The 992,566-nt window shown below is 54.5% G+C and overlaps 374 protein-coding genes and 5 non-coding genes across 379 annotated transcripts in view; 188 read left to right on the top strand and 191 right to left on the bottom strand.

The window, feature by feature from the left end:
• BKA78DRAFT_338137 (BCS1 N terminal-domain-containing protein) overlaps nucleotides 1–269 on the top strand; it is a gene marked incomplete at its 5' end in the record, with an annotated part of 1,982 nt that extends 1,713 nt beyond the window's left edge. The window contains one exon of the mRNA XM_066890260.1: nucleotides 1–269. This exon is cut by the window's left edge and continues 187 nt beyond it. Within this exon, the coding sequence (XP_066741217.1) occupies nucleotides 1–60 (60 nt within the window). The 3' untranslated portion in view covers nucleotides 61–269.
• Nucleotides 270–2,829, bottom strand: BKA78DRAFT_321914 (uncharacterized protein). The gene is made up of 8 exons (XM_066889076.1): nucleotides 2,322–2,829; nucleotides 2,163–2,268; nucleotides 2,006–2,109; nucleotides 1,772–1,952; nucleotides 1,529–1,751; nucleotides 1,335–1,477; nucleotides 1,075–1,288; nucleotides 270–1,017 (listed from the first exon to the last, which is right to left on the bottom strand). Exons 1-8 carry the CDS (start codon nucleotides 2,705–2,707, stop codon nucleotides 605–607), a joined length of 1,770 nt encoding a protein of 589 aa, XP_066741216.1. The 5' UTR covers nucleotides 2,708–2,829; the 3' UTR covers nucleotides 270–604.
• A 147-nt stretch (nucleotides 2,830–2,976) lies between these two features.
• BKA78DRAFT_321911 (uncharacterized protein) lies at nucleotides 2,977–5,315 on the bottom strand. Its single transcript, XM_066889075.1, has 3 exons — nucleotides 4,903–5,315; nucleotides 3,416–4,844; nucleotides 2,977–3,362 (listed from the first exon to the last, which is right to left on the bottom strand). Exons 1-3 carry the CDS (start codon nucleotides 5,112–5,114, stop codon nucleotides 3,330–3,332), a joined length of 1,674 nt encoding a protein of 557 aa, XP_066741215.1. The 5' UTR covers nucleotides 5,115–5,315; the 3' UTR covers nucleotides 2,977–3,329.
• BKA78DRAFT_321908 (nucleophile aminohydrolase) lies at nucleotides 5,316–6,521 on the top strand. Its single transcript, XM_066889074.1, has 3 exons — nucleotides 5,316–5,493; nucleotides 5,552–5,999; nucleotides 6,051–6,521. The coding sequence occupies exons 1-3, from the start codon at nucleotides 5,463–5,465 to the stop codon at nucleotides 6,376–6,378; spliced, it is 807 nt and encodes a 268-aa protein (XP_066741214.1). The 5' UTR covers nucleotides 5,316–5,462; the 3' UTR covers nucleotides 6,379–6,521.
• BKA78DRAFT_321905 (uncharacterized protein) lies at nucleotides 6,522–7,265 on the bottom strand. Its single transcript, XM_066889073.1, has 3 exons — nucleotides 7,089–7,265; nucleotides 6,755–7,036; nucleotides 6,522–6,701 (listed from the first exon to the last, which is right to left on the bottom strand). Exons 1-3 carry the CDS (start codon nucleotides 7,091–7,093, stop codon nucleotides 6,623–6,625), a joined length of 366 nt encoding a protein of 121 aa, XP_066741213.1. The 5' UTR covers nucleotides 7,094–7,265; the 3' UTR covers nucleotides 6,522–6,622.
• A 1-nt stretch (nucleotide 7,266) lies between these two features.
• BKA78DRAFT_321902 (Endonuclease/exonuclease/phosphatase) lies at nucleotides 7,267–11,986 on the top strand. The gene is made up of 5 exons (XM_066889072.1): nucleotides 7,267–7,785; nucleotides 7,839–10,437; nucleotides 10,487–10,743; nucleotides 10,800–11,467; nucleotides 11,524–11,986. Exons 1-5 carry the CDS (start codon nucleotides 7,741–7,743, stop codon nucleotides 11,588–11,590), a joined length of 3,636 nt encoding a protein of 1,211 aa, XP_066741212.1. The 5' UTR covers nucleotides 7,267–7,740; the 3' UTR covers nucleotides 11,591–11,986.
• BKA78DRAFT_186925 (Mss4-like protein) lies at nucleotides 11,977–13,024 on the top strand. Its single transcript, XM_066883513.1, has 3 exons — nucleotides 11,977–12,332; nucleotides 12,390–12,661; nucleotides 12,717–13,024. Exons 1-3 carry the CDS (start codon nucleotides 12,125–12,127, stop codon nucleotides 12,858–12,860), a joined length of 624 nt encoding a protein of 207 aa, XP_066741211.1. The 5' UTR covers nucleotides 11,977–12,124; the 3' UTR covers nucleotides 12,861–13,024.
• A 122-nt stretch (nucleotides 13,025–13,146) lies between these two features.
• BKA78DRAFT_298296 (uncharacterized protein) lies at nucleotides 13,147–17,607 on the top strand (the record flags this gene model as incomplete). Its single annotated transcript, XM_066886889.1, has 5 exons — nucleotides 13,147–13,965; nucleotides 14,146–15,448; nucleotides 15,508–16,661; nucleotides 16,710–16,747; nucleotides 16,812–17,607. The coding sequence occupies 5 exons, from the start codon at nucleotides 13,147–13,149 to the stop codon at nucleotides 17,605–17,607; spliced, it is 4,110 nt and encodes a 1,369-aa protein (XP_066741210.1).
• Nucleotides 17,608–18,196: 589 nt separating this feature from the next.
• Nucleotides 18,197–19,249, bottom strand: BKA78DRAFT_186813 (glutathione S-transferase). Its single transcript, XM_066883512.1, has 2 exons — nucleotides 18,949–19,249; nucleotides 18,197–18,841 (listed from the first exon to the last, which is right to left on the bottom strand). Exons 1-2 carry the CDS (start codon nucleotides 19,089–19,091, stop codon nucleotides 18,295–18,297), a joined length of 690 nt encoding a protein of 229 aa, XP_066741209.1. The 5' UTR covers nucleotides 19,092–19,249; the 3' UTR covers nucleotides 18,197–18,294.
• Nucleotides 19,250–19,446: 197 nt separating this feature from the next.
• BKA78DRAFT_238001 (uncharacterized protein) lies at nucleotides 19,447–20,127 on the bottom strand (the record flags this gene model as incomplete). The annotated part of the gene is made up of 2 exons (XM_066883881.1): nucleotides 19,447–19,889; nucleotides 19,980–20,127. Coding segments are annotated over 2 exons (591 nt in total), but the record flags the coding sequence as incomplete, so codon positions are not given.
• Nucleotides 20,128–20,157: 30 nt separating this feature from the next.
• Nucleotides 20,158–22,621, bottom strand: BKA78DRAFT_286788 (methylenetetrahydrofolate reductase-like protein). Its single transcript, XM_066885722.1, has 4 exons — nucleotides 22,484–22,621; nucleotides 21,227–22,433; nucleotides 20,864–21,174; nucleotides 20,158–20,812 (listed from the first exon to the last, which is right to left on the bottom strand). The coding sequence occupies exons 1-4, from the start codon at nucleotides 22,568–22,570 to the stop codon at nucleotides 20,432–20,434; spliced, it is 1,986 nt and encodes a 661-aa protein (XP_066741207.1). The 5' UTR covers nucleotides 22,571–22,621; the 3' UTR covers nucleotides 20,158–20,431.
• Nucleotides 22,622–22,744: 123 nt separating this feature from the next.
• Nucleotides 22,745–24,083, bottom strand: BKA78DRAFT_321893 (PQ loop repeat-domain-containing protein). The gene is made up of 2 exons (XM_066889071.1): nucleotides 23,712–24,083; nucleotides 22,745–23,659 (listed from the first exon to the last, which is right to left on the bottom strand). Exons 1-2 carry the CDS (start codon nucleotides 23,934–23,936, stop codon nucleotides 22,838–22,840), a joined length of 1,047 nt encoding a protein of 348 aa, XP_066741206.1. The 5' UTR covers nucleotides 23,937–24,083; the 3' UTR covers nucleotides 22,745–22,837.
• Nucleotides 24,084–24,391: 308 nt separating this feature from the next.
• BKA78DRAFT_255166 (uncharacterized protein) lies at nucleotides 24,392–27,267 on the bottom strand (the record flags this gene model as incomplete). Its single annotated transcript, XM_066884972.1, has 3 exons — nucleotides 24,392–24,493; nucleotides 24,547–25,397; nucleotides 25,752–27,267. The coding sequence occupies 3 exons, from the start codon at nucleotides 27,265–27,267 to the stop codon at nucleotides 24,392–24,394; spliced, it is 2,469 nt and encodes an 822-aa protein (XP_066741205.1).
• A 561-nt stretch (nucleotides 27,268–27,828) lies between these two features.
• On the top strand, nucleotides 27,829–28,575 carry BKA78DRAFT_186775 (uncharacterized protein). The gene has a single exon (XM_066883511.1). The coding sequence runs from the start codon at nucleotides 27,927–27,929 to the stop codon at nucleotides 28,449–28,451; it is 525 nt and encodes a 174-aa protein (XP_066741204.1). The 5' UTR covers nucleotides 27,829–27,926; the 3' UTR covers nucleotides 28,452–28,575.
• Nucleotides 28,549–30,076, top strand: BKA78DRAFT_298291 (uncharacterized protein; the record flags this gene model as incomplete). Its single annotated transcript, XM_066886888.1, has 4 exons — nucleotides 28,549–28,755; nucleotides 28,805–29,294; nucleotides 29,347–29,936; nucleotides 29,993–30,076. 4 exons carry the CDS (start codon nucleotides 28,549–28,551, stop codon nucleotides 30,074–30,076), a joined length of 1,371 nt encoding a protein of 456 aa, XP_066741203.1.
• A 596-nt stretch (nucleotides 30,077–30,672) lies between these two features.
• On the top strand, nucleotides 30,673–32,463 carry BKA78DRAFT_321884 (Gtr1/RagA G protein conserved region-domain-containing protein). Its single transcript, XM_066889070.1, has 3 exons — nucleotides 30,673–31,016; nucleotides 31,071–31,625; nucleotides 31,672–32,463. Exons 1-3 carry the CDS (start codon nucleotides 30,817–30,819, stop codon nucleotides 31,991–31,993), a joined length of 1,077 nt encoding a protein of 358 aa, XP_066741202.1. The 5' UTR covers nucleotides 30,673–30,816; the 3' UTR covers nucleotides 31,994–32,463.
• Nucleotides 32,464–34,798: 2,335 nt separating this feature from the next.
• On the top strand, nucleotides 34,799–35,872 carry BKA78DRAFT_186753 (uncharacterized protein). Its single transcript, XM_066883510.1, has 3 exons — nucleotides 34,799–35,073; nucleotides 35,132–35,297; nucleotides 35,348–35,872. The coding sequence occupies exons 1-3, from the start codon at nucleotides 34,990–34,992 to the stop codon at nucleotides 35,707–35,709; spliced, it is 612 nt and encodes a 203-aa protein (XP_066741201.1). The 5' UTR covers nucleotides 34,799–34,989; the 3' UTR covers nucleotides 35,710–35,872.
• Nucleotides 35,873–36,460: 588 nt separating this feature from the next.
• On the bottom strand, nucleotides 36,461–38,556 carry BKA78DRAFT_321875 (glycosyl hydrolase). The gene is made up of 4 exons (XM_066889069.1): nucleotides 38,098–38,556; nucleotides 37,580–38,030; nucleotides 37,314–37,490; nucleotides 36,461–37,262 (listed from the first exon to the last, which is right to left on the bottom strand). The coding sequence occupies exons 1-4, from the start codon at nucleotides 38,500–38,502 to the stop codon at nucleotides 36,718–36,720; spliced, it is 1,578 nt and encodes a 525-aa protein (XP_066741200.1). The 5' UTR covers nucleotides 38,503–38,556; the 3' UTR covers nucleotides 36,461–36,717.
• Nucleotides 38,557–38,608: 52 nt separating this feature from the next.
• On the top strand, nucleotides 38,609–41,090 carry BKA78DRAFT_321872 (phospholipase D). Its single transcript, XM_066889068.1, has 6 exons — nucleotides 38,609–39,115; nucleotides 39,170–39,535; nucleotides 39,586–39,964; nucleotides 40,017–40,144; nucleotides 40,201–40,555; nucleotides 40,613–41,090. The coding sequence occupies exons 1-6, from the start codon at nucleotides 38,729–38,731 to the stop codon at nucleotides 40,921–40,923; spliced, it is 1,926 nt and encodes a 641-aa protein (XP_066741199.1). The 5' UTR covers nucleotides 38,609–38,728; the 3' UTR covers nucleotides 40,924–41,090.
• Nucleotides 41,091–71,450: 30,360 nt separating this feature from the next.
• Nucleotides 71,451–74,056, bottom strand: BKA78DRAFT_321870 (major facilitator superfamily domain-containing protein). Its single transcript, XM_066889067.1, has 5 exons — nucleotides 73,708–74,056; nucleotides 73,379–73,473; nucleotides 72,894–73,217; nucleotides 72,691–72,843; nucleotides 71,451–72,641 (listed from the first exon to the last, which is right to left on the bottom strand). The coding sequence occupies exons 1-5, from the start codon at nucleotides 73,901–73,903 to the stop codon at nucleotides 71,688–71,690; spliced, it is 1,722 nt and encodes a 573-aa protein (XP_066741198.1). The 5' UTR covers nucleotides 73,904–74,056; the 3' UTR covers nucleotides 71,451–71,687.
• A 133-nt stretch (nucleotides 74,057–74,189) lies between these two features.
• On the top strand, nucleotides 74,190–77,504 carry BKA78DRAFT_186659 (uncharacterized protein). The gene is made up of 4 exons (XM_066883509.1): nucleotides 74,190–74,375; nucleotides 74,427–74,567; nucleotides 74,616–76,568; nucleotides 76,627–77,504. Exons 1-4 carry the CDS (start codon nucleotides 74,339–74,341, stop codon nucleotides 77,004–77,006), a joined length of 2,511 nt encoding a protein of 836 aa, XP_066741197.1. The 5' UTR covers nucleotides 74,190–74,338; the 3' UTR covers nucleotides 77,007–77,504.
• A 445-nt stretch (nucleotides 77,505–77,949) lies between these two features.
• On the top strand, nucleotides 77,950–78,381 carry BKA78DRAFT_355452 (polyketide cyclase SnoaL-like domain-containing protein; the record flags this gene model as incomplete). Its single annotated transcript, XM_066891905.1, has 1 exon — nucleotides 77,950–78,381. The coding sequence occupies one exon, from the start codon at nucleotides 77,950–77,952 to the stop codon at nucleotides 78,379–78,381; it is 432 nt and encodes a 143-aa protein (XP_066741196.1).
• A 582-nt stretch (nucleotides 78,382–78,963) lies between these two features.
• BKA78DRAFT_255917 (amidase signature enzyme) lies at nucleotides 78,964–80,928 on the top strand (the record flags this gene model as incomplete). The annotated part of the gene is made up of 3 exons (XM_066885038.1): nucleotides 78,964–79,106; nucleotides 79,174–79,754; nucleotides 79,808–80,928. The coding sequence occupies 3 exons, from the start codon at nucleotides 78,964–78,966 to the stop codon at nucleotides 80,926–80,928; spliced, it is 1,845 nt and encodes a 614-aa protein (XP_066741195.1).
• A 1,681-nt stretch (nucleotides 80,929–82,609) lies between these two features.
• BKA78DRAFT_298283 (uncharacterized protein) lies at nucleotides 82,610–83,191 on the top strand (the record flags this gene model as incomplete). The annotated part of the gene is made up of 1 exon (XM_066886887.1): nucleotides 82,610–83,191. The coding sequence occupies one exon, from the start codon at nucleotides 82,610–82,612 to the stop codon at nucleotides 83,189–83,191; it is 582 nt and encodes a 193-aa protein (XP_066741194.1).
• A 6,146-nt stretch (nucleotides 83,192–89,337) lies between these two features.
• BKA78DRAFT_186591 (uncharacterized protein) lies at nucleotides 89,338–91,427 on the bottom strand. The gene has a single exon (XM_066883508.1). The coding sequence runs from the start codon at nucleotides 91,281–91,283 to the stop codon at nucleotides 89,484–89,486; it is 1,800 nt and encodes a 599-aa protein (XP_066741193.1). The 5' UTR covers nucleotides 91,284–91,427; the 3' UTR covers nucleotides 89,338–89,483.
• Nucleotides 91,428–93,753: 2,326 nt separating this feature from the next.
• On the top strand, nucleotides 93,754–94,874 carry BKA78DRAFT_186574 (uncharacterized protein). Its single transcript, XM_066883507.1, has one exon. The coding sequence runs from the start codon at nucleotides 93,935–93,937 to the stop codon at nucleotides 94,571–94,573; it is 639 nt and encodes a 212-aa protein (XP_066741192.1). The 5' UTR covers nucleotides 93,754–93,934; the 3' UTR covers nucleotides 94,574–94,874.
• Nucleotides 94,875–98,561: 3,687 nt separating this feature from the next.
• Nucleotides 98,562–99,960, bottom strand: BKA78DRAFT_186548 (uncharacterized protein). The gene is made up of 3 exons (XM_066883506.1): nucleotides 99,763–99,960; nucleotides 98,980–99,699; nucleotides 98,562–98,765 (listed from the first exon to the last, which is right to left on the bottom strand). Exons 1-2 carry the CDS (start codon nucleotides 99,826–99,828, stop codon nucleotides 98,992–98,994), a joined length of 774 nt encoding a protein of 257 aa, XP_066741191.1. The 5' UTR covers nucleotides 99,829–99,960; the 3' UTR covers nucleotides 98,562–98,765; nucleotides 98,980–98,991.
• A 217-nt stretch (nucleotides 99,961–100,177) lies between these two features.
• BKA78DRAFT_332964 (NADH-ubiquinone oxidoreductase) lies at nucleotides 100,178–101,007 on the top strand (the record flags this gene model as incomplete). The annotated part of the gene is made up of 4 exons (XM_066890032.1): nucleotides 100,178–100,199; nucleotides 100,266–100,519; nucleotides 100,613–100,780; nucleotides 100,879–101,007. 4 exons carry the CDS (start codon nucleotides 100,178–100,180, stop codon nucleotides 101,005–101,007), a joined length of 573 nt encoding a protein of 190 aa, XP_066741190.1.
• Nucleotides 101,008–101,491: 484 nt separating this feature from the next.
• On the bottom strand, nucleotides 101,492–102,072 carry BKA78DRAFT_255897 (uncharacterized protein; the record flags this gene model as incomplete). Its single annotated transcript, XM_066885037.1, has 2 exons — nucleotides 101,492–101,650; nucleotides 101,797–102,072. 2 exons carry the CDS (start codon nucleotides 102,070–102,072, stop codon nucleotides 101,492–101,494), a joined length of 435 nt encoding a protein of 144 aa, XP_066741189.1.
• A 767-nt stretch (nucleotides 102,073–102,839) lies between these two features.
• Nucleotides 102,840–104,030, bottom strand: BKA78DRAFT_186521 (uncharacterized protein). The gene is made up of 2 exons (XM_066883505.1): nucleotides 103,409–104,030; nucleotides 102,840–103,355 (listed from the first exon to the last, which is right to left on the bottom strand). The coding sequence occupies exons 1-2, from the start codon at nucleotides 103,874–103,876 to the stop codon at nucleotides 102,960–102,962; spliced, it is 864 nt and encodes a 287-aa protein (XP_066741188.1). The 5' UTR covers nucleotides 103,877–104,030; the 3' UTR covers nucleotides 102,840–102,959.
• Nucleotides 104,031–106,504: 2,474 nt separating this feature from the next.
• Nucleotides 106,505–107,781, bottom strand: BKA78DRAFT_256009 (kinase-like domain-containing protein; the record flags this gene model as incomplete). The annotated part of the gene is made up of 2 exons (XM_066885046.1): nucleotides 106,505–107,542; nucleotides 107,590–107,781. The coding sequence occupies 2 exons, from the start codon at nucleotides 107,779–107,781 to the stop codon at nucleotides 106,505–106,507; spliced, it is 1,230 nt and encodes a 409-aa protein (XP_066741187.1).
• A 4,263-nt stretch (nucleotides 107,782–112,044) lies between these two features.
• Nucleotides 112,045–113,123, top strand: BKA78DRAFT_255639 (GTP cyclohydrolase I; the record flags this gene model as incomplete). The annotated part of the gene is made up of 3 exons (XM_066885016.1): nucleotides 112,045–112,405; nucleotides 112,463–112,767; nucleotides 112,818–113,123. The coding sequence occupies 3 exons, from the start codon at nucleotides 112,045–112,047 to the stop codon at nucleotides 113,121–113,123; spliced, it is 972 nt and encodes a 323-aa protein (XP_066741186.1).
• A 646-nt stretch (nucleotides 113,124–113,769) lies between these two features.
• BKA78DRAFT_355441 (uncharacterized protein) lies at nucleotides 113,770–116,329 on the top strand (the record flags this gene model as incomplete). Its single annotated transcript, XM_066891904.1, has 3 exons — nucleotides 113,770–113,908; nucleotides 113,960–114,040; nucleotides 114,090–116,329. The coding sequence occupies 3 exons, from the start codon at nucleotides 113,770–113,772 to the stop codon at nucleotides 116,327–116,329; spliced, it is 2,460 nt and encodes an 819-aa protein (XP_066741185.1).
• Nucleotides 116,330–117,062: 733 nt separating this feature from the next.
• Nucleotides 117,063–118,790, bottom strand: BKA78DRAFT_186440 (WD40-repeat-containing domain protein). The gene is made up of 5 exons (XM_066883504.1): nucleotides 118,737–118,790; nucleotides 118,513–118,627; nucleotides 118,408–118,461; nucleotides 117,415–118,353; nucleotides 117,063–117,358 (listed from the first exon to the last, which is right to left on the bottom strand). The coding sequence occupies exons 1-5, from the start codon at nucleotides 118,753–118,755 to the stop codon at nucleotides 117,184–117,186; spliced, it is 1,302 nt and encodes a 433-aa protein (XP_066741184.1). The 5' UTR covers nucleotides 118,756–118,790; the 3' UTR covers nucleotides 117,063–117,183.
• Nucleotides 118,791–118,953: 163 nt separating this feature from the next.
• BKA78DRAFT_286746 (XRN 5'-3' exonuclease N-terminus-domain-containing protein) lies at nucleotides 118,954–123,952 on the top strand. The gene is made up of 3 exons (XM_066885721.1): nucleotides 118,954–119,262; nucleotides 119,313–120,915; nucleotides 120,964–123,952. Exons 1-3 carry the CDS (start codon nucleotides 119,164–119,166, stop codon nucleotides 123,576–123,578), a joined length of 4,317 nt encoding a protein of 1,438 aa, XP_066741183.1. The 5' UTR covers nucleotides 118,954–119,163; the 3' UTR covers nucleotides 123,579–123,952.
• A 33-nt stretch (nucleotides 123,953–123,985) lies between these two features.
• Nucleotides 123,986–128,826, top strand: BKA78DRAFT_271405 (uncharacterized protein). The gene is made up of 3 exons (XM_066885520.1): nucleotides 123,986–124,192; nucleotides 124,246–127,626; nucleotides 127,684–128,826. Exons 1-3 carry the CDS (start codon nucleotides 124,118–124,120, stop codon nucleotides 128,389–128,391), a joined length of 4,164 nt encoding a protein of 1,387 aa, XP_066741182.1. The 5' UTR covers nucleotides 123,986–124,117; the 3' UTR covers nucleotides 128,392–128,826.
• A 123-nt stretch (nucleotides 128,827–128,949) lies between these two features.
• BKA78DRAFT_321832 (alkaline phosphatase) lies at nucleotides 128,950–131,558 on the top strand. Its single transcript, XM_066889066.1, has 4 exons — nucleotides 128,950–129,109; nucleotides 129,174–129,185; nucleotides 129,280–130,886; nucleotides 130,973–131,558. Exons 1-4 carry the CDS (start codon nucleotides 129,032–129,034, stop codon nucleotides 131,163–131,165), a joined length of 1,890 nt encoding a protein of 629 aa, XP_066741181.1. The 5' UTR covers nucleotides 128,950–129,031; the 3' UTR covers nucleotides 131,166–131,558.
• Nucleotides 131,559–132,499: 941 nt separating this feature from the next.
• BKA78DRAFT_255303 (histone acetyltransferase) lies at nucleotides 132,500–134,023 on the bottom strand (the record flags this gene model as incomplete). The annotated part of the gene is made up of 3 exons (XM_066884984.1): nucleotides 132,500–133,364; nucleotides 133,417–133,625; nucleotides 133,676–134,023. The coding sequence occupies 3 exons, from the start codon at nucleotides 134,021–134,023 to the stop codon at nucleotides 132,500–132,502; spliced, it is 1,422 nt and encodes a 473-aa protein (XP_066741180.1).
• Nucleotides 134,024–134,532: 509 nt separating this feature from the next.
• Nucleotides 134,533–135,780, bottom strand: BKA78DRAFT_355436 (Intradiol ring-cleavage dioxygenase; the record flags this gene model as incomplete). Its single annotated transcript, XM_066891903.1, has 3 exons — nucleotides 134,533–135,005; nucleotides 135,057–135,186; nucleotides 135,241–135,780. The coding sequence occupies 3 exons, from the start codon at nucleotides 135,778–135,780 to the stop codon at nucleotides 134,533–134,535; spliced, it is 1,143 nt and encodes a 380-aa protein (XP_066741179.1).
• Nucleotides 135,781–140,041: 4,261 nt separating this feature from the next.
• On the top strand, nucleotides 140,042–141,622 carry BKA78DRAFT_255549 (aspartic peptidase domain-containing protein; the record flags this gene model as incomplete). Its single annotated transcript, XM_066885003.1, has 2 exons — nucleotides 140,042–140,687; nucleotides 140,736–141,622. 2 exons carry the CDS (start codon nucleotides 140,042–140,044, stop codon nucleotides 141,620–141,622), a joined length of 1,533 nt encoding a protein of 510 aa, XP_066741178.1.
• Nucleotides 141,623–143,305: 1,683 nt separating this feature from the next.
• On the bottom strand, nucleotides 143,306–144,175 carry BKA78DRAFT_321812 (uncharacterized protein). Its single transcript, XM_066889065.1, has 2 exons — nucleotides 144,122–144,175; nucleotides 143,306–144,066 (listed from the first exon to the last, which is right to left on the bottom strand). The coding sequence occupies exon 2, from the start codon at nucleotides 144,003–144,005 to the stop codon at nucleotides 143,778–143,780; it is 228 nt and encodes a 75-aa protein (XP_066741177.1). The 5' UTR covers nucleotides 144,006–144,066; nucleotides 144,122–144,175; the 3' UTR covers nucleotides 143,306–143,777.
• A 53-nt stretch (nucleotides 144,176–144,228) lies between these two features.
• BKA78DRAFT_186243 (uncharacterized protein) lies at nucleotides 144,229–145,167 on the bottom strand. The gene is made up of 2 exons (XM_066883503.1): nucleotides 144,592–145,167; nucleotides 144,229–144,534 (listed from the first exon to the last, which is right to left on the bottom strand). Exons 1-2 carry the CDS (start codon nucleotides 144,928–144,930, stop codon nucleotides 144,397–144,399), a joined length of 477 nt encoding a protein of 158 aa, XP_066741176.1. The 5' UTR covers nucleotides 144,931–145,167; the 3' UTR covers nucleotides 144,229–144,396.
• Nucleotides 145,168–145,434: 267 nt separating this feature from the next.
• On the top strand, nucleotides 145,435–151,061 carry BKA78DRAFT_355434 (WD repeat-containing protein 26; the record flags this gene model as incomplete). Its single annotated transcript, XM_066891902.1, has 7 exons — nucleotides 145,435–147,194; nucleotides 147,245–147,256; nucleotides 148,802–149,701; nucleotides 149,754–149,851; nucleotides 149,900–150,303; nucleotides 150,353–150,863; nucleotides 150,913–151,061. The coding sequence occupies 7 exons, from the start codon at nucleotides 145,435–145,437 to the stop codon at nucleotides 151,059–151,061; spliced, it is 3,834 nt and encodes a 1,277-aa protein (XP_066741175.1).
• Nucleotides 151,062–151,828: 767 nt separating this feature from the next.
• BKA78DRAFT_321806 (uncharacterized protein) lies at nucleotides 151,829–152,348 on the bottom strand. The gene has a single exon (XM_066889064.1). It carries the CDS (start codon nucleotides 152,183–152,185, stop codon nucleotides 151,889–151,891), a length of 297 nt encoding a protein of 98 aa, XP_066741174.1. The 5' UTR covers nucleotides 152,186–152,348; the 3' UTR covers nucleotides 151,829–151,888.
• Nucleotides 152,349–153,010: 662 nt separating this feature from the next.
• BKA78DRAFT_321804 (uncharacterized protein) lies at nucleotides 153,011–154,396 on the top strand. The gene is made up of 2 exons (XM_066889063.1): nucleotides 153,011–153,151; nucleotides 153,208–154,396. Exons 1-2 carry the CDS (start codon nucleotides 153,131–153,133, stop codon nucleotides 153,922–153,924), a joined length of 738 nt encoding a protein of 245 aa, XP_066741173.1. The 5' UTR covers nucleotides 153,011–153,130; the 3' UTR covers nucleotides 153,925–154,396.
• A 186-nt stretch (nucleotides 154,397–154,582) lies between these two features.
• BKA78DRAFT_321803 (uncharacterized protein) lies at nucleotides 154,583–156,020 on the top strand. The gene is made up of 4 exons (XM_066889062.1): nucleotides 154,583–154,644; nucleotides 154,709–154,776; nucleotides 154,845–154,944; nucleotides 154,996–156,020. The coding sequence occupies exons 3-4, from the start codon at nucleotides 154,909–154,911 to the stop codon at nucleotides 155,737–155,739; spliced, it is 780 nt and encodes a 259-aa protein (XP_066741172.1). The 5' UTR covers nucleotides 154,583–154,644; nucleotides 154,709–154,776; nucleotides 154,845–154,908; the 3' UTR covers nucleotides 155,740–156,020.
• On the bottom strand, nucleotides 156,019–157,684 carry BKA78DRAFT_346024 (uncharacterized protein; the record flags this gene model as incomplete). Its single annotated transcript, XM_066890513.1, has 7 exons — nucleotides 156,019–156,320; nucleotides 156,386–156,545; nucleotides 156,608–156,668; nucleotides 156,911–157,064; nucleotides 157,117–157,248; nucleotides 157,301–157,396; nucleotides 157,514–157,684. 6 exons carry the CDS (start codon nucleotides 157,682–157,684, stop codon nucleotides 156,500–156,502), a joined length of 660 nt encoding a protein of 219 aa, XP_066741171.1. The 3' UTR covers nucleotides 156,019–156,320; nucleotides 156,386–156,499.
• A 141-nt stretch (nucleotides 157,685–157,825) lies between these two features.
• BKA78DRAFT_321798 (uncharacterized protein) lies at nucleotides 157,826–159,896 on the bottom strand. Its single transcript, XM_066889061.1, has 2 exons — nucleotides 159,123–159,896; nucleotides 157,826–159,054 (listed from the first exon to the last, which is right to left on the bottom strand). The coding sequence occupies exons 1-2, from the start codon at nucleotides 159,754–159,756 to the stop codon at nucleotides 158,234–158,236; spliced, it is 1,455 nt and encodes a 484-aa protein (XP_066741170.1). The 5' UTR covers nucleotides 159,757–159,896; the 3' UTR covers nucleotides 157,826–158,233.
• A 548-nt stretch (nucleotides 159,897–160,444) lies between these two features.
• On the bottom strand, nucleotides 160,445–161,228 carry BKA78DRAFT_186145 (uncharacterized protein). The gene has a single exon (XM_066883502.1). The coding sequence runs from the start codon at nucleotides 161,116–161,118 to the stop codon at nucleotides 160,609–160,611; it is 510 nt and encodes a 169-aa protein (XP_066741169.1). The 5' UTR covers nucleotides 161,119–161,228; the 3' UTR covers nucleotides 160,445–160,608.
• Nucleotides 161,229–161,311: 83 nt separating this feature from the next.
• Nucleotides 161,312–161,929, top strand: BKA78DRAFT_321796 (uncharacterized protein). The gene has a single exon (XM_066889060.1). The coding sequence runs from the start codon at nucleotides 161,444–161,446 to the stop codon at nucleotides 161,798–161,800; it is 357 nt and encodes a 118-aa protein (XP_066741168.1). The 5' UTR covers nucleotides 161,312–161,443; the 3' UTR covers nucleotides 161,801–161,929.
• A 1,379-nt stretch (nucleotides 161,930–163,308) lies between these two features.
• BKA78DRAFT_321794 (uncharacterized protein) lies at nucleotides 163,309–164,386 on the bottom strand. Its single transcript, XM_066889059.1, has one exon. It carries the CDS (start codon nucleotides 164,189–164,191, stop codon nucleotides 163,736–163,738), a length of 456 nt encoding a protein of 151 aa, XP_066741167.1. The 5' UTR covers nucleotides 164,192–164,386; the 3' UTR covers nucleotides 163,309–163,735.
• Nucleotides 164,387–164,772: 386 nt separating this feature from the next.
• Nucleotides 164,773–166,309, bottom strand: BKA78DRAFT_186078 (uncharacterized protein). The gene is made up of 2 exons (XM_066883501.1): nucleotides 165,948–166,309; nucleotides 164,773–165,898 (listed from the first exon to the last, which is right to left on the bottom strand). Exons 1-2 carry the CDS (start codon nucleotides 166,058–166,060, stop codon nucleotides 164,998–165,000), a joined length of 1,014 nt encoding a protein of 337 aa, XP_066741166.1. The 5' UTR covers nucleotides 166,061–166,309; the 3' UTR covers nucleotides 164,773–164,997.
• A 1,796-nt stretch (nucleotides 166,310–168,105) lies between these two features.
• BKA78DRAFT_332953 (Scytalone dehydratase) lies at nucleotides 168,106–168,743 on the bottom strand (the record flags this gene model as incomplete). Its single annotated transcript, XM_066890031.1, has 3 exons — nucleotides 168,106–168,513; nucleotides 168,566–168,663; nucleotides 168,716–168,743. 3 exons carry the CDS (start codon nucleotides 168,741–168,743, stop codon nucleotides 168,106–168,108), a joined length of 534 nt encoding a protein of 177 aa, XP_066741165.1.
• A 1,343-nt stretch (nucleotides 168,744–170,086) lies between these two features.
• Nucleotides 170,087–171,145, top strand: BKA78DRAFT_355427 (Maf-like protein-domain-containing protein; the record flags this gene model as incomplete). Its single annotated transcript, XM_066891901.1, has 3 exons — nucleotides 170,087–170,317; nucleotides 170,383–170,764; nucleotides 170,910–171,145. 3 exons carry the CDS (start codon nucleotides 170,087–170,089, stop codon nucleotides 171,143–171,145), a joined length of 849 nt encoding a protein of 282 aa, XP_066741164.1.
• Nucleotides 171,146–172,477: 1,332 nt separating this feature from the next.
• On the bottom strand, nucleotides 172,478–173,610 carry BKA78DRAFT_298258 (uncharacterized protein; the record flags this gene model as incomplete). Its single annotated transcript, XM_066886886.1, has 2 exons — nucleotides 172,478–172,782; nucleotides 172,851–173,610. 2 exons carry the CDS (start codon nucleotides 173,608–173,610, stop codon nucleotides 172,478–172,480), a joined length of 1,065 nt encoding a protein of 354 aa, XP_066741163.1.
• Nucleotides 173,611–175,955: 2,345 nt separating this feature from the next.
• Nucleotides 175,956–177,972, bottom strand: BKA78DRAFT_321782 (uncharacterized protein). The gene has a single exon (XM_066889058.1). It carries the CDS (start codon nucleotides 177,615–177,617, stop codon nucleotides 176,256–176,258), a length of 1,362 nt encoding a protein of 453 aa, XP_066741162.1. The 5' UTR covers nucleotides 177,618–177,972; the 3' UTR covers nucleotides 175,956–176,255.
• A 331-nt stretch (nucleotides 177,973–178,303) lies between these two features.
• BKA78DRAFT_255241 (uncharacterized protein) lies at nucleotides 178,304–179,170 on the bottom strand (the record flags this gene model as incomplete). The annotated part of the gene is made up of 2 exons (XM_066884979.1): nucleotides 178,304–178,412; nucleotides 178,464–179,170. The coding sequence occupies 2 exons, from the start codon at nucleotides 179,168–179,170 to the stop codon at nucleotides 178,304–178,306; spliced, it is 816 nt and encodes a 271-aa protein (XP_066741161.1).
• An 861-nt stretch (nucleotides 179,171–180,031) lies between these two features.
• BKA78DRAFT_355423 (uncharacterized protein) lies at nucleotides 180,032–180,597 on the top strand (the record flags this gene model as incomplete). The annotated part of the gene is made up of 4 exons (XM_066891900.1): nucleotides 180,032–180,062; nucleotides 180,112–180,199; nucleotides 180,305–180,403; nucleotides 180,456–180,597. The coding sequence occupies 4 exons, from the start codon at nucleotides 180,032–180,034 to the stop codon at nucleotides 180,595–180,597; spliced, it is 360 nt and encodes a 119-aa protein (XP_066741160.1).
• A 1,174-nt stretch (nucleotides 180,598–181,771) lies between these two features.
• On the bottom strand, nucleotides 181,772–181,872 carry BKA78DRAFT_t148. Its single transcript has one exon. It is a non-coding gene; the product is annotated as a tRNA-Phe (tRNA).
• Nucleotides 181,873–182,900: 1,028 nt separating this feature from the next.
• BKA78DRAFT_t147 lies at nucleotides 182,901–182,972 on the bottom strand. The gene has a single exon. It is a non-coding gene; the product is annotated as a tRNA-Arg (tRNA).
• Nucleotides 182,973–184,159: 1,187 nt separating this feature from the next.
• Nucleotides 184,160–185,248, top strand: BKA78DRAFT_298254 (chaperonin 10-like protein; the record flags this gene model as incomplete). Its single annotated transcript, XM_066886885.1, has 2 exons — nucleotides 184,160–184,192; nucleotides 184,241–185,248. The coding sequence occupies 2 exons, from the start codon at nucleotides 184,160–184,162 to the stop codon at nucleotides 185,246–185,248; spliced, it is 1,041 nt and encodes a 346-aa protein (XP_066741159.1).
• Nucleotides 185,249–185,825: 577 nt separating this feature from the next.
• On the bottom strand, nucleotides 185,826–186,349 carry BKA78DRAFT_321769 (uncharacterized protein). The gene has a single exon (XM_066889057.1). It carries the CDS (start codon nucleotides 186,249–186,251, stop codon nucleotides 186,033–186,035), a length of 219 nt encoding a protein of 72 aa, XP_066741158.1. The 5' UTR covers nucleotides 186,252–186,349; the 3' UTR covers nucleotides 185,826–186,032.
• A 1,213-nt stretch (nucleotides 186,350–187,562) lies between these two features.
• On the bottom strand, nucleotides 187,563–190,014 carry BKA78DRAFT_298253 (TEA/ATTS domain family-domain-containing protein; the record flags this gene model as incomplete). The annotated part of the gene is made up of 3 exons (XM_066886884.1): nucleotides 187,563–189,319; nucleotides 189,367–189,543; nucleotides 189,591–190,014. The coding sequence occupies 3 exons, from the start codon at nucleotides 190,012–190,014 to the stop codon at nucleotides 187,563–187,565; spliced, it is 2,358 nt and encodes a 785-aa protein (XP_066741157.1).
• Nucleotides 190,015–190,928: 914 nt separating this feature from the next.
• BKA78DRAFT_255547 (multiple RNA-binding domain-containing protein 1) lies at nucleotides 190,929–193,674 on the bottom strand (the record flags this gene model as incomplete). Its single annotated transcript, XM_066885002.1, has 3 exons — nucleotides 190,929–192,428; nucleotides 192,614–193,393; nucleotides 193,447–193,674. 3 exons carry the CDS (start codon nucleotides 193,672–193,674, stop codon nucleotides 190,929–190,931), a joined length of 2,508 nt encoding a protein of 835 aa, XP_066741156.1.
• Nucleotides 193,675–194,003: 329 nt separating this feature from the next.
• Nucleotides 194,004–194,601, top strand: BKA78DRAFT_355419 (dynein light chain type 1-domain-containing protein; the record flags this gene model as incomplete). Its single annotated transcript, XM_066891899.1, has 7 exons — nucleotides 194,004–194,046; nucleotides 194,100–194,122; nucleotides 194,175–194,208; nucleotides 194,259–194,293; nucleotides 194,343–194,369; nucleotides 194,419–194,488; nucleotides 194,537–194,601. The coding sequence occupies 7 exons, from the start codon at nucleotides 194,004–194,006 to the stop codon at nucleotides 194,599–194,601; spliced, it is 297 nt and encodes a 98-aa protein (XP_066741155.1).
• Nucleotides 194,602–195,195: 594 nt separating this feature from the next.
• BKA78DRAFT_255877 (uncharacterized protein) lies at nucleotides 195,196–197,226 on the top strand (the record flags this gene model as incomplete). The annotated part of the gene is made up of 4 exons (XM_066885034.1): nucleotides 195,196–195,308; nucleotides 195,415–195,442; nucleotides 195,491–195,772; nucleotides 195,826–197,226. The coding sequence occupies 4 exons, from the start codon at nucleotides 195,196–195,198 to the stop codon at nucleotides 197,224–197,226; spliced, it is 1,824 nt and encodes a 607-aa protein (XP_066741154.1).
• Nucleotides 197,227–197,458: 232 nt separating this feature from the next.
• Nucleotides 197,459–198,089, top strand: BKA78DRAFT_321755 (uncharacterized protein). The gene has a single exon (XM_066889056.1). The coding sequence runs from the start codon at nucleotides 197,732–197,734 to the stop codon at nucleotides 197,912–197,914; it is 183 nt and encodes a 60-aa protein (XP_066741153.1). The 5' UTR covers nucleotides 197,459–197,731; the 3' UTR covers nucleotides 197,915–198,089.
• Nucleotides 198,084–201,918, top strand: BKA78DRAFT_321745 (heterokaryon incompatibility protein Het-C-domain-containing protein; the record flags this gene model as incomplete). Its single annotated transcript, XM_066889055.1, has 8 exons — nucleotides 198,084–198,100; nucleotides 198,153–198,262; nucleotides 198,312–198,355; nucleotides 198,405–198,671; nucleotides 198,852–198,986; nucleotides 199,033–200,494; nucleotides 200,762–201,406; nucleotides 201,553–201,918. Coding segments are annotated over exons 2-8 (2,657 nt in total), but the record flags the coding sequence as incomplete, so codon positions are not given.
• Nucleotides 201,919–201,936: 18 nt separating this feature from the next.
• On the bottom strand, nucleotides 201,937–202,672 carry BKA78DRAFT_185646 (uncharacterized protein). Its single transcript, XM_066883499.1, has one exon. The coding sequence runs from the start codon at nucleotides 202,464–202,466 to the stop codon at nucleotides 201,969–201,971; it is 498 nt and encodes a 165-aa protein (XP_066741151.1). The 5' UTR covers nucleotides 202,467–202,672; the 3' UTR covers nucleotides 201,937–201,968.
• On the bottom strand, nucleotides 202,673–207,533 carry BKA78DRAFT_185659 (uncharacterized protein). The gene is made up of 6 exons (XM_066883500.1): nucleotides 205,241–207,533; nucleotides 205,008–205,193; nucleotides 204,492–204,960; nucleotides 203,864–204,445; nucleotides 203,459–203,818; nucleotides 202,673–203,404 (listed from the first exon to the last, which is right to left on the bottom strand). The coding sequence occupies exons 1-6, from the start codon at nucleotides 207,223–207,225 to the stop codon at nucleotides 202,880–202,882; spliced, it is 4,107 nt and encodes a 1,368-aa protein (XP_066741150.1). The 5' UTR covers nucleotides 207,226–207,533; the 3' UTR covers nucleotides 202,673–202,879.
• Nucleotides 207,534–208,101: 568 nt separating this feature from the next.
• On the top strand, nucleotides 208,102–208,332 carry BKA78DRAFT_237803 (uncharacterized protein; the record flags this gene model as incomplete). Its single annotated transcript, XM_066883875.1, has 1 exon — nucleotides 208,102–208,332. A coding segment is annotated over one exon (231 nt), but the record flags the coding sequence as incomplete, so codon positions are not given.
• A 13-nt stretch (nucleotides 208,333–208,345) lies between these two features.
• On the top strand, nucleotides 208,346–209,887 carry BKA78DRAFT_185631 (uncharacterized protein). The gene is made up of 2 exons (XM_066883498.1): nucleotides 208,346–209,813; nucleotides 209,872–209,887. The coding sequence occupies exon 1, from the start codon at nucleotides 208,473–208,475 to the stop codon at nucleotides 209,679–209,681; it is 1,209 nt and encodes a 402-aa protein (XP_066741148.1). The 5' UTR covers nucleotides 208,346–208,472; the 3' UTR covers nucleotides 209,682–209,813; nucleotides 209,872–209,887.
• An 858-nt stretch (nucleotides 209,888–210,745) lies between these two features.
• BKA78DRAFT_321735 (uncharacterized protein) lies at nucleotides 210,746–213,149 on the bottom strand. The gene is made up of 4 exons (XM_066889054.1): nucleotides 213,035–213,149; nucleotides 212,930–212,975; nucleotides 212,828–212,876; nucleotides 210,746–212,768 (listed from the first exon to the last, which is right to left on the bottom strand). Exons 1-4 carry the CDS (start codon nucleotides 213,042–213,044, stop codon nucleotides 211,116–211,118), a joined length of 1,758 nt encoding a protein of 585 aa, XP_066741147.1. The 5' UTR covers nucleotides 213,045–213,149; the 3' UTR covers nucleotides 210,746–211,115.
• Nucleotides 213,150–214,252: 1,103 nt separating this feature from the next.
• BKA78DRAFT_185545 (uncharacterized protein) lies at nucleotides 214,253–214,986 on the bottom strand. The gene has a single exon (XM_066883497.1). The coding sequence runs from the start codon at nucleotides 214,852–214,854 to the stop codon at nucleotides 214,486–214,488; it is 369 nt and encodes a 122-aa protein (XP_066741146.1). The 5' UTR covers nucleotides 214,855–214,986; the 3' UTR covers nucleotides 214,253–214,485.
• Nucleotides 214,987–220,497: 5,511 nt separating this feature from the next.
• On the top strand, nucleotides 220,498–223,012 carry BKA78DRAFT_355412 (uncharacterized protein; the record flags this gene model as incomplete). The annotated part of the gene is made up of 3 exons (XM_066891898.1): nucleotides 220,498–220,695; nucleotides 220,761–220,987; nucleotides 221,050–223,012. The coding sequence occupies 3 exons, from the start codon at nucleotides 220,498–220,500 to the stop codon at nucleotides 223,010–223,012; spliced, it is 2,388 nt and encodes a 795-aa protein (XP_066741145.1).
• Nucleotides 223,013–225,209: 2,197 nt separating this feature from the next.
• Nucleotides 225,210–226,341, bottom strand: BKA78DRAFT_185477 (ubiquitin-conjugating enzyme/RWD-like protein). Its single transcript, XM_066883496.1, has 3 exons — nucleotides 225,979–226,341; nucleotides 225,590–225,919; nucleotides 225,210–225,515 (listed from the first exon to the last, which is right to left on the bottom strand). The coding sequence occupies exons 1-3, from the start codon at nucleotides 226,080–226,082 to the stop codon at nucleotides 225,401–225,403; spliced, it is 549 nt and encodes a 182-aa protein (XP_066741144.1). The 5' UTR covers nucleotides 226,083–226,341; the 3' UTR covers nucleotides 225,210–225,400.
• Nucleotides 226,342–228,666: 2,325 nt separating this feature from the next.
• BKA78DRAFT_332942 (uncharacterized protein) lies at nucleotides 228,667–230,645 on the top strand (the record flags this gene model as incomplete). The annotated part of the gene is made up of 4 exons (XM_066890030.1): nucleotides 228,667–228,844; nucleotides 228,894–228,955; nucleotides 228,978–230,339; nucleotides 230,361–230,645. The coding sequence occupies 4 exons, from the start codon at nucleotides 228,667–228,669 to the stop codon at nucleotides 230,643–230,645; spliced, it is 1,887 nt and encodes a 628-aa protein (XP_066741143.1).
• Nucleotides 230,646–230,959: 314 nt separating this feature from the next.
• On the top strand, nucleotides 230,960–232,353 carry BKA78DRAFT_185454 (uncharacterized protein). The gene is made up of 2 exons (XM_066883495.1): nucleotides 230,960–231,967; nucleotides 232,040–232,353. Exons 1-2 carry the CDS (start codon nucleotides 231,274–231,276, stop codon nucleotides 232,168–232,170), a joined length of 825 nt encoding a protein of 274 aa, XP_066741142.1. The 5' UTR covers nucleotides 230,960–231,273; the 3' UTR covers nucleotides 232,171–232,353.
• On the top strand, nucleotides 232,257–233,133 carry BKA78DRAFT_185447 (uncharacterized protein). Its single transcript, XM_066883494.1, has one exon. The coding sequence runs from the start codon at nucleotides 232,536–232,538 to the stop codon at nucleotides 233,088–233,090; it is 555 nt and encodes a 184-aa protein (XP_066741141.1). The 5' UTR covers nucleotides 232,257–232,535; the 3' UTR covers nucleotides 233,091–233,133.
• Nucleotides 233,134–234,447: 1,314 nt separating this feature from the next.
• Nucleotides 234,448–234,915, top strand: BKA78DRAFT_298242 (uncharacterized protein; the record flags this gene model as incomplete). Its single annotated transcript, XM_066886883.1, has 1 exon — nucleotides 234,448–234,915. The coding sequence occupies one exon, from the start codon at nucleotides 234,448–234,450 to the stop codon at nucleotides 234,913–234,915; it is 468 nt and encodes a 155-aa protein (XP_066741140.1).
• A 352-nt stretch (nucleotides 234,916–235,267) lies between these two features.
• BKA78DRAFT_298241 (uncharacterized protein) lies at nucleotides 235,268–235,597 on the bottom strand (the record flags this gene model as incomplete). The annotated part of the gene is made up of 1 exon (XM_066886882.1): nucleotides 235,268–235,597. One exon carries the CDS (start codon nucleotides 235,595–235,597, stop codon nucleotides 235,268–235,270), a length of 330 nt encoding a protein of 109 aa, XP_066741139.1.
• A 2,355-nt stretch (nucleotides 235,598–237,952) lies between these two features.
• Nucleotides 237,953–239,297, top strand: BKA78DRAFT_374505 (uncharacterized protein; the record flags this gene model as incomplete). The annotated part of the gene is made up of 3 exons (XM_066892796.1): nucleotides 237,953–237,990; nucleotides 238,060–238,393; nucleotides 238,449–239,297. The coding sequence occupies 3 exons, from the start codon at nucleotides 237,953–237,955 to the stop codon at nucleotides 239,295–239,297; spliced, it is 1,221 nt and encodes a 406-aa protein (XP_066741138.1).
• A 1,514-nt stretch (nucleotides 239,298–240,811) lies between these two features.
• On the bottom strand, nucleotides 240,812–241,639 carry BKA78DRAFT_321711 (uncharacterized protein). Its single transcript, XM_066889053.1, has one exon. It carries the CDS (start codon nucleotides 241,489–241,491, stop codon nucleotides 240,835–240,837), a length of 657 nt encoding a protein of 218 aa, XP_066741137.1. The 5' UTR covers nucleotides 241,492–241,639; the 3' UTR covers nucleotides 240,812–240,834.
• On the bottom strand, nucleotides 241,582–242,892 carry BKA78DRAFT_355408 (uncharacterized protein; the record flags this gene model as incomplete). Its single annotated transcript, XM_066891897.1, has 1 exon — nucleotides 241,582–242,892. The coding sequence occupies one exon, from the start codon at nucleotides 242,890–242,892 to the stop codon at nucleotides 241,582–241,584; it is 1,311 nt and encodes a 436-aa protein (XP_066741136.1).
• Nucleotides 242,893–244,581: 1,689 nt separating this feature from the next.
• BKA78DRAFT_185418 (Vps54-like protein-domain-containing protein) lies at nucleotides 244,582–248,026 on the bottom strand. The gene is made up of 2 exons (XM_066883493.1): nucleotides 247,645–248,026; nucleotides 244,582–247,594 (listed from the first exon to the last, which is right to left on the bottom strand). Exons 1-2 carry the CDS (start codon nucleotides 247,886–247,888, stop codon nucleotides 244,734–244,736), a joined length of 3,105 nt encoding a protein of 1,034 aa, XP_066741135.1. The 5' UTR covers nucleotides 247,889–248,026; the 3' UTR covers nucleotides 244,582–244,733.
• Nucleotides 248,027–248,395: 369 nt separating this feature from the next.
• BKA78DRAFT_332940 (uncharacterized protein) lies at nucleotides 248,396–250,138 on the bottom strand (the record flags this gene model as incomplete). Its single annotated transcript, XM_066890029.1, has 2 exons — nucleotides 248,396–249,758; nucleotides 249,816–250,138. The coding sequence occupies 2 exons, from the start codon at nucleotides 250,136–250,138 to the stop codon at nucleotides 248,396–248,398; spliced, it is 1,686 nt and encodes a 561-aa protein (XP_066741134.1).
• Nucleotides 250,139–251,422: 1,284 nt separating this feature from the next.
• BKA78DRAFT_185386 (ribonuclease H-like domain-containing protein) lies at nucleotides 251,423–253,771 on the top strand. Its single transcript, XM_066883492.1, has 4 exons — nucleotides 251,423–251,868; nucleotides 251,928–251,985; nucleotides 252,042–252,748; nucleotides 252,808–253,771. The coding sequence occupies exons 1-4, from the start codon at nucleotides 251,713–251,715 to the stop codon at nucleotides 253,726–253,728; spliced, it is 1,842 nt and encodes a 613-aa protein (XP_066741133.1). The 5' UTR covers nucleotides 251,423–251,712; the 3' UTR covers nucleotides 253,729–253,771.
• Nucleotides 253,772–254,674: 903 nt separating this feature from the next.
• BKA78DRAFT_185372 (uncharacterized protein) lies at nucleotides 254,675–255,613 on the bottom strand. The gene has a single exon (XM_066883491.1). It carries the CDS (start codon nucleotides 255,449–255,451, stop codon nucleotides 254,711–254,713), a length of 741 nt encoding a protein of 246 aa, XP_066741132.1. The 5' UTR covers nucleotides 255,452–255,613; the 3' UTR covers nucleotides 254,675–254,710.
• Nucleotides 255,614–257,340: 1,727 nt separating this feature from the next.
• Nucleotides 257,341–258,896, top strand: BKA78DRAFT_321703 (uncharacterized protein). The gene is made up of 3 exons (XM_066889052.1): nucleotides 257,341–258,031; nucleotides 258,133–258,365; nucleotides 258,485–258,896. Exons 1-3 carry the CDS (start codon nucleotides 257,446–257,448, stop codon nucleotides 258,641–258,643), a joined length of 978 nt encoding a protein of 325 aa, XP_066741131.1. The 5' UTR covers nucleotides 257,341–257,445; the 3' UTR covers nucleotides 258,644–258,896.
• Nucleotides 258,897–263,989: 5,093 nt separating this feature from the next.
• Nucleotides 263,990–265,146, bottom strand: BKA78DRAFT_256070 (chaperonin 10-like protein; the record flags this gene model as incomplete). The annotated part of the gene is made up of 2 exons (XM_066885049.1): nucleotides 263,990–264,926; nucleotides 264,974–265,146. 2 exons carry the CDS (start codon nucleotides 265,144–265,146, stop codon nucleotides 263,990–263,992), a joined length of 1,110 nt encoding a protein of 369 aa, XP_066741130.1.
• A 701-nt stretch (nucleotides 265,147–265,847) lies between these two features.
• BKA78DRAFT_298232 (uncharacterized protein) lies at nucleotides 265,848–268,150 on the bottom strand (the record flags this gene model as incomplete). Its single annotated transcript, XM_066886881.1, has 3 exons — nucleotides 265,848–267,676; nucleotides 267,730–267,816; nucleotides 267,868–268,150. The coding sequence occupies 3 exons, from the start codon at nucleotides 268,148–268,150 to the stop codon at nucleotides 265,848–265,850; spliced, it is 2,199 nt and encodes a 732-aa protein (XP_066741129.1).
• A 319-nt stretch (nucleotides 268,151–268,469) lies between these two features.
• On the top strand, nucleotides 268,470–268,869 carry BKA78DRAFT_355401 (uncharacterized protein; the record flags this gene model as incomplete). Its single annotated transcript, XM_066891896.1, has 4 exons — nucleotides 268,470–268,584; nucleotides 268,640–268,669; nucleotides 268,720–268,774; nucleotides 268,824–268,869. The coding sequence occupies 4 exons, from the start codon at nucleotides 268,470–268,472 to the stop codon at nucleotides 268,867–268,869; spliced, it is 246 nt and encodes an 81-aa protein (XP_066741128.1).
• Nucleotides 268,766–270,196, top strand: BKA78DRAFT_185318 (DNA repair exonuclease rad1). Its single transcript, XM_066883489.1, has 3 exons — nucleotides 268,766–268,774; nucleotides 268,824–269,165; nucleotides 269,215–270,196. The coding sequence occupies exons 2-3, from the start codon at nucleotides 269,003–269,005 to the stop codon at nucleotides 270,087–270,089; spliced, it is 1,038 nt and encodes a 345-aa protein (XP_066741127.1). The 5' UTR covers nucleotides 268,766–268,774; nucleotides 268,824–269,002; the 3' UTR covers nucleotides 270,090–270,196.
• A 342-nt stretch (nucleotides 270,197–270,538) lies between these two features.
• Nucleotides 270,539–273,788, top strand: BKA78DRAFT_321694 (uncharacterized protein). Its single transcript, XM_066889051.1, has 3 exons — nucleotides 270,539–271,170; nucleotides 271,421–273,158; nucleotides 273,231–273,788. The coding sequence occupies exons 1-3, from the start codon at nucleotides 271,030–271,032 to the stop codon at nucleotides 273,326–273,328; spliced, it is 1,977 nt and encodes a 658-aa protein (XP_066741126.1). The 5' UTR covers nucleotides 270,539–271,029; the 3' UTR covers nucleotides 273,329–273,788.
• Nucleotides 273,789–275,077: 1,289 nt separating this feature from the next.
• BKA78DRAFT_321692 (chaperonin 10-like protein) lies at nucleotides 275,078–276,601 on the top strand. Its single transcript, XM_066889050.1, has 4 exons — nucleotides 275,078–275,384; nucleotides 275,454–275,560; nucleotides 275,613–276,171; nucleotides 276,241–276,601. The coding sequence occupies exons 1-4, from the start codon at nucleotides 275,109–275,111 to the stop codon at nucleotides 276,517–276,519; spliced, it is 1,221 nt and encodes a 406-aa protein (XP_066741125.1). The 5' UTR covers nucleotides 275,078–275,108; the 3' UTR covers nucleotides 276,520–276,601.
• A 1,544-nt stretch (nucleotides 276,602–278,145) lies between these two features.
• Nucleotides 278,146–281,007, top strand: BKA78DRAFT_255598 (the record flags this gene model as incomplete). The annotated part of the gene is made up of 5 exons (XM_066885010.1): nucleotides 278,146–278,367; nucleotides 278,638–279,048; nucleotides 279,100–279,351; nucleotides 279,511–280,061; nucleotides 280,317–281,007. 5 exons carry the CDS (start codon nucleotides 278,146–278,148, stop codon nucleotides 281,005–281,007), a joined length of 2,127 nt encoding a protein of 708 aa, XP_066741124.1.
• A 1,261-nt stretch (nucleotides 281,008–282,268) lies between these two features.
• On the bottom strand, nucleotides 282,269–283,683 carry BKA78DRAFT_332933 (S-adenosyl-L-methionine-dependent methyltransferase; the record flags this gene model as incomplete). The annotated part of the gene is made up of 6 exons (XM_066890028.1): nucleotides 282,269–282,761; nucleotides 282,815–282,939; nucleotides 282,997–283,076; nucleotides 283,146–283,178; nucleotides 283,233–283,478; nucleotides 283,629–283,683. The coding sequence occupies 6 exons, from the start codon at nucleotides 283,681–283,683 to the stop codon at nucleotides 282,269–282,271; spliced, it is 1,032 nt and encodes a 343-aa protein (XP_066741123.1).
• A 363-nt stretch (nucleotides 283,684–284,046) lies between these two features.
• BKA78DRAFT_255182 (S-adenosyl-L-methionine-dependent methyltransferase) lies at nucleotides 284,047–285,929 on the top strand (the record flags this gene model as incomplete). Its single annotated transcript, XM_066884974.1, has 4 exons — nucleotides 284,047–284,301; nucleotides 284,375–284,887; nucleotides 284,936–285,285; nucleotides 285,335–285,929. 4 exons carry the CDS (start codon nucleotides 284,047–284,049, stop codon nucleotides 285,927–285,929), a joined length of 1,713 nt encoding a protein of 570 aa, XP_066741122.1.
• A 1,385-nt stretch (nucleotides 285,930–287,314) lies between these two features.
• BKA78DRAFT_321677 (glycosyl hydrolase) lies at nucleotides 287,315–289,469 on the top strand. Its single transcript, XM_066889049.1, has 4 exons — nucleotides 287,315–287,561; nucleotides 287,611–287,681; nucleotides 287,804–289,118; nucleotides 289,145–289,469. The coding sequence occupies exons 1-4, from the start codon at nucleotides 287,391–287,393 to the stop codon at nucleotides 289,262–289,264; spliced, it is 1,677 nt and encodes a 558-aa protein (XP_066741121.1). The 5' UTR covers nucleotides 287,315–287,390; the 3' UTR covers nucleotides 289,265–289,469.
• A 498-nt stretch (nucleotides 289,470–289,967) lies between these two features.
• Nucleotides 289,968–291,406, bottom strand: BKA78DRAFT_345985 (uncharacterized protein; the record flags this gene model as incomplete). The annotated part of the gene is made up of 4 exons (XM_066890512.1): nucleotides 290,822–291,406; nucleotides 290,408–290,550; nucleotides 290,231–290,322; nucleotides 289,968–290,126 (listed from the first exon to the last, which is right to left on the bottom strand). The coding sequence occupies exons 1-4, from the start codon at nucleotides 291,121–291,123 to the stop codon at nucleotides 289,968–289,970; spliced, it is 696 nt and encodes a 231-aa protein (XP_066741120.1). The 5' UTR covers nucleotides 291,124–291,406.
• Nucleotides 291,407–292,245: 839 nt separating this feature from the next.
• On the bottom strand, nucleotides 292,246–293,044 carry BKA78DRAFT_185080 (uncharacterized protein). The gene is made up of 2 exons (XM_066883488.1): nucleotides 292,544–293,044; nucleotides 292,246–292,430 (listed from the first exon to the last, which is right to left on the bottom strand). Coding segments are annotated over exons 1-2 (369 nt in total). The 5' UTR covers nucleotides 292,911–293,044; the 3' UTR covers nucleotides 292,246–292,428.
• Nucleotides 293,045–293,252: 208 nt separating this feature from the next.
• Nucleotides 293,253–294,588, top strand: BKA78DRAFT_355391 (uncharacterized protein; the record flags this gene model as incomplete). The annotated part of the gene is made up of 2 exons (XM_066891895.1): nucleotides 293,253–293,367; nucleotides 293,423–294,588. The coding sequence occupies 2 exons, from the start codon at nucleotides 293,253–293,255 to the stop codon at nucleotides 294,586–294,588; spliced, it is 1,281 nt and encodes a 426-aa protein (XP_066741118.1).
• Nucleotides 294,589–296,184: 1,596 nt separating this feature from the next.
• Nucleotides 296,185–301,705, top strand: BKA78DRAFT_185075 (uncharacterized protein). The gene is made up of 2 exons (XM_066883487.1): nucleotides 296,185–297,681; nucleotides 297,731–301,705. The coding sequence occupies exons 1-2, from the start codon at nucleotides 296,362–296,364 to the stop codon at nucleotides 301,430–301,432; spliced, it is 5,022 nt and encodes a 1,673-aa protein (XP_066741117.1). The 5' UTR covers nucleotides 296,185–296,361; the 3' UTR covers nucleotides 301,433–301,705.
• On the bottom strand, nucleotides 301,706–304,730 carry BKA78DRAFT_374481 (methyltransferase domain-containing protein). The gene is made up of 3 exons (XM_066892795.1): nucleotides 304,064–304,730; nucleotides 303,803–304,000; nucleotides 301,706–303,727 (listed from the first exon to the last, which is right to left on the bottom strand). The coding sequence occupies exons 1-3, from the start codon at nucleotides 304,367–304,369 to the stop codon at nucleotides 301,979–301,981; spliced, it is 2,253 nt and encodes a 750-aa protein (XP_066741116.1). The 5' UTR covers nucleotides 304,370–304,730; the 3' UTR covers nucleotides 301,706–301,978.
• Nucleotides 304,731–305,475: 745 nt separating this feature from the next.
• BKA78DRAFT_185029 (uncharacterized protein) lies at nucleotides 305,476–307,272 on the bottom strand. The gene is made up of 7 exons (XM_066883486.1): nucleotides 307,110–307,272; nucleotides 306,891–307,056; nucleotides 306,783–306,835; nucleotides 306,671–306,730; nucleotides 306,411–306,618; nucleotides 306,229–306,360; nucleotides 305,476–306,183 (listed from the first exon to the last, which is right to left on the bottom strand). Exons 1-7 carry the CDS (start codon nucleotides 307,134–307,136, stop codon nucleotides 305,564–305,566), a joined length of 1,266 nt encoding a protein of 421 aa, XP_066741115.1. The 5' UTR covers nucleotides 307,137–307,272; the 3' UTR covers nucleotides 305,476–305,563.
• Nucleotides 307,273–308,517: 1,245 nt separating this feature from the next.
• Nucleotides 308,518–310,442, top strand: BKA78DRAFT_298218 (carboxylesterase; the record flags this gene model as incomplete). The annotated part of the gene is made up of 3 exons (XM_066886880.1): nucleotides 308,518–308,892; nucleotides 308,959–309,187; nucleotides 309,241–310,442. 3 exons carry the CDS (start codon nucleotides 308,518–308,520, stop codon nucleotides 310,440–310,442), a joined length of 1,806 nt encoding a protein of 601 aa, XP_066741114.1.
• A 1,417-nt stretch (nucleotides 310,443–311,859) lies between these two features.
• BKA78DRAFT_321651 (uncharacterized protein) lies at nucleotides 311,860–313,630 on the bottom strand. The gene is made up of 4 exons (XM_066889048.1): nucleotides 313,503–313,630; nucleotides 312,954–313,452; nucleotides 312,388–312,901; nucleotides 311,860–312,335 (listed from the first exon to the last, which is right to left on the bottom strand). The coding sequence occupies exons 1-4, from the start codon at nucleotides 313,607–313,609 to the stop codon at nucleotides 312,109–312,111; spliced, it is 1,347 nt and encodes a 448-aa protein (XP_066741113.1). The 5' UTR covers nucleotides 313,610–313,630; the 3' UTR covers nucleotides 311,860–312,108.
• Nucleotides 313,631–314,234: 604 nt separating this feature from the next.
• BKA78DRAFT_321649 (Catenin-beta-like protein) lies at nucleotides 314,235–316,166 on the top strand. Its single transcript, XM_066889047.1, has one exon. It carries the CDS (start codon nucleotides 314,239–314,241, stop codon nucleotides 316,009–316,011), a length of 1,773 nt encoding a protein of 590 aa, XP_066741112.1. The 5' UTR covers nucleotides 314,235–314,238; the 3' UTR covers nucleotides 316,012–316,166.
• Nucleotides 316,167–316,329: 163 nt separating this feature from the next.
• Nucleotides 316,330–318,267, top strand: BKA78DRAFT_355384 (uncharacterized protein; the record flags this gene model as incomplete). The annotated part of the gene is made up of 1 exon (XM_066891894.1): nucleotides 316,330–318,267. The coding sequence occupies one exon, from the start codon at nucleotides 316,330–316,332 to the stop codon at nucleotides 318,265–318,267; it is 1,938 nt and encodes a 645-aa protein (XP_066741111.1).
• A 2,250-nt stretch (nucleotides 318,268–320,517) lies between these two features.
• On the bottom strand, nucleotides 320,518–322,417 carry BKA78DRAFT_355383 (uncharacterized protein; the record flags this gene model as incomplete). The annotated part of the gene is made up of 2 exons (XM_066891893.1): nucleotides 320,518–321,797; nucleotides 321,847–322,417. 2 exons carry the CDS (start codon nucleotides 322,415–322,417, stop codon nucleotides 320,518–320,520), a joined length of 1,851 nt encoding a protein of 616 aa, XP_066741110.1.
• A 788-nt stretch (nucleotides 322,418–323,205) lies between these two features.
• On the bottom strand, nucleotides 323,206–324,820 carry BKA78DRAFT_184944 (putative U5 snRNP complex subunit). Its single transcript, XM_066883483.1, has 6 exons — nucleotides 324,593–324,820; nucleotides 324,482–324,527; nucleotides 324,342–324,422; nucleotides 324,034–324,293; nucleotides 323,488–323,983; nucleotides 323,206–323,434 (listed from the first exon to the last, which is right to left on the bottom strand). The coding sequence occupies exons 1-6, from the start codon at nucleotides 324,728–324,730 to the stop codon at nucleotides 323,382–323,384; spliced, it is 1,074 nt and encodes a 357-aa protein (XP_066741109.1). The 5' UTR covers nucleotides 324,731–324,820; the 3' UTR covers nucleotides 323,206–323,381.
• A 58-nt stretch (nucleotides 324,821–324,878) lies between these two features.
• BKA78DRAFT_338079 (BET3 family protein) lies at nucleotides 324,879–326,280 on the top strand. Its single transcript, XM_066890259.1, has 5 exons — nucleotides 324,879–325,064; nucleotides 325,114–325,122; nucleotides 325,178–325,397; nucleotides 325,615–325,806; nucleotides 325,856–326,280. The coding sequence occupies exons 1-5, from the start codon at nucleotides 325,030–325,032 to the stop codon at nucleotides 325,973–325,975; spliced, it is 576 nt and encodes a 191-aa protein (XP_066741108.1). The 5' UTR covers nucleotides 324,879–325,029; the 3' UTR covers nucleotides 325,976–326,280.
• On the top strand, nucleotides 325,987–326,739 carry BKA78DRAFT_184811 (uncharacterized protein). Its single transcript, XM_066883481.1, has one exon. The coding sequence runs from the start codon at nucleotides 326,131–326,133 to the stop codon at nucleotides 326,539–326,541; it is 411 nt and encodes a 136-aa protein (XP_066741107.1). The 5' UTR covers nucleotides 325,987–326,130; the 3' UTR covers nucleotides 326,542–326,739.
• A 198-nt stretch (nucleotides 326,740–326,937) lies between these two features.
• BKA78DRAFT_298211 (uncharacterized protein) lies at nucleotides 326,938–329,478 on the top strand (the record flags this gene model as incomplete). The annotated part of the gene is made up of 4 exons (XM_066886879.1): nucleotides 326,938–327,602; nucleotides 327,652–328,978; nucleotides 329,026–329,289; nucleotides 329,335–329,478. 4 exons carry the CDS (start codon nucleotides 326,938–326,940, stop codon nucleotides 329,476–329,478), a joined length of 2,400 nt encoding a protein of 799 aa, XP_066741106.1.
• Nucleotides 329,479–331,102: 1,624 nt separating this feature from the next.
• BKA78DRAFT_184807 (uncharacterized protein) lies at nucleotides 331,103–331,634 on the top strand. The gene has a single exon (XM_066883480.1). The coding sequence runs from the start codon at nucleotides 331,230–331,232 to the stop codon at nucleotides 331,533–331,535; it is 306 nt and encodes a 101-aa protein (XP_066741105.1). The 5' UTR covers nucleotides 331,103–331,229; the 3' UTR covers nucleotides 331,536–331,634.
• Nucleotides 331,506–334,186, bottom strand: BKA78DRAFT_321630 (major facilitator superfamily domain-containing protein). Its single transcript, XM_066889046.1, has 5 exons — nucleotides 333,449–334,186; nucleotides 333,044–333,389; nucleotides 332,645–332,991; nucleotides 332,284–332,566; nucleotides 331,506–332,174 (listed from the first exon to the last, which is right to left on the bottom strand). Exons 1-5 carry the CDS (start codon nucleotides 333,761–333,763, stop codon nucleotides 331,954–331,956), a joined length of 1,512 nt encoding a protein of 503 aa, XP_066741104.1. The 5' UTR covers nucleotides 333,764–334,186; the 3' UTR covers nucleotides 331,506–331,953.
• Nucleotides 334,187–335,208: 1,022 nt separating this feature from the next.
• Nucleotides 335,209–337,337, top strand: BKA78DRAFT_184794 (cyclophilin-like domain-containing protein). The gene is made up of 2 exons (XM_066883479.1): nucleotides 335,209–335,589; nucleotides 335,659–337,337. The coding sequence occupies exons 1-2, from the start codon at nucleotides 335,510–335,512 to the stop codon at nucleotides 337,040–337,042; spliced, it is 1,464 nt and encodes a 487-aa protein (XP_066741103.1). The 5' UTR covers nucleotides 335,209–335,509; the 3' UTR covers nucleotides 337,043–337,337.
• Nucleotides 337,338–337,631: 294 nt separating this feature from the next.
• On the bottom strand, nucleotides 337,632–339,017 carry BKA78DRAFT_298207 (uncharacterized protein; the record flags this gene model as incomplete). Its single annotated transcript, XM_066886878.1, has 1 exon — nucleotides 337,632–339,017. One exon carries the CDS (start codon nucleotides 339,015–339,017, stop codon nucleotides 337,632–337,634), a length of 1,386 nt encoding a protein of 461 aa, XP_066741102.1.
• A 341-nt stretch (nucleotides 339,018–339,358) lies between these two features.
• BKA78DRAFT_255968 (tryptophan synthase beta subunit-like PLP-dependent enzyme) lies at nucleotides 339,359–340,550 on the bottom strand (the record flags this gene model as incomplete). Its single annotated transcript, XM_066885041.1, has 2 exons — nucleotides 339,359–340,356; nucleotides 340,412–340,550. 2 exons carry the CDS (start codon nucleotides 340,548–340,550, stop codon nucleotides 339,359–339,361), a joined length of 1,137 nt encoding a protein of 378 aa, XP_066741101.1.
• Nucleotides 340,551–340,722: 172 nt separating this feature from the next.
• On the top strand, nucleotides 340,723–344,471 carry BKA78DRAFT_338074 (nuclear condensing complex subunit; the record flags this gene model as incomplete). Its single annotated transcript, XM_066890258.1, has 4 exons — nucleotides 340,723–341,198; nucleotides 341,249–342,927; nucleotides 342,977–343,661; nucleotides 343,720–344,471. The coding sequence occupies exons 1-4, from the start codon at nucleotides 340,787–340,789 to the stop codon at nucleotides 344,469–344,471; spliced, it is 3,528 nt and encodes a 1,175-aa protein (XP_066741100.1). The 5' UTR covers nucleotides 340,723–340,786.
• A 624-nt stretch (nucleotides 344,472–345,095) lies between these two features.
• BKA78DRAFT_321621 (uncharacterized protein) lies at nucleotides 345,096–347,206 on the top strand. Its single transcript, XM_066889045.1, has 4 exons — nucleotides 345,096–345,750; nucleotides 345,805–345,844; nucleotides 345,895–346,052; nucleotides 346,104–347,206. The coding sequence occupies exons 1-4, from the start codon at nucleotides 345,157–345,159 to the stop codon at nucleotides 346,962–346,964; spliced, it is 1,653 nt and encodes a 550-aa protein (XP_066741099.1). The 5' UTR covers nucleotides 345,096–345,156; the 3' UTR covers nucleotides 346,965–347,206.
• Nucleotides 347,207–348,698: 1,492 nt separating this feature from the next.
• BKA78DRAFT_256100 (uncharacterized protein) lies at nucleotides 348,699–350,178 on the bottom strand (the record flags this gene model as incomplete). Its single annotated transcript, XM_066885051.1, has 2 exons — nucleotides 348,699–349,673; nucleotides 349,729–350,178. The coding sequence occupies 2 exons, from the start codon at nucleotides 350,176–350,178 to the stop codon at nucleotides 348,699–348,701; spliced, it is 1,425 nt and encodes a 474-aa protein (XP_066741098.1).
• Nucleotides 350,179–350,545: 367 nt separating this feature from the next.
• BKA78DRAFT_321616 (quinone oxidoreductase) lies at nucleotides 350,546–351,961 on the top strand. The gene is made up of 3 exons (XM_066889044.1): nucleotides 350,546–350,570; nucleotides 350,665–350,815; nucleotides 350,871–351,961. The coding sequence occupies exons 2-3, from the start codon at nucleotides 350,783–350,785 to the stop codon at nucleotides 351,858–351,860; spliced, it is 1,023 nt and encodes a 340-aa protein (XP_066741097.1). The 5' UTR covers nucleotides 350,546–350,570; nucleotides 350,665–350,782; the 3' UTR covers nucleotides 351,861–351,961.
• A 147-nt stretch (nucleotides 351,962–352,108) lies between these two features.
• Nucleotides 352,109–356,659, top strand: BKA78DRAFT_286613 (DNA-directed RNA polymerase II subunit RPB2). The gene is made up of 3 exons (XM_066885720.1): nucleotides 352,109–354,676; nucleotides 354,723–355,951; nucleotides 356,006–356,659. The coding sequence occupies exons 1-3, from the start codon at nucleotides 352,316–352,318 to the stop codon at nucleotides 356,169–356,171; spliced, it is 3,756 nt and encodes a 1,251-aa protein (XP_066741096.1). The 5' UTR covers nucleotides 352,109–352,315; the 3' UTR covers nucleotides 356,172–356,659.
• Nucleotides 356,660–357,735: 1,076 nt separating this feature from the next.
• On the bottom strand, nucleotides 357,736–360,013 carry BKA78DRAFT_256166 (catalase-like domain-containing protein; the record flags this gene model as incomplete). Its single annotated transcript, XM_066885057.1, has 3 exons — nucleotides 357,736–359,376; nucleotides 359,430–359,783; nucleotides 359,834–360,013. 3 exons carry the CDS (start codon nucleotides 360,011–360,013, stop codon nucleotides 357,736–357,738), a joined length of 2,175 nt encoding a protein of 724 aa, XP_066741095.1.
• Nucleotides 360,014–361,314: 1,301 nt separating this feature from the next.
• Nucleotides 361,315–362,403, top strand: BKA78DRAFT_184742 (uncharacterized protein). Its single transcript, XM_066883478.1, has one exon. The coding sequence runs from the start codon at nucleotides 361,540–361,542 to the stop codon at nucleotides 362,164–362,166; it is 627 nt and encodes a 208-aa protein (XP_066741094.1). The 5' UTR covers nucleotides 361,315–361,539; the 3' UTR covers nucleotides 362,167–362,403.
• On the top strand, nucleotides 362,268–363,063 carry BKA78DRAFT_184733 (uncharacterized protein). The gene has a single exon (XM_066883477.1). It carries the CDS (start codon nucleotides 362,369–362,371, stop codon nucleotides 362,933–362,935), a length of 567 nt encoding a protein of 188 aa, XP_066741093.1. The 5' UTR covers nucleotides 362,268–362,368; the 3' UTR covers nucleotides 362,936–363,063.
• A 729-nt stretch (nucleotides 363,064–363,792) lies between these two features.
• BKA78DRAFT_321610 (uncharacterized protein) lies at nucleotides 363,793–364,196 on the bottom strand. The gene has a single exon (XM_066889043.1). It carries the CDS (start codon nucleotides 364,087–364,089, stop codon nucleotides 363,859–363,861), a length of 231 nt encoding a protein of 76 aa, XP_066741092.1. The 5' UTR covers nucleotides 364,090–364,196; the 3' UTR covers nucleotides 363,793–363,858.
• A 4,648-nt stretch (nucleotides 364,197–368,844) lies between these two features.
• Nucleotides 368,845–370,085, top strand: BKA78DRAFT_332930 (uncharacterized protein; the record flags this gene model as incomplete). The annotated part of the gene is made up of 2 exons (XM_066890027.1): nucleotides 368,845–368,925; nucleotides 368,973–370,085. The coding sequence occupies 2 exons, from the start codon at nucleotides 368,845–368,847 to the stop codon at nucleotides 370,083–370,085; spliced, it is 1,194 nt and encodes a 397-aa protein (XP_066741091.1).
• A 1,807-nt stretch (nucleotides 370,086–371,892) lies between these two features.
• Nucleotides 371,893–372,300, top strand: BKA78DRAFT_298197 (uncharacterized protein; the record flags this gene model as incomplete). Its single annotated transcript, XM_066886877.1, has 3 exons — nucleotides 371,893–371,994; nucleotides 372,036–372,244; nucleotides 372,288–372,300. 3 exons carry the CDS (start codon nucleotides 371,893–371,895, stop codon nucleotides 372,298–372,300), a joined length of 324 nt encoding a protein of 107 aa, XP_066741090.1.
• A 967-nt stretch (nucleotides 372,301–373,267) lies between these two features.
• On the top strand, nucleotides 373,268–374,760 carry BKA78DRAFT_382040 (uncharacterized protein). Its single transcript, XM_066893026.1, has 4 exons — nucleotides 373,268–373,314; nucleotides 373,371–373,603; nucleotides 373,659–373,736; nucleotides 373,827–374,760. The coding sequence occupies exons 2-4, from the start codon at nucleotides 373,533–373,535 to the stop codon at nucleotides 374,497–374,499; spliced, it is 822 nt and encodes a 273-aa protein (XP_066741089.1). The 5' UTR covers nucleotides 373,268–373,314; nucleotides 373,371–373,532; the 3' UTR covers nucleotides 374,500–374,760.
• A 791-nt stretch (nucleotides 374,761–375,551) lies between these two features.
• On the top strand, nucleotides 375,552–377,018 carry BKA78DRAFT_298195 (uncharacterized protein; the record flags this gene model as incomplete). Its single annotated transcript, XM_066886876.1, has 1 exon — nucleotides 375,552–377,018. The coding sequence occupies one exon, from the start codon at nucleotides 375,552–375,554 to the stop codon at nucleotides 377,016–377,018; it is 1,467 nt and encodes a 488-aa protein (XP_066741088.1).
• Nucleotides 377,019–377,510: 492 nt separating this feature from the next.
• On the bottom strand, nucleotides 377,511–378,761 carry BKA78DRAFT_184635 (FRG1-like family-domain-containing protein). Its single transcript, XM_066883476.1, has 2 exons — nucleotides 378,275–378,761; nucleotides 377,511–378,147 (listed from the first exon to the last, which is right to left on the bottom strand). Exons 1-2 carry the CDS (start codon nucleotides 378,664–378,666, stop codon nucleotides 377,664–377,666), a joined length of 876 nt encoding a protein of 291 aa, XP_066741087.1. The 5' UTR covers nucleotides 378,667–378,761; the 3' UTR covers nucleotides 377,511–377,663.
• A 996-nt stretch (nucleotides 378,762–379,757) lies between these two features.
• BKA78DRAFT_184625 (uncharacterized protein) lies at nucleotides 379,758–380,962 on the top strand. The gene is made up of 3 exons (XM_066883475.1): nucleotides 379,758–380,071; nucleotides 380,128–380,464; nucleotides 380,515–380,962. The coding sequence occupies exons 1-3, from the start codon at nucleotides 379,899–379,901 to the stop codon at nucleotides 380,830–380,832; spliced, it is 828 nt and encodes a 275-aa protein (XP_066741086.1). The 5' UTR covers nucleotides 379,758–379,898; the 3' UTR covers nucleotides 380,833–380,962.
• Nucleotides 380,963–382,525: 1,563 nt separating this feature from the next.
• BKA78DRAFT_382036 (uncharacterized protein) lies at nucleotides 382,526–384,138 on the bottom strand (the record flags this gene model as incomplete). Its single annotated transcript, XM_066893025.1, has 3 exons — nucleotides 382,526–383,219; nucleotides 383,828–383,833; nucleotides 383,906–384,138. The coding sequence occupies 3 exons, from the start codon at nucleotides 384,136–384,138 to the stop codon at nucleotides 382,862–382,864; spliced, it is 597 nt and encodes a 198-aa protein (XP_066741085.1). The 3' UTR covers nucleotides 382,526–382,861.
• A 9,437-nt stretch (nucleotides 384,139–393,575) lies between these two features.
• On the top strand, nucleotides 393,576–395,296 carry BKA78DRAFT_298190 (uncharacterized protein; the record flags this gene model as incomplete). Its single annotated transcript, XM_066886875.1, has 3 exons — nucleotides 393,576–393,773; nucleotides 393,850–393,963; nucleotides 394,013–395,296. The coding sequence occupies 3 exons, from the start codon at nucleotides 393,576–393,578 to the stop codon at nucleotides 395,294–395,296; spliced, it is 1,596 nt and encodes a 531-aa protein (XP_066741084.1).
• A 188-nt stretch (nucleotides 395,297–395,484) lies between these two features.
• Nucleotides 395,485–396,281, top strand: BKA78DRAFT_184603 (uncharacterized protein). The gene has a single exon (XM_066883474.1). It carries the CDS (start codon nucleotides 395,672–395,674, stop codon nucleotides 396,200–396,202), a length of 531 nt encoding a protein of 176 aa, XP_066741083.1. The 5' UTR covers nucleotides 395,485–395,671; the 3' UTR covers nucleotides 396,203–396,281.
• Nucleotides 396,282–398,186: 1,905 nt separating this feature from the next.
• BKA78DRAFT_298189 (uncharacterized protein) lies at nucleotides 398,187–399,194 on the top strand (the record flags this gene model as incomplete). Its single annotated transcript, XM_066886873.1, has 1 exon — nucleotides 398,187–399,194. One exon carries the CDS (start codon nucleotides 398,187–398,189, stop codon nucleotides 399,192–399,194), a length of 1,008 nt encoding a protein of 335 aa, XP_066741082.1.
• Nucleotides 399,195–399,525: 331 nt separating this feature from the next.
• On the bottom strand, nucleotides 399,526–400,702 carry BKA78DRAFT_255974 (membrane associated DnaJ chaperone-like protein; the record flags this gene model as incomplete). The annotated part of the gene is made up of 3 exons (XM_066885042.1): nucleotides 399,526–400,020; nucleotides 400,069–400,602; nucleotides 400,646–400,702. The coding sequence occupies 3 exons, from the start codon at nucleotides 400,700–400,702 to the stop codon at nucleotides 399,526–399,528; spliced, it is 1,086 nt and encodes a 361-aa protein (XP_066741081.1).
• Nucleotides 400,703–401,132: 430 nt separating this feature from the next.
• On the top strand, nucleotides 401,133–401,651 carry BKA78DRAFT_243173 (uncharacterized protein; the record flags this gene model as incomplete). The annotated part of the gene is made up of 1 exon (XM_066883947.1): nucleotides 401,133–401,651. A coding segment is annotated over one exon (519 nt), but the record flags the coding sequence as incomplete, so codon positions are not given.
• Nucleotides 401,652–401,947: 296 nt separating this feature from the next.
• On the bottom strand, nucleotides 401,948–404,262 carry BKA78DRAFT_184571 (putative Ferric/cupric reductase transmembrane component 1). The gene is made up of 3 exons (XM_066883473.1): nucleotides 403,728–404,262; nucleotides 403,087–403,679; nucleotides 401,948–403,040 (listed from the first exon to the last, which is right to left on the bottom strand). Exons 1-3 carry the CDS (start codon nucleotides 404,159–404,161, stop codon nucleotides 402,085–402,087), a joined length of 1,983 nt encoding a protein of 660 aa, XP_066741079.1. The 5' UTR covers nucleotides 404,162–404,262; the 3' UTR covers nucleotides 401,948–402,084.
• Nucleotides 404,263–404,838: 576 nt separating this feature from the next.
• On the top strand, nucleotides 404,839–407,963 carry BKA78DRAFT_321589 (uncharacterized protein). Its single transcript, XM_066889042.1, has 3 exons — nucleotides 404,839–405,104; nucleotides 405,151–407,657; nucleotides 407,710–407,963. The coding sequence occupies exons 1-3, from the start codon at nucleotides 404,863–404,865 to the stop codon at nucleotides 407,787–407,789; spliced, it is 2,829 nt and encodes a 942-aa protein (XP_066741078.1). The 5' UTR covers nucleotides 404,839–404,862; the 3' UTR covers nucleotides 407,790–407,963.
• Nucleotides 407,964–408,856: 893 nt separating this feature from the next.
• On the bottom strand, nucleotides 408,857–412,351 carry BKA78DRAFT_286593 (glycosyl hydrolases family 31-domain-containing protein). The gene is made up of 3 exons (XM_066885719.1): nucleotides 412,201–412,351; nucleotides 411,385–412,147; nucleotides 408,857–411,340 (listed from the first exon to the last, which is right to left on the bottom strand). The coding sequence occupies exons 1-3, from the start codon at nucleotides 412,283–412,285 to the stop codon at nucleotides 409,240–409,242; spliced, it is 2,949 nt and encodes a 982-aa protein (XP_066741077.1). The 5' UTR covers nucleotides 412,286–412,351; the 3' UTR covers nucleotides 408,857–409,239.
• A 122-nt stretch (nucleotides 412,352–412,473) lies between these two features.
• Nucleotides 412,474–413,430, top strand: BKA78DRAFT_321585 (nucleoside diphosphate kinase). The gene is made up of 4 exons (XM_066889041.1): nucleotides 412,474–412,608; nucleotides 412,678–412,708; nucleotides 412,860–413,007; nucleotides 413,071–413,430. Exons 1-4 carry the CDS (start codon nucleotides 412,589–412,591, stop codon nucleotides 413,334–413,336), a joined length of 465 nt encoding a protein of 154 aa, XP_066741076.1. The 5' UTR covers nucleotides 412,474–412,588; the 3' UTR covers nucleotides 413,337–413,430.
• Nucleotides 413,431–413,682: 252 nt separating this feature from the next.
• On the bottom strand, nucleotides 413,683–415,038 carry BKA78DRAFT_345948 (P-loop containing nucleoside triphosphate hydrolase protein; the record flags this gene model as incomplete). The annotated part of the gene is made up of 1 exon (XM_066890511.1): nucleotides 413,683–415,038. One exon carries the CDS (start codon nucleotides 415,036–415,038, stop codon nucleotides 413,683–413,685), a length of 1,356 nt encoding a protein of 451 aa, XP_066741075.1.
• Nucleotides 415,016–415,561, top strand: BKA78DRAFT_355352 (uncharacterized protein; the record flags this gene model as incomplete). The annotated part of the gene is made up of 5 exons (XM_066891892.1): nucleotides 415,016–415,059; nucleotides 415,113–415,206; nucleotides 415,253–415,259; nucleotides 415,348–415,468; nucleotides 415,534–415,561. The coding sequence occupies 5 exons, from the start codon at nucleotides 415,016–415,018 to the stop codon at nucleotides 415,559–415,561; spliced, it is 294 nt and encodes a 97-aa protein (XP_066741074.1).
• A 2,724-nt stretch (nucleotides 415,562–418,285) lies between these two features.
• On the bottom strand, nucleotides 418,286–420,149 carry BKA78DRAFT_184516 (uncharacterized protein). Its single transcript, XM_066883471.1, has one exon. It carries the CDS (start codon nucleotides 419,970–419,972, stop codon nucleotides 418,581–418,583), a length of 1,392 nt encoding a protein of 463 aa, XP_066741073.1. The 5' UTR covers nucleotides 419,973–420,149; the 3' UTR covers nucleotides 418,286–418,580.
• A 183-nt stretch (nucleotides 420,150–420,332) lies between these two features.
• On the bottom strand, nucleotides 420,333–422,435 carry BKA78DRAFT_321577 (uncharacterized protein). The gene is made up of 5 exons (XM_066889040.1): nucleotides 422,043–422,435; nucleotides 421,895–421,977; nucleotides 421,106–421,825; nucleotides 421,040–421,048; nucleotides 420,333–420,841 (listed from the first exon to the last, which is right to left on the bottom strand). Exons 1-5 carry the CDS (start codon nucleotides 422,083–422,085, stop codon nucleotides 420,599–420,601), a joined length of 1,098 nt encoding a protein of 365 aa, XP_066741072.1. The 5' UTR covers nucleotides 422,086–422,435; the 3' UTR covers nucleotides 420,333–420,598.
• Nucleotides 422,436–423,144: 709 nt separating this feature from the next.
• BKA78DRAFT_184406 (uncharacterized protein) lies at nucleotides 423,145–424,400 on the bottom strand. The gene is made up of 3 exons (XM_066883469.1): nucleotides 424,190–424,400; nucleotides 423,563–424,009; nucleotides 423,145–423,491 (listed from the first exon to the last, which is right to left on the bottom strand). The coding sequence occupies exons 1-3, from the start codon at nucleotides 424,284–424,286 to the stop codon at nucleotides 423,367–423,369; spliced, it is 669 nt and encodes a 222-aa protein (XP_066741071.1). The 5' UTR covers nucleotides 424,287–424,400; the 3' UTR covers nucleotides 423,145–423,366.
• A 175-nt stretch (nucleotides 424,401–424,575) lies between these two features.
• On the bottom strand, nucleotides 424,576–425,595 carry BKA78DRAFT_255650 (Spo11/DNA topoisomerase VI subunit A; the record flags this gene model as incomplete). Its single annotated transcript, XM_066885017.1, has 4 exons — nucleotides 424,576–425,061; nucleotides 425,124–425,192; nucleotides 425,242–425,409; nucleotides 425,458–425,595. The coding sequence occupies 4 exons, from the start codon at nucleotides 425,593–425,595 to the stop codon at nucleotides 424,576–424,578; spliced, it is 861 nt and encodes a 286-aa protein (XP_066741070.1).
• On the bottom strand, nucleotides 425,589–426,327 carry BKA78DRAFT_184535 (uncharacterized protein). The gene has a single exon (XM_066883472.1). It carries the CDS (start codon nucleotides 426,272–426,274, stop codon nucleotides 425,729–425,731), a length of 546 nt encoding a protein of 181 aa, XP_066741069.1. The 5' UTR covers nucleotides 426,275–426,327; the 3' UTR covers nucleotides 425,589–425,728.
• Nucleotides 426,328–426,555: 228 nt separating this feature from the next.
• On the top strand, nucleotides 426,556–428,538 carry BKA78DRAFT_332904 (chromatin assembly factor 1 subunit A-domain-containing protein; the record flags this gene model as incomplete). Its single annotated transcript, XM_066890026.1, has 4 exons — nucleotides 426,556–427,059; nucleotides 427,111–428,038; nucleotides 428,086–428,383; nucleotides 428,430–428,538. The coding sequence occupies 4 exons, from the start codon at nucleotides 426,556–426,558 to the stop codon at nucleotides 428,536–428,538; spliced, it is 1,839 nt and encodes a 612-aa protein (XP_066741068.1).
• A 759-nt stretch (nucleotides 428,539–429,297) lies between these two features.
• Nucleotides 429,298–431,034, top strand: BKA78DRAFT_298177 (uncharacterized protein; the record flags this gene model as incomplete). The annotated part of the gene is made up of 2 exons (XM_066886872.1): nucleotides 429,298–429,458; nucleotides 429,510–431,034. 2 exons carry the CDS (start codon nucleotides 429,298–429,300, stop codon nucleotides 431,032–431,034), a joined length of 1,686 nt encoding a protein of 561 aa, XP_066741067.1.
• Nucleotides 431,035–431,939: 905 nt separating this feature from the next.
• Nucleotides 431,940–433,351, top strand: BKA78DRAFT_345942 (uncharacterized protein; the record flags this gene model as incomplete). The annotated part of the gene is made up of 2 exons (XM_066890510.1): nucleotides 431,940–432,286; nucleotides 432,310–433,351. The coding sequence occupies 2 exons, from the start codon at nucleotides 431,940–431,942 to the stop codon at nucleotides 433,349–433,351; spliced, it is 1,389 nt and encodes a 462-aa protein (XP_066741066.1).
• A 699-nt stretch (nucleotides 433,352–434,050) lies between these two features.
• BKA78DRAFT_355346 (uncharacterized protein) lies at nucleotides 434,051–434,824 on the top strand (the record flags this gene model as incomplete). The annotated part of the gene is made up of 2 exons (XM_066891891.1): nucleotides 434,051–434,074; nucleotides 434,132–434,824. 2 exons carry the CDS (start codon nucleotides 434,051–434,053, stop codon nucleotides 434,822–434,824), a joined length of 717 nt encoding a protein of 238 aa, XP_066741065.1.
• Nucleotides 434,825–434,959: 135 nt separating this feature from the next.
• BKA78DRAFT_355345 (uncharacterized protein) lies at nucleotides 434,960–436,621 on the bottom strand (the record flags this gene model as incomplete). Its single annotated transcript, XM_066891890.1, has 4 exons — nucleotides 434,960–435,511; nucleotides 435,561–435,646; nucleotides 436,086–436,548; nucleotides 436,598–436,621. The coding sequence occupies 4 exons, from the start codon at nucleotides 436,619–436,621 to the stop codon at nucleotides 434,960–434,962; spliced, it is 1,125 nt and encodes a 374-aa protein (XP_066741064.1).
• A 1,368-nt stretch (nucleotides 436,622–437,989) lies between these two features.
• On the bottom strand, nucleotides 437,990–439,134 carry BKA78DRAFT_298173 (uncharacterized protein; the record flags this gene model as incomplete). The annotated part of the gene is made up of 3 exons (XM_066886871.1): nucleotides 437,990–438,655; nucleotides 438,711–438,930; nucleotides 438,986–439,134. The coding sequence occupies 3 exons, from the start codon at nucleotides 439,132–439,134 to the stop codon at nucleotides 437,990–437,992; spliced, it is 1,035 nt and encodes a 344-aa protein (XP_066741063.1).
• A 432-nt stretch (nucleotides 439,135–439,566) lies between these two features.
• BKA78DRAFT_184330 (uncharacterized protein) lies at nucleotides 439,567–440,370 on the bottom strand. Its single transcript, XM_066883468.1, has 2 exons — nucleotides 440,343–440,370; nucleotides 439,567–440,291 (listed from the first exon to the last, which is right to left on the bottom strand). The coding sequence occupies exon 2, from the start codon at nucleotides 440,127–440,129 to the stop codon at nucleotides 439,671–439,673; it is 459 nt and encodes a 152-aa protein (XP_066741062.1). The 5' UTR covers nucleotides 440,130–440,291; nucleotides 440,343–440,370; the 3' UTR covers nucleotides 439,567–439,670.
• A 798-nt stretch (nucleotides 440,371–441,168) lies between these two features.
• BKA78DRAFT_256017 (cytosolic Fe-S cluster assembly factor CFD1) lies at nucleotides 441,169–442,197 on the bottom strand (the record flags this gene model as incomplete). The annotated part of the gene is made up of 2 exons (XM_066885047.1): nucleotides 441,169–441,876; nucleotides 441,955–442,197. The coding sequence occupies 2 exons, from the start codon at nucleotides 442,195–442,197 to the stop codon at nucleotides 441,169–441,171; spliced, it is 951 nt and encodes a 316-aa protein (XP_066741061.1).
• A 367-nt stretch (nucleotides 442,198–442,564) lies between these two features.
• On the bottom strand, nucleotides 442,565–445,529 carry BKA78DRAFT_355341 (hint-domain-containing protein; the record flags this gene model as incomplete). Its single annotated transcript, XM_066891889.1, has 4 exons — nucleotides 442,565–443,451; nucleotides 443,499–444,092; nucleotides 444,138–444,519; nucleotides 444,564–445,529. The coding sequence occupies 4 exons, from the start codon at nucleotides 445,527–445,529 to the stop codon at nucleotides 442,565–442,567; spliced, it is 2,829 nt and encodes a 942-aa protein (XP_066741060.1).
• Nucleotides 445,530–445,732: 203 nt separating this feature from the next.
• On the top strand, nucleotides 445,733–446,686 carry BKA78DRAFT_184300 (uncharacterized protein). Its single transcript, XM_066883467.1, has one exon. It carries the CDS (start codon nucleotides 445,937–445,939, stop codon nucleotides 446,480–446,482), a length of 546 nt encoding a protein of 181 aa, XP_066741059.1. The 5' UTR covers nucleotides 445,733–445,936; the 3' UTR covers nucleotides 446,483–446,686.
• BKA78DRAFT_184299 (uncharacterized protein) lies at nucleotides 446,687–447,755 on the bottom strand. Its single transcript, XM_066883466.1, has one exon. It carries the CDS (start codon nucleotides 447,533–447,535, stop codon nucleotides 446,891–446,893), a length of 645 nt encoding a protein of 214 aa, XP_066741058.1. The 5' UTR covers nucleotides 447,536–447,755; the 3' UTR covers nucleotides 446,687–446,890.
• Nucleotides 447,756–447,975: 220 nt separating this feature from the next.
• BKA78DRAFT_355340 (uncharacterized protein) lies at nucleotides 447,976–449,206 on the bottom strand (the record flags this gene model as incomplete). Its single annotated transcript, XM_066891888.1, has 3 exons — nucleotides 447,976–448,711; nucleotides 448,761–448,969; nucleotides 449,027–449,206. The coding sequence occupies 3 exons, from the start codon at nucleotides 449,204–449,206 to the stop codon at nucleotides 447,976–447,978; spliced, it is 1,125 nt and encodes a 374-aa protein (XP_066741057.1).
• A 378-nt stretch (nucleotides 449,207–449,584) lies between these two features.
• BKA78DRAFT_321564 (uncharacterized protein) lies at nucleotides 449,585–452,843 on the top strand. The gene has a single exon (XM_066889039.1). The coding sequence runs from the start codon at nucleotides 449,663–449,665 to the stop codon at nucleotides 452,345–452,347; it is 2,685 nt and encodes an 894-aa protein (XP_066741056.1). The 5' UTR covers nucleotides 449,585–449,662; the 3' UTR covers nucleotides 452,348–452,843.
• A 599-nt stretch (nucleotides 452,844–453,442) lies between these two features.
• On the top strand, nucleotides 453,443–455,617 carry BKA78DRAFT_374395 (permease for cytosine/purines, uracil, thiamine, allantoin-domain-containing protein; the record flags this gene model as incomplete). Its single annotated transcript, XM_066892793.1, has 6 exons — nucleotides 453,443–453,674; nucleotides 453,731–453,820; nucleotides 453,885–453,935; nucleotides 454,002–454,223; nucleotides 454,285–455,386; nucleotides 455,552–455,617. Exons 1-6 carry the CDS (start codon nucleotides 453,589–453,591, stop codon nucleotides 455,615–455,617), a joined length of 1,617 nt encoding a protein of 538 aa, XP_066741055.1. The 5' UTR covers nucleotides 453,443–453,588.
• Nucleotides 455,618–456,521: 904 nt separating this feature from the next.
• On the bottom strand, nucleotides 456,522–457,436 carry BKA78DRAFT_355337 (nuclear pore complex component-domain-containing protein; the record flags this gene model as incomplete). Its single annotated transcript, XM_066891887.1, has 2 exons — nucleotides 456,522–457,170; nucleotides 457,219–457,436. The coding sequence occupies 2 exons, from the start codon at nucleotides 457,434–457,436 to the stop codon at nucleotides 456,522–456,524; spliced, it is 867 nt and encodes a 288-aa protein (XP_066741054.1).
• A 475-nt stretch (nucleotides 457,437–457,911) lies between these two features.
• Nucleotides 457,912–458,745, top strand: BKA78DRAFT_256190 (dephospho-CoA kinase; the record flags this gene model as incomplete). The annotated part of the gene is made up of 1 exon (XM_066885062.1): nucleotides 457,912–458,745. One exon carries the CDS (start codon nucleotides 457,912–457,914, stop codon nucleotides 458,743–458,745), a length of 834 nt encoding a protein of 277 aa, XP_066741053.1.
• A 181-nt stretch (nucleotides 458,746–458,926) lies between these two features.
• BKA78DRAFT_184266 (uncharacterized protein) lies at nucleotides 458,927–460,340 on the top strand. Its single transcript, XM_066883465.1, has 2 exons — nucleotides 458,927–459,611; nucleotides 459,661–460,340. The coding sequence occupies exons 1-2, from the start codon at nucleotides 459,060–459,062 to the stop codon at nucleotides 460,276–460,278; spliced, it is 1,170 nt and encodes a 389-aa protein (XP_066741052.1). The 5' UTR covers nucleotides 458,927–459,059; the 3' UTR covers nucleotides 460,279–460,340.
• A 343-nt stretch (nucleotides 460,341–460,683) lies between these two features.
• On the bottom strand, nucleotides 460,684–461,575 carry BKA78DRAFT_298163 (uncharacterized protein; the record flags this gene model as incomplete). The annotated part of the gene is made up of 3 exons (XM_066886870.1): nucleotides 460,684–460,776; nucleotides 460,805–461,083; nucleotides 461,174–461,575. 3 exons carry the CDS (start codon nucleotides 461,573–461,575, stop codon nucleotides 460,684–460,686), a joined length of 774 nt encoding a protein of 257 aa, XP_066741051.1.
• A 979-nt stretch (nucleotides 461,576–462,554) lies between these two features.
• Nucleotides 462,555–463,259, bottom strand: BKA78DRAFT_298162 (uncharacterized protein; the record flags this gene model as incomplete). Its single annotated transcript, XM_066886869.1, has 1 exon — nucleotides 462,555–463,259. One exon carries the CDS (start codon nucleotides 463,257–463,259, stop codon nucleotides 462,555–462,557), a length of 705 nt encoding a protein of 234 aa, XP_066741050.1.
• A 424-nt stretch (nucleotides 463,260–463,683) lies between these two features.
• BKA78DRAFT_298161 (uncharacterized protein) lies at nucleotides 463,684–464,502 on the top strand (the record flags this gene model as incomplete). Its single annotated transcript, XM_066886868.1, has 3 exons — nucleotides 463,684–463,719; nucleotides 463,797–464,075; nucleotides 464,164–464,502. 3 exons carry the CDS (start codon nucleotides 463,684–463,686, stop codon nucleotides 464,500–464,502), a joined length of 654 nt encoding a protein of 217 aa, XP_066741049.1.
• Nucleotides 464,503–466,199: 1,697 nt separating this feature from the next.
• Nucleotides 466,200–466,654, bottom strand: BKA78DRAFT_298160 (uncharacterized protein; the record flags this gene model as incomplete). The annotated part of the gene is made up of 3 exons (XM_066886867.1): nucleotides 466,200–466,433; nucleotides 466,489–466,554; nucleotides 466,607–466,654. 3 exons carry the CDS (start codon nucleotides 466,652–466,654, stop codon nucleotides 466,200–466,202), a joined length of 348 nt encoding a protein of 115 aa, XP_066741048.1.
• A 1,322-nt stretch (nucleotides 466,655–467,976) lies between these two features.
• Nucleotides 467,977–469,179, bottom strand: BKA78DRAFT_243254 (FAD dependent oxidoreductase-domain-containing protein; the record flags this gene model as incomplete). The annotated part of the gene is made up of 2 exons (XM_066883949.1): nucleotides 467,977–468,127; nucleotides 468,191–469,179. Coding segments are annotated over 2 exons (1,140 nt in total), but the record flags the coding sequence as incomplete, so codon positions are not given.
• Nucleotides 469,180–469,185: 6 nt separating this feature from the next.
• On the bottom strand, nucleotides 469,186–470,712 carry BKA78DRAFT_255785 (FAD dependent oxidoreductase; the record flags this gene model as incomplete). Its single annotated transcript, XM_066885029.1, has 2 exons — nucleotides 469,186–470,342; nucleotides 470,577–470,712. Coding segments are annotated over 2 exons (1,293 nt in total), but the record flags the coding sequence as incomplete, so codon positions are not given.
• Nucleotides 470,713–471,615: 903 nt separating this feature from the next.
• BKA78DRAFT_255418 (putative pantothenate transporter) lies at nucleotides 471,616–473,159 on the top strand (the record flags this gene model as incomplete). Its single annotated transcript, XM_066884995.1, has 5 exons — nucleotides 471,616–471,885; nucleotides 471,934–471,993; nucleotides 472,043–472,096; nucleotides 472,150–472,445; nucleotides 472,502–473,159. The coding sequence occupies 5 exons, from the start codon at nucleotides 471,616–471,618 to the stop codon at nucleotides 473,157–473,159; spliced, it is 1,338 nt and encodes a 445-aa protein (XP_066741045.1).
• Nucleotides 473,160–473,766: 607 nt separating this feature from the next.
• BKA78DRAFT_332897 (pantothenate transporter) lies at nucleotides 473,767–478,438 on the bottom strand (the record flags this gene model as incomplete). The annotated part of the gene is made up of 16 exons (XM_066890025.1): nucleotides 473,767–473,884; nucleotides 473,969–474,169; nucleotides 474,231–474,560; nucleotides 474,619–474,743; nucleotides 474,829–474,895; nucleotides 474,944–475,103; nucleotides 475,155–475,182; nucleotides 475,233–475,310; nucleotides 475,361–475,499; nucleotides 475,553–475,583; nucleotides 475,709–475,887; nucleotides 476,010–476,058; nucleotides 476,776–476,795; nucleotides 476,901–477,847; nucleotides 477,904–478,255; nucleotides 478,305–478,438. 16 exons carry the CDS (start codon nucleotides 478,436–478,438, stop codon nucleotides 473,767–473,769), a joined length of 2,958 nt encoding a protein of 985 aa, XP_066741044.1.
• Nucleotides 478,439–479,213: 775 nt separating this feature from the next.
• On the top strand, nucleotides 479,214–480,620 carry BKA78DRAFT_374374 (alpha-ketoglutarate-dependent taurine dioxygenase). Its single transcript, XM_066892792.1, has 3 exons — nucleotides 479,214–479,711; nucleotides 479,770–480,311; nucleotides 480,366–480,620. The coding sequence occupies exons 1-3, from the start codon at nucleotides 479,262–479,264 to the stop codon at nucleotides 480,511–480,513; spliced, it is 1,140 nt and encodes a 379-aa protein (XP_066741043.1). The 5' UTR covers nucleotides 479,214–479,261; the 3' UTR covers nucleotides 480,514–480,620.
• Nucleotides 480,621–480,850: 230 nt separating this feature from the next.
• Nucleotides 480,851–481,960, bottom strand: BKA78DRAFT_237904 (uncharacterized protein; the record flags this gene model as incomplete). The annotated part of the gene is made up of 1 exon (XM_066883877.1): nucleotides 480,851–481,960. A coding segment is annotated over one exon (1,110 nt), but the record flags the coding sequence as incomplete, so codon positions are not given.
• A 1,403-nt stretch (nucleotides 481,961–483,363) lies between these two features.
• Nucleotides 483,364–483,841, top strand: BKA78DRAFT_355326 (uncharacterized protein; the record flags this gene model as incomplete). Its single annotated transcript, XM_066891886.1, has 2 exons — nucleotides 483,364–483,461; nucleotides 483,511–483,841. The coding sequence occupies 2 exons, from the start codon at nucleotides 483,364–483,366 to the stop codon at nucleotides 483,839–483,841; spliced, it is 429 nt and encodes a 142-aa protein (XP_066741041.1).
• Nucleotides 483,627–484,201, bottom strand: BKA78DRAFT_321553 (uncharacterized protein). Its single transcript, XM_066889038.1, has one exon. It carries the CDS (start codon nucleotides 484,174–484,176, stop codon nucleotides 483,868–483,870), a length of 309 nt encoding a protein of 102 aa, XP_066741040.1. The 5' UTR covers nucleotides 484,177–484,201; the 3' UTR covers nucleotides 483,627–483,867.
• A 1,728-nt stretch (nucleotides 484,202–485,929) lies between these two features.
• Nucleotides 485,930–486,913, bottom strand: BKA78DRAFT_184209 (uncharacterized protein). Its single transcript, XM_066883464.1, has one exon. The coding sequence runs from the start codon at nucleotides 486,614–486,616 to the stop codon at nucleotides 486,101–486,103; it is 516 nt and encodes a 171-aa protein (XP_066741039.1). The 5' UTR covers nucleotides 486,617–486,913; the 3' UTR covers nucleotides 485,930–486,100.
• A 767-nt stretch (nucleotides 486,914–487,680) lies between these two features.
• BKA78DRAFT_355325 (asparaginase-domain-containing protein) lies at nucleotides 487,681–489,744 on the top strand (the record flags this gene model as incomplete). Its single annotated transcript, XM_066891885.1, has 4 exons — nucleotides 487,681–487,741; nucleotides 487,806–487,849; nucleotides 487,932–489,140; nucleotides 489,472–489,744. The coding sequence occupies 4 exons, from the start codon at nucleotides 487,681–487,683 to the stop codon at nucleotides 489,742–489,744; spliced, it is 1,587 nt and encodes a 528-aa protein (XP_066741038.1).
• Nucleotides 489,745–490,365: 621 nt separating this feature from the next.
• Nucleotides 490,366–492,455, top strand: BKA78DRAFT_321541 (NmrA-like family-domain-containing protein). Its single transcript, XM_066889037.1, has 2 exons — nucleotides 490,366–491,427; nucleotides 491,568–492,455. The coding sequence occupies exons 1-2, from the start codon at nucleotides 490,790–490,792 to the stop codon at nucleotides 491,995–491,997; spliced, it is 1,068 nt and encodes a 355-aa protein (XP_066741037.1). The 5' UTR covers nucleotides 490,366–490,789; the 3' UTR covers nucleotides 491,998–492,455.
• A 373-nt stretch (nucleotides 492,456–492,828) lies between these two features.
• Nucleotides 492,829–493,412, top strand: BKA78DRAFT_256143 (mitochondrial 54S ribosomal protein bL19m; the record flags this gene model as incomplete). The annotated part of the gene is made up of 2 exons (XM_066885053.1): nucleotides 492,829–493,202; nucleotides 493,289–493,412. Coding segments are annotated over 2 exons (498 nt in total), but the record flags the coding sequence as incomplete, so codon positions are not given.
• Nucleotides 493,413–494,300: 888 nt separating this feature from the next.
• On the top strand, nucleotides 494,301–495,519 carry BKA78DRAFT_256149 (uncharacterized protein; the record flags this gene model as incomplete). Its single annotated transcript, XM_066885055.1, has 4 exons — nucleotides 494,301–494,391; nucleotides 494,456–495,042; nucleotides 495,109–495,250; nucleotides 495,344–495,519. 4 exons carry the CDS (start codon nucleotides 494,301–494,303, stop codon nucleotides 495,517–495,519), a joined length of 996 nt encoding a protein of 331 aa, XP_066741035.1.
• Nucleotides 495,520–501,633: 6,114 nt separating this feature from the next.
• BKA78DRAFT_271216 (ERG20 farnesyl diphosphate synthase) lies at nucleotides 501,634–503,121 on the bottom strand. Its single transcript, XM_066885519.1, has 2 exons — nucleotides 502,908–503,121; nucleotides 501,634–502,847 (listed from the first exon to the last, which is right to left on the bottom strand). Exons 1-2 carry the CDS (start codon nucleotides 503,019–503,021, stop codon nucleotides 501,924–501,926), a joined length of 1,038 nt encoding a protein of 345 aa, XP_066741034.1. The 5' UTR covers nucleotides 503,022–503,121; the 3' UTR covers nucleotides 501,634–501,923.
• Nucleotides 503,122–503,330: 209 nt separating this feature from the next.
• Nucleotides 503,331–505,594, top strand: BKA78DRAFT_355320 (anaphase promoting complex subunit 8; the record flags this gene model as incomplete). Its single annotated transcript, XM_066891884.1, has 2 exons — nucleotides 503,331–503,431; nucleotides 503,491–505,594. The coding sequence occupies 2 exons, from the start codon at nucleotides 503,331–503,333 to the stop codon at nucleotides 505,592–505,594; spliced, it is 2,205 nt and encodes a 734-aa protein (XP_066741033.1).
• Nucleotides 505,595–506,047: 453 nt separating this feature from the next.
• BKA78DRAFT_255316 (putative monooxygenase) lies at nucleotides 506,048–507,550 on the bottom strand (the record flags this gene model as incomplete). The annotated part of the gene is made up of 1 exon (XM_066884986.1): nucleotides 506,048–507,550. The coding sequence occupies one exon, from the start codon at nucleotides 507,548–507,550 to the stop codon at nucleotides 506,048–506,050; it is 1,503 nt and encodes a 500-aa protein (XP_066741032.1).
• An 896-nt stretch (nucleotides 507,551–508,446) lies between these two features.
• BKA78DRAFT_255838 (alpha/beta hydrolase fold-domain-containing protein) lies at nucleotides 508,447–509,691 on the bottom strand (the record flags this gene model as incomplete). Its single annotated transcript, XM_066885033.1, has 3 exons — nucleotides 508,447–508,902; nucleotides 508,969–509,301; nucleotides 509,362–509,691. 3 exons carry the CDS (start codon nucleotides 509,689–509,691, stop codon nucleotides 508,447–508,449), a joined length of 1,119 nt encoding a protein of 372 aa, XP_066741031.1.
• A 3,489-nt stretch (nucleotides 509,692–513,180) lies between these two features.
• Nucleotides 513,181–515,783, top strand: BKA78DRAFT_321528 (uncharacterized protein; the record flags this gene model as incomplete). Its single annotated transcript, XM_066889036.1, has 1 exon — nucleotides 513,181–515,783. The coding sequence occupies one exon, from the start codon at nucleotides 513,184–513,186 to the stop codon at nucleotides 515,338–515,340; it is 2,157 nt and encodes a 718-aa protein (XP_066741030.1). The 3' UTR covers nucleotides 515,341–515,783.
• A 1,029-nt stretch (nucleotides 515,784–516,812) lies between these two features.
• Nucleotides 516,813–518,676, top strand: BKA78DRAFT_184023 (uncharacterized protein). Its single transcript, XM_066883463.1, has one exon. The coding sequence runs from the start codon at nucleotides 516,913–516,915 to the stop codon at nucleotides 518,425–518,427; it is 1,515 nt and encodes a 504-aa protein (XP_066741029.1). The 5' UTR covers nucleotides 516,813–516,912; the 3' UTR covers nucleotides 518,428–518,676.
• Nucleotides 518,677–519,909, top strand: BKA78DRAFT_184022 (uncharacterized protein). Its single transcript, XM_066883462.1, has one exon. It carries the CDS (start codon nucleotides 518,927–518,929, stop codon nucleotides 519,701–519,703), a length of 777 nt encoding a protein of 258 aa, XP_066741028.1. The 5' UTR covers nucleotides 518,677–518,926; the 3' UTR covers nucleotides 519,704–519,909.
• Nucleotides 519,910–521,219: 1,310 nt separating this feature from the next.
• BKA78DRAFT_256101 (uncharacterized protein) lies at nucleotides 521,220–522,846 on the bottom strand (the record flags this gene model as incomplete). The annotated part of the gene is made up of 3 exons (XM_066885052.1): nucleotides 521,220–521,788; nucleotides 521,868–522,567; nucleotides 522,694–522,846. The coding sequence occupies 3 exons, from the start codon at nucleotides 522,844–522,846 to the stop codon at nucleotides 521,220–521,222; spliced, it is 1,422 nt and encodes a 473-aa protein (XP_066741027.1).
• A 1,664-nt stretch (nucleotides 522,847–524,510) lies between these two features.
• BKA78DRAFT_255731 (uncharacterized protein) lies at nucleotides 524,511–525,729 on the bottom strand (the record flags this gene model as incomplete). Its single annotated transcript, XM_066885024.1, has 2 exons — nucleotides 524,511–525,050; nucleotides 525,100–525,729. 2 exons carry the CDS (start codon nucleotides 525,727–525,729, stop codon nucleotides 524,511–524,513), a joined length of 1,170 nt encoding a protein of 389 aa, XP_066741026.1.
• A 261-nt stretch (nucleotides 525,730–525,990) lies between these two features.
• On the top strand, nucleotides 525,991–526,442 carry BKA78DRAFT_255266 (uncharacterized protein; the record flags this gene model as incomplete). The annotated part of the gene is made up of 2 exons (XM_066884981.1): nucleotides 525,991–526,188; nucleotides 526,239–526,442. The coding sequence occupies 2 exons, from the start codon at nucleotides 525,991–525,993 to the stop codon at nucleotides 526,440–526,442; spliced, it is 402 nt and encodes a 133-aa protein (XP_066741025.1).
• Nucleotides 526,443–526,617: 175 nt separating this feature from the next.
• BKA78DRAFT_355313 (4-coumarate-CoA ligase) lies at nucleotides 526,618–528,504 on the bottom strand (the record flags this gene model as incomplete). Its single annotated transcript, XM_066891883.1, has 3 exons — nucleotides 526,618–526,861; nucleotides 526,979–528,020; nucleotides 528,192–528,504. 3 exons carry the CDS (start codon nucleotides 528,502–528,504, stop codon nucleotides 526,618–526,620), a joined length of 1,599 nt encoding a protein of 532 aa, XP_066741024.1.
• Nucleotides 528,505–529,381: 877 nt separating this feature from the next.
• Nucleotides 529,382–533,335, top strand: BKA78DRAFT_183985 (uncharacterized protein). Its single transcript, XM_066883461.1, has one exon. The coding sequence runs from the start codon at nucleotides 529,539–529,541 to the stop codon at nucleotides 533,154–533,156; it is 3,618 nt and encodes a 1,205-aa protein (XP_066741023.1). The 5' UTR covers nucleotides 529,382–529,538; the 3' UTR covers nucleotides 533,157–533,335.
• Nucleotides 533,336–533,796: 461 nt separating this feature from the next.
• Nucleotides 533,797–537,722, bottom strand: BKA78DRAFT_374352 (uncharacterized protein; the record flags this gene model as incomplete). The annotated part of the gene is made up of 6 exons (XM_066892791.1): nucleotides 536,830–537,722; nucleotides 536,477–536,775; nucleotides 535,782–536,430; nucleotides 534,233–535,739; nucleotides 534,000–534,060; nucleotides 533,797–533,947 (listed from the first exon to the last, which is right to left on the bottom strand). The coding sequence occupies exons 1-6, from the start codon at nucleotides 537,439–537,441 to the stop codon at nucleotides 533,797–533,799; spliced, it is 3,279 nt and encodes a 1,092-aa protein (XP_066741022.1). The 5' UTR covers nucleotides 537,442–537,722.
• On the bottom strand, nucleotides 537,701–538,836 carry BKA78DRAFT_183978 (t-SNARE). Its single transcript, XM_066883460.1, has 3 exons — nucleotides 538,763–538,836; nucleotides 538,088–538,716; nucleotides 537,701–538,037 (listed from the first exon to the last, which is right to left on the bottom strand). Exons 1-3 carry the CDS (start codon nucleotides 538,807–538,809, stop codon nucleotides 537,961–537,963), a joined length of 753 nt encoding a protein of 250 aa, XP_066741021.1. The 5' UTR covers nucleotides 538,810–538,836; the 3' UTR covers nucleotides 537,701–537,960.
• Nucleotides 538,837–539,148: 312 nt separating this feature from the next.
• On the top strand, nucleotides 539,149–541,846 carry BKA78DRAFT_321499 (Alpha/Beta hydrolase protein). The gene is made up of 7 exons (XM_066889035.1): nucleotides 539,149–539,544; nucleotides 539,676–539,771; nucleotides 539,829–539,839; nucleotides 539,891–539,937; nucleotides 540,059–540,588; nucleotides 540,647–540,763; nucleotides 540,814–541,846. The coding sequence occupies exons 1-7, from the start codon at nucleotides 539,281–539,283 to the stop codon at nucleotides 541,390–541,392; spliced, it is 1,644 nt and encodes a 547-aa protein (XP_066741020.1). The 5' UTR covers nucleotides 539,149–539,280; the 3' UTR covers nucleotides 541,393–541,846.
• A 35-nt stretch (nucleotides 541,847–541,881) lies between these two features.
• BKA78DRAFT_321497 (uncharacterized protein) lies at nucleotides 541,882–542,446 on the bottom strand. The gene is made up of 2 exons (XM_066889034.1): nucleotides 542,150–542,446; nucleotides 541,882–542,094 (listed from the first exon to the last, which is right to left on the bottom strand). The coding sequence occupies exons 1-2, from the start codon at nucleotides 542,340–542,342 to the stop codon at nucleotides 541,991–541,993; spliced, it is 297 nt and encodes a 98-aa protein (XP_066741019.1). The 5' UTR covers nucleotides 542,343–542,446; the 3' UTR covers nucleotides 541,882–541,990.
• Nucleotides 542,447–542,851: 405 nt separating this feature from the next.
• BKA78DRAFT_321495 (uncharacterized protein) lies at nucleotides 542,852–543,687 on the bottom strand. The gene has a single exon (XM_066889033.1). It carries the CDS (start codon nucleotides 543,458–543,460, stop codon nucleotides 542,966–542,968), a length of 495 nt encoding a protein of 164 aa, XP_066741018.1. The 5' UTR covers nucleotides 543,461–543,687; the 3' UTR covers nucleotides 542,852–542,965.
• Nucleotides 543,688–543,967: 280 nt separating this feature from the next.
• On the top strand, nucleotides 543,968–545,410 carry BKA78DRAFT_255269 (putative 20S-pre-rRNA D-site endonuclease nob1; the record flags this gene model as incomplete). Its single annotated transcript, XM_066884982.1, has 2 exons — nucleotides 543,968–544,370; nucleotides 544,578–545,410. The coding sequence occupies 2 exons, from the start codon at nucleotides 543,968–543,970 to the stop codon at nucleotides 545,408–545,410; spliced, it is 1,236 nt and encodes a 411-aa protein (XP_066741017.1).
• Nucleotides 545,411–546,045: 635 nt separating this feature from the next.
• Nucleotides 546,046–546,600, bottom strand: BKA78DRAFT_321492 (H/ACA ribonucleoprotein complex subunit 3). Its single transcript, XM_066889032.1, has 3 exons — nucleotides 546,488–546,600; nucleotides 546,301–546,426; nucleotides 546,046–546,180 (listed from the first exon to the last, which is right to left on the bottom strand). The coding sequence occupies exons 2-3, from the start codon at nucleotides 546,423–546,425 to the stop codon at nucleotides 546,123–546,125; spliced, it is 183 nt and encodes a 60-aa protein (XP_066741016.1). The 5' UTR covers nucleotide 546,426; nucleotides 546,488–546,600; the 3' UTR covers nucleotides 546,046–546,122.
• Nucleotides 546,601–546,910: 310 nt separating this feature from the next.
• Nucleotides 546,911–547,295, top strand: BKA78DRAFT_255674 (uncharacterized protein; the record flags this gene model as incomplete). Its single annotated transcript, XM_066885019.1, has 2 exons — nucleotides 546,911–547,013; nucleotides 547,102–547,295. 2 exons carry the CDS (start codon nucleotides 546,911–546,913, stop codon nucleotides 547,293–547,295), a joined length of 297 nt encoding a protein of 98 aa, XP_066741015.1.
• Nucleotides 547,296–547,441: 146 nt separating this feature from the next.
• Nucleotides 547,442–550,197, bottom strand: BKA78DRAFT_321489 (uncharacterized protein). Its single transcript, XM_066889031.1, has one exon. The coding sequence runs from the start codon at nucleotides 550,038–550,040 to the stop codon at nucleotides 547,509–547,511; it is 2,532 nt and encodes an 843-aa protein (XP_066741014.1). The 5' UTR covers nucleotides 550,041–550,197; the 3' UTR covers nucleotides 547,442–547,508.
• Nucleotides 550,198–550,354: 157 nt separating this feature from the next.
• BKA78DRAFT_321486 (histone acetylation protein-domain-containing protein) lies at nucleotides 550,355–552,401 on the bottom strand. Its single transcript, XM_066889030.1, has one exon. It carries the CDS (start codon nucleotides 552,340–552,342, stop codon nucleotides 550,696–550,698), a length of 1,647 nt encoding a protein of 548 aa, XP_066741013.1. The 5' UTR covers nucleotides 552,343–552,401; the 3' UTR covers nucleotides 550,355–550,695.
• A 105-nt stretch (nucleotides 552,402–552,506) lies between these two features.
• On the top strand, nucleotides 552,507–553,795 carry BKA78DRAFT_321485 (mitochondrial 54S ribosomal protein mL57). The gene is made up of 3 exons (XM_066889029.1): nucleotides 552,507–552,944; nucleotides 553,009–553,241; nucleotides 553,304–553,795. The coding sequence occupies exons 1-3, from the start codon at nucleotides 552,530–552,532 to the stop codon at nucleotides 553,445–553,447; spliced, it is 792 nt and encodes a 263-aa protein (XP_066741012.1). The 5' UTR covers nucleotides 552,507–552,529; the 3' UTR covers nucleotides 553,448–553,795.
• Nucleotides 553,796–556,077: 2,282 nt separating this feature from the next.
• BKA78DRAFT_321481 (uncharacterized protein) lies at nucleotides 556,078–556,445 on the bottom strand. Its single transcript, XM_066889028.1, has one exon. The coding sequence runs from the start codon at nucleotides 556,438–556,440 to the stop codon at nucleotides 556,150–556,152; it is 291 nt and encodes a 96-aa protein (XP_066741011.1). The 5' UTR covers nucleotides 556,441–556,445; the 3' UTR covers nucleotides 556,078–556,149.
• Nucleotides 556,446–557,437: 992 nt separating this feature from the next.
• Nucleotides 557,438–558,692, top strand: BKA78DRAFT_321478 (uncharacterized protein; the record flags this gene model as incomplete). The annotated part of the gene is made up of 1 exon (XM_066889027.1): nucleotides 557,438–558,692. A coding segment is annotated over exon 1 (452 nt), but the record flags the coding sequence as incomplete, so codon positions are not given.
• A 340-nt stretch (nucleotides 558,693–559,032) lies between these two features.
• BKA78DRAFT_355302 (uncharacterized protein) lies at nucleotides 559,033–561,636 on the top strand (the record flags this gene model as incomplete). Its single annotated transcript, XM_066891882.1, has 3 exons — nucleotides 559,033–559,293; nucleotides 559,348–559,649; nucleotides 559,698–561,636. The coding sequence occupies 3 exons, from the start codon at nucleotides 559,033–559,035 to the stop codon at nucleotides 561,634–561,636; spliced, it is 2,502 nt and encodes an 833-aa protein (XP_066741009.1).
• Nucleotides 561,637–563,221: 1,585 nt separating this feature from the next.
• On the bottom strand, nucleotides 563,222–564,206 carry BKA78DRAFT_332877 (uncharacterized protein; the record flags this gene model as incomplete). The annotated part of the gene is made up of 2 exons (XM_066890024.1): nucleotides 563,222–563,287; nucleotides 563,442–564,206. 2 exons carry the CDS (start codon nucleotides 564,204–564,206, stop codon nucleotides 563,222–563,224), a joined length of 831 nt encoding a protein of 276 aa, XP_066741008.1.
• A 1,393-nt stretch (nucleotides 564,207–565,599) lies between these two features.
• Nucleotides 565,600–567,627, top strand: BKA78DRAFT_236524 (uncharacterized protein; the record flags this gene model as incomplete). Its single annotated transcript, XM_066883859.1, has 1 exon — nucleotides 565,600–567,627. A coding segment is annotated over one exon (2,028 nt), but the record flags the coding sequence as incomplete, so codon positions are not given.
• Nucleotides 567,628–568,444: 817 nt separating this feature from the next.
• BKA78DRAFT_321470 (uncharacterized protein) lies at nucleotides 568,445–569,429 on the top strand. Its single transcript, XM_066889026.1, has one exon. It carries the CDS (start codon nucleotides 568,774–568,776, stop codon nucleotides 569,362–569,364), a length of 591 nt encoding a protein of 196 aa, XP_066741006.1. The 5' UTR covers nucleotides 568,445–568,773; the 3' UTR covers nucleotides 569,365–569,429.
• Nucleotides 569,430–569,593: 164 nt separating this feature from the next.
• Nucleotides 569,594–570,982, bottom strand: BKA78DRAFT_255610 (uncharacterized protein; the record flags this gene model as incomplete). The annotated part of the gene is made up of 3 exons (XM_066885011.1): nucleotides 569,594–570,311; nucleotides 570,420–570,525; nucleotides 570,679–570,982. The coding sequence occupies 3 exons, from the start codon at nucleotides 570,980–570,982 to the stop codon at nucleotides 569,594–569,596; spliced, it is 1,128 nt and encodes a 375-aa protein (XP_066741005.1).
• A 978-nt stretch (nucleotides 570,983–571,960) lies between these two features.
• Nucleotides 571,961–572,413, top strand: BKA78DRAFT_255677 (uncharacterized protein; the record flags this gene model as incomplete). Its single annotated transcript, XM_066885020.1, has 1 exon — nucleotides 571,961–572,413. A coding segment is annotated over one exon (453 nt), but the record flags the coding sequence as incomplete, so codon positions are not given.
• A 2,086-nt stretch (nucleotides 572,414–574,499) lies between these two features.
• BKA78DRAFT_255231 (uncharacterized protein) lies at nucleotides 574,500–575,481 on the bottom strand (the record flags this gene model as incomplete). The annotated part of the gene is made up of 3 exons (XM_066884978.1): nucleotides 574,500–575,124; nucleotides 575,209–575,328; nucleotides 575,438–575,481. 3 exons carry the CDS (start codon nucleotides 575,479–575,481, stop codon nucleotides 574,500–574,502), a joined length of 789 nt encoding a protein of 262 aa, XP_066741003.1.
• A 610-nt stretch (nucleotides 575,482–576,091) lies between these two features.
• BKA78DRAFT_241839 (uncharacterized protein) lies at nucleotides 576,092–576,592 on the top strand (the record flags this gene model as incomplete). The annotated part of the gene is made up of 1 exon (XM_066883923.1): nucleotides 576,092–576,592. A coding segment is annotated over one exon (501 nt), but the record flags the coding sequence as incomplete, so codon positions are not given.
• A 1,020-nt stretch (nucleotides 576,593–577,612) lies between these two features.
• On the bottom strand, nucleotides 577,613–582,090 carry BKA78DRAFT_183771 (uncharacterized protein). Its single transcript, XM_066883459.1, has 8 exons — nucleotides 581,826–582,090; nucleotides 581,675–581,751; nucleotides 581,542–581,628; nucleotides 581,418–581,487; nucleotides 580,253–581,364; nucleotides 579,279–580,204; nucleotides 579,153–579,225; nucleotides 577,613–579,102 (listed from the first exon to the last, which is right to left on the bottom strand). Exons 1-8 carry the CDS (start codon nucleotides 581,898–581,900, stop codon nucleotides 577,818–577,820), a joined length of 3,705 nt encoding a protein of 1,234 aa, XP_066741001.1. The 5' UTR covers nucleotides 581,901–582,090; the 3' UTR covers nucleotides 577,613–577,817.
• Nucleotides 582,091–582,517: 427 nt separating this feature from the next.
• Nucleotides 582,518–583,721, bottom strand: BKA78DRAFT_355294 (translation initiation factor eIF 4e-like domain-containing protein; the record flags this gene model as incomplete). Its single annotated transcript, XM_066891881.1, has 3 exons — nucleotides 582,518–582,701; nucleotides 582,751–583,602; nucleotides 583,681–583,721. The coding sequence occupies 3 exons, from the start codon at nucleotides 583,719–583,721 to the stop codon at nucleotides 582,518–582,520; spliced, it is 1,077 nt and encodes a 358-aa protein (XP_066741000.1).
• Nucleotides 583,722–585,072: 1,351 nt separating this feature from the next.
• Nucleotides 585,073–586,237, top strand: BKA78DRAFT_183748 (uncharacterized protein). The gene is made up of 3 exons (XM_066883457.1): nucleotides 585,073–585,289; nucleotides 585,372–586,038; nucleotides 586,088–586,237. The coding sequence occupies exons 1-3, from the start codon at nucleotides 585,214–585,216 to the stop codon at nucleotides 586,170–586,172; spliced, it is 828 nt and encodes a 275-aa protein (XP_066740999.1). The 5' UTR covers nucleotides 585,073–585,213; the 3' UTR covers nucleotides 586,173–586,237.
• Nucleotides 586,238–587,210: 973 nt separating this feature from the next.
• On the top strand, nucleotides 587,211–587,953 carry BKA78DRAFT_183750 (uncharacterized protein). Its single transcript, XM_066883458.1, has one exon. The coding sequence runs from the start codon at nucleotides 587,447–587,449 to the stop codon at nucleotides 587,897–587,899; it is 453 nt and encodes a 150-aa protein (XP_066740998.1). The 5' UTR covers nucleotides 587,211–587,446; the 3' UTR covers nucleotides 587,900–587,953.
• A 4,470-nt stretch (nucleotides 587,954–592,423) lies between these two features.
• BKA78DRAFT_183719 (uncharacterized protein) lies at nucleotides 592,424–595,682 on the bottom strand. Its single transcript, XM_066883456.1, has 7 exons — nucleotides 595,528–595,682; nucleotides 595,429–595,452; nucleotides 595,251–595,381; nucleotides 594,285–595,206; nucleotides 593,798–594,235; nucleotides 593,450–593,736; nucleotides 592,424–593,289 (listed from the first exon to the last, which is right to left on the bottom strand). Exons 1-7 carry the CDS (start codon nucleotides 595,570–595,572, stop codon nucleotides 592,455–592,457), a joined length of 2,682 nt encoding a protein of 893 aa, XP_066740997.1. The 5' UTR covers nucleotides 595,573–595,682; the 3' UTR covers nucleotides 592,424–592,454.
• A 2,148-nt stretch (nucleotides 595,683–597,830) lies between these two features.
• BKA78DRAFT_321447 (glutamyl-tRNA synthetase) lies at nucleotides 597,831–599,963 on the bottom strand. Its single transcript, XM_066889025.1, has 3 exons — nucleotides 599,531–599,963; nucleotides 598,503–599,481; nucleotides 597,831–598,457 (listed from the first exon to the last, which is right to left on the bottom strand). The coding sequence occupies exons 1-3, from the start codon at nucleotides 599,923–599,925 to the stop codon at nucleotides 597,918–597,920; spliced, it is 1,914 nt and encodes a 637-aa protein (XP_066740996.1). The 5' UTR covers nucleotides 599,926–599,963; the 3' UTR covers nucleotides 597,831–597,917.
• A 1,171-nt stretch (nucleotides 599,964–601,134) lies between these two features.
• On the bottom strand, nucleotides 601,135–602,243 carry BKA78DRAFT_374306 (uncharacterized protein). The gene has a single exon (XM_066892790.1). It carries the CDS (start codon nucleotides 602,066–602,068, stop codon nucleotides 601,151–601,153), a length of 918 nt encoding a protein of 305 aa, XP_066740995.1. The 5' UTR covers nucleotides 602,069–602,243; the 3' UTR covers nucleotides 601,135–601,150.
• Nucleotides 602,244–602,720: 477 nt separating this feature from the next.
• On the bottom strand, nucleotides 602,721–603,625 carry BKA78DRAFT_183676 (uncharacterized protein). The gene has a single exon (XM_066883455.1). It carries the CDS (start codon nucleotides 603,443–603,445, stop codon nucleotides 602,750–602,752), a length of 696 nt encoding a protein of 231 aa, XP_066740994.1. The 5' UTR covers nucleotides 603,446–603,625; the 3' UTR covers nucleotides 602,721–602,749.
• Nucleotides 603,626–605,373: 1,748 nt separating this feature from the next.
• BKA78DRAFT_298114 (uncharacterized protein) lies at nucleotides 605,374–606,871 on the top strand (the record flags this gene model as incomplete). Its single annotated transcript, XM_066886866.1, has 3 exons — nucleotides 605,374–605,378; nucleotides 605,427–606,072; nucleotides 606,119–606,871. The coding sequence occupies 3 exons, from the start codon at nucleotides 605,374–605,376 to the stop codon at nucleotides 606,869–606,871; spliced, it is 1,404 nt and encodes a 467-aa protein (XP_066740993.1).
• A 796-nt stretch (nucleotides 606,872–607,667) lies between these two features.
• Nucleotides 607,668–609,727, top strand: BKA78DRAFT_183665 (uncharacterized protein). The gene is made up of 3 exons (XM_066883454.1): nucleotides 607,668–607,772; nucleotides 607,826–608,862; nucleotides 608,951–609,727. Exons 1-3 carry the CDS (start codon nucleotides 607,765–607,767, stop codon nucleotides 609,532–609,534), a joined length of 1,629 nt encoding a protein of 542 aa, XP_066740992.1. The 5' UTR covers nucleotides 607,668–607,764; the 3' UTR covers nucleotides 609,535–609,727.
• Nucleotides 609,728–612,112: 2,385 nt separating this feature from the next.
• BKA78DRAFT_183653 (uncharacterized protein) lies at nucleotides 612,113–613,125 on the top strand. The gene has a single exon (XM_066883453.1). The coding sequence runs from the start codon at nucleotides 612,383–612,385 to the stop codon at nucleotides 613,004–613,006; it is 624 nt and encodes a 207-aa protein (XP_066740991.1). The 5' UTR covers nucleotides 612,113–612,382; the 3' UTR covers nucleotides 613,007–613,125.
• Nucleotides 613,126–614,753: 1,628 nt separating this feature from the next.
• Nucleotides 614,754–615,767, top strand: BKA78DRAFT_298112 (uncharacterized protein; the record flags this gene model as incomplete). The annotated part of the gene is made up of 1 exon (XM_066886865.1): nucleotides 614,754–615,767. The coding sequence occupies one exon, from the start codon at nucleotides 614,754–614,756 to the stop codon at nucleotides 615,765–615,767; it is 1,014 nt and encodes a 337-aa protein (XP_066740990.1).
• A 2,998-nt stretch (nucleotides 615,768–618,765) lies between these two features.
• BKA78DRAFT_321434 (uncharacterized protein) lies at nucleotides 618,766–619,437 on the top strand. The gene has a single exon (XM_066889024.1). The coding sequence runs from the start codon at nucleotides 618,834–618,836 to the stop codon at nucleotides 619,314–619,316; it is 483 nt and encodes a 160-aa protein (XP_066740989.1). The 5' UTR covers nucleotides 618,766–618,833; the 3' UTR covers nucleotides 619,317–619,437.
• Nucleotides 619,438–620,846: 1,409 nt separating this feature from the next.
• On the top strand, nucleotides 620,847–621,534 carry BKA78DRAFT_183626 (uncharacterized protein). Its single transcript, XM_066883452.1, has one exon. The coding sequence runs from the start codon at nucleotides 620,941–620,943 to the stop codon at nucleotides 621,451–621,453; it is 513 nt and encodes a 170-aa protein (XP_066740988.1). The 5' UTR covers nucleotides 620,847–620,940; the 3' UTR covers nucleotides 621,454–621,534.
• A 7,219-nt stretch (nucleotides 621,535–628,753) lies between these two features.
• Nucleotides 628,754–631,132, top strand: BKA78DRAFT_255574 (terpenoid cyclases/protein prenyltransferase alpha-alpha toroid; the record flags this gene model as incomplete). The annotated part of the gene is made up of 4 exons (XM_066885007.1): nucleotides 628,754–628,978; nucleotides 629,033–629,496; nucleotides 629,542–630,987; nucleotides 631,042–631,132. The coding sequence occupies 4 exons, from the start codon at nucleotides 628,754–628,756 to the stop codon at nucleotides 631,130–631,132; spliced, it is 2,226 nt and encodes a 741-aa protein (XP_066740987.1).
• Nucleotides 631,133–631,517: 385 nt separating this feature from the next.
• BKA78DRAFT_374286 (uncharacterized protein) lies at nucleotides 631,518–636,481 on the top strand (the record flags this gene model as incomplete). Its single annotated transcript, XM_066892789.1, has 5 exons — nucleotides 631,518–631,910; nucleotides 631,973–632,143; nucleotides 632,260–633,147; nucleotides 633,225–633,588; nucleotides 633,639–636,481. The coding sequence occupies exons 1-5, from the start codon at nucleotides 631,881–631,883 to the stop codon at nucleotides 636,479–636,481; spliced, it is 4,296 nt and encodes a 1,431-aa protein (XP_066740986.1). The 5' UTR covers nucleotides 631,518–631,880.
• A 792-nt stretch (nucleotides 636,482–637,273) lies between these two features.
• On the top strand, nucleotides 637,274–638,233 carry BKA78DRAFT_298107 (uncharacterized protein; the record flags this gene model as incomplete). Its single annotated transcript, XM_066886864.1, has 1 exon — nucleotides 637,274–638,233. One exon carries the CDS (start codon nucleotides 637,274–637,276, stop codon nucleotides 638,231–638,233), a length of 960 nt encoding a protein of 319 aa, XP_066740985.1.
• Nucleotides 638,234–640,099: 1,866 nt separating this feature from the next.
• On the bottom strand, nucleotides 640,100–640,987 carry BKA78DRAFT_321425 (uncharacterized protein). Its single transcript, XM_066889023.1, has one exon. The coding sequence runs from the start codon at nucleotides 640,737–640,739 to the stop codon at nucleotides 640,512–640,514; it is 228 nt and encodes a 75-aa protein (XP_066740984.1). The 5' UTR covers nucleotides 640,740–640,987; the 3' UTR covers nucleotides 640,100–640,511.
• Nucleotides 640,988–644,475: 3,488 nt separating this feature from the next.
• BKA78DRAFT_321422 (reductase with broad range of substrate specificity) lies at nucleotides 644,476–645,947 on the top strand. The gene is made up of 4 exons (XM_066889022.1): nucleotides 644,476–644,707; nucleotides 644,778–644,988; nucleotides 645,057–645,239; nucleotides 645,292–645,947. The coding sequence occupies exons 1-4, from the start codon at nucleotides 644,669–644,671 to the stop codon at nucleotides 645,738–645,740; spliced, it is 882 nt and encodes a 293-aa protein (XP_066740983.1). The 5' UTR covers nucleotides 644,476–644,668; the 3' UTR covers nucleotides 645,741–645,947.
• A 255-nt stretch (nucleotides 645,948–646,202) lies between these two features.
• Nucleotides 646,203–646,889, bottom strand: BKA78DRAFT_321421 (uncharacterized protein). Its single transcript, XM_066889021.1, has one exon. It carries the CDS (start codon nucleotides 646,868–646,870, stop codon nucleotides 646,364–646,366), a length of 507 nt encoding a protein of 168 aa, XP_066740982.1. The 5' UTR covers nucleotides 646,871–646,889; the 3' UTR covers nucleotides 646,203–646,363.
• A 1,493-nt stretch (nucleotides 646,890–648,382) lies between these two features.
• BKA78DRAFT_298104 (regulator of volume decrease after cellular swelling-domain-containing protein) lies at nucleotides 648,383–649,344 on the bottom strand (the record flags this gene model as incomplete). The annotated part of the gene is made up of 2 exons (XM_066886863.1): nucleotides 648,383–648,998; nucleotides 649,061–649,344. 2 exons carry the CDS (start codon nucleotides 649,342–649,344, stop codon nucleotides 648,383–648,385), a joined length of 900 nt encoding a protein of 299 aa, XP_066740981.1.
• A 340-nt stretch (nucleotides 649,345–649,684) lies between these two features.
• On the top strand, nucleotides 649,685–651,139 carry BKA78DRAFT_255164 (NUDIX hydrolase domain-like protein; the record flags this gene model as incomplete). Its single annotated transcript, XM_066884971.1, has 4 exons — nucleotides 649,685–649,802; nucleotides 649,881–650,321; nucleotides 650,385–650,802; nucleotides 650,857–651,139. 4 exons carry the CDS (start codon nucleotides 649,685–649,687, stop codon nucleotides 651,137–651,139), a joined length of 1,260 nt encoding a protein of 419 aa, XP_066740980.1.
• A 2,325-nt stretch (nucleotides 651,140–653,464) lies between these two features.
• On the bottom strand, nucleotides 653,465–654,926 carry BKA78DRAFT_183498 (Alpha/Beta hydrolase protein). The gene is made up of 2 exons (XM_066883450.1): nucleotides 654,592–654,926; nucleotides 653,465–654,437 (listed from the first exon to the last, which is right to left on the bottom strand). The coding sequence occupies exons 1-2, from the start codon at nucleotides 654,659–654,661 to the stop codon at nucleotides 653,725–653,727; spliced, it is 783 nt and encodes a 260-aa protein (XP_066740979.1). The 5' UTR covers nucleotides 654,662–654,926; the 3' UTR covers nucleotides 653,465–653,724.
• Nucleotides 654,927–655,685: 759 nt separating this feature from the next.
• BKA78DRAFT_355277 (uncharacterized protein) lies at nucleotides 655,686–656,201 on the top strand (the record flags this gene model as incomplete). The annotated part of the gene is made up of 3 exons (XM_066891880.1): nucleotides 655,686–655,701; nucleotides 655,785–656,010; nucleotides 656,063–656,201. The coding sequence occupies 3 exons, from the start codon at nucleotides 655,686–655,688 to the stop codon at nucleotides 656,199–656,201; spliced, it is 381 nt and encodes a 126-aa protein (XP_066740978.1).
• A 3,445-nt stretch (nucleotides 656,202–659,646) lies between these two features.
• BKA78DRAFT_183524 (uncharacterized protein) lies at nucleotides 659,647–661,166 on the bottom strand. The gene has a single exon (XM_066883451.1). The coding sequence runs from the start codon at nucleotides 660,725–660,727 to the stop codon at nucleotides 659,909–659,911; it is 819 nt and encodes a 272-aa protein (XP_066740977.1). The 5' UTR covers nucleotides 660,728–661,166; the 3' UTR covers nucleotides 659,647–659,908.
• Nucleotides 661,167–661,694: 528 nt separating this feature from the next.
• On the top strand, nucleotides 661,695–673,480 carry BKA78DRAFT_345881 (uncharacterized protein; the record flags this gene model as incomplete). The annotated part of the gene is made up of 3 exons (XM_066890509.1): nucleotides 661,695–661,749; nucleotides 661,825–661,982; nucleotides 662,039–673,480. The coding sequence occupies 3 exons, from the start codon at nucleotides 661,695–661,697 to the stop codon at nucleotides 673,349–673,351; spliced, it is 11,526 nt and encodes a 3,841-aa protein (XP_066740976.1). The 3' UTR covers nucleotides 673,352–673,480.
• Nucleotides 673,481–675,341: 1,861 nt separating this feature from the next.
• On the bottom strand, nucleotides 675,342–676,379 carry BKA78DRAFT_321396 (outer membrane protein Tom13). Its single transcript, XM_066889020.1, has 2 exons — nucleotides 675,962–676,379; nucleotides 675,342–675,897 (listed from the first exon to the last, which is right to left on the bottom strand). Exons 1-2 carry the CDS (start codon nucleotides 676,247–676,249, stop codon nucleotides 675,775–675,777), a joined length of 411 nt encoding a protein of 136 aa, XP_066740975.1. The 5' UTR covers nucleotides 676,250–676,379; the 3' UTR covers nucleotides 675,342–675,774.
• Nucleotides 676,380–676,602: 223 nt separating this feature from the next.
• BKA78DRAFT_355273 (uncharacterized protein) lies at nucleotides 676,603–677,961 on the top strand (the record flags this gene model as incomplete). Its single annotated transcript, XM_066891879.1, has 3 exons — nucleotides 676,603–676,680; nucleotides 676,730–677,148; nucleotides 677,196–677,961. 3 exons carry the CDS (start codon nucleotides 676,603–676,605, stop codon nucleotides 677,959–677,961), a joined length of 1,263 nt encoding a protein of 420 aa, XP_066740974.1.
• Nucleotides 677,962–678,128: 167 nt separating this feature from the next.
• BKA78DRAFT_374269 (uncharacterized protein) lies at nucleotides 678,129–679,593 on the top strand. The gene is made up of 2 exons (XM_066892788.1): nucleotides 678,129–678,484; nucleotides 678,560–679,593. Exons 1-2 carry the CDS (start codon nucleotides 678,350–678,352, stop codon nucleotides 679,550–679,552), a joined length of 1,128 nt encoding a protein of 375 aa, XP_066740973.1. The 5' UTR covers nucleotides 678,129–678,349; the 3' UTR covers nucleotides 679,553–679,593.
• Nucleotides 679,594–680,133: 540 nt separating this feature from the next.
• On the bottom strand, nucleotides 680,134–681,764 carry BKA78DRAFT_183392 (60Kd inner membrane protein-domain-containing protein). The gene is made up of 3 exons (XM_066883449.1): nucleotides 681,668–681,764; nucleotides 680,833–681,612; nucleotides 680,134–680,780 (listed from the first exon to the last, which is right to left on the bottom strand). Exons 1-3 carry the CDS (start codon nucleotides 681,743–681,745, stop codon nucleotides 680,247–680,249), a joined length of 1,392 nt encoding a protein of 463 aa, XP_066740972.1. The 5' UTR covers nucleotides 681,746–681,764; the 3' UTR covers nucleotides 680,134–680,246.
• A 569-nt stretch (nucleotides 681,765–682,333) lies between these two features.
• Nucleotides 682,334–687,723, bottom strand: BKA78DRAFT_298095 (PLU-1-like protein-domain-containing protein; the record flags this gene model as incomplete). The annotated part of the gene is made up of 4 exons (XM_066886862.1): nucleotides 682,334–683,414; nucleotides 683,461–687,061; nucleotides 687,116–687,164; nucleotides 687,268–687,723. 4 exons carry the CDS (start codon nucleotides 687,721–687,723, stop codon nucleotides 682,334–682,336), a joined length of 5,187 nt encoding a protein of 1,728 aa, XP_066740971.1.
• Nucleotides 687,724–688,158: 435 nt separating this feature from the next.
• On the top strand, nucleotides 688,159–689,896 carry BKA78DRAFT_271123 (uncharacterized protein). The gene is made up of 2 exons (XM_066885518.1): nucleotides 688,159–688,657; nucleotides 688,866–689,896. Exons 1-2 carry the CDS (start codon nucleotides 688,431–688,433, stop codon nucleotides 689,848–689,850), a joined length of 1,212 nt encoding a protein of 403 aa, XP_066740970.1. The 5' UTR covers nucleotides 688,159–688,430; the 3' UTR covers nucleotides 689,851–689,896.
• A 274-nt stretch (nucleotides 689,897–690,170) lies between these two features.
• On the bottom strand, nucleotides 690,171–690,694 carry BKA78DRAFT_243534 (thymidylate kinase-domain-containing protein; the record flags this gene model as incomplete). Its single annotated transcript, XM_066883959.1, has 2 exons — nucleotides 690,171–690,387; nucleotides 690,462–690,694. Coding segments are annotated over 2 exons (450 nt in total), but the record flags the coding sequence as incomplete, so codon positions are not given.
• A 1,495-nt stretch (nucleotides 690,695–692,189) lies between these two features.
• Nucleotides 692,190–692,768, top strand: BKA78DRAFT_298092 (uncharacterized protein; the record flags this gene model as incomplete). The annotated part of the gene is made up of 1 exon (XM_066886861.1): nucleotides 692,190–692,768. The coding sequence occupies one exon, from the start codon at nucleotides 692,190–692,192 to the stop codon at nucleotides 692,766–692,768; it is 579 nt and encodes a 192-aa protein (XP_066740968.1).
• A 783-nt stretch (nucleotides 692,769–693,551) lies between these two features.
• BKA78DRAFT_381957 (uncharacterized protein) lies at nucleotides 693,552–695,135 on the top strand (the record flags this gene model as incomplete). The annotated part of the gene is made up of 2 exons (XM_066893024.1): nucleotides 693,552–693,810; nucleotides 693,866–695,135. The coding sequence occupies 2 exons, from the start codon at nucleotides 693,552–693,554 to the stop codon at nucleotides 694,879–694,881; spliced, it is 1,275 nt and encodes a 424-aa protein (XP_066740967.1). The 3' UTR covers nucleotides 694,882–695,135.
• A 3,795-nt stretch (nucleotides 695,136–698,930) lies between these two features.
• BKA78DRAFT_332853 (CybS-domain-containing protein) lies at nucleotides 698,931–699,618 on the bottom strand (the record flags this gene model as incomplete). The annotated part of the gene is made up of 3 exons (XM_066890023.1): nucleotides 698,931–699,102; nucleotides 699,152–699,271; nucleotides 699,320–699,618. 3 exons carry the CDS (start codon nucleotides 699,616–699,618, stop codon nucleotides 698,931–698,933), a joined length of 591 nt encoding a protein of 196 aa, XP_066740966.1.
• A 245-nt stretch (nucleotides 699,619–699,863) lies between these two features.
• On the top strand, nucleotides 699,864–701,504 carry BKA78DRAFT_355266 (Metalloenzyme, LuxS/M16 peptidase-like protein; the record flags this gene model as incomplete). Its single annotated transcript, XM_066891878.1, has 5 exons — nucleotides 699,864–700,016; nucleotides 700,071–700,196; nucleotides 700,248–700,325; nucleotides 700,373–701,064; nucleotides 701,114–701,504. 5 exons carry the CDS (start codon nucleotides 699,864–699,866, stop codon nucleotides 701,502–701,504), a joined length of 1,440 nt encoding a protein of 479 aa, XP_066740965.1.
• A 977-nt stretch (nucleotides 701,505–702,481) lies between these two features.
• On the bottom strand, nucleotides 702,482–703,000 carry BKA78DRAFT_355265 (putative mitochondrial ATPase inhibitor; the record flags this gene model as incomplete). The annotated part of the gene is made up of 4 exons (XM_066891877.1): nucleotides 702,482–702,521; nucleotides 702,593–702,658; nucleotides 702,721–702,786; nucleotides 702,873–703,000. 4 exons carry the CDS (start codon nucleotides 702,998–703,000, stop codon nucleotides 702,482–702,484), a joined length of 300 nt encoding a protein of 99 aa, XP_066740964.1.
• A 302-nt stretch (nucleotides 703,001–703,302) lies between these two features.
• BKA78DRAFT_298088 (uncharacterized protein) lies at nucleotides 703,303–703,824 on the bottom strand (the record flags this gene model as incomplete). Its single annotated transcript, XM_066886860.1, has 1 exon — nucleotides 703,303–703,824. One exon carries the CDS (start codon nucleotides 703,822–703,824, stop codon nucleotides 703,303–703,305), a length of 522 nt encoding a protein of 173 aa, XP_066740963.1.
• Nucleotides 703,825–704,616: 792 nt separating this feature from the next.
• Nucleotides 704,617–705,613, top strand: BKA78DRAFT_255804 (putative 14-3-3 family protein ArtA; the record flags this gene model as incomplete). Its single annotated transcript, XM_066885030.1, has 5 exons — nucleotides 704,617–704,677; nucleotides 704,730–705,036; nucleotides 705,093–705,334; nucleotides 705,383–705,453; nucleotides 705,503–705,613. 5 exons carry the CDS (start codon nucleotides 704,617–704,619, stop codon nucleotides 705,611–705,613), a joined length of 792 nt encoding a protein of 263 aa, XP_066740962.1.
• A 2,058-nt stretch (nucleotides 705,614–707,671) lies between these two features.
• On the top strand, nucleotides 707,672–708,522 carry BKA78DRAFT_321360 (uncharacterized protein). The gene has a single exon (XM_066889019.1). It carries the CDS (start codon nucleotides 707,943–707,945, stop codon nucleotides 708,414–708,416), a length of 474 nt encoding a protein of 157 aa, XP_066740961.1. The 5' UTR covers nucleotides 707,672–707,942; the 3' UTR covers nucleotides 708,417–708,522.
• Nucleotides 708,523–709,208: 686 nt separating this feature from the next.
• Nucleotides 709,209–713,378, bottom strand: BKA78DRAFT_332850 (phosphoribosylformylglycinamidine synthase; the record flags this gene model as incomplete). The annotated part of the gene is made up of 1 exon (XM_066890022.1): nucleotides 709,209–713,378. The coding sequence occupies one exon, from the start codon at nucleotides 713,376–713,378 to the stop codon at nucleotides 709,209–709,211; it is 4,170 nt and encodes a 1,389-aa protein (XP_066740960.1).
• Nucleotides 713,379–714,002: 624 nt separating this feature from the next.
• Nucleotides 714,003–715,333, bottom strand: BKA78DRAFT_321353 (cytochrome c oxidase subunit VA-domain-containing protein). Its single transcript, XM_066889018.1, has 4 exons — nucleotides 715,025–715,333; nucleotides 714,805–714,850; nucleotides 714,572–714,689; nucleotides 714,003–714,466 (listed from the first exon to the last, which is right to left on the bottom strand). Exons 1-4 carry the CDS (start codon nucleotides 715,186–715,188, stop codon nucleotides 714,348–714,350), a joined length of 447 nt encoding a protein of 148 aa, XP_066740959.1. The 5' UTR covers nucleotides 715,189–715,333; the 3' UTR covers nucleotides 714,003–714,347.
• Nucleotides 715,334–715,803: 470 nt separating this feature from the next.
• Nucleotides 715,804–717,267, bottom strand: BKA78DRAFT_183079 (elongation of fatty acids protein 3). Its single transcript, XM_066883448.1, has 4 exons — nucleotides 716,714–717,267; nucleotides 716,585–716,654; nucleotides 716,323–716,535; nucleotides 715,804–716,272 (listed from the first exon to the last, which is right to left on the bottom strand). The coding sequence occupies exons 1-4, from the start codon at nucleotides 717,122–717,124 to the stop codon at nucleotides 715,917–715,919; spliced, it is 1,050 nt and encodes a 349-aa protein (XP_066740958.1). The 5' UTR covers nucleotides 717,125–717,267; the 3' UTR covers nucleotides 715,804–715,916.
• A 2,053-nt stretch (nucleotides 717,268–719,320) lies between these two features.
• On the bottom strand, nucleotides 719,321–721,732 carry BKA78DRAFT_255698 (phosphatase 2A regulatory B subunit-domain-containing protein; the record flags this gene model as incomplete). Its single annotated transcript, XM_066885022.1, has 7 exons — nucleotides 719,321–719,675; nucleotides 719,726–719,853; nucleotides 719,906–720,076; nucleotides 720,128–720,481; nucleotides 720,529–721,137; nucleotides 721,232–721,627; nucleotides 721,709–721,732. 7 exons carry the CDS (start codon nucleotides 721,730–721,732, stop codon nucleotides 719,321–719,323), a joined length of 2,037 nt encoding a protein of 678 aa, XP_066740957.1.
• A 642-nt stretch (nucleotides 721,733–722,374) lies between these two features.
• On the top strand, nucleotides 722,375–724,269 carry BKA78DRAFT_298082 (RNA polymerase III transcription factor IIIC subunit-domain-containing protein; the record flags this gene model as incomplete). The annotated part of the gene is made up of 2 exons (XM_066886859.1): nucleotides 722,375–722,581; nucleotides 722,632–724,269. The coding sequence occupies 2 exons, from the start codon at nucleotides 722,375–722,377 to the stop codon at nucleotides 724,267–724,269; spliced, it is 1,845 nt and encodes a 614-aa protein (XP_066740956.1).
• Nucleotides 724,270–725,030: 761 nt separating this feature from the next.
• On the bottom strand, nucleotides 725,031–726,862 carry BKA78DRAFT_321343 (tRNA-guanine(15) transglycosylase-like protein). The gene is made up of 2 exons (XM_066889017.1): nucleotides 726,586–726,862; nucleotides 725,031–726,514 (listed from the first exon to the last, which is right to left on the bottom strand). The coding sequence occupies exons 1-2, from the start codon at nucleotides 726,785–726,787 to the stop codon at nucleotides 725,142–725,144; spliced, it is 1,575 nt and encodes a 524-aa protein (XP_066740955.1). The 5' UTR covers nucleotides 726,788–726,862; the 3' UTR covers nucleotides 725,031–725,141.
• A 403-nt stretch (nucleotides 726,863–727,265) lies between these two features.
• On the bottom strand, nucleotides 727,266–727,612 carry BKA78DRAFT_355257 (uncharacterized protein; the record flags this gene model as incomplete). The annotated part of the gene is made up of 2 exons (XM_066891876.1): nucleotides 727,266–727,448; nucleotides 727,496–727,612. The coding sequence occupies 2 exons, from the start codon at nucleotides 727,610–727,612 to the stop codon at nucleotides 727,266–727,268; spliced, it is 300 nt and encodes a 99-aa protein (XP_066740954.1).
• Nucleotides 727,613–727,831: 219 nt separating this feature from the next.
• On the bottom strand, nucleotides 727,832–728,670 carry BKA78DRAFT_355256 (uncharacterized protein; the record flags this gene model as incomplete). Its single annotated transcript, XM_066891875.1, has 2 exons — nucleotides 727,832–728,307; nucleotides 728,628–728,670. The coding sequence occupies 2 exons, from the start codon at nucleotides 728,668–728,670 to the stop codon at nucleotides 727,832–727,834; spliced, it is 519 nt and encodes a 172-aa protein (XP_066740953.1).
• A 535-nt stretch (nucleotides 728,671–729,205) lies between these two features.
• Nucleotides 729,206–729,547, bottom strand: BKA78DRAFT_374238 (uncharacterized protein; the record flags this gene model as incomplete). Its single annotated transcript, XM_066892787.1, has 1 exon — nucleotides 729,206–729,547. The coding sequence occupies one exon, from the start codon at nucleotides 729,545–729,547 to the stop codon at nucleotides 729,206–729,208; it is 342 nt and encodes a 113-aa protein (XP_066740952.1).
• Nucleotides 729,548–730,120: 573 nt separating this feature from the next.
• On the bottom strand, nucleotides 730,121–731,674 carry BKA78DRAFT_355255 (kinase-like domain-containing protein; the record flags this gene model as incomplete). The annotated part of the gene is made up of 1 exon (XM_066891874.1): nucleotides 730,121–731,674. One exon carries the CDS (start codon nucleotides 731,672–731,674, stop codon nucleotides 730,121–730,123), a length of 1,554 nt encoding a protein of 517 aa, XP_066740951.1.
• Nucleotides 731,675–733,839: 2,165 nt separating this feature from the next.
• BKA78DRAFT_271092 (uncharacterized protein) lies at nucleotides 733,840–735,136 on the bottom strand (the record flags this gene model as incomplete). The annotated part of the gene is made up of 1 exon (XM_066885517.1): nucleotides 733,840–735,136. A coding segment is annotated over exon 1 (1,161 nt), but the record flags the coding sequence as incomplete, so codon positions are not given.
• A 1,152-nt stretch (nucleotides 735,137–736,288) lies between these two features.
• Nucleotides 736,289–736,687, bottom strand: BKA78DRAFT_298077 (uncharacterized protein; the record flags this gene model as incomplete). The annotated part of the gene is made up of 2 exons (XM_066886858.1): nucleotides 736,289–736,454; nucleotides 736,512–736,687. 2 exons carry the CDS (start codon nucleotides 736,685–736,687, stop codon nucleotides 736,289–736,291), a joined length of 342 nt encoding a protein of 113 aa, XP_066740949.1.
• Nucleotides 736,688–737,603: 916 nt separating this feature from the next.
• On the top strand, nucleotides 737,604–738,263 carry BKA78DRAFT_238620 (uracil-DNA glycosylase-like protein; the record flags this gene model as incomplete). Its single annotated transcript, XM_066883889.1, has 1 exon — nucleotides 737,604–738,263. A coding segment is annotated over one exon (660 nt), but the record flags the coding sequence as incomplete, so codon positions are not given.
• Nucleotides 738,264–738,720: 457 nt separating this feature from the next.
• On the bottom strand, nucleotides 738,721–739,374 carry BKA78DRAFT_298075 (uncharacterized protein; the record flags this gene model as incomplete). The annotated part of the gene is made up of 1 exon (XM_066886857.1): nucleotides 738,721–739,374. The coding sequence occupies one exon, from the start codon at nucleotides 739,372–739,374 to the stop codon at nucleotides 738,721–738,723; it is 654 nt and encodes a 217-aa protein (XP_066740947.1).
• Nucleotides 739,375–741,751: 2,377 nt separating this feature from the next.
• On the top strand, nucleotides 741,752–742,309 carry BKA78DRAFT_298074 (uncharacterized protein; the record flags this gene model as incomplete). The annotated part of the gene is made up of 1 exon (XM_066886856.1): nucleotides 741,752–742,309. One exon carries the CDS (start codon nucleotides 741,752–741,754, stop codon nucleotides 742,307–742,309), a length of 558 nt encoding a protein of 185 aa, XP_066740946.1.
• A 934-nt stretch (nucleotides 742,310–743,243) lies between these two features.
• Nucleotides 743,244–744,061, bottom strand: BKA78DRAFT_182671 (uncharacterized protein). The gene has a single exon (XM_066883443.1). It carries the CDS (start codon nucleotides 743,959–743,961, stop codon nucleotides 743,353–743,355), a length of 609 nt encoding a protein of 202 aa, XP_066740945.1. The 5' UTR covers nucleotides 743,962–744,061; the 3' UTR covers nucleotides 743,244–743,352.
• BKA78DRAFT_182779 (uncharacterized protein) lies at nucleotides 743,599–745,080 on the top strand. The gene has a single exon (XM_066883446.1). It carries the CDS (start codon nucleotides 744,016–744,018, stop codon nucleotides 744,769–744,771), a length of 756 nt encoding a protein of 251 aa, XP_066740944.1. The 5' UTR covers nucleotides 743,599–744,015; the 3' UTR covers nucleotides 744,772–745,080.
• A 240-nt stretch (nucleotides 745,081–745,320) lies between these two features.
• BKA78DRAFT_355250 (uncharacterized protein) lies at nucleotides 745,321–746,806 on the bottom strand (the record flags this gene model as incomplete). Its single annotated transcript, XM_066891873.1, has 2 exons — nucleotides 745,321–745,379; nucleotides 745,432–746,806. 2 exons carry the CDS (start codon nucleotides 746,804–746,806, stop codon nucleotides 745,321–745,323), a joined length of 1,434 nt encoding a protein of 477 aa, XP_066740943.1.
• Nucleotides 746,807–750,932: 4,126 nt separating this feature from the next.
• On the bottom strand, nucleotides 750,933–752,390 carry BKA78DRAFT_345856 (uncharacterized protein; the record flags this gene model as incomplete). The annotated part of the gene is made up of 5 exons (XM_066890508.1): nucleotides 752,106–752,390; nucleotides 751,791–751,949; nucleotides 751,562–751,735; nucleotides 751,265–751,493; nucleotides 750,933–751,205 (listed from the first exon to the last, which is right to left on the bottom strand). Exons 1-5 carry the CDS (start codon nucleotides 752,372–752,374, stop codon nucleotides 750,933–750,935), a joined length of 1,104 nt encoding a protein of 367 aa, XP_066740942.1. The 5' UTR covers nucleotides 752,375–752,390.
• Nucleotides 752,391–758,224: 5,834 nt separating this feature from the next.
• Nucleotides 758,225–759,290, bottom strand: BKA78DRAFT_321315 (uncharacterized protein). Its single transcript, XM_066889016.1, has 2 exons — nucleotides 758,375–759,290; nucleotides 758,225–758,318 (listed from the first exon to the last, which is right to left on the bottom strand). The coding sequence occupies exon 1, from the start codon at nucleotides 759,018–759,020 to the stop codon at nucleotides 758,424–758,426; it is 597 nt and encodes a 198-aa protein (XP_066740941.1). The 5' UTR covers nucleotides 759,021–759,290; the 3' UTR covers nucleotides 758,225–758,318; nucleotides 758,375–758,423.
• Nucleotides 759,291–759,498: 208 nt separating this feature from the next.
• BKA78DRAFT_355248 (uncharacterized protein) lies at nucleotides 759,499–760,453 on the top strand (the record flags this gene model as incomplete). Its single annotated transcript, XM_066891872.1, has 2 exons — nucleotides 759,499–759,883; nucleotides 760,080–760,453. 2 exons carry the CDS (start codon nucleotides 759,499–759,501, stop codon nucleotides 760,451–760,453), a joined length of 759 nt encoding a protein of 252 aa, XP_066740940.1.
• Nucleotides 760,454–760,480: 27 nt separating this feature from the next.
• BKA78DRAFT_182581 (uncharacterized protein) lies at nucleotides 760,481–761,328 on the top strand. The gene has a single exon (XM_066883441.1). It carries the CDS (start codon nucleotides 760,684–760,686, stop codon nucleotides 761,155–761,157), a length of 474 nt encoding a protein of 157 aa, XP_066740939.1. The 5' UTR covers nucleotides 760,481–760,683; the 3' UTR covers nucleotides 761,158–761,328.
• A 2,241-nt stretch (nucleotides 761,329–763,569) lies between these two features.
• BKA78DRAFT_321311 (uncharacterized protein) lies at nucleotides 763,570–764,073 on the top strand (the record flags this gene model as incomplete). Its single annotated transcript, XM_066889015.1, has 2 exons — nucleotides 763,570–763,917; nucleotides 763,987–764,073. A coding segment is annotated over one exon (251 nt), but the record flags the coding sequence as incomplete, so codon positions are not given.
• A 202-nt stretch (nucleotides 764,074–764,275) lies between these two features.
• BKA78DRAFT_182600 (conidial pigment biosynthesis oxidase Abr1/brown 1) lies at nucleotides 764,276–766,551 on the bottom strand. Its single transcript, XM_066883442.1, has 6 exons — nucleotides 765,969–766,551; nucleotides 765,729–765,922; nucleotides 765,640–765,681; nucleotides 765,284–765,593; nucleotides 764,863–765,233; nucleotides 764,276–764,804 (listed from the first exon to the last, which is right to left on the bottom strand). The coding sequence occupies exons 1-6, from the start codon at nucleotides 766,448–766,450 to the stop codon at nucleotides 764,515–764,517; spliced, it is 1,689 nt and encodes a 562-aa protein (XP_066740937.1). The 5' UTR covers nucleotides 766,451–766,551; the 3' UTR covers nucleotides 764,276–764,514.
• A 218-nt stretch (nucleotides 766,552–766,769) lies between these two features.
• BKA78DRAFT_321306 (uncharacterized protein) lies at nucleotides 766,770–767,244 on the bottom strand. Its single transcript, XM_066889014.1, has one exon. It carries the CDS (start codon nucleotides 767,175–767,177, stop codon nucleotides 766,956–766,958), a length of 222 nt encoding a protein of 73 aa, XP_066740936.1. The 5' UTR covers nucleotides 767,178–767,244; the 3' UTR covers nucleotides 766,770–766,955.
• A 1,208-nt stretch (nucleotides 767,245–768,452) lies between these two features.
• On the bottom strand, nucleotides 768,453–769,442 carry BKA78DRAFT_298068 (uncharacterized protein; the record flags this gene model as incomplete). Its single annotated transcript, XM_066886855.1, has 1 exon — nucleotides 768,453–769,442. The coding sequence occupies one exon, from the start codon at nucleotides 769,440–769,442 to the stop codon at nucleotides 768,453–768,455; it is 990 nt and encodes a 329-aa protein (XP_066740935.1).
• Nucleotides 769,443–771,965: 2,523 nt separating this feature from the next.
• On the bottom strand, nucleotides 771,966–776,759 carry BKA78DRAFT_374227 (ABC-2 type transporter-domain-containing protein). Its single transcript, XM_066892786.1, has 4 exons — nucleotides 776,288–776,759; nucleotides 773,975–776,241; nucleotides 772,150–773,848; nucleotides 771,966–772,007 (listed from the first exon to the last, which is right to left on the bottom strand). The coding sequence occupies exons 1-4, from the start codon at nucleotides 776,738–776,740 to the stop codon at nucleotides 771,978–771,980; spliced, it is 4,449 nt and encodes a 1,482-aa protein (XP_066740934.1). The 5' UTR covers nucleotides 776,741–776,759; the 3' UTR covers nucleotides 771,966–771,977.
• A 306-nt stretch (nucleotides 776,760–777,065) lies between these two features.
• BKA78DRAFT_182496 (uncharacterized protein) lies at nucleotides 777,066–777,873 on the bottom strand. Its single transcript, XM_066883440.1, has one exon. The coding sequence runs from the start codon at nucleotides 777,725–777,727 to the stop codon at nucleotides 777,140–777,142; it is 588 nt and encodes a 195-aa protein (XP_066740933.1). The 5' UTR covers nucleotides 777,728–777,873; the 3' UTR covers nucleotides 777,066–777,139.
• An 864-nt stretch (nucleotides 777,874–778,737) lies between these two features.
• BKA78DRAFT_255387 (transcription factor Opi1-domain-containing protein) lies at nucleotides 778,738–780,459 on the top strand (the record flags this gene model as incomplete). The annotated part of the gene is made up of 2 exons (XM_066884992.1): nucleotides 778,738–779,179; nucleotides 779,228–780,459. 2 exons carry the CDS (start codon nucleotides 778,738–778,740, stop codon nucleotides 780,457–780,459), a joined length of 1,674 nt encoding a protein of 557 aa, XP_066740932.1.
• A 660-nt stretch (nucleotides 780,460–781,119) lies between these two features.
• On the top strand, nucleotides 781,120–783,193 carry BKA78DRAFT_321297 (seryl-tRNA synthetase). The gene is made up of 5 exons (XM_066889012.1): nucleotides 781,120–781,321; nucleotides 781,376–781,549; nucleotides 781,610–781,843; nucleotides 781,888–782,531; nucleotides 782,595–783,193. The coding sequence occupies exons 1-5, from the start codon at nucleotides 781,189–781,191 to the stop codon at nucleotides 782,853–782,855; spliced, it is 1,446 nt and encodes a 481-aa protein (XP_066740931.1). The 5' UTR covers nucleotides 781,120–781,188; the 3' UTR covers nucleotides 782,856–783,193.
• Nucleotides 783,194–791,711: 8,518 nt separating this feature from the next.
• Nucleotides 791,712–793,230, bottom strand: BKA78DRAFT_182430 (Glyoxalase/Bleomycin resistance protein/Dihydroxybiphenyl dioxygenase). Its single transcript, XM_066883439.1, has 3 exons — nucleotides 792,357–793,230; nucleotides 791,951–792,308; nucleotides 791,712–791,889 (listed from the first exon to the last, which is right to left on the bottom strand). Exons 1-3 carry the CDS (start codon nucleotides 792,924–792,926, stop codon nucleotides 791,858–791,860), a joined length of 960 nt encoding a protein of 319 aa, XP_066740930.1. The 5' UTR covers nucleotides 792,927–793,230; the 3' UTR covers nucleotides 791,712–791,857.
• A 305-nt stretch (nucleotides 793,231–793,535) lies between these two features.
• On the bottom strand, nucleotides 793,536–794,020 carry BKA78DRAFT_355242 (uncharacterized protein; the record flags this gene model as incomplete). The annotated part of the gene is made up of 2 exons (XM_066891871.1): nucleotides 793,536–793,596; nucleotides 793,701–794,020. 2 exons carry the CDS (start codon nucleotides 794,018–794,020, stop codon nucleotides 793,536–793,538), a joined length of 381 nt encoding a protein of 126 aa, XP_066740929.1.
• A 239-nt stretch (nucleotides 794,021–794,259) lies between these two features.
• BKA78DRAFT_298062 (uncharacterized protein) lies at nucleotides 794,260–795,099 on the top strand (the record flags this gene model as incomplete). The annotated part of the gene is made up of 2 exons (XM_066886854.1): nucleotides 794,260–794,402; nucleotides 794,457–795,099. 2 exons carry the CDS (start codon nucleotides 794,260–794,262, stop codon nucleotides 795,097–795,099), a joined length of 786 nt encoding a protein of 261 aa, XP_066740928.1.
• A 1,125-nt stretch (nucleotides 795,100–796,224) lies between these two features.
• BKA78DRAFT_182409 (uncharacterized protein) lies at nucleotides 796,225–796,948 on the top strand. Its single transcript, XM_066883438.1, has one exon. The coding sequence runs from the start codon at nucleotides 796,317–796,319 to the stop codon at nucleotides 796,791–796,793; it is 477 nt and encodes a 158-aa protein (XP_066740927.1). The 5' UTR covers nucleotides 796,225–796,316; the 3' UTR covers nucleotides 796,794–796,948.
• A 533-nt stretch (nucleotides 796,949–797,481) lies between these two features.
• Nucleotides 797,482–798,657, bottom strand: BKA78DRAFT_321289 (uncharacterized protein). The gene has a single exon (XM_066889011.1). The coding sequence runs from the start codon at nucleotides 798,444–798,446 to the stop codon at nucleotides 797,610–797,612; it is 837 nt and encodes a 278-aa protein (XP_066740926.1). The 5' UTR covers nucleotides 798,447–798,657; the 3' UTR covers nucleotides 797,482–797,609.
• Nucleotides 798,658–799,083: 426 nt separating this feature from the next.
• On the top strand, nucleotides 799,084–800,412 carry BKA78DRAFT_255891 (acyl-CoA dehydrogenase/oxidase; the record flags this gene model as incomplete). The annotated part of the gene is made up of 1 exon (XM_066885036.1): nucleotides 799,084–800,412. The coding sequence occupies one exon, from the start codon at nucleotides 799,084–799,086 to the stop codon at nucleotides 800,410–800,412; it is 1,329 nt and encodes a 442-aa protein (XP_066740925.1).
• Nucleotides 800,413–801,006: 594 nt separating this feature from the next.
• Nucleotides 801,007–802,751, top strand: BKA78DRAFT_255689 (putative vacuolar aspartyl aminopeptidase Lap4; the record flags this gene model as incomplete). Its single annotated transcript, XM_066885021.1, has 2 exons — nucleotides 801,007–801,664; nucleotides 801,778–802,751. 2 exons carry the CDS (start codon nucleotides 801,007–801,009, stop codon nucleotides 802,749–802,751), a joined length of 1,632 nt encoding a protein of 543 aa, XP_066740924.1.
• A 118-nt stretch (nucleotides 802,752–802,869) lies between these two features.
• BKA78DRAFT_182354 (uncharacterized protein) lies at nucleotides 802,870–804,473 on the top strand. Its single transcript, XM_066883437.1, has 3 exons — nucleotides 802,870–803,071; nucleotides 803,138–803,904; nucleotides 803,990–804,473. Exons 1-3 carry the CDS (start codon nucleotides 802,987–802,989, stop codon nucleotides 804,299–804,301), a joined length of 1,164 nt encoding a protein of 387 aa, XP_066740923.1. The 5' UTR covers nucleotides 802,870–802,986; the 3' UTR covers nucleotides 804,302–804,473.
• Nucleotides 804,474–804,871: 398 nt separating this feature from the next.
• Nucleotides 804,872–807,320, bottom strand: BKA78DRAFT_355236 (pectate lyase superfamily protein-domain-containing protein; the record flags this gene model as incomplete). The annotated part of the gene is made up of 3 exons (XM_066891870.1): nucleotides 804,872–805,675; nucleotides 805,776–806,554; nucleotides 806,603–807,320. The coding sequence occupies 3 exons, from the start codon at nucleotides 807,318–807,320 to the stop codon at nucleotides 804,872–804,874; spliced, it is 2,301 nt and encodes a 766-aa protein (XP_066740922.1).
• A 2,218-nt stretch (nucleotides 807,321–809,538) lies between these two features.
• On the bottom strand, nucleotides 809,539–811,455 carry BKA78DRAFT_355235 (ribonuclease H-like domain-containing protein; the record flags this gene model as incomplete). Its single annotated transcript, XM_066891869.1, has 1 exon — nucleotides 809,539–811,455. The coding sequence occupies one exon, from the start codon at nucleotides 811,453–811,455 to the stop codon at nucleotides 809,539–809,541; it is 1,917 nt and encodes a 638-aa protein (XP_066740921.1).
• Nucleotides 811,456–811,891: 436 nt separating this feature from the next.
• On the top strand, nucleotides 811,892–813,544 carry BKA78DRAFT_355234 (uncharacterized protein; the record flags this gene model as incomplete). The annotated part of the gene is made up of 1 exon (XM_066891868.1): nucleotides 811,892–813,544. The coding sequence occupies one exon, from the start codon at nucleotides 811,892–811,894 to the stop codon at nucleotides 813,542–813,544; it is 1,653 nt and encodes a 550-aa protein (XP_066740920.1).
• A 624-nt stretch (nucleotides 813,545–814,168) lies between these two features.
• On the bottom strand, nucleotides 814,169–815,665 carry BKA78DRAFT_298053 (S-adenosyl-L-methionine-dependent methyltransferase; the record flags this gene model as incomplete). Its single annotated transcript, XM_066886853.1, has 2 exons — nucleotides 814,169–815,312; nucleotides 815,364–815,665. The coding sequence occupies 2 exons, from the start codon at nucleotides 815,663–815,665 to the stop codon at nucleotides 814,169–814,171; spliced, it is 1,446 nt and encodes a 481-aa protein (XP_066740919.1).
• A 111-nt stretch (nucleotides 815,666–815,776) lies between these two features.
• On the top strand, nucleotides 815,777–818,698 carry BKA78DRAFT_321280 (cysteinyl-tRNA synthetase). Its single transcript, XM_066889010.1, has one exon. It carries the CDS (start codon nucleotides 815,835–815,837, stop codon nucleotides 818,361–818,363), a length of 2,529 nt encoding a protein of 842 aa, XP_066740918.1. The 5' UTR covers nucleotides 815,777–815,834; the 3' UTR covers nucleotides 818,364–818,698.
• A 26-nt stretch (nucleotides 818,699–818,724) lies between these two features.
• Nucleotides 818,725–820,966, bottom strand: BKA78DRAFT_321279 (Spc98 family-domain-containing protein). Its single transcript, XM_066889009.1, has one exon. The coding sequence runs from the start codon at nucleotides 820,858–820,860 to the stop codon at nucleotides 818,752–818,754; it is 2,109 nt and encodes a 702-aa protein (XP_066740917.1). The 5' UTR covers nucleotides 820,861–820,966; the 3' UTR covers nucleotides 818,725–818,751.
• A 224-nt stretch (nucleotides 820,967–821,190) lies between these two features.
• On the bottom strand, nucleotides 821,191–821,574 carry BKA78DRAFT_345837 (uncharacterized protein; the record flags this gene model as incomplete). The annotated part of the gene is made up of 2 exons (XM_066890507.1): nucleotides 821,487–821,574; nucleotides 821,191–821,436 (listed from the first exon to the last, which is right to left on the bottom strand). Coding segments are annotated over exons 1-2 (318 nt in total), but the record flags the coding sequence as incomplete, so codon positions are not given.
• A 178-nt stretch (nucleotides 821,575–821,752) lies between these two features.
• Nucleotides 821,753–823,144, top strand: BKA78DRAFT_332833 (glycolipid 2-alpha-mannosyltransferase-domain-containing protein; the record flags this gene model as incomplete). Its single annotated transcript, XM_066890021.1, has 4 exons — nucleotides 821,753–821,909; nucleotides 821,955–822,218; nucleotides 822,274–822,898; nucleotides 822,988–823,144. The coding sequence occupies 4 exons, from the start codon at nucleotides 821,753–821,755 to the stop codon at nucleotides 823,142–823,144; spliced, it is 1,203 nt and encodes a 400-aa protein (XP_066740915.1).
• A 1,468-nt stretch (nucleotides 823,145–824,612) lies between these two features.
• BKA78DRAFT_332832 (pectin lyase fold/virulence factor) lies at nucleotides 824,613–826,154 on the bottom strand (the record flags this gene model as incomplete). Its single annotated transcript, XM_066890020.1, has 3 exons — nucleotides 824,613–824,965; nucleotides 825,022–825,433; nucleotides 825,480–826,154. The coding sequence occupies 3 exons, from the start codon at nucleotides 826,152–826,154 to the stop codon at nucleotides 824,613–824,615; spliced, it is 1,440 nt and encodes a 479-aa protein (XP_066740914.1).
• A 2,876-nt stretch (nucleotides 826,155–829,030) lies between these two features.
• On the bottom strand, nucleotides 829,031–834,553 carry BKA78DRAFT_182245 (uncharacterized protein). The gene has a single exon (XM_066883435.1). It carries the CDS (start codon nucleotides 834,305–834,307, stop codon nucleotides 829,052–829,054), a length of 5,256 nt encoding a protein of 1,751 aa, XP_066740913.1. The 5' UTR covers nucleotides 834,308–834,553; the 3' UTR covers nucleotides 829,031–829,051.
• A 246-nt stretch (nucleotides 834,554–834,799) lies between these two features.
• On the bottom strand, nucleotides 834,800–836,287 carry BKA78DRAFT_255585 (serine protein kinase; the record flags this gene model as incomplete). Its single annotated transcript, XM_066885009.1, has 4 exons — nucleotides 834,800–835,144; nucleotides 835,226–835,572; nucleotides 835,628–835,887; nucleotides 836,001–836,287. The coding sequence occupies 4 exons, from the start codon at nucleotides 836,285–836,287 to the stop codon at nucleotides 834,800–834,802; spliced, it is 1,239 nt and encodes a 412-aa protein (XP_066740912.1).
• A 311-nt stretch (nucleotides 836,288–836,598) lies between these two features.
• Nucleotides 836,599–838,546, bottom strand: BKA78DRAFT_321260 (uncharacterized protein). Its single transcript, XM_066889008.1, has 6 exons — nucleotides 838,291–838,546; nucleotides 838,149–838,227; nucleotides 837,957–838,105; nucleotides 837,603–837,910; nucleotides 837,263–837,553; nucleotides 836,599–837,214 (listed from the first exon to the last, which is right to left on the bottom strand). The coding sequence occupies exons 1-6, from the start codon at nucleotides 838,310–838,312 to the stop codon at nucleotides 836,861–836,863; spliced, it is 1,203 nt and encodes a 400-aa protein (XP_066740911.1). The 5' UTR covers nucleotides 838,313–838,546; the 3' UTR covers nucleotides 836,599–836,860.
• Nucleotides 838,547–839,164: 618 nt separating this feature from the next.
• BKA78DRAFT_182140 (nucleoside phosphorylase domain-containing protein) lies at nucleotides 839,165–841,396 on the top strand. Its single transcript, XM_066883433.1, has 4 exons — nucleotides 839,165–840,295; nucleotides 840,346–840,992; nucleotides 841,063–841,180; nucleotides 841,234–841,396. The coding sequence occupies exons 1-3, from the start codon at nucleotides 839,278–839,280 to the stop codon at nucleotides 841,108–841,110; spliced, it is 1,713 nt and encodes a 570-aa protein (XP_066740910.1). The 5' UTR covers nucleotides 839,165–839,277; the 3' UTR covers nucleotides 841,111–841,180; nucleotides 841,234–841,396.
• Nucleotides 841,397–841,870: 474 nt separating this feature from the next.
• Nucleotides 841,871–843,902, bottom strand: BKA78DRAFT_182127 (P-loop containing nucleoside triphosphate hydrolase protein). Its single transcript, XM_066883432.1, has 6 exons — nucleotides 843,381–843,902; nucleotides 843,182–843,322; nucleotides 842,873–843,131; nucleotides 842,779–842,821; nucleotides 842,249–842,709; nucleotides 841,871–842,187 (listed from the first exon to the last, which is right to left on the bottom strand). The coding sequence occupies exons 1-6, from the start codon at nucleotides 843,813–843,815 to the stop codon at nucleotides 841,958–841,960; spliced, it is 1,569 nt and encodes a 522-aa protein (XP_066740909.1). The 5' UTR covers nucleotides 843,816–843,902; the 3' UTR covers nucleotides 841,871–841,957.
• A 326-nt stretch (nucleotides 843,903–844,228) lies between these two features.
• Nucleotides 844,229–844,886, bottom strand: BKA78DRAFT_182171 (uncharacterized protein). Its single transcript, XM_066883434.1, has 3 exons — nucleotides 844,589–844,886; nucleotides 844,377–844,536; nucleotides 844,229–844,323 (listed from the first exon to the last, which is right to left on the bottom strand). Exons 1-3 carry the CDS (start codon nucleotides 844,758–844,760, stop codon nucleotides 844,311–844,313), a joined length of 345 nt encoding a protein of 114 aa, XP_066740908.1. The 5' UTR covers nucleotides 844,761–844,886; the 3' UTR covers nucleotides 844,229–844,310.
• Nucleotides 844,887–845,368: 482 nt separating this feature from the next.
• Nucleotides 845,369–846,155, top strand: BKA78DRAFT_182058 (uncharacterized protein). The gene is made up of 3 exons (XM_066883431.1): nucleotides 845,369–845,534; nucleotides 845,611–845,972; nucleotides 846,038–846,155. Exons 1-2 carry the CDS (start codon nucleotides 845,461–845,463, stop codon nucleotides 845,879–845,881), a joined length of 345 nt encoding a protein of 114 aa, XP_066740907.1. The 5' UTR covers nucleotides 845,369–845,460; the 3' UTR covers nucleotides 845,882–845,972; nucleotides 846,038–846,155.
• Nucleotides 845,913–846,370, bottom strand: BKA78DRAFT_321243 (uncharacterized protein). The gene is made up of 2 exons (XM_066889007.1): nucleotides 846,038–846,370; nucleotides 845,913–845,972 (listed from the first exon to the last, which is right to left on the bottom strand). Exon 1 carries the CDS (start codon nucleotides 846,364–846,366, stop codon nucleotides 846,076–846,078), a length of 291 nt encoding a protein of 96 aa, XP_066740906.1. The 5' UTR covers nucleotides 846,367–846,370; the 3' UTR covers nucleotides 845,913–845,972; nucleotides 846,038–846,075.
• Nucleotides 846,371–851,707: 5,337 nt separating this feature from the next.
• Nucleotides 851,708–852,739, top strand: BKA78DRAFT_255479 (heterokaryon incompatibility protein-domain-containing protein; the record flags this gene model as incomplete). The annotated part of the gene is made up of 1 exon (XM_066884999.1): nucleotides 851,708–852,739. A coding segment is annotated over one exon (1,032 nt), but the record flags the coding sequence as incomplete, so codon positions are not given.
• Nucleotides 852,740–853,918: 1,179 nt separating this feature from the next.
• BKA78DRAFT_182032 (ubiquitin-conjugating enzyme/RWD-like protein) lies at nucleotides 853,919–854,889 on the bottom strand. Its single transcript, XM_066883430.1, has 2 exons — nucleotides 854,481–854,889; nucleotides 853,919–854,356 (listed from the first exon to the last, which is right to left on the bottom strand). The coding sequence occupies exons 1-2, from the start codon at nucleotides 854,725–854,727 to the stop codon at nucleotides 854,100–854,102; spliced, it is 504 nt and encodes a 167-aa protein (XP_066740904.1). The 5' UTR covers nucleotides 854,728–854,889; the 3' UTR covers nucleotides 853,919–854,099.
• Nucleotides 854,890–854,997: 108 nt separating this feature from the next.
• Nucleotides 854,998–856,311, bottom strand: BKA78DRAFT_321221 (mitochondrial 54S ribosomal protein bL27m). Its single transcript, XM_066889006.1, has 2 exons — nucleotides 855,960–856,311; nucleotides 854,998–855,815 (listed from the first exon to the last, which is right to left on the bottom strand). Exons 1-2 carry the CDS (start codon nucleotides 856,189–856,191, stop codon nucleotides 855,220–855,222), a joined length of 828 nt encoding a protein of 275 aa, XP_066740903.1. The 5' UTR covers nucleotides 856,192–856,311; the 3' UTR covers nucleotides 854,998–855,219.
• A 1,606-nt stretch (nucleotides 856,312–857,917) lies between these two features.
• Nucleotides 857,918–859,923, bottom strand: BKA78DRAFT_255400 (uncharacterized protein; the record flags this gene model as incomplete). Its single annotated transcript, XM_066884993.1, has 2 exons — nucleotides 857,918–859,318; nucleotides 859,672–859,923. 2 exons carry the CDS (start codon nucleotides 859,921–859,923, stop codon nucleotides 857,918–857,920), a joined length of 1,653 nt encoding a protein of 550 aa, XP_066740902.1.
• Nucleotides 859,924–860,788: 865 nt separating this feature from the next.
• On the top strand, nucleotides 860,789–862,580 carry BKA78DRAFT_374168 (uncharacterized protein; the record flags this gene model as incomplete). Its single annotated transcript, XM_066892784.1, has 2 exons — nucleotides 860,789–860,822; nucleotides 861,187–862,580. 2 exons carry the CDS (start codon nucleotides 860,789–860,791, stop codon nucleotides 862,578–862,580), a joined length of 1,428 nt encoding a protein of 475 aa, XP_066740901.1.
• Nucleotides 862,581–866,714: 4,134 nt separating this feature from the next.
• On the top strand, nucleotides 866,715–868,411 carry BKA78DRAFT_286378 (uncharacterized protein; the record flags this gene model as incomplete). Its single annotated transcript, XM_066885718.1, has 5 exons — nucleotides 866,715–867,006; nucleotides 867,072–867,163; nucleotides 867,225–867,598; nucleotides 867,676–867,743; nucleotides 867,795–868,411. 5 exons carry the CDS (start codon nucleotides 866,715–866,717, stop codon nucleotides 868,208–868,210), a joined length of 1,242 nt encoding a protein of 413 aa, XP_066740900.1. The 3' UTR covers nucleotides 868,211–868,411.
• A 24-nt stretch (nucleotides 868,412–868,435) lies between these two features.
• BKA78DRAFT_355218 (uncharacterized protein) lies at nucleotides 868,436–872,134 on the bottom strand (the record flags this gene model as incomplete). The annotated part of the gene is made up of 15 exons (XM_066891867.1): nucleotides 868,436–868,559; nucleotides 868,607–868,986; nucleotides 869,036–869,304; nucleotides 869,357–869,480; nucleotides 869,529–870,029; nucleotides 870,079–870,316; nucleotides 870,370–870,595; nucleotides 870,660–870,797; nucleotides 870,846–870,874; nucleotides 870,932–871,259; nucleotides 871,323–871,520; nucleotides 871,568–871,736; nucleotides 871,787–871,947; nucleotides 872,009–872,038; nucleotides 872,095–872,134. The coding sequence occupies 15 exons, from the start codon at nucleotides 872,132–872,134 to the stop codon at nucleotides 868,436–868,438; spliced, it is 2,955 nt and encodes a 984-aa protein (XP_066740899.1).
• Nucleotides 872,135–872,858: 724 nt separating this feature from the next.
• On the top strand, nucleotides 872,859–874,592 carry BKA78DRAFT_256185 (permease for cytosine/purines, uracil, thiamine, allantoin-domain-containing protein; the record flags this gene model as incomplete). Its single annotated transcript, XM_066885060.1, has 6 exons — nucleotides 872,859–872,973; nucleotides 873,024–873,239; nucleotides 873,296–873,862; nucleotides 873,912–874,185; nucleotides 874,236–874,433; nucleotides 874,487–874,592. 6 exons carry the CDS (start codon nucleotides 872,859–872,861, stop codon nucleotides 874,590–874,592), a joined length of 1,476 nt encoding a protein of 491 aa, XP_066740898.1.
• A 512-nt stretch (nucleotides 874,593–875,104) lies between these two features.
• BKA78DRAFT_355216 (uncharacterized protein) lies at nucleotides 875,105–876,470 on the bottom strand (the record flags this gene model as incomplete). The annotated part of the gene is made up of 2 exons (XM_066891866.1): nucleotides 875,105–875,355; nucleotides 876,251–876,470. 2 exons carry the CDS (start codon nucleotides 876,468–876,470, stop codon nucleotides 875,105–875,107), a joined length of 471 nt encoding a protein of 156 aa, XP_066740897.1.
• BKA78DRAFT_t146 lies at nucleotides 875,582–875,655 on the bottom strand. The gene has a single exon. It is a non-coding gene; the product is annotated as a tRNA-Arg (tRNA).
• Nucleotides 876,471–876,764: 294 nt separating the features above from the next.
• BKA78DRAFT_321210 (mitochondrial inner membrane translocase subunit Tim17/Tim22/Tim23/peroxisomal protein PMP24) lies at nucleotides 876,765–878,181 on the top strand. Its single transcript, XM_066889005.1, has 2 exons — nucleotides 876,765–877,355; nucleotides 877,435–878,181. Exons 1-2 carry the CDS (start codon nucleotides 877,260–877,262, stop codon nucleotides 877,786–877,788), a joined length of 450 nt encoding a protein of 149 aa, XP_066740896.1. The 5' UTR covers nucleotides 876,765–877,259; the 3' UTR covers nucleotides 877,789–878,181.
• A 167-nt stretch (nucleotides 878,182–878,348) lies between these two features.
• Nucleotides 878,349–878,447, top strand: BKA78DRAFT_t153. Its single transcript has one exon. It is a non-coding gene; the product is annotated as a tRNA-Leu (tRNA).
• A 611-nt stretch (nucleotides 878,448–879,058) lies between these two features.
• BKA78DRAFT_255498 (putative AP-1 adaptor complex subunit MU) lies at nucleotides 879,059–880,651 on the bottom strand (the record flags this gene model as incomplete). Its single annotated transcript, XM_066885000.1, has 6 exons — nucleotides 879,059–879,139; nucleotides 879,187–879,558; nucleotides 879,605–880,094; nucleotides 880,141–880,370; nucleotides 880,429–880,557; nucleotides 880,613–880,651. The coding sequence occupies 6 exons, from the start codon at nucleotides 880,649–880,651 to the stop codon at nucleotides 879,059–879,061; spliced, it is 1,341 nt and encodes a 446-aa protein (XP_066740895.1).
• A 133-nt stretch (nucleotides 880,652–880,784) lies between these two features.
• BKA78DRAFT_321205 (2Fe-2S ferredoxin-type domain-containing protein) lies at nucleotides 880,785–881,889 on the bottom strand. The gene is made up of 3 exons (XM_066889004.1): nucleotides 881,558–881,889; nucleotides 881,387–881,493; nucleotides 880,785–881,333 (listed from the first exon to the last, which is right to left on the bottom strand). Exons 1-3 carry the CDS (start codon nucleotides 881,818–881,820, stop codon nucleotides 881,089–881,091), a joined length of 615 nt encoding a protein of 204 aa, XP_066740894.1. The 5' UTR covers nucleotides 881,821–881,889; the 3' UTR covers nucleotides 880,785–881,088.
• Nucleotides 881,890–882,065: 176 nt separating this feature from the next.
• BKA78DRAFT_255441 (mitochondrial carrier domain-containing protein) lies at nucleotides 882,066–883,749 on the top strand (the record flags this gene model as incomplete). The annotated part of the gene is made up of 3 exons (XM_066884997.1): nucleotides 882,066–882,503; nucleotides 882,563–883,041; nucleotides 883,092–883,749. The coding sequence occupies 3 exons, from the start codon at nucleotides 882,066–882,068 to the stop codon at nucleotides 883,747–883,749; spliced, it is 1,575 nt and encodes a 524-aa protein (XP_066740893.1).
• Nucleotides 883,750–883,897: 148 nt separating this feature from the next.
• On the top strand, nucleotides 883,898–885,025 carry BKA78DRAFT_181919 (uncharacterized protein). The gene is made up of 2 exons (XM_066883428.1): nucleotides 883,898–884,220; nucleotides 884,271–885,025. The coding sequence occupies exons 1-2, from the start codon at nucleotides 884,046–884,048 to the stop codon at nucleotides 884,669–884,671; spliced, it is 576 nt and encodes a 191-aa protein (XP_066740892.1). The 5' UTR covers nucleotides 883,898–884,045; the 3' UTR covers nucleotides 884,672–885,025.
• A 3,332-nt stretch (nucleotides 885,026–888,357) lies between these two features.
• BKA78DRAFT_t154 lies at nucleotides 888,358–888,494 on the top strand. The gene has a single exon. It is a non-coding gene; the product is annotated as a tRNA-Glu (tRNA).
• Nucleotides 888,495–888,871: 377 nt separating this feature from the next.
• BKA78DRAFT_181909 (uncharacterized protein) lies at nucleotides 888,872–890,055 on the top strand. The gene has a single exon (XM_066883427.1). It carries the CDS (start codon nucleotides 889,099–889,101, stop codon nucleotides 889,834–889,836), a length of 738 nt encoding a protein of 245 aa, XP_066740891.1. The 5' UTR covers nucleotides 888,872–889,098; the 3' UTR covers nucleotides 889,837–890,055.
• BKA78DRAFT_181898 (voltage-dependent anion channel-domain-containing protein) lies at nucleotides 889,946–891,573 on the top strand. The gene is made up of 2 exons (XM_066883426.1): nucleotides 889,946–890,333; nucleotides 890,381–891,573. The coding sequence occupies exons 1-2, from the start codon at nucleotides 890,055–890,057 to the stop codon at nucleotides 891,506–891,508; spliced, it is 1,407 nt and encodes a 468-aa protein (XP_066740890.1). The 5' UTR covers nucleotides 889,946–890,054; the 3' UTR covers nucleotides 891,509–891,573.
• Nucleotides 891,574–893,722: 2,149 nt separating this feature from the next.
• Nucleotides 893,723–894,749, top strand: BKA78DRAFT_181868 (uncharacterized protein). The gene has a single exon (XM_066883425.1). It carries the CDS (start codon nucleotides 893,895–893,897, stop codon nucleotides 894,528–894,530), a length of 636 nt encoding a protein of 211 aa, XP_066740889.1. The 5' UTR covers nucleotides 893,723–893,894; the 3' UTR covers nucleotides 894,531–894,749.
• An 881-nt stretch (nucleotides 894,750–895,630) lies between these two features.
• On the top strand, nucleotides 895,631–896,565 carry BKA78DRAFT_332821 (aquaporin-1; the record flags this gene model as incomplete). Its single annotated transcript, XM_066890019.1, has 4 exons — nucleotides 895,631–895,667; nucleotides 895,718–895,932; nucleotides 895,987–896,377; nucleotides 896,435–896,565. The coding sequence occupies 4 exons, from the start codon at nucleotides 895,631–895,633 to the stop codon at nucleotides 896,563–896,565; spliced, it is 774 nt and encodes a 257-aa protein (XP_066740888.1).
• A 770-nt stretch (nucleotides 896,566–897,335) lies between these two features.
• BKA78DRAFT_321193 (uncharacterized protein) lies at nucleotides 897,336–897,774 on the top strand (the record flags this gene model as incomplete). Its single annotated transcript, XM_066889003.1, has 1 exon — nucleotides 897,336–897,774. A coding segment is annotated over exon 1 (320 nt), but the record flags the coding sequence as incomplete, so codon positions are not given.
• Nucleotides 897,775–898,354: 580 nt separating this feature from the next.
• BKA78DRAFT_181862 (uncharacterized protein) lies at nucleotides 898,355–899,185 on the top strand. Its single transcript, XM_066883424.1, has one exon. The coding sequence runs from the start codon at nucleotides 898,544–898,546 to the stop codon at nucleotides 898,991–898,993; it is 450 nt and encodes a 149-aa protein (XP_066740886.1). The 5' UTR covers nucleotides 898,355–898,543; the 3' UTR covers nucleotides 898,994–899,185.
• A 2,430-nt stretch (nucleotides 899,186–901,615) lies between these two features.
• On the top strand, nucleotides 901,616–902,545 carry BKA78DRAFT_181839 (uncharacterized protein). The gene has a single exon (XM_066883423.1). It carries the CDS (start codon nucleotides 901,773–901,775, stop codon nucleotides 902,367–902,369), a length of 597 nt encoding a protein of 198 aa, XP_066740885.1. The 5' UTR covers nucleotides 901,616–901,772; the 3' UTR covers nucleotides 902,370–902,545.
• A 437-nt stretch (nucleotides 902,546–902,982) lies between these two features.
• BKA78DRAFT_321185 (uncharacterized protein) lies at nucleotides 902,983–903,815 on the top strand. Its single transcript, XM_066889002.1, has one exon. It carries the CDS (start codon nucleotides 903,270–903,272, stop codon nucleotides 903,720–903,722), a length of 453 nt encoding a protein of 150 aa, XP_066740884.1. The 5' UTR covers nucleotides 902,983–903,269; the 3' UTR covers nucleotides 903,723–903,815.
• A 473-nt stretch (nucleotides 903,816–904,288) lies between these two features.
• Nucleotides 904,289–906,246, bottom strand: BKA78DRAFT_181835 (uncharacterized protein). The gene is made up of 2 exons (XM_066883422.1): nucleotides 906,087–906,246; nucleotides 904,289–906,037 (listed from the first exon to the last, which is right to left on the bottom strand). The coding sequence occupies exon 2, from the start codon at nucleotides 905,944–905,946 to the stop codon at nucleotides 904,546–904,548; it is 1,401 nt and encodes a 466-aa protein (XP_066740883.1). The 5' UTR covers nucleotides 905,947–906,037; nucleotides 906,087–906,246; the 3' UTR covers nucleotides 904,289–904,545.
• A 2,199-nt stretch (nucleotides 906,247–908,445) lies between these two features.
• On the top strand, nucleotides 908,446–910,292 carry BKA78DRAFT_321181 (uncharacterized protein). The gene is made up of 2 exons (XM_066889001.1): nucleotides 908,446–910,078; nucleotides 910,130–910,292. Exons 1-2 carry the CDS (start codon nucleotides 908,640–908,642, stop codon nucleotides 910,224–910,226), a joined length of 1,536 nt encoding a protein of 511 aa, XP_066740882.1. The 5' UTR covers nucleotides 908,446–908,639; the 3' UTR covers nucleotides 910,227–910,292.
• A 783-nt stretch (nucleotides 910,293–911,075) lies between these two features.
• On the top strand, nucleotides 911,076–913,512 carry BKA78DRAFT_286357 (major facilitator superfamily transporter). The gene is made up of 2 exons (XM_066885717.1): nucleotides 911,076–912,895; nucleotides 912,949–913,512. Exons 1-2 carry the CDS (start codon nucleotides 911,303–911,305, stop codon nucleotides 913,243–913,245), a joined length of 1,890 nt encoding a protein of 629 aa, XP_066740881.1. The 5' UTR covers nucleotides 911,076–911,302; the 3' UTR covers nucleotides 913,246–913,512.
• Nucleotides 913,513–914,832: 1,320 nt separating this feature from the next.
• BKA78DRAFT_321178 (uncharacterized protein) lies at nucleotides 914,833–915,216 on the bottom strand. The gene has a single exon (XM_066889000.1). It carries the CDS (start codon nucleotides 915,204–915,206, stop codon nucleotides 915,039–915,041), a length of 168 nt encoding a protein of 55 aa, XP_066740880.1. The 5' UTR covers nucleotides 915,207–915,216; the 3' UTR covers nucleotides 914,833–915,038.
• A 96-nt stretch (nucleotides 915,217–915,312) lies between these two features.
• BKA78DRAFT_286353 (CoA-transferase family III domain-containing protein) lies at nucleotides 915,313–916,954 on the top strand (the record flags this gene model as incomplete). The annotated part of the gene is made up of 3 exons (XM_066885716.1): nucleotides 915,313–915,635; nucleotides 915,695–916,373; nucleotides 916,474–916,954. Exons 1-3 carry the CDS (start codon nucleotides 915,569–915,571, stop codon nucleotides 916,952–916,954), a joined length of 1,227 nt encoding a protein of 408 aa, XP_066740879.1. The 5' UTR covers nucleotides 915,313–915,568.
• A 1,346-nt stretch (nucleotides 916,955–918,300) lies between these two features.
• Nucleotides 918,301–920,100, bottom strand: BKA78DRAFT_181785 (uncharacterized protein). The gene is made up of 2 exons (XM_066883421.1): nucleotides 918,995–920,100; nucleotides 918,301–918,708 (listed from the first exon to the last, which is right to left on the bottom strand). Exons 1-2 carry the CDS (start codon nucleotides 919,989–919,991, stop codon nucleotides 918,446–918,448), a joined length of 1,260 nt encoding a protein of 419 aa, XP_066740878.1. The 5' UTR covers nucleotides 919,992–920,100; the 3' UTR covers nucleotides 918,301–918,445.
• Nucleotides 920,101–920,286: 186 nt separating this feature from the next.
• BKA78DRAFT_355204 (transcription initiation factor TFIID complex 60 kDa subunit) lies at nucleotides 920,287–921,680 on the bottom strand (the record flags this gene model as incomplete). Its single annotated transcript, XM_066891865.1, has 2 exons — nucleotides 920,287–921,263; nucleotides 921,311–921,680. The coding sequence occupies 2 exons, from the start codon at nucleotides 921,678–921,680 to the stop codon at nucleotides 920,287–920,289; spliced, it is 1,347 nt and encodes a 448-aa protein (XP_066740877.1).
• Nucleotides 921,681–923,291: 1,611 nt separating this feature from the next.
• On the top strand, nucleotides 923,292–924,281 carry BKA78DRAFT_255975 (endo-arabinase; the record flags this gene model as incomplete). Its single annotated transcript, XM_066885043.1, has 1 exon — nucleotides 923,292–924,281. One exon carries the CDS (start codon nucleotides 923,292–923,294, stop codon nucleotides 924,279–924,281), a length of 990 nt encoding a protein of 329 aa, XP_066740876.1.
• Nucleotides 924,282–926,885: 2,604 nt separating this feature from the next.
• BKA78DRAFT_345812 (major facilitator superfamily domain-containing protein) lies at nucleotides 926,886–929,277 on the top strand. Its single transcript, XM_066890506.1, has 5 exons — nucleotides 926,886–927,398; nucleotides 927,446–927,547; nucleotides 927,603–928,111; nucleotides 928,160–928,512; nucleotides 928,571–929,277. Exons 1-5 carry the CDS (start codon nucleotides 927,097–927,099, stop codon nucleotides 928,859–928,861), a joined length of 1,557 nt encoding a protein of 518 aa, XP_066740875.1. The 5' UTR covers nucleotides 926,886–927,096; the 3' UTR covers nucleotides 928,862–929,277.
• BKA78DRAFT_355201 (putative amidohydrolase amhX) lies at nucleotides 929,148–930,389 on the bottom strand (the record flags this gene model as incomplete). The annotated part of the gene is made up of 1 exon (XM_066891864.1): nucleotides 929,148–930,389. The coding sequence occupies one exon, from the start codon at nucleotides 930,387–930,389 to the stop codon at nucleotides 929,148–929,150; it is 1,242 nt and encodes a 413-aa protein (XP_066740874.1).
• Nucleotides 930,390–930,973: 584 nt separating this feature from the next.
• BKA78DRAFT_355200 (uncharacterized protein) lies at nucleotides 930,974–931,629 on the bottom strand (the record flags this gene model as incomplete). Its single annotated transcript, XM_066891863.1, has 2 exons — nucleotides 930,974–931,447; nucleotides 931,501–931,629. 2 exons carry the CDS (start codon nucleotides 931,627–931,629, stop codon nucleotides 930,974–930,976), a joined length of 603 nt encoding a protein of 200 aa, XP_066740873.1.
• A 429-nt stretch (nucleotides 931,630–932,058) lies between these two features.
• On the bottom strand, nucleotides 932,059–932,706 carry BKA78DRAFT_298018 (uncharacterized protein; the record flags this gene model as incomplete). The annotated part of the gene is made up of 2 exons (XM_066886852.1): nucleotides 932,059–932,529; nucleotides 932,578–932,706. The coding sequence occupies 2 exons, from the start codon at nucleotides 932,704–932,706 to the stop codon at nucleotides 932,059–932,061; spliced, it is 600 nt and encodes a 199-aa protein (XP_066740872.1).
• Nucleotides 932,707–933,071: 365 nt separating this feature from the next.
• Nucleotides 933,072–933,806, bottom strand: BKA78DRAFT_355198 (uncharacterized protein; the record flags this gene model as incomplete). Its single annotated transcript, XM_066891862.1, has 2 exons — nucleotides 933,072–933,599; nucleotides 933,648–933,806. 2 exons carry the CDS (start codon nucleotides 933,804–933,806, stop codon nucleotides 933,072–933,074), a joined length of 687 nt encoding a protein of 228 aa, XP_066740871.1.
• A 357-nt stretch (nucleotides 933,807–934,163) lies between these two features.
• BKA78DRAFT_298016 (uncharacterized protein) lies at nucleotides 934,164–934,526 on the top strand (the record flags this gene model as incomplete). Its single annotated transcript, XM_066886851.1, has 1 exon — nucleotides 934,164–934,526. The coding sequence occupies one exon, from the start codon at nucleotides 934,164–934,166 to the stop codon at nucleotides 934,524–934,526; it is 363 nt and encodes a 120-aa protein (XP_066740870.1).
• Nucleotides 934,527–934,876: 350 nt separating this feature from the next.
• BKA78DRAFT_298015 (uncharacterized protein) lies at nucleotides 934,877–936,142 on the top strand (the record flags this gene model as incomplete). Its single annotated transcript, XM_066886850.1, has 2 exons — nucleotides 934,877–935,273; nucleotides 935,325–936,142. 2 exons carry the CDS (start codon nucleotides 934,877–934,879, stop codon nucleotides 936,140–936,142), a joined length of 1,215 nt encoding a protein of 404 aa, XP_066740869.1.
• A 382-nt stretch (nucleotides 936,143–936,524) lies between these two features.
• Nucleotides 936,525–937,256, bottom strand: BKA78DRAFT_298014 (uncharacterized protein; the record flags this gene model as incomplete). The annotated part of the gene is made up of 2 exons (XM_066886849.1): nucleotides 936,525–937,049; nucleotides 937,098–937,256. The coding sequence occupies 2 exons, from the start codon at nucleotides 937,254–937,256 to the stop codon at nucleotides 936,525–936,527; spliced, it is 684 nt and encodes a 227-aa protein (XP_066740868.1).
• Nucleotides 937,257–937,667: 411 nt separating this feature from the next.
• On the bottom strand, nucleotides 937,668–938,361 carry BKA78DRAFT_355195 (uncharacterized protein; the record flags this gene model as incomplete). The annotated part of the gene is made up of 2 exons (XM_066891861.1): nucleotides 937,668–938,159; nucleotides 938,212–938,361. The coding sequence occupies 2 exons, from the start codon at nucleotides 938,359–938,361 to the stop codon at nucleotides 937,668–937,670; spliced, it is 642 nt and encodes a 213-aa protein (XP_066740867.1).
• A 501-nt stretch (nucleotides 938,362–938,862) lies between these two features.
• BKA78DRAFT_298012 (uncharacterized protein) lies at nucleotides 938,863–940,198 on the top strand (the record flags this gene model as incomplete). Its single annotated transcript, XM_066886848.1, has 2 exons — nucleotides 938,863–939,346; nucleotides 939,396–940,198. The coding sequence occupies 2 exons, from the start codon at nucleotides 938,863–938,865 to the stop codon at nucleotides 940,196–940,198; spliced, it is 1,287 nt and encodes a 428-aa protein (XP_066740866.1).
• A 732-nt stretch (nucleotides 940,199–940,930) lies between these two features.
• On the bottom strand, nucleotides 940,931–941,745 carry BKA78DRAFT_181736 (uncharacterized protein). Its single transcript, XM_066883420.1, has 2 exons — nucleotides 941,422–941,745; nucleotides 940,931–941,352 (listed from the first exon to the last, which is right to left on the bottom strand). Exons 1-2 carry the CDS (start codon nucleotides 941,682–941,684, stop codon nucleotides 941,097–941,099), a joined length of 519 nt encoding a protein of 172 aa, XP_066740865.1. The 5' UTR covers nucleotides 941,685–941,745; the 3' UTR covers nucleotides 940,931–941,096.
• A 700-nt stretch (nucleotides 941,746–942,445) lies between these two features.
• BKA78DRAFT_355192 (uncharacterized protein) lies at nucleotides 942,446–943,144 on the top strand (the record flags this gene model as incomplete). Its single annotated transcript, XM_066891860.1, has 2 exons — nucleotides 942,446–942,598; nucleotides 942,650–943,144. The coding sequence occupies 2 exons, from the start codon at nucleotides 942,446–942,448 to the stop codon at nucleotides 943,142–943,144; spliced, it is 648 nt and encodes a 215-aa protein (XP_066740864.1).
• A 522-nt stretch (nucleotides 943,145–943,666) lies between these two features.
• On the bottom strand, nucleotides 943,667–944,603 carry BKA78DRAFT_355191 (kinase-like domain-containing protein; the record flags this gene model as incomplete). Its single annotated transcript, XM_066891859.1, has 4 exons — nucleotides 943,667–943,693; nucleotides 943,756–944,102; nucleotides 944,152–944,462; nucleotides 944,515–944,603. The coding sequence occupies 4 exons, from the start codon at nucleotides 944,601–944,603 to the stop codon at nucleotides 943,667–943,669; spliced, it is 774 nt and encodes a 257-aa protein (XP_066740863.1).
• Nucleotides 944,604–945,349: 746 nt separating this feature from the next.
• BKA78DRAFT_355190 (kinase-like domain-containing protein) lies at nucleotides 945,350–946,896 on the bottom strand (the record flags this gene model as incomplete). Its single annotated transcript, XM_066891858.1, has 4 exons — nucleotides 945,350–945,796; nucleotides 945,871–946,232; nucleotides 946,300–946,640; nucleotides 946,724–946,896. The coding sequence occupies 4 exons, from the start codon at nucleotides 946,894–946,896 to the stop codon at nucleotides 945,350–945,352; spliced, it is 1,323 nt and encodes a 440-aa protein (XP_066740862.1).
• A 915-nt stretch (nucleotides 946,897–947,811) lies between these two features.
• On the bottom strand, nucleotides 947,812–949,485 carry BKA78DRAFT_286336 (kinase-like domain-containing protein). The gene is made up of 5 exons (XM_066885715.1): nucleotides 949,466–949,485; nucleotides 949,236–949,411; nucleotides 948,872–949,179; nucleotides 948,479–948,822; nucleotides 947,812–948,426 (listed from the first exon to the last, which is right to left on the bottom strand). Exons 2-5 carry the CDS (start codon nucleotides 949,361–949,363, stop codon nucleotides 948,082–948,084), a joined length of 1,125 nt encoding a protein of 374 aa, XP_066740861.1. The 5' UTR covers nucleotides 949,364–949,411; nucleotides 949,466–949,485; the 3' UTR covers nucleotides 947,812–948,081.
• Nucleotides 949,486–951,604: 2,119 nt separating this feature from the next.
• On the top strand, nucleotides 951,605–952,729 carry BKA78DRAFT_321168 (nucleoside phosphorylase domain-containing protein). Its single transcript, XM_066888999.1, has one exon. It carries the CDS (start codon nucleotides 951,664–951,666, stop codon nucleotides 952,678–952,680), a length of 1,017 nt encoding a protein of 338 aa, XP_066740860.1. The 5' UTR covers nucleotides 951,605–951,663; the 3' UTR covers nucleotides 952,681–952,729.
• Nucleotides 952,478–955,637, top strand: BKA78DRAFT_181719 (ankyrin repeat-containing domain protein). Its single transcript, XM_066883419.1, has one exon. It carries the CDS (start codon nucleotides 952,706–952,708, stop codon nucleotides 955,421–955,423), a length of 2,718 nt encoding a protein of 905 aa, XP_066740859.1. The 5' UTR covers nucleotides 952,478–952,705; the 3' UTR covers nucleotides 955,424–955,637.
• Nucleotides 955,638–958,525: 2,888 nt separating this feature from the next.
• On the bottom strand, nucleotides 958,526–960,346 carry BKA78DRAFT_181692 (uncharacterized protein). The gene has a single exon (XM_066883418.1). It carries the CDS (start codon nucleotides 960,255–960,257, stop codon nucleotides 958,650–958,652), a length of 1,608 nt encoding a protein of 535 aa, XP_066740858.1. The 5' UTR covers nucleotides 960,258–960,346; the 3' UTR covers nucleotides 958,526–958,649.
• A 570-nt stretch (nucleotides 960,347–960,916) lies between these two features.
• BKA78DRAFT_374092 (kinase-like domain-containing protein) lies at nucleotides 960,917–963,832 on the top strand. The gene is made up of 5 exons (XM_066892782.1): nucleotides 960,917–961,339; nucleotides 961,387–961,454; nucleotides 961,508–961,675; nucleotides 961,720–962,318; nucleotides 962,362–963,832. The coding sequence occupies exons 1-5, from the start codon at nucleotides 961,303–961,305 to the stop codon at nucleotides 963,674–963,676; spliced, it is 2,187 nt and encodes a 728-aa protein (XP_066740857.1). The 5' UTR covers nucleotides 960,917–961,302; the 3' UTR covers nucleotides 963,677–963,832.
• On the top strand, nucleotides 963,833–964,475 carry BKA78DRAFT_181677 (uncharacterized protein). The gene has a single exon (XM_066883417.1). The coding sequence runs from the start codon at nucleotides 963,988–963,990 to the stop codon at nucleotides 964,432–964,434; it is 447 nt and encodes a 148-aa protein (XP_066740856.1). The 5' UTR covers nucleotides 963,833–963,987; the 3' UTR covers nucleotides 964,435–964,475.
• Nucleotides 964,476–965,640: 1,165 nt separating this feature from the next.
• On the bottom strand, nucleotides 965,641–966,292 carry BKA78DRAFT_355185 (uncharacterized protein; the record flags this gene model as incomplete). Its single annotated transcript, XM_066891857.1, has 2 exons — nucleotides 965,641–965,784; nucleotides 965,960–966,292. 2 exons carry the CDS (start codon nucleotides 966,290–966,292, stop codon nucleotides 965,641–965,643), a joined length of 477 nt encoding a protein of 158 aa, XP_066740855.1.
• A 1,646-nt stretch (nucleotides 966,293–967,938) lies between these two features.
• BKA78DRAFT_255880 (uncharacterized protein) lies at nucleotides 967,939–970,094 on the bottom strand (the record flags this gene model as incomplete). Its single annotated transcript, XM_066885035.1, has 3 exons — nucleotides 967,939–969,493; nucleotides 969,543–969,678; nucleotides 969,734–970,094. The coding sequence occupies 3 exons, from the start codon at nucleotides 970,092–970,094 to the stop codon at nucleotides 967,939–967,941; spliced, it is 2,052 nt and encodes a 683-aa protein (XP_066740854.1).
• Nucleotides 970,095–970,500: 406 nt separating this feature from the next.
• BKA78DRAFT_255782 (serine/threonine-protein phosphatase 2B catalytic subunit A1) lies at nucleotides 970,501–972,397 on the bottom strand (the record flags this gene model as incomplete). Its single annotated transcript, XM_066885028.1, has 5 exons — nucleotides 970,501–970,979; nucleotides 971,027–971,465; nucleotides 971,512–971,769; nucleotides 971,817–972,148; nucleotides 972,247–972,397. 5 exons carry the CDS (start codon nucleotides 972,395–972,397, stop codon nucleotides 970,501–970,503), a joined length of 1,659 nt encoding a protein of 552 aa, XP_066740853.1.
• Nucleotides 972,398–973,190: 793 nt separating this feature from the next.
• On the bottom strand, nucleotides 973,191–974,791 carry BKA78DRAFT_355182 (uncharacterized protein; the record flags this gene model as incomplete). Its single annotated transcript, XM_066891856.1, has 3 exons — nucleotides 973,191–973,979; nucleotides 974,027–974,642; nucleotides 974,700–974,791. The coding sequence occupies 3 exons, from the start codon at nucleotides 974,789–974,791 to the stop codon at nucleotides 973,191–973,193; spliced, it is 1,497 nt and encodes a 498-aa protein (XP_066740852.1).
• Nucleotides 974,792–975,515: 724 nt separating this feature from the next.
• On the top strand, nucleotides 975,516–976,528 carry BKA78DRAFT_355181 (uracil-DNA glycosylase-like protein; the record flags this gene model as incomplete). The annotated part of the gene is made up of 3 exons (XM_066891855.1): nucleotides 975,516–975,549; nucleotides 975,603–975,927; nucleotides 975,997–976,528. 3 exons carry the CDS (start codon nucleotides 975,516–975,518, stop codon nucleotides 976,526–976,528), a joined length of 891 nt encoding a protein of 296 aa, XP_066740851.1.
• Nucleotides 976,529–976,612: 84 nt separating this feature from the next.
• BKA78DRAFT_243029 (Rrp15p-domain-containing protein) lies at nucleotides 976,613–977,485 on the bottom strand (the record flags this gene model as incomplete). The annotated part of the gene is made up of 1 exon (XM_066883943.1): nucleotides 976,613–977,485. A coding segment is annotated over one exon (873 nt), but the record flags the coding sequence as incomplete, so codon positions are not given.
• Nucleotides 977,486–977,732: 247 nt separating this feature from the next.
• On the top strand, nucleotides 977,733–979,457 carry BKA78DRAFT_332808 (signal recognition particle 54 kda protein-like protein; the record flags this gene model as incomplete). The annotated part of the gene is made up of 3 exons (XM_066890018.1): nucleotides 977,733–977,810; nucleotides 977,860–978,012; nucleotides 978,069–979,457. 3 exons carry the CDS (start codon nucleotides 977,733–977,735, stop codon nucleotides 979,455–979,457), a joined length of 1,620 nt encoding a protein of 539 aa, XP_066740849.1.
• Nucleotides 979,458–980,588: 1,131 nt separating this feature from the next.
• On the bottom strand, nucleotides 980,589–985,087 carry BKA78DRAFT_286311 (ankyrin repeat-containing domain protein). Its single transcript, XM_066885714.1, has 3 exons — nucleotides 984,366–985,087; nucleotides 983,741–984,224; nucleotides 980,589–983,686 (listed from the first exon to the last, which is right to left on the bottom strand). Exons 1-3 carry the CDS (start codon nucleotides 984,744–984,746, stop codon nucleotides 980,646–980,648), a joined length of 3,906 nt encoding a protein of 1,301 aa, XP_066740848.1. The 5' UTR covers nucleotides 984,747–985,087; the 3' UTR covers nucleotides 980,589–980,645.
• A 298-nt stretch (nucleotides 985,088–985,385) lies between these two features.
• BKA78DRAFT_181558 (Scramblase-domain-containing protein) lies at nucleotides 985,386–987,604 on the bottom strand. The gene is made up of 2 exons (XM_066883416.1): nucleotides 987,432–987,604; nucleotides 985,386–987,380 (listed from the first exon to the last, which is right to left on the bottom strand). The coding sequence occupies exon 2, from the start codon at nucleotides 987,323–987,325 to the stop codon at nucleotides 985,841–985,843; it is 1,485 nt and encodes a 494-aa protein (XP_066740847.1). The 5' UTR covers nucleotides 987,326–987,380; nucleotides 987,432–987,604; the 3' UTR covers nucleotides 985,386–985,840.
• A 501-nt stretch (nucleotides 987,605–988,105) lies between these two features.
• Nucleotides 988,106–989,470, top strand: BKA78DRAFT_256173 (uncharacterized protein; the record flags this gene model as incomplete). The annotated part of the gene is made up of 1 exon (XM_066885059.1): nucleotides 988,106–989,470. The coding sequence occupies one exon, from the start codon at nucleotides 988,106–988,108 to the stop codon at nucleotides 989,468–989,470; it is 1,365 nt and encodes a 454-aa protein (XP_066740846.1).
• A 1,120-nt stretch (nucleotides 989,471–990,590) lies between these two features.
• Nucleotides 990,591–991,767, top strand: BKA78DRAFT_181530 (uncharacterized protein). The gene has a single exon (XM_066883415.1). The coding sequence runs from the start codon at nucleotides 990,826–990,828 to the stop codon at nucleotides 991,738–991,740; it is 915 nt and encodes a 304-aa protein (XP_066740845.1). The 5' UTR covers nucleotides 990,591–990,825; the 3' UTR covers nucleotides 991,741–991,767.
• A 74-nt stretch (nucleotides 991,768–991,841) lies between these two features.
• BKA78DRAFT_231986 (uncharacterized protein) lies at nucleotides 991,842–992,003 on the top strand (the record flags this gene model as incomplete). Its single annotated transcript, XM_066883788.1, has 1 exon — nucleotides 991,842–992,003. A coding segment is annotated over one exon (162 nt), but the record flags the coding sequence as incomplete, so codon positions are not given.
• Nucleotides 992,004–992,566: the final 563 nt, after the last annotated feature.

Below are 992,566 nucleotides of genomic sequence, written 5' to 3'. Positions count from 1 at the left end.
TGGTGCGCGGCGCTGCTGGAGGCCAAGGAGAAGAAGACCAAGCTGCTCAAGGTGCAGTAGGCACGGCAATAGAGTCTGGAGGAAGGCGATGTCAAGATATTGAAATGGTAGGTTGGCTAGATGCATGATAGATTGAGGGCACGGTAGATTTCAGCGTAGATGTTGCATTTTGCATGTCGGTAGCGCAATGGCATGAAGTCTGATGGCAAGACAGACACGTCAAGATTGAGTCTAATTCATAGTTTCTAATCTACCAAATTTCTCGGCCAGATTTGTACCCGTGGCGCCAGACGGAACGAGGTTGAAGCGCTCAAAGTCCCCAGAGAAAAGTCGGAGGGTCTTTCGCCTTTCGTGACCAGAATTGATGCCACCGTCCGTTCACATGTTTCAGAGACTTCTTTCCTTTGAGGAACTTCCACCCACAGTCGTTCTGCAACGACTTTCGGGACCGCGCTTCGTTTCACACAGACTCAGGTAAAATCTTGTGCTCTCAAGACAGATGTCCGAATCACTTCATGACACTTCTGTCAAGCTTTCCGAGCAGCTCAGAACTTGGTCTCTTGGAATTCGGGTGAAGAGTTAACGAAACCCAACCCGACTCGCCTCAAGGGGAAGCGGTTCTCGAGCTCTCGCCACCAAGGCTATCGCGCGCCTCCTCTTCGTGCAAAATGGTACTCTCGGGCTGCTTCTTCGCCGCCGCCGCCACCACCACCTCGTCGGCCGGATCCGCTCTGTCGTGGTCCTTGAGCCAGCGGGCCCTCGACGTGCGGGGAAAGAGATCCTTGAGGCAGCCGGCCACCAGGTTGCCCTCGAATAGCAGGTGCATGCTCTCGAGCGGCACGTTCTTGGTCTCGGGCACCAGGAAGATGGCGTACAGCATCATCAGGATGCAGCACGTGCCAAACAGCAGGTAGGTGCCGTAGGTGATGTTTTCGAGCATGATGGGCGTGAGCTTGGCGATGACGAAGTTGAAGAGCCATTGGGTCATGAGTGATGCCGCCATGACAAAAGAGCGTACTTTGGAAAGGAGGCGTTAGAAAGGGTTTTCAAGTCAAGACATACAATTCAACTTACCATGATTCGGTGAGGATTCAGAGCACAGGACGAATGCGATCGGTCCCCAGCCAAAGCTGTAAAATACGACGAAAAGGTAGACGCAGATGATGGCGAATACGTTGTTGCCCGTCAAAGAAGCAGTCTCCCCGTCTTTCAGGGGATGCACTGCTTGGTTGCAGCCAATGTAGTACATGGCAAAGGCTTGTCCGAGTGAGCCAACGATGAGTGACCACTGAAATTCATGTTAGCTCTCGTAGAGAGGTTTCGGGAGGGACCACCTTTCGACCAGCCTGCTCAACTCCAACGGCCAATCCAAGCCCGGTGAAAAACACCTTGACAGCTCCATAGATGCCCGTCGCAAAAAGCGTCGCATCTGAGCTTCCGAGGCCGATGTTCTTGAAAATCTGCGGGCTGTAGTAATCTTTTTCAGAATGTCAGAACAGGTCCATTGTTGTGGGAATGTAAGACGCACTGATCGAGTTGGTGCCAGTCCATTGCTGCCAAAACATGAGCATGATGGCCAAGCTGGTACGATACAGCGTCTGCCTGCTCTCGCACACAGCGGCCTTTGCCTGTTCCCACAACGACAGCTTCTCGCGGCCGCGAAAGTCGGCCACAATCTGGTCGTACTCGAACTCGACGTCGGGGTCGTTTATGTCCTTGGCGCGTACAAAGGCAAGTGCTTTCTTGGCTTCCTCGAGGCGGTCTTTTCAACCAGCCAGCGAGGAGACTCGTTTTGGAAAAACATGCCGACAAGCAAGAAAACGCCAGGGAGCATCTGCAGTGCGAATGGTATCCGCCATGTCAAGGCGTCGGTGGGATCCTTTCTGTCCTTGGAGATGCCGTAGTTGACGAAGTAGGCGATCATTATTCCAGTGACGTTGAATAGCTGCATGCTGAGCTCCAATTAGCGTTCCCCTTCTGGATATGTCAACGGTGAGGCGCTTACGTTCCGACACATCTACCCCTGATTTCCTTGTTGGCATTTTCGCCAATATAGGTCGGGACGACGGCAGAAATGAGTCCAACCCCGAAGCCGCCGATGAACCTGCCCTAACATTAAGGTGAGTAAGAAGGAATTTGGTACAAATTTCCACACCACTCACAACGTAAAGTTGCGACAGGCTGGTAGTTCCAAGAGCACAACATGTTTGAATGACTGATCCAATCAAGAAGATGATATCAGCCAAGATGAGTGACCACTTGCGCCCACTGGTATCTGGTTAGCGCAATGACAGCAATGGTGCCCACAAGGGGAAACTTACACTTTGTCGCTCAGCCAAAAGGACGCAGCGGCGCCAAAGAAGCAACCGCCTTGCAACACAGAGACAATATTCCCCGAAAGATTGTCATAATCCTTGCTGTCCGGATCGAGAGCAAACGAGTGCTGGAAAGCCTCCATGGTAAGCACGCCGCCGATCAGCCCGGTATCCCAGCCAAAGAGCATGCCGCCAAAAGAGGCGATGGCCGTTAGTGTGTATGTGCGACGATATTTCTTAATGTCATGCCATGCCGCAGAAAGTCGGCCACGGCCCGCAGTCTCTTTGCCCATGATGAGAGTGTATCCGGATCGTCCAGCGGTTGTAGAAGTTGGCCGTTGACGACGCAGTCCACGTCGGGCGGCGGCGAAGGGGTAAAATATCAACGACATGGTGAGCGACCATTTCCCCCACGGCCACCTATCGGCGATAGAGAAACAGGAAATGTGACCACAGGTCTAGTGCCGGTGGCTCGAGCCGGGGTCGAGGATTACGTCGGCTGGAGGAGTCCGGGGTGCGGGGGCCAAGCCCGCACGATTGGTGGGGAAAAGGGCAGGCCATCTCCCCACAGACTCGCCGACGTCTGGGGATAGAAATTCAAGCGCGTTCGCACAGAAAGGGCGATAATTGCGGGTCCATGCATCACGCCGTGAGAAACAAGCGCCATGTATCAACATCTGATTATTGGCTCATTCCTGGAATCTAACTTTCGAGATTTGATATATACATGTGAGATTTTCAGAAATTGAAAGATTTAGTAGTCGACATTCTATCTCTTAATATGAGCCAATCTAAAGCTCCAAGAGCCCTCCAAAGAAAAATGTCTATAGGTGAAGATGGACGGCGTTCTCTGCTCACCGGAGATGATGCCATATGGGGCCACCCACAGTGCCACATCTGTTGTAGATCCACCCAGCAGAGATCAGGTGGCAGCTGTCCAAAATCCAGAAGATGCCGACTTTCAAAAGCCGACGCAGGTCAATCCTCCAACGTATGCGCGTACGTGCGCATCGTTCAAATGTATTTGTAAGGGTTCATGATACCCTTCTGTTGAAGTCCTTAGCCGAGTCACCAGCAGTAGCACTCAAGAGCAGACTTACGGGGTCAAAAAGATTCTTAATCTGCTTCATCAGCTTGATCATGGTTTCGCTGCGGCTGTATCCAATGTAGGGTTTCTTCGTAACGCCGAGACCGTGCTCGGCGCTGATGCTGCCGTTCCTCTTTGCAACCCACTCGTAAACAAAAGGCTCGAGCTCCTTCTCGACGCGCTTGTCGAAAATGCGCGTCGGAACATTCAAATGGAGGTTGCCGTCTCCCATGTGTCCGTAGCCAACGACGTCCACGACCGGATACTCGTCCGTGTCGCCGACCAGACCCGCCTTGGTCAGGCGCTCCCGAGTGTCGTCAACAAGCTGATACAGCTCGTCGAGCGGGATGGAGAGGTCGTACTTGTATACACCTCCCCAATGGCCAAGGCATTCCGTGATGCCTTCGCGACATGACCAGAGGTTCGCTACTTGAGTTTGGTCCTGGGCCAAAACGCCATCGGAAACGATTTCCTCACCCATCACATGCTCCAGGAAGCTCGAAAGCTTTTCGCTGTCGTGGTCGGTGTTTGAGCCCTTGGTTTCAATCAAGCAGTAAAAGGGGTATTCTCCCTCCAGAGGCAACTTCTTGTCAACGGCCTTTTGCATGATTTTCTGCGAGCGGCCATCCATGAGCTCAAATGCAGACAGAATCTCCGATAATTGACTCCTGGCCTCACGGAATGCGAGTTGACACTTCTCGTAGCTATCCAATCCGAAGTAGGCAACATTGACAGCCGGCGACTGCTGCGGGCACATAATTGACACCGCCGTAATGACGCCCAAAGTTCCCTCGCCACCAATGAGGAGCTGCTTCAAGTCGTAGCCGGTGTTGTTCTTGCGCAGCTTGGAGAGATCGTCAAACACAGTGCCGTCGGGAAGGACAGCCTCCAATCCCAGGACAGTGCCATGCAAGCTACCATATCGGAGGAGCCGAAGACCGCCTGCGTTGGTGGCCACATTTCCGCCAATGTGACAAGATCCTTTAGCACCAAGGTCCAACGGAAACACATAGCCCTTCTCTTGCAGAAAGTTGTCCGCGACCTCCAGAATGACTCCAGCATCGGCGACGAGGATACCAGACGTCTCGTCAAATGATCTTATCTGGTTCATCCTGGACATGTTCAACACGATTTCGTCAAAGACGGGCACAGAGCCGCCGACCAAACCCGTGTTACCGCCCTGAGGCACAACTGCCAGCGAGTTGTCGTTGCAATATTTGAGAATCTTGCTAACTTCCTCGGTCGATCCAGGCTTGAGCACCAGCTTCGTGTGGCCCCGGAATTTGCGCATCCAGTCGCTGTTGAATGGTTCGATATCCTCGGCGACATCGGCTGTAACTCCGTCGATGACCGCGGACTCGGAGCCCAACAAGTTTTTGAAGTACTTGACATGGTCGGGGGTGATTTCGGAAAAGTTGGGGTTGCGCTTCAACTGAGGATACCTGCGGCTTGTTAGTACATGCACTCGGGCAATTTGACTTTGTCTTCGGAGCGCAATACGATTCGGTTGTGAACTTGACAGTCTTGGAAGCGGCCGTCTTTCCCTTGACTCCGCCCTGTGCGTCCGGTTGGTGAGGTTCGCTCGTGGCAGAGGTGGTGCCAGTCCAGCGAACTTGAGTGGCGGGGCGGAGTCGAGCCACTCGGTGAATGGGGGCTTGTGATCTTGTCGCTCTGCGAAGCGTGGCACCCGCTATTCTTGCGCTGCTGGCCATGTTGTTCAAGACAAAAACTGCCACCCAAAAGCAAGACGATAGCAATAGAGACAATGAATGAAATGAACAAATAATAGGGGCCAACAGCCGAAAGACAACGCGGGGTGCGGAGCGGTCGCGAGAGAAGCAGCCGACGCGATTGCGACAGAAAAGATGTCATGGAGCTTTGACCGCCTTGGGTGTGTGTCCCACGGTAGGCAGCGCCAGACAACGCGGCTGGAGCTCTCCACCAACATCTCTCTACACCCGCTCAACCTCCAGACACTCCCACCCCACAACGCCTATCGCCCCGGAACTGCTGGAGCATCATCTTGACATCCGTCTGACCAACTTCAACCATCACCCACAATGGCATCCGGCTACGACAGAGCGTTGTCCGGTAAGCTTCTACTGACCAACACCAGCTCCAAGCCCTAGCTAACAGCTTCCTCCACCAGTCTTCAGTCCCGATGGACACGTCTTCCAGGTCGAATATGCCCTGGAAGCCGTCAAGCGCGGTACATGTGCTGTGGCCGTCAAGGGCAAGGATGTCGTCGTTCTCGGATGCGAGAAGCGCTCTGCCATGAAGCTCCAGGACACCCGCATCACGCCCTCCAAGATTTGCCTTGTGGATAACCACGTCGCTCTCGCCTTTGCTGGTCTCAACGCCGATGCGCGCATCCTCGTCGACAAGGCCCGGTTAGAAGCACAGTCGCACCGTCTCACCGTCGAGGATCCTGTTTCGATAGAATACATCACCAAGTACGTTGCCGGAGTTCAGCAACGGTACACCCAGAGCGGTGGTGTCAGGCCTTTTGGCATCAGTACCCTCATTGTTGGCTTCGACCCTAATGACAAGACACCCCGTCTGTACCAGACCGAGCCCTCGGGCATCTACTCTGCATGGTAGGCCAAATCATACAACATGATGCAAACAACCCGCTTACACGCCAATAGGAAGGCGAATGCGATCGGAAGGTCGAGCAAGACGGTCAGGGAGTTCCTCGAGCGCAATCACAAGGCGGAGATGGACCGGGAGGAGACAATCAAACTCACCGTCAAGTCGTTGCTTGAGGTTGTTCAGACGGGTGCCAAGAACATTGAGATCGCCATCATGGCTCCTGGAAAGGCACTGGAAATGTTGCCAGTGGAGGACATTGAGAAGTATGTGGAGAGTATCAACACGGAGAAGCAGGAGGAGGCCGCCACGAGGAGAGGAGGCAGAACCCCTGGCACCGGCACGGCAGCCATCCTGACGCGTGCTCCTGGTGAAGGAAGCTCTTGATCTGGCGGCTCTTGAGTGGGTTGATGGCTCAGGAACGGCGCATTGCGATGGGAGTCTGGGAGACTGAGGGCAAAGAGTTGCTCAAAATGCACGATACTAGGATGCTCATAGAAACAAACACCAAGGCCTTTTGAACAAGACTCATGGCTTGATAATGATTCGCTGTTGCCAACGTCTTCCTGAGCCTCCAGTATATCTCCAAATTATAAACGCCGGTCCATGCCATGTATTCGTGCCTCCGAGTCTACCCCAGGCGGTCCGAAACGTTGATGTCCCATATGGACCTGATGTCGTCTCTCCTGACACGCTCGTCCTTGAGCATTCTAGGGCAAATTTGTTAGCAGCAGCCAACTTTCGCGACCAGACGCGTCCTTACCTGCTATCCTTCCTCACATCCTCACCCTCAACCTCAAGCCTGGGTTCGGGCACCTTGGCCTCGATGACAAAGTGGTTGTCGCAGTGGGGACAGTATTCGTCGCTGTCCTCAAACTCCTCGGCGTTCTTGCGGAAGCACTTCTTGCACTTTTTGCAGGCAAAGACCATTTCGGTAGTCTTGAGGAGGTCGTGGTCCTGGGTTTCGGCATGGCACTCGGCGCAGTCAAACCACTTGCGGCAGCAGGCGCTGCGGATGGCGACCTGGGCGTTGAGGATGTGCTTGCTGGGAGAGGAGTGAGCGAGTAGCAACAAGCAGAAACGGCTGGCCGGCATACCACATGGCGAGGGAGGTTTCGCACGACTGAGACAGTGGTGGTGGGAGTGGGTGGTGAGCAACGCGGGCGACTGAGTCGTCGTCAGGGTCCCAGCGAGATGGATGACATAGGAAAAGCAGCAGCAGCGCAGCGTTCCGCAGCCCGACGCCGCTCACCACCGCCGCCTTCGCCGTCCATCCTTCTACAACTCCAACACCTTTCCTTCAACCCACCTCCACCTCCGTCCCCCGATCGAATTTCTGCATGGCCCGCCACGCCTGCTCAGCAAATCCAGTCTCTGCTCGCCGCCCCCGTCCTCCGCACCGCCTCTCGCCCCGTTTCTCCACAAGCTCGCAGGGGGCCTGTCCACTGTACCCCTCCATTCCCGGTTGAAACTCCAGCCTGCGCCGCACGCTCATGGCCGCTTGCTCTTCGTCTGCATAGCATCAGGTCCTCTTCGACGTTCGCCGCACTCTCCGCTTACTCCTCGCGCCAACATAACTTCCTGCGCTGGGGATGCTGTGGGACCCGGTTCCTTTAAGCTTAATACCAGGCCTTGGCCAAGAGATTGCCTTATAATCGGTGCTTCGCCGCGAGCTGCGAGCAAGTGGCATGAATTCGTAGCTTAAAAATTGCCAGGGTAGAAGCGCTTTGATCTGTTGTATCCGCGATCATGGATAGGGACTCAGGGACGGAGAGCACTGATGGCTCCTCTATCGTACGTCCATCTCCCACTTCTCCAAGTAGCTCCGGTTAACAACGACACTACAGAAGCCCGTTTCGTCATTGCGAAGCCACTTTGAAAAAATGCTGAATGACAAATCCGCACCAGACAACAATTCTGATCCCAAACCCCCACGGATGTCGCGTCCGAGCTTGGGCAACATTTTCGAAAAGGCAGACGAGCCCCGATCCCGCAATGATGGACGAATTTCCTTGGATCTACCTCGCCCCAATGCCAACAGTCTCAGGAGCACTTCACCAAAAGGAATCTACGCGCCGCAGCGCACGCCAGAGACGAGGGCCGTAGATACAAGAAGCAGCAGCCAACGACCTATTTCCATGTACCAGCTCTCGCCACAAAGCTCCCCGCCAAGATCGCCGACAAGAACACCTCCCCTTGTCACAGTCAATTCTCCTGGATCACCCACTCGACTTGTCGACTCGCAAGTTTCGTCACCGACTTTTCGGGTCTCTCCGCAACCAACCTCCGCTTCCGCATCACAGTCCGGGTCACCCCCTGGCAATGGGCTTAGGAATTTCCCTGTGCAAAGCAGAGCTACAACACCAGCAATCGAAGCTCGACAAGTGCCATTTCTGCAAGCATCGAGCAGGCCAGCACCTTCTCCGGACCCCATAAAACCTCCCTCAGTAGTCCCTGACCGCGATCTTGGGGGCCGGAGTCCATCTGTCGCTTCTAGTTCTGGAATACCTCCACCTATAAATCGCGCGGGAAAACCTAAACTACCCACCAAACCTGCATCTTTTTCTTCGAGCGGCGTTGCGAGAGCCTCCTTAGTGCCAGAAGGCGGAAATGTCTCAGCAGAAGAACGCATATCACCCTTCAGCACACCCCCAAGCAGCGACGATAGTGGACTCAGATCTCCCTCTCCTCCGACCTCGCATCCCCAGGTTGCCCACGCTATCTCCACAAGCGCTCCTGGACCAAAGCGAGATACTTTTCTGCATCAACCTCCATCTGTGCGTCAACGCGCAGAATACAGCCTCAAGGCCACTTCCAGCGACTTTGGCTCTTTATCTAATCGCAGCGATGCACATATCTCAGCTGGCGAAGGAAGTGACTCCCAGAGCGAACGCCCGGGTCTGCCACCTCGGCGAGGTGGAGATATTCGGAGATCCAAGCCTCCTCCGCCAGAACCGCCTCCTGCTAGAAGATCCATGGATACCTCAAGGACATCTTCCGCGTTTGACAACCACAGATCTTCGTCTGTGAATGCACCACCAAGACGTACCCTGACCGTGGGATCCGCATCTTCATCACCTGCGCCCAATGGTCAACATGCCGTGGTCCAAAAGCAGCAAATACCCATGACTGGCTCAAAGCAAATCCAGTCGCAGAGGTTTAGCGCGTTGTATTCTAACGATTCGGACGAGGCTGATGGAGCCGCTGAAAAGCCAGCTCTGACCTTGACAGAGTATCCCGACCCTTCGCAAGCCAATCGAAGGCCGCCTGTTTTTAGGCAACGGCCTAGGGAAATCGAGATTGGATATGACACGAAGCTGTTTGCTGTTTGCGGAGAGATTGTGTGCACGGCAGGTTTCCTTACCCGTGCATGGAATCTTGTGACGGGCGAGCTGCTCTTGAACACCAGCTTGGGCGAAAACTCCAAGATGACTGCTGTCTGCTTTAGACCCTCGACCGATGTTGACAAGGAGGGCAGCATGGTCTGGTTAGGGAATGAAAAGGGCGAGTTGTTCGAGCTCGATATTCCGACGGGAGCCGTCGTTGCTGAGAAGAGGAATGCCCACTCAAGCAAAATCATCAAAATTTACCGGTATGCTGCGGAGATGTGGACCCTGGACGAAGACGGAAAGGTCGCGATCTGGCCACCTGACGAGTCTGGATCCCCTACCCTGCAACAAACCCCCAGTAGTTACCGAGTTTCAAAGAACCAAACATGCTCGATAGTGGCGGGGAACAAGCTGTGGGTGGCAACAGGCAAAGACATCCGCGTTTTCGAGCGCAACCCGGACTATGCGGGCTTTTCTCAGGTTCTCTCGCAGCCACTGAACAACTCCAACGCCGGAGAAGTCACATCTGCCGCAATGATACCCGGCCAGCCGGATCGAGTTTACTTTGGACACAACGACGGCAAGGTCACAGTCTATTCCCGGAAGGATTACAGCTGTTTTGGAACCATCAATGTGAGCGTCTACAAGATCAGCTGTCTTGCCGGAGCGGGTGATCACCTCTGGGCTGGCTACAACACCGGTATGATCTATGTCTACGACACAACGACGACTCCCTGGAAGGTGAAAAAAGACTGGCATGCTCACCAGAACACAATATTTGGCATCATAACCGACCGAACTAGCTTGTGGAAGATGGACCGTCTGCAGGTTGTCTCTCTGGGTACCGACAGCGTCGTCAGGCTGTGGGACGGCTTGATGAAAGACGACTGGATTGAGTCTGACATGCAAGAACATGATGTCGATTTTTGCGAATTCCGAGAAATCAAAGCGACTGTAATGACTTGGAATGCGGGAGCATCGAAACCAACAAGCTTGAAAATCAACCAGCAGGACGGCAACTTTTTCCGTCAGTTGTTGACGCCTGAAGACCCATCCGACATTTATGTGTTTGGGTTTCAGGAGTTGGTCGACTTGGAGGATAAGAAGGTTACTGCCAGTAAGTACTCGCGTTTAGGATTTCGGGACGCATTCTCACATGGCTCCAGAAAGCTTCTTCAAAAGCGCGAAAAAGAAAGACGCGTCTGAGCAAGAGCACATGAGTCGTCAATATCGTGCGTGGCGAGATCATCTTACTCGATGCATCGATGACTATCTGCCCGGCGAGCAGTACACTCTCCTACACACAGCCAATCTCGTGGGTCTCTTCACGTGTATCTACGTCAAGGAATCAGAACGACTCCGCATCCGGGACATCAATGCTGCCGAGATAAAGCTTGGAATGCATGGCCTGCACGGTAACAAGGTGAGCAGAGGAATCAAGGTTCAGTTGCGAAGCCTTTTTGACTAAGCAAACTTCAGGGTGCACTTATTGTCCGATTCTTGCTCGACGACAGCTCGTTGTGTTTCATCAACTGCCATCTCGCTGCTGGCCAGACCCAGACGGCCCATCGCAACAACGATGCTGCGGCAATCATTCAGACGCCCTCGCTTCCGCCGCAGATGGACCCAGAAGAGCGGGCATACAACTTCATGCCTGGAGGCGACGGGTCGATGATTCTTGACCATGAAATCTGCATCTTGAATGGGGATCTGAACTACCGCATAGACACAATGACGCGCGACGCCGTGATCAAATGCATTAATGAAGGTAACTTGACGCGACTTCTCGAGCGCGATCAGCTCCTCCTTTCGAAGAGAAGACACCCGGGCTTTCGGCTGCGGCCTTTCAACGAGTATCCGATTGAGTTCGCGCCAACATACAAGTACGACGTTGGCACGGACTCTTACGACACGAGTGAGAAGAAGCGGTCGCCAGCATGGTGTGATCGTTTGCTGTACCGTGGAGTAGGTCGCATCAAGCAGACCGAGTACCGAAGACATGAAGTTCGCGTGTCGGACCATCGACCAGTCAGCGGTAGATTCAAGATTCGGATCAAGACCGTCGTTGAACGGCGACGCCTGAAAGTGCGGGAAGAGAGCGAGCTGAGGTTTGACGCGACAAAACAGCGAATAGCCACAGACATCAAGTGAGTGAAAACGGATGAGTTTGCAGTGGTTGAATCCTAAGCTGACAGCACTACAGACTCGACTATCTGGTCAACGTGTTTGGGTTATCTAATAAGGATGCCTTGAAGCTCCTGAAACTATAGGTGGTTCCACGAAGGTGTGCTATTGATGCTATCGCCGGGATTGGCGTAGAGGGAAGGGCCTGGTTGGCGTTCTGCGTTCGTTCTGTGGCCTCGGGCATGTAGTGGGTCTCTACATGCAGGCACGCGGGAGTTTGGCGGGGAAAGCGTTCAGTACAGGCGTCAGGCGTGGTGTCGTTGTGGATAGACGCGTGACCAGGCGTCGCGTGCTGGGATGGATGGATCGAATCAGATCTGGATCTCCCCTGTCCCGTCGTTCTACGATGGGGAATGACGTCAAGGCAGTGCAACCAGGGCGAATTCCCATGTCCGTCAATTGCATTTGCCATGGAATCAAGGGTTCAATCTATGGGAATTTTACCCTTAAGCTCTTTTCGTCTTCCGTCTTCTGTGTCGCATCCTTCAAAAGCCCCCCTTCGCCACTAGCTGTCTGCCAATATTCCGTCTCTCTGAACCACAGCTTCATTGCGTCTGACCAGCTGCCGCCCTCCACGCATCCGCGCACTCACGAATTGCAGGCCCTTTTTTGCTACAACCATGCACAAGACTCAATCCCGAGGCGACGAGACCACTGGCTTGAGCGAGTGGAAGAAGCGAGCGCCATACAAAATCCACGACCCGAGCGAGCACTTTGAGGCCAAGTACGAGGCAAGCTGCCACTGCGGTCGCGTAAAGTACCAGCTCAATCGCGTCGAGCCTCTCGACTCAAAGCTATGCCACTGCACTACTTGTCAGACCCAGCACGGCAAGTAATTTCATGCCCGATACAAGAGAGCTTGCTGACTTGGGTGCCTCCTTGAAGCCGCGCCGTTTCAATGGGCTGCCATATTCCACAAAGAAGACATCAACTTCGTCAATGGACATCACGATCTCGAGTGGTATGATCCAACGGACAAGTCAATCGAGCACAAGCTTCCGTGCAAAGTTCGCTGCTCATATTGCCATTCGCCGATTATGGACGAGGGTCGCAATATGATCCTTCTCTTTCCGAGCCTGATACATTTCAAGACCAAGGCGGATAGACTCAACTTCAAGCCCAGGTGCCATATGTTTTATGGCCAACGGGTAATGGATGTAAGTTGTAGAGGCATTGAGCTCGAATTCTATTTGGCAGAGCTGATGTGAACAGATACCGGATGGGTTGCCCAAGTGGGATGGTCTCAATGACACGAGCAATTTAATTGAAGATAGCCCGCCAGATTTAGTTCGAGAGGTTGAGCGGAAACGTGACAAGGAACGTGCAGAGAGGTTCGAAAAGGGTGGGAACAAATGATGGGGAGGAATGGCAGGATTCTGAGGTTATGTAGAACGGAGGGGAGAAGGGCAGTGAGTGCAGAGACAGTGGCAGAGTGTGTAAATGTAGCCGAACTTGAGTGCAAGGATCCGGCGGGGAAGCAACAGCCCAGTGACGCGCTCCTGCCCGCAACACGTCCAGAACAAACCACGCGTCCGCCCCAAACTTCGCCGTGACCTGACCTCTCACCTCTCCATCTCTTCGCCCGAGGCATTAGCATGGCGACTTACTCTTTTCCTACCTCTTCCAACTTTGTATCCGTGTAATGGCACGATCGGCTAACCGCAAACCCCGCAAGCGAGCTCGCGTCCCCTCCTCCTCCCCTTACACTCCGACGTCAACAAAGTCACCAAAGCGACCTAAACGGCGAGGGAGACCACCAAAGCAGAAGTCTGCTCCTGTGACCGACGACTTCTTCCCCGCGAAGTCCATCCTCGCCGAAGATCCACAATCAAAGAAGTACTTGGTCGAATGGGAAGGCTTGGATCCCAAAACCCGCAAGCCCTTTGATCCAACCTGGGAACCTTACGATTTCTGCACAGAGGAGTTGGTCATTGAATGGAAGCAGAAGCAATACCAGGACCACCGCCTACATTCCGACAGAGACAGCGACGAAGAGGAACCTCAATCTGAAAGGGCGTCTCCTCCTAGGACTCCTACGGGCTCTCGAGAACCAACTCCCTCCGTGAGACACGATCTCAGTAGCCGAAGTTCAAGCTCATCCTTACTCGAGCCACCAAACATCACATCCTGCGGCAGCCCCATCGTTGTCCCTTCTCCGTTGACAGCGGCCCAATTGGCTGAATACGACTATTACCCGTCCCAAGAGCTCGAGCTTCTCCATACGGCAGTCTCCTCACAATTGAACGATTCAGAAAAAAGCATCGGGTTTCAGAGCCAGGTGGAGGACGCCAGACCTAGTTCTTGTGGTACTCAAATACCTCCTGATAACTGGGCATCGCCGCCCAAAGCTCGCCGCTTTAGCGACACTGCCATCGTCGCTGACTCTCAGTCTGTGGGTGTACCGTCTGACCACATACCGTCTACTCAACCCAGCCTTGGCGACTCAGGCACTGCCGTAAAGGTAAGCATCCGAGTGATCTTTAAATACTTTCGATCTCTATGGCAATAGAATTGCTGCTTGATTCCCGTCCTTCCATGTCCTACGTGTTGCTCCTTCCCGTGGGTGATGTACAATAACTCCCTACCAGCACTTCAACTCTGTCAAAATAATTCTGTGATACTCTGGCTGACTGCCTGGCAGACAGCAACAGCAAGTTCCCAGCTTGACTGTCCTTTCGCCGGAGCTGAATCCGCACACTCTGTCGCGCATTGCTTGTTGAATTCGTCCGCGGTAATTCCTGAAACTCAACCGTTGGCTACCGCAACCCAACAATCCAACCACAGCGAATCGGCTGAAGAGAAAGCAGCGCCATCACCTGGTCCTATAATAGTGCAGCAATACACACAAGAATCAGCAGAGCAAGCCTCAAATACTGAGGAACAAGAGGCGGCGCCGGGAGTCTCAGTCGTTAACAACTTTTCTGGAGAAAAGCCCCAAGAGCAACAAAGCGAACCCAGGAGCCCTCAAGCAGTCAAGTTCCTTCTATTCTTGGAGGAATTTGCCAAACGCGTGGACTGGGAGGCTGTTCCCCCGCCGGCTGCTGTTGAGCACATCCAAACCGACAATCCCAACAGGAAATCTTGCGAACAAGCTGTCCGAGCCTCACCACCAAAGCTCGACGGCTCTGCTACACAATCACAATCTCAACTGAGCCTTCAGTCTCAGCACACGACCAAGTTTCGGATTCCTGAAGTCTCTCAGCGGGACCTTGAAGAAGATCTGACGCAAGAATCCAATTGCGTTGTAGAGCAGAGTCAGGACAAGGACGACCAGTCTGAGCAGGTTGACTTTCAACCTGAACAGTCTCCTTTCCTTTGGCTTACTGCCAAGTCGCACATTTCGCGTGAAGCTGTGTCGCCTCGCGCGAGTTCCCCCTGCGGTGTGGTCTCGCAGAAACCCGAGGCAACTCCGAGGGCTAATCACTCGGCAACTGACGACACCCAGTCGTCTGAACTCCAGACACGCTTCGCTGCATTTGAACCCGAAGTCGATTTGAACGAACCACACCCATCATCGTTTTCTTTTGGCGCCGAACAATCGCCTGGCTCTCAATTAACATCCCTGGGCCTTCGACGCTCCAATCACGCACGTCGCTCAATCTCAAGAGATCCTACCGATCCCCCGCACCACCCAGGCGCTTCAACCTCTAGATCAAGAAGCCCTCAAGTCAAGAACTTACGATCAGAGACTGCGCAAGACTACATTTTGAGATATTCAAAGCATCTGCGGGAGTTTAATGACCAGCGCGGCATTGCAAAAGCCAACACGGACGAAAAGGACCCAACTTCAGAGAAGCATTTGAGGCAGACGCGAAGCTTGACCGGCTCACCGGCTTTGAAAGCACATCCCTTGTCGAATCTCCTGGCTTTGAGCGAAGCCGACCATCGGCTTGGAGCGAATTCAACAGCAGACAAGATCGAGATCACGAGCCACCAAAAAGCCGGTCAAAGACCGCTCCTGCAATCATGAGCAACTCCCCATCACTTGCCTCTGCACAACAAGAGCAGGACATTGCAGATGCACACGACATTGACAGGACTCAGTCTGAAACCGTTCGTCAACATGATTCAAACGGAGATGCGGACATGCTGGATGCTGAAGGTGAAGAGCAGAACAGAGACGACAGCCGCTCAACTGATGATCTGGAGCCGTTCATGGCGATTCCCTACACGGCTGAAAGAGAATATCTTGTGGGACTCTCTATGGAAGGCGTCCAAGGTAATCAGTATAGAAGCACGATGAACTACCTGAAGGAAACCATCGTCGCGTTTACCGAATTCGACAGTCAGGAAGCGCAAGCCATGGAAAAAGAAGCCGAGGACCTTCTCACGGGCATACGCAACATCCTCACACATGTCGACCTCCACTTCCAGTCTGCCGACGCCCTGACTCAACACGAGGATGCAGAGGCTGAGGCAGCAGAATGGTCCAAAAACGCAGCTGCCAAATTTCGATTTCTAGGGCATCTATTCGAGCGTCTTCGCTGGGAGGAAAAGCACATCGTTCTTGTCGCCAAAGCTGGGGAGACCCAAAGACTCGTCGAGACTTTCGTAAAAGGCAGCAACTTCCAGTACTCTGCTGACCACGGCGGCGAGAACGTTGCGCGCTTCAACCCCCAACCTGACTGGCCGCATGGCAAGTTGTTCATCTCGATCCTCAACCCTCAATCCACGCACGTTGGGAGCAAATCCGCCGATCTCATGGTTTCGCTTGACCCCTACTTCGAACTCAGTCCCGAGAGATCTATTTGGCCATTGAGAGAAGAATTGGAGCATGAGAGCGGTGACCTATTGCCCCTCATCACGCCCATCATCACGAATTCCCTGGAGCATATTGAACGCTGCATCTCGCCATCGAACCAGGGAATACATCGCACGCAGATTCTTGTGAGGTTCATGACAGAACTCAGGAATCGAGCCGGTCGTGTGGATGAGGGCTCGATGGTCGATCGCGCAGCAGAGGCAGTCGCAAACGCTTTGACCTCATCGGAAACATCAGACGATATGGAGAAGGGGGGTAAATTTGAAGGCGTGCCAACGCTTGGCTCGGTTGCGGATCTCGTGACTTCCATGGGAGGCTCGATATCACCCATCTCCATCTCGTCGGCGGCTCACCAGACTACGTCAGAGACCCCGGGTCCTTCGAAGCGCCAATTGGTAAGTTTTCTGAGAGTATCGTCTTAGCATCTGCTAACAATGCGTTAGGAGGACGTGGACGAGGAGCCTGCAAAGCGCTTGAAAACGTGGGTTCTTCCGAGAGGATCATATGCAAGCAATGAGACGCGAGTATGCTGACAATAGCTGCAGAGCCGAATTGAAGTCCGAATCCAAGTCAAAGTCTCAGATCCTCCGCGAGAGTCTCGCGTACACCCAACACCGACTCGAGGAACACGTAAAAGCACTGGAAGCCTGCCAGGCAACGAATGAAGAACAGAAAGATATTATTCTGGGCCTCCGCCAGGAGCTTCAGGACAACAAGGCCGAGGTTGCGAAGGCGTCGGAACGCATAGAAAGACAGACCGACATTATTTCCAAGCTCAAGGACGAGAAAGTTACCCTCGAGGAATCGCTGGCCGAAGCTCGCACTGCCCTCGAGACATCCGCCATCCCTGAGATTTCCCAGCAGGAGCGCATGCGCCAGGAGCGCGATGAGGCGCTGAAGAGCCTCGAAAATTCCAAGAAAGCGCAAGAAAGTCAAGATCGCGTGATGGACTTCATCCGCGAGCAGTACCAGGAGGCCTCGAGCTCAGCGGTTGAATCGTCGGCTGAGAAGGACACTCTTACGCAGCAAGTGCGCGAGCTACGGCGCCAGGTCGCCAGCGAGATGGAGCGCGCCAGAAAGCTCAGCTTGAGCTCAGCAAGCAACGCGTGGAAGGACGAGGTCGAAAAGCTGCAGGCGCAGCTAAGGGACCGCGACGACATGATCAGGCGCCAGAGCGAAGAAATCAAGAACATGCGTCCTAGGCAGGGCGTAGGTACCCGTGCTGGCAGCGTGCCGAGGAGCCCGCGCATCATGGGTGGTGGTCCAGGCAGTCGGGGCGGCAGTCCTGCGCCGAGTGGGCTTGGTGGTAGGGTCGAGAGGTTGAGGAATCTGAATGCGTGAGGAGACAGGGGACGAACTGCGGGACGTGGCATGGAGGAGGAGCTTTCAATTACCGTGTCCTGGAGGACCAACTGGTCCGTGGATGGGACAAAGTTCAGCAGCATTTGAGATGGCCTAGAACACTGGCTTTCCGGGTACTACTGAAAGGCGGTTGGGAGATGATAGATGTCGATGGCTTGGCTTGCTATAGAGGGAAGGGACGAAGCTTTCTGGTGCTACTTGCTAGGCACAAAATAATCATCGGCTGCACACATCAATGACGAATGCTGTCTCCGCGGGATCGCAACATACCCCAGCTCGGCATAGAGCAGCGAAAGTAGCTGAGCGTAGCTATCGCGCGAAGGACAAACAATTAGGGAACAGGCTGCCATTGCGGCGCTAAATGCCATCGTGTGGATCGATCTCCTGAAGTCTTGGTCCATGCCGAATCCGACATTTGGGAAAGCCCAAGGAAATTCTTGACATGCTCTGGGGTGCTAAAGGAGGAAAGCGCGCGCGTTCATCCTTTTTCACGCAAGGAACTGGGGGCTTTGGAGCAGCGTAACAAACGAGCAATCTAATGAATTGCTCACGCATCCACGCACTTCACGGCAGAAATATTTGAAATTACGCGATGACCACGCTGAACCGTCGATTGAATCGACCCGCGACCTAGGTATGAAGTCATTACCCCCACTGCATGCGTCTCTATTCCATTCTCAGCGGTTCCGGCGCTTCTTCCATAAGGGTTGGGACAACACCACGATCCTCGCCACTCTCCGCCTTTTCAATCGTCACCTTGTACGCCGGCCTCTCAGCAACGCGCTTCAAAAACGCCAAAATGCCGTCATATCCCTTGAGCGAGAAGGGGCCAAACAAACGCATCGTCGTAACGTCAAACGCACACATGATGTCGGCAGCGGTGAACTCCTCACCCGCCAACCACGTGCTCTCGCGCAGCCGGTCATCGAGCATCTTGAGGGCGTTGTCGACGCGCACCTGGAGCGCCTGGACGATGGGGTTCTCGGACGCCGCGACGCCTGCGAAGCGCATGAACATGGGCGTTTGGATCGTGGGCTGCAGCGTGCCGATGCCCCAGTGGAACCAGAAGATGTAGTCGGTGTAGTTGGGCGCGCTGGGCGGCACCGAGAGCCTTCCGGAGCCGTGGCGCGTAATGAGGTATTCCATGATGGCGGCGGATTCGGCCATGCAGAGCGCGCCGTCTTGGATGACCGGGGCGGTCGAACAGGGGTGACTGGAGTAGTTGGATCTTAGTTTTTGTTCTTCTTTCCTGCTTTTGTGTTGCTCTATCTCCCTTCCCTATAGTTGGGGTTGGGTCACGGTGGGCAGTAGTTGACGAACAGAGCTTTCAATTCTGGTGGTGCGAGCAGCGTATGTCTGTCGCGCTGGTAGATCTTGAGCTCATAGGGGATGCCGAGCTCTTCAGCGAGCCAGACTACGCGCTCCGATTGCGAGCGTTGAAGGTGGTGGATGGTGATGGTCATTTCGAAAATTGTTAATATTGGGTTGGAGTGGTTCGGAGTTACCGGGGAGGCTACATTGCGGGCAGCGTTGCAGTATATGTACTTGGGCCAAGGATATCAGATTAATTCTATCGTCCGGTTGAGGTCAGATTATTGGAAGGGCGAGACACACCACCAGCGTCATCGACCGTCGGGTACTTGGGTTGCCGAGTCCGCTGTGGGGTTGCCACGGCTGCTTATGTAAATGTGGGCCATCGAACGACTGTAGAAGATGCCGGTGTCAAGTGCCTGGAACAAAGAACGGTCGAGCCCTTTGGACGGTCTAGTTCCTGGACTTGGGAGATGAAGAAGGAATGGGGGAGGTCTTTGTAGGAGTCCTCTTGAAGACGTTGGCAAAGGGCGCCAGGAAGACACGGGCGAACCACGGAGTAGCCCACATGCTCACCAGTAGGCGAAGTGGAAGAAGGGCCTTGGTGATGGCCCAAGCCGTTCCAACCTCGACGAGCAGCTTCATGGCTCCTCCGCGCAGCACCAAGTCCTGCTCTCCGCCCTTGCTCTTGATTTCTTCCTCTGCCTCCGCTTCCGCCTCTTCCTCTATCCAGCCCTTCTTCCGGAAGTAGCGCCCGAAGCGTTCGACGCCCTGCTGCACCCAGGCGCCTTCGGCAAGAGAAGATGGTAGCCAGTTGCCATAGTGGAAAATCGCTGCAAGACCGACAAGAGGTACCACGGCTGTAATCTCGTGCAGAATGAGAAACGCTGTCACGTGGGTAATTGGAGCTGAGCGGAGCGGGAGAAGATAGGTCTGCAGTCCCCGAGGTACTAGCAGAATTCTCAGATCATGTAGTGCGTGTGCAAAATGCATTCTAAACGCAATTCCGGGATCGATTGGGGCGGCAGGTGATGACTTACAGCGGGACATGATGGAATCCAGACGCGACTGCTTCCGGGCTGCGGCCGAAGCTGGAGACTCTGGCGACTTATTGGAAATTCTGCATCGATGGGGCATGGCATTGTGCCGTGGCCGCCAATTCCGCAGCGGAGACAACTTTGATTTGAGCATCTTCGTGGTTGATGTTGGAGAGTTGAGAGCTTCGAAAGATGATGCTTATGTTTGGACTCAAGCGAGGAGGGGGCGGTCTTGGCAGATGACCGGCTGCAAATGAAGCGCTAACCCCCTTTGCCCCCTGGATACCCTAATTTACAGTAGAATTCACATGCCATTTCCCAGCCCTATGATATCAAGATCACTTCCGGGCAATCTTTTTCGAAAATTTGAGCACCGGCTTCTTCCGCCCAAAAATATGACCATCGTTGAACCATCGCATCGACCGACTCCTTGTCTTTTACACTGCAGCTTGCCTTCATTCCTCCAGCAGCAAGTTCCAAAGCGCTTCAGGATCAATGTAATCGTGGTGGATTACATTGACAAGCCAGTAGTCGTCAAGAATGTGCTTCAACAGCTGCGCCGTAGCCGAACGTGGAGGGTAGATGTGTCGCCACTCCCTCCAGATACCAAAGGCTTCTTCGAGCCATGCCTTGAAGGAGACGGCCTCTATTATCGTAGGCGTCACAATTTCCTTGCCAGCAAATGATCCCCATGTCACTGGATTGACAGACTCCGCATCCGACGCCTCAAAGTCGCCCGCATAGTTGCCTGCAAAGTAGGATACATCCGAGTGTTGGTCCAGCTTTGCTTGCAGCTTCTTCCAGTCAGAGTTTGGCAGGAAGAATTCGACGAAAGGCTGTGCAAAGTCAGTATGATGTCTTTGAGTTACGCACAAAATGCATCATACCTTTTGGAAGACGTATCCATTCTTCGGTCCCCAACCGTACACGGAATCTGTACTTTTAACACCGTTCACAGCCGGCTGACTGGCCACGGACCACCATCCTTTGCTGATAAGCTTCAGGAGCTGTCCACGGATGGTTTTGGTCTCCTCGTTGAGATCTTCTTCGCTCCACGGGATGGCCTCCAATTCGCCTGTGATGTGACGCCGAAAAATCTCAGAGATGTCGTTTGACGAGACAGGATACTTCCACAGCTTGATGGCTTGCGGGATTGATACGTGCAGAGATACACCGTAACCGTCAATCTCACCGTAAGCTATTTCACCGTTAGCGAGGAAACTGATGGAGAAGGTTGTATCAGGACGTACCTGGCGACCTGGCGTCTCCCCATCTACCGTTGGGAAAATCATCCCACGTAGCCTCACGGCCCAGCGAGCCCTCTCCTTCGGAAATCGCAAGAGTGTTGGCTCTTGTCATGACCTTGTCTTGAGGAATACCGGCTTCATCTTCCAGTGCCTCGTAGCTCTTGTTGCTCGAAATTGACGCCCTTTCGACCACCACCCGGTTGTGAGGGGTTGAATTGGCCGAAGACAGCTTCCTCCTGTGCACCTGCTGTACTTGCAGGGAGTCCGGTGGCGACCCGCCATTCGGCGCAATGTCGTCGAGTGTAATGGCCTCTTCGACATCCTTGTCCGGTGTGGATGGAGGAATCAATTGACATCTTTCCACGACATGGGCCACCGCTTTTTCCAGGTTCAGTGTGTAAAAGTGGAATCCTCTGCGACCGGTCGAATCGCGCCTCCGAATGGCTTCAATGATTTCGCTGATGATGTCGACACCGACGCTCTTGACGGCTTCATCATCGCCTTTGACCTTGTCCAGACGCGCGAGCATGTCGGGAGGAAGACTTGCGTGGGACAATTTGGTAGTGCGCCGCAAGATCTGATAGCTCTGTATTGGCATGAGACCGGGGATTATGGGGATTGTCTTGAAGACGCCCGAGGAGTGGTTGCGCAGCATCTCTTCAAAGTGCTCGTACGCATGAACATCGAAGAAGAGTTGTGTCATGATAAAGTCGGCGCCAGCTTTTGTCTTCTCCACAAGGTATGGAAGGTCAAAATTCGGGTCTTGATGCTCTGGATGCGACTGGTCCGAGTGACCCTCTGGGTACGCCGCGACGCCAATGCAAAAGTAGTCCCCGTACTGCTTGCGAATGTATCTGACTAGGTCGATAGCCCAGACGAATTCCTTGTTGGAGTCATTGTCCGCTTCGACCTTTTCTGCCTGCCCACCCTCACGGTATTCTTCGCTCCTCGGAGGGTCGCCACGCAGGGCGAGGATGTTGCGAATTCCCAGAGCCTTGGCTTGTTCGAGCGCCTCGTCTATCAATTTGCGGCTCATGTTGGTGCAGGTAAGGTGCAGGCATGTTGTAAGGTTCAATTGGCGTTGGCATATTTCAGCGAGCTCGAGAGACTTGGAAGCGGTGCTACCGCCAGCGCCCCAGGTGACTGTCACGAAGAGCGGGCGCAGCGCAGTCGCCATGCGCTCAAGACGGTTTTGGAGATTGGCGAAGCCCTTGTAGATGTGTTAGCAGAGCAGCCACACGGAGCCACTAGGCAGCGAACCATTTGGGTCTTCGGTGGGAAGAACTCGAGCGAAAAGTAGTCGGCATCTTTGGACAAGGCGTTGATCTTATCCGTAATCTTGTCCATGGCGAGAATGTCCCAGTGCGATGCTGGTGTTGGAGTCGGACATTGTCGCGGTGCCTCTCTTTCTCGGGCGGCGTGGGGCACTCGACGCGGGTGCTTTCTTGTCACAACGCCCGGTCCAACCCCTGCACTCGGCATTGCTTTGAGCACTTCACTGCCGAACAACATGCAAAGAAATGACTGATTTACTTTTTTGAATATGCGATTTGACCTCGAAGCTCCCCATCGTCTACGCTTTTATGTTGCTTGCCGACCCAATCCCCAAAATTTTTAAGACAGCGTGGCGCTTCCCCGGTTTGCGTCCTTTTGCCTGTACATGAAATATTGAACAAAGACGCCAGCGTCCAGCAAAAGAGTGCCGAAGCTTCCAATCAACCAGCTCAGATTTACAAGAAAATACCTGCCGTAAATGCTTCCTGCTTCACCTGGCTGGCATCGACCATTGTTTCCCTGGCAGTGCGGCTCGTATGCCAAAATCGAAATGACGTAGGTCAGATTTCCAAGGCAGGCAAATATGAAGAAGAGCATGCTAATGCCGTCTGTGCTCTGTCGCTTGTAATTGAGGTACAATTGCGGCAGACGGGATCCGAGATACAAAATGCAGCAAATGTAACCACCGATCTGACCCGCAATGTTAAAGTGCAGCGTGTCTGAGTCGTTGGCAGCGGTACCGCTTGATGGCGGCGTGTAGGTCAAGTACCAGCCCAGGAATCCAGCGAGGCAGACCAGTACGACGGCCGCAAGATTGAAAAGAGCAGACTTTGCTGTAGAAGACGAACCCGCTGTGTTGTTTGTCGGTGGCGGAGGGTCTACGAGAGGCGTGGCTGGGGACAAGTGTGTCCCGTCGTGCAGCAGCCGCTCGGTAAACGAATGGAACGAGGAGCGTCGACCGGCTTCAGCATGCTCGATTCGGTGCGACTGAGCATGTCTCTCGTCCGAGCGAGGAAGAAGATTCGATGTCTCGGTAGGCTCTCTAGGCGGCTCGTCGTCCTCTTGTTCTTTGACATTGTCGCTCAAAGTAAAACCTTTGTAGTAGAAGCATTGCGCGAGCAGGACGATGTCGGCAAGTGTGTAGTATACGGCCAGTATAATCTGGACTCTGTCAGTCCGCAATTCTTCTTGCGCCCGAACGAGTAGGAATTACCATGGTTGGTAGCACATGTTGCAGCACAGCTCCGATGATGTTGAAAATGTCTCCAGCTAACCAAACGACAATGAAGGTAACAGAAAGACCCTCGGCGGAGCTACGCTTGAAGTTTTCAATGATTTGAGGCGAAAATACGACTACCCAGCAGGCGATGGATATGGAACCCATAATGCCGCTGACAGCAGCGACATCGAGAGTGATGGCTTGCGACGGCGGAAACATGGTCGCGGTGGAGATGGAGGACTGTGGAGCGAGCCGTAGAGCCGGAGGATTAGGGCGCTTTAAACAAATGAAAATGCGATTGCGCCCTTGTTGGGGGAACGACGGTTCGATTGGAGGTGGTCGGAGTCATCTTGAGGGCTCTCAGTTGTAAAGCGCTTTCTTCTAGCACAGACTGCTGGGTTGCCGTACCGGGATGGTTGCCGCTCCATGCCTTACGTAAGGCTACATGCATGCTTTGAACCGATACCGGCCCTAAACCCTAACGATGATCCTCCACATTTGTGTTGGTCAGGGGTTCGGCCAGCCCACAGAGCCTCACGGAACACAGGAACCCAAGACTTTGTGTCACCAAAACTTGTACCTCCACATCTGAAGTCTGTGTAATCAATGCTCTAATATGTACTGTTGAATTACTAGTTACCATGAAGACAATGGCAACAAGGTCTTTCTTGGTTCTACAGGTTGTTATCCTTTTTGAACTTGTCCCATGCCTCGTTCAGCGTTGCAAACACCGACGCGCTGATCATCTTTTGCTCGGTCGTGGCGGTCTGCGGGATCTGTGACCATCTTCTGTTAGCAAGAGCTCGAGATCTCTTCTCATAAAACTGACCTTATCTGGATGGACCTTTGCAATAGCCTTCATGTACACAATCTTGACCTTGTTGGGCATGATCAAGTCTTGCATACCGACCTTTTTCCATCCAGCATCAGCCCACAGGACGCTGTCGAGCGAGCCAAGCAAAGCCCGCAGATTGTCTGCTTTGCCTCCTTTCCACGCGACAAGTTTGGCGTCCACCTGATCGGATAGGGCAAACTTCTCGTCGTCCTCTTTTTCGGCCGCTTGGTTTGCTTCGCGTAGCTTTTTGACCGCCTGTGCCGAAGCTGCCGTGAAGACTGCAGGCTTTGGGGCTCTCGCCGGAGGCTTTCTTGCCACGGTTGATGGTTTTGGTGTGTTTGTGGTCCCACCATCTTGCCCATTGCCCTTCCTGGCAGCTTTCTCGCAGCGATTGCGCCCCTGAATGCTAACAGCCCCTCCGACGCCCGCTTCGACTGCCTGTTTCCAAGAGCCGGCAGCTTCATTCCACTTTTCCATGTGCTCCAATCCCTCAGCCTTCCTCATCAGGGCCTTTCCAAAGAAATCTTTCATGTCTTTCTCGGCCTCAGCTCCACCCATGACAATCTTTTCGCTCTCTCCGCGTGAGGGTCCAATTATTTCAAGAGCAGCATCTGCATCGGCGACTGCCCCTTTCGGATCGCCAACTTTGATGTTTGTCAAAGCGCGATTGCAGAGTGCAACAACTCTAATGGGATGATTAGGGGGCAACGGTGCAAGGGCGTCGGAATAGGCTACGTGTGCAGCCGCATAGTCGCCACGCTTGAACGCTTCTGTTCCTTTCTGCCTGTGCGATGCAGACGTAGAGAGTGCGCTTGGAGAAACAGTCGGCACTTGACGCGGTGGTACTTTGGGACGCACAGGTGTTGGCGCCCTGACGGAGGATGAAGAGGGCGTAGGTGAGATTTTGGGTGAGAACGGGTTTTTTGAAGGGGCTTGACTGTTCGAAATAGCAGCAGGGTTGACTGGCGAGGGCGAAGGTGCCGTTTTGAAAAGATCTTCCTGGGGACTTGGGGCGGGCTGCTGCTTTTTCCGACGCGCCGGACTCACATACGCCTGTGCCGATTGTTGCTCGACAGATTCCCTTGTTAGTTTAGCAGGTCTTGACGCGTGCTGGGGGTTAGAAGGAGTCGAGGACCGAGTGGAACCGGCGGACCGAGTCTGAGGAGCTGGAGATGCCCGTCCGAATTCAGTGCTTGGACTCGAACGTGTCGGTTGCTTTTGTGGTCTGGCCCGGTCAGATTCGAGCATCATTGCCTCGTCGGTCGCGCTGTGCTGGGCGCGAGATGGCTCAGGTTCCCTGTGGGCTGGGCCATTCGAAGAAGTGGCCGCATCTCTCATCCATTTGGGTTGGGTTGGGTCCGTGGGTTGATCAAAGTCGGCGAGAGCCTTCTGAACCTTCTTCTGGCTTTGTTTCCAGAAGCTGTTGGCCGACTTGAGGAAGGTGGTGCCAAATTCCTGCGCATAATGTGCCACATCCTTCTCCTCGGTGGGCGTACGGCCGTCTTGTCGCCGTTGGGAGCTTGACCGGCTCCCCTGACTGCGCATCCAAGCTGGCACAGCTTCACCAGCATTTTCATCTCGGTTGCTTCGCTTAGGTTCGCGCGTACGCCTCTCTCCTTCTGTAGCGAACGGGCTCTCGCGGCCCCTTTCTCGTTGCCGAGACTGCGATTTTTGTTTGGAGTCCTCATGAGCTTGGTTCAACAGGAAGCCGACGGCTGCCTGGATGTCAGTGCCACCTTCTGTGCGAGCTAACGCATCTGCAGATTTATCCGCAGGAAATCCCATGTCCACCAATTCTGCCACAGCCCTGTCTCGGGGATTTGTTTCGGATGCGGGTGACTTTTCTCTTGACTTCGCACTGTCTTGCCGCCTGGCGGGTTCGACGGGCTCTCTACGAACTTCAGAGACGGGCTTGCCCAGGTCTCCTAGGATGTCATCGTCTTGTTCCGCAAAGGTCGGCTGCGGTGACATCTGAGGCTTGGGCCTTGATGCCAGTTGGCCAAGTCCGAACGGATCATCGTCATCTTCGGCCCTAGCATCAGACCCATTTCCAGCAAATGTAAAGCTATGCTCCGCCGCATTGTTGGAATTGCCGTTCGAAGGACTGTTGTGAATCGGACGCGAGCGCGAGCCCGGGGGCGCGTTGGGGACTGGATAGTGGCTCGAAGCATCTACAGGCGCTGCCGAGTTGAATGCAGCCAAAATGTCGTCCTCATCTTGTGATTGAGGGGTCGATGCTTGTTGTACTGCAGCGCTGTTGCTTGCTGTGGCACCAGAGAAATATGCGGCGCTTGCACTTTGTAATCCAGGCGAAGGGTTTGGTGTCGACCTTCCACTGCCTAGGCTATCCCAGAAGGCTGCATCTTGTGGCCCTGGGCGGCTATCGAGGTGTTTCCATTGCTTTTCCTTTTCTGCTTGTAGCTGTCTCTGGCGCTCCTGTAACGAGAGGGTGTCGGTCTTGGCCTGCTTGGGGCCTAGGAGGGACGAGAAGCTATCGTTGGCAGGGGCGGAGGTCTTCGGAGGAGCCTTGGGGCCGCGCAAAGCGTTGGCAGACACGGGCGTAATGGAGCGTGCAGAGAGAGGGCTGGAACGAGCCGAAGATGATGGTGGGTTCGTCAGGTTTATGGCAGGATAGGAAGGAGCGGCATTCGTTGGGGCGGTTGACTGCTGTTTCGGAGCGTGTGAATTCCAGTCCAGGCTCATGAGATCGTCCATGGCTGGATTGGCGGCTGCGGCGGGGCGAAGCGCAGGAGGCGGAGGAGCAGAGTGGTTGGGAGGGTGCAGATGGGGATGTTGGATGTTGAAGAGTGGTCATGATGGTAGGGCTGGCGCAGGCCTGGCATGGAAGGAGGAGTGTCGAATAGGAACGCAGCACACAACACAGACCAGATGTACAGGAACTATGGAAGGTGAGGCAAGGCAAGGTGGCAGCGGGAGCACCACTGCACGAAATAAAGGTGCCTTGCATGTTGGCATGCGTATATGTAAATATTATTGTCCCGTCAACTTGGCTGCCCGTCGGTGTTGGTTGTTTGCTTGGACGTAAATCCATCCCTCGGCACGTGATGTCGAGAGTCGGGCAAGAGTCATCAGGAATCGCTCCAGACTCGGGGCAACACGCAATGATGTGTCTTTTCAATATTTCGTGTCGGCTGGGCGCAACCGGAGCCGTACTCTGACGATTCGCGGGCCGCGTGCGGAAGGAGCCACGGCCATCGACCGAGGGCAGACGCTGTGGTGGCCCGGGATGAGCGCGGAATCGGCAAACCACCGTCCAGCGTCATTTTGGCGCGTGGGGTTGAAATTTGAAGGATGCGCGCGCCTCGCCAGACACAACACCATAGTAGATCTGGGAACATGAAGTAATATAGAGAATGGCAATATACACGTCTCCAATTCTCGCCGTCGGCCTCGTCATCATCTCCTTCTCACCTCGCCGTCGCCCATCTCGATTCTCTATCAACGCCGCCCTCGCCGTCGCCCTCGCTCCATTCTATTCGCGTCGCGCCTCTCCAGCTCCCCGCCAGCTCTCAGCAGCGTCCCTCTTCGCCTACGGCCACGGCCACGGCCTCGGCCTCCAACCAATTACTCGCCTCCGCTGCTATTGCTCGCCTGGCTTGTGCCTCTCAGCTACCAGGACCTTACCCTTACCGAACTTCCCTATACGGCCCCATTCCCACTTCGGCCTCGTCTGCCTTTCCCACCTCCCCTTGCGCTGCACATATCTCGTCCTGCTTGCGGAGCCGCCCGAATGCTCTGCTGATTCGCCCAAAGCCCGCCCTTCCTTCGTTCCACCACCTCCCTGTGCCCCCTCATCGCGGCTTCACCTCGATCAAGCCGCCCTCACTTCTCCGTCCCTGCTGCCGTCAGCCTCTTACTCAAGCCATGGGCCTATTTAGCCGCAGAAAGGACAAGACTGACAAAGACACTTCTTCAACAACCTCCAACGGTTCCCTCAAACCTGTCAAACCCTTCAGAAACTCCAACGGCTCTGCAATGGCCAAGCCCCAGATCCCCGACATCCCGCTGCCAAAGGCTCCCGACCCAGCCCTCGACCCCGCCGGCTATCTGCGCAGCATCTACGCCGTCAGAGACCGCACCAGATTGGTTCTCGACAAGGCAAAGGCAAACCAGCTCAACCACTTCAATGTCGACATGTCAAAGCTGTCAGAAACCGCCGCCTACGTCGTCTCCATCATCAAGGTGCGTCTCTTGCCCGTGCTTGAATGCCCTTGCTGACCTCCCCCTGCAGCGCGACTACGCTCCCGACTATGCGTCAATCCCTCCCCATGGCCGCTGGCAGCACTTTGAGGTTGGAGGCCGCCCCCGCATTGATCAGCTCATGGCTACATGGCCCTCCACCGTCGACACTCAAGAACGCGCTCGTCGCCTCATTGACCTGTTCCTCGTGTCCGTGCTGCTAGATGCTGGCGCTGGCACAAAATGGCAGTACAAGAGCAAAGAATCTGGCAAGATCTACAGAAGAAGCGAAGGCCTTGCAGTAGCCAGCTTGGAAATGTTCAAGGCCGGTCTGTTTAGCAGCGATCCTTCCGAGCCCTGCAGGGTCGACAGTGCTGGGCTGAAGAAGCTCGAGGTCAAGACCATGGCTCGCGGCTTGCAGGTTTCCGAAGAGAACCCCATCGACGGGCTCGAGGGACGCACCAACTTGCTGATTCGGCTGGGAGATGCGCTGCTTAACCAAGAGATCTTCGGCACCACCGCTCGTCCTGGAAACATGTTGGGTGCGTTTGTCCGCGTCCTTGGCATTTGGCAAACAGCTGATCACCTTTGCAGACTATCTCCTTTCTCATCCTTCCACCCAGGCGTCCTCCGTGCCGATTGTTCCAGTGCCAGTCTTTTGGAAAGTCCTCATGGACGGTCTCGGCCCAATTTGGCCTGCTACGCGGACACAGATTGACGGCGTGTCAATTGGCGACGCATGGCCTTGCTCTGCAATGCCATCGCACCCTACCCAACCGTGGGAGAACATAGTCCCGTTCCACAAATTGACGCAATGGCTCACTTACTCGCTCATGGTTCCGATGAACAAACTGCTCAAAGTCCACTTTGCCGGAGAGCATCTCATGACCGGCCTTCCCGAGTACCGCAACGGTGGCTTGTTCATCGACACTGGACTCCTCACGCTGAAGCCCGAGGACGCGAAACGGGGCTTGGCGCAATACCAAAAGAACGCACAAGTCAAGGGTCAGCCAAACGTCGAAGTTGTTCCCATGTTCGCCGCAGATGACGACGTGATTGTCGAGTGGCGAGCAGTGACCGTCGGCCTTCTCGACGAGCTTCTCAAGGAGGTGAACACCATGTTGGGATTGACGGATAGCGACAAATTGAGCCTGGCCCAGATGCTCGAAGCGGGAAGCTGGAAGGTATGCTGGCGCATCGTTCTGTTCAACCTGAATATCGCAAGCTAATATGTGTCCAGGGTGGTCGAGAGCTTGCTGAAGTGTCGAGGCCCAACACCAAAGAGCCGCCAATCATGATTATGTCCGACGGGACCGTATTTTGAATGATACCCATCCACTTTTTTCGTATCTTCGCATTCTCCATCTTCCTCTTCATCCTCCTTCTCCTTTCTGCCTTTACTCAGCGTAAAGGTTTGCGTCTCAACATGGTCACGAAAGCAGAATGCTTGGTGGGCCTCAAAACCTTGTCTCCTACATTCATTTTCCAAAACTTTGAACCGCTCTTTTTTTTTGAAAGGATTGCGGACTTTGCGCCCAATCAATATTCTTTTACCTGCATACGGGAATCGGTGGAATCATGGGGTTATTTTTGGCGAGGGAGGCTCTTGCACTAGAGTTCGTTTTTCTGGTCGGTCAAGACGAGAACTTGGGGTGCATAGGTGGTCATGGACTTGTCACGGAAGACATTGGTCGCAAGCGAGAGACAGGCAATCGCGCGTGGTCGGCGTGGTGTGGGATGTACTGTACATACCTTAGTAGACGCACAGCATCGATAAGGCGAGACAAAGTTGATAACTAGTGCCTGGTTGCTGGAAGATGCAAGTGTTTGTACCTGGTTGACCGGAGCATGGGTTTACACGCTCGGGTCGCCAAGCCAAACGTGCCTGCCATTTTAGCGTCATCCACCCGCTGCGCTGCTCCCGGTCGTCGCGACGTGTCTGTGCTCCAACTTACCACCGCCGTCCCTCTCCTGCGCTCTCGTGTCGTCCTACACAACTCCACCTTTCCCTCGTGCGCTTCCTCTTTCTCAACCGTCACTTGTACTGCAATCAATCGCTCCACCATGAACATTGGCAAGAAGCAGAAGCAGCGCAAGGTGCTGCTCATGGGCAAAAGCGGTGCCGGCAAGTCCTCAATGCGGTCCATCGTCTTCAGCAACTACGTCGCCAAAGATGTACGGCGACTCGGCGCGACCATTGATGTCGAACACAGCAACATCAAATTCATGGGTAATCTCATGCTCAACCTCTGGGATTGTGGAGGGTAAGCCATTACCATCACATCACCGCCGCTACACCCGTGCTGACTTTGGCTCAGTCAAGATGGATTCGTCGAGAATTACCTCACCCACCAGCGCCATCACATATTCTCGTCGGTAGCCGTACTTATATTCGTGTTCGACATCGAGTCCCGCGACTTTGCATCCGATGTTCTCTCGTATCAAAACATAATAGCCGCCCTCGCCGAATCGTCCCCAAACGCCAAGATATTCTGCCTGATCCACAAAATGGACCTTGTGCAAGCGCGTCTGAGATTGTCGCTCTTCGAAGAGCGCGCAGACTACATAAAGCAAGCAAGTGCCGAGTTCGGATTTGGCGACTCTGTTGAATTCTTCGCGACGAGCATTTGGGATCAAAGTCTGTACAAGGCCTGGACACAAATCATCTATTACCTGATTCCGAATGCTGGCCAAATTGAGACGATGCTTAGGCAGCTCGCCGATGTCATCGACGCAAGAGAACTAATATTATATGAGAGAACGACATGTTTGATGGTCACGCACGTCACCCGAGGCACTGAGATCCACAATCCCTTCACGGATCGCTTCGAGAGAATTTCGAGCATTCTCAAGACTCATAAACAATCAATGGCGTAAGTTTCCCTGTCCAATTCAAAAACCATTGCTTGACGAGTCCAGCAAACATACTTCTCTGCCACCGTCTCACGCCAACTTCGCCGAAATGCAAATCAAGACTGGCCGCTTCATGTTCTTCATCATCCGGCTTACGGAAAATACCAACCTGGCGGCATCAATTCCCGCTTCGGAACAAGTGTTCAACGCAGCCAGGGTCAACATCAGCCTTGCGAGGAGTCGCTTCGCGGAATTAGACGTCATTACCGGCAAACATCGCAGCATGCAGCAGCAATTCACTGCAAGTTACGATGAAAGAAATGACACTGATAGGTCAGAAGTTAGCTCTTCTGTCGGAAATGGTACGGCCTTGTTGGGCGGCATGTGAAAGCATGCTGATCCAAGACATGATTATGATATCCGTTGATATCCAGGTACGCATGCAAACATAGTTTCTTTTCCAATTCTTCCTCTGGCTCCTCCTTTTCGAGATTCCGACTTTTCGTGCGGTGACCCCCAGGTTTGAAAGCTTGGGCTTGTGCGGCGCGTCCCGCCTTTTGGCTGCACATAACTGGATCCAGAGAACATCTTTCTGCCTCAGACCAGCATCTCTTGTTGGAATCACAAGGTCATCAAACCATAATTCTATCGCATTTTCGGGGCTGGCGAAGTCCACCCACATTCTCCACGCGCCGCAACATTTTGACCAAATCTCCATTTTCCTTTGACTTATCCGTCGACCTGATTATGGGGGCGTCTCTTTGGGGTATGCGCGTCTCAAACCAAAATCGTTCCATGTCACTTCAGATCGCAAACAGTCTATATCAAAAATTGACGTCATGTTTGCATAGAAGAGCTCGTGCAAACAACTCTCTTTTGCAAGGTTATGCTTATAGCGGATTGCTCGGCTGGAGACCTTCGGCGCGAGACTTTCTCTGGCTGCCAAGGCTTCCCATACCGACTCTGGAGATCTCTCCTCATGCCTCAGCCTCTGGTTTCAAGATTCATGGGCAGCGAGTATCGACGCGATGGTTCCTTACTGCCCCACGATGGACGTCTTGTCAAATGCCCAACACAGTATCACAAGGGCGCCGGCCATTTTTAGAAACTGGTCGGAGTTGACGTTCAGCGCTGCCGGTGGAAGAGCTCACCCGCTCGCATGTGGGAATTCCTGTGGCACCTTCGCTAATCGAAAATCCTCCGAAGATCATCAGACGCAGGGTCTCCATCACGAATGCATCCTTGCCGTGCCGGACACTCTATATTCACGCCCGGCCAGTGACCTGGCGGTGCTCCGAGTCAGGCTGCCCCAAAGGAGACAGCGAACCGCGACGATTCAGGCGAGGCACTGAATCATCCACACGTTTCGGCTATACCACCTGTGAGGTAGGACATGCGAGCCATGTACGGACCTACGCGGTAACGAGGACCGCTCTTTTCGCTGCAGCCTGCTCACTGTGACGTCAAAATCAAGTTCTTCGCGAACAACGGGAGCTGAAGTGTCGTTGCCCCATTCAGCGGTGTAGAAAATACGATTACGACTGTGTCCCTCGAGTCTTTCATGGATCGTCAACGACAAAGATCCACGGTACGGTTGACCAGCGCACAATGCCCTTCGTGGACACATTTCCGTCACTCTCACAACTACCTCGCCTGTAAACCAATACCCATTGGCGCACTCTTCTGAAGAAGTGTTCACATTAAGCAAGCATTGGACACGACGGATGTTTATTCCTAAGCTTCTTTAGCAACAACCTTAACCAACAACTGAAGCACACTAAAGCTGTGGCATCGCCTGTCAACTTGTAGTGGGCCAAGTGACGCGCTTGTTTGTTTCAGGTCCAAGAAACTGACTCTCCGTACTGTACAAGGCTCTTTCTCTGACCGAATTCAATGACTATCGGCGTTGAGGGGTTAGTCACGACGTTACATGCGGAGACTTACATGGACGCGTCTCCTGCAGGCGATTGCTACGCTCGGTTGGGTACCGGTGACATTCGTACCTCCAACGTGGAGTAGGAATGAAGTCACAGATCTACCGGTCACCTCATGCTCGGGCCGTCATCGAAAAAACTAAAGCCTAACGTGATGTTGCGGGTGGGAAGCGCCTTGGCTGCAAGTGGCAGATTTCGTGAACCCTATTTGAGGTGCCTCACGATCAAAACGCGCTTTTGGCCGACGTGGTTGGAGGAGAGCGTGGAAGAGGACGCGCAACACCTGTACAGCTGTCCATTAAAGAAATTACCCAATAAGACGCGCTGTGTGTTGGTCTTCTTCTCGTTTTTCCAACATTGGCCAACGATAAGTCTCCTGCTAGTGGTAAGTTCCATGCTCGTTAATTCCAAGGACGCAGCAATACCGGGTGAAGTTATCTGGTAGGCTGCCCTTCCCTCCAGTCTCCTTTGCGATGGAACCCTGAAGCCCTTAGTCATTGCAGTGTGCGGGGAAACCAATGAGGAGTGCCTCCAGGGGGGGTCCACCTCAAGCAACGGGCTGAAGCTTGGTAGCTGGTCAAGGATCTGGCAAGAAAGCGAAGCCCCTCCTTGTCTCCAGTTCCCAAGCTTTCGGAAAATTCAAGACTGCAGCAGGGCCAACTGCTCTGAAAAGCAATGGGAGCCAGTGAAAAAGAAGCCTTGAGACGCGTAACGGCGCCAGATAAAACAAATTCGTTTCTCGTACATGGCGCGAGGAAAGTCGAAAGCGAAATTTACAACGAACAAAAAAAAATCGGAGATCCGGCAGAACAAGTGCCATATCGAGATGATCAGGCCAACGGCATGAAGCCAGGAGGTCGAAGCCCCTTGGACGGGTAGACGTGGGAGAGCCGCGGCTCTGGGGAGGATCTTGGTCGCGAGAGGCAGCGTGTACCCATCACGGGCGGGGGATGCGAGGAGCTCGAGGAGTGTTGTAGATTGACGGAGGGACAACCGGTGACTCCAAATGGGTCGGCTGGGGTGTGGCTTCACATGCCCACAATATGGACAACTGCGTCGATCCTCCATCCACTTGCACGCCTCCGCGTCTCCACGACGGTCCGCTACGACCTTACCCCTGACGCTTCCCCAGACGGCTCCCGCCCCTATGCCCGATCCGACAAGTACCGTTTGCTTCCCCTCCCCAATCCGCGTGCCTCGGCCACTGTAACCTCCTTCCCGTCCACCAAACCAGCATCAACCCACTCCAACTTGCGCCCTCAGGCTGCTTAATTTGGCTTCTTCGCCAAGTGACGGACAGAGCTGCTCAGATCACTCTGCCGTGACTGCGCCCGTCTGTGGCTGCCGTATAAAGATGAAGGCGCCTCCCCTTCTCCCCAACGCGCCGCTCGTTATCACTCAATCGCTACAACAGTAACACTCCGCCGCCGGTCGCCGTTGGGTTGTCATCATGAAGTTCTCCGTCGTCTCCGTCTTCGCCCTTGGATCCGTTGTTGCTGCGCAGGACCTTAGTGGCCTGCTGGCCAGCTGTGCTGTAGGTTTAGTGCCACTTGATTGGTCGAGAATGGTACTTCTAACGCTTTGCTGTTTAGTCCAACCAATTTCAGGAACTTGGTCTGAAGGGCGTCGACGGCGACCCCTGTAAGAGCGATGCGGGCAAGCCCTCCTACTACAAGTGTTCCTGCACTACTGGCAGGGACTTCGTTGTCCCCTACCTTTGCAAGAACCCCGGGTCTTGCACTCCAAACGACATCCCTAGTATGGTTTCCATGTTTTCTACTAGAGGGTCAGCGCTAATCGAGGATTAGAATTGACGGATACTCTCGTCAACTTTTGCAAGTCTGTTGGTGTCACCGTATCGGCACCAGACGATCCTTGTGGCTTAAAGGGTGCTGGAATTGGTGGCGGTGGCGGCGGGGCCCCTGCGCCAGCTCCTGCCCCTGCCCCGAAGGAGTCTGCTCCTCAACCCGCCCCCGTCGCGACCACCCCCTTGCAAACCACTCCGGCGGGCACCGCTCCCCCCGGCGGCACGGTTGTTGGTGGCACCCCCGTTACCCCTGTCACCCCATCCACTGGTACTCCGACTTCCTTCACTGGTGCTGCTGCGCAGTACGGTTTTGCTCCCGGCCTCGCTGGACTCGCTGGTGTTGCTGGTCTCCTCGCCATCTAAGCGACTTGCCATGGTCGTCATGGAGTTCGAGCTTGTTGTGTATATGTGCTTTTGGTAAAGACAGCGCCTCCACGTCCCGGTAACCTGTGGAGAGGAAGAATGTAAACACGAGCTTTGTTCGTTAGCATTGCGGAAGCATGTTACCCGAAATCTAATATGAGATGTAATCAACTTTGAATGTTTGACTCCGAAAAGGTACGCTTGTGTGGTGCCTGTTTCCCTTCCGTGTTGCTCATACCTGTCCTAAAATGCGGTGCGTTTACTACCACAGTAGGCGTTGAAAGAAATTCATATTAGGCCCAGCTTCAAGTCGTCACACACTTAGATGCAAGCACTTTGACGCCCCTTGTGACTACCCATCAGTAGAGGAAATTCTCTTTGTGTTTAGAGTACCAAGCTCTTGAACATTTCACGTCTCGACATGTTCTGACGTGGTGACAGAGATTCTTCGATTAGCAATTTCTTTTGTCACCCACCGCGGCTGCAAGGGGCGGATTATGTTGAAAGACTGGGCTGGTTGGAATGCGTAACAGCTATCACGACCTTTCGCCGCGGTTGAACATTTTCTGTCATGGAAACCAAGGCGATCTGACGCACGCAAGCACAACAGGGCAGGTGAGGAAAGAAATTCAACCCAGACCCAGCTTCAAGTCGTCGCACCACCTTCAGGCGCAAGCACTTGAATGCTTCCTGTGACTTCTCATCAAGAGAAAAAATTCTCTCTATGTTGAACGCATTCAGCGTTTGAGAACTCCACGTCTCTACCTGTTTTAACTTGGCGACAGAGATTCCCGGGTTGGCAATTTCTTTCGTCACCCACTCCGGGGAAACCGAGGTTACCACTCTGCAACTTGTGATTCCCACAAGGAACATTTAGCTCATGAGTGTTTCTGGGCGGAAACTATTCGAGAATTCTCCAAGTCCACATGCCTATAGCGTGCTTGTGATTGATGTACGTCAATGCTCAGCCACACTTGTGAGCATTTGACCGACGACCGTCGCCAGCGGTCAATAAATCCTCGCGTAGTCGAAGTCGGCTGGTTGAAGGCAGGGTTTATTCCTGCCAAATGCGTAGAGTCCGAATAGCATTCCTGTGAAAGCAGCTCCAACACTTGGATCGCTAGTCATGGTCCTCTTGTCTTGCCGTCCGACCCAGCGAACACCGACTTCACCGGTTCCCCGAAATCCGAGCCTGTACGCTTCGTCCATGCTTTCAATCAGTAGAACAACATCGTCGACTTCTTCTGCCAGCTGAACTTCAATCAGGTCACCAAGAGTTGGCTGGTAGTGTATTACTCGATCTCCGGTCGAATCGGAGATGCGAACACCGATGCTTGAGTAGTTGAAGTTGTTCCAGTAAACAACTGCGCCGGCTTCAACATCTTTCGAAGCAGGGCGAAATGAAAGTTTGGTTTCCCACGTCATTATTTCATGCTGTTGCTTGCGCAGGAAGACCGTTGGACAAGCAGGCGAAGAGAGCGTGTATGGCCCTCCATGCAATCTTAACTGGCCCGGACGTTCAGTGAGAGAGTAGTCTTCTGTAACTGGAGTATCTAATGGAGAAATGTCAAAGGTGCAGACGTTGAATTTGCAATCAGGCTTACTTTTCCTGTACCATCCAAGCTGAAGATGGGTTCCGCAAAAGTCATCATGCCACTGCTTTGGATGCTGGTGGACAGAAACACCAGGTGCTTCGTATTGCAGCATGATTTTTCTTTCTCCTCTTATTACGGGCCAGTCATCATCAGTCCATGTCATGGGAACAAGAAATGTTTCGCGCCCTGAGCAATTATCAATTCGGCACAGAAGCATTACCTGGGGAGCAAATGTGACGGCAAACACGACGAGGACAGCAACAAAACCAGCTTACCAAACACGGATGCCTGACCATTCCTCGGCCTAACTGCTAAGAGAACAGCCCACCAATTGCCATTCTCGTCTTCAACAAGGTCGGCATGGCCTGCGTTTTGAACTTGGTCGCCCGGGCCGTTGCTCCACAGCGGGTTACATGGACCAAGCTCCCAGGGTCCGAATGGTCCAACAGCGCTACGGCTGACGTACTCACTGTGGCCACCCTCGGTACCACCCTCAGCTGTTAAGAGGTAGTAAAAGTTGGCACGTTTGATGATGTGGGAGCCTTCGGCAACACCGCTACCCTGGAGGGACTCGCGTATGAGGCGCAGCTCCGAGGTGGATCTGCCGGTGGTCAAGTAGATAGAGCAACAATGGACAGCGAAATCTTTGAGCCGCATATCCGGAGTCCGCTCAGCTTTGCGATGCGTCGAAGACAAGTAGGCAGTGCCATCGTCGTCCCAAAAAAGCTGCGTGGGAAGGGTGCAGCGGGTCAGCGCAAACGCGACGTTTCTCAGTAGCGCCTTCTTCACCTACATCTTGGTCGAAGCCAGCAACGTCGAAGTAGATTGGATCGGACCAGGAGCTCGAGTTCCAAATGTCTGTAGTTTTGACGTAGAAGCCCCTTGGCCACACGCGGTCATCTGCTTGAGGGCGATAACGATCGAAGCAAGCCGTAGTCACGTAAAATACGCCGTCGTGCCACCGGATGGTCGGGGCCCATACGCCGCCTCCAACCTCTGGAGTGCGAATGTCCAACTGGCTTTTGCGCGTGAGAGCATGCCCGATCAATCGCCAACTTGTCAAATCGGTGCTGTGGTAAATTGGAACACCCGGGAAAAACTCAAACGACGACGTGACGACAAAGAAATCGGACCCGACGCGAACAACCGAAGGATCCGGATGGAAACCGCGGAGGATGGGGTTCTCATAGATGGCCATGGACGGTGCTGGTGCAGGAGACGGATCCGTTGGTGTTTTCTGGGTTGATGAAGGTGACGGCGAGGATGGCGGGACCGTGCTGTGCGCAATCGAGTAAGCCTTCATCATCCTTGGTTGCGTACCTCCTCTGCCATGTGCCGTACAGCCGCGCCACACAAACCACACGGCTCAGTAAAGTCAAAAGCGACCATGGCGCCGCTTGCCATTCCAAAGTGTAGTCCTGAAAATGACGACTCCAGGTCTTGCTCGCCTTCGAGAACTATGCTGCGGCACTGAAACGGTAAGTTCACTGCTTGCCGCCGACTCTTCTGGCTCCCTATCACCAAGCGAGGCTTCAACCAACTTTTACGGCGGCCATGGTCTCAGTGTGCACGAATGCAAGCCACCGAGAGAGCGTCATCCAGCTTCGCCTGAGGATCTCGAGCTGGCTCTTCAATGCGCCAACTTTGGGCCAACAAGGCCGTCCGACTTGTTCCTGAACATTTGGCACGATTCTCTACATGCTCTGGATCATGATTCTTTGGCTGGGCTTGTCAGTCCTCCTTTGATGGGTAGCTCTGGAGTAATCCCCTTGACTATCATTGGCCCGCTCCCCGACATCTGTCGTCATATGGTAAGGATTGAAGCAAACTCGCGCAACAATTGCCCAACACTTACGCGCCATTAGTCCAATCTGATTGCAAGGGCAGAGAAAGAAGTCATACTCGCGACAAATTACTGGAAAGAGTCCAGTGCCTCCCGGCTGATTACTGACTCGATCAAAGAGCTTTCAGTTAGAGCGGGACGACGAGGACAAAGAGCTGTGGTCAAAATCATCTACGACAGAGGTAGTCCAAAACAAGTCTTCAACAACCACCTGCATGTTGCCCCCGATGCCTGGACTGCTCCGGGCATCGGTCTGCCTGCGGCCGACGAGATTCCGAACGTCGACATGGAAGTTGTCAACTTCCACCGCCCGGTCCTTGGTACATTTCACGCCAAATTCATGGTAGTGGACCGAAAGTTCGCCGTTGTTTGTAGCAACAACATCCAAGTAAGACGGTGTCCACTTGTTCCAACGGCCTCCACTGAGTGATGATGTAGGACAATGACAATCTGGAGATGATGACGCATTTGGAAGGTCCAATTGTGGACTCGCTCTATGATGCCGCTCTTCTCACGTGGCATGACAGGCTAGATCCTCCTTTGCCCTTGATATCAGTGGGGACTGCCCAAGTCGATTTACAGTCAACATTTGACCAGGCTTCTTTCCGCGAGCTTGTGCCTCAGTCTGGCTGCTTTAGCAGTCAGGCCGTTGCGGATTTTATCAGGGACAAGGACATAGATGAGCAAAACCTACCTGAGCACAATCCCGGAGATCCACACTACGACTCCGACATTGCCGGAGAAGTCATTCGTGTGCAGTCTTCTTTGACACCCAAAAATGGCCATAGGATTATGGATGCGGTCACGAATCACCTGAGTAAAGTTCCTTCTCTGTGGTCTTCTGACTTGATGGCTGATACTTGCGCCAGACGCATCTACTGGTCAGACTCTTCGTGGTGATGCGCCAGATTGCCAGCCTGTGGATAATTTCACGCCTTACATTCCCCATGCTGTCCACGAACCCTTCCCTATAGCTCTGGTTAATCGAAAGCCATGGGTTGGTCCCTTGCCCCTTTGAGCATGTCTGACAACAGCTGACGCCAAACTTTGCAGGGAGCGATAAACCACTCATGTGTGAACTCTCCGCAGAACGAGGCTTGGTTGTCCGCCATTCGAAACGCCGAGTCGAATGTATTCATCCAGTCGCCGGACATCAACGCTGAGCCGCTGATACCGGAACTTCTGGGCGCTGCCAGGCGAGGAGTCGCCGTCACTCTCTACGCCTGCCTAGGGTATAACGACCTTGGAGAACTTTTGCCCTATCAAGGTGGCACCAATGAAATGGTGGCGCATCGTATGTATTCTGAGCTTAGTCCGGAGCAGCGCAAGAACCTCCAAGTTCATTGGTATGTGGGCAAGGATCAGACAAAGCCCCTGAACAACAAATTCAAACAACGAAGCTGCCACAGTAAGTTTACCAAAGTCCCACTCTGTACTAGAAAGGCTTGCTGATTAGTTGCCGTAGTCAAGCTCATGATCGTGGACGAGCATGTCGGTATCCAAGGCAGCGGAAATCAAGATACCCAGTCGTGGTATCACTCTCAGGAAATCAACATCATGTTCGACTCGCAGAGCACGTGTCGAGAATGGCGGGAAGCCATTGAAAGGAACCAAAACACCCGTTTGTATGGTGCGGTATCGCAGGAAGACGGTATATGGAGAGATGGAAATGGTCACGAGGCTGAAGGCTGTATGGGTGTCAATCCTGGCCATATGGCCTGGATGAAAGGTGTCGTAGGGGCGGTCAATCGCGTGAGAGGAGTTGGAGGATTCTAAAAATTTCCCACTAGAATCGAAATTTCATAGCCACTGAATGCCCGACTAACTCCTTCTTCTCTAAGAATTAAGTTCTACTATTGTCTTAGTATAGGCTGCTAGTGCTTATATCTAGTACTAATAGTTGTATATAGTTCTACTTATAGACCTATATAGTTATCTACCTCTATAAAAGCTTTAAATTCCTTTTAAACCTATTTAGTATATTTATTTATTTATTTATTTAGTTTAATGTCCCTCTTTAAGTCAACGACTATAAGAGACAGGGATAGGTATCCTAGTAGTCTATAGCTATATATAGGATAGTGCCTAATAGGTTTAAACTATAGTAGGCTGTTATATTAATTTATAGCAATCCCTTTTTGTGTTTGTTTTCAATGATTATGGTTGGACATTTTAGGCCAAGCCCTTACAGGAAAATTACCAAATTGGTAATATAAGTAGAAATAAGTAAATACTAAGTGAGTATGTATTCTAAAGTAAAATAGTAGTATTTTATAGATAGGGGAGTAAAATATAGGAAAATTATAGGAAACCTTAACTTTATAGCTAAAGCTATAAAATTTATAGGTTAATCTATATACTCTCCTATCTCCTTAACCCTTCTACTGGGTATCTTATTAGTTATTATACCACTATTTAGTAGCTATTTTTATTTTTTTAATAAAGGCTAGTATAGCCTTTATATTTTCCTGATTTTTAAAAAGGTTTTTAATACTTAATAAGGGGATATCCCTTTTAAGTACTTTTCTTTCTTCCCTATAGTCCTTATATAATAGTAGGAGGTATATAGGTGTTTCTTTAGGATATCTACACCTATATATACTATTATTTAACTTTTTAGTATATAATAGGTAGGTTTTAAAGTAACTATATCCTATTTTAAGCTAATAGAACGCCAAGGCTGTAGTTCTTTCTATATCTCTAGGAATTAATAGTTTATAGCTAGGTTTAGTATTAAAAATACTATAATAGGAGGAGGAGCTATTATTAGACTTAGCCTTAGCCTTATCTATAATATCCTGCCACTCCTTATTAATAGTATCTTTAATATCCATACCTATAAGTACTAGGGCTATTAGATAATTCCCTAGATCTTTCTTTATAGCTTCCTTAGCCAAGGAATTAGCTAATTCATTACTATATATACCTATATAGCTTAGGACCCATTCTAATACTATAGAGGCACCTTTAGAGGCTATTTTTCTAGCAGCTTCTATAGCTCTTATTTACCATAATTATCTAGGTTTATTAGAAGGATTAACTATCCTATATATAGCTAAGTAGTCATCAGAATATACATAGTATTTATAGTTATTTTCTATATTTTTACTAGCATATTCAAATACCTTAGTAATCCCTTCTAGTTCTCCATTATATACTAGGTTAGATTTCCCTATATTTAGGGATTCTAACCTACTATTTAAAAGATTACTAGGTAGGACTACTAAGCCTATACCTATATCTTTACCTATAGTTACACTAGAGGCATTAGTATAGATTTAAGTAGTCTTCTAGCTTTTTCTCTAGCTATTAAGGTTTAGGTACTCTATCAGAGCCTCTTCCTTACTAAGAGAGCTAATTCTATAAGAGAATAGAATATCCCTAGCCTAGGGTAGAAAATAATTATATTTAATAGGTTCAAGACATTATCCTATCTCTATATTTATACTTTTACTTATAAACTTAATCTAGGTAGGTTTCCTTAGCTTATTCTCTGTAGAATTAATTCTACTTAATTCTCTTGGAATAGGGTGGGTAGGTAGGAGTTTTAAGGCTCTAAAAGTATACTTTTAAATAGTAGCTAATAGGTGTGCCTTAATAGGTAGGATTCTAGCTTCTATTTCTATAGCTCTTATAGGACTAGTCTTAAAAACCCCTAGAATCTTTTATAAAGCTAGATTCTATATATATTATAGTGGTTTAATAAGACTATCTATATTTTTAGCCTTATACTATAATTAGCAGCTATAATCCATTATACTTATAATACAAGTTATGTATAATTACCTTATAGCATGTGGATTAAGGCCTAAATTAATAGTAGTAAGTCTATTGAGCCTAAATAAGGTTAATCTAGCCTTTAATGCTAATATATTAATATATTATTTATAATTTAGCTTATTATTAAAGTAGATCCCTAGCTAGTGGATAGTTTCCTTAGGCTTTATAGTACTATTATCTAGAAGCTTAATAGAACTATTTTTAGCCTTATTCTAGCTAGTAAAGTGCATTAATTTAGTCTTAGAAAGGTTGAATTCTATACCCTTTATAGTACCAAGCTTATATAACTACTTAGTTTCTCTTTCTAGTATTTTAAGGTTTTTCCTTATACTAGTAGATGATATAGTAAGACTAATATTATCTATATATGAAAGAAACTTAACTGCCTAAGATGGGAATAATTCTAAGATATATATTAGAAAAAGTATAGGTAATATAGGACTTCCCTATAGGATCCCTGTCTCTATATCCCTAAATTCTTCTAATTATCTATTAAATAATAGTCTTAATAGCCTATTATTTAAGAAACTAGAGACCCAGCTAATAAGAGATAGTGGTAATCCCTTTTTCTTTAATAATAGTAAGAGTTTATTTTTAATAATGTGGTCAAAAGCTCCTTTAATATCTAAAAATAGTGTAGAGGTAATCCTATTAGATAGTTTATTCTCTTCCACTATATTAGATAATAATAGGGTAGCATCTATAGCTAACTTTTTTAATCTACCCCCTATTTAACTAGGGTCTAGTAGATAAGTAGTTTTAGCTAGATAGCTTAATCTCTTTACTATAATCCTTTTATTTATTTTTCCAAGGTAGTTTAGTAAGGAAATTACCCTATAAGACCTAGGACTAGTATAGTCTAGCTTATTAGGTTTTCTTAAAACTATACCTATAGCTTATCTCCATACTTTAGGGTGATAGCCACTATTAAATAGTAAACTATATACCTTATAAAAGGTACTAGGGTAAGCCTTATAGGTAGCTATAATAATATCTTAATTTATAGCATCTGGCCTAGGTGTCTTCCCTTTTATTTATATAGAACAAGCTATTTCTAGCTCCTTATAGTCTAACTTAGGCTACTTCGAGCTATTATTAGAGGTATAATCCTCCTATATAATAGGTGGAGTAGTAGGGGGCTTTGGAAATAGCATATCCCTAAAAGTATAGCATTTTTTATTAAAGGAATTAGCTAATTCCCCTGATATAGACTTAATACAGGGTATAAAGTCTACCTTACTATCCTTAGTATAGTCTATAGCCCTAAATATAGATTTTAAGTCTATATTTAAAAGGAACTACTACTAATATTCTTTTTTAGCCTTTTTAATAGCTAGAAAATACTTATTTTTAGTAGTTAAGTAGGCTCTTATACTAGTAGTATCTAAGTATAATATAAGACTTGGGCTTTCTTTCTCTTATATTCTAACCTTAAATTAGTTAGGGAATCGTCCCACTAAGGCTTAGATATAAGCTTATTAGGTATCTTAGGTATACTATTATTTACAGAGGTAGTAATTAAATTACTAAGTTCCTCAGCTAATATATCAAGGTCTCTTATTAAAAGAGGGTCTTAATTTAGTATATCTAGGGTCCTAGTCCTTTATTCTAGGCTTAGTAGGTTATTAGAGTTTAGTATAGGACTATTCTCTACTAGTTCTACTAGATTAGAGTTAAATTTAACCCAATCTGCCTTTTTAAGGTTATATCTTTATATATAGGTAGGATTATCTGCTAATAAAGGATCAGAATTATAGATAGTAAAGAAAATACTATAGTAGTCAGATCCTATATCCCTAAGAGTCTACTAATTATGTATTTTTTCTAGGATATTCCTAGTAGTAAAGGTTAGGTCTATTATAGATTCCCTAACTAGGTTAGGCCTATAAAAGGTCCCTTTACCTATAGTATTTACTAGGGATAATCTATTAGCTTCTAACTATTCTACTAGCCTTACTAAATTAGGTGATTTAGGGTTGTAAGGGTCCCACTAAGGATAGTAGGAATTAAAGTCCCTAAGAATAATAGTAGGGGTGTCTATATTAATATTATATAGACACCTTTATATTATTTCTTGATTATTATCTTGACCTTTTTAGTTATATATATTATAGACTTGTAGTGGATAGTTTAAGCCTATTATATTAATAACTATTAGGTTGGGATCTTTAATAATATCCTCCCTAGGGTTAATTTCTAAGGGTAGGGATTGTCTCTTATAAATTATAACCCTAGGGTAAACTAGGGGGTTACTATAAACTAGGAGAATTAAACTATATGATGGATGATTAATAGACCTTAAGTTTAGGTAATTTTAGGGTATTTCTTTACTATTAGTAATTAAATAAGGCTCTTATATAAATATAAGGTTAATATTTAACCTAATAGCTATTTCTAAGGCGCTTTTAGTAGCTAAGTAGCTCTTATTAACATTTATTTATAGTACCCTTAATTCCTTAATACTTATTAGGTGCTATTCTTTATTGCTAAGAATTTTAGACACCTTTTATAGCTTAATTAGTAGTTTTTACTATAATTAGTATATTTAGGCTCTATATAGCTATAGGTCTAACCTTTTAGGTAGCTACTAGTTCTATAGTAGTATTAGGGAGTAGGGTAGGACCCTATATATACCCTATAAGTAGCTTATCTCTTATACCTATTTTCTAGGTATCTGAATTGCTAGCAGTTCTTACACCTATAAGTTTTAGGTATAAGGATAAGCTTTTTAGTATATAGGCCTAACCCTACTATATTAAGCTAGGTGGATAAGGCCTTTTTATAGTTAGCCTTATTGGAAAATAAGACTACTATTAATCTATAGGCCTAAGTAGCTCTTTTCTCTTAGGATGTAAGCTAAAAGGGTCTCCTAATAGTAGTTAGACTATTGTAGGTCTTGATTTCTTTATAGATTAGTAGTAGACCTTCCTCTATATTAAATTTAGTAATAGGAAGGATGTGGATTACTACTTTATATCAGGATTTATCCTTTAAAGCTTTTTGGATTGGGAGGATATTTTCCTATATAGCTTGGTTAGCTAATAGGAAATTAGTATTGAATTAATTAGTAGTAGTTAATGTAATTAACTTCTTTATATAGGACTTAGCTACTAAGGAGATAACTAGTTATTTATACCCCTTAGTAGAGAAAGTAGAGTTGAATTTATCCCTTATTTCCCTAGGATTAGGGATTCTAAAAGTAGTTACCTAGAGTATTAGTACTAGTCTCCTATTAGGTGATTTTTTGTAGGCTAAAAGGTCTTAGTTTAATAGACCTATAATTTTTAGTGCCTTTACTATATTTGCTATATTTTTTAATTTCTTGGCTACTAGGGTAAATTCCTTTAGTTTTTCTAGGTTTACTAACTTAGCTATACTGACCCAAGTGGGTGGTGTAGTTAGATTAGTTATAGGAATTTTTCCTAAATTATTTTAAATTTTTGAAATTTTTATAGGTTGCTTTTTAGGGTTGAATCCCTTTGTCTTTAAAACCTCTTTTTAGTAGTTTAGGTTATTTTAATTTTTAACCTTATTCCTAAGGGTTTAAACCATTTTTTTAATATCTAGGGTACTCCTAGATAGTATAGAGCTAATTATTTAGCTATTCCCTATTTCTAGGAATTCCCTAAATAGTCCTATAAAGTCTAGGACTTTAGTTTAGTCTCTTTATATAGGTGCTAGGTCTACTACCTTAATAAGTAGGGATCTAGCCTAAAATAAGGTGTCTTAGTAGGTTATACTATTAGGCTTAACCCTACTTAATTAGCTGCCTTATTAGTCCTTATTTAGTTATTTTTACCCCCTAGTAGTTAAGGGGGTAAATTTAAAATCTTTTAATATAGGGATAACCCTAGGGGGTGGTTCTTATAGTAGGGGGGTAATAGTAATAATATCTACTACCTTATCCATTTCTTATTTAATTCCCGGGTTAGGGGGTGCCCCTAGGGGGGGGCTAGGGGGGGTTTTCTATACTCTTTCTTTAAAAAAAATTAACTAAGAGAGAAATATGACTAATATAAAATTACCAGCTTTTATTTTATATAAACTAAGCTATAAATAAACTCTACTATTACTTAGTATAAGCTAGTTACTTAGAGGACTAGTAAAGTAGGTGGTTTTTATATTAGTTTTTTCTTTTAGGGGGTTTTTTAGGGGGAAGATAGTAGAATAAAATTATTCTAAGAATACTACTAGAATTATCTTACTAAGATGGTTTAGATAGTGGTCTTATTATCCCAATCTAGTCTAGTTCTAGCTAGTTTGGAAAAAGTTATATAACTTAATATTGAACTAAGGTGCAGCTCTAGTGTGGCTCTTTGAGGCTGAAGCCATGTAGAAGCCTTATAGAAGCCTAGGGATTTTTAATTTTAATCCCCTACCCTTAATCCAAGGTTAATATTGCTAATATAAGTATTGGGTTATAGGCTTTTAGGTGCACGCTTTTGAATAGTATAGATTTTATCTTAATTAGTTAAGTATTTATTAAGATAAAGGGGGTATAAAGTTTAACCCCTAGTTTCCTAATCTTCTACCCCTTATAGTATAGTAGCGCGTGCTTTTCTAAAGTAGAAAATTAGTATCCCAGGTATATTAAGTACGCTCTTTCAAATGGAGCCAGTCTTGGCGGAAAATTCGGGGGTCGATTCTATTGGTTGTAGCATAAGCTAGGGGTAAGTAGATTAATATAGTATATAACTTTACTAATACTAATAACCCTAATATAATTAGCTATATTTATATAAAGGTTAACTACATTATAGCTGAAGATTTTAAAGTTATAGAGAAGAGGTGTACTAAGCCTACTATAGACCTAAAGATAAAGGTACTAGCTAAATATTATAACCTCTTAGAGGTCTTTTTAAAAGAAGCTTTAGATATACTACTACTATCCTACCTAGGGTTAGACTTTAAGATTAAGATTAGTAAAGGTACTAATATAGCTAGTATTAGGGTAAGCTAACTATTATACTATTTAGAGCTTACTACCTAAGAGGTTAAGCACTACCTAAAGGAGTAGAAGGATAAAGACTTTATTAAAGAGTCCTTCTCTATACTATCCTTACTATACCTATTAGTACATAAGCCTAGAGGTGGAATCTAGTTCTATATTAACTACTACAAGCTTAATATAATTACTAAGAAAGACTACTACTCTATCCTACTTATTAATAAGACTATAGCCCTTATATAAGGATCTAAATAGCTTACTAAGACAGATATCTAGCAAGTATTTAATCATATTCTAGTAGATAAGTAAACCTATAATTTACTAACCTTTTCTATACTATATAGCAACTACTAATATAAGGTTATACTATTTAGTATCACAAATAGCCCTATATATTAGTAATATCTAATTAACTAGTATCTCTTTAAATTCCTTAATAAATTCTATATAGCTTATCTAGATAATATACTAATATTTAGTAAGACGCTTAAAGAACATTATAAGTATATATAGAAGGTACTAAAATACCTCTATAAGTAGGGTCTCTAAGTTAATGTGGACAAATATAATTTCTATATATAAGAGATAAGGTTTCTTAGTATTATTATCATAACTAATAGCTTATATATAGACCCTATAAAGACTAAAGCTATTATAAACTAGTAGACTCCTAAATTAGTATAAGATATAAGGAGCTTCTTAGGATTTATTAATTTCTACTAATATTTTATTAAAGGCTTTATACATAAGGCTAAGCTACTTATACACCTTACTAGAAAGGATATAGTATTTAAGTAGGGACCTAAGTAGTAGTAAGCCTTTAATAGCTTAAAAGAGATAGTTACTACTACACCTATCCTATAGTATTTTAATCTAGTATTAGAAATAAGTATAGAGACTAATACTTTAGATATTAATATTAGTAGAGTACTCTTACAAAAGTACCTAGATAGTAAGGTTCACCCTATAGCTTACTTCTTATAGAATATAACACCAGCTAAATCAAACTATATTATCTATAATAAGGAGCTATTAATAATTATAAAGATACTTAAGATATAGGAGCCTAAGCTTAAGTTATATAAGTAGGAGCCTTTTATAGTACTTACTAATTACTAAACTCTATAATAGTTTATAACTATAAAATGCCTACAATAATATTAGATACAGTAGAATAAAGAGCTAGCTAGGTATTACTTTAAGATTATATACCACCCTAGTAACGTAAATAGCAAGGTAGATACTCTAACCCAATATATATAGGATTATATAACTATAGACAATAATTATAACAAGTACCTCTATTAAATAATACTTACCCCTAACTATTTAGATAAATTATATAAGTAATAGTAACTAGAGTTAGTTGTAGCTACTATATAATTAAAAGTAAAAGGCTTAAGCCTAGGGTCTACCTAAATAGCAACTACTACTACTAATAAGGAAGAGTAAGTACTAGAAGTAGCTAAAGCTCTAGCACCCCTAGAAGATAACCTAATTAATAAGGCTCCTACTACTAAGTTTAACAGTAATAATAAAGAGGTAGATAATAATAGTAGGGACCTAGTAATAGTACTAGATAAGGTCCTTATAGCTGATTAAGCTAATTCTAAGAAGTTAATAGCTCTATATAAGGCTATAAAAGACCCTAAGTACCTATATAAGATACAAGACTAGCTTATTTATATTATAGGCAAAATCTATATACTTAACTATACTAACCTTAGAGCTTACCTCCTCCGCTATATATATAGATAACTAATATTAGGCCATCTAGGCCTATAGTATATAAAGAAGGTTATTAGCAAGTGCTACTACTTCCTAAAGATAGGGGAGATAATTACTTAATAATATTATAATTATAACTTATATTAGAAGAGCTATATTATACAAGGAATAAATAGCTATATAGAACCCCTCCCTATTAGCAAATATATATAGCAAGATCTAACCTTAGACTTTATTACTAGGCTAGAGAGGACCTAGAATAGTAATGTTAAAGGGCAGGGTGTGCAGGCACTAGACTAACTAATAAGGCTAAAGGGGGTAGCAGTTGAAGCAGCTAACAAGGTATGTAGCAAAGGCAATTGTAGGTAGTAAGAATAATTTAATAAGAAGAAGCATGTCCTCCTAGGGGTAGCTACCTAGGGGGTCTATATACTACTTACCTGTAAAAGTAGGGGTAGGCTTAGTAAGGCTATTAGAGTAGATCTACTAATACCCTTACCTTTAATAGTAGTAGATAGACTTGGGCCGCTATACTTACTAATATATTGCCTAGGATCTAACTTACTATCCCTTAGTAAGCAACAGGTGTTGGTGCAACCTCTTAGTAAGCTAAGTATATAAAAAAGAAGAAAAAGAAAGAAGGAGAATAGAGAAGAATAAAAGTAATTAGCTAGTAGAACTCCCTTAAATACCCTTATCTATTATAAAGGACCTAGCTCTATCATCTATATAAGTAAAAACTATCTAAAGAAAGACTCTAGGGAATACTAACTAACTAGTAAGGGTCCTTACTAGTTAAACCTACTTAGCTTATAGTAGCAAGTCTTCCAGCTCTATAGTAGCTAATATAGTAGTAGGGATAGGGGAGAGGTTAGACTCCTTATCTTTAATATCTTTAGGGATAATATTAGTATTAGGTAATAGGGCACATTAGACCTTAGGTATATAACCTACTATTTCTATAACCTTCCTAAGCATGTAATCCTTATAGTCCTTAATATAGGCCTTAAAAGTATTAGTTAACTCTAAGATCTTATCTAACTTATAGATAATAGTATAGTATTCCTAAGAGAGCAGGCCTTACAATACCTTTTAGAATAGGTTAATAGTAGTTAGTAGTTTATAGAGTAGGTAAGGGCCCCTTATATCCGCGCAAGTTATCCTAGTAGTATCTACTAGTAGAGCTTTATACCTACTTATAGTAAAGGTAAGTTCCTTAACTAAAATTATAGGGAGGATTATATTATACTTATTAACCTTTATATAGATAGTTTAGATAACTAGGGAGCTTAAGATATTATTACTATCCTTCCTTACCTCTGGCCTACTATAATAAAAAGGGTAGTCTAGTACTATACTAATAGGAACTCCTATCTAGACTATCTTTAACTTTATTAGGTTTAGCTTACTTAGTATATAGAAGATATTAGGACAGTCCTTATCTAGGTTATAATTAGGTACCTAGTTGCCAATAATCTTATTAGTGCGCTCTAAGTCTACAAAGTAGTTAAACATCTTAAATTCATTAATCTTTTTACTATATTTATTGATATAAGTCTTAACAGTGCGGGTTATAGGCTTCTTAGCACTAAGGATAGTTAACTTAGGATTAAGGCCTTAGTAGCTAATAGGAGTAAGGAATTAAGTATAGATTTAGTTATATTAGCCTTTAATAGCTTTCTTTACTACTCTAATAGTATAGAACATGCCCTCTTCTCTATTCTATAAGGGAGTAGGGAACTATACTAACTAGTACTCTCTAAGTTATATAAAGGCTACTAGCTAAAGGTAGGGGTAAAGAGCTATAGCTTACTAGAGGGTGCTATAGATAATGCTTATATATTTACTACCCTAGGGGTGTGAGTAGTTGGCTCTATAGAGATTATTAATCTATAAGAAGGTTATGTTAGTAAGTGTATTAACCTAATCTTCTATATTACTATAGAGTATAACTCTAGACCCCTTTACCTAAAGGTTCTATAGGTCCTTAACTTACTTACTTATACTTACTATTAATTAATGCTAGTACTAGAATAGATCCTTAATTATATTTTACTAGTAACTAAGAGAGTAATACTTAATTCCTAGGGCTATATATAGGAACCATCCTAGGTTCTCTCTCTAAAGCCTTTTCTAGTTAGTTATAGTGCCCTTTATAAGATATAATCTTATCTATAAGGTATCTACTTTAAGTTCTAAGGTAGGCACTCCTATTTAGTAACTAAGAAGATAGCCTATCTAGTAGATATAGAGTATATAGGATATATTTAAGTTATATTCTATAAGGTAGGAGACTATACTTAGAATAGCTATCTATCTCTTAGGTATAATTATTCTCTTAAGCTTAGTAAAGATAGATTTAATTATATCTTAAGGTCCCTTACCTAGGTTATTATAGGTATAGGTAAACTTTAGGGGCTCTAGGCTAGATAGGTACTATCTAGTATATATCTCTAGGGTATAGTATTAGAGCTTATAGTAAAGCTTATTAGTAGTTACTACTATAACTAAAGCCTATAAATTATTAATATAAGGAATATTATATCCTTAGGCTGGACCTACTTCTTTAGCTAGTAGGGTACAGGGTATTAGTAGGAATAACTCTTTAGTATCTAGTTTAATCTCCTTATACTTAGTTTCTATAACTATAGAACTAGTAGTAAGCTGTGTATATTAAGGGGTCTTGGGTATTAAAGGACTAGTAGTAGGAGGAGGGGACTTCTAGATGTAAGTAATAATAACTATAGATAGTAAGGCCCTATTAGGGGTGCTTATAAGCTTATACTATAGTTCTAAAGAGATAACTAAGTTAAACCTCTAATCTAGTCTAGTTGTCTTAGGTCTGTATATAGGGGTAGTAGGGCTACCTTTAATACTCTTAACTATACTAGCTATAGCTCCTATAGCTAATAACTCTATAGTAGTAGTAGCTATAGTAGCCTAGGTCTAGTAATATTAAGGTCTCTACTTAGGGGTCCTAATAACCTCTACTACTCTTTCTAACACTCTATTATCTACTACTTACAGGCCTAGCTCTTTTACTCTTTCTATATTTTTGATAGGTTGTAGCCTTATATTATATAGGGTAACCTATTCTTTATTCTATCTATCCTTAAGTTCTTACCTAGCTATATGTAAGTTATACTAGCTAACTTATAAACCTTTAGGTAAGTTATTAGATGTCTACTTACTAGTATACTATATCTATAAGTAGTTAAGGACTTAATTATAAAGAGTAGCTAGGATAGTTACCTCCTAGTAACTATTATTAGGGAACTATTAGAGGGCCTTAGCTATATTAGTAGTAGTAGCTATATACTTAGGCTATATATCTAGACCCTAGTAATAGTTGATATTCCTTTTAGCATTAGTAACGCGTGTGCCTATATTAATATAATATCTCTTTAACTATTCCTAGGTAGCAGTATTACAAGTAACACCTTTAGTAGACAGGGTACTTAATAGGTCTTTATTAGTAGTAGTAATATAAGCTAGGATTAATACCTAATTACCTAGAGTAGTATTATAATCCTCTATTACCTTAACTATTATATCTAGAGCCTTCTTCTTTTCCGCGCCTATCTAAGTAGTAATAAGCTCTAGAAAACTATTATAGTTAACTTTACTAGTAACAATAGAGTAAGCTATATAAGGAATATTAAGTTTAATATAGGATAGGTGCTTGTTGTGGGTTGTAAGGTTTATAGGCTATATAATAGGAAGAGGTTAAAAGAGGCTATAATACTTTAAGATTTCCTAGACTTTAGAAGTAAGTTCCTTAGAGGACTTATAGAGAGATGCTTTAGGAGGTATAGTATTTATTATTAGTAAATTAAGTAGTAGTGAATTTAATAGAAAGTGTAAGGAAAGAAGTTAAAACTATAATCTAGGTGTAGTAGGTTATTAATAGTTAACTAGTAAGGGTCCTTACTAGTAGGGTATAGTAGTTAGACTTTAAATAAGACTAAGACTAGAGGAGTATAGAAGGTAGGGAAAGAGGGGAAAGGTCTAAAGATTAGTAATTATATATAAGAGAGTAGGTTGCTTTAGGTTATAATCTAGTTTATTAGTATTAAACCTTCTAGTTATATAGGGTAACTTAATATATAGGTAGGTTAGTTGTAGACTATTATATTATAGTAGTAGGGTAAGCTAAATTAAGCTAAGTAGGAAGATAATAGTTACGCTTATAGGCTATAGAAGGGTAAGGATAAATAGAGGATCTTCTAAAGGTAGGTTAGTAAAGGTGAGGTAAAAGTAAAAGAGTAAGAGGGTAGGAAAAATAGGCCTAGCTAGCTAGTAGTTAATAATAGGCTAATCTAGTATATCTAGTAAGTATAAAGAGCCTTAGCTTAGGTAATTAAAGGTATAGAAGGAGATAGTAGTAAAAAGAAAGGTAAGTAGGGTAGGTAAAGAGGTGGTATTAAGGTATAGTTTGCCAAGAGTAGGGTGGTAGTAAAGGAGTAGAGGTTATATAAGGGTGGAAAGATCTTAAGTAGTTGTAGCCTACTAATAACTTAGGCCGCGCGAATACTTAAAATAGGCTTAAATAGAGGTAGGTAACTGCCTTACTAATAGTAGGTACCTTAGGATTTAGTAAATAGCTATCTAGTATATAGCTACTCTACTCTTAGTATTACTACTATAGGTGAATGTGCTCTTTACCTAGGCTTATAATCTAACTTATTTAATGGCTTAGATATAGCTTAGGAGCTATAAGGGTGTAGTTAAGCTCTTATAGGTAATAGTAGTAGGACTAGGAGCCTTTCTAATTACTTATATACTAGTAGTAGCTAATTGTCCTACTTAGGGTATTTAGGCTTATTAACTAGTTGTAGGTTAAGGTTCTCTTTATCTTCTAAGCCTTCTACTAGTTTATTATTATTGTTATATAGTGATAGCTCTTCCTAAGGGTGCAGAATAATAGCTAGCTATCTCTATAAGAAGAACTTCTTTAGTCTCCTCCTAGGGTAGGTTCCTTATAGTTAGGTACTATCTTTACTAGCTTCTACTAGCTTATAGGTCCTAAAGGTAGATAATACTTCTACTACTTAGTAGGGGCCTTGCTATTAGAACTAGAGCTTTTTATTATATATAGTATCTAGGGCTAAGTTCTTAAGTAGTACTAAGTTATCTATATAAATCTTATTATTATTAGTGTGTATTTAGTGCTTATTATTAAAGTTTTCCTAGTCCTTAAGCCTTAGGCGTTATATATATAGTTGCACCTTAGTAATCTACTTATCCCACTACTTAAATTGCTGTGCTTAAAGGGTAAGTAGGTCTGCTATGCTCTTAACCTTATCCTATAGTAGCACTTGCTAGGTTAGAATCTTTAGTTCTACTAGTAAAATTATATATCTACTATAGACAAGCTCTACTAGAGTATAGCCTATAGTGTGCTATACTATTATATAGTTTACCTAGGTAATAGTAAGCAAGTGGAATGTCTATTTATAGCTAGAGCCTAAGGTTAGCTTGGAGATAGTATCTATAATAGGGTAGTATCCTCTCTCTATAAAGCTATTAGCTATAGGATAGTAGGTGCTAGTAATGTGCTGCTTAATACTATAGAGTATCTATAGTAATTCTATTATATCCTTATTCTTAGGGCCTCTATCCTAGGTGATTTTAATAGGGATTCTATGCCTATAAAGGATGTCTTTGTAGATAAACTAAGCTATTTCTTTTAAATTAGTAGTATTTATAGCCTAGACCTTAACCTATCTAGTAGCTTTTTCCCTAGTAACTATACACTTAGTTTTATTTCTATTAGTAGCTATATATATAGTATCAGCCACCTATTCTATTATAAGGAAAGCTGTATATAAGACTTTAAAAGCTTTATTAACTATCTTACTAGATTGCTACTAGCATTCTAGGTATATTTTGTACTAGTTTTTAATAAAATCCTATTAGTTATCCTAAAAGTAGAGCTAGGAGACTTAAGTAAACTATACCTCCTACTCTTAGTAGCTATAGTTATTATATAGTTCTTTTAGGATATTAGTCTTTTATCTATTATTATCTACTACCTAGTAAAATGGGAGGTTCTTTATAGATCACCAAAATAGTATTTTACTAAAGACTAGGTATTTAAGGGTACACTTCTTAAAGTTCTTAAAATCTAGTTTAGAAAGATTAGAGCATTGTAGAGTAGTAAGCTACTTAGCAATCTAGATATATTCTAGAGTATAGTAAGACTTATTAAGTAGGGAACTAGAAGTATTATTAGTGGCTAACTAGTAAGGGTCCTTACTAGTAGGATCTATAGGCTCAGTTTATATAGGGTAGATATATATATAGTTAATTTCTAGTTTCCTATTAACCTATTTATCTAGGCTATATTACTTACTCTTATCTAGGCCCTCTTCTCCTTCTAGGTGCCTAGATAGCACGTCTATAATTAGGTTCTTTTTACTAGGGATATAGTAAACTATAAAGTCCATTAGCTTAATCCAGGCTATCTAGTAAGTAATAAGCGCATTAGGCAGATTATTCAGGGTAGTATTAAGTTATTAGACTAGTATACTATAGTCTATCTCTATAGTAAATTGTGCTCTATACAGCTAAGCTTAGAATTTCTTAAGGATATAGACTAGGGCTCTATATTTATATTTTCTAGAGTTATACTTTCTTTTAGTTATACTCTATATACTACTTTTATATTAGGCTGGATAGCACCTTCCTTCTTTATCTAACTATAGCAGATAGCCTCTATAGCTAGTAAGGGATATATTAACTATAAGAATAATTTTACCTACTTCTTCTAAGTAGTCTAAAGAGACTAGTATAGGAGCTTAGATTAGGGCTTACTTAAGGGTATCTATAGCCTATTACTATAGTTCTTCCTATAAAAATAGCACTAACTACTTTAGGATATAAAACAAAGGTATAGTAATTAATAAGAAGTCTTTTACCTATATATAATAGTATATACATATGCCTAGGAAGCTTAAGATATACCTTTTATTTTTATATAGTAGCTAGTCTAAGATAATACTAACCTTAGACACTCTTAGGGATCAGCTATTTATACTAATAATATAGCTAATAATAGTTGCTTCTAGGAACACGAACCAATAATTCTTAGCTAAGACTATATAACTAGTAAGTTCTAGCTCTAGTAGCATAGAATTAATATTGTAGATATATTCTAGTATAAAGTAATAGATGCCTAGCATTACCTCTTCCTTATTATATTACATCTTAGGCCTATAGATACCAATATTATCTAAGTAGAGGTTAGTAATCTTATTTAGTAGTAGGTATAGAATCTATTCTACTATCCTTTAAAACTAGCTAACCAAGTTGGTGGCTCCCTATAGTAAGGTAGTCTATTATATAAGTCTAAATAGTATCTAGAACATTATATAGTTATAACTATTTAGGTGCAGCCCAATTTAGTTATATCTAGATAGGAAGTTAAAAATAGAAACTATAATATAACTACCAAATCACTCTATATACTTATTAGTAGAGGGAGGGGAATATGCATCTTACTTTATTACTACATTAAGTTTATAGGTGTTATTAAGTAATCTAAACTTATATAGTTTGCTAGGTTTTATAATTAGAAAGGCTAAGTTATAGTAGGCAGTATAGCTATACTCTAGTATTCCTTTATTAAGTTATTCCTTAATAAGGGACTCTATAACCTTTATTATAGCCCAAGGGAGTTACATACTTCTTACTTACTAGGTATTATATAGTATAGTATAAATCTCTTATATAGAAATAACTCCTAGGTTAGTATATCCTATTTTCTTAAATACCTAGGCTAACACAGCTTCCTAATTAATTGAGACTAAGATTAGAAGCTCCTTCTTAGCTTTAGTAACTTCTAGGCCTATTTATAGGGAGTCTTATCACTTATTTATAAGGTAGGAACCCTTAGGGATTATTATAAATTATAGAACTAAACCTAACCTTACTATTACTAGATCTTATTTAAGTATTTCCTAGGCTTTTACCTAGGCTTTTTCTCTCTACTAGGGGTCCTACTCTAGGATGCTCTCCTCTACCCTACAGCTATCTACTAGTTAGACTTTATCTACCTTCTTTTTATATATACCATTTACCTAATATATTTAAGGTTCTATTAGTAAGGTATTACTAGTAGGGCTACCTAAGGCTACTATAGGTAAAAGGTATTATATACCATTCCCCTATCTATCTTTATTAGTTAGGAATAGAAGGGAATAGGGTACTATTAGTAGCCTTATACCCTCTAGCTATTCCTTTTAGTTATTTTAAACATTACTTACATTATATATATAGATTATAGAGTAAAAGTCCAATTCACTATTTATTATTTTTATAGTTTCTATATAAAACAAATTAAATAGGTATAAAGGCCTAAATAAATTAAAGTCCTAAAATACCTATAAAAGAGTAATAGGCAGAATCTCCTTCCTAAGTAATAGGAGTAGAGATACTAAGAAGTAAATACTAGAAAAGTACACTAGGCTCTATACTAGACTTTTAAAAAGTAGTTATTCTTAAAGCACTAGTTATCCTCTAATAAACTATCTTTAGGGTAGGTGATATGAAAATTAATAATATTTATATTATTAGGAGTAGTAATAGATCCTCTAACCTTGCTATTAGGATAGTATTAGATAGTAAAGGATATATGTACTAGTTATAGGTTGCCTAGGATTATTAGTTATATTATATTATTAATAATATAGAAGTTACCTAGGAAAATATAACCCTTAATAGAGACCTCTAAATTAGTAATCTATTCTTAGAAAGAGTTACTCTTAGTTCTATTAGTAGTAATTATATAATTGGTTTTTATATATATAGAGATATTAAAAGTTATAAGGCCTGCAACCTGTATAATATTATAATAGATAAGATTAATCTTAGCTCCTGTGTCTATTAGGGCGCGGATATTATATATTTTACCTAGGGAGATAGATAGAAAAGATAAGTCTTATTAGATAAGGATTTTACCCTTATAGTACTCCTAGTAGATGATATCCTAGGAGCTGTATAATTAGGATATGTTAGTAGTATAGCTAACTTAGAAACCTTTTTATTCCTTAAGTAGGATAAACTAGGGTTACTTAATAGTTAGTTTGTAATCCTTAGCTTCTAAGAGTTAACTTCCTAATTAGCTATTAAAGAAAGTATTAAGTAATAGCTTAAGGGATTTCTAGGTCTAAAGTAATAGGTGATATTTATTAAGGAATTTATCTAGCTTATCTAGGTCTATCTTATTAATTATAATATCTACTATAGTAGGACCCTACTAATAAGGAGCTCTATTTATTATTCTAGGTTCTTCCTAGAGCTTTATTACCTAAGGATCTTTATCTTTACCTAGGCTAATTTCTTTAGGTTTCTATAGATAAGGTATATTATCTATCTTAACATCTCTAAGATTCTCTACTCTAGCCTAATAACTAATATTTAGGTTAGGTATAAAGGTAGGATGCTCTATCTAGTATTAGTTAGGTAGTTACTTAGTAGTTAACTAGTAAGGGTCCTTACTAGTAGGTAGTATTAAGACTACTTTCTCTCTAGTTAGTATATAATATTCCTTATTTTCTTTAAATTCTACTAATAGGTCCTACTACTTTCTAGCTCTTAATACTTAACTATTAGCTACCTTATCTAGGTAGAAGGTTATTATAGATAGGTAAGTAGGGGCTTAACTAGTATACACCTTATAAGTATTAACTTACTAGGGTGATAGGCTAATAGTCTTATAGCTATTAAGAGTGTAGAGGTCTCTATTAAAGTAGACTATATTAGTATAGTTATTAATATAAGAGAGGTTCCTAACCTAGGGTTAGACTTAGATATTAGTAGTGCTAGATTAGACTCTATTAGGTCTTCCTAATTCTATATTCTATCTGCTAATATCTATCCTAGCCTTTCTTAATATATTTTAGATAGTTATATAATGATACTTATTGCGCCTAGTCCTTAAGGGTTAGGTGTTAGGAGGTCCTTCTTTGCCTAGGTTAAAATAGTAACTATTGTAGTAGATAAAGCCTTGGTTAATATAGTACTAGATTTTAGGATAGTTGTTAATATTGTAGGGTTTACTATAGCTAAAGTATCCTAATAGAGGATTTAGATTATTATACTAGTAGGACTGCTAACTATTTAGGCTAAACTAAGGATTAGGGCTGTACTACTATAGGCTAGGGCTATATTACTATAGACTAGGACTATATTACTATAGGCTAGGGCTAAAGGGTTATTATTACTAGGGTAGATACTATAGTTCTAGTCCTAGAGGAGGACCTTGCCTAGGGAATACTATATGTGCTTAATAGTGCTAAGGTCCTTGCTAGGGTATGTACTAAGGGTTGTTAGTAGTAAAATATATAGGAGTAGAGCTATTAGTAGTTATAGTATTAACTATAAGGCTAATATAATGTAATAATTATAATGTGTTATACTTAATATAGGTAAATACTAGGTTCTAAAGTAAAAAGCTCTAGACTTAGGCTAGGTTGGATAGGCCTATTTTTATAATCTTCTTATAAAGGTGCTCTATTTCTTGGTTAGTAGTTTAGGTTGATACCTATGTTAGTAGGGGAGTACTATTAGTATTATAAACTACCCTTTCTAGTAAGAGCTTGTTAGCTAGATTGATAGGATAGAAGTGGTACTACTAGTTATTCTTAGGGTCTATCTAGAATAATCTTGCTACTTATTATTTTAGGAATAAGGCTCTCTTAAATCTTGGCTACTAAAGATTTAGATACCTTCTACCTATTATTAAAGTGTTCCTTTATCTTCTTATACCTCTTAGTTTTATTAAGATGCGCCTGGATGGGTCCCTACTTCTATATTTTCTTAGTTTTCATGTCTAATTTATAGGCTTTAATAATATTAAGGTATTATCTATCTAGGATACCTCTTATAAAGATTTTATACTAAGTTGCTTTAGTAATTAAATTGCACTTGCACCTAATGTGTAATTCTTTCTTAAAGGCTTATATATACTACTAGAAGGTCTTACTATTATTACGCTTATTTTTGCCTTCTTTAGTAAGAGTATTTAGCTATTCTTAGGAGCTGTGCTCTCTTTTAGGGTTATTTTCTAAGTAAGTCTTAAGAAACTAGGTTTTTAAGGCTTCCTAATTGCTAGTAGCTAGTTTAGGTTGGTTAGGTAATTTAGTAAAGTAGGTATTGCCTATAAAATAGAGCTGTAGTTCCTTATACTTATGTAGGTTAGATAAGCTATAATTAGTTATAAGGTACTTTAAGTCTTATATCTAGTTATAGGTATAATACTGCTGGAATATTAGGTGTTAAGGTGTACTATACTTTAGTAAGAGTGTGGATATTACTTACCTAAGGCCTTCTATAAATATTATACTTTATTGGTTAAACTAGGTGTTGCTCTGCTAGCTCTTTTGTATATAAGCTTAACTATTATATTAAATATAGTCTGTATATTCTATATATTACCTTAAGTAGCTTATTAAGTATAATACCCTATAGGGGTGCTAGTTATATTATTATCCGATAAAGAGTCTAATATCCTAATAGTATTACTACTAGTTAGCTGTCCTATCCCTTTATAGTAGTTTTCTTTATTTCTATTTTCTAGTGATTCTATGTTATTGTCTAGTAGAAGAGAGTCTAGGGAGAAGGTAGTATAATTAAGAGAAAGGTCAATATCTAGGAGATTACTACCTAGGTTGCTGTAGTTAGTCTTGTTAAGATAGTCTAGGCTGGTTTTAATTAAGGGATAAGGTTGTTGGTGCTAGGGAGCTAATTTTTAAGCTACTTGTAGGTATAGTAGGCTGCGCTAGTTAAGGGAAGGTAAAATCTAACTATTAATGTAGCTGTAGGGGCTAAACTGTTCTTTTAGCTGCTAGGAAGGTAGTATGTAAGAAGGATTTTCTTTTAATAATAATAGGGGGAAAGTTTAAATAAAAAGAGATATATAATTAGGTAAAGTAGTAGGTTTTAGTAATAAATTATTAAATGTGTAGGTTGTTATTAGGAGTGGGTGGTGCTTAGTAAGTTAACTAGTAAGGGTCCTTACTAGTTAGGGTGAGATATATAAAAATAACTTAGGGGGACTAATAATAATACTAATCTATAAGATAAAGGGAAGTATATGTTCTTGTTACTCTAAGAAACACCTCTACCTTACTTATTAAAAGTAGAGCCTTCCCTTCTTAATCCTGTGACTAAGGCCTTTTAGTTATTAAAGTATAGGTTACAAAGCATATTCTTAAAATTGCTTGTCCTCTCTAGTAAGGGAGAGGAGGGGGTTCTTATTTTATTTAAGTATAGTCCTTACTTAATTGTTAGTTAAGAGTTCTTAAGGTCTTAGCCTTGTTGTCCTTTGGTAATAAAATAAAAGTAGATAGGTATTATAATAATATTCTATTTATACTATATTACTCTATAGGCGCTTATCTAAGCTAGTACTATTTATTCTATCCTTTCTAAGGTATATTCCTTTTGTATTAGGCTGGGCTGCTGCCTTAGTAGTATTTATTATTTCTAAATTAGGTAGTTATTAGTTAGGGACCTACTTACTATATAGGTTCCTAAAAGTTATCCTTTTTTACTACTAGTTCTCCTACTTACTTATAGGATTATATGTTCCTTCTTTATGCTTAGCCTTTAGTCCTAGTCCTTACTCTTTTCACTACTTACTAAGGGTCTGTCGGTTGTAAAGTTATAAAGTGTTTATAAGCCTAGTTTATTTTAGTATATAGGCTATATAGTGTTAAGAGCAACCCTTATTAGTCTATAATTATATATTCCTTTTAAGCAACTATTATAACTATTCTTTTTTATAATTAGCTATAGCTCTTAACTACGCTACTAGAGTTAGGAATCTTTTTATTATCTATTTTATAGTAATCTATTACCACTCCTTTTTCTAATCCTATTAAATTAGTGAAACACTAAGTCCTTTCTCTTACTATCTTTATTCAACTGGAGGCTTTATAGGTTTAGCCTTAATATAGATATACTAGGAAGGCTCCCCTAATATACTATCTCCCTAGCATAGTTACTAAAATATATTGAAGGGCAGGGTATATAGGTACTAGACTAACTAATAAGGCTAAAGAGGGTAGTAGTCAAAGCAGCTAACAAGGCATATAGTAAAGGTAATTGTAGGTGGTAAGAATAATTTAATAAGAAGAAGCATGTCCTTCTAGGGGTAGCTACCTAGGGGGTCTATATACTGCTCACCTGCAAAAGTAGGGGCAGGCTTAGTAAGGCTATTAGAGCAGATCTACTAATACCCTCACCTTTGATAGCAGCAGACGGACTCGGGCCGCTGCGCTTGCCGACAGTAATAATACTATTCTAGTTATATATAATTAATTTAGTAAAGCTAAGCACTTTATTAAGTGCGCAGCTTATAATAGTAGGATAAGTGATTTAAATACTACTAAGCTACTCTTAAAACAAGTGTTCTCTCTACATAGCCTTCTATACTTAATAGTATCAGACTAAGGACCCTAATTTATCTCTAAGGTATAGACTAAAGTAATATAATATCTAAAGATTAAGCTTAAGCTTACTATACTATATCACCCTCAATTAGATAGACAAACTAAATAAGTGAATTAAGAACTTAAGAACTATCTCTACTACTTTATAAACTATAAGCAAGATAATTAGGAAGACTAGCTACTAATTATAGAGATAGCTATAAACGCGCTTTATAACAACTCTACTAGTAACTTACTATTCTTTATCTATAATATATTTAAGCTATGTATAAGTTTTAACTATACACCCACACCTAAAAAGCCTTATTTATATATAAAGCGCGTAGCAGCAGACCATATTAAAATAATTAAAGAGATATAGAAGTATATATATAACATCCTAACCCTTACTAAGTAATATTAGGTGTTCCAAGTAAATAAACACTAATAAGACCTAGGTATCAAGGTGAATAATATGGTTTATATAGATATAAAGTATATAGATATAGGCAGGCTATATAAACTTAGCTACTAATAGATAGGCCTATATCACGTAGTAACTACATAAGGTAATTAGGTTACACTAGATCTACTATGAGGTTTATACTATATTAATAAGTTTAATATTAAGCACCTTATGCTCACTAGTAATAATCTACTACTAGGCTAATACAAACCACCACCACTACCTATATTGGACAATAAGCACCGAGAGGAGTTCTTTATTAAAGAGGTGCTTAATATATATATTAACTATAGTGTACTCTAGTTCTATATTAAATAGGAGGGATATCTCAATAACCTAATATAGTAGGATATAGACTTTAGTGAATTTAATAGCACTAAGTTATAGATTAAGAGATGGTATAAGGAGAGTAAGTGCAAATATTACTTACTAACTAGATAGACCTAATTTAATAATAGCTAGTCCTTAGGATAAGGACTTAGAGGGGAGGGGGGTAGTGTAATAATCCTTAGTATAGGTAGATAGTTAGTTATAATTAATGTCGCGGGCGTAGGCTACATCAGGATTCTACTAGTAGTTAGCTATACTACTAACTAGTAGTGATGTATGTAACCTTGCTCAGCCGTGTACGCGCCCAAGTTACTGCTACACCCTTGACCCTCTTATAATACCACCTTTAGCACATCTAGCTTAGTAACAATCATTACTACCTCTTTCGGCCCCATCTACTAAGTTCATGATATAGGCTTAGTAGTCCTATATAGTAATCTACTAAATAGTAGGTTAGAATCCCTAAATATAGGGAAATCTAACCTAGTATATAATAGAGAACTAGAAGAGATTACTAAGATATTTAAATATACTAGTAAAAATATAGAAAATAACTATAAATACTATATATATTCCAATAACTAGTTAGCTATATATAGGATAGTTAATCCTTCTAATAAACCTAGCTAATTATAGTAAATTAGGGCTATAGAAGCTGCTAAAATATTAGCCTCTAAAGGTACCTCTATAATATTAGAATAGGTCCTAAGCCATATAGGTATATATAGTGATAAATTAGCTAATTCCTTAGCTAAGGAAGCTATAAAGTAAGATCTAGGGAATTATTTAAAAGCCCTAGTACTTATAGGTATAGATATTAAGAATACTATTAATAAGGAGTAGTAAGATATTATAGATAAGGCTAAGGCTAAGTCTAATAATAGCTCCTCCTCCTATTATAGTATTTTTAATACTAAACCTAGCTATAAACTATTAATTCCTAGAGATATAGAAAGAACTACAGCCTTGGCGTTCTATTAGCTTAAAATAGGATATAGTTACTTTAAAACCTACCTATTATATACTAAAAAGTCAAATACTAGTACGTATAGGTATGGATATTTAAAAGAAACACCTATATACCTCTTACTATTATGTAAGGACTATATAGAAGAAAGAAAATTACTTAAAAGAGATATCCCCTTATTAAGTATAAAAAAGAGCTTTAAAAATCAGGAAAATATAAAGGCTATACTAGCCTTTATTAAAAATACAAAAATAGCTACTAAATAGTAGTATATAGACTAAGAAGACACCTAGTAGAAGGGTTAAGGAGATAGGAAAGTATATAGGTTAAGCTATAAACTTTATAGCTCTAGCTATAAGATTAAGGCTTCCTATAATTTTCCTATATTTGGCTCCCCTATCTACAAACCACTACCGTTTTGCTTTAAAATACACACTCGCTTAGTATTTGCTTATTCCTACTTATATTACTAGTTTGGTAATTTTCCTATACGAGCTTGGCCTAAAATATCTAACTATAATCATTGAAAACAAACTCAAAAGGGAATGCTATAAAATATTTATTTATTTATTTATTTATTTAGTTTAACGTCCCTCTTTAAGTCAACGACTATAAGAGACGGGGATAGCTATCCCATTAGTCTAGAGCTATGTATAGGATAGTGCCTAGTAGGTTTGAACCATAGTAGGCTGTTATACTAATTTATAGCAATCCCTTTTTGTGTTTGTTTTCAATGATTGTGGTTGGACATTTCAGGCCAAGCCCTTACAGGAAAATTGCCAAATTGGTAATATAGGTAGAAACAAGCAAATACTAAGCGAATGTGTATTTTAAAGCAAAACGGTGGTGGTTTGTAGATAGGGGAGCTAAATATAGGAAAATTATAGGAAACCTTAACTTTGTAGCAAAAGCTATAAATTAGGGTAACCTATATATTTTCCTATCTCCTTAACCCTTCTACTAGGTGTCTTGTCGGTCGGTATACCACTATTTAGTGGCTATTTTTATATTTTTGATAAAGGCTAGTGTAGCCTTTATATTTTCCTAATTTTTAAAAAGGTTTTTAATACTTAATAAGGGGATATCCCTTTTAAGTAATTTTCTTTCTTCCCTATAGTCCTTATATTATAGTAAGAGGTGTATAGGTGTTTCTTTTAGATATCTACACCTATATATACTAGTATTTAACTTTTTAGTATATAATAGGTAGGCCTTAAAGTATCTATATCCTATTTTTAGCTAATAGAAAGCTAAGGCTATAGGTCTTTCTATATCTCTAGGAATTAAAAGCTTATAGCTAGGTTTAGTTTTAAAAATACTATAATAAGATAAGGTCTATTAGTAGACTTAGCCTTAGCCTTATCTATAATATCCTGCCACTTCTTATTAATAGTATCCTTAATATCCATACCTATAAGTGCTAGAGCTTTTAGATAATTCCCTAGATCTTTCTTTGTAGCTTCCTTAGCCAAGGAATCAGCTAATTTGTTACTATATATACCTATATGGCTTAGGACCCATTCTAATATTATAGAGGCACCTTTAGAAGCTACTATTTTAGCAGCTTCTATAGCCCTTATTTGCTATAATTATCCAGGTTTATTAGAAGGATTAACTATCCTATATATAGCTGACTGGTTATCAGAATATATATAGTATTTATAGTCATTTTCTATATTTTTACTAGTATATTTAAATACCTTAGTAATCCCTTCTAGTTCTCTATTATATACTAGGTTAGATTTCCCTATATTTAGGGATTCTAACCTACTATTTAAAAGATTACTAGGTAGGACTACTAAGCCTACACCTATACCTTTACCTATAGTTAAATTAGAGGTATTAGTATAGATATAAGTAGTCTTCTAGCTTTTTCTCTGGCTGTTAAGGTTAAGGTGCTCTAATAGAGCCTCTTCCTTATTAAGAGAGCTAATTCTATAAGAGAATAGGATATCCCTAGCCTAGGGTGGAAAGTAATAGTATTTTATAGATTCAAGATATTGTCCTGTCTCTATATTTATACTTTTACTTATAAACTCAATCTGGGTAGGTCTCCTTAGCTTATTCTCTATAGAATTAATTCTACTTAATTCTCTTGGAATAGGGTGGGTAGGTGGGAGTTTTAAGGCTCTAAAAGTATACTTTTAAATAGTAGCTAATAGGCGTGCCTTAGTAGGTAGGATTCCGGCTTCTATTTCTATAGCTCTTATAGGACTAGTCTTAAAAACCCCTAGAGTCTTCTATAAAGCTAGATTCTGTATATATTGTAGTGGTTTTATAAGACTATCTATATTTTTAGCCTTATACCATAAAATAGTATAATAGCCTACTATAGTTTAAACCTATTACGCACTATCCTATATATATAGCTCTAGACTATTAGGATACCTATCCCTGTCTCTTATAGTTATTAACTTAAAGAGGGACGTTAAACTAAATAAATAAATAAATAAATAAATAAATAAATAATAAATAAGCATATGTATATATATATTATTACTAAGTAAAACTATTGCAAGACAAGGTTTTATCTCTTTCTAATATATTACCTATTACTACTTAACTTAATCCCCTGTGGCTCACTTATCTTATACTTATTAAGTATAAAAAAGGCAGCTAAATAACTAACTCCCTGTTTTAAATAACTAACTCTCTCTTTTAAATAACTAACTCCCTCCTACCTACTTGGGCCTAGCTACACGCTGCCGCGCAGTTGCTCTAACCTGTAGATATTTAAAGTTGCAAACCCTGCACTCTAATTAGTTCACTTGCCTAGCACCTAGCACCTTGCTATTATCTCTTACTTACCTCTATTACCTCTACTATCTCTACTACCTCTACTACCTCTACTACCACCACCTTATAACCTTACCACTATGGTATCTAAATCTGCTAGCGACGCGCTTACTAATGCGCTTACAAATCTACCTACTAGCATATCTACTAATCTACTCACAATGCCCGCTAAGATGCTAACTAACACACCTATCAATATACCTACTAATATACCTTCTAACTGCACCACTGTATAATCCTACGATCTATACTACTAAGAAGAAAGCAATTGCTATAAAGACATATATAATAAGGGAGATAGTAAGTGCAGCTATAACTACTAACTACTTGTTCTAGCTTACTAAAGATAAGGCCTCTTCTAACCTTATTATCCTATTAGCCTTACTACTAGAGGGCATGTATAGAATATATTAATAAGCTAAGGATACCTTGTAGGCCTAGGCTCTTACCTATTACTATACCTACTACACCCTACGTGCCACTCTCTCTAGCTATAAGAAGAGTAGTAGCTACTAGTTTACTAAGAGTATTAAGTAATACTATAACCTCTACTATAAGTACTAATCCTATACTATAAAGTATAATAGTACTATAAAGGGATGTGGCTGCCTATACTGTATTATAATCTATAACCGTGCGCACATAAAGGATAAGGATCTAGCTAGCTGGTAGGAGGTTAAGATTAAGGTTACTAGGTATATAAGAACTAAGAAGAAGGATAACACCATTATAGAGTCTTTATATTAATTAGTTATAGTATATTATAGCTTCCTTAATGCAAGCGCATACCCTGCCTACTATAAGTATTCTACTAAGGTTATCTTAAAGATCTATAGCCTTATTAACTAGGGCCTCTCACCTAAGAGGATTTAGGCACTAATTTATAATAATCCTATAATAAAGACTACCTATATTACCTAGTTAGATATCTGCTATAAGAAGTAGAAGTATAGGCTTAAATACTTAGCTAGTAGAACTCCTATATAGGCTCTACTTAATAAGCTTAAGAAAGAGATAAACTAAGAGGGAGAGAAGTAATAGTAGGTTATATATTCTCTTAACTTACATAGCAACCTTTATATCCTCTTCTTTATATATCTTACCTGTATTAATATAGCACAGCACTAGCTCGATATAATCCTCCTTAATGTAATATATAAGATAAACAAATTTAATATACTACTACTTTATATTATTAGTGTTGCACCTATAGGTAATAGCTATACTATTATCTTATACTTTCTCCTATATAAGGATAGCCCTACCTATCTATAGGCTATCTAGTATCTTAAGCGCCTCCTTGGTAATAAAGTTTCCTAGTATATTAATATCTTTGTTACTAATAAGGAACATACCCTAAAGAACTCTCTTAATAAGGTCTTCCCTATAATACTATAGATCCTTTATACTTAGCATATCTAAATAAATATCCTTATATAGGCCTATAAGACTTAGCTTATTAAGGCCTACTAGACTAAGGAAGAGAATAATAAGAATAAGGATTAGTAAGATAAGTTTATAGCTTAGTTTAATAAGGTTATATACGCCAAGACCCCTACTAACTTTAACACCCTTTTTAAGAGCCTTTATAATAACTATACTTACTAAGATTAAGAGGGCCTTATTTCCTACCTCTAATATAAATAGGGCTCTTATAAGGAAGAGTAGTATACTATCTAGACTACCTAATACTATTACTTTAGTAATAATATAACCTCCTAGCTTAAGGGTATATATTATAAACTTAAGGGATATATTATAGTCTCTACTAGTAACCTCTTAAAGGTAAAGGATAACATTACAGCTCTCCTCTATAATAAACACTATAGTATTACCTAAACTATCGCTAATTAGTTCACGCGCTAGCTGTACTCTATAATTAATAAGCCCCTTTTTGCTAAGGATATCTAGTAGAAGGTATCTAACTATACCTTAAAGCTTCTACTTAATTAAACTTGCCTCCTCTATAAGTAGTAGGTGTAGAATCCTAACCCTAATTATATTAACAACTTTAATTACTCTAGATAGTTTACCTAGGTCTTTAGTATACCCTATTAGCATAAGATTTACTAGAGGCATAATGCTAACCTATAGTAGTAAATTAAGATGGTAGATATTAACCTATATTAGTTTCTATATAAAGATATAGAGTGCGCTAAACCTACCCCTAAAGTAGTAGATATAATAGGTAATCTTCTACCTCTACCTTCTAATAACCCTATTTAAAGGTCTCCTACTACTAACTATACCTATATCTAAGTACTAGAGGTTGTTACTTATAGCAAGGGTTGTCCTAAGAAGGGTGCTAAGGCTAAGAAAAGTAGTACTTAGTGCAACCTCTTCTAGCACAAAGTACTTGTAGAGGATTAAGAGGTAGTAAAGTAAAGCACTAAGAAGAAGAGCAAGGCGAAGGTAAAGGTAAAGGCTAAGCTAAAGTAGTATAAGGCTACTAAGCCTACTTTAAGTAGTAAAACCGCAGTCCTTAATAAGAAGATTAATAAGCTAACTAAGCTAGTAACTTAATAGTAGACGTAGCAGTCCTTGTATAAGCGTACTTAGTAGTAGAGCACGATTACTATTAGTAGCTAAGAGAGTAGTAGCAAGAGTAGTAGTAAGGAGAGCAATAGTAAGAGTAGTAGTAATACTACTATAGCTAATAGCAATAATAATAATTCTACTAGTAAAGATAATAAGCTCTAAGGAAGTAATGCTAACTATATTATTACTACTTAACCTAAAGAGATTAAAGCTGCTAAAGATGCTATCTTCTATTTACTATACTCCTTGTAGCGCCCTTGCCTCTACTAGTATAAGAAGTATAACAACCCTAGCTGTAACCTCTATACTAAGGATAACCTAATATACACCTCCTAGTAGTAGCCTAAGGGTAAGAGTATAGGTAAGGGTAAGGGTAAGGTAAAGGAGTAGGAGTAAGGAGGCTTAGCATTTATAGAGTAAGTTAAATAATTAAATTAAGAGTACTACTAGTACTAATAAGGTTAATACTATAGAATCCGTGCTTAACACGCTAATTAGAGTGTAGAGTTTATAACTTTAAATGTCTATAGGCGAGCGCATAATAGGCGCAAGGTATGAAAGTAAGTATAGCTAAGCCTAGATAGGCAGGGGGAGTTAGTTATTTAAAAGAGAGAGTTAGTTATTTGAAATAGGGAGTTAGTTATTTAGTAGCTATAAAAAATATCTTTAAAAATTAGGAAAATATAAAGGCTATACTAGCTTTTATTAAAAATATAAAAATAGCTACTAAATAGTAGTATACTAACTAATAAGATACCTAGTAGAAGGGTTAAGGAGATAGGGAAGTATATAGGTTAACCTATAAATTTTATAGCTTCTACTATAAAGTTAAGATTTTTTATAACTTTCCTATATTTAGCTCCCCTATTTATAAAATACTACTATTTTACTTTAAGATATATACTTACTTAGTGTTTACTTATTTCTACTTAGATTACTAATTTAGTTATTTTCCTGTAAGTGCTTAGCCTAAAATGTCTAACTATAATTATTAAAAACAAATATAAAAAGGGAACACTATAAACTAGTAGTATAGTCTACTATAGTTTAAACCTATTAGGTACTATCCTATATATAGCTCTAGACTACTAGGATTCCTATCTCTATCTCTTATAGTTATTAACTTAAGAGGGATATTAAACTAAATAAATAAATAAATAGATAAATTAAATACTAAAAAAGAGACATTTAGCTAAATAAATAGATTATAAATAAATATTATAAGATTAGAAGGCTTAAGTTATTATTATTATTATATATAAAATACCTATAGCTATAGCTATAAGCTATATAGCTATATTTTAGTAATAGTAGTAGCAATATTATAGAGCTTTACTTATTACTAGAATAATATCTTATTACCCTACTATAGATTACTAATTTTAATTATTATTTAAAGAAGAGGAGATATAGCTTATAGTAAAACTAGAATTTCAAAGTGTTATCTATTAATTATTAGAAATAACCCGAAATGCTAACCTTTGTCTCTCTAACAATGCTCTAGCCCAATATATGCAACCCTGCCCTAACACAATAATACTCTAAGCAACTCTAAGCAACTCCAACCTCTGCCCTCTCCGCCTCACTCACCTCCTCCCTCCTTTGCTCTTCGCTCTCATTTTCAGGCTCCTCCGACCCTTTCCATCCCGTGCCCGCCTGCGCAAATACAACGACCACGCCTACCGTCACAGCAACCAAAAACAAGCCCTTCAGCGCGCCTTCGTACGAGGACACGGCAACCTCCCTCTCCACACCCTGCAGCATACCGACCAACGCCGGGCTGCCGACCAGGCGGCGCATCAGCTCTTTGACGCGTTCCCCCTTTGGATCGATGCCGTGCGCCTGGAACCCGGCGTACAGGAAGCGCGAGAGGAAGCGGGCAAAGATACCGCCACCGGCCGCAGCGCCGAACGACCCGGCGAAGCCACGGAACGTGGCGAGCAGCGATGTGACGATGAAGTGCGTGGCGGGTGGCGTAAGGTGCAGGGCATGTACGAGGGTGTAGTTGACAACGGCACCCGTGACGGCGCCGTTGATGAAGGTCAGCGCAACGAAGCCGGCGGCGGGGAATGCCGCCGTGCTACTCAGCGCCATAGACAGCAGGCTGATGGGGAAGAGCGCGGTAAAGAGAAGTGAGGGCAGGTAGAAGGATCCCGCGCGCCGGATGTGCAAGGCTCCTGCGGCAAGGCCGCCGATTGCGAACCCCAGGTTTGTGGGAATGAGGATAGAGCCGGCGGCGGCTGGAGCCCAGAGGCGCACGGCTATGGCGTAGACAGGCGTGTAGAAGAGGACGGACCATCGCGCTGCCATAAAGGTAACGCAAGCGAGGCACGACAGGAGAAGGCCTCGTGAAGAGAGCAGCGAAACAGGGATGATTGGGTCGTAGGCGACGCGGAGTTCGACAAAGGTGAACAGGGGAAGTAGAATCAGCAGAGAGACGAGTATGGGAATGGCTTGAATGCTGCTGCCGGAAAGGCCAAGCAGAAGCACAACGATCGTGAGAGTCTGGAGTAATTAGGTTGCTGAAGGGCGAAAAGGGGACATGCTAACTCACAAGCGACAAAGCTCCAAGGTAGTCAATCTGCATGATCTTGGTACGTAGACTCCGCGTGTCATCTTTGGAGGATCCAAGGTGCGAAGGAATGCTCAAGAAGATTGATATTCCGGCTAGGATCAAAAGCGGCGTCTGTGGCCAGAAAACGGCTCTCTTTGCAGGTTGTCAATTTGAATTCAATTTCGGAATCGCGCGTCACTTACCCAGCCAAACCGTGGCTCAATTACTCCGCCAAGGACTGCTCCCAGAGATACACCACAAGTGATCATGGTGTTTGTGAGGCCTAAAAGCAATCCACGATGTTTATGTCCACCAACCTGCAAAATGATGATGATGGCGACACTGGTGATGCCCGCTCCCGCAGAGCCTGCCACCACTCGTCCGACGAGGAACCATTCCAAAGATCTTGAAAATGCAGCGATGAAGGATCCAAGCGCGAATGTAAGTGCCGAGATGAATATGCAGGCACGGGGAGAAAATACTTGACTCAGCCGGCCCATGAGAGGGGTGATGCTAGACATGGGGATCTGGCGGGTGTGAGTGAAGGTATAAAGACTGGCAACTCCTCATGTTGATTATGAAGTACAGAGTAAAGAATTTAGGACTTCGAGTATCTCAAATTGGCCGAATCCGGAAGACCAAGAATGACGGCATCGATGGATCATGAGGAACGACATCAAAGACATACCAAGAAAGCCGAGGTGAACCAGGTGGCCTCCTCAAAAGCATCGAATTCTGCAGCAATGGACGATTGAGTGGTGGTGAGAAGGGAAAAGTTGCAGGCTATGTCGTCATCAGTAGCTGGTTCTCGCACGAAAATCCCCAGACAAGCCAGTGGAGGGGAAAGTGTAACAGGGATGCAGAATTGCAGAACCGCGTTGATGGGAAAGACGCTCTGGACTTCGTGAAACCATGCCCCAAATACTGGGGTTGTTCAACAAGACGACATGCACTTTGTCTGGCTGCAGTCTGCCGGTGGGTCGTACCAGCACACCACCAAATATCAATTGTACCGACCTTGAAGGAATATAATCATGCCAAGTGAAGCAACTATGGCCGCTCCTCGAAGGACAGAGATGGTCGGCTCAGCTCCATCTTCCACATCCCGAGCTGAATTGGACGATTTGGATGAGTTTGAGGAACGTGACGACGATGAAGACCGATTGCGTAGCAAGGGCGATGTTTCGGTAGATGTGCGATCTTGAACAGTCATGTTGAGAGGTGAAAAGCGCGGCGAAAGTCAACAAGAGATGGAGAAGAGGAGTGAGCCATGTATGCAGCAGCCTCGGAGGAGTCGAGATCAAAGTGGGAGAGCGCCATGTCTTTGATATGGGGACAGATACGTCGGAGTTGATTACAAAGGCCGAGCTCGTTGAGTCGGGTGTGGACGAGGGGAGTTAAGTGCCTGAGGCAGAGAAGCAGCAGCGACAGGGATTGCGTCGTCGGGTGCGGTGCGGGCGCGGCCTGTGCATGTTGCTTGGTGGCATCTTGTCAACCAGGCTGGCTGAACTTCGACCTGGTTGACTTCTCCCCGCCACCCAGGTTGCTTCATGATACCCATTTTCCTTTTGCGTCATGTCGTGATTTGTTGCTCTCTTGCTTCCACCTTCCTTCGGGATCATTGAAACCTTGCGTTGCCTCGCGCGCAATGACATTCCGCTCTTGGCGGCGTTGGCCGCTGATATGTGAGCTCCTCCGTGCAAACAAACGAGTCGAGAACTGACGCCTGGCTGCAGTAATCGCTCTCCTCGTCGCAACCGTTACCATCGCGCAGGATCATACCCCCGAAGAACATGCACATGGCCATGGCCCACAACGACAAGAAGTGCTGGCGGATGGCAGCTGGACCAAGGTGTCGCACGACACCCCAGTGAAGGGTGAGCAACACAGCTTGGATGCCTCTGACAGCCTTAACAAGAGACTAGGGACGCACGAGGTCGAGCAAGCTACGACGCTCCTTCGCAAGATTCGACCATCAGGCAGTCGCCTAGCCACAATTGCAAAGCCTAACGGCGTCCTCGGTTCGACAGCGTACTATGCAAAGGAACTCTTCTTCCTCCTTTTCATGAATGGACCCCCCAAACAAGAACTTCTTTCGTCAAATACCCAACCGAAGAAATTGAGTCAACCATTGGCCGATGCCACGAGACTGCTGGCTTCCGCCGCGGAAGAGGGAAATCCAGATGCCTTGTTTCTCTTGGCCGAAATGAACTTTTACGGCAACTACACGCACCCTCGAAACTACCCAGAGGCATTCAAGAGATACCATGAGCTTGCAAACTTGAACGGCAACGCCACTGCTCAGCACATGCTTGGATTCATGTACGCGACAGGAATCGGGGGCGTCGTGGAAAAGGACCAGGCCAAAGCAATGCTATACCACACGTTTGCAGCAGAGGGTGGGAACTTGAGATCCCAGATGACAATTGCCTACCACTATCACACCGGAATCGCCACCCCGCGGGAGTGCGAGTCTGCCGTGCGCTGGTACAGGAAGGTTGCAGACCGGGCTGTGGAGTACATGCGCTCAGGGCCACCTGGCGGGCATGTGATGATTAAGGAGGGCTACAGGATCGCAGACGACGTGGGTGGTGTGTACGGAGAAGGTGCTAGTGTGAGCAGCTCTGGCCCAAATGCAAAAGTTGGCGGGGCTACCTCTGATGCTCACGCGGCTTTCGACGACGTGTTGGAATACCTGGATCTGATGTCGAGAAAAGGCGACCTCAGGGCGACTTTCAATCTTGGCAAGCTTCACTACGACGGTGGCAGGGAACTTAAGCGGGACCTCAAAGCGGCAAAAGCATACTTCCTCGAAGTAGCCCGAGTTGTTTGGAACAAGGAGGGCAAGGTAAACAAAGACCTTCCTGCTGGCGCAGAAAGACTGGCATCCAAAGCGGCAGGATACCTCGGACGGATGTTCCTCAGAGGAGAAGGCATTGAGCAAAGTTTCTCCATCGCCAAGATCTGGTTCAACCGTGGACTCACCCATGGAGACGCTCTTTGCCAGTACTCACTTGGTCTCATGTACCTACAAGGACTCGGTGTCAAGCAAGATCCCCTCAAGGCTGCAGACCTCCTCGCTGCTGCTGCGGATCAAGACCTTTCCGGTGCCCAGGTCCGCCTCGGAGCTCTCTTCCTGGACCAAGGAGACGTGGGAACGGCCAGCAAGTATTTCGACCTGGCGGCGCGCAACGGCCACTTTGAAGCATTCTACTACTTGGCTGAGCTGGCTCACCAGGGCATTGGCAGGGACCATTCGTGCAGCCTCGCTGTTGCGTATTACAAGATTGTCGCTGAAAAAGCCGAAGTCATTGTTTCTCCTGTTAGAGAGGCCAACGACGCTTATGAAGCTGGCGATGTTGAAACGGCCCTCGTCAACTTCATGATGGCAGCAGAGCAAGGCTTCGAGACTGGTCAGGCAAACGTGGCGTATCTCTTGGACCAGGCACGACCGCGGCCAGTGTGGAACTTGCTACTCCCCAAAAGTCACGTTCCCCTCCTCGGAGACTCGTCGCTAGCTCTTATCTTTTGGACGCGGTCAGCCAAGCAGAGCAACATAGACTCAATGGTCAAGATGGGTGACTACTATCTTGATGGACTCGGAACCTCGCCCGACCAGGACAAAGCAGCAGCCTGCTATCAAGCAGCCGCTGAAACAATGCAGAGCGCCCAGGCACTTTGGAATCTGGGATGGATGCACGAGAACGGGATCGGGTTGGATCAGGACTACCATCTAGCTAAGCGCTTTTACGACCAGGCACTGGAGACTAACAGGGAGGCGTACCTCCCCGTGACTTTGGCTCTTTTCAAACTCCGGGCAAGGAGCTGGTGGAATACCATCACGCATGGCCGCATCAACAGCATCCAGGATGAAGAAGGTAGGTGGAATTCTCTGGCCTTGCGCATTGGAACATTTCTGACGCTCTTGCACAACAGAACCTCGCAAACCCCGCTCTCTCGCGGAGTGGCTTACTGCGTTCCTGGAGGCAGATGCGGCTGCATACTACGAACATTTCGAGCCAGATGACTTGGACGGCGACAGAGGCTATGATGACTACTACGACGAGCTGGACGAAAGCATTCTGGAGACGCTTCTAATTCTTGGGTTGGCCGGAGCGTTGGCGGGACTCGTCTGGTGGCGCAACCAGGCGGCGGAGAGAGCAAGAAGAAATAGAGAACAGCAGCAAAATCAGCAGCAGCAGCAGCAACAAGGAATTCAAGGCGTTGGGGAAGGCGGAGCACCGGAAGGGGGATTGTTTCCGCCGCCGGATGATCCGAACTTTAACGCGTGGGTTGTAGGAGGAGTCGGGCATTGACCAGGGGTTGCAAGTGTATAGACGAATACCTTTTCTTTTTTTATACATACAGAGATTGGTTGGAGAATCATGTAGCGGGTGCGCTAGAACTGTGGTGTACATTGGTCAAGAGCCGTCAATGGTTGTGGCCGTTGTTGACGTCGCTTGGCACTTTGGCATTCCCCGAAGCTTGTCATGTTGTGGTTCTGAGCTTCTTTCAGCGCCGTGTTTTTTAGCCGGCTCAGCTGGGGTGGCGAATTGATGCCAAATTGGGGCTGCAAATCCAAATAGTATCGCGAAGAGCAGGGCGCTGTTTGCACGGATGGCATGGCACTAGGAGGGCACGTTTGATGTCTGGACCGCATGACTGGGTTGGCTGGTGGTGAACGGCGAGTTTGGGTCTGCTCAGTCGGACAGTTCCTATTCAAAAATCCCCGAGCACAGAAAGGAGTTGCGGGCGATGTAGGATTCTCATTGTTCCTGTCTTGATTTCATGGTAGCCAAGTTTGGGCGGGTTGTGTTTATCACCAAGACATGGCCAAGTGGTTGTTGCAATGGCAGTGACGAACAGGGACCATGAACAGGTACCGTCATGTACTTTGTTGCCTTGGCAAAAGAACAGCAGCTAGCTGCGTTCAGTACAGCATCAGCAAGGCAAACGCAATGCGTCCTATAGTGTTTGGTAGTGCGAGCCACGTCTGGGTGTAAGCCCGAAACGAACTAGCAAGCAATACAATTCGGTCGAGGACAACAGGCTGCGGCACCACTGCTCGAAAAAATGTCGGCCAAGCAATCGAAGCAGCTAAGCCGGGCAGTCCTCTGAGAGGGCAGACAAGAGGTCACGACCTGAAGGAAGCCCGGGCAGTCTCCACCTGACATGGAGGTGCTCAAATAGCAGCCAACCACCCGCTCCTTCTCTCCGACCATCCTGTCACTCACGCATCCTCTCCTCCCCTTCGGTCAAATGGACTCTGACCAGCTCGAACAACACTACCGGCGCTACATCAGCCAGCTCAATGCCAAAAAGACGGACGACAGAGACCTTGACGAATTCGTACACAATGAGGTGACGCACAACGGCCGACGCATGTCACGCTCCGAATACGGCGCCATGATTGCCTCGAGCATCACGGCCGCGCCAGACCTCTTCTTCGACGTTCATCTGCTCGTGGCCAACGACGATCAAGTTGCGGCGCGCATCAACTTCAACTGCACGCCCGTGGCCGAGCTCCATGGCAAGAAGCCCACGGGAGAAAAGGTCGCCTTTTCCGAGCACGTCTTTTACCAGTTTGAGGACGGCAAGATCCGCGAGGTGTGGGCGCTGTTTGATGAGCCTGCTCCTCTGGCGGCAGCACCAGAATCAGCACCAGCGGCGACGGCAGCGGCAGCATCGTAGCTGAGTGCTGATTGGCGGGGGGAAGGGGTGTGGTGTCTGAAGATTGGAATGCAGCTGCAGCTCAGAGCGGAAGGGTCCGCGTGTTAAGGTTGGCGGCACCGGGTGCGGAGGAAGCGGTTAGCGGAGGGGTTTGGCGCATCACGACGACACATTACTCAGGCATAGCATGCTTGCGCAAAAATCATCAGAACCCTGGGCGTGGACCGAGGTCCATCTCCTTTGAGGCAGGCGGCGAGGCGTCCGCAAGGCATGGGCACGTTTTCAATCCAACTCATTGTCATCTCACGCTAGCCCTGTCGCTGTCATGTGAGTGACCGATGGCTTGCAAGTTGGAGCTGGACCTTCCGTGGAGGTTCCGCCTCCCCCCGAATCGTTGGTGATATCTCATCCGCAGTCCGCCGCTTTCCGCTCAGTGTTGGAGACAGCTCAGGTTTGACGGTCCCGCTGCTGAAACCAAAAGGCTCTCGTTGGTCGAACTCTTGTCCTCTTACCCCGGCCGTGCTCCACTTCTTTAGGTCGCGCTCCACCCGCTGCTCCTTTCTTTTCGACGTCATTGCCGTTGGATACAACACCACCGCTGCCATGGCCGAAGAGAATGCTCCTTTTACCGCGCCCACCGCATACAACTACCCCGAACCAAAAGCGACAAACTTGCAATATGAGCAACCGGATGAGCCAAAGAATCCCGTGGTCCGCGGCCTGCCGCTGTACTACGGAGCCTCAGTGTGAGCCGCGCGGCTGTCAACGGTGAAGACTGCATCATTCGAACCTTGACTGATAGTAGCTTGACAGGATCTCGTCGCTTGGCATTGTGCAAGAATTCCTCTGGAAGAATACAGGCTTTGGACGATTGCGTGACAGCTCGACGCTTGATGAGGTTGAGCCGCGCTATAATCCCACCGTCATCCCCGTCCCGACGACCAACGCATCCAACTCTCAACCCGCAACGCCAGCGGATGCTCCGCGGGTCCCTGCCGCTGACGCTGACGGCCGCTTCTACACCGTCTACGATTACCACGAGGCTTACAAGACTGGCAAGGTCACCCCCAGCAGTGTCGCTGAGGTCCTGTTGCCTCTGATACGGCGAGATGTCGAGAAGCGGTCGGAACACTCCACCGCGTGGCTCGAGGTGCGACCAGATCTTATACGGGCGGCGGCGGCTGCGTCGACGCAGCGCTACAAAGAAGGGAAGCCGCTGGGCTTGCTGGATGGCGTGCCCGTGACTGTCAAGGATGAGGTTGATCTGGCTGGACACCGGAAGAGCATTGGCACTACCCGGGACTATACTAACAAGGAGGATGCTACGTCTTATTGCGTGACGCAATGGGAAGAGGAGGGCGCAGTGATTCTCGGGAAGACGAGCATGCACGAATGTACGGCTGCCCCTCGAGATACAGAGCAGCAACATGCTAACTTGAGCTTGTAGTGGGCTTGGACACAACAAATAACAACCCCAACCATGGCACCCCCTTGAATCCCTACAACTCCCACTACTACACAGGAGGCTCTTCAGGGGGTTCAGGCTATGCCGTGGGCGCTGGTCTAGTGCCCGTGGCGCTGGGAGCAGACGGAGGAGGCTCCATTCGCATCCCATCGCAATACTGCGGCGTTTTCGGCATCAAGACGAGTCACGGGAGGGTATCGCTGCGACCGACGAGCAGTCTAGCTAAGAGCACCGGCGTCATTGGGCCCATGGCCGCCAACATGGCGGACCTCGAAATCGGCTACCGGACGCTCGCGCAACCCGACCGCCTCAACCCAACCTCCGCACGCTTCCCCCCGCCGCCTACCTCGATCAACCTGCGTGCCTCTCGGCCCAAGTTGCTCGGCATCTGCAAGCCGTGGTTCGACCGGGCCGACGCGCCCGTCAAGGAACGCTGCAAGGCCGCCATAGACCATTTGGTGCAGACGCAGGGCTACACCGTTCTTGACATCTCGCTGCCTCTACTGGCCGCGGGGCAATCTGCCCACGCGCTGACCATTCTCGCGGAAATTGGGTCCGGCACAGCCTCGCTCACAGGATTGACGGCACCCAACAAGATCCTGCTATCCGTTGGCGCGCACGCCTCGGGAATTGACTTTCTGGCCGCGCAAAAGCTGCGCAACTTGTTGATGCAGCATTTGGCGCACCTCTACAACAAGCACCCAGGCCTGCTTATCGTGACACCGACGACGCCCAACGCCGGCTGGCACATAAGCGGCGGAGCCGCGGACCTCGCCTACGGCGTCTCGGATGGCAACCGCTCCATCCGCAGCATGGAGTACGTGTGGCTGGCCAACTTTGCCGGCTGTCCGGCCATCCAGGCGCCGGTGGGCTATGCGGAGCCTGTCGAGGGCGGAGGCCCTGTCCCCGTCGGTCTTATGGCCATGGGCGAGTGGGGCGATGAGGAGGGCTGCATTGCCCTGGGCTATGATGTCGAAGCTTGGTTGAATGGTGGCTTGAAGGGAGGCCGTCGTAGGCCAGACAAGTGGGTCGATGTGCTCGGCTTGGCTGCTGAGAAAATGGCGAGTGGTGAAGGCGAAGGTGAGTCTGTGGGCAAGTTGTAAGTGGGCTTGTTTTGTTTGGGTTCGGAGTCGTTTTGGATCACGTTGGACTTGAATTTAGATTGGATATGTGGCCCCTGGTTTTTGGGACAATCAGGAGCCTTCTGACCTGCTTTGGTCCCCGTCCACGTAGGATTTCTGACTTTTGGATATTTACCATTTTGGATACTTTAGTATATTTTGATGCGGGCAAACGGCATTCCAAGATACACATAAGTTAAGTGTCTTCCCTCTCAATTTTTCAGTCCAGGCAATGTGATAAGAGGATTCAGTCAATTACGCTACTGAAAAGGCTTGTGATTGCATCCAATTGTATTGCTTGGCATTGGACATATCGAATGATTGGTTGCGGAACTTGTCAACCTGACTGGAGTACGTGATGTGTCCAGTCTGCTGCTTGAACCCAGAGCTCCTTCACGTGTCTTAATCGCTGTCGGGGGCTGCTGCGGATTAAAGCTGCTTTAAAAGCCACCTTTGTCAAAGCAAGCTTGAATTTTCGCGTTCTTTCATTTCACATGGATTATCTCACAGGGGGCCACTTACGTGAAGTCGAAGGTTGACAACTTGCTTTGGCTACATCAACAAGACCCGTCCATGATCAGGTTCCTGCTCGAGCAACACATTCTAAATGAGGAATACAGATACAGCCCAGTCTTGAGAACAGCCACCCAATTTCGTGTCGGTAGCCTAATCTTGAATGTCGAAAAGCTCACAGTTTCGTTGAATTGAACGAGCCCAGGTTGCTCGCACTAGATCCTCAACTTCTCTTGGGTCTTGGTGACCGCGCAATCGCCGACATCAACTTCAATTTCAAATTCAACAAGCGAATTGCGAGTTGGCTTGGCATCACTTGCCATCCAGACACGCTTCCATCGGACTTTCCTGGCGAGCGCATTTACGACGAACATTATTCGCTGGATTAGATAAGAAGCTTGATTGCTGGTCTAGGTAAAGAACGATTACTTCGCCTTGGCCGAGCCAAGCCTTTTGACGTTTTCTGGGAGCACTCGTTGAACGGGCGGACAGAAGGAAGGGTGACTGATTTGCTCGGTCTCATCGAATTGACGATGAATCTTCGGTATTTGGCCATGGAACTCTTCCTATACAAGCGCCACAACGAGAATCTGGACAATTCTTCCTTTTTCGGTGAGTCTGATGGAATTTCCATGATACGTCGAACTGGGCTGTGCCGCTGACGGTAGCACGTTGGAAAATGCAGCTTGACCTTCTACTGCGGCGAGATGTCGTATCAGTATGATCCAGAGAACCATTGAGGGCCTTCTGGTTTCAATGCTGGGTCGGTTCTCGTTCCAAATTTTCGCTAAGGCAATGAGAGGGACCTCTTTTGGAGACGTTCCACCGGATTTGCGTTTCCTCCTCTTGAGACAAATTGGCGAGTTCGTTAAGGAACCAAGAATCCCGCGGAGATTCACTGGATGTCTGTGGACATCAATGGAATTTTTTGATAGCTCCTCGGACTGCAGTGAGTGTACATGGCATCTTTCAGCTTCTGGGTGTTGCTATGAACAACTTGGAATTTTTGTCCTGGGGAGATGGGAGCAAGTTTGCAATAAATACCAGGCGAGTAGCATTTGTGGCTCGACAGCTTCGTCTACCTCAACTTGGCCTGTGCCTCTTTGTCGCGAGGTTCTCAGGAGTCATTCAGTCAGCTTCTTCAACCGCCATGGACAATCCCCGCCAAAAGCGTCGCCGCATTGAACAGCATGTATTCACAGTCAAGTTGAATTCTGCAGCAGCCATTGACCAGAAACGCAACCCCGAGTCGGCGGCGGCAAGCGAGCTTGGAGCCAACTTCGTGGAGCCCAAGGCAGACCCCCTGCTCTGGGTTCTTCAACAGGACCCCTTTGTCATTTTGGATCTCCTCTTCTTCGAGCTTCTACCAAGTCTGCAAGACAACAAATTTCTGGCTGCAGTCACGTTTGCTCGGACTGGTGTTGCGAAAGTGATGACCCTCAAGGACAACTTGGATCTCGACTTTAAAGCAGCGGTGTTGCTTTCGATAGACCCAAGGACTCTCCTCGGTCTCTGCGTCAGAAATCTCCTTCCCCTCGACCTGCACTTCGACAACAACACGAAGATTGCTGACTGGCTCGGCCTCACTTGCCCGCCAGCAGTTCTGCCTCCTTGTTTCACAGGAAAGTTGGCATACGACGAGCATCTGCCCCTTGAATGGTGGAAGCATTACTCTCAACTAAGGCACCTTTCAAGTATCAACAGATCTCAGGCGTCGATGGTCAAACGTTGAAGGATCATCGGAAAGGCAAGTTACGCTCGTTCGCACTGCGTAAAGCTGCTGACTTACACTCGACTACAGCGAATTTGAGAGCAGCAAAATCGAGGATTTCGAATCGAAGGTGGCGTTTCGAGAAAATTACACTGTCAAAGCAAGAACACGGTCAATTCGGCGTCCGGAAGCAGAATAACTAGGGAGGAAAGGAGGAGGAAGTGCACAGTCGATTCAATTTGGAGAAAGATGATAGGTGTAGGTAGCAACACGTATTCAACCATTGCGTGGGAAAACACAAATAATGTCCTCCATAGCCGTCGCCCTGACCCGACTGTGACTTGCGATAGCAACACCCCCTTTCATGCCAACCCCTGAAACCGACACCCCCTTCCTGATCACCAACCCCTGAAATCAGCACTACTCTAAGGTCTCATGTCTCCAAGTACCCTTAAAGTCCTCCTGCACACCCCACGTTAAAATCAGCGCCGCCGTTCCACAAGCCTCCGCTCCCTGTCTTGTGTGATATGCCATGGCACAATATGGTGGATGGCAGCAGAGCAGGGCATGACAAAGCTCCGACGACTGATTATTTTCCGACGCCCGCCGCGCCGCGCCGCCGTCGCGGACGCCGATGCTGACCGGAGCAAGTGTCATCATCTGCCGTGCGGATGGCGGCAGCGAGCCGGCGCTACAGGAAGCCGGTGTGATGATAGGGTGAGAGAGTCGTCTAGTAGACTACAGCGGGTGTGATAGTCCATGGAATACTTGCCAGGCGACTGATCTTAGTATTGGGAGAGTTGCATGGCGTGTTGGCAGTCAACAGAGAAAGTCTCATCGATGTTTGATTTTTCCTGGACGCATACCCAACACTTGCAGTCAGCGACACCGAAGAAGACAATGGTAGATACACAGAAAGACAGTCACAGACCCAAAAGAGCGGCGAGTGTGAGACTAAAACACGAGTGTCAAGTCCACGTGCCAAACATCTGTAGCACCGCAGAGAAACAGAGGCAAAGCCCGACAAAGAGAGAGACATGCAGCTGTCATGATGCCGGGTTTGTACATAATGTTGCGAATGACAATGACCATGCTGGTGCCCTCTGGATGGGCCAACCTCACATCTCCAGATCGTGTCTTCGATGTCCATCGACGTCGCTCACCGACAACCTCGACTGCACCCCGCGTCTGTCCGTTCACCTGTCACTCACGTCATCCCGTTGCCGACATACGCTGCATCTCGCTTCGCCCCCATCTCCTACGCCGACTTACACCGAGAGACCGGACGGACGACGGACGGCATCCTCCTCGCCCCGCGCGTGGGAGGTCGGCTCACGTCATGTCGCACAGAAAGGGGACGCACAAGTGCAACAACGACGCGGCGAGCTCTCAGAGCCGAAGCCGAACCAAGACACGCTCGCATGCCGTGCCCCACCACCAACACCGGAGAGCGATGACAACGACGACGACGGACGCCGGCCGAGCCCCGCGGGCAGTCTGGGCTGTGGGTTGGTGGGTGACAGGGGGAGGCAGAGAGGGAAAGGGGTTGCACATGTTGGACGCAACACGCGCATGGAGGCGGTCCCATCGATTTCCGGAGATCCGGAGAGCAGCGTGGGCTAGACGGCCGTCTGGATTTGGTGATGTGTGGGTGTGCAGCGGCTTACCCCAACTTCCTACACCGCCTCCGTTGACGACGACTGTGACGACGGGGAAAAACCTTTTTGGGCCAATGGACACGATGCTATTGCCGCCCTTTCCCCTCTACCCTCTGTGGGGGCTCCAACAGATGGTCAAGGGGGCATCAGACTGATACAGGAACACTCTCAGCGGCATCAAAACGGCATGAGCCGCCGATGGCTTGACCACTCCATCCATCTCATCTAGCCGCGCGGTCTTCGCACAGGATCAAGGCATTGACAAACAAACCGATTGGATCGCCAGAGAAGGTTTGAAACGTGATGGAGACCATGCATCAATAGGACGACCCAATGCCAAGCGTAAGCAAGAAAGCGTGGCAGACAGCGAGAGAACAGGTGGGGAGGTGCTGGTGTTGGTGGTGGGCGTGAGAAAGTGAGGTAAGCACAGAAGCGACTTCCCGACCGACCAACCAGCCAATCACTCCCGCTAGCCAAACAATTTCATGAACAGCTGGCGTGAAAGGGGAGACGACGCTGGTTGGATGTAGATATCGCAGACTGAGACGGAAAGGCGCCGCGAGACTGACGAGAAAAAAGACGTGTACTATGAAAACGCAGCGCGAGAGACATGCTTCAACACACCTCTCCAGCATACAGCACAGTCACCGGCGAGGACAGCGTACCTACCTCATTTCGCGTGCCAAACCATCGGGCCTATCGCCTCTCCTCCCAGCCCCACCCCCTGACTTCTCAAACAGTGCCTGGCCCCAACCAAAGCAACCGCACCAACCAAGCCAATAGGTTGCGAACCAGGCATCGTGCACTCGCAGCTACCCCTGGCTACACCTGTCGCTAGCTGTCGGCGACGTTGGCATTTGTCAGTCAGGTACCAAAGCACCCGAGTACCTAGGCAGCAACGCAAACAAGCCCCTTGCGCAGGCCATATTCAAGCAGCCCCCCGCATCGTGGTAGAGGAACCACGTGGGAGAGTTGCGGGACGACGGACCAGGAACGGATGGGATCGCGCGAGGCGACCCGAGCGGAGCACGTTTGGCTTGGGCGGGTGTTGGTTGCGATAGCTTGTCGCGAGGGGGGAGGGGGATAAGGAGGTGGGGATGGAGGGGACTGGTCAGTTAAATGGTTGCGCCGGCGCAGGCAGGGGGCAAGGTTGGGTGTGTGTGTTTTGATGTAGGCAGACTAGAGCATCCGTGAAGGGGGGAAGAGAGTGTCCACAGGGAGTGAAAATGCTTCCGATCACTGCTTTCCGCAAGTCTCCCATCTTTTCAACATGTTCATGCGTACAGCAACCAGCAAAGGAGAAAGCAGTCTCCTAGGACAAGTAAGCGGAGTACCAAGTTCGTGCCATTGGCCTGGGCGAGATTGTCGTCCCAGCTCAGCCCCGCAACCCAGCTCTTCCAGGTTTTGCCATTCTGCCCCCTGGTAGCACCTCCGACTCCAGTATGTGCCGGACAGAGCGGCCACCGCCCAGCCAGGCATGCATTCGTGCCGTCGAGACGATTGTTCAGGCTGAGCTACAACGCTGGACCAGGCCGGGCTGTGCTCTCTCTGGCTGGGCGGTGCTGCCGGCAGAAAGCCATCCAATGCGATCCCTGCGACTGCCGTTGGCTCACCCATTCGCTGCTGCCTCGAAGCTCGGCAGGGCTTTGGCGTTGGAGCACGCAACCAACACACGAAACAGGGCAGTCCGACAGGGATATATCTCTTTCCGCTTGTGGCTGAAACACTGCGCGTGTGTGGCCACCTGCCCACCCTCGTGCTCAAGCCTGGCGTTGCACTTCTGCCTGAGGCCAACAGAAACTTTGTCTTGGGAACATGGAGTCTCCGGGCAGCACAGACAGCACAGCACAGGTCAAGACTGTGCAAGACAACCTTGCCAAGACGACTCAAGCTCAAGCAGCGTGGTCAAGACGAGGCGGAGACGCAGCAAGCAAGCAACCAGCAGCGTGGCTGCCTGTCGCCTTGCAGACGCGACTACCGGCGCGGAAACAGTCGGCATGCCGGGGCGCTGGGTTGCTCCTTGGTCTGCCTTGTCCCTTCCGCGTACCGCTCTCTGCAGAGTGACCTTAGAGATCGCAAAGAGCCTGGGTTCGGGACCAGAGATCGCGATGGAGGGAATAGCTTGAGCTTGGTGGTGAAGAAAAGAGAGTGGTGCGGAATGCGTGCGCCTTGTTCTGTGCTGCAGATGATAACCATGATGGTAGAGGTTGATGCTTGAATGCGTTGCCATGCACTGCAGCTCAGACGGGTTGGAGAGAGCGGAGACGATGATGATGGAGGTCGAGTGACGTGCGGAGGTGGGAGAGAACGGGAGAAGAGGAGTAAACATTGATGCCGTGATAGAGACGGAATGGAGGAGTGGAGTCGAACGAACTTGACATTCCGCCTTCTCACATGCCACGCCCATTTCCTATCCCATTGCAAGAGATTGGAGTAGGTACTTCAAAGGTACCTCTCCTCATGACCTCGCATCGCAGCTCGTGAACGCCCAGCCCAGATCCCCGGCCAAGTCCTACTCCGCTCGCTCGCCTCCATCCACACCTCAAAATTTTTCAACGGGCTGCGGAACTCTACAAGTCCCGAGAGCAACTGCGTCCCGATATCCAGGAAACAGCTGCGTGGCGAGGTCGTGGTGGTGGTCAGACAGAAGACGGCATTCGTCGCGACCACCGACCAATAACCTCAAAGATGCGACATGCGACAGGCAATGCGCTTTGCGCTGGGTCCGTCATTGGTTGAATACCTATGTAGGTATCGCGTCTTCAGTCCGTCTGGCTCACTCCACCCAAGTGAATGAACCCTCCCACTCCCGTTTTGCCCTTCATGCCCTTTTTGCGTCAGACTGGGTTTCCTACACCCATCCATATTTTCTTACTCTTCCTCTGTTTCGCATTGCTTTTCCTCGTTGCGACTGTTGGACACAAGCAAATTTCTCCGGCAACCGGTATTTACTAACCTGCAGCATCTTTGACGCAATTGTTTGCTTTTTGACGGCGCCGCCGCTACTGCGCGTGCATCCTCTGTCTGAGATGTGTATGCGCTGCGGGCAAAGAAACGCATGTATCTGCCTTGCCACCCGCCAGCCACGCGCTGCGTCACTGCGTGCCCGGCCGGTAGACCGGTGCGTGTGTTCCTGTACCACAACACCAGAAACACGCACAGTCAGAGTGAGAAGGAGTCATCACCGTTATCATCGAGGCCAAGCAACAGCGGAGGCAAGCAAAAGCAACAGGTCCACAGAAAATAAAAGTCCGATGCGGCTGCTGCAGCAACAGCTGCTGCGTGCAACAGTCGATCACGCAGTCAGTCACTTCTTACATGAAGGTTGTACAACTTCGACCCGGCAGACGGCATCGCAAAAGTCCGTCCGCAAGTCCTGTGTAGCCATCCGTCGGCCAGGTCGGCCGACGTGCCTCGTACCCGGGCTGAGCAAATGATTTGGTTGACGACGATACGGCATCACGACGGTGATGATGCTGACGGACGAACAGCGCCGTCTGGTGAGCAACCTGCGCATCCAGGTCTCGAGTGACGTCGGCAGTTTAGAGGGGCGGCAGGGCGGTCCGGCTCAGACCCCGAACCGGGATGGGTCTTGTAGCGTGTGTAGCCTTGCGGGGTCGGGGTCAGTCAGGTCGCAGCCGGCGGTGCGCCCACGTCGTCATCCATCGCGATGAGCGTTGCGATGCGAAACGCATTGTGCGTGGTCCCCGCAGGCGATGAGTATCGGACGGGTGGGGTGGAGTGGGGTGTGAAGCGCAAGGTGTGGAGGGAAGGGAGGGATGGGTTGGGATGGGTGGTGAACGAGAGGAGATCGTACGGTGCCGTCATCGTCGATATCGTGTTTGGGAAGCTGTTCCTTGTTCGCTGTCCGTTCTCACATGCCAACGGGTTTAGCTGGTTCTGGTAGAGGATATCCGCGACACATTTGCGTGAACTCGCCGTCCTAGCAGTTAAACTGTCCAATTGTTGTTGCTGTTCGTTTCGCGCGCGCAACGAATGCTAGCTATACGTAAACTTTGCGGTTGTTGTAAGCTCAGCCCAGTAGTGGGCGTCGAAGGAAACTCTGCTTCCTCGAGTACTGCTCTCCATCACCCAGGTTATGCCTGTCGTGAGGTGCAGCCGTGTAGAGTAAGAAATGAGAAAAGGAGGAGAGAAAAAGAAAAAAGATCCGCTCAAGATCCACCCGATGCAACTTGGGGGAAGAGAAAGTCGAAAGAGAGTACACACTATGTTTTACGGGCAAGCCCCCGGCTTGAACCGCCGTCGCTTCCAATAGATGTCGTCAATACTGTTGGTCACCAAGTAAACGCCAAAAATCAACCAAAAGAGACAAAGGAAAATTTTGAACAAACGCCAAGTTAACCGCAAAAAGTAGCCGCCAGGGGTCTAACGATTGAATGTCGGAGAGTCAACGACAGACGGAGCATCTAGGAGCAAATGGAAGAAAATGAGGCACCAACGTGCCCAGAAAATGGCGGAGGGTATCGAAGATCTGTGAGGAACCGAGTGGATGAGGAGAATAATAGTACAGAGTGAAGGGGCCAATGGGGTCGCAACGTCGTAGCGGTCGTGGCAGAGCTTGGGTCGGCGGAAATACGAGGTCGTGTGACTGAACCAGTCATGTCGTCAAGCAGCGTCAAGCGTGCTTTTCAGGGCTAGTAAAATCCCAAGGTGCTTTTCCTCTTCTTCAGCTTGCGCGAAATGCCGGTCGACTCAGGCTCATCCGGGAAAGGAGGCAACTCGAAAGGGGGCTCTCTCTCGTCCGCGCCTCTAGGGATCAGTTTCGGCTTCCCGGCGTTGCTCGACTTTCGGCGTTGCGCAGCCATTTCAGAGGCGCTCTCAAGAGGCGAGGGCCCGCTCATCCGCGAACTGCTACGACGACCAAATACCGAGCTTGCTGGAGTGGAAACAGAGTAAGCACTGGGCGTGACGGGAGTTGGCGGCATTGAGGGGCCTAGGGGCGAGGGAGAGTACAAGCTGTGTTTGATTTCGGCAGGCTCCGTCATGGGAGAGATGGGAGACAGAATGGCAGAATCCTGGTCAGGGGCCGGCTGAGACTTGGATTTGCTCTTGGACCGTTCGCGCTTGCTGGCAGGCGTGACGGCCATCTTGGCGAGGGTGAGAGTTCGGCTGATGCTGCGGAGGCGCCTGTGTGTAGGCTTGCCGTCGTTACTCTTCGGGGAGACGTCCTTCTTCTCAAAGGGGTCGGTGTCGAGAAACGTGGGCGTCTTGACAGACTTGGTCGAGGCGAGGGACGTCGTCGACGGAGCAACAAAGGTGGGCAGATGAACGGAGCCTGAGCGTTGGCGGATGTGGAGGACAGAGCCGCGCTTGGATCGGGGCGGTTGGGAGTAGGAAGACCGGGCAGATGATGGGCGGCGGAAGAAGCTGGAGAGAGTGGGGGGCCTTTCGAGAGCTGGTGATGCTGGATCCTGTTCCCTAGTAGAAGTACGGCTGAGCGTGGAAGGGGTGGGTGTCATCCTGGCGCGGTTTTCAACTTCACCTCGAACGAATGGAACTTCGCCCTCGGTGGACCTCCGACCCTTGGATGGGCTTGGAGTGGTGCGACTCCTAAGGTCCATGATGGAAGCCCGTTGCATACGGCGCTGGTTCTCCTTGGTTTTAATGTCCCAGCCGGGATTCGACTCGGGAAGCATGGGGTTTGTTATGTCAGTAGTAGACCTCATGAGCCTTGGGCGGTCGACCACTTGGCCAAAGGACGAGGTCATGGCCATGCTAAAGTGCCTCGCAGTCTTGGTCGTTCGGAGCGAACCGGTAGAAGGGATAGGCTTAAGAACATCTCCATCTTGTGCGAGTGGCGACTTGGGGAGAGGGGGACGTTGAGACATGGGCATAGCGGTCCTGCGTCTCTCTGCCTTGACATCCTGCATATTTTGTCTCCAGGAAAAGTTTGGTCTGTCGGCGCTGGCGGGAGGAGTGTGACCAGCGTTGACCATGGACATTCTCGACATGCGCGGGACGGGGGACTTGAGGATAGGGACCGCATTGGCGACCGAGGGGCAGTTGGCGGTTTGCTCGCGGACAGCGGCAGTCTCTGAAAGGTTTACAACCTTGGCCCGGCCGGCGGAGACGTAGGATACTGCGGTGGCGACTTTGCAGGGACTTGGGATGCCATTTCCAGCTTGGAGGCGTGGGGACACCACCTCGGCTTCCATGATTTCGACATCGTCCTCATCCAGCTCAAACGACTCTGTAGAATCTCGATCCGTGGGGGAGAGGTCTTCCTCGGAGGAGAGATATCTTTCTTGCAGCAGGGCGTCCGAAGCCTGCAAGGCGGAGTTTTGGTGAGTTGAAGAGGGTGCAATCCGGATCCGTTCAGCATCGTCGAGATCAGGCGTGCTGGCAGGGCTGCCTGAATTCCTGCTCTGGCCGTAGGTTTTGTCGAGGGACCATTGCGGGTGCTGGGCGGTTGCGAAGTGTTGGACGTCGACCATTTTGGCGGCGCGAGACGAATGCTACGTCTGCTGCAGAAAGGGAGCGGAGTGTTTATGAGGACGAGTCGAGGGGAAGGGTAATTGGGAGAAGTCAAGAGAAGTAGGTAGCTGGTGGGAGTGCAGACCCAATACCGCGTTTGCGCTGCTTGCCTGAAGCAAGGTGTAGGGATGGGGATAGGGATCCTGGAGTAGAAGAAAAAGGGAAGCCCCAGGCAGGACGAGCAGGGCAGGACCAGGAGGCGGATGGCGCAGGGATTAGGTGGTTCGAGGGACCCTTTGTCGGTTTTATTAGGATGAACCGACGGTTGTCAGTGCGCGGGCATGGAAGGTTTCAGATACAGGCTGATGATGGGAGAGAAAGAACATGAAGACATAACGGCAGCAGCAGCAGCAGCAGCAGCAGCGGCGGCGGCCAGGCAGATAATAATATTGGTTAGCAGTGGAAAGGCGGAGAGACGGGCCCGTAAGTAGGGTGATGTGGGTGCAGCGGTGGTGGAGTGGAGGCTTGTGGCCGTCAGCTGGTGGTTGCAGCCAACTAGTAGCCCGAGCCTGCCCTGCCTGCCTGTGCTGCCCTGCCCTGCCCTGCTGCACACTGCACTGCCCAGGGGCATTTTTGACGCCGAGTCAGCAAACGTCGGGCCACACACCTGGGGTTGACGGCCTTGGGGCCAGGAATGACTTTCCTAAGGTCCTCGGTCACACTGCAAGCGGTTCGGTGTCGCACACGCGTGGGTTGTGAAGAGAACCATGTGAGGGATACTCAGTACTTGCTGGGTACCTTGACCATCTTGACCAATTCGGAAGTGGCGCCCTCGGCAGGGTTGCTCCGTGTTTCGCCTGTTCGCCTGGCCTCGCCAACAGAACCTCTATACACGGTTGGTTATCAGCATAGAGAGACCTGCACGAGCTGGTGCGATGCGACAGATTTCTTCCTGTTGAGACTCCTCTCTCACGGGCAGCGAACCGCATCCGAAGCTTGTCTGCCCAACGGCGCTTGTCGATCGAGGCAGCATCCAAGGCGGCACGCTATCGGCTGGCTCTCTGACTCTCAGGGTCTGCTTTCTGACCCGAGTCAGTCAGACGCACATCATCGACTTGTAAAAAACAACCACGGCGGGGCCACCGAGGTTGCGATCATCACCAGTAGGGATCCTAGGAAACCCGGCAGGGGGGCCAGGGGGCGTGTGCTCCCCGACTGGCTGTCGTCACTTGCAGCACTCACCAAAGCTCCACTTTCGCCCGCCCCCTCAGATATCCTCTCTGTGCTGTGCTGTCGCTCCTCATCTACTTCCATCTATCCTAATCCACCTCTATCTACACTAATCGCCGTATTTTTTGGTCCGCCGAGCTTCCGATGCTCGTGTCTGCTCCTCGGTTGTCGTCAGCTCTACGGGAAATCGTACATCAGGGACGCCATCAATGCGTCCGTCTTCGCACCGTCTGCTCGTGCCTCGGGACCTCTAGATGGCCAGTGATGGCGCACTTTAGCCGCCTCCATGCGGGAGACGCCTCGCTTGCATTGCGTTTGTTGCATGCTCCATCAACGTCGATGCTTCATTTGCTCCCTCGATCACCAAGCGCCCTTCTACGCACTTCTTTGCCATATCAGTTGTAGTTGACCTCCAGGCCCCCCGGAAAATCCACTCGTTCCTGCACCTGCATGACGACGCCCACGCTACCACTACTACATCACCTGACAGTAGTCCTACCTGTCAACCTACCTCGCCTATTCGCAGACCCACTCGCTCTCTGTACCTTTTCTGCATCAAAATTTCACCTCTGTTTCAATCCCTCCAACCGGTGGCTATGCGCGACTACGCGCGTTCTGTACAGAAAGAATGTCGTTTGACCGTCAAACAGCCACGTCCCCATGGGTACTTTGGCTACGGAATATTTTTTGCCGTTGGCGGCACTGCAATGTCGCATGCGGACATTGCTTTTGCTCGTTCTCATGCAGGGAACGAGCCGAATCACCCCAGGAACGGACCCAACCACGATAAACCTCCAGCCTTGGCACCACCACTCCATCAACATCATCGCCAGCTGCCCATCAAAGGGCATCCAAACATCTCCAATTCTACGTCTTGTGCGCCATCCATCGTCTTTGCCGCCGTCTGTCGCCATCGGGCCACGCCGCTGTTAGTGTGCGCCATTGACCAGACTATACCGTTGACGCCTAAACCCTCAACCGCCACTTGCAACGCCCTCGTTCCTCCGTAGCTGCCCCTTATTTTTAGCTGCCATCACCTGGCTCACCATAGCTGCCCGCTGTCCAGAATCCCAGCCTCACGAATTTGCCAGACTGCCCAAGCCCGCTAACCACCACCAGTCCGCAAACGGTCGGGGAACCCACGGTTGTCACTACCTTCTCAAACAGCAGTTTCCTCTTGTAAGCAGTACAGAAAGCTAAATTCATTCTTAGGCGGTGCTGTCTGAATCTATTTCCGTCGCACCTTTCCAACCGCCATCACGACCTCGACTCTTGACTTCTCGCGACACGCCTGCGAATGCTGTCGTTGACTCCGTTGGGCGCCGGAATTGGCATCGGCTAGCGTACCTGACTTCTGCGTCGTCCCGCCTTGCAGCAAAGTGTCCGAGTTGGACAGCGACCTGACAGGTGGTTGACCGCTCCTGCGACCTTCCTTCGCCTAATGCATCGTGGCGCAATAGCGGCGTTGACGACATTGCGACTTTTGGCCTCTGCAGCAAACGGCGGCCAGCCATTGCAATTCCATCCTCTGGACGACGACCACTGCCAAATCTCCACCATCCTCCGCCGCTGTCAAAAATCATCACCACCACCTGGTCGACTCTCTTCATCAATGGCGCTCCGCAACTCTCTGTCGTCCTCTTCCTTCAGGCCCAAGGCTGGCTGCTTCCTCCCGCCGGCGCTGTCTCCGCGCGTCCAAAGTCCCTATCACAGCTTCGACGCTCCTTTCCCGCCGCGCGCGGGCGTTGGGCGCCCCGCCTCCCTCTCCACTGCTGATCTCGCAACTCTTGCCCGCGTCCTCCTTCGCGTCCCGAGCTTTTCAGAGATCGGAACGATTATCATTACCCAGGGTAATGATGACGAAAGCGCAGCTCCCGCAGCCATCGCCGACTCTCCGATTCTGGTCCGCCTTAATGTTGTTGCTTGCCACCATGAACCCCTCAGACCCTTCCCATCCGTGTGCATCTTTTCCGAGTACGCGGCCTCGGTCAAAAGACGATCAGCGGCACTGCCGTCTCGTGACTCTCTCGAGTCTCTCACCGCCCCTTTGTCGAGTCGTTTGGCTACCGTATACGGATAGAGGTTATCATTTCGCCTCCATCCCACCTCCAGCATCCACATATCGAGCGCAGGAAGCCCGCTTCACGCCACCCCATCCTCCTCCTACAGCCCTCTACCACTCCGCACCAAGCCTCCGCTATCTTTCCTTTTCCCACCCCCACCTCCACAAGCACCCTCCGGACCCCCTTGCCGTCTTGGCGACCTCTTGGCTTGCGTCGGCGTCCTCACTTCTTTGCGCTGCTGGGCTCTGATATGCTTTGCGCCTCTTCCTGTTGACAGGTGTAGCGCGGTGTTGCTTACATAGGCAGTGGTTCCTCCACACTTTTGAGTTGCCGCCGCCGCCGCCGCCTCGTCTCTACCCGGTTTGGCTCCGCCTTGACGTACGGCATAAGTCAATCTCTGATGTGGCAGCAGGCAGGTGAGCGAGATGGAGAGTGTTTCACCGCGAAACTCACGCGTGTTTGACGTGCGTGGTTCTCAACCATGGGAAAGTAGGCATGATGGTGATCTTCTAGAAAGGCATAGTGGAAGAGGCAGTCGCATTAAGTAGGTGGTTGGAGAGATAAGCTACTAAAAAGGTGTGGTTGGTCACAATTCTGCAGAGGTGATGTCAGTGGTGAATGCGTCGAGTGACTATCCCCTCGCAACCACGGTTGCTACTGTGCTGTCTCATCTTTTTGTTTCCACAGATAAGGGGTAGGCGGCACACAAATGATAGTCGACAAGAATTGAACACAAGAAGAGAGCAAAGCAGCCGGTGTGCCTGTGCACAAGAGCCGGCGTAGTCATGACGTTCTACAACTTCTTCGTCCATGTCTCATAAATCAAGTCGAACTTGTTCACCAAGTCAATCACATGCTTCAGTTCGAGTGTGAAGACCAGTGTGTCTGCTTCTAGTTTCCATGATAGCGCCCCATGATTCTGAATCCTCAAAGTCTAAGCTCTTGCCTTCATTGCCTTGCCCCTTGTCTCAATTGCTTAACCCCTGCAGACCGAAAGACCGCTAACCCCCCTCAACTTCTACCCCCATCTCGTCTGGCTCCTTCCCTTGCATCAATTTTTATCGCCTGCTGAGACGACCTAGGAAAGCAATCAATCAATCAATCCCTTCCTAATTCGTGGTTATTCTCGCCGGCAAGAGAGCAATCGAGGAAGAGAGCAAGCACTTCCTCACCCTTCATTCAATTTTCGGATTGGGGCAGCGCTCATCTACGCACAGCTTGACAATTTAAATGCATAGAACAATGGGGTATGAAGGGCAGCCAAGCCCGCCCTTTCTCTCCTTGTAGATGGGCATGAAGATAATGTTTTGGTTCCCACAAAGTAGATCCGCGTCGTGAGTAGCTGGCTAGGATCTGCTATAGCTGCGAAAGACCAGGATCTGCGGTGGTCGACCAAGCAGGTAAATACTCTCTAAATGCCTGTGTGGTGCAAAATACGAGCTCCGAACGAGGTGCAAGATAGGGACAGCAGTTGGGCAAATCGTGGCAAGCAAGCAAGCAAACAGGGAGGCAACAGGCAACAGCGGGACGAAAGAGCCAACCCGAGCAAAGCAGATGTGCAGTTTTCTCGGGCCGGGAGTAGGGTGGAGGGATGTGTGAGGGGTGCAAAGAAAAGAAGAAAAAGGGGAAATTGATGGAATTTCCTCGAACGGGAAGGGAGCACAGGAGCTGGTAGGGATGTAGCTACAACATGTCGTCATTTCTCCGCTGGCTCAACATGCTTCATGGTTTTTTGAAGGGCGCACGGGCGTGGCTGGCGGGAAGACATGGTGGTAGGGAAGGGGGCGGAAGCGATGGAGGGAAGATGGCGAGGATAGATGATGGATGTCGATCTTTTGTGACTCTCGTATTATAATGCTTGTGCGGTTGTGGTTGCGAGAGGATGGGATGCTTGAGGGAGAAGAAGGTCGTTCAGTGATTTGATTTCGTTGGTCTTGCGGTGTTATCCATGTTGAGTCTAGGTGTTAGAGCACCCGGGAGCATTCAAGCAACTCTACTGTTGAAAGGTGATGCTCATGACAGATGGATGCACATGCGACCCGACAATTCCTTGACCGTAAGCCATACCTCTGGTCGTCCAGCCTCACAGGGCTGAAGAATATGTGTAGAACCACGATAGTGCGTTTGTATGCAGGATCCTGTTCGCCAAGCCGTTGAAATGCGCTTGAGGAACATTCGCCTATCGCTCATGACCAAGTTGGAACAACTCATCTGCTGACCCCGCCCTTTTACCGCGCACATCTCATCGATCAGCTAAAGCCTCAGAGGTTGAGATACAGCGCGCCAGAGCGCGTCGTTCCCTCCCGAATCCCAGCACACAAGACGAAAAGCAGACGGCTATCCAGGGGCAGCGGCAGCGGTCAAGGATACTCCCCGTCCACACGGAGACAGGGAAACAGAAAAGAAATCCGCGGCAGTCGGCACGGCATGATGGCATCTGGAACAAGATGGAAGCCATTTCTTCCACAATCCATCGCCCGGATCGTGTCGTTGAACTGATCACTCCACAGCGGTGGATCCAGGCCGAGGGACTGGACGTGCATTTGATCCAGATCTCGCGATAATCTGCCCTACTCGTGCTGTGCATGTCATGTTGTAGATACGCGAAATGAGCGCGGCGCTTGAAAAAGAAGCACTGATGCTGCAGGCCCGCTGTTAAAGTGAGCGCAGCAAGCCGGGTCTGTCCTGTCAACGAGTGGGCCGAGAGAAAGCAATAGAGTAGGAAGTAAGGTGTCTGTGGCTTGTTAAGGGGTGAGGGCGCGAGGCCCCGCACTCGTATCTGCATCTGCTTGAGTGTTGGTCCTGGACAGCAATCTTGTTATACAGAGGACGTGGTTTAGGCACTGGCATGTCGGTAGGTGGGGAGGAGTCACCATGGCTTGCAGGCTTGCTTGCGTGCTCGGGTTCGCCGTTGCTACCAACGGTTGGTCCGATCCATCCAGTCGACCCTCGTCGTCTCGTCATTTGCTGTTTCGAGAGGACTTTGAGAGCTTCTCCTCACAGCTTCCCTCCATCTCTAGCATCTCGAAACAACAAACACTGCCAGTCGTAGTCGTACTCGTTCGCATCACGCCAACAGACCGCGCGTCTCCATCTACATGGCCCCTATCTCGACACAACCAAAACAAGAGGCTCCGCCCGCAGAACCCTTCATTTCGCAAACTCCCGGCTCAAAGCAGGGGAGGTGCTGTTCAAAAAGTAACAGGGATTAAAGGACAGCCAGGAACAGCCCAGGCGGATAGAACAGGGCTCCGGGCTTGGCTCTTCACCGCCCGGATGACAAGGGGCCCTCCCCATGACCGCGCGACAAGAGCGAGCGGTTTGGTTTGGCAGGACGGACGGAGATGAGTTTGTGAGCAATGACCGACGGCCGGCTGGCTCCACGCGGCTGCACAGGCCAAAGTCTGTTTGGACTGCATGCTTCACGCAGACAAACAGGCAGAGACTCTGGTTGTTGGCCTGCAGCGGGTGGCGCTGGGACTGGCAGATAGGGTTTGGTGGGGTTACTTGGCTTGAAGATGGATTGCTTGAACGAGATGTTGCCGCTGCAGCGGATGCACGGGAGATTGCTGTCGACGCGTACGGGTGCCTCGCGATTGGGAATGCTTGGTGTTGAACGAGGCAATTTGGTGATGCGAAATGACAGCGGGTAGAATTTGTGGTGAGAGGTGACGGGTCAGGCGATGAAAGACGTGCTGGCATTTTCTGTTCAATGCTTGGCCCAGACTTTGATACGGCCTCTCATTGGTCATTGATAGTGATAGCTTTGGGCACGCACGAGAATTGTTGAGTAGTATTTTGCCCCTTTTGCCTTCCCGGGTATCCGAGTACCATCTGACCAAAAAGAGAAAGAACCAAGCTCATTTTCGCCACTATGCCCTTGAGGATGTACGACGTGGAGTGTGAAAAAGGCAGGGTACTTTGCTGTCTCCCAGGGAGTAGTCCGACTCCAAGGATGAAAACGCTGGCGTGGGTCTTGTCGAAGAGAAAGGAGAGGAAGCAGTTCTTGAACAAGGAACTTGCATGACAAGAAGAAAAACCGGCAGTCGGCACTGACGATCCATGAATCGAGTAAGAAAGCTACCTGGCTGGCGGTAAACCGCAGATATTTTGCTGTTGGAGACTCCGTATCGTTCTTCCGCGGATAGCTTTCCGAGCGTTTAGTGGCCATTTGATCTTTAATGTCTATAACGATCGCTTCTGTAGTCCCTGAATTCCTATCAAGGTTAATGTCTACTCAGACATGTGGTAGAGGTTGATGAGACCACAACAGACCGAGTGTTACTGGCCTCACCAACGAATGCTGGATGGTTTTGCTGATGCCCAAGAGGTACGTGATGCCGAGAAGACTGTGGACCTAGGCTGCAATTCCCATGGGTTACATATTCCACAGGGAGGTGTGATAAAGTTAAGTTTGACCTACTCAGGTCTCTCGTCATTCACTACCTCTGCCCCTTCGCCTCGAGCTCGGGCATTCAGACCTGATGTGCCCCTTCTTTCCGCAGCCATAGCACTCAACATCTTTGCTGGGACTCTGGTTGCTTGCGCCTCCCGAGATGCTTTTCAACTTGTTCAAGTTGACCTCCTTCTTCTTACGGCTAGCAGCCAGCTGCGCCATTTTGGCTGCCTCTGCGTCCCTTTTGTCCTTGCGCTTTGCACGCGCAGCTTCTTTGCGCTGCTCACGAATCATGGCGGCGGTTGGGTCCTCATCCTCCTCGGCCTCTGAGCTGTCTGAGCCGCTGTCGCTATCGCCATCTTTGTCCTGTGCCGGCGGAGGCGGCTTTTTCCCAAAGCTCATCCGTCCGGGCTGAGGCGCATCCTCCTCAGAGTCGTCATAGTCGTCATTGTCTAGATCAGCATAGCCAGCGCTGACAACTCTCAACGCGCTCTTTTGCCGCGACTCCTTTTCAGGCTCCATGAACGAAAGGACCCATCTTGTCTCGCCGGCCTCGGCAGCCTGGCGCTCCATCGCGGCAGCGCGCTTGGCTTCTTCAGCAGCGAGAGCTGCTTGAACGGCATCATAATCGGTGGGCGTGGCAGGGGAAGACGCGGCAGAGGTGCGCTGGCGCTTCGCAGGCGGACCAGAGGGCGTGGACGGTGACTTTGGTGTGGTATGTTGGGAGGCAGCTGCGCGTTGCATAAACTGTAATTCATCGCCAAAAATCAACATGGACGCGTAAAATCTTGAAATGGAGCCTTTGATTACTTTCATGGACAGGAGCCGGTTTGACGGCCCCGAAACCTTGGAAGAGCGGCCATTGGGAGTCGTCATGGCGATTGCTGGACTGAGGGAGAGGGTGATGTCAGTGTCAGGTGGAAAGGTCTGGCGTGAGAAAGGCCTTGACGCGTTTGGAGCAGCTCCACTAAAAATGAGGAGGTTGTGGAGTTGGGCGGTGGCGGCAGCTCGAGCCGGTTTGGAGGGGATTGAACGTGACCGCCAATCGATGCAAACATGGCAGGAAGGGGCGGCCATTACTTTACGCACTGACGGGCACGGCCTCTCTCCTCCACATCTCAGACTACATCAGCTCATCATCTCGCGGGGAAGACGGCACCGCTGTTAAAGCTCCCATCAACCACAGAAGCTCACCACTCAACTCTCATCAATTTCAAATTCCGTCATGCTCAGACAAGCGCCTCTTCGTCTCAGGGCTTCCATCGCCCCTGCCTCGCGCACCTTCGTCCGCGCCGTCTCCAACTCCTCTCAAGTGCCCCCGACCGGCACCGTCCCCGCAAATGACCCGAACCCCAAGGATGCCGCCCAGAACGTGTCCTCGACCAATGCTACTCCAACTTCGGCAATGGGAGCCACGGGCGAGGCGCTTATAGAGAGCGTCGAGCAGGCTGAGGAGCTCCGTACTCAGCAAGCTCCCAACAGGAAGGCCATCTGGAGCAGGAGTCAGCAGCCGAGGGAGCGCGCCATGGCCGGACCGAGATTCGAACAGACCATCATGGCAGACCAGGTACGTCGAATTGGCTGTCTATGACTTCCTCACGAAGAATGAATCTCGACACGAGGAGCTAGAGTGCCGAATAGGAGCTAATTGTGTACGCAGCCACGCCCCCACGCTGCCATTGACCTCATCCACAAGCAACCTGTCCGCTGGGTAAACAGCCGCATGGTTTCCTGCGATGGCGGTGGTGGTCCTCTTGGACACCCCAGGATCTTCATCAACGTGGACAAGCCCAAGATCTGCTGGTGCACCTACTGCGGTCTGCCTTTTGTAAGTGTCCCTGGCCGCTCAATTGGAGCCGGAAAAGCAATTCCGAGGCTACAATGCCAGCTCTGCTGGGGAAGTTGAGGCTAACAATCGGGATCTAGGCCCATGAGCACCACAGGAAGCACATCGAGTCCCTGCCGTCCACCTCGTACCCCTTGGAGTCCACTGGCCAGCCTGGAGAGGTCGAGCCCAGCCAGAGCATCACAAACAAGCCGTTAGAGCAACGGTAAGCCCGATTACTCACTCAGAGATGGGGCCATGATCCAGGCTTTCAGTTTTCGTTCGTGTTTTGTGCTCATTTTTCTTCCCCGTCGCAGAATTAAAGAAGCGTTGCTCCAATCCTCTAAGCGAAGAATCAGGTCGCGAATTGGGTCGCAAATGGCGATGATGATGGGAGCGATCTGAGGTCAACGTCATGAACTACTGAGTTTTGCCTGGCGTTCAAGGAGCATGGTCATTGAAGCGGTACTTTTTGCTTTTTCCTTTACGAACCACTAGACGCCTGAAAGAAGCGTTGGCTTTATCATTGGTACTTCTGGTTACCCCAGATCTACGCCTAGTCTGCCCCGGCTCGCTGCCGTTGGAGCAGGTCTGTGTCTAGCATAGATGTCTCATCTGAATAGAAGCTGAATCAGCCCTCCTATAAATTCTCTCGGAGTCTATCCACGACATTTGCTGGCCCAATACTGGAACTGCTTGATCCCTCGAATCAAATTATTGTTTCTCGCCTTGAATGGTAGCCACGACTTTCCTGGTGTGCTTGTATGCGCGGAACTCGAGATACCAAATGCCCTGCCATGTGCCGGTAGCCAGCCTACCGTCCTTGATGGGGATCGTAACGCTAGCGCCGACAAGCGCCGACTTGATGTGAGCCTGAGACGCCAAGTTAGCAAAGTCAACGGTCTACCAAAAATCCTTTTCGTCATCCATAGATCCTGAAAGCCTCTGGTCGTCCAAATCTCCAGCAAACCCGCCTCCGCCTATCCAGTTGCAAACCCACAAAACGAGTGTCCACATACCGGCATATCATCCACACCCTCGGCGCTGTGCCTGTACAAATTGCCCTTGTGGTCCTCGGGAGCAACGCGGTCCAGGGCGTCGGTCATGTCGTCGCGGACATCCTCGTCCCAATTCTCGTTCAGGCTAAGGGCGCAGCTCGTGTGCTGAACGAAGAGGTTGAGCAGGCCGACCTTGTAGTTGCGGATCTCGGGGACGTTTTGCAGGACGTGGTCGGTGACGAGGTAGGAGCCCTTGGACTTGGAGGGGAGCGAGAAGGTCTTTTGCGTCCACGACATGGTGGGTGGTGCGGGAGGAGGTGTCGAGCTGCTGGCCGGAGGAGCAGATAAAAGTTGTGCGGCGGGGAAGCAGTGCGCGGCGGGGCAGCAGTCGCAGGTGGGGAGCGACGGCGTCAATGGTTTGCTGGGGAAGAGGGGCGCGAATGGCAGCGAGAGGATGCTGATGAAGAGATTTGGGAAGAAGGAGAGAATGAAGACGAGCAGGAAAATTACAGACGTCGATGCTGTCGCCGTGGGTAGCGGCATGGTGTTCCTTCGGCGCCGACGTCATTGGGTGCCAGCGGGCGGCCAAGACAAAACCAATGGAACTCGGAAGAGGCGCTTGGACCCGCGCTGCTTATTTATACAGAGCCTGTCGACGTTCGACGACACAGCATCGACTTGCACGGGTTTGGTTTGAGCATGATCATCCATTCATTGATGTGTAACTGTTTGAACCCATCCCAGCCGCTGATTTTGAACGCAAGATTGTGTCGTCCCGAGAAAAACCAAAACAAGCTGATTCGCTTGAATCCACTCAAAGACCAAAGAGCACGAAGGGAAAATCGGAGTGGCCATGATCCAATCAATGGAGCCAGAAGAATGAAAAGAGTTGAAAATTATGAGATCCAATCGTCAGGGGAATCGCAAGCAGTGTCGCTGAAGTGAAGTGATCTGGCGGCTGGGAATTTTTGAAGTAGGTCAAAGGCTGGGCGGCGACGCGCTGGGCCTTTGACCTGAGAGGCACACAATCACACCCTGATTGAAATGCTGAATATGCGAGGAAGTGGGTGTCGCTTTGAGGAGCCCGATCTGAAGAGCTTGGGGACGAATCCTCGAAAGTGAGACCGACCTTCACTCCGTCAACATTCGCATCGCCGGGAGGCATCGAAACACGTACCTTGACGTCAGTCGTCACCGCGCGTACGGACAAAGTAGAGGTTGCCGTATCGCTGGTCGAGGCGCCACTCGCCCGGGCGAAGGTTGTCTTCGATGAACTGGTAGGGGCGGACGTATCGAGTGCCGTCAAGGTCCCGCACCCAGAACGACTGATCCGGACGAGGGTTGCGCGGCGCAATCTCGTGGCGACCGTTGGCTCCGTCACGCTCGGCGAGTATCTTGTTGTCCTCGCGGACTTCGGCCTCGGTCCTGCCGTACCAGATGTGCTGACGGTTGGCGGGATTGTTGTAGATGACGCAATCATTTGGGTAGTAGTTGTAGCCGTAGGGCATGTCGAATGGTGGTGAGAAGAACGGCTGCGGGGCGAAGTCGGGGCGTCGGGGCGCGTACATGGGGACCATGTGCTGTTGACGGAATTCAGCCAACCGTCTCAACCTCTCAAGTTCGACAAGGTAACCGTCAACAGCGGGGACCCTGTCAATGGCACTGGCGCTGCGAGGGCGGTATTGATACTGATGAAGCCTGCGGTTCTCAAATGGCTGAGGGTTGGGGCCAGGCCGAGCATTGGGGATGTCGTGGCGTTGTTGACGCGCTCCAGCTCTCTGCCAGGCGTCGTAGTTGCTCTCACCCAGACGTTGCATGATGTTTGTTGCAGGGGTGGTGGAGGGTGGTGAAGATGGAGGGAACGTAGAGAGAGAGGGTGGTTTTGGTTGTAAGTGGGCGGGCTCAAGATGGGAAGAGGAAGAAGTGGCGGTGGGAAAAGGATCAAGGCTGACACTTGATCACGAGATTGGCCACTCACCGCAGACAGACTGGACCACCAGTGCACTCTCTTGCGCTTCACCCGTTTCTTCTTCGGTGAAGGTTTCGGCGGAGGCTTTTGCGGCACCTCTTCGAGCTCGTATTCAGTAAAAGGCCAGCACATGGTTGCGCGATGACGAGACCAAGATGTTTCAGTTAGGATCAAAGTGAAGGTTGCAGACTCTGTAGAGAAGGAGGTGAGTGCTGGGAGTCATTCGGCTCAAACTCCTTCACCGTCTTCGCGGCCACAGCAGCTTGACTCTGCACGTGTTCGCAAGAGCTGTGGCCGGGGAGCCATCCAACGGACCACACATTTTGCTGCGTACTACCAAGTGATATCAGATTGTTTGTTCTCTTCTTTGCACAACCAACACGCTCAAGCGTCGGTTGGCTGCGGATGAAGGCAGCGGAAGCATTTGATCCTATGGCACAGATCAAGGGATTTGGTGAGCGCTTGTCCGTCCAAAAGTCCAAGAGTGACAAGTGGGAAGCCCAGATCTGGTCCACCTCTCTGAGCTGACGGGAAGTCTTCAAGCGCATCGTGCTCTGACAAGTTGCTTTTAATGTTGAAGTCAAGGCGGTCAGGGAGACCTGTCTAACGATAAATTACCTGTTTGAGAGACCTCTCAATAGGATTGCTGCGTTCGAAGTTGCGCTGCCCCACATGCCATTACGAAATGTTACCTATCTGGGAAGCGCCTCAATAGGATTGCCACGTTCGAAGTTGCGAAGAGTATCCAATCAAATCTGGAGGCACGAAGTTGCCTGGTCATGTTCGAAGTTGCGAAGTGTAGGCCGATTGATGGGAAGGCGCCATCCACAAACGTCGCAAACACCGCAAACACTGCAACACTTACACGTTCAGAGAGGGCACGCCTGTGGGACAATTATTGGCCCATCCACATGTTTTCTAGTTGTGACTCAGTCATCATAACAAGCTAGACGACATTTTGCTCTTTCATGGAGGGTCTTGGAATGGAATTGATACGCTTGAATATCCCGACTGACGCCAGATGAAGTGCAAAGCAATTGGCAGAAGTCTCAATATCTCCCAGCACGTTTGAAACCAAGCCGCATGTCCAAGGCTCCTGAACCGAACCACTGATATTTGGGCGTAGTAGAAAGAGCCGTCGTAGCGATCTATGTTGGTAAATTGCGGTCAGTCTACCTCTGCATGCGGATATTCCCTTCCTTTTCTTGAATCCTGTGTCTAAGTGCATTGTGAGGTGCTAACTGTTGCTGTCGTTGGGAGCAGAGTAAGCAACCGCCTAATCGTCCAGAACGCAAAACTTACTTGTTCAGAAAGAATCACGATAATGACCGAGGGAAGAACAATTCACCATCATTCCAGTGTGCAGGGGAGCTTGCTTATCCACTCCAGTGAGCAGTATCTGTTGTAAGGATAAAAAGGATGAATGCCAGGAAAGTACGGTGCAAGCTGACCGTGGTCCAAACTGGGTTAGCATTTCTGCATTTTCACTTTCTCGCAATCGATGTCAATAAGATGAGACTCACCTTGGAGACGTCTGTTGATTTATTCATGATAGACATCATTCGCAGAAGTATACAGTCTGCTTCATCCAGTCAAGCGAGCAATCCTCCTCATAGGCCAACTTTCCAGGGAAGCCAGGGGGAAGGCTTCTGGGCGGACAGGTAAGACTGAGCTAGTCGGCGACTCTCTTGTTGCGACTGAAATGGAATTGGTGCTGAATCAGGTTGCGAACGCAGAGACCGAGGAGAAGCTTGGGATTGATTGAAAATATGAGTGACTCGTCTGTAGTGAATGCAGTTCCAGAGCTCTTGTGTGTTTGGGAATCCGTCGCATAGTAGAAGAGCTTGTCGTCCTTCAGAGGTGGGAGGAGAAGACCGCGCTCCAGTAAAGCATTGATGACGTACGGGTCCTGTTGAAGGGCCCAAAGCACCTTGTCTGCCTTGGGTTGCACGTAATTGGCTCCCAGATGTTCCGCCATCGTCCAACTGCTCTCAAAATTGAGACAAGAGACGCGATCATCGACATTTCAAAAGCGGTACTTATACCGCAGGTGCGAAAGATCAAACTCAATTGGCTTCTTATCTAGATGCCTGACTCACCAAATGGAAACTCAATCTACATCACGAAAGCCCAAGCATGGTCATTGGCCAATGCAGTCGGTATGGAAACATAGCATTGGTTGCCAACGCAAGATGACATCTTGAGATTTTCGCTGAAATTGAGATAGCAATCTTCTTGCCTGTTGACGTAGTAGGCTGGTTGCTGTCGAAGTCACAAAATGTCCGACGAATCGTAGATCATGAGGCCATTTGTTCTGAAAGCTTCGAACAAACATGTATCAAGGGGTCGCAATCCTTTTCTGACCTTCTGGGTGCGTTGCTTCGAGCAGGGAGGGACTCTAGTACTGAAGATGTCGAATGTTGAGGAGTGGAGGTGGAAAGAGGGATTGGTAGCCACCCAGCGTCGTGCCATGTCTTAGGTGGAAACGTTGTCGTCCGCAAAGTGTCAGCAACCATCTTGACAAACACCGAGCCCAAAGACAAGTTTACTTGAACAGAGATCAATTCCAACTCAAGCCTAGAGAAGCTCGATAGTTCGCCAAGTGGTATATACATGCATCCCTGTGCCCACTCTTGCTCGACGTCTAGGCTCGGACCACGAGACCTCCCTCGTGCCCCAAAAAAACATACACTCGTTGGGGGTTTCAAAAAATTATCAACTGGCTCAGCTCCTTTTTTTTCTTCAAGAGTTGTTCGAGCATCAATGCTCCATGGGCTCCCCCGAGTCCAGTCCGCCAACGCTGCCGCTCGCCTTGGTCTCGAGGTCGCCCGTGCTGGCCTCCTGCTTCGCCCTTTTGGGTTCGCGGTCGCTGCCAATCGCGTCCGCTGCCTCTGCCCTGCGTTTTTCACCTTCCTTGCGCTGGGCATCTTCGCGCTCACGCCGCCGAGATTCTCTGTCTTGCCTCTCGCGTTCCTTGCGGAGCGCCTTGCTTTCGAACTCGTGCCAATCACCTTGCAAAGACTCCAATTCTGAGCGCCGAGCAGGCGGTGATTCGGTCGTAAAGTAAGGATGCTCGAGAACATCCGTTGCAGTAGGACGGGCGTCGGGGTTGAATTGGAACATGGCGGCGAGGAGGTCGAAGGCGGCAGGAGTCACGCGGTCCTTGTACTTTTCCTCGAATGTACTTGGCTTTCGCTCTGTTGGCCGCAGCAGCTCGAACCATTGCATGTCGACGATGCCAGGCCAATCAGCTCTCGTGGGTGTGCCGAGGACATTGTAGATCTTGTCCAGCTGGTTGATTTCGCCGCCATCACCGGGGAAAATAGCGTGCTTGGTGAAAATTTCCACAAGCACACAAGCAGCTGACCAAATGTCGACAGCCGGCCCATACTGCGTCTCGCCCAGCAGGAGCTCAGGCGGACGGTACCAAATGGTAATGACGCGATTGGTGTAGTCAAGCTTCTTGCGCTTCGCGTAAAATCGAGCGAGACCAAAGTCTGCCAGCTTCAGCTGACCAGTGTTGCTGACGAGGATGTTGGCAGCCTTGATGTCTCGGTGTAGAACACCGCGCTTGTGAAGGTAATCGAGACCTTCAAAGAGCTGTCTTGCTAGGTCCTTCTTGTGATAGGTCTCCAGCTTGAAGTGCGGGTGGTTGAGAAGCCCCGTTAGGTCGTGCGAAAGGTACTCAAACACCATGAAGCAATCATTCCGCTCGACCATGACCTCTTGCAGTTTCACGATATTGTCGTGGTTGAGTGACTGCAATAATTTGATCTCACGGATTGCCGTAACGGGGAACTGAAAATGTCAGCTATGAAAAGCATGGTTGATTGTAGGCAACTTACCCCATCTCTTTCGCCCTCCATTCGGATTTTCTTGAGTGCAACCTGATCGTTGGTGTACACATGAATGGCCTTGAAGACCTTTCCATAAGTCCCAGACCCGACCACTGATTCATTCCCGGGTTTCCGGTAGTAGACAGAATCCGATGCTTGGAGCTCTGGCTTCAATACTGGCTTTGGCTTGAGCCGCTTCATAATCCTCTTTTCAAGACGCGGAGCTGCAGGTTTTGGCTCCGGTCTCCGCGCCCTGGCCTCTGGATGCCTATACTCGGTGACCTTGAAATCCGTGGGACGGAAAGCAGAAGAGCCAGAATCTGACCTACGGTCGTCCCAGTCTGCACGTCGATCCCTATCATCTCTCCTGTAACCAGGTCTTCTGTCATCCATGCCTCTGTAGTCTGGCCTACGATCCTCCCGTTCCGAAAATCGATAGTCCGACCTTCGATCGTCGTATCTGTAATTCGACCGACGGTCGTCTGCGCGGTAGTCGGATCTGCGGTCGTATGGATCGTAGCGACGGTCGTTGCGAGGGTCGCCACGCGGATCACCACGCGGGTCGCCCCGTGGATCAAACCTGGGTTTAGAGTTCGAGGAGGATACCGGGATCGTTTTGCCCTTTGTCGAAGCGACTTCAAGCACTGATGGCTCACGGGCTTTCGACGACAAGTCTGGCTTCGAGTTGGATCCAGCTTGGGGTCCAGCTTTTGACTTGAGTGCAAAACTAATCTTTGCACCGCCCTGGCCGTGCCCACTCTCGCTGCTCGGTTTGGTCGGGGGAGGCATGGCCTTTTCTTCCTTGGCGCTTTGATCTTCGACCCGCAAGTCCTTCGACGGCCGAAACGGATTGTCCTCTTCATCTACTGATGATGCTGCTTGATCAGACGGCTGATTCTGGGACGATGCACCAGTGGTCATGTTCATCGCAGAGGGAGCGATCAAGCTTCGGTGCTTGTCTATCGGCGCGCGACCGCCCCTGCTGCCGGTGGCCGGTGTCCACGACAAGTTGCTGTAATGGCCACGGCCACGGTTGGCAGGCGGGGCCGAATAAGTCGAATTCGAAGGTGGATAGCGGCGCTCTGTCGAGTTGTAGTTATTGCCTCGATAAGAACCATGATTACCACGGTATGAAGGAGGTGGCTGTTGATAGCCAGGTTGTTGCGTGCCGTACGAAGGTTGGTGGTAGTACGAATTTTGCGACGGAGGGTATCCCCCAGGATACGGCGATTGGTTGGGGGAATATGCAGGCGGAGGAGATCTGTGATGCATCAACAAAATACCCCAGTCAATCAGCTTTGCAGATACTCACCCTTGGTTTCCGTAATAAGGTTGCTGACCACTCCAACCCCCTCTGCCGCCGTGGTATGGGGACTGTGATTGAGGCGAGAGATGTGACGGTGTGGCGTAGGGTGGAGTATTGGAGTAGCTTCGAGTATCCACTGGAGGGCGGGTAGGCCTCCCCTGGTTGGGGTATGGGTCCCGCATCTTGTCTTCTCCTATAGATCTTGCAGTGTCAGACTCGTAGCCACTCCGAGGCTGCGGTGTGCTGCGTCGAGAAACAGGCCTACTTGACCGCTGCCGATCAAACTCGCGGGAGGGACGAGGCTCGGCGCTGTGTTTGTGGCGGGCTGAAACCGGAGGGGAGCGAGCACCTCTACGCCGCGGTGACTGACGAGAGGCGTGTATCCTCTTTTCTGGCCTATGCGGAGAGCGTCGTCTTCTTGCAGGCGATAGAGATCGCTTAGATGGTGGGGTCGGTGAACGGATGGGGCGTCGAGATGGCCGAATGTCGGTATCTTTGTGCCTGCCCAAAAATGATGCAGAACCCTCCTTGTGATCTTTGGATCTGCCTTCCACTGACGGGGTCCGTCGCCGATGTGTGTGCCTCCGAGGAGAAGAGCGCCGGGGACGGTCGTCTCTTCGTGATGGCTCGGTTCTGTTGGGGCTAGTAGCCCGTTTATGATGTCTTGGAGGGGACGGTGCGCGTCTGGCGTGAGGTTCGTCCGAGCGTGAACTTGGTCGTGCCGATGCGGCAAAATGGGCTTCGGGCGATGGACGACGCGTTGCGGTGCGCTCGCTGCGTACAGAGCGTGGAGAGAAGGTCTTGTCTCCGTGCCTTTCCGCGGGACGGGAACGCGAGGGCGGTCCCTCAAGGCTGGGGCTACGGTGGCGCCTCGAGCGTTTGTGATGGTCTTTGGAGGATGGAGGCGTCAGGCTACGTCGTCGTTTTGCAGACGGGGGGAATTCGTGTCGGTGTCTGTGTTCGCGTGTAGGCCTTTCTCCGCCGGGCGCTCTGGTCCTCGACGGCCGGTAGAGGTCGTCCTTTGGATCTCTTGGCGTAGGGGACCGCCTGTCTCGACTTCTGCGACGCGACCTGCTCCTGCTTCTCTCGCGCGAGCGTGCGCTTGAGTGGTGGGACGGACGATGGCGGTGGTGGTGTTCAGAGAATGAGGATTGGCGACTCGAAGCGTTCCTCTCGTGGCCTCTTCCGCGGCGTGCTGCAGCTGGCGAATGTCCCCGCTCTCTCGACGGGCTACCTTCACCCTTGACCCTACCTCTGTTCCGTGGTGCTAGTTCCTCGGGACGCCACTGATCTACCAACGGCGTTGACCCAGCCATAGATGGTGGTCAAGAAGACATGGAGCTTTTGGTTTGGAGCAGAGTGCAAGGTCGGGCACGCTTCGCGAGACGCGGGAGTGGGAAGACGGCGCACCGACGCGGCGTCTTGGCCCGGCGACCGTGTAGAAAAAGAGGCAAAGAGCGAAAAGAACAGCAGATGCGCGCCAACTCAAAAGTCGGATCGAGCCAAGGGCTGCGCGGTAGAAGGTGGTGGTGAAGCGCACGAAATGGGTGAGGCTCTCTGCTTCTGACCCGTCCAGTCTCCCGAAGCCGGCTAAGCGTAGCCGTCGCGGTGATCTAAGCGGCCTGACGCCGGCGGAGAGACCCAACGTCAATATTGAGGACTGTCAGTATTCCTGTGCGAGGCGTCGTCGCAGCCGTCGAGTCGAGACACAATCGATGCCGTCAATCGTGCACTGTTGCTGCGTTTTGCCGCCCTCCGCCGCCCACACCCTCACGTGCCATGCCCTTTGCTAAACCGCCACCTTGACACCCAAGCTATCTACGAAATGACGCTGCATCAATCCAAGTCAACCGACTCGCGATCTTGTCCAAAGGGCATGTGGTGAGATATGTCGGGTGAGAGGTTCCTCAAGCAATTAAGACCGGAGAGGCCACTCTTTGCTGCTGCTGCTGTCCGTATCAATCGATGTCCACGGCGGGGCTCGGCATGACGGTTATGGCATTTGGTGTTGTTCTTTCATCCGCTCGAAGCATCCCCCGAATACCGTGCCATAGAAACTTGGCATCTGGGTCTGATGGGCCTGCAACAAAATAGACAATCTTTTTCTCCACGCTGCTTGTTGCAGACTGGCCAGCCGGATTGGCCGACCAACCTTGCAGCCAGCAGCCTCCAGATGCCATCACAGGCGCTCCAGCTTCATTCCAGACTCGAGGTCGATGGCGGCAGCAAACGCTGCTAATTCGATTCGTTTTGCGATGTGCCGAGACAACATCAAGGTCAAGTTGAAGCCTCCTTGGCTGACGTCCCAACCAACATTCCAACATGCGACATCACCAAGCATCCCAAGATGAGGAAGCTCACGGTGACGGTTAGTAGAGCGGAAACTAAAGACCGAGAAAACAGCTCCTATCCAAGCATTCTGCCTCCCATGTCCTGCCGTATCCTGCCCTTAGTTACCGGCTGGGAGGCTATGCCGGCGCTCCCGGCCAAGCAGCCAGACGAGATCAAAAGCACCTTACGCCGAATGTAGCCATGTCGGCCTGGGGAAAGCGGTCGTAGAACGGGTTGAAATCAGCTTGGCCGGTCGATCGACGTTATGGCGGTGCGGTGAATCCAGTGCGCCCGATGAGTTGTCGCGGAGGGGCTTGGTCGCAAACGCTGAAGAGTTGAAAGATACAGCGGTAGCAGGATGATCCTGCTCGGGCGAGCGGGTGCATGGTCGCGAGCGGAGGGGAAAGTGGCCTTGTCTGGCGATGGAGATGGCTGGAGGGGGATCTGAGCTGAGGATGAGGTAGGCCGCCGGCGGTGCAGGTGTCGAAGAGGAGCCGCGGCCAAGGCTCTCTGGAACTCGTCCCGCGGGCAGCACTTGCGGCCGGGATTGTTCTCGGCGCGGCCCTAACCACTAACGTCATTTTGGGCTTCGGTCAAACAGAAAATCTCCCGTCCCCGACGACATGTGTCATAGCATCCGACCTCGAGCTGTCTCTTCTTCTGCTCCGCGCTGCTCGAGGCCTTTTCTCCAAAATACTCCGACCCCGGCTCACCTCTCGCAAACCATGGCCCAGTAGTTCTCGCACCATCGCATCCATTTTCCGCACAATACCACGCACAATCCACGACGAATCCGGCCGGACGAAGCCCCAAAGAAATTTGCAGAAATGGAACCAGAGCATCCCCAGCCGCTCTCCGCAGTCCCTCCGCATGTCACCAACGGCCTAACACACACCGAAGCCCGGGACCGCAAAGAGCGCGAGAATCTCTACAACTCAATCCAATCTCTTAGCAGCGCCAGACAACCCATCGACCTGTCGCAACCAAACGGCGTTTACTCGAAGCCCACACTACACAACAAGGTGGATTTCGCACACGGCAAGGCCGCGGCCGTCAACGGCCTCGACGAGGAACATGCTCGTGACCCTCGCGACACTGCTGGTCCTCTCACGCCATTGGCCACTAGCAGACCGCAAAGCCCCTTCACCCAACACCCGACCATCGACTTTGACGGATTGAGCTGGCCCAGTGAGGAATCCCGCCTTGTGGTATAATGAAAGTCAGACTGACGTAGGGCCTCATCAGGTCTGGGAACGAGGGAGCGCAAAGAAGCGACCGAGGAGCAAAAGCAAGAGCGCCTAGACAAGCTCTCTGGCGCAGTCAAGACCATTCTCGAATGCTTGGGCGAAGATCCGAATCGCGAGGGTCTTTTGGAGACCCCTGAACGATACGCCAAAGCCATGTTGTTCTTCACCAAGGGCTACGAAGAGAATCTTTTTGATATTGTCAATAGGGCTGTGTTCCATGAGGACCACGACGAACTCGTCATTGTCAAGGATATCGAAGTGTTTTCTCTTTGCGAGCACCATTTGGTTCCCTTCACCGGCAAGGTAAAATGAGCAGCAATGGGACACAATTCGTGGACTGACATTTTATGTAGATGCACATTGGATACATACCGAACCGCCGAGTTCTGGGCCTTTCCAAGCTTGCTCGCATTGCCGAGATGTTTGCGCGGAGGCTGCAAGTTCAGGAACGCCTGACAAAGCAAGTTGCACTTGCACTTTCGGAAGTCCTCCAACCCCAGGGTGTTGCTGTCGTCATGGAATCGAGCCACCTCTGCATGGTGATGCGCGGCGTTGAAAAAACCACTTCTACAACAACGACTAGCTGCATGCTCGGCGCTATGCGTTCCAGAGCCAAGACTCGCGAAGAATTTCTTAACCTCGTCTTCGGAAGACGCTAACGTGCACCCCAAAAAAACACATTGCATGGCCTGGATATTCTCACTGGTACTGGCGTTTCTACTCGGCTTGGACTTTGGCGTTTCGGGGAGGCTTCGGTGCTCATCCACCACTTTGGCGGGCGGCGGCATGGCTTCGATGCGTGATACACCTCTCGCGCTTGTATTATTGACGACTGCATAAGCAGGTATTGCTATGCCTTTCAACAGGCACATGGTCTCCAGTAGATGGAGACTCATTCAGGCTCGCAGCCTCTATACCCAATCCATCAAAATCTCTTTTGGTCGCACGTCATTTCAAAGCATGGAATTGGGTCCAAGTCATCCTTTGTTGATCTTTTTGCCATGGATTGTGACATGTCCGTTGTGTTATTTCAAGTTGCAATTTACGACACTTACACAAAAAAAGTAAAGACCTACCAAGCAAGCAAGCATTTCAAGGCCGGTTTTCACTTTCCTTCACTTTGGCAGCGCTATACTGCTTCGGACCTACCGTGGTCACGCTAGTCCTAATCACGTAATATTGTGTTGGCGAAGGGTTTTGTTGTTGCTCACTTTTCGCACCTGCGCTAACACCTTACCGAAAACATCCTCTGTTGTCCCTTTGAATCGATTCACCTTTTGGCTTCACATCGAGACATTCGCCATCATGTTCAGAAAGGGCTGGTCGGATCGTGGTGGCCAGCCTGCTGGCAGTCAGCAGCCCAGCCATGCTTCCGAAGACCAGGAGATGAGGGATGAGCCTGCGCCTCCTGATGACAACAATGAATGGGTTATCAACGATCAGAGTAAGACGCTTCTCCAAGAATACTCGGTGATAGAGACTCAAATTTTCTCAGGTCAAGCCCCGAGCGGCCCTCATGTCAACAACAGCGACTATGCAGCCAATCGCATGACCCATTGGCCCACCTTCAACGGAGGTAAGCAATTTATCAACGATTACCGGGCGATAGAGACTCATACCTGCAGGTACTGATGTTCCTGAGGGCTATCATATCAACACCAGCGGACAGACCGCTGGTTATTTCCCTGTTACGCCCTCCTACAGTTTGCCGGCATCCCAAGCTCCCTACGGCTCCCATGTCAACAACAGCAACAACAATAACGACAACAACGGACACTCTGCTGGTTACTATCCCGCTCAGCCTTCTCACACAATGTCCCAGTCTCTTTACGGCTCCCACGTCGACCACAGCGCTCACTCGACCAGCTACCACTCGGCGCAACGATTCCCTTACAGCCTGTCAAGCTGTGTTCCCAACACCAATAACAACCAAAATCATTCGGTCAGCCACTACCCGGCTCAGGGCTCCCATAACCTTTCAGGCTACCACGCTCCAAACGTCTTTAATGCCATCAACAGCGGCCATACGACAACTCATTATCCATCTCAACCCTCGTACGGCTTCCACGGAAACCAAGCTTCGTATGGCTCCTTTGTCAACAACAGCGCTTATTCGACGAGCCACCATCCGGCCGAAACCTCCTACAAGCCGTCTGGATTCAACTCCTCTGATAGCCTCTATGTCAACCACGGCGAGGATTCGACCAGCCGCTTGCCATCCCAAGGATCCTACAGCCTGGCAGAGCGTCGCAGCCAAGACCCTCTCTCAGTCATTGTTGCGACGTCAGCGAAGCCTGACAAGTATGCCCTCACACAGAAGGGAGATAACTACCAGCCGGAAAGCATCGGATACTCTGGCAACGGCAAAGGCAGAGCGACAAATGGCGAAAAATCCTATGGGCCAGAGACGGTTGCCCACACCGGAAAAGGCAAGGGTAGGGCCACAAACGTTGAAGATCACCCTCCAACGCCGCCCCCCAAAGACCCCATCGGTCCAGGTGCATACTCGGGCAAAGGCAAAGGCAGAGCTATCGATGTAGAGGATGATCCTCCGACGCTTACTCCCAAGAATACCACAATGGAGGCTGCTGAGGACATGGAGATGGACGACGAGTTCTTTCAGACTACAACCACGTCGCCAACGAAGTGCCTCATCTCTCCTATGCGCAAGCTTATGGACGTCGCGGCTCAACTAGATGCTGGAACAAGTTGTGGCTCCCCTACAAAACCCGCGTTCAAGAGAGATATCAAGGGCAAGGGTCGGCGCGTGTTCAATCTTCTCGAGTCGATCTTCACCCAAAACGACATTACACTGAACGTTACCAGACATATGGAAGTTCGCGACTTTCTGACCCTGTATTGCATTAGCAAGAAGTTTTACTGGCTCGTCAACTCACACATGACCACGTACATGATGTCCATGGCGCGCGTCCACGCTCCGCTCTCCATGCGGGTCTTCCCGTACACATATCGCCGCAGTCTTTGCATTCTGGACCCGGTCCTGCGTGACCACCCGACAAACCCGTCGCAGCGCGGCCGCGTGGTGCCGAGTCTCAAGTGGCTTCAGATGCTGGCATTCCGTGAAGCCGTCTCGCATGACATCCTCCTAGCCATGGCGCTCGAAGGCCATCGCTTCCCGAACCCGATTCAAGAAATTTTGCTCAAGATATGGATGATGCTCGACCTCCCGCGCACCGCTCTCCGACTCAGCGTCATCCGCAACAACAAGATCTGGCACAGTCGCGACCTCTTCATCGCGCTCATGTTCTTCATGAAGCTCGACATGCGCCTCTCGGATCCCATCGTCGGCGAGGGCGAGTGCCTGCTCTCCAAGCTGTTTCTGGCGCAGCGCAGCCTCGAGCCGCTGTGGGAAGCACTGCGCGGCTGGCGCCTGACGAACGAGACTGAGCTGCTCGCCATGATAGTCGAGTGGGACTACGCGCCGCTCGACTTCGAAAATGACGAGAGGGAGCCCATCTTCGGCGTGCCGGCCGGCAAGGTCGGCAGCCTCTGCTGTGAGGACTGGACTCCCGGCCGCCCGGTGCTGCTGCGTCCGGACGAGGTCATCCTCGGAGAGTGCATCCGTCGCCAGCTCGACCTGAACCGTTGCTTCGTCGACTTTATGCTTTGGGGATATGTCAGCTGGCGCAGTGGCTACGAAATCCCGCTGCCGGACAATGAGGAGCTGAAGCGTCGTTATAAGGACAAGCTGGGCTACGACGACTGCCTCGTTGGATATAGAAAGGCGCTTGCCGCGGCTGAGAAGGCCAACAAGCTGCGTCAGGAGCAGAAGCGCAAGGAGGCCGAGGAGAAGGCGCAGCAGGAGGCTGCTGCTGCTGGTGGCTCGGGCGCTCCCCAACAGTAGCCGGGTCTCAGCGCACGCGATCACAAGCGTTTGATAAATCATGCCTGGAAGATTCTTTGAAGGTTAGTAGGCTTGGTATGGATGGATTGGCCGTTGGTGACTTGTGCCCACAACGGAACATGGAATCGGGGAACCAACATCTTATGCATCGAATCGACACTGGCATACGAAAACGAGGCGAGAATCAGGAAGGTCATTCGTAGGGAGAATCCAATGGGATCGTCACGAAATTTGGGGAAGCTTAAGGTAGTTGGTCATGGATTACAGGCAGTCAACTCCAAACGAATAAGAGAACGGGCCCTGTATCCGGCTACGTAGTATTGCCTAGCCCTCTGCCTTGCTCTGACGCTATTCGAAGATCATGCAGGGGAAGGTCAGAGCACTGATCATGCCTGTAACTAGAAGATGAAGTATTCAGAGTGCAGAAGCGGGCCATCTCCTGGAAGCTCCTCACAGCTTTTGTCACTAAGTCACAATGTGCTACGTGGATAGGATTCAAAGAGATTTGGGGACTGAGGCTCATAAAAAGACAGCGGGAACATGTGACACGTCGGAATGGCGTCTTGAGAGACTTGAGAGAAGAAATTTTGAATCGAATTCCTAATTTCTCCATCAATCGTGGAAGCCAAAGACATGGAACTGTGTAGCTGTTCCTTCGCAGTGGCTTGTGAGTTCACCTCTTCCAAGCTACCTCCTTCCTCTGCTGTTTAAGCAGGCAAATGACCTTCGATTATCTGTTCCCACGGCAAGTACCTCCGTTCTCTCATGCCTGTCCAATGCTTCCTGCCATAACGCCGTACTCTACCAACCTCCTCGACATGCCCAGATCTCGGACCGGGGGTTAGATGCGGCGTTTACTCCGAAATGTCCCTGTTTGTGACCTTCTTCTGCGGCGCCTGTACAATGGTTCTCGCCGGCCTGAAGATTTGCAGTTGGTTGTCCTCGGCCGTGGCGAGCATGAACCACGGCTCGTTCTTGTTCCAGCTGAAGTCGGTGACGCTGTTGGTGAAGCCACCGTGGATGAAGATGCTGTTTGCGCACCATGGTTAGCAAGACATTAAAACACTTGATCGATTGATACGTACAGCTCTGGTGGTCCATCTTCAGCCTCCTCAGGAGTCTGTTCTTCGCCAATCTTGCTAATGTCCCAGAAGTTGATGCGCTTGTCCACGCTGGCGCTGGCAAGAATCGCGTGGTCCGTCGGGTGCCACTCGACGTTGATCAGTGTCTGAGTGTGGTTTTCGAGGCTGTGTAGCTTCGTGTCCAAGAACCGCAGATCCCACAGACCCACCGTGTGATCGGAAGAGCCTGTTGCAACGATGGATTCCCACGAGGGATGGAATGCCAGGCAGTTGACAGCGTCGGCATGTGCATCCTTGCGATAGAGAGCGACCTTGTTGGTCTCCTGACGCGTGTCGAGAATCTGAAGAGTGAGATCATCTGAGACGGAGCCCAACAAGAAAGGGTTGATCGGGTTGTGCTGAACGTCGTTGACGACGGCGGTATGGTGCTCAAACGTTCTGGCTGGACGAATCGTCGGGTCGTTCTTGTTGAACTCGCCCTTCGTGTCCCACAGCCTGACTGTGCAGTCCTCTGAGCCAGTGGCCAACCATCCTTCGTCTTGTGGATTCCAACTCAGGCCAAAGCCCTCTGCGTCGTGGCCAACGAGCTCAATGTCCGGCTTTGAGACGCCGTTGTAATCAGGCTCACTGCTGTGCTTAGTCCTGTCGAACACCAGGACTCTGCCGTCGGTGCACCATGTCGCAATAAGGTTGGGGTTTTGCGGCATGTATCGGGCCTTGTTGATCTCGCTGGGGTGGTTGATGCGCTGGACGGCCGTGAATTGGAAAGGTGTCTTGGCCGCGCCATGGCCACCAATTTCTCCTTTGGAGGCATCGTAGTCGGACGGGTCGGGGACTTGCGGGGTGGGTATCTCAATGGAAGCGATGGTGAGGTAGTTTTGGGCCTTGGAGGACGTGTGGGTGCCATAAATCAGACGGTGTTTGGAGAGGTTTGAGCCGACTCTGCCATTGGCGTCAGTTCAGTGCATTGATTGAATATTCTCTTCTCAAACTCACTCTTGCTTGTCGGGAAGCCATTGTGCGGTCAGAGCAGGCCAGTCTAAGGCCTGGCTGTCTTAAAATCAGCTTTCGGTGTCCAGCGTAGGGTGTTGCGCGACTCACGCAAAGAGTACGTCGTAAAGGAACGGAGAGTTCTTCTTCCACATCTTGTATTCCTCATTTGCCACCTTGGCATCAATGAGCTCCTCATCTTCGCGGATGTTGTGCTCTTCGGAATCTGTTCAATGAGACGTATTAGTACAATCCCAAGTCTTCAAGACTTGAGAAAAGCCGTTTTTTGGTGGACCAGGGGTTTGGAGCCAATGCGAGCTCCAGAAACAACGTACCCATCATGCGGTCGGCCATGGTCGCTGGTGGCAGTGATGTGTGGGGTTGAGACGAACACAGTGCTGAGGAGACGCGCTCGCATTAGATTACGCGTGAAGCTCATAGTATGCGCCGGTTGAACTCCGGGATCGGCAACGTGCCGCACGGGCCTCACCGCCCGAGCTAGCGCGCGGCGGCGATGATGTTACCAGCGACTTTGGGGTCGCCTCCGCCTTTCTCTCTTCGAAGACTCCGCGTCGAGACCAAGACACCCCGTCTACACGTTTGTGTAGCCGTATATTCTTGCTTTCGCTTTATTCGCTCAAGCGCTTCTACTCGGGCTATCATTTGTCCCGCCGCACTATTGTTTTCCTCCCCGCCGCCCACCTGAGTCAACACCTGGACTCCTACCACTGCTTTTGTTGAAAACCTCAGCACATTGGCATCATGGGTGTCCCCAAGTTTTTCCGATGGCTTTCTGAGAGGTATCCGACCATCTCTCAGCTCATTGCCGAGAATCGGATACCAGAGTTCGATGCTCTTTACGTATGTCCTCGCTGGTCGCGCTGCTACCCAGAGCTAACCGACATCTGTAGCTCGACATGAACGGTATCATCCACAATTGCACGCACAATGACTCGGATTCGCCCACACACCGCATGTCCGAGGACAAGATGTTCATCGCCATATTCAACTACATCGAGCATCTCTTTGGGAAAATTAAACCCAAGAAGCTTTTTTTCATGGCCATTGACGGTGTCGCACCGCGCGCCAAGATGAACCAACAGCGTGCCCGCCGCTTCAGAACCGCTCTGGATGCAGAGACGGCGCGAGAGAAAGCCATCAAGGAGGGAGTCGAGATGCCCAAGGAGCCTCCTTTCGACAGCAACTGCATTACACCTGGAACAGAGTTCATGGCTAGGCTGACGAGACACTTGAAGTACTTTGTCAACAAGAAGGTCTCGGAAGATGTGGACTGGCAAGGTGTTGAGATTGTGCTTTCCGGCCACGAGGTCCCTGGTGAAGGAGAGCACAAAATCATGGAATACATTCGTCAGGCCAAGGCGCAGCCTGGATACGACCCGAACGTCAGGCACTGCCTTTACGGCCTCGATGCCGATCTGATAATGTTGGGTCTGCTGAGTCACGACCCTCACTTTTGCCTTCTTCGCGAGGAAGTTACGTTTGGCCGCCAAAACCAGAAGAAGTCCAAGGAGCTGGAACACCAAAACTTTTTCTTGTTGCATCTCTGCCTTGTTCGCGAGTACCTGGAGTTGGAGTTTCAAGAACTAGAGGAGCCTGGTGCCCTGGATTTTCCTTTCGACATGGAGCGCGTCATCGACGACTTCATCCTCATGGCGTTTTTCGTTGGAAACGATTTCCTTCCCAACCTTCCACATCTACACATCAACGAGGGAGCTCTGGCGCTGATGTTCAATGTCTACAAGACGGTTTTACCAAAAGCGAAGGGATACATCAACGAAGGTGGCGTCATAAATCTTGAGCGTTTGGCGCTTTTGTTGGACGAGCTGTCTCACGTGGAATACCGCTTTTTCGAATCGGAGAATCAGGACGCTGCTTGGTTCAAGGGCAAGCAAATGGGGCGTGAAGACGTCATGGAGCGGACTAAGAGGCGCGGCCAGATCGTCATGACACCCAACCAAAAAGAGCTTTACAAAAAGATCAAGCAATACGTCAACAATCGTCCTCCCAGTGGCTCGGCTGAGCCGCTTGATCTCCCCACCACTCTGCCAGCCAGCGATCGAAAGCTCGTTGAGGAATTGGCAGATAGTCTTCGCCTGCCGTGGAAGACGGTGGAAGATGATCAGGGCGAGCGTCATCTTCAGCTGAATTTTCCACCAAAGCCCGAAGGTGACGACGATGAGGACGAAGAGGAAGATGAAGAGGCGCAGACGGCCATTTTCCGCGTATTCAAACGCTACGACAACGCCAAGATCGAGGAGATGTCTCCTGGCGACGTCCAGGCCGCAATGGAGAAAAAGTACGAAGAAAAGTACCAATCCTGGAAGGACAACTATTACAAGTCAAAACTCGGCTGGGGTATCGACAACCAGGAAGAAATGAGAAAGCTGGCAGAGAACTATGTGCAGGGACTGCAATGGGTCCTGTACTATTACTACCGAGGCGTGGCGTCTTGGCCATGGTACTATAGCTATCATTACGCCCCGATGATTTCTGGTAAGGCCCAGCTTCCCTCAAGATATGAACTTTGCTAACGCCGTGTAGACGTCAAGAAGGGTCTCACAGCAGACTTGAACTTCAAGCTCGGCCAACCATTCCGGCCTTACCAGCAGCTGATGGGTGTCCTTCCCGACAGAAGCAAAACGATTGTTCCAATCGCTTACCACGATCTGATGACCAACAAGGATTCTCCCATTATTGATTTCTATCCTCGAGACTTTGAGCTGGACATGAACGGCAAGAAGATGGAGTGGGAGGCGGTGGTCAAGATTCCATTCATCGAGGAAAAGCGCTTGTTGACTGCCATGGCAACAAAAGAGAACCAGCTGACGGACGACGAGCGGCAACGCAACGAATTCGGCGTCTCGTTGAAATTCACGTATAAGCCGGAGTTGGACTTCGCATACCCCTCATCACTCCCCGGCATTTTCCCAGACTTGGCACACTGTCACTGCGTGGAAAACATTTTCGAGTTGCCTACCATGGAAGGACTGGACTATCATGTTGGCCTTGTCGATGGTGTCAAGATCGGCACTGATGCTCTGGCTGGATTTCCCAGTCTCAAAGTTCTGCCATTCCACGGCGCGTTGGCTTTCCACGGCGTCAACGTTTTCCAACAGGAGAGCAGGAACGAAAGCATGGTTGTCACCCTGTTGGGAACCGAAGAGCGCAACAAGGCCTCTGATGCACAGACAAAGCTTGGAAAAGCCGTTCATGTCGGTTATCCTTTCCTCCAGGAGGCCAAGGTGGTCAAGGTGTCAGATGAGCTCTTCGACTATGTAGAGTCGGAGACTGGCCAAGTCATTTCCATTCCCCATGGCCCGAAAGAAATTTCGGACTGGAAGAAGAAGGCGGACCGCGTTGAGGGCACGTACAGCAAGAAATTGGGAATCGATATCGGCGATGTGGAGTCGATGCTGCATGTTGAAATGCTGAAGGGTCTCAGAAAGGCACATGACGGCGCGACCGTGAAGGAATACGGCGTCATCTCTGGCCTCGAGACGGACTACGCATCGCAGATTATTGTTGACCAAGTAGTCAGCGTCGACCAACGCTTCCTGGAGAAGGCTGCGTTGCCCATCGATCAGGAGTTCCCTATTGGCTCAAGGGCCTTTTTCCTTGGCGACTTTGCTTACGGACGGCCTTTGGAGGTGTTGGCTCATCATGAGGACAAGGCCGAGTGCTGGGTTTTGACAATCAAAGGCAAAGAGAAAGACTTTGGCAAGGAGATTGTCAGGAGAGTCGAGTCGCAGCAAGCCTACCAACCGTCATACGCCGTTGCTAGGCAGCTGAGGATGAATCCCCTGGCTCTTAGCAAGGTGACTTCGGCTCTCTCAGTCAACTCGAGTGGCCTTCGCCTGAACCTGGGCTTGAATCTGAAATTCGAGGCTAAGAAGATGAAGGTCTTGGGATACTCGCGCAAAGGCGAGACTGGCTGGGAGTACAGCCCCAAGGCCGTGAATCTCATCTGCGAATACATGGTCAAGTTCCCCGAATTCTTCGCTGTGATCCAGGCGAATCCCAAGGGCGACATCTACGAAGACACTGACTTCTACCCCCCGGAAATCGCGAAGGAAAAGATGAAGGAGATTGGCGCCTGGTTGAAGACGATCGAGTCGAAGAAATTCCAAAAGGTGCCGCTGGAAGCGGAGCAGCTCGACTCGGACGCGGTCAAGGAGATTGAGGCTGCTGCCGACGAGAACCTTGCCAACTCACCCCCTCCAGAGGGCAAGAAGATTAAGGGTGTTCCTCGCCAGGCACTCCTGAAGCCGACGGACGCAGAGCAGGTGATTGGCTCTCAAAGGTTTTGCCTAGGCGACCGTGTCGTTTATGTGCTGGATTCTGGCAGAGTTCCCATCGGCCAGCGCGGAACAGTCATTGGCATGACGCGCACCGCCAGGACAACTCTGTTGGACGTCGTTTTCGACACTACGTTCATGAGCGGCACCTCGCTTGGAGAGCGCTGCACGCCTTTCCGTGGCTCTACTGTTCCGAGCACTGCGGTCCTCAACCTGAGTGATCGACAATGCGTGGCTATGTCGACTGCCGCCAGTGCAAAGCGTCCAAAGGCCACTGCTCAGCCCTTCTATGCGCAAAGTCATGCGTACGGCGCACCTGTTGCTGCCGGGGGACAAGGTCAATATATACCCGCGCCTGCGCCGCCGACACTGACGGGATCGTTCACCGGTGCTGTGCGCGGCAACGGTCGGGGAGGCGCGCGTGGTCGCGGTCGCGGTGGGTTTGCCTCACCTATTAATGGGAACGGCGTGCAGGCTCCCCAGCAACAGGGACAGTCGCTCCCGATCCGCCACTCCGCCCCGCCGGCAAGCGAATCCAAGGCCGTCAACGGTACACCATATGCGCCTCGCGGTCGTGGTGGAGCAAACGGAACGTTTGCACCGCGCGGAAACGGCTTCGTGCCGCGCGGAGGCCGCGGAGGCGGTGCAACGCCGGCGAACCGCAGCGGATACACGATCGTTGACAATGTAGACGAGGGCCTGGTTCAGAACACGACCCAGTTCAGGCCACAGAGCTACAATTATGCAGCTCCGCCTGCGAGCCTGGATGCACCTGCAGGTCGAGGCCGGGGTCGGGGAAGAGGCAGTTTCAGGGGAAGGGGTGGAGCGGCCAGGGGACGCGGCCAGCAGACGACGTCGTAGATGTGCTTGTGGTCAACCGGGTGCGTGGAATGGTGAAGGGGAGATAGTGCAGTGATTGAAGAATTGAAGAATCAGAGGAGTGGACGTGACGTGCGTAAACAGTAACGGAACCGTGTGTGTGATTTTGGGGGCGGCAGCAAGGGCAAAGGTGTTTTGGATCTCGTTGTGGCCTGTCGCAGGAGTGGTGCAACGATGGGACGGCAGAGAGAGTTTAGATGGCGGAGGATCTGTCGTCTTGCGGTCGAGCCCCTTGCGCCAGCCTTACGGCGGTGATCCTGGTCTCGTCGCCTAGGAAAGGCAGGCGCCACCCAAACAGGCAACACGTAAACACAGCCGCTGAACTGGCTGCCGAGTACAACATCTTACATCCCGCATCACCCTCGCCCGATTCCCCATTCGCTCCCACCCTGCGCTGCTGCATCGCGTAGGTCAGCAATCGCGAATGGACCTGCGTGTCTTTTTTCCCTGACTTCGACGACTGGCCGTCCAGCTTCACGACCGCTCAGAGCCGCGACCTGCGGTTCTGCTGCTCGCCCGCCATGCCGCCAGCTGCGCCTGCGCTGCCAACAAAGTTCCCATGCTGGTGCAAGGCCGTTTACTCGTGGGGAGGAGAGGTAACGTTTGCCTGCATTATTTTTTGCCGGCGTGGCTGACTCCCGCGCCCCAGACCAAACGCGACCTTGGATTTATCGAAGGCGACTTGATTGAGTGCCTCAATGCTGGAGATGGCGCCTGGTGGATGGGCCGACTGAAACGCAACAAGCACGCCGTAGGCTTGTTTCCTTCCAATTTTGTCGAGCTCCTGGACGAAAGCCTATGGCCCGGAAACAGTCGCAACACCACGCCTCTGGCAATGAGCCGCAATGGCAGCAATAACATGGCTCCCCCAAAGCAGGTCCCCCAAAAACAAAAGAGCATGTTTCGAAAACCATTCACAGCATACTACAATGCAGGAAGTCCAAACCCAGCCGCTGCAGCAAGAGAAAGATTGGAGAAGAGCGGATCGGGATCGTTGAGTTCCGATCGTACAGATAGCTTGAAGAAGCACCGCCCATACTCGAGCATGAAGCATGCAACTCCGCCTGGAACCAGCCCAAATCCTTCTCCTCGAGGTTCCAACGACACGCTGAGTAGAATTCGCGGAGTCTCACCTGCGCCAGAGCGCACAGGCTCAAGCCTAAGACCGTCTCGAGCCACGTCCCCTTTACCACCCCGAACGGATTCTTCGCAGTATCGTGCAGTCTCTCCAGCTCCTCCAAGATCTCGTGCAGTATCTCCGGCTCCACCACAAAACTATCGCGCCGTGTCGCCTGCTCCACAGATGTATCGTGCTGTCTCTCCAGCCCCGCCATCTGCCTACCGCGCTGTGTCGCCCGCTCCACCCCGAAACCTGAGGGCGATTTCTCCTGCTCCACCTAGCACCTATCGTGCAGTATCTCCTGCGCCACCCAGTACTTACCGCGCAGTGTCTCCTGGTCCACAGCAATACAGACCCACATCTCGCGCTGTATCACCTGCACCAAACCAATACTACCCTCCCTCTCGAGCGCTGTCGCCAGCACCCCCTCAACAACAGTATCGAGCATACTCTCCGATTCCGGATCTCCAGCATGACTCCTACAGGCCAGTCTCCCGTGGCCGTTCTCCGGCGCCGTTTGAGACGCAAATTGGGGAAGAGTCTCCGCCACCTCCGCCACCTCCCCCGCATCGAAGCAGGTTTAACGCCAGCAGAGGTTCCTCGCCAGAGGCAACAAACCATGAGCCAGACAGAAGTGGATTCAGGACTCCGGAGCCGCAGAAAGACCCGCGAGCACGCGCAGGAACCAACTTGACACCTTCTCCGTTAACGAATGCCATGAATGACGTTACATCGTTGTTGAAAGACATGGGTGTGTCAAGAGATGAGAGCCCGTCACCTACCAAGGAAAAAGTCCCGCGTGAGAAGTGGTCGGACTGGAATCAATTTGGAGAAGCGCTTACGCCCAAAAATAAGCGCCGACCCGTCACTTCCATGGGTTTCGATGCTGAAGATGAAGATCATGCTCAAGGGCGCTCTGAGGGTTTCTTGGCCAGGTCAAATTCGTTTGCTCCTAAACCAGAGAGTCCGCCCCAGGTTGGAAACTACCTTCAAAGGATGGAGGAGCACTTGCAGAACATGCAGTCATTGAGCCCACGACCGCAAGACGAACTTTTCTTGCCTTCGACCAATGAAGCTCCTCCAGCACCTCCACCCAAAATTGCATCAGAGCGACCGAAAACCTCTCACGGAGCAGAACGCTCGAGCTCTTTCTTTGATCGACCACGGAGCTCTATGGGAGGCCTCAGACTAGAGTCGAAGCCAAGTCTCAAGCATCGCAAATCTGCATATGAAATCGCGCGTCAGGGTCTTGGGCGTACATTTACGAACAAAACGACGGTCACGAATGCATCCTCTAATGCCACAAACAGCACAGACACATCAAACAGCACGAGCCACACATTGTGGAGTGGAACTTCCATGGGTGGGGTCAGCATGACGAGCGCAGGCAGCTTTGCCAGGCGAAAATGGGGCATTGGGGGCAGTGTCCGGGAAAAAGATCGTGAGAGGTCAAAGAGCGTAATAGACGTGTCACGCGGAAGATTGGACAGCGGCATGGGATTGTCGGACAACAGGCCGGAAACACCATTCACTGGTGTCAGCTACCATTCGAGCCATGCCACGCAGCAACCCATCGAAAACAACTCTGGAGAATCAGGCCTCCTCGGCGGCTTGTCATCACCGAAACCTAAAAAGAGCAACTTTTTTAAGAGAATGGTTGAATCTGCAAAGACGGGAGCTGCCAGCGCTCGGCACACAATCTCAAGCAGCCCCAGCAGACCGGTTTCCCGAGCCAGCGTCATGCCGAATGGGGTAACAGCCATCGCAGGCGGTACTGCTGCTCCAAGTCCAACGAGAGACATGGGACTGGGGTCCTCGGACTGGGTACAGGTTCGAAGAGACGTCAACCGATCAAACTCCTTGAGCAAGAATGAGCGCATCGAAAGAGCTGAGCGATGCCAAATGAACGATATCCCTGTGATCAACCCGATTGAGGTTCTAGAGGACAACATGGAGGGCGACGAGAATCTGGATGGCCTTGCTGTCGAATCGCCCACGGATTTCACCCAGTGCAATCTTGCCAACGTCGACAAGAGTACACGCTTCATCCAAAGCCTTCCTCACGTTACGACTCCGGCAAGCTTGGCTCAAGGATTCGTCTGCCGTCCCTATAGAAGCGAAGTGCAGAGGCTTAGGGCTATTTTCACCTGGGTATCTGAGCGTATCGCTTGGGAGGAGGAGTTTGAGGGCAACGTCAATACGCGGCGTGTCATTCAAACCCTGCGCGGTACAACCCATGAAGTTGCTACTCTGGTAGCCGAAATGTGCACAGCGGCTGGAATCCATGCAGAGGTTGTGCGGGGGTACCTGAAGGCGCCTGGAGAGATTCTTGATTTTGACCTGGTCGCGCATCCAAACCATTGGTGGAATGCTGTGATTGTTGATGGCGAATGGCGTATCATGGACTGCTCGTTGGCCAGCCCCAAGAATCCCAAACGAGGCGCGTACAGTAGTGCTCCAAGCACGCAGGCAGAAAGTGGCTTCTTTCTCGCCAGACCCAGTCAAATCTGCTACACTCACGTTCCTCTGCTGCCCGAACAGCAGCACATTGTCCCAGCGCTCGAACACGAGGTCCTCATGGCACTTCCGTGCGCCGTTCCGTCTTACTTCTCCAACCAAGTGGAAATTGTGGACTTTGACACTAGTCTGCTAAACCTGGAGAAGTTGGAAATGGCACACATTCACTTTTTCGTTCCGGAGGATATGGAGGCTTTGGCTGAGGTGGAGGCAAGAGTTCTGGTGAGAGACGGCGATGGTGACTTGTTTGAGAGTGGGGACACTTGCACCAAGAAGGCTCTCTGCCAACCCGAGTGGATCGGCGGCAGGAAGAGGTTTACTGTGAAGGCGCTTTTGCCGGGAGACGAAGGCCAGGCAACGCTGAAGGTGTACGTGGGCAAGAGAGGTTTGCGGGTAAGTGAATCTGCATCGCATGCTACCTGAACAATAATTCTAACACTGTTCAATCAGCACTCCATAAAGTCAAACCCACACCCCCTTGCCTTTGCGCTGCCTATAAGCCACACGGGTGAGAATCCTCCTTACGAGTTCCTAACTCTTCACCCGACTCCGCATGCTCAACGACACGACTTGTATGTGGCTCAGCCACAGTGCGCTCGTCTTGCCATCAACAACACATTCGTCTTCACCGTGCGCCAGCATCCTGCTTCCACGACCTCCTCTTACCATTCGGCCCCGGCCTACGGTCATCATGCATCTCAATCTGCTGGATCCAACCTCACGCCAATGGGTCGCATTAGCCCCCTGCCCTTTACACGCCCCACATCTGCGCTCTCGATGGTTTCGGCAACTGCCAGCAATGCTGGCTCCGTCTTTAGCGCCTCGTCTTCCAACTCGGATCCCAGAACGCAAACGTACTCGTCCAATGGCGCGTCTGCTGGTGTTGGCTCTTCTTCCTCTTCATCGTCCAAGCCTGCCAAATTGGCCGTGCAGTCTCCTTCGGGCAAAATTCTTCGACTGGTGCGCAAGAGCGAGCACATGCTGTCGGCTTCTACGGGGGCGGGTGTGGGCGGTGCACGTGAGGGAGAGAGAGAGGGTGGAGATGGGAGCGTGTGGGAGACGGTCATCAAGGTTGGCGAAAGAGGCACGTGGAGAGGTCTGGTCCTAGCGGACCGCAGCGCGAGGTGGTGCGTTTTTGCGGAGTGGGAATGCTTTTGATGTAGGGACGAGGGTGGGGTTGGAAAGGAGAAGAATGTTGGAGCGCGCATTGGTTCCGGCCTTGCAATCATCATGGGCGTTTGTCGTTGGGCTCAAAGCAAAGAAGCACGGCATGCATGGTATCTGGCGCTGTACCTTTATTTGTCCTCATTTTCTTTGGTTTTTCGAGTTTAGTTTTTGCAAGCCATGGTAAAAGCAGGCGACGGCGAGGATGATGGACGCGTGGATTGAATGTTAATATGAGGCATCTGGCTGGATGCAGCCGACACAAAGGGAGACGTATGAAGAATTTCATTGATGTTGTTGGCCATGGATAGATAAAAAGCATGATAAGTTTTCGGCTCGTCATTGATTGCGGAATTCGGCATGGAAACATCCGTAGTGTATCGGCAGGCAGGAGCAGACGTTTGTGTTGAGTTTCAGGAGTCGACCGCGGCGGGAGCCAATTAAGCTTGCCAGGAAACCATGACCGACTGACTCGCGTCCCGCAGCCACTGCGTCACCGTCACAAAGGAAGCACCCACCACCCGACCCAACGACAAGGTTCCTTGAGCTTACAGTAGCTTTCTCCAGCAGCTTACCGTCTGAACAATCTTCAAACTATTTTCGCTCCCTCGACATGCTCTGAGCAGCAGGCAACATGGCCTCCGTCTCGGATTACATCGCCGCCACTTCATCCTTCTTCATTCGCCTTCTGGTTTACGTCTTTTTGCGATGGGTGCGTATGGACGCGCCCAATGGACACATGCGGATTCTCGCTGACGGATGCCGTACTCGAACAGATACCCTCGAGCGTTGGTCTCCCCTCCATGCTGTCCACCCACCTACCTAGCAGCCCTACATCGTCGCCAGGTTTCATTCGGTCCTAGCTAACACCCGCTCCCGCAGGCCGTACCGCGCGCCGTCTTTGCCCTCATCATTGTTTACGTGCCGGCCTATTTGAACAGCTTCTTCTCGACGTCGCCGTACCAGCTCGTCTCGGATGAAATCGATAGAATCGCCAAGGAGACGGTGACGCTGGGCGACGACGACGACGAGAGCCCGACCGAGTCTGTCGGCAACGGAAAGAAGGACAGGGAACGATTCGACCCCGACGAGTTTGTCCTGGTCCGAAGAAGACCTCCGCAGATTATGAAGACGCTCTTGACGGGTCTACCCAGTCCCTCGTCGGCGCTATGGAGTTGGATTACGTTTGGCATCAACTTGGCCCTGGTTGGCATGATGGTGGATCTGGCGTTCCGCGCGCCCGTCGCCTATCCTTCTCACAACCTCTCCTTCGCCAGAGTCGGCTACGTCAGTGATAACAGCGCAAAGATTCTCATGAGGGAGCCGGATGGCCACAAGTTCCCTGTCTTCCTCTCGTACCGCTTCGCCGACGCGCCTTACACGTTGGACTCAGGACACTATCCGCAGGACACCGCATGGAAGCATGTTGCCAAGATTGTTTGGTTGACTGAGGAGACGGACTTTACAACATCGATTGAGCTCAAGCAGCTGAAGCCGGATACGCGATACCAGTATGCGCTCTCGAGCAACCACACGGGCTACTTTGTCACGGCCCCTCCGACTGGAAAGATATCTGCGCGGCCGGATAAGCAACAAAAGTACACATTCCTGCATTCGAGCTGTATCAAGGCGCGCGTGCCTTACAGCCCTTTTGACCACCCTCTTCACATCCCGGGCTTTAAGCACTTGGCCAAATTGATCGGCGAGCTTAAAGCGCACTTTATGCTCTTCCTGGGCGACTTTATCTACATTGACGTGCCACTGCGCCACGGCAACAACACTGAAGCCTACCGCAGCGAGTACAGGCGCGTTTATGCAAGTCCCGAATGGCCCTCCGTATCCACGGAGCTTCCCTGGCTACACGTCCTAGACGACCACGAGATTGAGAACGACTGGGACAGGAACGAGACGGGCGTCTTCCGTGCCGCCTACGACCCATGGATAGACTACCAAGTCTCGGTCAACCCGCCGATCGTCGGCGTAAACGCGACCAACACCTACTTCTCCTTCGTCCAAGGCCCCGCCGAGTTCTTCCTCCTCGACACGCGCCGCTACCGCGAGCCGAACCACGGCAAAGACCCTTGGGACGAAACCAAATCGATGCTCGGGGCCGCACAGCTTCGATCACTCCTCGCCTTCCTGCGCGCCCCGCCCGTTCGTCCCGGCGTGCGCTGGAAATTCGTCGTCAGCAGCATCCCCTTTACGAAGAATTGGCGCGTCGGGCCTAGTGCCGCCGATACCTGGGGCGGCTACCTGGCGGAGCGGCGGCGCATCCTCGAGACTATGTGGGACGTAGGAGCAGCGGGAGGTGTCGGGATCGTTGTGCTGTCGGGAGACCGACACGAGTTTGCGGCCACTGCGTTCCCGCCGCCGGAGGGGGGCAAGTGGCCCTCCAGCGCCGTTGTCCACGAGTTTAGCACGAGTCCGTTGAGCATGTTTTGGTTGCCCTTTCCGACGTACTCGGGCGACGAGGAGGATGTCGTTGTCAAGTGCGTAAAGCTCCATCCCTTCCACCCCTTCAACCCCTTAGCTTCATCTGATCACTCCATGGCTAACCCATCCGCTTCGAAAACAGATACATTCCCGAAGGCAACTCCAAAATCGGCGTCGTCGAAATCACGTCGCCCAAGACGAGCGACCAGAGCATGCTCACGTACCGCCTCTTCATCGACGGCCAGGAGGCGTGGAGGCACACGCTGACGACGCCGCGGCGGGGCTCCTTGGGCAAGAATAATGCCGCTGCGGCCTGCGCTGCTGACAACCATTAGTGGTGGTGTATCAATCATGTGGTAATGACGGCAACGGCGGAGGTACTTTGAACGCTTTTCGGGACTGGTGTGGTTTTTTCTTTTCTTGTTTTGATATTTTTGTTTCCATGCACACACACGCAATGAGCACGGGGTTTGGGTTTGGAGACGGACAGGAGGCTGGCTGGGTATGGGTTATGGTGAACGGGGTTTAGACATGGATCGGACTGGGAGGATACTGCCTTTTTCGGAGAACAACACAACTAATGACCTCGCCACAGTGGGCGACAAAAGAAATTGATAATCTGAGAATCTCTGTCGCCCAGTCCGTAAACATAGAGACGTGGAGTCTTCAAGCGCTTAATGCATCCAACATGGAGATAATTTTCCTCTTAATGGATAACCATAAGGAGCATTCAAGCACTTCATGTCTCGAAGTGTGCGACGACTTGAGTGAAGCTGAGCCTGTTAACTTGAGCCCAGCTTTAAGTTGCCGCACCTTCAGACGCAAGCGCTTGAAGGCTCCCTGTAACTACCCATTAATAGAGAAAATTCTCTCCATGTTTAGAGTATAAAGCGTTTGAACACTCCCTGTCTATACGTGTTCTGACATGGTGATGGAGATTCTTGGATTAGCAATCTCTTTCGTCAACCAACATGGTCACTTATATAAGCACCACCTTAAAGGCGTGCACTTGATTTGGCCCCCCTCACACCCATCTTTTTGCCATTCCCTTGGTAAGGATCTTTTACATAGCTAGCACACTAGGGGTGGTAGTGTAGATAGGTCTTGAGGGGAGGGGTCGGAAATTAGCCATTCCCCACAACTAATGACCTCGCCATCACTCATGGCACAAGAACTTTTCGAGTCTGAATAAAGAAGCATTCGTAAAGCTTACATTCATTGAAGTGTCTGCGTCAACGTACGGATGCAGCATGAGATGCATGGCAGCGTGCCTCCCTCATCCAGAACCCAGCAGATTCAAAATGGCAGATAGCCTCTCCTCTCCTGATTGTACAAACCGTAGAAACGCCTACCCCTGCCGTACCTTGCCTTTCCCAGCCGTGCCATGCCATGTCCGTGATCCTTTTCCAACCCATGTAGAAGAATCCTGACCCAAGACGAGAGGGGAAAAAAGCATCCGAGCGCCGTCTATCCAGCCCATTGGATATCCTGGTTGCAAGGAAAGAGGTATAAAGGGAGAAAGCGTCATGAAAGCACCAAAACACCGGTTTGTGTAGTCCAAAAAGCACAGGAATGGTGCGTCAACCGGGACACGAAAAACAAAAAAGATTTACGCAGCGGAGGCGGAGGCCGAAGTGGAAGCACGGGAGGTGGCGCGCCGTCGTCCATACTACTTGACGTGGGCGTACTCTCCCTCCAGGTGGCTCCACTCGGGAATGTCGCGGATGCGACTCCACATGAACTTCTCGAGTTTGTTGGCCGCCTTTGCATACGGCGTGTTTTCGTTGTTGTATCGCCGGCAATTGTTGAAAATGAGCATGGCGTCCTTGATGAAGTCCTCGGGGGTCGGGTACATGTCCTTTTCGTGCTTTTGCTCCATCGTCTCGAGGTCCATGGGCTCCTTGATCACGTCGTAGTAGTCCGCGACCTCGTCCTTGTTGACTGGCTGCAGGAAGGGCCACGCGTTGGTGTTGTTTTGCATGTCGTTGAGGAGATGGAGGAGTTGGTTGTAGTTGGGCCCGTGGCGCGGTGCGCGTGAGAGTTCGTCCATGTCGGATGACCAGCCTGATGCCTTGATTGCGGGTATTGAAAGTGGATCAATCTTTGTGATGGGGCCCTTAGCCCATTGTGCCGGAGGCGGATGCACGTCGTAGCTGCGACTGACGGCTCTGATCTTGGCGTTTACGGCTTCCTTTTGCTTCAGAAGCATGCGTCCCACCTCAAGGTATCGTATCTTTGGCACCATGCTACATTGCATGATTGTTCCACCCTCGTAGTCCTTGATGTAACCCATCCATTGCGGCTTGGGGAGTGTAATCTCTTTTGTGAAGCCCTGCTTCTTGAAGTATCCAATAGCATAATTGTCGGCGTACGTGAGAAAGTGCATAATTTGCTCCTTGGTTGTAGCCTTGACGTAATCCTTCAAATGCGACATCAAGTGTGCGCCGTATCCCTTGACTTGTTGGTCGGACGAAATGGCGCAAAAGACGATTTCGGCGAAGTGGCGATTGATGAAGGGGCGGTAGGTGATTCCACTGAAGCTGCAGTTAGCGGGTCGATCGTCTAGCTGGCTCCCACGATACATACCCAACGACTTCGAGCGGCTTTTTGACAATGGCCATGGACAGATGGGTCCTGTCGTACACCAACCGCGCAATGTAGTCCTTGGGCATCTTGGGCAGTTGTTTTTGAAATATGCATTTCAATCCAGTCAGGATGATTGTGCTCTCTCGCTCATTGTCATTATTCACGACGCGGAATTCGATTTCGCCATTGCGCTCCTCGAGGACGGCGGGCTAGAAGACGCGTAAGCATACGCGACGGGTTTTATATAGACGCGACAGACCTTCTCCGGGAAGGGGACCGTCCGTGGCGCGCGAGGCGGGTCTTGAGCGTCGGCGGCAGCGTCGGCAGAGGTGGAGGCTTCGCCTGGAGGAGAGTTGGATGGCTTGACACGTTTCGGGCTGCCCAAACCCGGATTCTCATCAGCTTTCCGTTTCGCTATTCTGATATCAGTAAATGGATACCGCTCAACGTCTTGACACTTGAAGCACGTGAAGGAGCTCTCGTCGATGCCCAGGCCAGCAACGCAAGACTTGTGCGAGTACCATCCGCAGACGATGCACTTGACACGGCCATCCTCTCGATGCTCATCGCCGCAGAAGCAGTCGATGGGGCGGCCGGACTCTCGCATGGAGCGACCATCGTGGGGCTTGGAGGCAGCAAGGGCGAGGAGCTCGCGGCGCGACATGATGATAGATATGCTCGGCTAGAGTAAGAGGTGGAGCAGACACACCTTCGTCCTTTGAGGCCATGATGTCGGAGAAGAAGGAGGAGAACAAGAGACAGGAGAAGAAACGTGTCGGGGTCGAGTCGGTGAGGGGACGTTGCGACTGGGTGCGGTGGGTTTCCTCGCGGAAAGAGGCGCGGACGGCGGACCTTGGAGACTGACGATGCACGCGGCGAGCTGCCCACGGCCTGTTGAGATGTCCGTGCGCCCGCCGCCAAGCCCGAAGCGGAGGCGGTAGGGTTCTCCGAAGCTTCCCGCCGCGGCCTTCACATCACTCCACAACTTTCTGATCTCACAAACACAAGCACAGACAGTGGCAATTGCAAAAGATCAATTCATCAAAGTGCTTATTCCAAGGCCCTCAAACGCCGTCTAATCTATCCAAATCTCCAACTCTACCACCTCATCTCCATCTAGGCAGAGGGAGTACCAGAAGCACCCGCCGGAGGAGTACCAGAGGCACCCGAAGGCATGGAGCCACCGCTGCCGCCAGCAACGCTCTTGCCGCTGTCATGACCACCAGTGGCATCGTAGTAAGCAGCGTTGGTGGCATTGACATTGCGGTTGGCAGTGCTGTCAACACCAATCGAGATCCAGGCCATGAGACCGGCCGTAATGTCCTCGCTGTCGAGGTAGACAAACTCCGGGAACGGGTCGTAGTTGTTCTCGGCCTGGTAGGGAGCCCACATGTCCTCGTCGTTGGTTGTAACCTCGACCGTGTTGGTGTTGTACGGGTACGTGTCCTCGACAGCAGAACGCAGCGTCTCGTCGAAGAAGAGCTGGCCAATGTGGGCGACCGTGCCGAGGGTCGAGGTGCCGTTGGCAAGCAGCTTGGCGCCGACGTGGGCAACGACGTGCTCGTGGGTGGCGCGGCCCTCGTAGTGACCTAAAAGACATCAGCAGAGTCCAGAAGTAGTCAGGAGTACGCATTGCTTACCAGGGAAGATGGTTTCGAAAACGGCGAGACCATCGCTGTTGGTCTCCTGGACACCACGCAAGAAGGTTGAGTTCAGACCGCCTTGGCCCGAGGAAGTGTCAATACCGGAGTAGATACCAGTGGAGTTGCACTAAAAACACAAATCAGTCCATGCTGACAAGCTCGCAGATGGATCAAGACTTACCGCCCAAATGTCAATGAAGAGATCGGGAAGAGGCTCGCAGGTGTTGGTGTCGATGAACTGCATCTCGAGGTGCATGGGGACACCAGGCTCGCCCTCGGTCACGTCGGAGCGGACGTACTCGCCAGTGACATAGTAGGGGCCAATGGTGTTCTCAGGGGTGAGGATGCAGCTGGTGTTGGCACCGAACAGGGAGTTGGCCTCAACGTCGGTGCTGACCACGCCCGTCATGTTGTGGTTGACCTTCTCCATGGCCTCAAGATCGGCGACAGTGCGGCGGTTCTTGATCTTCTTGTCGGCAATTCCACGCTCCTTGCGCAGACGCTGGAGAGTGGCAGCACGGCGCTCAATGGCCTTTTGCTGGGTCCTCTTCATCTTCTGCGAACCAGCGCACTTCTCGAGGGAGCGAGTCTGCTTGTTGGCAAGGTCATTGCGGTAGTCGACCTCGCGCTTGACCATGGAGTGGTCGTGGTGAGGCTCAGGGTGGGCGGCGGCCAGAGTCGAGAGAGCCGCAATGGCGGCAACAGCAGAAAGACGGACCATTTTGGAAGAAAGAAGAGGAGTTTGGGGTTATCAAGGCGAATTCAAGGCTGGAATGAAGTGCTGTCTACGAGAAGAGCTTGGATTGTCGCCTTGACCTTATATACAGTGAGCAACGTGCTCCTTTTGCAACAGTCGCACAGCTCCTCCGCCTCAATTCTACAGGACCACGCCGCCATCAGGTCCAAGCATTTCGGCATATCCAGCGCTGTTCAATCAATGGGAAGCTGATTACGCAGTCCTGCGGACTCACAGACATCCGGCATCATTCAAGTGGCCGCCATGGCGGTTGTGGGGGTGTGATGGGACCCACCAGCAGAGCAAGACGCGGCCGTCTGATTTGCTCCATGAGTTCCACGGACGGCCATCTGAAGGGGCCCTAACAGGCTAACATCGCAGTGTTGGACCTCTTGCTGTGCCCATGTTTCAATGCTTCGCAGGCCACGCGTCCGCCAAGCCCGACTAGTTGGTTGCGGCTCCGCTTCTTGGCAGGAACCATCACCCACCCACATCACTTGGGTGCCCTTTTTGCTTCAGGGGTGCGCCAATATGGCCAATCGCAGCGTCGTTTCTCTGGCTGACGCGTGTAGCTGCCGTGGCCCGAGCATTCTGATTCGCAAATCCGCCTCCTTCCCGAAATCTCGAGGAAGCAACGACACCGCCCATCTGCCGACCACAGACGCGGCTTGCTTAATCGTCCATATGCCGGCATTGCGTCTGTGAAACCTGTCAACAGGATTCTGGACTCTCTCGGTGCACCATTTCTCGTCCGTGCCTGAACCTGGGGGGCGTTACACGTTCAGACCCGCTGCAGTACGCCCGGACCTTTTCATCCTTATAGAGAACAACCAAGTCGTGTAGCTATGCTGCTTCTGTGCTAGAATAATCCCGGCCATTACTCGTCACTTCTATATATTGTTCTAGGCGCTCCAGACGGTACTCGGCGTGGCGGTGAATATATGAAGTGGCGCCCCTTTTGCCGGTTCTCTGCTGTCAAATCATGCGTCCTCAATTCATAATCAGTTCAAGTTTTGGTGGGGAGGGCGCTTGCCTATTACCTCTGCCAAAATACATCCTGCAGCACCTCGGCTATCTACACACTCAACTTACGCGTCGTCCATAGTACGTGTACAGCCACTGCAGCACTCCGCCGCTGTGGTGGTCACCTACACATCATGGGGTCATCTCTTTTCGTTTTTTCAGAAAACTGAAGCAGGAAGGAGATGACGAGGGAGAGATGCACCCGAACGGGCCCGACTGCAAGAGGAAGAAAGTCGTCGCAAGCCCATCGCAGCGGCCACGGGCACTCTGCCCTCACTCGAGCATTTTTTCTGTTGCCACGGCCTTCGCAACAAGCCACTTTTGAATCCTCCACTCTTCAGCGGCTTCCATGAGTCCAAGTTTCCTGCTTTGTGACTGCCCTGTTCCTGAATTTTTCTTTTTCCTCAGTCCTCCCACGCTCGCAACGCCTTTGACGTGATGTGCTGCCCTCGAGCGCGAGGTTCCCCTGCTCTGGGGACGACCTTGGCGCCAAGATCAGCGACGGGTGACAGGGTTCCGGAAACCTAATCTCGCAGCGGGCGTCGAGCTTCGCTGAAAGCTTCATCGTGTGGCTGGAATTTGGTTGCCAAACAGACAGAACTCTCTGTGTGTATCTGAGAGAGTATTCTGTGCCTTGGTTTGATCGAAACTGTCGCCTGCGAAGACGAACTCGCCGTCGGAGCAGATAAAACTTGCCCGCCCCAAATGTGAATGATGCTCGCCCCGGCACCCATCCAAATTTTTGCAAAGGCCGCGCGCTCAGTTCAGACAAGATCGACCATGGGTGAAATTCGCCGATCTGCCAATTGATCGGACGGGGAGGTTGCATTCGGGCTATATTCGCCATTGGCATTCAGCATTCCGACATCTCGCCCGAGGCCGGCAGCAAAAGATGAGAAAATGACGGGCAGCGTGCTTTTCTGGCGTGGCACTGCAGACGTGATGTCCTGACAGCGGGCGCCGAGTCCCAGCCTGAGGACGCCTACCTACCTAGGTACCCTACACGCCCACCCTGCCCGCCTGGTGACGCGTCGTCGTGTGCGTGTGCGCGCGGTGGTGCTTTTCTCCTTGCCTGCGCTGGTGAAATATATAGACATTGCACCGAGGGACTCGGCTCATCTTCGAGTCGGTCGGGCTTCTCTTGCCGCTTTTGCGAGATTGCGTGGTTGGTTGTTGAAGAGGGCAAGGGTTTGCGAAATGTGCAAAGTTGAAAGACGTTTTCGTTCTCTGAAAGTTGCTGAGAGGTTGCTGTGTTCTCAGCACGATTTCTGAGAGAGAGCAGGCAAGGTTGACATGTCTGTTTTAAGTGTCTGTCGTGCGTGGGCTGACGACCATGGGTAGTTGCATGTAGTACTGTAAGTAGTCTACGCCGTAGGACTGCCTCGCGGCAAGTGTTCAATCAATCAGTCAATCAAATGCTGCTTAATTGACATGGTCACTCGTCTCTCTCCAACGAACGCCCAGATACGCCGTCGTCGTCCCATCGCCCACATGCAGCCTCGGTACCCATTTGGGTTGGCCGACCCCCTTGCCTACGAACACCAAGACGACTCCAAGATCTGCCGTCGACATCGGAGTAGCATACACTGCGCGCAAAAGGAAGGCGACAAGCAACACCAAAGTCTTCAATGTCTTGGTCTTCACGATACCAACCATTTGTGGGCGTTGGAGGCGGAGATGCACCTGCTCGCCAGAATTGGCACGTCCTACTATTGCTCCATGCAGGTAGACCGTTTCATGCGCCGCAGCGCTGCACCACCGGGCTACCGAGTTTTGCCTGGGAGCACCTTGGCAGCTGCCATCTGTGGATGATGCATGTGGCTGAGGGGCAATAGCCTCGGATTCGGCAGGCACATGGGGCCCATGGAGACGGGACCGCAGCGCAACAGACAGCCAGCGGGACACGGCACGGCGGGCCTGTCTGCCTCAGGTGTGGCCAAAAAACAAACATACGCGTCGAGTGGCTGATGACATTGGAAAGCGGCTCGTTGGGCGTCGTTTTGGAAGAGGGACTGAGAGGCATTTTTCGACCATGTCGTTTTTGGTCGTGGTTGATGACGTTTGTCGTGTCCGGAAAAGAGCTTGGTTGCTTCAGGCGAGTCTAAAGTAGAAAAGAGGCTGTGCAAAAACGGCGGGAGTGCCATGGACGAGCTGAGTAGACGTGAGAGGTTTTCGCGTCGCTGGGCGCGCGGGTGGTTTCCGTGGCAGCACACTCATGGCGAGAGGAACTTGGTGGAGGCTTCGCCGTGCGGGCGGTGCGGTGTTTGTCGCATCGTGGTGGTGGGTGGTGGGTGGTGGCCGTGTTTTGACGGTTGGGTTGGGCTGCTCCTATCGGGCTGAATGCCGTAGCCGAGATGGCGTCTTCGACTTCTCCACGGAATCTTCTTGAAGCTGTGAGCATCGATCCGTCCAACACCACAATATCCAAGGTGCTGGACAGGTGCAAAGGTATTTTGCAAAGTCCAGCTGCAACGGCCAGGACATCTGGGGAACAGCTTGGCGTAGAGCGGGGCGGGCCGCACAAGAAGGGAGCCAAGCATTCCAGCGGCGAAGCTTGGTCTGTCAAGCCAAACTTTGTTTTGGACGTCTGGAATTCAGCGTTCCGGGTTGGCCGTCGAGTCAATGTTCTGGCCAGCGCCAGCCAACGGCGTTGCGACGGCGCAGCATCTGGCGGGATTGACCAGCATGTACTAGCTTTCCGCAGCTAGCATTCCTTTGCCAGACCCCTGAAACCGCCCGAACGAGCCACGACATGTTCATGGCCACCACAGATCGGAGGAGTTTGCCGTCGTCAATTACCACTTCATTCCTCTACATTCCACAGGACTTCTCGCCGTTTGCAACAGAGATCGACCAATCTGCATCGAGGGGCTTGTCACACGTCGACTCTACCCCGCTCAGCACCAGGAAAGGAACAATAGAGACAACCATGTCTACCCGTTGCACTCGAGAAAGGGTTGTCCCAGCGGAGAAACACAAGACTATCAACATAAGCTAGGCCAAGCTTCGAAGGGTAAGAATCAAGCTTCGGCTTGATCGCTGACATCACCCGGCACCCCTGCAGTCCTGCCTGTGCTCACTTGCTCAGCCTCGACCTCTGCTGCGCTTGACAATTGGCCCCAAGACACTAGTTGACCAAGCCATCATAAACACTTCCTCGCCCCTCCTGCAGCTTCTCTTCTTCTCTCTCACCTTCGCTCCTCTCTCCCCTCATCCCTCTGCTATGCCTTCTCTCGCCACCTTGCTTGCTGTGTCGGCGGGCGTTGCCACTGTCGCCAGCGCTGCCGACGCGCCACAGCCCAGAGTCGTTGGATTTCCCTTCACCAAGACCAAGAGACACATATCTGAGCGCACCTCGCGACTCGCACGGCGCAACACCGTCCAGACTCAGCTCGAAAACTGGTGGTATGGCTACCAAATCAACGTCACCGTCGGCACGCCAGGCCAGTCAGTTGGCCTCCAGATCGACACGGGCAGTTCCGACACGTGGTTCCCCTACTCTGGCGTGAAGGATTGCCTGAAAGGTGGTTGTACCTGGGGAAGCTTTGACCCGGACAAGTCTTCGACGTTCCAGGACCTCGCCCAGGGCCAATTTGAAATTTCCTACGTAGATGGCACTGAGATCAAGGGCGACTACATTGCCGACACGCTGGACATTGGTGGCTCCAACATCAAGAACATGACCATGGCCTTGGCCACTTCGCTGGCTAATACGGACGTCAATGGCGGAATCATGGGCATTGGATATGCAACAGACGAGAGTATAGCAAACAGCAACCCCAACTCGCAGTATCCCAATGTGCCTGTGCAATTACTGCAGCAGGGATACATTTCCAGCCTTGCATACAGCTTGTGGTTAAACGATCTGGGTGAGAAGAGTTGCTGCATATGATTTGGACCAATGCTGACAAGTCCAGATTCCAATTTCGGATCGATTCTCTTCGGAGGCGTCGATACTGCAAAATACCATGGGGACCTGATCGCCGTCCCCATTGTGCCTGAAGCCAAGTCCGGCATCTACGACACCTTTACCGTTGCACTCTCGTCAATCACCGTGACCAACAAAACGGGCAAAAGCGTCTACAACAAGCCAAATCTTGCTGTACCCGTCATTCTCGACAGCGGCAGCACGCTCACCTACCTGCCCAACGACCTGGCCATGGAAATCCTCCAGGGCGTCGGCGCGGCCGAAGACCGCGAGCAGGATTGGGTGCTGCCGTGCACTCTGGGCGACAGCGGCGCGCACATCAACTTCAGCTTCGGCGGTTCAGGGGGGCCCACTATCGCGGTGCCCTTTGAAGACCTGTTCCTCCCCGTCTACAACAGCAACGGCGAGCAAGCCGAGTTCAAGAACGGTCAAAAGGCTTGCCAATTTGGCATCTATCCCGCAGGCAACGACCCTGTCATCTTTGGCGACGTCTTCCTGCGCTCTGCGTACGTCGTCTACGACTTGCACAACAACTACGTCGCTCTCGCCAACACAAACTTCAACGCAACCGACTCCAACGTCAAGGAGATTTCGAACACGACCATCCCTGGCGTCACGGCGACCGCCTCGGGCGTCTCTGTTACCCAGACCGCGACCAATGCTCATCGCCAGGGCTCCAGCGCTGCCGCTTCGGCAACGGTGAGCTTCGTCCCCGGCTCTGCAACGTTTGATCTCGGCCAGTCGACCTCCACAGCCAAGGGCGCTGCTCCGGCATCGGCTCAGCTGCCCCCGCGCATCTCGCTCCAGCTCGTCATGAGCGGTATTGCCGTCGTGGTCGCTGGCATGTTTGGCGGCAGCTTGATGATCTTGTGCTAGTCTGACAAGGCTGGCATGTCGTGTGAATAGGCCCATCCTACCAACCCCTTTTACCCCTTTGCTCTTGTAAATTTCTTCTTCTCTTCTTTGGTTACGATTCCATGCATCATGACGGATACGGCGCAGGCAGGCGGGACAGGCGGGCTGCATGCATCAGCTGGCTTAGACGGGCATCTGTTGATCTTCCTTTTCTTCTTCCTTTTGGCGCGCATGCATGGTGGGTGAATGGAGGCTTCAATTCTATCCCCACCTGTGAAGGGCACCTCGGTCCAATCAATCTATCAATCATCCAACGAACCATTCTTCCTTTGTTCTTGGTCTCGGATAGGCTCACATTGAAGACACAGGAAGAAAGCAGTAGCGCACAATGTTTTCATGGACGTCACCCAGCGTCCATCCCTTCCTCGTCAGTCGCCAGTCGCCCGCCGTCCAAATAAGCTTCCCCACAGCATGTCTGCAAACGGCAATTCGAACGACCGACGCACGCACTCGACGGATGGACGGACGGGACGGCACGAGATTGTCTGTCTTACGCACACGGACTCGACTCGACGCCGTCTGGTGACGCGGCGGACCAGGTGCGTGCGTGGTCAAGTGGTTGACTGAGCGAGAGCGGGCGCGAGTACGAGCGAGAAGCAGCGGGACAGGGTGCGTGGGCATGTATTTGGGTGGAAGGGCAGGCAGGCGGAGAGTGCCGTGAGGGAATCCAGCCCGCCAGGACGAGAGAGGTACCTAGATGAGCAAGTTTCCGGTTTGACTGCCCTCCTCGAATGACTTGCTCTGCCCAAGCGGAGCGGAGCCACTCTCTCTTGCACTCCATTCTCACAAATGGGAGCAGCCACCGGCGGAGTCCGCCCTCTCTCTCTCGCCGTGGTTGGCGGAGAGGAGGAAGAGGAGAGCGGGATTGGGGCCTTCGCCTCGGCCGTAAGGCGCTCATCCGAGCTGCAAACTCGTATGTCCGAGGTGTTGAGCACGCACGGGCGTGGAGCGGAGAGAATTGGCAAATTGGCGGGCGGAGATGTCCGTTGGGTGAAATTGAAGGTGCGATTGGGTGGAACGGATGTTAATGGGTGGGGAGGAAGGCTGCGTGGTTGGCGGAAGGAGCGATGTAGGAGGGAGGGGCGGAGTGGAGTGGAGCGGAGAGCGACTCCGCCAGTCCCAGAAACCAAAGAGGAGACATGAGACGATGCAAGACTTGAAGAAGCTTTGACGGAGCGGAATCGTATGTCAGCTGCCCGAATGGTCTCGCGGACGCCCGATTCGGAAGTCTCGTCGGCTATCTGGTTTGTAGTCAAAGTCTCAAAAACACCACGCTTCTTCGGTATCCAAGTACGACCGACCAGGTAGCGCAGCTGTTTGCTCAAGGGCGAGGATCGCGGATTACATTTGGTCTTTGTCCCTTGCGGCAGCGGCTGCCTGTTTATCGTAGTGCTTGCGCGTCATTGGACAAACCGTAGAGGTAGAAGTAGAAGCTCAAACTTGGGCTCGAAATAGGCAGATCTTCCATCTATCCTCCAAAGGCGCAGATTCCACACACACTCAGTACAATGGACCCAATTGGGGCATGACCGTGTCGTAGTTGGCTGAAATCCAGCCATTTGGTCTTTAGAGACATGGAGTTGATGTTTATATTTTCCAAATTCCGCCCTAATAGCAAGGACCGATGAGGGAGGCGACAGTGGATCGAATGGCAGCGTTGGTAGGCTACGAGGGTGTTCTCTAGAAGGCATCTGCTTCCTATACTCCGTAATGCGCCGAGATCCTGAGTTCGACTCCTGCCGGGGCCTTTTTGCCGTTTTCTTTTCTCTTTTTCTTTCTTCGCCTGAGCCTTTTCACTTCATATCGACCTTTCTTCTTTCCGTTTCATTTGTTTCTTGGACTTGTTTCCTCGGTTGCGGTGTGTGGCCTGTGATGAGCGAGCTGTGTCGTCCTTGACTTGGGAAAGAAGCTGCTGAATCCTCGTTCCTGGGTTCTGTTCAGAGGTAGGCGGGAGCGCACGCCTGAGGAGTTGTCAGCCGCCGCGCGTGCCATTGGAACAGAACAAGATCGGGCATTCTTTTCCTGTCTTTTGCTCTTGACCACCCCGCCGACATGAGATCGGTTTTGTCTTTTTCAAATCTTCCTCTTTGCGTTGGGACACCGGGCTTATTAACAGTCAGGGAACATGATATTGACAAGAATAGCTTCCGCATCGCGCAACATCATCATTCCCTGAAGGTGGTCGTTTTGGCAAATGGTGAGCAGTCCCTTTGTGCAACCAACGACCACCCGACCAAAACAAAAGCGAAGTGTTGATGGCGATAACTTCTGGTTCGCATTCCACCAGAGCAATCCATTGATTGGCTGTTTTCAAAGCGCAGGGAAGCACGCATATCCAGAGCATCGCTTGGAGAGGGTGTGTCAGGCTTTCTCATAGTGTTTCAGGGGTTCAGAATTGCAGTAACCTGAGTATCTTGTCAACAGCCCACGGCGTTACAAGGTGAAAAAGTAGACGAGTACCTTACTTGTCACACGTGGAAGGAGGCCGGTTCCTGGTATGGAATACGCTGCTCTTGAGCTTGTTTACGACGGATTGAGGGTTGGTAGCAGAAGTCATAGCACATCCCTTGGCGACTGCTCCCGGTCCATTTGGCGCCGGATATTTACGTGAGGAGCTTGAATGCTCCCTGGCTGCACGTCTTTTGACATAGATATTTTCCTGGGTCAATTTCTAGTGTGTGTCGCAACTTTTGCCACCAGGACTTGAAGCAAGAGCACGACGATACGAAATGACTTCAGCTGATCTTGCTGCTCGTCAAGATCGCTTCTTTTTCAAAGTTTCCGCAGTCAGGCTGTGAACAAGACTCTGTGTGAGCGAAACCACAGCGATGAAGACGTAGTTTTCTCGTGTCACAAAATGTTTGCTCGATGTCCTTCAACTGGTGAGCATTGATCGAAATGCGACAGCAAAGAGTAGAGGGACAACTTACTGAAAGATCCTCTGCTCTTTCAAGAACACGTGTCTGAGCTCTCTGCCCCAGGGGTTGATGTATTCGTATACGAACTCGAACTCGAATTCGAGCATGGAAACAAGCCTTCCAGCCTCGAAGAGTTTCCGGACGCCCTACCCGCACCTCTCTAACGTCGTTTGACATCGCACACTGGGTCCCTTTCCAATCTTCCGCTCTGCTATCGCGACGAACGCAATGAAGTGCGAAGAGGTTGTGAGGTTCCCACCGGAACGAGCAAAATACGACGAGACGCCACGCTACGCCAAGCCGCACCGACCCCTCCGTTCCTCCTCCGCGCCCAGCGCTCATAGTATCCATCCACCAAACAAACACCGTACTGTTAAATAGCGGCTTAAGTGCCTAATCCAGACAACATGGTACTTGCTCTGTGTGGACGGACGGAACGGACGCCAGCGACCTCGCGCCCGCCCGTCTGCCCTACCGGTAGACGGAAAGCGGGAGGCGAGCGGGGAAGAAGGATGCAGTTAAGCAGGCCCAGCTTGGCTTGGCTGCTCTACGCACCTGCCTATTGGGCGAAAAAGGTTGGAAATAGACCGGGGTTGAATAGTGCCTATTTCTGAGCGATGTTCCCTGTCCGTTGGCCGTATATATTGTGTTTGCGTCGTTTGGGGAGCGGGAGACGGGGAAGTGCGAGAGAAATTTGGGTGACGTGATGAGCGCATCTCTCTGACTCTCTGACTTTTGTACCTGTGGAAATAGAAGGGAGAAGTAGACCAAGGCAGTGGTATTTCAAGCACTGTTGAGGGTCTTCACGCTGCTAATTCAGTCTGCATGCGCTCGAGGAGTAGCCATACGTTCAACATGTCGCCGCCGTCCTCTTCGTCAGCAGTCGTGCTGCTTCTCATTTCCTCTTACCTTTCACTCGCACTCGCACAACAATCATCCGACACTTTGACCTTCGGAGCCACACCCCCCGGCTACACATTCACGACATACAACTACAAGAACGTTAGTTCGCCGCGTCCTTCGAACCCGTCTGAGTACTCCAACGAAGCACTCGCCGTCCTCTGGGACCGAGTGGGCCCCATCACGGAAGGCCCTGTCACATCAGTGCAAGAAGCTGCTCCAGGCGCGGACACCGAGACCTTCCCGCAGCCAGGAGTTCTCCACGGCTATGTCCCGGGATATGTGCGCAGCGTCGAGACGGCCAAGTTGCCTAAGAATTTTGTCTGGGGCGTCGCGTCGTCAGCCTACCAGATTGAGGGAGCAGCCGACGCCGAGGGCAAGGGCCCGTCTGTTTGGGACCTGCTGTCGCACAAGGGGGGCGTCGTGGCGGATAACACAACTGGAGATGTCGTTTCCAGTCACTACTGGCTGTATAAGCAGGATATTGCGCGCTTGAAGGCGTTGGGCATTCCGGCTTTTACGCCATCGTTCAGCTGGCCGCGGTTCTTCCCATTCGGTCGTGGTCCAGTCAACGAAGAGGCAGTCCGGCACTATGACGACGTGGTGAGAGAAATGGTGCGCGCGGGCATATCGCTGCATGTCGCGCTGTTCCACTGGGACATGCCACTCTCGTTGTTCCTCGAATACGGTGCCTGGGTCGACCGACGAGTCATTGACGACTTCTTCAACTATGCGAAGTTTGTCATTAGCAGATACGATCGCTACGTCGACACTTGGTATACATTCAATGAGCCGCAGTACTGCAACTGGCAGTTCTCCGTGTACCCGCGAGGAGACCTTTTGCCTGTTTTCAATGGGTATGGCGAAGGCACCAACACGAGGTTCATTTGCAGCCACTTGACGATTCTCGCCCACGCAAAGGTCGCCAAGTGGTACAAAGAAGAGTTCAAGGGCCGCGGTCGGATAACGTTCAAGAATAGCGGGAACTATGGCGAGGCAAACAGCACCTCCGAGGGTGACCGCATCGCAGTACAGCGTAGCCAGGACTTTACGCTGGGCGTCTTTGGCGGACCCTGGACAGATGGTGACTATCCGCAGAGCGTCAAGGACTCCTTGGGAGACCTGTTGCCGACTCTGACGCAGGAAGAGAAGGACATGATCAAGGGGTCTTGCGACTTTTTTGCTATCGACGGATACAGCTCGTACACAGCGTATGAGCTTCCCGGTGGCTTCGAGGCTTGCCAGTCGAACCGAAGTGATCCTAATTGGCCAGAATGCCATGGGCAAACGTCTGTCGGGCCTGACGGTTTCATCCTGGGACCACCCGGAGATCAACACGTATCGTGGCTGCTCAGCACACCAGTTGGCCTCCGAAGATACTTGAACCAGATTACGAAGGAGCTTTTCCCCTCGGTCAAGGAGATTGTTGTGACAGAGTTCGGGTTCGCAGAGCCGTTTGAAAACGATTGGCCCCGTAGGTCACCGGTGCTGTGGGACCTCCGCCGTGCGGACTATTTTCAAAGTTATTTGGACAACATTTTAGCGGCAATTGTCGAGGACGGAGTGAACGTAACAGGAGCTTGGGGATGGGCAGCTGTAGACAACTATGAGTGGTTCGAAGGAACGTCTACGCGGTTCGGATTGCAGTATGTCAATTATACGGACCTGACGAGGACTCCCAAGGCCAGCATGTTCCAGTTCCTGGGATGGTTCAAGTGAGTCTAGCCGATGAAAAACCGGAGTACTTACTGACAAAATGTGACAGGGAGCATCTGTCGTAAGTGTCAAATTAGCAAGAATAGCAAACGACGGTCGATAGGGGTGGTTGATGTTTTCCCCCCTTTTCAAGATGGACTCGGCCAAATCTGTCCCGATTTTGCTTGTTTCTGCGCAATGAATGGAAGTTACCTCCATCGAGAGCTTCAACGTTAACACATACTTGCAACTTTGAGATCTCCATGTCGTTGGCTGTTGTGGAAATGCGAAGTCATGTCGCGGCACAGTAGTGGTCTGTGCTGACATAAGCGGACGCCGAGTCACTTAGTCAGCATCCCGACTTCGCTTTCCGCACTCTTCCTTCTCTTTTCCTCATTCTCTTTTTATGATGATGCGTATGGAACCTGAAGATTTGCGAAAGGCAAGCGAAGAGAAAAGGCAAATACGGGGGTGGGCATTTGGGAAGGGAAATCCAAAGACGCGGGAGAAAATTAACCACCCCAAAGGTTGAGGGCACGTGTGACGACACAATAATACATCTGGTATGCTGAGAAGCCTCGGTGGTGTATCCGGTCTTCGGGGAATAGTGGTGGTCCCTCGGTCAATGGTTCAGCGACGGAGCAATAGTTCAAAGCCGGAGAACAGTCCAACGCGATACCGTCAAGACCGATACAGCGTGTACAGGCTGAAAGTGACAGCGGCAGCCCGACTAAATGGGAGTGGTCCAGCTAAGCAGCTGTGAGATGACATGGCCAGCTGATAAGTGATGAGAGATGCAGCAGTCAGTCCAGGCAATGGACGCAAGGAGTCAGGCACCGGGATCACGGGCTCGGCCGTAGGAAGGCAAGTCGGCGATGGTGATGAGAGACGGAAGAGAAGCGCGTTAGGTGCAGCCGCTAAAGGCGATGGTTGATGGGTTGAAGCGGGCGAAGGTTGCCATGTTCTGCAGTCCTGCGGTCGTGTCTTATCGCCAGGCCCCACCAAACATCAGTATGCGGCAGGCGCCCAGCTTCCTTTCGGCTTCGGCGTCATATGACGAGCAGTGTGTTGACCTGATGAAGAAGTGACTTAAATGTTCTCCAACATCAGCCGTGGTGAGAGTCGACCGCTGAGTGAAGTTGCACCCGACAGAGCAGTGAAGCCTGTCCTGCACCTTTGACTTACGGTTCCGGGTTTAGCCAAGACCTCCCGCACGACCTGCCCCAAGCTGCCGACCTCACCTCTTCGACTTCAAACCACTTCCACTGCATCTCACCAGTCCCGATCCTGCTGGCGGCAAACCATTCTTTACCAACCCCAGCTACTCTCCATTCCTCCCCGTCTACCGCTCCGCTTCCTTCCAGCTTGCCCGCCCGTCAAACGTCATCCGAATCGGAAGCGCTCCTCCGTACCCAGCTCTCCAACCCTACTTCCGCACATCTCCATCGCCGCCACCGACGCCTAGTCTTGCGGATTCCCGTCCAGAGCAACTACACAAGCTTGCTGCAGCTTCCCGGCTCCATCTCTAGCTCCTTTGCTCCTCCAACGCCGCCCGGCAGCCCGCTCCACGACCGACTCCGTGTGGGAGGCGTTCAGTATCACTGCAACGCCTCGCACGACCTCAAAGGCCCTTCGACCTGGCCGACGAAACTCCCCCTCACAACCCAAACCTGCACGCCCCCGACTCCCAAGCCGAATCACGTCCGGAACCTTTCTCGCACGCGGCACTCCTAGCACCACACTCTCTCGGAGGGGCTCCAACCACCCTCGCGAGTCCGACGCCTCTCAGCACCCAATCTTCGCCGGCTTCGTCGACCATCAAGCGCACACGAAGCCAGTCTCCAGGCTCGCTTGGGCTGTCATACGTCACCAAGATAACATCGGGCGAGGCCTCCCGCGGGCCGAAGCGTAGGCGCAAGAACGAAGACACCATGCGCCTAGATTCGGAATCCAGAAGGTCTCCGTCTCCTTCCCAAGCATTCTCGAATGGTTCAAACGGAGTGTCGCCTAGGCGTGGAGTCGGAAAGGCAGCTAATGGCGCGTCCTCTTTGCACACGAACGGAAATGCGTCCGCGCTATCCGCGACCTTCTTTGGCCATGATCGGGAGGAGGTGACGAGGATTCTGATACAGGGTTTGACGGATCTTGGCTACACTGGTGCTGCAGACTCTTTGAGTCAAGAGAGTGGATTTCAACTAGAGGGTCCCACTGTGGCAGCGTTCCGGAACGCCGTTCTACAAGGCGATTGGGCAGAAGCTGAAGCGTTGTTATTCGGCACAGACGACGGAGGCGGGTACGGTCAAACCAGAGGAAAGAGACCAGAAAAGTCGGAAAAATGGTCCAGTGCGGAAGTGCAAGGTCTCACCTTGGCCGAGGGCGCAAACAAGGACGAGATGAGGTTTTGGATGCGGCAGCAAAAATACTTGGAGCTGCTCGAAGCACGCGACCTGAATTCTGCGCTCATGGTTCTCCGTCAAGAGCTGACACCACTTCATCAAGATCGAAACAGGCTCCATGCCCTTTCCAGGTACGTTTGGTTTACTGTTAATTCAGCATCAGGATGAGCTGACACCTCATAGTCTCATAATGTGCCAATCCGCAGAGGATCTCAAGGTGCAAGCGCAGTGGGATGGCGCAGCTGGTGAATCACGAAGTCGTCTTCTCTCAGAATTATCAAGTAAGACGAAATGACTTTCAATACCAATGCTCCTCTAATTATCAATAGGGTCGATCTCGCCCAACGTCATGATACCAGAGCGCCGCCTCGCGGTCCTGCTAGACCAAGTCAAGGACCATTGGGTAGCCAACTGCCTCTATCACAACACTTCTGCCTCTCCATCGCTGTACCTTGACCATATGTGCGAACGCGAAGACTTTCCCCTTGCCGCTGTGTTGGAGCTTCGTCATCACGTAGACGAGGTTTGGTTCCTGCGCTTTTCCAACGACGGTTCGATGCTTGCGACGACCGGCAGAGACCAGCGGGTTGTTGTGTACGATACCAGTGACTATCACGAGAAGTTTATCCTCAAAGGTCATGAAGCCGGGGTTTGCTACATTGCATGGAGTCCGGACGACAAGAGGCTCATAAGCTGCTCCAAAGACAACTCGGCTAAGATGTGGGATACTTCGGTAAGTCTTGGTCTCACAGTCAATGTTGGGCGTAGCTCACAAGAACTAGTCTGGCGCCCTTGTCCATAGCCTGGACTCGGGATTCGACTATCCCGTGACTGCAGCAGCTTGGGCACCAAACGGCGAAACATTCGTCACTGGATCTCAAGACAGCAATGCAGCTCTGTGCCTCTGGACCAAGGATTGCGAAAGGCTGCACATCTGGAAGGAAGACAGCGTCGAACGTGACAGAGTGGTCGCACTTCGCGTCAACGACGTTGGTATAACTCCTGACGCCTCGCGTCTCGTTGCTCTTCTCGAAAACCACATCGTCGTGTACGACTTTGTCACACGCGAAAAGCTTCGCGAGTACGACATGCTCGAAAATAAGCCAACGTCTTTGAGCATCAGTGCCTGTGGCAAGTTCATGCTGGTGTCGATGAATCAAAACAAGATTTGCCTTATGGACATCGACACGGGCGAGGTTCGTCACAGATATGACGGCCAAAAGCAAGTCCAGTACATAATCAGGTCTGCGTTTGGAGGAGCCAACGAAAATTTCGTCGTCAGTGGCAGCGAAGGTCGGTATTCTCAACTGGTTATTTCGGTCTCCTGCTTACCTGAAACTAGATTCTAGAGTCTACATCTGGCGATCAAACGGCCATCTTGTGGAGGCTTTAGAAGCCCACCGTCCTGGCTGCGTAAACTGCGTTGAATGGCATCCCCGTGATCCCACGGTCTTCGCTTCCGCCGGAGACGATCGGACTGTTCGGATGTAAGTCCCGTACCCCATGTCGTGCCCGTTCCCCTTTTGAGGCAGGACCGCTGTGACAGCTTACTTAGTCATGTGCCAGATGGACGCGCGCGAATTCATCACGATCCAGTCGATCAGCCTACCAGCGGTAGCGAGAATGCCGCAAAGTAGTACTTCATCTCCGCCAACGCCCGGTCTTCAAGGCTTGCCGTGAGCATGCATCCCTACCACAAACATTTCCAAGAAGCGCACGAGTCTGATGTCGAAACGCTGCTCACCGAACAAGCGTTGGACGGGGCACAGACCCTCGAAGACTTCACGACCACCATTCTACCCTCCACAGATCCGCCTTGGAATTGGCCTTGGCCCCAAGGGCCCCTGGAGTAGAAGATCTTGGTGCACCTGAAAATACGTGGATTGTTCCGAACAGAAGACATTTTTCGTCAACCCCCCTCGAGGTTATCCACTGGACATGGCAACACATACCACGTCTTAGGATTCCAATTATTCTGGGCTCGTGATCCCAGACTCGGTACAGCTCAAGCAGCGTCTTCCCTTCAAATGAGATTCCTCGATGCTCGACACCGGAGAGGATGTCCAAGGAGACCTCATGCATGCGACTATCAGTCACAGTCAAAGCTAGGCAAGCAAGACGTACACCAGTCAATTCAGCCGAAACATCTAAGCACATGGAACGGAGTATGGCTAAGATTTTATCTTCTTTCATTTCAAATAAGGCTTCTATACTCCTTAGAGTGGTGTGAAGCGGACATGGGAGGTCTTGTTGGGGCCTTTTTTTTTTTTTTTCGCTCTCCCTCGTTTCTTGCCCTTATCCATGTTCTTGTTGGAGGATTATCCGTGTTGGGAGCTCTTGTGAGATAAGGAGCAACAGGCGTTTTGAACATCTTTCTTTTCGGCCTTCTTTTCTGCCGTCACATCAACACTTTCTTTCGTTCTTGCTAACATACTCGCGCACAATAACCCCTTCCACCCACATCCTGCACTTTTTACACTGCACTGTACGGGAGACACGACGGCGTGCTTATCGAATGGAGGAATGGATGGAGCGACTCGCATGGTTTGCGGAATCGGATGGGCGGTTTTCTCTGGACAAGACGGCAATTCAACGTTGCAAGTGGGAGGGAGCATGGTGGGCGAGCTGCCGAGCAGGGTGATGAGAGTCTGGTGTTGGCGGATCGAAGAGGCATACCGGCCAGCTCTTGCTGATCTCGAAGGTGGAGAGATGGCTGGGTACTGTGCCGCATGGGATTGAGTAGGTAGGTAGGATGGAATCAATCAACCATTTACAACAAGTGTCGGCACAGCGAGAATCTTTATCGCCAAATAAGAGCACGCAGAGACGTGGAGGGTTCAAGCGCTTGACGCCTTGGACATGGGCAGAAATTAGTTGTTCCGCGTCTTGATGGCGGGTAACCACATAAGCAGCAGTCTGGCTTGAAGTTGTCATTGACACTTCGCCTGACGTTCTTGGTCTTGGGACCCTGATGCAGTATGTTCAATAAGCCAAGATGAGGACGAGTGATAGCTGACTTTTACCTAGATAGGATGCTCGCGGAGTCTGATGTTGAATCTGAGAGCGGGCCTTGTCTGGGCAGCTACCAGCATTTACTACGCACACAGAGGCTTCAATGGCCCGTGGCCACGATGGCGCCCACCGCATGTAAGTGATGATGATTGAGCATCATATGGAGACTAGATACCCGTGACCTGTGAGTCATTGGTTGCATGCTGCTTTAACGTCCATGTGCTCTGCTCTCGTTGTGGGCCGTCGCCGTGGTGCCAGAGTCCATCTGTTGTTTTGGTTTTGCGCTCCCTTTCCACAACACCCCAATCGGACCACTGCTCGATCATCAACCACATTTGTCCACCTGCGCATGCAATCAATCCTGGCTTACCTGTTTATGTTGTTTGTCTCTATCAATTTCACTGTATTTCTGTCATTGACCGTTAGATTGTCCAGCCGAATCACCCGCTTGTGTGTAGCATCGAGCCCGCGCCCTACTGTCCGCTGAATCTGCAGTCACCTGGGAAACTCCATCACCTAGGAAACTCTGGAGAAGCAATCGGGCAGAGATGGAGGGACAGGTATCTCGGGTAAGCAATCATTCAATCCTGTTCACCATGTCCTGTGGCTGAAAATCCGTTTGCAGTCCGGAATACCCTACATCGTCGAGCTTAACTCCACCGTCCTCTGGCGCATGCTTTCGGCAATGCAAGGCACAATCTTTGAGGTCAGGATCGATCTGGTTTGGAGCGCAATCGAAGCGCACAACAGCTCTGTCTCCGGCTCTCCGATGCTCAGCAACACCGTCGGTTACCAACTTCTGCAGGAGTCCTGGCAGTTCATGCGCAGGTACAGCGACAATGTAAGACAAGGAGGCCCCCTTGTACAGAGAGCCCAGCCGTACTTTGGGCCGTTGGGCGTGGGCTGTATTGATCCTGCTCTGTATCCGCTCGACCCGGAGGCGCTGAATGCGGAGGCGTTTCCCTTGTATTTTCCGCCTGTCAACAACAACAAAGATCAAGATGGCAGGGCCGAGGGCGAAAACTACGCCAATCCTACTTCTCATGGTACCGAACACACGCTGGATCCTACGTCTGCCGCCGACCGCAGCAATGAGAGATCCAAGGTGGCTCACGGCCGGAACAAACTCGACGCTTTTGTGCAGAGGCTCCCAGAGACGCCGCGTTCCTCGCCCGACCGCAATGGTGCCAACATGGGACAAGACTCGGCCAGCAAGAAGAGGAGAAGGAGTGAGTCTTCCGAAAGTGCAGCTGAGAGTACTCTTTCGAGCGGAAACACCATGATCCAGCGCTCGAACGATGGCACCGAGGAGTCGCCAAACACCAAGAGGTTGAGGTGTTGAGATACTTGCACATTTTGCTCGGAACGAAACGACAGTCTGCTCAAGATCGGAGAAGCATCACCTTGCTGGTTTGCCATTGCTCGCATCCCCACCAGTAGAGGAGGGCCCAGTAACCTGCCGACATATCCTGGAATACACGGCCTGGAAGAAAAGCAGTTTTGGAAAGGACACAACATGGACGTCGGAAGGAAGATCGCTCAATCACTCATGATCAAGAAGAAGTTAATGGGAATGGAGGTGGATAATGGTTGTGGGAGGTATGTACAGTACAAGTCTAATGCATAGGAAGGGAGATTTCATTATTGTCTACTTTGAATTTCGCAATGCAATGCTGCCTGCATATCCGATACAAGGACGGTTGCCTGAGGCTTCAAACGGTACACCCCGCCAATGTTAAGTTCAAAATGTACCCTCGTTTAGTTCTAGCTCAAAGTTTCCTCGAGCGACCAGCTCCGGATCTGCTTTCATCGCCCCGCGTTACCCGCAACACTTCAATCGCACTTTCGACATTTGTTCCTCATACTACTCGGTAGCGCCGAAGAGGTTGGTAAAACGAGCTCTCCATCGTGACTATTCGCTTCTTGTGGTCGCAGGGAGTCCTCCAGCCCGTTCGCGGTTGATGTACTCAACTTAATCCGTTGTTCCCCCACCGACGCAAAACAACTGGAGAAGAGAGGAAAATCAACAGTCCATCGTTTCCATTTAATTTCGGTTTTCGCAGTAAGTCCTCAAGGCTCTATTTATGCATTACCGTTGTCAAACCTGACCTACCGTTCTTTCTTAGACGCAGGAGCGTCTGTAGAAGGGGAAAGGATAGCAGCCGATTGTGGACATACATCTTTCGTTGTACCAGTAAGTTCCCCAACCTAGGTATGCGTATCGCAGTTCTCGATCCTAATGCACCATGTTCTCTTGTACAGAGAGAGAGGCGGCTTTAGAAGAGGAAAGATCAGCAACCAAGCAAACGCGTCACGGACAGACTGCATGGCGTCTTCGCATCAAGAAACATCGGAAGAGACTGTAGGTCAACCTTGGAATTTCCCGTCCTTCAACAATGTGACGTGAGTACAGGCGCACTTCTTGGAGGCCGAAGTGGTCCTCAATCGAATCGTCCTCCGTGCTATGAAAAATGCATGTAAACGCTGGGATCTCCTAACCGCATATGGAGGCCTTTGGGACGTGGACTACGATGTGCTCTACAAAATGACGAGCGACTCTAAAAGATACCAAAGAATCCAGAAGTTGTGGCAGGAATTGCGTTGGAAGGAACTCTTGCTTGGGCCGCTGATTTGGAAGACGAACCCTTCCAATCTGAAGAATCCTTATGCATATGGGATCGACAAAGAGGCTCTCGAGGGCCCTAGGATGTGTGAATACCGCGAGAGTATCGTCATCGATGTCGATGAGATCCCCGGACCGCTTCCACGGCCCGAAGTCGAAGGCAAGGCAACGGAACAAGACCCGAAGAGAGAGAGAGACTCAGTCACTCCTTGTGTGGCGGAAGGGTCAAACAACAAAAGATCACGACTGACTCCGTCGGTCACGGCGTCAGCTTGCGGCAGCCAGACATCCCAGGCAGCCGACGGCAATCAACCAACCGCTGCAGCAGCCCACCAGGTCACGGTCACATACGACGCCCACATCAACATCGGCGACAGGACGACCTCGGTGACGTTGCCGAAAGACAATATCGTGGAGACGGTCGATCACATTGAAGACTACGTGGCTTGGAAGAATTCCGAGGAGGGACAGAAGCTAGACGTCAGCTTCGAGGTTTTTGACAGCCTCAAGGGGTACTTCTTAGCGAGGACATGATGGGGTCAGGCGTCTTTCCCTAGGTCGAACTTGTTGGCGTTTGGATTTTTCCAACTGGATCTTGGCGTAGACCACTCCTTTGGCAAAGAGATTGGAACAGGGTGAACTATTCTATCTTCTGTATGGAGTATGGTCTTTAATATTGCTCAATGCTAACAAAGTCGGCGGCTCTGGAATATCGAGGCCCCAGGGCAGGTGTGTCGCTCGTAGCAGGCAGCTGTCTCCCCCATCTCAAGTCCACCTCAGGACTTGGACATCTTCGATTTCGGAATCAGCCTGGAACTTGAATGCCTCCTGTCAATGCTATTCCCACGACGTTGAAGTTTCCGTGTCCCAACAGCAGCCTCACGTGGTGCCATGGCTCTTGCTACAACCCTCGACAGGGACATCTGTCTTTCGACGCGGGAGTTCACTTTTCAGAGTGGCGACCTGGACCTCAGAGGCAGCCAGCTGAGCCTTGAGGGAGACATTCTCCGCTTCTTCCTCGTTGAGGAGTTGTTGGAGTTGTTCCTTTATGGAGTTATCATCTTTGCTTGCCTCCGCTGCCGCCGCTGCCTTGAGTGCCTTGCGAATATCAGGACCTGTGCCAATTGTATCAGCGCTATCATTCCTAGCCAGTGTGAGAGGGTGGAGCAAGAGAATGTACCAGGTCTCTTCGGCTTCTTCACGCGGTTATTCCCGCCTCCAACATCACCCCTCACCTCACCCTCGCCCGCCTCAGCCGCCTCAGCCGCCTTTTGGGCGCGCCTGGCTTCTCGTTCTAGGAACTTTTGGTGCGCACGTTGAGCAGGTGGGAGTCTACGCTTCTGTGTGGTGACAGTCTGGTCAGGAATCACTTGTTTGGTGAGTGGAGCCTGGAAAGACTGACGGGCATTTTGGAATTTTGTAGGGAGTCAATGATTTGGGGTTCTGTGCGTGCGTGAATAAGTCTGAGATTGTGGAGAGGAAGTCGAAGTCAGGGACTCAGGAACTCAGGGACTCAGGGACTCAGGGACGCATGGTGAAGGCAATCTGTTTTCGGCTGAGTCAGAGTATCCTGCTCAACAGGCAGGAGCCTTCCCAAAACAGAAGCTGGGTGTAGCCGACGTCAACAGAGGGTGCACCACCTGGCACTCCTCTTTCTTGATGCCGACCATCTCAGCCTGCTCCTATTCTTTCATAACCACCTCACACTCCTTGTCCTCTTTCACGGCTGGGGATTCATTCAGGAGGCTACCACCCATGTTGAAATTCTCCATCTTCGCCTCGAGCCGAGCGACAGCCGTCTCGGCGTTCTTCTGCTTCTTCTTCTGCTTAATGCGGGCCAACTCGGCTATGGCGTCCGCCTTTGAAATGTCAATAACATTCTCGCCGTATGAAACAGCAATCTTTGCTCACCTCCTTGTCCAGAGCGGCGGCAACCCTGGACGCGCGTCTACGTGCCCTCTTCTCGACACTACGTGCCCTCTTCTCGACACTCTTCTGCTTCTTCCTCTGCTTGATGGCAGCCAGCTCGGCCAAGGCGTGTGCCTTTGAAATGTCAATGATATTTCCGCCATGTGATGCAACAGGTTTTACTCACCTTCTTGTCCATTTGAGCGGCAGCGGGGCTGGCGGGGCCGGCGGGGCCAGCGATGAAAGCAGGAGTGTTCTTTGAGCTGGAGCCCGCAGCAGGAGGCTATCGAGTTTGTTAGCCACCAAGAACATTGAAGGAGGATGGGATCGCTGACAGAGTGGTGGTGGCGATGAACACCACCTTTGACGATACTTGTTGGCGCAGATGGAGACATCGTACTACGGTTTCAGTAGATCGGTAGGCGAAAGGCGAAAGTTGAAGACGGAGGACCTGCACGATGATGGCGGCGGAGGTGCTGTGGGGAGTGATTGGAGATGACGTGGCTATGTCGGTGGTGAAGAAGAAAGGATCGAGTGAGTTAAGAGTGTGTCCGTGTCCGGGTGGTGTCATTCACAGCAGGATACTTCACAAACTTCAATCCGGCGTTGTGAGCTCAAGAGGCTTAGAGGCTCCCTGTCCGCGCTGTTTCCCCAACATTGAAGTCTCCGCGTCTCTACAGCCGCCCCTTATGTGTGCCATGGCTTTCAATATCAACTTTTGACAGGAATATTGTTATCTATCCACGATCTATTCTTCGCGATACGTTGCATCATCTAACTCTAGCGTCCTTCAAGTTACTTAAGAAGGCCACGAAGCACACAACTGCAAAAGCCGTGAGTGCTTGCAAGCTTGCCGTCTCTTCTCCTCAATGGAGCCTGGAAGCTCCCCGTTGAGGTCTCCAGCGATCCTCTCTTGGTTCTCGGCAGCTCCAAATTCGCACGCTGTTGGATCGTACGAAACCTCCCTATGCCCCAAATCTCAACACTGCGTCCAAACTTTGCAACAAACGTCGACGGCTCCGAGCCACCTACCTTGAATCCTCCCCCATCACCACATCCTCAGCGCTGCTGCTCCCAACGCGCGCTTCCACGGCACTATGATCCTCGTTCCGGTCCAGCGTCACGCTGGCCCTAGCGCAGGATTAGCACTCGCATCCGGCGTTCCGCTCGCACTGCCCTTGGCCCTCAATTCGCCCACCACACCATCTGCCATCTTCTTGCGCTCATCGCGTATCTTGAGCAGCACCTTGACAACCCTCTTGGCGATCTCCTTGCGCGCATTTGTCTTGCCGTAGACGTGGTGAACCTGGCCGACGGGCTCGTTGGGGCCCGCGACGATGGGGTCTTTTGGGAAGTAGGCCGCGCCGTTCCAAAAGGCGGGCATATGCTCGTCTGCCGTCATGCGGTAGATGGGCTGGGAGAGACCAAGGCTGACGCTTAGGCGGTTGAGTTGCTCGCCTGGCGATAGGTCGCTTGGAGGCAGCGGCGAGTTGGGGGCGGTGGGAGAGCTCGACGAGCTTGATGAGTGTGGCGAGGTGCCAGCGGCGGCACCTGTTGTTGTCGATGCTGTTGGTGGCGATGAGGGCCGCACACCAGTTGCCGATGATGAAGAGACTGCGGACTTGTTCTTCGCGTTGGAGCTGGTCACGGAGACGCTGGGACTGCCGTTTACGGGAACTGTCGGGTTGGTTTCCGCGGCTGCTGCTCTCGCCCTCTTTTTGCTCGGATGCCCCTTCTCTGGCATGTCGCCTCGAGCTCGCAGCCACCGCACAGCTTCTTGGGCGGCGTAACGCTTAGCCGCCTTCTTGCTGTTGAAGAGTATGTCGCGGCCGCCAAAGGGCTGCTCTGGGCGAGCGGCCAGAGAGCACTCGACGGAGTAGTTGGAGCCATAAATAAATTCCTGGAAAGACGGCGCAGGTATGTCTACAGCACAGCAGTGCTCTTGTCCAGTGTCAGAAATGTGGAGGAAACCAAGTTTATTATAGCGACAAGATGTGGCATCGACATACCAGCCAGCAATCCAACCCAATTCTCATCTTCCGGTCTCCACTGCTCGCCCTGCACCTGTCCTGCTGAGCCCGTCTGAGCCGACTCCTGACCCGTAGAGTCCTCGCGCTTCCTCTTTGCAATGTCCTTGTTCCTCTCCTCAATTGCCTGTTCGAGCACACTACGAGCACTCTCACTAGCAGCAGCTTTGGCTGCCTTTTTGTTGGAGAAGGGGCCAGGGTCGCTGACCTCAAACCGCCTCTCCTCGCCATCAAACATGCGCACCGTGAACGTCAGCTTGACGCTCCAACCCGGGCGCCCTTCACGCATCTTGGGTGTTTCGGCATACTCAAAGATGGGCTGTACGGCGGCCTTGAGGCATATGTTGTTGAACTGCGAGACTGAGTCCGACGACCACGCGCGGCCCGCTTCGATGGCCGGCGGCGGCTGCTGCGAGTCGGCGGTTGCGTACGACGATGGTGTCGAAGCGCGCGTGCGCGTCAGCGACGTGTAGGGCTGCGGCTGTGCCGGAGGCGACGTCAATGGCATTGTGTTGAGCTGGTCTTCAAAGTCGTCAATGCGTTGCGTGTTGTTGTCGTCGAGCAGGGCGAGCCCAGGTATCGACGATGGTTGCGAAGAGGGCGCCGGCGACGCCATGGCGGCGGATGGACGATTGCGGCCAGTTTTCACTCGTGGATTCCAGGAGCTTCGGGGGGCGGAGGCGAAGGCGATTGAGGTGAAGTCGATAGGTAATAGTGGTTTAGGTTGATGGAAGTTGTTGGCTTTGGAGTTGGTTGGGGACTAGCTGACGCGTTGCATCGATGCGTGAAGTGCGAGATCGACAGGAACGAGCTCACGTGGTTTGTCAAACCATTTTCATCACCAGGTTTCAAAGACATCGACCGAGACTTCATCCAAAAGGCATCATCCAGCGACGCATCCAAGGCCGCCTCAACATCGGAGCGCTATTTTCCATAGCCAGCGGCGACCGAAGTCCTACCCATTGGCACGCAGCTGAACGGCCGCATCTTAACGCAGCGAGCCAAAACCAACGACAACGAATGCGAAAGCAATTGAGTTCTCTCACCGCAAGGCTTCCCATCTGCACGATGATGCCATCAAGGAGCCAAACAAAAAAAATGTCCCGAGGACCGTTAAGGCCTTGGTACTGCCAAAGCTAGCGTGTAGCTGTGCCTCGTCACGGTCGAACGACGGATGCCGGCGCTGCGTCAACACCACGCCGCTGGCTCCCCCACAGCAATGGCACAGTCAAAAAGAAACTTGCAGTGATGGAAAGTATCGTTACTTTCCATGGCAAGACCGAGATCTTTTGCATGAGGTACGCACTGCCTACGTACGTAGCACCTGTCGAGGTTGATTTCAAGCTCGACTACATGCAAGGAACTTGCGGGTTCTAATCGAGCCAAAGACCCAGGTGGGTCGCATGTATCGGATGTGCCCCCATGCCCTAGATGGAAGAGTAGAGAGGTGTTGCAAGTATATGCTCTTTCATGTTTCTGCATCTCCATAAGAACAATTCCTTTTCCTTTCACAACGCGCGAGTCCGCCGCCTGCTTTCCACTTCGCTCTCTCTACCGATCGACAGCACCGCACCAAGTTCCCTTGTATCAATCCCACAGCCAGTCGTCTCGTGTAAGAGTCGACGCCAACTCGTCTTTTCGGATACGCCAGAGCTCCATTGCCAAGCCGCACAAACCCTACACCCTGCCAAGTCAGCCCATCGTTATCCACCAGGGCGAAGTCGAAAAATTCGAAAATCCCCATCTCCCAAGATAGCGGTCGGCTCATCTTACCCCAAGTAAGCAGCAACGGCCTCCCCACATCCCTCCTAACTCCAGAGGCCGGCCTCCGGCCGACTCTGACTCTGACTCTCCCGTCTCGCGCGCGCGGCGACAGGGGGGTGATCGCAATCGCACACAGGCAGACATGCAGCAGGGAGTGCGGACGCGAGTGCCGTCCCCCGCGGGGCAGCCTACCTGGTCGATTTGCGGGGATCATGACAGGGCTCGCAGCGAGGGTTTGGTCATGTGATGCGGGGGACAGGGGGTCCCTGAGGGCTGGATGAGCGAGCTAGGGATGGAAGGCATGTAGAGGAAGTGCGAGATTGGGGATGGCGGAGGAGTGGATGGGGGGAGAGTATCAATTCTAGCAGGATGGGTATTGGTGTGCTGCATTCGAACTGTCTAATACGAGCGTCTGATTGATGATCTCTTTAGGATGATCAGGTTGGCGAACAACCCATCTTCCCGCATATCCATTAGGTATCCACTGCTTCCACCGCCTCCTAGTGACTCCCCTACTCAGTATCAACACAAGATGGACAATGAGCTCATTCAAACCCCAAGTCAAAGCAAGACGAGCCACGTCTACCCATCTCAACGCTCGCATAGCAGGCAACCATGCCACTCCCATTCACTCGTACGGTCATTCAGTCCACCTCCCATCACCCAGTCACCCCGCCACCATCAACGAAGACACAAGAGACCTCAAAGAATGGATCAACCCACACCAACCACCCGTCGCACAATCGCATCGGCATCGTCTGATCGACGTACGAGCGGCCTTCCCGCCCCCACGCGCCCAGCATTCACTGATCTACTGCGCGATGCCGTGCGATGCAACCAAAGAATGCGGGCAGGGCAGGCACGCCGGCATGCATGTTTGGCCGGTTCCTGGGTAGGTGGTAGCGAGCTTGCGGTCAGTTGGCCTTGGTGGATGATCTACATATTTCATCCAGCGTTAGGGTTGGTGGGTGGGCAGCGCGCCCATAGTCTTCTTCCCAGACAACATGAGTGTGGGCGCCGGCGAGTTGTGGGAGTGGAAATCTGTTTCGAAGGATATTTTTGAAAGAGGTAGGTGGGCGATATTATTTATTACGACTATGCGTGTGGCGCTTGCGCGCTTCTTGGTCTTTCTATGTATGGCATACGTACAATACAAATTAGGGGAAGGGGTGATATGTAGGAGAATGTTCAACATTGGAGATGTAAGGCAGCTGTACAGGGGATATGCAGTGAAGGTGTGAAAGAGAAGGGGGCCGGAACAGTGAACCGGTGCATTAAAAGTGCGGTGAGAAGGAAATGACAAAAGGTGAGTCGCGCATGGGGGAAGTCTGATGTCTACAGGTCTATTGTGAAGGAGAACGAGCGACCACAACGAAAAGAGCCTCCGGCGTGACGTCTCCGTGATCTTCCCCCTCTCCTCTATCAATCTTTCTCTTCCCCATTCGACTCTGCGACTCGGGTTCCGGCAGCTCTCCCAAGAGAGCGGAAACAATGTTAGTGTCGGGAGAGTGTGTCGGGACGGGGCATCCGTCCTTTTCGCATCCGGACGCCAGAGACGCAAATGAAGCAAGCTAGCGGAGGAGCTGCTACTCTTTGCGCCCCATGTGAACCAAACGAGGAGGTCGCCGATTTGTCAAACTGGACAGGAGAGAGAACGAGGGTTGAGGGGGAGAAGAGAGGGGAAGTGAAAGGGGAATGCGGTGCGAAGTGTGACGTCTGTGATGGAAGATTTGTAATGCGATGCGATGCTGAAGGGATGTTTGAAATTCGATGCCAATGCTGATGATGCTGATGCTGATGATGGTCCTGTCCTGATGCCCAAGGGAAATTGAATGCCGTAAGGAAATGCCGTGATTAATCGGTGTCCAACTTTTGCTGTCTTCCATGCTGATAGAAGCGAGCGATGCGAAGTTGTAATGTCATGCAGTTCGGTCCAAGGTAAAAGGCAGCGCAGCAACGACGACTCCTTGAAAGCATGCAGCAGATTGAACCATGGTCAATTCAATCTGTCATCAACGACGGACGCGACATGGCCAACAGTGGTAAAAGAGCGAGCGCATGAGGTGGTAAAGGAAGCCAAGCCAACAGGGTTGTCGGCTTGAAGCACCAGACGTCTTGTCCCAAATTGCGAGAGAAAGAGGTGCGTCCATGCGTCCCGTGGCAGCGGCGGCGGCGGTAAGGTAGCAGTGGAGAGCTTGAAAGTTGATCCAGGGAAGGGAAGGGAGGGAAGGAACCGCGCTTGCCAGCTCGCCTTCCCGTCCGTAGCGCTGCAGACAACCCCAGACTAGCGCGGCGGCCGATCTTGTAGAAGTGTTGAGGATTGTCGACCCAACTCCTTGTAACAAACGGTGACCCCCGGGCTATAGCGAATGTAGGTCCTTGGTTTTTCGCTCGCTCGCTCGCTCGCTCTCGGTCTGCACCTTTCCTTCCCGCCGTTGGGTTTCTTCAAGCCCTGTTCTGCCCTGGCTACTCCTCCTTTCGCCTCACCCCGTACGTCGCCACTCCACACCAAACACACGCCTCGTCTTGACTCACAACCACGCTTCGGCTTGTCCGCAACCCGCCACATCTGCCGCTAGGCTTGCTTTGGCTGACTGCTCCCAGTCAGCCTCCGTTCGTCGCCCAACAGCTGTGTGTCGCGTATGTTTTTGTCATGCAACAATAACAAATCGATGCGCAGCAGCAGCAGCAGCAGCCTGGGACCGGCTGGCTGGCATGCTGGCTAGACTTTGCCGAACGGAACAGACACGGGAAAGGCCCCTCTCCCCTCATCCTCATCCACCCATCCAACAACCCCAGTCCCAACCCGCTTAATACAGCCGGTTGCACAATCATAGATCGCCGGCTCCTCCTGCGACTGCCCTGGTGCCCTGGCCAATCACGCCCGGATTACCCATGGACGACGGCAGGGCAATCGAGTCGGAGCCGGATCTCTGAACCGAGTCCCTCTTTTCGTGAACCTTGACCTTGTCCGCCCCGTTGGTTTCGTGATGGCTTCCCTCGCTCTTGAGGTCGCTCGAAGAAGACACTCGGACGGCGGCGCCGTTGCCATTGGCCGTCAGGCCTGACGCGTGGCCGTTGCCAAGGGACATGCGGTGCAAACCCTCGGCGAGATCGTGATGCGACAGGCTAGCGATTGTGACTGGTGATTGCGGGGTCGACAAGGACGTAGTCAATGCCGTCGATGGAGGAAAAGGCATCGTGTAATAACGCGCCAGAGGATTCGTTGACGGCGGCGGGAACGGCGGCGGCGGCGGAGGCGGCATTGCTGCCGCAGCCATGTACATGCTGTCCAAGGTAAACGCATTAGTCTCGAGGCCCTGGTGGTACGTACAACGCGCGGGAGTTTGAGCGAGCTCGGCGGGCGGAAGGGACGTGGGATCAACCAGGCGCGCGGACGGAATCAATCGACGACGGCACCGAGCACAGTACAAGCACCCAAGACGCAACGGCACAGGCAATGAGCAGCAAACAAGGCAAGCCGCATGCGAGAGCAAACACTGGTATAAAGCGCGCAATAATACACAAATGAATGCAAACCATAAGGAGAACCAATCATTGCCGGGGAAACCATGAAACTAGCAGAGTTGCAATTTAGAGGAAAAGCAGCATGCTCTAAAAAGCATCCATCCCGAACGAGAGCAATAGCTCGTCTGCAAAGGGGAATCGAAAAACTAGCTACACCCGAGAAAACCTCCATGTCGTGTGGAGAAAAGAGAAGAGTGTCGTTCCCACGAGGGCCGCAAGAAGATTAAGAGAGCAGCAGAAGAACCCCTGGCTTAGCCGTGTTGTACAGGATTTTCTCTAGACCGCAGTCGTAAGAAGGGAAAGAGCAACTTTTTGGTATTGGGGGAAAAGGCAGGAAAACCCGGGAAATTGACTGAGACCGAACTTGATGATGATGAGAGTCGTGACGTGGCATGCATAAGTGAGAAAACCATGGACCAAGCCAACCGAGTTAAGAGCCTTGAAAGACCTTTGAATGCACGACGTACGCGAACTCCCGCTGAACCCTCAAGAAATTGTAAGGAATTTAGCTTACTGTACAACAGTCAGCAAGCCTGGATCGGAAAATGGTCAAAGGATGGTGGTTTTATTGCTGCCATACCTTCATGGGAGCAAACCCGCCGTATGGATTGGGGGGCATGGCCATGTTGGGGTAGACCGGGGGAGGAGGGGCAGGGCGGTAAGGTGTACCTGCGGGACCCGAGTTGTTCTGACTACGGCCCCAGCTGAGACGCACACGCGAGTTGCCAATGGGGTAACCCTGCATCTGGTTGATGGCCATCTCTGCGGCATGGCGCTGCACGAACTGGACGAAGCCGCAGCCCTTGCCAGGAGGAATCTTGACGTAAGTGATTTCACCAAAGCCCTGGAAGAAGGAGCGGAGCTCGTCCTCGGTGACGTAGCCCGAAAGGCCTCCGACGAAAACGGTCGTGTTGTTGGGGTCCGTGAACTGGTTCATGGGCTGGGGAGCGCCGTAGTAGCCGAGAGGAGGTGCGCCCATTCCGTACATGCCAACCGGGCCAGGACCGTGCATACCGCCCATGGGGCCACCGGGACCACCAGGACCGCCGCCGCTCTTGTTCTTAGGAGTAGCGGTCGAAATGCGCATGGGGCGGTTGCCGCAGTAGACTCCCTGCATCTCGTTGAGCGCGCGCTGCTGCTCACTCTCGTCCGAGAAGCGAACGAAACCGTAGCCACGGGACATGCCGCTGATGGGGTCTGTCATGATCTTGGCCGACTTGCAAGAAGGGTACTTGTTCTGGAAGAGCGATACCAGGACATATTCGTTGACTTCGGGGCCGAGATCGCCGACGAAGATGGAGTACTCGGGGCCACGGTCATCACGGCGGTCAGCGAGACCTCCGCCGGAGGCCCAGTTGAGCTTGAAGGGACGGTTCGTGTTGGGAATCATCTGGCCGTTGAGCGAGAGGGCCTTGGCGGCGGCCTCGGGGGTCTGGAAGTCGACAAAGCAGTAGCCGGCGTTGTTGCTGCCATTGTCAGTTTGAATGTGAAGTAGGAAGCAGATCATGATCTTACCCAGAGAACTTGTCGCGAATCATCTTGACGTTGACTTGCTCGCCCATGCCGAACCAGACACTGCGGATGAAGTTCTCGTCGATCCAAGGCTCGAGTTCACCCATCCTGCACATGAATTAGCCATGGTTGCTTCGATCCAAGTCGCGCGCCATCTTTGGGTGAAGCGAAAGCTTCAGACCGACGCGCCCATGTGCGCACACGTACCATAGGGTTGTCTTTGCCTCGCCGCCAGGGCCTGGCTGAGCAGCGTTGGGCGCGCCAACAGGCATGTTTCCACCTTGGAACTGACCGGCCGCGCTCTCGATGGGCTGGCCCATCTGCGGTTGTGGTTGTCCTCCAGCGACGCCCTGCGCGTTGGAGTCGTCGGCGCCGGGCTGGCCTTGAAACGAGTTGTCGTAAGGGAAGCTCATTGTGGCCGCGCGAGGTGCTGCGGTAGGTATATTCGGAAGCGTGTGAAAAAAGTCGAAGAGGCTTTGGTTAACGTCCTAGCGTTGACGAAGGTAAAGCTAACCGGGCGAGTGATAAGTCAGCACAGACGCTCTGATCGCACAGCGGGGAGGCATGTGAGAAAAGCAAGAGGCACGAGCTCAAAGCCCGGATCAGGCGTGCAGATGATTGACGCTTGGGTCAGGACTCACCTTGAGAAGAATGACTGCAGATGGCAAGATGTATCGCCGAGATTGCTGGAAGCGGACCTGGATTGCGCGCGTAGGCAAAGCCGCAGGGACCAGAGGCGAGGAGCCCGAGGGAATTGAAGGCGACTTGACTTGGAGAGACCACGCGAGTGAAAATTCAGAGGTAGGAGAGCCTAGCAATGCTGAATGAGGGGCGTTTGCTCGAGGCGGCGGAAGCAGCAGAAGAGAGGTCACTCGCGAATCTGCCAAGAAGAAAAAGCGTCAGTCAGCAAGCGGCAGAGGTGGTGGCAGAAAGGCAAGAGTGCCGAATCACATGGGCGCGGGGTCCGTGGCACGAGGTCGATGCCGGAGGGTGCTTGAGCGACAGCAGGCGCGAGGTCGAAGTGAAGGGTGCGAGAGAGAAGTGAATGGTAATGTAGCGGGCGGGTTGTGAGGTAGGTAGGTGCGGAGGAGCGGGTGCGGCAGAAGTAGCGCGGCGGCGGCGGCGACAGGGCAGCGACACACGACCCACAACGACGACTTGAGCGGAAACGCGCGCGCGCAGAGAGGCAGCGCAACGACGCGGTGCTCGACGGGCGATGGCTCGACGACGCGCCGGTGGATGCGAAAGTGGCCGGGGGGCGAGGATTGCGTCGACGGGCGACCGGGGCAGCGAGGATCGCGGTTTGGACGGGGTCGCGGTGGACGGCGAGGTGGAGATGGGTGCTTGTAAAAAAAAAATTGAACTTACCAAGCTAATGACGACGGGCTGGAAGCAGAGCGGCAATGCAGAGAGACTGGCGCCAGACTGGAGAGACGAAAGACCCAACACGCGTGACGCAAAGGGAAGACGAGCGGAATAAATAAGCGTGGGAGCTGGTGGTGAGGGATTAGTGTGTAGGTAGGTTGAGGGCGAGGAGCGAAGGGAAGGAAAGTGAGGAAAGGGCAGACGCAGTCCCGTGATTCTGCTGGCGAGCGGTCCCATGTTTTGGCCAGAGTCTATCGAGCCCACGACCACGACCCGGGCCCGCGTCCGCCTTCAGTCTCTGTCCTCTCCGCATCCGCTGCACGACATGATGTTCAAGATGCCATAGGGCTGTTTCAGCATGATGAAGACGATCGTCTTGACCGCTTGCAGCCCCAGTCCAGTCGCCAGCACGCCCGCGAGCTCCACATGACATTCCGGCGGCGCGGGTCGCTGCAAACGACTTAGTTGACGACCTCTGCATCTACATCTAGCGCACCAGGTTTACTACCTTACGCTACCATCTACCTCGCTCGTCCATCCCTAGATCCCGACCGCCACCCCTCGCCAGTCAACAACCTCGAGCAAAATCAACTCGGAAGCCGTCTGTGCTCCTTCTCCACGACAATCACATTGCTTGTTTTGTTCAGGGGCCACTCATTGGTTACTGCTTCACGCTTCGTCCATTGGTCGCTACTGTATCGTGCAATTGGACCGCTCCAGTCGAGCCCAGGGGACAGGTCATCAACCCCACCAACCCTCCCGAGTAATAATCAGCAAACGCCCTAGGCCCATCTCTTTACTGCTTTGGGGGAACCCCTTCGGCTGCCTGGGAGTCGCCAAAAGAGTCGCGGCCAGACTCAAACACCTTGTCAAAGTCGTACTCGCCCCACCTAATGTCGGGGTTGAGGCCAGCAAACTTCCACACGCCATTGACCTTTTTGTACCAGTGCGTGTTGGTGCTGTGGGCATGTCCCTTGACGGCAACCTTGGTACGCGTCTCGTCCGTGTAGCGCTGGTGGGGCACGCGCAGCTGGTGCACCCCAATGACCTCGTCGTCCGAAATCTTCTGCCACTTGGTACCGCCGATGAAGTGTTGAGTCTTGAGCAGCGGGTTTCCAAGGACATCAGGCGACGAAATCATGCCAATAAACTCCTCGGCCGGCATGGCCTCCCAGAGCTTGTCCAGGAACGAGCGGTAATCGATCTGCAATGAACCATTGGCAACGGCTTCCCCATCATGACAGCAGCATACTGACCCTCAAAGTTGGCGCGATGCACTTGCGGAGCCTAGCCCAGTCCTTGGTGTCGTAGCTGTCGGCCCACTCGACGAGGCAGTCGCAGAGGCCGAGGTAGTCTGTCCCCCATTAGCATGGCCCCCAACTTGTCCATCATGTTGGACCACGAACCCTCGAAGGTGATGTTGCCGCTGGCCATTTTGGAATGAGTATGATGTCTGGCTAAGGGCAGAATGGGGTGATATGCACGTTCTGAGCAAACCAAACGTCAATGGCCCTTGGCCCTTGATATATACCTCTGTAAACTACATGTCGGTGGTCCGGATCCCCATGCTAGGACACGTCCGGCGGACTCTGCGGGGGGACCCGAAAGCCCCGGACGTGATGCTAACCGATTTGACCATGAATCTAGAAAAAACACAGTTGTTTGCGGCAGCTGGAGACGAGCTGGAGGCGTCTGAAAAATGCACAAGTTTCGGTCGACAGAGTTCGGGTCGTCGATGGATAGCGCGCCATGGAGAGTTGACGGGCAGCATCGTTCATTCCTAGCGCCCTGATACACGGGTAGCGATTCTGGTGGTTCTCCCAGTCAATGGCGGGCGGGAGCGCGGGGATTGGCAAGCTCGACGCCCGGCCGTGGAGCTCAGGCAAGCAGAGGCCGTTGAGGAATCGGGATTGTGCTCCTGGCGCTGGTCATGGACCCGGTCCTGCGATGTGGTGATGGCATGGCTGACGGGCGCACGGGATTGCCGCCGGCCCGAAGCTTCGGCCTTCAGGTGGTCTGCCCGGGCCCGCCTCCACCGGCGGCTGTATGCCCGTACAGTTGGTTGTCACTGTGCTGTGTACAGAGAAGATGGGAGTTGTCGGGCCATCGAAAAGAAGTTTATTGTTCTCAATCACTGCATGAGCAGCTCAAATCTCTCGAGTCTCAGTCAAGCCTACAGTACTTCGTCATACAGCACCTGAACTGGTAATATTACTGTTCCAATGGTGGTAAGCAAAGACGCCCGTCACCGCATGCCGTGGCCAAGACTGGTTCCCCGGTGCTATATGACCAGGGCTCATGCAGCTGAAGGAATTGTACAAATAGCTGGAGCTGCCATGTTGCTCTGGGATTCCCCGTCAGATGGTGGGTGAGGTGGTCAATGACTCGTGCGGCGCCTGAGCTTCAAGGAAAGCCGTTTTTGGACAAACAAAAATCGACGACTTCTCAAAGAGGAAGCTCGCTCAAAGCAGACACGAAGAAAGGGCTCGAACGGGCCACTTCAACAATGGGATGGACTCCAGTGGATAGGAGGAGTGACGCAAGCTGGAGCGGCTTGGCGCCACCGCGACTTTGACCCATCTGCGACACGTCCAACGCAACAACTGGATTCCATATCCACACCTCCAACGCCTTCACTGGCGTCTCAGTCTCACCCTCTGCTCTCTCCCCCAGGAACCAACCAGAAAGAAACCGCCGACGCCCCTGTTTCGCCCATCCTCCTCCCTTGACGCCGCCACGACTGTCTCTTCCCTTTTCCAAACTTTGACCTGCCGACCATGTCAGACGCCAAATACCAGCCCGCACCGACGGCCGAACCGCCGCGCGACCCCCCGCCCACATACGAGTCTGCCGTCGACAAGTCCAATGCAGGCCCTGTGACAAACCCTCGCCGTCAAACAATGTCGCGCGTTCCGTTGCCGCTGGACCTGGCCGCCTTGAACGATCTAAGGGGGAAGCGGGTCATTCTGGCGTCGCAGAGCCCCAGGCGGCGACAGTTGCTCGCGCAGGTGTGTCGGGATTCAAAATGCCAAAGGAGAGAGCGTCAGGTCTAACGCGGGGCGTCCACATCTAGATTGGCCTGCACAATGTCGAGATAATACCGTCGACGTTTGCCGAAGACCTGCCCAAGACCATGGCGCCGTTCGAATACGTGCTCGAGACGGCGACGCAAAAGGCCATGAACGTGTACAAGACGGAAATTGACAACGAGGAAAAGGGCGAGCCGGCCCTCATCATTGCCGCCGACACCATCATCGTCGACCACTTTGGCGCCATTCTCGAAAAGCCGCGCAGCGAGCGCGAGCACATTGAGATGCTCAAGGGCCTGCGCGACAATAACGAGCACCACGTCTTTACTGCCGTGGCATGCATGTCGCCCCTCGAGAGCGCGCGCGACCCCGGGTACGCCATGAAGACGCATGTCGAGGACACGGTCGTCCGGTTCGATAAGAGCGGTACGTTTGTTCAGAAACGAGCGAGGCCTCGTCGAGGACCTCCTCCGCGCTCCTTCCCTTCCTTCCATTTCCCTTCCCCCTTTATGCCAATCGTTGCGAAATTGCCTTGCCATGCAGCTGCTGACCCTGGCTTCCCCCTCGACAGTAACCGACGAGCTCATCCTCGCGTACGTGCGCACCCGCGAGGGCGCAGACAAGGCCGGCGGCTACGGAATCCAGGGCATCGGGTCCATCCTGGTTGAGCGCATAGAGGGCACCTTTGACAACGTGGTCGGTCTGCCGCTGCGCGCCACGCTCAAGCTGATTGAGGAGGTGACGAAGGATGAGGACGAGATGGATATGGACGCTGCCGCAGCCATGGAGGGCGACTTGGATGACTAGGGCAGCAAACGGTAAGGAAACGACGGGATGCGTGAGTTTGACGACTGTTGGGACAAAGTTCTGTGTTGGAGGACAGGGGGTCATCCGCAACACTTGGTCCTGCTTGCACATTGGGCGCGAGAGTATGCATTCTCACTGAGTCTGTCGCAGTCAGTCGGTCGGCCACAGCAAGCAGGCAGTCGACGCGCGCGAGCTTTTTCATATACCCACCTACGCCTTCCTTGTACACATTTGATTGCTCGGCTCGACTCGTTCACTGGCTCGCGGCAGACGTAGACCACTGCTACCCACATGGCACACAGTTGCTATACTTGCTGTACGTATGTATGTACCTGCAAACATGCATGGACCGTGCATGATGATAAAGGGAAACGCAAATTGACATAGATCATACCCATTGCTGTCTTTTTCCCTTTAGTCTCACTATTCCGCCGCGTCCTTTGTTTTCGTCTTTTTGTGGTGAATTTGTTCTGTTCCATTTTCCGTCCATAACATCCGTCTATTCGTCTATCCATCTACCCTCAATTGTCCTTGTATTTCTGTCCCATCGTACCCCTTCATTAGCTCCAAAGTCCCGGCCCTTCATCCCCTCATCCCTTTCTCCATCGGTTTACCACTCATACCCCCATCTGCCAGCTCTGAACACCAAAGCAGCCTGGTCAGTCTGTCTCTTCCAGGTCAAAACGACGGGAATTCAACCTCTGCATGGTTGGATTGAGGGTTCGGTCATTGGGACGCTGATGAGACGGCCAGTCCGCCCGCTCGCCTGATGCTTGCCTATGCATCTGAGAACATCAAGACGACGCAGTCAAGCAACTCGACGTTTGCCAAAGACCTTACACGCCTCGAGGACTGTCTGGTCTTCGAGTCAACGTCGTTGGTGGGCGTCCGTCCGTTTCCTTCTCCTTTTCGAAACTTTCCCCCCTTCCCACCCGGTGAATGGTGCTTCTGATCTAACTCCTGTGCAGGGACTAAGCAAAAGGTGGACGGCGCATAGGGACGTTGTTGAGTTGAATAATTACTTTATTTGATTCATTCGTTGCTGGTCGTAAAGATCCCGCGTGCGATATGCTACCCCCTTTCACATCACTTCCGCATACTGCTATATCTCGCTACAAACGCGCTCACGATGTCATGCCATGCCATGCAATGCAATGCAAAAACGGAGCTTCCGGCCGAAAATGCAACCAACCAACCAACCGCCCAATGCCGATGGATGCACGCAAAGAACCAGTCATTAAACGTCTCTCTGCTCCTGATCATCATCATCAAAGAGCCCACTTCAGTAGCGTCGACTGCCGCAAGACTTGTCGTCGTCGTCGTCGTCCACGTCTACTCCTTTGAAATGTCGGCAATCTCCAAGACGGCCTTGCCAAAGTTCTTGCCGCTCAGCATGCCGAGGAAGGCGTCGACGGCGTCGTCCATCTTGTCGACGTGCATCTTGGTCTTGAAGGTGCCCTCGGCGATCCACTTTTGCACGTTCTCCTGGTGCGCCTTGGCGTGCAGCGGGCCCATGTCGGCGTCGCTGACGATGAAGCCGCGCATCGTGATGCGCTTCGTCACCACGTGGAACAGGTTGCGGATGCCGTAGCGCTCCTCGGGCGTCGCGTTGTACTGCGAGATCATGCCGCAGGCGACTGTGGGGGAATGTGTTGTTAGCAATGTGAACGGCAAAGTGTTGGTACTTTTGGGGCGTGTCACTTACTGATGCGGCCGTGGTTGTTCATGGCCTCGAGAGCGGCCTCGAGCGTCTCGCCGCCGACGTTCTCAAAGTAAATGTCGACGCCGTTGGGCGCCAGGCGGGCCAGCGCGTCGGAAGGCTTCTCCTTCTTGTAGTTGAAGCCGGCGTCAAAGTTGAGCTCCTTGAGGATGAAGTCGAGCTTGGCGTCGTCGCCAACACTGCCAATGACCTTCAGGCCCTCGTGCTTGGCCAGCTGCCCGACAATCTGACCAACGGCGCCGCTGGCCGCCGAGATGAAAATCGTCTCGCCCTTCTTGGGCTTGCCAATCTCGTAGAACGACGAGTACGCCGTCAGGCCCGGCATGCCCAGCGCGCCCGTGAAGAGCTTCGCGTCCAGGTTGTACGGGTTGTTGAGCTGCCTGAAGCCGTTGGCCGCCGCCTCGGGGAGCACGCTGTACTCCTGGATCGGGCACATGCCCGTGACGAGGTCGCCGGGCTGGAACTTGGGGTTTGCCGACTTGACGACCTTGGCGACGACGGCATTGTCAATGGGCTCGTTGAGGTTGAACGACGGGAAGTACGACTTGGTGCCGGGCTCCCGCATGCGGCCACGCTGGTAGGGGTCGAGAGAGGCGTAAAAGTTCTTGGTCACGATGCCGCCCTGGGGGGGCTCGACCGTGTCCAGGTCAATGGGACGCGACTCGACGGCAATGTCGACGCCGGGCTTGGGCCAACCCGTAGGCGGGTTCTTGTAGATGAAGCTCTTGTTCTGGACTTGGACCATTTTGATGTCGAATGTGATGGTAAGAGGAGAAAGAGGTAGAAATGACGCGGAGGTGCGAGGGGTAGTAGACTTGTTTAGGTTGTTGCAATTAGGTAGTATCAGAATGAAAGCAGAAAGCGAGAACTAGAGCGGGAGCCTAGCAGTATTATATCCAGAGCTGCCCAGCAGTGTAACTGCTAACAAAGAAGGAGGGAAGAGAAGAAAAAAAAAATTACTAGACAGGCAGCATCACCGCGGCCACCGGACCAGACGGTAGCCGGCTCCTAACGTGCGGACAGAGGGGCCTTCTTTCGTCCATCTTCGACGATTGCATCATACAGGGCAAGCCAGCAGTCGGCAGTGGCGGGCGTCGAGCCACTCGTTGAGCCCCTTGCGGCTGGCCTTGGCCGAGTGCCGAAAAAGTGATGACGGGGATGGCGAAGGGTCACGGCCGCGAGCGCGACCGACCTTCTCCGCCTCCGAGCGAGCGGCCCGAAGCCGTGTCCGATCTGGTGTAGATTATATTCCACATTGAAGTCGAAGTGACTGATGAATGCTTTGCCTTGGATCTTGGAGACCAGCTCCTGGACGTTCAGGATTTGCATGTTCCTTCTTGACAAGACTCCCAATCGCGTATCTGCGAGCTCATGGCGACGAAAAGGACAGAAGGGGCGCCGGACAGACGTACGCTTTTGGATGTCCGCTCCGCATCGTCCGGGCGTGCTGGCGGTGGTCCTTGAGCTGGGCAAAAGGCTGTGAGGTTGTTTTCGGTGCGAGGTCCAGACAGGACAGACCGACGGAGGCGGAGACTACATTGAGTATGTAAACCGTTGGTGGTGGCTCAAGCCTGGTGGTTCCTCTGACAGATGGACAGATGGTGTGGTGTTTCAGAGAGCGGGGAGATGATTTGAAAGAAAGACGATGGAACAAAAAAAAATGGTGATCGGCTTGCGAAACTGCCGCGGTGGCTGCCCCGCGCCTCCTCGATAACCTCGATAAGCCAAATCCGTCCTCTTCTCTCCAGCAACCAGGAACCTCCATCAACACCTTTCCTTCACCACCCTTGACGTCACAGGCCTGAGTGCAGCTCCAACCTCCGTCGCCTCCTGAGATGTACGGCAGCCATCGTCCGCCGTGCTCCCCGACCCACAGCCAACCCTGAGTCCACGTTGCTGAGCAAGCCGATTAATAATCCCCCAGGTTCCTCTTGCATCCTGTCCTGTGGATGTCTAACTCCGGATGCAGTAGTACGCACGGAAGGCGTCCCTGCAGGCAAGCAAACAACCTCGGATAGCAGGTGGCCAACGAAGAAGCAGATAGAGAAGAGAAGAAGAAAACAATTGTCAGCTTACGACAGCACCGCAAATACGGGCCCTCGGACGCATCCTTGACCACCTTGTTGGACGACGATTGACGTATCAACGAGTCCCCCTTTGGTATCACCGAGATGAATATGAGCGGCATATGCGGTCAACCAACGTCGTCCGCAAAAGCACGACACAGGTGCAGGCAGATCACTCAAAGAGCCGCGGTAAAATTCTAGATCTGCGTCCATCAACCGGGGTCGGAAGTCGCTCGGACCCAGTCATTCGGGCCTGGTCCGGACGGGCTTCCTGCCTTACAGGGTTCCAAAGCCTCTTCGCTTTTTTTTTTACTGTGATGAGGCTCTGGTGACGCTGTGACGTCGCTGGTTTTGTTGTTGAAGCCAACCTAGCACCCAGTCCGGTCAGTCGGCAAGAGACACAGCGTCGCCGAGACGTTTCTGGCAGCGTCTGTTCGAAACTGCAGCCAGCGCCTCGTGGTGGCGGGCGGCGGCTGCACCCGTTTTTATTTCCTTTTGCGGCAGGGAAAAAGACACGACAACGTGGCAGAGAATCCGAGCAGCATCACGCATGCAGAGGTGCGCCATGTCGGACAGCACAGACCCTTCCATCTGTGTTCCTCGCCAGTTCTATACGGGACGTTTGGCCGACGGAAACTAGGGAGCTGCTCCCGAAATGCCCGGCTTGCTCCAATATAGCGCAGCGTCCGATGGACTGACCGTGCCAGGCTGACGTTCTAGGCAAGAGGCACCTATCTGGCAACGCTTCAGGAGTGGCATAGATAGGGGATATACACAGGCGCTCCACACTCTACGGACGTAGCCCCACGGCCCTGTGTCTCTCTTCCTCCTGCGAGCCACTGGTCTTCCTAGCCCTACAACTCGTGCCACGGTGGTTGACGAAAGGAATTGCTAATCCGATCTCTATCGCCAAGCCAGAACATGTAGAGATATGGAGTGTTCAAGTGCTTGATACATCCAACAAAGAGATAATTTTCCTCTTGATAGGTAGTCACAGGGAACATATAGATGCTTGCGTCTCAAGGTGCGAAGACGTGAAGCTGAGCCTAGGTTGAATTTATTTCGTCATCTACTGCGCAATCATCAGGAACAAATGCTGTCAAATGCCGTTTCTGTCTTGCATTCGTCTATCTGCCTCTTACAAACCCGCCGGCATGACGCAAAGCATTCGTTCTTCTGTAACCCACTTGTGAGCATCAGTCCATCAGATCAGCGACTCATCTGGTGATTACACAACACGATGCGGCTGACGCAAGAAAAAAGATGGACAGATTGCCCCATCCAAGCATGTCCCAAAATCACATCTTTATCACACCTCACAAACTCACTCCACCAAAACAGCTCCTCCCACATCCACAACTTCCCCCACCAACCAAGAACACCACAGAGCCAACGCCAATGCAGCCCCGCCTTTCCCTCCTGCACTGATAGCCGCCCCCGCGTTTGCGGCGCTTGGCGCCAGCGACGAGGCCGAGCTTGGCGTCGTGGCAGCTGACGACGACGCGTTGGTGGTAGGCGTTGAGGAAGAAGGCGATAGATAGGATGTGCTGAGTGTGCTTGAGCTGCCCTGAGAGCTCCAATCCGCGGTTGATGTTGAGGATGCGGAGGAGGAGGAGGTGGATGACAAGGGGATTGAGACATAAACGGAGGTAGTTATGGGCGTAGAGACCGTAGAGACCGAGATTAGAGTAGTCGGCATCATCATAGTGGTAGTTACAGTAGTTGCAGTACCATTCCACGCAGAAGAAGACGAAGAGACTATCGAATGCACATGGTGGTACACGGTAGGAATGGACGAGTATTCTTCATCGGCGCCCACATAGGCGGCGGTCGAGGTCTGTCCGTCATTTGCCCAATCCAAAACCACGAGCGAAGACGCCTCAGCGCCCGGCTTGTCTTGCTCGGCACAGGCGCTGGGCGTGGTGTTTTCCAGGCCCTTCTCACTGGCTGCGGCCTCGCTTCTTTTGCTCTTGGTCTTCTCGACGGCTTCCTGCCGCTGGGTCCAGTGAAATTTGTTGTCGGGTACTGTTGGATGCCACTCGGGTTGTCCGAGGACAGGATCAAGGGGGGCAGGAATGACAGCGGCAGTCAATGGCAGAGTGATACGACCGTGAATGCCGTCTCTCCTCCTATGGGGGCGGCCCTCGCCCGGGAAGTCGACATTCTGGCCAACACGACGCGGTGTAGGAGGAGAATAGTGCATCATTTCTTCCTCGGAAATAAGGCTCTTCTGGTCGAAGCGAAGCGTGCTGACAGCTCCGGTCATGAGCGAAAATTCAGGCCAGTCAGTCGTAGCAGTAGGCAGCTGCTCCACCACTGCCGTTGCGGGCGAGGCGGGGACGGTGGCATACTCCTGTCTGGCGAGAATGTCCCTCTTGCCGTTGTTGTTGAGATTGCGGCCGAGCTCGACGTCATCCTCAGGTGGAAAGGGGGCTTCATTGACTGGAACCGGCCGGATTGTAACATAGATAACCTCCGTGGTGGTCAATGATGGTTCAGCGTCGCGGCGATCGAGCTTCCAGATGTTGTCGGCCGGCAACCCGTAAAGCGGCGCCATGTCAAAGGCGCGCTCGTTTAAAACAGTGTCCGGCCGCGGTAGGATAACGGTTTGGACGGCGTCGACAGCGCCAGGGGAGGTGTACGAATTCCTCCAGAATGGTACTGTAGCAGATGTATTTGCGCCCATTTCGAATACAAAGGCAATGAGAGAGATGTCCGGTAGCCAGATTATCTGTAGTTGCTGAGGACAGATCGGAGGCTAATATGTTTATGAGGACTCGAATGCGCTTTGATCGAGCAACATTTTGATGCAAGCAAACGAACGAGACATGACAGCTGTCTTGTTTGCTACCTGACTTGGTTTGCTTCTGGTCCTGGAGTCGGTTGCGATTGTGCTGTACGAGTATATGTGTTGGTGTTGCTCTTTTCGATACACAAGGTAGCTTGTAGAGCTTATCTTAATGTTGTTAACACGTTCCTACGCAGGCAGAGGTGATGTGAAGAGCCTCCGCGGAGTTTGATAAGCGCGAAACAGCTATATTTGATTTAATGCAAAGGCTGGCAGGTGCAGGGATCACACCCAAAAGGATGAAGACGAAAATTCGAACATCCGCTTCTCTGGAGCGGTTGTGTTCATGTGTTCTGCGACTGTTTGCCCTGAGCCTGTCATTGAGCAACCAACAATGCGATGTCATGGACACAGAGTCTGAAAATAGTTGTGGAACAAAACTTAAAACTTGTCTCGTTGGACGATGGGTATAGAACCAACAAATGTACAACATACCTCTCATGTATGCAGCCGCTTGCCGAAATAGAAACCATGCATGTCTAACCATCTCTTGTACTGTCAAACTGACATATGCGGTAGGCCTATCAAGCGGAATCCACCCTACGAATCCCCACGATCCTCGCCATTCTCTGCTCCATCCCCCACACACGGTCGTCCATGAGTTGTATGTCCCGCTCAACCCCCTTGACAATTCTGTCCATCTGTTAAGCTCAAAATATTTGTAGGGGGTAACATGACACTTACAAACAAGCGTCACCAATTTCCTTCGCTATTCGTCTGGTTTCCAGCCGAGCAAGGGTGTTCATCATTTCGACAACATCACCCTTTTTCCGCAGCCAAAGATAGCGCTCACGGAATCCTGCCTTCCGATATTCCGTCTTGTAATAGTCCTCGTCATCGCTCGGTGCGTACCCTTCCCCATTTCGCACATGCGGATCATGAGATTGACTTCGTCCCATCTCCACATCGTCTCGCAAAAATGGCCGCTCTAGCTCCCGAAAGTCGCGAATCAGATGCCGTATTGCCTCGCGCATCACGCGGGTGCTGGTGTCATCGTCGTGGATGTCCTTGGCTTCCGTGACTGCGTGGCTGTCTAGTCGCATTCCAAACACCTCCTTCTCCGAGGCACTGCTGTAGCCATTATTGTTGGGATATCTGTTGGTGCTGCCCTTGCGCTTCCTTGGTCTACTGCGGGAACCACCCACGAAGCTGGTGCGCTGTCGCTGAAAGCGACGCACTTTCCGCAAATGTGCGCGTTCCTCGTACAGCCCCTGCTTGAGGTTGCCGAGGAAATCTGGGATCTGCGTTCCGGCGGCCGCGATGGTTTGGAGGTTCTCCCAAGAAAGGCGCAAGAACGTGGCGACGGTGAAGGTAAAGCTGACAAAGCCGATGCACACACTAATGAGCGAGAGCGGCGAAAGCTCCGTGTGTGTGCTAAGGACGACGCCCATGGCTTGTTTGTTGGCTAGGCAGACTTGGGCTTGAAACGGAGAGGCCCTACTGGACAATGTTGGTGTAAGCCCTTTTGCTTTATTGGGAGATTTTTTGCGGTTTTCCAGGTTGTATATGAGCTTTTTTACATGGCTCCAGAGGCGGCGAGGAAGGGTCACAGTCCGGACTCCATATTCAAGCGCTTACCTTGAAGAAAATCCTCCTCCTTGCGAAATAAAGGCATAGCCTGAGTGTGGGCACTGGTTTGACTAAGACATGAAGAGAAAGATAAGAGCTTTCGCGGAGCAAAAGGGCGTCAAGCCAACACGCTCGTGGCTGCAAAGGGCGTATATAAGCGTCGGCGGCCAAAGCTGCAAGATAGCATGCGGTATGGTGTATGAGGCGGTATCATCATGGCAGGGACCGGTCGGAGAGCTCAACGCGCGAATCTGGGGGAAGAATTGGCATTTCGGGGTCAGATGGCGATGAGACCTGACGAACGTGACCATCGTACAAGGACCACGCGGGCCGACAGACGGAGAGATATAGCGGCGTGGGCGAGGTCATGGAGCGACCGGGCTGACTAGGTCGGTTCGACAGTGCGACGCGGGTAGGTCTGCGGACGTTGACGGCTGTACAGGTGGTAGAGATGTTTGTGGTGATCGTTGGTCGTTTCGTGAATTGTTGTCGTCACTGCCAAGCGGCGGCCGAGCTCCAAGCATGCGCAGCAGCACCTTCCATCGCGTGTCTGCCAACCCAACGCCCTGCGCCTCCTTCCGCTTGACGTCTTCCTCCACCTCATGTAGTCCTCGCCCAACCTCTACGTTCGACTTCGGCCTTCAACATCTCCATCCTTCCTTCTGGGCCATCTCTAGCTAACGATGTTCTTCTTCTTCACCTGCGGCCAGCACAGTAAGAAGACCAACCCTCTGTTGAGAGTCCCAAGCTAACACTGCCCAAGCGTTCCAGTCGCCCCTCAAGGGCTATGAGAACGTCACTGTCCAATGCCAGAACTGCGGCAACTGGAGTGGTCGCGTCTACAAGCGTTGGTAAGCATCAGCAGGAGCTTTCCCCGGCCTGCGCGTGCGCACGCGCCCGGCCTCCCGCCGCCTCTCCACAACTTCTCCACACTCCACAGGCTGACTCGGCTACAGGCAGTGGTTCACCTTTTGCTTCGTGCCCATCATCCCTTTCTCCCTGAAGCCCTGGCACGAGGTCGGCTGTCATATTTGCAACTTCTTCCAGGATATCAAGTAAGCCGTCGACCAAAACTCACCCCTCCCGTCCGCCGACTAACCACCTCAGATATCGACCCGACGTGCAAGCTCAGGCTAACGGCGGTGGCCCGCAGTACGGCGGCCAGATTCCCATGGAAAACTACGGCGGCAAGCAGCCGCAGCCGGCTCCGGAGCCACAAGCCCAATACCAGCAACCGCAGTATAAGTAGTCAGTCGACGCTCGCAAGGCTTTCCGCTGTTCAGGTCCTTTCATTCTCGACTAGGAAGAAGCATATTGGAAAACATATGCTGAGGCGGACATGGCTATGCCTGCGACGCGCGTCACGCTTCAGGTGCATACAGTGCGTTCTAATTTGGCGGCTGCGCCAAGATGAAAAGACGAAGCTGCGGGAGCGAAAGCAGATGCGGGATGCGGACATGCAGACTCTATGAGTAATAGGCCTGGCTGAGGTAGCAGTATGGCTGGGCGTTTTGGTTTTTGTTGCATAGGTTTGGTCGGGGATTGATACCAGAAGTCCTAAGGCTCTAAAAGGATTTTTTTTCTTGCTCTCCATGCGCACGATGCCTCGTCCCGATTCTCAGTTCCCTCTACTATGCAGTGCTTTCCAGGTGAAGCTGTCAACGCAAAGTAATGAAGTCTTTCGCTCGCTCCCAAAATCTTCCTATCGTCTTCGTGGGCTCTTACTGGAAGTCTACTAGAACCAAAGTAAACCTACGCTGCCCTAGTATCTCCTCAGTATACGTGTATAGCGAATGAAAACTAGGGCAGTGGAACTGTCCTCTGCCATTTGAATTACAGCTTGATGTGCCTACCATGTGGCTATGCGATTCACTGCTCAGCCAGACGCGACGAACTGAAATCACAACACCACAGTGGGTGACGAAAGATCCAAGAATCTCTGTCACCAAGTCAACACACATAGAGACGTGGAGTCTTCAAGCATTTGATGCTTTCAACATAGAGAGAATTTTCTCTCTTAATGGGTAATCACAAGGAGCATTCAAGCACTTACGTCCGAGTGTGCAACGACTTGAAGCTGAGCTCAAGTTGAGCTTCTTTCATCACCTACTGTGACACTGCAGTCTAAGTCTAAGGCTTTTGCGAAGCTTGCGAAGCAACAGTGTGGCTTGCTCTGTCGGTCGAGTCGAGCCAACACACGACGACAAGCCAAATTCCATGGGAGAGGAATGTTGTGACTCTCAATGTGATTCAGGATTGGGCGATTTGTGTATTGTTCCCCAGCTTCCATCCACGCACCCCGACGAGACACTGTCGCCAATTCCTCTCCATCACTGTCCATTGTCCCTGAGAACAAAAAGATGAGTTCTGCTGGCAAAAAGGGGCCCCACTCGGGGTTGAGTGGACAAAAAGACAAAAGAAGATGCAGCTTCTGTGGATCGAACACAGTACCTCCAGATACCGCACAGGTGCTTAGGCTGAAGTGGACTTCAGTCTGGCGCTCTCCCAAGTGAGCTAAAGCTGCTATCTGAACTTTGAATTAAGAAATTTGTTATATATAGTGTAAATCTTATCAATGACGTAATGTTGCACTTTTCTGCTATTTGGCCACTAGTTTTCAGTTTCTGTGCCGAGGTGAGAAACTCGTTGCCGCGCGACAAATAGCTGCCCACCCGCAAGCAAAAAACCCCCACCACCTCCCGCGACCCTCCACGTCCCATCCTCAGCCGAGGACAGAGCCCGATCTCTGCTCGAAGATTTGTTGCCTGATTCTTGTGGCCTCGGAGAAGTGCACAACTCGAACTATCTGAATTGGGCCACCAACATAGCGATTTCTCACCTTGAGCAAAAAGACGACAAAATTTATACCCAAAAATGTCCGAAAAGATCTCTTAGATCAAAATCAGCCGAAACGCACAGATTAGAATATCTGAACAGAGGGAAAGTGTCATTGCCTAAGGAGCAATGGAGATGACGGCGCATCGCTACACGTTGGTTGCTAGTGACTAGAAGTCAAAAGAATTTGAATACAAGACATAGTATATCGTAGACCGCGCTCTCGCTACTTCGTATTCCAAAATTCCTTGCGTGGTTGTTGGCAACGACAGTTGTGCATATGGAGAAGAAATCATGGACGTGGCAGCTGATCCTGCTTCTTGATGAAAATTCCCGGTCGAGTTTCTCTTGGTAGCCTCAAAGCTTCGATGTTGTTTGCTTCGCAGCTTCCTGTTCTGCTACTGCTCGCGTGCCGCGGCATGGTCTGCGGCCCGCCCAGGGTCTCCCGAGATCTGCCCGCCCGGCGGCCAAAAATAAAAAAGCAAAAAAGCAAAAAAGCCTACCCAACGGCCACGCAATGGCATGCGGGTATAAAAATGATGAAAGAACCATACCCGCTGTATTCTGCGCGCTTCCAAAGTCCACTGCCAAGTTCTCCGGTCTTTATTGGGCGCCGTTCGCCCGCAGCATCGCCGACAGCGAAAAAAAAGGGGCCCCAGCCCCAAAAGGCCTCCACAACAACAACCACCTATTAGATCTCTTCAAAAAGCAAAAGAATGACCACGCCAGGGGTCGAACCTGGAATCTCTTGATTCGTAGTCAAGCGCCTTGCCATTGGGCCACGCGGCCAGTCATTGTTGAGCTCAGGAGGCTTCTTGGACTTGTTGTAGTAAGATGCCGACAATGCACATTATATACTGCAATTTTATATCATCCACAGTTGTAGACCATGTTAAACAACCCCGGGGACACGAGAAACTAGGCAAATTTTTATCAAATGGACATTGATTTTCAAAGTGACGTGTTTCATGACGTCTGCGAGCGGCACTTCCGAGTGGGTGGCTTTTTCGTCTTTTTCATCGGAACCCGAACATAAAACAGCAAGGGACATCCACTTCGAAAACGGAAGCTTAAGCGAACGCAAGTCCAAATCTGTCGACCATCCAACCCAACTCGGACTCAGCTCTTCTGTGACAACACCAACAGAATCCTCGCAAGGGCGAATCGGAGAAATTATGAGACTGTGCAACAGCGTTTCGGCATGAGTCTGGAACATTGAGAGACGAAAGCGTGCCTTGGGAGCGTGTCACTTTGATCATAACTTTGTCATGTAGCACAGTGATGCAGTGATGTTTGGGTGCAGACCGAGAGGTACAGCTTCTCCGCAAATTGCTGCAGAGCAACCTTTCTCGGAACCCGTGATCATTCAAACGTCGCACTCATCGTCCAAATTGGAGAGACCTGCTCGAGTTCTTGTTGAATAAAGCGATGTGGTCAGGGGCAGAGCCATTGACTCGTCCCTCGCTTGCAAGGCATGAAGAGACAATGAATTGCGCCAGCATTCCAAAACAGAACAATCCCTCAACCACATTTGCAATGCACAACAACCATCACAACACAAAGTCAGGAACCACTGGTCTTGGGAGGGATACTCGGCTAATCGGGCGGGAGGCTAAAGTTCCCGTCCCGATTGCTAACCAGATGGTCCGTGTGTCGGGCCGGAGATACCAATAGAGCTGACCACAACTCCGTCCTCGATCCCCTCATCCTCCACCAACGCACATGAAGAAAGTGCGAGGTTAGATCAGCAGCTGTCGTGATCTCGGGGTTTGTCAGCCGTGGTGGCGGCTACCTTTCGCAACTTCTCGAATGGACTTCTCACTGGTCCCCTCACGGCCTTGGGCCTTCCAGATTTGCCCCACATTACGTCAAGACATATATACCCACGCCATGTACCTTAGGCACTTCCTGCAAGCAACTGTTTGTTTGCATTTTCCACCGCAGCCTTAGCGTTTCAGGCGAAAACCACAACCAAAATGAAGGAAGCCATTGTCACCAACGCCGATAATGTGAGTGTCAAGCTCAATCGCACCAAGCCACGATGCTAACCGTTCTAGGTCGCCATTGTCGACTCTCCCATTCCCAAGCCGGGACCCGACCAAGTCGTGATCAAAGTCATGGCTAGTGGCTCCAACCCCAAGGACTGGAAGACCCCCGAATGGGGACAGAAACCGCACAACACTGGCGACGACATTGCCGGTATCGTTCATGCCGTTGGCGACGGAGTCTACGAATTCAAGCCCGGTGACCGTGTCGCCGCCTTCCACGAGATGACCAAGCCGCACGGCTCCTTTGCCGAGTATGCTCTTGCGTGGGCTCACACGACTTCGCATATCCCATCGAACCTCAGCTTCGAGGAGGCCGCCACCATCCCGCTTGCTGCTCTGACTGCCGTCATTGGACTTTATGTTCGCCTTGGCCTGCCAGACCCCTGGCACCCGGTCACAGAAAAGACCCCCTTGATCGTCTACGGCGCGGCATCTGCAGTCGGCGCCTTCGCAATCAAATTGGCTCAGCTGTCTAACATCCATCCCGTCATCGGTGTTGCGGGCAAGGGCATCCCGTTTGCGGAGGGTTTGATTGACAAGAGCAAGGGTGATGCTATTGTTGACTACCGCAACGGTGATGAGGCGCTGGTCAAGAGCATCAAGGATGCGCTCGCCGCTGCCGGCGTTGGTGCACCCAAGCATGCCTTTGATGCTGTTTCCGAGAAGGGCAGCCACGAAAACCTGGTCGCTGTGCTTGCCCCTGACACCAAAATCACCAACGTCCTTCCCACCGAGAAGTTTGCAACTCCCGGATTCAAGTACCCCGAAACCTATCAGGCGACCGAGTGGACGATGGTGGGTGACGTGCACCAAAGAAACAAAGATGTAGGCTTCATCTACTTCAGGTGGCTCTTCAGGATGATTCAGGAGGGCAAATTCTCGCCGCATCCCCACGAAGTCATTCCAGGCGGCTTGACTGGCGTGTCCCAGGTGCTTCAGAACTTGAAGAACGGCAAGGCGAGCGCGGTCAAATATGTCGTCAAGGTGCCAGACACGGAAGGTGCTGGAAAGGACTAGATGGTGGAGGTTGACACTTGACATGTAAATGCCGAAATTAATGAATTATGATCACATTTGCTTTGCAGATTCCGAGAACATGTATCGGCCTCCCTGGAATTATGGCGCCACAGTAGGTGAGCAAAGAAATCCAACCCAGGCCTAGCTTTAAGTCGTTGCACCTTCAGACGCAAGCGCTTGAATGCTCCCTATAACTACCTATTAAGAGAAAAATTCTCTCTATATTGAACGCATCAAGTGCTTGAGAACTCCATATCTTTACGTGTTTTAACTTGATAACACAGATTCCCGGATTAGCAATTTCATTTGTCACCCACTGTGGCGCCATGAAGTCAAGCTCTGTGCTGGTAATGTTTATTGCTGGAAGGCAGTTTCCCGATTTGGCAACATCATCGTTTGCAGCTGCCTGCGCTATCATGCTCTGTCTCTAACTCCCCACTTCCATCCACCTCAACGCCTTGACACCTCGCATCGTCTTTTTCATCTTGTCTTCAACCAATTTCTGCATCACTGCTGCAGCTTCAAACGCCAACGAGAAATTCGAGGGACTTGCTGCTGGCCTCCGAGCTAGCCGTGCTTCAGCCTCCAGAGAGACAGCGGACTCCGGAACAACTCTTGAACCACAGCCTGGACTGCATCAGAGAACAATGCCCTTTGTTTGTTTGCAAGTACGCCCTGTTACGTCTCCCTCCGCTGACAAGAGTCAGGACCACTTGCACATCACTTCGGTCCAAATAGGCAACCGTCCAAACTTGGCCCGCCTCAAATCTGATCCACCTTGACCTCATCCGTTATCGCTGCCTTCCATCCAGGCCTTCTGTCTCACTGCTCTTTCTTGGAGTCCTGTCTCAAGCGCAATGCTACGCTCCCCATTACCGCAGCACCCACACATCCATCCATACCATTGCCCGCCCATCCGTCTCGTGTTTCCCACGGATGACCCAACCAAGCAGACGGAGCAACGCACCCAAACACAGGACAGAAAGAAACAACCCAGCCCCATGCGTCAGACGTCAACATCATGCAACATACTGCCGAAGAGCAACTACCATACCAACCTGGGTAAGTCGAGTCGTGTCGTTGGTACTCGCAGTTCAGGAAGTCGGTACGTCGTCAGCCTCCTCCACTTGTGTAACCCTCGCACAACGCCTCGATTCAAACCAGGGCGGGACCATGGACGACCAAGGCAAGCAGAAAGGAGAGGAGAAAATTCATCTCCTCACCCCACACGACACGAGAACTCGGCGCAATACCTGGGTGAGTGACGAGCAATGCTTCCCTTATTTTCTTTCTCCACATCCCACCCTCAGTCCTTCCCCCTCTTGTCTGGGCATCAAGGGAGGTCCCTCGCCAAGAGGATCAACGACCGCGACTTACCACTCAGCCGGGGCAGGACAGGGCAGGACGGGACGAGAGGCGCGTCGCCGGCGGGTCGAGTCGTCACCTAATCCAACCCACCTCAGCTCATCTCACCCTTTCCCCCCATTGAGATCGATCGAGCGCGTGCACACGCCCAGCTCCGTCAACCCGTTTTCGGTCGCGTTTAATTACTGCAGGGCCAAGTGCAATGTCTGGGGATGACCGGCCGGTGAGGCGACTAGGTCAAGTCGACCACCTACCTAGACACTGGTAACGCGGAGCGCAAGCCACACGTGTACAGGCACAGGAGGGAGGGCAAGACTCGTTGCCGTGTCTGCTCCTTCTTACCATCGCGCCATCCGCGCGGCCGACCAACGGGCGCACAGACATGCGGAGTTCCTGGTGTCGTGATTGCGTCGCGCGTCTTGGATTTGCTCTCTGCGTAGGTCTGTGTGGCAGGTAGGAGGTGTAGTTGGAGCATCTTTGGCTCTTCGATTGACTTGCTTCTGGTTCTCGCTGTTATAGTACAGGCTACAAAATACATATTGTACTGCTGACGGGCTTCTCGACTTGTCCAAAGAAAACTGACCGAAATGAGAGCGTCCAAAGAGAGAGTCTGGCAATCGCTACCAAAAAGAAGACAAGAAATATAAACAGGGGAAGGGAAAAGGGCTGTATCTAGATGATCGGTACCATATGCTTTCTACTTGACCTGAGCCTCTCTGCTCTCCGCGAGTCAGATCCGACAAAACGAGCGCAACTTTTAGGGTATATAGGGGGGAATGAGGAGGCTGGAGCGATCTGGCTGCGACTGCTGCTTTTCCCTCAGTAATAGACAGTCCTTTTGGCGTCATACCTTCTTCCGCATCGTCGGTTCGTAGTCCTCATCAATCAACATCATCATCGTACCCCTGAGGGGGGCGACATCGATGGGGACAACGAAACAAGAAAACAATTACAACCCAAGCATGCCACTGTCCCTCCTCCCGCTCGGCATGGCAGGTCCCTCGAGATACCCACCTCCTCCCATCCCCTGCTGGCCCGAGGCGTGTCCGTTCTTGCCCTTGTCCAGACCAGCAACTTGGCCCGTCGGGTCGCCAACGTAGCCGCCATCGGCCCCGTAGCCCGTGTGCCCGCCGTACATGTCAGTGGCATCCATGAGGCCGCCGTAGGCCGCGCTCCAGCTCTGACGCGGGTTGTACGCGGCGAGATGGTCGAAGACGGGCGTGTGCGGCTGCTGGCCGCCGTCCAGCTGCTGCTGTTGCTGATGCTGCTGCGACGGGTGCGGCGTCGGTGCGTGCGAGTGGTGGCCGTGGTGCTGCGAGTGCTGCGAGGACCCCGGGTGGCCCGCTCCAATGTCATAGTATCCGCCTCCGCTGCCGGGGCCGCCGCCGCCGCCGACACTCCCGCCGTTGGTGGTCGAAGTCTGGCTGCCCCCGTGCATGCTGACGGCCGGCTCCATCCACACGTTGATGTGGCCGCCAGTAAAGTCGAGCGCGTTGGCGTCCATCTCGGCGCTCATGTGCGGGGCCCCTGACGACGCGGCGAGGTTGAGTGCCGGCATGGGCTGCGGCAGCGTCAAGCCCATGGACGACAGCGGGTCCAGGTCGAACGGGTTGCCCGACGCGGCGCCATCGAAGCTGGGCTGCGTCGACGTCGTCGGCGTGATGAGCCCGGATGCCGTCGGCGCCATCTCGAAGCTGTACTGCGAGTGTTCCTGCTTTGGGATCGCTGCACCGAACGACGAGTCTTGTTTGAGCGGCTCGTCTTTGCATGACGGGGAGGTCTGGTGCGGTAGGAGGACGCGCCTCCAGGTCGTCTCCCCTGAAGTGCCCGGCTCAGCGTGGCGAAAGGTCCACCCGACGACGAGGACGCGGTTGTGCTGCTCAGGATACCCGTTGCCCCCTTCGCGTGGGATGGCGTAAATCTCTTGCACGGCCGACAGGGATGCGAGCGCCGCCTTGACATTCTCCTTGACCTTGAGCAGCTCTTCGTCCTCGGCCTGCGCCGCACCCATGGCCGGAATCAGCGTCTTTGCCTTCTTGTTGGCCTCGCGCATCTTCATCGACAGGGGTCCGAGTTTGGCTGCCCAGAACCCACTGCCAAACGTGCCGGCAACGGCGTGGAGTCTTCGCGAGTTCATGTCGTAGCCCAAGACGCTGCGGATGGGCGACGTGGCGAGATCGTTGCCATTGTAGAAGCGCGTGTGAGACTCGAACCGATCATAGTGCGAGTGGTTGTAGCTACTGCTAAACTCAATTTGGATCCCCAGCTCATCCGAGTCTTTAGCAATGTGCTGGGCCATTAGCATTATGGAAGAGTCGGCGAGAATGACGTCCGAATCCGTCGTTCTGTCCTCAAGCAGGTCCCGGAGATGTTTAGGAAGATTCGCCGTCTGTGGGTCGTTGTAGGCGAGGCTCTGGCGTTCTGCCCGCTTGGCGAAGCGGGTGAAGCAGTGAAGGGATCGCGGAGGGTCTGAGGTTGTATCTCGTGCATTCATCTCGAAGCAAGCCGGAGTCAAGGAGGTGGACGAGGAGAGAATTTGCTGAGGAGGTGGCATTCGCGCGTGGTGAAGATAGGTGTCCTGAATAACTGGGTTGTAGTCGAGCGACCGCATGCTTGCCTGTGGGCCAATTGGTCGTCGGAGCAAGTCAGTCGAGTGGTGACGCTTGTGCCGACTGCTGGTGTCAACCTTGGCCATGTATCTCATTACTAGAGACAATCAGTAAGATGAAAAAACCAAGCCTGGATACACTAACTCTTGGGAAACTCTTTGAAGAGTGGCTTCAGCACCTGGATGTGGCTGGAGACCTGCTTCCTAGTCCTACCCTCACCAGTCCACTTTTCAATTGCATATGCAATCAGCTCGTTGCGACCGCGAAGTTTCCCCTCATGTGGCTGTTTTTGGCGACCCATGGGAGGGTACTTGACCAGGGCTGAAGATGTCAGCTCAAGACCATCAATTGCAGGAGGTTGTCATTACCCGCGAAGAAAGCCATCTCCATGTGCTCCGGCCACTTTTGGTCTTGCTTGTTGTCTGGCGTGCCATCATCCAACTTGGGCTGGCGTGCCCGGTACTTGCGATATGCATCAGAGCGCTGAAGCATAGCCCAGAGTCGAGCAGCCTCGTGAGCCACTCGCTCATCTGGTTCATTCATCATCATCATGAGACCATGGCTCGAAGTGGACCTCTGAGACGGAGGGAGGTATCCGTGTGGCGAGCCACCAAAATAGTTCTCGGCGGGCTGATACAGCCCATGCTTGCGCTGGTCTTGGTCTAGGAAGTCTTGCTGGCGATTGTTGCAGCGCTCTTGGAGGATCCTGTTTTGCACTCCCAGCTCGTCAAAGGCGCTTTCGTGGTGAAGAGATGGGGCGTTTGATGGCAGTACGCATGAAGTTCTGTCCATAGCCGTCCGGGAATGCCGCGGTAAGAATGAGGTCAGAAAAGTAAGAATGTCTGGGGCGAGCTGCACTCTCTCGAAAAGAGTACACGATGACGAAGGAACGTAGAGAGCTGGACCAAAGGAATGACTTGACAGAGAAAGAGAATGTGGACGAGAACTGTGGGAATGCACGAGACGTAGACGTTGTTTATAGGAAGGCTGGGTATGGACTCAGAAAGGGGTCTTGGGACCTCGAACAATGCCACAGAGCACCGTAGAAACGCCTGGCAGGAAAAGCTTGGGTCAATCAATGACATAAGATGGATAAATTCTGCCCACGATTCACCGGACGACGGGATTGGCTGGATCTCAGGTTCGTTTGTTGTCGTGAATGATGGATTTTCATGGATTGACTACTTGAAGAATGCTGACTTGCTTCTATTCTATCACGTTAGCCGGACAAGCAAGGGTCAAAAGGCTCCCATTCGCCATGACAAGTCGTCTTTCTGGTGAGGGTCTAGTTGAGACCCTTTGGACGTTGGATGGGCCAGGGATGTGGCCAATGCGAGGAATGTTCTTTACACCCACACATTACAGTTTCTACAATCGAGCCGAGTCTCTCGACAGGAATGCGACGGAAGTTAGCGTGTATGATAAGAAAGAAATTGGTTCGCTAGGCGTCATTGCCCTTGACTTCTCGACAGCATGGAGTAAACTCGCGCCTAAGACATCAGTCGCAGCAAGGTTATTCACGTACGCGTATGGAAAAAAGGCCACGGGCGTCTGGGTTCCGGGTCGGGCCGCGGGTGGCGGGTCCCGCCAATGGGAAGGGGGAGCAAACCGGAGGAGCGCGTCCAAGGTCGCGTTTCGCCGACGAAGCAAGGAGGCACGGCCAACAGCGGCCAAAGGGCTGTCTGTGGAGCACCCTTTGGGACAGCTTAAGCCTCGTCGAGGTCATCGTTGCCTGCAACGTTAAATTTCTTCCGGCCCGCTCCGGTGAGATTTTGCAAGGCCACTTTGTTGACCTGCTTGCCAACTTTCTTCTGCATCTTGGCAATCTCTTCTTCAGCGTCCTCAGGGTCTTCAGAGGCAAAGTCAAGGACCAGCTTGCGACCCAGCAAGTGGGTATTACGCAGCGCGTCCATGGCGTTCTCCGCCTCGCGAGGAGTAGTAAAGTCTGCGAACGCGAAACCCCTCGCTGAGGCGTCAAATTTCTTGGGCACGCGAACAGAGCGTAGTTGACCGTATGCTCCAAATAAGGCGCGAACGTCCTTCTTTGATGCTTGGAAGGGCAAGTTTTTGATGATAATCTTGGTCGTCGCGGCCTTTTTCGCCTTGTCCTCTCGGCGACGCTCCTCTGCAGCATCCAGACCCCTGTGAGAAGCCTTGATGCTGAGATGATGGCCGTCGAGATTGTAGCCATCCATGGCTGCGAGGGCAGCTTGCGCTTGCTGCTTGGTTCGGAACTCGAGGAAACCAAAGCCCATACTCAAGGTCTGCCCAGGCTTCTTTGGATCCGTTTTCGTCCTGACAGTTGCAGAAACAAATCCATCCAGAGGCTTGAAGACCTCAGTCAGACGCTGAGAAGTGGTGGCGAAGTTGAGATTGCGAACGTAGAGTGTGGAGGTCTCAATCTGTTCCGATGTCGCCGGCGTGGCAAGCAAATCACTGGCAGCCAATTTGACTTTGCCCTCTTCAGATGAAGGCAAAGAAGTGCCTGGCGCAGCAATAGGCTTGACGTTGCCGTTGAAAAGATCCTTGGGAGCCTTTTCGAGAAAGAGGATGGAGTCTTTGATCTTGCGATACGCCAAAGACGCAAAAGCAGCGCGAGCCTGAGGAGGCTGCGCAAACTCGACGATGGCAATGGTACCGCTAGGTGGCATAAGAAACCGGGTGACTTTGCCATGATCTTCAAACATCTTCCTCAACTCATCCGGCTTGGTTCCATATGGAAAGTTCTTGACAAGGATCGTAGTATCTCCCCTAGCCTTGTGTTTGAAGGCGTCAAGGTCAACTCCATTTTGGGAGAAGTAGGCCTTGGTTTCCTGAATGACGTGCGTTTCCGCATGGGCTTGCTTGACCGCGGCGTCTGCAGAAGTTGGATCAAGCAGCTCGGATTTGCTGATGCCTAGACGATCGGCGACGGAGGACATGACCGAGTCGGCGTTCATGTAGAGTGAATTCCAATTGAACGTCGTCTTGGAAGACTCGGCCTTGCGCAAAATTTGCTTTTGCTTCTTGAGAGGCAACTTCGAGATGGCAAACTCGTCAAGCTTGCTCTCTCTCTTAGCAGCAGCAGGAAGGATGTGCAACAGTCGACCTTGGAAGATCCGACCATCCATCTCCTCGTAAGCCTTGACAGCATGCTCCGGTCCCTGGAAAAGTACGTAGGCAAATCCCTTGCCCGAATTGGTCTTGGGGTCGAGCGGCACATGCACCTACTAGCGTCAGCGTTTGCAAACGACGAGTGTAGTCTGGTGTGAAGATGTAGACTCGAAAATTCAGACAGTGAGAAGCATCTACTAAAATATTCTCCCAGGGTATCCTCAGCTGCGTAGCATCGGTTGTCCCTATCTGTGTTCATCATGGAAAAGAATGTGAGAATGAGACTTTTGTGACTTACCTCTTCAACGTCTCCGTATGCGCGGAATGCACGGCGTATGTCGTCCTCCGAAACATCATATGGCAGATTCCTAAGGAACAAACGTCCTGTCTGATGAATCTTGTCAAGTTCTGTTTCGACTTGCTCCGACGACTTGGTGTCTAGGGTCTGCTCCTCTTCTTGAGCAGCTTCTTTCTCATCCGAGTCGCCGCCAGCGTCAACCACCTCGTGAGTCTCGCTGGGCTTTGGCCGGAGAGCCATCTCATCGTCGTCATCGTCTTCCACCAACCCCAACAGTCGGCTCGTCCTCGATCGTAGCCAGTCTGCATCTGAGACAGGTCCAGTCGCGACCTGAGCTCCTTCAGAAGTCTCAACAGCAGCATGTACCGCTTCAGGCTCAGTCGCTTGGACGTCACTTGAAGATGGGACAGGCGCAGCGGGGGCAGCAGCTGGTGGTGCAGCCGCCGGCGGCGGTGACACGCGTTTGGGCTTCTTTTGCACCGTCTGGTATTCGTCATCGCTCTCTGCCTCTTCCACTTGGACCGCTTCGACGTTGGTATCCTGCGCTTCTGCAGAGTGGTCGACCTGTACGTCGTCGTTTTGCCATGCCTTCATCTTCGAGGGCGCCTTCATCACCTCCAAAAATTCTTTCAGCTTGGGATCGGCCTCGACCGCCTGATCGGCACCGCGCTTGCGCTTCAGTGAGTTCTCGGGCGACGCCGGGGCCTTGTGCTCAGCAGCGTCGGAGACTGGCGCAGTTGGGGCCCTTTTTCTTTTCTTGGGTTCTGGCGCTTGGCCGATCTGGAGGATCGGGTTAGCAAAATCTTGCGCGGTGACCCTGGGCTGTAGCTTACGGGATCGGCTAACGTGACTCCTATTCTCGACATGCGAATGAAAGACTTGTTGAAGTACTTGACGGCTTTGGCAGCCGCCTCGGGTGTCTTGTACCCGATGAAGCCAATGCGGCGGTGGGCCAGCAGCTTTGCGTCGGTGATGGCATCTTGCTGAGCAAAGTGCTTCTTGAAGTCGGCCTCGCCCAGGGTGGGTGGAAGGTTGGTGATGTAGATGCGCGAGGAAGCCATTGCGCGAGGGCGTGTCGTGTTGTGAAAAAGTTGCAAGGTAAATAGAAAATTCACGCGAGGCCGCTTTTTTCGCTAGCGCCGGTCGTGATCGCTGCCCGCGCATGAGCCGACGCCCCGACAGGCCCATTGGCTTGGCGGCATTCGGTTTCCTCCCCACCCCCTGCCGCTCTTCTGTAACCTCACCAGTCTTCAACCTTTTCGGACACACACACGCCGCATTCGACCAATCAACTCAAGCCAGCAGCCGCTGCCCAGGCCCAGATTAGCGTCCATCTGCCTCGTTCTACGCTCCTTGCGCCTGGAAATTTCACTCGACATCGGCCAGCGCCATGGCTAACGAGAAGGGGCAGAATGCGGACCTAAAGCTTGAAGGTTGGAGCTGCCTTTCGGGCCTTTGAACCGCTTTCGCTAATTCGCATTCGCAGCCCAAGTCAAGTCTGCAGACATGGTAGACCTTTGTCCATGACTAGTGGAATGTGGCGTTGCTAAGAGTATTGCAGACCTTGGAGATGCAAGAGCAAGCGATTGAAGTTGGTAAGTAAATTGCCATCTTCATGATTTGAAGCTGCTGACTTTGGTTTTAGCCATGGAAGCTATGCAAAAGTTCAACATCGAAAAGGTGGGTTCCGTCGGCCGAGACGTGAGGGACGCGAGCTGAGCCGGTTTAGGACATCGCGCAATACATCAAGAAGGAGGTGAGCTTCCTGAACTCCATGTCCATCATTCTACGCTGACATTTTCCAGTTTGACGACAAGCGCGGTGCGACCTGGCACTGTATTGTCGGAAGGAATTTCGGTAGCTTCGTTACTCATGGTATGCTCCCGAGAATCCACGTCGAATCGTATCTAATCCACGGAGCAGAGACGAAGCACTTTATCTACTTTTACTTGGGTCACTCGGCCATCCTTCTCTTCAAGACCCAGTAAAGAAATTGGAACCGGGTGTTTTCTTCCACAGCTCTCTGAGTCTCAGCAAAGGCGAATCAGTCTGTCGATACTCATGCAACACGGCTTTCGACTGGAGTTGGTCCCGCAGCATTCTCACTTGTCCTATAGCAATACCGGCAGCCAGCTCGATTGTTTAGATATGTCTAATGACTCTCAAATTCCGTCCTTTCTTCCTCCATCGGCATGTTGTGGTGTTGGAAACGCGAGCAAATTGACTGATTATGGTGGATTCGGGACAGGAGTTGTTGTTTGGTAGTTGCCAGCGCACCTGCAGTCATGTTGAGTGAGTTTGCAAAGGAGCAAGAACAGACAAGAATTTGATTCAAGTCTTTGATTTATAGAAGAAAGCTACCGTGGTCCAGGAATCTGTGCTGGAATGAGGCAAACAAGATTGTCGACAGCATTAACCATTGAGGTGTGCCTTCCCGGGCGGAGGGCGTTGTCAAAACCACGTGACTGGACCCTGTTTGGGAGGTGGGGCCTGTGCGACCGTCAGGCCGCGCGCACCACAAACGCACTCTCTAACCATGCAACTCCACCTTGCGGATTGCACACACAACACGACATCAAACCATGGTCTACGAGTGGGAGGGCAAAGAGGCCGATAGCTACCGACTCTATGTCGAGGAGCGAAGGTCTCTCGACGAGGTCATGGAATATTGGAAGCTACGGGGGTTTACGCCAAGGTTCGTTTGTCTCGTTCTGGCTCAACCGCCCACCGTACACGACTACGGGCGTCGAGTCGGACAACTTGCACATCACCGCCTAGCACACCCGAGCTGACTTCAAAAGTAAACGGGCTTTCCAGACACAGTTCAAGGTCAGATGATGCCACGACCACCAGACTGCAAGCTGACCGTCAGTGCAGCGATGGGACTTTCCGAGCAAGCAAAACCCGGCGCACAAGAACCCGGCTCTCGTTGCGCGCGTCAAAGAGCTATGGGAGACCAACACCAGTCAAAGGGACATGCTCCAAATCTTGAACGATGAAGGCTTTGAACTCCGCGAGCGTGAGCTCATGCGCGTCAGAGCGAAGAATCGCTGGCTCTTGAGAGTGGCAAATGGCATGAAGGGTGCACCTACCATGCCTTCATCACAAGGTACTGCATTGATATCGGACGAGCTCATGACGGAGATGCAAGATACGGTCGTAGTATGTCATCCTATCTTGTTCTCTCAACGTCATCCTTACCAATCTTCCAGCAAGAGAATTCGAGAAATCGCACGGCAGCCGAATCGCCACCTTCCAACTCCAACCCTGACCAGAGCCGAGAAGTGCTTCGCGAAAGGCAAGACCGTCTTGAAAAGCGGAAGCTGGATAGCGAGGAAAGATGGGCCAGCAAGAAGAGACGGCGCCGTACCCGAGTCTGGGCCGGCTTACCCCCAGACCCCGCGGCACCTCCACGATACCCATCAGAGACGACGATTGACGAAAGCAAAGCCTATCTCGATCTAGACAACGAAACGTATCGAGAAATGAGAGAGCAATTCCAGGCCATCTGTAGCGAAGAGGATGTAACCAAGAAGAGGCAGGCCGGACCAGAAAAATGGCAATCAGTCAAGGACCGTCTGATCGCTGAAAACGAGCACCTCAGCCGTGTTTTTGCCCGGGATCACGAAGGGGAAGAAAGCGACAAAAGGGCACTGTCACTGGACGTCATTTGCACAGACGTCACGAAGCGCATGCGCACTATGGATCGAAGAATGACGATCGCCGAAGCAAAGAACATCATTGAAGTTAATCCTGAAGAGAGTCGACTTATCAGGAACGACTTTTACACTATTCTGAAAGCCGACCACTTCACGAGCAAGCTAGAAATGGGGGTTGAGCATTGGGAGAAGCTCAAGGAGCAATGGATATCTGGCTCTCCAATTTTACAGCGCATACTCGCCCAAGGAGAAGCGGATCCTCAATACAAGGACAAACTCAAGGCGCTGGAATTCCTGTGTCGCGACGTGGTAAAGCGACTGCATGACGACCAATCCAAACGCGACAACTCCGGCAAGAAGCAGCTCAACAACGGCCCAGGCCCAGGACCCGCGCCACCCAAACCTGGACAGAGCATCCCTCGTGCACCACGATCGCAGAATGCTGGACCAAGCAAAGCAAAGCAAGCCCCTGTTGGATATGCGCAAGCCATGAACCATACGGCATCCACTTCGAGCGCGGAGGATCTTCAAATAGATCCTTCTCTGCTTCTAGCTGCCAGCGATCTCGCGAGCCAGCAGAGTCCGGAATACGATCGTCAACCCTCGAGCCAGCCAGAATACACAGCACCACAACAGCAGCCTGCGCAAGAGTTTGCGTACTATGCTGAGCCGTCCCCGACGCCAATTCCAGTATTTTTCAGGTTGCACCAGCACTCGCAAATCCAATCAGACCCAAGGCTGTGGCTGGGAGCATTGACATCGGGGACGATGGAGGAGCTCCGTGGTCTGTCGACTCGGGCACATCCGGGTAGCAGCGTGGTGAGGATCGAAGGAGTGGTCAAGGGACCGGATCTCAAGGAAGTGAACTACCCAATCGACGACAATGAGGAGCTGGGAGGATACCTGGCTCACATGAGCTCAAGCAAGGTCACATTTGCAATACAGCTTGCCTGAGAGCACGGGCAGACGTAAGGTGGTAAGGTAGTAGTAAACATAAACAGGATTCTGGTGGTGTTGCAACAATTTACGTCAGAGGCGGCGGAGCCAGATCCCTGCGGCCATCAGGGCAGGCAACGGGCGTGACGGTTGGGTTAAGCTTTCCTTGGGACGCGTCTCGTGTCGTCTGCACGCGCGACGCCAACGCAGGACAGGCCCTGGATAGAGACATGAATTATGATTGAACGAATGGCCATCGACACCACGTAACCTCTCAGCTGAGACGCCGTCTCTCTGCATCGTGACTCGCTCTGAGCTGCTGCTTCTGCCGCGCGCCAAGTGTCTTGGCACCTTGGCAAGTGCCCCGCTGCTGTCACAGGCCGGCGCTGCTCATTGCCCCACGAAGCTTCGAACACGAACACCTCTCCTTCAGCCTGCTCCTCAACTCTCTCTCTCTTCCTCCTAACCTATCCTAAACTTTTCAATCACTTGACCGTCACTGAATACCCATCAAATTTTCAACATGCCGACTCTTCGGCTTTCCCCGACCTTTCTACTCTCATGTCTAGTCCTGCTAGCTTTCCTAGCCACTCCGGGCTTGTGCTTCGGAGCTGGGAACGTCGCCAGTGTTTCTCGAATCGAAGGAATCAACTTCAGACATGGAGACATTGAAGACGTATGTTTTCTGCACATCTTTTTGGCTTGAGCGTCACTGACGGCGGTGAGCAGACACTGCTCAACATCCTCATGGGCAAAATTGGCAAGGGCAAGAAATTCTCCAAGATGGATGTCAAGCGCGTTTACTTTGGGTACGTCGCGCCTTGAAGCTTCACAGGACGAGTGGCTGACAATTCTCAGAAACTGGCTTCGCGACTACAGCCAAGCTGTTGACGTACGCACCCGCAATGACTCCCGAGACGCCGCCGCTGACACTTGACCCACAGGTTGGAGCGCTAAAGATGGTTTCTTCTGAGGCTATTCGCTTGCTTCTCTGGATTCTGGGCTTCATGAGCTTCGGCTTCGCCACTGGCGAATTCGAAGTGACCCGCGACAGGTACTCAACACTTGCCGCGTGTTTGTTTACATTGGGCTGACTTGGCTAGGATTGGTTGCTACCGACCCGAGGAGCACATTGACAACCCCAAGGGTACGTTTCCCAACCCAAACACCAAGGGCAATGCTGACTCGCGGCCCAGACTATGCGGACAACATGGACGCTCGCGAATACGACCGCCGTCTCCGCGGACCCGTCGACGAGGAGACTGAACTTGCCATTGATGAGCGCAACGGTCTCAAGAACTACATTGCGAACGAGCGCGCTGGAATTGACACTTCTGCTGGTCTTGTGCGTAAGCTGTTTGGTCGGTCCATCGAGCTTGCTCGCCGCTACCGCCAGGACGGCAACAAGGATGACTTTTACGAGGCCCTGCGTCTTCTTGGTACCGGCTGCCACTGTCTCGAAGGTATGTGGATCTATAAATCAGTGGGTGATGAAAGAAAAGGCCGTCGAGGACTTGGTCCCAAGTCGCTGCACCGGCACTTGGATGCTCTCCATCTCCTTGCAATCTTCCTCAGCATTAGGAAGCCTCGGCATCCCTTTTGTCACCCACTGTGATTCAGGAAGATTGGCTAACATAAGGTAGACTACTCTGCTCACTCCAACTACACTGAACTGGCACTCATTGAGCTTGGGGAGCGTGATGTCTTCCCTCACGTCGGACGCGATACCAAGGTCGAGGTTGAGGGCGCTCGTGGACGCGTCTACCCTTGCGTTACCGGTACGTAATTCTTCAATATCCTCACTCGCTTGACTGACTTGTGAAGGAACTTTCGGCGGTGTTGATTTCCTCCACTCTGTCATGGGCGAGTTCAACGACAAGGCTACCCAGTCTGAAATCCAGGAGCTCGAGGGCGCCATTAGTAATGCGCAGGGCAACCACGAGGCCAAGTCTATGGTCAAGGACCTTCTGAGCCAGCTCCCTGACGGTCTGCTTGGTGGCGACAATGCTGCCAAGGCTGACGAAATGGAGGAGAACGCCACGAATGCCCAGATGGAAAACATGAGTGTCAACCCGAAGGACCCCGAAGCATTCGTGGAGCAAATGGAGCAGATTCGGCGCCAGATTTACCCCATCCTGGAATGGCACGACAACCTCATGATGAACATCAACGAGGCCATTGAGAAGATTCCCGTCCTCCCCGACCTCCTTGAGAAGTTTTCGGAGAACATGAGCGTTTTTGTCTTCTCTCTGATTGCTCCGTTCATCCTCCCGGTCATTCAGCAGGTCAAGGCCGAACTGCAGACGGGCTCCTCGGAAGTTATCCAGAGCTCTGTCGACAAGCAGCACATTGTCTTCAACGACGACTCGTGCTCCGACCCCACCCACTCGATGCTGGCCAAGGACCACTTCTCCAACGTTTTGAACGAGCCTGCCGGCAAGGTCGCCAGCCAGGTCCTCAAGTGGGCCGTGCCCCAGATTGTCGAGTGCTGGGACAACGAGGACGTCGACGCCGACCGCACCATCAGCCGCATCATCGAAGGTGTCTTGCACCACCCCGCCCTTCGTGACTCTGGAGAGGATGGCGCCAGTGAGGGCCGCCAGCTCATGTTCCGCGTCGTGCAAAAATGGTGGGAGGAGAAGGATGAGAGCGACAAGGATGACTTCCGTGAGAGGCTGAGCCGTGACGGTGTAGAGCAGGGTCGCAACCACCGTGAAGGTGTTCAGGATTCTGGTCACGGCTGTGGAAAGCCCCTTGCCATGGCCAGCTCCATTACCGGCGGCAACTATGGCCAGCAATCGTCCAACTCGGGCAACAAGATTGTCGACCACGTGGGCAACCTGGCCGGAGAGGCTGCCGGAGGCGGTGCTTTTGGTAGCATGGTCGGCGGCCTCGTCGGCAATGTCCTGGGCGGCGTCCTCGACGGCGGCAAGAAGGAGAAGCAAGAGTACGAGTCGCAGAGCTACGGAGATGATGGTTCTCGGCAGGAATCATACATGGAGACCAGCCGCCAGCGCCGCAACTCGGGAGAAGATCGCTACGGCCAGTCCGAATACCGGCGTGAGGAGTACGGCGGAGGTCGGGGAGAGCGTGAAGAATATTCGCGCTACGAGCAGGAGGGCCGTTCGGGAGGTGGCTTCCAGGCCAGCACCGAGGAGCGTAGCTACGGATCTGGCGGGTACGAAAGGCGTCAGGAGGAGCGCTACGACAGCTATGGTGGGGACTACGAAACCAGGCAGCGCACCGAAGGATATGGTGAAAGTGGCGAGTACTACCAGGAGTCCAGGTAAGTCTATCCCGGGGGCTGAAGAGAACATGTCGAATCCAAGGCATGATGCTAGGCTTTGGCGCAAGGGGGTCATTCAGGGGGTTGGCTTGAAAGACTTCGAGTCCTTGTCCGAAGACAGGAGCAGGAGCACCCAACCCCCTCCCCCTTTGCCTTCTACTCCTGAGGAGTGGTTTTCTCAAGCGATACCCTTGGATTCGACATGCCTCTCGGAACCACTGCTTCCCCAGGCTGAGTCGATTCGAACTTCAACTAATTCAACCACAGGCACCACGGCCGCCGCTCCGATGACGAGGGTGAAGATTCTGACGAGGAAAAGCGCCGCAAGAAGGAGCGCAAGAGGCGCGAAAAGGAGGAAAAGGAGCGCCGCCGCCGCGAAGAGGGAGACTACGACTCGGACGAGAGCTCCTCGTCCAAGAAGCACCACCGCCGCAGGTCTGGTTCGCGCGAGCGCCGCTCGTCGCGTGAGCGTGGAGACGATGGCTACGGCATGAGCTCCGGATACGGAGGAGCGCAGTCGTCTGGCTACGGAGGAGCGTCGTCTGGCTACGGAGGTCGCTCTGAGGGAGGATATGGAGGCCAGTCCGAATACTCCAGCGGAGGAGGATACGGAGGCCAGTCCGAGTTCTCGAGTGCGGGTGGATACGGAGGACAGAGTGAGTACTCCAGCGGAGGAGGCTACGGAGGTCGTTCCGAATATTCCAGTGGCGGAGGATATGGAGGTCGCAGCGAGGAGTACGGAGGAGGCCAGCCTGGCGGCTATGGACAGGGACCCCCTGGTGGCTACGGACAGGGACCGCCTGGAGGTTTCGGTGGTGAGGACGAGTACGGCAGACCTCCGCGTCGCGAGTACGAGGGAGGAGGAAGTGGCTACGGAGGTGGCTACGGAGGAGGAGGCTACGGCGGTGGATACTAGGAGCTCGTCAGCACTTCCCGTTGCTCGCTGGAGCTGGTGTGGCGTTGGTCTTGACCAAGCCAGCCACTGTGAGCGAGCGAGCTTGCGTGCTTTCTTCTTGGAGTTGACGATGACGACGACGATTGACCTGAGGTGGACGTACCTGGGGTAGATAAAAGCGGGTGACTGACGATGACGAACGGCTTGCTTTCTTGCCTTTGAATCTCTCTGCAACAGAAAGAATCCTAGGATGAATTGACATTCTTCATCTGCGCTTGTGCTTGGTTGATGGTGCTCTTTGTGAGGGGCTACTTGTTGAAATCCGCTCAAGGGGACAGACAGCCTGTTCCAGCAATTTGGTGCATCCCGATGTGGCCGTGACTTTGTTGAAAGCAAAACAATGAAGGGAAAAGGGAGGGAAGAAGACTCAAAAGCGCCAAAGTGAGATGAGTGCAGCAGATGGCTGATGTGGAAGGACATCAAGGTGCACGCACGCACGCACGCACGCACGCACACAACTACCTTGGGTATCCACTAAACTACGTCACCTCGCTCTACATGCCATGCCAACTCCAAGGCCTACATAGCTGGTGCCAAAGTCGCGTGGCTCGGGTACAGTATACGGTGACTCCTCAAATGACCAAGTGCCCTACGCTTCCACATGAATAACAAGGCGTTGAAGCGCGTGGCAGGACCAAGCTCGCCCGGCCCTCTCGTCTGCCTTGGTTGAGTCATTTTCTTTCGCGGCCTACCAAAAAACACATCGTGCTCCTGTCGAGCCAGATGCGTGCATGTCCTGTGCCTGTCTAAGTTCGAGTGGCACGCCTCTACCAGACAAGAGAGTCGGCGGAAAACCGGGGCAAGGAGTGAGTGATTGGCCTCAACTCTCAAGGAAGACGATGATGAGTCCAGAGCGACAGGAAGAAAAGTCGGTCGTTTACCCAGAAGTAGAGAGGATGGAGATGGAGAGGTGCGATCAAAGGCAGCAAGCACGGTTGAAATGAACAAGATTACTACTACTATACAACTACGACTATCGTCCGTACCGTACGTGCTATGCCCGCCATCTTTCATCATCGACCACCTGCCGCCGCCGCCGCCGCTACTGCCACTGCTGCTGTGAAATATGTGAGTGCAGAGCGTGCGCGCTTCAATTTGCGTCTTTCTTCTGTCGTCGTCTCCGTCGTCATCGTCGCCCGTCTTCGGTTTGGTCTCTGTATGTCTCTTCGTCGAAGTGATCGATCTATGCAGAGTCGTCGCACTGTCCGCGCTTGCCTTGTCCCTCCCTCAACCACCATGCCACGCTGACCCATCCATCCACCAGTCCGTCCGTCCCAGTCCGGCTCCAGTCTTGTCCATCCACGCCAAAGCACATGATGATTGCAACAATGACAAATTACCGCTGCTGCTGCTGCTCGCTAAATGCCCATTCCCCCAGCTTTGCTTCTTCCCATGCCCTGCAAACTCATCTCATCCCCTACCACGCACAACTACCTCCTGAAACTCCCCGCCATCAAACTCTGCTTGACAATCATCTCGGCCGCTGCCGCCGCCGCCAGCCTCTCCTTCTGGCGACTGCGGTCCCGGAGGTAGCGCTCGGCCTCGGGTCGCATGCGCAAAATGCGCAAAATCATATCATCGCTGGGCTCGGCCTGGGCCTCCTTCCTCTTCTCCTCCTTGGCTTTCTTCATGGTTCCCAGGTTGCGCGAGAGCATGATGGTCTTTGCGCGGCGGGTCGGCATGCCGGTGAGGCCGGCGGCGCCGCCGAACGAGTGGCCTGTGGGGCCGATGCCCGAGGCGGCCGAGTTGGCGGCGCGCTGCTCCTTTTCCTTTTGGCGCTGCAGCGTGATGGCGGCCATGTTTTCCGAGGTGCGGATGAGCGTCTCGGTGCTCTCGAAGTAGAAGAAGTTGAGCGTCTGCAGGTCGTGGTATTTGGGCGATTTGAGCACGTCGTTGGGGACGCCCGAGGGGATGCCCGTTTCTTCGTCGACGGCGTGGAAGAAGTCGAAGAGGAGCTAGAGGACATGAGTGTGAGTAGTAGGTATCAAAGGGGCATTGGGGCTATTTACCTGGAGCCACTTGAAGACAATGTCCAGCTCCTGCTGCGTCAGCGGCCGCTGATGGCTGGGCTTGTCGCTGAGCGGCGGCACGAGCAGACTCTCAATCGTGGCAAGCACTTCCTTCCACACGCGAGACATGACCATGACCATGGCGCTGTCGGTTAGCGTCTCCTTCATGAGGGCGAAGTTGTCGTTGAAGTAATTGAAAAGCGGCTTCAAGGCGTTTGCCACGTCGTCCTGGCTGGGACCTGTGGACACAGATTGAGGTCTTCCTCGGAAGTATGACGCGACCGACGATGCTGTGAGGCCGCGAGTGAGGAGGGCTTTGAGTGCACGGCGCGACAGACAGTGGTGGATATAGGCCGAGAGCTGGACCAATTAGTATTGCCATTACAATAGCGAGGCCAGACATACCTTGTCCGTAATCTTGCGGGTCATGTCACGCTCGGTCCTCTTCAGGATTCGGAAAGCTTTGCCAAAGTAGAATTGGATGTCATCTCGCTCTCCTTCCATGCTGACCCTGAGCAGCAGGCGACCTTGGGTATCGAGGTCAAGCCAGTATTCTCTGGGCATAAAGTCGCGGAAGTGAGATGGGTCGAGCTTGAGAGAAGTACGACCAACGCAGTCGTGGTCACCTAGGGTGTCGTAGTCCCAGATAGTGGCGATGATGTTGAGGGGGCCCGACGTGGTAATGTCTACAGTCTCCTCCCATCGCGGGTTGAGGTTGCTGAAGACGACGCGAGTTTTTGCAAGACGCTTTTGATACTCGTCGCCCAAAACGACGTAGGGGTCGCTGAGGCCGTTCATGTCGCACGCCTTGAGGTCCTCTGCTTCAATAATCTTGATGGTGAACACGTACTTGTTCATCTTTGGCTGCTTCTGTACCGGTGGTCCTTTTCGTTGAATGACCTCTGCACACGCGTCGACGTTGATCTCGCGCTCCAGCTTGTCGAGCATTTGGGTGGCGTATTCGACGTTGTTCAATTTGACAAGACTCTGTAGGGGATCAGCAAAGACCCAAGGGGACGATGAGATGATTTACCTCGCTCAAGAATTGATATGGCTCAATCTTTTCCTTGTTTGCCCAAGTGTCCTTTGCCATTTGGAGCCACTTTTCCTGCCTGGTCTGTTTCTGAGCAGCTTCCTGCTCGGGTGTAAGACGATCCATCTCCCTGCTAAACATGCTCTCAATGAGCTCGCAGTATCGTGCCAGGGCGTCGCCGACGGCTTTGGAAATCGATGTCATGAACTTCGCATACTGAAAGTCGTCGTCCCAGTTGAGATTGACAATCTGCTCAATGGACTGGTTGAAGGAGCGAAAAATATCAACAACTGACACACTATGGCGCTCCTCGTCGGTGGGGATATTGCCTGGGTGGTCAACGCGGACTTGAAAGTCGTCTTGCTTCACAGCCCCTTCCACCCAGTTCTTCAAGTTGGCGTTGGTCATTTCAATCCAGCGCCAGACAAATTCTTGGAGGTTGTCCTCGATGTGGAATTCAAAGGGTACACTGAAGCCAGTCAGCATTGCGCGCCATCGTTTGGTTACCAAGCTTACTCGGGTAGTGCTTGTGCATGGATGCCGCGAATCTCCACAAGCTCCTTGTACAAATCGAAACCGTCTTGAATGGGGACTTCCTCGCCCTTTTGATGGGCTACATCCATGATGCGAGTGACGAGATCTCTTGCATCCGCAGCATAAGAAGGGAAAACTTCTTGAACAAGCGTGTTGAGAGGGTTGACGCTGTGACGAATCAGCCTGATCCTTTCCAACAAACATAGCACTCTTACCCCATAACCTCAGGGTTCTTGCGGTATCGCTTTTGAATCTTCTCGCAAAGCTTGATAACGGCCTTGCCGAGCTCAATGACATGGTAAAACTCCCACTCCTCTTTGCTGTCAGGAATAGTCTTGGCAAGAATGTCACTGTAGACCTCTGCCGCGCGTTTCCGGAGCCCCTCTTGAAGCTGTTCGGTATATTCATCGAGGTCCTCTGGTGTCTTGGAAAAAAGCGGATCATCGTAAATGTGAGTTTCAAGAACAAGCATAACCGGCCCGAGCGAAGGGGGCTTCTTGTCGTAGCACTTGAGCATTAGCTGAAAAAGTTCGCGTAGCAGTTCGTCGTGCAAAGACGACAGAATCTGCTGCTTGAGGGTAAAGTCATGAATCGTCCAGCGGGTATGATCAAACAAGGCTGACTGCATCAACATGATGCTCGATCTATTTCCCCTCTTATTATTCTCAACAGGAGGTTGCTTGACAAAGGCAAATGCTTCGTCGAGGGTATCAAGGCTGATTTCCTGCTGATGGTACTTCTCCTTGATTACGTCGAGGAAGAGAACGAGGCGAGAGAATTGTGGGACGCGCCAGCGCAAACCAATCTCGCTCAACAAGTCTGTGGATTCTTTGGAAAGGAGTTTGATGGACTGAACTTCGGATCCAGGGGTCGAGGGTTCCAGGTCTCCGTCTTGCAGGTCGTACGTGAGCGCCTGCTTTACGATCGCCCGGTAGTATGATCGAGGCTCGGGTGGGATATAAGTGTATGGGGTAATGCCGTCCTCGTTGGGCTCTGGGCCGTCGTTCAGGTTGAGCGCGCTGAGGTCGACTGGTTGATCAATGACGTACGAGCCGTCGGAGGCCTCTGACATTTTCCTAGAAATTTCAGAGTAGCCCGAGTCGGAACTCGTGCCACGTTCCGACTTGAACTGAGGCAGCCCAGCCCCAGAGGTGCTCTTGGCGAGTTCAGGATTGGACTGAATAATGGCCAACATCATCTGCGACAAATCCGTCACCTCGTGTTTTCTCCAAGTCTCGTAGGCATCATCCGTGTCAAAGTCATCGGGGCTCAGCGTTTGCTTCGAGTTGAGACTGAGGTTGGTTTGATACGTCTTGAGATCTTGGAGCGCTGCCTTCTCCGTCCACACGTCCCTCTTGGCATTGACGTCCTGCTGAATCTGCTCATAGGAAACGTTGAAGATGCGTGAAACGACGAGAACCAGTGGCATGTCCTTTACTTCATAACTTCGAGGGACCTCGACTTCAATTGACTGGCTGCCGCCGCCGCCATTGCGCTGGGATGCAGCAGCCAAGTCTTGGTCGTGCATCAACAACTTCTTCTCCATGGTGTTGAGGCGTGACATGAGCTCCGGCCTGTCTCGGGTCCAGTCGTGGTTTTTGAGAGTGGAGCTGATTAGACGAATGAAGAGGGCAACGTGGCGGTCGACCATCAGTCGCCATGAATCGTCATCGGGAGCCTTGCCCCTTTGCAACACCTTGGTAGCATTGGAGAAAAAGATGAGAAGAAGATCCTCCACTCGCCTGTTTTCCTCCATGGTCTTTCTGAACTTTGGGTCCTTGAACTCGTTCAAAAATGCAGCAAATGTAGACTTGATGCCAGCGTCTGAGAATTCGGGCATTTTCTCCTTGCCGACCAGCACACCCGTAAGCCTCTTGTCGAGCTCCTTCATGAAGCCATGGGGGAACTTTGTGCTCTTGCTATCCCGTATCAGAGCAAAATCCTTGACAAGGTCTGTCACGGAGGTTGAAGAACGGTGAATCTGCTTCGGAGCAGCGACATGTTGTATGCGACGGGCACGAGGCTGGAGGAGATAGGAGAGATAGGCTACACGGAGGGCATAAGAGTAGGCCTCTTGGGGGCCCACGACACGGCGGCGCGAGTATGAAGAGCTCCGGCGGTTGGTGCGGTCTTGCTGCTGCAGGCTGTTTACGCGCCAGCGGCTGCTGCTCATGGAGCGGTTGTGGGACGAAGTCGACATTTCAACTACGGGGCGGCTCAGAGGACCGAGAGGCGCAGAGGAGGTGTTTGTGGCGGCAGTAGCGAGCAGCGCATGTCATTCAAGACAGCGGCCGCAAGATTGGGCACGGAGGCGTAAACGAGGAGGAAACTGGCGGAGAGGCGAAGCGGTGAGGCAGCAAGATGGTGATCGGGAGAGCGGGCAGACGGACGGGGTGGACGGCGGTAGGAAAGCTGGCCCAGAGGAGTGAGTAGGGTCGGTGGTGGGCGAGGAGGTATAGAAGGCGTGGTGAGTGGGGAGGTGTTGTGGTGGAGTGGTGGAGGAGTTCCTGATGGGCTGCCAGTGGCTGCTTGGCAGCAACACACAGATGTATGCACCAGCAAAGGACGTCTTACCGCCTTCCCTCGCGTTTCAAATTGCTGCGACAGGGATCACGCCCTCGCCTGCCGGGACGCGTCGATCATATCATGTGATGCTGAGGGCCGCCCGTGTTTGAAGCCAGGTAGACGAGGAAAGCCACAGAGAGAATAATTTCTCAGGAACGTGGAGTCTTTCTTCTGTCTGGCACATTGACTCAGTGCGGACACAGTAACAGCCGATTAAATGACGTACTGATACGGCACTCTGTGGGCAAGCGCCTGCCTCTTTCGGCCGGCGACGCACCCCAGTCAGCCCTGCCGTTGCTCGCCCGCCGCACGTCCTCGTTAGCGGCCCTTCCTCAACAACCATCTCTTCCTTCCGTCTCCCCGCCTCACTCCCATCTCTTCCGTCTATACTGCCAGACATTAACTTCTATCACCCTCTATCCATCCGCTTCAGTTCTTGCTTTCTGTCGACGCGACCGCACCAATGTCGCCTTCTCCGCCGGCCAAGCCGCCCGCCATCGGCCAAGCTCCCGACAAACCTCGCTTGACCGAAGAGGAAAAGAAGAACAACCACATCGCCTCTGAGCAAAAGCGCCGCCAGGCCATCAGGCAGGGCTTCGACAAGCTTGCCTCTATCGTCCCGGGCATGGAGGGTCAAGGCCGCAGTGAAGCTATTGTCCTCGATGCCACTGTCAAAATGCTCCGCGAGCAATATGCTGAACAGGTTCGCTTGTCGCAGGCCATGGCTTCCAAAGGCGGTGACCCCAGATCTGTTCCAGGCCTACCCGAAGGATATCGCGATACCATTGGCACTCAGACCTCCAAGGACGCGGCCATCGCAGCCATGCAAGCCAACCAATCTAACGGCGCCTCTTCTGGACATGAGAACGGCACTGGGGTTTGATGGGGTCGCATTATGAAATCATCTGCCTCTTGCTAATCTTCTCCAAGGTCCCCCTTCCGCATGCACAAACGTACTTCCGTCCCGTAGCTATGGGTCGTGATTTGGCCAAAACTTCCCCATCATCTGCACCCTCCAACAACCCATCTCCAACCGGTCCTCGTTCCCGACGTCGGAGACTTCGCTCACGCGGCGACGCTCGCTCGGCAACTCTGAACTACTTAGCCCGGTTGAAAAAACATGGGCAGTCAAAGCACCATGACCAACGCCCGCACGTCATGTACGTCGAGCAGGACACGGCCGTTCCTTGTTCCTTTAGTATGCAGCAAATGCCATCTCGGAATTGTCCTAGCCCTAGGTCAATGGAGCAGATGACAGCTCCGGCGCCACGCGTAGGGGAATCTACGGCTGCTCCCTATTTGTCTAATGCGCACTCATTTCCATCCCGAGATTATCCAAGCCCCACGTCCCCGTGGCAGACGACAGCTTCTAACGTGCAGCAATTATCACCAAGGAATCTTCATCATCCCCCATCTCTATGGCGCACGACATCTCCCGGCATGCACCAACCCCAACCCCAACCCCATTATCAAAACCACCCATTTCCCCAAAGGCAGGCGGCTCTCCCATCAAACGCGCAAAACAATACGGAAGCTCCCTCAACACATCCATTCCAGTATCAAGACTATCCCAGCCCTGTGTCTCCATGGCACGCGACATCACTCGACAGCCAGCAAGTCTCGCCTCAGAATATTCCTGCCCATCCATCTCCTTCGCAGACGACATCTTCTGGCGGGCAACAACCTTCATCTCAGAATATTCACAACAATCCATCTCCATTGCAGTCGACAGCTTCCGGCTTGCAGCAGTCTCCAGCCCAGAATCCTCCTGATCATCCATCTTTGTGGCAGGCGACAAATTCCAACGGGCAGCAACTTCCACCTTGTAATCATCCTGGCCATCCACCTCCATGGCAGACGACATCTCCCAGTCCACATCTATCACAACTTCAGACTCATGAAGATGTGTCTCCCTACCAGCCAACTCCCCAGCATCCGCATCAAGCCCAACCTCAGACCCACGACAATCTCTCTCTCCGCACACAGCCATGTCCTCAGCATCCAAATCGGCTGCCGATTCAGACATCTTCACAAAGCCAGTCACCGCTGTATCCTCCGCCCTCGCATCCATCCAGGCCGTCTCCGAGGTAGAATCATCAGGATCCTGGGATTGATCTTGGAGAGCTTGATTTTGGCTCTGACGAATGGAACACGCAATTCCAAACAGAGCTCGAACAATGGGATCCGGAATTTTCGGATCAATTCCCACGGGACGGAGAGTCGGTTAGTGCCTCGTGTCGATCTTTAACAGCTGTTCTCCCGTCTAACGCTGATACCGCAGCCTCGATGACAGATCTCCTGCATCTGTTAGGTCGTCGATAGAGGATGGTTTTGTGTACTTTGTCTCCTTTTCGCGCAATGCCGCTGCGGCGGGGCTGCAGGCTTTTGGATTGCATTGACTTTTGCCTTCCTTTGATCTTTTCTTGGATTGACTCGATGGGTGGATGTGCAGGCGAGGCATTTGGCTGGCCCGAATGATGGTGGTTTGGAGATGTGGTTCACTGGTGTTGGCGAGCAGACCGGCTGGCTGGCTGGCCGGCTGCTTGTTTTTTTGTTTGGATACTTGCCTCTTTTTGGACCTGGGGGTAGACCGGAAGTGCTCTACCTACCCCACGCACACTGCTGCTGCTGCTTGCGAAGTGTTCCTTGTATCTAGTAGTTTTCTCGATAAATAAATGACTTGTCATTATCAAGTTGTTCCGCCTTTCCACTTCCGAACCAAAAACACGTATCCTCGTATCCCACTCGATCAATGGCCGGCTGATTTTGCGGCACTAGCCAGCCAGCCACTGCGAGCTGCGAGCGCTGGAGCCGAGCTAGTCGTGGATAGGTGTTTGGATGCGTATGTAGCAAAGTTGAGGACTGCAGTGGGGGGATGGATGGGGGGGCTCTGCACAAACTAGGTAAGAGAGTTTCGTTTGCCTCGACATCGGACAATTCCTTTGGTTTTTACTTGCTCGTTTGCGCTCTCGAGGCAGACAGGCAGGTAGGCAGGCAGGCAGACAGGCGGACAGATGTTGCATGTGCGCGCGCGGAGAAGAGATTGACAAAGGTACACATGAGGACAGTTGGTGGTTCGCTGCCATCCACGCTGCGTGGATAAAAGGTCTGTTGCCGGTGAATTGATGGCAGGTACGTGGTTTCGCAGCAGCAGCAGCAGCAATGGCCAAATTCTGATTCAAAAAAAAAACCAACGAGCGGGCTCCCTTTTGTGCTCGATTTAAAGAGCTGCATGTTGATTGATATCGTCACCGACTTGCTAAGGTACGTTTGATCCAACGCGCCCAACTGCCCTCTGTCCTTAGCCTTGTCCATCCCCTCCATTCCCTTCCCATTCCTTCCTATCCTATGCCATCATCCATCCATCCAGCCCGCCGGAAAAAAAGAAAAGTGACGAAGAAAAAGAAAAAGAGATGAAATCAGGATGCCATGACACAAAAACACCATGAGCGCCACGCTAACCACTACTACCTTTCATCGCCGCCGCGTAAAGCGCGAAAACAAGAGTGAACCGTACGCGGAATGCTACGCCGACGTGCCGCATCCACCCATTTGCTCGTCTTCGTCCTTGTTCTTCTTTGGCTGCTCCACGTCATCCTTCTTGTCCGTCTCGCCAGCGGCGTCTTCGCTTGTCGTGCTGTCGCTCTCTTTTGCGTCGTCGTCCTTCTTCTCCGCGCCCTCTTGTTCCTTTTCTGGACCCGTCTCCTCTTCCTTCGAAGGCTCAGTATCCTCCGCCTGACCCTCGTTCTTCGAAAGCATCTCCCAATCTTCATCCTCATTCTCGCCGGAGCCGGAGGTCGGGAACATGTCCAATTCCGACTCGATGGGCGCGAACATGGGGCCAGGAGAGGGAATGTCCATGGATTCAGTACCCTGGACGCCAGCTTGATTCACGGCGTCTTTGCTCTCCTGCTCAGAGGATCCCGAGTCCTTGTTCTCCGGCTCGTCACTTGCGTCCTTCATCTCTTCCTCTCGGCCACTTTGGTCCTTGTTTTCACCTTTTACGCCCTCGTCTTCTTGAGCGTCTTCCCCGCTCTTTTCTGGGTGTGGCGCTGGCCGCCCAACAGCCGCCTCCAAGTCGATGCCTCGAGCCAGTCCGCCGCCCTGCTGCGGTCCCATGTCCTCCATCCCTATCACATCGGGACCGCGAGCATGCGGGGCCTCTGCCTCTTCCATGGGCTCGCCTTCGGTATGTTGTTCTGATTGCTGGTCCTGCTGATGAGACTGTTGAAGAAGGCCTGAAGATCGCGTGACAGGGCGCGACGAAGTACCGGAAGCGCCACCCGCCGGAACAGTGACGATGCCAGCTTCTTGCTCTTGGCGCAGGAGTTCGCCTTGTGTGACTGGACCAGTGTCGCGAAGGGCGTCGGGAGCGGTGGCAGTGGCACCGCTGTTGGCGCTACCAGAGGCAGACGAGGGAGTATCAGATGAGGTAGCAGTAGAAGAAGACGTAGCAGGCGCCGAGGCCGCTGGCATCGATGTTGTTGTTCCCAGGACACCATTGACAACAGAAACGGTTTCAATGCGTCCGGCCCCGTTTGGACCATCCACCATCTCCGTCGACTCGGAGACTAGCTCACTACCCCCACTGCCATTGCTAGGCGACAGCCAGGGAATAGGTGTAAGCAATGCGCCGCCGAGACTGTCGTCGCTGCCCAACGTCGAAGTAGATCCGCGACTGGGAGGGCTCATGTTGGCAGTGCCGGGCGTGACGCCATTCAGAATGGTTGAGCCAGAGCTCGGCACAATTGCTTGTGGGAGAGGAAAGACGGTCGTTGTCGAAGATACGGTCACGACACGGTCGAGTGCGCGGAGGTAAGGAGGGAGGAAGCGATAATGTGCCTTGGGAGAGAGGACCAGCTCGGCAAGACGCTGGAGAGTATGCGGAGGATGTTGCGGGAAGTTCCTGTTGAGGTTGAACACGATGGACGTGTAAAGTTCATTGATTTCAGGCGGTAGTCTTGAGGGTGATGGCGGTCCCATTGTTTGAGCATCGCCATCAGCCTGCTGCGACCCACTGCCTTCGCCTGATGATGCTTCTCCCGACGGCGCATTCTCCTTTCCGGTGGTGCTCGCCTCTCCCGTACTCTCTAGCTTGCTCGGGGTGGCGGAGCGGTCGCGCGCAGGTTCGGGTCTCGATTCTGGGGCGGTAGGCATGGGAAACTGGTTATGTACTATCTGGACGGAGGATGAGTATGCGGCGTAGCAATCATCAGACGAATATTGGCGTCGCATACGTCTTGAAGTCTGGGAAGGATGAATCGCAGAGCACGGGGCCACTCTTCGCTGCGACATGGTCAGTACGGCACGTAGTCCAGGGCTGCGTTGAGGCTACTCACGGCACCATGGAGCCATCTTTGGCGGCCTGCTCCAAGAGCTGCTCGGCTGTAGGCGCCAACGATGTTAGCACGGCGCGCAGCATTGGGAAGCATGACGGAACTTACCAGAGAGCATTGTGGAGGAGATGGCGGGAAGCGCGACGCCTGGTCGAAGTGAAAGACGCAATGGGCGTGAGCGTGGTGATGCGCGTCGGGTGTTGATGTCAGTTCAGAGGCCGTGTGGGAAGCTGGAGCTGGACTGCTGGACCTAGCAGGGTCTAGACTAGTTGCGTTGACGATTATCTTATCAGCCGCTAGGCCGAACTAGGTAGGTGGCGCCAGTAGCACTACGCAAGGACTACGATTTTTCCAACACCTCTTTGTATTATTGTCAAGGAAGAAGAAAATTCCACCACAGTAGGTGAGGAAAGAAATTCAACCCAGGCCTAGCTTCAAGTCGTCGCATCTTCAGACGCAAGCGCTTGAATGCTCCCTGTGACTACCCATGAAGAGAAAAGTTCTCGCTATATTGAACGCATCAAGCGCTTGAGAACTCCACATCTCTACGTGTTTTAACTTGGCAACAGAGATTCTCGGATTGGCAATTTATTTCATCACCCACTGTGCCACTCTCTTTGAATCACTCATCTTCAAGTTTTAGATGGCGTAGAAAACAAATCACACTGGACCGCTCTTGTAGCACCAAAGATTTTCCTTACCAGCGCCACATCTCACAACCTTCCTGCAGCCCAACTTTCTGAAATACTCCCTCTCGAAGAATATTCACTGGAATTTACCCTAATTTTGATCTTGAGGCTCATCCGCAGATGGCTCGACTCTAGAAGATTCCCACCGGTGGCCCAAAGTTTGCCATGGCATCAGGTCCAACCTACTCCTGTAGACTCAAATGTTCAGACCCAGATCAACAATACTTTGGCGCACCATGTCAATGTCCTTGCGAACCTGAGTTCCGTGCCCTCATTTCTGCGTCCCCTTTCACCTTCCACACTACAGCATCTCCCCATCATCCTCACCCCCCTTCTCCTTGTCGCAGGTCAAGCCGACGCAGCTCGGCACAACACCCAATCACCAAGTCATCAACCACAACGTAGATGAGCCCGCCCTATCCGTCAGACAACCCATCCAGCAAGTGCACATTCAGGGCCTTACAGATTCAGAGTGGCAATCGGTTAGACTTCGCAAAGTTTCCATCCTGAGATCTGCGCATCTAGGCAACTTGCAAAGTCACAAGGAGCATCACAGAGAACAGCCGTCAACTCCTTGTGCCACGACTTCTGCTACCAATCCTCGGTCCAAACCACCAGCAGCAGCAGCATCCCACGCGTACCCAGCACGCGCGGCAGCAAACAAGCACACGCAGTACCTTGGTAGCTACATGACCCTGGAGAAAGAAATGATACATCACCTCGTCTCGGCGGGCCGGTCGGGTCGGGTCGGCATGTCCGAAGGTAGTGGCGTGGCAAGCGACGCCACGCACTCATACTATAGCACTTCTGTTCTGTCTTTCTGGTACCAGGTGCGGACAGGACACGTACGTACGTACAGTAGGGAGCGGACTAGATTGGGCAGACAGGCGAGGTGGGCGAGGCGAGACGGGGGGAAGAATGTGATGGATTGAAGAGACGGAGGGGAGAGGGCGGTCGGTTGGTTGGTGGACGGTGCTCTGCCGGGGGGGCCATCACGTTGCGGACGGGCGAACGGGCGGGCATGAGATGACATGGCCGGAGGGTGGTGTGCTTGCTCGAGAGGTGCAGATGCTGTGCGACGGTCGAGGGGAGGGATGGGTGGGTGGGTGCAGTGGTGCCGAATGTGGGTGGGAGGGTTACGACGGGTAGGTGGGGGTGGGCGAGACCACCACGAAAATCAGATGGAGGGAGGAGTGGCTTTCGAGAAGGTGGAGATGAGAGACGACGGATGCCCAACATCAAGGGATTAGACCAGCAGTGATGAAGACTAAGCTGACGAAGAGACAACAAGTACGAGCAGAGTTGGAAGAGGGGAGATACTGAGATGATACCCGCGACCAACGTAGTTGAGTGACCCAAGGTTGCAACCGCGGTTCGACTCAGTTGCAGGCAGAGTGTGATTTTCCCGTCCGGCAACACAGCAGTACCACGTGTGCGCCGTATAACTAGGCACTGTACTCACAGCATGAGCCCAAGCAGATCCATCGGTAGTCGGTACAGTGCCTAGCCCTCATCTTCAACCTGAACAGAAGGTCTTGCCCGGCCACATGCCTCGAGCGCGCGCGGGATGCCCGCACTCCGACGTCCAGCCTGCACGTCATAACGCCCAACCCCATGCCGGCGTTTGTTCCCGCCCAGCTGCAGGCACGGCGCTGGAATACGAGATGAAGCGCGAGCTGGGCGGTGCGGTGCTGAGCTGAGACGAGACGTCGAGGGCCGACTTGTTCGTATTGTCCTGCTGGTGCCTGGTGGGGCAGAGACAAGAAAGATTAAGGAAGAGACAAAACGGCCTCCAGCTGGACTGGAAGCGAAGTTCAGGCCCGTCCGGATCCAGTGTCGCACGAACAATGCGAGAAGGCGAGGCGGCAGCGTTACCTCGAGAGCTACTTGTTGAACGAACAAACCCAGTACGAATACGCTCCGCAAGCTTGAAAATCTTGAAGAGCTTGTAATGGGACTATTCTCCTGCTTCATTGGGGGCCGCCCGCCTTGCTCTGCTTGAGGATTCCCCGCACCTCTCGCTTTCCCCTGCAATGTGCCTTCACGGCGCAGAGAACAAGCGACAGAAGCGAGCAAGCGCTTTTGCGCGGATCCGGACTGCTCCGACGCAACCAAGTTGCAAGGGAGAGAACGAGCCGGCTGCAGAAAATGCACCGTGATTGAAAAGGAGCGAGCAACATTCCGTTATCGTTGCTATTTGACGGATGATTGCAAATTTTTCCAGAGGCGACAATGAAAGATGGATGACTGAATCTTTTGCCAAAAGCAAAAAGCATCAGAATTGAGAAGATGAAAAACAGTCAAAAAAAAAAAAAAGGCTGGCTGGCAAGGAGAAGACTCTCAGCAAGATTACGTGCTTGCGTCACGCACCTACCTCCGATTCCAACGTGCAGTATCAAGTTGCTTTTTCTGCGGACCAGATCTTATAAGCCATCATCGCATCTTGCATCCATAGTCGGTGCTCGAGCCGGATCGCGGGAAGTGGGCTCGTGTGGGGAGCAGCGGTTGGAAATGGCTGTGGGGGAGCTGATTGTCTTTCGGGGCATTTAGAGATTGGCCATCAAAGAAGTGAAGGTTTGCAGGCAGGTGCGAGATGAAGCGAGGCAGGTGTTGGTGATGAGCGATCGGCTGCGAAGGCAGTAGGTTAAATGAGAAGGCACCGATGGGGGAATCCGAAAAATTGTCTGGCCTTGGGCGAGCGTGATTATTGACTCACCGCCATAGGGAGTTGAGCCATGGAATGAGAGGCAAATGATGGAAAACAAACGCCCATCAACGTCTGATATCTCGTACGTGTATGCCACAAGCGAGGTGCGCGTTCAATCAACATGGCGCTCATCTCATTCCGTCGCGCCAGGCACGCGGCAACGCGCTAGGGCTCCGCCGACGACTGTTGTTGATCAGCTCGCTCGCCCGGTTCCATAATTGCAAGTCCACACGTCGTATTTTGGTCAGTCAGCAGCCAACCATCCCTGTGAGATCCAGCCGGGGAAATAAGTAGCAGAGAGCAAAAGTCTGTTTGAACAGAACGGTAGCCAAGGTATCTGTATGCAAAGAGTGAGAGAGGGGGCGCCAGCCCAGACGCCAGAAATGGCACAGGAACCAGGCGGGAACAGTGCAGGCAGGGCAAAACCAGGGGCAGGGGTCTCCCGTCCCGCCCCTTGATCATTTTGCCCTCTCCCCCGGTCACGCTGCCTGGTCTGTCCAACGTCGCGTCAGGTCGCGTACATAGCCTGGGAGGCATCGAGCGGGCCGCGCATCGTGCCCTGTCTGTTCCTGCCCTGCGCTTGGTTCTTATCCGACGTTACGCGCGACACGCCCACCGCAGAGAAGGGGGTTTATAGATGAGAAATCCCAAAGCTTAGAAATCCGAGAGGAGAAAGAAAGACAAAGTCCAGTCGCCCATTCGACGGAAAGGCACGCCCAAGAGAATCCTTCGCCAGTCGTCTGTCCGCCCATCTCGATTTCCGCCGCACCGCCACTACATCATCCAAATAATATCCCCCGACCACCCGTCCGCCCGTATCGCCCAACTGCTATTATTTTTGTATCGTTAGTACTCCGTACATAGATACACAGACACAGGTACGGATACCCCAGGTCGGCATCTCACCTAGGTTCAATTGCAGCGCCCATTACTCTTGCACTAGCATTGCGTTCCTGGGTTCTTACTCTTACCGCTCCGCGGCTCGTCGGAGACCGCAGGGCAGCGCACCGCTCCGCCGCCGCTTGCGGCCACCATGAATCCGGCATGCCCTCTCCAACACGTCCGTTCGCCCGCCAGACAAGTCTCACCGACCACGACGCGTTCGCGTTGCGAAGTTGGGTGTGTGCTGCCGCGGCGGCGGTGAAGCCCTTCTCCCCCTTCCAATAATCCCAACTCTCTTCCGCCCGCTTGCGTCGAGCCCATTGCTGCCTCTGCCCTGCTTCTTCTGGTACAAATGCGACGATGCCTACCAGCCACCGCTGCTAAATACGGCACATGTTCATGTACTGAGAGCGCGGGAAGCAGACATGACTAGGTAAGCATCGCGTGCAAAAAGATCGTGTGTGTGTGTGCTGTGCCCCGTCGTCCCGCACCGCTTTTCTGTAAGCAGTTACTCGTTCCCTCCCGTCGTCACGAAAGCCATGCCATCATCGTGCCCGGCAGCAGCCCAGCCACCGCACTGCCACGCATCGCCAACAGTGCCAATGCCAACGCCCACTTTGCTCAAGAAGAGCACGAGCATTGGCACCAATCCGCCCGACCGCCCGACCCCGGCCTCGTCCTGAGATTACTGCAAATTGCCATACTCGCAGGAACTGCAGGAGATGCAAAGCAGCGCTGCAACTGTCGATACGAAGAGCGGTGTCGGTGTACAGTACCGGACGACTGTAGCGGTGGTGTCGGGGCCGCGGCCCAGGCACGCACTCACCTCAGCGTCACATCGGGGTTGCGGCTGCGGTTGCGGCCGGGGTTCTTTGACCGGGCGGGGCGGATCCCTGGGTGGGGAGTCGTGATGCCATCCATTTTCATGCCCGTTGGATTAAGGGGGGTGTAGAATATTCGAGGTTTTTACTTTTTGTGTGTGTGTGTGTGGAGTCGAGCTGTCTAGATATAGGCATCTTGTAGATTTCTTGGAGGCTGAGACTGGCAGTGGTGGAACCTCTGTCAATGTACTTTCGTGAAGATGTCTACGAAGCCTCTTTATGCAGACTAATATCTACAACTTGAATGAGTTCGGTTCCACTTCCCACATGCTCTACGGCTTTCTTCGCCGACTTCGTACCTTGCGGCTAGCTTTTGAGTCGGCGTCCAGCCAACACATGGAGAAAACACGTTAGTCCGCCTACAGAAGCAATGTCAAAACAGCACGAGAGATCGACGTGCAGGCCGGACGGACGATGCGCGACCAAGGCTTTGCTAAACGGCGCTAAGTGCAGCTACGCATGTCGGCAGCAGAGTGCGTTGCAGCAACGGACGGGCGGCGTCGAGCGCGTGTTTGGGTGGTCGTCACGGCTGGGAAAGCTACTGCTGCTGCTGCATGTAGAGCAGACATGTAGGTACCGAATGTTTTTTCGGAGACTTTTTGTTGTTGCGTGTGGCGGAGATGAAGGCTCAGGAGTAGAGATTGCAAGAAACCGGACGGAAAGAAAAGCAAACAACGACCGCCATGGCGATCAACAAGAGTCTTGTCGAAAAATCAACAAAGGCAGTTGCCAATGACGTGTGATGGATTGGTAGCGCTGACAAGGACAAAGTTTCCAGCTCGACGCTGTTTCCAGTGTCGGCTACGCGGTTTCGGGGGCTGCATCGATCGGGGAGCGTACGGGTGACGAAACGGACAATAGAGGATGTTAGTTTCAGGAGTTTGCAGCGCAGAGGCAATGTGTGTACTGAAGTTTTGGAAGCGGGGAAAAAGCAAAGCAGGCGTTGGTGGTTGGTTGGTTGGTTGGTTGGTTCTGTGGGTGGAGGACTGGTAGCGGCGGAGCCAAGGCACAAAAGGAGAATGGTCTCGATGGCCGTTGGGTGACCTGAGACGGATAGCGTGAGTCTGGACGAACCACGGTTCCAGCGACCGTTGTGCAAGTGAAGAATATTGGATCGAGGGTAGTGTAGTAGTGTGGCCAGTCGAGAAGAATGCGGGCTGGAGACACGTGATGGTGAGGCGACGGGGAGGGCAGTCAGCCAACGAGGCCTGTTGACATGTTCAGACTATCCATGCTGCTCCCTGTGATTCATTCTGCGTCAAGGGCGAGGGGTTGAAAGGGTAGGTGTAGACATTCTTTTTGACATGGAAATTTCCAATACCTTGGCGGCTCTTTCGACCACTTTCCTGGTGGCTCTCCCTTGGGTGGTTGGTTCGCCCAAGGCTTGCAGTCTCATTATAACAAAGAGGAACAAGCCTTTCTCTGTTTCTCGGGGGGTTTGTGTCTGTCTCTCAAAGACGTGTAAAGTACGAGTCGAGTCAGGCGAAGAGAGGTGCATGTCAGGTCTGGTCTGATCGGCAGGTGGAACGTCCCGCTTGGCTGGACTGTTCCCGCAATAGCCGCAGCCCGGCATGCAAGGATTACGAGGTGCGCTCTTCTGCTTCTTCAGCGAGGCGAGGCTGCGGTTTGACCATGTACAGAATGCCCGTTGGTCTGCGTTGGAGAAGTAGTTACCTAGTTTGAGTATTACTATTGTAGAGGGACAAGACACCCCCCCGTAAACAACATCAAGACGAGGGGCCAAGGTAGGTAATCCGTAGGTACCAGTGGACATAGTTTGCCCTCTTGGACCCCCTGTATCCAGCTCGTGCGGGCACTGCGGTGCCACGTCCACTTGGCTCCCATGTCGCATCCATGGCGACAATTCCATCGACCGACTGCGGACTGAGTGCCACACTCGCCTTACCTTTTGCTGCTGCTGCCGTTGTCTCTCCCCCGCTCGTCACAAAGGACTAGGAAGGCCTCGTTTCGCACCCTTCCAACCGTGGCTTGCACGCCCCAGCGCCTTCGCGTCCCGTCGGCCCTTTGACCTGACGTCTTGACCGGCCCGCTACCACCGCCGCCGTTCCTCGACCATCCATCTCCGAGCCTCTCCGCATTCCTCACTTTCACCACCGCCATTGCAACCCTCTCTCTCTCTACCTTCTCGCTGGAGACGCTGCTTGCGTGTGCACCGCTCCAACAATCTCCCATCCAACTCACCTCCCTTCCCACGCCAGCCAACCACTGACCAGTCACGCTGTCAACGCCTCAAACACGGCCCCAGTTTGTCTGTGCTGCTGCCCTCACGGGTGCGCCAGCTTGACGCCAACCTCTCACCACCTCCTCCTCGTCGCCCTCAACGCGACCCTTCTCCGCCTCCTCTCCTCCAAGTCACCGCGTCCTCGTCGACTGTGACGCTTCGGGTCGACCATGGCTTCCTCTCCCCACGCGGCTACCGGCATGCTCCTCAGCGGGGCCCCGGATACTTACATCGGTTCCAAGAGCATCCCACCCGCCAGTAGAGGCAAGCAAGTCATGCAGCTTGAGCTGAACCAAGACGTCCTCGACGAACTTCTTTCCAGCATTCGCAATGGCACTCCGCCCAAGCTGCTGCTCGGCCACAACCCGGTACGTATTGTTGTTGTGCCTGCACCCATGTCGCTCGATCCTCGTCTGACTGGAACATTGTACAGGTCATTCAGTATGGCGAAACAAAACACATCCTGCACTCGAAGCACCAAGTCGACCGACCGGAACTTTACCTGAGCAAAGATGATTCGAGCGACGACGACGAATTCCTCGGTCTTGTGAATCGGTTCGACATTCACAGGGCCCGAGAAAACACGGCCGGCGTCGATGCAGCCCTCGCAACCTTCAAGAACAACTTGGCTGCCATGGATAGGGAGCGGGAGTCCAAGATGTACGCTAGCGACAACATGGGCTTCGGCGACGCGATTTGGGTAAGCTGACATCTTATGACAGGGTCGCCATTGCGGATGCCAAAAATTCCCGCGCCCTCACCGACAAGAAACGCATTCCTAAGAAGTTGGCCCCGGGAGTCAACGTCTTTGGAGCAAAGATGGGCCATTCCCGTCAATCAAGCCCGTCGCTCGCCGCTGCGTCACCACAGCCCGGATCTGCACCCACTTCCGCACCGCCGTCCTGCCGCATGACTGCCCTGCAAAAGGCCATCAAGGTGCCCGTATTACACATACTCGCTGTAAAGCCCGCCAAGCTGGCGGAACTGCACCGCACAACGCGCGCCCCGAAGAACGAGCTTGGGGCTGTGTTGCAAAAAATCGCGACGGAGAACAAGGATGGCGAGTGGGAACTGACTGGCAAGGCTTTCAAAGAGCTCGACGTATGGGCCTTCCCGTATCGCTCCCAAGACGAGAGGCAGGCCGCGATTGACAATGCCATCCGTGCTTTCGACAAGCAGAGACTGAGCCCCGAGGAAAAACTCTGGCAGATGTTGCTGCCTCATGAAGAGAGGGGCAGGGGCAAAACGCTCTCGAGGTTGACCATTGGCATGCCCCGTGAGGTTTCTCAAAAGACTACACCCACTGTTGGGCCCATGAAGAACCTGAAAAAGATGCTCAAGGCTCCCGCGAAGAAGGCTGAGCCGAAAAAGCGCAAGGCAGAGGAAATCAAGGAGAGTGCTGCTCCCAAAAGGCGAGCCGTCGGCACAAAGGACGAGGTCAAGGAGCCTGCAAGGAAGCTCGTCACTAAGTCTGTTGAAGTTGATCGAGAAACTACGTCCAGGAAGCCGGTTGTTAAGCCAATTAGCAAAGAGGGAGCATCTAGGAACTCGACCAAGGAAACAGAGGGCGACAAACCAACGGCAACTCAAAGAAAGACAGCCAAGGCCGTACCAGGCCAAAGAGAACACGCACTTCCCCCCAAACCGTCACCGTCGATTCCATCAAGGGAGCTCCACGAAGATGCACGTAAACCTGGCGTTGCGAGCGTCAGTCAACGCGAGAGAATGGACAGGGCAAACGGCCCGGATGCTTCTGCGTCGGCGTCCAAGAGCTCCAGCCAAAGGAGCAATGCGTCCGCTGCAGGTGTGAGAAAGGACGTGAAAACGAAAAAGACGCAATCCAAGATCAATGAGAGACCATTTACGTCTACGAAGAGAGTCCAGGACAACAAGCCCAAGAACCCGTCTCCGCTCGGAGCTTCTCCTCCAACCAACGCATCAGACCTTGCCAAGGACCATCCTGTGAACAAAAAGTCTTATCCATCATCTTCTACCACCGGTCGTCCAAACGAGGGTTCGGCTTCTTCCCAATCCCGCAGTGATGTTCGTCAAACGGATCGCAAACGGAAAGCAAACGAACTGGACAGCGACAACAAGGTAGACATCAGCTCCAAGCCTCGTAAATCGGCACCAGTAACCACGAATGGCACGAGCTCCAAGGCGTCCGCGGAGGGGCGCCTGAAGCGTAAATCACCAGATCCCGACATGGACGCTTCCAGATCGCACTCCTCCAAGCGCTTGGCCGCCCCTACCAAGCCAACCTCCAACAGCAGGCAGGCGCCAACCCAAACACCAACGCCAAACCATTCGGGCTCCTCATCGGTGTCGTCAACTAGCTCTTCGTCGCGGCCGCTCGCAGCGATCTCGGCGCGGGTCGGCGCAGCGTTTGGCAGCGGGAGCAACGGCAGCGTCGGCGCTGCAACGGCCTCGCCCCAGTCGCTGCGCGACGAAGATGGCGACGAGTCGCCCGAGCCGACTGGGCCGCTGGACCACTCTCACGTGGTTGAGATGTCGGCGCTTTTCAAGAAGTATTACACTCGATACTACGACCGATACCAGCGGCTGGCGGATCGCGAAGAGCCACCCACGGATGCGGAGCGCCGGGAGATTGAGACGATGCATCGGCAGCTTGTGCAGATGAAGCGCGAGATCTACTCGGGTGTGCAAGCTGCGCGGACAAAGTGACGACGAAGAGGTGAGGGCTGCCATGTTAGGCGGAGGCATCATGCATGCGCATCATGTGTCAAGCATTTGGGATGACGCATTTTTTGTAATTTTATAATCATGAAGGCCTTTTTGAAATTTCCCCTGCCCGTCTTATTCTGGCTGGCCAAGAGGAGCGCGAGAGGAAAGAAGGAAAAAGATCAAGACACGACCATGTACATGCTGCTCTCTGGACGAGCGGCAGCCTGTTACGAACGAAGATATGACCAAAGCACCAACAAACATTTAAGAAAGAGTCGACAATTGACTCGACTGGCATTCCATCCTTTAATTGCTTTTATCGGCCTGTTTCATTCTCTGCACCGCTTTTCAGGGGTACCTACCTGCTCCTTTGATCTTTTTCATCATCTCCTTTTCCCTTTTTACTACTTCATTTACATGCATGCATGCATAGACAGACGGACGACATGCCGCCAACGACTAGGGGAAGCCAAGAGCAAAAGAGCGAGAGAGCAAAAAGAGAGGCAGGGCATCATCATCTACTTCTTCATCGAGATCGAGATCGGCATAGGTTGTGTTGGGAAAAAGAACAGAGAGCATGCATGGGCCTTTATTACCCCCTTGATATACCTTTACCAATCTTTTTTTTTTTTTTTTTTTTTTTTTTTGCTGCGGGTCAACTACTGAAGATTTGCTGGTGTGGAGAGGGGGACGGATGGGGCAAAGATGAGGCTTGAGAGAAAGTGAAATGGAGCTCAAGGGGCAAAAATTTCAAAATTTTTCGAAAGATTCGATCATGTGTCTGGCTGTGTGATGTTGCTTCTCATGCCACTGCTCTCTCTTGTGCATGATGCTGAAGTTAAGCTGAACCTAGAGCAAGAGGAGGAAGGAGGTGACGTGACGTACTTGCATACACCCACTTTCCGAAACGGCTTTCATTTCCTCCCATCATCAGACTAACAGCTCAAGAACACTCCTCGCTCCCCCCCATCGCCATGTCAGAGCCACCGCTCCACTACAGCAGTTTCGTCTCGTCTCGCGTCGCCTTGTATTCAACATCCACACGGTCTGCAGACACATGCCCACGCACCCTGCCATCCATGACCTTTTTCAGTTTCGTCCCTGTCCTGTCTCTGTCCTCTCACTCACCACTTGCGGCGGTATTACCAGATGACCCAACCAGGCCTAACGTGTGCTTGATGGCCAGCCAGCCAGCCATCCTGGTGGCCAGTGTCTCTCCTTCCCTCTTACCAGGTCAGGTAGGTAGGTAGGTAGCCAGCCTTGCTTCTACCCGCGGTCCCGTCCCATTTCAACACCTCACGTGCCACGTCGTCGACCCTGGGCCTTGCTCGGTCGTCCTTCCATGCTCCGCTGCAGGAGTCCAGTCATGCGCATTTACATGTTTTGTATGTCATCATGTGTGGCAGGCAGCAGTGGTGGTGGGTCAAGTAAGGAAAGGGCGGCGCGGGGGAAAATGATGAATCAGGCTCACTCTTCCATCTTTTTGAATGCTTGCTGCTGCTGACACCACAACAGCGTCTTGGAGAAAAGAGTAGGGTACATAGCAGTGCAACTCGTGATTGACATCCGTCCATCCATCCGTTCGCATGCTTGCTTGCCTACATTTCCTACTGACGTGAGATCTGTTTCGGGACTCAGAATAATGGTGACTGGAGTGCGCGTCCGTCCGTTCTCAAGCTACCTACACTGATGCCGCTCAAATCGACTCGACTCAATTCGACAATGTCGAAACCCACCTATCCACCCACGAACCGACCGCCCTGCAGGTCGGTCTGATTAAAGTCCACCCATATGCCATGCCGTCCATCCAACGACGCCATCTTCGTAGTAGGTATGGTAGTGAGAAGATCAAAGCTCCGCCTCCTCCATCACCCATACATCCCAATGTAGTCAGTCACTCCATCCGTGCATCCACCCACCACATACTGCCACCGGCCATGGCGCCAACGCTTGCAACAAAACACGCCACCCCCCGGGTAAAGCAACGGCCAACCCATGAAGAATGATTTTTGGATTTCCGCTCCAACAACAGAACCTTGAACGCTAGAAGCACCACGACCACCATGCCCAACCAGCCGACCGACCGACCAACCGGCCAACCAACGAAGCGGATGGGGGAATAGAGAAAAAAAGACAAAAGCAAAAACCCCACCAAAAGAGCACCGTCCCGACCAACCAGCCAGCCAGCCTATCCGTCCTAGCACCTGCCCGGTTCCGCCTGCCTTACGTTGTGTTGTTGTTGTTGTTGTGTGTGGATTGAATCGAAGAGAAGGAGGTAAAAGAGGGAGAGTTGGGAGAGGAGGTGCATGTCTCGCCGCGATTCACGATGGATTATTTGCGCGAGGATTATGGTGGCGCGGAGGAGAGGTAGAGAGGGATTGGCGTTGCTCATGCGGCGAGCTCCTCGTCCGTCAGGTCGCGGTGGCGCGCGAGCACGAGGCGCTTGAACTCTTCAAAGTCCTTGTCCCAGAGCTCGGCGGCCTGGCCGTTGAGCGGGCTTGCGCTGTAGGTCGAGTGTCAGCATATCCAGGCCCAAGTAGCCAACAGCGGAGAAAAAAGTTTTTTGAGATGTCGTACTTGTTCGGTTCGCCCAGCAAGCTCTGCAGGCTGAGCAGGACCGTCTGGACATTGTAGATGGCGCTCCACTTTTCCTTGAGGATGTCGAGGCAGATGCGGCCGGAGAAGTCAATGTTGGGGTGGTAGATGGGCGTCTTGAAGAGGACCGTGGGCGCGGCGTAGGGGTAGTTGCTGGGGAAGCTGAACGACAGCTTGAGCGAGAGCCCCGCGTACGGCGTGCCCTCGGGCCCCTCAATCGTCGCCGTCCACTCGAGGAAGTTTGTCTCGTTGGGGAAGGCCGAGATGCCCGGCGACGGCGACATCATGAGCGTCATGAGCTCCGTTTGCAGTCTGTTTGTTGGCTCGCGGTTAGCTGTGGCCCCCGGTCGATCGTCTGCAGTTGCGCGTACCGCTTCGTGACATTGGTATTGTTGGAGGAGCCAGCGGCGGCAGGCTGCTTGGCCTCGGGGATCGAGTCGGTGGGGTTGTTGGCGGGGTTGACGGTCGAGTCCATGGTGGCTGGCGGTGATGGATCAAGCGTTGTTGGATTGAGCAACAGCAGTGAGAATCAGGGAGTATGGAAAGCTTCTTTTGGTTGCACGGCAGCAGAAGAAAAAGTAGCTTTGTGCGGCGGCGGGCAATGTAAGGATGGGTAGAAGCGCAAGAGGCGGCGGGAGTGGTGGTAGGAAAACTGGAAAGGTATGTGCAGGGGAGGTGGACGACGGGATGTTGCGTGGGTGCGGGCGCTAGTTTGGGGTTTCTAAGCTTCTTTGTTTACAGTCTGCTGTTCAACCCTCGGGCCCGGGCAACCGCCTGATCCGCATCAAGCGACCGACGCGAACCTGTCGCGTGCCCTGCCAATTCAACACCACGACTGCTTTTGCACAGCTTTGTGTCCCACAACCAAACCGCTGACCAGCGGCACTTTGATCTGCACGAGACCCGACTCCTGGGAAAGACACTTGATGGTCAATTCCAGGACCTTTGCGAGAGTGCTGATGTAGAGGGACTTCTGATGCATTAAACACCGCCCTACTCGCAAACTGGCTGACCGACGTGCTGCGAGTGGCAAGTTCTGACCATCAGACTTTCGCGATCTGTGCGCAATGGGAGCCGCGTGAAGAGCCTCAACTTGCGCATGTCAACAGCATAGATCTTCCCTGTCCTTTGAAAGCGATGGGCAGGATCTTCTGTCGCATCAGGTTGATCAGGTTTGAAGAAAAAGTGGCCACAGAGCAGCTTTTCTTTCCGCGACAAAATAATCAACAGCGAAATACCCGTGGTGTTTGCGATAGGCGCGCGCAAGATGGAGTTGGCGGGGAGTTGAAAATAAATGAGGGGGCGGGGAGCGATCTCTCTAGATATACCACCCCCTCCTCCATAATCGGCAAACAACAACACGTAGGCATGACGGCATGACATTCGCATGCTAATGCAGAAACACTCCTGCTGAGCATTTAGGAAACGGTGGTTTCGGCCTCTTTACGTCGGTACAGCCATGTTGGGTGTCATTGACGAGACATGACGTCGTAAACCCCGTCGGCTGCTAAGAATGGAAGAACGGGCGAGTTGACGGTGCGCATTCACCGAGACCGGTCGATAGCAAAAATGGCTTCATGAACACCTCCTTCCGTCGCCGTCAATGTCACAGACATGACGTCGCGGAGAGCCGTCGCTAAGAATGGTGCCGAATGGCATCGTGAAGAGTTCGAGGGCATAAGTACTGAGGTTGGTCTGAGACCAATTGACCTATCTTTAGACGGCGGACGGCAGCAGACGACGTCCAGTGGGCATCCATGACAACGGCAGGCCGCATTGGTTGCGGAGATGAAGTTCGCGTATCTAGGCGACGGCGCGCGGTGGTGATTCTGTACAGCGGAGGCCTGAACTGGAGAAGGAGGACTTGATCATGCCGTGGTAGCACAAGCGACGGCTACATACATATCGGTATGCCAGATGATGATGGATGTCTGAGTACTCTGTCGCCAAGCAGACTGTGCGTAGCACATGGCTGCAAATCCATGCTCTTCGCAGACAGCGGCCCGTACGAAGGCGGCGAAGCGAGACGCCTCTGGGCCGAGAAGGGCAAGAGAAGGAAAGAAAAAAAGAGAAACTGCTGGCTAGCGGCTAGTCGTAGTAGGGAGAAAAGGGAGCTATTTTTGACTTGGGACAGCAAAATGGTTCGGACCGTGTTTCCGAACGGCATATGCCCGCCGACATGAAGCATCGGCGCTGTGCTCGTGCAGGCGCATACTGGCGCATGAACGGGGAGAATGCAAATAGGTTAGTCAAATAGTAGATGCGTCGAGAGTAGAAATGAAAGCAAGTGCAGTAGGTACAAGCAATAAGCAATGGCAATGCGGCGGAAGTGAGGGTGCTGACATAGCAGCCACTGGCTTGCGGAATGGAATGGCATTTCGGCAGCGTTTCAGGCGCGAGAAGCCCGACCGGCCGGTCAGCCATGCAACAACGACAGAGCCTGTGATGTTTCTGGAATGTTGCTGGGGGTCTGTCACAAGATTCCGGCCGCTTTGGGAGTCTGGAAGTCTGGGAGTCGTTCGGAGCAGACTGAGAACGAAGCAGAAGCACTGCACAGCCCGCACGGCGGCGGGGCACGGGCTGCTGATGCTGCGGGCCTCGGCGGCGGATGGTCATTGTGGCGCGCGAGAAGACGATGTCGAGGTGGTGACGAGTGATGGACGGATGGCCCGGACGACGCAGAGAACGAAAAACGCGTCGTGGGGATGGGCGCAGGGGGGCCATAAATTAAAGTGCAAAAGTTAGAGGATCGATCATCCTGATTCCTCCCTCTGACGCTACGTCAACAAGCTCCAAGTCCAACGCTCTTCTCTGGCGCAGCCTGCACGCAAGACGCAAGCCCGCTGCCAGTTGGCAAGCCTTCCCCGGCCACCACAGTCCTTGTCCCGCACCTTGTGAAACCATCCCTCTCCCTCTGCCGACTCGTCCCTGCCTTCCTGCTTCCTTCGACTCCATATCTCGACCGACGCTGCTCCTTCGTCTACACCACGCTCCCTCACCCTACATGGACCCGACGCCCTAGACTGCGCCCTGAGCCAACGAGGCCACAGCTCGACACCATGTGGCAGCGCACAAAGCACGGCAGCAAAGCCAGCTTCGACAAGCTATGGGGCTGGGCAGACAAACTCGGCGCCCCCGTCAACCGTCTCTCCAACAAACTGGGCTCCGAAGCCTTTTGGCCCACCACCCTCGACAAGGAGAGCGACAAGGCTGCCCGCATCCTCAGAAGTTTTTGCAGTACGCAACTCTCCTACCACAAGCCTGTCTCGACTAACCCGTCCTCCAGAAGATGGCTTCTACGAAGAGGAACTTCTCACCACCATCGACGGGCCCAAGCAAAAGCAAAAAGTTCTCAAAAAGATTCCAACAGAGGTCTGACCTGACCCCGCACTCGCCCCTCCGTGACCCCCAGCTGACGTCGTCCCAGGTCATTCGTAATGCCAAAGGACTCGCCATTTTCACCACCATGCGCAGCGGACTCTGGATATCAGGCGCAGGCGGCAGCGGCATTCTCGTCGGCCGCATGGAAGACGGAAACTGGTCGCCTCCCTCGGGAATCATGCTCCACACTGCCGGTCTCGGTTTTCTCGTCGGCGTCGACATTTACGACTGCGTCGTCGTCATCAACACACAAGAAGCATTGGAAGCATTTGCAAAAGTACGATGTACATTGGGCGGAGAAGTGAGCGCAGTCGCCGGTCCGCTCGGCGTCGGAGGCATCGTCGAAACCGAGGTTCACAAGCGCCAAGCGCCCGTTTTTAACTACATGAAGTCAAGAGGTCTTTACGCCGGTGTTCAGATTGACGGGACGGTGGTCATTGAGCGGGCGGACGAAAACGAAAAATTTTACGGTGAGAGATTAGGACTGGCAGACATTCTCGCCGGCAAAGTTCAAAATCCCCCCCTGGAGTTGCGCACTTTGATGGAGACTATCAAGGCAGCGCAAGGAGACGCTGAATTCGACCAAAAACTCCTATCAACCGAGCCCTCGCCCAGCGATTTTGAACTGGATACCGACCACATCTTTGGTGTCCCGGACAAGATGGATCCTGATCCGTATGGAGTTTTGGCATTAGAGAAGGAAGGCCTGCATATCGTCGAAGCCGGATCGCATAAACGACCAACCAGCGAACAGTTCGAATTCAACCCGAGTCCGCAGAGTCCCATTTACAGCACATTTAGCAGACGGAGCGTTGATGGACGCAGCATACGAACCACGAGCCGGCGGAGTAGCTGGAGAGCGAGCACACTCAGCACTTCTACGATGGACCGTGGAATGCAAACTTGCGACATGGGTGTTCAGACGGAACATTTCGACTCTCAGTCCGTGAACAGTCCGAGCATGTCCGCAACAACGCGATCAGTCATGGCGGAAATTCCGGAAGATGACGTCCTTGCCGAACCCGAACCCATGCCGAGACAGGGGTCTGTGAGTGAGGTCACCAAGCATACGGAAGTACGGCAGAAAGAGCCTACGGAGCAACACGAGACGGCAGCTGAGAAGGATGCGGAAACGGCAACGAAGAAAGAGTCGGCTGTGCAAGAAGAGTCGGAAGCCTCTGATTCGGACGACGATGACGAATTCGAGGACGGTTTGGAGGAGCCTATCGTGGCAGAGGTTCAACAAGCCACTCAACCCCAGGCTATCCGTGCCAGACTCGTCACCGTTACAAAGCCAGCGGCGCCGAAGCTCCCCCCGCGGAATCCTATCCGCAACCGCAAGGGCCCTCTCGTTATCAACGCCGATCCAGAGAACTCCAGCTTCGCGCACGAGGCCAGCGCTTCGCCTCGCTCTCCCATGTCGTCATCCGAGCGCCCTTCTGCTAGCACCATCGATAGCGCGTCGTCCTTTAGCTCCCGCGACTCAGTCTCTTCGGTTGAAGCCGTGAGTGAGCACCTGGACAGGACCAAGCTCGAGGACGTGGAGACGGTCCGCGGCAGCGTCAACGAGGACCGCTCACGTTACTTTGACAAATTCTACCCAAGCCCAGCGAGCTCTCACGGCCGCAAGAGCCCGGTCAGCGAGGACTTTTCGTAATGATTGGGCTCTGTCGAGGGACTTGACGATGATTATTGTCTAATGTCCTTTCCAATTTTCTTTTGTGTTTGAATTCCCCCGGCCAGCATTTGTGTCTGGCGTCTGGAATGGCTTGCGGCTTGCTTGATTGCGCGATATCTCATCTGGGTCTCACATGCGGGAGGTGTTTTGGACAGGTTTCTTCTTTTCCTATGAGCGTGCAACGACAGACATGGGGGATTTACCGGTACTCATCACGGAAGAGGGCAGGGGTGCGAGACGGTTTGTTGTTCACTTCTGCAAAGCCCAGCGCTTTTGGCCCAGTGCCGTTTTCACCCAAACTCCTTTAATCTTCATCTTCGATTCATCAGCGGTCCTGGAAGGATTGGACAAGGTAGTGGTTCACCGCATTGGTCATACTATCATGGCTTCGTCCCACTTGGGTCTTCTTCCCTTTCTCCTTGGAACCCATTTTTCCTTTTTCTTGTCCAAACCAAACCTCTTTTTTTTTTTTTTTCTTCGCCGATTGACGAGTAAGAAGCCACGTCCAATGTCCATATGCTCATTTTTCTCCACCTTCTCCTTACCTGTCTGCCTAACTGTGTAACTGCAAGCTTGTCTGGGCCGATTCGTCGACTTGCGCACGTTGATGATGAACAAAAATACTCCAATGATTCCATCACCATCACTGCCTTTCCTTAAGAAGTCTTTCGATATGTGCCTGACACGTCAGCTGTGGAAGAAACCAGGCAAAGACGTCCCGCCAACTTCCGGAAATCGCGCCATGTCGCGCGCGGCTCTGGATGACTCCTCAGCCTGCGGTGCCTTCCTGCACGCCGGGCGATGCCGAGGGTTGAGAGGTGCTGCCGATTGGATTGGAGTGGACCGGCTCGCCGTCTCGCGGTATCGCTACTCCTTTGTCGGAAGAAGAGATGGTGTCGTTGGGTTGATGGGCAAAAAAGAAGAGTCAAATAGGCGATGCCGACGGCGATATGAGCATGACAGCAAGAGTCACACCGACTTTTTTGGCAACGGACCTATGGTGATGGGGGATCTTTGGAAGGGACGGGTGAGCTTATGCTGTGGGGTTCTGCGGATGGACGTCATGGTGCGTTGCTGCTGTGGCGATGTCAGCGGGGTGCAGCGCAGCGCAGCAGTGGTGGTCGATGGGCCTTTTGGGCCAGTGGTGGAGGGCAGGCAGGCAGGCAGGCATGGCGGCGACGGATGGACGGACACGCGGACGGACGGGAGCATCACGCGCACCTGGGCACCTGTCTTTACGATGGGGAGATGGACTGGCTGGAACAGGTGGACGGTTGTCTGGACTTTTGACGAGATTGTGGGTGAGGCCTGAACCCACAAGTCGCTGAGGTGCTGCCCGCGCCGAGAAGAACATGGCTGACATGGAGGCGAAGTGCAAGATGTCTCCATCAACCAAGCCCAGAGCTCTAGACCAAGAATCCCCAGATACAGACGTGGAGCCTCTCACCCTCTACCAATCTGCAGCTTCAATCTAGACCCTTCTTGCGGTTTGGCGGTGTTTTGAAACAGAACAAACCACCTATTCGCCTTGAGTTGCTTGTTTCGATGCTGCGGGCTGATCTGACGCGTCTTGTATCAAGGCCGGCGGAGGGCGGCCAGAGCCGCTGCGCGACATTTTTTGGTCTTGGGGAAGTGGAGGCTGCCTGCTTGCCTGGTGCCTTGCCGCCTTGACTGCTGCTGTGTGTTCAAGACAGCTCAGAGTCCATGAGAAGTCAGAATCTATGCACTGCGTATCTTTGACAAATACTTTGTAAAGGTGAGAATAGAAGACTGGAGGTTAGGTGAGGTCGACGAGTGTACTATTCTTAGTGAGGGTGGGATGAGAGCAAAGAGTTGATGCGAGCCGGGATGCTGGGACCCTAGCGATCCATGCCCATGCTGCATCCCCTTCCTCGCTCGTACTTGACCGCGTCTCTCTCACACCGCAAACCACGCTGCGGCTTCATTCCGCGAAATACTCCAACTTCTTCGTCTTCTCCCAGTGTCTTGATGTCTCTTTTTCCAATGGCACCCGCTGCCGGACTAATCGCCCGGCTCTCACGTAAAGCAGCCACCCGTCGCCCGCCATGGCCGCCTCTTTCCTCAGTGTCTTCTCCCGTCCTAATCTCGTCTCTGCTAACCGCGTGCTCCGCTCCAGCCTCTTCCTTTGATTGTGGCATTCCGTATCCTTCGCCCCTTCATCCATGTCGGCATCGAACAATGTCGAGTGGCTGGTCTGCCCTACCCTGCCCTCCGGTCCATGTACCTGCTTGGCATCATCCGTCCGTCCACACAATTCTGCCGTCAGATGAAGTTGTTCGTCTCCGGCCAGCAAACATACGAGACGCCTCTTTTTCGGCTGGCTGGCCACTTGCAGAACCCAACCCGCCACGCACCCGTCGTGATGATGACGCTGCTGCTGATGGTGATGCGCGCCATGGATGACGGCGGCCTTCGCCCCGGCCTCGCGCCCTTCTTGTCTCCTCGGTTGTTCACCATGTCCGTCTGAAGTCCACACGCTTTGCGCTGCGCTCACGCTCTTGGGCGAGCCGGCCGGCCAGCCAAACCAGTCGGAGCCTTCCTTCTCTGAGCCCTCTCAGATGGCCCTTCGTTTTGGCAGTCGTATGCGACCTGCATCATCAAGACAAAGCCCCGCCATGCCATCCGCCAGGTCGCCCGCCGCGAGGCCCGCAGAGCCGCCTGCATGCATGGTATCAGGCGTCATCGTGGTCGTTGGTGTTGCCGCCTCCAGATCGTTTGTCCCCTTGTTGGCAATTCTTGAGGGTTTCGCCGGCCCATTGCAGCTGGAGAGGCCCTAGGAGGAAGAGCATCTGATCCTCATCCCCTTCCTCCCATCCATCTTTGTCCATGGACTGCAACCGTCATGACGCGACTGAACGACTAGCTTCCTTGGCCATCACGTCCTGGGTCCGCGAGCCAATCTCATGCATCGTACCCTCGCTTGCTTGTTGCCTTGCCCTCTCTTACACCTGACTGACTGACGGACTGACAGGAAGCAACCACGGCGGCGTCGGCGGTGGTCGACACTGCCCCTGCAGCCCTATCTTAGATGCATGCCTTCGCGCGATGCTGACTGCTCCTTGTCTCTCTTTCACACTCTTGCTGCGCCGTATCCATGTCTCTGATTTCCTCCTCCCTGTTCCTATTTGTGGTTCTCCTCGTCACCGTTTCTTCTGAACCTACATACGTACGCATCATCTATCCCACCCAACTACAGACCTGGGCGGCACGCGGCGGCAGTGAGTGGCAGCAGCAGCGGCAGAACAGGGCTTCATGCCATGCAACTGCACACCGTAGGGCTGCATATGTGGTCGACAGGACGCCTTTCGTCAACCGACTGGTTCGCCCTTTCAATCACTTCCAGTCTGTCTGTATACCGTCTTCCCGGCCGTCTAGCCGTCTGGACGTTGCTTAGCTGCCCATCATCCACACGTTGCCAAGCAGGGCTTTCGCATTGACTCTCCTTCTCCAGAGTGCTGCAGCAGTCAAAGTGAGAGCAATCTCTGATATATAAGGCACCAGAGTCTTCTCACTGTTCACTGCAATCACTACCACACGGGCTTTTGGGCATTTCTTGGAGCAAGCGAGCATCATCCGAGTTTTGATATTCTCTCTATTGTCTTTCCGCGTTTGTCGTTGTCGAATCTTCAGAGCCAACGAGTCCAACATCCCAACAACGCCTTGAGCTCTGCCTCATCAGCTCTCCTCCATATCGACTCCATCATCCTCGCCATCTCTCATCACCATCCGCCTATCCGTCCACTCATCCCGCCTGGAAAGCATGTGCTACCAAGTCACGGAGCGCTACGCCGTCTGCCGCTGCCTGTACCACAAGCACGCCGTCGACCCGTGCGCGCAGTACGGCCATTCCGGCCACTCGGTCCAGGAGAAGACGGTGCTCGTCGGCTATGCGTGCAGCGTGCACAGCGCCAGCCGCAGCACCAGTATGTCGAGCATGAAGGCTTCGGGCGCAGTTGGCTCTGGGGGAAGAAGTGCGGCAGTCGAAGCGTCCGGAAGGTTGTCGTCTGGTGCTGTTGGAGGGGCACTGCGTGGCATGGGATCGTCGCTGTTGCCTCCGCCTCCTGCCTCTTTTTCTGCGCCGCTGGCCTTTTCCAATGACGCAGGCGCACGCATTGGTGGTGGATTGGAGACGGCGTCGCCTCTGCGTCTGACTGCTGCTCGCCGTCATCTGCGTGGAGTTGGAGTCGGCGCTGCGGCTGAGCGGCGGCATCGTTATCGCAGATTTTGAACAGTCAGTGTCTGAGTCCTTGACATTGAACGAGGCTTGCCGACCGCCCGGACGTTGCGAGCAGACAGACGTCTCGGTGCGGTGCAGTCGGTCGACTCCAATCGACAAGCGAGAGCGGAGAGCGCAGAGCAGGAAGGGAGAAGAGGAGGCGGGCAGGAAGACGCAAGCCAGACTCACACGCGTGGCGGACGGATGGACAGAGACGACACGAAGACAGAACATGATCCGATACGACGCAACGACGTGACGCAGCCGCGTCAAGAGGGCGTGGTATTGGGAGTCTCCAAACGTCGCCGACGACCACCATTCCCCCTTTGCCCCTTTCCCATCTTTCTTTCTCAACATCATCGTCTCACAGATTTTCCCCGGCGCTTGCATCCATTTCATCTCGTTTCACTTCATGTTTGGCTGGCTCTCTGACATGCTCATGTAGCGCAGCATAGCGAGGCGTAGGTCTGTTGCTCTGTTGTCGTTTGGCCAGTTTGTTTGAAAAACGGGGGTTTGGCGGTTGTGGGCTTCCATTCTTTTTCGTCAATGGTATTCGTCGAGCGCATTCTGAGGGCAGAGGTACAGGCAAATGTGGGCGGCTGGCTGGGTCATTTTTGCGCGGGTCATGTCTTTGTTCCATTTCGGTCTTCAAGTGTTTGCTTTCTTTTGGTAGATATGCGTCATTCGCTTGCATTGTTGGGGGTGTGTAGACAGAAAATCTCAACAGACTTGTCGAATGAGCCTGCGTAGCCGTACGGTGATCACGTTGCGAAGGTGGTGGTGGACTAGGTAGCTTAGAACGCGTGTCCAGGCTTTCAACATCATTCGCACTCGATTGATTGGCTGCTCGTCTCTTCTTGGGTAGTCATTTGACAGCTGAGGTATGTTGCCTGCTTGCCTGCCTGCCTGCCTGGCTCCCTTGTGACTGGCAGGTGCCCTTGTCCCTGTGCGTGTTTGGGTGCGTATAAAATGATCAAGACCCGCTCGCGATTGCAGTCTTCTACTTCTTCACTCTCCTGGTTTCCCACCAGGAATAGGGAGGAGTGCATCACCACTATTACTGCTGTCACGGCATGCAGTTTTGCATCACTTTCCTTGTTTTGGCTGGGCTCGACAGTGACTTTGTTGTTTGGCACGGCCGGGCCAATGAGATTCTCCGATTGCTATGGTCATTTAAGTGGTAAATGATCTCATCGTGTTGGAAAGGTGATGAAATTCACCGTCGCCCCTGAATGACGAAACCGCAGGTTTTCGCCCGCGCGTCTTCTCTGCGGTCGACCTGCCCATCACCGAGGGCAGCCAAGACACAGAAGTGAACACTTGCGGTCGTTTGCAGTTTGCAGGGACCGCAAGTGGAATCTTCGGCTCGACTCACTCCCAGGCACAGTCGAATTGAAAGCCGGATCCTGTCTCCAGGTCATTGTGCCAGGCTTGTTACTCCTGGATTCCGTGGGGGCTTGGGTGGTTTTTATAGATGAGGAGAGAGGAGGTTTGGAGCTTGGTGCTCAGTACAAGTGATCACTTGGGCAGAGAAAGCCGCGTGATTCGATCGGAGCTGCTCTGGTCATGCGGTTGGTCCGTGGCTGAGCAGTCCGGCTACCGTGATCGAGAAATGATCAGGGGTTGCTAAGCAGGTATAAAAACGACGACGCTCAACCTCGCGCTGCTTGAACCTGCAAGGAAGTGGAGTTGAGTCTCAAAGACCTCGGATTTCCAACCATCGACAAGTTTTTCACTTGCGGCTGCGGTGCCCTTGGCTCTCAATACTTGAGCGAGCTTGCGCTAGCCATGAGAAGCTGCTGAAATTTCATCGACGGTGACACGGTGCAGGAATGAGTTCTACGTACAATGCTACTAGAGGGTACTGAGGTTGTGCAGAAACGGTGCCCTACGTTGCGATGTGATGCTGAAAGAAAGATAGGAGCGGAGTGCTTTAGAAGTCTCGCCGCAAGATGACTCGCTACCGGCAAAAGAAGCCGCACTTACAATGCGCTCTTGGTGCCAAAGGCAGTGAAAAACCTTTTGATAGAGCGTCTTTGAAGTAGGGAGGGGTTGTTTCTGGCGACTGCGAGTCTGCCAACGCAGGGGCGGCTGCCTTTTTATAGTGCCAGAAGTGCGGCCCAAGCGCTGACCTGACGGAAGAGGCAGCGACTTGTGCGAGAAGGCGGCCTGGCTCGTGACAGGTCACCTGCTCGAATCTGCCTTGGGCTTCGTTGGATGTGCTGGCATGAGATTGCAGGCCGCTGGTACTTAAACCCCCTGTCCTCACGGCCCTTCTAGACAACGTTCACTCTGGGACTTCATTTCCTCACGCTCGATCGAGGATTTTGACTGCCTTCACGACATGGCAACCGTGACACTTTTGCGTGGGTCGCTTTCGCAAGATTCTTAACTCTTTCGTGCGCGCCTCCTGAGCCCAGTCTGATCAAGTAATCTCACCACCACCACCATCACCACTCAAAGTCTTTCCCCAGCATACATTCCTATCGTCACCAATCTCCACCATCAATCGCCCACCCAAAAAAATCATGGCACTTACGAGCCCCTGTCATCTCCGCTCCAAACCACCCGACATCACACTCACCGCACGCACCACACGAACCGTGCATCGCTACCACACTTCAGAGCTCCCTCGATCGCACCAAAAGGCAAAAAGGCCCCGAAGATGCTAGGTCGGCCAGGACTCGAAGCTGGGTCTCCATGTGGCGAGGTTCAAGACAGCAAAGAGCAATTGAGAAAGTCCCACTCTCTTCTCTCAGAGGCGCTTGACACGTCCCCCAGATTTCGTCGCCATCCGCCTATTCTACCAAGTCCGTTCAATTTGTCTCCACACACAAGAAGGCTTGATCTTGGCTTTGGTGTCTCACTACATCATTGGTCGCGGAAAATCTTCTTCACAGACATCACCAATTTGTAGTACCCAATGCAGCCAACTTTTCTCAAATTCTTCCTTCGGTATTTTGTGTGGGGAGACTGGAATGCGCAGGGTCCGATATTAGAGTAGTGGTGGAAGAGAAAAGAACTGACTGCGGTTTGTTCGATGGCAGCAATGTTCTCTACGCAACTCGAGCCTACTCACCTGGCGAGGTAAACGACAGCAGTCCATGTCCTTAAAGAATGAGCCGCTCGCTTCTTTACTTCTATTTCCTTCCAGAGGCGTTTGATATGTCACCCAGAATCTGTCTTCATCCTCCTCTCCATTAAGTCCGTTCAATCAATTCCGTCTCCACGAAGAATCGTACCTGCCTGCCCAAACAACACTTTAACGGCAGCTTCTGCGGTGGCGGACCCGCAGCTTGCTGCAACAGCCAAGAAGGCAGAAGAATCCACCTCGGAGCCGACTACTTCTCAAGATGTCGTGGAAATTTCTCCTGGTCAAGACCTCACGGTCGTCCTCAAAGGCGGAAACATCAGACTCAAAATCGAACAGGATGTCTTGGGGAAGATCAACATCTCGGGTGTCAGAACCGGGAGTCTGAGGCCTACGCTGGTATGGATATGCCATAGTCTTTGGGTGTATTTGCTGACTATTTCCTGTGATGTAGGTTGAGCGTCCGGGAAGCTTTGACGTCACCCTTGCGAAGCATCAGTTCGGCGACAAGTTCGATTTCTTGGGCCTCCCTGGCGAAATCCGCAATCGAATTTACTCATTCGTTTTTGAGCATGAGGACTCGTGTTCCGCGTTGGTCTCACAGTCCGACAGTCAAATCAAATGTTTTCCGGTATTCTATAACAAAAGGGCGCTTTGGCCAGTCCGCTTCCTCGCGCGCATGAACGGGTACTTCGCTGCTGATTGCCGTAATGACTGCGAACATGACTTCAAATGCGATTATCAATGTGGAATTCCTTTTCTCAACCACCAAACCTCGCGCGAGACTACTCCATGGCTGATGAGTAGACATTTCGTGGTCGACGGCGACAAGCAAGCACTCGCTTTGTGCAAGTCAATCAATAGGATAGGCTTCTACGACCTGGAAAAATGGGATGGCTCGCTCTACCTGAGCATAAATCAGTGGCAGGGCTCCAGGGAATTCACAGAGTGGGTGCCACTGCTTCTTGACTCGGGTTGGTCCCGCGAAATTGTAATTTCGGGCATAAGCCCCAGGCATTCTCCGCCTGGTCAGAGGTCAAGATTCAAACTGGAAGACACTCCACTTGGCCAGCAACTGGTCGCCTGCGGCCGCAAGAAGCTTCCAACATTCGTCATGGTATTTCAGAGTATCAGTATCGAGGTCAAGCAATCGCAGATCAACTACGCCCTCAGTGGCTTCGCAAGCGGTCTGAGCTTATCCCCTCAGATGCTTCTTGCCAAACGGATCTACGAGGCAATGCAAAGCTGGGTCAGCCGTGGTAGCGTCATCTTGAGGACTTCGCCTTCAAGTCGATACTACTAGCCAAAGTAGCGCAGAAAACGCATGGAATCCTTGCGCTTGGAGAGGTTACGTGATGAGAAAAGGAAGGTTGGACGGAGAACTTACGGGAAGGCTCGAGCGACTTCATGGGAAATTGGGAATGTATACTGACGCAGAAAAGTGCTCTTGCGCTCCTGCCTTGGAGAGTTCATGTGATGAGACAAGGAAGGTTGGAGGAAGAAATTGGTGGAAGGCGCGGCTTCATGGAAATGTAATCTGAAGCCGACAAGTGTATTCTTGCATTCCTGCCTCGCAGTCGCGAGGGGCAGCAACTTGACCACTTCAGCATGCTGCCGCCTCTCCTCGCGGTGGAGACGATGAAACAAGCAAGTACCTAGACATTGAACGACAAAAGCAGAAAGTTTCAGAATCTCTCCATAATCGACATCTCATTTCCATGTTCGGATACCTGGACGAGAAATGTACGCCGCGCTACCTGGATTGCTACCATATTTGCTACCGCCGCCGCCTTCGCTTATGAATACCTGGTGCCATGCGAAATGCTAGTAGTCTTGTATGTCATGAGGTCTGGCTGCTGCGGAGTCGCTCCTGCCCCAGCCCCTGACGCCCAAATTGCGGAGCCGAGGTGACTCGTTGGATGACTCGTAGAAGGGGAAAAAGCAAGAGCGACGGACTGCAACTTCCGTCCTTTCCAGCGCGGAACACATGAACCCTGCGAAGACTTTGGTGGTATCAAAACCTCGTCTCTTGACCTCTTTTCCCACTTTTCTTCTCTACCCTATTCGCTCATGGCGTCAAAGATGCCAAAATGAGCTACGGTAATCTCACACTCTGGCTCCTGACCGCTATACACTGCTGGCGCACACAGCCCCTAACTTTCAAGTGTTGGATGACATTGGTCGCATACCATTCAGCGCAAAATTTCAACATTACAAAAGTGTCTACCCCCATCCAATTCTCATGAAATGCTCAAATCAATCTGGAAAAATGGTGGCAGCAGTGCAGCACGACAACGGAAGCCTCCTTCGAATTCTGAGATCGCCAAGCAGTCATCGCTGTCGGCACTGTATGAGATGGCTGGCGAGAATCAACCCATTGCTTCCCGCGCCTTGCTTTGGCTTGCTTTTCTTTCATAGGCTATCGGCAGTCTTCTGCAACATCTACAAGAAGTAATGGCGCATCATCATTGCGTCGCAGTGATACAAATTTCCTAACAAGCACACTCATCTGCAAGTAGAATCCGCTGTTGGCGACTTGTTTGGTTGAGCTGTCTGCGTCGTTGGATGGGGGAGGATTTGGGGGTTTGGAGGCGGTTGGAGGGCTTGTTGAGAGAGGGTATGGAGGCTAGGGGCGAGTTCGTTACTATCCGGGTGGGTATGCATGTGCATGCAGGAGGTTAGACAGGAGAGGAGGAGCAGGGCAGGTGGGGTTATTTGAAATTTTGAGGCCATTCGAGTGGGTAGTGGCGGGGAGGCTGGACTCATCTCCACCATCATCACCATCATCAAATCACTACAGACTCAGTCAAACTCAACCCATCATCATTTATGCTGTCAAATTACTCCCCTCCTCTCCCCTCCCCGCCCACAATCATCCAACGCCCAAAATGCATAGCCAACTTTAAACAAAAGAAGAAAACAAAAACACTCCGGGGACGAGGCATCGCTGTGAGCAGGATGCGGAGTTTTGGTTGTGTCCGTCTGCGTGCGCAGCTGTCTGTCTGTGCAGAGCGACGGCGCAGACATGATGAAATGCAGGGAATGGCGCGACGGTCGAGGCGAACGGAGCTGTGAGAGCGGGAAGGGGGATGGAGAAAGGAGAATGGAAGGGTTGGGAAGGGGGGCTGGAGGAGAAGAGAACAAAGGACAAGGGATGCGCAGGTGGTGTATGGTGGTGCCATCTCTCTCCTCCCCTTCCGTCCTTGGTTCCGCAAAAAGGAGGTTTCCTTGGGTATCTCGAAGTGAAGTAGAACGGGAAGTCGCTGTCGTATCATGTCGTGTCGTGTTGTATCGTGTGTGCGTTGGAAGTGGTGGAGCTCGCTGCGCGTTGTGATGTGACGTGACGTTTTGTTTTCGTCGCCGTAGTGTCGTCGTACATGTGTGGCTTTAGCCTGAGGCGAGGGACGGATACGGGCGTGTGACGAGCGCTCGAACTCGAGTCGTTGTGTTGTTGTCATTGATGTGTGAATGTGTGGCCTGAGGTGTACGAGGAGCATTCGAGCTCAAAGTGTCGGTCGTGTGATGCCTTTTCGTGTTTGGCAATGTCGTGATGTCGAAGCAGGCGTACGAGGAGTACCCAGGGCCGCTCAGATAAAGTCGTCGTCGCTATCCTCCTCGTCTTCAATCGCTTCGGGCAAGTTGTCGACATCATAGCCCGCGCCAAACAGCGCCTTGAAGCGCGCCGCGTGCGGGTTGTTTGTTGGGGCTGGGGCGGCGACTGACTCTGGCTCCTCAGGGGCGGCAGCAGCGGCGGCGGCGGCAGGCAAGCAGACCAAATGCTCCTTGTTATTGTTGTCATCGTCGGAGGTGGCGGCGTGAGGCTCTGGCTGCTGTGACTCCTCAGTGGCAACCGCGGCGGGCGAGGAGGCCGAAGACTCCCTGTCGACGTCGTCGTCTTCTTCGTCGGTGATGGTGGGGGACATTGGTCTTGTCCAGGAGGACGACGAGATGATGGAATCGGGGTACGCAGCGTCGGCGTCGGCGTATCCGTCGTCCCCATTGACTTTGGTTGTTGCTGCTCTCGCTGATGATGATGACTCCCTGTTGGCGGCCACTTTACCGTCTTGTCTCCACGCCTCCTCCTCAACCTGCGAGTCGTAGCCCGAATCTCTCCTGGCCTCGCGCCCGTCGCCATGGTCCTCCACACTCGCGCTCGAGGCGGTCGACGGCGACGCCCTATCGGCGTGGTTGTTAGTTGGCTCCTCGGTCAGGCCATCAACCACGTCCTCGAGGATGCGCTCCAGATCGGCCTGGGTCTTGGGGAAACGCTGCCCCTCGTCAGTCGCAGCCGCCGCCTTCTTCGCAAACCGCCTCTGCCGATACCGCCCCAGCTCGTCAAAGTGGATGCGCTGCTGGCTGAGGTGGCCGCGACGAAAGGCGGCCGCCGGGTCGTAGAATCGGGGCTGGCCGGCGTTGCGCTCCACTAGACGGGCCAGGGTGCTCTTCATTGGCATCTCGCGGCGGGGAGCGACGGGGCGTTTCTCGAACGAGAGACGCGGGTCCATGTTCTCCTCGTCCGGCAGTCCGGCGTCCTCGCGGCGTTCTTCTTCCTCGTACCAGTCCCTCAAGATCCTATGGCAGCCGCGGCGGGCCTCGGGATGCGCGTCGAGGAGGGGATCGAAGTTGGCGTCCTCCTCGCGAAGTTGCTGTTCTCGCGCCGCGTTGCGCGGCATGCGACGGGCGCTCGTGTGGCCTGTCGCTGCTGCTACCGCCTGTTGCTGGCGGGCTTGTCTCTGGGCGTCGAGGTTTCTCCTGCGTTCCTGGAAGGAGAACTTGTCGAGATCGAGGTCCGAGGGCCACTTGGACTTTGTGGCTTCGACGGCCTCGCTTAGCAGAAGTGGTGTGCGAGAGGGAGTCTCCGGGACCGCCATGAAGTTGGTGTTGTTGTTGAACTCCATTTTGATGTTTGCGGTGGTTTCGTGGAGTTGTCAGGGGTGTGGTTGGTGCTTTGACCGTGTGTGTTGAAGGTGTGTTGTTGTAGTGTTAAGGAGTTGTCAAAGGCTTAAAAGCTGAGTTTGCTGATTTTTAACAGAGCAGAGGCTTGTTGGAGCGTGGTGTGTGTGCAGGAGAAGATGGTATGAGGAGCACAAGGAGCGATCGGGCTCGATATATACCCTCCAGCCCGGGCAAAAGTGAAAGCAAGACTCACACGCGTTGAAGTGGTTGACCTTAACCAGGGTCTCACACAACAACGTCCAAACTCGAATTCCCCATTTCTGGTTCTCGGCGACCCAACGAACCAGCCCATCGACAGGCCGGAGGACTCGGGCGTGCTGTCAGTTCAAGATCGAGAACTCCCTGGTAGCCCTACAGCCCTACAGCCCTACAGACTGGTCAACTTGAATCTCTTCCATCAGTTCATTACAATGTTTACTTACCTTCTTCCCAGAACTCGACTCAGACGCCTCCATTTCCAGCCTTCGACCTACCTTCTGGCCCCAAAACGCAAGAGAAAGTATCAGTTCAGCAGTCATACATGCGACACATCCGCTCCACGCCTCACACACGGACAGAACGCTACCACGGTTTGCGGCGTTTCCCCCGACAACGCGGTGCTTTGACGGTAGGGGTTCGCTCATGGAAGAAGGGTGGAAACCACTGCACCGCGTTCCATGGTTCAGCGAGCGCGTGTTCCTCCAACACTCTCTCGGCCACAACAGGGACTGCGCCTACTGACATGCCAAGTAGGGACGGTTAGCGCCATTGAGAAAAAAAAAAAAAAAAAATTTCCCTGCCCGCGCTCCATAAACCATTGTCCCGTCATCATGCGCAGCTCTTGTATTGACCTTCTGCCCATCTTCTTTCCAGGTTCTGTCCATCTTCTGACCAGGAAACGTCGACCGCTCCGCCGACTTCTTGCCTTTTGTGACACCACTTGTGGAACCGAATCTCAACCCTTCCGACGTCAGACGAGGTTCTTTGTCTGAGTGATTTTTGAAAGAAGTCGAGCTTTTCCCTGGTAGAGCTTTGTCCGGTCGAGTTAGTTGATGTCGGCTCCAACCACGGCAAGAGGGCGATTCGGCTACGCTGAGAGCAGCAGTAGCAGTACGTAGCAACATCCAAACGATAGAGCTCCTCATGTCGTGAAAAAGTCTTGGAAAGAACTGTGAAATATGGATATCCAACAACAAGAAGACAAACAACGCAAGTGACCCACGGCTCACCTGCTCTACCCTTCCTCATCGCGATAGTTTGCGGTAGGATGGTGTAAACCGTGCAGTATACAGGCACACCATGGGCCACCCCAGAAAAACGCCGCCGCAAAATGCAAAAACGATGGAACCAATCCCCGGTCCATTCGTTCCGTTCCAGTTCTTCTCCCCACCCAAACCATATTATATGCCGCATACAAGTTGTCCCAAAAGAACGGCAGCACCACAGCCGCGATGACGAGCAAACATGTCGGACCCAAGGACAAGGACAGACTCCAGTCATCCGGAGGAGAAGTAGCAGCGCCAAACATTACAACGCACCCACTCATTCACTGGCCCGACTCATTGCTCTCGCGGTTGTTGTTGCCGTCGGAACCATTCTCGCCGCCGCTTCCAACGGGCGAACCACCGCCGCCACCACCACCACCAGCCTCAACCACCTTCTCCTTGACCAGCTCACACACGTGCGCGCCGATGTCGCCAAAGCCGTCGATCTTGCTGAGGCGGGACTCGAAGAGCTCGGCGTCGCGGAGGAGCCTGTACAATCACAATCAGTCAACGAGGGGGAAAAAGCGTTGGACCATTACTCACCTAGCCTTGCCCGCCGCCGTATGCACGGGAGCTTCGCGGAACGCGGCGCCCCACTGCTCACGATAGCTGGCAAATACGGGATTGATGATGGAGCGCACAGTGGGGTCGGGGAGGTGGCGGCTGAGGGTGCGGTGGAAGGTGTTGGTCTCCTTTGTCAGCGTCTCCATGTACGGGCCGACATTCTGCTCCACGACCGCGGCATTGTCAAAGTCAATCTTCCTCATCGCATTGACGTGGATGCCCAGGCGGGCGCTCATAATCTCGACTAGCTTGTCGTGGATGTTGGTCTGCTGGTCTTGGTACAGGCGGCGCATCTTGTCAAAGTCGGCGATGCCGGCCGACGAAGACGTGTGCCGCCGGATGAATTCGCGAATGTAAGGAATCAGGGCAATGAAGAAGTTGAGCGCTTGCGAGGCGAGGGCGAGGTGTTTGGTCGTGATGCTCTTGAGGCCGGCAGTCTCCTTTGCGCCGGCTCCCAGGATGAGCTGGCAGGCTCGCGATTGAAAGCTGCGCAGGTAGTCCAGCAACGCTACCGAGACCTCCGAGGTGATGCTGGGGATAACGGCGATGAGGTTTTCGAAGCGGTCAATGCCGTGCAGGGCCGCCATGACGCAGTCGACCAGAACAAACTTTTCCTCGTCAATGACGGCGCTCTTTGCCGTCTTGCCTGTGCCATTGGATTCAGTGGTAGAGCCGTTCATGTCTTCGTTTGGCACTTCTTCCCAGATAATCTTGCTCTTTGTCCAGGCTGGCGGGTCGCTGTTCATTGCCTCGAGGATTCTGTTCAACACGACAGTATCGCGGTCGGCAAAGTCTTTGGCCTCCCACTTGTCTCCGTCCATGATCTGGCGCAAGCGATTGCTCTCCAATTGACCCATGGTCGTGACAAACTGCTTGATTTGGCTATCAACAACGCCTTTGAGTGCGGCTCCTGAACGTCCAGATACTGCCTCACACTCATCCGCAAATAGGCGGTTGATAAAAAAGTAGCGCAAGAAGCGTTGCAATGGAAGGCGAACTGATTGTTCGCCCCTGACCCGGAGGATCTTTGTGATTTGGTTTTGAGATGCATCTACCGCCTGTCCCAAGAGACTCGACATGTCAAGAGACTGCATGAGCTCTTCTTGCAAGTGTCCATCCAAGGGCAGTTCTGGGACAGGTTTGTTGAGATAGCCGTCCAATGGCTGTGCGTTGAGGTTGGGGCTCTTTGGTGGGGATCGGATACCGGGGGAAATGGCGGTGCCGCTAGAGACATCGAGCAAAAGCTTGACTTGTGTGCTAAGCCTGCGCAAAGCTTCGCCAACATCGGTGTAGATGTTGACAAGGAGTTGCTCGGCGTCCTCGTGTTCGAGTGAGCGCAGATTGCGGGCCAAAATGCTTGACTTTTCCTGTTGCGATGTTCTACTGCTGGCTCGCGTGGAAGTGGAAATTGTGGACTCGGCGTCGTCGTCTGTGGAACTGGGTAGGTGCTGACGGATCAAAACCTTCATTTCACGAGTCACAGCCTCTCTGAATGCTGCCGTGGCGACGCTGGTGTGGTTTGACCTGCTCAGACCCGTGAGAAGCCCAAGAAGTGTTGTCCGCATTACTCCGTCGGTCCTCAAATAGGCTGGGAGAGACATGGGGCTGCGGTTGTCACCTCTTGTACGCAGAGATGCTGACGCCCATCTTTGCAAAGTTTCCGCCTTGGGCACGCTTTTGAGATGTTTCCGCAAATCGTCCATGAGAATCTCGAGGAATCGTGACTCGAAGCCCTTGCCAACCCGGGCACGCATCTGCAGCATGCCTTGAGCGAAACCATCCAGCGCTTTGAGCTCTCGCAGGTCGATCAGATTACGCGGGAGATATTCTGGTAGCCAGCTCTGGTCGTCTGCTCCGGTAACCATCAAGTCTCCAGAAACGAGTAGCTCCAGCATATCCATCCTGTCCAAAGCGTCTTCGAGTTTCCCGTCATCAATGAGATCCTCGCACGCAGCAACGCCCTCGACAACTGCGCGCAGTTGGTCGACCGCGTTGGTCAACTTGCCCAGATTTTCTCTCCGCCGCTTCATTCCAACAATCTTCAGTCCCCCTATGGCCATATCATTATCAAGTCGGTCGAGATCGTTACGGAGAGCCTGAATGCGCTTGACGGATTCTGCCGCCTCCGATTGTAGCTCGCGCAAAGAGCCCAGTGCGGCGAAAAATGACGTGGATGCCGTAGATATTGACGAAATCAAATGAATTTCCACAGTGTCCATGTACCAGGATAGTTTCTCTTGCAAAATCGCGTTTGTCGCCAGCGCCTTTCTCCGGGTGGGGGTAGGCGAGTCCAGTGAGCCGTTGGTCTTGCCATCCTGGGGTTGCTGTATGACTTCGGATCGCTCGCTGACGACGTCAAAAGTGCGCGGATTCTCCAAATGGAAGTCTTCTTGAAAATAGACGTCCGGGATTGTCGAAAGTGGCGCAACCGCGTTGGGATTCCGCCTCGAGTTTCCTCCGCTGGACCTCCTTCGCATCTTGGGCGACTCGCCTGATGACAAGCTCCCACCCGATTCCTGGCGTGATAGTGATGGCCTTTCCGGATGTTGGCTCAGCCGCCGCTCCAAAATCTCCGCAAACTCATCCTTTTTCGGATCCCTTCGAAATAGCTGCGCTGCGCCATTGTCCGAGTCGGCCTTTGCCCTTTGAAATGCGTCAAAGAGGGACCCAACTTGGGAGAGGTACGGCTTGAATGCGGAGGGCTCTACGTGCGGGATGTTGGTCAAGGTGACGGGGGGAATATCTCGTTGAGAGGGAGCTTTGACAGCAGAGGGCGCCGAGGTGTATGGTAAAAGGCCGGTCCGCACAATAGGAGGTTGCAGTAGCGTGGAGATTGCTGGACGGCATCAGCGTGTGCCATTTGCAAGGTAAGTCGTTGTATCCCACCATTTTGACTGCTCTCTGTTACTGGCCCTATGTGCCTATGTGACGTATCGAGGCTTCCGCCGATGGAATGTATTGAGCTTGCAGTCGAGTCTCGACGCGGACGATATCTGCTGCTCTGGCTAGAGCTTGGCCTCTTGGACCAGTCTGGCTGCGCGGTAGGAAATTGGAGACGGTTCGAGGAGAGCGACGCGGGGGAGTCGAGGCTCTCGGTGGACCTCCGGGGGGAGGGAGCCCGAGACGGCATTGTCGAAGTGCGGTAAAGGAGCGTGCGGCCGGGAGAGGCATAGGGAGCGCGGCGACTCTATTCCGGAGGATTGGCAGCTTTTCGAGTAATCATTCCCGCGTGTAGAGCTGGAAAAAGCCCATGGCAGCGAAATTGAAGTTGAGCAGTTGGAGCTCAAGGTGGCCTTGTCATCATCCTGGGGTCGACGGCGGCGCCACCGGGGGCTGCGACCGAAGATCTAGCGGACATGCGCCACATACTTCAGCCACAACATTCAGATGCATGCAGATGTTGCAAAATCCAACCAAATGCCTTGCCATCAAGTTAAGTAGAGTGCATCATGCTCCTGGGTATTCCATCCGACGCCACATGTGCCCCGCCACCATTTTGCAGATGAAATCCAAACCCTAGCTACCAGCGCCGAGTCAATGAAGTCCGAAAAAAAGACACGCCTGATGCCGATGCCATGCGAATGCTGCCTCGTCATGATGCAAATTCTAGAAGTGAAAGCAAAATATGGAAAGAGAATCACCGCCACAAATCCGCCCTGCTGCCACGCTTGAAGCTTCCCTGGCTGCTCGTGTGGTGATGGCCGCGAGTCCAACTGCCTGCGCTCTTTGGCCGATCTGGCATGTCAGCAGGAACGGCAAGATATCCACCAAATCCGTTGCCAACCACGACACTCTTCCTCGAATCACCGCCCCATTGCGGACCAAGACCTTTCGAAGCCTCGTAAGCTGAAAGAGGTCGGCCCATGCTAAAACTGCCCCTGTTGCCAGGCTCCTCGGCGGGCTCGAAAGAGGTGAAGATCCAGTCGAGTTCGTCGAGACCCTTGACATAAATGTCCATTGGTTGAGTAAGACTTCTCGGACCTCCGCCACGACCGTCCTGAGCAAAGGACGGCATGGGAGGTGCGAGAGTGAGCGTCTCAACAAAGTCGGGATCACGAACATAAAGTTCCTGTAGACCTGGAAGAGAATGGGTAAGTAGAGAAGTGATCAGGTACGCATAGTAGGATGAGTGCGGGGGCTGGAGTCCCTGAAGGGCGTTGGGCGCAGAAGTAATTTCAAAGTTGAGGGTCCGGAGAACACTCGAGCGGAGCGGCGGGCGTGCTTCCATGGGCAGGGGAGTTGTCACAGCCGATAGAATCTTGATTTCAGTCAGGGCCGGAGCAGCAGTCATGACGGAATGAAGCTCTGCAACAAGAACCCCAGTGTTGTCCAAGGTCAGTGACGTCAATTTTGCCGATGTGTCGAAGCGTGACAGATATGTTCGTAGACCGGCGGCAGTGATGGTGGGCATTTCGCGAAACTTGAGGTGTTGTACCGCCGGGAAAGGAGCTACAAGCGAAGACTGCTCGAATATGGCGTCGCCAAGCCAGGGAGTGTCTGAAATGTCGAGTTCCTTGAGCTCCGGCAAGCACGAGATGATCTTCCGTAGCGTGATGGCCTCGATCCTAAGTCTGGAAATCTCCAACACCTCCAATCTTGACCAGGCCCCTTGAAACAGAAGCTCGAAGAGTTGTTCGCTTCCCGCGTCGTACTTCATTTTCCTAATCTGGGGGCATCTGGCCTGCAGCTCCTGGCGCAGCGCAAGACTGGACGCGTCGCCGGCGAAGAAGCCATCGGGTAGATCGACGTAGCGTAGATTTGGGAGCACGGAAATGGTTCGAGCGAGGTCGGCTTTGGATGTTTCCCTAGTCATATAGGGCACCTTCAAGAGCAGAACCGAGTGGGCCAGACGCTGGTTTTCGCGCACTGTCCTCGCAAACAGGGTGAGGCGCTGGGTGGGAATGTCCATGGGGTCATGGCGAGACCTTCGCTTGCGCCTTTCGGTGAGGATTTCTTCGAGCTCGCAATAATGGACGGCGTCAATGCGGACGCTCTTGTAGCTGCAGGGTCGAGTTAGCTTTGGCGCTAAGTGGAAGGTGGTGGAGGTGTCGACTCACAGCAGGCCCTGAGCGACGGCATTCCAGCGGCGGCGCACCTGGGCACAATGGGCTAGGTCGCGCAAATCACACAGCATGCAGCCATCTCCAACCATGGAGTGCTCACTGGCCTCGTAGGATTCATCATTGGTGTGAGGACAGACGAAGGAGAAGATGAGGTTCAGGACCTTGTCGGGAAGGGCCTCGGTGAAGTCACGGCCGCTGGGATTGGGCGGCGCGGAATAGTAAGCATTTTGGGCGGCGTACTTGGCGACACTGGCCTGCCTAGACTTGGGATTGTCCTTGGGAGCGGTTCGGTGCCGAAAGTGTTTGAAGAAGCCCATGGCGCGGCGGATAAAGCTGTTGGGGAAGCAGGGTCAACGTCTGTACAGTGGCAGCAGTACGTTACTATATCTGCGATCGGGGGCGTGGCAGGGCTGGGCTGGGGGGAGCTGCAGACGCAGTGTGGATATAGCTCCTGAGGAATGTAAATTGACGAGTTGGTGACGTGCCTTTTCTGTTGTCCATTGCTGTAGGAGCCGTGGCGATGGTCCATGGCAGGGCTTGGGGGGAAGCACGTTCGGCTGTTCGGCGCGGGCGGCAGCGGCAGTGGCAGCAGGAGGTGGACGAGGTGGAGAGGGTCGTGGACCAGAAACAAACACCTCGCAGCGACGAAGCGGATGCAGGACCGAGATGGTATTTTTTGGATCAAGGTTTAGAGTTCCGAATGAAACATGGGCGCGCAGGTGCAAGGGCAGCGGTTTTCATAGTTAAGCAGCTCCCCTGCGCCGTATATTAAGCGTCGATCACAGCGCGTCGCCTTTCCCCTTTGCAACAAACGAATGGAGCCGTTTGCAAATCCAGATCCTGCTGGCTGAGGACGAGCGACGCCAGCAACCAAACGACCACGCGTGGCTGATGTTCAGGGTACTGAGGTGGCACTAAGAATAGGCTGGGCGGCGCGTACATGAGGGGAGACGGGCGTTTACAGGAGGATTGGCCGACGGGGGGCCTCTGTGTATACAAAGTGTTTGTAGTTGTACTTCGATTACCGACAGAGGAATAAACGTTGGCGTGGGCTGCGTGTGCTCGACATGGCTGTTGAGTCGGTGCAGCGTGCCAAACCAAGGGTGGTCCATGAACAAGACGTTGTCCTTTGCAGCCACAAGGGCGCTGCCAATATGTTTCAGGCTACATGCCGGCGAGCCGCGCTTCAACGAGACGAGCAGAGACGAGAGCCATGACACTGCGAGACTGGCGATAGCACTCTTGTAGTTGATGGAGGCGGAGGATAGCCTCGACATGGTGAAGCCGATATGCTCAACTCCCAACGGCATGCCGCCTGCCGCACTGCATCGGTTGGACGTCTCGAGTTGAAATTTTCTGGGCAGAGCAAAAAAGCATCCTGTGCCCCAAGCCCGCCGTCAAGGAATACTCCCCGTCTCCCCTGTTACGCGCCGTTGCTAGCTTCACTTGCTTGACACTGGCAGTGCTGTCCTCAAGGTGAAGTGGGCCGGTCCAGTGGTAGTGGGTGCTTGTCAACCCAACTCCCCTACCAGACCAGCTCCAGCTTCCACCCGCCTCGACACAATCATCATTCATCTTTTTACATCTTTTGCACTCTCCCCTACTCCCCACTTCTTCCTCCTCCTGCTGCGCTGCACTGCACTGCACTTTTGCTGCAGTCCTCGACGCCGCCCGCCCGCCCGCTCGCTCGCTGGCTGGTCCGCTGCATCTCCTCCGCCGGCATCCTTGCGGTCGAAGCTCTCTCGGGTCCCGCTACCGTCATTTTTGACTCCTTTCCGCCGCAACCCGCCATCTCTCGCCGACCGCCAGTCCCTGCTCGCTTCGTGCGTCCATTGCCTCTCATCACTTCTTCCTCCCCCTCTTCGGTCCCAATCACACAAACTGCTCAATCATGGCCGCCAATCCGCCCCAGGGGAGCAACCTGGACCGCTACGTCGTCATTCACGTAGGAACAACGTGTGACGAACATGGCGTCTACGTTACCAAAGACTCGGCCGAGGTCATTGAGATTGGCTGGATCTTGCTCGACGCCAAAACCTGTGAAGAGGTGCCCAACAACCTTTCCCATTGCCAATTGGCAAATTTTTGCTGACTGCCCGTCGACAGCTCCACCGCGAGAGTGTCCTCGTCAAGCCCGTCAACACCCCCATCACCCCCCTGTGCAGTAAGTCCTGCCACCTCAATTGAATCGTCTCATGTCTGACGACCCGCTCTCCACAGCTTCTCTCACCACCTTGACCTGGGAGCACGTCCGCAGCGCCGGTTCCTTCCGTGATGCCATCAACCGCTTCGACCAGTTTGCCAACGAGCACCTCTTGTCCAAGAACCTCGAATTCGCCTTTGTTACACTTGACTCGTGGGACTTGCGTGTGCAGCTTCCCCGTGAAGCTCGGGACAAGGCAGTCGTCCTCCCCCCATACCTGCAGCACTCGAGAACCTTTGACCTTCGCACCGAATACCAGCGCTGGCAGGCTCACCACCCCGAGTCTCTGCCTTTTGGCTCCAGTGCCTTGACCAACATTTGTGCTGCTCTCGAGGTCGAGCCGGTGCAGTCTTCGGCCCCCATCAAGCACAACCTGCCCTTCCATCTGCAGGCATTGGCTCCCGCCTCGCCCAGGCGGGCCATGGAAGAGGCCGTCACTCTGGCCAGAGTTCTCCGTGGGCTGATTCGCAAGTCACAACCGCCCCACGAGCACCCCGACGTTTTGACCCGGCCAATGGATGCCCGGGCCGACGTTCGCGCTTTTCTGTCGGAACGTAGCAAGGTCCTTCACATGAGCGGGCTCCCCCACGACACGACTCAGTCTGAGCTCGAGAGCTGGTTCACCCAGTTTGGTGGACGTCCAATTGCTTTTTGGACGCTTCGTACTCCTGACCAGCACAAGCCCACTGGCACTGGCTTTGCCATCTTCTCCTCCCACGAAGAGGTAAGTAGCAACTACATTGAAAAGCATCCCGTATGCTTGGGAAACGCTGATTGGAATAGGCCGCCGAGAGCCTGTGCATGAATGGCCGCGCTTTGAACGAAAAGGCAATCGAGGTCTCCCCGTCTAGCAGCCGGGTGCTTGACCGTGCTGCCGAGATTTTGACTCCGTTCCCCCCTAGCAAGAACCGCCCCCGCCCCGGCGACTGGACCTGCCCGTCCTGCGGATTCTCCAACTTCCAACGTCGTACTGCTTGCTTCCGCTGCTCGTTCCCCGCCATGTCTGGCCCCGCCGGTGACCCCATGGGATACCCCTACGGCTACGGTCACCCTGGCATGATGGGTCCTCCCCACCACATGGGCCACGGTCACGGCATGCCCGGCCACATGCGCGGTGGCAACAGCGGTGGCATCGTCCCCTTTAGGGCAGGAGACTGGAAGTGCGGCTCTGACGGATGCGGCTACCACAACTTCGCCAAGAACGTGAGCTGCCTGCGCTGCGGTGCCAGCCGTGCCGGTGCGGCAGTGGTTGCCGACACCGCTTTCCCTTCGCCCATGGACACACCTTCGAGCTACGGCATGGGCCCGCCTTCAATGGCTGGAACTCCTGGTGGAGGTCCCTTTGGAGCCGCTGGTGGATTCGGCTCTGGCGCTGGATTCCCCGGACAGCAGTTTGGCGGACCTCCGTCCACCTATGCTCTCCCTTCCGGCATCGGTGCCGCGAGCCCGTACCCGCCCATGGGTGGCCAATACGCTCCCAACGGTGGAATGCACGCTTCTCCCTTTGACAGCCGTGCTGCTGAAGCTGCCTTTTCTTCTGCAGGTCAGGCCCCTGCTTCAGCCGGTGCCGGCTTCTCCAACGGCGGCATGCCCGACGGTTCCAGCGACCCGTTTTCCTTCCTCACTCCTAGCTTTGGACAGCTTTCAGTGGGCGATGATGCCCGGCGCAATGTCGGCAACGCCGCCAACAAGTCCCCCGCTTGAAAAATAAGTCATGACGGGAAAAGTCGTTGCGTTCCTTTCTCGCACATCGGATTGAAAACCTTTTATTATTCGGGCGGCAGCAACGACTAGCGACGGCGCGGGATGGGCATGTTGCTTTTCAAATTTATGCGGATCGTCCTGGAAGTTCGGAATCGGCACTCGGTTGTGTGCAGGGAGCATGGCGGCAGGTTGGCACAAGGCATAGAACGAGATATACACGTCTCGGGATGGTGTTTCGGAAGCTTCATTGAGAACAAAAGTACGGACGGCGGACACGAAGCGGGGACAGGTCACATGTGCATGGCGTCTGTTGTGCAGCCGTCATTGCCGTCGTTTTTGCGCGGTGCTTGCTTTTCAGGCTTCTCTACCACGGTCACATCTCGTGGGCCTTGCTCTTCGACTTTCTTGTCAAACTGTTTTCTGCGGATTTCTCTGGCTAGGTCTCTTCTCGGATGTCTTTTCCCAAAACTTGCGGCATAGCGTTAGCGGGGGTTATGGGCGGATGGGAAACTTTGGGGGCGCTGGGTGTGTGAAGGGTGCTGGTGGGCGGTGGATTGGCCATGCGAGGGACGGATGGGATGGACGGACGGATGGGTATCTTTCCTCTCTTTTTCATTCCCTTTCCCTTGCTTTGGATGCTGCTTACCTTGTTTTCTTCTTTTTCTTTTCCTTTCTAACGCGAGACCAAAATTGAGAGAACCATATAAAACGCGCGTTTGTAGATCACGTTGACAAGAATGTAGCAGACCATTGAAGCTTTGAGAATTGTCAAGAATCCATTGAAGGTTGAAGAATGAGATGAATGCTATTGTCATGTTGTCGAGCCCAACTTTGGGCCCCGGCATATCCACCGCTCGCCGTCCAGCCCGCGGCAAAACAGATTATCCGCCGAGCGGCGAACCGAACCGAGAACGCTGCTGTCGGCAGAATGACCTGGACTTGACATCAAACGACTTTTGTTCTGGATTTTCCTACCATCTGGTCATTCATCTTCAAGCACAGGACACGACGATCCAGGAATTCCAGCGATCAACACCCTGACACGTTGTCCAGACCGGGGTCCAATGGCTCGCTCCGCAAAAGCCGCCGCCAAGCGGGGTAGCACCGAAGGACGACGAACAACTCGAGCAAGCCGCGAGAACCAGCTCAAAGAGTTGCGGGAAGAGCTGCGACTGAAGCAAAAGACGGCGGCCCTCTTCCAAGAAGCGCTCGAAAAGGAGGCAGCGACGGTGCAAGGCTGGCTGGCGTGCCAACGCGAATCGCTCGACTTCATCGCCGAGATTGACCGCGAGAAGCTGGCCATCAAGAAGCAGGTGTGCGACAGCCTGGCCGTGTTCCCGCGCCGCCTGGTGTGCCCGCTGATGCGCAGGGCCGTCGGCTTCAACGAGCGCATCGTCTCCAGCCGCTGCCGCGTCCAGGACATGATGACCGACACGCAGCGCAAGATTGACGAAGCCGAGCTTCGCATGCAGGCGCTGCGCCGCCGTCTGGCTGCCACCAAGCGCCGCGTTGCCTCGCTCAAGCGCGAAATCACAAAGGCTTCGCTGCTGTCTTGAAGCTGGCCCGTTGGAAAAGTCCAATGTTCTGATGTCGACTGTTGAAGTGGGGAACCTTTCACGACTCGTCTGAAGCGTACATGCCCTTTTCGACACACTGATAGGACCTTGGAACAACACCACCACCCTTTCCATGTGCCCCGCGCGTGTCCTGCTGAAGCGCGCATGGAGGACGTGCGTCCAACCTAAAAGGAAGCTGCAGCGCCTTCCGACAGGTCGGAAAGCTTGTGCAGACCGGGGGTCAAAGTCTCGTCGTCGCCCATGCCCATCCCATTACCTCCTCTTCTGCTCTCTGGTTCGACATCTATTTTGGGAACCAAATCAACCTCCACCCTCGTCAGGTCCGCCTTCAACAACGCCCACGCATCATTTTGCTGTGTCTCGACGTCGGCCGCGGCGTCTTGATTGCTTCCCGCAAACTCTTTGCTTTCGAGGCGGTGTAAGGTAGCTAGCTAGGTCTAGCTGGTAGCTGGTAGCTTGGAGCTCCCTCCCATGTGCCATGGCCGACTAGCAAGCGCGCATGCTTTTTGTCCTTACCGCAGCGACGGGTCCAGACAACGAACGAACCGACGAGCCAACGGCGGCCGACGACGTGCCCCTGCTAGGTACCTACTACGGCGACAACCTACGCTGCATACATCAACGTCTTTTGCTTTACCTATCCTCAGCATCTTACCTTGTCCTTGTCCCCTCGTTCGCCCCCGTTGCCGGAAGAGCCTAGCGTGGCGATTCAAGCACCCCTTAGTAGCTACCCAGCTCACCATATGGACTGTCTGCCTGTCAGAACATGTACCTGAAGAAGATCACCTCTACCGCCACCAACCCCACTCCTACAGTGGTAGACATCTATCGAAACTGTCTCTCCCCCTTGGCATTGCGTATGTACTGTACATACGTACTCTACCCATGTACCTCACCACTGCCCTCGCATGTGCCTCCCGCCGCGCAGCCGCGAACTAGGTCAAGAACGAGACGGACCGCCCCAATCCGGTTAGAGCGCGCTTGTTTTGCCAACCAGTGGACGACGGCCTGTCCTATCTCGTCTCGTCTCGCGGCGGCTGCAATGACTTGTGGCCCACGAGGTGCATCCGCCTGCTCTGATTGCTGGGATTTTTTTGGAGGGGTGAGACGCGCCTTGGTGTGTGCGCCCTGGCTCATTATTCTGTAAAACATATTGTAACTATTGTACCTACACTTCCGTTCCGTCTAACATTTTCTCCTATCGCATGCTATGGACCACGTAAACCGTCGTGGGTGGAAAGAAGCTCCTTGGCGAATGGTAGGAGGGCGCTAAAGGAGAGCGGTGGATGGGGTTGGCATGAGCAGTGAGTAGTGAGGCCTAGACACTCATCTCGACTACACGTACCAACCTTCCTACATATGTAGCTGGTCGTGAGTGCTAGGGATGCAAGTAGGGGGAGGTGTTAGAGTAGAGGAGAATAAAAGTAGCGCTGAGCTTTATTGTCTCTTTTTTCGCCTTTTTCCTTTTTCTCTAGAGGAATATATGAGACGTTGAAGCTTAAGGGTGGTGAGAAGTGTCTTGCATCCATGTAAGTTTATACATCAGAGCAAGCTCACTTTCATATTCTTCTCTGTTGTATGCTATTAGGAAACTACAGTCAACTACTTTAGATACATACAATCCTGATCTTTTTGCTATCTAGTACATTATATTTGCAGCACTTTGTAAAGCTCCCAGACCCTCATTGAACCAAGATGAAGCTCTCTATAGGAGCTCCGGCATCAGCAGCGTTAGTCACGAATCAGAAGGCCTCCATTCCTGCCTTGATAAGCTATCGGCCGCATCTTATCTGCCCCGCGATGGCAGCTCGCGTGCCCCACCTTGGAGCTTGGCTGGTACACTCCATTATTTTTCTTCCACACCAAAAGCTCTCTCCAAATCCTCCAGTAAACAAGAAGAGCAGGCAGAGAAGAAGAAGAAAAGAAAATGGCTGCCTCCGTCGCCCCCGCGCCCCAATTCGACCCCTCCACCTCAGACGCCGCCCGCGCCGGCGCCGCAGCCTACCTCCAATCACGGCTGAAGCCCAGCAGCAGCCCGTCAACGACGCAGAAGCAGCAGCAGCCCTTCACCATCCCGACCATCGACCTGGGACCCAGCTTCGGCAACGACGCGGCCGCGCGCCTCGCCGTGGCGCGCCAGATGCACGCGGCGTGCACGTCGTCGGGCTTCTTCACCATCACCAACCACGGCATCGCGCCGGGCGTCATCGCGGGCGTCCTGCGGCAAGCCAAACGCTTCTTCCACGAGTTGGACGCCGCCAAGAGGGAAAGGCTCCATATGCGCAACAGCGCCCTCCACCGCGGCTACGAACCCCCCGCGTACACCAGCATCGACGGCAGCGCCGAGACCAAGGCGGGCTTCAACTGGGGCTACGAGGAGCGGCTGCGCCCCGCGTCGTTTGAGGGGACGTACGACGGGGGGTACGTCGAGCTGGACGGGAAAAAGTACGAGGGCGGCAGCGGGAATCTGTGGCCGGCGGAGGAAGACCTGCCTGGGTTTTTTGAGGGCGTCAAGGAGTATTATGGCGAGGCGATGGGGCTGGCAAGGCACTTGATGGGTTTGTTTGGGTTGGCGTTGGGGCTGGGTGAGGGTTGGTTTGACAGCGCCATGACACATCCGGGCGGCATTGCGCGGTTGCTGTATTATCCGCCTGGCAAGCCTGTGGAGGAGGAGCAGCAGAAGGAGCAGGACATTGGGTTGGGCGCGCATTCGGATTATGAGTGCTGTATGTGTACCATATGCCCCCTTTCCCGCTTCCCCACCACCCCTCCCCTCCCCCCTCTTCCTCATCCACCTCTCTCCACCTCCCTCTAACTCCCCCCACAGTCACGATCCTCCTCCCCTCGGGGACGCCGGGACTCGAGGTGCTCTCGCCCGCCGGCCAGTGGACCCAAGTCGAGCGCGTCGACGGCGGGCTCATCGTCAACATTGCCGACTTTTTGATGCGCTGGACAAACGACATGTACAAGAGCACGGTGCACCGCGTCGTCAACCGCACGCGCGAGCCGCGCTACAGCGTGCCGCTCTTCTTCAGCGTCAACTACGACCAGGTTGTTGAGGTGAGACCAAAACATCGAAACCCCCCACCCCCAAACCTCCCAAAAGAGAAAAGGAAACACAAAGGGGGAGAATTGGGGGGAAACGGATGACACAATTGCTGACTTGTCGAACTGCGCAGACCCTCCCCTCGTGCATCTCCCCCGACAACCCGCCCAAGTACGGCCCCATCCGCGCCGGCGAGTACGTCCTCGAGCGCCTCAACACGTCGACAAAGGGCGGCAAGGGCTCGTATGGCAATCAGGATTGGGCGGATGGTGATGAGGGGGCCAAGAAGTAGACGAGGTCGTTCGGCGAATTGAAAAGGATCATCTCTCCGACTAATCAGTTGTGTGGGTATGCTGTCATGGGAAAGTTATGGTGGTGATTGTGGTGTCGACTTGCTGCGTGTAAGTTTTTGTGATGATGACTATCGGCACGATTCAATAGTGGCGGCGCGATGAAGATTTCTGGCTGGCTGCGGTGCCAGTGCAGAAAGGAACGGAGCAGACCGGAGCAGACAGACAAGCCCCCCCCTCCCCCCCCCCCCCCCCGGCAGTAATTGCGGTCCTGATTTAGGTGTGCAAGAACTCCACGCAGTCGAGGGCCTCTTTTCGTCGACTCTCGATTTGGGGAGGAGGCATCGTCCTTGGATTGACACAGTGGCGGGCGCTCCCTTGGAGTTTTTATACTCCTCCCTTTCCACAGCCTTGTCCTGGGGCGGCGACGTGCATGTGCGGGCCTGCATCATGCGACCACCCCTGTGACTTCTGGATTAGGTGACCTGATATGTCAGGAGAAGGCAGTGGGCCGACGCTTGTGCCTTCTTGCCTCGGTCTGTCAGTGTGCGTCCAAAGTATAAAAAGGGCGTTTTTCCCGCCTGAACCAATTCCAATTCCCAATTCCACCGTGAGCAAAGAAGCGCCAGCTTCGACACAGAAAAGGGCCACTCGTACTGGTCTTTCTGCTTGCATGAGGACAACCTACTTGTCCTTCTGCTCACATCCTACCACAGTCCAGCACTGGGAGCAGCAGTGAGACGGGTCTGGCTTGCCACGTCGCCGCAGGACGCCTGCCAGACCTGCCAGTTCCCTGTGCGGTCGATGATGGAGCACAATGCTGTTGCGAAATGATGGATCTTAGTATCCACCCCGGACGTTGGTGATGATGAAATGTGAGCACAAGGGGATAGATCCACAGGCAGACAGGCATGCAGGTGGAGCAAGTGACAGCGAGGGAAACGAGCAGCCAGCAAAGTCGGTCCTGAGTCTTCGTCCTTAAAGCCACAGCCAGTACAGATCTTCGAACGCCTCTTCTGTATCAGGAGCAGACGCTGGCTGACGGATGGTAGCGAAGACCTGGACCTGGGGGCTCTTTTAAATCCTCTGTGCTGCCTTCTCGTCACGGGGACAGAGCAAAGCTAGGCTTCAGGGGGCAGGAGGCAGGCGATGAGACACGTGGAAGATGCGCTTGCTCTGTGCTTTCCCCCTGATACTGCTCGTGTGTTGTCGGGGAAGTATAAATGGACGCTCAACGACCCCCAGACTCGGAGGAAGAACGACAGACTCGCAGCAACGAGCGGGACGGCAAAAACACCACAGATCGCTACATTTGGTTTCCTTCTCTCTCCGCTATCGACTGAACAGACTCTGGTGGGTGAGGGAAGAAGAGCAGCGGCAAGAAAACGGAAGATTCAACGCTGGCAAACAACGTGTGACAGCATCACAGAAGCCAGAGAGCCGGACATCTTTGCTCCATGATGATGAATGCTCATTCTCTACGGTGGAGCGATTTCAAGCCAGACAACGAAGTGAGTCCAGAGCGAGGGCGAGAGCGAGCACCGCGACCCGCAAAGTCGATTTGGGCGTCGTCACACGACAAGTGTCTGTCCGCTCTGCGAATCACTTGCCGCTTTGTTGCTCGAGCAAGGTCACGGTCTCTCTTTAAGTTGACTGCATAACAATGAAATCATCATTGTTTGAAATTAGTCCAAGCCGTGGAAATGTCTCTTGGACATGACGATGAGCTTTGTCTTTGGATGTTGGTGGTGACTATGACTCCTCGCGTCGTCCAGATTGCTAATTGTATGGGCAAAGTGGAAAACAAAGTAAAGAAATCATCGAAGAGTAACCACCGAACAATTTGACCTGCTTTGTTCGCACTCAGTCCCCTTGCAATTAAGATTCTCCTAGGTCTTTAGGATTGTGATGTTAGTCGCCATTTTTGAGTGGTGCTGCACAACGTTTCTACCAACATCAGTCCTTTTCTTCTAGATATCTTCCCAGATCTGAATCCAGAATGTCGGCAGGAACTGTGCAGCACCACAGCGACGCGAAAAAAGTGAAAGAGTTTGTACGGGCAAAGCTCCTCCAAGCCAGTCCAAACAGCCGAGTGTATGTTTCTGGTAGCATCATTTCCACAACGAGTGCATGAAATAAGGGTGATTGAAGGAGCCTTTTATACCAGCGATTTCCTCGGTGTGCTTTTGGGCAACAGGAAAGCGCATGTCAGCAGATCACATGCGCCCGTCGCGGAGAAGCCGCGTGCTGTCAGCTGCTGCATGTGGAAAGAGCGCTGGGTATAAAAGCAGATGTGGTCTGAGCTTTGACCGTAGAAAGACAAGCTGTTCTGCACTCTCACAGTGTCTGAGAGGTCGCTCGAGATATGACCAACATATGCACTCTTTGCATTTTTGCTTCTTGTTTGAGAATCTTGCGACCAAGGGCCGCGATCTTCAAGTTGCCGGACGGACTCTTGTGCGATTGTTCTTCTTTGGAGCAGCCAGTCGTAACTATTTGAAAGTGCTGAATTGCACCACGGTAATTGAATGTCAAACGTTATTGCAGATCCTTTGGTTGGCGATGAGAGATTATCAAGTTGGTCGTCCTAAAAAACCGCACATTGGACTTTAACGTTGGTCAGTCCTTCCACCGAGACACAGTGCGTAGATTTGCAGGGACATTTCCAAAGAATCCTGATGCACTGCCTGCATCTTGGAAACAATGCAACCAGAGTTGGGAACCACGGCTCTTTTATACCACAGATCAGGGGCTCGGGTGTAAAATGATTGGTCGACCAGAAAAGTGCTGGATCAACCGAAGGCGTGACAGAATCTGTCCGCGACGAGTATAAAGCGAGCGCAACTCCTTCGATTGACTGAGAAGCCGCAAGGGATCAGGAAATCCACGCCTGGAGCATTTCGACGAGGGTCGGCTTCCACTCTTTTTTCGCTTCTGGTTCATATTGCCGCGTACTTGGCCTTGGGGTCCGGGCTATTTGCGGCTGCCAGCGAAGCTCATTTGTCATCTTCCCATCAGATATTCTTCGACATGGTCGTGATTGAAGATACTCCACATTGTGATTCAATGATGGACCGATTCAGACAATGTGTTTCTATCACTGGACTGTCGAGAAGACTGCGTCGCAACAAGTCTGACAATCAGAACACAGAGTGAGACATTATCGAACAAAGGTTCGAGCTTGTTGAACCTTGGATCCTGCTTGCGCCATGATTCTTCGCGGGCAAAAGAGGGGTTTAAACAGGGACCCAGGCGTCCGTCGGTACGGAGACACATTTTCCAGGGGCACGTTTATTGCAGAGTGACCAATTGCCGGGACAATGCGACTGAGCATTTGGTAGCAGTGAGTGAAAGACAGTCAGACCAATCAGCAGGCCCCTGGCTCCGCTTGCGATCAGTATTTAAGTTGCTCTCATCCAACTTGCGAAAGACCACAACAGAACCCCATGCCCGAGGGTTTGTGGAGGACGTACCTCCAGTACCTCTACACTCTCCTTTCTTTGAACATGCAGACCAACAAGACTTTGAAGGGGGGTCAGGAGAAAGTGAAGGATCAAAGGCTTTACTTCCCTTTTCGTCGGATCTACCGACCATTGTCATTGTCAGATCATGCAGTGGAACTCAGACTTGTGTTTTTCGTAGCATCAATTTGTTTCCATGATCAATCAATCTCTGTCCGACATGAAAAAGGGCCCTTGAAGCGGTCATTAAACACGGCAACCAGCCGGCGACAAACGCAAGTATACAGAGGGTAATGCGCAGTCCAGAGCCATTTCAGCGCACTCATCAAATACACACAGTCGTATTCGTCCGTATCGCTTTCGTCGGAGTGTTTTTTGTGAGGCACTTTGCTTAAATTGATGCAATTGAGCGCCAAACGTGAGATTTTAAATACTACTCCAGGGGCTCAGGAGTTTGCCGATCAATCACGAGGGAAGCTATCATCAGCGGCGGTTCTACACGTGAGACGCAAAAAAGCGTTTGAGGTCGAGCAAGGTACAAAAAGAGCATCTACGACTCGCGACTCGCACCTTTTACTCCAAAGACAACGATAGAAAAACGCTGCGGGTGCCTGAGATCTGGCACAGACATCGTCAAGGAATACTGCGCGTTGTCAGACTCCAAAGTGGTTTTAGTCCTTGCTTAGGCCGAGATGTTGCTACATAATGATGAGAGATCATGACCATCGAATGTCAAGCGGTATCATCATTTTCCGACATCTTGTGGTCCAGGTAGATCGACAACCGCTCCTCGTGTCCAAAGTTTTTCGGATGCAAAAGGAAACGACCGACGCAAAGTACACTCTCGGATCGGCATAGTTTCGCAGTTTGATGCCAGAGTTGCTTTGAGGTTCAAGGGAAATGGAAATGATTTGAGAGTTAAATACTTTTCAGGCGTAGAGGCACAGTCACAAAACACGTTGATCCAATGAGGCAGGTGGCTCAATCACACCGCATGACCATGTGGTAAGAGCAAGCAGGCGGCAAGTCCGACAATGGGCAAAGTGTCCATTACTTAAACCAGCGCTCTCAGGTTCCAGAGCGCAACAGGAACCGCAGCTCCGTGGATAGCGCAATATGGAATGTCTTGTATCACCCACGTTTGTCCGGTTCTGTGGCTCAAATTGTCCAAGGACCTGCGAACTTTGCCCTGGCAGGCGAGAGAAAACTATGATGTGCATTACGATTGAGCATCCTAGGTTCGTCATCATTCAGCAGCCGTGTTGGTGGTTGACTTTGTGAGTTGTCGAAAGCTGGAGAGACAAACACGGGTGGTACTAGACGTCAATCAACGAGCCAACACACCAGACAGTGCGTCGCTCTGGTCGCTGTCCCCCAATTTGTATGCTGACCGACCAGCGAAAGGTTTGAAAAGAGAAGTGGAAAGGAGGGAGTGAGTAAGCGAAGTAGGGTAGCTGAAGGTAGGTGGGCTAAGGGAGGAAAAGGGAGAGCAGATGCTCACTTGCTCGCCTGCTCTTTCGTGGTGCTCCGTCTACTTGGGTTGCAAATTCGACGAGCGAGTATCTGGGGACCAGACGAGACGAGACGAGACGACGGGCCGCTGTCCAGCAGATTGATAGATAGACAAGGGTCGTGGTAGAGAGGCGGTGGACATAGATGCAAATGCTATGCGACTACTATTGATGTGATGACAATATTGATGCGCCTACCTTGACCGAAATGCTTTCTCCTCCTGAGCGGGGAGCCGTCTGTCTGTCTGCCAGTCTCCAATCTATGAATGGTGGTGGTATTCTCTCAACTCCAACTAGAAAACTCCCCTACTCCGCATACCCCTATCCCCATTCCTCTTTCTTTTCACAGCCCCTTCCTCCCTCCATCAATCTCTATCTAATCCAAGCTCTGAATCTGCACCTTGATCGCGCCCGTCTTGGGATCCGCAGCGGTGTGGAAAGCCTTCTCCGCCTCCTCCAGCGCAAAGCGATGCGTAACCAGCTTGCGCAAATCAATCACGCCGCCCCGCACCAGGCGTATGGCGCGCGGCCACATGTTTGCGTAGCGGTACTGGAACTGCAGGTCGACCTCGCGGGTGCTGAGGCGCATAAAGGGGATCTTGATTTCGTTGCGGCCGACGCCAATAACAAAGACCTTGCCGCCAAAGGCGACGGCGTGGATGGCGCCCGCGATGCTAGACTCGACGCCCGTGCACTCCATGGCGACGGCGGCTTCGGCCCCGTCCAGCTTGGCCTTGATGGCGGCAGCGAAGTCGTCGGGCGAGTGAGAGAATTCGACCTTGTGCGTGCGCACGTTGGGAACGAGCTTGGCCGCGAAGTCGAGGCGGCCTTGGTCGATGTCGGTCACGACCAGCGGTTCGGCGCCGGCTGCGCGGCAGCAGAGAAGTGTTACCAAGCCGATTGGGCCTGCGCCGCAGACGACGACCGGGTCGCCGAGCCGGATGTTGGCGCGCTGCATGCCGGCCAGCGCGACGGCCAGCGGCTCCAGCAGCGCGCCGTCCTCGTAGCTCATGTTGTCGGGCATCTTGTGGCACCAGATGGCGGGGTGGTTGACGTATCGACGCAGCAGCCCGTTGGCCGGCGGCGTCGACAGGAAGGTGTCGTTTTCGCACCCATTGTACCGCCCCTTGAGGCATGGTGTGCACGAATGGCACGGGATGTTGGGCTCGACGGCGACGCGGTCGCCCGGCTTGAGGTTCGTGACGGAAGGGTGCACCGCAATGATTTGCCCCGCCGATTCGTGGCCCATAATGTGGTCTCCTCGAACCACCATGGGTCCGATGCGGCCGGCGTGCCAAAAGTGCACGTCGGAGCTGGGAATGGTCAGAATGGGGAAGTTGAAAGTTGGAAGGAAACTTACCCGCAGATACCAGTGCTCTTGACAGCAATTGTGACCTCGCCAGGCTTGAGGCCCTCGCCCTTTTTCACATCTTCAAGCGTTGGCGTTGCCTCTGCCACCCAGAGGGCGTGCTCGGGGTTGGTGTAGACGCCAATGTTTGGCTTAGAGGGCTCGACGAGGGTTGTGGTAGACATCGTTAAAGAATGAAAGAGATGGAAGACAGCAAGGTGCTCAGCAAGGACAAGGTCGAGTAAAAGTAGCAGAGCAAGGGCAGGGTTGAGCGTGCCTGGACAAGTGTCCGACTTGGGCACGGCATCCCGCCATGGAGACGAGCAAAACTCACGATGTCAGCGGGTCTCTAGGAACTGCCAGTCTCAGTAGGCCGACGATAGGGGCCGTCCGACGGCATTGGTTGCGTCGCTGGAGCATAAGTAGCGCACTGCGTAATCGTCGACAGTATCGTGGGGCAGACATGCGGGGCGGGTGACGTGAAAAGAGGGGGAGGGGCAGCTTAAGCTGCACGGCCCATGGAAGGAATTTATCCGCCAACAACAGCCTCTCGTCCCGCGTCCGTGTGTCCGTTTGCGGAGAAAAAGATGTGATGCTTTTGTGCATTCCCAATTGAGGTGTTGATCTAGACCTAGACTGTCGCCAGTAAATTCAATCCGCTTCGTCCATTCATGAAAAAAGGCAACTTGCCAAGCCCTGCTTCCTTCCCTAAAATCCATGATTCCGAAATCAACGCCGGTAACCTTTGTCGAGCAATTACTTATCCTCCATCCACTCTGTCGATCCGATAAAGTCGTGTGAAATGATCAAGCCGTGACGCCGAAGAACCGTGTAAGCTTGGTTGCTCCTAATAGCAGCCGAAGCTTCTGCAAAAAAATAAAAGAATTTAACTCAGCTCCATGCCTTCGTCTTCACCATCCTCACCTTCCTCGATTTCTTCTGCAGTCAAGACGCCTGCACTGCGCTTTCGTCCCTCGCGCCCTGAATACTTGGTGCCAGCCAAGGCTCCCAGAGACTCGAGCTCCTCTCCCGTCATCACTCGGCCATGTTGGTCGACTTCCTCGCAGAGTTCTAGAAGACTGCGCTTCTCCAGGGTGCGGAAGCCTCTGCTTCGCACTACCCTGCCCCAGTACATCATGCAAAAGTCTGCAGCGCGTTCCTTGAGCCAATTCTCATTTGCGGTGCTGGCTCGCTCCCAGATGATGGCTGCATGCTCCACGTCAAGCTCCTTATGCAGCCGATTGACGCAGAGGAGCCGTAGACGTGGCATGACATACAGATTGGCCATGACCAACATGCCCGCCACGTCGGCGAGTGCTGGCCCATTTTCGCCACGCGGCGCAATGCTGTCGGTGTAGAGGTAGTACAAAAACGCACGGACCGTCGTGTAGGGCTCGGGAATGTGCATCTTCTTGGTGTGGTACTCGAGCATCTGCGAGTTGTACATTCTCGCAAAATGCGGCCACCGCGCCTGTAATATCATCTTATGGACGTGGATGGCCGCCGACTCTTGCATCATGGCATCTGTGGGCATTGACGGCGGTTCCTGAAACATCATGGAATCTACCCGAGGTGATCTTTCGTCGTCGCATTCGTCGTCGTCGCGTTGAGCTGTGATTAGAAAGTCCGTGCCGCTTCCGGATTCAGGTGGCTGGTCAAAGACTTTGACCAGATCCGCTCCAATGCCCGCAAGTGGAGAGTTTTCATTGGCATCTGATGCCGGCAGTTTGTTCGACTCGGCGCGAGTCTCGTAATTCAAGGCGTTGCCGAGGACTCCAAACTTGGTCAGGTCGATGGGCAGAACATCGCTCAGGTACTCTCCGTTAGCGTCGCCAGTATTTGCAGGGTCCGTGGGGCAGCCAAGGAGCCAAGCATGTGTCCCGTCCTCGTTCAATGTGCAGTAGTGCCAGCGATAACTTGGGGGAAACATTTCCTTGCCATCGGCCAGTTTGTGCCAGCGCAGGGTGTCGAGATCTAGCGACGAAATGCTAATGTCGCAAGATGACATGACCGAGGCTGGAGTGACAAAATCGACAAGCTGCCCTGACGTAAAGACGTGGAAGTGGGTGCCAAGAGCTTGAGTCGGCAGGTTTTGGCTGGCGACGAATTTGAGCGACGATATGGATCCAGGCGCAAAGAGTGGCCTGTAGCTTGCCGAGTGGGCTGGATTGGTCTGAACACTGCTAGAATTGGCCGCATATCCAGTGTTTCCCGTTGGTAGTGGCGCGCGCCAAGTCGCAGAATTTTGCTCGCGGGTTCGTCCAAGGACTTTTCCTGGGATTCCGTACGCCATGGCAGCTTCGAATGCTGGACTTCCGCGCATGTCAAGCCACCAGATTTCGCTCGTTTTCTCCATGTCCTCGCCTAGACCGCCAAAAACCCAGATTTTGCCGTCCCAGACCCAGCTTGTGTGGTCGTAGCGCGGAACAAAGCGCCAATTCCGGGACCAGGTCCACGTCTTGAGGTCGAGATAGCAAATGTCGTCGAGCACGTAGCTTTCTGCGCCGCTCATACCACCGAGAATAAAGAGTTTGTCGTCGTGGATGACTGCAGAGTGACGAGCTCGGCCTTTTGGAGGAGTTCCGTGGATTTCGGGCTGTGTCCAATGGGCAGTCTTGAGATCAAAGATGATCACGTCGTGGAGGTAGTGGCGATGTTCGTTTTCACCGCCAAAGACGAGCAGCTTGTCGCCCTGCCAAAGGCTGGCAGTGTGGCCTGTTCAAGTTAGGCAAATGCCTCTGAGGCTTTGGTCTTGCCTGGGAACGTACCCATGCGAACGCCCGGAATGTCGCCATAGTTGTCGACCAAATTCCACTGGCGGGTTTGCAGGTTCAGGCGCAGCACATGGTTGTAGACTAGGGGTCATTCAGCACAGATTGGCGGTAATGAGGGTCCAGGAAGGGTACCTTCATCGGTGTACTGGTCGAATCCTCCAAAAGCATAAATTTGGTCGTGTCCGACGAACGTCACCGAGGCATTTACGAGACAGGCAGGCTTTGCGCCGACGGTGGTGACAATCTTTGGACGGTAGACGTCGGTCTTTGCGGTGCGCCTGCCAAGAGCCGGACTTCTGGCTGACATGTTCAGGGTATTGTTGGTAGCGACGGGAATGGAGGGAGCGGAGGAGGAAGAGGAGGGCAGAGGGTTGGTAAGTAGCGAGAGCAGGGCCGAGTTGACGCCGGTTGCCATGGAATGCGGCGGGCTATAGACGGAGTGAATTCATGAGGGGGAGAAGAGTCCGAGGAGGCGACAAAGGAGCTGGAGGTGAGAAGATGAACGATTGGAAGGTGAGAGAGGTGAGGAAAAGGTGAGGCTAGCAGTGCACTGGACGGGATGAATGGCAGCCCTGCACGGGCGGCCCGATCACCGGCGCCTAGAGTCAGTGCGTCCGGGGTTGTCCGCACCACGTATGCTCGAGGCTCCTGGGCTCAACACCACAACACGTCCATCTACATACGCCCGTACGCCAAAAAAGGTACTCCCGCTTCCCTCCAACCTTATTCTCCCCATGTCTTCATCCACCCCTCTGCTCGACGTCTGGGACGCTGCCAAAGGCCAGCCCTACTATCCCGCCGTCGCCAAAAACTCGCAATTCCTCGTCGGCTTCCTGCTGCTCCTGTCCGGTACGCCCTCGCTTTGCAATTGAGCCAAAACACCGTCGCTAATTGTTGTCGCTAGCCCTGCTGTTGACAGGTTTCTTCGGCCTCAGTAAGACTCTCGGAAGACACGATCAAAATAAGCTTCTAACCATCCGCTAGACCGCTCCATCGTCACCCTGCCTGTCATTGGCGTCCCTGCATCTCTGGCCTTTGGGTATGTCTCGCATCACCCACAAACCTCGGCTCATGCTCATCTCTGCCAGCTTCGGATCCGTCTACATGATTTGCGCAGTCGGCGTCTACGTCTAGAATTCCCCAGTTTCCTCCTCGCGGCGTCATCGGCATTTCGTGTACATTAGGCTGGGTCATGCAATAACTTGGGCAATACATTTCTGAACCTGCGTCAAACTGCCCTCATCCAGGATCGGCCTCGACTGCCGCCATGTCTGCCGATCCAGACCATGTTCCCATCTTCAGCGCCGTGTCCAGCTCTGCTCGCCAACTTTTTATACTCCTCCGGTGCATTAGCTTTGCGCCACGAGCGCGTTTGCAGATAAATGAGGATGGACTTCGCTTCAGCGTTGAAGAAGCTAGAGTCATGCAGGGTTGGTTGGCTGTCTTCGTTTTGCTCTCGATTAGGCTGACGACTCGAAGGCTTCTCGTTCCTGGACAAGGCTCTCTTTACCACATACCACTACAACTCTTCTCGCGGTTCACAGACCTCCGGCGACGAATCAGACCACGATGTCCCAGCCTTTTCCATCAATCTACCCGCCCTCCTCGAAACGCTGCAAATCTTTGGATTCACAGAACAAAACACCCGCAATCCTTTTCCGTCCTTCAGCGGCAGGGGCCCCACCAATGCGTTTGACAATAGAGTTCTAGGAATGACGTCAGTCTGTCGACTCTCATATGACAGCGTCGGCTCGCCTCTCAAAATCGTCCTCGAAGAAGCCGGTGTTACGACAACCTGCGAACTGACAACCTACGAGCTTGATGAAGCTGAAGACGAGGACATTCCGTTTGCGCGTGACGAGCTGGCCTTTAAAATAATCATGCGCAGCTCATTCCTTCACGATGCCATCACCGAGCTGAGCAGTACCAATCCGGAAGATGTAGCTCTACGGGCAAAGCCTTCCGCACCCAAGTTTTCGCTTAGTGCCAGCGGATCCTTAGGCAGCACCGTGGTTGATTTTGGACGGCCTGAAGATATTCAGGCATCTACGCCAAGAGATGGACCTCCCGGCTTGGCACAACAAGATGCAGCCCTGCTCGAGACGTCCCAAGTCGCATACCGCGTCGTCTACTTGTATCGATTCGCCTTGATCAAGGCAGCTGCGCGAGCAATGGCAGCGGCAACCAAGGTCAGCATCAGAGGAGACAACCAAGGCGTCCTGAGTCTCCAGTTTATGATTGAGATGGAGGGCGGACAGGTTAGCTTTGTGGACTTTAGATTTGTTCCACTCGTACAAGACGGCGACGAGGATGAGCAGATCGGCAGTGATGCGGGATTGCACGAAGATGATTGAAGAGGCGTCGATGATTGCGGTCTGCAGTCTCGCCGTGGCCAGCTGCGGAAAACGTGTGGCGTCTTGCAGCGGGTGGTCTTGGAGAAAGTCTTTAGCAAGAAACTTTTTCTCTGGGACGGAGTTTCCTAATTTGTGCTGTGCATGAAAATGGTATGGCTTGTACTATCTTTCAATATGTGAATGCCACGGGTGGTTTGGAGACTGTTGCTGAAACTACGGCTCGCGCCTACAAGCCAAATTTGAATCACACCGTTGGCAAGTAGTGCCACGACATGACGGACCCTGATATGGTCTTAGTGGTGGTGGCTGTGACGGATGGCTCCTTAGGGGGGCAGTTGTGGCCTTAAGCAATGCATGATAGCCGGCCCGAGAGGACGCGCCAAGACCAGTACCTAGGTGATCACTAAACACATCACCAAGCTTCTCTCGCGCCCCTCCTGACCCCGAACCAACCTGTACCACTTGTTCCGATTGACCAACGAACGCTTGACGTGCTAGCCGCTCCTTGTCCACTTCCAGATCGACCCGGGGCTTTGATTTCGACGCCAGATTTGCGGATCCGCCGTTCGCCTGTCTAGCCTTTGTGCCAGCTGCCGACTTGGACTCTGGGGAACGAATCGCGCCATCCGTGCGTATGACGGACAAGTTTTGACGGCGGGTCCATTATTCAGCTCTTCCATTCAAATAAAGTCTGCTACTGCTACGGCACGGCCTTTGGCGGATCACACCAGCGCGCACCGAGCTTACTGCTGTCGAGTTTTATAAGAGTCCCAGGGACGACAGTTATCCACCTTTATTGAAAGCGGATACCCGCATTGTTGTCTTCCTTCTGGTTTGGTAACCATCAGAGATCTCAAGTAATCTTCATCCGAAGCCGCTACCCGATCACTGCCGGAGAACCGTGTTTACTACTTCCCATCGGAATACAAGAGCCGTCGCCATGGAGCCTGAAGGACTGGAGCAGCCCCCGACCAAGAAGAGAGCCAGGAACGTTGCCACCACCAGTGACGCCCCTTCGTCCAAAAGCAAGAAGCAACGGGGCCGACCAAAAGTGGACACACAGGACGAAACTGCTGCTGATGTGAGTAATCAGAAATCTCATTTTGCAGCTGTCCCACACCGATCAGTCATCATGGAGCATTCCCTAGGTGTAGTAGTACAGTGGGTCTGCCGACTACGCCGATTTTCCTTGGTTGTGTAATGCTCCGTTTTTCAATATAGCATTTCGTTTGCACCTGTCATGCATTCCGACATCTCCTTGTTTCTTTGACGCCCGATGGATCATGTCATCTCCTCTTCCAACGGTAGTACGGCTACTGACCCCGAGACAGCGTCGGCGGACTCAGATCAGGCTTGCTCAAAGAGCGTATCGCCAGAGGAAAGAGACGACCATCAACTCTCTTCAGCATCAGGTTGAACACCTACAATCAGTCATCGATGGCATGCACAACTCGTTTCTCCAGTTCAACAACCAGGTCCGGGCGTCGGACATTGCCTCGTTGCGTCCAGATCTGGCATCGGAATTACAACAAACGACCCAGGCTCTCAACCAGCTAGTCCAGACAGCCAAAGTTGCTGGGGAAGAGCATGGAGAGAGTGAAGACGCCGACACTCCTGCACGGAGCCAGGAGAACCCTCGTCCGGAGCGAGTGGTGGCAAATCTGTCAAGCCGCAGTTACGAAGACATGATGCCTCCGCAGAGACGGAGAATCGATGATAGCGTTGCTCAACAGAATGCGCTATATCAACAACTCGGCATGGGCTACCTCTTGGCCGAAGACTCGTTGGGAATGAACCTTGGGTCAAGCGCGGAATCATATCCAAATGTCGACTTGAACCCGATGCCTCCCTCCACCTTGGCTCTGAGGTCAGTAACTGGAACCGCATCTGCCGAGCCATCTCTTGTCCATTCATCCTCCGGGCCTGCCTTTCCTGGGAGCTCCGCGCTCCAGATCCCAGGACCCAGTAATACCAGGAGATCGGTAGCGCCGGACAGTCATGGCTATGGTAATAGCCCCTCTTCCCCACAACTCACCTTCTCCCCAGCCCTCACTACCTCTCCCGAAATACAGTTGCCGTACACCTACTCATTTCAAGAGACCACTTTTGCTCGCAGGCTCCAGCGAGCATGCCTTGAGCGAGGTTTCCACCTTCTGTCAACCTCGCAGCTCCGCCCAGGGGCGTTTCAACGCGTGTTCCGTATATGCCGTCACTACGCGACGCGCGACGAGATCCAAAGACAGTTTCGCGCCCTCCTGCAGCAGTCAGTACTCGAGCCGATCGAGTTTCTCAATTCTCCATTCGTCCATCTCGGTGGGGCCGGGACTCATTATCCCCAGCGCGACAACAGCGGCAACTTTGTCCCACGCAAGACTGACTGGAACGTCCGTCGTATAGGCCCTTGGGCGACAAAGGTCGAGTTGGATCAGATCCGGGCGGGCATGCATCCGCAACTCAACTGGAGCAGGGAGCTGGAGGAGGATCTGAGGCAGTATGAAGGCGAATGGTTCGATAGCCACGACGTCGAAGGCTACCTCGAGGAACTCGGCATCAGGATCGACGCTCAGGCATCTTTTGCAGAGGCTGCCGTCAAGACACTGGATGCCCTCGCAAGGGGTCAACTGTCAGTGGGTGGGACGGTGCATCCAGACTCGGAGGTGGCGGCCTTGGACGAGTCGTTGGATCCTTATGCACCAAACCATTTGTCCTGCCACCGCCAAACGTCGCCCGCAAGACCCTCGCCAGAAAGGACGGCCACTACCAGCACAGCGAGTGCGAGTCTTACCAGGAGTGATCGTTCTCCCTCGGGCGGTCCTCCAAGTACACCAAGCACACATCCACTGGACGACTATCCCATGGGCTTTAGTGGCATACACACGTCTCCAGAGAGCCGCATGAACAAGACCTCGTCTGACCCCTGGGCACAATTCTACGGCTTCGACCTCTCCTTGATGGGTGAAGAAGCCCTTGGCTTCAGTGGAGACGCCACCGCTGCTGCTAGCGTCGAGGTCGTTGGACAGAGGCGCGAGCGGCGGACAGTAACAATCGACGTGCAGCGCTTCATAAATGGTAAGACCATCATCCCTTTCTCTAAACCATCGCCCGCAAAAGAAAGCTGGCTGACATAACCTTTTCCCACAGGTCTCATCAAGCGCAGCGTCTGCATCGGCCGCGGTCCCGGCTTCAGGCGCGACGACGTCAACTACGCGCTGCGTGCGTCAGTCATCGAGGCCTTCTGACTGCATGGACCCCGAGCTCAATCACGACACACTTCGCCAACGACACGGCACTCTGCGTCGCCACCGACGACAGCACAGCAACCATTACAACACCAACACGACCGCTCTTCCCCCCCGAGCTCCCCCACAGTGGCTGACACTGGACGCGGAAAAGGGGCTGGACGTGATTCTGGATACGGGATTGCAGCAGATGCGTTCCGCTCGGATGCCATTTCGGCGTTCAAGCACCTGTTGCCGGACCTGGCGGCGTTGACGCCGCTGGTGTAAGGGAGCGCCAGCAAAGATTGTGATCTACTGCTTCTGGTGCCGGGGACAACCCGTTTGAAGTCGGTTTGGCTTTTTCGTCGCAAGGCTATACTTTTTGTTGATATCTGGACGAAAATGTGTATGATTGGTTGGCTACGGGAGAATGCGTGTCCAATCGTAGGTAGTGGTCCAATGGATAATCATGAGATATGAAGTCTACTGCTATCAACGACTGTGACTGTGAGCTACTTGGGAAATGGAAATCAACTCCCACACGACACCACGGATTGCCCAATTGAGCAGGTACACACAGTAGGCAAGTAGATATTACGGCGATTCCCGCTTCCACGTCAAAACAGCAGCAGCGGCACACCTGCCACAAAAACGAATATGTCAACACCAAGGTTTGGTGCCAAACACGGGCCCGGCACATGTTGATCGACGAGCGGCAGTCAAAACGTGTACCTATGTATATATCTACAGGGAGCACTGAGCATTGGCACTCAAGCTTGCCACGCGCCACCCCTGCCCGGACATGTACCGACCGAGATCTATCCTCCAGCTACCCCCTAAACCCCTGTTCTGGATTTGATGTCTTCTTTTGCCGGCCTTCAGTGGCCCGGGCGTCTGCATTGCCTGATTGGGCACGCTCGCTGGATAGCAACATCAATGGTTAGTTTAGCGCTCGCAGTCAAATTTATCTGCTACACTTACACGCGTCCAAAATCAGATGAAGATACCACGTACAGACGGAAGGTCCAAGCGACGAACCAGCACCAAGTCCCGAGACTACCAGGAAGGTGGTAGAGGGACGTCGTGGCGCCACGCGAGAATGACGTCAGAGCATATCTCCTCGGATCGAGGCGAGACGGGGAGGACAGAACACAAGAAACCAAATTTCCAGAACACCATCTCAGCCAAGCATCTCAAATACCGACGACGAGGGTTGGCTGTTGATGGCATAAGCGCCAACTTGCCCAAATGCTCGTTCACTTCCTTCTGGCCAAACGACAATCCACAAAGCGCACCCACTATCCACAAGCTGGAAGGATGGCGAATGGCGAATGGCGAATGGCGAATGGCATTCCCCCTTTCTCCATTCCATGACGTCGCAATATGCATCCCCGGATTTTGTCGACCTGGCGTCCGGCGACGCTCGTACGCCCACCCGGCTGAGAAGGCTGCTGGCTGGCCGAATGGGAAACCATTATGTCATGATTGGGAAAGAGTGAGGTGCACATGTTGCTGATGTCGATGGCTGAACTCGTGTGCGGCCAACCAAGGAGTCGTCAAAAGCGCTTCTTTTCCCTTTGGTTCGTTTTCAACGACACTGGTTTCTGCTTCCAAGTTTCCAGCGATTTTGCGATACCCAGTCTCAATTTCCCACAATCTCGCCGCCCACATCACAAACATGGCACTCTCGCAAGCCGCCTTCAAAGCTGAGCAGCTCCTCGGCCACGACACCAACAGCATCACGGCGCAAGACGTGACAAACCCGGCCAACGACGCCGCCTGGGCGGCCTCCGACAGCTCGATGAAGGCGCTGGCGTGGATGGGCAAGAACAAGGTGCAGGTGGTCGAGGTGCCGCGGCCCAAACTGCTCGAGGACCGCGACGTGATTCTCAAGGTCACCGGCAGCACCGTGTGCGGGTCGGATCGGCACCTGCTGCACGGCACGGTGGTTGAGCTGCAGAAGGGGGATATTCTGGGCCACGAATTTTGCGGGGTCGTCGATGAGATGGGCAAGGGGGTGAAGGGGTTAAAGAAGGGGGATCGTGTTGTTGCCAGCTTTCAGATTGCGTGTGGGGATGTATGCGCCCTCTTTTCTTCTATCGTCTTCTGGGATTGAGGAGATGTGCTAATGGTGTTCGTTTGGCAGTGTTACTACTGCAAAAACAAACTCTCGTCGCAGTGCGAACGGACAAACTCCAACACAATCGAAAACGCCATGTACGGCGGCCGCACCGCCGGCATGTTCGGCTACTCGTCCGTCTCCCATTGCTTTCCGACAAACCCGACCATCAACTGACCATCCCAGGCATTTTACAGGAGGTTTTGCTGGAGGACAGGCCGAATACGTGCGCGTGCCGTGCGGCGACACCAACCTGCTCAGGCTACCCGACGACGTGCCCGACGAAAAGGGTCTCTATCTTTCCGACGTCCTCGCCACCAGCTGGAACGCGGTAGTCGACACGGGCGTCAACGAAGGCGACGTCGTCGCCATCTGGGGCGCCGGTCCCATCGGCGTCATGGCGCTCGACTTTGCCTTCCTGCAGGGCGCCAAGCGAGTCATCATCATCGACGGGGTTTCGTGGCGGCTGGACTTCGTCAAGGAGCGGTATCCGCGCGCCGAGACGCTGGACTTCACCAAGCTTGGGAAGGGCGAGAGCGTGACGAGGAAACTGAAGGAAATGGTTGATGGGAGGGGCCCCGATGTTGCGATTGAATGTGCGGCGGGCGAGTATGCCAAAGGCTGGGCACACTACTTCGAGATGCTGCTGGGCGCGGAGACGGACACGAGCGAGCTAGTCAACGAGATGATTACGAGCGTGCGCAATTTTGGCCGCTGTGGCATCACCGGCGTCTACGTCGGCTACGTGAGTTCCCCTGCCTCGCCTTTCCGTCTCCGTATTCCTCTCTCCATCACTGACACATCAACCTCCCAGACCAACCATTTCAACATCGGCTCCCTGATGGAACGCGGCATCCGGCTCATCGGCAACGGCCAAGCACCCGTCCACCTGTATTGGGAGAAGCTGCTGGCCATGATCCAGGAGGGCAAAATCGAACCCCTGAAGATGGTCACGCATCGCGTCGATTTGGCCGATATCGACAAGGTGTACGCCCTCTTTGACGCGCAGGATGACGGCATGCAGAAGGTGTTTGTGCAGACGCGGTTTTCGGCTCCGCCGTGCGAGGGCAGTCCGTCACTGCAGCGGTTGTGATTTAAGGAGATGAAATCATGCCAGGTGAGAGACGGCGCAGGTGCTGAAAATTAATGTTTGAATGATGGCAATGATGATAACAACGACGACAAGAAATGACTTGAGAAGTAGCACGTGTGGAAAATACATGTAAAAGTCATGTGCTTGAGTGCTTCCTGTATGCGAACTGATCGACTAGGTGATTTGAAACTCGCCGTGTATGCCAGGCAGCTTCAGCACCAGACTGCATTCCACTCAAGACATGTTAAGTGCTGGTTTTAGCTCCTCAGGGGCAGTCCGAGCTAACGATACCTGGAGTTTTCACAAACATCTATCTCACATGTGTATGATAGCAGGGACGCCACCCCTCAAGACGAGGTCAAGCCGACAAAATCTCCGGTTTTTGAGTAGCTTTCCACGTTGAATGCTTCACCACTGAATGGGAAGTCGGGCGCTCCTTCCTTTCTCCTGTGCGTCTGGCTGCTGTCGGAGAACTACAAACGGTCCCTCAGTCCACCCAATCATACTGTTCGATTTACGAAATCTGCCTATTCCGTCAAATCACAGAGTCCAATCTACAAGATTCGGCAATATCGAGCCTCGGCCGGCACCTACCGAGCTATTCAAATACCGACCGAACTATCCTCGTACCCTCATCGTACCTTGCACAATCTAAACAACCGTTGAGATGGCGCAGCGGAACTACGCGCCGCGTCTCGGTCGTCGCGATACGCGCATCGGCATCCCTGCCCGCCAGCGGCGTCTCCGTCTGGGCGCACGGCCGGGCAGGCCCGCCGCGGAAGTGACGTCAGCGGCGGACGTGGGGCGAGACGGACGGCATAACGTCAGTCCAAAGTCTATCACTGCAAACAATACTGCCTATCCTTTGTCTGCACAGCCTCAGTCGCTTGACCGAGTTTCACGGCTGGCTCACTGGCTGTCGGCATGTTGTGCGGATGGCGGCACGCGTGCAGCGTCGCTCCGCCGTTGCCCTGCAACATCGACGCGCGTTGGCGCGCTTCTGGTTCCTCGCATCTGCGCTGCGGCGGTGGTTGAGGGCTTGCTGCTGACCTGACGTTAGGTACGCGCCAAAGTCTATCTTCAAGGGTCCCTGATTGTAAGCCTGGGATTCGGCGTGCGCAGGTACGCAAGAGCTCTCATCAGTAAAAGTAGGTCCGGCGGCCGCGGCTCGTCGCGTTCCTGAAAGAAGCCCATCTCCCCTGATGGACATTTCGAACCGCCTTTTCCCCCTTGACGCCCCAGATGACGAGACCCTCCGATCGACATCATTGCTGAGTAGGTAGCGCTCTGCAGTCGTGGCCGTTCTGTCACCTTTCTCTTGTTCGCTTCTATTGTTTCCTCTAATCCTGTTGGCGTGCACAACTTTTCGAGCAAGCGGCTTCCTGTTCCCCCGTTGTCTCACGATCGTTTCTGAAGCCGTACTGCTTGCCTGCCTGGTCTTGACGACACCGGTCGTATTTTCTGGATTCCCGTACTGCCTGTTTGCGTACTGGACGGACTGCTGCTGCAGTATATCCCGCGTCGTAGAGGAGTACCTTGCCGACTCGAACCATCCCCGTCTCCACCTCCATCTCCCTTCATCAACATCAAAATCTCGTTCGCAATCTCCCAACTACCACAACGCCAATGTCATTCCACGCCAGCATCTCCGGCCAACCAGACGACGACGATGCCTTTCCTCCACCTTTTTCGTCGAGTAGACCACCGCCCCGTCGGCAGAGCTCAAAGTTTCCGGGGAGCGGCAGGGTTCCGCACGCGAAGAAGCCAAAGTCTAGACCGCCAAAGTCGCTGGGTGACCGCTTGCGTGTCTATCAGAGCCATTTGCCCAATTATTCGGGGCCGTATGGGGTGAGTTTGCTAGAGGGCTCCTTTCGTGTTTTGGTTTTGTGGTTTGGGGCTTGAGAGCAAGGGTTGTTGTGACGCAGTGGCTAAGAAAGGGTCGATGTCGAAGAGAGCGCGGGTTGGGAGTCTTCAAGCCCCTAAGACACCTGGGACTAGATTCCTCCTAGTCCTCGACGTAGGGTCGCAGGGAGCAGTTAAGGCTGTTTGCGGGTGCCACGACTATCACCTCCAGGCCTCAGTCCACGAGAGAATCTTCGGCTCACAACCACCTCCCAGGTCGGCATCATGGACCTCGAGCTCCCCGTCCGCCAACCGCGGCCCATCTCGCACCTCACGCGGCACTCGAAACGTCTCCTCCGCCTGCGCACCGTCGCCATGACGCTGTACTACCCCTGCGAAGTGGCTCCTTCATCCACATCCTCCTCCTCCTCCACTTCCGACAACAAATCTCCTCCCTCTTCACACCATCATCAACGGGGACACCACCCGCTCGCCCGCCGCCGCTCCGACCCGCCCGGCCCCGACCCCGCCGGCAACCCCGAATGGAGCAAGCTGACCTGGCTGCCGCGCCCCCGCGTCCGCATGGCAAAGGGGTACGGCCGCTTCGCCGGCGTCGGAGGCGCCGCTGTCCCCGTCTTTGGCGCCACGACGCTGTTCACCAAGGTGCCGGCGTTGCGGAATGCGCGGGTGGCGCGGCCGGGTGTGCCCAGAGATTCTGAGCAGCAGCAGCAGCAGCAGCGCCGCTGCCATTCATCTTCTGCTGCTACGGCAGACGATGAGCAAGGAATGCAGGAAGGAGAGCAAGAACAAGAGACGTCCAACAACAGCCGCCCCCAACAGTTCCCGCTTCTCGTCTTCAGCCACGGCCTCGGCGGCACGCGCACGTCGTACTCGAGCCTGTGCGGCGAGTTTGCCAGCCACGGCTTCGTCGTCGCCGCGCTCGAGCACCGCGACGGCAGTGCCCCGCGCTCCTACGTCAACCACCCGGACGTCGGCCCTGCCGAGGAGACCAGATGTTTCGGCCTTGGGCTTCAGCCGCGCGGCTACACGACGCGCCGGGCGTGGCGGCGCGCGGCCGAGGGCGAGGAGAGGCGTGCGAGTGCGAAGGTGGGGAGGTGGCGGTGGCCGATGAGGAGCATGGGGAAGCAGAGGAAGAAACAGGGGGAAAGCGGCGAAGAGGACAGAGACGAAAAAGAAGAAGAAACGTTCGCGCTAGACCCCGGCACCAGCCGCGCCGAACGCAGCAAGGGCTACGACCGCATCGACTACATCTTCCCCAAGCACAACCCCATCGACACGGCCCCCAATAACCGCAAAGGCGTCGACCGCGAACTCCGCGACGCGCAAATCGCGCTTCGCCTCGCCGAGATCGAGGAAGCGCACCACGTGCTGTGCCTCATTGCCTCGGGGCGGGGCGAAGAGGTCGCGGCCGCGAATCTGCGGCGCAAGGGGTACGTGGGCGCCAGCTCGCGCGGTTTGGATGGTGTCGATTGGGCGGCGTGGAGGGGGGCGTTTGATGCGACTGATGGGGTGACGGTGGCGGGGCATTCGTTTGGCGCGGCGACGACGGTCGAGGTGTTGAGGAGTGTGGGACGGTTTGGGTGGTGTAAGCAGGGGATCGTGTACGACATCTGGGGGGCGGCGGTTGCGCCCGTGGAGGAAGAGGGTGGAGAATATGGTGATGCGGAGAGGAACGCGTCGTTTGAAGCGGGCGATGAGGAGGAGAAGGAGAAGGACATGGAGATGGAGGAACGCGACAACGAGCGCTCGCACTCGCACCACCCCCTGACGCGCCCCCTGCAGCCCCCTGCTCAACCCACGCGGACGTCCCCCTGCCGCAACCACAACCACAAACAAAACCACAACCCCACCCTCTCACCCTCCGCGCGCCACGACCCCCTGCACCCCCACGCCCAACACCGCCCCCTCTCGTCCCCGCTCCTCGGCATCAACAGCGAAGCCTTCACGTACTGGCCGACCAACTTCGCCACCGCCTCGTCGCTCATCGCCGAAGCGCAGCGCCACGGCGCGCCCGCCTACCTGCTGACCCTGCGTGGCACCGTCCACATCAGCCAGACCGACTTCAGCATCCTGTACCCGCGCGTCTGCGCGTGGGCGCTCAAGGCCACGGCCGACCCGACGCGCGCCATGGACGTCAACGTCGGCGCGTCGCTGGCCTTTCTGGCGCGCGTGCTGCCGCGGCGGTTGAGCGCTGTTTTCGAGCCGGCGGGAGAGATGGAAGGCGTCCTCGATGCCCCGCTGTTGACGAGCGTGCCGAGCGAGCGGCGGCCCGGCGAACGGTGGGTCGCGGCGCGGTTGAGAGTGCCGAATGAGTTTCGCGAGCGCGTCGTGCCGCGGTTGGTGGGCAAAGTCAAGCGGGCGTTTGGGCGCGTGGCTGAGGAGGTAAAGGAGGAGGTGGAAGGGGGAACCAAGGAAAATGGGGACGGGACGGCGTGGGATGAGGTGTGGATGCACATGAAAAGCGACGAGGAGGAGGTGAGGGCGTGGAGGGAGCGGGCGCAGAGGGAGAGGGAGAGGCGCAGGGATACGATTCGCGTTGTTGGACGAGGAGAAGAGGAGCATGCGCATGCGAACGGTTCTTCGAGTAGTGAGGCGACACTCCAGGATGAGTTCGATGTTGCTTAGGTAGGTCGATTGCTGGACTTGCAGTTAGAGCGCCGAGACACTTGAGCTAGGAGAAGACGAAATGATGCACAATGTTCAGTCAAGCGACAAGAAAACGTCAGAGATACACGAGACTCGCAATCGTCTGCATTATATCTATCCACAGACTCTTGTCATGCACCATGTCTAGATACCTTGAGCCCCAGTCTATAGCAACAAGATACAAGTCATCCGACACTGTCGTCGAGAATAGCCAAGATCCGCGGTTCACCATTTTCGCTTCGATCGTACAGGCGAAAGATATGTGAGCAGTCCAGCGCGTAGCATATTTACAATCAGAAAGAGGGACAATTGTGTGCGTTGGGAATCACACGTCTCGACGGATTAAAGACGTCTTGGTGTTTGGTAAAAATACCAACAGCAAAAAGGCGCACAGAGGCAAAGATCAAGTTGGCCACATCAAAGCGGACCATGCCCGGAGAGCGCGGGGAAAGGGGACAGAAGCCGCAAAAGCTCCATGGACCGCTCCTGCAGCGTCCAGAATACTGTCGTGACAGTTTTGGGTCAATGCAGCCGTGTGCCTCGACTTTTCACATCGCTTACAGGCCGTTGGTTCTCGATTCGATTCCAGGGTACTCTCCATTTTTGGTTCAATAGACCAAGCCGAGCGGCAAGTCCCATCAGCGTCGTACAACGCAGCGTGACTTGCAGCGGTGCTGGCAGCGAGCTGAAAGGCCCCCGGTCCGAGGCTGAGGGCCGCGCATGAGTGACAGTGGCGATCAGTCAAACGAGTCGCTTGTTGGACTCGGGCCTGAAGACTTTTTGCTTCGTTTTGCGCTTCTTTCCGCTGCGAGATTCAGCTCGAATCTGAAGCGAGATGCTTTGTCGTCCTGGGGTTGTTTTCAGACCAGGCGTACGCGGTGCGTCCAAATACTGACCGGACGGCGTGCCTGGTTGACCGGCAACACGTGGCTGGCTGGCTCGCTCGCTTCCTTTCGCTTTGTCGCACGCTTGGTTGGCTGGCAGGTGAATTGGTTGCTTGCTTCCGTAGTCTGAACTGTTCTTGGTGGCGCCACCACCACCTGCCATCGGCGCGGTACCTCCATGGCGCCTAGCTCCCAGCCAGAAAACCAGCCTTTCCGCCTCTTCATCAACGTCCGAAAATTGTTGGCAAAGACTTGTGGCGCGGTGCGGTACCCCGCTCGCGCCGTCCCACACTTGGCCAATCGCTTTCGCAAAGCAGCCAGAATGACAACCACGTGGTTTGCGCGTATTACCAAGTCTACGCTGCACCCTCGGCCGTCATGGGTGGCGCTGGGATTCCGCTCTCTGGCTTTTGTCCGTAAATGATATAAAACGGCATGAACGAGTGCGTCTCGGGCGCCAAGTAAGCCTTGCGCACGTTGGCGAGAAAAACGGTAATCTCCTCCTTTGTCCATCCGAGTCCGCGGGTCAGCGGTCCCAGCGCAATGGCTTCGAGTCCCTCCATCAGCACGGCGCGCCAATAAAGACCAACCTCGCGAAGGTGGCGGTTCTTGGGCCAGGGACCGATGGGCGTGTAAAAGACTCGCTCGGTGACGTTGATGAAGCCCGCATCGCGCATGTGCTGGGCGATTTCAGGGGCGCAGCGAAAGGGGACTCCGACGTTGGCCAGGCCGTCAGTCACATGCGACCAGTATTCGACCATGGGGTTGTTGGGCTCGAGGGTCGAGTCGTGGCACATGGGCATGTGGTCGATTTCTTGGCTCTCGATCCAGGCGCCGGGTTTGAGGTGTCTGGGGATGTTGGAAACTGCTACAGAGGGTTGTGATTGGAGAGGGCTACGCACCTAAAGGCGCGCCTCATCAGCTGCGGCCAGTTGCGGAAGCCTTGGACCGTGTGCCGGGTGTGGACGTAGTCAAAGTGATTGCGCGGGTGCAGCCAGTCATCTTCGGCATCGTCGACCATGAATTTCTTTTCGAGGTCGGGAGTCAGCCGAGGAGGAAGTGGTCAGACGATTTATGCACTCACGCAGTTGGTTGGCACCCACTCGGTCTGGATGGGGCTGAGGTCGATGCCCAGGACGTTGGCATTGGGATACAGGTCGGCGACTGAACCGAAGAGGGGAGATGTGTAAGCTGTCGTGTAGCAGAGATAAGGTGCGGACGAATCTCACTCACAGTCGATGGCCCAGATGCCAGTGCCAGTGCCGACTGGATCCATGTCAGTATTCTTGCGCGTGGTTGATCAGGCGGCGCGCGACTCACGATCAATGGCGTTGAGGGGCTTTTCAGGGTCGAGCGGGGCAAAGTGCAGGGTGCCGTTGAAGAGCTTCAGGTACATTGCGTGTTTGAGATCCTCACGATCCTGCTCGCGGTCATCATTGGGGAAGGAGTATGACCCTTCGCGAAAACCGTGGTAGCGACGGCCATTTTCGTAGATAAAGTTGCGGGCTTCGGAAGCGAGCGAGGCTGAAGTTGCCGAAGCTGCATCGCTCTCGTAGCCGAGATCCTCTTCGGAGGTGTAGTCGTTTGCTTCGATGCCGTCCTCTGCTTGCTCAAAGGCGTCGGCCTGCTCTTGGGCGGTGATGGCCGAATCAGGCGGGGGGCCGTGGGAGGTCGAGCTGTCTCCGGGGCGGTCGCGTGGAGGTTCGGCGGTCGGACCTTGCTCCTGTTCGAGGAGGGAGTCGTGGAGAGAGGCTTTTGATTCGGAGGCCATTTGAGGGTGGAGATGGGACGAAGAGGTCGAGGGAGAAGCGGAAGCTGGTGGGGCGCACAGGCAAGGAAGAATTGGCAGAACGCCACGGGATGAGTAGGATACTTATCCTGAGGCGGTTGCTACCGTGGCGCCAGCTTTGTTGCTAGCTCACCACCAGCAGGTGAATATCCTTTCAACCTGGTAGAGTGCTAGCTAGTGCCCCGATGTTAGCTCTCCTGCTGTGCCGCTTTCCCCAGATCAGCTTGCCCTGCAAGTCACCCTGGTCATGCTGCTATCCAAATAAATCGTCAACCCCATCCGCCTCCAGCACAACCCTTGCAGAGCACCCGTCCCTTACCACTCCCTCGGACTCCTCACGCTGCAATGACCATCACTTCAAACGCCCGCTTGACTGACCTCTCGGTCATCATCGCCTCAGAAACGGCCAAGATTCAAGACTTTTTCGCCCAAAATGGCCTGCCCGACCTCTCCTTCGACCCTTCTGCTCCTCTAGATTTCCCAGTCTCGCCCGCCAACAGCGACATCCAGGCGTCCCGCCGCAAAGTCATCAATGCCACCCAGGAGCTGCACGATCTCATGGTTGGGCCGAGCCAGAGCATGAGGTGGCTTGGCTGGAGCGTACGTCGTGTTTCTCCTTTCTTTTTCATTGTGCGACGTCGACAATGGAACCGATACCGACTGACGAGCCCAGTACAACGACAACCTGAGTCTCAATGCCGTATACCGTTTCAACTTTGCCCAAGCCGTGCCCCTCGACCACCCCGTATCCTTTGACCATGTCTCCCAAGCCACCGGCGTCGACATTGTCAACGTCAAGCGCATCATGCGACACGCAATGACGAATCGCATCTTTTGCGAGCCGCGCGAGGGCTTCGTCGCTCATACCGCCGCCTCGCGCGTCCTGCTCGACGACCCCACCATGAAGGACTGGGTCGGCCTTTGTACCTCTGACTTTTTCCCCGCAGCTGCGCGCACCGTCGACGCCATGATCAAGTGGCCCGGCTCCCAGGAGCCAACGCAGTGTGGCTTCTCGTATGCCTGGGACATTGACGTGCCCATGTTTGTTGAAATCGGAAAGAATCCAGAGCGCGCAAAGCGCTTCGGCCGCGCCATGCAGAGCCTGACGGGCGGCGCAGGCTACGAGGTCGACTACCTCGTCAACGGCTATCCCTGGGATGCTCTCGGGGATGGTCTTGTCGTCGATGTCAGTTTTGACTTTTTCCGTCTGTGCTATAAAACTGACGGGTTCCAGGTTGGCGGGTCGCATGGCTTTGTGCCCGTCGCACTAAGCAAGCATTTTCCTCGACTGCGCTTCGTCGTGCAAGACTTGCCCAAGACTGTTGCTGGTGGTCCTGCCAACGTCCCTGCTGAGCTGCAAGACCGTATCCAATTCCAAGCCCACGACTTCTTCACCGAGCAGCCCGTCCACGATGCCGACGTCTTCTTCTTTCGCTGGATCTTCCACAACTGGTCTGACAAGTACAGCATCCAGATTCTCAAGAACCTCATCCCTGCACTCAAGCCCGGCGCCCGCATACTCATCAACGAAAACATGCTGCCGAAGCCGGGATCCGAAGATCCTTGGGACGAGAAGATCATCCGGTCAGTATTGGATGCCCCATCTTGCCGCGACTCGCGCTGACACCACCAGAACCATGGACGTGACCATGCTGCAGCTTCTCAATGCTCGTGAACGTGCCGAGGAGGACTATGCCCAACTGTTCCGCGCCGCCGACCCTGGCTTCAAGTTTTTGGGCTACAAGAGGCCTGCCGGTAGCCTGACGTGCATCATCGAAGCCGTCTGGCTCCCGCAGCTCAAAATTGACGGAAATGGCGTCACCAGCGAGCCTCGAGGCGAACAAGAAGCCGTTGCTCCCGGGGATGCCATGAGATCTGAGGCGGAAATGGACAAGGTCCGCGAGCTTAACAAGACGCCCGTCCTTGGCGTCGACACCCCGATGGAGATGCACTTTGCGCCCCTTTCGGCTGGCGCAAATGCGCTCGACGTAGTCATGGCCTCGACGCCCGCAGTCCAGACCCCTCTAGGCGCGAAGCATATCGAGGTCGTCGATATTGGAAACGATCCTCTTGACCCCGGCGAAGGGCCCAGTGGCTCAACCGCTTCCGGTCAACTGCAGCCGCCCAGCATCGACATTAACAACGGCAACGGCCCAGAACCACAAGGCGGCTCGTCGACCCTTGCAGACGACGCCATCGCTGGTGCATCGTCATCGCAGCTTAAATAGACGAGATCCACCGATGGCTCAAAGCTTGAGCGGGAGAGTGCCAAAGGCCGTGCCCCGCTTCCACGTTTTGACACCTCCTCAGGCTCGCACAGGACGTTACGACTTTTTCCATTTTGCGCATAGCTCGGCATCATCACTCGTTCTTTCCTTGGTCCGATTTCACTTCATACCCCAAGCCAGCGAATGGCAGCAAGCGTCAATAGAAGCGTCATGGCGGGAGTTTGCATTTGTACTTTACAACCACAGCATCAAATCTCTCTGACTGTCAGAGCATCACTGGAGTGCCGCAACCTCACTTGCACCACAACAGACTTGTCTCGTATTGCCATATCGTCGATGCCTTCTTTCCATCCTCTCCGCCGTACCTGGCGGCCGCTCTTTGCGCTCGCCGTCCCTCGTGTCCCCCGCTCTCGTTGCTCGCCCCGCTCGTCCACCCTGCATGTTCCCTGCTCACACTAACGCTCACGTGGCCCGCGCTACCAACACCACACATCAAGGTGAGGCTCTTGTCAAACAGTCCTGTTGTATGGCGGATCTCGTTCGGATCTCGCGAGGCGTGCTGTAAACCTTCCATTTTAGGGACGGAGAACTTGGCCCCGCGCTTTCAACGTCCAAGTGGGGCGATTTAATTGGTCATCAAATACGTCGTCGTCGCCCTTTCGGCCTGCGGTGGGTTGTCTGAACGCGGGTGTCGCCGAAGGCAAAACATCGGACCTCTCCAAACGGGCCGTGAGCTGGAGAACGTCCGGGGAATTTGTTGCGGCGCCCCATGCCGAGCCGACCTTTTGCTCCACTCTCCGTTGTTTAACTTCTTCGTTTGTCCACGGGACCAACGGGTCATCTCGGCCTTCGCGTCGCACCGGACTGACGTCTTCCTCAAAATGTATCATGACGCAGTCAGGGGCGCACCGAGGAAAAGGTTCCCCGCGCGTTCCCCGCTTCTTTGCAGGCCAAGCACCACGGCAAGCTTCGTCGGCGCTTTCTTACACGACCGGCCGAGCCCAATGCTTCGCTATGCCTCTCGTGTCTGACCCGTTTGCTCGTCAGATTCAGCGGTACTTGGTCCGCTGTATCCACATGACGCAAATTCAGCTTTTACGGACGTTGTCGAGGTGGAATTCGCTGTACTGAATGATTTTGTCAACAGTTCCATCACCGCCCCGTTGCCCAGCGGTGCCAATACCGAATTTTGGAAGGATATGGCACCATGGCTTGAGCTCCAATCTGGGCGTAGGTCCGGGCGGTACGATGATGTCTTTGCTCGCCGTGTACTGCTGTGCGGCACGACTAGCAGGCGGCCCTGGGTAAATTCTGGTATTATTACAATGGTCCTTTAAAAGCCATTGGGGCCCAGAATGGACCGGGTAGAGGCTAGCCCGATTGCTCAACTCCCTCCACTCGCACCTCTAGACGTGTAGCACGACTGCAGCCGAGGCGCAGCTGTCATTTGCTCGTTCAGATATGAAGTCTTCGCGGGTCGCTGCCGTCGGGACGGCCCTTGTCGGCCTCGGTGCCGTCGAGGCTGCCACTCCTGCTGGGGCCTACGTCGGCCCTGGTGTGACTGCGGGAACGCCCATTGCGGCCAACTATACTGGCCCGTTGAGGCCTCAGGTCCATTACAGCCCGCCAAAGGTAGATGTGATCATGGCATGGGTCAGGTTTCAGTCACTGATGAGTGTAGGACTTTATGAACGACCCTAACGGTTGCTTTGTCGATGCTAATGGTACATGGCATCTCTACTACCAGTGTAAGTACCTGTGGCTCCAGTGATTCGGAACCCCTGCTGATCATTCCAGACAACCCCACTGATGTGGTGTATGTTGAATGCTCCCTGTCCCTGCCTGTTCCTTTGGACTAATCACGACTGCTACAGTGCCGGAAATCAGCACTGGGGCCACGCGACTAGCAAGGATCTGTACCACTGGGACAACCAGCCAATCGCCCTCTTCCCCCCGGACGCCGACACCAATGTCTTTTCGGGCTCTGCAGTGACTGATCCGGAAAACACGTCTGGCTTCTTTCCGGATCAGGACAATGGCGTCGTAGCCATCTACACGCTTAACACTGACACCAAGCAAACCCAGAACATTGCCTACTCTTACGATGGCGGCTACAGCTTCATCCCGTACGAGAACAACCCCGTCATCGACAGCGAGACGAACCAGTTCCGTGACCCCAAGGTTATCAAGTACGAGGACACGTGGGTCATGGTGGCGGCGTTTTCGCAGGACTTTGTCATCGCCTTCTACACGTCCAAGGACCTCAAGACGTGGGAGCACGCGTCCAACTTCTCGCACCACGGCCTGCTGGGCACGCAGTACGAGTGCCCGAACCTGCAAAAGATGCCCATCAAGGACAGCGACGAGACAAAGTACGTCCTGACCATCAGCATCAACCCCGGCGCGCCGCTCGGCGGCTCCATAATGGAGTACTTCCCGGGCGACTTTAACGGCACGCACTTTACGCCTGTCGACAACGCTGCCCGCATCGCCGACTTTGCAAAGGACAACTACGCCGGCCAGTTCTTCTACGGCGTCCCCGAGAACGAGCCCGCCGTGTCCATCGCCTGGGCCAGCAACTGGCAGTACACGCAATTCGTGCCGACGGCCGACGAGGGATGGCGGTCCGTCATGAGCCTGCCGCGCGTCAACTACCTGACCAACATCACGCGCCTGGGCTGGGACATGGTGTCGCTGCCGTACGACGTCTCGCCCATCCTCGGCGACGAGCTGACGGCCTCGTCCGCGGATGCGTCCAGCCTGGTCAACAAGAGCCTGGCCCTCGACTTCTCGACCGTCGAGTCCAACGCCCTCTACTTCAACGCCTCGGTGCGCGGCCTGCCGCCCGTCAAAAACATCTCCAGCACCGCCTGGTTCAACTTCACGCTCCTGTCGCCCGTCTCGGGCGAGTCGCTGTCCGGCGGCTACCAGTTCGGCGCCGACAACCCCTTCTTCCTCGACCGCGGCCGCACGCGCGGCTTCGACAACAACCCCTTCTTCACGGACAAGGCGTCCATCTCGCAGCTCCTCGACCCGAGCGGCACCTGGTCGATTGCCGGCCTCGTCGACCGCTCCATTTTCGAGGTCTTTTTGGACGGCGGCATCTTCTCGGGCACCGCCACCTTCTTCCCGACGGCGCCGCTGACCATATTTAGCGCGGCGACGGGCGGCTTGCCGGAAGGCGCGGAGGTCGAGCTGAGGGTGTGGGGGTCAAGAGTGCGTGGGCGAGCAAGGAGGATGAGAATGGGACGGTCAAGGGCAACGTGACCGCGGATGCTGCTGCGGGGAGCAAGATGCATAGGAGGGCGGTGTATGATGCCGGGCTGGCCATGTAGGGAAAGGCTGGTGTTGGAAGGGTTGAGTAGTAACTGATCTGAATTCTGTTTTCCGATGTCGTAATTGACAGTTGGTTTTTTCAACCCTTGAAATTCATGTACTCCACCACCCAACATTGCAGGCCCCGCCAAGATGCTCGCTCTTGGATCTCTCAAGTTTCTGTCCCTATCTGTCATCCCTGCGACGATGTTATGTGTCGACGATGAAACTAAACGACTTAAAAGCAAGTTTACCAAAAAATGGAGAGATTAGATTAACGATCTGCTCATGCGGAAAACTTTCTCTGCGCATGTAGCCGCGCCACTTCCCACCTCCAGCTTCCTTACGGGGCTGGGGAGGACTTGACAACAATGTCATCAAGGGGTTCTTTTGCGCCATGAAATGAGCCAAGCTTGGCGCTGCGACTTGCGAGTGATGGGAAAATAAGGTGGGAAGATGTGGTGGACAATAGGAAAACAGTAGATATCAGCTTTCCAGGATCATGGTGGGAGGATATGTGTGAGTTGCTCAAGTTAGGTTGTTGCTCTGCTCTAATCGTGCAGCCGCTAGCTTTGTTGACTTGACGAGACCTCTTTTCGAGCCAGCCAGCCAGCCCAACGGAACATCTCTGGCAATAATTAGTCCTGACCCATATCCCTTCTTCGTCCAATCCTTCCCTCTCCCTTACTCTCCCCCTCCCTCTCTCCCCCTGCCCCCCCATAATCATGCCGGACTCTCCAACACAATCCGCTCAATCGTACACGTAACGCCCTCGCCACTCTCATCCACCGTCGCACTCGCTCCGCTGATCGAATACGCCGTCGCCTCGTTGTAGTTTTCTGGGTGTGATGTGCACCACGCCGTGTCTGTGCCGGTGGATTTCTGTAAAGCGTAAGAGGGAGGATGAAGGGGCAAATTGGGGGGGGAGCCAGGGTAAAGGAAGGGTTCAGATGAGGAAGGGGAAGGGGGAAAGGTGAGAGACTTACAATGACAACATCCCGAAACTCCAGCGCGCCAAAGTCCCACTCCTCGTTGTACAGCTCGATGGCGAAGAGGGCCTGGTTGAAGGACTTGGAACCTGCACAACGGAATCAGCCCATCCATCCACACGACATCCAAACCTCTCCGCCGCCTCTCAAAAGAAAGTCCGTTCTACTACTCACCCAACGCAAACGCGTCCGTCTTGGTCGTGCCCGTGCTATCATGCGTCGTCGACGTCGTCCAGCCCGCGCTCGCGTCGCCCGGCGTGTCCCACGTGTTGCTGAACGAGACGGTCTCGTCGGCGTAGCAGTTGAAGCCGGAGCCCCTGTGCGTGCGGTCATGTAAGCAAGCAAAAAAAGGGATGGCTAGGATGAAAGATGGGTGGTGGGGGCGGGAGTTGGGAGGTCAGTTGAGTGAGTGCTCTCTGGGGTGGGCCGGCGGTTCTTCTTCTTGGTGCTGGTGGGAAGGGTGGGATGCTGCGCGATGGGATGGGATGGGATGGGATGGAATAGGACAAGGATTTTGGGGACCTTCTTCCCCCTCCCCTCCCCTCCCCTCCTGCCCCCTCTCCCAGAAAAACAAAACCCATCTTTTACCAAGCCAAATCCGGATTCCCACAACACCAGCCACTGCCGAGCCACCAGGTGCCGCTCTTGCCATCCAAAACATTCTGATACACACCACTATTGTCGGTGGGCTGCAAGCCGGGCCACAGGTAGTAGGTGCCGGCGCGCGGCAGCGCGGGGACGACCATCTGGCCCGAGAGCGCGGTGAAGGATTGAGAGGATGACGATGGGTAGTAGCGCAGGTAGTACCAGGAGACGGCGAGGGAGGGGGTGGGGAGGGTGAGGAGGATGGTTGTGAGGAGGGAGAAGAGGGGGAGGGGAAGGGAGGGCATGGTGGGTGGAATGGGACTGCGACGATGAGGAGGAAGAGAAAGGTTAGGTAGGAATTGAATGCAGAGGAAGAAGAAGAGGTCGCCCGACAGCCGTCCGTCAGTCAATTCAAGACGTCAAAAGACGGACAAACGCAAACGAAAAAAGACGCTTCGTTTATCGCCTGAAGGTAGGTAGTCTCCAAAACTCACACTCGCAGCCACAACTCATTCAATCCACCGCGCAGCGCAAAGCGCCCCCTCTTTTTAAACCTCCCCAGAGCAACCCCCCCCTACCAGCACCCCTACCGCACATCGCCTCGCTCCCCCACCACCGCCAAACCCTCCTTCTCCATCGTCCACAAAAAGCCCACCAATCAGCGCTTGTGCGAGGTCTCGTGTTCTGCTTTTGGCAGGCGATGTGCACGCACGCTGCGCGTGCCGGGCCGCGCGCCCGTTTCGGGCTGCCTGATCACCTACATCTGCGACGGCAAGATGGGGGGATGCGTGTGAAACGGGGCGCAGAAGCGACGCGAGCGAGGGGAAACCAACGGATCGGATGATTGGGGAGTGGTGGCTGAGAGGTCTGTGATTGGTTGGTTGGTAAAACTTGAGGGGTGGAGATGTGGGTGGTGACATGGTAAATGTTGCGTCGATTGGGAAATGCTAAGTGACTGCGCTGAGATTTGGACGGTTGAAGTCGGACTTGGAGAGGACTGTGTAAAATCGCCGTCCTGGCGTGAAGTGTTTATACGGTATCCTTGTCTAACCCATGGATGAGGACGGATTTGCCGAAAGCGCGCTTCTTGAGACGTTTGCTCTGATGGACACGAAGATTTCCACGAGGCTGTTCGGCCTCACATGGAGAATCGCAAGCTCTCTGTCGTTGCGGCGGACATCTTTGCGAAACGACCAGACCATGTCAAGAAGAAGCGCATTGGACGAGCTTTCCATAATGTCGCAACGACGAGTGTCAAACGACCCGATTGCTCGAAAGCGCTCCAACTCCAGGTGCGTTCGAGTAATGATAATACATAGTTGTTCCGGCATTGATGGCCATCTTGAAATCCCTGGACGGTCTCTTCGGCGAGCTGCATAGTCGAAAAGGGTATCAATCGTTTGGATAAACAGAAAGATCGAGTTCAGGCGGCTTCGCCTCTTTGGACAGGCTCATGCCGTATCAATCAGACGGCCTGCTGGATTAGGCCAGAGCCGCAGCTCTTTGGTGAAGCGAAAAAAGATCGCCGTCCCAAGATGGAAGGTACCGGACAGGGTTGCTGGGAACCTCGATTCGATCTCGACTTTGGTGTTCAACCGAGCTGTGGATTATTCTGGTTCGAGGATCAGCGAAGTTCTTGGTCTTAATAGCTGAAACCGTTTGCATAAGAAAATAGATACCGAAGAAATCCAGCGGGTAGTAGGAATAATCAAACAAGCTCCTTACATTCAGCATCACGACACCTCTTCCGTGGATTCCCAGGAACAACACCGTTCCCCGGACTATCCGACTCTGGGACCGAGTCCGAAGTCGACAAAGCCACGGCCTTCTTGGGTGGTCCTCCAGCCGGCCCGGCGCTCACGCGGCGTCGTCTTCGAGGCGCACCTTCCGTCATGGCATCGGGATTTTCAGGACCATCCAGGGGAGGAGGCGAGGAAAAGACATCGGCGGGGCGCTCGCCACGTTTGATCCGTTCCATCAGGTTGGCTCCTTGGTCGTTGATGAGCTTGTCCAGATTGTTGAGGACGATGGTCTGCTCCAGCGGATCCAGGTGGTTTCCTAGCCATTCGAGCTCTTCCAGGAGCTGCGACATTGGTGGTGGGTCGGTGATAGACTTGCTATGGGATGTTGTGATTTCCGAGGGTCATTCAGAGGTTGAAATCCCATGGACTATCCGGCATGGCTTGTCGGCTTTGGAGATGTTTGTCCTCAGGGTCTTCGAGTTGTTTGGTTGAGCGTCGTCAATGGCGGCCCGACGCGTGAGACGGCGGCCACCAATTTCCAATGGTGACATCACCGTACCACGAACACTTGGACCCTGGATTCGCGCTCCACGCTTCTTCTGAAAGCCCACTTGCGCCCTCAATCTTGTCCAATTCCTACAATCTAAAAGCGTACCTTGATCTGCTTCTGGAACTTCTCACCAACATCTCCAATGGCTTTCCCACGCAACTCGCTGCGAAATTTTCTCGTGCACGCCAAAAAGGCGCTGCGTACCGCCATCTCCAACGATGAAAAGGTTACTTTTGTCATAGGCAACGAATCCGCCGGTTTGTTCTCATTTTATACAATGACCCCAACGGAACTGACTTGCGAATTGTGTAGACCTGGACTCGATGACCTGCTCACTTCTCTTTGCCTACCTCCGGAGCCAACGGCCTCCCAAGAACGCCTTTACTCCTCTGTACATCCCCGTCACCAACATCCCGGCCAACGACATCCACCTGCGGCCAGAGTTTCTCGCACTTCTTCCCCACGCCAATCTCGAACCTGATCATCTCATCACGCTGGATGACCTTGCGCCCCTCGACAAGCTTGAGAAGAAGCTGAATCCCAAAAAGACGCGGTGGATACTCGTCGACCACAACGCGTTGCAGGGCATATTGGGCCATGTTTATGGACACAGGGTTGAAGGATGCATCGATCACCATGATGACGAGCACAAGGTCCCCAAGGATACTGGAGATGAGCCTCGGATTATTGAAAAGAGCGGGAGCTGCACCAGTCTGGTGACCGAGTACATGAGGTCGTCGTGGGACCATCTCTCATCCGAAGGGCGTTCATCTGGCGCAGCTCACGGCCAGAGCGACGACAACGTGCCCGTCAAAGATGCATACCAAATCAACCTGTGGGATGCTCAGATGGCGAAGCTGGCTTTGGCGAGTGTGTTGATTGACACCAGCAATTTGACGTCGCCGAGCAAGACGACCGACCACGACCGCAAAGCTGTAAAATATCTGGAGGCCAAGGTCACGCTGCAGGATTCGAGCTTCGACAAGGACAAGTTCTTTGGCGCCATCAGCCACGCCAAGCAGGACATTGGAAGCATGAGACTGTACGACATTCTCCGCAAGGACTACAAGCAGTGGGACGATGATGGATTCCAGCTGGGCATCAGTTCGGTCGTGAAGCCGGTCGAGTTTCTCCGCAGCAAAGTCAAGGAAGAGAGGGGAGACGAGCACTTGTTCTGGCAAGCCCTGGGCCGCTACACTGGAGACAAGGGCGTCGAGCTGTATTCCATCATGACATCGTACTCGGACGACAACGGAGAGCACCAACGCCAACTCCTTCTCTGGGCCCTCTCTGAAAAGGGAAAGAAGGCGGCCGAGAAGTTTGCAGAGACGTCGGCCGAAGAGCTCGAGCTAGAGGAGCTAATAGGCGAGTGGGTGGCCGCAGATGTTGGATGGAAAAAAGTCTGGCGGCAGAAGAACCTCGGCGCAAGTCGCAAGCAGGTTGCTCCGCTGCTCAGAAAGACGGTGCAGGTTCAATGACTTGGAGTTGGTGATAGGGTCCCCAGACTGCGGCTCTAAGATTAAGCTTGGACGCTACCCATTCGGGCAAGAACGGACTTTTGAAATCCCCGCAGACACGTGTCTCCGCTGGACGTCTTTTTTGTCGACGGCGCTTGCCCTAGCCCTGACCGCAGGGGAGAAAAAGCATCACTGCAGAACAAGTGCATGAATAAGAGGGCAACGTCAGCTGCTTCAGATGGATAGACGGCACACAAGTGGCAGGCAGGCAGGCAGGGCGACGTATAGTTTTTGGCTTGGTGACTTGTTACTGAAAGGTCATTAGAAATGTCGGGCCGGACTGGACTGGGAGCCGGTCAACAAGTCTCACCGCAGGGCGATTCTGGAAGCACCTCAGGCACGTCTCAAGTGGTTTCCCTGCGACCATCTCCACATTTATGAGCTGTGTGGTGACGGGTCGGTCTCGACTCCGGTCAACAACAAAGTGGGTGATTTTCGTGAGTCAAGCCGCGCGCATAGCTGGCGGTGTGTGGAGCCGTACGGCGGGAATCTTGGGCGTTGTCGATGGACTAGTTGTCGAGAGCGTGTACAGCGCTGTGTGGACATTTCAGGTACAAGCTCGGCTTTTGGGTAGGGTTTCCCTGAGGTGAGAGAGCTGGGCTGACGAACGGCGACCACGGCCTCGGGGCGTTGGCCAAGCAACATGAGCATCGTGAAGGACTGGCTGATGACTGCAGGGTATAGGTCACATCTCGAAAAATAAAAAAGTTGTTTGCCACGCGCAGAGGAGGCAGTGGATAAGTGGTAGGCCATTGGACGTTGAGTCTGCAATGTGGATGCATTGACAGCGCATCGCGCTTGATCCACTCAGGACGACTCGCAAGTGGGCGGGCAACCAAAGAGGCTGCACGAGGCTGAAAAAAGCCATCAGGTGGTCTGCTGCTGGCATGCTTGATTGGGTGTAGGGTGGCCGCGATGAGCTGGCCGTCCTGTCGACCAGCCTCCATCCATGAAGCCTTGCCAGTTGCCCTGCCTTGCCCTGTTGCACCACCAACACCATGACCACGAGAAGTCTGGGCCTTGGACTGGTCGTTTTTATTTTTTGCAGTCCGGCGAGTCGCCAACAGGTGCTGAGCCCGTAGCAGTGCTGATACACCACCCAACACCCCCGCCAATCGGCCTCGAGCGCGTATCGATAACAGCTCCATCCACCACCCCCGAGCTGCCTCCAGGTCTGCCTCTCCACTGCCACTTCACGCGCTAACCAATCCATATGCACCTCGCCCGTTAGGTGCTCGTTGCCCTTTGCCTCCCTCTGCCTCCTCTCAAACTTCGTTCTACTCTGCTCTGCGCGCTCCTCCTTTTGTAACCGCATGCTCGACATCCTCGCGGGCCTCCTCGTCGCGAGACCCTTTTGGTGTCACTGGCTGGCCATCCTCATGGCGACATGATCAGACGCAACCACTCGTCCTCGTCGCCGCCGGGACCGGCCTACTCGTCTCCCCGTACGTCTAATATCTCCTATTCTTCAAAACAGCCTATCCCTGACTCCTCGCCGAGACCTCTCCGTGTCCCTCTGTATGATGCGCTGGCACTCGCTGACAGGAACAAAACCACATAGCCGTGTCACCTACCGTCACCCAAGTCTCTTCTACAAGCCCCACGCCCTCGCCTCCTCCGACGACAAGCACCGCGACCACCGAGCCCTCTTCTCATGTTCCTCATCGCAAACACGCCCGCCGGTCTCCCAGCCCGCCCGCCTCGTCCCATCCCCAACCCGAACAAGACGAGAATATGGGAAGCCGGCTGGCCGGGAACATTGACCATGACCCCGAAACTCCCATCAACAAATCCCTCCCCTCCTCGAACCGCCCCTCCATGCCTCCTTCCGCCTCGGCGCCGGCCGGCCGTCTGCCCCGTCTCCTCCCACACGACGTCTCCCACTACACCGATACCTCGCTGCATCCCGACATAATATCTGCCTCCTCGACCTCGCTGGCCGAGCTGGCACACCTCGTCCGTCTCTCCAACTACCAGGACCAGCGGAGGAATCATGCCCGCGTGCGCCTGCACAGATCCTTGGTCTCCAACGCCCTCTCGGCGCGCCTGGTCCACTGCGGAGAGCTGGTCCACAGGGCCCTGGTTGACTACTTCCGCTCAGACGACAAGAAAGGTTTCGCCACCCTCTATAACGCCCTTCACGATGTACGAAGCTCCTGTGATGCAACCAGGCGCTACGCTCTGCTGGAACCCGATTTGGATTTCTCCAAGTCAAAAACGCTGCTGAATGAGCCTCGCATTCATTCTTTTTCTACTTTTATGCATGAGATACCCTCGAAAACCCGGGATGAGCTTTTGGAGTTTCTTTCGGAGTTGCGCACTAACCCTGACTTTCTTGCCTCGCGCATCACTAGCCTTTCTCAACAGGAACTGGCCGCCCTGACCACCTTTCGCCAGGCCCTGGATCCCGTAGACTCGGTCATGGCCCTGCAGGCTCGCGGCAAGTCCGTCAGCCAAAAGTCCCAGAATTCTCTGGGCCCTTCGGCAGTAGAGCGACTATTGTCATTTCAACGCCACGACCCCCTCTCCTCCTTAATATACACCATTTTTGCCAATTCTTCCGGCCCAGACTCTGCCGAGGACCTCCGCCGGACAGACATTTGGGCCACGACGTGCGCCCGGCTCATCACCGAGGCCAAGCCTGGAAGCGACAAGTTTATCAAGAGCGTCCTGGATGCCTGGGCCGGTATGCGCGAGTGGTCCGGCAGGGCCAATCTGGAGCTCTACCTGATGCAGGTCCTCCAGGATGGACAGTTCCTTTTGGACAAGGCCGAGGAGCAGATGCCCAGGCAAAGAGGCCAGCCAGACAGTCGAAATACCAAGGACACCATTGCCGCGGATGACTTTTACGAGAGGTCCGTCAAAAGGCTGTTCGAGGTCATTGACGACGAGCCCAGCGCCGGTGGCATCCCCGAAGGCAGCCTGGAAATCGGTCTGGCTATTCTAAAGAAGCTCGAGGACTCTTCGCGGAAGCATCGGACGGCTGCCCAGACGTTCATCATTTCCAGATGGTTCTTTTCAAGTTATCTCTTGAATGCCATCATCTTTCCAGAGGTGAGCAGTGCCAGAGGTGTGGAGTTTTCTAGTTACTTACCCAAATCAGAGCCAGGGAATCATGACCGGACACCACATCACGGAGCATGCGCGGCAGCGGATTCTCAAGGAGATTGCCATTCGCGCGCAGAAGCAGGTCCTCGATATGACGTACAACTGGAAGCAGCAAGTTCCAATCCTGCCCGAGATTCGCGCGCACATTGAAAACATTATGGCGAGATTCAAAAACTCCCGTAACAGCAGCGCTAAGCCCGTCCTACTCCCAGCCAAGGCCATTACTTCCCCCCGAGAGACTGTCGAAGTCCAGCCGTTCCTGGTCATCTGCCCCTCTGACTTGGCGACCATCATTAACTCGCTTTTCCCAGAACGTCGCCCGTCATCCAGCCATACGGAAGAAAGCCGGCATCGTGGTCTTGCATCTGGTGCCTCTTCGTTGTCGGGGATATCAATCTTTCGCAATCCTTCCATGTCTGGCGATGCAAGCTCAGTCTTCAGCCAAAGCGCAACGTCTTCAATGACGAGTGATACGACTTCGCGAGAGCCACTGCTTGACCAGCCAGGCTCTGACACCAACACTTTGGGCTCGACCGATCAGGACAGTGGCAACCGGGTCGCTCCGACTGAAGAGTACGGCCGAAAGCTGAGGATGGCGCTCTCAGAAATGACGCGCATCCTTGGCCTGGGCAGCACCAGCGGTTCTTGCCACCCGTGTGCTGAGAGATGGGCAGTACTCTACGTATCTCCGGACGGCCACGAGTTGCGGACCCGCATGCGCAAAGATGCGGAAATGGAAGAGGAGCCTGAGGACGAATCGACAGAAGAAGAAAGCGACGATGAGGGGCTTGCCGACTCTGTCGAGTTGGAGACTGACTACCACCAGCTCAAAGAGGCCATTATCAAGCTGCTCGAGGAATACGAGATCCCCAAGGAGCTCGCACCCGAGAGCGAGTCCAAGCACTTTAGCAATCGGACAACGACACACAAACGTGATGCCAAGGCGGGAGTGCAGCTGATGAAGCAGACATTGCCGCTAAGAGACAGGAATCCCTATCATAGCTCCAGCCAGAGCCAGCTATCGACCATGTTCAATGCCCAGAGGGCGACACCTCCCAGCAGGCACCGTCGAAATAGCTCCATCGAAAAGGAGACGGCGAATGAGAAGCAGTCGGTCCTGATCACCATGCTGGAGGCGGCTCTCAACCAGTGTCAGGCGCGCTCTGACTTTGTTAATGCGCACTTGTATTTCAAGACCCTCCAACAACTGCGCAAGCTTTCGTCGCCCTCGCTCACTCGCAACGGATACGCCGCTCTGCTCAGCTACTTTGGTCGCGGGGCGCGCGACGCCCTCACAAAATCCTCCAGCGCCATTGAAGAATTTGACGCCTGGTTTGTGTGGCTCAAGGTATCGCAGGAGCGCGTCGACACCACCATTGAAGACATGATGGGCAGCATGAAGGCTCTTCGGGACAAGATGTGGTACATTACGGATGTTCGCAATTCTGCAAGTTACGAAGAGGCCAGAAATGTTGCACTCGCTCTGAAGATGATGGGTCAGCCGACCAAGACGCTCGATGGCAAGCCGATTCAGAGCCACCGTCCACGCATGTCCAAGTCTTCGGCCAACAACTTTCTGCTCAAGACTGAAAGCCAGATCCTGGACATCATGGCCACTTCGAGCGACCACTGCGGTCCGAACAAGTTGGCTGATGAGCAGGCGGAAATGACGCTGAAATGGCTGAAGCAGTATGCGATTGAGAGCTCTTTCTGCAAAGGCGAGGAGCGCATTCATCGCTTCTGCTTGGAGATTGACAAGTGCGTCAACAAGATGGTGGGAGACGGCATCTTGGATGGCCCGGTTCTCTGGTCGAGCGAGCTGTATCGTCGCGACAAGGAGATCTTGGACAGCGGGCGACAAAAGGGAGATCTTTACTTGACTGGTGTCGGGACTTTGAGCATCGCCGGTGACGAAGAGTACGAGACGCATCCTGGAAAGAGCAGCCTGCGAAGTCTCGACTTTTCGAACCGCCCAAGCACCAACAGCCTGCGCTCAATCAATCGCATGGGATCGCAAGCCAGCTTTGACTCGGGAAAATGGACGACTGGGTCGCGTCCGATGGACCTCATGGACGGGCCGGATTACTTTGGAAATGCTAGCGTCTTGTCGATTGACTCGACGACAACGTTTTGGTCGCCCTTTCACACGAATGCGGCAACCTCGCCCACGACTGCTACTAGTATCCGGCCCGGCTCATCACGCGGCACAGTCATGCTCAAGAACTCCGCCAGTGTTAACGAGGACAAGCGGCGATTCCTGCTGGACTTGAAGCAGACGTTGACCGGACTCCTCTTGAGCGATCTGGGCACGGTTGTCTTTAGCAATGGCAGCGAGACTGATGCATGGTTCTCGGATGACCTCGGAGAAGAGTGCATTCAGCGTAAAGAGGAAGAAGACCGTCGGCGCAAGCGTGCTGCACGCAAGAAAAGCATGAGGAACCTGCGGAGCGCTGCAAAGGAGCAACGGCCTTCGGATCACCAATCCTCGACCGAGCATTCGAGCTCAGGCACGGATGCGACGGCGCGCTCGGCAGGAATATCGGCTAAGAAGGCTGGTCTTCTCGAGTTCCCCTACAACACGGCCTTTCGCCGCCTGCTCCGCAGGTTTGCCACCCATCCAAACCCCTTTTCCAAGCTCCATGCTCTCTATGAGCTGGAGCTGCTCATCATCGCCTCGCTGAGTACACGCACTGGTCGCCAGTATGGCCGTCGCGAGACGCTGCCAACGGTCCCTCAATCGCCTACGCTTGGCTCAGTGCCCGAGTTTAGCTCTCGCGAGCCGACAGCTCAACACCAGCAAGCGCAAAATCTGGAAGAAGCCATCGCAAACTGCGAGGGAAGGCGATCGCACTCGTTGAGCATGAATGCCGACAGCACTAGCACAGGAATGGGAACTCCCTTTCGCAGAGGCGCTCGTTCGCCCACAGGTCCGCCTAGCACCGACATGATTGTCGACGTCTTGACGGGGCTCTTCCGTGATGCCGAGATTCGACCAAAGACACTGTTCCGAGATCTTCAGTACATTGCGTCGTTTGTTCCCGCGCAGATGCTGGACAAGACGGCGCGAGGCAAGGCGTTTTGGGATGCCGGCCTCGCGGCTCTGGGTCTCAAACAAGACGTCTGCCGCATCATGGTCGAAATCGCCGACGACATTGTCGCACTCAACACGCAGAGCCGCGGCGCCGCCGTCCACCAACATGCCGCATCCAACGGCAGCGGCGCGGCATCGGAGAAGACGGCCTCGACAGCCAGCAGCGGCCCCAACAGCGGCGTCGCCAAACTCGACCCGACCACGACCACCACACCGCCGTCGTCGGACGCCCCCACCGACCCTTCGACCACCACACCCGCCAACCCCATCTCCAAATTCGACATGAAGGACGCGGCGCGCATGCTCATCATCACGGCTAAAGAGGGCGACGCAGTGGCCGAGCGCGAGCTGGCCATTTTCTACCTCACGCACCCGGACCTGCTCCCCAAGACCATCCTCCCCCTCACGCGGCCGACCGACGTCTTCAAGGCCGAGCTCCTGCAGCGCGGCGACCGCCGCCGCGCCGCCAACGACGTCGATCCCGCCCGCTCCGACCCCGCCACCATGTGCGTCGCGCAGCATTGGATGGAGCTTAGCAAGCGCGGCGGCGATCAGTTGGCAACCAAGTATTTGAGGCAGAGGGAGGATATGGAGAGGATCCCGTAAGGGGGCTGAGGGGATGGAAGGGATGCGACGATTGTGATTAGATCTTTTTGTTTCTTGCGGTTTCTTGTATCTTCTTTTCTTCTATTGACTGGACTGCCTGTATGTCTGCCGCATAGCGAGCGTTCTCGGGGCCTCTCTGATCTTTTGGTTTATTTTTCTTTCAACATTACGACTTTTTATGTTTGCCATGTTACCCCTTATCTTCCAGGTAGAAAGGGAAAGAGCGAGAGGGGTACGTAGGTATGACGGCGGTGTATAGTTGTGGATGTGAGTCGAGTGCATCTGATGACGGCGGATGATGATCAAGTTACGGGATGGTAGTATAGTGCAAGGATGACATGTGGATGGTGGGTGATAGTCTAGTAGCTTTATTTAGCTTTGGCTTTATATCATACGATTGAATGAAATGACATGCTTTGAACATCATGTGGCGTTGGTCTTGAGTGTCTGATTCTTCTGGTATACCTCTAGCCATCCCTCGAGGACGCAGGCTATCCATCTATCCCCCCCTTTCACACTTCACATCTCTCTCTCTCTCTGCTCCAATCATTCCCCCTTCCCCTCCCCCTTGACCCCCACCACAACCAAATTCCTCGGACTGAGTCCGTACTCAAACACCGTCTGCACCCACGCCCTCTCCACGCCCTCCTGCTCTCTCAGCCAGCAGTACCGATCGACGACGATCAGCGCCTCGACCACGCCCGCCGCGTACGCCATCAGGCTCCACACGACGCTCAGCTGCTTCTTGCGCTCCGCATATGCAGTCTCGTACGCCGCGATTGTGGCGTCCGAGAGCGCGGGCGATGTCATGGTGGCGGCGATGAGAGCGGTGCGGTCACCACCGGGTTGGGAGGAGGAGGAGGAGGAGGAGGAGGTTGAGGGGGGGTTGGAAGAAGGGGTGGTGGTGTATGGGGACGTGGGCGTCCCAGACAGCATCTTGGCCACGGCGCCGCGCACGTAGGCCACGAAGGAGCGGTAGCAGCTCTTGGGCAGCGTGCCGATGACGAGCGGGTCGCCGCTCTCGTCGCCCGTGCCGGCGGGCGACACGGGGCCCGACACGGTGCGGCCGCCGACGACGTAGTAGCCGCCGGCCCCCTCTCCTTCCTCCCCCTCGTGAGTGCTGCTCCGCACCTTGGGCGCCTCGACGACCCCCCGCTCCAGCATCACGCGCTGCAGCAGCGCGCGGTAGAAGTGCCGCGTGAAGAAGGCGTCGCTGTCGGCCGGGCCCCAGTTCTGCGGCGCCTGGACGGCCATCATGCGCGCCGTGATGTTCAGCCTTACCCCGGCATCGTTCGTCCCCGGGACGACGTACTCGGCGTAGCGCGCCGACATGGGGAAGCCGTGGGGATCGTGGGCGTTGGCCGTGGCCTCGAGGCGGGGGTGGTTGGGGCGCAGCTGGGGCAGCTTGTAAGACGGGGGACCGAGGCGCTCGGTGAGCAGGTTGTAGCAGCAGCCGATCATGGCGACGGCGCGGACGCGCGGGTTCAGCGTCAGAGAGCGCAGCCCGTGGTGGAGCAGGTTGCCGCACGAGTGCAGCGAGATGACCATGAGGCCCGGGTCGGTGGCTTTGGAGGTGGGCGTGACGGCGGGGGACGACGTGACGAGGGGCGTGTCGGTCGACGAGGCGGCGGCTTTAATTTCGAGCGACGGTTGCTGGTCGGACGAGACTTTGGATGGGTCGAGGATTTGCCCGATGACGTTGCTGAGGTTGCCGTCTTCGAGGCGGTGCGTCACGTATTGGATGGTGCCGCGGCCGGACGACGACACTTCGAGCGTCGTTGTCGTCGTCTTCTTTTTGGTGTACGTGTTGTTTGGGGAGAATGGCTTCGAGGGTGTCGTGGCAGCATCGTCTACGGCCAGCTCCTCTAATCCCACATTCTTCAACTCTTCGGGGAGCTCTTCGGCAGCCTTTTCTGTGGTCGTCTCCGGTGCTGGTGATGTGACTTCCGCATCGTCCTCCTTTTGCCCATCCGCACACTCCTCGCAGGCGTCCCCATTTGTGCCGTCCCCGTTGGCATCACTCCTCATCTCCTCCCTGCGATTCCACTTGACCTTCTCCCCTCTTGCCTTGGCGTCGTCCTTGACCTTCTTCCACTCCTTCTTGTTGCGCCACACCACCTTCTTCGGCGCCAGCTTGGCCAAGACGTCAATCTCGCGCGCGCCTGCAATGTTGTGCTCGCGGCTCTCAATGGCGATGATGTTGCGGTTGTACGGCGGGCACGCCAGCGCGCGTCCCAGGTAGTTCTGGCCCGAGCCGAAATCGGCAATGTGCGTGATTTCGTTGCTGCTGCTGCTCTTCTTGTCGCCAGTCTGCTCTTCTAGTACCCCTTCTTGTTGATTGGAGTCCTTGCCAGGAGCTGGCGCGGAAACGTCCTTGGCCAGCCGGTCGACAAACGCCGCAAAGTGCTCCACCTCGTGCTTCTTCTTGACCTTCATGCCCAGCGCCATCGGGCGCGGGAGGCGGTGCGTCGGCGCGCCCGCCGGCTCCCTCCACTCGCGATCCAGCAGGTGCATGCGGACGTCCTTGACGAAGCGCACCAGACTCGGCGGCGGCGGCGAGTTGGGATCCTCATGGCCACTCGGATCCTCGTTTTTGCCGAGCTCGTCCTCGTCCGCGGCAGTAGCATCGACGCGGCCAGCGCGCCCGTCGTCGTACACGGCCACGTCGTCGCGCATCAGAAATTCGAGCACGCGCTCGACGCTCTGGCCGGCAAACCAGGCGCGCCAGCTGGCGGGGAGCACTTGTGAGTAGAGGTCGGGCGTGCGCGTGAAGAAGTCGAGGATGTGCACGCCGCCGCAGAGCGTGCGCAGCATGGTGCTGGTCGTGCCGAAGCGCAGCAGCGACGAGATGTAGGCGTCGGTCGGCGACGGTCCATCAGGAGACGAGGGGAGCGACGCAAAGTGCGGAGGAAGCGGGAGCGGGTGTTTGGGCTCCATGGTGGTGGTGATGAAGAATGGTGGGTTCTTTCTTCTCCTTGAACTCGTCTTGCCTTCTTTCCAGCGGCGGTCGATTTTGAGATGCTCCTCCTCTTTGAAAAATGTATCCAGTTCGCCCTCCTTTCTAGTTCCACGGGCAAGAAAGAAAAATTGACCTCAAAATGCGTCGCGGTAAGGACCGAAAATAACGTGGCCGCCTTTGCTCAACGTCCCAAAAATTTCTCCAAGCTCTTTTTCCCGCCCACGCGTCTGCCACAGCTTTTTCGCGGTTACTTGTGGCTCTTTCGCAACCTCGAGAGCTTGGACCTGTTATTTTCGAGTGATTCGGTCCAAGAAAAAGCCCAAGTTGCTAATTTCTGGGTGGTTGTAGAGTTGAAGTCCGGAAAAAAGGCGGCGGCCGAAAATTGTTCAGGCGTCTCGGCTGCTGAATCACGTGTTTGTACTGTGCTGGAGTCAACACCATGCCAGCAACAACAATGCTCTATTCGATCTTGTCATCTAATCTTTTTTCTACACTCGTGTCTATATGCAATGGAGCAAACAAGCAAGAGAAAAAAGAACAAGCATGCTCCGTCTACACCCATGCATCAAGAATTCAGAAAAGTGGTATATCCCTCCCTCTCTCTCCGTCCCCTTTTTGACAATCGTCCACAAAAACACCAAACCACCGAATGAAGCCAACTGAGAACACCTCAAGAGCTGCGCCTCCCGTCAAGTCTAGTTTTGAATTTTCTGTGTACAACCAATCCAGAATGGGTGGCAAAAGGGGGTGTTGAGAATAAAAATATACAACAAGTGATTCGCGGCGGGATGAAGCCGGGACCAAGTTTGGGTAGCGGCGGAACCCGCTGATGTTGGTACCTCGGCGCGTGTACATACATCCTTCCAGCCCAACCAGCCAGCTCCCTGGACGTGCGTGATGGTTGGCCGAGCGAGGGGCCTTTCGAGACTCAAAACGTGGTTGCCGTGGTCGGTGGTCGGAGCGTGGAGTTGGGCTGGGCTGCAAACACACGCCCATAATACACAACGTAGTCGAGTGATTCAATAAAAGGGGTTCAATAGGGCGTGAATGTCGTTACAAGCGGGTGACGGCGAAACTGCGCACGGCAGCATGTCGTTCGCGGGGCGAATGAACCGCAGAGCGAGCAGGAGATTGTCGTGTCCTTCGTCCTTGTCGGCGGCAGGTCAGGACTCTCAGTGCGGTGCAGGCCACGACGGCGGACGGCCAGCCGGCCAAGATGGAGGTCGCCCAGGCACAGTATCCGAGTCGGCGGTTGCGACGCGTTCCGTCTCCAGGCCGTCTTCTGTGTGGACAATCTGGACCTCGGTCGTGACCTCGACGGCCATGCTGCTGGAAGACCTGGGCGCGTTCACATACGTCTCTCCGCTCACTCGGTCGCCCGCGTTTGGCCTGAGATTGGTCGTCGTGTGTTCGTGGTTCTGCTCGGATCCTTCGCCGTTTTCATGGTTTGGCGTGACGGGCTGCGCACCGTAGATGGCGAGTTCTTTGACCAGCTCGTCTTCGCTGTCGCTGCGGGTGATGGGTCCAGTCATGCGCTTGACCTTGTCGTCGTTCTTGGTGCCATTAGCGGTAATGGTGGTCCGGTGGGAGATGTTTTGTCGACCGGACACGTTGAGCTCGTAGAGGTTGGATCCGCGGCGGCTTGGGTAGGTCCCTTTGCGCGAAGTGTGTCCAAGAATGACGACTCGGAGCGTTGGGAGGCAAGTCGTGATGATCGCAATGGACGTCTCAATCATGGACACCGTGCAAGTGAGCATGGTTTGCTGAGAGTGGGAATAGTAGGCGCGGATGACTGCGAAATTAGCCGAGTGTCTGTAATGTCCAAGAGTTGACTCACTGCTTGCTATGATGACGACAATTCCAAGGGCGAAAACGCAGCTGACGCCAATCTTTTGCTTCGTAGGAAGGTTGAGCTTCAAGACCATGGAAATTGGAAGACACATTATGAGGACATCGGTGAGGATATTGACTGCTCGATAGTTAGCACTTGCCCAGTAATTTTACCTCGGAGGCACAAACAGAGGATTGTGATCCAGAAATTAATGATTCCAGCCGACAAGGGGCACACTTCTCCTTCTCTCGTCCATGAGCGGCTGATTGGGTAGCATCTGAAAATCGTGTCGAAGAAAATGACGAGCCAGGAGACAGCCAGCCAAACCAGAGTGGCGTTGTAGAGCTTTTGCAGATACTGGTAGGTGGTGCCGGCAAGTCTTTTGTAGAAGATGACCTAAGTGGTTTGATCAGAAGCCACGCACGACAGTCAGAAACACGTCACTTACCAGAGCAGCTTTAATTAACCACAGAGACAAGGTGTAGAAAAGAGAGCCAGGGTAGATGAGCTTTCAATGGCCGTCAGCATTGGTTGTTGGTCCAGCAGGCAGTGAGGTGTACCTTTTGGGTCTCGACGAAATCGGCAAGAGAAGACTTTTCCGGCTCGGCCATGCCTTGGATTTGGTCAGCAATGGAGCAGCAGCAAATGTTGCCTTGCTGGACGCATACCAATGTTCCACATGCGATGCTGTATGCCCAAATCACCAACCAAAAGACCAAAGGCGCCAACGAGCAGGTAGTCGTCCATCGCAAGGCCACCCATTCTCATCCACCTCACTATCAGGCGCGTGGCCAGGAACAGGCCTGCGGCCGCGGTACAAATGTACCATGATACCTTTTGGAGCAGTCAGTATGAGGGACGGGCGTTGGAAAATAGGTACAACATACGACTTGGCCCTCGCCTTTGGCACCCATTGTAGTTGGAAGTAGATGCCAAAGGGGACAAAAAGAACTTAATACACGGCGGATCGACAGGCAGGTCGCCTTTTAGACGGCGGGGAGGGCGAGACCGCACATGGTCCCCAGAAGAACAGTCCAGGATCCATGACATGGGGCATTGCGGATCATGTAAGCTTTGATATGATCACACATGACATTGTAGGGCGATCCCTGCGACACATCGATGGACTATGACCACGCGTTTGTGTTTTGGATGGCCAGAAGCGCAAGAATTTTACTATATGCAGTATGCCGGCACTAGCTGGGGGCGGCAGCAAAAGAGCGGACACAATACCAGCAGTAGTGAGGCGTAGAAGAGGCTGCAAAAAGCAGAAGAGCGTGAAGAAGACCGAGAAGCAGCCGGGGTGTTGGGCAGAGGGCCGGGATGTAGCCTCGGGCGTAATCGAGCAGTCAATATCCGCAAGTGGGCAGGGGAGACCTTAGGGTGTTGCGTCAGGCGGGCGCGAAGTGGAAGGGAGAAGCGCGAGAATTTGGTGGCTGCAAAGGCCGGCCCGAATTGAACATGTTGTGCGGGCGTGAGGACGAACCGTGATGGCGTTGAAGGTTGATGAAGAGAAGACGACGGAAGGGAAAAACAGTGCCGCCTTCGTGGAATTGGAAGGGTCCGGAGCGGCAGCCCTATCGGCGAGCCGCGCCTTCGGTATTCTTCACCACGACACCACTCACTCCCCCTTCTTCACCTCTTCTCTCTTCTCATCACAACCATCATTTGCGCCCTCGGCCTTCCGTGTCCTGCAGCTGCGGTTCCGGCCGCAAACTTCTCTCTCGCGCACACCGTACCGTCTGGCGGCCATGACTCTCCGGGCAATCGTCCGCACCTGGATGGCACGCGCGCGTCTTCATTTGCAGAGCAATCGTCTCCCCACCTCGCTCCGGCATAGACTTTGGCAGGCCGTTTACGGCTGGTCCCTCGCTTCGCATTGGCATGGCGTGACCATTTGTGGTGTAGTCCCTGAGCTCGTATGCCCGACGGCCATCCCCCAGCTACACCACATTTATTTTCCCCCCTGCCCGCACTTGAACTTCGCCTCGACCCACATCTCCCATCGATCCGTATCGCCAATTCGTCCATCGTCCCCCCCGGTAGGTCCCGTGTTTCGTTCAGACTGCAGTGCGCGCCTGTCCAAATTCCCGGCGAGAACCCGTGGATGCCTGCCCTCGCCCCAAAATATGTCCAGGAGGCCCTTTGCATGCATCAAGCCCCCTTCCTACTTCTTCCTTGATATTTGTCCCCTCTCCCGTCCCTGACTACCCTCGTTTGTCTCGGTTTGAGCCAGGTTGCGTCTGACCCCTTTGTCGTTCCTTTGCCAACCTCTGCTCGACTCTTGTCAGCGCCATGGGTCTGTTCGACAACCTTATTTGTCAAGCCGTGACCACCGGTCTACTGCCAGTGGCTCTTCTCGGCTGTCAGGCCCTGTCACAATGCGTCGACACGCCAACTATGGTCTGTACAAACTCGGGCGCCGTCCAGGGATACATTGAGCCAAGCACCGGAAACCGCGTCTTCAAAGGCATCCCCTTTGCCGAATCGACCGCTGGCACCAACCGTTTTCAACCTCCAGTGACCGGTGTCAAATGGACTACGACTCTCAACGCGACCGAGTATGGTCCAACCTGCCCGCAAGCGAGCATCTCCAGCACTCTCGCTGACCAAGGAAATGACTGCTTGAACCTGAACATCTGGGCTCCGGCGAATGGAACCAACTTGCCCGTAAGTGCCATCTCGGCAATGAAAATCCCTACCCCTTTTAGCGTTAAGCTTTTGACCATCGTTTAGGTCTTCGTTTACGTCTACGGTGGCGCAATGGTTACTGGTGGCAGCTCCAATCCTCAGTGGCAGGGAAGCAACTTTGCGTCAAAAGACGTCATCTACGTCAACTTCAACTATCGCGAGAGCGTTTTTGGTGCTCCCAACTCGGCTGCGCTGGGTGTCAATGGCTCCTCGCAAAATGTCAACATCCTGGATGTTGAGGCTGCTCTTGATTGGGTCTATGCCAATATTGAAAGTAAGTCATTGACCCGATGGCGTTAGCGATTGTCCGTGGCTAACATCCCCAAGCTTTCGGCGGGAATAGGAGCCATGTGGTCGTTGGAGGACATAGCTCCGGGGCTGTGCACGTGGATCACTACCTCTGGAACCATCCTGACTCCTGGTTGGCTGGAGCCATCGAAATGTCTGCCAACGCCAAATCAGGCCCGGGCTATGCTCCACAAGATGTCGCTCTCAACACCCTGATGGCCGACATTTCCAATACCACCGGCACTGTGGTCGAGACGATTGCTGAGCTTCAGGCTCTCTCGGTCTACGACATTGAGACGTCCAGCTTCAACAGCACCACCAACACGTGGTTCGCGCCAATCGTCGACAACATTACTCGCTACTCCGACTACGAAGGACGCTTTGCCCAAGGATCTTACCCCACACATGTGCCGCTAATTGTCGGAAATTCCGATCAGGAAGGTGCCCTCTTTGGAGTCGTCTACAGTGCCGAAAACACCGACTTCTCATCATGGATCAACACGTTTGATGCCGACCTTGCTTGGGTCCCTGACGAGGAGCTCCTGGCCTCCTACAACGAGTCCGATTACTCGAGCGTCTCTTCCATGAGCGGAGCCAGCTACGGAGACGCTCGTTTCCTTTGCTCTACAGACTACCTCCTCGACCTGCGCGCGTCATCGCAGCCCATGTGGATCTACCGGTGGTTTGGAAACTACTCCATCGTTACCGGTGTAAATGGTCTCGGTAAATTTCCCTGCATTTGGAGCAATCGATGCTCAAGGCTGACATTGAACCCAGGACCAACCCACGGCACCGAGGTTCCCTTCTTCCACGGCGGCAATGACTGCTTTTCAGGTCTTGACGCGAGCGACATCACCGAGGAAATGCAAGCTCTGGCCGACTGGATGAACGACTGGTTCGTCGCGTGGGTCAAGAACCCCGCCGCCGGTCCCGGCTGGGACAAAGCGACCCCCAAGTCGGGCCCCGTTGCGACCATGGGCGTGCCGGGCAACGAGACGGAAATCATCATGGCCGACACAGCAGACTACAACGCGCGATGCCAATCCGTAAGTTTTATTCATTCTCCTACAAAAATTACCATGCATTCTTCCCTGTCCCCTCTTCCGCCTTCGTTCGGAACCCGAGTTCCTTTCAAAATTTGCAGCCGTCCAGCAATCAGCACGATGCGGAGATTGTGCGGCGAGCTTGGACACGTTGATCAGCGAGATCTTCTCACCGAGTTCGGCGGCTGCATCTCATGACCCAAACAGGAAACACGTGGGCTAATGCTTTCTGGCGCCTATAGTTGTATAAGCCGCACTATCCCGCCTACCCGGTCATCATCGATCCAACTGCCTAAGGGAGGCGACACACGGCGAGACGTGCAGCAATTTTTTCTTTTCTTCTCCTTGTCCAAGTCTGACCGCAGACTCAACCAACAACTCGGTCTGACGCGTCGTCGTTTGCTCACCGGAATCCTTTCTTGTCGACATCGATCTTCCCTTCAACCACCGCTGCCGGGCTTCTTCGCAGGGCAGGTTCAGGAATGACTGCCTGTCCAATGATTCGTCGACCTGGCCTCTCTTTGTACACAACTTCGCAGCCGCTCTTTACCTACCACTTATACCTCGAAGCGTTCGACTCGTTCAATTAATGATTTACTTGTTTACAAGTCATCGCGCTCCTCCCTTCCTTCCCCTCACGCTTCTCGCTGTACTACCTCACCTCCGGCACACACACCTCAATTCCTTGACGACACGAAGAATTGCCTCTTTTTTTCTTTTTCTCAAAAAATTTTCACGTCTCTGCTTCTTGATACCCCCCAACCAACCCCCCACACCCCGCTTTGTTGCCTAGCGATAGCGAGACTGATAGGATATACGTAGCATAGCATAGCACAGCGAAGAAAAGAGAAAAATTTCAAAAATTCTCACCAGCTACTTTCACTTTTCTCTCTTCGGAGTAGGACTTTGCATCGTGTCTTTTTCGGACCGGGCTGCTGCAACCCAGGCAACAGATGGCCATGTCAACAAGTCTGGCTCATCACAAAAAGTACTACTACCTACCTTCCTCACTCTACCGCTTGTTCATCCCCTTCATCTACGAATTCCTCTTATCTACAATATACATGCATGGTCGCAAACCTCCTTTTTGAGATGCTGTAAACACCAACAAAGCCCCTCCCGCCAACTTATCTATTCCGCTATCTCGATTCCTTATCCACCGTTGCACCATCTCGCCGGCTCATTAGCTCTCCTCTCGACCTCTGGCATCGCTTTCCGTCGTCCAGCATACGACAGGCACTTTCGGGTAGAGGATGGAGGCAGAGGCTTGGTACCTAGATGTAGAGCGAGGTTAGATTCAATTGTAGGGGGATGAGGAGGAGTTGGGACGGAAGTGGTGGCGTGCAAGACCTGGTCGAGTGGGCTCAGTGGTGTTGTCTAGTTGTTGGTGGACGAGTGCGCGTTGTTCGTTTTGTCCGACGTAGGTGAGCGGTTCATTCTTCGTCCACTTGCGTCTGCTCTCCTCTACATGTTGGGGCGCTGTTGGCGAGGATTGAAAGTAGCTGATTTCTCACGACGTCCCAAGGCGAGCTGCGGGTGCGAGGTTGGAAGAAGTTGCAAGAAAAGACTGTCTATGGGGTATATCTACACTGCCGACGCAAAGAGAAAGAGAACCATATTCCGATGCCAGACCACCTCCTGCCTCTAGTCCGGCCCCATTTTCGCACCCTAACGCCGTTCCGCCGGAACTGCAGTTTTGCAAGAAATGGAAGTTGCACAACTGCCTCGGTTCTCCTCTGAGACCAGTACCGTGCCGACTGCGCCGCCTGCCAAGCACTCCTGCAAGAAAGAGATGTTCCACAGCCAAATCGCCAATCCATCCAGCCCATTTGCAAGAGGCTGCGTAACCACTTCAACCACCCATTCATCCCCACAAGACCCTCCTACCCGACCTGGCCTCCTGCACAGGCGTCCAGTCAACACGCTTCAGCTTCTTCCTTGCCCACTCGATAGCGTCGTAGTGGACTTTGGGGCACCCGGATAGAACCAGCTCCTCCAGATGTGGTAGGCCGGTGACCAGCTGCTTGATGCCCCAGCCCGTCAGTCTGTAGAAGCCCCCGATGTTCAGACGCTTGAGATATGGAAGGTGGTCTATCAACATGGTTAGATACCCGGCATTCTGCAGCCTTTTGTGGCAACGTACCTGTGACGAGCTTGCAGATGAAGTCTTCATGCTCATCCCTGAGATCACCCATGTCTATGTCCTCCAACCTTTCCAATCGGGGAGTCGCCAAGATTTCTTTCCACCAGAGGCCTGACGGTGACGGCTTGATTGCAAGCCTACGCAGAGGAGGAGATCCCGGCTCGAAGAGGCCTCCTTTCATCGGGTATTGCAGAAGCGGGAGTAGGAATGGCTCAGGATTGGGGAATTGGATGTAGTGACCTGGTGCACCGGGGGGAACATTTACATCCAAGGCGAACGACTCCAACTTGGGAAAGGCTTGTGGGATCTCGGGGCGAAATGCTGAATTTCGACCTGACAAATGGAGACTTCGTAGATCTCCTGGGAGCTTGGGTGTGAGCAAGCCAAAAAAGGTGCCCCCGAGATCTAGAGTCTCTAAATGGACAAGTCCTGAGAAGTCGACGTCTTCGATACCGTAAATGAAGTTGGTCAGCGCCAAAGTGCGGATGTTCGGTATCCTCTTGACGAGTTGTTGCTGCCCTTTCCATTAGCCACGCAGAGAAATCTGGAAGGGCAAGGGTACTAACTGGGCAGAGTTTCAAAAACCAGTCATTGTTGAACTTCTTGGCGCAATTGATCTTAAGATGTTGCAAATTGGGCAAATCGAAGTCCCACAAAAGGTGTTGTTTGACGTCGTGGAGGTAGTGGAATTCCAAGGATATCAAAGAGGGCACTTGACGCAAAATCACCTGGACACTGTCAAGCGTGACAAACTCGCAGGTGACCGTCAAAGACTGCAAATTCTTGAAGGCCATGAGAGGGTGTGTTATCGAGGCCAGGGTGAAGTCGCTGCCCATCCAACAGAGCGAGGTAATCTGGCACTGTCGACCCAGCTCCCAGAGAGACTGGAATTTGGCAAGGCGCTTCAGTCTTGCAGTGTGCATGCGACCATCTGACCACTTGATGTAATTCGCGATACAGTTCCTGGAGACTGGACGACGCGTGAGGGACAAATCCAAGTCCCTCCACAGGCAAGAGTTGCTGATCAGGTAGCTCCGCCACTTCTTGGAAACGCGGAGTAGGTTACTAGCAACTCGTGTCAGTGGGACAAGAGCTAAGTTTGTGGAGGTTCTCACACTCGGCATTTGAAGTCCAGATATCCCATGATTTGATCGAGCATCTCGTATGGGAGGACATTGACAGGATCTTCGCTCTTGGTTGCGCGCTCTTGGCTTTCAAGCATGTTATATTGCTTTCGCAGAGTCTGAGCACCGTTAGCAGTCGTTGGCAAATGACTGGACAGGAACAGACATCGTATCCTTCAGCGGTGACACGACAGCGCTGCAATCCTTTGGCATATATCTTGGTGGCCAATGCCGACTTTTGCAGCAGTTGTAGCGTCTGTCCCATTCGCAGGTAGACGCGCACATCTCCGGCATTGAGTTTGCTCATCTTTTTCGCGAGGGCGAGCGCAGAATTGTAGTCCTTCAGCCTGAGATAGCAAGAGGCTGCTTTGTCCAGCGGAGTGACATCGTTCGAATCATGAGAGGATTCAAAGGCCTGCACGATGGGTTAGTGCATCGTTGTGCGTGAAATCTGGGGTTAGATACAGCGAGATAGGCCGTTTTTGCCCGCTGATATTGGCGATCTTGGTAGTATGCATCGCCCTCAGCGAGCAGCTCATCAGATGTCTTTTCATGGGGCATTGTGGCGACCAAGACGGAAGATGGTGGTGATGATGTCGCGGTCGACGCGTCGCAGTCCGGAGGACGCGCCGCCGTGGGGTCGGGTGGTGGCCCAAGCTTCTGGGGTCGTCGGCGAAAGGAACTCTGCAGCTCCCGTCCCCTGCTCACTCTTTACAACCCGCCCAAAATGTCCTCCATCGACGACCTATTCAAGAAGCCTCACCTACCCTCTAACAAGCGCAAACTCGAGCCCATCACCGATCCTTCTCAAGTTTACAAATCCGCAAAGCTCGCAACCAACGGAGACGCGAAAGGAAAAGGACGCGCCACTGTCGAAGACGCCGACGACAATGAAGACGACATTGAGGCCGGACCCGAGCTACCTCCAGAAGATGAAGTCGACTTTGGCGACGAGGACGAGGAGGGCCGCTTCTTTGGCGGCGGAATGGACGAAGCGACGGCCAGCGCCATGAGCTACGTTGACAAGGCCGAAGAAGCTGTCGCCGCACCCGAAACAATCGACAGCAGCTGGTTACGGAAGCTGGCGCTAAATTTCGAAAAGAGGATATCCAAGAATGCGGAACTACGAGCCAAGTTCGAGGAAGAGCCACAAAAGTTTATGGGATCAGAGGCAGATTTGGATGCCGATATCAAATCGCTGAGCATACTTTCGGAGCATCCAGAGCTGTACGGCGAGTTCGCAAAACTAGGCTGCGCCGGAAGCCTGGTGAGCTTGCTGGCGCATGAGAATACAGATATTGCCATTGACGCCATTGAAATCATCTCGGAGCTCACAGATGAGGACGTGCAGGCGGAACAAGAGCAATGGGACGCACTAGCCAACGGTATGCTGGAGGCCGACCTCTTGTCACTCCTCATCTCCAATATTCAGCGTCTCGACGAAACGAATGAGGCAGATCGAAGCGGTGTATACCACTCACTTTCCGTCATTGAGAATCTGGCGTCAAATCCGTCTACGACCGAGGTGCTGGGCAAGGAAGACTCGCTGCTCAAGTGGCTGCTTCAGAGAATACAGAAGAAGGAATCGCCTGTGTCTCAGAATAAACAGTACGCAGCCGAAGATCTCGCCATTCTTGTGCAGACCTCGGTCCCGAATCGCCTCGCATTGATCAATCTCGATGCCATCGATACAACCCTCCAACTCCTCGCTGCATATCGGAAACGGGACCCGCCAAAGGACTCAGAAGAGGAAGAATTCGCCGAAAACCTCTTCGATTGCCTATCGTGCCTGGTCGATGAGCCGACAGGAAAAGAAAAATTTGTCGAGGCTGAAGGCATTGAGCTCTGCCTCATCATGCTCCGTGATTCCAAATTTGCCAAGCCAAGAGCGCTCAGACTGCTGGATCATGCCCTCTCTGGACCGCCATCTGGAGCAGCACCGGTCTGCGAAAAATTGGTCGAGGCCGCGGGGCTAAAGACCATCTTCAGCATGTTCATGAAGAAGAACGATGCGGCCAACACTGAGCATCTCATTGGCATTCTCGCCGCGCTCCTGCGATCTCTTCCTGGTGAGAGCGCAGGGCGCATCCGCACGTTGGCAAAATTCGTAGAAAAGAACTACGAGAAGATTGGGCGCTTGATTCAACTACGACGCGACTACTCTTCACGTTTGCAACTGGTTGATCAAGCAATCAAGCGCGAGCAAGCGGCCCTTCGTCCAGAAGCTAGGGAGGAACTCGAAGACGAGTGGTTCTCAAGGAGAATGGAGGGCGGTCTGTTCTGCCTTCAAATCATTGACGTAATCCTGTCGTGGCTGGTTGCAGAGGATGGTGGAGCCAAAAAGCGCATTGTCGAGCTCCTGGCCGACCGGGACGAAACCCTCGCGGATGTTCGCGCTACTGTTAAAGAGCAATTCGAGGGAATTACAGGGGATGAGTTGAGCGAGGGAGAGCTCATGTTCAAGGACATGCTTGGAACTCTGATTGGGTTCTTGGAATAGTGGAGGTACCAGTACCAATTTTAGCCCAAGGAAAACTCCTCCAACCTCCAAGTTCGATGGTCACGATGAGGTAATGTTTTTGCTGACCCAAGGTCGCCTTTTCTCCAGCTCCAGTGAGGCATGAACGGTAACGAGAAAGGAACAGCTATTGTCAATCCCTCCAGTGTGCCCTTTGCAGGATATAAAATGTGACGTCTCTCGCACACTCGATTCGAAAGCCCATTTCCCAACTCCATTTCTGGAAGCATATTTTTCGCCCCAGAGGCCTTTCTTCCCCATTTCTTCAATTGCGGCACCAAGGAGGAGACTCAGACCAGAATGTTCACCAAGGCCGTCTCCATCGCCGCGGTGGTCCTCACCTCCATTGCTCCGGCCGCAGCCATCCCACTCGACAGGGAGCCGGACCATCCCCTGGATGGCCAACACTCGCACCTCCCAGCTGGAATGCCCATCGCGTCAGATGCGCCAGCTTTGGTCGTTCGGGATAGCGAACACTCGCACTACCCAGTCGGAATTCCCATCTCGTCCGGAAATGTGCCAACCTTGACCGCTCGTATTGGGGGCATCTCGCCGTCCGGAAAACCCCAGGTGCACGACAGCCACCACGACGACCATGTCCCATCTGGCATTCCCTCCATGGCCGGCATGCCCCTCTATACCCCTACTGTTTCCAATCCACTGAAGTGGCCGCTCGGAATTCCAGTCACCGAAAGCATCAAGCCGCGCGATGCAGCGTGGACGGCGCATCCAACTGTGGCGGTGCCGCCGCAGCAGGCGCTCGTGACCGAGGTGCCACTCTTTACAGTGGCCAAAGGCAACAGCCCTGAAAATGTGTGGGTGCCTCCGACTGTCAAGGGCATCCGGACGACCGTCTTTGGCGAGGGAATGGTCAAGAGGGATCTTCCGACTCTGGTGGCCACGCCTACGCTCAAGACTGTCTACACGCCTGTGCAAATCCACGCGTACACGCCCGTGCAAATCAACACGCCCACACCTACGCATAAACCTTGGCTGGGGCCCGGCCAAGACAAGAGCAAGATTTCCGAACTCTTTAAGTTCATTTCCGGAATGCTTCACAAGTTCTTGCAGAGCAAGGAGAAAGAACACCACGCCACAACCTCTGGCCAGAGCCACACTAGTGGTCAAGTGCAACTCCCAGACAAGACTTACCACGACTTCGAAGACACGGCCTACCATCACCCGGAAATGGTCCACGGAGGCGCCAAGCACGAGGCCTCTCATGTGGCGAATCACCGTCCCAGTCAAGTCATCGGAGGTGCAAAGCATGAGGCTTCTCACGTTGCATATCATCATCCGGATCCGGTCCATGGAAACCTCCAGCACGAGGCTTCTCACCTTGCAAATCACCACCCTGATCCTGTTCATGGAAATCTTCAGCACGAGGCCTCTCATATTGCAAACCACCACCCCGATCCAGTCCACGGAAACCTTCAGCATGAGGCCTCTCACGTTGCAAACCACCATCCCGATCCGCTCCACGGAATCGCCCATGGTAGCGGCAGCGGCAGCAGCAGAGGCAGCGCCCACGGAATCGCTCACGGAGACCTCCAGCACGGAGCCATCCCCACGCCGAAGCCGCAGACTCCCAATCTCGTCCTCACAGCGGCGCAACTGAGGAAGCTCTCGGCTGAGGAGAGGCGCATCTACGCCGAATTCCACTCGAAGCTGCGCAACGCCAAGGAGCGCGAGATTTTCGAAAGGTTCCTCCGCGAAAAGCTGCTTAACGGCGGTTTCGCAGGCGAAGGTGCCCTGGACGTCAAGGTCAAGGACTCGCACCAGTTCCACCCCGGCCACGTCGATGTTCCTGAGGTTGGACGGAGCTCCATGCCGGTCAAGGCTGAGAAGAGGGCGACGGAGCACACCCCTGAACAGCGTGAGAACCTCGAAGACTGGGAAAGGGAGCACCGTACTCTGCAGGATTCGCACCGCAACCATGACCACGCAATGGTTGAACCACCCAAAAAAGTAAGCAACAACAAGCAACTGGCGCAGGCAACGACTTACACTGGCCTTTACATGTACCCACCATTTGGTCTACAGACCGGCCTGCCCACCGCCAGTAGAGCGCCCGCGCCCACGCCGACGGGCCCCAAGTGCAGGTGGTGCGATGAAGGACAAAACAGTGAGCTCACGTGGAATGGCAGTGAGCTCCCCTGCTGTTTCATAGCTCATCCACTCGACTATTTTGGGAGTCACCCTGACCATCCCGACACTCCCTTTCACATCAGCACTTAAGCGTCGGTGCTGGCGGATTCGTCCGCCGGGTGGAGCACGGGATTGCTGCGGGCCCCGAAGGTCGTTTGCGCAGTTTCTGTCAAGGGGCAAGGCTTTTGGAGCTGTACACGGGTAGCGTAGGTAGTTGAAGCAGCAAAATAGATTTTTACATGCATTGCACACTTGTTTGATGAAGAATTGAAGTGCCGTTTTCTGTGAGAAACGATGGCGAGAGTGAAAAGGTAGTGCCATGCGCCGTCTGATTGAACTGCGCACACTCCGACCGCGCACACTCCGACCAGATTGCTTCCACCTAGCCATCCACCGAAGGTAGGAAGATCCGGATTCTTCTACTCCATGTTTATATATCTAAATTTTTGATACCTCAGCACGGAGCTGGTGGACTAACGCGGTTGGGTAGCCTTAGGAGCAGACTGTTGGTGGTGTCATGGCGTTTCCGACGCCACCATCTGAGATCGCTCTAACCACGAGTTCGAGTCTCGCCAGATCCTTTTGCCCTTTTACCCTTCCTCTTTTTTTTTTTTTCTTTTTTTGTTTTTCTTCCCCCTCTCTCTTCGCCTAAGTCGTCGGCGTTGTGGTGAGCGAAGCCATCCATGGATGGTCCCTTTCAACGACCACTGCAAAACATCACCGTACGGCTTTTTTTGGTCAGCGCGGTCGCCCATGGTATTCCACGCACCTTCATCCCCATCAGCAGTTCCATCAGTCCTTGAACCAGACGAGACAGATCCACTCCCTCTCGACGCTTTCTTTCCTTGCCAACCTACAAAGTCGGTTGAGCAAGGGCGAAAAGAAGGGTGTGCGTGCCACGCGAGCGTCTCCTCACCAACCCACCCACCCATGGAATCAGGGAACGAGAATCCACGCGCGGCGCACGTGGAACTCACGAGGTAAAGGGCACGTGGAAACGAGAATTCGATCAAGGCACTCGTTCGCCGTGGGGAAGGTTTGGGACCCAAGTGCATTGGGTTGTGGCCGAAAATATGGGAGTTTGGCGGGAACTTGAGAGGTAGTATAATGTCGGGGTCGATTAATAAATAGAGGTACGATGGCAAGAGAAGAGAGGCAGAGGGACGAAGGGGCTGGACTAGGTAGCTTGAGCAAGTCCCTCTCGTCCTCACTGACGCAACAAAGGAGCAGAAGGCGTGCTCCTTATCTAGGAATTGGGAAGAAACAGAAAACAACTAGAACGCGGTGGCCCGTCCGTCCTTTGCAATTTTTCTAGGTAGTCCGGTCAGGTCCAGCAATATCTGACACATACAAAAGTACATGTAGGCAGAATTTGCATCGCGCGACGGATCAGTCCAGTCCAGTTCAAACACAACCAACGGTCTCGACATCGCTCCACGCGCTGAACCAATAACTACCCATGCACTCACTTCTTACGCAGGGAACGGAGTATAGACCACATGATTCAGCGCATCTCTGCTTCCTTCCTCGACGGCTGGCTGGGTACCACCTAGTCACCACTGCGAATTCCCAGAGCTAGCTACACTACTAGCTAGCTGCACACAGTACATACCACTACCAGCCTTCTCTTCCCTTCCCTTCACCCGTCGACTGCCAACGGACGACGCCTTGCCTTTGCCCCTGAGCCCATCCACCGCTCACTGCTTTCGATCAGCAGCCGGTACAGAAACACTCAACCCTTACCGTGTCCCCAGAGTCAGTCCTCAGTCTAAACCGCGTGTCGTGAAAACGAAAAGCCAAGCAGAAGGGCACGTCAGTCAGGCCGCACAAGACTTGTCCAACTACAAAAGCTGCAGGAGTAATCGAGGCTCGAAAAGCAAGAATGGGTGAAGCAATGTGAATAGGAGCGATGACCGATAGCATGCATGAGCAGCAGATATGAGTAGATGTAGATGGAGTGGTAGATAGACAGCTTTTCGTTTGCCGAGAACCAGTCTCAGCATTGCTTTAGCTTTAGCTTTTTCACGCTGTGGGCGCCTAATCAGACGAATGAAGCAACAAGAGGTGGGTATGATAGCAAAAGCGAAAAACGCTGACAAACGGCAAATGCGCATCCAATGGAGTGGAGATCGTCAAGGTGGTATCCCACAAACCGGGCCAGGACGGCTGCAACTGCGTCGATTCCCAACTCCGAGCATCGGGCATGTTTCTTCTGCTCTCGTCGATGACCGCGCCGAATGCCTGGTCGACCACCAAAGCCACGTCCTCCTCTCTTACTCCGCCTTCCACTTCTTCCCTACAACCCCCAAAATCTCGCGATGCCCCGTCGCATCCCCACGCCTACCTGTAGGCCGGATGCACATCCTCAGGCCTCAACCCGCTGATGCGCATGCGCCTTGCAATCCACTCGCCGGGGGAGTCCTCGAACGCGGTAAACTGGGGGTAGCGGCCGCCTTCGCCGACGCGGCCTATGCCGCCGTAGAGCTTGCGCTCGGCCGGGTGGATGTGCGAGAGACCGGTGCCGACGCTGGCGGAGCGCTGGAGGGGGAAAGATGGGGGGTAGAAGGAGGGGTGAGGAAGGGGAGGGTAGGAGGGGAAGGGAAAGGGGTAGGGAAATGGTGGGCCAGGTTGATAGGGACGGAACGACAGCGGTTGTGGTTGTGGTTGTGGGAGGGGGAGGGGAAAGGCGGCTTGAGAGCGCGGAGAGGGAGAGGCGTACGACGGACGACGACCACCAACACCACCATCGGGAGGGCTGGGGTGTCTTTGCTGGTTGAACTGGGGGAGCGGCCACGGACGCGGCGGCGGCGTGGCGTCGAAGATGTAGCTGATACCGTCTTCCGAGACGTAGCTGGGCGGACGACTCGGCGACGTTTCGCGCGGTGGAGAGATTCCTCTCGGTCCGGGTCGTCTCTGCTGGTTTGGCGAACCTCCTCTGCTGCTTTGTTCGCTGGTGCGGCCGAGCCCCCGCGCGGGACTTGCGCCTCCCCGTTGCCATTGCGGCTTTCGCGGCTGTTGTTCGTACTCCTGTTCGTGAGGCAGCGACCCGATTTGAGGTGTCGAAGACACCGACACAGGGAGGGAAATGGCGAGCGTGTTCGGCAACGGTGGCGGAGAAGACGCACGTTGCCAGTGGAGCAGATTGGGGTCCAAGGGGACGCTGGTGCGCCAGACACCATAGCTAGGCGGGGGAGGTCGGGGATTGGGACGAGAAAAGTTGGGAGGAGCGAAACCTAACGCAGGGCTGACGGAGGGGCGCGGTGTTGTGGGGGCACTGAAAGTCTGGCGGGCCGGTGGAGTAGAGAAAGAATAGACCGCAGTTGGTGATGTAGTTGATAGCCTTGGCGCGGCGGCTGCAGAGTTGTCTGCGCCCATGTCTTCATCCCGGGCAAGATGAACCCGTATAGGCGTGCGCGGATTGAATGACGGCGGGCCAACGGCTTCAACGGGGTCAGGGATCTGGCGGTTGTGGCGGCGGGAGGATGACGAGTGGGGAGCGCGGCACAACATGCACAGTCGGATCGAACTATGGCTAAAGACCATGGTGGCGGCCATAATTAGGAGAATGAATACAATGTGAAGTTCTCGAGAGATGCGGCGAGTAAGGCCGATGGAGAGGTCTGGTGACAATCAGTATGAGAATTCTGATAGAACTTAGACTTTACATACAAAGCGCGGCCACAGCGACTAGAAATAGCCCACTGCATATGATCAGGACCACTTTGATCCTCTTGGGTGATATTCGGAAGCCACAGAAGCGCGTGGTCTTTTTGCGTCTTCTCTTCTTCCTCGGCCTTGTATGCCGCGTTGCCTCTTTCTGAGTCTCGATCGACATCGGCGCCGCCTCCAGATCCACATGTTCACTCGATTCTTGTCGGCGAATTTCAGCCGCTGGCGGAGTACGTGGAGCATTGCCGTGCCGCGTCTGCAGTGCTGCAGGCTGGTGGGGTACAATCGGCCATGCGGAATCGTTGGAGTCGGTCGACGGGCGAGGTACAGATTCGCTTTCAGTTTCTGCGTTCGCCTTCGCACTCATAGGTGGTCTTGTTCGCCGGAAGATGTTCAGTCTGGACAGCAGCCGCGGTCTTGACCGTGTAGAAGAAGCTGGAGATGGAGTTGGGACTGGTAGAGCGTAGATGGATTCCGGACGGCCATTTTCATCTAGTATTGATCGAACTCTTTCTTGTATTCCGGAGGACTCTGTTGGCGAATCCTCTGACAAAGGCGACCCTGGAGGCATTGCGGTTGTGGGAGCTCATTGATTGTTCGATCCAATGCGAATTACTGGAATCTTTGAAGTCTGCTGGCAAGAATCAACTAGAACAGAGAGGAGTGAAGGAAACGTCTAATAAGGCTCGCGGCATCGGACAAGAGCTTCTTTTCTAACATGTAACGTCCGTAGTACGATGGCCTCGCCACGTGTATTATTTTCCTTGTTGATGCACAATCGAAGCCGTCCCAGCAGGTTGAACGATGCGGGCCAGTCTGATAGGCCACCAGGTGAGCGTCGAGAGTGTGGGGGCCAATGACTGAGCATACAGATGGGTAACCAACGACTCGTGGTCTCCCGAGCTCAATTTAGCGGCATGTACGCCAACGAATGGCAATCGGCAACTACCATTCGTCCGAATCCATGGGTCCGGGGAGACTTGTAGCGATGCAGGGCAGCCGGGGGTTTCAAGCAGGATGGACGATTTTGACGGACTGGTACAAGGCAAAGAAAAGTTGAGAGACAGAAGGAAAAGAATAAGAAGATCCACATAAGGAGTAAGGATGCCCAGTTGCGAAACTTGACGCAGCCAACGCGGACCAACGAATTGACGCGCCTGTCTTGTCGCGTTGGCATATGCATGGTGGTCAAGGAGGGGCACGAAGCAGGGGGAACCACAAATCGCGTACGACAGAAGCCTTTTGAAACCGACCCGCTGCAGCCCTGCAAAGCGCTTTTAGAGCGCCGCGCATTTTGAACAAGCAGCGGCACTTACATTTTCGCTCTTTTAAGATAACGCTGATCTCCCATGCCTGGCTCTGTCGCAAAGATGTTCTCGCAACCGTCGCTTGGACAGTACGCGCTTGTGAAAAGCGAAAAGCGCCATCAGAGAGTATGCATTGACCGAGCAACGTAATTCTCTGGCAAAAATGGTTTTCAATGCTGTCGCACCTCAGACCACGTGCTTTTTTGGCCAGCTTACTATAGCTTGCATTCATTTGCCCAGCTCCCCAAGCAGAAGTGTTCCGTCGGATGAGGCAGATACCACTGCGACTGGTTAGCAATGACGACGCATCATTCTCATTCGCCAAGCAACTTACGAATCGGCTCCTCACTAGGCGAGAATCGGGCGTCGTTCACGGCTCCCTTGTGCCCGGGGAGCTTGAATAGAATCTTGCCACTGCTCGCGTCCCAAACCACGACACTGCGGTCCCCAGATCCAGCAACGATTTTTTGACCCTTTGAATCCCAGCTGGCCTTGAGCAGATTCTTCTCCATCCCAGTCGGTGCGCCATCATAAGTCTTGATGTGTCGATCTGTCGGTGCGAATGGCCGGATATCCCATGTCCGAACAGTCGAATCGTGTGAGTTGGACAGCAGAGTTTGCGAGTCGGGGGACACTTGCAAAGACGTGATTGTATCGGTGTGTCCACTTAACGAATAGGCGACGGCCTTTTTGCGCATGTCCCACACTTTGATGTCGTTGTCTATGCCACCTGTGTAAAGCTCGTTGCCTGCCTCGGCGATTGCCATGGCTGTCACGGGAAACTCGGTCTCGATGTAATCAACGGCTGCTTTTTGCCGCGGGTCCCAAATCTGTTTCGTTCGTCAGTCTCTGTTGACTGCAACGGCAGAATGTTTCTCACCCCAATGGTGCCGTCGTCAGATCCACTGACAAGCATCTCCTCACCGCGCTTGCTGACGTCCATGCAGTTGATGACTTCCTCGTGTCCGACGTGCCTCCGTATCCTCTGGCCAGTCTCAAGGTCCCAGCTTGCCAGCATCATATCAGCCGAAGCAGAATAGAGAACGTGTGAATCGCGGGACCATTGGAGGTCGAGAACAGCGCCCTTGTGTCCACTCAAGATGCCGTAGTTTTCGCATTGGCCGTATGTCCGCCAGAGCACTGTTCAAGATGTTAGACGGAATCGCGAGGACAGGGCGTTGGACGTACAAATGTTCCTGTCCATGGATCCAGATGCAATGTGTTGACCAGTAGGATCGAATCTGGCTGCGAATACTTCCCCGGAGTGTCCTGCGCAGAGCACGCGTTAGATGGATGCGTCTCCCGTTGCTGTCTCTTGGACCACTTACCGGCAAGCTCCATGATGGGAGCTTGAAGCCCGCTTGTGCGCGACACCTGCGTCCGTAGTATCAGCCATGTATTCCATCCCTTGGGCGAATGAGTTGCGAAAATGCGCGTACTGCTTGTATGAGAGCGCCATTCTGTGCGGTGCCGTTGGCAAGAGCAACTTCGTTTCCCAATTCGGCGTCGGATCGCTGTCTCTTGACGAGCTGGTTAGAGCCAAAGGATTCGGCGGCAGGACGTTTCTCGGACGACATTTTGACGAGGGTGTGCAATTAAGAAGGACGGGAGGGTTGAGGCTTGAGTGTGGTGCTGGCTTTGGCATGCATGTAGGTGGGCCGAAAGTTTCCCGTCGGGATCGACGAGCCGACTCAGGGTTGTCGGGGTGTGACGACACCCGTCTCCCTCCCAACCCAACAACACCTCAGCTCCAGCTCCGCCAAAGTATCCTACAAGGACTCATTCAGCCGCCAGAACCTTGATGCGATAAACGTCGCGCGCTCGGCACCTCTGCGACCAACGAGTAGGCGCAACTTTTGCGTCCACGCGCGCCTCAATGGCATCCACCAAGGCCGCCCGATTGGGCGAAGAGTGAGCTTCCTGGCCAGTCGATAGGAACCAGCTAGCTAATATCTTGCAGGGTCTGGAAGTAAGTGAGTCGGCTGCTCCACCGTCGCAACAGCGATTCTAACTCGGACAAAAAGGACCCGCGTGGACAAGGTCAACGCCGAGCTCGTCACCCTCACCTATGGTACCATCGTCGCGCAGCTATGCAAGGACTTTGACAGCGACTATGTTGAAGTAAACAGACAGTTGGACAAGATGGGATACAACATTGGACTTCGTTTGGTGGAGGACTTTCTGGCCAAGTCGAACACGACGTCGTGCTCCAACTTCCGCGAGGTCGCAGAAATGATATCCAAGGTAGGCAGTCCAAACACTTTCTGTGGTGAAAACCAAGCCGAATGACTGGATGCAATCACGGAGACTTTGGCAGCATCCAGTTCGGTTGGAATATCGACCGTCAAGCCAAAGGCGTGAACTGAGCACGCATGTCATTGCCGTATCTTGTACACAGTACCAAATTGCCAAGACTATGACGAGGCCAGAAGTTGAGTCACAAGACGCTGACGCATTATAGGTCGGCTTCAAGATATTCCTCAACATCACACCCACCGTGGCAAACTGGACTAGCGACAACAAGCAGTTTTCGCTTATTCTAGACGAGAACCCCCTTGCAGACTTTGTGGAGCTACCAGACGATGGCCGGGCCCAAGACGAGTTGTGGTACTCTAACATTCTTTGCGGTGTATTGCGAGGATCATTGGAGATGGTGAGTAGCAGGCGCGCGTATCAAAATGGCTTGTAGCTGATGAAATTAGGTCGGGATGCAGGTTGAAGCGCACTTTGTCAGTGATGTGCTGCGGGGAAACGACTCGACTGAAATGAGAATCACACTGGTGCGGTTCATCGAGGACGAGCTTCCGCCGGACGATGAGTAGATAGAAGGAGACCCTGATGTCCCCAGAAGAGCAGGGGACTCCTGGCAAGGCGGAGGGATCAAATCACGTGACATGTCTCAATTGCAACTGAATTCATACGGCAAAAGTGCAGTCAGATGGGCAGTGAGTTGTAGTAGCGAGTGGGATGAAATTGAATGGTTTGTCAAGTGGTGGTGGTGGTGTGGCTCAGGGGGCTGGGGGACCAAGTAGGTGGCCCCGTGACCAGGGACCCGGGGACCCTCAGGTCGTCTGTCGCGCGCCCATTTGCACCGGACGCCCACCTCGACCACAAGTCCATCCAGTCCGCTAAGCTTCGGCTCCCAAACTTCGATTACGACCTGTTACTCTCTGAGCTCGACGGGCGCAGAGTCGTCGTGCCAGGCCTTGTTTTTCCTTTTTACCCAAGTTATTTTCCTTCTGCTGCTGTTGCGCTTTCGCTAGCCACAGCCATTAGATTGCGCGCAAATCGCCCGATACATTACCTCGACACACCCTGGAACACCTTACCTACCACCCACGCACCCTCCCTCTCCATCATCACCGCCGCCGCGCCGCCGCCGCCGTGATCGCCCAACCGCCTGCACTGCACACCTAGAGCCGCCCGCGCTCGGCTGCCACCACCCGTCAATCCTCACAACATCTCGAGTCCCGGCTTCCTAAGCTTCCCACCTACTGTCGCGGGCCTCGGGCGTCGGCGTCGACCCGAAGCTCTGCCAGCGCTGCGCGCGACCTCGCCTTTGCGGACCACGCCTCAACCCGACGGACGTCCTGCGTCGTCCGCCTCCATCATCAAACCCGCCCGTCCGCTCATGCCAAAGCCTTGCATCCTCATCCACTGAGGCGCCACCATCCACTGCTTCTCGAAGCGTTCCCCCATCCCCGCGGGAACCGCTGACGCCCGCTCCTCGACGCGACTCTGACGGCATCCGCTCTGACCGCCTCAACGACTGACGACGCCCACGATGAACCAACCTCCAAACATGGTCACCATGAATAGCCAAGGAGGCCCCGTTGGCGGCACTCCGCTCATGAACAATGGTGGCACCCCTCTCGCAAATAATGGCGGGGTGCGCGGTCCGGCCGATCCTCAGACGCTGTTGAACACGTACATTTACGACTACTTTCTCAAAAACCACCACTGGGATCTGGCCCGCCAGGTCAAGAATGAATTGCACCCAAATACCAAACCTGGCTCCGGCCTCAAGCCTAGTCCAGGCCGGCGCGACGTCAATGGTGTTGACGATGCCATGGATACGGATAGTAAAGACGACTTGCACAAGTGTCCGGACGATTTGCCTCAAGCTGCGGTTCCCAGCGACGCGACAGAAAACTCGTTTCTTTTTGACTGGTGGAGTCAATTTTGGGATATTTTCAATGCTCATCGACAGAGGCAGCCGGGGACTCGGGCCTCTTTTCAATATCTCCAACACCAGAGGGTATGCCCACCGGACCCCAAGTCCAATTCTTCAGAGCTGATTAGATTGCAGCAACAAGCGCACATGCGCCACGAAAACCAGCAGCGCATTTTGATGACGAACAATCCCGCCCGGCCCTACCAAAACATGATGGGCGTACCTCCCAACCTTGCGGAAATGCAAAAACGCGCAATGCATGGCAGAGGCCCCATGTGAGTCTATCGTTTTCAATTCCAGTGCAAATGCTGATTTTTCCCCCAGGAGCGCGCAGCAATTCCAACAAATGAAGAACCAGCAGATGATGCAAAATCAGCAGATGCAGCGGGACGGCTCGCAGATGGATATGAACAATCGACCTCAATCTCCTGGCTCGGCAGAAAATGCGCCTTCGCCAAACAAGCGTCCGCGCCTCGACAATAATGGAATCAACAGTCAGCCCATGGCACCTGGCGCGAGAACTCAGGGCATGCAGCCGCAGCAGATGGGAGCAACAGCTGCCACGGCCGCTCAGACTAATCAAATGCTCATCGCAAACGGCATGGACCCCAACAACATGACAGCGCAGCAGTTTACTGCTTTCCAGGGCCAGACCCCAAACGTGCAGGCGAAGAATCTTCAGGTATACTCTCAAAATCTCGCTTTACAATATAAAGCAGCGCTTAATAACACTCAATTGGCAAAGGACATGAATAACGCCGGCATGCAAAATTCGCCAATGGGTCAGCAAAGCGCAGAGAATCAAGACTTCTTCCCCAGCGGTCAGCCACGCGTGCAGGCAGTCCCGCCTGGTCAGCAGGCTGGCGGCAATCATGCGCTCCAGGATTACCAGATGCAGCTGATGCTGTTGGAGCAACAAAACAAGAAGAGGCTTTTGATGGCTCGCCAGGAACAGGACAACATTACCCAGCACCCAGGCCAAGGCCCAGTGGGCCAGCCTGGTTTCCCACCAGCCATGTCTCCCCAAGGTAGCAGGGCCGGTCCTTCGCCAAACCCCAATGAACAGATGAAGCGCGGCACTCCCAAGTTGGGCCAGGCTGGTTTGCCCGGCTCGCCCATGCCCGACGGGTCCATGCCACAGAACCGCAGCTCTCCCATGCCCAATGGTTTCGAGCAGGGCCAGCTACCGCCTGGCATGCCGCCGCATTTCTACCCACAACAGATGGGAGCGAATGGCATGATGAGACCACCAAGTTCGCATCCTGGGTTCCCGCCAGGAGGCCAACAGATGACGCCGCAACAAATGGAAATGTTTCAACGCAGTGGTGGCCGAATGCAAAACGGAATTTGGCAAGGACCTCCGCAAATGATGCAGGCTCAGCAACCTGGTCAGCAGCAGCAGCAGCAGCAGCAGCAGCAGCAGCAACCCCAACCAGGAGGAGGTCCCCAGCCGAACCAGCAGCAGCCGCCACCAATGGGCACACCTCAGCAGAGAAGCCAACAGATGCCACCTCCGCCTGCTCCAACTCAGGGTACCGAAAACGGACGCACCCAGCCGTCCTCGCCCGCAACTCAGCCGAATCCTCCGACTCCGTCTCAAGCCAACAAGCCCAACCCAAAGAAGGCCAAAAAGGCAGACGAGAAGAAACCCGTACGTCTTGATCAAACTCGTGTCGTCTGCAAGCTAAAACTCTATAGGCTCCGCAAAAAGCACAGCCCGCCAAGAAGGGATCTACGACGGGTGCCACGCCAGCTTCGGAAGCGGAGCCGCCTACCCCAACGCCTAGTACGCCAATTACGCCAAGACATTCAAAGTCGTTTAGTAACAAGCCTGTAGCAGCACAACAGCCTCCCAACCAGCCGCCGCAACAGCAACCAGCAGCGCCTGCGAACGCATCAGCACCCATGGCCCAGACTGTCGACCTCGGCAGCCAATTCGACGCTCTTGGAGCCGGTGGTGAAGTATGTTATCGCCCGTCACATCCGGAACTATCTAACAGCTTGCAGATGAATCTGGACTTTGCTGGTCTGGACCATTCGGATGTCCTGGAGAGCTTCGACTTTGACAACTTCCTTCAAAACAACGATGAAAGCGGCCCCTTTTTCGACAATGGCTTCAACCTCGAGGGCGACAACGACGGGGGCCTCTGATCTTTCCTCGTTGAATACTAAAGTAGCGACAAAGCGGGTCATTTCACTCGAGATGGCTTGACATTACCTCTCACCCGAACGGGACAGCTTCTACTCCGTGTAGATGCAACAGAGCCAGTTCTACTGCGCTCCCCAACCATGTTCAAAACGAGGAAAGGGCCAAGACAAGATACTCGTGCCGTCGAGTATTGGTCTTTGCATTGATGATTGCGAACTCGAGCATGGACAACAGTTGTTCGGCTCGGGCCTGTATATTTCACGCCCGCAATTTGAAATTCCCGCACAGCAGGTCAATGGTCTTGTTTCAGACATTGGTATATTATTGGAGGACATGGTGGGCAGATGTGGGTACTTGTGGCCTTTTTTTCCTTATGTTTTATTTTGTTTTTGGTTTTTTGAATATCCAGTCTGGCATCGAGATGAGCGGGGAGCTGTGGAGCATTTTGGTAGCCTCCAGTCCGCGCCCTTCTCGTTGTGTAGACTGACGCCGAACTTTTTGTCATATCCACTTTTCCCCAAAAAATTCCCTTGCTGCTGCTGCTACTGCTGATGCTGCTGCTGAGTTGTTGTGTCCTGCTGCCGACATTAGGTTTTATCAGTCTTGCCTTCTTTGAGTACCTCTTTTTTCCTTGCAGTCGTTGGGGGTGGGAACTGACGATGGCGGGGTTTGGAGTGGGCGCATGCGTCGTGTCGTGTCTGGGTGCGCAAGCGGGTTTGTTTGGTTTCTTGATGCGGACCGAGTCCCCCTTGTCGGACCTACCAGCTGGCCTTTGTTTTTCCTCTTCCTTTCTTTTTGCTTGCTTTTTACTCCGTCTGTCTATCTGCGCACTCGCCGTCTGCTTGACCACATGTGGCAAGTAATCCTCTGATTGTTTCTTTTTCTTTTTCTTCTTCTCTGTTCACACAATCGACGTAATTATCCACCATCCATCCACCCTTGTGCAAACAAAAAAATCTCACTCTTCTTTTGCCTTCCCCCTTTTTGTTCGGATTGATACATGAGAGGGTATGCCTCCTGTTCAATGTGTGTCTTGAGAGAGAGGCACCGGAGAATTACGCGTCGGAATCGCTGATTGCGACTTCTCTCGTACTACTGGATGGAGTTGGCCGTTGGGCAACAGAAATCGGAAAATTACCTACCTACCTATCTTGCCATCACCGCTGCTGCTGACGCTGATGCTGCTTCTTGTCGCACGCGCGTGTCATGGATGTGCTGATAAAGGGATACAATTCATAAGATATCAAAGTTTTATCTCTCTCGTTCTCTTTCTTTTTCTGTTGTTTTTGCCATTCATCTTGCCAATGGTCCGGGGGCGTGCAGAAGTGCCTTCTTCTTCTTCTTCTTCTTCTTCTTCGTCGTCGTCGTCGTCGTCGTCGTAGTCGAAGGGTCTTCGACATAATCGAGTATTGATCCTGTTCATTTCTGCCATCTTGAGACTTGAGGCATGGTGGTTGGTACCAGAGCACTGCCTGCCTGCTTGCTTGCTGGTCAGTTGCACCGCGCTGCGCTTCTTCACCCCCTTGCGAGCGAGAGGGTGAGCTTGCTCGATTTCTGATTTTTCTCTGACCACGCTTTTGCGCTTCTTCGTTGGCTTCTTTCCCCCCTGCGTTTGTCTCAGCTTGTCTGCCCTATGTGAAGTTTCTTTCTCGCCTGATTGCTTGCGAGTGAGTAAGTGAGCGAGACAGTAAGAGCCCGTTGAATTTTGGAAGGAGGACTTTTGCGCCGCAACGTTGTTCTGCTCTGCTCAGTCATGTCTCCCACGCCCGCTCGCTGCCGGCCGCCTGGAGGGATGGCATTCCGATCTCCCGCATCGACCGTCGACGTACTCCAGTGCTTCAGCTGTGCCAGTGGCCTCAGACTCCATCCACGCTGTGGGTCGGCCCGTGCGTGGCCTGCCATCTTGGAGGGCAGGAAGGGTGATCGGATCGTGTCAGGCACATACAAGATGTCGACACCCGCCTCGTTGGAACTAGCTTTCTTTAATAGGAGGAGTTCCGATACTAGGATCTCATCCTCGTCCTCGTCCTCGTCCTCGTCCTCGTCCTCTTTCCACTGACTGCTCTTTCCCTAAGGCCCAATACCAAAATACCAAACACATTATCTCTCTGCCTCTCGTCCAAGACTCACGCGAATCAGCAAGCTCATGATCAATCAATTGCAATCTGTGTATCATCTACCAAGTGTGAATTCGAGGCCCGAAAATCCCTCGTAAAACCCCCAGAATGCAAACCAAGTGCCGTACCCGAACGCCCGATGCGCCGCCGCCGCCGCCGTTCGTCCCATCTAATGTGGTTCATGATGCTCAATCTAGAAGGCGCAAGAAAGATCCATCGGACAACAAAGGTCGTGGGCCATTGCGATGATTCGTGCAAGATTCTCCCTCTCGTCATCGCCATCGACCCAACAAGAGAGCTGGGTGGGTGGTGGCTCTCTCTCTTTCTCGTCGGGTCTGCAATTTTTTCCCCCCCTTCTCGTCAAAACTTGACCCTTAGCCTCCAGCCCGTCTTGATGACGCGGGCGCCGATGAACGAGGCCAGCGCGACGGCGTAGGTCGCGGCCGTGAAGACGACGACGGCCCAGTAGCGGTCGCCGACGACCTTGATGAGCGCGCCCGCGATGGGGATGCCGGTTAGCGTGCCGAAGCTGACAATGACGTAGCACGTCGTGTAGTACTTGCCGTAGTTTTCCGTGTCACCTGGTATTGCCATGTTGTTAGCGCTTTGGTGTTGGTGTAAAGGGGTGGTTGGATTGATATGTTGATGCAGGTGGTGGTGGACAAGTAGGGACAAGGGGACTGCACTTACACAACTGGCCCACACACACGGGCGTCAGCGAAATGTTGGACCCGCTTGCGACGCCAAACAGAAACGCAAAGACAATCGTGATGCCCTTGAGCGCGGCGCGGCGACCCGCGTCGTCGTCGACGTCTAGCGGTGCCATGAGCGATGCCGGTAGCCAAAGCCCGAGGTTTGTGATCAGGCACAGTAGCAGGGCGCAGATCTGGCAGTTATAACGTCCCACGTGGTCGGCGATGTAGCCGGGGCCCCAGCGGCCGATGCTGCTGCCCGCGTTGAGGATGGCGATGAGCTGGATTGGTGGTTAGTTGGCCCACTTTTCCTCGGGTGTGTGGTTGATGCAGGGCGACAAGGGAAGACGGGGACGTACCTGGTACGAGAAGGCGTCCGTAAACACGCCGCCGCTCTCCAGCGCAAACGACGCTATGTAAGTGATCGGGATGAAAAGGCCCCACTCCATGCAAAACGTGCCGAGGGTGACCAGCGCGAACTTCTTGTCGCGCAGGATCGTGAAGTCGGGCCAGATGCTGGAGCCCGGCTTGGGGGGCAGCCGCGAGCGGATCAGGAGCTGGTCGATGATGCACAGGAACAGGAACAGGAAGCCCAGATAGCGGCAGGCCCAGGCGAAGCCGACCTTCGGGAAAAGCGATTGCAGCATCAGCGGGAACACGATGCCGCCGATGCTGCCGCCCGCGGCGGCCGTGCCGGTTGCGATACCTGGGGTGTGTTAGGGGAAGGTTGATGCTGTGAGCAGGGAGTGATTACTTACCGCGACGAGCAGAAAAGAAATGCGCAATGGCGCCAATGCTCGGCGTAAAGATGAGCGAGGTGCCCACGCCGGCGAGGACGCCAAAGACAATCAGAAAATGCCAAAAGGCCGAGCAAACGGACAGCAGAAACATGGAAGCAACGAGGAGAATGTTGCCACCCAAGATGAGCAACTGGGGCCCGTGGACGTCGAAGAAGGGACCGATCAACAGGCCGCAGAAGAAGGCGAGGAATGTGTACAGACTAAAGATCCAGCCGATGGTCGACTCGTCGTACTCGGAGAGCTGGTGGTTCGCCAGGTACGCTTGGAAGATGCCGACCGAGTTCATGAGGCCGAAGCCGGCCATCTGGGCGGTGGTTTAGTCCATGTTCATGTTTATTTTTTGGTGGTTCGAGGGGAGCTCACCATGCCTGAAAACGAGCCGACGACGACTAGCCAGCTCCTCAATCCGCCCTCGGGATAAGTGACTTGGTCGGATGGAGCTTCGGGCTGGGTTTGAGTCTCTTCGTCGATGCCATCTTCGCCAGACGGACGGGCTCTCCATTCCTTGTCTTGATTCAAATCCGAATTCAAGCCTTTCTCCTTGGGCGGCGCGTCGTGTGCCTCTCTAGAGGACTGGGGGTAGAGGCAACCACCACTGATTGACGTGGATCCATGATATGGCGGCTCTTCGATTGGTCGTGGTCCCAAGTGGCTGGTGGAATTGTCGTTGGTAGTCATTTGGCAAGAAAAAAGAGATCGATCGGTTGCCACCGTCCAAAGCCGGTCTGAAAATCCCTTGCTCTTGCTTCAACTCGCGTCTTCCTCTCCGCGCGGACGTGCTGGACTTTTTGTTATGCGGCGCATGCGAAGGACTGTTGGTGGTGCAGGAAGAGGAGAAGACATGGAAACTGTGGGGGAAAAAATTGGTCATCAAAGCGGCGCCCCACCGCGCCCTACCTCCTGCGGATACGTGGACGGGAATCTGTGCAGGGCGGATCCATCCCACGGCCGGCTATCCTAGTTGCCGATGAGGCCATATGCGGAAAGCCTTGCACATCTTCCATGGGTCGGCGTTGGCTGCGCTCTTCGTGGATTTGCTCCGCTCCGTGGCGACTGGTCGAAGGGATGAAAATGCTGTCGGATTGTCAGCATTACATGCATTGCCAAAAACTTTTGTCGTCGTTGGTTGTTACGCAGATGGGTTTAGGCTTTTTTGCAGGGATTCCCCCCTCGCTTCGTCTCGTCGCGTATCGGCGGGCTCCGCTGCTTGTGTGAGGGCTATTCCAACCTCACCCAACATCGAATTTGCGTGACAGCGGCGGCAAGCTACTCTCTACTCGATCATTGACTCTGAGAAATGCCTGCCTGTTTCACCATCCTATACTCTTGCCGGTATGGAACGATTTCCTGCCGACTTGGCGATGCGGGTTGAAAATCTAGCCAAAGAGCCTCCAAACAAACGAAACAACCTTTGCCAATCATCCGCAACCTTACCCTCATAGGTTGCCTCATCCCAACGGGCATTCTTCGCAAACCGCCGACATGAACGAGTCCATATCCACTCGTTTCCCCATCATCTGCCTCTGCTGGCTAGAACACCGCGCCGGAACACAGAAATCCGTACCGCGCAAGATTGCCACGGAGAATGATGAGAAATGCTGGTCACCGAATGTGCAGGCAGAATCACCTAGCTTGTTGATGATGCTTCTACTCATGCTGCTCTTGGCCGCGGAGAGTACAAGCAGCTTGTAGCAATCGGGTGATGAAATCCTCCTGTTCAAACAACGTCATCGTTAGGTCTTCTTTCAGTTTCTATTCCCGCCCCGACTGCTGCGGGCAACCGGCGCAGAGTAGAAGGGTAGGCCAAACACGCGCACCTGCCCTTCCCGATTCCATGCGATTCTTTGCTGTCAAAGCGAAGTCGCAAATCCACCGGAACACTCAATGCCGGGTCTGGTCATGTCTCATCTTTGCTTGCTTTTTCTGTCTCTCTTTTCTGCTTGTTGCCCCCCCGCCGCCATTGACGCGGACGTCGTACAGAGCGGAGTCGGAGGAGAAAAGGCCAGGAGTCAGGCAGAGGCTGCATAGAGGCGCGCGGGGAGGCGGATGAAGATGATTATTGACGAAAAGGTAAATAAATGCATGCAGAGTTGATGAAGAGGTCGTCTTGTCAGCACCCGTGAAGAGCATGTTGTCGGAGTGTTTTCCGCCTCGGCCCCGACCAGCGGACTAGCGCCAACTGCGACCGTCGGCCCGAGACCAACGTCCCTGCCGACGGTGGCATCCATTGCAACGCCTGTCGCGTCTTCTCGACTGCACACTGCACCCATCTGACGTTCCTGCCGCTTCTCCTCCTCGAGACAGTGACACCCGCCGCTACCGCCCTCTGCCTTACTTCCTTCTGGTCACACATTTACGGCCCTGCCAATTTCAACGGCCCCAGCCACTGTCGCATGTCCACGGTCAACGTCTGTCCTCGCCGCCATGAGCGTCCTCTTGGAAACTTCTGTGGGTGACGTCACAATCGACCTGCTGGTGGCTGAAGCTCCAAAGAGCTGTGAAAAGTGAGCCACCGCTGCCCCTCTACTCTCATTACGAGGCTGACCGCTGACCAAGCTTGCGCCTGCTCCCAGTTTCCTGAAGCTTTGCAAGCTCAAGTACTACAATTACGCGCCCGTATACGGTGTCCAGAAAGACTTCTCCTTCCAGACCGGCGACCCTATCGGCCCAGGTTCCAAGGATAGCGATGGCGGCTCTTCCATATGGGGCCTCTTGGATCGCACCAACCCCTCCAAAAAGACCTTTGTACCCGAGTTCCACCCGAAGCTCAAACACGCTGAACGAGGTACGGTGAGCATGGCCACCGCGCCATCGTCCAAGGATCCGGACGAGCGATTGGCAGGCAGTCAGTTCATTGTCACTCTGGGGGAGAACCTGGAGTACCTAGACGGCAAGGCAGCCATTTTCGGACAGGTTGTGGAAGGCTTCGATGCTCTGGAAACCATCAACACCGCGTTTGTCGACGAAACGGGAAGACCCCTCAAAGACATCCGCATTCTTCATACAATTGTCCTAGATGACCCCTTTGAGGATCTTCCCGGCCTGGTGGAGCCGCCGCAAAGCCCGCCTCCGTCAGAGGCGCAGCGCGCAACAGTACGGATTGCGCACGACGAGGAGCTTGAAGAGAATGTAGACCAGGAAACATTGGAAAAAAGGCGAAGGGAGAGGGAGGCCAGAGCCCAAGCCTACACCCTGGAGATGGTCGGAGACCTTCCCTTTGCCGAAGTACGACCCCCGGAAAACGTCCTCTTCGTGTGCAAGCTCAACCCCGTCACACAAGACGAAGACCTCGAAATCATCTTCTCTCGCTTCGGCAAGATCCTCTCCTGCGAAGTCATCCGCGACAAGCAAACCGGCGACAGCCTGCAGTACGCCTTTATCGAGTTTGAAAACCAAAAGGACTGCGAGCAGGCCTACTTCAAGATGCAAGACGTCCTGATCGACGACCACCGCATTCACGTCGACTTCTCACAGAGCGTGTCCAAGTTGTCGGGCGTCTGGCGCGACGCAACAAACGCCAAACGCCGACGCGCGCATGGCGGATTCGGCGGCTTCGAAGGGCTGGAGAAGAGGCGGCAGTACCGCAACGAGCAGGACCCGTCGGACCGCCATCGCGACTCAAAGTATGGCTACGTCTTCGACAAGGAGCAGTCGCGCAAACGCCGCGACAGGAGCTCCAGCCTCGATGACCGTGACAGCCGCCGGCCGGACCGGAGCAGGAGTCCGAGGGGCGACAAGGGGCGACGCGACCCCGATTACCGCCGTTCTGACTCTGACAGGCACCGTGGTAGAGACTATCGTGATGAACCGAGAAGAGATAGAAGTCGTGACAGGTACGGGAATGGCCGGAGGCGAGAAGGGAGTAGAGACCGCTATCGAAGTGATCGGAGGAGGGATGGCAGTCGGGATCGATACAAGCGGGATTATCGCGATCGCGACCACGACCGACGTAGATAAGTGGTTGGTTGCAATCAAAGATGGGCTGCTTGAAGTGGCCGTGGTGGCTGTTGCTGTTGATCCAAAAAGATGTGCAAAGACATGGATGGCTTATAAAACTAAGGAAAGTCTAGTAATTGGACCTCATGACAGCGCGGTAAACACCGACACCCTTGTACATCGTCCAAACGGCCTATGCCACTCCAAAGCCATGCCCCTCACAACTCCTTTAAACAACGAAGAAAAACAATGCCACAACCAAAAACCCCGAGCCTCAACCTACCTAACCTCTCCTCCTGAGCGCCGTCGCCCTCTCCTGCCACTCAACGCGGTCCTCACCAGGCTCGGCCCCAATGCCATCCATGGCAAGCTGCAACTCGGTGTGCAGACGCCTGCGCTCCTCCGCGGCCGCACCGTCCCTGGCGGCCCTGTGATTCGCTCTCAGCGCGTTGACATAGCGCGACTCTCCGAGCGACAGGCTGGCCTGCGCAGCGAGCGCGCGGCGGGAGGAGCTGGACGAGTCGCGACGCCGCCTCTGTATCTGCGGCGACTCCTGCTGCTCCAGATGGCTACGGCGTCGCCGATTCCGTCGCTGTCGCGCGTCCTGCTGCTAGAGGTGTCGTGGGTCGGGGACCGCGGGGGATAGCGAAGCGATGTGGGCACGCGTGCGCCTCTGGTTAGAAGGGCGATTTGAGGGTCGGTAGAAGGGGGAGCCTGGCTGACGTGTGCTACCATGGCGTCTGGTTGCTGGAATCTCGGGCAGAGGAATCTCTGGCGGGGGCTCAGGGTCATGGTAGACGTCGGACGGACGGTCCTCGCCGAGCCGGAGGGAGTGCAGAGCTTCTGTGACTACGTCGTCGGTGCCGAATATGAACGCGTTGTTTCTTCGGATGACTGACTGCGGCTGTGTACGTGGAGTCTGTGTGGTGCGTATGTCTGATTGCTCCCTGTGTGTACGTGGAGTCTGCGCGGTGCGTATGTCTGACTGCTCCCTGTCCATGCGAATAGGAAAATAGTACCTGGGGTTTTCGTCTTGTGGGGCGACGGGCCCGATGATGAAGGGTGAGTTCATGTACACCGGGGTGATGTCCTGGAGAGGTTCCCTGTCGTCGTTGGAAGGTAGCTCCTCTACCCTGTCGTTGTCGTCGTAAGGAGAGAGCTCCTCTACTTGCCGAATCGTCATTCGCACCTGTCTCAGCATTTGGGCGTATTTGGAGCATTCCTCCCACTCCGTATCGTCGATGGTTTGTGCTGACATTCTAGAAACAATGCGCGCCAGCTCATCCGCATTGCTCAAGTAGTCGGTGCGCGCTCCCCTACCCAGCGCCCTGCATCGAAGGCTCAAAAGTGGAGCGGATACGTGGAGCGGACCATCCAGTTCTGTCTGAGGGTAGTTGAGGTCGTATCGTAAGCTGGCTGAGACGATAGAAGTGGGCTGATTATCCATGCGGAACATTGTCAAGTGCCGGTGTAGCTCTCGAAGAAATGGGCAGATGCCTTCCTCATGGCCATGATAATGATCCGGAATCCTTCCGTTCGCCTCACGATGAGTGAGCGCCTTTCGGACGAGACGAAACGCCTCATATTGATGCGCTAGGTGATCGAGCAAGTGGAAGTACGCCTCGCCCCCTGCTGGTTGAGAAGGGCCCAAACGTTGGCAGAAGGCCACCTCCGTTCCGGTGAAGTTTACTTGATAGAGGGTGAAGTCGAGCTCCCGCTCAATCGAATGAGCCAGTATGTGTGCCGATTTGAGTTCCTCGATCAGGGAGCAGAGATGTGAGAATGGGCTGATGCGACTATTTAGGCCGAAGTGGTCATTCAATGCTGGGTGCGGGCGGTAGCGAAAATCTTGCTCTACAACGGGACCCGCGTAGCCAGGCCGTAGGTTTTCAAAGGACGTCGACGCGATAGTTGGAGTCCTCGTGGGCCTGTTGCGCGCGATATAGGAGTTTGACGCCCGCCGGCGGAAACCCATCCTTCTGGTAGGCGTTGACATCTTTGCAGTGAGAGTTGAATGAATAATGAGAATAATGAGATAATGACTGCTCGCTCAATGAATGTCCGATGTTGTGGTTTCGGAAGTGGTGGTGAGCGGAGGGTGAGCGACACAATCAACTGAGAGCTCATTTTGCCAATCGGGAAGGTTCCATGCATGGCCATAGGGAAGTGGGTGTCGACCACAAGATGAGGAAGCCGAGCCCCACGGCCATTGCATTGGAAAGTCGTCGATCGCATCAAGATCCAGCAATACAACATGAATACATCGTTGGGCCTATTTACAAGAACCAAGGTAGTCTATTCGTACATAGCCGGCCTGGAAACTGACTGCGACTCAGTTCAAGGCAACACAATGTACTTTTCCAGATGCTTCGGGATTGCGTCCAGGAGCTTCTTCTCGGTCAACCACTTGCGAGAGAAGAGTCTGTCGGCATATCTGTAGGCACCATCACAGAGCATGGTGACAACGGTGTGGCCAGGACCGAGTTTTTGCGCAGCCTTTTGAGCTGCAACAACGTTGAGGCAAGAGCTGGCACCCAAGTAGAGACCCTCCTCATCAAGACACCTGTAAACCATGAGAATGGTCTCGGCGTCAGGAATATGGAGTGAGTCATCCACCAGGTGGATATCAGGCTTCAGGTTGTCGGTGATACGTCCTTGGCCGATACCCTCAGTAATGGACGAGCCAGTCCGCTCGGTAAGCTTTCCGCCGCTTTGGATGTATGAGTGCAGCACCGAGCCAGGAGGATCAGCCAAGAATGCCTTGACCCTGCCTTCCGACTTTTCCTTGAGATATCTGGTGACACCAGCGAATGTTCCCGCTGTACCAGTTGCGCAAGTGAAGGCATCCACCTTGCCGCCAGTTTGGTACCAAATCTCGGGGCCGGTGGTTTCAATGTGGGCCTGGCGGTTGGCGGTGTTGTCAAACTGGTTTGTCCAAACAGCATTGTCCATGGATTCAGCGTGCCTCTTGGCTTGGTGGTTGTAGTTTTGCGGGTTCTCAAAAGCCACAGCAGGGACAGGGTAGACCTCAGCACCCAGAAGCCTCAGCAAGTCGATTTTGCCCTGCGATTGCGTGTTGGGCATGTAAATGACCAGCTTGTAACCCTTTGAGCGGCAGACGTGGGCAAGACCAATGCCAGTGTTTCCTGCAGTGCCCTCGACGACAGTTCCACCCGGTTTCAAAATGCCCTGCCTTTCAGCATTCTCGACGACGTAGAGCGCGGCGCGGTCTTTGACAGAGCCTCCGGGGTTTTGGAATTCGGCTTTTCCGAGGACCTCACAGCCTGTCTCCTCAGAGAGTTTCTTCAATCTTATCATGGGAGTCTTTCCAATTGCTGCAAGGCAGAATGGTCAGCGAATGCGCTTACCAAGCCAGCTGCGGGGCCATACCATCGATGAAGCCGCGCTGAGTGATGCCCTGAGCCTTGGAAACAGCGATTGTGTACTGCTGAGCGGCCTCGATCGACGACACGCTCTCGGCGGCGCGCCATGCCGTGGCGGCGAGCCGCAATGCCTGAGTGCGAAACATTGGAAGTGGTTGTGGTTGACGCAGAGAGTGAACAAAGGCTCTTGCGGGAACTTTGATGGCCGATTACGCAATAAGCTCGGACCCTTGGAGATTTGTCGGCCAATTGCTGCCCGTGATCTCTATCGATAAGACCCCGAGCACGGACGTAAACAAACACCGCCTTGTAGCGACACCTCGACCTGACGTCTGCTTCACGACGCGACAACGCGAAAATCCCGACATCATCATACCTCAAAATGCCGAGTCGCGTGGCAGACAGGCGGAGAGCGCGCGCATCGGTCGATCCGGAGCCTGTGAAACGAGCCGCACCTCGAGCTCGCGCCTCTGCCAACGCCGTCGACATACCCGATGAAGGAGACGCAACCACTTTGCGCGAGCAAATCTGCAAAATCTTTGGAGAAGCGCAACGGACGACTGCCACTGCGCGCAAACTAGCTGTCCAGCTGAGGAAAATCCAGGAGGCATGCGCATACGAACCGGTCAACTCCAAGAAGCAACAAGCTTTGGACGAAGATTTCGACGTGGACGACTTCAACAATGAGGTGTCAAGATGTCTCCTTCGAGTTTTGCCCGTGAAAAAGAGCGAGCCGGTGGGAGATCGAATAATTAAATTCGTCGGCATATTTCTCAAGTACGCCAAAGAAAGAGGTTCGCAATCCATACACGCACGAGCAGTACATCAAGTTGACACTCCACAGATACTACATTGCTGAGCGGCGACGATCCTGATGAAGAAGACGCCATGCCCACTTCCCGATTGGTGGAGCACATTATTACTCAACTCGGACCGTTGCTCCAAGCCAAGGACAAAGTTGTTCGATACCGCTCGACTCAGATAATATCGCACATGGTCAATACACTAGACACCCTGGACGATACCTCATACCGGACGGTGCGGGTCGAATTGCTCAAACGGCTTCACGATAAGGAGGCGGCGGTCCGCATGCAAGCTGTCAAGGGACTTGGTCGACTAGTTGGTGACGATGAGGAGGAAGAAGAGGACTCGGACAGCGACGACGATACCGGAGGTGGTCTTATGAGGAAGTTGCTGGAGGTCCTGAGGAACGAGCCCGCCGCGGAAGTCCGAAGGTCGTTGCTACTTAACCTCTCCTGGACAGCAGAAACCTTACCTTTCATCCTCGAACGAGCAAGAGACTTGGACCCGGCCATCAGAAAGGCACTGTATGTCCGTGTGCTTCCATCTCTTGCGGACTTTCGGCACCTGTCAATGCCCCACCGAGAAAAACTCCTTCGTTGGGGCATTCGTGATCGCGACGAGAACGTGCGCAAGGCAACGGCGCGCGTATTCCGTGAAAGGTGGCTCGAGGACTGCCTAAAGCCGGTTGAGACAGGCGAAGGCGAAGAGAAACAAGTCGTTGAGCCCAACCCCATGGACGCCCTTCTAGAACTCCTCCAGCGTATTCACGTATCAAACGCCGGTCAGCCTGGAGGAATGGCTCATGACGCGATGAGGGAATTCTGGGCTGGCCGTCCAGATTACAGAGACGCCATTACTTTCGATGCCAAATTCTGGGAAGAGCTGGATCCTCAAAAGGCGTTTATGGCCCGTTCATTCTGCGACTACTGTCGAGAGAGTGGCGACAACAAACTCGTAAATCTTTTGGATGAAAAGCTGCCAGACATGGCCGATTTCGCCCATCTAATCAGGAGCTACATCACGAGGCTTCTTGAAATGCTCGAGCAAGCCCACCAGGTCGACGAGCAAGGGAACGAGGTCGAGGACCAGGACCTTTTGGAGGACGCTGTGGACCTGGAGTTCTCAATCGAACAATTGTTGAACATTGCTTTGACAACAGACTACGCGGACGAAGCCGGAAGGCGAACAATGTACTCCATTATGAGAGAGACTCTTGCAGATCCACGGCTGCCGGGAGAGATTACTAGGCTCACTGTCGAGGTTTTGAGAGCCCTTTGCGGCAACAATGCGGCAGGCGAGCGCGAATTCTCGAGTTTGGTGTACGAAGCCATCGCCGACGTCCAGGACACCATTCGCGATGACGCTGGGGACGAGGAAGCCGGCGGAGATGATGAGAGCGAAAGTTTTCACTCTGCTCGCTCAAACCTGAGCGATGACGAAGCGCCCAAGAAGAAGCGCAAGGCAAAGAAGGCAGCACCGACCGAGGAAGACGACGAGGGCGAGTCGATTGACCCCGACGCTGTTCGGAAAATTGAGGTCAACCTGCAATGTCTTCTGATTGCGCAATGCACGCTACAGAATGTCCATGGCGATCTGGAATCAAACAGTTACCTCATTACCATGCTGAACAATCTCGTTGTTCCAGCTGTACGCTCCTACGATGCACCAGTCAGAGATCGAGGCTTGCTATGTCTCGGTCTCTACTGCATCATGAGCAAGGTCAGTTTCAGAATTGAGATGAGTAGCCGTTTGCTAATGGAAATGCTAGGAAATTGCTCAGCAGAACATTGTCGCGTTCATTGAATGCTTCAACAAAGGCAACGAAGAATTACAAGACAGCGCAATCAAAATCGTCACTGATATTCTTACCACTTTCCCTTCACTGCTCGCTCCTCCACCGCCACCGACGGATGAGGATGCGAGCGAGATTCTCACCGCCAACCCTCTCCTCAAACCGATCCTCAAAATCTATCTCCGTTCTTTAAAGCACGAATCTGAAGTCATTGCAAGGGACGGTGCCATTGGCGCCAGCAAGCTCATGCTGCTCAACACATTGCGCGAGCCAGAACTCCTCAAAGCCCTCACGGTCGCCTACTTCAATCCCGAGACGAAGCAGAATCCTGGGCTGCAGCAGGCGCTGACTTACTTCTTGCCGGTATATTGCCATACGCGCAAGGAGAATGCCGAGCGCATGGCCAGCATTGCAGTCCCCTTGATTCACGCAATGCACACTTTGACGCGCGACCTTGATGAAGACGAGAAGGCTGAGATGGTCGGCCTCAAGGTCATCGGAGCACAAATAGCGGACTGGACCGATCCGCGAAAGCTTGTGGGTGTTGAAGACGTGATGGGAGAACCAAACGAGGACGCGCAAAAGATTGAGGGTCTGGGAGACGCTCATCTCATTCTCGCCGAGGAGATTCTTGAGAAGCTGATGACTCCAGGCAGCCAGAGTAAGTTCCCTATGAGCCGAGCCTCCCGTCCAAACAAGCCTCAAAAAAATGCTGACAGCTTTACCAGAGGAAGAAAAGAGTACCCTCGCCTCGATGATGGGCAAGCTGGTGGTTCATCCATGGGCTTCTCCAGAAAAGGTCCAAAGCGTCACCGACCTCGTCCGAGAAATCATGGACGACGGTGACCTGACCAAATACGTTTCCGACACCGCCGGGCGCAACGCAGTCACCAAGTTCGCGGCCGCTCTCGAAAAGCTCTCCGCCCCTGCCAGTGAGGAGCCGCCCAACGGCGTCGACCGCGCCTCGAGCCGCGGACAGGAGCAGGAGCAAGCTGACGCGCGCGACGACGTGTCGATGGCCGACGACGACGAGGACGTCCAAATGGCCGATGACGACGTCTCAATGGCCGATGCCGCCAGCGTCGCCGACGACGAGTCCGACGCTGGCCGCGAGCCTTCCCTCGCACCATCAGAGTCCGCCGCGTCGCGCGCAGACGAAGACGACACAGTCGTCCCGCGGGAGCGCGAAATGTCGGTTGAGGAGCAGATCCAGCAGCAACTGCATGAGGAGACTGCGCAGGAGGAAGCCAGCGTCGCATCTTCTTCAGCGGCGGCGTCAGAGGACGAGAGCGACAACGACACGGTGAAGGCGCCGTCGCCTCCTCCTGCTACCCGCGGAAGAGGCAGGCCGAGGGGCTCCAGGGGCCGCGGTGCGAGGGGCGCGGCGAGGGGTGCGACGACGGCTGGCAGGGGCCGCGGAAGAGGCAGGCCTAAGAAGAGCGATATTGTTGATGATTTGTTGGATGATTAGGTGGGCATCGGGATGAGTTTGCTTTGTGTGACAGGGTTGGTCGGTTGGTCGACCTTATTGTGTATAGTCTGGGTAGGGTATGGACCGGTAGGCTTGTCATGGCTTCTGGCGTCTATCAGAGGGATTCCGGCGCAAGCACGTCTTTGTAAGAGGGGTCAGGTCGGTTCATTCAGTCGCTTTGTCCCTCTCAAATCGATAAAGTTTTTGTACTCAGTGACCATTATTACACTTCTTGCTCCCGCTTCGTCAACTCTGTCTGTGTCAGTCGCCTGCCAAAAAGCAAAAAGAAACAACATGGACTTCAGTTACGGCTTCGAACTGGATACCTCTGTGCCCAGAATGCGCACTAGCAGAGTGCTTTATTGAAGTGCTGGAGCGACACTAGGCCATATCTGGGGGTAAATTAGAAAAGTTGAAAGAGTTGTCAGAATAGGAGCCGCCAAAGAATACACGGGGAAAATCAAGAGCATTTGGGTGCAATTGACGATTCATTGCTCTGCTGAAGAATGACTGAGGTTGGTTTGAGATGCAACAAATAATGTGCACCTTGTTGTCCGCAGCCGAGGTCGATCATGGCCGATGGCGTAAAAAGTTGCCGCGACCTGAGCTCCACCGCTCCTCCACCAACCTCCGGTTCACACCTTCCCATTAAGTCACTGGCCAAAGAAAGGCTGCACAATTAGCCATGGCCTCCTCAAATCCGGCCTCTCCTCCATCTCCCTCCCCCGTCTCTTCTCCATCTCCGCCCATCTCGCCTCTTTCCACCGCTCCACTTCACCGATTCAACACCGATGATACTCCTCCGCGTCCAAGCTCCCGCCGTCAAAGCTCCACATCCTCAATGTCGGCTCCCTCAGTTCTATCGCTCCTCTATGTCTCCCACACGCTCTCGACATGGAACAGTCGAACATTCGAATTCGGCGCCGTCCTCTTCCTAGCCACGCTTTTTCCCGGCACTCTGGCGCCTGCTTCAGCATACGCACTCGTACGCGCCGGCGCCGCCTTCATGCTTGCGGGCAAGGTCGGCGCGTGGGTTGATGCGTGGCACCGACTCAAGGCTCTGCGATGGAGCATCGTTTCGCAGAGGGTCTCTGTGGCCTTAGGATGCCTCTTGTTCTTGGGAATGGGGAAAGTCAAGGCGGCGGAGGGGAAAGAGACGGGTTGGAATTCGGATTGGAGGTGGTGGGTGATGACGGCGCTTTTCACCATCAACATTGCGCTGGCTTGTGTGGAGAAGCTTGGAATCGTAGGGAACTTGGTCGCCGTGGAGAGGGATTGGGTATGTAGATTGCCCCCTCTTCTTGCGCTTCCAGGATATGGCTGACTTGAGCAGGTCATTGTCATTTCTGAGGAGACGGGAGTTGCCCGCGAAGGTGCGAGAATTCACTTTTTCCTATGATTTCAGCGAAGCTGACCAAGACAGATCTCAATGCTGTGATGCGCAGGATCGATCTCACTTCAAAACTCCTTGCGCCCATCTTTGTGTCCCTTGTCGATGGCTACTCGTCTACGGCAGCAATATGGGTCGTATTTGGGCAGAACGCGCTATCTGTCGTCATCGAGTACTTCACCATTGCCCGTGTATGTCTAAATGTGTGCGAAGACACAGCAAAGGCCACTAACAAAACTCAGGTATACCATCGTGTTGTCGGCCTCCAAGCACCCAAAAACCCTCCCGCATCTCACTCTCCTTCTGAGCGGCGACTCCTGCCAACCGAACCAACAACCTCCTACTTCAGCAAGTTCCTGGCACCCTGGAAGACCTATATCAGCAGCACCGCATTCCTCGCCTCCTTCTCCCTTAGCCTGCTCTACCTCACCGTCCTCAGCACTGGCGTCCAGATGCAAACGTACCTACTCACCCTCACATACACGCCCCTTTCCGTCGCCCTCATGAGACTGGCGGCCGTCGCCACCGAACTGCTTTCCACATGCGCCGCGCCGCTCCTCATGCGCCGCATCAGCGCCGTGCGCGCCGGCCTATGGTTCGTCAACGAGCAGCTCTTCTGCGTCATCGCTACCGTTGGCGTCTACGTCTTCGCGCTCTCCTCCGCCTCTAAAAACCCCGACTCCATCCTATCCCAACAAACGGCCGGGGCCGCCCTCATCGCCGGCGTCACTCTCTCCCGTCTCGGCCTGTGGGGTTTTGATCTCTGCGTGCAATACCTCATCCAAGAAGAAGTTGCCCCCTCATCGCGCGGTGCCTTTTCTTCTGCCGAAATGGCGCTCCAGAACCTGTTCGAGCTGCTCTCGTTCGCGCTGACCGTCGTCTTCCCGCGACCCGACCAGTTCGTGTACCCCGTATTGATCAGTGCGGGAGCTATCGCGATGGCCGCCGCGTGCTTTGCTGGATTTGTGCGCATGCGCAGGGGTCACTTGTTGCATACGAGTCGTTGCATGAAGGGGAGGAGCAAGTATCAGATGCTGGCGCAGGGGGAAAGGGAAGGCAACCACGCGGAGAGGCAACACGACGGCGCGGATGCCGTGGCGTAAAAGGGTTCATATGATCACTGATGGATTGACTCGAACTAAAAATTCATGGTAGGCATGCATGCATGTCCTGGAAACGGCCGACGTCAAAATTCATCTGCATACTGCATAGATATTTTACTTCGTCATAAATATTCATAAAATTACCTTTGTCACTGCATTGCTTACCCGTCCTTATACTTGTAAATAAGCCTATAAACAACGCAAGATTGTAGAATAACGCTATCGGCCTTCTCTAATTCAGCAACCAAATAATGTCACATCACGCCACATTCATTACTATGCTGGCTGAGTTGCTCACGTTACTTAATCAGGCACGATAAGGCAAGTTTTTGAGTCACTTTCTTCCACCCCTTTTTCCTCCCTCTTTGTGCCCCCCCTTTTCTGGCATGTGGCAGTCACAATTCTGACATGGGGTACTTGCCATACTAACACGGGTCGCCTGAACAAGCAGCCTACGCACCCGGCTGCGCCTTTACGACGTTCAATGTTGCCTGATCCGGCAAGTCCACGGTGTTGACGTCGACGCTGGACCTGCGTGCCTGACCTCACTAACCTCACTTGCACCACTCGCGGCGCGCGTTTGGCGCGTCTTCCCAACCTATCACCTCGCTGTCGCTCACCTCGTCGTCACCTATACCTCTGCAACACCTGCGACGCATCACTATAAGCCGTGAATTCAGTGCCCCCGATGAGCTTGCCAAGAGTAGGTAGGAGACAGGTAGTCAGTAAGGTAAGCCGACATGAGAGTGTCGATGGACGCCCCTGCTGGTCCTGCAGCTGCAGCGGCTCCTACATCTCCACATACCAGCAGCAACACGGCACTCCAACATGGCGAGTCTGGGAAGTTGGCCACTGCTGCAGTTCAGGAGTGGGATTAGGAGAACTCTAGAGATTTGTGTATAATGCAGCTGTAGTTGTAGCTTCAATCGACAGTTCTCTTGGCAGATATCATTGCACTCTAATAGAGTAAGCGGACGCGAAAGCGCAAGCTGAACTGATATAACAGACCCGATCTGGTAATCAACCTAACAACTTCAAACGTCGCAAAATTGCGGCCGCGCACTCAGATGGGCATGCAGGCTGCTTATTAAGGTGCCCTGTATCAGTATAGCAAGCACGCCATGTTAGAGTTGTAACGCCCCCATCGTAGAAAAGGAAGGATGTATATTGAGAAACTCAATTGGCATTGACATTTGCCTACATGTAGGTGATGCGACGAAATCGACGGCAATACTACTGCGTTGTGTGACGTTGCGTAGCCCCTGCTCACAAACCCTTTGGACTGCTCAGCTGGTTGCCATTGATTCCGATTCAAGACTATCTACCTGCCTGCCTGTCCGTCCGTCCGCTTGCTCAAGCTCGCGGCCTACCTACGTCGCCGCTATCCAGCAGCAATGGAATAAGCTAAATGAGGTACCCAGAGGAGACGACCATGACTTCTTTCCATGATGACATGAAGTAGGGTAGTAGGTAGGTCCGTAGTGATCTGACAAGACACGCGACTGACTACCTGCTGCTCCCACGCAACCCATGGGTACTCAGACCCATCAGCACCAGGCGAGCAGCGATTCACTTCACGCCCGTCCGCTTGCCTGCCTGCCTTTCCACCTAGTTTGCTTGCATTGTGCACGCGCCAAGAAATTCGTTCCATTCATCTTTACCCTCTTTCTCCTCATCCCTCAACCGCCGCACGACCCCCATCTCGCGACATCGGCTCTGGGCTCCTCAAGATCCTCACGGCCCCGAAAGCAAATACTCGACCGCTCCTTGCACACTGCCGCCGCTCCGCCTCAACGCCTGAATGTTGCGCTCAAACTCGTAGAAACCCATGTCGTTCAGCTGCCTCAGCTGGTCCGCGTACCTCTCCTCCGGCGGACGGTTATCCGGCGGGCTGAGCGGGTTGTCGAACGCGCCGGCGGCGCCGCCTCCGGGACCGAACAGACTGGCGAAGGGGTTGGCGCCGGCACCCGCGGCCGCGGCAGCGTCGTTGCCGTCGGCGCCGCTGTTGGCGCCTGGGAAGCCGCCACCGCCGCCCAGCATTTGCATGGCGGCGCGCATGGCTTCGGGGTTCGCCATCATGTTTTGCATCATGTTTTGGAGATTGGGACCGGATCCGGCTGGTGGGTTGGTTGGGTCACCGCCGGCGGGACCAAAGAGGCCTGCGAAGGGGTTGGGAGGAGGGCTTTGAGTATTTTGGCCACGGTTCTCGGTTTGGTTTTGGTTGTCGCCAGTACCAGCACCAGGGGCTGGTGGGGGGGCGCCAAACAGCGCGGCGAAGGGGTTGGCTTGAGCATTTCCGCCAGCAGCGCCGAATGGGGGAGCGCCGAAAAGAGAGAATGGGTTGGCCTGAGGGTTTGCGCCTTGAGCACCGGCATTGTTGCTCGCGGTATCACTTGGGTTGTTTTGTTGCTGCGGTGTCGTGTTTGTTACGCCAGGCGCGGGAAACGAGCCTCCCTCTCCGCCAGCACCTGCACCGCGCATCTCTCTTGTCATTCTCAGCTGAGCCCGAATGATCTCAGGATCCGTCATAATGCGACGGAATGCAGGGTTGTCCAGCATTTGTTGCATGACGGGGTTGTCGCGGAACATTGGACTGTTGCGCATTTGCTGCAAGACGATTGGGTTATTCAGAGCTTCGGTCATCATCTGAACGGTATTGGGGTCTTCTAAGCGTTGGAGGATCTCGTCGGTGTTAGGGGGAGCTCCCATCTGTAGTGTATTAGCTTTTTGGTCCGATGTGGGCTACAAGGATTAGGACACATACACCGCCATCCGGACCAAAGGCGTTTGCGCCAGGAAGTCCCATGAGTCCAGCGTAACGTGCACCAGTTAAGCCGGCCAGAGGGTCGTGGCCTGTTCCTGTGGCGATGTTGGTAGGGACATTGGACCTCTGGCCAGCTCCGGGAACGGTTGTACTCGAGCCTTGGCTGCTTGGGTTCTGGCGAACATTGCTGGCGGCGCTCTTTACCATGTGTACAGTATGGCCATCCTTGATCTTGTAGCGGTCAAGTGTGTCGGGGTCCTTGAGCACACGTCCAGAGTAAATCAAGCGCTGGCGGTCGGCAGGCGTGTCGGCGTATTCGGAGGTTGACAGCTTGGCCTTGAGGTCGGCAACGGTGGTGCTGCGTGGCACAGTCAAGGTGTACTTGGCTTCATTGGAGGACTTGACGTTGAAAGTGACTTGCTCCTCGGCACCGGCCGCGTCGTCGGCCATGGTTGCGGTTCAGGTGGTTTTGGTCGATGTGATGGGCGTTGACGTGGGCGGTGGAAGTGGGGTGGCGGCAGACTGGTCGCCTGGATGGTGGAGAAGGATGTGAAGAATGCTGGATTGACGATATGTCCAGAGAACAAACAAAATGAAGTGAGGCGACGGAGGACGCAGGAGGAGATGGAGGTAGGTGGATAGTCAGAGAAGACAGAAGCAACGCAGCGTCGTTGGTCATTCCAGAACAGGCCGTTCGCCGTCCGCACGGTGTCCGTCCTGCTGGTTTCTTGGCGCGATTACATCATCCCCGCTCCGCTGGCACTGACGCCCTTGAGCTCTGCTTTGGCGGAGCCGCATTCTATACTAACCCGGAGCCAGCGGATCCATTCAAGGGTTTAAAGGTGCGAGCTGCGAATACGAGCCTGCATTGCTCTCCCGCGTCTTCCCCAACTCTAACATTCTCCCTGTGGTAGCCGGGCTGACATGACCATGTAGCCAATCAGCACTACCTCGGCAGCTATCTGGGAGCTTTCTGCGGGGGGACGCTTCGATATATTAGCTCAGGGTTCGTCGCTCTCGTCCCAAAACAAAGAACGACTACAAATCCTCTACAATGCGTGGCATTCAGGTCTCCAAGTACGTCAAGGTACTGATCCTCTAATGAGCTGGTCACTTGCTATTCCTCTGATCTTTACTCCTAGGAACCGTCAGAGCTGCGGGTCACAAACAACATCCCGGAGCCAGTGCCCAAGCCCGATGAATATGGAGTCGAAGTTCGCAGCTTCGCTGCCAATTTTTTCGACATTCTTCAAGTCCAGGGCAAATACCAATTTCAACCGCCATTTCCATGGACCGCTGGAGTCGAGTTTTCTGGGGTGGTAGTTCGTGTCCCAACGGCGCCGGCGGACGGCCGCGCACCTCAATTCAACGTGGGAGATCGAGTCTTTGGCGGCAACCAAGGCGCTTGTGCCGAAAGGGTGGCACTGTCCGAAGATAAACTGTTCCCCGTTCCCCAAGGTTGGAGCTTTGCCGATGCAGCGGGCCTGTGGGTCACCGCTCCTACGAGCTACGGCGGCCTCGTCCTTCGGGGGGAGCTCAAGAAAGGAGATTTTGTCCTCGTTCATGCCGCAGCTGGCGGCGTAGGCCTTGCAGCCGTGCAAGTTGCCAAAGCCTTTGGAGCCACGGTCATCGCAACCGCTGGAACCCCGCGGAAACTAGAAGTGGCCAAGTCTTTTGGGGCTGACCATGTGCTGGACTATCGTCAAGCTGATTGGCCGGAGCAAGTCAAGAAGTTGACTCCCAACGGAAGAGGTGTTGACATTGTGTACGATTCGGTCGGGCTGATTGAAAAGTCGACCAAGTGCATCGCGTGGAAGGGGCGAATTCTCGTCATTGGATTCGCAGGAGGCATCATCGAGAAAATCCCCGCAAACCGACTTCTTCTCAAGAATTGCAGCGTGGTTGGTGTGTTTTGGGGAGGCATGATTGCGCGAGAGCCCCAGGTTGGCGTGGATACATGGAAGGGAATTTTTGAGCTGATCAACTCTGGAAAGTATAGAGGCACGCTCTTTACAGACAAGGAGTATCGTGGGTTTGAGAGCGTGGCTGAAGCTCTGACTGATTTGGGGCGCAGAGACACTTGGGGCAAAGTTGTGGTGAATGTAGGGGAGGAAGGCAGGAGCAGGATCTAAGTGTTTTCAAAAGAGCCTAATAGGATCTAATAGAGAGTAACGAGGTGTTGAATTTGTCTGGTGTTCAAACAAGCGCCGCCATGTCTTCCGCATGCTCACCCAATTTCTGCCGCGCTTCACCGCGGTTCTGCCGCTCTTCACCGAGTTTCTGCCGCAACTCACCGCCCTGACGTCCTCACCGCCGCAGGCAGATGTTCCGGGCGAAGCAATGTCGCGCCTCAATCAACACTCATCCAGCTCTCTATCCACCACCGCCACCTCCACCCTCCCTCTGTCGCTCGACCTCAATCGTCATCCACCATCGAGCGCATTCACTCCGACTCCCCTCCGAAGCGTTTGGCGCAGATCGCCCGTCGCCGAAAACGTGAGCCTCTCCGAGGACAGCTCGCCGCCCAGGTCCCGTCTCAGGTCGGCACGCGTCCGATTCATTGTTTCGCCTGAGCTTTTCGCTCAAGATGGATTACGACTACCCCGACCAAGGAGGCTATGAGGATCAGGATGATGAGCACATCACCGCGGAGGATTGCTGGCAGGTGATTGCTGCCTTTTTTGGTGAAAAGGGTCTGGTGTCGCAGCAAGTCGACTCCTACGATGAGTTTGTTAGGAACGTCTTGCCGGAGGTGGTCAACCGAATGGGAAAAGTTACGATGGATCACCAACCGCCCGTCGAAGAGGGAGATCCGGACCCGATCATCAAGCGGCGGTACGAGGTCACTTTCGGCACTGTCAGGATGGCACGTCCGTCGCTCACGGACAATGGCGTCACGAGAGACTTGTACCCTCACGAGGCTCGCCTGCGAAATCTCACCTACTCGTCGGCAATGATCAGCGAGATTACCACCAAGACTCAGGTAGCCCGTGAAAGGCCGATAGCAGGGGGTGAGATGGAAGAAGATGAGCCCACCGGAGCCACGGAACTTGTATGGGAGACGGAGCAAGAAGGCGAAAGCGAAATGGTCTTCTTTGGCAAACTGCCTGTCATGCTCAAATCCTACGTCTGCGGTCTCCGCAACCTGTCGGACGATGCGCTTTACGCCCACAACGAATGCCCATACGATCAAGGCGGCTACTTTGTCATCAACGGTAGCGAGAAGGTCCTCATTGCGCAGGAGAGAAGCGCTGCCAATATCGTCCAGGTCTTCAGAAAGCGACTCAGTGCCACTCCATGGATTGCCGAGATTCGTAGCGCGGTCGAAAAGGGCTCGCGTCTACTCTCTTCCATGACCCTCAAGCTGTCCGAAAAGGCTCAGATGCAAAAGGAGGGCATGGGTAACACCCTGTACGGCACATTGCCCTATGTCAAGTCGGATGTCCCAGTCGTTCTCATCTTCCGTGCTCTTGGCGTCGTTTCGGACGAAGACGTCATCAACCATATTTGTTTCGACAAGAATGACACTGAGATGCTGGAGGCAATTAAACCGTCGATAGAGGAGGCGGTCCTCATCCAGGACAAAAACCACGCTCTCGACTGGATCGGAAGGCGTGCCAGCACTCCCGGAAGCGGTACCACCAAGCGCGACCGTATCAAGCATGCTCGCGACATTATCCAAAAGGAATTTTTGCCGCACATTTCACAAGCCGAGGGAAGCGAGACCAAGAAGTCATTCTTCCTTGGCTACATGATTTACCGCCTGTTGCAATGTCACCTTGGACGTCGCGACGAAGACGACAGAGACCACTTTGGAAAGAAGCGTCTTGATCTTGCCGGTCCCCTCTTGGCAAACCTGTTCCGCTCTCTCTTTATGAAGCTCCACCGTGACGTCTTCAACTACTTGAAGAAGTGTGTTGAGGCCGGCAAGTCATTCTCGGTCCTCTCCGCCGTCAAGCAGGGCACCATTACCAACGGTCTCAAGTACTCTCTTGCGACGGGGAACTGGGGTGACCAGAAGAAGGCAGCATCCAGCAAGGCGGGTGTCTCTCAGGTGCTCAATCGTTACACCTACTCATCTACCCTTTCACATTTGCGGCGCACAAACACTCCCATCGGCCGTGATGGCAAGCTCGCAAAGCCTCGTCAGCTGCACAACACCCACTGGGGCTTGGTCTGCCCGGCAGAAACGCCAGAAGGCCAGGCTTGTGGTCTGGTGAAGAACCTTTCCCTCATGTGCAACGTTACCGTCGGCAGCGATGTCACGCCCATTACAGACTTTATGACCCAGCGCAACATGGAGCTGCTGGAAGAATACGACCCGAACGTCTCCCCCCACGCCACCAAAATCTTCGTCAACGGTGTCTGGGTCGGAGTGCACCGCGATGCTACACAGCTCGTGTCTCTGGTCAAGGGGCTTCGCAGAGATGGCACCGTCTCGCCCGAGATGAGTCTGATCCGCGATGTCCGTGATCGTGAGTTCAAGATTTTCACAGACGCTGGTAGAGTGACCCGGCCACTCTTCATCATTGACGACGATCCAAACAGCCCCAACAAGGGCAACCTCGTCCTCAGCCGCGAGCACATCAACAAGCTCGAGGAGGATGGTGAAGTTGACATTTCTGGAATGAGCGACGAGGAGCGAGAGGGCGCCAGGTACGGATGGACCGGTCTTATGAGGAGCGGTGTTGTCGAGTACATGGACGCCGAGGAAGAAGAGACGGCAATGATTGTCATGACTCCTGATGACCTCAGAGCACACCTCCGAAGCCGACAGGGTGTGCCGGGAGAAGAGGCCCCGCCAGAGGACAACTCGGACAAGGACCCGCATGAACGTGTCGTGCCCGCACCTAGCCCGTCGATCAAGTTCTTCACGCATTGTGAAATTCATCCCAGTATGATTCTGGGCATTTGCGCCAGCATCATTCCTTTCCCCGACCATAATCAGGTGCGCATCCTCTCCAACTACCTCAGCAAAGCTAACATGTCTCTAGTCGCCCCGTAACACGTACCAATCTGCCATGGGTAAGCAAGCCATGGGCGTGTGCCTTACAAACTACGACCTGCGAATGGACACCATGGTCAACGTGCTCTACTACCCTCAGAAGCCTCTTGCTACGACTCGCTCGATGGAATACCTCAAGTTCCGTGAGCTCCCCGCAGGTCAAAACGCCATCGTCGCAATTGCCTGTTACTCTGGTTACAACCAGGAAGATTCCGTCATCATGAACCAGAGCAGCATCGATCGCGGCTTGTTCCGCAGTCTCTTCTACCGCTCTTACACCGATCAGGAGAAGAAGGTCGGCATGGCGATTGTCGAGCAATTTGAAAAGCCAATGCGCAGCGATACGATGCGTCTGAAGCATGGCACATATGACAAGCTTGACGACGATGGCGTCGTTGCTCCGGGTGTTCGTGTGTCTGGTGAAGACATTATCATCGGAAAGACGGCGCCCATTGCACCTGATGCGGAGGAGCTTGGCCAGCGGACCAAGATGCACATCAAGCGCGACGTGTCCACGCCTCTCCGCAGTACGGAGAACGGCATCGTTGACCAAGTGCTCCTGACAACGAATAGCGAGGGCCTCAAATTCGTCAAGGTCCGCACCAGGACCACCAAAGTGCCTCAAATTGGTGATAAGTTTGCCTCGCGTCACGGACAGAAGGGTACCATTGGTATTACCTACCGCCATGAGGACATGCCATTCACTCGGGATGGTCTCACCCCCGACCTCATCATCAACCCGCACGCCATTCCTTCTCGTATGACCATTGCCCATTTGATTGAGTGTCTTCTCTCCAAGGTGGGAGCCCTCAAGGGCCAGGAAGGTGATGCGACGCCCTTTACCGACGTGACCGTCACAAGCGTTTCGAAGCTTCTCGAGGGCCACGGCTTCCAAAGCCGTGGCTTTGAAGTCATGTACAACGGCCACACGGGCAAGAAGCTTGCCGCCCAGGTCTTCTTGGGCCCGACATACTACCAGCGTCTTCGCCACATGGTCGACGACAAGATCCACGCCCGTGCCCGTGGTCCCGTGCAGATTCTGACCCGTCAACCCGTCGAGGGTCGTGCCAGAGATGGTGGTCTGCGTTTCGGAGAAATGGAGCGCGATTGCATGATTTCCCACGGTGCCAGCGCCTTCTTGAAGGAGCGTCTGTTCGAAGTCTCGGACGCCTACCGCGTCCACATCTGCGAGCTCTGCGGTCTGATGACCCCCATTGCGTAAGTTTTCCTGTTCCGAAGTCTTACGATGCATCCTTGCTAACATGGAAACAGCAACCTCAAGAAGAACCAGTTCGAGTGCCGCTCGTGCAAGAACAAGACCAAGATTGCCCAGGTCTACCTCCCGTACGCTGCCAAGCTGCTTTTCCAGGAGCTGGCGGCTATGAACATCGCCGCGAGGATGTACACGGACAGGAGCGGCTACTCTGTCCGCCAGTGAGAGCATGACGGGCAGTGCGCTTCTTTTGGTCGGATGCAAGATCCGACGCCTTGACACTCAATTACCACCTCCTGCATCCTGGGCTGCTTCCGTGCTGCCCTCAAACGGATTGGATAATGGTCAAACTTCCATCGAATGGCTCTGCTAAGCTATGCTCGTCTCTCTTTCTTGCAGAAATTGACACTCAAGCGAGCTTGTTCAGATGGCTGCCTTTCATCTTCCCCATGTTCGCGATCGAGGTTTTTACCCTCTGAGTTTTTTTTCCTTCTTCACTTCCTTAATTCAGGCGGTTACACATCAAGAGCATTTGCACGGCGTTGGTGGTTGGACGGAAAGCGGGGGTTGCGGTGCGCGGGGGCGCCGGTCGATTGGGCCGTCGCCAAAAGTCACGATCGTGACTTGGGCCTGGGTGGTGCCGTGGGTCTGCCACTCATGGCACCGAGGGTCGTCGTAGTGGTGGTGGTGGTGGTGGTGGTGGTGGTGGTGGTAGCAGCAGAGCAGGAGCAGCGTGTGGCTTCTTTTTCCCCCCAAAAATTCCCCTCCAGACTGAGACTGGTACGGTACGGCAAGAAGCCTGATGAACTGGAGATGCTCGGCGAGGCTACTTCAAGAAATTGATCGGCGGACATGGTTCTTCCTTTGCGTTGCCCAGCAGGTAGGTAGGTAGGCAGGTAGCAAGTAAGGCAAGCCAAATCCGTCGAACAAAAAGTTTTTTGTGTCTTGACCTTTGGAGCCGTGCAGACGTGGACGGGTAGTGGGAGCAAGCAGCGGCAGGCAGACTACCGATCTCTACCCAGTTGATGGAGGAAGGTTGGGTTGGGTTGGATTGGATTGAGATGTCTTTGAAATTCGGACGAATTGGAAAGGACTTTTGACGTCGGCGGCCCACGTGAAAATGTTAAGTAGATGCGAAGGTTGCGTGATGGGGTAACAAAAGACACGAAACATGACAGCACGAAAAAAGAGCAAGAAGATGCGCAGATCACCATCTGATTGATCGATTGTGACTGCATTAATGGAGGAGGTGCGAAGCGAACGTATGACATTGAGCCCCCTCCCCCCCTCCCCCCCTTCCTCCTTTGCAATTTGGTATTCAGCCATGTATGCCCGATTGCCTCTGCTATTTCCTATCTGTCATGAATTTCACCGCTTCCCTCTGCCACTCCGCTCTTACAGAGAAAGCTCCTGCGCGTGTTGCTCCTCTCGCTTGTCTCGCTTGTCTCGTGGCTTGTGTCATGTCAGTTGTTTCCATCTGGCTGCTAAAAGAGAAGATTGGACTGGATTGGATCGGGTTGGGTTGAATTAACTTGGTCCAGTGTAGTACGGCACGGGATAGCGACAGGTGCAATATTCTCAAGACTCAACTATACAGGACGACTGTTCAGCCCAGCCTTGGAACAGCTCACAAATAGACTAGGCACCTAGTGCAGTTTGAAACGAAGTTGATTTGGTATATCGCAGATTAAAGCTCTAGTGCAACCCTCAGCAATCCATCCCATCCACGCCAACATGGACAATGAAAGAAAACGAAGCCCCCCTCTCTCTAAACACAACCACCACCACCTCAGTACGCCACCTGCGAGCTCAAGCCATGCAGCTCGCGGTCAAAGTTCTTGTGCTGCGAAATGGCATAAAAGTACGCATCAACAAAGTCCTTTGCGCCCTTGGCCATCTGGAACGCCTCCTTGAAGGAGCTCGGCTGCGTCTGAGCAGCAGTGACGACGCCGTACGAGTCGACGACGTCGGCCGACGACGAGAGCGTGAGCCCGGGGAGGCCGCAGGCGTCGCGGACCAGGGCGACGGCATCGCCGACGGCGCCGATGGCCTTGAGGTGGCCAAAGGCTTCGCGCACCCAGTGAAGCGCACGCCCGTTCTTGCGCAGCGTGGCAACGGCGTCGGCGCCTCCGGGAATGAAGATCGAGTCGAACATGGTGCTGCGCATGCCCTCGAGGTTGTGGTCGGGCTTGACGCCTGTGCCGGTCGCGCGGTCCTCGCCAGCGGCGAAGATGGGCGAGCGCCGCGGTGCAATGGTGAAGGGGAGGGCCTGCGCAGCCTGCAGCGCGGCCTTGATCCCGGCGTAGGCGATGGGGTCGAAGCCGTCGGCGATGATGATGGCGACGCGGCGCGTCTTGATCGTCGGCTCCTTGGGCATATACTCGAGCTGCGAAAGTCCCTTGGCCTTCTTGCCGTGGTTGGGACGCTTCGCTGACTGAGGGATGGGACCACCCACGGCCTCGGCCACTTGCTGTGCAAGACCAAGGTCGATCTCGGACAGGCGCTCGCACATGCGCTCGTAGACGATGGGGTCATCGCAGTGGTCCAACTCGAAAGCAAACGAGGCGATCGTGTGCGCCTTCTCGGGCTCGGAAAGCGAGTTCCAGAACAGCTGCGCCTGATTGAAGTGCTCCTTGAACTTGGGGCTGCGAAGTCGTTGCTTCATACCTGCAACCTTCTGCGGGAAGTCAATGTACGCGCCCTCAGCCTCGCTGGCCGGCGGCACAGCGCTGAAGCGGTTGGGCCAGTAGTTGACGGTACCCTTGGTGATGGTGTGGCGCATCTGGCCGTCGCGGTGGTTGTTCATGACGGGACAGATGGGCCGGTTGATGGGCAGTTCCTGCCAGTTGACTCCCAAGCGCGACAGTTGCGTGTCAAAGTAGGAAAAGTTGCGGCCCTGCAGCAGAGGGTCGTCCGAGAAGCCAATGCCGGGCACCACATGACCAGTGCAAAAGGCAACCTGCTCCGTCTGCGTGAAGTACTCGTCGGGGTTGCGGTTGAGCTCGAGCTCGCCAATGTACCTGATCGGAACCAGCTCTTCCGGCCAGACCTTGGTGGCATCGAGGATGTCGAATTCAAAGTTGTCCTCGTCTTCTTCGGGGATCGTCTGAATTCCAAACTTCCACTTGGGGTACAGCCCGGCCTCAATAGCTTCCCAGAGGTCTTTGCGGTGGAAGTCGGGGTCTTGGCCCGCAAGCTTCAGGGCCTCGTCCCATACGAACGAGTGGACACCTAGTTCAGGGGTAAAGTGGAACTTGACAAAGTGCCTCTTTCCCTCCTTGTTGGTAAGGGTGTAGGTGTTGACACCGAAGCCCTGCATCATGCGGTAAGAGCGGGGAATGGCGCGGTCAGACTGAGTCCACATGGCCATGTGGGTAGCCTCAGTGTGCAGGAACTGGAAATCCCAGAAGTTGTTATGCGCAGTTTGTGCCTATTTTGCTGGTAAGTCTAGAATCAAGAAGATACGCTGGAGGTGCAACATACCTGTGGGACCTCGTTGTGTGGCTCAGGCTTGCCGGCGTGGATGACATCGGGAAACTTGATGGCGTCCTGGATGAAGAAGACGGGAATGTTGTTTCCAACAATGTCCCAGTTGCCTTCTTGAGTGTAGAACTTGAGGGCGAATCCTCTGACATCGCGGACACTGTCGGCACTGCCCCTGCTGCCGAGGACCGTGGAGAATCTGAGAAATACGTCGGTCTCTCGTGAGGTGTCGGTCAACACTCCGGCTGAGGTGACATCCTCTGCGCTTTCAAAGAGTCTGAACTTTCCAAAGGCGGCGGCACCTCTTGCGTGGACAACTCGTTCAGGAATTCTCTCATGGTCAAACTTCATAATCTGTTGCAACTATTAGCATTTTCCCATCAATTCAGGACGTGGGAAAATACCTTTTCTCTTGCAAAGCCATCCTCGAGCAGCATGGGGCCGGTCTTGTCGCCGTTGGAGACTTTCAGCCAGTCATCGGTGTTGTTCTCTTTGACTCCCCAGTCACTGGTTATCCGGTTGCTACGGTCGTCGTAGTCCTTGGTGCTTCGTGCGAGGTCGGCGTTCTTGGAACCAAAGCCCATCGGGCAACCACCGCCAGTGGCTCTGGCCAATCCGGATGTCAAAATGTTGGAAGCCATTGTGTGACGAAAAGAAATCAAAATTGAAATGGGTATCTCGAGGAGGATAGAGAGTCGCTAGTGTCGTGAGAGAATATGAATGACGATGGAAAGAGCACTTGGCTATAGTGTTTGCAAACATGTTGGCAGATGGGCATATAAAGAAGGCAAGTGCTACGGTGACGTATGGATTGAGCAATGATGAGGATTAATCAGAAGCAGTGGTCGGCGGCCATTGGACGTCGAACAAGTGAGGTGACAGCAGACGCACAGACAGGAAATCAGGAGCCACGCGTTTGATGCTGTTGATCGGGATCTCCCTATTGAGCATTGGGGAAGTGGATTATTGAGATCGTAGGGTTGGGTGGCGGCGACGTCAACGGCGATGGCGGCCAATCAAAAGGGGTCAATTAGTAGGGCTCCGCTTATATGGCATTTGGCAGCCAGGCGTGAGATGGAGAATCGCCAAATTCCATGCCGGCCAGATCGAACAACACCTGCATCATACGTCATTGCAACGTCGGTCAGCGCTCTTCTATCAATGTCTATGACGATGGATCGTCTTCTTTTCGGACTGTGCCCCGTGCGCCGACCGTCATCAACACCTTGTTGCGGTCCCTCTTGCCGTCGTGCCGCTGAGAAAACAAGTCGAGTCTCGAACAACAACTCGTCCTCTTCGTCTCTCACCATTTACTAATGCGGCTCTAGTGCCTCGAAGCCCACGTGGGTTGGGGTTCCCGCCACGTACCAAATCCTGCTGAGGATCCCCGAGACGTGAGCGAGCCGGTCAACGCCAAAGCCCCAGTTATGAGCCGTCTATCCGCCTCCAAGCTTCGGCATCCCTCCGCTTCCTGCTTGTTCTGGAAACTCCATCCAAAGACAAGACTTGATTCTCGTGCCATCTTGCCGCGTGCGCGTCTGCGCGTGGAGCATCCCCGCTTCGTCCTTGCCCACACATCGATTCCATCGCGAGCGAACCGTCTTGACTCGTGGCAAATACGACCATGTGCGATGGAGGATTCGTGAAGCGTTTGCACATCCACGGAGGTTGGCGAAATGAATCCTCGAATTTTGGAGGCGGATGATGATGAAGTTGAATTTTCGTTTGTCTCGCGGCTGCGTGTGCCGCGACTGATCACCAACACCGAGCCTCAACTCTGCTGACTCACTAGGAAGCCCCGCCTCACCAAAGGCATAAACTCAACCAAGACGTTGAGCCGACTCTTGTCAAACTCTTCGCGCCCAATTCTACAAAAGGGCATCGAAATCATGCGCAAGAAGCCAAAACCATGGGGAAGACGACAAATGAGCCGAAACTGAGCCAATTGCGTCGTCGACATCGTTTCCGGGACGTCCACCATTACTCTGTCGCTTTTTCGACCTGTCGCAAAGTCACGGCCAAATAATGCCCGCCGCGTCCGCATGCTCCAGGGTGCGGTCGGCAACTTATCCCAAGATGAAAGGACGGCGACGTTTGTGGAAGGAGGCGCATGTTTGCAAAGCTTCTTTCCGCTCTGCTGCACTCTTCCCGCGACGCTCATCCATGCAGCTCAGCATCAAATCGCAGATTTGCCTGGGCGACTGCGAGATTGCATATGCAGCGCATGCGAAAAAGGGCGACCGATTTTCTGTGCAAACCGCTGCAGGCTGCGGGAGGGAGTCTGCCTTGCGACGCGAATCTCGACGGCAATGAACGGCTGGTGCCGGTGTCGACGACCAGGACTCCAAACTCTGCTCATGCCAATGGAATTTCCCAGAGTCTCTTTTACGGTCGCCATGTTGAACAACGACTCGTTGGACGTTGTTCGAGAAGGAAACCGTGCGAGACTGGGTTTCGTTTATGGATGGGGGATCCAATCGAACGCCAGGCGAGTCAGCATTTCGCGTTTCCGCATGCTGCTGCGGAGATGGATGATGAGCCGCAAGGACTGGGGGCTGCGGTCCGGATGCACTCCCGCGCAGCTTTGATGTTCTGTCGAACCCACCGACCTGCATGTTTTGGAAGCACACCAGACTTGACCAGCCATTTTTCCATCCTCACCGTGCTTGTCTCGAGACAAAGCATCAACAATCAGGATTCTTCGAAGATTGCCGACCACTTTGAAATCCAAGTATAGACCTTCACCGCCAAATCGAGGACCAGAGATCAAGCGTTCGGTTCAAAGTCAGTCCAGGATATGCAATCAATTCGCCAACGAGGATACCACCGCCTTTTCCTCGACGCGGCAGCAAAGGCAAGCGATAAGTCAGCAGGCCAACAGGGCCCTCAAGTCGGGATACTGCCTGCGGCGTCGGTTGCAGCCGGCGTTCCTGAGCTAGATGACGCAAAGAAGACGTTTCAACATGGGCTACTGCGTTGCCCTTTTGGGAGCAGGGAGGGCGACACGAACAAACGGCTCCTCGTTTGAAAACTCAATCACCGGCAATCATCAATCAACGTCAACGGCAGCTGCTCCCCTGGCGTCTCGGCTCGCCGTCATCCGCGTATCTCTGGCTTCTTCCTTGCATATGAGCGATAGGACACAGGGTCCAGAGGCCAATCCTGCCCATGCCATGCCCTTCAGCCGCCAGTCGCTTACGCGCGTCTTTTCTCATCGCGACGAGCCTCTTGTCGCTCCATCTGATAGCAATACGAGGCCGGCAAATGGATTTAAGAGTCCACTGCCGCCCGTGATGGGAATCTTGTCAATTGCATCGACAAACTGGCGTATGATCTGGGACGCAGTTGACGGGCTACCTTGTGGACTAAAATACCCCATTGTCTCGGGGAAGTACGGTGATTCTTTCCGGAAAGCCAGAAGTATGGGAGCAAAGGTAAACGCAACACTTTTTCCCGGCGAGGAAGTAAACCAATTCCTATTTTTCCTCAGCAACAGGCAAGTATAAGACACATCGGCACTCTGTCGCCCGTCCGCCCGCTCGCCGACCCTTTCCTCGCGATCAGAAGCATCAAAGGTAAGACAACAAGTCATGCGCAGAGAGAGCAACGACTGACTGGAGGCTCTCGGTGTTTGATCTGATAACGTTTTCTCGCGCCCCAAAAAAAAGTATACAGGGGCCTTGCCTGATGCTTTTGTCCTGTGCCTCATCAATCCGACGCGAGCGCAAGTGTTTCAGCCAGGTGTTTAGGACCAGAGATTGAATGAGTTTCACGGTTTCCGCGCTTTGGTTTGGAGAGCAGCGCTCGCGCATTTTCAGCAATGTGCGGAGATCCTGTGGTGTTGCTTTAAAGAAGAGAGGACGGATATGCGCCTCGCATCTCAGGGTCGTCGCCAACGTCGATGAATCCCTCCGTCACGCAACGATCAGAGATCGGCACGCGAGCAGCACTCCAGAGGCTTTCTGCCTCGAGACGGTGGCACTGAGCTTGTTCGGCGTTGGTCATGCTCAACTCAGATGCGAATGCCAAAAAAGACGCGAGCGAGCAAGCGGCACGACCGGTAAGGCAGACCGAACCAGATATGCACAGGCACACAAAAGACGACGGACAGGGCGCGAACCGCGAACCGCGAAGGACGTTTCCCTGCGCCGCCAAGTCCTATCCTGGATCATGGACGAGCAGGCAAGTGAGTATGTGCGCGGTCGGTCAGCAGGATGGGGCGGGCGGGCATTGAGGTCGGAAGTGAGGATCGATGGACAAATGATGCCCTTTGGGGTGGGCGAGTACCTACTGAGTACCTTGATGGCAGCAGCATTCATTGCCTCTACTTACCCCCAATGTCGTCGTCCTTTCTCTGCCTTGACGCCTACAATACTCAACACCTCTCTCTTCCCACCGACCCCCACTGCCCTCATCCATTCCTCCTCCCCTACACTTCCCTACCCACCCACCCAATATCCCCCAGCAAGCAAAGCGCATAGCAAAGCAAAGCGCAAAGCCCTTGGCGCGCGGGCTCGGGCTCGGCCAGAACAGCCGGCGGCCAAAGTTCGTTTCGTCGCTCGACATGTGTGCGTGCCGGGATGCAAGCAGTCGCCAAAAGCAGAGGGAGGCCGAAAGCGGAAAGAGGCGGCAGGGAAGCGGGAGGAGGCAGGGCGGACATGGACGAGGGGTGTCCTTGTTTGGTTGGCGTGTGGTGCGGGCAAGTGATTTTTTTTTTTTTTTTCCACAGGGAAGAGGAGGAAGTGAGAGAGAGACATGGTGGTCATGGTTGGAGTGTTGCGACAGTGCTGCACTGCAGCACGCGCAGTGTGGTCATCAGGCAAAGTACGCAGGTAAAGAGGTTTGGCAGAGCGCGTGTGGGTGTAGAGATCCAGCCAGCTACCCATCTACCACACAACGTAGCAGTATCAGCAATAGTAGCGAAGCAACAGCAGCAACAACAAACTGATGCCCAGCAACTGCCTGCCTTGATCCTCTCTCCTCATTCTTCCTTTCACGCAGAACAAAAATCTCACAACACCCCCGCATCCATCCATCTCCCAGTATTCCGCTCCAAGCAGCATGTCCAAATCCGCACACACTCTCATTTCTTTCACATCAAGCTCCTCCGTCACCAATAGACGGCTTAGATGTTTGTTCCTGTTTCTATACCACGTGTAGCCATCCCTGGCCGGCTCAGATTTGATGCCTCACTTATTATATGGCTAGGTGTGTACTGTACATATAGTATAACACGCACAAGGAGAGGAATCAAGAGTCCAGGCCAGTCCACTCACGCTCACAAGGTGGGAATCGCAACATAATGGCACGCATATATGGCATCAACAAACGTATACAAACATGACTATATACGGCGTAGCATGCATTCATCCATTCATCCATAGTCCATATATCAATCTCACCATACCTCACCCCCCTTCCCGCTATCCGTGTTCATCCCGTCGATACATAGTTATACGCATGTGAGCCCTCGCGAATCCGTCCAACGCCAACTACCAACAAACGCCAAAGCCCACACGAGAGCAGCGACGGAAGGGGGGAGAAGGATGAAAAGAAACAACGAGTGAACTGGCCACAGCGGCCCGCACATCCGTCCGTCCGCCCGTCTGTCCATCCACCGGGTCGACCCATCATCGTCCACCCGTCCGTTTGATCGCCTCGCCCCACTCATCTCTCACCGGCACAACACAGCCGATGGTTGTGTATGTGCCGTCAGCATCCGTAGAGCTCGATGGAGCGCGTCTCGGGCCGTTCGGTGCAGTTGACAGCGCGGGCCGTGGTGCGGTGGGTATAGCCATCAAAAAGCAAAAAAAGTGACATGGGGGTGACAGAAAAAGCAATTTGGAAACAAAGGGGGGAAAGGAAAAGAAAAAAACAAAGTGAAAATCCGTCTTGTTCCACGTCATCTGAGACCGAGACTCGGCGCGGTCCGGTCCGGTGTGCGGTAAGGAGGGAACGAAGGAACGAAGTGTTGGAGAAGGGCATTGGAAAATGGATCAGTGATGTGTGATGGGCGTTTCTTCGTCTCGGGCGGCTGTCGGGGATGGGGTCATGTATGTCGTGCGTCTGCCGTTTTGGTTTTTCTGATTGCAACGTATTTCTTGATTGAGGAACTGTTGGACAGAAGGAAAACGAGAGTCCGGTCCAGTCCAGTCTTTCCAAGCCCGCCTCTTGTCGGCCCCCTCTCTGACCGGCGACACAAGCCTTGCGCTCAAGTCGAGTACGAAAAGTCGTCGGCGCCGTCACCATGACCGTAATGCACGGGGCCGAGCTTGAGGAAGCGCGGCATCTGCGTCGCAGAGGTCGAGGAGGAGCCGTTCGACCGGTCGCTGCTGACGCTAGGGGAGCGCGCCTTGGCCAAGGCGTCGAGCGAGACTTCGGGCTTGGCCGAGCCAGGTGTCTCAGCTGTGCGTGACGCAGACGTGTTGAGCACCGAGACTGCTTTCGTCATATCAATGGGGGCGGCGGTGGCGGATGCGCTCTGAGGCGATTCGGGCTGAGAAACAGAAGCCGCGTACGGGTAGTTGGAGGACGAGGCGGGGCAGAGGACCAGGAATTTTGTGGGCATGGCGAGGAAGCCGTCCATGGAGCTCGAGTCGCTCATGTTGGTGTTGATGGGTGTAGGCGCGTTGGCCATTTTGGAGCAAGGAGATGAGTTCTGGACTGTTTTGAAGTCGTTGAAGTGAGGGAACTTGGTAATGTTTCTGGCTGCCACTGGAGGAGAGGGAGAAAAGAAGTGGTCAACTATTTATTTTCCAGAGGTGTCGTAGTCTGGACCAATAAGGGAGCACACGGAGTTTGTTGAGCTCTCTGACCTCAGCTCGGCGACGGTGACTGGACAAAAGGGAAATCTGGTACAGTTCGGGCTGGTGTGACTCTCGACTCCCGCGGACGCCGAAAAATCCAACAATGGCCGTCGAGGGTATTTATGAATCTTTTTCGACCTCGACGGGCCAGGAAGCAGCAAGCGTCGAGTTTATCGACAGCAGCGGTTGCGACCGAGGGAGTGATGGGCCAAACATCTCTATATGGGCGCTGGATCGACCGCTGCGCGCAGGTGCGGGTAGCGCCGGGGCAGGCGCGTCATGGTGGATTTCCCTGGGCGGCATCCGTTCGTCCAGCCGCCATGCATCAAGTTACGATTATTTTTCGGGATGGATGGATGGTAAAGACGCGGGGCGCGAAATATGGTGCGGCCACGGCGGCAGTCATGTCTCGGAGGCGTAGAGGCAGGAGAAGCGTGCAGGACTAGGTCGCGTTAGCAGTCGAGGACGATGATGGAGGTGACGATGTCGGAGAGGAGGGAGAGGATGTTGTTTGAGCGGCCACGACATTTGCGGGGAATCAGATGGGCATCCGAGAGCAGCGTCTTGCCGGATTGGGCTAGGGGAGGGGAGGCTGTTGGCACAGGGTCGCAGATTGGTAAATCATCAGTTTGGCAGCCGTTGACTTCTGTCTCGTTTGATGAGCGACCGGCATGCATCATGGCCGTGTCGTGACCCCTGACTCTCTTGCATCCGCCATCCGCCATCCCCGCACACATCTTTGGCGACATGGCCACAGACCGACCACAACACCAATTGACATGTCGTTTCGTACCCTTCTTACCGTAGCGTGCCAGTCGCCATCTGCCAGGTGGTGGCCAGAGCAGACATGGAGAGGGAAAAGAAAAACGGCGTGGAATGATGACTGCCGGCGGCCGTTGACTCCTTGCAGCCCTCCTTGCAGGCGCGCCGTCGTCCGCGGTGTGCGGTGGCAGGCTGCCCACGAGGCAGAAGGCAAAGGTGTTGTGCGCCTAGAGTGTCAAGAGACAATCAAGACAAGGTGTCGTGTAGGCAGTGGAGCGGTGCTCTCGTCTGTCGAGGGAATTGCGGCGGCCGGGGGGTCATCACACAGACCTACAGCTCTTCCTGTTGGCGTTGGTTGCTGCTCGCACCCTGTAGCAAAATGAGTAGCTACCCTTGCCTTCTTCCCGCGCGTTGCTTTGCTCCCAACGGCTGTAAGTCGTAGCACTCGACGTTTTTTCACCATCCCAAACTCTCGGGCTGCTTCTAATACCTTATAATAAGACGTCGCCCTCTCTCTCCCTCTGCCTCCCCGACACGCGTCTCCTCTTTGTCCTGGAAGCCATTCCACGCGCCACAATCCCTCCAGATCCAACTGTCCTTTCTTCCTCCTTCCCCCTCTCCTCCAATCCTCCCCACACCTCTCCCCTCACCACCCCACGAGACCATGTGTACTCGATTCGTACACACCTACGGCTGCGGTCACCAGGTCGTCGAAAAGGCCCCCTGCGCCACCTCACGAAGCGCCCCCTGCGGCGTCTTGAAAACAACACATGTCAAGCACGAAGAAAAGTGTGATAGTTGCGATGGATGACAACCGCGTGCGTGCGTCCAATCACCTCTCTCTTTTGACATTGCTTCTAACAATTCACAGCCTGCATACCCATTATAGAAGACAACTACAACAACGCGGGCCGTTCTTCCCTTTTTTTTTTTCCCTCCCAACATCACCACCTCTGGCTTTCCTTGAGGGCAGCCGACCGGCCTCGCAGGCCCCAAATTCAGCACGACACGAGCATAAAAACGGCGTCACGGAGACAAAAGTGCAAGGCGTTCAAGGGCATGGGAGTCCGTCTCGGATGATGACGATGCTGGCGTTTTGCAGGCCTGGGGTTTTTTGGAATCTTTTTTTCATTCTGGAAATTTTCTTTGTCTTTTTTTTTTTTTCCGAATCCCGTCGAGGAGACCATTTTTTTTACATTACTTTTCTCTGCGATAATGTCTCACGTTGCCCGCCGGTGGGCTGTACTGGTACCTATTTCTGAGAGCGAGCGTCTTTGGTTGGAGAGGTTGGTGGTGGGTCGCGGGACTCTGCAAGGAAGATTTACCACGGCGCTGGCGAGGTTGAATGCAGTCATGTCCCGATTGTATATTTTTTCCTCCCCCTCATTCATGCCTTGAGAACCTCAGGCAAACATGGCGGCGGACGGGCGGCTCAGGCGAGGAGTGCAGAGGGCCCACGAGTCATTGAGGCTTTGGGACACGCCATGATGATGCAAAAGTCGTTAGAGGAGATGGACAAGAACAATGCATGTAGATTCTGGAGAGTGTGGCATCGCTCGTGAAAAAGAAGGCGACGCAAAGGGCGAGACGAGACGAGGTTGGCGGGTTGGGCAGCAGGAAGGCAGGCAGGCATTAGATACCTGATCGTCGATCATGCAGCTTCACCAAAACGGATACAACTGACATCAAGGCTCGCCAGGAGCAGAGGCTGGATTGCATTTGCGGGCCCTCGACTCGTCTCCTCGCAGCGCTTGATGGTGAAGGCGCCAAGACAAGCACGCCCGGCTGCCAACGGCCCAGACAGGACGTCGTACTCAGCTCTCGTCTTCAACACCAACATCATCGCCATGTCCATCGACGTCGATTGGTCCAAACTCGCCGGCGGTGAGGACAGGGTTCGCCAATTCATCCACGACAAATTTCAGCAGGTGAGTAGCCGCTGTCACTCGCAACGGCCCGCATCTTGACGGCCAAGGTCACCCTCCCACGCTTCATCCGCTCCGTCAAGGTCCACTCGTTCGACTTTGGCAGCGCCACGCCCGACATTGAAATCAAGGACATTTGCGACCCGCTGCCCGACTTTTACGACGAGGACGAAGATGAAGATGATGACGACCATGATGAAAATGACCAAGAAAAGACGCTGCGAGACCGCCGTCACCGGCCGCGGGAGCCTGCTCCGGACCAGAAGAATCAACGCCCGCTGCCGCACGCTGACCCCAGACTCTCGGCATCGCGTACAGGGCTGGCGCTAGGCGAGCCATTGGGGAATCTGTCGAGAGCGCCCACTCCCGCCATCCCCGGTGGCACTTCGAACATGAGCTACTTTCACTTGCCTCTCGGTGCCGGCTTGTCTGGTACAACCACTCCCTTTGCCGCTGTTGCCGGTGCACAGTTTCAAAACGGATGGCATGACCATCATTCACATTCCCATCATGCGGATCCCCCGCAAACTCCACGCAACCACTCGGCCTCCATCAGCTCCAACACACCGCCCTCGAGCACCGATCTCGACTCTCGCCCCCAGAGCCAGCACCAGCACGATGCTGCAATGCAGACGTTGTCGGAAGACTATCCCGAGAGCGACACCTCGTCGCCTCCAACTCCCCCCATCCGTGAAGCCAGCCCCGAGGACATTCAGATTGTCGCCCACGTCCGATATTCGGGCGACGTCAAAATGGTCCTCACGGCCGAAATCAACCTCGACTATCCCATGCCCAGCTTCGTGGGAATCCCGCTCAAACTGACCGTCACGGGGCTCACGTTTGATGGTGTTGCAATCCTAGCCTACATCAAGAAGCGTGCTCACTTTTGCTTCCTGTCTCCCGAGGATGCCGATGCACTGATTGGATCCGAGGGCGGAGACGGCAAGCTTGCCGATGATCAAACGGCGGTGAATGGAAATCTTCGGGCCGCAGCCGGCGGGCTGCTCGAGGAAATCAAGGTCGAGAGCGAGATTGGCCAAAAAGAGCACGGCAAGCAGGTCCTCAAGAATGTGGGCAAGGTTGAAAAGTTCATTCTGGAGCAGGTGCGCCGGATATTCGAGGACGAGTTTGTCTATCCAAGCTTCTGGACTTTCCTGGTGTGATGTCTCAGGACCGCGTGTAGGTTGTGCTGCCATGACATGCCCCATTCCTGTCAGGAGATAAGGAGATTTGCAGTGCGACTTGTGAGCTGTCACCTGCATACTTGACGGGAGCAACGAAGCGCAACAGCGGGAGAGGCGCACAGCCGTGCGACGCTGTCAAGTGTCGGAAGGACGAGCCGGGCGCACGCACGCCCTGCAGGGAGAACGACCGTTGAAGTCAGACGACGGAGGGTTGCTTGCAGCAATTCAACGGTGCTGCAGGTGCTGATGCCGACGTATCACCAATGCAACTTATAGGGTTTACCGTCGCTCCTCAACGCGCCAGCTCGACGAGACCTTGATATCACTTGAGCGGTGAGACGAGCAGCCAACTCAATTTACGTACAGCCTTTTCGTCCTTGCTCCAATTCTTTTCTGCCCATTGGACCACGACAGACGACGCGCAAGAGAGCAAGAAAAAAAAAAGTGTCGCTGGAATGTTGATTCCATTTCCTTGTTCCACAAAAAGAAACGCCTTGTCCACCCACCAGCAGTATCCAAAGCCGTAGCCTTGGGGCACGCAAGCTGGAAAGCCACCTTCCGTTCCGCAGAGGGGAGAAGCAAGAAAAAATTCAAAAAGAAAAATTTTCCAAACTGTCATCACCTGCTTGACAGCTGCCGTGCAGCCCTCTATCCGTTGTCAGGAGACGTCTTCCCTGTGTCGTATCGTCCGGCCCGAGCTGATCCTTCCGCCGTCTAGCCTTACGCGCAGACGTGGCGCTGCTGCCACAAGCAGTAGTGGCAGGGCATCGCACGCATCCAACTTGACAAAATTCTAGACTACCCGTGGGAACTACCAACCTACGCCGTATTGGTCGCCAACGGCTTCAAGAGCTATCTATCCAAAGCGCTTCGGTTCGATTCGTCCGCTGCGCCCGAGTGCGGCGTCATCTCTGCCTGCCTGCGCAATCAACGAATAGGCGTTGACCAGTCGAGGATAACTACCTAGGGCGCCTGCAGGCGAGAGAGAAACCCTGTCGTTTCTCTCCTTGCCCTGCCGTGCCCTGCGGCCCTGTCTGCCGTGCCCTGCTATGCCTGCCACCACTCTTCTCCACTCCTGCGGCTCTGCCTGCCCTCTCCCTTTTTTCCCCTACCCCTGCCGGACTGACGGCTGGCCGGCGTGCGCTCTCGCTTTGCTTTGTATAGCATAGCATAGCATAGCGACAGGCGGCGGCGTAACGTCAGCACCTTGATGGCCGCCGCCGGCCGTCGTTGCGACCTCGGCTTTTTGCAAGTCTGACTTGCAGGATCCGATGGACGGTGGTGTCGTTTTCCTCTTTCTCTCTTTCTCCTTGGACCACCAAATGTCCGCATGGATGCTCTCGCGTTTGTACAGCAGTACTGTCTGTACCTACCTCCACCTACGACCCTCCCTCTATAGAGTTGCCACCAACTACCGTCTTGCTCACATACACGACGCTAGTTAGTAGCCAGTGGTGCTCCCATGGTCGCCAACGTTGTCCATCCTGCGTCCACAACGCCGCCGCGCGAGATGGTTTGCACAAATTGCGTAGTGCCTCGGGTGTCTGTTTAGAACGGTGGTGACCACCGCCGCCGCCCTGCCAACCTCGTCTTTGTCGTCCTCCTCCTCCTCCTCACGGGTTCCCGCTTGCTGTGCGCTCGCTTGTTCGCGCTTCACAGACAGATTGACAGCCCGGCTGGCCGCATGGCGTCGACGCCATCCATGCTCATCATCAATCCTGCCATACTGCCATCCTCCTGCCGTATTTGTCCACAGGCACCCGTGCCCTTGTCATGCCATGCCATGATGCCATGCCCACGCCCGCCCCTGCTGTCTGTCTGCAGTCTGCTGTTGCTTACATTACTCTACCCTACTCCTCCTCCGTACCTCCGTACCCTCGCCTACCCAGTACGTACAATACATAACCACCTGCCCAACTACCTACCTAGTACATACCCACCGCATCCGCCAACCCCAGTCGTCAACAAATTCCCGACCTGCCCCGTCTCCCCACTCCTGCTAACATGTATTGCATACCTACCTCCCTACTGACCCCACTCACCGCGCCTCCCCGTCGCGCCCCCCGGGCTAATCACGTCGATCAGCGCTTTGCAGCGCAGCGCAGCGCAGCGCCGCGCTTGTACATGTGTGCATGGCTGTGTGTCGCAAGTCGCTGGCGAGTCAGTTACTGGCATTGGCAGATGGATGCGCTGAGCTGCGGGGCAGTACGTAGGGAAGGACGAGGTAGGGGAGGAGGGTAGGGCGGCCCGCGAATCAAATAAACGGAGACGTGTGGCTACGTACCATATGTAGATGGATGAGATGGATGGCTTGGGCGACGCGATGGTAGCAGCGGCGGCAGTAGTAGCAGTAGCAGTGGTTTAAAGCAGGCGGGTTGATGCAAAGGCTTTGTTTGTTTACGATGGCGTGGCCTTCCTCTCTGTCTGTCTGTCTTTCGGCCAGTCTAGTCTGTCTTTGTGTCTATCTCTCTATATGGTAGTTGAATCGCTCGCTGCCTTCCAACTCGCCGCCATCTCCTCGTCCACAGTTTTGCGTGCCAACACACACACACACATACACATGGAAACGGCGGATGGACGGACAGACTCGCTACGTCTCCACCGAAAAAACCAGACGGCGAGCTAGGTTGTCAGACAAACGTCTCGAGTGATGCGGCGAGGTGAGGCGAGGTCGTCTGTCTGTCGTTGCGCGTTTTGCACTTGCTTGCGACGGCTGTTATGGTTTCTTGTGTCTGATGTGTTGGTAGGGATGGAAGTTAGTTGGTTGGTCTGTTGGTTGGTTGGTTGGATGGTTGGTTGGTTGAGCTTGACATGGACGTCTGATTATTTTGACCTGTAGACGTCTGTCTCACTTCGTTCAGTCTCTGTCTGTCTTTCTAGGAGCCGGCAGTTTCATCTTTCGCGCTTCCGTCTTTTCCTCTGCGCTGATGCGCTTTCACTCTTGTCTACTTCGTCATTTCTTGTATGCAATCACGCGCCGCCATGTGTGGTTCTCTGATGGGTGCTGAAACAAGGAAGCTTTAGCGATGCGGCGAGGAGATGTGAGGAGGTGTAATTTGGCCAAAGGCGGACAGAAAAATAACAAGAATTGGAACAACAAGTCGGGTCGGTGAAGCAGTACCTACCGGCGTGCAAGAAGGCCTCGAGTCCTCATGATCCACCTGAAGTTCCATGTTCACGTTGAAGGTGGGCCAGACAGGGCATCAAGGCAAGACCTCGCTTTCCGTCCAGCAGAGGAGGAAGGCGCAATGCTCACGCCCACAGAACAACTCGCCACCAAAATCATTTTTGGTGCGCTTTTTCTCATAGACCACTATCACATCGCCCGTCGTCATCCGACATTCATCATCCATCACACCTACACGCCCAAACACAACCCCCTCCCAACGCCTCAAAGCCGCTCCCGTAAAATCCAGCAACAACAACATGCCGTGCTTCATGCGCGAGTCCATCGACGAGATCTGTGAGAGAGGCGCTCAGTTTGCCACCATCCGCCGGTTTTCCATTTCCCTTCCGCCCGTCTGTTTGTACACGCACTAATCGGTTGAACAGAGAGGATATAGACGCGCCCGACATGCGAGAAGAGCGCCTCCGTCGCTGCGCTGCCGAGGACGCTCTTTCAAGAAAATGGTCAGTGATTTTGCATTTCCCCTCCGGACTTCCGCGGCTTGTTGGTTGCATTGGGCCGGGGCACCTGCTAACCTCGGTGATCCTTTGCAGGTGGGATCTATGTATGCGCCCACGATTCGCACCGACTTGGCCGGACCCTGTTCGCGCTGTGCCGGGCAGACAAGCCCGTCCCAACGTCGACATCCTCAACAGCGACATTCCGCGCGCCGAGCGTGTTGCCTCGTGGAAGAAGCACAAGAAGCGGGTTTTGCGCCAGGAGACGAAATGGGTCGAGATGGGCCGACCCTTTTGCAGCACATGTGGTCTGAGACATCCCCCTCCTCACTTGATTAAAGAGCAGCGCCGGAATGCCGCGGCCGTGGAGCGCCTCGGGAGGGGCTTGATGCCCTCCAAAGCTCCGCGCTGTGCTAGGTGTAGCTGGTTTCTGCCTCGCAATTCTACAGAATGTACGTCCATAAAGTGTGTAGAAGAGCGGGAAGCAGAGCAATCGCAACGGCAACATCAGCAGCAACAACTAGAGCGCACAGAGCAAGAACCGACACCACCACCACCGCCGCCGACACCACCGCTCCAGCCCCAGGAAACAGTCACACCCGCAACGGTTCTCCAGAGCAAGTTTGAGCCAGGCGCGTTGGAGAATTTTGCCCTGATGGCGATTTCTCCGCCCCAGAAGAGAAAGAGGGAGGACGAAAGCGACGGTGACGATGAGCAGCCGGCTGAGCTCCAGCTGTCTGCTTTCAAGAAGTGCAAGAAGGAACTTTGAGGGTCTGCTTCATGGTGGATAATGCATATAAGGGCGAAGAGTTGGAGGATATTAGGGCGACTCCACGCTCTCTTTTGAATTGCTCGAGCAGTGTGGCATGTAGGTAAACAATGTGGGAATATTTCCAGTGTCCCATAACCTCTTCCGTGTCGCTTCGTTTCGGACCGGCGGTCCACTGCTTTCCAAGCATGCATGCAAGAAATATGGTCAAGTCTCGAAACTCAACCAACTGCCTGCTTCACTCGCGTGGCCAGAACGACGACATGAGGAATGATCTCGGGAAATTGGAAACCGCAAATTTGCCAGAACTGAGCGCTGGGCTCGTCCCCGCTGCTCTAGTGTACTAGTGTCTGGATGTAGTGACTATGAATGAGTTTCAGGAAGGACATTATTCGGGCATATCGAGTTGAGGGAGTTGAATTTGGATTTGGCTCAAGCACCGCATTCACCCTCGGAGGATGCTCTTTCTACATGTAGGTGCCTTGTGGGAAGTGGCCATGTGGTAATTACCTCAGGTTATTCGAAAAGTCAGTGCTCCCACCCATAGGGAAGTCACCACCCAGAGGGAAGTCACTACATACCCAGACTGGGCCATTTGGTAAGGCGCACGAAGAAAGCAGGAAGGCGCAACTGCCCGTCAGACTCTTCAAAACCGTCGCTTAGTCGCTCGCTCATTTCTTCCACCCACAATTCACATCTGGATTTTTCTCCGCCACCTTTCGCTCATCTTCTACCCTCAACTTGTGCACGAGCGCAAGATACATCCGCTCTGTGAAGAGCTTCATCGTCGCCCACGTTTGTATCCATCTGCGACATCTCGTTTCTCGCCGACTCGCATCCACCTCACCTTTGTCTGCCTTTGCCCTCCCTCCTTTACAACCCACCGCAACGTCGCGTTTCTGTCCAATTCGCATCCGCCTCGCCTTTCATCTTCCGCCCGAGGTCTGCTACTTCGTTGACGAGCGCGTCTTACCGCGAACTTTGTAAGAACCCTCATCGCATGTCTAACGCTTCACCTCAGACCTTGCTGACCTTTTTGCCAGGCCAACAGCATGCCTGCGCCCCTCAGACCTCCCGATGACGCGCGCTCTGCGCCCACTCGCCCTGCCGGCTTCTGGTCACAGGAGCACTTGCACATGCGCCCTCGCCAGAGCCAGCGACAGCAATCGCCGCCTCCAAGTCTGCGTGAGCGTCTTCAGCGTCTCGAGCAAAAGCCGCAGAACCTCGATGAACAGGATGAAACGGTGCCCCAGCAGCAGCCCTGGCACGCTGGTCTTTTCGGGGGCCTTCGCTTCAAGTTGAAGCAGACCAATCTCGGCCAACAGCAGAGCGAGACTGCACCACCAGACCCAGCCCCAGTCCCAGCTCAACGCCAGCCGTCCCCAGAACCTTTCGAGCATACACAGCTACCGGATGAGACTTCAGAGGAGATGGAATCGATCTCACCTGCCCATCAATATGGAGCGATGCACCCGCAACGTTTGCAAGCTCTCGGTGGCCCTGGCGAACAGGTCGCTCCGTCCCCACAGGATCATCCAGCGGTATCGTCAGCGACATGGGAAACAGACCAGTATCAGGTCCAACCCTTTAGGGAGCCATATTCGCCCCCGGTCCGCTCGATTGAAGCTGACCAGACCAACCCAAGTGAATTCAGCAGTATCATTCCAGGTCCTTCCACCTCGATTGATCAGCCAAACAGCCGCGATGATGAATACGATACACAACGCACGCTCAGTGCCCCACTTGCGCCAGCTCTTGACCTCAACGACCTCAGCCTGCCCTTATCCGACAGGTACGCAGCATGGAAACAGTTTGCCTCAGAAACGGCAGAAGCGCAAAAACAATGGGTGGAAGATGGATGCCCACCATGCACCGCTTCGAAGTGCCGCGACAGGAGCCACCCTCCACCACACCGCTCACGCAAAGCCGAAGGCCACCACTATTGCATTACGAACTTTGGAAACTGGCTCTCGGCTGTCTACGCCGGCGGCAGAAGCCCGTGCCTCACATGTGGAAGACTGCACAAGGGAGGCTGCTCCGCTGTCAGGTGTGATAACTGCGGCGCCGACCATGACGAGTATTACTCCTGTCGGACAGCCCACATCCGAACAGCGGCGGCCAATGAAGTGCATCAGCAGCGCGAAGGACAGCGACAGAGAAAGAATCAAAACATGCGTCAAAAGATGCAGCAACAGATGCAACGACAGACACTACGACAGACACAGCGACTGGCACAACACTCTCCACCCCCAAAGCCTGCTACTCCACCACCACCGGGGCCGCCAGAGGATCGTCTCGGTACCATGGAACTCGACTTCATGAGGAAGATGGTTGAGAAGAATCAATGGGCTGCAGACAAGTGGGGTACATTCACAGCAAGACGCGATGCCGCCGGTCAAACCAGGATGAGGTCCGGATTCGTAGAGTTGATGATGGCTAGGGACGAATGGGGGGCAGACGAATGGGCAACATTCATGGAAAGCTACGACGCAACGATGCGATCCCATGGCACGCTATGATAACGCAATGCGACAAGCGCAAAGTCAACCTGCAGCGACAGGCTATGGCCACGTACAGACCTCCAACAAGCGCGGACGAGAAGAGGAGAGACACAAGGGAGAGGAAGAGCCCATGGCTAAGACTATGATACGTCAGTTTCTTGCTCTGAGTGGAACGACTAAGTATGAACAGGAGGGTGGAGATTGACTGGCTACTCGACGCTATTTCACGGATATGAGATACTGACAGTGAAAGGAGGGATTCTTACAAAGTGCTAATGTTGCTGTCCGGAGACGGCACCTGGGAGAATCTGTGGCTATAAGAGTGTGGACTTTTTCGAGACAGACACTGGTAATCATCAAAGGCACCGGGAGACTTGCTTGTGGCTCGAGGTCTGTCCTAATGAGGCGTCGGTCGTTGCTTCGAAGGGGAAGTTCTGGCTGCACTGGAATCTACAGCGTGTATCAGCGGCTGAGGAAAGAAAGGGACCGGGAGGAATATTTGTGCAAAAGTAGCAAAAAGTTCAGACACATGAAAAAGAGGCTGGCTGGCGGTAACGATAAGGGTATTGAAACACTGGCTTCCATGTGATGATTGTTGTTGAAGCACGCTTTTCGATCATTCCACACCTACCTTGACCTGCTCTGTTACCAATCCCTCCTCCCCTACGCAAACTTATCATGCTTCCCCTTGACCCTCACGCCCAACATCCTCTCATGAAAATTGCCCTCCCGCCTCGCCCTCTTCAGCATCCTCACCTCGTCATCATCCAGCCGCCGGCCCGCCATGTCCTCCAACTCCTTCCTCGACACCTTTTCCTGGGCCTTCTGCTCCTTCTTGACCTTTTGCTTGGGCTTGAAGCGCGCCTGCATGCGCACGCGCAGCGACGAGGCAAAATCGATTGTCTCGGCGTCGCCGCGGATCACGTCCACGGTTGTTGGTGCTGTGGATGAAGACGACGAGGTGGCGGCGGATTTGGGAGGTTTGGCGGCCGAGGTTGTGCTGCTGGCCGAGACGAACTGGTCGCGCGCGGTTTGCAGCGCAAAGGTGCCCGGGTTGTCGGCGACGGGCACCAGCGCGAAGGTTTCTTCCGGCGAGATGGCTTCGCGGTGCGCTGAGAGGATGCCGTGCGCGTCGCTGCCGAGATATCTGGTGGTGGTCCCGCGTTAGCTTGCGGCTTGCGGCTTCACCAATTACCGCCGCCTGCCCGCCTGCTGTCCTACTCCTTTTACTCGTCCTTGACCCTCTTCGCTGCTGGCTGTGCGCGCCCACTTACCTCCCATGATGGCCCTTGAAGCTAAACTTGTCTGTGCCCACCAGCCGCGTCGCAACCCACACCTGGCGCACGTCGTGCGGCTCGGCCGTCAGCGCGTCGCCGTCAATCATGTTCTCGACGGCGCTCGCAAAGACCTTGCCGTTGGCGTCGCTGGCCAGGAAGGTGGGCGCGTCGGTCGGCAGCACGACGGTCACGGGCCCCGCGATGTCGCTCAGGGTTTCGGCCGTCACCCACGAGTCGTCTTCTTCGGCCGTGTCGTCATTGTGGGTGGGTGCGCTCAGGGCTTTGCTGTTGCTGCTGGAAGGGGCATGTTCGTCGTCATCGTCGGCGGCGGCAGCGCGCTTGCGCTTTTTCTTGGGCTTGTCGCCTTTGAAGACCAGCGGCTTGACCATTGTGGGAGAGGGGAGGACGTGACGCGGGTGCGTGATGTGGTGGAGCTGGAGGCGGTGAGGTGGAGCGCGGCGGCGGCTGCGGGAGAGGAGCCCAGCCCGCCCGGGCCGTTGGCGGTGCGTCACTAGCGGCAGGGGTCTTTTCTCTCGCTTTCACTTTGCTCCTCCTGCCTTTGACCTCGCTCATAGAGAGCTCATGTGGCACGACAATAATCGAGCGCTTCGATTGATTTGGAGTGGCCGTCTCGCGGAGCTGCGCCAGCATGCATGTCAACAGCAGTTGGTACGTGGTGTATTTTTGTCGACAGCGTCTCCACATTGACGCTGGACATTTCCTCCGGTTTGATCAGCCCGTGGATCGCGACGTCGACTTGCGTTGCCCTCGTATGTATGCGGGTTTTGGCGTTGGAAGGGCATCCAAAACCTCTCGACATCGACAGGGCTGCGCCGGATCGGAGACTTTTTGAAATTGACGACGTGCAGAGCTAACGGCTGCAATTTTTCCTTTTGCCGGTGGTGGTACAAGAGCAAATGGGCATTTCTTTTGGAAAAGGGCGACCAGTACAGATGATGCAGAGGTGTTTTCGAGCACAGTGACTGTAACTGACTGGACCGGCTGGGGCGAGGAAAAGAGCAAGGACTGAGCTGGCGGGGAGACGGGAGGGTTCCTGAAAGTCTATTAGTCGATGCGGCTGGCTTGGAGCCCAACCTCATGCATGCAGGCCGTCATGCAAGGGCACTCTCAATTGGCCTTGGCCCAAAAAAGTCGCAATCATGGCAAACGACGAAGAGTGGAGAAGACACCGCTCGAATGCGTCAAAGCCGGCAAGATGATGCTGTGGAGAAATTGCCAATGTTGGACCGAGGCTGCCGGTATCCTCACCGCCGTCGACGACGATTGACTGTTGGAGTCTTGGTTGCAGGTGAAACTCTACCCATTCACCTTCTTGCCGTTTCAGGAATAGCGCTCCCCGTGATCGCGCGAGGTGTGGGAGCCAACGCGTCGCGTCACCCAACTCACACTCTGCCTGCGCTCCAATCCCATTTCTTCTTCAACGCCTTCGGCCGCTTTCGTGGCCCTTCTTCCCAATCATCACTTGCTCAGCCTTGTCTGTTGCCTGAGGCTGCTTCTGTCGTGCGAGCTATTTAAACCATCTTCCATCCCATCCGACCTCTCCGCCTTGCCGTGTCTTTTCGTCGTGCCGCCCGACGACAACGGTCAACCATCGCCCATCATGTTCACCTACAGCAGGAAACCCCACGCCGGCAGCTTTTCAAAGCACCGAATTGCCAAAGAATCGACAAAGCAGAAACGTTCTTTCAAGGAGTCGTCATTCGCCTCGCGCTGCGTGGAAAAGGAAATGAACAGGTCGCCCAGAACTTCACCTTCGACCGCTCAAACCAGCCCGTGAGCAACAAGCCCTTGCTTCTGCTTAGATATCAGCATACTCACCACCAGCACAGAACCTTGACTTCGCCCGTCATCACCATCTCCATCGGCCGCAACCAACGTCTCTTCGCCGCCCACCAAGACGTCCTGGCCAATTCGCCCTTCTTCCACGAGGCCTGCCGCACGCAATTCTTCGAGTCTACAAACAGGCGTATCGAGCTGCCAGACGAGGAACCCGAAGTCTTCAGCTCCGTCCTCGAATACTTGTACAAGGGTGACTACTACCCGCGCCTGCAGCACGACCGGAAACGCAACACTTGGTACCTGGAGGACGGATTCCAGGTCGGCGGGGCTGCCGAGTCGACCGTCCACATGCACGGCGTCGCTGTCCTCAAAGACACGGCCATCTACGTACGCATCCACTATACTCGGGGTTATTCATTTGCTGACGGAAATTGCAGTGTGCCGCCGAGCGCTACGGCCTGCAAGAGCTCAAGCGCCTGGCCCTCAAGAAACAGGGTCTCCAGTCCGGAATCCAGTGCAGCACGATTCTGTCGTCTGCGCGCTTCGCCTACGCCAACACGCCCGACACGGACAGCAACCTGCGCGCGCACTACCTCGCCCTCATCATCCGCAGCAGGCAGACGTTCAAGCGCAGCGGCACCATGCAGAACGAGATGGAAGCTGGAGGCAAGCTCTTTTTCGACCTGTTCGTCGCGCTCGTGAACCACATGGTATGCCAGCTAGCCTCTCGATGTGTAGCGCAGACAAATGGCTGACATGTTTCTGCTGCCTGTAGGACGATCTCGCCTCTTCCCCCCGGAGCATGCGCTAGGCACCCACGATTGCGCCAGACGAGGCTGCCGTGCTTGCCTCGTTGACTAGCATCCTATTGGGTGCAGCCCAAAGGGGGTGTCGCCGCAATCTTTGCTCACAGTTGCGCCACCATCACGATACCCTTGTCATCTCTTCCCTTTTCACTTCTTTCCAAACTCGACCATCTATGTCTGGTCGACAACGAGAATTGCACCGCAGTCACCTACCCCCATGTATTATTACGACACCTATTCCCTGGGCTCTCACAACACCTCCCGTGCACGACTATGACTACGACGCTGGCGTTTTTGGGGTTTGCGTCTTTTTGGTTCTTGACACTCGAAAGCGGATCCTCCTGGTGTCTCCCCCTTCCCCCTTCTCGGATTTCGCTCGCACAGATTGTTCCGTGTTTCCTCCCTGCACTTTCCCTTTTTTTTTTTTTTTTTCTTCCGACTTCAAACCTAAAAGATTGTTCTCCTCCCATCTGTCCGAAGCCTATGCCCACTTGCGGGGCATTGGTCACGCGGTCGCGGCTTGATCTTTTCCCCGTTCTCTTTTCTCCACCCTTGTTGTTGTAGTTCGTCATCTTTCTCTTTCTTCTGTCTTGGTCGCCATGCGCCCGCAATCTCCTATTCTCTCCGCTCTCCTCATCTCATGCCAGTAACAGGCCATGTCGGGTCATGATTGTTGGAGGGTTTTGATATGAAATTGTACGGTACGACGGGATCGCAAATCGGGAAGTTGGGTCAGATTGGCACGAATGTCGCAAAATTGCACTTGATGGATTGGACGGGTTTGTATTGTGCACGGCTCGATTTTTAGCTCCTTGAAAAGCGGGAAACAAGAGCGATAGGATATAGTAATACAATGTTGGTATATCGTGGTAGTCTGAACGCGGCTGCCACATTTACTTGTGTTGTGTTGTACATACGGCTCCATCCTTCTAACCTCTCCCTTGATCCCCTTGAATCCACGTGAAGCCTTTCAAGTCTCTCCTCCTCAGCACCATCCGATACATTCCACCACGAGAACGTCGACGCAATGCATGCACGCTCGGACTTCCGCTCAACCACGCAAACCAAAAAAGATGCAGGTAGCTGCACAAATATACATCCATGCGACTGCGACTACAACCAACGCCCCAGTTCCAGTTCCAGCTCCTCGCGTCCCCTCGATCGGCGCCGTCGGGCAGGCGTCACACGATCAATCTCAGACCGCCCGACGCTCGCTACCTGTGATCCATCCAATTAATTGGGAATTCTCAACCCTGGTCCACGTGTGTGTTGATTGAGGAGAGAAGAAGGTAAGGATTTGGTTGAAAACTTGGTCGTCTGGGGGGTTGTGTTGTGTCGTGGGGTGGGCAGAAGGTGTGGATGAAAGAGGTGATGGGGGGGATAGAGGCTACAGCAGAATGGGGGCTGCTCTCAAGTACGCGCGAGAGCTGCGCGAGGGCCCATGATGATGTCGCCGCGGATCTGTTCCCGTAGTCGACGGTCGACGGTCGACTCTCTCTCTTGGCCCTGTCTGTGGCCCCGCGCGCCCAGAGAGATGAGGACAGCAGACGCACCACCTTCCTCTGATTGCCTCCACACCCCGTGTCGTCCCTGCCGATGCCTCGATCCCTCCTCGCAGAGTTGTATAACGGCGGCGGCGGCGGTGGTGGCGGCGGTGGTGGCGGCGGTGGTATAGTATACCATAAGAGCACTCATTCCCGTCAGCTCCGTCACACTATCGGGGCCGGCCGGTAAAGTCGACAAGGTGAGGAGTGTCTCAGGGAACGTAGTGACTACGCTTGCGCTGCTCAAGCCTCACGATGGCCTTGTTCCACTCATTGGCGTCAAGCAGCTAGCTAGCTCTTCGGCACACACACCCCATTCGTCGACGATGGTGAATCGTCTGGACATATATGTTGCGAATGAAGATGCATTGTTTCAGACAGACCTCGCAGCATCCTGGTGGTGGTAGAACTGATACACCGACGCTTCCTGGTACTCACTCCCGTTCCAGGTACACGGTCTTAATATCATGGGCGACCGTACAACGAGCGCTTTGTACCCAGCTCATCTGGTAGACATCCTGAGTCAACAAGTTCTGATGCAACGCGAAGAGCTCGGTCGCGCGGGCCTCGAGCTTTTCCTGGACGGTCGGTGGGAAAGTGGGCCGCCAGTAGCGTCCTTGGCCTCCTGGAGGGCCTGCATGTCGATGCGCGACGACCGGCGTGGTAGGTTCGACATCAAGATTGTCGATTTTGAATGTGCAGGTCAAGGCGATACCATTCTCTGATGGAGTGATGAATCCCTGGGCGCCAACGAGTCCTGGCACCGGCACATCTTCTTGCGCTGGGATGCTTCTGTACGCAAGCAGAGCCACCAATCGTTCAAGTAGCTTCCGGGATTCGGCTGGAGACTATCCGGCGGTCGCACTGTTGGGTGGATTTGAAGGATAGAGTGGGGAAGCTGGCTGAGGAGTTGCCGGTAGCAGCGCGGCTTTTCCAGTGCTTTTATAGTGTGCGATAATGCGGACCTGCGGCGTGCGAGACGCTGCGTTAGTTGTGTAATTGCTGTTGAAGGGGAATTGCGAGCGCCTTAGCCACGGCGTCAGGACCAGGTGACTTACAAGGCGAGTGGAGCGAATCCGATCGGCAGGCAGACCTGCGATCTTCTGCCGTCGCCGAAATATATACGAGAAAGACAGAAATCGAAGGAACAGGCAAGACAGACAGAACTCTGAAACAAACGACCGCGAACTCTCCCTCTGGAATGAGAAGGTCGGTTGTCTCCAAGGTCATTCTTGGCCGCTTCCAATGCAGTGGTTGCTTGGGAGACGACTTCAGGAATAGATGGAGGTGTGAGAACGGCGATATCCAAGGCGGATCCAAAGTTGCGGTGGGCAACTTGAAGCCCGAGATCCAGGTAGATGGTGCAAAGATCTATATCTTCAAGCAACCCAACAACTTACGATTGACTAATGGACATTAGAGGGCCAAGTCATGATAACCATGCGCGCAATGGGCGGGATGCACGATGGCAGCCTCACGAGGAATAGAAGCAGAAGATGGAGATGGCTTCCATGGCGTCCCGCCTGAAGCCCTGATTGCGCTCATCCATGAGATACTGGACGTATATGCATGGCTGATAGCTGCCCGTGGACTCCACCCCTTGAAACTCTTGATCGTAATGGTCGAGCAAAAGTCGGGCACGCGGAAAAGTGGTTTGGGTTGCTGTAACGAGATTGCCTTCGACCAGAGCGATGAACGTGTCGAGGTTCATGGTGGCCATGCATAGCATGGCGCGATGCTCAAGCGTTTCCCGCACATGCTCAGCAACTGCGGGGAAAATGGATAATTTCGAGGCGCGCATGTGGAGGACTTAGGTTGGCGGAACAAGGAATCGTTGCGTCAAAGGGACGAGTATAAAGACCAGGCGCTAGAGGTTTCTAGAATCAGCGTCAGGCGCGCGAACTGAGGGAGTGGTGAGGGAAAAGGATAAACCACTCACATTAACACAGTGCGACTGCACGCCCAGCGCTGCAAAGACCCCACCCAGCCAAGGTTGATACCGAGGCATTTCTTGTCAGTCTCTGTAGCGCTTCAGGTGCAGATAATTGCTTATATATAGAAGTGCCATACCAGCGGCTCGTCCTGGTTTTGCCGCATCCTCTACATGTGGGTCCGCCAGATCTCTTCTCTTCGGCTAGCTGCTTTTGTTTTGCTTGATTCTTTGATGTGGTACCTCGCCGGTTCCTTTGGTACCAGCTCGTACGGAGTCGATTTGGGGGCTTGCCATACCAGTAGCTCGTACTTCCTTTGCCACACTCTCTGCATGTGGGCCCACTAGATTCATCCATAGCTTGCTTGGCCAACCAGTCTGCGAGACAACGCCTGTCGACTTCGATGATCCGCGTGACGCCGGGGGTAACCATGTTCTGTGCGATTCCGCGGATCTGGTGGTTGACCGGGAGGAAAGATGGTAGAAGCGGAGCCCCAGCGGATCTGGACCAAAATGGGATTGGCCTTAGAGAAGGGAGAATGGAGCTCGTCGTCTTGGTCCGTGAATAGCTTGTCGACCTTGACTTCCGCGCGCGAAAGGTAGCCTTCTTGAAAATGGGCAGAGCTGCAGGGGGGCTTTCATTCTTGAGCACTTGAATCGCCGAAGTGGTAAGGGTGGCATTGTACACTGGGAGATACATCCACACCTTACCATTCCAGATCCAGGTTCGGTAGACACGGTCAATGCTTGGCTGGAAGGGTGCGGAATAGCAAAGCCTCTTTCTGAGACCTTTCGAGAGTCGCATGGCTGGATATATATAGTAGATGTATACGGGAGCGTGGAATTCTTTGGGGATGGAGCAATTTACGTTGGAACAGAGTGAGATCTTTGTGGCAGTCAGCGGGCTTACTCCTGCAGAATCCTTGGTAGGGAGGGTAGTTACCTTCATCCTCTGTTCCTCTCACAAGACCTCTTTACTGCGGCCTAGCCAAATTAGTAGCCGCCGTAATACTGGAATGGATGTTGGCGAGGAACGACGGCATGGTAGATTTAATATCAAGGCCAGTAAAGTTGATGAGGTCGTGGGCCCGGCTTGAGGGTGCATTGATGGCCGAATGGGTGTCAGCACGCGATGATGGCGTGGTGGGTTCAACGTCAAGACCGGTAAAATTGATGAGGTCATGGGATCGGCTAGACGGTGCAGTGATGCTTGAATGGACGTTGGCGCGCGACATGAGAGAAGTGGGTTCGACATTAGCGCCAGCAAAGTTGCGAAGTAGCGCCGCATAAATAGTCGATAAGGGTGTGAACAGGGAGCATGTCAACACCCTCATTGCTCCTGTGGATTTGGTGCGTCGTGGCGGGCGCGGCTGTACGAACGGCAGGGGTAGCGCCCGCAAGCAAAGACTTTGAAAGTGTCCGTCGCGGTCACTGTCCAAAGTCACACAGGCGAGGGAGTAGGCCAAGCCGATTAACAAAGGCAGCGTGCTTGGCAGGCTCGAGGGCCTTGGTGAGGCCGTCGGCGACCATGTCGGCGGTTGGAACGTATTCAACCTTGATGTCGCCACTGTCAATGCACTCCCTCATGAAGTGATATACGATACCAAAGTGTTTCGTGCGATTGCTGTTGCGATCTGCGTTCGCGATGGCCAGCGACGAGTTGTTATCACCAAGCAGAAGCATGGGCTTGGCCTTCGCAGTAGCCATGAGATCCTCGCCGTAGCTCAATTGGGTGAGCATCCGCTGCAACGACGTGTTCCGTCAAGAAGCTGATCCAACCCATTGATAGCGTCCGCAGCGTCGCTGTGGGTTTGGTGCGTCGTGGCGGGCGCGCCTGTACGCATACTCGGCTGGACTCCGAGCTTGACTCGCCATCCCTTCTGACGGTCGGACTGGAAACTTGAGTGGGTGCCCGGGTATCGAGTGCTTGACGACTCCCGACTCAGGCCGACGGTCCTGTGGCTCGGATCGTTGGACGGCCAGTTGGGAGACTGGCCGTAGGCTGTTTTGCAGTCAGTACTGCACGTGATTCAAGCGGACTGCAGACTTGCGCAGTCTCCGATGATGAAGCAAGAACGGTGTTTGACGAGTTGAATACGACGGGATCTTGAGCGGTTCCATAGCCACGACCACGTCCAGTGTCACCTCGTCCAGCGCCAGTGAGGACCCTCTGAGCGGAGCGGAAGGCGCGTCCAATAGAGCGACCGATAGAGGCTCTCGTGTCTTCCGCAAAATGAGGCTGCCTGGCCTGTGGTTGATCGCCTTTCAAAGGTGAAAAGAGCTGATCCGACTTGCGCTTTGCCTGTGCTGCTTTGACATTGTTGATGCAGTCCCGGCACTGCGCATTGCACTTCCACCTGTTGGTGCCAAACGCCTGGTCTTGCTCGACGTTGCGGTGGAGCTAAGTAACAATGAACTAGCGGATCTCACCTGACCACGCCTGCTCGCGTCCCATATCTTGTAGACGACGAGTTGAAGAAGCCACCGGGTGATGGTCCGAGGACTGCGTGTCCGGGCGCGTCGTCGAGCTGGGGTAGGAGGAGGAGAGGTCGTGCACTCACGGAAAATGGAGACGAGGTGGTTGGCCTCGCTGCGAACAGATCCTTGGTAGATGTTGGCTGGCAATCCCTTGAACTTCTGGTCGCTGTTGTCATTTCGGAGGGTCACACGCTGTTCATTGAAAATCCGGCCCAACGCGTTCATGGCATCCACGGCGTCGTCGTGAACTGTAGCCGTGGACGGTCTGGCTCTGGTCATCGCCGTAACTGCCAGAGAAGCGGAAGTAGTCACCAGTACCGCTTGGGCGGCGGTTGTTGTTGCCGTGAGTCTGAATTGGTTCATAAGGAACGTGCTGCTCTGCATGTTCCTTACCCGTATCCTTTTTGAGGATTGAGCGTGGTGCCTGAGAGGCAGGCTTGATGCTTCTTGTGCTGTGCGAGCAGATCGATGCGGATTGCTAGGATAAGCTTATCCTGGCGACGAGCAATGAAGGCCATGTTGTTGTACAAGATGAAGATGTCCGCTGGGAGAAGACCCATGCTATTGATGATGTAGTCGAACTCTCCCTTAGATTGCTCCATTCTGGCGGATGCAGGATTAAAGTTTGCTGGCAAAAATTGTAGTATATACTGGTTGAAATTCCAGGTGGTCTTGCTCCTCCGCCTGCATGTCGTACCACACGGCAACTGGTGCTGGGCGCCCGATAATGCGCTCAAGATCCCTAAGGGCTGCTGCAGCATCGACCTGCAGGGCCTCAAAGGCGTCTTGTTCGAATCTGATTCGGAGGCTCGTGTCTCCTTCGGCGTGCCCTATGAGACGGTTGAGGACATTCATGATACTGTTCAGATCGTCCATGTTGGCATTGCGCTCGATGTCTGAGAGACTTGCACGGTTCCTGGCGATTGGGGTAGACTCTGGTGGCGTTGGCGAGACTCCTTCTTCGTCTCGTCCTTGCTGTTGCCCGAGGGCATGTGGACCGGAGCTCCATCCTCTCTGGGAGAGAAGCATGTCCATTGGTTTCTGTAGGAGGCACCGCAGGGAGGGTTTGCACTGGCGGAAGCGCCGAGAGAGAGCAATTTTGCTGGGGCATGGCCGCCAGAAGAGGAGAGGAATGCTGCGGCTGCGTGGGTGCCGCGGGGAGGTAGTAGTTTTGCTGCAGCATGGGCGAGCGTCTTCCGCGGGTTGTGCGTTCCCTCGGCCCACTGTGTCTTCTACTGTTCCGAGGGCGTTGACGATGCTGCCCTCGATCCACAGATTCTTGACAATCATGATGCGAGCGCCAATGCAGATGGAAAACTTGACGTGCAGGTCATTGGCTTGGTTGGTGCTGGCCTGGATTGCGGTCGATGGAGTGGATTGCACCATTTTGGGAGGAGTCACTTTGCTGTGGACAACAGCGCGATGCGGGAGCGGTGTAATGGTCAAATCTTCCGCCTCAGCGCCTTGGAATTGACTGGCAAGACTCCTGGATGCCGCCACAAAGGACTCGATAGTAGCTAATTGGTGGAACGCAAAAGGTCTCCGTTCGTGGCGTTGGCCGTTTTGTTCTCTGTGTAGATCCGGAGAGCTTTGGACTGCACAGGCTGTGTAGCGGCCCGCTTCGAGAGCGTCTGGTAGTGTTCGGGGCGGAAGTCTTGTGTGAGGATTGCTGTGCTGTTCCTCAATATCCTCATGCTCTTCATGCGCTTCGGCAGGGTCGACGGCAGGCGTGAAACCACGTACGGACGGAGCAGGGCGGTTGGACTCGGATGAGAGGACAACTTTGTATATCTCCAGTATACTATATCTGGACAGAGTCGTGAGCATCATGTCGCGACGGATAGGCAGGCAGCTTGGAGGTAGAGCTTACAAAAAACGTATATACAACAGTGGAATCGTGGTCGGATCGACAGGGAAACCAAAAGCACAGTCAATGAGTATTTCGATAGTTTGAGCCCAGCGGAACGAATTGGTGATGCGTGCTTCGAATTCCGGAGCTCTTGCAGGGGAAGGAAGCCTGCGGTCCTCGTCCTGTTCAAGCTCATCCTGGAACTCACGAAACTCTGGATCATCATCGTCCATGGCGTGAATGAGATCAAGCTCGTCGCGAAACCTCTTGCGGCGGCGCCCGTACTCGGCCATGATGTCGAGCTGTTCTCGTCGTGAGCTGAATGCTCCATGTGGGACGTGGTGAGCGGTAAAGCTCCATATCGACTTTTAAAGAAGTCAAGAACGACGTCCATGATCACTTTGTCAGGCTTGATGTGAAAAGCCATATATACGGTGCACTCGTCCCTCGTTTGGACTTGCGGAACTGCCCCAGAGACTTTGTTAGTATTGAACCTTGACGTGGCAATCATGAGGGCTTACTTGTGGAGCAAAGGCAAAAGTCCGTACTCGGTATCGGTGGTCGTCTCAGAGCCAGATGATCGAGAAGGGGTAAATGCAATTGGACAAGGGGCCTTCTGGACGAATGAGCGCCAATTTTCAATAGCCATGGGCGAAGATAAAACCCACCAAAGTATCATGTTCGGTCTCCCGTTGCTCGACCTTCACGAAAGAGGACACGACTGATTTGACCATGGAGCCAACAACTCCACGTCCGCGGCTAATCAAGGTCAGGGTCGCTGGTCCTGCTCAATTGCAACTATAGCCGTCGTGGACCCAGTGTTTCTGTCCTCCGCGTAGAGACGCATTTTGGTCCTGATAGCTCCAAGCAGTCTGGTCCAAACTGCCAGAGAGTTGAGATTGGTGAACTGTCTCAAGTCGGTGGTGCTTGTGTCGCTTTCCACCTCGGCAAACATGTTCCATTCGGATTGTTTCTCCTCGAGCGATTGGTGAATGGAACGCTGAGTTTCCAGCCCATGGATTTCGGAGCCCCGATACTGAACTGCCCTCTTGCGTCCTCTCCGACACAATTCACAGTTTCGTCACCATCTGGAGAATCGACGGGGAGCTCGGGCCGGTCTTGGAAAAGTGGATAGGTATATACGTCGCGGAATTTCAGGGCGACAGCGAACGACAGGAGTGTCTGGAAAAGTGACGATTGGAGTTGACGTGGTCCGGCAAAAGCGTCCCCGGTTGTATATATGGAGCGTAAGTCATGAAACTTGATATACTGGGAAATCTACACAGGCGGGCTGCTGCCGGAAGTCTTGAATATCAAAAGCTACGCCCAAACTTTTGAGGTGGCAAAGGTTTCGTGAGGAGAGCGAGGACAACTGGGATTGTTAGGGACGGAGAAAAAGTATGAAATGGCTCCTTACAGTGATTTAGGGTCTCAGAGGCCTCCCATCGGATAGTTTGGAGCCTTGGAGCGCGCACCCAGGCTCAAGTATTGACGCGCCGCCGAAAAAGGGTATTGATCTCAATCGACGCCCAGAATCTCGCCTTAAAAATCGCTCTCAAGTCTACATCACACAATCGACAGAAAAGAGAGACAGAATAAGAGAACAGAGACCGCAAAATACCCCCAAGTAGCGGCTTGATGTCTTCAGATGGATGGTATATGCAACGAGGTCCAGAGAACCTGCAACAGAAGCGCGCCGTCCGCATCGACCTACTACACACGGAACAAACTTTGCCAAGCAAGCCATCCAGCATCGCATGCGGTGCATGGCCGTCTCCTGCATGCTGCCTGGAAACATCAAGATGTTTGTGCACACGTCAACGTCAAAAGGCGGTGAAACTTTGAGTGCGACGTCTCCTCGCCTCGTCTCACCATGTGACTTGCTTTTTCTGCTCTGCATCTGCGTCCAGCAATCACAGCAGCAGAAGCAGCTTCAGTTACCGACAAGTCCCCGCAGCTAAATGATGAGCGGGTCCGTTGGGAAGTAAGAGCTGCGACTTCACCAGGCTGCTACAAAGTCCTGCCTTCACAGCAACCTCTTCTCCGTCCATGTTTCTTTGCCGCTCCCACCACGTTCTGCTTGTCCATCGTCAGCTTGCGGCTGATGTTGCCACCCTTGCCGCTCGTCGGTGCCATGGTTGCGGCCAGCCGCTGTCTTAGGCGGCGATCCTCTTCCCTGCTGCCGAACAACAAGGGCGCGATGCAGTGGCATCGTCAAGGCTTGGGCGGGCGACGGCACGGCGCGAAACCTAACCTAATCTCGGGGAACCGCGTGTGTCTCGAAACGGTTTTGTCAGGGCCTGACAGACCTCTGGAACTTGGCACTCCTGACAATCGCCAGCAGGTGAGCATTTGCGCACGCATTGCAGAATACATACATACATACAACTTCAGCGCGCCCCTAGCTTGCATCTTCTGCGCTTTATCTGCGGCCCCTGTCCCATTTTGTCGAGATTTCCTTCCAATCTCCTGCTCCTTGCTGTGTCAGTTGCTTCATTTTACGCGCTGATGCAAGGCTGTACGGGTGGCATTCTCTGACCCCTGCAGCGGCTTCTGCGATTGTTTGGTTGCTTGTCTCACTCTTTGCGTCTGCACGGGGGTCCCACAACAACCACCTGCCCTGCAACGATTTCAAAAGGCTGGAGCTTCTTGCGACAATCTGCCGTTACCAGACTGGCTCACTGGTGCCCGATGGCGCTAGCCTGTGTCGACACGGAGTGAGCTGCATATCCAATCCGGACGAAAAGGAAAATTTTTGGCGAGCTACAGCCTGGATTCATCCACGCTTCGTTGTCATCCAGGCTTCTTCGCGGCTTCCAATCTGGTACTCAGTGGTGCCGTCGTCCAGTCATCCTCCACACATGCGCCGACTCCTATTTCTGGCCTTAAATCATCCTAAGCCTCCACCCATCTGTGTTCGGCGGAAGCGAATGCGATCCACGAACGTCTCAATCCGTGCGCTTTCATCAAGCTTGTGCCATGCTCGGCATGCTTTCTTCGTTGACCTGTCATTGATGTGCAGAAGTACTGACAGGCGATAAATAGTTCCTCAACCTGTGCAGACGGCTACTGGATTCTTGGGACCTTGCTGAAACGGTTGTGCCACGAGGATTGGACGACAATGCGCAGTAAGAATGCAACTGACATCGCCGTGCTTTGCAACCATTTGCCATGAAAATCACCAACGCTACATGTTGTGGTATCGCCACAGAACCATGTCATTATTCCTGCCTTTCACAGATCCCAACTAGACGCGTCGTGCCACTCCTCAGATTGTTTGCCAGTGGGATCGCGCTTGCCACCCGGGTACTTGCATGAGCATCGCCCTTATTGGATTCGCTTCCCACCTACGCCCACTGCGCTGCGTCGACCAAGCCCCGGTATTGGGCTGGCTGACCTCTGCACAGTTTGGCGGTCCCGGTCAGCAGCCTGCATTCTGCATCTGAAAGGCCCACGATTCGTCAACTGAAAAATCGCAAAGTCCGAATTTCCGCAAGACAAGGATACAACCAGGCCTCGCCAAAGTTGTCGGACCTCTCCCTGGCCTAAGCCGGGCATGATGGGAATGAAGGATCTGACGATCGGATGACATCCTTGAATAAAGACGCACCTCCGGATAGCTGCTTTGGTGTCACCCAAACTATGAGCGTCATCCGTGGTTTGCTATACGAAACCCGGCGTATGAAAATCTCCCAGGACTCTGTGTGGCAGGGGTTGCCAAGAAAGCGCCGTGTTTGCTATTCAGCCGGATTTGTGGACCCTCAAAGGCTCTACCACACGATGATGCGTCGAGAGATCCGTGTACGCGTTGACCAATCGTTGGCAGAATGTTGGCCGAGTGACAAGCCTTCTCCGCTTTCGCCAACGAGGCGACAGAGACTTGCACCTACCACGTTTTTGCAACTACGCTAGTGAAGTCAACGACTTCTCAACCTGAACCAGGCAAAGCTCTCTGCACTCCATGGACACGTGGACAAATGTTTTGGCTGTTATTTGAGCATCTCCAAGCTGTGTCACCGGACTGACGAGGCTGATGCAAATTCAGCCGGGGTATTGGGAAACACTGGCAGAGCCAACAGACGCAGGGCTTAGTCTGGCTACCAAATCGTTCGGCAGGTCCCGCCTGTTTCAAGCATGATTTGTTGCACTTTCTTTTGTCCGGCGATCTGCGCGGCTAGCTGAATATTCTTCTTTAGCAGGCCCGTCTTCAGGTCTCCGCCCCCTCCAGCCACACCCACCCCTGGCCTAAAGCCCCTGGATCATTCTGAGTTTTGTATTACTTGGTACCTCACGCATTCCAACAGATACAGATGTGCCACTGATGTGATGGTGAAGATACACAGACATTTGTACCACCGGGGCGGATGTGGTCATGCACAACCTAGCAAGCACTGATGCACCCCGGCAGTCCTTATCCAAAGGCAGAGAGTCTTGTGCTCTTACGAGTAGGCTTGATGTCTTGCCGGATAAGAATGGTAAAAACCCTGCCAGCCTGACAGGCGCACATTCGCCCTAGAACCCCGATATCCACAATCGGTCTTTCAGTGTCCGGGCTTCAACATCTGTCAGGAAAATCACAAATAGACAGGCTCTTGGCCTCGTTTGGGTGAAATCACTTCTGTTGCATCATTCCTCTGTTTCCGACCATCTATCAAGTCTTTCCCCCGCCATTCTACCTTGAGCATTTCTTTATCATAGTTGAAGGATCATCCTGGGCCAAATCTCACCCACGTCCTACCATCACTCGAAGTGCAAACGCACACTTGCTTCCGACCAGTTCAACGGTACCTGCAGGACCGCTCCAGTGCGTGAATCAGCTTTGACTTGTTGCAGATCTTTCATGTCTTGGCGTTGAGTACCTGGCTAATAAGTATTCAGTCCATCCGACAACATGAGTGACTTTGATCGTTATCGTCGCTGCTCGCCTCTCGAGACTCTTCAGCTCTCCTCTTTCGATCGCTGCATACCTCTTGGCAGCATGCCCTATTCTATGAGGACAGACATGCGCGCGAATCCGCTGCGACAACCAAATCGAAGTATTCCCGCTTCGGAACTGCAGGAAACGAAGCGCCAGAGAATCAGCGTGGCTGTAAGCTATCCTTTTGCCGTGCCCTAACAGTGTTCTTTTGAAAATGAAGAGCGTCTACTAATAGCTTATGTACCAGTGCGCGCGTTGCAGAAAACGCAAGATTCGCTGCAGCGGTGACCCAGGCGATGGCTCTGGATGTCACAACTGTAGATCAGCTGGTGCCGATATTTCTCAGTGTCAATTCAACCGAGTATGAGTGAGATTTTATCCGTGGATTGCGCTTGCTGACCCAATCGCAGGTTGGATCCGGACCAATACAAGGACTCAGCGTTCTAACATACCCCAGCGGTCTCTCGAATCAAAATCTCCCCATGGCATCTCTATACCACGGCTATCCAGAGGACTCAGCGTACCCCAAGTACCACTCTGCGAGAGGATATCCGGTCTCTCAAAGCACGGTCTATGGTGACGAATCGCCTACCGAGTCATACGGATACCAAACGACGGCCGCCATGCCTCACTCTGACGCCTATGGAGGCCAGCTTACCCATGATGTCTTGCGGAACTGGGCTGGCACAATGCGGCAAAACATGGGCAACAACAGCGGATCGCACTACCTCGACCATGAAGCCCCTCCGGTATCATACAGCGGGCTTCCCATTCCTCAACTCAACAGCACCGCAGCGCGACAACCAGTCACCACCAGCGACAACATGTCTGTTTTCAACCTCAACTCCCTCCAGGCCTCTCTCGCCTCCCCTCCGACGCATCCGGCATCGTTACCTCAAAGTCTCGAGAATCGCCACCTTCCAATGCCAAACACGGCCCGTATGCCGCTCTCACCAGGACAGGCGTACGGTGGAATGCGCAGCCGCCAGCCATCAGCTGTCTCTTGTAGTGGTCTTCCAACCTATGGCAAGGCTGCCATGGGCTGGAATCAGGACCCGCGTGGGCAGCAGCCATCGAACGGCATGATTTTCCACCGGCGGGACTCGAAGAACCAACACCAACACCAGCTTCTGTCGGACGGCATGCCCCACCCTCATCAACATGGTGGCCATGGAGACACGGGTCCCAGCAGCTACGGATACGTCCCTAACCCAGACCCGGTGGCCGGCCCAGCAACCGGCTACGCACAGAGCCAAGACTTGGGAGACAACGGCGTCAAGTACGGCCCCCCGATCAACTCGCATCTTCATCCCGGCAACTACAAGCCCCACGTCAGTGTCGGTGTGGGCATTGGTGATGGTGGCATCGCGCGTTCCGACTCTACAGCCTCGCTGTCATACTACCCAAGCAGTGGGTCGCAGTACCGGAGGCAAAGTGCGTATGGTGGTATTGATCGCAGTCCAGGATCAACTGCACGCCTGGTCAGCGGTAATCAGTACCAGCCTCTCGAGACGCCTGCGTCGCCAGTCGGCGAAGGGGACTCGAACGTCAAGAAAGAGGCTCCGGAGGTCGCCAACGGTGGAGCGGAGGGCGAGGACGAAGCTCGGACAGCGTCTAATACGCAGGCTGAGGCTGGCGTGAGGAGTCGCAACAGTGCCGGAAGCCTCAAGGAGAGCAAGTTTATCTCGAGTTGAGGTAAGCAAGAGATGAAGCGGAAATGAAGTGGCGTGTCATGCGAACTGTTTTCTTGCATTTCCAGCTGCTTACGAAAAACCCCACAAAAGCTTGTCTTGTGTCCCTTTCAATGTTTGGCGGCTCTAATTGTCTTGCTAGGTAGTCTTTCAGATTTCTCTTTTGTCCTCTACCATTTTCATACTGTCGAGCGTCTGCCTTCTCATCCAACCCCTTCTTCTCTTTCTCCCAAGTGCGATACCATAGAAACGTTTCTCCGGCATTCATCGACAGCTCAGACATCAGCATCTTTCGGCGCGTCAAATGGACAGGACAGGAAAGAGGCGTCAGCATTTCGAAACGGATGGACGGACAGGCAAGAAATAGCCGGCGCAGAGATGAAGTCTTTCTACAATTTTCATCTTTTTTCATCCATTCTTTCGTTTCTTCCTCTTCTCTGCATACCATCAACACATTGGATTGGCGCCACGGAACGGAATCGGAGAGGGAAAACGGGCATCAACAAGTCAGGGAGGAGCATGGCATGGCACGGCACGGCACGGTACGGTTCGGCGCAAGAGGGAAAGAGGCAACGGACAGGCGAACACAATGGCGTTTTCAGGGCAGAGCATCAACGCGAGCAACAAGCCAGGAGAGTTCCGAATTCAACTTCGACTAGACAGGACGACCACTTCAACCCAAGGGCAACCGACTGGCGACTTCGATCTGGCACCGATGTTTGGTTTGATGGATCGAGGGCGAATGCATCGCTTTGTTTGATTTTCGTCTGGGTCATTTTTCTTTCAGTGGCGATTCAGTTCTTGAATTCCTGGCTGCGCTTCTTTAATAGTACGTCGTTCCTTGCGTGTTGGCTGGCGGCAGCAAGAGCGAGTAGCCTCAAAAGTATTGAATATTCATCGCTTTTCTGACGCCTTTGATCTTTGCTGAGATGTGGCCAAGATTCATCACGAACCACTGAAACCTCCATTCCAAATCCTTTCCGTCTTCGGACACTGAACAACCAAGGTATGGAAAACACCAAGAGCCCTCACTACTTTGCAAACACCCATAGAGGTAAGGTCAGCCGTCACCCAAAAAGAATGCCGTGGATCCAACAAAAGTCACCGCATCTCCCCCAGCAGTCCCACCTTTGCACAACGATCGTGTGCCATGCAAACCAGAACCTGCACTCCAGACAAGCAGAAAGAGCATTGGGCAAGGCCGACCGCACAAGTTCGGCCCTCTGCATACCCGAAAAGCAACCCCTGACATTCAAAACATGGGTTCGGAGTACTCCGAAGCGGAAACCCCAGCTTACAGGGATCATGTCTGCCGCCTCGTGCGGGATCGTCTGCTCATCCTATTACCTTATTCGGAAATCGCGGTGTCCCACCTCGTTTTAAGTGTATCAACACGACGTTCCTCTCCGCAATCTAACTGTTGATTATACGACAACAGCAGCTTTTCGTCCGCGGCTACTGTCTCCTGAGATGTGCGAGACAGTTGGCCAGAATCGGCAGCAGTAGCGCATGCAGAGCGCGGCGGATTGCGCGACCCGCCCCGCTGTAGAGTCGCGGGGTTGCGGGCGGATTGGTCTGACTGCCGGCGGACGACGGAGAACGGCCGGCCGGCGGCGTCGTTTTGGCGTTCTAGAGCTTGCCCGCGCTGGCTCGCTGTTGCGCGAGCTCCGGTCTGAAGAGGAAATAGATGATCACCTGGCGTGGCATGGCAGCGCGCTCTTGACGCCAGAGTCGCAGTCGACGGCGCCCCATTGGCTGTGTTGTCTATCGGCTTTGCCGTCTGTAATATCTCCGCGCGAACGAGGCCGAAGATGGCAAGATTACTTTGCTGTCGGTGCTTTGGTGTTGGACTGATGTGTCGAATGGGAGGCCAATCAGTTGGTTGAGAGATGCGCGCTACGAGCTACGAGGCCCGAGCCGCAGACAAGGTAGCAGAGGCATGACCTAGTCAATTGCCGTGTAGGCTTGCAACCGAATACTAGGTACCTACCTAGTCCTCAAGACCGTGAATCGATTATAGAAGATGACGTGATGAGGTGTCTGTCGGACCTTGACCATCTATTACGAGGTCGTTTTCGTACATGCTGTTCAGCACATATTAAATGACAGCGTTGATGTGACGGCAGCATCCGCTACAACTGGACGACTCGTGTTCGTATTTGCATAAAGATGTCGAGAAATCGTCTCTTCTTTTCGAGTCGCGCGAACAAGTGCCAAACATGGCGAAACTCCAGCGAAAAAAAGGACCGTTATGCCGCACGTGGGAATACCACGCTACCAGTTAGCGGCAGTTGGACAAATACTGATGCCTGCAGAACCAGGATGTAAGTAATTGCTGTCGTTGACATTGTTTTGAAATTGCCGTTGGTGGATCCTCTGCGTTTACTATACATGCCCGCTGTAGGACTTTCTTTCTCCACTCCTCAAAGCTCGCTCGGTCCTTTAGGGGAACGGATTGCGATTTACGTCCGCTCCAGCGGGTTTAGGCATGTTTCTCGTATGAAGTGTGCCCGGCCAATCGCGACGCCGGGAGTACTTGAAATCCTTGGCTAGTTTTCAAAGTGCAGCTACTCGTGGCGAATCCGAATACGACTACTATAGGCAGTTACCCTGGAAATGCACCGCACTTGTAGGTGTTTGGGTTTGAATATAGGGCGGCGGGTCCACACAAATCCAGCCGTGGGGTCTCCTTGAAATACCAAGCTTCGTTATGCTTCCAATCAAGACCGTTTTGTCTTTCGGGTAGGTTGTCCCCGGAGCTAGCAGCCGCATCAGTTGACGATCACTCCAACCATGTCGAAAATCTAACTCGATAACTGCTCAAAAGAATTCCAATGCTCGCACATCTCATCAGCTCTCATCATCCTCTCCTCAAATCGTTGCGGCCAATGTCATGCCACTGGACCAAGATTTTGACGACAAAAAAGTTGTCATAACGGGCGCAGGTGGCGAGTATGGACTTCTTACAGTCACAAAATTGCTTGCTCGGGGCGTCAGACCTTCTTCGCTCATCCTGGTGACGGACAAGCCACAGACGATCATGGACTCTTTCGCTGCTCGTGGTTGCGACGTACGCTGTGGCCGCTCCAACAGCTCGGTTGATGAGCTCGCAGCCACTTTCGCCGGGGGACAGACGCTTTTGCTCATTCCTGATACTGGTGGATCCCGCACCGAACAGGAACACAAAACGATTTGCGCAGCTCTCAGAGCCGGCATCCAACACATCGTCTTCATATCCATCATCGGTGCCGAGCGCGATCAACCTACCGCCTTTGTTGCCCGAGACTCAAAAGCCGTCGAGCAAAGACTATTCCACGAAAGCATGCGCTGGACCATCCTGCGCGATTCGCAATATTCGGAAACTATGAGCGACTCCGTGGGACCGCACGCATTGCGGACGCGCATGTGCATGTGCAACATCGGAGACGGCCGTATCGGATTTGTCAGTCGAGAAGACAGCGCGGCGTGTGCAGCTGCGATATTGGAGAACCCTGAGCTACACCACCGGCGCACATATCATCTTACCGGCCCCGAGACGTTGAGGCTTAGAGACGTATTGGACATGTTAGAAGATCTCGAGGGGCTTGAGAGGGGGGCGATCCGACATGAGGTGGTCTGTGACGATAGAATGGTCGAATCTCTCGAAAGTTCCGGAGTACCTAAAGAGCAGGCAGTAGGTGGCGATGGGCACATTGGTCTTTTCAACAGTCTGGACATGGTCTCATTTGGGCGGGCTTGTAGACTGGGAGAGATGGCGATGATGACAGATGATGTTGCCCTGCTTACTGGCCGCAAACCGCAAAGCATGCGAGAGGTGCTCTTGCGTCGTCGACCATGGAAAAACGACTCTGCCTGGGGAATAGAAGATGTCGAGCTCGGATTGTCGAGGAGTTGTATATGACAAGGCCTTGCATCGAGAAGATCAGTCTATGAGGACCGTGGTTTTGAGGAGAGGAGATACCCGTGTAAATCACACCCCAAAAAGCTCCACCTGATGCTAGGAGTGCGAAGGTCCTGTTTGGAAACTCTCCGTCTGTTGATTTAAAAGCAAAACTTGAGCGCGCTTTGTCCATTAGCTCTCAAAAAGAATCGGAAAGTCAACGAGCCATGCTTTCTCCAGAGTTGACTGCACATGCTCGAGTTGGTCCACAAATGCGGGTATCGTTGTAAAGACATGGGAATGAATCGCAAGGCCGCATTCAAATGCCCGAATGAATGTAGACATTTCGCTCCTAAGTCGTACCCCTTGCTCCAGCTGGAGCGCCCTCTCGCCTTCTCCGCAACGCATTGCCCATGGCATCTCGCACGACCCGGTCGCTCCTGATGCTGTTCTGGACGAGCCAGTCTTTCACCTTGCCTCGTAAGTCGACTTTTCCATCCGCACTCGTAAATGGCATAGTCTCCAGAGTAAGCAGGGCTTGCGCATCCCGATCAGCAAGAGCAGTGATTTGGGAAAGACGGTTGAGCTGCTCCTGCTGCGCTTTTTCGCCGTCTTGTGCTTCGCGTCTAGGGTCCGAGAAAACGGGCGCGATTTGCGTCATGGCAATGAACAGGGAAAGTATGAATCTGCGCGCGATTGAACGTAGTTGGAATGGTAGCAACGCCGGATGAATCTTGAATGTGGTGAAAAGCGGATTGATGAACTTGGTAAGTATCAAAGGGAATTCGGGACGCGTGATTGTGTGGGCTTCGAAGACAATCATTACGGCAGTCCACATGTATCTCCACTGCGTAACGTTAGCTTCTGCACTGATTTTCTGAACTTCCATACTGACGTATCGCCCCCACTGGAGATATCCAAGCATCCCCAGGATCACCATGATTCCGCCTCCAGCAACGTAGGGACCCACCGCTCGTTGCGCGCCATGGAATATAAAGTCTTTGATGGTGACACAATGCTTCCACTCGAGCATGTCCGGCCCGAACCGATCGTATGCAAAGCGCTTCGCAGGGTCGACCAAGGTATCTCGGGCGAGCTTGAGGTAGACATAATAGGCCTCGGCGGCCGGACGTGCTTTCGCGGAGGTCACCTTGTCAGGGTGATGCAAGACCGTCAATCTGCGAAACCTGGATTGTATTGTTCTCTCGCTCGCGTCGACAGGAACGCCAAGCGCCTGGTAGAAGTCCGAAGCTCTTTGGAGCTCCCAGTCCGACTCGTAGATGGTGTAGAGCAGGTAGGTGAGAATTACGCCGCTGTGGATGATTTTCCGATGTTTGATCCATCTAGGCGAACCCGGCGGCGGCTTCGGGTCTCCAGCACGAATAAAGAGAGAGTAGAGAAAGGATTGAATCCAACCGACAACTTTCTTCTCGGAGTTAGCTCAGTTCTGAAAGGTCTTGAAGGAGGCTTACCGGTAGGAACGCCCATGCCACGTATGACAATACCTGGGACTCGCTCCAACTCGCCATGCTGTGCGGCTTTGCGGGAACTTCTCAAAGGCCGAGAAGTTGGGAATGTCAAGGAAGTAGACAACAATGATGCTTGGACCCTGGTGGTGGGACACAGAAGCTTGGGCCACCAACGCCCACTCACCGCCCTGGTCGACATGGCAGAAACGCCAGCCCGGAAGTCGAAAAAAAGTTGCGGCAACCTACCTCACCACCGAGCTATCCTCCCCAGCAATTGGATCCTTCCACCATGTCGACCGACCCAACGCCGCAGTCAAAGCCTCGGAAAAACAAGGAAAAGTCGGAGAAGAAGAGCAAGAAGCGCCAACGCGAAGAAGACCAAACCGCCGAGTCCTCGGCAGCCGCGCAAAGGTCGCCCAAGAAGAAACGCACTGTTGAGGATGCTCCCGCGAAGACGACTATCGCTCCAGCAATCAGATCACGTCCCAAGCGTCCCGAATCAGAATCGGCATTCTACCTCCAAACAGCATCGCTTTACGTCCCTCTAGCGTCTATCGGCCAAAAATACCCTCTCGATGCCATTAGCGCCGAGCACCTCTCTCCGCTGCTCCTCACATACTACCCTCCGTTCAAAGGCGTCGTCATCTGCTACGAAAACCCGCGCCTCTCAGAAGCACCGACTACGGAAACACCACCACCCGTCCTCGCGCGCTCGGTCGACGAATACGCCGTCTCATTCACCTGGGTCACCGCCGACTTCATTGTTCTGCGCCCTGAAAAAGGAATCTGGGTCGAGGGATTCGTCAACCTTCAAAACGAAAGCCATCTGGGTCTCGTGTGCTGGAACCTGTTTTCCGCAAGCATAGACCGAAGGAGGCTCCCGGAGGACTGGACCTGGGTCGAGGGCAACGACGCGCAGGCGCAGGATGGCGAGGGTCACTTTGTGGATGGCGAGGGCAACAAGGTGGACGGTCTGATCAAATTCCGCATCCGCGACTTTGAGACAAGCCCGAGCACAGATTCCGACAGGGGGTTCATCACCATCGAGGGAAGCTTGCTGGCGGAGGACAAGGAGGCAGAGCTGGACGAGCTTGAGCAACAGAAGCTGGCAGCGAAGCAAGCCAGCAGACGCGGCAAGACGAGGGCGAGAGCTCAAGCTGGAAGGTAGAGGGAAAGGAGTGGAGGTTCAGGATTTTCAACGCTCTACAAGGCTATCAAAAAGCTCGACGTTTACTGTTTCTGGGGATGGCGTCAATTTGGCAAGGCGTCTCGGGCGTGGATATCCGTTTGTATCAAGGTCACGAAGCATCGTGTGCCCACACTTCAATCAAACTTACATTGAAACAAAACTGAGCAATCCTCATATCTGCCTTTTTGAACAGATGCAGGTGCCAAACAAAAAGCGCTCCTAACCATGCCGATATCTGCCGGGTATAATGTCCTCATGCGCTCCGGTTGTCCCAGATCAACTCCAAATCCGCGCTCTCATCTCCCCTCCACACCCTCCCCGCATCGCACCTCTCCGCAACCGCGCTCCTCAAATCCGTCCCCAGCCCAGCCGGTCCGCTCGCCACCACCTGGCAGCGGCCTCCCTGCGCAGCCGCCCTCTCCACAAACGCGCCCAGCACCTCTTGACTACTCGGGTGGTGGTCCGCCAGCCACTCGACCTCGAAGCCTGCTTGAGGTGCCAGCACCTCTTCCACGCTCTTCGAAAGCACCTGCGAAGATGTACTTCTGTCGCTCTTGTCCGCGTCACGCGTGACGAAAATCTTGATTCGTAACCCAGGGGCGAAGCCTGCGCTCATTGCCGCCTTCAGCTCCAGCAACTCGGGGGCGATCCACGCGACGTTTGCCGCTTTCCGCACGATCCAGACCAAGTCAATCGTCTTTGTGTTGCCAATAGCGGCGGTGGCGACGGGCAGCGTAAAGGTGATGCCCGTGCCGCCAGTAATGGCGAGCATATTGTCCACCTCGCCATCTTCATGGAGGACCTTCTCGCCGTACGGGCCGGTGAGGATGACTGGCGTTGTTTGCTCCGAAGCCTCCTTTTCGCCCTGCCGTGCCTTGCCCTTTTCAAAGTTGCCATTCTCGAATGACGATGCCGTTGAGTTAGAGCCGGAGGCGATTTCGAATTTTTGTGCCAGTTCGGCCAGGCGTCTCGTCTCGCCCTTTTCGGCGCGGATGAGGTATGTGTGGTGAGGAGAAGCAGGATGCGGAGCGGGAACGGATGAGGGCGTCATCGGGTGCGATTGCCAGATGCTGAGGGCCGGAAAGCACAGGTAAAAGTGCTGGCCAGGACGCCACGGTTCGTGGTTGTGGACAAAGTCTAGCCGGACTACGGTCGTGTCGCCATCTTCAAAGAGTTGGAGGGTGCTCTGGGCGCAGCGGAAGCCGAGACCTGGATCTGGTTAGCCAAATTTGGAGGCATTGGGTGGTTATCGTACCCTTGTTCCCGTCTTTATATCCGATGTGTATTAGGCAAATCCGAGCCAGACGAAGACCGCGATCCAGAAACATGATGCCAATGCTAGCAATCATCCAGCATGCAAGATGTGTCCAATGGCCCCAGCAAGCGCCAAGGTACAAAGCAGCAACAATGTAGTGCGTCTTCCTGAAGAATTCGTATCCGGTCCATTGGATGACTCTCTTAATGGAAAAGATGTAGAGGAACGTAATGAAGAGCATTGCGACCACTCCAAAAATAATGTACTGCTCTGCCATGAACTCGGAGTAAGTGCTTGGCTGAGGTTGGTAAAGTTTGCCTTCGACAATGGTCCAGCCCAGGGTGTGCAGAAAAGATTGGACAAAAATGATGCGACCTGTCCATCGATGGAGAAACATAAAATGCTGGTAAGGAATTCCAGTGAGCAGGGAAAGAATGCTTTCGCGCGTCGCCAGTCCGATGGTCAGGGGTGTGAGAGCGTAGGCAAAGGCACCCACCCGGTCAGCAAAACCACCGAGTCCGGTACGAGTACTGTACAATCCAGGACTGCCTTTGACGGGAGTGACCCATGTCTTGTAGACAATGCCAACAAGGCTGTATGGGATTAGTGGTTGCTCGCCCCAATGTGGAAGGAGAACCCACCTGAATATTAACAGATAAGCCAGCATGACAGCTAGAACGACCACTTGAAGCCGAGAGACTCGACCAAAAACATTTCTCAATGTCTCCGGGAGCAGCCATTTGCGCAGTCCCACCACCGTGCTTCTGTACAGCCGGTAGATGCTACTTTGAGAGGATTTCGGGGCCTCGGGATCTTGCTTCATTGGGTAGAATGATTGACTCCGCTTCGGCTTCAAAAGTCTGTAGAAGAGAAAGAGAAATAAGATCCCTCCTATTACAGCCCATAAGATGAAGGTGTAGAGCATTGACACGTCCATCATCCAGTACACAGCATCGAGGTACGCGCAAGTACCCTCTCCACTAGTACATGGGAGCGCTCTGTCGACGTATCCCCAATGATGCTCTTTTGTCGTGGCATCCGACATATTTTGAATGTGGCGGCGGAAAACTTCCATCTTTGCGACTCCTGTGGGACAACGTCCCGGTATCCAGTGAAAATACTGATGCAAAGCAGCAGGCGATGGACCAATGCTGAAAGAAAAGGCGTGTGGTGTAGTCGATTACAAACCGACAGAGATTAGAGGGCGAAACTCGCAAAGAAAATGGAGAGACATTTTGAAAAGGGCAAGATGGGTTGATTGATCTATATGACATGGGTTACGAGAGGACATGATCTCGGGTGGAGCAGACCAAAACAGCCAGACGACGCCTTAACTTGCTCATGTTTCGTGTCGTAAGAGATAGCTGGCATTTCATAGGCGATTTTGGTCGGAGTGGGCACTCGACTGCCGAACGGAGCACGATGACAGGCGCCAAGATCAGAGGACAGCGGAAAAGGAGGGTAGATGCCGCGGAGACTTGGCGAAAAACTTGCTCAAACGCGCGCATTTGGGGCGGCAAAAGCACGGAGGACTTCCGCTTGCGAGCCTTGGATGCGAGCGAGACCTGAAGGCGTCGTGGACTGTGCCAGAGTGCAGGTGGGTCGAAGGCCGAGAGCGAGATTCCTCCAACCTCGGTTACCTAAGCGGCAAAGGCGGTCTGCAAGTCGGTGAATCTTTTGGCGCGTCATTCTGCCGGACTTTTGATTCGCCTGCCGCGTTGCTCTGAAGCTTCGCGCCTCCGCACTCGACCTAAACAGTCTCGCCAACCTCTCACCATGAGGCTCAAATTAACGGTCAAGAGGCACAAGCTGCCCTCTGTCGACCTCTTGTGGGCCGTATCTGACGACAACTCCAAAAAAGCTTCAACTGTCGCCGCGTTGCTCGAAGAGGTCAACACCATCATTCCGCTCGAAACCGAAGATTGGGGTCTCGATGATTACGTTGTAGAGCTTGGTGACTTTGAAGCTCTGCACTTTCAGAAGATCACCGCCATCTTTGGCAATGACGACCATGTCACGTAAGTAGCCGCCCCAAGTGCCTCACAATAAACTAACTGTCAGTAGCATTCGCCCTCTGACTACCGTCGACCGCCGCGCGCGTTACATCAGTGGTCGCGACCAAATCAATGCAAATGGCCAGCATCTGCTCGATGGCCTCCCTTTCGGCAAGCCGAACTTGCGCATGCCCGGCCGCCCACCCGTAAACATACCAGCGCCCAAGAATCCACTGCCAAACGAACCCACTCTGGGACTCCTCGAAGGTCCTCAACGTGAGGCATATACCAGCGATGACGATGATGAATCCTTTTCAAAACAAGCCCCTCCAAGCAAACGGCGCAGGCTTACATCAAAGCGTTGGAATCGCAACGTCCGCTTCGTGGGAGAAGAAGATGAAGACAACGAGCAAGCACTCGTCGCGCTCCCTTCTGATGCGGATACAGAGGACGAATTTCAACCAGAGGAAGGCGCCGAGGAAATTTCTGACAGTTGCTCTGATTCATCGTCTGACACTTCCTCGGACTCATCCTCCGATTCCTCTTCTGATGACGATTCGGTTGCTTCGAAATCGAAATCACGTACCCGTCACGCTGACGCAGCCTCCGATGAGAGTGTGTCCAGTTCTGAAAGTTCTTCCGAAGATTCATCGAGTGATTCAAGTTCTGATGACTCGTCCGACTCGGAACCCGAGCAAGCTTCGTCTAGACCTAATCCTTTTCAGTTGAAGGCCGATACTCTCGGTGCGAGGAACAACGTTGGCAAAAGCGCAAATAGTGGCTTCCCAACACAATCGCAAAATTCAGAGCAGAGCGCCACCTCGAATTCCGCTGAACAATCCACAAACGCTCGCGTGCCTCCTGGAGAAGGCTTGTCCAAGACTCAGGTTCGCAATCGCCGCCGCAAAGATCTTAAGAATCTTAAGCAGCTTCAGGAAAAGGGGATTCTGCCGCCAAGTGCCACATTGGCAACCTTGCGTGAATATCGGTACTACTCAGATGTCGCCTATCGTCCTTCTGGTAGGTCGGGCTCCCACCCGTCAGCAGAAGATGCTCTGGAATGGGAAGCTACAAGACATGAAGATGCTGATTACAATCCTGCGGGCTTCGCCGCGATTCTTGCCCTTACAGATAAAGAGCTTGAACATCCATTCGACGACACGCCTTCCGGCCTTGGTAGATCTAAAACGAATGAGGTGATTCCTTCCAGCAATGATACGGATGGGCAAGGTCAACTGGAAGCTCTCCGTCGCAAGCTCCTTGGAGATTTGGAGACTATGGACGTCGACACACCCCAGGAGACGCAGCCGGCAAGCCCTACAGCAACTTCGAAGACGACAGATGCAACACCGGGCGCAAAAGCTGGATCGACTGGATTGAAGTCGAGGCGTGCCAGAATCGACCTAGCCAGCACCCGCAGGCACCTGTTCTCCGCGCTCGGAGTCCGGGCCCCACGAAATAAAGAGGAGGAAGATCGTTTGAGGGAGTCTTACAAGCAGGCTTCCACTCCTGGCAAGGGCAAGAAAGCTCAAAATGAGCCAAAGGTTGAGGAAGAGGAGCAGGAAGAACCGCATGACCCCATGTCAGATGCCTACAAGGTCAAATTGGAAGTGACTGCATTTGAATGCACAGACGCTGGAAATGTCGAGCAAATCAGTGCCCCTCCTTACCCATTTGAACAACGTTGGGACCCAGCTCTCTTGAAGTACTGTGACGACGACCGCGTGGATCGGACAGGAGGAGCTAGGGGAAAGAAGCGCAAGAGAAAGAACAAGCAGCAAGACGAGAGCTATTACTACGATGCCGCAGAAGAGCACTCTGGTCTGAATTACGACGAGGGAGAGACCGACAACAACAACATCACTTTGAACTACGAGGAAGACGAAGCCGCAGAATCTCAACTTCTTCAAGAAGAACAAGAGGCAAACGAGACGGAAGACCTGCCTCTCCCGCCATCCGATCTCACGTCGCTCAAGAGTCTCGAAAAGGACGACATCACTCCGGGCACAGTCATTGTCTATCATCAAATGGCGTTCTCGGCACAGACGGGATGGACACCGAGTCTGGTCCAGCGCACTGCCGAAATTGTTTCCGGAGATGAAATGGAGATTCAACTTCGGCTCGCCAAGCGCGATCAGCCGAAGAAAGAAGTCAAGTACGACTGGAAAGGCAAGCGGCTTTACGACAAGTTCGAGATGGAGGATGACGACGAACAAGATTCAGATGTTGTGGAGTTCCCCCTTTCCGAGCTGATTGACCCCAAGATTCTTCGGGTTGCTCCTGAAAATGGAGCTCCCGCCGTCTCCGCCAACGATGCTCAAGACGGAGCTGCCGAAAACGAAGTTGCGAAAGACAAAGTAGCGGAAGATGGAGCTTCCGAAGACCAAGGAGAAGAAGTCACTGAAGACCAGGTCGCCGAACACGCCTCTGTGAACAGTGACAAGGAAGCTTCTCAGGACGAGTCCTCTGACGAAGTTGCCGAAGACGCCTCTGATGGCAGTCCCAAGGAAGCTTCCCAGGACGAGTCATCCGACGAAAGCTCGGTGTCCAGCTCAGATATATCGGGAGGCTCAAGCAGTGGGTCCGACAGCAGTGACGACGAGGATCAAGTTGACTGAACTCGAGACAGGCCTCCTCAGTGAACCGCTAGGACCGGCTTCGGGATCCCTATCTCGGTTCGAGCAACTCTTCTTCGGGCGGACCACATAACAGGTTGGACGATGCGGTATATGGAATGCATCAAGTAGTTGGTCTCAATTCATGCACTACGCCAGTGCGGCAGGTGCGATAGCCTTGGTCTTAATGATGATTTATTAAGGCGGCCAATCGTTGATATCCCAAAATTGAGAGCTGAACAAACGGCGTGTGCCCTTCTGACATCCCCTCTACCTCTTCTGAAAATCCCTACGCCTGATAACCAAGTGATGGGCGACGAAATAAATTCGAGCTAGGCTCCACTTCAAGTCGCCGCACATTTAAACGCAAGCGCTCGAGTACTCCTCATGATCATCTACCAGAAGGGAAAAATCTCTCTATGTCCAAGGCATCCAGCGCTCGAATGCTCCCTGTGACTATGCACAGGAAAAGAAAATCTCTCAATGTCGAGAGCATGCGGCGCTCGAATGCTCCCTGTGGCTGTCCACTAGAAGAGAAAAATCTCTCCATGTCCAACGCATCCAGCACTTGGATGCTCCACGTCTCTACGCATTCTCCCTCGTGCTTTTACCGCCTGACCACAGCACACCTCTCCTCCTGCCCCATTGCCCCATGTGACAAGCTCCACACTCCCCCTCTCCCTCCCACACCTGCACGTGAAACTCCGCACTCGGATGGTCCGAGCGCCCCATTGGTTGGTACATCAACTCCCACCTTCTATCCTCCTCTCCTTCTCTTTCCATCCCTCGTCAGCCGGGCGAGCGTCTGACAAGACGACGTGTCCGACAGCGACCATGGCACTTACTGGCGAGAATTCTGGCGCGTCTTCCGACTGGTCTGGGAAAGTGTGTGTGTCTTTGACTTTGATTTGGTGGCAGGGGCACGACTTGGTTGTGATTACTAGAAGGTGTTGTATCGGTTGTTGTTGTACAGTGTAACATGATGACGGAAAGCGCCGTTACAGCTAGATGTTGGAACATATTCACTCATAACAGTAAAGTGGGTATGTTGGCAGGGCCTAGGAGTACTGTTGAGCAGTAATTAGAATTCAGTACTCTTTAGCAACGGCGTGAGGCTCCTTCCCATTTTCCTGCGCAAGTCCTGTCAAAGCCTTTTTTTCTTAATATATTCGCTCAATACGGCAGGGCAATTCTGCCTATTGCTGCTTCTTTGCTGCATGTCATAGTTAGCGTTCAGGAGAGACCACAGTGTTTGGTTACAGGACATGCCGATGCAAAGGACATAAAAAAAGGACCTGAACACTTTCCCTGGCGCAGAAACTCAAGGGAGGCTTGGGAGCGAATGGCCATCATGAAATCTATTCCATGCATGTAGTTCGACAAATCTACCTTCACAAACAACCCAAACTCCAAAATTCCCAGGCTCGATGCCAGGTTAAGCACATCCCATCTGCGTTGTAAACAGTGCATGCAGTTCATCTCCCGCTTCTTTCTCGCTTCTCTTCTCTTTTTCAGTCACAAAAGACCTTCATTGCATCATGGCTTCAATGGTGGTGCTCCTCCTTTTCCGCAAAATCAATCTTCCAGCCCTTGGCAATGCTCACCTTGGGGTCTCTGACGACGGCGTAGTTGGCCTTGCCCTTGGGACCCGCGTGATACGCCATCGGGACCGCGCGTCTGCGTTGGCTCTCCTTGGCGCCCTCCTCGCTAACATACACCTCCGACTTGCTCGACCATGCCTCTGGCGCTCCGACAATGATGACCTTTTCTACGCGCACCTTGGCCTGATCCTTGAGGTAGGCAGGGGTCTTGGGGCCAGCACTGCCGATGTCGACGGAGGTGAGGGCGTTGGTCGTCGTGTCGAAGAGGAAACGGCGGTGAATCGAGGCGCCCTCGAGGTAGTCGTAGGTGTCGCCATCGTCGACGTAGAGCTCACCCGAGGCTTTGCCATCTTTTCCGAGAACGATTACAAGCGTGTAAGGGTCGTACTTCATGAGGCTGGAGCTGCGACGAGGACGATCACGGCGCGGGATGATGTGACCGCCCTGCATCAACAGGGGAATCTTCTCCAAGGGAGCGTCAATCTTGTGGTGGCCCTTGCCTTGGTAGATCGTGTAGTCAAAGTAGTCATAGTACGGCTCATCATCAGCGATGTAAATGTCAACGCTGGTAGCACCCTCGGTCGTAACTGGCTTGGCCAGCAGACCAGTGTCACCAACGTAGAGCTGGTCATCGATGGCGAATCCCTTTTCGTCGGTAGGGTGGACGTAAAAGTTTGGTCTGATGATAGGCGCACCCGAGACACTGGCTTCGTGGAAGGCAGTGTACCAAGCGGGAAGCAGAGAGTACCTGACACGAAGGGCTTGGGTGATGATTTCCGTGTACGGCGAACCAGCGAGGTAAGGCTCGCGACGGCGAGTGTCAATGTGAGCATGACCACGCATGAACGGGTAGAAGATGCCCGTCTGGTACCAACGGGTCAAAAGATCTCTCTCCGGGTTGCCAAAAAAGCCACCAATATCTGCGCCAGCAAAGGGGAAGCCCGAAATTCCCTGATTCAAGGTCATGGGGATAGAAGCGGCGAGATGATCCCAACGGGCCTGGTTATCACCAGTCCACATGGCTCCAAGTCTCTGGCTACCAGAGTAGAAGGAACGAGTCAGGATGAACGGACGCTTGACCTCGCCCTTCTTGCGCTCAAGCATGGCTTGGAACGTTGCGTTGTGGAACGTAAGACCGTTGATGTTGTGGATATCGCGGTGTTCCCAGTTTCCGTAGTGCAGGTTGTCCTTGGGCATGGTGGTCTCGGGGCCGTTGAAGACGGACGGCTCATTCATGTCGTTCCAGATAAAGGTGTTGTGGGAAGTGCCCTTGAAATTTTCATACTTGAACAAGCTCTTCCACCAGTCGATAGATGCTGGGCTGAAAGTGTCGATCCAGTAGGACGATCCCGGCCAGCACCAACCCTCATAGTCATTGCCGTCCTTGTTCTTGGCTGCGAGGCCCTTGGACTTCATTTCTTCGATGATGGGATAGTCGCCAGTATTCTTGATGTGCGGGTCGATGATGATTACAAGCTTGCGGTCATGCTCGTCAAGCTTCTTGTGCATCTCCTCGGTCTTGGGGAAAGTCATGGGGTCCCAGGTAAAGTACTTCTTCTCATGGGTGTACTCAATGTCAAGCCAAATGACGTCGTAAGGGATGTTGAATTTGTCCATCTTACGGTCAACGTCGATAACGTCGTCATCGGTTACGTAGTTCCATCTGCACTGGTGGTAGCCGACAGAGAACTCCTGCGGAAGCTGGGTGTAACCAGTGAGCTCGGAGTAGCTCTTGATAACATCCTTGGGTTGGGGGCCCAAGAAGACGAAGACGTCCAATAGACCAGCCTCGGAGAACCAATGGGTCTTGGTATCCGTATGGCCGACGACTCCCATACTCATAGCATTCGCGGTGCTCTTGGCCTTGACGACGTCGATCCAGGTTTCAGCACCATTGAGCCAGAAGACTCCGACGGTCGAATCCTTTCTGTGGGCCTGCATGAAGGGGATGGCGCCGTAAAGCGTCATTGGGCTGTCCATCAGGTACTCGAATACATCGGCGTTGTACAGACGGTACGGCTCATCGTAGTTGCCCTCGCCTCCGCTGTTTTCGTTAGCTGCGAATTTTTGCAGAAACTTGTTACATACCGCGTCTGCTTGAGCGACAGGGAGCTGGCATGCTCGGGAATACCGTAGACGTGCTCGTAACCAGGGAAAGTAATGTCGAGACCGACACTCTCCGGACCCCTGGGCTTCGAGTCCGTGTTTCCACCAAAAGACTCTTCCCAAAGCAACGTTTCGTCCTCATAGGGAACAACAGGAGTGTCTTCCGGCTTTTCTTCTCCCTCGGGCTTGTCCACCTTGGGGCGCCAGTGTTCCATGTTCAGGAGGCCCTCACAGTTGAGCCTGACTTGAGTCTGCCCATCACGCCTAAAATCAATGGCTACAGGGGAGTGGCGGATGACGGCTTCAAACTTGCCTCCAGGGCCGTAAACGACCTTGGTGGTGCCCTCGTCCGCATCCGCAATCACCGCTGCACCAGTGCTGGGCTCGAGGCCGCCGACGATTGCCCAGGACTCGGCCTCGTTGTAACGCTCCTTGCGGGCTTTGCTCTCGTTGCGGAGCTCGATGTCGCCCTTTTGCCTCTTCTCTTCATCCAGCGTGACACGGGCGGTACCAGACTCGAGAAATGTAACAGTCAGGGGGAGCTTGACCTCTTCCCCAGCAGCATTGATCTTCTTGAAGACTGTACCAGACAGCTTGCCATTGTCAAAGGTGATGGAGGTCGGGTCGAGACGGTAGGGAGATTCCCAGGTAGAGGATAGCTCGGCAGCCTTGTCGGCCAAGGCTCTGTTGCGCGTGCAAAAGCCGGACTGGGCGCAGGTCTTGAAGTTTTCGTGTTTGACGGCAGCTGTGCTTGATGTGAGCTTGAATCGAGTCGTCGGAACTGCCGAAATGACGTACCTATAGGTGTAAACAAAGCACAAATGGTGGACAGCACCAGAACAAGAAGAGCCCAGCTTCGGGGCGTTCTGGAGACGGACCACATGTCGAAAAAGCCCAGCAGCCTTCCGCGAGCAGTGTGTCGGGAATCAATGGCAGCTCTGCTTTGATGATGCCAGCTGGTGAGCTTTCCCCGGGCGGCGAGCAAGCGGAAGCGGAGAGCTGCCACGTGACCGGCTCCGATCCCCCAATGGCTTCCCGGCGCTAAGACTGCCCCACCACCGAAAAGATGCAAAACGACACTCCCGACTCGTCCTCTCTTCCTCCCATCTTCAAGAAACTCCCGCCAAAAGACCGTGGTCATCTTCTCAAAAACATCCAGGCCCACGCCGAAAACAAATCCGCAACCATGTCCTCCTCCGAGCAGACGTATGTCCTGCCCGAGCCGAGCTCTGGCTCCAAACGAGGGGCAGCGGTGAAGCTAACTTGACGATGCAGCTTCATTGCCGTCAAGCCTGATGGCGTCCAGGTGAGTGCCAGCTCAATTCCACCGTCTGAGCATCCTCCAAGTTCTTTTTCATCTTAAAGCCGTCTCGTTCCAATGATCCTACGCATCCGCTCCCATCACCCATCCCCGCCCCACCCCTTGGTAAACAAACAGCCAGCTAACACATCTCCAGCGTGGCCTTGTCGGTCCCATCATCTCTCGCTTCGAGAACCGCGGCTTCAAGCTTGCTGCCATCAAGCTCGTCACCCCCACCAAGGAGCACCTCGAGACCCACTACGCCGACCTGAAGGGCAAGCCCTTCTTCCCCGGTCTCATTGCCTGTTCGTCCACCCTCCCGAGTACATTCCCATCACAAGTACAATGCTGATTCTCGCCTCTTACAGACATGGGCTCCGGCCCCGTCTGCGCCATGGTCTGGGAGGGCCGTGACGCCGTCAAGACCGGCCGCGCCATCCTTGGTGCCACCAACCCCCTGGCCTCCGCCCCTGGCACCATCCGCGGTGATTTCGCCTTGGAAACTGGTCGCAATGTCTGTCATGGCTCTGACTCTGTCGAGAATGCGAAGAAGGAGATCGCGCTCTGGTTCAAAGAGGGAGAGGTCATCAGCTGGAAGAGCCACAGCTTCGACTGGATCTATGAGAAGGCTTAGACTAGTTGTTGCGGTGTCGGGTCGATAGTCGTCACGACCAGCTGCTTGCTGAGTATTACTGGGATTCAATTATATTCAGCTGTCTATCCACGTGCAAGTTGTCTGACCTCTCTGCCAGACTTTCCAGCCTTTGCGTGAGCTCAATCGGTAGTACCGATCAAAGTCCTTCGCGCACACCATAGTTCTGCCGTTTGCTTAATGCCAACCTGAGACTAGAGGCAATTAGAGTCCCCTCACCCGTCGCCAGTGCAAGAAAGGGGGAAAGAAAGAAAAGAAAAAGACCCAAGTTTCCATTTTGCACTCCACCATTGCTCCTGCCCATCATCAATACGCCTCAAATGTCCCCTCACAATTCCTTCAAGTTCTCGTGCTGCTTGAATTTTGCGACGGGCATCTCGGGCAATCCGCGAAGCAGTGCCGGGATTTCCAGAGCTTGAGAGAGGTCACGCACAATGGGTTTCATGACCTCCGAGTTGACGGTGCCCTTCTTGTGCTGCGCCTTCGCCATAAAGCAGTCTATATCGGAATTCAATGCGAAGAGCTGAAGGTACAGCACTTCTTCTGTCTGCTTTTGCCGGTGGACGCGAGCGCGAGCCTGCGCCTCTACGTTTGCGTTCCACCATATCTCGGTCTGAATCACGACCGAAGCGCAAGTGATGTTGAGGCCGAAGCCTCCAGCCCCAGAAGTCAACAGCAGGGGAACATCTGGTGGACCTTCTTCGAAGTCTTTCTGGACCTTGGGGCGGTGTCCTTGGGCGACACTGCCGTCGTAGTGGAGCGCGACGATCCCTGCCTCTTGCTTGATGGCCGCTGCAACTAGGTCCAAGAATTTCAAGAATGAGCTGAACACCACGACCTTTCGGTCCGGGTACTGCTGTCGTATCTTTTTCCAAGTCTTGACGAATTGGGATAACCGATTTGAACCATGATATAGGTCCGTCATATTCATATCGGCGACCTTCTCGAGCCACAGTCTCCTTTTCTCGTGCGAATTGTTCTCCTTGTCGTCCACGTAGTCGTAGATCGCGTCCATTTCTTCGGAGGGCATGGCCAGCTCATCCTCCTCGTCGTCTTCGTCTTCATCTCCATATTCAGCGTCCTTCTTCTTCTTCTTTTTCGGTGGCACCATCGCTGGGTGCATGCTTGCAAGCTGGGCTTGCACGAGCAATCCCATCTGCTCGCCGTCTTCGCTTCCGTCAAACTCCATCGGCAGCTTGTCGCCCTTCATCTGCCGTCTTCTTTCAAAAGCTTCAACGAATTCCGATATCATCCCAGCCATAGCTGGATCGACATTGAAGTATCGTCTGAAGCTGTGACAATCCTTCAGCTTGAGCATGGAGCTTGGCCGTGCAATGGTAAACCTCATGAGGAACCTTTGGAGGAAAATCATGCGGTCTTGCTCTGGCCTGTCCACTCGTCCGTCATAATCCAATGTCGAGAAGGCTCTCAGAAACCTTTGGTGATCTTCGAACGGGTGTCCCGCCAAAAAATCAACGTATCCAGAGAAGTTGTGCCACTTGTTGTGTGGCAAATTACCCGACATGACGATGATGCTGTCGTAATAGAGGGACTTGATGGCGTCGTGTCTCGGTTTGTTCCGCTTATTGACCACTTGGGCCTCGTCCAGTACGACCCTTTTGAAGGGAAGTCCAACCCTCCTCCAGAATGCAGAATGCAAGATGTCGTTCGGTCTCTTCGGCATCCGTACGAGACCTGATCTGTCGTTGGTAAACTGATCAAGCTCTTCGGGGAGGCGACAACGCGCTCTTGCCGAAGTCTCAACAAAGTCATACGAGACTACGACTACGTCGACTCCCAGCGCGAGGAGCTCGGTGGCGGTCTTGATTTTGTCGGAGGAACCACCAAGGTGGTAAGCTTTCAACCCGTGGCCCTGCGACAAATTGACATGCGGTTAGCAAATCGGTATTACCAATTTGAAGAGGCGGCAAAATTTGTGAAGACATACCTCGGTCCAGGCTCCCTCAATATACCGGACCCATTGATAACACAGCGTCTTGGGCCATTGACGTTGGCCGCAACGTCTGCCACGGTTCTGACTCTGTTGAGTCTGCTCAGAAGGAGATTGCGCTGTGGTTCAAGGACGGCGAGGTCGTCTCCTGGAAGAAGAACGAGTAAGTGAAAAACAACCCCTTTCCAGGGGTAAATGAGAGCATACAGAGGCTAACGAGGTAAACAGCTTCGACTGGGTCTACGAGAAGGCCTAAATTATCATTCGTGGCAACTTGTGATGGTCACTGAGCCAGAATGAGGTCTAGACAAAGAATGATAGCATGGATGAATGAAAACCAAACACCAGACTTCTATGGATGCATGTACTGGTTCACAAAGCTCTGAATATGAAGGTGATATGTGTATCATTGTGAAAAACTCTGGTTGAATTCTTAAGTGTTGAAGTGATCACCAGGGGTACCCTAGGGGCCGGCCACCACTTTTGGCAAAGGACGACGACTGCTCCTTGTATATACCAACAGAGAGAATCTGAAATCCCAAGTCCTCTAGGCGTAGGTATTTGAATGCTCCTTGTCTGCTTGCAATTGGACATTAATAAATTCTCGGAGAAACGTCCCTGGGATGTCTTACAACTTTTGCTACCAACCTTTGGACCCTGGACGTGACAGTTCAGTCCCTGAACTGTCACAACACATCTCATTTTCACAGCAAATATGATACCTCCCTGTAGGTACAGCTTCTCACTTGGACACCACAGTCTTCGGCCACTATGCAGGCCAGGAAAACACCCGGCAGTGTCCGCCTGCCCTCTACAGTTCTCTCGTCTCTGCGACTATCGAGCTAGCCTGAACAAAGCCTCCCAACACATTTAGCACCGAAGCGTCTGAAAACTCCCTGTTCGCGCGTTCCGGCACATACGACTGGAACTAACTTCTACACCTACACATTTGTCCACCCATGCGCCGCCCACTTGCCCATCCTCTTACTTGCCAAGCTGGCCAGCCCAAGCCGACCCCTCCATCCCTCGTCTTTGCATCCAACAAGAGCCACATGAACCCACCCAACAATCCACCCACCAAGCTAAAATTAGCGTACCACACAAGGCACCACTCGCATCGCCGCAAAAAGACTAGTCGACAGCGGCCGACGGCTTCCGCCGCCCATCCATGTACAAAATAGCACTACCGCGACATTGGCACCCCTACTATGGTACCGATGACAGCCTTACACAACGCCAATCCGCAACGCCGCAACGCCAATCCCCAACCGACCCCCTGACCCCTCCTGCACTCCTATGTATAGACATCTGTTCTTTGGTGCGGTGCGCGCAGTATTGCCGCCCTCGACGTCAGCACGCCTAGGTACCTGTCTACCCCTTTTATGCTGCTGTTTCTGTTCCCCTGCCGACGCCGTGCTCGTCGTTGGGTCTGGGCGGCCAGCGCAGCCACAAACAGGTCGGTGGACAGGCGGCCTTGCGGCCTGAGGAGGCGCTGGCGCGTGGCGCAGCTGCTGTGTCGATGCGTTTGTGCTTTGCGCTAGTTTATGTTGGGTATTTTTGGGAGAATGCTCGAGGCTGAGCAATGCAAGTGGGAAGGTACGTGGGTGTGGTTGGGGGAGCGGAGCGTAGGAAGAGAGAGCAATCTGATAGACGTCTCTGACGTGTACTCGCTACAGGTATCCGTACAGACGCGATTGAAGACTCAATGACCACCTACCGGAGTGATTGATACCTAGTTCAACAACAAGTGCCCTGCCTACCTACCTGCCTCCAACACAAGCAACCACATCCTCTATATAGCACATATCCAGACCAACACGGATCCATGCACTATCACCACATCGCTAACCTTCAACCGTCCCTCCCTCTGCCAACCAATTCCGCAGTTACCTCCTTCACCTCCCATCCAGTCCCGTATCCCCTGCTAATAATCACCAACCCTGCCAACCCATGTGTCAACCTGTAACACGCCACGCCGGGGGGCGGGCCGAGTCGGCGGCAGACGGACGGGGGCGGGCGGGCAACGGGCCGAGCGGGCAAGGAGGACGGGATGGCGATGGCGATGGCGATGGCCCACTAGCAGGTAGAGCAGTGAGGAGATAGGTTGGCACCTACGACTTTGGGTGGAGGGTAGCTTGTGTACGTGTGCGTGTGGCGGCGCGAGAGGATGCGGTGCGGGCCGACGGGAGGAAGGGGGATGAGCGATGGAGGCTGGGGGATGTTGTGGAAATGAAAGAGGCAGGCTAGCACTGCGGGTGGTGGAGGTTATGACGACTTGCCTGACTCCAGCATCATTGAAGACCGCCGAGCTGCAAGTGCACGATGGGAACTTTTGTCAAACCGGCTTTTTCCATCTATACTCCTGCTGTTGATTCTGTTGCTTGTGTTTAATTGCCACGCGCGTCTAACGTGCTCCCATATCTTCCAACTTGCAGTGAAAGGATGAAGTGATGATTTTGGACTTTCAAAACCGTTGACTGGATGAGCGACCAAGGAGAAGGAACGAGACGGCAAAGGATGACGGGGCGAACAGAGCAAGAGAAGAGAACAAAAGGAAACAGGACAGCGTGCCAGCACGCCGTCGATCCCAAGTCGCAAGAACACACTGTTTGATGATGCGACAAGAAGAAGAGCAAAGAAGAAAAACACCACACCAGACGGCAGGAATTCGGGCACAAAGCTCATTTGTATGTATTCCACTCGTCTGCCAAAGCCACCAATCCACCAGCATCATCGCAACGACGACGAAAGGTTGTTCAAGAAGCGAAAAAGCCGCCACCTCTTTAACTCGACCGGCTTGCTTGAGCGGTCGAGCACCGAGGCAGCGAAGCAAAGAAGAATAGAATGTGCGCGTCAATCAAAGCAAAATGCCCTCCCACATACCTTCCATCCATTGAATCCCGTCATGTCGCGTCATGTCATCAAATGCTCCTTCCGCTTCCCCGCGACGCTTCCGTCCGGGATTGTCTCTACATGTGCCGCGCTGTACTGTACGATAGCTGATACTTGCTGCTGCTTCTGTACATCCCATCTCGCATCCCTCACCTCGTCGCTGCACCCATTCGGTCACGCACCTATTTGGTAAAAGTGTGGTGTTGGTGGGTAGGGCGGGTTGGCGGTAAGCAATTGTAGGTAGACGGTAGGCAGGGAGCCTGCCTTCGCACGGTCAACGGCAACAACAGGCATCCAGGCGGCCAAGGGCTACCTCATCCTACCATACCAAACCTGTCCTGCCACACGCTGCCCTACCCAGCTTGCAAGGCATCCGATAAACCTTACAAACCCGGAACCCTCGCGTGTCCGTGCGCGTGATGACCGCCGTGGACGTTCCGCCTCACACTGCCGCCGCGCTTGACATGGCCGCGCAAGTGCTCAGCACGGCGCTCATAGCCGTAGCCACTTCCCTGGCCACCATTTCCGCTGCCGCTGCCCGAGCGGCTGCCGCCGTACGACGACGTGCTGTTCCAGCCCTGGCCCGGGGATCCGGTGGACAGGGGGACGCCGGACGGCGCGGGGGCGGTGGGGGCGGTGGGGAAGACGGACTGCACGTTGACGACGCGGGTGGTGAGGGTCGTGAAGACTTGGAGTGTCTGGGTCGCGCGGAGGATGTTGGTCGTTGTGAGTTCGGGGGTGCTGACGGGTGGTTGCGGCTGCTGCTCCGGCTGGTTTTGACCAGGCTGCTGCTCCGGCTCTTGCTCGGGTTCGTTTTCTTCTTCAGGGGTGGGCTGGAAGGGAGGCTCCTCCTTGGGCTCCGGTTGCTCCTCTTCGGGCTGCTGGACAGTAGGCTGTTGGACCGGGGTCACGATGGGGATCGGAGTGCCGCTGACAGTGATGAAGACCGTCGTCGTGGGCGTAATGGTCTTGGTGACAGCAGGCCTCGGGCAGTAATTCGGCACTCCGGTAGCTGGCGCCGTGGGGGCAGAAGCAGCAGAAACAGTGGAGTTGGTGAAGGGGAAAGGCGGCGAGACAGCCGGAGGCGTGTAGGCGGACGAAGACGAGACGACCGCCGGCGAGGTCCCGACTGGAGTGCTGCTGCTTGTGGTGGGAGGCGTGAAAACGGGAGCGGGAGACGACGATGACGATTGAACAGGAACAGGCGTGAATGTCTGAACAGGAACAAAAGTCGGCGCCACGGTGCTGGTTGGCAATGGCGTCGACGTCTCGACGGCAGCGGAAGACCCAGCGGCAGCACCACCTTTGCCATCAACAATCTGCTTGAGCTTGCTGAAACCCCCGTAAAAGGGCGTGTAGGGGAAGAACATCTTGCCATCCCAGATGTGCGAGCAGTGGCTGGCATCGACAGCCTTGGCCGTGACGCTGCAGTGGCCGGTGATCGCGCCGCAAATCTGCTGGCCCGCGCCAGTGGAGATGTCGAGAAGACCGCCGTCACCGCGTGAGCACTGATCGATGACGAGGAGATGCTTGCAACCGGTCGAGCCGCAGACTTCGAGACAGTCACCGCAGCTGTCCTTGGTGACGGAGCCATATGCCGTCACGGAAGAGAGGTCCAGGGAGGCGTACGACACCTCGCACCACGGTGGGTTACTGTCGGCAACTCCGGAAGAATAGGACATGTAGTCGTGAAGGGTGGCATCGGTCTCAAAGCTGAGGGAGCCGGCCGAGGCGGTGGCCAGGATAGCGGCCAGAGAAAGCTGGAGAGAGAGCATGGTGTTGAGAGATGGTTGACTGTAGAGACTGGACTGGAAATGCTTTTTTCTGAAAAGGAAGGAACGGCAGCTCAGCTGCAAGATGAAGCCTCGGGCCTCGAGCTTGGAAGCTTGAGCAACTGAAAAGGAGTGTGGTGGTGATAAAAGGAAGGACTGGGAGGCGCTGAGACGGGTTGACTAGCTCAGCATGTCAATTACAAGTCGAAGGTGGGTAAGGCAGAAACTCAGAAGACTTATTTGGCGGGGGTCAGTTAGTTATAGGACGGCCGTTTAAGCATGATGTCGACGAGTGGATCTTGTTCCTGGGCACATGCAGGAACCGAACAGGCTAAGCTGGGAGCAGTGTGATGAAAAATGGATCGGGCGCCTGGCGTTGGTGGCGATGGCATGGTGGCAGCTAGCTGCGAGCTGGACCAACTGCAAGTCTTGGACGCTGGGTGGCTGCGCAGTGGGACGCCAGACTTTCAGGAACAAGACGCCCAGTCGTCCGCCCGGCCAAATCACGTCGTGATGCAGGGTACTGCCTTACGGGGAGCCTTCGACAGCGCCCGCTCCCGAAATTGCGACTGGGATGCCTTCATCGTTTCTTCTCATCTTCTGGCTACTTACTTTCATCATCAAAACATTCACAGCTTGCTCTTGCCCACCCCCCAGACTTCGGCACTAGGATTGCGCTCGCTCGTCGCCGGCTTGCCATCTCTGCCGCTACCAATCCCCTGCACCGGCCCAACGTTGTACGGCACTTGGCCCACGTACAGAGACGATGCCTTGGACAGCGTCTCAATGGCCTCGCGCTCAATGCGCTGCACCAGCTCTGCGCACGTCGGGATATCGTGGATGAGGCCAATGACCTGCCCTGCCGTCCACACCTGTTGTTCGTGTGAGCTCGTAGCCGCTTGTGCTGTTGTACACTTGTACCGCGACCCCCCGGCCGTCCTCGTATTTGACTTTCAACCGTCGGCTCCCCCGCCCCCAGGGTCGCGCAACGTCACCGTTACCTCTCACACAATACGAGTGCAGCCGTAGAAACATGTTGAAAAAAGCACGAGGTTGGGGAATGCACTTACACCATAGTCCTGTTGATGTACATGTCAGATCATGAAGCGAGAGTATTGGGTCTGGATTCGGCTCACCTTGTCACCGTTGAGGAACACTTCGCGTCCCCTTTTGCCCGACACGAACGGCGCAACCTCTTCAAACTTGCCCTCTTTGCTCTCCTTCTCGACCTTGACAGCCTCGCGCGCAACCTTGTTGCCGAATAGACGCGTTGTGTTGCGCCAGCGGCGAAGCACGAGCTCCGTGTCCGTCTCCTGCGCGTCGACAATAGTCTGCTTGATCTTGTGGTGGATTGGCGCCTCGATGGTGCACATAAACCTCGTGCCCATGTTGATACCTTCGGCACCAAGAGACAGCGCAGCAGCAAGACCCTGCCCGTCGGCGAAGCCACCGCTTGCAATAAACGGCACCCCCAGCGTCTGCCGCGCCTTGCTCAGCAAAATGAAGTTTGTAATGTCGTGCTCGCCAACGTGGCCGGCGCACTCGAAGCCGTCGATGCTGAGAAAGTCGACGCCCAACTTGACGGCGCTCTGGGCGTGCCGAATCGTCGTGCACTTGTGGAGGATAATGACATTCGCGGCCTTGAGCTGGCGGATGACGGGGCCGGGGCTGTTTCCCGCCGTCTCGACAATGTTGATGCCCTCGTCGATGATGACCTGGGCGTATGCGCCGTAGTCGGGGGGCACGAGGGCCGGCAGCAGCGTCAGGTTGACGCCGAAGGGGTTCTTGGTCATGGTCTTGCAGCGGCGAATCTCCTTGCGCAGGTCCTCGGGAGTCGGTTGCGTCAGGGCTGTCAACTGCGCTCTTCGGTCAACTCAAATTCCCGTCGCGCTTCATGGTCCGTCTCCAGACGGGGCAAGACTTACGATGCCCAACCCTCCGGCATTACTGACTGCGCTCGCCAGTTCGGCGTAGCCCACCCACTGCATTCCGCCCTGGACAACGGGGACTGCGCCCCTGAACGTCAGCGCTTGCTCTCTGGCTTCTCTGACGGCCTCCGTGCTTTGCGCGTACCTTTGATGCCCAGCTTGCGGGTCAGCGCCGTGTTGAATGGCATGGCTGCTCTGAAGTCGTAATCTTTCTAAAGATCTACCGTCGGTCCGCTCGATGCTCTGTACAGTGCGTCGCAGTCGCGTCTAGTATGCGGTCGAATTGCAGCGTCCGTAAGTCGTCCTATCCAAAAACAAAGGCAACACCCTGGATGGCCTTGGTGATGATGCAGAAGCAGAGTAAATCCCGAATCTAGGAACCCCGAGAGAGAAAGGGTATTAAATAGAAGGAAGAAGAGGAGAAGATAGGAATAAATGATTAGTCGGTCATGACATCGTTTTCTATCGTTGGTCCGCTCTCTGCGCCGAGGTGAACGGAGGAGACAAAGCACCACACGCCCGCCTTCGGTGGTCAGCTCCCCCGCTAGGAGACCTTAGCCGACAGCAAGCCGAGGCCGGCTCTTTGGCCGTGCTGGCGCTGACCGCCTGACGGGACAGGGACCTTGTCGATCTTCAACTCTGGTCTGTGCGCTGTCACATGTAGCAGCTGCCCGTGGAATGGAACATTTGAAGAAAAAAAGAACATGTTCGCCTCTTCTCTCGCTTACGGAAAAAAAGAACTGCTACAGAATCCGTCTGCTTCATTGAATGAAAGTTCAACAGAAATGCAGGCTCTCCCGAGCACAAGCAATCCCCAAAACTCTCCTCCGACGGCCCACTTCTTTCTCGCTATTCCTCGCTAAAGTTGCATCTTGCTATCCTTTACACGGACTGCAATCCGCAAGCTGTGGAGTTGAAGAGTCAAGTACCGTCAAAAGCTGTGGAGTGCAGAAATTACAAGAGCTACCTTTAGAAAAGGCGCAGACAGGGAGCATTCAAACATCTATGACACCTGAAGCTTGTTAGTCACCAAGTCCTCCGTGTGTAGTCACAAGGAGTCTTCAACACCCTTCAGCATTCGACATAGTCGTGGCGATTTCCGACAACCTAAGCCTCAAATGGACCGGGAGTCTCCGTTGTTCCATGGGAGCACATGAAGAGTTTGGAGAACAAGCATTCTGCATCCATTCGTATCATTTTCCTGTCCAAAACGCCAACGACATAAGCCCATCTAGTATCCGTATCGTGCCATTCTTCCAACGCCATGACTCCGAGTTTTCTGCACCTTAATGTGTCTCGAAAGAAGAGTTGGTCTCCTAGCCCGAAGCAACGCAGCTGGGCCCATGTTGTTGAGGATGGTGGAAAGCAGGTTGGTTCGCTCAAATGACAGGCCGAAGTCGATTTCTTCGGCTGGATGAGTGGCGGCAGACTAGCTGGATGGTAAGATAGCGAGATGTTGTTCGTCGTTTTTAGCAATGCCTTCGCTCAATCAGGTCATGTCGGCGACGAGCGTATGGGACAACCGCTATCGACAGGGCTGCAGAAGTCATCCAAACTCTCGATGTTGATTGTGTGGAGATTGAAAGATGTCCATCTACCCCAGCTGTCAGCCTCATGGTGATTACTTTTTCCATCTGACGTGCAGGAGATAAAATGTGTACGCACTCATCCAGTTCAAGCCACGATTCCTCGCCACCATGACGCTCGATGTGCGATTTCTATTCGTTTCGTTCCAGCTGGACTTGGCGGCGGCTGTGGTGGGGGCGATGGAGGATCGTCTCGCGAAAGCCTGTGGCGAGGCTGAGACTGAGACACCGCTGTCGAGAACGACGACAAATTCCTGCCATCTCTTTTTGGCTTGGATTTCAAGTAGCCATGGCTTCGAGAAACCATAGATGTGTGCCAGAGATGAGATTGTCGGGGGCGTTGACTGATTTTGTGTTCGTTTTTGCAGCAAGATGGATGGCTTGGAGGGAAAGCCATGATCAAGATATAGAAGCTCGATTGAGCAATAAATGGATGGAGACTGGCGTTGAAAACTGTCGATTCTGCCAATAATCCACGCCGGACGCGTACCAGATGATGAGAACTCCTTGACGACGCCAGAAACAACTTTGTCAGAGGAAGGAGGTAAGCTTTGTTGTATTATCGAGGCAACCACGGCCCGCACCGTAGACTTGGACTGGACCTGAGCGCTGCATAATGCCGCATGTGCTAGGTTATGGCTCAAGAGTGGAGACGGAGCTGCCTGCGCCCGCGAGATGGATAGCAAACACGGCCGGCAATTCGTACCGAAAGAGACAGTGACGCGAGAGCAAAGTCTGTCGCATGAATCTCCGTCACGTTTCATGCGCCGGGAGAAACCTGAGGTAACGCAGGGCTGATCCATTTTGGTCGGTGAGACGGGGAGGGAATCTTGCAGATTTCCCGAGTAAAGTCAACCAGCCGCATTAGCGTTACGATACCGTAGCCAATAGAACCATAAGCCGAACCGTGTCGAAGGCTGCAATTGCCTCATGGTTCCTGGAATAGTGATTCGATCATTGTAAATCTTCGACCGCTGTAAGCAAGACCATGCCACTTTTGGCTTTGATACTGCGCGACTCACATACCTGGCCAAGTTGGCTCTCCCTATAAATACAGTGAATAGGTGAGTCTAACATAGTGACATCTTATGTTCAGTGGCTCCCAAAGCCTAGTTCTCGCTGCAGCCAGCTGGCCAATCCACCTTCCCTCGACTCCATGATTTCAATTTCTGCTTTCACATTCAGTGTCAGCATGACCTGCAGTTCCCGTCTCCATTCCGCCTCTGTGCCATCTTCGAACACAGATTTTTGAAGCATCTTGGTAGCCTTCCGACGGTCCCTAAGGGAAAGACGGATGAGACCGAGGTCGCCGTGAATGTTTGAAGTGCCGGTGTTGCTGTTTTCCAAAGGCACAACGTCCGTAACTTTGATACCAAGCCACTCGATGCTAGGAGTACAAAGGCCGGCATTTTCGTGTGCGAGGGATTCAGAGCCGTGTTTGTATGTCGAAAGAATGCCAATGCCGTCCGGATCAGAGTCAACCAACCCGTAGATTCGACGACTGGCGGGACCCGTTGCCATGGCTTGACTCAGCGCACGGACGAGCTTGCGGGTTGCCAGATCCGGATAACCCTTGCCCTGCAGGAAATAAGTATGAAATTCCTAGAAAGACGACAACTGGCCCTCAGGAACAAACTTACCGTGACAATGGCCCCAACATTTTTGGCGTGATGCCAGAAGGTCGACGACACTAGTGACCGGAATATTGCCTGAAGGATGTCAATTTGACCATCAGACATAGATCATTGTGGCTACAACTTCTTTCTCAACAACGAGGACCCATTGGATTGCTGTGGCTTCGATGGAGTCTGATTGACTCAAACAAGGGACAAGATTCTCAGTGCAGTCATTGAAGCATTGACGCTGTTTGCCGTTGGCTTTGTGAATCGAAAATGCTCCAGTCGCCAAACCCTTGGCAGCAGCAATCTGTCCAACAATTAGAAGGGAAAATGTCAACATGAATAATGAGCTTACCACGTTGAGCGCAGACCTGGAAACTCCAAAAGTGAATGCAAGGTCGTCCACATAACGGTCAACGACCGCTTGGGTCAGGAACAGAGATGGAGTCCTGTAATAGATTTCTCTGTTCTCAGGTGAGACGGAATCAAACATGATGGCACGAGTTGCGATTGGGCACAAATTGAAACCAAAGCAAGGGTCAATGATCACCTCTTTGAAATGGTTGTTTTGGAGACGAGGTTCTCATAGATATGCTCCAATATACGAACCACCACAGCTGTAACAATTAGTGGTAGCACGGATGCTGGAAGTATGCGCATTTGAGCATACCAAATTTCCAAGCATCGCGTGCAGACTTGGCTGGATACTGGATTAGTTGAGAGGCTGAGCTTTGGGGTGTCTGGTTCCGTGAACGACTCTTCAATCGCAGTGTAAGCACTCCTTTCTTGGAATTAAGAACATCAACCATGCTCTCAAAGATGGACTCGATTTTGGAGATGGCGCTGTCTCTGGGAAGTGTTGTGTTTGCAGCTTCCTGGACATGTGAGGTGGGCTGACCACTTTTGACTTTTTCCGATTCGTTTGCTGTTCGGGGACCCTTCGAAAGTTCCTCAAGTCGGTCAGTGCTGGCCGTCTTCAATTCCAATGAGCGGTCGATGCTCAAAGCAGCGCCGGTCTGATCCATCAATAACCTTGGAGATGAATTTTGCCAGTCATTTGAACCGAAGAGCATATCGGACTCGTCGAGCTCCATTGCCGATCGGGAAAGCCTTTCATCGTAGTCGCTCACATCTTGATCATCGAAGTACATCATTTCTTCGTCAGAATCCATGATCGAAGAAGAGTGCCTGCGGTGAAGCACACAAAGATGAAGTCGAAGGTGAGGTGTTCAAGGCCAGTCGAGGTCAAGCCTGCCGAGTGGCTGCCTGAGGCAAAAGTGCACGGACTGCCGAAGCTCTTCCGGGAGAGCGCGACGCGTCTGGGTGCGCGTCGGACCTGCCTCAGTCAACGCCAGACCCCCAATCCCCACCTCACTCACGTCAAGCATCCATCCTCCGAGCGCCGTGTTAGCAGCGTCATTCGCACCTCACGCTCGGTACTCGAATACACATCATGGCCGATAACCCGCTGCCGATCGAGTCCACGCCGCGAAAGCGGCCGGCGCCAGACGATTTAGAATCGCTCGATAGCGCCAGCGCATTGTCAACGCCAAAGACGATGGAATCTCCCGAATCTATGCGTGCCTCGACCGATGGACCAAGACAAAACTCTCCGTCTCCAAGCCTTGCTGGCTCCGCTACCACTCCTCAAACGAATGGAGTTGGCACCCACAAGGCGAAGAAACGAAAGCTTACCCCTTTCGAGAAGCAGCAAAAACAGCTTGAAAAGGAGGCCAAGGAGCGAGTCAAGGAGGAGAAAAAGGCCCAGGCAGAAGAGAAGAAGGCTGAAAAGGTAGAGAAGGAAAGGGCCAAAGCAGAAAAGAAGGCCCAGGCTGACGCTGATAAGGAGGAGAAGGACAGGGTCAAAGCAGAAAAGAAGGCTCAAGCAGACGCGAAGAAGAGGGAGAAGGAGTTAGAGAAGCAGAAGAAAGAGGAGGAGCAAGCCAAAAAAGCTCGGGTACGGTCCAACTCACTTCGAGCGAGGATCTGCTAACACTCAAAAATCCAGAGCCAAATGAAACTTGACTCCTTGTTCAAATTCAAGCCGGCCGCAACCCCAGCGAAGCCTCCAGCTTCCACGGCGCCGAGCTCATCATTGCAGCACCATTCGACCCACCAGGACACGCCGTCAACATCCACAAAAGACAAAGCTACGCAATCTGGCTACAACAAAACCTTTTTGCCCTACAGCCTGCCATCTCACACCGTTCTCGCGCCCGAAAACCACTTTTACGCAGATCTGCCCGAATCAGCACTCCGGGATGCAAAAGCACGACTTGATGCTATAGTTTCAGGAAATGCCGAGGACGCGCAGAACTTGATTCATTCGGCAATTGAAAAGCGGGATTTCTCAAGCTTGTTCCAGATTCCCGAAGGATTCCGAGAAAAGAGAGGATTCCAGTATCCCTCAGTGAAGGAGCTTGTTGCGCGATTGAGTGGCACATCGAGCGAGGTCATCGACTTGACTGGAGAAGCTTCGGACGACGCATCTCGTGAATCCCTCGAAAAGCTCAAAGCGATTCCTATGAAGTACCTGCGATTCTGGGAAGACATCCGACCTCCTTATTTCGGAACTTTCACCAAGATCCAGTCGGAGCAGCAGGCGCGCAAGCTGGCCCTCAACCCATCCTCCAAGTCACTACCTGAAATCAACTACGATTACGACTCAGAAGCCGAGTGGGAGGATCCAGGTGAGGGTGAGGATCTGGATGTTGAAGACGAAGATGACATTGAGAGCGAATCTGGTGATGACATGGAGGGTTTCCTGGTCGACGATGACGACCCAGCACAGAACAAGCGACGCATGATTACCGGTGACCTGGAACCTGTCTGCAGTGGTCTTTGCTGGGAAACCAATAAAGGCTCGCTGCGAAAGGCTGATGGATCCATCGAGACATTCAATGGCTGGTCTGACTACAAGATGGGTGTCCTGCTTGGTAAGTAGATTCTCTCTGCCATCTTGACGTGGCTAACGTCTTTAAAGAACCGCAGCCGGCAGCTATTGACCCATTTTCAACTGCCTATTGGGAGTCTGCTCCTGCTCCCCTCCCTGCGACTCAGACTTCACGGGACGCCTTTGGCACCTTGATAGCATCGAGGCTGCCCCTGCATCCACGTCTCGAGGGGACCATGAACGGATCTCAAGCGCAGCCTGCTGCGGCTAGCGGTGCGCCCAAGCCTCCAAAACGCACCGTTCCTCCTGAAATTTTGGCCGAGTTCAAGGCTGCCATTGACGGCAGTGATCTTACGAAAATTGGCCTGATCGAAGCGCTCAAGAAACAGTATGTTATCCCTCATCTTCGTCCATAGACTGTTCTAACCAGAAAGGTTTCCAAAAATTCCCAAGGATGCCATTTCAAACACTCTGCCGATTGTCGCTCATCGAATCGGTGCCAAGGCCAGCGAAAAGCGCTGGGCTTTGCTGGATTCGACATGAAGGTATTGCTGACGATGCTGCCAAATTATCCAAATATGTCTTGCCACTTATCAAAAGCAAAGGCTTGTCCATCGCAAATCAGGACAGCTGTGTTCCAACAACTTGCTTCAACATGCGAACTCAGCGCAAACGCTTTATACCCAAAGTGTACCATAGCATTACGGTGGTTTCAGGTGAGAAGCGTTCATGTTTAGAGAACGACAGGACATCGAAAACTCCATGAGATCCCAATGACATGGAACTTGAGCGCGAAGAGTAAGCGAACAGTGGCTGCATGGAAGAATAAAGCGGATGAACTGCATTTTAGAGTTCGACTGACACGGTGGGTTCTGCACCACGCGCGGAGGATGGCGTCTAGTAAGACAGAGGAAATGGTTTGCTTTGGCCGCATAAAACTAGCGAGGATAGTGCACCAATTTCTGGAAGGGGTACGCGGGTTCGTAGGTAGCATTCCAATGCTGCATGCTTAGTGCTTCACCTGGGGGAATTAATTGTGTTCGGTGTCGCGCGTGGTCCGCGGCTCGGCGCGTAGGTTGTCAGAGACCCCAGTCCATACTCTATTTGAGAACCGACGGGCAGTAAAGCCCGATCGTTTGCACTCAAATATTACCTTTGGCCATCCAAATCGTCGTCTTGAGCAGATGCGGCCTCCTGAGCGCATCTTTTGGTGGTGGCTCCAGCTTGTGACATCATCCGAACACGTCTTCCGACACAGCGCCGACTTTTTACCACCATAACAACAACAACACACTGCAGCGCATGGTGAGCATCTCAGCGGTGACAAAGGAAGCTGTGACTTCCGATGTCACTCCTCCTGCCCAACAGGGCTCGTCCTATACCGTTGTCGAAGTACTGGCCACGATCGCCCTGATCTGGTATCTGGCCGTGGTCATTGTGTGCACGGTGGGCTACACTCAACTGTAAGCCACGGCTCGTCGCACGCGGATTGCCGCAACTGACTCTGCCAACAGGAGACGATGGTATTCCTCAATACCTCCTCCCGCCTTCTCCGTCACGTCACTGCCTGAAGCCGAAGTCCCGCACGTTACCGTCATCCGACCCGTCAAAGGACTCGAGCCTAGCCTTTTCGAATGCCTGGCCGCGACCTTTCACCAAGACTATCCACGGGAGAAGTTGACCATCTTCTTTTGTATATCGTCGCGTGACGATCCAGCCTATCCGACGCTGGTGCGCGTGGTTGAAGAGTTTCCTGCCTTTGACGCGCACGTCCTGGTCGAAAGCGATGATCCTTACCTCCAGGATGACATTGCCGGCGGGGTCAAACTTGGGCCAAACCCAAAGATTCGCAACATGAGCAGGGCATACCGCGAGGCCAAGGGCGATGTAGTCTGGATCCTGGATTGCAACGTGTGGGTTGCCAAAGGCGTGTGTGGACGCATGGTTGATACGCTGTGCGGCTTTGGCGGGAAGAAGAAGAACAAATTCGTCCATCAACTGCCTCTAGTTGTCGATACCGACGCTTCCGCGTATTGCGAAGAAGCGCAGGGCCTGCTGGGTGCTGGCGATGGCGGACACGCACACGCCGCGTTTGGCGAAATGGCGGCATCCTCCCGCGACTCCGCGCCTTGGAGGACGCGCCTCTGGCGCGTTGGCGGTGGCAGACTTGAGGAGCTCTTCATGTCTTCCTCGCATGCCAAATTCTATACGGCCATCAACACGGTGCTCATCGCGCCTTGCATCGTCGGCAAATCCAACATGTTCCGCCGTTCGCACCTCAATGCGCTGACTGGACCCTTTCCCGAGCAACCTGAAGGAATCAACTTCTTCTCCGAAAACATTTGCGAAGATCACCTCATTGGCGACCGTTTGTGGAAGAAGAAGATCCCCGAGGAGCAAGTCGGTGAAAAATGGGGCAAGCACGCCATGGTCTTTGGTGACTTGGCCATCCAGCCCATGGCGGGTATGAACGTGGGCGAGTACATAGCGCGCAGAGTGCGATGGCTTCGCGTGCGTAAGTTTACCGTCACGTTGGCGACATTGGTTGAGCCGGGTACCGAGGCTTTTCTTTGCTCCTTATACGGCGCATTTGTTGTTACCACCTTGCCATTCTTCCACGATTCGCTGGGAATTCCGCAGACATGGACAGCGTTTTGGACATTCTGGTTTCTCAACGTCGCGGTATGGTGTACCATTGATTGGACGCTGTACCGCAAGCTTCATTCAGGAGCGACGCTTGACGTCGACGAAAACACCCCGCCATTCGCCCGGCCTCACAAGACTTCGAATGGTACCAGAAGGCCCTTCTGGCAATGGTTCATGGCATGGCTGGGCAGAGAAAGCCTTGCATGGCCTATCTGGGCTTGGGCCGTGTATGGCGGCGTGACGGTGACTTGGAGAGGCAAAAAGTTCTGGGTCGGCATGGACATGAGAGTACATGCTATTCAGGACAAGGAGGGGACGGGGTCGTCTAATGGTAGGACGGTTCAGAACGGGGTTGGAAATGGTTCTCCGCGCAAGAAGGTCAGAAGCGATTAGACCAGTACAGATGAGTAAATACCTTTGATAATGTGGAATTCAGAGTTGTTGTTGCTGTATAATTTGATTTGCGCGAGTAGCTGACGCTCATAGCTGCCTACTGATCAATTTTCGAGTGCCGCCCTTCGCAGGGGACCGTCTGTCGGGAATCAATCATGTCTCGTCTATGCCTCCGGTGTCTACAGACCCGACCTTGCGATCAAGGTCCTTCCGGGTCTTGTTGGACACGCCATCTGAGAACAATTGCAGCCGATTGTCGGTTTAAATTTTTGGGGGGACGAGCAACTTTCCGTAATCGTAACACGCTCTTCTGCGTTAGATATTCGGGGTCTTTCGGCCTTTGACCAAGGCTTGGTGTTGGGGGTAAGAGACTGACACGTTCTGCTTGGAGGCTTGGACTCTTGAGCCACGGGACGACACTTTTTCAACCGTTGGTACAGGAAACTATGAATCCCTGAAGAGCGGAGCCAAGGCAAGCACACGAGCTTCACGACACCAGCCTCCAATCATTAGTATCAACAAGGCTATGAGAATGAGGAGCCTTCAAGTTTTGTCTGCGAAAGAGGTGTTAATTGGTGAGAATTAACACCTACCTCTGTCCACTCTTGAAAAGCGGACATTGCGGTGCAGTCACCAACTTTGGTTTGTTGGGTTCCTGATTAAGATATCGAAACCATGTAACGGGTCTGCTCTCGTACTGCGGTACTACGGCTCCCCAACTTTGGAAGTTGGAACCTCAGAGTTTTGACTGGAGTGATTCCCCCCCAACACGCGCAACAGCAGACACAAAACAACCGCCGGCCCACGTTGGTTTTGGTCTCGCATCAACCAACATCGAACACAACACCACAAACTTCCTAACACTCACACAGCGCGTCATCTCCAGCATCTCTGTCCCTACCAACATGGATTCGCAAAACTTCGAGAACAACATGAATCGCCTGCCCAGGATGTCTGCTTCCCGTCAAACTGCCGACTTGAGCGCGTACGAGAACAACAGGAAGCCGCTGCCCAGAATTTCGCCCTCCCGTCAAACCACCACTCTCAGCCCGTACTGCCCCGACAGTCCCAGTCCCACCCGGGAACCCGTCGATCCCATCACGTACGAGGATTTTTTGAGACGCCTGCCAAGCCGCTCTCCCACCCCTCCCCCTCGCGATAGAAGCCGGTTCGAAGACGTGTTGGGTCGCCTGAGGAGCTCGCAAGCCCTTCAAGCTGCTGCAACGTCACCTGCTCAATCGCCAAGTCCCGCGTGTATTTCCTGACGCTGGCAAGAACCCATGCTAACATCATTCAGGAGCCCCGCGAGAGAACGATCATCAGAATGGACTACGTCCTCAACCGCGATGTTCTCAAGCTTGCTCTCCAGAACCTCCGTGAGAACGGGCCTGCTGTCGGCGCCGATTGGTTGGCTCTGCAGATTTACAGCCCCTTTGCACCCGTCGTCGTCAACACTGCCTCAGAGGACTTTACGCGCATCAAGAAGTACTGGGTTTCCGCGTGCCGCAGGGACGAGTCGATCCCCGAAAAGGGCGGCCGTCTGGTCATCGGAGTCTACAAGACGTATGATGACGGGTTTCGCGAGGGCTACCACACCGATGAAGTATCGGATGAGGAAGTCTATCGGGCCGTGCCTCGTGACTCTGAGGTCTCTGGGGACGAGGATGAGGTTGAAGGGGAGTTGGAGAACGAGGTTGTGGATGAGGCCGACTTCGAGGCCGATACCTCGGTCATCGAATGGGACCAGGACGAGGTTCAAGAGGAGGAGGCTGGTGACGAAATCGTGGAGGAGGTCAAGTCCGAGACCGAGTCCATGACCGTCATCGGGGACGAGAACGACTTCGAGGTCGACTCCATAACCGTCGTCGACGACGACGAGATCTCGACGGCTCGTGAGGGAGATGAGCACCTTTACGAGTCCCAGTACCCGCACCAGGTCCAGGGTCAAGACCAGATGGAATACTCCCCGACAAGCCCCATCACCATCTGTTCGTCCCACCCGGGCTCAACACCTCGCGGGCCTTTGCCTTCTCCTCAAGCAGACACGCCCATCCCCACCATCGAGACCGAATACGCCAGTGAAGTTCCCTACGACAGCGACATTGCCGTCAGCGAGTGGGCTTTTAAGACCATCACCCTCGGCGGCCTCAGGCAAACGATCCGCTACAAGCCCGAGGACAGAGCCACCACCATGCAGCGTCTCAACGAGTACTACCGATTTTGCGACAGGGGCCACAACCCTCACCGCATCAAATTCGAGGCTTTCGTGGCTGTAAGGAACTTTACTCTGGCCCATTGCCGTGGCAGTCGCAAGTAGTCGTGTGGGGACCGAGTTGTTGGCGTATGGAGCAGGCGTTGTCGTTCCTTTTCTCGTTGCTTGGGAGCCTTTCTCATTTGTTGGCGGGAGTTTCTATTGATTTTGCACTATACCCAATCAGCTTTCACGGAGTCTGCAGCATCAATCAACCAAATTCCAAACCGCTTGGACCGGCATTCAGAACATCAGGGAGCGATATTGCGCACACAAAACAAACGTTTGAACGACACCAGGTGCGACGTTGGAAACTTCCCAATCCGGCAGTCTTGATGCTCCGATGCTCGGTCGCACGCTAGCGCTACATCGACCAAGAATCAAACCCGCAGCTAGGGAGTATCTAAACCAACTCGAAGATAGGCGATGCCATTGCAAAGAAAGGGATAACCAGAGCAGCAGCCGCCCTCTCTATCAGCGCCCCTTCCTTCAAGCAAAACACCAACGGTGTACCGAAAAGGGAAAGCACCGGGAACTCGCTCTCCACTTCCGGAACGCCTGCTGCCAACTAACATGGAAAGTCGCGTAGTGCAGCGCTGGTGCGTAATCACGTGCATTATAGCGTTCCGTTGTCCTCCAGCCTGGTTGCGGTATAAATTTTCGTTGTGGCATTGGAAAGGAAGATTCCTTTCCAGTTCCTCATTATTTTTCTGAGCATCCGGTTTACCTTCGAATCGTCTCGCGGACTTGGAGAAGGAAAGCAAGATGGATCTTGAAGCTCAGCGCAAGGTAAGTCGTCTTTTTTCCCTTCCGACATGAATTGATTGGTGGCTCACATGCACTCAGGAATTGGATCCGAGTTTGAAGCACGGCTTCAAGGTCTTGATGCAGCTGTGGCGTGACTTCACCAATGCTGGACACTTCCAAGACGCTCAACTCATCTTCAATCTGCTGGGTGATTATTTTGCCGAGGGCAGCATGTCAAAGAGCATGGCCAAGTCCAACGGGATCCGCAGTCTGTCCAAGACCCTGAGCCAAAAATACTCTCATCATCGCGCTGTTTTGCACCTGACGGGCCCTGAAAGAGAAACACTGGATCTTCAATATCAACCCTCCACGAATCACGAGCCCGGCTTGTTTCTCCCAGAGCGATTTCTGCACAAAGTAGAATGTTTCCCCAACCGTTCGGATTATCTGCGTGGCATCGGACTTAGTGGGCCAAACAACAAGAAAGACGACGCCAGGCCACACAATGCTTCGGAATCCAGCATTACCGCCAAAAGACCTCGCGAATCCGACGACCAATCTTCGAGGACAAAGAGGCCCAAAATTGGCAACCACACCGAGGAAGCGAAGGTTGTTGTCGAAGCCCACGTTACCATTGGCGGTAGGACGATTGCCAGCCGCCAGCTGAAGAGACTGACGATGGAGGAAACGCTGGAAGATCTTAATTTGTTTGCCGACTGGAAGAATGGGAAAGGCTGTGACGTCAGTGTGAGTTTTGAGGCTTTCAGGAACTTCACGTGGCACTTTCAGTGACCCAGTTGAACGTGGATCAGTTATAAATTGGGAGCCCCTGAAGACATAATGAAAACTTGCATTTTGGAAGAACTCATGTCTCGATTGACTGATGACTGATAAGGCCCATCCCTCATTGATCCCAGGAATGTCCCTTTACCGCTCACTCCTGACGCTGTCTGCATGCTCTTGATTCACCACCCAATCCATAGTCCGTGACTTGGACTTGACCGCTGGATGAACGTACAAATTTGGCGACGGACTCCCCTCCCACGCGTTTTCATAAGTACTGCGAGACCGCTTGGCTGGATTGGCGCGTTGATCTTGGATTTGGGCGAATTCGTCGGAGTAACCATTCCATTTCTCGAGCGCCATGGCGTTGATTCCGTACTCAGATGGCTCAAAACTGAGAGGAAAATCGTCGTCCTCCACCTCGCGTATCAGTGTGCGGCCAGCTGCTCCGACAGAGCTTGCAAACTCGCAGTCGCCAAGCATGGATTCGAAGAGGCTTTGAATTTCTTGGTAGGGGGTGGAGTTGCTTCCCATTTCTATCTTGCGAACTTCCATTTTAGAAGCAGAATTTGTGTGGCTGGTGACGTGTTTTCGCAAGGTTTCGGCGTCCTGTCGCCGGCCTTCTCGCGCGAGTGACAAGTGCAGATCTTTGAGGAAGACGCGATCAAGCGTCAGAGACACCCACTTCAAAGGAGGCTAGAGTCGTTTCAGCGCGCTGCATAACTTAACCAGCTTGCAAACTTACAGCCTCGTATGAACCAGGAGCCATCTTGAGCGATTCTTCGTGTTGAAGTGGTCTTCGTAGTCGAAACTCTGCAGATGGATGGGAAACTGGGATTCGGCAGACTTTGGAGGAAGATCGAGGTACTGCACATGAGCAAAGGGAAAATAAGTAGTTCGCTCGCAGCTCGACAGCCGGGCGCTACAGGATGGACAGGAAGCAAGGAGAACTCAGCTCGGATGATGCTGAAGTTCAGCGGCGGTCAATGCTACACCTGGTTTGGGATAGTGTCGATATCATCCAAGGATCACTGCATCCAAACGCTAGACGAATCGGGAAGTTTTGCATTGAGAGATCACGTCAAAGGTGTCACATTGGATGAAGATAGAAGTGGCGACCCCACGGCAATGAAAGGGTGCCTCAATGCTTCTTGTGTACACGCATCCCGACTTGATGATTGAGTACTCCCATTATGCCAAGCGGCTTTGAGAGTTTTGAAGATGAAATTTCTTCCCATCATTCTTGCTTTACAGCCAGTCCATTCATTACCCATGGTTTCGACTTGACCTGCAGGCGAAATGTTCTGACATGTCCTCACCCTTTTCGCAGTCGACGGGTTGTCATCAGCGACGTGTGGTCGTTTGGCACGATTTGCGCGCTCCTCCTTAATTCTGTCGAAGTCATCGGAATAGCCAGGCCACTCTGCCAATGCTCGGGGATTGATTCCGTACGCGAAGGGTTCAAAGCTCAGGGGAAACCCTCCGCTGTGGACTTTGAGAACCAGTGCTTCGACGCCGTTTGGAAATTCAAAGTCCTCACCCAAGGACTCAAAGAGTTCTTGAAGTTCTTGGTATTCGGTGCAGGTGCTTGGTACGGTTGTGTAGATGCTAGGGCACATAGCATGTCTGCGAACAATCTCGGCGTCTTGTCGTCTGTTCCGGTTCACAAGAGCAAGGTGCAAGTATTTGAGCGCCCTACGATTGAGCGACAATTCAACGTCCATGAAGAGCGACTTCAAAGAGGTCAGCCATGGACGTATTCAAACCGAGATGTCTTCTCACAGAATCTTGGATACCTGGAGCCATTTTGTGTTAAAATGTCGCAAAAGTCGGGGGAGGGATGAAAGGAATGGCGAAGAGAACTTGGGGGCATCAGCACAGAGATTAAGTACCTCGACACGCGACAGGGGACCAGGAGAGCTCGGGCTCCGCCGAGGTTCAAGCTCTGGCTCTACAGTAAGAGTCGTCGAAGTCTGTACTCCTCAAGCTGGTTTTCAGCGTCACAAAAGATTTGAACAACGACTTGCAAGAGAGCGGGAAACCCCCACGCCCCTTACCCAAGATGCTTCTTTTGTTTACATTAGCCCTCACATTAAATACGAGCCAATCAGGTAGTCCGCATCACCCTGGCTCAAGTCCCAACCTTTTCAAATAGATTTAACTTGATGTCAACAACAGAGGTTGATCAGGGCGATGAGCAGTGAAAATAACGCGTCCCAAGATGGCCTTACCACTACCAGCCGAAAAATTGTATCCAGAGTTGGCGCTGAAAACCAGCCTGACACTCGCATACTGAACCATTCCGATTTCCACCTTCAGCGTCAATGTTTCTTCCAAGACTCTTCAAGTCGTCGCGTAAATGAGCTCATCTCCCGACGTCCCGTGTGGTAGGGGTTGGTTAGCCAATCGGATCACTACTCCAAAGATTAGCTTTCAGATGGTCCTCACGTCAATTCCACGCAGTCACGAGGAAGATGCTTTTCACCTATGCCACTTGATTGGCTAACTCCCCTTTATCCACACGCATGAAGAGGCTACGGCCCACGCCCATTGACCGACAACTCGGGGAATCTTGAAATGTTAAAAGGCGCTCAAAGTGGAAACGAGACCACAACTGCTCCGTGACTCTCTCGCGTGAAGAGGTCACGAACGGTGCCTGTGATAGGGATTTAGTGGCTTCCCTGTCCTGCACCTGGATTTCTTGAATGCTCCTCCTCCGCGCACCTCTTGACATGGAAATGGTCGCACTCTTGAAAGTGTCTCGACTTTTGTTCCCTAAACTCGCAGGACAGCATCCCACGACCCCTCCAAGTCGATTCAGGGAGAATGGAATCGACGAAACCCCCGGTTCATTGCACTTTGGCGCTAACCGAATATGGAAATTCTAGGTCGAGAAACAATGTCGAAGCTGTATCCTCTAGATCTGAACCCGAAGAGTGGTGATGGTCAACTGGATGTTGCTTCTGATTTTGGAGTTCAACTTCACAGCAGCCACGGAAAGAACCATCAACTCCAAGGCGGAGCACGGGTGCTTGAATGCTCCCCATGCGCACACATCTGGACTCGGTGAATTGAGAACTCGCCTTTAATCAAGCGAATTCGACCCCAAATCTCGAAATTGCCAATGCATTCTGTCAATTACAAAGTCGTCTCCTAACCCTCAAAAGTCTCTACTCAAAACGCAGATGCTCCATGCTCGCCAATTCTGGCCAGAATGAAGCCTCTGATGCTCTCAAAAGCCTCAACGTCGACACCCAGCTTCCGCCCTTCTTCAGTTTGCTTCCAAGCCGAATACTTTGCCGTCATGCATTCCAATCTCTCTTGCTCCTTGACGAAGGCTTCAAAAGTGAGGGGACCGAATTCTCTGACTGCCGGGGCATCGGGAATGACCTTCAACTTCTTCGCGTCGGAGGACTGATCAATGGAGTCACTCGGACGCTTGGCTGGGTTGCTAGGAGCATCGGCAGGCGCATCTCCGCCGACCGTCGCACCGCTGTCCTTGCGCTCGGCTCCGTAGCTGGGCCAAACGGCGACAGCCTCCGGATTGATTTTGTACACGCAAGGCTCGAAGCTCAGGGGGAAGCCATCGGTGCGAACCTCCTTAATCAGAGGACCAGCCTTGCGCACGCTGCCATCGTCTTTGATGGATTCCCAAATCTTTTGGATCTGCAGGAACTTGGCGCTGTTTGACGGCAGCTGGATCTTTTTGCCGGCGCCGAAGTGCACGATGCACTTGCGTATGACGTCGGCTTTCAGGCGACTGTCCCGTTGGACAAGTGCGCGGTGCATCTTCGAGAGCGCTTCCAAATTGAGGATCAAAAGGAGTGCCTTGATGGGATCCTGGGGATGACTTTAGCTCATTGTTTGCGCAAACTCCTGAGAGGAAGTGACTTACAGAACTCCGACGAGGAAAAGGAGAATACTCCATGTCGTGTGGTAGCGAAAAGGCCTTTCGGTCGATGAAATCTTGCGCACAATGTAAGGTGTTGTGGAAGCAACTTGAGACTTGAGTGTAATCCAGAGGACTTGAGCTTTTCAAAAAACTGATGGGCACAAAATAGACACTCTGCGAGAAGGTGAAGGATCCTGGAAGTAAAATCCCAATGCCCAAGATACTGAAAAAATGGAAAGGAAATTTCCTTTCCAGATGCACACGGTCATCATAAATACCTTTCTCGACAAGTCCGAACCACGGTAACAGCATGGAGCGAAGAACACTTAGGTTCCAAACGAGCTTGGAGGGTGGTTGCTACCATGCCAATTGCGGAGTTGGGGGCAGCTGAGACCAATTTAGCGGTCGTGCCAGCAGGCGACCGCATCGCTCCGCGCAGCAACGCTAAGCTGATGTGGAAACTTCGAGCTCAACTCAAGGGAGGAGCTCCGAATGCAGGGTGAATCTGGTGAGACAATTTTTCAAAACGGGTTGGTCGCGTGGTCTGACCCAAGCGACTTTGGCACCAAACTTCAAAGTTGTTGCTTCTTTTGTGGTCCACTGGAATGACGTGTATGAATGCTCCCTATGCGCACACATCTGGACTTGATAATTTGAAAGCCTGCCGTGTGGCACGCAGATTTGGCACCAAACGGTAAGGTTGACATGTACCCGGTTACCCGCTATTCTCTCATGATCCAAAAAGGGCCAGGACATTGCTCCATGAGTGTGATTTGCGTGCAGAAAGCTACACCCGCCTTACATACTGATGCTGTAAAATCAAGACAAAGAACAGATACAGAAAATATACATTTGCAACAAGTACCAACCGCTCCATGTAGTGTGATGATCCAATGCTACTTTGCAGACACTCCGAACGCGCAGCTCCTGGTCAGAACAAAGCTTTTGATGTTCTCAAAGGCCTCAACGTCGAACTTCCAGCTTCTGTCCCTCCTTAGTTTGTTTCCAGGCTGAGTAATTTGTTGTCCTAAAATCCGGTCCATCCTCCTGTTTGATGGCGTGCTTGGACGTTGATTCTCCGGTCAAAGGCGCCGCTTGCATGACTTTGCTCTTCTTCGCGTCAGTCGGCTTGGCGCTGGACTCGGCAGGACGTTTAGCTGGATTGGTCGTTTTCGGGATGGACTGGACTTTTCGATCCTTTGCAATGTTCCTCACAGCTTTCCTGACCGTGGAGCTGTAACCGGGCCAATATCTGACCGCTTTCGGATCGATGCCGTATGCAGGAGGCTCGAAGCTCAGGGGAAGGCCTTCACAGGCAACCATAACGACAGGAAGACCTGCTTCGTGGACGAACTTGTCCTCATTGATCAAAGATTGCCAAAGACTTTGAAAATGTTGGAAGTCCTTTGAGGCGCTCCTCATTTTGAGCTACTCGATTGAATGAATCTCGCAGTAATGGATGGAGTATGCCAGGATCCGTTCTCGTAATTTTTCGGCATCCTCACGGCGGTGTCTTCAGACAAGCGCATAGTGAACTTCTTCAATCACTTCGTAGTTGAGTCTCAACTCAATGTTGAAGGATTCCTGCAAGCACTTTAGAACGGCTTGTTTCTGCGACAGAACACAGTGACGTACCTTGTTTTTTTGGGCATCAAAAGCCATCATCAAATGAATTCCAACATCAAATGCGGAAGGGGCTTGAACACTCCCACAAGACGCACGCATTTTTGAGATGGAGAATTTCCATGCCTCCGTGGTTGCGCCTTTGACTACTCGCTGGTCGCTCTGGCTCAGTTTCTTTGCTGTGTATGCCACGACTTTTGCTACTGGGCCTCGGACCAACCATGGGGGCTTCAACGCCTGAGACCGCTATGCCCCGAGAGATGCTGAAGCCTCCTTATCAATCTCACGCTTGAGGCGTGCGACAGCTCCTCACACAGTCCGCAGGCTCTAAACAATAGCAAGTTAGACCCCACTGGCTGCACACACGACGCCACAGCGTGGCGCACAAGAAATGTCAACTTCCACGCCCGACACGACACAGGAGCACGAATGCTCCCTAAGGCTACACTTCTACGACCTGAAATATCCAAGTGTTTACGCGACAAAGCATTCGAATTCGAATGCTCCTCATACGTACACGAGTGATTTGAGGGCTCGCCGTACTTGCTTGCCATAGGTGCCTTGGGATTTTGGGCGGTACCACGGTTTGGAGGCGACATTTCTCACTTCTTTCGTCGTCAGGACTTTCCTCCCAGAGGCTTCTGTGATTCCTTATCTTCTCATTCGATGGTTTGGCTGCTCCACAACTCGGGGTTCTTGTTCAAAAGAAATTGATAGGAATAAGTTGGTGTCAAACGTTGTTTTGATGCAGTACCCAGACCAAGCAACCGCCATTGCGCCTTACCATGCGTAGTAGACTTCTATCTTCTTTCCGCGCCCCTGATTTGGAAGCGTGCGCCTACGGCCCCGCCTCGACGTTCTCCAGCACCTGGCCCACGATGCCATCAAACAGCGGGAAAAGGGAGCAGGCGGTGTACTTCTCGACCAAGGTGCCCGGATCGCGCGTCGTCGTCTGCGCCTCATCGTCGTCCTTTGTCTCCGCCTCCCCACCAACCTCCGTCCCCTCCACCACCACAGTGCCCTTGGGATAAACCGGGCGCCGGCCCTCCTCAATCAGCAGCACAAACGCCGGATCGATGGGCACGCTCCCCAGAAACGGCACGCCGAACTCGGCCGCCATGACCTGGCCGCCGCCCTTGCTGAACACGTGGGTGCACTCGCTGCAGTTGGGGCAGACGAAGCCGGCCATGTTCTCGACGACGCCCAGTACGCGCACGCCCGTCTTGCGGCAAAAGTTGAGCTCCTTCTTGACGTCCGACACGGCGACGGCCTGTGGTGTGGTGACGACGACGGCGCCGCGCAGGCGCGCCGACGTCACCGCGTCCTTGAGCAGCGTCTCGAGGAGCGAGATGTGCTCGTCCGACGTCCCCGGCGGCGTGTCGATCAGCAGGTAGTCCAGCCCCGGTGGCCACAGCACCGACGAGAGAAATTGCCGCACCATGGCTGTTTTCTTGGGCCCCCGCCAGATGACGGCGTCGGTGCGCGCCGACAGGATGAAGCCTAGGGACATGCAGCCGAGGGCGCCGACGTGCCGCTCCTGCTCCTGCTCTTGCTTGGTTTCTGCCTCCTCGTCCTCTGTTTTCTCCGTCGTCGTCGTCGTCGTAGTGGTGGTGTTGCGCGGAACCGCCAACGTGTGCGCCGGATGCACCGTCACGGGCACCATGCCGCCGGGGGCCTGTGTGACTTTTGCATTCTCGATGCCGAAAAAGCGCGGGATGGACGGGCCCGTCAGATCAATGTCGAGCACGCCGACGCTGTGGCCGCGCAGCGACAGCGTCAGCGCCAGCTGCGTCGTGATGCTGGATTTGCCGACGCCGCCTTTGCCCGAGAGGACGAGGACGATGTTTTGGACGTTTTCGAGGCCCATGTTGGGGGAGTATTGTGGGGACTTTCAGTCGGGGAGGGGCGATTGGGAGAGAGAATCGACACTGGTATGGCAGGAAAGACGTGGTGGCGGCGGCATTGCTTGTGCGGTGGTGATGGCGATTGTCTGCGGTTGATTTGAAATGCGGGCGGACACCCGACGGCGAGCGGGCGGACGAGGGCGCGCCAAGCTAGGTTCCGCTCCGCCCTTGGATCTTTCTCCGCCGTCACAACCGCACGTCTTGCCTCTATGTTTTTACAAAGTGTTTATACATTTCTAGCATAGTCTATAGGATCCCAGCTCATCTCGACAACTCCAACAAACAAAACACTATGAATCAGACAGAAGGATACAGTACAGCAACTGCTTGCTACAACCTTCCCCGGACACCATCGCCAGAGGGACTCAAGTAACCGCGGACCGACATTTGGCGTTTCAAAATGGTCGGCGAGAGCCTCAACCACGACGGACGGCCATCGAGCTTGCCGCCGGGCGGCACGAAACCCGCGGCGAGTCCGCTCGCCGGGTCTCTCTTGATGCCGCCCGAGCGCAACTTGCCGCTCCTCTCGCGCGGCAGCTTGGCAAGGTCCTTGTGGACGGCGGCCCAGTCGCCAAAGTAGGGGTGGCCGCGGACGCCCTGGGCGCCCTTTTGCTTGAGGCCGTGGCCGAGGGTGACGCAGGTGACGCCGTCGACGTTGATGGCGTGGGCGTGCGGCGCGCCGTGCTGCGCGAGCAGCACCGAGTAGATGTTTGTCGACTTGACCATGACCGGGTCTGCCACGGCCACGGGAAACACCCAGCTCCACTCGAAGAAGATGGGGTGGTACGGCGTGATCCACAGGTCGCCAATCTGGCACATGGCCACGTCGCGCGCGCGCGTCTTGACGACCGACACGACCTTGCGCGGGCCTACGGGCGTCCACACGAGCATGCCCGGCCGCAGCTTGCTGACGGCGATGGTGGCGCCGTTGGCGATTTCGACCCGGCAGGTGCCCGCGAAGCAGGGGTTGTCGACGCGGTTGAAGTCGGCCATTGGGGGTTGCGCGACGGTCTTGTCGGCCGCCGACATGAGCGAGTCGGAGCGTGTGCGGCCGAGGTTGGGACGCGATGGCTTGGGGCCGGGTAGGTGGTTGAAGGTTGAGTTGAGCTCGTCCAGGTATTTGCTGAACATGGGGCTGTTTTGGCCGTATTGGAGGGCGTTGCCATCCTTGAACGACGTGCTGACTTGGTTCCTGTGAGCGTGCAGGATAGAAGGCACTGTGATTGATTAGCGAGTGGATGGGAAAGTTAGGGAGACGACTTACGATAGTGTGCACCCCACGTTCTAAAGTTGAGGTCTCCTGCCAATGCAGTCCGGATCTGGCCCTTGGGGTCTTCACCGTCCAAGGCTTCAAGCAAGCCATTGTTATTCTTGTCCTCAGGCTGACCATCTTTCAGGTTCTCAACAAGCTGCTTCAGTTCCACCTGAGCACTCTGGAGCGCTTCATGCTGCGCTGCAAAAGTAGTGCCTTCCGCCGCAGGCAACGAAGAGAGAAACTCGCAGACCTTGGCGCGAGAGACGTGGTAGCTGACCAGGCTAGGCTCGAGGGACGAAGTCTCGGAGACCTGCGCCTTTCCATTGGCAACGTGGCAAACGTCGCCAGGGGCAGTGTAGACGAGAGTAGCAGATACACCAGCGTCGTCAGCGACAGTGCTAGACTCGTACTCGAGGAAGATGTCGCGAGACTGGCCAAACTGGATGTTGTTGAGCGAGAGAACAAGTTCACTCTCGGACTTGGTGAAGATGGCAGAACCCTTTGGCACCTTGAGCTCGAGGCCGCCCGTAGTGCGAAGAGTGAGCTTTGCGCCAGTGGCAAAAGTAGAGTAAAAGTTTGCGACAGCGTGGACAAGCACAGAGCCTGAAAAGTCAGCGTACGTTCACAGTCCAGGAGTAAGAGGCTTACCGAGCATGCCTGCGTCCGAAATGAATGCATAGTTCCCACCGCCGACTTCTGCGATTGACTGCAAAACGTCGGATCGAATCTTGTACCCAAATCCAAAGGTGAAGATGGATCTGGGGGCCTTGAGCTGAGCATGGGTCCTCTTGAGCATTGGCTTGAGCTTGGCGACGTAGTCAATCTCTGGTTGGCCACGCTGCTTGGGCTCGCCATCGCTCATGAGGTAAAGAGCCGCCGCGTTGCCCGAAGCAGGGGCGCGGTCAAAGAGGGTGTAGGCAGTGCGAAGACCGGCCCAAAGATTCGTCTGTCCAGATGGCTGGAGGTCCTCGAGCTTGGAAAGAATGGCTTCCTTGTTTGCCTCGGTCATGGGAGCAAGGGGCTGGAGCGTCTGGTACGGTCAGAAATGACTTGAGAACATTGAGTACAACTCACCTGAGCATCGTTTCCAAAAGCGACAAGACCCAATCGGTCATCCTCATCCATGGTCTCGATGATGGAACGTATGGCATGCTTGACGAGATCCAACATGCTCAGGCCAGTGTCCTGGGAGGAGCCCGGAACGCGAGCAGCAGCGGCCATGCTCTGGGAGACATCGATGGCGAGGACGAGGTCAACGGCGTGACGGCTCATGTTCAAGGACTTTTCCGGGGGCTGAACCGAGACGATCATGCCAGTCTTGTTCTGGAGAGGGTGCAGCTCGACCTTGGCCTTTGCATCGCTCTCTGCAAGACATTCCGCGAGGGACTGCGAGGCCCAAGTCTTGGCCCTGTTGAGAGAAGGCCTCTTGGAGCTAAAGGAGCTCCTGGGAGAAAAGGGGTTGGGCTTGAAGTCGTCATCCGTCAGGTCGTCAACTCCATTCTCCGGCTCGAAAAGGGTCTTTTGGTCAAAAAAGCCAAAGGTGGGACTTGAAGGGCCGGGGCTCATTGCTCCGGGCGACATGACGCGAGGACTCATAGCACCAGGGCTCATGGGCGGCGAGCAAGGGAGGGTGAAAGATCGTTGGATTCCTCTTGGGGATTTGGGCTCCTGAAACGTGGTCACTTGAAAAGAAGTGTCGATAGAATCCATGCTCTTGTCGGCGGTGGTTCCAGCATTGTTGCTGTCAAGGCGCTCTTCAAAGACCTTGACTTCCTGTCCCTCATTGATGGTAGTCATGTTTCTCTGAGCCGACTCCATGACATCTCCTTCGCCATAAACAGTTGTGACGCGGGTGTTTTGGATCGAGTTTCCAGGAGTGAGGCCTTCGTGCACATTCGAGGTAGTGAGAGTCCTGGTCCACTTGAGCGGCTGGTCCTCGTTGGAGCTTTGAATCGTTTCCTCAATGTATTCGGCCTGTCTTGGTTCTTCATATACAGTCGTGATTGTCGTCGCTTGGCTCGTGTTCGTGTCGTTGGTCATTTCAAAGAAGGAGTCTTGGCCAGAAACCTTTTCAGGTCAGCGTCGTTGCTGGCTTGGTGTCGAGAGTGATATACCATGATTGCTAAGGATGGTCGTAAATCGTAATGCTAAATCAAAGGAAGGCGGAGCTCATGAACAGCGACAGAAAGGCACGGGTGATAAAGACAGACGCAGCAGTGGGTGGCCAGCTCAGTCGTCAATATCGTGACGACCAACTGGAAGATAAGGATTTGTTGCAAGTGAGGAGTGTCGACCTTGTGGAATCAGTCGTATTGAACGGCGAGGGCTTAAGTGCTTGTATCGTGCGGTTCCCCAGGTCTCCTGCATCGCCCTTGTGGATTCTCCCAAGCGACTGGCCACTCCTGTTCCTGCCAGCACACGTTCTTTGCGTAGAACCACCTTGAGTAATGGCCACGCCAATGGAACCATTGGAAATACGCAGGGCTGGCCTGACCGGTTGTAGTGGGGAACTACAGATCGTTCAGATTTTCAAGGGGGCAGAGCATCTTTTGGACATGATTTTTCGACTTTTTTACATCTCTGAGGAGAGAGAATTTCAGCAGTTCATTGGAGGATATAGAGACTATCAAGGAAGTCTCCCAGAACATCTTTTCTTGTTGAGCTCGTCGACATCAGCTCCTCTTTCAAGAGAGCGGTGCAGGACAGAAGTTGCGGTGGAGGTGGGGACGGGTGTCTGTGCGAAGCGTTCGGTCGTCACCGTCCCCCACAAAGCGCTCGGACGTCTTGTGTTGTGCGCTTGCACGGTTCTTTCAAGTCTTGATCATCAAGAGGAAGCACTTCCGCTGCGTAGATCGCATTTGAAGAGGCTGTCTTTATGGGAGGCTGGCATGTCCGCTGAGCGCGCTGTACAGAACCTCTGCTTTGGGCCCCTTTTACGGTGGAAGATGATGATGGCGAAGTGCGTTTCATGCGGGGCCAGACCGCAACTTTGACTTAGGCGCCGAGTCTCGGACTAGGGAACACTGCCCGCTCTCTCCATCCTCATGCTCCATATCAGGCTCCCTGAAGCCCTGCGAATGGCTCTTCTGAGACCCTGAAATGGCCTCCTGCAGTAGTCTCAGACAGGGCCTGGTTGATGTTGGAGCATGTTCAGCTGAGGATGAGCGTGATCTGGAAGTGCTGTAGGGTTGTTGGTCGTCGCGGTGCGTGCGGCGGGAGTCTCATCTTTGATGTTCATCCTCTGGGTCTAGCGTCAGTCTCGCCCACCTCTTGGAATGCGTCCCGTGGAAAAATTTTCGGGTCTCGTATCCAAAAGGGGTTCTTAGACATGTGTTGGATGTAAAAGTAGTAACCGGCTTTCCTCTTGTGAGCATTTTGAGCTCCCATGTGGGCGGCTTGCGTCATGTGTCACTGGCGTGATGGCGAGCATTGCACGTCGAACTTCTAGAAGGCGAGTGCATGTTTCGATGCAGGGTGTGGGTTTGTCCCGGTGCTGGAGAAGACAGCAAAGTAACGATGCGGTCAGCGACGATGAGAGACGAAGAGAATGGCGACGGGCAATCTGGAAAAAGGTCCCGAACGACTCGGGAGGACCGTCCGCAAGCCACACGGAGGCTGGAATGGCTGGAATGCTGCTTCGGCAATCGCCTGAGGAATGATGAGACGCAATTTGAAGTCGCGAATCTGGCTGGCGCACGAGGACGTTTTACGATCTCAGGAACTGTTGCGTTTCCGAGGACGGGCTCCTGACGTCTCTGCGGCCCAGGGTCCGCGCGAGGTTGGCAGATGGTGACCGTGGTGAGGTGCAGAGCGGGCCGCGAGGACCGTGCCTGAATGCCTCTCCTCAGGCTGGCTTGTGCGAAACCGGTCACACGCACTGGACATGCATTTTGCGAAAAGGTAGACCAGAAAACAGCTGTCTGAGGATACGAGCCAGGGAGTGTCGTCGGGGATTGCGGGCCCCGTTTCTTGCCAGTTGCAACTCGACGTTGGTACAAGTCCCCGGCCGGTGACCCAATTTTGGCATGGACGCCGTTGCGAAACATGAATGATGGCAGCTTTCAAGCCACTCGCGATCCATGGCCGACGGCCGCACCGGCTCGGTTTGGACTTTTGCAAAGCAAAGAAAGGGGTTGCAGCAACCGTTGGAAGGTTTGAGGGTTGTAAATTGCGTGTCGGCGGCGTGGCGCAGGGCCAACGAGAGCTGCCAGCGCGGTGTCAACCGAGGTTTCTCCGAGCAGACAGCAGTCACTCAGACCTCAGACAAGCTGACAACTTTACAACGCCAAATGTGACTAAACCCAAGCGCCTCTACTATGTACAAACCAAAATTCTCAACGTTGAATATGTCCAGGTGAATGTGATGTGTTTGACGCCATGATCCAGAGGATTGCCAAATGTTTCAACAGCTTGCTTGCACGCCAGAGTGGACTGATCAAAAGCAAGTCGACGCCGCAACACCAGGGTATCTATCTCGTTGCAAAGATCAAAAGGGTTTCTTGGCGTCCTCTTCCATGTGATCGACCAAACAGTGGCCCTTTTCGCCAATTTCTTGCTGCAAATACTTCAGAGTCGCCGGATCTTTTGTGAAGAACGAATCGGACCTCGCACTGCATGCAATATTGGTGGTGGTGACCACCCCTGTCCGTTCAATCCGCCCCGCGTCATCGGTGCCATCATTGGCATTGGTGATCTCGGAGGGAGCTTGGATGTGATGAAACAATTCCGGATTAGCGCTGTAGCACTTGTAATCCAAGTCTCGACATCCCTCCAGGATCCGGACGTCGTAGGCCTGGCAGCCGCCCTCGGTCTCCTTGGGGGCGAGTTCTTCGAGGATGCGGCGAGCAGAAGCGCGGTTCACGGCGTATCCAAAGGTGCATAGGGGCCATTTGGACCGGTGAAGCATCCGGTAGCCCTCGTAAATGTCTAAGCTCTCGAGAAGTTCCCTGGTCCTGGTGTGCATGCGGCTGCGGGGGAGTAGGGTATCGTCGGGAAACGTCGTGTGCTGCAGCTTCTCCCAGTCGTCGACGGAGAAGAAGTCTCCGCAGTGGCCGAGATAGAGAATCTCCCACTTGGTCAGGTCGCCCCAATACGTGTCTCTGGACGAGGTCAGGCGCTGAAAGTTTTCCGACACCAGCGGCACCTGAACGGTGCGCAGGTGGATATCCCAATCGACGTCGTCTTCCAAAATGATGACGGTTTCATGGCGAGAGTCAAGGAACCTGCGAAATGGATCAGCATTGCAGGGTCGGCAAACAGCGGACGACTTACCATCGCAGGGCGTTCAAGTGGCCCAGCCAAGCCATGGCGGAACCGCGGGTGATGCGGGAATCCTTCTCGGCCTTGAACTTGGATATGTCGTCTTCGGACCATTTTGGCTGGTGTGGAATGGTGATGTCGATGCCGGTGAGGTTGCCGGCAAAGAGGAGGTGCTCCTGACGGGGCGAGTTGGCGCGCGAAATGGCAACGACGGCGCCAAACTGGCGGAAGGTCAGTGGGATACGATGACAATCTAAGAGGCAGGGCAGGGTGCATACGCCTAGGGTGGAATTGGCTGGCTGCAAGCGCGTATAATTTAGGCCGGAGGAGAAGGCTGGCTGCGAGCCATGGGCCAAGGGCGTCTTGTTAGGGAATGGCGGGGAGGAGCGGAACCACAGAAACAGCGCGACCAGCGAGATGATCAGCAGGGCCGCGGGGCGATGAAACCGGGCCTCCATGGCTGGTTTATGGGTGTTTTGCGAGGGGGGAGCGAAGCATCAACGAGCGTGAAGTTGTAGACACTTCGCCTCCCACCCGCGGCTCGCGGCTCCCAGCATTTTAATAGTGTCTGTCCAGCTTGCCGCAGCCAGGGCGGGCAAGACAAGAAGACAGCTAGACGGCACTTTGAGTTTGTTTGCTGTCTTCACTCTGCTCGGCATGGAGGTCCTGGTCACAGAGGCCTCAGCCCTGCTGCCCGCTAACGAGACGGTCGCTTCTCCGCGTGCTGTCGTCGATCCTGGACGCCTGCTTTTCCCTGCTTTATGACATTCGACCTGGCTGGCTCCTGGTCGTCGCCTGGCTCTGCCCTGCTTTTAATTCCCTCCCCATCCCGGCCATCTTGGGCTGCGCTGCGCTGCATTCCGCTCCCCATCCCGCCCTTGCATGCATTCTGGGAACTCCTCTTCTGTCCCACCATGGCTGCTGCAGACCCCCAGCGCCCCCGAACCTCCTTCAGGTTCTCCAGGTACCGTTCGCTCCGCAAACCAAACCTCCAAGACACGTCCAACGACCCACCGCCGCCCCCGATGCCACCGCCGCCCGAGCAAACTTCAACCATGACGGCCCTGAGTCGCAGCATGTCGCGCTATCACAGCAAGCGCCCTCCTGCTTCAGCTCCTGCTCCACCTTTGCCTGTCCCCCCAAGTGTCGCGCGAGCTCCTACCCAACGTTCAAATGCCCTCCCTCCTGCTCGTTCGCGCGCCGCAAACCTTCCTGCTGGTCCAACTGCTGCTCCCTCACGCGACGACGACGACGACGACCGCCACTACGCCGAAGCAGCACGCGAAGAAGCAATGAGGATGCTCGAGGGCGACTCTTCCCCAGCCACCTCGCACGCCCAGCTCAAGGCCGAAAAGAGGGCCAAACTCGAGGAAGCAGAGCGCTTGAAAGCAAAGCAGATCGCCGAGGAGCACGAGCGGCGCAAGGCAGAGAGGATTCGCAAATATCACGAGAAAAAGGCCGAGGAGCTTCGCGCGCAGGAACTCAAGGCGCGTCAGGAAGCAATTCGCGCCGAGGCTCTGCGGGCACAGCAAGAGGAGGAGCAAAGACAAGAAGAAATGGAGCGCGAGAGGTGGCCAACGCCAAAGAATGCGCAGCGATACTCACACTCACCACCGAGTCCAAGTCCTGACTCGGGTCAGAAGAGGGAGCGGCTTGGTCTATTGCGCAAGCGCAGAGACGAGTCGCCGCCGCAACCTGTCCAAGTGCCAGAAGCTCCCAGGTCAAGGCAAGTCAGCAATGAGCCTGCGGATCCAGTCACCATCAAGCCTGGCGGAGGAGGCGTCGTTCCCGGCCTTGATGCTCCCGTCTCTGCTGTTAATTCTGGCGACCGCCGTGTCATGGTCGAGTGCAACAGCCAGCGTATTCTATTGCCCGTCACTCCGGATACTACTTGCATGGATCTCATCCGATCCGCCGCCAATGTTCTCTCCGAACCAATTGATCCCCAAGCGTCCGTAATGCTCGAGTTCTTTACAAAGTGCGGCGTGCAGAGGCCGCTTCGCAAATATGAGCGCGTCAGAGACGTCCTCAACTCTTGGGACACTGATCGGCAAAATAATCTGGTCCTCATTGAATCGCCTACCGGTGGCAGGGACCATGATTTAAGCGTTGGCTCCGTCCCAGAAGCGAAACCGACCGGCCAATCCTGCTTCATGTATTACTCGCAGAAACCGGGAAAATGGTCCAAGAGGTTCATCACCATGCAGACCAATGGACAGCTGACGTGGGCCAAAAACGACTCGGGAAAGGACACAACCGTCATATGCCACCTGTCCGACTTTGACATTTATACACCTACCCCGAGCCAGCAGCGCAAGATCAAGCCGCCGAAAAAGTATTGCTTTGCCGTCAAGAGTCAGCAAAGGTCCACAATGTTCGAGACAACTTCAAGCTATGTCCACTTCTTCAGCACCAGCCACAAGGACAACGCTGCCGACTTCTTTAGCTCTGTCCAGGGCTGGCGTAGCTGGTACTTGGTCAGGGTCATGGGCGAAGGCCTGAAAAAGCCCAAAGCGGGGGATCAGCTAGCGCAGAACCTGACGTCAACGCGAAAGGTTTCGGGCACCCACGGGCAGACTCAGGAGACAAAAGCCCCCCATCGTCCTCACACTTCCGACTCCTCTCACTACCAAATTGGCTCCTTCAAGCCGTTCTTCGATCCCAATTCGTTTGAGCCGACTTCAACTCCTGAGCTCAGCCTCCAGCAACCCAAAGTCCCAAGTCCTCCAGATCGCATGATGTCGATGCGCAACCGCTCGCATCCTCCGGTTTCTTACCAGAACAACAGTCGATTGAATTCAATGTCTGCCAACAACACATCGTCCGACGAGGAAGGCCTATTTTCGTCAGGTGGGCTTCTTGGTCGTACCTACTCGCAGAGGCAGCGGGTCGCAGCGCAACGTGATGCTGCAGGCAGAAACGCCGGACCCTTTGGAGACGGCCCGTCTCTCCTGAACAACCTTTCGAGTTCCGTCCCTAGTCGCTCGTCGATTGATGAATCAGCACGCCCGCAACGCATGAACTCTGTCCGCTCGACACGTGGGAGCGGGCAGGGTGAGGCTCCTCGGCGCACCAACACGACTCGAATGCCTAAGCCTCTGATTGACCTCACGCCTCAATACCAGGCGCCGCCCCAGTTTCAAAAGAAGGGCAAAGGCTTCAATCCTACAAGCTTAGGGTCTGGTGGCCTCATTGACTCGGCAACCAGTCCCGAAGTCGCCATTCAGATTCCGCCCTCAAAGGACTGGCGCGCCAGAGCCGGAGGCAACCACCCCAGGCCAGCGACATCCGGGGGTGTGGACCGCATGAAGAGTACTCGAGCGCCTGGTACGAAGCACGGTGGTGCAATGGGCGCAATGAACAACCATGGCCTGGTGCCCCAATCCGATGCTGAAGCATTCACCGGGAGTGGACTCATTGCCAAAACCAGCTGGGGACCTACCAACAAGGGCCAACCACTTGGACGTGGCGTCATGGACGGTTCCAAGGCCAAGGGACCGCTTCTTGATGTGAGCGAGTCGAGCAGGTTTGCTCCTGGCAGTCTGCTTGCAGACGTCGCCGCCAAACATCCGTCGGCACCCATCATTTCCCGCGAGTAATTTTGTCCTTTTGCATCAACTCTTGCCGGTTTTCTGTTGTATAAATTCTTGCTCTCGTTCACTCTGTTTGGAATGGTTTGACACCATACAACGACTCGACATTGCGCGGTCCGCATAGCATGTGTTGCCAGCGTTCTTTTCAGCATCCTCTCCTTTTCAGTCGGATCATCAGCCATCCCTGGCCAGAAGGGTCACAGACGGGTCTCTTACTTTTCTTCCAATACCCCAGAGATCAGTCTCATTCAGTATTCCTAATGTTTTGTTTCAATCTTTTTCGCATGTTTGGCCAAGCATTAACTTGGCGATGGGGGGAGGCTTATAAAAGCACGGGTATCTTTTTCAACATTGAGCCACGTGGGTGGGCATGGATCGAAAAAATCGCAATCGCAATCGCAACCGCAATTCAGTCCGCTGGGACCGGACAGGGACGACATTTTGCACGAAGTCATGTTAGGTTGGTAGGCAGAAATCGTTGAATTTTATATGTTTTCGTGTACCCAGCAGCACGGGGCAGCGGACCCAATGCCGCGAGCCGCAAACTCCGTCGAAAGAAGGTGGTCGACTTTTGAGTAACGTTCCAATCGCTGTTCCTGGATGCGGGGTTGCGGCATTTGATTGGCTGGAGTGTGTCAGCTCTTATCTGAACGTCGCCAGTGCTGACAGAAAGACATGAGAGCATTACTGCCAATCAAACGCGTTGCATTGTTTGGCGAGAGGGATCGGAGTCGATGTGGAGACACGAATTGAACAGTGTGGCGTTGGAGAGGCGTTGATTGAGGTTGAAGAGTGGGACGGGCCAAAGACCAGAGCAGGGCACTGACAAGCAGGCTCCGGTGGCGGAAAGATTCCAGACTGGACAAAAAAGAACGCCAAAACTCTCAGACACCAGGCACTTTGGGCTCTCTGCGTACATGCATTCGAGATGGACGGTCTAGTGTTGGCCCGCATCGATGCCGTCACATGCAGGCGTTAGCTTGGGCTGGGTTGGGGTTGTCGAACCACCACAAGCAGCCAGCCGGTCTGATTGAAGCACCTTATCCTTATCGCAGCATCCCATCAGCTTCCCTGGCTGGCGTCGATGGGCTGCGTGATACGACGGCCTGGCGGGTGTCGACATCCTGATCTACCCAGCATATAGAGCTGTGCCTGTCTGCCTGTCTCTGTCTTGACGAAATGCTGCTGCAATCCCCGTACGACCAACCACCACCTCACGCAGCGTCGGCCGCTGCCCATCGCCAACCATGAAGTCGCTTAGGATCAACTTCACCAAACCGACGCTGCGGGTCGAGCAATCCAAGTCTCAATTCTCCAATGGCGACTCTAGGTGGTGAGTTTGACGCACGAGTCGATAGTTTGCGCCGATATTGATGTCTCCATGTGCAGGACCAATGTCGACTTGGACCCCGTCCCCCGCCACCAGCGTAAATGGGGCGTCTGCAGCTTCGTGGCATATTGGATCTCAGACGCGTTCAAGTGAGCTACGGCGACGCACACCCTCTCCCTGGATTTGGTTCACTGATGCATCGTCCGTCTGCAGTGCTGCAAGCTGGGAGTTTGCATCGTCGGTGATAGCAGTGGGGCTAGGATGGTAAAGTTCCCCCTGTGAGGACCGAGAGAGATGTGTGTGCGTGTTGCTAAGGCGTCGGACTTGCAGGCGCGAGACGCTCGGCATCGTCGCCTTGGGCTTCTTCATGGTGTCGATAGTCATTGCGCTCAACGGCGCCATCGGCTCCCTGTACCACGCGCCGTTCCCCGTGCTGGCGCGCGCTGGCTGGGGCTTTTGGGGGTCGTACATTGCCATTGTGTCGCGTGTCGTGTTGGCCGTGTTTTGGTTTGCCATTCAAACAATGAACGGCGCCAACTGCGTGCGCGTCATGTAAGTCACCCTTCCCCCTTTCTCCCCCCTGGAACACAACACTGACCCCTGACCCCACCAGGATCGGCGCCATATGGCCCTCGTTCCTCACGCTGGCAAACCACATCCCCTCGTCCGAAGGCATCACGACGGCAACAATGATATCCTTCTTCCTCTTCTGGCTGCTGCAGATGCCGCTGATGGTGATCCACCCCAACAAGCTGCGGTACCTCTTCATGCTCAAGACCATCGTCGTCCCGCCCACCTTCATCGCCATCCTCATCTGGTCCTTTGTCGCGACGCGCAACACCAAAGTCGAGCTGTGGTCGCAGCCAACCACGGCCCACGGCTCCGCCTACGCCTGGGCCTTTCTCACCAACCTGACCAGCATCATCGGCAACTACGCCACGCTGAGCGTCAACCAGGCCGACTTCTCGCGGTATTCCAAGGTGAGTGTGCGCTGGCAGGCCATGTACGTGCCGCTGCTGCCGCTCGTCTTCACCTTCATCGCCTTCATCGGCATCGCGGCCTCGGCCGCCGGCGCCGCGCTCTACCCAGCGCAAACGGGCGGCTCGTTCCCGTGGGACCCGATGGTGCTGGTGTCGCTGTGGCCGAGCCGCGCGGCGCGCTTCTTCGCAGGGGCGTCGTTCGCGCTCGCGGCCATCGGCGTCAACGTCAGCGCCAACTCGCTGTCGGCGGCCAACGACCTGGCAGCACTCTTCCCGCGCTTCGTCGACATCCGGCGCGGGCAGCTGCTGACGGCGCTGCTCGCGTGGCCGCTGGTGCCGTGGAAGATCCTGGCCAGCGCGGCGTCGTTCCTCAACTTCATGAGCGCCTACGCCGTCTCCCTGGGGCCCATTGCCGCGGTGCTCTGCGTCGACTTCTGGCTCGTCAAGCGCCGCCGCTACGACGTGCGCGCCCTGTACGACCCGCAAGGCGCCTACCGCTACAACGCCGCCGGCGTCAACTGGCGCGCCGTCGTCGCCTTTGTCGTCGGCGTCGCGCCTAGCTTGCCCGGCTTCATTGCCAGCGTCAACCCGGACGTGGATGCGGGCGTGGGCGAGCGCCCGTATGCGTTTGGCTGGCTGCTCGGCTTTGCGAGTACGGGCGCGTTGTTTTGGCTGCTGGAGACGGTGTGTGGGGATCAGAGGAGCAAGGTGGAGAGGGCCGTGCTGCCGGATGAGGTGTATGAGGGGGTTGTGGAGGGGGTGGGGGGAAGCTTTGGGGGAGTGCGAGGGGCAGTGGGAGTGGGAGTGGGAGCGGTAGTGGTAGTGTCGATGAGCATCACGTTGTCAGGGGCGATGTGGAGAAGGTGGGATAGTCATGTACATGCCTATGTATGTAGGTAGGTAGATGCAAAACGACTCTTCACCGCAACCATGACTTCTGCGTTGAAATTCGTCTACATCCCCTAGAACTCGGCCACCCCACATACTCGGCAAAGTAGACGCCCCCCAGAAATCACCAGTTTCTACACCATCTCCCTCCCTCATCATCATCATCATCCATCACTCACCTCACCACCCCTCTTCCCAGCGTCTCGTCTCAGTCCAAAGCAGCAAGCAATCCGTGCCAGTCGGAACCGCCGCCGAGCCCAACACCGATTCCGACTCCACACACCTCCATAAGATGCGCCAATGCGAACATCAGCCACCACTTTTCCATCCCTCGGCCATGTACAGTGCGTACGTTGCACCAGTGCAGTATAAGGTAGTACAGGGGTTGGAGTTGAGTTGGCGAACCTACCCACCCACCTACCTGGCGCCGTTAAATGTTTCGTCTTCTCTGGCGGACGGAAAGGGGAAAAAGAGCAGATGGACGTGAGGTAGAATCAGGCAAAAATGAATAAGGGTGGGTAGGTGTTCGCAATCCGCAACCTGGTGGGGTGGGCGGGCGAGGGTCTTGGCTGTTTTGCCGTCGTCTCTTTTTGGTCTCCTGCCTGCCTTTTTTTTTCTTCTCTGCTCCTGTCCCTGCTGTGGCTGCAACGCAGCCGTATCGCTGGGTCCAACGAGCTCGAATGCTCCCTAGCTGCTTGACGTCTGCCTTGGCTGACTAGAAGCCTTGGAGTTGATGTTTGACTCCGTCACCCAATGCAAAGGCACGCATTTGGTTTTTGAATTGTTTATCCTAGTCGTGACGGGTGGTGAATCAATGCGTACGTACGTTCTCCCTCGACCCATGCCTTTGATAATCCCAAAGCGCCGTGTCCATGGTATAGAGCAATCAGACCAGCCGCAGTGCCTCTCTCGAAAAATCGCCATCGCCTCCTCTGCATCGAGCCGAACAACTCCAAGCCCATTGGCCACATGCCGCCTTCACCTAGACGTAAATGCCGCTGTTCCGCGGGCTCGAAAGGCCCTCGCTCCTCCTGCTCTTCTCGTACAGCCAGCGATTCGTCAACGACACCGACGGGCTCTTTCCGGCCGCTCCCATGGGCGTCGGCGTGCCCGGCACGCTGCTGCCCATGCTCTCCCTCTCCCTGCCCAGAGTCTCGTACAGCTCGCGTCCGCTGGCCGCCGTTGCCGACGCCGACTGCTGGCTCTCGTTCCACGTCTGGCGCCGGTCTCCGGCCACGGCCCTCTGCCACAGCGGCGAGCCGTTATTGCCTGACGGACTGTAGTTGTACGGCGACGAGCCGGAGCCACCGCCGCGCGGGCTGGACGAAAAGGGCGAGCCGGACGCGTTGCGCGATGCCGAGCGGCGGCCGCTGCCGCGCGGCGTCGGCGAGCGCGCGTAGCGGGGCGGCGTGATGTAGACGCCCGAGTTGGGGGTGCCGGGCGCCGAGGCGACGTTTGGATCCAGGCCGAGGAGCTCGCGTTGTTGCGGCGTCAGCGGAATGTCGGCGAGGTCGTCGGGTTTGCGGAAAAGAGGCATCAGGGTGACGACGCCGCGGACGAGCAGGGCAAGACGGACGAGGCCGAGGAGGCTGGCAGGGCTGACGGGCAGAGGACTCAGGAGGCCGATGCAGCTGGGCATGTCAGATTGGTGCGTTGTACCTTGGTGGTGGAGTACTCACACTTGGTGGATCATGCGCGGGGTGAGTCTGGGGACGAGGAAGGTCAGGAAGAGGATGGCAATTGTGATCAGCAAGGATTGGGCTTCGGCATCGCCAAACTTGTTGGCATTCTTTCGACGATTGATCTCTTCGAAGCGCGGGTGACGCCAGGTGCCCGTGGGCGTAGCTGTGCTGGCTTGGGCTGGGGTTGAGCTAGATGGGGTGTTGGGCGTGCTCATGGCGTCGAATTTTGCGCGGGGCTTTTGTTGTTTGATTGGAGGAAACTCAGCTGGAGGGACGAGCTGGGGTAGCTGTGAGGTTAGTGGTTAGTAGTATCTGGGAGTTCAGCACCTCATTGTCGAGGGCGTGGTGGGGGAGCGGCGGTGGATGGAGAGTTGGAGGAGAGAGAGGGACGTGTTGATTGCATTGTTTTGGCGCACGCTGATCCCTATCGCCCATGGCACCGCTGCGCGAGTCAAGCTACCAACACCCCAACTCAATTGCCGACGGCACCATCCATCCCACTTACTTCGACTGCACCTCTTCTTGCTCTTCGATCTGCTTGCGTCTGCTTTGCCCTGCGCGATCGCTCCCTCGTGCTTTCCAACTCTCCCAATTCCTCTCGTTTTGCGTCGGAGCACACATCCAGCACCTCAGCCTGACCTCTCTGACCTCATTCCGCATCACGTCAAAGCTCCACCACCTACTACCACGATGCTCTTTCTCGGCCTCACGGGCTCCATTGCGACCGGCAAGTCGACCGTATCCAACATCCTGCGCAGCCCGCCGTACAATCTTCCCATCATCGACGCCGACGTCGTCGCGCGCAAAGTCGTCGAGCCTGGCACTCCTGGCTATCGCGCCATTGTAGAGTACTTTGGTCCCACCACGCCAGACCTGCTACTGCCCGCCTCGGACCCCGCTTGCGCCGGCCGCGAAGATGGCCCTACAGGTAAAGGACGTCCGCTGAACCGGCCTGCGCTAGGAAGACGCGTATTTGGCGGTGGAGAAGAGACGATGCGCGATCGCAAGAAGCTAAACAGCATTGTCCACCCTGCCGTACGTCGCGAAATGTACAAAGAGATGGTATGGGCGTATCTAAAGGGCCATTGGGCTGTCGTCCTCGACATCCCGCTCTTGTTTGAGAGCGGCTGGGAAAAGTTTTGCGGCACGATAATGGTGGTGGCCGTCAGCGAGCCCGAGATTCAGATGCAGAGGTTGAGAGCGCGCGACCCGCATCTCAGCGAAGAAGACGCCAAGAACAGAGTGCTGAGCCAGACTGATGTTCGCGAAAAGGCAGAAAGAGTCATGAGGAGGGGAAAGGGCGCGGGCGTAGTCGTGTGGAATGACGGTGACCGCGAGCAGCTCCAGAAGCAGGTCGCTCAGGTAATGGCTGATGTCAAGAAGAGGAGTCCTCAGTGGTGGGCATTGCTACAGCTCATATGCCCGCCATTGGCCGCTATCACGGCGCTGTGGAGTTTTTGGAGAATGCGCAATGTGCAGCTTCAGTGGGAAAAGGAGAAGACTATGGAAAAGGCCAAGCTCTAGCTGTACCCATGATAGTGAAGAATCACATGTGAGTAAACCATGGCCGTTGGTAGACTTGTTCTGAGCTTTGCTATAGTCTATGAAAGGCTCAAAGGGGCACGCGCACCCTTGGCACCAGAGTTGAGAGACTGCGTGGTCAGGGCCACGATGGTGGTAGTGCCGTGACGATTCAGCGTGACCGCCAACTCGACTGCCTGCCTGCTGGCCTTCTTCCCTCAACTCCAACGCACATCTTTTTGCCTCCCACCACTCCTTCAAGACTGACAACCTTCGACCTCTTGTACCATTGTCAATACGCCCTAGTCAAAGCCAACATGTCTGATCGTGTTCGTCACGGATCGAGGCAACCGGACCCTCTCACTTCTCGTTATCAGCCCGGCCACGCCATCTTCGACAACTCATCCAAGTTACTGCGCCGTGGCTATTTTGCCTCGCCGCAACGCCCGCAGAGCTTCGTCGCCGATGAGCCTCCAAGAACCTATCATTCGCGACGTCGGAACAACAGCCTTTCTGACTCGACTCTCGTCAATGAAGATGTTGGAGGCGACTTGACCCCCGCTCTGCGTCAAGGCCCTCCCAGCTACATTGATGCCGCTCCGTCCCTGCCCGATCTTCAATGTCCGGATTGGTGTCGGGAAAACCGCCGCCAGGTCGCAGAAAACCGTCGTCACCAGCTCCATGAACCGGCCTGGATGGATCGCGCAAAATGGGAACGCAGGGTAGAAGAAGACGACGAGCTTGAGCGTCATATAAGCCGCATCACTGGCTTGGACTACCCTCCTGGACGAGGCCTAAATAGACCATACCGTCAAGCCGAACCAGACCGATCTGCCGCCATGGCATCTTGCTCGCTTTGCAACCCCAAGGTGAGCATCGTCTTCCATCTCTCACCACGATTACTGCTGACCAGTCCAGGCGTCTCGGCCCAACAACCGCGAAGAGGACGTGACCGTCACCATCGACAAGACGTTTGACAAGGTCGGCTTCATGATTCTCTCCGACGACGGCAAATCCGCGACTTGGGTCGGCCAAGGCGGTCTGTCGACTCCGCCCACCCTCGAGAAGAAGCCCACGACTCCCCGTCACAACAAATTCGACCGCTTCTTCCCTCGAGGAGCTCCCGCCGCCGACGGCATCCCTCCACAAGACGTCGGCAAAGGCGGTCTCTCGACTCCGCGCGCCTTCTTGAAAACTCCCACCAGCGGCAAATTCAGCCGCGTGCTCTCTCGAGGAGCTCCCGCTGCTGACAGTGCCCCTGCGCGAGACACGAAGCCGGCAAATCTAGACACTACGCTCTTGACCGGCCAACGCCACCACAGACGCATCCCGAACAACGTCAAGGCCAAGCCCAGCGCCAGCCCTGCTCCCTCGGAGAAAGCCGCCAGCCACAAGGACGCCGACGAGACCAAGTCGGAGCAGTCGAACAAGTCGAAGCGGTCCAACGCGTCCAATCAATCCGACGAACGCACCGCCCGCGCCGACTCTAACATCGACGAAGGCTCTTCCCTCGGCATTTACATGTTCTTTGACTAGACCGTTTAGACTCGGCGCTGTGTGAAAGCTCAGACAGACGACAAACGCGCCAACTGCCTCGCAAGAATGGCATCATATATTCGACCGTTGCTACACTACATACACTCGACAAGTTGCTCATTTTCATATTTCGTGCACGTCAACATGCGGAAGGGAGCGAGGGAAAGGAGATTTTATCAGGGAGGTGGAGGATGCCTCGAGTAGGGGTAAACGAGGATGGATGATGGAACACCACCACCACGCAGTCATGTCAGTTGCTTCTGCTGATTCGGAACTGTACTTCTGTAGTTTGTAGGTACATACATACATAGGCACCCCACTCGAATAGACCCATGAGCTTTTAACTTCCTTTCCTCTCCCGTCGCGCTTGATGTGCACACACACCAAACGTGCACCGCCACGCCATCATGCCCTTTGAGCCAGTCTCCTTCCTCCAAGACTTCCCCACCCACCACCACCACCACCACCACCACCATCGTCACCAGTACCGTACACCCACTGTAGCCAGCCAGCTAGCTCCACCCACCATGACCAGCGCCCCACAGAGTGCCCAAGCGCTTGCCTCCATTAGACCTAGATCAACCCCGTTTTCCCGCCCGTTGCAATCAGTGGGAGGACCCGACCCAAACCAAACCAAACCAACCCGACGACCCCTTTGAGCCCAGCACGCCGTTGGCCGCGCCATCAATTGCTCGGGAGCGAGTGAGCAAGCAAGTAGGTAAAAGTCGTATCCAAAATGCCCTATGAACATCGCGTGATTGGCCAAGATAGGAGTACATGGGTTTGCTAGCCCCTGCCTACTTGCCTACACAGGCACGGCCGAAATGGTTCGCTCGCTCGCTCGCTCCCCTCGACCTAACTAACTACAGTATCCCTTGGGTCCAAATCCACATACCGCAGCAGCAGCACCACCGCCTCGAGGCGTGAATGTACTGTATGCATGAATGCACAGACGGGCTGTTTGTTGCTGGCGTTGCGCCGGGCGTAGGAACAGAACATGTCTACAGTAGCACCACTCACTGCCAGACTTGGTCCTTTTGTCTTTGAGCGGAGGGGGCTTGCGGCTTGTGTGTTGAATTGCTCTCTTGAGTAAAGACGCAGAAACGCTAGAGGGAGCGAGTAGGTCGTGGGCTTGGTTGACTGACTGATTGATTTGATTGGATGTGAGGTGCGCAGTATGCGCTTTTTGGCGTGTGAGAATGCGGAAGCGAGTGCTGGGTGTTGCCTCGCGCTTCCGCGCGCGCTCGTGGGCAGGGGTTGAGGAGGGGTGGGGTAATCGTATGCCGGAGAGGGTCATGGTGAGTAGCGTATGCAGAGGGAGTCATCGACTTTTTCGGGCGTGGAGGACTTGGAGGTTTTGGGGCGGCTCTGTTGCGGTCATGGGGAGTCTTCATGTCTACCGGTGCAATGATAGGATTGACGGAGGGGGTGGGGCGAGGGGTAGGTATGCATACGAATGTGAGAGCTCCTGAGATTTGGCTTGGGTCGGCGAATCAAGCATCACTTATCTTTTCACATGCTCTTATCCAAATGTCAACTTCAAAGACTCCATTCCCATATTTCCTGGAGTAGTCATAGCTTCCCCAGAACCCTTGCTCAATCTCCAACGCAGATCGCAAACCAAAGCCAGAGGTGAGCTGTCGTCCACAGTGAATTAAAACCAAGATTAATTCGAGAACCCACCAGCTTTTGTATCTCAGCAGACGACTTTATGCAGAAGAGAGCCAAAAGCTGACCCCTAAAGACCAAAATCCAACTACCCCTGACGAGAAAATAGAGTTCCTTCGCGGCCCCTGACCCAGAGTCCAAACGTCTCCATTCGTCGAAAATTCAAACTGGAAGCAAAACCCAACCAATTTCCTCCAAAAGCAAAAGCTAAAAAGTCGAAAATCGAAAGAGACAGAAAGCCGGCACCCAAACTTTTGTGGCCAAATCGAGGTCGAATCAGTCTGGAAAAGAGACTTGAAATTGGGAGGGTCGAGTGATTTCTCCTGAAGCCATTGCCGAATGATGGCCAGGAAGGAGGGGTCTGGGGGTTTTTATAGAGTGTGGTGGACCGTCAGGGGCCCAATACTGATGATCAAAATCCCTGGCGGCCTCGACCTGGTGTCCAATTGCATCTTTCCGTCGAAAGGAATCCAAGAAAAGTAGCAAGCTCCGAGCACTATCGCCAGTGGGCAAGCATGAGTGAGATGTCGTTAGAGTCGTAAAACGCACCCCTCAAGGCGCAAAACCTTTTGTGGCCAAATTGAGACCGCATTCTTCTGAAAAGAGGTTCAAAGAGCGAATTTGGAAATGCGGGATTGGAGCATGGACAGGTCGACATCGGGCTCCGTCTCATCAAGTTTGAATTGAGAATACTTGACAGCGGGCTCTTCGTCTAGTTGAGCCTCGTCTTCCTTTTCGACCTCCCAGAACTCCGGAGGAGGAGAGAACTCAGCAAGTGCGGCTTCGGCTGCATGTTCTTTAGAATCTTGTCTTTGCAGAATTTCTGAATGCATACCTTCAGCGTAAACCTGCTCCATGTCCTCTCGATCCTCTTTCTCCTCGTCGAATTCTTCTGCATCTTGAGCATTCTCCTCTTTGGTTTGAGAACCGGTAGTGCCCATTAGGCGCTCCTTCTCATGGAGAAGCCGGGCGAGGAAGCTGTCGTCCCGCGCAATATTGGGATTCACGAGTCCTTCGCACGCGATGCGGTACAACGCTCTGATTGACCTGGTCGTCTTGTTGGACATGCTTGGCGGGCGGCTTGCGGACGATGGAAACGGCCTCGCTCCCCATTCGCGCCCAATGCGTTGGAGCTGGGCCGTCACCTCGGACAGCTCTTTGCGGAGCGCCTTTGAAGACCTTCTGGCTTGCTCTTTTGCTTTGATCTCAGCATCCAGCTCCTCAATGCGGCGTATGTGTCGGTGAATCTCCTGCCACTCTCGTTCCTCCAATCCTTCCCAGGAAAGAAATTCGGCTTTCCCGGTGGAGGTCATGGTGGTTCAGGTGACGAAGCTCAAGATGGGAAGGATGATGTTGAAAACCAAGATACCGTGGGCGTCCAGGTAGGTGAAGAGGTTTTCGGTGAAAGTGTAGTAAGATGATGTGGGTGAATTATAAAGCCACGAGACCGTTGGTGTCCAGGCAGGTGTCTGGTCGCGCCTTCCACGAAGTTTCCAAGATTTGGGTGCCTGGGGAAGGCGGGTGACCAGTGCCTCCTTCCAGGAACCATCACGCCGTGGACTTTTAGGCAAGTGCCACATCGCACCTTCCCAAATGGCGAACCAGTGCCTCTCAATATCAGATATAAAAGACTTCCACCACCACGCCACCACCATCCTTCCAACATCAACTCCACCTACAACTCCGCTCACCCAATTCTACCACTCCTTCACCTGACAACAATAATCTACTCTCGCGATGGCTGCCCACAAGAAGAAGAAGGCTTCGGCCAAGGTCAGTTGCACTCTCTCACCCGAGCGACATGGTCCAGTCTGCGAATCGGGACAACCGATTGGCTGACTAAAGTACAGGCGAACAACGACAACGCCGAATTCCTGCCACACGAAGAGCCATCCGATTCCGATGCAGACTCACTTGCGATGGACGTCGTCGCCGACGAGCTTGACCTGGGCGAGACCGAGATTGTGAACACCGACGGCTCGGTGAGCGTCCAGCGCAGCAAGAAGCTCAACGACGAGGAGAAGGCCGCCGAGGAGGCGAGGATTGCAACCGACACGGTCAACGATCCGCAATACGAAGTTCACAAGAAGAAGGCCGCCGTGCGCATGAAGAGGATCGAGGCGAAATTCGTGAGTCAAGCCGCCATCTGCTTTTTTCTTTCTTTCTCCTTTTTCCCCCCCTCTTGTCTCTCTGAAAGCGACCCTGACAACTTTGCAGAAGGCGGAGGCAAAGATGACAGACCAGGCAATTCTCAGCTTTGGAGACGAGGAGTCTATGAAAGGCGTGCCGTCTAAGTTCACGAAGATCGTGCCGTGCAAGAAGGGGAACCTCAAACAAGAGAGGGGCAACGGCAGCAGGAAGCGTCTGCGCAAGATGACCACCAGCGAGCGCGAGGCGGAAGACGCTCAAATCGACGATGCCGATCCTTGCGAGTGCGAAGTATGCAGTTCTCGCCGAGACTTCGCTGGAAGGGAGATCCAAGAGCTTCCTGTTGGTCTGAGGAGCGGCAAGAAGAGGACTTGGGGCGAAAAGTACGGCCCCGGCCACACTTTGTGATTTCCCCCTTGCATTTCTTGACATCTCGGCGGCAAGGGCCGCTCAAGATGCGACCCAAAGCATCAAAAAGGACTTTCTATCACACCCCCTGATAATTTTCCCCCCAAGAGTTCGATACATCCGCGGCAAGGACCGCTCAAGATGCGACTCAAAGCATCACAAGTTTTCCTATCATTCTCTCTCATATTTCCCCCCAATAGTTTGATATCTCGGCAGCAAGGGCCGCTCAAGATACAATTCAAAGCATCACAAAAATCTTTCTGGTCAATGAATGCTTCTTTTCAAAGTTTTCACTGAGTGACAAGAGAATAAACCAAATCAGAGCGTGCTTATTTGGGTGTCCTACCTCTCAAAACAGTAATAAATGACAACCATGAAATGGCAATTGTGTAGAGACCGCTCCGAAGCAACAGGCCGGTGGCCACAAATACCTGCTTCCATTTCCCTTCCAATCTAAGGCAGCTCATCATCTAACTATCCACTATTTTCCATCCTGCTTCCACGAGTTCTCCAAGATTTGGGTGCCTAGGGAAGGCGGATGACTAGTGGCTTCTTCCAAGAATCATTACGCCGTGGACTTTCGAGCAAATGGCTGCTCAGAGCATAAATTGGTTCATGTAGCCCAGCATATATCCAAATTCAGAAACGCGACTCTAGTTTTCGATGTTTGAGATTTGTTCATTGGCGCAGTATATCATACGCGAAGAAAAGAACATGAATATAAGAGAGAACTACTGCAAAAATTTCTGTTCTGAAAGTAAGGGTTCGCAAGACCACTCAGATACCTTCAGGGGCTAGACAGAGTTTCCGAGCTTGACGTGCGAGATGCTCATTCGGAATGCCGTCAACGGTCATTGACACTGAAGCCCAAGGTCATCAATTACTGCACCAAAGATTTGTGTCGTAAGTGCTCAGCCATCACCTGTATGTAGTATCTTGTACAACTTGATTGAGTCTGAAGTTGAGCATGTGGCAAGTCTGCCGTTCCGAAAAAGCAAAATTCAATTGAGTGAATTCTCCAAAGGCCTCAAGTATCTATACCAACCGCTGCCTTTTGCTTGGACGGCAGTTGACTAGAGCCCACCTCGAAGCGAAAGGCCAGGCAGGTGCCACAAACACCTGCTGCCATTTTCCTTTCTAGCCGAGGCAGCTCATCACCCAACAATCCCTCACTTGCCATCTTTCTTGCCGGGCGCCAAACATTCGCGAAGGGCAAGCTCGATCTGGGCATTGATGCCCGCCATCTCAGTCTCGTCGGGCTCGAAAAGGGGGTCGAAGAAAGTCGAACGGGTGCTCTCGTGGACCGCCTGAGCGGGGTTTTCGACAGTCTCTTTGACAGTCTCCGGGGCCGCGATCTCGGTATTGGTCTCTTGTGGGGCGGCCTTGGGGCAGGAAGCCTCCTCATCGTCCTGGCACTTCATGGCCTCCAACGCTTCTCGTCATGTCGTGTCATTTTGAAGTTGCGTGATCTGTTAGAGTATACCTTACGCGAAGAGAAAACATGAAGAAAACAGAATATTAACATGAAAAATCACTGTTCTTAGGGGAAGGATGCCGTTCCGAATTATTTATATCAGCGGCCGCCTTTTTCTGAAATGGCAATTCTGTAGAGCCCGCTTCGAAGCGACAGGCTAATGGCCACCAACACCTGCTTTCATTTCCCTTCCCATCTAAGGCAGCTCATCATCTGACCATCCTCATTTACCATCCTTCTTGTGGTAGCGCACATCGCTCTCACTGAGGGCGAGCTCAATCTGGGCAGCAATGCCTGCCATCTCAGCCTCGCTGGTGACCTCGAACAAAGGGTCGAAGAAACCTGGACTAATGTTCTTGTCGGCCACCTGAGTGGTCTTGTCGACGGGCTTGGCGGGAGCAACCTCCTCGTCGTGCTCAGGCTTCATGTCCTCCGGCAATTCCTTCTCAGCCTGAATCTGTGAGGTGGTTAAATCCTTTGCATTACAACGTGACGAATCTGGTGTATCTTACTTCCTTCTTGGGGCCGAGGGCGGCAGTCTCCTCCTCGTTTTTCTTGTCGACCTTCTCGAGCTGGTCCTAAGATTGGCTAAGTCCTCTGCTGGTGACGACACTGTGAAGACAAGCATACCTTGCTTTCCGGCTTTTCCGTGGGAGAGCGGCTCGTGTTGGTTTCCATGTTGGGACTGTAACCATGGCGATTAGCTCTAGCAACTTCTCAATAGCTCACACACTTACTTGATCAGACTGACAAAATCTGAGGTGTTTGAGAGTAGAGGGGGTATGACGGTTGATGCAGCGACTAGGAAGTGGATGATTGCGAGTGTTCAGCTGAGGTTTTGTTATCTGAGCTGGGAAAGGAAGGAAGGAACTGGAAGAGAGAATTGTGAAAAGAGAAGTCTGGGCGCTCCGAGTAGTCACACATGACGTCACTTGTCGTGGGCACATCAGCGGTGGAAGGTGCGGCCACAGGTGGCAGGCACGAATCCTCGATAGTAGAAAAGACCCTATTCCCATGGCACCCTGGAAGTCGCAGTAACCTGAGCGTCCACCGCAACTGAGTTACTGCCGTGCAGCGCGCCACACAAAGCTACCCACTTCCACCGTCTTCAATAAAACAAGAAATTTTGGCCAACGCATCCATGATCTGACCAAAGACTGGCGACTAAAGAAATGGAGGACAGTATATAACACCGTCTTTCATGCGGGAAATTGCGCGGGCCCGCCTCTAAGCTGTCTTCCTCTTGTTCCACAAAGAATGGTGTCATGGAAGGGTAAATTCAAGAAGAACTGAAAGGTTGGGCGGTGGGGAGAGCCTTTTATGCAGCTCTCCGGGCCTCACTGCTTGCCTATTTGGGTGTTCAACCTCTCTGCAGTAGCAAATGGTGACCAAACAAATACCTACCACTTGCTCATTGCGCAAAGAAGAAGACCTCGCGAAGCACCGCCTCAGTTGGTGACAAAGAAATCCAACCAAAGCTTTGCTTCAAGTTGTCACACACTCAGACACAAGCACTTGAAGGCTCCTTGTGACTATTCTCCAGGAGAAATATTCTCTCTATGTTGGAGGCATCAAGCGCTTGGAGACTCATCGTCTCTACGTATGCTGACTTGGCGATAGAGATTCTTAGATTAGCAATTTCTCTCGTCACCCACTGTGCCGCCGTTTTCTTACTCGCTCTTTCGAGTAACACCATCATCACCATCAAACCATCCCCCAACCATCACCTGCCGATCAAGCGTCCGCCATCCTTGCGGACCCTCCTCCAACCCATTTCGATTGCTCCCCTCTTCCTCCATCTTGTCACTCCTCCACTTCCACGCTTTCGTGTATTCCGTCTCCCTTCGCTCAATCACATCCAACACCTTGCTCCCCAAGACCGGCAGAAACTTGAAGCCATGCCCACTGCCGCCGCTGGCGACCATCAGACCCGGGACATGCGGCACGTAGTCGATCACGAAGTCGTTGTCCACGCTGTCCGTGTACCAACAAAGGCGGAGTGTGTCGATCGGGAGGCTAAGAAGGTCCGGCATGTTCGTGCGGACGAAGGATTGGATGACGGCGAGGGCGCGTTGGGGGATTTGGGGCGTAAGGGGGTAAGTTGGATAAGAGAGTTTGTCTGGATTGTCATGTGCTGCTCTTTGTTCTGGACTGTCAGCTGTTTCCACGCCTGTTTCTGTCTTCGAGTGCTTCTTGTTTTCTTCTGCGCTGAACGCAAAATTTGTCCACTTTGCACCGCGAAACCCGAACTTGATAGTACCATCAGGCGTGCGTGGAAACCCGTACAGCCCACCGACGCTCGTGTCTGCCACATTGATCCCCTTTTGCGGATCATATGACGACATCTTCCAGCTCCAGACGGGGAAATTGTCCGAGCTGTACTTGTTCCACAGATCCTGGCGCTCGCGTGGCAAGCGCACCGTGAGTATAGAGCCAGCGGTCGTTTCGAGGAAAGACGAGGCAGACGGGACCAGTGAGGGAGTGTAGCCGCCACCAGCAACGATGAGAAGCGAGGCACGGTGGTGCGTCCCGTCGGCAGTGGTGAGACCGGTGATGACTCCGGATGACGGACAGGTGGTGTAGGAGATGAACTTGTGGGGAGCGCCCAGACGCAGCTTCACGCCGGCCTGTCTGCAGAGGTGCAGAGCCCAGCTACATGCTTTGCTGGCCAGCACGTAGCCCCCTGTAGCGTCGAGGATGCCGTCGGTCGGGAGGCAGCGGGCGAACCGGTCAAAGGGGTCCAGCTTTGTTCGAGGGATGCCGTCTTCCGCGGCTTCGGATTGCCGCTGTGCGTCTGTGATGCGGTATTGAGTTGACTTGATTTCCGAGGGGAAGTTTCGCTGCGTCATGTGTTCATCTTCGTCCAGCCCATCATCACTGAGCCGCAAGAAGCCCGCCTGGACCCAAAGTTTGTCTTCATTTGACACGTTTGGCGGGAGGTCCGCTGCCGATTTTACCGCTTCATTCCACTCATCCCAGTGCTTCATTGCATCAAAGGCGAGAGTCTGATAGATTTTCCTTCCACCGTACGAGGCGCGCAAAATCTTGTTCTCGTCTGCGCTGGCAGCATTGCAGCCCTGCGAGCATGCATAGCCGTTCTTGTCGTACTCTTGATAGTCGAAGATGGTGACGTCCTTGTATCCAGCCTTAGCCAGGTGGAGTGCGGTAGAAAGCCCAAAGACTCCAGCTCCAACAATTGATACTGGCTGGCAATACTTCAGCTCTTGCTTGGCGCCCTGTGCTCGCGGCGCGCCCTCCATGTTGTGCTGCATGTCGTCGGGGCCCTTCCACTTCCACCTCTTCTGCAATTTGGGTTCAAGATTTCCCTCAAGCATATCTACTATCTTATCTCCCAGGACGCAGAGAAACTTCCAACCATGCGCAGATCCACCAGTGGCAAGTGCCAGGTTCCCTATCACTGGGTGTCTGTCGATTAAAAAGTCGCTAGTCGGTGTATTAGTGAACCAGCAAAGTTTGGTTCGCGCAAAGGTTGCATCGGCCAACCGGGGAAACAGCTCTGCAAGATTTTCTCGCAAGCCTTGCTCTGCATCTGCAGGAATTGAACTTGGAAGGTCAGGCGGCGCAGACACTTCGGAACGTGTGCCCAGTGAATCGACATTGTATCGAGTGTTTGTGTATCCTGGCGAGCGCCGGAGACATTTGATTTCTCCATTCAGCGGTGGGAAGATGTTAAAGCCAGTCGAAAAATTTGTGGTGATCGGCATTCCCCTGTATCGCTCTTCCAAAGACGGTGGGACCTTGATCCATGCTACCTCATGTCCGGTCGACGTGATTTGATCACTGATGTCCAGCAGGGTATTCGTCCACGCTCCGGCAGCAACTACAACCAGGCTTGCGTTTAAGTTTGAACCATCTGCGAGTTGAACCCCGTGGGCTGTGCCGTTTGCAATGAGCAGTCGGTGAACGGGGTTTCCAAAGAGGAATGAAATATTTTTCTGTCTCTTGCACTTTTGATAGTAGACTCGCATGCATTCCTCTGCATTGACAAATGCAACGTCTTCGTTGAGGTAGCCCTCGTTCCATTGTTTTTCTCCGGGGTGCGGTTTGTGCTCGACGCCATTGACCCGCTGGAAAATGTCGCCATGGCTGCCAAGGTATTTCAAGTAACCATTAGACGGAACATCTCCATTGCCAATGCGTTTGCTTTCAAGTTCTTTGGCAGCAGCATATTCCTTTTCCCAAATTTCTGCCCCGTGATGACCTTGGCCTGCCACCGCGTAAATCATACCCGAACAGTAAACGTGCGGACTCAGCTCTGGGTCGCCTTGGATGAGCTTCTGTGCCTGTAAGGCGAGCTCAGAATAAGCTTCATCGTGATAGTCGGCGCGTATGACCCTGGTGGTGTCTGGACGAGCAGGCGTGTCAGTGATGCCATTGGGTTTCGACCGTCTCTCAGCTCAGGCGCCAGATCACAAGCGCGCGGAAGGCTTTCTTTGACCAAGGACCGGGAGCTCTGCAGCGCTGAAAGTTTATTCTGTAGATCCCGCGCTGTTTAACTCTCTCAGTCCCGGTTCCCAGTCGCCTTACGTGCGGTAACATCTGCTTTTTTCGACGACACTCTACGAGAAGCCACACCTACCGACCGATGTGCCATCCGGCACTGGAGGCTCATGTCTGTCGACGACGGTGATTGCGGACCGGGGATATCGCTTTGAGAGTGCCAGAGCCGTTGACAGACCAAACACGCCGCCACCAATAATGAGGACGGTTTCCATTTTGAAAAAGTGCTTGCCGACGTCAAGCTGGTTGTCAGCGGACAATGTAAGATCACGCTTAGTGCGCTGCTTGTGGGCTTAAGAGAGAAACTAGGCGCTTTCTAGATGACAAGAGTCTTGGTTAGAGGAGACAGAGATGAGCGAGGTGGAACTGGTCTGTTGATAGATAGGCAAGAGCAAGGTGGGTCCCAGCAAGTACCCCGCCCACTCTTGCCAACCACCTCTCCTACCTCGACTGCCACCACAGCGTCCCGTCGCATTTTATTGAAGGCCAAGCGGAGTGAAAATCGAAATGCAGAAGCTGAGAGCCCGCGGAGTCCGCCCATGGAGCATCAACCCCAGGTTACTTTTCTGCCCCGGCTGCTGAATGCCCCACGAGAGCTACCACATGCGCAACGGTGGTCTGCAGCTTGCCTTGTTCTAGCGAGCTTGACTTTGAGCCCTGGTCCCTTTGACGAAGCGAAACCAGAATTGATTAGTAGCATAGCAGAGGCTACTGCAACCCATCTTCTAGGCTCAGCTCTTGGACGGGTTCAGTCATCCGACGAGACAACGCATCGCAGTTCCCAGTCAGGCGAGTTTCTGATTAAATCTATCTAGCTCCCGTCTTCAATAAGATGTCTGCAGCAAATTTTCGTTCTGTTGTTCCCTTTCAAGCCGTTCGTGCATTGTTTTGTCTTCTCAAGAGTGTTTGCTGTTCTTCAGGAAACCATGTCGCCGAAGACAGAGGATCCGTCTAGTATGGTCCATGAAGCCCCTGGGGCCAACGTACCACTGGATGCGCGCTGTGGGCTGGCTGCCGACAAAGAGCAAGGAGTTGTTGTTGATAGCGACGACCAAAGCCTCCCAGAGATCGACAAAGATGCCGAGCGGAAAGTCGTTCGCAAGTTCGACTACACCGTTATGTGTATCACCTTTTTGATCTTCTTCGCGAAAGGCATTGGTCGTCGTTCTCTCGGCCACGCAAAGACAGATGGCCTGGAAAAGGACCTGCACTTTCATGGAAACCAATACTCCATGCTGATCATGGCAGTCAATATCCCGCTTTGTTTGCTGTGCTTGCCTGCCAACTTGATCACCAGGAGGTATCAACCAAAGTGGTTTATCGTTGGCTTCACGATGGGTGCAGGCATCTTGGCCATGTGCTATGCAGCTGCGAAGAATTTCAATCAGGTCTGTTTGGCAACTCCTCGTCATAACTTGGCTGATCTGGAAAATTAGATGATCGTAACCCGCGTCCTTTTAGGTACTATTGATGCTGGATTTAGGCCTTGTTGTATGGTCAGTCCCCCAGATTACCCCTCCTGTTTTTTCAAGCTCACAGACGCAGTTTTATCTCAGCACATTCTACACAAGAGGCGAGCTTGCCTCCCGTTACGCAATTGTACGTTCCGCTTCTCTTGAGAAAGCAAAAGCTGCAACTGACTTGCAACACAGTGGTACAGCGGCGGCGCCTTTGCAGGAGGCTTGTCCGGGCTGCTTGCCTTCGGACTCTTCCAAGCCGGCGGAGCGCTCAAAGGGTGGCAATACCTTTTCCTCTTGCAAGGTGGATTCACGTTCAGCATGGGCGTACTCGCAGCCTTCGTCCTCCCGGAAACTCCGTGGGGATGGAAGCGACTGAATGAAGAAGAAAAAGAATTGACTGTCAACCGGGGCAAGCGAGACTCGACGTCCAAGGTGAACACCGCCTGGGACGTGAAAGAAGGATTGAAACCTTTCAAGACCTTGCGAATGTGAGCAAGCTTTTGCTGCTGAGTCCAGAAGCTTTTGTACTGATACCCCTGAACAGTTACGTCCTATCCGTCATCGCGCTCTGCTATGGCGTCGGCAGTTCAGCGGTGGGATCTTTCCTGCCCCAAATAATTACGACACTGGGCTATTCCAAACTCAAAACCAACTGGCTGACAGTTTTTCCGAACATCTTTGGCGCCATTTTCCTCTACGCCTTCGCCCGCAGCAGCGACCGCCGCCGCGAGCGTTCCGCCCACCTTCTCGTTTCAATGCTGATCTGCTTGATTGGCCTCATCATCATGCTATCCCTGAACCCAAAGCAGCACCCGGGTGTCGCTTATTTTGCCACGTTCCTGATGTGTGGCGGCGGCATGACGCCCACGGCGCTCTTCCACTCGTGGCACGTGTGCAACCTGCCCACGGAAAACGGGCGGATCTATGTGCTGAGCTACATGATTGGCGCTGCGAATTCGGGTGGGTTCATTACGAGTATGACGTACAGAAAGCAGGATGAACCAAGGCATGTTCCGTTTTTGCTGGCGACGGCAGTTTGCACTGCGGTCGGCATGCTTTTGATCATTGCGGTGCGATGGTGGATGGTGAGGGACAACAATAGAAGAGATCGCATCTTGGGAAAGAAGCTGCGTAGCAAGGATGTGCCACTGAGCGAGTTGGTCAATGGGTCGAGCGATCTGAGATGGAGGTGGTTTGTCTAGATTGGAACATCAGGACATTGCCACAGCACTTGGACTTCTTGTGGATAGTTGCAGACAGACAAAAAATTGCGATTCTTCACCCGAATCGAGTTTGAATGATGTTGGAAAGGATACAAACTTCCGCCGTTCCGTTCAAGCAGCTTGATTGACATTGGACCCTCCTTCAAGGGGAAAATTCTGGGCCGGCAGATTTCTGGCATCCCATTTTCAATTTTAAACACCCCACAGTGAGTTGCAAAGAAATGGCAACTCCAAGGCGGTGCAAAGTGCTTAAAGGCTCCCCACAGCTCAAGATTGAATGCCAATGTCTTTACAGGTAACAGTGTTGGATCACTCCCTGTAATCTTGACTTCCTCGCTGAATGACCAAGTCCAAGGACGTCGCTACAGGAAACATTCGAGCACCTCACTCCAGATTTGGCGTTTTTTTGCGACTCTGCTTGCGTGGAATTGTCAAAAATTGAAATTAGGGGTTCGAAAGTGGGGTGTCAGAAGTTTGCCGGCCGCATGCTGATGCTGTCGTTCGTGTAAATTTTTCCAGAGATGTTTTAGCAAATGCCCGCCGTCATGCGCGAAATTCCAGGTGCTGAATGTCGCATCAAAACAGCTCAAAGCTTGCCCGGTGGGGGCTCAACGCTCTCTTCAAGATCCACCAGACGCGGAGTTCCATGCGAAGGCGCCGGACTTTCAGATTCCTCCGACTCATCATCCACGTCATCAATTTTTCTGCGCGGAGTGAATCAGTCGAATGTTTCTGTATCAAGCGGCTCATATCCCGCGTACCTTTTGAGTTCCCTGCGCCTGAGATACAATGTCAAAAGGGCCGAGCCGATCAGGAGCGGTCCGCCGATGATGGCGACCGTGATGTTGCCCTTGCGATACATGGGGGCGTCGGTCTGTTTCCAAACGATCAGGGGGAGCCACGCTTGCACGACGTAAGCCATTTGATTCATGGCACCGACGACAATGGCGCGTTCTTCGTTGTCGCCGGCGCAGATTTCGTGGGCCCACCTGTGGGATGTGTCAGACTAGACGTCTTGGGGGGAAGCTGTTTGGGAAAGCTGATACTCACGAGAAGCAAAGGCCGGAAAGTCCGCTGTTGAGTCCTGCGAGAATGTAGCATGTCCAATGCCAGCCCCATGGTATGTCCCAGACAGCCAGCGAGATGTATGTAATCATGTTGAAGATACCGGCAAAAATCATGGGCGGCCATCGAGCGCCCTTCAGGTATGTATCCGATGACCAGGCGTAGACGAGAGTCGAGAAAACGGCGAGACCATAGGTAGTCGTTGGAATGGCGTTGATTTGTGCGACAGTGTACTTGTGAATGCCCTCCGCATTGAGCCATTTTAGCCATTGCGCGAACACGGGCTGGGCGTTGTTATTGCCGTTGTTGAAAGCACTTTCACACATCAGCGGTATGAACAACGCATGCGAGAGCTGTTCCGAATAAGACTCACATGTACAGCAAAGTCAACGACCAGATGTGCCAGGAGCTGAATATCTTTTTGATCTTCTCCTTGGTGTAGGGCGCCCTTGGCTTGCGTCCCTCAAGCTTCATGCGATGCTTCGCCAGGTCAAGTTCCTGGAGGTCATTAGAGGGTGTTCGATTGTTCGTGAGATTGTCTTGCCTCTGGCTTCAGGTAAAATGGCTTCGATATCTCGGGGACATCTGGTAGAACAATGAAGCCTAAAAGCGCAACGGGAAGCGAGATGATGCCATCAACAATGAAAAGCCTGGTGAATTGTGAGTGCATGGAAATGGAAGGAATTTGTTGCACGTACCACTGCCAGCCCCGGTAACCCCCCTTTCCACCCAAGTTGTAGACCGCGGCCATCAGGTATCCGCTGAACATGGTTGCTATTGAACTGCTAGTGTGGAAAATGCAACTGCGCTTGGCCAGTTCGTCCTTACGATACCACGAGCCAATGATGTATTGCATACCTGAATGCCATTAGCGCGCAAAATAAAAAGAGGAAGAAAAATTTGCCTTACCAGGGTAGAACGTCGATTCTGCCAGTCCCTGACAGATGTCAGCTGTCGTGTTTATTGAAATCAAACAAAGTGACATACAACTAGGAATCTTATGGCGTAAATCTGCTGAGGAGTTTGTGCTTGTGATAGAAAAAATGTGAGAATCGTCCAAAGCAACTGAATTGGTGTCAGTTTTGAGCACACACCTCTCTCGGGCGGAACTTTACCTCCATGGCGGGGATCCAGAGCGACGGCCGGATTTTGGTCAAGACGATGTTACTCGGCAACTGGCCGATTACATAACCCACTGTCCAGCAAGTCTGCATTATGTTGAGTTGGTCTCCATACAGCCCGAGGTCTTCTTTCCTGTGACTGGTCAGCATCTGATACAGGTTTTGGTTTTGCCTTTCGAGCCATACATTCCAGATACAAAGGCGCTGTTAATGTTTGCTTGGTCGAGGTACTTGGGACATCGTCAGTCGTGAGCTACAACAATTGCAAAGGCACACGTACCTTGATGAAGTAGCCTGTCATGGATTAGCTTCAGCTAAGCGGAGTATTCTCAATGAACATACCAAGAGATGCAAATGACAAGAGCGCTGCATCCAGCTTGGTGAGAAACCTTCTCTCCTCAGGTGACTTGTTGAAAGTATCCCAGATAGCACTTCGCCAGTCGTACTTGACATTCTCCTTCACGACCGCATTGGTCTTTGACACGGGAGCTGACTGTTCTCTGTCAGCGGCGTCCGACATCCTCGACGGTAGGATTGAAAGTTAATCGGACAAGAGCCTGGGCGTTCCCAATGATCAAACAGCCAGGTCAACGCAGGAGTAGTCTTGGAATATAATGAAGACTGGCCGAGACAAATCGAAGACCTCAGCCTCTTCCATCGCCCGCTCGGTATCTTCAGAAGAGGTGGCGACCCTGGTTGCTTGGCCGGCAGCCAAGTCACCATGACCCCAGCGCTTTGCGTGCTCCAGGGCTCGCCATCCTCTGCAAGCTCGCAAGTCGAACGACTAATGACGTTGATGGTAGGACAACCGCAACAAGACCAAAGCCCGAAAACTCCGTCGGTTGAGATTGAGGCAAAGTACCTCATTGGGCGAAAAATGCAAACTGCGTCAAGTCATTCGAAAGTGAGGTCAATCGTGGCGGACCCGCAGCGAGCTTGGTGCTGAGCGGCGCAGCGTAATCCTTGGTTTCCAATAGGAGGCACGGTGTCGGCTCACGGGGCTTGTCTATTTCGGCGGTTGGAGAAGGTGGGAAATGCGCTTCGTTTGACAATTGGGGTTGCATATGGCGTGCGAGACCTCGTGAGCCGGGTCCTTCGAGCAGCCAACAAATGATGACAAGAAGATAAGCCGCAGAGTGTCAAGCAGGGACCCCACGTTCTTGCATCGACCTGTGGATCCATTTGTGCTCGCCCAAATTCATGCTGTTAGTTCAGATGTCATTGAATTACTTGCTGTCGCGTTGCAAGGCGCATTCGTTCAGGCAGGCAGGGGTGGAGAAGCTATTCCCAATTCGACAGTCTTGAGCATAAGCGAGACTAGCGCACTAACGTCAAACCCGACGACCGACCCTCTACTTTCTTGTGTCTCTCTAGGAATTGCAGCTTTCCGTCCTTGTCTTTCTACTGACCAAGTTCCAGGACATGTCGTCTTTACCCGAAAGGCCCGTTTGCACATCAGCCCCTGGATTAACACTCCCCTAGCTGCGCTTGCGTTATCGTCGGGGGCTCGACTTGGGCTCCTCTCCCAAAGAACTTGAATTTTTCCGTCAAAGCCGCGTAAAATGTCTTGAACTCATCCGTGTGGCCTTGAATTGGGCCTCTTCCGCGTTTCGCCAAATCGGCATTGACCCAATCCAAGAGTTCGTTGACGTACTCAATGTCCTTGCCCTTTAGGGAATGGAACTTCTTCTTGAAGCCTTTTTCCTCGACTCTTTTCGCAAACTCGTCTTTCATGGCATCACGGCTTGGGAGCTCAGCGTTTCCAGACAGCACCGTTGCCACGACTTTGGCTTGAAAGTCAAAAAGTACAAAGGTCGCTGTAAAGTAGGGAACCCCAACAAAGGCCAGAGTTGGGTCAGGGATGTAGAAAATGTCCTTGTGGAGATTATGGTACTGCGTCCCATCTGTCACGATGACCTTGTCGTCGGCTTTTTCGGGTGGCGTGTCGTCCTGGTGATAGGCCTTCAAATAAGGAAGCGAGACATGGTAACCGGCGCAGACTACGACGTGGTCGACGTCACACAGCTTGTGTCCAGACTTGAGCGTGACGGTGCCTGGAATGGCACCAGTCTCCGAACTCTCGGACTCGGGTTGCGACGCGTTTTCAGAGTCGGAAGAGTCTGTTTCTGCTCCGTGAAAATCAAACGATTGGATTTCTCCGATTCTGGTTGCATTTTCTGGCAAAAGAGCTGCGGGGAAATCAAAGTCGCCGCCCCTTGCGCTCTGCCAGATTTTCTTCGCAAACGGACCCATTTCTTTGGCGATGTCCGTGGAAGAAGTTCCTGCGCCGATCAAAAGGACATTCTTGTCTTTGAAGACCTCGGGCACTCTGTAACTCTTCGAATGGATGACCCGAGAAGGCCATTTAGTTTTCCAATCTCGCAGACCTGGGATATTGGGCACTCGAGGGGCATGGTAGTGTCCGGACGCCACCACGATTGCATCGAATTTCTGGAAGAAGTCAGAACATGTCTCAAAATGCTTATGATATCATAGAGGAGGACCTCTGTCGACTGAAACCCATCCGGCTGATCCACGTTGTTGGCAATGGTAAGCTCCCATTTACCGTCCTTCTTTTCAGCATTCTTCACCAAGGTCCGGAAACGGATGTGTTGTTCAAGGTCGTGGTCTTTGACAATTCCCTGGACATAGCTTGCCACCATCGTATGGCTTGTAAATTCCGGAGTGCCTTCCGGGAACTTTCGCAAGGCCGTGGTCATCATAGGAATTGGCACATTGTTCTTCAGGTCGCGGTAGCATGGCCCAGCAGGAGCAAGCGCCGACGATTTAGAAGCACCATCTCCCCAATTTGTTTTTGGTGGGTCGGAGGCGAGCGATGCCTTTTCGGATGGATAGTCTGGCTCTGGTGGTGGGGTTTCGTCGTAGACCCTGCTCTAGTCAGTACCTTCAACTCTTTGCGCATGTCGTCTCGACTTACCACACGCCGCCGGCAGAGGAGCGTCTTTCGAAAACCGTTACATCAACTCCCTCCTTTTTCAAATATGCGCCGGTAGCAGCACCGCTCAAGCCCGCTCCGATGACTGCAACGCGCGACGCCTTGATCAAAGTCATTTTGCTCCGACAGGTGTAGCTGACAGATGAAGCTGGAGCTGAGCTGAAGAGCTGCTGACGGTCTGATGCCTCGTGCGACCTGGAAAGCCACCAAATCCGCAAATCAAATAGGATGACACGCGCCACAAAAGCAATGATGACTTCGGTGCAGCACTTCCTCTTTAAGCAATTTGGTCGGTATCACCAGATTCTTCATAGTGAAGCGATAACGTATGGTGGAGCGGCGATGAGAGAATGCCGGCGCCGAAAAAGGAACTGTGCAAGCCGTTGCACCACTAGGCTTTCGTCCGTGGAACCAGCGGAATAGCTGAAACCTTGTCAGTGAGTCGCGCCTCTCTGTGATGCAAACAGTCCACAACTGCCGTTGATAGCCGAATTTGGTTTCAACCCGTTGGGTTTGATTGGGTGGTAGAGCCCCTGCCGCCTGGGTCACTCCCGCGGGCCGCGAAGTGTGTTGTGAGTGACAGGGAACATGGCGCCATGGAGGGATCGGCGAAGCTGCCGTTCCGCGTCAGAAACAATCCAACAAGATCCTCCGCACCTGCATACAATTAGTGCGGGGACGTGATAATGGCAGCACTCTTTTTTGTTGATGACCAATTGGATCGATGGTGTTTGGTGAGGGGCAGATGATGTGATTCACCAGCCCCTCAGTAACTATTCTGAGTTGCTGATAGCTCGAGTGATTGGAAATGGGGACCAAAAGCGACGGACCGCTCCGCTAACATATATTTGGGCCCGGGGAGACGACGTAGGTTAAGACTCAAGGCGCAATGGAAAAAACTTACCTATTGAACTCTAACCTCATTCCAACTCTTACATCATGGCTCCCGGTGCAATTGCCATCCATCCTGATATCAAGGACGTCGCTCCTCCGATCAAAGACACCCTCGGTCTGCCCGAGCCTGCACGGCAGCGGCTGGAAAAGGCTGGCATCGACCTCTCCAGCGGCTACCCGTACAGACCCGCTCGTCCGCTCTACCTCGACGACGTCTACAAGATCCGCGACTATGACCGCGAATTCGTTGATCCAGGGACCAGGGCAGACCCTGAAAAGAAGGCGCTCTTCTCCGCCGCCGAAAAGGTGATCGACCTGACCGCGCACATTGGTACGGAGATTGTTGGTCTACAACTGAAGGACCTGACTCCGCAACAAAAAGATGAACTGGGTTTGTTGATTGCTGAGCGAAGCGTCGTGTTCTTCCGGGATCAAGACATCACTCCCCAACAGCAGAAGGAGCTGGGGGAGTGGTATGGTGAAATCGAGATTCACGTAAGTCTTTTGCATCTCCAAGCTCTTTATAAGTTATTTCCACTAAGCCATCAACCAGCCTCAAGTTCCGTATGTTCCTGGAGTTCCGGGAGTAACTGTCATCTGGCCAGCTCTTCAAGCGACTGAGAGGCCAGCGAGCTTCCGCAACCCCGGAGGAGCATCCCGTTGGCACACCGACCTTGTTCACGAGCGCCAGCCTGCGGGCGTGACGCACTTGCACAACGACACTGTCCCTTCAGTCGGCTCCGACACGCTTTGGGCTAGTGGATACTCGGCCTATGAGAAACTCTCTCCAGACTTCCGCAAGTTGATCGACGGCAAGCTTGCTGTCTACCGCTCTGCGCACCCTTACCTGGATCGAGAGCATCCAGAGGAGGGACCGAAATACATCGAACGTGTTCACCCTCTTGTCCGTACACATCCAGCGACGGGTTGGAAGTCATTGTTCGTGAATCGCGCCATGACGGACCGCATCGTCGGTCTGGACAAGGCAGAGAGTGATGTCATTCTCAACTACCTCTATGACGTGTATGAGAAGAACATTGATATTCAGCTGCGGTTCAAGTGGACTCCGAGGACGAGTGCGCTGTGGGACAACCGGTGAGCCATCTTACGAACTTTCCACCAAGAGAACATACTAACCAAGTTGGAAAGCATCACCATCCACAACGCGAGCTGGGACTATGCAGGAAGGGAGCCAAGACACGGCACTAGGGTGACGTCTCTGGCAGAGAAGCCATTCTTCGATGCCAGTGCTCCGACGAGGAGGCAGGCTTTGGGCCAGGCGGGAGCTAACGAATAGTCAGTTGTCAGATGATGGGGGAAGAAAATAGAGCAGATTTGAAACAGATTGGAAATAGAATGCAATCATACAGGAAGACACAAGGAAGGCTCGATGAATATTGAAGGCTTGCTTTTGGTTGATTGTTCCATTAGTCTAGTCTCAAGGGGTATCTTGCAGTCAGGTGTCTTTCATTAAAGGCAGTGTAATCAGTTTGGAGCCTCCATGAAACCTGCTAATCGGTGGAGAGAGGCGTGATCGTGGATTCGGTGCCGTCGTTGAGCTTCCTCTTCTTCATCTCTACCTCAGTCGTGGTAGTCTCCAACACAGGAAGAGTCGTGGTTGTGATCGTGGTGGCCTTTTTGGCGTTGGCGTGGGCTTTCTCCTTTACCCTGACGGCCTCCCAGTTGTGTCCCACCCATTCCAATATGCCCTGTTCACCGGCATCGCCAAGTTCTCTGACCCATGGCTTCTTTTCATGGTCGGGCACAGGGCTTTCATGCAGGGTGATCTTGCCGTTGTTGACAGAGACGAAACGCTGAAGCCCCTTGATGATGTTCTTCAGACTCGGACCATTGTTCCTTGGAATTACCTCTTTGATGGCGGCCCAAAGAGCTTTCTCGCCCTCTTGCTCGAGGTACGCTGCAAGCTTAGTTTCGTACTCGGAGCGGCGACCAAAGACTTCAAGCGCCTCGTCCAGAACCTTCTGGCGGTCCCACTGACATTCGGTGCCAATCTCAGGACTGTTCATGAGGAATTCTTCAACGAATGCACGGTACATTCCACGCTTCTTACGCCGGGCCCGATCGTTGTGCGTTTCACTCTCTGCCGGGCCGCTCTCTTTGGGGACAATGTTTTGGCGATTCAGAAATCGACAGCCCGCGACCCACTTGAAGAGGTCTTCCTCGCTGTCGAAACCAGCCCGAAGCTTCTCTTGATCGAGACCCAAGAATTCAATGTGTTGAACGGGATCTTTTGTCAAGAAGATCATGCTGGCCTTCTTATTTGTCGGTTCAATCTCCGCGATGCGCACGAAAAGACCCTTGTCCGTGGCCGTGAGCCCGAGGTTCCTAATGATGACGCCGATGATCTGGCCCAGATCACCATACGATGCCTGCCATGTTTGCCAGTCAAGGTAAGCCTTGGGGCAGAGCTGGATATCAAGCTGCACGATCCGTCTAGGCTCCTCGGGGTGTGGCATGGCAAAACTCAAGACAGGACCGTGCTCTTTATACGCTTTTGCGCCGAGCGCTTCTGCGATTTGGGCTGCGGAAAGTTCGTTGCGAGGTCCTTCAACTAGCATGTCGATGTCGCCGTGATCCACCTTCCACGTAACCGCTTGGGCGCTCGTGACATGTTCAAAAAGCCTGGAGAGCTCAGTCGCGTACTTGTTGCTGAGGTGTTTATAGAGCTCATTCGGAATCCGCGGAGCCTCCAAGCCGTCGGCGGCAAATGCTTGCCCGCCCATTGCGGTTGAGTAGAGACTTTTGGGTGGTGTGAAGATTGTTATGTGGTAAGTCGAAGCTCAGCTCTCATGGGGACACTTCATGGATCATGGCATGGGTGAGCGTGAACTTGAAGAATGGAAGAGAGTCTGATGGTCAGAAAAGAAGGAGCCAGATAGAGCTCGCTTATCGGGCTGCCGCTACGACGAATTAGGCAAGGCGCCTTTTTGATGGAGACACCTTCTTGCACTCCAGGGTCTTGTGAACTCGGATTCCTCAACTCCATGGGACATTCTCAAAACCCGCCGTGATTGACGCCAAGAGTAGACCTTGCAATGAAGATGCGTGAGGCTGACATTTCGATGGCAATCTGACAATTCTGAACAGAAAGAAACAGCTTTCCAGTGTGGCAGATTTGAGGTCTTTCTTCAGACTTGTAGGTCTCCAATCTTTTCCAAGAGCTTCCGTTATATCCAAGTAATATACCCGCAATTAACCAGTAGAGGCGTAGGCTGGGATATGCACATAGGGTTGATGGGTTGATGAAGCAGCAAGCCAGCGCATCACGCCTTCACATTGCTGCTACCACTTCCCGTGACATCTTCAGCATCAGTTGAATCCGTGGTATCTGGATTTCCGCTGGCTTACATGCAATCCAGAAGGAGTCAACTTTCCTCTGGCTTACGGGCTGCGACAAGGTAAGAATCCAGATCTGTCGACGTCGCGGCGGCAAGCGCTTAGAGTATGTTTCGCTAATGGTTTTGTGACTCGCAAATATCGCGATTTTGGGACACGATAACAAGAAAACGAAGACATATGGAGATAGAGTTGGAGGAGGATGGAGATGGGCTCTTTTTGGATGTCGTTTGACTGTACTGCCGAAACATCCTGGCAACGGGTAGTGGCGTGGTGGCGCACCAAGCGGTTGTGGCGCTACTCTACAACGACGTCCGCCGATCTGTGTGCTCTTGTTGTGTATAAATGCAACGACCTCTGCTGCGCTCAAGTCTCCCGAAACTATATAATCCACCAGTGAAACATGTGAGCTGCTCGTAAGTAGCGACGGAAAGTGACCACTGGCGAAATCAATAAGTCCCGCTAGTGGTTGATGTGTTTAGAAGTTGGAGGATATCCAAACCATTATTACGGCTGACAGAGTCCTACAGTCAACAGCTTTTGAAATCTGGGACCGTTGACTGGTGCATGGCTACCATAATGACCTCTTTGGAGCAGGATGGCAGCTATCTGTACCTGGCGGACGCATCAAATGCTCAAAACGATGAGCAACCAACAGGGCCACCCAAACCCCTATACCAGCCCTAATCGAGCCTAGAAAATCCGACCGACACCGTCAATAGCCCAAACCACTACATAGATTGACAAAAGGGAAAGAATAAACAAGGATGAAATGAAATGTCTGCCCAACATGACACCGACGCCAACAAGACGCGCTTCCACCGCCAAGCGCCCCATCAACATGAACCCGCCAGCAACTACCTTTTGCTACATTGAGAGATACGTACAGTATCTCTGCGTTGGCCAGGCGAAGCCTGTTTCCAGCTGACACCGCCAGGAGGTGCAGAGTTGTCGACCGAAAAGCAGACCCAAACGCCAAACGCCAAAACTTCATAACGCCAGACTCCAAACTCCGTAACGCGAAACTCCGTGACGCCAAACTCCAGAACGCCAAACGCCAAACTCCAAAACACCTTGAAGCCAAAATCCCAAAAGCAAACTATCTACGCTCACCAACGCCGACGGCGGCCAACCCCCGGAGGAGCGACCTTGACCGACGTCTGGTTGCGGACGAAGAAGTCTCTGGATGGCGGAGAGACCGAGGAAGGGAGGGGAGTCGGCGAGTAGACAAGACGAACGACCTCGTCGCACTCACGCTCGCGGAATAAGGGTGCCCAGGCCGGCCGCCGCTTGTCTACTCTGACCTGCTCGAGAGCGAGGTCGGGCGAGGACGTGTACGAGAGCTGGACGCGCTCCTCCTCGCGGGCGGACTTTGAAGAGAAGCAACCCATGGCTGAGGACAATGCTGCTGGGAGAAAGCGTTAGGCGTCATGCTTTCACAATGCAGAGGGTTGATTCGGGATTGGGGAGACGCGTCAGAGACGGGCGCGTCGGGGAGCGACTTGCGCTGAAGAGGAGTTTTCGGTGGTGTCAGCTGCATTGCACACGCACAAAATGTCAGCATGATGATCACAGAGCCCGAGAAAGGTGTGAGAGGCATCATGGCAGCAAGTTGTGGTGGGATGTGGGGCTGCTTTTGACTTACAGCTGCTCTCTCCGCAGTCGTTTTGGTGAAGAAGGGAGAGGGAAATCTGAACGCATATATCCCCCGGAGAACTGCACCGGATCACCATCTGAGAATTTGCCGACTGGATTGAAATAAATTTCTACGCTATGCTACTTGGAAGAAGATAGTGCCTTGATGTCGCTGGGGGGAACCGCGGCGGACCAGACTTGAGAGTCGAAGATAAGAGGCTTCGTGTGAAGAGCGAGAAGGATCGACCGTGCTCAAGCGCAAAGGGGGAGACACCCAACACACGAGCGATTCTGCTCGGGTAGATTAGATGAACATTCGGAATAAAACCTAGAGAAACGCAGCACAGAGCCAACCTCTCATCTCAGGGACAACATGAGAAGGAGCATTCTTCATCATGCTCGCTCCCACCGAGAAGAAGCCCAAAAACTGGCGCCCCCTGCGACTCGTCGCCTTGCAATCCTGCACCGCATCCCACATCCCAGAATTCCTAGCTCTTTGACAACTTTGACAACAAGGTATGAACTCGACAAGAGGAGCCTCGATCAATGTGTCGATTGAAACTTTTCGGATCAAATGGCAAGGTTGCAGAATCGAAATTGAAGAGACACCTGAAAGTAGAAGGCGAAAACCGAAAGCGCTGCCAAAAGGACGCGAGACAGTGGGTGGGCATGCCCCAAACTTTATATCCGCTTGTACCTCTTGATGCGGCTTTGACTAGCATTTCCTGATCCTCTCCTGACTAACTTTCAAGATGATGATTTGGAGCGCCAGCTTATGGGCTGTTCCCTTTGCAAGGAGGTCGTCCGTGCAGCCGCCGGTGTCAGCCGTGAACCATGGTACGTTCTGCGGCGGTCCACCGTTTCCCTTCATCCCTTTGCTGGGCGCTGACAACGGCCGCCGCCGCATCATTCGCACTGCGCAAATCATCGAGCAATCCTTGAACCGGTTTAGCGTTGAAATGTGCCAGTGATCCCAAAGTGGCAGCCCCTGGTGGCAGCTTCCCCTGTTCCGCCATCACAGGCTCAGGCTGGCGATTCGTTTCGCTTGCGCATGCGACATTTCAAAACATGCATCATCGACGGCGTCTTGAATACGATGATAAGAGACTTGCAGCTGCGCTGCATGCGCCCCAATTCTCATTTCCGCGCGCTCGTCCTCTCGCCGCGACACGCGACTCAGAGAGCGCCAAGGCAGAGTACATAAGACGAGACGCAGCAGTATGCGGCGCCCCATGAGCATGCTGTCGTTGGTGAAGCGCAGCCGGCGGACGCGCTGCATCGCGGCCTCGAAGCCAGCCATATTGCCGCCGTTGCAACAGGCGGCGCCCGTCTTCTGTCGGTTTTGCATCAAACGCCCCACAGAGGGCTGCAAAAGAAATGGCAACTTCGGGGTGGAATGCTCGAATGCTCCTTGCAGCCGTGTCCTTGGACTTTGTCATTTTACGAGTTGAAAATTAGAATACGTGTATCAAGGGAGTGATCAAAAACCTTGCTGCCGAAAGACTTGGACGTTTGAGCTTGGGAAAGGGTACATGTAGGCATAGGGAGCATTCAAGCACGCCCTGCGCCGCCTTGGAGTTGCCATTTCTTTTGCGACCCACTGTGGCCCTGTCAAGAGACAACGAGCTCGGTGATGTGGCTTCCTCAGCGACTGGATGGTGCGAAGCAGCTGACCGAGGCATGCAAGTTGGTTTTGCGCACTGCAAAATTCGGAAGTATTTCTCGAACCTGTTGGTCGTTTGCATCATCGTACCTAGGTATCAGCGTATCAGTAATCGAGAGAATAGATGGAGGCAAGAGATGCAACTTTGGACGCCGCACACGTCCGGACGTAAGTAGGCGCTTGAACGCTCTTTGTGACTGCCCATCAAGAGAGAAAATACTCTCTATTTTCAAAGCATCAAGCACTTGAGCACTCCACCTCTCGACGTGTTCTGACTTGGTGACAGAGATTCTTGGATTAGTAGCAATGTCTTTCGGTACCCACTGTGCCCAAGAACAGCACTAGGAGCATTCGTAGGCAAACGGCGACTCGACTGGGCCTCATCTGGGCCCGAACGAGGTCGATTGCAGCCGTCGACTCTACTCGCGAGAAGAGGTGAGGTGCAAGTGTCTGGGCACACAAAAACGCGATCGCACCCGTCCGGCCTCTCTGCCCTCGCGCCCCTCGCTACCCGTCCGCACAGCTCAGAAAACCACGCAGACCATGGAAGGGCACCGAGCAAACGCGGGCATGGCCGCACTGTAGTAACCCGCCAACAACCAACCCATGATGCTCTGACAAGAATCCACCACACGATGGATGATGATGATGATGATGCATCATCAACGCCCAACGTCCTCCACAAAAAATAAGAAAAAGTCAAAATACGTGCGCCTGGCGCGGCACTGTGTGCGTCGGCCAGCATGGCACGCACGACGATAGACTGCTTTTGCTCCAATCTGGAGTTTTGGAGGGGTAATGGGTCGAGGTTTTGAAGGGGTAATCGAAACTCGGCTTTGCATTTTGAAGGGGTAATAGGAACCACACGAGCCCGCCCCAACACGTCCGGGTCCCTGGCTCAACGGCGAGGAAAAACCTGGATGGAGTCGGTCTCGGCTGCACCTGTCTCTGTTGCGTGCTGCGTTGAGCGATTGATGTTGTTTGTGAAGAGTTTTTCTTCTCGTGCTTTCGTCAAGATGACAACCTGGTCCTGTCGATGTGGCATGTGCCAGGTTGGCGGCTGCCGGGGTTCCAGGACCTGGGGTAGTTGTGGTAATGGAGTGCTGGAGACGGCTAGTCATGGGGCGCTTTGTCGTGCCCTAACCTCGCGAAGCGTCTGGACGAAGACAAGATGGTGACGGGCACATTTCAAAGCTGCTCAATCTCATAGGTCCCGTACTAGCGAGCTAAAAACAAAGCCCAGCAACAGTAAAGAAGCATTCGACTTTTCGCTGTTCCAAGGGCATCGAGTAAAATGTACGGTCGGCGGCCGTACAAACGCGCCCCTGCCTAGTCGCGGGCATGACCTTCTCTCCCACATCCAACCATCGGCATCTGCTCCGGGCAATTCTTGTTGGCGTGCGACTGCGCGTGCGAATGCTCGTGCGCCCAACTTTTTTTTTTTTTTTTGCTGTCTCTCGAATTTTCCCTCCTACTACGCCCTCTTCTCAGCCAGGGCAGTCAGCCTCTTCTTGGCTTGGTTCCAAACCCCCTTAGCGGGCCGTCGAATCAGACGCCTGAAGTATAGATAGCGCAGATCCGGGGCCGTTGCGGCGGGTTTTTTTCTTCTTTGCTTTTGGCAACATCCAACAACAACGTCCTGCGCCTTGTAGACATTCTGCTTCTCCCCGCCTCGTGTTTGCATTCATTTGCTCTGCATCGTAGGTTCGGTTTTCAAATTTGCTGAAGTTGCCGAGTCCGATTTCTGTCCATCTTTTCTAGCAAGAGCTTGGGTGACAAGGGGCCAAACGGATCCAGGGACGCGTCGACATGTCCCGCCAACTTTCCGGCCAGGATGTCATGGAGGGGAGGGTGTTGATCGTCATCACTGGTACGTCGACGTTGATTTTCTTTGCGACGAAGCAAAGGAGAAGGCATACTCATGCGCACCACAGGAGGAACCATTTGCATGCAAGAGTCCGAAGACGGATTGATTCCGGTACGTCAAGAAGCATCACCACCTTAGGCGAAATGCACGTCAGCGCATCAAGTTCAACCTTTGACCTTGATTGGCATTTCAGGTACCTGGCTTCCTCCGCGCAGGACTTGCCCCGCGCCCCTCGTTCAACGACGGATCCTATCCGGAGCCGCTCGAAATCGTCATCGACGATGCTGGCACGCGCAAGCCGGTCCAGTCGCTGCGCACGCCCAAGTCGTCGTACCAGCGCCGCGTGCGCTACGCCGTCTACGAGTTTGAGACGCTCCTCGACAGCAGCTCCATCAACGCCGCCGGCTGGGACGAGATTGCGCGCACCATCTACCGCAACTACACGCTCTACGATGGCTTCGTCGTGCTGCACGGCACCGACTCGCTCGCTTACTCGTGCTCGGCTCTGTCCTTCATGATGCAGAATCTGGGCAAGCCCGTCATCTTGACTGGTAGCCAGGCCCCCATGAGCCAACTCCAAAACGACGCCACCGACAACCTCCTCTCCAGTCTCGTCATTGCAGGTCACTTTATGATACCCGAGGTCTGCCTGTTTTTCAACTTCAAGCTCTTTCGCGGAAACCGCGCCACCAAGGTGTCAGCCGACGACTTCAATGCCTTTGCCAGTCCCAACCTGCCGCCATTGGCGACCATTTCGAGTCTGCGCACAAACGTCGCGTGGAACTTGGTGCACAGGTCGACCAGCGTGCATCCATTCAGCATCCAAACCAACCTGGACACGACGCACGTGGCATGTCTGAGAGTCTTTCCTGGCATCAAGCCCGAAATGGTGGATGCGGTGCTTCGCCTCGACGGTCTCAAAGGTCTTGTGCTCGAGACTTTTGGCGCTGGCAACGCCCCTGGCGGACCTGATTCGGACTTTACCAAGGTGCTTGCAGATGCCGTCAAGAGAGGAATCGTCATTGTCAATGTGACCCAGTGCCTGAGCGGGAGCGTCAGCCCTCTTTACGCGCCAGCCACTGTCCTTGGCCGGGCTGGAATCGTTTTCGGTCTGGACATGACGACGGAAGCTGCCCTGACAAAGCTGTCTTACCTGCTATCTCTCCCAGGACTGTCGCCAACCGAAGTTGCCAAGCGCATGTCCATATCTCTACGGGGAGAACTCACCGAGAGCGGGCGGATGCACTTTCAGCATCCCGAGAGCGAAAACTCGACCAGCAGCACCCTCACGACTCTGGGCTACAAGATCCGAGACGGAGACTACGACGGCGTCAAAGAGGTGATGCGGTTCGACAACAAGTGGCTTATGAATGACGCCGATTATGCGGGGAACACGCCTCTGGTAAGTCCGTGGTCACACCCCCATCCCAAGGCCGGGGAATACATTTCGGGGTTATCAGAGGCCATCGTGTTCGAGTATGAGCACAACGGCGACGGTGACCTGCCGAGATTGTCGGCCCCGTCCCACCGGTAAATGATAGCCCTGTGGTCGCACAGTCCGGCAAGCGGATGTGAGGGTCATCCGCTCTGCAGCATGGACCGCCCAGGGGTTTTCCCATCATCTCAGTTGCCGCACTCTTGCAGGCTTGCCAGCAGTCTAGTTGGCTAGTGCTGCTGTTATCTCTCAGAGAAAGACGAGGTAGTCCTGCATGGTGCTGACGGCTCGTTTCTAGCACCTGGCGGCATGCGGGCCAAACGTTGAAATCCTGCGCGAATTCCTGTCCGAGGGCGCTTCTGTCCACCTACGAAATGGCGAAGGGCACACGCCACTTTTCCTGGCTGCTCGTGCGGGGTTGCGCGATCATGTGTTGCTGCTGAGAGAGGCGGGCGCGCATCTTCACGCAGAGGAAATGGCGGCGGCCAAGCTCCACGCCCGCGAGGAGAAGAGTAGCGACAGCAGCGTTTGGGGTGCGGCCGGCGTCGAGATTGGTGCTGACAGCGGTTGAGGGGGTCTGACGTGTGGCGCTCCGATGTTCAAGTTGGTCGTTGGGGTACGGCGGGAGTGGCTGCGCCGCAAGCAGAGACGCTTACCCAACGTGGGCCATTCGTCCTTGGGCTGAGGGTGCCAAGAGGGGCGTAGGTAGGAGTAGGTGTATGTACATGAAACCCGAGAGAATGCATGAAGTGTGCGTGTGGTCGGCGAGGTGACTTTTTCGAGGGGGTGTCTGGCGGCTTTGAAGCACTTGGGCTGAAAGGGGGTAGGGAGAGGCTCCGCGGAGAAGCTCAAGGGAGGTCAGATGATGGACTGCAAAGACGTCGTCCGCGTTCCACTGCCTAGTTGAGACGACGAGGTGGTGGTTGGGGACTGGAACAAGTGCAACAAAAACACGGGCAGGGGGCATCCACGCTTGCACCTTCTTGTAGAATGGCAGCCAATGACGGGCGACTGGTGGCAGCACAGCGCGACGGGCGGGCGCGAAACCTGGACGTGGTCGCGAGCGAGTGTCTTCCCCGCAATTGGCGACGGAATGGGCATGCCCACGCGAAGTGCTCTCCCCCTGCTGGCCCATCTCACGCCCTACGACAGCAGGTCGAGGTTTTGGCGTCACGACTCAGCAGTCGGCCTGCAAAAGTCGGCGGAGGCGCCCCGAGGAGCTGCCATTAGGTAATTAGAGCAGGCCCTGGTGCCCTTAAGCGTTCGCAGCACCCTCGCTCGCACACACGCTCTTTGACTAACAGTTAAATATCTGCTCCCACGCGGCTGCCGTCAGTCTCGTGGTGGTTCGCAACTTGGATGCCCTTTCCTTCCTTATACCCAACCCGACTCGACTATACCTTACACACCTTGATAGCTCAGGCCATGTCCGCCGCCTGCCTTTCCCCTCTCCCACAACTCCTCTAATATCTCTTTTTTCCTTCCTCCACCTCGTCGTCCTCTGACTCTGCTTGCTGTCCTTGCTGTCGTCGTCGTCGCCGCCGTCGTCGTCTCGTCTGGTCCTGTCTGCTCCGCCTTGCTCCCCTCCTCCTCCTCCTCCGCCACCTTCAATCCGCATGCAAGACAGAAAAGTCGTCGTCACCATCAACAGCACCGGCCGCCAATCGGCAAGCTTCATCCGCGTCGCCGCAGCCGTTGGATGGCATGTCCGCGCCCAAACCCGCGACAAGCAGGGCATAGTTGCGCAGGAGCTGGACTCTACACCTGATGTCGACCTCCGAGTGGGATCCTTGGACGACGCCCAGTTCGTCGCCCGCCTCTTCGATGGCGCTCAGCTCGCCTTCATCAACACGACCCACTGGGGCGACGAGATTGCAACCGGCCGCGCCATGGCTAATGCTGCCAAAAGGGCTGGCATAGAGCACCTCATCTACAGTAGCATGCCGGACCATTCCATCTACCAAGGCCAAAACTGGAGAGCTCTTCCCTTTTGGGCCCAAAAGTTTGCCGTCGAAAACTACATTCGCCAAATTGGAATCCCCGCCACGTTTGTCTACACGGGCACCTACCACAACAACTTCACCAGCTTGCCGTATCCCCTCTTCCGCATGGAGCTCAAGGACGACGGCAGCTTCGAGTGGCAGGCGCCCTTCCACCCGCACATTCCCATTCCGTGGCTGGACGCCGAGCACGACGTTGGGCCCGCAATCCTGCAAATATTTAAACAAGGTCCTAGAAAATGGGCTGGTCATCGGTACGTCATGGGCACCCGCAGCGGAGGGAGCCTCAGACAGGGATCCGCTTGCGGGCGCTTCACCTTTCCTTTTTACCGCCAAGAAAACTGACCCGTTGGCCCATTACTTGTCGGGACGAAGCCGCTAACTCAAGCCACAGGATCCCGCTAGCCTTTCAGCAGCTCACACCGGTCCAAGTCTGTGAAGCGTTTAGCCGTGCTCTCAACCGCCCCGTCCGCTACGTGCGAGGCCCCGTCACCATCGAAGTCCCAGTGCCGGCCGGCTATCGCGAGCACCTGGAGATTCTCGAAGAGACGCTGGGCTGGAGAAACGCACCCTACTTTGGCCCGGACCTGGAGCCCGACTGCACCCGCGAGGCCCTCGACCTTTGGGAGGGCTTCCGGGACATTGAGGAATACGCACGCGAAATCTTCCCCGTCGAGGAGAGGGCCAACGGTCTGACGTGGATGGACGAGGATGACGCCACGGATGGACAACCGGAGCCCGACGATGTGCCCTCGGAGCCGACTTCGGAACCTCCTCCCCCGGCAAGAGACTCTCAAAACTTCTTTCAGATCATGAACTTATGAGCTATGTGCATGGCTGGCTACCAAGTTTTTTCTATTTTGCATTGCGTTGGCGTTCGATGTGCTGGCATAAAAAAATGGGCGGGTGGGTAAGATATCATCTGCGTCTGTGTGTGTGTGTTGCGGCAACTTCGGCAAAATCAAAAAAAGAGAACAACATGAACCCGTCGAGTCGAACTTCATCATCAAAAACATATTGGGGTTTCTCCCCACGATTTGGTTCAGATAGCTCGAAACTCCTCCGCTCTTCTTACAAGTTGGATGGAACTCGGTTGCGTGTGACTTGCACGCCGAGCGTGCTGGCGGTGGTTTGGTCCCAGGGTTAGACGTTTGCATCAAGACTGGGAGGATTGGCGGATCTGGGGAGGTTTGGGTGAATGTAATTTTTAACTTCTTGTTCAATATTTGCTGCAATAGTGCACCTCCTCTAAAAACGTTCTATTTGACATGGTACCAAATTGACGTTGTCCGCGGAGGTGACGGCTTAGTCATCTTCAACACCAAAGCGTCCATCTCGGGAACATTGCGGAAGTTTCGCCATCCTCCGCAACCACCGCCTCCACGCAACAATGGCAACCCTGCGGCCCAGTATGCGGCCATTGACGGCCTGGAAGACGGCCATGCGCCAGGCGCGGTGCGCCAAAGTCCAACAACGGGGCAAGGCAACGCGGGCAGTGGCTGCGGATCCACCGACGTTGCAAAGTCTACCCGACCACATCCTCTTCCCCAAAGTCAAGCACCGAAACGGGCTTTTCAGTCAGCCGATCCCGCGCCCAGTCCTACGAGAATTCCACTGATACGCTGCGCGCAGAGAAAACGGGCAAGCAAGAATACAAGCCGATCAAGACGTACCCGCCGCCGCCGACGGCACTCGCGCGGTGCAAAGACCCGGTCAACCTCGTCGAGCGCAAGCAGATTGTGGTGCTGGACCCCAAGGGCGCGCGGGCGCTGCTGTTTGAGCGCGACAACAAGGAGGCGGTGCGCGTGGGCGACGTGCTGCTCGTGCGGCAGAAGAACGGCGAGCCCTTCTCGGGCACCTGCCTCAACATCCGGCGGCAGGGCCTCGACACGGCCGTCTTGCTGCGCAACCACGTCACCCGCGTCGGCGTCGAGATGTGGTTCAAGATTTACAGCCCCAATGTCACGGCCATTGAGGTGGTGCAGCGCGCGAAGAAGAGGGCGAGGAGGGCTAGGTTATACTACTTGAGGTGCGTTATTCTCTCGCGTGAGGTGGTGCTTGCGGGCTTTGTTGTGGTGTTGTCTCGCAGTGGAGCTGACTCTTGGTGCATCACAGGAAACCGAGCCACGATCCGGGCTCTGTGGACAACATTGTCCGCCAATACCTCAAGAGGGCGTCTGGCGCCACGAAGCCCGGCGGTTTCGAGGGCAGGAATCAAAAGAAGGGCAAGAAGAGGTAGAGGCGCATGTTTTGGGCGTTTTTATTGACGAGCAAAGGACGGGCAATATACAAAATGCATCTCGAAATTGGGCTCAATGGGACCGGACCTATGCTCACGATGTTCGACAGAGTCCAGTTGTGGACTGATGCTTTCGACAGGCCATTCTCAAAGGTACAGGCAGCTGGCGAGCCAATGCCTCACCCGCATCATGTTATGGCAGACTAACAGCTCCATCGCCCCACACTCCGCCCTGGCAGCGTGGAAAGCAGCTTCAATTCTCCACGTGCTACAGATATACAGCCATTGGATCTCCCTTTCAATCCAAAGGTCGGTTCCTCTAGTCATGCTAGACACTGGGAGCACGCATCGTCAGAGTCGGTGCTCGACTAGCCCCAAAAATAAAACCCCTATCTAACGCAGCCATGGTCTCACAGCCAACGGTGCGGATTAGCGGGTGGTCGGCGGCGGAAATCCCCCGCATAGTATCTCTAGAGTGTTCCCTTGCCCCGAACCCTGCCTGCCTGCTTGTTGCCAACGTTGCGTTGACCATGGTCAGATTAGATCTCAACGCTTTACTTTGGCCTCCCCACAGTTACAGAAGCCAATGCTCAAAGCTTGATATGCTTTGCAAACCAATGACAGCCAAACTCGATACGAATCGTAGATCAAAAACACAACAAGTGTGGCGGCAGGGCGGAGCGACGTGGTGGCCCGAGTCATTCGCAGACGGCGATGACGGAATTGGCCTCTTGCCCGAGTCAAGGTTGGCGGCAGATCCTAGCTTCTCGCATCCCAACATTTTTGCTCGCGCGCGTCTAGGGTCTTCCACAACTTTAAAAGGTAGCCATAGCTCCTCCTCCACCAAAACCCTCTCCAAAAATTTATCGATCCCTTAATACCGCCAAAATGCACGACGCTCCCGCCCCCGTTTCCGACATCACCTACGAGGACCTCGCCCAGCTCGAGCAAGAATTTGACGATGCCGAGCTCCAGACTCGTACGTATATTCCCAATTCCGCGACGCAAGGACATTGGCTAAGCAGAACGGCGGCTGCCTGCAGTGCGCGAACAGCACAAGATCTACGCGCCGCTGTACAAGAAGCGCCAGGAAGTCGTAGCCAAGATCCCCAACTTCTGGGCGCTGGTGCTGGAGCAGGCGCCGACCGAGTTTGAAAACTACGTGACGCCGTCCGACAGCCAGGTGTTTGCCGAGGCGCTCAAGAGCATCGAGGTCGAGCGCTTCGAGATCAACGAGCCCAACGGCTCGCCGCGCAGCGTCGTCATCCGCTTCCGCTTCGACCCCAACAACGAGTTCTTCGAGGACGAGGTGCTCGAGAAGCGCTTTTGGCACCGCCGCGCCCTCGACGGCTGGAGCGGCATCGTCTCGGAGCCCGTCAAGATCCACTGGAAGAAGGGCAAGGACCTGACGCAGGGCCTGACGGACGCGGCCGTCGACCTCTTCGCCGCCCGCAAGAAGCAGGATGCCGCCGCGCAAAACGGTTCGTCCAACGGCTCGTCCAAGGCTAGCAAGGCCAGCAAGATCACCAAACTTCCCGAGTACAAGGCCATCCTCAACAAGATTGACACCAACACCGAGGCCAGCCTGAGCTTCTTCACGTGGTTCGGCTTCATCTCGTCGCACGGCTACGTGACGGCAGAGGAGTCGGCCGAGGCCAGCAAGAAGGAGGCCGAGAAGCGCGAGAAGCGCGCCAAGGGCGAGAAGGTCGAGGAGGAGGAGGAGGCCGAGATTGACGACGACGACGACTTCTTCGACGAATCGGAAATCTGCCCCAACGGCGAGGACGTGGCCGAGATTATCGTCAACGAGCTGTGGCCCCAGGCCATCAAGTACTTCAGTAAGCTCCCTCTCCCTAACAACTTGTTCCAGCCCTCCCAAAAATCAACAGCGAAGCTGACCACCCACCGCGCATTTCTAGCCGCCGCCCAAGAGGCCGACGACGACGACCTCTCGGAGCTGTCGGACGCCGAGCTGGACGACGACGACGACGACGACCTCGACGAGCCCGTCGACATCCGCAGCCTCGTCCGCGGCAAGGGCAAGAAGGAGCAGAATGGCAACAACGGCAGCAGCGCCTCGCCGCCTCCCAAGAAGCGCCGCACCTAAGCTGCTGCTGCTGCTGCTCGCCGAGCATTCCTGATGGGATGCCTGCGGGTGCGGGTGCGGACGTAGGAACGGACCCCCCTTCTTCATGAACGACGACAATATTTTCAAAGATACCCGGGGAGTGGAGTGGAGTGGAGTCGAGGTGGCACGGCATGGCATGGCATGGCGAGTGAGTGAGTGATGTGTGTAGACATGACACGACGACCTACGCGGCAACGGAGGTGGAAACGGGGATTTACTCGAGCGCAGACACATCAGACGGAAACACACGACGATATGGAGGGACGGAAGCTAGCTGGGCTGAAGTAGACTACGCGACTGAGGAGGGACGAGGTAGATAGCTGAGCATGCAAGCAAGTACCTACGAGTGGCGCTCTAGCTCCAAAGATTTTTTTTTTTTTTTTAATTGTTTCTGCCGTTTGTCTGACTTTGAGCACGTCTGAGCATCTGTGGGGGGATGTGGATATGGAGGAGGAGATGAGGGAATGGAATGGCGTTTCGTCGCATGGTTCACATCATCAAAAGCACACATTCAATCTCGGCATCTTGGTTTCTTGCTACACAAGTACGTATATCTAGCTAACCTTGATGCTCCAATGCATGCCACAGCAACCGACGAAATAAACCCCAACCTCGACACACATGGCCCTATCCCTACATCGTCGTCGCAGTGGCACACAGCTCGGTGCAAACGCACGAATGAATGCTCCTTGCAACCATCTATCGAGTGGAGATGCCTAGTACATACAGTACTTACTCGTCCTCTGCAAAACAGCAGGGGGAGAGGGGCTTGACGAACGACTTTCCCCCGGGAGTCTCCATGCATACATACGTGGTTCACTGTAGCAAATGGAGTCTTTGAGGAAGAGTGAGGGGGGGGGGGGGGGGGGGGGGGGGGGGCAGTGCTGTGGAATCATGGTGATAAACTCTGCAGCCTTGTGTTTATGATGGCCACGCCACGATGATGATGGTGGTTGGACAGATGTTGGGCAAAAGAAAAGAGGATGAGGGTGGGAAAGCAAAGAAACTTGACGGCTGCTGCCGCGACGGCACACACACACACACACACACACACAAAAAAAAAAAAAGTGGAATTGTGGATTCCGAGTGTGCCGCGACCCGAGTGTGAAGAAATGCATTCATTCCTTCCATGGCTGCGCAGTGGATGGGCTGATGATGGCTTGCGGAGAAGGGGAAAGGCTTCAGTGGTGTTTTTACACCTTTTCGACCTCTTGCACAGACAGACCACTAGTTCGTGGCGCGCGTGACTGGTGAGCTCAGGGGACTCACTAGGCAAGCACATGGAAAGGCAGGTGCATCTCGTGACTCTTTGCCGTCAAGTCGATCATTCTGTTGCTAGTCGAGGGGTATAAAAGGGGCTCACCGAAGACATTCAACCGGACACCAAGGGTCTAACAACAGCCTTCCTCTTAGCAACTGGAAAGGTCAAGGGAGGTGAAGTCGATTGGGAGGAAGAAGTTGCGGCGCGTCGAACTTTTGGAAGACCGGTTTTTGGTGTCTCCTTTTTAATGTTTCCAGTTTGGGAAGAACGTCATCTTTTGTTGATGGCGACTGCCATCTTTACTCCGAAACGGTGATACCGATTCGATACCTCGATTCGGCGCAAATCGCTGGAGGAAAGAAGCCACTGCAAGCAAGAGCCGCCGCAGAAAGTGGACAGTAAATATGATCACTGGACGACCCAGCCAGTCCCATCCAAGGGAAGTGGGCTGTGACAGCGAGGCCGCTGATGGTTGATGTCGAGGCAAAGGCAGTTTCTTAGGGTGTTTTATACCCGCCGCGATACACACAGACCACTAGCAAATGCAGCGGAGTCACGGAGCATTCATGCCACGTGCAGAATATTGGTGTCAGGTGTCAACTTGCCATGTGACTCGTCGCCTGTCCGCAGAAGTATAAAAGGAGGTCTCCTGGGAGGAAGGTTCGGTCAGATTCAGGGGCAGCGACTCAGCTGCGCGGAGGAGACCTGGAAGACCGACAACATCTATGTACAATACTTTTGCTAGCAGCTCAATCGCGCTATTATTACTTACCTAGAGTAAGGGAAGGTGGTCAGTGTAAGTCTTAAAGTACTGCATTAGAAAACATCATTCCTCAATAGTAAAGAGGGCCAGTCTTACTCCACAATAATAATAAAGGCGGAACCTAGTGGTGAAATAAATCTAACTATAGGTTATCTATGCCACAGCGAGCACCACAAATAACTCCTTTTAAAAATTCATTCCTCTTACCAATACCCCTAGAGATAGTAATTACAGCTCATAGACTATAGTAGTCATAGGTGCTTTTTATACTTAAGGCTAGGAGAAAACTGAGTCAATTTAGTCACGCGGTCTCCTGGCATATGAATCCAGGGGTAGTCAGTAGGATAGTTAGAATTAGGGGAGCACATAGATCAAGGTAGTCTCATGAGCCTATCTATTAGTCTACTTTTAAGCCGTGTCTATGGCAGTATAAAAGAAGGCGTTGGGGGCTTGCTTGTTTCCTTGTTTCGGAGTACAACACTTTGTGGGAGAACCCGAAAGTAGCTGCTACGACAGTCAATCTCGCGTGCAGAAAATCTACTCTGGCGCCGTCCTGCCCGCTCGATCAAGTCCTGTCCGTAGCAGTATGTGACTGGGAACCACCTGTCAGTTGCACCGCGAGGAGCACTACTTTCGAACGATGAAGAAACAGCAACGTTCCTCCAACATGGTGGACTCAAGCCAGCCGGAAAGTGGCAAGCAAGACTGAGCACGCACCCGCCGCAAAGCGCAGGCCGAGTAAACTTTGAATATTCTTTGGGTGGACATTGAGTTTCCCAATCAACAGCTGCAGAGTTGATTATGAGAAAGACGGCAGCAGGTCAGGGTGTTTTATACTGCCAGAGAGGATGCGAGTCCTGGGTGTGGTACATGACCTCCCGAGCAAAAGGAGGTCAACGAGAAGGAGCGATGGCCTTGTGACTTCCTCTGAGCGGCGGCCTGCGGATTTTGTCGAGGTATAAAAGGGGCTGTGGGAGAGCAAGCTTTGTTGAAACATCTGAGGACCGTACTGCCGTTGATGCAAGGAAACCAGACAAGTTATCCTAACGACTCTTGGCCTCTGTTCCTCGATTTTGTGGGCGAATTCGGCTTCATCCAAGTGATCAAAGACCAGGAACATTTTGTAATCTAGTACAATGGTCAAAACCATTGAAGTTACTTACTACCGTTATATCTTCGTGGTGAAAAACATGGCACTTTTGAGACGGCTGTGTTGACGTAGACAAGCGGCCCCAAAATCTTTTGACAAAGTGATATCTGTGCGAGAGATTCCAGATAGACGACGAGGTCGAGCGCCACAACTGCCAGTCGAGTTGTCCTCCAACCTGGAAGGCTTCGCCAGAATCGGATGATGCGTCGAGCTGAAGAGGGAGCAGTCGGGCTATTGGAAGTGCTTTTATATTTCTCTGGTGTATGCATGGGGCAAGTGTGGGCGATAAGCGTAGATCGTGGGCTGATTCTAGGGGCCAGGCGGACATCGTGACCTGACCATGTGGCAAAGAGCCCGCAGTAGGCCGTGACTGTCACTGTCAGTCTCCTTTTGCAAGCGCAAAGACGGGTATAAAACCAGTGCCTTGACGACGGAGCAGACTCAGCGTCAAGACAACGGCATTCAGTGGATCCAAGGAGGGTGTTGAGATCATGAAGCGTTCTCAAAAGCACACTTTGGTTCGCTTGTGGTTCTCCTCCGGCGACCAAGTCTCCACTCACTTGGTTGATTGAGATCGCAAAGAGTTCCGGCGTGTGAGATTGACAGGAATCATCATCGTAGATCTGATGAGGAGCAACATCATCATCTCACAAAGACCAGGGGATCTTTTTCTTGGGTCCAAATCGGAATTGCCGCTGGGCAGGGAAAGTGGGCTTTGTACACAGCGATGGTGGTGCACGGTGAATGCGATTGCTCAACGGTTTTCTTCAAAGGTTGCGAAGCAGATAGTAAATGAAGTCTGCAACTGGACAAGGGTGCTTTAATATCCGGCAAGCGATACAATGACCAGGCATGAGGGAGTTGGGGGCAAGCAGTCCAGAGGAGGTCTTGTGACTCGCGGCTTCCAATTCTGTCCCTCAGCCAGACCTATAAAGACGTCAGCTCTGACACACAAGAGACCCCACACACAGTCAGTTTGTTGACAACTGCGATGCGCCTGGCGAATGGCTCCTCGCAGAACCAACACTTTGCCGCTCTGTCTTTCGTTCATCAATTCTACAAGCTTCTGCCCTTCTTGCAGGTGTTCCCTCGAACAATTGAGAATCAATCATTCAAAATGAGAATCAGTAGCACCGTTTTCCGATAGCGATGAGGACTGTCGCTTCTCAAAATGGTTCCCGGCCACGCAAAACGAGCGCCAAAGTGAAGATATTCGCAAAATAGTCGCCCAAGTCGGCGCAGAGATCAAATTTCTCCTTCAGCCACAGCCGACTGTGGTGGTACCCATGTACCAGAAGACGACGGTTGTTGGAGTGTTTTTATACCATCAAAGCCTGCGAGAAGACGTTGAGAGCATGGACGCTGCACCATTTTCTGGCACGTGAGTTTGTCAGGAGGCAAGCATCCGTTGGTCGTTTTTTCCACTGCTGGTGACCGACCTGTACCTATAAAACCCCAAGCTCTGTCCGTCCTGAGCTCTCTGACCATGCAGCCCAGGACTTGCGGAACAGCAATGATATTGGGAAGACCCTGACTCCGAAGGCCGACTGTGGTGTCAGCGAACAAACAGGCTACTTTCTTTTTTCTCCTTGGCCTTTGGCGCAACAGACGGCAAAGTTGCAGCTGAGATACGAAGGTGAGAGAAAAGAGAAACCTTCAACATCGTGTTGAAATGCCGTTTCTGCGTTGAGTACAGGTTGATGCTTGAGCCCATTCGTCGATCGAAAGGTTTGCCTATGGACTTTTGTCTGCTGGCCGCGAGAGGTCAAACGTCTTGTCTCTCATGGACTCGCTATCCTCGAAAAGCGAGAACAGGCTGCGGCAGTGAGGCCACATTCTCGCGAGCCTTGGGTCGAAACCAGGAAGGACAGAGCAGCCAATTACACCAAAAAAGATGCAATATATAAAGCTTAGACTCGGCCAAACCAGCATAGCAACTGTAACTCCTACCACGCATTAGTGGTGCTGCCTGGCGTGGTGGTTGAGTGTGCAGATCAAACTCGATAAGGAACATCCCCCAGTTTACAAGTGTCTTCTGGTAAGAGTTGGTCCCGGGTTCGATCTGCGCAGTTGTTATTTTGTTTTGTGGTTCTTCTTTTCTGCTTTTTTTGCTGCGCTGGTCCAGAGGAGACAGGTGTGCCAGATCGACTGAATTGCTTCTGTCCTCATCTTTGAGCAGTGCTGTCCATCGCTGTCCTTCGATGTTTTCGTTACTTGTTGCTTCTCATTAGCGAAGAGGTCAGCGTGCAGAACAAGGCCAGTGAGTTCTTTGAGAGAAAAAACCGCGACGCCCCAAACCAGTAGTATTGTGTGTACGGTGAATTCCGTCTAGCAAAGTTGTCAGTCTCAGAGTTTGAACAGAGTCCTCAACTTCCACACGCCGTCCACCAAGCCCTCCAGCTTTTATAACAGCGAACCCTGCCATTGCACAGGCCAGGATACCTCACCTCATGACGGAGGTTTCACACGCCCCCCACGCGACGACCCCGACCACATGTCAGCCCAACGATGCCGACCGCCCAGAGTACTGCACCGCCACAGGACAAGGACCACGCGGGAGCTGTCCGATTGACGTCTGGGCAGACGCCCAAGGCGCTTGGGACATCGGGTAGGGGCTTCGAGTTGGTGCGGTCTTTTGGAGTCTCGTGATGGGTTGAAGCTTGGGAAATACTTAAGGATTCGTAGAGGTCGAGGGGACCTCTGTCACAAACTGGAGCCATGGTCTGTTGGAGACATCAAAGTTAATACCACTGGCTGTGCCCGAAGAACAAAGTCGACGAAAGACAGACTGCAGTGCTGTCTCGCGGCCGCTGTTGCTGATATCAAGAGGGGACAATACCAGCAACCTGTCGCGTAGTTGACGAATGGCCAATTTGCTTATGAGAAACCCAACGTTTTCATGCGGAAGAACAAGATTTTGTTTGATGCTGAGTATCTCTCAGAATAAACCTGTGTTCAATTGGACGATCCCACAGACTGGTCACTCGGACGGCGAACAGAGGAAGTCACTGTCCAATTGGAAAACTGATCGTGGTCAAGCTCAGCTTACCCCGCCATGATGTAGTACAATGCCGTCGAAATATTTGGACATCCGTGTCAAGACGTGCGCCTCAATTTGATGGGTATCTGCTCTACTGTTAAGGTTATTTTTCAAAATGCTTGGCCGTCAAATGCATGCTGCGAAACAAGGTTTACCCCACGCGACACGCTTATTTGCTGCGCTTGTAAATCTTCCTCAAAAACTCGTCAAACACGGCCTTCTTGAGGCCGTCGCTCTCGTCGACCTTGGCAATCTTTTCCCTGATCTCACCAACAATCTTCTCCTCGTACTCCTGGTACAGCCTCTCAAGCTGGAGCTCGTTGTAGAGCTGCTTGACCTTGGCCTCGCACGCGCTGTCCTTGCGGCCGTAGTTCTCCTCCAGCACCTTGCGCTGCTCCGGCGCGCAAATGCTGAGCGCCTGGTTGACGAGCCACGAGCACTTGTTGTCCTGAATGTCCGTGCCAATCTTGCCCAGCTTCTCCGGGTCGGCAAAGTTGTCGAGGTAGTCGTCTTGCACCTGGAAGTACTCGCCCATGGGGATGAGAATGTCCTTGGCCTGTTGGAGGTTCTGCGGCGTGGCGATGTCGCAAAAGTAGATGGCGAGGGCGACGGGCAGGTAGAAGCTGTAAAAGGCAGTCTTGAACCTGACGATGAAGACGTACTTTTCCATGCTAAAGTTGTCCAAGTTGACCTTGTCCTCGGGGGCGGTAATCAGGTCGCAGCTTTGGCCCAGTTCGGTCTGGAAGCCAACCTCCTGGAAGAGCTCAAAGAGGTCGACGTAGTTCTTGTTCTGGCGGAAGTACTTCTTGAGAAGCAGGTAAATGGCGGCCTCGAGCATAATGGAGTCGTTGATGGCGACCATGCCGACCTCGGGCATGAGGTACCAGCAAGGGCTTCCACGGCGTGTCTTGGAGCCGTCCATAATGTCGTCTGAAACCAGAAAGAAGGCTTGGAGGAGCTCAACCATCCAGCCAAGCGTGGCGGACAGGAAGAACTCGTCCTTGGTCAAGTCGCGGCCGAGAAGGAGGGACGTGGTGTCGACGACGGACATGCCGCGGTTGCATTTTCCACCGACCGTGTTGTGCTCGAGGTTCTGACGGCGTCAATTGCTTTGCGACGCATTGGATGGAGCTCGTATGACCCAATTCCCTACCTTTTTGTACCATTCAGTAGCATTCTCGGGGAGGTTGTAGCTCTTGCAATGCGCAAGAACATCCTCGACCAATTGAGGAAAGACGGACTCGAATTCCTTGAGCGTGACGGGCATGATGGGCAACAATGCTGTCTGGAGAGCGAGCGGACAAGGAGAGAAGAAAGAGTGGAGCCGAAGAGCGGACGAAAGTGAGGCGTCAGGGTCCAAAGACCGCCTTTTGACGGGCGTTGATGGACTTGGACAATAGCAAGGCGGGCCTACCGGGGTTTCTCCGCTGCATGTGTTTACCTGGGCGTGGTCGTCCCGTCGCGTCCGACTCGAACAACAACCCTAATCAACCTATAAATTGCGCCGACGGCCTACTCCGTGGATTCTTCCTCATCGCCTCGACCCCATCGCCTCCGGAACACGCCCCAATACGAGATGAGTGGCCTTGGCGAGGCCGAGAGCGCGCAGCTCCAGGCGCAGCTCCAGAATGCCGTTGTGCAATGCTCCGACAGGTGCCTCTACCAGTCGGCCAAATGGTAGGTCCAAGTCTCTTATCTAACTTACTTCGCTGCCAAGCGCCTGACTCTGTGGCCAGGGCGGCCGAGCTACTCAACTCTTTCGAATTGCCCGACCTAACGTATGCTTCAGACACCGATGCAGACTCGCCTGTGAGCACATCACCACCCACTCGCCCAAAAGATCTGTTCGCCGCAGATCCCGCCGAAGCGCGACTAGAGGCAAAGGAGCTTCACAAGTACCTCTTGGCCAAGACGTACTTTGACTGTCGCGAGTATGACCGCTGCGCAGCCATATTTGTACCGACAAGCATGTGGTCGGGCACTTCTTTGGCTGTCCCACCCGCGCCACAAACCGCTCGGTCAAAGTCAAACTCCAAGGGCAAAGGTCGCGCCAATGCAAGCCCGGAGAAGTTGAGATCCGAGCCCCATTCGTTGTCTGGCCTGAGCCAAAAGTCGCTGTTCCTGGCGCTCTACGCCAAGTACATTGCAGGGGAGAAGAGGAAGGATGAGGAGAGTGAAATGATTCTTGGCCCGGTGGATGGTGGCATGACGATAAACAAGGAGCTCAAGGGCATCTCAAGAATACTAGAGGACTGGTTTGCAGATCGGCATGGACACGGCAAGGAGGGCTCTGGATGGTTGGAATACCTCTATGGCATCGTCTTGGCCAAGAGCAAGAGCGAGGATTTGGCAAAAAAGTGGTTGGTCCGGAGCGTCCACCTGTACCCATACAATTGGGGCGCATGGCAAGAGCTTCAATCTCTCATCGGCTCCGTCGAGGAGCTCAACATCATCACGGAGCAGCTGCCGCAAAACCTCATGACCTTCCTCTTCCATATCTACACGAACCAAGAGCTCTACCAATCGACCGACCAGGTCCATGACGAAGTAACCCAAGTCTCGCAAATCTTTCCCAACAGCGCCTTCCTCAAGACGCAACGTGCCCTGCTCTACTACCACTCCAAAGACTTTGAGGAAGCCGAATCCATCTTTTCCTCGCTCTTGGTATCAGATCCGCACCGCCTCGATGCTCTCGACTACTACTCCAATATGCTTTACGTCATGTCACAACGGCCAAAGCTGGCGTTTCTGGCACAACTAGCAACGGCCAACGACAAGTTTCGGCCAGAAACCTGCTGCGTGGTGGGCAACTACTACTCGCTCAAATCTGAGCACGAGAAAGCCGTCATGTACTTCCGTCGGGCGCTCACGCTCGACCGCAACTTCCTGTCGGCTTGGACGCTCATGGGCCACGAATATGTCGAAATGAAGAACACGCACGCGGCCATCGAGTCGTACCGGCGGGCTGTCGACGTCAACCGCAAAGACTACCGCGCCTGGTATGGCCTTGGCCAGACGTACGAGATGCTCGAAATGTACAGCTACGCACTCTTCTACTTCCAACGCGCCGCCAGCCTGCGCCCCTACGACCCAAAGATGTGGCAAGCGGTCGGCAAGTGCTTCGCTGAGGTGGGCAAAATCGCCAACGGCATCCGCGCCTACAAGCGCGCTCTCGTCGCGGGGAGCTACATCGACGGCGGACATGGCGCAGGCAATGGGGGCGGCAGTGGCAGCAGCGGCGGCATGGGCGGTGGCAGCTTCGGCGACGCAGGCGGACCAGACGACAATGGCGGCCTCGCAACCGCCGGCGTCCTCGACCCCGAAGTCCTCTACCAAATCGCGCTGCTGTACGAGCGCCTCGACGATCGCGAAGAGTGCGCCGCCTACATGGAGCTCTGTCTGGCGCAGGAGGAGGGCCCGCCCGTCGCCGCCTCGCCCTCGCACCCCGACCACTCGGACGAGTCGGGCAACGCGTCGCCCCATGGCTTCTCGCCGTCCAACTTCTCCACCGCGCCGGGGGGCGCCACCTCCGCCGCTGCAGGCACGAGCAACTACAACAATGCAGCAGCATCATCAGGTGCTCCAGCGGCGACGGCGGCGGCCGACGGCGAGTCCCTGGGCGTCGGCGTCACCCCAACGACCAGCAAGGCGCGCATGTGGCTGGCGCGCTGGGCCTTCTTCAACGCAGACTACCAGCGCAGCATGGAGCTGGCGAACGAGCTGTGCCAGGACGGCGTCGATGTCGAGGACGCCAAGGCGCTGGTCAGGGACATCAGGGCGCGGATTGAGCGGAGCGGCGGCAGCTTGGGCGCTGTGGGCAAGAGGGCTGTTGTCGGATGAGGTGGTGCGTTGGGGAAGTGTGAGGATGGGCAGAGATTCTTGGGGTGGCAGATTCAAGTCTGGGGAGGTGTTCTTTGAGGTGTTCTATGCAAGAAGGGGAAGTGCTCTCGCGTGAGGTGCAGAACTGCTCAGTGCACCAAGACGAAATGCATTGGAAGTTGAGTTTTGCAAGACAGAGATTCTCTATTGCATTCGCAGCATTCGAATTTCAAACAAGTACTTTCTAGAGACATTGACCGCAAGCAAGACCACCAGCGTCGTCTTCGTCATCATTGCCATATTTCCCCAGCTAGACCGTATCCGCGTCTGTCTGTATATCATCATCTCACTCATCCCCCTATCGTCGTACTCGATTCATCAGCAAGTCGTCTCGCCCATCGTCGACCATCCCTTTCACGCAAGTGCGGCCTCAAAATCCTCTGCTCTGTCACTGAAAAAAGCACGCCGACTTCCTCAGGCCTCGGCCGCCCTCCTAAACGCCAACCCGTCGGTAATGTCGCCAAACTTTGCATTCCAAAAGTCGCGATAGTAGCTACTCCTCGCCACCCAGGGGCCGCGATCGCCAGTCATGGGCAGGACATCCATGGCCTTCTTGACATAAGTCGAGTTGAGGTTGAGGGTCGGGCGCTTCTCCATGGAATTGGCTTCGCTGTCGGGCAGAGTGGGGACGCAGCTGGCGACGCCCTCGGACGCCATGAAGTTGACGATGCGCGTGAAGAGCTGGGCCGTGGCGTCGGCGCCGAGGGTCCAGGACGCGTTGGTGTAGCCGATGACAAAGGCCGCGTTGGGCACGTCTTGCAGCATCAGCCCCTTCCACAGGAACTTGGTGCCCGGGTCGACGGGCCGCCCGTCGACGCTGATGCGCGTGCCGCCCGCCAGCAGGATCTTGAGCCCCGTCGCCGTCACGATCATGTCAACCCCCGACGTGATGCGCGGGTTGAGCTTTTGCGCCGCCGGGTCAGTCAGTTGGATCCCGTCGGCCGTGACCGTCTTGATGTGTCCGGTGGCGATGCTCGTCTTGCCGCTGGCGAGGGCTTTGTAGAAGTCGCCGTCGGGGCACACGCACATGCGCTGCTCCCAGGGGTTGTATGGCGGGACGAAGTGCGGGTCGTGGGGGACGCTTTTGGGGAGTTGGCGTTTGGTTTGCAGGCGGAGGACGGAGCGCGCGGCGCGGGGAAAGGCGCGACAGAAGTTGAAGAAGAGCCAGCCGGCAAAGAGCCAGCGCCAGCGGAGTAGCTTGGTGGCGATGGAGGGGGGGAGGAGCCAGTTGAAGAGCTTGTCGAGCGGCGTGGCAGAAGGTAGGGAGAGGAGATAGGATGGACTGCGCTGCAACATCACCACATGTGATGCCTTGTCGGCCAGAGAGGGCAGTAGCGTGATGGCTGTTGCGCCGGAGCCGACAACGACTATCTTCTTGCCCGTGTAGTCGAGGTCCTCAGGCCAGAATTGCGGGTGCACGATGGTGCCCTTGAAGTTTTGCAGGCCGGGGATGGTGGCGTCGAGCGGCTCCTGGTAGTCGTAGTATCCGGTACCCATGAAGAGGAAGCGCGAGGTAAACGTCTTCTTCTCCCCATTGTGCTCGACAGTGAGGTGCCATCTTTGATTCTCAGAGCGCCAGTCGGCCGTCAGGAGCTTGTGGCGAAACTTGATCTTTTGGTCAATGCCATACATGGCGGCCGACTCGCGAATGTAGTTGACGATGGACTTGCCGTCGGCGATGGCTCTCTGCTCGTTCCATGGCCGCCAGGGAAAGCCAAAGGTGTGCAAGTCCGAGTCAGAGCGGATACCTGGGTACTTGAAAAGGTCCCACGTGCCGCCAATGGCGTCGCGAGCTTCGAGGATGGCGTACGAAGTGCCCTCGGGCAGCTGGGTTTGGACGCGGTAGGCACCATTAATGCCAGAGATGCCAGCGCCAACGATTATGACGTCGTAATCGGAGCGCGTGTCTTTTTCCATTTTGTTTTCCTTCTCTTGGTCTTGCTGGAATGCTCACAGAGTGAGGCGCGGGAAGAGAGTGGTTTTGGAGAGGGAGGGTGGAGAGAGGTTGGTTGCCTTTTGAAGCACAGTCCAAGCACAGTGAAGCTTGTGTCACCGGCGGGGCAGTATCTTTATTCTCCAGCCGGCAGCCCAGCAGCCTCGGAGCTTCAATGGAGGGCTCGCATCATGTTCTTGGTGTATTCAGTCTGTCGGCCGAAACAGGCGGGAGCGGCAAGGTAGATTGTGGTGTCTGGGGAACTGCACGGCCGAGGCACTTGCCCGTCTTGTTCAAGCGCATCGCGACGCCAGCAAGGGAAAGCCTTGCGAAGTGCTAACCAGCTGCCGTGCGAGCGCGCCCAGCTACGTCGTCTGTTGTTGCTGCCTTCGGTTGGGTTCTGTGAGTCCGGTACGCACGTTGGTGTATTTACCAAAAGAAGAGCGTGGCGCATCGTATCGAACCGTCGAAGCGAGCAAGCTTCTATAGGGCTGAGCAGTAATCCTTGTCGTCGACTCTTATTTTACGCCTTGTGCCTACCACATGGCTATCGTATCCCAAATTCTCAGACGTTGAACGCTGCAGGAAGTCCAGACGATGGTGGTCGAGGAGAAGAACCAAGGAGAGAATGACCTCATAGGTCGCGCCAAAAGAGAAAAAACGGGTATCCTGATGATGTCCTTCGTCATGCGCCACATCTTGACCATCGCGTACATAGCAAACCTGCCATGTTGGGAACCGCGCCTCTGTCCCTGGTCTACCACTCACAACGCGCATCAACCCCAAGCCAAGTCCAACTCCTCACCGACATCCTTTCGGGTTCGCGACGAACCGCCATCCGACAACTTGTCTCTCGTTCCAACTTTTCCAAGTAAGGCCTCTATCCCTCTTCGCCCAGCACATCCAAAATCCAGAAAAGTCCCTCTTTACTTTCTGGCAATCCATAGATCCACGCCAGCGGAAAGCAATGCATCTGCTTGTCCCAATGCAGCCATTTGCCCGGAACCCCCTCCTTCTCTAGTCTTTCTCTCAGCTTGATACCATCCGGACTTAAAATGTCGTATCCAGCAGTCACTCCGTGTACAACGACTCCTCGCTCCTTTATAAGTTGTACCACGTGGTCGGCGATGTCCTCTCTGCCGTCGAGCGCAGGCGAGATGCGCTCGTCGTCCACCGACCATTCCCCAGACCATGCTATCGCAAACTTCTTCGAGACATCTGCCTTGAGGACTGGGTCCAGTTTCTGAATCTTTGCAATGTCCGGATTCTCTCGCTTTGCGTCGACGCTGGGGCAGATTAAGAAGAGCGCATCGGGAGCGGGTAGCGGCCTTGTCAGCTCCCGATTTTGAACGGGTCGCTTCTCTTCCTCGACGTACTCCGCTTGACGGTCCGGCGAGTTGACCTTTTCGCGCATGGTGTTGTTGGGACCGGGTCGGCCTACCCTCAGCGCCTCTCCGACCAGGCCCAGCACGATGTTGGCGCCGCTGCTATCGCCGGCCCATATTACCCTCTCGCCTCTCTCCCTAGACTCATTCATTACAACTTCGTACATAGCGAGAAGCTTTGGAAACGCCGTCGGCGCCGTCTCTTTCGGGGCCAATGGTACGCTGATGACACTGACGGCCGTGTTCGGGACTGCCGAAGCCATCTTGGCCGCAATTTGCCAGTGCTCGATGGAAGGAGGTTTTTTCCAGCTTCCTCCCGCAATGTAGTATATGCGCCGTTTGATGCCGCTCTCTTCATTCTTCTTCAACGTCTCCGCTTGGGCGCCCTCATGCGCAATCTCCTTGGTCACGCTTGTATGCGCCGCAGCAGCGTTTGTTGTCGCCTTGCTCGTGGTTGTCCTTGATTTGCGCGGTTCAAGGTCGTAAACGTAGATGCTGGCGACCTGGCGCTCGTTGATGCTACAAGTCTTTGACGCCGACTTGTACGGGGTGAGCTTCGGCGAGCCGGCCGGCCATGGGTCGCCCGGTTTGAGGATGAAGTAACGAAAGGGTCTTATGATGGAATGCACAAAGTGAGTGCGCAGGGAGCGTTCATGGCGGTGGGTCAAGCTGATGGAGCCGGTCGACGAGGCTGAGGAAGCAGACGTTGGTTGTTCGCGATCCTCGGAGTGTCCGTTCATGGTTGCGCTCAACTCGCGGGCAGCGGCGGAGGCTGCGGAGTTGTTGGCAGAGGGTGGTGTTTAGCATGCGTCGTTGGTCTTGCTCAGACGGCGATGTCGAGTTGGAGACAGAGCTGAAGTCGCGTCCAAGACAGCGCCTGTCTTGTTTTGTCGAGTGGAGCAGTCGGAGCCGTCTGTCCGGTGGAGGACGTTCAGTTTTCGAGCGGCAGAACAAGGCAGGGCGCGTAGTTGGCTGTGAGCATGGTGGCGGTAGTTTGGTGGTGAGAACCAAGGACGGCCAAGCGGAGGGGGTGATTGATTTATGGTAGGGTCCAACAATTGGGGCGGCCCACTCCACTCTGCAATTCAGATCATCATCCAGCGTCGATCATGGCCGTCGTCAGTGGCGCGCCTCCAGACGCGGGCTTGCGGCACTGGGGAGGCGGAGGCACGGAGACGACGTTGAGTGGTCATTGACAAGGATCAATGTGAGATGCAGGGTGCAGAGCGCCGAGAGAAGTGCGTGTAGCCGACCGTCCACCAAGGCACTCTATCAATTCCCCGAGCGCGTCTTTGGAGTTGATTCTTGCAACTGGAAATGTTCTTTGTCGTCAATTCTCAACCCTTCAATCTCGCCGAACTCGACGTCATTGCAGATCCTTTGCGATGGAATCCTCCGGTCGCCAGGGTGCCGAAATTTTGTAGACTTTTGCTTGCAACATTATTCCAACAGTATCTTTTACGCCCAGCTGCAAGTGACTGCAACATGACCAGCCTCTGAATCGCTTGTGGCACCCGTCAGCAATGGGGAGTGGAGACTTGCATGAGCGTGAAGCACCGGCAATGACTTTTCTGCTGACTAAGACCACTTAAGTGGCACACGTGCTTTCGTGACAAGCCTCGCGTCTTGGACCTTTCAACGCTCACCTTTCAACCACCTCGACCTCTACACCCTCCAACATGGCGTCGTACTCAGAGCAAGATTCGCTCGATACTCAGCGAATAGAGGAAATCAAATTGGAGGTTGGTTGCCCATTCACACGACGCGACGATATTGATCCTCACCCCGGTCACCGGGTCCGCGCACCGACTGCGGACGCGTTGATCTGCGTATCGGCAAGGTACAGGTTAAAGTTGACGACTAACTTACCTGGACAGATTTCCAAACAGTGGCCGCCCGACAACGCGCTGTCACCTGAAAAGCCTTCTTTTGAATCTCCTTCGCCGTCCGATTTGCCATCGTCAATTCCTCCACGCCATGACCGATTCGGCCGTCGTTCCTCCTGCCTGAACATCCATCCTATACCCCGTCTCACGCCGACGCGCAGCTTTCCTGTTACACGCACGCCCAACGCATCGCATAATTTTCGTAAAATGAATCAGACCTTCGCTGCTTTCGATGGAGGAGATACCCAGCCGATGGACTCGCAGATATACAAGGAGCACACAAAGAGATACGCGCGGACACAGGACTCGTGGGACAATGGGGAGAGCTACCCGCCCGAGACATATCGCGAGGGTGACGCTGGCCATGTCGATCTATTTTCAGACTTGGTCGATGGCAATGGAGACGACGAGACGCGACAGACGACTCAGGCTTCGTATAGCGAAGGATTGTTCAGCGACAGCCCATTCCGCACCCAAACAACATCTCATCCAAAACGTCTTCTCCCGCCGCAGACACCGGCACTACCTGGGAAGCAGCGCGACAACAACGTTCAAACCGCAACGTCGGCGGCCAAGACGCCCGGTTCTGCAACTGTGGCACCAGGGCTCTTCAACAATGGAACAGGGGTTCCAACTTTGTCAATGTCCCAGGTTTTCTCCAATAGCCAGCAATTCACATCGCCTCAGATCGATTCAGCCAGATCCGATCCTGTTCGTCCTTCTCCCAATATCAACATGCGGCTCGAATCCGATGCTGCTCCTCTATCTTCGCCATCAAAGATGGTTCGCAGCCAAGCTTCTCGTGCGGCATCCGAGCCTCGGGATGGATCAATGCCAATGAGGGAACCCCGAGAGACACGGTACCGACATCGAAAGATGGAGCTAGAGCAGAGGCTGGAACGATTAAACAAACAAAGTGATGACGAATACGAGGATGAGCTGGCGCGTGAGCAGCGCAAGGCCGAGCAAAGAGGGCTTGAAAAACAGATCCACGAGCTGACGGCCAAATGTGACGCAGCGGTAGATGCGTCTGGTGGCTTGCGAGCTCGTCGGCGTGGGCCTTTTGTTGCCACCAAGAGCGATACGGCCCTCTTTACACCCACCAATGCAAGAGCAAAGCAAGATATCGTGGAAATTTCAGATGACACTGGACTGTCCGATGATTCCGAGGACGAACTGGTCACTGAACCACCGACAGTCGAACGGTCGTTTTTGCGTTCTCGGGTCGAGGTTCCCAAGACTTCTTCCCACGGGGTTAGAGCATCACAGGATGGCGTCAAAGGCAGCCCGACTGTGCGAGCCAGTCAAGATAGATCAAAAGTGCTCGATCACGACGTCTACTTGGCAGGCGGAGACGAGGTCGCCGTCGCCGATTCTCAACCGCACTGTCCGAGCCAGCAAGACAGCAATCGACCGCCACCGCCAGTATTAGACCAATCCTCTCTCGACACCCGAATCGCTCAGTCGCAATTCTCAGTGCTTTCTGCTGGGAAAATTGCCGAGATAGAAGCTCGTGCACAGCGAGCGCTCGATACATCTTCAGTCCCGCGGCCCCCGCCCTTTTCGAGCCAAGCCGTTGAACAAGGTGTCGTCGACAATTCGGCACTGCCTAGCAGCCCTCCTTTGATGGCTACAGAGCATAGTGACGAAGAAATCAGCGGAGGCGAAGAGAATGACGAAGATGGAGCCGCCAATGATGACTTTGACAAGCCTGACTACGGTTACGATTTTGACGGCGGCTTGGACTACATTGAGTCTTCGCCAAGGCCTGAAGAGGGTGACGACGACTTCCAACAACCAGACGAGGATCATGATCAATCAGACGACTCGGGCGAGAGCGATGCTGGGGTCGAGGAGGAGAATCAGGTCGCTGTAAAGCCAGATGGCCTCGATGCCATGGTTACAGAGAACCAAGATCATCTCCAAGAGGATGATCATATGGAGGACAACCACATTGAGAACGAGCGAGAAGAAGAAGCGCACGGACAAAAAGTGGAAAACAACGAGAGACTGCGTTCGACAATTCCAGATACGGATCCGGACGGGAGAGATTGCTCCGATCTGTCATCCCAAATCGCGCAAGAGCTGCCCGCCACATCTGTCCGCCTTCCTGACAAGCCAGAAACTGCCGATCGCAACGACACGACAGACTCGAATGGCACACCTCTCTTCAGCACCGCTAGAACTCACAACTCAGGCATGGAGTCACCACAGAAATCACAGCCAAGTCCTGCAAAACCTATTGCCCAACCTACGCCGCAGGCGACTCGTCCTGTCCGCCTGCTCACGGAAATTGCCGCAGAGCCCTCGCAGCGCCATGAAGAGGTGGAAGACATTGAGATTTCGATGGACATACTCGACGACGATGACAAGGAGTTTGCCGAGATCATGTCTGGCGCTGGGTCGTCTCCTTTCCGACCCGCAAAACGACTCAAGACTTACAGTCATAGGGCGCTGCGTGAATCCCCAAAGAAAGCCAACCGTATTCCGGAGAGATCACCAACGCCAAAATCGCCTCTTCTGAAATCTCCCATGGTGGTCGATCCGAGAACGGAAACCAACCAAGGGGAAGAGACTGTCTTTGCCAAACCTGCCATTCCGAAGGCCGGTATTTTTCTTTCTTCGCCAAGCAAACAAGCAAAGGAAACTCCAACAAAGCCTCCTCAAGCACGATCGATCAAGGCCCGCCGTGTTGCCGAAGTTGCGGAAACACCTCAAGTCTCAACTAAAAGAGCACCTGCAAAGACTACTAAAAAGACGCCGACCTCACGCGGCCGAAAGAAGAGCAATGCGCGAACGACACGCGAGGAACAGGCGTCTCCAGTAACCAATAACCATGTCGACTCTACGAACACAGTTGATGCAGGAATCGAAGTTGACACCAACTCTGCAGAGCAAGCTCCAGAGATCGTCGCTCCGGAGAGGGTCCTAGCACGCTTCAAAGGCTATGCCATTGCGTACTATCCAGCGACCTGTCTGTCAGCGTTCATGGCCAATCGGATCCATTGCAAAATTCGCTTTGACGATGGTACCGAGGATACGCTGGAAGATTGGGAAGTACGCCGCTGCGAATTGCGCATTGGCGACCTTGTCAAAGTCGACTTGCCCAATATGAGGACAAAGAATTACATCGTGCGAGGCTTCAAGGATCGACTGTCGGCCAAAGAAGTTTCCAATGCTGCCGCAAAACACATTCACCCAGCCACGGACGTGTATGGAGCGAAGACGGTTGTCCTAGAAGTCAAGCGACGCGACAGCATGCCTCAAACAACCAACCCAGAGACGGTCGACGTTCCCGTCGCCAGTGTCTACCTCACCAACACCATGTGGCCACATTTCAAGGATCGCGAATATAAACCTACAGGCAGCCTTCGCCCTGACTTGAGCATCCGGCCCCAGACTCCGTCAACGAACCTTTCAGCGCCTGGCACACCGACAACGTTGTCTCGACGTCAAGTCCTGCCTACTCCGGGAACTTCAGTGCAACGGCCGATTGCAACACCAAGCGTCTCGAATACAACTGGACTTTTTGCAGGCATGGCGTTTGCGCTCACCTGGCATGGCGATGAACGGGAAAAGACGCAAGTGATTAAACAGATTACAATCAATGGTGGACAAGTCTTGGAGTCGGGCTTCGAGGTGCTGTTCAATGGCACCGGAAGCACAAAGGAAAGCGGAATCGAGACTCCAAGGGACAAATCTACGCCAAAGTCAACATCACGCAGAAAGTCCACCAGCTCTGCTACTCCCTTTACTGCTGCACCAAACGAGAGCCAACCTCTTACGCTTACTACCTACGCCAACTCCCTCTCCTTTGTAGCGCTCATTTCCGACCGCCATTCGCGACGCACGAAATACATACAAGCACTCGCCCTGTTCCTCCCATGCCTCTCGCACCATTGGTTGACCGCCTCGCTTTCTCGCAAGGCACTTGTGCCTTGGTCCCTGTATTTGCTTCCAGCTGGTGAGTCGGTGGCGCTGGGCGGTGCAGTCCGCAGCCGTGTCATCGAGCCGCTGTACGAAGCTGGCAGCGATGCAGGTCGTCTTGTCTCGGTGCTTGAGCGGCGGAAGAAGCTGCTCGAAGGCATGAACGTTGTGCTTGTCGTCAAGCAGCGCAGCAGGGGAACGGCGTACGAGTTCCTAACACGCGTCATGGGGGCCCGGCGGGTCAAGGGGTGCACCAGCGTGGTTGAGGCACGCAAGGCACTGGTTGACGGTGTCGGTGCTCAAGACGAAGAAGGACACGGGTGGGACTGGGTCTATGTCGACGGAGGAGACGTCGAAGGCGCCGTCAAGGTGTTTGAGGGCGGAGACGCTCCGCCTGGTGCCTCGTCGCGCGGCAAGAAGCGCAAGCGCGAGAGCGACGTCGCCGCTGGGGAGGAAGTCAAAGCAGACGCCGGCATGGGCGTGAGAGTCGTCGACATGGGAGGCGGGCAGACGGTCAAGGTCGTGGGCGACGAGTTTGTCGTCCAGAGCTTGATCCTGGGGGCTTTGCTCGAGTGAGGCTCTTCTTTGACACCGGAATCGCGTCCATAGTCTTCTTTCTCTTTTCCTTTTTCCAATGCTCTTTACAATTTCATGAAGCATTCAATGGCATGGATATTAGGGGCGCTACTCGTAGCGACGAGTTTGGCGCCGAACATGGGTTGGGAGTTGGCGGTCGGCATACGTGCCTGGCAAAGGGCGTTTTAGCAAGTCGCTTCTTTCAGTTAAAAAACGCTGAATTGATACCTAGTTAGGCGGTTCGAAAGCGGTGGGATGGACTGCATAAGAAAACATTTACAAGCGGCAGCGATCAGCAGGTAACTAGAACAATGCCACGGTGCGTTGCAAAAGAAATGGCTACTCCATGTGAGGCGGTGAGGGACGCTTGTGTGCTCCCTGTAGCTATTCTTTCATGGGCTCAGAGTTCCAAGTCTTTGGGGAGACAAGGTGTTTAATCACTCCCTGGATGCATGTCTTAACTTTGAAAGTTGGACACTTGAGGTCACAACTAAGGGAGCATTCGAGCACTTCAGACCGTCTTGGGATCGTTGGCCATTTCTTCGGCAGCCCGCTGTGATGCGCAGTCTTCATGGCAGACCTATTAGAAGAGTTTTTCACCGTGTGGTCCAATTGCTTGATGCACAAAAATTTCCGTGTAGTTTGGCGGCCAGCACCCCATGAAGGAGCACTTTCGGGTTCACCGCCTAGCAGCAAATGACGCACGGAGGCACTTGAGCAGCGAGTAGCGATGGGAGCCACGTCATCAAATAGTGGTCCCATCCGTGTCCAGATGTTCAAAAACCATCAACGCTTCACAAACACAACAACAACAACAACAACAACAACAACAACTTTGTGGCCTACGGTCATGTCAAAGTCGTCAAAAGGGATTAGGAATCCGTCAGACGACGCGGCGCGGTAGGTATGGTACGTATAGCCGAGAGGCTGCTCGGGCTTTAGAGCGGCGGCGGCAGCGGCAAGCGCAGGCGTAGGCGTCTTGTCTTCGCGTCATGGACAGGCCATCATGGCAGCACAAAGATGCAAGAGATGAGAGCAAGACTGATGGACAGCTGACGCATAATTAACGGGGACAAGCAGCAGATGTACCGACGACCACGGGTGAGAGCCAATGGGTCTGAGGGGATATTTACATCCTTTGTCCAAACACGAGGCCGGCTGCCAAGCATCGCGACGGCGAGCTGAGGGACGACGGGGCTTGGACATGGACATGGACATGGACCCCAGGACAGGATCCTCGATCCGCGCGTGCGCTTGTGGGGCGGCCTTGTCTGCAAAGGGAATGCCGGCAGGAGACGACTTTTCTTTGAAAGTGTTTGTGGTGTGTTTTGACACGGTCGTTAGTCAATGCTGGGCTGGCTGGGCGGTTTGATCTGATAAGACGGCATTGATTCCATGGTGTTTGTGGTCGGTGGTTGCTGGGTCATGGCTGCTCCCCCACCCCTTGGCCATCCCGAGCGGAGTCGGATGAGAAATTAGCGTCCGGCTTCGGCCGTGCTCGGCCTTTCGCTCAATCTGATAAGATGAGAAATTCGCCTCCCCCCAGCACACAACCACCCTACCCTCCCGCCAATGATGGCCTCCAAGAAGCTCGACATCGCGCCCGCTCTCTCCCCAGCGTCGAGCGGCGATGCCAGCGCTGCACATTCGCCCTTTGCCGTCCCTTCGCCCATTTCTGAATCTGCGCCCTCGCCCATCACCGGCCATCCTCCCGCCTTCAATGGGCCATCGACCGTCTCAACTCCCATTGCCCTCGCTCCAGGTCCCGCCGCCAACTCGCCCTACATCACGCCCACCATGAACTCCGGACCCTGTGGCAACAGCTATGTCATCCCTCCTCGTCCCAAGCCCGGTCGCAAGCCTGCCACGGACGATCCGCCGTCCAAGCGGAAGCAGCAGAACCGCGAAGCCCAGCGAGCGTTTCGCCAGCGAAAGACGCAAAAGATGGACGAGGTTAACCGCGAGCTGCAGCGGGTGCTCGATGAGCGACGGACACAGACAGAGGCACACCAGCGCGAGATAGCTGGTCTCAACACGGCCTTGACCGCCGAACGCTCTCGGTCCGAAGCCCTCCAGGGCCAGGTCGATACGCTGACGGCCGACAAAGAGGGCATGCGCCAGCAGCTCGACTTTGTGCAAGAGAAGCTGGCAAAGCTCGAACGCGACCTCGACTACTTCCGCCGCCTGCCTCCGCACAACCAGCTCACGCCACCGGCCTGGCGGCCCGAGCATGAAGAATCGGCGTCGGCCGAGACCCGTGGGGAGACGTCGTCTGCACCACCGCCTCATCAGTCCACCGGCGCCATCACCCTGCCACCCCTCATCCGTTCTGGACGCACCGCCCCCAAGGATGGCTGCGGCAAATGTGCCGACAATGGCGACTGCCCCTGTGTCGACTCCCTGGTCGACTTTTCCGGCTCGTCTCGCTCATCCAGGAACCAGCCCAAGGACATTGAGATCCCCGACGTGCAAGCCCCGGATGATGAGATGGAGATTGATTTTACCAATTTTGGCAAGAAGCCCCCTCCTCCCGGTGTCATGGAGCCTCCCTGCAAGCCCGGAACCTGTGATGCCTGCATGAAAGACCCCCTTCAGAAGCGCTTCTGCGAGACCCTGGCACGTGAGCGCCCCTTCATCACGAACAAGTCGTCGCTCTTTGCTAGCATGCGCAGAGACGAAGAAGGCCAAGCGCCCGTCAAGCGTCAACGCCTTACCGCCGAGCAGCAAGAGTCGATTGATTGTGCCGAAGCCTACAAGCGGTTTTTTCGTGACGCAAACCTCCCCGTTGACCAAGAGCACCCGGCCTGGATGAGAGAGCTCATTACTTTGCCGCCCACCAGGAACGACGCCATTCGCCTGCAGCAACTGCAGCAGGAGGCCAAGGAGAAGCGCAACATGTCGGCCTACGAACTGGACATGGCGTCTGTACTCAACGTCCTCAAAAAGGCTGATACCCGGCACAGCGTCGACGCGTCCTCGGACCAGTCGCGGACCAGCATCTCCATCAGCAGCGGCGGCGAGGCCAACGCAACCCCTCTCGGTGAGCAGACCGCGGCACTTGTTCCTGGCGAAGCGGCCTCTGGCTAATGGTGAAGAAAAATCAGAGTCGCAAGCTTCCAAGCTCAACGGCAACAATTCCTCCGGAAACCACTCCACAAGAGACGCGGACAAGGTCGCCGATGTGGTCCTCCGTCCACCCAGCCAGCGCCCGGCCATGGTCGGCCGTAAGCCATCATCCAGGATTCAGAGTCTATCCATCGCGTCGGCACCGGCTACCCCGTCCTTCGAGACGCCCGGCTTCCAGCTCTCCTCCAACCAAGCCTCCCACCACGACCATCACCGCAGCAGCCTGACGTTCCTCATGAACGACGGTGGCCCCACGTCTCGCTCTGCCGGAAGCTCGTCTGTCCCCGCGAGCCCGCTGGGAACCCTGGCGCCGGCCATTGAGGCGTGACGCTCGAGACGGACGTGATGATCATGTCACTTTTGATGACTACATGTTCGCCTGGTCGGGAGTTTCGTCCAGGCCCCGGTCCGGTCCGGGTCCGTCCGAAGCTTCGGGAGAGGGAGGAAAGGGGAGAGCCGCATGCGAGAGCAGAGGAAGAAGAGAGCCGAAAGGCCTATGCATTACCCAGTCATTGGTTCCAGCGTCCGTCCATCCGTTGTCCATCCATCCTTCATCATCGTCGTCGCGGTGCCTCCATCTGCCTCCGCCGGCTTGGCTCCTCGTCATCCATACTCTATTCAACACCACCTATTTCGACCGGACCACACGTTGCCTCCAGCCACCTACCAGTGTGCACCTTTGGGAGTTGGGCGCAGCACGTGGACAGCAGAAGAAATGAACGGCGAACGAGGGCGTGCGTGGCGTGCCTTGGACGGTGCCTCGCCGCCCCATTGGCCGCACGGCAGCGGTGCCAGCGCCTGCCGGTGGAGATGTGTATCACTGTGTCACCGATATCGGCCACATGCACAATCCAAACGGGGCGACGGCGGCGGCGGTAGCGCCTGTCCTTCCTATCCAAGTAGACTACAGTCAGCAAGCGGCAGGTGGGTCGGCCTGCCTGCTCCTTCTCGTCGTCGATCGCTGTGGCGTCTGCAGTGCAATGCGTTCGGCAACGCCGCGCTGAGGAGGTGCGTGTGGCTTTGCCAGCCGTTGCGGGAGCGAGGGAGGGAGGGCGAGAGTGAGCGAGTGCATGTGGCGGCGCGGCTGGTTGGCTGGCTGGCTTGCTTGCTTGCGTGCTCGCTAGCTAGCTATCAATCGTTTTCTTTTTATGGCTACATATACCCACCCACGGACAGACGCCCGCTTCCTTTCCTTGTTGTAGTTTGTGGCGGCGCAGAGCGGAGCGGAGCGGCATGATGGGAGCGAACGGGATGGCGCAATTGGTTGGTGGCATAGAGGAGGAGCGAGCCCATGTCTGTCTCCCGTCTGTGTCTCTCTTCACCTTCTGGTAGCCGGCGCTCCCAATTCGATTCGACGTGCTCCCTCTCCTGCTTCTTGTCCCGTCGTCTACGCTTGTCCATGCTTTTACATGTCGATGGTAACCACCGCGTCTAGCCCACCCAGCCAGTCCCATTGTGTACCAATGCTACATAGGCAATCATGAAATTATTATTTTTTTTTTTTTTTCCTTCCTCCTCCTTCTTTTCGGTCAGTCAGTCGGTCAGTCAATCCGTCGATCAATCAACAACCCTTTGCTTCCTAAATGCCTCAGGCAAGGACGTATGGGTGGGCTGGAACTGCTGGTGGGAAGGGAACCAACAATGACGAAATCATAAGGCCATCAGTGAAACGGAATTGGAAAACGGCAAATGGAAAACGGGGAGACGAAAGAAATGCGAAAGGATGGCCGGAAGACGTGTTTTTCTCTGACTCTGACTCTCTCTCTCTCTCTCTCTCTCTCTCTCTCTCTCTCTCTCTGCGTGTGTGGGTTTGTTCGCTGGGAGCAGAAATTGTCTTTCACTGTTTATATGGAGCTGTGTAAAGTGATTTGGAATGGAGAAATTGGGAGATGGAGATTCAAAGAGAGCAGCAAAAATGGGGGAAATTTTTGAAATTTTAATAGTTTCAAAAAGAAAATGGGAATGGGAAAGTTGATTGTGGTGGCAGCCAGTACAACAGATACAATACACCGTGGCCCAAGCCAATGAGGACATGCGTTAAAAAAGCGTCTTGTGCTGTTGTTATATTCTGGCTTTGATGCCCCAGCGAGCGGCCCATTGACCTAGTGTTTGTTGTTTTGTTGGAAAAACGTGGGGCAGGGGGGTAATGTAGGTGCTTGCTCTCTGTGCTCGTCGTGTACATACGTACCTACCTAGTACAATACATCCATCGGCATGAAGCTAGCTGGCTTTTTCTCTCCATCAATGTAAGGTAGAACCAGACGGGAGCCAAAGGTCAAAGGGGCCGAGAAAGTCCAGACGTACACATACATCATCAACGACGCCCCTCGTCAAGTCGCTGCTCTCTGCTCCTCTAAGCTCTGGCTCCTCCCTGGTCATTTCAAGGGAGATGAAGTTGGTAAGCTCCATTCATCAGACATATAGCACACACGCTGCTCTGAGGCTCTTCTAGCATTCGTCTTGAATAGGCAGGAGTAGACATTAGCTACCTGAATCGTGTGTCTCGTGTTGTTGTTGATGTGGCCGGGAGGGCAGGCGAGGCGAAGCGAGGCGCAGAGGACAGAGGTTGCGTGGGGAGTTTAGAGGCGGAGAAGAGATTTCATCGCTAAAACTGCTGCAGTACAAACTACATGTATGTGGCTGCTCGAAAAGAGGCAGACACTGCACAGCCTACATCAACGCCTTCCCCTGATTTCGCAGAGGTTGTAAACATGCGTGCCCGACTCTCCCCTCTCTCTCCTCACAATCACCGCTTAATTGCCCCTGACCCCGCTCTTGCCCTCATCCTCCACAAGCGGCACCTCCTTCCACAGCTCGACAAAGCCCGCCGCGCGCACCCACTTGGGACCTGGCGCCTCGACGGCGTCGACGACCAGGTGCAACGCCCGCAGCCAGGTCGCGTCGTCGGCGATGCCTTGCTCAAACGTCTCCGTCTCTTGCACGCCATCCTCGCCTTGCCCGCCGCCGCCGCACAGCTGCCAGGCAGCCAGCACGCCGCGGACCGTCTTGACGACGTGGCCGTCGTCCGTCGGCTGCAGCTCGACCGCGCGCCGCACCAGCTCCTTGACGCCGTGCTCCGCGTGCTTGGGCGCGTACGTGTAGAGGCGCTGCGGCGAGAGGGGCTGCGCGCCGCGCGTGGCGTAGACGAACAGGGCCGTGTACGCATAGTAAGTGAGGAGTTTGGCGCGCGTGGCGGTGGGGAGGGCGAGCGAGGGCGAGTGCAGCAGGGAGACGAGGGAGATGGTCGAGGTGATGAGGTGCATGTAGAAGAAGTCGAGCTTCGGTATGTGCTGGACTTGCAAGGCGGTTGTGGCGAGAAGAACTGTGCACAGTACGAGTTAGTAAAGATGGGTGTGCTGGCTGGACAGACGATGGGAAAAAAGGGGGATGCCTTGACTTACCAGCGCCATTGACAACCTCCTTCGTCCTCGCCTCCACATCTGCCTCCTCCGGATACACGACAAACTCCCCGGCCACACTCGCCAGCCTCTCGCCCACCATCCCCCACACCTCCCTGCCATCGCTAAACTGGCCCACGCCCCTCGCCGCGCTCTTGACCTCCTCATCCGCACCCACGGCTCTCACCAACTCCAAAAACCCCTTCCTCTCCCCCTTCCTGATCGTCTTGTTGCCGCTCGCCTCCTCGCACTCCCTGAAGATGCGCGCAATCCAGTTCTCGTGCACGGCCGCCTGCGCCAGCCCCTCGACGACGACGCCCTCCTGCGCAAACTCGACCCCGAACCCCAGGTGCAGCAGCGGGTGCACGACGCCGCCGAACAGGCGCGCGAGTAGGTCTTCGGCCTCGGGCGTGCCGCGAAAGAGGGCGTCGCGCACGACGGCGGGCCAGCCGTGCGCGGCCACCTGGGCTGAGTAGTAGGCGACGAAGTCCGGGTAGTAGGCTTCGTCACCGAGGTGTTGAAGGAGGGAGGAGGGTGGTGTGGAAGACGAGGAGGATGAGTGCGCTTGGAGAGTCTTGAGGAGTGGCGAGTGCGTAGGTTTGGCGGGCCGCTGGTACGTCACGTTGGCCTCATAGGCGGCGGTGAGAAAGGAGGGCGCAGCCGAGAGGGAGTAGAGCGTGAGGAGCTGGTGGGGGATGTGGTTCTGGTTCCTTCGAGTTAGACTCTTTCTTTGGCCTCGTCTCTTCCGTCAAATGATTTTTCTTTTCTTTCTTTCTTTTTTTTTCCAAAAATTGACGAGGAGGAAGTCATCATTTTTGGCCTCACTCACATGAAATCCCCTGTCATTAAAGTACACATGCCAACTCTCATGATTGGCGCGTAGCAGCTGCGTCGTCAGCTCGGCCAATTCCTTCTTCAACGGTGCGAATTGATAGACGGGCTTCTCGTCCCCCGTGAGAAGAATCTTGGACGCGTCAGCCATTCTTCTCCAAGCTCTTTCCTCAAATTTTGACTCTGTTGCGATGTGTCGGCGTGAGGTCAGTGCTGTCGATTTGGGTAGTCCAGATAGAGGCAAGCTGAATCTCATGAACCAAGTCGAAGACGGTGAAGTGAGCTGATCTGGTCGAAAGATCCTGAATGACGAGCACTCCCTATTTATCAACAATTTTGGCAACAGCATCGGTGTTTAGCCGCCTAGCGCCGGGCAATCAACTGCTGCTGGCAGAATGCTAAGCTCAGCTCACACCTGCCTGGTCCCCGGTTGCTGATCCACGGTCCCGGTGAGTGGGTCGAGCAGAGCGGTCCGGCCCTTCGAACCTTACTCTAACTTTTCGGACAGGATTCAGGACGAGGAACACACGGAGACTGACAAAGCCCGAGAACGCGAGCGAGTAGTGAGTCGGTGCGACGGACACGGAGGCACGGGCAGACGGAGACCGTGGTAGGCTGCAGCTACGACGACGACGACGACAAGGCACTACTACGCCTTGGGGAGTAAGCATGCAGGGACGGTCCAGTTGTTGCATGGGGATCGGCGGTGGAGCAGCCTTAAGCAGGTGCGCCAAGCACGAAATGAGTGCTATTTTGGTGGATGCTGAGAAATCTGGTGGTTGTTGGTGGTGCGCTTTTCTTTGTGGGGAGCGTGCATCGACAGGGGCGGAACGGCGTGTGGACTGAGGTGACGTCTTGCTGGTGGATTGCCGTCACCAGAACGTTTTGGTTTCGAAACGTGCCTCTTCTCTTAATAGCATCGGTCAAGAGTAACCAACGCTGGTATAGTCCACTCGATAGCTCCAAGCTATCTCCAGTCCTTCCTGTTCAGGTCAGCAGCGCTGTCATGTTTCGAGGGACAAAGGCCTCGTGCCTCGTGGCTAGTCAAATATCGACTTTCCCCGCGTCTTGGCTTTGGTCTTTCTAGCGTCATGGCTGAGGCAAGCATTCGGTCGACCGATCTTGAGTGCGAGACCGAGGGGAAGAGGAATGTGGAGTAGCAAGCTGATGTCACAGGGATTGCTGCGTTGCTGATTGGTCGGTCTAGGCGTTGCTCCACCGGAGTTTGGTCAGCGCAACGCCCGACTCCGAGCGGTGTAGCCCTTCTAGAAGCTGGCCTTGTAGTCATGCTGCTCACTACAGCCCATAAGCAACGTAACAGGAATGAGGGTCTTGAGAAGCCATGGCTTCAAGCTGTCAGCCTGTGGTCATGAATGTAGCTGGACACGGACTTGGACAGAATGGAGAGAGCAACTGATTGCCACTGCCTCATCTTTGAAAGAGAAAATCCTTCTTCAGCCACCAAAAAAGCACTTTAGGTGACTCCTCCGTAGCGCCCTGCTTTGAAAAACTTCGACAATGCCTGCCTACCCTATCCCACTCCACCCCAGAATCAAACGCCAGAGCGATGCAAAGAACTGTAAAGCCTCGTGGCAAGCGCGGTTGACCCAACGCGAGGCCTGAAAGCTATTTGTCGGTGGAATAGCAAGGCTACTGCTCCCATTCGTTTTCAACCATTCCATTAAGAGCACTCGTCTGGACAGACGCTTCGCCATCTTGTTTTCAGTTGTCCGCGATGCCATTGTCATAAGCAGCCTTGATACCGTTCGAGTTGCTGCTCAACGCGGCGGCACTGTCGTCATCAAGGAAGCAAGACTACTGCTCCCACTTTTTTGCAACCATTCCGTCAGGAGGACTCGTCTCGACAGGAGCTTTGCCAACTTCCTTCCAGTTGGTGCTCAACGCCGTGCCATTGCTCTCCTGGTAGCTCTTCATCATGGCCCGACGGGTGTCAGGATCCGCGTCCTTGTACAGCTTCTTAAAGAAGGCAGCCGCTGGATCACCGCCCTCGTCGTCCAGCCCGTCTCCATCATCAGTGTTACTGGTGAGGTCTTCGGCAAGCCTGTCCCAGTTCTTGGGTCCTTTGCGCGACGATGTGGGGTAAGATGGACCTGGGGCATTTTTGGTAGAGGAATTTGGAGCCGCATACTCGGTAGTGGAAGCCGTCGCTGGCTGTGCCTCGCCCTCAGGTGCTTCCAGCTTCGACCACTTGAACGGCTTCTCTTTCTTGAGCTTGATTTCCAACTTGTAAGGTGTGACGTTGAAAGAAGACTTTTGAGGGTCGATGGGGCCGCGCAACGGCTCGAAAGTCGTCTGGTACGTGGAGTGGCTTTGCGTAGGTATGGAGATGGAAAGCTATGTTTGGTCAGCAGTAGCTCGTCAATTGATTCAAGTCAGCCAATACCGAGCGTGGCTCAATTTCAACAACAGCTTCGTCCTTGGGGATTCCTTTGGCCAGCATCGTCACATAGACGTACTCCGAATCCTCGTACCAGTCGTGTCTAATCTGCTCCATTTTCGGTTTCTGCGGCTCGGACGGCTGATTTTTAGGCGCCGATGGCTGAGAGTCACCCGTTTTTGTATCATCCTTGGACTCAGGAGTCGTGCTGATCGTGATTTCTACATCTGGCACCTCTGCTACGTTGGATTCCGTTGTCTCGTCCGGTAGTTGCTTGAGCTTGCTAGCAATCTTGGTCGACCAGACCGCCACCGTTTTGTCCTGAGACTTGGAGAATTCCAGCACCCGTTGCGCGTCCTTGTACTTTCCAAGAAAGAAGAGCGTGATGGCGCGGCGCAGTTGTGATTCAGCAATTAGCTCGCGTTTGGCACGCTTGTGGGCAAGTTTGACAGCGATTTCGGCATCTTTGAGGGCAGCTTCGAGCTCAGGAGGCGACTTGCGTTGGTATGCCGTGGAGCGACCGATGTAGTAGGGAACGGCGTCGGGTTTCTGTGTGAGGGCCTGGGTGTACTTTTCGATGGCCACATCGTACTGTTTGCTCTCAAGAGCCTTGGCTCCAGCAGCTGCGAGATCCATGATTGCGGGAGGAACGTTGCGGTCAGGATCGTAAAGACGTACCTACCTATAAGCACTACGGTGAAACGTTTTGAAGATGCTGGAGGTGAAGCGGCAAAGAGTGTTGGTAGAAACAGCTTGAAGGTGGAAGAAGCTCAAGCGGCACGAGTCAGAAAGTGCGGTCCGTGCATGTAGCACTAGTCAAGGCCTGTCGTCATCAGGGCAAAATCTGGGGAAGTTCATCGACCACCGACAACTGTTTCTCATTCTCAATCTTTCTGGATGTCACGCATCACTGCTCCCATGTTCAATGCCTTGATTCGCACACATCACATCACGTCGCGCAAAAAAGTGGCCAATTTGAAAAAAGCTGCGGGCAAGTATGAAGTATACGCACTGCTCCGAAGCGGTGGCTGTCCTGGAATCATGTATTGCGAGGGCCTTGAGGATGGTGTGAATAATTGGGTTGCTTCTGTGCAGGTATTTTCTTGTCACTACGAATGCTTCGGGTTGTGCTGATCAGACCTCAGAGACTTCGCTATAAGGACTTCCATTTGGTTACCCGTCCAGGTCCATTACAGCAAGAACAGGAGGACAAACCAAAAGCAGCTTACCGCGATGTTCCGGTTGGCCTCTTTGAAGTGGAGACTGTAAAAGGCTTCAGCGACGTTATGAGTAAGCGCGGAGTGCTGCAATGGTGGAAACGAGGCATGGGCTACGTGAAAGAGGATTGATCAAGACGTTCCCACCGTGTCTCATTCCTGAAATCGCTTTTTCTACACATTTTCTACGCAAATCCATATGGTTTCGTAAACTCAATCTGATCCGGATTCTCCCAGACGCAAACGAGACGATCCAAGAACATCTATCAAAGGACGCAAACCAAACTATCGGCCTTGTACAAGCTTTCTACAACTTTGGCCGCGCATTCTGCAAACTTTTTGCGTCTCTAGCAGCCCATTCTCGAATGGTCTTTCTCTGAATCTTGCCCGACAGCAACTTGGGAACCTCGGCGACAAACTTGACTCCACCCAGGAGCTGCTTATGCTTCGCAACCCGACCAGCAACCCATTTTGCGATGCTATCCTCGGAAACCCGTCCTCGGAAACCATCTTTCAACGCGACGTACGCCCGGGGAAATTCGTCGTGGTCCCTGAAAATCAATCAGCAAAATGAAGTCAAGACATAGGATAGGAGAAAAACAAACATCTGCATCCCGACAACGGCAGCATCTGCGACCGCTTCGTTTTCCAACAAGACAGCTTCCAACTCTGCTGGCGCTACCTGGAAGCCCTTGACCTTGATCAATTCCTTTTTCCGGTCTACGATCCAAAAATTGCCGTTGCGGTCGTGAATCGCCACATCTCCGGACCTCAAAAATCCTTCATGATCGAATAGATCTTTTGTTGCCTTTTCATTCCGCCAATACCCAAGACAGACGTGGGGACCACGAGCAAGCATCTCTCCACGTTCTCCTGGTCCAACTTCAGCGCCGCCGTCGTCGACCAGCTTAATTTCTGTGTTTGGGTCAATGATGCCAACACTTCCAGTTCGATCAACACGGCCACCTGGAACATGTGTAGTCGAGCACGTGAGCTCTGTCATGCCATAAGTCTGGATGACCTTGACCCTGAAGCGATCTGCAACTTCGTTTTGGAGTTCGGCGGAAAGAGGGGCAGCGCCGCAGAAAACGTGCTTCATGCTGCTGAGGTCGTACTGTGATGTCTCGGGGCGCTTGGCCAGCAAGACAAGAATTGGTGGTGCAGCCTGAAGGTGCGTGATGCGATGATTCTGCATGTGCTCCAGGAATTTCCCGTACGAGAAGCTGCGCATGAAAAAGCAGCGTGCCATTACCTTTGCGGCGACGGATATGTACCACACCTGCCCATACGCATGGTACATGGGCAGAAAGCCCAACCAACGTTCCGGAGGGCGATCAGAAGGCGAATAGGGCTGCTCGAGATCGCGCATGAAGATGGATTGGGCCACCTTTGCAATGAGGTTGTAGTGGCTTATCATCACGCCCTTGGGAAGTCCGGTAGTCCCAGAAGAATAGTTGAGCGAGGCCAAAGTGGTTCTGGCGGCATCGCCATCGAGATTCGGCCAATTCCAGAACTTTGCTTCATCTTCTGAAGGCAGGATACTTTGCCAATCGGCAATTCCTTTCCTCTTGGGACAGGAGACGTCGGAAAAGAGTAATATCCGACTCGACGGGAAACCGATCTTTTCTGCTGCTTGTAGGAGGGTTTCCAACAGTGTCGGTTCAACCAAAATCACCTTTGCCTCTGTGTTCTGGATTTGGTACACGAGCTCTGCAAAGAGCAATTTTTAGCAAGCTGAGTACGAGCGGTTGCAGTCAGGCGGACGGGAAATCACCCTTCAGAGATTTTCAGGAGTCTCCAAGGGCTGGCTGCAGTGGGGGCCAAAACATTTTCCTGCAACATCGACGGTATTGGCAATACAGTTGAAAAGAGAACGCTTACCTGCAACTCCATATCCCGGGTTGCATCCGCTGAAGACTCGGCCAGATCCAACAACTCCACACCAGACAGCAGACATGAAAATGTGGTTTGGCGAAAAGGTCAAGACAACGTCCCCTCTCTGGACTCCTAGTCGGTCGAGGCCTAGTCCAATCCTCTTGACCCATTGCAGCAGCTGTGCCGGCGAAAGCGACTTGGAAGTGTCGTCGGCATCAATCCATAGTGGCTGATTTGACGGCGTTTCGTCTGGGGGAAAGATGTAAGAAAGGACATTGCACGAGGGAATGTCAATTGTGAATTGAGATTTGACTGGCATCTCGAAATGGTTCAGACCGTTGCCTCAGGTCCACTTGGAAATGTCAAATCTACGGTTCAAGAAGTAGGGTACATGCCATCTTTTCATAACAAATCGCTGTGCAGTGGGGGCTATCAGGGACCATTCATGGGTCTATCCGAGCAGGCCGCAGGCGGGACTGGCGGCCGCTGTCTACGCTGAGAATAGGGACCGCTGCTATGCGTTTTCGAAAAGCAGGGAAGTGGAGCAACGGCATGCTTGCTGCTAGATGTACTCAGCCAATCATTCGGCCTGATGACCATCCCAAAGAGAAGGAATTCAACGGTTGTCGTCGGATTAAATCCTTTAGTATCTGCAGGATAGGGGCCAAACCATTGGCATGGGTCTTTGGTTTTCCCTTTTACAGTTATATCAAGCTTCTTGGATGTGAACCTTGTTAAAGAGCGCTGTCTGTTTGCCATGATAGACGAAAGATGCGAAAAGGGCAATGGGCCACGAATGTATAAAATCATGAGCAACACAGAGTAATAACAGAGTTGAGCGCGCCGTCTAACAGCTTGGTCTGTCCGAAGCTCAGCTGGGGTAAAGATATGCGGGGAAAAACGCAGCATTGGCCAGCCGGGTGGATTCCTCAAATGGCGTGCCCGCCACGCGAAGATTTGCACACCAAGGAATTTTGGCTTGGCCATGAAGCTGAGATATTGACCAGGCCCGGCCATATAGGAGAACATGGACATGGATGTTGTTGAGTGAAGGGAGAAAGACGAGACCAGTGACGTCCTGTTTGCCTCAGGCCCAACGCCCGAGCCCGGTCAAGCGCGGTAAGCGCACGGGCCCGCGTGCAACCACTTCCCCGGCCACGGCGTTGAGGTGCTGGCGCTCGAACTCCACTGGGACCCATCCACCCTGAGTTCACCGCCATGTTGAATCGCCTGTCCGTCTCTCTCTTTTCTCGCCCAGTCTCTGCGCCGAACCTTCATCCGCCATGCCATCTGCCGCCCAATTGACATGAATACATCTTGCCCGAGGAGCACTAGGCCCGCGACAATCCCATCATGGACGACTGGGGAGACCCATGGGCCGACGCCATCAACAACCCGAAACACAATGAGCCGCTCAACAGTGTAGCTGCGACGAACAAGGACTCGAACAGTACTTCTACGCCCGTACTCGGCGGCTTCTTCGAGAGCGAGTCGGTCTGGGACACGACAAAGGAGGCTGACGCCTGGGCAAATGCGTCGAGAGACGAGCCCGTCACCGTCGACCTGGTAGCGGCCGAGAAGGTTGGCGGTCAGGAAGAGAAGCCCGACAAAACTCCTGAAGATTCCGTCATTGCGGACGTTGAAGATTCAGGGGCCTTGCAACCGTCTGTTTGGGACCAGCCGAAGAATGCAGCTGAAGAAACCACGGACGCACTACCTGCGGAAACGCCCTCGACCGACTTCACACCGCCACCCGAGGGCGAGGAAGAATCTGGCACCGCTACTCCGTCGCCTGCAAAACCTAGCCCGCTTGGTGTCGACCCGTCAGACTCGGAGTCGACGGTGAGACCCGGCTCTGCGGGTACAGCCGCTAGTGAGGCTGTCCCTGGCGAAGACGCACAGGCGAGGCAGTCTCAGGATTTGGAGAGCAGAGCATCGACCCGCCGCTCTGCCTCGCCCTCGGACGATAGCCATGACGAAGAATCTTCAGAATCCCGGACGTCTTTCGAGGACGATAATAGAGTGCATGGCGCGGCCAAAGCCGAGGAGATACCCGAAACTGGTCATCATCAAGAGGACACAGAGGTTTCAGAGGCCCAGGAAACAGCAAATGCCGAGGTGGTCGAGAATGAAGCTGAGGAGGATGATTTTGGAGACTTTGGGGATTTTGAAGACGAGTTTGAACAAGCTCCCGAGGACCCAAAACCCAATTCCACTGATGCTTCGCCCACCGACCAGGCGGTGGCTCCACCCCCCGCCGCAGCCTCGCGGCAATCCGTGGCGGATCTTGCTCGAAAAGTTTCTTTGGTGCCCGATCTTTCACTGATTGACAAATTATTCCCCATTCAAGTGAAGGTTGACAAGGGAAAGGAGATTCCCCATAGCCCAGTGGCTTCGACATCAGCGCGAAAATCCTGGTACCGCGTTACTCGCAGCGAGACACTACGGAAGTTTGAAAATGGCAACGACGTCAACAACTATGTCCGCGTTGGCTGGCAAGAATCGGCTACAAGAGCGGAGGTGACCAAGATCGTTGCCAGATGGACTACCGAGGACCGCATCAACGGCCGCACATTGCTAGGTGGAAAGCCCGGTGCTGTGTTCGGCTGGGACTATCCGGTTTCGCCGGCTTCGACAGAATTGTCGCACAAGAGAAACGCATCGGCTTCTACTCCAAAACAGACAATATTTGATGCAGAAGTCAAACAGCGTCCGCAATCCCTCCAGGTTCCTCCGCTCACCAAGCCATTCGCTTCAAGTCCTATTTCTGGTGCAGCCTTTGGTTGGAACTCGTCTCAAACAAGCCTGTCTGCCCCGCCCTCTAAAACAAGTTTTGAGCAGCAAGAGAAACGGGAGTCGCTAGAACGCCATGGAGATCTTCTTGGTTCCCTCAACTGGGGCTCTACTGAGTCCGCTGCGTCAGCCCCTCCTCACAAGGCCAGCTTCGAAAAGGAAATGGACGATGATTCTTCTCTGATGGGAGGCTCCATGTCAGGATGGAACGCCCTCAAGTCTTCACCTCCGGCCTCAATCTCAAAGCCTAGTTTTGAAAGCAAAGAGACTGCTGAGAAGCCGGCCCCTGAAGCGGACAGTTCTCTCAACTGGGGCCTGCCCAAATCTTCTACCATGCCCACCGTCACTGTGGAAAAGAAGGAAGAGCCCAAACCGGCCACGCGCAAGTCTCCCTTTGGCTGGAAATTGCCTCAGCGGACCTCTTCCGCTCCGCCGCCAAAAGCCGTCACGCCCAAACAAGATGCTCCTGAAAACCCATGGGCATCTTCTCCGCCATCGCCTCGGCCTGAAGCAACTCCTGTCGCAGAACCTGCACCAATTCCTGATTTTGCCCAGATGAAGAAGAAAGGCAAACGTCTGAGCTCGTTGGCTCAGGGCAACGCTTCGATTCTCTTGTCGCCCAGTCCACCACCGCCTGAGCCACCTGTAACACCCAAGCCCCAGCGGCCAGGCCATTTTAGGAGAATATCCCTTGGATTCTTGCCCAAGTCGAAAAAGGACAAGGTAACTGCGCACAAGAGGTCGGCATCGAGTACCATAATCCCAACAGTTGCACGAGTTCAGACTGAGCCCACAAGGACAGCAATGGACAATCCCTGGGATGCGACGGTGGCTCAAGACTGGTCAAAGGATGAAATTGTGCCAGAGCCGGAGCCTGAGGCTGAAAATCCGTGGACCCAGATTCCTTCTACGGACAAGACGGAGAAGAACGAGGGACCCAATCCGTGGACTGAACATACGCCTTGGGCTTCTGTAGAGGATTTGTCCAAGACAGAGCAGAGCGATGCGCCTGCAAAGCAGAAACCAGACCTCTCTATCAACGTCGATGAACCAGCAGAGCCAGAATACGATGACTGGGTCAATTCCCCAGTCTCATCACCAGGTTTGAAGGGCGCCGAGGAAGACCCATGGAAAGACTTCACAAAGAAGCAAGAGCCCAACTCGAGCCTTCCCCTCGACTCGGCCACTTCCGCACCGCCAACTATCACAGAGACGAAGCCGAATGCCGCAATGCCAGCTCTCGACACGACTGTAGGAGACAATGAGGAAGACGACTGGGGTGACATGGAATCGGCAGCTGTCGTGTCGCCCTCTCTTGCGATTCCCGAGCCATCGTCCAACCCTTGGCAGCCCACTCGAAATATACCTCCCCTGAGCATTCCTCCAACGCCACAGACTCGTCGCTCTCAGCCTGTCAGTCCGCTGGTTCCCGAATCGATGCGGGCCACTGCCGTCTCTTCGCCCGCGGGAAACAGGGGTTCGTGGTATTCCAAGACTGCTACAACCACTACCTCCTCCACCATTGCACCACCTCCCTTAACCCTTCCTCAAGGCCCGCTGAACCCATTCAAATCATCCTCCCCGCCTACGGACTCTGTTGAGTTCTCGATCCCTAAGCCCTCTCCCACCCAACCCCGCATCTACCCTCAATCCGCCACGACGGCCACTTCAATGGAGGACCCCTGGGCCAGCGCCGACTTTTCTATCTTCGAAAAGCCATCCACCGCCGACTTTTCTATCTTCGAAAAGCCATCCACCGCCGCCGCCAACAACAATACCGCCTCGTCCAAGGGCGCAGCGCACACCCACGCGCGCACAGCATCGACCCCCCATCCGCCCAAACCCGTCACCTTCGACGCGATCCTCCAGCCCTCCAGAACGCGCGCCTCGCCCAACGGCAACGCGACGACCTTTGACCAGATCCTGTCGCCTTCGACCGACACGCTCGAGCTCGAGGAGGCCGAGCGCGAGAAGCAGAACCGGAGCGCGTTCGGCGTGCAGCCCCGCAAGCTCGAGGAGTACGAGGAGTTTGACGCGTCGCCGGCCGTCATGCCCGCCCTCGACGTGGGCTGGGGCGGCGACGAGTGGCGCGGCGAGGCCGAGGAGGGCGACGTGGGCGATGCTGTCGTCAGGCGGTTCGTCGGCGGCTTGCCGGACTATGGGTACATGTTGAGGTGAGGTGAGAGTGGTATTGTCATCGGCAACACACACACATGGACGCGCACCACGGTCCACCACCACCGTATTGGAAACGCAACGAATCAAAAGCACGAGCATGCATATCCCATCATCTTTCCGTCTCTTTTCCGCCTCACCCTTTCCCCTGTTTTGCTTCACATCTCTTTACGAAGTACATGTAGAGTACGTATGTAGCGTTGGGTATCTTTTCCTCCTTTACCCTCTTTCCAACTCTCGTCTTGTTGTATCATCGGACATGGATGGCGTTCAACTCTTTATTTCATTTTCCCCTTTTCTTTCCTTTCTCGTCTCTCGTTAGACACGCACACACCAACGCACGTATGGCATTGGCATTGGCATGGAATTGGGCATGACAGCAACCAACAACATTACATATTGTATAGAACGCCTCGGAGGACGACAAAAACAGCCACGAGCAGATTTGAACATACAAACGGGAGGAGTACAGTATGGTCGATGTATATACGCCAGACAAAAAGGGGCAAGCAAAGCATGCGTTTTGTTCGATATTGTAACTGTACAGACAGCTGTATACACGAAGCAAGAAAGAGAGGCATTGATTAGGCTTGTAGGCTTCTCTGTACAAATGAATTGGATGGATGCAAAGGACGTAGGGAATTCAAGTAGTCATGTTAAATTCCTTCCCTTGCGCACCTCTTTCGAATGCAGCGAAAGTTATCACGTTGAACTTTCGACTCAACTTGACACCGGCGTCCAAGTTGAAGGAATATGGAGGAGAAGAAGGACAATATTTGACAGTGCCTTGCACTCTACACTATACTGCATGTATTACCCACATCCCAGACAAACAACGAAACGTACCTCGTATCTACATTACCATCATGATTCCCATTCAATCCGACGCTGATGAAACAAATTCTGGCTGGTTGGCTGGTTGGTGAGGGAGTCAGGCATAGCTGGCGCCCAACCCGCTGCGTAGGAGAGTCAATGTAAACATGTCGCCAAAAGCATGTACAGAGGCAAAAAAGCAAGTCGTGAGCGAGCAGACGACGCGCAACAATCAGACAAAAGTCGGCAACCTCATCACAGCTTACCATCGACGCCATCAACACCCAACCCCACGCCAACACAACTCGCCTCTCGGACACCGGAGCAGAATATCTCCAGCGGCTCATTGTCACTGCCCGCGCTGCTGCTCTTGTCGCTCTTTCCATACTCATCAGCAGTCGCCACCGACGACGTGGTCGCAGTCATTGTCTCGGTGGTGGTCGAGCTGACGACGGATCGTTTCGACGACGCCGACGCATCGCGCAGTCGGACGAGGTTTGTGCTCTCGCGCTGGCTATGGCTCTGGCTCAGGAGGTGGTGGCTTTGGCGCTCCTTGATCATCCACTCGGCGAGCGAGGAGCGCAGCGATGCTGACGCGCTGGCGCGTTCGCTCTGGCGCTCTTCTGTGTTGGCGTCTGTGGTAGTTGCGTTTGTGGTGGTTGAGACTCTGTTGCTGTTGTTGGGGTTCGGGGTGATGTCGCCGGTGCTGGTAGTTCTGCCACCGCTGCTTTTTCGCCATTTCTCTTCGCGGCTCTGCAGCGTCGAGCCTCTTGTGCTTGCGTCCGTTTCGAAGGCAGCAGAAAGATGTTCGATTGATTCACCCCTTGGCCTGGTGACCGCAGGAGCTGCTGACGATTCAGGGATAGCTGCCGGTAAAGCTGGCACAGGCGTCTGGTCTTGCGTCTTGGTCTTCTGGCTGCGCCTGCTATTGCCGCGACCAGACAGAGCCGCACGGATACTTGACCGTTGCGACGCAAAGCCTGCGCTGGTAAGAAGTGGCGTTACATGCCCAGCAGCCAGGACAGCTTCGAGGAATGAGGGCTCGGTGTCGGCACTAGTGCTGGACCCAGCTTGGGCAGAGGAAGATGAGGACGGTACCGAGTGCTGGAGTTGCGAAGACACTGATGGCCCTCGTTTTGTTGAAAGGCGAGACAGCGAAGCTCGGAGTTCTCGCGCACCTCGTGAGCTAGGCGTGGGTGTAATGGGTCGACCAGGCGCGTTTTGGTCGAGTTCCTGGCCTTTCGGGTCCCATGGTGGTAGAAGAGAAGGGGAAATCATGTTTGATCTGGCTTTGGATCTCTGTTCGCGAGAAACTCTGCGCGGCATGGGAGTAACTTCAGGGGATGGTGGGCTTGCGGGCCGAGATTGTGGCTCAGAGCGCAATGAACGACGGAGGCGTAGAGGTAGCGGTGCGCTGATGCTACGCTTTGCGCGGTGGTTCGACTTTTTCTTCTTGCCTTCCCCGTCGCTTGCACTGCTGATGGCGTTTCTACCATCAGTGCTGCTTCCCGAGACTGATATGCCACTGTCCTCCCGGACCCAGTTGCTTTCCTTGTCGTTCTCACCATCTTTCAATTTTCCCCGAAGCATTTCGACCTCTACTTCGCAAGCTCGGACCATAGTGCTGAGTGGACTGCTCGAGCAGCGTTTGCTCCCAAGGCTTGATAGACTGGCGGTGCTGCCGTTCGTACTGCTACAAGCGTATAGACCTCCACTGACCGCAGGGCTGGTTCGAGGGCGTGTTCCAAGAGGGCGCTGGCGTGCAGCGCGGTGCTGAAGGGATAGAAGTGCTGGTGATGGCCGTACAGGACATACAGAGGGCCTGGCTCGTGGCGGAGGACCCGAAGGAGTGCGGATTCGCAGGGATGAGGGAATCTCTGACGGAGACTCGTAAATGGGAATGCTCGATGAAGATGGTGCCATGGAATTCATCAAGTTCGTTCTACTACTATTGACTGGGAGGTTGTAGAATGGCAGAGAGCGTGTGCTGCCGGGGGGATAGGGGTGCATAGCGCGCCAGGCCGAGTCCGCGACGGGGGAGCCATAGTTGCCATGACGGGGGAAGTTTTGGCCATTTTGGCTGGCCCCGTCGTAATGAATGACGGTCGATACGCTGAAGAGCGAATTTGTGCTGTTACTCCGCTTCGCTGTCTGATGCTGAAGTCCGTACGTGGGAGGTGTGCGAGCGGAAGGCGTGTAGATCCCCAATCCAGACCGAAGGTCGATGTCTGTTGTTCGCGGAGTGCTAGGAAATGAAGGTCCAGGAGTAGACTCGGCGATGGAACGCGCAAGCGATTTTTCAGAATCGTGGCGGCTTGGTGGTACCTCCTGAGTGACTGTCCCTGTGCCGTCCTCCAAGCTGGGTAATTTTCGCTTTTGGCCAAAGGAGCAGCTCCCGAAGAGTGAGGCTTCGAATGGGCGGCGAACCTTGCTGACAATGGCAAAGAGGGTGCAAGAGGAAATTCTGTACGTGTTAGCAGCTTCTCCTGAATCTACAAATTGCAACGTACAAGGCAATCAGCGAAATTGCAACACTGGAGCGGACAGCAGCGCATGCACTCCCTATTCTCCAAAACTCTTGATCACTTGTTCCGGCTGATTCTGTCAGGAGGCAGAAAGGCTGCCTGACAGCTATGATTATGTTCCATATCGTGGTCAAAAACCAGAAAATAGGGACAGATGCAGCCACTCGATACGCAACGTCGCAGATTATGGAAACTCGCCGGGCAAGCGTCTCCTCTTGAGTCCAGGCGTGCTGGCGGCGTGAGATGAAGGAATGCAGGATGAGGTAGCAGATGGAGAGAACGGCCTGCGCAAGGGGTCAACAGAGGGGTAGGCAACTTTGAGAATATTAATGACGTACGGATATGATTGTCAATATCGCCGAAGGCAAGACGGTAGAATCCATATTATGGGCGCCAAAGAGGGCGAGCATCGTCACAGAAGGAAGTAGAGAGCTCCAGAACAGGACATGCAGACATATCGTAATGGCTAGCAGGGTGATTCGACGGCGCTCCGTAGGCCGTCCTTCAAGACGACGGAAGCCGAGCGACCTCATATAGGGTAGCAGGAATGTGATGGACGACGCAGAAAGGAGCAAACGGATGGTGTGCGGGAGCGTCGAAGGGGTGTGGGACCAGACAGAGAGAGACACTGAGACGAGCCATGAAGAAGTTAAGTGTCCGTTGACTTGGACAACTGGGGTCCACAGGCGAAGGCTGGGGGTTGCGGCGGCTCGAAGGCAGGACAAGAAGGAACGATGTGCTGCCAGCCACGTGCTCCGAGGTGTTGCACTCAAGGGCGAACATTCCTCGATAGGGAGAACGCGCAATTGTCGCGTCAACCCAAGAGATGCCAACCTCTTTGACCTCTGCTGGGCATGCACTCTGCTGATCCTGCGCTCCTGACTAGGACTTTGCGGTTTTTGAATATGCCACCCCGGTGTTCGACTTGGGGTATTTGACATCGCAATCATCCAAACGATTCAATCGCTCCACTAGGTTGTAAAATCGTCTTTTCCAAGCATCCTAACTTGCTCTTTCCGCCTCTTCTTTGTTGCGCAGCCATTTTTTGTTTTGTTGCACAGCTATTTGGCCTGCCACCTACGCTGATAAACATTCTATAAACCCCACCACATGCTTATCTTCAGGCCAGCCTCTGCTCACATTCTCGAATCTATCCTCTTTGGGTATTGTCAAGGCGGCGGCGGGTATTCTTGGCGCGACTGCACAGTGAACGAGCCCATTTCTGCCTTTGTGCTTTTGAGGCCGGCTACCCCTATAATGCGCAGGGTTTCAGTAGCGTCGGCCAGATCTTGCTCAAACTTGGCAAGGTGCTTAAGAGAGTGTATCCATAGTCCAGGAGCCGTAGGTCTATGTTTTTGTCGCGGAAACGCCAGTGCTCAGGCATAGGCAGCTTGTTGGTGTTTTGCGGGAGTCCGCGGTCACGGAGGAAGGATGAGGTCGACTTGTCTTGCAAGTCCTTCCCGTAGTACTCAAAGGACAAGCAGGAGAATCAGTAGCAAGATGAGGACAAATATCAAGACTGCAATGCAGCAACTCGAGTATCGATCTGGCCCACAATGGTCAGCCACCGCATCTGCATTCCAATGCACCACTTACCCTCATTCTGCCGTATTACCCAGCCCACTCGCTTCAACCCATTCTGCAACTTGCCGCCCACACGGTCAGCCACAGTGTCGACATCGTTCAGCATCTCGCCCTGCTCCTCAAGCTCACGGCCCATATCGTCGGCCTGCTGTCGCAGGTTGCCCACAGTTCTAAACACTCCGTCGAGCGCAGTATCTTGTTCGTGCATCAACTCCATCTGGCGCTCCTGCTCCATTGCAGCATAGCCGTCCTCATCGTCGTCAAATTCGTCGGGGTCAGGCAGCACGTCTGGATTGCTAGCCACAGCTTTGCCCTTGCCGGCACTCCCGCCAGCCTGAGCATCTTGCACGGTGCGCTGCAGCTCCCGCCGCATATCTTCGACTTCGCGACCGACATCGTCAACCAAGCGGCGGCGGCGCTCTACTTCGTCAAGCTCAATGCCAAAGCGGTAGGGGTCCTGTTCGATGGCTTTGACACTGTCGATCAGGTCGCGGAGGTCGGCGGATAGGTCTGTCAATGAGGATTCGAGCTCTTCTCGTGCTTCGACGAGCTCAGGCGAGGTTGCGGTCGAGGCGGACGAGCGGATGCGCAGGTAGGAGGTGAAGAGCGGACGCGTGTTGTTTAGGAGGTGCAAGACGTCACTAGGGCAAGTCAGAAATTGTGGAGCATTGGCATGGGGTGATTTACGCTTGAACCTGGAGGAAGGGATCCTCATCTGCAGTGGAATTCATCATGTTGCAAAGTGGTGGAGTGGAAGATGGTACATGGCGGTAGCTGGAGCTCGTTGGTCGCGTAAGAGCTCAGGTACCGCTGTGTCCGAGCCTCGGCTACGCTTGCCTCATGCCCTGAACCTTGACCAGCAAACATATTTAACCACACTGATAACTCAGACTCGACAACGTTGCATGAGGCTCGCCAATATTCTGAAAGGCATCCGGATGTAAGCCGCCTAGACGTTAGTGTGCAAGCGGCACAGCCACACGCCTTGCGCCGTCTATCAATCCGATCCAGGCGCGGGGTCAACAAGGTGCAAAAAGACAGGTCGGAGAGTGAAGCATATCAACCCACCGGCCTCCGATAGCCCATGGCCGGGAACCCTGCCGTTTAAAATCAACGGGAAAGCCTAACTTCACAACTGTCTCTCTGCGCGACATGTCAACGCCGGGAATTTGAGTCTCCCGCCCCGACTATGACCTATCCGCGCCATGTACGATGTCCACGATGGCTCGTACCACGTCTCTCGACCAGCTGCACATCGTCGTCGCTTTCTTAGCTCATACCCAGTCAGAGTCATCATGTTATTCTTTTGGTTGATGACGCTGCTTCTGCTCTTTACGTTTGGTGTTCCTGATTCGACGCGCTTGCTCGACCAAGGCATTCCCGAAGAGCCTTCAGATTTGAAGGTGGTCAAATTGCCCAAGGGCGCAGAGATAAGATATAGAGAGCCGGGACTTTGCGAGACTACTCCGGTAAATGCTTCTCTTTTCCTCCTGTTGAAGGAGATTTTTTTGCGGGACAATGACAATTTCCTGGCTGTTCAAAATTCAGAACGTCATTGTAGTCGAACACTTAGGAGAAACAGAGCTAACGTCCCATGAAGGGTGTAAAATCATACTCTGGCTATATCAGCTTAAATGCGACAACAAATATGTTCTTCTGGTTCTTTGAGGCGAGAACCAATCCACAAGATGCGCCAGTAAGTCCAGTCTCACTATTTTCACTGTTCGACCCGAATCTGACCATTTCCGACCAGATAACTCTTTGGTATTCTGTCGAGCAATATAAAGGATTTCCAACTCTACTAACAAAATACAGGCTCAACGGAGGTCCAGGAGCTGACTCATTATTGGGCTTATTTCAAGGTGAGTTGTCTTGGAAGATGAAGGCCACGAAGTGAACATGTTTTCAAGCATCCCTTCCTTAAATCTTTCTTCTTTATTTCAGGTCTTCATATCCTCCTCATTCTTATACAAAACGTGCCAGGCAACGGACCATGCAGCATAGACAAGGAGCTGAACGAGGTTTACAACAAGAACTCGTGGAACAACCACTCAAATATGCTCTACCTCTCCCAGCCCCTGGGCGTCGGCTTTTCATATCAGAAGAAGAAACTTGGCTGCTACGACAAGGAGGCCAAAAAATGGAGGGACTGCCCGCATCCAAACGGGCGCCGCGCAGACATCGACCCGTACGCCTACGACACCACGGAGAAGGCCGCCGTCACAGCGTGGGAAGTGGTCCAGGCATTCTTCGCCGGCCTGCCCCAGCTCAGCCCCAGCATCCCGAAAGACGACGTCGAGTTTCACATGTGGGGCGAGTCGTATGCTGGGCATTACTCAACGCTGTTCTATCGATATTTCCACGAGCAGAACCTCGCCATCGCCAACGGCACGGCCAAGGGGACGAGACTCAATCTCGGGACGTTGGGCATCATGAGCGGACTGATTGATGCAAAGATTCAGTCAAAGTGGTACTACGAATTTCCGGTCAACAACACGTACGGCATCAAAGCTGTAAGTGACAAGTCGGATCAAGAAGGGCTGCTACTGGCAAAGCTGACTCGGTACGCAGGTCAACGACACCATCTACACCTTCACGAAGCAAGCTTACGAATTCCCCAACGGCTGCCGCGACGCCATCGAAGCGTGCGAGCAAGCCGATCGCTCCGACCAACACGGCCGCGTGCTCGCAAGTCCTCTCCCCACGTCCCCTCGACCAACCCTACTAATCCGCTGCAGTGTTCCAGCGCCCTCTCCATCTGCCGGGGCCTCGTGCGCGGAGGCTACGAATCCTTCTCCGGCCGCAGCGTCTACGACATGCGCTGCCAAACGCCGTGTCCCGACCGGCCGCCAACGCTGATCCCGTACCTCAACCGCGCGCGCATCCAGCGCGCCCTGGGCGTCGACCTCAACTACACGACGGCCGAGAACAGCATCGTGGCGCGCGGCTTCGGCGACAGCGGCGACTTTGCGTATCCCGACTTCCGCGCCGCGCTCGAGGACGTGCTGGGCTACGGGACGCGCGTGGTCCTGGTGCACGGCGACGCCGACTTTACGTGCAACTGGCGGGGCGGGGACGAGGTGGCGAGGAGCCTGCGGTGGGGTGGTGGCAAGGAGGGGCTGTTCAGAGCGGCGCGCGAGGATGAGTTGGTGGTCAATGGCCGCGCGAGGGGGGCTGTTTGGGAGGGGGGTGGGTTGGCGTTTGTCCGCGTCGACGCGAGCGGTCATCAGGTGTCGTATTTCCAGCCAGAAGTCGCGCAGACGGTCTTTGCGAGGTGCGTTGCAGCGCAGAGGGTGAGTGATGGGGGAAAATCATGAGGCAAGGAGATGTGTCAGTGTAAGATATCTTCGCTTGGAATGCTGGAGTCCGTCGGCCAAGACAGGCGACAATCAAAGTCATCTTGCAGAAACATGGTTTTCTCCGCGGGGAGCATAAAGGCTTTATCTTCAACCCCTTGCAGGTTGTCGAGGCCTTGCAGCGGTTGTTCGCAGGATGCAGAAAGTATCGAAACTGCCGCGGTAGCTTGCAGAGTTAAGAAGGCGGAGCGCGGCGCTTGCAGCGTATCGCGATTGGTGTACCTGGGATTGGCTACACTGTGGATGGCCTTTTGGGGTGGGATGTTGCACGGCAGAGGGATGACATTGCAGATTGTAAACAAGCTGGTCGAGGTCTCTCAATTGACGAAAATTCATCACTTGCAAGCCGGCATCAAACGGACCTCGTTGTAACGACATTATTCTTACAGAAGCCCCGAGCGCAGCTAAGATTGGTCAGCGCATTTACGAAAGTGATTGTATTGAGTCGTTGGGATGAGAAAAGTGCAAAAGTTTCTGTCATGAATTCATGATGTCTCCTCATAATCAAGCAGCAACGTGAGGTAAATTGTGAAGCTGTTGCGATTTTGCACGCCTGGCCCTAGTCATTGAAAATCCGCCCCTGCTCAAAAGCCTCAATTTCCACTGGAGTAGATGTGTTTGGAGCTGTAAAGACGGACACCACGACACCGCGCCCGTCATATCCTGCTCGGGGATTAATTGAATTCACTCATGAACTTGGGCAGAATAATATACTCACGTCCATGTGGGAGAGAATGGGTTGCCAAATGTCCCTTCTGCGAGTTCAGGCAGAATCTCAGCACGACAAGGAAAGCCTCTGCCTCTGCGGAGAAGATGATCAAAGCAAGAAGAATGGGTAGTTCGCCACCAAGCCCACGGAACTTTTTGTTCAAGTCATGCTCCAGCGGCTGGTGGTTCTCCGGAAAGAGCATGTGGGTCCACTTTTGGCAATGTTGTTTCCTCAAACGTCTGTCTTCGCCTCCGAGACCGACCCAGGAGGCAAGGCCATGCGAATGATCATGCTTGAACCCAATGCGTTGCCAGTCTGGTCCGTCGAATCCGACGGATGCTTCAGCAGCGTTGTAGGGCACGGCCCAGAAGCGGCTGTCGTCGTGATAGACAGACCGCGTGCTGTACAACTTGCGCGACGGTGGCAGTGTGCCCACCTGAAAGACCTGCCTCCCGTCGAAGAAAAAGCAGTGACTTTCAGACGCCAGTGAGCCTTCCGTCCACGGGGGAATCCAGCCATATTTTGTGTGCCTTGGCTTGGTCTTTGGCTTTGGGCGGAGGTTCTTGACAGTGAAGAAGAAGGATACATGCTATCGGTCCATTAGTACTTGTCGAAATTTGGAGCTGGGGCTTTACCATGACGATTGGCTTGTCTGTGTCAAATGGGCTTTGAAGAGATGGAAAAAGATTGATTTTCCTGATGGATTTTGACCCGATGTAAACTGACCTGCTGGGCTTAAATATCACACAAGAGCCTCACGATCCGCCAGATGCATAGATCTCGAGTCGTTGCACTATCTGCAGGCATTCAAAGATACCATATGACCTAGTGGAGCTCTCCTGTCAATATGCATGCAGACAAGGAATTCAGCCCAAATCTCGACGACGAACAGCCGACACTGGAGAATCGGCCTTCAGCATGAAGCCAAATTGCCGCGTCTGCTAGCCCCTTGGATATCTTCATCTTTCTTACTGGACAACTTTCGCGAAGAAAAGAAGCGGTCTGTTTCCTCTGATGTAAAGACGCGGAAGCCGACATGACGGTGGTATGAAGAGCAGGGAAGACTCGATCATTGGGATGGTTGAATGTGGTTGAGTTACTTTGAGAATTCGGATGGCAGAGGGTTTCTGCATCCTGATTCGTCACATGGAAATGCCCGTCGGGTAGCGGCGTTGGGGTGACAAAAGACGTCGCAGCCAATGTCTTGGTACTACCATCCGTTGTGTCCATGAAGCTCCTCACACCTCTTGCTGAGAAAGACAAGGCGACCTCATAGTCTGTGTGGAAGCGCAGAGGAAAGTTTTCGTGAAAGCCGGCCATGCAGAAGCTTTTGGATGCGCAAAGAGTAGAGTGGTGAGAGCTGAAGAGTCAACCTTCAAACGAGCTGCTGTGCCATCGACCGTATCCAGGATTGTAATGTTGATCCCGGCTCTTCCGTTCTTTGGTGTAGCACTGATTAAATTGACATCTGCAAGTGACGATTGACTCGGTTCTCCAGCCGCCAAATCGCATTGACCAAATTCCATGCCGGCGTCTGCAGGTTGTAGGAAGGTTGGGCGAGAAATCGGAGGCAAGTGACGAGTTGAAGAACGTAAATGTACCGTGGTGGTTTCCAGGTGCCAGGGCAGGCTATGATTAGTCAGCGAAACATGACACAGCAGGCTGCGGCAACTACTTTTTGTGCGATTCAAAATTCACCATGGCGATGACAACTCCAACGAAAAATTGACAACGACCTTGCCACGCGGCGATTTCAAAATTCTTCTAAAACCTGGAACACACGATTAAAAAGAATAGCCTCGCGCCCAGGACCTGTGTCTCGCAATCATGGCTCCCGTGAAGAAGCCAGTCAACAGCCTCGTCATAGACGCCGGCCCAATCATCAAAAATTCCCCGCCAGTTTCAACCTTGATCGCGCAGGCAGAGGCGATTTTCACGATTCCCTCGGTAGTGTCCGAAATCAGAGATGAAGCCACAAGAGCCAGGGTAGAAACGACTTTGCTTCCATTTTTGACGCAGAGGAACCCGCGCCCCGAGACAGTAAAGATTGTGTCAGACTTTGCGCGCAAGACGGGTGATTACCAGGTCCTCAGTGCGACCGACATCCAGCTCATCGCACTAGCTCGCGAGATTGAGTGCGAGCGCAACGGCGGAGACTGGCGCCTGAGGAATGCGCCTGGACAGAAGGGCACCAACGGCAAACCTCCAAAGAAAGAGAAGAAGTCCACCGGTGGTAAAGATGAGAAGCAGGGCGAAGACGAGGCTACGCAGTCAGCGGATGATCAAGACTCTGCCGAGCCCTCAGCAGATGCACCAGCGCCTTCCGCACCGGATGCTGCAGATGAGTTGACATCAGCTCTGGAGAACACACACATCACAGCAGAATCTCCAAAAGAGGCGGATTCCATCGCAGCTGAGACGCAACCCGTGGCCACAGAGGACGATGCAGAGACTCCAGCTGAAAGCCAAGCAGCGGAGGACAACGAAGACGGCTGGACCACAACCTCCAACACCAACACCAAGCCCAAGCGCAAGCAACGTAAGCACAAGTCTTCCAAAGAGGCGGAGCCAACCCCGCCCGCGGTCAAAGAGAATGACGCAGAAACACCGGCCGAACCCCAAGCAGCAGGCGACTCCGACTCTGATGACTGGATCACGCCGTCCAACATCAAGCGCAAGCAACAAGAAGACGACAAGGCGGGCTCGGGCGCCGCCGAACCACGCCACATGCAAGCCGCCATCATGACGACCGACTACGCCATGCAAAACGTGATTCTGCAAATGGGACTCAACCTGCTGTCGCCAGCGCTCAACCGGATCAAGTTCGCCAAGAGCTACGTGCTGCGCTGCTACGCCTGCTTCCTCGTCACCAAGCAAATGGACAAGCAGTTCTGCCCGCGCTGCGGCAAGCCGTCGCTCACGCGCGTGTCGTGCAGCACCAGCGCCACGGGCGAGTTCAAGCTGCACCTCAAGAAGGACTGGCAGATCAACAACCGCGGCGAGCGCTACTCCATCCCCAAGCCGGCGACCAAGAGCGCCAGCGGCCGCATCACGAGCGGCGGTGGCGCCCAGGGTTGGGGCGCCGATCTCATCCTGGCCGAGGATCAGAGAGAGTACACGAGGGCCATGAGCGAGCTCAAGAGGCAGAAGCAGCGCGACTTGATGGATGAGGATTACCTGCCTGGCATCTTGACGGGAGACAGGAGCAGGGCTGGTGGTAGGCCCAAGGTCGGTGCAGGCAGGAACGTCAACTCAAGGAAGAGGCATTAGTGTGTTTCGGCACCAAAAAGCTCATGAGGGCATGGATACGGTTGTTTGGTGAGGGAATACTGGGCTCGGGTTTGCATTTTCCGGGAGTTTTGAAGATGGGGCTTCTGAGCAATAAAAGTCATGACAGATTGGGATTGATGACGAAACAAATCAGTCAATGCGATTTCGAAACCTTTACGTTCTCTAGTTGGTGCTCAAGTTGCAGTTGGAAAGCGGATGCAACGCCTGAATTTGGTTATTGAGGCATATCGAACCCCAAACAGATCATAAACGCTCAGTCCCAGCAATCTGCTTCGATGCGGAGCACAGGAAATGAAATTGGAAAATTGAATTTCTGCCCAAAGACACAAATGCACCTAAACGACCACTATCCGTCTCGACTCGGAACAGACTGTCTTCAACAATCTTGCAAGATTTCAGACAAAAGCTGCATCCACACAACCAGACACAGACTTTTGGACACTGTGCTCTGCGAATTCCCGCCACCTTCTCACACGACAAGCAGCCGAGCAGCCGTCCGCGGCATGCCCGGATTTTTCCTAAAACGCCGTTGATGATCCACCACCAATGCCGCACCCAAAAACGCCATCCACCCCACAACCGGGAGAGGTAAACAAAGCAAGCCGCGTGATTTAGTTGACGGCGGCGACCTTGTTGTCTAATTTTTCCTGGCGTCAGTATGCGTGTCTTGTCGCCAAACCAAATGGGATTGCTACTGACTTTGCTGGGTCGGCAGCAGGCCGAAGCGCTTCTTGAGCGTGACGCGGTGGCTATAGTTTGCATCCGTCAGCGATTTCTTTCTTTTACATGGTCGTCGCAGCAGCCGTTGTTGCGCAAATGTTTCTGTAGCATAGGTGTCGAGCGATCGAGGCGCGCGGGTCTAGACGTACCGCGAGTACTTGTCGTCGGGGGAGAAGCGGGCGGGGTGGGCGCTCTTGGTGACCTTGTCGCCGACGACCTTCTTCAGCGTGTAGACGCGCTTGCCCTCGGCGTCGAGAGTGTACATGAGATGCATGCTGCGGGCGGACAAGAGTCAGTAAATTGCATGGGCCAAATCGTATGGGACGCGATGCTTACGTGAAGAGATGGGGTGGAGGGGCTGGCGGAGTTTTAGAGTATGGCGCGTAAGGCTTGCGAGGGGACCGGAGGAGCACTGTCGTTCTGTAGAGAAGCTTTCCCTCTGATGTTCGTTCTGCAGCCCAGAAATCTCAGCGGGGATGGAACAACCTGCGCGCCGGGCCGGGCGGTGAGATTTTAGGACCCCCGAGGAAGGATCCCTGCCGTCGTCCCTGCCCGGCAGACCAATCAGAAAAGGCCACCACCCAGCTTCGCGAGCTCTCCGTCCAAGCTCTCTCACTTCAAAACAACATCATTCTTCCGCCACTTTCCTCGTCTTTGATTACAAAGGCTGTCGACAACATGCCGACGCTCCCACAATTGGTCCTTCTCGTCTTGGGCTTCGCGTTCAGCGCGTCGGCGCAATTCCAGTTCTTCGAGCAAATGTTTGGCGGCGGCGGCGGCGGCGGCCATGCCCATCACCACCAGCAGCAGGCGCAAAACGTGCCCAGCGACTCGGGATGGTACCAGCAGCAGTACGAAGGCGGTATGATAACCACTCTTTCTTCTCCTCTCTATACCCCTACATCTTCAAAAATGGGAGAAAGGAGGAGGCTAACGTGCACTACTTGCAGCCCACTGCGACAACTACCTCTGCCCCGATACTCTCGCCTGTGTCCACTTCCCGCACCACTGCCCCTGCGCATTTCCTGCCGTCGAAGACAAGGTCGAGTTGGGAGAGGGGATCGCCGTCTGTGCGAGCAAGGGCGGCTTCAAGGAGGGCGAGGCCATTCGCAAGATTGAGTTGGCCAGGAAGGGCTTGTTGTAAAGAGGAATACCAGAACATGAGAGGAGGCTAGACGTGCGAGCATTTCATGGCGTTGGGGAATCACGACACAATTGGATTGAGTTATAAATAGCGAGGAGAAGAAACACCATTGGCTAAAGCCATTCAGTTCAGGGCCTTTTGTGTGATGTGAAGGATTAAATGTATATTGCGCAGCGGACCGGCCGTCCTTTCCCAGATACAAAACACCACTACTTATGCTTTCTGTACAAACTTGTACCGGTACTTTTGCGGAGTAGCCTGACCGCACTCTTCTCTCCCCCATTCCTGCATGAGCGCCCTCCCCAAGGCCTTCTTCTCCTTCGATAATGCGTCGTACTTTGCTTTCCAGTCGTTCTCCTTGGCTTGGAGCATCTCCTGTATCCGCACATCCATGGCGCGATTGATACTCTCGTGGTCCTCCCTCATGGCCCTCATCTCGTCATCTTTGGCTTTCAGCAGCTCCCTGGCCTTCTTAGCTGCCAGACTCTGCTCCCTCAAAGTCCTCCGGACGTCCTCCATTTCCTCGTCCTTCGCTGCGCCGTCAGCTTGCTTGGCCATGGCCTCCTTTTTGCTCTCGACGCGTCCTCTCAGCTGATCGACTTCCGTTTTCAATGCCTGCAAGGCCTTCTTCAACTTGTCCTTTTCGCTCCTCTCAGCTCCAAGCATGCCCGCCGCTTTCCGCACCGCCTCTTCAGCCCGTCTGCGCATGTCTGCCACCTCCTTGCTCTTTTCTTCTTGCGCCTCCTTCACTTGCACATCCAGGGCTTCAGTCTTCTTTGCATTTGCCTTGCGTTCGTCGTTCAGCTCGTTCTTCACGTTCTCCAGCATCCGCTCGACGTCCCGCGCTGCAACCCCCTTACTCTTCTCCTCTTCGAACGCTGCCGATAGTGATTCCACATGGAGCGACTTTTCTGACACAAGTGCCTGCGACTCAGACAGCTCTTCACGCAGCACATGTGCTGATTCGCGGGCCGCGTCGGCATCGCGGCGGAGTGCTGTGATTTCAGCGCGGGCGAGAGAGAGCTGCTTTTGAAGGAGGGAGAGGCTCGATTCAAGGTCGGTAATTTGAGATTTGGAGGTAGCGAGGAGATCGCAGGTGTGCTTGTGCGACTCGTCGGCGTGGTCTTTGGCCAAAGATTCGGTTCGTAGCGTTTCGAGTTGGGCCTGGGAGGTAGACAGGCGAGCTTCGAGTTCGGCGATGCGTGCCCTGGAGCTGGCCTGTTCCTGGGTAATCTGTTGTTCGAGCTCGCGTTCACGTGCTGAAGGCACCAGAGTATCTGCGGTGGTGCTGGGAGATGGCGGTGCCTGAGGCTTCTCTTGTTCAGCTAGCTGCCGCTGAAGGGCACCGACGTTCTCCTCAAGAGCCGCTACTCTCGCTTCATGTCCCACGCGCGTCTGCTCCTTCTCCTGGGCATGCTTATTCTTCTCGGTCTCGAGCTCTGCCTCTTTTTGCGCAAGCTGAGACTGAAGAGCGCTCTCTGTTGCAGACAGCCGCGACTCGAAGCTCGACTTGACCAAAGCAAATGCAGACTTTTGCTCCTCAAGATCTTGATGATACCTCTCGGTTGATGACTTCATGCGGCCTTGCCAGTGTTCTTCGACGTCCTTGAGGCGGTCACCATGCTGTTTCTGGAGGTCGCTGACGCGGCGTTGCTCGTTTTCACGGGCCGTGGAAGAGTCGGCGCGAGAAGTTTGAAGCTGGTGCTCGAGAGATTGTATGCTGGAGTTGAAGCTAGCCCTTTGGTCTTGCAATTGTTGTGCTAGGCGGTTTATTTGCACAATCAGTTCTTCTCTGTCTTCATCCGACTCGGAAACCGACTGATTTTTCCTCGTCTTGGGCGAAAGTGGCTTCATGCGAGACCCAATGCGTGACAACGGCGAACGGTCCACTTCGTCCTGCTTCTGTGACGCGTCTCCAAAGTCCTCTACAAAGACCTCTGGTGTCGGTGTCTTCTGTCTCGCAATGTTGGGGCTTGGCCGCGCGCTTCTGGGAGACGGAGTATCTTCGTGGTCCTCCACCGTGGGCTGTAGGAACGACAATCTCGAAACCTGGGTTGGTGCGGGCGACTTTAATGACCCATTTTGGCTGGTCTGGGGATTCGGAGGAGGCACCGAGGGCGACCTGTATTCTTCCTCATCTACGTCATCCATGCTGGAAAGAAGGTCGATTTGCCGGTCAATCGACGCGCGACGTGGATGTGAACGCGACGCGTTATCTGCCTCCCCGTCCTCCGCAACGACATAACCCTTGAGGTCTTCCATCGCGGCGCTTGTACGATCATGCTGGTCCTCATTTTCTGACTCAGACTCGTCTGCCTCGGTGTCGCTCAAGTACGCATCTGCGCCTGCGCCGGAGCTGACAGGAGCAGGCTGTTGGGCAGCATGATCCACCGCGTCAACACCCGCAGCCTTGTCCTCATACTTTTGTTGTTTGGGCGTCGTATCCTCAGGCTTATCCTTGGGCAACTCCCCCCTCATCCAAGCCTCCATGTTCTGGGTGAAATCGCTTGGCCCGTCCACATCGTCGCTACGCACAACGTCGACGGGGACCTCTTCCGTCAGGTCGTCGTCCGAGCCTTTCGCGCCAAGCAACGCGTCGAAATCAATGCTGTAGGCCGTCTCGTCCGAATCTTGCACGGTCTGCTGGAAAGAGGGATTGGCAGAGGATGGAGCGGGGCGCGCAAACGAACCAGTCGGTGTGGGTGGGGACGTCGGAGGAGTGGTGCTCGTTGTCACGAACGACATGATGACTGAAGGGCCCAGTCGCGGAAATCGGGGAGTCGCGAGGCCAGGAAGGTGAGGTCGTGCTACGCGCAATCTAATTCATAGCCCAGAAATGAAGAAAAATGCGTCGACTTGTTGCGCGCGCCGTTGTGTAGAGAGATTGTTTTGTTTTCGTAACTTCTGGTCAGCGGAGTAACACGGGTCGTCCCGCACACTAGCACCACAGACCACCCCCTGCATCAAGGGAGATCTACCACAATACCATGCTCTCTTAATCCTCCATGTCTCTCTTCCTGTGCCAAAGCACTGTCCAACCGGCGGTTGATCGGAAACATCAGGCATTGCACGGAAACGTCCCATGATTCGGAAAACCCGGACGCTAACGCTTAGACTCACGATTTGCTGCAGATATCCTCAAGCGTAAACCTTGTAGGAATACAGGTGACTTCTCCATTTCGCGAGACTACCAAACTAAATCGAATCCAATCACTCCCCAACTCTCTCTCGTATCCTCAAACCACCAACACCCCCATTTTTCCGTCTGTGTAGGTATCTCCCAGTCAAGTTCTAAATCCAACCAATCCAAAATGCGCCAACAGAACCTCTCTCCAAATTCCAAATGATTCATGTCTTCCTTCATCCTGGAAGGAGCCAAGAATGTGTAGAAGAGAGATGTTCAAGCTTTCGGCTTCTTCCTGACCAAGTTGCTGCCAAGAACATTCACTGCTGATGACGTCTCGCCGGACGCCGGGGTATCATTTTCTTTTGGTTTCCTTCGAATTAGGGTAGTTGAAAGTGTTTGGGCCTCATTGCAGTTCTTCTCGGGTTGAGGGGCCTCTTCGTCTGCTTTTCTCTTCTTGCGGACAATCGACGTGTTGAGGACATTGATCCCGGAGCCGTTGACGGCACAGTCGACGTTTGGTCTGCTCTTTGTGCCGACAACTTTGATGCCCCAAGACGGGACTCCTCCAAGCAGCTTGGCCTCGTTGATCCAGAGTGAGGTGCTTGATGAGGCGGCCTCGTAGTTGGAAAAGTTCTGTCGCTGAAGAAGCTCTGTGCCCCTTTTGTAAGCCTTCTCGTCGAGGACAAGCTGACCACGGCTGGACGTAGGCCAAATGTAGTATTTTGTGATTTCGTCTTTCACCGAGCTTTGGGGCTTCGAGTCCGTCTGCTTGATGCGCGGGGTGCGGGATATTATAGGACCTGTAAGCTTCTTCTTCTTTTTCTTCTGGCTTGAATCGCTCTTGTGTTTTTCAACGTCTTTCGTGGGTGCCAGCACCTCGGAGATTGAGCTCATCTGGCTGCCAATGGGCTCTTCGTCGTCCACCGTCTCTTCAAGATCCGGAGGTGTAAGATTAATCCAAATAAATCCAACAAGTCGGCCAGAGGAGCATTCCTGTCGAAATGACATCATGTCCCAAAACTGGTCCAAGCTCCTGACGCTCTTCCACTGCCCGTTTCCACGCGGGCTAAGAATAGACTGGCTCCCTCCATCCGGTAGCTCGTCGTCCAACTCATCCATATATCGCGACTTTGGATCGTCGGGAAAGTGAGGGATGAGGCATCGCGGCGGCGCGTTAGGATGACGCGTGATTTGCAACAGAGGGTGACCGTGTGTCCAACGCTTCTGGTCTGCTGGGTCAGACTTGACCGTGGCTGGGAAGAATCTCTGGGTTTCGATCCTCTCTAGGCCTGGGATAATGAGGTAGCCCTGGGCAGTTGTGCCAGTCGGCGTCGCCTCCGAAGACTGGCCAGGCTCATGTTCGTACTCCCGCAGCACTGGATCCAGCACCTTGCACCACCATTTTACCAAAGCCGTATCATCAGCAACATGCTTGGTGGGGTTGTCGACACTGCCGGGAAAGAGGTACTGGTCCTGGGCTCTGGCAAAGAGCGAGACGACAAGGCGCTTGCCGGGCCGCTGCCTGTTCCTCACCAGCCATCTTATAAAGTTTGTTGAAATGGTGCGTATTGGCGAATCTACCGCGCGGGGGAGGTTGAGAAGTGACAGGTAGCCGGTGGAGTCTGCTTTTGAGACGAAGAGGGTGGTCAGATGGCTTGTAGTGTAGATGAGGATTTCGATGGCGAATACAAGAACTTCGCCGGGATGACCGTTATCCTGCGCCTGAACCGAGACATTAAGATGGTGGGATTCGCAATATGTACGTTCCGGCCTGGCACCCGGCGGCGGAGAGAAGATGGCGGCGCATTTGGTCGGAGGCGTGGAGACGTGATAGAAGGTGAAACTCGCGTCCTTTGGCAAGGCCTCGGCCAGGATTTCAGCGAGGGACGCGTGGCCAGCCGGAGGCGCGCGAGTCGCCATTTTGGAGTGTGGAAGAGGGTGGAGGGAAAGAGGAGAAGAAGACTGGAGGCAGGCGGAGGTGAGGTACTTGAGCCGCACGCGGCGCGGTCTCAGAGCCAGGGTTGGCGCGACTACCGAAAAATGCCCTAGCACGAGACAACCTTTGGTTCTCCGACCTCACCACCGACAGCATCCCCACACCACGCCAATGGCTTCCAATGCATCTCTAAGGCCTTTGCTCGCGGCCACGAGGCCTTCAGCTCGCCGTACTGCCCAATTCGCGCCCAGCGCTGTCCCTGCTGCCAGCGCTACCTCGACTGCGCATGCTCGCCAATTCTCGACCACTCCCGTCCAAGAACCGAAACCATCGCCCGACCCCGTCGACGTTCCAAGATGGAAGCAAACGCCCAAGGCCATGGCGGCGCCTGTCCGGTTACGACCGATTAACCCGAAAAACTTGTGGAAAGTGGTTGAGGACCCGGTTGCGCTCGACGAAATGTACAAGCGCATGCTGGGACCAAGCGGAAACAAGCTGCTGCCAGAAGAAGTCAAGTGGCTTGCAGTAACGCACAAGAGTTTCGATCACGGTCGAAGGGGTCACAATGACAGGCTGGCGTTCCTGGGTAAGAGCATTCGCCAAGCCGAGTATTGAGCGAATCTGTGGCCATGTACTTATATGCAGCGCAGGACGACGTATCGTGGAACTTCAAGCCTCGCTAGCCCTGCTCAACGTATCTTCAAAAAAGCAACACACCAACCTTCCCGATGCCTTCGACCGGAGGCCATTCGAGCACGAGGCTCTACGGGGCGTCCACAACGTCTCCGAAGGCGTGAAAAGCTATTACGTGAGCAAGCAAAAGTTGGCGAACATAGCAGCCGGGCTTGGGGTGGACAGAGTGCTTCGGTGGAAGCCCAAGAAGGTAGGTTACGGGAGCGCCTATACGAGGGTCCGTCTAAGGCACAAGGGCTTACGCTTGAACAGGCGGGCAATCTTGAAGGCTCGGGTCTTGACGCCGTGCTTGCCACCACCATGTACGCCATTGTCGGCGCGGTAGCTCTGCACCGCGGTGGTGACCATGCCAACAAGCTCGTCAAGGAGCAAATACTGATCGACTTCCGCCGCTGATCTACTCTACCGTTGCATTGTGGAATCGATGTATTGTAGCTAAGGGCCGGATGGGCTTCGCCGAAGGCTGGTGAGTGTTGTGTGGAGAGAAAAAAGATCGTTTGCATTTTTCAAGTTTTACAACCCAACTCATGTTGACTGAAGAAGGGAGTAGGAGCCTGAGCATGAAGCGAGTATTAGATTTACCAAAAGGAGCCAAGACAGCCTAGCTACAAAGCACACGCAGAGGTCTTTTGCCTCGCGTGCTTCTGAAGACATGCCAAGGAAGCTTTGCTTGCATGATTCATTCAAGAGCAAGTCCCTGGAGCTCACCTCAATGGACAGCAGCGAAAAAAGTTCCTCGATCCCGCCCAATCATCTGGAGGAGTCCTTGTGATCCTGTTAGTCTTCCGTTGCCGTCAACCCAAACGCGAAATTTCCGAGAAACACGAAAAACACCCCCTTGCCAACATCCTCGCATCCGCAGTTGTCTTCTCTTCACGTCAAAAGTGGTTCTGACTACGAAGTCATCACTCTTCTGATGCCCTGCTCCACCTGTCGATTCGAGCCCAAATACTGTATTTGCATCTCTCAAGAGCATTGGAGGACTCTATTCAGTCTATAGCACCCCCTATGCAGCTTCCAGTCGCACCAAAACCCTCACGTAGCAACGACCTGCACACCAATTCTGTCTCACCAAACCCATACCCTCTGTAGCGCAGCATTTAAACAACCCACCTCTTATCCCCTATCCCATGCCATCCCATGCCATCCCATCCTTAACCCCAGCTCACACGCTCACATAGATTTGGGTTGCCTCCTCGGTCCTCGGCCCGCCAACCGGTCTTCCCTGTCCGCTTCGTACCTACCGACGCAACCTGCTCACCATCTACTGTATACTGTAGTACCTCAAGCATTCTCTCTCTGCAACGGGCCGGCGATTACCGTTTCTTGTTCAAATGGCCTGCAGGCTTTTTTGGTCGCTGGGCGGAGTTACCCCCCCCACCCTCCCCCCCGTCCGTATCATTAACGGCGGAAGCTTGGTGTTGAGTAAACGTCGGAAGACACATTTGATGGCGTTTGGATTACCTACGGCAACTTCCCTTCCCCCCTCCCACCCCCCTGACGCGCTGCAACAGCGCATGGGTTCAAGAGAGAGAGAGAGAGAAAGAGAGAGAAGAATGCAGAGGCGCTGGAGATGCTTGATTGCTGAACCTGAAGAGTCTCCGGCACGCACACGCGCGAAACCAAACCAAACCAAACCAAACCAAACCAAACCAAACCACCAGACGCGATTGTTGCATGGCAAGAGAGTTTCGGCGCCTGCGGCCTTTCAGGCGCGCTCCCTCTCGTCGTCGTCGTCGTCGTCGTCGTCGTCGTCGTCGTTTCTGCCCTACCACCTACCCACCATGGCGTATGTATTGTTGGAACAGTAGGTACTTACGCTGAGCATCTCTGTGAGAAATGTGGTTGGTGGAAAAAAAAAAAATCGTCTCCGGCTGCTGCTGGCTGCTGCTCGCCTGTCTGCCGTGGCGTCCAGTTTGCTCGCGTTTCGGGAGGCTCGAAAGGAAGACTTCCCATTGGCTGCTGTGTGGGTGGATGCCGTGGTGCTGGTTGGGGTGGCCTGACTGCACGTGTGGATTTGCTGACCTCGATGGCTGCCTGGATAAGGTGGTTGTGTATGGTTCTTGGTGGTGGTGGCGGCTGGGGGATGCTTTGGGAAGGGGGAGAATTTCTTGCGAAGATGGAGATGGTTGTTGGACGGATGTCTTGACGAGGAGCGAGAAGGAGGGGAGTGAATAGCTAGGAGTGTGGGAGAGACTCGGCGCGGCTTGTTTGCAGTGCTGGAGTTGCCATTTGCAGAGTCGACATTTCCATCCTCGCTCCCATGTCTATCCCGAAGCCGGGTTGCCATGAATGAGTTGGTGCTGCCGGGATTTTTGACAACAGCATCATCAATCCACCCACGTTGTCCCAATTTGCAGATGCTCTATGCCAGAGGCCCTACATCGCGGCGCGGAGGGATCGACTGGACAAGAGATGTCGTCGACTGAGCTGAAGAAAGGGGGGCAAAGAAAGGAGCGCTAAGAAAGGAGCGCCCACGCACGCGTCGCGTGGAGCACACGAGGAGGTGAGAATGGCATGCCGCGCCGCGTTGCGCCGACTGAGAGACTAAGAAATACTAGATCGATGATGGTGGAAGAGGTGATTTGGGGGGCATGATGTCCGTTTGGATATGTATCAGAAGCCGTTGGATGCGAGAAGATGGAAAGTAGTAAAGAGAGGCAAAACGAATTGAGCAAGCGAGTGCTTTTTCTGGTCGTCTTTCTTTCTCTCAGCCAAACACCGCGTGGGGGGGGGGGGGGGGGTGGGACCATGGTCGTTTCGTTTCACTGTGTCGTCCCTCGTTGAATAATCTCTTTGGAGCTGGGAGAAGGGTGAACGCCACTTGCTTCCGCAGATGAGAACCCAAGCAGATGGAGCAATTTGGTCCAGCGCAATCGAGACTTTTCCATGGACCTACCTACCGACCGTCGTCTTTTTTTTTTGCGCGTGCCTTGCCTGCTGCCGACTTGGCCATGGCCGTACCTTGCCTTCAATCGTTGCGCGTTCATTCCCGCTTCACCCGCCACCGGCCATCCGCCATTCATCCCACGCAGCTGGGTTATCAGCTAGCTAGCTAGCTATCAGCGCTGAAATGGTGGTGGAGCTGCAAGGCACATTCAGGTAGGGCAGGTGCCAGGCGACCGACTATCGAATTGACCGACCAACCAGCCCCAGCTACCATTTTGGCCAATCAAGCGCGCACATGGAATCTTCCTTGTTGCTTTTACCTCGCCGTCCGCGATCGGTGTCGCTGCAGCGATGAATGGTAGAGACATCGGCCATGCATGTCTCCATGAAGCCAAGTAGAAAAGCTTAAGCAGGCCAATCGTCATCTCCGTTGGCGAGCCTACATATCGATAAGGAAGCAGCACCACCAAAGACAGCGGCCGCCGGAGCAACCGCAGCATGTCGTCACCGGCACATCACCACCGCGAGGGTGTACGGCCCGAGAACGGCGCAGCGCGCCGCCGTCGACGGACGGAAGACGGAAAGTGAGTGGAGAAGCAGGGCCATCAAACGCGGCGGGAGCAGCAGTCCACCTCTCGCGTGGGTTGTTTCTTTGGTTGGATAGGTGGGTTGTATTTAGGTAGGGGCTTTAGGACTCCTCGTTGGTCGGTGATTACGGGTGTGGTTCAGAGGAGATCGACACGTACGGAGCAACTTTTTGCTGGATGCCCTACGACGGCTGCGCACCGCACCCTGGCGAGGCGATGCGAAGCGAGGCAGACTTGCGGCGGCCGCTGATACAGGCCCTGCAGCCATTGACGTGTTGGGTGTTGGGCTGGCCGGGGATAGGAGGGGGAGGAGGAGGGTGTTTTGTTTTCCCGTGCACCTACCTACGGATACTTGCACATTTCCAGAAAGAGAGCTCTTTGGCCTCGAGGGGTGTCATGATGGGATTAGGACGGCCGCTTGCTACCATGACCGTGAATCGTATTCGAGGGGCGGTGGAGTCTTGTCCTGACTCTACCATTCTTAGACGAAGTGATGAGCAGCGGTTTCTGAAGTTTGGCGAGGTGCCATGAATGGAAATCCATTCGATTCTTTCGGTTGTTGGAAAAGGGCGGGCAGCACAAAAGAGGGGGAGAGGGGTAAAGCACAGGTCAACGCTCTCCCACAGACTCTCCACACGTCGGTTCTACATGAATGGCCAGCAAGGAGGCATTGTGGACGAGGGGGTTGGGACGATGGACGGTAGTGGCGGCAGATGGTCACTCCCCCCCCTGACTCGGCATGGGATATAGAAGCAGGCGGTCTGCAGACCTAAAGGCTTGGAGAAAGCTTGGGTTGGCCAAAGTTCTGCAAACTGCACGGCCGACCTGACCTTGCTCGGAGCCTTGCCCCAAGCGGACAAGAGTCAGGACACAAAAACGATGTTCGCAGGCCCTGCAGTACAGTGAACCAGGGACGCGGAACTGGGCGAGGGAAGGGAGGGAGGGAGGCGCGGACCGACCGACCGAGAGCGCGTTTGACCGTGATTGAGGTTGCATGCGGTTTGCGGTTTGCACTGCAAGGGGGATTGATGCATGTTCAACGCTCTTTAGTTGTGGTGATGGTGGTTAGGCAGATCATGAGGCGATTGGATTGGAGCATTGCGACTTTCGAGCAAAGGGCGGTCCGGGCGGAAATAAGGTAGGCAGAGAAGGTTCCACGCGGCGCCGTTTCAAAATGAGCTTGACTGCTGCGTGCGGATCTACGCCTCTTGGTCGAAACCCCAGACCAGAGGTGACAGGAATAAAAAAGAGGACAGTTGGAGCTAGTGACAAAAGTGGCGGCGAGATGACGCTACTGGCAAAATGTTTTGGTTGCACTGGCGTGGCAGTGTCTTATTCATCTACTTGCGGCCGGAGTTATATCATGAAGGGCTGGGATGTGGTTCCGGTCGCTCATTGAGCAATGTGACGATGACCGGGAAGCCGGTACAGGACGGCAAGCCGAAGGCAAGAAAGAAAAAAAAGTTCCATGGATGGCATTCCGGCCTGATAAGAGCTGAGTGGCGGCATTCCATCACGGTCTTGGTAGAGTACAGCTCGACTCCTGGCTCCAGCTCTCACCCGGGCACTGTGGTGGTGGATAAGCAAGCAAGCAATCGGGGGGCGGGGATGGCGCATGTTGGAGCTTCGGGTTCGGCAGCGGCGGGTACATTTCTCTATGCTTCATCCAGTCTTTTCCGGCGGCGTCTGACCAGTGACGCGTCTTTTGGTGCAGTTTTGACAGGTGCCGTTGGTTTGGCGCGCTACAGGTGTAGCTAGGGGTAGACTCGCCCTGGCTCGGTCGTCACAACGTTTTTGACAGTGCGAACTAGGTACTAAGGAACACATAGGACCGATGCTGACTGACGATGATGTCGCTGTTGGGCAGGACAAGTGAAGCTCCTGAAGATCGTAGGGACGATCGCAGTTACATGTCGTTGTGTACCTCTCCAACCGAGCAGAAGAGAAGAAACAGTTGCAGAAAAGAAGTAATCTGTAGTTTGCTCTCAGTTCTCTCCGTTTCCCTCTGCGATTGTCTGCTGAAACGAGCTGGGTGTCACGAATCGAGGGGCGCAGGTGCTGCGAGGGTGCGAAAGTAGGGGACTGGCGCGGCATCAAGGTTGGCCTTGACACAGGGCCGCTCGGTCTCACCTCATTTGCCTGCCTGGCCCGCCGCCCATCGTCGCTGTCTGGTCTGCACAACTGCACCGCACTGCACTGCACTGGCTGCACACCTCCCGCAATCAGCCCTTGGATCCGCTTGGCCAAAATTCCTCATATTCCGCCTTTTCCCTTCCCAACGTACCTCTCCATCATCATCCACCCGCCGGCCCCGACAGGACATGGTCGCTTGACAAGCTTCCTCGCCGCCCATCGCTGCTTCCACTCGCTCCGCTGCACATCACACACGCCTGCTGTGCATTGCTCGCCCTCTTCCTCTCCCCGCCGCTGCCCATCGGCCGGCATCACGCTCTTTCTTCGTCGTCGTCGTCACTCGTACCATAATATCTGCATACCCGACACAAAATGCTAGTCTCCGGTCTGGGCCCGCGCAAGCTGGTCCTCTTCGTCTTCTTCGTCATTTGCTGCCTCTTCGTCCTGCTCCGCAACTCGTTCGAGAACAACTTGACCGACCGCGTGGCCGCCATCCCAGAATCATGGAGCAGCCGCCTGGGCAACCAGCAAGAACACCTCTCCTCGGACAAGCCATCACCGGCGCAGGACGTCGCGGCGGACAAGGAGCCCGTCAAGGACGACCAGCCGCAGTATTCTTTCCCGGCTGAATCGGTACGCACGCAATCCACTTTGCAAGGTGGCAAACATGGAGCTAACACATGCCAGAAACCAAAAACCTCTACATCCACGGCTTCATCGGCCACGACATCACCAACTTTGAGTTCGGAGACACGTCCGAATAGTAGCAGTAGCAGCAGCAACTCTTGGCACGCATTCGATGCCATCAAGGGCTCGTCCGACTCGCCCATTGCACACGCCAGGAAGCTGTCGCCAATTTCCAACCTGAAGCAGTACATCAACAAGATGATTGTCTGGGCTCGTCCAGGGCCCGACCCCAGCCATTGGCCCGCTTATCAGGATTACGCGGACCGTGACTATGATCCCAACCGTTGGGAAGCCTTTCCTGCGTAAGTGTGCGTTTCCAATGACGTTTTCATTCGCTAACACGGCATCAGTGAGCGAGGCTACTACACCGAAGGCGTCAAGACCCTCAAGGTCACCAAGCAAAAGCCCTACATCCCGTATCCCGACTACAATGGACCCGAATGGAGCAAGCAGTGGAAGGGTGAATACGTGGCCTGCGAGGGTCCGCGTGGCAAATTGTTGAACGAGAGTCGCCTGGATCTGGTCACGGCCTATCCCGACATTTCCAGCAACTTCCCGAAGCCTTCCATCGGGTCCATCGAGGCTCTGGGTCTAGACGCCAACGTTTGCTTTGACCGCTATGGCCGCTATGGTGCATACGGTTTTGGAGCTGACGAGTACGACTTGCCCGATTGGGAGCCTGTTCAGGAGCAGCAAGTTATCTGGCGCCATGTCAACTGGGGCAAACTGCAAAACCAGTGCGTTGTGCGCAATCACGAGCGTTACGCACCCGAAGCACGTACCATTGAAACAGTCCTCACCCCCGGCATCGATATTCCTGAAACACCAACCGACACCGAGGCGCCCAAGGGAAGCGTAGACTACACCGAACTTTCTCGTCGTGAGTCCGGTGGCGAGGTTGCGCAAAAGTACCACCCTCGCACGGCCATCCTCATCCGGACATGGGAGGGTTACACCTACACCGACAACGACCTGCAGGCAATCCGTGCCATGATCCAAGAGACGTCGCTCTGGTCCGGAGGTGAATACCAAGTTTTCCTCTTTGTCAACGTCAAGGACCGTAGCGTTCCCATTTTCGATGACCCCAATGCCTACCAGGACATGCTCAAGAAGGTGGTCCCCACCGAACTGCGTAGCATCAGTATTCTGTGGAACGAAGACATTTGTCAAAGGGCTTACCCCGAGGTCACTGACTGGCAAGTCTACTGGCACCAGTTCATGCCTGTCCAGTGGTTCAGCAAGACGCACCCTGAATTCGACTACGTCTGGAACTGGGAGACCGATGCCCGTTACACCGGCCAGCACTACCACTTCCTCCACCGGGTTCAGGAGTTTGCTAAGAAGCAGCCGCGCAAATACCTCTGGGAGCGCAACAAGCGCTACTACGTGCCTCAGCTCCACGGTGACTGGGAGACTTTCTTCAACGACACTAACCAGGCCGTCGAGGATGCGTGGAGCGAGGGCGTCGTTGGCAGTCCCGTTTGGGGTCCTATGCCATATGCTCCCGTTCAGACTCCGCTCGGTCCCATGCCTCCACACGAAATGACCTCGGACAACTACGAGTGGGGTGTTGGCGAGGAGGCTGATTTGATTACGCTCTTGCCCATGTTCGACCCTGTTCGCACATTCTGGTCGTATCGCGACAAGATTTGGAACTACATTGATGGCATGCACCCCGACTTTAGCGTCGACCCATACGACAATGGTTTCTCCGACCCGCGTTTCGTCCAGATCCCGCGCCGTATTTTTATCAACACGGTGGCGCGTTTCAGCAGGCGTTTGCTCCACACGATGCACATGGAAAACAAGGCAGGTCGTGACATGCAGGCCGAGATGTGGCCCGCCAGTGTGTCGCTGCAGCATGGCTACAAGGCCGTCTACGCACCGCAACCCGTCTGGTTCGACCGCATCTGGCCACCGCACTATACTGACGCCATCTTCAACGCCAACACTGACGGCGAGTACGCTCCGATCGGTTGGAGCGAGGGTCCCGACTCGCCTTACAACGGCGACCGCGAGCACAACTACTACGGTTGGAGTTGGTACTTTAGCAGCCGCTTCCCCAAGGACATTTACCGTCGCTGGCTGGGATGGAAGGTCAAGGTCCACGAATGGGGCGAGCCCGAACGCATCGTGGGCGGCCAGGAAGAGGAGAAGGGTATGGGCGATCGCGTTCAAGTTGGTGGCTCAGATAACAGGGATACTGAAAAGCCTGTCGTAGGTGGCCGAATGTGTCTTCCTGGCATGCTGCTGCATCCGGTCAAGAGGATCCAGCAGGGCGAGATCTGAGCGCTTTCCCTCCTCCTTTCTTCTTTTTCCTTTCTTCTTGTCACGGAGAGAGGGAGAGAGAGCGAGAGAGACGGAGCGCGACAAGGAGCTCGCCACGACATGCCGCCGCGCCGACCGTCGCCGTCGTTTCTCTCCGCGCTCATCGTCGCCGCCGCCGCCGCCGCCACGACCGTCTTTTTGCGCGACCGTGGCCTACAACTCTGAAAAGCAGTGCAGCATCATCACCGCCATCCAACAGACGGACGGCCGCGTGTCCACGGCGGGTCTGCACGCAGCGGCGTGCTCAGACACCATGACTCCAACCTTGTTGTCCAGATGGCCGGACATTATGAGCTGAGCTGAGCAGATTACACACACGCACACACACATGTCGAACGAGACCAACGCTAGAGATGGAGAGGGGTCGTTTTTTTACACTTTGGATACCTTGACTCCTATTTGCTTTTCTTGGATTGGGATTTTCAAAGCTTTTGTGCAAGACAAAAAGACTGGATGCGGGACACAAGGAAAGACGAGAGAGACGGGATTTCGGAGGAAAAGAACCAAGGAGCTCGACCGTCACAACAACAGGTCGTCCGTGGATGGCGGACACGGGATGTGTGGATGGAGATGTGGATATCAAATGCACGCCCCCGAATCGCGTCGAGGGTTGCCGCGAGGGCAGGCATAGCGCTGGCGTTTCCAAATTTTCCTTCTTCTTCTTCTTCTTCTGATGCTGCTGCTGCCGTTGTTGCGGGTTGTTGTTGTTGCGATTGGATTCAGATGGTGGATGGATGGTGGTGGCATGGGATGAAATGAGATGAGATGGTGGTCTACTGTGTGTCCTTGGTTGGGAAAAGATTCCGCGCCGAGCTGCTATGGACCTATCTGATGCGCGCCACACTCTTCTTCTGATTGACCCATGGCCGCCATGACGGTCTTGAAGGAGGCGGGCGAGTCGGGTTGAGTTGAGTTGCCGGGCACAGAGTAAATGGACATGTTATCTTGGCTTCTTGACTTGGGGGTTTGTTTTACTTGGATGCGTAGTACCACTCACTGCGCTTGTCTGTGGTGGATTACGTGACGTTGAATGTGATGTGATGCGTGAGATGTCTGTCTCTGCGTAGTTGCTTGTGATGCACAATCACGGAAACTGGTTGATGGTACGGTACAATCTAGTTGCATGGGAGGAAGAGAATCGCATTAAAAATCTCCTACGTACTGTACTGTACTGTACGCACAAGAGCCTGCGGGAGCTACATACATGGAAGCTACGCCATCGACTCCCGTCATATTCGCCCGGCCGGCCGACCGACCTCGGAGAGGACGGGAGGCAGGCACAGCAATGGAAGGAAAGAAAGGGAAGGAAAGGAAGAAACAAGCGCCGAAAACGTGGACAGACGAGATACTACTGCGTGCCTGCTACTTGTGCTCCTGCCCGTCTTTTTCTTTTTCCTCCTCGACCAAAGCCATTGCCATTGGTGTCGGCGATCCAAGGCTGGAAGGTTGGTGTTTGGTGGGTGTGGCTAGGAGGAGGACTGGTGGTGGGTTGGATTGCATTTTTGGGTTGGCGTTTTGGGTTCAATGGTTGATTGATGATGGCTTTTTACCACAAGAAGGGGATCAACGTGTGCGGAGTTTGCTGCTTGAAGCGCGCCCAGGCTTCGCCGTACTGCGAGTTGAGAGGAGGTCGTGGTTAGCATGATGGACAATAATACAACGACAGAACAACAGATCTTCCTCGGGTACGACCGCCGCCAGTAGTCGCCCTGCCCCCCTCCCCTGCCCCCCTCGATCAACAAGTTACTATTTGAATATTCACTCACCCTCTCGCTGCAATACTTGTCCAAGACGACGACGCCGCGGGTGCTAAAGTCCCACAGGAAAAACAGGCCGACAAACGCGCCGTACCACCAGCCGGCGCCCGCCATGGCGAAGCCGGCGCGCCACAGCGTGTACCCGCCGTAGTTGACGTGCCGCGCGTACGCCCACAGCCCGCCGGTGAAGGGCTTGCCCGCGTTGCGCGCGTCGCCCTTGAACGCCTTGCGCTGCTCCTCGCTGCACCACTCGAGGGTCATGCCGACGGCGAAGAGGGCCGCGCCGACGACGACGGGCGCGGGGAGCGAGGTGAATGGGAAGGGGCTGTAGCGCAGCGACGAGAAGCTGGCGCTGAGCAGCGCGACCGTGTTGATTGAGTTGGCCACGGCGTTGAAGAGCGAGATTTCCGTCGCCGCTCTGGCAGGCATCTCGTCGCCCGAGAGCGCTGCGCGCCAGTACACGTGCTTGGCGGCGGCGCCGATGCTCATGGCCATCAGAATCAAGCCGGCCGGGCTGAGCCCCAGCGCGTCAATGGCCGCGATGCCCGTCGACGTGGCGGCGAGCCCGGCCGTCGATGGGGGCAGCGCCGACAGGTGCAGCGCGTCGAGGATCTTGTTGCCGACGCCGCGCGCCAGTATGGCGTATTGCAGTGCCGGCTCGATGCCGCGCAGCCCCATGAGGATGCTCCCGCCGAGCGGGGTGGGTTGCTTGCGGCCGCGCTCGATCATGTCGAAGTGCCGCTCTTTGGCCCAGCCGGGTATGAGCCACGACATGGTGGTGGAGGTTGTGGTGGAGCGATTGGGGTTGGCTGTAAGGTGGTAGATGGATCGTTTGTTGGTGGACGATGGTGACGTTGGTGTTGGATTCTCGAATGGACCGACGAATGCGAGGGCGGGGAATGCGTTCCGAATTGTCGTCTGGTCTCGGGCTTGCGTATGCAATTATAGCTGGCTGGCTGGCTGGCTGGCTGGATTTCCAACCCTCGGACTCGGTATGTGTACACGGCGCGACTTTGTCGCGATAGCAGCTGGATGGCTGACAAACTTGCGGTTGGCTGCAGTCAGTTGCGGCTGAAGTCGCAGCTGGCGTCAGCAACTACAGTGTAAGCGGACAACGGACGACGGACGGCGGACGACGAAAACGACTTCTGACGATAGAAGGGCAGGAGTTGCGCAGATTGGGGGTCGAAATGCATTTATGGGACCGTCAGATGCGCAGCTGCTTCATCAGCCGCTGTGCGCTACGCCGTATACAGGCCGCATGTATCCAGGTCGAGTACCGGTGCAGTAGCGTCCCCGTCCCGAGGCGCGCGGGCGACAGTCATCCACAGGGAAAGGCGCGTGTCTGGGCAATGCCAGCTCCCGGTCCTCACCTCACGTTGTCGGCGGAGATCCATGCTCTTGAGGTTTGGTGACCTTTTTTTTTTTTTTTTCTGGCCTTCAATCGGCGGCCAAGACTTCGGATATGAAACTATCCGTTTGCCGGGCTGTCCTCTTTTACGGATGCGTTTTGGCTGGACCCTGAGGGAAGAACGCTGCCTGCGTGTCTTTTGTGCTAGCTGTTGAAATGGTCGTTGGATGCCGCGCGTTGATTGGCCAAGAGTAGGACAGCGTGTTGTAGGCACACATGTTTGCTGCTGTCATGGTGGCAGCTTGCAGAGGGGCGTGTTGGCGACCAGGGGGCGCAAGGGGGGACAGGTGGGAGATGAGATGAGACAAGAGGAGATGAGAGAGAGGCGGGCGACGTGCTTCAAGGACTGCGTTTGATTGTCCAACGATCAGCAATTCGTCGACGCAAATGGCTGATCGACTGCAACATCACTTTCCACGTGGTTTGGCTTGCTTGTGCGCCTTCTTCATTCAATTTGCGTCTTCACGCTAGTCTACTTTGGGACCAACATGTGACCGCGTTTGCTCGACGCGTCGCATCTCTTTATCCGCCGCGTCTCACCCTCTCTTCCCTCTCCACCTCACAGCCTCGTGCCTCTCTTGGTGTTCGCTCTCCTGCAACACCACAGAGGCACCAGGACACTTCATACTTTCCTCTTTTCTTTCTACGACGGCATGATACCCTGGTAGTCTTTTTCACTATTACGATACCCCAGTCTTGGCTTGGAGCGACAGCTATTTCCTTGGATACCCATTGGCCGCCCATTATACTACTGCAATGCCTCTCAAGTTCACAGCAGTCTGTGAGCTCTTCCAGACTTTGGAAGACATCATCACCCGCGATCCGCCATACCTCCCGGCAATGAAAGACAAGAAGCTGCGCCAAACAGCACAACAATGGTTTCGGACGCACCGCAAAACCATTGACAATGACGGAAATCATCTCGCAGTTCTCTCGACTCTCTTTCCTGAACGGCGCATCGACCGTGTGTACGGCATGCAGTCAAAGACCTTGGAGAAACTTGTGGCACGGTGCCTTATCTTCGGAGAAGAAAAGCACCGGCAGTTGAGCAGGTGGAGAGAAAGAGACGGTGGTGATCTTGGCGAATGTGTTGCGCAGATCGAGAAAGATTTTGACTGTGTGCCGTTGCCATCCGGAGGCCTCATGGTCGAAGATGTCGACGCCGGCCTCACCGAGCTGGCGGCTAGGTGCCGATTTTCTGGACCAGATGTCATGAAGAAAGTTTCCGCCGCCGTCCCGGATCAGATAATCAAACCTCTTTTCTACAAAATGCATTCGAGAGAGAAGAAGTGGTTTATACGTCTCATTTTGAAGAGCTTGGGACATCTCCAGTCTGACTGGAACCGGATTGAGGCCTTGCTAGTGCACGAATTCCACTTCCTGCTGTCGCTTCTTCTGCGATCTAAAGACGACTTGATTGAGGCCGCTAAGCTCCTCTGCGGGGATCTCAAGAAGTACCCGGCGCAACCAGACTTCCAATCTCGACAGATTTTCTTGGAAGAGGCCGAAGCCATGATTGTTCGACCACAGATCGGCATCAAGGTCGGCAGGCCAAATTGGGCCAAGGCACGATCGTTCAAGAATTGTCTCAGTATGGTGGGCCAGGGACAATGGATAATAGAAAGAAAATACGACGGCGAGTTTGTAGAGCTTCACGTCGACATGAGCAAAGGCCACCGGAACTGCATCAAGATCTTCTCTAAGAACGGCAGAGATTCCACTCAAGATAGAAGAGAGCTGCACAAAACTCTTCGCGGATGCCTCAGGATTGGACAAGATGACTGCAAGTTCAAAGAAAGATGCATTCTCCTGGGCGAGATGGTTGTCTGGAGCGATTTAGAGCAAAAGGTGATGGGGTTCGAAAAGCTCCGCAAGTACGTGAGCAGAGCTGGCTCCTTCCTCGGCACTGAAAAGGACTCGCAACCGCATCCTTTCAAGCACCTGATGATTGTCTTTTTCGACGTCCTGATGGTTGATGACGAAATAACAATGACCAAGCCCCACGAAGAACGACGAAACCGCCTCTCCTCCCTCTTGGCCAAAATTCCAGGCCGAGCCTCGACCGCAGAGTGGAAGCTGCTTGACTTTGCTACCAAGCAGGCCCAGAAAAGCCTAGTCATACAATTTACAGCCGCTCTCGTTCAGCGTTGCGAGGGGCTCGTCCTTAAACCCAACACCTCTTTCTTTTCGCTTGGTCCAGCAAGAGCCAACAGTGGCTTTAGAGGTTTTATAAAGCTCAAAAAAGACTACATGGCTGATATGGGTGGTGAGAGAGACGTGGCCGACTTTGCAGTAGTCGGAGCCAGCTACGATGTGAAAGAAGCGCAGAAATCTGGACAGAAACGTCTCCGTTGGACAAATTTCTATCTTGGTTGCAAGATGGACAATGAGCAGGCCAAGTATCATTCGAGGCCAAAGTTCAAGGTCGTTGCGGTCATCAAACAGGACCAGTGCATCCCACCGAAGGACCTTCAATTTCTGAACCAGCACGGACAGTTCCGAGAGACAGCGTACGACCCGGACGGCATCGATGCATTCGATATCCAGCTTGGCCACAACCCGACCCCCAGTGTCCTCTTCCGCGACCCCTTCGTTGTCGAGGTCTTAGGCAGTGCATTCGAGAAGCCGGCAGGTGAGGACTTCTGGATGCTCCGGCACCCCCGTGTCATCAAGATCCACACAGACCGCACTTGGGAAGACTGCATCACCGTGTCGGCACTCGCTCAAATGGCGGACGAGGCCAGGACCGCTCCTGCAGATGGAGATTCTCAGGAGGTGAGACGGCTGGTGGAGAAGCTCTATGGCAAGATGCAGAGGGCAGATGAGAGGGAGAGGTCACAGAACACACTCAGATCGTCCACCACGGAAAGCCCTACGACCGCCGTCAGACGGGAAATCCACATAAACCAGGCTGCGAGTCCCACCCAAATGCCTGCTGTCCAGACTAAAGCTGGCCAGCTTGACCATCCGAGTGCTCGCCCCTCTGTGGCATTAGCCCAACACTGTTCCCCTGAACCATGCCCGAATCCATCGACATTTGGGGCCATACATACGATTTCCGGCGAGGAGTCCGGAAGAGAGAGTGCCAATACTCAGCTGTCGACACACTTTACCCAGACCATAGTTAGCCCCAGATCATCCCAGGCCATTCTATGGCCTCGCGTCGAGATTTCTCCTCCGAAAAGGCGCGCTTCAAATGCCGTACAGACTCGCGACCGCATGCAACAGCCACACGCTCCGATCGATCACATTCGGCCATTGAGTGTACCGCGTCCTCGACAAGCTTATCCGACCGAAAAGCAGGCCACCACTTTCATGCCTAACCATGCTCGAAGTACCATAGCAGAACAGACGCCTTGCAAGATTCCAGCAGGATGTCTTCAGACTCCAACCTCGGTGGCCAGAACCCCAACGAAAGCAACAGAGCGGCTTTCTCGTCTCAAGATAAATCACCCCTCCCATGCGCATGCCGCGCCCGAGATCACTGTGGTTGATGTGCAGCAACTGAGAACGGCAGGTGGTGGAAGAAGCAAGCAGCCTCGCTCTCTGTCCATGGCTGCAGTGCCACCCAGAAAACAGCTTGCAATGAGTCGCCAGTCTGCTGGATCTCCGGGCCGTAGTGGCCTGTTGCCAACACCAAAATCGACACCAGACAACCCTGCGTCCTCTAGAGAGCAAGTCCCGACCACTGCCACACCTCTCACCCCAGCTGCAACTCCAAGACCACCTGCCATTCAAAATGCTATACCGCCGACCCCGCGCCCTTCGTCAAGAAAGGAGAACGATGCGCCTCCATTTTTGACGGGCATTTCAGCTCCAGCAAAAGACAATCAAGGCCAGCCCAGTCGACTGAACACGACGAAGCCTCTTCAACCACTGCCGGTCCTGTCTAACTTGCCCGAGCTCCCTACGACGAGGAGCTTGAAGCGCATGCGCACAGCAGTTGATGATTTCGACATCGACATGGTGCCACGGAAAATTCCTAGATGGGGGCGACCCTCATTACTGCTTAAAGATGACGCCACATCCAAACGACCGTCATCATCATCAGGCCTCGAAGTGAAGCCCGCGGCGAAACCTCCTCTCAATCTCCCTTATGCCTTGCCCGCCACCGCAATCTTACTTCCACACCCTCTTCACGCCAATCCAATGCTCCAAAACGCCCTCAACGACCTCGATGCTTCCGGCACACACGTCGGTGCGCTCACAACAGATCTGTCTCACTGGCGCCGCGACGCGACGGTCTACGAGCCCATGGGCCCCGTAGTTGGCGAGAGTCAGGCATGGGACGAGGCTCAGGGCTGGAACAGATGCGTGCTCGTCGATCAAGACGAGGACCATGCCTCACGAAAGGCGGCCTTCGTCCGACAAGTACGGGACGTTGTCGGCGACGCCGCGATTGGCACTGCAGTATTTGACTGGCGCGTCCTCCGCGATTTGCAGAGCAAGGGCTATGGGTTGGGTGTGGGCGGTGAGGAAGAAGCGAGGGTATGGAGGCATCGGTTTTGCGGGCGAGTATAGAGGGCAGTTGCCGGTTTCAGGGGCAACGGGCGGTTTGCCCACTTGGCCGAAGAGATGGGAGACTTGGTCAAGTTGATGTAAGAGTATTTTTGTGTGGTATATGAAATATTCTGAGAGGCCGGTGCCTCTTTTTATTGCCGTCTATACCGTGGTCTATCCGTTCTGGTGATTTGATATAGCTTCTGGTCCCTTTGTCCCCCCTGACCCCTAACTTGTCACCACAAAAAGACTAGTACGGCTTGAACCTATCCTTCCCCTTCTCCTTCTCCCTCCTCTTCTCCTTCCGACTTGCCCTCCTCTCCTCTTTCTCCGCCTTCTCCTTCCCACCCTCACCCCTATCCGCTCCCCAAGCGTCCCCCGCATCCCACGCCCTCACATGGCCATCCTCGCCACAAGTGAACCACCGCGCACTCCTCTCGTCGAAAAACACGTCCCGCACAATCTCCTCGCCATGCGCCCCCGGCAGCCGCAGCGCCCGCGGGTCCGTCGGCGCGCACGAGTAGGCGAGCGGCGAGTCGGCGGTCGCCGCGGGTGGTTGGAGAGGCAGGAGGTCCAGGTGCTGCGAGGTGGTGTTGCCGGCGGCGACGAGCGGGAGGGAGAGGGAAGTGGTAGGGCCGCGGTACATGTTGACGACGTACGAGCAGGCCAGCTTGTCGCGCACGTCGCCGATGAGGACGGGCTTGATCTCGTCGTTTTCTTGCCTCCGTGCCCCCTCGTCACCGTCGTCGTCGTCGTCGTCGTCCGCCGAGTCCGTCACGCGATAGAACCCCAACGTCTCATCCGTGCCAAACACCCAGACATCCTCCGCGCCAGCGGCAGCGTTGGCACTCGAATCGAGCCAGCCGGCATGATGGACGGCGCTGCGATGGTTCAGCACGGCGCGCAGCGCCTCATCCTCATCAGCCTGGCGCAGGTCGAAGACGCTGACCAGCCCGTCGGTGCTGGCGCTGAGCAGCGTCGACGGCTGCGACGGGTGCAGCGCCAGCTGCGTCACCGTGTCCGTGTGCGACTCGAGCAGCGAGAGCCGCGGCTTTGCTGGCGCCCGCGCGTCCCACGCGTGCATCGGCGCGTCCCCCGGCGGGTCCTTGGGCAGCTCGGCGCCCGTGATGACGAGGTTGGTCGAAAAGTGCGTCGTCAGGGCCGAGAGGGGGTGCGGTTTTGCTGGTGCCGCGTGTTAGTCGGTTGGGTTTGATGGTGGAGGGAAAGGAGGAGGAGAAGGAGAAGAAGAGTGGCGGAAAGAGCAAGAGAATACAATGATTATGGCGACGAAAAGAGAAGACTTGGTCCATGGAAGAACTCAAATCATGGACATACAATGCTCAAACCTCAGCACCTCGCGACGCGTCCTCCGATCCCAGAACCTCACGACGCCGTCGCGGCCGCACGTGGCCAGCACGTTGCCCTCGTCGTCCCAATTCTCGAGGCAGGTGACGCTGGCGTGGGCGTTTTGGATCACGCCGTCGGGCAGCAGCTTCAGCGAGCCGCGGCCAAACGTGCGGATCGAGTCGTCCGACGACAGTGCTGCGAGGGCATCTTGGCCGGCGGCGCGCAGCGAGTAGATGTATGAATCGGGCGGGAGACCGAGGTCGTTTGCTGAGGCGGGCTTGGCTGTGCGCATTACTGCTTTTATGATGTGCTGTGGGCGCCGATTGGAGTGGATGTTGCAGTTGGGCTTTGGTTTGTGTTTGGGATGAGGTGGTTTTTCAATGTTGTTGTTGGGGATGGAAAATTTTCAAGCTCCAATGATGATGTCGACGTAGAGATGAGGAGTTGGGCGACACGGCAATGCGACATAGTAGTTCAATCATCACCCACGTCCATCTCTGGTGTATGGCACGCACTGGACCGCCTCGCAACAGCCGGTAACGGAGACGAAGATGGCTACAAAGATGAGCGCACAGCACCACGGCCATGGCGAAGTACCATCCTCGCATCCATCCAACAAGCCGTCAAACATTGTCGACCGCCTACAGAGCTCACTGCACAGTCTTGCAAAGACGCCGGATCAAAAGAATGTCACCCTGATATGAAACGCACCGAATCATTGACGGGATTAAAATGCGCGATTAACGACGGGTATGTCCCTCTAGGGACCTTTAACAGCCTGCGGTGAAGCCAGCATAACGCCAACTCTGCAGACTACCACTCACTTCTCACACGATTCTCGTAATGGTGGTTGCCAGGTCCCTGGAGAGAAGAGGAAAAGAGTGTGCCGGAATCTTGGAGTTGAGGTTTTTCACCAAGCGAGCCGAGCCCCGACATTTTTCCGGGGCAGCATAACACCGCGTTGCTGATTGGTCGATTCCGCTCCCGAGGTAGGGCGTTCCCGGACGGCTGGCTCGCTCTCATCGACGACGACGACGGTGCATCGTGAACCTTTATCCTCACCTCCACTCTCCACTCTGACCTCCACGCAAGCCCGCACATCCACAATGCTTGCCCAACGCGCCTTCCACCAAGCCCTGCGCCGCGCCGCCGCGCCAGGCGCCGTCGCCAACTTCACCCCGGCCAGCGCTGCCCTGATGCAATCGAGGTACGACATGCCCCTCCTCGCGCACTCGCAACCGACAACGACGCCCACGACTAACACGCTCTCCGCAGGCCCGTCGCCACATCGACCATGAGCGAGCCCGAAGGACGCAAGATCCTCGAGAAGCAGCGGCTCAACCGCCCCGTGTCGCCGCACCTGCAGATCTACCGGCCGCAAATCACCTGGGTCGGATCGGGGCTGAACCGCATCACGGGCGTGGCCCTCTCGGGAGGCCTCTACCTGTACGTCGCGGCCTACGTCGTCGCGCCGCTGACGGGCTGGCACCTCGAGAGCCAGAGCGTCGCCGCCGCCGTCGCCGCCTGGCCCGTCCTCGCCAAGCTCGCCCTCAAGACCACCATCGCCATGCCCTTTACCTACCACAGCTTCAACGGCGTCAGGCACTTGATGTGGGATGTCGGCATGGGCTTCAAGAATAAGCAGGTCATCCAGACCGGTTGGACCTGTGTCGCGCTGAGCGTTGCGTCGGCTGTGGGATTGGCTTGCTACGGCACTTTTTAAGATGGGCGAGGAGAAGGGGATCAAGAGATGAAGAGATTACGGGAGAGCGTTGAAGAAGCGGTCGTGAGCCGCAGGGTCTTGCGGGCGTGGGATTGCCAATGTACAGACTCAAGAGATTCGTTTTGGGGCGGCGGGGACATAGAGCGTTGGAGGAATACCATGAAATTTTCAACTTTTCTTTCAGAGAATTGGTCCCATCGTTTTCCCCCTCTCTTGGGACAACACTCGCCTGATCAGGTTTGCCATGACAAGAAGCATGATTTGCCTCCACGGACAGCACGCGACAGGCGGTCCGAGGTCGACGCTTCCTCTGCAAGCTCCCGTTCAGACTGGGAAAGGAGGCAGCGACACGATTCCCCACAACTTTTGTCTCATTGTTGGACGTCGAGTCGTCCGTCATGATTGGACCAAAGCCTCGGACACCATTTACGAGGCAATGACCCTCGAAGTCATTGCTGTCGGTCGTCCAGCCTACTCAGCCGAATTTGTTCGGGCTCCGATGATATTCGGAACCAGGTCTCGTCTGATCTCATGACTCTCTTCTCCACTTCCACGCTCGACCATCGCTGCTCATTTTCTAGACGTCGTCATTCAATTGGGTAGTGAGGCACGTCACTGAAGCATGCATACCGTCATCTACCCACCTGCCTCCCGTCCTCTTGAACACAAAGTCCCTACCGCGCCATGTCTTCGAAGCAACTCACGCTCATAGGTAGCACAGCAACAACAACAACAACAACAACAACAACAACAACAACCACGCAAAGAATCACGGATCAAGACGTCGTCGTCCACCCAAAAGCACCGCCGCTTTGAAAACGCCAGACTTGCAACACTGCTGCTACCTTGACATTGGGCATTAGCAGGCCCCTCCTTTTGCAATTCTTCGCCGACCGACCGACCGCCCCGACATCCTCGAGGCCAAAGAGAGACTTCTTTCTCTCCACCTATGCCTGCCTGCATGCATTCGTACCCTCTTTCCCGTTCCCACCCCCCATCTCAGATTGCCGAGATTGAAAACATCTCGCATGACTTGGATGCACGCACGCTTGCAAGAGCTGGTTTTTGGTTGGGCGCTGGCTGACATCTAGCCGTATACTGCCGTGCGAAGGGATTTGTGCCGCAGGGGCTCTTGTCCGTGGTCATGTCAGGATGATGAGATGGATGGGTAGGTGGTTGATTTGTAGGTAAGGAGGTATAGGGAGAGAGAGTGTGGGAATGGGTGGAATGGGTAGAATGTCTTTCTTCTTGATTCCAAGTCGAACGGCGAAAGAACAGAAAAGTGGGTTGAATTCTCTCTTCTGGCATCGTCAAGCGTTTTATCGGGCATATCCACAAATTCTCCCCTGAATGTCGACTCACTTCGCCAGACATGAAAAGAGGGAGTAGGTAGGTACCATCCATCCCCCCTACAGACCACCAAACGAATCCAACACATCATCACGCACCCCAACAACAACAACAACAACAACAATTTCCAACACGACACAACCTCCTCAATCTCATTTCATCCATTCGCTCCACCTCGCGCCATGATCTAACACATAGTCTACCAGTCCTCTCCCCTCCGCTTGCCCTAACATTAACACTAGCAAACCTGACCCAACCAAGCCCAGTATGAGAATCCTCGCACCCGCCGCCGTGTCTTTACCCGTCTATCCTTCTAAAATAAGTCTAGCCCTTCCTGAAACGAGAGAGGAAAAAAACACACACGTGTGGCTGATGGCAACGAGCGCGCGCCTGCGCCTGCGTCTTTGAGTTGGCCGGTTGGTGCTGCTTGTTTTTGTACATGAGGGGACTGTGGCCTCGGGGAGAAAATGGCTCGCTGGTTCTTGGTGCCGAACGGCCTGTTGTCCTTTGTGGTGGTGGAGGAAGGCTGTACGTTACAGAGTGGTCGGGAGGTGCTGGGAATATTATTCCCGAATTCTTTTTCTCCGACGTCTTGCCCTTCTCATCATCCCCTGGCCTTGTAGCCTGCCGGTCAACTGGGCTGGTGTCTGCACTACTCCACAAGAGCCCAGTCTGCCCACCCCCTTTCTCCCCAATCCTTCTCTCCACACGCCACCCGCACGCCCACCAACCTCGCTCAGAGCGGACTCCCGTTCCCCGGCGCCTTCTCCGCCCAGCCCTCACTCTTCTTATCCGCGCCCTCGGCGTCGGCGTTGCCAAACGTCCACCACTGGACGCCCAAGTAGGCATCGCAGGCGGCCTGGAAGAGGCCGCAAAACTTGAACGCCCAGGGCACCTCGCCGTCGGCGGAGCTGAAGAAGAAGCACAGCTTGAAGACGTCGCCGACCAGCCAGTTGGCCAGCACGCTGACGCGGAAGCCCTTTGTGCTGCGGCTGCGCTGGTTGGCCAGGATCTGCGGCAGCGGCAGCGTCGCCTCGATGGCCAGCGCCACCGAGCCTAGCAGCGACGTGTAGGGCGCGAAGAGCGCCGTCGGCAACACGAGCACGTGGAGGACGAGCAGCCCGCCCGTGAAGTAGGCCAGGAAGGCCCAGTAGGGCCGCGTGGGCCGCCACTGCCAGAAGTTGTAGGGCCGCTTTGCGGCAGACGCCGTGGCCGCCGCGGCGAACGGCTTGTGCGTGGATGCGTACGGCGATGGGCGGTGCGTCAGCGCGACGTGGAGGAGCAGCAGCTGCACGCCGATCATGAGGGCGGCTTGGAAGAGGAGCGAGAGGGCGAAGCGCGCGCCCAGCCAGTAGAATATCCTGTTGTGAGGCGCGTTGTCAGTCGCTGCCGTTGTACGCTGAACTTTTCTTCTCCCCCGGTGACCAAGGTGCTAGGCGGCGTACTTGAGAATGGATGCCACCAGCATAATCAGCGGTATGTCGAGCGAGAAGCCCGCCGACGACCGCGTGCGGTGGATCGAGTATATCTGGTCGGCATACGAGGTGACGGGCGACGATACGATGCTATTGTCCTCTTCTCATCAGTCTTGCACACTGCCAAAACAACCATCACAACCACGCCACCGCTTCTTATAGACGTAGATGCTCGGTTGCAAATGTCGGAGTGGCTCACAAAATCGGCGCAATGTGCTGCACGGCGGCGGCGAAGAAGCCCATGATGCCAGCCTCGGACGCGGTCAGGTACTCGGGCAGGTAGTCGGCGAGGGGCATGTGAGGAGGAGCGCGCCGGCGGGGGCGCGGCAGCCGGGCTGGTGGTGGCGGTTTTGTATTTGTGTTTTGTTTTCGGCGGTAACTCTTGTGCGCGCGGAGCAGCAAGACGTTTGTGCGGGCTGGATAGTAGATAGACGAGCGAGCTGTCCTTGGATTGATGACGCGAGGGGGTGGAAGGTGGTGAGTCGAAAGGGTGAGAGGCGATGTGGTTTGGTCTAGTGATTCGGGTGAAGGATCAATCGACGCAACAGCTTTCTGAAGTCGAGATGAAGTGGATGTAGTCGGGCATTGAGGTGTGCTGTATTTGATACCATGATTCCCGCAGCCCGATGCGTCCGGCATGCGGCTCGAGTTCGTAGGGCTGATGGACAGTCGCATATCTCCGCCTTATCTCCATCACCTTATCATCCAACATCAAGTCTCCCAACTCAACACCAAAACATTTCCCTCTCCATTTACATCTTTGAATAAAACCCAATTGCCTTCTCTAACCTCTCATCAGCTTCCACCGTCTGCAATGGCCTCTCCACACCCTCCCAACGCCATCGACGCGCCTCACACGGCCTTCTTCTACGGCACCTTGATGTCAACCGCCGTGCTCCACCGCGTCATCCACGGCACCACGACGCCGTCCGACCTCCAACGCCAAGTCTCGCCTCTACGCACCTATCCCGCCCACCTACCTGACCACATCCGACACCGCGTGCGCGGCTGCGACTACCCAGCCGTACTGCCTTCACCATCCACCACATCATCCTCCTCCTCCCCAGGCGTCCGCGGCACGCTCGTAACCGGCCTCTCAGCCGCCGACATGTGGCGGCTCGACCGCTTCGAAGGGTCCGAGTACAAGCGCAAGCCCGTGGCAGTCACGGTGCTTGGGCCCGGCGGCGGCGACGACGCGCAGCCCGCCGACGTGCCGCAACACGCGCCCGGCGCCGTCGTCGAGGGCGCCGAGACGTACATCTGGGTCGCCGGCGCCGACTTGCTCGAGGAGCGCGAGTGGGACTTTGACGAGTTTGTGCGCGACAAGCTGGCACGGTGGACGGGCGACGAGGGCGTCCCCGAGTATGCCGGTGAGTACAATACAATTCAGTACGCTACGCGCGGCGTGGATTTGCTGGAGCCGGTTGTGCGCTCTGAGGGCGCCGTCGGTGGGGATTTTTCATTGGCTTGCTGACCAGTGTCCGCAGACGTCGACGACGCGGTGGCGGCGGCGCAGGCGCAGGGCGATTCGATGGGCGGCCGCGGCTGGAATGGTGCGCTGGGCAAGGCAATAGATGGGAGTCGGCAGGCGGAGAAGGAGGTGTTGAGGGAGGCGGTTTGAGCGACTCACATCTCCTCTGAGACGCTGCGAGACACGAGGAAGAGAAGGGATGAAGAAAGACTGAAGCGAAGTTGAAATGGCAAGCTCGTGTTAATAGCCCAGGGATGCAGTAGATAAACTAGAATAGGGAGTCACATAGAAACATGGAGAATTGTGTGAATTATAGACAAACAACTTTCCCAGCCATCACCATTCATAGTTCATGCCTGTTGGCAGTCGTAAGGTACTCCACACTGACAGCAACAAGAGACAGCAGGTTCCCTCTCAAGGTTGGAATTAGAATGTTCATGCACTATCGACCCATCCATTCCGGCCATGCCAGCCAGTTCTAAACCTCGACACATCAGTCCCATCTCTATCTACGCACTCAATCGACTGTGGGCCCCTGAATCCCATCAATCTGATCCGATCCGGGTATAAAAACGCAAACCCCACTCGTCCGATTACGCCAGAAGAAGCTGCATTAGGGGAGAAAAGAGAAGAGATACACGAAAAACTGGGAAAGAAAGAAAAACAGCTTTGCCATTTCCGTCGCACCTGAGCAAGCATGCTCTGAACAAATCATCCGCGTCCAAGGCATTTCCCACCTCGCTCGCCATGCTCGATCAAACCTAGAAAGAGACTTGCAGCAGCGGCAGTGACTGGAGGAGGACAGAAAGTGTGGGCAAAGGAAAAAGCAAAAGAGTCAGTCCACGCGCTTTACAAAGCCCACCCCGCGGGCCTTCGATGCCAAACGGACGAGAGGAGTTTCTCCGTGATGGTAACGCCGTCTTTCATCCCTGCTGACGGAATGTGGGCGATGACCGCAAGGAAGCTTGAAGACGGCATTCAACCCGCCATTGTGCCGTGGCAAGCTCGTCTTAAATGCACAAGGAGAGCAAAAATTTCTCGAGATCCCACAGTCGAACGGGAGTGGTAGAGGGAAATGGTATCAGTCATCGACTGTTGGCCACGAACCTTAGTCGATGTCTATCCTTTCCAGAACTTTAACCTCTTCTTCCTCCTGCGACGCTTTGTTCAACTGCATCCTCCATGCGTCATCTCTCGTAAATACATCATTGGCCGCATCGACCATCGCTTTCTGGTGGGACTGAGCCGAGTCGTTTTCGGGCTCGTGCGTGGTCGAGACAAGGTCCACCTCAGAATGATCCTCCTGATAGATGATGTCATCATCGGAGTCGTCGACCTCGACGTCTTCTCGAGTGCGAGGAATCACGGGCATTGGCTTGGGATTACTGGAGTAGAGATTCCGATAATGGCCGGGCGAATGGGATCGTTGTTGAGCAACGGAGTCAGATTCCTGCGCCAAGAACGGCTTCTTGCGAGGCTTGTGCGTTTCCGCGTGGGAAGACTCTCGAGTGTCCGAGTAGAGTCCAGGTCGGATCAAATCTGTCTTGGTGCCCATCTTCGCCGTGGAAGGCGAAGATTCCTTTTGGCCCTCGTGAGATAGGGATAGAGGCTTGGACTTCTTCGCGGGTGACTTGGGGATTCCGTTGTGTTTCTTGGACTCCGGTATCTCCTCAATCAGCAGAAGATCGTCGTCGTCGCTCTGAGGCTTTTTGCTCAAGGACTGTTCGAAACCATCTTCTGATGCCTGGAAGGAGTTCTCCATGTTGGCATTCTTCAAGGTGTGCGAACCCTCAGGCAGACGCGCGGCTCTCGTCGGCACGACGACTTGGGGGCTCCTTCGCCTCGCAGGTCGCGGGGCTGGATCCGATTGTTGCTCCGGCATAGGTCTCGGTGGCTCCGGCGAAGGGTCTGTCGTGTTTGCCGCGGCCGGCGACTGCTGCTTCGATGACTCGGTAGAAGGCTTCTCTGGTGAGCTCTCTTTGGGAGTCGAGCTTTTTCCATTCTCAATCTGCTCCCTCTTCTTCTTTTTCACTTGCCGTCTCTCCTCATGTTGCTGCGGATACAAAGCGAGAAGCCTCTCAATTGTGTCTCGACGCATCTTCACAGGGTCTAGATCAGGCCAGTCCGCGACCCGATTCATCTGCTTGTTCATGATCTTGACCACAAATCCGTCGGGATCTCGAATGAACTTGTCAAAATATCCACAGACAAAGACGCCGCAGTCGTAACCGTTGGGCTGAAGAGGTATGTCCTTGACATTCACGCTCTGAATGTCTTGGGGGGTGAGCTCGCGGTTCTTTTTGTCCTTGGTCTCGGCGATGATGTACTGCTTCAGAGTCTTGACAGTCTTTGGGTGCGTGGTGCCGAGGGAATCGAGCATGATGATCGTGGTCCTGGAATCAGTCAGTTGTCAGAATGTAGCAAACCCGGTAGAACAACTTACCGCCTTGGGTCGGGCATCTTTGTCTTTGTGGCGCCTCTGGCAGGGCTGTTGCGCTGACTCTCCCTTTTCGGTGCTTCTACAGAGTTAGTGTTCAAGACTTTTAAAATAGTATTGTGTTTTGCTTACCGCCAAAGCTTTCAGATTTACCAGGGCCCAAGACCTTGAACACGCCCGACTTCAATTCAGACTGAGGCTGACGTGTGTCTTCTTCTGCCATTATGTCTGCAGCTTCCTCGTCAAGGGACACGCCGGCATTCTTCATGTTGATGATGATGGCCAGATGCCAGTGTTGCGCATCATTCACTGGAACAATGATAAAGTCCCGGCTGAAGAGGTCGATCTTGGTAGTCCAGCGTTGGACGGCTTCGTAATTGATACCGTTGATCGTCGGCGGCTCCCAAAGCTTGGTGCAGAAGAACGAGGAGAAGATGTGGATCCTGTCTTCGTTCAGAGCGTACTTTTCCTTTGCCTCATTGAGGGACCAAGCTATGCAGAATGAGATGATAGAATCGTTCAAGAACTCTCCGTCGTCTAATCTCTGGAGATCGGAATGACATACGACCCCGCGGTAACGTGCCTTCGGTGCAGTTGGAAAAACGACTGAATGGGCCCATTCTTTCCCGAAACCAGGATTTTGAGAATATTTTGTCTGGCAGACTTGGGGTTCCTGCTGCTTCTTTGAGAAGTAGAGAGACCCACTAAAGACATCGGTCATGGCAACATTGTTGGTCGACCTTGTAAGTCTGCGGCTGGTTTGTTCCGGATGGAGTATCCCGGAGGACCCATGTTCAGCAGGCGTTTGCTCAGACTCCGGACGCATTTGGGACACCAGTTTCCGATGGGGCTGACGCCGATTATCAGCACCATGATCAGGTCGACTGCTCCGAGGCCTGCCATTTGTTCGGCTCCCCCGGGAGTCGTGTGAGGAGCGTTCTCCATCATCATGGAGGAATCTGTCGAGTCCGTGGCGATCTTCAGGCGATAACAAGTCAAATGCGGTGAATCCTTGAGACTCTCCATTTTCCTGTCGAAAAATTGTCGCCATCTCTTCCCTGCAAAATGGTCAGCCATGGAACACAACCGGGAGACGGCAGCCTTACGGTAATCTTCGAACCATCCGAGAAACGTTTTTGCCAATCGTGTCGATAAACGAGTGGAACTCTTCCTGCTTGAGAAATTCAAATCGTTGCCAGTCGTTCAGTCCTCCCGGTCCAACGACCTGAACTCTCCATGGCAATCCTGAGCTGAATTCCAGACGCTTAATTCCTGCTACTTTGACCGACAGATATCCTCTGCCAATGGGGATGCGGCTACCCTTTTTGAGAACAACATACTCGTCATGACTGGGTTGAGCCTTAAGTAACAATCCCTGGTTATCGTCGAAGATTTGGGTTGAAGGTACACTGAAAACCTCCAGCTCCCCTTGCTCGAATGGAGCAGGGCGTTTGAGTGACCCCGAAGAAGCTTGGAGAGGTCTCTCCGCAGCGTTGTCGAAAAATGGAGACGACTTTCCGACGGCTCCTTGGGATCCGGCTTTTGCCTTCTGATGAGCACCAGGTTCCGCACCGGGCTGACCATTCGCTGGACTCTGCCTGCCTTTAGGGTTGAAATGGCCAATGTCTAGTTGCCTGCGCTTCGGAGAGGGCGATGACTCTGAATCTAGAAATTTCGACAGTCTGTTCAATGACGGAGTTTGAGTCTTTCTGTCATGCACCATCGCTGGCTGTGGCCTTGCATCATTGTGCTCTTGACGTTCTTCCCTTGGCTTCTTGAAAGAGGTGAGTTTGTCGTGAACCGAATCGTAGGGTTCATTGGCAAAATTCCGTGCATAGATTGACTGACCACTGGCAGTGGAATGAGCGTTGCTGGATTGACCATGGTGGCTAGTCATCGAAGCGCGATTTTGGCCCAAGGGTGAGGAAGGCGAGTCTCTCGTCAAATCAACTGTCGGGCCAACAGGGCTGGATTGACTTCTGCCGTGCAGCATTTCTGTCCGTTGCCTTTTAGAAGGCCTCATGCTCATTCCATCTTGGAAGTCTGACAATACATCGTGGTCCGAGCTGCGCCGTCCGTGGGCCGCATGTGGTTGTTCGTACGGTCGTCGCTTTGCGCTATTCGAATAGTGCGGGCTCGACACGTTTGCCGAAAATGGGGAGAACGTCTGGTTGTGATGCAGCGTGTTGGAGGGCTTTGGCGCATTCGAGGCTCCAGGCTGAATGCGTTAGCATCAACGGACTGCACTGCTGGGCAGGGAATTTGAGGTACCTTGGACCTTGATCGACCAACTCCCGTCTCCATCCCAGGTACGGGTATGGGGACTGCATCTGCGGGTTTTCTGCTTGAGCTTAGCCAGATCATCTTTTCAACATGCCCGGAGGATGTTGCCCACCTGTAGTCCTGGACAAAGTGACCTCTGTCAGTATCGTAGCCGCGCGGCATTCGGTCGTCGTTTGGGGGTGGAGGTGGGCCGGCGTAGCTATGGGCTGTGAGTTTTGTAGGTTGAGTTGTGGAAGTTGCAGTACCGATCAACGCGCTTCCCGACGTGGTTTTCGCGTTGTGTGGGCAGCGGTCTTGATTGTGAGGTATCATTTCCTAGGCCCTGTAGGTGAAGCGAAATAATGTCAGTAGCCGCGCAACACGCAGGGAGTGTGGTAGATGCGGGGCCACACAGACATTCAACTCTGGTCTTGCTGTAGGAGCTTCATTCGAGGGGAAGAAGTAGTTCATAAGCTTGTGGGCGAGGGACATGGGGTTGTGAGATGGCCGACGACTGGAGACGGATTTGGGCGAGAGTTCGGGGATGGTTTGTCTGAGCTTGTAGCATGCGGTGCTTCGGACAGCTTGCAAACCTCATGCCTTGGGTATTCAAGGATTTGAGAAGGCGGCCTCCATGGTTTGCGGTGAGGTGGGCGGCTGCGACGTTTGTTCGCTGGCTGGCAGGTACATGGAGGTTGTTCTTGCCGTAACAAAGCCGCGGGGAAAGCCATGGCGCCGGCCGCATCCCACCAGCACCACCACCGCCGCAGGATGCATCAGCACCGACTCTCTTACCCAACACTATCGGCTCTTCAAGCGTATCCGATGAAAGACCTAGATCGAATTTCGAAACGAGGTTTTTGAGATATACTCCAGTCACAAGTCACGGTGCGCAGTCCACATCCGTGATTGTCTGGCCCACGGGCTCTCAAACGGCAGGCTTCGCTTGACTATAGAGTTGGTACTGATACATTGCGCAAGAAGCACTTCTTGCCAGAAGTGAACCCAGATGCCCTGCAACCCAAAAGTTTAATGCCCATTCACTCCACCCAGTTAATGCAAAGCGGACCGCTGTCATGGTATCGGAAGCTTGTAGAACTAAAGCATCATCAAGTAGAGGCCTTTGGGTTCTCTTTCTGAGCCTCCTCAGATGGAACACCCACCCTCCGCCTCTCCTGCGCCTTTTCCTGGCGCTGCTGATCCAGTGTGTTTCGTTGGGCGATGCTCTCATCGTGGCTCTTCCACTCGATGCGGGTGTCGGGTGGCAGCGCAAGGACGCGCTTGATCGTCTCCCTGTTGCAAATCAGCATTCTGCATAAATGGTCCTCAAGACATCACCCACCGTATCTTGACGTTGCGACCTCCGTCATTCTTGGTCCAGATACTAAAGACATCCTCGCCGCTCCTGACGCTCACCACTGCTCCGCACACCTCTTCTCCAGCCTCTGCAAACTCGTTGCCGATCAGCGCAAAGAGGAGGTTTTCCCAATACCTATCAGCGACCCCCTTTTTCAACCTCATTATCCACTTCCCTCCCTTCTTGTTCTCATCGTCCTCCCAGACGGGGCGGATGCCCTCCTTGAAAAAGTGGTAGTCGGACACGGTCGGAAGCATTGACGGCCTCTTTAGGTGGCGAAACACTTTGACAAAGTCTTGCGCAGTTCCCATGCGCAGCATCTTGACGGTGGACTTTTCATAGTCCGAGTTTTTGGACGTGGGCGGGCGGTACCAGATGACCCAAGTGAACTTGAGGGGTGCGGGTACATCCCAGTTCAGGTCTCCTGACACGGCCTTGACATCTGATGTTCCCTCTGGTATGACCTTTGCCGGAGTCGAGACGGCCGCCTTGCTCAATGACCTGTCAGCCTTGGGCGCTGGCGTGGAAGGCGACGCAGCGGCGGCGGCGGCCTTGCTGAAATCAAAGGCCGTGCCCGGAGTCTTTGGCGTCTTGGTGGCAGAACCGAATGACGCAAAAGCTCCCGAACCGAGACCAAAAGCTGTCGAGGCGCCAGAGGTCGGCGAGGATATGCTGGCCGTGGCTAGAGGTGGGATGGCGTTGAAGGGGTTGGATCTTCCTCCGTGCGAGGAGCTTCCGCTACCAAAACGTTTGGCGCTGGAAAAATCGCGTGTGGGGTGTTCGGTTTTGTTTTCGTTGTGGTCTGTGCTATTCATAGACAGGGAGAGCTTGGAAGTGCTGAAAGCAAGGTCAGCGAGCGGCTCGCAAGATGTGCGCCAAAGCGTTGATTGGGCTGCTGGAGGGGGCAGAGCTCACTTTGAGCGGCGGGTCCAAAGGTTCTCCCTGTCTCTGTCCATTGAGGCAGAGCTACAGCTTGAGAGAAAAGACGGTGGCAGCGCGAGGGCGGGTTGCGGAGGGCGGCGAGGGTGTGGTGTCTGGGTCGAGGTGGTAGAGCTTGGGAGTGAGAGGTAAGGATGGCGGCGGAACAATGGCGAGGGCTGCGGAGCTCAAGAGCAAGTGTGGAGGGTGGCAGCGGCGGAGATTGAGGATCGGGGTGCAATCGAAGAGTAGTGGTCAAGGGGGAGAGCGGTGGTGGTGGTGGGGTGCAGACTGGGGCAGATTGTGAATGGTGGTGATGGAGAATTGCGGGAAAGATGTCGCCTCGCGCCGGTGGAGTGCGTCCAGTGTTGGGTGCTGCGCGCCAAGAAAATGCCGACTGGTCGACGCTTAAAAACTTTGTCCCTGGCGCAACGGCCTTCTCTCCTTCACAACAAACCAAAGACCACCAACTCAAATCATCGCCAGCGCGACGTCCCTCTGTGCCGCTGGTGACTCCGATGCGTGTGTCGAGAGAACGCTCAACCCAATTCTAAAACCATCATCACGAGGGCCCCTCTTCTGCGCGGCACCCATGATGCGGTGATGACCTGAAAGATGGGACATATCAACAACAACAACAATGTCAATGGAGCTGCCGTGTCGACCTTTTATATCATCAGCGTCAGCCTCAGCTCAGCAGCAAGTTGTTGGACGTGAATCTGCAATGCATGCCGCCGCAGGCAGTCCTCAATCGCCGGCTCTCCACACAATTCTTTGTTCCCGAACCCTGATTGGAGATATCTGAAAAATGCAAGGGCCCACGGCCATTGCATTCCTAGGAGTAAGTGTGGCCTGCGTGTCCCCCTCTCTTTGTCGTCTTTTTGGTGATGACTGAACTATCTGGTAAACCTACGGGCATAGCCGCAGCAGCTCTAACAATGACTGCTCGCTGGTTGCGCATGCCGTCAACTGGCAAAGTCTGAAGAAGATGGAAGATTGACACAGCCACTGCTCCATCCTCCTGCCGGCGCTCAACTGACTCGTCACATCTGCAATAGACTCGAAATGGACATGAGGGCAGTCGTGTGAGTGGCTCTGACGACGGGGCGGGGAAAACGTGTCAACAAGAATAGTCGGTACAAAAGTTACAAAGGGGGCAAATGCAAAAGGCTCAAAGTGGCAGAGAAAGGGCCATTTGGACGCTGATGTTCTCGTGATGTGCATTGTACATGTGGTCGCATACGTCATGGCATTCCTTGTACGCGATCGGGGCTCTCCTGCCTCGCGCCGCGGCAACCACCTTGACCTCTTGGACTTCCGTCTTAGCTGAGCTCTTGGTGCTTCCGTCTTCCATCAACCGAACATTCACCTTCCACGCAAAGGCCACTCTCTGGTTCCCCACCACCACCACCACCCCTCCCGCTTTGCCGACACTCTGCTACCCTCACCCATCTTCCACCTTTCTCGACAACCCTCCTCCGCCTCATCCATCTTGGATCGCGTCTGCCACGCTGTCCGCCCGTCGCGAAAATGACCCAACACTCTCCGCAAAGCCAGCAGCCCATGCACTCGCCGCCCCACCACCACAGCCATGAGCGGCCCAAGGGTACGTCCACGAAACCCGCCCATCTCGCAGATGGGTCCTCGTGCATGGCTTCCAGAACCAAAGCTGACACGTGCTGCCACAGGCATTCTCAAGAATCCCTCCTATTCCCACCACCCGTCAACTTCGCCGCCCAGCGACACTCCTCTGCCACCGGCGGCTCCCACCGAGCGCCCGCAGGTGAACAGGGAGATGTCGGAGAAGGAGATTGTGCTCCAAAACACTCTGCAAAATGCCGGACACCGCCGTTCGTCGTCGGCCGCCCGCGGTCCCCCGTCCCGCCGTCAATCGACGACCCCGATTCACTCGCAGGTGGACGAGAACAGTCCGCGCTTGAAGTGGGATGAGACCAACCTCTACCTCACTGAGCAGCAACGCGACAGCACCATGAAGATCACCGAACCGAAGACTCCCTACGCCAAGCAATACGATCCGGCTGAAGACGAGGAGGAGATTAGCGCTCTCAACGCCGAGGAGCTCATGGTCGATGAGCTCGACAAGACGAAACCCAAGAAGAAGTCCAGAGAAGAGGAAATCCCAGGTCTTGATCTCGGAGAGCCCGAGGTAGAGCAAGCGACCCCTCACACGCCCGAAGGCGACAAGCGCGTCATTGTGGACCCGGACTATATGGATGAGGGCAGACACGGCGAGGAAGCGACAGACATGTCCAAGGAGGAAATGGAGAAGCACATGCAGTTTGAGCAGGCGCGCAAGAAGCACTACGAGATGAAGAACGTCAAGAATCTGCTAGCGTATGCGCCCCGATTGTTCACCACACGACCATTGCTGACTATTTAAAAGACACCCTGAGGAGCTTCTAGCAGACGATGATGAAGACGACGAGCAGCCGCCGCCCATGCCTACAGCTCCAGTCAACGGCAGATGAGGCCAAAGCTGCCAATCTCGGTCGTCGTCTTTCCCCGATTCAGCTTCACTATACCCAGCATGTATTTTTTTGTCGAGAAATATTCCACTTTAATGAGGAATCCAGCAGCTCAGCTACATGACTTTTTGCTCACACCTCCCCGGATACACATTCTCTGCATTCGGACGGCGTCTCGGATCGCAGTTTACCAAGGTTGCCTTCAGGCAAGGCCGGATAGCTTTTGCTTCTTTTGCCCCTCCCTTCTGCCCCCGCCCACTCCCCCTTTGCTCGGTTCGCATACCTGACACGGTTGGCAATCGGATACGCACATGTACACATTCTCCGTGCTAGCTGGGGTTGAAACACAAAAAAAGAGAAACCCGTCGCCAATCCACCCACGTCTTTCGTTTCTTCTTCCTCTATTCACTTGTGAAATAAGCGGACTCGCCTACGCCGAATGTACGTTATCACGGTAGCAACAAACGCGTGTATATTGTTTGAGTAGCCCCTCCTTGAACAGTGATGGTGCGTACATGGCTTTTGCAGTTGTCTCCAATTCTCCAAATGTCTGCTCATCTGAATACCTGCCTCCCGTGGCTCAATGCCAGGATAGCTGGGGGGTAAGCTGCTGCCAGCTCACCATCTAGCCCTCAGCCAACGATATCCCTGTTGCGCTGCGACAGACAGACAGCATTATCGTGTACGTCCGCTGCACTGCGTGCTTTCTTCCTACCCAGCCGTTGACATCCCTCCCTCCTACCACAACACCTGGCTTCGTAGCATTTATTGATGGCTACTGAAAACCACCCAACCTCTTCCCAGCACTCCTTGCCTACTGCCCCATCCACCCATTGACCAAAGCAAACGGTGACCTCCATCCACAGCGACCGACCGAAAAAGCCGTCGGGAGGCACACAAGTTGTACAAGTATGTGGGTAGCACATGGCGTCAGCTACCTACGTCACCAGTCTTCAGCCGCATAGTGCTGTGCATGTCCGGGTGCTTCTAGATCAGCGCTTATATATGTCGCCGCCCGTCATCCGACCTGCAGGTGCAGTGCAGGTCAGCCGTGAGATGCAGGGCTGCCTGAGGAAAGGAGCGGAGCAGGAAATATCGTGGCGTCGTTGGGTATTTGTGCAAGACGGTGGAGAATGGAGATGGGTGCGGTTGGGGTGTGGAGGGAGTGGATATGAGGGGGTTAAGTGGCAGTTTTTGTGATGTGATGACGGTGGAGGTCGGTTGCGGTTTAATGCTGGATTCTTGACGTTTGTATTCACAAGGTATTCCTCACCATAATGGACAGCTTCAACGACCCCCTCCCTGCTCTCAACTCCCTTCATCAAATCTACTGTACTTGGATGGATACAACTATCTATCCCATCACCAAGTCCATCCATCGCAACGTATCCGCAACCAACAACCTTAAGCCCATTCCAACCTCACCAGCCCCTGCCACCACCACCACCATCCGTCAGATGTGTGCGCTCTGCAACGACGGGGCGAATCAGGCGCCATGGAACAATCGCGATCGCAGAGCGCGGGCATCTAATCGGCCGACAGCCAGCAGCAAGACAGTAAGGCAAGCTAGCCAGCTTCGAGCCTTGGCTGCTTGGCCCGTCTCTGAAACGCCGCGTGCTGCAAGGCCGTGGGCGCGACCTGGCCGGAGGGGATGGAGGGGAGACGGCCGGGATGGCCTGGTTGTGTTGCGAGTCGCTTTGTTGGTCTGCAGGTCTGCCCCTCGCGTGTAGCCTTGCCGCCTGTTGCGCCCGTTACGCGCGCTGGCTGCGTGGTGTGCGGATAGTACAACTGTTTATTGAGCGAGCAAGAGCAGCGATGACTGACGAATTTCGAACCCTTCATGGCCGGCGTAGTGCGAGGCTTTCGAGTGCGACATTCTTCATCTCGTCAACGGCCTCATGCCATCCATCCCGTCGTGTCAGCCACTGACGGTGCGGCACTGCCACCAGCAAGCCCATTGAGCTCTGCCATCCGCGCATCTGCAGGACAACTAGGCCCAAGGGCTGACCCAAGAGTGCCTCGGCCACGGCCAACGCGTCATAGACGTTGGTCTTGGACGACACAGAACCAGTGAGGCAAGAAGAAACGTCCTCAGACACTGGCAGCAGCATCAAGGCAGATGATAGTCAGCCCTCCACAAAAAAAGAAGGCAAAAAAGATGACATGTCGGGCCCCTCTGACACCGCCCACGCAACCGAAAAGATGCGCGGCCAGCTCTTATGGGTCCCATGGTAGTTCCTCCGTCTCCGCACCGCTGAATCGCTAGACAGCAATGGATGGCCGAGGGTGCGCGTGGCAGGGCAAGACGCCCGCCGCTTCGCGGTGGCTGCTGTGAAGAACTGTCTGATGGGTGCGTTGGACGGGAGAGGAATGATGGTGTTGCGAAAAAGGTTTTGAGCTGCCTCGGATGCGCTAGTGCGCTTGCGGTTTGGCGCCATGGCGCTACGGCCCGCTCAAGCGAGCGCGATTGTGGTGGCCGCCCTCCCGCTGCCCTCAAGCTTCCTTTGAGTTTCTTGAGACAACGGCCATGCATCGAGAACGTTTTGTCAACGTTCTGCGCTTGAGATTTCTTGAACGACGACTGTTGTTTCTGCTTGATCCGTCAGCCTCGGTCCCTTCGACCCAAGGTATTGGCATGCGCCCGACCCGATTGTGGCATGTTGACCCGTTCCGACTTCCCTACGTCACCGGAGCTTGTCAAGACATCAGAGCCTCATTCCGCAACTCAAAGAGGACGGGTACCGCTCAAAGAATTTTCATCTTGGCCGAAAAACATGATGATTTGTTGCTTACCTTCTCATCCATCTCTTAGTAGGCGAGAGAACTTTTTCGAAGAATGATGTCCAACCCATTCGGCTGCGTCTATGTCTCCGGTCATTCAGACTCGTGTCGACATCAGTTTTCTTCCATGCTAGGGAATTGCCCCATGTCTGGAGATACCGTTCGACTGATGCCTTCCAGCTGATTTGAGCAGCTCCACTGGCCGCTGTTGTCATGAAATCTTTGGAAACCAGCAACAGACCACAGAGTAGGTCACAGTCTTCGCCCATGGCGGCTGGACAGTCTGTTGCTTTCGCGCCGATTGCACGCGAGTTTGGGTTCACCAGAGACCTTGAAAGAGGTCATGTCACCGGTCGACACTGCCTGAGGGTGCAGAATCCTTCGTCGACAGTCGACACCGTTCTGTGAGATGCACTTGCACTATCGACTGCCGAACAGCTACGCGAATTCTCCGGACCACCAGACCTCCGAAAGCCGTCCGAAAACGATTCTGAGTGTCTCTATTGATCCCCTCTCCTCCTCCTTTTCCACTTGGCATTTCTCATTCGGGGTCCAAGTTCACTCTCAGTTCAAGAAAAGCCGCCAATGACGAGAGACTCTCTCGGACGGATTCCAAACACGCTCTCCGAGAATTTACAAACGCCAACCTCCATCGCCCATTATCATGTCGGAAGTTGGCCCCAATCCGTGTGTGCCTTGCTAAGTTAAGGACCCCAAAATCCGCCAAGAGCTTGGATGCTTTATGATGGATTACACGTCAACAACTGTTCAGAGGTAACATCTGGAATTTTGGGACTCTACAACTTACGTTCTCAAAGTTTTCTGGTTTCTGGGCTCTGTGTAAGACGACCTCTTTCGGAGGCAAAGGTCTTTCGAAAGCATATCTGAAGAAGTCTAGTCAACCGACGAATTATTGGCATATGCACGCCCTGCGACTTTAGCCTCACTTGCTCACCCCTATCGCTACGTACCAAAAGACACATCCAATTCTACCGGCGGGATTTCTCAATTCGCTCGGCTCCTTCATCAACGGGAGCGGTTGTTGTTCTGACGGTGCCGAGTGTTTACGGACAGGCGATGCCCAGAAACACAAGAGACATTTCCACAATCTTTGAGCTCCCTTGACATTATGCTGGCTTGATTTATGACCGTAGGAAAGTCGTGGGGTTGATTGACGTAAAAGGGGGCCGAAACGTGGACATGATGACCAGGGGATATCAGCTACTTGTCACACCAGATGGGGAGCATGTACATCATGGCAAGTGCATGAGCCCTTGCAGGCGATTCCAATGCCCTCCAGGTTTACGACAGCGCTCAAGAAAAACAACACACACGAAACAGCAAAACTCCAAATACACAGAGCAAGAAATCATCTAGAACTCCACTGAAGCTCTTCACGCGGAGGCTGGAGATGAGTCTCTACTTCTCGTCCGGATGCTCTTCATGGATTCTCCACCTCCGCATCAATCTTCAGAAACCACATGGCAACAGGGCTTCGTCATGCTGTCGTAAGATGGTAAGATGCCCAGCGCCGCAACCATTCCAGCGAGTAGAATTGCAGTGCTGGTTAACAAAAGATCAATATTTGCGGTATGATTGGCGGCAAGGGACAATTGTGACTATCAACGAACCCACACAACACTAGTGGAGTCGGCGCCGTGAGACAATGAAAGTCGCCAAAACCTCCGAGAAAATCGATCCGGGCGTCAACAGCTCTCTCGTCACAGGTGAGAAATAATTCCTCCGGAATCCGACGACGTTTGAAGTTGCAGAACAGCAAGCAGCACTGGCTCGGGGTGACCGAAAGGCGTCACGATGGACGAGCCACGACCACGCCCGCGCAAGAACCAACCGACGATGATCCCAACGTGCCTAGAAAAGCCAACACCAGGCCCCTACCTAAATAGACAAACGACATGCGATAACGCGCGACTGGCGGCGCCCAAATCGAGAGCGTCTAGAGACGGCGTCGCTCCGGACGGATGTTATTTCCCCATACATCCGGACCGGACTCGGATGCCCACTCGGGCCCCATCGTCGCCCAGAGTCGGTGCAGGCTCCTGGCAGCTGTTGTACTTTCGCAACATGGGCCCGAACCAGCTTCCCGTACATCTGTACTACGCGGCCGAGTGAATGGGAAAGCCATGGCGGCCGCCTATAGGCCTAGCATTCCGCCCCGTGCGGATCGGGTCAGGTCACGGCCGCAAATACTCGGCTGGCACAGTCGTCCGCCGTAACCCTGGCCTCCGTGTTATGTGTCTTGCGCAGTCCTTCCTATCAGAAGCGTCTATACTTGGTCACCCTCGGACGGAGGCAGGACACTGTCTTCCATCCAGCTACAGAGACGCGTGGTGGCCGTGTGGCACGAACTTCGGATTGTGCAAATCGCCGACTACTTGGGGCACCGGAGGATCGCCTCCCTGGTCTGTCCTGCCTTGTCCTTATTATCCCCATGTGCCCAACCTCTGCGCGCGCCTGTGCCTTGAACGGGAGCTCCTATGGTACGCACTACTGTCGCCGGACTCGAAGTGTATGCTGCCACGACGTCAACCACCCAACGACTACCTTGAACCTTATATTGCAGCTGGGCACCACAACAGCTCGAGAGTTACGCACCACATCGGCAAGATCAGTCCCGCCATGGAACCACCTCGCTGCCTGGCTTGTCGTCCGAGCCAACTGCCGCCTATTACTTGAAACCGTCGGCCAATCGAACACCCACCTCCTCGGCTAATCGCCATTATCCAGCTCGCTGGACCTGTCGACTACGATTTCTCTTACGAGAAAAGCGCGGATCGTCCCGCCGCGTCGACTCATGCAATACATCAAGCTTGATTTTGGGAAGCGAGTCACGGGCAAATCGGGGGCACTGCACTTGCATTGAGTTTTCCAGCGTTCCACGGAGAAAGACATCCAACTCGAAGAATTGATGGGGACATGACAACTGGACCTCTGGGCATTGCGGCAAAAAAAGAAACACGCTCCCAAAAGATTAATCTGGGACTTGCAGTCGGTCAACATGGTTGTTGGGCTGCTCGAGATTTTGGGACGTCAAAAAAGACATTATGATATTACAAGGGCCAGCCGGGATTAGTGAACTTCCCACTGCGGAGGTGAGTGTCCCTCTTGGCCCGGTTCCCTGGACTGCAATAATACCCTTTTCTTCCTTCGTGGCGTACATTTATGCTATGCCAGACGCGTGCCCCCCTTTTGGTTCCCATGCCATTTCGAGCGACATGGAACCTGTCCTAATTGAATGCAAGTATAGACTAGGAATATTACCTTCCGGCGCGGGATATCCGAAAGCAATCCTATCGAATCGAATAGAGCCGTCTCGTCTCCCTGCTGCTCCACCCAAAGGCCAAGATGATATGATACAAACCGAAGACAGGGGGAACAATACTGCTTATACACGTTTGGAGGCGAGGGGGAAAGGTTGTTAAAGAGGGTGAAGGGAATGATGCCACAAAGTCAGCAGTGGCAGGATCGCGTCAACTATTCACATCACAGCCCCCAACCCCCGCGCCCCTGATTGCCCATTACCTCCCAATCAATCCACCCGGGAACTGAGGCACCCCCTGGCGCTGCCCCTGATGCGCCCGGCACAGCGCCAGCGTTGGCTGCGCTGCTGTTAGCAGACACCATTACTGCCTGCCCCGACGACCCCTGACTGCTGAAGACTTCGGCACCCAGCCAGTCGAGGCTGGGCTGCACGTCGAACAGGGCGTTGAACATTTCTTCCGAGCTGCTCGTCTGCGCCCCCTCGCCGCCTTCGACGGCGCCGCCGCTACCACCGCTGCGAACTGCTCCACTCCCGCTCGCTCCTCCACTCCCTCCTCCTGCGCTGCCGCCCCCGTGCTCCGGATACAATGACGTCTGATACCATGGCGGCTGCGAGAGTTCAGGCGTCATCATTGCCACGGTCGACTCGCCCATCACACTGTTTGGGTAAAACGGCTGATGGCGTTCGTGCGTGCTGGCGCTGCGGGTGTGCGCAGCCGGTGGCCCTCCTCCACCTGCGCCTTGGGTCCCGCTGCCACTGGCGCCTGCTCCACCGCTGTAGCCTCCTTGCTCTCCCGCCTGCCCCTGAGCGCTGTCGGGCTCCGGAGTTTGGTTCGCCGCGGCCGCGGCTTCCTTGGCCCTCTGGATGAGCGGCGTGCACAGGCTGACGAGCGTCGCGCACAGCTTTTGGAGCCGGATCGCCGAGTCGTTGAGGGCGGGCAGCTCGGTCAGGGACTCGGCGAAGTCCTTCATGATTTCGTAGTCGGCGACGTGGGACGTGGCCACGACGTTGCAAAAGAGAACGTAGTAAGGGCGGAGTGGGTAATAGAGTACGGTCCTATTGACATGTCAAAATGCCTTCCGGGCCAAGGGGGCAACGTAAAATGTAATCATAATTCAACGCACGAAGCTATCATCTCCAAGTCCAAGAGAGTCGCTCCCAACATTTTTGTGAGAAACAAAGCAGGGCAAAGGAGAGAGGGATCCCGCAGACTGACCAAGACAAGTGTTCTCGGTGCATCTTTTGAGCGGAGGAAACTGACCAGGGCAAGAACATGGCGAAGCACTTCTCATCCATAGCGCTCTTGAGGTGTTTTCGCAGGTTCTGCAGCGCGATGAACGCGGCCCGCGCATTCTCCAGGCACTCCTCGCGCTTGATGGCGTCCGACACGATGCTGCTGTCGGACCGGATTATCACCGTCATGATCGAGTGGTAGATGAAGTCGAGCGACGTCCATTCGCTAATCATGCTCGCGTCCGTCGAGTGTGGTGGGAAGGCTCGTAGCTATCATTTTTCCATCAGTGCCACAGTCCTGTTTTTCAATTCAATCGAAGACTTGATGTACCTCGGTAATGTGCTTCTTGATCTGCGTCATCCGCTTTTTGAGGGCTGATACCGTGTGATCTCGTCTTTGCGGCGAGTTGGTCTGCGCGGGCTGAAAGTGCAACTCGCACATGATGGTCGCTTGCACGGCAGCAAACTGGTACAGCGCGCCCAGAATCGCGGTAAACGGCTTGTCTGGATCCATCGGCGACGCAATCTCCACCGGCACATCCCACACGGGCAAAACGACCGGCCGGTGCAGGCTCATGGCGGAGCCTTTGTCGAAGATGAATGTCCACAAAAAACACGCTCGCGCCTCCTTTTCTTCCTGTGTCTGCTCCGAGTGTGGCTTGCTCAACGGCTGTGGATGGTGGAGACCGAGGGCGACGCAGACGCGGCACGCCACGGTGTTGAGTGTCCAGCATTTCGGAGTGTCGCCGAGTCTTTGCAAGAGTACGACCTATATGTCGTTAGTACGCCAATGTCGACGGCCAACCCGTTGCACTCACGCCTGATAGAAGCGCCTGGAGCAAGGAGAGGCTGGGTTGAGCCAGGATGCTAATGTAATTCAATCCAATCAAGGCTTTTCGCAGATAGACGTCTCTCGATCTGTCCAAGGCCTCCATCATGGGCTCGTTCATTTCCTCTCCAGGAAGGCGGGTAAGGAAAGCGTAGGCATAGCTGTTGATGCAAATGGAGTATTGTATAAGGGTCGGCTCGTCCTCTTTGGCGTCTATCAAAGCCAGTGTCATCCTCTCCAACGTCTTTGCCGAAATGAAGGACGAGAATTCCAGGTACCAGTTTGCGGGATACGTGTAACGACTTTCTGAGGACCCCATCTTTCTTAGCGGGTCATCGTAGGCGCTGTAGGATTTGGGCTCATTACCTGCCATCATCAAGTGCACGAATTCTGGCGATGGAGGCGTGAGGATCTCGGGAATGTCGGCCGTGCAGGTGTTTGTGCTGGGCGTGGGATCAGAGTGAACACCGTGAGACATTTGGTTGATGAAGCGCAATGCCGTCTCCAACACTGCCTTCTTCTCGGAGGGAAAGCTTTGCGAGGCCTCGGCCAGCTCCCCTTGGATGAACTTTTGCGCCTCGAGCGTCGTCGCCCTCGCGAGGTCTTGCTCGAGCTGACATTTCCGGGACTCGATTTCTGCGCTGTCTCGACGTTCTTCTTTCGTTCGATCCTCTGGGCTCTCCATACGGATCCTTTTCGAAGCACGACCGCTCCTTTCCTCGGATCTCGACGCGCTAGACGGACTCCTTCGTAATTGGCTCCGATCTCGGGCTCCGCTCAGCTCGTCCAGTTGGGGGGAAGGAGAGGCACTATTTCGCTGCTGAACAGGGCTTTTGGACAAGACGGTGGTGAGTCGTGTGACCGAATCCTCCAGTCGTACGAGTCTGTTAATCATGGACTCGGTCTTTTCACTGTTGCGTGTCAGTAGGCGGACGTGCACTCACGTACAACTCACGGCGGCTTCGCTTCGTACTTCTGGTTTGTCGACGACTGCCTCGGCCTCCCAACGCGCTTCGGACGCGTCCTGAGGCACTGCGTATTGGCGTCAAGGCAGTTTCCACAAGGGTCATTTCGATCGCATTTTATCTTGATCCGGTCAGATAGCCTTTGACAAATTCTCCCGTCTGGTTCACCTTTCGTGCGTAGCACAAGTCACACTACTGCAGGGTCAGCAGAGATGGGGCAGAGATGGAATGCAGAACGTGGAGAGGAAAACTCGGAGCCCGACTTACGGCTGGATGAGCAGGATGGCCAGCCCTCCCCAGAAAAGCGGCCATCAAAACCGATTCAGGAGACGATGATTAGATGAAATATCAGAATAGCTGCCGATGGGTGAGGCTGAAAATGGCCGAAGCGAAGGAAGAGGTTACGGGGTAAGTAGTAGTTAAGGCCAACTTCGACATCGAGTAAGGGTTTCGAAAGAGGATACCGCAGCATGTGGTCAGGGCGGCGGTGTGGCGGTTAAGGCTGAAGCTTGAGAAGTTACTGCGGCGAATTATGGAAACCGGTCCGCGTCTTGACCTAATCATTCGACGCAGCGCCTTTCGTCTCACTGCGAGGTCGATACACATTACTCATCCAGTTCGATTCCACCAAGGTACCTTTGGTTTAGCGGACCTGTTTGGCCCCACGCGCGTGCATCTGTCAAAACGAATTATGTTGATCTTCCAACAGCAACCCCGGTTGTAACTTTTCAAAGATTAGATGGGGGCGGCGGTTGATGTCGTAGCACACTGCCAGATGCACGCCATCACGAGGCAGCGCGCGCTCACTGCGGGCAAGTGAGGGCTCCCAAGCCGAGGAGTCCAAGGCTGCACTGGACCCGCCCGTTTCCGCCATGTGCTGCTACCTATCACCAACGGTTGGCTCCTAGGGCACTAGAAAACGTCTGTGTCAGAATAGGACCAAGCTCCTGGCTAAGCCGCTTCGAGATTGGAACCAAAACTTAGGTCATGCCCGCAACGAGTTATAGATGCGAACTTGGTGGAGTTACCCGCTTGTTTTTACCAGGCGCGCTCGGGGCCGCCCTAAACAGGTTTGGCGCCCTCCCGTGTGGTAACGACCGTTACCCATCCGCCGACTTGACAGGCTTGGTGAATGTATCGCCGTCGACGTGTTGGTGTTCTAGTCTTCAGTCTGAGTAGAGGGTATTCCACTTACCTTTTCACGATTTCGATGGACAAAATTCTCCCCCGCCCACACTGAATATGCATAAGCATGTAGTTTCCTGTGGATAAAGACAGCGCATTGCCTATTGGACTGCACCCCTGTAGATGTTCTGACACCATGCGAGGCTACCTTGACCCCAGAATCCATGTAGCATCGCCAAAACGCTTGTTCCATTCTGGAGGCGCTGTTCCTGAGTCGCTTGTTCCATCAGCCCATCTTCCAATTGACCTTTCCGCGCTCCGGTACCTCGGCCTGAGCTGTATGGTCGCACAATTGACTCGTCTTTTTTCCTGGTTGTCTTTTGTTTGGAAGTCCTGAAACTGGTGGCACATGTAACAGCCACTGTTCGAATGCATGGTTGCCGTCTGATCTGGAAAAATTCGGCCAATCATAGCGTAGCGTCTGCTCTTTCCTGTTTTGGAATGGAGCATCTTCACTTGGGATTCAACTTACCAGAGGCGACCATGAACATTCACCTTCGTCCCACGACAGCAGCACCCAGAGCTCATTGTTCATTAATCCATCTTTAGTAGATCTGTTCAGTCATCAGCAAGGAGGGAATGAAGCTCAATCACGTCACTCCCGCGAGCGGTTTGGACCGTATCCAAGCGCGGGACAAGGATCAGGTAAACAGGATTTGAGTGAGCTCGTTTAGAAGGCTTTTCCCCGCGCGCTAGATCTGCAGAGCGGGTAATGAGCCGCAGATTCCGACTGGATGGTTATCGCGACGGGTCGATGTTACCGGAATCTTCTTCCTGCATGGTTTCCATTTTGGCAAGAAAGGCAGGCTACAAATCCATGCTCTAGAAATAGCTTAGCCTCGTCAGAACGTGGGTAACGGGATGTACCATCGGAATTGCCGCTGGAAGTATTCTTGACGTTGTGGCGCATACGATGTCGAGTCTGGTTTCTTTCGGTAAGCGCTGTAAAAACCATGAGTAAGAAAAGAAGATCTGTTGGTTGATGCCGCCGCTCCAGGAGCGCCAAGGCTCTTCCAACCGAGATCGATGAGGCCGAATTGTTTTAAACCGAGAATTTCCACACCGAAGTCGCTGTCTCCAGATTGCCTCGGCGGGGTTGCTAAGGCAGCTAACACTAAGGGGCCAAGAGATCTTGCCCGGTGTTTGGAGTTCCTCAAGGCCGTAGCTTCACTGCTGCCAAGGCTCTTGGTAATCTGCCGCGTTTGGTGAATTCGATGATGTGACGTAAATCTTTAGCAGTTCCATGTCGGCGACCTTTTACCCTGCTAGAATGTAAGAGCCCGAATCTCTTGCTTGGACGCGCAAGCCGTTTAGGCATTCGCCTTTATCGCAACCTTGAGAGTTCGAGTTCAGAGGCTGTGATTGGCTCAAAACTCTTTCAGTACCGAGTTTGTCGAATCGTCGAAACTCTTATTTCATTGCATGCTCCTACAACTTCCATTCCCGTCCAAGATGGGCTCTGATCCCAAAGTCTATTTGTTCTTTCCAGTAGGAATCTGGAACAACACAGCAGGTTTCCCGTGCTGGAACGCCCTGTCCACTCTGAAGAAGCCCTTGCGATCGAACTGGATGATGTCGTCGACCTTGAGTTTCGCCACGTTTTGGTCCGCAACAGCCTCTGTCCTGAATTCCGTCTTGGGCGTGATGAAATCCTCCCAGTTATCCTCCTCGGCCAGCTTGTCCTTTGTGATGAGGAAGTCGAAATCGACCAGCTCAACGGGGACGAGATCCTGTGCTGTGCTGAGCCATGTAACCTTCTTTGCCGTCTTCTTGACGTCGCCCTGCAGGTGCAACTCCAGCTCGAGGCCAGTGATGGGAGTCTTGCCAGACTTGAGTAGGTTGACAGGGTTGATGGAGTGCGAGATCTTGCGGACGATGGCGTTGCCCCAGTTCATCAAGGTGATTTCCTCGTCCTGGGCAAAGGACTGCGCATCCTCCTGGTCAAGCAAGACTTCTGAGCTGAAGGTAACCTTCTTCATGCCAACATCCTTGTTCTTGGCGTGCAGAGGTTTCTGGACAAGTCAGCGCAGCTCACTATTCTATCGCCATTTACTCACCTCCTCGGTGTAAGGACCCGGGTGGGCGTAGCCAATGAGCTTGACTGGCACCTTGTCGGTAGACTCCACGGCAGTGTAGCGACCGGCAATGGGGTCAATGTACTTCTTGTTGGTAGCCCAGAACGTTGTCCAGTCGAGGTTGACAATGTTTTTACTAGGGCCCTGCTTGAGGATGAATTCCTGCAAAGCAGGAATAGTCATACCGCGCCTGCGGATACCGCGGACGGTGGGCATACGCGGGTCGTCCCAACCCCAGACGAGGCCGGCATCGACGAGCTTGGTGAGCTTGCGCTTGGACAACAGAGTGCGCACAAAGTTCATGCGTGCAAAGTCCCAGTTGTGGACACCACGGAGCTTGAGAGCCTTGATGAACCATTGGTACTGGGCGTCGCGGTCCTTGTACTCGGTGGTACGAAGGGCGTGGGTAACACCCTCAATGGAGTCAACAATGGGGCAACAGAAGTCGTAGGTAGGATAGATCTTCCAGGTCGCGCCAGTACGGTGGTGCTCCTGAGGGTTGCAGCGGTAGACGACAGGATCACGCAGGGCCTTGTTGGGGTTGTCCACGGACATTTTTGCGCGAATGCACCACTTGGTTCCCTCCTCCGTGCCCTTCTTCATCTCCTCGAAGCGCGCAAGGTTGTCCTCCACGGAAGCATCCCTCCTCTTGCTGGCAATTCCGTCCATGCGTTCCTGGCGCATCTGCTCCTGTGCGGTGTCATCCGCGTAGCCATTTCCCTCCTTGATGAGCTGAATGCAGTATTCGTAAAGCTCCTGGAAGTAGTCGCTGGTGTGGGTGCTCCTGTCGGGCTTGATGCCCATGAGCGCAAGATCCTCGATGATGGAGTCTTGGAATTCCTGCTTCTCCTTGGACGGGTTGGTGTCATCGAAGCGGAGGATGAGAGTGCCCTGGTACTTCTTGTGCGCAAAGTAGTCGTTCAATAGGGCGGCCTTTGCGTGACCGATGTGGAGGTATCCTCTGAGACGTTGTTAGCTTGGAACCGAGAGACCCTGCAGGGAAAACCTACGAAGGCTCAGGCGGGAACCTGGTAACGACACCATTCTCAACATCCTGCAGGCCAATGTCGTAGTTGCCCTCGTCGCCCTTCTTCTCGTCGGCGGCCGCCGCCTTCTTGGCGGGCCTGTGAGCAAGCGCCGACTGCTCGGGGTATGCCTCCTCAATGTACTTGAACCAGCGGGTCAAGTTGACCATGAGGTTCTGCTTGATGTAGGCATGGGCGACACGGTTGTCCCTCAGCGTCTTCCAAACGGTGATGTCGGCGTCGGTCAGGCCATAGCCAACGATGTGGGAGCGGAGGGTAAGGTGGGCATCGAGCTCGGCGAGCGGGGCCTCAATGGCCTTGAGGTTGAGAGGGGTGAGCTTAGCGGCACGGTCCTGCCACTCCTTGATCTGGGCCTCCATTTTGGACGAGTGGTGTTGTTCAATGAATTGTGGTTGTGACAAGACTGACGATGATGGCGGGGCGGATTTTGCCCGCCAAATTTCGAGTCATGCAAGCCCGCCACAATTCTGAGTCACCGCCGCTTGTGGCTTTGCGCAACAACCTCAACTCTTGGACGTCGTCGCAAACTATCCCTTGTCAGTGTCATGATAAGTTCCTGTCCTAAGAGACAGCTTCTTATGTCTCCGAAAAGCTTCCATTACCTTTTCTTGGTACGCACAACCAGAGGCCGATATGGCGCCGCCGCCTCACGTCAAGGGATTCGATTGTTCGATTTCTTCTAGGTTGTGAGAAGAACCTTGCACGTGGAGACTGATACAAAGGTTGTCTATGTTGTCTATGATGTCTTTGAGGGAGCACATCATGGAAGACGCGAAACTTCTACAATTAAGAGCTTGGGTTGAAATTCGAGACCAGTGTCATCGCTGACTGTCCGCGGCAAGCTTTTGCGTTGCGCTCTTATTTTATCGACATGCCTCTCAGCTGGCAGTGGCTCTGAGATCATTCACGATTCCACCGAGTTATTTTGGACCCAGTCCAGGTTCGTTCTTAAATTCGGGCGTAATTGACAGACTCCCAGGTGCTCATAATCCAAACACAAACATGTCGCCGGAAAAAGTAAGAATATCCCCATGCTGTTCAGGAGTAAGGATCCGAGTAATTTCAAGACCACAGTCACATGTGAATAGACTCTAAAAGACTGAGCTTTCCAATCCAGACTGATTTGCTCTCACAAGTCTGATATAAACCAAGAAGACGACCCTTGCTGTTACTGCCCGATGCATCGCGCTGTCAAGACTTGGTTTGGGTTGTTTGTCTTGACTTTACACAACCCTCTGTCTTTTTCTTTGTGCTTGTGGTTGGTCTTCCGACTCAGATGGCACGGACGACATGTCCATGTCTGAACTTTGCGTCAGCAACAACTCAAATCCGATCAAGAATTTGGAAAATGCGAGGGACCACAAGTCAAGGGAAGAGAACGGTTCAAATGGGTCGCTTACCATCTTCAGCATTCGAGGACTGTGCAGCGCTCGTTGACTGCTCGACAATTTCCTCCTGCGGTCCGGCTACATCTCTCACAGGTCCAGCACGCCCATCCACCGGAGCCTCGGCCCTGTTGAATTTTACAACACCACCAACCAATTTTGGCCCGGATGGGTGAGAGTATTGTTCCTGAAATCTTGACTATCCGTCTTGATAGTAGCGTTTGAACTTCGAATCCTCTTTCGAGGTCCACAAGTCCATGTGTTCAATCGAAAACCGGAACCTCGTCAGCTCTCTCACCGACTCCAAGTACTTGCGCGGAATGTAAAAGGTTACGCGAGTGCCGCTCTCAGCGATCCCGCACATCGCTTTGACCACCGGCTCTGAGACTTTCGATGATGCCACAGGCATCTCGCCGTTCGGTGTAATGAGCAGTGGAGGCCTCTTCAGCAGGAGATTGATTTTGACGACATCACCACGATAGATGTATTCTTGCTCGCCCAGTTTGTACCTCATGTCGTAGTCTGTCTTGGGCTCAATGTCATAGAATGAGCGCTCATCAAGAAAGACACGGCTCACGGACTTGGGTAAATCGCTAAGACGACGGACATTGATATCCGTTCCCTCTGCCGCTCCTTTGTACTGGCAATTGCAGCCACAATTGGAACAAGAAAAGCCATGGTCTTCTTTCTCGGGGTCCAAGCTGGTGAATAGCGTAAGGGACATGGACTCGAGGATCTCGCCCGGGAAGAAGAGGAAAACGTCGACTTTCCTGCCCGTGTTGCCCACGCCGTATCCTTGCAGGTGGACGGGAACCCGCAGTTTGATGTGGGCGGCTCCAGACCACAAGTCCTTGGAATCGGTACATGCCATGCTAATGGTGGCTTTGCCGGTTTGAGTCGGAAGGCGGTGTCCGAATATGAAGGCCTTCTTGTCATTGGGAGACGGAATTTCCATCAGAACAGGAGACTCGGCAAGACAACATGGCTTCTGGTCGTTGAATTCAATGTCAGGCTCTTCGAAGGACATTTCAGAATCTCCATCCCGGCTTGGATTTGAATCGAAGCCACTTCTCCAATTCCGGAGAAATGCGTTGAGTGCTGGGCTGAAGGCGTTCATGAGGAAGTACGATGGTGAATGTCTCGGGATGAGTCTACAAGAAAATTGTCGGTCCGAAGACTCGGTGTGTGATGTGGATCAGAAAGATGAATGACCGCTGACCGAGGTATGGAAGGTGGTGTCTGCGGTCAGAGTTGCGCGAGCCTGGTTAAATACCTACGCTCGCTTCACTAGTTCTCCATCGGGTTCCAAATTCTGGATGCAACCGCGCCGAGAAAGGTATAGCAGTCTGAATAGCATCCCTGTTTAGGGAGCCCTAACAGAAAGACGCAATCAGTTAGACCAGCTAAAGCCAACCTCCAACTAACTGACACCCGAAAAGCTTATCATCTGGTTCATGCTGAAATCGCAATGGTCGTTCAGTTGTCCGTCAATTTTTCAGACCCTCAAACATCATCACATGAACCGGCCATGAGGTTCTTATCCTCGTTCGTCCTATTCCTTACTACAGACTGCTCAACCATCACGAATTACGATCCGACTCGAAGCACTGTTCCGGAAACACTCTTGGCTGATTGAAAGGCATAATGCTCGGCACAGCGAGGAAACTGCAAGAGCTCTCAAGCATTATGCCTTCGTCGCTTCCTTGGAGGTTCCGGCTCGTTCTCCCACCCCGGAAGCCGGTAATTTGGGTCTTTGCTTGAATCAGCACTTATCTCAAACAAAGAGTTCGACAAACTGTCAAGTGGCGGACGTCCAGTAATCTAACAAGGGAGCCATACTTTCATACACCTCAGAAGCAGTCTCTGAGCCCGAATCGGGATCCCGTCCCGCCGGCTTGAATCTCCTCCGCTCCCAAATCTCCGGCAAAGTCGTGCCGCGAGCATGGTGCCAGTGCGGTAGCGCTGCCTCCTCGTCCTTGTCATCATCCCATTCGATGATCTTACCCTTCATTCCGCTGCCCCTACCGTAGAAGCCCCTGATATTCTGCAACGCTGGATCAGTCTCCACGTGACCGAGGGCAAGTTCCGTCTTTAACGAGTCCAGCGGGACGACGGTCCGGACAAACTTCTTCGGCAAGAACATCGTAATCGTCCTGCTTCTAGCCAGCTGCTCCAGATGCTGGTAGATCGTCTCGGACACGTTGGTCGACGGCAGCGGAAACTCTTCGCCATCGTCCGGCGCAATGATGACCGGACGCGGGCGTGGCTCGAGGACGAATTCGACCTCCACAACGTCACCTCTGAGCTCGTCCTCGTGAGAAAAGGCGCGGCGGACTGGGGCGGGCACCGCGTCCAGACTGCAAATTTCGACGTCTTCTCTGCCCTCGGCCGGCCCTTTGAACTTGCACTTGCAACTGCACTCGGGACAGCCAGGCCCGGCATTCTCGTCATTTGGGTCGGCACGTGTGTACAAGCGCGTGTGTACCGTGCGCATGCTTTCGCCACCGATGAGGAGGAAGACGTCAATTTTTTTGCCGCCCCAGCTGTCGAGGTGCAGCGGTACGCGCAGTTTGGCCTGGAATCATGTCGTTGAAAACCCCAGCGACGATGACACGGGAGGCATCGTCAGCGTGGCTTTGGTTGTCGGCGAAGGTAGCCAGTGCCGGAAGTAGGAGGGCTGCGCGTTTGGTGATGATTTCCAGGAGACGACGACTGGGGCGTCCGGCTTGCAGCAGGGCTTCTTGTCAAACAGAGACGGCATGATGGGATGTTAGGGATGGGTGGCCAATCGCAGCCGGGTTTGTGACCAATGCCGTCAATCTTGGTTGCCAAAGACGAGCAGCGTTCAGTTGGGGATGTTTTTCTTTGCCATTTCGACATTAGCGATCATATCAAAGGGGGTCCTTTCTTCGGGGGAGATTTCACTTGGAACCCGCCAGACTCCAGCGAGGAAGGGGACCGGGAAAGATGCAAAATTTCTTGAGAACTCGCTGAAGCAGAAAAAGTCGGACTTGATCACGACTAGGGTGACGTACTGTAAGCGACTGGATGGAGAGGCTAAAAATAAAGCTTTGCAAACGAGAGAATGGCGGGGAGTGGCGAAAGGAGGAATAAGTGATTTTTGTCAAAAACACTGCATAGAACAAGGAGGTCGACGCGTAGATAGAGACGCGTCGTGCGGTACGCGTGAGATGTTCCTGGGCGACGGCTCGGTCCGAAAAAGGGAAGGCGGGCCGATTGCCCGCAGGGGTGGTGCCAGAAGGACAGACAACTTCCTACTTCCTCAAGTCACAGCACCACTAAAAGTAAGTAGAAGCCCACGGCGGTCTCAATCTATATTCTGGTTATTTAAGGCAAAATGTGAGGTTGCACAGGTATTTGCTTCATGAATCTCCGTGTGAAGCGCTTGGACGACGATCAAATGTTAGTGTAAGTCTTTCTCCTACGATGCTCACGACTTTAAAGAATTCGATCTTGAGCAGTTGGATATTTCACTACATTACCACGTTCTTCCCCTGGCAAAGGGACTACCATGTTTGATTCCAGCCTGGCAAATAGGTATCCAAACTGAGCCTGTTGTGAATTCTTTGCGCTGAACCAAGATAGAGAAACTTTTTCTGACAAAATCATGACACGCTCACTTCAAGCTGTTATTGGAGATGATTGCAGTAGCTAAGATGGTGCGAGGATCCTCAGAATTTGGGACTTTCTTTTCTCGAGACTAGGTAAGTTTTTAGGCTGACGATAAATCAGAATGTTTGATGGAGAAACACCTAGCAAAGTCAACAGCAAGAGGATAGGGAATTGAGATTTAAAAAGTCTCGTCCCTTCCCTCTTCAACAGGCCCTTCGAAAATATCTCAGCCACATTAAAGAAGTCCCATTTAGCCAGTCCGTCAGCAAAAACGAGTCCAAGTTCAAGTATCTCCCTCTAGCCACTGCCTTACTAGGTAGTGGCTGAGGGAGTGTATAGCCAGTATATGAGCCCATGTCCCTCGCGCAGTGTCAGTGCAGGGCCTGCGCCTTTTTTTGTCCAGTTGTTGTGTATCTTGACTCCGTGAATCGAATGATCTTGGCTTTTGCACAGTAACAGCCGTTCTGCCTGAAAAGAGACAAAGCCGCTTGTGCGGCAACACATGGCAGCCACGGCTGTCTGACAGACCGATCCATCGGCAGTTGCGACTGCCATGTGTGCGGCAGTGGGAAAACTCCAGCCACCTGTAAAATTTCAAAATCGCACAAAACCACACTAGCTGCTGTCGCAACTCACGAATTCTCCTCATCGCCCAGCCCACCAACTCAACTCTTCCTCACAACACACAGACCATTTGTCTTCTCCCTTCTCCCAGTCAACTCTCGAGAAGTTGTGAGGGCACGTCAAATTGAGGCCTGGCTCTGTTCCAGCGACATCACACCCTTCGCAATGCAGTGAGTGACACCGACAACATTGACCCTCAATTTACTCATTTTCAACAGGGAACTACCTCAGGCCAACCAAGGCTCTCGGTTGTACGCCAAAGCCATCATTGAATGGCACCCCAACGGCGAATTTGCTCCCTCGTATCTAGGCGACGTGCACCAAGCCGTCATCGCAATTCACAGCGGACTCATTGCACAACGCCACGTCCACATTACATTGTCGACCCAGGTCACATTGTCCAAACCGGGAGTCAATGGCCAAGATGTGACGATGTTTCTGTTGCTCACCCACAAGGACATCGCATCCGCGAAGATGACGCATTACGTGAATCCCGCTGGGTTCAACGGCGGAGACTGCTTAGAGGAAGGCCGCATCTGGAACCCATGGACCCGTTTGGGCCACTACAAGAACGTGCCTGGACCGGTTTTTTGCGGCTTTTACAAGCGAACCCCAGCGTACCTTGGAGGCCTGGCTGGCTTGAGTCTCCGTCTTGCAAAGCCTCCGGTCTTGGTCCAGCCCAACGTCGAAATGCTCCAGCCGCTACCTGTATGGAGCCTTCACAAGATCAAAGCGATGGACTCCCTGGCGAGATGCACCCGCCTGAGGCTTTTCTTTCCCGAGACCGATATGCGCGCGATCAATATCTTGACTGGCGTGTTCAATTCCCTGGACTTGGAGGCGGCGAGATTGAGGGCCACCCAAGTAAAAAAATACGGATCCGCGTCACAACATGGAGATTGGTACTCAGGGAAGAGACGCTGCGATGCATCAATGGTGCAGTAAGGACAGCGGACTAAGCTATACATGCAAATTTGTGGGGAGGAGCATGGCGTACTGGTACCAGGGCCTCAACGAGCGAAAGGGAGAGGGCGACTCTATCTCCGCGCCAACGCAAATCGAGAATTCGAAGGAAGTGCCGCCCACGAGCTCGAAAGCCCCTGCCGTCTCTAATGGCAACTTGGCAGAGAAGCAAGCAGGACAGGCGACGCATGTTGAGGCATCAGCAGCCCATGGTAAGTCGTCATCTTCTGCCCTGCCCCGAGCAGAGAAGACATTCCAAAATCATGTTGGCACAAGTTTTAACTTGAGCACAGATTCCTCGTCGCTTGGCTGTGAAGGACCAAACGCGAAACGGCAGAAAACAGAAAACTTCGGCAGTCTCCCCAACTGCACCGCAGCTTCCAGCAGCAGCAGCACCACAGCTTTAGCAAAGGAAACGCTGGCGGTATCGGCGCCACCAGACGAGGCGCTGGCGGCCAGTCTTCCAACAAAACAGCATTCGCCGGGTCCCGCTTCGCTCGAAGCACGAATGAAGCGATTGGAGGAAGCACTGGCTAGACAGAGCAACACTACCACGCCGGCATCCAAGCCATCAGGTCAATCCGAAAACCTGTCGATGGAGGTACGAATGACGAGGCTGGAAGACAGAATGACGGCGATGGAGGAGGGATTCACTCGATTCGTGACCCTCATGGACCGCTTTGTGACTAGGACGACGTAGGCTTCATCGCCGTCACAGCTGACAGATACGAGCATGAGACGGAAGAGCAAACTCCCCAGGAAAGCTGGCCAATCTACGCAAGGAATTTGTCCAGCTGGACGGCATGACGGCTGGAAAAAATTTGCATGTGGCGCGGCGGGACGGCCTGGGCAGACTTGCTCCGTCAATGCTGGGGAATTGTTTTAGACGATCGAGGGAATGAACAAGACATGAGAATGCCACGTTGTTGGACACCTAAAATGGAACACCACAGGCTTACCTTTAAAACGACGGGCGCAGGATAAAAGCACGGCAGCCTCGAGCTGATGGAGGAGCCATGGCAAGAAGACGAAGAGAGGAACAAGGAACTGGAGCGCGTGCGACAAGCTCAGTTGGAATGAGAAAAGAGACAGGGGAAGAATAGAAAGGTAGACAAAAATAGATACTAGAAATGAGAAAACAGTCTACCGGACCTACCATAGGCCACAAACGGCCCACCAATGCACACACTGCAAGTTACGTCGATTGACTTCAGGTTTGGGTGACAGAATAGGTGGAAGGTGAGAAATAAGAAGACTCCCCCAAGACACCAGCCTCTTGTCAAACAGCTAATCGAATCTCCAAGCTCTCATTGTACTTTCCAAGTCTTAGGGCGCTAATGCTTGTTGGGTCAGGGGGTTGGTGCGCTGTTAGATGCAGGCAGCCGCAACTGCCCTGCGTGTGCGACCAGTCCGGAGTACACAGACACGTGACAGATTCTTTACTGGCAAACGACACCTCGACAAGGACACTCCCGTCTCCTCCATCCTCCTTTCACCTTCCTTGAAAATCGCAGCATCTCACGCTGATAACATTCTCTGCGTCGCCGACATACAGACTTGCACTCCGGCTCTATCCCGAGCGATGACACGATCATGATGGAGTAAGTGACGTACAAGGTGCTGGCTCAAGCTCAAATTTGCTCAAACACAATAGGGAGCCCAAAGAAACCACACAACTCAACCGCATCGAATCAAAAGCTGTCATCGAATGGTGTCCGGACCCTAAAAATGATCCGCTTAGGTTTCAATACCTCCACAAAGTCTTCGTAACGATCATATGGTCAAAGGCTTCTAATTGCCTTGTTATCTATGTACGCGTCCCTGTTGACTTCGACGACGGGGAGAGCAAACACCAGCAAGTCGACTTCTTCATGATCACCACCAACAGATATATCGACTGTGGCACCCAAGGGATCATGACCTTCGACTCGGCAAATTCTGATAGACTGAATCTCTTGAATCTGACGGGTGCGACGAAGACGGTCTCGACAAACGACAACAAGAATGCAAACCTTTACTTTGCAAGTTGCGAAAAGGTGCCTCGATTCCGTGCCCTTTATAATGAAACATCAGCACTGGGCAAAGACTTGATCAGACTAGACTTGCGCCTTACAACACCGCCTGTCATATGCCCAGACACTTATGACTCCCGTGCGATTCCTCGGGGATCAGGCACCACTAGGCTCAAAATGCTGCATTCAATGGAGCGTTCCAAAAGGCTGAGGCTGTTCTACATTGGACAGCGAGACGGGATGTCTCATGACTTGCAAGATATGCTTGACGACCGCGCAAATCGCACAAGAAAGTCGAACACGACCTCTGGAGCCTCTAGTTCCAGAGTGGAGACTGGCACCCAGAGGAAAGATATAGAGGGGCACGAGTTTTATGATAGCGACAGTGGGCTGAAGCCGATATCTTTTTACGGTGCAAGGAGTCAAGCCTACTGGCTACAAGCGGGAAACCGAAACGACGCAGCGCCTCATTCAACGACGTCTCACGAGGATACCAAAACGCAACCGAATCAGAGACCTGTTGACTTCGATTCACTCTACGATCTGACAGACGACGACAGTCCTGAAGAAGTACCATCCAGAAACTCGCAACTGAAGAAAGTCGCCAGCGGAGCGAGTGGCAATCTTGAAGCAGCCAAACCCCGCGTGAAGGAATCTGCGAGATTCGACACCCTCAACGGTAAGCAACTCTCTCGCTTCTAGCTTTAGAAAACAGCTCGGGCCTAGATGATGATGATGATGGCAAAAGTTACTAACAATAGCAACAGACTCTTCATCTGTGGACTCCGAGGGGCCAAAAAGAAAGCGGCAGCGAATGGAAACGTCTGGAAGCCTCCCAACCTCCACCGAAGCTTCTGGCAGCAGCAGCAGCAGCAGCAGCAGCAGCAGCAACACCGCAGCTTCAGCAAAGGAAACGCCGGCGACGTCGACGCCACCTGACAACACCGACATGGAGCTGGTGCGCAGTAGAGCCATAGCCCACCGAGCTGCCGAAGAAGCGCAGGAACGGTACGGCCGATCAGGAAATCCGTCGATGGAGGCGCGCGTGAAGAGGTTGGAGGAAGCACTTGCCAGACAGCGCGACGCCACCGCACCGGCGGCATCCGATCCAACAGCTCAACCAGAAAGCCGGCCGCCAATTGAGGTGCGCGTGAAGAGGTTGGAGGAAGCACTCGCCAGACAAAGCGACGCTGCCGCACTGGCATCCGAGTCAATGGAGGCGCAGATGACGAGGCTGGAAGAAAAGCTGGAACACAGATTGACGGAGCTGGAAAGGGGGTTGAATCGAGTCGTGCAAATCATGGATTGCTTTGTCGAGGAAAGAATTAGGCTCCGGCGCGGTCACAACTGACGCCCGAGACGCAAGGGCATAGGGGAAGCGGAACAATTGCATGCGAGGATCCGCACAATCTGGCTAGACTTGTTTGGTCGATGTTGAGGAAGCGTTTTGGACGCGCAAGGGAAGGAACGAGACATGAGAATGCCACGTTGTAGGATACGTAGAACGAATCTACACAGGCTCTCCCCCAGCAGGATTGATGATCCCTTTTTCACGATTGACACCACTAGAATTGCGGCCTTCAGTGGACTCTTTGCGTCAACTTTGTGTGTTTCAGACGCGGAGGAACCATCATGGCTGGAAGAAGAGAGGAACAAGGTACTAGAGAGCGCGCGACATTGGAAGTCGAGCACAGAGGCGGAATGAGACCGAAAAAGCAAAAGAAAGAGAAAGACAGATGGGACCAAAATACAGATATAATGAAAAACCAACCTACATTCCCTGACCTACTACCGCACGCAGCATGCTGCAGCCCGCCAAAGCAAACCCTTGGAATACCTCCAACTCAACGTCGAACTCCAACAACCCACAAAAACCACCTCCACCAACCCCCAGCAGTTAGCACGCGAAGTCCAACGCGTAGGCATGACGAAGTCAATCTGCGACTTGCCAGAGACGGTCGCCAGCCGCAAACCGGCTGGGGTGCAGAGGCGTAGAGGAAAGCAGCCGAGATGTCGATGTGCTCGCCACGCGTAGGTGTGCGCCGCAATCTGCACCCCCCCCCCCGAATTGTGTACAGTTTTGACCGGAATTTGGGCACATTTCCCGCAATCTGTAAGCTCATTTTTTTCTGCCTAACTTACCCTGAATTAGTGTAGATTTTTCAGCAAATTACAGATTGCGGGCTTCAGGTTTGTAAATCTACTCTACTTTCCAACCAATCAGATTCCATACCTTCAATTTAGAGTTCCGGAATACCGGGGGACTATAAAGTCCCATCCAGTTTTTGCCTTACCTAAGTTATCTCCTTTAATTATAGTAGTAGTAGTAGTAGTAGTAGTAGTAATAGTAGCAGTAGCAATAGCAGTAGCAGTAGCAGTAGTAATAGCAGCAGTAGTAGCAGCAGCAGCAGCAGCAGCAGTAGTAGTAGTAGTTAGCTAAGTAATTATAACAGGCGATTCTATTCAATACCACAATCTGTATTCACGCCGCAATCTGCACTAATTCAGGGTAAAATAAGGCATCGAAAAATATTGTCCTGATCTTCCACAATTTGCTCAAATTCCGGTCAAAACTGTATACAATTCTGGGGGGATGCAGATTGCGGCGCACATAGGCACTTGCCTACATTGGCAGGTAGACGAGCCGAATGATAGGCAGGCAGGCGGGCGGGCAGGCAGCACCTCCAACTTCAATGCAGAAAGGAGGGCAGTCAATTGACGGCCGCCATCTGCCTTCCCCTTGCCCTCCCATATCCCATCTCCCATCGCCCCTCTCCACGCGCCATTTGACGATGCGATCGTCAGGGCAATGCAACCTATGCAACCGACAGACAATCAGACGGGACAAGACCGACCACATCGGGCAGCAGGGCAGCATCACCAGCCGAAGCGAGCAGGCAACAATAGGTAGTGGCAAAGGAGTCTCAACCTCTGCCCTTGCCTTTGCATTTGCTTTTCCAGTGCCTCTCTGCCAGGCAGATACTCCTTCCGTCGTCGCCGTCGTCGATGCATGTTGATCAACATTAAGCTTGCGTTTACTTTTTGCCCGTTTTGGGGGCCGGCCGCGGGTGATCGACGCGCGCCACCCCGCCACCTACCCAGGGACACCTATAGGGACATGGTACCCACAAAATCCGATCCAGGAACGCGGGTGTGGATACAGAGGGGATGCGCGGATGCGCGGCGTCCGTTGGCAATCAGGGAGCGATCTCCTGAGGGTTTGAGTAGGGGAGGGGGATGGTTGGGGTAGTTGGGGAGGAAAACAGGGAAATGAGGGACGAGGGTGCGTGTACTGTACGTAGGTATTTGGAAAGCGGCGACTATGATGCAATTGGGGGCGAAGAAAGAAGGAGAGGGAGAAGAAGGAGGAAAGGTGCTGGATGGACGGCGCATGGACTCCAGGCAGACAGCAGGAAGCGAGCACAAAAGCCAATCTAACAATCTGCAGAGAGTCCGCCGCCATGGTCCCAAGGGCACGGGAAAAACGTCTTGTTTGCGACGCGATGATGCGCCTTCAAATCTTGGGCCTATCGCGCGGGCGGGGGCCTCGACGTTGGTGGCGCGACGCGGGCGCCAACGGTGTAGGAAGGAAGGCGCTGAACCGGGCGGGCAGGCAGCTTCGCCCGCCAAAATCAAGGGACAAGAGACAGACCGATAGACAGACGGCTGGCTGCGTGCTGGGCGTCGCCCTTTTTTGGCTTGTTTGGTAGAAACTGGCAGGCGGAAATTGAATAGGGACGGATGCGATGAGGTATGCCTTGATTTCAGCGCAAGACATGGCTGCGCAGATTTGCTTTGCTCGAAGAATTAAGAGTATGGTGGCTTGGGGAGACAGACAGATGACGGGATTGACGGAAAAAGAATGGGTTGAGTAGGGCAAGGCAGATTGATTGCAGGCGACGGAATATTATTGTTTTGGTGGTCAAGTAGGAAGAAGGAAGAAAAGGAGACGCTGCCCGGCGGAAAAGCAAAGCGAGACAACAGCGCGCAACAGACACTGACCGGTGCGCGTACAGAGTAGTCGGTCTGTCGTAGGGTAGTGTCGCGTTGCGCTTGCTTGCTTGGTTGCGGGAGATGGCGATGTGCCACGCACGGCAGCATGCCATCTTGCTGCTGGAGATTGAATGATGACGAGCCAGGGCGGCGACAAGTAATTGGAATAGGTCTTGTCGCACACGTCTGCCCTGCTTTTCTTGTTCATGCTCCTTCCCATGCTTACATCATTGGCACCGGTCAGTCCGCATTCCCGCAGTCCCAACACCGTAGCATTGGGAAGCGAGTGTGCTACCGCAACCATCAGCAATCAGCATCGTCATGATCCCTTCAGCCCAGCCGCACGCACACGCGCGCGCACGTGCCTAATCAAAGGTGCGTCGAGCGTCCAAATAGTCGGAGGCGGTGGCGTCGAAAAAGTTGTTTCTGGTCGACGTTCTTTGGATGCCGGATGCATTATCGGGAGCCGAGAGGGCGGACGAGGCGCACGACCTTCTTTTTCTATCCGAACGGAACAGGAAGGGCAGCGCAAAAGCTGCGACCAGTGGTCGGTAGCATATCGCGGTGCCTGCCAAGTTTTTTCGCCTTGGAGGGGTGACGGTGATGCCCTTCGTTTCGCTTGCAACGACGGAAGAGTGATGATCAACCCGCTTGCAGCCAGCGTCGGCAACGCCGTGTCACATTGGCTAGCTATCCGCAGAGAGAGGGCTAAGCTAGGCTTCCTACAGCACGAATTTGGCATCCGGATGAGGACGGGGGTGCTCGGGTTCATACAGCATTTTCCAGCGAGCAACACGAGCGGTCGGGTCGATCATTCATCAACGACATGACCCTACGAGGCTTAAACTCCAAACTTGGACTGCCCGTGCCGCAAGCGGCGGCAGAACCCAGGCAGAGTCGCGGGAGTGCTCAAACTGTCGTGACAGGGCGGCCGGGGCGGCGGTCAGCGGAGGACTCGGATTGCCCCAGGCGCCGCAGAGTCGGGTTAGAGAGAGGGCTGAACAAAGATGCGGATGGGCATTTGAGGACGAGGGTCGCACATGGGGTGGCACAGATGGCAATTCTAGAATGACGCTGTGCAATGGTTCCTGTTGGAAGCTGCACTGGCCCTGGCGGAGGCGCAATAATAGTGTAGGAGCTCAGACGGCGCGTCTTCGGAGCGTGCGGCTGTGGTCATGGTCGAAAATGGGCGTCTCCGTTGGTGGTTTTTTTTCTTCCTCGCTCTGATCGTGGAGATAAGGGGGCTGTGGCGAGCGGCCGATATCCGATAGTCGAGGTGGAGAAGAATGTGGAGGGAGTGCCTGACGAGAACGCTGGTGTTGTCTGCTCAGCATGAAACGTGAGAGAAGGCGGACGAAATGAGACGGGGCCCAAAATAGAATTGCACGTGGTGGAGCACATGGAGAGCAGACTCAGGGTCCTAGGTGATGTAGCAGTCGCAGGAGAGACGAGAGACGAGAGGGAGAGGGCGATTGTGGCGGAGCAATTGGCAGCATGCGCGCAGGCCGGGAGTTCGTTCGTTCGTACTCGCGCGGGTAATGCGGTTCAGGGTCCGGGTCGCAGCAAAGGCGGGCGCGCGGGGTCTTGGTCTGTCGGTCATAGCCGTGGAATGAGTTTGTTGGTAGAGGAGTGGGGAGGTTTGGTACCAATCAGGCAAGTCGCGATAGGCGCGGGAAGGGGGCCATAGGGTTCGCATGCACGAGGTCACGTCGCCGCAACTCAATCCCAATGAGGAGAGCGTTGCAGCGCGTGTGGATGGAGCGGAAGGCAAGATAAAAGTCAAAAGCTGTCGATGCAGGCATCAATGCAGGTGGAGAGAGGTAGTGGGGCCGCGAGAGATTTTGCGTATAGACGTATTTGTTGTTGTTGTTGTTGTTGTTGTTGCTGTCAGCAAGCAACCACGACATCTTCTCAACACGGCTCGGGCTCGCTTGAGGCTGGTGGAGGATTCTGTTGGCGTGCAGCGAGGAAAAAGGGCACTTGGTAAGGATCGCCGATGGCTACAAGACGTGGCAGGGGGCGCGGTTGGCGGCAGGCTAGGGGCGAGCAGCTCCAGGCTGGTTTCGTCATTATTGTGGAACAGGGCAGTCAAGTCGGCTCTCAGCTGATGGCAGATTGCTCCTTTGTGCGCTGCCCGGGAGCGGGAGCGTGCGGTGCGCGGGCGACAAAGACTGTGGTGCCGCCCGTATCCTCGTCCTCGCCCTCGTCGCTCCGATCAGACTCAGTCCAAGTCGCCAGTCCCACTACCAACTAGCTTCCCCCATCCCATCCCGGTCCATCCCTACCTACCTGATATACATAACCCAAATCCCACCCGCCAACCCTCCTCCCACTCCCACATCCACCACTACCTATACAACAACCACCAAGGAGACTACTTCACCTCTCCTCGCCCTCGACCCGACGCCCCGCCGCGTTCGTCCATCCCAATTTCTCAGCCTCGGCCTGCCACACCAAATCTCCCCGAAACGCTCCGCTCGCTCACGCTGCCGCTCCTGCGTTCTGGCCGTCTCGGTTGCTGTGATAACCACCTACCACGCGCCGCGCCATAGTCTTTTTCCCAACTCGACCTTTGCCATGTCCGCCATGGTCGACTCGTATGCCCAGTTTGGGCGCCTCCCCCACAGGAAACCTCTGCCGCAGTCCGGCCTGCAGCCCTTGACACAAATCCACGACGACCCGCGTCAAGTCCGCAACCGCACTCCCTCCGCAACCTCTCCTCAACAGCCTTTTGCGTATCAATCCCCCCAATACCACCCCCAAATGGCCCAGTACAATACCACCACTACCACCACCCGCCGCACCCTCTCCAATGCCACCACCTCGACCTCTTCGACCAACACCTCGACCGGAAACAGCGCAACCAGGCGGAATTCCGATCTGCGCCGCTCGTCGTCTGGCCGATCCACCGGCAGCCAGACCTCGTCCAGTTATGTCGCCCTGATGCGCAGGCAAAAGGCTACCGTGTGGTGCGACAGGGCACAGTACGAAGATCCCCGCTTGATCGCCCAGCAGCGCGCCGCCAAGATGCGTGCCACCATGGAGGTTGTTGGCGGTAACCAGCCGCCGACTCGCACTTCCACTTCCTCCTCGGGTGTTGCTTCTGGAGTCCGCGCCAAGATACGGCATCACGGCGCCCCCAAGGCTTCCCTCTACAACCCCACCAGTCTGGCCAGCGGCGGAGTTCCAATGCGCCTCAGCGCGAGCGAGGTCGACGAAGGCGACAGCGACAACGACAGCAATAACAACAACTACCACTTCCGTAGTGGCAGCGGGCGAAGTTCGCTGGGTTCAGGACGCCGCATCCACTCATACATGGGGCCGTCAGTCGCGCGGATCAGCACGAGTAGCACACCACCAAGCGCACAGGGAAGCAGTCCGACAGAAACCGTAGCAGAAGAGCCGGAACTGCCTAGCGACTACGCAGCCTTTGGCCGCTCTGGCGACAGCAGTGGCTCCGAGCTGGCCGAGCCGCTGGCGGCTGGAGGTTCGGACGACCTGCGAAGACGAGGCAGCGTCGACGACAGAACCATGACCATGAGCGGTGCTGTCCGGTTATTCGTCGCCAATCCAGACAATGACAGCGATTGATGGCGTGTTGCTGGTTGAGCGAGCGAACAAACCCAGAATCATAGAGACACAGATGGCGGGAGGATTTTTACCGGGGACTCCAAAAGCAAAGATACCCCTTTGACAGTAACTTGAGCGATGTTGCATCGAATTTTCACACTTTCCCTCTTTTTGTTTTCCAACAAGTCACCTATCGGCATCTTTCCTTTCGCATCGGCGCTCTCTTCGGGCTGTCTACTTTGGCGTCATGTAGCTCTTGGGTAAACGCAAGGATTTCAGCCACCCTTCTTCCTTTTCTCTCTCGGCTTCTCCTATTGTCCATCAATGTATACGGAAACGCGTCCAGTCCACCAACCAACAATCTCCTACACCTATACGTCTCTCGAGTCTCCTCCACCCACCTATTTGCCTCGTCCCTGTAGTCTCTGGGAGGCAGCGATTTTCCTTTAGCCTCGTCTTTCTTTCCCCTTTGCTTGCTAGCGATGTTCCAATCTTTGTTTAGCCGTCTAGGACTTTCCTTGTCATACTTTTGGGCCTTGAAGCGGATGGACGAACGTGTCAAACGCGGGGGCCCCAACGGCAGCAGCGTTTCAAGCTACGAGCAAGGAACGCGGCACACCACCAACCACCTACCACCAACACCTCGAATAACTACAACTGCTCCTGCTACTACAACAGCGGACAACTACATCTCTTGACTGGTGCGAGAGATGGATCTAATGGGAATTGATACCCGTGCTGCACCACCTGCTCTCACAAGTCTTCCTCGTGTCTCTTCTATTTTTGTAAATGTGACGGTCGTCCATATGTGGTTCACTAATCCTCCACTTAACCAGGTACGGGCACGCAGCACGCTGTTTGCCATCTGCCAGCTCACCTCACGCGACAGTTGCGTAGTTGGGTGGTAGGTGGTTGGTAGCTACAAGGACGCTACGTACCTAGCTCTTAGTCGCCCGAAGACGAGTACGTCACGTCACAGACCATCCCAGCAGCAGCAGCAGCAGCAGCAGTAGGGTGCCCTTGGATGGCCAAGCAAGACCCGCGACTCTGACCAGGAGTAGCTTTTTCCCCTTGGCTGCAGGGCACGCAGCATCTTCTCAAACAAAGGCCTCATCCTCACCCAACCTCCACACTCTCTGCCCCTCAATCAATCGCACACGTACTCCCGGACCCAAACAGGTCGCTCGCGCACTCGCTCGGTAGCTTGCCCAGTCGAGCTGACATAGCACACCTAGCGCAGGGCCCTTGGCATCATCATTATCACTGGCAGTGAGGCTCGCCAAGGGGCTGGCTCCATGACGTACCCGTCGTCCGCTGCCACTGCCCGTTTGGTATTTTCCCTCCATCGCGGTCTCATGCCATGTACCACATCATCATCAGCATCTCTGTTCGTTTTTTTTTTTTTTTTTTTTCCCATTTTCCCATGCCCAGGGTACGAGCGCTCCAGCGGCGCGCGGCTGTCAGTGGTGCGTACGTTCCTAGGTGGTGTCACTTCGCGTCGCCGCCGCTGGCTCGCTTCGTCTCCGTACAGAGGTGTCAGACCGAAGGTTCCGTTCGGCTCGCGGTTGCTTTTGGCTCCCGAGTGGGCGGCACCACCCACCTCACCTCCGGCTCGCGCACCTCTCCTCTCCTTTTGGCTCCCCGTCATCCGTCGCCTCTCGCTTGTGCTGCTTTCTTTGGTTGGTTGGTCGCTGGGAACTTGCTTAGTCACTCACAATTGACTACCTCTTGGATACAGATACTGGCCGTACCCTGCCCGTATTCACGCGCGTTTCTGCCCGCTCCTATCCTACATACCCTGCCGCTACAAGTGCCTGCGCGAGGCCGGCCGACCTCCTGAGACGTCTGATGCACACATGGACGTCGGCATCGCGCCAGCCATGTAGAGTGATGAAATGGCTTGCCCATCGCCATCTCGCGCTGCGGGCGTGCGGGCGGCTGGCTGCGCATTACTACTGTACAGGGCACAGTTAATTAGGAGAATTGTCGTTGTGCGTGGAGGTTTTACCCTGCTGATTGAGAGCGAGCGAGCGAGCGAGCAGGGCAACGAATGGACGGGGGTAGGTATGTAGGTAGGTAGGTAGGGGGACGGAGGGCCTGATTGACGTCAATGGTACTACGCGACAACATCATCATCATCGACGACTACGACAACGGACGGGCCCGTACCTGTTTTTTTTGTGTTGTTGCCAGTTGCGATTATTCTGGAAGCGAGATATGGGCTGGCTGCTGGCTCATGGTTATGATTGCGTTGGGCGGTCGTGTTTCTCTGCCAACAACACAACCAACCTACAACATCCTGCCTTGCCCCGAGGTTCCCTACCGTGCTTCCGTCCCTCCCGCGGCGCTCCGTGCCGTACCGCGAGCGTCGGCCGGCACGCAGCGACTGAGGGAGGGCTGGAAGAAAGATGGCAACGTCGCCCTGCCTGCCTCTCTTTGCGCCGACAGAGACGGATGGGCTGGCCGACGCGCCGGCCGGTGAGGCCGACGTACGTGGTGTTGTGCGCGGGGGAAAGGCAAGGTGCGCGACGCGACGCGACGGGTTTGTGGCACCGACTCAAGTACTCCCATGGCCAACCTGCCCTCAGGTTGTGTTGTGTTGTGTTTGGCTGGCAGAGTACAGAGGTAGGTGGATGTGGTGTTTCGAAACGACATGTGCTTTATGTGACCATGTATGTATTCGGCAAGGGAATAAAATAATGGGGACGGTGGAGACATTGCTTGCGGTTGTACCAGGCTTATGCTCAGAGAGCTCTCTGTACAAATCACGGCGACATATGGCCCACGGAGAGTCGCAGGTGATATGTCAACTCTGGGGAAGGGTGCTCGAATGCTCCCTGTAGTCATATCCTCAGACTTGGCCTTTTCGCAAGTAAATCTTAAGGGTCCAAAATTTGAAGTCGAGATATATGCATATAGGGAGTGATCAAAAACCTTGACACCGAAAGACTTGGGCGTTTGAGCTTGTAAAAGCATGGCGCCAGGGAGCATCCAAGCACCTTGCACCACCTTAGAGTTGTCAATTCTTTCGTGGGCCTGCTGCTGGGTACCTAGGTGAGGTCTGGAGGAAGGGCAACAAACATTGACATGTCAACATGTATTGTACATCCAACGCTCGACCCACTCGCTCCTCGCCCAGCTGGCGCGTTGGACCGCCAACATCAAAGATCCCTTGAGTTGGATGCGCAGCAAGCGCAGGGTCTCATTCTCCTCTCTGTCGGCAGTCGCGGGTCTTGTCCATTCCCCCACATTCATGCTGTCCACCGTTCGAGGTTCGATTCGACAGCAGATTTTCATCCATCGAGCCATGTCTGCATGAACGCGACAACTTCTCCACCGTCTCATCTCACCTCCCACGGGCCACCCACCCGGCCTCGCCGCTGCCCGCTGGCAGCAGATGGAGACTTTCTTGCTGGAGCCTTGAAAAAGAAGGAGGAGGGAGTATCGACGCGTCAGTTTCTGTGTGGGGACAGTGAACGTGCGCTTTTACCACGAAATAAACCCCGCGCTCCCTTCTGCAGCTCACCTACGCTTGTCTGGGCTGGGCTCTGTTTCGTTCTCCATGCTTAGCCACCGCGATGGCGATCCGAGAATCCGAGAGCGAGTTGTAGCTGTTGTTGGACTGGACTGGACTCTCAACTGGACCCTTGGCTGCCTGCTGCACGCGCACGAGCGGCGTTGGCTGTCAACCACATGCTACATATGTAGACATGTCGATCTCTAACCCCAAAAATCCTCCGGTGGTCCATCCTTGTATGCGGTTGAGACTGCGTTGCTACTGCTGCTGCTGCTGCTGCGCCTTGAGACAATCTGCAGCCCCCATCACATTTCACATCTTGAGTACATGCCCTTTCTCCGCATACAGCGGGCATTTGTCCCACAGCAAATGCACGGGCTTGGACGAGGGCACGGTATAATGGAAGACCCTTTGTTTCTCCAGATCAGCAGTTGACATTGCTCGCTCCTTGAAGTTTTTGTGTTGTTGTCGTTGCTGCTTCACAGCGTGGACAGGGACATTGACATTGTCGACGACGACGACACGCGGCCGTGGAGTGTCTTTGCTCAGCTAGAACTTTCTCCTCCCCTTCTCTGCTCTTCTCCACACCTCACGATCCACGACGACAAAATCCAGAAGCGGCGGCGCACAGGCAACCCGCCAACGAACCATCCTCACAACCTCAGTTTCCCCATCCGGCCGGGCAAGCAGACGGCGACCAACCCAAACACGCCCAGGTGCCTCGTCTCGACGCTCTTCCGGCTTTCCTCCATTGCCCGCCCTGGGACCCCTGCCACGCGCTCGAGAGTCTGCTTCAGCTGCGCAAGGTTCCGTTTGGTTGATTCTTCGCTGCTTCAGCTCAGCTCTGCTCTGCTCTTCAACTCGACGCTTGGTGGCATGCACCCAATTGCATGCAGCGCAGCGCAGCTCAGCTTCATGTCCGTCGTTGGTTGTCCCCTGCTACCAATTGTCCTTCCGTCTCCACAAGCGCGCCTGCTGCTGCTGCAGCTGCAAAGCATAAAACGCAAAGAAAACGCCAAACGCAAAATCGCAACGGGCAAGCAACTGAAGCCGTGAGCGAAAATCCGCCCAAACCGGCAAAGTCTGAGAGATCCCAAAAAAAGTGTTTCATGCCCGCCCAGACTTCTTGTTCCCCCTCTTTCCTCCTCCGCGGATGATGAGAAAGTTACTTTGGTACTTCCATGATGCCTCCGCCGCTCTCTGCACCCATCGAGCTTCTGGTTAGTAGTAGTGTTGCCTGCAGACTACCCCAAAAAGCCAAGCCCAAGCCAGACCAGACCGGCCGGGGCTGGGCATCATCGACGCAAGGCCATCTGAAACAAAACGTGCGTATGCGAATCGAGTCGCGCGTCCCTTTCTCCCCCTCTTGCATGGCTTCTTCGCTCGCTGGATGGCTAGCTGCACGCGGAGAGGCGGCGGGCAGCGAGTAGCGAGCCCAGCAGGCAAACAGCCTGACCCGGGACGGCCGCCGCGGGCAAGCAAGCGCGGGGAGCATCCGCTTTGGGCAGGCTCGACGCGGTTTAGCGCCGGGCCGATCCCGGGTGCGGTTCGGGTGTTGAGCAGCTAGCTAGCAAGTTCCTTAGGCTGCCGAGCCGAGGAGGAGGAAGGACTTGCCGGGCATTTCGTTTGATATCTCGCATTTGGGAGTGATGGTGTTGATAGAGCGAAGGGGAGTGAATGGGTGCAGATGCTGCAACTGACGGTACTGTAGCTGGCCACCGAATTCCACAGACAGAGACGCTCTGCTTGGCGCCTCTCCTACTGCCCAGACTAGCGCACCGCCGGGCTTTGCAAGGTTGTTTTCCTGTCCACTCCAGTCCATCCGGCTGCTGGGCAATGAAAAACTGGCACGGTCAACAGCCCGGAAGCCACAAAGAAAAGTCGCCGTCCACCGTTCGTTGTCTCTCAATTATTCAATTCGCGCATCTCGGATCCAGCCAGCCTCTCTCGGCTCTACCCGGCGGGCGGCGGGGCGCATCATCTCCCCAAAAAACCGTCCTATCGACATTCTGGCCCCTTCGGCCGCCGTCCATCTCATCTGCGCAATCTCAGTCTGCGGCTCTGCGCGACCTTCCATGGCGTGACGATGGAAGGGCGTGGATGCCGCCAGCGCACACGTTGGGGGCGCTGCGCGAGGCAGGAGGCAGGCTGGTGCCTGCTTTGCCATTTCCTCTTCTGCGTCGATGCTGAGTCGAAGGATGGATGATGGATGGGAGGGCAGGCAAAATAATAACGAGCCTGCTCCTGTTGGTCGACTTTGACTGACCAGAAGCAGATGGAAAAAGGGACGTCGTGGGCCTGGCGTGGCTGTTGGCGACTGGCGCCGAACCGGGGAGAAAAGACGCCAACCCATGCAAGCATCCGTCTGCCTGCGCGATGATGCCAAACCAAATCCCCATCATCAAGCGCATGCCAGATGTCAGATGCCGAAGAGGCGAACGACGTGGAAGGGGATGAGATGCCCGTGTCTCAGACGGGCGTCGATCGGGATCGCAATCGCATCGCATCGCCGCGTTTCTTTCGCTTGCTTACCTCGTGTCGCATCATTTGCTAATCGGCATCGGCGCCAAAACTCGATGTGCGGAAGGATCGAAAAGTTTGAGCAGAGCCGCTCCCGCTGTCGATGCCGATGAGCCGCTTGCTATGTGTTCATCATTCAGCCTACTTTACTTTTTGGTACAGTAGCTTAATTCTGGCGAGTGCTAATTATTGCAGGGACGCGCGGTACGTGCTGCTCGTTGTTGTCGGCGTCTGCTCTGGTGTTGGTTGAAGCTGGCTAGGAGTGCCTGTGAAGTTACGCTGCCCTCTGAGAAGTGCAGCGAGTGAGTGCGTCTGGTTCCCCGTCTTCTTCGGCTGACAGAGGCACAGTAGGTGACGAAAGAAATTCACCCTAAGCTTTACTTCGAGTCATCGCGCACTTAGATGCAAGCACTTGAATGCTCCTTGCGACTATTCACTGAGAGAAAAATTCTCTCCATGTTGGAGACATCAAGCGCTTGAAGACTCCTTGTCTCTACGTGTGCTGACTTGGCGATAAAGATTCTTGGATTAGGTAGCAATTTCTTTCATCGCCCACTGTCGAGGTAATGCTGGATGGGTGTTGGGGCAATCAACTGCGCGCCTCTCTGTCTGCCTAGCAGACTTTCCTGTGTCTCTTCAAGCAACCTCACCTCTACCCTCCCTGTCCACAGAGTATCATCACTTCATCACATCCTACCTCATAAAGCGCTATCAGCACCCTCACCATCACGCCAGCCGTCGTTGCCCTGACCCTTCGCGCCCGCAAAAGCGCCGACACTACCTCTCCGAGGCTGGTGGCCTGCCCAGCAGCTGAGGTGTAGCGCGTCCGCCTTTCATGCGGTGCGGAGGACGTGCGTGCTCGCGGTGCGGTTCGGATCATGTCCGGTGGACACCTAACACCTTTGCCTGAGCACTGCGCTGCTGTGGGCGGGAGTGCGGGATGCCGTAAAGCAGGGACATGATTCCGTAGAGAAGGGGAGGGAAGGCTGGGGTGGGCAAGGGGGTGAGGGTACTGTTAGATGGGTGAGTAGGGCAGGGCCGGCTCTAGTAATCGGCTCAGCTACCATGGACGTGCGAGTCGTGAGCCGTGATGGACCGGAGCCGCGTGGTGTGGTGTTGGGAATGAGCACGCCCTGGAGACGCCGTCCGTGGCACGCACCCATTCGACCCTACACACTTGTCCAAATCCCTTCTCTTGGGGGGTTCACTTCACCTCTGTCGTTCTACTCTCCCACCATGATAGGAAGGATGCTTCTTTCGGCGCGCGCAGACGCACGGGAAAGCAATGGTGCAACACTGACAAGAACCAGCGACGCCGTCAACAGATGGATGGCCTCGGGCATGACGATTGACGCCGCGTACGCTGCGGTACCCTGTCTGCCAAACATAAGGTGCGGCGGTCTTGCGGGCACCAACAAACAATGATGCGACAGCCAGCCAGCTCACCACGCTAGCCCGCCCATTGTTTCGTTTTGTTTCGGAGAATGTTGAAACAAGAGGGGATGGGGCAGAGAGGTTGGGCTGAATACATAGGGCTCTACGGTGCGGCTGTGCGGCTCCGCTTGCTTGCGAGATGATGCATGTTTGGCGCAATCGGACGGGGCTGGAGACAGGCGTGGGCATTGAGATGCTGGCGTCTTCGGCTACCCGAACCATCTACCCATCTTTGATAGCGCAGGGGTGTGGTCCCCACGTGTAGAGGAAATGAATGGGTTCGTGTCGAGATTTGTTGACAGTATTGTGATAGAACAGTGACATGAGGGAGAGAGGACTGCACAATGGAAGGAAAGAGCAAGAAGAGACCATGAAATGGATGCTACGAGAACCACGGCCGTTCTCTCAACACCACAATCAGGGCCGAATCGCAAGAAGCGAGCAGAGGGCGTGGCGCCACAACCGGCCGCCATCTTCCTCTACATCGATTCATCCACCAACGAGCCGTACCGAGAAGCGCCAGCGCCAGTGTTGCATCCAGGGGAAGACAAAGTGACAAAAATTTGAAGCCCTGTTCTGCAAACATCGCCCATGACGTTTTCGACAGCATCACAGCACAGAAGAAACGGAATTGCGATTGCGACGACAATGACGATAGACGATCAAGGAAGGGTGAGGTAGTAGTTAGGACCTGATAAGATGGAACCAGGACAAGGTCCCTGCAGTAGGAGAGGAAAGGGAAGAAAGGGCATGGAAACTTGAACTGCCTGTGCTATAATTATACGGAAAAGTAGAGCAGAATGACCTACCGCTGGGTGCTTGCCTGCCTCGTAGCCATCATTCCATTGGACAATGGATGCCAGAGGGCACGGAAAAATGCAGACCAGGCGGGCAGTAGGGCAGTGCAGTGACTGTGGCAGGGAAAGAAGTGTGGAGGGAAAAAGGGAAAAAGGGCATGTTGTTTGGATGTGGTGAGGCGTCCAGCTCGGGCAGGCAAAACAGCAGAGCGTGGGGACGTGGATGGACACGGGAACCTGGTTGGTTGGGTGGGCTGGTGGGTTCCGTTGTGGATTGGTGGATATGTTGTGGGTGGTGGATGGTCCAACAACAAGGTACATGGCTTGAATGATTTTTTGCGTCCTGTTGAACATCAATGAGGAAATGCTGTGCGCGCGCGCAGACTGGCCAAGCTGTTGAAATGGCAAGGGAGATGAGGGATACGAGTACGGAGGAGGATGTACAGAGTGCTACTCGTGGCATGTATCGTTTTTTTGCTGGGCGGTGCTTGAGGTGAGATTGAAGGGTCTGGTGATAGACATGAAGCGTCAAACAAACAACGGGGTTTTCGGTGAAAGGGATAGGGAGACGATACTCGACCGACTCAAACTGAATTCGACCGAGTCAACGGATTGCAGATGCCGTTCATCCAGCAGACGGCAATTCGACTGCCCGCCTCCATCCAACCCATCGTCAGTCAGCCAGAAGCGCATACGGGCAGCCAAGCAACCAAGCACGCGCCTCGTGTCCTTGGCCAGGACCCTCCAACCGAAGCGGGAAAGGGTGCTGACAGAGTGAGACAGGTGGGCGACGAAACAGGCAGTCAGCATGCACGTCAATCATTCAGGCTGTCCATGGCATGCCATCCGTCCGTATATCAGCGGACGGGGAGGGGCACGAGCGGTTGGTTCGGTTGCAGCCTGCGGGGATTTTTTTGTTTTTTGCTTCTCTCCTTCTTCGACAGGACCGAGATCGTCGTCGTGGCCAGCTTGATTGGCTGGCGGGTGACGACGGCGGCGGCTGCGGCTGCGTGGGCGGACTCGATAGATTGGTAGATATACGGCATACTTCGGTGCCGGGCGGACGGTATCGCCTGTTTGGCGCTTGCTTGGCCCGTCGCTGTCCACTGGATTGGTTGCAGAGTGCGGATGCGGCGTGGAGAGGCATGTAAGATAGGGTTTGTTGGTGTTGTTGATGTCGTAGAAGGTCATGAGGATGGTGTGTGAGGGGCACGGCAGATGTGCCAGAGCCGCAGAGCTGTTGTGCTGCATGGCCGATAATGTACATGGATGATGTGGTGAGACCTGGTGAGAGCCATTGTGTAATCAATCAATTCCTCGGCTTGAAGGCGATATCAACAAGCCTTCCCGTCTCCATCTCTAGATAGAACATGCAGTCAAGCCTCCCTCGACCATTTTCGATATTCCCGTAGCAGATAAAGCCTTGTTGTGCTTGTATAACGAACTCTATCACCACATCTCGTACCCACCCGCTTGAGACATGCCTGTTCTTGCATGCACCATCTTAGCCGAGCGAGCAGCTCCACGTCTTGTCCGCATGTCCATGTGGTGAGGAGAAGGAGGGCAAGCAATTTACAAGGAAATGCCTCGGGTCGAGCCGAACACTCGTCTCCAGAGCGCTGCACCCGCGCTTCGCGACGCGTCAACAACGGCTGCTCTCCCATCCGAATGCAAGTACTTTTCAAGGAAGCGAGGTTGAACGTGGAACCGCATCTCCATGCTTCGTGTCCCCACGCTGCAGAATGTCCGTTGCCCACCTACACTCGGCAAACCACATGCTCAACGAGTTGCGTTCGCTCCTCGCCGACATCGCCGACGCCATCACCAAAACCACCAATGCAACCCATGTGCTTCGTTGATTCGACTCTCTAGTGCCAAACGCGCAATCGGGTCGCTGCCGTGACTGCCGTCTCCCTTGACAAGTTGGTGTTCATGCCCGTCGACCAAAAAATTTCAATGCCACTATTTTGATGCTCAAGTTGCGGAACGCAGGGCACGCATGTCTGGGAAAAAGACGGCGCTAACGCACGACCCGTGGACCCCAAAGATCTGCCTTCTGTAGGCGGCCTTGCCTTGCTTCTCAAGGGCAGGACGACATTTTCTTCCTCACCTCCAGCAGCAGCAGTACCGCCGTGGCACCGCATGGCATCGCAACAAGAATCAATGCGCCTACAAGGCCCGCCGTTTGCCTGAGGGTACAGGGGACTTGGCGCGCCGAGTGCCGGGCGAAATAGATTAAAAGATTCACCGGCTGATGGAGCTGTAGAAGCTTGCTGGGATAAAGCAAGGCACTCGCGCTGGTTGTGGTCAGGTTTTTTTTCTTGCTTCGACTTGATCGGTCTTGGCGTGGTGGTTGGTGCCCTGTTGACGGGTAGGGCACCGGATGCAGAATTTGGTGTAGGGCAGCCCACCACGGCAAGTTGTGAAATCTGATGTCATTGGTTGGAATTTTGCCATCACGGTAACATCATAGGACGCCATTTTTGAATTGTTGTCGGATTTTTTGCTTTTTTGCTTGTCATTCGCCGGCAAACAAGCGCTGAAGGTCAAGGGGGTGGCCGTCAATGGTTCAATGGGTCCAAAACGGTAGTTCAAGGGTTGTGAGAAACTGGGGGTTACAGCCGGGCATGTGGCACACTCGATGCCTTCTTCTTCCAGGACGCTTACCTGACAGGTCTCCGGACATGTTGCTGGAACGCATTGATAGCCGCCCTTGTTATCTCTGCCGGATGACTGTCTTCCCGTCATCCCTCAAGTCACAACATCTTCTTGCCTGCCGGGCAGCAGAGGGGCATCGTGCCGATCGGCATCGCCGTTGCCCGTGGTCTCATCTTGCCCTTCTGTTTACTGGTCGGCTTAGCCGAGTTGGTGGTCGTACGAGTGGTTCAGTGCTCAGGTTGCGCGGACGTCGACGATGCAGCTAAGCGATTCAATCAAAAGACCGTCTAGGTGCATGCGGAGGCCAGGGATGTTGATGGGGCGCAGTGGGTTTGCTTGCGGCGCTTTGTGGTGTTGCAGCAGGCCACTGAAGCGGTCTACGCAAGTGACAGCGCGACGCGTCTCGCGAACCAAGGTGGTGGTTAAGTTTGGAAATATTCCCAATGCGGCAGCGCCAAGCTGTGTACCAAAGCGATTCTCTGGAACTTGTCTTTCTGGGGGTTTCAGATCGCATGTAGTGTGCCTCTCAACTGTGATCTTGTCGAGTCTGGCTATGCCTTGCTCATACTGTGCTGCCCCAGTTCCGTGATGGAGTGGAAGATACCGACACCACTTCCCCACCACATTTGCCCCACAATCCTCTTCATGCGGGCGACGAAATCGGGTCTCGGATGTCAACGGTCAAACTCGCTTGGTGTTTGCGAGGCGAGCGGCGTAGCTGGGCTGAGTTTGAGATCCTTGCGCGCTGGAGAACAATCCATTGTTGTTGCCGCGGAGAGTTATGGCGGGCATGGTTCAGAAGTTGGGAAGTGGTGAAACTTCGGCCAGGAGATGATTCTGCTTTCGTTCTTCTCCACCAAACACATCTTTTTCGTTCTTGCACCAGGAACCAGTCACCAGCTTGACACTTGTCACTTGTCACTGTGAATTTTGCGTATCTCGCAGTTGGCCATGGCGTAGATCGTGGAGGCCAAAAGTCGACAACCAATCGCTAATGCGTCCCGGATGAGTCGGAGCAAATCAGCGTCCAGAGACGGACGCGTTGAGAATCCATGGCGCGAATAATTCACCTAGCGGTCATCCGAGCAACGTACGCTCTGGTCGGTGCGTCCTTTCTCTGCCTCTGCCCGGGCATGTCTGCGATGCCTCCCTGTCGTCGAATTTTTGCACCTTTGGTCGGCCTTGGATAACATGCCGAAGAGAAGGCCGACGATTGTGTCTTGTTGAAGTCACACAGCTTGCCTGACCCGAAGCAAAAAGGGAGATCGACGTTGGGTTGTGGATTTCCACCAGCCGCCTAGGAATGACGTCAAAGTCTTGCAATTCAACACCACCAGGAAAAAGAGGCGGGCACTGATACCATGGCACAGTCGGCAGTCCAGAGAGGGCAACCAAGGCCAAAGTGGCAGTCAATGTTTTCTGGCCCCTCGGGTCCATCCATTCGATCAGTCAAGTGGAGAAGCACTAGCGGACCACAGACAGACCCTGAGAGATTACTGTGACTTCGCCATCACACGAGATGACTGCTGCTCGTATTCCTTCCTACCCAGCCAGATGGATGCGGACGCGGATACTACTCTGCCACGATACGGGACTCTGCTAAGCTAGGTGCCGCCGACCCGTCAGCCCAGGTCGACAAAGCAAAAGATGGCCAGGAGCAGGGGGAAAGAAGGCTTATTCGCGAGTTAAACGCCGCTGACTGCCCCGGGGGCCCGGAACCAACGATGCTTCGCTTAGCCCTGTTCCTGTCATGGCTGCGTCAAAACGAACATCGCAACAGCGTCATGAGATGATGAGACGACGACGACGATGGAAGAAATGATGCAGCGACGCGACTTAAAGGCCGACGCCAGGGACGCCAGCATGACTCGCCTATCGATAAGGAATTTTAGGGCGCGCAAAGTGAGGCGGCAGGCGGGAGTGTGGCCGTGTCTTGTGGCCGCAGAGCCCCTGCCAAGCGCCCACTCGACGCTGCCTCCAGCGCGTCCCACTCAATCTCGCACTGCCAGAGCGCTTCGGAATCAATTCATTGAACGCTCGAGCTCCGGATCTCGCTGCCGTACGAGCATCGCCATCACAGCATGGCGCGCACCACGGCTGTCAACGGCCACGCCAATTCGCACGATGAGAAAGGCGCCAACGGCGCCATAGCCGCCAATTCGACCGCCGGAAGTAAGACGGACTACAGTCGATGGCGCCTCCTCGATGAGAATGGCAGGCAGACATGGCAGTACCTGGAAACCGACGACCAAGTCGAAAAGTGGCCTCAAACGGTGGCTGATAGGTACCACTTGGGCTTGCCTACGGTACGTCATAGACGCCATATTCAGGACCAAGATTGGTAGACTGACAATGTCCAGGGTCTTCCTGATCTACCACCCGCAAAGACTCCAATCCAAGCCGTCGAAAACGGTCTTACGTTCTTCAAGGAATTGCAACTTCCATCTGGACAATGGGCGTGCGAGTATGGAGGACCTATGTTTCTGCTCCCCGGACTGGCCGTCACTTGGTACGTGACTGAGACGGAGGTTCCAGAAGCATACAAGACGGAGATCAAGAACTATCTTCTTGCGCGCCAAAACCCCGTCGATGGCGGCTGGGGCCTTCACATCGAGGGCGAAAGCTCGGTATTCGGTACCGCAATGAACTACACAGTCATGAGGCTCCTTGGAATGGATGCGGAAGATCCTAGAATGATCAAGGCGAGAGGCACACTGCACAAAATGGGTGGTGCGACGCATGCGCCACACTGGGCCAAGTGGTGGCTTGCGGTGTTGGGTGTCGCTAAATGGGATATCGTCAACCCGGTGCCTCCTGAGCTTTGGTAAGACCCCAGATTGAGATGTTGGACAATGGCTGACCGGCAAAGGCTTCTGCCAGACTGGGTTCCTATTCATCCCTGGCGCTGGTGGATCCACATGCGCCAGGTGTATTTGCCTATGGGTTTCGTATACTCCAAGAAGTGGTCCTACAAGCTCACTCCCTTGACCGAGTCGCTTCAAAAAGAGCTCTTTGTTGAGGAATACGAGAGCATCAATTGGAACGGCCATAGGAATAGCATCGCGCCCCAGGACAACTACCACCCAAAGACCTGGATTCTCAACACCATCAACTGGATACTCGTGTACATCTGGATCCCATTCCTGAGATTTGATTGGTTGATCAAACGCGCAGAGGAGTGGGCCTACCAACTCATCAAGTTCGAGGACGAGAACACCAACTACGCCTGTCTTGCGCCTGCAAACGCTCCTATGAACCTGATCTGCGCCTACATCGAGGAAGGACCTGATAGCTTCGCCGTGAAAAAACATCGCGAGAAGCTGGCTGACTACTTGTGGGTCAAAAATGAGGGCATGTTGATGAATGGTACCAACGGCGTGCAAATCTGGGACACTTCATTTCTGATCCAAGCTGCTGTGTCGGCTGGCGTACAAAACGACGCAAGGTGGAAGCCTATGCTCACGAAAGCTTTGGATTTCTTGGAGAAGCAGCAAATGGTCGAAAATCCTCCTCACTATGAAGTCGCGTACCGGCAAGCCTCCAAGGGCGCCTGGGCGTTCAGCACCCGGGAGCAAGGATATACCGTCTCCGACTGCACGGCCGAAGGTCTCAAATCGGTCTTGCTCCTTCAATCTTTCTCGAGCTACCCAGACCTCGTCTCTGACGAGCGCTTGAGGTGGTCTGCTGACCTTCTACTTACCATGCAAAACCCATCAGGCGGCTGCGCGTCGTATGAGCCAACTCGTGGCTCTACGAAACTCGAATGGCTCAATGCCGCCGAAGTCTTCGATCGTATCATGGTCGAATATGATTATCCTGAGTGCACCACCGCGGTCGTGACGGCTCTTTGCGCGTTCCGCAAGCAGTTCCCCAAGTACCGACGTGCCGAGATTGATGCTTTCATTGAGCGTGCTGTCGGCTACATTCGGCGGGCCCAGCGTGAAGATGGTTCGTGGTATGGAAGCTGGGGCATCTGTTTCACTTATGCAGGCATGTTCGCGCTCGAGTCACTCCGCAGCGTCGGTGAGACGTACGAAAATTCGGAGCGCGTCCGTCGGGCTTGCCATTTCTTTGTCGAACGACAGATGGAGGACGGCGGCTGGGGTGAGAGCTACAAGAGCTGCGAGGATCTCGTCTGGCGCAACCACGAACGGAGCCAAGTGGTCCAGACGGCATGGGTCTGCATTGGCTTGATGGAGGCAGAGTTTCCTGATAAAACTGTCATTGCCAAGGCACTCAAGATGATAATGAGCCGGCAGCAGGCCAATGGCGAATGGCTACAAGAGGCCATTGAGGGTGTCTTCAACAATTCTTGGTGAGTTGTATCTCCACTAATGCCAGCTGTCAAGCGGGTACTGACATGAGACAGCATGATTTCGTACCCGAATTACAAATTCATCTTTCCGATGAAGGCTCTCGGCATGTACGCACGCAAGTACGGCGACGAGACCCTTCTCTAGACGAACGTAACGAACAGCATCTGGCTTGGTAGATGGGCATTGCATTGCATCTAACGATACGGTCAACTTCTTTTCTAATATCTCAACTTGTACACATAGAACTGGACTTTGTAATCACCATAGCATCCTGAAAACGGCCTCCCGGAAGATGGTACAGAAGAGCAACCGAGATTCAAAAGGATTATGGTCCTTTATACATTCCTATCGACCAGAGCGTTCACCTCGATAATCGAGATTGTCATGAATCGGACGCCTTGACTCGCCCCCTTTCACCGCCTCTTGGCGGATCTACTTCCGTACTTTGGATCCACTTTAACGACCATCAGTGGAGTCCCCGCAAATTGCACACATAATTCTGGCCTCCTTAGCTCATTTGAAACCGTTCGCGAACGTCTCAAAAGACCCTTCTCGGCATGGCACTGCACCTATCCGGCCCGGGTCGTGTATTGAAACCAGTTCCCTTCTTCTTTTGGACGCGTTTCGAGTAATATTGGACAAGTGGAGCGATCGCCTTCGTGCCGCGTCGCGAAAAAACAGGGGTAGAAGATGGAGTGCAGAAAGTCTCCTCGTCACGCGCCGCGACGTGCTCGTCCACCACAGTGTCTTCTAGCTATCCCACAAACAACACCTGCTCCAGGCACCCTACCAGCCTAGGGCGTCCACTTTGCCACATCTCTTGTTTACATGTCTCTTTAACTAGTGTCTATTATTGTATTTCTAGTCCATCATCGACCCAACAACCGCAGCCATGGGAGGAGCAAAGGGCAAATCATCCAAGGTACTTTGCCCACACCGCCAATTCAGACCTCTCGCTAATCGTCGTGCGCGACCCGCTACCAGTCGGGCTTCCGTCTGCTGTGCTGCTTGAAGGAAAAGGCACAGCCGCAGGATGAGCCTGTGCCTGAGAAGCCTAGGATACCAGCAACGGAGCCAAAGACGTCAGCCAGTGCGCCGGGGTCAGCGCCAACGCCCCGGGTCGCAAAAAAGGGCTCCGGCAGCTTGAAGAGCGAGGTATGTCGATTTCTCTGCATCAATTCTCTACATGGCGCGGTTTCAGAATGCCGCGTCCGAATCTGGATGTCTTGGTAGAATTTTCCCGCTAGACCTTATCTGATATCTAGATCTAGAAGCGACCAGCCTCAGGCAAACAACAACAACCCGCAGCTAAGGAGGAAGTTCCCGCTGCCGAAGCACCCAGCAAAACTGAGGATCAGACGGTTCAAGCCGACTCTTCAAAAGCAGCTGCCGACGTCGGACCTGCCAGTGAAAAGGCAGTAGAATCTCAAGAGAAAGCAGCCGCTAAGGACGAGCCATCACCACCACCCAAGGCCGAGGTCGGAGTTCCAAAAGAGGAAACCATTCGTCTTGTGGAAGAACCAACTGCCAAAGATGAGAGAGCACCGCCGACGACCGCGACTGACGGCGACTCTCCTAGCTCAAACTCCGCCAGCAGTCTCCAGGGCTCCTCCAAGTACGATGGAACTTCGCCGCCGTCCACTGCCGACCCGGAAAATCCAGAGAAGCCCAGCTTGCCAGAGGAACAGGTGCCAGCTACCGCTGAGCCTCAACTGCCAGAGGCTGAACCCGAGGTTGCCTATGAGGATGAAAAGCCCGACGAGCAGCCGCCGCCAGCCTACGTCCCAGTCCCGGAGACGCCTGTGGAGCGCTGCCAGAGCCCCGGTGTTATTGAGGAGCAGCCAGCGCCTCCCCCGCCAGCGGTGATGCCGCCACCTCCCAAGCCCTCTGTCTTTGAGAGGGCTTGTGAGCTCTTGAACGATGAGCAGCGCGCCATGATTGGCTGGGAGGCTGCCAGCGCCCGCAACCCCCAGGAGCTTTTGGCCGCCCTTGCAAAGGAGAACGACCAGCATCTGGAGGCTTCCAAGTCACGACAAGTGATGCATGCCGTCCAGCCCTTTTTGAGGTCCGTACAGCGCGGCTTGGACTGGCTGAGCCCCATCACTGCCCTGGAAAAGTCGGCTTCGACTGCACTGGTTTGTGTCAAGACGGCTACCAACGTAAGTCAACCAAAGCGCGGCTCACTGATTGGACCGCGATCTTGACTTTTCATTGCGATGTGTCTGACTTGTCGCAGATGCTTTCCAGCCTGTGTGACAGCTCCCAGGAAGTTCGTATCAAGATCAGCATGCTCGAATCTAGACTACCTGAACTCGAGCTGTGTGACAAGGTCATTCAGAATGAAAGACTTGAGCACAGCGAAAATGTCGAGGATATCCTGATCAAGGTTTACAAGGATGTCCTGGACTTTTACCTCGCCGTCACCAGTCTCTTCCGCCAGTCCATCTTTGTTGTTTCCATTTTCAAGGAGCAATTCAGTCTCAAGGTCCCGGAAACGGTCGACGCATTTGCGGCCCACGTGGAATTGCTCTCCCGCTGCCTGGTTGTCGAAACTTACGGAGAAGTCAAGAACATCCGTCACGAGCAGTTGGAGCAAAAGGGTGAGCTTCTCAATTCTAATTTCCTTCATAATCTTGCTAACGAAGACAAGTCCGTCAACTCCTCGATGGCAACAGGCACAAGGAGAGCAGCGTTTCCTTGGAGCCACGCGCCCGCGGTACCTGCGAGTGGATCACGAAGCATGACAGTTTTAGGAGCTGGCACGAATGCTACAGCCTTCCCCCACCGGACTCGCCTAGTACCAACTTCTTGGCTCTGATCGGTGACATGGGTAGTGGCAAATCGATGAACACGGCCTACATTGTTGACCATCTCAAAGAAGATGCGGAAAACACTTGGCCGCGTCCGACCATCCTGGCTTACTTTTGCAAAGATGACGGCGAGCGCAACAAGGCCGAGAACATTTACTGCAGCCTCATCTCGCAGCTGCTGACGCACCGCCCCCAGCTTCGGCAGTCCTTTTTGACATGGGTTGAGGAAACCAGGACCAAGATTGCCTCGAATGCACCTACGCGGTCTCGCGACGACTTGCTCGAGTTCATCCTAACCACCTTCAAGAAGGAGGACAACAAGGCTTGGGTCTACGTCGTCTTGGATGCGTTTGACGAGTGCAGTGACTCGACTCAAGAGCACCTCCTGGGACTGATTCACGGTGTTTCCGCAGCTCAGTGCCACGTGAAGATTTTCGTTTCCTCCAGGCCTGACGGTGACTTGAGGAACAACCTGCCCAAGGGCACGCTGTTCCTGCCGGCTCGCCCCAAGGAGGAAGACCGTCTGATCGCGCAGCACTACGTCGATAAGTTCTGGCCGCAATACAAGCTGGCCAACACCAGGGAGCAGCAGGGCGGTAACAACCCCCGTAAGCACACCAAGCGCAGCAGCTCCTCCAGGAAGATTCCCACGGCCAAGCGAGTCAGCCATGTCAAAAAGCCGTCGATTCCAGTGGCCAAGAAGCCCGACACGGACTCCCAGGGAGATGAAGACGGTGTGACCGAAGAGGACAAGCGATCCGATGCCGAAAACAGGAGCCAGATTGTCAAGAGGCTTGCCGAGCGGGCTGACGGCTCCGCCATCTGGATCCGTATGGTGCTCGAGTACATGCGTAGTGGAACGAACGCACGCAAGATTCTCCGCGAGCTCGATGCCGCCCCCGCTCGGACTGGCCTGTCAAGGATTTACGCCAAGATCATTGACCGTGCGGTGAAGATGGATTCGGACGACGAGGGCAAGCAGTATGAGGCGCGACGTGTGATTGAGAGGGCTCTTTCGACGCTGGCATTTGCACGCGAAGAGCTGACGCTCGAGCAGCTGGCATACATTGTGTCGGTCGGTGATGACACGACGGATCTGTCACCGCAGCGCCTGCAGCAGTTGATTGAGGATCTCGACTCGGGATACATTCTCAAGCTCATCAGGCCGTTGGTCAAGGTTGACGAGGATGACGCCAACCCCTCGATCCGCCTGATTCACCAGTCCCTCAAGGACTGCATTCTCCGTGCTGCCCCCAGCTCTTGGCTCCTTAAGCCGTACCTTGCGGAAGACCCCGCTGCGAGAGAGCAGCACGCCTGGCAAATGAATGCCATGCTGGCTCGCCGTTGTATTCTCTACGTCCGTCTCGTCGCGTCGGCCATTCCTAGCCGCAACATTGACCCGGACCGCTCGCTGCACGACCAAATGACATACGCCTGCTCTCACGACTTCTACCACTATGCTGCTGTATGGTGGGGCTACCACTTGGCCGAATGCACGCGGCCGTCGCAGGACAATGAGCGTCGCGCCCAACAAGCGGAGCTCCACGATGTCGCCGCCATCATCTGCTCCGCCGACACACAGCCCTATGGCTCGTGGCTCCGGACCTGGGCGTCGAGACACAGCGAGGGAGACCAGGACCTGTTGACCAAGGCGGACCACTTCCTCATTGCCAACATTTTCGGTCACTATTCGAGCGTCGAGATTCTTCTGCGAAGCAACGACCCCAAGAAGCTTCAACTCGGCGAAGCGCTGTGCTGGGCCGCTCGTCGTGGTCACGTTGAATGTGCCAAGCTTCTCCTGAAGCAAGAGCACCTCGTCAACAGTGACTGCTACCTGGGCGGCAAAACGGCAATCGCCTGCGCCGTCGACAGTGAATCCGTCGAGTGCGTCGCTGCGCTCGTTGACAGCGGCCGCTTCAACCTCGACGAAGCCGACTCCCAGGGCAAGACGGCCATCTCGCACGCGAGCTTTGCTGGAAACGAGCCCATCGTGTCCCTGCTGCTATCCCGTGGCGCCAACCCCAACTTTGCCGACGCGAGCGGACGCTCCCCTCTCGCACACGCTCTCAATTTTGAGGAAAATGAGATCATCGACGCACTCCTCGCACACCCTGCCGTCGACCTGTCCAACGCCGCCGCCTACGAGAAGATCGTCTGGATCGCCGTATCCGGCGGCGGCCTCGACGGTCTTCAGAAGCTCCTCGAGCACCCAGCGCTGCCTCCGCAATTCGTCCTGCCCGCCGGCGCGACGAACAACCCGCTGATGGCGGCCGTCGAGGAGCGCAACCCTGCCGCCCTGTCTCTCCTCCTCTCCTACTGCAAGACGCACAACCTGAGCGTGCTCCGCAAGGAAGCCGACGGCAAGACCATCTTCAACGTTGCGGCGGGCATCGAGGAGCCGGTCGGCACCGAGCTGCTGGACGCACTTCTGTCTGCTGAGCCCAAGGGCGCGGCGCTGGAGGACGACAACGGATGGACGCCGCTGCATGCCGCGGTCCACGGTGGCCGCAATGCGTCGCTGGCGGCTCTGCTGTCCAAGTGGCGCGAGCAGTGCAAAGTCAACCACCGCGACGCCAAGGGCCGCACGCCGCTGGCGTTGGCGAAGCAGGAGGGCCGTGAGAAGGAGGCGCAGCTGTTGGAGCGGTATGGTGGGAAGATTATCGATCGCAAGGGCAGCCGGTAAGGGCCTTTGCGAGTTGTAGACTGTGCTGCTGCATGTTCGATCATGTCGGTGGCATTTGTTGGCGGAGATTTGTACATAGTAGGAGATGTGAGATGTGGCATTCATTGTAATTGTAATTATTTGGATATTGTGGTTTGTATCGGGAGGGTGGGAAGGCGGCATTTTGACTCGGCTGGCTACGGTGGCTGGGTATGTTGTATATACGAAGAAAAGACCAAGATATAGATAAAGACACTACTTTTTTCATGCTTCTTGGTAGGATGAGGTGATCAGCTGGTGATGCTCGACTTGAAAATTCCGTCTTGCTTCAATCGACTGTCGAGGTCTCGACCGGAGCTGCCCGGATTACCTTGAAAAGTCATACTTAATCAGGTTACAGAAGCAGAAATCTTTACTCCGACCGGATTCAAACCTTTCATTTTATTTTTTGTTTTGTCAATTCAAGCGTCAGAACATTTAGGTGTTGTCGAAATATTGCAATTTGGGGCAGGTAGACGTCAATGGCTGGAGTCTGGCCTTGTGAAAACGGTTTTTGGATCCTCAGTGCTGAGTGTTCTGGGCAGGCCTTTCTTTTCAGCTTGTTCAGCTATTCCCCCTTTGGATCGCATAGTCTACAGTATAGAGATATGAGTCGCTCAAAAGGACTTCGAGCTGCCCGTTCGACAGAAGACCATCGCACGAGTGCTCTTCTCACATCAACACGACCCGCGAGAATCATTCAGGGGCACTTCATCAGTATCGGCGTCTCATACGTTACCAGACCAACATAGTCAATCGCTTCTCTACTTTCTCATGGAGTCATGGAGTACCCACGAGCGCTGCTGCGACATCAAAGATGCGCCAGTGGTCGTTGAAGTCGGTCGCGACGCAGAGAACAAACCTATCCTCTTCGGCCACCGAACTCCCTACCGTACCTCGAAAGCAACCCTCGATATGGTTTGCGCTCGATCCTTCCGCGAAAACCCCAGCTGGCAGCGCGACAGATATGCACACATCATCCTGCGCGTCCCCGTGCACCTCGACGGCTACAGCGATGGCAAGAAGATCGACGTTTTTGTCATTTTCCCCGCCGAATACATCGAGTCGATGCACATGACGCACTTTACGGCACCTCGTCCCGATGTCGACGGCGCCACTCGTTTCCCTGAAGACAGCTGCGAGTGCTACTACAAGAAACCCGCTGGGCCAAACACTGTACCATTCGCTTACCTCGCGCATCTGCCGAAACCAGTCCACCACGCACTGGCCCACAAGGATTCCTTTGAGGGAGTGCCCGGGAGCGTAGCCTGCGAGAAAGAGGATCCAGGCGAGGGCTACCTGCGCGATGTTCTCGCTATCACGTTGAAAATCACACGACCACCGTGGCTAATCACACCAGACGGCGAAGCGATCGACGGCTCGACGGACGTCTCGAGGGAGATGACGCAGCACCTCATGTGGATGGCCTTCCACGAAGCGCTGGTGACGTTTTACATCTCGCGCAGATACGTGCCGCACCTAAGGAAGCTGCGCTGCTTCCAGCGAGCGATTGCTGAGGGCCGTGCAGGTGAATTTAGGGGGATAGGTCAGCATCTCCAGACGGCGGATGACGATGATGACGCGGAGTATCGCAGCATTTATCGGGACGGGTGGTCCAAGTTTGGCAACTCGAGGTCTTCTTCCCGGAAAGAGGAACGGTTGACTGGTGGTGTTTTTGAGATTTATGAGGACGATTCGGATGAGGATACAATGGCCGACCGCCCATTGATGTGATGATTAAGGGAGCTCGGAGAAGATGACGGAATACCGGTTGAGCACTCCACAGGTCGTTTTAAGGGGGGCCTGGAATGATATAGATAATGTGTGCGACGTTGGGCAATCAGGAGAGAAGACTCCATCTTTCTGCGGGATTTCCTGGAGGAAGGAACATGCGGCAGTCGCGAAAGCATGGGCAGGCGATAAATGTCAAGTCCGCGAACTCAATTGTCCAATATTGAACGAGGAATACTTGACGATGTCAGACTAGCCCTTTCCATTTTGGGAGGGGTTTACGCGACACAGTTTCCATCTTGGCTTACCTTGCCACTCCTGAAGTATGCGCTTCTAAAGCCTCGACTTCTGGGATCAACTGTAGTGCTTAATGAGGCATGCAGAAAAAGACAGCAGGTAGAACACGCAAAGGCGAAGGGCGTGCGTAATCGACCAAAAAAGCTCGCAGTATTCCACACAACCTAGTCCACAGCAGGCAGCACCAAGACATTAATTAATACTAGGCATAAGCAACCGCGAAATCCAAAGCTATAGCCAACCAGCAAAGGGCTCGCTCGCTCGATTAATTATACATTATGACCGCGCTCGGTCATCCCTTGAAAGAGGACAAGCCAGCGGGTGTCGTAGGCTGCAATACAGGGGGATATTAGATGGCTGGAGATACGTAAGGGGAAAGAACCGGAAGGAAGAAGAGCTGTCGTGTACGTGGATAAGATAAAAGGAAAGGAAAGGAAAGGAAAGGAAAGGGAAAGAAGGGGGTATGATGAAAGCAAGTGAAGGAAGAAATGAAAACGGGACCGGCAAGGCAGTGAGTGAGTGGTAAGTGAGGGAAAGAGCAGATCCGCTCGCGACCTGCGGAGCGTCGAAAATGGCAACGGCGACTGACTTCTCACCTCTCCTCCTCCTCCTCCCAACCCCTTTCTCTAGAACAACGCCCCCTCGGCCTCACTATCATCTCCAATAACCGTGACCCTCGCCCCCCTCGGCTTCTCCCCCCTGCCCATTGCCCTTCCCCTCTCCTCCCCGTCCCAATCGGCCGACTGGGTGGACGCGCGCGGACTCGGCGTCTCGACAATCACGCGCGGCATGCTCATGACGCCGCGCTGCGGCGTGAGCGTCTTTTTGGTCACGCCGGCCTCGTCTGGGTTGGAGGTGTGCTGCTGGTTGAGTTGTTGCTGCTGCAGTTGTTGGTTAGCGACGCTGCGGCGCCCGTGGAAGACGCGCAGGCTGGTGCGTTCTTTGACGGCGCGCTTCGCCGGCACTGGGTGAGGTTTCTCTTTCTCTGCAGCGGCCACGTTCATGTTGTTGTAGCCGTCGGCGTTGGCATCTGCGTCGTCGGACGTCTTGCCTTTGCTTGCGCCGCGCCACTTGCGGCCGCCGCGCTTCCCTCTGGTGCTCGCCCGTTTGTCCTTCGACGTGCCCCTAGAACTGCTGTTGCCGGAGTCCTTGTTCTTTGTCTGCGGTTGAGACGGCTGCGCAGGAGGCTGCGACGCGCCCACATTCCCCAAGCCGGCAGCGATCCAGCGGCCCAGGCGACTGCGCGGCGTGTGCGGCGAGCTGGTGACGGCGTGCAGCGACGGCGCAGGCGAGCTCTTGGAGTAGCGTGAGGCGGACGGCTGGCTCTGCGAGCGGTGCGAGCGGGTCGAGTGGAACGAGGCGCGCCGCGAGGACCTTGATTGTGAACGCGAGCGCGATTGGGACTGCGAGCGTGGGGGCGTCGGCGGACGGACGGGGGCGGTATGCACTGGCGAGGCAGGCAGAGACGTAGTGGAGGGGATGGAAGGGATAGAAATTGTGGGTTTGCGCGGTTTGGTCTGCTTCTGCGATTGGGAGGCGCGAGAGGGTTGCGCACTGGTGGTGGCGTTGGGAGGCGTGCGATTTTCGACATCGCTGTCGTTGGCGTCTGTCATTGTCGAGCGCATCTTCCTCGCTTTCTTCTCTGAGCGGTTGACAGGCGTCTCCGGGAGTAGCTCGCTCAGCACGCGCGACTCGCGGCGCTTCTCGCGCTCGCGCTGCTCCTGCACCGACGGCGTCTCCCAGAAACTCTCGCCGTCTTCGCACACGCTGCCGCTGTACCGGCTACTGTTGCCAGTCGGCGGAGCCGTCGGGCTGACAATCTTGACGGTGGGCGTCGAAGTGATTTCGGCAATGGACTTGGGAGCTGTGGAAGATGGGGCTCCACCTAGCACGACACCCCATTCCGCCTGAGATTGCGTGGCCATGCTCGTGGGACGTCCAGGGACCTCGCGTCTGTCAAATATGTCAGAGGACGAGGCGAGCATTAGGTCCGTGAGCGAAGTGTAGCTGCTGTCCGTGATTTGGCTCTTGGTCTTGCTCTGAGTCTTGGACGAGCGGTTCTGCGGTGTCTTTTTGCCAGGCGTGGTGTTGTTCTCTTTGGAAGTCTCTGGTTTGTCAAATGCGATGCCAAGACCCAGGGCACCCGAGTCGCTAGAAAGAATTGGAAGTGACGTAGAAGACTGAGAAAAGTCCCTAGGGCCTTCATCGCCATGGTCAATGTCTTCCAAGTTCGTCACCAAACGAAAGGAAGATGCTGGAATAATCAGTGACTGGCTCTGCTTGATGCTGCCCTTGCTGCCACTCTTATTCCTCTTGTGCCTCTTCTTCTTCGGCGAAAGCTCAAGCTGAGGCTCCTCGTCAGCGTCCAGCGCGACCATGGTAGACTCGCGGCCCAGCATTCTGTAGCGTCGGCTCGTGCGGTGCTCATCATCCGCGTCGCTGTTCATCCGGCGCAACTCGGACACCGTCTTGCGGAGCTCCTTTGCTGGCTCGGCACGTGGGCCAATCAGACCGCCAGAACGGCGACCGTTGGCACGCTCAGGAGAAGGAGCGCTGGCACGGTAGGGGCTCTTTTCGGGGAGCACGGGCGGGGATGAGTTTGGTTCGTCAACTTCTGCCCCGGCGGTGGCCGACTTTGCAATAGTAGGAGGTGTCTGCAGAAGCGACGGCATGGAGGACTTGGGCCGATCTGTCTTGGGAGAGCGCGGCGTTCTCGGGTTGGAGGGTGCTTCTACGGGAGATGCGTTGGGGGGAGAAATATCGAATACTCCCTGGTAGCACGAGACGACTCTTCTGTTCTCCTTGTCTCTGATATGACCAGTCACGGCATCGTCTGCCGGCAGCTTGAAGAATCCAGCATCTGGGAGCTCACTAGTCTCGCTTGCTGGTGGCAAGGCAAAGGTCGATTGGGACGTGGCCGGTTGACTGCTGCCAGGGCTGGGAAAGGTCGGAATGCTGAAACCTGATCCGGTGCTAATCTCAGAGTGCCGACGAGGTGACCCCTCTGCAGAGTCACGGTTGTACTTGTTTAGTGACAATGTTGGGGATCCAGTAGAAAGGGCAGCTCTAATTTTTGTGGGATCGAAGCGCAGCTCGGGCTCAAAGACGCCAGCGCTCGGTGGCCGTGGGAGCGGGCGGGTATCCAAGTAAATCATCTCCGGCTCTTTGGAAGGTTGCTTGCGATGCGAGCTGTTGGATGGTTCCTCTTCAATGCCGCTCATGGTAGAGCTATGGCCTCCTGCCGCAGCGTTCGTGGGGCCAACGGACAATCGAATGCAGTTTTGACGTCGGTGTGCCTTTTTCCTCTCTGGACTCCTTCTCGGTACAGCAGGCTTTCCAGACTGCATCGGGCTGGGATCCCATTGGAATGGATTGCCGTTGCTGCTAGACGAAGAGGCATTGGTCGAAGCGCGAGAAAGTTGGTGAGTTGGGGGCTCGTGTCCATCTACCGGGACGCTCGACCGAACGCGCTCTGTTGGAGAACCTTCCAAAGTGACTTGGGAGCGCGACTGCCTGCGAGGCGTGTTTCCAGTGAGACTATTATCAGAACGGTTGTGGATCGATTGTTGCTGAGCATCCGTCTTTGGGGGATCACTCTTCATTGAATCTCCGCTACCGTGGCGCGAATGTGTGTGCATGTCTTGCATGCTCAGACGCGCAACATTGCTTCGAATCGAATTTTCCCTGAAGTGGAGTGGGACCGACTGACTACTCTTGTGAAGCGACTGGATAAGAGGACGTGAGCCTTTGATAACAAGGGATTTGTGCAACTCATGTCCAGGGCTCTGCTTCAACTTGGCATGTGGGCTTCGGTGTGCAGATGGGCTTCCCGTGATGAGGATTGAGCTGGTGGCGGATTCGTAGCTTGACACTGAACGACGCGAGGGGCTGTACTCCATGTTGCTCACGGATCGATCACGGCGGAGCTTGAGCGGCAGTGGAGGGACAGGGTCGCCGGGAGCACTGCCGGAGTAGCGATTGGTAACGCTTCCATTGCGGAGACCGCGGGTGCCATTGACATGGAAATCGTACAAGTATGAGCCAGATACAGACGGAACAGAGTTGGATCGGACCATGCGCTTGGGAGACCGGACCACGGTTCCAGAAGAAGAGACTGTGTCAATAGCATATGGCACAGGAGGTCGCAACTGCGCAGTCAAATCAGGGGCCGAGTTTGGAGTGCTGCTGATTCTTGGGGCACAGAGGGTGGAGATGGGGGATTCCTGGAAACCGAGTTTAAGCCTTGGAGGAAGCGAGTCCACTGGTGTCGTGCATTCTTGAATGTCCTGAAGGTTCGAGGCAGAAGTGTTGCGTCTGGGAATCGGGCTTTCGATAATTGCGGATAGATGGCCAGTCCGAACCTTTTCCAGCACAATGTGCTTTGGCTGACGTTTTGATCGTTTGGTAAAGGACCATCCTCTCTTGGACTGAGGCTTGGGGGCCGTGTTTGTCGTGCTAGAAGACTGAACCTTGGCTATGGAGGACTGCGAACGACCGAGCGAGTCCCTGGATGGCAAAGTCCCCCAGGCGGCATTGTTGTTGTACGGTAAAAGGACATTTCGACGAAGTACTGCTCGTGGCCTTGAGACGCCATCTCCTCCGATATGCTCGACCTGCTGACCCAGACGGATGCCCCTTTGCTCAAGGTCTGCTAGAAGTTTTCTGTGCGATTGGGTTGCTCGCATGAGCAGCAGGACCATGCAGACAAAGGCGACGACGATGATGAAGACGGAGACGCCGATGGCGACCCACACTCCGGGCGGGATGCTCGAGGCTGGCTCTGGCTCGCGTGGCAAGAGAGCAGCCATGGCCAGCGCGTTAGACGATCCAGGCCGGCAGGCTTAGTGAGAGGTTGTGGATTCCTGGGTGTTGTAAAGTCGCTGGTGACCGCGGAAACGATGGAAACAATTCAAATTCAATAGCACAGAGAATGGAGGACATGTTGAGTTGAAAAGAAGAGAAGGAGAGGACGGAGAGATTGAGGCTTGTAATTTGTTCTACTGTGGCATGTACTTGCTCCAAACAGAGTGAGGAATGCGCGCCCATCAGATGACCACAAACAACAGCGCAAAAGCAAGGGATGACTTTTGGACATTTTCCAGAGAAGAGATTGTAAAGGAAAGGGACGAGGCTTAGTGAGAATTGCCTACCTGGGTGGATTAGCTGAAGTGCCTGGGTGGGTGGTTGTCGCAGTGTAAGACACGAGCTGAGAGCCTCGTGGCGACGCATGCCGACGATGTTGGAGCAGACAGTTTCAAAGCAGACGCGGCCAGAGCCACCTTGATGGTGTTGAGCATGGTGTTGAGCGGATTTCGGAACGAATGCCAGTTCGCGGCACAGGAGCAGACGGGCATTGGCGGATTAGGCTCGCAGCGGAGCAGCAGGGAGGACGAGGGATTATTTGGATAGGGTGCAACGGCGGAAAGTGAAGAAGTCGGTGGGACAGGCGGTTAGTGTGGTGCGTGCAATGACTACGTATGACATTGACGATGAAAGTCGATGATGGGATGATGAATTAATTGATGGGAGGTTCCTGATTGCGATGTTGTGGCCCACAGAGTTCCCGGTTTGGTGTGTCGTGGGCCGAAGCTGGGCCGGAGCGCGGAGGACGAGGCGGGGCTCTATGGTGTCATTGGGGGCAACGGATCGCGATGTATATAGTGAAATTGGTCGACAACACGCGCGACAGGCGCTGGGTCAGTGCAAAAAATCATCAATGGATTGAAGAAGACGTCGCGGAACTGATGCCATTTTTTTCGGCGACTGAATCGCGGCTATTGACGAGTTAGTGGCAAGTTATCGACTTGTCCCGCAGAGTGCATCGCAGATGATCGATATGAGGGGGAGCTTTGGCCTTCAGTCTGGGCCCGCGGCTTGCAGCCGCTCGTCACACGTCACCGGCTCTTTGGCTGCTCAACGCCATTGGCCGTTTGCCCTTCAACGGTCCCCACCATCGGCCCCCCTGCCATGACATAGCTTCAGCCCCGCGACCTCACCAGACGACCAGCTGCCCTTCTTAAAGAGGCCGACTCTCCCTTCTGTTCTGCTTTTCTCTCATCATCAATTCACTCTCCCATCCAACAATTCCCATCTCCATCAATCCATACCACTCCATTTTTATCCTCCTCCAACTCCTTCATCATGTCTGACGGTGCCATCAAGAACGGCGTCTTCGCCATTGTATGTTCTCCGCCCCTCCCCGCACCGCGGAATCTCTCGGAATCAGTGTATTCTAATTTATCCATTTTAGAACAACACCATTGCTCCCAAGAACGACCGCGTCCTTCCCCTCTTCTCCCTCAAGGGCAAGACCGCCATTGTCTCCGGCGCTGGCGCTGGTATTGGTCTTGCCGTTGCCCAGGGCTTCGCCGAGGCCGGTGCCAACGTTGCCATCTGGTACAACAGCAACAAGAAGGCCATTGAGCGTGCTGCCGACATTGAGAAGACCTATGGCGTAAAGGGTAGGTGCCACCGACCCCGCGCACACGCGCATCACATGTTTTTGGATTTTTGCTAACCCCACCCACAGCCAAGGCTTACCAGGTCAACGTGACCGACGAGGCCAGCGTCAAGGCTGCTGTCTACGAGATTGTCAAGGAGTTCAATGGTCGTCTTGACATCTTCGTTGCCAACTCTGGTGTTCCGTGGACCCAGGGTCCCGCCACTGACGGCGAAGTCTCCCACTACCACAAGGTTGTCTCTACGGATCTTGGTACGCCCCCCAATCATTAAAAAGGCATTGAACGCAACTGACATACCCCAATACGGAACTTTCTTTTGTGCTCGTGCTGCCGGAGAGATCTGGAGAAAGCAGTATCTCGAGGGCAAGGACCTGAACGGCAACAAGCTCGAAAACTACACTGGCGGAAGCTTCGTCGCCACGGCCTCCATGTCCGGCCACATTGTCAACTTCCCTCAGCTTCAGGCTGCCTACAACGCGGCCAAGGCCGGTGTCATCCACCTGTGCCGCTCGCTGGCCGTCGAGTGGGTCAAGTACGCGCGCGCCAACTCCATCTCGCCCGGCTACATCAACACCGAGATCTCCGACTTCATCCCGCAGGAGACCAAGGACATCTGGAAGAGCAAGATCCCCATGGGCCGCGAGGGTGAGGCCTCGGAGCTCAAGGGTGCTTTCCTGTACCTTGCCTCGGACGCTTCGTCCTACACCACCGGCGCCGACATCCTCGTCGACGGTGGCTACGTCCTCCCTTAAGCACTTTTTGTAATACCCCTTTGTTAATTTTCCCTTGCTCATTGTCTTTTTTGAGATTATATCCCCTTTGAAAGGAAAGCTTGTCTCTACCTAAAAAGTCTTGTGCTTGGACTTGTTGGCTAGATCATCTCGGTTCGTCTACAGCGATGGATGGCTACGAGATAGAAACGTATATACGCGACATGAATGAAATCAGATTCAAAAAAAGCTTTGCTCATTGTCCCCTTCCTGTGATCAACCAAATCCAATAGCTTTCCATCTTCCCCTTCCAACATGTAGTCGTTACTTGCATGCAATTCCTGCATTTTGCATATGCGGTGAAACCTCGACCGCGCATTAGCACGCGCTGTCAAAATGCGAGGATGAGCAGCCAGCAGAGCTCGTTGGGTCATCGGTGCTAGCCGCAAGCCGGCGTCTGTTGGTGGCTTTCGCCCTTGCAGCGGCTAGCCACTTTGGCAGCGTGTGTGCGACCTCAACTGCCTCGAGCTCGCCGGCTCGCACGTGGCGATGGATGCCGGCGTCCTCAACATGCGTCCCTGGGCTCATCGATTTTTTTGCCTACTAGCTCTCCCTCTCGTCTGCCGGTTGATAAGCAATCAAGGAAGGCATGGACGATTGAGTGGCTAGGTCGAGCGTCTCCTCCATGCCTCCAAAATCAGCGCGAGTGAGGGGTGCGCGCGAGCACTCCCCATCGTCTCGTCCCATCTCATTCCCCGCCGCGCGCCGCCGACAGCGGCCTTGCTACCCCTTACCCCACCCCACCCTTGGGGACTGGAGCTACCCATGACTCTCGCCCACACGGGGGGCCCCGCCCCACCTGCGCGAAGCTCAGCTCTTTCCCCCAGTCGAGTCGGCGCGGCGCCCCCCACCTGCCTAACTGAAAGCATCCAAAACACGGAGACTCCAGTCTCCACAGCGGAGGGGACACGAACGAGGGGGAGGCACCATGTCATGCCATCAAGGTGTGATTTGCGGGTGAGCGAGGTCAGGAGTGAGGCGAGCAACGGAGGCTGTCGAGGTGAAGCGGAGGGATGCGTACTTGCGTACCTAGAGCAGGGGCGGTGTCGGAAGGAATTGAGCTGGTTCGAGCATGGCTGCCTGGGTACTGATTCAAGCGTGCAATAATGCATGGATAAATAAATGTAGAGGCACGTACATATTGATGTTGGGTCGGCTTACCTGCCTTGCGTATTGCTACATGCCTTCTACGGCACTGGGCTGCTGTGCTTCAAGGGTCCAAAGCGCGGTTGGAAAAGCCGTGGCCAGTGGACTTCGACTGCTCCATGTATCTCTTGCGCAAAGCGGTTTGAATGCTCCCTGTATCACTACATTAAGAAATTGACTACTCTTATCGTATGCTTGAATGCTCCCTGGCTGCGCACTTTTCGACGTTAAAAGTTGCCAAACGTTCAAGGTCGCTCCACAGTGGGTTACGAAAGAAATTCGACTTGAGGCTCGGGCAGCTTCAAGTTGTCGCACACGTAAGCGCTTGAATGCTCCTTGTGAGCACCCGTTAAGAGGGAATTCTCTCTATGTTCAAAGCATTAAGCGCTTGAACACTCCACGTCTCTACGTTTTCTGATTTGGTGACAGAGATTCTTGGATTAGCAATTTTCTTTCGTCACCCACTGGGCTCTGTTCTGTTAGCCATGCCTTTCGCTACATACCAAGCCCCATTTTCCGAATTCCACATCCCGGCACACGACGATCACTCGTCACCAAGTCGAGATGTGCATACACAGGGAGCATTCAAGCGTCTCACCGCCCAAAGAGTTGGGCCATTTGAACTTCAAAGGGTAGCCCCAGGGAGCTTTCGAGCGCTCCTGACTTGCCTGCAGTTGACTTTCCTTTTGAGACTTACTTACTGTCTGTATCTGTAGCTTTGTCCAAGATGTTTGTTTGACTGCCTTTCAATGGCGGCACCGCAGATGGCGAAAGGAACTCAACCTAGGCATGATCCCAAGTCGTCGCACACTCAGACGCAAACACTTGACTGCTCCTTGTAACCATCCACTAAGGGGAAAATACTCTCTATCTCAAAGGAACCATGAGCTGGAGGACTCCCCGTCTCCATGTGTTCTTACTTAGCACGAGAAGGTCTTGGGATTGGCAATTTCTTCCGTCACCCACTGTGGCGGGCGCTCGATTTCTCTAATCTCATCGAGTCCACCACAGCTTGCTGGTTGGTCTACAGCTTAAGTCAGTCAGCAAAAGCCGTGGATACCATTTCGAGTGTTGGCCGTGTATTTGCGTCGTGTTTGAATGCTCCCTAGCTACACGTCCCTCGAAGTCGATTGTTCCAGAGTCGCTCTCTAGTGTGCCCTAGATTTTGCTACTAAGCCTTGTCTGTTTTTATTTCTACCCATGGCAATGACGGCGCCTTTTGGTCCCCTGTTCCTTTTTTCTCCAAGTCTGCTTTTGATGAATCTATCGTGGGTATCCATACGTCAAACTCCGCGTACCCGGAGGTTCTTCTTCGAGCCCCCAAACCTAGGTGCTGCCCTCGAGCAATCGAACTTGCAATGAGCAGATCTTCTACTGCACGAAGATGGAACCATGGCAGATATCCAATCTTCCGCCGAGTCCAAAATGCACGCACGAATGCTTTTTGACGGTGCTCTTCGTAACTTCATTCTCATCCCCTACTCCGTCCGCCTCCACTTTGTCTCGTCGCTCTCCGCCGCATCTCCCGCCTCACCACCATCCTCATCATCCTCCTCCCTGGGTCTTACCGTGCCAGCGACCGCAGGAACCTCGCCACCCAGCACCGGTATGCCACCAAACCCAGCAAACCCGCCTTCGGCATCCGCAAACTCGTGCATGTTGTCCGCCGTGATCCAACCACCAGTGCCTGGCGCGGGATAGTCGTCCCCACCTTGACCTTCGTCCTCGTCGCGGTCCGGGTTGAGGTCGGCGCAGATGGACAGGGCGGCGAAGAGCTGCTGGGTTGGTGTCGGCGTCGTTGCTGCTGAGGCGGACCCGGCGGTGTCTTCTGCGCCTGTGGATGCGCCGCTGGTTGTTGTGGAGGCGCCAGGTACCTCGACCTCTGCGCCGGGCACCAGCGTCAACTCGAGCGTCTCCACGTCCTCGTCGTCGACGCCGCGCGGCTCGGACAGCAGCAATTGCATGTATATGCCGTGGGTGTGCGTCGTTTGGGCTGCGAGGCTAGCTTCGAGGCGCTGGACTGCGTGTAGACTGATGGTGGGATAGGGTATCGAGACGCCTGTCGAGGAAGCGGGGGAGAAGAAGATGAGTCGTCTGAAGTCGAGCTCAATTGTCAGTATGTCAAAGTCGCTCGACGGGCGGTGGTGAGCGCGTACTCAGACGTCACAAACACGTCAACTCCGCCAATCGCAACCGTCTCATCCGCCTCACTCGCATCGCCATTCGTCGCGCCTTGTCCATTTGTTGTCGCGCCGCTCTGGAAAGCCGGCCACGTAGCGTCGGCGCCAATGTGCTTGGGCTGGACGAGCGTCGCGTTGGGCGCGCGTAGGTGTAGGACGGGTTTGCCGCCAAAGAAGACGCCCGGCGTCGACTCCTGGTGTTCTTGGAGAGGCGTAAAGTCGGCGAGCTCGGGCGCGCGGGCGAGAATCTGAACGGACATGGCGAATTGCTGCGTTGTGATGTGGAGGTTGCGGTTGGTGTTGCGCAAAAACAGATCCAAGAGCTGTTTTCTGAGCTCTATCGATAGGTAAATGGCAACGGCAGTCACAGCCGATGACGGCAACCTGTCCCCGCGTCCGACCTGCGTCACCTCGTTGATTTGTAAAACCCGAGGCACAGTCCTACTCTACACGCCCATTTCTCTGTTGTCAATTTTTACTTTCTTCACCCTCTCCCCTTCTTGCTTGCGGTGACCCCTGATCCTGACGGTCGTCCCGGTCAAAACTCGGTGCTGCATGCAATTGACCTCCTATCTCGAGCAGTATAAACTCGCCGCGGCCATGTCCAACAACGCAAACTCCAAAATCCCCATTCCCGACTTGCCCGAGCCCGCGCACGCCCAGCTCGACTCGATGCTCGCACGCAAGTTTGGCAAGGAGGTCGCCAACTACTTTGCCGGTGGGTTGGCGCCATGATCGCCCGTCTCTTGGACTGAGTTGTCGTCCAAAAGTTTCTGGTGGTTGACGTCACTGCCAGGATCTCCGTTGAACCGCGTCTCGTTCCTGCGCCCGGATACGACGTTTCTTTCGCAAGCTTTGAAGCACCCGTCCTCCAAGTTTGTCCTGTATAACCATCTAAATCCTGCGGTCAAGACCCCGGAGAAGCTGCACTATGTGTCGTATAGCGACGTGGAGGCGGTCGTCGGCGATCCGTACGACCGCTCCGAGGACGAGCTGGTGAAGCAGTACAATTCGTCGATATACCGGCCGCAGCTCGTATTTCTGGGTTTGGACGAGAGGAAAAAGAGCGAGGGCTTGGTGTACAAGGAGAGATACTCGGGACAGCCGTACTGGGCCGTCGACGTGACGCCGAAAGAGAGCGTCACCGAAGCTGCCGAGCAGCTCATCAAGAAGGTGGAGGGCTCGGGAGCGTACTTTGCGCAAGGTCGGATGCAGCTGTCCCTCGTCGCCGAGGAAGGTATGTGAATAACCTGCACTGCAGTGCCGACCATCTACGACTTACGCTTCCCCTCTCCCATAGGTGCCATCTATGCTGAAGGAAGGCACCTGCTCGACTGGAACGCGCGAAACCCCTTCTGCGGTGGCTGCGGCCACAGAACCCTCTCCGTCAACGGAGGCTTCAAGCGGACGTGTCCCCCCAAGGACCTCGCGGACCGTTTGGCTGGCGCAGCAGACGCACCAGACCGCCCGCCTTGTGCGACTCGTGTTGGCGTTTCCAACCTTTGTTTCCCTCGCACCGATCCCACCGTCATCATGGCCGTCGTGTCGTCTGATGGGCGGCGCATGCTGCTGGGTCGCCAGCGCCGCTGGCCGCCTCACTGGTACAGCACTTTGGCAGGCTTCCTGGAGCCTGCCGAGAGCGTCGAGGAGGCCGTCCGCCGCGAGGTGTGGGAAGAGTCGGGAATTCAACTCGGCCGCGTCGTCATCCACTCGACCCAGTAAGTCACGTCGACAAAAGACGAACGACAACCCACTGATCCGACAACGTCCAGACCATGGCCGTTCCCCGCCAACCTCATGATTGGCGCCATTGGCCAATCGATCCCAGAAGGCGAAGAGATCCACCTCGGCCACGACGCCGAGCTCGAAGACGCGCGCTGGTTCTCGTTCGACGAGATCCGCGAGGCCCTGAGAACGGGCACGAGCGGCCTGGGCGAGGATCCCGGCCCCGAGTATACCCCCGGCGCGCTGCGCATTCCGCCCAAGACGGCGATTGCCAACCAGCTCATGGCCGCTGTCGTGGATGGATTTGCGAGTGCGGAGCCCAAGATTTGAGGCCAAGGGGAGCGGCGGGCGGGCAGATGTGGATAGATGTAGAGATTGGAGAGGTATATATGCGATGGTAAGATGCATAGACGAGACGCAAATTCAAGACAATGTTTGAGACTTCTTTTCTTGCCATTTTCCTATCTTTTTTTTTTTTTTTTCCTTTCTTCCCCCTTTCCAAGTTCCGGGTTACTTCATAAGACCAAGTCGAAAGGAGACGACTACAGGGGGCATCCAAGCGCTCTCGCCCCGCCATGTTGTCTACTTTTCCTTCGCCTGTGTGCCCGCCCGCGTAGAAGCTCAGCCTGCCTGCGGCTGTCGACGGAACGGCCCGCAGCGCCGCGCCACCACTTTACACAGCCGGGGGGGAACAAGGGGTTGTGTCGCAGATTCAGACGACACGTGCGAGGATGAGAGGGGCCGGGAGCGGAACTGGAGGATTTGGGTTCGAGTGGAGCGCCGCAGCGCAAGACAAACAGGGGCGCAAAGTCATCTCCACAAGATGATGGGCACCGGCCACCGGGCGTAGGCAGGTGCTTTGATCGCACGTCTGCGCATTCGGTAAGGACAGGGACAAGGACAAGGACAGGGACTAGGACTGGGACCGGGATGGGAGCAAGGGCGGCGGGAAGGGTGGAGCGGAGCGCAGCGCAGCGCAGAGGCCACAGAAATGCAGTGTGGCGGTAGTGCTGGTGGCATCAGGGGACGGGACGTCGGCAGTGCGTGTGGGACATGGACGGGCTGATGAAGCGCGGCGACCCTGATGACTCCCTGAACGCATCCATCTGCTCGACTCGGGGGATGTGGACTTGATTGCGCCATGTTTCGAATCGTCAAGCACCATTATGCCCCGCCTACCAAGCGCTTGGGTTCTCCCTGTGGATATGCTGACATGGTCAAGAAGTTTGCGGTGTGCCAGGATAGCAGTTTAGGACGGGAGAGAAGAGGGAAGGATTGAGAAGTGACGAGAGGAAGGAAAAGGGGAGAAGAGGAGGCAAAGTGAAGGGAAGGAAAATCGCACGCCAGCTGTAACCCTCTCCAATGGCAACTTTGAAGCCTTTGCGCCGTCTCCTGATCACTCCCAATGCACCCACCTCTCTACTCAGGAGCGTTCAGCCCCAATCGCGTGCAAACTAGGACAGTTTTCCTGGTTAACTTCTTGAGAGAAGTCGATGGGCGGAAAAAAAAAAAAAATTTGGACGAAAAGGAGGTGGTGGACTTGGACTAGAGATATTGTTTGTGGAATCAGAGGTCAACATCAAAAGTATTTCCACACCACTCTTACGTCGAAGTCTGGAGCTCGAAACAATGTTCGAAAAATGACGTACCTCATGATCGAATCGAATTTTTTTCAAAACCCACTGAAAAAATCCAAGGGGAGAAATTTCGAGGAATCAGAGAATACAATCTAGGAATTTACATATTACAACCTCTTCATCATTCAAGGCCAAGTAAAATCAGTAAAGATTTTTTTTTTTCTTCTTACTTTGGCTACCAACACTTCAAAGCACAAGACCCAACTTGGGCCCCTCGGTCTTTCTAACCAAGGCACTGACTGCCATCCCAGCATCGACAATTGTTATATATCCAGTCCCCCCAATGCATCTTCAAAACCGGCGTCTGTTTACCCCCCCTCCCCGTCTATCTGGAAGCTCTCGAACACTAGAGATGGCGAAGCTCAGGCGGACCGATCACTGGACTCGCGACCCGTCGGTTCTTAGTGTGACGATGACCTGAAGCTGCAAGTAAACGTTGACGACCGTCTTTTCCATGGTTGTCTGGGATGGACTGAATGATCAAGTGTTAGGTACGCATCTTCTTGTTAGGTCTCATGAGTGGCGTGCGGGTAGGCTCTGTGCGAGTAGGCTGGTGAAGCACACAGAGGTCAGGAGGGCGAGTACTACGCCACGATGGAATGTCGATCTGTGTCTTTGAGAGTTGCTCGGAGGCTTTGCTGCAGAGTTTCTTGTGCAGAGCTGCGGAGGGTGTGTCCAGTGTCTGTTGGACAGTAGTGATGATGGATGCGCGGCAACTTTTCAACAAGTTCCTTGGAAGAATAACAAGGAGCGGCTGAGCGTGAAGTGGTCGGGTCGACGGTTGCGTGGCTTCAAGAGGAGTCTGTCTTGCTACGTGTATCTACCTACCTACCTAACCCTACCTATGAGCTTGGTTATCCCAAGGCTATGACGACACAGGTGAGGCTGTGCTACAGCTTGCGCCTCAAGGACCACACCTGTCGTCTCCACCTGCATAAAGCGCGCTAGAACGGGCGGGCGAACCCGGGAAGCCGTGCCGAAGAGCCTCTCACCCCTGAGCAGTTCACGACGAGGGCCAAGTCCTCTGACCTCACCTGCTGGCCGCACGCCACGGACTAGACCACCGCATCATCGCAACAATCGTCGGGGAGCCCCGATGTCAAGAGTGGAGACGGGGGAGCAGCGTCGCTGCCTATTGTCTCATCATCAGTCTCCGGTCAACGAGCTGCTCGCTCGCACTGATATGTTGATGGGACGAGACAAATCTCCACCACGGGACTCCGCTCCGCCACACTCCACACTTTGGTCGGATCGGGGCGTCTATCAATAGGCAAGCCATCACGACAGCTCGACGGCGCCGGACGGGACGCCTCTTACGCTGCGCAGGCGCCTGGCAAAGAACTGCATGATGGGCAGCATCTCGTCGCGGTTGCTGGGCATGCCGTCGCCGCCAGAGCGGGCCCACTCGCGCACCTCGACGGGCTCAAAGGCGTCGCGGACGCGCTGCAGCTGGGCGGGCGAGACGCCCGAGTTGCGCGCGGCCTTGCACACGAGCACGGGGGTGCGGGCCATTGCGTCGACGGGGAGGAGCGGAGAGCACGAGGGCATGCCGCCGCCCACGGCGACGACGCCCCCGAGTTCCGCGTCACTGCTGCTCGAGGACGAGGGGCTGCTGTTGGCGAATTCGACAGCGACGTGGAGGGCGGCCATGGCGCCTTGGGCGTACCCAAACAGGACGATGCTTCGTGGTCGGTAGCCGCATTTCTCTGGGTTCAGCAGCACGCCGCGCAGCACGTCGTCGAGCACGAGGCGGACCGTGGCGCCGAAGCCTGGAGCGTCCGGATCGAGGGCGCCCGTGCTCGAGTCGACGGTGATGTCGTCGCCCCAGTGGAAGCCACCCAGGTCAAAGGGCAGCGGTTTGGGGCCGCGGAGGGCGATGCAGGCCGTCTCTGGAAGATTGAGCTGACGGGCAAAGTTGGCGAAGGACTTTTGCGTGTCTCCAAGGCCGTGGAGGAGCAGCAGCAGATTGGTTGCGGGATGGTTTGCGGGAGCTGTGGCGGATGAGCGGAACGGTCTTGTCAGTGGTTACTGGGTTGGGACTAGGGCGAGAGTTTGGGTGGCTGTTGACAGCGAGGAGGCGGTGGTGGCGGTGTGCCGTGAGGGTCGAGCTTCCAGAGTGGTGGGGCAGCGAGAGGATGGACATACGAGGCACGATTTCGAGGCAGCTGGCAACGGCGGCCGGGAAGTCGGCGGGCGTGGGCATGCGAGGTGCCATGGTGGATTCGAGAGTGGCGAATTGAAGCCAGAGACGTGTTGCGTTGTTGCACTGGATGAATGGGCTGGATTCGAGATATGACGACGAGGGTGCGTAAGCTGCTGAGGGTGGTGAAGCAGCAGCAGTTTCAGCGTCGAGACTGGGGTGGTGCAAGCGAAGAAGGTCTGTCGTTGTTCTTTGTCGGGTTCGTGCAGAAACCAAGCAATTTTGCCAAGCGCCGAGGGCGATCTGGCGTCGAGCCGAAAGCTTGCTTGGAGCTCTGTGCAACCATCAGAAAGCTTGTGCCCATCAGCTCAGCCACCAGGGCATTGCCTCAACGTCGCCCTCTGCACCTCTGCAGCCCATGACGTGCTCTGACAGCAGCACGTCACATTTCTCTCGTCTCAACTCTGTGAGCTCTGCATTGCAGCTGCAGTAGACTTTCAAACTGTCTGGCCGGATGCTTTCGGAGCTCCACCTCACCACCACTGTGGGCCGCGCCATTGACAGGGACATCCTCCTGATTCAGGACCCTGACGGCGATTCCGTCCAATGCCAGACGTCAATGTGGCCCGTATTCACGTCGTGGCCGTTGCACTGGGCAACTCCGCACGGCAAGGCCCTCGATCCAGGCACCACATCTCTCCGCTTGCGTGCCCTCCTCTAACTTGCTCAACTCTGCTTGTGTGGACCCTTGCCCAGCTGGACTGCCGGATGAAGTGGACGGCTAAGGAGCCACTAACTCTCAAGCCACCCCGTCTCTGTCGTCGACCCACCAGAGCTGAAGGGAAACGTCCGCCCCTCGCCCGTCCCCCGCTAAACGTACGAGTGGCTACGTAGAGGAACGCCTCCCTCCATATGACGGAATACGTCGGCATGGCCTGCCACATGCAGGGCCCGACACCCCAGGAGTCTAGGTATATATACCCCTCCATCTGCCCCTTCTCTTCACCATCTTCAGCAATCAATCACACTCTCCAAACAACTTCAACTCCATCTTCATCTTCAATCCACCTCTTTCAATACCCTCCATTAATCAGTCATCATGCCTTTCGGTTGGGGTGAGTTGTTCTACCCCTGAGAGCTACCCCGCTCTGCTGCCCCTCGTTGCACTGCAACACCAATGCTAACGGCTCTACCACAGGTGAATCTCACGACGCCTACAAGGAGGTCACCGAGAACGAGCACAACGAGTCCAGCTTGAGCCACGAGCTGCTCGCTGGCGGTGCCGCCTTCGCTGGCTTCAAGGCCTTTGAGGACCACCAGCGCAAGGAGGGCAAGCCCGTCAAGCACGCCTTCGCCAAGGAGGTCCTTGCTGGCTTCGCTGCCGCCGAGGTTGACAAGCTCGCCGAGACCAAGGGCGCCGACTGGTACATATTCCCTGACAAGAATAATGAGAGCAATGACTGACAGCGCTTGTAGGGTCGACCGCGAGAAGGCCAAGCACCAGGCCAAGAAGAACGCCGAGCACATGTACGAGGAGCACTACGGCGGTCGCGAGGAGTACCACCCCGACCACGGCCCCAACGAGAGGCTCGAGCGCGAGTTTGGCGGCTACTAGATTTGTACGAGTTGACGATATCCGGAACACGGGAGAACCAAAGTAGTTCTCGGAGGCTGCCAATAAGGCTGATATGAATGAATGAAATTCAAACAAGGACAAAGAATTGATGATGTGACTTGTGAAAATGGACCCGGCTTGACAGCTGTCACCTAATCAAGGAGAAATGGTACGACATCTGGCAGATAGAGTTAGACTCGATAGCAGTCGGCTCGACACTTTGGGCCCATCAGAAGCACCCGAAGCTGGATCCTGGCAGAAATGACAACGACGAGCGGCAAGCCCCTCGCCCAAGGCCTCGAATCCTGCGCGGTTGAGCAAAAGCGGGGGTTGAGCGGTCAGGACTGGAAGAGGCAAGGTCTAGACGCGAGCCATGCCCGCGCTAAAAATACCCGCGTACCAGAGCTCCAGGAAGCTCAGTAGCCATCAAGGTCCTCCTTTTGCTTGCTTTGCACATGTGTCGACGGTTGGTCGAACTCGAAACACTGACAATCTTGAGCAGCGTGGACTTCAGGCAGCTCTGATGCCTGGCTTTGCTTTTGAAAAGCATGACACCTGGCTGGTGGGCATGGATTCCTTGTAGTGTCGACGAGTCCCAGTGACGTATTTGGGTTGCATCCTCGCTGGCTTGCCCTGTCAAAGCCGGGTCGACGGTCACGAAGCCGATTTGATGGAACAAGACGGGCCGACTGAATTCCAAGGACGCGGGTGTTGAGCTTTGAAGACGGTGAGCGGGCGAAGCGTGCCGCCCAGAAGCCATAAGAAGGTTGGCGACCTTGATGGACGCGTCGGTGAAAGAAAAGCGTGTTTGTTTTTTCTTGGGAGAGGGCCAAGGGCCAGCGATCGGACGGGATCTGCCTCGAGCCAGAAGTGTGGGGCGCGCGCGGCGCGGGGAGACCCGGACGGGAAGCCAGCGTGGGTGCCAAGGCCGCAACAACGACCGACGGCCAAAACCGTCCGAAGCTCTCTTTTTTTTCTGCGCACCCCCGAATCATCACTTTCTGCCGCTTCTGCTTTTAGACTCGTCGTCGGCCCGCGATACTCTGAAGCTCTAATCTTCCATCGTCCATCTTGGCGCGGATGAAGTTCGCAAAGTACGCGTCTCCTGCGAAACGACCTCCTCACCGTCGGCACGCTGACCATTGACTAGGGAGTTGGAGCGAGAGCTGGTCCCGGAGTGGCGAGCGAAATATTTGAACTACAAGGTGATTACGAGTGGTAGCATTGGCGCGACATGTCCTGCTGACTCTGGATCGACAGCTTGGAAAGAAGAAGCTCAAGGCCATCTCACGGGCTTTGCGAAATGCTACACAGCAGACTCCCCGGGACCCGCCCAAGCGACTGGCGCAGTCTGCACCGGTGACCTCTGCGCACGCGCTACAACGAGTCGACCTCAAGGACACGGAACCATCCGATGATACAAACGAAGATGATGGCGGAGAGATTCAGTCGCGGCCGCGCGACATACCGGGTGTTGGTGGACCACGGGAGGCGCTCATCAAGAGAACCGAGGGCGAGCATACTCCTGTTCCTTTGACGAGATATGGCAGCATTTTGGGCTCTCCTCCACTTCGGTCAAGGGGTGATCAGCTGTCTTCGCTGGCGCTGCCAGACCCTGCGATGGACCCTGACACCCCCGAAGCCGCGCCCAAACGCAGGGGAAGTTCTGCATCGCCTCCTTCGGCACCAAAGAGACACATGCCTCCACGACAACACAGTAGCTCAGCCATACCGCCTCCAAGGGCGAACTCGTCAGGGAATTTTAAGGGAATATTTCAGCCGAAGAAATCGTACATTTCCCCTGTCACTGAAGGCTCCCGAGTCCAGCTGAAGAAAGTCTTGTCGCTTGGTACCACGGCAGTCGTGCAGGATGCGGATGTACCACTCGAAGCCTACAAGGATATCCACACACGCCAACAAGAATTTTTCCAATTCCTGGATCAAGAGTTGGAGAAGATTGAAAGCTTTTACAGAGAAAAAGAGGATGAAGCGACCAAGCGACTTGTGCTGCTCCGAGAGCAACTGCACAGCATGCGCGATCGTCGTTTGGAGGAGATCACCGCTTCTCGGTCCCACAGGGCAGTTGATCATCGTCAGCGGGCTGCCGCTGCCGCGTTGGTGGGTCCGCATCTTGATAACAGCAGCGAATCAGAATCCAAAATTTGGTCGAATCCCCTGGATGCAGTTGTCCAGGCCGCCAAAAAGTTGCCCGACAAGATTGCGCACTCCAGGACGCCGAGCAAAGCCTCCAACTCGATTGCAGACTTGGGAACGCCTCGTCAGTTCCATGACCGACGCGACTACACTCGTCGGCAGGAGCCGGCCACTGTCCCTTATCGGACTGCAAAGCGAAAGCTCAAGGTCGCGCTGCAAGAATACTATCGCGGATTGGAGCTTCTCAAGTCGTATGCTCTGCTTAACCGCACGGCGTTCCGCAAGATCAACAAAAAGTACGACAAGACGGTCAACGCGAGACCCGCCATGCGCTACATGAACGAAAAGGTCAACCAAGCTTGGTTCGTCAAGAGCGACGTGATTGAAAACTACATTCACGCAACCGAAGACCTGTACGCGAGGTACTTTTACAGCGGAAATCATAAGGTTGCAATTGGCAAGCTGAGGGTCAAGTCTGCACGGGCGGGCGACTACACCGACTCGACTTTCCGGAACGGAGTCTTCTTGGCGACGGGGGCTGTGTTTGGTCTCCAAGGGCTTGTCCAAGCTTCTTCGTACGCGCAAAGCTCCGACGCTACCTTAGAGGTGCATACTAGCTTCTTGCTCCAGCTGTATGCCGGGTACTTCCTGATGATCCTGCTGTTCCTCCTGTTCTGCGTGGACTGTCGGCTTTGGACAACGCAGAAGATCAACTATGGCTTCGTCTTTGAATTTGATTCGCGAACACAGCTTGACTGGCGGCAGCTGTGCGAGGTACGTACTCGCGAATTGATGTGTCTTGCGTTTGCTGACTTGTGTAGATTCCTTGCTTCTTCTTCTTCCTTGAAGGCCTCTTCATGTGGATCAATTTTAATCGCTATGGCGGGGATGACTTATACATATACTACCCCGTCATACTCTTTTTCGTAACACTTGTTGTATTGTTCTTCCCTGCGCGAGTGCTCTACCATCACAGCCGCAAGTGGTTTGCGTACACATTGGTAAGTCTGGAAGTGCTGTCATCTCAACGGCTGCTAATGCTTTGCAGTGGCGTCTCGCTTTGGCGGGAATATACCCAGTCGAGTTTCGCGATTTCTTCGTTGGCGACATGTTTTGCTCCCTGACATACGCCATGGGTGTAAGTTTCGTCCCACGCTGGCTCGTCAGCATTGACTAACCCATTCTCCAGAACATTGAGCTCTTCTTTTGTCTATACGCGCAGGGGTGGTCGCACCCCACTCAGTGCAATTCATCGCACTCACGACTTCTTGGTTTCTTCACGACTCTGCCAAGCATCTGGCGTGCCTTTCAGTGCATAAGACGTTACTACGACACGCGCAATTTTTTCCCGCATCTTGTCAATTGTGGCAAGTACACAGCCTCGATTCTCTTTTACGCGACGTTGAGCATGTATCGCATCAACAAGACGCTCGAGTTGAAGAGTGTGTTTATCGCCTTCGCCACCATCAATGGTCTATACACCAGTGTCTGGGACCTGATTATGGATTTCAGTAAGTCGAAATTTTTATTCCAAGCCCATGCGACTAATTTGATCAGGTTTGCTGGATCCACAGGCCAAGAGACCATTCCTCCGCAACTATCTCGGCTACAAGCATGTCTGGATGTACTACGTCGCCATTTTCTTGGATCCAATCCTGCGATTCAATTGGATTTTTTACGCAATCTACGGCGATGACCTGCAGCACTCGGCTATTCTCTCGTTCCTCATCGGCTTGTCGGAAGTCTTCCGCCGAGGCATGTGGACCATATTTCGCGTTGAGAACGAACACTGCACCAATGTCGGTCGCTTCCGTGCCTCGCGCGACATACCGCTGCCATACAGCATTCCAGCGACGTCGGAAGAGAGCTTTCCGCAGGCGCCATCGGTCAATCAAAACGGCGAGGCTCGTCAACGGCCGTCCTCTGCGCGGAGTGCCACAACCGCCGGCGCCACCTCGACCGGCTCTGATGCCGGACACCTCGAAGCGCAGCGCACGCGCAGCCGCAGCATCGGCGAGCACGGGACTCCATTGCAGCGCAACATATCGCGGACGACGACGTTTCTCCATGCGGCACATGCGCAAGACTTTGAGCGCAAGCGCGTGCCAGATTTGAGAAACGTCCGCGATGCCGACGATGACGACGATGATGACGATGACGACGAGGATGAGTTTGAGGACACGAGTAGCGATGGCCTGGGCAGACGCAGCGCGGATGAGCGGCCGAGCGGAAAGGCCAGGACGAGGAGCTCGTTGGATCGCGCGGTGAGCACGGAGAGAGAAAGAGAACGTGAGCGACGAGGATAACGACGCGGCGCAGCGCAGCCAGCGAGAAAGCCGAGACAGACTGGCGCCTGTTGACGAATTTTTCATTTTGGAGATACCCGTTTTACATTTACTATTGGTCTTTGGGATGTTGGAGACACGAGCGCAGCTTGGGAAGTTTCTAGTCTGGTACCGGAAGCATTTCTTAGACAATCTTGTTAAGACTGGCGTCGAGGGCTAAGGGTATAGCATCAATACGCTAGAATTCAAAAGATATTCGAGGAAAGGCAAGGGATGGAGCTTGTTGTTTGCAATGCTGTCATCGCAATGAGTTTGGCACAACTGAATGTTTGAGCTGGTGACGGTAGGACATGGAAACTATCCATCTCGTAAACGTGTGGATAGGGAGCATTCAAGCACCCTGTCAAAAAGGCTTGGATAGAGTATAACCAGGGTCTCTGTGTGGAGTCAGGGAGCTTTCAACACCCTACTCGAAGATACGGGGAGCCGTCGTAGTTGTGCCAAAACTTTTGCTACCATTACCAAGCTCCCAAGCCTTGTCAAATAGTAAGGCGAGTGTTCAGGGAGCAGCCATCGTCGCTGTGCACACCAAACCGACAAAAGAATAGTGTTAGGGCTTGCGCGGCTGCCCCAAGAAGCAAAGATCAGCGTAGTTCCTAGCGGCGCGTTCGCTCTTCCGCGTTCCCAGCGCCGTTCTCTCTCTCAAGCTCAAGCTCCCCACACCACGTCCCACGGCGCAACCTCTCCACACGCTCAAATTCGCCCTTCCCTACCATTACCGAGTCGCCGCATCTCGCCAATCATTTGCGGATCATCACACCCTTTTACCACACGTCGTACACGCCCTGACCGTCCCTGCAAACCGGCGACCCGCATAGCCTGCAACACTTCTGCCGGCCTCATACAGCACACCGACCTCAATGCGCCGCCACGACTAAAGGCTTTCCAGCAAAAGGCTACGCTGTCGACAGCCTCCAAAGGCGACGAGCAACCCAAGACGGACCACAAGCGAGCGACGCTGCTCCGCGGCTGACACGCCGTCGGCGTCGTCACCATGGCCGACAAATTCATAGAGGTCTACCTCAATAAGCTGGTAGATCCAGCTTCAGGTACAGCAATCTCCCTTTCGCAAGCCCCAAAGGCAGCGATACGGGGACACGTGGGCTGACTGGACCTTGGTGTAGACCTCAAAGTCAAGACTGGCGTGGCAACAGAAATCCGGGACAACATCGAGCAGTGCTGCTCCGGCTCGAGCTACAATGTCTTCCTGGAGAAATTTATACCCATATTCTTAAAGCTGCTAGAGGGGCAGCCCGTCTTCATAAGCACCTCACAGGAGCAGGTTGGTCGTTGCGCGTTCTCGATACTGTGTGACCAGAGTAATGACTCCAATACCAGAGGCTACGCAACTGCATGCTGGAAATCCTTCACCGGCTGCCAATGTCCCCCGTCGAAGCACTCGAACCGTATGCCCCGCAGATCGTCGACAGGTTAATGGTTCTGGCCAGAATCGAGAATGAGGATAATGCGGTGCTGTGCATGAAGATCATTATGGACTTTGAGCGGCATCAGACCAAGGTTCTGGCGGACAAGGTTCAGCCCTTTCTCGATCTCATTGCGGAAATGTTCGAGAACATGGATGGCGTCGTCAAGGACACATTTGACAATCCTTCCGGCTCCGCCTCTCAGGCTGTCCCGTCGACACCGAGCAATACACAATTTTCGCAATCGCCACGGCCCGGCTCACCAGGCGCATCGGCGTCGTCGTCAATGTCGGGCGACATTGGAGGAGAGGCACAACAGACACGGCATCTGCTGAAGGGTATGCAATCGTTCAAGGTCCTGTCAGAGTGCCCGATCATTGTCGTCTCGCTCTTCCAAGCATACCGGAATTGCGTCCACAGAAATGTCAAACGCTTCGTCCCTCTCATCAAAAACATATTGATGCTGCAGGCGGGACCGCAAGAAAAGGCACACGCGGAAGCCAAGGCTCGAGGAGACATCTTCACTGGCGTGAGCAAGGACATCAAGAACCGTGCCGCGTTTGGAGAGTTCATCACCGCCCAAGTCAAGACCATGAGCTTCCTGGCCTACTTGCTCCGCGCCTATGCGCAGCAGCTCCAGGATTTCCTCCAAGTCTTGCCGAATATTGTCGTACGTTTGCTGCAAGATTGCCCCCGGGAAAAGTCTGGCGCGCGAAAAGAGCTGCTCGTCGCCATTCGGCATATCATCAACTTTAACTTCAGGAAGATCTTTTTGGGAAAGATTGATGAGCTACTGGACGAGCGAACCCTCATCGGAGACGGACTCACCGTTTATGAGACGATGCGTCCCCTTGCTTATAGCATGCTGGCCGACCTCATCCATCACCTGAGGGAGAACTTGTCCCGCGACCAAATACGGAGGACTATCGAAGTTTACACCAAGAACTTGCACGACAACTTTCCCGGTGCCAGCTTTCAGACCATGAGTGCCAAGCTGCTGCTAAACATGGCCGAGTGTATCGCCAAACTCGAGCCCAAGGAGGAGGCCCGCTACTATCTCATCATGATTCTCAATGCCATCGGCGACAAGTTTGCTGCAATGAATCGGCAGTATGACAACGCCGTCAAACTCTCAAAGAAATGTTCTCCGCCTGTGATCGAGGCATCACCAGAGAATTTTCTCGCTGAAAAGGACAACCCACCAGACTGGGATGAGATTGACATCTTTGCCGCGGCACCCATCAAGACATCGAATCCCCGCGAACGCGCCTCCGACCCCGTCGGCGACAACAAATTCCTATTCAAGAATCTTCTCCATGGCCTCAAGAACCTGTTTTACCAGCTGCGGGCTTGCAATCCTCCGAAGATCAAGGAGGAGATTGACCCCAGCGTTGCAACGCCAGCCAACTGGCACGAGGTCTCCTATGGGTACAACGCCGAGGAGGTCGAGGTTCTTATCAAGCTCTTCCGCGAGGGCGCACAAATATTCCGATACTATGCTGTCGAGAAGCCGCAGATGGAGATACAAAACATGTCTCCCAGCGAGCTCATGGGCGCCCAGCAGATGTTGTCGAATGGCAGCAAGGAGGAGAAGGAGCTCTTGGAGACGTTTGCCACCGTATTCCACCACATTGATCCCGCAACCTTTCACGAAGTCTTTGAATCCGAGATACCCCACCTTTACGACATGACGTTCGACCAGCTCTCGCTCCTCCACATCCCTCAATTCCTTCTCGCCAGCGAAGCCACCTCCCCCAGCTTCGCCGGCATGCTCCTTCAATTCCTTATTGGCAAGATTGATGAGGTCGGCACGTCCGACGTCAAAAAGGCGTCGATTTTGCTCCGTCTGTTCAAACTCTCTTTTATGGCCGTCACCCTCTTCTCGCAGCAGAATGAGCAGGTGCTGCTACCTCACGTCACAAAGATTGTGACCAAGTCAATTGAACTCTCGACGACGGCGGAAGAACCCATGAACTACTTTCTGCTTCTGAGATCGTTGTTCAGAAGTATAGGTGGCGGCCGTTTTGAGCTCCTGTACAAGGAGATTCTGCCTCTGCTGGAAATGCTCTTGGAAGTGTTGAACAACCTTCTCATGGCCGCAAGAAAGCCCTTAGACCGCGACTTATTTGTCGAGCTATCCCTTACCGTCCCGGCGCGGCTGAGCAATCTTCTGCCGCACCTGAGCTACTTGATGCGGCCGCTGGTCGTGGCCCTTCGAGCAGGCTCGGATCTTGTTGGCCAAGGATTGCGCACACTTGAGCTCTGCGTTGACAACCTCACTGCGGACTACCTAGACCCCATCATGGCGCCCGTCATTGACGAGCTCATGCAAGGTCTCTGGGAACATCTGAAGCCTGCGCCTTACAGCCACTTCCACGCACACACGACTATGCGCATCCTTGGCAAGCTGGGAGGCCGCAACCGCAAATTCCTGCAAGCGCCGCCGGAGCTCGACTTCAAGGCGTATGCCGATGACGCTGCCAGCTACGACATTCGATTGATCGGCTCGACCAAGGAGCGCGCATTTCCTGCCGCCGTTGGTGTTGAGAACGCCATAGCCAAGCTCAACGAGGTCCCCAAGGCACCTGCCGCGATAAAGTCGGACGGCTTCCACAAGCAGCAGGCTTTCAAGTTTGTTGTTTCGCAGACAAAGCTTTTCCTCGGCTCCGACCACCTTCCCGACGACTTTGCACAAATGGTTCGCCTGCAGGCTGAGGACTATGCCGCGGGTAAGCATGATGTTGGTCCTGATGTCCTCGATGCATCGGAACGGGAGAAGTCGATTGTCAAGATGTACGCCGAGCACGAAACTCTGAGGAAGCTGCTGAAGGCCGTCATGACGGCCGCATCAATCCCCGAACTCAAGGACGATGCGTATGCTTTCATCCACAGTGTCTGCCGGCATTTTGCCCTCTTGGAGCTTGGTTACTCTTTGGCGTACCTCAAGCACAAGAAGAAGCCGTTCGATGTCAATACTGGCGAAGGCCCGGTCCTGGTCGAAGGCCGCGTGCTCCTTGAAGCAATTGGCGAATCTTTGGCGTCTGATGATGCTCTGGTGGTTGACGCTGCCGAGGAAGCGCTCAAGTCTTTGTACGCTTCCATCGTCACATTGTTCGGCTCGTCCGAGAAGGCTGAGAAGCTACCCTTGCTCAAGAATCTGGCCGACATCTTTTGCCACAACTGCCACCAGGAAGAGTGGTTCATCAAGCACGGCGGAGTTCTCGGTATTGAGATTGTGACGACGAAGCTCGGGGTTAGCGATGCTTGGGTCACCGAAGGCCAGCGGCTCAACCAGTTCGCCAGGGCGCTGATTTACGTCATGCAAGACATGCCGCTTGATCTGACCAGCTCGACCCGGGTGAATGCGCAGCGGACGCTCGAAAAGCTGCTGCGGAGGTGTGGTGGTCTCTGGACCAAGGAGGACCTCTCCAAGCCTCCGGATCACAACAACAAGCTCCTCAGTCTTTGCGGGTTCCTGGTCACCATGCTTTCGCACTTGAACAAGTACGTTCGCAAGGCCGCGCAGGAAAACCTGAGGGTTATCGCGGAATTGTCTGGCGCGGAGATGCACGAGCTGGTCTTGCCTGTCAGCAAGAGATTGTTGGATCCTATTTTCAACAAGCCACTTCGAGCCCTGCCGTTCTCGACGCAAATCGGCTACATCGACGCCGTCACTTTCTGCCTCAAGCTTGGACACGGAGTCTTGAAGTTTGACGAGTTGTTGACCCGTCTTCTCACTGAGGCTTTGGCACTTGCTGATGCCGAGGACGAGGGACTGACTGCGAAACCCCATGAACAGCGCAATGCCGAGGCCATTGTCAACCTTCGGGTCGCCTGTATCAAGCTCCTGTCTACCGCCCAAACCTTCCCTGAGTTTACCTCCACCTCCGCCAACCAGACATTCCTCCGCGTCATCGCCGTCTTCTTCAAAGCTCTCTATTCTCGGTCGCCGCAGGTAGTCGAGGCCGCCAACGTGGGCTTGCAGGGAGTGTTGCACACTACCAACAAGCTCCCTAAGGATGTGCTCCAAAGCGGTCTCCGCCCGATTCTGGTCAATCTTCAGGACCCCAAGAAACTCACGGTCGAAGGATTGGACGGGCTCGCACGGTTGCTGAAGCTGCTTACCAATTACTTCAAGGTCGAGATTGGTGCGCGCCTGCTCGACCACATGAAGGTCATTGCCGATCAACGCGTCTTGCAGGCCGTTTCGTTCACCCTCATTGAGCAGAGTCGTCCAATGAAGACAGTCACGGCTATCCTCAACATTTTCCATCTCTTGCCCGCGGCAGCTGTGAGCTTCCTTGCCCCCTTGGTACAGAGGGTCATGGAACTGGAGTCGGCATTGCGGAGGACGCACTACAGTCCTTTCAGGGTACCGTTGATTAAGTATCTCAATCACTACCCGAAAGAGGCATGGAATGAGTTTGCGCCAATGATAAGAGATCACGCAAACGGTCGATTTTTCGCTCAGCTTGTTGCAGATCCGGCAAGTGGTCCTCTCAGGACGGCGGTTGTTGAAGACACGCAAGGCTTCATCAATTCATTCATGATTGATGATGAGCAGAAGCGGTGTCCAGCGGCCATCAACGCAATCCACGTGGTCCATTCCGTGTGCAAGCATCCTGAGACTAGCACGTGGCTTGTCAAGCACCCTGATCTACGGAAGGCTTTGCTCGAGTCCGGCAAGATGTTGGAGACGCGTCAGAGGAAGAACGAAATCGAGGCCAACCTGCGTCTCGCTGTCGAGCAGGCGGGCGAAGACATCATGACCGTCTTCACTAACTATCTGACTCACGAGCCTGACAATCTAGACTTTTTTGTCGAGGTAGTGGATGCTGTGACGGGCGAGGAGCTCAAGGCTTGCCCGTCACTCTTCCATTTTATCTACAAGCAAATGATCGCTAGCGAGAGCATCGACTACTGGCGGACACTAGTGACGCGCTGCATCGACCTCTACACCGGGCGCAACACAACGCAGAAGACCAAGACGTTTGTGTTCCACTACATCGTTAATCCAATCTTCGCCATGGACGTCATGCGCAACTGGGACAGCCTGTTTGGCAAGGCCAAGGGGACCGTCAAGGGGACCAAGCTCATGGACAGGACCATGACCGACTTGATCCACCACCGCATCTGGCGGGTTTACTCAATCGATCAGGTGGAAGAGACGGGACAACTGGGCGTTGATCATTCACGCATGGAGCTTCTGCAAATGTCGACGCTGCTGCTCAAGTACCACCACACCAGCGTCCACGAGGCACGAAAGGACATCATTAAGTTTGGATGGTCCTTCCTTAAGTTGGAAGACATCATCAACAAACATGCTGCCTACGTCCTCGTTTCGTACTTCATTGCACACTACGAGACTCCTCCAAAGATTGCCATTCAGATCTACTCGCAGCTCCTCAAAGCGCATCAGAACGAGGGCCGCCCGCTCGTCATGCAGGCCCTCGAGGTGCTTGCTCCCTCCCTGAAGAAGTGCATCGGCGGCGTCGACAACAAGCAGCCGCCCATGTGGGCTAGAATCCCAAAGAAAATTCTCACCGAGGAGAGCTCGAATCTGTCACAGCTCATTTCCATCTTCAACTTCCTCGTCCGCTATCCGGACCTGTTTTACGAAGCTCGAGAGCCGCTGTCTCATACAATCATCCACTCGCTGTCCAAGATTGCGCAGCCGCCCAACCTCACTGGAGATCATAAGAGGATCGTGCTCAACTTGATCAACTTGATTCGCAGCTGGGAGGAACGTTCGGCCAAGGAGTCGGGCCTGACGCTTGAGCAGCTGCGCATCTCTCCTGGGCCGAGGTCTCCCAAGCGGAAGCATGATGGCTCGATGGTTGCGCCCGACGCGCCGCAGAGATCGTTTGTCGCGCCCACCCAGCTGCGCTTGGTGCTGGTCAAGTACCTCGTGCATTTCATCATGCACCTGGCGGAGCGCTTCCCTGTGCCATCCGCCAAGCTAAAGGATTCGATGAGCCCGCCTCCGCCTTTGCCTCCGGCTTCGACCGAGGCGTGCCAGATGGCACTGTATCTCCTGCACGAGATGCTCTCGCCCTTCTACTGGGGCGACTTGGAGATTGATGGCATCCTCAGTCGTGTTGAGCACATTTGCCTTGCGGAACCCAAGACTGGCGAGCAGGAGAAGCCGGAGCTGCACACCACGCGTCTCATCAACGTACTGCAGATTCTCAGCGTCCTTGTCAACGTCAAGTCTGCCGAGTGGATCATAGCGCATCTGCCGCAATTCCAAAAGATGCTCGAGAAGCTGATTCGCAGCGATAATACCGAAATCCAGGACTGCTTGCATTCGTCGCCGGATGAGGATAGCAGGCTCAAGCTCCAGCCCCTGCTGAAGTGCGTTCTCGAGGTTTTGCCTGAGCCAGCTACCGACGAGGATGGAACCACGACAGAGGAGACGCCCGCGACCGAGTTTGTCGCCTTTTGCAACCAGGTGGCCACAGAGACGCTGTCCAACAACAATAATCTTGCGGCTATCAACTTGCTTTGGACCATGTGCCAACGACGGCCTGACGACATTGCCGCCGAACACATTGCGTCCATGTGCAAGGTTCTGAACATTATGAGCAGGGAGCATCTCACAGCGCCGCCTCAAGCTCAGGGACAAGCGGGCGCGGCACCACGTCCAGACCAGCCGAACGGTCCTGCTGCCGGGTCATTTGAGCATGAGATTCAGACCAGCTTGATTCTCAAAGCCATTGACTTCTTGGCTTCGCGCATGCCACACCTTGGAGACCAGCGCCGGCCGTTCTTGACTGTGCTGGCATCGCTTGTGGAGCGCTCGCCCAGCAACGCCATTTGCCAGAAGATTGTCGACCTGACCGAGGAATGGATCTTTGACAGCAGTGAGCCGGTACCGACTCTTAAGGAGAAGACGGCCGTCCTGTCAAAGATGCAGGCATTCGAGCAGCGTACCGACAAGACGCTGCTGACCAAGTTCTTAAACCTCGTCATTCGCATTTACGAAGACCCGAAGATCACGCGGTCTGAGCTCACGGTCCGCATGGAGCATGCGTTCCTCATTGGTACCAGAGCAGAAGACGTCGAGATGCGCAATCGCTTCATGACCATCTTTGACCGCAGCCTCAGCCGGACCGCCAGCGCTCGTCTCAATTATGTCATTGCCTGTCAAAACTGGGACATCTTGGGACGCTCCTTCTGGCTGAATCAGGTCATTCACCTCATGTTCGGCTCGATTGAGATGAGCTCTACTGCACGTCGGCACCACGAAGACTTTATGGTCATGCAAACTTCGCCGCTCTTTGGCACGTACAAGGGAGACTCGCGCGTTGGCGATGCCATGGTTGACGACTCACTCGAGTCTCTCGTGGCACAACACCGTCAGTTTGTCCAGTCGCTCGGCGAAGTCAAGGTGCGCGATTTGTTGGAGCCGCTCATGCACCTCCAGCACGTCGACTCGAACCTCGCAAGCGACATCTGGGTCAACTTCTTCCCGCTCTGCTGGGCTGCCTTGCCTAGGGACGACCAGGCCGACTTGGAGAAAGGTCTCGTGGCGCTTCTAACCAAAGACTTCCATATCCAATCCATCGACGAGCGCCCCAACTGTGTGCAGACGATGCTAAAAGCGATTGTCAAGGCTCGACCGCGAGTCAAGTTCCCTCCGCACATCATGAAGTTCCTGGCCCAAACGTACAATGCTTGGTACACGGCTCTGTGCTACATGGAGAGCTACGCAATCGATCCCATCATCGACACACCAGCCATTAGGGACAGTAACCTGGACTCGCTTTTGCAGGCATACTGCCAGCTCGAGGAGCAAGACTTGTTCTACGGAACCTGGAGGAGGCGCTGTCAATTTGTCGAGACCAATGCCGCTCTGTCGTACGAGCAAAATGGCATGTGGGACAATGCGCAAAAGCTGTACGAGTCGGCCCAGCTCAAGGCCCGCACAAACGCTCTGCCCTTTTCGCAACAAGAGTACATGCTCTGGGAGGACCATTGGGTGCTTTGCGCGCAGAAGCTTCAACAATGGGAGATTCTGAGTGACTTTGCGAAGCACGAGAACTTTAGCGATCTCTACCTGGAGGCCATGTGGAGGCAGTTTGACGCTTGGACAAACAGTGAGCAGCGCGAGCAGCTCGAGTCAAGTATCAAGGCCGTTTCGGATGCGCCGACGCCCCGCCGGGTCTTCTTCCAGGCGTTCTTGTCGCTACTCAAGCTCCACCAGCAGCAGGAGTCGCCACAGGACTTCAACCGGATTTGCGACGATGCCATCCAGCTGTCAATCAGAAAATGGCACCAGCTGCCCAAGCACATCACAAACGCGCATATCCCGCTGCTCCAGAACTTCCAGCAGCTGGTCGAGCTGCACGATGCCAGCGTCATTTGCAACAGCTTGGCCAACACGAACCAGCAGAATCTGGACCACAAGTCTCAGGAGCTCAAGCTTCTCCTGAGCACTTGGAGAGACCGGTTGCCAAACTTCTGGGACGACATCAACGCCTGGCAGGACCTCGTCACCTGGCGCCAGCACATCTTCCACCTCATCAATGGGAAGTACTTGCAGCTGCTCCCTCAGCCACAGGGAAATGCTAGTGGAAATTCGTTTGCTTACCGCGGCTACCACGAGACGGCTTGGATCATCAACCGATTCGCCCACGTGGCGCGTAAACACAGTCTGCCGGAGGTCTGCATCAACCAGCTCAGCCGCATCTACACGCTGCCCAACATTGAGATCCAGGAGGCTTTCCTCAAGCTCAGGGAGCAGGCCAAATGTCACTACCAGAACAAGGCGGAGCTCAACAACGGGCTGGACGTCATCAACAACACCAACCTCAACTACTTTGGAGCCCAGCAAAAGGCCGAGTTTTACACGCTTAAGGGAATGTTTCTCGCCAAGCTGGGCCAGAAGAATGACGCCAACGACGCCTATGGCAGCGCGCTGTACTTTGACATCAAGCTTCCAAAGGCCTGGAAGGAGTGGGGCCGCTACAACGACAACCTGTTCAAGGAGAATCCGTCGGACCTCAGCAAGGCCGAGAATGCCATCAGCTGCTACCTCGAGGCAGCGGGCTCGTACAAGAACCACAAGTCGCGCGAGCTGTTGGGCCGTGTGCTGTGGCTGCTCAGCCTCGACAACAGCGAGCGCCAGCTGGCCAAGGCGTTTGAGAACTTTAAGGGAGACACTCCGTCTTGGTACTGGATCACGTACATTCCTCAGCTGTTTGGCGGTCTCTCGAGACCCGAAGCCCCCATTTGCAGACAGATTCTCGGCAAGTTGGCAAAGACGTACCCGCAGGCGCTTTTCTTCCAGCTGCGCACCAGCCGCGAGGATTACCACCAGATTCGCAAGCAACAGGAGGCCAAGGAGGCGAGGGAAAAGGCGTTTAAGCAGAAGGCACAGCAGGCGGCGCAACAGGCGCAAGGCGGCCAGTCTCAGCAAAACGGCGAGGGGTCGCAAGAGAGACCCGGGTCGACGGTCAATGGCGGCCAGGGTCAGGCCAATGGCCAGAATGGTCCAAAGACCGAAGGCCAGGGCACCCCGAATGGCGAGCAGTCGACAGTCCTCAAGAAGCCGTGGGACTATGTCGAGGAGGTCATGGCCGCGCTCAAGACGGCTTTCCCCCTCCTGGCGCTGTCCATGGAAACGATGAGCGATGGCATTGCCAAGCATTTCAAGTGCCCGCCCGACGAGGACGCCTACAGGCTCATTGTCGCTCTGTTGAACGACGGTCTGAGCTATGTTGGCCGTCAGCCCGCGTTGTATGCCCAGGACGTCAAGCTTCCCAACTCAACCGAGGCTAACATCACTCGGTTCGCCGAATCGGTTCTGCCACCGCACATTCGCCGGTCTTTCGAGGCCGACTTTGTCAACAAGAAGCCGACGATGCACGAGTACATTCAGAAGCTGCGCAAGTGGCGCAATCGGTTCGAGGAGAAGCTGGATCGCCGGCGCCTGACGCACAACCTCGAGACGTACACGACGCATCTCAGTGATTTCAAGTACCAAAAGTTTGACGAGATTGAGGTTCCTGGGCAGTATCTGCTGCACCGCGACAAGAACCAGGACTTTGTGCGTATCGAGCGTTTCCTGCCTGACATTGACTTGGTCCGCACAGTGGGCTTCTGCCATAGGAGATTGAAGATCCGTGGCCACGACGGTAGCATTCATCCGTTTGCCATCCAGCATCCAGCAGCTAGGAATTGCAGACGTGAGGAGCGCATCTTGCAGCTCTTCCGCATCTTCAACACCATTCTCGCCAAGCGCAAGGAGAGCAGACGTCGCAATCTGCAGTTTACGCTGCCTCTGATGGTGCCTCTGTCGCCCGGTGTCCGCATGGTGCAGGATGACTCGTCGTACATTAGCTTGCAGGGCATCTACGAAGACCACTGTCGGCGCAACGGCGTCAACAAGGACGAGCCGATCCTGTTTGCCATTGAAAAGCTGCGCAGCATTGGACCACAGCTCATGACGGCGCAGCCGGCGCAAGGCCACCCTCAGGCCGACCTGATCCGCCAGCGCAACATGGAGCACAGCGCGTCAATTCGACTCGAAATCTTTGCAGCCGTGCAAGAAAAGTACGTTCCTCCCACGGCTGTCCTCGACTATTTCAACGCCACGTACCCCGAATTCTCGGACCTGTGGCTCTTCCGGCGACAATTCTCCAACCAGCTGGCCGCCCTCACCTTCATCACGTACATTATGCACATGAACACGCGCTACCCGCACAAGATGAACATCTCGCGTCGGACGGGCAACATCTGGGGCTCGGAGCTGGTCCCCAGCATGGCGGGCGGCAAGCCGCTGTTCCACAACCCGGAGCCGGTCCCCTTCCGGCTGACGCCCAACCTGCAGACGCTCATGGGCCCGCTGGCGACCGAGGGCATCTTCGCGCCGGCGATGATGGCCATCGCGCGCTGCCTGGTGGAGCCCGAGGGCGAGCTCGAGATGCAGCTGTCGGTGTTTGTCCGCGACGAGATGCTGCACTGGCACACGCAGCAGCACCGGCAGCCGCCGTCGATGGCGTCGGCATCGGGCAGTGGCGGTGCGGCCGGCGGTCTGGAGACGCAGCTGCGCGAGAGCGTCGAGCACAACTCGACCCAGATTGTCAAGCGCGCAAAGGGCCTCGCCGAGTGCCCCACCAGCAACAACCTCCCCGCCAACCAGACCGTCATTGATCTCGTCGCCATGGCGGTCAATCCGGCAAAGCTTTGCATGACGGATCCGCTTTGGATGCCGTATTTGTAGAGGTGGGGTGAGAGGGGCGGCGTGGAGGGAGTGGAGCACATTGTCTTCGTGGCGAGGAGAGAGGGAGAAGAGACGAAGACGATTATTACCATGCAAGTCGGGGTTAGCGAACAGAGCGAGAGCAAGGTCGCGATGGATGGATGGATGGATGGATGGGCGGCTTGCAGTGCGATGGGCGTTTTACAGGAGTCTATTTTTTTTTATCTGCTTATCCCCACAGATCATCTTCACCCCGTTGTTAGTTTTTTTATTCTTTTCATATCTCCAATTCTCCTTTTTTTTTTTTTTTTGCGTCTTTTACGAAGTGCCAAACAGAAAGATATCATGGGCTGGTTGGTCGGTCGGTGGGGGTGGGTGCGTGCGTGGTGGAGTGATGCGGTCGTTGGTGGGCGGTGAATTTTTTTTTTGGTTTTTTTTTTAATACAGGGGTTAGTTGGTGGTTGAGTGGATTTCGGCAAGTTTTGACATGCCCGCTTTGTTGTTCGCTGTGGCATTTGAGGTGAGGTGGTGGGTGCTGGGTGCTGGGGATTGTATGGTGTCACGAGTTTACTTATAGACTTGATTGATCATTGTGTTTACTTGATTGAACTGGACTGAGATGAGACTCTGTGGTGGTGAGTGCTGTTGCTGGAAGAAAGGTCTTGGTGCTGCGATGAGCGACTGGCTGTCATCAACTGTCTATCTTGACGGTACGATTTAAAAAAAGAAGTTTGGCTGCAACGATGCCTACCTGGCCACAAGAAGTCAAGAACCGTGTTGCCTTTGTTTGCTTTGATAGCCTCCACTGCGCTGGAAGATGTAGGAAGACTTGTTGACTGAAATTAAGGGACCTGGAATCATCTCTCTGACCAACTGAACTGATTGAAGAGTGGTAAATCTTTTCGTCTCAAGAGTGAAACAGCTCACCTCCCTCCTCCCTCCTCCCTTTCACCTTGATGAGAGCGCTTGCCTAGAAGGCTAATTTAGAGGTTAACAAAGGCAACGCAAGGAGAAATGATTTTAGAAGAGAAGCTGATTTTCGCGACGTGATTGGTCATGATGTTGTGCTGTGTTACCATGTAGCATTACAGCGCTAGTAGTGTTGAAGCACTGGCAGGTATCTGACGTGCCTTCTAAAATCCAAATGCGCGCTGTAACTCCCTCCTCTTTAATGAGCAAGCCAAAAACCACCTATATTAACCTAGTATGTAAACTAAAATAGCCGTTTCCCCCATCTTACTTGGTGTACCCGCCTGCCTACCTAGCTGGGTGGATAGGTGGGTGATTAATGCAGACTCATAAGCAACGCAACGCAACGCAACGCATCAGCCCTTGCTAACCCAGCAATCAATTAATACCGTCTCGACATTGCGTCGCCGTAATCACTCTCATTCTCATTGCTAAGTTGCTCCCATTGGTAGTGGCCCCTATAACCATGTCTAGATATGTCTATAAGCGCTTGTTTTTTGCACCACTCATCACATGTATATTTTTGTCTCTTACCTCACAAGCTCTATGTCTTCTAATTACTGTTTTTGGGCCTTCCCTTTGCGTCACCTACGAGGGCGCACCTACCCAAAAGGGCGATTTTGAGAGGCCGCAGCATCCCAATGATGAAGACAATTCAACGCCATTAGGACGTATCTTGAGCAACGCACTCGATGTTGGCGATTGCTCAGGCAATGCAACGCAAAAGAGTCGTCGACTGTGTTGCGTTGCTTGTAAGCCTGGATTAATGTCTCCATGTATATGTACCCCAATGACGCCACCAACTGTTGGGGGTGATGTTGTAAGAGCTATACTTGTGTGCATTGGTGTACTTGTATATGTACTTGCAACATCACCTCTTTTTTTTTTTCTCGCCTTTTTGGCGCTGCCTTGCGAGAGGCGTCGGGTTCAATTCACACGCGTTCCGCTGGCCGCGGCATGTTCTTTTTGTCGCGCGTCACGGCGGCTCATGGTACCTATGCTGGCAGCACATGCTTTTGGGATTTTTGATTCTAGGGGTGGTGAGGTTTGCAGGGAATAATTGATTTGGGGAAATGGTAATTTGGGAGGTTGAGCACCCCTTGCAGCATTGATTTTGATTTTGATTTTGAGAAAGCATGCACGCTGAGCTGCTTTTACAACGCTATCATGCCCAACTCGGTCGTCTTTCTTTCATCAGCCAACCCTTCGTAACGCCGTCCCTTCGTGGGCAAGTAACTGGTGGGGGCGGGGCCGGGCGAATCTATGGCGTCGTGCCCGCCGGCCATATGTACAGTACAAGATGTCGTCCCAACCCGTTCCAACCGTCCGTCTGTCTCCTCTTTCTTTGGTAGCGCCCGTCCGTGATGACAATGCAAGTCTTGTTGTTGTTGTTGTTGTTGATTCTGTTGGCCCCCTTGGTGGGGCTTGAGGGATATGGAAAACACCATTCACTACCGTGTCCCTGTCGGCTCTCATCACTCCATGGCCGTGTACATGTCGAGCTCCTCGCCGGTCCGTCGCCGCCTGCGGACGGGGTCGCTGTGAGCCTCGACGCCTGGTCCGACGGGGCGAGATTGTGCTCGCCGGGCCGGGAAGATCTGCAGCCAGTGTCAGGTCAAACTTGTGCAAAGGTACGGCAAGCTGCTGAGCACTCCAACATACCTTGGTCCCAGACCAACCCAGGCGGAAGGCGATTTCGTGGGCAAACAGCTCGCCAAAGCCAAGCATCAAGCCATTGATGAAGGGAAGCACCAGGTTTATGGCGGCGCCGCGCACCAGGCCCCACAAAGTGGGCGGCGTGTAGAGTATGACGGGCGAGTTGCTGCTCGACGACGTGGCGGGCGACGCCGACGACGACAGCTCGTTGTTGCCGTCGTAGTTTTCGCTGTCGGACGGGATCGTGACCGACTCGGACATGGCGTTCCGCGGCTCAGGACCTGGAGAAGCCATGGTAGACGAGGGATTGCGGGGATACGTGGGCGTAGGCTAGGAGGACGGGATGCGGGTCGTCGGCGGTGGTTGATGGGCGGAGGGCGGAGGGTGGACCGCGGGGGCGGTGAGTGGACGCGCGCTTGCTTGGCGCTTGGTTAGCTGCCCTCGCTCGCGCGTTGGAGCTCGAGTGACGGTGACGTTGCGCCGCGAGTCAGCAAGCTCAACTTCCTTAGCACCACCACCGGCACAGGAACCTCAACCACCTCTCCTCCGCCATCCAACACTCCACCTCTCCAATTCGGTGCCCACTCGACACTTTCAACACACCATCAATCAGCTTCACCTCGATATTCCCTCTACGATCCTCCATCATGGCCGAGCCCTCGGGTGCTGAGCGCGATGATCTTATTTCGCAGTTCTGCTCCGTCACTGGCGTTGGTCCGCAGCAGGTAGTCTTGCCCGTCGCCAGCCCTTCACCCTGCTAACACGCAGTTCCAGGCCGAGAACGCGCTGAGAATGGCCGAGTGGGACGTTCCAAATGCAATCACACTGCACTACGCCGCGCAAGACGAGGCACCAGAAGCTTCTCCCGAACCAGCTGCCGAGGCGGCGGCCCCAGCCGACTACACCGGCCCTCGCACCCTCGGCGGAGCTCCTGCACCCGACCCAGCACAAGCAAGCTCTTCCAGCTCGTCGTCTGCACAGCGCGCGCGGGGTGGCCTGAGGACGCTGCGTGATCTCCAAAACCAGGGCGGCCCTGCCCAGGGCCACGGCCACGCTCACGATGATGATGACGAGTCGGGGGAGGATCAAGACTTTTTTGCTGGTGGCGAAAAGTCTGGCTTGGCTGTGCAGAACCCCAACAGCGGCCCCAGTGCGCGCGACCAGATCAACAACATCATCGACCGTGCGAGGAGGTATGCAAGACCTGAGGAAATGGATGGAATTTGGCTGACTGTGCTAGAAATGTTCCTCGTCCCGGCGGTGATGATGAAGACTCCTCGTCGCGTCCCTCGTTCTTCCACGGAGAAGGTCGTACCTTGGGTGGCGACGACGCGCCCTCTGTTACCGTTCCCGACCCCAATGCCAACGCTCCCCGCCGTCCCGAACACGTCCGCCGCATCATGCACCTCTGGCGCGATGGTTTCTCCATTGACGACGGCCGCCTGTTCCGTTACGATGATCCCGCCAACAGAGGTCTCTTGGACATGATCAACAGTGGACGCGCGCCTCTTGACATTCTCGACGTGGAGCCCAACCAGGAGGTTGATCTGGAGGTATATCCTCACAAGGACGAGGACTACGTCGCGCCCAAGCCCAAGTACAAGCCCTTCTCCGGCCAAGGCCAGAGGCTGGGTAGCCCCACACCAGCGGCCGCGAGTGGCAGCTCCACCCCGACAGCTGCGGCAGCTTCGTCCAGCGCCGCAGCCGCGTCGAGCTCGTCTGCTGCCTCTGCTCCCACGCCTGCAGTCAACGTCGACGATGCTGTCCCTACCCTGACGATGCAGATTCGTCTTGGTGACGGCACTCGTCTGCAATCGCGCTTCAACACTACCCACACTGTTGGCGATCTCTACAGCTTCGTCAACGCCTCCAGTCCGGCCAGCCTCCAGCGCCAGTACGTTTTGATGACGACCTTCCCCAACAAGGAACTCGAGGACAAGAGCCAGGTCTTGGGTGACATGGCGGAATTCAAGCGTGGTGGCGTGGTGGTCCAAAAGTGGAAATAGACGATTGCTCGAGTGCAAGTCTGGTCGGGGAAGGGAAAGAAGTAATTGCGATTGATGGTGCAGGTGGCTTTTTTCCTGCGATTAGAAATTGGGCCAGAGAGCCTTGATTCAAAATCTTGCTCTACAAGCTGAGATCGGAAATTTCATAGAATGAGCTGTGAATGGCTCCGAATTCTCAATACATATTGCCGTCGCAGTTGCACTCTTCTCATGTTGATTTAAAGTTCGGAAATCAGTAAATGTGATTGGCCAATGCCGAATCTAAACTCCGCTACGACCGACAAGGATATGGAAATTCTGTACCCCTCCCCCTCCTCCACAACCCCACACTCTCTTATTTTGCGACATTGTTCAATCGCGCTTTCACAGGACACGGACGGTTGCTGAGATGCCTCTGAACAAGCTGGACGGCCTCGAGCTGCCCGCCGCGGCGGACATGCACGTCCACCTGCGCGACGGCGCCATGATGGAGACAGTCGTGCCTACGATCAGGCAGGGTGGAGTGAACACAGTCTACGTGATGGTATGCTCTCTCAGGGAGCTCTTGCAAAGTTGCAAGCAACGTCTCTCGCAGTGCTAACACCATTGGCCACGACAGCCCAACCTGATCCCGCCGCTGACGACGGTGCCGGCGGCCCTCGCGTACCGCGCGCGCCTGCAGGCCCTCGAGCCCAACGTCACGTTCCTCATGTCGCTGTACCTGCACCCGGACATCACGCCGTCGACGATCAAGGAGGCCAAGGCGGCCGGCATCACGGGCGTCAAGAGCTACCCGGCGGGCGTGACGACCAACAGCGCCGCCGGCGTGCTCGACTACGAGGCCTTCTACCCCGTCTTCGCCGAGATGGAGCGGCAGGACATGGTGCTGAACCTGCACGGCGAGCTGCCGCCGACCGCAGGCAAAAAGGAGGGGGGCGACGAGGAGGACAGCGAGGACATTACGGTGCTGAACGCCGAGGCGCGCTTCCTGCCGACGCTGCGCGCGCTGCACGCGGCGTTCCCGCGCCTGCGCATCATCCTGGAGCACTGCACGACGGCGGCGGCGGTGGCGGCGGTGCGGGCGTGCGGGCCCTCGGTGTCGGCCACCATCACGGCGCACCACCTGTACCTGACGGTCGACGACGTGGTGGGCAACGGGCTGCACTTCTGCAAGCCCGTGGCCAAGCTGCCGGCGGACCGGCTGGCGCTGCTGCGCGCCGCCGTCTCGGGCGACCCCAAGTTCTTCTTCGGCAGCGACAGCGCGCCGCACCCGGCGGCCAAGAAGACGGGCGCCGACGGCCCGCCCGCCGCCGGCGTGTTTACCCAGATGCATGCCGTCCAGCTCGTGGTCGAGGCGTTGGAGAAGGCGGTTGAGAAGAAGTGGATTAGCGAGGATGAGGTCACGGAGGAGAAGCTGGTGCGCTTCTTGAGCGAGAACGGCAGGAAGTTTTATGGTGGGGAGGCGGGGGAGAGGGAGGGCAAGGAGACGATTACGTTGAGCAGGGGTGAGGAGCGTGTGCCGGAGAAACTGAGGCATGAGAAGGGCGAGGTCGAGGTTGTGCCGTTCAGGAGGGGCGAGTGGACGTGGAGTCTGCAATGGAAGAAGGCATAGGTCTCTTGACCGAGGGAGGTCCTGGCATGAGGCGATGACACTGGTGGCGGAGTGGAGTTCAGAGCGGAGATGAGATATCCAATGTTCAAGTTTCTGATACACGGGATGAGCACTCCATGCCCATTTGCGAACCCCTCTCTGAACATCTCCTTCAGCAATGGGCTGCAAAAGAAACGCAAAGCCCAGGGAAAGACAGTCGAGGTGGAAACAGTCGTCAGGGCGGAGAACTGGATGGGTACCTGGAGCAATCCCTCACGCTCGACCAGCTTCGTCTAGTGGAAGACGTGCGCCCGGAGCAACCGTCACCGACTCGAAGACCCCGCGGCTCACTTCAGGAGCAGCCACTACGCTTGAAAGGTTGAGGCAAGTCCAGACATATCCATGGTGGTTGAAGTGGTCCGTTGAAAGTTGGGGAACTCCGCTGATGGTTCCTTGGGGCAGAGGAGTGCTTGCTACGTTCGACATCTGATTGAGAGAACAAGGCAGGTTGGAGGGGAGTAGCATGACTGAGGCCCGAGGGCCCACCGGTATACCCCTTTGCCAACAATTCGATTGGATTGGAAATGTCCAGAAAGCCTCCCAACCAGAGATCTTTTTCTACATCCGAACAGATGACACCAGAACCGTATGCGCACGCACGTCTTGACTGTGCAGCAAACCTACATGCATGGACAAAATATTCTCTTCGACAAACTCAACGCTTGCCCCTGATCTTCTTCTCCCTCTTCAACTCCTCCTGCCTCTTCTCCTCGTACCTTTGGGCCTGCTCCTTGAACTTGGACGTCATGCGCCTGGGCAAGCCCGACTCGTCCTTCTTCGCAAGACCCGCGTCCTGCATGCGCTTCTTCCCGCTCTCCGCAATGCCAGTGACGCCCTTTTTCATGCGCCAATACAGGTCCTTGTGCTCTGGTTCGTAGTCTTTGCTTCCCGGCGCGGGCTTGGGCGCCTCGTACTTGAACGTTTGCACGCTGCTGCGCGGCTTAACGTCGATGACGTTGGAATTGTTCTTGACGTAGAGCGGCGTGATGCGCAGTATGCGGCGGACGGTCTGGTTGCGGAGCAGGAAGGATTGCAGCGCGCCCCAGACGGTGGTGACGACAAAGGCGAGTTGGATGGCGGCCGGCTGCGATGCCGTGACGAGCACTGAGATGACGGGCATGATCCACACCATGACGAACTTCATTTGCGGGTTCATTGCGCCGGTTCCTTGGGCCATTTCACCGCCGAGCTGACTCTGTCAGCGCATCTTCAGTCAAAGTTGCGGGACCTTTCCGACTTACCCTTCCAATCATGTGCAGAAAACCGCCCATGGCCAGCGGCAGGATGTAATACGGATCACCCGAGGTCAAGTCCGTTATCCAGAGAAAATTGCCATGCTCAAACCCAGGCACCGGCAAGCTCGACATGGCCCTCAGGAGCTTCCACGTGCAGAAACCAATGACAACGTTCGCACCGACGGGGATGAACTGGCTAAAGGGGCTGATTCCAGCGCTCTTGTAGACCTGGGCGATGCGATCGCGCTCCAGCATCATGGTGGTGAGGTCCTGCTTGCTCTGCGCCTCGCGCATGCGCGCCTGCGCGGGTCCCACAATGTCGTTGACCGCCGACATCTTGCCTGCCGTGTCGGAGGCCTTGGCGGCGAGTTTGAACAAGGCCAGGCGCATAAGCAGGCCCGTAATGATGATTGACGCGCCCCATCCCGTCCCGCTGTAGATGTGTACGTGCTCCAGCAGCCACTCGATGCACGCTGTCGGCCCGTAGCCGTACTCGAGACCAAGTGCTTTGAGGTAGCCAATGTGCTCGGGCATGGATGCCAGGCGTGCGGCTTCTTCGCTCAGCCCGCTCGCATTTGCGGCGTTGGCTGCGCTGGCGGCGACGTCGGCAGACGCCTTGACCGACTCGTCGAGCGCGGCATCGAGTTGCGATTGTGTTGCGGAGGACGTGGAGGACGCGAAGCGGATGGCGGAGACGGTTGAGCCGAGGACGAGGGGGGTGCGGAGCGCCGATTTGCTTGTGGTCGAGGCATTGAGAAGTGGACTTCCCAGGCGCGCGGTGGAGAACTGGAGACATGTTAGAATCACACGAGGTCTATTAAGGCAATTGTCGAATACGGACTGATCTGGGAGAGGAGGAGGCGATTGTTAGAGGCAGGCGAGCGGCATTGGCGGGCCGCAGCCCTCTACTTAACAACATGCTGAAGCTGTGGGCGGTGTTGACCGGGAGTGCACGGTGGATCCGGACGATGATGGAGCTCTGAAGTTGGCGGAGAAAATGTTGGTCGCTGCCGTCCGCCGTACATGCATCTTGGTCCGTGCGCCCGCGGAGCTTCAAGGTCACGACCGAGTGTACAACTTTGGGATGAATTTGGATTCGAATTTGCAAATATTCCGTTTGATGATACATTCGACTAAAAAGTCAATCGTCTACTCAGCAACCATCCAGGCTAGTAACATTTAAAAGAAGAAGACGGCGCGGGTTGTCCCCATGGGCCCTGTAATGTTTTCATCCCTCTTCCTGCCTCTATCCAGGCAAGTCGAGTTACGATTAAAGCAAAGAAAAGAGACTGATTTAAGCCAGAGCCTAGCTGGCCATGCCGAACGAAGATTTTGAAAAAGAAAAACCACCGCCAATACTCCCGTATCCGATGCCCGTTGCCTTAATGCACCGTTTTGATGCCAGTGCTTTGTGATATACCCACGTCCGTGTTAACCATTACTATGCGCCGCAAATGAGTAGATTGGGGGATTGTTGTAAAAGGCCCCGATGGCCAGTCGATTGCTCTTAATCTTGAGCAAAGTCGTTCACCTTCTTGCCGTCTTCGTCCTCGCCGTCCTCGACCGTCAGGTTCAGCGCATCTTCGGCATGGCTAGTGGGAGGCGGACCCATGCCTTCACCGTCAGCATCATTGGTGGTGAAATCAGCAAAAAGGTCTCGATCACCTTCTGCGCCGCCTTGGCTGCTTCCCATGCTGTTGTTGAACATGTTGCGCACCGGCGACGGCGCTGCCGGGTCGGACGTGCCAAACGGGGCATTGGAGCCAAACATGGCCGGATCCATGTTTGCCGGTGTTGCGGATGGAGATCGAGGATGGAAAGGAGGTGAGCCACCGCGGTGGTGTGGCGCGAAAGATGACATGGCTGGTTCAAAAGCATTCGAAGTGCTTCCACCAAAGCCGCTTGCCGAAGTATGAGCAGGGTAAGAAAACGAGGGGTGTTGCCGCGAGGTCGCGTCTACAGGTGTCGCGCCTATGACGGCCCCACTGGGAAGTTCAGTGTAGCCATGGGGAAGTCCAGGTGGCGTATGCGACTCAAGGGGTCCGGAAATCCTGCTGACGCTGCTGCGTTTTCCTCTCTTGAGTTTCGCGCGCTTCTCTGGTGGAATGTCGTCCGGATTGTCAACGCCACATTCAGCCATGATCTTTTGCGTCTTGGTCGGGCGAGGTTTGCGGGTTGACAGCGACACTTCAACCTTGGGTGGCGGCTCCTTGGTCACCGGGGCCCATTTGTGCAGCTCCTGGCGGAAGAAGTTGGTCTCTTGCGCCAGCAGAATATCAGACCCTTCAAGCTTGCGCAGGTAGAAGCGCTGTGTGGTCAGCTCATCGGGTGTTGATAGCAAGGGACATGCGTAGCTTGAGATGAACCGTCGAAAGTCCTTGGCAGTGTCGATGATCCTTTCAAGGCACTCCTCTTCCTCGGGCTGGAAGGGGAGATTCGGAATCTCGTCTTGCCAGGCTTCAAGATCTTCAAGCTTCGGACGAGTAGCGTCGCGCGGGATCTTGACTCGGTAGTCGCAGATGGGGCAAGTGTACTTGTCTTCGTCCTTCACTTTGCCCCGCGCAATCTTCAAACACTTTCCGTGATACCTAAAAAGGTCAGTTTGTGAGATCAAGCAGGGATGGAATGACTTACCACTCATGGCAAACCTCGCACTCAATCATCATTCCAGACTCTGGCTTGCGACAGATACAAAAAACGTCTCTTGTCGAACCAGCACCATTTTCGCTGTCTTCCGATGTGGGCGTCACATGCCTCGACGCAGGCTCTACCGGCATCCTAGGCTGGTCACCGAGTTCGAAGCAGGCCTCGTTCTTTGCACAGACAAGGTCCATGTGCTGCTGTAGAATGTGCAAAGGGGCATTGGCTTTGCCAAAGAGCTTCTTGCCCTTTCGCATCCAGTCCTCGTGTCGCTTCTGCTCCCTCTCGAGATCGAGTGTTCCCATTGGCTTGCTGTTGAGCTCGTTCAAGGCCTCCATTGCCTCACGAACTTCCTTGTACATTGGTCTCTTCCTGAAATCAGGGTCTTTACTTCGGAGGAACAGACTCTTGATCTGCTCTTGCGCATCGCGCTGCTTCTTGAGAATGGCTTCAACTTGCGCAAGCGTACCGGACGAAACAGGGAGGTGTTTAGCCTGGGCCGACAGAGCATCGAGTTGTTGGTAATTGACCATTTCCTGTGCCATGACTTCCCGAGCCGTCTTCTCCCAAACTTCGCCTTTGGACTTTTCTTCCTTGAGCCAAAGCATGTTGGGCTCCCCCTCAGGTATGCCCATCTCGGTGCCGCGCTTGATGAAGTCGGTCACATCCTGGAGAGTCTGAGAGCGCTCCCGGTAGCTGCGGACTTCGTCAAACCACTTTAGCTGGAGCAACACCTTGTCGAGTTGGTCCACTTCGGGGATGTCGAGATTAAAGCTTCGACCAAGTTCAAGCAGGTCATCGAGTTCTTGGGTTGGTCGCACAGTCGTATGGCGCACTTCTTCGAGGGTGGCCCGGGCGCGCCTTTGAAAGTCACTGATGCTGTCCATGTACTCTTGCAATATGACAATCTCGGGGCAGTCGAACGAGATTTCATCTGCCTCGGCAAGAAGCCTCTTCAAGTTCTCTACCGTCCGAACGTCGCGGTCCTTTTCCTCTTGTTCGGCGTGTTGCTTACTGGTCGACTTGCGGGAAGGACGATCGGTCTTTCGTCGATTCTGCTGCTTGCGTGTCGTGAAGGCGGTGGCTCTTTCGACCCACTCGTTGCACCGGTCAACGTAACGCTTCAACTCGGGAAGAGCAGGCAATGGCCAGGGTATCTTTTCGCCATCCATCAAAAACTTGCGAAGCTTCTTGAGATCAGGCTGAGGTTCCTCGGCAAGATACCTGTCGAGCTCTTCTGACCATTCATCCGGCAATCGTGCCTTGTCTACAACCTTGTTGACGATTGCTTCGAGTTGAGAGTCAGTCTGGCGGAAAATGAGGATGTGATCCTCCCTGAAACCAAGGAAGCGCTCCTCCTCGGTTGAATCACAGCACTGGTATTCTCCAGCATGCTTGATGCACACCACCTTGCCCGATTTTCTGCAGATAAATCGTGACAAATAGCCATATGCTTTGCAAAAGCTGCAGAGCATTTCCTCTTCTGATAGATCGTCGTCATGAAGCTCCAATGCAAAACCGCACAGTCGTTTCTGCGAGGGAGGATCAAGGGAGCACTGCGATTTGGTACACAAAGCCTTGTGCTTAGATATGAATTGCCACCGTGCGGTGAGCTCTTTTTGCAACATTCGACTGAGGGCGGGCCCAAGCCATTTGGCAACTTTGATGGAGATGTCTTTGCTGCCTGCGGCGGTGCGCAGGAGCTCGTCGTGCGAGAAGCATGGTTGCCTCCGGAAGTCCTGGAGACGTTCCACGCCAGCCTCGCCCCAAGGCTCCCAATCAGGAGGCGCAAAGTTGACGGCTTCGTTGAAGTTGAATCCGTGATTGAAGCCCGAATGGTAAGCCTGAGGAAAGGTGACGACAAACTGTCCAGCCCTTTGATCGAGAGCATAGACACGGACGCCAGCCTTCTTCAATTGCTCGGGGGTCAGCAAAGTCACCAGCTGGAAGAGTAAGTCAGGCTGCGTCTCAAAAAGCTCCGGGACCGCTTCGCGCATGGCATTCTCAAACTTCTCCGCATCCTCGCCCGGCACCCCATACCACGTCTTTGTAGCTCCAAAGTGCTGGTAATTTGCAGAGTAGCTGTAATGGTCCTCGTTGTGCCAGCAGAACGTGGAGAAGCACATGCCGACGTAGAGCCATGGAACAGTCATTCCGGAAATATCGGACTTGATGTGGCGGAAGAGGGACTCAGGGTGCAGAGGCAGGATGTTCAAGTTCCAAGGGTCGGTGGAGTAAGGATTGCGCGGGTTCTTTTCGAGCGTGGGGAAGCCACTTCCATGCGTGGTGACGTGAACATCGGCGCCATACTCGACCTCTGGGACCTTGTCGGTGACGTTCTCGACCAATTTCCAAAACTCGCGCTCAACGTCATCCTCGCTGGGCTGCCGCTTGGTGTTTAGCACGGGGTCAAATTGCATCTTGTCCCGGAAATGCTGTGTCCTAAATTCCTGGTCCTTAAACTGGAACTGCTTGAGCGAGTACACACCACCCTCGTCAAAGCCAAACTCGCCGTCGCCAACGAGGCAGCGTGGGCAGTGCCAGTCATAGTCGGGTGTCGTCTTGAGAGGAGGCTCTAGGCAGTAGCGATGGTAGCCGGCATCGCAGCTATCGCAAAGCAAGATTGCGGTCGGGTCGCTTGCTTTGCCGCAAGTCTCGCAGTAGTCACCCGGCTTGTCCTTGGAGCGATCTCTAGGCATGCCTGTGCGCGGCGCGGATGCACGCGGCTGAGTCATGTGCGAGCCAGCCACTGTGGGGGCTGAGTCTTTCTTCAAGCGCTTGCTTCGTCGACCAGAGTTGTCTGAGTCGCCATTGGTCTGCGAGGCGGCGTCCTCAGAAAGTCCCCGTTTCAGCTGCTGAAGTTGGCCATTAGACAAAGGAGTAGAAAGTCCCGGTGGCCGAAGGTCAGGAGTGTTGTTGGCAGATAATGTAGACGGGCTATCAACCGGACGATGCGGAGTGGAGTTGGTAGACTGTGCCTGCTGAATACCATTGGGTGTGTTGATTGCCGAAAATCCGCTCGACTGGGGCACAGGGGTTGGCTGAGGGGCATTCACAGCAGTAAACCCTCCCGAGTTTACAGCGGTGAATCCAGACGACACCCTAGGCTGAGGTAGCTCCTGTTCCTGGGGCAATGGCGGGACATCATGGAGCGAAGCATTTAGCGCGGCGGATGCGCGAGCCGTTGGCGATTCGGGACGGACTGAACCAGACTTGTGTTGGGATTTCTTCAAGGGAGAAGGTGCCGGCGACGGCGTAAAGGGACCGCCGTTCTCGTACTCGAGCATTTGATGGACTCCAGGCTTGGCTATGCTGAGGTACTCTTCGTAAGGGTGCAGCCATTTTTGGTACGAATTCTTGAGCGACGTGGACAGCGAAGACATTATCTTGCCGCTATAGCCAAGATCGCGACCGATCTCTGCCCACTTTTTTCCCTTGCAGACACGGTCGAACCCGCCGCGCGTCTCGACGGCTTTTTTGAGTTTGAACAGATCCAGAGGGCGCTTGTCGACGCTGGGAAATCGGTTCAAATGGTTTCCCCGTGACCTGTGGAACTTTTGGAGCTGGTCAAGATAGTTGAGATTGGCTCGCGTGCCTGTCTCCGTTAGCCGTGAGAGCCGCTTTCAACGCAAGTGGGGTCGAGTCTCACCTCCTTCAACTGAGTTGAGGGCTTGCTTGCGCGTGCGAAAGTGAAATCGCTATGTTCACCATTAGCCTCGTAGAATGTGCATGGAATTCGTTGCCCAAAATCATGGTCGGTGCCAATACGGCCGTCAAGCGCTCACGCATCGCGCCACGTACCTCGGTGTCAATCGCAAAGTCTGGATTCCAACCTTCGGGTGGTATTATCTTGGCTATTCCGTATTTGCGCCCCTCTGGTGCAATCTTGCGCATGTACTCCATGGGGTCCTTGAATTCCTCCGCAGTTGGGGTATACGTGGGTGCCTCCTCCAGTCCGAATAATCGATTCGACCTCGAAACCTCGCGCGCCATTGTTGGAGTGCAGCGTCGCTCCACCGTGTTCAAGTCCAAGGGCTCCGCCTTGCGCGCGCTCAGCGGAAAAGTGGGCATGTTGCCGTTGGTGACGGGGGTGCTGTACGTGCCCTGAGGCGCGGTGTTGGCGCTACCTGAGGCCGTCGCACCTCCCAGCTTGCTGCCACGAGCTCCCGAGGGCGTCGAAGCCGGTTGAGCAGGACTTGCGCGAAAGGTTATCTGACCGGGGCCGGGACCAGCTGGTGCGGCAGACGAGACCGCCATGGTCGAAATGACCCGTCTCCTGCGGCGAGTTCAACAAACAATATCGGATGGCAAAAGCCTGACTGCGGATCGGGTGGTCGGACGAGCGGGGGGTCGGCGTCAGGAGGAGTGGAAAAGCAGATATCGACGGTATCGTGCAGCGGTGAAGGGTCGAGGAAGCGGGCTAAGGGCCGAGCATACGGGCGATGGGTGAGATGGCAGGCCGGATTTCGAGCGAGGGCGAGGCGCGGACAGGTTGAGAGTACACTGGCGGGGCGGATATGGCACAGTGATTTGAGGGATTGCAAAAGTTGGAGAGGGGAGTTGTGGCAAGTCGACGGGAAGAGGGCGGATATGGCGTCGAAGGTAAGGAATGGAGCGGTTGGGGCTAGCCGCTTGAGGACATCACTCGATATTTGATACTCCCGCGCTGAAGCTGCCCGACCTTGCTTGGACGACAAGTCCCGCCGCCATTTAACGCAGCAGCTTCCACAGGTCGACCTGGCCCTCGACTTTCGTGCGCTTTCTCGACCGTCGACGCGCCGTCGTGGTGCTGCACAAGTCGTTTCATGCAGTTGGCGGCCGGCTGGAGCGTCCGTTGGTGCTGGTTTGGCTGGTGGTCTCCAGCTCCCGAGCCTCCGCTCCGCATCCTGCACCGGCACCTCACTTGACGTCCGTCCATCGCATCGCCGTCGACCTCTTTGTTTGCTTGCTCTCCCCGTGCGACCATGAGCAAGCCCATACCCGCCTTTTACTGCTGCTATCTCTTGCGGTCAACTGTCCGACACCAAGCTACCTACGTCGGCTCAACACCAAACCCTGTCCGCCGTCTGAAGCAGCACAATGGCGAGGCCACGGGCGGCGCAGTCCGCACCTCGAGGCTCAGTCTGCGCCCCTGGGAAATGACGTGCATCGTCTCTGGCTTTCCGTCAAAAGTCGCTGCTCTGCAGTTTGAGTAAGTGGTCACGTGAAAAATATAAAAGGCGTCGTCGTCATTGTCTTGTTTAGTTTGGCACCGGTTCAGATTACCTGAAGTCTGTCTCGATTTGCGCCACCAACTTCTTCAGCTCCAGGGGTTTGCTTTTTGCTTTTTCGTTTTTTCTCTGCCCATCGCTTTTTCCACCAAGTTCGATCCAACCTAAACCCAACCTAACATCAATCAGATGGGCATGGCAAAACACACACCTAACCCGGCACATCCCGACCACCGACCGAATAACTGCCGCGCGCACAACAGTCCGAGTCTCTCCGCGCACCGGCAGGATTCGCAAACGTCCCACTCGCCCCCGCATGTCCCTCACTGACCGGCTCTCCAATCTCCATCTTCTGCTGCGAGTAAAGAGCTTTGATCGCTGGCCGCTTCGCTTGACTTTTTTCAATGAAGACGTGCACCGGACCTGGGAGAAATGGCTAACCCAGACGCCCTTTCGGTTGAGAGACAGCATCATTGTGCAGTTTGAAAAGAGTGATGTTCCCAAAGCCTTTCAACGACCTGGCGCAGAGGAGCACGTCGATAAAAGCGACTGGATCGGCAAAGGACAGGGCATTCAAGGCATTGATGTCGGCTATGGGCCCATGAAGGCATACTTGGACAACAGTGTCAAGGCCTTGAAAGGACCCCAACCGACGGATTGCGCAATCTGTGATACCCGACTTTCCTCAGTCAACTCCCTGGCGCTTGTCTGTCCCAGCGAGGGCTGCAAAATGGTCTCGCATGTCACCTGTCTTTCCAAAAAGTTCCTGGAAGACGAAGGCAAGACGGGAGCCATCATGCCTCTGCATGGAAAATGTCCCAATTGCAAAAAGACACTGCAGTGGGCGCACCTCATGATGGACCTTAGTCTCAGGACCCGAGGCGAGAAGGAGGTGGCAAAGCTGTTTCGCAAAGGCAGATCGAAGGAGGTTGAGGAGGAGGAAGAAGATGAGGAGGCAGAAGAACCTCTCAGCGATGGCTTTGCAGATATCGACGACTGGTGTGATCCTCAGGAGTCGGACAACAGCGCGGGCAAGCAACGGAAAGCAAAGGGCACAGCTAAGACTGGGACTGCAAAACCCAGAGGCCGCCCGAAGACGAAGAAGGCGGCCAAACCAGCCATCCAAGATGTCCCGTCTGAAGACAGCTGGGCAGATGCTGAGGTGCTTGATTAGTTGGAGTGATTCTGGAGTGTTTTGCTGCATACATACAAATGATACCCAATTCTTTTATCTTCAGTCTAAGTCTAGATGCCAACCATGCTAATGCCAGCTTCGTGGTAATCGCTTCATTGCAGAGGCTTGACGGCTCGCAGCGGCAGACTCCCCTGGTCTACTCTCCCGAAGGCCTCGAGCACAGCAGCCTCAACAGCAGCCGCCACCTTTTCCTGCTCCTCTCCCCCGTCGATCGTCACAAAGTCCTCCTTTTCCTCTCCCAGCTCCCGCATGCTCTTGAACAACTCCCTCACTCTTTGCTGCATCCTTGCATTTTCGTACTTCTCTGCGCCATAACCGCCCCTTTGCGCCGCCGCTTCAGGAGAGATGTCCAGGAAAATGACAACATCTGGACGGGGCAGCCCCTCTTCAGGCTGGCGCGCCCACGCCAGAGACAACGAGGGATTGTCTTTGGCGGCCGAGTAGACGCAGCCGGAGTAGTAGTAGCGGTCAATCACCACATTGACACCAGCCTCAATGTCGGCCTTGATTGACGACCTGCGTGCGCACAATCAGCCCCCGTGCAAACCTCATGCGAGATACAAAGACGGTTTCAAGCAAGAAGGACTCACGCAACTTCCCACCGATTCGCCGAAAACAGCAAATGGATGACATGGTCCTCCTGCTCGCTCGCGCCCGTCAGGTACGCGTTGATCATCTGCCCGATGGGCGTCGTGCGGTCTGGGAAGCGCTGGTGTCGCACGGCGTGCCCGCGCGCTTGGAGTGACGAGACGAGGGAAGCGCATTGCGTTGATTTGCCGGCCCGGTCGAGGCCTTCGAAAACGATTAGTTTGCCGCGTGCCATGCTGGTACAGATGCTGGATATTGCGAGATGGATGCGATGTTGTTTGCAGAAAGCTTGACGCTGTTGTTTTCGAACTGTAATCAAAAGAGATGCAACCTAGCAAACGACTCCAGAGAATGAGCGTGGTCAGGAAATCAAAACGCCATCGGATGCTCTCTCTCGACTTGATGCGGGCAGGCGACGCGACGAGAAGTCGTGGCGCGCAGCGCAGATCCCGTCCGGGATTGGCGCAAGGAATATCCGCGCTAACCAGGGTCGGTTGGGCTGGCGCCGCCGCGGCTTTGACCTCACGTCTTCCATCCCATCTTCCTCCTCCTTCTTCAACAACCTCAACACAAATTCCAAGGACGCCGTCGCTTACCTTGGCTGAGCTGAGCTCCATGTGGCGGCGCTGTATGCTTTGTGTGAGATTGAGCCGCCCAAGACCTGCGATGCCGGCTGCTGAGGCTTGTGGCGGCGCTGCGCTGGTTGGTGGGCGACACGACCTTCTTCCTCTCTCTTTTTCGTCTCATCTCTTGTCTCGTTTTTACGCGCAAGGCTGCTTGGATGGCGTTGCGTTGGGTCTTTGACCAACACCACCTTCTCTCTTTTTCTTCAGTCTTGTCTCCTCATCCCCAAGGCTGCTCTTGCGGCGCTTTGTTTAACACACACTCTCTCTTTCCTCTCCGCTCGTCAACGTTTCCATTGTTCTGTTTTTCACACCGCTTCATTGTCCACTTTTCTCTTCTCTCTTCTTCTCTCATCTCTTTCTTCAAGTCATCTCTACTCTCTCCACTCTTCTCTCAGAAAGACAGAAAAAGACAAAAAGAAAACTTTCAGCCTGCCACTCATCATGTGTTACTATGTGCCTCTACCCAATGTGCAAAAACAAGACAAACCCACTGACAGCAGCTTCTCCCCCATCCCATCCATGGCTTTGTGCCGGGCAATCACTCACATGTGGCCCGACATTCGGTTTGCACCAACAACAATCATGGAGTCTTGTGGAAACCCCAGCATGCTTGGAACCCGATTCCTTCCTTGGCTATAAAGTCAGCGTGTCCCTTGGTGGATATGGCCTGTTGCTTCAAATCCTGTACCTGTTAAACTCCTGTAAATAAATATAATGCCCCTCATTGTTCCTAACAAATCTTGCGCCCTCGGCGAATCACCATCCCTGGTACTCTTCGCGGCGTGGCGTCATGCTGTCAGTATACCAGCGGCCATCCTTAACGTCACTGCAGCTTTTCCCTACGCCACAAGAGGCGTGGCAAGTCGGCTCCTTGCTCGGTCGGATCGTCTTATGCGGGATCGAGTAGACGAGGACGGCGCCCTGGCCCACAGAAGCCCAGAGTTGAACGGGTGCAAGATTTTACGAAAAAGACATACTTGGTCTTTATGCTCCAGCCGCTTGGAAGGGCCTTGCCGGATGGTTGCTGGGTGAGGGAGATGCAGGCTCCTATGCTTGAGTAGCAGCAGCGGAGAGTGGCCAAACGGCGTTCCCCAACCACCCGGAATGACCAACAAGGAGGAGAAGAAGAAGAAGAAGAAGGCCCCCGTTGCTGTCATGGTCGAGACTGAAAGCGGGGATAGCAGCGAACAAGAGGGGCGCGACAAAGACGGAGACTATACGATGTGTGGAAACTTTGATGGGGCAGTCGTTGAAGTGGCCAGCTCAGAGGAGACCTTGACCGAGGAGGAGGGTGTCGCCCAGCCCGTCGATGAGGATGTCGCCCAGCCTGTCGCTGAGGGGGATGGCAGCTGCGATAGGATGAGGAAGATGCAACACACAGGGGATAGTACGTCCTTGAAGAATTACTCCTTCCATGGCCATGGGTTCGTCATCAAGATACATTGGAAGGACACGCACGCTCTCGTCAGCTGGCCATCGGGCATCAGGGGCTCTCAGGCTTTTTGCGACGGATGGAGGAGATGCAAGATGATGCAGTGCCACTCACCTCGTGGAGATGATGGAGAACTCAATATCAGCTTGCACTCTCTTCAAGGGAACCCTCACAGACCAGCTGGGCTTGCAGCATCGAACGTCCGGCGTGCGTGGGCGCTCTCCGGGGCCGACGATATCGCACCACCATGACCTGGGACTGGGATACGGACAGGAGATGCAACATTCGCCGCTTCGCAAGTGGCTAAGGCAACTTACGTAGCGTCAAGGAGCATTTGAACTCCTCGCAAAAAGAAGATAGTGAGAATTCGCTCTCTCGAAGCATGCCCACAAGGAGTCATCAAGCACCCATGCGACACCTTCAACGGAGACCTCGTTCGCATCGTCGGCACCCATCGCGACCTTGCGAGATTCCTTGGTCATTACCGGCATCTTGCAACGGATGGCTTGAGTCTCCAGTATACTATCAACTGGATGCGTAGGCACGCAGCGCTGCGACACTGCCTGCTGCCCCCCCTATATCAACACCACCTATAAACCCCCTCAACCTCTCTCCTACTTGCCAAGATACCCCTTTGGGTTTCATGGCACACACCCGCCCTGCCTCCAGTCACCTTTGGCCGGCAGGCACAGATTAACACTGCGGGCCCCCCGAGTGTTTGGTCGAGGTGACTGTGGCGGATGCAGTCACCTCGAGCCTGTGGCGGGTGCAGTCACCTCGAGTCCGCCGCAGTGCTGTTGCACGCTCGTGACCCGATGGTGCAATCGCACGGCCACATAGCAACGGGGCTCTGCTTGCTTAGCAACAGCCACAGCCGTCCCGGTGGTGATAGTCCTTCTGGTGTTTCTCTCTCTCCTCTGATCCTTTTCCTTTCCTCCTCATCACAGAACTGTCCGCCATTACGACCACCACTCGTACGCCGACCTTCTGTGATTACCATCGATCCCATCATACTCTCTGTTACCGCTGTCATCATGGTTCCTTTCTTCCTTATCATTCTCCTTTCCATGCTCCCCAGTGGACTCCTCGACGCTCTCACGGACGCCGGCATTGGCCTCAGCCAGACCAGTATGTTCATTGACGCCATTGACGCCATTGTTTCCCGTACCGGACTCTTCGGCTTCGCCATCCTCTGTCTCGTTCTCTACGTCTTCAGCTCTGCTTGTCTGCCTGTCATGGTTGGCTGTCTGCTCCGCGTCACTTATCTCCAGCAAGTGCGAGAGCTGATCATGAGTATGTTGCCCGCAAATGAGGCCTCCTGGCGGCAGATGAACTGACCTGGCAGTAGGTATCCTGACGCACGAGACGCTTTTTTCAATTCTCAACTGTCTCTGTGCTGTGTTCGCCAGCTTTGCCCTCGGGATCTTGGCTGCCCGTCATCACGCCATGCTGTTCCGACTGCTTGCCATTATCCATCAGGCAGTCAGGACTATCAAGAGCAACGGTGTGCTCGATAACTCCATGAACGTCGCCAAACATGCCTGGCCGATCGTCGACAGCCTAGTTCTCCTGACCGGATGCCTGTACGAGGTCTCATGCCTCTCTGAACAGCAGCTGTGCCTTCTCGCCCTGTCCATTCTACTCATCATCTTCGTCGTCTTCACGGGCGTGCTCATTCTTGCGATCATCACGTTTAACCTCGTCCTTGGGCACTTTCTCGCCATAGAGTCGACAAAGCTCTGTGTGTCCTTCGTCAAGGCTTCCGACATTCTCTCTCACATCTCGACCATCACCCACGACTTGTTTCTCTTCATCTACATGTCCGATGGCACCATTGAGACCGGGGATCTTCCAATGCCTCCTGATCTCACAATCCCTACGGCAACGACAGCTGTTCATCTTGTCAACCATACCCGGACGGTCTCCCACAGCTCTCACATCTCGACGGCCACTCACATCTCCGCCCACTTGTCGAAAGCCTCCGGTCCACGCACGGCGATTCCTCAAGAGTCTCGCGGTTCCACTCCATCAGCCGACTTGTCGGGACAGTCGTCGACCCCTTCGAGGCCGATTTCAAGATCTTCTCACCCCACTACTATATCCGATCTCGACCAGTGTATCCGGATTGTTGATTCCTGTATGGAACGCATCCAAGAGCTCCAGACAGAAACCCAGCTCCTGCGTCAGAAGAACGGCCATGTCCATCAGCTCGAAGTGGAAGTCGAACTGTTGCGCGCGAGAGATGAGCACTCCCGACGCGACAGATTCCAAGACGAACAGAAGTTTCAGAGCATGCTCAAAGGATTTGAGTTCCTTGAGGCCGTCAACGCCGAGCTGCTCGCGGAAAACCAGGACCTTCGCTAGGCACTCGATCGAAACGAGGAAGAAGGCAACGCCCTTCTTAAAGAGTTCGTCCAGAGCTTCTGCCCACAGCACCTGGACCTGTTCAGCGACTCAGGCCTTACTTCTTCACTCTCTGCCCCCAAGTCTTCATCACAGCAGCCGGTCACTCCTGGTGGTGACCACATCCCCGTTCAAACTCCGGTCAAACGCTCTCTCCACCTCCCGGACACGCCGTCTTCTGGGCCCTCTCTGCCATTCTCTCCACGTACGCCCGTCATACGTAGCGTTGGCCACATCTCCCCTACCTCTCTTATCAAACCATTGCATCCGAAGACTCCCAGTGGACCCGGGCTTCCTACGCCCGAGGCAATGAAACGACAATTCGATCCGACGGTCAAAATCGTGGTCCCACGCTGCCCAACCACGGTCTCAAGCAGGAACTCTCTGCCATGTCCATCGTCGGCGTCCACAAACAGCTCTTACCCTTTCGAGTTCGAGCCGGTCGATCACTCCCTGTCGCCCTCGCCAAAGACCATCAAAAAATACGACCAGGGCATCCGTTTGTTCCCAGCCAAGCCAGGCCTGCCGTGCCCGATGCGCCAGGTATTTGGAGATCGGATTCCTGAAGAGCATTCTCCTACCATTCCCGAAGACTCCCCATCTCTACCACGCCCTACTCCAATTCCCGTTCCTTCGAGGTTCGGCCGTGTGTCCGTTCACTCCCTGAACCGACCGTACTTCGGCGGACACGGCGGTTACGGTGATTACGCCCAGAGCCCGCTCGCCAACCGCGGAAAGAGGGTTGATCCCATCTCTTCAATCCAAAGACCTCGTTACAAGACTCCTGCCGCCAGGGCCCGCGCTCAGCGCTTTTTCAACCCCCCCCGACCCGGACTTTCAAGGCTCGCCTTCCTATGCCTCGTCCAACGGCTCGCCGCTTCCAGCTCCATCACCGCGGCCGAGCGACGACTACGATCCCTTTTGGTAAAGGGAGGGGGTAGACCGGACAGTCACGCACGCCGCCTGATCAAGCACACCTTTCGACTGCTTGTGCCTGTGCAGCGTAACAACATCATCAACAGCGACAACATCAACCCATTTCTAGTCAAACACCATCCAACCGTTCCGAGCGCCAGAGAGCACTTGTCGAGCAATTTGCTCACTCGTGCACTTCGGCGACGCTTTGCCAACGTAACGGTCGTACACCCAACAGATTCCACGCCCTATCATCAAGCACCAATCACCCAACTTCATCCATCCTTCCCCAAGACCTTACCCACACCACCTGACGTAGCGGCTTCCGAGCGCCAGAGGACACGTGTAGAGCAATTGCTCACTCGTGCACTCCGGCGACGTTTTGCCAATGCAACGGTGGTGTGGCCGCCTGTCCATTCCCTCTGATTTCCCTCTCGTCTCCCAACACATCGGCAAGCCGCGCGCCTACTGCGAATGGCTTGAAGGTGAACCTCGCCAGCGTCGTAGTGCGACGGCTTGCCGATGTTGTTGGGCGTGAGAGCGGAGACTTGGGCGTGGCGGTGGAACTGGTCGTAAGGAAGGGTGGTGAAGGGAAGGTGAGAGGTCAAGGGCTGTGGTTTCTACGTGTACGCGGATGGTGATTGACGGGTTTGTTGTTGTCGCTTGTGGCTGTCTGGAAGAGAATGGAGCATATAAAAGAGTCGGCATTTTTTGAGAGTTTACATATTCACACACACGGGCATCACATCATTACAGCGGACGCGCTTCATCAGCCTACGGGCACCGGGGGGACGCCCCTATCATCACAGTCTACGGGCTTTAAAACAGCCTACGGGCAAGGGAGGGGGGATGGCACACAGCCTTCGGGCATTCACTAGTCGACGGACTATAAACGTGGGGGAAGAGAGAGAAGAACATACAGGCGGACGCGCCACTCCGTCTTCGGACGTTGAGTTTGCCTCCGGGCAGGTGGACGCACCACGGCGGACGCGCCAATCAGCCTACGGGCACATCAGCCTACGGGCAGGCGGACGCGCCATTTTGCAGCAGCCCACGGGCCTGCGGGGACGTTCAGCATGGGGGTTGTTGGAGGAACTGGACATTGGTGTGGAGGAAAGGGCATGGGCTCGTGATCCATGTGCGCAGCTCGTGGTCTGCGCGCGGCAATCTCATCACGGCCAGGCGGAGGGCTTTGCTTGCTCGTCGCTTTTGGGGACGTTCGGGGCCGATGGCTCGTGGCGTTGATTGGGGACGTTGAGAGGTGTTCTTTTTCTGTTGCTTTTCCTTGCTGTTCTGCTTTCTGCTTTCTGATTTTGCGGGTGCGGTCTCTGCTTTTTGTTTTGTTGTTGCTTTTCCTTTGGTTTCTGCTTTTCTGCTTTAATTTTGCTTTCTGTTTTTGCTTTGTGGTTTATTATTACCAGCGCCAAAGAGGGCGATATCCGCTGTCGAGAAGTCATCATCAGTACGGCTCGGACGGCTGGGTTTACAAAAGTCTGCAGTGCTTCTTCTTTTTATCATTATCACGGCAAGCAGGACTTGGAGTTGGTGCGATCGAAGGAGTATCAGAGTTCCGGAGTGTCGGAGGATTGGATGACCGGAGTCATGTATATAGTCTGGAGGCACGACAGGTCAAAAGTACCGGTGCTTCTTCCACTGGCGTTCAGGAGTTTCTGTCTGCCCTTATTGTCGGATACCCAGAATGAAGCCCTGAATTGCTAAAGCTCGCTGGATGTCCCAAGGACTGTGTGCATCTGAAACATTCAACCCACATGAGCCACCTTGAAGCCGCTTGATCGGTTAGACGGAAGCTTCCTGCCTTCCGAACATGCGTCGAGGATACGATCGTCCGTAAAGAGATCTTGCGAGGTTTCGAAAAAGATTGAACAACTACAGCCTCGAGAGCCAATGGAGAGACGATGATAAAAATGCTCGCTTCATGGCTGAGCAGCGGATGATTGAGAGCAAGCAAAGGAGTTCGTAATTCTCTATGGAGGCAGTGTTGACTTTGGAACACACTTCACATTTGTGGCTCAAGCAGCCAACATGCCCAAGCGAAACTGCAATTTAAAACTTCCACGAAAGATCAAGCAGTAGGAACACAAGCTATAGCTCGTAAAAGACACAGAATGGCCTTTCATGTTCATGAGGTTGGCAGTCAGGGATCGATTTCGACTTTGTCTCCTGCGGCTTTAATGACAGACAAGGAGGAGGAAAGTAGCAAACTTGTATGATCAGAAGTGATGAAATATCTGGGAATCAGAGTAGCCATTGCAAATTCCGAGAGTGGCGCTCATGCGCACTGATTATCGCACTCTCGAAGCCCCTGAAAAGGGGAGCAACGCCTGAGATTATGGTGAACATGGCTCAACTGCTTGAATGTCCACTGGTATCATACTTCTGGCAACGAAGGAGGCTTTTGACCGTTTTTACGCAAAAAGGATCGGACAAGCGGACGTGACTGAGGAAGTCTGGTTCCTGTCGATTTAGCAATGGAACTTCTTGCTGCAACTAGCCGGTATGAGGTCGGCAAAAGACAAAGCCTTTGCTTTTGTTTGCTTCTTGGTGCTGGTTCTTGTCGTTGTTGGTCGTGGGTTGGAAAGGAATGTGGGATGATTCGACTATTCCTAATGCGGCCAAGGGGGTTGAAGTCGATGGATTGGTTCTGGGAAAGCAAGTTGCGCACGATGGTGTGTTTGGTCTTTCGTGTTGAAAAAGACAAGCGTAGAAAATTAGAAATGAAGACTTGAGAAGCAAGATCGATCAGTGACTTGTCTCGAAAAATGGGTGATCTTAGTTGTCGCCCTCCGTGGCGCGAAATCAAGCCGTCAGCGTTGCCCTGCATACCAGCGTGCCATGCTCCGGTGGAAGAAAGCGTTCTGAAGATAATCCCTGCCTTTGAAGAGGGACGAGAAATAAAAGGTCTGATTTTGGTTGTTGATCTGTATTCATGGTAGTCTCGGGTAAAATCGGGACGAATTTCTGTTCGCGAACTCGAAAGTAAATACCATTCCCCTGCTCGGGGAGGCCTGTACAAAAAACCAACCTATCAAATCATCTTAAATGCAGCGCCAAAAACCCACCCAATCTATATTTGCCTAAGCCTTTGCAGTCCAGACCCTCTTGACAGCCTCGGTAACGCCAACGTCGTTTGACTCGAATTCGTACAGGCCGTAGGCGACGAGAAGCGTGAATCCCCTCAGGATCCACGTCAAGGCCGCGCGCACGCCCGGCACGCGCTTCTTGGGGAAGTAGTCGACGATGCAAGCCCTGCTACGGTTAGCCAAAGCGCTTTCCCAGGTATCTCCAGGTACCATACTCGAAGCCGATGTGGGAGTGGATCACGAGCAAGCTGCAGAGTATCGCGTCCGAGACGGGGTTCAGCGAGCCGGCAGCAAAGGGAGCGACGGTAAGAGGGACAAGGGCAGCAGAAACGAGTCTGGGACTTGGTCAGCTATGTCGCAACGCCGCGCAGCGAATATCGCACCTCTCAAAAGTCCAGTGGTAGCTGCCGTGGGAGGGGGAGGGTTCTGGCACAGGCGCGGGGTCGTTGGTGGTACCCTCGACTCTTTGAGGCAGAGGAGGGAGAATGGCCCGGGTGGCAGAGGCGTGGAACGGCCTCAGAGAAGGCAGAGCACTGCGAACAAATGCGCTCTGGACTGGCTTCTGGACGAGCGGCTTGGAGGTTCTGAAAGCAACGGCGGCAGCAGAGGCCTTGGTGGAGACGATGCGCTGGGTGGGGACAGCGGTGCAGGCGCGCAGGGTGGGACGGAAGATGGAGGCCATTGTGAGTCGCTTGGGGAATGGTGGTGAGCGAAGGAGAAGTGGTTGTAGGACGTGAAGTGAAGCATTGCCTCGGATAGCGGGACGGGCGTTGATCGGCTTACGCTCCCAAAACCATGTCGTCGCTCATTGGCTAGCCGGGACCTGGCGCCGTAGAACCTTTCGAACGTCGCAACAGTCTACACCACAACTCTATCACCAACCTCCGACCACCCGCATCCCTCCCATTCTCCCCGCAACTAGTCGCCATGGCTTCCCGGCGGTTGGCGTTCAACCTTCATCAGGCGATGCGCAGCCGCGCCGCCATCAACAGCGTCAGGTCGCCCATCACAAGAGGCCTGGCCACTCCCGTCTCCCACGGTGCAAAGACTGAGACGACGACCCTGAGCAACGGCTTCACGGTATGCGATATTCTCGGCAAACGCTTGGGCAACAATTGATTCGATTGATGGCAGATTGCGACGGAGCACTCGCCCTGGGCTCAGACTTCGACCGTTGGTGTTTGGATCGACGCCGGCAGCCGCGCCGAGACGGACAAGACCAATGGCACCGCGCACTTCTTGGAGCACCTTGCCTTCAAGGTATGGACAAGTCTGAGGATTAGCTTTGGAAGATGCTAAGGCAGGCAACAGGGCACGCAAAAGCGCACCCAGCAGCAGCTGGAGCTCGAGATTGAGAACATGGGTGGCCACCTCAACGCATACACCGCGGTAGGTATCAGTCAAAAAATTCTGCCGCTAGGTCTAATAAGCAACAGCGTGAGAGCACCGTCTACTACGCCAAGTCCTTCAACTCCGACGTCCCCAACACCGTCGACATCCTTGCCGACATTCTGCAAAACTCCAAGCTCGAGAAGTCTGCCATTGAGCGCGAGCGCGATGTCATCATCCGCGAGGGCGAGGAGGTTGACAAGCAGATTGAGGAGGTCGTTTTCGACCACCTGCACGCCACCGCTTACCAGGGTCAGCCCCTCGGCCGGACGATTCTTGGACCCCGCGAGAACATCCTGAGCATCCAGCGCGAGGACCTCGAGAACTACATCAAGACCAACTACACCGCTGACCGCATGGTCCTCGTTGGTGCTGGTGGTGTTCCCCACGAGAAGCTCGTCGAGCTCGCTGAGAAGCACTTTGCCAATCTTCCTCCCGAGACCCCCGCCGCGTACCGTTCGACCGCCGTCGCCCAGAAGCAGAAGCCCGACTTCATCGGCTCCGAGGTCAGGATCCGTGACGACACCATGTCCACCGCTCACATTGCCATCGCCGCCGAGGGTGTGAGCTGGAAGGACGACGACTACTTCACTGCTCTCGTTGCCCAGGCCATTGTTGGCAACTGGGACCGCGCCATGGGCAGCTCCCCCTACCTTGGCAGCAAGCTCAGCACCTTTGTCCACAACAACAACCTGGCCAACAGCTTCATGAGCTTCTCCACCAGCTACAGCGACACTGGGTAAGATCTTTCCGCGCCACATTGAAATGGGGGCCTAACGTAACTACAGTCTCTGGGGTATCTACCTCGTCTCCGACGCCGCCACCCGCCTCGACGACCTCGTCCACTTCACCCTCCGCGAATGGTCCCGCCTGTCTCTGAACGTCACCGAGGCCGAGACGGAGCGCGCCAAGGCGCAGCTCAAGGCCTCGATCCTCCTGTCGCTCGACGGCACCACGACCACGGCCGAGGACATTGGCCGCCAGATCATCACCACCGGCCGCCGTCTGACGCCCGAGGAGGTCGAGCGCGTCATCAGCCAGATCACGGAGAAGGACGTCATGGAGTTTGCCCAGAACAAGCTGTGGGACAAGGACATTGCCATCAGCGCCGTCGGCCGCATCGAGGGTCTGCTCGACTACGCCCGCATCAGGGGCGACATGACCAGGATGCTGTCGTAAGCTTTGTCTCCCAGGGGCTAGTAGAAATTTAGAGAATGTGTGGAATTGAAAGTCGTGGTGGGGGTTTGGTTTCTTGAGCGTGCCCGGTGTACTCCTACTACATTATTTGCGTGGATATAGAGAAAGGTCATCATGGTGTACACTTTAGCCCTTTAGTTTCCCTTGCTGTAAAAAAAATTTCCCTTGAGATGCCTGCTTGATTTCGGTTGACCCCCTGCACCACCATCTTTCCGACTCTTCCCGAAACTAGACCGAGTGGGATCGGGAGGGGCTGGAGAGAGAAGGGGAGGGGGGCCAAAAACGGTCATGGGAATCGGCGTGTGTTCTGGGACAGCACAGGAGAAAAAGAGGGTGATTGAGTGCACGTGTGGCTGGCTGAAGCGTGGGATACCCGTCGCCAGGAGGCCGCAAAATGAATGCTCTTTCGCTTTCTACCTTACACAGCCTCGAATCGTCTGTGCGTTGCTAGCTGTGACGTCTTCTGGTAGCTACCTACCTATTGAAAGCCGGGTGGGTGTTCACGCAATAGGTGCGCTGAGGGCGGGCGGCTGGGGCAGGCGGGCAGCGACGAGATGGAGATTTGGATCTTTTTCGAGACACTTGCAGTAGATACATGGACGCACGTGTGGAGTACATAGCCACTACTTATGCGCGATGCAGGCATATCAGCTTTCCATATTGCGAGCCATTGCTTAGTTCTTTGTTCTCCGCCACTCATCAACAACAAAGACGAACTGGGCACCTTTGGTTCGCGGGAAGCATTGTGCAGCAGCAGCAATTTGTGCTCCAAACCTGAAAAGATGTTGCAACCAACTTGATGATCAATGCATTGACGTCATATCTCTTGTAGCTACTAGCATGAACGCATCAAAAGAAGAATCCTCGAGCGACTTCGTATTGTTGGGGGGAAATGGAGAATAGCGGAGAGAGGAGAGTAGGAGGGGTCGTGGTCGTTTGGTATGTGGAGGAAGAGAAGCTTAGTTTTGCTCGCCGCCTTGGCTCTTGGTGAGCTCCTCGCTGTTGTGCGAAGGGACGGGTGTTAGCTTCATGGTCGGTCAAACGGATGAGGATAGAGGGCAACAACGTACATGTGCTTGTCCAGCTCGTCGAGGTGCTTCCTCTGGCTGGCAATCTTCTCCCTGAGCTCCAGCAGCCTGGCGTCGCGGTGGTCAGATACGGCATTGTCGCGGGTGAATGCTGTGGTTGGTAGACTCACTTCCTCTTCTCTTCCTGGCGGATCCAGAGCTCCTCCTGCGCGGCCTCGCGCTTGGTGAAGGCGTCTCTGAGATGGGCGTTAGCTCTGAGCCCAATGCTTCTGTTGTCGCAATTGAGGTCCGTTTGGGATGGACGGATGGATGGACGGCTTACCCAGCCTTCTCGCCGCCAGACCTGGGGGCGCCCGCGTCGCCGGCAGCCATGGCACGGACGGTGGTGGAGAAAGGACGGGCGGCCGCAGGGGCCCTGAAGGCAGCGCGAGCGATGGAGGTGCGGAACATGATGGGTGGAGTTGGAAGGAGATTTGACAAGGTGGTGAGTTTTGAAAACTACTATGAGGTGGTGATGATGACGAGACTTGGTTGTTGCGTGGTGGAGTTAAGTAGGCTCGGCAGGAAGCTTCCTGGCCCCCCCGGAGCTCAATTGCTTCCTGGCCAATGGCGTCACCGTGGGGGCAGCAGTGGAATCACGTGCGTCAGGCTGGTCACCTCAGGTCTCCATGTCGTCTGCCTGGACATGTCGGTCTGGAGACATGGGGAAAAATACGAATTGCACATGTTTAAGCCCTTGTTGTTGGTGGTCGTCACGATACAGAAACAATGGATGCCCGTAGACCATGTCCCGTTCTGGCTGCTTGACGACCAGTGCCCGCGGTGCGCAGCAACGGAGGTCCTTTATGAAGACTTTTCAGGAACAGGAGCTTTTGCGCCCAACTGGAGTCGAAATTGGCAATAGAGATCGACGCCATGGGGAGTGTGAGCCGTCCAGTGAGTGTCGTTACCTTGCTACCTAGCAGCGGCAGAGGCACGTGATCGGCATTCTTCCCCTGAGACGAAGCACAAGTGCCGGTTGGGGAGACGCAGTCTGTCGTCGGGTGTGCCTGCTGTGCCTGCAGACTAAGCTTAGGTTTTGGCTTTGGGACAGCCCAAAGTCTAATGGCCGGCAGACCGACGCGAGCACTGGAGCTAGGAGTAGCAGCTCTGAGGTGGTGCGTGGTAAGGCAAGGTAGGCCATGATGCTGGGCTGCCGGAGGTTGCGGCTCTCCACATTGGGGTGGCAGCCAGACGAGGCCAGCAACAGCACGGCGACGGCAAGCCAGGTGCATTGGCAAGAGTCATGTACACATTGCTCTCTCCAGGTGAATGGCTCACTCCTTCTTGATGTTGCGTCGTCGTACATGTCCCTGTAGGCGGTGAATTACGTGTCTTAATAAGCGAGCCGACCGACCGCGACCTCTGACTTCCTCGAGCCCAACTCTGCCAAATCAACAAACACCACTCACCCCTCGCCGGCTACAACTCATCTCCCCACCCTCTGAGTCGCCCCAAGCTCTATTGCTCCAGCTTCCAGCTTCCAACGCTTCCCTTGATTCGCCTTCCCTTCAATCTCTGTCACGACTTCTATCAGGTGAGAGACACTCCCCCGTCCGTCCGTCATCCTTTCAGCCTCCTGGATACCGCCCTCCCAACGGGCCGCCTGCCATCGATCGTGTCGACAATGCTCTGCCGCTGGCCATTACGGCCTGCGTGCGACTGCTCCGCCGACGTTGATGGCGCCGCCGCGTTGCGCGCTGCTTCTGCCCCACGTGTCAATACAACTCCTTACGACGCCCCCTTCCTCGAGGCCGACCGCACGCCTGCCGACGACGCGATTCATATCTGCCATCACATCAGCCTCGTCCAAACCCGACCGCTCGCTGGCAGCCTGTCGATGCAATTTGCGGCACTTTCCAACCCTTATCGCGTCGCGACCGTGGGCCTCCTGCCCCGCCTTGTCCGTTGACACCTGCCACGGCCCCCGCAGCCCATCAACGTCGCATCGGACCCTGTTTTTCATCATCACCATTGCACTGAACCAGCACTGACATTTTGCGACTCGCAGAAAACAAACTTTCACAATGGGTTACGAGGACTCTGTGTACCTGGCCAAGCTCGCCGAGCAGGCCGAGCGTTACGAGGGTATGTCTGCCATAGTGGTCCCTCTCGCGGCCGACGCTGACTGTGCGCTCAGAAATGGTTGAGAACATGAAGGCTGTCGCCTCCGCAGACCAGGAGCTCACCGTCGAGGAGCGGAATCTCCTCTCCGTCGCCTACAAGAACGTCATCGGTGCGCGCCGTGCGTCCTGGAGGATCGTCACCTCGATCGAGCAGAAGGAGGAGTCCAAGGGCAACGAGAGCCAGGTTACTCTGATCAAGGAGTACCGCCAGAAGATCGAGAACGAGCTTGCCACCATCTGCGAGGACATCCTCAAGGTTCTGGATGACCACCTCATCAAGTCCGCCCAGAGCGGCGAGTCCAAGGTCTTCTACCACAAGATGTGAGTCAGCCCCGCATGCTCGTCGCGAACAAATGCTAAGATGGTCGCCATCACAGGAAGGGTGACTACCACCGCTACCTCGCCGAGTTCGCCATTGGCGACAAGCGCAAGACCTCTGCCGACAAGTCTCTCGACGCCTACAAGGCCGCCACCGAGGTTGCGCAGACCGACCTTGCTCCCACGCACCCCATCCGTCTTGGTCTCGCCCTGAACTTCTCCGTGTTCTACTACGAGATTCTCAACTCGCCCGACCAGGCCTGCCACCTGGCCAAGCAGGCTTTTGACGACGCCATTGCTGGTACGTTCACTTGATAATTGCGCGAAACGCGTGCTGACAATTTTGCAGAGCTCGACACCCTGAGCGAGGAGAGCTACAAGGACTCCACCCTCATCATGCAGCTCCTCCGTGACAACCTCGTAAGTAACCCTTGAACTCGTCGCGCAACACTCGTACTGACACACTCAGACTCTCTGGACCTCTTCCGAGGCCGAGCCCTCCGCCGAGGCACCCGAGGCCGCCAAGGAGGCTCCTGCGGAGACTACGGCCACCGAGGAGGAGGCCAAGCCCTCCGAGTAAACGCATCTACAATAACGGTTCGGTTCAGGCGTGGGGTTTGACGGTTGGGCATCTTGTTGGACGAGGACAAAAGCCGGACTGGGGAAAGCTATCCCCTGCATTCGGCGCAGAAGCGGGGCTTGGTCTTTTCTGCTAAAGATTTCGTTCAACCTGCTTAAACACTACTAGAAGTTTGCGATAACCCCCCTGGTCTTCCCTTTTTTTTTTTTCATTTCCTCTGGTTCTTCCAGCAAACCCCCTCTCACGGCCCCCCTTTTTCCCACACTACAATCACCCCCCAACTTTTTCTTGCCCCCACCCCCCCTTTTTTTATTAGTCGGTCGACAACTATCACAATCACGATGGCGCGTTCTGCTGCAGCTCTCAAATGGGTCGTAGACCTTTATGAATTCTCTCTTCCGAATGCAGAAAACCAACAACCAAAAATAAAGGACTCTTCATGACCCTATGTCCCTAGAAAAAAACAACTTGTTCTCCAACTCTTGCTTTGTCTGATGTGCTGTGCTTGTGATTGTTTTGTTTGTGGAGGTTGTGGTGATGTGATGGTGATGGTGATGGTGATGAGGGTGGCGTGTAGGTTGTCGTCATACCCTTTTTTGATGGTTACACTTGTCTTTAGTAGTAAGGGTAAGGTCGTTTTCACATGCCAACCGAAACAAGGGAGGGAGTAGTGGGAGGGAGTGAGGTAGGAGGGGCCAAAGAAGAAAATGGGCCATGTAGCTGGCTGCTTTGGGGTTGATGGATAAGAGTAGAGGACAGTGGTTGGTGGTAAGCTCTTTCAAGGTCTGGGCTACTACAGGGTTACGACATCTGCTCTTTTTGATATCCTTTTTTCCGGCTGCAGATGGCTGTATGCTGGAGGATGCTGGAGGATAATCGTAAGGAGGGAGGGAGGGACGGCGAGGACGGGAGAGAGAGAAGAAAAGAGAGAACATTTCGAGAAGCAACACGGAATGAAGGCGGAGGGAATTGAGTGTTTATTCGACGTCGTACGTGCTTAGTCGAGTGAGGTTGGGTTGGGTCATACATATTTGATTGCATTGCCCAAGAAAAGAGAAGAGAGGCAACGAGGGAGAAGAGCGGTGGAGCTGTTGTGTGTTTTGTGTTATGGCCTACATGGCCAGCCAGCAGTCAAGGAATCGCAAGGCAGACCGTAGACATGTAGACAGGCAGGCATTCCGGGCATAAGTATCCGAGCAAAAAACGGGGATTTGGGAAATGTGGTCCTGAAGTGAGTTGGTTTCAACTTTTGAGTCCATCCTTACCCCCTTTCTCAGCGGGAAATGGTGGCGGCGCTGAGCATTATCTACCTTCGTCAATGCTATCTTCCATCGAATACCACTTTTCGCGGGGGAGGTGGCGCAAGTACTGCAACGGGCAGGCAGACTGTCGAAAGCACGGCGGACAAACGACAAGTAGCAGCTCCGCGCCGTACAAGACCAAGAAGAACACACACACACACACACAGTACTTCAATTTCACCCCTTCATTCTTTCAGAAAATCAGATAGAGCCTCTTGAATTGACTGGCGAAGGTCAACTGGCGATGAAGGAGCCAGGAATCAGTCAGTGGAAGGACTACCTGGCTTTTATATCACTAATAGTGGACGAGCGTCTTCCCCTTCTGTCCACCGCCCACGCGTGACTGACTTGCTTCCCACGCTTCTGCCTTTACCGGTCTCTGCCCCTCTACCCCTGAGCACCTCAACCTGCCTATAAAAGCAGCCACCTCCTCGCCTGGATCGAAGATTTCAGCAGGACAATCACTAGCAACGCGCTAGGAGGTGGAAGAGTATAGCTCTTCGCCCATCTACTGTGGTTGTTGGTAGAAGAGTCTTTGAGAACCACTGTGTGTTGGGTTTTCGGCTCCGTCTGCAACAGAGAATCTATCCAGCTCCACATATATATATAGTGATGATGGTGTAACGGTAAGTAATACCATGAGCGGATAATGAAGCGCTCCCACACTATCCGATAGCAAAAGTGCCACCTAGATACCCTCCTCCCCAGAAGTTGAGAGCGAGGACGCAAAAAAAGCCAAGTAGGCAGCACCAAAAATCCCCACAAGCCCAGTCACGCCTTGCCCATTCATTTCCTCAAAGGAGGACAACAGTCTTGTGAGTTTTGAGTCGCATTATCTTGACTCCAGTCCCTCCACAGTCCTGGCAATCAGAATTCAGAACAAGGGGAAAGGGGTGGTGGGTTTTATACCCGCCTCTCTCACCGCCGCAACGACGCAACGCCGCCCAATCTGCCGCCTATAAAAGCAGCCATCTCCTTGCCTGGATCCAAACATCCTACGGAGCACTCACCGTGTGCCAGGCCGGCAGATGGATTCCATCAGCTCTTTGCCTACTCTGCGGTTGTTTGTGAAAAGCTATCCAGACAGCCGTACTGTGTTTCGGGCTTTTGTTGCTCTGTCTGACCAGTCGGTCTGTCTTTGCAGATTAATCTATCAAGCTCTTAGTACAGTGACGAGTTGGCGTAATGCTCCGCGATACCATGAGCAGCGGATAGTAAAGCGCTCCAGCACCATCCATCAACAAACGTGCTTCTGGTCCCCCTACCTAGAAACCAAGAGCAAAGACGCAAAGAAAGACAAGTCAGCCGCAACCCAAGTACCGATTTCGTTGCGCAAGCAGCACGAGGAGAACAGTGGTCCACTTTTTCCAACTTCAGTGTGCTCCTATCCCTCCACACCCCTGAGTCTGACATTCAAAAGTCAAAGCAAGACAAGGGAAAAGGCGTGGTTTTATACCTGGCTGGCTCTCCCCCCTCGCGACTGCCTGATGACTGACGCCTGATCTGGCACATGCGTATCGTCGAGGCTCAGGTGGACAGGAAGTCATGCGTGACTGCAGCCTGACTCCAAAATAGTCTCCTGACGCGCCTCCTGCCGGGCACTACTCCCCCCCTGAGCCAGCGCAGAGATGTCGAGTATATAAAGCCCTCTGCCCGCCGTTTTGGAGGCGATGAAGCACAGGGCGCAGCACCTGAAGTGGAAATTGTCCACGCAGGGGTCGACTGTGCGGCGGTCCTTTCGGAACGAAACCCAAACACACTGCGGTTTGTCTCCTGGATCGCAATAATGTCACTGTGTTCGCCGTCCTGGTTCCGCTCAGCCATTGCACACCCGGCCACTCTCCAATTTGTACCACAACGAAGGAGTAGAGTAGGACATGATGGCGTCAACCACCAACTCGCAATAACGTCAGACAACTCCTCCCTCCAGTGCTGCAACTGAATGCATCCATTGCCTTTTTGAGTCTATGTAGAGGAGGAGCTACCTTATCCCGATATGCATGCATGTGCATCCATCAAATCTTTCCTTGCCTTGCCTCCTTCCATTCTCTTTCTTCATGTTTGATATTTGATGTTTCGTATTTGGAGCCATCGAGATGACCACCCACGCACCTTCTTGCTTCCTTGCTCACTTGCAATCCATCATAACGCCATCTTTCCCATTTCATTTCAATTCAAAGTCGAACCCCCAGCAACCCACCAAAAACGAAAGAAAACTCACTCCCAGTCAAAAAAAGCAAACCAAAAGATCAAGAAACCCCCCACACACACCGCAGCAGTGCCGCATCCACAACCTAACCCACCCACCTCCTCGCACTCCTAAACATGCGCACCCATGGCCCCAACTCTCCCCACTTCTGCTCCGTCTTCTGAGCCTTCGGCTCCCAGCTGCCGACCGCGCCCAAGACGGTGCGCTCGGGATGCGGCATCATGGCGAGGACGCGGCCGTCGGGGGAGCGGACGCCGGCAATGGCGCCGGGCGAGCCGTTGGGGTTGAAGGGGTAGCGGCTGGTGGGGGCGCCGCGCGTGTCGACGTAGCGCAGCGCGACGAGGCCGAGCGACGCCAGCTGGTCGGCCGACGCCGTGGGCGATGGCGACGATGCAAACGACGCCCGGCCTTCGCCGTGCGCCACCACGATGGGCAGCCGGCTGCTGTGCATGCCGTGCAGGAAGACCGAGGGTGCCGAGGCGGCGACGTCGGAAGACGACGCGGTGGTGTTCTTGTGGCCGTCGTCGAGGATCTCGGTCATGCAGACGCGCGCCTCGTACTGCTCGCTGGCGTTGCGCTCGAAGCTGGGCCACACGGTGGCGCAGCCGGGGATCAGGTCCTTGAGGCGCGACAGGAACTGGCAGCCGTTGCAGACGCCCAGCGCAAACGTGTCGGGGCGCTGGAAGAAGGATTGGAACTCGTTGCGCGCGTCGCTGTGCAGCAGCACCGACTTGGCCCAACCCTGGCCGGCGCCCAGCACGTCGGCGTACGAGAAGCCGCCGCACGCTGCGAGGCCGACGAACGAGGCCAGCGAGACGCGGCCCGAGAGAATGTCCGTCATGTGCACGTCAATGGGCGAGAAGCCGGCGACGGAAAAGGCAAACGCCATTTCGGCCTGTCCATTGACACCTTCCTCGCGGAGAATGGCGACGCGCGGCTTGGCGGCAACCATGGAGGTGAGCGAGGTGGTGAAGGGGAGGATGTTGTCCGCGGGGTTGAAGGTCAGGTTGAAAGAGAGACCCGGGTCGGCGTCGTCGTCGATGTTCTCGTACTCCTCGTCGGCGCAGGCCGGGTTGTCGCGAAGGCGCTGCATGTGATGCGATGTTGCGGCCCACTGCTTCTGCAGGTCCTTTCTGCTCGCCTGGTAGACGACTTGAGCTGCGCGAGTAAAGACAAGGTCCTGCTTGTTGGCAGCAGGGACGCGTCCAATACGCTTGATCATGCCCGGGGGCGGACCGCAAGTGGCGAAGCACCTGTTGAACTCGATGAGATCCTTCTTCCTGACCTGGAAGACGGCGCCGAGCTCCTCGTTGAAGAGACCTTCAATCAGGTCCTTGGTGTCGCCGCTGCGGCAAATGTCGTCCAGCATGATCTCGAGGCCAGTGCGGCCAGCAAAAGCCATCTCAGCCAGGGTAGTAAAGAGACCACCGTCTGAGCGGTCGTGGTAGGCCAGGACAATGCCCGACTCGTGGAGCTGCTCGACGGCGTCGTAAAAGTCCTTCAAGTTGTCGGCATCACGGACGTCAGGAGCCTCGTCGCCAACCTGGCCAAACACTTGCGCAACGGCCGAGCCACCCATGGCCTTCTTGCCCTGAGCGAGGTCAACGTAGAGCAGCACCGTCTCGCCAACATCCTCGAAACGCTTGAGCTCCGGCGTCCAGGTGTTTTCAATGTCGTTGACGGGCGAAAAGGCCGAGATGATGAGCGAGAGGGGTGCCGTGACTTCCTTGGCCTCTTTGGTCTCCTGGTCCTGCCACTTCATCTTCATCGACATCGAGTCCTTGCCGACGGGGATGCTGACGCCCAGCTTGGGGCAGAGGTCCATACCAATAGCCTCAACGGCCTCGTACAGAGCCGAGCCCTCGCCAGGGTGGCCAGCAGCCGCCATCCAGTTGGCGGAGAGGCGGACCTGAGAAAGACGGTCAGGAACGCTGGCAGCGGCCAAGTTCATCAGAGACTCGGCAACAGCCATGCGTGCCGACGCAGCGGCAGAGATGAGAGCCAGGTTGGGCTTCTCGCCCATGGCCATGGCCTCACCCGTGCGGCAGCCCTGCATGAGCGAGGTTGCGGTGACGGAGACGTCAGCAACGGGAGTTTGCCACGGGCCGACCATCTGGTCGCGAACGGTGAGACCGCCGACAGTCCTGTCGCCGATGGTGATCAAAAACGACTTGGAGCCAACGGCAGGGAGAGCAAGCACCCTGGAGACGGCCTCCTGGAACAGGCCTTGCGGCTGGACATTCGGAGCGTAGATGCTCAGGCTGCTGTCAAAGCCGGGCAGCTTCAGCTTCCTCGAGTCGACAACCCTCGACATCTTGGGGGGCTTTCCAAACAGAATCGACATGGGCAGGTCAATGGGCTTGGGGTAGTCCTTGGAGTCGCGGTCCATGAGGATGAGCTGGTTGTTGTGCGATGACCTCTCGCCCGTGGCCGTTCCGACGACGGAGAAGCCGCAGCGCTCCCTCGTGCAAATCTTCTTGAACTGCTCCAGTCCCTCCGGCGCAACGGCCAAGACGTAGCGCTCTTGTGCCTCGCAGCACCAAATCTCAAGAGGGCTCATGCCCTTGTCGGCGCTGTCGACCTCGCGCAGCTCAAACGTCGCACCGAGACCAGAGTCGTGGACAAGCTCGGGAAGGGCGTTGGACAGACCACCGGCGCCAACGTCGTGGATGAAGCGGATGGGGTTCTGCGCGCCAAACGAGGTGCAAGTGTTGATGACTTCTTGGGCCCTCCGTTGGACCTCGGCGTTTCCACGCTGCACACTGGCAAAGTCGAGGTCGACGTTGCCTTCGCCGGATTGCACACTGGATGCAGCACCGCCGCCCAGTCCAATGAGCATGGCAGGGCCACCGAGCACAATCAGGTGAGCACCCGACGGGACAATCTCTGGGTCCTTGAGGGCATGCTGGGGACGAATGGTTCCAACACCGCCAGCAACCATGATGGGCTTGTGGTATCCACGAATCTCCGTCTCCTTGTCGCTGATGGGGAGCTTGGTGGTGAGCGTTCGGAAGTATCCAGTGGTGCAAGGACGTCCAAACTCGTTGTTAAAGGCAGCACTTCCAATGGGAGCCTCGAGCATAATGTCCAGGCTGCTAGCAATGTGGCCTGGCCTGCCCACCTGCAACTCCCACGGCTGCTCGAAACCGGGAATGTGCAGGTCCGAGACGCTAAAGCCGCAGAGACCCGCCTTTGGTTTCGAGCCACGGCCGACGGCGCCCTCGTCGCGAATCTCTCCACCAGAGCCAGTGGCCGCGCCCGGGTACGGCGAGACGGCCGTGGGGTGGTTGTGCGTTTCGACCTTGGCGAGGTAGTGGACTTGCTCGCGCGTCTGCACCCACTCGCCCGACGCGTTGTTGGGGCCCCAGTGGCTGGCGTTGAAGCCCTCCATGACGGCGGCATTGTCACTGTAGGCGCTGACCGTGTATTTGGGGTGCTGCTTGTGCGTGTTGCGGATCATGCCAAACAGGCTCATGGGCTTCTTGACGCCATCAATGGTCCAGTCGGCGTTGAAAATCTTGTGCCGGCAGTGCTCCGAGTTGACCTGCGCAAACATGAACAGCTCGACGTCAACCGGGCCTCGCTTCAAGTGCTCCGAGTATGCTTCCACCAGGTAGTCAATCTCCGCCGCGTCGAGCGCGAGGCCGAGCTCGCGGTTGGCCTTTTCCAGCGCTTCCCTGGGCGTGGAGCCATCGGCAGAGAGGTCGACGCTCGTCGCCGGCTTGGGCTCGCTCTCGGCAAAGGTGAAGTTGAGGTTGGGAGCGGTCCGGCTAATCGTCTGCGTCATGCGGTCGTAAAGGAGGTCGGCCTTGGGAATGTCTTTGTGGCCCAGACGGTGGTCTTCGGGGAAGGTTGCCGCAATCACCATGCCCCTCTCGATGCGCTTGACCACATTCTTGAGCCCACAGACGTGAGCAATTCCCGTGGCCTGCGAGCTCCATGGCGAAATGGTGCCGGGTCTGGGGCAGACGTAGAAGAGTGCCGTGTTCTTGTCGCGCGGCTCGGCGTTGCGGTTGAGGGCGTCGAGGATCGTCTGGTAGAGGTGGTCATCGGCAGCAGGCACGTCACCGTAGTGAAGCAGCTGCTCGACGATTCTGAGCTGCTGCTCCTGCAGCTCGGCGAGCGGGTTGACAAAGTGAAGCCATACGGCGCGAACTTCGGTGGCACCCAGCTCGCGCGCCAGCTTCGCGCAGCGGAATTGGGAAAATGCAGAGGAACCTGGGAGGACCAGGTAGGGATCTTGGGTCGCAGCCATGTCCAGGCGGCGACTTTGGCTTTGTCTGGCTGCTGCGGGCGGACGCGAAGCGGAGTGAGAGGTCACTGCATCGAAAAAGTTCGGAGAGGCGCGCCTGAAGGAGCAGAGTGTGCTGGCGGGGGCGGGGTTCGCCGAGCTCCGGCTCCGGCCCGTGCGGTCCGCAAGAGGCTGAAAAACACCAACAACTTTGGCTCCTCTTCAAAAACAATATAAAATCAGATATGAGATCTTCAAAACATACCGAGAGACCGACCAAGCCAAAACATCCCTCCGACCACTCGAAGCAAACGCGTTCCACTCGCCAACTTTGGAACCAAAATCGACCAATCAGAGTGACGTAAATGCTACTGCCAGGGGCACAATGTTTCTTGAGTAACGTCAGATAGCTGGAGCTAGCATGTGAGCCCTCGCCTCGCAAGGCACGTCACATACGCTCGAAAACATGTGCCAGCGTCAGAATTTCTCGACCCTGGATCCAGCTACGATTGATGGAGATTTTGATTTTCCATTGATGTGCAAGTCTCGATGAATGTCCGAGGGAGTTGTCAGCCGTCGGTAAGCGCGGAGGACTGTACCTAAGCTGCAGCAGGAGTGGCACGCTCACACGCGGCGGCGGCGGCACCGAGGCAGGCAGGCAGGCAGGCAGGCAGGCAGGCAGGCAGGCAGGCAGGCAGTGAGATTGGAAATCTGTACAATTGCTCGGAGCCCAAACGACTATTGTACGTGCACAAACCGCCCGCGCGGAGCCATGATGATGATGATACATGTCGCACCCCTTGGCGTTTTCTGTTTGCCCTGCCTGGTTCTACTACTCTGGCCGCAAACATCCCTCACCACCACCGAGCCAACTTGCGTCCCATTCCCCCGTGACAATCCAGCCAAGCTCTACCGCAGCAGTAGCAGCTAGACGTCATTTGCACCCTTTCCTTGAGGCTCTACATGACGACAGCAACCGTGGTTGTTGGCCGCTTATGCGTCCTCGGGGTACAGCTTCTCCTTGAGGACGATGCCGAGCTCTTCCCGCAGGGGCTCCAGCTCCTTCAGGTACTCCTCGTACTGGCCCTTGTTCTCGACCTTGGACTTGATGCCTGTAGCCTTGTATCAGCCAATTGATTCGCGGGGTATTAAAAACGGCGCAAAAGAGGCATCCGGCACGGACGAATGCCGCCATTGCCTCGTGTAGAGCGACGCACCCTCGAAGATCCGGACAGCAGTGGGGAAGTCGTTGACGCGGCGGGCGGCCTTCAGGGCGGCGGTGATGACGGAGGGCGCGGGCACGAGATCGTACGCAAAGGCGTTGTTGAGGTTGCGCTGGACATCAATCGTCAGCCTCCATATCTATCTCGATACGTCCGTCGGCGCAGCCACGGCGCACGGGGACGCGGCGGCGGCGGCGGCACCCAAGGGAAAAGGAACCGGGGCGTACCTGAAGCTCAAAGGCATCCTGCACAGAGTCAAACTCCTTCTCGTACCTGTCAATCCCCCAGACGTCCATCAGTTGATCGGATCCTCGAGCGTTTTGGAGACGGAGAAGGAGGCTTTGCGTTCAATGGCACGTCTGCAACGCCGGCTTGAAGATTCTGTTGTGGTGCAGCGGCCGCCGGCCATTGGCGTCGCAAACGCCTCTCGAACCGGTCCTCTCGTACCTGGCAGTGAACTCCTCGAAGCTCTCCTCGTGGTGGTCCCCAGAGAAGCGGGGCACCGTGGTGGAAAAGGTCCTGGCGAAGCGCGAGCTCATGGGCGCCGCGGCAGCGCGAGCGCGGAAAACAGGAGCGCGGCGGGCCGCGAGGCGGAAGACGCTGGCGGCCATTTGCAGACTATTTATTCAAGCGGATCTGGAGCTGCGGGGAGGGCCGGGGAAACAGCGAGGTCGAAGGTTGTGTGATGCCGACGGAGCGGGTGGGATGCGTTGATTTGAGCTGGTTCAGAGCCAAGTGATGTACGTTGGTTGGTGGTCTGACGGATCCTTCCTTCGCCGAACGGCATGCCGGAATTTTGCCTGGTCGCCGGCCCCCAACGGCATCATCACGTGAAGAGAGGCATCATCGTTCATTCAATTGGCTCTGCACTCGCAACTCCCGCCAATGATTATGCATTATTTACCAGCACCCGCGGCCTTTTGTCCGCCTTCCGCTCGTCCTTGCTATACACGAATCTATGCATGCTACCTCAATTACAAAGTAGTAGTACCCGTCATGTCCTTTCCTTGTCCGTCCCATCTTCTTGGGATGAATATAACCGCCCATCCTTCGTACAGTAGTTTGATGATGCCAGGCCTCTCAACCACCAGTCCCCAAGAAGAGCCAAAATGACAAGGAACCATATTGTTCGAGAGCCAGGGTCTGCGCCTTGTTCTCCATAACTCCCTCCCTTTCTAGACAACGCAACAGAACGCAACGAAGCCTCTTCAACCTTCTACGACTACCCAACAAATCTGCCAGGGTGGTCGCCCGCCAAATCGATGTGCTCCTATTTCAAGCTCATCTTCTAAAAAGACGCTCCTCGGCCATCGGGCCGACCAGCGATCTAGAAACGAATCTATGCCTTGCGAGACCGGGTGACGCGACCATTGTAGGGAGTCTCTGCTGCTGCGGGGGAAGAGTAGCCATTAGCCAGCGAGCTGGAAGCACCACTCAGACGGCGGCGGACAGCGCCAACCGTGGGGACCTTCTCGTCCTTCATCTCAATCAGAGCGCTCTTGGCACGGCCGCGAGTCTTGGGCACCGGCTTCTTGTACGTCGCAATGTAGAAGAGGATGAAGAGGACGAGGTAGGAGCTGAGGATGGCGATGCCCGAGAAGGCGGCAAACTCCTTGCCGGCGCAGTGGCCGGCGTTGGGGAGCCAGGGCCAGTAGGTCGACGTGAAGTAGGTCCAGGAAGCAAAGTAGACGAAACCTGTCATCATCAGCGGCTGCGCTCTTTCTTTTCTGCCGTCGCAATCTTACCAAGGTCAAGAACAAACTGAATGATTTGCATGATGGTGATGTACTTCTTCCACCAGATCCTGATGCCGCGAGCGCTCTGGAAGTAGTACCAGTACATGACGACATGGACACACAGGTTCAAGGTGATGGGGACCCAAGAAACGGCAGTCTGACCCATGAGCTGGGTGTAGCAAAGCAGGGCCGTGGCACCATGGTGGTAGGTGTGCAAAAATGCTGGTACACAATCAGCGGCAGTCCATCAATTGTCGACCAATGCACGTACTGAGAGGCTTCTTCTTGAGGAAAAGGAAGCAAGTGTCGATGAGCTCGAGGTACTTGGTCAAGTAGTTGAGCTGCGCAGCCAGTCAGCATTTTTCCGGCGCAGGTGCCCGAACAACACGAGACGACGCACGTAGTAAAGAATAACCAGCTTGTCGGTCCAACCGCCCTCGTAATCGCAAATGGCGTGGAAGACGCCGTTGCGCACCAGCGTGGGCAGAAGCTGCTCAACAAAGAGCGCCAGCAGGACCCCGCTGATGGCCGTCAGGTAAAAATTGTGAATCTTGAACAAGCCATTGAGCTTGAGCGGCTCCCGATTCCGCATCACCTCCCGGCCGCCAAAGATTATGAGGTAGTACGAGGCCAGAGTCGCGACGGTGGCCGTGACGGTCGACATGGGCGTCTCGCCGGCGACGAAGGTGAAGTCTTGCGGCTTGTAGCCCTTGACCGTCTCAAAGGCCTTTTCGAAAATGGGCCATAGAGCAATGCCAAAGGGGCGGTCGAGAGTCGGCAGGCCGACCTGGATCCAATCGGGCGACGACATGATATTTTTTTGGTGAGGAAGCGCGGACGAAGGCGGGAGGGAAGGGCGTAAACGTCAGGCTTGCTGTAGCGTCGTAGGAGTTCGCTAGCCAGCTGGGGGTGGTGTTTGCGCGCGGAGACGACACGGGCGCCGAGACGTTCCTTCTGCGGCAGGAATGACAGCACAGGGACTGGACGGGTCAGGTCGGGAGCAGAGTCAGGACTGCGAGCGAGGGTCAACAGAAATGGGCGACGGACGTGTGGTTGTTTAAGGGGTGTCTGGCGGAAATGAAATTGTGCCCGGGCAAGCTATGTCGTTTTTCCCCTGGCCAACAAAACTCGTGCTCTCATGGCCAGTGGTTCCGTCCGTCCAGTCCTGGGCTCCGTCGGCCGGCAGCGTCGGTTGAGCCGTTGAGCAACATGCCGCCTCCCGTCCGCTGCCCGCCTCGCCAGTACAGTGCCTAGCTTTCCACCACAGCCGCACCGCACCGCACCGCAGTCACTGGCGCCCATCAGCTGACGCGCTGACGACGATTCGGGCTCTGTACCTACAGCAGAAGAAGAAGATTGGCACTTGGCGACCAGGACCACCTCGGCGGCAGAACTCCCGTCCACGTCCCCTCACCGCCCAATAGTCGGCGCCAAGCGCTGCCATTGCCGAGCTACCCTGCGCTACCCTGCCCTTCCCTGCCTGGCTTTCCCTTTCCTTCGTCTACGTCCGCAAGCTCATGGAACCCAACGCCCTACCTAGGAGGACTTGGTCATCATCAGCCTAAATACCAATAATCCCAACTCCTCCAACAGTCACCGTGCCAGAAAAGGAGACAACTGCCCAATCACCGGCCGGCGCTGACATCACCTGCCGCTGGGTGGGTGTTTATCCATGTCGACTCGATCGATGCATCTGCGCATCTGCTCTGCACGCAAGAAGCTGAAAGATGGTGGGCGCGCCGCACGTGGTTAGCCAGCCGCATTACGCGTGCCTGTTTGCAGGTAGTTACATGGTGGTGGTCGAGGCTGACCGAGACTGAGACATTGCGTGTGCTGCTGCTTGGGGATCAGCGTGCAACAAACGAGATTGGTCCTGTCGCTGGGCGGACTCATTACCGCAGAGACAAGACAGTTCTCACACACCAAAAAAAAAAGCCAGACAGACGCTACGACTCTCATCTCGTCGGGTCGACGCGACGCTGGCAAAGCCAAGGGAGTACAAAATACGATAATGCAACTCTCTCGCCTGCTTGCCGGACTGCCTGCCTATCTAGGTACCTGAACGGTGCGCGCTGTGCTGCTGCGGAGGGGGCCAATCAGAATCAATTGCAACAAAAAAAAAAAAAAAAGAGACGACGTGACAGAAGAGCAAAAAGACAACCAACTTTCAGCCAGTAGTTCCCATCCAGCAATACCTATCCCCCCCGGCCAAACCCACACGCAAAGACAAACGACAACCATTAGAAGAACCCCTTCTTCCCGATCCCTCGCCCCTAAAATGACGTTTTGCTTCTGAAGAACCACGACAAGGGAGAAAAAGACGCCCCAGCTATCAGTCAACATTATGTGAAAAAACAAATGCCCTGAACCCATCTGAACTTGGACATCCAGAAGAGACCGAATCGATTCCTCGCCCGTGCTCGTTTCCGTGCTTCAGAAAGGATGCCGTTTGGGTCCTCGACGTCCTCGTATCGAGAGCCAAACATTGATGGATTGTGGATGCGTGACAGTCGAACCCGCTGGAGAAACGCAATGCTTGCGTCTAGGTCGGACTCGTGTCTGTCCAATGATGGAAAGGAAAAACCCCAGACGCCACTCTCAGCAACCCCGTAACACAAAGGAAATAATACAGCCTTCGTTCTTGTCTTCATCCCCCTCTTTTGGTGCTGTTGCTAGAGCCGGGTCGAGATCCGCTCGATGCAGCGGCAGTCGTGCCAGAAGACCCAGGCCGACTGCCGCTTCGATGTCGCCCTGGCCGCCGGCTATCGTCTGCGGACGTCGAGTGACGGTGGCGCCTCTGCTCGAAAAGGCCGCAGTTAGTTGGTCCACACCACCCGACGCGCCGCGACATGGCCAAATCACAGAGCCAGGCAATTCTGCCTTTCTTCCCTACAGGCGGTGTCTCGAGAAACGGAATGTTTTCTAAACTGTTCTAAAGGTGTATACAAAGTGGGGTGGATGAAGAATTGAACGCTCCCAAGAATGCATCGTGGACTATCAAGACAGACTAACGTACCGCGTAGTCTTTGGGCTTCCGCTCCCTGTTGGACATGGCGTCGTCCTGCAATCGCAGCGCTTCTAACCTCCTTTGACTGTCTTGGCTCAAAGGGTCAGAGTCATCGACATGCATTGGGGTAGCGCCTTTTGAACCGGTGGAGGGAAGGGGAAGTTTATCGTTCACCTTCCCCGTCTTCTTGGACGCAGCCAGTTCGGCGAGCTTGTCCCAACGCTGCTGCCTCGACTGCTGCTCCTTGCTGGCGTTTTGCTGCTTTTCGGCGTACTCGCGCGAGCACTCGTCAAACAGCTGCGGGTTGACTTCCATAAAGAGCTTCATGGCATTATAAACCATGCCGTGGATCGTCCTGGTTGCTGTTAGAAAAAAAACATCACTTGACAGGCAAAATCTACTCACCGGTTCCAGTGTCCCTTGGAGTTTTCGTAAAGCGGAGCAAACATAATGGGGAGAATGACTTCTACGTTATCGCTGACCAGGTTGCAGAAGTATTCGTTGTTCCAAAAGTAGAGCGCTCTCTCGGCAACCTATACTTTGTGAGCGTGCGTCCGGTTTGATCTGCGTTTCATCAAAACAAACCTGGAAGTGAGGACTGGCAACAGACTTGGCCAGCTGATTGAAAAGCGGTTCCTGGACCTTGGCAAACTCGGCCGGGTCCATGACCTCGAAAATATCCTCGACCTCGTTCAAGAACATGACCTCCTTGGTGCTGTTGACCTTGGGCCAGTAGCGGAGAAGACCCAAAACAACCTGCCAAGACGTTAGTGACGCGGGTGACAGTTGCGCCAAACGTGAACCTACCTCCTCTGTCAATGCCGCATCCTTTTCCAAAAACTGAACAATGCAGTAGGCCAACTGCGGATGATACATGCTGAGACTTTTGACCTTGTGCAGAGGAATGAGGACGCGCGTCAAGAAGAGCTTGTGCTCTTCCTTTAGTGGCAGCGCAAAACCGTTGATGATGGACCCCAAAATTTCCAAAAGCTCCGCGATGCCGTTGAACCGTTCCGTCTCGTAAATAAATTGGAAGAATACGTTGTTGATGGACCGCCGGATGTAGGATCTCAGGTTCAGGAATTTCCCGTATATTCTGTGCAGCGTGGTCTTGAGGAAATCGCGCTCGCGTGGGTCTTCAGAGTCGAATAGTTCGAGGAGCTGAATTGGTTAGCTTTTGATAGCAAGCTTCCGGCGCGCAAACATACCTGGAGCACGAAAGAATGATCAATGTACTGCTTGGCGATGTTGGTGTTGAAATCTTGACTTTCAATAAAGCGCAAGAAGAACTCGTACACGACCTGAATGTGCGGCCAAGCAACCTCGAGGACCGGCTCGTCTTCCTCGGGATCAAAGGCCTCGCCTTGCGGGTTCACGGGCGGAGGGATTGGACGGAAAAGATTCTTGGCAAACATTTCCACGACGCGGGGGTACATGCGCTCTGTAATGACTTGTCGGTTATTGGCGACGTAGTCCAGCAGCTCGTGGAGGGCAAGGCGCTTGATTTCCTTGGACTTCATGTCGCCGCTGGCATCGTTAAAATCGAAGATGATGTTGCATTGATCAATCTTTTGCATAAACAGCTCCTCGCGCTTGTTTGGAGCCACCTCGTGGAACCCGGGCAGCTTCTCCAGCTCCCGCTTGCTCTGATCCGAAATGTCGAAACGAGACGAGTGCTGGCGCTTGGGTGTCCTGATGCCCTCGGCAACGTCCTTTGGCGTTGTCTGCAGACGGTCGAAGAGCAAGGATTTGGTGCCGGCTTTGGGGGGCAAGAGGTCGCCGGGCATGGTCTCGGCAGCTCCAGGAGGAGGGACGTGCTAGAGTTGAATCCAGTCAGACGATTGAATGTTTTCGGGAAAAAGTGGTGGGCTAGTCTAGAAGCGCAGGGTGTTTAAGACATGGGGTACTTACAGGAGCGCTAGGACTGATGACAACACTCGGCGCCAACGGCTGGCCAGCGCGGGTTGGTGTGCCAGGGCCACCGCCGCTCATGCCATTATTGGTGGATCCCTGAGCCGCTTGCTGTCCGGCCATGTACTGCGATCCAGGCGCAAGAGAGTTGGGGGCGCCAGGCTGACCGGGCTGAGGAGGAGCAGCATTGCTGGCGGAGCCCGCATTGTCGCCTGCCCCGGGGAGAGGCTTGCTGCGCGGATCGATTGGCAGCTGGGTTGTCGACGAAGTAGGTGTTGCGTGGGCGGAGCCGGCAGGGGAGTGTGTGCCGGAGCCGCCGTGCGAGGGAGATGCGGTGCCGGTCTGGTCTTTTTTCTTTGAGGATGACTTTGAATCGTGGGCACGTAGCTTGTCGGACTGGCAGCGGGAGACGTCAGCCGGGGCAGATGGGAGCGAGAGAGGTGCAACGAGGGAGGGGAGGTGGAATTGGCAACTTACCACTCTCTGACGGAAGCCTTTCATGGCTGAATGTTGCGCAGGTGCGCGAGTGAAGGCGAGGTTGTTCCAAGGATGTCAGCGGACGAGGAGCAGACGTATGGAGCAGAAGCCCTGGCAAATGTCAAAGGACTCGGAGCCCGACGCAGATGGTGGACGGGGGGGGAGCAGGTGGCGTGCGACTGGCGCAAAGGGGGGTGTAGTTGGGCTTAGGACGTCGAGGACGGCATGGGAGGACGAATGGCGATGTGGTGTTGGATAGAGCAGCTGCTGCGACGCGGTTGTGAGGTAAGGTAGGTAGGCGACGGGCTGCGGTAGTGGTAGGGTGACGGCAAAGGGCCGACGAGGGACCGAGGGAGGGGCGCTGGGTGCAGGTGGACAGGTTTCAGTCGAGGAACGGGATGGGCTAGCAGAGGGTGTAGGAGTGGTGGTGTTGTGGTGTTGTGGTGTTGACGGCGAGGCAGCGGACGTCGTCGAGAGAGGCGGCGGGCTGAGTGCGCGGCGGGCTGGCTCTGGGGCGGATTGGGTGCAGCGCTGGTACTGCAATCGAGGAGGTGGTGATGTTCAGAGGGTCCATGCGTGCCTAGCGTTAAAGTGCTGTGACAGGCCCCGCGTCTTCAATTTACCTAGTCCACAGCCACACCAACGTCACCTCTCCCCAAATACATCATGGACGACGACCAGCTGCTCGAGGGTCTCTACGACGATGCCTCTCTGCAGCCCAGCCCGTCCGCCGGTCGCCACGGCCCTGTCAACGGCTCCGCGCCCGCCCTCGCCGTCCCACGCGACCATGTCGTAAGTCTGGAGCACCCATGCATCGTCAAGAACATTGACAATGGCCTCAAGTCGCTGGGCGGCGGCGTCATCATCGACAAGGTAAGTCATGAAGCTGTGCTCTCTGCTTTTTCAGACGCTGATTTGTCCAGTTCCTCCAAACGCGCAACAGGCAAAAAACAATTGGTGCATCCCTCCGTCCCGGCGATGTCATGGCAAAGCCCGTCATGTCGAGCTTTGTCAAGACGCGCAACATTTTGCTCAAGGTGACTGTGCCAAAGCGTACGGGCCGCAAGCGCAAGAGGGGCTCCGACGGTCCTTGGATTGACGATCCGCGCCCACATGACGCCGCTCACACTGATCCTCTTCTCCCGTTGCAGAGCTTGCGCGACAATCCTGAAAACTACACCGTGCAAGCCATAGGCATTAACCACGAGACTCACCGCTTTCGCACCCTGCCTGACTTTCAGTATGCCACTTCTCAGCTGCCGCTCGCTCGGATGATGCGCGAGACCCTCATGCCGTTTCAGTACTCCAAGCTCAAGCATTTCAAGCTGGATGATTGTAGAGACAATAACCAACCCGACCAAGATGTGGGGCCCTCGCCGCAATTCACCGCCATCGATGTGCCCTACAATTACTCGTATCGCCAGAACCCGGCAGTCAAGCTCGTCCAAGACGACAAGGGCCGCGAGACTACATACAATCCATCCGCTGGCCGCAAATTCATCCTGCACACAATTTCCATCGATGCCAAACATGCGCCTCATGAATCACCAGTCCCCCTGCCACCCGAAGAGACGCTGGAGCCGCACATTCGCGAGACCATTGCGAACATTAGAGCGCTGTTGCAGGAGCGTCCCATAATGACCAAGAGGTATCTGCACAACAACATTGAAGCCCCCACAGATGACTCCATCCGCAGCTCGTACGGCTATGTTGGGTACTCGTTCAACTCGGGCCCCTGGCGCGACACGCTCATCAGGTTTGGCGTAGACCCCCGAACCGACCCAAAGTACCGAATCTACCAGACCGTCATGTTCAAGATCCCCGTCAGGCAGGGCAAGGAGTCGAGCGAGGATCCAAACAAGTGGATGGACTCGCGGAACGTTTTTCGTCGCGAAGGGAGGCAAAAGGGCTCCAAGAAGCTAACTCATTTATTTGACGGCAAGAAGCTCACTCCAGACGGCAAAGTCTGGCAGGTTTGCGACGTTACGGACCCCCAGTTGCGCCGCATCTTGGATACGAACAAGTTGCGTTCGACGTGCAACATCAAATCCGACGGCTGGTTCCTCAACGGCACATGGGCCAAGATCAAGGTGCTGATGCGCGAGAAAATCGGCGTCATCATCAAGGGAGGTGTCCCCAGAGACGAGGACTACACGCGCATCGAACTCTTCCCCGACGCCATCACCCCGGAGAACTTTGCCGACACCTCAGTCGGCCGACGCAGAACCGTGTCGGAGGCGGAGGTCAAGGTCATTGGAGACGTTCGCAACCTCGCCAAGGCCAAAGTCAGCAAACTGACCCCGGGCGACGTTGCCGGGCTCTCGCGGACGGTGGAGCGACAGGAGGATGTGGAGATGCAGAACGAAGAAGACACAGAAGAGGCAGAGGAAGCCCAGGAGCCGGCTGCTCAAGAAACAGGTGCTGGTGAAGACGACGCAAGCGACGCATCTGCCGACGCCGACGATGATGACTCTGACGCCGAGGAAGACGTGGACGACTTGATGGGGCCGGACTACAGCGAGGACGACCAGATGGTTGCTGGCGGCGACCAGGACGATTGAGCCGCGTCAATTGCACCCAAAACACCACAACAAGCAATACCACTACTGCTCGCAAGCCCCTCGTATCCCCTCGAACACGCATCACGCTCGACCAACGACACGAAAAGCGAGCAGGCAACCTTCGACTTCTAGCGCGCCATCTTCGCGATAGTCGTACAGGGATCTCCCCTCCATCTTCCGCGCATGATGCTCACCCCACCCACGACCCACCGTGCCCCTTGCCGCTGCAGGTACGGTCGCTTTCTGGACACCAATTCACTAGCGGTCGACAAGAGTTTCCCCGCGCTGGCTGCGCGGGCGGTTGGTCGTCGGACGAGCTGGGCCGGCGAATGCCGCTTGTGGTGTCTCATGTTGGTCTTGGTCGCTGCAAGCAGGTACTACTGCAATCAGTTTGGGCATGGCGGTGGGAGGTTGGTGACGTCGTTGGTTTGTGGGGGGCTGGCTGGATGGAGGAGTAGTAATTGGGATAGGACGAGGTAATGCGTAGGCAAGAATTGAGTTCTTTGGCTGCTTGCGCGTTGTGTCTGACTGACGTTGTGGATGTGTCAGTCTTGGTGTGCCCATCTGCCCGATTTTCTCCTCCTCTACACACGACCATGCTCGCCATGAAATGACATTGCCCTGTTGCGACTCGCCTCAACGACTGTGGATTTTGTACTTGTACACCTTTCTACTCCCGATTCAACGATTGAATCTGAATCTTTTTTTTTATTATTATTATTTCTTGCGCCCCCCCCCCCCCCCCCCCCTTCCATCTAACCCCCTCTTCTGCCTAATCGCTTTTTGCCTTTCCTCCCCCTCATAAAACGACACGCCCTGGAACTCAGATAATGGACGCGATCTCAAAAGCCCCCCTTTCCTCCTCTGCCCCTCTACCTCTCATCCCCCGCAAACCCCCTTTGCACCAACTCCCCCGCATCCGCGCCCACCTCTCCAGGCGTCACAGCATCCGCGTCATCAACCTGCAAGCCCTGCACCGCCGCCGCCATCACCTCTCCAGTTTCCGCTTCCCCGTCCACCCCATTCGACGACGCCCCGTCACCAGCAGCATTCCCATACCCATCCCCATCCGCTCCCAACACCCTCGCAAAGCCCCTCTCATTCCGCCTCGCCTCGCCCGCTCCCCGGCTCCTGAACATGTACCCCCTGACCCTGGGCCCGGCGCCCGTCGTCTGCGGGAGCGCCTCTTCGTAGACGCGCTCGAAGCGGTCGACTTCCCTCTCGAAAGCGTCGGCGCCGGTCGACAGGGTGGCGCGCACGCCGGCGAAGAAGCGGGATAGCACGCTGTGGTTGTGCAGCTGCAGCAGCACCCAGCCGAGCATCTCCTTGGCGGCGAGGAGGTGCTGGATGTAGGCGCGGTGGTGGTGTGTGCATGTGTAGCAGGGGCAGGTGGCGCAGGGAGGCGAGAGGGAGGTGGCGTGTGAGGCGTCCCAGGCGTCGATGCCGAGGGGTGTTTTGCTCTTGCTCTCGTTCTGTGTCGCGCCTGGTGTGCTGAGCTGGGACTGGGGCGCAGGGAAGGCGAAGGTGAGGATTAGGCCGGCGTCTGTTGCCTTGTCGACGAATGGGAGCACGAAGAGGTCGACGCCGAGGCTTATTTCGCGCAGCAGTTTCGCGGGCGTGGGTGGATCGGAGAGGGAGAGAAGTGGCAGATGCGAGAGGGACGAGGGGATGACGTCGACGGAGGCGGTGGAGTAGAGGGCGAGGCCGGAGAGTTTGGGGGCGATGGATGAGGACTTGAGGTCGTTGAGGTAGTAAGATTGCTGTTCGGCTTCGATGGGGAGGATAGGGGCGAAGATCGCAGGAGTTTTCGAGTTGGAGGTAGAGGATGTTGCGTTGCCGTTGGTGCCATTGGAGTCGTTGCCATTGCTGCGTGAGGCGTAGGAGGTGGCGGCTATCAGGTCTTTCGTCCACTCCGTAGTGCGATCGCCCATCTTGTCGACGCGCTTCAGACTGGGATTGGCGTGGCCATGCATGACATCTCCCAGTCCGACGACGACGTCTGGCCGTAGTTTGGTGGTAGCAGATGCATAGTACTCCGAGGGTAGACTGCGGTGGCCGACAGACGTGTGGATTTGGATTCCGGTGTTGGTGTTGGAGCCGGGGGAATCCAGTGCCGGGACACGGCGAGGGCCCAAGACGAGAAGCTGGTCATCCTGCACAGCAATGAAGCGGCGCAGCAGTGATTCTCGCGGTCCGCATGGTGTTGAGAAGACGGGTGGTGTTTCTTGCGGCGCTTTTTCTATGACTGTTCTGTGCTCGGGGAAGAGCAATGGACTTAGTCTCGCGCGATGCGGTCAATCTGACGTGGTATCTTACAGTCTTCCAGTCCTACATAGAGCCCATTGATATCAGTGTGTCTTTCAAGGTTATCTTGCGAAAGATGCGGCACAACGCCGCGCGACGTGTTGGCGATGTAGTGAGGCGTTGGGACTGCAGGTCTGCCGGGAATGGAGAGGGAACCGAGGCGAGGATTCAGGGGCTCCGCCTCCTTCTCAACGTCAAAGGTGGCCATTAACATCAAGATATCTCCCAAGTGCTTTTGGAGAATGGATCAGGAAATTGTGTCGTGGAATCAGTCACTCGTGGGGGCTGGAAGTTGGTGTTGTAGTCTGCGAAGCGAGCGAGTCAGTTCTGAGTCGCTAATGCTCTAGCTGAATCGCGCCCAAACCAGTGAACCAAACGTCATACCACTATCCTCGTCTTGAGAAAACTGAAATTTTTCGATGCCACTTTTACGCTTTATGGAGCTCCAGGGACTTCCAAAGCTTACCCTGTCTGGCGCATCTGCCCTTTTCGTAATCGCCATGACATCTATCAAGCAAGACCTTTGCCGTCAATGTCGCAGGGAGCTGATTTCTGAACAGTTCGGAAATTCAATACTCCTGGTAGACTCAAAGTAGTAGCGATTCGAGGAAGCGATGATCAGAAAATCTCCATATTCTGAAAGACCAAATTGACTGCTTCGACGAACCGGCCGGACTGGACCTACATGTCAGCTATCTGGTGTCAGCTCTCCAATACCGACGATTGTTGGCGGCGCGGAAGAGCTTTGCATGCGTGACCAACCTATTCTCGTCGTCAAGGCCGTCGGGATACACGCCATTGTACATGTACTGGATCACGACCTGGGGGACAGTTGGATCTTCTTTGTCCAGGTGGACTTCGCTCGTGTTATACTCCTGCACAGGTCAGCAAAGGTTCTTTGTGAAAACTGGCGGATACTTACCAAGAATCCAGTGACAGGGTTCGACCGCGATGGCTTGGGTCCATGCCGTCCTTGGCCTTGCGAAGTCGCCGCTTGGTCTTGAATTCGTTCTGACTCTCCCAAGGATAAAGTGACCATTCTCCCCGAGGCACCCGCACCCCAATGAGTGTGAGGTACTGAACGACGTTCAGCGTGGGCAGAAGTAAATGCAGGATCCTCTCAATGATTGAAAGGGTGGACTCTGGATACTTGAGCGCATCTGCGAGGGCACGAAAAAGGACCGACTGATAAGTATACATGCAGTCGTCTTGACCGTCCATCGCCCCCGAAATTGCCTCGCGTACGCAAATTCCTAGCTCAGAAAATGTGCAGGAGAAGACTAAGGACAGAGGCCAGGTCGTAAGAGAAGTCATCACCGAGCCAAAATGGTATTGCGTCAAAGCCTTGGAAACGACTGACCGCACATGTCGCATCCCAGTCAATAAATCCAGTCGCATTCCCGTCGTTATCAACGAAGATATTCTGCCTGTCAAAGTCTGGCGGAGTCATCGTGGATGTTTCTTTCTCGCCAACCGGGAATGGAAGGCAGTCAACGACTAGGCGCAGGACCTCGTACTGGCCCATGGCCAAAGAGGCCGAGGCTTCGCCATTGCTCTCATAGCGGCTCCACCAGATTGCTGACTGGGCACGACTGTGATCGTAGGACGAGGAGAACGTTGCGCTCATCTGAGTCCGGTGAAGGACTTGGCCTTCGTGACCAATCCCATCTTCAAGTACTTCGTAAGTTTTGCCAATGTATGGCTCAGTGCCATCCGCCTCGAAGTCAAGCACTCCTGAGGAGGGGAAGCAAATGCTCTGCAACCTTGAGACAGTCTTCGTGATCGAGGTCAAGATCCTTGGTCGGCGGCCCTCCAGGCCCTTTCCAGACCTCACACACCCGTTTTTCAGGCAAGTGCGTCATGAGTATGTACGGGTGCCTGAAGTCGTTCTTGTGAGTGGTGTCACAGGATATGACTGAGCGCAGCGGCATATTTGTCGTCTCCTTGATCCAGTTCGAAGTCAGCGCCTGGGAGCGGAGTTCCACCTGACCATTCTGGCTCGAGATCGAGACGGATCGGACACCGAAATGGTATGGCGACGGTGCATGAGGTACGGAATCGCTGCTTCCAGATGTCGAGTTGGGATAGGGGAGCCATCGTGGGCGATGGTCCTGGTGGAGAGGTTGCTGAGGTCCTGGCTTTTGGGGTCGTCTCCTTTGCCATTGACGCAGCCCGGTGCTGGGTAACGGCCAGGCCTATCGGCCAAGTAACGTTGTAGTAACAGTGGTCATCGCGTGTTGCTATAACGAACGGGTGCAGAGGGAAAGGGTCGTTGAGAATATACTGCAAATAGTCTTCAAAGTTCTGTACAACAACGAGATTAGGAGAGTAAGCGGAGTGAAAATGAGAGCAGCTGAGGTAACTCCGCTTCCAGACTCCCTAGCACTCGATGCGCTAGTCAAGACCTGGATACTTCCCGCTGTCGATGCCCCACTAAACATAATAAGGCAGACACAATAACGATGAGAGCAACACGACCCCTGAACAAGAACGACTTCTGAGTATACCGAGAGTCTCCCTGGCCATCTGTGGCTTTCACGACTGCCTGGGCGCAGTGATCTCTGTATTTGGGGTTGAAAGCGGGGGAGCAGTCGACAGTGCCATTCTGCAGAACATCCTCTGTGAAATCAGTTCAGAGCCAAATAGGAAGCGCTGCCCATCCTAGGAAGCGGCTGACAGTCCGGACAGAGTCCCAATCTAGGAAACCAGTGACATTACCCTCTTCATCAACGAGAATATTGTGCCAATTGAAGTCAAGTGGCGCAATCACAAATCTCTCCTTTTCTACATTGTTTTGCAGTGGGGAGGATGGTAGACAGTCGACAAAGAGTTGGAGGATTTCCCGCTGGCCTCTCAGAAGGTGGAGAGACTGCTCGTCTTCCGGGTTGTATTTGTCATTTTGGGTTTGCCTGAACCACCAGTGATGGAGCATCTGGTGGAAGTCTTCATAGGAAGAAGTGATGGGCCTGACCATCCTGGTCTTGTGGAGAACTTTGTAACTGCCAGTAGCATCGTATTGTAGGAGCTCATAGCTGTCTCCCACTTTCGGTCTTGTGCCGTCCTCACCGACAAAGAAAAAAATCCGAAGTCTCCTCGGCCTCACCCGAATGCCAAGCTAAACAGCTTCTGCGACTGGTTGAACTCAGAGATGGGAGTGGCGCGCCAAGGAGGCATCTCAATGTGCCGTTGTCGTTGTTGAGGAACCGGATTCTGAACATCCTCGCGGCAGTTGCGTACATGCTGGCGAAGCTCTTCAGTCTCATCATGCTCGGCGAGGATGTCAGGAACAGCTGCTATCTCAGGTATACTATAAATATGCCAGCTTCGAGGTCAGAAAGGAGACATGATAATACTAGGAATATACGCGTTGGGGGTATAAAACTGTCCAAAAGATGCTAGTAATGCGCCGGAAACTGAGACCAAAGAAAATACAGCCAATCACTCCTGAAACCCAATAGTCAACCCCAAAATCTTTTCATCTCCACGAGCTGATCGGATTCCGTCAACGCTTCTCGTCGCTCACCACCGGATGTGCAAGCAAGGCCTTTCAGACCAGAAATCTGGGATCCGCGCCGGGAACGCAATCGAAAAGGTTGCTAAAGCGCGCGACCAAGCGCTCTCTCTCATGTTCTTCAAGGCCATTCTTGCCGATCGACACCAGGTAGTCCACAATCGTGGAGTCTGGTAACACTAACTTCATAATCTTCTCAAGGATTGGAAGGGTGTCTTGGGGGAACTTCAGCGCATTATTAAGCGCTTCGAATAGTACGGACTTTTGGGTGAACGCGCAGTCGCCTTTGCCACCCATTGCCCTTGAAATTGCTTCTGAATAGTACGCGCGGTACTGGGCGTATTGCGCAGCTGAAGATTCCGATTGAGCGTTCCAAATGTGGAAGTCGGCGCATAACCAGAGAGGGAGGGCGGCCCAGCCCTGAAAACGGGCCACAGTCACGGTTGAATCCCAGTCTAGAAAGCCCGTGACCTCGCCATCATCGTCGACCATGATATTTTGCCAGTTGAAATCTGGTGGAGTGAGAACAAAAGTCTCCGGAGTGTCGCCTCGTATAGCTGGTGCAGATGGGAGATAATCCACCATCGTGTGTAGGATCTCTTTTTCACCTTTTAGGAGATGCAGTGAGACGGCGTCCTCGGAAATGGGTTTGCACTCATGAATCTGACTGCTCCACCAATGGTGCAATTTCCAACGAAAGTCGCGGTATGATGAAGATCTTGGCCCAGCCATCCGTGTCTTGTGGAGAACAACTTGATTGCAGTTGGTGAGGCCGTCCTCGAGAAGCTGGTAGGCATTGCCCACAGTTGGCTCTGTAGCTTCGTCGTCATCATCAAAGTGAAGCATATCGGACTTTTTGAAAGAAAGGTGTTGTAATCGAGAAACAGCTTTGGCGATGGATGCTAGAATCTTCCTTCGTGTTTGCTCAAGTTCCAAGTTGTCAACGTCGCCCCACACATCGCAGACGCGTCTGCCTGCGACGTGACTCATGAGTAGAAAGGGATGTTTAATTGAATTTTCGTGCGTGATGTCGTAGGAGAGAATTTCGGGGATTGGAATTCCCGTGCGTTTCCGTATCCATCTCATGGTCAGGGCCTGTGAACGCAGCTCGACTGCGTCATGCTTGTTCCAAATGCCCTTAACGCCGAAACGGGGGACGCGGAGTACGACCTTGTTCATGCCGACCTTGATAGTGAATGCGCGATTGTACGAACCCTGTCCGATGTCCTCGACCGCGAGCTCTGATGCCGGAAGGGTACCCTCAGGATCGAGTAGGCCCCGGACAAGCTGGATGACGTTAACCTCGTCGATGTGTAGAACACTGCCCCAATAGACTCCATCGATTATGTTGTCCCTCGAGTCCTTGATAAGCGAGTCCTTGCGCTTGGTAACCGGCTCTCGATTTGTTCTCAGCGCGTTTTCGGAGTCCTTGACTTCATAAGATGAGACTTTCGGGAGTTTGTCGTTGGAACAGGCTTGAGACGGAGTGATACACAAGTCTTGATTGGAGTGTGATTGGTGAATTTTACCTCCAGTACTTTCAACCAGTGCATTAGCCTTTGAATCTTGTTTCTTGAAGTAATTGGCCATGTTCAATTTTTGAAATGCTTTGAAAGCAAAGACTTTAATTTGACGTCCGAATTCCTCGACAGCTCTCTGCCCAATGTGGCGATGGGACGGCTTGGGAAATTTGTCGGCATGAACTATAGAGATAGCCTCTACGTCGGTGTTCGCTTGCGCACTCATATTGGCCATGTCGGATGTGTTCGTGTCTCGTGGTCAAATGCGGAACTTGGAGATTCGGAGAAGACAGGATGGACAGATGAGGAGGAGGCTCCACAAAGCGGAGATCAGGTAATCCGGTAGAATGAAGCCTCGAAGGATATGCTTGACAGCGTCCTTGGGTGTACTGGTGCCGTCGGTGGAGACGCGAGGCAGGAACTTCGCGAAGGGAGGGTGAGGGACTTGGTATCCGCTGAACTTGATGCACTTGTACTTGTGCAGGCGCTAGGCCAGGAGCTGGATTCGAAAGCTTGTAAGCAAAACCTCTGCACAGGAGGATAGTGAGAAAGTGGCTACCTTGAGCTCAATGGCCGAGCGTGATTGTATGCTCTGATGCTTCCACGTTTCTGGATGGCTGCTGGCTCAGAGAAAGCCGGGCGAGATGACAGCGGCGGGGCGGTCAGAATCTGGGAATCGAGACTGGGTCGAAAGAGGTAACAGAGCGAACAGGTCGAAATTGGGAAAACTTGTGTGTCGGAGCAGCAGTGAAAAGCTGATCGTGGATGAAATCGAGGGTACTGGTCCAAGACGTTGGGGTTGGCGAGGAGATGGATGAGCTGCCAGAGATGCGCTGGGAAGAGGAGATCGTTTGTTGACGCCGGCGATATATTTACATCTCGTGTCGTTGCCCGTGTCGTTGCCGTGCGCCGGCCAGCGCTCGAAGAAGGCGCGACGGCGAGGGCAGGCGCGACGCGACAGTCACTCCAAAGCGCGCCGACCTTCGGCCACCAGCAACGACAACTTTCTGGCAGTGTTAAATTTCGCACTGAAGACACATCAGATGTAGAACAAAGGAAGCCATGCTGTGCATTGTGCTCACTCACATTCTAGTCTCTCTTTGATGTCCATGAAGTTTGGAATGACATTGCTGTGATGTTGGGGTATCTAATGGTAGAATTCGCTGGTCCAGTACTCCGCCGTGGTGTGCTGTCTAATGTTGCATGAAACGACTTCAAATATGAAAAGATCAAAAGCAAAGAAATCAGAACGACGGAGCAGTCTCAGAAACGAACCAATACTGCCAGTGCAAAGTGCTTGATGAAGCGGTACTTCCCTTAAATTTCCATCGGTCTTTGGCGTGCAAAGAGAAGCAGATGCGGTGAAATAGACTGCTGATGGGTATAAAGCGAGACGTCACATGATGCTACGCTTCGTCATGATCCCGGGGTTTTGGTATAGCAGGTGAGAATAAACCGCCTGTCGGTAATGTCCCAAAAATTGCCGTCAAATCAAGAGATCATCCACGGCCAGATTCAATGCGTGGCGCTCTTTTGAACAAAGAGAGCATTGACGGTGCAGTAGGCAAGAGTGAATTGCCCTGTAGTGGTTCCCCAAAAATTGCCATACAAGGCTGTGTCTGATGCAAGATACTCTTTCGAAAAAGAGAAAGAGCATCAATCAAACTTTGACCCTCCAGGACTGACGTGACTTGTGCAGCCCGCGTCAGCCTGGGGGTTCTAGGCTTTTGGATGAGCAGCCTTGACTCTGTGAATGCTGTCTGCAGGACGACGTCCCTTGGTGTGGAGGAGGGGTGTTGTGTTTCCGTGGCAGACAAGTCTGCGTGGTTTGCGTCGTTGATCGAATGTACTCCTGGCGGTGTCGATGTCGTGGTGGCGTGCAAGATAAAATGGCGTTGTCTGCCGAGCTTTTGCGCGAAAATGGTGATGTTGTGGATCGACTCTAGTCCAGAACGAAGTCGACTATCGTAGGGTGTTGATGTAAAAATGTTCGTCTCCCAGGACTGACATTTGTCTGGCCAGCCCGGGTACGAATTGGACCATTGTCGGGTATTGTTGCTGAAAGTTTCGCCTCCTAGGACTGACATTGGTCTGGCCAGTCCCAGGTTTTCCACCCTCTCGAGCTTTTTGAGCAGCCCTGACTCTGTGTGTTGTGTCCAAGGTACAACTTTGAATGCCGTCCGAGATGAGGGTCGAATGGAGGAGTTTGGTCCAATATTTAGACGTCGTGGTCGTAGTCGGCTCCAGGAGAGCAAGCGAGGCAGGCTTGAAGGCGTGCCTTGATGTCGGCTTCTTGTTCAGGGGCCAAGCAGTGACGACCAGCGTCGACGAGGAGCTGCTCGAAGTTGTCCTCGGATGGTGGCAGAGCAGCGCCCAGGATTCTCTGCAGTACTTTAGTCCGGTCATTGGATTTGGTCAAAGCCGAGTCGATGGCTTGCCAGACGGCGGACTTCATGGTGAAACACGAGTCACCCTTGTTGTCGACTGCCTCCGCGATGTAGTTTGCGTAATCCCTTCGGTACCGCACCAGGTCTTGTGCCGACATGTTGATGTAGCCCTTGGCATCCTCTTCCCAAGTGTCGATCTTGGTCCAGTCCCTCATCAGAAACAGGAGGGGCGATGCCCAGCCCCTGAGGCCGTGTTCGGTTTGTGTACCGTCCCAATCGATCAGCCCGGTGACGTTGTTGTTGTCGTCGACCAAGACGTTTTGCCAGTCGAAGTCGGGAGGCGCGATGCTGAAATTTTCGCCGCCGTCCTCGTCGAGATTTGCGGGGTCCTTGGGGAAACAGTCCATGACCATTCCCAGGATCTTGAGCTCTCCCCGCTTGACGTCGTCTGAGGTCTCCGAGATTGTCCGCGTGCCCTTTTCGACGGCCTTCTTGTACTTGCGCCCCAGGTGCTCCTTGTACGAGCTGTAGGCCTTTCGCACTTCGGTCTGGTGGATGACACCAACGTCCTGTCCGCAACCGTCCATGGTGACCCTTCTCATGTCGCCGATCGTGGGATTTTGCCGGTCCTCGCCCTCAAACTCCAGCCATCCATGGGCGTTGAACGAGAAGGTTGACAGCTTGGAGACCGTCTCCGCCACTGAGCGCAGAAGCTTTTGCCGCGTGGCCTCGAGGTTGGTGTCCTTCTCGTTGTTCCATGCGTGGTACATGGAACGGCTGGAGAGGTACGAGATGATGGAATATGGATGCCGGATTCCATTCTCGTGCGTGTAGTCGTAGGCGAGGATCCGCGGGATGGGGAGATCGGTGTTCGACTGGAGAAACTCTACAGTTTTTACTGTAGAGAGAAAGGAGAACTCCTCGTCGCAGTTCCAGGCCTCCTTGATCCCGTAGCGGGGGACACGGAGGACGTGCTTTGCTCCGTTGGGGAGCGTGATGATAAAGGCCATGTTGAAGGTACCATGGGCCTTGGAGACTTTGCAGTCCTCCGGTCGGACCTCACCTTCCGGATCGACGTGGCTGAGTACCTGGGAAATGGCCTCGTTGTCCTTGATGTGCTTGATGGAGCCCCAGAAGTTGCCGGAAGAGTCAAACTCGAAGTCGGGGTCCTTCTGCTCGGATTCTTGGGGCAAGTAGGCGGCGTTGTCGAACCCCGCGACGTTGTAGAACTCCTCCCCTTGGGGTTCGTCGTCGTCCTCCCAGATGATTTCTTCTTGGGACATGTAGCCCCTTTCAGACTCAGTATCCCAGATGATTGTCTCCTGGGACGAGGACTTGGCGGGAGACGGTTCTGACGCCGACGAGAGAAGCGAGCCGTTAGCGTTCCGAGTATTGGCCAGGGTCTCCAGCACTGCACTCCTGCGGTACGCCTCCGCCGTGAAGCCGATGACTTCATGGCTGGCGACCTTGAGGTTGATTTCGTGGGCAGAGGTGTTGGCCATTTTGGTTGCTCGGTGTTGGTGGTTGGGAGTTGTGGTGGGCAGGTGTTGCTGGTGTGGTGTGTAGAAAGTGGTTTTGGGAGTCTGTCTTTGAAAGTTTTGTGTGCAGTTTCAAAGGGCAGAGAGAGGCTTCTGATGGTGATGAGAGAGAAACGGAGCCGACGGGAGAGAGCTTTATATATGTTAGGAATGACTGTCGGATCAACTTCGCGGACACCCGATTAACTCTGTGGGTTGGTTGAACCACTGTTGAAAGAGGCTGAGTCTTTTAGCATCGTCAAGACGAAGCGTAGAGAAGACTGGTAGAGCCCCTGAGTCACTCGTTGATATGGGTACGTTGAGATCAATACGGCCAAGATGTTTCCCCAACAACGCGTGAAAACCTGGTGAGGTTTAGCTTCGAGGTGCTGAATATGCAAAGTGCCTGATACTCTCACCCAGATTTCCGATGCTCAGGACGTAGCAGCCTATCGCTTGACATGCAAATTCTTATGGTTGGGCCAAAAGCGAAACGCAAGAAGAAAAAGTTGGCAACAGCAAAAACAAAGCGTAGAATTGCGTTGTGCATTGCTATCTTTTCGCGCCCTTAAGCCGACCCGCAGAGCCCTTTCTGTTGATTTTGCGCGACCGTGCTGTCCGTTGTCGAAATGGAAACCGTCCACAAAATCGATGCTTCCTGCATTCGCGGGTATGACGAAGTCAAAGAAATCGGGCAGAATGGTTAATGGGATTGGGATGGTTGCCATGTGGAAGCTGTTTAGTGCCCGCAGTCCGGTTCGTCGAGTCCGTCTTCGCAGCTCAATTCGGCAAGACGTGCTTGAAGATGGCGGTTGCGTTTCTCGGAGTGGGGGTGGGAGTCACCAGCGCCGAGGATGAGATTGTGACGATCGGAGTACCAGGCTCTGGTCCCAAAACGCCAGCGGGAGCAGTGCAATTGCACCAGGAAGTAAAATCACAGGCCGCGCTATTTTCGACTCGTGTCAGCTTGAATATGTTTCTTCAAGTCAGCCAAAGACCATACCAAGGATAAATCCAAGCGAGATCCTTGGTCAAGCAGTTTTTCCAGTAGTGGCAGGCGCCGCAGGCAGCTGGGTCGTAGTCTTTGTTGCATTTTGAAGGGCTGGCTTCCGCGAGAGGACTGGCCACGCAGGCCGAGATGAAGGAGATCAAGGCGGCTGCGAGAATCTGGGAGCGCATGGTGTTGGAGAGAGGCGGAAAATTGTGCAATGGAACCTTTGGCTCTCGAGTTGTCCTTTTTACTTAAAGGCGCAGCCCACACGGTAGGAAGGAGACACCATCTCCCCTTGATCCTTCCCTAGAGAGCGGTGCAACATGTCTGGTATGACGCAGTGAGTACGCAAGGAGAATTGTGGGCAGGCTCGCTTGAAACCAAACCTTGGTACTGCAAGAGCCAAGAAACATATTCGTACCACCAAAGGCTTGGGTCTATGTGAGGAATGCAAGGCCAAGGTAAACCTCTGCCCACCCTCTACCAACGGTGAGCGTCCACCAGACCCAAGAAGATACCAAGCAGGGAAGGCGATAGATATAGGAAGTCAGCGTGGAAGGAAAACAATTGCTGTCTGCAATTTGAGAGAACAGACAGGCCACAATAATTGCGGCAGCCGAAACGTTGTTTTCCGCATGTTGAAACAAATTCAAGCCAACGATGACCAGTGGAAGAATCAGGAGGAGGTTGTACAGAGTGGTGGGACAAGCGGCGGGGGGCATGGAAGGCAAAGGCGCTAAGCGAGGCTAGCGTTAGCGGCGGTACGTCACTAATGCAGGTCCCGACACTGCTTCACAACTTCAACACTTCCTCAACTTTGCTTTTGCACAATGCAGTCACGTTACAACCGGTACCATGGCTCGAACGAGGGCCAGTCAAACAAAGCTAGCCCATACTTCGTCCGCTTCGGAGGCCGCTGAACCCTCGGCGCCTGAGAACCTCGACCCCCGGCAGATCGAGACAGTTCCCTCGAGCTTCAATGCAAGCCTGGAACGGTTCCGCTATCTCGATGGCACTGAGGTCCAAAATGTAGTCAAGACTTCGCCACGTCGGGGTGTCAAACGCGCCGAGTCGAGCGATCCAAAGACGGAGTCTGATGCCGCTAGCAACCCTTCGTCTGCAAAGCGTCGCCGTACACCCAGCAAATACGCGCCTCCTTCCAAGTACGCCCATCTTCCACCACTGAAGGATGTCCTTGAGCCCAACCTCATTTGCGTCTTTGTCGGCACGAACCCGGGAATCAAGACCGCCACGGCAGGCCATGCCTACGCGCATCCGTCCAATCTCTTTTGGAAACTGCTCCATTCATCTGGCTGCACTGATCGACGCTGTCGCCCCGAAGAAGACGTAGATTTGCCACGACTTTATGCCATGGGCAACACCAATATCATCGAACGACCAACGAAGGACGCTGCTGAATTATCCAAAGCGGAAATGGCAGCTGGGACGCCTATACTGGAGGCTAAAATCCGAAAATACAAACCCGAAGCAGTATGCATCGTGGGAAAGGGAATATGGGAGGCTGTCTGGCGTTGGCGACACGGGAAGAATCCCACGAAAGAGGAATTCAAGTACGGCTGGCAAGACGAGAAGGAGAAAATGGGCCTGCCCGAAGCCGACGAAAAGAGTCAACGTGACGGTCGTGCCTGGGCAGGTGCTCGCGTGTTTGTCGCGTCGAGCACCAGTGGCCTGTCAGCGTCAACGAAACCTGCAGAGAAAGAGGAAATTTGGAGGCCGTTTGGCGAATGGGTCAAGCAACGACGAGCTGAACGCTCAGCAGAATCAAGCAGCTGAAGTTCGACGATTGATGCCCGAATTTGATGGCTTCCATTCGCTTCTCAACTGGACGATTTGCTTCAAGATTTGCTCAATTCCAACTGACGGCCTTGATTCATCTGGCACTATACCTCCATGGCGGCTGTAAGGTCTTCCCTCAACGATGGGCAGAAAGGCACAATACTGATTGGTGTTGAAATAGAACATGATTCACTATTCTCCCATTTGATGCCACTATGTATCTGGTCTGTGACGCCCCAAATCCAACCAAGTCCAGTCGTGCCAGGCGTACATTGCAATCAACCCAGGTGCCATGAATACCCAAACATGACCCAACGCCAAAGAGAGCCAACAAACTCCGATCCGACCTTGCACGCCGGGCATAAAGTGTCCACAGGTATGGTATCCGTCCCGAACTCCCAGCGCCAGCGCGAACATGCGCAAGCTACTCCTCGCAATCTTCCACCTTCACCTGACGAACGTCCACAACTGTCCTCACCACCTTTGGCACCAAGACCCGCAACAGGCCTTGTCCGAGTCTCGCCCTGATTGCCTCGGCGTCCACATCGGTAGGAAACGTAAAAGTTCTTTGGTACTGGCCGCATCTTCTCTCAGCCAACCACTCTCGCACAAGAGGCTTGGACGGCTTGTCTTCGACGGCGTTTGCCTCGACTACCCCTTCAACTGCTGGACTCTTGTCGACCACCATATCGTCGCTGTCGCTGCTTGACTGCACCGATGTGCCGCGAATCGGTCTAAGCAGTCCCCATTCCGCCTCAAGGTCGACCTTTTCGATGGTGGCTTCGATCGTCAAGGTACGGCGGTCTATCCAATGAAGACGTATGGCAGAGGTGGATGCGATTCCAGGGAGCTCTCCTTCGAGGTAAAATGCGCTATCGGTTTCGCGCACGTCGAAGTCGGGAGCGAGCGCGTCGCGGCGGCGGTTTCGCAGGCGCTGCTGTGCGGCTTGAATGCTTTCTGGGGTGTATTTGTGGACGGGAACGGGCAGAGGAAGCCGCTTGAGTTTATGAAGGTCCCGGGCTGTCGCAGAGGGAGAGCGAATGGCGTGAAGAGGGCCTTGAGATGGAATGCGGGCCATGAGGTGTGTTGACGAAGCCCCGCAAAAGGTAGTCGATTTGATGGTTGGCAGGACGTCTAACGAGGTGGTGGACAAAGTTGTTTTTCGGCAGTCGGCGGTGGGTATATGGAAAGCTCCATAATTATCGAGATCGAAGGATGAGGTTCAATATATCTCCAGGCAGTCTTCAGCCCTGGGCCCCGCGCGCATGCACTCCACGGCAGTCTCGAACAACGGTCGGTCCATGTCCCGGCCATGTCCACAGTGCATGGCGTGAGAGAAGATGACGTAGTTCCAGACCCTTTCTCCTCATCAACTCCAACATCAGCCATTCCAAGTCCCCCGCGTCTCTCAGCTGTCCATGTCGACCGCCACCCAGCAGACCGTCATCTCGCCCGACTGACACGCCACCGCGCCGTCCGCCCCCAAATGGCCATAGCATCACGACACCCCGCAACGCCCGATCCTCCAAGAAGCAGCAGCAGTGGACGTGAATCAAGACGAGCAGCTCGCATCTTTGATTTCACAGCAGCAGTCGCAGCACCGAGATTTGTGCCGCAGCCTCGTCGTCTGCCGAAAATGAAAAACCAGCCTCCCTGTTGGTTCGCTCACCCCTGCATTAAGCTGGTCCGCGGAGAGGGAGCGAGGTCACGGCATGTCACACCACCCTTCTCGGCAGCAACCGCGAACCCCTGTTTTGACGTCCAACGGCCACGACCTGGCGGCCCGAATGCGGTTTAGACGGTCTGTTTCGGGACTTGCGGTCGCTGCTGCTGCGTCCAAAACGGTTCTCAGCTGAGTGCTTCGTGAAGGCCTCGCAGCGATCGGCGACGACTCTTGCCGCAAGGCGAAGTGGAGACGAGAAGAGCGTGAACTCGGCGTCTACAGCTGGCCATTGGCGGGTTTCCAATTCGAGGTTCCGAATAGGAGGCTGCTTCTGCGACAATGCCCTTCTTTGTCCAAGAATGCGGCGCTGACCCGGCGATGAAATGAAGAGGCTGAAGCCCGGCTAAGAAGGAAGGTTGTTGGTGGTCGTCCATCACCGCGTGAGGTGTGGTGGTCCCACAACCGTCCGACAGCGTCCGTGCCACCGAGCGACGTCCGTCTGTCGATCATGGCCATTGTCCATCCCTTTCCGCTTCGAGACGCAGGATCACCACCTCGTCTCTCGACACCTCTCACTGGCTTCATCCCATGTTCCTTTTTTCGACAGCACAATAACCTTCAGTGTTGACAGCTTACTGCCACCTATCAGCGCTGCTTGCGATTCAGTAGCGGCTAGTGCGTCGTCTGCAGACGCAAACCAATTACTGCAGGGCTGACGAGGCAAGACTCAACCGACTGACTGCTGCGGCAACCACCACCTTGCGTCTGCCGCCGGTGCCGGTGCCCGTTGATGACGATGGTATACATGTCTCCATACGCCGCGCAGCAGCAGTCCGCGGATGGAACACCTACCTGCATCAGGGTGTCCGTGGGCTAGCTTTCCCTTTGCTCGCACCGGACCATCTGGTGGTGTGGGTGCTTCATGAGCCAGATATCCTGTTTTTCTCTCCTTGGCTAGCTCGTCGGCTTCTTGCATGACCGCTGATGCTGATGTGCAGAGGGGAGGGGGTTCACTCGGGACCGCTTGCGGAGGCTGGGACGGACATATAAAGCTTCTGCTGTGCCCTGACCATCTGCCTTCCGGCTGGTTTCCGACACCATTGGTCTTCGATGGAGTCGTACGTGGACATGACTCGGCTCTGGTGCAGCCATGGCTTGAGCTGGAGACCTGGGAGTTTGTGCTGTCTTGCATAAGCACAGCGCTGGTAGGTGGAAAGACTTGGTGATGGATGACGGGACATGCACGCGCGGATATTGTCCTTTGTGATTGGGGCTTGGAAAGTAGGTGACGAGTGAGTTTCGAACATTTCCTTGCTTTAGCTTGTGGCTATAGAGTACGATGTCTCGTCATTCATCTCTGTCTCGTCAGTGTCGAGAGACATGCCCCCCTCCCCAAACCACACTACTACTTCCTAACAACCTCTTCGCTTCTCCCTCCTTTTTCATCTCACGTCCTTGCTACTCCTGTCCATACCGAATGCCTTTGTGGTCCACATTTGCCATATTAATCAAGCCTGTGAAGCATCTAGACCGCGCATCCTCTCGCCCGGTCCCTCTCCGCATCAGAACCGCCTCCATGACACTTTCCTCCAAGGATAGAACCTCTCCCCAGACGGCCGCCCCAACAAGCTCTCCACTCCCAACCCAGAGACGAACAAAAGCACTCCCTCACGAACACTAACCCCGGCGACAACCAAGAACTCTGCCTGTCAACATCTAAGCTACCCAGCTATACCCAGAGCTGCGCGAACGGCTTTCTGCAGAGTTCTGCTCACTCACCACGGAGATTAATATGCCCACCGCTTCGTTTTGTCACCCGACCTTCAGTGATGGGATTTCAAGTAGAGGCAATGGACACAACAGCTACAAGGACTCGACAAGCAAACGAACGAAAGCGTCTTCCGGCTCACCTCCAGCTCTAGATGTGATCAATGGACGAGGCCCGAACACCCGACGCAAATTTCCTGTCACCAGATTGATTCCCTTCTCTGCAGCTCTTCCTTCCCCGCTGCCAACGCCAATCCGCCGCTGCCATGTGGTCCTGTCCCAGTCGCCTTTCGTCAAATCGACCCCACCACCTTCTCCCGGCAGAGCAGATCCATCCTCTCTGCTAGCTCGTCCAGCCAATTCCCCGCCGTTGCAACGTGGGTCGTCGAATCCGAAGATCGCTCTGCCCTCTTCATCCACATTCCGGCCCCAACTCGACGAAAGCGAGCGTCAGTCGTCTGGCCGGTCGACCGACTACCCGACCTCTGCGCCCTCTATCTACTTCGTCAACCTGACTCTCCAGGCCATCAGCAACATCGACCACGCGAGCGCCAAGGGACTCGTCTCCCCCTTCCTACATTGAGTCTTTGCATTGACGCGACGCTTCTAGGAACGTCACTTGGAAAGAGCGCCGGCTCCAAGGATCCCTTTCGACTCGATTCGACTCGACTCGGCGCGATCCTGTCTGTAATCTAGTTTTCCAAACTCGAATTCAGTGCGCTGCGGCCCATCATCGTACACGACGTCTCTCGACCTTGTCTTTTCCGCGAACCTCGTACTCCATCTCTCCTTCCAGTCGGTCACGCGTTCACTCGATCCTACCTTTCGTTGATGGCTGTCTGCGTCTGCGTCTGCGTCTGTGTCTGCCACCGCGAAATGTGGCAAAGCCAAGCAACGCATCCGATTCGAGTCGCAAAACACACCTTTTTGCGCTCGCCCGCCATGCAGCCTTTTTCCTGTCTGCCCTTCGTATCCGTCGTTGTCGTCGTTGTCGTCGTCGTTGTCGTCGTCGTCGTCGTCGTCGTCGCCGTCCCTCGTCCCCGGCTAAACGAAACGAAATCTACTCAGAAAAAAACCCAATCCTCCGGCACCTCGCGTCCGACCGGGGAAAAAGGAGAAACATGGGAGATGGGGGAGGAGGGGGTGGGGCGGGGGTTGGCACAATGATTGCTTGACTGGGTTAGAAAAGAGCAATTGGGAGGGGCGTGTATGGGGACACGGAAAGAGAAGAAGAAAGCCGAAGCGAGGCGAGGTGGTCGAACAACAAACAGGAGAGGGTTGGAGTGGCCGTCGTCCGACCCGAGTCGTCCGTCTGTCCAAACGTCTGTCCATCCATCGTGATGGCTGTGCTGCTACATGTAGTCGACCACCCCCAGTCGATCGGGCAGCAGTAGTCCCTCGTCCCATCCATCCATCCGCTCGTCCACCCAGAGAAAGAATCCCTTGTCTATCCGCCCCTCCTGTCCTCGAACGCCCACGCCACGCCCAGCATCAATCCATCAATCCCATCCATCCTCCCCATCGCTTTGCAGCCTGCCTGCCTCCCTCCGCTCCGACTCTCCAGTCAAAACCCAACGGACAGAACGGGCAGCAAGATGCAGATGCAGTCTCTCTACCGCTCAGCGGTCACCTCCTTTCCTTTCGACGCACGCACGCACGCACGCGCCTCGCTTGCCTTTCGCTCTCTACCGATCTACTTAGCGACCGAGCGACTGACTGACCGACCGACCGACTTCTTTCTCCGCCGTCCACCCCCTCCCCACCTGCGGACAAGTCGATAGACAACAGACTGACAGTTGGCCGGCGTTTGTGTTTGTGTGTGTGTGTGCCAGGTAGGTCGTGTTTTGCTCCTTGCCACCACCACCCGTCGTTGCCGACGTGGAGGAGGCGTTGAGGCGTGGATGGCGGGGCGGATAGAGGAATGGATGAAGAAGAAGAACAAGAAGAAGAAGAAGGAGAAGAAAAGAAGCTTAGCAAAGGAAGAGGCTTATGGGTGGGACGAGAGGAGGTCAAAGAGATAGAGAGCTGGAGAGCGGGCCCGGTTGAACAATGCGCCCCGCCCATGCCATCCATGCATGCACGGACGGACGTACGTGGGTGGAGCGAAAAGACCCGACGGCAGGCAGCAAGCAGGGTGGCAGGGTAGGTAGGTAGGCAAGTGGATGGTGTGAGGGAAACGATGGAGCAGAGCAGTCGACGTGTTTGGTGAGTGACGACGACGACGACGACGACCATGGTGATGGGTCATGGGCGAGTCGTCTCTTGCTCCAGCAGCTCTTCTCAACCTTGATGCGGCACGCCGGTCCCGCCCACCTTCAGAGCAGCAGCAGCAGCAGCAGCAGCAGCAGTCAACGGCGGGTGAGTGCGCGACTCAACGAGAACAGGCATGTGGGTTGGTTGTGGGTAGTATCTCCATTCTCCATTCTCTCTCTCTCTCTCTCTCTCTCTCTCTCTCTCTCTCTCTCTCTCTCTCTCTTTCTACTACTACTACTAAAAAGGACATCCTTCCTACCCTCTCCATTCGCATCCCATCATCCCACTTGGGTACAGCAAAGTGCTCATTTCCCCTGCGCCTTGTTTCCCCCTTGCACCGTCGCACTGGACAGACAGCTCATCTCTCGGCTCATCTCGGCCAGCAGCGTCTTCTGCAAAATCCCACATAGGGTCTCTCCATCAATGGACCATCATGACGATGACGACGAATTTCCCGTCTCAAAAAAGCGATATCGATTCACTTGGCCGTCTCGCGTCCAGGTACCAGTCTCCCGCAGCTGGCCAGCCATTTGCACACCCACCAGCCGACTCGGGAAGCGAGAGCAAGCGAGATTCTGCAAGAAAAGCAAAACGAAAAAAAAAAAAAAAAAAGATCAGACCGGCAACGCCATATGCCCCCATCCCATCCCATCCCATCCGGCGCGTTCAGCTACGACAGAAGGAAGCCCCAGAGCAACAACAACAACAACAAAGGAGAAAATCGGCAACGAAACAAAACGAAAAGGAAAAAGCTTACTAGCGCGCTGCTCTTGGTTTGCCCCCTTGATGTAGTTGTTCCTGCGAAATCCGAAACGCCGTAATATGGGAGGAGAGATTGAGAGAAGGTGCAAGTGTGAGTGTGGAAGAAAGGGGAGGTAAATTGTCTGTGTGCGTGCGAGCCAGTAGGAAGCGAAAAATGGGCAGCGAATGCGTCAAAGTGACTGAGCAGCAGCGGTGGACTCGGGGAACTTGGTTGAGGTCCTCTGCTTCCCGCTTGCTCTTAAGGATGATGTGGTTGATGATGTTGATGAATGATGCTTGCTGCTGATGCAACGACGTATGGATGAGTCTGTGTACGGAGGAAAAGCGTCGTCGTCGGCGTCGGCGTGTTTGTTGAGAAGAGTGGCGTCTTTGGCGTGCGTGCGAGCGAATTCGTGAAACACACGAATGAAGAACAAAAAAGGCCTCCGAATCCATCACAGGAGCCTCTTCACAATCAGGAGAAAGATTCGAAAAAGCAAGATTTAAGCAATGCGGGCTCAGCAACACGAGAAGAATGAAGATGCTTTCAATCGGCCGTCTCGTCATCATTTTGTTTTCTCGTCGAGTTGGTGACGGCTACTAGCCGCCTGGCGCGCCATTGTGCAGCTTGAGGTCCATCACATATTGCATGAGGGAGCCTGGTGTGGAGTTAGCTCGTGTAGTACGCCACTGAGGGGCAAATCAACTTACAATCTTCACACTTGACCAGCGCCTGCAACGCCTTGATGCGGCTGCGGAGCAGCTGGTTCTCGTCGGCCAACTGCCTCTTGTCCTTTTCCATTTGCTTGATGTAGGCCGTTGCGCTGGCCAGGACGACTGCCTTGCTGGGCTTGCTGGGAGTGGGCAAGTCCTCAATGTCGCCCCCTTCGCATCCGCGGGATGACTGCTGTAGCGCGGGCACGACTCTTCGCAGAGACTCGAGCTGCGTGTTCAAAGACTCGCGGTACTTGCGTTCGACCTGGTTGTGCGGCAAGCGGCGGCGTCCCTTGTTCTTGTTGTCTCCTTCGGTGGTGGGCTGCACGTTGGTCGTGTCCTCGGGCGAGTGCGAGCTGGGGCTGCTCTCATTCTTCAGCTGCGCCTGCGCCTGCTGCTGCGGTTCGGGGTCGGTTGCGGCAGAGCCGCTCTTGCTAAAGACGCGTCCCGAGGGGGCATCGCGGTTGGCGTCGCTCTCGCTGCGCTTCAGCTTTGGTCTCGACTGAATCTCGACGACACCCTCGGGCGATTCCTTCGATGGCAAGGGCTCGGAGCCAAGCAGATTTCCACTGTTCGGATCGAAGAGCGGCGCTTCGTCGGCGAAGAGGAAAGGCGCGCAGCCGCCGTTGCAAGTCGAGGGATTGGGCGGGGTGCCCTCCTTCTTGTGATTGGGGCAAAGTGGGGACGTCCAGCAGGCGGAGATGGAGTCGGCATTTGTGTTGCCGCTGCGGTTGCGCTTGGACGTGAGGTCCGTTTCCTCAAACTCATTGACCGTCTCCAGGGTGTTGACTGTCTGCTTTGACGATTGCCTCGACGGCTGGGAGTAGGTCAGGTCCTCGACGTAGGCCTGCGAGCGAGGGTCGGAGGGAAATGCCTTGGCGTAGTTTTGCTGAATGTCGACGAGCGAAGCCGTCGGCGGGCCTGGTCTCTGTCTCGACGACGAGGCGGTAGCAGTCGAGGTCATGGGAGGGTTGGCCATGGTGGAGCTGGCAGGCTCAAAACGAGCCATGCGAGAGGGGTCGGTCAGGTCGACTTGGGTAACATCGTTGTAGTTTTCGGGCGAGGATTCGGAAGTGGAGCCGGCGAGGGTGACGTTTCCGAGGGGCTCCAGGACGTCGAGGTCGCTGAGAAAGTAGTTGTTGGGGTCGTTGTAAAAGGCATCGGAAAAGTACGTCTCCTGGCCGGCAGTGTCGAATTGGGCAAAGTCGGGCGCTTGAGTAGTAGGCGGGGCGGAGGCGTGAGTGGCGGGAGCGGTTGAGGTGGTGCCAGGCTGATTTGATTGAGAGCTGGTCCTCGAGGGGAGGTTCCAGCGCTCGCCCTGAGGGTTGAGGGCATCGTCCGGGAGGAAAGAGTTGTTCCAGTTGAGGGCCATGGTGGTTGGATTGATGGTGAAGTGGACAGGCGGGCTCAGGCTGGAGGGAATGAATCAAAGGGCCCCGGCTGTGCGACGTGAGGGCTTAGGTAATCCGGGCCAAAGTTGGCAGCGTCGGCGGCGGGTGGTGAGAGCTGAGGTGATGGTAGTATCTCTTAGTTGTAGAGATGCGGAGGGATTGTGTGGCTCTGGGGGTCAAAGGTGAAGTGCATTCGAGCGCGACGGATTGATGAAAAGTTTAGTTTTGGATGCTAGGGCCGGCAGGTGTGGGATGGATGCGAGGTGGGATCCGCGGTTTGGAGATGGTGGAGTGCCCCTCCCTTTTGACCAAGGTACGTATGAGGAGTGTCTTGTGCCAGGGCAGCGCAGAGGACTGTAACTATCCGTAGATGCAGATGCAGAGGCTGTGGTACTGACGGTTAGTTAGCTACCTTCGTAGTGACAGAAAAGAGGCGCCCGGCCAAGGGGAGCAGAGCAGGGCATGGTTGAGTGCTCCTTGTAGATGGTCGACGACTTGATTCCCACACATCAGGCCACTTTTCTCGCCTACAGGCGCAGGCGCATGCTCGGTTTAGTCGGTGGTTCGATCGCATCGACAAAAGGTCAAAAAAGTCGCCCTCCCACGCAGCAAAGAGCCCGGCCACAAGCCCTGCTGCTCCTTGCCGTACAGAACTGCCCGTAGCCCTCTAGCAAAAAATTGTTGTTGTTGTTGTTGTTGTTGTCGTTACTGGCAGACCACCAAGAGCCGGCCGCGGCCTCTCCCGTGCCGGGCCCGCCAGCCACTGACTAGTGACTAGTTCTGTTTCACTCTCTTCGTCATCAGGCACCTCACCCTCACCCTCTCTACACCACTTGACTACTCTTAAAAGAGACTCTCTTCTTGTTGTCCTTATCTCCGCTGCCCACCACTCTGCGGGCGCCAGAAAAAATTGCTGTCCCAAACCCAAGCAGTCGGGCCCAGCAGCACCTCTGCACCTATGGCACAACCCGCCGCCGCCGCCGCCGTGCATTGCATGCAGCAACAGCCGCCTCGGGTGGCCCAAGGGCCGTCGTGTGTGTGCAGCTTTAGCCAAAGAAATGTGTCTATTTTTCCCTGCTGTCTCGCAGCTGCCCAGCGCTGGTGGCAAAAAAGCAGCTGGTCGAGTCCACACACACACATCGTTTTTCCCAATCTTACTACTACCTAGCCCCCTGTCTGCCTCCCGTAGGTTATTGCGGCGGCCATCATTCGGACCTCCGGCTTATAGGCACTAGTATGCCCTGAGTAGGTAGTGGCCGAGCAAAAGTAGCAAGTTAGGCGCACAAATAATGATGCGGCCAACAAAGATCGCCCTGCGGCCGGTCCCTTCTATATCCGTACGGGCGTAGATCTCGAGCCGGAGGGGGCGCGCGTTGTTGCCCGGCCGGTTGATCAACGGCTCCTGCGTCTCTCCCGCGCGCGGAGGTGCCTGGCTAAACCTCACTCGCCACTACACAGTGGGTGATGAAAGAAATTGCTAATCCAGGAATCTCTGTCGCCAAGTTAAAATACGTAGAGATGTGGAGTCCTTAGGCGCTTGATGCCTTCAATATAGAGAGAATTTTTCTCTTAATAAGTAGTCACAGGGAGCATTCAAGCGCTTGCGTCTGTGAAGGTGTGACGACTTGAAGCTGGGCCTGGATTGAATTTCTTTCCTTACCCACTGTGACTACTCAATGATGATTACTATTCCTAGGTTGGTCAATCGAAGAAAGGATCCAACACCACAGGACAAAAGCAAGAGAATATTGCTCAAGGGAAAGAGAGACTAGTCGACCAAGTCTCGCTCGGTGGATCCCGCTCTCCTCTCTCCTCTTTGTGTCTCTGTCTCTACCTATAGACACCACACCCACTAATGTCAGCCCAACTCTCCAACCATCCCCTCAAAGCAAAAGAAAGAAAGAAAAAAAAAAAGCAAAATAAAAACCCCCACGCCCTCACCGTCCTCGAGCCAGCAGCCAACAACAAAACTGAGACACACATGCCCATACATACAGTACACAGAGGTCTCAGCCTTGCCAACGCCACCGTGACCAACCAGTCAGCGTACGGCACCGCACCGCGCGTGCTGTGCTGTGCTGTGCTGTGCTTGCTGTGCTTGCTGTCCTACAAGTCCTACCTACCACGCACCACTGCGAAGTGCCAGCTAGCTTCCATCATCGTATATCGTCCATTGCACAGAATCTGAGCTGCAGAGCAGCTGGGTATGTATGTGGCGTGCTGCCTTCTGTCCGCCCGAGCGACGACTATTCAGCGGTGGACTGGCTCTGAGGAGTGGAGCTGTTTGGTGCGAGGGAGGTAGGTGGGTGGGTGGGCAGGTTGGTAGGTACGTACCTATGATTGGCTCTGACAACCATTGACTCCTGCAACATAATCCTTCTTATTCTCTGTTTACGACGACTGTCTCGAAGATTTTTTTTTCTTTTTTTTCTTTTTTTTTGAATCTGAGCCTTTGGCCCCTCTCTCGCTGTCTGACTGACAGAGCAGTGGGACAGCAACTACACACAGACTTTTGCGACTTGCAAAAAATTCGCAATGTATGCCTGGTTCTTGATAACCTCTAAACTTCTTGACATCAGCTCTTTGAAATGGTACATACGAAGCCAAAGTGAGCAAGCAGCACCTCACGCGCCAACCAACCCGCTTGCTTTCCTCTCCAACACACAGGCTCCATCATCTCAACTCCAAGGTTTTGAATCCTGATCTGTGATAGATCCAAGATGCCCCCCCCCCCCCCCCCCAAGTCTCTTCTGATTTGGTGTCTGTCTGGGGATCCAGGGAAGAAGGGATAAGAGGCTGAAGCGGCGGCGGCCCCTCCCGCAGCGGGAGGGTGGGAGGGACGGGTCACCGTGGACCAGAGAACGGACGGACGACGACGCCTCCCTCGCCATCCCCGCCAAGCTCCCTAGCTCCTGGACGGCTGCCGCTTCATCGCCATCATTGTCTAGGTCGTACAGTACATACTCGCCTCTCGCATCAAGTTGGCTGCCCAGCGAGGCAAGACACACACTCGACGTGAAATCATTGGGCTGGCTAAGGAGAGAGAGAGAACGATAGCAAACCCCCGACTCGCCACTCACTCCACAAGCCAAACACCAACTTCTCACACTCACTTTGATCCGTCGGGATACATGACCGGCAGCGCAGCGCAGCGGCTTCGGCTGTCTGTCTCAAGGTTGTGGATTGCCCGGCGCGTGCGTGTTTTGTGCCAGAGAGGTGCCGCAGCCCACGCTTTCGCCCAACCCGGCTCGGTTCGTCAGTCCAGAGCCTAGACCATGGTGGTGGCGGCCGGCGGGGCTGGGTGGGTCCCCCCTGTGGTGGTGGCTGCGGGCAGCGGGCATGGATGCCATTTGATGCGAGGCTTGCCTGGGATGCTGGCTGGCTGGCTGGCGGGGTGGCTGGCTGGCTAGCTAGGTATGTGGTTCAGCATGTTCGAGTAGAGCAGGGCAGGGTCGTGTAGAGTAGATAAAGCATGAAAGGACAAGGCAGAGCAGAGCAGAGCAGATGGTTTGAGATGCAGGAAGGATATAAAAATTACACATTAGACATTAGACATTAGATATTAGACATTAAACATGTAAATGGTAGAATGACAGCTTGACACATGCAGGAAAGCAAGCAAGCGCTATGCCTCATCCACATCCAACTTCCTCCCTCTTTCTTCTTGCTTCTCGCTTCTCGCTTCTTTCCATTTTCTTGTGTCGGACGTGGGAGAGCTTCCGTGTCCGCTCCGCTTGTCCAGACCGTCCGTCGCGTCGTGGACAGACACTGCGGCTCCCAAGACTAATGCCAACGCCAACGCCAGCTCCGACGCTGACACGACACGACAGGCGAGCCGCCCAACACGTTCGCTGCGTGGCATGGCGGGAGGCTCCATCATGGCGGATTGGGAGCGGTGCGCTCAATCGAAGCAGAGGCGGCGCGTGTGCGAACTGGCAAAGCACGCGCGACCATACGTACCGTAATCCAGCGCACGCACGCACCCAAAGCCGCACCTCATTTTCCTTTTTCGCCCATCCGGCTGCAATGATAGGGAGTGAATCGTGTTCCCTCGCTCTTCGGCCGGGGAAGAGGGAGAGGGAAAGAGGCTGCAGGGAGCCGAGAGATCTACCGGACGGGACGCGACGGAGCTAAGGCGATGCCTTTGGCCCAGGGAGCAGACTCGGCTCGGCTCTGGAGGGCGTGCGTGCGAGGCTTGCATCGGTGCCTCAAAAGGCGCGCTTCCAGAAAATGCATGCGCGGATCCTGGTAGATTTTCCGAGGCTTGACGGGAGGGAGGGACGGAGGGAGGGTCGCCGCATGTCGTGCGCGCGGATTGGGAGGTGCAGAATGGAAGCACCACCAACCGGCGAGACTGAGGCTGATGGGCCGGCTGGCTGACTGGTTGGTTGGTTCAATGGACGGTCGATTGGGCTGATGCCGCCGCCACCTCTTCACACCATGACGGCCAGGCCGTCGTGCTCAGCATCGACGGAGCTGCGGTCGCTAATCAACGACTTGGGCGTCTTCTTGACCGAGACAGCATTGGGCAGGATGGGGCGGTGGCAGAGCGGGCAGTACTCGTTCCAGCGGCAGAACCAGTCGTCGAGGCAGCCCTGGTGGAAGACGTGGTTGCAGTCGAGGGCGCGCACTTTTTCCTTGTCTTCAATCTGCTCGAGGCAAATCACACTGCAGGAACGGCGGCCGTCGTGTTAGTTTTGATGATGACGACGGCATGGCATAATGGAAGGACGAACCAGGTCATGATTTCCGACTTGTACTCGGGGTGCGCCTCCTCGTGTTTGGCGCACCACGTTTTGAAGGCCTGCGTCTTGCATGCGCGCTCGAGATTGAGCATGCGCCTTTTTTGGCCGTCCGTCTTGGAGCGCGAGCTTTGCGATTTGATTAGGCGAGGGAGGAAAAAGGCGGTTCTGCGCAACAATTGTCAGCATGAATGGGAAATTGAATGGAAGAGCTGGCACGCACGTGATGATCAATATCAAGAGGATGACGGCAAAGACGACGGGCAGCAGGATGGTGACAGCAGACGACGCATCTTTGCCCTTCTGGGATGTCTGGTCCGCCATGGCGAGAAATGTGGATTGGTGGGTTGGGGAAAAGAGGGGAGAGCTGGGGATGCAGAGGCTGCTTGGGCCAAGGGTTTGTCTTGCACACAAAAAAGGACTCGAGGACTGTTGGATAGGTACACAGTAGAAGAAACCGAATTGAATTTGTACACGCGGTACGTAGCCCACGTTGTCTGGCAGCCGTCGTCCTGGGGGCACAAGAGCCGAGTCTCACCTGAGCGTCTCCCGAGGGATGGTAGCGGCCAGAAGAGCCTCGACTACGCTGACCTGGTTCTCGACGGGAGATCCGGCAGCGCGGCAAGCAGCGCGCTCTTTGTTGCAGCGCCGTTTGAGCGAGGCACGCGATGGCATTGGCTTAGCCTGCAAAAAATTTGCGAGCGTGCCGCTGGCAGTGCTGCGCAGAGTGGATGCGGCACCGGTACAGCCTCCAGATAGGATCGTGGCGGAGGTGAAAAGTAGGTGCGGCTTCGGTCCAACAGTCATTGTCAAAATTCTCTGGTCAGTTGACGGCCATGTCCTCGACCATTTGGTTATCTCCTGACGGTGATCCAAGGCTTTTTCTGCACGTGTTTGACACGGCGTGTTCGACTTCGGCAGGGCGTATCGACGCGATCGGCTAGCTGTCCCTTTTCGGGAAGCCGAGCAATCAGGGTACAGGTATGCGGCGAAGCAACATGTGTCAGTGCTGATGGTTGCCAGATTTGCGGTCGAGAGCGGCGGTCGAGTGGTTGAGATGGAAAGATTTTCTGAGGTTGAGAACGGGACTTGGGATCTGGAGAGCGGGAGCGGAGCGCAACACCACCAGCTGAACCCGGCGAGCTCCAACGGCCGCTAACTTGAGCCATATTTAGCCCTCAACGACGACGACGACGACTTCTTCCTCTCCACCATCAATATCAACATCTCGCTCAATTGGTTACAGCCTCAGGAATTGCAAAGTGTCACACAAACTCTCCCTGACGATGCCAAAGGGCCGTTCCGCCGTTGCACCAAATCCTCTCCCGTCGCGCATGCAAATGCCCTTCACGGCCTGGTTCCACGACTCCTGCCGTCTTGCTCACCGGCTTTCTCCAACCATTGCACAAGCCTCGATTCCGGATCCTCCCCGTAAGAATGCCGAGCAAGCAGCGAGCCCTGCCCCCACGTCCACAACAGCCACCCCGTCTTCCCCGTTGTTCAGGTGCCCAGCTCAAACCTACGCCAATCATGTGGAGAAGGGCGTCTGGCAAGAACAATCATCTCAAGTCTCCAGCTTCTGCGGCCGTCAACTCCAGTCGTCTGTCTCTACTTAGGTTGAGCACCATCCGCTCGTCACCAACGTCACCCCACGCGCCGCTCGTGCGGTCCTCGCATTCGATACGACACAGCGCAGCAGCGTCCGTCATCATCATCGTCACACCTCCAACTTCTTTTACGCACCAAGGCACGAAGCTAGGTAAGATGGGCAGGTACAAGCCAGACTAGCCCTCTCTTTTACTCGCCTCGGTACGGTGCATGACATGCGTACGGTGCTGCCATGGCTCGGCCGACACGCTCCTCCTGCCTTGGCAACGGGCATCTTAGGGTACCCAAATACCTAGCAGTCGCACCGCCATTGTTGCGGTTGGTTGCGATCACAATCACGATTACGATTGCTCTCATGCCACGGATGGAATGGCGTCATCTCGTCCTCCTCCTCCTTCTTCTTCATCAGCACAAAGCCAAGTCTGCAGTGAGGAACAACAGGTAGGAATCCAAGTCCCGGCGCAGGAAGCCCTACCTACCTTACCACTTACCCACATGTCTCTCGAGTGCCGACTTCGTGGCATGGCCCATGGTTGGCTTCACCCGCTTGCTTGCTTGCTTGCTTGCTTGCTTGCCCGGCGAGTCACGCCGTCAGCCCTAGGTAGTGTACATGTAGGCAAAGTATGTAGGTAGGTGGCAAGAAACCAATTGGTGCCATCAATGCTCGAGCATCCATATCGCATCACATTCCGCACCGCTGCCGCCGCCGCTGTCCAGCGCGACTTTTGGCGCCGCCCGCCGCCCCCTTCAGCATCGTCACTACATGTATCGACTCCCGCTTCCTGCACATGATATGCGCGCGCTCCTAAGTCTTGTCGTGCCAATTGCACCGCTTGCTCACGGCTGCCGTGCTCTGCTCCACTGATGACTACGAGACTGCCTACCTACATGTACCCGGTCCCGACGACGTCCTTGAGAGTTGAGACCTACCACCATCCATCTCCTCCCTCTGGCCCGTCATCTTACCTCACCCTACCTCCCTTGGCCTCTTTGTTCGCTCTCCTCGATCCCTCCTCAACCATGTCGATGCCAATGCCAATGTCGATGCCGCGCCTCGCCCTGTCGTGCCTCCGGTCAGGACCCGTCCGTCCGTCCGTCGTGCGTGCCCTGCCCTGCCCTGCCCTTCCCTACTCATGTCAGACACGCATGCGCGCATGCATCAAGTCTTTCTCTCTCGGCTCTCCCTTTCAGCGAGTGAGTGAGGTCGGCCGATCGCTCGCGTCCTTGACTGCCATGCTGTCGAGCTGTTGGCTGACCTGCCGCTCAAAAGCCTCAGCCAACGCCAACGCCAAAGCCAACGCCACCAGTCATCGATCAGGGACAGCGGGCAGGTGTGAACGACGACGTCGCCATCGCAATGGAACACATACATACCTAGGCACACGCATGCCTGTCGTGTGCAGAAATGGGCGCCGCCGCTCGCACCACAGTGGCATCTTTAGGTTTTCTTCCGCAAGCCGCGATGCAAACGATTGCGCTTTTCGTGGCTGGAGTGCATGAGGAGGACGTGTCTAGACGTGTTTCGTGCCGTCAGCTACCTTGTGCCGAGACCCCGATTCTTGGACGAGACCGGGAGCGTGTTCGTCGTCTTGTTGCGAAGACGCCGTTGATGTCTGCTGTAGGAGCACGCCCACACTGCCAGCAGCCAGTCGGTCGGTCTGTCGTGGCGTGGCGTGGTTGCTTGCTGGTTGGTGAGCGAGGAGGAGGGAAAGAGAGAAGAAAGATCATGCAAGATCGAAGGCATGCTTTCGAGTCGGGTGGGGCCTCGGGGCAACGAGAAGAGGTGAGCGGGCAAGGTGGTGGACAGGATACAAGGGATGGGCAATGGGCCTGGGTGGTCGTCGTTTGTGGCTGCGGTGGTTGTTGAGATGTGCGGTAGACAGAGGACCTGAAGATGGCCGACGAGCAGGCGCGCCAATCTGCATCCGTTGCTGGCAAAGCTTTTGAGCAGAGAGATTGGAGCTAGACAGCAAGCCACGCTCGCTTTGCCCAACTGCTCCAACGCCCACTCAGACCGCTGGCCATGAAGAGGCATTTGGTGCTAGGAGAACTAAGCATCCTCACTTGCTCGGGTCATCCCCACGAATTGCGTTGACAAGGCGTCGCCGCATCCAAGTCTGCCCGAAACTTGAAGCCGGGCTCTTCAGCAGTCATGTTCGCTTTCCTGATTGTGTTCTCAACTCGAGCTGATTGGATGACTGCTAGATTGCCTGGCCACGAAGGCCCGCCTCGTGGGGTTAACAAGCAGTCTCATCGACGGAGGTTGTCCTCGGTCGTAGGAGTGCCTCATTCGAGACGTGGAGGACAGCCTTGGCATAGTGTACGCGGTCGTTTTGGATAATGGTCCTCTCAATCAGAAACACTGCCCAGGACAGCATGTCCACTTTTCTTGGCACCCGTTTCCAATCCTTTCAAATAAGTGTATTATGTCGAGTCCGTGTGCTCCAAGTGCGGATTCTCCTGCCAAACAACCCATGAGTCGTCGTGTCGTTGCTCATTTTGTCTTTCTCGTCGCCGTTGAATTCGTGGTGGGTGTTGCTGCGGAGCTAGTGGATATTCGGAGTCAGGAGCCTTCTTTGGGTAGTTGTGGGTCCAGTCCAGATCGGGGGTTGGTACAGCGGTTGGCAGACGAGCCGAGCCCACAGGGTACCTGCGCCAGGCCTTTCTTTCTTGCGGAGTGCGGAGGGTGCTTTGGCAAAGTGTCAGTCGGTAAAGTGAATAGAGCTCGAATTTCGGAGGGCTGTTGACAATGCCAGTCTCCAGAGAGTCCCTCACCTGTTCAAACAATGCATGCCTTTGGCGGAGTAGACAACCTGAGAGTGCCGGCGACATTTTCGAGCCGAGGAATCGCGTGGATATAGAGCGGCTTTCGAACTTATGGTGAGTGGTGATTTAGGAAGGAGTGAGGTCGTGTTTGAGATAACAAGTCTGCCTCTGTCGTCAATGTCCCTGCGTCATGATGCCCTGCCCGCGGATCTGGTTCATCGCCCGATTGCCCTGGTGTCTTCGATCGCCGGCTAGATCATCGAGCGATGGAGATCCGGACAGGGAACACCATGATAAGAGAGGCGCATGGTCGCAAATCCGGGGCGGCGGTGTATTCTTCAGGGTCTGCTCGCCTTTGATACGACGTGACGGCCCGGTCCGGCCATTGTTGGGCAGCCTTAAAGTTCAAGAGAAGTGTCTCCACGATTTGGGTCGACGCGAAGCCAGTCGAGTCAGTGCCAGAGTCACCATGATGTCGTAATTTTTGTGCGCCACCACAGCTGCGAGGCCGACTCACGAGGTCGCGAGAGGCCCAACCAGCTCTGTGTACAGCACACCACTTGTATTTAGGAAATTCGGTCTCGTGGGACGAAGGTAAAGCAAGGAAGCAAATTCATCATTGTAATCCAAGAGCAGACTCTCATTTCTTTCTAGAGAAGTTGGTGTTCATTTGAGGACTCGCATCAAAACAAGGAAATAGGCGCAAGAGGTCGAACGAGGTTCTGGGACTCGTTTCCGTTAGTAGTATCCTTTGAACTTTGCGTGTCGGGGTGAGAGAAAGCCACTTACAGCAGAAAAAATGGGTGAAGAGTCGCCCTCGCCAGAGTAATCGGAATCGAATGATACCGTAAGACGGCACGCCGCGTATTGCACTGAGGTGTCGCGCGCTTTCGCGCACACACAATCTTCGCATTGACTCCCATAGGGGTGCAGACATAGCATACAACACCCGAAGGCATCGTAGCCGGCTAGCCCTGGTATTTCTGATGCCAAATGCAAGCGTGATTTCACGCCAGGCCCTCACGGGCAGCAGCCAGAGCGCCCTTCACACGAGGATCCGGACGGTGGCGAGGTGCAGTTGAAGATTACTCCGAATTTCTCATTTGCAAGATGGGACAGCTGAGGCGAGGCTCAGAGTCTGGTGTGAGCAAAGAAACGCGGCATTGGCGAGGGCGACTCTTGGAGGAAAAAGAAGAGAGTTGCGCAGTGGACGATGGAATTTTTAGAGTAGGTGCAGGCCATGACTCAGCAGCATTCTGCCACCGCTATCTTAATCGGGAATAGCTGCTGTCGTTCTGCCACCGCCTTGGCCCAGTTCTGCGGAGGCCGAGACTTCCGGGTGCTTCGGCAGCGGGCCGATTACATGGGAAGGCGCTAGGCCCCGCTCGAGTGTGGCTGCCAAACTTGACCACAGTCGACTCCTTCGCAATGCACAATCAATCCTTCGACTGATAGATTGAAACGGCGCAGACCTTCATGGCTTTTCAGGCCCGCGACCATCGACACTCTCCCATCGCCGCCACTGCCGCCAATGGAATCCTCGCCTGGACGCAGTTCTGCATGTGTTGTTATCCGAGACGCAAACTCCGTGCTAGCAGCAAGATCGCCGATGGAATGCTGTCACCGACAAATCCATGACTACTGCACCTAAATATGATATCATTCATACGCCTTCAATTGCACCAAGAGCTTGGAACGGGTCAAAGGCCGACGCACTTGAGCGTTTGTCGACAGACGCCGTGTAGGGGTTCCTGTTGGCGAGTCACGCCAGATGTGTGGATTTGAGAGAGTCAAACGCCTCGACCCTTTTTCATATCTGAAAATCAAGCTGCTCTCGTTTTCGTGCTGCTGTTGACGTGCAGAGATTGCGCCTATCTCATGCATGCAATGACCTGTCCGAAACAGGCCATCAGCAACCACGTGGAGCGACTCCGCAACGGCTCACCGCTGAAGCCACAGGCGGCCTGCTAGCTTGTCTTTGAGCAGACAACCTATGCTGTACTAACAGGAACGCTGACATGCAGTCGTTCTCCTACAGGTTCCCTCAATGCAAGAACATTGGCTCGCTTTGCGTCCTTGCTGTGCCTCTTCTTGCAGAATCAGTACGTCAGTATTCTGTCAGTGTCAGACATCATAACTCGTAATACTCAATCATTCATGGTAGCAATGTGATAGGGATTATTGACAGTCCGAACAGGAAACTTCTCCTTTATTTGTTGCTTCGAAACATGAGTTCGGCACCCGCGCCAGCCTACCATAAGCCCGCATTAAAGTCATGGTGTCGGGCATCTCACAGCAACAAGCCTAGTGAAGCTGACTTTCCAGGAACATTCCTTATCCAGGAACCCGCATGATGCTGTCAGGGACCTGATGAATCCTTTGGAAATCAGACCACGCGAAGAGGGCAATTGTCATGTACCTGGTCGAGCTTACGGGTCTTCCCAAATATCTGCTCCAATCTGGTCTAGCTGCAAGAGCTTCTTTAGAAACACTCAACTAGGTGTTTGATCCACCTACGACAGCCACTGTCCGAGCAGTCGGCCCTGATGAACCTGCGCCGAGTCCGTGATCGATGCAGCCTGGAAAGTGGTACGAGTTCCCGCCACCCTGGGAAGTGGCTGCACGTGTCGCCAAAACCAAGCCTTCCACATCCCCATGGCGCTTTGACCTGACCCTCGACCCCTGACAAGCAACACCACAATTCAAAGGCAATTCTAGCCGCACGCCAACAGACGGAACAAAGCCTCAGACTTTCACTCGTTGTGATAGCATTGGAATCTTTTCGAAACCACCAGCCAACCTGACGCACTTTGACAGTGAAGTGTTGCCATTCGCACGAAGCGGCGGGGGCCGCGATCTTGGTAATCCGCCACCATGGTTTGCCTTGATGGATTCCAACGGCTTTGCCTAGCCTAGAACGACGCGCAACGCGAGGATTGCAGCCACCAGCCATGTGCGTGGGGAATTCCCAGGGTGTAGATGGAAGCCCATCGCGTGGTTCTCCGGAGGGCTTCCCAGGAGCCCCGGTTGGAGGCCATTGTCGGCGCCGAGACGAGCTCTGTCGCCCAAACCGGAGCATGCTTCCCAAAAATGGACCAATCGGTATTTTCGGGGGCTTCGAATAGGATTGGGGCCTCGTTTCCTGTGGTTAAAGAATTGGAGCTGCAGGGTTCCTATGGCCTCAGCGGCTGACCTGGTCCGTGCTTAGCCGGCAGATCTCAAAGCCAAACGCATCGGACTTTGATACTGCAGATCTGACTTTTGGAGCAAAATCCCATGTTGCGACAGATCAAGAATCCCATCGCCGATTACTCTGTCGGTCCAATTCTCACAAAATGCCATCCGAGTTCTCGATCAGACGATCAGGGCTCGAAAGGGTCGCTGCCGTCTCAGCCTCCGCTTCTTGCATATAAAACGCCTTTTCCAACCCCTCCTGCTTCGACAACATCTCAACGCCCTTCACCCACCCCTTTTCAACCCAAATCCCTTCGCGAGAGCTTCAAGATTGTCCCGTTTCTCGTCCACCATCAATCACTCTCCCGTTCACTCCAGCTGCCATGTACCACCACCATCACCAACCTTCTTACAATCCTTACGCCGCTCCTAACCCACCTCAGTACGCCTCGCAGTATGGGGGCACATGGCAGCCTGAGCCAATGCAACCAAATGGTTCCATGAATGCCGAACACTTTTCTTCCGGCTTTCAACGCAGCGCGTCGTACGGGCCTCAATTCCAACCATACCAGCCGTACACCCACCCGCAAAGCGTGCCGCAGCAACAACCACAATACCATCACCATGGTCGTAGCACCGGCTCCGCCGTCCCGCCTCCGTTCCAACGGCACGACAGCCACCAAGACGCCAGCTGGTACGGCAGCAGCCGGAGTGCTCGACGCACATCGGTGCAACAGCGCTGGGATGACTACATCAACAGCGATGAATGTACAGACACGCTGCAAGGTGGTAACTGCCCCGTTTCTCTTGTCCACCTGCCCACGGCGTCTGTTTAGCCAAACAGCATGTGGAGAAAGCCAAAAGCCAACACACTGGATCAGCGACGGCCACTCCTCTCCTATCCTGAGCCAAAGCCGTGTGTTTAAAAAAGTCCGCTGACACGGTCCCATATTTCCTCTTGTAGCCGACCCAACCTACATCAACCAAGTCACCGCGGAGCTTGAGGCGCGCGCCGTCTCCGACGAGCGGCTGAACCGCCAACACCAGAGGGAGGCCTCGCAGCCTCCGACCCCCGGCTGCGGTCCCGGCGCTTCACCCGACTTTTTGGCTGCGCAGAACGCCGAGCGCGAGCGCCGCCTCAAGTGGGCGCAGGACATGATCATCAACAACCCGGTTCTGTGCGCCGAGGTCTACTTTGCCATGAGCAAGCCGGCCGTGTCATCGCCTTCGGCGGCCAGTCCTGGGGGTGTGGACGCAGCGACGGGCGGTGGACGGAGTCCCGGGACGGCGAGCACGCCCGGCAGTCGGACTTCGTCGTACAGCAACAGCCCGACGTGAGCTGCAGGAGAAGGCGGAGCGAGACGACGAGCGAGACGACGACGGAGCAGGAGCGCGTGGAGACATGCGAGAGCGAGGTGGAAGAGAGAAAAACTTCGCCGAAGCGTGGAGGTGAGGCGAGATCCTGACCAGGTATCGAAGCGAAAGGCTTCCAGAAGAACGCACATCGATTTCTTTCCTCATCGCCGCCCCATTGCTCACCGCCACACGCCACGTGCCTCGGCCAGCCTATGCGCGGGGTCGGGCAGCGGAGTGCAAGAGCGACGGCGGCAAAAGCGTCTAGACCGGCGGACGTGACCGCCAGACGACATCGTCGGTCACTGTGGCGATTTCACGGTGATCTCATGGCACCATTGTTCATCCCCATCATTTCCTTCAAGGCAACAAGACCTGCGGGCTCTCCGTTCTGTATTTTTCGTTTTGGGGCACACAACAACAGCACATGGCAATCATTTCATTCAAGCCAACAGACGTCATCTTTGGAGCTTTCGATTGACTTTGTTTGTTCCTTGTCGCTCGCGTTTCGAGAAACACAATGCGCTCAACTTGTTTGTAATCCTGTCGCTTCCTCTTCTTCATCTTGCCCTTTCCTCTTCCTTTTCATTTTCTTCGCCATGAGTGTTTTCAGACAGACGTGTGGTAGGGCATCTCAGGTATTAGCCTCACCCACTTCTTCTTCATGTTGGCGACATCATGAGATATAAGACTACTAGCATATCGCATGGCACACCAGGTATTCATAAGCGAATTGCAGCGACGGTAGCAAATATGGCAGCTATCCAGGTAGTGGCAGTAGCGCGGCGTGCATTTCGAGTCCAGGTATCTTGAAAATAGAAATGAGACGTCGGTTTACTCAGTTATGAATAGCCACAAGTGCACGTGAAGTGGAAGAGAGGAGGCAGTAGCAGCCAAGGCTTTTACGCCTAGCTATCACATGAGCAGCAGCAGCAGCAGCAGCAGTCATAGTAGGTACCTCCCCAATTTAGTAAGTTTTCAGGGGTTGCCGGCTTAGCCAGCCACTTTACCAACAGTGCACGCATTGGCTAGCTAGCCATCCAGGTGAGACAAGAGACGAGCGAGGTACCATGCATACCTAGCAATGGTAGCAGTACCTACTACCCGCCCACCTATACAAGGGTTGGCGAAGCAGAGGAGCAGCAGCAGCAGTAGCAGGTCATAAAAATGACGGGCAAAATTTTTCATAGTCTACATAGAAACGACTTCTCATCTGGATAAAGCTACTCAAGTCTACATAAAGATGAATTCTCAACTCTGGGTAAAGGCACAAGGCACTACTACTACTGTATAATGACGGAATAAGGATGCTTCATTACAAAGTGCTGCTCAATTTCCTTCCCCCCTCCCCCTGGCAATGTCATCCCGCCGTCCTCCTCACTCACTTACTTGACGACTCATTTGAAGTATACGGAGGCGCATATGTTTGGAGCCAGGCCATGTGCATTGATTGCATCAAAGCTCGTTCCATCAAAGTCCATGGCGAGGGAAAAGAAAGAGCGTGAGGTGGACGGGTTGACGACAGAGAAGAAAATCTTGTCTGCATAGTCGCCTGGTTGAAAAAGAAGCCGGTATGTCAGTAGGAAGTAACCAAGGCTTTGGTTCTTCGGATATAGTTGGATGGTAAAAAGGAAGAAATTGGTGTCGGAGATGGCCATATAGGGCGCGTGGTCAAACTAACACCTGTTAATCTGAAGTATAGTCTTTACGAATTAAAATGCCCAGGAAGTTATGGCGGACAAGTAACATGTTGAGGTCTTATGAGCTCCTGCCAGAGCAATGCTCTCCCTTGTACTCCGTCATTATTGGATCCGCCGCGTAGCCTGCCGTTTCTCATCCTGTCTGGAGAGTGGTGCTGATCAACATGCTGAGGCGATGCCGAGAGCCGTCTGTGCAGCTGGAAAGGCCAGCGCAGTGAAATGTATTGTTGCAAAGTCGCGATCGCGGTTGGCTTTGTGGGTCATCAAGTGCTAAAGAGACAGAAATCGCTGCTCGACGTCTATCAACAGACTGAAAAACTGAAGAATCAGTCACTCTCGTAAATGTTCCTTCAAATTATTCCTGTTAGATTCTCTGTGGAACACGCTCCTATGGCATTTAGATGCATTGCTTCCATGAAAAGCGAAGCGCAAGGCTTCAAGTTGTCTTTCAGGGGCTCAGGGGCACGCGAAGTGATCACGAGCAGCGCTTTCGGCGAGCCATCCTCCCTGCTGCCTACTTTCTCGCTCCCTCCATTATTGAAGTAACTGGCCTTAGCCCATGCTTTACTTCTCCATCAGGTGCGGCGATGACGAAATTGACGGGGGCGTCCGTCCGTTGGCTTGCTTACACGGCAGCTTACAGGTACACCGCCCTCGCATCCTGCGCGCGAGGAGGCAGCGGCGCGTTCCGAGCGGGCTGGTTGTGTGGTGCAGTGTGGCTTGAGTGGAGACTGGAGACTGGAGAGTTGAGAGTGATGCGATCGAAGGGGAGTTTTAAAGCTTCTGGTCCTTAGGAGACGGCGAGTGTTCTCTCTCCTAGAGGATGTTGACAAAGCATTCGAGCACTTAGCCTTGGGTGTGTGATGACTTGGGACCATGCGAAGATTGAGTTTCTTTCGTTGCCCACTATGGCCCGTCTGCTGGATATCCTTTGCCTCTATAGGTACTGCCATGTTGACAGAGCCCCCACCACGTGGCCAGCAGCGCCCCTCACAGCCCAGCCTCGCCTCGCCTCAACACACACGCGCACTGCAAGGCTGTCTGCACGAGATGTGCGCCGTGCAGCAGTGGGGTGGCTGCGACACGATACCGGTGAGGAGCAAGCAAGACGTAGATGTACGCGTGGATGGTAGGCTCGAAGTTGGACTGACGTGGTAAGCTGCGATGGACAGGCTGAGTGCGAGGAGAGAAAAGAAAAGAAAAGAAAAGAAAAGAAAAGAAAAGGAGAGGATAGGACCTGAGAGGAGAAAGGATGGATGGGCGGCGTCGCGTTGGAAAGTAGGCGGCAGCTTAGCAATCCAGGCGCAGGTTGTCGCTCGTGTGCGAAGGTAGGTAGGTGGGAGGCGCATGGTCACACGTGAAGTGGCAGCGGCTGTGGCGTGCGAGACGAGAGACCGTGGGAGATGGAATTTGCGGTTTTGCCATTGGAGAAGGCTCTGGGGTGTGCTCGAGGTTTTGACCGATCTCTTGCTGCCTCCATTTCTTTGGCTTTCTGCGTCGTTAGTGGTATCTCTTCTTTGAACCGCTTCCCAGTGTTTCTTCTTCTTTCTCCTGTCATCGTCGTCCTTTTGTCTTTATTTTGCATACATCAGGATCCTTCCACAAAGAGTGCTGACAGGTGGATACGAGCCCGCGCCCACCTCGCTGCCTGATTGATAGATGCTTTTGCCAGCAAATCTCGATTCAGATCTTTCAACTTGCGTTGCCACACGTAAAGGCTTCACCAACGGCAGATCATCTGCATGCATCCTTTCTCCCAGACCACAGATGGTCAGCACGCCAGCAATCAAGCTTAAAACACTTTGTAGGCCATCTTACCCCTTTTTCATCCCCACAACCTGCGAGTTCAGGGGCAGTCTGACAGGCTGACGCACCACGACAGCAAATGATGGAGGGTTGAGGCAGTGATGAAGATTAGATGGGGCGCAGACAGCACGAGGGCAGTTGACTCGGGTCGACATGCGCGTTGCGTGTCACCGTGGCGTGCGGTGTGGCGGGTTGAGACCGGTGGCCTAACTCAGATCGTTGGCGAACGAGTCTGCTGGTTCAGCGTTGGGCGAGGAGACGATTGGCTCCCAAGGCTCGACGGTATGAAAACCATCGATGGACGAGGAGACAAAGAGATCGGTTCAAAGGAACATAATGCTCGTGTTGGAAAGTCGATTTTGTGCAAAGTGAACTGCTTTTCTACATGAAGGATATACAAAGATCAACTCATGACAACGATGCGCCGCAGCCATTCAAATTACAGCAAAAACACAATAGTCTTTACAAGAATTACCGATAATACCGACCCCCAAACGCCATCCGTCCAGTCCAGTCGCACGAAATTGCCGCTTGCATCAATCACCCAAAGAAATCAACGCCGCGTCTGCGAATGGGCTCGAGCGTGGTATTGGTCACCTTGCTTTGCGAGTCGGCCGTGATCAGCGCGCCCGAAGGGTTGCGCTCGAACTGGTGGCAGCTCGCCGTGTCTTGCAGGTTCTGCGACCCGGCGCAGTTGCCGCTCGGCGTGATGTTGTCTTTGCGGCACGCGTCGAGGTGGTCGGATGGGATCTGTAGGCCTTGGAGCTGCTGCGGCGCTTCAATCATGACGGCTGCCATGCCCGCTGATAGATGCCATTCCAGGTGGCAGTCTGTGCGCGCGCGCTTTGTGAGTGCCTGGGACGTGGATGAATGGGAGAGGGAACTTACGGAAGAGCCAGACGCCTGGGTTGTCGGCGCGGAAGCGGATGGCGACACTGCCGGCCGGCGCGACGTTGACCGTATCGCGGCGCATAGGATTCGACGAATAGACGGCCGTCTTCTCGTCAAAGGCGCCATCGGAGCGCGCAACGACTTGGAACGTGTGGCCATGCAGATGCATCGGGTGGCCGACGCCGCCAATGTCGATTGCGGTGCGCGCCTCGCTGTTGACAATGAGTTCGACGATGCTGCCGGGCTGCAGGACGTGGCCGTTGACTTGGCCGTAGATGGCCGGGTCCGAGGCCGACTGGCCGGTCGTGAGGGCCGTGTAGAGCGAGGGCGTTTTGGGGCTGATGTAGGGGTCGTCGCCCAGGGTGATGCTGTGCAATTGTTGGCCCGAGACAGTCAACTGGAGATGTACCACACTTACCGGCTTCCGACATAGCGGTAGTACTGCTGGATAGAGTCAAGGGTAATCGTTTGATCTACAGGCTCGAGAATACGTTCTCCCGTCGTTGGTTGCAGCGTAAAGTCGTCACCGGCGAGAGACTGGTCTAGGGTGAAATCGCGAGGAGCAGAACTGTTTCCGTTGTAGCTCAAGATGCCGGTGTTTTGGAGTCCAATGATTGCCTGTTGCGTGTTGAAGGCATAGCTTCCCGAACCGTTGTCCTTGCCCGTAATGACAATGTCGTATCTTTGGCCAGGAGTGATTTTGATGACCTTCCAGGTCGTAGGTTTTACTGTCGAAAATTAGATGAGATCTTCACACGCATGAGTGGATCTTACCTGGCACACCGTCGATGGCAACCACTTGAAAGTCGTGCTGGTCTGCTCAGGTTAGCGTTGTGCAACAAGAAGGACTAGGCATCTCGTACTAATTTGGAAGTAATAAAATGCAAGCGCTCCCATGTTAATCAAACGAACGTAAACCTTTTCCCTGGGCTTGATGTTGATAATCGAGGGCTTTGTGGTGTCATTCGTCAGAGAAGACACCGGCCTTGGCATGATTCCCTGTCGATTCTGGACTCCCAGGTATCCTTTCAAGAGCGTCGGTACTTGGTCGTGGTACCTGAAATAGTCAGCATTAAATCACCAAGGACTTCCAAAGTTCTCACAAGTCTGAAACAGTCAGAATGACTTCTTGGTCTGCTCCAGACTGGGCCTTGGGCGAGTCAGGGCTGTTATCGTGGACGATCATGGGCGCCCTCAGCCCGTCGGGATATTGGCCCTTTTCATGGCTATGGTACCAGTAGGTGCCCGCGGGGTATGCTGTGAATTCGTATCGAAAGGTCGATCCTGGGGGAATGCCGCACTGGGTAATGGATCCAGCACCATCCATCTGGCTGGTGCCCCTTTGGTACATTCCATGCCAGTGGAGGCCGGTCGTCTCATTGCCCAGGGAGTTGCGAACGTTTGCAACAATCGTGTCGTTAACCTCTGCTTCGAGTACCGGAGGTGGCCATTGTCCATTGATACCGATGAAGGGACGCGAGTAACCGTCTGGACTGGCGTTGACCCAAGTTATATCCCAGTCGACCGTCACGGTCTTGGACAAGCCAAGGGCGGCGAAGCCAAGAAGTGGAAGTAATGAGTACATTTGAGAAGATTTTGAACAAGGAAGGAAAGGACGAAAACGAACGATGGCAAGAACAGCGGGACATTTTGGACCAAGTTGGCTTTTATTAAAAAAATGCTCAGAGCTTTCGATAAGGGCCCCGGCAGCACGGCACGCCGTCCATACATTGCTCGAGTGGATCTGCTAATCAGGGCAGGCGGTCGCCGCTCAGCCATGGGCTGGTCATGGGAAAGAAAGTCGTCAGATGCAAGACTCATGATCAAGCACCAAAAGTCGAAGGAGCTGGAAAAATCCTCCGACCATCATCAAGCCGCGCCTGGACATGGCGAAAGAGGCGGTACGTTGGGATAAGCAGTTTGAGGCTGGTCAACAGCCGTGTTGGAAAGCAGCTGTGGGCTGAAAAAAACACAGACAAGACTCTGACAGCATGACAGCAATAGTAAGGATCAACTGACAGGACACAGGACGGGACCGCCATGGGAGGACGAAAATAGATTGCTGTATATTGCGGCGCAGGTGGAGAGGCTCATAGACCAGGCGGGCAAGGATGCGTCGGCCATGGTCTTGATGTCATCTTGGCCGGTGGAGGGCGGCGATTGTCAAGAAAAAGAAAAGCCATGGCAATCCGCCTCAGGTGGGCCGGCTGCAGTGAGATCAGGTGGCAGAATAGCGTCGCTGAGCAGGCCACCAACGAGTGTTGAGCAAGTGCTGTGGAAATGAAGCTTTTTTGCAAGGATGGAGACGGCATACCGCAAGGTACGCGTTCAGCTGCAGCAAAGAGTGGATGTAGGGGAAGAGTTGAGGTCAAAGAGCTGAGTTGCATCCGCCTAGCTGACCAATCACGTGCGGGGCGCCTTGGGCGTGTCCTCGACGCGCTCCACTCTCTCTCTTCAACTCTCCGCAACGAGCGGCGCTTAGCCCTCTACGGCTGCCAGCATTTTTCGCTATCGGTCCTCAGCGACCGAATGGAAACAATCTTCGGCAGACGACCCAAGTCAGGACGACCGAGATGCATGACGGGTCCAACCTACATCGGACGGCATCTGGCATCTCATCCGGACCACGCAGCTGGGACGCTTCTCTCCACCATCACAGGCCCATCTCCCAGCATCTGCCAGGTTCTTCCACGTTGAGACGGCAGCGTCTGAGCCTCATGGCTTTAGTCGGCCGAGAAATTCTCCTCGTCCACACCGAGCGACGACTGTCGCCTCCCGCCGGGCATTACCAGCCTCGCTCTCCTCAAGCTCAACACGAAGGGCTGAAGGTCACGGCGCGGGCCACGGCGGGAAAGGCGCTGCAAACGTCGCCGCCTGAGAAAATTTGAGGGCCATGGGAGCCCGGTCTATCTCGTTGCCGGAAATATCGATTCATCAACCGACAAAGTGTTGAATGCGCATACCCGTTGCACGACATGGCCAAACCCACGCTCCCACGGGCCGTTGAAACAGCACGCGAGCGAGCGAGCTCGGCTGCTCGGCTCGGAGCATTGGTTCATTGGACCTGCAGGCGCATGCTATGGAAATGCAAACAAATGCGTGCAAGCTGCAGGAGAAGATTGAACGGACGACGCAGGTACGCCTGTACATTCCATCTCAAGCGACTCTCCGCCACGTATCATGAAAAAGGACGCGCATACTCGCATGCAAAGGACGGTCTTTGTCTGTGATATCCATGTGGTTTTCTCATGGCTCCACCCCATCACGATGATCCCCAATTCTCCGACCGTATTCGCGCCGTCCCAAGTGTGGAGGTTAGCCTATCTCGGGGAGTTCGTCGATCGGAGATACGAGGAGAATCGGAAGAATTGGGGTGGTGGAGAGGCGTGACCACGCTGCGTTGTGCTGGCGGACATGGGTGGTGTGGGACTCGTGGGATTGAGTTGAGGCGGTGGTGAGTTGGCCAATAGTGACCCATTTCTCTCGCTCCTTCATATCCACTGTCCCGCTCTTTACAAAGCAGTCATGTGGCGGAAAACAAAACGCAAAGCAGGGCAGAGGAGAACATCAGATCGACGCTCCGCTTCTCAAAATTCAAACCCACACACGACGTCGCCTCTCTCGTCCTTTCTTATCTTGCACAGCAAATCCCTCTCCCTCCCGCCATCCGCAACATATCGTTCAATCCAACTTGCCAGTACGCCGACTCGGTCATCGACAGTCTTGCGCCAGCCATGCAGCGGCTGGTTGAAAATTGGTTTCGTCGTGGACGACAACGTTGTTGAAGATGCTGTTGCCGCTGCGCCTGCGCTGTCCGATGAATCGACAAGGCCTGCTTCGGTGTCGGCGTCGGACCCAAAGCTCAGACTGAGGACAGATTCATTTTCGTCGTGTTTATGGTGTTTGCAGCTGTCGTTCTTGACAGCGTGGTTGTGATGGTTGGCGGTCTGACCGCTACAACAGTCACAACGGCCAGCTTCAGCGCGCCCCCATGGTCCAACGCCCAGTCCCGCCGCTGCAGAAAGATCGAGCCGGAGTCCTTGCGTGTTGCGTTTGTTGTTGCGCTGCTCGCCGTGTCGCTCTCCCGACAAAGGCGGCGACGGCGGTGACGTCGTGTTGCTCAGCAGTCGCTTCAGCTCGACGGCGTCCTCGAACGCTTTTCCCATCATCCACGTCGTCTCTTCGTATTCCTCATTGCTGCTCCATTCACTCTCTTCCTCTTCTTCCACGTCATGCTGCTCTTGTCCGAATTCTTCAACTTGCTCATCGCCGCAATCTGGCGGCCAACTAATCATCCACACACCAACAGCTAACACCACCGCTACGCACGTCAAAATGAACGCCGACACTGTCAGAAAGAGCGGCGGTGAGGGAAGTTCGAAATCTATGCCGCTGTCTGTGGCGAGAGACGTAGCAGCTGCGGCGGCGCTGGTAGGCGTGGGTAGCCCCGTGGTCAGGGAGCCGAGTTGTGTGCTGCTGCGCGTGCGTGGCAGGCCGAGGGCGATTGACGTCAATGTGGACGTCACTTCCGCGGATGTTGTGCTGAGCGTGTGGCGCAATAGCGTTCCTGTCGCCATCTTTGAGGTGCGTAGAGAAGTCAAGATTCAGATTGGTGATTCCGGGGGACGAAGGTGATGCTTGGGTATCAATCCTCGCCTTGCGCGGCTGCTTCGTCGTTGGTGACTCGTCCAGTGGCCCAATCAAGCAAGCAAATCAAGCGGCCTGCTGCACCAGGCACCCCAGATTTCTCAACTCCTCCTGTCTCGTCCTCTTCCCCTCCGTCCTCAGGAAAATCAAGTCGGGTTGGGAGCCCTTTTCGAGTCCTTTTCAGCCGCGTTCTTCCCTTTCTGTGTTTTTCGAATCTGCAACCCCCAGACCGGCTTTTGTTGATGTCGAGGCTGTATGCAGCAGACCAAGCGGTCGTTGCAAAAAGAGGAAAATTGAAGAGGGGAAGAGGACAAAAAGGGCCTCCCAGAAGAAGAGAAAAAGGGAGGCCGAAAAGAAGGAGGAACAGGTGAAGCAGGGGGAGAAAAGGCCAACAAACATCCTTGCGCACAGCGCAGCGCCTCGGGGCAGCAGCACACGAGTCTCAAATACAGACAAACCGATGGTACTGTACGTCTAGCGTTCTTCTTGACTAACCAAACAGCCAACCAACCTCTTCAGCTCCTCACTCACCAATTACCCTATCATTTCCCCCGCCCACCCACCCTCGTTTCGTCCATGCTTCCGTCCATCAATCCAGTCGGTCGGCTAGGCCAGGGGCTGACTGCCAGGTCATGCCCATCCATCACCCACTCACCCATCTGCCGACCATCCGAACGGCCCAGCAGGCAAGCAATCAAGCAATCAAGCAATCAAGCAAGCAAGCAAGCAAGCAAGCACAGTACAACAACCGCACACCAATCAGTGGTTGGAACCGCCGTCCCTTTGTGCCACCGGCACTAAGTAGGTGTATCACCAGCGCTAACCACTATACGCTACATCGAAAAGCTTAAAGAGAACAGCTATCAGTGATGGGGTCGTACAGTCAACGTTGACTCGATTCGCTGGGCTTGTTTGGTTGCGTGGGTGCCGAGGTTGAGCGGTCTTGGTGCGCTGGCTGATGCGCGGAGGGGTGGATGGGAGCGCGTGTATTGTACTTACTCTTGGGCGATGTGGGCGATGTGGGGGTTGATGGAGACGTGGAGCGCAAAGGGAGGGAGGGAGGGATGGGAGGAGGGAATGGCAGAGATTCTGGCAAGATAGTGGTACTGGGTGGTTGATGAGCAGAAAGGCGGACAGAAAAGAGGGTATAGGTGCACACACATACCGGCCTGCCTACGAAGACATGAAAGAGCAGGTGGCAGGTGGCAGGTGTGGAGTATTGTGGTATTGTGACGGTACAGACATGGTGCGCTTGCGACTGCGCGCGAACAGCCAGAAAGAAAGGAAAGAGACGAGTAGGAGTATTTGTCACGCCCGCGTAGTGGTGGTGGTGGTGGTGGTGGTGGTGGTTCCACCAAGTAGTACAACTAAACTAGGCATGCACACCTAACTACATATGTACCTGCTACATAGCTCCTAAGTACAGAGTACGCACATTCACGTAGTCTACCTTGCGTGTCCCATCGCCTCCCCCTTCTTATCCCTAGCCGCCTTCTCCCACCCCACCGTCCATCTCGCATCTTCTGTTCCTCGCTCCACGGCAGCTTCGCCCGTCTCATGAGAGCCGTCATGTTGAACGAGGGAAATCACCATCACACCACTACTTACTACTCCTTTTGAATAATCAACCTTTTGAAGTGTGGTGGTGGTGGTGGTGGTGCATGGCTATAACTGGCCAGCCAACCAACCAACCAGCCAGCTAGTATGTAGCCAGCCAACCAAAAAGAAAATCTCAGCCCCTTTGAGTCCACACCGACCTTACTCGGAACAAACAAACTACGCACGCACGCACTCTCTCTGCTGCCTACATGCATCCAACTCATCAATGACAGACGGCTCAGTCTATTATTAACACTATCTAGTATATATAACCTGCCTGCCCCAATCATCTCCTCATCGAGTGCGCGGCAATCTATAGCGACGTGATGTCAACCCTTCTAGCAAACTGCCGAAAAAAGCCCAAAAGAAAAAACTCCGTGCCATGTGTAATCGTGAAGCCATCCAGTCTTGCCAACTTTGAGATCCGAAATACGCCAATTTTTTTGTGGGGGGAGGGGAAGACGAGACACGCTCACGTGTCTGTCTGTCTAATCGAGCGTGAAGGTTGATTAGTTGCTTAGTTGCTTTTGGTGATGTGTTTTTGAGGGTTGAGCGCCGACGAGCGAGCGCAGCGAATGCGTTCTGCAGATGTGTGTCGGGCAAGGAAAAGCTCCTGCAACCCGTAACGTAACGGGTCCGAGGTCGCTCCAGCTTTTACTCCTAGGTGGGCACGCACGCACGCGTGCCGCAGAGAGCCGCCCACGCCAGCCCAGCCACACGTTGTCTCTCTCCATGCCGCAAGGGCCGTCAGTCAGGAATGACGGCAGGAGGGGCGGCCGCGAGGCGAATCGGAGCAGCAGCTGGAGAGAGGGGGGCATCCGAAGAAGCCCGGAATCTGCGTGACGACGACACGACCGACAGGTTGACTAGCGGCGGTTGAAGTTGAGGAAGCGAGCCTGCATGGCATACCACGTCAGCACTTTGTCCGCAGTACTTTACTCTTGTCCAGGCGACACTCGCAGCGCAAGCTGAGCAGAACGGGGAAAACGGGAGTGAAGGGGAGGGAAGGGACAGGAGAGGAAGAGGAAGAGGACTCACCGCCAACAGCAGCAGGATGATGTTGCTGCCGATGAACGCAATAAAAATGCCAAGGTCGCGCCACCTGTGCACAAAGTCGTAGCCGAGGGGCGTGTAAAACTCGTCGCCGACCTTGTACGCGCAGTAATCGCAGGTCGACGTGTCGTTTGCGCGGAGGTAGCCCGGGCCGCCGGCGGCAAAGAAGTCGGCCATGTACTGGCCGCACGTCTGGCCGGGCGGCGCGGCGAACGAGTTGAACTCGGACGGCGTGCACTCGACCTTGCGGCCGTGGAGCTCGGTGACGACCATGCCGCCGATGAGGCGCGTGAACGGGTCCAGCTGGTACAGCCACGCGCGCCAGAAGCCCGGGATCTGCGGCTTGGGAATCGTGACGCCGCAGAAGAGCGCGAAGATGATGATGACGAAGGGGTTGCAGAGGGCGGCCGAGACGGGCGAGGCCGTCACGGCGGCGATGAGCTGGCCCAGCGTCACGCTGAAAATCTCCGTGATGAGCACCATGAAGAATTGGTAGCCGGCTCGCGACGATGCCGATTGGAAGCCCGGGATGTAGTAGATGGGCAGGAAGAAGCTGACGGCGCACAGCACCGAGTACGGCATCTCGGCCAGGATCATGCTGATGCCAAAGGGGAGCGTCTTGTACGTTTTGGACGATTGCTCGCGGAAGGAGATCATGCGCGCAATGGCGTACTTGGGCTCGATTTGCGCCAGGATGAGCGCCGGCAAGACCGTTACTTGGAAAATTACGAAGATGCGGTATTGCAGAGATGCTCGGGAGTCGTCGAGCTGCAGGAAAAAGAGACCCGTGCAGACGGCGACCATGGCGTGCGAGTAGAAGCGGGTGAAGCCGTAATTGGGAGTGCGCCAGAAGGACAGTTGAGCGCGGCCACAGACTCGCTTGATTTGGTACCAAAGCGGCGTCGCATACTCCTTTTGATGGACCTCGGGGGCAGCTCCAACTTCCGCGATGCGTTCTTCTTTCATGCGGACAATGTCCTTCTTGACCTTTTCGAATTCCTCCGACTCTTTCCAAATGTCGGCCCAATCCCTGTCGCCAATGCGGGGAGTCTGACCAGCACCAATGGCATCCAACATCCACTCGGCAGGGTTCAGGTTCGGCGGGCAGTGGGCGCCACGGCGAGCAAAGTAGTCGATGAGGGTCGTGGCGTCCTGGCCAATGTCACCAAAGTAGACACATTGGCCGCCACGTTGGAGGAGAAGCAGGCGGTCGAATTGCTCGAAGAGGGAAGAGCCGGGCTGGTGAATCGTGCAAAGAATGGCTTGGCCAGCGGCTGCCAGCTTCTTGAGGAAGCGAACAATGTTCCACGCGCTTTGGCTGTCCAGACCACTGGTAGGCTCGTCCAAGAAGAGCAGCAGTTCAGGCTTGGCCGCAAGCTCGACGCCGATGGTGACACGCTTGCGCTGTTCGACGGCGAGACCAGTCTCTGCTTCTCCAATGATGGCGTCGGCAATGTCTTCCATTTCCAGGAGCGAGATGACTTCCTCGACGTAGGCGTACTTTTCGGACTGGGGAGTCTCATAGGGCTGGCGGAGATCGGCTGAGAAGCGGAGGGCTTCGCGGACAGTCTGGGTTGGCTCATGGACGTCGAGTTGCTCGGCGTAAGCCGTGCCTCTCTGGAAAGCAATCCCAGGTGCTTTTCCGTCAACCAGCTTGTCGCCGGTGATGACACCAATGTTCTTCCTACGAGGTAGTCAGTAAATGGTCTTTACCATTTCAGAGGAAAGAACAATCGTGCGGCAAAACACAAAAAGGAAAAAACCCCCCCAACATTTCAACTCCAAAAGTTTACTTGTTCAAAAGACATACCTCGAAGCGAGCGTGTCGAGCAACGTAGTTTTGCCTGCTCCTGACGCTCCCATAAGCGCAGTGAGCTCACCAGGCTTGACGTAGCCAAAAATGTTGTTGAGCAGACGGAGTTGACCATGTCCCGCGGGGTGTGGCACATCATAGCAGAGGTCCTCCCATGTAAGAATAGACTTGGACTCGATCAAGAGGCCCGAATCTTCGTCCGTAGCCTGCGCACTGTTGTGTCCCTTGTTCGACTTCTTCTCAGCCAGCTTCTGGTTGAGCTCCTTGCGCTCGGCATCTTCCTTGGCATACAGCGTGACCGTCTTGCCACCAGCGCCCCACTTGACGAGCTCACCGAGCGTGGCATTGGCGATCAAAAAGGCGACGATGAGGACGATGATGATGCCGAAGTTGCGCCACAGGTTGGATGGGTCCCAGCTGAAGGCCGACGTGATGTACGCCGAGCCCGAGACGATGCGCGAGCCCGTCGTGCTGCCCTGGAGCGTGCACGTCTGGTGGTTGATGTCGTTGTAGTTGCCGCCGCTGGGCACGAGGTCGGTGCCGCAGGTCAGGTCGATGCGCTCAAACTCGTTCATCATGAGGGCCGAGAAGCCCAGCCCCAGCGGGTTGATGTAGAAGATCCAGCGCAGCCACACTTGCATCGACTGCCATTGAATCAGGTAGCCGCTGGACAGCACGAAGAAGGTGATGACGGTTCCCGCGGCCCGGATGGCCACGTCAAAGTCCGGGCACACGCAGCCCATGGTGCGGAAGAAGAGCGTCATGGAGAGGTAGCCGGTGATGATCATGAGCACAAAGGTGAAGAAGGCCCCGGCGTCGCGGACGAGGTCGCACATGAAGTACACCATAATGCTGAAGACGAGGATCTGGACGGCGGCAAAGGCAGTGTCGACTCCAATCTGGGCGATCCAAAGCGCCGAGGGTCGATGGAACGTGTAGGCTCGATGTTTGTTGATGATTGGTCGACCCAGCATGGTGGAGACGAGTTCAGAAAAGGCCTGGAAAGAGTTGAACAGCAGCGAGATGAACAAAAGACCGCCCCTGGTAAAGGCTCCAGAGTCGGTCCTGGGGATGTCGAGCCAGACGGTACCGAGGACAATGGCGACAACGATCGAGGTGACCCAGTTTGTCGTCAACGAAAACCGATCCTGCCACTTGAGCAGGAACTGGCGCTTCATGAGCGCCCACACTTGGAGGTAGAACGGAATCGTGTAGACGCTGCGCTTCGAAGCGTGCCTCTTGCCCTGGGCGACGGCGGTCTGAAAGTCGTCAAAGACTTGCTTCTCGTGCTTGATCTGCTCGCGGTACCCGGCCATCTCTGCCCTGTTGCGCGCGGCAATGTCGGACTTGTTGAAGGCCTCGGCCAGCGCTTCGCCGCTGCTGGGGACGTTTTCCGGGCCCCTTCCAGGCTTGTACTCGCGCTCAAAAGTGTCGGTGCAGCCGGTGAGATAGTCCGGGGTAGTTTGACGAGGCTTCTCGAGGAAGCCCAAGCCCTCAAAGTATCCTCGTGCCTCCTTGATGGGTCCGTAGTAGGCCATGCGTCCCGAATCGATGACCATGACCTTGTCAAACTGCTCGTAGATGGATTCCGAAGCCTGGTAGAGGGAAACAAAGGTTGTGACTTGGTGGATGTCGGTCAAGATCCTGAGGGACTTGGCGTAATCCAGGGCGGTCGAGGCATCGAGACCACGGGTGGAGTTGTCCCAAGAGCAAACGGCAGCGTTGGTGACCATCATTTCGGCAATTGAGACACGCTTCCTCTCTCCTCCCGAGACTCCGCGTACAAAGGCGTTTCCGACGTTGGTCCGTTTCGTGTGCTCAATGTTGAACATTTTCAAAAGCATGTCAATGACGCGCTCCTTGAACTCGTGTCGGCCGATGCCACCAGGTCGGGTGCCGGGAACCTTGCAATCCAGGGCAAAGTCGAGGGTCTGGCCGACGGTCAGGGTAGGATGGTGGACATCGTCTTCTTGGTTGTAGACGGCTTCTCCTCGGTAGCGTTTTCCAAAGTGGTCTGCGTCAAAGGGGCCGTAGAGGACCTCGCCGTCGATGCCAGTGTAACCAATGCGCTGGTTTGCAATGACTTTGAGGAAACTGGTGCAGCCGGATCCAGGTCTGCCGAGGACGAGGACCATCTCTCCGGGCTTGGTGACGCCGTAAAAGTCTTGAAGAATGTTGAACTCGGTTCCCTTTTTGCCCAGTCCGAGGAGGTTGCTGGCAGTCTCGAAGACGTTGAAAAAAGAAACAAATGCATCGGGAAAGGTCTGTCACGTCAACAAAAGTCTCGTGAGTAGATGGTATTTTACTTACCTTGACGTAGGTCTTGACACCACCAATTCCCTTGACCGTGAGGTTGTCCCAAATGACACCGATTTGCTTGGCCTTGATGCCAGCCTCTTCGGCCTCGGATTTGCGCCCTCTCAACACCGACTCCAGGTCAAAAGGGCCTGCAGTCTCGCCAGCGGCGCCCTTTTCAGGATCGAGGGTGCTCTTGTCCTGGGAAATGGTGACGCGCTTCTCGCTAACCTTGGAAAACTCACGGCTCAGAGTGCGGAAAGCGGCTTCGGCACGCTGCACGTCGACGCCATCGTTGATGTTGATGGAGCTCTCAGACTTGAGCGTGTTGCCGTCATCGCTGCCCTTTTCAGAGGCGCCAGAGGTCATGACAGTGGCTTCGTTGGTTGCGCTGCTCTCAAAGGCAGTCGAGGATAAGCCAGTGGTGGTGTTGACCGTAGTGGTCTGAATCTCCCTCTCAGCGTCCATGACGCCGGTTGACTCTTTGAAGATCCGGCCGTCAGGCACCCTCGCACGGCCGTTTTGGACTAAAAAAACTTGACAATGGCAAAGAGGCAAGGAGGTGACGGCAGGCCGTCAATAAAAGAGCGTCGCTGGGGAAAAAAGAAAAGCGAGAGCAGGGGCTCTTGGGGGAGGGGCACGGCAAATATGCACTATAAGGAGCGCTGCAAGGTATGTAGTCCTTGGAAAGTCATGGAGATTGGAAGTAATGAGGCTTAACGCCGACTACTGGTTGGACACATGGGGCAATGTGGGGCGCGATATTCTAGAAGACTGCATTGACACGACCAGCTGGCAAATGGGCCCATCCTGGAGATGGTCCCGGGAGCAGAGAAATCCATGTCCCTACTGCAACCGGCGCGCAGGTTAAGCTTCATGTCTCAGCAAGCTAAGCAAAAAGCTTGGTAGGCTTCTAAGACGGCCAGGACGATGGTGAGAAAGAAGAAGTTTTGCAGCCATCGCACACAAGTCCGTCCCCCGCGTGTGGACAACAACCATCCGAGAAGTGGCGGACGTGTGGACGGCCATGGTAGCCGAGGCGGGCCTGTGCAGACGGGAGCAGAGGTCGGTGTCTGGTGGAGGGAGCAAATCAGAGAGGCGACGAGGGCTGATCTCCGGTTGTTTGTCGGCAGACGCAGCGGACCGCGCTCCCGCTCCGTTGTCCGGCAGTTTTGCTGATGAATCAAGATGAATCAAGGCGAATCTTGAGCATTCCATTGGCCCGTCGACTGCTCTTGGCCTTTGTCGGTGTCGACTTTTGAAGATGCTGTGGCACCGTGATAAGCCCCCTTTGCCATTCGGGTGCGGTTGGTGAGACATTTGCCGACGATGCCGTTGTTGAGACGCCTCGTATTGTCTGCATCTTGCTGATATATCAAACAGGACACTCACACCGCTGTGGATTCCATGTTCCCCACGTCGTCCTTGCTTGACGCTTGTTGACATGTTCTGCATGCAGGTCCTCGGATGCCGTCTGGGGTGTGCCTGGCCACCTTGATGCTTGATTTCGAATCACCTCTTGACCAAGCACGTGCCGTGGTGTTGGTAGTTCCTCCAAGGGCACTAAACTACCTACCAGGAGCCCGAGGCAAACAGGTTCGCTCGTGGTCTAATCCTGGTCCGATGGTGTGCTTGATGCCACTCTTTCAACCATCAAAACAACATCCGAGGAGAAGTGGTTTGCGTCACCGACGGTCGAAAAAAAGGTGGATCCAGGCTGTAAATCCGATCCACAATTGCAAAATCGCATGGTGAACCGAATTGGCAATCAGTGTCGACTTCTTGGCGCTTCATTGTTTAGGCGTTTAAGCGTCGACTTGAATGCCTCCTCTGCAACAACAAGCAGCAGTCAGCCGTGCTCCTTCGCCTCTTGGTTGACCGCAAAAGCGCAGACTAGGCCGATGGTTGGATTGTGTTTGGCCGACGGCGCAAGAAGGCTAATCTGCACTATACGGGCACCTGATGCCGAATTAGCGCGCGTGCCACGGGTGCGTTGTCGACCGTCGCAGCCTCTAGGAATATGGGAGAGGTGCTCTTTATGTTGTTGTAGTTGTAACATATCGCTGACTCGCCATTCACATGTCGTCTCTAAAAAAGACAACGTAAATGTCTTTGATTGGCGACAGGAACAGCGTCCAGCTCATGTGAGTGGTGGGCCGTCGGCAAAAGTCAACGACGTCTTTCATCTCACATGCCGCGCTAAGCATGTGATGCCCGTCCACTCAGAGAGAGACTGCCACTGCCACTGCCCAAGCCTGAGCCTGAGCCTGAGCCTGAGCCTGCGCTAGAGCCAACCACGCTGCTGCTCACGGCTGTCTTGTCTCTCCCCTCATCTCCTCCCCCATCACCACAACCACCGCCAACCACCACGATCCCGCATCGCCTCTACACAACCTCGCTGCGACAAAACTCACCCTCCGTCTCCCTCGCATCGCCCGCAATCGCCCAGCCGGCATCAGTGGGCGATGGAGCTGGGCCAGGAACGGCCGCCGGCCTACGCCCACAGCGACCCGGATACACTGCATCTGCCCTCTGTGCCCACCCAAGACCCTCAATCGACCCCTGTGCCAAACGGCGTCCACCTGCCCGACCTCAAGTCTCTCGGTCTCCCCGCCTCGACACACTCGCGCAACCTCTCCAACACCTCGGACAATTACCGCGCGAACCTATTTCCGCCCTCGTCGGCCGAGTCGCAAACATGGCAGAATACCAACCTCCACGGCCTCTCCTTTCCTCGCGTGCCCACGGCCGCTCCTCGCGCTGCTGCCGACCTTGAAATTGGCAGCCCCATGGACACGGAAAGCATGGTCAGCATCGATGAGCACCAAAACAATCCTGCGCAACCCGGGGCATTGAACTCAAAGGAGCTTCTGGCTGCCGAAGCCATAGTAGGACTCGGTAACCCAGGTATGGAAAACATGAGCTCCAGCCGACCGCCAAAACTGATATTCGTAGATTATGCCATGTCTCCTTCCGGTCGCAGCAATACTCTTCCACCCCCAGCCAATGGCTTTTCTCACGACACTGAAAACCGCCAGGAGCCGCTCCTCTCTCTGCTGACGTCAAGCCACCCCTGGATTGGCGGAACCATTAACGGATCCTTGAATGCTTACTCTTCCACCAAAGCTTATTCGCCTCGCTTTGTCCAGTACAGTGCCGACTTTCTCGAGCGCAACGTCGCAAACACCGTGGGCTCGGTCGGCCGTCGCACTGGAGTCGAGAGAAGCATTCGTCGCTATCTGGGGGAGCGGCCAAATGGCGAACAGGATTTCCACGGTCACAAGAGACGGCGCACAGATACCGACATGATGGACATTGAAAAGGGTTTGCAGACACCCCCGGTTAGAGCTGCGAGAACTAGAGGAGACTCGGATATTTCATTCGCCCGGAGCGAGGACTCTCTGCCACCGTACGATTCAAATCGCTCTCCAGCCTATGAAGAAAGAGCGACCAACGGCCATGAAAAGTCGCCCTCTGAGAGCCACCGGCAACCCCACTGGTCAACCAGGATGATGATTACCACTTCTGGTCTTGGCGCTGCGCTGTCTGAGACGTCGCTGCGGAGCCTCAAATTTTGTCTTGGCATGATGAGCAACGCCTCGAACCACTTGGCCAAGGTCATGCGTGCCCTGAAAATGGTGCTCGAGGACTATGACAGGACGACCAATTCCTCCAGCGCCCCCGAGCAAATGAGGGACGAAAAGGGCGTCGGATCCCGTCAACTCCTGCGCGATTTTGAAGAGCGACAGCGGGAAGAGCAGAGCAGGCGCTTGGCCGACAAGATCAAGTCGCTCTGCGAAGATATTTGGAAAACAGTCAAGAGCGTCGTCGAAATGGTGTCGACCTATGCCGGAGGCGCGCTGCCGGAAAACGCGAGCAACTTTGTCCGTGACCAACTCCTCTCCGTGCCTGGCCGCTGGCGGGCCACTGCGTACGCTGAGGATGGGCACGCTAGCAATGGTGCCGGGGCCGAAGTGAGACGCGCAAACAGGATGCTCGCCTACGCCAAGGAAGGGCTCGACATGATGGAACAGGTCAGCATGGTGGTTACGAGCACGATTCAGAGCGCTGAGCAGTGGCTCGATACCTTTGGCAAGAAGAGGAGGGAGGAAGAAGGAAGTGCGTCGCACGACGAAAAATCAGCAAACGGGGTTGCCATGCCCCCAATGATGCCGCCGCAAAACTAAGTGCGACCAGCCCGACTGTCGCTTACGACTTGTTTTGTGATCTTTTTTCCAGACCGTGGTCAATCCTCCACTGTCGTTACGACGAGTTTCCGACCGGAAAAGTTCTCATTCTCGAGGGGGGGATTCTTTTCCGACTTTTTTCCACTGTTTCTCCATATCCTTGGTGTCTGGTTGTCTGTCATTTGCATTTCACTTGTTGCATGGGTGTCTGTCTTAGCGGGTTGATTGTTCATTTTCAGACTGTTTGGCGTCACGGCTACATTTGGATGACTTGTTGACAACGTCGTCTGCCTGATCTTTTGTGTTTTCGGTCGATTGATTCCCTCTTGGTTGTTGGAGTACATAGTAATGACCAGAGCCAGGCTCAGCATGGAGCCTCTGTATGCGTGGTTTGGCGGATGGGCAGTGCTTTGATTCTATTTGGCGAGTTGGTCGTTTCTCACGAGAATGGATGCGATTTGATTCTGCTGCTCTAAATTTGAGGCAGTGTGTTTCGAGTAATAGTGCGACGAATGCCGTGTTCCAGCCTTTGGACTACCCATAGAACTCTCCAAGCATCTGAAAGACGCTCGGCGTGGTGTTTCGCCGGCGCCGAAGCTCAGCTCACCGCTCATGACTCATGTGCGAAATCATTCCCAGTGACTGGCATATCGCGGGGCACCTCTGGCCTGTAAACATTCCTCGCTCGCTCTCCACAACCTCGCCTCTCCACCCCCAGAATCCTCCAAAATGCTCGACATTCAAGACTTCATCACCGAGCGCGGCGGCAACCCTGAGAAGATCAGGGAGTCGCAGCGCAAGCGCGGCGCCTCGGTCGAGGTGGTGGACGAGATTATTGCCATGTGGGAAGACCACAGGAAAAGTGCGACTCGAGCCGCCGGCCATTGGGACAATGCAAGCTGACCAGGACTTGCAGCAAAGTACGAGGCGACGCAAATCAGCTCCTCCATTAACCAGACGCAAAAGGAGATTGGACAAAAGAAAAAGGCCAAGGAGAACGCAGACGACCTGGTGAAGCTCAAGGAGGAATTGACCAACAAGAAGAAGGCGCAGGAGGACCTGGCCGTGGAGAAGGAAAAGGCGCTCTTTGGTGCGTGCGACTCTGTCTGGATCCCCGGCGTGTGCAACTGCGGGCACTAACGGCGCGCAGCCAAGGTCAAGACTGTCGGCAACTACGTCCACCCTTCGGTGCCGGTCAGCAATGACGAGGAGAACAACGAGAAGATACGGTCATGGGCGCCCGAGGGTGTCACGGTGGAGAAGAAGGACTGCCTCTCTCACCACGAGGTGCTCTACCGCCTCGGTGGTTACGACCCGGACCGTGGTGTCAAGGTTGTCGGCCACCGCGGCTACTGCTTGACGGGCATGGGTCTGTTTTTGAACCGTAAGTCTCTTTCCACGTTTTGCAACGTCTGCTAATTGTGCCAGTCGCCCTCATCAACTACGGCCTCGAATTCCTCTACAACAAGGGCTACCAGCCCAACGCCCCTCCCTTCATGATGCTCAGAGATCAAATGGCCAAGACTGCGCAACTCGAGCAGTTTGACGAGGAGCTGTACAAGGTCACCGAGGACGAGAACAACAAGGACACGGACAAGTACCTCATCGCCACCTCGGAACAGCCCCTCTCCGCCCTCCACTCGGAAGAGTGGCTCCAGCCCGCTGAGCTGCCCATCAAGTACGCCGGCTACTCGACGTGCTTCAGAAAAGAAGCCGGCTCGCACGGCCGCGACGCGTGGGGCATCTTCCGCGTGCACCAATTCGAAAAGATTGAGCAGTTCCTCATCACCAAGCCCGACGCGTCGTGGGAGGCCTTTGAGAGCATGATGGCGACGGCCGAGGAGTTTTACCAGACGCTAAAGCTGCCGTACGAAGTCGTGGCCATTGTCTCGGGTGCCCTCAACAACGCCGCGTCCAAGAAGTACGACCTCGAGGCTTGGTTCCCCTTCCAGGGCGAGTACAAGGAGCTCGTCTCGTGCTCCAACTGCCTCGACTACCAGACGCGCGAGCTCGAGATCCGCTACGGCACCAAGAAGCAGACGGCGGCGCGCAAGGAATACGTGCACGCTTTGGTAGGCCTCTGTTCATCAGTATCCCATTTCCAACACAACACTGACACGCGTGCCCCCCTGCAGAACTCGACCCTCGCCGCCACCGAGCGCTGCCTGTGCTGCATCCTCGAAAACTACCAGACCCCCGACGGCTTCACCGTCCCCGAGGTCCTCCGCAAGTACATCCCCGGCCAGCCCGAGTTCCTGCCTTTTGTCCGCGAGCTCCCCAAGGACACGACGTCGGCCAAGGCCGCCGGCGGTGCCAAGGCGGCCCCCAAGCCCAAGCCTGCTGCCGCTGCGGCGACGGGCGAGGCTGCCGACAAGATGAAGGACTTGAAGGTTTAGGTGGGTTAGGATGTCGGGTTAGAGTGGATGCGGGCGCGGTAGAGAGAGCTTCGACGCGCGCTGCGTTGGTTGGCATATGGATGCGGCTGGATATCCGAGCGGAGGGCAGGGGAGCAAATTCGGAAAGATTTCTCATATATCAAAAGACTTTCAAATCATCGCTTCTTGGCTTGCGCCTTGGGGCCGGGAATGAATTCAATGAGCCAATGAATGGATTGATTTGTGTGTGAATGAGTACTCGCCGGAGCACGTCCATAGGTGTGGCATGTATGCACATAGAACAGACAGACCTAGACGGAGAAGCATTTGAACTGTCGCGGCATCACACTTCCCGCTGGCCGCCGTTATGAGCGAATGATGGTACCTAAGAATGTAGGTAGGTAGGTAGGTGGTGAATAAGGAGATGGAGGCCTCCTTCCTTCCTTTCCTTGCAACGATGACAGCGTGGATGGACGGATGGATGGACTGAGTGAGTGGCTGACTGACTGACTGAGCGACCGCGCTCTCAACTTATCACGCGTGCTTGGGCCTCTGCCTTTCCACAGGCGTGGGCATGGTATATAAACCTCACCCCCCGTCCTTCCAACCAACTCATTATCTACAACTCTGCTCTGGCAGCAGCAGCAGCAGCAGCAGCAGCAGCAGCAGCAGCAGCAGCAGCAAAAAGATGCAATCAATGCGTACACTGTTTGTTCTGCGTGTGCGTGGCCTAGTGGCACGAGACACTTCACTCCCTTTGGTTTCTTTCTTGTCTGGCTGTTTGGGCGGGGTTAGGGAGGAGGGAGGGAGAGAGGAAGGGAATGTGTGAAAGGATGGCGATGATGCCGTCTAGCATCGTGACGCTGTCTTGTTGCTTGCCGTCATTGACACCAACAGCTGGCCTCGGCGGCAAATCACCCTGCTGACCCTACTTAGCCTTGAAATGAGTGACGACCAACTAACCTACTAGTGGTTTACTGACTCATCGCGTCTACACCTTCTCGCTTGGAAGGGAGTGTTTAACCCTCTCTTTCCGCTCGCTTCCATGGTCCTTTCGACTGCGCGACCCCTAACTACCCACTGCCCTGGCAGTAAGTAGCTGCAACAGTCATGGAGACTTGCTTGACTGTGGCTCGGTTGCTGTCTGCCGCTATTACTTGCTTCCATTTCCAACACACTTCACACTGTTTTGCTATCTCTTTGTCTTCCTGGATAAATGCGGACTAGATTACTATGCTTTATTTTGTCCTCTCTTACGAGGCGAAGGAGATAGGAGGGAGAAGGGAAAGAGGACGCGGCGTGGAAGTGTTGTGCTGGTATTTAGCACGATGCTGTGCTATTACCTATTGCTACTAAGACTTACAGCTAGCCTCTATAGCAAATAGGCCTGCTAATCCTAGGCACTCAGCCTTGACATGAGCGACCAACGGGTTTGATTCATTGGTTAAGCATGCACCCAATGTTTGCGCCTTCGCCCTTCCATCGCAGTACATAGACCTTCTCTCCCCACAGCTCATATCCACACCAACTAGTCGATCATTGGCACACTCAAGACAGCCGGCAAAAGGAGAATTTCCAACAGAAGACATATCAAAGGCGTGCCTGTCCCTGTAGCCTTTCATAGAAGATCATGTAGGTTGTTGATCTAGCTATAGACATCGTGCGCTAGAAGACGCACCGAACTACTGCCCTCAGGTGACGTCACAGGTGACTGCGCCGGACGGGAGCGCCCAGACCTCCACCTTCATCACCTTCCTAGGACCCCTGCCCCTTCTGTTATCTGCCCATCGCTTTTGGCAAATGCCGGAACTCAAAGCCTACTCATGACATTTTGAAACAAGCGATCAAAAACAAGCGAGCAAAAAAGAAAAGAAAAGAAAAGACCCCAAAAAATCAACAAAACAAAAATAACAACGGCGGGACTCGAACACGGGAGCACTCTGGCCAGTAGCCCACTGAAACTACTGGTGGTCATCTCCTTATCGTGGCCAAGTCCCTGACCACCACTACGCCAGGAACACCACCACTATGCGGTGGCTAGCCGTTGTTATTGGAATGCGGTGTGGAGGTTTGGTGTAATATAGCTCATTGATCATGGAGGAGGGGGAGGTCTGGGCGCTCCGGCGCAGTCACCTGTGACGTTTACCTGAGAGTATTACCTAGGCGCGTCTTCTGGCGTGCAGCCTTCATAGCAGGATAACACCCTACATGGCCTTCTTGATCCACTTACAACGCAGCAGCGCGATGGGTATTTTCGAAGGCGCATGTTCGCTACTTACTGCTTTAGGGACTACCTTAGGGGTGGAGTGTGTGTTGCAGTTGATGTCTAGCGCTACACCATTCTATGACCCATCGGCATCAACATTCGCAGTCTCTTGGTGAATTGCCCTGCTGACCCTACTCCGCCTCGACACAAGTACCCAACGGACTGATTGTTTGGTTGAGCATGCACGTCTACGTCTGCGCCTAACTCTTCGCGCTTCGAGTGGGCTATAAACTCCCTCTTTTCTCCTCCTCTCCCCTTTTCCTCGCTCCTTTCAACTCCGCGGCCACCACCCCCAGCTTCGGCAGTAGCAGCAGCTATGAGCTGAAGTTACTGCTGCGAGCATTGTACTTTGTTTGTTTGTTCTTGGTCTGTTTTGGTTGGTCATGGGTACTAAGAGGAAGAGATAGAGGAAGGATGCATTAACCTTTTATAGTGATATTAAGCACTATTAACACTATTAGCTAACCTCTGCAGCAAATCACCCTACTAGCCCTACTCTGTCTCGACACAAGTGACCAATGAACTGATCGGTCAGTTGAACATGCATGTCTATGCCTTTGCCTTTCCACCTAGATATAAAACTCTTTCCTCCCCTCATCCCTCGACTGACTCTCTTCCCATCAGCAAACATATGTTGACAAGCAGCTGTGCAAATCATGTCAGCGTTTTACTGTGCTGGCCTCAGTGGTCAGAAAGATTGGCACTGTGTCTGCGCGGTTGTGCCAGCTTTTCACCGTCTTGGTTTTCCTACTGTCTGTTTTGTTTGGGTGTAAGTGTAGAGAGAGGAGGGAGGGAGTGAGTGAGGGAAGTGCTTGAAAGAATGACGATGACGAAGTACAGTATAATGCTATGTCGTTTGCTGTTTGTTTTAATTTACTCTTGCAGCTACCATCTGTAGGGAACTTGTTGGATAAGCTAGCGTGGTAGGTCTTGATGCAGGTTCCTTGTGACTGATGAATTAATCAGCCCATTGATTCATCACGTCTGCGACTTCGGCTTTGCTGGAGAGGGAAGGGAAGGTATATAAAACTCTCCCTTTGACCCCCAACTCACTCACACGAGTAGATGGGGACAGTGTCCGCATCAGCAGGAAAACAAATACGAATGTTCTCTGCTGCTCGTTTCGGTCGTGTCTGCTTTTTGGCCCTTATTACTGTTTGTTTTGCCCGCATTGCCAGCGAGCATTTACTTTCTTCGTTTTCTTCTCTCCCTGTTTTGGTTGGGTTCGGTGCAAGCGGTGAGAAGGAAGGAGGGAGGATGTGTGAATGGATGATGATGAAGTGCAGCACGCTGCGATCTTGTTGCCCATCACAATTGACACTTACAGCTGCCATCTGCGGTAAATTTGCCAGCTGATCTGTCACGGTGGGTCTTGACGCAAAACCCTCGTGAACGGCGGATTGATTGGCTGGTTAGGATGAGCGGGCAGAAGTGTGGGGGCCTTCGCCTTTCCACTGGAGAGGGCAGGTATAAAAACCTCTCTCCCCTCCTACTCACTCTGTCAATCAACACATCTACAGCAAAAGATCTTAGAAGTCCTCTTCTGGACTTTAGCTTACTGTGCTGCCTCCGGTGTTGGTGCGCCCACTTTCTCAAGTATCACTGTGTGTTTTGCGTGGTTGTCACAACAGCCATTGTGTACAAGTCTTTGTTTTCTTTCTCTGGTTTCTGTCTTGGTTCCGTGTGTGTGGAGAACGAGAGATGGAGGGAGCCAGGATGTGTGGAAGTGTTGTAGTGATGATGGCGAGCAGCACGACGCCATCTCGCCGCCCATCACCATCGAAATTCGCAGCTTTTGGGCAGGCAGCGACGCTGCAGTATCCTGAGACAGACCCAAGAAAGTGAGACGTCCCCAAGAAAGTGAGACGTCAAGCAGAGAGAGAGAACAGTGACCCTTATGGTGATCATTCGCAAGGGCAAAAGAGACAGTCGTCGTCGTAGTGGACGGCAGAATGAATGGCTGTCTGTTGGGCGCTGCCTTGGTCTACGAGACGCTGGACAGAGAGTATGTATTTATAGAAGGTGAGAGAAGAGGAGGGGTGGCGTGAGTGGGAAGGGAAGAGGGTGTGGAGGGAGTCCTGTGATGTGCTGATGGCCTCCTGACTCCTGACTCCTGTCTCATGACTCCTTTCGACGTGCGGCAAGCTTCAGGACGCTCTCAAAGATATAAAACCCCCTTTCTCCCTCCTCTTGTGCTCTTCAACACATAGTCGACGCCAGTCGTGTTTGACACGCTTGTAGAAGATATGACTGGGTGCACCACAAATGACATTACCCACTGTTGGAGAATGCTCTGCCTTCCTTCCCTTCAAGAAGCCCACACTGGGTGTGTGAGTTCTGGGTTCCTTTGTTTTTCCTGTCCTTTGGATATTTCGGCGCAAAGAAAAATCAGTGAAAGCAGCAGAGTGTACTGTGATGGCGCGAAGCAGCGTCGTAGCGTGATGATGGAGTGTCGATTGGGTTGTATATAATCTGCCGCGCGGGAGAACTACCACTGTGAACAAAGCACCTAGGCTGCGTATTTCAGCTGATGTCATGAGTTATTCCACCCCTGAATCGCTCACCGCTTTGTGGTCATCTGCCCACATGACACTCGCACGAGCTCCACCTCACAATATAAAAGCTGTCTCCCCTCTGCTGCCTTCTTCCTCTCTTCATTCCACGCCGCGGCGGTCGATCGCCAGGAAATCCTCACCAACGCAACTGGGATCATCACTTGGCCAAAAAGGATCCATTGGGGGGACATCACTGCGGGAGGGTGGCTTTGGTCCCAGTCATTGAGTGGGATGGTACTGTGGTTTGGCTTTCTCTTTGCGCAGCCCGTGTGCTACAAGTGGAGATGGGGAGGAATTAAGAGGAAGCAGGATGAGGTGACGACGGAAATCAGCGTCATTTTGTGCTGAGAGAGCATTTTGTTGAAATATCGTTTTGAGATTTGAGCGTGATAGATTTCCGAGTCCATCGGTGTGTAGAAGATTACTCATGTGATCCCATGCAAGCAGTTGTTCATGAGTATAAAAGTCGCCTCCTCTCTGCTTCCTTTTCTTCCTCTTCACCCCTTGCCTTGGTGGTTGACAAAATCACTAGTAACAATGACTTGGGTCGTCACGCTGTCCACCATGCCCACTCTGGGAGGAAGGCTCTGGTCTCAACACTCCACTTGTAGTAGACTGTGGCTTGCGTTTGCGTTTGCGCGGTCTATGAGGCGTCGGTGTTTGGATGAAGAGGAAGTAAGAGGAAAAAGACACAGCATTGATGATGGGAATCAACATTGTGTTGCGATGAGAGAAGACAATGTGGATTCCAGATGGACTCAGGGGTTGCGGTCGAGTTGAATTTTGGTAGTCTTTGAATTCCGAGATTTGAGAAGGGCTAGTCACGAACGGGGAATACTGTCCGTCGGACTGGCGCAGACAAACAATGTCGCAATAAATGCGACCCCTGAAAACTTACTAAGTTGGGCAGATACCTACTATGACTGCCGCTGCTCATGTGACATCTGCAAGGCGGCTGAGTATAAAAGCCCTCTTCGCTACCGCCTCCTCTCTCTTCCACTTCACGCGCACCTGTGGTCAGTCGCAGAAATACGACACTAACGGCTGGTTCACTTGCTGTACAACTTCTTGAGAAGCCTTCCACTGTGGGTTGGAGGCTGAAGAACCCCAACACATGGAATATTTCACTGGTTTCTCGACCGTTGTTGTGCTCGCAGCATTCTGCTTTCAGTCGTATTGATAAAAAGCAAGAAAAGAGTTCAACGCTGGACAGCACTGCCTCATAACAGCGAAGGACTGTTTGATGTACAAATGCTTGAATGCGGAAGACTTTGGTGATTTGGCAATTTGGGGACGATGCGAAGTGTAGAATTGACCGTCTGGTCGAGCTAGTCAGCTGTTGCGAAGATTGTCGAGGCCCCTGAGAATTCGCTCAACTAAGTAGTGGGCACATCATGACTGCTGTCGCTCATGTGATGTCCGCGCCAGGTGCTTGAGTGTAAGACCTCCCTCCTTATCCCCTCTCCCTGCCATTCCACACGCAGCAGTGGTCAGTTGCAGAAGATGCAGAAGGACGCCACGCTTGCAGCTAAAGCTACTGTGGGTGGGAGGTTGTGGCATCCTAACGGAAAGGTCACGCCTTGCTGGTTGTTTGGGTTCCAGACTGTGGGCGTCAGGCGATGTTCCGAAGAGAAGTGTGGGATGAGATAAGAATTCGGTGCGGGTCAGCGTTGCGCGGTGCTGCAGAAGAGCGATTTGAGGCGGCGAATCGTTCGGGAGACGGAGCTGCGAAGGAAAGCGTCGACCACGGAGGTTGCGTTGGAAGCAGGCAGCAACGTGGTTGAGGTCTGGCTGCTGCTGAGTCGCGCCTGCCCCAGCCCCTGAATCTTAAACTGGTCAGTATACCATAGAAAGCCTACGCGGGCCACGTGATACTCAAAAATGGATTGAGTACATGTATTTAAACTCCTCTTTTCCGGCCTCTCTCTTATTTCACTCTCCCCATCCTATGAGCTAGGGTGCAGCAATATACAGCTGTGCGCAAGGACGACTGCGCTCGCGTTCGAAGCGAGCAAAGGAAACACTTGGTGAGGTTTGGGCCTCTACAGGTGTTCAAAAAGTCTGCGGAGGTGAAAGAGGATGACTGCGAGCAAAGTGATATCGAAACATGCTGAACTTCAAAACCTTGACCTGATGTTGTTGGACTCCGGCGAATGGTCGATATTTGGCGAAGTAGCGGGTGTGAAAAGCGGCGGGCAAGAATCGCGACTGACATTTGCAATCCATCAGAATATCAAGAGACACTGCAAGCCAAGATTGCGCATGACATCGACGCTCGCAAGGCTTTCTGGTATAAAAAGCCTTTGTGCTTCCTCCTCTTTTCCCGTCCAACTTCCTGCCAGGAGTTGGCTTCACAAGCCTGAAATACCACACTGAAGACGAGTGTCACTGCTGGAGTCCACCGTCGTCGCCTCTGCCACGCATTCCGCTGTGACTCTAGTGAGGAGATGACAGAGAGGCTCGTAAAGAGCGAGATTTCATCATGGTGATGACCTTGGGCAGAAGATGCAGCAGAAGAGAGGAGACGATGATCACCACGACCGAGCCGCGCTGCCGGGAGCAGATGGGCTGGGAGTAGGCTTTACACGTGAGGTGATCACTTAGAGGTTGAAAGGCTGGCGTCGGTGGGTGGTGACTGACTGACTGGTTGATTGCCGCGTCGAAGGTCAGGAAGAAAGAAGGCAGAAGCGATTGACTGTGGCTTCACGAATTTCCAACGTGGAGCACATGACACCAGGAAAGACTTTGCAGGTATAAAAGTCTCCTTTCTTAACCTCCCACCTTTGCTTCTCCAACCCATTTGCTTATGGCGATAAAGACGTTGCCGACTTTCTAGAAGCGTACTCTGGCTCCTCCCTGTTGCATACACCGATACTATTGGAGCCAGGAGTTTCCGCGCCAGACAACAGCAGTGACACTGTGTCCTTGGTCCTCTCTTGTCTTCTTCTATCTCTCTCGAATCCTGGAGGGCCAAGGCACGAAGAGAAGCATCATCGAAACGATGCGAGAAGCTCCAGCATCATGGACTCCAGAAGAGTCTCGATTTGGATGAATGCTGAGCAACCAGTCTCTTCACGCATGCTATAGCATGCGCAAAGGCGGAACCAGACACACGGCCGCCCTCCGGATGCCCAAGAGTCGGCTGACACTGGTCGCATGCCAGTTCGCCGGATATATCGACGGTATAAAAGCGTCAGTCCCGTAAACACATTTCTATCGACGCTCGAGTCATCCCTGGAGGAAAGGCGGCGCGAAAAAGGAGAGAACCGCCTGACTTTTGGGCGGTTGGGGGAGTCATGAACATGACAACATTTGCACTTTGCAAAGTGTCTTGCGACAACGACTCCATCGCTTTCCGCACCTTTCTTTTGCTCGCTCCTCCAGCCAGCTTCTCCAGAAGCTTCAGCCACAAGCAGTGAAAAGCACCATCTTGCCGCGACGGCCCTGATCTCTGAAATGGCCCACCAACATTTCTTGTCGGACTTGCTCCTGACTCTTTGGGGTTCCGCGTGGAGCCCTGATTATGAGTCGAGATCCTGAATGCAAGTCTTGCACCAAAGATTTCTCGTGTGTCAGGTAGACGAGGCGTGGTAGTTGCTGTATTCGAGTCTGCAGCTTTGCGCGCTCGTTCCCTTCTTCGTCATCTAAAAAGAGAGGCTAGCGAATGCTGTGGTGAGTCCCGGATAAACGGCTTCCGACTTGTCGCAGAGCAACCACGAAGCCTCGTTGGGACACGAACAAATAGAAGAAGAGACTGCTTGGGCTTTCGGCGCGCGGAAAAGGCAGGAGCTTCTTGGAGTTTTCCTGCGGCTTCGTACTTCAAGTATACTGTAGGACGGGTACTGGGGTTGACTGATGGCGAAAGAGACCATCGGACTGCGGTGATGCTCCCTAGAAGCTCGGCAGCTTGACGTTGTATTTCCTACGATCAGTTTCGTAATCGAAGGAATCCCTGTTCCCGTTATGCAGAATGAGGCGACAAGACCGGAGTTTTCAATCGGCCGAACCCTGGGTAGATGTCATTGGTCTTGTAAGTTGCACCTTGTCCAAGACCCATTTGGATTGCAGGAATAGTATACATTCTTTGGAGCGAGCAGTCCAGCCATCTCCGAGCCTTGTCTTCGTCATCAGTATTCGTAGCCACGCAACCACTGCTAGAGCAAGCTGCAATTTCCCTCGCCAACCCCGCAAACCGTACTGTCTCAAACCAAGAAAGTGGACGGGACATCGGGACCTGTCAAGAGCGTCTTGGTCAGCCCAAGTCAATCAAAAGGTAACCTGCAATTCACACTTACCCCACACGTAAAGCGTATCCAGGGTGGCCTTGGACAGCTTCGTGTCCTCCTTGGCATCCAGCAAGTCGCCATCCACATAGTGTTCCAAGACGAACTTGTCCGGGTCGTACCAGTAGTCAAAGATCTGACTGCCCATGATGTGCCGGCCCACACCCCACAAATTCTCATATCCCTTGTGTCTGAGCCAGTCGTGTCCGAGGACCTGCGTGTCAAAGTCGTGGGTTTCGAAGGACGAGTGGTGGATATGCGCCTTGGGGCCCTCGAAAAAGAAGAAGCAATGGTGGTCGACAAGCTCGTCTCCGCGGTCGAGGCGGCTGAAGACCATGCAGTTCTGGTCGGTCTTTTCGTCCGCTTGGATCTGTGCAAATTAGTAAAAATTCCAGAATTGACCTCGGTATGAGCCTACCTCGCTTGGCTTGAAGTTGAAGTGCGAGTGGTAAAAGTCAAACGCTTTTTGCCAGTTGGTGTGGCAGAATCCAAAGTGGCCCAGCTTGTGCACGGGAGCGGGCCGCTTTTCGAAGCGCTGGAAGGTGTTTGGCGGCCGCTCCTTCTTCGTTGGGAAGTTGAACTTGAGCGTCGGCAACGTTCTTTCGTCGTCCCTCATCTTTTGCCCATACACCAAGTGCCAAAGGAAGTTGTCCGTGGGCTCCCTGAATGTGACACATTTTCCACCACCAGGCGCGTCCTTCATCTCGTATGGCCCTTCGGCATTGGGCAGGATCTTGGCCGCATACTCGAGATCCTCTTCATTTTCAACGGCGAAAGCGGTTCCTCCAAATTCGTCTTCGTCTGCTTTGATCAAGCAATACACAAACGGTTCGCGGCCGTAGCCTCGGTAGTAAATCTTGTCATCTGTGCGGTGGACTTCTTCAAAGCCAAAGTCAATGGCAAACTCGTGGGCCTTTTCCAAGTTTCGGTGTTTGTAGTAGACATGAGCGATTTTGGCAAGCTGAATCTTGCGCTCTGGACCCGTCATGGCGTCGGAAGCAGTGCTGGCCGAATACGTTTGATAGTGGTGGAATTCAAGGGAGCAATTGAATGCTAGCTCAGAATAGGGCGAGCGGTGCTAGTCTCTTTCTATAGTTTGGTGCGGAGTCTTGAAGTATGGCCGCAGACCAGGGAATATAACCATGGTTGGGCCTTGGTAGCTGGCATTAAGCTCGTCTGATGCCTTGGCCTCCCAAATCCGCACAAGTAAGCTTACGGCAGTTGATTGCCGAAGAGCAGGTGGGGTTGTCCCTGTGGAGTGGCGGGGGGACTGTCTGGTGTCTTTAGTCCGATTCGGGAATCGGTATGGCGACCAATGGCACTGCTCGGATTGGCACTGAACCAAGCTGATCACTGTCGTCCTGTCTGCTCGACGATTTGGACATGTTGAGTAACCAGATTGGACGACTCAGGGCAGTGCTCGGATTCGAAAGCGATGCGGTGGGCCCCGGATAGTCGTCAAGGGAAGATCGTTCCCCGCGTTGCCGAGCTCGCAGGTGGCTCGGGATGAGGTGTCAGGCGGGCTGGGGTCGTAGTCCGATGCTAAATCCGATCCACCTTGCAAGGCGTACAACGGCGATGTTTTGTAACTACAGCATCAAACACCTCTCGTGCGCAATTCTCTGTCGAGGGCCTCCATATCCGTGCTTCCCGCGATACTAGATGACATCAGTCCTGTCCGGCACCAACAGTAGACCCGAGGGGTCCAAGAGAGCTTTCCAGAGGCGGATTTGGAGCTTTCAACAACAGCAGGGAGACTTACGATTGAACATCTTTGTTGAATATCGAGTATGCGCTCATCTCGCCCTTTTTTCTCTTTCCCGTATTTGCAATCATGGCCCAAAAGACTCCAAAACAAAACATGACCTGGCCGTAGCCAATGGTCGCCGCTGCCAGCTGCAAGGCGACGTATAATTTGAACTGGAAGGATGTCTTCAAATGATCTACGCCCCGCTTGACGAGTAGGGATGGATTCTTGGAGTTTTGCTCCTCAATGTATTCGTCCAGACGGAGGTCGGCCTTGGATATGTGGTACGGCTTCTTCGGCTTCTTGGGCTTAGACGGCTGTACGTTGGTCGACATGCTGAAGCCTTTAGCAGTCAAAAGGGAAGACGAAGCACAACAGGGAAGCAGTGTAAAAGCAAAGAAGAGCACGAGAGGGTGGTGTTGAGAGGGTCGATGACGGCACCGTGAAAAGTGGTGGCCGAGCTCCGTCAACGTGGTCCCTTGCGTTTGTTGGAGGCCGAGCTCCGCGGACCGCGACACTTCTACAACATCACACGCGCCAGCCGCCAATCCTCCGCTCTCCAGAGGTCGCCAACATGCATTCTACGCTTGTTCGCGCGCAGAATGTGTTTGGCTTCTTCACCACCGTCGTAGCCTGCGTGGCTGCCCTCATTGCCTTCTCCGACTTCATCTCGCCGCAAACACCCTCCGGTACCATCAAGCTGCACAATGTCCAAGTGTACGTCGTCGCGCGCAACCAGCAAGCTCCGCAAGTTGACTGACATCACCCTAGAGTCCGCGGTCGTCCCCACTACTACAGCGCGAAAAAGGAAGAATATGCGCACATCAAGTTCGACTTTGATGCCGGTATGCACCATCTCCCTCCGACAAAGCGCTGGTCTAACTCCATGCTAGACCTCACCTCACTCTTCACCTGGAATACCAAGCAAGTCTTTGTCTACATCGTAGCCAAGTACCCCTCACTCGACCCTGCCGAGCCTCCCTCCGAAGCCATCATCTGGGACGCAATCCTCGCCTCGCCCTCGGCGCCGTGGCACCAAAACCACTACGTCCACCCGGAGCCCAAGGACGCGCGGACGAAGCGATCAAAGAGGCAACAACAGGAAGAACCGCTCTACCCACCCGGCGAGCTGCACCTCTCCAAGCAGCGCCCCAAGTACCAAATCACCGACTACAAAGGCAAGCTGGCAAACCGGACAGACGCCGTGCTCGAGCTGGGCTGGAATGTACAGCCGTGGGTGGGCCTGTTGACCTGGGCGGATTGGCCGCCTGTGAGGAAGCTCGGTGGTGCGTGGAAGGAGCTCCAGGGCGGTCGCAGCGAGAAGTTCGACTTCCCGCCGCTGAAGGCCAAGAAGGAGGCGGACACGGCGACGGTCAGAGGAAAGGAGGCAAACAAGGAGGGCGTGTACTTCTAAAGTGAGAAGTCACTCAGGGTCTGGCGTTTTGGGTTGGTGAGCATATTGGGTTAGAAAAGGTATGGTGTGGAGACGCGCGAAATCCTCAAATGTCTAGCATACTTCAGGGAAAATCCACGACTCAACATTCTGGTAGTCTTGATGTGGACGCAGGTGCGCCGGAGCGAGCTACAGCCTACTTCCTGGACCAGTGCAGGAGGCAGAATAATTGAGAAAGCAGATATGAAATGCTTGTCCGTATCATCTTTGTGCTGGTACCGAAGGTAGGTTCTTTGTCAAACAGCTTTCGGCACGTCGCTGCTGACATGGCAAACATTACAGCTCCAAAGCTACTAACCGCGCATGGGTCTTTAGCAAGCCAACTTCCTCACGGACCAAACGACCAGGTAGCGATGGCTTTCCTTGAGATCGCCAGAGCGATATCCACACCTTAGCCACTGTTCGTTTTGATCAATTTACTTTGCATTCGCGGGCCAAGGATATCTCCATCATCGCAAATACACACCAATCAAAGAGAGGCAACTAAATAGACAGAGCCAAAGTCACCAGCTGCAGGGTCCTCCCCCTGGTATGTACACGCTCCCGAGGACGGCCGCAGCCGAAGAGCGCTGTTTTTGGTGATCGCCAGGCCCCGACCTCTTGCTCGTCAGGGGGCGTGGGGGCGAAAACTTCTACTCCGCCACGTCGTGGAAAACTTGCCCTCGGAGCTGGTACCGGGGCCACTCAGTCTCTGGATATCTTCCTCGGCACTCTTGGCTACGAATTCGACACGATCATGACGTCTGTGACTATGGATAATACTATCCATGGACATGATCAACATCGCAAAACGACTCCTGGCCCCCAATTGCAGCCCCCGTCCCCCAGTCTGCGCGGAGTGGAGCGGAAGTATAAACTCCACTTGAAGAATTCTTCAGCAGTTTTAGCCCTACTGTCACCGTCGTTCTGCAGGGCACGGCTTTCAATGCTGCTTAGCTGTAGACAACACTCCACTCCGCGGAGGGCGAAAAATGAGATCGACATACTCTATTGAATATTCCAAAGCAGTCAGTTAGGGACACTTGAGTTGGAAGAGCAGGTCAAAATGTGAAAGGAAGCGTATTTAAGCAAGAGGCAGCACGCATGGAACTGCCATCGACACCATCCTCATCAGCCATCAACCTCTCCTCAATCTAAAACTTACATTTTACAACAACGCAAAACCAACAACCCTCAACATGCCATCTCTCCGCCTCCTCTCATTCCTCGCAGCCGCGGCCTTCTCCGCCACAGCCCACGCCAGTGGCAGCATCACCGTCATCAACAAATGCAGCTTCGCCATCAACACAATCAACACCTTCGCAAGCTCACCGGGACAAAGCGGCGACGCAGTCGCCGCCGGCGCCTCGTCGCCCGTCTACACGTACGGCGACAGCTCGAGCGACTACGCGCACATCCACGTCTGGACCGGCACCGACGTCGACTCGGAGCTCGTCTTCGAGGCGGCGGGATCCCTCCAGCAGCCTAACGGCGTCGTTACCTACGACGTCTACGAGGGCGACAACGGCAACCCCTTTGGCACCGTTTTCACGGCCGCGTCGAGCAGCGATAGCAGTTGCCCCTCGCTTACTGGCGCCGATGATATTTCCCCACCGGATGTTGCGAGTGGCACTTGCGCCAATGGCGCGGATTTGACGTTTACGGTGTGTGCTTGATTGCAGCTTTGATGGGGGAGTGCAACGGTTGAAGGGGAAAGGGGGGGAGATGGGGGGTGGATGGATGTTGCATGCTTCAGGCGTGATGGTGGAAGGCGTGGAAGGAGGTTTTTAATCAGTCATTATTTCTTCCTCGAGTCTTTCCGTCTGCCGTCATGAGGGCCTGAAATCTCAAAACCAAATCGACTGCCACTTCATTGTTGCTATTGTTGTCAATCTTTTGTGTCCCATTTCACTCAAAAAAGCCCATGGCTCGCATGCAGAGGGTTGTGTAATCAAGACTCAAGACACCGGAGAACCGGACAAGAGTATGTCGCCACAACATCCGCCCAACACGTCAAAACACCCAGCAACAATCGACAGCCTCCCCCAAAGGCCCAAGCCACACGCCCGTTCCCCTCGTATTCCTTGGCAAACTGACACGGCACTCCATTTGGGGGCGGCCCATCTGCTTCAGGCAAGTATCGCGACTGATCGCCGACTCTATTTAGTTATGGTTATTCAACGGGGCCGCCGAATGGGGAACAGGGGGCCAAGTTGGAAGTTCGAATTTGGCAGTCCGGATGGCCCCCAAGTGGTCAGACACCGGATCAGCGGCGCGGATGCCGTTTTGGGACCATGAGAAAAGTCATGCACCAGTTTGGGTCGTGGTATATATTAGAGGAGAGTTGGTGGTGGTTGAGTGGAATCCGTATCACAGTGTCTGAAGCAGTTGTCTACCTACCTCTTCTCTGGTCAATCATCTTCAGCCGAACCTTCTTGAAAACATCAACGAGTCCAACTCTACTCACCTCCTCTCTCAACCTACCTCGACATTCATCCATTGGGCCGTCCAACTGAAATACCCACACACCGCCTCCTTACACCACCATGTTCTCCGCACGCACTCTCATCTTCCTGACCACGGCGGCTTTCTCCGCCACAGCCGCCGCCGTCGGCAGCTCCACCATCATCAACAACTGCGCCAACACCTTCGACACCATCACGGTAGCGCCGCTCAGCCCCAGCGCCGGCACGCAATCCAGCCTGGCATCGGGCGCCTCGACCAGCGCCACGCACTCGTCCGACGGCTACCGCATCAAGCTGTACAAGGACGGCAACGCCGGCGCCATCGTCGCTTTTGAGACTACCCTGGATACGCAGCGCAACATTGTGTACTACGACGTGTACATTGATGGCAGCAGCCCGGTTGGCAATGATTTTGCGGTGACCACCTCCGATGGTGATTGCCCCGGTATCCAGGGCGGCCAGGGAAATTTCGATCCGGTGCAGCCCGATCTGTATTCCTGCTCGCCGGACGCTTCGTTTACGTTTACGCTGTGCCCGTGAGGAGGGGTGGGGATTGCGGGGGATGTGATGGCATGAAGATGCCGTGGGGAGGCAAGCTTGCATGGAAGTGTCATCATGATCGGTTTGGGACAGGATTCGGGATGTATATACTCGCCTTGTTCTTGCTCGCCCCGGTTTGGGCGCCTTCGAAGTGTATCCAAAAGAAGAACCATGGAAATTCATTCTCCTGTCCCCCCGGACTTGTCCAAAAGGAGTGCGTCTAAAGCAGTCCGATCGCGGATGAAAAGCCGCTTCGGCAATGACAGTGCAAAGGCGGCGAGTGCAAGGCGGATTGGAAGACCAAAAGAAAAACACCACAGCCATCAGAGCACCAAATCAACCCCTCAATGATTTGCTGTTCGTAGGTTGTGGATGGCAGCAGACGGTGTCCATTTTTGTGCATAGTGCAGGGAGTGATTGGAAATTCCAAAGTAATTGTTTCCATGACTGTGATGAAGAAGGCCTGTGTGTTGCTGTTGCCGGCACGGCATTTGAAGCTGAAGGTCTGACGCGGTTGTTGAGTAAAAAGGCTCCAGTCGGCGCTCAGCTCTAAAGCCTCCTGAGTGTGATTTCAGCCGAGTCTGAAGTAGTCTGTAACCCGTTGTCAGCCTTTGGGGCAGTTAGATTTGCACTTTGGCCGGGAACTAGAATGGCGCTGCCGCAACCCAGCCAACTCATCAGATCAGTGTCCGAGTCAAAGTCATTATCGAAGAGAAGACTTCTGTGTAAAAGTACCAGAGCCCCGACCGAGGAACACCCTCGTCATTGCAGCTCCCTTCCTAATGGGGAAGAAGAAAGTGGAGTGCGGGGCGGCGGGGTCTCCGCTAGGTACTTCTGCACGTCACACCTCGGCAGGGTCTACAGGACCAAACAACAATCATCTAAAAATCGCAATCAGTCAAAGTTGCAGGAGTTGTTTTTTGAGTTACCTCTGTCCGTCTTCACTCAAAATACCAGCACCATGACACCAAAGGTGGCGTCAAAGAATAAGGGGGACGACAGTCGCGCGCCCCATGCCCCCTGGGCCGAACCGGCCTTTCACAGCCTGTCGTCACCTTACTACAGGCCCTCGCATTACAAGCTGCAGGCCGCCCTCCGCGCCTACATCGACAAAAACATCCTACCGCATGCCCTCGACTGGGAAGCCGCTGGCACAGCACCACGCTCTGCCGCACTCGCATGGGCAAAGAGCGGAATTGCCTTCAGCGACGTGCCCTCGGCGTACCGGCCCGCATGGGTCGGCAACCAGGCCGGCATCCCGTGGAGCGAATGGGACGCGTTCCACTATCTGATCATGGTGGACGAGGGATCGCGCATCGAGGGCGGCGTGGGGACGAGTTTGGAGGGGGCGAGCGTGATTGCAGCGCCGCCCATCATTCATTGGGGCAGCGAGGAGCAGAAGAAGAGGTGGTTGCCGGGATTGTTTGACTGGAGCACGTCGTTTGCGCTGGGCGTGACGGAGCCGCGGGGAGGCAGCGATGTGGCGGCGTTGACTACAACGGCAGAGAAGGTGATCGGGGACGATGGGAAGGAGTGCTATGTGGTCAACGGCGTCAAGAAATGGATCACCGGGATTCCATGGGCGACGCACATGGTGACTGCGGTGCGGACGGGGCCGCCAGGTTCAGGAGCGAATGGCATTTCCGTGCTAGTGATTCCGACGGAAAGCCAGGGACTGAGTTGGCACCGCATTGAAAACAGCGGACAAAAGGCCGGAGGTGCGAGTTGGGTTGAGCTGGAAGACGTGCGGGTGCCCGCAGAGAACCTCATTGGGAGGGAGAACGAAGGCCTCAGGATCATCCTGACAAACTTCAACCGCGAGCGGTTCACCATGGCCATAGGCATGAACCGCAAGGCGCGGACATGTTTGTCGCACGCCTTCGCGTACGCCTGCCGGAGGGAGACGTTTGGGAAGCCGTTGATTGAGAATCAGATTATACGGCACAAGATTGCGACCATGGCGCGCGAGATCGAGGCACATTGGGCCTGGTTGGAGCAGATTGCGCACCATGTGCAGTGCTCGGAGAAAAAGTGGCAGGATCCCAGCATCGCGGGCAGAGTTGCTCTGATTAAGGTGCAAGGCGGTAGACTGGTGGAGATGGCGAATCGGGAGGCACAGCAGATTTTTGGAGGTGCTGGATACCAGAGGAGCGGCGTTGGTGCGACTGTCGAGCAGATTTCGAGAGACCTGAGAATGCTGGTTGTTGGAGGGGGCAGTGAGGAGATTCTTGAGGACTTGGCTGTGAGACAGGAGACAGCTCTCGCGACCGGGAAGGGATGGAAGCTCTAGTAGAAGATGATTTTTGGCTGTGAATATTGTAGGTCAAGATGAGGCTGATGTAAATGCTCCCTGAGAGAATAAGAGAGGAAAAGAAAAGAAACTCTGACTGAACACTGGCGCAAGGTTGATAGTTCTTTTTTTGCTGGATTTTGTAAGCTATCGTGCGCTTTTGATAACACTGATCAGAGACTGGTAGAAGAATTGCAATTAGATGTGTATCGACAGGTGGGATTAGAGATGGATTTTGGAATGATGTTGTTGAAGAGCAGAGGTGGTTTTGAGAACTGATAAGAGGTGACGGGAACCGGGGAGCTCGAAGCTAAATCCGCTATGTGAACCGTGCATCCAACCACGTGCAGCTCCCCCAGCAACTCCAGGCACCATCTCATCGCCCAAGAACTCCCTTACCATCTTTCCCTCCTCTCTCACCTTCTATCCCTTTTCATCTTCCTCTTCCAGGTACCTCGTCGGTCACAAAACCATCTGCGCCGTCAGTTCACCGGGAAATCTAATACCATGACCAAGAATCACCCCACTCTCCGCAAGACCCAGTCCGTCGCCTCGATGCAGCCGCCTTACCAGAGGTTCAGCTGGCACCCCGACATGGCGTACCGCGAGCAGCGTGCCTGGCCGAGATTGTTTCCTGAATCGCTGGAGAATGACACCCTCTACAGAGATTCTCCATTCCTGGCACCCGTCCCCGAAGCGAAGCCGCCTGCGGTGCCCCCAAAGGTCCCCCAAACGCCCATCCCCGAGCTCCAGGCCCCTCCCAAGCAAGACTCTTCACGCAAGACTCCCGAGAAGTCCAAGTCGGTCAAGCCAGAGGAATACACTCAGCCCTTTTGCGACTTTCTGACCGACAACCCGACCGTTTTCCACGCCGTGGACGCAGTGGCAAAGGACCTTGAGGCTGCGGGCTTCAAGAAGCTCTCTGAGCGCGACATTTGGAAGCTGGACAAGGGCGGTCTCTACTATGTCGAGCGCAACGGCTCGTCGCTCATCGCTTTCGCTGTTGGACCAGACTATGAGCCCGGCAACGGCGCGGCTATCCTTGCAGGACACATTGATGCCTTGTGCGCGCGGCTCAAGCCTGTCCCGCAGCTGAGGACCAAGGCTGGATACACGCAGCTGGGTGTAGCACCCTATGCAGGCGCTCTGAACAGCACTTGGTGGGACCGCGACTTGGGCGTTGGCGGAAGAGTGCTGGTGAAGGAGGACTCGGGAAAGATTGTCACCAAGCTGGTGAAGCTGGACTGGCCAAGTAAGTCGACACCAAGAATCAGTCCCCGTTGCAGTTATATGCTCCTTCAAACTCTTGTTTCGTGCGATCTTTGCCAGTCGGATATGACTTGAGAGGAATTCTAATGGTAGCAGTTGCTCGGATACCCACCTTGGCCCCTCACTTTGGCTCTGCTGCGTCAGGACCATTCAACAAGGAGACTCAGATGGTTCCCATTATCGGACTTGACAATAGTGATTTGTTCGGAGCAAAGACTGAAGAGGAAACTGAACCCTACTTCCGTCCTGGGAGACCCTTCATCGCAACGCAACCGCCAAAACTGGTCTCCGCCATCTCAAAACAGCTTGGCGTCGAGTCGACGAGCATTGTCAACTGGGAGCTGGAGCTCTTTGACACGCAGCCCGCTCAAGTGGGCGGTATCGACAAGGAATTCATCTTTGCTCCCCGCGTCGATGACAAGCTGTGCTCTTGGGCCGCCGTTCAAGCGCTCCTGAACAGTGTCAATCCCGAGACCTCTCAAGCTACAAGGAGCTCTTCGGGCATCAAGATGGTTGGTCTCTTTGACGACGAGGAAATTGGCAGTCTTCTTCGTCAGGGTGCGCGATCCAACTTTTTGCCATCCACCATCAACCGCATCATCGATTCGTTTGCGGGCTTTCCCACACCTTCGCTCCTCTCACAAACCTTTGCCAACTCGTTCCTCGTCTCCAGCGATGTCATCCATGCCGTCAACCCCAACTTCCTCAACGCTTACCTCGATAATCATTCGCCTCGCCTCAACGTGGGACTCGTGCTTTCGGCTGATTCCAACGGCCACATGACGACCGACTCCGTGTCGACAGCCCTCATGCAGCGCATCGCAGAAGAGAGCAAGCAGGAGCTCCAAGTCTTCCAGATCCGCAACGACAGTCGCAGCGGTGGTACAGTCGGTCCCATGCTTAGCGCCGCTACCGGTATCCGGGCGATCGATGCTGGTATTCCCCAGCTCTCGATGCACTCGATCCGTGCTACGACAGGCAGCTTGGATCCAGGTCTTGGTGTAGCCATTTTCCAGGGATTTTTGGACCACTATGAGAGAGTCGACTTGGAGTTTAGGGAGACAGTGTAGGGAGAATGTACAGTAGGCTTACGGGTCATGATCGATTTGAGTAGAGACATGGAGATTGCTTTCTAGGTACATGATGCGCAATTCAGTAATTTGAAGCTTTGATGTCCAGTCTCCTATAAGGCCTGAGGCAAACACCGGATAAACTGCGGCAAACCTTCGAGACCTCCGCCGCGGCAGAGCTCAATTGACGTCGCGTTCTTGAAATTGTTCAAAAACCAACTTCCATATCTTCGACATGAGATTACCAACAAGGTTGGGCCGCACGGCCTGGCTGCCATGCGCATTCCGACCTTTTAGCAGCACCACTGCTCGCCGAGCCAGTATGCCGTAGCTCCAACCATCAACCACAAAATTACGAAGCGTGTGCTAACGACGAAGCTCTTTAGTAATCCCCGAATTCGTTCAGTCCTCGAGCAAACAATTAGATGAAATCCTCCAAAAAGCGCGCGACTACGTCATTCTACCGAAGCACCTCTCGCCCCGCGAATCGCGAATCGTTTTTGGCACCAAACACCGGGACCTATTCAACCAAGAAGAGCCCGTGACGGCAACCATTGGCGGCGCAACAGTGCAGCTTCAGCCGCTGGACCCCGTCAAGCGGAACGTCGACAGGTGGAATACGCTCAAGCACGCGGTAAAGCTCGCGCAGACCAAGGACGACTGGACCAATGTCGAGCGGCTGCTCGAGGGCTATCACAAGGCCGGCATCAAGATGAAGGACCGCCATATCAACCAGGTGTTGCGCAAAATTTGGGTCGCGGGCCAGCACGACAGGGTGCTGCGTCTACTGGAGCGCGCCCACGAGACGGGCATGCGCATACAGACGCAACAGGTGCTGTCGATGCTGCTGTGGGGCATGCGCGGAATTGCCACGTCCAGTCGCTGGGCGAGGAAGGACGTCGACCGCGCCCTCACCGGGGCCCGCCAGATTGCAGACTTGCTCGAAAGTCCGCAGCATGCCGGCGGCGACCGCGCCGTCAAGCCGGGCGACCTGCGCACCCTCCCCATCACCATCGCGGTGCCCCTCGAGCTGCTGGCCGTCAAGCAGATCAAGCATCCATCCAAGGACCCCGACGCGCGCCAGGCGGCGCTACACGAAGTCCGCGAACTCGCAAACAGGCTGATGAACAATCTCAAGATCTACGGCACCTCGGTACGTACCTCACTCCGAACAAACCACCCCCCCCCCCCCCCTACCCAATGTCACAAACAGCGCAGCTAACTCGCGCGCTCCCCAGGATATCACGGGCGTCGTCGATAGCAAGACACCAGCCACCAACGAGGAGGAGCTGGGGAACCGGTACGACAAGTACAAACTCAGCCAAATCCGGCTGCTGCGCGCCGTCCCCGTGTGGCACGCCGTCGCCCTGTCCAAACGCCTGCTGGGCGCCGACATGCCCGAGCCCGCCGTTGCCGACAAGATGCTGGCAGACATCCACGCCATCATCACCGAGTCGGTCCAGGCGGTGCGCGCGAATGTTCAGGGCGCGGAGGAAAATTGGTCGATCAAGGCCTGGGAGGCTTGCGAGTGGGTGGACGAGAAGGCGTAGATGGGGACGTGGCTTTGCCGTGTGGGGAACTCGGTGATGGAGATACGGCAGCTTGTATGCTGACATGGTGTAGGAGAAGGAGAAGAACGAGAGATCAAGCGCGTATGCCGTCTCAGAAAGGCAAGCAGGCAGGCAGGCAGGCCCACGCCGCAACAACACGGGACAGCAAGAGGAAGAGTCGCTGTTAAGAGGAAGAGTCGCTGTTCCCGGCTAAGAGCTGGGTGAGGCAGAATACCAAAATGTACATCACACCCCTGCCAAAAGAAACCCACACGCTTGGGTATCCTCTTCTCTGGCCCGTTTGCAGAGGGGTGCGCTATCTGATCGAGAGGAAGCGGCTCCTATGGCCTTGGTGACAAGATGGTCCACATTGCAACAGCCGGGAAGGAGAGTAAGCTCTGAGAGAAGGCTTCAATTCAATGACACAAAAAACGCCGTGGTATCTCAACTAGAACGACACAACCAAAAGAAACGCCCACGCCAACAGATCTTTCTCCCTCCACCCACATATATATACAACGGCCCCTCCATCTCCCTCTTTCTCATTTCCTCCTACTGCCACCGCGTCACTCACGTATTGAACAAATACGCCGCCACGACGCCACCCCACCCGCCCCAATTGTCCCCCTGCGTCACCGTCACCGCGCCACCATCTCCCGTCACCATATCCCTTACGCTCTTGGTGTTCAACCCATACACGTACGACCGGGTCGGGAAGCTGATTTCCGCCGCGCGCAGCTGGCAGTAGCCATCGCTGGCCTCGCACGCGCCGCCGCCGTTGAAGAAGACCCACAGACAGGCGCCGTGCAAAAACAGGTCCTGCGACGTGCCGTTGACGCGCAGGAACCACGCCATGCCGCAGCGGGGGTCGTTGGTGTTGCTGCAGTCGCCAAACGCCGGGTCCGAAGGGACGAGGTTGGCGGCCCACGGCTGCGGCGCGACGGCGCTGATGGAGCTGTTGGCGCTGCCCTGCCAGTACGGCGTCTCGGCCTGCAGCAGCGCCGCGTAGACGTTGCGCGCGCCGCTGAACGTGTACTGGTACAGGGCGTGGTGCTCGAAGCCCGTCCCGACGAGCCACGTGCCCGCCGTGCTCTCGACCAGCGCGCCCCGCCCCGTCGCCACGTTTTGCACGTAGCCGACTTTGCCAGGTGCTAGGTTGCTGTCGAGGTCGTGGTCGGCGGTCCAGCCCCAGCTGTTTTCGATGTACGCTGATGACGAGGGCGTGAGGTGCAGCAGGCCCCAGGCTGCTTTGCAGAGCGACGGTGACCCGCCGCAGTTGGTGCGGACGGAAGAGCCGAGGGCCCCGCCGACGCGGAAGTGCGTGTTGAAGAGCGCGATGGAGCCGGGGGAGGAGGGCGCGAGGTTGATTTCGAGCTGTCACGCGTGCGGTCAGTATGTATGCGGCGGGAAATCAGGGGTGAGGTTTCAAGGGGGAAGAGGGGGTTCGGGAACAAGGGGGCGACACGGCACTTACGAGTTTACACCCAGGCAACACGGCCGCCACCGTCAACAGCATGTCGCTAATCTCAGCGACGCCCGTCTCCCCCGGCCGCCCAATCTGCACCATGGGAACCGGATTGTCCGCATCCATAAAGGCGCTGCCGTACGCGCTGATGGCCGCGGCAAACGCGTCGCCGACCATGCGCGTGCCGGCCGGGACGAAAATCGTGTTTGTGACAATGTACGTGCCCGCGGGAAAGTAGATGATGCGCGTCCCGGCATACGCGGCCAGAATGGCGTTGATGGCGGCCGTGTCGTCGTGGACGCCGTCGCCGTACACCGGCGCGCCGGGCACGCTTTTGACATTGACAAAGTAGGCCACGGGGTACTGCGCATAGGTCGGCGGCGTGAGGGCCAGGTACCGCCCGTTATACAGCAGGGCCTGCGTCCGGGGCGTCGACGCCGCCACGCCGGCCGCGTCGAATTGGTGCGTGCTGTTCCCGCTGGCGTAGTGGTTGCCCTTGAACCACGTGTCGGGCACGTTGCCATTCAGCAGGTTGACGTCTCCCAGGAGAACCGTGGCGCCGGCACCGCTATTGGCCACGTTTTCGAGGACCAGCCCGTTCGGCGTGTAGTAGTTTGTGCTGTAGACGACGTTGCCACTGTTGGCAGCGATGCTGTCAATGACGACGAGCGACCCCGACACGGCGGATGCGTCGATGCACGTCCCGCAGTAGGAAAAGGTGCTGTGCGTGACGACGACGTCGAAGCCGCCGACGATCATGCCAGTCGTGCATCCGTCGAACGTGATGCCTGTTCACTGTTAGAATCGCCACTCTCAATCTCGATTTCAACCGACACACGTGCCTTTGAACAGCCACTGCTGCCCCGTGACATTCATGCCCACAGCGCCGCCGTGGAAGTAAATGTCATTGACAATGAGCTGCGAGTTGTACCCATCGCCACCCTGCCACTCGCCAATCTTCATGCCCGTGTGACCAGCCGCGCTGTATGGCATCTGGAAACGCACATTGGTGAGCTGGCACGCCTGGCTGACGGTCCAGTCCAGTAAAGTCACGTTCTGCGCCGGGTTCACTGATGTGCTGTCGATAATAAAATTCTTCATGGCCACGTAAAAGATGGTGGTGCCGACATAGTTGGGATCCTTGGCGTAGACTACGTGCGAATCGGCGTAACTGGACGCCACCAAGAGCGTCGGTGGGCTGAGTGCGCTGCCGATGAAGACGGTACCTAGGTACAGTTGAAGAGGCCCGTTCAACAAGTAGGTTCCTGCCGGCAAGTACACCACGGCTGGCTGGCCGGTAGTGCCATAGGTTCCTGAAGATCTGAGCGGGCCGCCGGTGGATCCGGCTTGGATGGCGGCATTGATTGCGGCCGACGCATCTCGGGTGCCCGTGTTGTCTGCGCCAAAGTCTGTGACGACGTTACGGAAGACGGTGTATGTTGAGGCATTTGCAATGAACGGCGAGAGGCCGTTGTGCGTGATTTCCTCAAGCCAGAATGGAGAGGAAGACTGTCTTGGTGATAATTTTGAGACGGCTTCGTCCAACTCTGGCATCTTTTCTTCCCTGACAGTTCTCCTGTAAAATGTTAGAATCTGCTGGTCCATACAAAACGAAAGACTTGCCCAAAAGTCGAGGCCCATTCAAATGCTGAATGCTCCTTGCTCGACGAAGCAGCACCTTGGGGCGCGGCCCCAACCAACGCCAACCACGAACCCACAAAAAAAATCAAGCTCAAACGCATCGTGACGTAATAGTACACGGGGAGCCTGGGACACCAGGCAGAGCCCAAATTTTGGTTTGGCGGTGCAACGACGGGTTGTTGAAGAGACGGGCAGGGCACCAGCAGCAATATATCCACGTCTTTGGACATCCCACGTCCGAACCACCGTCCCCCCGACCCGAACCCCGGCTGACCTTGGCCGAGTGCAGTGAGTGGCTTGGGAAAATCACCCAGGACAGTCCCAATTGGTATGTATGCCGACTAGGTATGGGCGTTTGTGAGCAGGGGCTTAGGTCAGCAGAGCACCTCGCGTAGCCCAGGGAACGGCGTGGTGTCGAATACCTTTGCACCCTTGAGTGTGGGACGGAGACGCATCCATGACCGCCTCATTCTGTCTTGGTCGCAAAAGACGACCGGCGACTCAGTAAAGTGCGGTCTCTGCTGCTTCCAATAACAACAATGGAAAAACGAAACAAAAGACAATGCCGAGCCCGAATGATTGCCAAACACATCTCGGGTGGCACAAGCGCTCGTCACCGGCTACGTGGAAGAGTCTGGACAAGCAGAGACTGAGCAGCGGACGAAGATGATGTGATTGGGGTTTGCAGTAGCTGGTGCGACCTGGAAGATGCCGAGCTGGGAAGATGTTTGTTTCGGCTGTGGCTGCTGCGTGGGGGAAACGCATTTTTCGAGGCTCAAGTCTTGGACATTCTCAAGTCGGGCGCTCCGACGCGTCGTCAGCCCGAGTGGAATGCGGGCCCGAACATACAACCATAATAAGACGGTCGGAGCGCCGAGACTTTTTGAGATTGAAAAACAAGCAGCTTTCCTCGGTTGCAGGTGGGCGCTTTTGATTTGGCGATGTTGTCTGTCCCGTGCTGACGCCACGTTTCTGGTCGGCACCGGATTGGGCCCGGCACTGTTGTGTGGTTGCAGTGGGGTTTGGCCCGGTTTTGAGACCTTCCTATGTCGGAATAGCAGAGTTTGGAACGAAGTCAGCTTGAGAGACGTCTTTCCGTGATTTGATCAGGATCTGAGGCTTGCGTGGATCCAGGGTTGCTTCTTCGATTCGAGTACATCATCCGACAGATCTGAGAGACGCCGACCTCGAACTTGCTCGTTTAGAGTAGCTCGAAGAGAATATGCAAGAGATTCGCAGTGCAGTAAACAATGCTTTGGCCAATGTCGACAAGCGGAGAGGTTAGGTCCGAGCGGGTGAAGGGCCGGGCCGCAGACCCGGCTGCGCTTATTCTGACCTCACCTTGTACCTGGACATCGACAGTACACCTGCAAGCCCATCAATCAGCTTTTCACACAACTCCAGAGACACTGCCTGTGTATCGCAAGGCTTTTCTCACCGCTCAAATGAATCTCGGAACCAACACCAAAGTAGACCAACTGAACCATCGCCCTGGTTTCCCGAGTGATGCTCTTTTCCCTGTCCCACTTTGATTAGAAGTCTCATCCCAGCCGCCACCCCGCGTGGTACAAGGTCAAAGTCTGCACATCAACCCTGGGCCGAATAATGCGCATGACCCTGCGCATCCCGTGGGGGCTGGCTTTGTCCCCTACACGCACGTCGGCATGTCCTCGTTGGGAACTCTGCTGCACCGTCATGCTACAGGCAAATTGGCTCTGTACACGTGGATGTGTGCGAATGGAGGGGCTGCAAAGCGTCGGACGGCGATCTACTTTACAGACTGCGTAGCAGCGAGGAGACATCAAGGCCGAGATGGAGAGTAGAGAATAGTCGTATTCTAGAGCAGGACGCGCTAAAAATGCACAGAAGAAAACGACTTCAGGGCGGGGTATATAGTATCATGGAGGGGTATGAAAAAAAGACACCCGAGGCCGGCAATGCAACCTACCCAATCATACTGCCATTTCAGCTGTGTGGTATCCAGTGGAATTCTTCCTGTTCTGATGACACGCCAGAGTTTGGCTGGCCAGATTCTCGCCAGGTCTGGAGTCATGACCGTGTCCGACCATGTCTGTAGACGGCAGCTCCTTGTGAATGATCCAAAGTCGAAGCGAACAATAAGTCCCCCAACTCAGAGAGTCTCCGCGGCAAGAACTTCCTGGGATGCAGGCTTGTCGAAGGCGCGGATAACTTGAATCAAATCATGACCGTTTTCCTTCAGAAGAGTGTAAAGGAACAAACCCCCTTCTATATGCCTCAGTTCAATGACCGTTCTTGGCTTCGGATCTTCGAAGCAAATGGTTCCAATGGTCCATCCACATGCCCTTACAACCTTATCCGCCAGGGCTGTTCCATGACGCATTTTTGATAAATGAGTTGATAAAAGAGTCCGACGGGCTTCCTCGACGAGGGTTCCAAGGACAACTTCTAGGCTCTCCCCTTGCCATGAAGCTAGTTTCTCAATGGTAGGATAGTCGACGCGGTTTCGGTTGCGAATCATGTTGTAGAAGTCAGTTTCGGCCATGGCTGGGATCAGGCGATGCAACAATTGCCCTCGTTTAGCGCTCATTCCGCCAACAATAGGCCCGACAACAATCAAGTCAAGACCTTCGACAATCTCCTGTTTGTCGATTCTCGCGTTCACCTTTGCCCCGCATCGGGATGCAAGGATAGCTAATTGGTCTCTGCTGAGGCATGTGAAGCCGCCGGTAAAACCAACTCTCAATCCTTTGAGGCATGGTTCGGACGGAAAGAGGACCGATAGGAGATGTTCACTAGCCTCTTTGGCTGATTCCTGCCCCAAGTCATCCTCTTGCTGGGTTTTTGCCGCTTCAGGTCCGTTGAGGCTGACAGATTCAGGGCCTGATGCTGCTGCGGCTTCGGGGGCAGGCTCGGTGTCGGTATTCGCCATGACCGTGTCTTCGACCTTTGATGAAGCATTTTCATTTGCATCACTCGACTTCTCCTTGACACCTGGCACCGGCAATCCAAGCTCGGCAAAGGGCGGGTGCGCCGGGGTCGGCCTCATCATTTTTCTCTTTTCATTCATGACATGGTACAGCATAAGTCCCGCGTACGCATCTGCCGCAGCATAGTCGATTTGATGAGCTCTCAACGGCGAGGACCAAGAACTGGTGCGTACTTTCCCTTTGGGTAGGTCATACTTCAGATAGGCCTTCACTTGGATGGCCATTGACTTTGACTTTTTGGAGAAGGAGCCATCGGCATTTCGATTGTCCTGAAGAATGTTGAAGAAATGACTCAACTCGATCAGCCCCTTGGGTTGGAGTTCCAGAACTCTCGTGATTCTTGTGCCGTCTGCACTGTGCACAGCAACTCCAGTCTTCATGATTTCAGGAGACTCGATCAAAGTCTTCAATGAAGATGGAATGAGTTCCTTGGTCGAGTTGCCCCCTTCAAATCGCGCAATATGAAATATGGCTATTTTGGCTTCCGCGGCGACCTGGATGAGAGATATTTGTTTCTTGATTGGACTGTTCGCGGTTGATCTGGGTTCCCATTCCATGTCAAAGCCAACAACCTTTTCGTTGAGGAACTCTTTGGCGAGTGTCTCTGCTGTATCAAAATCGGTGCAGTAGTGCACTTGGACAGGCTGGTCCTGGGAACCGCGATAGAGTTTGTGAGTCCAATGTAGCGGAGGGTCGTGCCAAATACCATTGACGGGTGGTGGCGGTGAAGGTATTGTAAATCCAACGGTGTAGGGAGCTTCTGGCTCTTCTTCAGATTCCACCGAGTCTTGTTTTGCTGATTCGGAGTCCGACACGGGGGCTTCATTTTCTTCCGTGAGGTCGATCACCTCGATCAAATCCTGTTTTGACAGCAGTTTCGATTCTGACGTAGGAGAAGCATTGCCTTGCGAAGTGTTGGCCTCCTTGTCCTCAGGCCCAAGATCTAAAGACAGCTCGTCTATACCGTCGAAAATGGAGGACCCGCCGAACGAGTCAACGGACCCCGAGTCCGATGCGGGCGACTTGACATCTGCAAAGCTTGTTCCTGACTCGAAAGATGTGTTCTGATCTGAGTCCATGGCATTACTTGGGGAATCGTCGAGCGCATCACCGCGCGTATGCGACGCGGGATTATTGTTGTCCGTTTTGGAAGAGAGGCCACGAGACGTTGGAAAAGTGACAGGTAGGAGTTGGGGGACTAAGGGTCTTGGATTTCTTGGAGACAACCGAGTTCCAGTCGCGAGGAAAAGAAGGCGACGACTGGAACGGATCATGCTCAAGTCGAAGAGGAGTTGGGTGGCGGACAGAAATTGAGGCGGTCGACGCGAAGGAAGACGCGACTCGACGCGGCGGAACCAGACCTGACAGTGGAGGAGTTGCCAAGAGCCCTGTTCGTACGAGGATCTGTGCCCGGACTTGCCCGAGCTCCACCCCCGCCATCTGAACATCTCTCCATCGCTGCCTCGCACTTCTCTACACTTCCATCCTCATCTCTCTTCAACTACCTGCGAAACCATGCCCGACGACCGCGAGCCCTCACGCGACCAACCAAGCAACCGACCAGACAAATCGCAACGCCCCGAGGACGACAACCCATTCATCGCATTCCGCCGCTTCGCCGACGAGCAGGTTCACTCCATCTTTAACTCCATTGTCGGTCTGCCTTTGGCGCAACATTGGAACGAGGAACGCATCAAAGAGTGGAAGGCCTGGGTGACCGAGGCCAAAGGCCAAAGCAATAACCAAGAAGCTTCTCCACAAGACCAATCACCTTGCCGCAAGATGGCGTCTCCGGATCGCGATAAGCCCAAGGTCACGGACAGTGATGACGGCACCAAGACATATCAGTGGTCCTGGTCCTGGTCCTGGCCACCAAAAGATGGCAGCAAGCCGGATGAGCCAAAGGACCTTGATGCGACACAAAGAAAGGCCGTTGAAGAGGCACGGCAGAATGCGGAAAAGGAATGGCGACAGTTGGAAGCCAAGGTCAAGTCGTGGTGGCAGTCGGAATTCTCAGAAGACGACAAAAAGGAGGTCAAAACATGGTGGCAGTCGGAGGTACCAGAACAGGAGAAGAAGGAAATCCAGGACTTCGTCGCTGCGGTCAAGTCGGAGTTTGTAGAGGGGGAAAAAGGCAATCCGGCCGAGTCCAAAGCTAACATCGTCATAAACTGGTCATGGCCCACTATCGAATTTGGGTCAAGCTCCAACCAGCAAAAATCCCATCCCGAGCTCGAAGCTGCAAACTCCGAGCTGGGAGATTCCAAAAGCCCACGAGAAAGATTCTGGGGTCGCCATCACGGCCGCTGCGGCTCCCGAGAGCCAGAAGACCCCAGCATAACCGCCGCGCTCCTCGGTCACCGCGGCTTGCCACCCTTTATGCACGTCCATGGGCCTCGATTTGGACCGCTCCGCTCCGCCGACTGTCGTATGCGTTGGCTCACGTCACACCCCTACTCGCCCGTCGTGTTAGAGGCCGAAAACATGAAGACAAACACCGAAGGCCCCAAATACGTCGACGCCTTTGAAGATCTGCTACGCGTGGAGCAAGGCCTGCCCATCGACGGCGACTGGGCTTGGGAGCGCGACATGTGGCCGCGGCGCATGCGCCTCATGTCTCTCCTCCACAACCAGCATCCCAAGACGCAGGCACTGTGGAAGAACATGCACGAGGGCGGCGACTGGTACGTCCCAAAATCAGGCTTGAAGTCAGCGCCAGAGGCAGCCGCATCGCTGCCAGCGGCTCTAGCTTCGAACGAGGAGGTCAACCCGCCAAAGAGCAGTGCCGAACATGACCAGGAGTACGAGCGTTTCCTGGGCAACTCGAGCGCAGAGCCCAAGACCGAACTCGACGCATACGAGCAGTTTCTCGGCTCCTCTTCGTCACCCTCGCCCCCATCTCCCGCGACCAAGCAGCAGCCAGCTACCCCGGAAAAGCCCTCTCTAGAAACCGTCGAAGCATCCCCCATCCTCTCCACCGTCACAACAACCGAGCGCACCGTCCTTCCCGACGGCACCGTCACCACCAAAGTTGTGTTCCGCAAGCGCTTCGCCGACGGCCGCGAGGAGAGCTCCGAGACGCTGAATACGACGAGGGCCGACGCGTCAACGGCGCCGGAACAGCCTGCCGAGAAGAAGAATGGCGGGGGCTGGTTTTGGTCAAAGTGAATTGACATTATGGGCAATTGCAATTGGTAGGTGCAGGTTGCCGTGACAAGGCAAGGCAAGGCGTTTGAGTGATATACCAGGCGCATGATGCATCCGTCGCTTTTCTGATTTTTCCTCTTGTCCTTTGAACGTTGTGGGCAGTCGTCTGTTCATTTGGGAGCTCAGGGCTCTTTGTTGGTTTGTAGGTATGGTAGGGGCTGTTTTTCTTATTCTCACTCTCTCCCCTCTCTCCCCTCTTCTCTCGCTCCTTCTTCCCGACCCAATCCTCGCTCTCCCATGCAAGTATGATATTACGACATTCTCATCAACTCTACTCTTTCTCTGTCGCCTTCGCCTGCTTTGCGTGTCTGGTTTCGAATTCTCGTGAACGCAATCCCGCTGCTTCAAAGACTCGCTCTTCGTCCGCGGGCAATCTCTGTAGTCTTGGAAATCAAACACGATAGGCCAAGGTTTCAATCCTGGCCTTGCTGCGCTGCAAAAGCTAGTCCCTGCTTCTATCGGCCAAACCACAAATGATGTAGGCGCCACATGCCGCCTGTCGAGATACCCTCTTTTCCTATGCCAAAACCATCTGTGCATTCCAACGTCAATCCGTGTCCAGCTCCATCTCTCATCCCGTCCCATCTACGCGTCCTCCTTGCTCCTTTCTCCCTCCCATTTCCGCCTCGCCTTCTCCTCATCGGCCGCCGTCCACTCGCGCGGCAGCAGCGCAAAGCAGAGGTAGCTGGTATGCGTCTTGATCTCAGGCTCTGTCCGGTGGACCAAGCGGCCCTCCTTGTACGTCTTGCGCTCCTTCTCCAGCTCCTTGATCTTGAGCAGGCGCTGGTTCTTGCTCTCCTTGCCCCACCCCTTTTCGACATTTGCACCCGCCGCCGCACCGCCGTCCTGGTTCGCCGCCGCCGCCGTGCTCTCGTGGAACAGCTTCAGGCGGCCTTCGACCTCGCGCAGGCGGCCGAGCGCCTCGTCGACCGTGGCGGGCATGGGGATCGTCCCGCGCAGCCCCTCCTCCTGCAGCCCGATGCGCTCGCGCCGCACGTCGATGCGCCGGTGCAGCACCTCGACCATCTCGATGTTGGTCCAGCCCAGTCGGCGGAGTTCCGTCGTCGTGCGCTGCACCTGCTCGATGCACGGCGAAAAGGTACACAGCCGGATTGTTTTGCGCGGGTTGAGCGGCGACTGCCACGACGACGTCGACGTCGACGACAAGGACGAGTCCTGCTCGGCGCCGCCTTGCGGTTGCGGAGTGCTCGTGCTGGATTTGCCGGCCGGGGGCTTCGTCCGGCTCAGGTGCTTCACGGCCATCCAGGGCGCCGGCAGGTCCAGGAACACGGCGTCGGCTTGCGGCGCGACGCCGTCGATTGTCTTGCTGAAGCCGTCCTCGTAGACGTCGGCGTGCGTGACAGTCACGAGTGGGTCGATGCGGTGTTCCCTAAGCTCCTCGCGCAGCTTTTCGGCACGCTGCTCGTGGAACTCGAAGCTGTAGACGTGCCCGTTGCGCTTGCGCTTCTTGCTATCGGCGCCGTTTGCTGTGCCGTTTTCTACGGCAGGATACCCATTGAAGACGGCCCGTACTGATGCGTGTGTGAAGGAGCCGCTGCCGGCACCGGCTTCTATGATTGTGTCTCCAGGCCGTACGCGCAGTCTCTGGAGCACGTAGCTGTAGTCTGGGGTATACACGACCTGGGTGCGGTGGGGAAGAGACGTGGTCCAGGTTTCTGGCGTGGGCGGTACAATATGAGCGAAACCACTCGTCGCGGCGCCGGATTCTCTGGTCAATGTTTAGAAAGCATTTAGGTATGACGGGGAGAAGAGAGCTCACTGTGCGCCATCTTCGCCTTCACCGCCGTCTTCGCGCTTCCTCTTCTTGTCCTTCTTTTTGCCCCGTCCTCGGTGGTCCACCACTGCAGCGCGCACCTGCGTTCCCCATGGAATGTCGACGAGGTTGCTGTGCGGAAACGAACCAAAGCGGGTATTTATCACACGGCGTTCAGTTGCTTCGCCGTCGGGCGTTGACGGCTCGAGAATGACGGGCGTGAGGAGATCGCGCTTGAGATGGATGAGGGCAAGTTGGCCCTCGGACGTCTGGGCGCCAGGATCAAGAAAAGGCGATACGGCAGCCATTGCGATTGATGTTGTGCAGTTGAGGTGGTTGGTGATGGAAGGATGCAGTGCCCCGCGAAAATAATAATGATGGGCGACAGGGTTCAACGGCTGCGGCTCTGCTTTGACGCCGCGACTCTGCGCTGCCTCGACGCAGTTGACTCAAACAATGAAAACTACGCCCCCATAGATGCTCTCGCTGCCCGCCCTCTTCTTCCGCCGACCGCAATCTGTCTTCTTCATCCGACTGCGCACATCTCTACCAGCTGCATATCGTCCATTCGCCATGGCTGCCCGCACCCAGCCTCCATGGCAGGCCCCGCCGTCTCGCCCCGACCTCGACCTTCCGCCGCTGCACGTCTACAACTCGTTGACCCGCTCCAAGGTGCCATTCGTGCCCATAGACGGCAAGAAGGTGTCGTGGTATGCTTGCGGTCCGACCGTCTACGACGACGCCCACCTGGGCCACGCGCGCAACTATGTCAGCACCGACATCATTCGGCGCATAATGCGCGACTACTTCAAGTACGACGTGCGCTTTGTCATGAACATTACCGATGTCGACGACAAGATTATCTTGAGGGGCAGGCAGCAGCACTTGCTGTCCCAATACACGAGCGAGCACCCGGAGCTGAACAACGAGGTCCAAGAGACGGCAGCCGAGGCTTTCGCGGCGTATGTGAAGAAGAACCTGCCATTGCTGCCGCAGGGATTGAAGCCTGCCGAGTTTGCGGAGCAGTCCAAAAAGGCATACGGCCATGTTTTGGAGGGCAAAGCTGTCGAGGGCGACGGGCCGCCCGGCGACAAAGAGGCCAAGGTCAAAATGCACCTCAAGACTGCCTCGTCGGCGGCAGAGGCTTTGACTCTTGCAGGCGCAAACAAAATCGACGTTACGGATTTCTATACCAAGGCTGAGGATGTCTTTTTGCCGCATCTGGACTCGCTCTACGGCGGCACCATCAATGCCGATGACCACAGCATCTTTACAAAACTGACTCAAAAGTTTGAGAACCGCTTCATGGAGGATGTTCGCGCGTTGAACTGCCTGGATCCGGATGTCGTTACGAGAGTTACGGAGTACGGACACCAAATCGTGTCGTTTGTGGAAAAGGTGGTCAAGAATGGCTATGGGTACGTTACGGCAGACGGCTCTGTATATTTCGACATCCAGGCCTTTGAAAAGGACGGTAACAACTATGCCCGACTAGAGCCCTGGAATAGAAACGACAAGGACCTCTTGGCCGACGGTGAGGGAGCCCTGACCAACAAGAGCACGAAGAAGCGCTCAGACGCCGATTTTGCTTTGTGGAAGTCGTCAAAGCCAGGGGAGCCGGCGTGGCCCAGCCCGTGGGGCCCTGGCAGGCCGGGATGGCACATTGAATGCTCGGCCATGGCGTCAGACGTCCTGGGACAAAAGATGGACATTCACTCTGGCGGCGTGGACCTCGCCTTCCCGCACCACGACAACGAGCTGGCGCAGAGCGAGGCCTTCTGGTCCGAGTGCAGACACGACAAGCAAACCCACCAATGGGTCAACTACTTCCTCCACATGGGCCACCTTTCCATCTCCGGGTCCAAAATGTCCAAGTCGCTCAAGAACTTCACCACCATCCGCGACGCGCTGAGCCGCGGCGACTGGACCCCCCGCGGTCTACGCATCGTCTTCCTCCTCGGCGGCTGGAAAGACCCGGTTGAGATCACCGAAGGCCTCGTCGCTACGGGCGCAGGCTGGGAGGACAAGATCAACAACTTCTTCCTCAAGATCAAGGACCTCGAGCGCAACCCCAGCCCGGAGAACGCGGCATCGGCAGAGGAGGACTCTGCGCTCGCCGCCGCCTTCGCCACGGCGCAGACCGACGTCGACAGGGCCCTGTGCGACTCGTTCGACACGCCGACGGCCATGCAAGTCATCTCGCGCCTGGTGACGGACTACAACAGCGCGGCGACGCGCGCCTCGCTGTCCGACGCCACGGCTCTCAGCATCGGCCTGTGGGTCACCAAGATGGTCACCATCTTCGGGCTCGACAGCGAAGCTTCCACCCCTAACCCCAACCGCATCGGCTGGTCGGGCATCGACATCCCCAGCGCCGCCGCGCCCTTCGTCTACCCGGCCGCCGCGCTGCGCGACGCCGTGCGCGACGCCGCCAAATCGGGCCCGCAGGCCCTCTCGCGGGAAGCCGTCGACGCGCTGCTCGCATCGCAGCCCGCGCCCTCAACCACGCAGCCCGCAGACGCGCTCCCGTACGCCGAAGCCTTCACCCAATTCCGCGCCGACGTGGCCGCGCTGGCCGCCGCGTCCGCCCCGCCCGCCTCCTTCCTCGCCCTATGCGACAAGCTGCGCGACGAGGTGCTCTGGGCGCTGGGCATCTACCTCGAAGACCGCGACACACAGGCCCTCCCGGCGCTCGTGCGGCCCCTCTCCGCCGACCTGATTGCGGCGCGCGCACAAAAGGACGCGCAGGCGGCGGCCAAGGCCGAGGCCAAGGCCAAGCGCGAGAGGGAGGAGGCGGAGAAGAAGAGGCTGTTGGCGGAGAAGGCCAAGGTTAGCCATTTGGACATGTTCAGGACGGAGGAGTATAGTGAGTGGGATGAGGAGGGCTTGCCGACGAAGGATAAGGAGGGGGTGGAGTTGCCCAAGAGTCGGACGAAGAAGTTGAGGAAGGAGTGGGAGAGGCAGCGCAAGTTGCATGAGGAGTGGAAGGCGGGGAAGATGGAGTAGATGGGATAAGTGTGGGGAAGGGGTAGTTGGTGTTGGGTGTTGGTGCTCCGGAAAATCGAAAAGGTTAGATGTAGGTAGGTTAGAGCGGAAGAGAGCTGTTTTATGCCACGACCTACATAGGCATCTTGGGTTTGCAGTGCCTGGCCGGATACCTAGTGCTGCAGACGTCGTCATCAGACATGCACCACCACCACATCAGCTTCCCGTCGTCAACCGCAGCAGTCAATAAAATCAAGCAAAACAGTCGCATTCTCATTCTCATCCTCCATCATCCCATGCTCCTCGCATTTCAAAAATACGCCTACCCCAAACCTGGACCAACCTTCCCCCTGACCCATCTTTTTCCACCCCCTAATCCCGACCCCCACCCCGTGCTCATCGCCATCCCCTACCACTTCCTCCCCACATCCTCCCACTCCAACCGCTCCGCCAACATCTCCCAGCACGGCTCATCGCCCGCGCGCGCAACGCCGCGCAGACCCGCCAGCACGAAGCCGTGGAGCGAGTCGAACTGCGCCTTCATGTCTCGCAGCTGGTGGAGCAGAGGTTTTGCTTGTCGGGGCGCAGCCGCGTCGACGAGGGGTACGTCGGCGTCGGCGTCGGCCACGTTGTCGTTGTCCGAGTCCTCCTCCGACGAGGACAAGTCTTCGGCCGTCAGCGTAGGAGGCAGAGCCGACCTCCGGCGGTTGTCGCGCGGCCGCCGTCGACGATACGTTGATGTTTTGGTGCTCGCAGCCGTTGCGGCGCTGCCTCTCCTCGCCCCCTTGGTCACTTCTTGAGCCCATCCTCGTCCCTCGCCAGCCGCGACCTCGCCACTCCGGCAGGCAACCAGATCGGCAAACCGCACCGCCAGATCCAGCACCTCGACCACGGCGTCCGCGATCGGCTGCAGGGCGGGCGCCAGGAGGCAGCGCCGCTCGACGGCGGCGATGAAGGCGGCGTGCGCGGCGGCCAGCGCGTCGATGTCGCTGGCGGCGGGGCTGAGGAGCGCGCTGCGAAGGGAGGACGTGGACGAGGCGATGGCGGTGGAGGTGGTGTAGGCGTGCAGGGTGTCGGCGAACCAGAGGAGGCGGTGGCGGAGGAGCGTGCAGAGGCGGATTTCTTCTCGTTGCTGCTGGGTTCCGGTGGAGAGGGGGGCCAGGTGAGCGGCGCGCAGCGAGCATCTGGCGCGGTAGAGTTGCAGCAGCAGGACAAAGACGCGCTGATACGTCGACAGCGTCGCGCGCTGGACAACGTTGGCCACCGACCACGTCAGGAAGTAGTCGATTGAGATGGTCGCCAGCGCCTTGACGGAGCGCTTTGGCTCCCGCGTCGCTGCGGTCCGCACGCCCAACCGCTCCGGCGCCACGCTCGCCGCGCTGCCAAAGACGCCGCGCGCGGTTTCGGTCAGGAGGTAGCGGTCGTTCCAGCCGACGTGGCCGTGGTCGATCTTGTTGAAGAGGGCGTCGGCAAAGGCCTGGAAGAGGGTCCCGTCGGCGGAAAAGTAGACGTGCTCGAGCGCGTCGAGCGAGGCCATGAGGCCGCAGTCGGCGAAGAGCTGCTCGCGCAGGACCGCCGACGCAAACGAGTATTTGTTGCGGATCCAGTCGTCAAAGGCGGACGTGAAGAGCGAGGAGAATGAAACGAGCGGGAGCGCTGAGAATGTCGTGCTGCTGCTGCACACGGTCTCCAAGTCCAGCCGCGGCTCTGCTTCCTGCCCCATGGTCGACACGGGGCCGCCGTCGTATTTGCCCAGCTCCCGCAGAAACACGACGCTCTTCCCCGAGTTGAAGATTTTGCGCGCCGCGGGATGCAGAAAGCTGGGCGCGTGCAGCTTCCCCTGCCCGTCCTGCCGGAGCACGTACTGGTCGTGCCACAGCGAGGCGGCGTCGCTGCTCTTGTCCGCCGTGCCGACGAAGAAGATTTGGTCGTCTGCCCCCAGTTGGCCTTCCGTCATCCACCGCCGTATCGGCTTGAGGTACGTCTGCAGGCAGAAAAAGAAGACGCGGCCGAGAAAGGAGAAGACGGCGGCTTCGCCGGTCATTTGGGCGAGGTTGATTTCGTCGTAGAGGGCTTCGAGGAGGACGAAGGGCGTTTGTTGGACTCTTTGAGAGGCGTTTTGGATCAGGTCTTTGAGGCGGAGCTGAAGACTGGCTTGTGGACGGACTTTGCTCAGGATGTCGGTAAGGGACACGGCGACGGCATGAGAGTCGAGATATGTTGCTTGGAGTTCCGATAGAAACTTGTCAAACGATCTTAATTCGTCCAGCACCGCGGACCGAAAGGTCTGAAGCAGGGCGACGGAGTGGTTTTCTTTTGCCCATGCGCGTAGCTCTGATAGCCCAGTGCCAATGTCTGCAAACTCTTGCAGCGCATATCTCCACGTGGAAGCCATGGCGTGAGTGACGGCATAGTTGGCATTGCATCCTATCTTTTCCTGGGAATTTGAGTGGTAAAGAGATGTGGGCAGGCCAGCAAGCATGAACAGTGTCTCCCGCACAGCTTGAAGCTCCGTCATCGATCCTTGGTGATCTCCAGTCCTCCAGAATTGGCCATCTGCGACGTGCTGCAGAGGCGTCGGGTCGGGCGAGACGATGCAGGACTGCGCGGCAGCAATCCAGTCGTCATCGTCCAGCGACGAGGCCGGCGTGATTTCTCTCCTGCGTGGGCGCGATGGCTGCTTGGGCTCGGACAAGAGCTCCTCGTCAGAGGAGCGCTCATAGTCAATGTCATCCCAGACGCCCTCTTCATCAAGAGGATCTTCTGCAATGATGTCGGCCCACGTGAGCTCGGGAGGCGGCGCGGGAGGCTTTAGGTTTTCCAAGTCTTCAACCCTAGACTTGTTTACAGGATCGCCCTGGAGATGCAAGAGCAGAGCAAGAATTTCCGGGATCCATCTGGATGAGCGTTTGGACAGTTCCTTGAGGCGGTCGGACAGAGCTTCGGCGAGATCTTCTCGATTCAGGACAAAGAACTTTTCGACCAGACCGTCGCAGCTTGACTGGACGTCAAACTGGTTTACGCGCTGCCATTGCTGGGAGCGCAGACCGCGTAGAAAAACGTCCCTTGAGCGCTTGACTCTGCGGGCGTTGGCCTGGCTACGGTGAGTTTCGAATTGAATCCGAGTCAGAGCGGATGGCAGACCTGATGGGAAGTACCGGCTACCGTGGCAAAGAGATCAGCGCCGATGGTGTTTATGGTGGCCGAGTGAGCCATGGGCTGCGGTCGTGTTCATGGTGTTGAGTGTTGACGGGGGACGCGCACGCGTCGCACAGCCGTGAGGCAGGCAAGGTTGTGAGGGCAGCCAATCAGGGCGAGGCGGCGAGCTGGCGGATAGGAGCAGCCTTTCGGATCCTGTGCAATACATACAGATACCCAACACCAGTCTCCGTCTGGTCGCCCTCTACACCATGGCTCTGCCCCGGGGCCTGCGCGCCCTCGCCGCAATCACGCTGGTGCTCTTCGTCGTCGTCCTCTACCAAATATTCTCCGGGTCAACGCCCAAGTTATCGCTACCAACCACCGATTCCAAGACGGACAAGTGGACCCACGATCCCCAGAGCGAGGGTAAGCCGCCAGCTCCCCTGCGTCGTCCCATCTAACGCTCCTCAGTGTCTGGCGAACCTGTCGGCGTCCTGCGACGAGTTGAAGGAAACAACTATGCCCCCGACAACCCCAACTCGGACCGCATCAACGCCACCATCCTTTCGCTGGTGCGCAATTCGGAGCTCGACGAGATATTGCAATCGATGCGTGACTTGGAGAGGACCTGGAACTCCAAGTTCAACTACCCATGGACGTTCCTGAACGACGTGCCATTCACCGAGGAATTCAAGCGCAAGACCAAGGCCGCCACCAAGGCCGAGGTGCGCTATGGTACGAGATACACTTTCTTCGAATTGGGAGCGATTGCTAATCGCTACTGCTGCAGAGCTCGTGCCCAAGGAGCACTGGGACGTCCCCGCCTGGATCAACATGGACCTGTTCCAAGAGTCGGCGCAGGTGCTCAAGGAGCAGGACGTGCAGTACGCCGAAAAGCTCTCATACCACCAAATGTGCCGCTGGAACAGCGGCATGTTCTACAAGCACCCGGCGCTGCAAAACTACCGCTACTACTGGCGGGTAGAGCCGCACGTCCACTTCTTCTGCGACGTCGACTACGACGTGTTCCGGTACATGCAGGACAACAACAAGACGTACGGCTTCACGGTCAACATTTACGACTCGCCGCAGAGCATCGCGACGCTGTGGCCCGAGACGCTCAAGTTCCTGGCCTCGGACGACCACGCCCGCTACCTGCACCCCAACAACGCCATGGACTGGCTGACGGACGCCAAGCGCCGCGAGGAGCACAACCTGCTGGCCAACGGCTACAGCACCTGCCACTTTTGGAGCAACTTTGAGATTGGCGACATGAACTTTTGGCGCAGTAAGCAGTACGACGAGTTCTTCCAGCACCTAGACCGCTCGGGCGGCTTCTTTTACGAGCGCTGGGGCGACGCCCCCGTGCATTCGATTGCCCTCGGCATGTTTGAGGACAAGAGCAAGATTCATTGGTACGTGTCTTCTCTGTTGCACATCACACATGTCTTTTTGTATTTCACGAGTGAGACTGGCTGACTGACGCCCCTACGTCATGCAACAGGTTCCGCGACATTGGCTACCAACACATCCCTTACTTCAACTGCCCCAACTCTCCCAAGTGCAAGGGCTGCAACGCCGGCAAGTTCACCGACGGCGAGGCCTGGCTGAACAAGGAAGACTGCCGCCCCAACTGGTTCAAGTACGTCGGTATGGATTAGACGTTGACGGAAAGCTCTTGTGGGTAATGAAAAGACTGCGATGTGTTGGCGCCGCGTGAACGAGCGAGAGAACAAGCAAGAGGCATGAGCGAGGAGAACAAGCAAGACGAATGTGAGAGGAAGACAAAGAGAAGGCGCGACCTGAGAATGGATGCGACGCAGAGCACTACCATCTTTCCACTGCAACTTGGCCGACGACGATTATATCACGACTTCCTTGGACGGCAGGGTGGGGATCCGGGATATGGGGGAATATGAATACCATTAAACGACTATAACACCCATAAAAAATTCAATACAATCTTCCGCAAAACTTGATTCGACGCCTCCACGAGCGTGGAAATTCAGAGCGTCGTGGCTGCCGCCGACCGAACGCGAGAGTCTTTGCAGTCTCCCAAATCCCAATCGGAGCATCACCCTGTCATGGCATATTTTCGGTTTCTAGCAGCGGCCCATCTACCTCATCCCTTGGGAGATTTGTTTTTGGAACGCGCCGTGCCGCGCTGGCTGGATGGGATGGGATGGGACGCGCAGGGATGTCTGCGAGCGTCTCGTCGGGCATCAACAACCTCCTACTGTGCGGACCACCACCTCGTCCGCTGCCCTGTGCCGCGGCCAACATGGCACCGCCACATTTCGGTTCCTTGAGTGGACGGCGAGGCAGCGCAGGGGTGCGGTCAACGGGAGGGAGGGAGTAGGGCGGGGGGAAGGCAGAGAGCGGTGGGCGGCGGGCGGTGTCTCTACCAGATCGCTGTCCTTTTGCGCTCAACACTTGCTTGGAATTCTTCCACTCTACCACTTCACGGGTGGGGAGGGAGAAAAGGAGAAAGCAAGGCGATGGGACGGTATGGCGTGAATGATGCTTGCTATTAAAACATATCTGTGCTATAATGCCTTTGCTCTACAATATCGGACAATGCCATCATGCTAGATGCTCGCTCGCTCGCTCGCTTGCTTGCTTGCGCTATGTCATGCTATACAAACACGATACAAGATCGCCGCGACTACCCGCCCGCTTCACTCCTCGAGCTCACTCCTAGGTATGTACTTGAGTGGTTGAGCAACGCGCAAGCGCTTAAGCGACCCAGCGCTTGCCGTAGCTGCCCCACGGGTTGCCGCCGTAGTAGCTGAAGCCGTTGGCCTGGGTGCGAGTGGTGCGTTAGTGAGGTTTACTTTGTCCGTGTGTGATCGATTGGGCCGATGGAGGGAGAGGAGAAAAGAAGAGGGAAAGGGAGAGCAGAAGGAAAGATTGGTCGCGGTCAGGGAAATGCTGGCGGCGGGGCGGGTCGGGACGCGCGAGACGAGATGAGACGAAACGAAACGAAACCCATCCCTGTGGGCAGGGGTGCGCATGGTGGTGGTGGTGATGCTGTTGGACTTTCTATATGCCACACGCACACGCGTTTCAAGTGTTTTGTTTCGTTTTGCTCCTCGCGCTCCAAAGCACCACATCAAAAAAGCAAAATGCTCAACTCACCGGCGTAGGGGTGGGGGTGCTGCCAGAGGCGCCAGGGGTGCTGCCAACGGCGGGCGTCGCAACGGGGGTCGAGACCTTGTTGGCGGCGGAGGCGGTGCCCGAGGCAAAGGGGCTGATGGGGGTGACGCCGGGGTAGAAGGAGGCGGGGAGCGTGGGGATGGGGATCGAGGCCGTGGTGCCAAAGTCGGTGCTCAGGTCCTCGGCCATGGTCGAGGCTTCGTAGCCCTCGGGGGCCGACGAGATGACCGACGTCACGGCGCTGTAGGAGGACGAGCCGCTCTTCTTCAGGCATCCGCCGCTGCCGTACGCCGATTGGCACTTGTTCTCCAGCACGTCGCCTTCTTCTGTGCGGGTGTTAGTGGGCTGGTGAAGGAGAAGGGGAGGGGGAAAGGGCACGCACCCGTCCACATGGCAAAGTCCTCAATGGTGATGTCGGTGCAGGGGGCACCGTCGGCGCAGATGACCTTGATGGGGCCGCGCTCCTCGCCGTTGGCGGCAGTGCCCTTCCAGTTGGTAAAGGTGATGTTGCTGAGCTGGACGCCGTCGCCGTCGGCCGCGTCCATGGACGACCAGTACTGGTCAATGTCGAGCGAGTAGGCGTTGGAGCGGCCGATGAAGTTTTCAAACACGACGTTCTTGACCGTGCCGCTGCCGCCATTGCTCTTGATCATCATCATCTGGTTCGAGTTGTACGTGTACACGTTGCGGTACAGCACGTTGGAAATGTCCGTGTCTTCGGCCAGCGAGCCGAACGCGCAGCCGCCGCTCCAGTTGCAATAGACGTTTTCGACGAGGATGTTCGTGGACGGGGACTGCTGGGAATTAGAATGGTCCTGGACGTGATTGGGTTGAAATTACCTTGATGGTCACACACTCATCCTTGTTGGTCACCATGACATCGTGGACCCAAATGTTGGTGCTCCAAATGTCAAAACCGTCGAGACCGCCAGAGTTACCACCACGGACCGCCATGTTGTACAGCTCGCCATTCTCGCACGTGTCGAGCGAAATGTGGAAAGCAGGAGAGTCAACCAGGACAATGTCGTGGACGGAAAAGTCGGTCGTCTCGTAGAAGCGCAGCAGGCGCGGTCCGCTGAGGGAGCCCGACTTGTGGAACTCGTAGCCGTTGCCCTGGATGGCTCCCGCGCCGGTGCTGGAGAAGACCTCGACGTCGGACGTGTGTTCGATGAAGATCATGTTGCCGCCATCCTTGCCCGTCCGGTAGATGGTGCCGTCGAGCTGCAGCGCCCACGCCGAACCGCCGCTCAGCTCGACCCAGGTCGACATGGCATAGTCGCCCTCGGGAATCACGACGACACCACCAGTCTTGCACGCCGCGTGGGCAGAGGCCAAGGGAGCGCCGAGGTCGGTGCTCTTGTCGGCTTTGGCGCCGTAATCAGTGACATCGCACGTCTTGGTCGATTTCTTGGACGAGACGCTGGTCTTGGGACCAACGGAGCCCGACAATTGTCCCACGGCCAGCGAGGGGACAAGAGCCAGGGCCGCAACGAGCGTGGTGGTGAAGGAACGCATCTTGAGCACTGCTCGAGAAAAGGAATGACGACAGAGACTGCAAAGGAGAGTTGGGCCAAGGACAAGGAAAGAGAAAAGGCGGCAGCGGCGCAAGGCCGCATCATATATTACAACTAGGGAACCATTTTCAGACGGAGGCGGGGCGTGCAAAAGAGCGGGACGTCTGCTCTTCGGAACAGTGCGAACAGAGCCGCCTGTGGAGAGGTGGTGGTGCTGCGTCTCATGCAGTCAGTGGCTACGGGCAGCAGATGAGCAGGGAGGCCCGCCGCGCAACGTGCATTTCTTACAGGCTCGGCATCTGGCAGCCTTTGCGGGCGATCCAACCACGGTTCGAGCGTAGCGGCACGGCGGCCATCATGGTTGTATAGATGAGGAAGAGGGAGAGCGGCCGACGTGTTGTTGACGGCAAAAGAGCCGACGTTCGGTTATTTCAGGGGCCATGATCCCGTCCAATCCTCCGGCGGCATGCCTGAACAACATCCTCGACGACGACGACAACCGCACCGGCCCTGCAACCTTGAGCAAAGGTCCATCAAGCAAAGCCAAGCTCCACGGGAAAAACCTTGAGCAAAATCCTCGCCGAACCGTCTTCAAGACTCATGACATTTGCCTCTTCACAGCGCTCCTTGACGATCCCGATTTTGCACCGCAAATCCACCTCTTTTGTCACACCATACGCGTCAGGCCTGCTGCACAAAAGCTCGCTTGCTCTCGAGGCCTGTTGAAACAACGACATCTGACGCTCTCCTTTTGCGCGCTTACCAGAAGAATGCTTGCGCTTCCTCCTGGTTGCCCTCGAAAGCTCCGTCCGGACGCATTTGGAAGATTCTCCTGATGTCTCCCCGCTATTTCTTCCGCCTTTGAATGCGCTGCGCTCTGTTTATGGAACATGAATCGGATCTCGCACCATGATCTGCATGCTGTGTTGCGGGGAGCATTCGTGTGGGTCTCCTATTCTTTAACTTCGCTTATAGATGTCTGCGCGCCTATGCAGCACTACAGGGAGCATTCAAGGAGCTGGTAAGTATCATGATGAGATGTTGGTAAAGGTCTTTGCGCATCATCACAGGGAGCATTCGAGGGCGCTGCACTCGTGGGTATGGTGAAATTCAAAGTCCTGTTGCGCGACTACAGGGAGCATTCAAGCGTACGCCGCTTTTGGACATGGAAGAGTTCCAAGTCCTTTCGCATCATCACAAGGAGCATTCGAGCGCGCGCTGCCTACAGATATGCAAAAATCCCAAGTCCTTTCGCGCGATCACAGGGAGCATTCGAGCGCACGTGCATTATCACGTGATGGTGTCAGTCACCGTACCTATATAAGACTCCCTCTCAACAGCCTGGGCTACACGATAACTCCTCATGACTACGCAAGTCCAAACTCTAAGACTTGCATTATACAGCTTTGTGACTTGTGTTTGTGGCTTTGTTTGTGCGCTCGTTCACTCCTTGGGTCTACAGCGGGACTTCCATGTCAAACTGAATAGTGATGTCTTTCCATTGTTTGCTGGCGATGAGAATAGGCATCGTCAACCTTTTATACACGCGCACACCGCGCTAGCCAGCTCAGTTGCGCTATGAATCGGGACTCAGGTGACTATCGAATTTCGCAGCCTGGACGAGTATAAAAGTCAGTCCTTTTCTCCCTCTTCGTGCTTTCTCCCCATAGAATCTGCACTTCTGCTCCAGCTCTTCTGCACGATGATTGCCTGACTGAAAGCGAAGAGTCTACAGACTGCGATTCACTTGTCTTGTCCCCCTGGTCAGCTCCAAAGGTGCTTCAAACATTCCCCAATCCGTCATTTATTTGGCATTATATTTTCATCAAATGACAACAGTGTACAACCTCTGAGTCTTGCAACAAAGAATTCCACCATCAACACCAGCCGCACCCCCTTTGAACCAGGGAGCGGAGTGCCTGAGGCTAGGTGACCAGTAATCCGGCATTGCTCCAACAACCGCAAAAGTATGTCTTTGCAAATGAAAGTGATTCAGCAAGTGAAGTCTCCATCGCTGTCTCGAAGCCAAGAAGACTTTGGCACTTTGCTGCTTGCACACTCGATACCTTAACATACCTGCTGCCTTTTATACTCCTAGCCCCTGACGATGTTCGCAGAAGCGCGTGACCACGAAGGCTCCCGTGAGTCACGGACAAGCTGAGCCGGGCTGAATGGGCAGGTATAAAAGCCCTCCTCCACCTCCTTCATTCCTTTTCTCTCTTTAACTCGCCGCACCTGTTCAGTGCCTCGACAAATGAGCACCGGATGGACTGTCTCTTCGAGGCCCTGCGCGCGAACCTGACTTGCAGTGGATCGCCATACTTTGTCTTGCTTCCCGGCTGCAGCTCTCTCCTAATACCTTTTTCTAACAAGTCCGCGTTATTTGAAGACGGTGCGTGGTTCTGGGAAAGCATGATGGTGAGCGTCGATATTAAGTCGCGCTCTACTGCAGGCTCTGGCAGATAGGGGACGAGAAGTCTGCAAAAGCTTGAGGTCCTCGGCAGCCCAGGCAACCGAGAAAGTGAAGTGGTGTTTAAAAGCGGACACCAAGACAGTATAGTCTGTCTATATGATTTCGATCGGCTCTCTTCATAAGAGGCCAAGAGGACTGCAGTGTCGAGCAGAAGGAGCTTCGGAGTGGCGGGTTTATATACCTTCAGTAGCGCAGGGACCCAGGCAGATGACTGATCAAGCGGCACATGGAAGGGAAGGAGCCGGTCAGGCCGTCACGCCCTCAGCCCCATCATATCACAAGCCTTGGCTTATAGTTCAGTCATCCATCAAACAATGCATAGACTTTTCCACCATCAATGCTATACAACACCACGCAACGCCGCATCGTATCAACAACGTATGAACAGACTCCCCATCCTGACACACTCTCTCCTCCACAATCTCCTACACAGCAGCAGCTCCACCACCACCCGACCCACCAACCCACCACTCCCGCAACCTCCTCGCCTCCCTCCTCTCCTGATCTCCGTACTCGACCGGCGGCCCGTGGCACTCCTCCCTCGCGGCGCCGCTCTCGGGATTGTATTTGCCGTGATCGAGGTCGGCTGCGACCTGGTCCTTTGCTTTGCCTTTGTTCTGCGCATTCGTGCCATTGGCTTGCGTGTCTGTGGTGTCGTTGTTTGAAGCGTCGTCATCCATGCCCTCAACCAAGCCCGTCAGGTCGCCCCACAGCCCGCTCATCGTGTCGGCCCAGATGGGCCGCAGCGAGTCCATGATGTTAGAGCGGCGCTTGTTGCTGCTCTTGTCTTTTTCTTTGCCTTCGCCCTTTTCTCCCTCCTTCTCTTTGACCTCGTCGTACGGCAGCTCCACCACCTCTCCGTTTGCGTCACCATTCTTCTGCGTCTGGCTCGAGCCCTTGCCATATCGGAAAACACACCACGCGCTTTCATCGCTACTCTGCAAGCCCACCTTGCCCTTGCGGCTTATGGGCTTGAAGTTGCGCAGGAGCACCGCGTCACCCACATCGCACTCGGGAAGGACGGCCTTCCAAGGGCGGAAGACCTGAACGAAGATGGTCATTGGTTTTGAGCCGTCGTCTCCGTTGGCGACCAAGTCGACGCTCTCGTCTGCGATGCGGAAGGAGGTAAAGTAGTCCTTTGGTCCAGACTTCGCGCGCTCAGGAGCCTTGGTAGCGCGCGTGCAAACGGCGAGGACGTCGATTTGGGCTTGCGAGTTGAGGTGGTGGAAAACAGAGGACAGCGGCGTGAAATAGCCGAGGGAGGTACGGGTGCCTTGACTTTGGGCGAAGGTTGAGCGCTGGGACAAATCTGCTTGCGAGGACTCGTAGAGACGGACACGCTCGGAGAAGGTAGGCGAAGGTGATTTGGCTTCCTCGATAGGGCGAACTGAAAAGGTTGGCGAGGGGGAATGGTCACGATGGAGGGGCTCGACCAAGGTGGTATCACCCATTGTTGTGTCGGCATGCTCTTCATGTGGGCTTGCAGGCTCTGTGATCTTGAGATCTTGCGTCTTTGCCTTGACTTGGGTTAGATCAATTTCCTCAGCCACATGGCTGATTTGTGTCAGTCGAGGAGTTGGCGGCAAGGTCTGTTCCATGTGAGTTCCTGGGAATGAAGAGGGGACGTAAGTAGTTTGTTGGCTTGGGTCGGGCGTGAGAAGGCTTTCTTGCGCAGGCCTTTGAGCGGAGTGGATGCTGGCAGCAGCCTCTGCAAGAGTATCGGAGTCTTTGGTAGAAACTACCAGACCGTCCTCCATTGGGACATCGACATCTTGACGAGTTTCCACACTAGGAGCAGCCATTGCTGTCGCCTCTTGAGCCACAGGAGAGGAGCGCTCCACCACGGGCCGTACAGTCGACGCAGTGCTGGGCGACCTCACGGGCGACGAAGTTTTCTTTCGCGTCTCATCGTCTTGCATTTGCGCAGTATCAAAAGCCGGAATGTCATCTTCACGGGGAGGAGACGAGGTCATCCTATTTTCAAACTGGGTAGAGTACGGCGCTTGAGAGGTCTGCAAAGCCCGCATCGTGCTCGGATCGTCAATCAGCATCGAAGAATGGGCCGGTTGCTTCTTTGGACTGGGATGCACATGTTCGGGCAGTGGGGAAGACGATCGAACAAAGTTGCGCACCATGTCGCGAAAGTTTTCCCGGGCTGGACTGCTAGTACCAGCGAATTGAGACAGCTCGGACTGTGCCCTTGAAGACTGCTCCGCTGGCGGGAGGGACCTTTGAGTTTTCCTCTGTTGAGGTGTCTTTTCGGAAGCCTGGGACTGCGCTCTCAAAGACTGCTCAACTTCTGGCAATTCGAGGCTTTCAATCGTAGTGACGGGCGGCTTTTGAGGGGACAGCTCGTTCTGTGCACGAGATGGTCTTTGTGATAGCTCTTCAATCGGTCTTTGTGACAAATCTTCCAGAAGCTGGCTAGTAAAGGGACTGGAGTAGCGTTCATGCTCCCAGTTTTGACGGCGGGCTTCCTCGACAGCCGGAGGTGATGACCTCTGAGCGGGGACCTGGAGAGGCTGCTGTGACAGCTCCTCCAGGACTTGCGTTGTGGTTGGTGTCGAGTAGCGCTCGTTGTCTTCCAAAGTCTTCGGATCCGCTTCAGAAGGTGGCAACGATGGCCTTTGAGTTGACACAGTTGCCGTCGAATCCCATTCACATTCCGAGTCCTTGATTTCTTTCCGCCGCCTGCGATTTGAGACACGGTCTGCGATCGAGGACGCCTGGGAAGCAGGAGGAACGGCGCGAGAGCGTCGCGGAGTGCTTCCAACCTGGGACAGAGCGTCAATATCTGAAAATGGAGTTCTACCGCGCTGCGGGCGTTTGGCAGGACTGAGCGACTGGGAACTTGGCTTCTGCGGTGTTGGCCCTTGCGGTGTTGCTTCGAGCTTTCCAGGCTTTGCTGGGGTCTCTAAGCTGCTTTGAGGTTGTGTCTTGCTACCCAACACCGGGACTGGAGTAGTCTCCTTGGCCGGTACAGCTGTCTCGGCATCGGACTCGTCTTCCTCGGTGTCACTGTCAAGATCAATGATAGTGACCTCGGGCTTGGAGGACTTTGGCGGCGACTCGACTAGAGGCTTCTCGACAACGTGGTTGTCATTCGGCCGCGGCGACGTGGCCACTTGATGAGGAATTGGCGACATCTCGCGATAGTCTTCTGGTGGTGGTCCGAATGATTCTTGGTCATACAGCGGTGCCGGTTCATCCACTGGATCAGAACCCAAATTCGGGGGCATTTCCCAATCATCGACCATTGGAACATAGTCATCAAACGAGAGTGACGGGGGCTCATATTGATCTGCGGTACCCTGGAACACTTGATCTTCATTCGCCGGCAATGCTTTATCCTGCATTTTTGGCGCAGAGTCTGAGGCTAGATCATTGTTCAGGTTGACAGGCTTCTCGTTAGGAGGTTGCAATCCTTTTGGTATCTCATCTTTTGACAAATCAATCTTTTCAACAGGCTCAAGCATGTGCTGAGGCTGATGAAGTGATTGCTCGGGCTCGTCTTGCATGACAACGTCCAGCCGAGTCTCTCTGTCCGTGGGACTCGAATGAGCGGAAAATTCAAAAGTAGTCGCAGCAGGAGCAGCAGTAGCTGATTGCAAAGCATCTTGTTTTCCGGTCTCGGTGGCCAACGCGGTAGGTGCCTCATCGGGAGTGTCAAGGGCCTGAGGCTTGCCGAACCTGGAGAGAGCAGATCCGTCGAGGCCGAATGGGAATGGCTCAGCTGACTCTGGAAATTCCCTGGGACCTAGACCACCGTCGACAAGGTCTTGGCTGTCGATAGGTGGGAGATCTGAAATGACCGAACTTTGCAGTTGGAGTTCCTTGGGGTCCTGCTCTTCTTCGACAAGGGGGAGCCTTTGGTGTTCTTCTGTTTTCTGAACTTCAGGCAGAGGACGCGCATCCATGTACGACGTTGGCTCCTGCGCACTCGTTCCAGGGAACGGAGATGGCAGAGGCAGATTTTTCGAAGACACCGGAGGCAGCTGTGGCGTGGGAGGCGCACGCTCAGCGCCAACTGCCAATGATCTTGGAGTTCGTGGCGGCGTTCTCGTCGCGGTCGAAGTCGAAGGCTCGTCAAAACCCATAGGCCGGAGAAGAGGCGGAGGCATGGTTTGAGTGGCGCCCGCTTGCGAAGTCGGTTCAAAGGAGGATATTTGTTCGCCCCGTTGAGGACTTTCTGCAGGGCCCTCCTTCGGCACCATCCGAGCAGTTTCTACCGGTCCCTGAGCAGCCTGCGTTTCGACGCCCTCTTCGAGCTCACTCTCAGGCTCTTCTTCCTCCTCCGAGTCGACCTCAGTTGGAGTAAGGCTTCGGTCGAGCTCTGTGACTTGTAGCATTCCATTGTCTGAATCCTCTTCCTCATCACTCGATTCAACACCCAGCTGGGTCTGTGGCACCGCCCCAGGTACTAGGAGGGGAGGCTCGTCTTCTTCGGTAGCAGATTCGTCTTCCTCGATGGCCCTGAGCTGCTTCAGAGAGAGCTGCCCTTCGAGTCTGTCCTCTGGTTCACTGGGGAATTCATCGACCTCGGTGTTCTCCTCGGTGTCGCCTTCGACAAAATCAGGCTTGTGGGTCTCGGACAGGAATTGCTGGTCGACTGCTTCTTCTCTTGAAAGCTCAGTCTCTTCTGGTAGGGCTGGGCTAGGCGAGACAGCTTCCGCATGCTCTGCCGCTGGTTCGTGTCCGTGGAATGATTTCGGTGGGGATCCAGCAGCAGCAGGCTTGGGCTGTAAAAACCATCCTGGCAATGTTTCCCGAGGAAGATCCACAGTGGTACTGCCCTCATCCCCGTGGGAGGGAGGGCGCTCAGGGACAAGCTCGTTATTCTCGTCCACTTCTATCGGCGTCTTTGACGATTCAGGGGTGTTGAGACCATCAGCCGCCTGGCTTGCGATTCCGTCCATTTGGGAGGTAGGGCTCATATCTTCCACGGACTCGGCCTCGCCCTTTTCAGGGGACGGCGTCCTGTTGGCATAGGTCCATTTGCCCACATTCATCCAGGACTTCCTCTTCTTCCTTCCCTTACCCTCCACATATCCATCTTCGTCGGCAAAGATATCGCTGCTATCCCGCCTCGATTCAAGTGAGAGCCTTGATCGCTTCAAAAATGCCGGGGAAGACCATGAGCCCATCTTCAGGCCCTCGCCACTGAAGCGTCCGACAATCTTGCTGGGTGTGTTGTAGACCTCCTCTTCAGCCTCTTCGATCTGCCGATCCGGAGTCTGTTCTCCCCGCACATCCAGACTGGCGAGTGCCTCGCCATCGCGCCAGGCTCTCAGACGCAATGCGCGCCGGTATCCGAGCTCCCACTCGACGCTTTTACCCGGCGTCCTCACCACCTCTTCCTCGCCGCTGCTCTGGAGCCATTGCACAGCCGGCCCGAGCCTCAGCACAACCACATCTCCGATTCCCACGCCCGAAGTGGCAACGGCTTCTGCAGCATCGGCAAAAAATTGTACGCGAACTTGGCCACGGCGGCGGCGGAGGCGGAAGTCGGGCTCGGCAAGGAGCAAGGCGCAGGCGCGGGTGCTGGAACTGTACGGCCAGACGAGCGTGACGATTGCGACGATTGACTGCGTGGCGAGCGATGGAAGGCCAGGGTGCAGGGCCGAGATTGGCAGGCGCTTAAGATCTGGGGTATTCGAGGCGGCGGTAGTGTTGAATGCCATGGCGGCTTGCGGCTTGGTGAGACTGTGGCGAAGCTATCGGTATGGAATTGGTGAGGTATTCATGTCTCTTCCGGTGCTCGTCGAGGGATGCGCCGGTAACCACAAGTAATTGTGAGGTGGTTCGTGGAAGTCGCGTCGTGGATTGCTCTGGCGTCACGCGCTACCAGGCGAGGCGACTGGCGGAAGGGCCGAGCCGAGCGGGAAAGCCTACCCGGCGACGTCAACCAAAACCTCAATCACACTCAGACGCGAACGCTTGAATGCTCCCTGTAACCATCCATTATGAGAAAAATTTATCTCTATGTCCAACGTAAAAGGAGCTTGAGGACTCCCCGTCTCCATGTATTCTCACTTAGCAACAGGAGGTCTTGCGATTGGCAATGTCTTCCGTCGCCCATTACAGTATGGCACGACCGCATCACGCATACATTAAGACCGGATACGCTTGAATGCTCCTTAAGATATCCTGTCGCTACAGAAATACCACATTGTTTAAACATCCTCAAACCAGGGATCCATCAAAATCTCCGCCGCTGTTGCCCGAGCAGTCGGCTCAAATCGCAGCATCCTCTGTACAAGCTCGCCCACTTTCCTGATGTCGCGCCGCGAAAGATCCTGCTCTTTCTCCTCGTCAAAATAGACTTCCTCGAGCCAAGTCTGCAGCGTATATCCGGATGGTTCTTCAGGTGGCTTGGCGCGATCCAAGGCAAGCCATTTATCCTGCCAACGATGCGGAAGCTGCTCATCAGCGAGTGTCCCAACCATATCCCGGACATGGCTAGTCCGTGTGAAAAATACATTATCAAAGGGTGGTTGCCCAGTTATAAGCTCGAAGAGCTAAAGAGAAGGTTAGCAATCATCTAGACAATGTTTGCTGTGGAGGTTGCAGCCTTGGTGGACTTTAGGTCAAAGACTTACAAGGCAACCCATACTCCACAGATCAACTCGGTAGTCAATAGGGTCTCCAAATACAACCTCAGGTGGTCGTAAGACGATTGGCGTGCAAACTGTAGCTGGAGGACTTTTGCTCAAGAATGCTTGCCCAAAATCGACGATTTTGATGTTTGTTGACGGTGATAATGGGTAGAGATACTTAGGGAAAAAGGCGGAGCCGACTAAGTATTTAGGAAGTCCAGGCTCCAGTGGGCCACCATCTCTTCTTTTAAACTCTGCACGGCGTATATCACCAAGCTCTTTACAGAAATCTTCCTCGCTTAGGTGATCTAAACATGGAATTGTAAATGCAAGGTTGCGAGTGTGGAGATCTAATATAAGTAAGTAAAAGGAAAAGGGAAACCAGAGAAGAAAGAGGGATCTTACCGCCGTGGGTGATTTCTTGGGTATGCAAGTAGTCCAGGCCAAGTAGAGTCTCCTTCGCAATTCTCTTTGCTTTCTTGCCCGGGAGTCTTTCATCTACAACACACCACGTGACGTAATCTTGCACATTCTGGCCTAAGAGCTCTAATACAACGAAGTCATGACCTCTCACGCAGAACTGATCCAGCATATGAACAAGATTCCGAGACCCTGGATGCTTCGGGAGTTGTGCTGCTATCGCCCGCATAATGTCCAATTGCCGGCTGGGTTCATGTCGGTCAGAGCCCAACACCTTTATGGCTACGTATTTGCCTTCTCTGTAGCCTAGTAAGCGACTTCCTTTTCAGTATGTGGTCGAGTTCCGAAAAAAAAAAACCTCTGGTCCCGCGCAGCCCAAACAGTTGAGTCGCTACCCCAGCATAGCTTGTGGAGGATTTTGTATCTGCCGCCTTTGAATTCATCTCCCAAATGAATCGGGGAAAAGCCTCCAGCTCCATACCGATTGGCCGACTCTGAGTCCGTAAGCACTTCGGCGTAAGGGAAGTCAGTTATGGGCTTTGAACGAGTCGCGCCGAATGAAAAGCAGCGAGAAGTCCGCCGAATGGAAGTCTGATGTTTCAGTAGTCTTTTACTGACCAAGCCAACGACTTTTTGAGCGTTCATGCTCTGGGTTGATTCGAAGAACGTCCTTTGTGTCGAAGGACGGTTCGAGAGGGCTGTATTTATGAAACGCAGCGCGGCAACGAATGCCCCAACAGCCGCGACATGTCCTTGCGAGGCGCGCTTATTAGTCACATCATCACCCCTTGCTTCAGCCAAACCATGTGTGCAATACAAACTTGAGCATCATGTTAAAGCCGCAGCCAAGTGGTGATCGTGAGGCTGATGTGAGGACGCGCAAGGCGGCACGGCAGGCGAGGCAGGGCAAGGCTATCGATAAGGCAGGAATGACGTCACGGAACACTCGGAAGATGGGTAGGTAGGTAGCTTCATCGTGGTGCAAAGCTTCAAATCCTTTGCACCACCTCTCTGCCGCTTAGCAATCAATACCCTTTGCCGACGCCCTAACACTTAAGAAATCCTTCCACTACATGGATCGAGCCCGATGGCCCCAGAAAGCTGGTCGCTCCTTGAACTCGAAGCGCCTTGAGTGCGCCTTTCTTTGACTCGGGTTTGGACAGAGCCCTTTGTTCAACAAACTACGAAATCCTCCAAACACTTCAGCTTCCGGGACGATCAAACCCGGCTGGCCAGTATTCCCGACTTCGACCTGTTCAGACGCTGGAGTAGTGTGCTCTGCCGCTCAAGGTGACGGTCCTTGGTACTGCGGATTTCTTCGCTCAGCGGCGTCAACTTTTTCGTCGTGCGCAGCAAAGCCAGCCATGTCCCGAACGTCACTACCGTCAAGCCAATGGTCAGAACTACGAAGATCCAGAACTTGTCGGAAACTATGAGTCCGTCTGCTGAGGAAAAGTCGAGGAGATTCATGCCGAAAATGGCCGCGACCAAGGACCCAGGAAGAAAGACCAAGGTGATGACGGCTATTGTCTTGGTCATGAACACCTCGCTCTGGCTGCAGAGACTAAACGCCTACATTTATCAGAAAAGCGCTATTCCGATGCGCGGTCCAGCACTTACCAGATTGATCTCATTGCCGATTCGATCGCGAAGCGCTCCGCAGCGTGCGAGCTTTGCATACAAAAGGTCTTCAAGCCCCGAGAGGCCAAGTTCGATATCCGATTGTCTCTGCCGGAACTTCGGATTCTTGGACCTGGAACAAGTGTCGAACATCAACCTAGAAAACCCCTGGTGGATTCTCTGGACAGCGCTGATTGTACGCATCGCCACGTCTAGCGTTTCGTTTGACAGGATGACGTGCCTGGCGACTTCATGGAGCATTTCAAATTTGGTCGCATCGGTAGATCGGTTCTGAAAAGCGCCAGTCAGCCTGGATAGCAGACGGCTTTTGTCTACGTACCTTCTCGACTTGCTCTCGTACCAAGTCTCGCATCTTCCAGAAGGAAAAGTCGTACAGTTCGGAGATGGTCCTGATGAGGAACTCGTGCCAGCCGTAAGGATCGTCCTGGCCAATGGAGCCATTATTGAAAGCATTCTTGACTATTTCCTGGACCGCACTTGGGACATCGATGCCGAGGATGAGGGTTATATCGTCAATCGTGCTCCAGGCGATGTAAAAGCTTGGTTGTAGCCAGCGACTGCTGATACGAGACTTGCCGCCGTTGGGGTCATGCTCTGCTACTTTGATCTTGAAGCACCACCAGGTGTCTTTGACGTTCAGTGAATCTGCCTTTGCTCTGATGGGCGAACCTACCGTGTTCGACATGATTGAGTACATGAAAGACTGTCCGGGATCCGGAGAACCCATTGGAGTCTTTCTGGGACAGCTCCAGGAATTCTTTTTCGACTTCGGGAAGGTCCAATTTGCAGATGCCTTCTCCGGGCTCTTGGAAGCTAGCGAACCTTTGCGGGGTCAGAATGGCTTTCTGCGACGTGAAATACTGACCATAGCCGGAAGTCTGGTCCGCCACGCGAATTTCGAGGCTCGAGGCTCAGAATTCTCGCATCGGAGCTCATTTTGTCAGCTATCGGCTGTCAGCGAGAACGTGCAACAAGTTACCGTGATCAATCTTAGTTTGGCAACATACCTCCAGGGTCGGAAGGATCCATTGGATTTCACGGCACCTGACCTTTGGAGGTTGGCGTTTTTGTAGCTTTTCTCGTCAGGCTGGGCGCAATTATTTCATGCGCTCGGCCGAGTCACAAGGCTGCGAGAAGCGAGGCTGGTTTGGGGGCTGTGTTCTCGTTTGACAGCAGCACACAGCGACCCAAAAGCCTACGTGAAAAGACGTTGCCACGACCTTAGGTAACGATACTGCCTTGAAGCTGATTTACTGTGCCATGGGACACCAACTCATTGCTTCACGGAAAATGGCATACAGCCCCTCACGCAAAAGTCCATCTAAGCCACAAGGGTTTCGCTCACTGCGTTGATGCTCTGGCTTTCAGCCTTGGTCGTACAGTGAGTATGAGAACGGCAATCCTAGGGAGTCTAAAATGCTGACCTACGAGGGTTTTGCGCTTGAGCTTGAATTTGCGGACAATATACTGCTCTAGCTCTGCCTCAGCATGTGATGTTCGTGACACCTTCCGGCCCAGACTCTCAGAGACAGCTTGCTTTTTTTCTTTTCCGAAGCCACGCGTTCAATGCAGTACAGGACTAAGGCTGAAAAGTGGATAATCGTTTGCTATGTGTTGTATTGCACTAGGTCGACTCTGACTTCTAGGAGCCTACCACCTCGCTCCGCACAAAGACGGAGCTATGCTCTTCGCACTTCAAGGAAACCCTGGCTCTATGGCTTCCAAGTCTGCAACTAGACGATTTGGCCCAAGTACTGCTTATGCTGCAGTGTAATGTGTCTGCAGTCAATGCAAAAGCCTCTCGCGACCAATTCGGTGTCACAAAGAACCGCCCTCTCTTCTCAGCCTTGCAGCCTTGCCCTTGGGTCAAAAACTAAGATAAGGGGAGGGCCAGTGGCTCATCTTTCCTGGATCCCGCTGCAGTTCTTCTCCCCGGAATCTTTACTGACCCATCTGTTCAATCAATTACCTGATACGTCTCAGAGACACAAAGAATGGATCCATCAAACCCCCCACGCCCCCCAGCCACAGAGGACTTCACAGTCGGCTGGATATGCGCTCTCTATCTCGAACTCGCCGCCGCTCTTGAAATGCTCGATGAAGAGTACGATGGAGAACCACCAGGTTTTTCGCAATCGTCAACAGACCGCAACTCCTACAGCTTCGGCCGGATCGGAAATCACTTTGTTGTCATCGCTTGCTTGCGAGCTGGCAGCGTTGGGGCTGTCGATGCCGCCCATGTCGCTGCTGCGATGATCACCACTTTTCCCAGCATCAGATTTGGACTCCTTGTGGGCATAGGCGGCGCTATCCCTCGACTGGACCATCGGGGAGATACCATCAGACTCGGCGATGTTGCAATCAGCCAGCCTACGGGGGAAAGTGGAGGCGTGTTCCAGCATGACCTCGTCAAGGCCCTCTCGGACGGTCAGACCGAGAGCAGAGGCTCTCTCAACAAGCCTCCCGCAGTCCTTTTGAGTGCTCTGGAGCTAATGAAAGCTCAACACATACGGGGGCCATCCAAAGTGTCCGACCACTTGAAGCTTTTGTCACCACGGATGCTTGAGCCGGACGAAGGTCCAGGATACGTTCACCAAGGGACAATGAACGACCGACTGTTTGAAGCAAACTATCGACATCTTGGTGGCTCAACCTGCTCTGAGTGCGAGTCCATCGGAGAGGTCACTCGAGAGCCTCGGAATTCAACAAATCCCAAGTTCCACTACGGAGTCATCGCTTCTGGCAATACTCTCTGCAAAGACCCTCAAATCAGGGACCAGATCAAGATACGAGAGCCTGGTTGCATCTGCATCGAGATGGAAGCGGCTGGTCTAATGGACGATTTTCCTTGTCTGGTTATAAGGGGCATCAGTGACTATTCGGACTCTCACAAGAATGACATATGGCAACCATACGCTGCTGCAACCGCTGCAGCTTACGCCAAAGAGCTTCTGGGATATGTACGTGCACAAGATGTTGTCAGGGCAGCGAAGGCCTCTGAAATCATGAATAGTTAGTAAACAACCAGCATGCTTCTCGAGCATTCATTGACTTGGAATTAGTACAAGATGTATTGAACACAGTCAAAGAGAATACTGATTGGACTAAGGTTCATCTTACAGAGCAGCAGATCAAGTCTTGGCTCTCACCACCCGATCCCTCTGTGGAACGTAACGAAGCCCTGGACAAACGCCATCCCGGAACAGGAGCATGGTTTCTTCACAGTGAAGAGCTTTTCTTGTGGAAGCAAACCCCAAATGCTTTCTTATGGCTCCATGGCTTGTCTGGTTCCGGCAAGACCATCTTGAGCTCCGCGCTGACCCAACATTTGGAGCAGGAATGGGATAATCAGCATAAATCACGGGCTGTGATCTATTTCTTTTTCAACTCCAAATCAGCAGATAAATGCAAGCTCAACGACATGTTGAGATCACTCGTTTATCAGCTGTACACAAAAGAGCCGGGGCGATGCGATGCCGTTGCTCGTCTTTTTACAGACTGTCATCACGGATCGTACCGGCCCTCCAGAGCCATGCTTCTCGGTGTTTTGAGATCTTTAATTCAAAACTTTGAAGATGTTCGGATAGTTGTTGATGGGTTGGATCACGTTGAGCCCGCCGAAAACTTGGCCTTGCTTATCAACGATCTTGCGGGCATCCACAAGATGGAGCTTCCGAATCTCCAACTGCTAATCTCCAGCAACAGCCTGGTACATACTATACGATCCAGCGATTTCAGTGGGATGTCGGTCTTCATATCCGATGCTGACATACTTGAAGATATCAAAATACTTTTTCGACTCCAAGACATCGATCAGTGCAAGCTGACGAAAGTCAAAACTTACCCCAGATTCTTACGGCAATCGCTGAAAAGCTTCGTTAAAGGCATGAAGGGAGTGTAAGTTCAAGAGATTCAGTTACGAACCCTAGCATGTAGTAACTTTCCAATAGGTGGCGGCTTTCAGCAATGCGGGTGGTGAAAATTGGCCTTCGTGCTACGATTGAGATTACGACCGAAGAGGATGGTAGTTCTGGACGGGGAAAAAGGCGTCAGTCTGGAAAGCGAAACAACACATTTTTATAAGCGCTTTTATAGCGTTGGTGTTGCTCGGGAAATTGAGGTGTACGAGCGGAGACTGGCACAACAATAGTTTGGAGAAAAGTGCAAAAAGAACTGCGAACAAAAAGAATGTTGAAGGCGCTGCAAATAACAGTGTGCGTTCTGGAGTATGGGTGAAGCCATCTGTAGGCACCTATTACACGGACATTTTAAAGGACGGTGGCTAATTTTGAGCTTCTTGGGAGCAAATAGATTAGCTTAGCTAGGTAGATGGTGATCATTTATTTTAGACCTCCGTCCGACAGTCAGTTTGTATGAGAGCGGTATGTTGAGTAGGTCTTTGGATAACTATCGGATTTTGAGAAGCTTTTTCAAACCAGTTTTTGCGTGCGTCTGAGAAACAAGAAACAAGAAAAACTGATTCTTTGCCGGCAGTGACCATAGGATAATTCTCTAATCTACCGGCTTGAGGGTCTTACGGTGGAAGGGGGAGCTCTGCAACAGATCGACCGTGTTTTTCAAGTATTCCGCGGTAATGATGTGAGACTCGCTGCTACTCGCAATCTTGGTCACAATGCTGACAGTATTCTTGATCTGCAGGACGTTTCCAAATCATCAGCCTCCGGTCCGCAACCGCACACGCGGAAGACAATGCCTGGGAGGGCATAAGATGTCACGTACCTGTCGTCCGTTCAATGGCATTTCTGCGAGAGTCTTGAGACCCTCTTCGTTGATGTCGACTTCAATGCCTTTGGACTTCTGGGCACTCCTGAGAAACGTATCCCATATCTTCAAACGAGCAGCGGCATCGAGACTCGGGTATTGAAGCGAAAGATGGATTCGACCTGGTAACACGCAATACGTCAGCGAACAGGACCAAAGGGAATCGGACCAGGTCACACCAACTTTGGAAAGCTTCGTCAATCACATCTGCCTGGTTCGTCGTAAGGAGTAGGAAACCCTGGTAGTATTCCAACTCTCGAAGGAAGACCGAAACAATTGCGTTCCGTTCAATGTCTGTGATCGTCCGCTGGGCCAAGAAGACGTCTGCTTCGTCAAGAAGTAGCACAGCTTTCCAGTGGCTGGCGAGCTTGAGAATGTCGGACAGCCGCTCGTGGATCTGTGTGGCCTCGTGGCCGAGAGCACCACTCGAGACGGAGTAGAGGGGCATCTTTGCCGTTTCAGCAATGGCCTCGGCTGTGAGCGTCTTTCCAGAACCAGGGGGTCCGAAAAGCAGTCCAATAAGGCCTTTGCCTTTGCCCTTGACGAAATCGTCGAAAGTCGAAGCTCCTTTGCTGTGAGCAACGACAAGCTTGTAGATGACCTCCTTGAGCGACTTTTCCATGACAAGCGAATCGAAAATGGCGCTGTAACAGACCCAAAAGTTAGTGCCTGATTTTAGTCACGAGAGGAATCGGAAAGCTTGGGTGATATACTCATTCCATTCGATATCTGACACGTTGTCGACCGAGAACGCACCTGGACGCCAATCAGCTAAAGTCACTCCTCGCGGTAGGGATCGCGACTTACCCCATTTGCCTTCTCGGAGACTGTACCCAAACAAGATCCCGGAAACGAGCAGCATTTGCTCCTCAGTTAATTCCACCTCCTTGGTTGCCAGCGACTTCTCTGGGGATGCAGAGGGTGAAGAAAAGCTAGAGTCACTGTCGTAGTCGAAAGGGAAGCATGGTGGCGGTATTGGTGGAAAGGATGGCGACCGGGGGCGTTTGATGGCCTCATCGTTGCTTTTGCTAGCGTCTTGAAGCAATGCCTCCAGAACTCCACGCCTCTGAGAGACATTAGATGTTGAAGTTCAGGGGGGAGTCGCATTTGAGTTACCTCGTCGTTCGTTGTCAAATCTGACAACCATACTCTGGAATACTTGCGAAGACCCTTGATCTGTCTTGATCGGGGCATGATGCAGTTTGCAGGCTGCATCTTTCGCATCATCTTAGGGTCAACCATGACTCGCCCGCTGAACTACGGATGGAAAGTTAGCAACTGGCAACGCGACAGATTCTCTTCGACAGAAACTCACTGGATAATGCTCCACCTTGTCGTAGACCTCAGCAAGCGCTGCTCCGTCGTGTTCCCGATGCTGGAACTGCGGCTTCCAAAACTTGAGTGCTTTGGCGCTCCGCCCTCTGACGCGTTGCATGACGGCCTCGCGTTGGGGATGGAACTTCAAAGGGACGTACGGAAGGTCCCGAATCAGCTTTAGCCCCGTGAACAGCGGAATTTGCAGCGTCTGTTTGACGTTTCCGACTTTGGTCCCATCCCAAACAATGTTCTCCGCTTTCATGATGAGCATAACCCCTTCTTGCGTTTGTTCGACGTTGTGGCTTCGCACACTCCACATGCTATCGGAATCGAGCGCATCCTTGCCAACAACTAGGCAATCTGGAGGTAGAAGGGTCCAAAGATACTCGAAAGTGATGGAGTGGGGAATGAGCGAAGGCAGAATGGGGATCATCTCTTCATAATGGCTTGCAATGAACTTCAAGGACGAGTCAATTTCGAAGATTCCCGTGTGGTCTTCGACGCTTCTGTAATGATCGGCGAGGATTTCGAGCTCGGGGCGAGCCCAGAACAGAAACTTGGGGTCGAGCTTTGATGAAAGAATTGAACGTCAGCAACTTTAACCTGGGTTACGAGGATGAGCCCCTCAGCATTTGTAAATAGAGACTTACCTCGGTCTTCTCGCTCTCTGTCAAACTAAAGCCCTCCGCTCCTCGGAAAATCTGTCGCAAAGCGTTTCGAAGTACTGCGCCCGAGATGATCAAGACTGTCGTGAAGCTCGTCATATCTTCCGAGTAGTCGCGACGAACAAAGATGACGCATTTTCTGTGCTTCTTCGACTCCTTCTTTGCTTTTGCTGGCTTCTGAGTTACGTACTGTCGCTTGTATCTGCGCAGGTCCCAGTGAGTCTTGCTTTGTCGAACTCAGCGGCCCAAGATGCAGTAACGACTTACCTATCCCAGCTGAAGATACCGTTAGCGCTTGCTCAAATCAAGAGGAATCAAATCAAACGTACTATCGATCTCGAATCACAAACGCCTTGCGCCCGAGAGGGTCGGGCTGGTTGGTACCATCGCCTCCCGATCCTTCATCTTGAGATTTCTCTCCCTTTGTGTCTTCTCCAGATGCAGCTGAATCCTGCATCTTTTGATCCACGTCGAGAAACTTGTCGATTGCTGCACATGAGCAATCAGCTGAGGTGGAGATGTGCGAGACGAAGGCTCTTACCGCCTGCCATGTCTTTGCCAAATTCTTTCTGGAGCTTCTCGATCACATCTGGTCGCACCTCCTGGCCAACCTGGGTTTTGAATTGCGAAGCATCGAATGCTCCATGGGGTGCACCAGTTGACCTCTGGTGTGAAAGTATGGAGAGCTCATCTGGGTCAGTGATGCCAGCCATTCTTGCAAAGTTCGGGCAGAGACTGTAGGTAGGCTCTGCGATATGAGCAGAGTGAAGGACGGTGCGCTCAAGTTATGTGAAGCAATTGAACTATCGGTCGGTTGGTTTGGTTGACTGGTCTGTGCCTCCCGTCGTTAGGCACTCATCTGCGGTGCAAACGCCTGCGGTACTTGGCCCCCACGGATCTTTCCAGCTTGTCAAGCAGTTGCTACGTGGTCAGGTCAGCGTGCACACTTTGCAGGGATCAGCTCTAGCAGGATATGCAGTCTTCCGAGTAGGCACGAATCACAGTCCTGACTTCCTCGTCGACGCTGCGGGCTCCAGTACGCCTTCCGCTCCGGCTGCGGCTGCGATGGCACCACCAACCAAAGCTTCATCTTCCACCTGCACCTCTCTCAACCATCCATTGACCACAAAGCTCGTCCGCACGACTGTCTTGCCTGGCAGCTGCCTGCTAGCTGCCTGCTGGTGGAACATGGCTGCCTATTATGCATCAGCCTCGTCGGCCTAGACTGAGCGACCATCTCGTCGGCCGTGTGCAGAGTTCCCGTCGCTGCAACAGTTCAGTCATACCGCCTTCCAAACTGATCCCGATCGTCGTCATTCTCGGAGACATTGCAATAACTAAGTCAGGTTGCAATTCTCCCCAAGCCTCGCATCAAGACATTTGACGACCCCACGCGATCGACGAAGACCAGAAATGTCCCGCGACTTTGAGGGCCTCAAGGTCATTTGGCCTCCAGATGGGTCCCGACCACCCAGGCATGAGCATGAGTACGTGGTTCACTTCAATTTAACGGCCATGCGATTGAAGGGTCCATGTGAGCCTGAAGTTGACCTTTCTGTCTAGCATTGTTTTCGTGCATGGCCTTCACCATGGCGCAGTAACTGATTGGGAGGATGAGAAAGGGATATGCTGGCTTGCAGAGCATTTAGCTCTTGACATAGGGACTGCACGCATCTTGGCTTTCGGATACAACCAGAGAGCTCTGAACATTCAATCGGACGGCTGTTTTGGCGGCGGCCATTTCCTCCAGCAAGGAGTAGACTTGGGTCTTGCTTTGATGACAGCAAGACGACAGGAAAAGGTTTGCCTCTCAAGCGGGTGGCTCCGTATTTGATTGAAACGGGGTGATCTGACCCATTTTTGCGAAGGTCAAGGTACCATTGACGTTTGTTGGACACGGCACCGGGGGCATCGTTGTCAAAACCGTAAGTCCTATCACGAATTCTGCCAATATGGCATCCTTTGACTCTATGTGCTCATGATTTCATAGACCCTTTGTCACTCTTATTCGAATCAAGACCAGTTCGGTTACATTTTGGGGAAAACAAGGCATGTTGTTTTCCTGGACACTCCACAAAAATCCTTGAGCTGGGACGCATGGAAAATCGTCTCGCGAGGAGCTCCAAGTGCAGCGAGCAAAGGCAGTTGGAAGCTGTGGTCAACAGCCATTGAAAGCACCAACAGAGCTTTTGAAGAAATTGGCCATCTCTTCAACGTCACTTCGGCACACTCGAAGTCCAAAAGTGCCCTGGACGTGAGTAAATTTGCAAAAGTTGTCGCGATAGCTAACCCGAACTTAGATTGATACAAAACAAACATTTATTACCAATTTGCCTCATGAGAGGGTACTCGCCCTTGAGAAAATGGGCGATCTTACCTCGTTGAGTCTTTCAAAAGGGAGCGATGACTACGTGAAGCTAGTCAAGAGCATACTATCCGGAAAATCATTTGTCGTCAAAGGTGCAAAGGAGACACAGCGAATTCGAGACTGGCTGGGTCGCCGGCCGGACAGCATAAACTCTGGCGATCACCAGAAGAATCTCAACAAACATCACTCCGGCACGGGCCATTGGCTTCTTGAGGATCCAAAGTTTCGAGAGTGGGCCAATCCAGAGAGTTCGTCGATGACACAGTAAGCGTCCCTGAAGCCTCCTCGTGCATCTCATGCTGACGGTTCTTCCCACACATCAGCACGAGTCCAACATCAAGTCCCATTCTCTGGCTCGTTGGCCCCGAAGGCTCTGGAAAGTCTGTCCTGTGCTCAATTACCCGCAAACGTCTTCGAGAAAGTGTCCAAAGACCAGCGACTCCATATCTCATGTTGTCTTTTGACAAACCTCGTTCAGAGTACCAACTCATGACGCAGCTGGCGTTGCAGCTCCTGGATCATGTCATCGAGCAGCAGGGAGGAGTTGACGCAGAAACGTTGATGGGCCTATCAGCTGAGCTTGACAACGAAAAAAGACTATCCAAAGTCCAGGATCTTGTGAGGGTCCTCGTTTCACAGTGCTCGGTTGTTTTCGTCTTCGTTGATGGGCTCGACCAGGTTGCCGTTGCCAACGATACTCAACTCAGCAACGAATCCAGCGATAAATGTGCAAGGCTAAAGCAGCATCTTCATTCTACTATCAGTTTTCTCGCTGCTTTAGCCAAAGACACAGAAGGACCCCCGGTGCGCCTGTGGTGCAGTTCAAGAAAGACTGACGATGTCAGCCATTGGATGAGAGATGCAGGGGCTGTGAACGTGCCCGCTGATGAGAAGTTGATCGCAGTCGATGTTGCACATTTTTGGAATTACGCATTCTCCCAAAAGCTCGATCGAGCCGAAAAGGCAGCACATCAGCTTGATCCGGCAAAATTCCCACCCAAAACGATCGGAAGCAATTTTCTTCTGGCCTCCGTGTTGACAAAATCTTTGGAAGGATCGTCGGAGGGCAGCGAGTCCAAACTTTTGGCTTCGAAGAATACACGAGAGATCTACGAACAACGTCTTTCCGAGATACAGATTACCGACAGCCGGAGTAGTTTGCCGCTTGCGTAAGTCAAATAGTCTTTAGCTCCTCCAAATGCCTGCAAGGTATAAACGACTGACTCCGATATTCCAGACAAGTGGTTTCTCTTGTGGCGTTTGCGAAGCGGCCTCTGAGGGTGAACGAAGTATCTGAAGCGCTTGCAGTCCTTCAAAAAGCGTTTTCGCCGGCAGCATCACCAGAGTTCTTCTGTACTGATATCACGTCGCATGCCATTTTACCTGTGGACGGGTATGAGATGGAGCGCCAATGCGCGCCATTTCTTCAATTCTGCCCGTCCACAGACGGAGTCCAGGATGGCTGGCTAAGGATATCACATGTGTCTGTCTTTGAGTTCCTATCCAGCCGCTCAGCAGCATTCAACAATGCAGAAAAAGGACGGTACATCGGACCAAATACCATTTCACAGGCCTGCCTGAAATATCTATCGCAAAACAAGTACGAGAAAATGACAAAGGGAGATCACAGCCGCATTCGGAATCAGCACGACTCCGGCAAAGGAGACATTGTGCAGGATCATGGATTCTTCTTGTACGCTGCAAAATACTGGCACATGCACTTTGACGAGTCAGACTGGGCTCCATTGGACATTGCGAAGAAGTTTCTTTGCTCTTCTCAGTTCATGACGGTCATTCGCATCCAAAGCCGCTTCCTTGATCGACACTTTGTCAAAAATCTCGAGGATGATGACGAAAAGGCATCTCAATTACCCCTGGCAAATGTACCTGCAACTATTGCAGCACACCCAGACTTCCAGGGACTCGTCGACGATTACAAGTCTTTCATCGGCGACTGGAGCAGTTTTCTCCGGCTTGAAATTTCTGGATCCAGTGCGTGCCAAGATATTGCGCATTGCTTTTGGGGTGCGCTGGGTAAAGACAGCTTTCTCTTGAAGCAAGGCTCAGCAATCGAACGCAACAGGAGCTTCTTACTGGGAACGGGATCCTCTGATGCGATCGATGATCACAGGGAGCCGTCCGGTGTCTTCTGCGAAAAAACAAGTGACGATGGCAGTCGCGTGTCAGTTTGGTACCAGCCACATCAAAGGTATAGTCTGAGATCACCCCCCCCCCCCCCCCCCCCCCCCCCGCGGGATGGGACAGCACTGACAACGCAATGAGCGCAGAAAACAAAGCAACGAGCTGACATCAGAAAAATTACAACTTGTCCGCAAGTCCTGGTTGATCGATGGTGTCCGACCTCCCTTTCGATATGGCAGCGAAGAGATCTTTACATTCGACCCGAAAGACGTGCAGTGGGACTCTTACGACTCATCCGGCTTTCAACAGTACATAATGGTCAAAGATTATCCGGAGAACCTCAATGACTCGAAGAGCGCTTCTAGCGCTCGTAAATATCCCATCATCCCCGTCATGGATCCCTCAGCACGAGTAGCTGCAATCGACGAAATCAACTACGGCTCAGGGGCTCGTGTTGGTAGTCAGCTGTTCTTTCGAGGAAAAGGAGGCACGTGGTCGGTATCTCAGCCTGCTGATGAGGAGGACGCTGCCTACTGGGAAAATGTCACAGTCAACGGCCAGTGGATCGTTCGATCCCGTCGAAAGCAGATCGCCTTGGAGGTCGGGAGGAAGAGTCAAGTTGCGGCACAAATCAGTACGGGACCTCTAACGGGACCTCCGGCGCCGCCTTTACCAGAGCCAAGAATTGCGGACGACTCTGGCAGCGACAGCACGTCTGAAAAGGAGGAAATACTCCAATGTGACTCTCAATCTGCCAGTGGGGACGACTCAGAATCTGAGACGCAGCCCGAAACAGACAACGAAAGCTCAAGCTCTGGTTCGGACAGCGTACCTGATAGGGAGGGCCAAATCTCATCAGCCGAAGAGATCCATGCTGACTCGACCTCGTACGACTCTGACAGAAGCTCTCGAGTGGACCCCTGGTCATCGGCAGGAGAGGAAGACAGCTCTGAGAGTGAAGACGATCGAAGCAGCATGAACTCAGACGCCAAGTACCCATCTAAGCGCAAGACATCTAGGTTCAGTCTGAATACAAAGACGACACAAAAGCTGGAGCCCGACCCATCTTCTGCCGAAAGCTCCGAAAGCTCTGAAAGCTCCGATGCCGATGATGAAAGCTCTGACACAGAATCTGACAGCGAGACGGAATCCAAGCCGAAGCGGGATCCCCTTTCCAATGGAGCACTGCACCGTCTCTTCGGAAGTCATTACTGTGACTTGTGCAGCACTGACATTGGTTCTTCGCCCAACGCGGCCGATGCTAAGACGTGCACTTTCTACCAGTGTATCCCTTGCCGCGCTGGAAATTGCTTTGACATTTGCAGTTCTTGTTTCGACAAGGGGGCTTGGTGTAAAGACAAAACGCATCTTCTCTCCAAGGCCACATTGATACACCGCAAGCGACAAGTTGTTTGGGAAGACGGTTTGTCGTCAGAAACTGCACTTCCGCTGGTCAAGATAGTTGCCGAGAGCAGGGTCGATCCGGAACTGGAAAGGGCCTCCTCGAAGATAATCTCGTTCCGCTACACTCATCGACATGAAAGCATGCTGCACGACTCTCAGCCAATCCTCCACCCGTCTCTTCCTCTGCTGATATATCCCCTGGATGGACGTCAGCTGCTGTTCGGGAATCTGAAAGAAAACACATACTTTCGATACGATGTTCCTTTCCAACCGTCCGAAATTGCGGAGACTAGTGGCAACACTTGCATCCCCGTCTGCATCAACTTACGGTTCTCATCCTGTGGAAAGTTTCTTCGCCTGGTGCGCTTCACGGCAAGAGATGACTCGGCACTGATGGGGCCCATCAGGCTGCATGTGCTGGTTTTTACGATTTCGTTGTCGTTGAAAGACGCATGTTCAGTAAGGCCCGCTATACTCTCTTGTTCCCAAGGCATCGATCTGGGGGCGTGGCCTAGGCTTCTTCCACACTTGCCGTACAGTGTGACCTGGGCGAACTCGGACGTCTACGTTTCCACTGTGCAAGACTTTCTTCGTGTCTTCCGCTTCTCTCTCGGAAATCCCAGAGCAGAATTGTCTCAAAATGCCTTCGAATGCAAGAGCGACAATATTCAGGTCCGCAAGCTTGCAGAAGACATCCCAATGCCTCGCTCAGCTCGATCGAGATCCGTCAAGTTTTTCCCGTCAACGGCGAACGCATCCGCTAAAGTCATTCTCGGCTGCTTGAGGAGTGATCGCCCTCAACCTCCGATTGTGGTGTATCTCAACTCCGATAATGCATCAGATTGGGTTACAGTTGACCCAGGCAGACTTGGAGCCGCCGCCAAGGCCCCGAATTCAAGTACACACCATGACTTCCTCAAAGAGGAGCCCTACTTTGACGACGATTATAATCTGGTAACAGGAGAGTCCGATCGGGACGCTGTGTTTACCTTGGAGCCATTCATGTGCAAGCCGCTCCGTGATAAACTGGAGACCGGATTCAAACGGATTGGCAAATACTGCCCTTCATGTTTCGACCTCGGACTGAATCTGGCGTGCCTCAGCCATTACCGCAAGTTCCGGAACTTCGTTTTTGTTCCTGGCGTGACCGAGGATTTGAAATACAAGTTGGACTGGAGAGTAAGAGTCTCGACCTTGACAGAAGCACTCCAAGCCGGTTGCCAGTTCTGCTGCTACGTTGCGTGCCGCCTATTCGCTTCGGGAAGCATCATGCACATAAGCCAATCACTTGGCAGAAACGGACCGCGCTGCTGCGCCAAGGGCTCTGTGACGGAGGACGTGAAGGCAGTGCAAGACGTCATTGGGAGCTTCAAGAACATGGAATGGAAAGTCGATCCCGAAGAGCGTCTGCTGCACTTTGCCTGCAAGCCGCTCGACCAAGATCCGGAAACCCGAACATTCAGTAAATTCTCAATCAGCATGCCGAGTGTGACTGTAGGGAAGCCGGATGGTTTTTCAATCTTTGCGCCCGCCATGGTGACTATCAAGGGTGTCGATAAGTTTGACCAACAGCAAATGATTACGTCGTTCTTCCATTCGCCGGAGTTCATTAGGACGATGCCAGAATGTGTTTTGGAGTTGTATTCCCTCCCAGGTAAGAGAGTTCATGCGGTGAATACACCTTTGCGAAATGCTTACATGTTGCGTCAAGGTGATGCAGCACACGACTGGATAGGTAATAGACCCATGACGACTTCTATAGGAGGTGATGAGAATCTGAAAGTTGTTCGCGGCTGGCTCGACGAATGCCAGTCAAACCACGCCTTTTGCCGACGGAATGACCACGCGGAGACACCATTACCCACGCGGCTGATTAAAATTGTTGATGGCGAAGCTGCGCAGCTGGTAGAGACTCAGGGGCAGACCGGCCGTTACGTTGCACTGAGCTACTGCTGGGGACAAGAACCAGGCAACAACAGCATGACGACGACTGATAACGTGCATCTCCGACTTCAGCCGCGAAGTTTGCCAAGAAAAGATCTTCCTGGAGCCATCAGAGACGCTCTGACTGTCACGGAACAACTTGGTGTTGAGTACATCTGGGTTGACGCACTATGCATCATTCAAGACGACGTCAAAGACAAGGACCGGGAACTCGGTAACATGAGCCAGTACTACAGGAGCTCTTTCCTGACCATCGCTGCCAGCACTCCGCGTTGCAGTACAGGCTTCATAGGGACGATGGGCAGATGCCAGAAACATCCTGATTCCCCACTACCCAAGGACTTGGTTCCCTTCAACGTCTTCTGCATATCGCGAGACAAAGATGAGGGCAAGTCAGGGGAGCTGTTTGTGAGAGAAGAGAATCCCTACCAGCTCTCCGAGGAGTACATCAACAAGCGTGCTTGGACACTTCAAGAAGGCTTCTTGGCTCCTCGATATCTCCTGTTTGGCAGTCGCGTGATTTGGTTCTGTCAACAGATGACTCATAGCGATGGCGGTCTTGAAGACTGGTCTTTTGATGAGACGGAGCTGGAGCAAACTCGTCGCGAATTCCAGATTGAACTCAGCAAGATCAAGAAGGATGACGCGCGAGAGGAGTCATCTTCGGCGAAAGCCCCTCACAGCGTCAACCAAGGCATCTACAATCTGTGGCATCGGGTCGTCGGCAGCTATTCGCGCCGGGGTCTTACGTATCCCGAAGACAAGCTTCCAGCCATATCGGCTATGGCTACAGAATTCGCTGAGCTAACCGGAGACGAGTATCTCGCCGGGCTGTGGCGATCGAATCTGCCGTGGGATCTATTATGGTCGACGCCGAATGCTGCGACGCATCGTGCGGAAACCTGGCGAGCGCCAACTTGGTCTTGGGCATCCGTGGAAGACACTGTGCTCTACGACAAACAGCCACCGAAAGATGCGACCCTGCTTGCTGAGGTTGTGTCGGCGGAGTCCGTACCGAGAACGACCGCGGTCCCGTTTGGTCAGGTAGAGCGAGCGAGACTCGAGATCAAGGCCCCAGTCATCTTCCAGGATCTGTCCGAGAGCGACGATCGCGACGAGGCTTCCAAAACCTGGCTCCGAGGCTTTGGAATGCAGGGAGGAAAGAACGAGAGGGAAATGCTGCTCGAGGCACTCAAGCAACGTTCGCGGAAGATGTATGACGACAAGGAGAAGGTCGATTTGCCAGACAAAATTGCCGCCGCAATTCTCTTCGGAAGGCGCGACGGGCTGACTTTTGATGAGGAGGGTGAGGCCGATGCCACGGCGAAGGACGAATCTTGGACGGTTTGGGGTCTCCTCCTGAAGCCGGTTCCGGGAGACGCTGGCGAGCAAGTCTTTGAACGTATCCTTGCGTTTGCGCCATTGCATGTCAACTTTGTGGGAGGCCGTTCGGTCTACGACCTCAAAACAATTATTCACATTGTTTGAGTCCGTTCAAGCCCTGACGAGGTATGAAAATTCGTCCGAAGTTCCCCAAGCGCCGCAATGGTGTCGACAGGGGGCCGGACGAAGAGGTTGTGTCCCAACGCGACGGCTGGGACCCATGTGGCCTCGGCGCAGGGTCAAGCGGAGGGTACAGTGAAGTTGGCTTCGAGTTTTGTAGATTAGAGAATCGAACGCTCGTTGTTGCTGATTCTCCGAGAAGTTTGAATATGCGAATGATCCCACTGAGCTGCCTTCAGGACGTGGACACTGCACGCCACCAAGAGTCTTTCGTCATCCGGATTTCTAATAGAGACAATGAGCACTGCTGGCCGCTGCTGGTGACACATGAATCGGCAGACGGAAATCCAAAGACGGAACCAGAAAATCAGTAGCCCTTGGAGGACGCTGTGTAAGCATGGAATCTATTTCATCGTTCTTCGTTCTACACGATTAGACTGTACACATGTTAGCTCGTGCGGACTGCAGTTGTGAAAAAGGTATCAAATACCCTCCTGACGCCCTGGCTGGTTATGAGCAAAGCGAACCGTGGAATACATACAATGACGAACAGAACCGACCTTTGCAAAAGATCTCCATCCCTCCAGCATACTTAAAGCCGCATCCTGCCATCCTCCACACCGCCCATCAAAAACCCCCATCACCTCACCTCCGCAGCTCATCAATCTCCAGTCCCTCCCAACAGTCAAGACTATGCCAAACCCAAGCCCCTCCTCACATTGTCCCTGACAATCTTCTCATACTTGTCGCGGCTCTCCCTCCACATGCGGGCGGCGTCGACGTTGGCGGGGCTCTCGTCGTTGGGCTCGGCCAGCATGCTCATGACCGAGATCAGGATCTTCTCGACGCTCTGGATCGGGCTCCACCGCTCCGACGCGTGCTCGTAGTGGTTGGGGTCGTCGCCCGGCGGGTGTAGGATCGAGATGCAGACGGTGCCGTTGGGGTAGACTGTTGGGCGTGACATGTGCGCGTTAGCTCTGTGCTTTACTTCTTCTTGCTTTCTTTGCTGCCGCTGCTCCACACGTCACGTCTCCAGATTTCGCCCGCTGAGAGCGCGCGCTCGTGTACGAACCGTTCGGATGCCACATGTCGCACAGAAACTTCATCGTCGGCGGCGCCAGCGGGTAGTCTTTTGGGAACCGCAGCTCGGCGGGGAAGACGCCGCCCTCGAACGGCGTGCCCTCGGGCCCTTGGATCAGCGCCTCCCACACAAACATGTCGTCTTCCATCACCGGCCCCGCCGTGATGCCCTCGGGCGGGTCCGACGTCAGCGACTTGTATTCGTGGAAGAGCCGCTTCGATGCCACCGACGTCGCCATAATGGTGGTGGTGTTGTTGGGTTGTCGCGTGAGCGTTGCGGGGTGGAGGTGCTGGTGTGGAGGTGCGTTTGGCGGGGAAGAAGTGCCGTCGATGTAGTTGGAAGGGTTTGCGCGCGCGGAGTGGAGGTTGTAGAGTGCAGGGTGAGGATCGCGGTGTTGATGTCAAGACGTCGTCGCTAGCGGGACCGGGGGCGGAGGTCTCGGAGGTGAGCGGCGGAAGCGGGCACATCCGTAGCTTATACCTTAATCCACCGTCTTCTGTCAGAATCACTTGAAAGACGCAAAACAATCACGCACATCAAATGAAGAAGGCGAATCTGGGAGTATCTCGAATTCTTTGTGCTTTTATCGTGTCCATTGAGCCAACATCCGTACAAAGCCCATGCATATCAACCCCCGGATATCCATACATCACTCCTAGCTCCAATCCCAAGATTCTGTACACTGGACCGGGTTGCAAAGGCCCATCGCAATCCTCGACCGTCCTGACGCTCATTTCTTGCTCTTTTGCTTCTTGCTGCCGCTCTTGCGCTTGCCAATCGCAACCTTCTCCCGGATGACCTTTCCACGCGCCGACGCCCTCCGCCACGCCTCCCATCTGTCGTTCTTGACAAACTTGTGCACCTTGACGCCTGCTCTCTCCGGCGCGCGACCAATCTGCCAGTTGGCCTCTCTGTACATGTAGCCGGGCCTGATCTTCAAGTCTCCGACCGGCACACGGCCCGACCTGTCCCTCTTCCTCGGCGTCTCCCGCACGACGCTCTCCTCGCCAGGCTTCTTGCTGACCGTCAGATCCGTCTCCACGTTCTCCGCGGCAAACGTGTCGACGTCGGGCCGTCTCGGGACGGCAATCAGATTCAGTCGGCGCGGACGCGGCTTGTTGGGTGGTCTCGGGAGCACGTCGTTGCGCTTGAAGACGACGCCAATGTACTTGCGCTTCGGGTGCAGCAGCGGGTCGCGGTAGTACTTGACGTACCCAGACACGCCCGCGTGGATCGTGTGGTCGCGGCCCATGTATGCGTTTTCGCCAGGGAACCAGAGCGTGCCGCGCTGCTTGTAGATGATGTTTCCGGGGACGACGTATTGCTCTGGATGCCCACAGAGGCCGAGAATCAGTAATTGATGGCGCGACAGGCGGTGTAAGGACGATGGTGGCTAGAAAGGAACAACGAGCACTGCGTCGCCAGCGAGCAGCAGCACCACAGGAAGCCAGGGAGCCGCAACGAACATACCGCCAGTCTTCTTCGCGCCTAGGCGCTTGCCAGGGCCATTCTTGGGTCCGTTGGCTCTTCCTTGACTTGCGTGCGAGGCGTAACGGACGGTTGTGGTGGATGGAGTGACGGAGGCGGCGATCGAGGCGCGAAGAACGTCGAGGACGTTATATGAAGCTGGACTTGTGGCGCAAGAAGCCTTAGCCACGCTCACGGCGGCCCGGATGGGCGCCTTCGTTCGTAATGACAGCATTGGTGCCGCGCGGTTCGTCGTCGTGTTGTTGAAGCTGCGCTGGAAACTTTGGATCGCCCTGCGGCGGAAAGTCTTGGCATCAATCAGGCACGTGATGTCGATGGTCTCCGGGTATGTTTTCTTTTGTCGCACGATTGGGAAGAGATATGAGTTTGGATTTTGTCAGAAGCATTTCAGTGCCGGTCAAGATGAACACTGGCCTGGTTTTGTCTATTCATCTCAATTTTTGCCCAGTTGGTCATGACGTCGGCGCCATCGACTGCCTCCACGCCCTCGCAAGACCAATTCTGGAAAAACGTCGAAAGTGAAGGAAACACTTGATAAACATCTTGATTATGCAATTTTGAACCAACATCGAGCCTCAAAAAGCACCATTTGCAGATCGTAAAAACGTTTTGCATCTCACCTACCCCTGAATCCGCGTCCCCATTCAAAGACAGCCAAGTGTTTGCTTTCCATCACGGGCAACACATCCTCCCAAAGCCGTCAAACTCGCCTTCCAGCCTCCAATCGCTTCACAAGATTCTGCGTCTAACCCAACCTGGTCAGCAAAAAGCCAAACGCCTTAAACACAGGCATCTTGTAGAAATCCCACTCCCATCTGCTCTCGATACAAGAGCCTTGCGTCAAATACTCGCAGTCAAACCTCAATAGTCATATGACATCAAGACACTGCCGTACCTCCCCGTCCGCTTTCAGCCCGTGGAAGCCAGTGGCTGGCTGATTGGCGCGCAGTGTGCGTGTGTGCGATTCTCCAGACCCGAGGCGGCAAGGCGCCAACTGTCTTCGCAGGTAAGCAGCGATGGGGGCGACTGCTATGGAGACGGCACCTATTAGCCCCCTCACCTCTTGCCAACACATCTCCAGGCTGTCCAGGGGGTGATGCGCGAAGGCAACGAGACGGACGGCAGGCACATCGGGCAGTCTCCCCCGCCGACGTGTTCGACAGGCGTCGGGGACCAACACGCTTGCTGCCTATGCGCGCCAGCAGCGGACTTCAGCGCCGCAAGTTGTGGCGTTTTAAGTGCAATGGAAGGAATCGCTGTCGCTGTGCTGTGCGACGCAAACGCACGGTCCGAGGTATCCACGGAGCAAGCAACCGAGCAAGCAAGATACACGTTAGGTAAGTAGGTGGAAGGAAGCAAAGTAAAGCAAGCGGGTGGGCAAGCAACCGAGCAAGCAAGCAAGCACTCGACAAGCGGGACGCCCGGGCAGCCAGTCGGCGCGACCCGATCCCTCTCCTCTCTCGTCCTTCTCTCGCCTCTCTTCTCGTCCATTCCATTCGATGGATGGAGCGAGCGCGGCCAGCCCCGCAACGGAAGGAAGCGGTCGTGGTGCGGCGCGGCGACCCCGCAGCCAGCTCTCCTTCGAATGGTTGGGCGTGCGACAGAGCACACTGCTGGCCTACGGCGCGAACGCTGCGGCAGGAGGACGCGAGGTGGTGGAACAAGTGGTTGGAGGGATTGGAATCACGTGGAGGGACGCTAGATTCGGTAGCTCAGGCGTTCTTGTCTGACAAAGGAGGTGATGGAAGATGGGAGGATGGTATTGAGGATGTGGAAGTGAAAGAGGGAGTGGCTTGAGATGAAGAGATAGAGATCAAAGAAGTGGAGCACGTGAGGAAACTTGACAAAGAAACACTTGATTAATTCGCTTTGCGAAAGAAAAACTTACCCATGCCTGCAGTAAGCGGCGACTCTACCTCTACTTAAAATTAGAAACGCATCTACTGCTTCTTGGAGGCCAGCTCCCGTTGCCTAACGACTTCGTCCTTGAGAAGGCGCTTGAGAATCTTGCCCGACGGGTTGCGCGGAATGGCGTCGGTGAAGCTAATGACGGCACCGCCCACCTTGTAGCTGGCGAGGTGTTGCAGGAGGAAGGCCTTGATGTCCTCGGGTGTAAGAGACGAGCCCTGCGAGCGAATGACCTTGATGTAGACGCGCTCGTTCATGGCGTCGGCGTCCGCCACCCCGAAGACGGCGCAGTCTGGAATCTCGGCGTGTTGCAAAAGCACCGCTTCGATCTCGACCGGCGCCACTTGCCACCCCTTGACCTTGATCAGGTCCTTGACCCGGTCCGTCAGGTACACCATGCCGTCGCGGATCATGCCGACGTCTCCTGTCCGCAGCCAGGTCGAGTCGCTGGGAAGGAAGGCCTCTTGCGTCGCCGTGGGATTCTTGAAGTAACCCGTCATGGATGCGGGACTGCGAACCACGATTTCTCCAGTCGCATTGTCGTCTCCAGAGACGACGTCGCGGAGCTCGTCGTCCACAATCTTTACCTCGATGTGGGGAAGGGGCTTACCAACAGCACCAGAATAGTCACTGTCAGGATACTTGAAGCCAGTGATTTGGCCCGCCTCGGTCATGCCCCAGCACTGAATGAGGCGGCCACCCGGAGCCAGCAGGTGGCTAGCTTCTTCCTGAACCGTCTTTGCCAAAGCGGCACCGGCACAGGTGACCTGGTGCAGCGTCTTGAGCATGGCTTTCTTGTTTTCGGGCATGGCCAGCCAGCCCAGGATCATGGGTGGCGCGGCAATCGACTCAGTGATGTTGAATTGGTTCAGAAGTGCGAGATACGTGTCAGGCAGGTATCGGCGCATGATGAATGTAGGAATACCTTGGTGGAGCGGGGCGAGGATGCCAATGGGGCAAGCAAAGGCGTGGAAGAGCGGAAGGGAAATGAGACGACTAACTTGGTACGGCTTCTCCTGCACGTCCTTTTGCATCGTGCTCTCATGGACAAAGTTTGAGTGGGTGCGAATCGCGAGCTTGGGCCTGCCCGTCGTTCCAGACGTGGTAAAGTAGCCCGCCGGTGTAGACTTGGCCTGCTCCTCAGTTTGGAAAGTAACCCAGTGAGACTCACCGTGGACCAGCAGCTCGTCGAAAGACCGGCACACGTCACTGTCGACTGCGGACTGGCCGAGTACGAAGACGGTCAAGGCAGGCAGGTCACAAGACTTTGCCGCCTCGACAACAGCAGGAACGAGCTCGGGATTGGTGATGATGAAGCGAGGTCTGGCGGTGTGAAACTGATGCGTCAGTTCATCGACCTTGTAAGCAGGATTGGATCCAGCGTAGATACCACCTGCTCCAACGACGCCGAGGGCCATAGGGGGATACATGATCTGAGACATACGTTAGCACTGATTGGGATACTTTATACGCTAGGGGTGAGTGAGAGAGGAGGTTGTCTCTTCGACCTCGGTTGGCGTTCTATAGACCTCTGCAGATCGGCCGGTTGCACTTGCAGACCTAGGCACGATTCGATGCAGGAGTCCGATAGAGTCTGCTCTGATTCCACATTGGATGTGTGTAGCCAGTCAGAAACCGGGTCGTCAAGGTGTCAGTGGCTGATGTGGTGCACCGCGTCTGCGTCGCATACTCGGACTTCAACGGCAGTGCATACTCACAGCCACTGACTTGTGGGATTGCTGTTGGTTGAAGGTGAAGGGGAAATTGGGGGCAGGGGAGAACTTACACTATTGGTCGCATGAATGCAGACAGTGTCGCCCTGCTTCAAGCCAAAAGCTTTGAGTCCTGCAACAATCTTGCGGACAAGGACACGAGCCTGGTTGATCGAGAGTGACCGCGAAGGATCTTCTGCGTCGATCAGAACAGGGGTGTCCTCATCTCCGTTGGCGCTGCCGGCAGCACCAAACACGTAGGTAAGAAGATCCAGCTTCGAGAGAGCGGCAAGATCGGTGGTCTGACGGTAAGATTGGGCGGACATTTTTGCTTTGGTGTAGAGCTTGAAGGAGGGGACTTGGATGTTGTTGTTGGAATGAAGGAGTGTTTGCTTGTAATCTGGAGTGGGAAGTGTGCAGTTCGCCGAGATACTTAAACATTCTACAGGACCAGATCATTGTTCAAAAATCACCTATTTTTGGTGAGCGGGCAGCGAAGGGTGAAAAGCCTTGTCCACGGCTTTGCAAAAGACAATCTCGTCGACTTCTGCCAACAACGTCCGAACAAAGAGATCTTCATCTTACCCTTTGTATCGCCCGTCTTTTACCCAAGAAATCAGGCCGTTGCGCACAATCCAGGTCCTTCATCAACAAAGAAACCTCTTTGATGTTTGCTGCATTTTCCCAGGATAATCTGATTGTTAGTAGACAATGCAAGCACTGAACAGCCTAGCCCCCGGATATCGTCGTTACGGTTACTTGCGTCCAAATCGCAAGGAGCCAGGGGAAGGTGGAAGTGGTGACGCGTGCTGACCGTGGCTTCCGTGACTCGAGATCCAGGTTCACGTTCCAGGCGCACTTGCTTCAAGAGTCCGGCCTCGAGCACGTCTATTTCAGGACACTCTTCACGAGTGCGGCTCGTTCCATGAAGATGCGCCTCCACAGCACAGTCTCTCCTCGTGTGCCGGTCGGTGTTGCACCTTGTAGCCTATTAGCTCAAGCCATGCTCTGCACGACTGTCAGCTACTTGATCTTTTTCTTTTTGGGATAGGAATTCCAAGCTATAAATCCCACTGGAATTCCCCCACGGTCCCGACAGACCAACCTCGATGTCGTTGGCGTTGCTCAATCGCGTGTGAGGTACCGACACCCAGATCTTGTTGACTTCGATCTTGCTTGACATACCAAACCATGCAGGAAGACCACATCTCTGCTGTTGCAAAAGGTTAGTAGAATGGAGACGTGGCAAGTCTAAGCGACTTACCAACGGTGGAACGCAGAAACTTGTTTTCAACCACTCGACTCACAGAGCTTGGAGTCTCCCGGCCGCGGTACGGTAGATCTGCAAACATCTGGTGCGGCAGCAAGCGAAACCCGGAGCCCGGTTTTCCCAAGTGCAGCCTACCTTAAAGTCACACCTCCCACCCTTAAGGAAGTATCGGAGACCTCTGGATCCCAAACCCCAATCGAAAAAAAGGCGTCGGACCGCCGTGCCGATTTCATGAAAGGAATCCATGACAAGGAAAGGGATCCTGCAAGGACAACAGACGAGGCTCCTTCTTCAGATGAAGAGACTGAGTCTGTTGTAGCCGCACAGGACCCCAACCGGAGAGCCGCTGCCGAAACTTTTGAAGAGGACGAGACCAGCGGGCTGCCACCTCGACTGAATACTGGAGTTCGTGCCTGGATTCGATGGAAGTTCTTTTCGACTTACCGCAGGATCTTTACCGTCGTCTTTGTGCTGAACGTGGCCATCGGCACCTGGAGATTGGTTTCGACAGGATTCAAGATCAATAGTCATGGAACGGGTTTTCAAATGACGGATGATATGGCGACTGCGGCATCAGCAAATCTCTTTGTCGCAGTTCTCTCCAGGAACGAACACGTTATCAACGCCATGTTTGCGATCTTTACGTCGGTCCCAACGTCAAAGGCGCTCTGGCTCCGTCGCATCTGCGCCATGATATACTCCTATGGCGGCATTCACAGCGGATGCGCTGTAGCTGCAACCTTTTGGTTTGGGATGTACACTGCCCTCATCCTATACGAGCACTTTCATGGATGCCAAAGGTCTCCGGCTTTGAGCATTCTGGCTTCGGTCATCCTCGGGACGCTGTTCCTCATCCTCGCCGGAGCGCATCCAAGAGTTCGATCGGCATTCCACGACCACTTCGAGTGGACTCATCGATTTGGAGGCTGGACGCTGATTGCGCTTCTGTGGGCCCTCGTCTTCGTTGGAGCAATTCCGAAAAACAGCAAAATGCGTGGGCGCTTCGGGGCAAATCTGGCTCGCACACCTTCCTTTTACCTGGTGGTCCTCACAACTCTTTTGGTGGCTTACCCTTGGATGCGCCTCAAGCGCCACGAAATCGAAAGCGAGCCCCTCTCAGACAAAGCCATTCGGTTGGAATTCAAAAACGGCGATCTCGGCCTTTGCTCATGCGTCCGACTGTCAGATAATCCGGTCAAGGAGACGCACTCGTTCGCCGCCATTCCGAAGACTGGAAGACAATTAGGCTTCTCGTGCATCGTTTCCAACGCTGGAGATTGGACTCGGCGGCTCATCGACAGCCCGCCGCGACACATGTGGACCCGAGGTGGACCAGTCAACGGCATGGCCAAGGTTGCTAGGCTCTTCAATCCCGTTGTGTTTGTTGCAACAGGCGCTGGGATAGGTCCGGTACTCTCCTTCGTCGTGGGGAAACCCGGCCATCCCGTTCGCATCCTTTGGTCGACGCGCAATCCGGACAAGACGTATGGCAACGAGATAAGCTCCGCAGTACGACAGGCCGATCCGCGGGCGGTTATACTCGACACCGACGTCTCTGGACGACAGAACCTGGTGGTCCAAGGGTACAACCTCTTCAGAGAAGCGCAAGCAGAGGCAATCTGTGTCGTGTCAAACCCCCGCCTCACCAATGAGGTGGTCTTTGAGATGGAGTCTCGAGGCATTCCAGCATTTGGTCCGATTTGGGATTCGTGAATTGTTTGATGCGACTTTCCTTTTCTCCGCAGGGCGGCGACACTGACGGCCTCTTTCGACAAAGTATCGCTAAACGAGTACAATTAGATAATGGGAGCGGGAATCTCCTCACCTGACGGCTTGGTTTGCGGATGGTTTGTTTTGGTTTGTGTTGGATGGAGGCAAGTTTTCCTGCCTCGTCTTTCGGCAGGATATTTGCTTCCTTTGCGACTTTTTGCTTTGCGAGATTAAGCAGCGCTTGACGGCAGACAATTGGCAATCAACCACCACGTGGATACACTTGGACGGATGATGAGCGCCATTCGTGAACACGGCCTTAGATTTCGGCGACGGCAGGCGAAGTAGTACACTGTCGAGATGATCCCTGAGCATATTTAGAAGCTGTATTACTTAGCCAAAACAAACCAGTATCTTAAAACGAGCTCTCGATTTGCCATTCACCAACAGCAAAGGATATGGATGATGCTTTCGTCAGAGCCAGACACCGACTTTGCGACGCTGATAGTGCGGCCATTGATATTGCGTCTGTTTGGTGTCGGTGTCGAGAGCGAACCTAGATATTAGCTCGGCCGGGTCGGGTCGCGGCTACGCGCATGTGTAGCCGTCAGGGAACTGGGATAACGTTTTCGCTCGATGGTTATGCCCTCAGCGCGTAAGAGAGTGGGCTTTGAATGACGGCATTTGCGGTTGGTCCAAGTCAACATGAAGTCTGGCAGGATTTGAAAATCGCATGGAACTTGAGACAGCCGAGCGAGTCCTCGTGTCCGCCATGCCCGCGAGGCGCAAGCCACGCTGCCCTCTTCTGCTCTCTCCGGAATCGCGTGTTGCCATCACGAAGGGTTTCCCGCTTGGCGCCATCTGCTGTGCTTCCGGGCAAGATTTTTGGAGGAACACACTGATGCGGTCATGGCCAGCCGACGCAAAGGAGCGCCGCCACAGTTTCGCATTGTCCTTGCTGGCAACGCTGGCAATGTTGGCAGGTTGAGCACATAAAAAGCCTCTGGACAGCAAACATGCGCAAGAGGTGAGATTTGCAATCCGTCTTGCTGCAAGTCGGGTGTTGTGCCGATGGCTGGAACTTGAGGCTAGAATGGCACGGTGGTGACAATTCGGCTGCTGACGAGCCCTTCATTCCGCATGCGGTCGATTCTGGGCGTGCCAGAGTTGATGCCACGAGGTCGCGCTGTCGGGTGAAGTTGCGAGGCGGCGAGGCAAGCCCATCAGCCTTATGAATCGTACAGAGAAAGGTGCGGTGGAGAGGTGGAGGCTGGCGGTGGAGCTGGACGCGTCGTTGGTGGTGACCCGGTGGAACGGGTCGCTAACACGTCCCGCGCTTCTGCCCGCCAAAGATTCCAAATTCTCGTCAAAGTCCCTCTTCATCTTGCCATTCGTCACCTGCGCCATCATCGTGTTCCGTTTCAGGCCCCTTTGTCACCCAGTCTGCGGTTATTTGTCAATTTCACTCGCTCCTCCATGCCTTGTCTGTGTCATTGGTCCAAATCCACCGCCATTGGTCCTGGAATAGCCCTCGCGTCTGTCTGATTATTTTCAACACCTGTCTTTGACCTTGTCAAATACCGCATCGGGAATTCCGAGCGGGCGGTGCGAGCCTCGACGCCCTGGTCCAATCTAAATTCCCTGCAGCTATCAAGCTCTCTATTCTCTTCCATGTGCATTGCCTTATTTTGGTTGCCTGCGGAAATTTTCTTCTCGTCGTGCGTCGTGCGTCATTGCAGCTTGCGCCAATTGCCACCATACAAATTATAAGAGCAGCCAAGCTCTACAGTCCCTTTCTCCTTCACGCTTTCCTTTCGGTTTCTTCCGCCATGGGTTCCTCTAGAGACATTCGAAATGCTTCTCGGTCATCGTCGTCAGTCACAAGACCACATCCATATTTGCCCTCGACACACGCCTCATCAATTGCATCCTGGAGCTCTTCGGTCCCGCGTCGCTCGAACCAAGTCCATGCTCATCCACATCACCTGTTCGCCACCGATCCCGCTGTACAAGCATATCTCCAGCTCAAGTTGGCCATGATGAAGAGGACTACAACAGGACAATAAACATATCACGGAGGAATCAAGTCAAAATTCGCAGTCCTCGGAATTACCATGAGGATTCCAGGACCAGTTCAAAATCAGTAACCCATTTCGATAAGTCCACAAAGACAAATCAATTCTACCTATCAAGGCCAATGTCGCAACGAGAGGCGCTCAACCCGACGATGTCTCAGGAGACTTGCGGAAAAGCCGAGCCTGAGGCCTATGGAACTTCTTCACGCGAGATGCCTCAGGTCTTTGTCTCGACCATCAGCCAAGTCTCACTATAAGTGTCCGGCCACCGCAACCAGGACACATTTTGGCTTGAGATCCTACAAGACCATCCTTAAAGAGCATTTTGGAACACGTACGGATAAGCCGGGCCAACTAAGACTCTATTGCCTATTCCCTATGAGCCTGCGGGGGTCTCTCCAGAGGCACTTCTCCTCCACATCACCTACCTTTCACTCCTGTGTTCAATCAACAATTACCAGCTCTACACAGCTTTCATACACGCATCAGCACTTGTATGACTCTTCTCCACCATAATCATTTTTAGGCGTCAGAGTTTGAAAGTTGGCTGTCTATACTTTGCATCCCTCCTTCCCCGGCGGAAGAGAGCTTCAACATTTTTCTTTCTGTGGCGAATGTGGGCTTTATGTAATGGACTGCCATTGATTCAATCAAGCTCTTGTTCGCTCCCTGCCAGTCTGATCTTAGGGCGCGCAAGAGTTCCCTACTCGAGCCAAAGCTTGACTGCCCCTAATTCATTTCCAATTCATCTGTACGGGCGAGTTCTTCGCATCTAGCTCCAGGCCTCGAACTCACTGGCAACCTTCACCACTGCGCGTTTTGTAAGGAGCGAGCTACCAGATCACATCCTCGGCTTCGTGCGCCTGTAGCTCGACCTGCACGCGCAGCATTCTTCCCCATCTGCCGACCATCAAAGCTTACTGGATCCGGACTAGTCAGTCTACCGCCGCAAGAGGCGCCCTTCCGCCCGGCAAGGGCGACGGCACGTGGAACGAACGGAGAATTACTCCTCGAACGACAACATCGTCATCGCGGCCGCCAATACGTTGGCAAATCAATAGTCTAGCTTCTGATGCCAGCGAGCGCTCGTTGTACAATCCATATTTCACTCATCGGTCGAGATCAGTCTGCCCTCCTGCTACTTCTCTTTGTCAATCCGTTGGCCAGCTCATTCATGTTGCGGATCAGCCTGGTCGAGCGGCGCCAAATCTCCCTGGGTTCGCCCCTTCATTCGCACCTCTGCACCCACCGCCCCCGGACTGTCGGGTCGCTGAATGCACGGAACAAGGGAGAAGGCACGCGTTGCTTCAATCGGCACTCGGGTCATTTGGGATGCGAGGATGCTTCCTCCACCGACGCGGACCAGCTCGTTGTCGATCGTCGCGTTGCGAGTTTCCCGGAGAGGGTGCTTCTGCACGTGGGTCGAAGTGCGTGGACTGGCCAAGAAATGCTCTACAAACCCTCCAGAGCTGTAGCAACCTTTTCATGTCCTCAAAACTAAGGCGGCAATGGCAATAAACTGTTCCTGTTCAAGATCAGACAACTCAGCAAAAGAGGCCCTTTGCCCCAGGCTTCCAAACTGCGCGCATGGGACGAAGAAAGCTCTCTCATGAAAGGGTCAATTGGTGGTTCAGCAGGCAGACGGACTGTTCGACTAGTCCCAAAGCCGACGAGTCCCCTATAGGCCCAGCCAGAGGACAGTCTGCCAGCACTCCCCCTCGCTGCTCTTGGTCAGACCCAGCCAGGCCAGAACGCACCTCAACACCGGGATTGGGACGCGGGAAAGACTTCCGACTGGCGAGAGAGGAGCGAGGAGTACGCGGTCTGTCATTCCACCTGTCAGTCGAGTCGCACCGCTGCTGTTCTGCACTCGTCCTTATGTCATAGCAGACAGGCTCCTTTCCTCTACCCTCCCTCTTCCAGGAGCATCTCCCCCTCCCTCTCCATATCCGAGCTGCGCACGCATGCTTGCTTGTCACACTGGTTGTGTCTCGCTGCTCTTCTCTCTTCTCTCCATTCCTACCTGCCACCCCTCCGCATTCCGCGACTCGTCGCTCCCGCAATGGCCGCCTTCTCGCCCCTGGTGAGCGGCAGTGGGGCGTCACCATTCCGCGGACCCCTGCGCTTCTTCTCCCCCCGACACCCCTACTCGTCCCCGCTGCTGTACGCGCAGGCCGTGACGCCCGTCTTCCCCGAAGCGCCGGTGCACGTCGGATGGCAGGCCCTGGCGCCGGCAGTCACCTTCACCACGCTGGCCGGCCTGGCCGTCTGCGCGAGATGGTATACGCGAGCTCGTCTGCTGCGGCGGGTCGAGTTGGAGGACTGGCTCGTGCTGCTCAGTTTGGTATGTCTTGGTTGCCAAAATCGTGGCGTCCAGCAGCTTGTAGACTGACACGATGTCGCGTGTAGATACTGTCAGTCGCCATGACGGCCGTGATCGGAGTCGAGGTGCGGACAGCAGAACACGGGCCGGCCGAGGTGAATAAGGCGTTTTTGGCAAAGATGGCCAGGGTAAGGTGTCCAGCCCACCACAGCTCCGCATCGCAAGCTCACGGATGATGAATGGCTCCAGCTGGTCCTGTCAAGCAACATCCTCTACCAAATCCTGATCAACCTGACCAAGTCGTCCTTCTTCATCCAGTACCTGCGGCTCTTCCAGCCGCGCTGGGTGCACCGCGCGTGCAAGGTGTCGCTCGTCGTCATCTTGGGCGTCATGTGCTGGGGCGTCTTTGGCGGCATCTTTCTCTGCAAACCCGTCCGCCGCTACTGGGACCCCTCGGTGCCCGGAACCTGCATGGATATCCAGACGTACTGGTTTAGCACCGCGGGCATTGGGGTGATTATGGATCTCGTCGTGTGGCTGCTCCCCATGCCGCTCATCAAGGGGTTGAATCTGCCCATGCGGCAAAAGCTCAGCGTGTTCGTCGTCTTCGCGCTGGGGGGTTTGTAAGTGTCGAGGAGGCGGGTGTGGTAGTAGTACGCGGGGACATGGACCATCATGCTGACTGGCCTTTTGCACGCAGCGTCTGCATCGTCAGCATCCTCCGCCTCTCGCTCGTCCACTACTACGCTGTGCGCGACGCCATCCAGCGTAAGTCCCTGATCAACGACGACCTGCGAGCGTCCTTCCTAAGTTCTACAGAGTCGGGCGTCGCCGCCATCGTGTGGTCCACCATCGAGGGCAACGTCGGCATCATCTGCGCCTCGCTCATGGTCATGAAGCCGCTCGTCGCCAAGCTCTTCCCCTCGATCCTCGACTCCGGCCACTCGTCCTCCCGCACCATGCGCCTGCCCACCATCCACGACAACCTGACCTGGTCTTCGACTGCCAACACCGAGACCACTTGCGTCGCCTCGAGGCCTACCAGCATGGTCAAGCCCCCCACCGGCATGAATGATATCCTGCAGGTCGTGACCATGGACAGCGTGGTCGAGGAGAAGAAGAGGGATGACGGCCCGCGCCGCGAGTCGGACGCAACGACCATCGATTTCGGTCACTATCCCGAGCGAGTCGTCACGCGAGAGGGGCGTAGAGTCTCGGCTTGGAAGGCGCTGTGAAAAAGTTTCGGACGGATGCTTTGTAGACGTGTCTAGAATTCTGTCGGCAATCTATCCAAATATTCAAGTAATGCTTGTGGGACCCTCAAGTCGGCTGAGCATCCATTTAGCCCCAACTTCCTGAAAATGTCGTCGTCTACTGAGTGTTGCGCGGAGATTCAGGAGGCCGCCGACGAGACAATGAGGAAGCGGAAATCTTTGCTTCCTCCCCCAAAGAAAAAAGAATCAGGGGCGAAACTCCTCCATGACAGTCTTTGGATCGTAGTACGGCTTGCTGTACGGGACATACTCCAAGTCCGTGTAGCCGAATTCGTGAAGCCCCCCAAGCTTCAGTCCCTGAGGGGTTTTCCTAGTACCATCAGACACCGCGATACGAAAAAGCGCAGAAGCACTCACCAATGCGGATGCGCCGCAAAAGAGACGACGCAAACCTTGACGCCAAACCTCAGATCCTGCGTCCCGAGAGCATACCCATCGGAGCCGATGAGCGAAATCAGATCCGGCACGGTGCAAACTACTTCGCCTCTTGACTGCGCGTCGCCCGTGCCCGTCTGCCCCGGACCGACGAGCGCCGCGTACAGGTACTCGTTTTGGAACGGGAGGAACAGGTCGCGCGTCTCGTCGGCGTCGGCCACCGTGTCGCCGTGCTCGCGCTCCTCGCCGCTCAGCGGCTTCAGCCGCACCGAGCCCTCGGTGTAGCCGCCGCTCGACACGAAGCGCCGCACCGATGTGATTTTGCCCACGTAGAGGATCTTGCCCGATGCGTTGGCTGAGGTCTGTGAGGAGTCTCAGTAGGGGTGTTGGAAGTAGACCTCGCCGACTTACGATTGCTTTCATGATGTCGCGTTTCTCGCGCCGCGCGAGGAACACTGCTCTGCCGATTCTCCATGCAAGAGAGGTTGTCTTCAGTGTGCCGACCTCCTTGACCTCTTTCACTGTCAGAGGCGCTGGTACCATTTCGCTGAAAAGCCCGATTTCGAGAGCTGCCTTGCGGTGGATTTTTTCGACGCGCCGCATGTCTGCGCACTTGTTGACCGTGACCGTATTTCCTAAGCCGTCTGCTTGCGTGCACGGCGTGATTTGCTTTCCAAACACTTGAAAAAAGTCAGTCACCATCACACGTCTGCAAAGCTTCAGGGGGCTCACCATATGGGGTCATGATGTAGAGCCGAGGATATGCTCTTCCCATCAGATCGCCGTCAATCGTCGGCACGTTGTAGGGGATGGCATTCAACATGGGCCGGATCCCATTCATGCCCCCAATCTCAATCTGCGAAGCAGTCAGTCACGAAGAACAAGGCAGCAGAAGCCGGCTTACCGCAATCTGAGCCGCCATCTTCATCCCCGGAAACGAGCTCATGAGCGCCTCGGTCGCGTCTGCTGCTTCCGTCCCGCTCGGCAGGCGCTCCAACGTCACAATCGGCGCTCCATACGAGACGCTCCCGAGCACCGCGCCGTCGTCCGGCAGCGTATTGATGTCGACGACTGGCAAGCGGTGGCCGGCTTTCAGAGCCGCTCGTGCTGCTAGATAGCACATGTATCCTGGACCGCCGCCGCCGCACGCAAGCACACTGCATCCAGTGGCGAGGAACTCGCAGTCGACCTCCGACACCCACCACGTGCCGTTGACGTCGACCTCTGGTTTGTAGGATCGGATGTCTACTGCGGCGGACGGACTGACCTCAAAGTCTCTCGGATCCTTCTCGCTGTTCTTGATCCCATTCGTTGCGCCATTTGTCGCGGCAACCGGCTTCGATGGTGCCTCGACGTTGGAGATTGTGGTCGGCTTGAGCAAAGCTTGTTTGCCCAAACGGCCCGCCTTTGCACAGTCGGTCAGCTTTGAAGTCTCGTCGCTGAGTTCAACTCACCGCTTTGATGATGATTCGAGAGGCTTTCATCACCGTGTACTGGATCGGCATGTTGTCGACCGAGACAATCTCGACAGTGCTCGGGTCAGCGCCGGCATCAACTGCTCGCTGCACTGCCTCTTTGCACACTTCCGCGAGCACGGCGTCTTCGTCCTTTCCTTCAAGCACCTTGACTGCGTCGACTTGACCGGTCACTTTGGCGATTGCGGCCCCGACTGCGTTGGCGCAATCAAAATAGCTGCGGAATCATGTCAGTCGTCTTTCAAAACACTTGGATGCTGGACTGCGTACGGCGGCCTGATGACTTCGGATACTCCCTCCAAATCGTCTAGATGAGCGATGCTTCCACCTCCGACCAGAATAACCAGTGCGTCATCTGCAGTCAGCTTCATGCTTTCCACAATCCTCTCGAGCAGCTTTTTGATTCGCAGCCGCGCTTCTGACACCACCTTGTCGTCTACGTGGCTCACTTTGCTCTTGTCGCCCACATCAGCTTTTCCGCTCGCAACGGCAATGTCTACACGGTGTCAGCAAGGCAGAATCAAGGGGCGTTTCTATTGATTTGTTGGAATGGAACTTACCCGTCACCGTCAAAACATTGCCCCCAAAGACCAAGCCCTCATCAAGAAGCCTGTAGCCTACAGACTCCGGGCCTACGAGCACTTTGCCGTCTTTCTCTTCGACTTTGGTGCCTCCGCCAAGTGCAATCGAGACGACCTCTGGCATCGAAAAGGAACACCTCACGCCTCCCACTTCAACCCACGTACCAGCTTGGCGTGGAAATCCCGAAGGAAGTCTGCAAAGCGCGTCAGACCTTCAAAAGCACGCCCCTCCATGACAAGCAAAGACTTACAGTGCACACGCATCAGTCGACGTCCCACCAACGTCGGCAACAATGACCTGCGAATTCGGAAACTTTTCTCTGCCGTTTTCAATGTTTGCAAGATATGCGGCGCCGGCCATGGAGTTGGTGGGGCCGCTCGAAAACGTCTTGATGGGGCAGCCCTCGACCGTGTCGGCGTCGATGACGGTGCCGTCGTTTTGGGTGAGGAAGAGGGCGCAGCTGAGCCCCAGCGACCCCATGGCCTGCTTGAAGCCGCGGATTGTCCGCCGCGCGTACTTGAGGATCGACGTGTTGAGAATCGTTGCGTTTTCGCGCTCCAGGTAGCCCAGCTGGCCGACTGCCGCCGACGCGATGCCATGTCAGCTTGTATCCGGAGAGGAGGCCAGCAAGGGTGACTTACTGTCTCGTGATAGCACAATGTCGGCGTCTGGCAGCTCCTCGCGCACTATCTGCCGCACTCGGGCTTCTTGCGTCCCCTCGGTGTCTAGTGGGGAGAAGACCCCAATGATGGCGATGTCGTCGATGCCTTTTTCCTTGACAATTTGGCATTCTTTGCGCACTTGCTGTTCGTTGATTGGGAGGATCTCTCGTCCGTCGTCTGCCCTGGTCAACATGGCTCTAACCCCTGTCACTCAGGGGACGCACACTCGAGACCACCATCAAGATACGCCGTGTGGCCATTCATGATCCTCGCCAAAATCGGCGGAAAGTCGAGGAAAGACGGATTCTCCTGGGTATACGGTCCACACACGCGTAGGACGGCGACCCTGCGCAAGTTGCGGTCGTCTGCTTGGATGACGGCATTGACGAAGTGCTGAGCTCTGTGTTAGGTGCGGGTTCCGTTCGATTCCCGTTTGCTCTTACTGTCGTCCCAATGATGACGGCGCAGATGCTGTCTCTCTGGACGTCGCATTTGGACAGAGCGCCCTCGATGGCGTTGATGATGCCGCTCGTGACGTCAGGGGTTGTCGGGCATTTGAAAGTGCTTCGAATCCCCCTGTGTTCTGAGTCCGATTCCCCCGGATCTACCACCGTCAATCTTGGTTTTTTTTTTTTTTTTTTTCACTCGCTGAGCTTTCCACGTACGGATGATGACACAGTCAGTGTTTGTTCCGCCTGCAACCAGTCAGTCTCAACCAAAGCCGCTTCGAAGGCTCGGTGCAATCACATACCGACATCGACGCCGACCCTAAAGACTTTGTCGACCGCCATGTTTCCTTCAGCTCTTTAAGCACAAAATTGAAAATCCAACTTAAAGCTCCCACAGGCCCGGACTGATGCAGATTCAAAAGAGAATTCTTACGCAAGCCTTAAAAGGGGCCGTGGGAGTTGCAGGAGCCCCGTCGCAGCGATTATGGCAAGTAGTCCTTCGCTTCAGCCGCGACACCGCGCCCTCATTTACCTGGTTGAGTCTGCGCTGCATGCTCTGCCGGTGATGCTATCTCGACGAGCGCGCGAGGGGCGACAAAGGCGGGGTTTGGGCGGTTATCAACGCGGCCAAGCTCCAACTCTATTTCCCGCATCGGAGTCGCGCGTGCGAGGAGGGGTCGAGAAGCTCGCCACCTGCGTATGCTGCGCGCTTTCTCCAATGGCCGTTATCTCTGTTGCGTTCGTTGGTTGATCGGCAGGGTCTTCGCCGCAGTTTCCCTTGCCGCTTTGGTGTTGCGCGCGCCGTCTCTGTTTCCTGTTTGAGTGATTTTGCTGCGGTTGTTCCCGCGACGACTTTTCCCGTGACAGAGTTGTCCAGTGTTGGGCTAAGGTTTGCACGCCACTTTTCCAGGTGCCTTTATCGATTGGTCTGGTGTCCAAAAGAATGATAGCTTGGTCAGATAAGACGGTCCTGAATATCTCTCTCTTGACAAAATCATGTCTATGCATCGTTCGCCTCCGGAAATGCTTCGCGACACGTTTTCTGCACTCTACGTCAGCTTGCAACATGACGAGCGTCGCAAGAAGGGTTCTGAAATGGATCGAATTGCCAGACAGTCAGCAGGGCAACCGTTGGACGAACGAGGACTTGGAGCCGGTCCCTCCTGAGAAGCAGACATGGGGTAGCAGTCTCTGCCTCTTTGAAAGCATGCTGGCACTGACAAATTCTCAGGGGCCTTTCAGTACGTCGAGCTCTGGTTCCTCGTCAACATGAACATCAGTAGCTACCAGGCTGGATCCTCGCTCCTAGCGGTGGGTATGACATGGTGGCAGGCCATCATCGTGATTCTCGTGGGAGACTTTTTCGCAAGTTGCTTCACCGTGTTGAACTCCATTTCCGGCGCCATAAGTCACTTGGGATACCCCATCGTTTCCCGCAGTGTCTGGGGTATGCCTTTCCATGCCAATTATAATGAGCAAAGGAGCACACAGCTAATTTCTCAGGAATGTGGGGATCTTACTTTGCAATCTTGAACCGAATCCTACTCTCCGTGGTTTGGTACGGCGTGCAAGCCGTGATAGGAGGCAAGATGATATACATCTGCCTGCGCGCCATCTGGATGGACCTCGACGACCGGATCCCAAACAAGCTGCCCGAGAAGATTGGCATCACGTCTGCGCAATTCACGGGCTACTTTTTCTTCAACGTCCTTTGCGCCTGCCTGATCTGGTTCAAGCCGCAGCAGCTCCGGCCGTACTTCCACGTCGGCTCATGGCTGGTGCTCATCACAATGATCAGTCTGCTGGGCTGGGCGTGCGGAACCAACAAAGGGTATGGATCTATCCTCCACGCACCGGCGTCGATCAGCGGCTCTTCTCTTGCCTGGGCCATGTGCTCCGGCATCATGTCGACGATTGGGAGCATTGCGGCTGGAATCTTGAACCAGAATGACTATACCCGCTTCGCTAAGCGGAAGAGCCAGGTGACGTGGTCGCAAGGGATTAGCTTCAATCTCAGCAGTGCCATTATCCACATTGTTGGAATCGTCGTGACGGCTGCCACCCAGCAACGTAAGTGAGCGTGTCTTCAAACCCGAGCGGAGCTGACTTATCCTTGCAGAGTACGGCAAAGGAACGCCGCTGTGGGACCCAAGTCAGCTCTTCAAGGCGATGCAGGACCAAGGCGGATCAGGGGCGAGGGCGGCGACCTTTTTCCTAGCGATTGTCTTCATCATCTCCCAGCTGTCGATCAACGTGCCCGGTAACGTCTTGGCTGGCGGTCTTGACGTAGCCAGCGTCTTCCCCAAGTACATCAACCTCCGCCGAGGAGCGTATATTCTTGCCATTCTCAGTGTTGCGCCGAATCCGTGGCAGCAGCTGGCTTCTGGATCCACGTGGGTTGAGTAATTTTTGACAAAATCCTGACACTTACCATCCTCGATAGTTTTCTGTCCGTCCTGTCTGCGTATGCCGTGTTCCTTGGCCCCTTCATCGGCCTGCTCTGCATCCATTTTTACGTCATTCAAAAGAGGCAGTTCCACGTCGCGGACCTCTACACGGGCAACAAGACGTCTCTGTATTGGTACTACTACGGTGTCAACTGGCGGACAGCTGTCGCGTGGGTCTGCGCAGTAGTCCCAAGGTAAGCCCTGGAATCGCCCAGTTGCCGTATGACCGATTTCTGACAAGACGCAGCTTGCCTGGCTTCCTGCACTCAGTAAACCCGTCAATAAAAGTCAGCATTCACGCCCAACATCTGTCAGACTTGAGCTTCATGGTTGGATTCTTCCTAGGTAAGTAGAGCGATTTCGAAATATTTCGGGTAACAGCTAACTGAGTCCCTGCGAAGCGTGCTTCAACGCTTACGTCCTGCATTGGTTCTTCCCGTACGATTACGACAAGGAGATCTTTGGAGAGGAGATTGCGGGAACAAGTGAAGTGGGGATTTTCGAAGAAAGCGTGAAGCCAAAGGCCGTGGCCTACCGAGATGTATGAAAGTGTCTGTAGAAGGCTGTCGCAATCAATCGATTTTCTTTCCGATAGAGGACGTATTCTTCACGCTAGCGCACCGACGTGGCTGTTTTCTCTTCCTCGGGAATCTGTGTGTGCCACGAATTTTGCTGAGAAACCTCAGACGAGAGAAATGTTGCTTGGTTGGCCAAGAAAGACTCCAAAATCAACGATGTTGATGCTCGTGGGTTGATACAGCGGAGAGGGACTGTAGAGATGAGACAAATCAAACAACATACTCCAAAAAGCCAGGCTCCAATGTGCCTCCATCAATCTTTCTGAGTCGTCCAGTCTCGATCAGAATTATTCCTCTAAGCTGTCAAAGATCAGCGGTGCAACAGAATGGCTCACACTGGCCAACGTGACGAGAAAGTCGAGGTTCGAGTCGACTGGCAGACCGGCATTGGCTTTGATGTCCTCGGTGGACGTGGAGGCGAATGCAAAGACCATTTTATTTGATTGGTCGGCAATGCCAACTTCAAACGTCTGAAGCCGGCGGTGCTCTTGGCGGTGCAATTGCTTCCACTCAGTCCTGCAGTGCACGGTCCGGCCCACTCGATGACGTCAGATGGCCCTCGCCAAAGCAGCAAAAAAAGTTCGGGAGTCCATCTGCGCGGTCACGCTCTGCGGCTGGATTGAATGCAAAAGAATCACGAGAATGATTGTGTGAGATGACAATGAGAAGCAAAAAAAGTTGTGCCAAGTTGTTGGCTTTCAATCTATTTCGCGATCCGCATGGGGGTCTAAGAAATTGTTAGAAATCAATCACTCTGGAGCAGTAGAGCCGAGTCAACGTACCGAACCCACAACCTTGCCCTTAGGAGGGGCACGCGCTACCATTGCGCCAACAGACCGAGAATGCGGAGGCGTGTGGCTTAATGCTTTCTTGAACATACCACAGCACAAAAGGCGAAGCGGCCAAGGTGGACGATATCTTCTCCCTCCAGCCCAGCCTCCTGGAGTGCTGCTACGAGCATACTCGGTGGATTTGGCTGCGGCCCTTTCAGTTGGTAGTTGGGAACATGTCGTTTGACCTGGTCGTCAAGGCGGTGAATTAGGTCCAATATGTCCAAGGAACCCAAGACTGGTGTCCAAGTAGGAAACGAGTCTGCCACAGGTCAGATTCTGAGTTCGAATTGCGGTCTTGGTGGACGGCAGCATCAGTACGAAACGGGGACTTTGGCTGAGAATATCGAAGACAAGCTGAACAAAGAAATGCGCTTACCAGCTGCAAAGACTGTACCCACGTTTGAAGGACTCGTGTCCATTTTCATCATGGACAGTTCGGGAGCTCTCTCGGTTTGCCTGACAGTACTGGTGCTTGTACATTGCGTCGAGACGGTTCAAGGTTGCCCGGCCCAGCCTCGTGACCAGAGCCTCCCTCAAACTCCCGTCACTGCTCGAAAGCAATGCACAAACACAAGAGAGGCAATCAACAGCCGGCAACACAAGCGTCATGAGCAGGCATGACGAGGCGCATCATGGGCTCCGGCGACTTCATGACGGTGACGACAACCTCGTCGTCGAGGCCGTAGCAGAGCCAAAACAGGCGCGACAGGTTGACCAGCGGCATGACGAGCATGTCGAAGAAGACGGCGCGCACAACGGTGAGGGCGATGCTCATGATGGTGGCCCACGGCAGCGCCGGGGCCAGCGTCGTCGCAATCATGACGTCCAACTCTTTCTCTCTTGCAGATTCAATGGTTGCCTGGATAGTTGGCCGCGGGACTTTAAGTGCGACGGAACAGAAATGGCGAGCCGCTGGCTGGGGGGTTGACGGGTGGGTTGAAGAGAGGAGCGGAAGGTGGAGGAATCGAGGCACAAAGAATCATCTGGACTGGCATTGAAGGGTTGCTGCGTCGTCGAGGTGAACAAACGGGAATGCCGTGGCCCCGCGTCGCGGGCATTTGATGCATCCATCTCCGCCCCGCGTTCCCGCCCGCCGATCCCGCCCTCGGCCCTCCCTCTCCCTCCGCTCCGCCGTCGGCCAGCAGTCCGTGCACCAAAACTTCATCGCCGCGCCGACTCGACAGACGGTGAATCGCCGTCGCCGCAGTCAATCCAACCCACCGACTCTCGACCTCGAAAACCGCGCCCTCCTCCCCCCTATTTCCTCCTCTCGACCTCCTCCTCCCCCTCCTCCTTCGAGTCAACGGCAATGAGCGGTCTGGGCGGCGCGCTGCCGGGCGGCCGGCCTGGCATGGCCTTTGGCGGCGGACAAAACACGCAGGGCATGACGGAGCAAGAAGCCGCAGCCATGAAGGCGGTACGTTAGCTACGTGGAGACGAGACCAACCCCGTGGCGCAATGATGTGGCTCAAGCAGTACAAGCAAGAGCTGGGAAACAATCTACGAAGCAGGCAGACCGTGATTGATTCGAGGCTCGAACTGCTGCTGCTGCTGCGCGCAGGCGGAGAGGAAAACACTGTGCTAACACAACGCCGCCGGGCTTCCGCAGATGCAAGCAGGCATGGAGTCCTGCTGGGTCAAATCCATCATGTCAGGCGTCGCAGGCGCCGGCATGGGCGCACTATTCGGACTCTTCATGTCCTCTGTACGGCTCTCCCTCCCTCCCCTCTCCTCCCAACCACCACCCAAATCACCACCCACCTAACGCTCCCTCCCCGCTCTAGATGCGCTACGACACGCCCATGTCCGCGTCCGGGACCGAAATCGCCAAGCTGCCCCTGACGCAGCAACTGCGGCAAGGCTTCCGCGAAATGGGGCGCGCATCGCTCAGCTCGGGCAAAAACTTTGGCGTCATCGGCGCCGTGTTTGCGGGGACCGAGTGCGCGATCGAGGGGCTGCGCGCAAAGAATGACCTCTACAACGGCGTTGCGGCCGGCTGCATCACGGGCGGCGCGCTGGCCATGAAGGCGGGCCCGCAGGCTACGCTCGTGGGCTGTGCGGGCTTTGCGGCGTTTTCGGCGGCTATTGATGCGTATATGAAGATGCCTGAGGATGAGGTTAAGAAGCCGGTTGTTTGAGTGATTTGATGGTGTGGATGCGCCGCGGCGCCGGCGGCTGTTGTGCATTTGTTTGGTTGGATCGATGCGATGCGGATGCGATGGGATATGGGGCGCCAGGCGCAACGCACAGTGCGAATGCATGGTAGACGGTGGGACACACGATTCTCCGCTCAGACGGACGGACAGGACGGCGTTTGGGGGTTGGTTGGGGGGCGCGCAAGATACCAAGACATGGAGCTTAGTCTCGTGTTTTTTTCTGGCAGCATTCGGCGTAGACATAGACATGGACAAAAAGGAAACCTCTCCACGATCACATCTCTGTGACTCTCTCTCTCTCTCTCTCTCTCTCTCTTTCTCTTACCCCTCAATCCCCTTCATCATCTTTAGCAGGTTCTGAGGTGCGCGTTAGGGGTTCAGGGTAGGGTGGAGGCGAGCCGGGGAAGGGGGGGCAAAGGGGGTCAAAGAGCATCGCAAAAAGCTCAAACCCTTTCCTCTTCTCCCATCCCTACATAACCCTCTCTCACCACCTTTACTCTTCATGCACCTCTCATCTCTCACGCACACAACAACCTCCAAAAGGTGAGGTGGCCGAGTTGGTTATGGCGCCAGGTTAAGGTCTCCTTAGCACACAATTCCTGGTGGAGAAATCCGCGCGAGTTCGAGTCTCGTCCTCATCATTAGTGAAAGGGAGGGTTGGGTTGTGTGGGAAGAGAGGTGATTTTTTTTTTTCTTTTTGCTCGTGTTGTGCAGGCCCGGGAGGGGTGGGTGCGCGGGCGACGGGAGGGGGCACGGACGGTTGGTTCGAGGGGGTCTGTGTGGGGGCCTTCGAATTTTCTTTTAGGGTCGGTGTAGACTTAGTAGAGGGAGGGACAGAAAGGAAGAAGGAAAGCAAGTGGGATTGGAGTGACTGGGATGGCGGAGGTTTGAGAGGGAGGTCGTTGGTGTTGATGCTGTCAGTGGTTGTTGAAGGTAGAGGCGATCTCGCAGTCTTGAGCACATCAGCCATTGGCAAGAAGCGCCGTTCCAATCAGGAGAGGGATGCTCGAATCCAAGACGGCGGGCAGGAAGCATGGGCGAGAGTGAGTAGTAGTCGTGGTATTAATCGTACGCCTTGTAAATACAGCTTGTTGGCTGGCTGGCTGGCTGGTTGCACCAGCGGATCGAAAGCTCTAGCTCCGCCACCAGCAATGCATCGCATTGGTTTTCAAAAAGAGAACCCCCTGAACGGCTTCAGATAATCTTAAGTCGTTTGCTTTGAACGCCGTCCCCTCGTGCCGAGCGAGAGCTTTTACTGCACGTCCGGCAGCCGCACCGCAATGTCGCCCGACTGCGTGATGTAGCGGACCCAAGGGAGCGACGGGTATTGGAGCTAGCGCTGGTCAGCCGTGGTCTGCTTCGATAGATGAGAAGACGTACCTTGGGCTCGATGATCTTCAGGTACCGCACCTGGATACCGCTGGTGGTAAAGTACGGAATCTCAAACTTGACGTTGATCGGCCTCTTGCTCTTGCCCGCGCCAACACCGCCCATGCTGCCACCGAATCCACCCATCATGCCGCCTCCCTTTTCGTCGTCGCCGCGCACCGACGGCAGACCCAGCTCGGCGCGCATGAGGAATTCCTTGCCACCTCCAAACTGCTTAATCTTCCATACGATTGACGACGACTCGGGTGCGTAGTGGACGGTGCCAATGTTGGTGCGGAACCGCGGAGAATCGGCGTCGTCGGGAACGGGGATGATGATTTGCACGTTGTTTGCCGTGCTGCGGCGCTTGAATTGTGCTTTGGCCTACTCTTGTAAGTTTACCATTTTCATTCGCCTTGGAGAGACCAACCTTGAGCATGTATTCTATCCTGCTGCCCGAATGGCTCTCGACCACGCACTCGACCCAGATCAATGGCTTGACTTGGGTGTTTAAGCGATAGCTCATCAACTCGAATTCTCCGTCCGGCGGGATGAAGCTGATGGTGCGGTCATTTTCGAATCTGCTCAACCTCACGCACTGGTGGAACTTGACGTCCTCCATCTCGACTGCCTTGCCCCTTGTTGCTCTTCCAGTCGTCTCAAACATGACCTTGTCGTTCAAACCGAGCCGCAGTTCTGGCATACCCGAGAGGTAGCACTTCATCTTGATGGCACCAAGAATCTCCGAGCGCAAGACGTTGCCGTTGGAAGATACGAGGAGGTTGAGCGATTCGACGACATCGAGGAAGACTTCGTTTTTCCGGTAGCGGATTCCTTCGCTGCGCCAGGATACGGCGTTGGTGACGGCAATGGGAGGACGCGCCTGGACCTCGAGCTTGTGCGATTCTTGCGTAATGTACCTGGAATGTGTTAGCCTGGACCCGGACGAAGCGGCGACACACGCACTCTTGTAATATCTTGCTCTCCGTCGTCTGAGGGTATCCAAAGTCCATCATCTCGTCGAGAAGTTCGTAAATGACGACAAAGTTGTCTCTTATACTCTCCTCCTCCAGCTCTTTAAAGTATTCGGTAAAGACCTCGACAATCTTGTGCAGGAAAAGCAGAATCTCGGCGGCATTGGAGTTGCGCTTCGTCAGGGCGAGCAGGTACAGGTTGCTATGTCTGATGTAGAGGTACTATGATGGCCATCAGAGTCGGCCTTCTTTGTGGGGTTGCGGGCTGGGGATCACTGACGTTGATGCCTTCGGATGAGAAGCACGGAGGGACGGCGGAGCTCTCTTCTTCGGCCTCGCTGAGCAAAACTGGAAATTTCTCGACTGCCGACATGGGAATGTCTCCTCTGTAGTTGCGGGCGAGAAGGGTCTGCGCAATGCGTGAGCGCTGCAACTCCTGAGAAGACGGTGAACGGGGCGCTCACCTTGCCCTTGAGGTCCAGAAAGAAGACGGCCGAAGCCATGATGGCAGCAGGTGGATTGACGAGGGCGACGACGGTGGATTCGGGGGGCAGGTGATTTCAGCAGCGGAGCATGGCGCGGTGGTCGTTGGAGCTTGGTTGGTAGAAGGCCAGCCAGCTCCAAGGCCAAATGTACCCTACATGTACCCGCAGTAAGCGCGTCTCACCGCCTTCGGCCTGGGCGCCCCGCCGTCTCTTACAATCTTGGTCCCGCTCCGACTCCGCATTCCTGGTTCCGCTCCGCGAGCAAAATAATTGATACGACCAAATAAATGTACATTGAGCGTAGAAGCTTGCCAGACGCCTACATGCTGATATACTACAATCATCTATGACCGAGAAACAACCAAACGCCTGCGCAGTCCCAAGCCAAGCTTTTCCGTTCCTCCATGAGAAGAAATCCAACAAGTCGTCTGCTCGTTTATACATTATCCCTCACATCAGTTCTTGTCCGCAAAGTCGCTGGCCTGCAGGTTCCGCGTCATGCTGGGCAGGCGCACCACCAATCCGTCCAGCTCCTTGCTCATCTTGACCTGGCACCCTAGCCGACTCGTCTCGGTGAGTCCGAATGCCAGGTCGAGCATATCGTTTTCGTCATCGTCGGGCTCGGGCATTTGGTCGTACATGTCCGAGTCTTCGATGATGATATGGCACGTACTGCAGGCACAAGAGCCGCCGCATGCGCCTGGTCCAAGTCAGTGAGAATGATCCAATTTGTGAGTCGACAGAAAAGATTACCCTCCATCTCGAGGTCATTGGCCTGCGCGACGTCGAGCAAGTTGTCCCCATCGGCCACCTCGAAAGTGTGCTCATCGCCGTCCTTGTCTATAAAAGTGACCTTGCGCCTGCGCGAAGCAAAAGCTCAATTAGCCGTGTGTCGAGAGCAGATGGTGGGTAGTGGGGTCTCACTCTTCGCCTGGCTTTGGTGTGTGAAGATGACCATGCTGCGCCGCTGAAGTGGAGGAAAAACCTCGCCGTAACCGCACAGCAGCATCCCAGCTCTTTGATCTCAATGCGCTCTGACATGCAAGGCGGATGGGTGCGGAAGAGGCCGAGGGAGCAGCGGCGCGGTGGATGAGTCTTGCGTATGACGTTTGCAGGCGCGCAGGCGACGGACGGGCTCGTGGCAGCGAGGCGCAGATGGAACGGACGGCGCAGTTGGCAGGAGGCATTGCGGAGGTGAGGAGGAAGACGACAAATCTGTAGAGGGACGAAAAGTGGTGGTTGAGGTGGAGAGGACGCTGCAGAGAGGAAGTGAAATGGCCGCCGATCACCGCCGCGAAATAATCGACTTTGGAGCTCCGCCATTCGCTGGGTCAAGGTCAACCCCAGCAGCCCTGCTCATCTTCCATCTTTGCATCACAACATGACGCCCGCAACCGCTCTCCACCAACATCACCCTCTCGACGCACCCCTCATGGCCACCTCTCGCGACCAGCCAAATCCTCTCCGTCCTTACTACGTCCCGCCCTCCATCGGCCTCCCTCCAGATCCCTCGCCGAACAATGTCACCGCCCATGGCTATGCCACCTCCTCTGGGCCCAAGTCCAGTCCGTCCGCCTCACCTCCAAAGCCCAGCTTTGGCTCGCAAGCTCGAGACATTCTCAGCGACCTGGATTATGGCGTCGACCTGAGCTTGGGCGACGGCAGTCCGACCCTGGCCGAAATGACAAAGAAGCTGCTCGACCAGGCCGTTTGGAACTACACGTCCGTCTTGTTTGCGCAGCCCTTTGAGGTCGCCAAGATGATGCTGCAGATACACCTGCCAGGAGGCTCGGAGGACTCGAAAACTTTGCTGCAGCCCCTCGACCACAGGAGACGCGCCGAAGAGCTACGTCTTGGAAAATATAGCGAGGTGCCTTTACATGCGACCTTTTTCCTCATTGGGTCCTGAAAACTGACCTGCGCCTCCAGTACTCGTCCGACTCGGACTCGGCCGACGACTCGCCTTCGTACTTTTCCTCTGCTGCTCCTCGATCCACTGTATCCTCCTCGTCACGCGCAGAGTCGCGTTCTCCCCGCCGCCACCGCGCTCCCCCTGCGCGACCCCTCCAAGCCCCGCATCCTCACAAAATCGATCTCAAGCGCAACGACTCATTGCTAGAGGTGATATCGCAGCTATGGACAAAAGAAGGAGCATGGGGAATCTGGAAGGGCACCAACTCGACGTTTGTCTACAATTTTCTCCTCAAGACGATTGAGAGCTGGTTGCGGAGTCTACTTTCTGCCCTCTTGAACGTCCCCGATCCCGGGCTCCTGGGAGGGTACGGCGTTGGGGGAGGTGGACTGGATATCATGGACAGTCCGAATCCTCTTACCAGTCTCGCTGTGGCAGTAGCTGCGGCAGGAATCTCGGGGCTCATGCTGGCGCCCCTCGACATGGTCCGCACTCGGTGAGTCTATCAACACCATAATCAAACCACCCTGCTAACGAGGCTTCTAGACTAATTGCGACACCTTCAACACTCGCTCCACGCGCCATTCTTCCTAATCTGCGCCATCTCCCCTCCCTGACAGTACCGCCGTCCCTCCTCCCAATAACGCTCCTCCACTCCACACTCCCAACGCTCCTCTCCGCATCCACTCCGCTGGTCCTCCGCTCCTCCGCGCGCATCGACCCCGTCCTCACCCCCGCCACCTACTCCCTCTGCACCTTCCTCTCGTCCGCCACCGAGCTCTTCATCAAGCTGCCCCTCGAAACGGTCCTGCGCCGCGGCCAGCTCGCCTCCCTCTCCGCCCACGCCCGCGCCCAGCGCCTCCCCCGCCACCCCGACGAGCTGCCCCGCTCGCGCAGCCCGGCCAAGAGCCGCAGTCCCGCCAAACGCAGAGACGCGGACGTAGAGCCCCTCCCGACCGTTGTCGATGTCGGCCCCTACCGCGGCATCTTGGGCACCATGTGGTCGATTGCGCGCGAGGAGGGCAGCGTCGTCGTACCTCCGCGGGCAGGCGGCGCAGACAGACGGCCGACTGCAGCCGCGCAGCGCACGCAAAAAGGCCAGGGCGTGCAAGGGCTGGTCAGGGGCTGGCGCGTTGGCTTTTGGGGACTCGTCGGCGTGTGGGGAGCGGCGATGCTGGGGGGAAGCGGAGGCGGCGAGTTTTGAGGCGCTTGCTTGTCAGGCAGATTTCTGCGGGTTGTTGATTGGCAGAAGAAGGCAGGGAATGGGGAAAATGCTTGCATGGACACGGTAATGTTTGACGGGTACAACGACATGAGCGGTAAACAGGGAGCGGCATGTGGATTCTTTGTGTATTATTGCAAAGCTTTTTGGCAAAGACTGGAGCGAGCGCTCGAACTTGTTTCAAGAGGAGAGACCGGAGTAGGGTGGGGTAGAAAGGAGAGAGAACTTGATAGTTCTGCGATGCTGGTGGCTGGGTTGGCTGGGTTGGCTGGGTTGATATGTTGATACCACATCTCTTCTCCTCTTTGTCATCTATTTCCTGTTCTCGCCTTTCCTCTCCTCTCCACTCCACTCCTCCTTGTCAGCAATCCCCGGGCCCTCTCCTCCCTCCATCCATCCACCGTCTCCATCTCTCGAGACAGACACGAGGCGATGCCCGATCATGGTGGATAGGTACGTGTAGACGGGCTGGGTACATGTATGCAGTTGGCTGACCCAAGAAGCAACCAAACGAACAAGCAAGCAAGGAGACAAACGCGCGACGACGTGCCTTGCCGTCGTGTGTGCAAAGGAGCAGAGCAGAGCAGAGCAACGTAGAGCGGACAGAGGAAAGAGGAAAGAGGGTTGGAGAGGGACCTACGCGCACCACTCTACGCAATTGAGCAGCAGGGCGGGGGGCAAATCAAGGAAGAAGGAGAGAGAGAGAAGGCAGGAATGGACAGAAGGAGAAAAAGACAACAGAAGCATTCAGATGTATGGCGCAAGGCGTCAGTCAGCGCGTCATTTGCGTTGTCCCGTCGTATTCTCTACACTACCAGACAAGTCGGAAATGGGGCAAGGACGCTTTCATGCATGCAGAGTTTGGAATGGCGTGAGTGGACTAGAGTGGGCTGGCCAGGGCTAAGGTGCATGGTAGGTTTGGAGGAGGGCGGCACTCTCTGGAATAACATGAAGGGTATAGGGAGGGAATGAGAACATCTCCACTTCGTCACCCCCGTTTGTTGTTGGTTGATTGTGATCGGGTTGTGGATTGACTGACTGACTGGTAGTTGGTGAGGCGACGAGCGATGGAGGGCATGTGGTGATGTGATGGCATGGCTGACGGCTGCTGCTATGCTGGTTGGAGACCTCTGATAGCATGACTGGCTGGTCAGTAGGGTAGCGAGGCAGGAAGGCAGATGGCAAGGTAGGGTGGAGAGGTGTCGCGGTATATATATTATGCAGAGTGCAAGGGTGTGGTTGTGTGTAGTAGTGGAAGATGGTAATAGCGGGCGTGCGGCTGTTGCGGCTAGTCGTTAGGGATAAGGGAGGGGGCTTAGTGGTCCTCTGTCTGTCTGTCTGTCTGTTTCTTCTAGGGGAGGTGTATGCCACATGCACAGCTTGAAGCGCAGGTAGGCTCTGCGAACACTTGCTATTACCTCCTCCCTTTCTCGAGTGGACAAGACATGGACGGTACTGGTGGTGGCAGACGACGCGATGGCCAGTTCGAATGTTCGAATTGAAGCGCTGCACTGTATTGCGAGTCTATATACTACTTGCTCATATATAGAATGATAGAGAGTGTTCTATTTAAGTACATGATAAATAGAGCTGTAGCTTTCTTATCTAACCGCTAATAGGGAGGAGTAGTCAAGCGTTTAGGGGAATATTTCGGTCCTGGTGGACGGTTCGTTGCCGGTAGAGAAAAGAGAACTCACAAATGGTATCAAGAGACTGGGTCGGTCACATTCGTGCCTCTAGTGACACACGACACTCCGTCCTCACATGCTGTGACGAACATTTGCGGTTTTTGTCTATTATCCCCTTTTTGTACCCAATACTGGCAAGTGAAATGTACAGTTCATGTAGAATATGTGATTTATTCGTAAACAGGCATTTCGTGCAAAGATCCCGCTATTGGATTTGTTGCCATTTTGCGTCCTGAGGAAACCAATTCTCTTGGTTTGGCAATCCAGGCAGTTCGGTGGCCGTATTGCGCAACACTTCAAATAAAACCCAACACTATTCTTCCAATCATTGCATCTTCGCTACGGTCACGCCTTTTGCCTCTCCTTTGGCAACTACGGTATCTCTCTCCCCTCAACGCCGCCATGCCCCAACCCCATCTCTGGTTCTCTGTTACAAATCGGCCGTCGACACACACTGCGCCTCCGCGCCAGACCTCGCCATCAACCACGCTTACAAAACCAACCTAACCGGCGACGGGAGATGCGCGCTTCCGCTCGCAAAGCCACGCCACGCTCAAGTGTCTTTGCTTTGCTTGGTCGCGTTCTTAGCCCGCATCTTGACTTGCTGCTGCGAGAGACTACGTCTCGACTCGACATTCACATGCGCGCCCGCCGCGCTGGAAGCTCGCAGCGTGGCTGGCGGCCGCAGCAACGCGCTGCTGGTTGGTGTGCGAACAATGCGGTGCAGCATGTAGCTTTGCCAATTATGCTTATCCGCCTGCCGCCCCCGCCGTGGACGAAGCCTTTTCGAGCACTCCTCCTCCGCGGTACTTGTCATCCGGCCGGAGACGATATCCCTCATGCAATGAGACGAGTCGATGTACTGTGCCAGAGCTCGGAGCTCAGCCGCCGCGTTGCTCGGCTGCTGATGCGTGTGGTGTCATTTTGCGGGCATTGAAGTTGGCGATGGAGGGGCGTGGTGGTGAGGATGTCGGGTCTTATAGTCGTGGCGCCATGCCACGTGGTTTGCGCGGCGGACAGCGGCGGAGATCGCTGGCTTTGAGAAAGAGAGCGTGGTGTGTGGTGATGGTGATGATGAGGAAGGGAAGAAGAAATGTCTTCCTATTCTCATCTGATGCATGATGGATTACCCAGTCGCCAGTCACTTCAACATACATTCCAACCTCCTAGTCTGCAAATCCCATAGAGGTCGAAGAAAACGGCAGCACTTGCTGCACCTCCTCTTCTCACCTTCAAATTTGCCTACCTCCTGCCGCATTGCTGTCGCCTGTCTAGGTAAGCATACCCTCATGTCTAGTACGTTCCATTATCACTCCTGTCTCATCCACCGCCTCGGCCCATTGAATCCGCAGACAATGTCACTGATACGGCGCATTATGCTTGCCGCGACTGATTGTCCGGCAGCGAGCGTTCGGCAAGAGCGAAGATGAAAACTGCCGTTGGATGTACCAATGGTGGGTGGCGTGGTCGGCCGGGCGTGGCGTGAAAGAGGCGAACAAGCAAATGTACTTACATATATACTTTGCTCGAGGCGGCAAGGTTTCGGGCCGGGACTTTGGCGTTTGGTACCTTGAATTTTGCGAGATGGGTCATGGCGTGTACGGAGAGTAGGATTCTGTGAATGATAGCTGCTGACACCTTCGACTGATGATGAATGTCCGGATTGAGCAGCAAAGCGCCGCGAGCTGCTGCGGAAAGTCCGCGATGGCGCCTGCGAATAGGTTTCCTGGTATGTTTGACTGACATTTGGAGATGCGTTGTAGCCAACTCTGATATGGCAATGCAAGCGAAGGTACTCACTCATAGCAAAAGTCATGCAAAGTGCTCGTTGAACAGTCACAGGGAGCATTCAGACACTTTAACACAACATCACGGAGAAAAGTGGCAGAGTTGTACCATGCTGTTGCTGCAAAGCCTCGTGCTCTCAATGAATACCAAAGCGACCATTGCATAGCGGCGACGCTCCTTGGTTTCTGTCCTTGAAAATCAGAGCCAATCAAGTGGTGGTCTAGCATGCCATTTTCGACGTCAAGCGCATTCGCGATCGGAATTCCATCGAGCTGCGCTGGCCTTGTGACTTGTGATCAGTCGCATCTGCGCCCCTGATTGACTTTACCTTCTTCAAATCGTCCGTCGTGAGAATCGAGTGGCATGATTGCTCCACAGCATCTTTGAGCTCTCTACCATTAGTACAAGATGACTGATGCTGATAGACGTCGGCGCGTGCAAATTCCCGCATAGCCGCGCTGTGGCGGCAAAGTAGCTCGGTGGTGGCTGCAAGTATCCCCAGGAGCTTCGCGAAAGCGAGAGGACTGACAGACCGGGGGGTGTTGACAATGGCACAAACTTTGTTCTCTTCAGCGACCTCGCTGGTTCCTGGCGCTCTGCTGGGAGCGAGCGCGGGGGTCAGCTTGATTGCCGACATGAGCAAATCCAGGGGCAGCGTTTAAGGGGCAAGTGTTGTGTTGCTTCGACTCCGTCCAGGGGTTGAATGGTGAAGTTTTTTGCATAGTAATACACCAACGACACTCTAGTACTTGCGAGCTCGTTGTATCGTGCGGTTGCGGGCTTACCAGCCAAAAAGGTTGTTTGTAACCTTACATTTTTCAAACTTTTCAGCTTGTGCCGCGGTTCGAAAATCTGAGGTACCAGGCGGAGTTACAGCGGTACTCCCCAATTGGTGTTCAGTTGTTGGTAAGGGTGCTTAGATAGCCAGTCTCAACTTGGATGGGTATGTCAATTGAAGCTGGCAGTCGAGAAGCAGCTTGGAGGTCGCAAATTTTTGGTCAAAATCTGGCATCTCGCACGTATCACGTGGATTCCCGACACAGCTGTAAGCAGCAGAAGCTTGCAAAAGCGCTGTATACTTGAGCGCAGTAGTCAGATTGACATTTCATCAATCTCCGTTGTGGTCTAGTGGCTAGGATTTGCCGCTCTCATCAAGAGAGTCTCTCTCACTTCGAACTGTCGGTTTCAATTCGGTTCCACAGCTTCAAATCAAGTGCCGGCAAGGCCCGGGTTCAATTCCCGGCGACGGAATATCTTCTTTTGCCATTGAACGGATTGTCGTGGATGCGAGCAAGCCGTGTTGTTGCAACTTTTTTTTTTTTCTTTTTGGTGGGCCCGATGATGGTCAGGGCGATCACGGCGCCACCGCGGAACGGACCGTGCAGCCAACCACAGCCGCATCTAGCCGCTGAAATTTTGGACCAGTGAGAGGGCGCGGATTCGGAGTGGTTGGTATATAAGGGTTGGTGTGTGCCTCGGGGGCAAAAGTAGAGAGCGGATGGTCAGAGGTGATTTGTAGGTTGCGTGTACAGCAACTTTTTGGTCTGCAATGGTGGCCGAGTGGCGTGTGCTTACGGCGGCTAAAGACCGCGGCTGTTGCGGCACCTGAATCCCGCGTGCAGTCTATATAGACCTCCGGTCTCCTCGTAAATGTAGAATTTGGGAGTTCTTTTCTCTGGATTGTTGACTTGACGACTTACGCAAGATGCTGCTGGATTCTGGCCACGGAGATGCAACAAAATGCCCGGACAGCCTGGAGACTGGATCCCAAGGAGAAAGAACGGAGTGACGAGGACAAGATGAATGCTCCATGAGCCTCTGAAATACGAAAGCAACCAGGACGATCCGGACCTTGATGGAGACGGCGGGAGAAGCGACCCTTTCGAGAGAACTCTCATCGAACCCATCCCGCTGCCGGAGAGCTTCATGTTGCGGAGAGCTCCATGTTGATGCGCAGGTTGCCACCCAGCTTCCTCAACAGTCAACAGACCGGAATGACAGGCCCATTGCGCGCCAACCATTTGCGACACCGCAAGACCACGAGATGCAAAAAGCCTTAGCCCGGGCCAACAACGAGGACACGCATGGAACCGAGCGCAATGGTTCGCGAAGTGGACACCATCCGCTCCGCTGCGGAGACTCCTCGCCTCCCGCAAGAACCCATCTTATCCATCTTATCTCGTCAAAACACCAGGAAAATACGAGCGTGATATGCTTGTTGACCGGATCGATTGCCAAAGAAACCTCGACTCGACCACCGCAAAACCCACTCTCTTGCATTGCTCGCTTGGAGATGCCGTTTGTTTCTGGAACGGCGGACGGTTGTTTCGTCTGCTCCAGCACTCTACATGCAGAGTTGTCTGGACTCTGTAGCGAGGAAAGCTCCATATCTCCATCCATCACTGGATTGACTCGGGACGAAAATTCCCCGGGCTCCAAGACGTCCGAGTTGCACGTTTTGACGCTGGATCAGCCCCTTGGCTGCCGTTCTCGGCGAGCGAAGTCGCAAGGACAGGGGCTGAGTCAGCTCCGCTGCCTACAATCTCTACTGCCCAGCTTTCCCGGCGCCTTGGTCGACGTTGACGGTATCTAGCAGAAACGTCATGTCTGCGCCGCTGGCACGTCTGTGGGCCACGACAGTTTCCTCTTGGAGTCGGCCGACCATCGCTCAAAGCGCCTTTGCCCCGAGTGGAGCGCCAGCCCAAGGTTTGCCAACATGAGTCTTAAAGCTCCTATCATGTCCTTGCGCTATGTATTCGACCAGTAGGTTTCTTCTTCGTCGTTTCGTCTCTTTCTCGATTCTTTCCAGCCATGGCGTCCTTGTCAAAGACGTTTAGCGCCATCGAGGCGGGTTCGCTGGGAAGTCGCCAGCAGCAGGCGAGCAGGTCGCAGTCGAGTTCTCTCAACAGAGGCTGCGAGAATGAAGAGAAGGCAGGATACGATTCGGCGTCCATCAGAGGCTGCGAGAATGAAGAAGAGGCAGAGTACGAGCCGGAGTCCCTGAGGCGGTACAACCCACCTACTCTCAGAAGCTACGAGGACAGAACGCGACCTGTGGGCCCTGTCGACCGTCTAAAGCATTTTACCTGGGTTTGTTCATACCAGTCAGCCACCCGTACCTTTTGCTGATTCCACAGGCATGGTATACTTGCACAATGTCCACCGGCGGCATCGCCATTCTCATCTCCCCACGAATCCAACCACATACGTTCCCCGGACTCGAAGTGATTGGCAAGATCGTCTTCATCTGGATGCTCTTCCTGTTCGTACTTTTCTCGGGATTGATAACGTACCGATTCATCAAGTACCCCGGAACCTTCACCAACTCGATCAAGCGACCGCCGGAAACAATCTTCTTCGCAGCCTTCTTCCTCTCCGTGTCCAACATCCTGAGCGGCATGATCCACTACGCTGCCTCGTCCTGTGGACCGTGGCTGCTGGATGTGTTCCGGATCTGCTTCTGGATCTACTTTGTCCTGACCTTTTGCTCCGCCGTTGGCCATTACATGATCCTCTTTACAAATCCGGAGCTCAAGATTGAAGACATGACGCCAGCGTGGGACTTCCCCATCTTTCCCTTCATGATCAGCGGCACCGTTGCTTGCACGGGCGCGGCCGAGTTTGCTCCTGCGGACGCCATGCCCATGATCGTCGCCGGCCTCACCGCTCAGGGCCTGGGCCTGCTCGTCAGCATTTTCATGTACGCCTGCTACATCCATCGGATGGTCCAGTACGGGCTGCCGTCGCTGGCAACGCGTCCAGCAATGTTCATTGCAGTCGGTCCGCCGAGCTTCACCAGCCTTGTCATCATCAACATGGCCAACGCCTATCCATCCTACTACGAGTATTTCGGCAGCGACGCGGCGACGATGCAGATCATGCGCGTCGGCGCAACCATGGTCTCGGTGTTTGTGTGGAGCCTGTCGTGCTGGTTCTTCTTCATCAGCTTGATCAGCTGCACCATTCACTGGCGGTCCATGGTCTTCAAGCTCAACTGGTGGGCCTTCATCTTTCCCAACGTTGGATTCACCCTCGGAACCATCTACATTGGAAGGTCGTTGAACAGCGAGGGCATCAAGTGGGTCGGCAGCATGATGACCGTCCTCCTCGTCTGCACCTACATCTTCGTCTTCGCCAACATGGTGCGGGCCGTCATCAACAAGGCGATCCTCTGGCCAGGGCAGGACGAGGACACGTACGCCGAGGAGGCCAACGACAAGGAGGAGAAGCGCTCCCTGATGAAAGCCCGCACCAACGAGGCATAGGATCGGGCCGCTCGCAAATCTGTGATGATCAGGCGTTTTACGGAGTTTGAGATAAGCTTCCGCTAGAGGCTGGCCGGCATGGACAAAGGCAAAAAAGAATAGGGGGCTCTTGAGGCGATTCATCCAGCATTTATCCGCCGTCGCTATTGGTACTCAATCGGGAGACTTGACGAGGGTATCGGACGGCGTTGAAAAGAGCTTTCCACATGGAATGCCAAAAGACACTTCCGCGGAAATATTGGGAAATGGCGTTGGATAGGACGTGATTGGTAGAGAAATTGCAATGCTTGAACGAAATCAACCTTGACCCAGTATGGCTGTCGAATGGATACCCAGAGCGGGCCAAAAAGGAATGTGTGACAGGAGATGAGGTCTTTTCTGTTGCTCCACTCATTACAGGGTCTGCTTCATCCCCTTTGCCAAAGATGGTCCGCTCTTCGTATCATGTACAGTACAGGGTCGATGGCCCCTCGGGCAGACACACAGATAACCTTGAAGAGCTTGAGTGGTCTTCAGATGGGTGGCTGTCGAGACCATGCAGGGCAAGCAGGTGTTGCTTTTGCGATCTCTCTGCGCACTCGACCGTTTCGCGATCCGTTCTGGCCTCCGCATCTATTCTTTTTTACGCAGCGCGAAGCAGTCGCGGTCGCGGTGGTAGACATGGTCCACGCGGCCCAAGTGCGACTCATGAGACATGCGTGCTGGCTGTTCGAGGTCGAAAAAAGGACATGTAGATGCAGGGCCGCCAGGATTGCTGCCGTGGGTCTGCTGCACTGCCGCCTGCTGAACATGCAGATTCTCGACCAGATCCATTCCGAGATGTGAAGACGCGTCGTTATCGAAGGGTCGGATCTAGGGGCCGAGAGGCTGAGTGCGCTGGACACAAGGCTGTTCACAGCAGCCAAACCTGAGCGCCGCACCGCAAAGGAACGGCGAGCCGCATCGTTCAGCTACGGGAGTGTCTCACAGAGGAGTTCTCGCAAAGGAGACGGCGCCTCGGCTTGAGGGCGGAGCAGACGGGGATGCTCCTAGACATCATCGGCTAGCGCTGCGTCTAAAAGAAGTTCCTGGTCCCGCTCCCTCCATGAGCTCGGCGCGTGGGGTCAAGGAAACCGGATCTTCAGCGATTCCATTGAGCGGCCTCGGCCGGAAGAATGACCTTCACCGGTCGGCGAATGAGCGACGGCCTGCAGAATCACCCTGTCCCCTGCCCGCATCATCACAGTCTTGGCGTGGTGTTGAAGTTTGGGTTGTCGACTGCACGTCTGTCATGTGGAACGTCATGCTTGTCCGAATTTTTCTCCCTGCATTGCAGGTTGCGTCCGCCACTCTCAACTTCTTTGCCCGCAGCGATCTGGGTCTCGCATCCGGATTCAGTCGAATACCGATGCTCTGGGTAAAACCAAGGCTGCCATTGAACAGCCCCCAAACTGTGCCGTCTTCTGTAGTTCTAGGTCTTCGTGTCCAAATGCTTCGCTTTCATTGGCAGTGCAATTAGTCAGTCCGAGCATCTTGGTGTGCAATGATCTAATACGCCGTTATAGTGATAGTCAGCACTTTTGCTTTCGGAATGATGGACGCGACTTCTTGCATGTCCGAGTAGCGGTACTCTGAGGAATAGGGGCCAAAAGCCACGGATGATGAAACGGGCACTTCTGGACCTCCAAAAGTTACTTGGTCGTGCGTGACTCGAGACGCTGGAGCGGACTTTCCGCCCCGTTTAGCAAAAGACTTTGTCAAGGAAGCTTATCTCAGCATCGCCGACTGCCTCCCGGTACTTCTCTTACAAAGTACCACTTGATCGCGCCAACACAGTTCATCCGAAAAGGTGCGATGGTGCGAGGGTGCCTCACTTCTGCCAAGTCTATTGCCATCTGCTTATCTCCTTCTGATGACGACGATGGCCCGCTTGCAAACGGCATTGCGGATAGACAAGCTGGCGAAGTGGGCTATGGTGTGCTGGACAATCGACATCGGTAGCAATACACCCTCCAATTGGGGCTGACGCATGCGTAATTCCTCTGGCCTCGTGGTGGGATTCTGACTTTCCGACCAAGTTGTCGGGGCTGAGACACAACCGCACACAGTGCAAGACCTGGCGCCGGCATGGCGGGCGCCACGATGACGCTCGGATGTGATATCAAGAAGTGTTTGGTAATGTAGCGATCTTTGTCGACGTATAAGCAGAATTTCGAGAGATGCTTTTGATCAAGTCGTGTTTTAGCCTCGAACGCGCGAGGAAAAACAATGGCTTGAATTGGGGGCAGCAATAGAGCGGGTCTGGATGAATGAGACAGCTGTCGTCTTGCGTTAGCGGAGAAGTCTGCTGCTACTTTGGTAATTGCTTTTTCAGCCCTTCCTGCTGCGTGCAAGCCGGCCGTTGCCAATGTCTTGCAAGGACGTACCCCGCTGTGCCCTTGGTTGCGGTCGTGGACCGATTGTCTCCTTCCTCGCTGCAATGGCACCCAATGTCCGTCGCAGGACATGTGCGGTCGAGGGTGCAGTCACGAGCGAATGCCCTTACAGCCCCGGGTGTCCAATCAGGAGCTGCAGTTGCACGGGGTGCGGCAGCGTCCGTGTCTCCGTCCCCTTGGACCTCATCTCGAGCATCTCTATCCCGGTCCCAACACGCAGGCATGGACCAGCCGAGAACTGCAGTTTGATCTTATCCCTTGTCGAAATCAGGACGTGGGATAATGGACCCATGCGGCATTCCATCGAGGTACGACCGCGTCCATGTCGCTTTTCTTTTGCTTTTTTGCTTTTTATGCCTGCAGCACGTAACATTTCCACGCTGTGCGACCAGCCATGTCCTCGAGCACTTTTCATACGGACGCCAGGCGAACTGTTTTGCCATTTTTCCAACGGGGCGCCACAGGGTCGATGGCTTAAAAAAGTGTGGGCGCTGAGGGGCAGATCCCTGCACCACAGCTCCAAACTCAAAGAGAGTTGCGGACATCCCGACAAGAGAGTTGCGGATATCTTGCACCCTCCAGTAAGAAAATTTGGCTGTAGAGATTGAATATCAGGACTGAGTGCAACTTGTTTGACTGCCCGCGCGCCTCTGACCCTACCTTGACATGTTTCGACTGTATGGGATAAGATTTGTCTGACCGCACGTTGAACTGAGGGTTACAGACAGCTATCGTGTGAACACGCCCGATCTGCATTCCACGTTTGTTCGTGAGGCTAGTCGCTGCACATGAGCATTGGTGCCCTCATCTTTCGGTCATCCCTCTTTGCTAGGGATCGCCCTTGAACTGACAGCGGCTGCACGTCAAAGGATCCAGCCGACTTGAGCTGCTCCAGCTTGCTAGGAGCCTCCTGGTGCCCTCGGCGTGCTCATGCAGCATCGCCACTGGTCAAGCTTCGGGTCTGCCACCTACCTGGCTGATTTTCCTCTTGGCGTGGTGCTGCTGTAGGACATCAGGAGAGTCAAGTCCAGCCAACCCGACCAACGATGCGGCGGCTTAGACACCCTGTCTACGTCCTTCCTATGGCGGAATCTCCGATCACCTTCGTTCCCAGCGATGGTGCCCAAAATGTGGATAGGCGCTGGCATTCTGCTGTAAGACCGCCGAAGAAATCATTGTGGCGGGAACAAGGACTCCGAACCCACTCACCTCGACGATGCCCAAGAAGGCGGGTATCAGTGCGCATGCTGACCGGCGATCCGGTTTTCTTGTTGGCAGCTCTGACGTCGAGACAGTGAGGCGGAAAAGAAGGTAGGTTTGTTTGAGCCCCCTGGAGCCGAGCAAGCTTAAAAAGACCCTTGGGAGAAGCCAATGCGGATTACCAGGACAGAGCCATCGAGACCTTCCTCCCTTCTACCATCTCCTGACTCCTTCATTCGCATCAATCAATACTTAAGCTTCTTGTTAGCCCCCTTTTCCTTCGGTCAACGTACCTTTGCTGGTATACCAAACATTCACCATGTCCACCTCTGGTTACCACAACGGTCCTTCGGCTGAAGCAGGCCACCCCTCAAACTACGGCGGAACATGGAGCGGTGACTCGAAGAAAGTGGTGGAGCACGACACTACAGGCACGGACGCCGGCACCTTCAATGAGTCTGAGCCAGGACATGAGGAAAGGCCAGCACCTTTCCCCTTCAACAAAATCATGAACAGCAGCTTCGGGAGGTCGCCATGGAAGAACCGTGAGTGGATCCTCATGGGCACGCATAGCAGTGTCTGACCGGTCCTCCAGACTTTATTGCCACGACTGGCGAGCTCATTGGAACTGCTTCGTTCCTCTTCTTTGGCATGGCCGGTGCGGAGGTTGCCAACTACGCCAAGTCGTCCGGACAAAGTGATGCCTTCGATCCTGCAGCAGTCCTCTACATTGCGACGGCGTTCGGTCTGTCGTTGATGGTCAACGTCTTCATCTTCTTCCGCGTTTCTGGAGGTCTTTTCAACCCTGCGGTATGACACCTCACGTTGAAAGATTGACCATGGGTCACTGATTCTTCTCCACAGGTCACGCTGGCCATGTTGTTGACGGGCGCCATCCCGGCGATGCGCTGCTTCTGCCTCTTCATTGGACAAATGTTGGGTTGCATGTTCAGCTCGTACATCGTCTCTGTCATAGTTCCCACACCGTTCGGTGTTGTCACAGCCCCAAGCAACGGCGCTTCAACGGCACAGGCTGTCTGCTTGGAGATGATTCTGACAGCATACCTCATCACGACCATCTTCATGATGGCTGGAGAGAACCACAGGGGCAGGTTCATGGCACCTGTTGCGATCGGTATGGCGCTCTTCGGTGCCCACCTTGTCGCCGTCCAATGGACTGGAGCCAGCTTGAATCCCGCGCGTAGTTTCGGCCCAGCTGTCGTGAGCGGAACTTGGACGCAGCACTGGATCTACTGTGAGTTTTGCCGTTTCCGGATCCGTTGAGATTGTTTCAAAGCTGATGGTATCACAGGGGTTGGACCAGGTGTTGGCTCTTTGCTTGCGGTTGGGCTGTACAAGACACTCAAGTACCTCCGATACGAAGAGTCCAACCCGGGTCAAGACGCGTGGACCCCTCCAAAGGGACGCCGTAGCAGCTTGTGAGCAAACTTTACGCCAGCGAAGTGACATCAAGATTGTATTGGGAGCCTGGGCGAGAGCATGACCAGTTTGAAGAGGTAGACACGTGGTTTGCGGTGGAATGAGCCAAGACGTTCGAGAACGCGTGCGCGACGCGTGATGAGACAAGGTCGACGCAGGAGAGGGATTCCGTGCCTCTCGCAAGTTGTTGGATGTGCAAAGGTCGGAATTTCGGGAATCTTAATCATGTAGTTGCTAGGATTCGAAATGGCAATTGTATTTTCACATCGCATTCTTGGGCCTCGATGAGCTCGCGCCAGGGGCACGCGGGATGTGCAAGGAAGCCGACGTTGTCCTCCCTCGCTTTCGGGGGGAATGACACCGGTGAGTGCGGTCGCAAGGACAGGCGAGTCGGTGGCACCTTTGAGGGCACAAGATTCCCAGCAGGGTTGAGAACGCGTCGAGTTTCCTTGGTTGCCTGTGGTGTTCTCAAAGGCGCGCTGCGAGTGTCTTGATCCAGGCCGACGAAAGCGGGCATTGTAGGACGGGAGCGTCGTGCAGGTGATTTCAGGATTGACATGTTGTGCATGTTGGGAGAGAAAGGTCGTGTCCAGGTGGCCCTACAGGCATCGGTGAGCTGCGAGGTGCCGGTGGTGAGTGAGGTGGTTGAGGAGGAAGAGGTTGTCGTCGCACTGGAAGAATGACGTGAGTCCGGCGGCAACGACTTTCTGGCGACGTCTCGGTCCGTCGACCCGACCCGACCCGACGTCGATCCAACGACCAACTCCACGACACAACAACATCCTCACAATCTGCCCTTTTTGTGACAAGTTTCATGATTCTACTGCTTGTGCTCATAGCTATCCACCTCACGGTTGGGTACACAGTCCAGCTCATTCTCACGCCAGTCAGTCAACATCAAAGGCTCGCAAAGCATCGACGGGCATGGAAAACAGAGCCTCCCAAAGCGGCATCTGCACCGTTGCCGCCGGTGGACGATATGCAAGACATTCATGTGCGGTATAGCGACCAGCCTCGGGACCCGAAATGCACTTGGATCGCCTATCTGGCTACCCCTTACCCCGCATTTCTTGGACGCACACAGGCTGTCCAGGCGACCATCTCTTTTTTTCTTGCAGCCTCACTGAATGCTAATGGTGCCCAGTGTACCGATCTCACTGCGTATGCTACTGCCGGATGCCGCCGAAATACCGTCCCATAGTGAAGATATGCATCAAAATTCCTTCCCGAGGAAAACGCCTTGTCGATACGAATGCGCATACCGGCCATCTTCTCACACAAGAAGGCTGGGTCAACGCAGTCGAGAGACCGGTGAAAGGCTACCTTCGGCTGCGTTACCACTGCGCGCCTATCAATTTGGTTGTACATGTGCTTCAGGGCATCCGCTGTCAATGCGCTAGGCACAGGACAGCATCGTTGTGGCCACCCCAGCCCTGATGGAGAACGCTGGGTTGTGGCAAGGACTTGACCGCGGACATCTTTGTGTACCAGTGGCTGATACAGCGACCAGGACCCGTAACAAAACGAAGCAGGTAAGCAGATTATGATACCAAAGATGAATGGGGCAACAGAAGCAACTCGAAGAAACTCGGCAAGGCTTTTACGAGGCGTTTGCCTCCACCTGCCCTGCGTTTACGTCGCAAGCCATAGTGGAGCACTGTGGAGTCGTGTCGAAACAGCAAATACTCGGACATCTGTACCGAGCGCCTCGGAGCTTGAGAAGACCTCAGTTGTACTCGTGCGCGATATTAACCCCAGAGTGTGGCTCTTTTGGCCCCACCTCCCACCCTAATGCTTATTGCTCCTGATGGTCATGTAGGCAGCAATTGCCCTATTCTCTCCACTTTATGTTGCAAATCAGGCCCTCTCCTGCGAAAATCTGTCGGTCCATGTCGCAGGATATGCTACCTTCCACACGGTCGCGCACTCGGAGTGAGCTCCTGGCAACAGGGCCTCCAAGCTGCAGAGGTGCCCAAAAGCCATGTCGCTCGAATTTTCAAGGACTCGATCTCCGTCTGCGACAACCGGCCCCACCAAGAGACTGAAATATCTCCCCCGACGATGCTTGTCCGATTTTCTTTCCCACCTGCGAGTCTGGCACGAGTTGTGGTCGATCGTGGGGGCAGATTTGCCATGGCCTGATCCTGCGTTAGCTGCTCCGAGCCGCATGACCATTTCGCCAATGAGCTGGCAAAGTCGCTACCACATGCATGCGATCTCATGGGATTCCAGGTTTTTACACTATGCGTATGCAAGCGACAGCTCCCTGTGTCCCCTCAGGAGACAGCTCCTTGATCTGATCCTTTGGTCGTCGTCCATGAAAGTGGTCTATCGCTCACCACCTAAACTTAGCCCAAGGACAATGATAGAATCGCCACTGGGTTGCGACCGCACAATCTCATCACCAGAGGGCAATCATGTTGCGAAATGACCCTCCAAAAAGGAAGCCACTCAGCAACTAGGGAAAGTACGGGTTGTTGTAAGGGCTGGAGAAACAGAAACCTACGCACAGAATTGCCAACACGTCACTCAGTCGTACCGCAGATGGAGTGGTGAGCGCTGATGTCTGTATCGCTGGATTCAGACCGAATCACAAACCGACTGAACACTCCATCTTGCGAACAAAAGTAAGGGACTGGCACTCGTGATGACCTGTCGACTCCCACTCCGACTGAAATTCATCATCGATCGCCTTTGGGTCAGATCAGTGCTTCCCTCCCTTTTCTCTTGGTGGGAAGTCGTCTCAAATTCCACCACTCCCCGTGGAGCCTGTCGACAAGCCATACACCATCATGTTTTCAAAGGCGACTCTCGATGAACCAAAATGTTGAACCACGAATCAATGTGGAACGTCTCCCCGCAATAACTTACCTTGCTGAGCTATCGAAAATACCACTTCTGATTGGAGAATTACTTGCTTCCATCTTCAACCCAGACCTGCTAATGCTCAAAAGCCTTGACGTTTCAACGGAGCTTAGGACGTACAAGACGCCAACTTTCATGTTCGCGACATGTTGATGCTCTCACAAACGCTACGGCTACAAAACTACCACTGTGCCGCTCAAGGCATTTGCACAAGTCTCCGCCATCATTAGCACAGGGTTCCGCAACGACTACGCCTTTCACATTGAAGCTGTCACGAGCCCGATGGATCGTTTGGCCTGAAAAGCTCTGCTCTGTCGGTATCAAATTGTCCAGAATAATATTCTTAGTCCCGGTCCAAGAATTCCAGCGTCAAGGCCACCTATAGATCGACTAGTCGTCCCAGGTAACAGTTCCGATGCGACCCTACTGTGAGTGACGCCGACTGACTGACCAAGTCACTGGACAGGATCCTTTTCTCTCGCCACATATGTCCTGATCTGTTTCTGTTTGTCTGGCGTGTGATTCACGTTCGTCACAATTTACGACAGGGCTGTTCAACCTCTCTTCAATCAGGCTCGTTCCAGACTACACGCCCAGTTGTACGAGCCTGGCCACCGCCAGTGGACTATGACCTCGCACGACCAATCCAGCGCCACACTATAAGAAGGAGAAATGAAGTCTGAGAATCATCAAAGACTCGACAAACAAGGTCATTGATCAAGGTGGCTCGCCCTGAACGAATGATGCTTTACCAGCCCGCTGTGTACCATTGGCACAGCGTCAAAGCCTTGAGATTATTCTCGCTTTGATTGGATGCAAGTGGTCTGCCGGCGAGTGATGGTGACACCCATTGAGCAGTCAAAGATGCGCATTCGACAGCGACAACTTCACTCGACATGGAAAGATGAGCGACCACTTCCAAGACAGGGCTGCAGAAGCCTTCAAAGGCTGCATAGACAACAGGTTGGAAACACAGACAAGCTAGGGCGCATGAGTCTGCAACAACCACCTCGAGTCATTCACAAAACGACGTTGGGGACTTCGAATGAGCTCTTGCCGGGATACTTGTTCCGCAACGACATGCGCGGACAGTCTTACAAAGTTCCTATTGGCCAAAAAAGCCAAAAGAAGAGGGATAGGTCGGGGTTCTTTTACCACGGACTAGCGAGGGCCAAACGTAGCTAACGATTTGAAGAAATAGGATCGACGGCCGCGGCCATGCGGCGAAACAAGCGAGAGGCGAGCGAGGTGCTGCTCCTCGATTTCACGTGTTGCTTGGTCCGAATGCTTTGGCCGGAATTCAAGGATAGCCGACCATGGCAGCCGGTCTCGAGGAGCTCACAGAAGCAGAGAGCCGACTGGCGCGGTCATCCAAGGCGAAGATGGCCGCTAGTCATGTTTCAGCGAATTTTTGCAAGAAGGATGGCTCGTGATCGTCGATCCAGCGTCTCCCTCTGCTCATGCCGCCAGGGCGGGTCGTTTTTTTGTCATGGCCAAGATTCCCCTGCAGACGCCAGTCGCCAATGGGGAGCCATGGATGTCGAGATGGTTCCTTGATTCGTTCGACGCTACATCTCCGACATCGCGTTGACGGCTCTCACAAACATTTTCCATGTGCGCTGTGTGGCCGCCGGGTGCAACACGTTGACAGGTAACGGTCCGCGTCTTGGCCGCAAATGACAGGACCCTCAACAGGAATGTATGAGGAAGTACGCGGTGGTATTGTGCACGCGGACATGTGTCAACCCTGTGCGTTGGCGAGGTAAAGGTTCGGAGGTTCGACCAACCTATTATCTTCTAATCCAAGCCCTACAGACACAATCCAAGTGCTGCAGCAGTCCAGATTCGTTCGCGTCTCTCCACCGTCGCCTGAAGAAACTCGGCACATTGGCTGGACTGGGCTTAGCGACGCCTGGCTCTATCTGCAAAGCATACTTTATGAGAAGAACATTCCCCGCTGTAATTTCTGCCATAAACCTTTGCGTCCGCCTCGAGGAGCACAAGAGGCTCCATCTTTGCTGCCACCTCCATCACTTCCGACCTCCCCCTCTCTTGCCTTGTCCGCTCTCCTTTTTTCGGCCTTCAGGCACACCAGGCCAATGTGCACCAAAATAATACACACCTACGGCTGTGGCCACCGCATAGTCGAAAAGGCGCCATGCGCAACATCGCGAGCGGGCCCCTGCGGAGTGCTCAACACCAAAAACGTCAACCACGGCTCCAGCAAATGCGACAAATGTGATCGCTAGCCAACAGGTACGCCGCTGACGCCAGGCCGCAGGAGCGGCTCGACAAGTCGTTCAAAAACCGAATTGCCCCTCCAGTTAGCTGCCGTCCACAATCCAATGCGGGCGCCATTGGTCTCTCTCTTGGCCAGCGAGACCAATTCCTCACCATGGCCTTTCTTCTCCATCGTCACAATCAGGCCATTGGTGGAGGCCGCCGAAAATCACGGCCAACGCACAACACCTGAGCCATCAGGCAACATCGATCCCTGTCCGCGACCACACTCGCGAGCACGAACCTCCGCAAGCGAATTGCGCATCCTCAACAACACTGCTGCACCCCACATGCCGTCCGTCTCCCCTCGCACGACGGAAACCCTGGATCAACCTCCGACATCTACGAACCGGGTGCCTTCTCCTGTTCCCGACCCCTTCTCGCATCCATCACCATCGCCCGTCCTCCCCTCGTACCGCCGGCCCCGTCATAACCCTACATCAGGCGATGCGGTCCTGCGCCATCGCATCGCATCGCATGGCATGGCATCGCCTTCTCCACCGGCGACAGCCGCAGCCGCAGCGGCACAGCGGGTGCTTCGAAACAAAGCGAAGCGAAACAACAACCCCCTGTCCTTGCTCGGCAGTTGGTTGCTCAACTTGCGCGAGCGTCGCCGACTCGTCGGATGGCCGTTCGCCCCGCCGCCGCCGCTGCGCCGCTAGCTAGGTGCTAGCCACATGGGGGCAGCAACCCTTGAACCAACCGACCCCGCCTCTCCCAAGCTCCATCCACTCTTCTCTTCGCTCTTCCATTCCCATCGCGAAAAATTTCCCGTGTGCGCGATGGCGACGGCGTTGCTTGTGCTGTGTTTTTCTCCTTATCCTCCTTCGTTTCCGTTTCGTTGTACTGGTTTTTGTTTTTTTGATTTGCGTTTTTTTGCATACCCACGGCGCCAGGATGGTTTTTCATGAACGAACGAACGGATGAACGGAAAAATCGATCGAGCGGCCCGCTGCTCTGCTCTGCAGCCAGCTGGTCTGGCGCGGAGCACTGCGCCGTATCTTGCAATCGATAATGAAAGATGACATGATGAGAGAGTGGGACGGAGTAGTGGTGCGGGAGCGGTGGGCGTGGGCGGATGGTGTAGAATTTTGTCAGGGCAGAGTCGGTCGTTATGGGCTTGCGGTACAGACAGGAAGCGAGGAAGGAGGGGAGAGAGAGAGAAAAAGAGAAAGAGATGCAGACAAATCGTCGTATTCGATGAAGAGCAACAGAGTTGATGGTCGCACGTTTTCCCTACCAACAAACCTCAACCCCAACCCCCTTTCAACTACCTACCTACCTACCTACCTACCTACTCTACTGTCCACGTCGTCGTGGATACATTATACGTCTCATGAGCGCAACGAAAAGAAGGAAAAGAAGTGTTTGTGGCATTCGCATGATTGTTGACCCACCGCGCCTTGCGTAGGCTGCGATGTAGGAGAACATGTTGATTGTCATCACAGTCAAACCCTCGCGGGCTACAGATTACTTGGTCCCCTGCCTCCTTCTGACCACCTACATACCCGTCTTTACCCGTCCATCTGGATGTGGATCATAGCCACACCTGTGCGCACGGCATGCCATATATCTGCTTGTTGATCCAAGACCTTCCTGGTCCTCCTCGGCCACCATCCGTCCACCATCATTCATCTCTTCATCCACACCCTCTTCACAAACCCGCCCGCCCATCCGCACCCCCAAGTCCGACATTCGGTGGTCCCTCCAAACCCATATATCCAAGCAGGGATCGTTCGGTCCAGCTGCACGACCGTTGCGCACCCGCCCCGGCAAAAAGTGGGTCAGAAGACCCTGGGCCTCCGCTAACGCTCCGTGATTGCAGACCACTCGGCGACCAGAGAACGTCGACTCGGCTGCGCCGCGGCACGCGGTCCGACGGTCTGACGGCGATTGGTGGGGATGTATGTGGGGATGGCTTCGGGGGGAAGACGGGAGATGGGGCGGGCGGACTTTGTTACTTGGATTGGCTGATGCAGGGGTCGGACGGTCATGGTTGGTGGATGGATGGGTAGGTTGGTAGGCAGGCAGGCAGGCAGGCAGACAGGTAGGCAGGCAGGCAGCAAATGTGGATGTATCTAGGCAGATGGCAAGGCAGACAGACGTGCAGAGGGGTTGGGGACCCACTTACCTGTTCGGTTGTTGCAAAGAGACAGACTGGGACGGGCGAATGAGGTTGAATGAATAGAAACGTACCTACTGTGCAGATGAAATGTACAGCAGAGTGCGTGGTCCTGTGGCCGGCCGGGAATTGGGTTTGCTGGTGCAATTGGGGTCCTCTGGCGTACTGTAGCTACTAAGGTATGATTGATGATATTGTTCATCTATTAGTCGATGTTTGAAAGTTCAGTGGTTCGAGGCTGAAGGTGGGTGCGTTTAGAGCCAATTGCGACGGAGGAGCGCTGGTTTTATTGTTTTGTCTCGCGCTGTCTTGTCCTGATGACGGTGTATGCTCTCTCGCTAGTAGCACAGTCAATCGAAAAAGAAAGGGGCAACCTCAAGGCAGTGCGAGGTGCTCGAATGCTTCTTGTAGTTGCGGTCCCGGACTTCCATTGTTTAGCAAGTCGATCTTGTGCGCCGAAATTCTGTAGTTGAGGTATTCACATAGGGAGAGATCGAGGGTCTTGCTCCCTGAAGACTTGAACGTTTAAGCCTAGGAAAAGATAGCTACAGGGAGCATTCGAGCACCCTGCAGGTCGCGCCTTGGAGTTGCCATTTCTCTTACGACCCACGGTAGTGCTGTCTGTGACGCTATGTGATCCGTCAGGTGGGCTTTTGGCAAAGGACTTGGACACGATCGATAGGCAGGTACGCAGCTAGTCTCTTCCTCTCATCCATCTACAACTCCTCCCTCTCCTCCTGCCCCATCTGCTGCTGCTGCTGCTGCTGCTGCTGCATCCCCTCGCTCGCCGCAACCCCAAATCTCTCCAACTCAAACGCCGGATAGTGCTTCTCCCTCGTCTTATCGTACAACTCGCTCAACACATCGACGACCTCTCGGAATTGCGCATTCTGGAGTTCTGCTGGGAAGCGGTGCCACAGCTCCGCGACACGAGCCAAAAAGTCGATCGGCTGCACCTCGACGCTCCACTCTGCGCGCTCGCCGCTCTCCAGCTCCTCGTCGCCGCCCGCATTGATGGACTCGATTTCGGGCAGGCGCGCCCGCTCGGGCAGCGGCGCTTCGCCCGCCTCGCGCGCGTACGCCAGCTCCATTTGCGCAAAGGCGTAGCGCATCAGGAGGTCGGTGATGGTGTCGCCGAGAAACTGATTGCGGCGGTCCATCTTGCATCCCTGTTCGCAGAGGGCCTTGGCCGCGAGGACCTGAGCGTCGTGCCAGCGGTGCGCGAGCTCAAACGGGCGGCCCTCTTCCCACGGGCTCAGCTGGCTGAGAGCGTCCTTCTCTTCGAGGTACTCCTTGAAGCGGTCGGCGGGCAGCGGGAACGCGTCCGGCCATCCGTACTTTAGGAGCAGCCGCTTGTGCGCCAGGAACACGACGTGCCGGTCGCGCGAGGCGTCGAAGATGCCAGAGCTGCCGTCCGGCACCCACGTCAGGTTGAGGAACTTGTCGATCCAGCCCTGCAACACTGCTTCTCCCGAGGGATGCGTCTTTCCCTCGAACTTTGTGACTTCGCCCTCGTTGTCACCCTCTGCCGTGTCCCAGTCCTCCAGCTCGACCGCGGCGCCCGTTTTCGTGTCGATGAAGAGCGCCACGCCCGCGTCTCCGCCCCACCACTCCGTCAGGCGCAGCATGTGCGGCGGGACGAGGGCGCTTCCGTAGACGATTTCGCGGTCCGGCGCGCGATCCACTTCCGGGATGGTGATGAGCGATGTCAGGGGCACGACCTTGTAGTCTTCGTTTGTGTCGCTGAAGTAGGGGAGCATGCACATGGCCTCGAGCACCGCGTCGTCGAAGGGAGGCGACTGGTACGGCTGCGTTTTCGCGACCTGGAGAAAGCGTGCGCACTGCTCTGATGAAAGCTGGAGGATCTGCTGCGGCGGGTCGTGGTAGGTGCGGTGGAAGTTGCCCATTTGCCAGTTGATGCTGAGGATCTGGAGCATCAAGTCGGCGATGCGCTTGGGATTGAAAGCGGTGCCGTTTGCTGATGTCGTGGAGTCATCGGGACCACTGTTGATTGGAAACAGCGCGATTTCGTGGGCGTGCGCGGGACCTGGCAGATTGTCCGTGTCCAAAGCCCAGTATCCCTTGGACGTCTGACGCGTAAAGTTGAGGAGGACCATGTTGAATGAAGCGTGCGCGGCCAGAGATACACCCAGACAAGCACTTGAATGCCCCTTGTGGCCACCTATCAAGAAAGGAAGTTATCTGTATCTTCGAGGCATTAGTCGCTTGAGCACTCCACGTCTCTACATGTTCTTACTTGGCGATAGAAAGTCTCGGAATCGGTAGTTCCTTTCGTCACCCACCGTGGGAGCGAAATCGAAGAAGCGGCCGTCCTCTGGAGGAGGGGCGGCGGTGCACTCGTGCTTTTACCATGGCGACCGCGCGGTGACAAAGGAGCAGGCACCAGCGCCGACGGAAGATGATTGTTGTCAGGAGTTGGATGAAGGATCTCAAGCGAGTCGACGCCATGAATACACGCGCGCGATCTAGACCAATCGGAGGCGCCCTGGCCGGAGATCCGCGTCCGGGTCCGTCGTTGGCGCTTAGACAGTAGTTGGAACTGCGTGGCTTCGTGTTTCTAAACAGATAGTTGGACTGTCGCGGAAAGTTCCTTGGTCGCTGTGATGTGTCTGACTTGATATCATTGTGGGCTGTTGGCAAGGAGATTTCTAACTCGGAGAATTTCTGGTGGTATGAACGCAAGGAGACAGGGAGTCTTCAAGCTCCCAACCAGAATAGAGAATATTTCCTCTTAATGGACAAACAAAAGCAGCATTCAAATGCTTGCGTCTGGGTGTGCAATGATTTGGACAAGCCCTGGTCGAATTGCTTTCGTCACCCAGTGTGGTGGTACCTCGAGGTTGCATTCCTCGAAAATTCAAACCTTGGAGCATCAGTCGAATATAACCCGGCCGTCATCTCTCGACCCTGTTTCCTGATAGCCGATAGGAGAAGTAGTCGCAGGGCAAAATACTTAAAGAGGAGGGACAAACTTTCGTATCAGGCAGGACCAGTCTGCCGTATTCGCCGAAGTTGGACAGCATATCCGCCGCTGTAGTTGGGCAAGTAGCATCGAAGTAAGACCTTGTTGTTGCGGATTACTATTCTTGCCTCGTAGGGCGGACCCAGATGCCCTTTCAGTTGCGCGCGAAGAAGTGAGTAGCGAGACGCATATTTGACATCGTGAACCGACGTCCTCAACGGGACGAGAGGGAAAGATTGCTTGCGAGGAGCGGCGAAGCACTCGCGCAAAGATGTACCGACAAGTCGTTTAGAGCTTCGAGCGGCGCAAAGCTTCTGTTTTGCGCCAGCGGGGTCGTCGTCGCATTTAACCCGTCGCCATCAATTGCCTGAAGGTGCGGGAGGTTACTTACCTTTGAGGCTCTCGTGTCGTTCCCCTCCGAGCGAGTACGATGAAAGGAAAAGTATCCGTCCACTGGGGGAGGGGCTTTGGCTTGTTTGCTTTAGCCACTCGAGCGCAACCTTCGCAACCTCCGGATTCGCAAGACCTCCCAGCAAAAGGCCCAAAGCATTCGGACGCTCTGGCTGGACGGCCGGCAAAGCGCGCGACATTGCACGAGCGACCGCAGAACCCCGAATTAGAAGCCTCAGCTCTGAGGCACTATGCACTCGCTTGCTTCGGCTCAGCCCTGGGAGCCGACGGACGGCAAACAACAAATCCCAAGGCCCCCCACCGACATCGAATAGACTCAAGGTGGGAGCCAAGCCTGGAGATCTTCCAACCTTAAATTTACGCAGAGAGAGAAGAAGAGGAAAAACGCACCAAAGATGAGCCGAATCAGACAAATTGAAAAGGCAGCAAGGACCAAGTTGCAGCCCGCGAAGCCGAGAAAAGAAGAGCAGAAGAGGCAGTAGGAACGCGCAGACGGACGCGGGAAGGGCGGACGGACCATTTCGGGCTAACGCAACGGGCCGTGTGTGGCTGTCACCCATGACAACTCAGCACGACGAGAGCTTGACTGACGGGCGAGAGGCAAGCCAAGCACCGAGGCCGTGCTTCTTTCTACTTGACGACGGGCAGGCAGCTTGGCTGAGGGCTTGTCGGTTTGAGGCAGGACAGTGGAACAGTTCTGAATGCTGGATACTTGCTGTACATTACAGAGGTCATGCCATAGACTGCCGTGTTTGTTAACGTCAGAGGGTCATCTGCAGGGCCTGGTCATGCAAGCCGTTCCGAAGCGCAAGACATTTGTGCATGAACGACCCCGGTCACGCTGGACTAGTTAGCGAGCGGTTGCTCAACAGCGGCGGCGGCGGCCAGGTCAGGCCAAATTTAGCCGGTTCCTTTTCCCGTCCCTGACAATGGAAATGTGGAAAGGTCGGAGAGGATGACCAAACAAACAGTGATGAGAAAATCCCGGTAGACTGAGCGGACCAGCGTCCAGGGGTGGCGATTGGTTTGACGTCAACTCCGTCCCAACCGCATCTTCAACCGGCCACGAAACTTTCTTGCCTTGAGATCTTGACCGTTTCTTTGGCAATGCTTGGTGAGGCTCGGCTTGGTGGCGGTCATCGCCGCCAATAATGCAATGCTGCGATGCTGGGCGGTGTGCACGCTGCGGGGAAGACAGGGGACGCGCTCCACGCACCTCGTCCGTGTGAGCAAGCATGTAGCGGGGTAGAACCATCCCATACGGCGATACCCAACGGGGATGGCATCTCCCCATGTTAGGTACAAAATGAGCGTGGCTCCCGTTCGTGCCTGGACTAGCGTTGATGCTCGAGCTAGCGCGGTGCCTTAAATCCCCAAGTCCACACTTTTGCGCTCACGTCAACACCATTGCGCAAGATGCTGTTCCTTTTGTCTTTGGGATTGTGGGCGACAGTCGTCTTTGGCCAGACGTGTCCGGACTACAACGAGTACTCGCAGCAGCGGAATCATCCTCCCTTTTCAAGTGGTCGATTTCGCTTGCCGGCGCAGCGCCCGATTCCAGCATGCCGGACCTTCAACTCGTCAGAAGTCGAGGATACTTTGCAGCGTCTGAAAGGCAAAGTCAGCGATCCAGACTTGTACCGGTTGTTTGAGAATACGTACCCAAACACACTCGACACGGCCATCAAATGGAAAGGAGTTGCTGCAAATAACAGCGAGGAGGAACTGACCTTTGTCATTACGGGCGACATCAACGCCATGTGGCTTCGCGACTCTGCGAATCAAATGCAGTCGTACTTGCCGCTGCTCAAGCCTTCGGATTCTCCAACCAGTCTTGCAAGCCTGTGGCGAGGCGTCATCAACCTCCAGGCGCGCTACGTCAACACCTCACCCTATTGTAATTCTTTCCAGCCCCCGCCGGAATCAAAGTTGAAGAGGGAAGAGGGCACCGGCGACAAGGTCTTTCCAAAGTACAGCAACGACACTGTGTTTGAATGCAAATACGAACTCGATTCTCTCGCCGCGTTCCTCGAGGTTTCGGACAACTATTACAACGCCACCCAGGACAGCGCCTTTTTCGAAAAGTTCCAATGGGTTGCGGCTGTCCAGTCTGTCTTGAAGGTCGCCAAAGACATGATGACGCCGACATATGCCGACGACGGCAGAGTCAACGAGTCTCCGTACAGTTTTACTCGCCAGACGGATCGAGCCTCGGAGACGCTCCTGAACGATGGACTGGGAAGCCCGGTCCTGGGCGGCACCGGTCTGATTCGGTCAGCCTTTCGACCTAGCGACGACTCGACTATTTTCCAGCTGTTCATCCCGGCAAACATGATGTTCTCGCGATACCTGGAGTCGGCGGCCAACATTGTGGCGGCGCTGCGCAGCCCGCCAGCCGGACTGGAGCAAGAGATGCGCGACATGGCGGCTTCGCTTCGTCGTGCAATTACCTCGTACGGCATTGTGGACAGCCAAAACGGTCGCATTTTTGCGTACGAGGTCGACGGCTACGGATCTAGGAACATCATGGACGATGCAAACATCCCGTCGCTTTTGTCGTCTGCCTTCTTTGGCTACGTCGACCGTACCGACGAGGTCTACCAGAACACGCGCAGGCTGGTGCTGAGTTCTCTGAATCCCTACTGGGCCAAAGGACCAGTGATTAGCTCTGTCGGAGGACCGCATGTGGGGCCAGGAAAGGGGTGGCCCATGGCGCTGATTGTGCGAATTTTCACGTCGGACGATGAGCAGGAGATTGTCGCGGCGCTCCAAACGCTCCTGAGCACCACCGACGGACTCGGACTGATCCACGAGAGCATCAACGCTTTCAACGTGAGTGACTGGACGAGGCAGTGGTAAGTTTCCCAGGATTGCTGCTAAAAGACGGATAGCTGATAAGTTTCTAGGTTCTCATGGGTCAATGGCTTGTTTGGCCAGATGATAGTCGACCTCGAAGACCGCAAGCCAGAAATCTTGTCCTTGAGTTTCCAGTCGACTTCGTAGAGGCGACGTGAGCGGCAGCGATCTGTATATCAAAGTAATACAACATCTTCATGGCCCAATTGCGATGGACAACGTCAGCTATCTCCGAGTCTTTTTTCCCTAATCTCGCAGGTCACGATAGGACGCATGGTGTTGTGGCACAGGCCCGCTTTGCTGCCCGACGGAAAAAAAAAAAAAAAGGCACGCCTAGACCAGCGAGATCTACCACCCGTGTCAGCGGGCCGTGAAGAAGTGGAGCTGGCGTGGCCTTGATGACTGGTTTAGGAAGTCCACGATGCGCTAGTACTGGTGTTGAGAAACCGCCATCCCTGGGCTCTGTGTCGTGACGCTCCGAAACGAGTATTCGTCGACCGAGGAAGCTCACCCCTTTGGCACTGATTTTGGCAGTTGAAGAGCGAGGGTGGCGCGGAGCATGTTCGGACGGCAAGTACAGCGCAGGTGCAGACGACACGAAGACCAGTTGATAAAGCACGCAGGCTCTTTCAGGCAAAGCGACGACTCATCGCCGGCTCCGGTGAACGTCAAACCGCCAAAACGTCTCGCCAGGTGGGTGGCACTGCGCGTCATAGCGGTGCGGGATCTGGTTTCCGACTGCAGAGACTTGGGCTCCCTCGGTACGAAATATGGGGACTTGAAAAAGTCTGATAGCGCTAATGTATCGCGCAGACGGTGGGAGAAGGATGGAAAATGGAAAACGGCGGGCTCAAAGTGACGAGGATAGAAAAAAGAGGTGGAGGAATGAGAGTTGAAGAGCAGAGAGGCACAGGAAGAGCGGAAAAATCGAGTCAGGATTCTGGAAATTCGCTAAAAAACTGAGTCGCCCAAGCAGAAACCTACCTACACCAAACGCCACCATTTGACATCACAGTCGACGCTTTCGCCCGCACATGGCCTGAGGTGATTTCTCAGCTGTGGACCTTCGTCTTTTTTCTCTATCAGCTAAACACATGCTTGCATTTTGCATTATCTGTGGCGCAACCATGGCTCGCATTGGAGCCCGAGAAGCCCTTTATATAGGCCAGTTCGCCGCCATGGAACCACCCTCATCGACCTGAATTCCCCCTTACCAAGACACCATGACGGACCGGTTGTCCTCTGATCCCTCGCTGGAGTACGACGGTGAGCCCATTGCTCGCCGAACCTCGGCGCTCGACGATGCTGCGAGCATTGCACCGCCCGCTGGTTTCCCCGGCTTCACTGCTCGACGACGCAGCAACGCCTCCCATGTGACGGCCAACGAAGAAATTGGAGACGATTACATCTCCCTCACCCGGAGCGCATCGGCAATCAGCGGACACAACGCGGCGCGGCGAGAATCCCTCGACAATGTCTTTGAGCTTCCAAACATTTCGCGACCGAAGCCGGCGAAGCCAGGTCCTTTCAGCGCCATTCGCGAAGTCCCCTCGGAGCTTAACACGCCTTTGTCCACCCGTCCGCCCTCGCCCGTCTCTGGAATCGGCACGCGGCCTCCCTCGCCCGACTCGGCTTCTTCTGGGTCGGGTACCAGGACTCCCGCCGAGCATGAAATCGGCGTCGCCCACGGCTATCCAGACGTCGGAACCGTAGCCTCGTGGCGCGGCGGTCTTATCCTCGCCTGCACCTGTGGAGCTCAGCTCATGGATAATGTCTTCATGACTGGAGTCAACATTGCGCTGCCGGCCATCCAAAAAGACTTTGACGTCCCAAGCGGAGACCTGCAATGGCTGATTTCGGCCTACACCCTGACCTTTGGCGGCTTCCTCCTGCTGGCCGGTGTGCTCGCCGATAGATTTGGTCGACGAATGATCTTTTGCGCCGGCATGCTGACCCTGTCCGTTTGGACCCTGGCAAACGGCTTTGCCACTTCCTATGTCCAGCTTGCCATCTTCCGAGCCCTCCAGGGTGTTGGCGCAGCCATGACCGTACCCTCCGCCGTTGGTCTCATCAGCAACTACTTTGTCGCCAAAGACAGGGCACTTGCTTTGAGCACCTTCGGCGCTGCCGGCGCGGTTGGCTTTTGTATGGGTCTCATCTTTGGTGGTTTCCTGACTTCGTCTCTCGGCTGGCGATACATCTTCTACATCGCCATGATTGTGACCTCCTTCATCAGCATCGTCGGCTGGTTTGTTCTCCCAAAGGACAGGCTTGAAGGCAACTCCAAGCCCAAGCTGGACTTTGTGGGGGCAGGTCTCTCCACCGCTGGCTTGATTCTTCTCAGCTTTGTTCTGTCCAGCGGCGGCATCTACGGATGGGGCAAGGCATTCATCATCGTCCTCCTCATCCTTAGTATTGCCATGCTTGGAGTCTTTACTTGGGTGGAGAAGAAGGTGTCCAACCCCATCATGCCGCTCTCCCTTTGGAAGCTCCAAAACTTTGGCGCGCTTTGGGTCGGCGGTTTCGTCATGTACGGCTCGTACCAGGTGGTCGTCTACTACATCACCCTGATCGCCCAAGAAGTCGACAAGCTCAGCGCCGGTCAGACGGCCCTCCGTTTCCTTCCCATGGGCGCGACGGGCTTCATCTTCAGTCTGTCAATGTCGCGCGTGGTTGAGAAGTGCAACACCAAAGCCACGCTAATTGTCGGCATGATTGTCTGCGCTGTCGCCCCCATTCCCGCAGCCTTGATCAAAGACGGCGACATTGATTTCTGGAAGCACGTCTTCCCAACCACGATCCTCGGAGTCGCTGGCGTAAGCATCCACCGAGCAGCTTCAAAACGACGCGCAAACTAACAATGTCACAGGTCACGATCGGCTACTGCACCATCACCGTCGTGCTGCTGGCTTCTGTGCCCGTCAATGTCAAGAGTCTCTGCGGTGGCATGATCAACACTGCTTTCCAAATCGGAAGCGGAGTCGGTCTGGCGCTAGCCAGTGCAGTAGTCCAGGCTGTCGACACGAACAAAGGCCACGGTCCGATCCAGCAATACAGCACCGGCATGTGGTGCTGTGTTGGTCTCGCCGGTGTGGGGATTGTCGCCACCACGTGCGGAGTCAAGAATGCTGGATTGGGCCCTAGCGGACCCATCATGGCTCACTAATATCTTTCCTTTACTATTTCGTCATCCAAGACTCCAGATACCCGCGGTTTGAGAGATTTACGGTCACTAATGTTTGGTGTTGTTTTTGGGAAAGTGGGAAGAGGGGAAAAAAGATGGAATCACCAGGAAAATAGACAACCGGTCAAGGACTTCTGGGCATAGAGGCGCAAATGGGAATCAATTCGTTTCTTATTATCCGTTCGCAAAACTCGCACGCTTACGCGCGTTCACCGCAAAGACGCGGAAACGACATGTGCTAATGCAACGTCTAGCTTTGGGATCCACCTAGCGCAAAGCTCGGTTTTCTGACCGGAATGGTGAATCGAGTCGAATCGGGAAAACAATCCGACGTTGGACATGAGAGCGAGGCCTGCATGAAATATTCACAGCAAGTCGAATTGGAAAAAAATTCGTTGCAGGTGATTGGCGGAGGCGTGGCGCTGGATAGCAACACCAATGGTTCTTGCAGATCTCAACGGGCGCTAACCATGGATGCTTCGACTCCTATCGCAAACACCGCGCCTAGCTTACCCGTTCCAACGCCGTCTTGCAGAAAGCTATCAACTGCTGACATTTGGGAATCCGTTCCGTCCCTCTAGTTCGTCATTGCTCTCTCTCACCTTTCCGACCATGGCTTCGCAGACGTTGCGGTCACGACCACAAAATGGCTCACCATTGGCACATCCGGTCGTCTTCTCGGCTTACCCTCGCCCTCATGACCGACTGTACCCTGGAGGCGGCCATTCTCATCTGGAGCGCAACAGGCTAGGCCGCTTGGCTTGAAAATGGCCGTCATGGCGCTTTCGTCCAAAAGAGTGCCGTCGAGGCACAGAAGTCTTGTCGAAAAGATGCTCAAGACCCTCGGACTCGGTCGAAGGCACAGAGGCGGTGTCAAGGCAGCCTCGACGCATGATTTCTTTGCCGCCGCAATGCAGCCTCCAACTGGAGCGTCCACCATGGTCAAGTCTCCGCGGACGGTTCTCGAGACATGCGAACGGGAACGCGACCCTCAACTGTCGTCGGGTTTTTGCCGTCTTCCGTTGGAAATCCGTCTCATGATTTACGAAGCCGCAGGCTTGAAGTCGACGGTCCACCTTTTCAGTGACAAGTACGATGCGCTGGGCCACTTCCGCTGCACGGCAACGGACCACGACTTCTGTCCCTTGGAGACGGAGCCGAGCACGACGGAGAGATATATCAAATACACGAGTCGCAGCCACACCAACGCGAGCCTGTTCCATTTAGCAGCGACGTGCCAATCCATGTAACCACACTCTGCCGTGCGCTCTTCTGAACCATTCTAACACTCCAACCAGCTACTTCGAACTCCTCCCCCTCATCTACCAGCACACGCGCTTCAGCTTCCGGCAAATCCGCACGCTCCAAAGATTCCTCAACACGACGCCTCTGCCGCTCCTCAGCAACGTGCGGGCGCTCTTGCTGCGCTACCACTTCGGCGCGCTCTGCGACCCCATCTCGGATGAAATGGCGCGCTGGCGGGGCATCTGCAAAGGGCTTGCGCGGCTGGACCAGCTCCGCAGCGTCTTCGTGCGTGTGTCGGGGCGCTGCGATGACCTCAACGCCGTCTTCGCGCCGCTGCGTGCCGTGCGCGCCTCCGACCGCTTCATCGTCCTGAATCGCCTGTCGTTTACCTGGGCCGTGGTGCTGAGCAAGGTTCCCGTTAGGGGCTGGCCGTTTGATGGACCGTTTGAGCTGCTGGATTTGGAACGCGATGTTCCGGGTCAGGTCGCGCCGTGTGAGAAGAGCAATCGCCTGTTGCCGATTACGCGGGATTATAATTTCGATGTCCATGATTTGAAGAGTCCGTGGAGGTGGTCCAAGTCTGTGAATTGAGGCTGCTGGCTGTCGAGCTTGTTTGAAGCTGGACATGCCTCTCTGCTGAGCTTTTGCTCGATTAAGGAGTCAGGAGGTTGAGTTGATTCTGTAATGGGTAGTGTCATCCACGCGAGCAGCTTTCAGCATGGCGATTGTGCAACCCCCCTTCACCGTACGACCGTATTTTCAATCATGAATCAGACAAAGTTCTCGCTCAAAGTAATGCCCTACCTGTAGTCAATACGGCGCACTGACAACCTGCCCAGTGAGCGGCAGTTTGTCGGATGGCGTCTAAACAGAGGTCCCGTCCTCGCTACCTCGGCTGCCGCTGCTGCTTCTCCACTCTCTCAACCCCATACCCCAGACGTCTATCAACCTCGCCGCTCCACCCGCTGCCATCCATCACCATGCTGCGACGCTGTCGCCGCTCCAGCGCATCCAAGATCCATCTCTTGACCCAATTGATCCCGCCCCAGTCGCACACGCCATGACGACTCCCGACCCACCGCCGCTCGCCGGCATCAAAGTTCTCGAATTCGCGGGGCTAGCTCCAGGCACGCCTACATTACCATCCATTCCAATTGCTCACAACACGACTAACGCGCGCTGCCAGGCCCCTTTGCCGGGCTCCTCCTCGCCGACTACGGCGCCGAAGTCATCCGCATCGACCGCGCCGTCGCGCCCTCGTCCGCAGCACCCTCGCCTCCCCCACCCACCGCCGACAACCTGACGCGGCGCAAGACGTCCATTGCCGTGGATCTCAAATCCCCCAGCGGCCTCGCCCTCATCACGTCGCTGATCCCGCACGTCGACGTCGTGATCGACCCGTACCGGCCGGGCGTGCTCGAAGCGGCGGGGCTATCCCCCGAAAAGGTGCTGCGCAGGCTCAACCCGCGCCTCGTCGTCGCGCGCATGACGGGCTTCCGCCGCGACGGCAAGTACCGCGACATGGCGGGCCACGACATCAATTATCTGGCGGTGGCGGGCGTGCTGGGGATGCTGGGGCGCCGCGGCGAGCGGCCGTACGCGCCAGGCAATATCTTGGGCGACTTTGCTGGCGGCGGCGCCGTCTGCTTTGTGGGGATTCTGCTGGCGCTGCTTTGGCGCGAGAAGAGCGGGCATGGGCAGGTGGTTGAGGCGAACATGGTCGATGGGAGCGCCTTCATGGCGACGTTCCCCCGCCTGGCTATGCGCGGGCCTTTGTGGGAGAGGGACCGCGGCGATAATGTGTTGGATGGCGGCTGTCCCTATTACGACACGTACGAGACCAAGGACGGCAAGTTCATGGCTGTGTGAGTATTGTCTCGTTCCTGGCTTTGCCCTCGTCCAGAGCACTTGTCTCGACGAGCGCGAAGGACGACACCAACAAATCAGACACTAACCTGCCTCCAGCGGCGCACTCGAAGACAAATTCTTCGCCGCGCTCCTCCACGGCCTCTCCATCTCGCCCTCCTCCCTCCCCGGCCCCCGTCTCGACCGCACCACATGGCCGCACCTCCGCCGCGTCTTCAAATCCACCTTCCTCCAAAAGCCGCGCGCCGAGTGGGAAGCCATCTTCGACGGCACGGACGCGTGTGTGACGCCGGTGCTCGAGCAGCGCGAGCTCGCCGCCGCGGGCTACGACCAGCGCCCGCTGGTGACGCTGCAGGAGTCGCCGGGCTACGCGGTGGCCGAGGGCGACTCGGGGCGTCCCGCGGCGGTGGGGCAGGGACTCGGCGTTGAGGGGGCCGGGTGGGCGGAGAGGGGTCTACGGCCGGGAGAGGGCGGGGAGGAGGTGTTGAGGAGGTGGGTGGGGTGGAAGAGGGGCGTGCAGTTTGAGAGTGAGCGGGGTGGGTTGGTTTGGTTGGAGAGGGGGAGGAAGGCGAGGTTGTAGGAGGTACTATAGGTAGGTGGGCTTGAGAAAAGGAGGTCCTTGATCCAGTTTGTTAAAAAGACCTTTTATAAAGACAGCTTCGAACGAATCGCATCCTTTCTCATGTAATCCTCTCCATCTGCTACTCTAAACTCGATGCGTCCAAAGGTAGGTAAAATCTCAGATACGCCAAACCCACACGCCAACAGCACTTGCATCTCAGTCGGCCGTCCCAGATGCCTGCTAAACGTACCATGCGCCCTCATGTCCGGCGAGCGTTCCCGCAAGCGCCCATAGTATGGCAGAGGCTCTCACTATTTCCAACATGGCGACACTTATTCGCGCTGCTGCTTGTTTTGTTTCCCTTGGCTACGGGCGGGCAGGCAGGCGGACAGGCAGGCCACCGATGTGTGGAACTGAGATGGCTTGCTGGCTTGCTGGCTGGATGCACGGGCTACCGACTTACTTAGTCTCCTCTCTCTTCCTACCCATCTAGCTAGGTTATCGGTGTGTGAGGTGTGAACGCGCTGGGCGTTTCTCGCCGCAAAGGCTGACAGGGACGGTCGTGGCAACTGGAAATACCACCACCCAATCTGAGCACAAGCACAACCACAACCACAGGTAAAGGCACAGGCACAAGTACCAAGTACCGAGTACATTCATCTACCACCAAACACAAGGGCCAGCGCACCACGGCAAAAGTCGCGCAGAGGTGCCAAAACCTACGCGACACCAAGTGCCCGTCCCCCATTCCAGCCCGATCATTGGAGAGACGAGTGGTTCGTGCGACGTTGTTGAGTACGACCCAGCACACACTACTGACGACTGCACCTCTGATGCCATGCCAGCTGTCTGTCCTGTTATCCTGATGAGTTGTGACAAGAAGCGAGCACGAGAGAGAAATGACTACGTAGTTGGTGGAGTGAGGACGGCGGGGGGTTTGATGTGCCAATCACGACATCTGGAAGTGAAGTGCAGGCGATGGATCGGGGTACTGTGACTGCGAGGGAAGTGCTCCAAGAGAGCGCGGGGTACCTTGGACAGCTGAGGTACGGCGGTGTTGGTTTAATGTGCTCAATTGTCGTTGGCCTTTCTGCACGCAACATGGAAGAGAACCTAAGGTAATACCTTCCCTCCTGCTCGCGTCCTGTGTTGCCTGCGCACTCCCTCCTCCACCTTTGTCCTTTCTTCTCTTTTCTGCCCCCGTGTAATGTACACACATGTACGATACTGCGCCTACATACGCGGCGGCCTCTGTGCAACGAAGGTCAATGCGAACTCTCTCTCCCCCCTCCCTCTGCGCTTTTCACTCTTCCACAGCCACAACCACAACCACAACAACACCTAGCTTGAAGGCACACAGAGACACAGAGGCACTTGGCAATTTCCTTTTCCATGTTCGTTCCTTCGTACGTCGGTCCCTTGGATTCGCCGCTCGTCATCGTCATCATCATCGTCATCATCATCGTCATCATGATGGTGGTTGGATCGTCACATATGACTCGTCACTCGTCAGTCGTCACAAAGTAGGGTCAGACGTAAAATGCGGCGTCGAGTCGGTTGGCATCTCTCCTCCTCGGGTCCGTTGGTGCCAGCGGCCGTCACGTCGCACTGTGCAAGTACATACGTCCGGGGACATTTGGATCGACGTGGGTTGGTAGATTGGCAGACGACCAACCCGCCCGCCACGGCGAGAAACGGCGTCGTCCTCCACTTGCGACAATTCGAGAGCGGTGGCTGGTTCAGTCTCCCTCCCGTCTCCCAGCCAAAAAGGGACGGGGCGCGCGCGTCAAAAGATTGCAGCGTAACAACAAGCTCAAGCGGGCATCATCCTGCAATCCCACTGCTTTGCTCTCGCCTTGCTCAACGCCGACGCCTCGAGCAGCCACTTGAGGCGCTGCTCCGCTACAGTCGCGCCGGCAGGCAGTGGACGCGGATGCGAATGCGCGTAATCGTTGGCGCGAGGGCTGCTGCTGCTCCATGAGAGCCAGCTTGGCGACGAGAGGGCCCGATTGCGACTCCGTGGCGGAGCGACGGGGGTGGGTGCCGACGACTGGAGACGGGCAGGAGTAGTTGATGTTGTGGCAGTTGCGGGAGTGGCTGCAGATGGAGATGGGGACAGGGCTGGGTACGTAGACGCCCCGTTGACGGCAATCGGCTCCTCGGTGACAGCGAGCGACACGCGCGGCGACGCAGCGCGAGCCGTGGTGCCCGAGGATAGGCGGATGCAGCCGTTGCCGTCGTCGGGGACCATCCACTGGGCATGAGAAAAGTCGCTCGAGGAAGGGAGATGTTGTGATGGCGCGTCACCACCACCTCCTCCTCCGCCAAATCCTCCAAACAGCGACGCCAGGCCGCGCCGCCGCTCGGCGCCCTCGCCGCTCACAAAGCTCTTCAGACTGCCGTACGCAGACGTTTTCTTGCCCTTGGCGCTCTGCCCCGCGATGCTGCTCATCGAGGCGCGCGACGCGGAGCGGCTGCCCGTGAGGCGCTCGCTGCTGCTGCTGGCCTCGGGGACGGCCGCCAGCGCCGTGTCGCGGACGACACTCCACCAGCGCTGGCGCTGGCTCTGTCCGGGTAGCGGGATGGGGATGGCCGGGTCGAGGACCTCGTGAGGCGGGCGGTGCGCGGCATACTCGTCGGCCAGGCAGAGCTTGCTGCGCGCGCAAATGGCGGCAATGGCGTCAATGGCGCCGCTGATTTCGGGCTCGACGGCGTGCAGGATGCCGGCAAAGGAAAAGTCTGCTGTGGGCGGGAGCGATGGAGGAGGTCCTCCTGTTGGCATGGCAGAGCTGCTGGAGCTGGACGACGGACAGGCCGAGTGTCGCGGCTCACGTGCCGAGGAGGGCGAGCGGGACGAGGCCGACGCCTTGCTGCGGCGAGAGGCTGGAGAATAGGTGCGTACGACGACAGGGCGAGAGGAGAGGGATGAGTCGGTGGCGGTGGATTTGGGTCTCCCGCGGCGAGAGACGCGAGTGTAGAGCTGGCGCAAGGCGGGTACATGTAGGCGCGAGGGTCGCGAGTCGTCGTCGCCATGGTCAACAACGGTCGACGGCATAGCTCACGGATATCCAGTGACGGGCTCGGGCTGCGCTGTCATCAGACTGTGGTTGGGCAACGGGACTTTGCTGAGTCTGCGGTGCTGAGTTGTTCAATGATGGAGGCGCGCGGGGGTCAGAGGAAGAAGAGACGATGCGGCGTGACCTGCACGCCCCGCCGCCGCATCACGCTGTGTCGCTCTCTCGTTGGCTCACCATGCATATACCCACGGGCCTACTTACAGTATCCATATCGTGCCTCTGAAATGCCTTTTTTGATTCCCCGGAACGCCGCCATGTCCGCCCATTCATCAATCAAATGTCCGTCCCCGACGAAAGAATCTCTGCAACCAGTCGCGGTCGCCCCAGCTCGTACACCTTGTTCCCCATTACCTCGCCTATCTTGCCCACCAGCTTTTCTCGACTCTCGTTGCCGCTGCCCACTCCATTTGTCATTGGCGACACTCCGCTCTCCACCGTCTGCAGCCCGCGCAGGAGCACAGCAACCACCATCTCTGCCTCGGCCTTGGTCGACTCGTCTGCCAGCCGCTCCTTGAGCACCTCTTCGTACAGCTTGAGGTTTGGCATGATGAGACTCTTGACCGCATCGGCGCCCATGATGCCCTGAAGTCCAAGAATGGCACCGTAGTGGGTACCGCATGGCTTCTTGGGATCCAAAAAGTTTTTCAGGAGCGTCTGGGCCAGCCGTCTCTTCAGCGTCGGTGCCGAGTGTCCGTATCGCTTGGTGATTTCGATGATGATGGATCCTGCCAAGTCGCGAAGGTCGTAGTGCGCCAGCGGATTTCCTTCAGAACCAGTGCCGATTCGCTTGCCCATCAGACACGTCAGGACCGGTGCCACAAGGCCAGTAACGTATGCATCCATATAGAGGCTGGGATTCGTCAGGAGAGCCGACGTCATGTGCATCATCTGTGTCAAGATGAAGATGTCCTTCATGTTGTGCGTAACTTTTTCGGCAATATACTGCACAAAGTAAGGGACCAGCTGGTGCAGGCCAGGATCTGTCCTAAGGCTGCCCAGGGCTTGCTGCCTCCATTCCTCATTGTCCGCGTCGCCGAGTGCGCTCACTATGCGATCAAAGTAGAGCTGCAGTTCCTTGGAAATGACGTGTTTGACCAGAGGTTTGACGGCGACATTGTCGTAGCCATTGACGGCGGCAAGGTGAGGATTCGCCCCGGGGCCCTTTGGCAGCAGATCTTGATGTCTCGAGTCGGAGGATGTAGGGTTTTGTGGAATCGCGGGTTGGACGCCTTCGAGGGCAAGCCAGTGTGCTGAAGCCAGTTAGCGACGCTGCGAGCTAGCGCAAGAAGCGGCTCACCTGTAAAGGAAATCTCGCGGGGAACTTTGGGCAAAGGCGCATTAATGAGCTTCTCAAAGTCAACCTCCTCGTCCTCGACGTAATAAAGCGGTTGCCCTGGGCCCATTGACGCCTCGCCAAACCGGAGCGGCCGTGTTGATTCGTAACCGTACAGCGGCTCGACGTCAAGCACGCGTAAAGCTTGTGAAATGTCCTGTGTTGTCAAGGTGGTGCGCTTCGAGTGGCGCATGAACTTGAGCGACTCTTCTATGGCCTGGCCGATCCGGAACTCGACGTCGCGTGCCAGCTCTTCGGACACATCGTCGCTGAGGGATGCTATGCCGACAGACTCGGCGACGTCTTTGATGTTGTCGGGGCTCCAGAGAGTCATGTCGGCGGTAGTAGGTCTTCGGGAGTACGGTCAAGCGAGCCAATGTAGCTTGCGTGCGGTGGTGCGATGGTGCTGAGAGTAGCTACAGGTGGGGCCCAAGAAGGTTGAAGCCGTCGGAACTAGGCAAGCATGTTCGAGTGCGGCATGCAGACGGTCGGGAGGATGGTTGAGGATGTGGGAGGATGGTTGAGGATGTGGGAGGATGAGGGTTTAAAGGATGAGAGGTGATGTCGGGCCTCCAAGCGACGTCGAATGCTGTTGGATGTTGTGAAGTGCGTCGTTGGGGTTGCAGCGCGATGGTGTTGCGCGCCCTGTCGCGCGGCCAAGCTCGGCAGCCACATTTACTGCGCCACAGGCATCCAGCCACAACGACCTCTCCTCGCGGCCCTCCCGTCCATGTCTACAACTCTTCATCACACTACAAATATTTCCATCCTCTAGATCGACTTCTCCAACCGGACTTTGATACGGCCTCTCAGTCCAATTCTCTCGGGCTCCCCATCGAAGCGAAACCTCCTCTCTCCATGGCTCAATTGCGCGAGACAATTATATTCATCCCCAACAACCCAATTGCTTTGAGTTTAGGCTGACCAGATGACATGTTGAGAATCCCGAGCTCTCCATCCTCCCAACTCAATTGCGCAGGCATGGCTAGCAAGGGAGTTGGTGTGTGAAACTCGCGCGATGCGACGTCGGCAGGTCTGAGTGCAGGAAACAGTCAACATCGAGTCTGGGGCTGTCGCAAGATGACAAAACAAATCGCCCCGTTTCCCTTCTCTCTTGGCTCTTCTGCCTTCAACAAAACGAATCTGAGCCCATTGCCCTCTCGAGACTTGAGGCGTACACATTGAAAGAAACAGGGCTGCGGAAACGGCGGGCTAGCGCCTCCAGATATCGACATTCCGGCACGCGCCGCTGTGACTTGAATCCTCTCCGGACGTTTGCCAGACTTCAAGGTTCGCTAGCTTCCTCCAGACAAGATGGACACGCACGTCTTTGGCCCCACGGACGTAAAGGATTTCAGGAGTCTCCAATCCGTCTTGCAGGCAGGCCGCGACCATTTCTTGCGCTCGTGATTGGAGTGCTCGAAAGAGTGCAATTCGATTGCACATGCACCATCCGCCTCAAATCCAGGGTTATCTTGCCAGCGCCCCTTTCTAGGCATGACCGAAATGTTCAGATGGGTATAGTGCGAAACATGACAGCGGTCGAGAGATGACCCATCGGCAGAGCTACTACGAACCTACTGGGGAAGTGCTGCGCTTTGTTGGATGTTGAGCGCATCGCATGGGCAAGCAGCCAATTTGGGGGTTGCTGTAGCAATCCGCAGTTGAACCTGCGAAATGTCTTCATATTGCGTTAAGCTAACCAGACGAACCATAGTTGAACATTATCAGCGAACCATAAAATTCGATTTCAACATTATGTCTTCGCGCAGTCCCCACGCGTATTTCTTTTCCCTTCTTAATGTCACCCTCGCGGCGCCCACTTCGTCCGCCTGGCAGTCCACCTGCGTGGAAATCCTCCAACGCAGCCATGGACGCCCCTCGGCGGCTCAAGTCAGTCAGCATTCTGGCCAGCATAGCAGTCCTCTTGATTTTTTCCTTCGTAATGGTGTTCAACGACAGGGTCCACGAAAGCGAGGTCTTACGTTTAGGATCTGCTACACTTCTCAAGGTCAAGACGCGCCTTTCTCCAACAAAGCGAGCCGACATCAATGCCACCAACGTCATTGCACAGGACTTTCCCGACCCCTCAATTTTGAAGTACGGCGACAGCTGGATCGCATTCGGAACCACCAACGGTAAAGGCATAAACGTCCAGGTCGCGACCTCGCCGGACTTTTCCACGTGGGAAGTCATCCAGGGCTACGACGCGCTCCCCAAGACTGGCGACTGGTCAGACCGAGGCCCAGTACTTTGGGCTCCGGACATCAACATCAACGACTACGGACAATTTGTGCTCTACTACGCGGCAAGAATGAAGGGCAACACAAGCTACTGCGTGGGCGCCGGCCTCTCGTACAGACCCACGGGACCTTTTACACCACTCGACGAACCTATTGCATGCCACACGACAGAGGGCGGCGCCATCGATCCATCTGGCTTCCGCGACAGCGACGGCCAGCGCTACCTGCTGTACAAAGTAGACGGAAACCACATTGGAAACGGAGGCAGCTGCAACAACGAATACGAGCCGATCATACCCACGCCCATCATCCTCCAAGCAGTCCAAGCCGACGGCGTAACACCGCTCGGGTCGGCATATCAGATCCTCGACCGCAGCGAGCGCGACGGACCTCTGGTCGAAGCGCCCAGCCTGGTGCGCACGCCGGCCGGCAAGTACGTGCTCTTCTTCAGCTCCAACTGCTTCACCAGCAAGCACTACGACATTTCGTACGCCTTTGCCGACAGCATCTTCGGACCATACGAGAAGCTGGGCCCGCTGGCGAAGACGGGTACGGCGGGCTTGCGGGCCCCCGGCGGCGCCGACATTGATCCCGACGGCCAGCACATGGTTTTTCATGCCAATGGTCCCAAGGGGCGGTACATGTATACGGCGAGCATCAACATCAATTCGGACACCAGGGTCGTTACTTGAGCTTGCAGCAGGGCGGGCAGCCGGGCTGATGATCTGTTTTGTCGCTAATACCCCATAGACGCCATTCTTTTGTTTCCTTTTCTCTCATCTTGGAGGTTGTTCTGGGCGTCACGGTTTGATCGTTTGTTTTCATTCTTTCCTTTTTCTATGAACTAATACGGCCCGAGGCGGGCCTTTCCACCGCCTCCTCACGTCGATGTGTGGTTTCGATGCACCTACTCCATCAAACCGAGCGCCAGTCGTCAGGGACATCCAGAGCCTGACGTCCATCTCCTTGCGGCCCGTCGCTTCCGCTCAAAATCGTTCGCTCCACGGCCGTCTGGAACCAAGAGTCGAGGCGCAACAAATGCGCCCTCTATCAATTTCCTCCTCTCTCGTCCAACAGACCCGCGCCACGACAAACGACATCCTTCTTGGACAAAGGCACAAACCGGACTTGCTGCGCAGCATGGATGGGACGACCAGCGAAGCCTCGACTGACCTCAACGGATAGAAGTACTTTGAAACTTCTTGTCGAGCAGTGAGCAGTCTCTCCTCGACGGATCGCTGGCCTTGGTCGCCGCATGTGGCTGGCATGGCGTGTTGTATTGTACATATCATTCTCTGTACATAATCTAATCGTAAATGTCTATCTACATGTATTGCTGCTCTCTGTCTGCGGAGATGGTCGCAGCCGTTTGAGCTTGTGCGTGCGACCGGGATTTGTGGCGTGTGCAGAATACAGGATGCATTATGCAAACTCCTGAGGTCAATGAAGGCAATTTCTGCTTCGCAGTGCGTGGTTATCTATAGGAAGGATAAGCACGCATAGGCAGACTGACTACAACAACGATATCATCATTGACAAAGATATGGACATTACTGCTCTAAGTATATGTATAAGAATACTAGCGTTCATCACCTGCCTCGAACCGCTTGCTGCAGCGCAGCTCAGCTCAGCGCAGCTTGCCTGCATGAACACCTATATACATAGATAGATGCATACATCGAGGCCGGCGGCTACGGCTGTGGCTGTGGCTGGGACTGGGGCTGGGGATGGGGATCGTGTACGACGTTCTTTGCAGTTAGTTACATGTAGTCAGTGCTCCTCGCTCGTCCAAACAATCTGCATGTAGTTGCGAGCAATGACCTTCCTGCCTCCCTGACCGATTGACTGGGAAGCTCTACACATCCAATGTACCCGTCGCGCGCCGTCTGCGTGCTGTGTGGAAATTGCTGCTGTGGGCTTGTTTCTGACCAATCAAAGCGCCTCTGCGTCGCAGTCGCACAAACACCAAGAAGGCGGAGGAAAAGGTAGGGAGGGAGGTGGATGTGTGGTGCGGGGATGAGGGAGATTGGCGCTACCTACGCTCCGCTCCGCTCTACAATGCAGCGATCAAGCACAAGATACAATATAGGGCCGGGCAGGGCAGCGCGCCTCGGCACTTGGTTGGGTCATTGCATATGCCGTTGTTTAGATAAAATGCATGGCGACGACGAGTAGGGCAAAAGCAGGCAGGTAGGTGGGCAACGGCATCTCGGCACTTACTTGGGCTATTCATCGCATGTGCCGTTGGTTAGACAAAGAAAATGGTGATAGATGGATAGGGCGAAAGCAGGTCGACAACGGCATCTTGACCGGATCGAGCGACGACAACGGCTTGTCGTGAGCAAGTGGTATTGGTTTGGGCAGGGCACGGCTTTTGGGCAACAGTAGGCATGTGGGTTGTCGAGCCCGATGGAAATTCACTGAAAGCCGAGAGTAGTTTATCCGTTTGTTTTGTGCTCGGCGGCGAGGTTGAGACTGCGACTACAGAGGGCTTGTGGATGGATGCGTCAGCATCTGCAAAATCCCATCTACCATATTCTCGGAGCAAAAGGTAGATGAGGTGGTGGAGATGACGATGCGGGAGCTGAAGCGCTGCGTGCGTTGCGTCTGTTGCGGCTGGGACGCACAAGTACAACGCAGCAGCTGCTGACGGTTGATGAGTCAGGGATGCAGAGATCAACAGCGGGAGACGTTGGCGCTCGACAAGAATTTGAGGCAGCATTTGCGCAAAGGGTCAAGAAGATGGAGTTGGCAGAGACGAAGTTTGTGTCGAAAAGTGTTGTCGGTCGTGGAATTGAACAATGGACCAAACGGGTTAGCGTGGTCGGTTAAAGTCGCCGGATGTGGTCCGTGCAGCTGCCGTGGCCGTGGCCGCGATCGGCCCCACAGTCCCGCCAGCCAGCCGACCGATACTGGACCACAACAGAAGACCAGCCGACCAGCCCTCGTTCCAGATCTTCACTTTGCCATTGCTATTCATGGCCGCAATTGACACGCTACTCCCTCTCTGCTTTAGCTGCTCCGTTGATAGACCTCGAGCTGTCAGATTGACCCGCGCCTGTACAGCTCCGTCGGCCTACCTGCGCCCATCCCTGGTTTGGTCGCATCTTCTCAATATCCCAATATAGCCCGAGGGTCCTTGATGGCGGTCGAAGCGTACCGTTGGGCTGCTGCCCTGAGAAGCTTCTCTTCAGCCATCGTCTCTTGGTGAGCGGCCTGGCACAGGCGTCGTCCCGCCGACCAAACAGCTGAAACCGCCCATGGCCACCACCTCGTGGCTGACACAGCGTGCTGTGAGAGCTCCACCATGGATATCTTCCTATCGTCAGCTTTCCTTCTTTAGAAAAAATCTGCCCAAGGCGCTTCAACCTCAACCATGTCTCTTCCTGGTCCCATATGCAGCCAGCCATTAGGAATTTTAGTCCGAATGATGTGTTTAAAAGTCACAGTCCACCCCCAGTGCTTTGACCTCTAGATTTCATCTCCATTCTTCCTTCTTTACTCACCATGACAGACAAGGAAATCACCCAGACTGCCTCTGATGGAGTCGTGACGACCTTTCAGGACCCCGAAAAGGGCGCCGCGAGCCCCCCCTCCATCAACAGTCTGCCGTCTTCTTCTGGTGCAGTCCGCGTTGGCCCAGATGGCACAGCAGTCGTGCCGCAGCCGTCGAGCAGCCCCGACGACCCGCTCAACTGGAGCTGGAAGAAGAAGCACATCGTCCTGCTTGCTCTGATTCCCGGCTGCTTGCTCAGCGACTGGGCACTGACGTGGGGCAGCAGCGTCTTTGAACTGCAGGCCCCCGAATGGTATGTACAGGTCGTAGTTGATAGAGCTGCAGCTGACAGATGCAAAGGAACATGAGCGTCAAGGATGTATCCCAGTCCATGAGCCCGGCAATCTTCATGCAAGGTCCCGGCGGTTTATTGGCCGTGCCACTCTGCCAACGCTATGGCCGGTAGGCTAAGCCCAACCTCGCCAGCACATTGTTGACCGTGACTGACGATTGACAGTCTTCCCGTGCTCTTCTGGTCCCAGTTCCTCTCCCTCATTGTCACCATTGGTTGCACCGTCGCTCGCTCCTATGACAGCTTCACTGCCTGCCGCGCCCTTCAGGGCTTCTTTGGCGCCGCTCCCCAAGTCATTGGCATGTCCCTCATTCATGACATGTTCTTCTTCCACGAGCGCGCTCGCAAGATCAACCTTTGGGCTGCTTCGTTCCTCATCGGTCCCTATCTCGGCCCCTTCTTCTCTACGCTCATTGTCCTAAAGCTGGCATGGCGCCCCGACTTTGCGGTGCTCTGCGGCTTTTACGGGCTCAGCACCACCATGGTCATGGTTTTTGGCGACGAGACTCTGTATGACCGGACGAAGCCGTCGGAGCAAAAGCCAAAGACGATCATGTATCGCTTGTCTCTTCTTCTTGGCATTGAAGGCGCTCGCGTCTCGGGCAGACCGGGCCTGTGGACTGTCTTTAAGCACCAGTGCTCTCTGCTCGCGCGCCCGCATCTCTTCTTCCCCAGTAAGTCGTAGAACCGACCCCTGAAGCCACCCGCTGACGCGCTAGCAGCCGCCTTCTTCGTCATGCCCATCACCATGTGGACAATCGGCATCGTGTCGACCATCACGCAGTTCGTGCTGCCTCCGCCGCAGGCCACGCCGCCGGGCTACGGCTTCAGCTACGTCGCGCTGGCCATGCTGTACTGGGCGCCCATGCTCGGCACTCTGGTCGGCGAGCTCTGGGGCCATTACTTCAACGACTGGCTCGTCTCCAGCTACACCAAGCGACACTCGGGCAAGCACCTCCCCGAAAACCGCCTCAACGGCGTCTACGTCCCCGTCATTGTTGGCATCTGCGGCCTTGTCCTCTTTGGCGAGACCCTGCAACACCATCTTCACTGGGTCGGCCTCGCGTTTGGCTGGGTGAGTTGCCCCGTCTGCCCCATCCCTCTAATCCTCTGCTGTCTAACAACAATCGCAGGGCATGAACTGCTTCTCAACGCTCGGCGCCATGACGGCCATCTCGGCCTACGTGCTCGACTGCTTCCCCGACCACGCGTCGCTGGCGTCGGCCTGGATCAACTTCTGGCGCGTCATCGGCGGCTTCTCCGTCGCCTACTTCCAGCTCGACTGGGTCGCCCGCAACGGGCCCTCCGTCACCTTTGGCTGCCAGGCCGCCATCATCGCCGGCGCCACTGCCAGCGTCGTCGCTACTCAGGTCTGGGGCAAGGGCTGGCGCAAGATTTGGCCGGCCCCTGCCGCGGAGAATTAGGTGGTTTGGGGGGATGGAGTGGGAGGGGATGGGATGGGTCGGATGGGCGAGAAGAGGCGGAAAAGAGGTCAAGGTGTTTTGAACTTCTGGCGTCGGCGTTGATCGCGTGCGGTCGCTGTCGATTGGGTATTGTTCTATTTGGTGTGTAATTTCTCCTAGGGGCGTAGAGTCGACAGCTCATTTTTCCATTATTCCATCCCCCCTGTTTCTTTCCTTGCTCCCAGTCTCAAGAGATTTCAAGTTTCTTCTCCCACGTCCTGTCCAATCCATCACTTTCCACCCTCACTCACAGCCTCCCCTCCTCCCTCATCGCCGCCTCCCACTCGGCCTTGACGCCGCCAAAAAACTCATCATCCAGCAAGCAATCCAACGCCACGAGCGCATTCGCCTTGCCCGCCTGCAGCGCCATATCATGGGCAAACTGGGTGCCCGCCGCCTGCTGGAACTCCTTGGTATGCGGCAGATTGGCCGCATCAATACGGAACATGGGCTGGATGCCGGGGCAAATGTACGTGACGTTGCCCATATCCGAACTGCCATTCTGCTGATGCTTGCGCTCCGCCTCGTCCAGCGGCACCATCTCGTCCGCGCTTATCCCCAGGTGCCCCAGCATGTGCGCGCGGTACCGCTCCGCCAGCGCGCGGTTGGTGACGACGTCCTCGTACACCGCGTCCCACTTCATCTCGACCGTACAGCCAGCCCCGCGCGCCGCCCCCTCGAAAATCGGCTCCACCCGCTCCCGCATCTCGCGCAGCGCGCGCGCCTTCGGCGCCCGTAGGCTGAACGTGCCCTCCGCATACTCAGGAATGACATTCGGCGCCTCCCCCGCCTTCAGAATCACGCCCTGCACGCTCTCGCCCGGCCTGAGGTGCTGCCGCAGCGCCGCAAGGCCGTTATACGCAGCGACAATGGCGTCGCACGCATTGGCACCCTGCCAGGGGGCGGCGGCGGCGTGCGCGGCGCGCCCGTGGAAGAAGGCGCGATATTTCCAGCTCGCCCTGAGCGGGCACACGGGCGTGCTGAAGTCGGGCATCGGGTGCGTCATCAGGCACGCGTCGACGTCCTTCCACGCGCCCGCGTTCGCCATGTAGAACTTGCCGCCGCCCGTCTCCTCGGCCGGCGTGCCGAGCACGACGACGGTTCCTGCTGCGGCGGGGAGGGCGCGCAGCGCGGCGACGGTGCCGACCGCGCTGGCTAGCGTGCTCGTCGCGATGAGGTTGTGCCCGCAGGCGTGCCCAATCTTGGGAAGCGCGTCGTACTCGGCGTTGAAGGCGATGGTGCGGCCCCCCGTGCCGATGCTGAAGCGCGCCTCGAAGGCCGTCGCGAGACCGTAGACGCCGCGGGCGACGGCCCAGCCGCGCGCTTCGAACCAGTCGCAGAGGAGCGCGAGCGCGGCGTGCTCTTCGTATTTGGTTTCGGGGTTGTTGTAGATTGAAAGGTTGAGGGCGCGCAGGTCGGCGCTGGCGGCGTCAATGGCGCGCGTTGCGGTGGCGATGGTCGAGGGGGAGAGGGTTGTTGGTGATGCCATGGCTGCAGGCTGCGTGTGGTTGTCTCTATCCCCTTGCTCTTTTCCTTGACGATGACTGGCCGTGTGCGTGTGTCAACTCAAACAGATTGGCGAAGCAACCAAAAACCACAAAAATCGCCCAGGCGCCCGTCGGTACTTATTCTACCATCCGTTGTAGATCGCAGGTGTGGAGTCCGGGGAAGTGGTGACAGCGCGGGCGGCTCGGTGCGCGCTGCCGATCGGGTACTTTGACGAGTACCCGAAGCGGTCTGTGGACGCAGCCGACGCCCGCCATGCGTTTGCCGATTTGCCGCGTCTGTCTGGTGGGTTGGTGGAGCTGCTGGATGGCCGTATGTCGCGGTCGATGTCTTGCGTTTGTGGGATGCTGGTGGTGCGTCGAGGTCTTTCTGTCACTTCCACGAAAGTTTGGGATCAATTGAGTCACTTCGTGAAAGAGCATGGACAAGTAGAGATTTCCATTTCACGACCCCAAAATTGGATTTCCAGAAGTCCTCACTCAACTGCTGTCTGCCCTACCCATGATGGTTTCCCGTATTGGTTCTCCTCGAGGCTCGTCCACGATGAGACTGAAAACATCCACTGGCTCACCACTCCGTCATCCCCAAGTCCTGGGCCCTTTGGAACATCTGTTCATACTCTTCCCTCCACTCCAGCGCTGCATGGATATCGGCACACAGCTGGCGAGCCTCGGAGACTAACAGACTCAGCTCTCGGGAGGGGAATTCCGGGTCAATGTCCCTGCAGTCGAAGAGCGCGCACACCACACCATTATGCTGCCATTCAGGGCTGGAAACGACTATAATCAACGAGTGAAAAGACGGATAGTCGGCGCTGAGGTAAGAGGGAACGACCACGTCGGCCAGATTGTCGGGTTCGTTTTCAGCCAGAAGCCGGTGGCGCTCCATGCAGTCGGCGATGCTGGCTCCGGGGTGCATAAAGTGCAGGTCCAGACGCTTGCCGCCAATGTCCATGTGGCCGATGAGGTTGTGGAAGAGTTGCCGAGCAAGCTCGAGAAGGTCGGAGTCCTGGGCTGTGGAAACGTCGTACGTGATGTAGACCTGGGAAGACACTTTTAGTGTGTACTTTTCTTTTCGAGCCGGGCAGCACAAACCTGGAAAGAGAAAAGTGGCGGCAGACTGGGTCTCTGACCGTCAATCCAGAAGCTCAAGGCAGGACGATCGTTGTGATCCTCGTAGCGTCTGTGTATGAAGTACGCTCGGCTTGGTGGACGGGAAGACATGTTGTGAGCGTCCGGAGACTGACGATATTTGGACCGGAAAGTGCCTGAAAGTGGTGGAGGGTCGTGGTGTGGGTTGGCGACTGAGTGCGGCCTTGCCTGGCGTTGGCCTTTCCAAAATTCCGCCATGCAGGTGGCGCGGCGCAAGAGCACGCCAAATCACTTCACAAAGAAACATGAGAGAGGAGAGATTTGTATTTGGCACTCTTCAAGGCAGATAGCCTGCAGCATGCCCTCCCTCTCGACTGTTCCTACCGTCGGTAGTATCCCGCATTTCAAATCTTGACTCCCATGTCATGCTTCCCGTGGCATGACTTTTCGGCGCCTTCTGTCTGCCTGCCGCGAGAGAGCCCAATTTCAGATGTCAGACTCTGATCCGCACCCTGCCCTGTAGGTGTTCTCAGATCGTCGATGTAGAGCAGCTGCGCTGCCTCACCACTCCGCCATTCCCAGCTCCTGAGCCTTCTTATACATGTCCTCATACTCTTCAATCCACTTGAGCATGCTGCAAAGGTCTTCGAGCATGACTTCCGTGTCATTGAGAGACTTCTTGAAGTGCTGGAGCGGAAACTTGGCGTTCGGTTTGCTGCAGTCGAAGGCGACGATTGTCATTCCCTCTTCTTTCCATCCAGGACTATCAACAATGATGACGATAGAGTGGTACTTGCAGGACTCGGTGACGTAAGAGGGAATGACGACGTCGGCAAGGTTGTTGGGCTCAGCTTGAACCAGAGCGCGGTGACGCTCCATGCAGTCGGTTGGGCTCGCTCCAGGACGCATGAAATGGACGTCCAGACGTTTTGCATAGTGGCCCCATTCGCAGAGTAGGCCTGCATAAAGTTTCTTGGCCAGCGCTTCGAGGTCGGCGTCTTCTGCAGATGAGACATCGTAGGTGATGTAGACCTGTTGAGACGTCAGATTTTGCTCCATTCAAGCCGAGTAGGTACAAACCTGGAAGGAGAAGAGTGGTGGAAGACTGGGTTGATGATGGTCAATCCAGACGCTCAGCGCTTCACGATTGTTGTCGTCGGCGTAGCGTCTGAAGAAATGGTATGCGCGGACGGGAGGACGTGAACCCATGACTGCCTGTGGTAGCCGTCAATATTGTCGAGATGCTTGGGTGTGGAGTTGAGGTGTTTGCTGGAATTAAGTGCGGATGTTTTGGTTGACGTCTGGATGTTGATAACTCCACATGACTACGCGAGAGTTCTTCAGACAGCCGATGAGAGGGCACCTGCTGGAAACGGCTGACTCGCTCGTTCCGAAGCACAATTGGCAAAAGTTACTGTGCAGACTCACGTGAAAAGACATGATTGAACAAAGATGAGATTCACGTTCTGTGTCAAGCCTGATTGTTGGAAACTGTATTCCTAGTAGACCAAGGCCTCCATGCCATCCTTCCCAGGCTTTCTCTCAACCTGCGTGTGTGCAGTTTCAGTGTCCATTCACCACTGATCCATTCCGAGTCTGTTGGCCGCTTTGAACACCTCCTGCCAGTCTGTCATTCCCGCGTCTCTGGCTTCGCCGAATATCTCCTCATAATCATCCTTCCAACACCACTCTGCACAGTAGTCATCCGCAGTCCTCTCCATCTCATCGTTGACCAAGTGTTTTTCGCGAATAGCATCAGCTGGAATGCCTGGCCTGGATGAGTCGTAGTCGAAGCAGACTCCTTTCAGTCCTTCCTTCTTCCAGTCCTGAGCGAAGACCACGTAGATGAACGAATGGCTGGGTCGGGAATACCAGCACGTGTATGCCGGAACAACCACACGTGCCAGATTGGTGGGCTTGGCCTGGACATGAGATCGATGGGATTCTACGCAGTCGGCAGTCTTCTCGCCAGGGCGCATGAAGTGAAGGTCGATGCGGCTGCTGTAGCCGTGCCAGTCGCCTAGAATCTTGCGGAAAAGGTCACTGGCAAGGGCCTCACGGTCCGCCTTGTCCACAGGAGATGCTTTGTGCATGACGTAGACCTGGCTTTGTTAGATTGCTTGTTCTGTTGGGCAGAGCGTCAAGTCTACCTGGAAAGAGAAGAGAGGTGGAAGGCTTGGGTGGGTTTTGGTTGTATCCCACCAGACGCTCAGAGTAGGGCGTCCGTTGAGATCTTGGAAGTGCGTGAAGAGCGGGTACGTCCGGCGAGGCGCCTTGCTGCGCTTTGGCCGAGGTATGCGACAAAGCATCTTGACGGCAATCCTGACCGAAAGATGTGTGATGGGAGGTGATGATGGGAGGTGGTAATGGGAGCTGGATTCGAGGTGTTTGCTGAAGGTCAAGTGCAGCAAGCTTTTTGACGTCGATTAAACACAGTCAGTGTTAATTTTCTGTCGAATATTTTCAAGCACCGGGGCGAGCGAGCTCCTTCCCAAGTCCTCCATATCATGATCTGGCGCCTGGATAGGCCCACGTCTTTTTCCACCTCAAAACTCCCACCTACTTCAACCTCCCACAACCTCCAGCCTCCACCGCACACCTTTCCAACTCAACCTCGACCATATTTACCTCGACGTCTACATCCTCGTTGCATGATCTCATTAATCATGAATCCCTTTCCGCTGTTGCTGCTTTTTGCAGCTGCAGCATGGTTCACCATCGCGGCCGCTCTCCCTGTTAATCCACATGACTCCGTCGACGATTCCCTCTCATCTATGGTCAACGGCAGCGAGAACTACTTCAATGTCACCAACCTTACTGGAAGCCTCAATCCTGCTAATCCCCCGGCAAGCCGGAGGAAGGTGAGACGACTACGGCTCAGAGTCCCAGAGCAAAGCGTAGGGCCACGGCAGCGACGTGTCGTCGAGCCTTCCAAAGGTGGACGGGGAATTAGGTGCTGCGAAGGGGGGCTTTTTGGTGAGGGGGGTCCGCCAAAAAGCAGATTAATGGCACGCGCTAAACCCAAATAGGAATCAATCAAGTTTGGTTTTAGTTAGCAAAGGGAAGTCCGCACGTGAGTGGTGAGCTTTAGGGAGAGGCCTTCCCACTACAGCAACAACAATGAAACACGACAACAGCAGCGCGACAACAGCAGCGTGACAACAGCAGCGTGACAACAGCAGCGTGATAAGAATGGTGCAATCAAAGCAGCGCAACAACGGCAGCGATAATAACAGTAGCGCGACAACAACAGCAGCGCGACAACAACAGCAGCGCGACAATAGTAGCAGCGCGATGACAACAACAAGATCCCTTTCCCCGTCACCGCCTCATCCGGCTTGGTTGGTCAGTCTTGCGCAACCTTGCCGGGGGTGTTTGGATGGATTCTCGCACCAATCCATCTACGGTCCATATTTCCTTCTTCGAAGATCCTGAGCCATGTTTTGTTTGCGAATTCTTGGGCACCGAAGACACCGCCTGCGGGCCCGGTAGATCAGACGAGTCAACCTGCAAAGTAATCGCCTCCAGCGCCGGCCTCTTCAGCGGCAAGTTCCCTTTCAATACCTCAATTGCATCCTCGCAAGCCGAGCTTCCCTCCTGGACCGTCGAGGGAACGAAGTTCTACATTATCTGGGATGGATATTCGAGCTGCACCGAAGCGTCTGGTATGGATGTCGAGAAATGGTTTTCCTTCCCGAGCTCGACGTCTTCGGAATCCTGCTCTTTGGAGCTCGTACAGCTCGACAAGGATGAAGTTGCTACGAATGAGTTTCAAAGTGAGTCAGCTTGTATCCCCAATTGACGGTCATTGACTCACATGCGTACAGCCGACCACATTGTCGAAAAGCAAACGGTTCTTAACTTCTTCAAATGGCTCTACGGAGAGTATGCCATTGTGCCCTGGCCGGAAGTCTACAGCCATCCGTCCAGAGACTGGATCATTGGAGTCCTTATGGGCAACGAATACTTGACTCTTCCGCCTTTCATCTGGGACGGATCATCCCTCTGGCAGCACGTTGGCCTGCAGCTCGGTAGCTATGGCAACCCCGGTCACATGGCGCTCGTGTCAGGGGGAATCAATCGCATGAAAGGCAGTATGTTCAAATCGGACGTCACAGCCTCTCTCCCGAAGCCATTGAACGCTGCCCAAGGCCTCCGCATCGATGAAATAAAGAAGTGGCAACGAGACGTCTCAGGCGTATATCAGCATTTGAAGCACCCTGTCGTCTGGAAGGTGTTTACCGATACGACCAAGGGCATTGAGGACGCATTCCAACAATTCGACGAGCGCTACTCGTGGGATGACGATGAAAGTGCCATGCTGGGCCGACCCGAGCGTGAGGATGACCAGCCTCTGGCTGGACTTCGCGACCTTTGGTGTTGGTACATCGACGCCCGCCTTTTTCAATTCGACTTCGCTGGGATGACGTGGTCCATTAGCGCTAAGGCCGACCTCGAAGCAGCTACGCTCACGCCGGAGGACGAGGAAGAGCGCACACGTTGGCTGACTCGCTTCGACGACGGAATTCTGTCTGGAGACTTTTTGCGCCTGCCAAAGACTGAGAACGACTTGGACGACTCGTACATCATTCCCAAGTCTGAGTATGATGCTTGGGATAACGGACCTGCCGGTCCATTCAACTGAACGAAAGTGCCGGCTCGGATGGCCAGGACGCTCCAATACGGAAGCAGTTGATGGCTTGATACGAGTGGAAGACGGAGAATGGAGAAGGACTAGAGGGTATAGACTAGAGACAGGACAATAGGACTCAAATTGGGCACACTCTCTTCTAGATCAGCTCAATGAATGCTCCCTTGGTTTTCAATGATTGGAATTTGAAATTACTCAGGTCAATTGTTGCTCAATTTTTGCAAGCTGTGAGCCTCGCAAACCGTAGCCTGTTGTAATACTCTACTCACTGTACCCTCAAAGCCATTGAGGCAAGCCCAGAACGCTATGAACCAATTCAAGAAGTTGCTTGCCTCCTGCCATGTCCTTCACCATCGTACATGAGAGCACCATTGCTTCACCACTGGTCCATTCCCAGCCTGTTGGCTGCGCGGAACACTTCCACCCACTCTGTCATTCCCGCTTCATGGGCGTCGCGGAACAAGTTCATGTAGTCATCCCTCAAGCTCCACTGCGAAAAGAGAATGTCGGCAATCTCCTCAATATCGTGACCAACCAGCTCGCGCTCGAAAATCGGATCAGTTGGGGCTCGGGGATCAGTCGGGTCGAAGTCGAAGAAGACGCCCTTCAAACCCACTTCCTTCCAGTCTGAATCGGAGACGATGTAGATGAATGAATGATTGGGCCAGATTCCGGAGCGTGTGTAAGAGGGAACGACCACCTTGGCCAAGTCGGCGTGTTTGGTTTGCGCCAGCGCTCGGTGAAACTCAACGCAGTCGTTGGTCGTCTCTCCCGGACGCAAGAAGTGAAGGTCAAGTCGCTGGCAAAGGAAGTGTTCGCCGAGGATGGTCTCAAACAGCTCGTCGGCAAGGGCTTCGCGGTCGGCATTCTCTGTGGGTGACGCATCGTGTGTGATGTAGACCTGAATCAATCAGCTTGAGCATCTCAAAGAGACAGTTGTGGAACTTACCTGGAATGAAAAGAGACGCGGAAGACTCGGTCTGCCCATGTCGTACCAAACGCTCAGCGTAGAGCGCCGATTGTGATCTTGAAAGTGCGTGAAGACAGGGTAGATCGGGCGAGGTGCACGACCGCCGGTCGGTCGTGGACGGGGTACGCGACGAAGCATTGTTGGTGTTTTGGAAAGCTGGGTGGTATTCTGGATGTTTGATGGAAGGTGTTTGTTGTGCGAGGAGGAAGTGATTGTCGCACGGGCAAGAGTTGAAGCTCGGGCAGGCCTGTAGCCTTCGCCGCCGTGCAAACAGGCTCGCAAGCGCAGTCCGCTTTAACACTCAAATATGTTAATCTTATTTTCTAGCGCCTTCTTTTCGAATTCAAAGCAGGCACAACTTGATGATCATTCCGGCCCCCAGAATATTTGACTTTCAAGCACGAGCTGACTTTTCCATTTCCTATGCAACTTGCAGCAGAGTCCTGTCACTCCCTCCTAACCATTGACCTTCTTTCCCGAAAGACACACCCCAGATTCCAAAGACCCAACCGATGCCAGGACTAAATCGTGGTGAGGCCAGCTTTGGATTCACCACTCAGTCAAGCCCGCAGCCTGAGCAGCCTCGTAGACAGCCTTGCAGTCCTCCTTGAAAGACGAACATCCATACAGGTATGATGTACCTTCTTGTGCCTCGTCGATGCTCATTGCCTCCTCCACAAAAGCCCGATCATCTGTGACGTCGTCGGGACATGCTGGTTCAAACGAGACACTCGTCAATCCCGTTTCATTGCGCTCCCAGTCCGGGCTTGAGACTTTGAAAAAGAAACAGTGGTAGTAGTGGTAGTCCGACGCAACGTAAGACGGCACAATGTGCATTGACGGGTCGTCGGAAGGAGCTTGCTTTGCGCGGCGAAAGCTTGCAACGCAGTCCTCCGTGGTCGCTCCTGGGCCGAGAATGTGAACGTCCAAGCGAATCATGAACACGCCAATGCTGGGATCCAGCAGCTTGTTAAGAAGCCGCTTCGCGAGCGCCTCCAGGTCGGACTTCTCAGCTTCAGATAGATCATACGTGATGTAGACCTTTTCACATGAGTGAGGATGGAAGAATTGACAACGGAAAGCAAGACATTACCTGAAATGAGAAAAGGGGAGGAAGACTGCAAAGGCCACACCAGACGCTCAAGCCGGGATTTCCATCGTGATCTTGAAAGTGACGGTAGAAGAAAGACGCACGACGAGGAGCGTTCTGTCTGCGCGGTCTCGTTCCTGTGTTGGGAGGCATGATTGGAGGTGGAGTCCAGCACGATGATCAGGAGTTGTGATGCACTGAAGAGGCGGAGGGATTTAGGTCGAACAGACAAGGCGTCACTGAGGTTCTTAAACGAGTCGAAAAACCTCGATTACTAAGCACGTATATGCCATGCAAAGGTCATCGACTCAATGTCCAGTATTTTAGGGTAGAGGTTCAAGAAAGGTTTGGCGGATCCGAGGAGTCATCGAGCGCACCACACAAAGACAATGAAAATAACATGAACTATCTGTCTAAAGTGATTAATTGGTCAGGCTGTACCTTCCCCAAATCTTCACAAGATGCAGAAGCACCTGTGATCTGCCTGCCTGAGGCAAGTCGCTCGTGATGTTCACAGAACGAGCACTTGCCTCGAAAAGTCTTGGGCTTTTGGGGCTCTACAGAATCGCATCAACCTCAACACCAACCCTCCACCTCTCCCACTCAATTTACTTCCCATCCTCACCACTTCACCATTGCAGGGGAAACAGCACGATGGCTTCTCGTGCGTATTTTCTCATCTGCATCCTGGCATTCTTTGCCTTCCATGCCTCCACACTTCACATTGGCCACGAGCACAATCACCAAGTGATCCGCCAGACTTCAAGCGCCGTCGACAATTACCCGTGCTGGGTTTGCCAGATCGACAACAACGAGTCACCCGACCTGGGCGGCAGCGCATGCAGCGAATCCCCCGATGACGGTCCCAACTGCAATGCTATCGGGAAGTCAAGTTTCAGTCTCAACCCATCTACAACCGCATCAACCTTCGACAGCGAAACGACCAAGGACGCATCGCCATGGGACATTGACGGCGAAAGATACTGGATCTCTTTCGAGCCTTACCCGGGCTGCAGCGACGCAGCAGACGGACCCGCGGCAAAATGGTTTGGATACTCGACTGCGGGCGACCCCTCACAGTGCCCGCTTCAGGTCGAGCAGCTAGGTCAAGATGATGTTGATACTACCAAATATCAGAGTAAGCCGCCAGCCACCTTTTTGAAATGTCTAACTGATGACAATTCCAGGCGACCATGTTTTCGAGGCCCAAACACTCCTTCACTTCTTCCAGTGGCTAAGAGGTGATTATCAACTCGTCGCTTGGCCTGAGAGCTACCAGCATGCTTCTACTGATTGGGTCATTGGTCTACTCATGGGTAATGAGGACGGTGACCTCGATCTTGAGCCATTCATCATCAACGGCGACACTGTATGGGACCACGCCAGGGCCGAACTTGGCAGCTACCAATACCCTTCAAGGCTTGCGCTAGTTTTCGACTCGATCAACGGAAAGAAAGGTGTCTTTTTCCAAGGAAAGAGGCCGGGCGCCTTTCCCCGTGGAGAAAAAAGGATTGATCGCGTCAAGATCTGGCAAAGAAATGTGGCAGGAGTTTTCCAATACATGAGTGACGATACTGTCTGGGGTATATTGCAGGAAACTTCGCAGGCGCTCGAGGACCTGTTCGGTCAATTCGATGTCCAGTACGACTGGGCGGACGAAGGGGCGTTGGGAAGACCAGACAGAGAAGAAGGACAACCACCGGCAGGCCTCCGCGACTTGTTTTGCTACTTCATCGACGCGCGCCTTCACCACATGGAGGAAAGGGGCGTCGACTGGGCCCTCAGCGCGATTGAAACCTTCAAGACAAAGGTTGTCGAAAACCCCGACAACCCAGATGAGAAAGACGAATGGCTTGGCGAATTCGTTACGGGCATACTCTCGGCCGACAAGTTTCAATTCCCTCAGATTGAACCAGAGGTCGATGAAAAAGGTGTCATAAAGCATTCTCCGTACGGTATGTGGGACAATGGTCCCATCGGTCCATTTTGACTGGCTTCCTCGCGCCGGGCTGTGGATCCCATTGGCCACGATTAGAGTAGTGCTTGGAGAGTCTTGGGTTGAAAAAAGACGGCGACAGGAAAAAGAAAGATGGAAAGGGCTAGAGGTCCATAGAAATAAAATACCCTTCACTACCTGATCGATCGATGATCACCAGTTGGGTAGCAGGGGCGGGCTTCTACCATCCCAATGCATCTGTTCCTTGTGATCCCGTTGAGGCTTACGCCAATGCAGAATGCCCCGATCATGGTAGACTTCAAAGATCGCCAAATTCTAATGCAGCCGTTGTATGTCGTCTGGGAAAAGGTCCTTCGGTCTGCATAGAGGCTCTTGCCTGTATTTCAGAAGGACAGAGAGTGGGCGGAGGCTTTTGGGACAAGGAGTCGGTTCATTCTGTCATATGATTTGTCCAACCCGAAGCCAGCCGAGCTTCCGTTGAGATAAGGAATCTTGAAGAAGTAGGAATGGTGGCCGCAACAGTGGCCGCACTCATACGAAGGCACAGACGGTTGATTGACAGAGATGCGCCTAATTAGCAACTGAGGAAGTCAATCAAACCTCAAATGGTTTCCGATATGCAAGAAATGACAGCCGAGGACGTAAAACGGTTGAGGCCGTGGCAGATGGTAGCCACCGCTGTGTCAACAGAGAGCATTCATACCCCTGCAGCTAGAGAACTCATGTCTTAGAACTCACAAGGAGCAAAGCCCTGATTTTGAAGACATCTGAGCTTCTTCTGGTAGTTCAAATCCACGACATATGAATCTCCCTGACAGTTGACTCATCCCGCCTCTCCATCAAGCTGTGTGACCTGGGAAACAAGGGAAATTGAATGACAATTTGGTGCTCCGCTACCCCCAGGCAGCCAATCAAGGGCCACAAGATGTGCCTACTCTGTTTCCTTGTGTTCTGGCTCTTGATTCCCATCAAGAACCTCACTGAACTCCCTTTTCTCTTCGTCGGTCAAGTCTCTGGGCAGCCTCAAAATAGTCCCCCGAATAATCGGATGACCAGTCCCGGTCACATCGTAATAGACCCTGTAATAGACCCTGTAATCAGAGCCTTTGTTGTTGATTTTGTCACTCTCAGTCTGCACGACAGCAGTGACGTATTTGCCCACATCATCGCGCCGGAAGGGGTCGCTACTGCAGTGAAGATTAGCACGCTTCTGAAACTTTGGATGGGGCCTCTTCTTGAGCAATGACCATACGTACCTCAGCGTGGCAGTGTGACGCGAAAGATCTCGTTTACAATGCTTTGACGCCTCTCGAATCAACGCGACCACCATTCCCCGCTGGCCTTCATCTGAAATCTTTTCTGCGTGCTTGATGGTAACGGGAGTATGTTCTTCCAAGGTAGCGGGAGGATGTTCTTCCAAGGTAACGGGAGGATGTTCTTCCAAGGCCATCACAAGAGATTCGAGGAAGCTTCGGTCAGATTCAGAAAGCCTCATGACAGGGAAGCGTTCGCCGCTCATTTTTGTTGATTGACTCTGCAATGTCAAGAACAGGAGATCTTTTGCTTGGAGAGGATCGGTGTGTCTGATTCAAAAGACATGCTCGAGTCCACACCGTTCAATTATAGTCGCTGTTGCCTTGCGCAATTGCGCGGTCGTTGGTGGCGTGTTGGTAGGGAACGTGGCAAAGACCGTATGGCTTCTTCGAAATTGTGGTAGACACGATGTCGGATGGTGTATGGACAACTCCTCGAAACGTCCGTTGGCAGCATTGGCTAGGAGAGGTTCGCGAAAACATGAAGCGCCATCTCCGGCCCTACCCCTTGACGAATGACACCCTTCAAACAAGGGTGGCATTCGGAAGGCGGCTTTGCACTGGTAAATGAGCGGCGTCTCTACCGACCAATGTTTCTAGCGGCATCGAATCCGACGAGATGAGGCAGGAGACTGCAGCAGAGCGATGGGAATCGGATGGAAGCACAACACCAACAAGAGAAGGGGCGAAATTCTTCCACTGTGGTCCAAGTACCCAGGGGAAGTATTTCATTGTGGTTTTGTGTGATGTTGGTAGTGAAGTGCGTTGGTTGCAAGGTGGCCAAGCGCGCCGGCGCCTGAAAGAGCGGGCGGTTAGTGTTGGGGTCGTCGCACGCAAAGCAGGCAAACATGTCGGTGGGTGTTTGTGGCTCGCCTCCGCAGCACCCAAACACTTCAACACCACAACATCAACAACGCCACCTGCCGCTTCAACTGCTTCTTCAGGCTTTTGATGATTTCTGATCATCATGTCATCTGCCTTGGAAAGCGCACCTCGCCATACCAAAAACCTCGCACCCCGCAAGGTCAAGCACCACTTCCGCCACCACCACAAGGCCGACGGTCTTCGAACAGTGAGCCACTGGAAACGCCATGAACTCCCACCTCTCTACTCTTTCCAGGTAGGACTAGCTCGTCACTCAAATATCACATGCGCGCGCTCACATAACCAGGTATATGTCGCATACGACGTATCCGCAGCCAATGATTCAGAGCTTGAGACGCTTGCGAAGAACTTGCACTACTGTCTCTTCGGCAGTCACGGGATGGGAAGCGGCCCAGCGCGCTTCGATATCCACCTCATCGGTCCAGGTGCCAGCACCCAGGACTGCGTCGCGCACTACCGCCGCGTGAGGGACAACCCGCCCGCCCACCCGTCCATGCGCATCGTCCCGTCTTACGCGTGCACTGGCTTCTTCTACTACCATTCTCTCTTCTTCAAGATCAACGACCCCGACTGGAAGCGCGAATATGTCGGGTTGATGGAGGTTTGCTTCGACCATGTGAAGCCCAGCAGTACACCTAGGGTGCACGAGCGCGCCGTTCCTGCGAGCGAGGCGTTGGAGACGACTGGAGATGTGTACCACATGCAGATTCCAGGCAGTATCGTGGAGGATTGCGAAGCTGTCTACGAGGCAGCTCTCGCGGCGAATTTGACTGATTGGTGAAGCGGATCGATCGTCCAAGGTGTTGCTGGCCATCAGTTGCTGCAAAGTCATTTGGAAAAGGTGCTGCGATTCTTCAAGAGCTGAGACTCTCTGCAGAGCTGGGGGTTCCTGAATGCTCAAGGACCTGCGGGTAATGGAGAGAAACGAAAGATGGACCGCGTGCTCGCCCACCGCGACCAGCCGTGTTCATCACACATCATCCCACCACGGGTCCTCCAAAATCTCTGCCGCCGTCGTCCTCTCCGCCGGTTCCAGCCGCAGCATCCTGCTGACAAGCTCGCCCACTTTGGTAATGTCCTTTCGAGAAAACCTCTCAGCGCCTTCAAAATCAAATGGGCAGTTAAAGTAAAGCTGTTTTAGCGAATCCCTCACGTCCAATTCCCTAGAGGACTCGGCGGCGCGCTCTAATCCACCCAATTGTCCCCGCCAGCGCTCTGGAATCTCTTGAGGTACAAGATGATCGAGCACATCTTCCGAATACTCTTCGGGGGTTATCGGGCACCGACACTCAGTAAAGAATGGCTAGTGGGAAACGACGAGCTCAAACAGCTCCGCAGCATGTCAGCATCCGTGTGACTTTTCTAGGAGCAATCTCGCGATGATACACTTACCAGGCATCCCATGCTCCACATGTCGAGTCGATGATCGGGAGGATCTCCAAACATGACCTCCGGTGGCTTCAGGCACTGCGTTGTATCTACCGTCTCTGGGGCTTTCCCTTTGAGGAACGACTCGCCAAAGTCGACAATTTTGACGTTGATGTCGTTCGATACTGGGAGACAAAACTTTGGAAAGGCCCCAGGGAGGACCAGGTACCTTGGCACGCCAGGCCCTATCGGCTTCCCGTCTTTTCTTTCCATGTTATAGGTGTTTATCTCTCCGAACTTCTCGCAGAACTCGTGCTCGTCTAGGTGCTCCAACGGCGGCATAAAGCAACTCAGGTTCCCCGCGTGGAGGTCTGTCAGATGTCAGCTGATTCATGCAGGAAGAAACGCATGAGCATTTACCGCCGTGGGTGATGCCCTGGGTATGCAAGCAGTCTAACCCGAGAAGAACCTCTTTTGCCATCCTCTTAGCCACATTTGCCGGTAATCTGCGTCCCTCCGTAAACTGTGGATTCCCTCCTAGAAGATCAAGCACGAGACATTCATGGGAGCCATAAGGTCTCTCAATCACAAAATTGTCGTACAGTCTCACCAAATTACGAGATCCTGGGTGCTCAGATTGGCTCGCAGAAATCTTTTGCAAGACTTCCAGTTCTCGACTTGGTTTCTCCCCGCCGGTGACGCCAATCTTCAACGCAACGTACTTGCCCTCCCTGGAAGTACGTCAGTGTCCTGTGCTTTATTCATTAGAGGATACAAGCATACCTCAGGTCTCTTGCAGCCCAAACAGTTGAGTTGCCACCTCCCCAGATCTTGTGCAGCACTCTATACCTCCCATCTTTGAGCAAGTCCATTATGTGTAAAGGACAATAGCCCCTGGCCTCTGGTGCGGGATGGTACTCATTCGCCCGCTCCCCTTGCCACAGTACTTCGCGGAACGGGAATAGTTCCATTTCTTTTGTGAAAAGGCCACCCTCGCAACACTTGAAGTTGTTTGCCCCAAATTCAGTCTCCATGGAATCTTGAGCGACAGAGGACGAGAGACGATGGCAGTCCACAAAGGTTTGCGGAATGCATTTTGCTTTATCATGCGTCTGAAAGTCGCAATGACAGCGACTCTTTGTGGCCGCAAGCGGTGCATTTAAAACTAGGGGCGTTCTTCTTTGTGTCGAGGAAGCAGCTGTCGTGTAACATGCGCGGCAAGAATCCACTTCAAGACTTACCAAAGAGGTACAAATCAGAGGTACAAAATTGAAGGCCTTTCACCTCTCCTCAATCCTTAGCCACGCAGAGAAGACTTGCACACTCGTGCAGCATCGCAAGTGTCCAAAAAAATCTCACCCCAAAAGCGCCATACTAATCGTCCTACAAGGACCCTTCGAGCACCTTTTTCAGAGCCAACTGTGACTCTGCTGCATCTTTCCCCCTGGGAGAGACTCGCCGCCAAACTGCCACTCAACGACGAAAGACGAACAAGAAACAAAACCGAAAATTGCCAGCCCGCTCGTGCTGCGTAGACCAGCAATACACCGAGCAGATTTGGCAATTAGATCCTCATCCAAGCGTCCACCGAAGCCCGAGCCACCCCAAAATACGACACTTAAACATCATCCCACCACGAATCAGCCAAAACATCCGCCACAGACGCCCTCGCCGCCGGCTCCAGCCGTATCAACTTGCAAATAAGCTCGCCCACCTTTGTAATGTCCGACTCGGTGAAAAAGTCGTTCTCTTCGCCGTCCGCCAGATCGAATCGTCTCGTGCACTCAAAGTATTCTTTGGCCAAGTGATTGCCCAGGGAATTTCCACCATCGTCGGCCAGAGTCTTTTCTTCTTTCTGGGCGCCTTCCTCTGTGGCGGTTGAGAGGGCGCCGGCGGGACTGTGACTGTGCCAGGGAAAGGCTTGCTCGGTGCACATGGCGCGCCACTGCGACTGCCAGCGTGCGGGCAGCGCGTCCGGGGCTAGATGGAGCATTTCGTCGATTTGGGTGGTGGGTGACTTACGTTCGTAGGCAAAGAGGTGCGCGCCGGTGATGAGTTCGAAGAGCTGGGTACATGTAAACAGGGGGGGTCCAGTCAGCGTCTTCAGAGACGACACTTGCTGCGTCAAGTTCAACTCACCATGACGCCCATACTCCACAAATCAATACGGTGGTCCAGTGGCTCGCCAAACACGACGCCCGGTGCCTGCGCAATCGTGGCAGCAACAGAAGGCCCGTCAACACTGAGTCTCCGCGGCGTCTCCGCGCTCGAAAACGACTCGCCAAAGTCAATGAGCTTGACGGGCTGCGAGCACAGAGCGAGTTCCTTTGGGAAGGACGCCGGAGCAACAATGTACGCGGGCTTCTCGGGACCAATCGGCTCGCCGTCGCCGCTGACGACGGGGCAGATTTGAGGGGACCCCAGAGCGGCGCAGAAGGCGCTTTCACTCGTCGAGTGCACGCTGGGTGGCAGGCTGAAGGCGAGGTTCCCGGTGCGGATGTCTGCGCGCTGATGGTCAGCGGAAAGGGGGACTGACAGGGGACTTGTCAACAACAGCAGTCGACCGACCTCCGTGCACAATGCCCCGTTTATGCAGGTTATCCAGGCCCATGAGTGCCTCTTTGGCAGCCCTCTTTGCGACTCTGGCGGGCAGTCTGCAGCGGCCGCTCGTCTGCGCTTCGACATACAGATCGACCTTCTGCCCCACGAGCTCCAGCACGAAGCAGTCGTGGTATCCGGCCAAGCCCTCCAGCATGAAGTGATCTAGCATGCGTATCAGATGCTGCGATCCCGGATCCTTTTTTCGCGGGTGCGGCGCCGCCATTGACTGCAGCATGTCGGACTCGCGTCGGCGCTCGTGGCCAGGGACGGCGACGCGCGTGATTTTCAGCGCGACGTATCTGTGTTCGCTGGAGATATTGTAAGCACTCACTCTCCCTCTTTGATAAGATCGGATGGAGTGCATGACTGGTTGGTGGGTGGAGAAACTCACTTTTGGTCCCTCGCTGCCCACACTGTCGAGTGGCATCCGACACCGAGCTTGTGCAGGATCTTGTAACGGCCTTCTTTGAGGCAGTCGCCGAGATGAATTTGGTAGAGACTGCGTGGCCCGTTGAAGTACGAGGCCGCTTGATCGGAATTGGGAAACCCTCCTGTCAGCAACATAGCGACAAGCCAGATGTACTTCAAGCCAGAATGATGGACAATTCTGAATCTGGATGGTGTTGATTTGATGCTGGCGGATACCTGAGGCAAAGCATTTTATGTACAAACTATTCATTATGCTTTGTCGAGTTGGCTTTGTTTTTGGAGATGTTTCGAAGTGAATGGGTGTTTTTAGCCCTAAGCGCCGTGGGAGTCGGAAGAAAATGCCAACCAGACAAGGCTTCGTCCCAAGTCATGCAGTACATAGCACTTGGTTGCTCCTTGTAGCTGTTCTTTTAGCCAGGAGACTCTCTCATTCTTCTTGGTGCAAAGAACTTGACTGCCCCCTGAAGCCTAGGAATCGGTAGTTTCTTTCTTCGCTTACTGTCGCGGCAATTTTGACGTCTTGGTCTTGTCTCTATCGCGCTCGCGCTTGCAACTCGGGATGAGCCACTTCCCTGGGTCAAGTTCAAGAAGTGTGAGTGGGTCCTCCAGATTTACATGAAGAAAGCTAAGCGGGTCCAATAAAGGTAGGTGTGCCGAATGTGTGGGGTCCAGGGGGGAGAAGATTTAGTGGGAGTGGGGACTAGTTCTTTCCCTTGCATCTGATGTGGTGTGGTGGGACCCTGAGAAAGACCAACGTACCGGCGTTCTTTGTCGAATGATACGAGCATCATTAATCAGGGTGAAGCGCCGCAACCACCACATGAGATTTGTCATTTTGTCGTCTACGGCAATGACATGGCAAACAGCAAAAACATTCCAGCGATCGTGCAGTCAGGGGTCGAAGAAGTGTTGAATTGCACCAGTGTTTTCGTCCTCAAAGCAGCAGTGTCTCTGCCGATTACCGGAATTGGAAGGTATCACAGCACTCGTGTGCCGAACCAAAGCGCGGGGAGTGTGGTAGTCCTTGGAAGAAACTTCAACGTCAAAGCGGGCCGAAGTCTTGAATGCTCACTGTAGCTTTTCTTTCATGTCCCCGAACCCATTCTTGACATAGATTTCAAAGTCTGGCGCCCCAGCAGACTCGAATCTCCCCGCTGAGTGACCCTTGGATCAGTGTATCCAACAACGCAAAGCAAGCCCCAATTCCGCTGAATTGCTTTGGTTGCGTTTCTCTGGTTCCTCCTCTGTTCACTGCCCTTTGAAGGCAAGTGCTACCCACACCGCAATAGACTCCAAATCGGCAGCCGAGATTCCAACACCCTACACATCCCGAAACCACGCATGATCCAAAATCTCTGCCGCCGTAGCTCTCTCCGCCGGCTCCAACCGCAGCATTCTCCGGACAAGCTCGCCCACCTTGCGAAGATCTTTTCGTGACAAGTCCCTTACACCAAGTGTCCCAAAGTAGAGCTTCTTCAGCCACGTCTGCAACGTGTGCTCACCTAGTTCATGGGGAACCTCAGCACTTTCCAACTCGCGCCACTTTGGCTGCCAGCGCATTGGCATCGCTTGAGGCACGAGGTGCAGTACATCCCGCATGTAATTCGTGGGCGTCACGTCGCCCCAGGTGTTGAAGGGCGGGTGCCCAGTGACGAGTTCGAAGAGCTTTTTGGAGCAAGTTAGCCTCCACTTGAATTGGATTAAGGGCTTCACTTACCAGACATCCCATACTCCACATGTCAAACCGGTGGTCAAGACGTTCTCCAAAGATGGATTCGGGCGGCCTCAGATACTGCGGCACATGCACCGTCTCCGGCGCGTCATCCGGACCGCGAAACGCGCCCCCAAAGTCGACAATCTTGACTTGCATAGCTTGCGAAACAGGAAAATAGATTTTCGGGACTGAGGACGCGCAAATCGAGCGCTTGGGAATAGTTGGCGGTTTGGGTTTATATTTATTGGCCTCCGTCTCCGTCTTGCCGAGAATGATGCAGAAGTCCTCCTCGCTGAGGTGGTCTAATGATGGCATGGCAAAGGTGACGTTGGCGGTGTGGAGATCTGCTATGAATCAGCAAGATGGCGTGAGTGAGTGGGAAAGGGCAAAGCTAACCGCCATGGGTAATGCCTTGGCTGTGTAAGTAGTCCAGGCCAAGCAGGACTTCTTTTGCGATTCTTTTCGCCGTCTTCCCTGGCAGTCTCATGCCACCTGTGGACTGCAGCCGCTCACCCAGCAGATCAAGCACGAGACACTGATGCAATCCATACCGCCCCTGAATGACAAAGCTGTCATGCAGGCGTACCAGGTGACGTGATCCCGGATGTTGAGAGGGGTTTGCGGCCAGCGTGCGCAGAATATCTCGCTCTCTCGGATTATCGTGCGTTCTGACGCTGACCTTTAACGCAACGTATTTCCCATTCCTAAAAGCGCATGTCAGCTAAAATCTCACTCCTGTCTAGCAGAAAGATTGGCTGACGTCTGGTCTCGAGCCGCCCAAACGGTCGAGAAGCCGCCGTGTGCTATCTTACACAACGCCTTGTATCGGCCATCCAAACACTCGCCCGGACGAATGGCGCAGTAGCCTCGAGGTCCATTACGATACATCGCTTCGCCAAACGACAGACGGTCGATGTACTCGTCTCGTTCGGTGCGGTCTGCATGCCAGAACTCAGGCATCTTTAAGAAGAGGGTTGACGTGGTCGAAAGGCAACGACGATTGAAAAAAGTCCGCGGGATACAGCTGTGGTTGCTAGTGGTGCGGATGGGGTTTGTCCCGCGGGCCCAGTTGGCCATTTTTTGAGCTATCATGTGGAGTGTTCAATTAGGTGAGTTTCCTTCCTTCTTGGGTCGGTTGTTGAAAAAGAAACAAACAGGAGAGGAAATCCAAAGCCGCCTGCCTGCCTTCTCTTTTAAGCACCAGCGCGCTTCGCAGTGAGTCACGAGTTGCAAGCGACACCCCTTGGATCCAAGATAACACACCAACGCGTTCTGCTATTCTGACAACCCTTTCACCACCCATAGGTCAGACAAGACCTGTGTTTCAAAAGACCGGCAGTACCACCAGCGCAATATGTGCAAGGAGCTTTTTGCACGCTTTCCACCACACCGTCCGTCCGTCCAGCTCAACTCACTCCGTCTCCCTCCAGTCCACCCCACCGCCAGCAAAAGTTGACAACGACGGAGGAACACGACGTGATCTGGACGCCTACCGCCTGGATACATTCGTCTCTACCGTTTTCACGTCTTCTGACACTTCCAGCATCTTCACCATTTCTTTCACAATCGCTCGAGGCGATTCTTCACGACTTGTGACGTCGTTCCTGCCGCTCCCGAAGAGCGCACCTCACGACTTGAGCTTCAACATTCACGATCGGCTCGCTCCTCGGTCGTGATTCTTACGACGAGGATGACGAGCATTCAGAGATTTCTGAACACTCTCACCGCTTGTTTGAGCGCCCGAAATTGCGCTCTGCCTCTGGACACTCGATCCGACACATTATCTTATTGATCAACCTCCACGCGAGCTCCCTCCGCTCCCACCTTCACAACGTCTTCCGGAGTAAGATACACACTTTGAAGCAACTCCGGATCCTACCTACGCATCGAATCGACACTCTCTCAGAGCAAACTTCCAACAGTTGCGAGCTCCGGACTTGCTCAACGACCGTCAATTGACACTCCAAGCGATTCTAGGTAGGCGCGAAGGTTTCTGCACCCATGCCTACCTGTTTTGGCTCCAGGGATTTGACGAAGTACAAGTGCGGGTGTTTGCCTCAAGGGAGTGGAATTGTCGCCTGCCATCATGAGGCTCCTGGAAATCAACGCTGGAATGCAACAGTCCAATGCAAGCATCATTTGGGGGCCGAGTCGGATATGTTGCCCAACCATTTCAAGGGAAGCATTATCACTGGAGATCTCACACAGCCGCTGAACTATCGATCAGTGTCTGAATTTCATGCGCGACTGGTAACGTTCGTACGATGCTCAGTGGAGAATAAGCGCGCGCTTCAACTTACTCAGCCTTCTTGTTTCCCGCGTTGAGAATAAGGCAACATCCGCCATTGACAGCGTCAAATCGGACCCAATTTCCGTCGTTCTGCGTGGCTGCCTGGGTCCACACAAAATGACCATCTACGCGAAGCTGGTCATCAGCTTTGCTGGATATCTGCGCCTATCAACATCTAGTCTACTGCGACTGAGTGATTGGCTTGCGTCCTCATGCACCACACCACAGTCATTCTGCGCATCTTTTCCTTGTCCATTAAATGACAGGCCGATCCGCTGTGCCAGTCCACTGCTCCGCCCCCGACCTGCAAATCAGAGGCGTCCGCCTGCTACTGCACTACGCCGCGACCCACTTGTCTGAAAGTTGAGATCTCGGCCTCCAATTGGATAATAGACGACCGGGTAGTGGGGTGGGGTGTTGGAGTGGAATGAGAACTGCCGAGAGAACTGTCCATTGAAGCTACTACTACAGCTGAATTATATACAGCTCTCCAGTAATCCCATCATCCCACTCTTCGGCTGCAATTGAGGCTAACTGCCGAGACTCACAATATCGGAGCATGGTGTTGTTACCGGTATGTGGAGCCGTAGGAGCCGCCTGCAGCTGCAGGGGCAGCAGGGGACACTAACATGGGGCAAACTTTGCTGCTCCATTCGCTGATTTCTCGCCCTCCGACGCATGTGTGTCTTACTTCGGTCGTATCTGTACCTGGATCATACAATCATGGCCAATGAGTCTCGACACCGGGCACAATTGCAGGGGGCGACGATTCGTGTGTCTCCAGGTCGCCAAAGAATTTAAGGCCTTTACCTCCCACCTTTCCAGCCTCCATCAATCGACTTCAAGCTGCAAGAAAATGAAGAATCTATCCCGTCAATTTTGAACAATTATTACCCAAATGTCGGATCCCAGCTCTTACAATGTCGGCTGGATTTGCGCCCTACCCATTGAACAGGGAGCTGCACGCGAATTTCTGGACAAGATACATGGACCCCCAAGAGAGGTGCACACGGGAGACAGCAACACCTACACCTTGGGCGAGATTGGACCGCATCGCGTCGTCATTGCCGGACTCCCACGCGGTGACTACGGTACCACCGCTGCTGCGGGAGTTGTTACACATTTACTGCACAGTTTCCCAAATGTTAGGATTGGTCTCTTGGTTGGCATCGGAGGTGGTGCTCCAAGTGGCAACAGCGATATCAGACTCGGCGATGTGGTAGTCAGCACTCCCCCCTCGAACGGCGGTGCTGTTTTGCGGTACGACTATGGCAAAGATATTCAAGACAACGAGTACAAGATCACCGGTTTCCTGGCTCCACCTCAGCAGGCCCTCCTGACGGCGACCGCTGCGATTGAGTCCCACCATTATCGTGGCAATGGAATCCACAGCCAAATCGAGCAAACAATTCAAGGCGTACCAAAGCTGGAGAAACTCTTCGGAAGACCAAAGCTTTCTACCGATCGGCTGTTTCTGCCGCATTTTACCCACATGGACAGCGAAAAATCTTGCGAAGATGCCTGCCTCAGGAATGATGATGATGTAATGGATATCAATCCATCTGAGAAATTGGCCAAGTTCCCGCGCCGTGGCAATCGTGCAGGCGATCTAGAAATTCACTATGGGGTAATTGCTTCTGCAAATACACTCATGAAAAACGCTAAAAGACGGGATGAACTGACCCAGAGGCATGGTGTGCTTTGTTTCGAAATGGAAGCCTCAGGAGTGATGAATCATTTCCCATGCATCGTCATTCGAGGCATCTGTGACTATTCCGACACGCATAAGAACAAAAATTGGCAAGGCTACGCAGCCATGACGGCGGCCGCATACGCGAAGCAGTTGGTCGGACTAGTCGCACCCACGAACGTTGAGCGAGAGAGAACAATCAACGAGACCATGGTCAAAAGTTAGTTCCGCGTACCGAGTATTTCTAGCAATGAACACCACTGATTCCTTCAAAGAACTGCACGAAATCCAGAGTGATATTCAGAGAATGCTCGCGGAGAACGATGTCGACAAGAGAATTGCCTGGTTGTCGGCCCCAAACCCGGGGGAGAATCATGAATTCGCCAGCCACAAAAGACATTCAGGAACGGGCCAATGGCTCCTTCAAAGATCGGAATACTTGAAATGGAAATCATGCCGAGACTCAAACTCCTTCCTGTGGTTGCGCGGTAAACTTGGATCTGGAAAAACAATTCTCAGCTCGATGATCGTCGAGGATCTAAAGATGGAAAATATCCAGAGGATGGAGAACATTCCCGGAAAGCCACTTTACTTCTACTTCGATTTTGCCAATACCCGGAAGCAGTCACTGAAAGACGCACTGCGATCGTTGATCAACCAGCTGTGCAACATTGGGATAGATCCTAGAAAGTACATTCTACAAAGCGATCTACACACCAAAGAGCCGACCATTCAGTCCCTGCTTAGGATCTTCCATGCAATGGTCGAAAAGATTGGTGAAGTATGGATCGTCCTTGATGCGCTTGACGAATGCGCCACGCGACACGATTACTCCAGTGGAGAACTTCTGCCGTGGGTAGAGCAACTCATGGGCTCTCAAAAAGCCTGTAACATCCACCTTCTTGTAACAAGTCGTCCAGAGTACGATATCCTAGATGCTTTCGAAGGATGGGTCCCAAGTGACAGCATCGTGCCCATTCAGAGCGATACGGTTGCAGATGACATTGCCGCGTACATCCACAAAAGAGTCGCAGAACTTAAAATATTGAAGTCGAAACCCAAGCTTCGACTGGATCTCCAACCGAAAATTGAAGATGCTCTCCTCCAGAAAGCAGATGGAGTATTCCGCTGGGTTGCATGCCAGCTCGATGATCTCAACCGTTGCATCATACCAAGCGATATTGAAAAGACGCTGCAAACTTTGCCAGACACATTAGATGAGACTTACGCCCGCATTTTGAGAGGCAGCCCTGGAAAACCAAACCAAACTATGATCAGGATCCTCCAGTTCTTGATTTACTCCGCGGACGGGTCTTTGTCGATCAAGGAAGCTGTTGACGCAATCGCGGTTGAGCTCACGGGCGAACATCACTTCGACCCCAACAACAGACCTGAACTTCCAGAGGAACACATTGCTGCGTACTGTTCCAGCTTGGTGGAAATCTTCGATCCTGAACAGCTCGCAAGACAGCCTGAATACGTGGCTAAACAGGGATTTATATACGTGGCTAAACCGGGCTTGCGTATGAGGCTGGCACATTTCTCCGTCAAAGAATACCTAACGTCGACCAGGCTGGAACTGCACGTCCGACAAGACTTTGAGGAAAGTGTTGCTAGAGCATCTGTTGCCAAAGTCTGCCTAGCATATTGGCTAGGAGCAACCGAAATCCTTTCATCGGAGGGAATCAATCCCTTCGATTGCGACACAACCAAATGGTTCCCACTGGCAAAGACTGCTACTTCTTCATTTGCAAAAAACGCCGAAAAGGCTGGCTATTCTGACAAAATGCTTTGCTCCCTCATGGAAAGGTTCTTTACGACGAAAAATTGCCACCTTTATGCATGCCAAATTTTCAAACCGCGGAACTCAACGTTGACTCCGCTTTCGTCCGCTGCACGTCTGGGTTCTGTCTACGGAGTCAGGTTTTTGCTTCGAAATGGAGCTAACGTGAATAGTCCAAGTGGACAACATGATATGACCGGTTTAGAAGCTGCTTTTGCTGCTTTAGAAGCTGGCAACTTCAACGCGATTCAGCTCCTTACGAAAAACCACGCGGACCCAAACATACGCGGCATTGAAGATTGCTCGCCTCTGGTATCAGCTGTAGAGAGCGGAAGCCCAGAAATCATGCAGCTGCTTTTCAACAATGGGTACAGATTTAAGATTGGAGAATTCACGCAATGCCTTGGAGTGCAAGCATGTTTTGACCCAAGCGTTTTACAAACGCTGATTAGAAATTTCCCGAAGTCGAATTACCGAAACAGCGCAACCTTCGCACTTCTCACGATTGCCGCGTATCTCGGCGAGCGCGAGACATTTTGTACATTGATCAGCGAAGGTGCTGATGCCAATGGTCAGGGCGGAAAGTGGGGCAGCGCTCTGAATGCCGCAGCTTCAGCACATGAATCAGACTGCTCGATCATTATGACGATTGAATTGTTAGTTGAATTGGGCGCCGATATCAACGCAGTTCATCCAACAAAAGGCGGCCCCCTTCATCGAGCAGCTGCGGGACGTTCCAGAACAGGGACAGTCTCGTTCCTGCTTGACAAAGGCGTCAATTTCAATGAATGCGGAGAAGCTTATGGCACTCCTCTCCAGGAGGCTTTATGGGGAAGCGAATACATTTTCTTCAACCGCGGTGCTGATGTCAATTTGTGTGGTGGTACTCGGGATGACACTCCTCTCCAGGAGGCTTTATGGAAAGGCGGACACGATACGGCTTACGTTTTGATCAACCGCGGAGCTGATGTCAATTTATGTGGTGGTACTCGGGGCACAGCCCTCCTGGCTGCAGCGACCAAAGGCTACCTGGATCTGGTCAAAGCTCTGCTGCGCGCCGGCGCTGATCCGAACATTTCAAGTGGACCCAAAGGCCTCACTGCCCTTCAAGCTGCCACTGAGAGAGAACACTGGGAGGTGGCGCGTCTCTTGCTCGAGAATGGCGCGAATGAACACAAAGGATGAGGTGCATCGATAGCCCCGACTTACCAGGTGATACCCGCCACGATCACTCTCAGAGATGCCAGGCGTCGGAGGAAGAAGCAGCGAACAGAGTTGCGGCGGAACAACAGAGAGACGGAAGGAAAGCTGAAATGGAGGGGGGTCTTCGAGGAAGTCTGTCACGGATGCGCATCAGCGCACTGATAGACTAGTCACCTCAGCAGTCGCCTAGTCGTTTGTTGTTCTTGCGGCACACCTGCGGGCACCTCAACTCTAAGAACCAACCAATATCACCCTCGCCATTCGTTTCCATAACAAAGTCCGGCCAAATGGGAAGGGTTCCCTGTACCCCCTTTAGACATGTAGTGTCAGTATTGCATGGCCAAAGTGGATTATAAAGGTGCCGGTAGAACGATGGATACTGGCTTCAACTATTGACCCCCTGCGTTTTTCACCCCTGATTTTGAGCGGCCGCTGGATTTCTGACCCCCTTTTTCTCAGACGACGACTGGTTTTCTGACCCCCCTTTTCCAAATTTCTGACATCCCTCCTCCTTCTCCTTCCTTAGGGCACAACTATCTTTGCAATTACTGCGTACCCAGCGGCATTCTGCGCGATGACTGACTACTCGACAGACTGACTGCGCAACTGACCGACTTCGCGACTGACTGACCGACGAAACGACTGACCGCGCAATTGACTGCGCGACTGACTGACGACACGACTGACCGACGACAAGACTGACCGACGACAAGACTGACCGACGACAAGACTGACCGACGACACGACTGGCCGACGAAACGACCCCCTGAATACGCGGCGACTGACTACGCGATTGACTGCGCGCCGACTGACCGCGCAAATGACCGCGCAAGTGACTTTACGACTAACTGACGACACGACCAACTAGCAAAATAACAACTACCCGCCCACTCTATCTACAACTGTCCAACAGCAAAACTGACCACACAATGGCTATCCACTAACCACTTTCACACCTAGCCAATCAGCTAATAACATCACTTCTTGAAACCCCCCTGCCCTAACACTTCTACCCTTCTGCTTTTACTTCCACCCCTCTTCACTCTTTTCGCTCCTCCCATCAGGCGTCGAAAACAAAAAACAAAAATCTCCCCACTATTTCCACTCCTTACCACCCCAACTCCAACCAACAACATCACAATCCCGACCAAATAACGAAGAAAGCAGCAAATCGGCGTCGCATTCCTTCCCCTGCCCGCACTCACACATCCCTCCTAATATGCCAGCTCGCTCGCCCGCGATACGACGCATAGTCTACCAACAAGCATTGCTCCCTCTCTCCCTCCCTCCCTCCTATCTCCCTCCCTCTAGCACGAAGCCATTACTTCACATACCACACTACAATTGATCCCAGCCCTCCAACCAACCTACACACACATATCCACTCCTTAGTCCTTGCTTATCCTTATTATTCCTAACAATAGTACCACCCCACTAGAGTCAGGCCATTATCTCTACCTTACAACTTACTCACTCGCTACCTGTATGCACGCATGCATACGTGCATGTATACACAAAGACTGCCTGTCTACCTACCTGTATAGCTAGCTTTCTCTCCTCTCCTCTCCTCTCCTCTCCACGTACGTATGTACGTACGTGCTAGTACTGTACTGTACTACCAGCGCAACGAAACGAACTGAGTGCGCAAGGAGATGGATGGATATTGGACGCGCGCGCGGGACACTGGCTTCAATCACCCTTAGGCGTCGACCTTACCCCCGTGACTAAAGCAGATGTATGTATGCATGGGAAGTGAAGGAAGGCAAGATGCGCATGGCGAACTTCGAGCAATGATGTTGAGTATAAGTATGAGAAGTGAAAGTGTGTCAACAATTGGAAGATGATGGACTAGTGGACAGACGACAGACTAACACACAAGAGCGCCATGCCACCATTATTCAAACTCTCATTGCCCAAACTAAAACAACCAAGAAGCCCGCCCCGCCGCCGCTCTGCATCGCCGCACTTGATGATTAGGGGCAACAAGGTCTAAACGCACCAACAGCACGACGCACAAACGCAACAAAGATGGCAGGCGCAGAGACAGCGGCAATAATACAATAAGATCAAGACTGTTTAAACAATACATGTACCGTGGTACCGTAGCAATATCAAAAGGGTAATCCAAAGCGATCCAAACAAACCAAACCATACCATCAACGCGTTACACCCTGCTACGCTTTGCTAGTACTGACTGCTGAAAAGAATAAAGACAGAGGCGTTTCGTTTAGCTCGTGTGTAGAGGGGCGTGTTTCGTTTGCGTTGCGTTGAGGTGCGTTGCTTCGTCTCATTTCGTTTCGTTGCGTTGCGATGTGCCCAAAGGCAGACAGAGACAAGAAACCGAGACTCGCGAGGGCAGAGCAAAGCAGAGCAGACCAAAGCAAAGCAAAGCGCACGCAGCAAAGCAACCAAAAGATGAATGACGACAACAGACGAGCCGAAAGAACAACAAGAAATAAACACCGAGAAGCGTAAAAATGTGCAAGACCGAGCGAGCGCGCCTCACTCTTCCTGATGACTCCGTGCCCGTCTCCCTTTTTCTCGTGTACATATGAGGGTGGTTCCAAATGCCAGACACGCGCGCTCCTAATGACGCCAGTACCTGCGACGGCACAATACGACAAAGGGACAGACAGACACCGACCGACCCAGTGCCTGCTCTACTCGCCTCCTCTGCCAGGCTCAAGCGGCTCGCCGCCACCCGCGCCCCTCAGGTACTCCTCCCAGGCGGCGGCCTCGGCCATGCAGGCGTGGGCGGCGGTCGGGCTGGTGGCGCCCGAGCTGCTCGAGACGATGCTGTCCCACTCGTCCAGGATGTAGCGGAGGGGGCTGCCGGGCGACGAGGCGGCCGTGACAAGACTAGGTGCGAGCTTGTTGAGGGCGCGCCAGCTGGTGGTGGAGGGGCTGTTCTCTGCGGTGGAGGCTGAAGTGTGGCGGGGACTGCTGCTGGAGGAGGCGGGGGTGGATGTTATGCGGGATGGCTTTGGCGAGAGACGGGCTTCTTCTTTCCCCTGCTCGTCCGCGAAGCATTGTCGGTGGTGTTGCGGCGGGAGACGGGGAGTTGTTGAGCTGGATACACCCGTCAGTAGGCTGGGTCGTGGCAAAGTACAGGGGGGAGGTACAGGCAGGGGTCGCAGTAACGAAAAAGCCACCAAGCAAGCAAGCAACGCTTCATATCAAACGCTTTTTTGACGCAAAGCAAGCAGCATTAACGTACCTGGCCCGCCGTCGTGGCTACGTACCTGGTGCTGGTTCGCGGGCTGCTGCGCTCGGATTCGGGGGGCGACGTGCGGAGTTCCGAGACGGAGCTGTTGCTGCTCGAATGACTACCCGGCGCAAACTTGGTGTTTTCCTTTTCCGGCTCCGTCGTGTCCCAGTCGTCCCACGCTTCGTCCAGAGTCTGGCTGCTAGGCTGGCTGCGGAGAGTCTTTTGCGGCGACTTTGCCGGAGCGGGCTTGACCACGGCGGGTTGCGGGGCCCGCACCGCCTCGATTCCATGCTCCTTCCAGAAATTGGATTCAATGTCAATGAGTGAGGAGCTGTCTCCAGACGGATGAATTGACTTTGATTTTCTTCTCGCGATATTGACGGTCCTGGAGCGGCTCAGCCCGCCTTCGTTGGTGAGACGCCGTCTGTTTTGCTGCGGAGTACTCCGCGGAGGACTTGCGGCCGGTTCATCTCCAATTGCCGCCTGCCTCAAGTCTCCCCAGAACGTTATCAAGCCATCTTTCAAGTCGGTTGCCATCTGGCGTCCTGTCCGCAACAATGCCTCTGAAGTGTGATCTTGCGACTCGGTTCGTTCCCGCGAAGAATCGACGGGAGTCGTGGAGGAGCGTCCGCGCGGGGGGTAAGGGGCATCGTCGAGCGTGTCGTCCAAGGCGGTGGAGAATGGAGCGTCATTGGCCGATTTGGTTGGTGACAGCAGGGAGAGGGTGCGAGTGTGGCGCGAGCCGCTAAAGACCTTGCGGTTCGACTGGCGCTGACCGTTGAGAATCATGCGCCTCCTCTCCATTTCCTTTTCCGCCCAGCTGGGGCCGTCGGGATCGTCGTCAAAGAGACCGTTTGCAAGGACCGTGTCGACGGGCTGCAGCGGGTGGAAGCCATAGGCGCCCTTTTGGCCGAGGCGAGCGGCCTCGTGTGTGGCCCATTGCTTCTTCAATTCCTTCAGAGTATCCTCGGCCTTGGACAGCTCCTCGCGAAGCTCGAGCACGCGGCGCTCCTGTGCGGCCAGCGCGGTGAAGAAGTTGGCGTCCGGGGAGTGCGGAGGGTGCTCGGGGGATCGTACAGGGCTGGTGCCGATCCACGAGGCAGGGCGAGAACGCGGCGTTGGAATGCTGGGGACGGCGGACGAGGCGGCGGCGGGTTGCACGGGGAAATTCAGCGACAGACGCTTGCTGTGGCGAGAGGCAGCGTCGGCGTGCGACAGAGAGCGGCCGTGAGAGGACATGATTGATGTTGTAGAGGGAGAGGAGGTGGAATTGGAGGAAGACGGGCCTGGACCTGGGCGAGGCATGCCTTGGGGATGAGAGCGCCGGTTGGCTCGTGAGCGCGGCGGAGTCGTGATGTCGCCGGGCACGGATGCGGCAGCGCGATGGTGGCCACGAGCGGCGCGCATCATATCATCAAAGTCGTCGTCGGCTCGCGATGTCTTGCGAGGAGTCTGAGGCATTCGACGACTTGAAGTTGGAGTTGGTGCATGTTCGCACAGAGACAGCGCGATCCTGGGCCCAAGTCGCCAAGAAGCCAGCGTGAGGGCGAGTCCCAGGCAGATTCGGCGGTGCCAATGGTTGAGGAATAAAAAGTCGAAGAGAAACATGGCAGTCGTGCCCGACCGTGACACGTATCAGGCCATGGTCATGATTGGAACTGAGTTGGGCTCTGGATAACTACCTAGATGAGTACCTGTAGTAGTAGTGGTAGAGGTTGGGGTTCGACAGGGCTGACCGGCCCTCGTGCGCTCGTGTGGCCGGGCAACCAGCGGATGCGAGGTAACCATGGGAGCAAGGGAGAGAGGACGAGGTTGTCAATTGGGTTGTCACTGTCAGTCTGCCGTGAGAATTATCGCTAGACTCCGTCTCGTTTGTGTCAATCATCCGCATGCTCGTGCGCAGACGGCCGGGAGATCCTACGGCCATGCTGTGGGTCTTTTCCAGTGACTCTTAACGGTCTCATCACGGTCAAAATTATTGATATTTTTTTGCAGCGCTAGAAGAAGAAAGAAAGATTGATACTGGCGGCCGTAAGAGTGACTCTTTTTCTCTCCATCGTCGTCGCTGGGAGCCCCCAGTTCCTGTGGTGCGCCCGTTTCCCAAAACGGCAATATCACAACACGCCGGCCAAACGCCTCCATCTCGGTGGCGCAACACCATCCAGGCCAGAACCACAACTTCTGTCTCTCTCCGGTACCTGCAGTAGCCGCTGCAGTCAGACTCTCCAAACGCCCGCTGCCCGCTGCCCGCTGCCACTGTTTTTCCTCTCGCCTCGCCTCTCCAGCCTTCTCCCGCCGCCGTGCCGCGCCCCCACCACCTGCACAACACTCTGCGTCTCCAGCCAACTGCAACACCACAATTCTCCATCGCCATCATCTCTTCTCTCTCTCGGTCCTGACTCGGCCGGTACGTGGAGACTGGCGTCGGGGGTGATCCGCCTGTGCCTGTGCTTGTGGTTGCTGTGGGGAAGCATCATCGCTGTCACCGCTACCCACACAGCCCAAGTCCGTGCCCATTCCACTCGGTCGCCCATGTTAAAGTCCATCCCACCGGGTCTCCCAGCTTCTCCCAAGCATTTCTACTCTTCCATCCTTACTCCGAGGACAAAGACGACTCCTGCATAACCCACCGCTCTCCCATCCCGCCGGCGCAATGGCTGACGACTACCAGGTCCTCGAGGAGCTCGGCAGTGAGTTTGTTTCTTCTGGTCGCTTTCACAAAACTAACCGCTTGCAGGTGGCAGCTTCGGGACCGTCTACAAGGCCATTGAAAAGTCGACTGGCGAAATCGTCGCAATCAAACACGTCCGTCTCCCCCCGCTGCTTGCGCATCCGAAACCCACCTGACCGCATCCCAGATTGATCTCGAAGGCAGCGACGATGACATCAAAGAAATCCAGCAAGAAATCGCCGTTCTGAGTGCTTGCGCCAGTCCGTTTGTCACACAGTACAAGACGAGTTTTGTGCGGGGCGTCAAGTTGTGGATCGTCATGGAATTTCTGGGTGGCGGCTCTTGTTTGGACCTCGTATGTCCCCATCAACCGTCCTCCGGGTGTCGCTGACCAATCAGATGAAACCTGGTCCATTCTCCGAGTCCCAAATCGCCGTCATTTGCCGAGAGCTTCTCCTTGGTCTGGATTATCTTCATCTGTCGGGCAAAATCCACCGTGACATCAAGGCTGCCAATGTCCTCCTCGCCGAGTCGGGCAAGGTCAAGATTGCCGACTTTGGCGTCGCCGCCCAGCTGACCAACATCAGCTCCCAGCGCATCACCTTTGTCGGTACTCCCTACTGGATGGCGCCCGAGGTCATTCAAGAGATGGGCTACGACTGCAAGGCAGACATTTGGTCGTTGGGAATCACGGCAATCGAAATGGCAAAGGGCGAGCCGCCTCACGCAGACACGCATCCCATGAAAGTCTTGTTCCACATTCCCAAGGCCCCAGCACCGCGGCTCGAGGGTCCGTTCTCAAGAGATTTCAAAGACTTCATCTCCCAGTGTCTTGTCAAAGACCCAGACCGAAGGGCGTCGGCCAAGGACCTGCTCAAACACAGATTCATTCAACGCGCAGGCAGAGTAGACGTGCTCCGAGACCTGGTCGAGAGGAGGCGCAAGTACGACGCCAATGCCACCAAGGCATCTCAACCCAAGTACTACGAAGAGACTCTGTAAGCATCTCGATCCTTTTGCATGACTTGACTGACTTTCCAGGCGCGAATACAACAATGGCGCCCAAGACGATGACGAATGGGTCTTTGACACCATCAAACCCATCCAGCCCAAGCGGCCGCGCAAGTCGTCGAAACTCGAATTTCCAACCGAGCTCATGGAGAAGATGGATGTCAATGCTGGCCCGCTGGGCAAGCCAACTGCAACCTACAACACTTCACGTAGATCCTCGACTCGCCAATCGAGCGCCTCGACCATGTTCAAGATTGCGACAGACTCGACGCAGACTCCGACCCGGGACCCGCTCTCGCTCGACATGAACTTTGGCAACGGCACTTCGACAGTGCGCCCTTTCCGCCGCGTATCTGCCGCCATGGAAAAGCAAAAGAGTGCAGACGTAGAGGTTCCTACCCCTGCAAAGTCTGCCGTCATTTCGTCTTTTTCGTCGGCTGACACTCTCCTCGCGGAATCACAGAGCGAAAATGAGCCTCCGTTACCCCAAGGAACAGTCGCCCGTCTGACCAAAGAATCCATGCTCGGCCGCCGCGCCTTTGTCAAAGCCGTCTCGACTTCTTTCGAGGAGACGCAGGCGCAAACGAGCGAATTGCCCAAGCGCGAAGCTCTAGCCCGTGCTGCGGCGGCATGGACTGCCCTTGACCGTGTAGACCCCGAGGGTGAATTCCTCCTGTTGCGCAACATTATCGAAAAGGTCCAGGCAGATCCGAAGCTCGCATCTGCTCTGGGTGTGTTGCCACAAAACATGCCCCAGTCTCCAGCCCCGACCGAGATCATGACTCCAATCACACCCGCTCCTTCGTCAAAGGTGCCCGATCCCTTTTCCAACATTACAAACAACGCCACGCCGAGTCGAGCGGCCAAAGAACGCTCGCCGCGCTCACCTGTTTCGCCGGCGACGCCAGCCAAACAGTCCAAACCTGCAAAGCCGGTCCACGTCCCGATCAATGTCCCGCGCCAGCAGCTGCCCCGGCCCGTCACTGCCTCCAAGATCCCCCAACAGACAAAGCCCACGGACGCACAGCGACGGCGCTCCGCCCTCAGCAACAGCAGCGGCAGCGGCAGCGGCAGCAATGGCAGCAGCCGAAGCAGCCGCTCCGCCAACTCCAGCAATTCAACCGACTTGAACGCGGCGGCAGCGGCGGCAGCCAACCGACGAGGCAGCACAGCTACGACGGACAGCAGCGGCAGCAGCAGCGGCGGCAAGAGGCGCGGAAACAGCATCGACGAGAAGAAGCTGCCCGGCTACGTCAAGCCGGGCATGGAGTACACGGGTTTGCTCGCAGACGTCTTGTACGGCAGGTGGATGGAGGGCCTGGTGAGCCGGTGGCCGAAGCCCTAGGCGTAGGCGTAGTGGTCGGTTATTGGGTGGCGGTCTCTGTCCTGCAAGGAGACGAGGGATGAACGAGGAAAATTTTCAAAAAGTGATACCCACAGGGTCGGTCGGTTCGGTTCGGGTTTGGGTTTGGGAAACACGGAATCGGGGAAAAAGCGAAACCAGGTTTGTATTTCTCTTCGTTGTACTGCTCCTTTCTTGCTCCCCCATTTCCCCTGTACAAGTTTTGGTTCGTCCACGCACTGTACTTGCTTCTTGGTCTTTTTGGTCTTTTTGGTTACATACGTCGAGCTCTTTCTTTGCGCGGCAATGCGGTTATGATAGATAGATTCCTCATTCCTCGCTTTTTCCTCGTTCTCTCGTTGTTACTACTTGCTGTATGGCCCGGCGCGTCTTCTGCTGCCTTGCCTTGCTTTTTTGCGAATCGGCACTTCCCTCCTGCCCACTCCTCTGCTCGATCGATCGATCGAGACACTGTTTGCGCAGTCGCTCGTTCATCATTCCCCTACCCCATACCTCTCCCCTCTCTCCTCTCCTCGACTGCTTTTGAATGTGGTCTGGTCTTTGGACACCACCACAACAACAACAATGTACGAACGAAGAATGACGACCGACGAAAGACGACTATGACGACGAATGCTTTTTGGCAAGACGGCAAACTACTCTGGCATTGGTACGATACACGCAACGCACGCAACGCAAGGCACGAACGTCATGATGGATCAATACGTACGCACGCATGGCTTTCTTGGTGGATGAAGTAAATTGTATTGGATTGGATTGGATTCGCTTAAACCTGTTGGTGGTGGTGCCGATATCGAGTGACGAAGAGCATGAGATGGGTGCTATGGCACGATGGCGGTGGAAGTTGGGGTTCGGTGTGCTTTTATGGCAACGGCAATGGAAACGGCTGAATATGATGATATTACTGCACTGTACGGCCGAAGATGAAGAATCGATTTGTTTGGGTGCTTGACGACTGCGTGTACAGATGTACTGATCGCGCTTCTTTGTCTCGATGAGTTGGAACAAGAAGGCATTGTTGATTCTGTCGAACTGTAATAGTGCATTACTGCCACCTGCATTGTAGGTAGTTACAGCTTCGAATATAACTGACGTATGTCTCCATCTCTGTCTGTCTGTAGATCTTCCTCGCCATCTCTTTCTCATCAACACCGCAGCCCGTCAGTCAGTCCTCAACTCAGCAACACGCTCTTACCCTTATCATCCGCTTGAACCTTCTCCTCGCGCTCGTCTACTTACATACTCACCCCTCGTATCCTCCGCTTGTACTTGTCGTTGTACATACCTCCATGTCTCCCATCTCCGCCGGCCACAGTACAAACACATCCACAGCACGCCCGACGCTCATCTTTTCTTTGTTCGTAGCGTGATAGACACCTTAAGTAGCCGCCCGGGGCGCGCTACCGCATACGACACTCTGAAAGTTTTCCCACTGGGTGTTGCGTTCAGTTAACATGGTTCATGCAATATGGACACTTCAAATTCTTCGTTTTCTCTCCATTTCTGGGTAGTTGCGCGATGATGCCGCCAAGTTACGTCGCTTCCGCCCTCCACCGCTTCCGCCATTATCATACTCAATACACGCTCTTGCGACGCCGCAACTGTTGATGATGGAATGGTATTACTGCATCGACCGACCGACCGCCACTCTCGACCACCCGACCAGGCAGTAAAATAGCCGAACCTTCCCTCTCCTCTGAGCACCAAGCTCTTTTCGCACTACCGCACCATACTCTCTCCTCATCTCCTCCTGCGTCCTCGTCTTCGTTGTCGTCGCAGCCTCGGCCCCATCTTCGCCTAGCCCCCACCAGACAAGACAAAACAAACCTCGCCCGTCTCTCCCGCCACTCCCTTCCTCGTTTTGGCTCCCTCAAACTCGCTCTCCTTCCTTCAACCCCGCACAGTTCCCCTCTCTCGCTCTCTCTCTCACTTCGCTCACGCCCGCCCTACTTGGCCGGCCGGTCGCACAGCGGCGTGGCAAACGTCGCGACGCAGTCCTCCTGCGGGGACGAGACGCTGCAGTAGTAGGCGATCTTGCCCGGGTCGTCCCACGCCACGAAGATTTGCACGTTGCCGATGTAGACGGTGCCCTGGGATGTGTCAATGTCTAGTCTTTGAGAGAGAGGGGGGGAGAGTTGAAGATGGGGGAAAGGAGGCGAGGAGGAGCAGAGAAGGAGGGAGGCTGCGGCGGTCTTGTCTACCCCTGACATCTACCCCACCCCACCACCCCTCACAAACAAACCCATCATCCCCCCACACACATACCTGGTAGTACGGCAGATTCAACCCTCCACACGTGCCCACATTGGGCGGCGGTCCCACCGGCGGAGCCCCCAGCGCCCGGCGGACCGTATCCTCAATCCTGGCCTCCGAAATCTGCGCCTGCTGCGCCGGGCACCCGATGCGGTACGGGAAGCCGACCGCCCGGAAGGCGCCCAGGAAGCCTTTGTACGTGTCGTCCGCGTTGTCGGGGTAGCACGGGCAAGTGTTGCCTGCGGGGGGCAGGAGGGCCGGGTCGGCGACGGCGAGGGGCGCGGGGGAGGCGAGGGTGAGGGGGGTGAGGAGGAGGGGGAGGAGGGGGAGGAGGAGGGAGCGCATTTTGGGGTTGGTTTTGGTGGTGAAGTAGATTGTGAGAAAGAGGTGGAAGGAGGCTCGAGAGGCGGTTTGACTGCAGGTACAAATTGCTTCGCTGTAGGAACCCGCTGCACCTTACAGGCTTGCCGAAGCGCGTGGGAGACCTACCGTTCAAATACACCTCCTCCTCCTACTCCCCTCACTCCTCTCTCCTCTCTCCTCGTTTGATTGACTTCCGGTTCGGTCCCCTACCTAAACGGCTAAACGCCAAACTCCGCCGCCAACAGATCATTTGCAAGTCAATAAGAAGCCAACAAGCTCTAGGTAGAAACTCTCAGGGAAAAAGGTAGCGGCGCGAAGCATAAAGCTACAATGTGACTTGTTCGGGTTGACTCCAACTGACCGATTGACTGACGGCAAGCAAAGAAAAAGTTGACAAGTTTTTACGCTCCTCGTGAAGCTTGACCAAACGTCTTGTTGGGCCATGCCTACCTACTTACCGATGCCACGGCCGTGCTCGTATACCGGCTGCGTTCGGAAGGCACCGATGGCGTGTAAGGTGGAATTCGGCATCTGCCTTAGTAGAAGACAGGCAGGGCGGTAAGTACACAGGCAGATACTAGGATTCAGGCTAGAGGGTAAAGGCGAGCGATTGATGAGACCCGTAATTGCGCGCGTCCGCTTTGGTCTTTTCAATCTCCTGTTCGACGTCAGCCATCTGGTGTGGTTTCTCCCGGGGAGCGCGGCGAAACACATTGTGGCGATGCAACAGCATGCCAGGGAGTGTGGCAGTGCCGCGGACCGTCCGTCCGTCCTCAACGAAGAAGAAGAAGAAGAAGAAGCAAATTAGGTCCACGGATGATGCTGGGCGCGCAAAAAATTGCCTTGAGCACAAGCAAGGCAGATCAGCCGGATGTGGATAACCTTGTCGCGCAACCTAACGCTTGCGAGCAGTTGTATTTTTAGAGAGGCGTCGCAAGCGTGGTTCTGGTTGGTCGATGGAGATGATCAAGAGTCGGTCACTCGCCGCGCGCAAAACCTTGTCGAGTAATTTGCTGGGAGCATCCAGAGCAACCGCTCAAGACTTAATCCTTAATCCAGCAAGATTAGGCCGCGTTTACGCGGCCAAGTCGCGCAAAAAAGGTTGTGGCCGAGGCATTTTGAGTTAATTGAAACGCGAGCGAGCTAAAGCCCACGACAACAAACGGGTGCGGTGCGGCTGAAGACGACGAGGCACAAGAGGGGCAAGTGGGTGCGAGAAAAAGGACCGAGCGGAAGGGGAGAGGGAAAAGAAAGACTTCGACAGCTCGTGTTGCTGCGCCGGGTATCCAGGGAGAAGCTGAAGACTTTAAAGAAGTCGTCGAGTGGAACGAGACAGCGAGAGGAAAATGTGTCGCCATTCGTCGACCAGAGAGAGTAGAAAGAAACTTTTCCGTTGGAGAGCTTGGTAGGCAGAGCAGGAGCCGCGCGAAGCGGATAAGGTGTCTATTGTACAGTAAACAAAGACGAGCGCCGGGCATGCCGTGGATATGTACGCTCAGACGGCGAAGATGGAAATATGCACAACGACAAGTACAAGCAGAGAGAGACACAGAGAACAGAGAGAAGAAAACATGGAAAGGAGAAGGGAAGTCGAACATACCACCACGCAACACTCCATTCCACTCCTCTCACCGCGCATCCAAGCGCCTCACAGCCTCCCAAACCCTCTCCACCGCATCCCTAGCCCTCCTCCTCTCCTCCGCCCCCTCATCCGCTTCGACCTTACTCTTGCCCTCTCCCGCATCCCTGACGACATCCCTGACCCAACTCTCGGCCTCCCTGAGCGCCACTCTGCCCTCTTCCCTGACGACGCCCTCCCACTCGTTCCGCGCCTTCTCCCACTTCTTCTGCAGGCGCATCAGGCTCCACGCGATGCCGACGGCCGCAACGCCGCCCGCTTCGTACGCGCTCAGGGCCACGCCGAGGTGCGTCGGCAACAGCGCCGAGATGTGCAGCAGGGCGGCGAGGGCGGACGCAGCGCCCGACGTCGACAGCGTCTGTAGGACGAGACGCTGTGCGGCGGCTTGCAGGGGCGGGACGGAAGACGCGAGCAGGTGGTGGCGGGAGCGCGAAATGGTTTGAGGATAGACATAAGGGGGTGGTTTGATCGGGAGGGGAGAGTCGTTGTCAACGACCGAGTCCTCAGGCGCTTTGCGCAGGTCGCTGAGGTAGAGAGGAGGCGGGTTTCCGAACTTTGGTTTCTCGAGGGGGCGTGTCGATTGAGGAATGGGGGCACGATTCTGCGAGGAGGCGGCAGAGAAAAAGCCCGCTTCATGGAGGCGGCCGGCAAGCCAAACAAGGCCCTTCTCGGCGTCGGCGAGCCAGCGGCGCTCGAGAATGTCGCCGGCAATCATGGCCACGTCGTCGACGCGCCAGAAGAGCTTCCACCACGCGAGCTTGCGCCAGTAGGGCCCCGCAAACGCGTGGTCGAGCCGCCCGCGCAGCTCCGTGTGCGAGCGCTCCGCCCACACGCCCAGCGCTTCGATGATGGCCGTCTTGGTCGACTCGGGGATCGACGAGGCGAGCAGCTCCTGCAGCCGCCGCTTGTCGTCGGCTGTGATGGCGCTCTCCGTGTCGGCGAGGACGGATCGGATCAGCTCGGCCACGGCGGGCTTGAGGGACTGCGCGGCGGCGGCCTCGTTCGTCGTCGTTGTCGTGCCTTGGGCGAGCCAGGTGGTGAGCGCAGGCATGCCGCTGCGGAACCAGCCACGCTCGAAGAAGCCCGAGTTCTGAATCGACTCGCGAAAGCGGTCGAGCGCCTGGATGCCCAAGTCCACGTCCACCGCGACGTACTTGTCCGCGGCCATCTGGTCGGGCTCTTCTGCCGGAGCCGGCAGCCCCACGGCCAGCTTGACCGTATCCGCCGACAGATGCTCCTCGCCCTGCGCGGCAACAAAGCGGCCAAACGTGACGGTACTCTCCAAGCCTTCGCCAAACACAATCGCGCGGTGGACGGGGTACGTGACGTTGATGAGGCGGCCGGTAGCGGAGGTGGGCGTCTGGAGCGTCGGGACGAGGATGGCATCGCGCGGCTTCTCCGCATCCGACGACACTGGCGCGACGAAGCTGGCATTGAGGGAGGATATCAAGATTTCAATGTTGTGCCTCTGCAGGACGTTCGACGGGACCGAAATGGTGCGGAGGAGCGGGTTGAAGGGGTGGATGTCGGACTCGTCTCCATAGCTGCATCAATCAGTCCGCGCCAACGAGCCAAAAGACTGCCCTGACATACCGCAGCAAAATAGCCTGGCCGTTCCCACTCGCACTCTTCTCCAGTTCTTCCTCCCAAGCTCCCTTGTCGGCGAGCGGATCCGCCAGCAAAAGTCTGACCAGCCGTTTGGCGGCCCTCTGGTCGCCGAGGCTCAGCACTGTCGGGCGGCATCAGCTACGTTGACAGAACCAGTGTTGTCGTGGTCGACGCACCTGCAACCCTCACGACCGGGTCATTTCGCTCCAAGCTCCTCAGCGCCAGCTGCAGCCGGCTCAGGTTGATATATGTCGCGGCGTCCGACTTGAGCGCGTCCAATGCCTGGTGCAGCTCCTTCAAGCGAGCAGGACCTTCCAGCGGCGCATTGATGGCAGTGCGCGAGGCCAGAGTCGAGCCATTGTTGCGGCGGTTGTGTTGGAGGGACGAGGCGAGTTGTGCGCGGCGGGCGGCCAAGGATGGACGCGACAGCGAGCTACCGAGGCGCCATAACGAGCAGGAAGGGCAGACGTATGCGGACGAGGGTCGCGAGAAAGGTGACTTGGCGAGCCTCTGTGCGGAATTGAACCGTGGAGGCATTGGGTCTCAGGGCGAGATTTTTGGGACGACGGGAGGTTGTAATGTTGCGCATCGGCCAATGGCAAAGTTGAGCTGCAGCTCCCGTGCCCCATTTCGTCATGCGGCCAAGCCCGCTCCATGGATGTCACTCAAGCAGTCTTCAGAATTGCAATGTGGATATATATTCGCTCCCACACGCACATCACATCAATGATTCAAAATGATGGCATCAAACAAGAGCTGAGAAGCGCCTCTGTCTTCGCCTCTCTATGCTCCGCCCTCACAACGCCCCCAACTGCCCTTGTATTCCCCTGCTTCTACCTGACAAGACAAGCAATCAACTGCCGGGTATCTCAGCGTCTTCCTTTTCCAGAGCCCGAGGACCTGTTGCATGTTAGCCCGAATTGTGGTACTTTGACCAAACAACTTACAAGCTAATCCTCCTTGCGACCGACTTCAACTCCGTGTCGTTCTCGGCTTCCCTCGCAGCCTTCTCCAGTGCTTGTTGTCTGCTGCTCTCCTCCGACTTGCGCACTTCCTCCTGGCTAGGGGGCAGGCGTTCATTCTGTATGTCGACCTTCCTAGCGTCTTCGAAGCTGTGGATCGCTTGCTTGATGCCCTCTGCACCAAGCATCAGAGTTCCGGCTGGCAGTCTTCCACCCGATGCCGTCTTGAGCTCAGTCACGCGCTCCGACTCCTCACGCAGGACCTGGAATACACGGGACAGGCGTCCGATGGCCAAAATCTTGTTTTTGATGGCGCGGCGTTTGAATTCGGTCGAGTCTGGGTCCAGGGCAGCGCCGGGGATGGGCGGCGACGACGGCCCGGAGACGACCGAGCTTGGTGTCTCTTCTTCGAGCTCCTCCTTCGAGCACGTGTTGAGGATGGCGATGAGCATGTCGGTGACTGTCTCTGGGTCAGTATACGGCGTGCAATTGACAAATGCCACTCACTCTTTTCACCGACGAATGGCAGCGACCACGTAAAGACGTCCATGAAGTTCGGGAGCCAGTACGGGTGTGGCGTGCAGTTAAACTGCCGAATGTTCATAACGTTATTCTCGTACTTGAGAACAGCCGCCTTGTTGTTGTAGACGTCGAGGTAGTTGGGGGCGCTGAAAATCGTCATGACACTTGGGAACCCCGTTGTCCTGGTCTTGCGGTACATGCGGTATCCAGCGTCTTGTGCTTCGTGTGCGCGAATGATGGAGAGCAGGTTGTTCTTCTCGAGGAAGGCGCAAGCGGCGGGGTAGGAGAAAAAGTACGAGCAACCGCGGACGTGGTTGTGGACGAAGAATTCGGATGTCTTCTCCTGTCCAAACTCCTCCAGTGGGTCGGCCCAGAGAATGTCGCACATCAAGCCGTGGGTTGGGGGCTCCCGGAAGCGATCAATCTACACCTGTCAGACCCGCACATGTTTTCGACGCTATCCCACTTACGCTCTTCAAGTCCTCCAAAGTGTGCAGCTCGGGACTCAATCCGCCGTGGATGCAAAGGAATTGCTTGTTCATGACTGCCGCCAGCGGCAGCGCGCAAAACGACTCCATGCAGGCCTCGTAGACGGCCTCGCTGTACTTGTGCTTGCATTCGAGCTTGAAGGTGAAGTAATCCGTCAAATGCCGGCATTCGTGGTTGCCGCGCAGCAACCAGAGGGTGTTGGGATACCAAATCTTGAGCGACCACAGGTAAAGGACGCACTGCGACAGTCAGAATAGCCATTGGGGCCAGGCCAAAGCAGACAAACCTCAATGCTAAAGTAGCCCCGGTCGACATAGTCACCCAAGAACAGGTAGCGAGTCTCGGCAGGGTCGCCGCCGACCTCGAACAGCTTCATCAAGTCGTAGTATTGACCATGAACATCGCCGCAAACCGTAATGGGCGCGTCCATCTCCAGCAAGTTGGGCTCGGACTTGAGAACCTCTGTACCCTTGCGAATGATCCATAGTGCTTGCTCCTCGGTCAAGCGGCCTTCGCGGTAGAAATGTTGCTTGAGGAAGTTGATGTTGGGTTTGCTGGAGTCGTTGGGCGCCCAGAATTGCTCGGCGGTGGGAGTGGCGACGGCGGGGGCTTGAACGTCTGTTTGCGCGAGCTGTCAGCGAGGATTCCAGCGCGGACATGTGGCAAACGGGGCGGCGAGTAGGCGATGGTTGCACAACGGGGAAATCGAGTCGTACCTTTGCAGACGCGGTCCAGCGTGCTCACCTGGGAGCCATCCTCCATGGTGTGCAGGGTGAAGTCGATCTCAGGGACGGGCTTCTTTTGGTTGACTGCGCGCACGGCATTCTGGATGTACTCTTCGGTGTTCATGGGTTCGTCGGCAGACATGATGGCGGCGACTGACTCGGCGAGAACGGGAGGGAGGAGAGAGTGAGAGGGGAGCTGGCCCCGTTTGAGGACAGGTAGAGGTCAAAGACTGCTGAAGATGGCGGGCGCCAACAATACGAGGGGCTCAGTCAGGAGAGGAAGGAGGGGCAAAAGCAATGCGACAGTGCCGGCGACCAAGTGGTGTGGTTGTAGTAGAGGGTGGAGTCTGGCGCAGCAGGAGTGATCGTGAGCGCGCAGCAGGGCGGAGAGATGTCGAGGAGAGGGGCGTGGACGTGTTGGGAGATGAGCGACAAGAAAGTCCGAGTTGGTGCTGGGCGGAGTGGGAGGCTCCACGGGCACGTCGCTCGGGAACTTTGTCGATCTCGTGGCAGGGTCCAGCTGTGGCGGTGAAGTCTGAGCCAAGTGCAACAACACGAGGAGTGCTCAAGCTACTTGACGACAAACAAAAAGATGGAAGAAGAGATGGTGTTGAGTGACAGCTGGAGGTGTGGTGTGCGGCGGCGGGACGTCAGTCTGGCTGCGGCTCTGTTCCAGGTCCTTCAGGCTGCCAGTGCCAGCACCACAAACACATGCACTCTGGCTCCCTTGGCTCCAACATCGCCCCGCCCAATCATCTGCGACTGTTTAGCACTACTTGTTTGACTTGGCCACTTTATAAACATCTACGTCCGAGGCCTCTAAATGCTCCCGATGCTTCCAAATTGCCCTCTAACATACAACCCGATGCTCTATATAAATGTGCCTGTCAGATCTACGTGCATGTAACTACCCCATCTATGTACATGTACCAAATCTACAGCAGACTCTGGGCCTCGACCACCTTCTCCTCCTTCCACCTCTCAAACGAAAACCCCAGCTCCTCCAACGTCCTCACCTGCTCCCTCGCCTTCCCCCTCGCCGCAAACGCCTTCTTGATCTCCGGGAACCGCTCGCGACACCAGTAATGCCACTCGCCCCACCGCGGCGGCGTCTTGCCCGCAGCAGCCCCTCCCTCCTGCTGCGCCGACATGGCCCAATCGTGCATCCCGTTGATGTAGTCGGCGTCGCGCGGAAACGCCAGCGTGTGGAAGTCGTTGCCCGCGCCGTTGACCGCCAGGGTGTGCTCCTCCCACGCCCGCATCTGCGCGTACGGCGGCAGCTCGAGCCGGCCGGCGTACGCCCGCGCGATGGCGGCGCTTTGCACCTCGGACGTGGGGAAGGGGATGATGCGCTGGTTCAGGACGATCAAGGAGAGCGTCGGGTGCGGCGCGAAAAACGTGTGCTGGTACGTGTGGTGCACGCGCGTGCCGTCGGTGACGAGCGGCGGCGAGACGGTCGAGAGGAAGGACAGCGAGTAAAAGTAGCCCGTACAGAAGATGATGGAGTCGATTGATGCCTCGCTGCTCCCGTCCTCGAAGATGGCCGTCCGCGTGCTCGGATCCAGCTGTTTGATTGCGGGCACTTCCTTTTTGAAGCTGGGCGTGGGGCCCGGCGAAAGATAGGAAGATGACTTGATCGAGTTGATCAGGGGAAGCTGGCACTGTGTTGCGACTTGTGTCCCAATGTCAATGCCAGAGGCGCTGTTTCCGACGACTATCACTTTCTGTCTCATCTCAGCGTCCTGTCCACTCTGCGGCCGATGAAACTGACCTTGTCTTTGAACGCTTCGGGATTTCTGTAGAATTTGGAATGCGTGATGCTTCCTGGATGCTTCTGGTGCCACTCCTTGATTCCCGGGGCGTCAGGAATGAAGGGAACGAAAAAGTGCCCGTTGGCGACCACGACTGCATCAAATACTTCGTCCTTCTCCTCGCCTGTGACCACGCCTTTCGTCCTGACGCTCCACTGCTCCTTCAATCCGTTCTGGTCCATTTTCGAGTCGAGCAGCCGCACATCAAGCACTTGCGTCTCAAACTGAACCAGGTGGTTGACGTCCTCTGCATAATGAGCGAGATAATCTTTGATAGTTGGGTGCTTGGGAAACAGCTGGCTCTCCTCGGGCATCTCGAGGTCGGAAAAGCGCATCAGCTGCTTGGGGATGTTTGTCTCGAGCAGGTCGTAGACGGGCGAGAGGAACTGGGGATTTCTCCCCTTGTCGCCACCCCGCCATATGGGCTTCTCCAGGTCATCTTTGGTCGGGCGCGTCTTGGGCACGGCGAAGCTGCCGTCGTCCGTGTCTTCGGCCGTGTAGTTCCACAGGCCGCCCGGCGCGCTGCGCTGCTCGAATGCGACGATGCGCTTGAACTTGTTCTCGGCACTCAGGTACCTGGAGAACAATGTGAGCAAGAGGATCAAACAACGGCGGGTCGTGTATGCAAGGTACTTAAGAGCCGCGAGACCGCTCGGACCAGCTCCGATGACGGCAATGTTTTGGACGTGGTTGAACTTGATGTTTGACGCAGAAGTGGTGGCCATGGTGCGAATGGCGCGTGCCGTCGTCGACGAGAGCATGCAGTAGCACAGTAATAGAGTAGTTCTACAACACGACAGACGCCCACAGGCAGAGAGAAGAGCAGGGAATCCAACCAACCATCAGACCATGCACCCGCACAGAAATATATGGGGAGAACAGCCCATTTTCGCGCCGAGTCAGGCTATCACGACATCGGCCTCTGGTCGGCTGCCCTCGGCCGACTTTTGTGCTCCCGTTCTTATCGATAGCGGCTGGCGTCATCGAATTTCTTAATCCCAAAAGTCGCGGTTGTCGAGCTGCTGCATCCGACCTCTCTCTTCTCTTTGCCGCGGTACGTACTCTGGTGCCTTTCATTGGCCAATCCATCGTGTTTCTTGGCCAGGATATCACCGGAAACTCTGCCAAACATCTCTCTGCAACAACCTTTTCCGGCTAAGCTGCTGCTCGAAAGAGTAAAGACCTCTTCTGCGGAGGTTTGAGGAGCAGCCATGGCAGGACGCTATCATGCCTACTAGAGGCTGACTTGCGATTCAAGATAATATCCGGCGCGGGTCTTCCCCAGATCTTTTCACCAGCAAGCTTCCGCCCCGGCCCGCGATAGCTCCCCGCAGCCATCGGATACCGCCATTCAAAAGCTCAGCACTGCTCCGCCTCAGCATGCTCCGTTCGCTACGCTCCTTTACACCTCTTGTATCTCGTCGTAGCTTCTCTGCCGCCTCCGCTACCATGGCCAACAAACTGCGCATCGGCTTCGTGCCAGGTACCGTCACACATTTCCGCGCGCCGCCGTCTGCTGCTAACAAGAACTTTCAGAGCACTTTTCCACACCGCTCCACTTTGCCCACAAGTACTTTGGGCTCCAGGCCGACCTCGTCCCTTTCCCGTCCGGCACCGGCCACATGATACAGTCGCTGCAGTCCAAGGAGATTGACGTGGGAATCGGCCTGACCGAGGGCTGGGTCAACGGCATTGGCGACGCCATTGTGAACAAGGGCGATGCCGACGCTGCGGGCTACAAGATGGTCGGCACGTACGTCGAGACGCCGCTGTGCTGGGCCATCAGCACGGGCAAGGATCGCGACATCAAGGGCGTCGAGGAGCTGCGCGGCAAGAAGATTGGCGTTAGCCGCATTGGAAGGTACATTTGGCGCATCATTGCAGTCAAGAAAAAAACACTTGGACATGGATGGGGCTGATTGATTGGCAGTGGTTCCTACGTCATGGGATTCGTTCTAGCTGACCAGCACGGCTGGCTTGCGCAGTCCAAGCCCGGCGAGGCGCCCTTCGACGTCGTCCCTCTCAACACCTTTGCCAAGCTGCGCGAGGCCGTCAACGATGGCTCCGCCGACTTCTTCATGTGGGAGCACTTCACGTCAAAGCGCTACTACGACAATGGCGAGATTAAGCGCATCGGCGAGATTTACACCCCCTGGCCGAGCTGGCACATTGTCGCGCGTGAGCCCAAGGATGAAAGGGTCGAGGCCATGAGCGATGCTATTAACAAGGGTATCGAGTACTATGGCGAGCACCAGCAGGAGGCGATTGAGTACATTTCAACGCATCTTGACTACTCGGCCGAGGACGCAAAGGAGTGGACCAAGACTGTCCGGTTTGCCTCGAATGTCAAGGGCGTTGATCCTGCTGTCGTTGAGAAGACGATTGACATTCTGGCCAAGGCGGGGAGATTGGATGCTGGAAAGTGCGGCGTGGACCACATGTTGGCCATCAAACGGGCTTAGAGGCCAAGAAAACCCTAATGACATGGTTGAATGTTCCTGGTGGTGTTGCGTATGGTGAAAGGAGTCCTATGCCTCTGCTGCAGCCGCCGTCTTCTTTCCTCCGCCTGCAATGAGATCGAGGAATCCCTTCTTGCTCATCTCCGTGACCTTTTCCTCGCGCTTGTCAATGCCAACCACTCCACTCTTCTTGGCCTCTCGCGCGGCCTGCTCTCCCTTGACCTGGGCAGCACGGACTGCATTGAACAGCTTGACGACACCCTTTTGCGCAGTCTTCTTCAGCCGCTTCTCCTCCTCTTGAATCTCTTGCGTCGAGATGTCCGGTGTTTGTAGTCCCAACACGTCCTTGACGCGACCCTTTTCCAGCTGTGCCCTCTTCTCGTCGCGCATCTTGCCCTTTGCTTTGGCTTCGAGCTTTGCCTCAGCGAGCTCCTTGCCCGCATCCTGCGCAATCTTGCTGCGCGAGAGAATCGGGTCCGCGCGCTTCGTTGTCGTGAGCTTGGCGCCCAAAATTTTTTGCATCGACGTCGCGAACGCGTCCGGGTCGTTTCTCTTCTTCTTGTTCCGGCTGGGTGCGTTGCTGGAGCCGCCGTCCGACACCGAGGCCTCAGATTCACCCCCTGAGCCCTCCTCGTCTGAATCCATCTCCACGTCGCCTTCTAGATCTGCTTCTGAGAATTCATCGTTGCCGGCTGCCTCGTCGGACTCGTCGTCGGTGCTTTGCGCTTCTGCTTCGGCGGGCTTGGCCTTCTTGGTCTCCTTCGGGGGAGCCTGCGCTTCAACTTCTGATTCTGACTCTGATTCCGACTCGTTTGCGTCGACAGTCTGAGGCACTTCCTCGTCTGCGCTGTCCTCGTCGCTCGAGCTGTGGTAGTTGTTCTGCTTCTTGATTTTCCGGGCCCGTTTCGTGGGTTTACCGCGGTTAAGATGCTCCGTCCGTCTCCTCTTGAGCGCGACAGGAGTTCTTGAAGGTTGTGGGGGCATTTTGGCGAGTCGTCCGAGGAGTTGATGGTGGTGGTGAGCAGACTTGGAGGTGGTCGACCGAAATTTTGGGCACGGCCCCTGGCAGAAAGCGAGGCTCCAAGGCGGTGAGCACCGCCAGCTCCGCTCCCCGCGTCGACCGCCGACGCATTTCCATCCACGTTGAGTTCCTCTCCGCATCTTGCACACATCTACCTCTCCTTTACCCTCCGCCCACCTCTTCGCCATGGTTCTACAAGATCTCGGGCGGCGCATCAATGCCGCCGTCTCGGACCTCACCAGGTCGCCAAATGTCGACGAAAAGGTGCGCCGCGCGACTCAAGATTGCGTCGCACTTGCTAACCGCATCGCAGGCCTTTGATGCCATGATCAAAGAGATTTGCAATGCGCTCATGGAATCCGACGTCAACGTCAAATTAGTCGCTGGACTGCGCGCGTCGATACGAAAATCCGTCAACTTCAAGGACATTGGGCCGGGCGTGAACAAGAAGCGGCTGATTCAAAAGGTACCCGGGAATTTGCCACGGCCAGGACTGAGGCCTTTACTGACAGAGTCTTGCAGGCCGTTTTCGATGAACTCGTCAAGCTCGTAGACCCCCACGTCGAACCGTTCAAGCCGCGAAAAGGCAAATCCAACGTCATCATGTTTGTCGGTCTCCAAGGTTCCGGCAAAACGACATCGTGTACAAAGCTGGCAAGATGGTACTCTGCACGCGGCTTCAAGGCCTGCCTCGTTTGCGCCGACACTTTCCGCGCCGGAGCTTTCGACCAGCTCAAGCAGAACGCGATCAAGGCCAAGATCCCATACTACGGCAGCCTGACTCAAACCGACCCGGTTGTCGTGGCAAAGGAGGGTGTTGAAAAGTTCAAGAAGGAGCGCTTCGAGATTATCATTGTGGATACCAGTGGTCGGCATAGGCAAGAGCAGGATCTTTTCGACGAGATGATACAAATCCAGCAGGCCGTTCAGCCGCACCAAACAATCATGGTCCTCGACGCCTCGATAGGTCAGCAAGCAGAGGCACAATCCCGCGCATTCAAGGAGACCGCCGACTTTGGTTCCATCATCCTCACCAAGACGGACGGTGCCGCAGCAGGAGGTGGTGCCATTTCCGCTACGGCCGCTACCCACTGTCCGATTGCATTCCTGGGAACGGGCGAACACATGCTGGACCTGGAAAAGTTTGACCCGCAACGATTCGTTTCCAAGCTGCTGGGAATGGGAGACGTACAAGGGCTCGTTGAACACGTGCAGTCGCTCAAGCTGGACCAAAAACAGACCATGAAGCACATCCAAGAAGGCATCTTCACCATCCGCGACTTGCGGGAGCAGCTCTCGGGCATAATGAAGATGGGACCTCTCTCCAAAATGGCCGGTATGATTCCCGGCCTCTCGGGCATGATGGGCGGTATGGACGACGAGGAGGGCAGCATGAAGCTGAAGCGCATGATCTACATCTGCGACAGCATGACGGACGCAGAGCTCGACTCGGACGGCAAGTGCTTCACGGAGCAGCCGTCGCGCATGACGCGCGTGGCGCGTGGGTCCGGCACGTCGGTGCGCGAGGTCGAGGAGCTCCTCTCGCAGCGCATGCTCATGGGCAACATGGCCAAGAAGATGGGCGGCAACATGAAGAAGCTCCAATCCGGCCAGGGCCGCGCCGCCATGGGCGCCATGGGCAACAAGCAGCAGCAGCAGGCCGCCCTCAAGCGCATGCAGCAGATGGGCGGCCCCGGCGGCATGCCCGGCATGGGTGGCATGGGCGGCATGCCGGACATGGGCGCGCTGATGAAGATGATGGGTGGCGGCGCCGGTGGCCCTGGTGGTGCGGGCGGCATGCCCGGCATGCCGGATCTGAGCAACATGGACATGGGCAAGATGATGAGCATGCTTGGGAACATGGGCGGTATGGGCGGCATGGGAGGCGGCGGCAGGGGAGGCAGGAGGTAGTGCTCTCTCACCCGTTTACCCCTTACTCCTCCTTTTTTCTTCTGCCCTTTATCCATTCACGATGATGACGATGTCCGCTCGACCCCGGGTGGTGCGTACCCTTTTTTGTGCATCATCTACATAGCTACAGATTGGCGTTGCGGCGGTTGGTTGGAGCGTGTACTGTACAATACATTTTGCAAGGTACTTTGGGTCTGCCAGAAGGCGGCGGAGTATCCAATAGACTGACGAGGAAAGCGGTCGAAATTGATCAATGAATCAGTCGAGGTGCCCCTTTCTCTGAGTAAACGTCTTTTCCTACTCCATGTCTGTTTGTCTACCCTCTCTCTCTCTTTCTCTTTGTGATGGCCCAGTCCAGAGTGGCAAGCAATGCTACGTCGTGAAAACGTTGCGCAATGTCGTTGCGTTGCAAGATGTGGCAGGGGTGAAAAGTACAAGGAAAGGGGCAGTTCATCATGTTGTATTATTGCCACTGTTTGTGTACCTTCTGTCTTGTGCGTTTGTACCTTCTTGCCCTTAATCATCCGGTGCCGCGATGTCGTGTGGCTTGTTGGATAATGAGAGCAGAATGCTGCTCCATTGTCTGTAGTCTGTAGTCTGTAGTCTACTGTCTTTCGGTAGTTGTCGCAGCTCTCATTGTGAATATCATTTGGTTCAGCTGTAGGTTTTTTGCTTTCTTCTCGGAGTTTTCATGCTTCTGGTGGTCGAGGGAGACCGGATGGGTTAAGGAGGATCGGATGGGCAAGGGCGGGGGATAGTGGGTGAAGTGTGCGAGCGCGCAGACGAGACTCTCCGAGCGTTGCGCTGGTGATACTGGCACGTGGAAAGGATCCAAGGAAGATCTGCGCAATTTGACATGGTTGCGGCTTGGGAAGGTCCGAGATGGGGTTCGAGGAGCAGGTAGCAGAATAGGACAATTTTCTCTCTGGTGTTAGCTAGACGGACGAGACAAACGGAATGGGAGAACTTGAGAGAGAAGAACGAAAGCATTCTCTCTACTTCCGAGCGGCATTTTTTCTCTTCCAATATGTCTGTTTTCACTGTTTTCCTGTGCTCTATGCATTACACTGCCGTTGTGAGAGGAGTTGTGAGCCCCCTGCATGAAATTGAAAGCATTTGGAGCATGAAGTAGGGGCGCATAGAGTTTCAAAGAATGTATTGAGTGCCCACGTGTGGATTCAGTTTATTCTAAGGTAAAAAAGGGGGGATATAGCAAACGCCTCTTGAAGATATCAAATAACGCAGCAGGACACAGGCTGCCTCTGTATGTCCATGGCGCACGGCAACATGATAAGGATCACGAGGGACTTTAGAGCCTGAAACGCCTATTTGAAATGCATGCTCAGCGTGAACATCGGCGCCTTTGTCGAGTAGCGCCTGAATCAGTTCGATGTCTCCATGGTAAGCTGCGAATTGAAGAGCGGTTCCACAAGCCTTCAGTGGCTCCCAACTCCCTGCATCGACTGGCAATGTTGTGCCCTGAAAGGGAGTGTTCACTTTGGCGCCCAAGTCAAGCAGCATCTGCACTATTTGTACGCGCTTGTGAAGTGCAGCTTCTGCTACGACAAATTCGGGAATTTCGCCAATCTGCGCGTGGTTTTCAAGCAAAAGCTGCGCTGTCTTCGCTTGTCCACTTCTCAAAGCCAGCATGAGAGGTGTTTGGTTGTTACTGTTGGCTTCGGTACTGGCGCCATGGCCGAGCAGTATCTCCACGACCTTTGTATGTCCTCTTTCGGAAGCCGTGTGGAGCGGACTGGGAAATTTGTCGCTGAAAGGATTGACGTTGGCACCGTTCGCAAGAAGCGTCAGAACAATCTCGACGTTGCCTTTTTTTGAAGCAGCGTAAAGCGGACTGGGGAATTCGCTGCATGGCGCGTCGACATTGGCACCGTTAAGAAGCAGTGCTTCAACAATCTCTAGGTGTCCCATTCGTGAAGCATTATGGAGTGGAATGAAATAATCCAGGTCTTGGTCCAGTTTTGCCGCATTTGGCCACGGAAATGATGTTTGAGCCAGCGAAACAGCTTCGAAGTGCGTCTGCGGCGAGTCTTTGAGGAACTTTCTACCGCAAGGATCGACGTCGGCGCCACAGGCAAGTAGCATTTTCACAACTTCAAGCTGCCCCCCCAATGATGCTTTAGATAGGGCAGTACCGCCAGCTCTATCTCGAGCATTGACGTCGGCGCCGGAGTTGAGTAAGTTTTCCACAATTTCGAGGTGCCCGCGTAATGATGCGGCAGATAGCGCAGAGCCCTTTTCCATTCCATCTGGATTGATTTCCGCACCGTAGGCAAGTAGCAAATTGACGATGTCGAGGTGCCCTTGCGATGAAGCCAATGTAATTGTCCTTGAAGCATGGAGTTCCCGGCGATCGTTGACGAGGGCACCAAGTTGAAGTAGTAGCTCAACAATTTCAACGTGATTCCATATACAGGCAACCCTGAGAGGGGTTAGGCCCGTATAGCTGATCGAATCGATATCAGCACCATTTTGAAGTAGCAGACGAACTACCGCGAGATGGCCCTTGAAGCAGGCGTACACAAGCGCGCTGCGATTGAACACACGGTGCTCCGCGTTGGCGCAAGCACCTTTGCGAAGTAATGCCTCAACTGAGCTTGTAATGCCCTCATTTGACGCGTAGAGAAGTGCGAGTTCAAGGTCTGGCGCGTCGAAAGGCTCTCTGCCCAAATGCTTATAGGAAAGCTTAAAGCAGGCTGTGGTCGTAAAGAAATCTTCTGCAAGCGAACGAACAGAGCTGCTGAAGTCATGGACGACCCGAGCATGTTCTGCCCAATTAGCAGTAGCGAAATCTGCCAGTGGGAACTCTTTGTTTGCTAATCGAGTTTCTAGCCTCTCAGTATCATCCGAGATTCCCAGCCAGTAAGAGAGGCAAACTTGAGCGATAGTAACTCTAGCGTTTGTCTCGTCTAGGCCCTCGGCAACATCTTTGTCAAGCTGAGCCGACATAAGATATTCCTTGACGGAGAAGTGCGCGAGCTGTATTCGCGTGGCGGTGTCATGTACACCATATTTATTGCGATATTTGCTGGATTTGACCACGGTTACTAAACCGGAACAGTAGGCGGTGATGTTGTCTTCGGGTGAGAGCATTCGGTTCTCTATCTCAAAGAATGGTTTCCGCTCGATGTCTACCGCAATCGCGTCAACAGCCTCGTCGATTCGCAACGGGGTGCTGCAGTAGGTTAAAAATTGCAGAATCCTAATGGAAGATGGCTTCATTGCATCTGGAATTTTCTCCAAGATGCGAGCATAGGTGTCATTTAGTGTCCGTGGTAGCGATCGAAGTGCTCTCCGAAGAGAGACAGGATCACTGCATTCCTCGAGCGCGTCGAGCTGACATGCAACCCAGCGAAACATCCCGTCAGCCTGCTGAAGCAGGGCAGCTTCAATATCATCTTGAATTTTCGGCCGACAGCTCCACTTTTTGAGGCCATCGTGATTTCTGACTCTATCCTTGACATATGTGGATATGTCATTCGAAACCAAGTCGCTCTGGATGTGGATGATATCTTGACTACGGGCGTGGCTCTTATAAAACGATTGAATGTCTTTTTCTGGGCGACTTGTCACTAGAAGATGGACTTTCGTTTTGGTTGATTTTAGTAGCTGATCCATCCATGGTAACAGTCTTACTTCTGAGTAGCCCTGTCGTGTCTCAAACTCGTCGAGTGCATCCAAAACTATCCAAATTTCTTCAGTCTGCTGGAGAATGCTTCGGAAGGTTGCATTCAATGATTCAATGCTTGGGCTCTCGGTCCTGCGATGAGCAAGATATAGAGTTTCCAAATGCTTTTGAGCGTCTTTCCCTTCTTTGTACAGGTGGTATATGAAATGTCGTATGACACCCTCAAGGGACTGCTGCTTACTTTCCGCAAAATCGAAGTAATAGTAGAGAGGTCGACAGCATCTATCTTTCTCCAAGTCTTCGATAATCGTTGAACTGAGAATGGTCTTCCCGCATCCAGGAATCCCATGCAGCCACAGAAAAGAGTTTGGTCTTGTCTTCCAGTCTGAGTACTCTGAACTCTGAAGGAACCACTGGCCAGAGCCTGGATGGCGTTTCCGTAAGCTTTCGCGGTAGTTTTTTGATGGGTCTGGGGCAGCAAGCCAGGAAAGAAGTTTGTCCTCGCTTCTCTCCGTCTTCACATCTCGCATGAAGGCATGCGTGTTCTGAGCAATGGACGCGACGTTGTCCAGTTTTTCGCCAACTTAGAACTTATCAGTCAATTTGTGGAAAGACAACAGTAGGTTTTCAAACTAACGGGAGGACATATGATCGCGAAGACTCTTTTGTGCGTCGACATCGCGTGGGGTGATGTGATTCAACAGGTTTGTTGCGAAAGCAGCTGCTGTCATGGCCGCATAGCCCTGCCATTCTTTGTTCTTATGCGTGTCCGAGTAGTCGCAGATACCCCTGATAACCAAGCATGGAAAGTGGTTCAAGAGTCCCGCAGCCTCCATCTCAAAACAAAGCACGCCCTCCTTTGCGTAAGAGTCCCTTCTCTCGGCATTTTTCATGAGGGTGTTCCCAGATGCTATCAAGCCGTAGAACACCTCTATGTCCTCCCGGTCTTCGGTCCTTGATTTCCGTGGATACAGCCTGTCGGAGTAGTCGATGTCGATTGCTTCGTCGTTGGGTCCGACACAAATCTCGTTGCAGGTCTTCTCCGGATCGCTGTGGAGAAAGGTTGCTACAAAGCGTTGGTCGGTGCTGGGTCTTCCGAATTTTTTCCTCATTTTGCTTCTCTTGGTCAGGATCTCCTCGACGGCTTCTTTAATATCAATTTCTCCAGACTCGATGTAGCTGGAAGTGACATTGACCGACGTGAGTAGAAGGGATGGTGGTTGATTGAGATGGCCAGATTGTTGGAATTTCTGATCCTGTACGTCTTTACCGAAGTCGTATTGCCAGATGCCTCCTCGACCGCCTCCAGGACAGCTGACCACAACATCGCCGAGTCTGATGTCATGCTTGTCGCTGGGAGCGCCGCCGCCAATGCCGACCATGAGGCCGATTCTGATGTTCGGAAAGCTGTGCAGCATATCCCGTGCAACAGCTGCAGCAGGCACAACGCCATATCCGCCAATAGGAAGCAATGCAATGACAACGTTGTGTTTGCCAATTCGACCTACGGTGTAGGCATTGTTGTCGTTGCAAGATGCACGGCTGGGAAGCTCATGTTCTTCGTCGAGAAATTGACGTGCGGCGGTGAATTCAGTCCGGATTGCGCAAATCCAGCCAACCGTGTAGATGTCAGGATCCGACATTGACGGTCTTTGTCCGAGGGAGAAATCAAAAGTGGTGAACGAGAGGAGTATGAGAGGAGTGGCTCAAAGTTGCAAAGCTGACGGAGGTGGGTTTTGGCTGTCGAAAGAGGTCTGTTCGACAAAGGCTGTGGCAGCCATAGCTATCACAAGGCTGAGGCTCAGCTGTGATGGAGTGACACGAAAGTCTTGCGCCTCCGTCTTGTGCACCAAGACGCTGTTGTGGCTGGCCTCATCGATTCATCGCTGCCTTGGTCTCGCTGTTCGTTTGGACGCCAACGGATGTAGAGCGCTGAGCTGCATCAATGTGCCATCATGCAGTCATTCCATCATGCATTGAGAACCAGTCAAACGACCCTAATTCTTCGCTAGCATGGTTGGTAAGCAATGGGCTAAGCCGTCAGCCATGCAGAAGCAAGCTCAATCTGACAGCAAGGCTTCAAATGCCAGATCAGTCGGCCGAAACCCACTCACGACTTAACGAGATTTGGGCCTTGCCTCCGGTCAGCACTCAGATGTCAAACTGACCAAGCAGTTTCTTCTCAATCCGCCAGAGAAACTGGTTGGCCACGCGAAGACCGGAGGATTGGCAAATTGGGTTCGACAACGATCAGGCCCAACATGCAGTGCCACTGAATAAGAGTCGGGCGCCCAAATTTGCTGGGGAGCAAGGCTGATGAATGCTGTGCGATTTTTGATTTGACGTGGCTTCAGAGCTCAAGAAAGAAACAATCGAGTGGCTGATTGCAGGCGCAACATGCTGTGCCGGGCATTGTCACGAAGCCTTGCTGCACGAATGATCAAATTCTAATGCTTTGGAAACGACATCCGATCTAGTGCTGATTCCAGAGAATGACGTGCATGGAGGAGGCTCAACCAGCCTTGCTGCTCACAGCGTGGGGTCCAAAAATGTAAGGTAGCACAGTCAACGCAGCTGGTCCCGATCGATCCTGACTGCGGTTGATGAGATGGCAGGGCCGAAAGAGAGGTAATCGAAGATGGAAACCGTTTGGAAGAAGCCGCGTGCTTGTCCATTAATCTTTCCAAGTAGCTGCATGCGACGGCGACGTACATGAGAGCGGCAGGCTGGATCCAGCTCAAAAGAAATCGCCAATGTCGAATCCATCCCCACCATCGCCACTTCCACTGTCGCCGCCGCTGGCTCCGCCGCCACCGTTACCTTTGTCCCACGGATCCTCCTTTCCCCAGTCAGGCTCGTTGGGCTTTTGAGCATGATGGTAGGCGGAAAAGGCGCCAGCAGCACCGGCCGCTCCCAGGCCTTCGGTGGCTCCAACTTCGCCCAGGCCGACGCCTGCTCCGCCCGCAACGGCTTCTCCTCCGATGCCCGGTATCCAAATGGGAATTGGAACAATGCCGCCGAGTGCGCTGCTGTGACGGCTGAAGTAGTCAAAGTCGATGGTGACGGCCGTGGAAAGCATGACGGCGCGCTCGTCGAGCGTCATGCCTCGAGGGGACGCTTGAACATCCGCTCCGTTCGCTTTGGCAAATATCTCTTCCTGGCTGAGCGCAACAGAGTCCATGCGGAGTGCATACACGCCCGTGTCGGTCAGAATCTCTCGTGCGGCGCCACGCCAGGCTCGATTGACTGATCCAACGATGCCGTTGTTTCCTCGTAGTGTAAAATCCCAAGAAAAAGGCTCCTCGTCGACGTAAGCAAACCGGCAAAGCGCATGCGTTTTCTGATCGCTGAATTGGAGATCATCCGGAAGATTCAGCATTGGTGATCCAGGCGTCGTCACTTGAGCGCCGTCCCGAGGTACTCTTGTGAACATCTGGTACTTGCGACGCAGCGGCGCCCATTGCTGCTGGGTTGCGCCAATCAGAGGCATCGAGGATGCAACAGCCCAGTTCTTGCTGACCTGCTCTGGAGAAGGTTGCGAGGAGAGAGCGCTGTACGATTCGTACACGCCAATGGTCGAGTTGATCCAGCTAAATGGCCGGTGTATGCGGAGAACCTCGCGCTCCTGCTTGTCGAAAACATGAGCCGTGAAAGCGCGGTGAGTGCGGAGTGTCTGCCTCGAAAATTGATTTCCAATCCCACCGTCATGCTCCGCCAGATATCCAATATGGTTTCCTTGGGGATCAAGAAGGACGTATCTGTTGGCCTGTTCGAATCCAACCAAGACGTTCATGGCCTCCAGCTGGCGCTGTACAATGATTGACGAGTTTTGCAAGATTGAGGCAGCCGGGTGGTCTGGCTTCAGGACACCTTCCGGATCATCTGCGCTATGGACGGGGGCAAGGAGATTGACATCGGGATTTTCGGCTCCTTTTCGAATAAGGTCAGAAGCGGCGTCGAGCCGAGAGCGCTGGTTGGCATTTTCCTTCTTGATAATCCTGGGGCGAGAGGCATTTCGAAACTCGAGCAGTGGTAGGCGTTTTGCAGCGACTTTGGATGAGTTTCTGGGTGGGCTTTTTGCCACAGATCTGACCGAACTTTTGGAAGAAGTCTTGCTGTTCGACTGGCCGGCTTGGAAAGACGAGGTGGTGCTGAAAGCTCTGACAAAGCTTGGGCGCGAAATGTCGGGGAAGGACTGTGCAAGTGCACGAGACACGGCCATAATGATGTTTGGTCCAAAAGCTTCGAGGTTGCGATGAAGATTTGAGACAAAAGTACTGCGGCGGTTGGTCAGTCAGTCAAGAGGCTGAAGAAATCCGGGCACGTACAGCAAAGCAAGGGACTACGCCGCAGACGCCAATTGTTTGTCTCCCGTGCTAAGAACGCGTTTTGAAATGTAAGCAGGCACAAGACAAGAGAATACAAGTCCCAAAACAAGGAGAGAAGGCTGGCCGTCCTTCAATCCATTTTGTGGTAGGAGAACGCGAAAAGTGATGTATCATGTGGTCGTGGTGTTGATGTTGGCGACGCGACGACGTCAGTCACTAGCCGCGCGGCAGAACGTCGGCGGCCACAGCTACGCGGCCATTTTTCTCCGCCCGCAAATTTCGTCCTCAACATCTTCTTCACCACGCCAACATGTGATGACTCTGCCCTTTTGCTCGTCCTGCGCGACGCCGAATTGAAACTTACACACCAAACCAACAGCTTCACTCTATCATCGACTCTCCCAAACCTCACAGCTGGTAAGTGCGACGCGCCGTTTCCTCTTCCCCGCCCAACATCCTGCATGATGACAACCTTTGTTACCACAGGAGGCGCACTGACTTTTGCTGCCTCCAATGATGGTCTCTTGTATTAGACTACAACGGTATCTGATCATTCATCCACTGCATCACACACTTCACGCCTCACCTCTGCGAATCTCGCTGACGTTTGCCTCAAGGTAGCCACCGATTTCTGTACCGCCGCGACTTTCGCCATGGGTGACGAAGCACCGGCGATGACGGGCGACAGGGCGCCAGCCAACGGCTCGTCGGTCTCCACAATCCAGGCAGAGGGAAATGGCCATGTAGCTGGAAATTCCAATGGACAAGATTCTCAAAACACAAGTTCCAAACCAGCCTCAAAGTCGGCAGCCTCCAAACGTCCAAAGAGGCCAAACTATGCCCAGATCCATGAACGACCACTGCCAATCGTGACATACCCTCTTCCGGCTTTTGTGCCTCACAACCCGCTATCTCTGCTTCGTGTCGCCTACCTCATGGTCTCCCAATACTTCTTCCCGCCACCCTCGCATCCTCCAAAACGCCATGTCGCCTACCTCTCTTACGACACCCGATCCGTTCACGTCACAGATTGGGCAAGTGTGCGCGCGCTGTGGGAGCAGGGCTTTTTCGGAAAGGGCAGCCTGAGTCGAAGTGAGCCCACTTGGCTGGATCGCGAAAAGAATCGGCGTGGTCTGTCGGGACAACTTCTTGCGGAGGACTACACCCAGAAGCGGCGGCAAGAGAGGCGGGATTTCAAGAACGAGAGAGCCAGAAAAGAGAGGGAAGCCATCGAGGAGCAGCTCCGCAAGGAGGGCAAGCTTGTTGACGAGCCGACCGTCGATGCGACTGCTGCGCTGCACAACACCTCAACCTCTCCAAGTGCTCCTGATGCCGAGCATGCTGCGGCAAATGGGAACAGCCTTCTCCCGGACTCTTCGACCACTGCTGGCGATACATCCGGCCTGAAAAATTCGGACGCCCAGCATGGTGAAGTGTCGCAACCTGCCGCCGACTCCGAGGCATTGGACAACGAAGAGCACCTCCAGCTGGCCTTGGAAGAGGCGTTTTTCCTTTCTTACGGACTCGGTGTGCTAGACATCGTCGACCCGAAAACCAACAAGAGCGTCAACGTGCAGGACTTTTTCCGCCTCTGCCGCTCGCTTTCCTACTTTCCTCCAGCCGACTCAGCAGCCCTGCGCCCAGATGACTCCTTCCTCCTCAAGTACGTCGTGTACCACCACTTCAGGTCCCGCGGCTGGGTGGTCAGAGACGGCGTCAAGTTCTCCGTCGACTTCATGATCTACAACCGCGGCCCAGTCTTTTCACACGCCGAGTTCGCCGTCCAAATCATTCCCTCGTACTCGCATCCCTACTGGGACGACAAGGAGAAGCCTGACCAGAACCCTTGGTGGTGGCTCTACTGCGTCAGCCGCGTCCAAAGCAACGTGCTAAAGACGCTGGTCCTGGTCTACGTCGACGTGCCGCCCCCGCTTGAGAAGGGCGCGGAGAGCGAGCGTGACATTGGGGCACTTCTGAAGAGCTTCAAGGTTCGGGAGTTTGTGTTGAAGAGATGGGTCGCCAACAGGATGCGCAACTGAGATTGACGATGGTCGGATGGTTCCAAATCGATTCAGCCTAGGCAGAGCAACTCGAAAATGGACTGAGTTTGGGACGATTCGGGAAGCCCTTCTCCCATTCCAAATGAACGGCCTGTGAATGATGTCCTTCTCGATGACTTTGAAAGCTGATGAGATGCTGAGGCAGCATCGCGCCTAATCAAGTCGGGTTCGGCGTGTGTATCCTTTCGCCTTTTCGTCGAGGTCCTGATGTTTTTCTGTCCCTCAGCAAGAGCTTTTCGTCGCAGTCGTCTCGACGTATTTTTTTTTCTTATGTCGAGATGCCCACCACCAACCACGACTGAATTGCACCGATCGCCGACGCAAGACTTACGAGCATCTTACCACGCGACGAAAGAATCTACTAGGCCGCAAGGTGTCTTCCCTTTCCTACCCTGAAGAATCCAGAGCAAGCGAAATTCCGTTTACGGCTACCACGGGTTCGCTTCCACTACGCCTTGTCTCGCCGCGCCAACACTAGTTCGTAGTTCATGGCATTCTACTAGCTCCATCTGCCCCGGCTCCCTGGTGCTCCTCGGCTACGCCGACTATCCTGCTCCTGTCCCTTGCCAGCGCAACGCCACTTTACCCTGGATGACCGCGTGCGGCGGCCATTGGGACCAGAAGAAGGGACTGCTGCTGCGCCAATTACCCACACGAGGACGACAACATCGTTTCCACAGCCAAGAGAAGCAACGCGCCGCCACGCTACTAGCCCAACGCAGCTGCTTCGCATCGCATCGTGGGACATGCGCTCTGGATTGCAGCGAACCTCTCCGACTGATGAATGAAAAAACCAATGGCGCCGCCGCCGCTCCAAAGAAAGAACTGACTTCCGTTGTTGCCAAGTCTCCGCGGGGGGTCATGGACTATAGCAAAAATCTCCGATGAACCTACCAGTGGTGCCGCGGCCGATCCAAGACGTTGACTGATGTTGCTGCGAAGTTTTTGCGGAAAAGCGCAAACAGCTTTCAGCCGTTATGTGCAGCAGGGACGTGGTTCTGTAGAAAGGAGATCGTCCTGGACAGGACAGGACAGCGCAACGCACATCTACCTTGCAGGCGTGGTTGAAAGCGACGGACGGCACTTCGAAGCTCACACGCAGGGCGAACAGAAAGAGATGGACGTTCTAGGTCCCTTGCTACGGCGGATGGCCATGTGGCGCACAACACAAAATTGGTAAGGGATCTGTCTGACTGCGACCCGAACGTGGACCCTTTTTTCTCTGGTGGCTTGTACTTGCGCTTTTTGGGGACCTATTCTTGGACCTCGACCTCTATTTTCGACCCCAGAGTTATGATCGTGGACCAGACATTGAGAACCCGGTGTGGTGTGCTATGGTCGGTAGGAATGTACATATACCAGCATCAAGAACAGCATACAGGCACACCAAAGCAGCAAACACGATCAATCGTTCTTCCAACCGACCACCTCTTTCGCTCACTCACGCAGTCAATCTACGTCTTGTCCTTCTATCTTCTCAGTCTTCTCTTTCTCAAGGCCATCCATCCATCATCTACTTGTCCATCCCGTCAACCAACCAAAACGCGAAAATGCTCGCCAGCACCATCACCTCTGCTCTGGCCCTCTTCGCCGCCGTCGCCTCGGCCGCCCCGAGTCCTGCCGTTGCGGCGCCCAACGTGGCGGCGGCGCCTGCCGTGGACCTCAACGCCTTCAAGACCAAGTACTACTGGAACTTGACGAACCTCGTTTCATACAGCCCGGGATCCAAAGCTTATAGGACGCTCGGCTTCACCGCCGCCTTCTCCGCGCAGCAGAACACCACCTCCTGCCAGTCGAGCAACGGAGTTACCGGCAGCTTCCAGCCGTGCGACAATCCCGCCGTCACCTTCAAGGCTGACCTGGGCGTTAACAGTAAGTTTGTCTTTTCCTTTCCGCTGCCTTGCTCGCCTGTGGTCGGGAGGACGCCTGTGGCTGACATCCCTTTCCTCGATTCCAGACGTCACCATCTCGCAGCTGTTCGTGTACAACGGAGTCAACATCCGCGTCAACGGCAGCGCTCCCCTCGACCTGTGGAGCGGCGTCAACACACCCAACTGCTATGCCACCAGAACGCTCTCCCAAATTTGTTCGGAGAGCCAGGTGTCTGTCAATGTTACCAGCGCCGCTATCGTGACGCCGTCCAAGAAGGGCAACTGATTACGGCTACGAGGGAGAAGACTTGTACTTTGATTTATCACGAACTCGCAATCAAACCTTTGTCTGGCGAGCCTGACTTGCCGATTCTCTAGAAATATATGCATCTTTATGAAAAAGCACAACTGGATCTGTGTGATCTTGAGGAGCGGAGGACTACAAACTAAAAAGGGGCTTTCAAACTCGTCGCTATGGCAAAGACTTTGGCCGCCACCACGAGTATGCCGTCGATCAGAGCCACGAACTGACCTACATCAGCGTCACAAACTTCCTAGGCAGCCTTATCTCCGCCATGCCCATCACCGGCGGCTTCTCTCACACATCAATCATCTCGGAGTCAGGCGTCAAGAGCCCGCTCTTCGCCGCCTCTTCACTTCAGCCTGCGTGTTTGCCAGCATCTACATACGGACAGGTGCCTCTCACTAGACCCCCAAGATCACGTAGTCGGCGGAAATGCGACGGCAGTCTTGTCCATCATCGTTGACCCTGCGACAACTATTCCTCAAATACTAGATGGCGGCTGAGAATCTGACCCCCCGTGGTGAGATCGAGATATCCTGTACCTAGATAGGCTTACTACTCGCGTCATTGCACAAGCTACGCAACCGGAAGCGTTGTAACATTCAAAGTTGCTCGCCATACACCGGATTGGGCGAACCATCGCCTCTTTCCCCTACTGCCTGCTGGTGCACAACAAGCTAGCTGGCTGTGACTGAACTGACTGCGCGACTAACTACGCGACTACCCTTCGGACTAATTGCATCACGCGCTAAACAACGCGCCAGTAACTACTCAAGCAACAGCATCACCGGTGCCGCGTTCAACAACATCTACTAGGTACACATAAACTCCGCATCATATTCCTCCAACTCCCTCCGGCCATCACGACACACATATAGCTAAACCGAAACTCCCCGCCTC

Source organism: Phyllosticta capitalensis (genome assembly GCF_038381095.1).
Source record: "Phyllosticta capitalensis strain CBS 128856 chromosome Unknown BKA78scaffold_9, whole genome shotgun sequence".
NCBI lineage: Eukaryota > Fungi > Ascomycota > Dothideomycetes > Botryosphaeriales > Phyllostictaceae > Phyllosticta > Phyllosticta capitalensis.
The sequence above is the reverse complement of the archived record's forward strand: the minus strand, read 5'-3'. Positions and strand labels throughout refer to the sequence as shown.

Excerpts from the sequence above, each read along its gene's own strand:
- BKA78DRAFT_321447 (XM_066889025.1), bottom strand. The coding sequence starts at position 599,925 with ATGGAGGCCCAGATCAAGGAGTGGCAGGACCGTGCCGCTAAGCTCACC. Across the intron at positions 599,482-599,530 it reads AGGTTCCCGCCTGAGCCTTC|AGGATACCTCCACATCGGTC; the intron begins GTAGGTTTTCCC and ends ACAACGTCTCAG. Across the intron at positions 598,458-598,502 it reads CGGGTCCTTACACCGAGGAG|AAACCTCTGCACGCCAAGAA; the intron begins GTGAGTAAATGG and ends TGACTTGTCCAG.
- BKA78DRAFT_182779 (XM_066883446.1), top strand. The coding sequence starts at position 744,016 with ATGCGGCACGCCGGTCCCGCCCACCTTCAGAGCAGCAGCAGCAGCAGC.
- BKA78DRAFT_182496 (XM_066883440.1), bottom strand. The coding sequence starts at position 777,727 with ATGCAGAACATGTCAACAAGCGTCAAGCAAGGACGACGTGGGGAACAT.
- BKA78DRAFT_181736 (XM_066883420.1), bottom strand. The coding sequence starts at position 941,684 with ATGAGCGGCGAACGCTTCCCTGTCATGAGGCTTTCTGAATCTGACCGA. Across the intron at positions 941,353-941,421 it reads CGTCACACTGCCACGCTGAG|TAGCGACCCCTTCCGGCGCG; the intron begins GTACGTATGGTC and ends TCTTCACTGCAG.
- BKA78DRAFT_321279 (XM_066889009.1), bottom strand. The coding sequence starts at position 820,860 with ATGACGGAGCTTCAAGCTGTGCGGGAGACACTGTTCATGCTTGCTGGC.
- BKA78DRAFT_271405 (XM_066885520.1), top strand. The coding sequence starts at position 124,118 with ATGCCGCCAGCTGCGCCTGCGCTGCCAACAAAGTTCCCATGCTGGTGC. Across the intron at positions 124,193-124,245 it reads TTTACTCGTGGGGAGGAGAG|ACCAAACGCGACCTTGGATT; the intron begins GTAACGTTTGCC and ends CCCGCGCCCCAG. Across the intron at positions 127,627-127,683 it reads TGGGCAAGAGAGGTTTGCGG|CACTCCATAAAGTCAAACCC; the intron begins GTAAGTGAATCT and ends CTGTTCAATCAG.
- BKA78DRAFT_321553 (XM_066889038.1), bottom strand. The coding sequence starts at position 484,176 with ATGATGCCTCTCACACCTTTCTCGGGCTCTGTGATCATCATGCTGACA.
- BKA78DRAFT_321489 (XM_066889031.1), bottom strand. The coding sequence starts at position 550,040 with ATGTCGTTCGTGACAACGAGCACCACTCCTCCGACGTCCCCACCCACA.
- BKA78DRAFT_184807 (XM_066883480.1), top strand. The coding sequence starts at position 331,230 with ATGTCTCCCACGCCCGCTCGCTGCCGGCCGCCTGGAGGGATGGCATTC.
- BKA78DRAFT_345812 (XM_066890506.1), top strand. The coding sequence starts at position 927,097 with ATGACAGACAAGGAAATCACCCAGACTGCCTCTGATGGAGTCGTGACG. Across the intron at positions 927,399-927,445 it reads GAACTGCAGGCCCCCGAATG|GAACATGAGCGTCAAGGATG; the intron begins GTATGTACAGGT and ends ACAGATGCAAAG. Across the intron at positions 927,548-927,602 it reads CTCTGCCAACGCTATGGCCG|TCTTCCCGTGCTCTTCTGGT; the intron begins GTAGGCTAAGCC and ends GACGATTGACAG.
- BKA78DRAFT_321495 (XM_066889033.1), bottom strand. The coding sequence starts at position 543,460 with ATGGCCGGCTTTCACGAAAACTTTCCTCTGCGCTTCCACACAGACTAT.
- BKA78DRAFT_286613 (XM_066885720.1), top strand. The coding sequence starts at position 352,316 with ATGGATTACGACTACCCCGACCAAGGAGGCTATGAGGATCAGGATGAT. Across the intron at positions 354,677-354,722 it reads CTTTCCCCGACCATAATCAG|TCGCCCCGTAACACGTACCA; the intron begins GTGCGCATCCTC and ends ACATGTCTCTAG. Across the intron at positions 355,952-356,005 it reads GGTCTGATGACCCCCATTGC|CAACCTCAAGAAGAACCAGT; the intron begins GTAAGTTTTCCT and ends ACATGGAAACAG.
- BKA78DRAFT_321884 (XM_066889070.1), top strand. The coding sequence starts at position 30,817 with ATGAACATTGGCAAGAAGCAGAAGCAGCGCAAGGTGCTGCTCATGGGC. Across the intron at positions 31,017-31,070 it reads AACCTCTGGGATTGTGGAGG|TCAAGATGGATTCGTCGAGA; the intron begins GTAAGCCATTAC and ends ACTTTGGCTCAG. Across the intron at positions 31,626-31,671 it reads ACTCATAAACAATCAATGGC|CAAACATACTTCTCTGCCAC; the intron begins GTAAGTTTCCCT and ends TGACGAGTCCAG.
- BKA78DRAFT_182140 (XM_066883433.1), top strand. The coding sequence starts at position 839,278 with ATGGATCCATCAAACCCCCCACGCCCCCCAGCCACAGAGGACTTCACA. Across the intron at positions 840,296-840,345 it reads GGCCTCTGAAATCATGAATA|TACAAGATGTATTGAACACA; the intron begins GTTAGTAAACAA and ends ACTTGGAATTAG. Across the intron at positions 840,993-841,062 it reads TAATCTCCAGCAACAGCCTG|ATATCAAAATACTTTTTCGA; the intron begins GTACATACTATA and ends ACATACTTGAAG.
- BKA78DRAFT_321205 (XM_066889004.1), bottom strand. The coding sequence starts at position 881,820 with ATGCCTCCTGCCAACTGCGCCGTCCGTTCCATCTGCGCCTCGCTGCCA. Across the intron at positions 881,494-881,557 it reads ACACCAAAGCCAGGCGAAGA|GCGCAAGGTCACTTTTATAG; the intron begins GTGAGACCCCAC and ends TGCTTCGCGCAG. Across the intron at positions 881,334-881,386 it reads CAATGACCTCGAGATGGAGG|GCGCATGCGGCGGCTCTTGT; the intron begins GTAATCTTTTCT and ends GACTTGGACCAG.
- BKA78DRAFT_181868 (XM_066883425.1), top strand. The coding sequence starts at position 893,895 with ATGTCTTGCAAGGACGTACCCCGCTGTGCCCTTGGTTGCGGTCGTGGA.
- BKA78DRAFT_184733 (XM_066883477.1), top strand. The coding sequence starts at position 362,369 with ATGACGCAAAGAAGACGTTTCAACATGGGCTACTGCGTTGCCCTTTTG.
- BKA78DRAFT_182245 (XM_066883435.1), bottom strand. The coding sequence starts at position 834,307 with ATGGCATTCAACACTACCGCCGCCTCGAATACCCCAGATCTTAAGCGC.
- BKA78DRAFT_321492 (XM_066889032.1), bottom strand. The coding sequence starts at position 546,425 with ATGCATCTCATGTACACTCTCGACGCCGAGGGCAAGCGCGTCTACACG. Across the intron at positions 546,181-546,300 it reads CCCGACGACAAGTACTCGCG|CCACCGCGTCACGCTCAAGA; the intron begins GTACGTCTAGAC and ends TGCAAACTATAG.
- BKA78DRAFT_183079 (XM_066883448.1), bottom strand. The coding sequence starts at position 717,124 with ATGTCGTCGCCCGATTGGATCCAGGTCGGCCTGCCGACTCTCGACCGC. Across the intron at positions 716,655-716,713 it reads AGCTGGTTATTCTTTACTAC|CTCAACTACTTGACCAAGTA; the intron begins GTGCGTCGTCTC and ends CTGGCTGCGCAG. Across the intron at positions 716,536-716,584 it reads CCTCAAGAAGAAGCCTCTCA|CATTTTTGCACACCTACCAC; the intron begins GTACGTGCATTG and ends ATTGTGTACCAG.
- BKA78DRAFT_186078 (XM_066883501.1), bottom strand. The coding sequence starts at position 166,060 with ATGTGCAGGATGGGTGAACTCGAGCCTTGGATCGACGAGAACTTCATC. Across the intron at positions 165,899-165,947 it reads ATTCGCGACAAGTTCTCTGG|CAACAACGCCGGCTACTGCT; the intron begins GTAAGATCATGA and ends TGACAATGGCAG.
- BKA78DRAFT_321425 (XM_066889023.1), bottom strand. The coding sequence starts at position 640,739 with ATGGCGATGAAGGCCCTAGGGACTTTTCTCAGTCTTCTACGTCACTTC.
- BKA78DRAFT_182600 (XM_066883442.1), bottom strand. The coding sequence starts at position 766,450 with ATGTACTCATTACTTCCACTTCTTGGCTTCGCCGCCCTTGGCTTGTCC. Across the intron at positions 765,923-765,968 it reads ATTCTGACTGTTTCAGACTT|GTACCACGACCAAGTACCGA; the intron begins GTGAGAACTTTG and ends TGACTATTTCAG. Across the intron at positions 765,594-765,639 it reads TGCCATCGACGGTGTGCCAG|TAAAACCTACGACCTGGAAG; the intron begins GTAAGATCCACT and ends AATTTTCGACAG.
- BKA78DRAFT_321297 (XM_066889012.1), top strand. The coding sequence starts at position 781,189 with ATGCTCGACATTCAAGACTTCATCACCGAGCGCGGCGGCAACCCTGAG. Across the intron at positions 781,322-781,375 it reads GTGGGAAGACCACAGGAAAA|CAAAGTACGAGGCGACGCAA; the intron begins GTGCGACTCGAG and ends CAGGACTTGCAG. Across the intron at positions 781,844-781,887 it reads CATGGGTCTGTTTTTGAACC|TCGCCCTCATCAACTACGGC; the intron begins GTAAGTCTCTTT and ends TAATTGTGCCAG.
- BKA78DRAFT_374269 (XM_066892788.1), top strand. The coding sequence starts at position 678,350 with ATGCCTCTGAACAAGCTGGACGGCCTCGAGCTGCCCGCCGCGGCGGAC. Across the intron at positions 678,485-678,559 it reads TGAACACAGTCTACGTGATG|CCCAACCTGATCCCGCCGCT; the intron begins GTATGCTCTCTC and ends TGGCCACGACAG.
- BKA78DRAFT_286593 (XM_066885719.1), bottom strand. The coding sequence starts at position 412,285 with ATGTGGTCCGTCTCCAGAACGCCCCGAAGCTGGGCTCTTCTTGTTCTG. Across the intron at positions 412,148-412,200 it reads TGCTTTGTTTACACCTATAG|CTGCCGTCAAACACGAAAAC; the intron begins GTACGTCATTTC and ends CATCAAGCACAG. Across the intron at positions 411,341-411,384 it reads CTGTCGCTCAAGCAGACGCG|CGGAGGCGAGGGCAACTACG; the intron begins GTATGTAACAAG and ends TAACGAAAACAG.
- BKA78DRAFT_186548 (XM_066883506.1), bottom strand. The coding sequence starts at position 99,828 with ATGACGACTCCCAATGGCCGCTCTTCCAAGGTTTCGGGGCCGTCAAAC. Across the intron at positions 99,700-99,762 it reads ACCGGCTCCTGTCCATGAAA|TTTATGCAACGCGCAGCTGC; the intron begins GTAATCAAAGGC and ends GATGAATTACAG.
- BKA78DRAFT_184300 (XM_066883467.1), top strand. The coding sequence starts at position 445,937 with ATGGCCACGCCAATGGAACCATTGGAAATACGCAGGGCTGGCCTGACC.
- BKA78DRAFT_184794 (XM_066883479.1), top strand. The coding sequence starts at position 335,510 with ATGAGCGTCCTCTTGGAAACTTCTGTGGGTGACGTCACAATCGACCTG. Across the intron at positions 335,590-335,658 it reads GCTCCAAAGAGCTGTGAAAA|TTTCCTGAAGCTTTGCAAGC; the intron begins GTGAGCCACCGC and ends GCCTGCTCCCAG.
- BKA78DRAFT_185372 (XM_066883491.1), bottom strand. The coding sequence starts at position 255,451 with ATGCGCGCTTCAGCAGGACACGCGCGGGGCACATGGAAAGGGTGGTGG.
- BKA78DRAFT_182058 (XM_066883431.1), top strand. The coding sequence starts at position 845,461 with ATGTCCCGCGACTTTGAGGGCCTCAAGGTCATTTGGCCTCCAGATGGG. Across the intron at positions 845,535-845,610 it reads CCACCCAGGCATGAGCATGA|CATTGTTTTCGTGCATGGCC; the intron begins GTACGTGGTTCA and ends CTTTCTGTCTAG.
- BKA78DRAFT_321902 (XM_066889072.1), top strand. The coding sequence starts at position 7,741 with ATGGATAGGGACTCAGGGACGGAGAGCACTGATGGCTCCTCTATC. Across the intron at positions 10,744-10,799 it reads ATGGCCTGCACGGTAACAAG|GGTGCACTTATTGTCCGATT; the intron begins GTGAGCAGAGGA and ends AGCAAACTTCAG. Across the intron at positions 11,468-11,523 it reads CGAATAGCCACAGACATCAA|ACTCGACTATCTGGTCAACG; the intron begins GTGAGTGAAAAC and ends ACAGCACTACAG.
- BKA78DRAFT_321422 (XM_066889022.1), top strand. The coding sequence starts at position 644,669 with ATGTCTGACGGTGCCATCAAGAACGGCGTCTTCGCCATT. Across the intron at positions 644,708-644,777 it reads AGAACGGCGTCTTCGCCATT|AACAACACCATTGCTCCCAA; the intron begins GTATGTTCTCCG and ends TATCCATTTTAG. Across the intron at positions 645,240-645,291 it reads GGTTGTCTCTACGGATCTTG|ACGGAACTTTCTTTTGTGCT; the intron begins GTACGCCCCCCA and ends ACATACCCCAAT.
- BKA78DRAFT_321755 (XM_066889056.1), top strand. The coding sequence starts at position 197,732 with ATGCCGACTCTTCGGCTTTCCCCGACCTTTCTACTCTCATGTCTAGTC.
- BKA78DRAFT_185631 (XM_066883498.1), top strand. The coding sequence starts at position 208,473 with ATGGGGTCGCATTATGAAATCATCTGCCTCTTGCTAATCTTCTCCAAG.
- BKA78DRAFT_185075 (XM_066883487.1), top strand. The coding sequence starts at position 296,362 with ATGGGAAGCCGGCTGGCCGGGAACATTGACCATGACCCCGAAACTCCC. Across the intron at positions 297,682-297,730 it reads ATGCCATCATCTTTCCAGAG|AGCCAGGGAATCATGACCGG; the intron begins GTGAGCAGTGCC and ends TACCCAAATCAG.
- BKA78DRAFT_185418 (XM_066883493.1), bottom strand. The coding sequence starts at position 247,888 with ATGCCGTCTCGGGCTCCCTCCCCCCGGAGGTCCACCGAGAGCCTCGAC. Across the intron at positions 247,595-247,644 it reads AACAGAGAGCAGTCAAAATG|CAATCTCCACGCTACTGCAA; the intron begins GTGGGATACAAC and ends GATGCCGTCCAG.
- BKA78DRAFT_185080 (XM_066883488.1), bottom strand. The coding sequence starts at position 292,910 with ATGTCGCAGCTCCTGGAAGAGCTCGAATGGCTAGGAAACCACCTGGAT.
- BKA78DRAFT_186591 (XM_066883508.1), bottom strand. The coding sequence starts at position 91,283 with ATGGTCGACGTCCAACACTTCGCAACCGCCCAGCACCCGCAATGGTCC.
- BKA78DRAFT_321221 (XM_066889006.1), bottom strand. The coding sequence starts at position 856,191 with ATGCTGTCATTACGAACGAAGGCGCCCATCCGGGCCGCCGTGAGCGTG. Across the intron at positions 855,816-855,959 it reads AGGCGCGAAGAAGACTGGCG|AGCAATACGTCGTCCCCGGA; the intron begins GTATGTTCGTTG and ends GTGGGCATCCAG.
- BKA78DRAFT_183750 (XM_066883458.1), top strand. The coding sequence starts at position 587,447 with ATGGACAGCTTCAACGACCCCCTCCCTGCTCTCAACTCCCTTCATCAA.
- BKA78DRAFT_183676 (XM_066883455.1), bottom strand. The coding sequence starts at position 603,445 with ATGCGCACGGTACACACGCGCTTGTACACACGTGCCGACCCAAATGAC.
- BKA78DRAFT_321905 (XM_066889073.1), bottom strand. Across the intron at positions 6,702-6,754 it reads GATGTGAGGAAGGATAGCAG|AATGCTCAAGGACGAGCGTG; the intron begins GTAAGGACGCGT and ends AATTTGCCCTAG.
- BKA78DRAFT_321585 (XM_066889041.1), top strand. The coding sequence starts at position 412,589 with ATGTCCTCCTCCGAGCAGAC. Across the intron at positions 412,709-412,859 it reads TCAAGCCTGATGGCGTCCAG|CGTGGCCTTGTCGGTCCCAT; the intron begins GTGAGTGCCAGC and ends ACACATCTCCAG. Across the intron at positions 413,008-413,070 it reads CTTCCCCGGTCTCATTGCCT|ACATGGGCTCCGGCCCCGTC; the intron begins GTTCGTCCACCC and ends CGCCTCTTACAG.
- BKA78DRAFT_271123 (XM_066885518.1), top strand. The coding sequence starts at position 688,431 with ATGAGCAAGCCCATACCCGCCTTTTACTGCTGCTATCTCTTGCGGTCA. Across the intron at positions 688,658-688,865 it reads GTCGCTGCTCTGCAGTTTGA|ATGGGCATGGCAAAACACAC; the intron begins GTAAGTGGTCAC and ends AACATCAATCAG.
- BKA78DRAFT_181558 (XM_066883416.1), bottom strand. The coding sequence starts at position 987,325 with ATGGCCGTGTCTCGTGCACTTGCACAGTCCTTCCCCGACATTTCGCGC.
- BKA78DRAFT_286357 (XM_066885717.1), top strand. The coding sequence starts at position 911,303 with ATGACGGACCGGTTGTCCTCTGATCCCTCGCTGGAGTACGACGGTGAG. Across the intron at positions 912,896-912,948 it reads CGATCCTCGGAGTCGCTGGC|GTCACGATCGGCTACTGCAC; the intron begins GTAAGCATCCAC and ends ACAATGTCACAG.
- BKA78DRAFT_183524 (XM_066883451.1), bottom strand. The coding sequence starts at position 660,727 with ATGAAAAATTCGTCAACAGGCGCCAGTCTGTCTCGGCTTTCTCGCTGG.
- BKA78DRAFT_321360 (XM_066889019.1), top strand. The coding sequence starts at position 707,943 with ATGGATTCCATCAGCTCTTTGCCTACTCTGCGGTTGTTTGTGAAAAGC.
- BKA78DRAFT_183985 (XM_066883461.1), top strand. The coding sequence starts at position 529,539 with ATGGACGACTGGGGAGACCCATGGGCCGACGCCATCAACAACCCGAAA.
- BKA78DRAFT_186925 (XM_066883513.1), top strand. The coding sequence starts at position 12,125 with ATGCACAAGACTCAATCCCGAGGCGACGAGACCACTGGCTTGAGCGAG. Across the intron at positions 12,333-12,389 it reads TACTTGTCAGACCCAGCACG|CCGCGCCGTTTCAATGGGCT; the intron begins GCAAGTAATTTC and ends GCCTCCTTGAAG. Across the intron at positions 12,662-12,716 it reads ATGGCCAACGGGTAATGGAT|ATACCGGATGGGTTGCCCAA; the intron begins GTAAGTTGTAGA and ends TGATGTGAACAG.
- BKA78DRAFT_183626 (XM_066883452.1), top strand. The coding sequence starts at position 620,941 with ATGGGTGCAGATGCTGCAACTGACGGTACTGTAGCTGGCCACCGAATT.
- BKA78DRAFT_321577 (XM_066889040.1), bottom strand. The coding sequence starts at position 422,085 with ATGCCATTCAACACGGCGCTGACCCGCAAGCTGGGCATCAAAG. Across the intron at positions 421,978-422,042 it reads CCGCAAGCTGGGCATCAAAG|TCCCCGTTGTCCAGGGCGGA; the intron begins GTACGCGCAAAG and ends TCAGGGGCGCAG. Across the intron at positions 421,826-421,894 it reads ATGCCGGAGGGTTGGGCATC|TTGACAGCCCTGACGCAACC; the intron begins GTAAGTCTTGCC and ends CGAAGAGCGCAG.
- BKA78DRAFT_321564 (XM_066889039.1), top strand. The coding sequence starts at position 449,663 with ATGGCTGCTGCAGACCCCCAGCGCCCCCGAACCTCCTTCAGGTTCTCC.
- BKA78DRAFT_182581 (XM_066883441.1), top strand. The coding sequence starts at position 760,684 with ATGCGCGGGGTCGGGCAGCGGAGTGCAAGAGCGACGGCGGCAAAAGCG.
- BKA78DRAFT_184635 (XM_066883476.1), bottom strand. The coding sequence starts at position 378,666 with ATGGTCAAGCCGCTGGTCTTCAAAGGCGACAAGCCCAAGAAAAAGCGC. Across the intron at positions 378,148-378,274 it reads TTCAAGGGCCATCATGGGAG|ATATCTCGGCAGCGACGCGC; the intron begins GTAAGTGGGCGC and ends GACCACCACCAG.
- BKA78DRAFT_321692 (XM_066889050.1), top strand. The coding sequence starts at position 275,109 with ATGAAGGCGCTGGCGTGGATGGGCAAGAACAAGGTGCAGGTGGTCGAG. Across the intron at positions 275,385-275,453 it reads TTCAGATTGCGTGTGGGGAT|TGTTACTACTGCAAAAACAA; the intron begins GTATGCGCCCTC and ends TTCGTTTGGCAG. Across the intron at positions 275,561-275,612 it reads GCCGGCATGTTCGGCTACTC|GCATTTTACAGGAGGTTTTG; the intron begins GTCCGTCTCCCA and ends TGACCATCCCAG.
- BKA78DRAFT_186813 (XM_066883512.1), bottom strand. The coding sequence starts at position 19,091 with ATGACCATCACCATCCACCACCTTCAACGCTCGCAATCGGAGCGCGTA. Across the intron at positions 18,842-18,948 it reads CCACCAGAATTGAAAGCTCT|TCACCCCTGTTCGACCGCCC; the intron begins GTTCGTCAACTA and ends CAACTACTCCAG.
- BKA78DRAFT_184535 (XM_066883472.1), bottom strand. The coding sequence starts at position 426,274 with ATGGATTCTGACGAAGAAATGATGTACTTCGATGATCAAGATGTGAGC.
- BKA78DRAFT_321306 (XM_066889014.1), bottom strand. The coding sequence starts at position 767,177 with ATGCCGTCTCCATCCTTGCAAAAAAGCTTCATTTCCACAGCACTTGCT.
- BKA78DRAFT_321243 (XM_066889007.1), bottom strand. The coding sequence starts at position 846,366 with ATGTTTGTTTTGTATCAATCTAAGTTCGGGTTAGCTATCGCGACAACT.
- BKA78DRAFT_186659 (XM_066883509.1), top strand. The coding sequence starts at position 74,339 with ATGACATTCCGCTCTTGGCGGCGTTGGCCGCTGATAT. Across the intron at positions 74,376-74,426 it reads GCGGCGTTGGCCGCTGATAT|TAATCGCTCTCCTCGTCGCA; the intron begins GTGAGCTCCTCC and ends GCCTGGCTGCAG. Across the intron at positions 76,569-76,626 it reads CAGCATCCAGGATGAAGAAG|AACCTCGCAAACCCCGCTCT; the intron begins GTAGGTGGAATT and ends CTTGCACAACAG.
- BKA78DRAFT_321796 (XM_066889060.1), top strand. The coding sequence starts at position 161,444 with ATGAGCTCATTCAAACCCCAAGTCAAAGCAAGACGAGCCACGTCTACC.
- BKA78DRAFT_374374 (XM_066892792.1), top strand. The coding sequence starts at position 479,262 with ATGGCTCCCGGTGCAATTGCCATCCATCCTGATATCAAGGACGTCGCT. Across the intron at positions 479,712-479,769 it reads ATGGTGAAATCGAGATTCAC|CCTCAAGTTCCGTATGTTCC; the intron begins GTAAGTCTTTTG and ends GCCATCAACCAG. Across the intron at positions 480,312-480,365 it reads AGTGCGCTGTGGGACAACCG|CATCACCATCCACAACGCGA; the intron begins GTGAGCCATCTT and ends CAAGTTGGAAAG.
- BKA78DRAFT_182409 (XM_066883438.1), top strand. The coding sequence starts at position 796,317 with ATGCCATCTCTCCGCCTCCTCTCATTCCTCGCAGCCGCGGCCTTCTCC.
- BKA78DRAFT_321589 (XM_066889042.1), top strand. The coding sequence starts at position 404,863 with ATGAGGCTCAAATTAACGGTCAAGAGGCACAAGCTGCCCTCTGTCGAC. Across the intron at positions 405,105-405,150 it reads GGCAATGACGACCATGTCAC|CATTCGCCCTCTGACTACCG; the intron begins GTAAGTAGCCGC and ends AACTGTCAGTAG. Across the intron at positions 407,658-407,709 it reads TATATCGGGAGGCTCAAGCA|GCCTCCTCAGTGAACCGCTA; the intron begins GTGGGTCCGACA and ends AACTCGAGACAG.
- BKA78DRAFT_321694 (XM_066889051.1), top strand. The coding sequence starts at position 271,030 with ATGGAGCCTGAAGGACTGGAGCAGCCCCCGACCAAGAAGAGAGCCAGG. Across the intron at positions 271,171-271,420 it reads AGGACGAAACTGCTGCTGAT|CGTCGGCGGACTCAGATCAG; the intron begins GTGAGTAATCAG and ends ACCCCGAGACAG. Across the intron at positions 273,159-273,230 it reads CGTGCAGCGCTTCATAAATG|GTCTCATCAAGCGCAGCGTC; the intron begins GTAAGACCATCA and ends CTTTTCCCACAG.
- BKA78DRAFT_185545 (XM_066883497.1), bottom strand. The coding sequence starts at position 214,854 with ATGTTGGGCATCCGTCGTCTCTCATCTCCACCTTCTCGAAAGCCACTC.
- BKA78DRAFT_185659 (XM_066883500.1), bottom strand. The coding sequence starts at position 207,225 with ATGTCGACTTCGTCCCACAACCGCTCCATGAGCAGCAGCCGCTGGCGC. Across the intron at positions 204,446-204,491 it reads CATATCAATTCTTGAGCGAG|AGTCTTGTCAAATTGAACAA; the intron begins GTAAATCATCTC and ends GATCCCCTACAG. Across the intron at positions 203,405-203,458 it reads TTGTCTTCAAGTGGCTCCAG|CTCCTCTTCGACTTCTTCCA; the intron begins GTAAATAGCCCC and ends CATGTCCTCTAG.
- BKA78DRAFT_286788 (XM_066885722.1), bottom strand. The coding sequence starts at position 22,570 with ATGGACAAGATTACGGATAAGATCAACGCCTTGTCCAAAGATGCCGAC. Across the intron at positions 21,175-21,226 it reads GGGAGACGCCAGGTCGCCAG|CTTACGGTGAGATTGACGGT; the intron begins GTACGTCCTGAT and ends ACGGTGAAATAG. Across the intron at positions 20,813-20,863 it reads ATGGATACGTCTTCCAAAAG|CCTTTCGTCGAATTCTTCCT; the intron begins GTATGATGCATT and ends GACTTTGCACAG.
- BKA78DRAFT_321769 (XM_066889057.1), bottom strand. The coding sequence starts at position 186,251 with ATGGGGCTGGGTTGTTTCTTTCTGTCCTGTGTTTGGGTGCGTTGCTCC.
- BKA78DRAFT_184742 (XM_066883478.1), top strand. The coding sequence starts at position 361,540 with ATGTTTGCAAAGCTTCTTTCCGCTCTGCTGCACTCTTCCCGCGACGCT.
- BKA78DRAFT_321870 (XM_066889067.1), bottom strand. The coding sequence starts at position 73,903 with ATGACTGTTCAAGATCGCACATCTACCGAAACATCGCCCTTGCTACGC. Across the intron at positions 72,844-72,893 it reads TTGAGCCACGGTTTGGCTGG|AGAGCCGTTTTCTGGCCACA; the intron begins GTAAGTGACGCG and ends CAACCTGCAAAG. Across the intron at positions 72,642-72,690 it reads ACCTTGGAGCTTTGTCGCTT|ACTCTCACGATCGTTGTGCT; the intron begins GTGAGTTAGCAT and ends TAATTACTCCAG.
- BKA78DRAFT_321485 (XM_066889029.1), top strand. The coding sequence starts at position 552,530 with ATGGCTTCCAATGCATCTCTAAGGCCTTTGCTCGCGGCCACGAGGCCT. Across the intron at positions 552,945-553,008 it reads TGACAGGCTGGCGTTCCTGG|GACGACGTATCGTGGAACTT; the intron begins GTAAGAGCATTC and ends TATGCAGCGCAG. Across the intron at positions 553,242-553,303 it reads TTCGGTGGAAGCCCAAGAAG|GCGGGCAATCTTGAAGGCTC; the intron begins GTAGGTTACGGG and ends ACGCTTGAACAG.
- BKA78DRAFT_321911 (XM_066889075.1), bottom strand. The coding sequence starts at position 5,114 with ATGGCCAGCAGCGCAAGAATAGCGGGTGCCACGCTTCGCAGAGCGACA. Across the intron at positions 4,845-4,902 it reads GTCAAGTTCACAACCGAATC|GTATCCTCAGTTGAAGCGCA; the intron begins GTATTGCGCTCC and ends AACAAGCCGCAG. Across the intron at positions 3,363-3,415 it reads TTAAGAATCTTTTTGACCCC|AAGGGTATCATGAACCCTTA; the intron begins GTAAGTCTGCTC and ends GGACTTCAACAG.
- BKA78DRAFT_374227 (XM_066892786.1), bottom strand. The coding sequence starts at position 776,740 with ATGGACGCTGAGAGGGAGATTCAGACCACTACGGTCAACACCACCACT. Across the intron at positions 773,849-773,974 it reads CTCGACACGCTCGCTTCGAG|GAAGAACATTGGTGTCATCA; the intron begins GTATGTCTTTTG and ends ACTACCTCGTAG. Across the intron at positions 772,008-772,149 it reads TCATCCTGCTGCTGTTGGCG|GCTCGCTTCCTCAACTTCAA; the intron begins GTGAGTCCTCTT and ends TATGCCATGCAG.
- BKA78DRAFT_184625 (XM_066883475.1), top strand. The coding sequence starts at position 379,899 with ATGTTCACCTACAGCAGGAAACCCCACGCCGGCAGCTTTTCAAAGCAC. Across the intron at positions 380,072-380,127 it reads TCGACCGCTCAAACCAGCCC|AACCTTGACTTCGCCCGTCA; the intron begins GTGAGCAACAAG and ends CCACCAGCACAG. Across the intron at positions 380,465-380,514 it reads TCAAAGACACGGCCATCTAC|TGTGCCGCCGAGCGCTACGG; the intron begins GTACGCATCCAC and ends CGGAAATTGCAG.
- BKA78DRAFT_186145 (XM_066883502.1), bottom strand. The coding sequence starts at position 161,118 with ATGATCCCCGCAAATCGACCAGGTAGGCTGCCCCGCGGGGGACGGCAC.
- BKA78DRAFT_321782 (XM_066889058.1), bottom strand. The coding sequence starts at position 177,617 with ATGGGCGCAAATACATCTGCTACAGTACCATTCTGGAGGAATTCGTAC.
- BKA78DRAFT_184516 (XM_066883471.1), bottom strand. The coding sequence starts at position 419,972 with ATGCTCTCTCTCCAGCTTTCTCTGGCCGCTATCCTGGCCACCGCCTCG.
- BKA78DRAFT_321396 (XM_066889020.1), bottom strand. The coding sequence starts at position 676,249 with ATGGCTTCTCCAGGTCCTGAGCCGCGGAACGCCATGTCCGAGTCGGTC. Across the intron at positions 675,898-675,961 it reads TGGGTTGGTCTGGGACCAAG|ATCTTCCCGGCCCGGCGAGC; the intron begins GTATGTTGGAGT and ends CACTGGCTGCAG.
- BKA78DRAFT_185477 (XM_066883496.1), bottom strand. The coding sequence starts at position 226,082 with ATGGACTCGACCGTCAACCCCGCCAACAACCCCACCGACTCGATCCCC. Across the intron at positions 225,920-225,978 it reads AATACCAATGTCACGAAGCG|ACTGCAAACGGAGCTCATGA; the intron begins GTACGCGCAACT and ends GCCAACAAACAG. Across the intron at positions 225,516-225,589 it reads TTGCTGGGCGAACCGAACAA|CGCAAGCCCGCTCAACGGCC; the intron begins GTACGACATCTC and ends CTCGACCTACAG.
- BKA78DRAFT_321168 (XM_066888999.1), top strand. The coding sequence starts at position 951,664 with ATGTCGGATCCCAGCTCTTACAATGTCGGCTGGATTTGCGCCCTACCC.
- BKA78DRAFT_321481 (XM_066889028.1), bottom strand. The coding sequence starts at position 556,440 with ATGCTGCGGTTGCTCCGGCGGCCGCTGTCTTTGGTGGTGCTGCTTCCT.
- BKA78DRAFT_186440 (XM_066883504.1), bottom strand. Across the intron at positions 118,462-118,512 it reads CTTTACGACGTACTCTTTGC|CCAGGCCTTAGACTGGCCTG; the intron begins GTGAGTCGCGCA and ends ATTTTAAGACAG. Across the intron at positions 117,359-117,414 it reads GAAGATGGACCACCAGAGCT|CATCTTCATCCACGGTGGCT; the intron begins GTACGTATCAAT and ends GTGCGCAAACAG.
- BKA78DRAFT_185318 (XM_066883489.1), top strand. The coding sequence starts at position 269,003 with ATGTCTGCCGATCCAGACCATGTTCCCATCTTCAGCGCCGTGTCCAGC. Across the intron at positions 269,166-269,214 it reads AGAAGCTAGAGTCATGCAGG|GCTTCTCGTTCCTGGACAAG; the intron begins GTTGGTTGGCTG and ends GACGACTCGAAG.
- BKA78DRAFT_181785 (XM_066883421.1), bottom strand. The coding sequence starts at position 919,991 with ATGCCGTCGACCGTTGTTGACCATGGCGACGACGACTCGCGACCCTCG. Across the intron at positions 918,709-918,994 it reads AACATCAACTACTCCTGCCC|CCCTTTTTGGCTGGGAGACG; the intron begins GTCTCCAGTCGT and ends CGCGCGCCCCGT.
- BKA78DRAFT_182354 (XM_066883437.1), top strand. The coding sequence starts at position 802,987 with ATGAGATTACCAACAAGGTTGGGCCGCACGGCCTGGCTGCCATGCGCA. Across the intron at positions 803,072-803,137 it reads CACCACTGCTCGCCGAGCCA|TAATCCCCGAATTCGTTCAG; the intron begins GTATGCCGTAGC and ends GAAGCTCTTTAG. Across the intron at positions 803,905-803,989 it reads TCAAGATCTACGGCACCTCG|GATATCACGGGCGTCGTCGA; the intron begins GTACGTACCTCA and ends CGCGCTCCCCAG.
- BKA78DRAFT_321434 (XM_066889024.1), top strand. The coding sequence starts at position 618,834 with ATGTCAACATGTATTGTACATCCAACGCTCGACCCACTCGCTCCTCGC.
- BKA78DRAFT_183748 (XM_066883457.1), top strand. The coding sequence starts at position 585,214 with ATGACCCAACACTCTCCGCAAAGCCAGCAGCCCATGCACTCGCCGCCC. Across the intron at positions 585,290-585,371 it reads CAGCCATGAGCGGCCCAAGG|GCATTCTCAAGAATCCCTCC; the intron begins GTACGTCCACGA and ends GTGCTGCCACAG. Across the intron at positions 586,039-586,087 it reads AACGTCAAGAATCTGCTAGC|ACACCCTGAGGAGCTTCTAG; the intron begins GTATGCGCCCCG and ends ACTATTTAAAAG.
- BKA78DRAFT_181862 (XM_066883424.1), top strand. The coding sequence starts at position 898,544 with ATGTCGCTCGAATTTTCAAGGACTCGATCTCCGTCTGCGACAACCGGC.
- BKA78DRAFT_321315 (XM_066889016.1), bottom strand. The coding sequence starts at position 759,020 with ATGCTCCGGTTTGGGCGACAGAGCTCGTCTCGGCGCCGACAATGGCCT.
- BKA78DRAFT_181692 (XM_066883418.1), bottom strand. The coding sequence starts at position 960,257 with ATGTTTCTCTTCGACTTTTTATTCCTCAACCATTGGCACCGCCGAATC.
- BKA78DRAFT_185646 (XM_066883499.1), bottom strand. The coding sequence starts at position 202,466 with ATGATGAAAGATGGCGGGCATAGCACGTACGGTACGGACGATAGTCGT.
- BKA78DRAFT_321872 (XM_066889068.1), top strand. The coding sequence starts at position 38,729 with ATGACGACTCCAGGTCTTGCTCGCCTTCGAGAACTATGCTGCGGCACT. Across the intron at positions 39,536-39,585 it reads TTTGTAGCAACAACATCCAA|GACAATGACAATCTGGAGAT; the intron begins GTAAGACGGTGT and ends GTGATGATGTAG. Across the intron at positions 40,145-40,200 it reads TGGTTAATCGAAAGCCATGG|GGAGCGATAAACCACTCATG; the intron begins GTTGGTCCCTTG and ends CAAACTTTGCAG.
- BKA78DRAFT_321210 (XM_066889005.1), top strand. The coding sequence starts at position 877,260 with ATGCAAGCAGGCATGGAGTCCTGCTGGGTCAAATCCATCATGTCAGGC. Across the intron at positions 877,356-877,434 it reads TCGGACTCTTCATGTCCTCT|ATGCGCTACGACACGCCCAT; the intron begins GTACGGCTCTCC and ends TCCCCGCTCTAG.
- BKA78DRAFT_321421 (XM_066889021.1), bottom strand. The coding sequence starts at position 646,870 with ATGCATTATTGCACGCTTGAATCAGTACCCAGGCAGCCATGCTCGAAC.
- BKA78DRAFT_181835 (XM_066883422.1), bottom strand. The coding sequence starts at position 905,946 with ATGGTCCTCCTCAACTTTACGCGTCAGACGTCCAAGGGATACTGGGCT.
- BKA78DRAFT_181677 (XM_066883417.1), top strand. The coding sequence starts at position 963,988 with ATGATAGATAGATTCCTCATTCCTCGCTTTTTCCTCGTTCTCTCGTTG.
- BKA78DRAFT_321914 (XM_066889076.1), bottom strand. The coding sequence starts at position 2,707 with ATGTCGTTGATATTTTACCCCTTCGCCGCCGCCCGACGTGGACTGCGT. Across the intron at positions 2,110-2,162 it reads GCCTGTCGCAACTTTACGTT|GGCAGGTTCATCGGCGGCTT; the intron begins GTGAGTGGTGTG and ends CCTTAATGTTAG. Across the intron at positions 1,289-1,334 it reads TTGAGCAGGCTGGTCGAAAG|TGGTCACTCATCGTTGGCTC; the intron begins GTGGTCCCTCCC and ends CATGAATTTCAG.
- BKA78DRAFT_286336 (XM_066885715.1), bottom strand. The coding sequence starts at position 949,363 with ATGTATCGTAATGGACCTCGAGGCTACTGCGCCATTCGTCCGGGCGAG. Across the intron at positions 949,180-949,235 it reads TGGGCGGCTCGAGACCAGAC|GAATGGGAAATACGTTGCGT; the intron begins GTCAGCCAATCT and ends ATGCGCTTTTAG. Across the intron at positions 948,427-948,478 it reads TGTGGAGTATGGGATGTCTG|CTCTTCGAACTCGTCACTGG; the intron begins GTAAGTGAAGCC and ends TGCTCCAAAAAG.
- BKA78DRAFT_185454 (XM_066883495.1), top strand. The coding sequence starts at position 231,274 with ATGATGAACAAAAATACTCCAATGATTCCATCACCATCACTGCCTTTC. Across the intron at positions 231,968-232,039 it reads GACTTTTGACGAGATTGTGG|TGCAAGATGTCTCCATCAAC; the intron begins GTGAGGCCTGAA and ends ATGGAGGCGAAG.
- BKA78DRAFT_321803 (XM_066889062.1), top strand. The coding sequence starts at position 154,909 with ATGGCGTCTTCGCATCAAGAAACATCGGAAGAGACT. Across the intron at positions 154,945-154,995 it reads AAGAAACATCGGAAGAGACT|GCGCACTTCTTGGAGGCCGA; the intron begins GTAGGTCAACCT and ends ACGTGAGTACAG.
- BKA78DRAFT_182032 (XM_066883430.1), bottom strand. The coding sequence starts at position 854,727 with ATGGCGACGTCGGTGGCATCGAAGCGGCTCTTCCACGAATACAAGTCG. Across the intron at positions 854,357-854,480 it reads CGACATGTGGCATCCGAACG|TCTACCCCAACGGCACCGTC; the intron begins GTTCGTACACGA and ends CACGCCCAACAG.
- BKA78DRAFT_374306 (XM_066892790.1), bottom strand. The coding sequence starts at position 602,068 with ATGAACGCCTTCAGCCCAGCACTCAACGCATTTCTCCGGAATTGGAGA.
- BKA78DRAFT_321630 (XM_066889046.1), bottom strand. The coding sequence starts at position 333,763 with ATGACTACCAACGACAATTCCACCAGCCACTTGGGACCACGACCAATC. Across the intron at positions 332,992-333,043 it reads TTTCTTTTCTGCTCGTCGCG|GTATCGCAACCGGCACGGCC; the intron begins GTAAGTAATCAC and ends AACACACCCCAG. Across the intron at positions 332,567-332,644 it reads CGGACGCCTTCTCGTACCAG|CTCATCGCCATCCTCAACGC; the intron begins GTACGTCCCCGT and ends CCACCAATCCAG.
- BKA78DRAFT_321343 (XM_066889017.1), bottom strand. The coding sequence starts at position 726,787 with ATGTTAATGGCCACCTTTGACGTTGAGAAGGAGGCGGAGCCCCTGAAT. Across the intron at positions 726,515-726,585 it reads CTATGTAGGACTGGAAGACT|TCATAGAAAAAGCGCCGCAA; the intron begins GTAAGATACCAC and ends AGCACAGAACAG.
- BKA78DRAFT_321181 (XM_066889001.1), top strand. The coding sequence starts at position 908,640 with ATGCTGTTCCTTTTGTCTTTGGGATTGTGGGCGACAGTCGTCTTTGGC. Across the intron at positions 910,079-910,129 it reads AGTGACTGGACGAGGCAGTG|GTTCTCATGGGTCAATGGCT; the intron begins GTAAGTTTCCCA and ends ATAAGTTTCTAG.
- BKA78DRAFT_184209 (XM_066883464.1), bottom strand. The coding sequence starts at position 486,616 with ATGCTGGCCGACGCACACAGTGCCGCGCCAGGCGCACGTATTTTGACT.
- BKA78DRAFT_184023 (XM_066883463.1), top strand. The coding sequence starts at position 516,913 with ATGATGGCCTCCAAGAAGCTCGACATCGCGCCCGCTCTCTCCCCAGCG.
- BKA78DRAFT_183498 (XM_066883450.1), bottom strand. The coding sequence starts at position 654,661 with ATGGCACCTCGCATGCCCACGCCCGCCGACTTCCCGGCCGCCGTTGCC. Across the intron at positions 654,438-654,591 it reads CTGCCTCGAAATCGTGCCTC|CTCCCGCAAACCATCCCGCA; the intron begins GTATGTCCATCC and ends CATCCGCCACAG.
- BKA78DRAFT_184266 (XM_066883465.1), top strand. The coding sequence starts at position 459,060 with ATGTCTGATCGTGTTCGTCACGGATCGAGGCAACCGGACCCTCTCACT. Across the intron at positions 459,612-459,660 it reads GCTCGCTTTGCAACCCCAAG|GCGTCTCGGCCCAACAACCG; the intron begins GTGAGCATCGTC and ends TGACCAGTCCAG.
- BKA78DRAFT_321806 (XM_066889064.1), bottom strand. The coding sequence starts at position 152,185 with ATGCTCCCTCCCACTTGCAACGTTGAATTGCCGTCTTGTCCAGAGAAA.
- BKA78DRAFT_186775 (XM_066883511.1), top strand. The coding sequence starts at position 27,927 with ATGGCAATATACACGTCTCCAATTCTCGCCGTCGGCCTCGTCATCATC.
- BKA78DRAFT_182671 (XM_066883443.1), bottom strand. The coding sequence starts at position 743,961 with ATGGTCGTCGTCGTCGTCGTCGTCACTCACCAAACACGTCGACTGCTC.
- BKA78DRAFT_181530 (XM_066883415.1), top strand. The coding sequence starts at position 990,826 with ATGGTCGGTAGGAATGTACATATACCAGCATCAAGAACAGCATACAGG.
- BKA78DRAFT_181839 (XM_066883423.1), top strand. The coding sequence starts at position 901,773 with ATGCGGGCGCCATTGGTCTCTCTCTTGGCCAGCGAGACCAATTCCTCA.
- BKA78DRAFT_183392 (XM_066883449.1), bottom strand. The coding sequence starts at position 681,745 with ATGTTGTTAAGTAGAGGGCTGCGGCCCGCCAATGCCGCTCGCCTGCCT. Across the intron at positions 681,613-681,667 it reads CCTCCTCCTCTCCCAGATCA|TTCTCCACCGCGCGCCTGGG; the intron begins GTCCGTATTCGA and ends ACATGTCTCCAG. Across the intron at positions 680,781-680,832 it reads TTCTGCACATGATTGGAAGG|CTCGGCGGTGAAATGGCCCA; the intron begins GTAAGTCGGAAA and ends TGACAGAGTCAG.
- BKA78DRAFT_374481 (XM_066892795.1), bottom strand. The coding sequence starts at position 304,369 with ATGGAGCCCAAACACCCGCTCCCGCTTCCTCCGCACTTTGCGTCGCTC. Across the intron at positions 304,001-304,063 it reads ACGACGGGCGCGCTGGCCGC|GATCCCAACTCGCCGCCGCC; the intron begins GTCGATGCTACT and ends AGTGGCCATGAG. Across the intron at positions 303,728-303,802 it reads TCGACCGGCTGGCCAAGGAC|AGCAGCAGCAGCAACGAAAT; the intron begins GTTTCCGCGCCA and ends GGCGACAAGAAG.
- BKA78DRAFT_321621 (XM_066889045.1), top strand. The coding sequence starts at position 345,157 with ATGGCCTCCTCAAATCCGGCCTCTCCTCCATCTCCCTCCCCCGTCTCT. Across the intron at positions 345,751-345,804 it reads TCGCCGTGGAGAGGGATTGG|GTCATTGTCATTTCTGAGGA; the intron begins GTATGTAGATTG and ends TGACTTGAGCAG. Across the intron at positions 346,053-346,103 it reads AGTACTTCACCATTGCCCGT|GTATACCATCGTGTTGTCGG; the intron begins GTATGTCTAAAT and ends AACAAAACTCAG.
- BKA78DRAFT_321893 (XM_066889071.1), bottom strand. The coding sequence starts at position 23,936 with ATGTTTCCGCCGTCGCAAGCCATCACTCTCGATGTCGCTGCTGTCAGC. Across the intron at positions 23,660-23,711 it reads AACATGTGCTACCAACCATG|ATTATACTGGCCGTATACTA; the intron begins GTAATTCCTACT and ends GACAGAGTCCAG.
- BKA78DRAFT_286746 (XM_066885721.1), top strand. The coding sequence starts at position 119,164 with ATGGGTGTCCCCAAGTTTTTCCGATGGCTTTCTGAGAGGTATCCGACC. Across the intron at positions 119,263-119,312 it reads CAGAGTTCGATGCTCTTTAC|CTCGACATGAACGGTATCAT; the intron begins GTATGTCCTCGC and ends CGACATCTGTAG. Across the intron at positions 120,916-120,963 it reads TTACGCCCCGATGATTTCTG|ACGTCAAGAAGGGTCTCACA; the intron begins GTAAGGCCCAGC and ends AACGCCGTGTAG.
- BKA78DRAFT_321711 (XM_066889053.1), bottom strand. The coding sequence starts at position 241,491 with ATGCTCCTCGTACACCTCAGGCCACACATTCACACATCAATGACAACA.
- BKA78DRAFT_181719 (XM_066883419.1), top strand. The coding sequence starts at position 952,706 with ATGAACACCACTGATTCCTTCAAAGAACTGCACGAAATCCAGAGTGAT.
- BKA78DRAFT_183665 (XM_066883454.1), top strand. Across the intron at positions 608,863-608,950 it reads GAGATTCGACACCCTCAACG|ACTCTTCATCTGTGGACTCC; the intron begins GTAAGCAACTCT and ends CAATAGCAACAG.
- BKA78DRAFT_321185 (XM_066889002.1), top strand. The coding sequence starts at position 903,270 with ATGCCATATATCTGCTTGTTGATCCAAGACCTTCCTGGTCCTCCTCGG.
- BKA78DRAFT_321651 (XM_066889048.1), bottom strand. The coding sequence starts at position 313,609 with ATGCTTGAAAGCCAAGAGCGCGCAACCAAGAGCGAAGATCCTGTCAAT. Across the intron at positions 312,902-312,953 it reads GGTTTTTGAAACTCTGCCCA|CAACAACTCGTCAAGAGGAT; the intron begins GTTAGTACCCTT and ends TGGAAAGGGCAG. Across the intron at positions 312,336-312,387 it reads CATCTGCAAGCTCGTCACAG|ACCACCTTCCATATCTCAAG; the intron begins GTACGTTGCCAC and ends CCATGTTGATAG.
- BKA78DRAFT_321541 (XM_066889037.1), top strand. The coding sequence starts at position 490,790 with ATGCAAGACAGAAAAGTCGTCGTCACCATCAACAGCACCGGCCGCCAA. Across the intron at positions 491,428-491,567 it reads AGAAAATGGGCTGGTCATCG|GATCCCGCTAGCCTTTCAGC; the intron begins GTACGTCATGGG and ends CTCAAGCCACAG.
- BKA78DRAFT_321875 (XM_066889069.1), bottom strand. The coding sequence starts at position 38,502 with ATGGCCATCTATGAGAACCCCATCCTCCGCGGTTTCCATCCGGATCCT. Across the intron at positions 38,031-38,097 it reads TTGCTGGCTTCGACCAAGAT|CTTTTTTGGGACGACGATGG; the intron begins GTAGGTGAAGAA and ends CTTCCCACGCAG. Across the intron at positions 37,491-37,579 it reads TGGTCAGGCATCCGTGTTTG|GGCGCGAAACATTTCTTGTT; the intron begins GTAAGCTGGTTT and ends ATAATTGCTCAG.
- BKA78DRAFT_186574 (XM_066883507.1), top strand. The coding sequence starts at position 93,935 with ATGCATCGTGGCGCAATAGCGGCGTTGACGACATTGCGACTTTTGGCC.
- BKA78DRAFT_186521 (XM_066883505.1), bottom strand. The coding sequence starts at position 103,876 with ATGTGCTGGCCTTTTACTGAATACGAGCTCGAAGAGGTGCCGCAAAAG. Across the intron at positions 103,356-103,408 it reads CAGGGTCCCCGCTGTTGACG|CACATGGTCCCCATGTACGC; the intron begins GTTACCTTGTCG and ends TTCCGTCAACAG.
- BKA78DRAFT_321832 (XM_066889066.1), top strand. The coding sequence starts at position 129,032 with ATGGCCTCCGTCTCGGATTACATCGCCGCCACTTCATCCTTCTTCATT. Across the intron at positions 130,887-130,972 it reads GAGGAGGATGTCGTTGTCAA|ATACATTCCCGAAGGCAACT; the intron begins GTGCGTAAAGCT and ends CTTCGAAAACAG.
- BKA78DRAFT_382040 (XM_066893026.1), top strand. The coding sequence starts at position 373,533 with ATGCCGTGCTTCATGCGCGAGTCCATCGACGAGATCTGTGAGAGAGGC. Across the intron at positions 373,604-373,658 it reads CAGTTTGCCACCATCCGCCG|AGAGGATATAGACGCGCCCG; the intron begins GTTTTCCATTTC and ends TCGGTTGAACAG. Across the intron at positions 373,737-373,826 it reads GACGCTCTTTCAAGAAAATG|GTGGGATCTATGTATGCGCC; the intron begins GTCAGTGATTTT and ends GATCCTTTGCAG.
- BKA78DRAFT_181919 (XM_066883428.1), top strand. The coding sequence starts at position 884,046 with ATGTTGATACCACATCTCTTCTCCTCTTTGTCATCTATTTCCTGTTCT. Across the intron at positions 884,221-884,270 it reads TGCCCGATCATGGTGGATAG|CAACCAAACGAACAAGCAAG; the intron begins GTACGTGTAGAC and ends TGACCCAAGAAG.
- BKA78DRAFT_321470 (XM_066889026.1), top strand. The coding sequence starts at position 568,774 with ATGCGCACAGCAGTTGATGATTTCGACATCGACATGGTGCCACGGAAA.
- BKA78DRAFT_338079 (XM_066890259.1), top strand. The coding sequence starts at position 325,030 with ATGGCATCCACCAAGGCCGCCCGATTGGGCGAAGA. Across the intron at positions 325,398-325,614 it reads TCGCAGAAATGATATCCAAG|GTCGGCTTCAAGATATTCCT; the intron begins GTAGGCAGTCCA and ends GACGCATTATAG. Across the intron at positions 325,807-325,855 it reads TGCGAGGATCATTGGAGATG|GTCGGGATGCAGGTTGAAGC; the intron begins GTGAGTAGCAGG and ends TGATGAAATTAG.
- BKA78DRAFT_321703 (XM_066889052.1), top strand. The coding sequence starts at position 257,446 with ATGCACGCGGCGTGCACGTCGTCGGGCTTCTTCACCATCACCAACCAC. Across the intron at positions 258,032-258,132 it reads GCATTCGGATTATGAGTGCT|TCACGATCCTCCTCCCCTCG; the intron begins GTATGTGTACCA and ends CTCCCCCCACAG. Across the intron at positions 258,366-258,484 it reads ACTACGACCAGGTTGTTGAG|ACCCTCCCCTCGTGCATCTC; the intron begins GTGAGACCAAAA and ends CGAACTGCGCAG.
- BKA78DRAFT_184603 (XM_066883474.1), top strand. The coding sequence starts at position 395,672 with ATGAAGTCTTTCTACAATTTTCATCTTTTTTCATCCATTCTTTCGTTT.
- BKA78DRAFT_271216 (XM_066885519.1), bottom strand. The coding sequence starts at position 503,021 with ATGCCCGTCACGCTCAAGGAATTCGAGTCCGTCTTTCCTCAATTGGTC. Across the intron at positions 502,848-502,907 it reads CTACTGAATGGTACAAAAAG|AACCTCGAGCACAACACGGT; the intron begins GTAGGGAATTGG and ends TGACGCCGTCAG.
- BKA78DRAFT_183719 (XM_066883456.1), bottom strand. The coding sequence starts at position 595,572 with ATGGCCGCTTTTCTGGGGAGGGCTGGCCATCCTGCTCATCCAGCC. Across the intron at positions 595,453-595,527 it reads GCCATCCTGCTCATCCAGCC|TGTGACTTGTGCTACGCACG; the intron begins GTAAGTCGGGCT and ends ACCCTGCAGTAG. Across the intron at positions 593,737-593,797 it reads TCAAGAAGCACATTACCGAG|CTACGAGCCTTCCCACCACA; the intron begins GTACATCAAGTC and ends GAAAAATGATAG.
- BKA78DRAFT_321610 (XM_066889043.1), bottom strand. The coding sequence starts at position 364,089 with ATGTCCGCCCTGCCTCCTCCCGCTTCCCTGCCGCCTCTTTCCGCTTTC.
- BKA78DRAFT_321353 (XM_066889018.1), bottom strand. The coding sequence starts at position 715,188 with ATGGCCGCCAGCGTCTTCCGCCTCGCGGCCCGCCGCGCTCCTGTTTTC. Across the intron at positions 714,690-714,804 it reads AGGATGCCTTTGAGCTTCAG|CGCAACCTCAACAACGCCTT; the intron begins GTACGCCCCGGT and ends ATTGATGTCCAG. Across the intron at positions 714,467-714,571 it reads TGCTGTCCGGATCTTCGAGG|GCATCAAGTCCAAGGTCGAG; the intron begins GTGCGTCGCTCT and ends ACAAGGCTACAG.
- BKA78DRAFT_184330 (XM_066883468.1), bottom strand. The coding sequence starts at position 440,129 with ATGAGGAGCGCCTCAAAGGACTTCCAACATTTTCAAAGTCTTTGGCAA.
- BKA78DRAFT_181898 (XM_066883426.1), top strand. The coding sequence starts at position 890,055 with ATGGCGTCCTTGTCAAAGACGTTTAGCGCCATCGAGGCGGGTTCGCTG. Across the intron at positions 890,334-890,380 it reads GTCTAAAGCATTTTACCTGG|GCATGGTATACTTGCACAAT; the intron begins GTTTGTTCATAC and ends CTGATTCCACAG.
- BKA78DRAFT_184944 (XM_066883483.1), bottom strand. The coding sequence starts at position 324,730 with ATGTCGTCCGAGAAACGTCCTGCCGCCGAATCCTTTGGCTCTAACCAG. Across the intron at positions 324,423-324,481 it reads TCCCATCATGGAGCTTGCCG|GACACTCCGGGGAAGTATTC; the intron begins GTAAGTGGTCCA and ends TGCTCTGCGCAG. Across the intron at positions 323,435-323,487 it reads GCCTAGTGAGGAGCCGATTC|TGGTATCTGCCTCATCCGAC; the intron begins GTAAGTTGCTTG and ends AACCAGTCGCAG.
- BKA78DRAFT_184571 (XM_066883473.1), bottom strand. The coding sequence starts at position 404,161 with ATGGAAGTTTTCCGCCGCCACATTCAAAATATGTCGGATGCCACGACA. Across the intron at positions 403,680-403,727 it reads GCTTATCTGTTAATATTCAG|CCTTGTTGGCATTGTCTACA; the intron begins GTGGGTTCTCCT and ends AATCCCATACAG. Across the intron at positions 403,041-403,086 it reads ATATAAAGACGGGAACAAGG|GTCTCGGCTTCCGCTGCGCC; the intron begins GTACGATAACCA and ends AACCAGATCCAG.
- BKA78DRAFT_183771 (XM_066883459.1), bottom strand. The coding sequence starts at position 581,900 with ATGTCCCTCGCCCACAAGCTTATGAACTACTTCTTCCCCTCGAATGAA. Across the intron at positions 581,488-581,541 it reads CACTTTGTCCAGGACTACAG|AAAACCCGCAGATGCAGTCC; the intron begins GTGGGCAACATC and ends AAGCTCAAGCAG. Across the intron at positions 579,103-579,152 it reads AAGATGCCCGACCCAAGGCG|GACCACGATCATCATGCTCG; the intron begins GTAAGTTGTTCT and ends GACTGATTCCAG.
- BKA78DRAFT_321499 (XM_066889035.1), top strand. The coding sequence starts at position 539,281 with ATGTACGATGTCCACGATGGCTCGTACCACGTCTCTCGACCAGCTGCA. Across the intron at positions 539,545-539,675 it reads GACTTTGCGAGACTACTCCG|GGTGTAAAATCATACTCTGG; the intron begins GTAAATGCTTCT and ends CGTCCCATGAAG. Across the intron at positions 540,589-540,646 it reads ACACGTACGGCATCAAAGCT|GTCAACGACACCATCTACAC; the intron begins GTAAGTGACAAG and ends CTCGGTACGCAG.
- BKA78DRAFT_321804 (XM_066889063.1), top strand. The coding sequence starts at position 153,131 with ATGGAGGGACAGGTATCTCGG. Across the intron at positions 153,152-153,207 it reads TGGAGGGACAGGTATCTCGG|TCCGGAATACCCTACATCGT; the intron begins GTAAGCAATCAT and ends ATCCGTTTGCAG.
- BKA78DRAFT_321649 (XM_066889047.1), top strand. The coding sequence starts at position 314,239 with ATGTCCTCCATCGACGACCTATTCAAGAAGCCTCACCTACCCTCTAAC.
- BKA78DRAFT_184811 (XM_066883481.1), top strand. The coding sequence starts at position 326,131 with ATGGTTTGTCAAGTGGTGGTGGTGGTGTGGCTCAGGGGGCTGGGGGAC.
- BKA78DRAFT_182127 (XM_066883432.1), bottom strand. The coding sequence starts at position 843,815 with ATGATCCCCATTCTGCCTTCGCTCATTCCCCACTCCATCACTTTCGAG. Across the intron at positions 842,710-842,778 it reads TCAGATATCGAATGGAATGA|CGCCATTTTCGATTCGCTTG; the intron begins GTATATCACCCA and ends GGTCTGTTACAG. Across the intron at positions 842,188-842,248 it reads GATTGACGAAGCTTTCCAAA|GTCGAATCCATCTTTCGCTT; the intron begins GTTGGTGTGACC and ends GCGTGTTACCAG.
- BKA78DRAFT_321497 (XM_066889034.1), bottom strand. The coding sequence starts at position 542,342 with ATGCTCTTTCCGGAGAACCACCAGCCGCTGGAGCATGACTTGAACAAA. Across the intron at positions 542,095-542,149 it reads CCATTCTCTCCCACATGGAC|GATATGACGGGCGCGGTGTC; the intron begins GTGAGTATATTA and ends ATCCCCGAGCAG.
- BKA78DRAFT_321908 (XM_066889074.1), top strand. The coding sequence starts at position 5,463 with ATGGCATCCGGCTACGACAGAGCGTTGTCCG. Across the intron at positions 5,494-5,551 it reads CTACGACAGAGCGTTGTCCG|TCTTCAGTCCCGATGGACAC; the intron begins GTAAGCTTCTAC and ends TTCCTCCACCAG. Across the intron at positions 6,000-6,050 it reads TCGGGCATCTACTCTGCATG|GAAGGCGAATGCGATCGGAA; the intron begins GTAGGCCAAATC and ends ACACGCCAATAG.
- BKA78DRAFT_321178 (XM_066889000.1), bottom strand. The coding sequence starts at position 915,206 with ATGACACTACCCATTACAGAATCAACTCAACCTCCTGACTCCTTAATC.
- BKA78DRAFT_321289 (XM_066889011.1), bottom strand. The coding sequence starts at position 798,446 with ATGGCTGTGGTGTTTTTCTTTTGGTCTTCCAATCCGCCTTGCACTCGC.
- BKA78DRAFT_321812 (XM_066889065.1), bottom strand. The coding sequence starts at position 144,005 with ATGCTCTGGATATGCGTGCTTCCCTGCGCTTTGAAAACAGCCAATCAA.
- BKA78DRAFT_185029 (XM_066883486.1), bottom strand. The coding sequence starts at position 307,136 with ATGGGTGCCAAAGGCGAGGGCCAAGTC. Across the intron at positions 307,057-307,109 it reads CCAAAGGCGAGGGCCAAGTC|GTATCATGGTACATTTGTAC; the intron begins GTATGTTGTACC and ends CTGCTCCAAAAG. Across the intron at positions 306,184-306,228 it reads TGTCGTCATCATAGCAAGCA|TCATCCGCGCCTACTATTCC; the intron begins GTGAGTCAACTC and ends CTAATTTCGCAG.
- BKA78DRAFT_186753 (XM_066883510.1), top strand. The coding sequence starts at position 34,990 with ATGAAGTTCTCCGTCGTCTCCGTCTTCGCCCTTGGATCCGTTGTTGCT. Across the intron at positions 35,074-35,131 it reads GCCTGCTGGCCAGCTGTGCT|TCCAACCAATTTCAGGAACT; the intron begins GTAGGTTTAGTG and ends TTTGCTGTTTAG. Across the intron at positions 35,298-35,347 it reads CACTCCAAACGACATCCCTA|AATTGACGGATACTCTCGTC; the intron begins GTATGGTTTCCA and ends ATCGAGGATTAG.
- BKA78DRAFT_182171 (XM_066883434.1), bottom strand. The coding sequence starts at position 844,760 with ATGGCTGGCATCACTGACCCAGATGAGCTCTCCATACTTTCACACCAG. Across the intron at positions 844,537-844,588 it reads TGGCAAAGACATGGCAGGCG|CAATCGACAAGTTTCTCGAC; the intron begins GTAAGAGCCTTC and ends GCTCATGTGCAG.
- BKA78DRAFT_182430 (XM_066883439.1), bottom strand. The coding sequence starts at position 792,926 with ATGACGGGTCCAGAGCGCAAGATTCAGCTTGCCAAAATCGCTCATGTC. Across the intron at positions 792,309-792,356 it reads TCAACTTCAAGCCAAGCGAG|ATCCAAGCGGACGAAAAGAC; the intron begins GTAGGCTCATAC and ends TAATTTGCACAG. Across the intron at positions 791,890-791,950 it reads GGATACGCTTTACGTGTGGG|GTCCCGATGTCCCGTCCACT; the intron begins GTAAGTGTGAAT and ends CGCTCTTGACAG.
- BKA78DRAFT_184299 (XM_066883466.1), bottom strand. The coding sequence starts at position 447,535 with ATGTTTCGCAACGGCGTCCATGCCAAAATTGGGTCACCGGCCGGGGAC.
- BKA78DRAFT_183653 (XM_066883453.1), top strand. The coding sequence starts at position 612,383 with ATGCTCCTTCCCATGCTTACATCATTGGCACCGGTCAGTCCGCATTCC.
- BKA78DRAFT_184022 (XM_066883462.1), top strand. The coding sequence starts at position 518,927 with ATGCGAGAGCAGAGGAAGAAGAGAGCCGAAAGGCCTATGCATTACCCA.
- BKA78DRAFT_286311 (XM_066885714.1), bottom strand. The coding sequence starts at position 984,746 with ATGTCGGATCCTGACATCTACACGGTTGGCTGGATTTGCGCAATCCGG. Across the intron at positions 984,225-984,365 it reads AATACGACTTCGGTAAAGAC|AGAAGCAAAATGAGGAAAAA; the intron begins GTACAGGATCAG and ends ATCCTGACCAAG. Across the intron at positions 983,687-983,740 it reads TCGCGATCATATGTCCTCCC|TTGGCGAAAAACTGGACAAC; the intron begins GTTAGTTTGAAA and ends ATAAGTTCTAAG.
- BKA78DRAFT_321616 (XM_066889044.1), top strand. The coding sequence starts at position 350,783 with ATGCGTGGCATTCAGGTCTCCAAGTACGTCAAG. Across the intron at positions 350,816-350,870 it reads AGGTCTCCAAGTACGTCAAG|GAACCGTCAGAGCTGCGGGT; the intron begins GTACTGATCCTC and ends CTTTACTCCTAG.
- BKA78DRAFT_186243 (XM_066883503.1), bottom strand. The coding sequence starts at position 144,930 with ATGGATACTATGAGCGCTGGGCGCGGAGGAGGAACGGAGGGGTCGGTG. Across the intron at positions 144,535-144,591 it reads AAAGAGCAGAGGATCTTTCA|GACATCGAGCAAACATTTTG; the intron begins GTAAGTTGTCCC and ends CACCAGTTGAAG.
- BKA78DRAFT_321677 (XM_066889049.1), top strand. The coding sequence starts at position 287,391 with ATGAAGTCTTCGCGGGTCGCTGCCGTCGGGACGGCCCTTGTCGGCCTC. Across the intron at positions 287,562-287,610 it reads TCCATTACAGCCCGCCAAAG|GACTTTATGAACGACCCTAA; the intron begins GTAGATGTGATC and ends TGATGAGTGTAG. Across the intron at positions 289,119-289,144 it reads GCTTGCCGGAAGGCGCGGAG|AGTGCGTGGGCGAGCAAGGA; the intron begins GTCGAGCTGAGG and ends GTGGGGGTCAAG.
- BKA78DRAFT_181909 (XM_066883427.1), top strand. The coding sequence starts at position 889,099 with ATGGAGACGGCGGGAGAAGCGACCCTTTCGAGAGAACTCTCATCGAAC.
- BKA78DRAFT_321486 (XM_066889030.1), bottom strand. The coding sequence starts at position 552,342 with ATGGCGACTCGCGCGCCTCCGGCTGGCCACGCGTCCCTCGCTGAAATC.
- BKA78DRAFT_184406 (XM_066883469.1), bottom strand. The coding sequence starts at position 424,286 with ATGGATCAGCCCTGCGTTACCTCAGGTTTCTCCCGGCGCATGAAACGT. Across the intron at positions 424,010-424,189 it reads TCGCGTCACTGTCTCTTTCG|TTGTTTCTGGCGTCGTCAAG; the intron begins GTACGAATTGCC and ends CCTCTGACAAAG. Across the intron at positions 423,492-423,562 it reads TCGTGGCTTGAACTGGATGA|ATGGACATCTTTCAATCTCC; the intron begins GTGCGTACACAT and ends CAGCTGGGGTAG.
- BKA78DRAFT_321280 (XM_066889010.1), top strand. The coding sequence starts at position 815,835 with ATGCTCTCGCTGCCCGCCCTCTTCTTCCGCCGACCGCAATCTGTCTTC.
- BKA78DRAFT_183978 (XM_066883460.1), bottom strand. The coding sequence starts at position 538,809 with ATGATGAATTCCACTGCAGATGAGGATCCCTTCCTCCAGGTTCAAGC. Across the intron at positions 538,717-538,762 it reads CCCTTCCTCCAGGTTCAAGC|TGACGTCTTGCACCTCCTAA; the intron begins GTAAATCACCCC and ends GACTTGCCCTAG. Across the intron at positions 538,038-538,087 it reads GGTAATACGGCAGAATGAGG|ATCGATACTCGAGTTGCTGC; the intron begins GTAAGTGGTGCA and ends ATTGTGGGCCAG.
- BKA78DRAFT_374092 (XM_066892782.1), top strand. The coding sequence starts at position 961,303 with ATGGCTGACGACTACCAGGTCCTCGAGGAGCTCGGCA. Across the intron at positions 961,455-961,507 it reads AAATCGTCGCAATCAAACAC|ATTGATCTCGAAGGCAGCGA; the intron begins GTCCGTCTCCCC and ends ACCGCATCCCAG. Across the intron at positions 962,319-962,361 it reads AAGTACTACGAAGAGACTCT|GCGCGAATACAACAATGGCG; the intron begins GTAAGCATCTCG and ends CTGACTTTCCAG.
- BKA78DRAFT_185447 (XM_066883494.1), top strand. The coding sequence starts at position 232,536 with ATGCCCATGCTGCATCCCCTTCCTCGCTCGTACTTGACCGCGTCTCTC.
- BKA78DRAFT_321794 (XM_066889059.1), bottom strand. The coding sequence starts at position 164,191 with ATGTACATGGCTGCGGCAGCAATGCCGCCTCCGCCGCCGCCGCCGTTC.
- BKA78DRAFT_185386 (XM_066883492.1), top strand. The coding sequence starts at position 251,713 with ATGGCCGCCAATCCGCCCCAGGGGAGCAACCTGGACCGCTACGTCGTC. Across the intron at positions 251,986-252,041 it reads CCCCATCACCCCCCTGTGCA|CTTCTCTCACCACCTTGACC; the intron begins GTAAGTCCTGCC and ends CGCTCTCCACAG. Across the intron at positions 252,749-252,807 it reads TCTTCTCCTCCCACGAAGAG|GCCGCCGAGAGCCTGTGCAT; the intron begins GTAAGTAGCAAC and ends TGATTGGAATAG.
- BKA78DRAFT_321798 (XM_066889061.1), bottom strand. The coding sequence starts at position 159,756 with ATGGCGTCGCCGGCGCCCTCTTCGCAACCATCGTCGATACCTGGGCTC. Across the intron at positions 159,055-159,122 it reads TTGGGTTGGATTGCTGGCTG|AGCACTGCTGTGCTGTAGAC; the intron begins GTATGTCGATGC and ends ACACTGGACAAG.
- BKA78DRAFT_321735 (XM_066889054.1), bottom strand. Across the intron at positions 212,877-212,929 it reads AAAGATGGCTCCATGGTGCC|CGAAGAGTGGCCCCGTGCTC; the intron begins GTGAGTAGCCTC and ends ACCATGTCGCAG. Across the intron at positions 212,769-212,827 it reads TCCTTCCCAGACTTCAAGAC|ATAGTACATAACCAGTTTCC; the intron begins GTATGCGACGCC and ends TCCTCCGTCCAG.
- BKA78DRAFT_321260 (XM_066889008.1), bottom strand. The coding sequence starts at position 838,312 with ATGGATCCTTCCGACCCTGGAG. Across the intron at positions 838,106-838,148 it reads GGACCAGACTTCCGGCTATG|GTTCGCTAGCTTCCAAGAGC; the intron begins GTCAGTATTTCA and ends GACCCCGCAAAG. Across the intron at positions 837,911-837,956 it reads ACTCAATCATGTCGAACACG|ACACCTGGTGGTGCTTCAAG; the intron begins GTAGGTTCGCCC and ends TGAACGTCAAAG.